The sequence below is a fragment of the Lemur catta genome, chromosome 5, assembly GCF_020740605.2.
Source record: "Lemur catta isolate mLemCat1 chromosome 5, mLemCat1.pri, whole genome shotgun sequence".
Lineage (NCBI taxonomy): Eukaryota > Metazoa > Chordata > Mammalia > Primates > Lemuridae > Lemur > Lemur catta.
The window spans coordinates 49,546,428-50,699,860 of record NC_059132.1 but is presented as its reverse complement, the minus strand read 5'-3'; the positions used below and the strand labels follow the sequence as shown (position 1 = coordinate 50,699,860).

Below are 1,153,433 nucleotides of genomic sequence, written 5' to 3'. Positions count from 1 at the left end.
CTCCACTAAGTAGCCTAAATGATTCCCTAAAAATATAAGTTGAATTGCATCAGACATCTGCTCAAAACGCTACAATAGTGCCAATTTTATTGAAAACAAAATCCACTTGTCTATCCATGGCCAACAAGTCCCTACTTGTCCCTGGCTTCCTCTCTGAGCTCATCTCCTGCCACTCCCCTGTTCTTTACTCTGCTGCAATCTCATTTTTCTCCTCTTTGTTGCTTGAACACTTGAAGCATTCTCTCATGTGAGATATTTGCATTTACTGTTTGCTCTGCTGGGATGCACTTCCTCCGGACACCCACCTAACTCGCCTTTCCTTTCTTTCAAGTCTTTTCTCAAATGGCATCTTCTTGGTGATCACATGCCTGCTTCCCCCTTTCTTAATGAGTATCTTCCACTCTCACCCACACCTCCTGACCTGGTCCTCTTCATTTCACAGAGTTTCTATGTTTGTTTATTATTTGTTTTCCTTTTGCTAGGATGTAAATGCCATTGGAGTGTGGGCTTTGTCAGTTATATCATGCTCAATCTCCAGAGCCTAGAATGGTCCCTGACACAAAGTAGGTAATTAATAAATACATATTGATTGAATGAATGAATGAATGAGGTTGTACAGGGAGAGACCATAGAGTAAGAAGAGAAATTTAAAATAGAGTGAAAATCTGGCCAGCAACCAAGGTTCCCTTCGAGGATTCATAACAATAGTGGTGGGAAACTGTTTGCAAATAATATTATTCATTGTCTTTCATCTTTGGCTTGGGAAGGAGAAGGAAATTAATCAGTGGTGTGTTTTGTTTTAGTCAAGGAGCCTTCCCAAGGGAGGCAATGGGGAGAGAGTGGGCCTGGCTCCTTCCCCAGGGATACACAAGTGGACTCTGGACAATGGGATTCCAAGCCAAGGTTGAGAAGGCAACCTAGGCTAGCGTGTGCGTGGTCATGTGCTCAGGCAACTTCCTGTTCAGTGACCAACTCAGGCCTCTTTGGGCTGGGGGCCTAGAGAACACAGGTAGCTGTGGCAACTCAGGGAGCAGAGCAGAGAATAAAGAGTGGCAGGAAAGAGGGAAACAAAGTAATGGAGCTAAGAAAGGAGTAGGAAATACGTATGATAAAAAAAAAAAAAAAAGCAGGCAGGTGGGATAGGAACAGGGAGATAATTTTCACTCGCTTTTGCTGTGCTAGGGGATTGTCCCAGCCACCTGTCAGGCAGGGATCAAATCTGCAGGGAGCAGATACTGGTCAGGAGGGAGGTTCCCAGGGGCAGGGAAGCAGGGGACCAATCAGGGAAAGGGACTGCAGGAAAACCCAGAACACTGACAATCATGTGTATCAATCACCTGGTAAATCCCACACCTCCCGTGAGCCCTTTCCCACACCAGGCCAATAAAAGGAAACCACCTGGGAGTCCTTAATATCCTTCCCTTTTCATGGAGACTGACCCATTCCTCTCTCTGGAAGGTAGCTTCACTTTGTGCAGCTTTCTTCTTTCTTTTCTGCAAAGAAAGCTGTTTGTGTGGAATTGCTTCCTGTCTGTGGTCACTCCGTCACACCAGCCCTGCTTGTGAATTTTCCAACCAAGAAGCCAAAGAACCAGGACAACAGTCGCCAAGTGGCCAGACACCACCTTCTCTCTTATTCCTTGCATTTGTATCACCAACCATGGGAAGAAACAGAGCAGTTGCTTGGACCTTTTTCTTGCTGGATCAGTGATGCTTGGGCCACAACTTAAAATGTAGAAAATAAGGAACTACAAATGATATGGATGACCATGATAATGATAATAATGGCTACTAATTGTTGAGTGCCCCTACTTACTGAGCTCAGTAGAAGGCCCTTTCCATAGGTTACCTCCAGTCCTTACAACAGCATCAGAAGGTGGGGATTATTCTATTTTACATAGGAAGAAACTGAGGCTTGGGAAATACTAAATGAGTCTAGAACTTTCTGTTGCTTGCAAACATTCCTCTTTGCTATTTTCTCTCTCCCAGAAGCCCATGTACAGCCTCAAGCAGAGTTGATAGTTACTCCAAGCAGTGATGAATTGAAGGAAAGTAGAAAAGCTTTAAGAATTAGATGCTAATTATTTTGACAACATAATAGTGTGAGATACTGTACTTTAACAAATGCCTGGCAGACTGGAGTTGAGGGACAACAGTCAGGACAGCAACAGGACGGACTCACACATATAGATCATCCCCTACTCATGTCACCATGTTGGGTGACAATATTATGTGGTTTAAAAGTGTGAATTATGAGGCATAAGGGAACTTATCTCTTTGGGGAATGAGGTTCAGGTGTTAGAACTGCAAAGGAGACTCTGCAACCAGCTTAGAATTCAGTTGATGGGTGAAAAAAGAGGATTGAAGAGAAAAATCTCAAAATAAGGGGTTTTTGAGGAAACAAATATCTGTTCTAAAATCAACTCTTGATTCCTCATCTTGATGGGGCCCAGAAAAAAAATGCAGGGGCCATCAAGATTCAAAAGAAATCTCAAAAACTCATTTTAATTTTTAATTTCCTCCAGCGAATTTACTTGGAAAGTTGCTAAAAAGTAGCTACATTTATAACTTGTATTTCAATTTCCTTCTGTATCTTTCCTTCCTCTTCCCCAGTACTAAAATGCACAGGTGGAGAGAGGGAGCTCAGATTATTTCGAGACTTTACCATGGAGTGGTCAAGGTTTGGTGGCAGTTTGGGACGAGGGGGGAGCCTGTCCTCCAGTGTTCTGTGTCTGGCCCATCAGGGGAGCACATGGGCAGCTTGCTAATTTGTCCATTAAAAGATTTGTCAACTAAACGGCCCGCCACACAAGGGCTGCCCTCGGCTTCAGAGCCGAGAAGTCAAAACAAACATCAGTGGGGCCCATGGATCTGGGTCACTGGGATAAAAGGAAAAGAAGTTTCTTTGGTGCCTGGTTTGTGTTATCTCTTCCCAGGCTGCTGCTCTTGGCGTTGACTGCTAGGAAACCAAGCAGCCAGACGAAGTTCCTGGCCAAGAGGACCAAATCATTCACCCATTTTTTACTTCTTTTAATCCTTTGAACCATGTATTTATTCATTCATTCATCCACCCAGCTGATTTCTCTGTAACTCCAATAGTTGGGCCTGAAGGGAGTTTAGAGGTGCTCTGAAAAGGGTCTCAGGTGAACTCGATTATAATTGACTTTGCTATTACTTTGGCTGTAAAAGAAATGTTATCTTTAATACAGCTGATAAGTCCTTGGCAGGTGCAGGGTGAATAACTCAGAAACTCATAACACCTAAGGTCTAATGCCTTCACCTCCTTCAGCTCTTATCGCACTGTGGTGTAACTGCCTATTTATTTATGTCTTCCACTCAGCGTAAGCTCCTTGAGGTCTTGTATCCCAGCACCCAGCACGGTTCTTGGCAAACAGTGGGAGCTCAACAAATATTTGTTGAGTAAATTGCATGAGATTGGGCAGATTCCCATGATGTCAGCCCATGAGGTCGCTCAAGTAGGAAGCTCCTCTGGAGCAATCTAAAAGGGTAAGCGAGTGCCTTGGGGGCAGGGACCGTGTCTCATTCACCCTTGTATCCTGGTGCATGGTGTTTGCTTAAGGAAGGAATGAAGGTCTGTCCTTGTTCAAGGGGAGGGAGTAGGTGGGTGACATCTTCTGGGGATAGTCCCACCCGTCCTCAGCCTGGAAGGTCCTGGGGAGATCCTGCATAGGGCTGTGTCAGACAGACGCCCGGTTCTAAAAACCTCCAGATGGACTCAAATGGGGGCCCTTTCCCTGGGCTATGCTCTGAGTTTCTAAGCTGTTGGCAACAGAAGCAGACTTGAGGAGGTGGCCCGTGGGGCAGAAGGCCAAGGCCCTGTCAGCCAACGTGGGTACAAAAATAACAGGAGCAGAAGGAATGGCTTTAGCAATAGCACTTTATTATGACTGCTAGAAAACCACCCCGGAAACACATGCCTGACTGTTGATAACTACAAAAACAGGAAATGGACAAAACTAATGATAAGATGAAGAAATAAATGAATAGCTTAATAGGAAAAATAGGCCCAAGGCTCATAAATGTACCACGAATTGACCCTACACAAGAGCATTCATTAAAATAAATTCAGTATGGACTTAGGAGCTAAATATGAAAACTAAAAACATATAAGAACTGTAAGAACATATAAGAGAAACATTTTTATCTGATCTCTTAGATGGGAAACCATTTTGAGGCACAAAAGCAAAAGCAGAAAGCCGATTTAAAAAGAGCATCTCATGTGTATCACGTGTAGAATATACACGGAAAGTTCCATTTCCTTCTTTAAGCCTCCATTTCCACATTTTAAACAATAACATGTATGCCTCTTGAAATCAGGCATAAAACAAAAACATCCTTTTGATAATTAAACCAAAGTGAAAAAAAGGTGTACATTTGTTCTACAACACCTCACATCATCACTCAGGTAAAACTGCTAGAATCACACACACCTCCTTAGGTGGACTTTTTTTTTTTTTTACTTGCTATTACGTTTCCACCCTAACTTCAAAAATTCACCATAAACATTCAGAGGGAGGACCAAGGAAGGCCAAGCAAGTACACAGCACAATTTATCTCAATTCATTATAACTTCTCTGACCTGGGGTTCATCAAGGAACGATCTGCTTTCTGAGATGCTCCCTTTCCTAACTATCCCAGTGTTCAAGTATTTGCATCTTGAAAGAAATTCCTCTTTTTGTTGGATCTATCACTCCTCTTCCATTTTACCCTTGTTTCTTCCATTTTCTTATTTGTTCTAAACTTCTCACGGTCCCTCCTGGCTACCCATATTCCTAGCCCTGAGCCCCACTGGTGTGCACACACACACACATAAAGTGCTTCATCGACCATTGTTATACCTGGAACACCTATTGTACCTTTACTCTTTCATTCTGTTACCTCTGCTTGGATTTTTGTTTTTTGTTCTTTTCCTTATAACAATCTCCACTCATTCCTTAAGAACCAACTCAAAAGCTCTTTTGTATTTGATCAAGCCTTTCCTGATGCCCTCGGTTAGAGTGGAGCTCCTCAGCTCCCGCCACAGTGCAGCGGCAGGTACATCGTCCCATTTGATCACATTAGCCTGTTAGCTGTGTTGACTCCTGACCAAACCAAGAGTTGCTTGAGGGCGGAGACCATGCCCAATGCATGTCTGATTCATCCTTGTGTCCCCAACATCCTGCACAGTGCCTGAAACAGAGTGAATAAATGCTTACTTTGTGAATGAATGAAGGCCATTGTGAATGGTGAAATAAAACCTGCTTGTTGCCTTCCTCCGTGGAAGAGTCTTTAATTCCTCACGGCAGGGTATCAAACCATCATCCCTTAGCAATCTTGCCTCTGAGAGAAATGATCCCTACTTCAAATCATATTGGTCTTGTGTCCCATTTTCAACTTTTTGCACATTGGCATCTGATATGACCAGGGTCTGAAGCACAGGATTTACCATAACGTATCCAGAAAGAAGGAAAATTCTAGCCTGGGGATTCTGCTAATACTTCTTGAAATATTGAAAGGTTCATGCACTTCCAGTTATTTGGAAGTGAATAATAAAACTCTAGAGGTTTTACTTATTTGCCTGAATTAGCATGCCTATTCCTATGACAATTATTATATTATTCCTGAATTCCAAACAGCAACCAGAAAACTCCCAGAGCAGGTATTGTATTTTTAGTGTGTTAACTTATTTACTTAACCACAGAAATTGGCTCACTGTGTGCTAATAGGCTGCTAGGTTTTCTTCCTTTCTGGAAGGCCACACGTGAAGTCCCAACCAAGAACTTTTTGCAATGTGAGGGGCATGAGAGGTAAAGGGCCATGGAAACTTCTGTCGACGGTTACCCTATGCCAGACACTCTGCCCAGAACTTGTCACCTGTTATCCCAGATTCATTTTTCACAGCAGCCTTGTAATACACTTACTATTATTTTTATCATTATTATTTCCAGGTAATGAAAGAGAGCCTAAGAGAAGTTAGATCACTTGCCGTAGCTCACCTAACTAGTAAATGGAGAAATAGATGTAGCCAGAGCTCTGCAGACTCCAAAGCCCTTGTTCTCTTAATTAGATCCTCTTATCTCAGGAGACTAGAAATTCGATAATCCAAGTAGGGTGACAGTGGGTTTTTATCAGAGCCCTTCAAGGCTCTTTAAAACACTGTACTCACAATGAGAAAGCAAATCTCTGAAGTTCCAGGGTTTCCCTTTGGTAGACTGATTAACTAAGCTTCTTAAGGATTACTCACTCCAAGACCTGGTGGTAGGAACAAATCTCAAAGGCGGGGAGAGATCACAAGGGAGGAGGAGGTCTGAGCCAGTCTCATCCAAGGTTTCCTGCACGGGGAAGCAGGTGCTGATCGAGCTGATTCCGCAATTAACTTGGGGCTTTAGGCTTTGGTTTTTTCAGCAGCCCGGATTTTTCAACTGTCCCATTTTCACAGGTCAATCTTTCTGTCTTTGCTGTCCTCAAGAGTTCCCTATTTGTATGTTTTTCCTTTGTTTGCTTCTTCGGGATGGAATGAGGAAAGGCCATAGTCCGGGCTTCTCACCAGGTAGGTCAGAGGCAGTGAAGTGACCCCTTTCCTTGCAGAGTCCTTCGGGGCAGAGCCTGGCTGAGGCCTGGCAAGCTCACAGACAAACAAATAAACAAAGGAGGAGTTTTTACTTGCAGCCGTAGCAAAAGGGCAAACAGAGAAGCAGCTGGAAGCCAAGGAAACCACTGGAAAGTGCTCCTGCTGTCACGCAGCCCTGCTGGCCTTAAACCTGGAGGAATTCAGAAACAGTCCTTGCAGGCATGGCAGGGGCCTGAATTCCACCTGCCCTGCACAAGGCCGTAAAAATGGCCCTCAACACGGTGGGGAAGAATGTAGGGTTTCTCTCCTGACCTTCATGCCACACCCGTCACCTAAGCAGTGTGGTGGCATCAGTGACCAACTGAGAAGCGCTTGCCCTTATATTTTCTTGCAGAGAAAATTGGCCTTTTGACAGTGAAGTAGGGAAATCCTCCAGGACTAATTTAGTGCTGAATGTTTATTTCCTCTTGTGTAGCTCTATTGAATATATTTTTCTCTTCCCAATCATGATTGATGAATTACATATTCAAACGAGCACCTAAGAGGCCCCTTCCATTGCAGACACTGTCAAATGGCAACTCTTTGGCTTCCTGTGTATGTTTTACTTAACTTCCTTCATCCAAGCAGCTCTGAGTTACACTCAGACAACAGTTGGAGATTCATGGACTATTCAAGCTCAAAGGAACACTGGATAATCACAGCAACATTAGCAATAATAACTAACATTTATGGGATGCTTGCTATGGGCCGAGACTTTTACTGAGTTTTTGTATGTTATTATTTCATTTAAACCTCATAATAGTCCTAATTATCTCCACTTAACGGAGGAGCAGGCTGAAACTAAGGGGGTCAAAAAACTTTCCCAAGCCCATTCTTCCAGCCCGTTGTGGCAGAATCATTGCTTAATACTTTTTTTACCCTCTCAATTTAACAGATGCTTGGAGAAATTGAATGACTTCCGGAGGTCACTTGCTTCTGTTGTTAATTGACTGATTGAAGCCCACACCTCTCTGAAATTTAAAGCAATGAAGGTATATGCAGCCATATGTCTCTTAAGGGTGGGGATACATTCTGAGAAATGTGGTGTTAGGCAATTTTGTCACGTTGTGTGAACACGACAGAGATCTAGATGGTGTAGCTTCCCACACACCTAGGCTATGTGGGTATAGCCTGTACAGCATGTTACCGTACTGAATACTGTAGGCAGTTGTAACGCAGTGGTATTTGTGTATCTAAACACGTCTAAACATAGAAAAGATGTAGTAAAAATACTGTGTTATAATCTTACAGGCCCACCCTCATATATGTGGTCAGTCATTGACTAAAATGTTATGTGGCACAGGACTATATCTACAATGACGGATCTTAGGTTGATATGAAACACCTGGGGACACTGTCTGACTCCTTCCAGAGTCAGATCACCTAGGTGACTCCTTTAAAGCTGTTGATGTGTGGGAAGCTGATTTTCAAAGCCGATGGTGCAGAGAGCACCCCAGTATATATCCATCCATTCACAGCGGTACTTACTAACGATACAGAAGTTAACAAGTAGGGCTCTTCCTCTGTCCTCTTAGAGATCCTTTCCTCCAACCCTGCCCTCGGCCCTGGTCTGCAAAAACAATTTTGTCTTTGCTTCTGCTTCCCCTGCCTGTCAGGAAAATTCAGTCTTTATTGGGTCACACCTGGCCTTCGTGATGTAAAATAGGGAAAAGTGAGTTGAGAGTGAGGGTTTAAAGTATAAGAAGTTCATGAACAGCAGCCGGTGTAAGATAGCTGGGGAGAAGAGGGTGGGAATATCAGGACCCTCCTTCTTAGAAGTTGCTCAAGAGACTCAATACTGATTGCAATGACGTTTTCATTTTTGTTGGTAGGTACATACTATTCCTCTGAATAGGGGTGAGAGTCACCAATAGGCCACACAGGTCCCTGGTTTTTATATAAGTTGCACATTCATTTTATAAGCATTTATTGAACACCTATTTTGTCCTAAGGACGCAAAGATAAACAAGGAAAGAGCTCTACCATTAAGTATCTTATAAACGGGTGTCTACCCTCCTCCTTCAAATGATTGCCAGACCTTTGCCCATCTCAGCTGTGTGCCCAGTGGATCTGCACCCAATAGGAAACAAACTATAACAAAACAAATTCAAGGTCCTTAGTTTGGGAGGGGTAGACCGTAACCCATAATGCCGGAAGTGAGCTGAAAGGCAACTTCATTTAACCTCTGTGTTTCACAAATAAGGAAACCAAAGCCCAGAGATTGAAGTGGCTTGTCCGGGCTCATGGGGCAGGAGGATCCCAATGGGGTCCAAGGAGGGGTGCTAATGCTCTCAATACCTCATGTCTGCCTGCTTTTCACAGTGGGCCTCCTAGGCGTTCCTGGCGTGAACTGGGGAGCCCTGCATGGAATCCCATCTCACTGATCCATGTTGGGAGTAGCAAGAGTTGTCAGGGAATGGGTAGAGGTGAGGCTGAAGGACCAGTGCACCGTTGCCATGGTAAATGAGGGATGCCAGTGACAGCCCTCGCCTGGGGGCAGTGGGCAGGGCCTCTCAGCTGCTCTCAGGTCCTGTCTCCCCTTGGATCCTGGTGTGGGCACCCCCTCTGAGCAGGCCAGTGGGCTCTGGTCCTTCAATATTACCTTTTGTTGAGGGGAGGACAGAGGGCTGGAGGGCCTGCGCTGTTCTGGGGACACTGGCTTGCTGCCTGTCCCTGCGATCCCATCAACGGGAGCCCCACACACTGCCTGTAAACTGCCCCTTGGGAAAATCAAAGGCTCCTCAGGACGCCAAGTCCTTTTGGTGATTTGTCAGCTGTGTGGGTTTGTCTGGGTGAGGAAAGAAAGGACAGTTCTGCCCGAGGTGCCACCAAAATGCTGCCTGCGTGGCAGTGGAGCCCAGGAGGCGGGGCAGCTGCCTGTGGTCCCACCTGGATGGTTGGTTAGTGGCTTCATTCTGACAGCCGATTTACTTGTTCGCTTGGCAGATAGGAAGGAGGAATTCCACTGGGTGGTGATAAATTGTCTGTTTGACCTTTCTCTGTCAGCCAGTAGCAGCCTGCCACCCTCCCACGGAGCGGCTCATCTCTGGAATGCACTGTCGAGACAAGAGAAGGATCGGGTGGGGGCAGATTATGTTGTCACCGGTGAGTCCTCAGGGCTGTAGGTCTGCAGAGGCCTGGCAGCTGCAGGGGACGCGCAGGTGCTTCCTTTCTTGCTTTCTGTCAGACAGGTAAGCAGGACGAGGTCCGAGGGCAGCCAAGTCTCGCCCTGGCTCTAGGCTCGGGGCTCTGGTCACCTCCACCTACCACTCCAGGGTTCCCTGGGCCAGTGTGGACGGATGACTGTGGCCCCAGCCTTTCCTACTTCTCTCCCAGAAATGCAAGCCACGCCGTGAATTCACTGTGTGACCTTGAAGAAGCCACTCATCTTCTCTGCCACTCCATTTCGTCATCGACCAATAATTATTTCTGTCCAGCCGTAACAGACCATTTCGTTCTCCACAGTGTGGTTTGTGCCACCCTCTGTCCCCATTCCACATCAGAATTCCCGGAGACTTTTATTTAAAATATGTACTCTTGGATCCCATGCCAAGAAATCCTGATTTAATGGTACTGGGGTGGGCCCAGGTATCCAAATTTTTAACAACTCCCCCCCCCCAAGACATTTTAATGCAATACTCTTCTCTAAATCCATGTCATGGTAAACTGAAACATTTCATTTAGTATTGCATCATGTCATTTATTCTATTGATTTCTAGTTAGTTTACTCACATAAGGCCTGTCCGCTTTGACCAGTGTGCAAGCTCCAATAAGAGCCAGCACTATATTGTTTTTACTTTTTCAAAATCACCCTGGAGGTTGATTGTGAAAGGGCATGAGGGAAACTTGTGGGGTGACAGAAATATTAGGGATATAGGTTTATACTGGTATATACATTTGTCAAAATTCATTGAATTGTAACACTGAGATCTGTGCATTTCATAGCCTCTCAGTTATACCTCAAATAAATTCAATTTAAAAAGAAAAATAGCAAAAACACCAACTCAAAATTCCCCTGTAGGTAACACAAAGGCATTTGGCATGAATCGGAAGTGCTCCGTTTGTGCGACACATTATAAAAGGCTCTGTCACTAACAATTTCTTTCTAAACTCAACTATTTCCCATCCTCCCCACCAACGGCAAGGCAAAGCTGATTGTAGGTTCAGCAAGCGGAGTGGGGACAGGCACGGGCACTGGAATGACCCAGGGAAGCTGGCCTGGAGAAGCTGTCTGTCCCCCTGTCCTTGTGGCTGGCACTAGAAAGTCCTGAGGCTTAAAACCGCTGTAAACAAGCGATCCTAACTCTTCTTCCCTCTGCCCCATCCTCCCCTCTCACCAGGATAAAGCTGTGAAGACTGCCCCGGCTTCATTCCAGACATTTCCCTAAGTCTGCTTTCATAAATCAAAATGTGCATTCATTCATTCATTCATTCATTCATTCCACTTTAGTTCAGGGTCTCTGTAGCAGGCAGCAGCCGGGGCACTGCAGTGGCCGAGATGAGGGACACAGTTTCTGTGTTCAGACCCTCACGGTCAAGGGAGGGGCCACCTAGGTCAATGTCAGATCTTGGGCCTGGACGTGAACTGTCTGTCCCCAAGTCCAGCGAGCCTGTGACCCCACAGGAGGACACAGCACTCACCGCAGGGTGGGGAGGGGCCCCTGTGAGGAAGGGGAAGTGGGCAGGGGAGGGCATTCTAGGAAGAGTCGGAGGAAATGGTGAAAAGAGATGCTTAGAAAAGGGCTGGAACCGGAATTGTATCACATGCTGAAGAATTTGGGCTTAATTCTGAAGTAAAAAGTCTTTTTTTGGATTTGTTTTTCTTTAAATACAGGAGTGACAAGCTTTGTATTTTATTTTCCTCCTTTTTCTTTAGCCTAAGGAAGTGCACAGCAATTTCTACCACCCCACCCCCGACAGTGCAGATGGCCCCAAGTCCAGGGCTGGACACCCTTGGATGCCCCCTCCTCCTCCACCCCCCTCCTCCACCCCCCTCCTCCTCCCCTCCTCCAGCAATGAGGAAACCCAGAGGTGCCACATGCAGACCTCAGGTTCTTCGAATGTCAGCTGCATAGCCGAATCCTTATTGCCTGCAATGACACCTGGAACTCTGAAACTTCTTACTACTTCTAATGACTTCCACACCGGCTTGTTAAACAATAGGTTCCACCTATTTAACCAGCTGGAATGTATGGCAGCATCTCACCCAATCTGAGGCGATGTGTCTGGCAACCGCAACCGCACCAAAGAGAGCTGAGAATACCACTTCCAAATGTACAAAGTCACCATCATTAGACTTGTGCACTCAAAGTTACTGTGAAATGCCCACTTCTTCAAGCCTTTACTTGGAGGCCACATAAACCTCACGTGAAACACGATTTGAACGAGCCTGGTATTTCCCACTTGCAGCCCGTTCAGGCAGATTAGAAGTGACAGCTGAGAGTGAGGGAAAGCGCCACTCCACAGCACGCAGGCAGGAGAATTCAAAGGCACAGCCACCTGCAGCCGTGGGCAGAGGGACAAAAGGTCTCCATACCTCCCTTTGGCCCTCAGGGCAGTTCTCTCCAGTGGAGCAAAAATTTTCATTGTTCCAATGAAAAACTATTTTCATAGTCATCACGTAAAGGCTACTCGCATTTGGTACTCTGTTTAATTAATAAGGCAGGTACACATGTGATATGGTTCAGAAAAAAAATTCTATCAATAGGATTATAAAGCAGGTGCAGCAGCTCACACCTGTGATCCCAGTGACTCCAGAGGCTGAGGCAGGAAGCCAAGAGTTCAAGACCAGCCTGAGCAACATAGCAAGATCCTCTCTCTAAAAAAATGAAAAAAATTAGCCAGGCATGATGGCATGAGTCTATAGTCCCAGCTAGTCTGGAGGCTGAGGCAGGAGGATCACTTGAGCCCTGAAGTTCGAGGTTACCAAGTGAGCTATAATTGTGCCACTGCACTCCAGCCTGAGTGACAGAGCAAAATCCCATCTCTAAACAAAGAAAAGATGATAGTATATACATGTTCATGCTTCAGGAATTATATTGCAATTATCTGGAAATTTTATTTACAAGGACTATGTCACCCTCTAACAGTACAAATGAACGAAGCATTTCTGTGTTTGTAAATTACACTGTATTAGGTGATGTTGCTGAAATGGGTTTTCCCGCTAAACATTAGAATAACCAAAGGCAAACTAATGAATAACCAAATAACCAAACTAAACCTTTCCATTCCCACAATATCAACCTCCCCCCACAGATAACAAAGTGCTTAGAGAGGGCTCCTTTATAAACCCTTTTTACAATGTGGGTGAGTGAAGTTCAGGGAGGCTGAGACTCAAGAGTGTCTCCCAACACCTGTGAGAAGACATTCATTTCCTCCCAGCCCTCAGGACTGCCTTAGGAATGGTTGTGACTATGCATTGGGGTCCTGCAACTATTCTTAAGGAAATACTAGGCATGAATCCTACACACATTAGCACCCAGGGTAGTGAGACAGCCAGCTGCTTCTCGTGGGAATTCCTGTGCAGGGTTGCAATCCGCCCAAATAGGTGAAAATATATGGTTGGTCACAGTTCTTGTTGCTGTGCAAATTGGCAGTGTTAACACATTTCCAGATGGAGAGAGGGAGACTGCACGAGTGTCCCAGGTGTGAATTCAACCTTCTTGGTGTGCACAATGTCAAGAGTCTGCGGATTTGGGCGCATGCTTTGGTTTGCCCTATTTGCTGTTCACCTGCCTGGCCACCCTCCCAGCTGGCTGGCATTTCCATGGCCTCCCTGTTGTCAGCCGGAGCTGGGGATGTGTTTAGCTTATAGACGATTATAACTAATTATTAACTCTGCAGGATTGATTATCCTTTTATGTGAATAGCATTGCAGGGGGCTTTGAGATGCCGCAGCTCGATAGGACGATAGGACTGTCTGAGGCTGTTCTCCGGGGGCTCCCAGGAAGCCGCGTGCGTGGTGGCCCCATACTGCGGCGGACCCAGTTCCAGGGGAGGAACGGTTTTGCCCCCAGAGAGCAGGGGGAGCCCCCTGCCCTCAGTCTGGCTTCCTGATCTCACACCAGCAACCTCAAGCAGCCAAAATCCTTTAGGTGATGAGGTTCAGGCTTCACACAGGCTGCCCCGTTCAGTGAAAAGAAGCAGCCTGTTCACATGTATTTTGGACTCTGGGCTGCCTGAGGCACCTTGCGACCTGCTGTGCAACCTGTTTCTTGTGGAGAGTTAGAGAAGAACATTCTAGAAAGGTGTCCAAAGTCAGTCAGCTGACATTGTGTATTGACAGCCCTTTTGGGGTGGACTCCACATGGACTCTGGGACATAAAGAGGGGGTTGGAGATGAAAGGGAGTGAGAGATATGACCAAAAAGAAGGACCACAGTGAGACAGCTGTCCCCTTGTTGCCCCAGCGTGGTGAGTCCTCTAGCACAGTGGACAGGACCCATGCCAACGAAGCGCCTCTGCAGGTCTAAGGGACACGCTTCGTCCCTTAGACCTGCAGTGTTGCTGTCAGGAACAGCTGAGTGAGACAAACGAGATTGAACTCTCCTACGGAGCTTGGACCCCTTGAGTGTATGTGCCACTTTGGGTGTACAACAAAGAGCATCATCTAATAACTTTTGAGTTGCTCAAAATTTCTACACATTCGATGTTAACGAACATGAAAGGCACCAGACTGCTGGTAAGCAATACTGTGAAACCGGCCTGCCTTTCAGCAGCCTAGGCCCCGTGTTTTGGACACCATCTGCCCTCCTGGCCACCTCTCCATGCCTTCTCTCCGGTTGCTAAGGATTATCTATTCATCTCTTCCAACAATCCCCCCAGACCCAGCAAAACAAAGCCTGCTCACAGGAAAGGAGCCTAAACTAAATCTGCTCACGCTAATAAGGCCAATATTAATCTTACCTCTCCCAATAATAGTGGAAGGGTTATTATTCTTATTAGAAGTTTTAAGTCCAAGTTTTGAGGGAAGTAGAACATTTATTGAACACCTACTATGTCCCAGGCATCATGCTGTGCACATAATCAAATTTAATCTTCAAAAACAGCTCGAGGAGGAGACAGTTTCATATGCATTTTGCCAAGGAGGAAAATGAGAGTAACCTCTCCCAAGGGACATGAGGGTTGCAGGCAGAAACAGCTTCGGGACTTCACTGCAGGGCCTCTGCCTCAGTAGAACCAGGATGACGGGGAGGCATCTCAGAGCTGCGACCAGGAAACGGGGAGCTGAGCAGCGAGACTCCAGGATCTTGGCCTGTTGTTCCCCGGCTTGAGCTGGAGCCCTGATGCCGGTGGATGTTTTCAATACCGGATATCAGGAAAGCTTCTGTATTAAGAATTAAACTAAAAAATAAAAATATTTTGTTTCAAAATAACTTCTGTGGCAAAAAGGATCTTTTGAAGGGACTTAAGCAGGGTGTAACGTGGTCGTATTCGCTGTCTGAAATGTCACCCTGAGCCTGCGTAGAGAATGGATTGAACCTAGAAACAGTTCCCCGGAGGAGAGGCGTGGAGGGCCTGAACTAAGGCAGTAACACAGGGATGGAGACAAGAGAACAGACATGAGGCATGTCAAGGAGGTTGGCCTTCTAGACCAAGTGACTCCAAGCACCGTCCTTGGACCAACAGCCTCAGTGTCACTTGGGAGACTGTGAGAAATGCAAGCTCTCAGGCCCCACCCCAGATCCACTGAACAGAAATCCGTATTTTGACAAGATCACCAAGTGATCCACATGGCCTTGACATTCGGAAGCACTGCTTCCCGCCTACCTGCCTGGCAAGGGGCACAGGGGAAAGAATGTGCGATGACTCTGTCCCTGCGCCCAGGCATCACCAAGGAGGCGAGACCTTTTAGAGCAACGCGAATGAGATCTTTCTTTGAGAGGAGGGTTCTCCCCGCGCCCGCTCAGTGGTTACGCGAGGGCCTTCTGGTCCGTGACCTCTACCTAAACAGCTGTCCAACAATAGAAACTTAAGGTTCTCTTTGCTTTCTTGTTCTACAGCACGTCCTCAAATAACGTTATTTCACTGCAATGTTGATGAGGAAAAAAGTCTGATTTCTAGCCAGGCTACTGTCTGTGTGGAGTTTGCACATGGTCACCACGTCTGTGTGGGTTTCCTCTGGGCATTTCGGTTTCCTCCCACATCCCAAAGCTGTGCCTGTTAGGTAAACTGGTGTGCCCACCCACTCCCAGCGTGCGTGGGTGCAGGCGTGTGTGTGAGTGTGCCCTGCTTTGGGACGGCATCCTGCCAGGGCTGGTGCCCACCTTGTTCCCTGAGTTGCGGGGACAGGCTCTGGCCACCCGTCACCCTGAACTGGAATACTTGGATAAATAATTACCTTACTTGTTTTTATTAATCTTTCTTAAATGTATGTATAGCTCACATTGATTTCAATGTTTAATATTAGAAGTGTTTTGGTCTTTATTTAGAAATTGGTGATGTTTCTGTGACCAGAAATATGCAGGTAGGAACGTTACTCTTGTTTATATCAATTAGCCTATGGGAAAATTGGCTTCATTATATATCATTTTGGTTAAAGTGACAGTTTCCAACAACCTATCCATGATGTTAAGTGATGACTTACTGTCCTGTCCTTTGCTCTGTTGGTCCAAATTTCTTCAAGCATCCCGGACCATCTGCCCTGTTTCTGAGCATCCTACTGAATTGTCCTATTGTAAACCGAGGCTGTCCTTGACTTTGTTTTTCTCTCCACCAACACTTTCTTATCTAATGTCTTGTTCTCTCTGGGCTTGCTAATTTAAGCTACAATGCTGGGCTAGTAATGCTTGGACATTTTATCTTTTCAAGTAAATACTTTAGGATTAACAGAACTTGTTCCTTAATTCAAAGACATTAGAGATGGGACTATTTCAAACATCCAGTCAATGAGCAAACATTCAGAGGCACAGGGTCTTTAAGACCCCCCCAAAGTAGATGACCCTGTCTCCCACTGTGCTTCCACATGTAACTTGCACCCCTCAGTTTCTCAGCCCCAAAGAACTGTGTTCATTTCTACCTGCTTGTGTTTCCCCCTCATTGTTCTCTCTCTGCCTGGAATTCTCTTCCCAGCTTCCCTGCCGCCTCCAGGCTGAGTTAGTGCTCCCACCTGTGTGGTCCCCGTGGGCAGCCCTCCATCCAGCCTGCCACCGCCCTGCACTCTAATTGTTGATGTACATGTCCCTCCCACACTCGATTCTGTGTCTTTTCATCTTTACACCCTCAAAGCATAACAGAGTGCCTAGCTCATACCAGAGGCACAATAAATATTTGTTCAGTGAGTCAGCAAAAGACTGCGTGGCTGTGGCTGAGGCTGGCTTTGGGCAGGTGGGTTTGGGGAGTTGAAACAGCAGTGCCTTGAGCAGGAAGAGATGGGATTAGAACTCCTGAACTTCTAGACTTGTACTGAGGTTGGGAAGCTACTCTGTATTCCGACATGGGTTTTTGAGTATCTCTGAATCACTTGATTCCCTAACGGGCCGTTTCAGATGATGTATAAGCTAGAACATTCCTCCCCACCTTAACTTTATGGACAACCATTGCAACCTGCCCAGTGTAATCTCCCCTGAAAAGCTTGCACAGCACTGACTGTAAAGTGGGTTTGGTCACTTTTATGGGTGTTTTATCTTTACCTGCAGAGGTAGTTTTTGCAAGCTTTAACTTGTTGTACCCGTAGACCCACGGAACAATAGACATACCCTTAGCCTAATTACACTCCGTCACCTCTGTTTGCTGAGGGATTCTTGGCCTTAAGAAATGACACACTCCTACACAGTCTAGCTGCCCCCAAACAAAGTCTGTGACAATAAATGAATGTCAAGAATACCACAGCAAGAAAATACTTCTATTGTAGCTTCAAGCCCAGAAGACACATTCCTCCCTACCTTAACTTAAATCACCTTTCAACAGAAGGAGGAAACAAAGACGGATCCCTGGGAACAAAGAGTGATAGAGTATGTGCTTACACGATTGGGCACATGTGCGTGTTTTGTTGTTGTTTCTCAATGATCCTTTGTTGTTGCAGACAGAGACTGTGGTATGATCCTGATTGGCAAGCGGGCCTAGTGATTTATCTTTTAATTCTCCTGCACTAATGATCCTCTGACTGTAGTCTACCGATCACCTTTTCCTTGCTCTTCATCCTTGGTACAAATGCCTCTGAAAGTCAGTTCTGACTCCACAATCCCAATCCTCATGGCGGCCACCTCTCTTTCTCATTTTAACTCCCTGTTTTGCCACATCGCCACTTAAAGCGTTGTTGCTATATCTTTTCTGAAAATGCTACAGCTGTATCTGATAGGAAGTTGCACCTAGTTACACATTAGTCTTTTCTGTCATTACCCCATATATGCTACATAAGAGCATTGAGTGTCCACTTTGAATAGAAACCCCAAATTTATTTTCAGCCTTTTCGATATCCGAGGCCATGGAAACATTGCTTGGCTTACCGGAAGTCATGAGTGGGCCACCCATATGGATCAAGACTGTGTTCCTTGCTCCCCAGCAGAAGGGCTGTAGCTGCCTGGCTCCCCTTGCAACATTGGGGAGGGATGCCCCAATTTCATGCCCTGATCATCTGAATTTGATGGCATGCACATGGCCAAGCCAGAGACAATCCAAAGATGAATGCAGACCCTGGAAACAACGCTCCTTGAAAGAATGGAGGCAGTAAGACCCACTTTGCCCCTTTCCCCACATTTCTGAGGGCCAATTCCAACTTCAATTATGTCACCTTTGACTTAAGAGCCTTCACTGGACTTCCTCTCATGTCTGCTCCATTTTTGCAAATTCCCAGAATATTATTTCAACTGTTACAGATTTTTTTTTTACCAACTCTAATCTAAGATTGACTTATACAAGGTAAAGTATGTCTGCAATGATTAATATTTTTTCAAGTTTCCATGTTGCATGTTTTGAGTTAAAATGCAAGATTCATAATCTATTGTGAACTTGGGTTACCTACCATTTAATCAATGCAATTGATCAAAGTAGCTTCCACACAAAGGGACTGCCTGGCTATGGTATAATCATGGCAAAGCAACAACTTTGAACTTCGTTGTGTTATTCTTACGTGCTCCATATACTATGGAGTAGCCAAATACAAAGGTAAAAAATAAAATGTCACACTCAAACATGTATTAATCATATCTTAGTGACAAGAAAAGATTTTTCTTTTTTAATATCTGCAGAATGAGAACAAATATCTTATATTGGGGCTACTTTATTTCCATTTAAAAAATCACAGGGGCACCACTGTGCATTTAAAGTCACATGTGGCAAAGAACATTAGTACTTGCTCTATTTTGATTATTTTTTCCATTCTTCTTCTTCTTTTAAAAGTGTGTATGTGTTGTTTTGCTGTCTGGAAGATGACAAATTATATACTTCAGTGACATAAATTACCTGAACAATTAACTGGAGACGTTCCTGGCAGAAAAGGCCGTGTCGCTCCTGCTTCCCTCTTTGCTGCTGTGAGAACGCTATGTTCCCTCAGGAGCCCTGCTGGGCTATTTTCACATGCACGGTCCACTGCTTAGATGCCCGAGAGGCAGGGCTTACTCTCCCACTCTCTCCGTCTAAGGATGGGCACAAATTCTTGTGCCAGCCCCTTCTGTTCTGCTTTTCTGCCTCTAGTGATGTTTGGCATTTGAGAGTTCAGGGAAGAGAGGCCGTCAGTTATGCACCTGGACAATTATGAAATCAATGCTGTGTAGGGCATGCAAGGATTTGATAAATTCTAGCTTGTGATCAGTTCCCACCCTGAAGAATGAGTTCTGGTTGTGTTTATCTTTGCTGGCATATCTACAAATAAGATATAAGCACAGTTATTAATCATCTGACACCTCTTAAAAATACACACGATCATCCGTTGTCTTTTTGTGCCATTAAAGTCTGATATGCAGTTGTCAGAGGTTCCAGTGCTTTCCTTTATTGGCTTCAAATCAGGGATGGTCAAATGTTTGCAGACAGGGTCTTGGCTGAACCTTAAATCTGCAAAGGCTCCTTCCACCTGGCCAGAAAGTAGCAGCCCCACCTGTTTCTCCACATGCATCTGAATTGTCTTTTTCATATATTTCCTGGAGGACATGTGTATAAATACATTGACTATGTCTAGAAGATGACAAGTGGGGTTGAAATAGGTTCAATATTAACCTTACTGATTCAAAATACCCCAGCGCAGCCAAGAAGTGAGACTGTCTGCCTTTTTCCTTTGCTGTGGTTCAGTCATTCTGGATGTGCATTTGGTGTTGCTTAAATACCAGACACTTAACATGCCCACACCTGACAGAGTAGCCAGTTATGACCATGGGTTTGTCCCTCAGGTGGTCACGCAACACCAAGTTTCCCATTTCTGTGACTAATACCAGCATCTTCAGTGTGATTTTGAATACCTTGCCTTTATTTGCCTTCTCGTGTTCATGATTATTGCTACCAACCACCCAAAATCAGGTTCACATCTGGATCGAGGAAGCTGCCCCTCATCATTCACCTGTGTCAGCCTTTCTCTCTGGCCTCTGCACAGCTGCCACGACAAGCTCCCCCAAGTGCCATTCGTGCATCCAATGACTCAGTAACAAAGTCAGCCTGTCACTTAGGATCTCTCTTCACTGGCTTCCTTTTTCCTTCTCTCTTTCCTCTCTTATTTCTCCCTATTTCCAACTCAATGTGCTTGCACTTAACAAGTGTCACTAAGATGTTTGCCCTTCAATTTTTCCTTGAATCTTTTCACCAATCTAGAATGTTCTCTTTCTACTCTCTTTGTATCTCTCCACTCTCTGTAATTGGGCTCCCACTCTGATGACCTCTTCATCTGCTTCCACTGTCCCCTGTCCCCTGTCAGTTTTTAATCTATTAAAACTCAAGTCAATATTAATTTTGCACCCAGTGATGTTTTATAATTCACAATGTACTTATAGTGCATTTGGAATATACCTCAACCAGATTCCTCTCTTCATCTACATGATAGAAAACATCTTGAAGTCAGAGAATATGTCTTCTGTTGTTTTTTATACCCCTAGATATTAGGCTTCTTTTCAATATTCATTGAACTAGTGTTCAAAAACACACAAAGGCTGCAAGTATGTAAGTGAGAAAGACAGATCCAGTCCCTGCCCTCAAGAGCCAATGTGGAGTGGGCTTATAGGACCAATATTCTTGTGACATAAAAGGAAAATTAGGCACATGTTTTCCAAAGTAACAGAAAAACATGTGTGTTAGCTTCACATGTAGGAACTTCCGATATTTCTTCTTAAAACCTAATGGCAAGAGAAATCGGAACATTGCATCTAATTAATTATATTGAACAGCTATGGGATGCAACAACAAAATTAGGAATAATATACCAGGCATTAGAGGCATGCCATCCAACAGATTCTGTTGACCTCCTATATCCTCTCAAAATAGTAGGACCAGCCTTCTGGAGGGGTAGAAGCATTCTATATCTTGATCAGGGTTACGGCTACACTAGTATGTACATATACAAAAATTCAAGCCAGGTGCAGTGGCATGCACTTGTAGTCCCAGCTATGTGAAGGATCGTTTGAGCCCTGGAGTTGGAGACCAGCCTGGGCAACACAGCAGGATCCCATCTCAAAAATAAACACACAAAATATTCATCAAGCTATACCAATGTTATACTTCAACAAAGAGGTTTTTTTAAAAAAATTAAAAAAGAAAAATGGTAATAAGAGAAAAACATCACAGATTTGGCTTTGGGCATGTCCTTTTATTCCTAAGAAAGTCACAAGAATCAACCTTGCACTGATCTCTAGGACCCAGGTTGGAGATTTTATATATATATAATATATATAATATATTTTATATATATATATATATATATATATTTTGTGGGCATGAAGTGCACATGAAGCTGTCTGAATGGATTCTTGCTTCCTCCTGGGCATGTGAGCCTTGGGGTGAGTATGTGACTTTTAGAATGCTGAAGGATTGGTACAAAGCCTGAAGATCGATTCTGGGTGCACCTTGGAACCACCTGGAGCATTTTAAAAGAAACACCAATGCATGGGCTCCCCACCCTCAGAGATCCTGATTCTGTTGGTCTGGGATGGGGCCCTACATCAGTATTTTCAAAAAAGTGCACCAGGTATTTTTAATGCACAAGTGAAAAATCAGAATCCCTAGCAAATCCCATCCCCTCTGTGTAGAGTTAAGAAAATGGAATGTCACAACGTTCAAGTGATTTGCCTAAGGCAGTACTTCTGGGCACTCATCTCATCGCCCAGAGAGCATGTCCTGTCTACCCATGCCTGGAGGAACCACTGGCCTGAGGTTACAAAGGAGTGAGCGGTCAGAGCCTGGAATCAAATCCAAGTGTTTTGATTCCTAACCTCTAGTTTGTTCCACTTCATCTCCCCTAAATGGAGACATCATTTATTGGCAAGAGTTTTTGAAATAGAAATGGCAGCTATTGCCTTAATCTAAACTTGAACTCATTAGAGCAACCCCACTGCCTGGAAACATCAGAAAGAATCCATGAGGGTGGAATTTACCCTTTTCTTAATATAAATAAACATTGCCAATGGCCCTCCCAGGCTTTATTCCTTATTCCCCTCTGCCCCAGCCTGTCCTCATCCCCCCATTGATAACATCTGTTGCTTGGGTTAATACTTTAGACTTAAAAGACTTTGTGGCATCACTCTGGCACACTTCCACATTAAAATATAATAATTCAAAACCCCAGAAAAATGAAGGAAAACTTAGAAAAAGACTAATGAAGAAACTGATGTATCTTGAAACATATTAATATATTTGAGAAAGGGCACTCATGAGATCTTTGCAATCTAGCTTAAGACCTGCAGCAGTATATAAGCTGCCCAACTAACATGCCTTCCAGACTCTTTATCATGGTATCTTGAAATCTACATGAAACGATTTAGACATTGAATAAAATGTCTGTTTTTAATGCCTCACTTGTGTCCCCGGGAAATTCATTAATGAGATTACTGTTTAGAAGCAAACATGAGCAACTTTCTCAGGAATCTATCCCCCAGATGGACTGAATATAGCAAATTTACCTACTGCTTTTTACCATTTCCTTCCTTTGAGGTAATCAGAGCAATTTCTGCATTTATCTGGATGACTGCTTTTTTTCTTAATTATATCACTTTCATCTGGATTGTCATGTAAGTCTGAGCTTGATGATCTTTATATTTTTAACAAGTGCACACAGCATATCCACATACAAAAGGAAGATACATCTATAAGGCTCTGTGTCAATATAGTTGAATAAGAGCTCATAAATGACAGAGTGGTTTAGACTAACCTTATGCTGGAATTAGATTGTAATCGAGCTCTGGTGCTGAATAACACTGAATACAGCTCTGGTCTGATGTGGAGAATGGACGGCGTGGAGAATATTTCTTTTGATGCCCTCAGCCTTGTTTTCTGACTTACAGGAACAGTTGTTTCATTTTCCTTTCCAAAACTAGACTCATTTTTATTCTCTGTCCTTTCCCGTCCTACCTCCTTTAAGAACTTGTTATCTCACTCATCTCCTTTCTTTATCCTCTTCGATTTCTTACCTCTACTGAGGCTTTAATCTCTACTGAAAACAAGAGCAGTCCACTTTCCTTTGAAGAAAAAGAAAACAAACACAAACACAGACTGGACCAAACCAATAAGCTGATGGTTGGTCATGCTGACCCTTTGAGCCCTCATTTATTTAATCTCTTATTTGTGCCCAAATTTCTAAACCATGTTGTCCAAACTCTTTGAGTTCTCTGCACCATTTTCTATCAGTGACTAGTCTCTTCTTGCCATTCTCTCTTCTCTGGTCTCCAGATCACATTACTATCCTGATTCTCATCCTTCCCTTGACTACTTTTATATTTTTTGACTGGCATTTCTTTCTCTTCCTAAATGCAGGGATTGCGCTTGATTTTACTTTTCTCTTTTTACATACTCTCCCTCCCAGAACTCATTCACTCTCACAATTTCAACTATCCTGTCTTAGTAGAATGACCGTCGAGACTGTCTATGGTCCTGACAGCCCTTCCTAAGGGCTAATCCCACTTCTTTAATCATATTTTAAATGATTTCATTTGAATGACCCCCTGCTTCCTACCAGAACTCAGAAACTCCTGCCTAATGTACGAGCTCCTTTTCTTAAAATCCTGATTTTGGCTAAAGGTGGTATCTTTTTTCAGGTACCCGGGCTCAGAACCCTTGAGTCATCCTGCTCCTTACTCTTACTTGACTTCTGTGACAAATTAAACACCTGCTGATTATTTATTTTTCTAAAACCTTCCTTTCATTTTCCATTTATTTCAGCTTTCACTGTGTGACCCAATTCAGACGCTGTCACATCATGTGAGTACTATTGCAGTAACCTCCTTGCTCATCCTACTGTCTCCAGGATCCTGCCTATTAGGACATTGTAGACAACACAAATGAGTTGTTCTTGTACATTATCATTTGTACAACATCCCCTCAACTGGATTGTAAACACAGTAAAGCCTTAAACCAAATGCACATGCTTTAGATATTCAATAAATGTTTGTTCATCCATTTATTCATTCATCCAATCAGTATTTGTAAAGTCGCCAACTGTTTAACAAGCTCTGTTTGGTGTTGGAGTACACATGCAAATAAAATGTGGCCTGTGAATATAGAGGTTTTTGTGCGTTCCTTACTGAATAAACAGAAAGAGAAAAGCAAAACAAATGTCTAAGGAAATGTAACATTTGGGCAGCGTTGGGAAAGCCTGAGTTTTGCATCAGTGTGACGTTCGTGTGAATCTAATGACCACTTTTCACCAGCTCTCTGACTGCAGTGCATCGGTCAAGAATGCTTGCGTTAGTCGGGGTCTTTTACGAAGCAGAAGCCACGAAGAAACATAACAGAGATTTACTGGAAAAAGCACCCGTGAAGGAGGAAGGAGGAGTAGGTAGGGAGAGACCTCAGACCGTGATGTAGGTCTGACACCTGTGAAGGAGAGAAGAAAGGAAGAAGGGCTGGACAGAGGCATTCAGATTCCAGGGCAGTTAAGGGAAGTTTTGGCCGGACTGACGGGAGCCCTGCAAGCCAACGTCGCCTGCTGAGAAGCATCTTGCAGGAACAGCGTCTGTGCTCAGCCACTGGGCAAGAGCAGCTTGCAGGAAGGGTGGCTTCTGAGAACAGGCTGTGGATGCCGAGGGCGGCCTTGGCCAGCACGCAGTCACATTCCCTGTAGCAAGACACCTGAACAGCCCACGGCCAGCACAGAGCTTTGGCTCACAACAACAGAAAACTCAAAACCGACGCTCGCCTCAATCAGAAGTTGATAGAGTCTTTCTGTGAAGGGGAAGACAGTGAATCTTTTACGCCTTGTGGGCCACTCTGCTGTGAGCCACCTGTGGTGGGCCACTCCGTTGTGGGCCACTCCGTTGCAGCACAAGAGCTGCCAGAGGCATTCTATGAATGAAGAGGCTTGACTGTATTCCAATAAAACTTTATTCACAAAAGCAGGCAGGAGGCCAGGGTTTCTGTGAGGGGCATAGTTTGCTGACACCTGGTTTAAGTGAATAAGGTGATATTTTCCTTACACAGTGAGATGTCTGGAGGTAAGAAAGTGTAGGTGATATTTCAATGTCTCTACCTGACATAAGACGTTGACCCTTTTGTTCATTTATTCTCAGCATTTTTAAAGACAGTAATGACTACCCTGATGCCTGTCCCTTTTATAAGAAACCAAATTATTTTCCCCAAATTCCCTAGCACAAACAAATTAATTAATCAATCCAATATTTCTTGAGAAGCTATTACAGGCCGGATACTGTCGTAGGTGCTCCTGCAGCTAACAATACAGAATGAAATCTTTGTCCAAATGGAGCTGACATTCTAGTAGATGGCAGATGGGCAGTACACAAAATACATAAGTGAAATATGCAGTATTAGATGATGATAGGAGCTACAGACAAAATAAAGCCAGGAGGAGGTTGGGCTTCCCAGGTGGTGGTAGTGAGGAGAGGCTGCATTTTAAACAGGGTGAGTCAGAAAAGCTGTCATTGAGAAGGTGACATTTGACTAAAGACAAGAAGGTATTAAGAGTAAAACCATGCAAATATTTTCCAGGGAGGGGGATGGTCTACCAGATGCAAAAGTCTCATGCAAGGAGATGAGTGTAGCTGGAGCAGATGAGTCAGGGGTGAAGGTGAGATAAGACAGAGGGTGAGAGGGCGAGGGGGCAGGTGCCGTAGAGCCTTCTGGGCTCCTGGATGACTCTGGCCTCTACTCTGAGTGAGATGAGAAGCCACGGGGTGGTTGGGAGCAGAGGAGGGACATGGGCTGATTTACATGTAACAGACTCACGCTGGGTGCTGTGCTGAGACTGCACTGGAGCGGGTGGCAGGACGCATGCGTGGGCATCCACTAGGAGGCTTCCGAGTGAGAGATGCTGGTGCCTTGGACCAGAACAGTGGTGATAGAGCTAGCAGAGTCCGAAGACTGACGGATTGGTACTAAGTGTGAGAGAAAGAGGAGGAAATGGTAAATTTGGGATTCTTCTGCACACACTTGCATATCATCAGCTGAACTTTGTCAGGTAGTCAGGGCACCTCTAGCTGCAAAGAAGGTCGAGAAAGCAAACGTTTGGCTTTTCCAGCTTCCACAGGGAAAGGCAGCAAGAGAGACAAGGCTGGGGAATGTATGTGGGTCATTCAACCAGCAATGTTCGTGCCTAATTTCTCAGCTCTCCATGTACAAAATAAGGATAATAAAGTGTCCGTGATTGTGGTGAAAATTACATGAGATAATGTACAGAAAGCTCCTGGCATATGACAGGTCCTTTAAATATGACAGTTCCCTTTCCTTTCAGTGACCTGAGATGCCACGGTAAGTCTGTGGTTAACTCAGCCTGAAATACTTATTTTTGGACTTCCTCATTTAACGAAATGGTGACACTGCTACTTTTACAATCACTACTGTGGCCAAAAACAGGAACTTTCTCTTTTCACCCAAAGCCACAGCTTTTCCAGAACCCAGCTGGGCTAGCTGGGTTCCTTGCCTCTCAGTTGCATTTTCTGTGACACACATTCTGTGCACAAGGATGGTGGGAGGATTTCCAGATTCCCGGTAATCATTAACCCTCCCGAGACAGGCGTAACCCTCCCCCAGCTGCCCTCCCTGCCCAGACACCCCTGGAGAATGTCTGGGAAGGACACTCACGGAGCACAGGGAAGTCCAAAGCCAACGAAGAGTGTCTGGGGAAAGGTCAAGGGGAGGTCTGTGTGGGGCCACTCTATGGAACAAAGTCAAAGAGACCCCAGTGGCCACCGGAGGAGAAAGAACCCTAAAGAAGCCATCCTCCGAGAAGGAGAACCTGCACCCCACATCTGGCAGAGAGCTGTGTGGCAGCATTCTTAAGCCCTTCCCCAGCCTTATCAGTTGACTTGCTATTTACCTTACACTCCTTTCTCTCAGTGCAGGGGTAAGGCCAAGGTGTTTGTGCATGTTTATACCTACAGAGGTGGCCATAAAGTCTTGGCTCGTAGATAATATTGTTTTATCATTCTGTGTAATGTGAAAGCAATAAATCTTTTAAAATGTGTTTGTGTTACAAGACTTCGTGGCCACCTTGTGTGTGTGTGTGTGTGTGTGTGTGTGTGTGTGTGTGTGTGTGTGTGTTAGTCTACCAGGGCTGCCATGACATAATACCACAGACTGGGGGGCTTAAACAACAGAGATTTATTTCCTCCCAGTTCTGGAGACGAGAAGTCCAAAATCAAGGCTCTGGCAGGGCTGGTTTCTCCTGAGGCCTCTCAGATTTAGAGCCAGTTGCTTTCTCCCTGTGTCCTTACGTGGTCGTCCCTCTGTGTGTGTCTGTGTCCTAATCTCCTCTTCTGATAAGGACACCAATCCTAGTGGCTTAGGGTCCACCCTAATGACCTCATTTTACCTTAAATACCTCTTTAAAGTCCCTATCTCCAAATACAGTCACAGTCTCAGGTACTGGGGGTTTGGACTTCAACAGATAAATTTTGGGGGAACACAATTCAGCCCATAATAGTCTACACATATATACTGTTACGTGTGTATGTATATATACATATACTATCATATATACTGTTTAATAATAAAAATATAAAGCATATATAATAAAGTGATTTTTATATATACCTCTACACACATACACACGTGTGTGCACTGTGCACACACAGTTCTGAGATGCTGTCCAGTTTGTGCCTGAAGCTTCCTCCTGTCTGTAGGAAAACCAAGCCCCAATGCCTCAGGTCGCTTCCCTGTAACTGTAGACCTCCCGTTTCTCTGCTCTGCCAGAAGCTTCTTGTCCGGATTAGTCAATCTTTGCAAACTGCTCTGAAGGGCAGGCTCCCCTAACCTCCCAACCCCACCGTGCCTGTTAAGGAGGAGCGAAATGGGGAAACTGGGGACCGTCACCTGCAGCGCCTATCAGCAGAATCTCAAAGCAAAAATGTCCCCTGGGTGGGGGCCGGAGGGGGTGAGCGGGCTCCCTGCTTTTGTTTCCCTGAAATTCCTTTAGCAGCAAGCAGGAAAAGTGACCACAGCAGGCGACCCTCACAGGGGAGACTTCTGTTTAGGCTGAGGAAGCAGGGATCCAGCCAGAGACCATGAAAGACCCGAGCCTCTGGGTTAAAGATAAACTGAAGAGGTATTTTAAGAGCTAGCTGCCGGCCCAGAGGGAACAATGGATAAGTTAAAGGACTGGGGATTAAGCCAATTTCATCTCTGACTGATTTTGTTAGGAGGCTATAAATGACATAAAAATTGGCAACATTCGTATACTTAAAGGGAGGTTTTCAAGGCAATCTTGACTTTCCCCTTGGTTTATGGTCAAAATGGGCAGAGGGAGCTTATCTTTAACTATAGCCTACACTTCGCTCATTTGGCGTGACTTCTCTTGTCAGCTACACATTGGACAATTTTTTACACAATCAGATGTAGATACTAATTTGTCTAAGTCTTTGCTACTCGAAGCAGCAAGCGTGGACCACTCGTGACAGCATCTCCTGTGAGTTTGCTACGTGTGCAGAATCTCAAGCCTCACCCAGGCCCACTGACTCATAATCTGCATTTGAACAAGGTTCCCAGTTGACCCCTGTCCTTATTAAAGGCTGAGAAGCAGTGGTCTAAGGCCTTACCCTCCCATTAGTTATACTTCTGGAAGGCAGAGGCCGCATGCAAAAGTACAGTACTCTTACTAGGGATTGTTTTCACATAGTACCTGATGTTGAGTAGATGATAAACAAATAAGTGTGTTTTGACAGTTGATAGGTCTAGCTTCTTCCTGCTTTTTAGTCTGTGCATTTGCAGCTTTATTGTTTATCTCATTATATCATTTTTATGTTGTGCTATCTTGGGTCAGTTACATGACTTTTTGGGACTCAATTTTGTCGTTTGTAAAATGGAATTTAAAATAGCGTTTATTTATCTTATCATAGTCTTGTAGGCTGTAAATGAGTTAACATCTGTGAAGCGCTTGGTGTCATGCCTGGCATATTATAAGAGCTAAATAAATGTTAGCTAAGTATACACAGCAGGACCTTCATAAATACTTACGCTATCAATATCAAACTCTTTCCAGGTAAGAACTGCTATGATATTTCTTCAAATGTGTTGTGTGGTTTCTCCCCAACCATTCGCACACCATCTTCCTTATTGTCCTTTAGATTTCTTGAGGGAAGAGGGAAAGACAGCTACTGTTTTATCAGAACACCTTATAACAATGCTTAGCACATAACAGATTCTTAGTCAATGTTGTGGAATTATCTATGTTCATGTACACAACTGCTGGGGTAGTTAAAACTGATTTTACTTGTTCGAAATTTTCCGCTGCTGCAATGACTAAATTGGCTGTATTTCTTTATTCACTCATTCATTTTACACATTTTTGGGTGCCTATTATGTGACAGATTCTGTTCTAGGTGCTATAAATACATCAGGAAAAAATAAAAATCCCTGTGCTCATAGACATCACATTCTAATGGTGGGAGGCAGAGAGTAAGGACATATGATATATAACATGATGGTATATGCTACAGGGAAAAATTAAGCATGGTAAAGGTGAGGGAGATGTGGGTGGAAATTTATTAGCCAGGCATGGTGGCACCTGCTGCACCTGTAGTCCCAGCTACTAGGGAGGCTGAGACAGGAGGATCACCCAAGCCCGTGAGTTCGAGGCTGCAGTGAGCTATGAGTACTCTAGCCTGAGTGACAGAGCAAATTAAAAAAAAATTTTTAAATAAAGGAAATTAATATTTTACAAAGGTGATTGGGAAAGATTTTGCTGATCAGGGAACACTTGAGAAGACACCATTAGACAGAGAAGCAGTAAATTATTTGGCTCTCTATGGGGAAAGAGTTTTGCAGTCAGGCAGGAAAGCAAGTGCAAATGCCCTGAGGTAGGTGCTTGCCTGGCCCATGTGAGGAGTTGCTGGGAGGCCACTGTGGCTGGAGCAAAGTGAGCAAGAGGAAGCACGACAGATGTAAGGCCAGACATTTGTGGGTACGACATGGCAGGCCAGGTTGTGCCAGGCCTTGTGAGCCATTGCAAGCCTTTGGCTGCTAGAGCCTTTTCAGCAGGGGAGGGACATACATTTAAAAATGATTACTCTAGCTGTTCTACGGAGAATTAAGTGTAAATACGGAAGCAGGTAGATCAAATTGGATGTGACCGAAATAATCAAGGGGAGAGATGTTGACGGCTTAAAGCAGGACACACAGCTAAAAGTAGTGAGAAATCATCAGGTGCATTCAGTATATATTTTTAAGACAGAGCCTATGAAATTCACTGCTTATTTAGGTGTGGTGGGTTTGCAGAATAAGAGAAAGAGAGGAACCAAATATGATTCTGAAGCCTTTGGCCTGAGCAGCTGCAGAAATTGAGTTGCTGTTTAAGGACATTGGGGAAAAGAGTAAGTTGGAGATAGAAATTGGGAGTCTGAATCTGGACACATTAAATTCGATTTAGTAAGCTGACATCTAAGTAGGGATGTCAAGTAAGGAGGAGGATGCACAAGGTTAAAGTTCAGAGGAGATGTTTAGAGCCATGAAATTGGGTGAGACCACCTATGGGGTGTGGGCAGGTACAGAGGGAAGAGCTGGGGGTATTCCAAAATCGAAAGATTGAGCTGATGAACAGGAAGCAGCAAAGGAGATTGAGAAGTTCTCCAGAAAGTAGGAGAAGACCTAAGAGTTCCAGAACCCAAATGAAGAAACTGTTTCAATGCTTTTGATGGTTTGAATAAGATGAAGATTGAAGATTGACTATTCGATTTAATGATGAAGAAGTCTCTTGGGACCTTGATAAGATTAGTTAACACAGATTAGATTTGAGTCAAAAGATAATAGGGAGGAGAAGTAGAGATAATGAGAATACACAAATCTTTTGAAGTCCTTTCAGAAGTTTTGCTCTAAAGATAAGCAGAGAAATTAGGTGATCATGGAGGGACATTGGGGGCAAAGGAGTGTTAAAAAGATGGGGGGCATTGCAGCATGTCCACATCCTGATGGGACTCACCCAACAGGGAGCAGGACAATCACGCCTTAAGATCACAAGCGCCGGCAGGATCTAATGCCCAAGTGTTATGGTTGGTCTTCATTAGCAGCAATGACAGCCTATCCACGGCAACAGGAGGAAAGCAGAATGCACAGATGGGCACAGATACCAGCAGTTGGGCCGATTGATGGCGGGAGAATGGGGAATTTCTCTTCTCATTGCTACATTAAAAAAAATTGAAATAGGAAGAAAGGTATCAGCTCAGGGAAATGAGGAGAGATTGGAGGAGAGATGGGGGAAGAGATTGAGCTTTCTAGGAGAAAGAAGGTGGGAAATAAACATCCAGCCAGGAGGCAGGGGGAATGGGGTCTGGACATATGGATTCCCTGCTGGGCAGCATTCAGGTCCGTTTGAAGTTTGTGGTCATGAGTTTAATGTGGAACCAGGCAGCGTGTGTGTGTGTGTGTGTGTGTGTGTGTGTGTGTGTGTGTGTGTGTGTGTGTGTGTTGGTCTCTTTCAGTTGCCTGGTGCAGGTGTGGAATTGTACCTCACCTGGTTGTACTCACGGCTCATGGTTGGGCACAACATGCACATGGCCACTGGAGGGACTGGACTGCCAGCTCCTCAGGAAACGCACAGAACAAGTACAAGGGGTACGAATTATTAAGGAAAATCATTTACTACCCAAGAGTACTCTGTTTCCCTGATACTCAGTTCACATCAGATTTCGACATTCTCATTTTCAAAGACGTTTATATCTGAGAAAGTGACATATATTCACCTATTCTTCAGGCCGTGTAATTCTTCAGTTCTGCTGACATGCATTAAACTAAGCGTTTTCACGTCCCTTAAAACACGATGCCCAGAGTGTCCATGCCTTAGAGTGGCAGCTCCCCACGCCGTTCCTTCTGCCGAGTCAGCGGTTTGCTGCAAAGCCGGAAAGGGTTGATTGCAGCTATTTCTGGGGCCCACGCATCTCCTCTATGCCAGAATACTGCTTATTTTATGAGTTAGAATTGAAGCTTTTTGTTTCTCCCACAAGGTTGTGGAAGTCCTCAACGACAGATTTGTGTCACCCAAGTTTCCTTTTTTGTCCCTTCCTCCACAGTGTCAACTTACATTATTGCCCAACTTGCGTGACTGTTCTTTACTTAGAATGACAGTATTAGAAAGAGGCCTTCCAAGCTGAGGGCCAGATCGAAGGGGAGGTCTACTTTCAGTTCTTTGGGGAATCTCCATACTGTTTTCCGTGTAACCAAAAACATTTGTACCCCTGTAATACTTTGAAATGAAAAAAAAAAAAAAAAAAAGTTGAGGCCCTGGCAAGGAGGAAATACCTTATTCTCTAGAAAAATCTTTTTCAACCTTCTGCGGGGAGTGCAGGGGTCGCTCTGCGCTTCTCAGTCTTCCCTGGGCCACCCTTGGGCAATGGGAAGCTGACTGGGCCGTGGTCACTGATGGTCCCCTACACGGTGTTTGCGTTGTGCTCTCCGGCGTGCGCGCTGCTGGCTGTGTGTGTGTCTCTTGCAACGAACGCACAGGTGCAGGAAATACCCGGGGGCTTCCCCACAGATCTGCCCTGCCCACATCTCCGACCTGATCACACCCTGTACTCTTCCACCCCTCCCCTCTCTCGAGTCTTCCCCGATAATGCCAGGGCAGGGACATTCTGTTCCAAGCTCATTAGTCAAGAATGTGACCAGACTGCCCTGAAGAGGGTTTTCTCTGGTGTGGGCTCTCTGTGGTTGAGCAAGAAAAATCTGAAAATCATATTGCCTTTAGGATTGCATTTCCTCACCTGTATCCCTCCACTAGATAGATAATCCCTTGCAACTACAGTGAATTCATAAAAATGGCCAAATTCGTAGCTGTCCAGCAGACAGAGTTTAATTGGCCCCTGGGATAGTTATCCTTAAGTTCATTTCTCCAAATGGTTCACTGTTTGGCTTCTCTTGCAGGGCAGAGTGGCCCTTCCAGTGCACCAAGTTGGAGGAGGGTAACATGCCATGTGTGCCTGCCCGTGGCCTCTTTGCAGGAATCTCTGGGAAAGTTAAAGGGTTAAGCATTAGATTCACGAATATTTATCAAGGTGTTTATCCTGTGCCAGGTGCTGTACTTTAGACAAGTGATTCTCAAATTTTGCTGCATTTTTGCATCCCCTGGGAGCTTAAAAAAATATCTTGATGAACAAGTGACAGTCTATACCAAATAAGTCACTGGGGGTGGGACCCAGGCATTAGGATTTTTTAAAAGCTCTCCAGGGGATTCCAATGTGCAGTCAAGGTTGGAACTAGGGCCTTTTGACAGTGCTCCTCCACTTTAATTTGAAAAAGTCACCTGGGGATCTTGTTAAAATGCAGATTATGATTCAGTAGGTCTGGGGTGGAGCCTGGGATTCTGCATTTCCCTAAAGCTCCCAGAGAGTATCGATGCTGCTGGTCTACAGACCACACTTTGAGTAGCAAGCCATAAAGGTCCTTTATTCCTAGATGTGTCACACGTCCCTGCCCCAGAGCCTGCGCACAGGCTATCCCTTGTTTCCCTGGAACGCCCGAGGAAAGATGCCTTCCCAGCCTCCAGTCCTTCGGGTTCCCCTAACCACTGAAGAGACAGCAAACTCCACCCTCTTTCTCTATACTTCTCTATCCACTGTACACTCTGCTTACTTCATAGAATTAACACAACTAATAATTATTTATTCGATTCTTTATTTCCTTGTTTTCTCAGTGATCTCTCCCACTAGTGCAAGTGCCAAGAAGCCAGGAACCACATCTATTTTGTCCTTTGTAATCAGCACCTGGTACGGTGTCTAATATAGAGCTAGAATTTGACAGATGCCTGTTCAATAATTGACTATAGGAAAGCCTGGCCAGTTTGATCAATTTTTCTATTTCAGGTGAGACAAGAAACAAAAGTGATAGAAGAGAATATCTTCAAGCATGTCTTACCTGGCCCTTCTCCTTAACGAACTTTGACCGAAGAAGGATAGTGCAGATCAAGACCCCATCCTAAAAGTGGAACATAAAGAATACAGGGAAAAGCTGCATTGCCTAGGGAAGGCACCCTGTTCCTACAAAAGGACAAATATCAGTCTCCCAGTGTTATCTTTTTGGGTCGTTGCAGCTCACGAAAATAGCACGCAAGGCAAATAATCAACAGAGAAATACCATAAACATCTCAGAAACCCAGGTAACCACGGAGCTGCTTCACTACTAACCTGGTACCGTATCAGAGGCCTGAACTCACCAAGGACAGCATTTGGTCCTTTGCCAAAACTGGGACTTAGATGGCAAGCACACCAAGAATCTTATTTAAGGCCTCATTTTAAGTTTAAATGGTGAAAAAACACAATCACAAAAAGTTGTATTGATTTTCCATGGATGGTGCAGAGGTCAGAGAAATTCCAAGGCCTCGAGTGCTCCTGGCAAAGGGTCTCTGAGAGTCTAACTGAAATGATTTAGTGCGAATAAGGAAAGAGATGCAAAATTTATCAAGTCACACAGTGGCCCAGAATGGAATATCATTGTGTCCCTTCTTCTTGAGAAAACTAAGGCACAGAAGGACTAACCGATTACCTAACGTCACTGAGCAACCTTGCGCTGAGGAGGTGGGTTAGAGAACCGGATCGAGGCATCTCTGTTCCCATCAGAGGCTTCAAGCTGCTCAGCCCTGCAGTTCCCTCTTCCTCAATGCAGCAAGGGATTTATGTATTATGTTGCTTTAAATTTTTCTAAATAAGGTATGACAGAATCACAAGCCGGTTTCAGGCATAGACATTCTGAAGATAATGAATTTTGGTGTTTGCTTTAAGTGTTTATTTGGTTCTTATTTTGAAAAATTGGCCGTTAGCATTGATCTTCTCCTTGGTGCTGAGGATGTGTGTGCTGGTGAGGTGTGTGTTAGTTACACCTCCTTTTCCACATTATAGAATAATAAACAGGAAAACGACTAGAAGGCATCGGGGTGGCATTTAGGGACAGGGCTCACATGGCATCTGTGTATTTGGTGACACTGCTTGAATCAGTGCCAACAACATTAATTTGATCCATATGTGGTAAGGAAACTTTTGGTGAGATTATCTATCTCACGCTCACATTTCCAAGTCCAGAAGTCTCTATAATGTCTAGAGCTGAGATATTCTGTGTGATGGAAGCATCTAGAAATCTCTAAGCAAAATATAAATCAGTAAGAGTAGATGAGTGCCGGGGAAAGTGTCACGATTTGTCCTTTGATGGCTCAGTTCTAATCCTAAGAAATGGGAGTAAAATCCATTCTGTTGTGGCTCCAGGATAATCTTTGAGGAGCAAGAGTTTGCCCAGGGTACAAGGTCACACAGCACAGGCAATGCTGAAGAAACTGCCTGCAGCAATCACAGAAGTTATAGGATCTCAACACTGGGTAGCACCCGGGTGCTTTTTTCCCCCGATGCAGGGCTCCTTGGCGAGCATCTCTACCTCCCCTTGTGAAGGACGGGGAGCTCAGCTCTTTGTGAAAAGTCATTCTGTCTTGCTTTTAATTTTAAAATAGGATTTCCTTAATTTGAGCCTATGCCTGTATCACTCTAACATCCACACATTTGTATTTTTTAAAAATTGTTTTTATTTTTATTTTTTTCAGAATTTTACAGTGGTACAAATGCTTTGAGTACATAAATTGCCTTTGAACCACCACACTCACAGCTACAAGTGTGCCCATTCCCCAGATAACGTGCACCACACCTGTTAGGAGTGAATTTACCCATCCTCTTCTCCCCCCTCCCACCTGCCCGACATTTGATGAATGTTACTTCCATATGTGCACATAAGTGTTGATCAATTAGTAACCAATTTGATGGTGAGTACATGTGGTGTTTGTTTTTCCATTCTTGTGAAACTTCACTTAGTAGCATGGGCTCCAGCTCTATCTAGAATAATACAAGTGGTAGTTCCCCATTTTTTATGGCTGAGTAGTACTCCATGGTACACATGTACTACATTTTATTGATCCACTCATGTATGGATGGGCACTTGGGTTGTTTCCACATCTTTGCAGCTGTGAATTGTGCTGCTATAAACATTTGAGTACAGATGTCTTTTTTATAAGTATCTTCTTTTCCTTTGAGTGAAATACAAGATAAAATGGAAACCCAACACAAAGAAACCACAAAAACACACATTTATCTTAGTTCTCACCTCTAAATCAGTATATATGAGATCAATCTTTCTTCTATTTCATATTCCTTCTATAAGTAAATAGAGTTTAATTAGTAAGTTTAAAATCAAAAGACTACTTCTTCCCAATAGCAGTGCTTTGGACACTTAGACATAGAGACCTGATTTATTTAGTGTTCTCTCCTACACTTGTAACATAAATTATTATTTCTTGTATAATATGACTCTAGACTCTTAATGCTAGCTGCCTGTCATTTATTCATTTATGCATCACGCATTCACTTATTCATACAAAGCTCTGTGTCTTTTCTGAAATATACAGAACATAGGAGGACTATTACCTCCCTTGTATGTTCAACAAAGCAGGCCCATTGTATGTTAGCTTCTTTATTAACAGCTTCATCACATAGTCCTGATCTTCTGCTAGCTGTGAATGGGAAGACAGCTGTCAAAAAGTGACATGCTTGAATGTTCTGACTTGAGGGGATGGCTGGTGAGGGGAGGGGATAGGGGGAATACCTACACGATGAGTGCGATGCGCACTGTCTGAGGAATGGACATGCTTGAAGCTGTGACTCGAGGGGGATGGGAGGGCATGGGCAATATATATAACCTGAACTTTTGTACCCCCATAATAAGCTGAACTAAAAAATATAAAAAAAAAAGTTCATGATAGACATCTTCAAATACAGTTTAAAACTGCCTTGGAAGACAGTGGAAGTATACCCAGTAGTAGATGCTGTAAAAAAGCAGATTAACTCTAAGGAAACATAGGCAAGTTTATGTTTCAAACTCCAGCTTGAAAGAAGTAGTGGATTGTCTTGTGGGGTAGCAAGTTTCCCTTCTCACTGGAATATTTTCAGATGTTGTTGAGGGTCTTTCCTCCACTGGCAGCATGAACTACAAGATTTGAATCAATTCCTGAGAGTTTGTGATTTTAGTGGTCCCTGTGTCTTTAGACTTCTTTAGTTCCCCCACTCAATTATTTTGTCTTGTTGTCACTAAGTACAGGGAATAAGCCCTTCTTTCTGCTACGTTCTAAATGAAGCAAGCAGTACATTCTTTGCCCCATGGAGCCATCCACGTATGACCTCAGCAGGACTTTCGCCATTTACTTGGTTCCAGGCATGGCTCTAAGAGCTTCACATGTTTTTAATGTTGCTGTTTTTCTAAGAGTTTTATCGTTTTAGCACTAATGTTTAGATCTTTGATCCATTTTGAGTTAATTTTTGCATATGACATGAGGTAAAGGTCCTACTTCATTCTTTTGCATGAAGATATCCAGGTTTTCTGACATCAATTGCTGAAGAGACTGTCCCTTTCCTACTGAATGGTCTTGGCACCATTGTCCAAAATCATCTGATCCTATTTGTGGGGATTTATCTCTGGGCGTTCCATTCAATTCCATTGATCTATACATCTGTCTTTATGTCAGTACCACACTGTTTCCATTACTGTACATTTTGAAATCAGGAAGTGTGAAATCTTCCACTTTGTTCTTTTTCAAGATTGTTTTGGCTACTCAAAGGCCCTTGAGATTCCATATAAATTTTAAAATGGATTTTTTAAAATTCTGCAAAACAAATGCTAGTGGATATTGCTAGGGTTTGTGCTGAATCTGTACATTGCTTTGGGTAATACTGATACCTTAACAATATTCAATCTTCCAATCCGTGAACATGGATGCCTTTCCATTTATTTGTGTCCTTAATTTCTTTCAACAATGTTTTGTACAGTTCAATGTTCTAGTCTTTTACCTCCTTGGTTAAGTCTATTCCTAAGTATTTTATTCTTTTTGATGCTATTGTAAATGGAATTGCTATTAGTCTTCTTTCTCATAGATGAGCATACCGAGGCACAGAGACCTTAAGTAACTTACCTCATTAATAGTGGTAGTGATGTTACCACCAAACTGTGAAGCCAGGATTTGGACTCAGGTGCATGATTCCACAGTTGTGTGCTTCAGTGCCCCACTGCAATGTCATTATTGGGAGTAGACTAGATTCTCATGGGCCTTCTGGATGACGAAGAATTCTAGGTGATTTATAGTGGAAGATCAGGATTACTATGGTTTTTGTCTACTCCTCCCTGTCCTTCTTTCACCTTTTCAAACTACCTTTTTCCATCAGTTCGTTATAAAAGGGAAACAAATTGTAAACAACTGACCTTCAGCTCTCAAACTTTAGAACCTTGACGAAGATTTATAGCCCATTCTCTTTAGAGTGCCCCTTTTCCTTCCTTCCTTAACTGGACTATGAATGGCTCTTATCTACTTTTGTTCTTTTCTTTTCTTTTTTTTTTTTTTACATTTTACTCCAAGTTCCTAGAATAATTTCCATAAATAATTGGAAACTGATTTGGAGACACAGCAATAAATTTTTTTTAAAACTATGCTTTGTAGTAGCGACTTTGGCATTTTCCTTATTATGTATTTGTCTGGACTGCACAAGGATCCCTTTGTATAACTAACCTCAATAAACCAATGAACCAAACAGAAGATTCATTTATCTCTGACACAGTAGTACTAACCTGCTCCGGGAGTCAGACATGAATTTAATAATCTTTCTCATGAGCCCAGTTTTCAAAGTTTTGAAAGGGGGCATGAAAATACCCTAATGTTTCACCTGTTTTATTAGGGAAGGGTTCTAAGAACTCAATGCAGAACCCCCAAAAGATAGTACTTGAAAAATGTTTGTACTATAACACCCTGGGTGCAACCAGATGAAGAAATAATGGAAGGAAAAATTAAACTTTCTTCATTCTTCTCTCTCTCTCTCTCTCTCTCTGTCTCCATTCACCCAATTAGTGACCAAATTCCATTCATCCTAAATACCCCCTAGTCCATTCACTCTCTAACTCCATGTCTCCATTCAGGCTCCATTATCATCTGTCTAAATTGCTACTGCAGCCCCCAACTGGACCCTCTCCTTCCAGTCGTCCCCTTTCTATTCTATTCAACACATCACTGCTAGGGTGATCCTCCTGAAAAAAATCTCCTCAATGGATATCCTCACCTGAAAACACTTGATCTTGATTCATTACACTTCCCCTTTCTCTCACCTCCCTCTACCATATTTCATTCTTTCTTTCTTTCTTTTCCTTTAGTTAGACTAACGTTTAGGACATTCTATTCTCTCTTTTTGGAGCACTAGCCCTTCTTATCTGATGTATTAGTCTACTCAGGTCCACTTGAAAAAATGAAAACTACTATAGTTTCAGACATACAAAAATGTCATACAGGCAATTGTTCACATAGATGATCGAAGAACTGAGAAAGCAAGTTAGGGAAGTGATGCAACTCACTGCCAAGAAGGAGAAATAATCACAACCCTTAGGCCTGGAGGGATGTAGGGAGGAGATGGTGTTATTTGATTGCAGGAACAAGGTAGATGTTAAAATCAGAGCAGGAGCTGGGGCCAGGGAAAAAAGGGATACCTTGAGAGACCTGGAGCCATGGAGGATATTCAGCTGCTGCTTGAGATCCTATTGAAAGAAAATGGAAAGAGGGGGTGAAATATTTCAGCTCTTTTGCTCCTCTTACCATCCAGTCTTCCACAGTGCTTCCCACATGCTGAATTTACACTGCAACTAGGGCAGAAGGAGACTGGGAAGTGTGTTTCCCTCTGATACACAGAAGGACAGAGAAAGGTGGGAAAGTGATCTGCACATCCAACTAATTCCCCTTTTTCAGGATTCAACTTAAATGTCACTTCTGGAGATTTTCCTGATATTGCTATAGTATCCAGCCATAGACCTCACCTTAAATTTATTACCTTTTGTTTTATCTGCTCATTTAATTAGTTTTCTTAGCTAACCTGTAAGATTCCTCTATCACATAGGGATGATAAATGGGAACTGACCTTGGTAATTGCCCCCCATGGAAATTACATCAATTTACACTTGCTGAAGCAATAAAACTGACTATTTCTCAACATTTTCACCAGATCCTGTATATACTGCTTGATCCTTGAGAATCTGATAGTTGCAAATGATATCTCAGTGACATTTTTATTTGCATTCCTCTTATTGTGTATGAGGATAAGAATCTTTTTATATGTTTAAGAACCTGCAGTGACTGATTATATGCCTTGTCCATTTTTCCATTTGGCTGTTGATCTTGGTCATAGTGATTTATAGTAGTTCTTTACATAGCAAGGAAATTAGCTCTTTGCCTGGTATGAGTTGCAAATATTTTTTCTTAGATTGTTGCTCATTTTGAAACTTAGATTATCATGTTTTTCCAGACAATATTAAGATTTGTCAATATTTTCTTTAATTATTTCTGATTCAGTATGGGCTTTGATTTATAGGCTTTCCTCACCCTAAGGATTATGTATATTAAAAATTCCTGTTTTCATTTAGTATTTTTTTAATTTTTATGCTTAGATCTGTATCAATCTAGAATTATTTTGATATAATGAAAAAAGAATGGATAAAATTATACCTTTCCCCCAAATATCTCTTTAGCTCTCAACACCATTTACTTAATAATCCATATTTTTTCAGAAAATGCTAACTTTATTACATACTAAATATGGATGTCTCTTTGGGTTTACTTCTGGATATTCTATTATGTTCCATTGATTTGCCTATTGATGCAGCAATCTCTTAATGATTTAATCCTTATAATGATAAATTTTGATAGCAATATTCAGATGTTTCAGTTTAGTACCTATTGAAAATAGATAGCAAATAATAAATAATAAAAGCAGTAACAAAGTTTCATGTTAGTGATTCCAAACTAAACCACGAAGAGAACTATAAGTTAAATAAGTAGGATTGTGGGTTCCAGATTGGCTATATTAAGTTGTTATAGGCTAATGCTTTCACTGAAACGAAAATCTCTATAAAATACAAAAACATATGTTTAAAGGTATCAGAGAAATGTGTAAGCAAGGAGGATTAAGTGTACTAATTTCCAGTAAGGGGTAAATATTTCTGAGGGCCACCGATGATATCCAGCCATTTCTGTTTTTTATTGTAGAGGCATTTCTCTATTCTGGGCACAGCTTGAGGAGTGGGCTTACGTAGATAGACAGACTCTATTGGGGGAACAAAACCCAGCAAAGCTGTAGCAGTCCTGCAGTGCTGACGTGACAGGATGGAAATTCACAGGGAAATAAACTCACCATTGGGTTTCCCCATAGGGACTTTTTCTGGGTTTTGGAACCATGTGGAAGATTGATGAACTAAGATGAAATATTCTAAAAAGCAACATAAAATCTCTCATGGTCTTATGCTTGGGAGATAAAGTGAGCAATTGACCTCACTACAAAGCCACTCTCTCCCTCAAGATCTCTGGCAGATTTTGAAGACACATGGATGGGAAGCTGGAGATCTAGGACAGAACCTGTGTAGAGCAGAATTATGTCTCTTAAATCTTTCAGTACTGAGAACATGGAGACTCTTCAGGCTTTCAGTCAAAAGGCCAGAGGTCAATGCCTTAGGAGCAGAGGTGAGCCAGAGAGGAACTGGTTCTCACTACACTGAAACTCAGCAGTGACCCAGCTCAGTTTCTGACTGAACTGAGTTGATCAGAGCCTCACTTTGTCGTCCTATGAGAAGAAAGGAAGGTAAAATTTTCCAGAGTGACTACCATTTTTTAGTATACAGTATCTGGAAAATAATTTAAAAATTATTAATCATGCAAGATACAATAATGACTAATAACCAACAGAAAAATCATGCAATAGGTGCAGACCCAGTGATGATCATTATATTGGTGTTACCAGACAAGGGCTTCAGTAAGACTATGATTATCATGCTCAAGAAAATAAAGCAAGGAGGGCAAAGTAGATGAAGTATAGATAATTTTTAATACATAAGTCAAATATATAAAAAGAAATTAGGTGGATATTTTGAAACTAAAAAAATTTGTAAATCCCAAACAGTATAAACAGAAGGAGGCAAATTATAGTCAAATTGCTTAAAATCAAAATCTTAAAATCTTTAGAGCAGCCAGTGGTGGTGGGGGGAGGTGGATGCCCGTCACCTTTAGTGGAACAACAGTAACACTGAGCTGTATCACCCAAAGCATTGAAAGCCAGAAGGCAATTGAGTAACATCTTTCAAGGGATAAAAGAAAATAAAAGCAAATGTAGAATTTTATATTCAGTAAAAATACCTCAAAAATGAAGGAGAATTACATGTTTCCAGACAAAGGCAGAGTGAGATAATGAGTAAAAAACAGACTGCACTAAAAGAAAAGCTAAAGAACACAGAGTCCAATTTTTCAGACCTAAATAAAACGATTCCAGATGGAAACTTGGAAATGTTGGGAAAAATAAAGAACATCTAATGGGAAAATATGTGGAAATTTAAACAAATGCTGACTGTACAAGACAATAATTTTAATGTCTAGTGAAATTTAAAGTATATATAGAACTAAACATGCATGACAATGATAATGCAACAGTGACTGTAGGTAAATGGAATGTAAAGGTTTCTGGCAATATAAGGGATGTGGTAGAAGTAACCCTTTATACTGGTAGTATAAGAAGTCAAGGATGCCTATTATAATCACTAAAGGAACAATAAAGTAATTTAAATCTAAAAAATTATAGAAGAAAAAATTGAATAATAAAAAAATTGATTACTTCAAAGAAAGGTAAGAAAAGAAAGAAAAAAGGAGAACCATAGTAGGCCAAATGGAAAATAAATGAAAAGGTAGTCAATACAAACATAAATTTATCTATGATTATATAAAATATAAATGGACTAAATACTCTGTCATAGTTCATTTTCTGCTGCTATAAGAGAATACCCATAGACTGGGTAATTTGTAAAGAAAAGAAATTTACTTCTCACAGTTCTGGAGGCTGGGAAGTCCAAGAGTACACCTGTGGCACCTGGCAAGGGCCTTAATGCTACATTATAACAAGGTAGAAGGGCAAGCCAGCACACATCAGACAAACAGCAGAAATGAGACCAAATTCATCTTTCTTTTTCATGAGAAACTCACCCCCATAACAGCAGCATTAATCCATTCATGAGGATAGAGAGCTCATGACCTAATCACCTCTTAAAGGTCCCAACTCCATTGCTGTTATATTGGCAATTAAATTTCCACATGAGTTTTTACGGGAACATTCAAACCATAGCATACACCCAATAAAAGAATAATATTGTCAGACTTAATAAGCAAATCAAAACAAAAGTATATGGTACATACAATAGCATAAAGTTTGAAAATAAAAGGATAGGAAAAGAAATACTAGGCAAACATCAATCAAAAGAAAGCTGATGAGTCTATACAAGTATCAGACAAAATATATTTTAATACAAGAAAAATTATTAAAGATAGAGAAACATCTTACCATGATAAAGGGGTAAATCTAGCAAGAAGAAATTACAACTAAATATTTATGTATACCAAAAATGTACTTTAAAGTACATAAAGAAAAAAATTAAAAGGTAAAATAGACAAATTCAAAATCTGTCTAACACGTCTTTCTCAATATCCAATAGGCAAAGCAAGCAAAAAATCAATAAAGATATAAAGTATGTGAATATAAAAATATTAACTAAATTGATTGAATTGACAATAGAGAATATTGCATTCAAAATGATAGAATTAACATTTTAAAGGATGCACAGAATATTTCTAAAATGGACCATATATGGGCAATAAAGAAAGCATCAACAAATGTTAAAAAATTGAAATAATTCATAGTATATTCCTTCACCACAATGGGATTAAGCTACATATCAATAACAAAAGAATAAATAGAAAAATCCAACTGCATGAAAATTTAAAAATGTACTTCTAAATAATCCATGGGTCAAAGAAATGATCAAAATGTAAATTATAAAATATGTTGAATGGATGGTAACAAAGACACAATATAACAAATTTACGGAATCTAGTTAAACCAGTTATTGGAGGGGAAATATAAAACCCTGAAGTGCATATATTGAGAAAAGTAGAAAGTTTGAAAATCAGTAATTTAAGCTTCCATTTTAAGAAACTATAAAAAATAACAGCAAATTGAAGCTTAGGAAAGTAGAAAGAAAGAAATAACAAGGATATGGACAAATAAAAATGAAATATAAGAGAAACATACCATTGAAAAAAAATCAACAAACCAAAAGTTAGTACTTTGGAAAAAAACAATAGAATTAAACCCCTACTAAGAATTATCAAGAAAAAAGAGAGAAAACATAAATACAGCTATCGGTAATGAAGAGACATTATAACAGATCCTAGATATATTCAAAAGATAAGAAAATGTTATGTACAATTTTATTACAATAATTTGTTAATTTGGATTAAATATATAAAATCCTGAAAAATTAAAGCTGATAGAAAAACAAAGATAAAATCTGAGTAGTTCTATATTTATTTAAAAACTTGAATTCTTTAAAAACCTTCAGACAAAAAAACAAAAAACAAAAAAACAAAAAACAGGCCCAGATGGCTTCATTTTTTAATTTCTGAAAATATTAAAGGGTGAAATAATACCAATCTGTGTATAGTCATCCAGAGAGTTAAAAAAAAAAAAGAAGGGAAGTAAGCAAAGATTTCTTAGAACACAAAAAGTTCCAACCATAAAAAAAATAGGGTTTTATAAAAATTTAGTTCAACACAGGAGATGTTAACAAAATGAATGGCAAGCAACAGCCTAGGAGAAAATACTCAATATACATACATCTGATAAAAACTTATATCCAGAACATATATTTTTAATTATCCAAAAATAAACTTAAAAAACAATAAAAATAGGAAAATGACTTGTGCAGAAACTTCATAAAAGCTATACAAATTGCCAATGAAAACATGAAAGATACTTAACTTGATTAATCATTAAGGAAACAAATTAAACTGCAATGAGATATGATTTCATAGACACAAAAAAGACTTTTTAAAATATAGGCAATACCAAATGTTAACAAGGATACAGAACAATTAGAACATTCATACATCACCAGTGGAGACAAAAAGTGGTACAAACATTTTGAAAAACTGATTACAATTTCTTATGAAGTTAAACATATGACCCAGCAATTCCCCTCTCAGGTATTTTTCAGGAGAAATGAAAACATAAATCCATAAAATGGCTTTTACAGAATGACCTTATTTATAATGACCATAAGTCTAAAATAATGCAAAAGCCTATGAATAAGATAATGGATAAACATACTGTGGTATATTCAATAGTACTCAACAATAAAAAGGAATGAACTACTGATACATGTAACAACGTGGATGAATTTCTCAAACATTATATTATAATAGGTAAAGAGCCATACTCAAAAGAATACATATTATGTAATTCCATTTATCTAAAGATCAAGAATAGGCAAAATTAATCTATCTGTTAAAAATCAGAAAGTAATTGCCTCTAGGTGTCGGTATATTGACCAAAAAGGGATGTGATGGAAATTATGAGGGTGATGAAAATGTTTTGTATCTTCTTTTGGGGTATATACTATCATCAAAACTTATTAAACTGAGGCCAGGCATGGTGGCTCACACCTGAAATCCTAGCACTCTGGGAGACTGAGGTGGGAGAATCGCTTGAGTTCAGGAAGCGTTATTTTCTACTGAGAACTATTATAACATTTGTCCAAACTCTAAAAAGCATCATGATGACTTTTTAAAGTGAGATGTAGGAAACATGTATGGGAAAATGTGGAGATGATTCCTGACACTAGTCAGGATGCTCTTATTTAAAAAAAAAAAAAAACCCACAAAAGGTAACAAATGTCGGTGAAGATGTGGAGAAATTCAAACTCATGTGCACTCTTGATTGGAATGTAAAATGGTGCAGCCATTATGGAAAACAGAATGGTGGTTCCTCAAAAAGCTAAAAATAGAATTCTCATATAATGCAGAAATTCCACTCTGAATATATATTCAAAAGAATTAAAATCAGGATCTGGAGAGATATCTGCACTCGCAAGTTCTTTTGCAGCATTATTCATAATAGCCCAGCTATGGAAACAACCTAAATGTCCATTGAAGGATGCATGGATAAGCAAAACACACACACACACACATACACACATACACACATATACACACACACTGGAATATTATTCAGCCTTAAAAAGAAGGAAATCCTGCAAATGCAACAATGTGGGTGAACCTGGAGGATATTAGGCTAAGTGAAATAAGCCGGTCACAGAAGAACAAATACTACCTAATCCCCTTTATGTGAGATTTCTAAAATACTCAAACACATAAAAACAGAAAGCAGAATGCTGGTTGCCGGGGACTGAGAGAGGGGAAAATGCGGAGTTATTGTTCAAGAGGAATAAAATTTTAGTTATGTAAGATGAAGAAGTTTAAGAGATTTGCTATATAACAATATGTCTATACTTAACAATACTGGATTGTGCACCTAAAATTTGTTAAGAGGGTAGATATCAAGTTAAGGGTTCTTGCCACTGTAAAAAAATTGGAGGTGATTTGTTGTCCAGAAAAGAGAACATAGGACTCCACTTTTCCTGCCAGGAAAGTCACTAGTTTGCAAAGCAGGGCAGCATGGACACCCTGAGAGCTGAAGGAATGACCGACATTGTAGGGCCATAATTGGTCATTTCTGTCTTCACATTTTCCGTTGCTGTTTCTCAGGCAGGCTCTGGAATAGAACACGTAAACTTTTGCTTGCAGAGTTACATTTCCAAAATGTAAAGTTGACATCATTTTTCTCTTCTTTCCATACCAGCACGTCTAACTGTTCTTTCTCCCCCTTCCTTCTCACCAAAGTGACTTGGCATTTCTTCCATCAATATCTCCCCTGTGTATTGAGCATAGAACCCTGTAGAAGAGGTGGGTTTGGCACCATGGGCTCCATTCTTCTATAGCACACTTGCCTTTCTAGAACTAACATTCACAATATTTTCAGTTTCTTTTAAATTGGTTACAGTGCCTAAAAGCAGACTTCAAAGGGGCTGTTTGGATCATTTACAAGACGTGGACAACATAGTGTCTGCATAGGACATGAAGAATCAAGTGTTGAAACATCCAGGCCTCACTCCCTCTCTCTGAGGGGGGTCTTCATGAGTGTTTTTACTCCCTCCAGTGAGAAGACACAGAGGTGTCTATGTGTAAAGCGAACACAGCCTTCCACACATCTGGGCTGCTTCTGCAATCTATTTACACAAGCTGCTGGAGGAGGACCCATGTACCCTGGCTTTGTGCTGCCTGCAACACGGCACGTCCTAGCAGAGCCTTCCCCAAGAGAAGCGCTGAGATGCCCACTCCTGCAGCTGCGGCTCTGACCCACTCAGCTGAGGGAGGTGTGTCCAGGACTGAGGCCTCCTTCTCTTCCCGCTCTCACCAGACTGTGAACTGAGCAGGTGACACCTGGATCATTCTGGGGGCGAGGACTCTAATTAGAGCAGCGGCACATCCACCCAGCCTCCCCCTCCCTTTCCATCCCTGCTTTCCTTGTGAGTGTGTCCAAAATTGGAAACCAAACTGTAAGTCGGAATCATGCCATCTTTTTGGTTGCCAGTGTCACCCTCGTGTCTGACGGTTGCCTTGCTGGCTCCTTGTATTTGTTTATTCAGGTCAGAGTCATTTCTCAGGTGTTGAACTAACATAATCAGCGTAATTAGGAAATCCTTGCATTTTCACAAAAGGCCTCCATTCAAATCATGTCTTCTCCTGGAGGCTTGGTGGTCAAGGGCCACCAACATATAACAGTGTCCGTTATATGGTGTCTTCAGTAGACACACAAGCAGTTTTGGTTGGGGTAGCCTGGGCTATTTCTCTCCTAGAAATCAGGAGATCAGGTGCGATCTGTACCTCTACAAGCTGCTCTTTATGCATAAGGCAGATCTTAATAGCATGCAGCATGGTGTGGTCACTTCCGTTACTGCTGTGAGTTCGAATTCCCAGAGGCTTGAGGTTGGGTTCAGTGTTTTTAATTTTTCTTCTCTGTTTGTTCTTTATAGGATCACCTTATACATCTGTTAATCTCACAAGATTAATGGCAACCTCAAAAAACAAGTCAACCTGATGGAGGCTTGTTGTCTCCAATTCCCACAGAATAATTTGGTCATTACATTAAGACCTGCTATTTACATGGGCTTTTATAACCAAATAGTCTCTGCCTTCACAGGTAAGTATTTGATCTTACCAGTGGAGATGAGTCTCGTATTTGTATGATCATCAGTGTTAGGTGCATTACTTTTTGGGGGGTGGACTGGAATCTTGAGCACTACTTACCCGTTCGTCCCTGCTTAAAGTGTTTTAGCATTATGGATGTCTCTATTCTTAGCAAAACTCACAAATCATGTTTATGCTTAATTCTGGCTCAAACTTTTATCAATAATTTTTGTTTAAATGTTACAATTTCTCAAGGAAATATCTGCCAATCTTGTACTTTTTTTTTGATCAAGAGATGATATCAACATCTACATTAAGTGAACATTTCCTTTTTTTTCTATGACTGGAGTTTTCATTTCTGACAACTGTGGGATTTGTTTTTCCAGCTCATGTTTATTTTTTACAAGAACTCTGAATCATTTCTTTATTCTGCCAAAACATCAGTAACTACTATTGGTAATAAAGCAAAAACCCAATGACATTATAAACAGAATTACTGTGATTTACTAACAGTTACTAATTGTTGATCCTAAGACTTCTGAAATGTTTTTCATTGGCTTTCAATTATTAAATATAGATACTAAGAATCTTTAAAAGGAGAGAGCTATGTGGAAACACCATTATTTTACAGAATGTCAGAAAAACAAGACAACGATACAGGATTAAAAAATTATTCAATGACTATTTCTTCTGGAATTTTTCTTTGGTGAATAAGTTTTCTATTTTTTAAAAATCACCCTTCTATTTTCCTCTTGGACATAGTTGTTTTTGTTGGTTTTCATGGGGACAATCTAGTTGTCCAAAATAATAATACATATTGGCGGCTTTTGATTGATCTTTTCTTTCCTCTCTGAAATGGTACCTTCAACACTCAGCGTAGCAGCCACATAGGCTAGATTATGAGGGTCTCTTTTCCTTGAAATACTTTCTTCTAATTATTAGACATTTCTCTTAGATTTCTGTGTAGGACAGTATTAGAATAACATATATATTCATAATAACTAACATTTATATGGCACTGTGGTAAGTAAAATAATAGTTTCCCAAAGATGTTCACATCCCTGAAATTTGTAAATATGTTACCTTACACAGCAAAAAAGACTTTGCATATGTAACTAAATTAAGGATTTTGAGATAGGAAGATTATCCTGGGTAACCCAGGTGGGCTCAGATGCAATCGGAAGGGTCCCTATGAGAGAGAAGCAGGATACTCAGAGTTAAGAGAAGGAGATGTGATGACGGAAGCAGAGGTTGGAGTGATGCAGCCGGGAGCCAAGGAACCTCGGCAGCTTCTAGAAGCTGGAAAAGGAAAGGAAGCATTATTCCCTAGGGCTCCAGAAGGAGTTCAGCTCTGCCAACACCTTGATCTTAGCTTCGTAAGATCTGTTTTGAACTTCTGACCTCCAGAGCTATAAGATTATAAATTTGTGTTGTTTAAGCCCCTAAGTTTGTGATAATCAGTTACAGCAGCTATAGGAAACTAATACAAGCACTTTCACATATGCTAATTTATTCAAATCTCATAGCAACCTTGTGTAGTAGTATTATCCCTATTCTAGAGGTGAGTACATTGGGGCCCATTGAGGGTGAGATTGACTAGACAACTGTTGGAGACTGAACTTGAATCCAAAGCTGCTCTTTAGAAGCCCCATGTTTTTCCATGATGCCTCACTGATTTGCATAAGTTATTTTGGTTTATTCAATTAACAGGTAATAGAACACATATATGTCAAACATCAGTTCAGGCTTAATAAACTATGGAATTGAATGTTAGCAGCTGGATTTAAAATATGCATCATTAAAACAAAAATCCAGTTCTTCTAACATATTCCTGGAAGTAGAGGAGCAATGTCATTCATTCACTCATCTATTCACTCATTCTCAATGATTTAGGATTATTCTAGACCCTCAAGTATAGAATTTTCCAGAGAAGAATCAGCATAGCACCTCGTTCAGAAAGTTTATAGTGCAATGATGATGACAAAATGAATATGCAGGAAATATTCAATTAACAGTATAAAACATATTAGGATAGATGGTAGAGAAAACGATTCTGTAGGAGTTTAGATGCTCTTAGGGACCTAACTGGGATCTGGAGGAATGAGAGAATCACAATAAAAGTTTACTGGGCATTACATTGTTCATCCTCTGCACAAGTATCTTACAGAGATTCCATTGTGCTGAGTCTTATTTTTGTTGACATTTTTACAAAATATAAAAATTGTACACATCTAAACTTCCAATTATCTTAATCCTCTCCTTACCTTTTATGAAGCTGCTTACCCTTCACTTTGGTCAATAAAATAATTCTTTGGAAATTATAAAGAAGGAAGGATCTATTTGTAAATTACAGCAACGCGTGGGCAATATGTCTCTTACATTTGCTATAGACAGCAGATGTTTATGGGGGAAATTTAAGAAACACAAGCTTCTGAATTTACTGGGTCTGAGGATTCACAAGAAAAGGAGATAGCAAGAAGCATGGGATCCTGGAACAACAGGAGCTAATACATATTTTTAGGAATTCAATGTGACTAGGAGCATTTTTCCATGAGCGACTTTTAAATTTATTTTAGCAAAGACTATAGAAATTTATATATTTATTACAACCCACGTGAAAGTCAAGAGTCTTCTGGGTCAGGCTGGGTATTGTAAAACGGCCATTGGCTTCTTGCTCTTTCATGCATGCTACTCCAAGAGAGCACTCTGGCAGAATATTACTGCCATGTCCACCCCAATTAGGAGGTAAGACAATAGATAAATGTACTCGAACACAACACAAATATAAATAAATCATAACAGAGACGTAAAATATTGTGGAACCAGCATTGTCACCTCTTGAACTGTAGAAAGTTCAACTCAGACGGGAAATATTTTAGATTTCTGTCTTTAATTCCTATACCGAAGGGAATTTATCTATTTGCTGACATATCATCCAATCCTTGAAAGTTTACAGCTATTATTCCTTTACACTATCCTATTTAATTATTAATTATTGACCTATTTGTGGGATTGTCCTGTGAAGATTACAAAATCTCATTCTCTCTTATTTTATCTTCATTAGGGATTAAGATTACCTGTATTATTTGAGGTTATCAAACAAAACTATTGAAGATTCTGCTCTCTAAAACACACTCTGCCCCGTAACACACATATGTGTTCACACATGTAAGAGCACAGAGATACACAGGTGCACATGTATGCATGTGAAAACATGCACTATTTCAGGGATGGGCGGTAGGATAATTCAGTTCTCCCCAAGATATATCTTGGGCTCTATGCATATTCCTTATACTAGAGCCATCTGTTAGTGGTTCAGCTGAAGGCGTTGACAAGAGGAGTAGCATTTTAGGAGTCTGCTCTGCCAATGATTATGATAGACTGCTTAATGGGCGCAGCAGAAGATCTCTTGTTGTGTACGGCAGACGCACAGCATTCGACTTCCCAGGTTCCCAGCTCAGTCAGTCTGCTTCATTCACTCCCTGGGGCTGCCCTTACTTAGTACTGAATAGAATCTAACTTGCAATATTTGGAAATTTACTCCCTATCTGGGATGTCCCTTTTTAGTTACCAGCTCTCTGTGTGCTCCACGGGGTTAATTAATGTAGTTGGTATACTGGAGACATATTATCATTTATTACTCTCAATTATTCCAAGAAGTATTCACTGTTGATGAAATCGAGGATTAGAGGGTTATCTTGGCTGCAGTCTCAGAGCTACTGAACAGGTTTGATCTTAGGTCTATTGGACCTAAGATACATGCTTCTAACCACTATGCTTAACTGTCTCCAGGGTTCTGAAATGTAGTGTGGACTATGGCTGCTATCTGACCCCATAAAATTTAAATTAAGAAAGATGCTTCCCTATTTATTAAGTTTCTTTACAGTGTCTCTTCCAGAATAACAGTAGCAACTTCCCTCACAGAATACCCTTACTCTGGAAGTTTCCTAAGCCACAACAGCCTGAGATGCAGTGGGATCCTGACAAATAACAGCAATAAAACAGACATCTCTGGCTTAGCACTCACCAGTAGAATTGCCGGGCTCCCAGTCTCCTTAGAAAACCTTCCCTGGGAGGGGGTTCTGCGTCCTTCCACCTCCCAGGATGGCATTTTCTTCCTCCCCTCCGTGTGGTGTCTGGCTCTTCCCCCTCACCAGCACTCCCCACTGACAGCAGCCCCTGCGTGGGCATGCTCTCCCACCATCCACGCTGGCGATGCTGCTGCCATGGCCCTCCCTGACTTTCTGCTCTGCTCACTGAAGGGGAGGGGACACACCCTCGCACTTCTGCTCCTAAGCCACTAAGCTGTGTTGAGTTCTTGGTTTCTCAGGTTTCTCAGCACTTTAATTCCCATTTCCTGATGGTCCCCTAGTTCTCTCATCAACAGGCTCCTTCCTCTGAGGGCGTTCTGGAAGATAACGCCATGCCATGCCCAGCGCTGTATGTAGAGCTCAAAGCCAAGCTCACCCTGTCTCTTTGTCCCCATTAGGAGCCAGGCCTGGGTGTCAAGGAGTGTCCTCCATACCAGGAGTGCGCTGGGCTCAGCCCCAACAAGCCTAGTCCCTGTACCTTCCCTGAGGCTACTCAGTCCTTCAGACATGCACAGACATGCCTGAGTTCCTGGTGCTCACACGATTTAGGCTCTGAGACCTCTGCCTTCTACTTTTCATTCCCTTTCCTCCTGTGTGTTCACTTCAGCCAGCGATCATCTATCAGATCTTCTTGATACTCTGAAACCCCCTCCCTTCACCCACCCAACTCCCAACCAATGTGGTATCCAGACTTTTCCTTTTTTACAATCAGTGTTTCTACACTACAATCCTTTCCTTGGACGCAATCTCATTCTCCTATCATCATGTCCTGTGAGGGCATCCACATCCCTGTACTGAAGGTGAGCCGGCCTTCTGCCTCCAGAAGCTCTCCCGCACTTCCTGGGAGAGCTCCAAACTGGGAATTCATACCCATGTGTGTGAGTGACGCGATCCTTTGGTGGTAGAGGAAGAAACTATGGAGCTCCTATTTATATTGATTCTTCATCTAAGCAGAAGTAAACAGTACACTTTGTGGATCTTTACTCTGTGTCTTGACATGATTGTCCTTGGCCTGCATGAGGAAAGGTGCCAGGTCACACACGGTCCCTGAGGGATCCCGAGGAAAAGGCCTGCCAAAGGCTCAGCAGTGACGCAGTCACGGCGGGTTGTCAACACAGTGGCACATGCTGTCATCTGTGTTTGCCTGGTTAAGTGGATGCCAGATTATATTATCCAGCATTTCTAAATTAAATCTCACACGAAATGTTTAAGTGGCGTACAAAAATGGCTGCAAAGAGATCACTGATTAAGAGAAGGTTAATAGTGCCAACAAAAGGAAAACAATGGTGGGGTTGACGCTTTTGTGCCCCATAAAAACTCTCATCAACCCAATGCGGAGGTAAAAACAGCGAATATTTAATCCAATGTGAGACAAGAAGTCAAAATAATCAAGAAGACTATTTAATCTATGGATTTAAAGTCGTTATGGTTAAGAATGAATTTTGTTTAAAGATACATGTCTGTGCTCTGAGAGATCAGCCATCACAATGAGCAAGACTGTTAAAAACTAAGAATCCAAAACATTATTAATAACATTGTAAGTGGGAGCTGAAAACTATTTTGGTACCATTAATAAACAGAAAACAAAATGAGTAACAAAATAACACCAACAAATAATTAAAAATATATTTTACTTTTTTCTCATCACCTTAAACTTTATTAACATTTTGTGGATGCCTTATCATAAATATGATATAAATATAAACATATGACTTATCAATAATGACCTGTACATATATATTTGTTGAATATTTTTGTGTTGATAGGATCACATGACACAAAAAGATGCTGGAGTTAGTATCTTTGAGAGGAACAAGAAAGAGCAGCACATTCTGAGATAAACTTGTATTTGGAACATTCTTTAAGTCATTGAATATGAGTAAGAAGAAATTAATTTTCTTATAGTCCCTCTCATGAATCTCTCTGTAGAAATTCTTCTAATTTCAGTGATATCTCTCTTCTGGTTTTCCCGTTTAAAATCAACATGTCAGCCAAGCCAACTTTATCCTAACGTCGTAATTCCAGGACACTAAGTCTGAGCATGTTGTGTCTCCTCTCCACATCTGCTGTTTTCTCACCTTGGCATCCCCACGGTGGCCTTCAAAGCCCTTCAGGGTCTGTCCTCACCCCCTACCTTCTCCACTCCAATTCTCCCCATCTGCATGGACCAGCCTGACCCCCGCTCCCCTGACTTGCTTTGCGGATATCTCAGGCTGCTCCCCTCAGGCTTACGCTGTTCCCAGATTTGCACAGGGTTGGCACCCTGACCTACTTGGATGTTTTCTCAGTGATTGCCTTCTTAGTGAGGCTTTTGTCAGCCACCAAAACCACATCTATCCTTCTCCCTTGCTTTATTTCTCTAGTAGGCACTTATCACCATCCAAGATGCTATCTATTTCATTTTTTTTTGTCTGTCACCCTCCAGTAGAATGTAAGTTCCATGAAAATAGACAATTTTGTTTATTTTCATCTCTAGTGCCTGAACACTATCTGGCACATTATTCAGGCTTAAGAAATATTTATAGAATAAATAACTAAATGAACAAATAAGTTGTGTGGTATTAAACCATCATACAGTTTAGCTATTATAGTTTCCATATGTTTATGGAAAGGTAGGTTTGGTTTGCCCAAAGACTAGGACTTTTTGGAAGTGTTCAATACCATTGTCTTGATGCATCTGCATCATATTTCAGAAGACAGCAAAAGGTTTCAGGAGAAATATTTTGGGCTTTTGACATATAAAATATATAAGTTTGAAAACCTATGCATTGTTAAATTTCTAGGGAATGTATTTGGAGGAATTCTCTTTGGATAAATTTATTTCTTAGATTATTAAAAGAACTCTATATAAATTGCATAGAGAGCATAAGTTCAAGGATGCAGAATTAAATATAATACATATTCAAGGAAATGGTTGTATTGACTCTCTATTGCATAGAAAAGCAGCTAGAAGGAAACTCAGCCACAGAGTCATAGAGGCAATAGATCTTTGGAAAAATTAAATTCCAGAGGTGCCATGGAATAATCCAGGGAGAAGTCTGATTGGAGGAATCCCCAGAGGAAAGCAGACATGTTATTGACAACAGTGGAGAAGACAAACTGCATCAGAGTAACATCACCTGTAGAAAGAGGTGACCATTGGGAATAATTTCTTTCTTACACAATAGTCTATCCATCTTTTGGAAGGGGAGCTACCTGACAGGATGATCCAAGAGCAAGGTTTAATTAGTTGAAAATAAAGAACTTTGGCAGAAATATAATCAGAGTTTTCACCAAACATCACAGAAAATTCTCACATTAAAGGGAATTGATGGCACAGGTATTTTCTTCTCTGATGGATCAATCTAATCCTGGCCCAAAGGTAATGGAGCAAATAAGAACTCATGAGGATGATGGCACCTCTAAGTTATTTCCTCTGCTCCGTTAGCCACACTCTATTATCAGCAAGGAAGGCCTTCAGGAATGAGGTCATGCACCGATTATCATCAGTTGCACACACAACTTGCAGGACATTCCTGAAGTTCCATGTTTCCAGGACACAACTGAGATACTGCAAAAAATAAACCAGTCACTTTACCCCTGCCATAAGAAGACCTCTGCACGGTACCTTACTCTTCAGCAGCTCTTACAGAACAATCAAATTATCTATGGACTACTGAATAATCAGCATCACTTTTCAGTGTTTTTGATTTTTCTCAAGAGACACTTGTTATAGGATATACAATCTCTTTATTTTGACAGCCTGGTTGGGTTGGCAGCAATTCAACTTTTTATAATATCATGCATATATTAAATTTTAAAAGTGTACTGATGCCTTAATGATTCTGATGCAAGATACTTCTACATTTGGTGTTAATGTAGAAATATGACTTTTTTTCAATGAATTGTTGGTACAGAAATGTGTTATGTGGAAAGAGCTTTCTTTCCAAATTTAAGATCCTTGAAGGTACAGGCTCTGTTTAATTTATCTTTTTTCTCATACTACATTGTGTTTGCACATGATAGATGCTCAGTGTTTCTTAGTTAAATGATTGAATCAATCAATAACTGAAAGATTGGATTAAAAATGAGTATTAAAGATATGGTCTCTGTCTCTAAGAACTTTAGAAAGTAAGTAAGGAGACAATACAAATCTAGTAGAAACATGAATATAAAATAGTAAATGTCAAACAAGTGGTAGAGATGTTAAGTTTTAATGGAATCCAACAGTGGAAAGGGCTGGTGGTGGAAGTTGGATTTGAAGTGTATTTTGAAAAATAAGTAGGAGTTCAATAACTGGAGAAGATGCTAGGGTATTTCTAGTAGGCATTCCTAGTGATAGAAGTAAAAACCTAGAAATGAAGGAACATTAGGTGTGTTCTTGGGATCAGGAAGAGTTTAGTTTAGCAGAGTAAGGAAAATAAAGGGTAGGGCTGGGAAATAGAGTGGAAGGGTAGACTGGAGTTAGACTGGGAGGTCTACAAGGCCAAAGGGGTTTGGACTTTATCCTGTAGTGTTGAACTGTGTACAACTGATAGATTTCATTCAGTTACCAGATACTTGGATTCCAGGCAAGATGCTAGAGATGCAAGTTAAGGACATACATAAACAAGGCACATGACATGGAAGTGACAGGCACTCCAATGAATGTGTGCATCAGAATGTGGTAGTTGATTCTATCTATGCTGACTTAGCACTGAGAGCTTCTGGGCCTGGGCCCTGCCTTTCATGTTGGGCATTTTCTCTGGTGCCCAGATAGAGAAAGGAAACAACAGTGGCATAAACAAGGGCTCCAGATGTTCAGTTCCAGGAGCCGTTTCCAGGCAATTCATCTCACTTCCACCTGTTCAGCATTTCCCCCATCAGAACTGAAATCCTATCCGACAAAATGACCACCAGTGAACCCTAGCAATGCTAATTAGTAGTGTTTTCGAAGGGTTCAAAATCTATCATGAGTCATGTAGGAAATTTCTAAATAATTTTCAAATTCTTTAAAAATCATGGGGAAAAGTCACCATTCTCCTTAACACATGAGATATTAACATTGTTTCCCCTTCAATCAAAAGATGTGATAGAAAATAACTAAGATTTCTTTACATTTTAGTGACTGTTAAAATAAAAATGAAGGCCACTTGCAGAATTTCTTCATAATTTTTTACTCTATTTATGCAGCGGTAAGAGCCAAAAAGTAACTAGTTTAATTTTGGGCAACGTGGAGAATCGTCACAGTGTTTTAAATATGTATTTAAATATTTAAATACACTTAAATGTGTGTTTATGTATTTAAGAGACATGCTTCTTCAAAAGTGTATGAGTACAGCCTTTCAACTTTCAAGTAAGAAGAGATTATTTAAGTTCCGCTGTGTTTGCAGAGAAGACACAATGGTCCTCACAGGAAATTTAATTTGCTTTAAAAGTGAACCTTAAGCACCGCCTGGGGGCTGGGCACACTTGAAGCTCTGACTTGGGCAGTGCAAAGGCAACATATGCAACCTAGATGTTTGGACCCCCGTAATATGCTGAAATTGAAAAACACAAAAAGTGAACTTCAGGAAGGCGAATCTATTCAGAATGTTAACGTGAGGGTGGGGTGGGGAGCTTCGCTTCTGCTGAGAGCGCCGGATAATGTGTCCCCGGTGAGCTCTGCAGCCTCGCAGGTTCGGCAGAGCCCGAGGATGTCACGCACTTGGAAAGCAGCCACCCCAGGAAAATCTAAGCATGACCTGACTCGGTGTGAACGACTTTGGCAGCTTAGAGAAATGAAAACTGAGGAGCGTGTCCTCACGTAAGGCCTGCGGAGGCCAAGTGGCTTTGGTATCTCCAAGGAGAGGAGGTGTCTGTGAGTGTGGTTAAAGTTCGATGCCTCGCCCTGCTCCCGCTGACGCAGGGCGACCGTTCTAAAATGCCTGCCCTTCCTGTGCTAGTCAAAGACCCGCATCACGGACCACCTAAGCCACCTCTGTTTGTGATGGACTCTTGTCTGAGAATCAGGCTTATGTCAACATTTTCTACATACAGGTAGTTTTACCTGAGTTTTTTTCTTAGCTTTCCGGCATTTCCCCGGTCTGGGCCTCAGATACCTGCCTTCTCAATAACCTCTGACCTCCTTAGATCCCTGATTAAATCCTTCCTTGCTGTGACCTCTGGTAAATCCATACACGGTGGGTCTTTACTGTGCCCACCCGGCTCCTGACAGCTGCCTCGTGCCTGCCTGGAGCCTGGACGTAGATTTCCCTGCTGAGCTGCTATCCGCAGACACCACACGGCTGTAAGACCTTATTCGGGAGGGTTGTGGAGTCATTTCCTTGGGAAGTTTTCATAAGAAAGGCTGAACAAACTTGCTTAGATAGTATGAGTCTAGCCTTGGACTCAGCCCGTAGCCTTATGATTTTATCATCCTTACCAACACCGCTGCTACAAACCACATAGTGCCACCCTAGAACCAAATAACCTCTGTGATTTACAAAAATTTCTGACCACCTTATCCCAGGTTCAATTTCAGGTCCCCCTCACATGCGATGTGTCATGTATGGATGGATGTCGGTCTCACAAATGCTAAAAGAAATGCAGAATTATGATGATATACACCAAAGCAAAAACCACAAAAAATATAGGACTCTTTTTCTCCTCTCAGAGTCAAGAAATCCCAGTTGACATCCTTTGTCACTTATTTTACCTTTAGAGAGACTTCTGAGCACTTAAAGGCACTTTTATTTACATTGCTTTGGCTTGCTTTTTGTTCAAGGAACAGAAAACAAATCCATGCCTTTCTGGATTAAGCCTTCCCGCATACATCTGTGTGAAGGAGACAGATGCCAAACCTTCCACAGGCAACTCTGTGGCCAGAAAGGTGCCAGAGAGAAGTGTGTCTTGAAAACACAGAACAAGGTGAATCGACGTCAGATGGCAGAGAGTCTGGGAGGGTGAGGTCCTTGCTGGGCTGGTCCACAGCCCCCCCCCCCACTGGTGGGATGTGCAGAAGTCCCCAGAGGTGAGGTGAGGCAGGTGGTGGGATTAGGATGCAGGAAACCCTTCTCTGTGTCTTGGGGTGCTGACTTAGCACACAGGGCTGCTGAGCCCAGGCGTAGCCTTTCATGCTGGACAGTTTGTGTCTTGTGCAGATAGAGAAAGACAACAATGGCAGCATGAAGAGGGGCCCTCGTGGAGCGCCTTGGGGGCTGTCTCCAGGCAGCAATTCATCTCACTTCCAACTGTCCAGTGTTTCCCCATCAGAGCTGAAATCCTACCCGACAGACTGGCCACCAGACAGCCCGAGCTGGGCATTTCCTCCGGCCACACTAATTCCTGGTGTCTTTACAGGAATCCTGACCCAGAAAGCTACCTCAATAGGTAAGAGGTTACAAAAACACAAACAAACAGGGGAAACAAACTGGGAGATAAAAAATTCTTGAGCCCTGGGGAACTCAGAAAGGGTATTTGGAGCACAATTCACACTTGGGCCAGCCAGCTCTGTTCATGCTGATAAGTCATTTTGAGAAAAACAAATGAATTCATATCTGATAAACCAGCACATGGATAATACCGAATTCCTTTTGCCTTTCTAAGGCTCTGTCAGGGAGGCGGGGATAGATTAGTTCTTGCTGTGCAAGGCCTGAGGGAGGTAAGATTTACTGTAGATGCTACACAATGGAATATTTTTTGGTTTAATCACTTTTGCAAGAATTGCACTAATAAGTGTCCCTTCCTCTCAAACAATTAAGACAGGCCTCCATGGCCCCTTACCTGCTGTTAGAATGGCAGTTGGTAAAATCTGTTTCAAAAGTATCCATTGTTCCTATCATAAGTGAGAGCAGCCCAGGAAAGTTTTAATAAGTTTTTATAGTTTTGAGAGGGGAGATCTGGTGCTGTTCCTCCTAAATAGTATTTCCAATTATATACACATACACATACACGCGCACACATAAAAGTTATTCTCTTTGTAACCATCTTCAGACACGTAGAAATCAGTGACTCTAAGGAAAAAGCAGAATAAATAAATTAGACTGGGCTAGATTCGGAATGGTATTCTAGAATAAGTTCTTCTGAATCCTGCATCTACACTTAGCACTCACTTAAATGTATTAGTATTTTGCTATGTTGGTTGAAAGGCAGAACAAAAAGAGTCAAAAAATACTTGAATAATCTAGTGGCTATAAGCAGGGCATATGCAGAGTAGTGATCTTTGATTCTTTCTGGACAATTTGAAAATTAGTTTCTACAAGAGAGGATGTTTAACCTGTACCTTGAAAGGTGGATAAGAAATAGGCAAGCGAAAGTACTTTTCCAAATACATCTAGTACACTGTAGGCCTGCTTAACCATTCATTCATTCATTCATTCACTCAATCATTCATTCACCAGGAAAATCTACATGAGCACTGGGGATATGCTGTAATTGTAAATGAGATGGACTTGGTTGTTTTCATCATGCAAGATGATGTCGTCGTTTGAAGGCTGCCGAGAGGTAAACAGTTATCATCCAGTCTGATCAATCTACAGAGCACTAGGAAAGTAGCGCAGGTGTTTTAGCAGCTAGTGGCAGAAGGACAAGGAAAATCGGGCTCTTACCTCACTCCACCACTCTTTTGGCCCTTCCTCACTAGAAGGTAGCTCATTGTTTTCATGTCTTTGCTTTCACAGCAGTTTATCAACTTATTTCTTGAAGTTTCTTAGGAGAAATCAATTGTCTGGTGTAATTTTGGTCAAAATATTCAGAATCAAGGGTATATTAATACTCCTACTTTGCTGTCTTTTGTCACAATTAAGGGGTCTTCCTTAAAATATGGATTAGATTTTTTTTCCATCACCAGATCTAGGCCTGGGCGTTATGACGCCCCCCAGTTCTCACTGCTCTCAGCTGCTGGTTCAAAGACAGTTCTCAGAGTCCCCAAGAGTGTCCTGCTGGTGCCCCTCTCTCACCTGCAGGCCTCCCCACAGGACTGTAGTGGCAGTGCTGTCTGGGCCTCAGTTTCTCTTACTTTTAAATAAGAAGTTCAAACTAAGTGAACTCTGTGGCCCTTTTCGACCCCTTTTTCCATGCAAAATTTCCCTTTCTGTTCATTTGTTAGATGAGTCTTTGAAATCAATGGTGCTTTTGCATCATTAGAGGGCAGACTTCCCTTGGAGTAGGAAACGAAGGAGAGTTTTGAAAAATTAAAATATTTGATGTGAAGCATTGGATTCCTCTCTTGGTAGGCAAGCATGGGAGAGGGGAGGAACGGAGGAGGGAGTGAAGATGATGAAGGGATCACCCACTAACCCTAGAGCAAATGTCCTCTATTAATCGAATTCTTAGTCTGTGGCAGAGTGTGTTGAACTACCAGTCCCTGAACTCTAAGTCCCATTAGAAAGTCATGAAATCAGCTCATTGAATCATAAATAGCATTAAAAAATGAAATAAAATAACCAGAATAGAAAAATAGGGTACATTCTGTACAGTAAGAAGAAATGATGTTTCATAAACAGTATATGTGTGTGGGTGTAAGTACTGAATCACAAATATAACATTTATTTTCTACTGTGTGTAAAGGTCAAAAATATTGGGCTAAAAATCAAATATTACTTTTAGAGTTACATGCTTAAAATATTTATACACTAATATGGAAATGGGAGTTTTAGATTTGATTGAAGCAAAGCAAGACTCACACATAGATAAACCAGAGCAATAAGTATCAAAGACCTAATAATTTTAAGGAAACAGAATGCATTCTATTTCATCACAGACATCAACATCTTCCACTGGGAACTCGTAGCACTTTCCCTCTCTTAAAAGTCCTTTTCCTTGTTTTGTTTTGAATATTGGCTTTGAAGTCCAGCAGATCTGCATTCAGATTCCAATTTCACCAGTCCCTGGATATTTGACCTTGGGAAAATTACTTAGCCTCTCTCTGCACTTTTCAGTGGCTTTATCTTTAAAATTAGGATAATTGTACTTTACACACAGTGGGGGGGGGTTGTTTTTTTAAGGGGGAAATGCTTCATGACATTGGTCTGGGCAAGGATTTTTTAGGATAAGACCTCAAAGTCTCAGGCAATAAAAGCAAAAATAGACAAATAGGATTCCATCAAACTAAAAAGCTTTTGCACAGCAAAGGAAACAGTCAACAGGGTGAAGAGACAACCTACAAAAAGTGAGAAAATATTTACAAACTATGCATGTGACAAGGGGTTAATATCCAGACTATAGAAGAAACTCAATGCAATAGCAAAAAAAGTCAATCTGATGAAAACATGGGCAAAAGTTCTAAATGTTTTCACATGCAGACACACTAATGGCCAACAGGTATACAAAAAAAATGTTCAACATGACTTATAAGCAAGGAAATGCAATTCAAAACCACAATGAGATATCATTTCATCCCAGTTAGAATGGCTATCATCAAAAAGACAGAATGATGAGTGCTGGAGAGGATGTGGAGAAAGGAGAACTTTTCTGTACTGTTGCTGGAAATGTAGATTAGTACAGTCATCATGGATAACAGTGTGGAGGTTCCTCAAAAAATTTAAAATAGATCTACCATATATGATGAAGCAATCCCACTGCTGGGTATATATCCAAAAATAAGAAAAAAAAAAATCAGTATGTTGAAGAGACATCTGCTCTCCTGTGTTCATTGTAGCATCATTCACAATAGCTAAGATATACAATCAACCGAGGTGTCCATCAGCAGAATAAAGGATAAAAAATATATGGTACATATACACAATGGAATATTTTTCAGTCATATAAATAATTAAATCCAGTCATTTGCAACAACATGGATGAACCTAGAAGACATTATGTTAAGTAAAATAAGTCAAGTGCAAAAGGACAAATACTACATGATCTTACTCATATGTGGACTCTAAAAAACTTGATCTCATAGAAGTAGAGAGTATAATAGTGGTTACCGGGGGCTGGGGAGAGGTGGGGAGAGGAGAGAATGAACAGAGTTTGGTCAATGGGTACAAAGTTACGGTTAGATATGAGGAATAAGTTCTGGTGTTCTATTGCACAATAGGATGACTATAGTTAACAATAATGTATTGTATATTTCAAAATAGCTAGAAGAGAAGATTTTGAATTATTCTCACCATAAAGAAATGACAAATGTTTGAGGTGATGGATATGCTAATTGCCCTGATTTTATCATTATATAATGTGTACATGTATGGGAACACCACATGGTGTCCCATAAATGTGTATAATTATTATGTGTCAATTAAAAACAAAATTTTTAAAAATAAGTTTTGTTTTACTTATAATTGACACATAATAATTATATATACACACAGTTGTCTTAATAACTAAATCAGCTAATATATGTAAAGTGTTTAGCCCAGTCTCTGGTACATGGTAAGCTCTCAATAAACAATAGTTGAAAGAAAATTAAAAAGTTTTTCCCTCTTCTTACTTTAGGAAGCCCAAGTGGCAGACAAGCCATGTGACAGGTGATAACCCAACGCAGAGATCACCTCTGAGCAGGTTGCATCTTTGTCCTCACCAACGCCTAAGAAATGACACAGTAAGTGAGAATAATAAATTAGGGTGCATAGCAAGCAATAAAAGTTGATCTCAATTCATAGTCACTCCTTCCAATTGCCTTTTCAATCTGGTTAAGAAACGGTATCATTTCTGGGCTGTTTTCCAGTTGCAAAACTAGAGAACATGATATTTCTGTTTGGGGTGAGTAAGTAAGCTGCTGACTTGGGGCAATTCACAGCCCTGAATGGAATCCTGCTTCTCACCTCTGCTTCAGATCGTGATCTGGAGACGAGCATAAGATTTTAGAGTGTCTCGTGACAGAGGAACACCATATAAGTTTTGCAGTTGTTTTTAAAATGAGCATCCAAAGTCTTTTCTTATCTGTGAATACTGCCAATTAGAGGTGATGAAATTCATGTGATATTTATGAAATATGAAACATTTCTTTATTTGAAGGTCATTTTGAGCCCTCTCATATGGTTAACAAATCTCAAGGGACCTAGACTTGGAACTTTGCCGAGATTGAGCCCACAGTGCACACATTTTCATGTGCTGGTCGATAGATTGATGGTTTGTCTAAAGCACAAACCAGATCATGTAATTTTGAGTTGTACGACATTACAGAGATCACCTAGAACAAATCCTTCACTTTACAGGTGAGAAAACAAAGCCTAGAGATATTAGATTATCTGCCCAATTGTGTCACATGGAGAATGTGTGGCTCAGGACCTGAACTCAGACATCCTGTCTCCAAGCCCAGTACTCTTCCCACTATATTCTAGATTCCCGACAATGGGTACGAAGTAAAGGCAGTCTTTACAGGTCAAGGTCATGGCAGGACTATTTGGAGTCGCCTCCGCCTTCACAAAGCAACCCAGCCAATTCTCACTCAGCCTGGGCCTAGGGCAGACTTTCCAGGAGAGGCAGGAAACTGGGCTCTCTGCCACTCAACATCCCATTTTTCTCTTGAAAATGTAAAAAAGGGGCTGATTCCCTTTCTGAAGGGCACTTGGGCTACATATTTCAAAAGCTCAATAAATATTCTTGACCTTCAACCCAATGATTCCACTCTTAAAAGTTAATCATAAAAAAAATAAGATCTGGATGTGTGGAAAGATTTAGCTACAAGGATGGCATAAAATTGTTTTTACAATGACAAGTTCCTGTATACAAGAGAATTGTTTAAATAAGCTCTGATATATTTATATTATACTTTAGTTTCTTTTACGTTCATAAAAATGATGTTGTAAGAAAATAACACCCAATAGCCTGGGGAAATATTCTTGATATATTGCTCAGGAAAGCACCTTATAAAACAGCATGTACAGAGTGATTCTAATTTTGTAACAAAACTCTATATTTATACCTATATTTGTTTAAAAGAAAGAACAATGAAATATTTCAATGTATCAAGAGTGAGTAGTAAAATGACAGGTCATTAAGATTTTTGCCTTTGAGTTTTGCTGTTTTTCCAAAATTTTCAACATAGATGTGTATTATTTTTATAATGAGACTAAAAACATTATTTAAAGTTTGAGTCTTATTTCTTCCCTTAATAGGCCTCTGGAGTAGTCCCAACAAGCTGAGCATGTAGGATAGCCCTTCAGGCCTTTAGCAGGGGACAAAGGCAGGGACTGGGGTGGGATATGGTCTGAAGATTTATCACATGTCGTAGTTCCAATCCTTTGAGTCTGTCGTAAGCATCATCAAGAAAAAGCGCTTTTCTTCCCTAACAATTTCTTCTATAATACTTTCAGATTATAGGTCTCAAGATTTTTTAGACCAAAGCCAAGTTAGGCAGGAAGAAAACCCATGACTTACCCAGTCTGTCAGTTTGCACTTTCCATTAGTAAAATTAACACCTTGATGATATAAAATAGGAGAGAAACAAAATAAAACGCCTTGTAGTAAACATCCTAGCAATATATAAAAATCACTTATTTAATTTATATGAAGAGCATATGAGCTTATACACATGATTTCAAGTTATGATGCCATGTCATGTAAACCTAAAACTAACCTAGTCGTGTTTTTACATTTATCTTGCTAGTAGGCTGCAAATTACTTAAACAGAACAAATTTATATAGATGACACATGTCACCTGGAGATGTTACCAATCAAGGGCATGTTGGGGGCTTATATCTGCTCTAGCACAGGAGTCTGGGTGACTCATATTTGAACCATAATGTACACCTATCTTAGTTCAGTGACTGAGAAATTATAGGACAAAAACAAACTTCATGCAAAAATGTACTACTACACACCATGGAGCCAATCCCTAAACTACATCAAATTAGTAACAAAGGAAGGTGACCAAGAATAATTTCTCCTTAAAAAGCAAGAATGGCAGCCATCAAAAACTCTGCCCAACCAAGATAAAAGTGCTCAGGCACTGATCTGAAAGTCACCTTCTCAAAAATTACAGAATTCCAAATATCAATGCCTCTGCCAGTGCCGTAGGAGCTAGGCAGTACTGCCAGAAAGCTCAAATTTTTGTTGATCATGGGATTAGAGTTCTCAGTAAAATCTGATACAAGGCTTTTCTTGGTTTATGAATAGGAAGTTTGTGTAACTTGTAATGTTTTACTTAGCAGGTCAGTAGTAAGTGTCCCTGTGTAAAATCTATGACCTTGCACCATCACCTGCGTGTAAGAATTTGGGAAAGGGTTCTCGTTTTAGAATCAGCACTTTGCCTGAGGACCCCCGATGTGCTGGGTTATCCCTTTAGATCACTGTGAGTTCAGGGGATTTTGATCGATGGGCATTGAGGATGTGAGTGAGAGACTTACGCACTGGTTCACCCGGTGCCTCTGGACGTCAGCCACAGAACCAGAGCTCGGGCTAACAAGGCTGCTTTGGAAGAAGTATGCAAAACTCCAGGTTGCTTTTCTCCGTTCTGTCTGTTCTTTCCTCCTTTTCCATCCCTCTCTCACTGCTCAAAGTCTAAGTCGTGACAGAAATAGAAGAGAGGCTGGAGAGGCCATTCCCACCCAGTACTTTCGGTTTTTTGCTAGAGATTTTTCATTTTCTCGGTTCTTTAACAAGCCACCTCTCATCTCCAAGGAATGACTTTCCTTTTCCATCCCTACCCATCCATATTTCACAGAAATAAAGGGGAAGCTTTAGGATTTTGAAAACGAAGAGAAGATGTTGGAACCTCTTTTAATAGCATCTGTCTGCAGGGAATTAACAATTATGAGAAAATTCCTAACTGGACCCAAGGAGAAAACCTAAGAATCCTAAACTAACCACTAGACAGGCACTGTGATGCCTGAATCTTTGGGGTGTTTAAGGATTAGTTGGGATTTATGTAATGGGGTGGAGGATATGAATTCCAGCATCTGAAATGGCTTTTCATAATCCCCTCCCTTTAAAAGTGGTTTGGTTGTCAGATGTCATCTGGCCCTGGCAATTCACATGTCCCTCTCTGGAGGCAGGGGATAATCACAACAGCAGCAGTGATCTGGAGGCCTCATGATCTTATGGGCACCAACAGGACAATAGGCTGAGCACCAGCTGTGTGGTTGCAGGGCCAGGCTCTGAGGCTAATTAGAGCTACCAGACTTGAGGGCGCCCTGGTTGCTCCTGCCCTCTGCAGGGGCCCCACCGTTGCTGAGTCTGCCCAGGCAGAATGAGTCAGGCCTTGGCACCCCTGGACATTCGGAGGTTTGTCTTCTGGCCCCCTCCCTCCTCCTGTCTTGTCTGCTCTGTGCAGCCTCTCCAAGCTTCTCCAGGGTTTTTTTGTATCTCTTCCTGTGCTAACTTGCTCTCAGAAGAGGTGCTGATCTTCTCCTGACATTTGTCTATAGACTTAGGTCAACCATTGCCTTTCTGAATGGAATTGTCATTCTCATGTTTTCCTCAACAGTGCAGAGAGGGTCATGTCCCCTGGAAAAGTTGGAGTGAATACTTTAGAAGTTAGAGAGATTTCCCAGATTCCTTGAAATCATACCATTGCTCCTTCCTTGGATGAGGTCCACCCTGGAGGGAATTGTTGAAAGACATGAATTCAAACTGAAAACCATCACTGACTGCCTCCAGCTGTCTGTCAAAGGACTTCCAACAAAAAACTCTGGGTTTTTTTCAGGGAAGAAGCTAGGCCAATCCAGAAATGCTTCTTTCATGTTTTTATTTACATTCTCCTGGCCATAGGGAAGTACCTGGGCAAGTTGCCTAAATTTGCTGTGCCTCAGTTATCCTCATCTATAAAATGGATATAATGACAATGGTACTATCTTATAGAAGGGTTAAGGGTAACAGTATGTGTTTAAAGGTCTTCGTAAAGCACTCTTACAAGGTGATTTCTAACACACAAAAATCACTGTTGGGCCTGTTACTGCTCAGCTCTGAGGCTTGAGGGGGAAAAAATTGGGACCTAATTTTGAAACAGTGCTAATGGGTGAGGCTTTTTATTGTTTGTATGAATAAAAATTAAGTAGAAGGCCATCTTTTCTCACTTGGGGCATTTTGAGACCCACACGGTAGGGACTTATTGCTAGGGATCCCTTTGGCCTTGAAGCGGTTCTCCTAGTCCTGGAGAGCATGTGTGGACACATTGCATTTAATTTTCTGGCTTGGTTCACTGTGTACAGCTATATATTTATTTTGATTTGTACCATGTCAACCACTGTTCCAAACCAAGAACCAAATTCTCTCCCAGCACGTAATACTGGAAGGAAGGAAAGGAAGGAAGGAAGGAAGGAAGGAAGGAAGGAAGGAAGGAAGGAAGGAAGGAAGGAAGGAAGGAAGGAAGGAATGGAGGGAGGGAGGGAGGGGAAAAAATTTGAAAACATTCTAATCTGCTACTATTACATTAGTCCACACAATCCTAATAAACTCACACATTTTAGCCACAGCTGCTTTGGCTAAAGGATGTGTTTCTTAGTCTGCTTAGTGTTGCTATAGGGAATGCCTGAGGTTGGGTAAATTATAAAGAAAAAAGATTTATTTGGCTCATAATTTTGATGGCTGGAGAGTGCAAGATTGAGCATCTGCATCCGGTGAGGGCTCCAGGCTGCCTCTATTTGTGGTGGACGGCAAAGGAGAGCCGGCATGTGCAGAGATCATGTGGCAAGAGAGGGAATGAGAGAGAGAGGGGAGGTGCCAGGCTCTTTTTAACAACCAGCTCTTGCGGGAATTAATAAAATGAGAACTCACTCATCTCCAAAGGTGAGTGATCCACCCCCATAACCCAAACACCTCTGATCTAAAGAAGATCAAATTTCAACATGTGGTTTGGAGGAGACAAACATCCAAACCATAGCAGTTTCCTAGTACATATCACACCTTAACAATGCAATTGTGTGCTTACGTGTTTGCATATCCTACTAGATTCAGCTTCCTAAAGACTCCAGGACCCTGTTTGTATCCCCAGAGGCCAGCACAGGAGGTTTAGCAGTTATAGGTGACCCTCTTAGCTAGGTACTTGGCCTTTAGTTACTGAGAATAGTCAGGAGTGGCTGAGGTGAAGGTTTGTTCTGGAGATACACATGCTAGTAAGAGAGGCAGGATCATGTGGCATCCAAGAAGGGAAACCAGGTATGTCTGCGCTTTCTGGAGCATAGGAAGGTGTTGACGCCAGCTTGCATGGGTCTTCACTCTGATTTGTCATTGATGCGCCTTGTTTCTCTAATGTCCATCTCATTTTGAAACAAGAACATAATGCTGCCAACACCTTTCCACACACTCTCCCTCCACTTCCTCTAACCAAGCCAGACATGAATGGACTGCCTAGGGCCAACGATGTGGGTGGAAAAGGACTGACATACTTGCTCTACCCAGCACTTTCCCATTGCTCACCTGGTGCCAAGGTATATGGAAACAAGCAAACAGTGCCACTCACCACTGGGGGCCCCAGCAGGGCCTTTTCCCACTTGCCTGTGTCATGAGATTAAATGGCACAAGAATCAGAATTTGGGACAAGATTATTTTTACGTTCACTCCTGTGACAAACTATCAACAGCTATGACAATGCCTGGAAATAATGCCTGGGATGTGGAAAGTCATATCTCAAAGGATCCAGCCAATATTCCAAATTCTGATGGCATGTCCCCATTGTAGCTATAGCCATCTCTCTTATCCCCAGTAATTCTCTAAGCAACCACACACTATTATCAGTGAGGAAAGGACAGAAACGTACACCTCAAGAGAAAGGAAATCTCCGAAGCCACTAATCAGAGCTGGTTTGAGTCACCTGGAAAGAATACCATATTTTTGTTGTTTTATTTTATCTCAGCCTTTTTGGTTCAGGGTTGCCTCTGCTCTACAAGATGGGGAGAGAAGAAAGCAGCAAGCAGTCCACAAGGGAAAAAAATCCAAAATAAAGGAAAGTTGTAAGAAAAGGAAGGTGAACAATTGACTATAAGGAGGATGAGGACCAAGAGCTGAAATGCTATTTTAATAAGTAAAAACTTGCTAAATCTCCTATTAGAACCTCAGCCCTTTTTGTCTTTGAGCCAGCCTCTGAGGGATGGAGAAAGAGAGGAGCCATCTGCACAGGAAGTCATCCCTCAGCGGAGTGCTCCGCCTGGCACCTGGGCTACCCCTCCCTCTCCCCCAGCTGCCATGGAAATCTATTACGGCAACCTCTGCTATACCATATTGAAGTTGGCTCTTTCTCATGGAGACACATCAGTCTTCTCAAACATGGGACTAACTTACTCATCTTTATACCTCCAGAGCCCACTCCCTAGTATATGGAAGAATATTGTTTCAAACGAGCTGTAAAATTTCCTCTGATAAAACAGTAAAATGTAGTTTCCATTTGCCCAATTGCTTACAAATCCTTAAATTGGAAGCCATGTATAACTTTCTCTCTTCCTAATTTTGTGACTACGAAGAGTAAGTGACAATCCTTAATACAGAGAGAACAAGAAAGATTGAAGTTCATGCAAGTACCTGTAGTGGCAATAAGGTACAACAGTGAAGAGCATTGTTGTTGTGGCTCAGCATGTTTCTCCCTTGCTAGGATGAGGTTTGAAGCTGGCTGGCAGGTCAGTACTACCCAAAAAAGCCCCTGCATGCTGCACTCAGCACTGAAAGTCTCTTGTTGTAAATGAGCTGCTAGGGAACCCAATCCTTAATAGCATCAGAACAAAATGGGAAGATGTGTTTGCTGATGCTTTAGCACCTTTCCTGGCTCCATTCTTCCTTTTTCAGATTTCCTGACAAGGTGTCACAAAACAGTTGTGGCTGGCACAAGGATTCCTGTAGGCGCCTTCTTAGCCATAATAACAACAACAGCAAAATCTCTCAGGGCAGGTCGTTGTCCTTTATACCACACATCTAAAGTAGATATTGCTTCAAATGGTTAAAAATGAATAGAGGAAGCAAGATCAGCACAAACTGATAACACCTCTATCACTGTCTCTCCGTTTCATCCCGACTGCGCGTCTGGGCCCCATCTTCCTGCTGGGCACCCTCCCGTGGCGCGTCCCTGTGTGCTTCTTGCTGGCATTTGGCGGCTCTGCTCTGCTCAGAATGGCATGCAAAGCGACTGCTTGTGGAACCGCTCTCCATTGTTCGGGAGACAATAAAAGGATGTCTGATAAGCATCTTACAACAGATTTTTCTACAGCTGAAGCACATTGGAGGCATGATTTTCCAAATTTGCATTCTACCTGTGGCTCCACGGAGCTAACCGAGACTCCTTGCCAAGAGAGGACATTGTTCCTTCATTTCTGGAGGCCGCGAGCACTTACCGGACTGCTGTGGATATTGTCTTAGAGCTGGCTAATTCTCACACTAGTAACTGGCAGCTATAAATCTCTGGTTGTTCAAAAGACTTGAACTGTCTCAGTGTTTCAGGAAAACCTATTTGATTGAGAAGTACACGAGCAGGTACAATGTCGTCCGTTTTCAAGAACAGGCAGATTTAAAGAAGTGTGTAAAAAATCTGCATTCTTTTTTAAAGGGTAGATTGGAATGCTTTGCTTTATGGAAGAGTCACAAAAGGAGGATAGAAATTTTTCTAAGGTAATAGCTATTTTTCTTTCGCTGGAAATTTTCAACAGAGGCTCAATGCTCATTTTCAAGAACATTCTAGAAGGGTATGTTTATGTGGGTTGGAAACCATACTAGATGGCTTTTTAATGCCAACGCTAAGATCCAATTTCCGACTCCTTTAAATAAAAGCATCCCTATATATTTAACATAAAATTCAATCAAAGAAATTTTAACATACATGCCAATCTGTGGGAATGTCTGTTGGCTGAAATAAAACTCTTGTTTATGACCCTCTGATCAACTATATTTATTGTATGCGTGCAATGTACAAGGTATTATGCCAGTACTTTGGACACCAAGAAGCTAAAGGCACCCCACCGCAAGCTGAAATAGCTATTGAAAAGACAAGTTTAGGTAAACAGAAAATTAATTTTTTAATACCAAACAGTTTCTTAAAACTCTTTGCAGGTGCTTTGTGGGTTCAGATTGAGGAGCAGATATTGTATAGTACTGGAAAGGTTTTATTAAAGAAGTAAAATTTAAACTGTCCTCTTTGAAGACATTTTTTATTTGCCTATGTATTTCTACTGCTTCTGTATCATCATATTATTCCTCATTAATCAGAAATCAGACTAGACTAATAATTCCTTTTGTTGTTCTCTATGTCTCTCAGAAGATCACAACAGTGTGCAGAAACAAAAAGGAGAACCCAAAAGCAGATTGTCAGGGCAGTTAGAATTTTGAAAGGTAGACATGATGAGGAGAGGTTGTTATTTATTGACAATCCCATCTATAAGAATCTTGATGATTATTTAGCATACTGATTTCATTCATTCTTTTTAAGCTTAAGTGTTTTCAGCATAATTGTCACCATATAAGAAGAAACAGCAGGAGACAAATTAAAGCCTCAGAGACTCTAGGTCAGAATCATCAAAGGGACAATGGATGGTTGCAACTTTTTAAAATTGTTCAGAATAGCTAGTATGGTTCCTTCTAATACAATGTGAATAATAAGGAAGAATTTCAGAGATTGAACAGAATTTTTGTATTTTGTAACATTTGGTAAACACGAAGTTCCTGCATTTTCTGTGCGCCATATGTGCCATATTTTCTATTAGCATAAAATTCCAGCGACCCTTAAATAATTCAGATTCAGTGACACAACATAATTATGATTCTGTTAAAATTGAATAGATGAACAAAATTCTATTTAGTCTTTCACTTCGAAAGTAAAACAGCTTTCCTGGGCCACTCATACATCTTCGGTAGAAGATTTCTCTTTCTTGCAAATATTTTTAATAATAGAAAACATTGTTTAGAAATCAGATATTTTTACTTTTTCTCTTTTTTCCCCTCCCCACTAGAAACCAAATATTTTTTATAAACAGGTTTCATGGTAGAATAATAGTTTTCAATTGACCTGTTAATTATTTTAAACATTTTATTAATATTAGAATTGATAAGATGCACTTCCCACTTCATTTGTTTTGTAAGTAACTGGGTTTCGATAGCTTTTTTGCTCCTGATTTTTTGGCAAGGCAGAAGGAAGCAAAATCAATGCATAACAAGTACCCAATTTTAACCACCTGGGGAAAATTAAACAGTTTACAATTATTTGACATGTATTCAGCCTGGTGCAAATGACTCCTTTGTATACATAGAAGTGAGTATCAGTCCAGACTCTCAAAAGCTTCCCATCTTGCTAGGATGGGAAAAGAAGACTCCTACATGTGACCTAATTAACTTGAGTGAGTCAGAGTCATAATATTTAGGATAAGAGATACATAATTGGGAATGAGAGCCATCAGGGAAATGTGCAGGAGAAAGTAGCATCTGAATTGATCTTTGAGATGAATTTCATTCTGGACAAACATGAAATCAACAAACATTGGAAAGAGGCCATTATATTCATGGTGAAAAAACAATCACTTAAACAAAGAAACAGAAAGCAGTATTAAAAGTAAACAAACAAAAAATTCCTTCCTGACTGGAGCAGCGGTACCCTTGGGGAACAGTGGACATAGGTAGGTCAGGAGCTAAGGCGTGGTCAGGTGACTGTGGGCTCTGAAATTTAGGCCCGAGAATACATATGGCACAGTGGCCCCGGGACTCCCATGCAGTTTTCCCGAGGAACCCCAAAGAACAGCAGGCTGGACAAGGCCTTGTACCGTTAGTGTAAAATAATGTGCTTGGCTTTTCAATTATATCATACAAGTAAGTTAGGAATGAGTTATCTCCTTCTAAGTGGTGTTGAGATTTTTGTTTTTAACCAAAACTTTCTTGAACTTTTGGTGACTGCTCCTGGTTGTTTGCTGGCTTCATTCTGAAAGACATTAGGAGTGAAAGAGCCAATCAGTCCTTCGGAATTTGACAGCTTGCTTTTTTGCTTTGTTTTTAAGGAAGGCTTGTGCTCGAGGCTCTAATTTTTCGTTACATATATCATACATTCATTACAGTCAGATATGGCAGCTGTTCAGGGTAATGACTAAGAACACAAACCTCACAGTCAGAGGCAGATTGAATCGAATCCCAGCTCTGCTTAGCAGAGCATCACCTTGAGGACGTTATGCTATTTGCCTGTGTCCCTCTTTCCTCCTATACAAAGTAAAGATGATGGTGATAAAAATAATGATAATACCTACTTCATGGGACTACATGTGTATATATATTATATTTATGTTTATGTTTAATATAGTTATTAGAATAGTGCTTGGCACAGAAGATGTAACCGATAGGTATTAACTATGATTACTTTATAGTTGCAAAAGCATCCTTAATATTGTACCATAATTAAGTATTTAACACTTTATCATATCTATCGTGAACACTATAAATTCTAGGTATTAGATTAAAAAGTTTTGAGAACCTCTGAACCCCAAACAGGAAACAGTTATAGTTTTTGTTCAAAAAGTGACATAGTAAAAAGGATTTTTCAGGAGAATTATTTCACTTTCTTCTCTTTTCCATTTCTTCTCACTATGCACTATGCATTTTACCTGAGAATCTTATCAATCCCATAGCTTCATTTATAGTATTTTTATATGCTGACATCCAAATTCTTATCTCCAAACCTGACCTCTATATCCAATGGCCTAATAGAAATCTATTATTCCTATAGGGAACTTAGGTGCAATGTTTCAATCAAACTCAGCCCTTGTCCAACTCTGTCACACCAGTAATTCTAATGCACTGGTTTTCAGAATGTGATCCTCTACTGGCAGCATCAGTCTCATCAGATGACATGTTAGTAATGCAAATTCTTGGACTTTACCCCAGACCTATTGAAACAGAAACTCAGGATGAAGGAGGAGCAACAATCTATGTTTTAGAAAGCCCTGCAGGTGATTCTGATGCATGCTAGAGTTTCAGAACTACTGGTCTAAAACTAAAGTTTATCCTTTGTTCTCCATCTATTTTGTGACTTCTTCAGCCTTCACATGAAGAGTTCAGTTTTTCAAGTAGAAAAGATTACTCTGTTGAGCTTAGAAGATCATGAGTGGGAAGGGATAAGACTAGTACCAGAGACACCTACCTGGTGACTAATGAAATGGTGCAGATGACGGCCTCACCTGGGTCAGGGTAGTGGGATGTTTTATGACTAAGGCAAGACTGATCCAAGTTCTGTTCTTTCAGGTACACTGGTATTAGCTCCCTCTCTGCATGTATGCTTAATGAGCTTTCATATTTTTAGCAAAATTTTTAAAACTTCTAATTATATAGCTATGATCATAAATCCTTTTAGGAGTTTGAGAAAGGTGGCTTATTTACCAAAGTTAAAATGATTTACCTAGATTTTCTGAATCATGAGTCTTTGTGTCCATTAAAAACAATCTTCAACCTGTAAAAATTGGCTGGATGAGGCAGATGGGGAGATTGTTTATATAATGAAGAAAACTGTATCCCTAGAATTTCTCCAAATAGATATTAATGTATCTGGAAGTAGTTTTACATTAAAATCAATGTAAGAATTAGATGATAAGGGAAATTCGGCTTTAAAAATATTTTATGTTGTATATTTCTTATTTTTAATTAACAAATAATAATTGTACATATTATGGATTTTATAGTGATGTTGTAATACATATAATGTAGAGTGATCAGATCAAGGTAATTAATAATAGCATATCCATCATCTCAAACATTTATCATTTTGTGATAGAAACATTCAATATCCTCCTTCTAGCTACTTGAAACTAATATATTATTGTTAACTATATTCATCCTACAGTGCTATAGAACACTAGAGCTTATTCCTCCTCTCTAGCTATAATTTTGTATTCTTTAACAATTTTCTCCCTATCTCTCCCTTTATTTTTCATATTTCTAACTTAAAAAATAATATCACAGACATTCTGAAAGATCCTCTGTTCTTACTATTGTTCCTTTTAGATGCCAATCTTAGCAAGCCATCTGCCAAATGATTTTCTCTTTGCAACACAAATATAAGAACTTATAAATGTCTTTTTCCTTAATGCAGGATTTAATAAAGGGAGGTGAAATATCTTTCAGGAAGATAGTACAGAGAATATGAATAATTATAATTTAAGTCTAATTACACTTCATCTTCCAATAACCAGAGGAAAGAGGAATAAGCAAAGGTAAATTTCAAGTCAACCTGGAATTTAATGCAATTAATTTCCCAAAAGCATTTGTCCTAGTGCATTTAGGAAGCTTATGGGAAAATGAGATAACTAGTTATTTCATTTTTCCTTCTTTATTTAATTTTTAACTAATTAAGACTTAACTATGATCCATGCATTTTGCTTGGTATTGGCTATCAAAAGGAAATAAGACACTGTTCCTGCTTTCAAGGAATTCCCCATCTAGAGAGGAAATAAGAGCATAAAATGAAGAGTGCAACATACAAAGAGCTATTATAAGAGTATATTCAAATTATTATGGTACAAAGTATTATAGAAAGCACCGAAAAGTTCATAACAGATTCAAACAGATATTTAAACAATGGAAAAGAAAATCTTCTTTCAAAAATATAATCAGATAAGCAAGGATCACCAGACATTTCATGAAAGCCAACAAAAAGAAAATAAGTATTGATAAAAATAATTGGTACAAATAAGATGTAGTACAAATAATAGAAAAAAGGAACTAGAAAAGGGTTTTGGGTTTTGTATTATACTCTCAGAGTGAGTGCAGATAACAATGCATTCTTAAAATATGAATATGGTGCTATGTTAAAAAGGAGCATTCAGAAAATAAAGTCATTCTTGAAGAAATAAAATATGATTATTAAATAAAAACAAAAGTCAGGAGAAGGACCAGAAGAAATAGGAAGATAAAGAGATGCAAAATTAGGAAAAATGATGATACTTGAAAACTGAATTCAGTAAATCCAATATCTGTCTAATAAAAATGTCAAAAGTGAGAAGAGAGAAAATGAGAGGAGGAAGAAATAATCTAAGAGGTAAAAGTTGTAATATTATCAAGTCTTCAGATTAAGGGCTGAGTTGGATAAATGGAGAACAAAAGCAGACCCTGGCACATTATGATAAAATTTCAGAGCAGTATAAACAAGCATATGATTCTAGAAGTTTACATTCTGCATTTTCAGAAATGCAAAGACTTTAAAAGATTATCTTCCATGCACTAGTGTTGTAAAAATTATATTAGAATAAAATCTAGTGAAACAAGAGAAGACCAAAGGAGAAAGAACATGGTGTTGAAGAGAGAAGGGAGCTAATCAGGTGTACAAAAGAATTACTGGGAGATCACTATGCAGCAGACAAAGAAAACATTAAGTCCAAATCAGAATATGAATATCTGTTGCTGTGACAAAAAATCATTTCAAAATAAAAATATGATATATTTAACTAAATGGTACGATTAAGAAATTGGAATAGTTCATTCATGTAGTAAAGGTGACATATTTCTTTTCTCAAGAAAAACAAAACAAAAAGAATGGCAATCACAAACTACAGAAAAACCCTAAATTTTTTTATAAGTTAATTATAACATAAATGTGAAGTGAACAAAAATTTGGCATGGTTTGGAGGAATTCCTGTGTGATGAACCAAACTTACATATGGTGAAAGATAAGAGGTTTCATTTATTCCTGTTCTTATAACATTTCTGATTTGAGTGGCACAGATTTAGAGACATAGAATTTATTTTCTCTCCAATCATGCTAGTTGGTTTCATAGTGAACAATATGTCTGCAATCATAATATTCTAAGTGCTATTTACTGATTTTCTTTTTTATAGTTTTAGTTCTCTGCTGAAATTCTCAATCTTTTAATTTACTGAACATATTAAGCATGATTATTATTTCTGGATCCCTGTGGGTCTGTATCTGTCATATATTGTTTCTCTTTTTCCTCCTCCTCTTTCTCTTCCTATTCCTCCACTTCCTCTTCCTTCTTTTTCTTATTTTCTTCTTCTTTCATCAATTATTGTCTGCTTGATTTCTTGTTATTTTTGTCTAGGTGCTGGACATTGTTTATGAAAGCTTGTAGAATTAATTTGAGGTTTACCGTAATATTATATTTCTCTAGAGAGAATTTGTGTCCACTTCTGAGGAGCTGGGATGTTTCCAGTGCTGTGCTTCAGTTTCATCCTATTTCAGGGTCACTGTTTTTCCTAGAGTATGGCCCTGTAGAGTTGCAAGTCAAAGTCTCATTGGCTTGCTAGTGCTCATCCAGCTTGTAGGTCCTGAAGTCTAATTTTTATCCCCTAGCTTGGTAGGACTATTGAGAATATAACTCATCTTCTCAATAATCTATACTCAAATTAGAATCTACCACTAAGGGAAAAGCAGCCTGAAATTTATCTCCTTGGGTATGAATTACCTAGGATGCCATTACTGGAAGCAGAACTCATTTTATTTGTTTCTAATTAAGACAAACAGTCATATCCAAAGTTTAGAAACTTAAACGTATTTTCAGCACAAACATTATAAAACTTGACATTGTGGGGATATGGATTGAATATCCCTTATCTGAAACGCTTGGGATCAGAAGTGTTTTGGATTTCAGATGTTTTTGGATTGTGGAATACTTGTATTGTATTTACCAGTTGAACATTCCAAATCAGAAAATCTAAAATCCATAATGCTCCAATGAGCATTTCCTTTGAGCATCATGTTGGTGCTCAAAAAGTTTTGGGTTTTGGAGCATTTTGCATTTCTGATTTTTGGATTTGGGATGCTCAGCTGGAAATGGTTTCTGTGAAAGAAGTAAGAAAGTGGAGAGTGAAGGAAAAATGGAGGGTAGCAAGAGGGTCTTAATTTCCTCATTTTACAAGCGGAGGTTCAAGATATCCTGCCTAAAGTTGGTTGGACTGAAACTAGAGGTTTTAAACATATTAGTTAAAGTTATAAAAATAGTAGATAAACCTAATAATAACAGCAACAATGTAACTAAAAAATCTAGGGGGTATTAGGAAGGTGGAGAAATGCATAGAGAATGAAATCCTCCTTTTTCATAGCAGTGATCAAAAAATAATGCCAAATGCTTACAAATCAACTTTACTTAGAAATATGCTAATGAACAACAGATCTAAACACAAACAGCTAAAAAAATAGTTATCTCTCTGGGAGTGGGACTGGGAATCAGAGGAACTGATGGAAGACTTCCTTTCCACTTAGATCCATGCTAAAATGTTTGACCTTTTTTTTTAAAAAAAAATTATGACTAGTTCTGGAGAAATCATGAAAATGTTTACAAAAATGTAATACTTAAGCTGCAATTTAATGGATGGTTAGGCTTTTTTTCCCCTTGGGCATAAAAAAAAGGTGTTCATTGTAAGCAGAAGGAATGGTTTGAGAAAAGACTTGGGCATATGACATGACATGTTTTAGAAATGACAAAACATTCTGCAGATTGGAGCACCCGTGTGAGGGGAGGAGTGGTAGGAAATGAGATGTTATGAGGGAAGTAGGGGCCTCAGCATAAAGGCTCTTGAAAGCTCAAAGTTTTTATCCAAGGTTTTCGATTTGAGAGCCTGGGAGGTGGATCTCCATTATCAGAAACAGGGGATAGTGGAGGCAAAGCAATCTCAAGAGTAAAGAGATAAAAAGTAATTCTTCAAATATTTAGCAGGAAGGGTCTATAAAGTACATGAAGAAGATCCTTGACTGCTGCATGTAGCAGATTGAATATATGACTTTTAGATTGGTAGAGGAACTCGATACATATTTGTTGGTTACTTTGGCACATGAGTACCTTGAAAAGATTCAATGAGACGATTTATCTGAAAACCTGTACTTGTACCATGCTTTCCAAAGAAAAGCGCTTTTACAAATTATCAGGTCTCAATGTGTTTTGTGAAACATTGTCTTCATTCTCATTCAGCCCAGATCACCATTCTTGGCATTCTCAAAAGTATATACCAGTCATTTTAACTTTGTAGGTGATGGGTAAACAACCACGTCACAGAAGCCAAAAGTAATACCCATTTTGATCATTGTAAACTCTGTGCCAGCCTGATGGGCCCTTCAGACTACGAACAACTTCAGATCTGCTCTCTTCTTTGGAAGGGGAACTAGGAAAGGGCTTCTGTATTTCAAAGCCTTCTGCCTTTAAATAGGATATTATTTACAAAAAAATGTTTTCCTCTGTACAGGTTTCTAGGTTTGCTAAAAGTTCTGCAATGTGAAAGAAAAGTTTGCAATGTAATGGAGGTACTAGTAATATGTGCTAATTTCTCATGTCTTAAAACAGTGAGAAGCAGAGGTTTGGATCTTTTTCTTGATTTGTGATTAAAGTAGGTATGTGGTCCTACTTTCTCATTTACATAACTGAGGGTTCAAAGGCTAACAAGCAAAGATGCCAAGAATCCACAGTTAGGCAAAGTGAGGACACAAATGCTAGTCTACTTGCACTCCAACTATTGACACCACACTCTTACAAAGGGAAGTGAATGCCTTTTGGTAGCTGGGCTAATTGCCACCCACATTCATACAGGACAAGAGACGCTTGAGGGTGTCTCTAGAAAGAACTCTATCGTCACCTCTCTTCAGTGAATCAAGATCTGTGAGCATATCTTGTATCATATATCTTTCCTCTTGTTATGGGTTGAATTATGTGCACCCCAAACATATATGTTGAAGTCTTACCCCCCAGAACCTAAGACTGTGTCTTTCTATGGAAGTAGCATCATCGCTGGTATAATTAATGAAGATGAGGTTACACTGGAGAAGGCTGGGCTTCTAATTCAATATGACTGATGTTCTCATGAGAAGACGAGCACGTGAAGGCACAGAGACAAGGGGAGAAGGCCATGTGAAGACAGAGGCAGAGATTGGAGTGATGCTGTCACAAGCCAAAGAATGCCCAAGGTGACCAGAAACTGGAAAAGGCAAAAAAGCATCCTCTTCTAGAGGCTTCAGAGAGCATGACTGGGTCCACGTCCGGATGTTGGACTTGCAGCCTCCAGAACTGTGAGAGAATAGAGTCCTATTGTTTTAAGCCATTCAGTTCATGGTACTTTGTTACAATAGCCCTGGGAAACTAATGCACTTCTGATCCCTAAATATAAGTAAATTGAAATATAAAATTAACCTCTCAGTTAAATTCAGCAATCTCATTATAGTTACTCTCAATATCTTGGTTCTGCTGTCTTTTAAATATTTTCATCAATAATTTTTTTCTTCAGATGTCTTCCTTACGGGCTACATAACTCTTGCTTTGTGGACATAGTAACATATTTGATGATTTCTCTGTTAGATATTTAACTTGCTTGTATTTCATCCTTTCTTTATTTTCCTTATCTACTAAATAAAGTTACACTGAACATATTGGTATGTAAATATTTGTCTACTTCTTTGACTAGTATTTTAGAATAAATATGCAAAAACAGTTTTATTGGCTCAAAGGACATGACGTTTTTTAATATTCCTGCTACATATTATCAAATTGCTTCCCATAAGTGTTGGAGCAATTTACTAGTTGCACCTGACATTTTTAAAAGGACGGTTTTTAGAGCTGTACCCCAGCAAGAGAGATCTTAATTGCTCTCACTACACACACACACACACAAACACACACACACACACACACACACACACATGCACACACAAACAGAGATACAGTAACTGTTTTAGGTGATAGATACGTTAATTAGCTTGATTGTGTTAGTCCCTTCACAATGTATATGTATATCAAAACATCAGATTATATATCTTAAATATATACAATTTTATTTGTCCATTATACTTTAATAAAGCAGGAAGGAAAAGTATTCTTTGCTAATTTGACTAGTAAGGGATTTATTGCTTTAATTGTCATTACCTTGAATAATGAAATAGAAGCTTTTTTCCACCAAATGTTTATTAATGCTTAGTATTTTTTATGACATTTCTGCTACTGTTCTTCATTATTTTTTCTTAGAGTCTTTACATGAAATCTACTTGTTCTTTATATATGGAGTATATTAATATTTTTCAGTGTCTTCATTTATAACAGAGAGTAAGAATAGGGTTGCAGTAAGAACTAGATATGCTGAATATACCAGGCACCAGGCACCTAATAGGTTCTTACTAATGGGAACAATTCATTATAATTTCATATGAGGCTAAAATCTAATGTTCTTAGTATACTCTCACTTCCTTGATCTCAGGTCTAGCAGCACAATTGCTTTGACTTTTCAAATAAATCTCATTCTCATTTTGTTCTCTTTCTTTTATACTCTCTGTATACTTTGTTCAAGTAGAACCAAGGTAGGGCAGTTAGCTCGGCTGGAGACTCAGTGTATGAAAATGCACAGAGGCATAGAAGTGCATGTGCTATGGGGGGAAGGATTCAAACATTAATTCTATGTGTTGGTAAGTGGATATCTTTAGATAAGTCAATTAATCTTTCTATGCCTCAGTTTCTTCTTTTGTAAAATGGAGAATTAATAGTGTTAATTATGTCTAGATTATTGTGAAGTTTAAATAAACTCAGTTATCTATTGCTGCATACCACATTACCTCAAATCTAGCTGCTTAAAACAATAATAAGCATTTATTACCTCACATAATGTCTGTGGGCCAGGAATTCTAGAGAGGTTTAGTTGGGAGGTTCTAGGTTGGGGTCTCAGAAGGATGTAGTCAAATAGTCATCTGGTGCTGCAGTCATCAAAGGCTTGGCTAGGGTTGGAGGATCTATTTCCAAAATGGTGGCTCACATGGCTGGCAAGTCAGCACTAGCTTCTGGCAAGAGGTGACTCTTTTCCCAGGGCTGCTTGAGCATCCTACCAACATGGCAGCTGGCCTCTGTGTAACTTAAGAAAGAAAGCAAGGAGAAAGTTACAATGCCTTTTTGACCAAACCTCAAAAGTCTCACACCATCACTTCTGTCACTTTCTAATCATTAGAAGCAAGTCATTACTTGTGACCTACCCTCAAGGGAAGGAGAATTAGGCCCCACCTTTTGAAGAGAGGAGTGGCAAAGAATTTGTGGACTTATTTTCAAACAATCACGTGATCAATGCAGGTTATACACTTAGCATAAATAGCCTTTAGGAAGAAATCGAAAGATACTAGCCATAGCGTCATCATACTCATCATCATTATCCACAGCATTATCACTAAGGGATTGCTAGCTGTGCTGTGGTGGTGGCTTTTGGGTGCATGTGAGGTGTGGTAGAAAATGAAAGTGTACAATAAACAGGAGCTAAATCAAAAAGGACCTAGCATGTCATAACACAGTGCTCACATTTTTTCCAAGAAGTCTTTGCTTTTCAAACTGGGTTACTCCCAGGGCACGCAGGTGCGGGGAACAAGTGCTACTACTCAAAGCAACAGGATAAACACACATCATCTTCATTAAAATGCTACTTTATTTGAAAAACTTTATTTGAAAAAAAAAGGAAGTAGATGTGTTGGAAAATAGATTGTAAAGTTGCTCAGATTTTAAAGATAAAACATAGACTTAAATAGAATCTTGGTCTTTTGATGGACTGCTTTGGACTGTATCTGCTGTTGGTGGGTAAACAATTCACTTTTCTTTCCATTTGGGGGGACTTTAGTGGACAAATAAAGTGACTAAAGTGACCTGAGTTAGTTGATGAGAAGATTCTGAAGAATCTGAGGCAGGTTAAAAACTTGATATTTTTACAAGATACCTCAGTCAAGAATACTGAAGAAATTTCTGATAAAAGAATGATAAATATTTGAATTTACCCAACTGATATTAAAGGCACTGCAAAGCCCTACTAATTAAGCATTTTAAAAAAACTTAAGACAAGAATAAAGAAACAACTCATTTATGAGTAGTTACACCAGAAATAGATGGTGGTATATACCTAAAAATCTAATATGAAACTAAAAAGGCATCACTAATTGATGAGGAAAGAAATGGATTCAATGCATGCCAGGGGGGAAATCTTCTCTTTGGAAAAAAAAAAAAAATCCATCCCTAGCTCTATCCTTAGTAGAATAATATGCAGATAAATGTGACAAGCATAAACATAAAATCATAAGAAACTTGAAGAAATTAGATATATACTTACTTTCTCTCTGGGTGGGAAGGAATTTCTAAATATAAAAGAAAAAATTCTCTAGGGAAAACAAACCACTAGATGTATCCGAGTAAGGGTTACACTTTTGTATATCACATTAAAAAATTTTAAACAAACCACAAATACTGATGGATGACATTAATTGTGTACCAACTATGTGCCAAACACCATACTTGGAGCTTTGCCTGTATTACTTATCCTTAATCCTCACAAAAAAACACCACGGTCTCAGGGATACTGCCTCCGCTTAGCAAATGAGGAGACAGCCTGCAAGAGATGACGTCGGTAGTTTACAAGGCTGGTTGCACACTGAATCATGCAGAGCGCCGTAGAAGGATACATGCCTAGGCCACATCCCAGGACAGTTTAATAAGAGTTGCTGGGAATGCCACCTGGACATCCAGTGCTTTGCTCAAAGTCACACAGCTGCTAACTGCAGCGACTGAGCAGAGGCCTTTCTGCCACCCAAACACCTGGCCTTTTCCTATACCCTGTGGAAATTTTCTTGAGACTGTAAACAGCTGCTTAGTTTGCAAGGGTTGTAAAAACCTACATGCAGGCTTAACTTAAAGTAGAAGAGATTTATTTTGGATATGAGAATCTATCTGTTGACCCACATGTAGCATAGACTCCATAATCTGTGTTTCGAAGTATCGGCCAAAAAACCACAAAGCTGAAATGCATGATGCTCTGAGAGCCCCTTTGAAGCTCTCAGTCCTGAAGGAAATAATAAAAATTATGAGACAGTTAGGGAAAGGATAACATTGTGATGGTCTAATAATTTTGAAGCAATTGGGAATGCTTAGACAACAAGAAAGATGTCTGCATATATCTACTTTCTTAGGCTTTTTACCACCATTGTAACTTCTCCATCGAGGGATAGATAGCAATATGGATAGGTGACTTTATTGCATAGTTTTTAAGAGCACAGATTTTGGAGACAAACCACCTAATTTTGATTCCCAGATCTACTCTTTACAGCTGTGTAAGCTTAGGTAACTTATTTAAATTTTCCATGGCTCAGTTTCCTCAACTATAAAATGGGAATAATAATAGTATTGTGTTAATGCTGCATAATGTTAAGAAACCCTAGTGGCTTAAGATCTCTCATGGTTTCTCTGGGTGAGAATTCAGGAGCATCTTGGTTGGGCAGTTCCAGCTCAGGGTTTCTCTAAGCTGGGGCTACTGTCACCTGATGGCTTGATTGGGGCTGGAGGATCCACTTCCAGTGTGCAGTCACCTAAATGACAAAATGGTGTTTATTGTTGGTGGGAAACGTCAGTTTCTCTCCACAAAGGCCTCTCCCCAGGACTGCTCACCAGTCCACGTGGCATGCCACATGGCTTCCCCCAGAACAAATGACTCCAGAGACCAAGGTGGAAATGGAAATGCATTTTGTGGCTTAGCCTCGAGGACACTCGTCATCACTTTTGTGGTATTCCATTGATCACACAGATCAGCTCTGATTCTGTGGGAGCAGCCTACACCCTTGCACCAGAAAGGAAGGCTCACTGGGGCCATTTGGAGGTAGCTATCACAAGTGCCAGTTTACAGGCTTGTTGCAAAGATAGACTATACACAGTTGAGCACTGAACAACGCAGGTTTGAACTGTGTGGGTCCACTTGCATACGTTTTGTTCAAGCAAACGTGGGTCAAAGTATTCAAGTGTTCTCGTGTATAGGGATAGCCTACTTTTCATATATTTCAGGGCCAACTATGACTGTGGGACTTGAGCATACACTGATTTTGTATACGCGGGGGTTCTGGAATGAGTCCCCAGCATATAGCAAAGGATGACTATATATGCTCTATTAATATATATGTAATGTATATATATAATGTATATTATATATGTAATGTATATATGTAATGTATATATAATATATAGTTGTACACTTATGCATATATGTACATATAATTATATAGTATATATGTATTAATATATAACTAAATATATGTGTATATAAATGTATGTGTATATATAAATATAACTATATATATGTATACACACATCTCACACTTAGAACATTAGAACAGAGCTTAGACCATAGTAAATAATTTTATAACTAACTTCTGGAAGTGGGCTCTGTGCATTACTTAGTATTTTAAAAATCATCTCAGGTGATTCCAACATGCATCCAGTTTTAAGTGCCACACTTCCATCCCAAAACTTAGCTTCATGGTAACAGTCAGCCCTGGAACCCTAGTTGAGAGGTTCCCTAACTTGGCTGCATGACAGAATCATCTGGAGAGCTTTTAAAAATCCAGGTATCCAGGCTACACCCCAGACCAATTATATCAGCATCTCTGGGGGATGGGAGCATGGGGCATCAGTATGTTTTTTAAAACTTCTAGACAACTTCACTGCATACTCAAGTTTGAGACCCACTGCTCTGGTTATTTAACTTAGAGGATTGTGTTACAATCCCCCCATTTCCTCGGTGAGCTGGGCTGTAACTCAGCATTTAGATCCTGAGGACTTAACATCACTGGTCGAAATCAAAGGGCAGAACTTTGACTCAGCCTGATGCACTGGGAAGGCTGAGGATGGGCAGGAATGCAGAGCATGGCGCCAGTCGCTCTCTGTCTGTGCTGTGTGTCTGGAGGACTTGAGCTTCCAGCAAGTCAGCCAGGCCCATTTGGCCAGAATGAGCCTTCATGCAAGAGTAGAAACCTCCTAGGCATGTGATTGCTGGGCCAGGAAAATGTCGCCCATTGCCAGAGAAAAACCAGCTTTCCACACATCTAGAATGAATGGCATATGAAACCAATTTAGCAGAGTGGTTGGAGAGGCATCAGAAGCCTCATGAGATGGCCCGTCTGGAAATGATGGTCAGTGGATGCACCTGGTAATGTTCACAGGTGCTGTGCAGACACAGAACATGCCTCAAATTTATGAACATGGAACTATCTGCTGCTCTGTGAGTCTGCTTTTGCAAACAGGCATTAGCCTGCTTTAGAGAATAATCAATTACAATCTGAGGAACACAAGCAAGAGAGAGCAAGAATGACAGCTGTACTGGGGCCAGAAAAATAATAAGTGGATGACAACTTCTAGTGAGTAATACCATCAAACTAGACATAGAAAACTTGTGGTATGTTGGAAAAATCTCAACCCTTTTTGCAAATATTTGGAATTGAAGGAAGCCCTTAACAGACTTTGCCCATAGCTTTCTCTCCATATTTGAACCTATGTTTGTTTTAAGTAAAGCTTAATCCATGTGTTTCCGATTCCTTTAAACATAACTCATCAAAGTCTTTATTTTGGAAAAACATCTATGTAACATCTAAGATGCCTTTGCTTTTTAACCTTTTAAAGTACTTTTCCCTCTTTGAAAAGGGGCTCAAAGCATGTTTGCCAAGCTTAGAGCCCACTCAGCTGTTGTGAATGCAGACTTTTGACTACTGTCCTAGATTTAAATTTCTTCGCTTGCCAAAAATGTGACTTCCTGTTTGTTTTGAATACCTAAATCCTTTTGTTTAAATTGAACTTGAGACTCTCAATGAACCCTGTATGCAGCTAATTTGCCCATCCATAGTTTTGGTCCCCCTCCCCCCACCCCCACTAGAGAGCTTGTTAATGCATTTCTGTTAGTCTTTCTGGCTTCTTGGAACAATGTTTGTTTGTGTTGCCTAGGAATAAAAGAAAAATATTTTGAGCTTGTGAGAGCACCTTTTGTCAAGGATCTAGAAGTCAGCTTGCAAACATGAGCAGAGAGCTGTGAAAACATGAGTCCCCATGGTGAATGCAGACCTTGATTTGCAGGAATAAGAAAATTAGAAGACTGTGAAAAGAGAATGAACTGAAAGCAGACCAAGCAGGCCTTTAAGGACCCCAACAACTGTTTTCTCTAACATAATTTGTGAAAACCAGTTAGGAGTCTCTGTCTCTCAATCTCTGTATCTTTGAACAGGAGGGAAAGGGCCATGTTAATTGGGTGAGTCAAGGTTGTGTTGAAATAATGCAAAATCACCTAATATAAACTAAAAAAATGTTAGTCAGACATATTTATCTGCATAATTCCATATGCCCTGGAATTGTATGAAATATGTTTCTTTTTCTCTATTAATTGTTCAATTCTAGATACTTGGTTCAGATCATCTGAAAGATGGAAAAACTAATGCTCAAGAAGTTGAAATCAGCTATATTCAAGAAGCTGGCATAAATGTTATTTTCACAGATGCCATAAACAGACATAGAATTTGACGCCCAGGTGAGTAATTTGGTCAACACCATGTTTTGTTGTTGATTGTCATTTGAAGATGTAGGGACATTTATATAGGAAGTGGAAGTCATAGTTCTTGTCCTTGAAGAACTTACAATTGGGAGAATTTATAAAATTTCACTAGTAAATATAAAACACAAAAACAGGAGATTCATCCACGATGATGACAGATGTGCAAGTGAGTCAGCACTTTGGGAGGCGACAGGAAGAACCTCCGCAGAGAAATGGAGTGGCCAGATCCAGGACACCCCAGTAAACAGTAGGTATGATTTTTCACAAGGTAAAGACTCATTTTTGAATAAAAAATTACATGAAAAGAGAAGACCAAGTTGAATATTGCAGTGGAGAAAGACACACCGTAGCAATGACTATTGGTATCTTGCATTTATTTTCCATAATAAAGTTCAACAGCCACTATAGGTACTTAAACTGGATTAAAACATTAGTATCATACTGATCAATTTTTTAAGTGAATGCTATGAAGAACATTTGTTATAATGGTTTTTATACTTGATATAATATTTAAACACATTTCCTTATTTTATTTTATTCTGTTTTCTTCATGCAGATAATTTATCTCAGGGCTGGGCCTTAAAGTGCCAATGATTAATACAGAATGCAGTTGCCTTTTAAAGAATACGCAGCCACTATTTTATTAATGAGGAAGAAAATCAAATATTTTTAAGGGAAGATTTTAAGTGTTTTCTCTGGGTGGCTAATCTTAATTCAGTTTGCTTTTTAGTTTCCTTTCCTACAAAGTAGGATCTATCATTTACTAGAAAAGAAATGTAGGAAGGGTGAATGTCTGAAAAAGAGATTTGAACTCCATAGTTTTAAGAATCATTGTTCCTAAGGAATTGGTTGTCATTTAAATTCTGCATTGCCTGGCAAGACCAGGGAAGCAGACACGTCTGGCTTAAAACAACGAGTGGCAAATAATGTCATATGGGACATATTTGACTTCCCTGGGTCTTTGCACATATTATCTACTATAGTCCCTTATGGCATCAACCACATCTTAACTGAGAGCTACAAGGCAATCAGAATGTGACCAGGGGCTGCCTGTTGGGATGGGGCACCATGTTCTTACACCTATCGCCACAGATACAGAGGGATTCCAGCATGCACATCTCCAAAAGAAAAAAATATTCATCAAAGAAAGTAACATATCAAATTTGGGGTTCAGTTTGCATCCATTCAAGTGATCAACAAATTCTTATTCAACACTCCCCAGATGTCAAGCATCATCCTAAGTGGAGTGAGTATATTGGTGGGCAAAGTTTCAGAACCAATACAAATAAATGATTTATTTAGTGTTTATTTAATCATGTTCGTGTCAGAGAAATATTGAACCATGTCAAAGTCCTAAAAATAATTGTATCTAAGTCTAGTATCTATCCATTGCTCTATTTTCTTGCAGAAATTAAATATGAAATCATCATATAATAAGAGATATGTTGCAAAATGTTCTCACGAATTATAAATTAAAGCCATATTTTGAACCAGCCCATGTCGTATCAACTTATTGTAGTCCAAAAAGCAAGGTTCTATTTCTAGCTTTACTCAGTGAATTTAGGTGAGTCACTTAACATTGAGCCTTCATTCAAAGTATAATGCTAATAACTTCTGCCCATCACCAGCAGACAATGTTGATTGATCACTCACTCACTCCCACTCTTTTCCCCTTGTCTACCTCTATTATAGAGTCTTTCAAAGCTAACTATGCATTTCCTAGCCAGCCTTGCAGCTAGGATGGCCATGTCATGGAGTAAGTAGATAGAGAGATATAAATAAGTGTCTGCTGAGGGGGTGGAGAATTCTGGAAAATATTTACTTTCCTGATAAAAGGGGGGACACACAGCTTGTGCCTCCTTTCATCTCTGTTTTCTTCATCTCTCTTCCTTGCGTGCAACTGTGATATATATAACGTGACAACCGTGTTGTGACCTTGGGATGACAACTATAGTTGAATGAACCCTGGACAATATTACTGAGCAACTGAGTTGACTTCAGCCTTGTCTGACCCCCGCCCCAACTGCCTGGTATGTGAGGAAAAACACCACCCATCCCCTATTTATTTAGGTTCCTGTTAGCCTGGGATTCTTTTTCTTGCAGCCAAACAAACTGCTATGTAATGAGTCTTTTTTCTTGACTTTAACGATTTCACACAGAAATGACATCAAATACATATTTCACATTATTGATTTCATATTTTCATTTTGCATATGAAGAACCTCAAAAAGGGTTAAGTGACAGAGCAAAGTTATTCCAGGTCCTCTAACTTGGGATATGTTTTATGCTTACACTTTGTGACTTGCTACATTTTGAAGCATCCAGAGTATGTCAAAGCTCTTAGAATAACTCTAAATATCTGTTTAGTCCTTTAAAGTGTTCAATATATTTTCAAAAATTTCATCAAGTTTGATTCTCAGTGAAACTCAGTGAGATGGATATTATTAATATCTTGATGTTATATAATTATTGTCATTTCCCTTCGCTCCTTTCTCAGCCTGGCCACTTGGCTCAGCAATTCTGCCATGAAAAATTATCAGTTCCCACTTACTATTCTTTTTTGATGGGCTCAAGCTCTTTCTTTGCTTCATATTTCTGCCTTAGTCTCTCTCTGCTCATCCTTTATAAAACTCTGTTTCAATTCAGTATGGCGCATAACTACCATAGCAGAGAGATTTTGGCTAGCTGAAGCCAAGAAGTTCTGGAAATCTCACTTGAGAGGCATCCACATTGCCTAGTTCACTTATTAAAGAAAAAATGCTTATAGTATTAAGCATGAAATGTGATTAGAGCAGTTCTGGCTAAACAGATTCTGGAGGAACTGCAGCCCGCTTTTTCTTCCTACTTACTTAGAGTTATCCTGTTTGCCTCCATTGAGCTAACTCAATTAAATCTTCCCCTTGTGTGCACAAGAGCACACACACACACACACACGTTCACCCAAGTTGGGGACTGTAAAGTGTTACCATATGTAACACCAACACTGGTTTGTTCTAAATAGATTCTATGTGTAATTAAACTTGTCAATTTAGTTTAGATATGGAACTAAGAAGTAACTTTACAGAGAATCTCTCCCATGAAGTCTCACTATTCCAAATATGGTCCCCAGACCAGCAGTGTCAACATTGCCTGCGGTTTGTCCAGAATGCAGGGTCTCAGGGTCCACACCAGCCCTGCGGAAGGAAAATGTGAATTTTAACAAGAGCCCTGAGGGTGTGTCTGCGCATTGATGTGTGAGAGGAGCTTTCTATCACAGAGTTGCGTTTGTTATGCGGACTCATAACAGTCTTTACTAGAGTCTGAATCCTTGCCGTCTCTTCTATGCCTTGCCCGGGCCACCTACGAAATTCTGTTAACTAAAAGCATACATCCACTTTGAACCCTGGTGAAAGTTTCATTGCATGATTTGTCCTCCCTGGTTGGATTTGGATTGAAATTCGTAACACAATTTCTGAGATTACTGATCTGAAAGCACCACTCCAGCTTGTGAAGTCAATTGAATAAATCAGGTGAAGGTGTGCAGTATGGTGCCTACAACAAAGCAGTGCACAAAAAAGGGTGTTTAACTATATTTTTTGTTGAATTTTATGATATCATTGTTTGCATTTTGGGGTTCACATTTAAAGGATGTGGAGGTGGAGGGAGAAAGAAAGACTGTGGCAAACTTGTCTAATGATTCTTTCTTTTAATTATGATGTACAGATTATGTCCTAGGTTCCCACATGGGCTAGGGGATGTGCGTATAAAGATGAGCGAGATGCAGTCTCTGCCTTGAAGTTCTGGACGGTCAGGTGGCGGCAGAGCTGTGCGCAGCTAGACTCCAAGGGCGCCAGACACACTCCAGGTGTGTGAGTGGTCCTTTCTGGAGCTGGGCCCCACTATCTCCAGGAGTAGTCAACCCACAGTAAATACTGCACAAAGATGGAATTGTATCTAGGAGCTCTGGTAGCACAGTGGAGGGGAACCTAATTCCTACTGAGTGGAGTGTGCGTGTGCGTTTGTGTACTACGTGTGTGCATGAAGTATGTGGGTATGATATGGTATATGTAGGTGAATGATAGGTGAGGTGTGTGCACACCCCTGGGTGTGTGTGTGTGTTGGAGAGAGAAGTAGAAGGTTTGTCTACAGGCAAATCTTCCAGAAGTGATGACGCCCGAGTTCTCCTTTATCCTACTCCGATCTGGTGTTCCTGTCCACACCTGCACTGCAACTACACTGCCAAACCTCATGGCTGATTCTTAATCCTCATTGTATTCACCCACTGAATTCCCTCTCAGTAAATAGCACCCACTTCACCTAGTGGCTGAGACTGCGACCCCAGGAGTTATCCCAGATGCTCTGTCTCCCGCCCCCACCCCCCACCATCCCATCCATCCGTGGGTCACCTGAGTACACGTCAGTGTGCGTCCAGGTCTGAGCATCACTCACAACCTTCACTCCGACCACTGGCCAAAGGCCCTCTGTCGTCTGCCTTGACTCTTAGAGCAGCCCGCGAACTGATCCCCCCTCTTGCCCTCGCCTTTCTAGAGCCTGTTGTATACTCAGCAACCAGAGCGGCCCCTTTGACACCTACATTTGATTTTGTAATTCATTTCCTCAAAATAGTCCAATGGCTTCCTTTCATGCTTCGAATAAAATTCAAATTCCTTGCTGAGGCCTAAGGCTGCACGCCATGTGGTCCCTGGTTATGTTCCAACTTCCTTTCCCCTCTCTCCCCGTGCTCACCCCTCTGTCCACACTAGCCTTCTCGGGGTCTTGAACTCACCCGACTATTCCTGCCTCGGAGCCTTCACGTCCTTTCCCTCTGGTTACAGTGCTTTGCCATCTGTCAGTGACATGTCTTCTTTCTTCATTTTGTTCAGCCCTCAGGGATGCCCTCCCAGACTTCCCTTATCCATTCTCTTTCCCTGATTAATTTTTCTTTTCAATACTAACGACTACTTCACACTTTATATTAATTTGTTAAGGATCTGTCTCCTCACTAGCATGTAAGCTCCGTGAAGTTAGGAGCCTTGATTTATTCTTCCCTGTGTCTCCCACTCATAGCAGAGTGCCAGCATGGTGCTTGGTGAATAAATATACATGAAATGATGACTGACTGACAGGCCTGGCCCACGGCCGTGTTGTGCAGATGAGCAGACAAGAGCAGGAGCGGGATGTCCCAGGGCAGAGGCTGCAGGTCTCGGGGAGCGTCCCTACATGGCGATGGGTGAGAGGAAGGCTCCTGCTCCGGGTCCCTGGGTCACTGCGGTTCCATTTGATGAGAGAAATAACATGGCGGGGGGGGGGGCGGTCGACAGGAAACAGGCTTGGAGGTAGAATGATCAGTTCAGCTCTGGACATTTTGAACCCAAGGTGCCAATGGAACATGAGCTTAGAAATGTCTGGTCGGCACCTGGGAGTGAGTGGCTGGAACTAAGGATGAGATCTGAGAGCTGGATGATTCCAGGTAATAGTCGCAGCCACGGGAGGAAAGGAGTTCCTTCCATAGGCGTGTGAACGGTGAGAAAAGACAATGCAACCAGCTCCTCCAGAGTCTTGAGGCATCATTAATCTTATTACCAGCCCAATTGAAGGGAAATGAATGTGGATTAGGTTTGAGTTAGTTAATGGCGGTAGCAGGTCACTGAGCCTGTAGAATTACAGACAGTCCCTGGGTTACGGGTGACCCGACTTACTTCATTCCGTACTTATGAACAGGCTCCCACGGCTCCCCACAACGATGATTTATAATTAAATAATCAAATTAATAATTTGGGAACTAGTTTCTCCCGCACGTGTAAACAAAGCTGGGTAGCATGAGCGGGTCGTGGGCGCAGCGTCTTTGGGCTGGTGGCGGGTCTCATCTGCTCACGCACAGCATCACTGTCGCCTTTCCTTTCTTTATTCGATTTTGTGAGTCTGTGCTCACCCCCAGGACCATAAGCGAAAGCCCACTGCGAGTCCAGGAGAGCCTGCAGCGAGGAGAAAGGGGATTACAAGGGAACCAAAAGTAGAAATAATTAAGCGTTCAGAGAAAGGCCAGATGCCATCATTCATTGGGAAAGCATCAGGCTTCAGTCTCTCAACTATTGGAACAATTATAAAGGATAAATTGAGAACATGTGAAAGGCAGTGCTCCAATGAAAGCATCAGTTATTACTAAGCAGCATAGTGGATTAATTATTGAAATGGAAAAGTTATTGTTGATTTGGTTAGAAGATCAAAATAAGTGTAACATTCTTATCAGCCTAGTGTTGATGGAACATTAGGTGAGTGTTAACATTTAATATCCTTTTTTGAAATTTCTCCTGTCTCCTATCTAAACTTTTTGTATGTGTTTTTTACTGTTGTTTGAATTAAAAGAAAGCACAATAGTTTCTGTAACTTATTACAGTACAGGGGTGTTATTATAGTATTGCACCATATTATTAAAACCACCTATGAACTATTATAGTACTGTTATTATTATTATTACTGTATATGCACTGTTCATCAGGGACCCAAGTTACATACAAATCCACCCTAAAGACGTTGTCAGGAATGTGCCTCATCTGTAGCACAGGAGCCGCCTGCATTTCACATCCTTTGTGTACACCAGAAAATACTCGTATTTTTGCTTCTACCCCCCTGGCCTGAGGGCCGAGTGCTCTGTCCTTTTACATTGTAGTGTGCAATACAATGATCACTCATTAATATAATATCAGGGAAATATCTCTGTTTCATTACTGCTAATTTATACGAACACGTGGACTCAGATTCTACTGCTCTATAAAAACTATTTTTTGAAGGCCTTTAGTAACAGACACATAATCCATTGAATGCACTTTTCACAGCCCCATTCTCTTTGACATCTCTGGCATTTGACACTATTGATCACATCCCTTGTCATGAAGCTCTCTCCTATCTCCAGAATATTAATTAGGATCATTCTTTCTCCTTACCTGGGTCTATGTCCTTCCCTGGGGGCTCTTTCCAAATTTTAGACCTTGGCCTTCTGTTGTTCTGTTTTATGCTTTCTCTCTGGAATCTCAGTCAAATATCCCATAGCTTCACAATCCCCAAATTGGTAGCTCCATCTCTGACCCCCTTCTTTCCCGGCTACCCCCACCTTGGAATCACGCTTTTGTCCCCAACAGTCTTTGGAATAGTGGCACTTGCATGTCATACTTCATCACTATAACCTCAACATATTCTGAAACCAAACTCACTGTCTTTGCCCTTGAAACTGACTCCTTTTCTTGGACTTGCTTATTTTAATTTAGGGGAAATCATTGTATGAAATAAAGAATTACCTTTAATTTTTCCTTTCCCTCAGTTTCTTGTCCAATAAAGCCACTAAACTCCATAGATTCTTCTTTTGTAGTGCTTCTTGCATCTACAATCACCTTTCTCTTTCCATTGCTATCACTTTGGCCCAGGCCTTTAATGCCCAGTGCCTAGTCAGTATGGTATCAAGGTCAGGAACCCAGGTTCTGAAGCTGGGCCACCTATGTTTGAATTCCAGCTCTACTCTTCACTATGTGATCATGGACAAGTCATATTATCTCTCCAAGTCTCAGTTTCCTCATCTGCTAAATGGAGGTAATAATGGCATCTATTTTATATTGTTGTTGTTGGATTGAATGAATTGGCATATGAAAAACCTTTAGAATAATCCTGCCACATTGTAAGCACTGTTTTCAGCACTGAGTAGAAGTATTGTTAGTCTTTGCATAACTTTCTAACTCTTCTAGCTGCCTTCCAGCTACTCCTCACGGCCCCCCTACATCTCCACCTTCTTCCTAAAATACTTGCATCATGTTGCTCCCTTGCTGAAGGTCTATAATGGTTGTCATTTCCTTTCAGTTACAGGAAAACTGCTCTACCTGACTGTAAGGCTGTCTGTAACTTGGTGCTGGGTGGTCGCGCTCATTTCTCACCACTCCCAAATATCATCTGCACTTTAGTTTCTATTCCAATCATAGTGTGGTGGAAAGAGTTGTGGGAATACAAATAAATAAGGAAGGAAGCATATCTTGTCACAGATCCGGTTTAGCTTCATTTAGATCTGGATTCCAATCCCAGCTCCATGGAACCTGGAGCAAGTGACTAAATCACTTTAAGCTTACAGTTTCTTCTCTGGAAACTTAAGAGTAATAATTCTGCACAGTATTTTTATGAGTATAAAATTGCTTCTAGTCTTTATTGGAATGAGTCTGAGTATAAATACAATACATTCATTAAATGAGGTGTTATGAATGGAATGTAAATAATGACCTTGAATGCAAACAAATGGAATGTATGCAAATGTACCTGGAGTGTATGCAAAATACCCGGAAGGTACCTAAGTTTATGAAAATGTATGTGACGAGTTGACATAAATTAGGTTAGCTCCTTCCCATCTCTTTGCCTTAATTAAAACTACTACTTTCTTCTGGATGCTCATCTAAACCCTCTCTGCCTTCCCATCTTAAAAGTCCAGCTCTGGTATTGACATTTGGGGGATGCCTTTTTTCGACTCAGAGTTCTTTTTCTCCCTTGTAATAGCTATAGCACATAGAGTCTAGACTGCTAATTTGGGGCTTATTATTAATTTCCCTGCATTGTTAGTTAAATTTTTATGATTGCATGTTTAGTTTAGTCAGCTAAACTATATGTAATTCTTGAGCACAGAAACTACATCTTTACTTTACTTTGTAAATAACGTAGACCCCTAGGTTTATGTTTTCAATTTAATGTGCTGTGGAAAAGAGGAAACTTTGCCCTGCTGACCTGTCATGTTATATGAATGACATGAACTCATGGGCATCTCTCCTCCTCTGTATAAGATGTGCTATGCAGCTCCAGACTTCTGGGCTTCATGAAGCCATATTGCAAATGCACCACCCAAACCTACCCCCGCACTGTGCTCCTCTGAGCAAGTCTGGTGGTGATCGGTGAGGAGTATGTGAAGTCTTGTCCTATGCACAAATTACAACTGCTTCCTCCTCAGTGGGAGCATTTAGAGTGGGCTTAGAAGAAAATGAGATCCAGTAAGAGTAAATCTCACTATGAATAATACATGAAACATTTTAAAAATAATCCCCAGAAACTGCCTGCTCTTTTCTCATCTGGTAACTTTGATTTGAATTTACATGGATTTTATTAGTTTAAAATGAGATGCATACATAGAGCCCTAACTTGCCTTGCTATTGATTTCAGAGTACAGACCACATAGATTTTGATGTATTATAAGTAATTCTATTAAAATGTTTAGGTGACCTGAGCTGACCTGGGCTTTCCATCCAAACACATTAAACAGCCCCTTCCTCAACAAATGTTTAAATACTGACAGTAGTGCCCTGGGCCACACTGTCTGCATAGACTTTTTGGGAGTAAAAGAGGCCATTCTTGACATGCTTTGGAGATTTATTCTATTATGAGATTCAACAGTTATTTCAAAGAGCCCAGGGCCATGTGAGGGAATTTTGATATGCAGACTAAGGAATTTGAGCAGAAAGGATCCAACTCCTGCATCCTAGGCCTTACTGCTTAGCCTGATTGAGTAGTAGATCTCTGGTACTGATGCCTTGACCTTACCATGGCTTCACTCACTGATCAGTAAGCTTAGCAACTACCTACTAGCTGGGGATGTGATGAGACCAGCACTAGTGAATCAAGAACTCCATAAAAATGGTGCTCATACTAATACGAGTGACACTCCATTTAGAGAGCACTCTACTAAACATCATTCTTAGGCCAAATATTATATTGCCTAAGATTAGATTGCATAAGATTCTTAGGCCAAATATGATATTGCCTAATGAGAATGTTTCCTGAAATGATAAATGTTTTGGTGGCTGAGTCTTTGACTTTTTGAGGACAAATGAATTTATATGATTTCAAGCAATTTTTTTTTTACTTTGTTTACTTTTTTAAATTTTAGAGTATTATGGCGGTATAAACACTTTGGTTACATAAATTGCCTTTGCACCACCAAAGTCAGAGCTACAAGTGTGCTACTTTGTTTACTTTGAGGAAAGCATCTCAATAAAACCTAATAACAATCAAGAATTTACCCATATGGTGGAATGAGTATATAAATCTTTTTTGAAACTGATTTTAAAGGGTTCTGCCTTTGTATTAATTACTTCTCTGTGTGTTGAGAGGAGGAGTATTGGCTAGTAAGGGGCATAGTAAGGGCATAGAAATGTTTGATCTCTTATCTTGATCTTAGCTTCTTTGGTGGAGGCTTTAAGACCTTTCTTCTTTTCTAATACGTGTATACATCTTATGCTACAAATTTCCCTTAAGCATTGCTTTACCTGCATTTCCTACATTTGATATATTGTGGTGACATGCTCGTTTGATTGAAAATATTTTCCCTTGTGAATTCTTCATTAACTCATGAGTTACTTAGCAGTGTTGTTTAACTTCCGAATAATTGGTGATTTTTCCAGCTATTTTTCTATTATTAATTTCTAGTTTAATTCCATTATGGTCTGAAACATGCTTTGCATGCTTTCAATTTCTTTAAATGTGTTTTCTGGGCAGGACACAATCTATCGTCTATATTTTATGGCTTAAAAGAATGTGTATTCTGCTGTTGTTGGGTGGAATGTTATACAGATACTGACAAGTCAGGATGATTAATGGTGCTGTTTAGGTCTTCTATATCCTATTTGAATTTCTTCCTATATGCTTTATCACTTACTCAGAGAAAACTATTGAAGTCTCCAGTTATAACTGACTATTTGTCCTGTTCTCCTTGTAGTTCTATCAATTTTTCTTCATATATTTTAAAGATCTACTAAAAAATATATAGGATTGTTATATCTTCTAGATTAATTGACCCTTTGTTGTTAAGAAATGACCTGTTATATTTCTTGTAATATTTTTTACTCAGAAATCTACTTTGTCTGAAATTAGTATAGGCACTCCAGCTTTCTTTTAATTAGTATTATTATGGTATATCTTTTCATATCTCTTACTTTTAACCATTTATGTCTTTATATTTAAAGTGAGTTTCTTGTAGGCAATACATACGGTTGGGTCTCACTTTTTATCTAATCTGACAATCTCTATCTTTTAATTGCTATGTTTAGACCATTTACATTTAAAGTGATTACTGATATGACTAGGTTTAAATATACTACTTTGATTTTGTCTTCTAATCGTCTCATCTGTTCTTTCTATTTTTCTCCTTTTTTTGGCCTGCTGTTATATTGAGTCTTTTTATAATTCACTTTTTTCTCCACTATTGGCTTATAACTTATAGGTCTTTAAAAAAATAGTGGTTTCCCGAGCATTTACAATCTCCATATTTAATCAATTATAGTTTACCCTCAAGTAAGGTTGTATAGCTTCAAATAAGGCATAAAATTTTTATAGCAACGTATTGCCAATTCTTCTCTCTCATCTTTTGTGCCATTGTTGCCACATAGTTTATATTACTTATAGTATAAACCCACAGTACATTCATTACTATTATTTTTGAGTTAGGCAATGACATTTTTTAGAGTGATTAGAAATTTTAAAAAGTCTTTTCTATCAACCTTCATTTAAGCATTTCTGGAAATCTTTATTTTTTTGTTTAGCTCTAAATTTCTATATGTTATCATATTCATTTTGCCTGCATAACTTTCTTTAACATATTCTATAGTCCAGGTAGTCTGGAAATGAATTCCCTCAGTTTTTGTTTGCCTGAAAAAAATCTTTATTTTGTCTTCATTTTTGAAACATATTTTTACAGAGTAAAGAAATCTAGTTGGACAGGTTTTTTTTTTCTTTCAACATTTTAAAGATGCCACTCCACTGATTTCATAGCATATTTTCTGACAAGAAGTCTCTGATGATTCTGACTTTTGTTTCTCTGTTTATCATGTGACCATTTTCTCTGCTCGTCTTCAAATTTGCTCTTAATTTTTGGTTTTCAGAAGTTTGAATATAGTGTGTTTAGATATGTGTGCATGTGTGTGAGACTTTGCATTTATTCTTTTTGAGGTTCTCTGAAATTCTTAGATTTGTGGTTTATCTTTTCTTATCTTTGAAAATTTTTCAGCTATTAATACCTCAGCCAATGTCTACATTGTGTCTTTTTGAATGCGCTCATTTTTCCTTGGATTTTCAACATATTGGCTACCTTTCACCCTCAGCTCCCTAAGGGACTCGAGAAATTATCGTTTTATATTTTAGCTAGAATTTGCTTATTGTTAGAGCGAGACTAACACTCTTTTTTAGAAAGAGGTGAAATTCGCATTATTATTTAAATCAGAAGCTTCAATACAGTATCTAGTATATAAAACTGTTAAAATTGTGAAGGATCTGAGATTTGACCCTACTTGAAAGTTAACAAGGTGGCCTACCATGGTTTCAAGGATGTAGGCCAAAGACACAAGACTCTTGGAGCAGACAAAGTTTAGTTTGTTACTCATAGTAATAGGAGTATCCAGAGTATTATCATTTTTGTGCCCATTTTCTAAGCACCAATTCCCATAGAACAACAAGAAAGGATCATGTGATACCTGCACCTGCAGTATGTTATGTTAAAGGGGAACCCTGTACTTAGGGAAACCAATATTTTGTAATGGGCAGTAAGTGTGTCTTCCCCTTGCTGGGGAGGTAGACATTATATCTGTCTTCCAAGAATGTTTTTTACACAAACACACTTAAAGAGAGAGCTCAGAACAAAGGCACTCACTGCCTCTGCTCCCAAGACAGATAAAATGTGAAAGATCTGTAGAGAACTGTCTCCCAATAGAGACGGCACCTCATGAGCCAGCTCACTTTACATCACATGTGGATTTCTCCGTATCAGTAACTGAAATCTGTATTTTGTGTCCCAGGATCCATTCGCATGTATCAGCAGATGTTCCAGGTACTGGAGATATTATGGTGAACAAAACAGATATGATCCCTATTTCTCTCAGCTGATGAATACGATCACTGGAGGTTTTCACGATTTTACCAAGCCACACAAAGTCTCAATACACTAAACTTCCAGTAATGGGAGAGTTTAGATATTCAGACAATAATACGTGAATGCTGTTTATACTTATGTCACTCGCCTTATTTTAATTCCTTCTCTATTATGAATGTCTGTAGTCATTTTAATAGTTGACTGTGAAGTTTCTAAAAACAAGAACTGCATTTTATTATGTTCTGTTTTGCTAGTGCTTTGCTATAACTTCTTACATGTGTTATTACTATGCAGGTAACAAGGGAATCATGTGTGTGTGTGTATATGTCTGTGTGTGTGTTTAAATTTGCCTTTAAAGGTGTTTCCTAGGCCCCACATGTTATTTCATTAGAAAATGATAGTTCATTCTACTTTTCCATAACATGGTAAAACAGCCAGATAATTTTTATCTGGATATTTGCCACATCAAAAAGTTTTGAATCATTAGGCATAACATGCAAATTCTGATATTTTATCACTGGTGACTTTAACACTTCATAAAATAGATACAGTGCTTCCTATTTCTGTATATGAAGGTGAAAGATAACAAAACTGAAGGAAGTTTGGATTTGCAAATGACTTGGAACCACAACCACATCCTGAATGCTATTTTCACCACGTGTCCTTTTCAAAACAGATACAAAATGTAATCTTTTCTTTATTTTTTTTTAATTGCCAGGAATAGGAATATGATGGCATTTCATTTCTGACAAAACATCACAGGGTTATCTAATTCCTCCATCCCCCTCCCCACCCCATGCGTTTGACTTAGTTAAACCCAGCTAATGTTTTCTTAGAGTTTTCTCCTTGATTTTGAAATTTCATAAATGTCTATGTATGTATGTACATTTATAAACACAACATATAAACTATATTCTTTATTCATCTGTACCTAAGTTGCATATGTCTTGAATAGACCTTTCTGTGCTGGATTCCCAGGTGCCAGAAATGTCATCAGGAAGCCTTTGTAAGTGCTGACCTTTGAACCTAGGTGTGATGTTTTACCAGCATTCAACAGGGGAAGGGCCAAAGTTCAACTCTAAACTCTGTGTGTGCTGCTTGATTTAAATTTGAAACTTGGCACTGTGTGTTCCTCCTGTGCCTGGTTATTATTCTTGGAATGTAAAAAAGTACATGTTTTTGCAATACTCTGAGGAGCTTCTCTATGACTTTTCCAGAGCCTAATTCAGATTTTGCTTCCAGGGCAATGTTCCAAGGGCAAAAATTCATTTTTTGGCAGTTCTCAGACAGATGGGTGCTATTTTTGAAACTTATACGGGCTTTCCTATTTGCTAGGGTCTATTTAATGGTCTATGTTACTACTACAGGAATGTACTTACTTATTTCTTCCCTTGCTGCTTGAAGGACTCTGAATTCTATCCAGATGCTGAAGCAGTTTGGGAGAGGAAAGGGAGCACTAACTCATTTGCAGGTAAACTTTAGTCAGCATTTCTGAACTTCCACAGATTCCATTTCAACATTTGTTTGGAACCTCAGGCATTAGTAATAGTAGTAGTGTGACACCTGCAGCTACCTATATGGTCTAGGAGAAGGAAAATAAAAAATGAAATATATGCATATGCTATGATATTTATAGCTGGCATGTTCTTGAAAGAGTACGGGTAAATTAAAGTTTAGGAAATCAAATTACGTTTTAAATGCAACCAGAGAGCATATCATAGCAACTTCCTAGTTAAGTAAAAAAAAAAAACTCCTTCTTTATTTAAAGGACCCTGGCTTGTATTTTGTAATTCACTGCTTTTGTGACTATGATCTTAGCCATCTGAAACTCACCTGTTGTATAACTCCTCCTATTCAGAACAGAAGCCAGAGTCACAAAATAAGCAAAAGGTGTTGCTAAAGCAATTCTAAAGCAATATCACAGTGTTTGTGCACTAATGTTCAGGAACCTGACTTCGAGATGAGCTTACTTTAAGATCTATTTATTCGTAGTTCACACACAATTCTAAAAATTAGCTATCTTCATTTGTTGTTTGCATTAGTTTGCTCAGGCTGTCATAACCAATACCACAGACTGGATGAATTAAACAACAGAAGTTAATGTCCTCACAGTTGTGTAGGCTAGAGGCCCAAGATCAGGGTGTTGGCAGGGTTGGTTTTATTCTGAGGCCATTTCCTTGGCTATGAGATGGCCGCCTTCTTCATTTGTCTTCATGGGGTCTTTCTTCCATGCATGTGCATGTCTGTGTCCAAATTTTCTCTTCTTATAAGGATACCAGTCATATTGGAATAGGGCCCACCCTAAATATCTCATTTTAACTTACCTCTTTACAGAGCTTATCTCCAAACATGGTCACATGTTGAGGAACTGAGGTTTCGGATTTCAACATAAATTTAGGGAGAGGTACACAATTCAGCCCATAATATTACTCATAGCAGCCTTGAAGAAGAAAACAGAAACAGTGACTAAAGCAATCAGGTATGCTGATAGTAGCCATACTTTGTCCAAAGGAAAAAAGTGATAGAAAATTTATTTTAAAAGTTCATATAAATATATGGAAAAGCACAAAAACTGGTGTAAACATTCTCCCATCTCTCAGCAGGGCTTAAGATCGTCTTGATATAACTGCAGAATTAAAACTGAGACATCACAAAAAAAGTGTAGTGAAGTGTTCATCATATAGAAATAGCAAATTTTCATAGAATGACAGATGGGAGTTTTAAGTCCTAACACTGTCACTTGGACAAGTCACTTAAATTCTCTGTTTGTTTTCTCATTAATATCTTGAGAGTATAAATATTCATGCAAATACCAGAGACAGAGAAGTCATGTATGGGTGCTTCATAAACAGATGAGCATTCTACAGAGAATAAGGTCTTAGATCCAATAAGAAGGCATTAAAATACATATTACAATTAAATAGGATTAGATTTACATATCAAATGATCAAGGAAGAAAATTTTTAATTAGACGTATCCTGAGTTATCTGGAAAACTGATTTTTAAAAATAAAAAAGCTGAGTCAATACTTAAGGTTTTCCGAAACTAAGGATTCATTGCAAAGAATTTTCTTAAGGCAGAGCATAATTGCTTACTAAATAATCAAATGGGTCCTTCTAACTATATTGCCCTGTATCCAACTCTAAGCACTAGAAGAAGTAGTATATGGTGGAAAGAGTTCTGCTCTATAAAACAAAGGAATTGGATTCTGATTCCAACATTGCAACTACCTTTAACTTAATTTTATTTTTCTGTTTTTAACATAAAGGTATAGAAGCAATGGTTTTCAGGTTTTTCATAAAATTTTATGGGAAGCCATTTCTATCTTCTTTGTCCTTACTTCATAGAATTGGGGAAGATCTAAAACAGACATGTCCTCTACCTATCAATTCCCATTACCCTCCACCAGTTTGCAGAGATAAGAAGGGTGATAATATGAAATACCAGGAAGACTTATCTCCACCCACACAGCCACCTGTTTTGTCATGGCAACCCTGATTCTTTGAATTACGTCTTAGGTATCTGTTCCCTGGGTAGGGACTTCCAGGACAACACATGATTGTCATATCTAAATCCCATAATGAGTAGGTTTCCACCTTAAGCTGTTAAGTCCTCAACAAGGCACAGATCCTGCCCTACTCTGTCAGGGGCGTGTTAATCTCTGACTTTCAGAAACAACCAAATAAGCTAACAAGTCACAGCATGCATGTAGATTGTGTCAAGAAAAATGTGCCCTTAACTGCTGTCGATACTTTAGTAACTGTAGGAAGCCCAGCATCCTCAGCCTTTCTCTTTGTCTAAAGTCCTGGGAAAAAAGTCCTTGTCCTACTCGGAGGCACACCTAAGAGTTCCTCTTTGCTTGAAGACAATAAGGAGCTACCAGGTGTTAGAAAACAAATTGTTCAATTCCTCCACCTAATGAAGGTAAGGATTTGAGGGTGGCACCAGAAATAGTGAGCAAGCAAGCATTTTCTCAGGCTCTATGTGATACCAGGTTGGATATGAGAAGATCTCCACTTTCACGGAGCTTACAAATGAAGACTGAAAGAACAGTGTGAAGTGCTGATACAGAGGATTTAGGAAATAGAGCTGAGGTTTCTACAGCAGAGCCTACAGGAGTACAGATTTTTAAATTTTTTTAAAAAAAATTTTAATCAATACGTTGCAAGTGTACATATTTATGGGGTACAATGTGATGTTCTGTACATATATAGATTGTAAAATGATCAAATTAGGGTAGTTAGCATATCTACCACCTCATGCATTTACCATTTCTTTGTGGTGAAAACATTCAAATGCCTCTCTTTCAGCTATTTTATGATATACAACACCTTACTGTTAACCATCGTCACCCTACCATGCAAGAAAACACCAGAATTTATTCCACCCAACTAATTGTAACTTTAAGAGGACAGATTTTGAACTCCCGAAGACAATTTATATTGAACATATCAGTGACCAAACTCATTATTTGCCATCTCCTCAAACCAATGCCTCTTCTCAGTCACCTCAAGCCAAAATGTAACCTCTTCTATGCAGTTAGTCACTAGGGCCTACTGATTTCATCTCGTAAATAATTCTCAAACCCATTCCATTTCCTCTTTCATTATCATTGCCCTGGTTAAAAGTTTCAGTCTGCCTCTAGTCTTACCAACCTCTGAATCATCATTTACACAATCAACAGATTATCTAAATATAATGCAAATTTAACCATATCACTCCTCTGCCTAAAGCCCCTAAATAGCTCCCCATTTTCTGAAAGTTCTCCAGAAGGGCATGTAAGAGCCCCTTGATAGGGCCACTCCACTCACTTCCTTCCCCTTTCCCGTTTCCATCCCCACCTTCTGGCTGTAGAACATATCAATACCATTTATGTTTCTTTACACATTGCTTTGAACATGGTTCATCTTAGAAAAGCAACATAAATTTTGCAGCATAAATATCTTATAATAATTTCATCGATATTCTGGAATAAATAAATTCTGAATGAGTTTAAATGACAAAGCCATTTCTTTCACTGGATTATCACTCACTAAATTAAGTATTTAGGTTTTAGGACTTTATAGTGAAGAAGAACACTAGATTAATGAAACATAACAGCATGCCTGTAATCCCAACACTTTGGGAGGCTCACTTGAAGCCAAGGGTTTGAGACCACCCTGGGCAACATAGCAAGACCCCATCTCTACAAAAAAAATTTTCAATTAGCCAGGAATGATGAAACGTGCCTGTAATCCTAACTACTTGGGAGGCTGAGGTGGGAGGCTCACTTGAAGCCAGGGGTTTGAGACCAGCCTGGGCAACATAGCAAGACCTCATCTCTACAAAAATATTTTCAATTAGCCAGGCATGACAAAACGTGCCTGTAATCCTAGCTACCTGAGGTGGGAGGATCGCTTGAGCCCCGGAGTTTGAGGCTGCAGCGAGCTATGATCATGCCACTGCACTCTAGCTATTACTACACTCTTCTTCTCACCATACGAGGCAAAATTATAGTGAGTAAAATAAATTGATTTATAGAGTACAAATTGAGAAATAGTAGGTGAACAATGTAATAAATAGCCCTTGATAAGCCTTGTTTAGTGCAAGGCATTTCTCTCCATAGGCATAAGCATAACCATTATTGGGGTGGGATGGGGGAGGTGGTGGAAGGAACATGAGCTACTGTCCATGGTCCTGATACACAAATATATACTACGACATGGTTGTTCTCTGTGGGCTCTGTGCCTTCTCCCCCCATTTCTATCATCCTTTAGCACCCAAGAGTTACATCAGTACTCCTAGCTGTGGTTTGTTGAGTGAGTCAGTGGTTTAAATGAGTTCTGTTACGGATTGAATTGCATCTCCCCCAAAGATATATTGAAATCCTAAACCTTACAACTTGTGAATGTGACCTTACGTAGAAATAGTCTTAGCAGATATGATCAAAGTTAAAGTGAGGTCACACTGGATTAGCTAGACACTGATCCAATGACTGACATTGTTTTAAGAGAGGGAAATTTGGACACAGATGCACAGGGGAGAAGGCCATGTGAAACAGAAGCAGAGATTAGAGTCATGCAACTACAAGACAAGGAACACCAAGGATTGCTGGCAACACCAGAAACTATTAGAACTAATAGAAGAGGCAAGGGAGGATTCTTTCCCTACAGCTGTCAGAGAAAGCATACCTATGCCAAAACCTTGATTTCAGACTTCTATCCCCCAGAACTGTGAGAAAATAGATTTCTGGTGTTTTAAGCCACCTAGTCTGTGGTAGTTTGTTATGGCAGCCCTAGGAAGCTAATACAAGTACACTATAAATACCTCTATGGATTTTTTATTTTGGTGTCATTTTGTAACCCCAAATCTTAGCTAATTATCTTTCTCAAACTCTAGGTTTTAGTGTCATTATTATGCATAAAGGATACTACTACTCAGAACTGAAATAAGATGATGCCTGCAAGTGAAGGAGCAAAGTCAGGCTTGAGGTTTGACTTCCAGGATACCTCTCTATTTCTGCTACAGTTGAGGCAGAAGGGCAGATATATATTTCATTTAAAAGAATAAAATAGCCCTTATTATTCAAAATTAGTGGTGATTTGTGGGTTACTTATAGAGATTTTGCTTTTCTACTTTTGGGATCATCCCTGCTTAAGCATTTCTGTGACCATTAGCATTTATTAATATGTCTATTACTGTTTCATGACATTGTTAAGTAAAGGAAAGAATGGGAATTATCTCTCAAGTTCCTTCTGCACTAGAGGAGAGAAAGTAAAGTTGCCAGGGAGAGAGGGTGGTGTGGTGGGCACACCATTCTTTGCAAATTGTCAAGGTCTCTTGTGACTTGGTTCCCTCTGACTGCGGTGATAACAGGCTGTTTTCTTCCCCTCATGCATACATTCAGCAGCCAAGAAGGTTATATTTATTATTCTTCTGCTTCTGTATGCAGATTTGTTGTTGATGAGAACAGAGAAGAATTCCTGTCTTTATTACCTTCTCATCTGGGGTGTGTATGTGACCAGCAGGCGTGTGCTCAGTGCTCTGCTTACTGATGTTATCAAGGCATCCTATAGAGGGTACTGCTGAAGAGTTTCCTTTTCATTCAGAATAGAACAGCCAGATTGAGTTTTCAGACAATGTGCACTGGGGAGATGATGCTGACAGGCCACATGTTAACTAGGAAAATATCAGTTGTGTGATTGACAACATGGCAATTGATTCTTAGATTGTTTTTATTCCTTTTTATTGTTTTTAGGGGAGTGGTCTTTGTTCCCATTATAATCTTCCTATAGATTCAAAACACATTGTCTTACCCAGTGTAAATACAGAAGATGCCTCTGTGGAACAACTTCCTGAGATGAATTTTCTGTGTGAATTTTGGGACTGGCATTTAAGTCCATTATATAGACAGATTGACTTCAGCAGAATTACCATCATTTTGGGATACTAGTTTATTAGAATTTGAACTCCAGTAGGACTTATGTATTTCATGTCTATCATTTGCAAATATATGAAAATGATAGATGTGAAATCATAGACTTCATTTCAAGATTGTTTTCATTGTTGCCCATTGAAACAGGCAGTGTTTGAAGATAATTGGCTTTAACTCACGAGATATCACTCTAGAATCTTGTCCTTCTTTTAGACCTCTGTGAATGAGTGAAATAACTATTATTTTCTCACAAAAAATGTTTGCTAAGTGAACGAATGACTTCTTTAATACAATTATTTCTATGGTTCTTGATTGAGGATGGTGTACTCTTTTGGCCATTGTAGAATGGCGGCTTTTGAATTAAGCTAAAAGATCATGAAGACTTAAGAGCAATAAATTCTATTCCTATCAGTCATCTTTCTAAATTAAAAAACTCTCCATGACTCCACTCAAAAGACTTTGAATTGTTGATTCAACTATTAAAATGCTTTGCCACGTAACATCTCCCTTTGTTTGCTCTTTCTCATCTACATAATCAGTGGCAGAATGTATGCTGTCTCTTATATTAGAAAGGTGACTCTCCCCAGGGTGAAAATGATTCTTGTATAATGACACAGCCCATGCTCTGGGATAAAATAATCAAGAAAATGAGTCTTGCCTGATTGCTAGGAAGGGGTACCTTGAAAACTGGCTTATAGTTAATTTAATAATGGTAGAACTAATAAGTTTTGTGGAGGGTAGATATCTAGAAGATCTGATATGATTTGGATATTGAGTTTCAGCAAGGCATTTGATGAACTCTTATAATATGCTCATGGGCAAGATGCATAGTGACAGTCATAAAAACTGATTTACATTTAGGCTGTATTAAAAGAAGTACAATACTCATCACAAAGTACATATTGGTTTCTCCCAGATCTGCCTTAGTCAGATCATTCTTGGGTTGTGGTGGTGTCATGCTTAAGAAGACGTTGGGTACTTGGAGTGTGTCCAGAGAATAGACACTAGAATGGTGAGAAGATTCAAACTCAAGCTATTTTTTAAAAAGGCTGAGTAAATTCAGAATATTTATCTTGGATGAGAGAAGATACGGGAAGAACATGAAATGCTGAACAATATATGGGCCAATATGCTGAAGAAGGGCTTACTCTATGTGGCTTTTTGATTTAGAGAGGCAGCAGGGACAGAGAGAAAGAGTAAGAGCTTAGAAGTCAGAACTGGGTTTATTATCATACAACTTTCCAGCTGTATGAGGCTGGACAAATTTTTTTTAACCTACCTGAATTTTAATTTCATGATCTGTAAATGGAGAATAATTGTATCTACCTTGAGAGATTTCAAAGATAATTATTAAAGCTGCCTCACATGTGGTAGATATCATTATTTCAAAGAATTAAAACAATACCCAGAAGGCCCTGGGAGATAGTTTTACTCCACTATAACAAAAGTGCTTTCTTGTATTCAAGCCATTCCAACAAGAGAGTGAGGGAGAATTCCTCCTTGCTCAACGTAACCTTTCTGCCCACCTTCCTGTACTAGCTCCACCTTTGCTGTCTCCTAAACAATCAAGGTGCAAGCACATGAAAAGCATTTAGTTTGAAGAAGAGCATCCCTAATTCTGATCTACTTCACTGGTTAGTAATTCAATCTTGTTGAAAGAATTTGTTCATTTATTCATAATTTGTACTTGTTTATTATAGCCAGTTAATAGCTGCCAATGTATTTCTTTTAATACAACACCAGTTACTTTCACCCAGTCAAATGACTACAGGCTCAGGAATGTTCATTCTCCAAAACTTAGAACTCAGAAATCAGTTTAATTGCTCTAAACCAAATTTTGTACACTGTTTTCTCAATTGGGAGTTATTATCTCCTAAGAAAATAAAACTGAAATGCAAGAATGTATCATTTTTTATTTTCAGAGACAAATGAAAAATTAACTTTATATTACCTTAAAAGAAATGTATAAATTATCCTCTATAAAGTACAGAGAGTCCCAGCAGAACACTGAATCTAAGTTATGGCACCATGAAGGCATTCGAGTGTAATTTATGTGCTACTAATGACATTTATATGAATTTCATTAATATTAAAAAGTAAATTGTTGCTATCTCTGTGAAGATAAACTATCTTTCTTTAGAGACTTTTGAAAACCACCCTGGATGTATAATGAAAACTATTGTGAGAATTGAGATTCTATGTATGAAAATTAATGTGCATATATCATCCACTATTGGTTGCTCATATTATTGCTCAAGAAAAAATATATTAATAAATTAAAGCAGTATATATATAACTAATGGACTAAAGAGGGGCAACATGGTAGGGTTTTTTAAAAAGATTCTTTATGAACTTTGTTAAATGCAATAAAAAGGAGACTCTAAAACATAGCTGAACTTAGGAATCATTCAAACTTAAAGCAATGGGCATTTTAAACTTCTTTCTGGACAAAAATGTATTCTGCAAATATAACGTGTATTTTTAAAGCTTTGGAAGACTTACCCAGAAATCACGATAAGTTCATCATTGTGTTTTATTCTAAATAACATGAGATTAGTATAATTAGCTGAATTTTCCCTGTAACAGAAAAATTCATCATATTTTTCCCTCAAATAGGAATTGATTGAAAAATCATTTGAGATATCCCCTTGCTGACAAGTTGGTCTAGCCAAAGAAATTTTCAGAATTCCTCAAGATTAGGTGAGCCACATTTCTCAAGTGCCTCAGGTAAGGAGAATCATTCTTAGGTATGAACAGATAAATCAATCTGTGCATTAACCTGCTCTGCCTTTTGTGCAAATGTGTCCATCATTCCCTTAGAAAGAAAACATTTGAAACTAGGAATACAATTCTGTGAGCGTTGCGTAACACCAATGGATACATGTATTGTTCGTCTCATCATTTTCCTTACACTTTAGGAAATGTTATTTTAATCAAATCCAGAAAAAGGAATTTGCCCTCGGCTTCATGGGTGCCTCAGGAAACTATGAGGGGCTCATTTTGAGGCTTATGAATATGTGTGATACTGCTCCAAATTCAAAAGTGATCGTGAGTTTAGAGAAGTTAAATAATTTTCCCAAGTGTACAAAGGTGGTAAGTGGTGTAGCTGGAGCTCAAACCCAAGTGAGATTTCTAGAAACACCTGTTTCTCAGAACAGCACACTCTCTTCTCTGGAAACGTTTCCAGCCCATTTGCTGACTGCATTCCCTCTGTTTCACTTCCAAATACTGAGTTCCCTGGGGCTCTGGAGTGGGCCTTCTGCTCATGGAAGGTTCTTCATTTACCTGGACGGCCACATCCCACATGAATAAATACCACCTAAATGTTGACAAGTCTCAATTTTCATCTCTAGCTCAGACATTGCTTCCGAGCACTAGATTTATACATCCAAATGTCTTCTAGTCACCCCATGCTTAAAATTTCATATGCTTCATTTCTCCACAAACTAAAATGTGCCATCTCCAATAACACTGATCGGGTGTCGGGCAGATGTTGGCGGGGGAGGGATGGGTGTATACATACATAATGAGTGTGATGCGCACTGTCTAGGGGATGGACACGTTTGAAGCTCTGACTCGAGGGGTGAGGGGCAAGGGCAATATACATAACCTAATCTTTTGTACCCCCACAATATGCTGAAATAAGAATAAAAAAAAAATGGCACCGAACCAAGAAGCCATCATTGATGTGTCTGTGTTTTCACACCCAACCTGCCATCACCACCACGTTCCTTTGGAGCAGGTCCTCAATGTCCCTCAGTCCATCCACTTCACCCCATCTCCGGATGAAATTAAAAACGACTGCTGAATCAAAGGAGATGAGCTGAATCATCTCACTATAAAAAAGATGTAATAGGTTCCACTTCCTGTTTTCTGGGTATCTGTGGTCATGCGTTAGCTAATTTCTATCAAGAATTTGCTTTCCTTGCTTTGAAGAATTTATAACTATCTTCAGTTTTATGAAGGGAAAAATAATTTAGTTTTTTTTCTTCATACTAATGCTTTTTCTTCTCACCTTTCCTATGTGGCATTTTCAGTGCTTTCTAGATGCTCTTTCAAATTCTTGCTGGGGCCTTTTTGCTCAGTTATTCCTCTAAGGGCCTCTGTTTGTCTAGTCAGTCCTCAAATTAAGGTTTACTAGGGACTGCATTTTTTATTACTGTTGTTTAGATATGAACATATTTTATATAACCAAGAATATAAAAACATCTTATTTCAGTGTTTTCTTTATTTTAAAAATGTCATAAAATGGTATTCTCCATTCTAGAAAAGGGAGAGGGGAAAAAAAGAGCTATATTAGCAGCTATAAGTCCAAAGATTTTGCCATGGGAGGAATACACCATAATCAACTTTTTGAAAATATCAGACACACTTTTCTCTTTCCCGTCAACACCCGGCCCCTCAGTTGGCATTTCATGCTCGCAGACAGCAGCGGCATGACAAATGCATTTTACACACTGCGGATAATAGCCACGTTTTCTCTCTGAAAGACATAGCCCATAGAGAGGAGGAGAACCAAAGCACTAGTTGCTGTTCTGAGACTTGACAAAAAGAGCTAGTGGTTTTTGTTTTGCATTAGCTGGGCTGACTAATTGCATGAGCAACCTGACAACACCTGTGGCACTTTAGGAAAAGAGATTTTTTAAATTATTAAGATTCTGTTGTAAGGATGGTTTGGTTTTATAGTTTCCAAAAATAAATATCAAAAGGGCCACCTTCTGAGAATGGAAGTCAAGGTTTAATGTGGATTTATATCTAGGTCTGCAGGCATACGCTTGCAGCCCTGGGAATTGGTGGGAATCTCAAAGTGCAAAATGGATTTTTGTAGGTAATTTATAGGTGACAGTATCTCTAATGAAGTTCTCATTAAGCCGACTTCTTATCATTGTGTGGTTAAATACTGTCCTACATTATTGTAGCATAAAGTTTTTGTTCAACACAAGGCAGGAGGAAATTTGCGGGCTTTTTCTTTTAAAAGAAAGTTAAGGGAGTTGAGAATCAAAATCCTAGAACCAGATTAAGGAAGGCAGAGAGAGCTCATGGGTTTTGGACTTAAGGTCCTGCTTTGCTACTTACTAGCTGTGTGAACTTGAGCACTCATCTTTTAAATGAGGCTCCATTGTCATCCAACACATAGTCATTGGGCATCTATTATGTTCCAGAAGCTATGTTAGACTAGGGTGAGCATGGTGATGGGAATATGGTGGTAAACACAACAGACAGGCAGACAAATATGTTTCCTGTTTTCAAGAACTTAGTTTAGTGGTGGTAAATATTATTAGATAAATAACTAACCAAGAAAATAACTATTTAATACAGTTGTGGTTAGAACTATGAATGAACAGAGCAGAACAGGACATTATAAGCACCTGATACTTGGATATAATCAATAATATCTGTGGTAGGCTGATGTCCAGACCCTAATTCCTGGAACCAATGAGTGTTATCTTATATGGCAAAGGCTTTGCAGATGTGCTTGCATTAAAGATTTTGAGGTGGGGAGATTATTCGGACGGGCCTTAAATGTAATCACCAGCATCCTTATGAGACAGAGGCAGAAGCAGAATACAGACAGCAGAGGAGGAGGCCATGTGGTCATGGAGGCAGAGGTTGGAGTGATGAGGCCACAGCCAAGGAACTGGAGCCACTAAATGCCAGAAGAGGGAAGGAACGGATTCTCCCTCAGAACCTCCACGGGAGCATGGCCGTGCTGACACCTTGACTTCAGCCCAGTAAAACTAACTATACTCCTGGCCTCCAGAACTGCAAGAATAAATTTCTGTGGTTTCCAGCTGCCATGTTTGTGCCCATTGGTTCCAGCTGTCCTAGGGAACTCATACAGTCCCCATGTCCTAGGGGACGCCAAGGACAGGCACAGGGTGTGGGATATAGAAAGTACTCAGGCTTTATTTGTTGCCATTATTATCTAAGCCACCCAAATTAGTGGGAATCTCTCCTAACTTTAATGGTCTCCACAGAAACAGGTCTCTTCAGAGGAAGAGAAGCAGAGTTTGACCAACCTTTCTACTTACCAGTCAGCAGCAGTCATTTAGAATTTGTTTTGTTCAAAATGTTATGGATAGGTTTTGTTAATCATTGTTACATGTAGGAAATATTTTCTCATCATCATTTTTGATCTTGAGGCGTTTTATTCTAGCCTTTGCTACATCACTTATTTGCTATTTATTTAAGTTTACTGATCTGAACTCCTCGGGGTGGCAGCCTTCAGTAATTTGGCTTTATATTCCCAGCACAGAGTGTACAGCACATAGTGGGCACTTCATTGTGAATGATTAGTTGACGGCCTAACTTAGTGAAAAGATTTAGACATTTCAGTTCATCTCATTCAAATAGCAGTGCAGGATCGAGGAAGTGGACTGTAGACAGATATACTGACGAGCATCTCTTGGGAAGCAACACAGCACTGAACTACAAGGGGGGAGACTGCAGCCACATTGCTGCAGAGCCTGGGGAAGGCACTGAACTCCCTATTTTCTCCTCTGTAACATAAGGAGGCTGTGGTGGGTTAGAGAGTTTATTCATACAAAATCTGCTTATGGAATACTCTGGATCAGCACTATTATAGGAATATAGCAATGAATAACAAAACAAAAGCTTTTATCTCATGAAACTTAAAATGCAATAGGGGAAGACAGCAGATAACTAAGAACTTGTTGGCTGGTTCTAGTGATTCCACAATGAATAAGCAAGATATGATACAGAGATATTTAACTGAAATCTGAATAAGAAGGAGATGGCCATGCAATAATCTGGGGGAAATCATTCCAGGCAGAGGGAGAAGCCAATGCAAAGGTTTTGAGACAGGAAAAGCTTTGAGTTTTGCAGAATGGAAAGAAGGCAAGTGTGGACGGAGAGAACTGGGCAGAGACAAGTATTGCACAAGATGACAACAAAGAGTTTCAGTGGAGCCATGTGGTGTCTTAAAGAGCAGTGTAGACAGATTGTACTAAAGGCTTTAAGCAGAGAACTGACTCCACCTGGGATATTTATGTTTCAAGATCACTTTTTGTAAGCATGGGTCACAGCAAAAGCAGGAATCCTGGTTGCTATGCCATTGCAGGAGTCAGATAGGAGATGATGCTGACCATTCTTGAAAGGGTAAAAGCAGTCAGGTTGGAAGGAAGTGGGCACATCTGGAATCTCTTTTGTAATGAAGTTGACAAGACTTATTTATGTGTTTGTTGGATATAGAATAAAAGAAAGAGAGAAATCAAGAATGACTTCTAAGGTTGTGTCATCAGTACCTGGGTGAATCGTGGGCTATTTACTAACATGAATAAAATAGAAGAGAAATCAGGTTGTGAGGTGGGAATCATGATTTCTGCTTTGAGATTCCTATTAGACATTTAAAGATATACCAAGAGGGCAATCAGATAGGCAATGTGGAGTGAAGATCTGGTCAGAGCTAGAGATAGCATTTGGAAATTAATAGTATATAGATGGTGTATTAGATTTTTAGGGCAACAATGACAAAGTACCCCAAACTGGGTGGCTTAAAACCACATAAATTTATTGTCTTGCAGTTCTGATGGCTAGAAGTCTGAAATTGAGGTCTCAGGGGGGCCACACTGTCTCAAGGCTCTAGAGGAGAATCTGTTCCATGCCTTTGCATTAACTTCCTTGGCATTCCTTGATCCATAGATCTATCACTACAATCTCCGCCTCCGTCTTCTTCCAGCCTGTCTCTGTGTCCAAATGTCCCTCCTCTTATAAGGATGTCAGTTATTGAACGAGAGCTCACCCTAAGAACCTCTTCTTAACTTGATTTTTATTGACAAAGATCCTATTTCCAAATAAGGTCACATTCACAGGTACTAACTACAACTTCAACATCTCTTGGGGGAACACAATTCAACCCATAACAGATATTATTTAAAGCCATGAAATTGGATGAGGTCCCCTGGGAGAAGGTTATACAAAAAGAGAAGTCCCGAGTTCCAGCCCTGTAATGCTCCAACACTTAGAGGCTAATCAGGGGAGGAAGCCTGAGAAGGAGATAGAAAGAAACCCAGGATAATTTGGTCTTCTAGAAGATGAAAGTTAACTGTTTTAAGCAGTTAGCAGTTAAAGGAATTTTTTTAAAAAATCAAAACCACTAGATCATGAGATTCTGTGCTGTGGGGCCTTGATTTTACAGCAGAGAGGAGTCAAGTGCAGAAGCCACGTCCTTGAGAAGGAGAGAAGGGCTGGACTAGAGAAGAGACCTCTGGTGACTGGAGCAGGAGCACGTGTCCTCCATGGCACATCTATCGGCAGAAGGCAGACTTGCTGGATCCACAGGTAGTGAGTTTGAGATAAGATAATGAAAAAGAGTGACAGCTCTCGCCTGAATCTTTCAGTGCCCTCTGTAGTGTGTGAGGCAAAGTCATTCACTGAGTATGAGGCAGGAAGAGGGGGTATCGGTGGATTGAAGAAAGAGGTGAAGGTATGAGAGGCGTTTTGGAGTGTGGGAAAGTGAAAATCCTGAGGACATATTATAGGATTGATCTCTGAGATTGCTTCCAGTTTGCATCTCATGATTCTACCCAGCGATGGATTCAGACAGATAGATGGTGCTGTGATCCGAGTATTTGCATCCCCCCAAATTCATATGTTGCAATCCTGGCCCTCAAAGTGATGGCATTAGGAGGTGGGGCCTTTGGGAGGTGATTAGGCCATGAGGGTAGAGTCCTCATGAGTGGGCTTAGTGCCTTTATAAAAAAAAAAAAATCGCAGGGAGCTTGCTTGCCCCTTCTGCTGTGTGAGGACATGGTGTGAAGACGTCATCTATGAGGAAGTGGGCCCTCATCAGACACCAAATCTACTGGACCTTGGATTTCCCAGTTCTCAGTTTCTGGGATTTTGTTATAGCAGCCTGAATGGACTAAGATAGATAGATATATCTAAGATTAATATCGCCCTCTCTCTCTCTCTCTCTCTCTCTCTCTCTCTCTCCATCTATCTTTCTATCTCTGTACTTTCATAGATTTACTTATTAAAAACTGGTTTGTAAGCATACTTTGTATATTAAGGATATTATATTGGCTAATTGTCATAGTCATGTTTTTATACTTTTAAGAGTCTACCCCTTGCTTATTAATTTTGTAATGATGTTTTTGGGGTTTCATTTTTCATGTAGTCAAATTTCACACTTCTTTGTGACGTTTTCCATTATTTTTATGCATAGAAAGTTTTTCCTTTAGAATAGCATTATAGATCTCTCCTCTTCAGGTTCACCTGCCCCTGTTCCTAAGACTCCTAATTTATGATCCTTCTGTTTATTGTTGTGCTCAACAAGGTCCACAGCTACACCTGAGTGCTGAGCAGCTGATACCTGCATGACACTGGCCTGTCCACCGAAAAGCACGGAAAAGACACGGTGCCAGATCCAAATTAGTAACCAAGTATTTTATGCTCTTTATTTTTCCTATAATTGAATATTCGATGTTCTCATGTGGACCCCTCAATTTTTCAGCTAAGAGTAAATTGAGTTAGAAGTTGGCAAAAAAAAAAAAAAAAATTAAAACAGTAAGTATAAAGTCGGAATATCTGGTGGATGAGTGGAGCTTGCTGGCCCGGAGCACAGACAGAAAAGCCCTTGGAGACGCTGAGAGGTCAAGAGAAGGTCTCTCTCTCACATGGTGCCAGTGGACATCCCAGGGCTGAGAAGGGCTGGATGATTTGAGAAGATTTGAGGGGCTCTTTTCCAGGTATTTTCCGATGGCTGCATAAGGGCCTAAGGTCTCCTTTATTACATTTCACTTCACCTAACTAACATGAGCTCTGTCACTCCAGCTTGGGAAGAGCAAGCCTGCCCTTGGGCAGAAATTAAGTTTTCTCCTAAAGACAGAGTGTGGAGGTAAATAAGCAGGAAGCAAGTTGCCTGGGCCCGTGCGTTCCTACCCGGCCAGGGAGAATCCGGCTAATGCCTTCCTCCCATGTAAGAATTCAAGAAACAACATATATTTATTGAGCACCTACTTATTACCAGGCATTGTTTCAGGGATGGAAAATCTTGCTCATGTCATTGAGTTTGCTTGAATTACTCATTCTTTCAAAAGAAACACTAACTGCTGCGTAGTTTATAGACTGGGGACACCCTGATTCCTTCAGCACTTTGTTCACCTCATCAGATATAATGACACTCACTGTCTCATAATCACATTTATTCAATGTCCAGCCACCAGTCTCTGGTCATATATTAATAATAATTATCGTTATTTTATCATTACTATAATTTACTCCAAAATTAGCAAAGTGACATAGACATCATTAGTGACAACACACCATCTGCAATGTCACCGGAACTGTTTCTACTTCTGTGTCTGTTCTGTGTCTGTCCTTGTTGTACCTTCTCTCCATCTCCCCTGCCACTAGTCTCGTCACTTTCCTCTATTTCTGTCCCTCTTCTATCTCTCTCTTCTTCATCATATTCATCTTCATCTTCATCTCCTCCTCCTCCTCCTCTCTCTCTCTCTCTCTCTCTCTCTCTCACACACACACACACACACACACACACATGCACACAGCACACCTGGATTCCAGTCCCCGAGGTGCCCTCTCTCACATTCCTTGTACAGCTCATGCAGCTCCGGCCCTTCCTTTCTGCAGATTTAGCTGCTCTAGAGCGTTCATGGTCGACTGTCACGTACAATTTTTTTCCTTTTGTGGAGTAATTGAAATGGAGTCATGACTCAATCCTTACTGAAACACCACATTGTGAGGCTGACAGATTTGGAAAACACTGCAGCTCCTACCCTAGCCAAAGCTGTCTTTCTGGTCTCTCGTTCTATTATTCCTTCCATCAGTTGCCGTCTGGGCCCGGAGACTCTCTTCCCTACTTAACGTAGTTGCATGACTAGGAGTGATGAGGAGCCGAAGTGAATTCCAGATTGGGGATAAAATATGGTGCATGATCTTCAGAGCAAATTAGTTAAAAATAAGGAGATTCTTACATCAGAATCTCTGCACGTGAAACATTGGAGGGGGGTCAAACCAAGTTCCAGGAAATCAAGTGACTTTGGACTCCCTGGATTATAATTGATCAGTGTGTGCATGACCCATGTTAAGTGGTTCTAGGTAAGTACAAACTAGTTATAAAGGTCATACATTTTTCTTTTCCCCTTGATTAAATCCCATTGTTGGGGGAGCCTCCTCGTTTCCCTGGACTCTCACTCCACTGCTCATTTTTCATAAAGGAGAAAGTGAGATCCTCAGAGGGCAAGCATTTAGTGTAATTTTATGATCAAGTGAGTTCTGGGATTTGATTTGAGAGCTTCTGATCTGGAGAACTGAAAATTCCAGAACAAAAGTAGCACCTGCTCAGTTTCTAATGATGGTCAGTGGGCATCACGCCTTGGCGGCCTGGTGCCAATGGGTCCTCCGTTCGGGTATTTTGTACTCTTTCAATGCAGGGTTTATGCTCATTTATTGGTGTAGATAATATCAGCTACTTGCTGGTGACTTACATTCATGGGCTCTTCCCTGTCACACACGCCCCCATTCCCTCCCTCCTTCCCAGTCCATCTCTCCTCCCTGAGGAATGGGTCATTTTGGCCATGGCACCGAGATATTGTCTCTGGCCTGCTCTTTGATGACATTGCCACAATTTTATCTTGCTACCTTCTCAGGTACTTCTCTAGTTCTTACTGCATTGACGTTGAGCCCTCTGTACCTTTTCAATATGCTTGAAATCTGATGTTTTCACTATAATTATCAGCTTCCCAGCATGAAAAGTGCTGTGCTGTTAGCTGCATTGAGTGGTGCCTTTTGCCGGCCTGTGCTGCTCTGTCAGTCCTGGTTCCTGATCCCTCCCTGCACACACTGCTCTCGACTGGAGATGCTGTAAGGAAAGGTCCTTGATCTTACAGCCTCAGAGGGACTCAGCCCTGGGCCACAGTGCCAAAGCCTTCATTCGTCACATTCCTGATTCTTTCTGGGTGCATCCTGATTGTTTTTAGTTTTTTTCTGGCCCCTGGTCCCGCAGACCAGACCCTGGCTCCACACCCTGCATGGCCGGAGTCCATTCTGAACAGCATGGTCTCAGGACCCCCAGCCACATACCAGCTCTCAGATCTCTGCGGTCCTGCAGCCCCATTGACTCCTCTCAGTGGGCTGGAAGGGCCATTTGTCCTGTCATGGGGTGTTGAGCAGAACAAAATAGCTTCTTGGTAATCAGGCAGTGTGGAGACTAGCTGTCCAGTAAAGAATAGACTCCCATTCCACAGGCTTTTCCTGCTCCCAGTTTCAAACGTTCCTTCAATGCCAGACATGCAATCTCCTCTGCAGAACCCAGTCTGCGAGCTGGATCTGCAGCAGAAAACTTCAGTTCTCTTGACTGCTATCTGGGCAACACTCACGCAAAGATGCTTATTTTGGTAAGTTTTAATTCAGTCTAATTTGGAAAGCCATTATAATGGGAACAAACAGCATTCTCTCATAGGGTAAAACATTGTGTCAGATCATAGGGCAAGAAGATATGATCCTTACTTTTAGGGACATACATGCTCCTATGAACATATACAGTAAAACACACACACACACACACACACACACACACACACACACACACACACACACACACACAGAGTATATACCACTGTGAAGATTGAACACATACTCCACAACACACATTCACCCCTACAACCACTGACTGCAGCAGTGAAATATTAGGATTATTCTCAAAATGACCATTTTGAAATCAGTGAAGTTTCTTTATTGAGAACTAAACTTTAAGTTTTAGATACTACCTTGTCATGCTTTCCCCAAATCCCCTGCAAGACCAATATGTCTCGAGTCTTTCTAAGGTGTGTGTGATTCCTAGTGATTTACTCTAGATATGCATTGACCACCTTCACCGGCTATGCAATGTCAGCCCACATCTGTTTGACCTAAGAAACCTCAATTACAACTCCAGACCTACTGAGCTACTAGAGGTGATCTAAGTTCCTACCAAAACTTGTGGTTCTGCTTCTCTTGTTCCATGATCGTGAGCACTTGGCACATTACTCTTCTGTGGTATGTGGATATAGGGCAGTAGCTATTTGTACAAACAACTGTCTCCACGTTATACTGTGAGTTCCTTAAGAGAAGGGCTCTTCTCAGGCACTCCGTGGTCTAGCACTGTAGCATAGTGCCTAGAAGGTGGTGCCCTTCCTTGATCCACTTCCACTGGATGACTGCTGGATGAATGAGTGATCTCCAATTCATTTGTCCCTTCGGTCATGCATTCGCAAGTTAAACAATGGTGTGGATCAAAACCCAAAGTTATGCACAGTGCTATAATATAAATGCAGCTGAAGGATTTTCATGGCAAAATCCTACCAGGAGGATTGGTTACATTTCCCAAAGTATAATTTTGCCTTTCCCAATACTGTTGCTTGATTATGCTGACATATTTTAGGATATCTTTAGATTTGATTAATTAATTAGTCTCTGTTCTAAGTTTCCCATAAAGTTGTGTGTGAGTGCTTAGTAGATTGGTGCCTACAGTTTTCTTTCCTTCAGCAGTTTGTTAAGTGATTTTTCTTTGAATAGGGAAATCTAAGTCCTCATCTGTCAGTGTGGCAGTTCTGGGAGGTGATTGTTTTGCGAGGCAAGGATTAAGAACATTTAGTCATTGGTACATAAACTATGTTCTCTTCTGTCATTTCAGTGTAGTCAATGAAGACATCTTAGTCTTCTTAATAAGTTACAGATAATCTCTCTCTGAGTGCATGTTTTTCTGCCTCTAGCTCGGAGCCAAATGTTGCTCACATTGAAAAGAATGATGTCTGCTTGTTTGTTTTGGTATTAACTGTATTTTGATCTATAGCACAATTTGGTAATTCAAATTGTCACCCCTGCACTTTGTACCACATGTGCATATTCTTTCTTCCCAGTCGTTGCTGTGATTATCTTGTCTGTTTCTTTGTGTAATAGGTATTGTGTGGGCCCCTGTACTGAACTCCATTTCTTGGGCAATTGTGAAAATTCAGGTTTGGCTGCAGTTTAACTTTGCACTCTATGAGTACGAGGCCTCCTAAATAAACTTTAAGAGTAGAATAATTTAAAGACATAGTGAAGCTAGTTAAAGGAAGAACTTTTAAAGATAGTCATTGTCTGAAAGCAAATGAATCCTGCCCACCAGGTATAGTTTTCTTTCGTTGTGACCAACATTTCTATCTGCAAACATTCTTCTAAAGTTGTCTCCTTTACTTTAACTATGTGAGAATAATAAAAAAGTTTTTTAAATGTTTTAATAATTTATGCTTTACCTTCTATTGTTTTTTTTCTCCTCCTATTAATATGAATCTAAATGAAACCTTCTGCAGTCCTCAGAATTGAATGGAAAAGTCAGGATATAAGAATGTATGGAGAACGGTCCCCACATTATATTACAAGCTCTTAACATATTAATGACTTTCTCTTCTTTCAGCAGAGCCCAAGGCAAAGGACTTTTCCAGGATGTACAACAGAGGTTCCCAAAGTATACTGGAGAATAGGGCAGGGGCTGGTAAACTTTTTCTGCAAAAGGCCATGTAGTAAATATTTAGACTTTGAGGGTCATACACAATTTCTGTCATATATTCTTCTTTGCTTTGCTTTCCAACCTCCTCCTCATCCCACAATGACACTTTAAAAATGTAAAATTCATTCTTAGTTCATGAGATTTCACAAAAACAGAGCCTGGGCTGCATTTGGCCCAGGGATAGCTGCTTGAGTATCCTTGGCATAAAGGATTGCTGTTTCCTTAAGAGCACATGTGATTGTGTGTTGTGAGTGTATGTGAGTGTGCTTGTAGCGGGCAGGGCAGAGGACTTAGATGGTGACCATTGAAAGCCCAGAAACATTTTTTTTTTAGTTTGTAAAACATTCTAGTTTTTTTTGGTGCTCGATTTAGATACCTTTGGGGCCCTAAAAGTATCCACTTTAAATCCTTTTTACAACAAAGCAGGGTGTAAATGCACACATGCATAAGTGTGTTCAAATGACATAATAATGACCTTTCCAATACATGTAACTGTCTAGAAATATATATAGATGAAAACAGGTCCCTCTAACACCATAATCCAGCAAAAACAGCTATAATGTTATTTTATGTCAATTTGCTTCCAAACGTTTTCCCATATATGTGTTCCTATTATATGTATGCATCTATACACATGTGTTGACAATATATACATATATAGAAGGCCATATATACATGTAATTTCATGTCCATATTCATTTAATCTATTTTAAGCATTTCCTGATGTAATCATTGATTCTTTGAAAACATAATTTTATCTTACCAAAATATCATTATGTATTGATTTATTTTCTATTAATATTAGGTTATTTTCACTATGATATGTGACACTACAAAGACCATCTTCAAAATTTCAGTATTTCTGGGTATTTTTGATAAAGTATTAATAGCAATTTTGTTCTCTTGAATGAGGACCAGAGATCTCACAGACACATAGTTGGAGAAAAGCGTGAAACAACCACATTAGAGTTTCTTGGAAATTGATGTTAATAAGGAAAGGGAGTCAAAGAGCTTGGCTGCTTCGTAGTAGGAAGAAGTAAACAGCCTTCAAAAATTTACTATGTTTGTCTTACTCGACAAAATCTGCCAAGCTCTGCATGGCACTTTCTCACCCAGTTTATCTTTCCTGTCTCCAAATTCTTTCTTCCACTTGACTTAACCTCCCACTTCTTTCCTAGGAGCCCTGCAGGCCTCTGCTACACATGTGGTGTGCTAAGAACCCATAACTCAAAGGCTAAGTGCTACTTTTTAAAGGAGTATTATCTGTTAGCAATTCAACCCAGAGCAGGCCACCCATCTCAGGTTACAGTGAAATAATGCTCATTGGAAATACAAAATTCAACTTAGTGAAAAAGGCATAGTGTTTGCTTTTCTATTGTCCATGCCAGGTGAGTTTGTTTTGAGCTCCACAGATACAGAAACTTCTACTGACTGAAATAGCCAGCTATTAAATGTTGGCAGTAAAAGTTTTGATGAAAAAATGCAAAATTTTAACTCATACCTGGTGTTTGTCAGAGAAGCGCAAAAGATTAAAAAAATTAAAGTTTATTATATATCATAGCGAGTGCTGTGAAACATTAGCTAGATGCCTACAGCCACGACAGTGAAAGTATCTGAATTTGAAATATGTGTAGTATTCTCTTTGTCTAACAAAGTTATACATTGTCAGCAAAAAGTATACAAGGGTGAGTTCCCTTCATGCAGGAACAATAGGCTGACTGATAATATCCAGGGCTAAAAACATACAGAGCCTTCCCTAGGGGATCAGGTGGATTCCTTTACAAAGCATCTTCAGAGCTAATTTCATTTCCTGTCCACAAAAGCCACTTTGCACAAAGGCAATTTCTAGGTCCTTGGAGAACCTAGACGGATAAATGATCCTTAAAGCCAGAAGCCAATTCCGAATAAGCTTTCCATAATCTTCTTCCATGCATGTCTTCATTCCCCTTTGCTTTACTAAGCAATTAGGAAACATTGGTTTCTACCGTTACAGGTGAGGAAACTGAGGCTCAAAGAGGGTATGTGACTTATCCAGGGTCCTACCCCTGACAAGTGGGGCAATTGGACTCTAGATCTCAGATTACTTCTAAAAACCTTGCTATGCGGCAGAATGTGAAGAAGCTGGAACATTTCCCAGTCTGAAGACTATCCCTGATGTGCGTGTCATGATATTGTACCATTCTACCACACGAGATGTTCTTTTGATTTAATCCCTTTTAATGATATGGAAGACATCAAGAATTTATGGAATGCTGACAGTGGTACTTTTTATGTGCTATCTCTAATTTTTATGAAAACTCTGCAAGGTAGAGATTCTTTTTTCCCAATCTATAGTTAACAATGTGGTTCAGAGCAGTTAAAAATACCTTGCCTGAGGTCCCACGGCTAACAAAAATACACCTGGTACTCGAACCCAGGGCTCTGAGAGCAACTTTCACTTATCTTCCTAGGAATGACTGTTTAAAATATAAATTCCCCTCAAGGAACAGCACATTCACACTTTCCACAAAAATTGTTTAGCTAGCTGCAAAGGCAAGGATAATTGGCTGTAAAAGTTTGATGGCAGATGGAAAGAGAATTTCAGAAGTAGAAGCAACAGATCTAAATTAACTGTCAAAATGATATAGCTTTGGGGTGTGTGTGTACATTTTGGAAAGGGCGTTGGTGGCATTGCTGAGGGGCGTAAGAATAGTGTGGGCCCCAGGCAAGTTATGCAACCTGTTCTGCATCATATTTTCCTTGCCTATAGATATTATTAATCCCTGTATTCCAGGATTGTTGTGAAGAAGGGAACTGAAAAAGAAGGCTGTAGTGTGCCAAACATAAACTGCAACTACTTCAAAATTTTGCCCACGGCCAGCCCTCTAGCTGAACAGACTCTATTTTTCTCTCTCTACTGTATCTTTGCCATGAAAACAAAACAAAACAGGCTGGTCATGGTGGCTCATGCCTATAATTCTGGCACTTTGGGAGGCAAAGACAGGAGGATCACTTGAGGCCAGGTGTTTGAGACCAGCCTGGGCAACCTAGTGAGACCTCGTTTCTATGAAAAAAAACAAAAGTATGGGGTGGGGGGCTGCAGTGAGCTATGATCACTATGATCCTGCCACTGTACTCCAGCCTGGGCAACAAAGTCAGACTCTGTCTGAAAAGGAAAAAAGGACAGAAGGAAGGAAGGAAGGAAGGAAGGAAGGAAGGAAGGAAGGAAGGAAGGAAGGAAGGAAGGAAGGAAGGAAGGAAGGAAAACAAAATTTAAAAACCTTCTCCTGGGCCCTGCAATGGTCTGACTGTTTATGTTCCCCTAAAACTCATATATTGAAATCCTGATCTCCAAAGTGATGGTGTTAGGAGATGGAGCCTTTGGAAAGTGACAGAGCCCTGATGAATGCTTAGCGCCCATATGAAATAGGCTCCAAAGAGATCCCTCTATGATGAAGCAGGCCCTCGCCAGACAGCGAATCTGCCAGCACCTTGGTCTTGGACTTCCCAGCCTCCAGAGCTATGGGAAATAAATTTCTACTGTTTATAAGCCACTGAGTCTAAGGTGTTTTGTTATGGCAGCTCAAACAGACAACCCCAATTCCCCCATAGCTACCAAGACATTTCTTTGCTCCTCTTAGCCAGGAAAGCTCCCCAAAGTTGTCTGTTCTCACTGTCTCCAGTTCGTCCCCTCCCACTCTTAAACCAACTCCAGCCAGGCTTTCATCCCGTAACTTCACTGAAACTGTAACTTGACCTCCAAGTTGTAAATCCAATGGCCAGTTCCCTATCACCATCCTATTTGACCTATCAGCGACACAGCCAGTCACTCCCTTCCTCTTGATTGATTTTGTTCCTCAGTTTACAAAACACTCCATGCTCTTGGTTTTTCTCCTTTCCAACTGGTCTCTCCTTTTTTATCTCTTTTGCTGGTCCCTCCTCTTCTCCCCAGTGCTGAATCTTGAAGTATCCAGGGCTTCGGTCATCTTTTTTCCTCTCTCTACTTACTCAATCCCATAATGATCTCATTAAAAGTCATGAATTTAAATGCCACCTATATGCTGACACCTTCAAGTATTCAGGTCCAGACCAGAACTTCTCCTAAGCTCCAGCTTCACAAAGCCACCTGCCTACTGAACATCTCCCCCTGGATGTCTAATTAGCATCTCAAGTTTGACATGTCTGAAACTAAAATTCCAATATCCACCCCCACCATCCCTGGCCAATCCCCAGAGATCTGACTTTCCTGTAGCCTGTCCCAGGGCCACTTGTTCTTCAAGTTGCTCAAGCCAAAACCTTGGAGTCACCTTTACTCCTTGTCCTCTCATACCTCATATTCAATCCCTTAGGAAATTTTGTCTCTAAAATACATCTGAGTCTGACTATTTCCCACCACCTCACTGCTGCCACTGTTGTTTGGACTCCCATTGCCTCTCACCTACAGCCTCCCAAATTCTACCCTTGATCCCTACATGGAAGCCAAAATGATCATTTAGAATGTGAGATGAGCACATTACTCTTTTCCTCAACCACTTACGATGTCTTTTTATTGCACAAAGAATAAAAGCCAAAGTCCTTAAAGTGGCCTCCTAGGTTTAGCGTCAAATGCCCAGGTTCCTTCTTTGTCTCCCTTTCCTTCTCTCTCCCCCTCCATTCTCACCACACTGTCCTCCTTGCTATTTTTGGAAGGCAGACACTCTCTGCCTCGGGGATTTTTCTCTGGCTGCTCCTTTGCCTGGAGCACTGTTCCCCAATATCCGTTTGGCTAACTTTCTTACGTCCTTCAGGTCTTCATACAAATGTCACCTTCTCAATGAGGATGACCTGGACAGACTGTCCTGTTTAATACCTCACATGCTTCCCAACCCACCATCGGCACTCCCATTCCTCCCTAAAATGATCTTTCTTTACCCATAGCACTTATCACCTTTTAAACACTCTATATCATTTACTTATGAATTATGTTTATCGTGTATTGTTTGCCTCCACCCACTACAAGTAGGCTCCTCACGGCAGGAATGTTTGTGCTGTTCAGTGACTATTAAAAGTGCCTAGAATAGTACCTATACATAGCAGGCACTTAATAGCTCTTTTTTGAATAAATTAATGAATGAATTAATAAACTGGAAATGAACTGAATCTGATTCAAGAACAAGTTAGAGTTATCTCTTCTACACCAGGCTGTGAAAACATTACAGGCACTAAGCCAAGACTCTGCCACCAACCAATCCCCCACTCTAGTCCATGGGAGAAATGTGAGATTTCCAAAGAAAAGTTTAGCTTATCAATTGTAATGAAAATGTGTATTAGAAATCAAAAGAAGTCAGTTCATCCCTTGTCCCTAGAAATAGACTTTTTTAAAAAGTTAAACAATCATGTGTGTACAATGTTTATGATATTTGAATTCAAATCTCATTTATGAAAAAGTAGTGATCTGAGATTCAGAATCCTGTGAAAAATTCCCCATATCCCAAAGTATGTTCTGTGGAACCCCAAGCCTCAGACACATTTAGTGAAATAGGTGTCCTTAGGTCAAATAAAATGATAAAATGACCCTATGGGCTACTCATACTGACTCACAAGAACCAAATGTGCACATCTCTTCCCAACTCCACATTGCTGGAAATCTGCTGTGCTGGGAGTATTGACACCATGGAAATAGGCAATTGGCAATCAGCAAATGTTATGAATCAGGACTTGTTATATCTGATTAGATTCAAATAAAATTTAAACAAGAGAGTCAGTTGTTAAACATTTACTAGCACACAGAAGCTACATTAGCATATTGAAATCTTCGAGATGTCTGTAGGGGAAAAATTAATTTAACATTTTTTCCAGTCTTTACTAAATGTGCATAGTGGTGAAATCTGTTTTTTTTAAAATATTCAGTGGAACTCATTAATACCCTAATAGAATATACTACTTTGTCAAGTGCTATGATAGTGGAAATTGCATGGAATTTTTGAGTTTAAAAAACCTAGGTTATGGCTGGGCGTGGTGGCTCACGCCTGTAATCCTAGCACCCTGGGAGGCCAAGGCAGGAGGATCGCTAGAGGTCAGGAGTTTGAGACCAGCCTGAGCAAGGGCAAGACCCCGTCTCTACTAAAAATAGAAAGAAATGATCTGGACAGCTACAAATATATGTAGAAAAAAATTAGCCGGGCATGGTGGCACATGCCTGTAGTCCCAGCTACTCGGGAGGCTGAGGCAAGAGGATTGCTTAAGCCTAGGAGTTTGAGGTTGCTGTGAGCTAGGCTGATGCCACAGCACTCTAGCTCAGGCAACAGAGTGAGACTCTGTCTCAAAAAAAAAAATAAATAAATCAAAAATAAACACCTTAGGTTATCAAATGTGAATTCTTGGGCAAAATATCCCTTCATGTGAAGTGAGGAAAAAATACATAACTTGCAAAATATTTTAAAGGCTTAAAATGAAACAAAGTATACGACAGCTCCTGACACAGATTGGGCACTTAATAAATGTTCATTTTTCTCTTCCCTACTCCCATCTCCCCAGCCTGGCTTTTGGAAAAAGTAAAATGATACCAGAGACTTTCTGACTGCCAGAGTGGGAATTATCATCTGAAATCTTATTTCTCACCACATAGTCAGACATACAAATGCATGATCAAGAATAAGAAATTTCTTATATCGACATTTTGTCATAATACCTTAAAAGATACTTATTCAAGTATCTGGAATAAGTTTTCATTTACATTTTGATTTGTCATAAAATCATTTAAATGGTAATTTTAAACAATAAATCTTGCTATAAAATTTCAGAGTTTTTGTTTTATTTGGTTTTTTTCTTTACATATTCTCTAGTCTCAATATTTTTCCTAATGAGTTTTCTTATACCCAAGAATCATGAAAACATCTTTAAATTCTATTTCTTTGAAACAGTTTAGTCTATTCCAAATTACAAATTAGGACTTTGGGTCCAAGAAGCTCCTATATGTGTGAATTGTCTTTAAGTCTAGTAGGTATCCTTTCCCAGTAAACAAATTGTTCTCCACATACTGAGTGTATATGTCATGACTAACTGTAAAATCTAATCAGCTAAAATAAGTTGGTCCCTTTTATTTATTATGAAGACTAAATGGTTAATTGTAGAAGTTTCTAGGAAACTGCTTCCCAAGCAGCACCAATCCCAACTCAAGAAGTTGTTCTTTGCCAAAGTCAACTTGCTTTGTGGTAAGTGGTATTGATTAAAACATCTTTCATCAGAATATTAACGATATCCCAAATGATGTTTCAAAACCACTATAAAAAATCCGTTTTGTGTGCGAATTGGAGACATAGCAGATCATGCAAGGAAAAAAAGTCCTTTTTCTGAAACGGTATTTCCTGTGGGAATCTTAGGCAGGACAGTGTTGCTCAAGACCTGCCATGTGACTTTCCTTCGGCATCTCTCTCCAGACCCACTGAGGCTACATGAGCAGGAAAATCATATGTTTGACTCCAAATGGAAGAACCCCCTTGGCGCTATTAACAGAGCTTTTACAGACATGAGATTGGGGCAGAGATGTGCAGACAGTCCTAAGCATCCACCACAATCTAAAAGACCTTCCTTCTTTGGCCTCCCCATTGAAACATGAAATAGGAATCTTCAGAAACACAAAATGGTCAGCTCTAGCCATTATGTGGGTTGCAAAGGTTTTTCTTTCCTGTTATCTCCAGGAATGTATTATCTTTAGCATCTCTTCCATGTGTGTACATTTCTGTGAAGAGGAAATAAGCACATTCAAGAGGGGGCCATCAGCAAAGGGCCTTTCTGGAGCTCCAGGTGTACTTTATTACACTGCATTGATTTTGCCACGGCCAACATTCTTGTGGACTAAAACAGTCACTTCGAATTCCATTTAATTTGAAAGCAAAAGCCTTTGCCAAGCAGAGATTATAACTGGAACATAGACCTTAATAAGCTACATAGCTAGCAACAACAACAGCAAAAGTTAACCTGTTCTTTCTTCTATGCATTCTTGCTAGTATTTGTCGGTATTACCATTAAAAATGATAATTTTATAGGAGAAAAACATATATTTTAATTCCTTTCTTTGCTTGTTAGTGAAATGGAAGAGTTTTCCATGTTTGGGAGCTAGTTAATAGTTCTACCTTTTAAAGCTTTTTTAATACCATTTTCACATTTTATATTGAATTTTCACCTGCAGTTCTCTTTTTGCACATTTGTTCAATATATAAATATATATTTGTGTATTTGTTTTTTTAAACTGACAAGTAAATATTGTATCTATTTATGGTATACAATATGTTTTAATATTCATATACATTGTGGAATGGCTAGATCAAGCTAATGAACATATGTGTTACCTGGCATACTTACGTTTTTGTGTTGAGAACACTTAAAATATGCTCTCTTGACAATTTCAAGTATACAATGTATTGTTATTAATTATAGTCACCAGGGTGTATAATAGATCTCTTGCACTTCCTCCTCCTAACTGCAATTTTGTGTTCTTTGACCAATATCTCACCAACCTTCTCACCCCTCGCCTCTAGTAACCACCATTTTAGTCTCCATTTCGATGAGTTGGACTTTTTTAGATTCCACATATAAGTGAGACCATGTTGTATTTATCTTTCTGTATCTGGCTTATTTCACTTAACATAACATCCTCCGGGTTCATCCATGTTGTCACTAATGACAGGATCTTCTTCCTTTTTATGGCTGAATAGTATTCCATTGTGTATGTATACATTTCCATTATTCATTCATCTGTTGATGGACATGTAGGTTAATTTCTAATCATAGCTATTGTGAATAATGCTGCAATGAGCATGAGAATGCAGGTATCGTCCACATACTGATTTCATATCTTTTGCATACATACCCAACAGTAGAAATGTTGGATCATATGATAGTTCTATTTTTAATTTTTTGAGGAACCTTCATACTGTTTCCCATAATTTCTATATTAATTCATATTCCCACCAACAGTGTACATGGTTCCCTTTTCTCCACATCCTCAACAACATTGTTATCTTTTGTCTTCTTCGTGGTAGCCATTTTAACAGGTGTGAGGTGATATCTCATTGTGGTTTTAGTTTGCATTTCCCTGATTATTAGTGATATTCAGCATTTTTAAATTTTCATCTACATTTCTTTTAAATTTATGCATGTTCTTTGTAAAATAAGATGACCCTTGATTTATTGAATACATGAATTTGTACAGAGAGAAACTGAAAATTTTAAAATACAGTCATTCCTCGGTATCCACGGGGGATTGGTTCTAAGACACCCTTAGATACCAAAATCTGCAGATGCTCAAATCCTTTGTACAAAATGGCATAGTATTTGCATATAACTTAATGCATATCCTCTCATACTCTTTGAATCATATCTAGCTTACTTATAATACCTAATACAATATAAGTGCTATGTAAATAGTTGTTATGCTGTATTATTTTTTAATTTGTAGTATTTTTATTGTTGTGTTATTATTGGATTTTCAAAATATTTTTGATCAGCAGGTGGTTGAAGCTGCAGGTGCAAACCCGCTCATACAGAAGGCTGACTGTACTCAGACTGGTCACACCCTTTCTAATTTTTTCTCTTTGATTCTTAGTGCGTTTTCTATCTTGCAATCTACTACACACGCACTCTTATTTTCTCCTAGTTTTCTAAGGCTTCAGCTTAGATTTAATTTCTTAATACTTCTGGCATTTATTCTAATCCCTGGTGTGAGTTAAGATCTAAATCAGATTTTCAAAATAGCAAATTAGTTGTCCCAATATTTACTAAATATTCTTTTCTTTCCCCAAAGACTTATGACCCTTAACGAGGCGAATTTCACAGGACAAGGAATGTGCCTTGGAGAAGAGAACCGCACGGGCCTAAGTCCTGCTCTCAACTACTTATCCACCGAACGGTCCTGAGCAAGTCTTACCCTGCAGGCTCTCGGCCTGCCCGTCTGCAAAGTAGAGGTAAGGATACCCAACTGCCAGGGTCCCTGTGAGGGTGAAGTGGAAAAACACAGCCAAGGCGCAGAGCACTGTTCCTGGTCCACAGTGAGTGCATTTGGCAGTGGTAGTAGTTAGTAATCAACCTCCCTTGCTGCACGGGCCAGTAATGAAAGCCTGACACTGGTGTGCAGGCCCTAAACCTTTGCAGTCTTTCTCCAGCTTCTCCCCACTCAGTTTCTCTCTGGCCTCATCCCTCAACCCCTCCCCTCCTGTCTACCTTCCTAGCTGCCTCTGCACCACCTGCCAGGCCCCCTCCTGCCCTCCTGCCTCACACTTCCTCTTCCCTCTCCCTGGAAGTTTTCCCAGACTCACACCTGGCTTGCTCCCTCACCTCTAGAAAGACCCCACTCAGCCGATGCCTTCTGACTGCGGCCTTCCCTGGGCACCCCTTTTAAAGTCAGGCCTCCCCCAGAGTTCTCTCTCATTCTCCCTTGTTTATTTTTCTCTACAGCACTCCCCACTTCAATCTGTTTTGCTTGTTTGCTTATTGTCTGTCTTCCCCCACGATAAAAATCTCCACGGGGTCAGGACTGTTCATCTGTGTTGTTCAGTACTGTACCCCCGGGACCCATAACAGTTCCCGGTACTTAGCATGTGCTCCATGCTTTACTGCTGAATGCATCATTGAACATTTTAGGTTACATTGTTTGCTTCAACTGGCTAATAGCACACCAGAGAGCAGAGGAAGGGAAGCAAGAGGTGTGACAGGAGGGACAGGCAGCACCTTCTTCAGGGGAAGGTTTCCTTGGAAGCCCCCTTTCTGGAGCCCAGCTATGGAAAGCGCCACCCGCCCCCACAGCCATCTGCTCAGACTTGCGCATGTGCTTGCCTGTGGGGGAGGGGACCGGTGAGAACCAGCTGGTCAAACTTAGGCTGATGAAAGAGAAGCAGAAAAGGAGAAGCAATGGCCCTTCCATGAGTGGGCGTTGTCTCCGAGGGGGTGTGTCGTCTATTGGAGCCATTAAGTAAAGTGCGTGCTGAGCTGTGACCCCTAGCAATAAAGCATCCATCCTAGTTTGTCAAATGCCATGAGACAGAGAAGCCTGTAGCTTAATATTCAGCAATGCTATGTGGCATGATTCTTAAAGGTTTCTAAAAACAAACCTGACTCTTGGGTATTACCTATCTTTCTACACACTATGGAACATCAAACAAACAGTTTGGAAACTGCAAACTGTATTTTTAACATCATCTTCTGCATGACCGTTGGGAAAATGAGATTTCCTCTTAGCTCCCTATTTACACAGTCAGCTGGGGGCCCAAGCTGTCTTCATGCTTTATTCCAATGTTCTCTTTATTGCATTTGCCTAACACAATTGGAGTACTCTCCTGTATGAACTGTATTACCAAAAACCTTTCAAATGAACTCTTTTCTCTCCCATAAACTCATGGACGCCGGTTCTCCAAGGCTCGGTGATAGGGGAGTGCATCTCTTCATCTTTGTCCTATCTTTTTCCAAGCCTGTATAGCCTTGCTTACTATGTCCTGTTTTCATTTCTCCTGTTTCCAAATGATTCAGAGCAGAACTCCTTAACTTTCTTTCTCAGACTTCTATCTTCTTGGATGACTAGTAAAGCCTTAGCATTAAAAGAAGAGGGAGGGGGCAGCTTCACTCTCTGAGCTGCGTGTATTTCATAACCCACATTGGACTTGAAGCAGAGCAGATGGTCAGAGAGAGCATTTGCCTTGGCAACCCAGTGACTCACTGACTACGAACCACGCCCAGAAGTCCTGGAGGAGTTGAAGCCAGGTAACCTCCAGGAGAATGCCCCCTCGGGCCCATGTTTACTGCTGAGCACCCAACTGAAATGTGTTTCTGACGAGGTGAGACAGCCAGTGACTGCCTGCCCACACATGAAGAGGCAGGTATCTCTGAACCACGATGCCTTGCCTGATACAAGCACAGATGAGTCAGATGAGTTGGATTTAGGGACAAAAACTTGTTAAGATCTTACAAACCCATTGGCAACACGGTCCCGTTTCCCTGGCTAAGGGGTTCTCCGGGTCATATTGATTACTGCGAGTTCATTCTGTTCTCCAGAAACAGTGAAACAACCTGTAGAAGTTCCCATTCCCTCAGTGTGCACACAGGCACAGAGGTTCTTGTACGGTAGGTCTTGCATCAACCTTCAATTCCTGGTTTCCCCCTCGCGGAGAAGAGGCATTTGTTAGTATAGATAACCGGACAACAGGCATCTACTTACTAGGTTTCAATATGTTGTCTGACTTCTGTTCTCAGTTCTGTGATTGTTCTTGTGAAAGATACAAAAGAATTACAAAATATCTTCTGGGGTCGTAGAGGCTGAACTCAAATTATTATATTAATAACACAGAGTGATGAACAGGCAGTGGAGAAATAGCCTCCAGGCCTGTTTGCATATCGATTTACATGGCAGAGAAGGGACTTTGAGCAAGAGGTTTGCCTAACAAAGCTGGGAGTTGGGGGTGGGGGGAAGCTGGGAGAGCCTGCACCTGTCTCCCAGCCTGGCCCGTAGATTCAGTGAGAGGGTCCTCAAAAGAGAACCTGAAGACAAAATAGGAAGGGGGCACTTGGAAAAATCCAGAGGCTGGTGCAGAGATGCTTTGAAGCTTTGGTGATGTAGAACAGCACATAAAGGGGACGGGGAGAAAATGAGGAGAGGAGCATGCCCCCAGGTACAAGTGGGGCACCATCTGGGTGTCCCAGGCCTGCAACTGGGGGAGCACTTGGGATCACTGCCCTGGCAGTGGATCTAGGTGCTGATGCACAGATGGCGGTGGGCATCCCATGGGCCAGTGTGGGCATCCCATGGGCCAACGTGGGCAAGCAGGGAGGGCACTTGCTGGGCCCATGTGAGAAGCACCAAGGGAATCCCACAAATTGCTGGGAGAGATTCGGGGTGGCAGGCGAGGTCCCTGTTGTGCAAGTAGGTGCAGGGAGCCAGTCATTTCACCCTATTACTCAGTATTACCTTATTTGTACCCACATGTCGGAGCTGATTTTCCTGACCTGATCTTTGGAGACTCGCCAACATCTGTGAAGAAAATAAATAGTGATGAGGCAGTTCTTTCCAGGACATGGCCGGTCAGAGAAGGAGCATGTGGGGTGGAGAGCGAGGAGAGGCTTGGAGCCCGGGTCAGTCCTGAACAAGCGAGGTGAATAATGTGAACATCATTTTCCATTTCTCTTCTCTTTGCCCTCATTAGAAGATTTTGGTTACTAATATGACTTAAGAGGGTTATAAACCCCTGGACTGAAAGAGGATAGGAGCAGAAGGAAACGTTCGAATGGAGGTTAGGTAACATGAGTTGAGTGGAGTATCGCTCCCCCGTGAAGTACTGTATTTATTTGGAGGGGAACTCTCCAAGTGACCTCACATGCTCTGCTGATTGTGGCCACCCTCTCCTGCTGGCCAAGTAGGGCAAAGGTAAACTGATTGATTGCACTGTGAGCAAAGCAGGTTTTAAGTGGAGACTCAGTTAATGCACGCCCTTCTTAACAGCTGCATAGAGAGTACACGTCTTCTAACCAAGAGATCACCAAGTGAAGAATGATGTCACTTGTTTAAATAAGTTCTGCAAGCTCCACCTTTTTCCCTTTTATCATCTGACAGTCGATCCAAAACATACTTTATTAATATAGTGATCAGACATCTGCAAAAAAAAAAGGGGCAGCTAGTCCTCTCCTATTTACTGTGACTTCCACAAGCTTGAAAATGTCTGGAATTGTCTTTGGCTGACATGTCACTTGCTTTTGCAAAGTTTATTATAAGAAGATTAAAGACAATATGCAAGAAAGAACTTTTCTAAGTTATGTCATCCCCTGCTTCCCTCTATTAGCTCCAGAAATAGCTGTGTTTTTAGTGATACTTTACTACTGAGCATTGGGGATGAAAAGTAAGCTGCTAAATTGTTATATACATTCTTCTCTAAAATATGATTTGAAGTAAAATAATAGATCACATCTATAGATAAGATCTCAGATTAAATATTAATATTTTCTGTTACTAAGAGCACCTACTTACAATGAAATTATTTTACATATTCCACGTGTCAAAAACTATGAAAAAGTGTCTAAGGTTTTACCTTGCAAGCTAACAGGAGAACCTGCCACAGTGTCATGGATGCTGGCTGTCTTAGTCTATTGTGTGGGGCTATAAAGGAATAGCTGAGGCTGCATCATTTACAAAGAAAAAAGGCTTATTTGGCCCGTGATTCCAATGACTGGAAAGTGCAAGATTGGGGCTCTGCATCTGGTGAGGGCGTCAGGCTCTTTACACACATGGCAGAAGGCAGAAGGGGAGTCAGCGTGTGCAGAGATCACCTGGCGAGACAGGAAGCAAAAGAGAGAGAGGGGAGGTGCCAGGTTCCTTTTAACAAACAGCTTTTGTAGGAGCTAAAAGAGTGAGAATTCATTCACCCCCAAGGAAGAGCACTAATCTATTCACAAGGGATGGCCCAAACATCTCCCATTAGGCCCCACCTCCAACATGGGGGAGTAAATTTCAACATTATGTTTAGAGTGGGCAAACATTTAAACCATGGCACTGGCAGAAAACACAAGACTCCTGGGTCAGAGATCAAAACATTCTGATTCACAACAATAGCAGTAAGCAGAGCATCAGCATTCTCTTGTGCCAAGTCTGCAAGTTCCAAATCCCATGGTGCAATGCAAAGAGAGCTGGGTGAGATCTGTATACTCAGTGGTTGCCTTACAAGAAAGGAACACTGAGCTTAGAGACCAGAATTTTCTATAATGAGCAGTGAGAACATCTGCTCTTTTCTCCAAATGGAGATACCATCTCTATCTTCAGAGGCCATTTGCTATAAAAGGTCCTTGAAAAGATTGTCCCAAACAAAGGCAGTCAATACCTCTGCTCTCAAAATGGTCAGAACATGAGATCTCCATTAAGAGTTGTCTCCCAGCCATAGACATATTTTTAATAGATGAATATTCATGTCACATCAAGTTATATTAATTAAAAGCAATAGGTCCCCCAAAGTAACATTGTAATATGAATTTTACTTTAAAATACATAATTTTAATTCAGATGATATTAAGATTGCCTTCCCAGTCGATATCTTTAGAAATATAAACATATAATGATAATAATATAAAGAAATGTCACTCTTTTCTAAAGTGACAAACCTCTATTTGAATTGAGGTTTATTAATAAAGATAGTGATCAAGTAGAAAACTAGTTGGAAAAGGCCTTTGCAAAATACTTCAGTTACAAGAAGATTTAGAAGATAAATAAATAAAATTGTCTTTTTTTCAGTATTGATTTAAATGGAGAGATATCAGTATAAGTGAATAATCAAAAAAAGGTTGCTTCCTTGGGAAAGCAGTTCTTGAGCTGGGTACTGAGCAATTGTTGAGACACAGCTGGATAGCGGGAGATTGTTTAAGGTACACGTGATGGCAAAGGGTACCCCAGGTATGTGGGGTGTGAAGGAAAACAACTGGTCCAATGAAGATTTTTCGAGTAATAGATAAATACCAATCGACCGGTGTTTGTTTGGGTTTTTTTTTTGTTTTGTTTACAGGTAGAAATACTTGATGGCTGAAATGCATGTTCTTATCTTCTCTTTCATTTTTCTTACTCGTTATTTCCATATCCCAAGCCAGGAAAGATAATAATCTTACAAACCCCAGACACACAGAATTTACTCAGATACCGAAGGCTATGGGTTATGCTTCTAACCTCTAGAATTTGATATAACTTTCAAACCTAGCTTGTTGAAATTAAATTAAATTTATTCCCTTCTATTTACTGATCGAGAGAGATATGCGTCCCGTTGGTTTTTGGCATTTTTAGATGCTTAGATGATGTGTCTTTATAATCCATGGTGTTGTTAATATTGACCCTTGTCAATGTTCTTATACATTATAACTTTCTCCTAACCTAGTGACCACAAATAAATGAATAAACAAATAAAATTACATTCTGGCATCAGAGTAAATGAGGATTTATTTACAAAAGATAAAAGCACTGATTCTGGAAGCAAACTGTCTAGGTCCAAATTCTTGCTTCACAACTTATGCAACTTACCAGGGGCGTGACCATGCAGCTGACTTCCCCTGTCTGTGCCTCAGTTCCCCCAACTGTAAAGTGGAGATAATAATAGTCTTTAATCTTAGAGAGTTGCTATGTGTACTATTTGAGTTTATATATAAAACGTGTTTAGCAAAGTGCCTGACGCACAGGCAGTACTTGATAAGTGTTTGCTATCACTATGTTGAAAATAGCATTTTTTCCTTTATTGTTTGAGATCCGAGGGAAGCTTGGGCCATGACAGACAACCACACATGTGCATCAACACGAATGCTGTGAGCACAGTGTCAGGCACACTTGTTGAATGAATGGCTGTAATGAATGAATGCATAGATAAGTGATGCTCAGACTCTCTATTCTCATTTTACCACAGATCCAATAATTAGATTGAAAATTAAGTGGAAGGGGGCTAGAGAATAATCCCGAGCCTAAGTGCCTGTGGGAAGCTGTTGGGCCCCTGCTTTTGTCAGCTCTGATGTCCTCCCTCCTTTAGACAATCTGGTGTCATTTTGCTCAATGTGTGTCTGCCTCTTTTTCTCTCTTATGATGTTTAACTGTCACCGAGGCCAACCAGACAGAGACAGATCTATGCCCTAAGCTAGAATGGATAATCAAGGTAAGAAGGAAAATGTACCAGTCACATATTATATTGCCCTTTGAGACAATATGGGCAATTCAGTTGCTCTGCAGTTACTCAAACCCAGATTGCCGTGGCATTGGTGCAGGGTTCATCCTCTGTCTACTTCGGGCAAAGCCTATCTGCAGTGCCATTTGGTTGGAAAGCTCTTGAGTAGAAAGGACCATCTCTCGGGTGTGTTTTAGTTTTATTCCACATAGTTGCTGAAGATGTTCTTTTTCATTATCTGATTGAGTGGAGACTGAGGTAACTCAACAGACAGTTTCTGACACATCTTGGCAATTGCCTGATGTCCCACCAAAGGCTTCCTTCCCTCTGAACAAAAACCACATGTAACTTGGGCCCATTTGGAGTCCACTCTGTGCTGGGAATTGTAGTGGCACAGCTCCTAGGCATCAAGGATTATATAAAAAGAGAGTGGGTAGAACCTCAATAGACATTAAAATGTCAGAGAACTTTTCAAAATTGTAACAGCATTGCTATTTCTATTACAATATGAAGAAACTGTTTTTGTCTTAAGAAAAATTAGCCTATTTGGAAGAGTTAGCTCCTGATACTGGATTGACTTGGGGCACAATATGCATGGTTGATATTTATCTGGGGTAGCTCCAGAAAGCCTGCACCTCAGGGTAAATGGAAGAAAAACAAATTTAAGGGAGACCATTCTTAGTGAAAATGTGCCCCCCCCCCACATTCATATGTGGAAGCTCTAATGTGACCATATTTGGAAACAGGGTCTTTATAGAAGTAATTAAGTGAAAATGAGGTCATGAGTGTGAACTCTAATTCGATATGATTGATGTCCTTACAAGAAGAGGAAATTAGGACCTGGACACACAGAGGGAAGGCCATGTGAGGACACAGGGAGAAGACAGCCACCTACAAGCCAAGGAGAGAGGACTCGGAAGAAAACAACCCCGCTGACACCTAGATCTCGGACTTCCAGCCTTCAGAACTGTGAAAATAAATTTCTGTTGTCTAAGCCACCCAGTCTGTGGTACTTTGCTACCACAGCCCTAACAACCAACACAGAGACAGAAGAGTGAAGGCATTTAGAGGCGGAAAACCACTGACTCAAACTGCCATGGTTCAAACTGTTATAAGGGTCATAAGGAAGGAGAAAGTTTTGATCAAAACGAGTAGTGCCACATTTTCACACTCAAGTCTCTCCGATGTAGTTTTACACAATCACAGTCAACTTAATACTTCTGAACCTCGATTTACTCATCTCTGAAATGGGCTGTGAGATCCTTGAGGCCAATCACAGAGACTTTTTCATCCTTGTTTAGTATGAATCTAGCCCACAGGAAAAATAAACATTTTTCTAATGAATGAATCAGTGATTCCAAAACAAGAAAGCAAAGGAGTTCTTCCTTCCTCAAGGAGCTTACAGCTATTTGGAAGGAGTTTCTCTGTATATGCAAGAAGATATAACCAGGAGGTAGGTAAATGCTGACTGCTCAAAAGAGTGAGGACTGCACGGCTCCCAGGAGAGCTCAGAGCTCACGCTTGAGACTGGCAAGATCACAGAAGACTTCAAGGAGGAAGTGAAATTGATGTACTTTCTCAGAGTGGCGTAGAGAGACTGGACAGGAAAAAAGGATGGAGGCAGATGTGTCCCAGATAAAAGCAAAGATAAAGAGGTAGAAAATGCAGTGTGTGTTTTAAGGACATTCAGAGGAACAGCTTGCAAATGTGGAGCATTTTGCACACAGCAGAGAACACCTTGAAGAGTTAGAATGGTAGGTTAATTCCTTATGAGCCATGGCCATAAAAATGAATAAGATAATTTGACTAGTCATTGGAAACAGAAGAAAGGTGCCCAACCATTAAAATCAATCAAGATTATTATGAATTCTATTCTGGCAGGTGGATGTTTTATCCAATAGAAAACATTTCTTTGTACTCTTTCTGACCTGGATAATGAAACCTCACTATTCTATTCCACCTCATTGACACTTGTGATTACTTGGACAGGGACTGCTGTACAATCACCTTTGCTCCATCGAGGAAGAAAAGATTTGCCAAAGAACTGAACAGAATAAACAAGACTTCAAAACAAATACTTCCACAGCTTTAAAATGCCTGTTCCATTCCAACTATTAATAGTATTCTAATTATGAATCCGTTTAATCCTTTCATCAAAATAAAAATCCTAAGGATTGTCATTTAGCATTGCCCTGTAGGCCTATTTAATCCATTCTATATGTCTTTGAAAGCAATGGCTGTGTTTTAGAATGTAAGCTTTTCATTCACACTGACCTTTACTATAGTTATCCAAATGATAAGATTTTACTGTATTTTCAATTTTCTATAATTTATATCAATAGATAGCTTATTGAACTTCCACCATGCATAGAATTAGCTTTAGGGAAGAAATAACCATAAAATAATTGACGATGATGTACATATTTTCCATTAAAGCCATGGGGGCTCCAAAACCCTGGCAGCTGAAAAAAACGTTTTGCTCAGATTGAGGTAGAAAAGGGTGGAGTGGGTGGTATTTTGAAAATGATGGAAGAGAGCAAGCCGTAGACTTACTGAGGATGAGGTTGCATGCAGAAAGCCAGCAGCTCTGTTGCACCTTTACCAAGGAGGGGTGGGGAGGGAGGGTGAGTCAAACAAAACTCTAATCAGTAGCCTTTTACTCCTTATTAGCAACTTGGACCAGAGCTTCACCAGTGAGGCTGTTGAAAGAAGCTTTGTTGGAAAAAGCACAGGGACATCAAGGGAAGTAAGTGCTGAGAGAAAGGCAGGAAGGGCCCAGCTCATAATCTAGAGCCTGGCTTTAATCTTAAAGGTAATAGGGAGCCACTGGGCTCCTTGGAGTCAGCTTCTAATAAGATGTAAATTACATTTGGTGAAAATTATTCTAGCAGGAATCTTCAGAATGCATTTCAAAGAGGGAAGCAGGAAGGCAGGTCAGGGGAGATTTTGATCATCTGAGTGAGAGGTGATTATATACTGTTGCTTGTAACCACAGTGGTGGTGGGAAGGAGGTAAGGACCCTGAAGGTGCCAGCACGAAGACCAAACGGAACAATAAAACGTGGGGAAAAGTGAAACAAGGAGACAGGTAGCATAGAGGGGCCTCCTACAGGACAAGCCGTTTTAAAGGTCACTTAGGATAATTTCCAAGGAGAGAGATAGGAAACTCAATCAGCCACAGTCTGATGGTTCTCCTTGGCTGCGTCTTACGGCGGTGGCAGAAGTTGACATTGTCCTTTGGTGCATGTATAAATTAACCAGAACCTCATGTTCCTGATCTCTTGCCCCCCTACTGACAAAGCTGCTAATGAGCAACAGAACTTTCAACTTTTTCATGAAATACCTTCCTGAATAGCTATGATGTTCTCTCTCATGCTCTTCAAAATTCAAATCTCTTTACTAATTCTCATTTTGAGTAAAACTGTGCACTTCCTATGTATTCACGAGGGTTCATACTACCATAATGCATTGTTTGAGTTCATGACACCAGATTGTGGAGCCAAGGGAGAGCTGCTTTAAAAAGTAATAATAATAATAATAATAATGAAAAATAAATACACCCTCAAAAAGGAATTTATCAATTTGGGAGTACACTCCCTCAACCTTTCGTAGTCAGACAAGAATGTTAAAAATTCCTCTTCTCTCAAAGGGTTAAGTTCCACTAGGGGACAGTCTATGTAATGAAAAGAAGAACAAATTAATACAGAAGACCTGGTTTACTGTCTGAGCTTTGTCATTTTTTAGGTCTAAGAGCTTAGGAAAGCTACACAGACGTCTGAATAACACTTTCCACTTCTGTAAAATGAGATTCTAACTGTGAGGCTCGTAGGAAATGTCTTTCTCTAGTCTAAGTACCAAGTGGCAGCTGTTATTTCTGTTATAGTTTGTGCTGTTATTCTTATTATGTCATTGCCCTACAGTAAACCTGGGCTATGTGACATTTTTTAAGCTATTTCCTGCATTGAGGGGGAAGGAGCCAAAGTCTCAGGCTTGTCTTTGGTCTGATCTGTTCCCTCTTCTAACTTCATGTCACTTCATTTTTATGGAAAGTTGAGAAAGGACCAGATTTATTTTGGTGAATGTGCTTCGTAAACCATAAAATGCTTCAAATGACAGCAGTCTTTTGATAAGAAAATTTTGTTGGACGTTCAGAATATAAAAGTCAGATATTAAAGCAAAGGATGGTGTTGCACAGCAGTTAGGACCATCATTGGTGATCAATGAAGACAAACCGGGAGAAAAACATATTCAGGCTTCTTATGTGTTTCATGCATTTGGACTGAAATTAGGAACTTCTTCCTCTGATTAGGGAGTCCCATGTGGGTTCTTGGGCTCTTTGTCTTAAAGCAGTAGTTCAACTTTCCAGTTTGGTCACCAAGCCATATGTCACCCATGGGCAGCCACTCTCATTTCAGATAAGCAGTCTACAAGCTGATATTTTTGGCAGAAAACCACATTCTGAATAATAGGTCTGGTATCTGTAGGATTCCTATTTTTGCTCTCTTTTGCTGACCTCACCTCTCTTCCGTGACTAAGTCTACATTCACTGCTGAAGAGCACGCTGCTTGGGGAGAGAGAAGTGGTGGGTACACTTCCGGTTCCCTCGGTGACTTTGTGACTTTAGACGAGCAACAGAAGCACTTCGTGCCTTGGAGACATGTTCCTCCCCATTACCTCCCTCTGACAGGTGCTGTCAGAATTGGAAAGCTCTGGAAGCGCCTCAAAACATAGACTTAAAATAATAATTATAATTAATAATAGTAATTAACTTCCATCACAGGTGAGTCACCTATATATTAGAGATTCAGTGATCATTTTTTTTTCAAAGTTACCTCTTAACATTTCTTACTTACTCTGTCGCACTCATCTTAAAAGGTAAGTTACATTTTAAAGAAAATATTCTTAACTTTTGAAGAGATCAGAGAGAGGTTTCCTCTTACATTGAATGCATTTGGATGGTTGGTATTAGCAAAGTAAATTTTTTCCTTAAGCCACAAAGGAAAAAAGGGGTTCATGTTTTCTAAAGTGGACTGATATCTGTAATTATGTCAATACTGATATTTTTGCTTTTAAATTCCTTCAATATTCAAAAGGGTGGCTTATCTCTATGAAATGTTTCCTTTTCCCCTGTCCAATAACACATGGGTGGGAAGTTAAAACCTTTGTACTTTTTCTTTGAAGCAATGGCCCTAAGCTGGTAAAAGCTGTTTCATCAGTTACAGCTTTGAGTATTCTTTTTACTTCCCCCTGATCAAGTTTAAGACTTGTGCTCATGAACAAGATATATAACTGTCAATAATCATCTTTTCAGCAAATACAGGCAAAGGTAATTCATTAAACACAACAAGCTGTTCTCCTAGTCTTTTGGCCCGTGACTTACTGCCCAATTATTTCACATTCTTGTAGTGTAAAATAAACACGTTGAGTCTATTGAGATACTGCTGTGGTTATTTATTTTTCAAAATTTAATAAGAAGGAGGAGGATGACCTTTCCTGCTAGGACAGGAAACAAAATTAGACCTGACAGTGATACATTATCAATTTTCACAACTATGAAAATATTCCATAAAGCAAGCAGTTCTCCGTGCACTCAAGTGACTGCAAGCTGGCCAGTGAAATCAGAAAACCCAAATCCCTTTTAGATCTGAATTAACTGCCCATTTACTTGCAAGGTTTCATTTACTCTAAGTTTGATAACCATGCATAATTACATCAGCTTTCTTTCCTCATCTAATTCCATGACATATCTCAGGCCTAAAGGGGCATGTGAGTCTCTGGTTGATGCAGGTAGAAGAATATAAAGGCTTCTGAAAACAGGGGTAGCTGAGGGACGTGCCATGGTAAATTTGCTTCATGAAACCGAGCCGAATAAGTTTATTTTCCTATATCTCCATGTGTCATACAGTCACAGGCAGCATAAGCATCTCTTATCCAACAGTGTAATAACCATGAAAATGCATGATGAAGTTAAAGACAACTACATCTGCATATACATACCAAACAAACAAACGAACAAAATCTGCCAGCAGTCCTGGGAGAAGCATAAGTCTTTCCAATTCTTCTTTGAAATTTCTCTACTTGTAGTCTTGGCTTTGGTTTAAGTAGAGGAGCTTTTATAGCCAAAGGCAGAACACTGGTGTGTGCTGAGCAGTCAGTGCAGCAACATTTGAAGATTCAGAAGCATAATGTTATGTAGAGTTGGAGAAAAATATTTCTAGACCTTGTACAGACATTGCAAATTCTGCAACAAAGGAAGAAAATAGTGAAACAAGCAGGGAGATACTACAGCTCTCTTCTGAGAGCTTAAAGAAAAAAATAGGGATATTTCTTTATATTAACCTTCAATAATATTCTCTAATTTTCATCTCTATAGATTCTTAGCCTGAATCATAGTTTTTGCTTTTGCTTTTTAAAGGGATATTGGGAAGCAGAATGTTTACTGATTCCCAGATTTTTTAAAAATGCAATGCAGAAAGAATTCTGACAAGGGAACCACATTTTCTGGGTTCACTATGGCCCTCTCTCTGGGTGGTGGTTTGATGATGAGAAGATACAACCCTGTCATCATCACTCTCTCTTCTAGAAGTTGCAGCAGAAAGCAATCTAGTGATTGTATTCAAGCTTCATGAAAATTGGTTTAGAAGAAAGAAGATCGGTAAAAGAGATAAATGCAAGATATTGTCAGAAGTGTTGAAGTTAATTCCTGTGAAACAAAGACACGTACAGGTAAAAGTCAGACTTTCACGTGAAAGTCTAGATTTTCAAGGCTCTGGTATAAGATTTCAATCTTAGGTCTATTGACTTAGGATGCATCCAGATTAAAGTTAGTCCTGGGAAAGCTCGTGAAAAACATACCTGAGTCCAGATTAATCCAGATCTGTTATTACTTTTAACCTATTACTTCTATGGACATGTATGTTAGGTATTATTAGCAACAGAGTGAATCAAGATATTTTGGGGATTATGCATCCATGCTTTTAAATTTGAGATATTAATAATATACTTATTACTGAGCTTGCTGGGGCCTGCTTCCTAACATGCACAGAAGCCAATTTTGTGGCATTGACTTTAGAGAAAAGAAAGGACTTTATTGCAAGTCAACCAACAAGGAGATAGTAGGCAACACTGAAATCTGTCTCCCGGATCTGGGAGTGGGTCAAGCTTTTATGGCATTTTAAACTAGTCCCAGGTGATGCCAATGCAGCTGCCAGGGTGATGGTGTTAACAATTGGGAGGTTAAAGCTTTTCCCATTGTTACATGACTTGAAATTCTGGCTCTGTGTCATCTGTAACAACTTAAGCAATGGCTAATGGATTTGAACTGGTCCCTCAGTCACACATTTCCTAATATTAATTTAAAAATACTCTCTCTTTTCAATACTATTAAGAGTTCTACAGTTTTTTCTCATTATCTTTCTCTCTAACTCCTTCTTCCCATCATCACACTGTTGGCCAGTTCCTAATAATTTCAGATACAAGCAAAAGTTTTCTTACATGAATGAGTAGAATGCTAGGTTCTCTTTGGAGGTATATATTTATACATTTAATTATAAAGTTTAATTTCGATTGTGCATGTGTGTTTGTGTTTTAGATTTCAGGATTGTTCTTACTTTCCTGTTCAAGTGAAGTTTTCCTCATTGCTAAAACAGCCAATACCTTTTTAAAAAATTCAGTAAACAAATTTCTACCCATTGCTAACATGTATAAACAACTTTCCTTCTCCCTCCACGTTAGTCATTTTATCTGTCAGTCACTGAAAATTACCATATGTTGGAAGTGGACAAATATTCTAGTTGTTAGGTCCTATGTTCACCTTTTTATTGAGGGTGTTTTTTGTTTCTTCATTTGTTTTCATTTTTCATTTTTCATAAAGCATTCAAGAAATCCTTAATGTGGCAACAAATTTTATTGTGGTTAAGTCTTATTCTTTCCATGGATGAAACAGCCAATAAAGATTCCCCAGAATGCTTTTAGTCAGGCAGCAACAATGTCCTCCAACTCCCAAGCAAACAAATTATCTGTGTCCTGGAGCCCTCCTCTCTGTTTACTGAAAGACAACTGTCAGTGGGAAAAGAACTGTTCCAACTTCCAGTTCTATTAGGACAGAATCCTTTCTCACATGATGGTTCCTTGGCCTTCTCAGGGAAATGTCCAACAAGCTGGCTTGGCACATTTCAGTTGAGGATTTGGCACTTAGAAGAGAATAGCTCTGCTGTCAGTTATTAGTGAAATATAAATGATTCCAGAGAAGAGCAGAAGAAAAAATTAACTGTCCACTTCTAGTCTTTGTCATGAGCTTTTCCCAGGGTCAACTTTCTAACATGTCCCCTGAGATACCAGCCTAAAAGGCCTTCCTTTTCAGTTAAATCAGACACCAATGGAGATGGAAAAGATCCCTAGAAAGAGAACTTTTTCTTTCCACTTTGTTGCTAGTCTCTTTCCTGATGAGACTTCAAGAGGGCAAATCTGCTAAAGATCCAGATGGCAGCAAGTGGATTGGGAATGTTCCCAGAGATCCCAGGGATCTCAGATGCTCTTCCTAAGGCCAGAGTCCTCTCAGGGGAAAGGCTCTCATACCAAATACCGTGCATTCCTTGAAACTTTTGGTTGAAAGTGACAGAAACTTAACTCAATCTGGTTCAAGCCAAAATAATAAAAGAAAAGAGAGAAAGAATGTCTTGGAAGTCTACATATGATTGGATCCTGGATTTGAAGGCTGTCCTAGGCAGTGTACGTCCCTGATCTCTTACATTCACAGACAGGTGCCCAGCAACCCTGAGCCTGTATAGATTTTTTGAACTTGTAATCTCAGAGAAAGAGGTACTATCTCTTCCAATAGCTTCAGCAAGGCTCAGGATAACCATACCTAAATCAATCCTTGTGGCCTGCAAGATGAGTGGCCAGTACTGAATCAAGTGTCCATTCCTAAGGCAAGTGGGGTATTGGACAAAGACGGGAACTTGGGGATCACCTGAATTCTTGAGTGAAAGGTATTGGTGAAGTTTGAGGAGGAGCTGGTTCCCTAAGAAGGTATCAGATACACAGGAAAATACTCATCCACTGCATATGTAAGGAAGACCTTCCGGAGCATTCACTGAAGGACCCCTGAAGCTTCTTGGTGCTCATAGAAGTAGAGGGTCCTGCATGAGGCTTGCATACCTCTTGATGTGAATTGAAAAATGGACCCGTGGGTTAGATTTTGAACACACTCAATTTCAAGCAATTTCATTGTACTTGACTGGTTGGTCTGGTCCTTGGTAAGACTGTGGACTCAGTTATATTTGGGTTTGGGATCTTTACCTCTTATTTCGGTGGCCCTATTTTCTTTCTCTTTCTACTGCTGTCCACCAAAGCCCTTATACTTGCCAAGCTCTCTGAGCCTGCTGTCCCACACCTCAGCAATGGCATGAACATTCAATCCCTCATCCCCTCCCCAAATGACCAGCCCTGTGCTTTAAACCCTAAATAACTTCAGGGAAATTGAAGACCAGTATAAACTAAGTATTATTTGTAACCAGATAAGATACTTTTGATATTTTAAGAAGAACCAGACCTTAATCTTGTGGCTTCCAGACTTTGAGATTTTTACAGATGAAAGAAAGAGAGACAGACAGAGAGAGAAGAGAAGACAGAAGCAGTGATGGTTTCAGAGGGGTTAGGGAACAAAAGGGGAGGGGAGGCACAGAAAGCAGGCACAATGAGGACAGGGGAGGGGGGTGGAGCAAAGAAAAGAGAGGAGAAAAAAATAAGTACTGGTTTAGGGTTTTTAACCATTTTATTTTGCCAAGTTAAGGACCTTAAAAATAGCCACAAGTAAACTACTATTTAATACCACCAACATTTTATAAAAGAAAGGATATTTTAATACCAAAAATATTTGGAAAGGGTTTAGTTTCATATTAAAAGAAATGCCCATAAATTTAAAAAATTGCAACTTTTTTGGAAAACTCATTGAAATGTCCTAAATTACCCAGAGATCATTTAATGCTTTATCCCAAAGCAGCCCTTACTGAACATTAGTGTTTGGGAACCTCAGCCTTACCCTGAAGAGTTTGATGATGGAAGTTTTGGGGCCTTGGCTCATCAGGGGAAGAATTTTATGCCACTGTGCCATCCTACCCTGGTGATAAGTAATTCTTCCATCTGTGGGCCATGGATTCTAGTAGAAGCTACACACATAGAGTCATCTCTAATACAGACCTTTCATCACTCAGCATAACCAACTCTTTACATAGAAAGGAAAAATGAGGCTCAATAGGTAAAGAGACTTGAGCAATGTCACACTCTGCAAGTAAATCCCATAGCCAAGACAGAGCTTTTACAAATCAGAACTCAGTTGGCATTCAGAGGCAGAGCGAAGGGTCAGACTCTGAAGACTGAATGTGTCCTGGGATGAACCCAAGTGGCATGTAGACAGACAGCCACAGGTGATGGGAAGGAGTTCAGGCCAGCAGGTGAAGCACCTCCACAAAAGAGAATGGTGCCAGGGAGGGACACCAGCCTGGCCATCAGGGGGTCTTGTCTGAGGTGTGTGGCACTGAAAAGGACTCAGATCCATATCTTGGGCTTAGCAATGTCCAGGCAGGCTTCATGAGGTCTAAGCAAGATCCTACTCCCAGAAACACTGGATTACTGAGCCAGTTATCAAGACAGGGGCTTGGACCCCCTGGAAGAAATGTCAGGACCTGAGTGCCTGGAAATGAGGGGTAAGGTTAATGGGAGCAGGAGCAGGACAGACTTGATTGGCTTCAGAATGTCACCAGCAGATGGGACAAGCTAATTAATTCTATGAAAATTGGAGTCTAATGTGAAAATTAAAGGGAGGAATGTGTAGGATTTTTTTGCCCCAGTAAAATGGCTGTTGTCTTTAACATTTTCCTATCCCTTGAGCTGTATTGCTGACACCTATTAACCACAGTTAGAAAAGGTCACATTTGGATAACAATGACAATGGAAGGAATTTAAAAGGAAAAAGAAGAAATTTTGGTGGAACCATGGAGAAAGACAAATAAATACTGCCTCTTGGGAGAACTGGAAATTAGCTAAATGCAGAGCGGCAGGGCTTTGTCAAAACACTCATTTAAAACAATCTCAGCATTAAGCTCAGGCAGAGGAAGAAGAGTAATTGGGACTGATGAAGCTTGAAATCCTAACTATGTAAATCAAGATGGAGGTTCAACCTCTGCAGCTACTCAAGAGATTTGAAACCTAGTGGCACCATGGTACCCACCAAGTCTAAGCGACACCAGGTACAAATTAGGCCTAATACCAAAAGAGGTGGCATGAGCTTTGGATTAGGAATAATGGAACTTTTTTAGAGACTTAAGAGACCAAAAGGGAAAGCTCAAACTGAGTTTGGAAGAAATCATACAATGACCCAGGGGCATAATCCCCACCAAGAATAAAAACAGTGGGGAAATTGCTTTAAGATCATCAGAAGTTGCATTTCAGGATTAACCTCCCACTGCAATAAAATTTAGGATATGTCCTTTCTAAACTGATTAATTTTGGCTTGTGGGGAGTGGAATCAGAAACTGTAGCTATGTCCCCCTACTTCTCCTGGAACGCAGCAGCCCCCTGGATATGGGAAATTGTTGGTGGAAGTATCAGCAATTGAAACAAATGAAATATCTGTGACATTAATAATTAAACTTTCATATCTTCTACGACAAAAACAATACTCAGAGCACGGGCATTACTGGAAACTCATGCAATGAACCCTCTTTTTTGGGTCAGTGTTTACTACAGTCCTGATTGTTTCAGAAAGAAAACTTTATGAAAGGAAATCAAGAGCGTTTCTCCAACTCCACGAGTACTGCAATAACAGGAAGCAAAACTCCTATTTCTGTAGTTTGCCAGATAAGAACTGAATAGTGGATTTTTTTGAAGGCATGTGGCAAATACTGTTAACGACATATAAATTACTGTCTATTGCTTGGTCTTGGCTGGGTGGCTGACATAGTAGCTTCTATTTCTGGTGGGGGAGGCTCACATACATTTGTCCTTATTCCAGAAAATGACAAAAAATGAGGAGTTGGCCAAGGAGAAATTGTTGCTAACAATGTGGCCATTTCAGTCTTGGTTATTCGGTGGAGCCTGTCTGCCTCAAGAACATTCTAGAACTGTGAATTTGAAGCCAAACAAAAGCTCACCTTACTAAGCAGATGGAGGCAATTTCTAGTGGTCCCCTAAGATTGCCACAGTTCAGATGCTCTCTGAGAGCAGAAGCAACAATGGCAAAGATGTGCGAGAGTGTGCAAGGAATGAGGAAACATGGCTCTGTCTGTATTTCCCTGCTTGTGCCCTCTGTTCTCTGGAAACTTGAGCCAGAAGCAGAGATCCTCGTGAATACTGGAGCATTCAGATCTTGAGATAATGCTTTTAGCAGATGCCCATGATAAAGGTCAGGTGTTTGGAGGTTGAAGCAAAATCAGTTGAAGAGTTGCCAGTGCCTGTTTACAGTCTTGAGACTTTCATGTAACTTCCAGCCACCCCTCAAGGAGATCTTCCACGGAAACTAACACCTAGTGGCCTTAAATGTAAGCTTTATTTGAATATGCAAGGAAATGGCTTACTCGGTTTAGTCCAGAACATATTTGCTAATTACAAATCTTATCATTCAGGTACAACAGCTGGTCTATTACAATATACTTCCCCAAAGTTTTCCCAAGTCATGTTGTAAGAGCAAACATCATTAGGGAGGTATGTGTGTTTCATTTTAAAGTTTATCCTCTTTGACAGCTTTGAAAAGAATAGGAAAATGAGGTCAGAAAGCCACCAGGTCATTTAAGACACAAATCCTCAAAACACATGCAATCACATATTGATATCGAAATATGTACATTGAGGGATCCTTTCTTTAGGTTATAATGCAAAGGTTCTTTTATGGTCATGATTTTCAGCTTTTTAATCGTGACAACTGATTATTGGCTTCCTTGTTTGCTGAGACACCATTGATGTCATCCTTTGTTGACAAGACACAGAGAAAAGAATTTTTAATATGTAGTTATGTCAACAATTGTGAAATGCTACTGCCACTATCCAAGTAGCAGAGGGTGAGATTAGTACCTTTGCTAAATATCTTATTGCTGCAACCATCAAGGAACTGTGAAGATGCAAAATAACACACTGTAATCCAATTTCTAAACCCAGATTCAATCACTGCTAACATTTTGCTATATTTTACTATATATTTACTTTTTACCTATTCTAGACTACATTTATCCACAATTTTGTGTCCTGCTTTTTTATTCTACTAACTTTATACCATAAGCAGGTTGCTATGTTATTAAACTTCTATGTAAAGGTCATTTTTATAAAGGGAATATACTCTCCCATTATATGGATATACTCTAATTCACACATGAATGTTGTTTGCAGTATTTGTTATTATAAATAATTTTGTATAAAGCATCCTTGCAAACAAATCCCTTTCCTTATTACTTACAGTTTCACTGAGATTCTTAGAAGTGAAATTACAAGGTCAAAGATATAGTTTTCTTTAGAACTCTTGATACGTCTTGCCAAATTGCTAAATAGAAAGGTCGTGCCAATTTGTACCCCAACAGAAGTTGATAAAGGTACAAAAGAAAATGCCCTTAATTTTCATTAATTTGGTCATGGTCCTATGAGAATTTATGCTAATGGTAAGCAGAGCATTTGTTAAAGACAAATGATTGAAATATTTTTGTTTAAGACAAAATGAAGGAAGAAGACATAATTAAATTACCAGTAAATTCTGAAAATTAAAAAATATATTCACAATTTATGGTTGGGAAAACATTGCAGGCAATTTTTTTAAAGTCCATTTCTTTAATAATAAAAATAATCCCTTGTATTTGCAGCCTGCTTAACAATTTGCCAAATTCTCTCATACATCATCTCTTATTAATCACCATGAACTTTAGCAAATTCTCTTGAAATAACTCAGGGCCTACTAGAAGCCTTCAAATGCAAAATCACTTTCAGAAATATATCACAAAATTGTCTTGCATTGTAAATTTACTTTCCTCATTAGTTTTAAAATTTATATGCACACAGAAGATCTCTCCTCTGGGTAAAGAATAAATTCTGCAGCGTGGTTCTTTCACTTCCAAGCAGTGTAGGAAGGCAAGGCTAGGAGGAGGGCTGTGTCGTGTCTATACGCCCACGTGTCTTTGCATCACCTTGATATGAAAGGTAGGTAAAGAGAACCTGTTTCAGTTTCCTGAATACAGCAGGAAACTTTCCCCTCTCTGTCCCTTTAGCCCCCAGGTGGCATCCTGGATCTATCCCTCTTGCTCTTGCACCAGGTCTTTGCTCAAAGGGCACCGTCTCATCCAGGCCTCCCTGCATAACCCTATTGCAACCACAAACCCCCACCTCCACTCCCCGCCCGACACACACAAAGTCACTAGCTGTTCCTTTTTCCTGCTTCATTTTTCTACGTAGCACTTATTACCACAGCTTGTCTGTTGCTTTTCCTTGGTTACTTGGCTTTGTCTTCTCACACAGGAGTATGAGCTCCATGAGAGCAGGGACTTTGTCTGTTTCGTTCACTGCGGTATCCGCACCACCTGGAATGGTATCTGACACACAGTAAGCACTTACTATGTCCTGGTTGATGGCAGAAATGGCTACATGAACGCGGGGCCTGGAGTTGTCTCACAGCACTTCCGGGTAAAGCTATAAAGGAAGACAGTACTCCTGAGAGGAACCTTTGACTTTGAGGCCCACCCTGCTAATAGCTTGGGTTAGAGTGTCACCATTGTCCCTGGGCTGCTGAGAAAAAGAGGGAACTGGGGAACAGGTTTTATTAAAGTGCTTCAGACGCTCTGTGGAGTCAACAAGTGCTGAGTTTGCCACTTTCTTGCTATATGCTTCTGGGCAGTTGGTCAACATTTCCAAGTTTCAGTTTTTTCACTTACAGGGTAAGAGTGGGGGGTACCTACCTCACAGGGTGGTGGGGACCATTCAGTGAGGTGGCATGTCACACACAGGAAGGGCTCAGTGAGCATTAGCCAATATTATGCAAGAGATACGGAGCTAAATATTTAACATACATTATTGCGCTTAATTATCACAGCAACGTTATGAAGCAGGTGAGCTCTTCTCAGCAGGTACTCTGTGTGTCTCCAGGTAAGTCTGGACAGTGCTATGGAGTTCGTACCTCCATTGGAGATTTACATCGTGTGTTAACATATCGAGAATATCTGCAATAAGGAGCCCTTTCTAACTTTAATTCGACTTAATCAAGCATTACCCAAAAGATGTTTTTCTCTTTTTACACAACACATACTGTCATCATGTAAAGATGATGATTCCAAAAAAAATGCCCTTTAGTAGATACAGAATATATAATTTTTATCATTTAATAGAGGAGAAAGCTGAGGCTCAGAGAAGATCAGTGATTTATACCAGGTCACAAAAGAGGAAATGTTAATATCAGTGCAGTTATCCTAACCCAGGTCAGCCTGATTCCGGAAACTGATCTTATCACCACCTCACTCCACAGAGCCCCCTAGTGTCTAACTTGGTTATGATTATTGCATGTAATGACAGAACATGGCTGTGCTTCTAGAATTGTTGAATATTCAAACCCAGCTGGAAATGGATTTGAGATGAGATTGCAACTTGTGAACCTAAAAGAAACATCTTAAATGAACTCTCCTGTTTGGCCATAGTTTAGTGCTAAAGATGACCTTCCTGTTTCTGATATTTATGTTGTAGGCAGGCAAATAAAAGCCATTATCTAAAACATGAAAACAGCAGAATTAACTTACAAAGATTAATAAAGGGAGAATCAAATTAAAGTTAATTAATTTAGAAACATACTGATACGAACACGAATTCTAAAGCTATTTTCCTTTTGTCAAAGAGAAAACCTGGAAATCTCAGAATATTGAATAAGAAAAGAAAAATTGGACTTCCCCAAAATTATACATCTCTTGTTAGTTACCCAGGGATGATTTTCATAGACAGAAATCCCAGCTAAGCAGGCAGCCTTGTGTGCCAACAGACGTGGCTTCTTTTTTGAAGATATGCATATTTGGTTTCTGAATCAGCCCTTAATTCAAATTGTGTAACTACTGAGTTTATTTTTAAAGTCTGAGGCTATGGGGTTCACAGATAAACAGAGAGAAACTCAGTATTTTTATGTTCTCGAAATTTATATTTGATTGGAAACGAAGGGGAGAAAAACTACACAGTAAATGGAGAAATCATGTTTGAAGTTAACGAGATCTTTATTCTCAATCCCCAATATGGATTTCCAAGTAGGAATGGGCAGAAGTGACAAGACAACCCAGATGAGAGGAGATGCCAGGAAACACCCCAATTCTAAATTGTGTTTGGTGCCAAGACAAATTATCTCAATTTAAATACATTGGCAACAGTTTATCCACCATTCATCTGGCAGGCCTGTGAGATAAATATGACTGGCAAAGGTGTCTTAAAGATTGGACCCTGTATCCATCTAGCTCAGTTTGTTTTGCAATACTATGTCATTTTTATGCCCCATGGTGTCCCTTAATAATTGTACTAAAAGAGGAACTGGTATAAATACTCAAATTGTCATTTTCTTTTGTCTGAACTCTGATAAGCATACCCAGGTACTTGTCTCTGCCCCAGACTGATCCTCATGGACTTCTCTTGAGACATTCTGTGTTTACTTGATCATTTATTTCTGCTTGTTAATACAGCAGACATGCCAGATCTAAGCAGGGCTTCCCGTACATGCTTTTTGTGCAGTGAAACAGTGGCAAAATTATTATTCAAGTTATTACCAGTGGCAATACTGATTATTAGAAAGACTATGAAATTTTGTTCTGCACTCACCATTCACTGAATCCTGTAAGGGACAGAGGGAATGGGACCCAAGTGCTTGCAGGGTGATTTATTGCTCTGTAGGGTAGCAAATTCTCCTAGACTTTCCAACACCCAGATGAGGTGCCCTGCAGTATTGTCAGGGGAGAGGCCTTTTTTATATTCTTACAGCGTTTTTAAAGGATAATAGCATGCATATTTCCCACATGTTACTGTTTTTAAAATAATTAGGAATTTTGTTTTTGTCCAAATGCATTTGAAGCAGGTCTTACAATGCCAACCTCAGAGATTTGAAGGATTCCAAGTGTCTATGTTTAGTGCAATTTGTACACATTTTGAACAAGGCCGAACTATTTATTTTGAAATCCTAATGTCTCCCAGCAACCATGCACTACAAAACATTTTATAAAAGCCTTTTGGCAATGGCTAAAGAGAATTTTCCAGATATATGAATACACATGGAGATAATGAGCATAAAAACCCATTTCAACTTCTGCCACTTCTTGTACCTGATCTCACCTTAGAAAGAAGTAACAGAGATTGAGCTGCATGCAATGGCTTGTTCTATGCATCTTAAGAAAGCCAACTTTTTTTTCTTTTTTGACATGTGAAGTAGTTACACATGATATAAATTGCAAAAGCAATGCTACAGTTTATCTCAAGGAGGTATATTTCTAAGTTCATTTTTTAGGTAATTAACCTTCCGGGGAAGTGACCTTTAGGCTCCATCTTTATATTCACTGGACAAGTGGAAATGCTTATTTGAGAATATCTACCAAATCCCATACTGATAGAGACAGGTGGAGAGAGAAGCCATAGAGCGTGAAACTCATAATTATTATTTATTAGTATATTTACCCGGTACTTGCAGGTAGCATTTCTAGCACTTTGTCTGGCTGACAGAGGAACAGCAGTGGATGATATTTTCTCTCCATTATGGAAGTCATGAGACTAGGAAGTAGGATATTACTTTGATACTCTGCTGTTGTCAGGCAGGACCTAGCTTCTGGGGTTAACTTCTGGTCTGTCACTGCCTCTCAGAGTTGGTTATATTTGTAAATTCTTTTCTATCTGTCCATGAACATTTGGAAACCTTTCTTTGCACGGGGATCATCCTTTGGTTAAAACTGAGTCTTGGCATTCCATGTTTTATATTAACCAGGAAACAATTGCTCAGTAAGAGTAATTCAAGTCTTATGCCTCAGCAAGTCTTCTAGGGAGTCTTACAAATAAGTATAGTATGTCATTAAATGCTGAAATCCTTGCAAAGCTCAGACACCTCCCTATCGAGAGCTTGATATGTTTTAACATTCAGCTCATCTAACTCCTCATATTCTGAGTCTAAGCAAGTTCTGATTGTAATTCGTCTACCCAAGTAGGTCTGATAACAGGGAAAATTCACTAATGATGCCAGCATGAATATTCCAGTTTTATGACAGTTCTACTTCTCTTTGCAGTATAAAACTTTGGATACATATGAATAATGTTCTACTTTTGGTTAGTTTGAGTCTGCCTGATCTCTTTGCATTAGCAAGAGCTGGTTTCAGAGTCCACAAAGGTGAAAGCCAGACTCTGTTCCATGGTAGGTAATTTCTCCAAGGCCTTCTTGAGTTGTCAGACTCCTGGTCTTCTCCCCTGGGGCCAATTCTCAGACATCATCATATAAAGACTGTCTATTCTAAATTACAACTCTCTGCGTTTTTTTTTTTTTGTTGTTGTTGTTGTAGGGAAGTTTAGAAGCTGTTTGGGCAAAAGAATTGTGAAATTAGAGGTGGATGTTTGGGAAACGGAGATAATAATGGTGTAGAAGGAACACTTGCTTGGAAGGACAGGAGCATTAGGTCAGGCTGGGATAGGTCTTCTATCCTTCTGTAAAGTACCCACAATAGTGCTGTCATACCCGTGTGAGGGAAGAAGGAAGGCTTCCACAGAAGGGAATGTTTATCCAATGATAGCCAAAATTTGGAGGATGAGGAAAATAACAGTTCCCTATCTATATTAACTTGGATTTGCCTCTACCCTTTATCACTAATCAGTGCTCCAAACAAAAGTTAATGGGAATGTTATGGCTCAATTTCTATGGAATTGAAAGCTTATCAATGGGGCTGCCACTTCCTAGCTACTTGTGGAATTTATCTGTGTTAAATGAGTTCACTCAGGGATGTCACAAACATCATAAATTCTGTCCTGCCAGGATAATGAAACGTTATAAAATAATAGCACAAATTTAGAAGAGGGAAAAAAGAGAAAGCTGCTAAAATCCAACTTCTTCCCTCCATTCTGCCATGAATTTCTAGCTTGGAAGACTTAAATGGACATTGACAATTATACACAGTAATAAGCATCAACAGAGTTTAATTATATTTTAAACTCCAATAGTTTACAACATAGTTTTTGAAATATAGTTTGTGATTGCACAGGACACCTATTTTTAAGAAAAAAAAAATAGCATGAAAGGTCCTAAGTGACAAATTGGAAATACAGTGAAAAAAAAGTTGCTTCTTTGGGGGCAAATCTGCCTAAATAAATGGCTTACAGTCTCACCAAAACATTCACATTTAATCACATAAATGTACAAATTCATCTTATTATGTTGTTCAAATAGAAAATTATTGCTGCCTACAAACCCTTGATTCCTATAGCCAAGGAATAAAGCCTCATCAAGAACCCTGTAACTGAGTTACAAAAGACTGTGAAATTTAAAAAACTGGTTATAGAACCAATTATTCCGGTTAAGCATCATCCACTAAGTTCACTAAACTACCCTGTATTTCCATTAAATTATGTTTTTGAACCAAGAGAGTAAAACCCAAACAGTTTAGAGAGAGTAGCAGCATTACTTAGAGGAGTATCCAGGAACTCTGCTATTCACCTTTGTTAAGCTGTGTGCTGTTTACATTAAGATTTGTGGTATTGAAAACCTAGATAGCTTCAGTCATTGTACATATTACCAGAGGGGTGGGGTAGAAGGATTAGGCAAGAGAACACCTCACTAAAGAATGTCACACGCCCGGTCTTCCTTTAAAGCTTGTGGAAGAATTCTATACTCTAAAAGACCACTATGTGAGTTTCAGATTTGGTTTCTTAAATATGCTAAGATAAGGCTTTCTGGAAGAGTTGTAAGATATAAAGTAACTAAATTAATTGAGGTAGCTAAATTTCACAGGTTTTTTAAGGGGCTATAAAATATGACCTAATCAACATTTCTAGACAGATAAGTACCTATTTTCCTCCCCTTCAATCCAAGTCTTTATTCCCACACTATTCACAAAAAGGACATGGTGGTTTTTCGAGTGTGAATTAGAATGTGCTTTATTAGAATTAGAAGTTTCTTTAAGAAATGTTCTCCTTATAACTAAGTATCCTTTGGTATAAGATACACATTGCTAACAATTTTGCTAGGATGCTGAAAAAGATGACTTTTATGTCTCATTTTCAAGTGCTGTGGACCTAAGGCTGAATAAAACTCTTCTACTCATAGCTAGGTAACCTTGGAGATGTTATTTCAATTCTCTGGGCTTTAGTTTATTTATATATACAAATGAGATTGTTGATTCCTAACATCCAGGGTTGTCATGAAGATTAAACTGGATAAACTATACAAATTCTTTGGTGCCTAGAATATAGTAGGTACTCAGTATTTGTTCTCCCTAGAAGCCATTTAACCCCAACTATATATTAGGCTTCCTTGGTACTATGGCAACCAACTTCATCCATTATTAGTGTATTTAATCATCAAAGGATGATATGCAAATTTTTTATGATACAATATATTCGTTATAGCCATTACTTAAGGCAGTAGACTAAATATGCTTTAATATTATTTGTCCAGCCATTTAGTATCTAATTAATCCTTCATAAAGTTCTAATATACACAGTTGGGCATGGTGGCTCACGCCTGTAATCCTAGCACTTTGGGAGGCTGGAGGTGGGAGGATCACTTGAGGCCAGGAGTTCAAGACCAGCCTGAGCAACATAGTAAGAGTAGGAAAAATGGAAAAATAAGCTGGGTGTGGTGGCATATGCCTGTACTACCAGCTACTTGGGAGGCTGAGGCACGAGGATCGCTCCACCCCAGGCATTTGAGGTTGTAGTGAGCTATGATGATGCCACTTCACTCTAGCTTGGGTGACAGAGTGAGACCCTGTTTCAAAAAAATAAAAAGCCTAATATACATAAAACACCATGGTACTGACATAAAAACAGACACATCAACCAATGGAGCAGAACAGAGATCCCAGAAATAAGCTCATACATATATGGCCAACTGACTTTTGGAAAAGCAGCTGCCAAAAATACAGAATGGGAAAAGGACATTCTCTTCAATAAATAGTGCTTGGAAAACTGATATTTACATGCAGAAGAATACAATTGGATGCTTATCTCGTACCATATGCAAAAATAAACTCAGAATGAATTAAAGACTTAAATGGAAAACCTGAAACTGTAAAACTACTAGAAGAAAACATAGGGGAAAAGCTACACAACATTTTTCTGGGCAATAATTTTTTGAATTTGACCCCAAAAGCACAGGCAACAAAAGCAAAAATAAACAAATGGGATCACAGCAAATTAAAAAGCTTCTCAGCAGCAAAAGAAACAACAGAGTGAAGAAACAACCTACAAACGGGGAAAAATATTTGCAAGCTATTGATATCCAAAATACATAAGGAACTCAACAACTCAATAGCAAGAAAACCAAATAATTAAACTAAAATATGGGCAAGGAACCTGAATAAACATTTCTGAAAAGAAGACATACAAATGGCCAAAATATTTATGAAAATATGCTCAGCATCTCTAATCCTTAGGGAAATGCAAATTGAAACCACTATGAGATATCATCTCACATGACAGGATGGCTATTTTCAAAAAAATTAAAGATAACACGTATTGGTGAGGATGTGGAGAAAAGAGAACTCTTGTATACTGTTGGTGGGGATGTAAATTATTACAGCCAATATGGAAAATTGTATGGAGGTTCTTCAAAAATCTAAAAATAGAATTACCGTATAATCCAGCAATCTCATTTCTGGATATTTACCCAAAAAATTTGAAATCAGTTTGTGGAAGCAATGCCTACAGTCCAATTTTTATTGTAGCATTATTCACAATAGCCAAGTTATGGAAACAACCTAAATATTGATCGATTTATAAAGAAAATGTGGTGTGTATACATACACACACACACACACACACACACACACACACAATGGAGTACTATTCAGCCTTAAAAAAGAAGGAAATTCTGTCTTTTCTGACACCATGGGTGGAATTGGAGAATATTATGCTAAGTGAAATAAACCAGGCACAGAAAGACAAGTACTGCAGGTTCTCACTTATATGTGGAATCTAAAACAATTGAACTCATAGAAACAGAGTAGAAAGGTGGTTACCAGAGGTTGGGGGGCAGTGGGGAGAATGGGGAGATGAACAAAGGATACAAAGTCTCAGACAGGAGAAATACTTTTTTTTAAATCTATTGCATATCATGATGAATATAGTTAATAATAGTGTAATTGTACATTTCAAAATTCCTAAGAGAGTAAATTTCAAATGTTCTCAGCACAAAAAGACAAATATTTGAAGCAGTGGATATATTGATTTAATTACTCCACATTGTATTCATCAATCATAACATCACATTGTATCCCATAAATATGTACAATTATAATTTGCCAATTCACAATAAAATTTGAAAATTCTAATATACATATCAATTCCACTCTCAGGAAGATTTTATTTAAGAAAAAAAAGACATGTAAGAAGATGTAAGAGATTTCACCCATAGCTCGTAAGGTTTCTCTGCCTCAAAATCAACATAATTTTATTCTTCCCCTTTTGCATAATAAATCCAGTCTCTTTTTCTCAACTTAACCCATTTCATGTGCTATCATCAGGTTGTAGTTTCTTGGGCTTTCAGAATTTGGTATCATACTACCCATTTAAACTTAAGTTCCACTATTCTGGTTCACTCTTTCTTCTTCCCTCTCTCTCTCACACACACATAAATTCCCCACAGATATCTCTTTGCTTTTGCTCATACTTCTTCCTTTGCACAGAATCTTGCCCAATGGCTCAAGGCACAGATCAGATACAATTTCCTTGAGCAATTCTTTGGCTGTTGTCTTATGTAGCAAATGAAGGGTCTACTAGCTGCAGGGCCCCATGCTCTGGAGACAAGGCAGCAAGAAGATGTGTGAATTTTTAAAAAGTCTAACTTAAAGAGTCATGAATACAGAAAAGTAGACATGATAAAATATCACAGATGCTAAGGTAAGGGGAGTTGGAAGCCATAGAAGTGACCCAAATGGTCAATTCAACTTGGTGGTATGGCCCAGAAAACACTAACTGGAAATGGGATCATGAACCTGACTCTGGACACACAAGTATCTTGTATGTGCATCAACTAGAGTGGATGTAAGTGACAGTGGACAGCAATATTCCCCCGAGAGGGAGCTCCCTTGTGAAAACACAAGAGCCTGAAGCATCTTGTCTTGTTTGGAGCTGCAGGAAGTTGTATGGGATAGACTCAGAGGAGTGAGGTAGGACATAATTTGGGGAAAGATAAGAAATGCCAAACCCTGATGATCTTCTGTTCATTCTACAGAGGTTGGACATTGTCCTCAAGGGACTAGGGAGCCCTCAAAGGTTTTTAAACAATGAGAGCAAATGAGAAGATGCACATTTTAGAAAAAGCTTTGGAAGTATCCTAGAGGATAGAGGAAGGTGAGATGAAAGCCAAAGTCCAGGCTGGAGACTGTATCAATTCTCTCAGGGAGAAAATGGTTAATTCTCTCTTCTTTGAAATTCTGTTGGGCTGATAGACCTTTTATTTTACCACTTAGTTGTTCTATTGTTATTACAATCATAAGGGTTTTCTCTCCACAACTATATTAAAAGTGTTCCTACCCTGACATAACTTACTTACATTGCTTTTTGGTACCTCCTCTACTAACCTTCTGCAACATCCTCATACACACACACAGCCCCTCAGACAGACACACATACAAAAAAGATGGGCTGAAAATGCTCTTAACTGACAGGTTCCACAGGCCTCAAGAGTGATCAATAGTACACACCAAGTATGAATGGAGATGGCAGTGATGGGGGCACACACAGGTATATGCTCTTGAGAGATATTTGAAAGCTAAAGAAACATGCTAGAGAGTTGAACTGTGTCTACCTTGTGATTCTTTACCTTTGGCTATTTATCCTGGGTAACCTAATTTAATTTGGACATTTGTATCCAATAATGCCTGGCCATCATCAATTAATACTGTAATTTTAACTTTACTGAATGCATGAAATGACTTTGCCCTGAATACCTTACCCTCCATCTTTCCAACTGAGTGTTTTTGGAGCCTTACCAAACTCAGAATTTTCATTCAAAAGTATCCATTCTTTAGCTTGCAAAGCTGACTTTTTAATCAGAACTCTTATTCACAAGCACAGATTTGCCTTTGCTGAATACATCATCTTAATTGAGAAAGGCTTACATTATAGGTGTGTAAAAAAAAAGATACATGCTTTTTAGGTGTAGTGAAATTTTGTGGATGAGTGGGAGGTTAAAAGAAGGGAATACTCCCTGTAAGATTTCCCATTCTTGGTTTTAAAATCCATGGAATTAATAATAAATAACTGTGTTGACTAAGACAAGGCAACAGGCTTCTGCCTTGAAACTGATTTTCCTGTAGGCATAACAATATTTTTTCCATTGGCCTTCAAGATACATTGCAAAACACTTTTTAAAAAATTTGCATTGTGGTAGTGATAAGTGAAGATCTAAACATTTAAGGTTTTAAAATTTATATGGATATTTAATTTTTAAATTTATATGGTTTAGTGACCCTAAAGGATTCATGAAAAAAAATTGAGGAGTAACTGCCTTAAAAAATAAAAATTTACCTTATCATTATCTGTGCACAGTAGACATGCAGAAATTTTAGGTGATTTTGTGATAATCTAGCCATTCTATGGAGCTATCTGGATTTTTTTGAAAAGATGCATCTCTGTTACCATGAACCTTTGGACAGACTGCCAAGAGGGTGTGAGCCAATATGGAAGAGAGAGGAACAGGATGGAAAAGAAAAGAAAGGAATGGAAGAAACGATTTTCTAAAGTGGAAGGGGTGAAGAGTAGGCTGTGTGCAGCAGAAAGGGAAATACCAGAGACAGAGGCTTCAATAGAAAACAAAAAATGAAGATTGCCCAGGAATCCACAACACGGCAGATTCACTTCACATCTGCCCCCACCCTCTTCTGGCATGTCCTCTAGTACTGCCAGTCTAGAAAAGGAAGACTACATGTCCCAGACTCCCTTGCAGCTATGTTTCTGGACATGGTCTAGGACTAAGTTCTGATCAAAGGGACTCATGAGAAATGAATTTAGCACCAACCCTGTGGGGAGCCACGCAGTGGTTGGTCAGGCATCCATTCTTCTAATGCAGATGTCATAGGGGACACCTGGCTCTGGAGCCAGCGCGTCTGATGGTGTCTCTCTCACCCCTAGGTAGCAGCTCAGGCCGTGTGATCCTAGAGCCACATGCAAAGCAGTGACAATTTGAGCCCTGGATTGCAGATGTGTAGGACAATGGCTTCCCAATTCCCAGGTTTTGATTGTGACAGAGATAGGGCTACTTCTCCAGTCTCTGACTCTCTGTTTTGAATCCCTGACTGCTTAAAATGAGCTTTCTGTTATCTGCAACTGAAACTGGATTGATACACATCAGATTTTTACTTAGTGGCCCTAAAGAATTCATGGAAAGAAAAAAAAAGTGGAGAGTAACTGCTATAAAAAATAAAGCTTTAACATCATTATCAGTGTATGGTAGGCATGCACATTATACATCACATCAGTATTGCTAAGTATAGTCAACTCCACTATTCAAAGTTCAAAACCTAATCATCAACTTTTCTGACTATAGTGTCTAATATGGGATTAAGAAAAAGGAAAACCTTTGAACAAAGCACCTGGATGATGCTCATAAGTCCTTATTTGGTGAGCATTCAAGAGTATGACTGGCTGCTCGTTAACATGAAACTGGAACAAATTTAGTTTTACTATTTCTTATTAGCTTGATCAGAATCTAGAAATATTTGGAAAGACTGACAAACACAAGTGCAAATAAGTAGAGGACTGAGACATCACAAAAGAGATGGAAAAAAAACCAAAAACAAAACAAAAAGGAGACACAGATCATATTCCCAAAAATGTCATCTATAGATAATGCAGACAGTAAGAAAAGATTATGCACAAAGACAAAATATAAATATTGTTATTATTTTAGAGTCAAATGGCTTACAATGCAATAAGATGAAAACACCTTATTCCACAAATGATGAAAGATAAATGAAGCATAATAATTTCCTTAAAATGGATGTTACTCAGGGAGCAAATGAACACTCGCAGATAAGAATCAAATGTGTGTTCTCCCGTCGTGTGTACTTCAAGAGAACTTGGACTAACACTAAAGGAGCCTGGGACATAATTCCCTAATTGAGTAAATAGGAAATAATGAAAATGCTTCTGGAGTTAACTTAGAATATGTGGCATAGGCACATATTTGTTGAGTGTGCTGCTTTTTTCTGACAACAAAGATGATCATGTGCCAATAAACTGTAAAACACATTAAAATTTTCCCACCACTTTTTCACATAAACGACTGAGTGTGGTCACTAGATCAAATTTGTGAGGTTTAATCACCTTCCTTCCTGGCTTTAGAGATGGCTGTAAGACAACAGACCTTGCCTGCATCTGTGCCGTGGACTATTTAATAGATCGTTGTTGTTTTGTGCCCTCTTCTCTGAACTCTGGCAAGAAAGCAGGAATCATCTTGACTCCCTGCCCACGTGGATCTAAGTCAATCACCAAGCCCTTTCAATATTGCCTTCTTCATAACTGTAAGATTTGTCTGTTTTGAGAAATGGCCATCCCCACCTAATCTTCTCCAGCCTGGGCAAACTTGTCTCTGACTTCAGCTTTGAGCTACTCTTCTAAACGGTCTCACTCCTTCTAGTTTTGCTCACACATACCACCCCACTGCAGCCCCAAATCCATGCCAATGCCTGGGCCATAATTCTTTTATAATTTTTTAAATTTTACAGTTATGTGTTATATAGTTATATATTATGCATAAACCTATTTTCAATATAGAAGATTCAGAAGACATCGAATAACCCAACCATTTTCTTTCTACACCCCCTTATCACCTCCCTACACATCCTCCATCCTAAATTCCATTCCCCTCCCCAGAGGTGCTGTAAGTGGCTTATTATGTATCTATCCTTCCAGTCTCCTCTCTGTGCTTCTCAACACACACACCCTTCCACACATTTTTCTCTTTGTTAGTTTTTGAAAAAACTAGCAAGTTAGACCGTATGTATGATAAGACTATACCTTATGTGTGATTCAGCAGCTGATTTTCCCATTACTAATCTGTCTTGTACATGTCTCCATGTAGACATATAAGGTCTACCTTATAATGTTTAACTCCTATAAAATATTTTATGAACAAATAAATATATTGTGATTTATTTATAGATTTTCATGCTGATTATAGTTCCTTGCTATGAAAAAAAAAACCTGCTATATTTATGTGGCAGACCCATTTTTGTAGAACAGATGCCCTAAAAGTAGAAAAAGTAGAATACTAGAAGAAGGATTCTTTTATTTTTGACAGATACTGCAGCAAATTATATCCTAAAATTTCTTTACCTATTAGCACTGTCACCAAAAGAACTCACACACATTTGTCTTTTAAATGTTTTTAATTCTGGTGGTAAAATATGACATTTAATTTTTGCATTAATTTGTAATACCACACATATTAAACATTTTTCATATTTTACCTGATATCTCTATTTCTTTGTTTTGACACATACCTGCTTTTTGTCTATTGTAACAGATTATTTGATTTGTATGAATTCTATCCATCCATCAATCTTTTGTGTGATATACAGAGCTTTTGGATTTTTTTCCTATGCTTCAGACTGTCCTAGCCATAGATTTAAAAATTATTCTATATTATTTGGTAATAATTCATTGGGAATGTATGTTGTTTACGGTGTAAAGTAGGAAAGTCCTATCTTTATTTTTTTTTCAAATTGATCATCAATGGTCAAAGATCTTTTATAGCATGATTTGTCATTTTCCCAATTATGTGAAATGCCCCTGCAAAATAAACTACAACCTCATATATACATAGTCTGATTCTGATCTCTCATTTTTTTTACTAATATGTTTTATATTTTGTGCCTTTATCACAGTGTTTTAATTTCTATAGTTCAAAGACATATTCTTATATCTAGTAAGGTAAAGTCACTGTTTTTTTGATAACTTGGGGAGAAACAATTATTTCACAAAACAGAATCTTCTTATCTAAGGACATGGGGAATTATTTAAATCTTTTTAAATGGACTTTACTACATTTTTATGGTTTCATTTTATGTGGTTTCTTGTACACTACTTGGATTTATTTTCAGGACTTCTGTTTTTATTTTTGCTATTGCAAATGGAATTTTTTTCTTCCAAAATATTTTCTAATTAGTCATTTCTGCCAATTGAGAAATTTTTAAATGTATCTTTTAATTGTATGTCTACATACTTTTTAATCTTGAATCTTTTTTGTTCCTTTCCTGGCTTCTTGAGTTTAATGTTTTGTATTTGAGAGCCCCTGCTTGGCTCCCTTTGAGTTATCAACACCTGGTGCTGGTGAGGTAGGACTGTGGCAATTAATGCACCATTGGTTGTTGGAGAGTCTTGTCCTTCTCAGAGGTCAGTATTGATCTGAGTGCTTCATCTGCCTGGCTGCAGTACCCACACCTTCACTTTTTCAGTGTTGGGGACATACCGTGAATGACTGTTCATGTACATCTCAAAATGAGGAAGGAAGAGATGGCAGGGCCAAGCCCCCAGCTGCTCAGATCACAACCCTCTGAGCAAGCTCCACAAAGCTTTCTTCCTCCTCCCTGTGTGCTTTGACTCCAGTCTTGGAGCTCCTCAAACTTGCCCCGACTTCTGTAGCACTTTTTCACCCTAAAGTTAAACTAAAACACTTCTGCACACCAAAAGAATCAACAGAGTAGACAACCTACAGACTGGGAGAAAGTATTTGCAAACTATGCATCCAACAAAGGATTAATATCCAGAATCTACAAAAAACTCAAACAGCTGAACAAGAAAAGAATAAATAACCTCAGTAAAAAGTGGACAAAATACATGAACAGACATTTTTCAACAGAAGACATACAAATGGTCAACAAACATGAAAAAAATGTTCAACATTACTCATCAGAAGAGAAATGGAAATTAAAACAGCAATGAGGTACCATGTTACTCCAGTTAGAGTGCCCGTTATTAAAAAGGCAAAAAACAAGAGATGTTGGTAAGGATGCAGAGAAAAAGGAATGCTTATGCACTGTTCATGGGAGTGTAAATTAGTACAACGTTTATGGAAAACAGTCTGAAGATTCCTCAAAGGACTAAAAATAGATCTACCATTTGATTCTTCACCCCACTACTGGGTATCTACCCACAGGAAAAGAAATCATTATGTCAAAATGATACCTGCTCTCATATGTTTATCACATCACCATTCACAATAGCAAAGATATGGAACCAATCTAAGTGTCCATCATTGGTGAGTGGTTTAAAAATATGTGGTGTATATATATGTATACCATGGAATACTATTAATACTCAGCCACAAAAAAGAATGAAACCATGTCTTTTGCAGCAACATAGATGGAACTAGAGGCCATTATCTTAAGTGAAATAACTCAGAAACAGAAAGTCAAACACTGCATGTTCTCACTCATAAGTGGGAGCTAAATAATGAGCACAGTTGGACACAGAGAGTGGAATACTAGACACTGGACCCTCAGAAGTGCAGGAGGGTGGAAGAGGGGTGTGGGATGAGAAATTACCTAAACGGGTACTCTGTGCACTAACTGGATGAGAGTTACACAAAAAGCCCAGACTTCACCACTAAACAATAGATCCATGTAACAAATCTGCCCATGTACCCCACAAATCAATTTTAAAAATAAAGTCCATTTTGGGCACAGAAGACTATATTTTCTTTCGTCATTTCTATTTTCCAGGAATTTCTCAAAATCTCAGCTCCACCAATGATACTCTTTCTTTCTTGTTTTCTAATGTTAAGATTGATTTCTTCTCTACCATCTTTTCCGATGTTCCATGGGTTTAGAGACTGGCACATCCCTGTTCTGGTCATCAGAATGATCTCCAGATGTAAATCTTGTACCCTTTGCCCCTTAACATGTCTCAGGGATTCTCTAACCCCATCCTCTGTCCCACAAGGCTCTTCATTACTGGGTGTCTACCACTTGTCCAGCTTTTCTTAGCACTCTTTCCCCAAACCCCAGTTTTCATGTCTGAGCTGGAGACATACTAAACTAACTGTGTTCTCCAGACAGACTGGATTTCACCAGACCTTGGATTCTGTTACCCCTTATCACTCCTCGTTAGTTATGTCCATCTTATCAGCTAGATTAGAGCTAACATGCCACCTCCTCCAAGAAGCTTTCCCTAACCCCCCAGATTGAGTTAGATGAAACTCATCTAAACAACCATGGCAACCTTTGCTTATTCCTGTCATTGTACTTTTTACACTGGATAGCAAGTAGCTTTTTTACTTGTTTCTTATCTTTTTAGCCTCTATTTGATGTGAAGGGCAGGAAGTATAATATATTCATCATTGTAAACTCCCTGATGCAAGGAACTGCAATTGATTCTTATTTGTATACTTTCCAGGATCTAATACAATGCCTTAAACACAGCTGTTGTTAAAAGTAGGAGCTTTGGAGTAAGGTAGACTTCTAGTCTGTCATGTAGCAGTTCTGTGCAGGCTTGGCTACTCAGGTAGAGGGGGTCAGTGCAAAATGAAAATGCCAGCCCAGACTAGCATAGAGAAGTCACTCTCTCCTTCCCACAGGCCCACTGAACCAACCCACAGCTGACAGGCAACCCCCAAGGTGTTCCTATCCCTGTACTGGGAGGGGCTGGTGCCTGGATTGGGGCAAGTGAATGGCACTTGCCATGGCATTATCTGCCAGGGGCAGAGACCACTGCTGCCTTGTTCAGCCCTAAGACAATGAACCCACCTCCTTCCTTCCCTTCCCTGTGTGTGCACCCAGGCCCCACAGGAGGCTGATGGCAATGGGTGGAGCTCGGATTTCCCCCTGTAGACGGCTGTTTCCCTGGTCATAGAGTAGCAGCAATTTCAGGGACAGAAAGATAGGGGAAGCCCAGGGGCATCCAACTAGGTGATAGAAACACTATCGCTTCTGAGCTGAGACTCCAAGCCCCTGCTGCAGGCTCCATTGTGGCCTCAGACATCACTTACAAATGCAGTGATAAAGTAATTAAGAATTTCAAGAGGAGAACAGAGAGCATCAGCCTAAGCAAGGGGCCCTTCTGAGCAAGTGGCCCCGTGCAGCTGCACTGGTTACAAGCCCATGAAGCCATCTCTGGGTGTGCACCCAGGCCCTGGTGATTTAAAGTCCACGGGAAGATGTGCATAGGTCATGTGCAAATACGACAGCATTTTATAAAAGAGACTTGAGCAACCTAGGATTTGGATACCTGAGGGAATCCTGGAACCAATCTCTGGAGGGTACCGAGAAGCGACTATACTTGGTTTATCACATATTTGTCCATCCATCGAAACCTCAATCCATCTGTCAATCAATCCATCTTCTTCTCTTTTTGTAACGCATCTCAAAGTAGGTTACAGACTTCAGTGCACCTCATTCCTAAATACTTCAAGATGTGTATGATAAGAGTTCAGTATTTGCTTACAGGGTTTTTTTCTTTCAAAGTAAATTTACTTACAATGAAATGCACAGAGCTTATGTGCACATTTAACCCCTGTCAATATATAAAATAGTACCATCACCCCAGAAAGTTTCCTCATGCCCCTGGCCACTAAATAGACATGCCAGTCTCTCAGACACATCCACTGCTCAGATCAGGTTTGTTGCCCACATAGATTTGTTTGCCTGTTTTAGAACTTCATGTAAAGGAGTCAGTTAGCACACACACTTTCATGCAAAGCTCCTTTGACTCACCATGTTTTTTTAGATCCATCCATCTTGCCGCATGTATCAGTAATTTGTCCCATCTTATTAATGGGCAGTATCTCACTACATGAATATACTACCATTTGTTTATTCATTATCCTACTGACAGACACCTGTGCTGTTTCCAGATTGAGGCATTATAAATAAAGCTGCTAGGAATATTTTGTACAAGCCTTTTTGTGAACTTAAGTTGTCATCTCTCTTGGGTGAACACTTACAAGTAGAATCGCTGGGTCATAAAGTAGGTGTATATTTAGTTCTTCTATAAGAAAATGGCAGCTCCTCTTCCAAAGTGGTTGGGCTATTTTATACTCTCAATGATACTTGAGAGTGCAACTTGCTCTCCTTATCAACATTTGTCAGTCTTTTAAATTTAATTTTAACCATTCTGCCTGGTAGATATTTAATGATAACTCATTGTGCTTTTAACTTGCATTTCCCTGATGACTATTGATTTTGAACACTTTTTGTATGTTTATTGATCATTCAAATATCTTTTTGTGTGAGGTGTCTGTTCAAATCTTTAGGCATTTGAGTTGAGTTGTAAGAGTTTTTTATATATCCAGGATGCTAGATATCCTTCATCAGACATGTGTTGTGCAAAGAGTTTTCCCCAATCGAAGCTTTTCATTTCTAGTGTCTTTTGAAGAGTAGAATTTTTAAATTTTGATTAAGCTAGATTTAGCATTTTTTATGTATGATTAGTGTTTTCTCCCATACTAATTTTTGGGAACACTGCTCTATATTCTCTAAGCTCCTAGCTGAATGATGCTTGGGAATCCGGCAGTGTCAGGGGAGCTCTGCCATTTCTATTCCTCCTCATTCTGTGACATCACTCTTCGCCACGCTCTCTGAAAACTAAGTTCCAAAAGAGTGAACTCATTAGGCATCTTTTAAAGAAAAAGGTGGTTGTTATGTTTAGAGAACAGCACAGCTATCTTTGTTTCATGTCATGCATATTCTTCAGAAACACACACTCCTTTCTGTGTTTAAAACTTCCCAACAATACCAAGCTCAAGGCCACATTCAAAAAGCTTCATAATTATGAAATTACTGTGAAGGGACAAGGGGAAGATTGGGATGATCATAGTGAGCTCCTCAGGCTTTTTTTTTTTTTTTTTTTTTTTTTTTTTTTTTTTTTTTCTTTTTTTTTTTTATGGTCTGCACTTAGAAGAAATCCTCTGCAGATCTTATAGCATTTGACAGAGCGTTAGGCATTGAGGTCATTTTATCTTCCACGAGAAAAAACAGACACAGGGCAAAGGCACCTGGCCTCAGGCCGCCTTTGCGGAACTTGAAACAGAAGCCAGTCCCCTATCAAGAGATCCCAGTTGCCTCCGAAATTCCACGATCAGAACAGGCAGAACACAAAAGAGAAACCCACTGAGGAGAGGAAATGTTTTCCCACAAAAGCAATTTCCTCCAATTTGTATTTCAGCAACAAATTTGTTTCCAGTTTCAGATGCCACTATTCAAAAATGACCTGTTGCCTTTTGAATATAGTAGAACCTCTCTCATTCTTCAACGATTTGCTTGTAAATATTTATCAGTCCGGCTTGGCCCTTGGCCACCTCTCTCTGACTTTATTGCGCTGAGCCCCCGGCTCTACTGACATTTCTCAAGCCCTGGTATCTGCTGTGTCTATCACGTGGGTCCGTGTGTTTTCTCATCTGGTCTATGAGGGGCTATAAACATTTACAAGTGAACTGTCAACATGGATAAATAAAGAACTGTAAATTTTTACAGTTCGGTGCCCTTTATTATGCTTTTTATACTCTTGCATAGGTCCAGAATATTTGCTTTATCTCAAGAAGCTAGAGCAATAGATTAGATTACCTTAAATATGTTACTCAGTGCCAGTTGTACTAAAGTCCTGAAATTGCCCCATTCCTGTAGTTACATGTGTTCCTCTTTAGTTAGAATCTGAATTATTACTGACAGTAACAAAGCCTTGACTATTTCTCATTGCCACCTACAGTTGTCCAAGGCAGGGGCTCCGAAACTTTAGCAGGCCTCACACTCCCCTGTGAAACACAGGTGGCCGTGCCTTACCTCCAGAGTCTCTGATTCATAAGATGTGAGATGGGACCAAAAATTTGCATTTCTGACAACATCCCTGGTGATGCTGATGTTTCCTGGTCCAGGAACCTAAAGCATTGATTCAGTTCTTCCCTGTAAGAACAGAGGATATTTAGTTTTTAGTTTGGACTTCCAGCCAGTGGTCGCCTTATTTCTGAATTCTGAGCTATGCAGAATACGGAGGTTCTGTCTGGACAGAAAGCAAGATTTGCCTCCTCAGGCAACACTGAGAGTAAGTGATCCTCACACATGGACACACGCACACCCCAAGGCACCAGGGGTACCAGCGGGCAGCCCGCGCAGTCTCAGTGGCATTCAGTCCAGTGGGGCTGGCCTCCCCTGCTCTGGGAAGGCCCGGGGAGAACATTCTGATCCTTTCTTTGTTTCCTCCAAGTCCCAACCTCTTCCTAGCTGCCTACTTTTTAAACTTCATCTGCAGGAGTATGTTAATCAGGAGGATGACTTCTCACTCCCGCTCACCCTTCAAGCCTCATATGTTAAACAGACTCCTACCCGCACCTCAGGACTCAGCCCAAGCCTTGCTCCAGGCACTCCCCAGTTACACCCTAGAAGAACTTTCAGCCCTTCTTTATGGACTGAGAGCAATTTGATCACACATCTCACTTAACACACGGTCCTGTACTTTTGTGGTTAAATGTTTATCTCTCTCTCTGAAATTCATGGCTCTTCTAAGCAGAGCCATGTCTTATTTATGTCTGTCACTCTGAGGAGTTACATTCAATTAAAGGAAAAAGACAAGATGGAAGGAAGGGAGAAGAAGAGAGGAAGCTCTGCGTTCGGGAAATGCGTAGAAATTTATTGAGAAGGGGAACAATATGGTCGTTGGGTGACTGGGGAAGGCAGTGGGACTGTAACTACTGTGACAGCCTAAGAGATTGACCCTCCCACAACAACAATGCAATCAGCTGTGAACAATTTCACCTCGGGTCAAGGACGCGGATCCAGCCCAGCGATAGAGGAAGAACGCAGAGTGTGTCCTTATGCTCCTCGTAGCTCTTTGGCAGAGACAGTGCCAGGCCATGATAGTGCCAAGGGCCTCTTTCAGGGGCTTTTATTTGAGGGTGAAAAACTTTGAGACTCAGGAAGGACACGGGTAAGGTAAAAACAAAGGCGAGAATAATATTTGCAAATTGAATCACTCATCGTTGGGTCACTATGCACAAGGCAGTGTCCCGGGGCTATACAGGCTGTGGTATTGGTTGGATCTATTGAGGGTTAGGTAATAAATTAAAATAATATGTATTCGTCTCTTCATCATATGTAAATAGTAGTAGGCCTTCCTTTAATGTAAGCAAAAAAAAAAAAAAAGGTCATAGACTCTTGTTTATCATCTAATTTTTTTTAACCTTAGAAATTTGGGTAGAATGTCATCTAATTTATCTTCAATATCATGAAATATATGAATGATGAATGAATTTGTAACATGCAATATATGCCTTTTTGCTGCTTTCAAAATATTTCCCTCATACAGCCACTCTGGAAGACAGTTTGGCAGTTATCACAACGCATAACACAGTCTTACTATGCAATCCAACAATCACACGCCTAGGGATTTACCAAAATGAGTTGAAAATTTGTGTCCACATAAACACCTGCAAATAAATGTTCATAAAAGTTTTATTCATAATTGCTAAAAATCAGAAGCAACCAAGATGTCCTTCTGTAGGTCAATGAATAAACAAACTGTGGTACATTCTATACAATGGAATGTTATTCAGCATTAAAAAGAAATGAGCTATCAAGCAATAAAAAGACATGGAAGATTCTTAAATGAATATTGCTAAGTGAAAGAAGCCAGTCTGAAAAGGGTACATACTATATGACTTCGACTATACGATATTCTGGAAAAGGCAACACTATGGAGACAGCATAAAGATCAGGATTGGCAGGGGAAGAGAAATGAACAGGCAGAGCACAAAGGAAGTTTAGAAAGTGAATCTGCTCTGTACGATACTGTAATGGTGGACACCTGTCAGACAGTTGTCAAAACCTGCAGAACAAAACACAAACAGTGAATCCTAATGTACACTGTGGACTTCAGTTAATAATAATATGCTAATATTGGCTCATCTATTGTAACAATGTACCATAATAATGCAATATATTAATAATAGAGGAGGTATATGGAAACTTTCTGTACTTGCTATTCAATTTTTCTTTAAAACTAAAACTGCTCCAAAAAATAAAATATAAAATACGTCCCAGGAAAAAAATCTTTCCCTCATTTTATACCATTACATTCTCAAGACATCTAGAGACCCATATTTTTTCCCAGTTCCCAATGCCTTGTTTTTTTAAAAGCTGCCTTCTTATTGTGTAGCTATCTGCTGGCAGACTGTACTTCATTTCCTTTCCCCTAAGTGAAAGGAGATAATATTTAATGCTGATTCCATGAAGACTTATGAGGAAGTCAATTCTATGAAATAAAAATATTTCTGAATGAATTTATTATAAACTGAGAGGAGAACGGATTGGAAATTCACACTTAATAATATCGTTCTTAGAGAATTTGGTCTGTATAAATCCAATCTTGGCAGGTGGCCAGCCATTCAGGGCTTTTGAACAGGCATATCTTAAGAGATGTTCTATCTCTTTGGTGGGATAAAGGTGAGAGAAAAGAACTTAATAGAATGATTTTATTTTCTTTAATAAATTTTCATTTAATATAGTTTTGGAAATATTGTCTCAAGATAATTCTGGAAATAGAATTGGACCGCTACTCAGATTCCTGGTTGTAGTCAGCTTAGGTTTTATAAAGTGTCAAATTGATCGTTACATGGAAGTCTCTATTTATAATAGTATAGTCATTTTTATGGCAATTTTAATTTGCAAAGCTGCTTTTCATATATTATCTAATTTGATATTAACAATCATCCTGGGAAAATTGTAGAACAGATGGTAACTATGAAATAAATAACCACAACAGTACTTGCTTAAGTTTTCTTCTTTCTTGTTTCTTTCTCATAGGTGGGTCTGCTGTCCTTAGAAACCAAACCGAGATAGATAGATGGTCATGCCTGTTCCTAAAACCATTAAAAATAAATCCTCTAATAACTCTCAGTCCAAGATCATTAGAAAGATTTCTTAGAATGAATGCACCCTTTTTGATTCCTTACTTCTGTCTTTGGTAAAAATAAATTCTGCATATCAAATGCTTGAATGAAAAAAAAAACTCTTGTTTCTCATAGATTATAACCAGAGATGAAAATAATATTCAATATAAATAAAAATAAATACATAATCAGAAACAGACATCTCCAAAAACAAAATGTTGATTCTTTTACCAGACCTTTGTTCCCCCTTTTTGTGCTATTTTCTGTTTTGAACAAGGATAGAAATGTACATCATTCTGTGTGTGTCCACGTATATGTATGTTCTCCACGTTGGGGGCCTGTCTCCTTGAGTCAATGGCTCAGGAAAAGATCGAAATGCATCTTTGGTTAACCTTCCCTATAGGATGCTGAGAGCCTGCACACTCACAGTTCATTTCAGGAAGCTTTATTGGACAATATATTTTCTGTTTTGGCTGCTGTGTGGAATTGTTGTCAGAATTCTGTGGACATGATCGATGCCCACAGTGGTGGGGGAGACCAAACCAATGATACCCATTTTTAAAGTGACCACTAATCCTCATGTGCCTTCAGATTTGGTAATTCTCCAGCGGGAAATTCAACCTGTGTCTCTCAGGGTGGGACTTTCTGAGATTACAATTGTTTTTGTTTGGAGTTACGCCCAGAACTACATAGAAATGGAGTAGAAATCCTCTGATTTCAATCTAGGATATCTGTCTGAGATTTCCGTTTTTCTGCTCAACTATAGGGAGTGTGCTCATTTTTATACTTCACATCTTTTAGTTCATAATTGTACCTAACACATTAGAAGTCCAGATATCTTTTAATACAAAATATTTGCAGTTAACAGTGTCATGTCATATAAATATCAATCTTACTTTTTTTTCCTCCTGACCTATTTCCTGTAGAGAGAAAACAAAGTGTTGGTTCATCACCTCCTCTTTTTAGGCATATCCAATTACATATAATCATCCATGAGTAAAAATATTGAAATACCACCAAGTGCACTGCAATTTAATTTTTTGTCAATAAAGCAAAATTTTGGGTGCTGTATTAAAATCATGAAAATACTTTGTTTTACAATAGTCAGTTGCCTGTTTCTGATATATTTACATCAGCAAGCATCTCTTTAAATACTTGAGGACATTCTGTACCACCTTCCTTCCAGAAAGGCTGGAATCTCTCAGGGCCATCCTGGGCTGCAGGGCTGGGTGGGCTCATTCTCTCACCACCCTGGCCGACCCTGACAGCCACCACCACTTTTTCTAGAGAAAACTGTTGGTCTTTGAAAGGAAACTCCTGTAAGCTAGCAATTGTGTCTGTGTGAGAAGGAGGTGGGGAAAGCCCTGGGGGATGCTACCAAGCGATCAGCACAGTTTCTACTCTAAGGATGCTAACAGGCCAGCGGAGGAGAAGGACACACCCCCCACTCTCTGCAATACAACAGTGGTCGCCATCATCACTTCCAAAATGATGTCAACACACAGCACAGAGGAGGAAATGATTCTCTTTGACCTAGGTGGGATGGAGTGAGGGTGACATTTTGGGCTTCAAGATTTGTATCTTCCCTTCTTTTTTTTTTTTTTTTTTTTGAGACAGAGTCTCACTTTGTTGCCTGGGCTAGAGTGAGTGCCCTGGCGTCAGCCTAGCTCACAGCAACCTCAAACTCCTGGGCTTAAGCAATCCTTCTGCCTCAGCCTCCCGAGTAGCTGGGACTACAGGCATGTGCCACCATGCCCGGCTAATTATTTTTTCTATATATATATATTTTAGTTGGCCAGATAATTTCTTTCTATTTTTAGTAGAGACGGGGTCTCGCTCTTGCTCAGGCTGGTCTCGAACTCCTGACCTCAAGCGATCCACCCGCCTCAGCCTCCCAGAGTGCTAGGATTACAGGCGTGAGCCACTGTGCCCGGCTTGTGTCTTCCCTTCTTGATAAGTGAAATTGGTGCTAGATGTATGAATAAATTCCTGAGAAGCGAGAATGCAGCTCTCCAATTATACATTCCCTAGCGAATGATACTGAGAAAGATTTCCTTAGACAGGGACAAAAAACTCTATGATATAAATAAAGAAAATTACATCCAACATGGTTTTATAGATTTCAGCCACTCTTCCTTTGACTTTTTTTTTTCTGCAGCAGCATTTATGTCCAGTGGGAAACTCTTCTTTCCTGCAGCCTTGCTGAGGAGGACAGAAGCTTCGCAGTGTGCCTCAGTGTCAGGGTGGGCTTCTGTCTGGAGACTGCATATCTGCCCATCTCCCTGCCCCTCTCCACAAAGTTTACCTAGGACTGAGCTGCCACTGTAGGAAATAGAAAAGGTAAATTCTTGTTACAGGTGTTGCTGCTACATTTCAACTTCACTGATACCATTACTGATATCCTATATCATCAGCTGTGATGTTGAATCGCAGTTTAGGAGTCTACACCTCTCTGAGGTTACTCAGCCCAATTCCTGAAAGGACTAAGCAGCCTTCATACCAGGGCTAGTCCTTCCAAACAGAAAGAAGCAGCATGTAGACTTTTGGAAGATAGGGTGATGTTTGCCTCTTTATATTAGAAAATGAAGTAATTTAGCTTGTCCCACTGTCCTAATCTGAGAGACAGATTTTGCTCCAGTAATACTAGCAATCATTTATAAAAATGAATGCAAGTATAAATTTATGCCAAGTCCCCCTAGAATTGACCCCATCCAGTCTTTATCAGAAAATACTATCAAGAAAATCCATAATATACGGGGAAGAGAGAGGGTATGATTCACAGTATCTGCCTTTAAATTAAAATCTTTCTCTGAGAGAGAAAGCACTTACTCTGTGCCACTCCAGAGAACCAAACTTCAATGCAAGGGATTCTCTATAAAAAGTAAAGTTGCTATTAAATAAAAGTGAGAGTGGATTCCCTACTGCTGGAGGCATCATGCTGCAATTACATGTCTACCCAAAATAGTGGATGGCAGAGGGCACTCATACTTGAGTTAGGTTAGAATATCGGACAAGACAGCATCTAAGGTCACTCCCAATTTTGTGATCCTGTGATGCTATAGAAAAGTAACCATGGGTATAATGAACTCTGAATAGAATAAGCTAAAAACAAGATAGTAAATTTCCCCAGACTAGGGGTTAGAGAAGGCAAGCAAAACATATGGAACCAGTGTAATTTCAAGTAGTGTTTCTTGCCAAATAAGGAGTGGGTTGAGTAGGAAGAATTAAGGAGTGGTGTTTTATTGACATTTGTTCCTTCCCTGAAAGTTGTATTAGGTGGATGAAGGAAGTATGAAACTGGGCAGCTGTAGAATCTTCCCTCCCATCAATTTTCCCGAGTACAGTCTACATGGAAAGGTATGTGTGCACCCATACATTTAAAGTGACTGGTGCCATGAGTCACACCAATGAGTTGGCTCATTTAATGGTTAATTTGCTTTTGGAAACTTTCATAAGAACCCTCTAAAAGATACTCTAGAAATAATAGAACAGACACACTTGAGATAAGAGCCTTTAAACTGTGTAATTATTTTCCTTATATCTGGAAAATATAAATCTCCACTTTCTCCCCCAGTAAGAGGGAAACTATAGAAAGATATTGTGAGCATATCCTGATAAAAGTCCCTCTGTAGTCACTTATGCGCTCTTCTCTGTAACATTAGCGGGAATTCAGGGGTTTGTGTCTGCAGAGCTGTTGTTGTCAGGGAAACAGAGGTCCTCATCACAGTGCAACTGAATTACCTCTCGGTGTGACAGTTACTGGGTCTTTTCACTGGTCCACAACACGTGTGAATCTACATGGAAGAAAGTTATTTTCTTCATATGCATCTATTGCACAAACAGCTTTGCCAGCTGGGTCCAGACAGAAGACTCTACCTGGTTACCTGAGTAGCACTTGTGGATGGCAAGAGAAAGCAAAGCTAGAGGGTAAGCTATTCCACCCTTCACAAAGAGCAGGGTGTGAACTCTCCACTAAGTGCCTTCCTATAAGGAATTCTCCAGAGACCAAGGAGCTTTACCATTTGTTTCAGGTAGGTATGCAGTTCATCTTCTAGGAGGGCATTATCCTTTTCTATGACTCAGGTAAATTCAACATGGCCCGCTTCGCAATTAGAATTAACACGAGCTGCAACCACTCATCTGAATTATCTGGCCTTCAGCTTTTATTAAAAGGTCTTCCAGAAGCAAGCTAAATTATTATTATAATTTCAGGTTTCTTTTAACCCAAACAAGTTACCTAAGTAATTTCTAGAGAGTATGTGAGCTGATGCAGACTAGAATTGGGCTGTTTCGTGTTTGACAAAAACCCTAATGAGATATCACCCCATTTGTATAATGCTGAGTCTGTATATATATTGATTCAACAACTCAGCAGGCCAATGTTTCTCATTGACAAGTGCCCATCAAGGAGCCATCTTCATTCAATTTTCATTTTACTGGTGATAAGTAACCTGACACTTTTATTCACACTATAGAAGACGATGCAGAAAACATGCTGACGTGCTCATCCAAGAAACAACTGAAACGTGGTAATTTCCAAAGTGCTTTCTTCAGGAAGATGAAGAAGTTGTGGTGAGCATCTAATTATGAAGCCTCATGGTATGCACCATTGAGTTTTCTAGTGGAAGATCTTGAAGTTTAACTCTCCAGAAATCTTCATGCCTTTTCTCCACTCTGTCATTGTATTTCTTTGTGCATGATGTTAATATTTCTAGATTTTTTACTCTTTGCTTAGCATTTATCTAAGGTATATTTTATACCTTATGGATTACTTCTAAACTAGTCTCCTGAGAGTTTTGATTTTCACTAATTATTCCCATTAACTTACCATTGCAGTTGCAAAGTGTACTCCAGAACATTCTTTAGGCTACTTCTTGCTTGGAAGTAGCATAGTCTCAGATGAAATCCATTTTCCTTCGTCAAATCTAGAAAGGACATTTACCTTTTCTGATATGCTAATTCAGGTTTAGTTGGGTTGCAGAGGTTCATGCAATCAAGGATTTCTGAGTCCTCCTCTCCTCTGAATGTTTGTCCCTTGTTATTGTAGCTGGGGCTGTCTGTCAGGTCATTTAGCAACTCCAAAATCATTGTTTAAAGCAAGACAATGTGCTTATGTGAGGGACAGTACAATGTAAAGTACTCTAACCTAGAAGATTGACACGTAAGACTTGACAGAAACATTCCTTTTGCAGCAAAATAAACAGTTTTCTCTTCTTCTAGATAAGGTGGAACAATTTTTTTTATTAATCCATATGGTTTTTTCTCTTGCATAGGAAACCACTAAAGACAACAACTTTCCAGATCTCTTCCTCCAAGTTTTCATTATCAATAAATGCTTGTGATATCAGCTGAGATTTTTTAGCCCACACATCCGGCTTGTATCTTAATTGCAATAACTTCTTGTCACAAACAGCCAAGGCAGTGATGTATGGAAAAAGTGGATTTTTTTTTTCCCTCCTCCCCCACGCCAGCCCCCTTCTGCTTTTCCCCATTCCCAACCTCACAGAGCCCGGAAAGTCTTTCAGCATTCCTGAAAAGTTACATAAGACACCAGAAGTAGATAACATTGTATGTTTCGAGTTTAAAATGCAGAGTGTTTATGCCTGTAGGGAGAGAAGAATGAAAGAATGTCCCTTTCAGGAATCATATCTGAAATGACTGTGGGGGGTGGGGGGTGCTGACAAATGCCTGCTTCCCTTACAGTAAAAATCATGTTTAAGGACTTTAAGTGTTCTTTGCTGCCTAGTAAATGGAAAGGTCTCTGTTCCTTGAGAATGAAGCACGAGCACCTAAGAGTCCGTGTTACAGCCGGCTAGGCTGAGGATTCCAAGATCTCATTTGAGGCAGGGGCAGTGGAAGTGGAATTTTAGACCCAAGAGCAATGTCTTTGCCCCGCGGTCCAGACTTCTTTTAACGGTATGGAGGGAAAGGGCTCCAGGACGCGAGTCTTGGCACAGCATGAAAGAAAAGCAGCCAGGTTCTATCGCTGGCATCTGATCACCTCTCCAAGGCCCAGCGCGCGGATACGGAGAGTCGGGTCTGCCCAGCGCCCACCGTCTTTGTCACGTCGACCGCTCCCGGCTGGCATCGGACAAGCCTTTCCTGAGAACAGGAGTGACCGCGCTGCGGTTTAGAAGAGGGCTGGAAAATGAAAGCACCAAAAAAAAAAAAAAAAAAAAGAAGAGGCTTAATATGTAAACATATTTGCCCAAATCCACATACTGCACAGAATCAGTTCTTCCGCGGCCCCCTGCCCTGGGCCTTCCCTTTGGACACGGCCACGGTGGCCAAGGCGACGCTGGCTGAAGGTCGCCTCAGTGTGGCCCATTTCCGGGAAGCCCCTGTGCGCTGTGGTCTGGCATCAGGGTGGCGAGCTGGACCTGAGCACGGGAAGAAGCTTGTCGATTTCTAGAAACTGTGTTCTTTTCTCTGGTGGCTCAGGTTTGTGGACAAGGATTGGCCCTCGCCTACAAAGTAAACATTTTTGAAAGGTTTGTAGAGTGTAGATGTGACCTCTGCCCGATAGACTTACCACCCTTGTAGACAAGTGCAGCAAAAGGGAGATAGGTGAGCATCTTCACTCACTTCCTTAGCCGGGGAAGCCACTTGAGAAATGGAGTGAACTGAAGAGGAATGAACAAGACAGAAGGGTTTGGGCAGTTTCTTCCCCCTCTTCCTGTAAGTCTGTATTTTTATCATTTCTCTGCCATCTTGCTGATTTTATTTATTTTATTTTTTGTAAGAGAGTTATGCCCTGGGAGAGGTCAGGGACTGCTGAACACAACTGAAATGACACGCAGGGTCTACCAGTGAGTCTCCTCACAGCAATGACTCCTCTTTATTTTAAATACTGTCTCAGCCAGCTGGTTCTTTCTTGCACAACTTGCAAAAGTTGAGGGAACCCGTACTACACACCAGGCACTGTGCTAAGCCCTGAGACAAGGAAATAGGCAATTACAGTACAGTCTGTGAGTGCTGTGGAAGTCAAGAGGAAGCCACGGACCCATCCTTAGGGACAGTCCAGTCTGATGGTCTCAAAGGGATGATCTTGAGCACCAAGTAACTGGTATGATCCTTAACCTCTCTGTAATGTGGGGACAGAAATAGAATTTCCCATGGAGACATTTTATGAATTGCATCCTGGCTAAAAGTGACTGCATCTTCCATCTTTAACTCACCACTTGCCCAGCAAGTTAAGGGAGATTACCCATTGGCTCCCTGACTTGCACCTATTTCCAGTGCTGAATAGGGCAGGTGTCCTCAACGGGGATGAAAGGTGAGTTGGGTTTTCTTCGTTTGTTAGGACTGACTCTCCCTGGGGCGTTTAGCACTTTGTAGGATGAGGTTAGGCACAGATGTGGCAAGTCTTGTCCAGCTGAGTGGGAACAACCCCAGTGACCCAGGACCTAGGCAGAGTGAGGCTCACTGTTTATCTCCAGGCGTTGTAGAGGGCATGAGGATGTGAAAATTCATTTGTCTAGTGTTTTACATCCAGGTAGACCAAAGTGCAGAGAAGGCAAAAGCCATTTTACCTTTACAAACAAGACCCTGTATTCTGTGGTTTCATCTCAAGCTTCCATACCTCAACACAGCGGTTCACACAGAGAAAGATTCCCAAATGAAGACTTTGATTTTAAGTGTTTACCATGCTAATATGTCAAAGAACTGAAGCTGATTAAGCTTTCTTTCTGAGAAGTTATCATGAGCTGTAAGAAACTTCCACATTAAAATGAAAATTTTTTACTTGACCTGGAAAATCAAGGTAGAATGAAGAGGTTTGGGGAGTTGGAAGCTAGTGGTGATGTCTCTTATCTAAGTGATTTACAACAAATCCCTACTTACGTGGCATCCAAATAACAGAAGCTAGAAAAATGCTCAGTGGAAAATTTCACATTTAATGTTTATGACAAAGAGCCAAAAATCCAGGGAAACCAGCGGATATAAGTAAAATAAGCACTCAACAAACAGTAACTCATACCCCTGCACTACCGCCTTATGAAACAGGCATTGTCCCGCATTTTACAGTGGAGGAAAGTAAGGCTTAAAGAGATTAAACTACTTGAACAAGATCATCTCGAGTCACCCTTCACTGGCTTCAACACCTGACAACTTAACACTGCAATATCTTTCATGTCAGGAGTTTGCTTGTGTCAGATGGACAGCTTCCAAAATGGAATGACACCTAAGACTACATACAGCTCTAAAGCCTTTACCATAACGCAATCTTAGATAATATTAAGGAATTTCTTTAAATAAATCACCCTCTATGGAAGGGGTTGGCAAACTATTGCCTACGGTCCAAATTCAGTCCTCTGCCTGACTTGTAAATAAAATTTTATTGAAACATATTCATTCATTCATGTATTCTCTGTGATTACTTTCAAACTACAATGGCAGGGTTGAGTAGCTGCAACAGAGACCATAGGTCTTGCAAAACTGAAATTTTCTACTATCTGGCCCTTTATAGAATAATATAAAAGGGTCAGTATAAAATGAACCTATCTGCCTATGTATTATACTCAATATTTTGCAGTGCTCATGATGTTAACCCTGAAGCTCCTTGCAACTTCTTAAGGTATCATCTAAATCATAAAAGACTCAAGTCTACTTCATGCAGTTGGAGGGTTAAGTATATTTTATACTATTCAAACACATTTTAGGTAAACTTAGTGCAATTCTCTTAGCCAAAACATCCTATTCCCCAGACATCCTAGATAAAGAAAATATTGATATGACCGACAATACTCTACAATCTTTAATATATAATTCAAAGTGCTAGAGTTAAAAGCTGTATCCTGGTTATGAAATCAGTAAATTTATTCATATTTAAACATGATTTAGGTTTTAATATTGTTTTCCCATCTCCCACTTACACCATTTGATTTCTGTTGCTTGCTGTGGGTTTACAATAAGCGCTGTATCTCTCCTTCTTAGCTTGTAAGATAGCTTTGCGTTCTTCTATATCTGAAACTTCAAACAACCATTCAGTGAGTAAAAGGCAATTTTTCTCTCTCTTTGCAATATCATCTATTTTTCTTTCTCTACCGATTATTCTCATTAGTTTACAAACATGCTTTTATTTCTCCCATCTTAAAAAAAAAGTTTTTTCTCTTTCCCAAATTTTCTTTCTATTGCCCCACTTTTTAGCATCTCCATGAAACAAAACTCCTTCAGAACTTTCTTCAATTTCTCTCCTCTCATTCCCTTTTAAACTTTTCCAATCAGGCCTTCACCTCCCCAACCCCACTCCAACCACTCTGCTAAAACTGTTCTCAACAGGGTTACCCATGACCTTGTTGCAAAATTCATATTCAATTCCCAATTTTCACACCCCCGGCATCATCCAAGGTACTTGTTTGCTCTCTTCTTTGTGATTCACTTTCTTCCTTGGGCTACCAGGATACCACACTCTCTTGGGATCTTTGTTTTGTCACAGTTCACACTTAGAACTGTCCCTGGCATGTGGTAGGTGTTCAATAAATGTTTAAATAAAGGAACCTGGGACAATTAGCCTCATTTGCATCACAAAATAAATTCACACCACTGCTAACAGGATTCTATTAAAAGAAATTTGAAGGCTTGTTAGAAAAGTATGCCTATACTGAATCCAAAGGATCACATTTCAATGCAAAAATAGCAAGTATTTTTAGCACAATAGCCATCTCTCCTAAACATGTTATCTCTATTCTATCTTCATTTAAGGTGTTTAAAGAAGCCATAGTCTTTATTGATAAATGATGACAGTATTTCATTCTCTTTCTCAGTATTCTACTGAAAATACCATCCACTTTTGAGAAAGTTATCAATTTGGGTAGGTCGCTGATTTAAAAGCATGGCCTGACATTATTGTTCTTTAGTTAACATTATATTTGACAGAAGTTATAAGAAGACCTTTGAGAATATACCAGCAGTGGCTATGGCACTAGATCACCATGTTAGGAAAGCCCTTTCAGAAGACAGTCAAGGATTAGGATGGCATCTTAACTCTAGTGTAATTAGATGATTACACTGGTCAGATAATATGTGGCTTCTGTGTTAGATAAACAATCAGGACCCCCTTCCCACTTTCTGTTAAACAAGGATAAGCTCATGTTGGGTGTCCAGTAATACTTTGGAATTGAGTTGAATTGAAAACAAATAAACAAAAGGCCTGGTAAATTTTAATTGACTTGCTTTTGATTTAAAAAGCATTTTTCATTCAATATATCTTCCCCAAATCAAAACACTATATGTAGCAAATAGATCTCAAGAGTCCAGACTTGTAAGGTTATTCAAACAGTCCTTGAGAACCTGAAAGTGGTTTTACGCAGCAACTGCACGTTCCACGAGAAGAGCGGCACGTATCCCAAGAGGACTGTAAACATGGTGTGAGAACCAAACTGGGCTTGCGATGCACAGGGCTTCCTCTACATGGATGACATGGCACCAAGATAAATGGTGTTCGGGCCACTCAGTTGGCCAAAGTCTAAGAGTATGAACCAATTTCCGTCCTGTTCTTTCTTTATGGGCTTTAATGAGCAGGCAAGAGTCCACTGTTTAATATTTAAACAAATGTTTTATGTGGAGACAATAAGTCACTGTTGAGACGGATGGAACTGTTAACATTCCTTGGGGTGGCTGACTGCCATTCCCGCCAGAGTAAATGGCACAAGCTGATTCCTAGAAATGTTCAGAAATGAAAGCTCCCGATTCGGTGACAGGTGCAAATGGAATGCTGGAGTCGCACACGCAGGGCATGCCAGGTATGTGTGGTCTGCTCCACAGGGCGAGCTCCTCTATCGTTCCAGCTCTTCCAGCAGAACACAATGAATCTGTTGGCATGGCTTGTGCTGGATAATTAGACCAGCTTGATTCCATGCGCTGCTGCTGCTTGGCACTGACCGTTATCCATTTATTGACAGTGGCCTTCCAACAATCCTCTTCTTAATTATCTGTCATCAAAGCCAGCTGGGTGGTGTGTTTATGACTTGAGGTCCGAAATTTCTCATTGGTAAGATGGGCTTTGGTGAACGTTGGAGGAAAGCTCATTCAGAGCAAGAGCATGTTTTCACATAAGATAGGACATCTCTTGGCCGGGCACGGTGGCTCACGCCTGTAATCCTAGCACCCTGGGAGGCCGAGGCGGGTGGATCGCTCGAGTTCAGGAGTTTGAGACCAGCCTGAGCAAGAGTGAGACCCCGTCTCTACTAAAAATAGAAAGAAATTATCTGGCCAACTAAAATATATATAGAAAAAATTAGCCGGGCATGGTGGCACATGCCTGTAGTCCCAGCTACTCGGGAGGCTGAGGCAGTAGGATCGATTAAGCCCAGGAGTCTGAGGTTGCTGTGAGCTAGGCTGACGCCATGGCATTCACTCTCGCCCGGGCAACAGAGTGACACTCTGTCTCAAAAAAAAAAAAAAGATAGGACATCTCTCAAAGTCCACTTTGACTTAATTAAACAGTAATTATATATTTTCTCTCCTCAAAGTTGAGTGTTCTAATGTTTGAATCAGATACAAAGCAAGAAGGCTAACTTTACAAAATGTGATCTTCTATGTGCCTGAAAAAATTGGGATACACAACTTCAAAAAAGCTGTTTGACTCCCCCCTAAGGAGATATTATCCCATATAAGGTTGTGTGCGGGTAGGACAGACCACAAACTGTCATCACTATCCCAGTGGATATTTAGGAACCCAACCCTACAAAACAGGGCAGTATTCAATTCTGCTTATATCCACACTATTTCAACTAGTTTCTTTCCTAGAAGAGATGGGGTCCAAGATGGAAATCAGTGATTAGAAAGAATGACAACAGCAGCAACAAAAAAGGGACCAATCTGAATTTGAAGCAAAGTACTTTGCTGATTTTTGTTGTTCAGTTTGTTTGTCTTCTTTAATAATAATTTATATGCCTCTTACGTGTAAAAAATAAAATGCTTGGTAATATGACTATGTATAAATTCTAAAGCTTCCAATACCATACTGTCCAATAAATAGGAAGATAATTGTTCCAAACCAAGACCCGTAGAATATGCGGTAGAGAACACACTTTCTGAGAAAGAGTATGAATTGGCGTAGATTCATTCGCCTTCTCTCACCCAACTGTCTCGGACTTATGATTTCACTATGGCTGTCCAGGGCCAGGGAATCGTGTAAAGCTGCCAGGCCACAGGAGGGAGTACTTCTTAAATGTGTCAGATCAGAAGGATTACTGGAGGCATTGGTTAAAAACATAATTCCCTAGCACCCTCACCCACCCTCACCTCACCAATGAGACTGATTCATTAGATATAAGTTGGAACCCAGGAAAACGGATTCTTAACAGGATGATTATATCAGGAAATTATGCAATACTTCTCTGGGATATAGCACCCCAATTGAAGACATCCCAGTTTATTGCTTAATGTATTTACAGGAACTGAACAAGAGAAACTGAAGAAAAGCTAAGATGTTAAACGCATGCATAAAGAGTAATATTACATGTGGGCTGGGCATGGTGGCTCATGCCTGTAATCCTAGCACTCTGGGAGGCCAAGGTGGGAGGATCACTTGAGCTCAGGAGTTTGGGACCAGCCTGAGCAAGAGTGAGATCCCATCTTTACAAAAACATAGAAAAATTAGCCGGGCATGGTGGTGCATGCCTGTAGTCCCAACTGCTTGGGAGGCAGAGACAAGAGGCTCCTCAAACTTGAGCCCAGGAGTTTGAGGTTGTTGTGAGCTATGATGATGCCATTGCACTCCACCCAGGGTGACAGAGCCTCAAAGAAAAAAGAGACCCTGTCTCAAAGAAGAAAAAAAAAAAAAAGAAAAGAAAGGATAAAGACAAATAAGTATGACAATATAATATCAGCAATGAGTAGTGACTGAATACTTAGGATATGTGAAAAGAAAGAGAGAGAGAGAGACAGAGACAGAGACAGAGACAGAGAAAGGATAGATTCAGAAAAATTTGTTTATGTTCTTGCATCTACTCTGAATGAGCCTTGGATTTGTGCCCAAGATCAAGGCCCCCTGTTCTCCTTACAGTGCCCTGCTCAATAGCCCGTCTCTCTTTTATGTATGTAGTATTAGACATCACTAATTAGCAATGGTTAGGGTTTATTTTTATGTATCTATTTTAAAGTGGAAATCATTAAGAAGAATAAGTAGGAGGAGGAAATGCCTGGATGTGATGTCTACCAATTACTGACCATCCAGCTCTGCAGCATGTGTTATCCTCGGGTTATATCACTTCTTTATTGATGTTCACAACAACTCTCTCAGATAGGTTTTATTATTACAATCTTATTGATAAGGACACAGAAGCACAGAGAAGTTGTTTATCTGAGGTTACATTCTCTACAGGTGACAGCTAGGATTTGAACCCACATGGGTCTCTTTCTAGAACACTCCATGTTAGTGAGAAGCCAAGCCATGGACTATGAGGCAAGAAGCTTGGTTCACTTCCTAGGCTGCCTGGTGACTCACTGTGTGGAGTTAGATCAGTGTTTAGGTTCTTGCTTTCCTTGATTCTTGTACCTTCCAGTCTGCAGGCAATCTACCTGTTAATTGGTGTTGAACACCCCCAATGTAGCGCCAATTGAAGTAAATACAGGAATTCTATTTGAGTTCCAAATCTGGTATGAAAACAAGAAAAACATTTCAGAAATCTTTCAGCGGCTGTCAAATGGCAGCAGTCATTCACAGGTTAGGGAGCCCATTCAAGCAGTCCAGAGCACCATCTGCCTAACTGGGAGCTGTTTGGTAAGTTCCTACTTCCTTTTGACTCTGTCTCATACTTGCTGGCTTGCCGAGCACTGACGAGAGAGGCAAAGTGGAAGTACCATCTAAAATAAAGCGTCCTGTTCCAACTGGCAAAAGTGTCTCCCAGACACTCTTGCCTAGAAGTAACCACTCTCTAAGGAGTTGCTGTTTTTATTAAATATTTTGTGGAGCTGATTCATTCTCTTGGATTTTGAGAGACACAAACATAACGTAATGTGCTTTTTCTGTGCAGGAGCTGTTTGCATGTTATGTAGTAAGTCCCCAGTGAATCTCTGCAAATCAGTGATATTTGTACAGATTTAAAGAGGTTTGCACAAATCTTTGAAAGAATTAAAAATAAGCACATTCAACTGTGTTCCCTGGTGTCAAGGCGTATCCTTTGCAAAAGGGACCTAGGGAATATGAAACAGAACATAAAATTAATGTTAAGAAAACAGATGTCCAGAGCTGTAGGGACAAGCAATGCAATTCCTGAGTAAGAAAGCTATAAAGTGCAAATGAGTCCAGGAAAGAAACGTGATAACGTGGGGGAGTGATATCTATTGGGTAGGTCCTAGGTCTATAGGGGTTTCATTTTTTCAGCAACAAGTCAGTGATGGCACCAAGAACATATTTGTGTTCATTATGTTAATGAATGACCCCAGGCTGACCCAGAGAAAATGAAAATTCAGAATGACTTTATTCAATGTGAGGAGGAACTTAGTGAAGATTTTAGGGACGTGTCCCAGGCTATGCACACATACAGAAAATAACGCGGCAGGAGAAAAATCATTTGGAATTTATAACAAACTTCACACTCCCTCTAGCTCACCAGTGCACAGCTGCAGTACTATTTCCAAAGAAGCATGCATGACGTACAGCGTTTAACTGGAGAGGAAGCATATGGTGGGCTCCTTTCTCTGTAGTCAGTAAAACAAATGCATGGTTCCGATGTGGAACTGGGTGAGTTCATCTTTCTCCTTCTCTGAACTAATCCTGACTTACTAGATGAAGGTGAAGAAACACAGAAAGGAGAGAAGAGAAAACAAAGGCAGTGCCAAGAGGGTGGCTGGGGACATGAGCTTCGGTCTCATCTCTGCACATCATCTTACATGGCACTCAACCTCAGCTGGACACTCGCGTGGCTGTGGAGATGTAGTTTTAAGACAAATTCCCCAGATACACCCCTTCAATCAATTTGCTACCCTAAAACTCTCCAGAAACTCTGTACCTGCCGGTTCTTTCACATTATTAAAGAAATTCTCATTCCCTGATTATAGAATCAAGACATCCTGAGCTGGAAGAGACCCTGGAGAGAGATTATCTAGTTTGACAACTTTGTTTTACAATTGGGCAATTGAGGCCCAGGACAAATAAATGACCAGACCTAAGCTACAGATCAAGGTTTACCTTCAAGAATACAGGATCCAGGTGGGCAAGACGTTGTCCATTTTTTCTCCTGCCACATTCCCAGAATTTAGCACAGTGCCAGGCACGTAGTAGGCAATCGGTAAACATTTGTTGAATGAATGAATGAACGACCCATGATTCCTGACATCCCTTCCAGTGCTCTTCCTGCTCAAGTACATGTTTTAGCTCTCTAAAAACAACAACAACAACAATAATCTGAAAACCAATGTAGCTCACTTCACCCCACCTCAAGGCCTGAAATGACCTAATATTTTATCTTGGAATGTTCCACTGTGTTTCCAAAAATTCCTAATATGCAATGGTGCGGTTTGATTTGATTCTGTTTTCACAAAAAAAAATTTGGCTACATAAGTCCTTCACAAAAGCTCTATTGTTAGCCCCAGACTCAACTTATTGCCAGTGAAAAAGCACCACCTTATATTCCTTATTTTGGGGGTTTTGATTCTCAGGCTTTCCCCTTTATGTTTCTAAAAAATTTCCCTCATCACATTGAGGGAAGTCTTTCACCTAGGTTTGTAGTAAAAGTAGGTTTAGAGTACCAGAGTCATATGCAGGTAAAACTCACTATGTATAAATTCTGATATCAAGAAATCTGATTTTAAGACAGATCAATTGCAGGTGAGTACAAGTTTTTGTGGTACTAAAGGATTAACCATAAGATTACTTTAAACACTGGTCTAGGGTATACATGCGGTTGAAATTGCAAGCAACTTTTTAGGAACACATCTATTGTGCAAGTTAAGATAACATTTCTGAGACAGCCATGGAGAAGACACAAAACCCAACTGGTATGGCATGTTTCAACAGTGACTCGAGGGGTCAGAAGCCAGACTTCCCAGAGCCCTAAAACCGTGTGGACTCTTTGGAGCTCTGAAGGCTGAGAAAACCTAAAACTCCCCTTGCTTACAGTCCCTTGACTGCATATTAAATCCAGAGACGGGGAATGAATTGGGAATTCATGATGAGGAATACAAAAAGAACATTTTAACTCATACTGGAATGTCAAATGCCCTCATCCAAGCCAGCCTTTCTGACACATAGCAAATACTAACATTGTGGCACTGAGATATTCATATTCTATGTGTTTTTAAAAAATTGAATAACATAAGGTACATGAAAACAATAAGATGATAAGTTGAAAACAGGGACATGAAAACAAAGATAGAAGCTAATACAACAATATATACCATAATGTACACCATTATGGGAGACATTGATGTGACTCCCAGCTTTTTAGCAGTCAATGAGAAAAAGGAAACTGATCAGTTACGTAATACACTGTCTTCCTAAGGTTTTTGGTTTGTTTATTTTTTTAATGTTCAAGAAAGTGTACCAGAAAGAAATGTGTCCCTAAGTCCTCATAAAAATAATAATGGGTAAGTAATAAATAACATTCCTAGCAAAATAGTCTCACTACAAAAAGTTTCGCAGACTTTAGCATGCATCAGAATCAACTGGAATCTTGTTAAAAATGGATTGCCAATGCCACTCCCTAAGTTTCTGGTGCAGTAAATTTGGGCTGGGGCCTTGGTATTTTTATTTTTAACACGGTCCCAGGTGATGCTGACACTGCTGCTCCAGGGACCATATTCTGACAACCACAGCTGCAGACACAGGGCCAAATTCCTCAGGCCCTCTTCTGAAGGCAGCCTTCCATGCACACTGACGACAGTGCAGCAATTGCAGTTGAGCAGTTCTGGTTTAGAGGCGACAGGGGATGGGCTTAGGAAGCTTATCATATTCAAGGTGGCAGAACACATATTGGGGGTGTTATTGTTTGAAAAACAGGACTCATACTGTCAGGAATTGGCGTGCCTTGTACCACAACAGGTGAAAACAAGCACACTCATCCATTCATCAACAGTCTACTGTGAGCAAGGGAAGCATGAAGCATTAGAGGACTAAGCTGACACACACAATGATATGTTTTGAAAAGAGCCAGAAAGGATCTCTGGCCGGAGATTCCGCCACCGATTGCCATGATCTGGAGATTTCACCATTAAGAAGTCACTCCTATACATCTTAAGGCTCTCTGGTATTCAAAAACCTCAGATAAAATGTCATTTCTCCCGAGACAGAGTCTTTCAACCTTGGTAGCACTATTGACATTTGGGGATGGATAACTCTTTGCTGTGGGGGCTGTCTTGTGCATTGTAGGGTATCTAGTGGCATCCCTGACCACTACCCACTGGATGCCAGTAGCAGCCTGCACCAAGTCATGACAACCAAGAATGTCTGCAGACATTTCCAAATGTCTTCTGGGAGACAAAATTGCCTCCCGTTGGGAACTATTTTTCTAGGAGATATTACACCTTAGACTGGTGTTGGCTGTGTGGTTCCTTTGTGTGATCAAAGTAGAGCTCTCCTCTCTCTGGAGAGACTGTGCCTCCCTAACCCCCAGGGGAGGGAGGAGTGACAGAGAAGAAAGGAATCAGCATGACAATTGTCCAGTCCACTTTATCTGCTATACCAGGTCTGGCTGTCAATGGGGTGACAGGTGTCACAGACAGATGACCATCACCTCCAGCTGAAATTTAGGAATCAAGCTATCCAAGCACGGGGGAGATCTTGAAAGGGGGAGAGGAAGCGAATAAGAATATTCCAAATTAAAACTGCCCAATTTTACATGAACTTGGGGAAGAGTGGCTAAACTGAATCTTTTCATTTTAAGTATATTATACAGTAGAAGGGACCTGACTGATGATTTATTCATTGACCAAATATCTACAAAGCCCATAATTATTTTGATGTTATTCATAATCATGAAGATAACAATGTCCTTTACACATGTACAATGCTTTACTGCTATTAAAACCCTTTTCACATACTACCTTTTTTAAAAAATGGCAATTCATTCTCATGTTTCAAAAATGAAAACAATCCCAAAAGGAAAGCAGTGAAGAATTTCGTTCTTACCTTTGCTCCAACCTCTCCATCCCCACCCTACTACAGATAAATATTTTATGAGTTTCTTTGGTATCCTTCCAGAATTTTTTATAAAAATACAAATATATACAAATACATATTCATGTTTTCCTATTTCTTAGACAAAAGGTATTATGCTATAGATTCTCTTCTACAGTTTGCTTTTTTCCCCCTCACTTAACCTCTAGGAGATTGTTCCATACAGAGAATTTTCTCATCTTTTTTTTTTTTTATAGCTACACTGTCTTCCATTACATGGATATGCCATTGCTATTTAAATACTCTTTTATTGATGAACCCTTGGGTCATTTCCAATCATTTGCTATTGTGAGCAATGCCACAATAATTATCCTTGGCCATGTACCACCATTTCATGTGTGTACTCACTGCCTTTATCTGATCCTCACATCAATCCTATGAGATAGACAAGAAAAAAATCATTTATTTTAACAAGTAAACAAGACTTGATTCTTTTGTTTGTATGTGGCAAAAAAAAACACATATACACCATATTAACCATTTTTAAGTGTACAGTTCAATAGTTTTAAGTATATTTACATTGTTACGAAACAGATCTGCCGAACTTTTTCATCTAGCAGAACTGAAACTTTATACCCCATAAACAATAAATTCGCTTTTCTTCCTCCCCCCAATCCCTGATACCCACCTTTCAATTTTCTATTTCTGTGAATCTGACTACTTTAGATACCTCATGTAAGTGGAATCATGCAGTATTTGTCCTTTCATGACTGGCTTATTTCAGTTAGCATAATGTCCTCATGGTTCATTCATGTTGTAGCATGAAACAGGATGTCCTTCCTTTTTAAGGCTGCGTAGTCGTCCATTGTACACGTGGACCACATTTTGTTTATTCATTCACCCATCGGTGGACATTTGGTTTCCACCTCTTCTTGGCCATTGCGGATAGTGCTGCTATGAACATAAATATGCAAATACCTCTTTGATATCCTGCTTTCACTTCTTTTGCATACACAGTATATACCCAGAAGTGGGATGATTGCTGGATCATATGGTAATTCTATTTTTAATTTTTTCACAACCCACAATACTGTTTTCCATAGCAGCTGCACCATTTTATCATCCCAGCAGCGTTGTACAAAGGTTAAACTTGATTCTTAAATCAAGGAAGGAAGGAAGGATTTATATGCAGAAACCAAAGACATAACACTGCAGCCTTGCAGATAACACAAGGCAGATTTGAAATGTGCCCCCAGGTCTTCTTGACACAATCTAGTACCCTGAAATATTCTATTTACTGCATCAAAATTCTGAGTGAAGTAAATGATGCAAATATTATTTTCTGCTACAACTAAGTGTGATTGCCTCTTGTTAGAGTCTCTGATAATTGTAGTGAATGGATTTTGGTACCCTTTGAGAGTGTAAATCACCCCCTTGTGTCTTAATTCTGCTACTGCTGTCCCCCAGCACCACCAACCAGTCTTATATTTGAAAAATATAGAAGATTGGTTTACCAGCTCATTGGTTGTTATCCATGTCAAGTTACATTCATCCTTTAATTCATCAATTAACCAAAGTCTTGAACTTGGAAGCAGAATGACGTCCCATTGGCCCAACACTGGAGAAAGAGTCTTGAGTTGCTAACACAGTAACCAGCTAGATGTGTTTGCTAACCCTACAGGCTGTGATCTCTGGGCCAGGCATGTGGAGCCAGAGGAGGAACTAACTCTTGGCTGTATTGCTGGATTTTTCCACCAAAGAATTATTGCAGGAAGACAGGTCACAAAGTCAAGGCATATATTACCAAGCAGGGAATACCGTCGGAGGCAAAAACAAATACCAGCAGGAAAAAAGGAAAGCCTGACCCACTCTCCCTCACACGTCTCACCTCAAAGATGTTAGTAGCTGGAAGCTGTTTCAATAATGATAGCTCAAGCTGATGACAATGCTCTCGAGAACCCTCTGTACAATCCAGTTGTTTTCCATCTCCTTGGTCAGGCAGCCAATGAAGAAAAGGAAGGTCATTGCCATGGGGAAGGATGTGACTGAATGTTGTCCGGCAGAGCTAATAAATACTGTCCTAATCTATGCATGCCTAGGATCAGTTTTCCAAAGTTTTGTGCTCTAACTTGTCAGGGAACTTGATTCTAACTACAAAATAATGATCCCTGACACTGGTGTGCACGTACCAACATTTAAGAATAGATTTTAGGCCGGGCACGGTGGCTCACGCCTGTAATCCTAGCACTTGGGAGGCCAAGGCGGGTGGATTGTTTGAGTTCAGGAGTTCGAGACCAGCCTGAGCAAGAGCAAGACCCCGTCTCTACTAAAAATAGAAAGAAATTATCTGGCCAACTAAAAATATATATACAAAAAATTATCCAGGCATGGTGGTGCATTCCTGTAGTCCCAGCTACTTGGGAGGCTGAGGCAGAAGGATCACTTAAGCCCAGGACTTTGAAGTTGCTGTGAGCTAGGCTGACGCCACGTCACTCTAGCCTGGGCAAAAGAGCGAGACTCTGTCTCAAAAAAAAAAAAAAAAGAATGGATTTTATACATGGATGAAATAGCTACTAATCAGCTAACAAGTACTAGAACCTGACATACCAAGACAACTAGAAATACATTCACCTATAGAGACATTGAGGAAATGTATCTTTTTTGAACTTGGCTTTGGTTGGAAGGGGGAAAAAAATCCCCCTGAAGAATTCACAACTGCATTATGGCATATATGTGGGTTTGCTACCCAATTTGGTGCTTCCAGTGTGATCCAAGGAAAGTTGAATCCAATCTGAAACCTTGGGAAATAAGCCTTGACCCATCTAAGTCCCTCTTTCCCCCAATAGTCAAAACCTGAACCTCATCAAAAATTACTAATTCCTTATCTTAACACTACACTTCCTTATATAATGTAAATATTCCCAGAAAGTCGTAACACATAAATGTATTATTAGCCCAGCATCTACTGTGACTCCATTCTTAACTGCCCATGTAGCTAAAGTGAAGAACTCTTCTGAGCCTCAGAATTCATCAGTTCTAGAAGAGTGAAGCCAGTTAAGAAATGGAAGGCAAAATCAAGTGTCTTTATTAAAATAATTTTGTGTTTAACTCCATAAAATTCTATAATGTGCATATTATCACTATCTTTGTTATTACCAATTTATAAATGAGGAAACTGAAGCATAGCACTTAAGTACCTTGTCTAAAGGCAGAATAAGTAAATGGTAGTAATTTGGAAGGTAGGATTCCATCAGGATGAGCCACAAATACTTCACTGCTCCACTGTGCACACTGCCCCACTAGGCTTCTTTCCAGCACTCACATTCTATTGTTATGTTGTTATGGCAGAAATGAAAAATCAGAACTTGTTTTTGCCTTATAGTTAGTAACATGTCCTTCTTTATATATTATATTCATAATATATATTATAGTAATGACATTTTACCACATTTAATCCCATCCCCAGTAAAAGCAAGTTTGATGTAATGATTTATCTCCATTCAAAGATTAATGTCTCAATGTGAATAAAGCATCTGAAAGCAATCGTGACCGGCTCCTGCTGGGAAGAAGAGCAATTGTTCACTCCTGGATATCTTAGAGGGCCACTATGTTCTAGGGCCTATGCATATGTATCAGTGAACTAGTCAAACATGAAAATTGCTTTTAAGAAGCTTACATTTTAATAGGGAAAGACATAAACTAAGCAAATAGAAAGAGTAATAATAGTATTTAAGAAAACAATAATTGCTATAAAAACTAGACTGCAAGTACTCGAAAGAATCGTTCAGTACCAAAAACACTACATATCAAAACGTGAGTGACACTGAAAATGAAATGCTTAGAAAGATAGAGCCTAAATCTCTTTTTGTTAGAAAATTCTAAAAGCTATAATTTAAAGTAATAAGCAACCAGCTCAGGCAGTTAAAAAAAGAAAAGCACAAAAAATGTAGAAGAATGAAATAATAAAGTTAAATATGAAAGTAGCAAAAGAGAAAGTAAAGGTAAAATAGAGAAATTGACAAAGCCAAGAGTTTATTCTGTGCAAATGCTGATAAAATCAACAGCATCCTGGCAGAACTGATCAAGACAAAATAGGCACATTTTAAAAAATATATATATGTTATCAAAACTGACTTCAGAAAACTTGAAATAGAAAACTAGCCATTTAAGATATTAAATCGGTAATCTAAAAATCATGAAACAAACAAGCAAACAAACAAAACCCACTAGAAACATCAATGCAGCTAACATAAATCACTCTAACTAATTTACAAAAAAAAAAAAAAAAAAAAAGGATTTAGTGTCAGGTATTCATCTTTACAAAAATCACTGCAAGGCCTGAAGGGCAGATTTGAGGCCAGAAGTTACATTTTCTGTAAAGGAGAAGTTAATAAATATTTTAGGCTTTATGGGTCATATATCATGACCTGTCACATATTCTGTTTTTATTCATTTTTGGTTTCGATTTTTAACAACATTTTAAAAGTACAAAAACCATTTTTAGTACATGGGTTATATAAAATTTGTCCTGCAGGCTATAGTTTGCCAAGCCCTGCCCTGGAGTGACCATTCTGGAAAGATTCCTGGGATCATTAAAAGAGTCTCTAAAGGAGTAAGTAAGTACACCAGGAAAGAGGAAGAGGTGGGATCCAGGTAACAGGCAATCTAACACATGCAAGAAATGAAAGAATTCCTATGATGGAAAAAAAGAAATGTTCCAAGAGGACAGTTTTACAGCAGGCCAGGAGGGCCACCCACCAGATTAGAGCAGGAAGAGGAAAGTTCCAGAAGAATTGACTCCAGGAGATAGGTGGAACTAATGGGTTCAAGTGATGCATTTGAAAGGAACTTTACTGACTTAGTGATTTATTGATGAGTTTGAGGATGAATTCATGTTAACTGAGAATTAATTCATATTAATTCATAGAAAACCAAGCAAATTAAAAAGCAGAGTAATAATTAACTCCAGGAAAAATGATCAGCTACAAATAAAATGAAATCATGGTACTCTATATGGTTTGATTATTAATAATTAGGGAGGAATGGGGAAGCATGTTAGAATGTTAAACCCCTCATTTTCAGGGCAAAATGTCAACAAATAATAAACAACTTTAAAAATTGAGAAATTATTGTATAATCACATTATTTAAAACATGGTACTATCAGAAGACAGCGAACATATGGGAGTGAATGGTCCTACCTGCCAATCCCATATCACCTGCATCCTAGAAATAGCAAAATGGATTTGGTTTTTGAGGAGCCAATAATTCATTTTGGATCTATCAAAGATAAATTATTAATTCTCATGATGTATAAAACCAATTTATATTCTTTGAAATGTGCATTTTTAACTTTACAAAAATGTTATTACTCTCTTAATATTATATTACATCCAGATGTTCCAAATGTCTCCCCTTAGGACGGCTATGTTCCCAAGGATGTGCACAGTGCTGGGCTCTCATCTGCTCTTCCTGATGGTGAATTCCTTTGCAAAGCTCAAAAACCTGGTATATAAGTGAAAAGTAATAGCAACCCAGAAATTTTTGTCTTCGTATTCACTGAAGACCCAGCCCTATCAATACCTTCTGAAATGTCTCCTAATTTGCTAAAAACTTACCAATAATTATTGAGACCTGGGAAGAGTGGAAGGAAGAAGTTCTGTTACCCACATTTATCGGTCATTGCTAACTCTTCATTTACTTCATGCTCTTTAGGATTAAGAGCCTTTATTTTCTATCCTCAGGAGAAGTTAATTAGGGAAATCAAATGCCCTCAAAACTCTCACCGGCTTTCTGTGCAACTGTGTTTGACATGAACTAAAGTCAAACTATTGGTTCCCATTTTCCTATAGTTCTAATAAATTATTTCTATTTCCTTCTCTTTCCCCGTTTGTGTGTGTTTATTTTTATTAATATACACATTTATGACATCATAAAAACTATGTTCATATATCTATTTAGACATATATGTTTCAACACATATTTTAATCTATATATTATCAATAGATATTTATATCTAACTATAAAAATATATGAAATAGCTATTTATTTATGTCATTCTATTTTCCTATAGCTGTCAATTCCATTTGAGTATTTCTTGGCTGTTGGCTGCTTGTAATTACATGCATTTATTGATTGGCTTATCACTTCCTTGTTGCACTACCTAGAGTGTCACTTGTAGTGATAACCACAAATACATTTTAGAAAGAAAGAGATACAACTAAAACAAATGAATAAAATATGAATCATAAAACAGTGTGGAAAATATATTTATGGAATATAATTAGGGGGCTTCCCTGTGTTCAGGAGAAGATACAGGCTACAAAACCACAATTGGTAATATTTTGTTGAAACTGGATGTTTGGATTATGCATCAATGAACAGTATTCTTGCACATGCCAATTCCTTTTAGATTAATCACTTTTGTCTAGACCTATCATGTCCTACATATGTGTTGATGACATGGTAGTTCTAGGATATCTGGAATTTCTAGCCCAATGAGAAACCCCTCCAGTCCATGCTTTTAGACATTTTGATACATGTTACCAATTTGTATAGGATAAAGAGCTATCAAAATGGAGCTGCTAGTCAAAGTGTACAATCTTTCAACACTCCCTAGCTAGCCCACCATCTCTTTGGTATAAATTCTTACTGGCCAGTTTCAAAAGGAATTTCGTTTGCAAATTTGTGTTTAAAGTACAGGGCACATCCCGGTGACTGCAACCCTGTGGCACAATGACCAAAGTTACCAAGATTCTCCCAGAGGTAGAAAAGGCAGTAACTGGTATTCTTTCCCTGAGTTCTCCTTTGGAAAGAGAACAAAACAACCAGTTTATTGCTCCCTATAGAAATTTGAATCTAATCTAGGGCTGACTATTAATCATGTTTTTACAGGAAGAATGACACCAGGAAGCTTTTCTAGCTGGAAAAAAGAAATGGGAATGAAAATAAAGCAGTGCACTTCACAAATTTGAGAGTTCTGAAAATGACTCATGAAGCAATCACGTCAGGAATGCCTGGATGCTACCAGATGGTTGGTCGGGGCGTCAGACTGGATTCTTGAGATCCAGGTTGAGGGACGAGTCTCTCCTTCAGACCAGACCTTAGCTTAACTTTGTTGAGATCCAAGCCCATCTAGGGAGGGAGATTTTGTTGTTCCAGGGGGCTTGGAGGGTGCTGTGCCCTCAGCTGTTAGTTGACTTTGGAAGGAGCAGGTTTGTCTCAACACTCTCTTCTGCAGCCCTGCCTGTCTTGGTGGGATGTCAAGTTGCTGTAGCACATTTCTGGGAGTGCATATTTCCTGGACTGCATTTCTCGGAGTGTGGATGCTGATTCAACTCATACAAATGTATGCACTTAGATGTGATCCATACCACCTTGTCTATTATCCTTGTTATTTCAATTAATCATGTACTGCCTTATGGTGCTTCATATTTACTATGTAACATAATTGAACATTCATATCATTTGATTTTTCATTTAATTTTCTTATCTACCGAGGCCAACTGCAAGCTCATTAAGAGCAGGGATCATGCTTTTCACTCTTTTGTGATTCCCCCACAGCATCTAGCTGGAATTTGAATTCAGACACATTCTGAATTTCAGATAATTTTTAAAATCCATGTGATATTCTGCTTATAAAGAAATTTCATGAGCTAAGAAAACATGGAAATGATGCATTTCCCACAAGCTCATTTTATTGTCGTTGGAGCCGATGGCAAAAACACACTGGATAGGCAGGTGATTGTTGGCCTGTATGTGTTCCTCACAGGTGTGCTGGTACAATATGCCTCTTCCTGGGGCATAAACATTGCTGATGCCTCCCTCTGGTGTTGCCTTCCCATTGGATGTCACCAGTGACACCAAAAGGAAAATTATTTTAAAATGTATCTACATTATAAAGCAGTCAATAAAAACATTTTTATGAAGAGTCTACTATATCCATGGACTCTTTTTAAGAAGTGGTAGTTCTTATAAAACCAAAAAAAGAATGTCATAACCAAAACTGGATATCACTGTGGTGTGTGAATATGATTTGTAGTGTACTTATTTGGAAATAAGCCTTAAGATTGAGTTATTGAAATGAGGTCGCTTCCTACTTTGACTATTCTAAATGCAAGAATCATGACCATAATAATCAGGTAGACACTGCTGAGTTTAACAACACCCTTGAGCAGTGTTTCCCAAACTGTCCTCTTTGATATACTGGTTTCTGGCAAGAAATTAGTTAAGTGTTCAATGAAAACAATGGTGCTGTGATTAAGATTGGGGAATGGTGCCTATAGCTTCCCTTATTTGAATATTTCTCAATACATGTAATTATAGTAATGATTCTAACAAGTCTTTCTGTTTAACAAATCTTCTTAACTTTCTTTGACTCAATGTTTCCAAACTAATTTACCTTTTTATTTTTAATGACTTACAAACATTTCAAAGGGCACGAGTATTCCAAGAAGCACAATTTGGAGAAAGTTCCCTGAGGAGTTTGTTCATTAAATCAGTTCTTTTTGATGCAAACAAAGGGATTTGTTGGGAAATACCACACCTGCTCTCGGTAGTTAGAACTACATGCAGCTTATTCTGCTATGCACATTGGTACCACTGATAGCCTATCCTTTCTAGGATTTAGATAACAACCTGTAACCACTGGGGCAAGGGATTGGTTTCCATACCATCTAATCTTTGTCTTTTCCCCTTCTCCCTTCCACTTACTGGTCTTGCCTATCCTTTTTGTGGTGGAGTATGTATTTCTTGATTCTCAATCCCATGTTACTAAATGTAGAAAAATTTTTAATATTCTTTTAGTAACCACAGGAATGACTTGTTGCTTATTATTGAATCTTTTAACCTTCCCAACTTGTCTATGTTCTTCCTGCAAGATCAATACTCTATGATATTTGGAAGAGAGTGAGAAAGACATACTACCTGCTCTCTTGATACTGTCTTTTGCTTTACCTTCCAGAATATTCTGTGATGATTAATAACTCATGTCTTCAATTTCTTCCCTCAATTGGCTTCATTGCCTCACTGCATAAACATTTTCAAGTCTCCCATGTGCTAAATCAAACACAAGAGTCTCTTGACCCTCTACTTGGTTACAGCATTATTCCTCTTGTTCTGTTCTCAGGCAAATTTCTAGGAAAAAGTTATTTTTACTCTTTCTATTTGCACTTTCAATTTACTCTTAAGCCCTCTGCAATCCAGTTGATACAGCAATCTTCCCCAATCCACTCTACTGATACCGTTCTAAGAACACTAACAACCATGTCTCTCTTGTAATCTTTCTTGATCTTCCTGCCACAGTTGACCCATTAACCAGAGTCTTCATGAACTTTATGTTCTCATGGTTTTACGTACACCACGTACACCACATAAACATGGTTATTCTCATTCTCAATCACTTCATGTGAGTCTCTGTGTCCATCCAACCCTAACTTTGGCGTTCCCTGGTGTCTGCTCTTGTTCACTCTTCTCACTCTGCTTGTTCTTTCTGGAGAATTTATTCCATTCTCCAATATTTAGCCTCCACTTGTTTGCTGATGACTTGTAACTGTCAGCCTCCAGCCTGAGTCTCTCCTTTATATCTCAGACTCACATAACCAAATGTCTTCCTGACACCTTTATCTGACTACTCTACATGAACTCACACTCATCATATTCAAAATAGAACTTTTCGCTCCTTCCTCCTGTCTCACAAAGACTTACTCTTGCAAATGTAATCCTGACTACAGTTCGCAACATCATAGTCTGTGCCACACCAAACAGAAACCTGTGTTCTACCTCCATGGAGTCAGATTCTTCTCTTTCCCTCTCCTCCAGCATTAACGAGTGACTTGACCCTTTCAACTCTAGCACCTCGCCATACAGAATAGCCTCTGGACTCGTGGTCTCCCTCACTCAAGCTCATTGACCTGCTAGAATAATCTACCTAAAAACACAAATGTGGCCAGGCCATTGTTCTCTGTAACGCCCACCACATAAAACCCAGGGGAGGCTATTGTCTACAGCAGCAGTGCTCTGCTGGGTAGGCTACAGATTCTTCACTTTTTCAACTACTTATCTCTGTGAGACTGGATTTTTTTCATACATTTCAACAAAATCAACATAACACAACAGATTGAATGCAGAAACAGATATGAGAACCCAGCTGTTCCTGTTAAGCCAGACACTGAAGAGACTTGCAAAAATGTAAAGGAAGGTCTCTCTTCTCACCGAATCACTAAATTTGTTTCTTGTTTTGAAAAATATAGTTGGTTTTCATAAAAAATATGTCATGTACATTAACATATAATAGATTGATTATTGTTATTTTTAAATTAATGAATAAATAAATATTTCAAACATCTCAGTTATAATTTCTAAGACAGTAAATGTAGATTGATAAAACCAGTGGAATCCAAAGTTCTTTGGGATCCTCAATAATTTTTAACGGTGTAAAATAGTCTTTAAACCAAAAACTGAAAACTTTTACAATGGAAGCCCCTTAGCATGCAAGTATTCCTTCACCTACTTAATGCATTTATTCATTCATGGTTTATTAAACAAGTCATAATGTTACACCTGATCTACAACTGACACAATAAATTCTGGAGTAGCTTCTTTAAGAAAGGATTCCTCAAACCCCAGTCTGGATTAGGTTATTCCTTTTCTGTGCTCCAATTATACTGAAATAATTTGTTTTTGTATATCTCTTCTAAAGGACTGTCAATTCCTGAATAAAGTACTGTATTTTATTTACTTTTCTATCCTTAATCCCTAGCCTCAGGATAACTTACAGGTGTAGCTTTCTATGTCAAAGACAGGTATACGGTTGATTGTCAAGAAGCTGTGAGTTTCTGTGACTGGTTTTCTTCCTAGTGCACCCAAAATTGGATCAGTCTCACATTTTCTTAATTCGTGATCACAGATCAGCCATTTCACATATTTATTCACTCATCCATTTAGCAAGTACTTGCTGAGGGCTTGCTGTGTTTCAGGCAATGGGCTAGGCACAGAATTTACAATGGTAAAACAAAAGGAACATATTCTCTTTCCATTTGGAGCCAATTATCTATAAGAAAAACTCCACATTGCATCAATATATATACAAATAAATGTATATTTCACATAGGTAGCTAGAAAAATGAACACAGTGCTGTTAGAGAAGCTTCAGGGGCAAATTTTCCTTTGATAGTTCATACGACAAAAGGATTCTCTTAGAGGGTGATATTTAAGCTGAAACTGAAAAGGTCAAAATAGCCGGATACAGAATAGAGGAAAGAACAGCAGGTGTGAAGACCCTGAGGTGGGAAAGACCTTACTGCAGTCAAGAAGCTGAAAGATGATGCATGTGGCTGTCCTGGAGTGAACACAGGGCAGAATAGCCTGACAATGTTGAGGAGAGGGCAAATGCCACAGCGCACGGGCCTCGTAGGTAAAGCCATTGTAACTTATCCTCCAAACTGGGTCACTCTGGGAATGAAAGAGACTAGTCATAATAAGCACACGATGTCAACCGATATAAAACGGAGCTATCTTTGGCAAACAAGGACAGAGGTTCACCCTGACTATAAGCTACTCTAAGGTGACAGCTTGTTTTAAGTAAAATGGAAAGCTACTAAAGGGTTTTAAGATCACTCTGATTGCTATCTGGAGAATGAAAAGTACATGAATAAAATTAAAGATAAACAGATTATTTTAAGAAACTCTTGCAGCGTTTTAGACAAAAGGTTAATAGAGGCTTAGACCAGGGTAAAAATGGAAAGATCTGAGATCTATCTGTAAGTAGAATCAACAAGGTTAGCTCATGAATTAAGAGTAGGGGTTTAAGAAGAAGATAGGAGTCAAGAATGATTCTAAGTTTTTTAGTTGGGCAACTGGGCAAGTGGTGGGACCTTTTACTGAGAGGGGGTTGTTTGGGAAAGAGTAGATTTACAAGGTGGGGAGAGTGGGGCAGAAATCAAGAATTTAATAATTTTGTATGTTATATGTGCAATGTCTATGAAACATTCAAATGGAGACAGCTGCAGTTGGCCCTTGTATATATAAGGCTGAACTCAGAAGAAACGACTGGCCAAAAATATTAACATGGCAGTCATCAACACAAAGATCGCATAAAAGTAAAATTGGGTTTAAAATATTTCCTTTTGCCCCTTCTTCCATTTATAAAATCTGACATAATCCTTACCCTCCTACACACACATAGCATATATTTGTGACATAAAAAAGGGGTTAGAAATTGGTTCCCAACTTTAAATTTTGAAAGTCTCCTGTTCTTGAGCAACTTCAATGAGCGGCTATAGTGCATCTTTTAAAAGATTGCATTTTCAGCCTTTTCTGGGTAGGACTTGTACTAAAGAGTTGTTGTATTCCTAAGGGTTTGAGGGGAGATCACTTCTGCAAAAATTAAATTATTTTGCAAGTGTATGAATGAGGCCAGTTATTACTTATATTAACTCCACAGGGAAAGTGTTTATAAAGTCAGGAATCTGTTTCATTGGTGAAAAACATATTTTCTTTCCTAAGTTTGGATTTGGCATATCAAGTTTTCTGGAATAGGGAAGACCTGAATTTTGTTTTTAAAGCTGATATGGTTGTTTTCTTTATGGCAAAAAGCCTACCAGCCTATCTAAGTCAACATTATTTTATTAATTATAGGTGGATCCTTTTCCACTTTTAGGCTGGAAGCTAACACTGAAATGCTTAGGTCATTAATCTTTGTGCTTCTAAATTCATGTAAGAACTCATGCCTGTGGAATTCTCTAATTGAATTAGCAATTTCAAGAATTTTGGAGAATAATCTACTAAATCTCCCACAGGTTTATTACCTTTCCAATCAGTATATGCAACACATAAATAAAAAGAAATCAACATGATTTGCTAACAGGAACTTAGCCTTGATCTGCTTTTACTGCTAAATGGGGATAGGAGGCATATGTGCTCAAAAAAAAATGCCTGGTTGCATATTTTATAGTTTCCAGAGTTATTAGTTTCCAGTTACTAAGCACGGGGATCTTAATAATATATTACAAAGCTTTTCATCCATTCCTAGAAGAGTTTGGTAAGAACAACATCATGATTCTGGTTAAGTAAAAACATTTATGTATATGTACTTATGTATGTGTATGGATGTTACAAAAATTTGGTACTTGTCCCTGTAGCTGAATGAAAAATGAGGACAAGTGGTTTGAGGGAAAGGAAAAGGAAGTTTATCAATTTGGCAGCAAATGGGAAGTATGGCAGATTTGTGTCTTAAAGTACCATAGGCCTATTTATAAGCAGAAATGCAGAGTTTTTAAAAGTTTTCATTAGGTCTACGGCTGTTAAACTAGAGCTGATGGTCCTGATGCACCGGACCCCATCTCTGGTGAAGACAATCTCATGACTTCTGCCCAGACAATTCCATTGAGCCATCTCCCATGGTACAAAGAACAAAGGACACTCCCCTGCCCCTCTGATTAATGTCCTTGGGCAGGGATGCAGGTTTTAATTCCCCAAAAGAGGTTTGTTTTGTGGAGGGGTTGTGGTTTAAAGAGACAACTCATAGAACATTTTACCCTTTTTCAGGCCATTGGGTATGAGTGTGTACATGTCTGTTCATGTGTATGTGTATGTATGTGGGTATGGGTGTATGTATGTGGGTATGGGTGTGTGTATGTGTATGTGCATGTGTATGTGTATAGGTATGTGTATACATATGGGTATGGGTACACGTATATACTTGTATGGCTATGTATATGTGCGTATATATGGCATGGGTATGTGTGCATGTATATGTATGTGTATGTATATATGTATGTGTGTATGTGTATGGGTATGTATATGTATATAGGTATGTGTGTATGTGTTGGTATGGGTATGGGCATGGATATGTATGTGTATGTACATGTGTATGGCTATATGTATGTGCATGTGTACTTTTATGGTTATGCGTATGTGTACCAGTAAGTGTATATGTATGGGGGGGGTGTGTATGCAGAACTGAAAGGAAAGATATCAAACTATTGCTAGTGATTTCTCCTGGAAAAAGGAGCAGGGAATACAGATAGATATACAGGAAGGGAACTTTCACATTTGTTCTAAGTGTGTCCATACATTTGACTGAAGGAGCTCAGGAAATTTCACCCCAAAATATGACTCCTTGGTATAAAGAGCATTTTGAATTACAGGCCCTTAGAGATCAATGAGCTCTTGGAAGGGGCTTTGCCTCTGTCTGTATAACCAGACAGACCCATCGTGGACCCATCAAAAGAACAATTGACTTCCCTTCCCTTCTCTGTCATCTCACTATATTGCAGGAAAGAAAATCAAGAATGCAACCAGACCTGGCCCAAATCATTTTAAACATAATACCTGTCTCTCAAGTTAATTTACAAGTCACTCTGTTTCCCCCTATCCATTCATTCTCCCAAGTATCCATTCATCCTCCCTAGCAACCATTTATTGGCCCTAAACAGAATTACCTGTACTCCTCATCTCCCTCTCCCCTCTAAAAGGCAGGTATAAAAATATCTGGATCCCATTAGGATATTGGGTAATCACTGTGATTCTCCCCGTGTGCATGGTAAGTAAACCTCTTCCTCTTATTAATTTGCCTTAATTGTGAGTTGATCCTTCAGCGAACTTTCGGGGAAAGGGGAATTTTCCCCTCTCTCCCACAATCTCTTCTACCATGTGAAATGTATTCATGTTTCTTGTGTAATTAAAAAAGAAATAGAGGAAAAAATAAATAAATGCACCGTATTTTATAAAAAGAACAAGAAAACAAGGAAGAGAAAAGGAATAGGAGGATGACTATCAAAAAGTGAAAATATGGTAAAAGTATCTAAACTTGCTTCATCAATTAATTTCCCATCTGGAAAACCGATGCAAAGATCTGGACTTTTTTATATGTGACCATCTGAACTTCAGCTGAGCCAAATGTTCCCAGCAGCAATTGACTGGATATAGAGACACACCTTTACTGACTGATTTTGCAGGGCAGGAGATCCACACCAAGAGCTCTTCCCCGGCTGTTCTCCTGCCACCTACCTCCAGCACCGTCCCTCACAGGGGTCCTTCCACAGGTGAATCATTACTGGCATGAGCCGGTTAGTCTCGCTTCAGGCTCCCACTATCTAGATGGCTGACCTTGGCTGAGATCCTCACCCACTTTGTTTTTATTAAGTTCAATTTGAAAACAAGCTTGTACGTGCCACCCTCCTTTTCCCTTGGGAATGGTCATCTCAATCCTCATGAGTCACGTGTACTTGTTCAACATGCAACTCTTCAGAGAAAGAACTTCTGCAGACAGCTCTTCCCATTGAAGCAAAACCCTCTAACTTCCAGGGAAAACTTCTCCGTGCTGCTATATACACCCTGCCCTTCAACATCTGCAGATCCTCAAATTCAGGATATATGTCATGAAAACGTTTGGAGAAATTCCCCCCCGAGTTGAGCCAACCCTTGTTACCAGGGAATGCAGGGATACCCGGGTGAACAAATCTTACGGGGCTGTCACTCCCAGCAACAAAATGTCCTGTTATTTCTTGATCTCCTTCTGCTCCTTTCCTTATATTCCTTCTTTCTCTTCTCCCTCCTTCTTCCCTATCTTCCTCTTCATCTATGTCCAGCAGCTCCCAGAGTCTTCGTTGTCAGGGGCTGTCTGCTCAGAGCATGTGTGGCTTTTTTGGGAAAGAAGCCCACTGACATTTCTCTTCGACGTCGATGGGCCTGTCTCCCTGGCACTGCTGCAGAGAATGACACGGGACCATCGCAGCGGGAGACAGCTTACTGCTCTCAGTGGTGGGCTGGAACACTCGGATTTAATCTGACAGTCAGCTTCAGTGATTTGAAGGATTTCACAAGGAACATTTTGCCCTCCTAGGTGAGTCCGGGTTCTCTTTGAAACTGCCAGTCTCTTGTCCTTCACTCCTTGCCCAGGGGCAAGCTGGAGACCCTGACCTGCACTTTTTAGACAGAAATAGGGCTGTTTCTTTGCCTGAGACACAAGGGTTTAAAATGTCTTAAAATTGCCCACCATCATAACCCGTTCTGTTACTCTTCCCCCATACTCCACAGCCCCTCCCAAAGAAAACGAAGGAAGAAGAGAAAGAGGAAGAGAAAGAGAAGATAGCACTATAATCTCCTTAAGATAATAAAATATTGTATATTTCATGGTGAGAAGAGGCACTGAGTAACACAGGCTGTTTGGTCTTCCTGAATATTTGGGGCTGACTTTTATTGCTTCTGAGGGGGAAACAGATCCATTAGAGAAGGAAAGAAATCCTACCCATTTCTATTTTAGTGTAAAATTCGTCCAGAATTTTAGGTTGATAAACCGAGATGTATCATTTCTGCAAGGCAAACATGTCTTGGGCTTCCTCCTCCAGAACACCTATGGAGTGACTCATTCTCTGAGTTCACTTGTCTCATACAAGTGACTTAATCGTAAATCTCTGGCTGCGTATGGAATTGAAGTTTTAAAAAGTAAACTTCATGTTTTAAATGTTTCTTGGTAAGGACTCGTTGCTGAAAAAAAAATAATTGAAATTTGACTCATTAAAATTTGTAAAACGTGCATGTACAAGATTTTGAAGGTGTGAATAAGGTTATTCAAGTGTAACTTAAGCCATATACCACAAACTTCTATGACTTCCATTGAATAAAGATGACAAAATTATCACAAATAAAGAAATGAAGTCAAGAGAATTTAAATTACTGTAACTATACTTTGGATTTTGAGTCCATTCTTTATCCTTAGGGCAATTCTCTCTCTCCCTGTCTCTCTCTATTAAACTCAGAGCCAGAGAATCGCTAGTTAGCTTGAGAAAACCCACTCAGAAATATCCATCAACTCTCATTTCTCACCAACAGGAGGGTTGTCATTGCTAAGGAGTTCGAAGACCCCTCCTATTTTTCAGGTACGTGTCCAGGCATTTTGAAGTGTGTTCATCCCCTGGGCAACCCAGAGCATAATATTTTCTTGCTCTAGGTCCTTTAAAGGCTTTGGGTTTACACTACACCGGCTTATAGCACCTTAGCACTGCTGATTTTCAATGATTTAACAGGTTCAGACTCATAGGCAAGAATTTCAGAGCCATCGCCCAGGCCTGAATCAGCCAGGACTAAATCCAATTCATCACTTTGCAATGATATTTGTTTATTCTTGTTCCAAACATGGTTCAAAGAAAAACAAAACCCATGGAAGCTGGCTACAATTTGTCAGCCTGCAAATAGCAATTATTTTAATGAAATTATATAGAATAGACATGGTCACCATGCCATTACAAGGACTTTTTTTGACTTCTTTTATTTGAAATGACCAAGAGAGTCAGAAATGAGTCACCATTGTTATTTATTGCTCTTAAAGAAAAAGAAAAATGAGTAACATCCAAAGCCTTTCAGAAAACAAAAAGATAATACACCAGAATATTCATAATCCTTCCACTGTTCCCAGTGTTAGTTATCTAATTCCTAGTCTATTTATGGGTACCCTTTGGATTAAGCCCAAATCTGTATTCTTTGGCAGAAGTTATCTCAGGGAACATCTTCTCATAAAAATCTCCATCTAATTTTTTGGAGCTTGGTTGAGGTGACCCTAATCATATGATTGATAAATCACCACTTATTCTGTTATTCAACTGCATTCCTATTTGGGGAACAGTAAGTCTGGAAAACCTAAAAGTGGTCCTTTTCTTCTTCAAAGCCTCAGAATCATCACTAACAGTTTTTGGGGTGCCACCAATAACTGTTTCCAAATTCTAGCATCTTTAGAGAGCACTATTTCACTCTGTGACTTCGTAAAGATAATCCTTCCCACCACGATGGAGTAGAATCCCTAGAAAGGGGAGACGGGGTGGGAGCTGGGGCATAGGGAAGAAGACAGCCTCTTCCCCAGCCTGCAGGAGCCCTGCCCGCCCTGACTTTTTTACAGCACAACAATGGAAACATGACCAAACTATGATATTCAAAGGGTGCCCCTACCTTTGCTTTAAAGATAATTTTTAAAAAATGACATCTATTTGTTTACAACCTCTTGGAAAGAATTAAATGAGAAGCAAGAAATTCTGTTAGAAAGTGTTACAGGCCGTAAACAGTGGAAAGTTTCTGCTTTGGTGTGGGTTGAGTTGGCCAACGTTGTGGAGTAACCTGATCGTTCTTCATCCCTGCCTGTGGTAGGAGAAATACCCCTCTGAGGTTAGCTTCTTTGGAGAGGGCTGGTTCTGCCTCTGGGCTTAAACCAGCTACCTCAGGAAACTGTGAATGATGCTCTGGCTGTTTATAGAAACAGTTGGAAACAATTCTTGCAAGGGTTTTGGATAGAATTGACTCTTGTGGGTTAGAGTTTTTTAAAAACCATCACACCAATGAAATATTTCTGAGTGTTGAAGTAAGATATTTTCTCCTATGACCTTTTGTGGGACAATGTATTTGCTGGTCATGAAAATTCTCACAGAGCTTGTCCCAAACACACTTCACCTGTGACATGAAATCCATCTTCCTTCAACTTAGGTAAATGATTTCTCAAAAGTCTGTAAGAAGCTCCAATGCCAATAATGAAGACAGAGATAAGCCATACTTAGATGGAATTTTGGCTATTTCCATCAGCAGGTAATTTACTAAAGCAAGCGTCTTGGAGATCCCATACAAAATGTGGATTGGCAGAGCTACTGATGAATTACACCTTCTGATACCTGAGCATACTATGTGCTGCTACCCCCACGATGGCCTGAGTTCACATTCCAGTCTACTGACACTCACATGAGACCTCCCTTAGCAATTTATCCTTGTCCATCTTTGGGGATTTATCTCTTTCAATTTGTGTCTGAGTCATATAGTGTTCCTGCCCTAACTCCTTTACCAAACAGTAATGTCCATGTTAACTGGATACAGGTCTGAATAGTACATATTCCTGGTAAATGAATTGTTACTAAGTGTAAGTAGATACAGTTTTAAGAATATTTGCCTCCTTCTAAATAGAAAGGCACACATTTATACAAAGAGGAAATATGTTGATGACTGTATCCTTAGGACTAAGAAAGTCTTTGTTCCTATTCCTGGGTAAATGATATTTAAATTATTTTAGGGAAAAATTTCTATTACTGATTTTCAAAACTTTCAAAAAGAGGGACAGAAAAGAGTGAGACAAACTAGTTGACTTTTGGAAACAGTTTGATGTTTCTTTGATATCTGACCTTAACTTCCAATTGGTGTTTAAGTTTGTTTTCTTTTAAAAGAAAAATCAATCACTGCCTTTCTTAAAGAAAAACTCCTACAAAGCCTATCAAAATATCATACATAGTTAATTATGATACAAAGTTAATTGTAGTTAGTAATTAAGACTGTAAATCATAGATATATTCAGTGATACTCTGAAAACTTAAACATAAATTTTATTTCTTTATTGGATAGGTCTCTATCCTACCAGGCTTAGTCTAATTACCAAAAGAAAAGTAATATAAACTGTAAGTGCTATAATATTACAGATAGATCTAAAACCTGAAATAATTTCTTTCTACTCTGCACCTGTCAAGGAGAAATGCCTTCAAAATGCTGCAAGCACAATTCATTTTTATCATCGGACTTCCAGGTCTATTGCATTGAACAGTTAGACAGGACTTTTTGCCCTGTCCAGATAGACACCAAGTTTAAAAAATAATTTTTTTAAAAAAGCCCAAGCACCTTTTTGATCTAACTTTAAAAAGCATTGTCAATGTCAAAAACACAGTGACTGTGGGTTGTTTATTATGCTAGAAGGAGTCTTCTGTGCTGTATTGTTTGTGTGGTATGAAGCGACATTGTATGCCTGCTGTCCCTCTGGGACTCTCATGAAAAGGAGATATTTTATCTCCCTGCCTATGCCCATAAATGAATTCTGTAAAGTAAATACAATATATAAAGCCAAGCCCGGCTCCGAAGTCATGCTATGTGTCTCACTTTGGTTGCAGAGGAAGTTAGTCATAGGCTTATCAGAGGGCCAAATTTGGTGTGCCATTATTAGGTTGCAGGCAATATGCTAATGCCACACTGATAAGTGGTTTTAACCAACAGGGTGTGCCAACACATACCTCTGAGCCTGCCTTGCCGGGAAAGTGTTCCTCACCTTACCCATGTGGCAGGGGAATTTCTACAAACGTAAGGAGAAGTCAGATCCTTTGAGAGTTGGCATAGGATCACTAGTTCATGTAGGGGAAGTAGGTAAACACATCAATTTAAAAATACATTTGCACCTGTTAGGTGAAGTTTGGAGAACTGGAATTTTATTTTATTTGATTTGATTGCTCTAAGTCAATTAGGAATTATTTATCTCCCTTGGGGCACCCAAATATGCAGGAATTTAGCCACTTGACATAACTGTGACCACACGACAAGCTAGACAATGAGTAAGGACAATGGAGCAGGAGAGTCAAGTTGAAATTATTTCGCTTCATGGCTGAACCACGCCATTTATTTCCTGCTCTTGACTCACAGCCTCTTCCCCCCACATGCATCAGTCTTGTCGAATTCTTTTCTGTCTCCAGATTCTTCAGCATATTTTTGTCTGATGTCAGAGTCGGTGCAATTGCATTGTTAGAGTTAAAATAAAATTGCCTTGAGGCCATGCACATCCTGATTCCAATGCTAACTCCACGGCTTGCTGGCTGTGTAGTTTTGGAGCCTTTCTCAGCCTTGCTTGCTTTATAAAAGCATAATACACTTTATAAAACCTATATGAAAAAGTTATATGACACCTGAAGCACAGAGTAGTTTCATGGAAAGTGAAGATTTGATAGCAGATCATCATTCTAAGATAATGTCTTGAGAAAAATAACTCATCGAAAACACTTGTGCTAATTTTTTTAAGATAAAGGATTAAACTGAGGTACATTTTGTTAGTTACTATCCTAAGACTTTTAGCACTTACCGTGCGTACTATATTAGCCTAATAGAAGACTTAATTTTTCCCCAAACATCCCACTGATTCTTGATACTGCAGTGAAAATATTATTCAGGTATTATTGACTTTAAAATTTAGAAATAGAAATAATTTAAAGTTTCAGAAAGATTTCTGGATCTTAAAAAAAATAAGCATCTATGAAAATGTAAGTGAAAGTCTTATAAGCTCCTCTTTTCTTTATTTCTCTCCCAACACTTTTCTCAACACTTTGTCCAATAACCACCATATTTTAAATCTGCTGAAAATTTCAACTTGTGTTGCTAGTTCCACCAATATTTCAATCATGTACAAGACTGAAAAATCAAAATTGATTCAAGGGGTCCAAATTTTATATACTGAGGCATTTATAGCAGATCTAGAAAATATATATTTATGTTTGGATTTGCTATGGAAGCTTAAAGTAGTCTACTTTGGCATGTTTCACGCTTTCTACCATCTCAAAGGTTACGTAAGAACCTGTCAAGCACCTAATAAAATTGGAGTAGAATTGTTCATCAGTAGTGTCAATGTCCTGACTAATAACACTTTTAAACTGAGCATTCCAAGGAGTAACATTAATATTTTTTCTTCCTCTGACTGATTGGAGAAGCTGAAGGACCATGCAATTAAGGTGTCCCAACCTTGCTCAGTGGAAAAGGAAACACACTGTGGAAAGAATTGCTTGTGATGTGGTCAGTGTCCATCTGTTTGCTCTCTGTGGATTTGGTGTGGAAATTTACATTACAAGTGAGAAACAACTCACTATGCCCTCAATACTATACGTATCTATTTTGTTTCCTATGGTGACTTAAAAACATATCTGGATCTGGGTATGTATGCTTTTGAAACTGCAATTTGTCAACTTTGTGGTTGATATATGGCATTTGTAGGGTTTGATTGGGGCTTGTCTTTAAAAAAAAAAAAAGCTTCTTAAAACTGTATGCTTTTTATCAGAAGTCGCCCCTCGGCTATTTACAAGTGCCATGGTTACAGAGCTGCTAGACTGATGATATTCACATGCAGGAAACAATGCAAGGAAAACAGGATTTGCACGGCTCCGACTGCACTGGCCCAAGAATTCCAGGAAGTGATTGTACTTTATGAAACCGTCTGTGCTCTGCTAGATTGTCTATAGCTTTTAAGGTCAAGTCCTATCACACTGCGTTTGCAATGCCCTTTGTAACAGCGCGGAGTGTTTATGAAGCCGAGTACAGGCTGTATTGTTTACCAGCCCGCGGCTGAGAGGTGCGATATTCCAATCTGCTGTTCAGGATGGCACTGGGAATCGATCACGGGCCTTTGTGACACGGGCTTGGGATTAGTTCAAAGAGTCACTGGCAACAGTGACCACACGACCGCCTAGCGCATGGGGAAAGTCACGAATCCCACAGCCCCTGACAGGAGGGACGGGTTGACGGAGAAGACAAATGTGGACAGCGCTCTGAGTTTATGTTGTAAGATTTCCACTTTTCCTGCCGTGGCCGAGCAGTCTCCGTGGAGAGAGAAGTGTGCTGGCGTACAGTCACTGCTGATGCTGGGAGTGCGGAAAGGAGAGTGAGACAACAATGGAATTTATTTCTTCGTTAGAGAGCTGGGAGGCAGCCAGGCATTCCAGGGCCTCGCTCTCGAATTCTTTGATTCCTCTACAGTGCATAGCGACTAGAGACTCCTGCTGCCTCTGGGCTCGGCGATGCTGGAGGAGGACAGGGGTTGCTCACGTACAGAGGCAGCACTGCCAGCCACCCAGGCTCCACAGCCTCACCTAATCTCCTTGTAGGCGCCAGGCTAGATGTGACTGACCAGACCCCGCTTGCTGCCTCTCCATGAATGATGCTGGTCCCTGAAGCCGGATTAAACAAGCAAGAGTCCATAGCTATTGCTAAGGATGCTGCGGGGAGTGGGCCATCTGGGCACACATCCTTTCTGGAGAGGGTTAGGTGCTGTGCCCCATAGTCATGGCCCCTCAGGGGCAAACATGGCAGCCCTGGTGTTTACAGATGCATGGACTCGGTGGACCTCAGAGGGTGACTGTTGATGCCAAATCAATCAATATATATTAGTTTATAAGTTAAGTAACTTGCCACTAGGGGCTGATTCCTCAAAGATGACAAAATAAATGGCAACCGTGAAATATAGTTTTCATCCAATGCCCACATTGTGTGCTCCCATACTGGCTTTGAGAGATCTGATCTTGCAAATATAGGGTTGTATTATATGGACTGAATTTTATTTTATTTCTAAATTCATAGGTATCGTGAGGTTCTTCATTTAATAATAACTACGTGGACAAATATCACACAGTTACCTTTAAGCCTTTTAGTGAAACCGTTATTTCTTTCAGGTAGGCTCGAGGAGGGCCACCGTTGGATGTGGTGATGAACATAAATACCTCATAAATGGTTGCTAATTACTGGCCAAAACACTAAAACCAAATAAAAAATAACAAGTGCCATTCATCAGGTCATGATATTGTAGAAAACACCACAACAGAAGTCCCAAGACCTCTGGTCTGGTCTTGATGCTGTCATTAACTCTTAGGAAATTTTATCTCCACACTTACAGACATTGGGATAATCATTCCCTGGGCCTTTGTTTTTCATCTGCAAAAAGAGAAGCTTTGAATATATGACCTCTAAGAGCTTTTCCATTTATAAAGACGGAAGCTGTAACACTTGGCATCTAAATCAGAAGACCCTTTGGACAGGGAGCGTGAAAGCTTCCTAGGGGCAGTAAGAAAAGTAGGAAAACATGAGAAAAAAAACAACAAAGTTATGAAAATTTGAGGAAAAATGATGCCATAGAAAGAAAAATAATACCTTATATTTGCAAAGCACTTTCACTTTTTAAAAGCACCTCCATATTTATGAAATTCTCAGAAAAATTCTAGGAGGTTAATATTATGATTTTCAATTCACAGATAAGGAAACTGAGACTTGTAAAGCTTAAATGATTTGCAGGAGGGACACGGTGATTAAAAGGTTGAGTTTAGAAACAAATCAAACTCTTGGGCTCCAGAACTAGGGTCCTTAAAGGATCCACCTGCAAGAGCAGAAGTGCCTACTTGGGAAGAGGATGAACTGAGAGCATGTCCATTCTTTGTTTTTCTAGCTGTATACATCACGTTCAGTCTTCTCTGTACTTTAGGTGGCATAAATACAAAAGGCCATGGGCCCTCTGTAAGAACAATATCTTGTTTTAACTGTGTTAATTTTATTTTTTACCCTGTTAAGGCATGTATACATAAGAGGGAAGAGAAATTCCAGAGTTATATAATTGAGGTATCTCATCATTAAAGGAAATATGTACATTAGAAATTATGAAAACCATATTCTGTGCCCTAGTGCTCTCAACACATTGTCATTCAATTATGCAAATAAATGCCAGGGTAGTTGCTTTATTTATTCAATATTTATGCAGTTATAGTTAAGAAAAATACTATATTTAAGCTGTTGAGATGCTGAGGCAGGAGGATTGCTTGAGCCCAGGGGTTTATGTCCAGCCTGGGAAACATAGCAAGATCTCGTCTCTTAAAAAAAAAAAAAAATGCTATATTTTGAAACTGTAAGATGCAACAAAAGCAATTCTTAGAAAGAAAAATATGGTTTATAATTTTTATGTTAGAAAAGAGGAAAGGCTTGAAATTAAGTGAACTAAATACCCAACCTAAAAAATTTGAGAAACAACAGAACAAACCCAAAGAAAGAAGAAAAAGATAATAGAAATAAGTACAAAAACAAATATAACAAAAAGCAAAATTGTAAAAAGCTAAAAGTTGTTGCTTGAAGAGATAAACCTCTGGTGAGACTTACCAAGAAAAAAAAAGAAAGAATATGAAAACAAATCGCATTAGGCATAAAAGAGAGAAGATATTAATATATATTGTTTCCACAGATACTAAAAAGAAATAAAATAATATCATGAACAAGTTTAGGTCAACAAGTTGGTGAACAGATGGAATATATGCATTTGTAGAAAATATAACATAAAAATGACTCAAGAGGAAAGAGAAATCTCTTATGTATTAAAATCATAACTGAATCTCTAATAAAAATCTTCTCACAAAGGAAAGATCATTCCAGAAGAGTTCACTCATGAATTCTACCAAACTTTTCTTACATAAACTCTTGCAAGAACAGAAAAAGATGAAACACTTCCAAGCATATTTTATGAGACTTGTATAACCTTGATATAAACTAGCTAAGGACAGAACAAAATTGGAAAACTATAGGTCAGAATTATTGTGATTCACCTACAAGTTAAAGGAGATTAAGCCGTATAATTATACCCATAGTTGCGAAAAGGATGTTCAATAAAATTCGGTAACCATTCATGATAAAACTCTCAGCAAAATATAAAAAGTATGAATTAAAAGACAGAAAAAAGTCTTTAACTTGGCAAAGAAGACCTACAAAACTAGAGCAAACATCATACATAATAGTAAAAGTTTCAAAATATTCCTTTTAAGAACATGAACAAGATTAGGAAAACCACTATTACAACTTCTTCACTTGATCTTAGCCAAAAGGCCAAGAAGCAATTATTACTTCTTTTCCACAATGTAGTGGAAAGTCTCAACTGTCAAGGTAAAACTAAAAAAAGAAAGAGAAATTTCAAGACTTGCAAAGAAAGAAACCAAACCCTCATTATTAATGGATGATATTATTTAAAAAGAAAACCCAAAATATCGGGATATAAATTATTTAAATTTTTTTCTTATTAAGAAAAAATTTACAATAATTTAATCAACAAGCGAAAGTCATTGTCTTTCTAAATATCAAAAAAATTCAGATAGAAAATGTGATTTAAAGTATCTTTTACAAAAGTAAAAAATTATATAAAGTACATAAACACATAGGAATAAATGTAACAAAAGGTATACAAAGCACCCATAGAGAAAAAGTAGAGCGCTCGCTTTGGCAACACATATACTAAGATTGGAACGATACAGAGAAGATTAGCATGGCCCCTGTGCAAGGATGACAGGCAAATTCATGAAGCATTCCATAAAGAAAAGAAAAAAAAATTTTTTTTAAAGAAAAACAAAAGAAAAAGTAGAGAACTTTTTGAAATTCATTAAAGAGCTCAATTAATTGAAAAATATACCATATTCTTGGGTAAAAGATTAATATCATAAAGTTAATTTTCTTTGAATGTACATAAATGGTAAATTCAATTACAATAACAACTTTTTTCAAGTTTTTTAATGGAACATGGCAAGCCGATTTTGGAATTTATATGCACAAGTAAAGGGTAATGGCTCACCCATATGCTCCGAAGGAGGAAAGACAAAAAAAAACCCTATCCAAACTTATTGTAAAACTATAGTGACTAACTTATTAACAATGTGATATTGCACATTAATAAACAGATAGACCAAAGCAATAGAGTGGAGAATTTAGAAATGAATTCAAAGATGTATGGAAACTTGATTTATGACAGAGATGCTATTTGAGATCAATAAGGAAAAGAAGAACTATTCAATAAACGCACAATACACAAATAGCAAATTCAAGGAGGACTAAGACATAAATGTAAAAGTCAAAACCATATAATCCCCCCAAAAGACGGTAAGATGTATCCACAAACAGAATTTAAAATGCACAAACTCTGTATAAAAATATTGAAAAATTCAACAACTTTAATATTAAAAGCTCTTCTTTGTCAAATGAACCCACCAAAAGAGTGTGAAATAATCAGCTATGGAGCAACAAATATAATTTATAAAAATAAATAATATTTACATAGTTAAAATTTTTGCTTATTACTATTCCTACTTTCACTATTTAAAGAGCTCCAGTCAATTATTAAGAAAAAGAGCAAGAACTCAGTAGAAAAATAGGCAAAAGACCCAAAAAAGAGATCCAAAGTAAAGGAAACACACACGGCCCATAAACACATGAAAAGAATCAGCTTCATCATTAATCAGAGATGTGCAAATACAACATCACAGTGAGATTTCAATTTACATCTACCAGATTGGGGGAAAAAAGAACAATAATACATGTTAAGAGGGTGTTGAGCAACGGGAATTCTCATCCACATCTGGTGGGAGGTCAAATATGTACTACGGTTTTGGAAAATAGTCTTGCATTACCTAGAAATTGGATTATTCACAGCTCATGTGCTAGCAATTCCACTTCTAGGTTTATACTCTGAGCATCTTGAATATGTGCACTAGGAGAAAAATGCCTGAAAATTCATACCAGGGCTGTTTGCAGTAGTCCCAAAGTAGAAAACAAGTCTAATGTCTATCCAAAGCAGAATGGATAAATTCAAATGTCTATCAAAAGCAGAATAAATGAATTCATGAGGTGGAATACTATGCAACAGTGAAAAATTAGTGAGCTACAGACACACGCATCATCAACATGGATGATTTCTTAAAACATAATTTTGAGCAAGAGGAGCAAGTCCCAGGAAAATGTAAGCACAAAATTCCATACACATAAATTCCCCCAAAAGTCAAAACGAAACTGTATTTTGCTTAGGGCTATATACACATACGTATAAAGAAAAGCAGGAATGATTAACACAAAATTCAGGACAGCAGTTACCTCTGATGAGGGGTGGGGGCAGCAGGCTTTGATGTTTACTTGGGAAGATATAAGCTACAGGCTATGTTCCGTTTCTAAAGCTGGGTGGTAGGTATGCAGATATTTAATTTCATTGTTATTCTTTAGAATACAGATGTATTTTAGACACTTTTGTGTATGCGTGCTATACCCTACAATCAAAATAAATAAATCTATATTTACCGTGGCCTGCCCATGTCCAGAGACCCCTCAACATACCTTTACTCTTTGCCCCTGGACTGTTTGGTGGGAAATGTTTCAAAAGCTCTGTCTTAAGCTTAATCAATGTGAATGATTAGTTTTAAGGTTTGGACGTACAAGATGATCGAAGGTGAGAGGTCACTGGCTGCCTGGGGTGAGTATGGAGGGTCAGAGCACAGGAATGCCGTGCGTGTCATTGTCAATGTGCTGCACACAGCTGGCAGTTTTGCCTCACGTGGTCTCTGCCTGCAGAGTTGCCACAAGTTGGGAACCCCACAACGGTCATCACTTCCTCGGTGACGTTCATTGTTCGTGTAAATTCTTAATAATGGAAGGCTGAATTCTAATTGAAAAATATAAGGAAATGAGAAACAAAGACAGAGTCCTAGAAGTGGAATGATAGTGCTGGGGTTTTCCCTGAACTTCTTCCCGTTCACATGTGTCAATGTTCTTCTTAGTTCAGTATTTAGAAAGCACATAATATTTTAGTAAATTTTTCCCCTAAAAAGAACAGTTTGTTTTCATACTAAGAAGAATGACAGTTTTCTTTTCTTATCACATGAAAACACCATCTAATCCCCAAAAGGCAGAGAGATCTTGTTTAAGGATACACACAAGTATGTAAAACGTATGTAAAGCAGAGCTGGGAATAAAGAACAAAAATTTAAAGAGAGCTGTTATCTGCAGCAAGGGGAAGGAAGAGGACGTGGTCATAGAGATTTACTAGGTAAGGAGGGTGGTTCTAAAATACAAGCAATGTTCCATTTCTTAAGTGTTATTCTTTAACTGTATATAAACCTTTTACAGCCTCTCTTATACATATCATATATTTTGCAATACATTTTTTATTTGTCTTATTTTACCCAAAGTTCTATGTAGGTGCCAAAAAAAAAAAAAAGCAGAGATAAAGGGCCCTGAAAGAGCAGGGATCAGAACCAAGTAGGCCAGTATGAGAAAGATTTTTCATGTACATTTGTACACTTTTCAAGTTTCAACCTTTTAAATGTATACTTTCAAAAGAGGTATTTTAAATGTCTTTCCCCTGGCCTGGAGAAAGAAAAGCATTTGCTGAGATGCTACAGGTCGAGTGAAAAGGGAGGGGATACTAGCTGAGAGGACACCAAGTTTGCAACCCCATTGGCCACAAGAAGCAACTTGAGAAGGATTCCAAGAGCAACATGTCAGCAGGTGGAAAGCAACATTGAGTCAGCTGAATAGATGCCTGGAGAAAGGGTAACTGTATATATCCGTTTGCCTGCAATAGCCCCTACTATCTTTCCAACCCAGAATAATTAAGACACCCTTTCACTCTCAAAAGGGGCACAATTTAACAATAGATGCTGTGGTCATTCTGTACCTAAGTAAAAGATACAATGGTGCCATAGGAGGTGAAGGGCTCATCCAGGAAGATATTTTAAAAAGGGACAATCTCAAGCTTAGATGCTGTGACTCTCATTGGCAAAGAAGAATGTAGAGAACTTTGAAAAAAATGAACCATTGGGGTAGGGGAGAAAGAGAAAAGAAGGAAGAGGAGGAGGAGGAGGAAAAGGAAAAGGAAGAGAGGAAGACGATTATCTGTGTATTTGTTTAAATCTATGCAAAAAAGAAATATAATGGGAATAGCTATTATTTCCTTGATCAATTTTTCTCCTTCTTTGAGCTTCTTAAGAGCATGCTGGGCTTTCTTTCACCTCGATTTCCTTTTCATCTGAGATGAGTGAAAGATACACAGGAACTGGAGTTATCCTAGATGCTTCAGAGATTAGAGAGAGTTCATTTCGAGCCCTTCATCTGGTCTGTGGGGGAAAGGATGGAAGCTTCCTACCCTTTCACATCGCAGAGCTGTGACCTGTAATTTTTGCTCTTGTGGCTTGGTTAGTTAATGAAATGCTGTAATTCATAAGCTTTCCTCTTTTGACCCTTTCAGTGGACTTAATCAGCATTCTCCAAAAAAAGAAACTATTTTGGGGGACGATGATCACATAAGGCTAAACTCAGCCCATCCCACACATGTTGCAATTCTGCAAAGTGATCCTGTGAGGCTGTTTCTCCTACAAGAGATCTCAGCTCAGAAGTCATTATTTTTATAAACCTTAAAGAAGGAACAAGGTTCAGAGCTTTGGGGATTTTTAGTTTCCTTCAAAATCTCAATTTTCGTATAATGCTATGGTGAATAATAGCTTATGGGAAAAGTTGGGCGGGATCGAAAGTTAAACAGGGGAAGCGGGAGTTAAGCAGAAGACGTAGCAGATCACACAGAAACCGGGAAACGACAAGTCACTATGGTAGTGGTTTCATTTTCTTCCTGCATGTGTTCTTTCTAAATAGAGGCCAAATTGGATGGGTAAGAGAGGATTGGGATCCCAGATGCAACGTCTTTGTGAATTTATGGATGGGACCTGATAGGAAACTCTTCGGGAAAGGGGATTCAAATAAGCAGATATCAATCAACATCCTTCAGGCAAACCCACCCTTGAGTATATCTCAGCCTTCAGAAAGCCCAGGAAAAATGCGAATGGTAGAATCACTAGGAGATAAACAATTTAATTTGGCTCAAGAGAATAGGTAGAAAGAAAGGCCCAGATTCCCAGTTATAAAATCAGAGACTCTTAGTAGAAAAGAAAAAAATCTGCCTTTTGCTAATTTATTCTTGATGGTCAAGATGAATAACAGCAATCACATCATGGTTTAGTTACAAGGAGACAACTTTATTTACTGGTCCCAGGTTTGCTAAGCTCTGGGTACCAATTTCCTGGGTACAAGAGAATCATCCAAGATTATTCTAAAAAGTTACATCGTATCCAAGAAAGATCCTTTGCAGCAAAAAGACTCGTACAACACAAGTTTAAACAGATGAACAGCACCACTGAGGGCTCAGTAAATATTATCATTGATGTCTTAATTTTTCTTGGTTTTAAGGCTGCCTTTTTTCTGTATAGGCGCTTCAATTCTTCCATTTAGTCTCTGCTTACAAAGAGGTAAGAGACATCGATTCATATGTTAGACTTTTGCTGGATGTTTCATGGCAAAAGGAATATTGACCCAGTATTGACACTAATACACATAACAGAGAATGACAGGGAAACCTACAAGAATCCCTCCCTGTTAACACAGACTCCAGTAAAAGTCACAGTAATTAAGACTTGGAAAGTGGAACTGCTACAGTAAGGTGAAAGTTATTGACAGAATTTAGTGTGAAGCAGGGAATAGAGGCATGCAATTTGCATTTTAAAGCATGGGTGTCCATCATTCACATCCTTGTTCAATCCTTATTTAGGCAGTGTGCCAAGTGTTTATTTTTATTTCCCACTCCTTTTCCAAATAATGGGCAAGGTCAGCTCTTTCCCAGAATGGAAAAGGTGGTGATGGTGGCTTTCTCCTTGAGAAACTGGCTGAGCCTATCAGCAGAGATGCCAAAGGGAAGCCGCCCAGAGGGTGCTGAGATGGGCTCTTTCTCTTTAGTATCCAAGCTCATTTGCTTCTCTGGACAACTTGCAGTGTCTCTCCTTTTTAAAACAAATACACTTGGGAGGAGTCTTATTTTAAGTGTTGTTGACTTTTGGATTAATTGTTGAAGTGGTGTCTTGGGAGAAATTAGAACATAGTCAGCTGAGAGCAAAGATGACTCAGAAGGGGAAAGCAACTACTGATGGGTGTGGGAGGTGGAGGCTCAAGAGAGATGGCAAAGACAGCAGGAGGCAGAAAACGATGGAAGAGAAAAGAAGTGGGAAGAAGATGAAGATTAATTTCACAGATCTAAAACTTTTATCTAAGTTAACTTGGGCCATTGTTCTAGGAATTAGTTCATGCTGATCCATGCAATGTCCATTCCTCTGACAAACATTTATTGAACACCTGCCTATGTTCCAGGCACTCAACTCAAATCTAGGGATTCAAAAATGAATGAGTTACAGGGAAGGCTTCCACCACAAGTGACATGCTAGAGGAAATGACATCTAAAGTGAGTTTTAAAGAATAAACAAGAATTCACAAGGGAGTCAGTAGCAGGTAGCAGGACATAGTCATTTGTGATTTCCAGCTTGAATGGACATTCAAACATTGCTTGCAGTTCTTCCACTCTTCCCCAGAGTGACCAACTCTACATTTTGTCTCCTTGTACCTTCAACACTGCCCTGTATCTATTTACTGTCAGGAGATGAACTAGTTTCCTGAGGGACACCCATTCACGAAAATCTTCAATTTCTTTCTGTCATCACCTGCCCATTCATGTCTCTACCACCCCATCACCTTGTCTCATAAGAAAATGTATTCACTCCTCCTCCTTGATGAAATTAATCCTTTCTTCAAATCACTGAGACCCAGGCCGTTCATATCTCATCTGAAACCTGTGATACCATTATCTCCTTTCTCTTTGTATCTTTATCTTCTTCCTTATATTCAGCATGAAATAAAGCTTAGCTCTTTTCCATCTTAAAAAGCAAACACACACACACACACAGAGAGAGAAACTTCTATTATTAATGAATAATTCCATTCTGTTTTCCCCTACCTGTACTGAGATTGCTTTATTAATCTCCTCATTGAAAAATCAATGAACTCATCTCAATTCTAATCCTAGTTGACCTTTCTGCACCATTAGATATTACTGGTCTTTTCTTCTGTCTTGGAATGCTCTCATGTCTAAGTAAAATATTCTTGGAATGCTCTCTTGTCCAAAATATTAACTCCTTACTAATTCTCTTCCTCCTAGATATCTTCTCCTGACTTGTCATTCTTTATCCCTTAAATGTTTGGAGTCGTTAGAGTTCAGACTTTGACCTATTCCTTATTCCATGGCCTTTCCCATGCAATTTTATTCACTTTGGGGGCTTATGCTCTCTGACTTCTCACACTCAACCAATGGCAACTTCTGTTAGATCTTCCTTGCCCATATTTATCAGTTCTAACCTTCTCTCTACATCCAACCTACTGTCATTACTCAGTCTTGGCCATATTCAGCTCCCACCTGGTTTAGAATAAAAGCCTCCTAATGCATCTCTCTGCCTTTATTTGGGCTACCCTCCAGTTCTTCTCTCAGGATTTGCCAGAGTGATCTTTCTAAGTGACAAATCCTATTTCTCTGCTACCCTTCTTAACACACTTTAGTAGCTCCTCATTGCCTTCAGAATAAAGTCCAAATCCTTATCAAAATTCTCATTATGACAGCAAATCATTGAAGATCTGTCCCACTGTACTTTTCTAATGTCTCTTCCCCTCTTTATCCCCCAAGCATACACTTGGGGAAAAGATTTCATCCTTCAGCCGTGCCATGATTTTCATACCTCGTGCTTTTGCTTCTACTTAAACTGGAGCCAGGAATATCTTAAATTTTTACACTTGGAAAAATTATGTTTATTCTTCAAAATGCAAATAAAATTGCTTCCTCTCTGAAACATTTCCTGATATCCTCCTTACTCTTCCTACTCTGTAAACACACATCTCCCAGGCAAAGTGAGTTGCTATTTCCTCTGTGTTTCTATCCTATTTAATTCATTCCACTACTTATCACTCATACCAGATTGTTTTATGGGTCTATAATAGCTGGGATCCTCTTGGGAAATTAAGGACTTAATCCAGCATGGCATGGACGGTTAATGTGACAACCAGAACAACAGGGATCTAGAGCACTGAAGCCAGTTATCCATCTGCTGTGCCGTGCTGTAGGGTTGATATCATCCTGCCGGAAGGGAAAGGAGTAGATCTGATAACCTCTGAAAGTCTCGGTTACCGCCATGATTCTATGAATAACCTCTTTAAGCATTGCTTCACCATAGAATCTACATAGCTGATGCCTTTGTTTTCTAAAGGCTACCCTGGGAACAGCAGCAGGAAAAACAGCATCTCTCTTACCACATCACAGGCATCATTAGTGACGGTGACATCTTGATAGTGTTTAGGCTTGCTGTGGTTCCCAGATGCCTAGATAAACACAGCGGCATTTTTAAGACTGCTCCATAGACTGAATCATTCTGAAAACGACTACAGTGACCCAAGTGGCTGGGCTTTCTGAGAAGTCATTTACCGTGGCTTGTGGAGCAGTTGAAATGAATTGATTGTGCTTAATCGACCAATTAGTTCAAAAGATCTTGAAAATCAATCCAATATGAAAGCGCTTCTCAAACCTAAAGAAGTTTTTCTTTTCTAAAATCGGAATTGAGATGGAGATACGGTTACAAACCCAGTGAGCTCATACATTTTAATCTAATTATAGATATTGAAAAACCCAATTGGGCAGCTACTGTGTGCCAGTTAATTAACTATAAAAAGACACACTTGCCTTGCAAATAACACTGTTTGTAATGAATTTAAGTTCCTTGGATAAATAATTCTTTTAAGTAATGGTTTTATAATATGGAATGGAAGTTGTAGGCCTTGTGTGAAAAATAGATGGTCCATCCAAAATGATAGCAGCTTGACTTTGAGAATTTATCCTGTTCTTTTGGGGAAGTGGGAGAGTGAAGGATGCGAAAATTTGGGGCCCCAAAATTGGAAGGAGCTTAGGTCTCTTTTGACAGTTCTTCTCTAACTGCTTATATGACTTAGAGGAAGACAGATGCCAGGTACCTTATTTTCCCCAGTAAAATGTGAATAAAATCACCCACCTCACAAAGAGACTATGAATTCAGTATGCTAAGTGAGATAGTAGTTGCCTGGGTTCTCAGGAGAAGCCACACACCATGAGGCCGAGGTATTCGGGTCTCTATTATATTGTTTATTCATCCAGCAAATAGCCATCACGCACCTACTATGTGTCAAGCACCATACTGGGGATGAGGAGAGAACAAAAGAGACAAAAATTCCTTCCCTTTAAAACTTATCATTAAATGGAGGAGGAGAAAAGCAAACATCAAACGAATAAGTAACTTAGGTATTGGAAGATGGGAAGAGAACAATAAAACAGGGAAAAGGGACAGGGAGGCCTGGGGGGTTGGGTGGATTCAGGGTTAAATATGATGACCAAGGAGGACCTCATGGAGAGAGTGACGCTCGAGAAGTGCTTGAGATGCAGTGAGAACACGAGGAGATCTGGAGGGAAGAGCATCCCAGGCAGAGGCCAGCTTGGCAGGAGGACTTGAGGTGCAAGCATGACTGTGTGCAGGGAACAGCGAAAGGATGGCTGGATGGAAGGGGGAAGGTCAGAGAGTCAGCAAGGGGCCAGGGGCACAGAGCCAAGCAGCCCATTGACAGGATTTGCTTTTCTGAGGGAAATGGGAACCACTGGAGGGTTTGGAGCAGAAGAGGAACATGGTCTAACCTGTATCTTTAAGGTGTCCCTCTGGCTGCCGTTTTGAGAACAGATTTGTGAGGCAGAGCCCAGGTGGAAGCGGTTAGGAGGCCGTTGCAGTAACGTAGATCGTGCTTAGGACAAGGGAGGGATGTAGCGATGGAGGCAGTGAGAGGTGGTCAGACTCCGGATGTATTTTCTAGCTAGAGATTCACAAGGATTGGAAAGAACCCAGGGATAAGAGAAAGAAAGGAGTCAAGATGGACAGTAAGACGTTCATCCTGGCAAATGGCAGAATGGACTGGCCATTATAATTCATTGGCAACACTAGTTCGTTTGGGGTAACTCAGAGCAAATAATTTAATGTGATCTCTTCATTTGCATTTGTACATATCTTTCTAAACGGTAACATGGGAGTACTCAATGGAGAATTTTTAAAGACTTTAACTGAATGATGTTATATAATAAAAAATTCTTCTTGCATCTACTACTTTAAAAGGTTCATTTGATCTTAACAAAATACATATGATATAAAAAGTGTTTGCAAAAAGGATTAATAATTGAGAAAGGAAAGATGGGGTATTATTGCCCAGGTTTTATAAGGGAAGAAATGGAGGTTCTGAGAAACCAACATGCACTAAGATCCTGTTATGATTTCCTCTTGTGAGAATTTTCCAGCATAACCACTACCTTTCTGACCACAGTACACCCCATCCATGGTACTTTTATAATGAGTAATGATGTTTGTATGGAAGGGCTCTTGGTTTGACAACTAATGAAATCCTCAACTAGAGATTATTGATTGCTATACAAGACACAATATATTACCAGGCTTTCTTTTTCTTTTCCTTTAAATCTTATTTTTCCCACCCTTCAAGTTAGAAAGTCTTTTATCTGCTACTTTTGTTGTTCCTTACATATTAATGCTAAAATACAAAGATTAACTTGAAATGCAAATGCTTTTTTAACATCTTTCCAGCAAATGCTGCTTCTTGCACTCATTCTAGAGAGTGTGAGAGACATAGATTGGACTTCAGTCTTTCCTCCTTCTCAACTCTCTCTACTTGCCATTTTAGAATGTTCTGAAAAGCAGCAAGCTATGCTAGAAGAGAAAGTTTATAACAATTTGTATTTCCTCTGTTATGGGGCAAAGAAAATCTTAAATGTTGGTTTTATAGTCTTCTCTACTCTCAAGGGATTTGAGGTATGCAGAGCTTTGGCTGAGATTAGAAAGGAACAGCTCAGAGGTGGGGACTGCTGCTTAAAATGTTCCTTTGTTTCATTTTTTTTTTTCCTGTTATTGTATATGAAACTTTGAAACCATCCTGACTTTCCATTCCAAAGGCACATGCAAAGACAGGTGCCAACTGTGGTGACTGTTGGTTGAGGGGCATACATGGTTACCTTCGGGAGGGCTCGGGGTGAAAGCAGAGGGGCTTCCCATGGGGGAGGGTTCACTGTGAGATTAAGATGTTTGCCTTGTTAGGGTAAACTGTAATCCTCTGTCACCTTTTGGTGAAGGGGACACTGTGAGGAAGTTCTACAAGGGAAAATTCCAGGTTCAATACAAACAAGCATACTGCAGGGTCCTGGTAGCTCAAGAATTGAGTGGAAACTCAAGGGCTGCAGATTCTAAACTCAATCTGTGTTGACTTGCTTTGTAACCTGGGGCAAGTGTCTTTAAATTCCCTCAGCTTCCATTTCTTCATCTATTAAGTCAGGCATGCCACAGGCACAGGTATTATGTAAATATATAGATACCATCATTCCTTTGAAAAAAAATGCTTTGTTTAGCCAGCAGGGCTCTCTACTGCTTAGAGCAGGGTGTGATTCAGAGCTGAGTCTCACCCCAAATTGTTGAAGATATTCTGAGATGTTCTAGAAAAGGTGCTTTCCTGACTTTAGATACATTATACAACTGCTGCTCAGATTCAGTGGTATCTCTCTAACAGCAGGGTTGGGAGATCTGTTTTATTTTTCTTTTTGATAAATCACTCGGAAGTGATGGACTTACAGATCTGCTGGCCTGGCCATTTGCTAACTATATTGAACAGCAAATCCCACCTTTAATTTGCTAGATGCATTTTCCATCCTTCCCCTTTTCTTCCTCCCCTCCCAAACACACACACATACACACACAGAAAGAGAGAGACACACACACACAACCTCTGCATACTGGTCATTTGCCTGACCTATAGAGTATGATTTGAAGGATGCCAAAATGCTTCCTCCTGCCACATATACACACCTCTAAACTCTTCTCATGTTACGGCATCTACCCCTGTTATTAAAGTCAAAAGTAGAAGAGTTAAATATACTCCACTGTTGCAACTGGTATCATATTTGTGTTAATAGTGTGGGCTCTGCGTTTGAATCTGAGTTCTGCCACTCAGCTCTGTGAATTCTCCAAGCCTCGATTTTACCTTCTGTAAAATGGTAACAGTAATGGTATGGCCCTCATAGGGTTGCTGTGCAAAGTAAAGTAAAGATAATAATGATGTAAAATCGGTAAAATACTGCCATGTACATAATAAACACACGATGGACACAGCTTCTGTGACTATTATTGGCTAGCCAATCTCCAGCTACAGCCAAAAGAAATGGCGAGAGGAAGGTAAATCAAGATGGTGAAATGGGACAGAGAAAACCATATGTTTACACTGCCCAGTTACAGTGTCTGAGTTAATTTTTATTCTCCTTCTGCTGATGGTAAATTATGACAGCTTTCAAGAGCAGCCTTGTGCTGGGGGACAGATGAGTCTAACCAGTCTGTTGCTAATAACTGGAGTGACCTCTAGTGGTACCAATTTTTTCACAGTGAAAAACAACAAAAAACAAAAACACGACTCACCCAAATACAAGGCCAGTACTAGTATCATCTTTTACCATTTTGCTTGCAAACCTAAAATCCAGAAGCTGGTTAAATGCTAAATAATATAGTGTTTAATTGAATCTACTGATTTAGTAACGGAAAGTTTACCTCTCCAGGGTAATTTCAATAATCCCTTTTGAATATGCCTATATCAACACTTCCAGTTGGCTTTTTATCCGTTACTACTGAACTGTGGGAGTCATTCATTAGCATTCAGTTAAAATGTACAGGGTGCCTCCCATGTGCCAGACCCTGTGCTAGACAGAAAAGGACATATAAAGAAGCAAAACAGCCACGCCCCTGTGAAAGTACTGAAAAAAGTGCCTACTTTGAAAAACATACTAAAATAGATGATGGTACAAAGAATTATCACCATTTTATGCTTTCTGGCTTTGCGGGCAACTTTGCTTTTCTGATATGAACAAATAGACCCCCTTAAAATAAAGCAGCATGGAGAATGCATATTCATTGAGAGGAAAGAGAATTCTCTCCCATGGGCTGGGAGGTTTAGCCAAGAGTAGAGCCAAGGAGCAAAAGAGAAATGTACTCTGCTATGGTTTAAAAAAAATTCATCATGAAATAAAGTAAAATTCAAAACTAAAAAAATCACTTAAAGGAGTCCTTTTATATTTATTTTGTTTATTTGTCAACCATACATTACTTATTTTGGGGGGGGGGTAATTCTACCTTTAAATAAATGTACTTCTTTCTATGAAACCAATGCATTAAATCTGCAAGTGAAAATAACTTTTTATGCCTTTATGTAATTTTTCATATAAATAAGTCCACAAGTAAGAAAAATATTTTGCTGGATTCTACTACAGCACATTGGCAATACATATAGTCTGCGTATACAGAAGTAAGAGTCCCAAAGGGAATATTGGTGCCCTGATATAAAGACTGTATGATCACTTTTATTTAATGGCTACATGGGGCTAAAATATATTCTTAGCCATCCATGCAAAGTACAATTATCTCTTATTTTTCCACTTGGACTTCATGAAGACATTTAGTAATACCTAGTTGACAGGCTAATGGTCTTACCACAAAAATACCATCTAGGCTTTGCAGAAATTTAGAAATTCCTCCAGCCTAAATTAATCTAAAGTTCTCAAAATGAATTCAGGAAAGTTTGAATTCTGCCTTATTATAACTTTATTTGGTAATAGTGTGTAGGGCAATTCATTCCAAACACCATGTCTTCTAAGAACACTGGAATTTTCCTGAAGCACTTGGTACCATCACTCAGAATTCTGTTCCATTTCTTTTTAGAGTTTCTATTTAGTGTCATTTATGTTCATCTTATGCCCTGAGAGTACAGAAATAGCCAACTAGGAGCATTTAAGATATCCTGGTTTTGAAACTAATTTTTTGGTTCATTCTCATGTATTCTTTCTTGATTCTTCATTTCTTTATTCTCTTTCTCATTCCTTTTTATTTTTTAACCTATTTATGATTTATCTTATTGATTCTCAGCTGGTCGTCAGCTTAAATAAACTTTAAGATGTTGACTTCTCCAAGGTGGGGCTGAGTCTGATGAGGAGTTGACCCTGAGTGGAGCAAACAATTCATAAAGAAACCTTACAGAAAATATTATAGGGGAAAAAATTGAAAATTAGAATGTCATCTGCATCTATAAAGTATGACGGTCTTTGATTTCTCATTGTCAAACTTTATTGATTCAATTTTTTGTTTTATATTTAGAACTATATTGACAATCTATTGGTCTTTCATAAGAAATTAGTATTCTCAGGAAATATCGAGTGGTGCTTTGTATGCAGTTGAACAGCTCATACTTTCTACAGCGTTTTTACTCAAGCCTTGGGCTGATAGTAAATACATTGTTTTAAATTATTTGAACTTAAATATTACCACTTCAAACAACTATAAACATATCTAAAACAAAAAAGAGATTAGTCGACAACATAGACTTAAAGGTAACTTTTCGTGATAAATGAGAGGATATCCAGAACTGGGTACGGTCCTCATCAGAAAAGTTAGGGCCCATTGGGTATGTAACTCTGCTCTATGGAGTTCCGAAGAAAGTAAAATTAGCTTCAAGGAGCTTCAAAACGTTAGGGAGACACAATATTATTTATGCCTTTGACAATTTGCAGCCAAGTGTGTTCTTTCGTACCTTTCCGTTTAATCTGCTTGCCATTTTGCACATCTCCTGGTTGAGTCTTGGGGAACAGGTCTGAGCGTCTCTGTCCCTTGGCTAATTGTTTATCTCAGCAATTTGCTGCCACCTAGTGTCCAGGATAGAGTGTCATCTGTTATATTAGACTTGGTGACTGAAGGAGGAACTCGAACCACCCACCAGAAAACACATGATACAAACGCAATTACACACGGGTGGTATGACAATGGCTCCCAAATTGATCCAATAATGGCATCACATAATAATCAGTTCTCAATACATTCTGACAACAGGAACGGCAAGGTGGGGTGGGGGTAAGAGGGGACGATGGAAACAGTTCCAGCTTCGAATTAAATTAGAAAACCACCTTACACACTCTTGAGCATCGGCGTTTCAAACCCCATTAGGTTAATGATGAGAATTCGCATAGCTCTGGCCCTACCAGGTGAGTTTAGTTAACACTATCATGAAATCTTTAATAGAATTTCAGAGGGATTTACATTGAGTTGGGTCTATTATTTTCAGAAATACTTTTAGTTACTCGGTCTTAGTATAGGGGAAATTTCTCCTTATTTTGTCTACAAAATTATAGACCTCCTCCATTTAAATATTCCATTTACCATTTATATCCAGCTACAACTGGATCATGCATAGCTTGTAAAAGTCTACTTGTTACCAGAATATGATAGTGTTTGACCTCCACTTTTCCTTCTGAGACTGTTCCCCCTATAGCTGTTCTGAAGAATAGATTTTGTTTCGGGAACCAAACACGGTACTGTTACATAAAATCTGATTGATAGGAGTTAAGGTGGGCGAAGGTTATCAAAATCTGAAAATCAAGAGAAAGAATACGTTATCATTAAGGAGGTGGGAGGATAGAATTGCCTGTGCTAACTTGGTGATTAGCTGGAAGCACCAGCCTCATCATAGACCCAAGAACTGAGCTGGTCTGACACCCTCGAGAACTGCTGACCTCAGAATGCAGGGATGCCCTTGTCAAACAAGGTCCCCTGCAGCAGTCGATCTGGTCACAAGGAAAATCTTCTTTGCTCATCTCCTATATGTCTCACTAGACTAGAATATTAGAACTTGAGAAGGAGTGGCCTCAGCCACTTGAAGCCAACAATGAGTTAAAGAAAGTAAAAAAGAGAAATTAAAAAAATCAGCCTCACAGTTATATCAACTCTAACATCTCTCTCCCCTTTCATCTCTCCCTTTCCCTCCCTACTGATTATCTCACACTTCTTACACTTACCCATTCTTTGTCTCTATCATACACAGATAGACACAGGTACTTACACATTTAACCCCTCCCCAGTTTCTTTTCTGCAAGAAATATATGCCACAAAATCACTCTCCTGGTAGCAAAACCACCATTGTGTTAGGTTAAAACCTACAGTTGTAAAGTCCTTATTAAATTTCCTAATTGACTGCCAATTTTCCTCATCCATTATCCTACATGGATATGGGCTTAAAATGCCAGAGCATAACACACAGGCTCTGTAAATAGAGCAAACATAATGTTTATTTCTACTTTCATAATTTTATGAATGTTTTCATTTAAGTAGTCTCATTTATCAGGTTTAGCCTCTAGCAAAGGCAAGACTCTTTCTCTGTTCTGATCATTAAGTACTTGGCTACCAGAAGGAAGACTGGATTTTGGATGAAGAATTTATTCTGTGTTGGCTTCATTGTGTCGCTATATGTCCCGTGACATTCTTAATGAAGATGACTCACTAAACCTGTCATTGATAAGAAAAAATACCTAGATGTTAAACCACAATGCAAATTGCATGCACACATACACACGCATGCACACACACGCACACACACACACACACACACGCATGTACAAATACGTGCATGCACACTACAGAGATGCTGAAGCCAGGAACAAAAATCTTGACTTAAATACTGGACAAAGGAAAAGCTCCTTTTGTGAGAAAGACATCCTGAAATATAACTTTCCAGTGCAGAACTTGAGTTACCGGTTGCTAGTATTCATAGCAAGCCTGATGATAATAGAATGTGTGTTCTTTGTTGAAAAAAGATCCTATGTATTGGCACTTCCTGTATTACAAAAAGAAGGCTGAGAATCCTTTTGCACACTGCTTTATCAGTATAGCAGAAAATACCCATCGGTTGTGATGGTGACTCTATTGTTGTGCTCTTGGTAAGTTATTAAGAACAATCCTGTCTGTAAAAGGGTGAAAAACAAAAACCTTGGGCAGTGAAAGATTACACATTCCAAGAATGTTAACTAATTTCCTGCAACAGAGCATAATGAAAGTGCACGTGGACAGTATGTGTTGTTGTGCTTTGATCTGTAAAAAAAGGAATAGGAAAAGCAAAAGCATCGTCATATCTTCTGGTGTCCAGACATAAAATTCACTTAGTTAAATGGTAGTTATGAGCAACTTTGAAAAGATTATCAATATTAAATGCTATTTTAAACAACAAAACTTTCTCTTCTTACCTCTAGTAGTTTTACATTGCAGTGAAACAGACTAAAAATAACACAATGCATATTTCTAGGTTTTGATCATTAAAATTCTTCATCTGTGGGCTACTAGCCATAAATAATCAACTTGAGAAATTAAACCAAACTAGATGGCCTTCTTGTTCCTTCTATCCATTTCTGGCTTTTTGAAACTTCTCCCCCCATTTGGTCAACCAAAGATAGCCTAAACAAACAAAGGCCCCTGTTTGCCAAATCTTTCAAATCAACCTGCATAAATCAAAACCAGAAATTACCTTATTCCTTATTTTGCCAAAAAGGGACTTAGTGACATATCTAAATCTTCCCCTGGAGAAGAGAAATAGGATTGTCCAGAAAGACAAAGGATAAACCTGCCAGTCAAGGTTCACCATACAAAAACAACAGGAAATATCTATGAGGCTGTTTACAGCTTGTCTAGCTGACTAATGGGAGACTATGTATGACTTACTTTGACAATAGCTTACACTCTGGCATTTCCTTCTACTGTAGTAAATGGCATGGTGCCCTTGAACCAGGGAAGCAGTACACTGTGCACTGGGGAAAAAACAGGTTTTGCTGGTGAAAAAACCTGGGTTTGAATCTTCAAAAGGCCACTTACCGGGTGGATGGCTTTGGCAATTTTTTAATGAGTCTGAACTTCTGAATTGTAAAATGGATATAAAAATCCATACCTAATAGTACCGTGTGAGAAACTAGAGATAATATACAAAAAGTACCTAGAACACATCTTTAACCACCACTGGGAGCACTATAGGAATTGAGCTACAGAAGATAGAATGGAGGAATGAGATTTTGTCGAGGACATACATAGAAAAAGGTTGGGGATTAGGATAAAACAAATAGCTCTGCAGCAAAAAGTCACTTAAGATGCAATGAGCAGAATGAGGCAGAGAAGCTGGATGGTGGAGGCTTTGTGAAGGCAGAGCTGTCACAAACTAAAGCCACTCTACTGCAATTGGTCTTATCTCAGATATGTTTCCGAAAGGCCCTTTTATAAGAGGCAATGTAAAAAGTAGTGCTCATGGGAAAAGTAGCAATAACTGTGCTTCAAACCAACTTTGTGAACTGCAATGCAGTCTTGGCAAATACTCATTTTTTATTTTCATCACCCATTTGGTGTATGCCAAGTTGGCATATTCAGAATTTCCTCTATTATTCAATCTAAGTACAGTACTTTTACTGGGAGGTTGTTTCTCTACTTTGTTGACTAATAATTCATCAGAAATATACAATTAAGGACTTTCATGTTAAGCTGGCATCGCTGCCATTGATTTAAAAGTGTTGTTATCTTCTAAGCAGGAGCTGAAGTGCAGTTCTTCCCCATATGCTTTGGCAGAATTGGTCCATCTGTAGGATGCAGTGCTAAGCCCTCCATGCCTTGGCATAGTAGCTGCACAGATCAGTGCTTCTGGGCTTGTTCCAAGTACATAACCACATAGATTTGCAGCAATAAATCATAAATTTTAAACCCCCTGAACAAGGTTTGCTATGGGATGTGTAAGTTGATTTACTTTTGCAAACATCTATTAAGTGTCTTTTCATGCAAGTCACTGTATAAACATTATTTAACTTTTCAGCTATCTTGCCCAGAACCCAATTCTGCAGAGACTATTTTATTTTACCTCAAAGCCATTTTACCCTGGATGAAAAGGCCACATAGAAAGTTTCAAAGCTTTATAGAAAAGAAAAATATTTCAGAAACCTACCAATATTCAGTGTGGTGTGATTGGAAGTAAATCTTGTACAGGCAAAGATTTCTTGGACAGCATAGAAAAAGCACTCCCTTAAAAGGCAAAAATTGATCAATGAGACTTTATCAAACCTAAAAATGTTTGTTTATTGTAAGACTCCATTAAGAAAAGAAATTGACATAACAGACTGGGAGAAAGTGTTTGTAATACATATTTAACAAAGGACACATATCCAAAATATATAAAAATTACTATAAATCACTAATTTAAAAAATACAATAAATATTGCAAAAGTTTTGAATAGACACATTCCACAAGAAGATATATAAGTAGCCAATAAACACATGAAAGAATTTTCAACATCATTAGTCATCAGTAAAATGCAATTTAGGATGGACACAATGGCTCACGCCTATGATCCTAGCACTCTGGGAGGCCAAGGCAGGAGGATCGCTTGAGATCAGGACCAGCCTAAGCAAGAGTAAGACCCCATCTCTACTAAAAATAGAAAAATAAAATTAGCCAGACATGGTGGCATGCGACTTTAGTCCCAGCTATTCGAGAGGCTGGAGGATCATTCGAGCCCAGGAGTTTGAGGTTGCCGTGAGGTAGGCTGTTGCCATGGCACTCTAGCCCGGGGAAACAGAGCGAGACTCTGTGTGAAAAAAAAAAAAAAAACAATGCAATTTCAAACCAATAAAATACCACTTTACATTCACTAGCATGGCTAAAATTTAAAACAACACCACCACCAAATGTTAGCAAGGACACAGAGCATCTGGAAGGCTCACACATTGCTGGTGGCAGTGTAACACAGTAAACCGCTTTGGAGAACTGTTTGACTTACAGCAATTCCTCTCCCACTTATTTACAAAAGAGAAAGGATAACATATATCCACAAAAAGACTGACTTGTATAAGCATATTGGTAACGTTTTTATTTTTAATAGCCAAAAACTGAAAATAGCTCCAATGTCCCTTAATAGGCAAATGGATATATAAGTTGTGGTATTTTCATATGATGGAAAACTATTCAGTAATAAAAAGAAAAGAGCCACTGACACACGCAACGTGGATGAATCTCAAAAGCATCATGCTGAATGGAAGAAGCTGGACACAAAAGGCTATATAGGGTATCATTCCACTTATACAAAATCTGAATTTAGACAAAACTAATCTTTGGTTATAGAAGTCAGATAGTGTTGAGGGGAGGACGGGACAGGAAAAAAACACAGAGATGATTTTGGTGGGGATGGCAATGTTCTAATCTTGTTTTGGACAGAGGCTACCAGGGTGTACACAAATGTCAAGGCTAATGACTGAGAGGGCTCCACATCTGGTAACAGCCACATAGCTCCTGCCAGAAAGTTCCACCCACAGATAATAACTACAAACTCTGGGAGAAATGTAAGAAACAACCTGAAGCTCCTAGAGAGTGACAAAATCAGACAGATACTGGAAGGTGCCTAACAGTTGGACAGAGAAAACAACACTGAGAGAATCTCATATTTGTATGGCTTTTAGCGTAAGGGCAAGCCACAGTCTGTACCATGCAGAGCAGCTAAAATTCAGAAATGTGCTGCCTTACTAGCTCAAAGAACAAAACAACAGAGGTCGGATTGACCACTGCAGCTGGCAAGTGAGGAAATCATCCCTCGAGAAAGACAGACAGAGAGAGGGAGCCTCAAATACTGTATGTGCATCCTGCCCAAGCCTTATCCTAGCCCCTAACATATGCACGTGCACTTCTAGCAATCCAACTAAGGCTAAAAGAGTTGAATTGAAATTTTAGCTGCCTCCGAGTACAGGGCAGACAATTTGTGGTTTGTTATCTGGCTGCCAGCATGAAAAATCAATATTATTTCTGCAATATGGTAGAGTCTAATGTCTCTACAACGTATCACTTATCCAGAATATAATTCAAAATTATTCAACAAAGAAAGAGGAAAATATTACCTACACTCAAGAGAAAAGGCAATCAGTGGGGACTGACTCCAAGATGATCTAGATGTTGGAGTTAGCAGGCAAGGAATATAAAGTAACTATTACAACTACGCTGTAGGACGTAAAGGAAAGTGCTCACAGTGAAGAAAAAGGTAAGAAATACAGCAGAAAAATCCAAACTAGAAAGAAAGACCCAACTGGAGATTTTATAACTGAAAAATTAAATACTTGAAATAAAAATTCAATGGATGGGCTTAATAGCAGATTGGAAATTACAAAAAGAGTTACTGACTTTTAAGAGAAAGAAACAGAAATTATGTAATCAGAAGAAAAGAGAGAAAAAAGATGGAAAATAATGAATAGGACCTCAGGGACCTGTGGGGTAATATTAAAAGATGTAATATATACAGTAATTTTGAAGTCCAAAAACAAGAAGAAAGAGAGAATGAGTTCCTCCCCCAAAAAATTTGAAGAAATAATGGCTGACATTATTTTGTGAAAGACAAAATTTGTAGATTCAGGAATCTCAGCCAACCCAGAATCTAGGTGATAGGATATGGATCAGTACAACTCTTTCAATTATTGTCTGTGTTTGAAATTTTTCACAATAAAATGTTGAAAAAGAATTTAAAAACTCATCAAAACAAACACTTAATATCTGTATATTTTGTATGTTAATGATCTATATCAACTTTTTTAAAGTAACTAATTCTAAAATATATTAGATGGATATTCAAGTTTCAGATATTAACTGGAAAGTAAAATATTCAACACCTTTGTGATTCCTGCTTAATGCAGGTAAAGTGTGGCCTGTGGGAGGGTGTAGACAATTGGCATGATCTGTTATGGGTCTGCTCCCAAATAATCAGCCCACTCATCAATCCTCATGTCATTTAGTAAAAGTTCTTCATTTCACCTCATAGGTAGATATACACACCTAATGAAAAGCCTCAATTTACTCCGAACTCAATTTCTTCTCCACAATATGTATAGGCCAGAAAAGAATTGTTCCATCCAGCCCCTTTCATGTCTAATATTTGTTGTCATCACTGAGATCTTTGGAAAAGGATAATAATAATTCTGTAATTCTGGAAAATCTTCTATGAGACAGGGCGAACCAAGTTAGCCTGAGACAATCTCTGTCCAAAGTCAAGGACGGAGTTTCACTTGGCCCCATTTGGACCCAGCAGGTTTGAACATTTTCAAATAAGTATCACAAACTCTTAACAATTGTTCTTTTTTTTAAAAAAAAAAAGGGAACTGACATTAACAGCCAGGTGGGTTTTCAAAAGATACAAAAATCCCCCCAGAAAAAGTAATGTCATGCGACTAAGTTCATACAGAACTGACATCATATAAGGGGAAAGGGAAAAAAACACCTGCAATAAAATGTTATGCCTGTCCCTGTTTTCAATTTCCTCCCACGCATCTCCTGCTTCTGTTGAAGCTTGTTATTGCTAAAGCACTTTTTTTTTAATCATAAAAAGAGCTACAGTTCTAAAAGAGACAATTGGCACCCAAATTCAGCTGAGGTGTTAGAGGCAATTAAATTGTGTTTGGTAATTTCTTTCCTGGGCATTTGGTATTATTACTATTGTCAGTGTGCCCAGAAAGGGGTGCTTTCTATTAATCATAAAGACAGAAACGTTACAGATATTATTCTTAGAAATATTAGAAAATTAGAAATATTATACTCATCTTTGACTATTTCTTTTTGAAGACAAAGAGATATATTACATGAAGCAGCATTATAGAAATAAACGCAAAGACTTAGCTACTGATAAAAAGAGATACATGTTCAATTACCAATCAAAACATATTTGTGATGGAATGCAGTTTGGGGGCCTTCTCTAAGACATCTGACTTATTCTACTAAGCAGTTAAGTGAACAAAAAGAACTTAAAGATTCAGTCAATTTATTTGGAAATAACCCATCTTAGATCTCTTTGTATTTTTGAAACAGTCATTTGGGTAGTTAATTTACAAATTCATTGAAATTATAGAGGACTTCTGGCCTTAGGATAGCGAAGCAGAGATGTTTCTTCACCTCTTTGCTCTTAGTGATCACTCCATGCTAACAAGAGCAAGAAACACAAACTTCCTTTTTGATGAGATTTGCAATGCTCAACCACAAAATGGGAAGAGAGTAAACAGCTGGAAAAATACTACAACTTAACCAGGACAGTCGAAGGTCAAATCTAAATTTTGCAGAAGGTGATACGAACAAGCAACAAACCAATCTGCTTTGCAAACCGAGGGAAAGTCTCAGATACTTTGAAAGATGAAGTTTGGGGGGAGGAGAAAAAATGCAGTGGTTTTATTTAAAATCTGTTTCAAGAGCAGTTAGATACCAGTGCTTCACCCCTTCCAAACAATCAGGCCACTTTCCTTCCACTTCCACTACTGAATATAAGAGGTAATTTCTTCAGCAAAAGAAAATCAAAGAGATATTCAGAAACACTGGGCACAGAGGAAGGTGGTAATAATATACTAAACTGCAATCAGGACAAAAGTCTGTATACTAATACCTACTTTTAATCAATTCCCAGTTGAAAGAATGCCTGTAGTCAGGTTTTAAACATCCTTCCAGACAAGAGCTTGGAGGTTCTGTCTCTGCAGAAAGTGAATCAAGCCAGAAAAATAAAACCAGATGCTGACATTTTGAGATTCCTCAATGTATCTGGGAAGGTTAAATGCCTTAATGAGTAGCCAAAAAAAAAAAAACCTAATGGTGTAAATATTTTCATGTTTAATTCTTACTCATGTCAGGGTCATGCCATCATTCAAACACCTGGGCTGATGGAATCTCCACCATCTTCAATATATGACTTCCAAGGTCATTTTCTGAAGTTCATTTTCACCCTAGTCATAGGGAATTAGATTAGGGTATTTTAATGTGCCAGTCTGGAAGTAGCAAAAATCACTTCTGCTAACATTCCACTGTATGAAACTCAGTCATAAAGCCTTTCTTAACTGCAAGGAGTCTGGGAATGGATTCTGGTGAATAGCTGGAAGTTTTTGCCACATGCAAACAGCTGGATCCATGACTGATGACTTGACATAGGAGCCCTCCAACCAGTAAGCCCTGTCTCTGCAGAGAGCTTTTTGGTTCTCAGGCCGGGTTAAGTATAAACAAGCATCCATGAAACAAGGTTAGGACACAAATGGAACCATAAGAAATCTAGAAAGGATTCTTGGAAATTAAAAGAATGACAGTTAAAATGAAACATTCAATTAAAATGTGGAAAAATAAAACTGAATAAATCTCCAAGAAAGAGAAATAAGCAGGGAAGGGGAAAACTAAAAGGAAAGGAAAGGAAAAGTTATACACGGAGATGTAAAGGTCATTTCAACAGCAACAGTGGAAGTTAGTCAGAAGCAAGAGATCAGTATCTTCAAAACATTGAATAAAAATGTATGCCCAGCCAAATGATTAACCAAGTGTGAGGACAAAGTACAGAAAATTTCAGATATGCAAAGCTGCAAAAAAAATTTATCTTCCATGAATCCTTACTTAGGAAGCCAATGAGCAATGAGGTCAACCAAAATAAGAAAAGAAACCAAGAAGGAGGAAAACACAAGATCGAAGAAATAGGGCATCTAAAAACAGGAACAAAGAGGTGAAGAAAACTCTTAGGATGATGACAAAGAGATGTCTCAGTATGAGTGTCATGTAGCAGGCCTAGAGAAAAACAAGTACAGATTGAAAAATTGGACAGAAGTCAACAGGAGGGGTTGTCTTAAGAAAAAAGAAAGAGGAACTGATCATCAAAATAGATTTTACCATATGGAGACATTTTATTGAGCGGTGTTTAATATAGCTAGTGGATAATATGGCAAAACTTCACTACAGGGTCAAAGAAAACTAAGCAACTGGAAAAATAAGACTATTAATTACAGAAAGAAGAAAAAGCTATACAAGAAATAGAATACAGTATACAATAATACAGAGTATGCAATATTTACATAGCCTATTACTTATCTGTTGATATATAACAAATTACCCCAAACTTAGAGTTTAAAGCAACCCACATTTACTATCTCACAATCTGTGGTTCAGGAATTTGGGCATGATTTAGCTAGGTCTTATGCTTCATGGTTTCTCATAGGCTGCAATCAAGCTGTCAGCCCAGGGACTATGGTCTCATCTGAAGGCTCAACTGGAGAAAAATCTGCTTCTGCACTCACTGAATAGTTGTTGGCACCATGTGGCTTCTCTTAAGCTGTTATAAAGACTCCCAGTGCCTCACGGGTTGTTGGCTGAGGCCACCTTCAAATCCTTGCCACATGGGCCCCTCCAGTATAACAGCTTGCTAAAAGCCATAAGGACAGTCTGCTGGAAAGCCAAAAGTGATAATCTTATGTAACCGAACACAGAGGTGGCATCCATTCAAACATAGCCATATTCTCTTGGTTAGAGGCAAGTTACTTGAGGGGATGGGACTACACAAGGCCGTAAATGCCAGGAGGTGGACAGAATTAAGGGCCACCTTAGAGGCAGCATAACATACATAGTCAAAATAGTTTTTCAGTTTTTACAGGTTGAATTCAATCTTATAGATTAAACTAAAAATTAAATAGGATTCTAGTGAAAGGATGGAGAGAGAGGAAAAGAAAATTTCTCATCTACCATGTAAGAAATCAATGGACAATGTCTCATAAAGATTAGCCAAAGGATAGGGCAGAAACATAGTATTTGGCAACATGAAGTAAATGTCAAGAGAAATCTCAAAAAAGTTGACAGTAATCACCTCTGGAGAGAGGATGGGGTAGGGGTCTGCTTTTTTTTTTATTACTTGGCACTATTTTAGCATATATTACTTAAATACAATAAATATCAAATAAATTTTAGAAACTAGCTGAGATGAACTTATTATCCCTTTTAGTAGTTACATCAAGAAAACAATAATAAATGTGCAATTTTCCTTTCAGCTCTAGCTAATAAAATCATGAGAAAATATAAATTAATACCAAATCAAGAGTCCAGAGCAGGATTTTTTTTCATCTGAATAACATTAACTAGAGATTTGACATTTCTCAAATAAATCTAAATGGACTGAATTTTGATTGCTAAAGGAAAATTTTAATGTGGATTACATTAATTGGATTTCAGAGTTTAAAAAACCATTTTTTATTATTCCATTCATTTTATGACTTTTTTATGTTGGTTGTCTTGATTTTTACCTCCTAGCATGTAAAAAACATTATCAAATATTCATTATCATTTCTAGTTTTTTCTTCGGTAAGTACAACAGGCTTTATTTAAATTCTATATTTGTGTGTGAGTGTGTGTGTGCTCACAAATACAAAGGATATATTGTGCATGGATATTTTTTAATTTTTGACATTTCCTCTTGAAAGTGTAAGAACTTTCTTGAACAGAGTTCCCTCTTAGAGTTAGTTACTGCATCTTCAGATGTATTCATAAAATATTTTTTGGTAATTAAAAAAAGCATTTACTTAGATTAAAAAAAGAGAGACAGGTTTGCAACCCCAATTTCTCTCTGCATTTCTTAGAAAGTATAAAAGAGTATATTTATCAAGACTATTTTCTTTTTATGCATAGACATTCACATAAGGATGATAAGAGTATAATTTTTTCTTTCTTTCTGATGCAACTTTTAATTATTCCTAAAGGCAACTGAGAGTGTATTTTCATTTGTTATTTTGATCTGCCTATTTTATTGGAATCTTTTTCAGTTTTATTGACCTAATTGATGCACCACTTTTGGATTTAGGCTTAAATTTTAACTAAAATAACTCTGGGCCACTAATATATCAGATTCTTAGAATGCCTGTGCTGTAAGTTGACCTTTGAGACACGGATCCAACTCACTTGTGTACAAGAAGGGAGAAGAGAAGCTCTTTGCTGAAGGTCACACAACTGGTTAGTACCAGAATCGGGAGGATGCCCTATGCCCTGGTCTCCTGACAACCTCCTATTCAATGCTCTTCCCACTGTGTTTAAAATTCTCTAACCACTTCTTCTAGTAAATAAATGGATATGGGGTGGGTGTGTATATGTGTGTGTGTGTGTGTGTATACATATATTAGTGTATACATCTGTGTATACGTATACACACATACACACACACACAGAGTAGTAAACTGACATTGAAATTATTTCCTAGCACAGATTACAGTTATGATCTAATAAATAAGGTAAAGAACAGGAAAGGAAAAAATACATTCAATTTCTTTTACTTCTGAGCCACTTTTTATATTTTGGCCATTATTTATGTCTATGGCTGCTGGTAGCTATTTCTCCTCATCTTAATCATCGATGATGTAAATCTAGATTTTCTTTAAAGTGAGCATCACCAAAGGCGTATTTTTAAAGCTTTATTGAGATACAGGAATGTGTCACAAAGCCTACCCGCTTACACTGTACAATTCAGTGGCTTTTAGTATTTTTACACTATGTGCAGCTATCATCACACTCAATTGTAAAACATTTTTATCAGGCCAAAAGCAATCACACACCCCTTAGCAATCACTCCCCCAGCACCCCCTGCCCTGCCCATTTCCCCCAGCCATAGGCATTTATGAATCTACTTTCTGTCTCTTAGATTTACACATTCTGAACATTTCATATAAATGGAATCATACAATACATGGATTTGTGTGCCTGTCTTCTTTCACTTAGTATAATGTTTCCAAGATATACCCACATAATAGCATGTGTCAGTACTTCATTTTTTGTTGTCATTGAATAAGACTTCATTGTATGGATATACAACATATTGTTTACTCATCATCAATTGATGGACATTTGGGTTGTTTCCACTTTTTGGCTATTACGAATAATGCTGCTATAAACATTTGTGTATAAATTTTGTGTGGACATATGTTAAATTTCTTACCTAGAAATGGAAGAGTATATTTTTAAATAAAAAATTACATATATATGTATATATTATATATATACATAAACAAGGTGGCTCAGAACTAAGAGAAATCGAATATTTTTTTCTTTCCTGTTCTTTACCTTATTTATTAGATCATAACTATAATTTGTGCTAGGAAATAATCTGAATGTCAGTTCACTAATCTGTGATAGGCTCACTCAGTGTGCAAATATTATCGACCACCTACTTGATAACAGAAACTCTGCTGGCCATTAGAGGGAGAATGACAAATAAAAACATAAAATCCATTCAGGGAGTTGATGGTAGGGAAATTTCTCATATTTTAGAAGAAAATGAAGGAGATAGCATTTGTTGAACATATCCTGTGTGCTAGACATTGTGTAAGGTATTGTGCATCAGTTTGAAGTTGTAATAATGGCCAACTGAAAAATCTTTTATCACACTTCAGTTAATATCAGTTGGCTATAAAGAAAATTGAAATTATTAAATTATTCAGTTGACTTCCATTTATTTCATAGATAAAGTCATTCACTGTCTTATTCATTGCTTTATCTCAGGAACCTATTCCACCAATAATGATCAAACATAGTAGACTTAATAAAAATTTGTTGAGCTCTCAAAGGCGATTAGTGATTTAGCAATGATTGCCTTGTGACTATAATTTATTAAAATACAAAGAGCTGCTGAATGGTTGTCTTACTGATTCTTTGCATCCCCAGTTCAAGGGAGCAGAGAAAGGAAAAATATATGCAAAGATAGCATATGGAGAATTCTGAGCATAACTTGTAAGCCAGAGTAAGGCCAGTGCAAGTTTCTGGGCTACCATGAATATTGTGGTCTGATGATGTTTCAAATGATTTTCAAGACTAACCACTGCTTTCTGCTTTATTTCACATGGCTTCCAAGACTCCCTCAGGCACAGGAGTTGCTTTATTCTTTTGTACTCAAGCTTGAAACGAGAGTTTCTCTTTATTACATATGCTTTTGGTGCATGGCATCTGAAGGCAGAAGCTTAGCCAGAGACAACATTTGCCCCTGGTGCAGTCAGGTGGATAATACCAACACTTCTAAGTGTGACCTTTCTTCTGAGAACAAAGTGCTTTACAAATATTATCTGACTGAGCTCAGAACCCCAGCAGAGAGGCTAGGAGAGAAGGACCAGTAGCAAACTATTTCACACCTGAGGGAATCAAAGGAAAAGAGACTTACCCACTGAGATGTGAAGAAATTTTAACCTCTTAACTACTAGAGGCAAATGGTCCAAGAAATAATGTGAAGATGAGATTGCCTCCTGCATATGGACAAGGGCTAAAACAGCCCACAGTGCTTGCATGTATCTGCTTAAATGTCAGCCATCCTACCTGCATAGACTCTGGCATTGCAAATGGTCCCTTGATCAAGGAAATTGCCTGACAGTGCCTTGAGCCTAGTGGGCTCTTGACAAATGATTGTTAAATTGATTTGGAAAATGTGACAGTGATTCTTGGCATAAAAATAGAACAATTGTCATAAGCATTGTCGATGGAAAGAACCCAAACTCTGTAAAATAATTTAAAGAGGTTTATTTTAAGCCAAGTATGTGCACCATGGCCTTGAGAGCCACATCCAAGAAGCCTTGAGCAAGTGGTCTCACTGTGGTTGGGTTACAGTTGGTTTTATACATTTTAGAGAGAAAAGAATGACACATAAAGTCACAAATCAATACATGGGAGGCATACATTGGTTTGGCCCAAAAAGGGAAGACATCTCAAAGCAGGGCATTACAGGTTATAGGTGGGTTTAAAGATTATTTGATTTGTAATTGGTTAGAGAAATGAAGCTTTGTCTAAAGGCTTAGAATGTTTTAAATTAAGATAATGAAGTCTGTTAATCAGAGACAAGCCCCTGGACATGTATTGTAACAGAGGGAATGGCTTAGAAAAAATGGCAAAAATGTTTTCTGTCTCTTTAAAACTTCACTTACTCTTTTTGGGAACTAAAACCTGCATCCCTGCCTCTGGCCAGTGGTTGGGAGGCGGAGGGGAATCTCCTTTGTTCTTTGTGCTACAGGAGATGGTTCAAGGATGGAACTGTCTGGCAGAGGTCCTGGGCGAGGTCACAAGATTGTTGTCAGCAGAGACGGGACAGAGATGGGACAATCAGAATCATCAACTGTAGTTAAACAACAATAGCCCAAAACTGAAAACCATCCCTTTAAAAGCTCTGTATTTCTGCTTATGATTAGGAAAATTGGTACTTTAAGATGGGAGTCTGGCATTCTCAGCCTCATTCTTCTGATTCGGCCTCAGGGACAAGTGCCGAGCTTTCCATAACTATACTGGACATAGACTCAGACTCAAATGATCTGTTAAGTAAATAGATGACCTATAGGTGTGTTTTAAGTTTTGTCTTGCATTGTCTTAGGCTTGTTAATGAGTTATGAAGGATATCTCCAAGAAGGGAAGGAGGGCATGACCAGACTTCTCTGACCTCCCTTCCCATGGCCAGTAACTCAGCTTTGGGGTATTTCTGGCCAAGAAACGATCCATTCAGTCAGCTGGGGAGCTTCAGATTGTATTTTAGTTTACATCATGATACATAAGACAGTGTCTGCAATAATTGCCACAGCAACCCTAATAGGGAGATGTCGATAACATGAGGTCATGTGTGATGGATTTGGATTGCATCTACCCATAAAAGGGTTTGAAAATTAAAATACATGTGTGTATATATGAATACATATATATGTAAACTAGCACTTATATATACATAGTATATGTATATATGCACTGAACTACATATATATCAGTCAATAATGAATGAAAAGTACAAACAATTAGAGTTTGAATTAAAACAATTATTTATCAATTGATCTGTGTGAGGACATTTTTACTACATTATTCATTGGAATGATAAGAAACTAGTAAACAATATGGCTTTGCCCTAGGAAAGTTAAGGTTTCAGCTGAACAAAGACTTTCATTCGTTAGATATGTGAATCCTGCTCTTCCACTTACTAACTGTGAACTTGTGCAAGGTACTGAATCTCCCTGTGCCTCAGTTTCATCTGCAAAATGAGAATGATGATAGTATTTACCTCATGAGGTCATGTAAGAATGAAATAAGTGAATAACAAAAAGGAGATGTAGCAGTGCCCAGTGTAGGCTAGTTATCTCTGTTGCTATTGCTGCTGCTAGGAGTCCATCATCAGATGAACGGGTAACAAAATGTAGTATATACATGCTAAAAAGAAGGAAATTCTGTAATTTGTGAAAATGTAGATGAACCTAGAGGACCTTATGCTAAGTAAAATAAGCCAGACACATAAAGAAAATATTGCATGATCTCACTTGTATGTGAAATCTAAAAAAGTCAAACTCACAAAAACAGAGAGCACAAGAGTGGTTGGCCAGGGGCTGTGGGACAGGGGAAAGGGGAGATTGGTCAAAGGATACAAGTTTTCAGCTATAAGATGAATAAGTTATGGAGACATAATGTATAATATGGTAATCATACTTAATAATAATGCATTGTATACTTGAAATTTGCTAAGAGAGTAAATTTTAAGTATTTTCACACAAAAAAGGTAACGATGTAAGGGGATGGATATATTAATTAGCTTGACTGCAGAAAGCATTTCCCAATGGATATGTTTATCAAAACATTATGTTGTATAGAAGCAGAGAGTGGAATAGTAGTTACCAGAGACTGGGGAGTGTGGGGACAGGAGGATGGGGAGAGGTTGGTCAGTGGGTGCAAAATTAAAATTAGATAGGAGAAATAAGTTCTGGTGTTCTATCACACAGTAGGGTGACTATGGTTAAGGTATTGTATCTTACAAATTGGCCAGGGGTGGTGGCTCACATCTGTAATCCTAGCACTCTGGGAGACTGAGGCGGGTGGATCGCTCAAGGTCAGGAGTTCAAGACAGGCCTGAAGAAGAGTGAGACCCCATCTCTACTAAAAATAGAAAGAAATTAGCTGGACAACTAAAAATAGAAAAAATTATCCAGGCATGGTGACATGAGCCCAGCCTGTAGCCCCAGCTACGCCGGAGCCTAAGGCGGGAGGATCATTTGAGTCCACGAGTCTGAAGTTGCTGTGAGCTAGGCTGATGCTACAGCACTCTAGCCTGGGCAACAGAGTGAGACTATCTCAACAACAACAAAAAAAAGTATTGTATGTTACAATTTAGCTAAAAGAGAGGCTTTTGAATGTTCTCACCACAAAGAAATGATAAATGCATGAGGTGATGGCTACATTAACTACCCTGATTGGATTTTTATATAAAATATATATGTATCAAAACATCAAATGTACTCTCATGAATATGTACAATTACAGTGTGTCCATTTAAAAAATAATGCTGTATGCCTTGAATATATATACTTTTGATTTGTCAATTACACCTGAGTAAAGTTGAAAAAAAGAAAAGACAATGTTGTATTATTCTAATCCTATATTCTCAATTCTTGGTGAGTAAAATAAAACCCCAAAATTCATTGTGATACTGAGATTGTAATTTTTAAAATCCCCTTAAATGGTAGAATTATAAGTAGTCTGATTTTTTTATTTGTTTGTTTTTGCTATTGTGATTATTTCCAATATGTTACCAATGACCAGTCTAAGTCAGGGGACTATTCACAGTATAAATAATGAAAAGCATATAAGCTGTGCCTCTTATAACTGTTACTACAGATAGCACAGCACACTGTTTCTTCTTTTTCTCTTTTTTTTAATCTAGTTTCCATGAGAGGAAGATAACACTGTTCCCATGTATCTTGAATTATCTTTTTTTTATTCTTGAAGATATATTTTTTCATTTTTTTAAAAACTTATCAGTAAATTTATTTTTACCTTAATCAGGGTGTTTAAATATCTTTTCCTTGAGTCATGTTTACCAGGGACACAAACTCAGAGTGAGCTTTAGATAAAACTGTAAAAAGATAGCGTTTGGTTTTATGCTCCTAGTTTACCCAATCTGTTTTCTTCATCTTCCCCAGCCCCCACCTTCCACCTTCTCCCCTGTCCTCCAGAGCAAACTGTGTCTATCCCATCCACCTGATTTAACCCATCAAAACCTGTCTTAGAAGAAACAACTGAAATTAACATGCCACCATCTTCCTTTATATCAATATATTTCCCCACAAACTAATAACTGAATTTTAACAAAACATAATACCTGAGCTTCTGACATCAGGGTATCTTTAATTCTGGGAATATGTTTGGTTGCCAGAGTACGCAAAGTCACAGGGTAAAAATGGGACATCTTCTTGAATGTAAGTATTAATGATAAGTCATTTTAAGCATTTGTCTAATAAAACAAGTATAGCTACATTACAAATTGGGATGGCCAAGTACCCAAGAATTTTAAAGATAAAACACAAAACTGTAAGGAAATCTTATGTTTATGGTAGGCTATTTGAGCCAAAGCCCTTAAAGCCACCCACTGCTCTCCCATCAGAAGGGCATCTGTTGAAAAATTTAAGTAACACCATCTTCAGTTAAAGAAATGAAGTCTTAATGTGTAATTTCCATAAAATACCATAAATTAGCGTAAATTAGCAAGAGGATGATGCTAATTTATGCTAGTGATAAGATGATAGTAAAATACCAAAAATTAGTCAGAGGATGATGACTCCTACTTAATAGAAAGAAGTTGAAATTCCAACATTTACTGTCCATGTCATCTTGAGCAAGCCACTTAACCTCTCCAAGTTTCCATACCTATGAACTGGGAATGAAGGCTCCCAGTTCAGTGTTCTTTACAAGCACTGGTGAAGCTGAAGAAAGATGATTATGAACACATTTTATAAACGATAAAATGCTACATAAAGGTAACTTACTCTTGTTTCTGCTTTTGCTTCACCATGTGTTTTGTGGAAATGTTTGAAAGCCTTCTCCAAACCTGAACTCCCATTCCAGCACAGCTAAGCCCCACCTTGCCCACTAACGCTCCTCTCCTGCTTTCATGTAGTTGTACTTCTGGACTGTTGTTTTCTTTAAGAGACAGGGTCTTGCTCTGTTGCCCAGGCTAGAGTGCAGTGGCACATTCATAGCTGAAGCAATCCTCCCACCTCAGTCTCCCGACTAGGGACTACAGGTGAGCTCCACCATGCCCAGCTAATGTTTTTTTTTTTTATCATTTTTTGTAGAGACAGGGTCTCCCTACTTTGCTCAGGCTGGTATCAAACTCCTGGCCTCAAGTGATCTTCCTGCCTCAGCCTCCCAAAGTAATAGGATTACAGGCGTAAGCCTCCACACCCAGCCTACTTCTGGACTTTTGAGCTCAAGTTGCCAACTGCCTATGGAGGAGTGTCAGCATTTGATCATAAATAATTTTCCATATTGTGTATTAAGATCTTACACAGAGATAGAAAAACATGTCTACATTTTAAAGAACCTGTACATGGTTCTTGCTCACAGCCCTCCTCTCCCTGGGGGATCAGCAGGAGCTTGTGAGGAATACAAGGTTAGTTCTGGTAATGCCCACCTGAGAGACAGAAGTAGCTTGAGTAATCACATTCCTTTTTTTGGGACGAAGATTACTTCTATCTTTGGCTTATTTGCCATCTGTGTAAATCTCTTGGGGAGAGAGAGATATATAGCTTTAGATCTGAGGCCCTCAATTGGCTATTTACAAAAATAGAAAATTGCCTTCATCTGAACTTGAAACTCCTGCAGTTGGTTTAGATATAGAAATGCTACTTTCAATGGAGAAAGGCAAGCCAGGCATGTACACACAGATAAATCACGCAGTCTTCCCCTCCCAAGAAAGCACCCCAACAGTCTTTTGTTTTTTTCTTGCAACTGCTTGATAGGGACAGTTTTCCTTTAAATTGTTACTGTATTCTCCTTGGTGTGTGGACAACTGAGAAACTCGAGTCAGCCTTGGGGCTTAGGAATTGGCATGTTAGAGACACAAAATGCAAGACCATTTGAAAGCTCCAGGAACAATACCTCTCAGCAAAAGGTATATTGGCGCCCAGAAATTTGTGCTTTCCTAGAGATTCTTCTAGATAATGTGATCTAATTTATTCTACTCAACTTTGAGAGTTAGCACATCTGGCCTCTAATACCAGTTGTACCATTGATTGTACAATTGGTGGATGGAGCCAGGCTCCCGCCCAACTGACATTCAAGTGGGCTTTGGGCTGAGATGGGAAAGGCGGATAAACATTCTAAAAGGATGAGAACAATTCGAGCTTTAATCTTTCCTTTAGCTTTGAGCAAGTTTGTTCAATCCCACAAACCCACTTACTTTTAATTAGGACACATTCCTTATTTCCTTCCTTCCTTCCTTCCTTCCTTCCTTCCTTCCTTCCTTCCTTCCTTCCTTCCTTCCTTCCTTCCTTCCTTCCTTCTTTCCTTCCTTCTTTTTCTGGACGAGGTCTTTTATATATATGTATTTTTTTTATTTTAGCATATTACAGGGGTATAAATCTTTAGATTACATATATTGCCTTTCCCCTGCCCGAGTCAGAGCTACAAGCATGTCCATCCCCCAAACAGTGCACACCATACCCATTAGGTGTTAGTTTACCCATCCCCTCCTCCCCCCTCCCATCTGCCCGACACCTGATGAATGTTACTACCATATGTGCACGTCAGTGTTGATCAGCTAATACCAGTTTGGATGAGCTCTTGCCATGTTGTCCATGCTGGAGTGCAGTGGCTATTCACAGGCATGAACATCACGAACTAGAACCTCAAATTCCTGGCCTCAAGCAATCCGCCCACCTCAGCCTCCAAGTAGCTGGGACTACAGATGTGTGTCACTGCACCCCACTTTATTTTCTTTTAAGAGAGACCATGTTTTTTCACATTATTTTACAATGACATGGGCAATACATGCTCATTTCCAGAGAACACAAATAGATACAAAGAGGATAATAAAAATCCTCTTTGTGAACATGTGAAAAATCCCTTTTATGGCTTTTAGCTATACATATGTATGTATTTAAAACTCAGAATCCTTAAAAAACAAATCGGAATCCTAACACATGGTGTCATTGAACATTTGCAGTTCTTCTCTAAACTGTTCATGCCCTTTGTCCAAATATTTGAGCCAGTGTTCATCTTTTTCTGATTGATTTAAAAACCCTATTTATCCATTAAGAATAGTAACACCTTATCATACATGCAGTAGTTTTGTGTCCGGTTTATTCTTAGTCTTTTAATACATTGAATTTTTTAAAGTAAAAGTAACCATAATTTCTTGAAGGACAAAAGCAAAAACATATTACTGCAGAAAAAGAAATAGCAAATGTGAGAAAGCAAAAAGAATTTGTTGAAAAGGAAAAGCACACGTTAATCTACACCTGGAGATAATCATTGTTCATTCCCAGCATGTATCTTTGCTGGTACGTGCGTCTACATGTGCATGTATTTCTTTTAACTATGTTTGCCTGAAAATCATTGCTCATTATTTTTATTTTTCACATAGCCATGCCCTTTTACATTAGGTCTATGAATTAAAAGCTACGTGTAATTGGATTCTGGATTTTTTTTTCTCCTATTTGAGAGACTCAATAGCCAGTTGAAACCATTTAGCCTTCTAACATGTTTCCCCTTGCTATTTCTTTGTTTAAGTCTTTATCAAAAGGAAGATTTCTCCCTCTCTCTCTCCATTTTATTTTGATATTTAGCCTGTTTATGTTTTATTAGTGATCACATTTTCTTTTTACCTAAACTTTTTTCCTCTACTCCCAAATGTCAAAAAGGAAATGAAGAATCTTTCAGTTCTTCTTGTGTAAGATAAAAAATTACAGGCCAGGCGCAGTGGCTCACGCCTGTAATCCTAGCACGCTGGGAGGCTGAGGCTGGAGGATGGCTCAAGGTCAGGAGTTTGAGACCAGCCTGAGCAAGAGCGAGACCACGTCTCTACTGAAAAAATAGAAAGAAATGATTTGGACAGCTAAAAATATATAGAGAAAAAAAATTACCTGGGCATGGTGGCACATGCCTGTAGTCCCAGCTACTCGGGAGGCTGAGGCAGAAGGATTGCTTAAGCCCAGGAGTTTGAGGTTGCTGTGAGCTAGGCTGATGCCATGGCACTCTACCCCAGGCAACAGAGGGAGATTCTGTCTCCAAAAAAAAAAATTATAGCGTTACCTCCTTCTACCCTTTCTTCAGCTTGATATAATCTGGAATTTTAGACCTCAACAATGATTATGTAATTATTTAATTAATTATTGTGTTTTTATATATATATATAGCTTCTCTGTCAAGAGCTTCTGATGTTTTTATCCTGTTGTAGGTGCATGTTTATGTAAGCCAGATGTATCTCCAATATTAAATAGTTTCAATGCTCATGCACACTGCCATTTCATTATTACCATAAGCTACACATTTTCCAGTTCTCTATTTTGATTTCTCACTTGGTTAAATGGACCAACTGACCAAGAACCAAGTGCATCTTCCATCACTTCTGTGCGTGAATGCAGGTATGTGTCATTGTTCTCTTTTCCTCGGCACCTGGTGAGCCCTTTTCATCTAGATTTCCTGGTGTTCGGGAAAACTGTCTTCTTTCTTTATTGTTGGTTTGGGTCCATCAGCAACACTCTCTCCTTCTGGAATTCAGTTATACATAAATGTGAGTTCCTAATTACGTTCTGCCTTGCTCAGCTTTTTTTTCCTTCCTTCTTTTAATTTTATCTCTGTATTTTCTGCCTTAATTTCAGGAAAATGCTAGAGCTTCTCTTATACTTCAGAAATTTTATAGTTTCAGTATCAAATCTGCTATTCATTGTGTACATTATGGCTTTTATTTGAATACTTATATTTTTAATCTCTATATGTACAACTTTGATTTTAGAACATCATGACTGCTTATTTTGGGTTCATATATACAAATTATTTTAAGTCATACAGATAACTGTTTCCTGAGGTAAATCTGTTTCAGAGGGAAGCACTTGCTTTAATTCTTCAGAACAGTTTCTTATGTTAGGTTGAATTATGTAAAACTGCCAGTATTCTAACCATTTTTTACTTACAAACATGACAACTTTATAAGAATTAACCTAAAAGAAACGCCTTGTGTTTTCCAAGACGTGTAACTTACTCATCCTTTCAGAAGCAAGTCTTTGCTGCCCAGATTGGCTTACAGTCGAGTCAAAGTTAAGATGAGTTTGTGAGATTTGTTTGTGCCCTTGTAACTAACTCTTCAGGTCTATATATATGGGGGCAACGGAGTGTTTTTCTCAAGGTAAATTTACTGCGTCAGTTGAGCACTCCTGGATACGGGCAGTGGGAAAGAAGCCAGAGCTACAGTCCCAGCAGTGAATTACGTCCATGTCATTTTACATATGACTGTGGGTGCTGGACAGTAGAACACTCCAAATCTCCTTGGTACTGCTTAGCTGCCATTACTCTTTGTAGCAATTAAGGCAGATAAAACCAACGGTCTGTGTGTTCTTCACTGCTACATGTGGTTGCCAGATATGACAAATAAAAATACACAATGCCTAGTTAAATGTGAATAAACTAATACTAAATAGTCTTTTAGTATTAGCATGTCCTACGTATTAACAATATGTGGGACATACTTATACCTAAAAAGTATTTGCTGTTTATCTGAAATTCAAATTTTATCTGGGCATCTTGTATTTTATATGGTAACCCAACTGTTCAGCCCAGTCACAGCATTAAATTACTCTCAACACAACCAGTCAGTCAGCATAGATCAACTGGTGTTGACATGTGGAGCTGATGTCCATTTGACATCCTATAATGTGGCTTAACTGGTGGGGTCCTAATCCTGCCAAATAGGCCATGTTTGTCTCGAATGCTTGCTTCCCTGAGGTTTTGAATATTAGCCAGGATCTGGCATGATCTCCTCCCCTCATCCCCAGGAGGAGTGGTGTGGACTACCCTCTGTAACTCTTGTCAGTCAGGATTCATCTCACCACCTGGCCAATAAATTCTCCAAATGTTATGGAAAGTCAGTAGTGCGCTTCCCCAGTTTCCAATGATCATGCAAGTTTTCTATTACTTATTCCAAAGGGATTTGGAGAAGAAGAATATTAGATAATTGTGATATAGTCATCTTGCCTTCTAATCTAAATAGTCAAGACAATTTTCTTGATCTGAAAGAAAATGAAGTCTTGCACATGGTCCAATGGCCAAGTTCTACCATGAACTTCAATAATCATATAAGCCTAACTTTGATACTTATCCATAGGCTGGTCAATATTTTTATGAATGGATTATTCTTCTGTCTGTAGCAACACAGATTTTAGAAAGGGCAACTGTGAAAGAAATTGCCTCTTGCTGCCTATTTTGAGCGTGGGGCAATGTGCAAACACTAAGATTTGCTAAATGAGTATCATGAAATAGAACCCTTTAGAGAAGCACAAATGAAACTTTGGAAATTCTACATTAAGATAATTTCTTATTTCAGCACACACTGGCATCAAACTTCAAATGAGAATCCATTAAGAATAAAAATCAAATAATTTAGGCCCCATCTCAAAAACAATCATACATGGCCTCTTTCCTTCTCTTCCTTTATCTCTTCCCCTCCACGGATGATTTATGACAAAAGAACAGCATTCTATAGCATTAAATCAGATTTCATACTCATTATTATGATGATATGTGCATCAATGATGCATACCCTACTCTTGCTTAAATCATGGTGATTATGAGAAAAGCATTCCTTTAGGGAATTCAGTTTGTTACCCTGTTTTTATGGATATTCCATGCAAGGAAAAGCAGATCTTGATCTGAGTATTTGGAATTCGTGCATCCATTTGTAATTTTCAGTAAATACCAAGGCCAACTGGCCAACCCTACTAGGATGCTCCACATACAATTTTAATTCAATTCATTTTCAGTTCAAAACTATGTTGATAATAATACCCTGCTATTCCTGCAGTAGGAAGATTACTTTTTTTTTTTGGTATAGAAATAGCTTTGATTTTTAAAGTTTTAGATGTAATGCATATTCAAAGTAAAAATCAAAAAATATAAAATGATATAAAGAAAGTATGAAAAAATTACCTTTAATTTCAACAGTATGAGATAAGCATCATCATCATGTTGGAATATTCTTCTGATCTCCCATATGTTCATAGATAGAGACATAAATGTGAATGTATATGCAGACATAAAAATATTTAGGTCATTAAATATGAAATGTCTGATTTTGAATCAAAAGTTTAGTTTATTATATCTCAAAAAAAAAACAGTACAATTAATCAAAGTATGTGCCTAAACTATCAACACAGTTTTGCCATCTTAATAGTAGTTTGTTTATGCCAGCTACAAAGAAGCCTGGAGAGCAAGTGGCAATGAAATTGCAAAAGGCATTTTCCACAGCTTGTTGAGAATTGAATATTTTTCCTTGTAATAAGTGGTACAAAGCCTGGAAGAAGTGGTAGCCAGTTGGTGCAAGGTCTAGTGAATATGATGGATGACAGAGAGTTTCCAAGTCCAGCTGCTGTAGTTTGAGCAGTGTTGTTTGTGTGACATGTCGTCAAGTGTTGTCTTGCAAGAGGATTGACCTGTCTCTCTTGAACAATCTCGGCTGCTTAATCACAAGCATCCTCATCATTTCATCCAATTGGTTGCGGTAGATATCTGCTGTAATCGACTGATCAGATTTCATGAAGCTGTAGCAGATAATACCAGCACTCGACCACCAAACAGACACCATTAGCCTTTTGTGACAAATATTTGGTTTTGGACTGTGTTTTGGCACTTCATCTTTATCCAACCATTGTGCCAAATGCTTGCAATTGTCAAAAAGAATCCATTTTTCATCAAATATAACAATACAGTGTAGAAATGATCCTCCTTTATGTTGTGACAGCAAAGATAGGCAAGCTTTGAGACAATTTCTCTTCTGACTTTCCTTTAATTCATGCAGAACCCATCTATTCAGCTTTTTTACCTTGCTGATTTGTTTCAAATGGTCCAATATTATTGGAATAGTAATGTCAAACCTTCCTGCTAATTCATGCATAGGTTGAGATGGATTTGCTTCCACTACAGCTTTCAGCTCATCATTACCCACCTTGTTCTCAGATCGCCCACATGGCTCATTTTCAAGATTAAAATCATCACAACAGAATTTCTCAAACCATCAACAGACTGTGTGTTCATTAGCCACAACCTTCGCAAACACTTCGTTGATATTTTGAACTGTTTGGGCTGCATTGGTTCCATGATGGAACTCATGAAGATAACACGAATTTTTGACTTATTCACAGTCTCACAAAAATTGCTCTTAAAAAAATGTGAAAGATAATCACAAGCCAAACCATTTGTTTGAAAGACTGAGGATGTACCTTCATAATAAAAATAAAACAGTAAGTATCAAAGTGAAATGTCAGAGATATCAACTGTCTAACTTAGTACTTAAGGAAATGAGACATTTCATACTTAAAAACCTTAATACAATCGAAAGAATTGACTCTATTTTAGGCGTGGGGTGTTTCAGCACTTTATTTGCATTGCTTTTTAATATTATAATTCACCTTATAAAGTTGATACTATTATCATTTCCAATTTAGAGATGAAGAAATCACGGACAAAGTGTCAGCAAGCAGAGAAGCCAGAATTTGAAACAAGGCAGTCTGACTCCAGAGCTCAAAATATACTAGGTGCTCTTTAATGATCTGCCTTTGTCACCTAATAATATATCATGGAGACCTTCCCATATTAATGTATTTTGATATGATATCCTAAGGTAACTACCATGCAACATCTACCAATCAAGATATAGAATATTTGCAGGCAAATCTCTCCACCACCACCACCTCCAGCAACCAATGGGTAACATTCTGTCACTACACAGACCACTGTAGACGTTTCTAAAACTTTAAGTAAATAGAATTATACAATATGTAGTCATCTGTTTATCTTCTTTCCCTCAACATGTTTTTGAGATTTAAACATGATCATGCATATGTCGATAGCTGAGGAGGATTGATTTTAACATACATAACAATTTGTTTATCTAATCAACTGATGATAGACATTTGGGTTGTTTCTGCCTTGGGGTTATTATAAATAAAGCTTCTAATTACATTTGTGTAAAAGTCTTTCTGTGAATATACACTTTGGGTTCTTTTTATTTTTAGATATGTACTGTGGAGTAAAATTTCTGGGTAGCATCATAAGTGAATATTTAACTTTATAAAAAACTGCCCAACTATGTTCCAATATAATTATACCAATTTACTTTCCCAACAGCAATGTATGAGTGTTTCAGATGTTCCACATTCTCACCAACACTTGATATTGTCAGTCTTTTTAATTTTAGCTATACTAGTGGTGAGGGAGGGGATCTCTTAATTTTTATTTTCCCAATGATGGATGATGTTAAGCATTTTTTCATATGCTTATTGACCATCCGTATATCTTTTTTTTTGGAAAGAATCTGCACAAATATTTCCCTCATTTGTACCTAGTACATTCAAAAACTTACTATTAAGTAACTGTTCATTGTATGTTCTAAATAAAAGTCCTCTGTCAGATACATGTATGGTGAATTTTTTCACAGTCTCGACTTGACTTCTCATTTTCTAAACAGTGTTTTCTGAAGAACAGCTTGGATTTTAATGTTATGTAACTTATCAATTTTTCCCTTTACAGTTTATGTTTTTGGTGTCATATTGAAGAAATATTTTCCCCCCATGAAGAAGAAAAGTACTCCTATGCTTTCTTTTTAAAGTATCATACTTTAGCTTTTATGTTTATGTCAATACCTATTTCTAGTTCATTGTTTGTATATGTTGTGAAGTCATTTGGAGATTCACTTTTTCATATGGATATCTAATTGTTCTGGTATCATTTGTTGAAAAGACTAGTTTTTCAGCAATGAATTATCCTGAAATGTTTGTTGAAAATCAATCGACTCTAAATGTACGAGTCCGTTTCTTGATTTACTCTTCTGTTACATTGATCTATATGTCTCTCTCTCTCTCTCTCCATATATATATATATATATTTTTTTTTTTTTTTTTTTGAGACAGAGTCTCGCTCTGTTGCCCAGGCTAGAGTGCCATGGTGTCAGCCTAGCTCACAGCAACCTCAAACTCCTGGGCTCAAGCCATCCTCCTGCCTCAGTCTCCCGAGTAGCTGGGACTATAAGCCTGCGACACCACGCCCAGCTAATTTTTCTGTTTTTAGTAGAGATGGGGTCTTGCTCTTGCTCAGGTTGGTCTCGAACTCCTGAGCTCAAGTGATCCTCCTGCCTCAGCCTCCCAGAGTGCTAGAATTACAGGCTGAGCCACCACGCCCAGCCAATATGTCTATTCTTACACTAGGTATCATTGACTCTAAAATTTGACTGCCCGTCATGTTGGAAGAGTGAACAGATTAGTTGTTCCTGAGGGTGATATTAGGATCAAGCTGAGAATATTATTGTAGGAGAGAGAAGATTGCTATAATAAACCTTCATCTATACACTATATTTATGGAATAGTCTGCTTATTACAGCAGTGAGCTCCCCATCACTGGAAGTGTTCAAGCCAAGGTCAGATCATCAATTAACAATGATGTTCTATAAAAGATTCCTGCAATGGGTAAGTAATTTGTTTAAAGGACCTGTAAAACCCCTTCTAGTTTTGCAATTTCATGATTCTGTGGAAAGCTTGCAGGAACTCAGTAGAATACTTGAAAATTTACATCATAAAAAAATTTTACATGTTCTAAAGCCAAAATAGCCTATGAATAGCCATCTTTCATCTCGAATTTAAATACCCAAGTAAAAGAAGAATCAAAGTTTACCTTTTTTGGTCATCTCTGCAAGTGAAAAGACAGTGTTCTAACTCCAGTAGTACTGAGTACCTTCTACCAATCTCCCCTGCTACAGAAAAATAAAAATAAAAAGATAAAACAGCTTGAAGAAAAGAGGTATAGTTTTTGCCCTGAAAACAGAATTAACTAAGTCCCACAAATCCAAGGCTAGAGGGAAATTAGGCCATGATTATAGGAAATTAGACTGCAAATAGAAACATTAAAATATAAAAAACCATAGCATCACTATATTTATTACTTTTTAGCCAGATGCATATTAATTAACATCAAATGTATTAATCGCACACAAACTTCTCACAGAGAAGCTCCACTTCTATTATGTTTTCTCATCATATTTTGAAATATTTTATTAATGCAACTCCAAATATTAAATAACAATTTATTGTACCATGTTGTATACATCAAGGACCCTTGGAAGTGATGGTCAGTGCTTCTGATTGGCATGAGAGGTTAAATTGATAGAATTCCGCCTAATTCATATCTTAATTCATAACTGAGAATGCTCAATTATGCATTGGGGCAGATTAATTGCATCATGGCCCCAATTCTTTACTCCTGCTTATACCCACACATGCTGTCAAGTGACTGCAGAGTTCCTCCTATAAAGATGGTGTATTTCTCCACCCCATGGACCTTGCTTTGAACTTTAAAATGAGTGGAAGGGGCAGTGGGCTAGTTCTAAGCATAGGCCTCCAGGGGCTTGCAAGTGTCTGCGGTCTCTTGTGACCCTGCCATCACCAAATGAACATGCCCAGGCTAGTCCACCAGAAAGATAAGAGACTTACCGAACAGAGCTGAGCCATGGCCAGCCTATGCCAGCCAACTCCCAACATGTGGGTGAGCTCACCCAAGATCAGCAGAGACTCCTGGTTCACCTAAAGTTGACCTCACAGGATACACTCATCTGTATGCAGTAACAGCTCTAGGGTTGTTTGTTATGATACAGGGCTGTTTTGTAACAAGTAACTGATACAATTATCTTGTGAGGTTTCTTGCTGATGATGTAACATACCCATTACACTTTTAAACACATTGAAAAATAGGAACCAAACTGCTTTCGTTTCCCTGCATATCATTAGAACCTTGAGCACCAGAGCTTGCAAACAGGCTTCTTCTGTATGTGTGATCACAACCATTGTTACAAATAGACAGTGCGATCTGTCAGGCATGAGTCCATAGCAAAGCAGAAAGGGCTGCCTTCAAATGCTGTCATTCTTATTTTTAGAGTCTCCAAAATCAATTTCAAGTCATCCAATAAATCTGGACTCATCAGTATAAATATGTACAGGTATATGTATGTGTGTTTGTATTATACATAAACACTTCTTTTTAATGCCCTTGAAATATTTTTAAAAGGTTAATACACTCATCTACAAATAATACTTCAATAAATTTTAAGAAATAAAACTGCAAGACTATTTTTTCTTTCTCATACATTAACACCAGAATTTTATCAAAAGCATCGAATTACTTAAAAAACCTCCTAAAATATTTTTATGTCAAACAGAAAATAATTCTCATGAAGTATTAGTTAAATAGGAATAACAGTATATTTTCTAAACCTAATAAAGAGTTTTTAGTCTGAAACCAGAAGCCGCATCATATTTAGTCACATTAAGATCAGAAGCAAATTTTAAAAATGTGCGATGATACCACCATTATTTATTAGTAGTCTGGAAGTGAGAGATCATATATTAAAACAAATAAATGGAGAAAGATATAATCAGTAAAAAATACATTTATCATTATTTGAAAGTAATAAAATTTTCAGTGTAGGATATTTAAAAACAGCAATAACATTATTTAGTCATAAAAAGTTAGGTAACTGGTTAAAGCACAGACAAAAATCAGTTGACATCAGACAGTTCAGCACATCATTTCAATTCCTAGCATTAGAAATTGATTGAAATCACCTGGAAAAAATATACCTTTCCCTAACCAGTATTTTGCTATTCAAAATATTAAGAAATGTCCTTTAATAAGAGAATCTGTAAAGACTTGAATATAAGGCGATACCAATTTTATTGGGAGATAATTCGGGACAATTGCTACCCCATATTCGGAGATAACATATAATGTATATATAAAATTGTATATAATATACACAATAAAATTTTTATTACATATAGAGATATATATACCAGCATATAGATATTTATGCAACTTAAAATAATCATATACTTAAAATGTGTAACAGGAAAAAATAATCTGTTTATCCAAGTGAATGATAGATGATAGATAGATGGATATAGATATAGACTATTTTACAAATAGAATTAATTTTTCTATGGAGAGAGAATGTTGAAAATGGCCACGGAGAAAACCTTGGAAAAATTAAGATTTGATTGAGGGCTAGAATTAAAGTTGATTAGTGCTGGGAAGACCAGTAGAATTTAGACAGGACACAGAACAAATACTATGAGTAAAAACTGGAGTTTTTTCATTGTAATTTATTCATATGCATATTATATCATGTATATCATCCATTACTCGACAGGCCACAAAACGTGAGAGCTGTAAATATATAATGAATATCAACATTACAGTTTATACTACAAAGTCATTTGACTCTGTGCTTGTAAAAATCTTGTGTAATTATTTCAAATTGTCAGAGGTACTAGAAAGCACCACAATAATAAAAACAACTGAACTGTTTTTAAACATGCCCGTAGCTATGACAAATATACTCATACACACTCTTTCTGTTTACTCTGTGGAGGGATATCTTGTTTTATTAATACTTCTGGTCTCTATTCTCTTCACATGAGTTTTATAGTTAGGTTGCATAAGGATAATTTCCTAGTGAAAACAATTCTACTTCATACTGTGAATTCCAAGATGCTCGAGCTATGCATGCGAGGGAGGGAAGATTCGTGCATCGGGACCACAGATGGATGGCTAGGAGTTCATTTTCTCTTCCTCCTTCAACCTCCTGTCTGGTAGAGGTGTTAATGAACAGTGAAATGACCATATGCTTAGTACAGCCAGAAACACAAGAAGAGAAAAGGAACCATTATAGTCTACCCCTGAAAATTCAAGTGTTTGCTAGGCCCTAAAGACACAGAAAGAGTAACAAATATGGATCATTAAATCACAAACAAAAATGGCATACAGAAAGCTGATCAACTTCATCAATGATAAAAAATAAAAATTATGGCCGGGTGCGGTGGCTCACGCCTGTAATCCTAGCCCTCTGGGAGGCTGAGGCGGGTGGATCGCTCGAGGTCAGGAGTTCTAGACCAGCCTGAGCGAGACCCCATCTCTACTAAAAATAGAAATGGATTATCTGGACAACTAAAAGTATATATAGAAAAAATTAGCCGGGCATGGTGGCACATGCCTGTAGTCCCAGCTACTCGGGAGGCTGAGGCAGTAGGATCACTTAAGCCCAGGAGTTTGAGGTTGCTGTGAGCTAGGCTGACGCCGCGGCACTCACTCTAGCCCGGGCAACAAAGTGAGACTCTGTCTCAAAAAAAAAATAAATAAATAAAAATAAAAATAAATAAAAAAATAAAATAAATAAAATAAAAATTATTAATAAAATGAGATATAATATTTATTCTCTAGATTGGAAAACAATTAAAAAGGTTGATAATAGTCAGTGTCAGCAATAGTGTGGAAAAAATGAGTGCTCTCATAAAATGCTGATAGGTAGGTAAATTAGCACAACCTTATAGAAGATAGTTTTGTCTGCATGAAACAGATACACCCAACTAACAATGAACTAGAGAAATGGTGTTTATTTTTAAATACATTTTTTAAAAGTCTGGGAGGATGGAAGGTATTGGCCTTGATTGAGCTATTCTCTTTCAATCTTATAGCTCTTTCACCTCAGAGTTTAGGCTTTGTATTTCCAGTTTATCATCCCATGATGGAAAGACAGTTGCTGGAGCTGCAGACTGCTCATCAGAATACCAAGCAGGAAGAAAGGTCCAGGAGCCTACAGACCCTGGTTTCTGAGACTACCTTCCCATCTGGTAGAAAGGTCATTCAGCACTCTTCCCTTTGAGTCTCATTGACCAGACCTGAGACACAGTTCACTTCTACACCAAAAACTATTGAAGAACCAACAGAGATACACAGTGCCTATCTTTCTGATAGAAAATAACCCTTGACTGGGGCATGAATTTGTTTCAGTAACAAATTTTTTATGTGACATTTTGGTAGTATCTACCAAAATTGAAATGTATAAATCTATCACAGTGTTATTTCTGCCAGAAAGTTAGGCCATAATATACTTTAAGAGGCCAGGCATGGTAGGTCACACCTGTAATCCTGGCACTCCGAGAAGCCAAGGTGGGAGGCTCACTCGAGCTCAGGAGTTTGAAACCATCCTGAGCAAGAGCAAGACACTGTCTCCACCAAAAATAGAAAAAAATTAGCCAGGCATGGTGGCACATGCTTTTGTAGTCCCAGCTATTCAGGGAGGCTGAGGTAGAAGGACCACATGAGCTCAGGAGTTTGAGGTTTCAGTGAGCTATGATGACACCACTACACTCTACCCAGAGCAACAGAGTGAGACTCTGTTTCAAAAAAAATAAATAAATAAAGCTACTATAAATACTGTGCAAAGATACACCTGTGTATGAACTTCTGAATCTATTTCTATGTGTGTGTATGTATGTGTACTGTATATCTTTGAATGCTATGGCTGGAAATACCTAAATTCATATCAGCATCATTAATAAAAAATTAGAAATAACTTATAATTTGAATATCAATTGATGCAAGCTAAACAGTACAAAGCCAAATACAAGAAGTATTAAATTATTATTTAGTGTCATTGTGTTATTGGTAGAATTTTTTTTGTTCTTATTTATTTTATCTCCATCAACAGAAGATTAGTTCAATACATTGCAGACATATATACATATTGGAATACCTAGCAGCAATCAAAAAGAATAACCTAGGTTTACATTTGCTGACGTTGAAAGATATACAAGATACAGTATTCAGAAAAAACAAAAGTTTCTTGGTATATGTGTAGTCTCATCTTGTTTTTCTTTTAAAAATCAGGGAAAAAATAAGCTGAGGAATGTAATTAGGAAAGAGATTCTACATTTCTATATTTTCATATTTTTTAAACAACAAGCAAGCATTACTTTTTTATGCTTCTAGCTGATTTTAGATGTCCTATTTGTTTTCAGTAGCTTTTGTATAATAGGCCTAGGTGTGAAGTGCTTTGTCTTTAACATGCTTAGAGATCTCAGTATTTCTTAAATAGATAACTTGATGTCTTTTATTGATTATGGAAAACTCTCATCCATTATCTCTTCAAATGTTACCATTGTCCCATTCTCTTTCTTTTCTGCTTGGGCACACCAATTATACATGTGTTAGACTTTCTTACCATATCCCATGTCTCTTTTACTCTTTTTTGTATTTTCTATCATTTTAGTTCTTTGTGCTTCTGTCTGGATATTTTCTTTTGATGAATCTTCAAGTTTACTAATTCTGTGTTTAGCCATGTCTAATCTACTGTTAAACCCTCCATTGAGTTCGGAGCTTCAGATATTGTTTTTAGTTTTCGAAATTCCATTTGATTCTCATTTTATAGTTTCCCTCCAGAATTTTCATTTATTTATTTTAATGCCTTGAACACATATTATGCATTTTGATGACTCTTTTTATCTGTAACTGGACATGTATTTTCTGATTTTTCTCTTGATTTTTGGTCAAGTCCTGTTCTTTCACATGTCTGATTATTTTTCATTGAGAGCTAGATATTCAATATGAAAAGCTGTAGAGATATTTTGAGATTCTAGACAATATTATCTTTTTCCAGAGAAGATTTAATTTTGCTTCTTGATACACATTTCCAAGCAGGAATTGAGATTAACTAAAATTGGACTTGATTCCCCATAAAAAGTTTTCTACACCCAGCCCCCTTTACCTTTACCTTTAGAGGTCCCAACCAAATGTTTGATGTTTGTGAGGGTCTCTCCATATCAATGGACTATCTCAGTCCATGTGTGTTGCTATAAAGGAATATCTGAGGCTGGGTAATTTGCAAAGAAAAGAGGTTTAATTGGCTCATGATTCTGCAGGCTGTACAACAAGCATGGTGCCAGCATCTGCTTCTGACAAGGGCTTCAGGCTGCTTCCACTTATGGAGGCAGGTGAAGGGGAGCTGGCATGTGCAGAGATCACCTGGTGAGAGGAGGCAAGAGAGAGAGTGGGGAGGGGCCAGACTCTTTTTAACAATCACCTCTCATGGGACTAATAAAGCATCAACTCACCACCCCCACCAGGCAGGGCATTAATCTATTCACAAGGGATCCACCCACATGTCCCAAACACCTCCCACTAGGCCCCCACCCCAAACATGGGGGTCAAATTTCAACATGAAGTTTGGGGAACAAACATCCAAACTAAAGCAGGACCCTGAACCCAGTTGTGGCATCCTCACACTTACCCCAGCCTTGTGAGTCTATTGAGAGCCCTACCCAGCTTCTCAACCTTTCAACATTGCTTTGGAAATTTGCAAACACTTTGAGGGAGCAACTCTCTGGGCTGACCTCCTTTTTATTGCCTCAGGTACATACGTCTTTGCTCTCCAGTTTTTCTAGCTGCTTTGAGGTCAAGGGTTCGTGAAAATCAGCTAATTTACCATTGCCTATGTACAAACCAGAAAAGGTGTGTTCTTTTAAATTAAAAAAAAGAGAGAGGAAGGGAGTAAACAGAAAATTCTATTAGAATAAATCACCATTTAAGATCTATTTGCTATTTTGAATTAATATCTGCCATTTATAACAAAATGAGAAAGAGAAATTTTGATGGGAACTATAGACTTAGAGATTATATTCAAGGAATTGGCAACCCTAGAACATGTGAGCAGATCCACTAAGTACATAAGATGGTAAAATTGGGAATCTGGTTGTCTTTAGGCTAGTTCTTGTTTTAAGGTTAATCCCATTGGAAACTGAGATCTATTAAAAAGATCACAATGATCTAGGAAAGAGAATGAAATTTCTAGTTTAAAATGTCAACATGAAGCCAGACCATAATCTCCTTCCATTAATACTATTAATGCATACTGTTGAATAAATTGCATTATTTCTTAACTATATCAGTATTAGCAAACATAAGTTATTTTAAAAATTGAGGCAAAAAAGTTATCAACAGTAACCACAGAAAGGGCTAATAAATTTCCCCAAAAAGTGGCAACCAGGAAACTTGTGACTTCACATCTCCTGACCTCACATCCTAGTGAATAAAATGTTAAGCAAATCCTGAAAATTCCTACTAATGTCCACTTCCCAATTTAGTTAAGCTCAGACTGACAGTAAGTAGACAACTCAGAGAAAATTCAAAGGAAAAAAATTATGAATTAAAGCACCTACGTAAGATTACAGGATCTCTACAAAGACAAGAAAAACCATGATAGCTCATTTGTTGTGGCTACATGCTTAATGGAGTATCCCAGGGTATCCTATGAAGAGAACTGCATATACTCCTCAAGTAGAAGGAATAAACTCTGAAACAAGACACTGGAGACAATCTTAGAAGAGACAATAGAGTCTTTCCCATTCACTAAAGTCTGCAGTAGAAGTCTCTCCATCACTTCCCAACTTTTTTATTCCCTCCAGTTTTCAACAAACTCAGAAGAACAAATAAAGCTAAAGTCCCACTGCTCTCAAACAGTAGGTTAAGGGGTAAGACACATTTGCATATTGGTATCAGATAAATTAGAAATATTTTTAGTATAACCAGGCATAGTGGATAACTCCTGTAATCCCAGCACTTTGGGAGGCCGAGGCAGGAGGATTGCTGAGGCCAGGAGTTTTGAGACCAGCCTGGGCAACATAGAGAGACTTTGTCTCTAAAAAAATATTTTAAAAGGTATATTGTTTGAGTGTTCATTCAAACTGTACCAGGAAAATTTAAGCCTGGACAGAGTGGCCCACCTTAACCATGAACAAAGGAAAAGGTACAACAGCAAAAGAAGACATAAACCAAAGAACAGACAAAAATTCCCAGGAAGTGCCTCATGTCATAGAAAAGTTTTAAAATATGAATTTAATAAATGAAAGACTCAGAGTTAAAATAATAAAACCACATAATAAGAGAAAATGGGAACATTCCTTCCAGCCAAGGAATCGAATTCAGAACCAAAACACCCACCATTACCTAGCTAATAAATAAACAAATTAGAAATCTTAGGGAATAGATTCAGCATGACTGAAAATTAAATTACTGACAAAGGGGAAAGACTTTAAACATAATGAATGATGAGGAAACAGGCAAACAGATAAGGCACTTAGAAAGATGATATAAAAGATAGACATATGCAATCCATCAAGATAATTCCTATCCCTGAGGTAGAACACAACAAATATTAATAAAATACAACAAAAAATATGTTTAAAGACATAATAGGAGAGTAATCTGAACACATGCAAATAATTTTTTTCCATCCCACTATCCCACTATAATCACAGAATAATAATAATGATGATGTAATTATTATATGTCAGAGAGAACAAAGAGGAGAAAACTGTAACAAAATTTGGGAAGCTGAAAAGCAAATGGACCAGTAACTAATTAGGCAACTATAAGATAGTCAGATCTCAAGCCAGCAATGGAGACAGCTGAGGCTCAACATAGTTTATTGCACAAAATTCTCAAAAGGTGCATAAACTAGTATCCTCACATCCCTCCAGAACTAGAGGCAAAATGGAAGAGATCCAAGATCAAGAGGATGATGGAGATAGTTGTTTGCAGAGAAGATATATAAATGGTCAACAATCACATGAAAAGAGGCTTGCCATTTTTGGCCATCAGGGAAATGCAAATCAAAACTGCAATTAGACACCACTTACATGTGTGTAATCAAAAAGACAGACAATAACAGGTGTTGAAGAGGATGTAAAGAAATTGGAACTGTCTGTCATACCTTGTTGATAGGAATGTAACATAATGCAACTGCTTTGGAAAACAGTCTGGTAGTTCATCAAAATTTTAAACATAGAGTTACCTTATGACCCAGCAATTCCACTCCTAAGTATGTACCCAAGAAAATTGAAAGCCCATGTCCCCGCAAAAACTTATACACAAATTGTACGTTATTCACAATAGCCAAAATATAGAAACAACCCAAATGTACATCAACTGATGAATGAATAAACAAAATGTGGTATATCCATACAATGGATATCATTTAGCAATAAAAAGGTGTGTAGTACTGGTATATGCTACAACATGGATGAATCTTGAAAATGTCATACTAATGAAAGAAGCCAGTCACAAAAGGTCAGATATTGTATGATTCCGTTTATATAAAATGTCTAGAATAAGCAAATCCATAGAAATAGAAAGTAGATTAGCGAATTTCTAGGGCTGGGGGTGAGTGGGTTGGGAAACTGGGGTGTTTAGTGCTAATAGGTATGGGGTTTCTTTTTGTAGTAATGAAAATACTCCAGATTTGATTGCAGTGACAGTTGCATAACTATTTGAATATACTAAAAATCACTTCCTTGTACTTTAAATGGATGAATCATATCATATATAAATTTTATCTCATTAAAGTTATTATTTTTATAAAAGTGATTTGCTGGGTTTCCAACATAATGGATGAAAATAGATGTAACTAAGGCTAATTGGTGCCACATTTCACAATACCAAAGACAAAGAGAAGGTTCTGTAGCCTTCCAAAGAGGGAAAAACAGGTTCAATACCAAGCATTGGATATCTGAATGGCATCAGACTTCCCAATAGCAATCATATGCACAAAGAAAATGCAACAATGCTTTCAATATTCTGGAGAAAAATATCTCTAACCTAGAGTTCTATACTTAGCCAAATTGTAAGTCAACTATGAGAGTAAGATGAAGACATTTGAGACATGTAAGTTCTCAAAAAATTAACCTTGTGCACCTTTTGACAAGAAGTTACTGGAGATTGGACAAAGTATGGTGAAATTAACCACAAAAAAATCTACCATGGGGTGTGCTCTTCTGAACTGAGTGTATAAACCAAGACAGAGGAAGACATAGGGATGTGGGAAATAGATCATCTAATGCAGGAGATAGACAAAGAGAATTCCCAGGGAATGCCCAAGGAAAAGGGAAATCCCAGAAGGATAGTTATGTTCCAGACTAAAAAGCAACAGCCTAGTCTGAAGTAGTTTGTCCCAAACAACATGTATATAGAAACTATTTTCCCCAGGTAGCTAGGAGACAGACAGATCCAGCCAGAATGCCTGCATGAGCCTGTTTCAGACTTTGTGGCTTGGATGGCCTCACCCTGTCCTGCAGAAATTCCTTCTCTCCCATCCACGCTCAATGCTGGATTGTCTAAAGATACCCATTTCAAACCACAGAAGTGAGCTTCGTTCACCTTCACCTGGGAGTTGAAAGTAGGCCATGCAAGATGTACAAATCAGAGTATCCATGCTTATGCTGTGTAACAAATTAACTCCCAAACCTCACTGACCTATCACTCTCACACTGCATGTCCCATGGAGACGGCTACATGTAGTCATCGAGACACCCAAGCTAATAAGCACTCTAACTCTTAACATGTTCCCCCAGTTGCTGTGGCAGGGTAAAAGAGAGTTGGCCCAGCCCTAGCTCTTGAACTGCCCCCCAGAAGTAACATGCATCTACACTCCCGGCACATTGGCAAGAACTAGAAATACGGTCCCAACTAACTGCAAGAGTTCTAGGAAATGTGGCAGACCGCATGAAAAGATGGTGAGAAGTCTATATCTCTGTCACACATGCTGAGACGCAGAAAATACCGAACAGCCCAATTTCTCACATTTTTATGACACACTGAGAACCTGGCCCACTGTTTATCTCTGTCAGACGCCCACCTTGGTAAGCCCTGTGTTTCTCAGGATTCAGTCGTGACCTCGCCCACGTATTTCCTCAGAGGAGGCTGCTGTTAACTCTGAGGGAAGCTGAGGGCAGGCTAGGACCCAGAGAATGCTCAGTTTCTGTTTCCTTCATGTAATGCAGCCCTGTCTAACATAACTAGGTTTGTACTTGCTACTCAGACTTTTAAAACTAAAGGCAGGTAAATAGGAGACAGACAGACAGAGACAGGCTGGGAATTAATACAGGGGTAAATACTATTTTTAAAAGTAAGGAAAAGTTAATGCAAAAATCAGAACAGTGGTTGCCTCTGGTGGAGACGGGGGCATGATACAACTGGGAAAAGCACTGGTAACATGTTCTGTTTCCTAATCTCGATTGCAGGTACTAGGCAAATGGGTGTTTGTTTTATTAATGTTCTGAAATCTATCTGTTTAGCGTCTGTCTATCTATCTAATCTGTGTGTGTTTTTATGCAGTTTCCTGTTGTGCAGTAAAGGACTAACATTGCCCAAAGAAAGGTTTGGCCCTTGACCAGTTCCTGGAAGATAGTCTTTAAGCCCTGAAAATGTCCTGCTTGGTGAAAGTCTCTTTATTCATCCAGGCCCTAGGGTCAGGCCAGATAGTCTGTGCTCACTGTGTGACTTACAGTGCGGGGCTGGGGCTAAAGATGTCGCTTGATCTCTAGAGGGGCTGGAGATGAAGGTCAGTCATGCCTATGTGTGTGTCTGACCCCAGTAAAAACCTGGACATCAGGGTTGGCTGAGCTTTCCTGTTTAGTATGTTTCCCTTAACTAATTACTTTACCTTTTGAGTTGTTTCCCAGAAATAGTGGATTTTCTGCAAGACAAAGGAGGCCAGATTCTGAAGGCCCCTGGGCAGACTTTCTGAGGCCAGGACTCACCAGCCCTCTTAACTTGCCCCAAAGCACGTGGCCCCGTCTTAAAAATCCCATGGTCTCCATTAGTTGGAGAGACGAATTTGAGGCAACTTCTTCCGTTCTCCTGGAAACACATCTTTTGTATTAAGAAATTCTTTTCTTCTTTGAAAGTCCTCATTTTCTCAGTAATTGGATCTTCATGCAGCAAGTAACTGGATCTAGGCAGAAACCCCCTTGCGGTTTTGATAACAATTTTGATTCCCTGACCAGGAAGGTATTGCTCGTGGTTTGGTGGTGGCAGACCGGGAAGAGCCCAAAAGCCTCCCTGAGTAGCCACCTGGCCATATTTGCCAGAGGGTGGTTTCGGGCTCTTCTGCCAGCTGCGCTGTCACTGGCCTCCAACGCATTTCTGATCACCTCTTGATCTTCTCAGAAGAAAGGACCTCTGGATTTTGACATTTGCATCCAGATGGGTGAGTGCTATTTGAAAGTTACCACAGCCCCTCTCAATTTGGACAATTTGAAGGGAATTCCCATTTGGTTTTGGATGAGATATGTCCCCAACCTTTTGTGAGAGTGGGAACCAACCTAACTGTTTTGATTTGGTGCACCAAGGGCTTATTAGTTGAACTACAGTTCATTTGAATGAAATCTCTTGTCTTTATAGTGAGTATTTAATCTGTATTGGTGTGTGGCATGTAAATGTGGAGTCTGTTAAGCTCTTTGTCTCTATTTTCTTTTTGCCTACTTTAAATTTGTTGTTGGTGGTATTATAAGCACAGCCCAAGGTCTGGGAGGTTGAAAAACAGCTCCATCCTAAGGTCTGGGAGATTAGAAGACATCTCTGTCTAGGGACTGAAGGACATCTCCATCCATGGAGGCAACCTGGCTAAGATGCAGAGTCGTCCACTTGTTGGAAAGGGAAAGAGAAGAACAGGAAAAATACTACATACAGACTCATGTGGAACTTCAGAGGCTCTCATGGCTGAGATAAAAGCTATTGAAACTTTGTGTGTGCATGGGTATGTGTTTAGATGTATTTTGTGTATGTACATGTATTTTATGTTATGTCTACATGGTATCAAATTGGCTTATAAATAAAAGGAGCCCTAACAAGTTAAATAAGCCCAAATGCTTTTCAAGTTTGCATGAATTTAGTAATCTTTTGTAAATAAGCCAGTTTTTAAAAATTATTGGTAAAATAAAAATTAAAAATGTCTTCAAAATTATCAGCTTACATTTCTGCTTGGGTTTACCGGTCATTTTCTTATTTGAAAGTATCAGGGTTTGATACAGAAGTTATAAAACTATAATTATGAAACTATAAAACAAAATGATCTGTGTTTTTGTGACTTTTAATCAGTAAGACTAATTTAATACTGTTGGTGTAATGAAAACAGCTAAATCTCCTGAGTTAATGGCAAAAATATCGTGTGTTTAACTTTAAGTTTCTTGATTAGGTAAAAAATAGGCATACCTGAATAAAAATAAGGATCAGTATTAGAATAAATAAAATTCTAAGTAAATGATAGCACAAAAACAGAAACTTATGGTCAAGGGTTTATGAAGATATTTTGGTTTTAGTCCCTTAATCCTAGTTGCAGATGCAGTTTCTTCCATTGACTTTACTGTCTATGGAAAGGTACACATAAAATCTATTTCTGACTCAACCTATCATCTGATATTAATAGTACTGTTAGGGACTTAAAGCTGCCCTACGAACTGTATGTTACAAAAATTTAAATCAAATTGGAGGCTGTAGTTGACCCTTTGGTCTTGCTCACTCTTGATTTGTTCTGAGTACTGGTTGTAAGATAGGCAGTTTTTTGTACATTATATTGCCATAGCAAAGATCTTTGCCCAAGAAAATTTGAAAAACAATCCCTGAACTGCTAATTTTTATATAGTAATTTATTTCATTGTGAACAAAATGGTTATGTTTAGAATCTAAAGAGAATTTCAAAACAATCTTCATCTTTGAAAGTATTACATATACTTAAATTTGCACTTGAGCTGGAAAATGTTTTGAGTCTATTTATATTATTTTTAAAATAGCTTGATCTTGGTCCTATGTAAAAAAAAAAAAGTGTTATGATTGTGGGGGAAAAGAAAAACTTACCCTTCATTCCTGGAAGATTCACAGAAAGATCAGCTCACAATAAGGAAGATTAATAAGAGAATGAGATTTATTTACTGTGCACATGGGGAGAATCACAGAGTGATTACTCAATATCCCAGTGGGGTACAGAAGTTTATATATCCTCAATTTAGAGGGGAGGACAAAATGCGTAATATAGGTAATTCTGTTTAGAAGCAACAAGTGGTTACGAGGAGGATGAATAGATAATTGAATGATTGCATGGAGGAAACAGATTGATTGCAAATGATTCTCTTTGGAAATTAAATTAACCTGAGAGACAAGCATTATCTTTAAAATGATTTGGGCCAGGTCTGGTTGCATTCTTGACCTTCTTTCTTGCAATATCTTGGGATAACCAGAGAAGAAGAAAAGGCAATTGTTCTTTTTGATGGGTCTGTCTGGTTTTATGCAAATAGAGGGAAAGCCCCTTCCAACTCCTGTTGATCTCTAAGGGCCTTTAATTCAAAATACTTTTTATACCAAGGAGTCCTATTTGGGGGTGAAATTCCCTGAGCTCCTTCATGACTTTGTGTCTTTACTTGAGATGTTAAGGATTGATGTTAAAGGTTTTATTCAGTCTACAGTCAGGTGATGTCATGTCAATAAATTTTATTTGGGCATGTTGGTATTTTAGAGATATCTAATTAATCAACATCTTTAAGCAGGATGTATTCCAAAACCTTAGAGTGGTCTTGGAGGCCCTGAATTGCAGCTGTATATATTTTTTATAATTAATTTTTTAAAAAATACAATAGAAGAAAATTCCCCTAAATATAAGCAGCATTAAATCTGCAGAACACAAGGACATTTTGTGTTCTGTGGAAGATTTGTTTTATAAAAGTTCTACAAGAAGACATGTCATAAAGAGGTTACTGAGCACTAAATATAATGAGAAAAAAGAAATCTTTAGTTATCCAGAAGAAATGCAATTCACTTACGAAGAGGAAAAAATAACTGCTATTAAATTTCAGAGGATAATTATAAAAAAGTTATAAAAATCTGAGGAAAAGTATTACTGAAGAATATAATACTCAGCTAAAACTATTGCTGAAGTATTAAACGAACAGACAGACATTCTTAATCAGGAAACAATCAAGGGTTAGAGTACCCATAAGCCTTTGCTGAAACCAGTTACGCCAAAGTGAAATCTACGCAATCAAAAGATGAATCAAAATAAAGATCTTAAAGAGATACTGAACTGAAATGATAAGTATTGAGCATTGAACTCACTTAAATGTGGAATCATGATTAAACAACTATCGGGATTATGGGTAGAGAGCAAAATGCAGAAGTTAATATTCTTGGCTAAATAAAAATAATAAAATAGAAGTCAGGATATGGTTGGGAAGGAAGTGGGAGGGAGGGAGAGAAAGCATGATAAATTTCTCTAGCATTCACAGCAGAAAGCTGAACAAAACTGTCTAAAATTTTTTTTAAATGGACTTAACCCAAAAACATGACTTGCACCTCTGTTATTTTTCATAACCAGTTTTCTTTAAAAGGAGTCTATATGATTGAGCTAGTATAAAAATAACTCTGTATTTATGAATCACTACATTCCAGGCACTGTTCTAAATGTTCTGTTATCTCTTTTTAATCCTCACAGCATCTTATGATTTAGGTACTTTAAATCCCATTTTACAGATCACAGTCCTGAGGCACAGAAATGTTAAGTAATTTGCCCAAGTTCCAACGGATAGTTTAAGTGGTAGATCTTGGAAATAATAATTTTTCATGTACAGAAACAGTTCTACAAAGTTTGACTTTTTTCTCTCTATTATGTTCAACTATAATTAAATTTGAAAGATTTTACTTAAAATAATATGTATGACATAATTTAGTTTTTATAAAAAAATGATTTCTTTTATCTAGCCATTTTTCTAACTGTGTATGTCCGTAGGAAAATGTCAGGAACCCTGCTCAGCTAACAGAATGTATTTCTGAGAGTTAAAATTGGGAGTGGTGGTCGGGCACAGTGGCTTATACCCATAATCCCAACACTTTGGGAGGCTGGGGCAGGAGGATCACTTGAGGCCAGGAGTTTGAGACCAGCCTGTGCAACACAGTGAGACCCCTATCTCTACAATGAATATATAAATAAATAAATAAGGGGTGATGTTTTGCCCTCTGCTTTATAATTGTCTATATTGTTTAAACTTATATAATTGTATAATACATAAAATTAATAAAATATTAAAAGTATGCCTTCTGATTTTTGAAAAAAAATATTGTCTTGCACCAATGCCGTGACATTTTAAGCAGCTATTAAAAGTACTATTGTTGGATGAATAAACTTATTTTTATAAAAATGGCCAATTTTTGACACAACAGAAAAAGTGCATTTTAATTATTTAAAATTAAATATATTGGGAGTGTGTGTGTATGTTTAGAGACAGGCAGACATAGAAGTATGTTCTCCAAGATATTAGCAGTGGTTATATCTGAAGGTTGGGATTTTAGATAATTTTTACTCTATTCCTTATTGTTTTCAATGCTGGTCCAGTTATTAACCAAGCACATTATTAACTTAATTAGAATTTTTGTATTCATTTTGGGAATAGTAAAAGTAAAAGATCCATTTTTATTTGTCTCTCAGAGGTACTCTGATTACTGCACTCCTGGTGTTAGGCAAACGTGGGGGTGTTTGGGTTTTTTCCACTATTTTTTTCCCTTTGCTGATGAGTGCCTGAAACCTGGTGACTGATTACTCACTTTGAGATTTAAAACAGTAGGAAGCTTTCAGTATTGAGTCATTTTGCCTGAAAGTGGGAAAAAAAAAATGCTCTAGGGCAAGTTGAAGGACAAGAAAGGAATTGATTATATTTTGACCTGCTGCTGTTCAATTAGGTGAATTTGACCAGCTGTGGCGAGATGGCCCTCCCAGCCTCGTTCTTGATCCTTTTCTAAAGACGTTGCTGTTCTCCCTGGTCATCTAGTGGTTATAATAAAGAACAAGACAATATTAAAATAAATGAAATAAGATCATATTAAAATATTAATGAAGACCTTGCTACTCAAAGTGGGTTTGTGGAACAGCAGCATAATAGGTCTCACCGGGAAGCTTATTAGAAATGCAGAATCTTGGGTCCCCTGCCAGACTGACTTTCCTCAAGATTCCAGGCGATTCTTAGGGGCATTAAAGCATGAGAATCACTGACTTGAGAACATCATGTTCCTGCCTTTCTCTGCTGGTTGGTCGAATGTGAACATGCATCAAGGTTAGAGAATCAGGAACGTTCAATGGAAAAAATGCCACCCCCTGGACTGAGAAATAAGCTCGCTCACAGGAAGAACTACCCTATGCTCCTCGCCACAACACATACCCTGGATGAATAAATGCTCCGGAACCTATAAAACCATAATTCAGAGGGGTAACTAGACAGCTCTAGAGTCACATCAAAAGACAGTAACATTTAGAAAGTTAAGACCACGTGACTTCAATGTTCCATGCTGCCTCTTCAGGGTGTTGATTTCCAAACTCTTTTCCAAACTGACTTTTACCTAAAGTGTTTCATGTGCTGTGACTCAGAATAAATTAGCCGAGTTGAAATTGCTTTGACTCACAATTTTTTTGTTAGTGCTTTGAGGCAAGAATTAAAAATGAGCTACAACTATGAGTAAGGAAAAGGTCTTTATGCTTTTTCATTTTATCCCTAAAATCCACATTTGATAAATAATAAAGGTAAATAAAATTTATTTAAATTATTAAGAGTGGACTGAAAATAAGCATGTTATTATTAAAGACCACCATCAAAAACATTGTTTTCACATGGTTTGTCAGAGCAAGAATTTAAATGTCTTTAATGAGAAAAGTGGAACTATAGCACACTGAGCCAATTATGTAATTGTACCAAATTTTCCAGGAAATAAAGCTCATAATGTTTATTTAGGAAGGCATGGATCGCCAAGGCTGCACCTGCAATGTGTCATTAATAATTCAATTTGCCTAATTACTACAGAGAAGAATACTTGACTTTTCTGTAGAAGCTTTAACCACTTCTTCTTCGCAACATTCCTAATGTGAGTCTAGAGTTGGCGCATATTTTTCCATTGTACAAAGAACTGAGCCCCAAAGATCAACTTTCTCACCCAAAATGATGTTCTGTTTGAAGATTGATGGTTCTTTATGGAATGTGGGCTCCGATTTATTTAACTAGAAAGCAGAATACTCATTAGATAAATTATTTTAAAAATTAAAAAAACTATGTAAATTTCCAACTGCTTCAAAATGATATAAGCATTCAGGAAGTCATTAAGGGGCGTTTAAATTTGAGTTTTAAATCTAAGCTGGATGAAAATCTAAAGAGTCTTTGCCTTTAGGGAGACGACGGGGTGGGGATTGGCTGGGAGAGACATCAGGAAGGTTTCTGCAGGGACGGCAGTATTCTAGGTGGTTAGAGGGAAAGAAAGATGTATGATAAAGTGAGGAGTGTAAAATGTTAATGGCAGAACCTTGGTGTGTAGTCAGTGTTTGCTGTAAAATTCTTTAAAGTTTTCTGTATGCTTAATTTTTCTGCATGTTGTCAACCTAAAAGGAAGATGCTGAGGCAAATGAACAACATAAGTAGAGAGTTTATTTGGGCCAACCTTGAGAATTGCAAGCGAGGAGCATAGATTTGAGTTGTCCTGAATATGTACTCCGATTAGCAGAAGTTACAAGCAGGTTTTTAAAGGCAAGAAAGGGGGACAGGAGGTGCTGATACAAAGTTGTTTTGTCAGGAATCCTCATTGGTTTACAGAAATAACATTGATTAGTGATCGGCTACAGGGTGCAGGTTATAGTGTCTGTTGCAGCGTTATTGGGTTAATTTATAGCTACTTGTGGCAACAGCAAGCAGTTTCAAGAGATGGTTACGTAGCTCAAACGGTGGAGTAGGGCATGATCGCTGTCTCATTTAATGCCTCTCTGGGCCTGATAATTTGAAAGGGTGTTTAATATGCAGATCAGATGAAAGTTCTTTTCTTTCCTCTATGTTATACCATTTGGTATAAAAATATTAATATAAAATGTTATTTTAAAAAAGCAAATTCTTTTAAATGGAATTTTAGCTTACAGTATGTTAGAAAACCCTTATCTAGGCACACAAATCAACTGTGTCTATTTGAGAAAGAATTTGAAAGAGTGCACATAAAAATTGTAGTCAAGAGAGGCACTTGGAACCGCACTTGGAAACTTACTATATTTTATAAATTTTTTATTTTTCCAAACAGTACTCTAACCTTACTAAAATGGAAGCTGAGATGACTTGCTCTTTTCTAGATATTTGAGAAGCATATTTTATGTTTAGGACAACTCATTGTTAATGAATTTCTTTACTATCCTTAACATTAGTGACTAAATAAACATTTCTAAATTATTTTATTGTCAAACAATTACAGAAATTTAGTTTTTTCTTTTCATTTTATTTTCAAATGATCTCACTATTCTTAGGGCAATCTTGAAAGACAACAAAGGAAAAATATTTCCTTTTTTAGTGACTTAGTATAACTTTGACCGTGCCATCAAGGTTGCTTACTTTGCTTTTTTTTTTTTTTTTGGTGCAATGGAAAAAAGAAAAACAAAAACTCTTCCTCTTTCAGAGCAACAGCTCCAGTGACAGACAGCTGCCACTGTTGGCTGAGTTACCTTTCATTGGTTTATTGGTTTCCTCCATTTCACTTGTCTTTTGATTTCACAGCCCAAGGGGAGAAGGCAAAAGCAAGTGAAAAATCCTTAAATAAGTCAAGTGTAACTCTCAAAGCAGACAGTTTGGGATAACCTTCTTAAAAGAATAGGTAGCAATATTTTTTAAATGACCTTGCTAATGTAGTAGCTTCATAGTTCTAAAAGTGATGGGTTGATGAAAGATATGTTCTCTCTCTTTAGTTCTGTCGCACACATACAAGAACCAGCTTCATACCCGCAAGCAGCCTCTGTACTTCACTCTTCCTTGGAAGTCTGGGCTGCCAGAAATTCACCTCTGCTGTGTTTTTCCTACTCCTTGTGATGCAGGTGAGCGCTGCTTGCTTGTCTGTTGAAGATATTAAAGCTCGCTGGCAATGTTTTGTTCACACTTATAGGCCATTTGAGACTTTTTCTGATTTGTAAATGCTTCGCCAGGCTATATCTGCCTTTATGTCAGTTAGTGGTGGATTGACCCCTGTTTTAATGACTCATTTATGTAACAATTCTCTTCAGAATAATCTTACTGAATTTTTGACAGTGTTCAGAAACCCAAGCTTACTTGTGAAAGTCCTTTACTAAATTGTTGAACAACCATTGTGAAATATGCATTGATTGTGATAGAGTTGATTTTTCCTAGGGGGGATGTCCAGGTTATTGGCATAAAAATGTGAAGGACAAGAGCTAGTAAAGGCTGTTGTTGGCTCCTTCCCATGAACCGAAAGAGGTAGATGCTGCAGGAGAGAAGGAGGTTGATGGATCCTAGAACCTAACAAAGAAACCTAGGGTGATCCCTGTGGAGAGAGAAGTTGCTGAGTCTTTGTTTGGGTTGCAGTGGCAGAAATGGCAGTGAAAAGTCGGGAGGAGAAGGAGGTGAGAGTAGAGGGAGGTGGGGAGCGTGTGTTATCTGTGTCCTTTTCTCTCCTCCCTTATTTTGCCTGCTGTCACTGTGGAATAGAAAACGTATAGTTCCAGTCCAATGCCAGGTAGAGGAGTGGTTATATCAGAGAAAATCTGGAACCTGTTTTGGGAAGGAAGGAGGTAAAAACAGGTGAGATAAACTGGCTAGCCCTCTATACATTCCCTCTTTCCTCCCACCCCACTTCCACCCTTGGCTAGATAATTATAACCCAGTAAGAAACTGAAGGCTTTTTCAAAAAGAGCAGAGGTGCTGGGGGAGAGGTCCCTAAGGAACAGGGTCACTTCATGGTAGGGGGTAGGTGGTTATCCAACCTGGGCATATGCACCTTTTCCGTAACCAACCTGAGAGGGTACAAGCCAGGGCTGAGGTGTTTGCCCCTCCTTCTGTGTACACATCACCAACCAATGTGGTTAATATATCCAAAAGAATACGAGCTCACAGAGAAAATAAGGAGGTATCTGAAAAGCACAAGCAACGCCGAAATTAGATCACATATGGAAAACCTATGCTAAAGTAAGTAGAATTAAGGAGTGGAGAAGACAAGAATTTAAAACAAGCATAATAAAAATTCTCAGTGAAATAAGGGAGGATATTGTAAATGTGGGGCTGAGGTCAGCAATTGCAATTAAGAACTATTTAGTGAGACTGGACATCAAAAACTTTTATTGCTACATGGAGACCTTAAAAGGTGGTTAATATGTAGAATGAGTATAGTCTAAAACAATTACTAAACTGGAATATTAGATCCAGGAACTCTTTTAAGAAGGCATTAAGGCCAAGCACAGTGGCACATGCATGCAAAACCAGCACTCGGGAAGGCCAAGGTGGGAGGATCATTTGAGGCCAGGAGTTGGAGACCAGCCTGGGCAACATAACAAGACTTCATCACTTTAAAAAACATTCTTTTTAATTAGCCAAGCATGGTGGCACATGCCTGTAGACCTAGCTACTCGGGAGACTGAGGAAGGAGGATTGCTCGAACTCAGGAGTTCACACCACTGCACTCCAGTCTGGGTAACAGAGAGAAACTACGCCTCAAAAAAAAAAAAAAAGGCACTAATAAGAGATAAAGAGATAAAAAATAGAAAAGTTAAGATATATGGGAAAAAGGAGAAAAAGAAAATTGCCTATTTTTAAAATTTTTAAATTTTTTTTATTGATCCATAATATAATAGTTTACACATTTGGGGGGTACATGTGATATTTAGTTACATGAATAGAATGTGTAATGATAAAATCAGGGTAATTGAAGTATTCCTCATTTTGAGTATTTGTGATTGCTGTGTGTTGAGAATAATTCAAGTTCTCTCTTCTAGCTATTTTGAAATGTACAGTACATCATTGTTAACTATAGTCACTCTACTCTGTTGTTGAACAATAGAATTTACACCTTTTATCTAATTGCATGTTTGCACCCATTAAACTACCTCTTTATATATCCTTCTCTCACCCACCCACCTTTCCCAACCTCTAGTATCTATCATTCTACTCTCTACCTTTATGTGATCACCTTTTTTAGCTTCTGAATATGAGTGAGGACATGCAATATTTGTCTGTGACTGTGTTATTTCACTTAACATAATGACCTTCAGTTCCATCCATGTTGCTGCAAGGGACATGATTTCATTCTTTTTCTATGGCCAAATAGTATTCTGCTGTGTATATATAACACAGTTTCTTTATCCATTCATCTGTTGGTGGACACTCAGGTTGCTTCCATATCATGGCTATTGTAAATATGCTGCAATAGACGTGGGAGTGCAGATATCTTTTTGATATACTGATTTTTTTTTCCTTTGGATAGATACCCAGTAGTGGGATTGCTGTATCATATGGTAGTTCTATTTTTACTTTTTTGAGAGTTATTCATACTGTTTTCCATAGTGGCTGTACTAATTTACATTCTCACCAACAGCGTATATAAGAGCTCCCTTTTCTCCATACCCTCATGAGCATCTGTTATTTTTGTCTTTTTAATAATTGCCATTCGATTGGTGTAAGGTGATATCTCATTGTGGTTTTAATTTGCATTTCTCTTTTGACTAGTGATATTGGACATATACCTGTTAGCCATTTGTATGTCTTCTTTTGAGAATTTTGTATTCATGTCCTTTGCCCACTTTTTAATGAGATTATTTGTATTTTTACAGTTGAGTTGTTTGACTTCCTTGTATATTCTGGATGTTAGTCTCTTGTCAGATGAATAGTTTACAAATATTTTCTCTCATTCAACAGATTGTTCATTGTTTCCTTTGCTGTGCAGAAGAATTTTGGTTTAATATAGTCCCATTTATCTATTTTTGTTTATTTGAGGTCTTAGTCATAAAAGCATTGCCTAAAGCAATATCCAGAAATGTTCTCCCTATGTTTTCTTCCAATAGTTTTATAGTTTTGGGTCTTATGTTTAAGTCTAATCCATCTTGAGTTGAGTTTTGTATATGGTGAGATACAGGGGTCCAGTTTCATTCTTCTGCATATGGATATCCAATTTTCCCAGCAGAGAGTATCTGTTCTAGGATAGAGATTGTAAGGTTAGAGAGGAGGTGATGGTTTGAAGAAATAATTATAAGCAGAAATTGACTGAATATGGTGATTTGTTTTATGTGGGAGTTTAAGGACCAAGGAGTCACAGATGCTTTTATGTTTTATTTATGAGGAGATAGTGTCGACCTAGAGTGATACAGGGAGCCAAAGAAGATGACAACATCAGAATGGACCAGTTGGGCTTAACTGCAATGGAGTTAATGCCTAGATGGAGCTCGGGTCTTTAGGGCCATCAGGAGTTAGGTAAACAATCTGAATTTCAGGAGAAAACTCTGTGCTTGACAGACATGGGGTCCATTAGCATTCTAGAATGTGGTTGAGTACATGAGAACAGGCATATGGTGCAGAAGTAATGAGACGAGAGAAAACCACTGGGCGGAGACTAAAACATGGCAACACCAACAGTAATGGGACTTGGCTCAGGTCCTCGTGTGGTTAAGGAGAAGAAATGTCAGACCCTCTGGTTTGGATTTTTTTGTTGTTGTTTTCTGGGTTTTGCTGGAGCGGAAAAGACAGCAAGGTGCCCAGCAGGAGCCCCTGGCACAACAAGCTCAAGCTGTGTAGAGACTCCTCGCCAGGCAATCAGTGACAGAGCCAGTCCTGCTGCCAACAGATGCTTCCAGGTGTTATCACTCCCCCCAACCCCCACATACACATGCACACATACAAATGGCCCCATACAGGGCAAGAGGTAAAACGTTCAGAGATGGATGGAGAGAATCAACAAAGTAGAAATTTAAAGTGAAGGAGTGAATTATCATGTCTAATCTGATAAGAACTGAAGCTTATCCACTGAACATGGCAACACGTCCGTGTGGTGGGCATGGACCCCAAACCCCAGGGAGTTGCAGTGCACATGGAATGGGGATGTGAAAAGACAGATGAAGTCAATTTTTTCAAGAAGTTTAGTTGGTGAGGGAAGGAGGGCAGGTGGATGTTGGAGGGCAATCAAGAGTTTATACAATACCGGCTCTGCCTCAGTTCAACTGTCCTGTCTGCAGATCGCCGGCAGCACCCTGACCACAAGGATGAGAGCCATCATTTGAGCCCAGACCTCTGGCCATCGCTCAGATAATGGGATACTGCTGGGAGCAGGTGCTCTTAAGATGGATCAAGCTAGGGAATCAATGTCGATGGTTAAGCAACTGTCTAGCAAAGTTAATTACAACAGACAGGCAAACCGTGCGTGCATTTCCCACTTTCTTTCAGTCAACACTGCTACAAAGCTGAACCATTAGGCCTTGGTTCTATGCTAAGCCATTTCCCACAGACATGCTTGGCCACGAGAACCATGCAAAGAAGCAATTAGAGAAAAGACAGGCGATAGGAAAGGCTTTTTAGTCCATATCCTAGTCTCTGTCATCTTTATTGCCTTCTTTTGCCCTTGGACCAACTTCCCTCAACTGGACTCCACCGTCCTGTTTTGAGATGGATTTACAGGTGTGCTCAGCTCGCATTAACCGATGGTCAATGGTGAAAATAATTTCCTCTGCTTCTGCCCAGCTTCCTCTGCCCAGCATTCATAACAAACATTTGGATTTCTTTCAGTATTGAGAAAGGCAGGTAGAAATTTTAAATGTTAGCCTGAAGAAGCCAGCCATAGGAGACTTTTTTTTTTTTTAATTTCCAGATTTGAAACACATTCAGGATCACTGGGACTACACTTTATCAACCTTGAAATCCAGAAGCTTAAAGCCCTAAAATGAAGGCTGAAACGTGAGGAGCTAGGTGGGTTTAAAAACCCACTCGGACTTTGGCAAGAACAATCTCTTCTCTCTGCCTTTTCTGGACACTGGGTGGCCTGGCTATGAATTCTGAGGACTGCATGTGACCGTCCAGCGTGGACCCTGCTTGGCTGCTCCTCGTCAGCTGGAAACAAACTCACAGGAGGTGCAATGAGGGGCAAGGTCGTGCCTCTCCTGGAAGCATGGGCCGTGTCTCAGCACCCTTTGCTTTTGTATCTAAATGTGCTTCCCATGTTCTTCATGCTCAGCACGCCCTCTTGTTTCAGGAATGCACTCCATGTCTCCATTTGGTTTGTAGATTTACCTTTCTCACCTGTCAGGAACTGTCAGGGAGGTTAATGGATTTCTCAGCAGCCTACTCCCTACCACTGCAGGGACCTCAGACTGGGCAAGCGGCAACTCTGGATGGTCATGATGTGTTACCTGATTAAGAAATACAGGAGGCTGGGTGCGGTGGCTCACACCTGTAATCCTGGTGCGGTGGCTCACACCTGTAATCCTAGCACTCTGGGAGGCCAAGGCAGGAGGATAGCTTGAGCTCAGGAATTCGAGACCAACCTGAGCAAGAGTGAGACCTCGTCTCTACTAAAACTAGAAAAATTAGCCAGGTGTGGTGACATGAGCCTGTAGTCCCAGCTACTCGGGAGGCTGAGGCAGGAGGATCGCTTGAGCCCAGGAGTTTGAGGTTGCTGTGAGCTACAATGACCCCACTGCACTCTACCCAGGGCAACAGAGCAAGCTCTGTCTCAAAAAGAAAAAAGAAATACAGAGAAGATTATATGTAAAAGGAATGAATGTTATGCCTACGAGAGAGGACACTTTGAAATTTGTTAATTTTTTTTTCTTCACTTGGCTCAGGTCCTTGCATGTTTAAGGAGAAGAAATGTCAATCCCTCTGGTTTTCCATGCTGGAGCAGCAAAGAGCAGCAAGGTGCCCAGCAGGAGCTTCTGGCACGAGAAGCTCAAGCTGTGTAGAGACTCCTCACCAGGCAATCAGCGACAGAGCCCACCCTGCTACCAACAAATGATTCCAGGCAGAGATTAAATCATGGCCATTGCCCCCAGCACACACCCCTTCACTTCAAATGCCAGCATCTTCCAATTGTGGGCAGCCCAGATTGGATTACAAAATGTAAGAAGTCAGCTTCAGCCCACAATACCAACAGTAACAGGATGCTGGCTCCCAGTATCCCATTTAGGAAAGGGGGTTAGGTCTCCCGGTCAACCACAAATTCTGGTACAGGTCTAGGGGACCAGAACTGATTTAAGAAAGATTAGAAACACAATATTCAGAAGAAAGCTGAATAAAGGAAGTAAGATAGAACATAATTCTCCACAAAGATGTAAGAGAATTGAGTGCAAATTTTCCTTCCATGCAACATTGGAGATGCAGGCCTGTTTTGCGTACCATCCTCCTTACCCGGCACACAAGCACCAGAGGGCAGCGGGAATGCAGCAGGGTGAGGGCCGGGTGTGATAGAGGCCCTCACATTGCATCCCATCAGAGGAAGTAATCATCGCAGTGCAGGAGCCAGAGAAGATGCACTCAGGAATGGAAGGAAACACGACAGAGTGAACTCTGACCACAGAGTGGTCAAGCAGTACTTCCATGAAGATTTAGTAAGGATGGCTTTGATGGCATACGGGGCAGCAGAAAGAATAAAAATGGGGATTGGGAAGGGATTGGGAGATGACAAGAGAAAAGGGGCAGCCAGGTGGGACAAAAACAAGGACAGGAAGAGGGAGTGGATGATGAGAAAGGCGTGCATGGAAGGGGAGGCGTGGAGGAAATGCAAGAGTTGGAAGGAGACAGCTGGGTGCAGTGGCTCGGCCTATAGCCTGTGGTCCCAGCTACTCTGGAGGCTGAGGCAGAAGGATCACTTGAGGCCAGGGATTTGAGACCAGCCTGGGCAACATAGTGAGACCCAGTTTCCAAAAAAAAAAAGAGCTGGAAACAAACATACATAAAGTCAGCTCTGAAGAGAAAGTCCCTGATTTGTAAAAGTCAAATCACATAAACACGGTTAATGAGTTAGTGGTGGATAATAATTAACTGATTGTAATACCATCTTTTATAAACACTTAAAATGCAGAGATTACTGGCAGAAAAAAAATGTGGATTCCAATGATTGAAAGTGATCAGATAAAAGGCAGTAGTGGAAACATGCTGCTACCTTATCTCGCTCCACGCTCTGGTGACCAGCTCCCCCGTCCGCCGCCAGTGCTTTTTCTATTAGGCATCAGCTTAGATGCTTGAACATATCTAATTACAAGTTATAAGAAGCAATCTAGTCATTATACAATATGGCCCATTACTATATTATTTTCTCCTCCACAGCTTCTGAACACAGGCACTTTTTGAGGTTTTTTTGTTTTTGTTTGTTTGTTTGTTTGTTTTTTGAGCTAAGCTGATTTTCTTAAATGTGGTGCTTTCGTGGCATCATCTCAGGGGACCCAAGCTCCATCTGCTTATTGTACTTCCTTCAACCCTTAGTCTTGTCCCAGGTCCCAGGGACAAGAGTGAAAGGGAGAAAAGGGGGAAACAGGAGGAAAGGCTTCCCCACTACCCATCCCGACTCCAAGCATGTTGCTAGAAGGCAGTTCTGGGGGCCAGCGTGTCACCTGGGAATATATCGCAGCATTCCAGGAAACAGATGACACTGGTTTGTGTCGGGGTGGAGGACGGAGCAGAGACTAATTGATAAATTTGAGAAATACTTAGATGGTAACGGTAAGGACTGATTGGTTTAGGATGAGAAAGAGAACACGAGAGATTTGTGGCTGGCGCAAAGGGATGAACATGGTGCTTGTGACTGACATAGGAAAAAAAAGGAGAAGGAGGTTATCGAGTGAGATGATTAATTCAGGTCTGAATACACAGAGTTTGAGGGCCCTGAACCAGTCACAGGACTACCCAGTAGGCAGGCAGGTAATCCCTGTAAATGCAGATTTTGGAGTGAGCAGAATGTAGGTGGCAATGAAAACTGTGGGGTAATATTCAGGCTCCCAAAGAGACTACAGAAATGATGTAGAGTTAGGAGAACAAAGGGCTAAAAGAAGCCCCAACATGCAAGGGACTGATAGAAGAGCCTGGAAAGGAAGTTGAAAAGGAGTGGTCCAAGAAGCAAAAGAAAAGCTAGAAAAAATTGCTGGAATGACAACCAAGGTAATAGAACATTTCAAGAATGGCTGGAAGGTGGCAGCAGGGCATACAGCAGAATAGCTTTTGAGTCATCCCATATAAAGAGAGAGAGACATGAAACAGGAAAACAAAACATATGAACAACAGTAGAATAAGCCAGTGAGAAGATGCCCTCAATAGCACCAGAATATGAGGGAGTGACAACAGACCATCAACAGTCACAAAACCCACGTGGTTTCGTTATCCGTGTGGGAGAAAGCCGATGGAAGGAACAGGGCATCTGATACACTGGATAACAGGAGAACCCCAGTGTAGCCAAAGGAATTCACTATGAAGTACAATGGGCCTATTTGAGAGCAGCAGCTGAAATGGGAGGGCTTTCCTCACTCTGCTACTCTTCATTTCTGAAATGCAAGATGCCGCAGTAGGACGGTCTCAAGGAGTGGGAGTGGCCTGGCCCCTCTGAACTCCTGAAACTATAGACCTTCAGAGATCAACATAGGAAAGGCCGCACATGAGACAAGTGACATCAAAGCTGAGCATGTGAAAGGCAGGTCTGGCTCAAATTAGGGGAGGACAGAGACAGGTAATCTTAGAAACCAAGCCACCCAAAATCTTTAACACCATCTGAGAATAACAGAGGAAGTTCTGTAAAGTTAGAAAAGCTACCAGAACCATGCCTCCTTCTAAAAGTTTAGAACAATTAAATTGTCATAAAGATGAACAACAGAGAATCATCAAGTTCAAATTTCTTACAATATTTCTATAAGATAAGATAGGATAAAGAGAAGAATAACATTCTATAGAGAATGAAAGCGTGCCAAAGATATGTTCAAAAGTAGATCAAATGGTTATAGACATAAAATGAGCTCAAAGACTAAGAAAATGACATAAGACACAAACAACGTATATCAGAATTAGAAAACCTCAAGTGGGGAGACAGAACTCAAAAACAATTAGAAAAGAAAAAAGTTGTTTTAGAAATGAAGACTAAACTAGAAGGAACACAAGAGTGAATAAACACAACAAACAATGCCTTAAGAGGAATAAAAAATTAAAAGACAGAAATTTGTTAATTAAAAAAAAAAAAATACAAAGGGCCAGCATGGTGGCTCACACCTGTAATTCTAGTACTTTGGGAGGCCAATGAGGGAGGGTCGCCTGAGACCAGGAATTTGAGACCAGCCTGGGCAATAGCAAGACCCCATCTCTACAAAAATAAAAAGTAAAAAAAAAATTAGCCGGCCATGATGGTGCGTGCCTGTAGTCTCAGCTACTTGGGAGGGTGAGGCCGGGGGATCACTTGAGCTTAGGAGGTGGAGGCTGCAGTGAGCTATGATGACACCACTGCACTCTAGCCTGGGCAACAGATTGAGAATCTGTCTCAAAAAAAGAAAGATAGTAAGAAAAAGAAAGACAGAGAAAGGAAAGAAGGAAGTAAGTGAGGAGGGAGGGAGAAAGGGGGGAAGAGAAAGGAAACAAAGACATTTAGTGACAAATGATCCAACAAGCAGATAAGAACAAAGAAAAAGAATGATACCAACTGGATATCAGACTGAGGCCGGGGGTGGGGGGAGGGGATGGGTGTATGCCTACATGATGAGTGTGTTGCGCACCGTCTGGGGAATGGTCATGCTTGAAGGTGCTGACTCAGGGAGATGGGGGGTGGGGGGAGGGGATGGAGGTATGACTACATGGTAAGTGCCAGGCGCACTGTCTGGGGAATGGACACGCTTGAGGCTCTGACTCAGGGGATGGGCAGAACATGGGCAATGTATATAACCTGAGCTTTTGTACCCCCATGATGAGCTGAAATAAAATAAAAAAAAAGAAAGAAAAAAAAAAAAGAATAAAACCAAAAGCAAGGAAACAAAACAGGTACTCTAAACTACAGTTTAAGAGAATGTTTCTCAAATTTAAGGAAAAAAAGAGATTTGAGGCTGAATATTGAAAGAACACAAGTGCATCTAAGGATATTAATCCAGAGCAATCAACACGAAGACATAATCTAGTAAAACTGCTGAACTTTAAAGGAATATATAAAGGAAAGAAATTAAATTATCATTAGACTTATTGACAACAATGCTTTGGTGAATATGAATATGGAATAAAATATGTTAGATTTTCAAAGAAAGTGACTGTGAACTAAGGATGTTAAATCCAGCAACACAGACCATTAAGGATGAAGGACACAGAGAATCTGTCATCACTAGAAAAGAACTAAGGAAATAGTGTTCCTATGAATTCTTCCAAAAGAATTCTACTAGAATTTCTAGTAGTAGAAAGCAAGCTTTAAACAGCCAAAATGACTACATAGACATTGACATGAAGGCAGGTGATGAGCATAAAATATATAGCAATTGCTAGAACTAAGAGCAAAAGGGAGTTCAAAGGGAGACAGCATAGTATGTAATAGCAATACGATCTGACCATGTAGATATGGTACAATCGTTATGAGACGATGTGGGCAGATTAGCATATAAAAACACATTTTCAAACTGCTTTAGTGATAATTGATGGTTGTAGCATCAATATTATTCTGAAACTGTTGCATAATTTGTGTATACTACGGGATAGTAGGATTTCGTACCTTGGCACAATTAACATTTTGTGTTGGGGGGTGGTCCTGTGCATTTAGGATGTTTAGGAGCATCCCTGGCCTCTACCTCCCAGACACCAGTAGCCCCCTGCACCCAGGTGTGACAACCCTGAATGTCTTCAGACATTGCTAAATGTTCCCTGGGTCGGGGGAGGGGGAATCACTCCTGGTTGAAAATCACTTGGATAAAGCAAATGAGTAATCATGGGACATATTAATTTGAATCCATCCCCTGTGTTCTTGAAAACCAGGATTCTTGGTGTGGAGGAATAGAAATATACTTTGCAGACACACACACACACACACTGATATTATATATTGAGATATATATATATATATAATTCCCTTCATCAAATAGGCCTAAAAACAGTGACCAACCCAGTAGCAAAGAGCATCCGTAGTACTCAGATTATAGTCCTCAAATATTATTTCTCATTAAAAAGAAGCCAGGGTTTATTGGGATAACGTTGGCTCCAGGTCAGGGGCAAGAAATATACAAGATGTTCCTGGGATACCTTGGCATATTAGACAGCAAGAAAGAAATCAGAGACTAGTAGTCACGTCAAAAAGACTCAGGCTCTAACCTGAAGAGGCTCCCACTGGTCAAAATTGTAGCAATTTGATTTTCAATAAAGTTAAGATTCACGATACATTGGAACTCATTAAATATGTTTAAATTCATGAGTTCATAACAATATTTAAAAAAACATTGGTTATCTTCAGAATATGGTAGTCATTATCTTGAAAACTTATAAATATAGAAATGAATCAAGAATTTATCTGACCTTTCCTCTACTAACTAAATGATAGGTGAGGGAAAGTGTCTCTTTAAAAAAGGTTTCCAACTAATAAATAAACGTCACTATTTTGCAAGCCCCAGTGATTTAATAGATCTAGGTATTGAGAATCAATGGCTGTTAACAGCACAAAAAGATGAACAGCCAGTCACCACCACCTATAGTCTTGCCAAAGAAATCAAACCCAAGTCTGATTGGGCCCAGCTGGCCATTTGCAGAAAGTACAGAGGACAGAGGAACATGCTAAACTGTACCAGGAGCATTCCATCAGCAAAATTCAGATTGTGGGAAAACTACAGTGAAATGGCCCCAGTTTTTCCACAAAAAAAAAAATCTAAGGAACAGAAAGGTATAGAAGAGGTGAAAGAGATGAAAAGAGACTTATCCAATGTATCAAGCTTTTTAAAATGGGCAAGACTAAGCTCCAGTGTCTAGGGATGTACATGTGTGATAAAACCATATATGCAAAAATCTGATTATTATAGAAGTTAGGATAGTGGTTACTTGTGGAGGAAGGCTTCAAAGTAGCAGGCATAGTGGCCTGAGTGATGTTTACCAGGGTGTTCAACTTATAAAAATTCACTAAGTTATACCTTTATTCCCTGTGATTTTCTGCATCTGTTTTTATTTTATAATGAAGAAGTTAAAAGAGAGAAAGAGAGAGGGGAGAAGTGGTTATCAAAAATAAATGTTTCTAAGTTCATGCAACTTAGTGATAGGACAGTCATTTTTATGGTTTTGTTTGATTTGGGTTTTGGTGGTTTTGGTCATTTTGGTCAGTTTTGGTGAAGTGATATAGATGCAAAATAGTCTTAAGTAAGGTAAAGAGTGAATGTGAGAGGAGGAAATGGAAAAGGCACGTACAGACTATTCTTTCAAGAAATATAGCTGTAAAGGGAAATAAGAGGTATGGTAATAGACAGAGAGTTATGTCTAAAAAGGAGAGATGTTTGTTAAAATGCTGTGGGAAGCAGTGGGCTGAGAAATGCAAAGTACGTAGGTGAGAGACTCTCATGACCAAATCTTGAGCCATGTGACCACTGAAATATAATAAATCATTATAGAACTAGATGACCCATTTTTTAAAAAAAACGAAACCCATGAGTTCATGGCAATTTCATTTATTCATTCATTCACTGAGGAGAAGGCAAAGCTCTTCAGTAGAATGTCAACTAATAAATATAGGAGGAATAGAAAATAGTCAATGCCAGCTAAAATTAGTAGGAGAAAGGTTAATGAGGAACAGGGTATCAACGTGGTCTCAATTTATCTCCCCACAAATACCTTATTAATTAAAAAGGGAAAAACAATAACTTTTCAGTAGAGAAATATGGCAGACACCAACCACCTTAACCAAGTGAATGTTGCCAGTATCGGATTGGGACAAACTGTTATCAAGTCCCTTCTGATAAAATACACTGAAAATATTGTATCTGTGATATTTTTGCCAAAATTAAATAACTTGAATTTGAATCATGAGGACACAACAGACAAATCCAGATTAAAGGACACTTCTAAAAATGAAATGGTGTTTACTCTATAAACTTTTGTTTGTTTGTTTGTTTTAAGAAACAGGGTCTCACTCTGTTGCCGAGGCTGGAGTGCAGTGGCACAATTATAGCTCACTGCAGCCTCCAACTCCTGGGCTCAAGTGATTCTCCTGCCTCAGCCTCCTGAGTAGCTGGGACCACAAGTGCCCACCACCATGCCCAGCTAATTTTTTGAAATTATTTTTTGTAGAGATGAGGTCTCTTTATATTGCCCAGGTTGGTCTTAAATTCCTTAAATATAGACCATGGATTAAATAATAGTATTACATCAATATTAAACTTTGTGATTTTGATCATTGCACTGTGGTTATAGAGGAGAATGCCATTGTGCTTAGGAAATATACTTTAAGTATTTAGAAGTTAAGAAATATGCTGTCTCTCTCTGATGTCGCCAATGTATCTGAAATAATTTCTCAGAGAGAGAGAGAAAGAATGCTAAAGCAGACAGGGAAAAATGTAAACAATTGGTGGACCTGGGTAAATGGGATTTTCTTGTACTATTCCTGCACCGTTTTTGTAAGTTTGAAATAACATCAAAATAGAAAGAGGAAGAGAGGAGGGATGATTGATGGATTGAGGTCACTGAGGAGATGAAAGTTGATCAAGATTTCAAGAACATGCAGATAGAAGGGCCTTAGATCGGAGGAGGGACACTTTGTCCTCTGTAAAAGGAGGGGAAGAGGAAAGGATGGGTCCTGATGTCATTTTCCATATTAGTGGAGATGAAAGAGAAAATAATTGTCTTTTGTCATTTTATCAGCAAGGAAATTAATTTTTATATTGCTGTCTTCCACTTTTGAAAATCGATGAAGGAATGAGTAAGCATGAGCCCAGAGCAGATGGACCACCTCGCAGCCGAGTGCATTAATGAACCTTAGGATATGCAAAGGAAGGTTTCAGGTGGGCTGTGGGGCCCAGAAGCCTACTCCTGTGTCTATGGAGGCAGGAGATTGGGAAAATCAATAATGCAGGAGGGTCTCCCGCTCACCGTTGCTGGAGAGAGTGGTTCAGAAGAGAGTAAGGCAGTGAATGTCCATTAATGCTCAAAGGAGGAGGCCCAGTCTTGGTCCTGCTTCTGATTTTCCCTTAAGCCAGTTTTGATAGAATGAACTTTTGGGCTATTTTTAAACTAAGGCACAAAATGTATTTTACCTACGAATTGTTCGTAAAACCATTTGTCTTAGTCACTGCTCAAATTTAAAACCTATTTGTGGAAAGATGAAATCCTACAACAAATGATGAAATAGTCAAGTTATAAACTCGGTCTCTGTAAGCATAAAACAGCATTACTTTCATGGTTTTCTATTAAAATGCCCCAAAGAGACCAATCACCAGGATAGATGCAGTGTACTTTCATCGAAAAGTAGGCTTTTTTTCCTTCTTAGGGCTCAAAATTTTCACCATTACCTCTTTTCAGCTTGTAATAGCAATGATTTGATCAATTGCAAGATGTACTATAAAGACTAAAAAATAAATAAAAATAATGGCCTCCAGAGATATCTTTATCCTTGTAATGGTAAGACTGTTCAAATATAAAGTTTAAATATACTGTTCTTTACACAGGGGAAAATATAATGCCATCAGAAATCTTTTAAAAAATATGCGAAAATTTTTTCCCATTCTGTAGGCTGTCTGTTTATTTTCATGACTGTTTCTTTGGCTGTGCAGAAGCTTTTTAATTTAATCAGGTCCCATTCGTTTATTTTTGTTGTTGCTGCGATTGCCTTAGGGGTTTTCTTCATAAATTCTTTGCCTAGACCAATGTCTGTGAGAGTCTTTCCTACATTTTCTTCTAGAATTCTAATCGTTTCCCATTTAAGGTTTGTGCATCAGATAAAAGACTGATAACAAGAATCTATTTAGAACTCAGGAAAATCAGCAAGAAAAAATCAAACAATCCTATCAAAAAATGGGCAAAGGACATGAATAGAAATTTTTCAAAAGAAGACATAAGAATGGCCAAAAAACGTATCAAAAAATGCTCAACATCCCTAATCATCAGGGAAATGCAAATCAAAACCACAATGAGATACCACTTAACTCCGGTGAGAATGGCCTTTATCAAAAAATCCCAAAACAACACATGTTGGCATGGATGCGGAGAGACAGGAACACTCATACACTGCTGGTGGGAATGCAAACTAGTGCAACCCCTATGGAAAGCAATATGGAGATACCTTAAACAGATTCAAGTAGACCTACCATTTGATCCAGCAATTCCATTATTGGGCATATACCCAGAAGAACAAAAGTCATTCTTTAACAAAGACACCTGTACCCCAATGTTTATAGCAGCACAATTCACAATCGCAAAGATGTGGAAACAACCCAAGTGCCCATCAATCCACGAATGGATTAGTAAACTGTGGTATATGTATACCATGGAGTACTACTCAGCTATAAGAAATAACGATGATACGACATCTCTTTGGTTCTCCTGGAGAGAGCTGGAACCCATTATACTAAGTGAAGTATCCAAAGAATGGATAAACAAGCATCACATGTACTCACCAGAAAACTGGTTTCCCTGATCATCACCTAAATGTACATCGGGGAAGGATACCAATTGGATATCAGACTGGGATGGGGGGGGTGGGGGGAGGGGATGGGTGTATGCCTACATGACGAGTGCGTTGCGCACCCTCTGGGGAATGGTCATGCTTGAAGGTGCAGACCCGGGGAGGTGGGGGGGGCGGGGAGGGGATGGAGGTATGACTACATGGTGAGTGCCAGGTGCACTGTCTGGAGAATGAGAATGGACGCGCTTGGGACTCTGACTTGGGGGGATGGGCAGGACATGGACAATGTATATGACCTGAACTTATGTACCCCCATGATGAGCTGAAATTAAAAAAAAAAAAAAAAAGAAATTTTTTAAAAAATAAATGAGAGCATTTACTCATTCAAATGAAGTAAAAACCTATTTCTATAATTTTATAAGTTTTAAGATTTATTAAATGGATGTTTCTAGATCCTGTTCCTCTCAAAAAATTTTACTGAAACAGCTATGTAGGTTCACCTTGAATTCTAGACAAGAAAGAGGTTTATACAGGCTTTTCCCAGAATAAGGTCTAGACTAATGTTCTCAAAATTGTTTATTTTGTGGGTCTCTCTGAGGAGAAAAATAGAGTGGCCCTCTCTCTTACGAACACAATAATTGCTTTATTGTGCGAAGAATTGCGATGACGTATGTCTATAAAATAACACTTTTGGGAGAAATAAATGTGCGCAGAAGAGTTCTGTGCATGTCCTCTCTCAGCCATTAACTGAACAATGAAAAAATGTAGAGAAGCCATCGATCTATGAAGCACAGTTTAGTAAGGTTACCCATGGAATTAATAAGTTTAAAAACCCACGGCATCTTCTTTTAAACTTTCAAACAAAAAAAATCATTTATTCACAAGTTGCCCAAAATATTTTTTACTATTTACCTGACTGTAGAGTACAAAACAAAATGAAATAAGCCCCTCACTGATAGTTTATCAGTTTCCTCATGATGTCTCAGCACTTTTTAAAGTCTTATATATAACTTGACTTTATGACTTGAAACATCTTAAAATTGATTGGACCAGAATGGTTAACTGTCTCATTATCTGCCCCTTTAAGGAAAATTTTCACTCTTTGATTTTTTTTTTTTTTATTTCTGCAAAGATTGTTTAGGCTTGGGATGAGGAGGTGAATAGGAAAGAGTGCTTAGGCAGTACCAGAAGGAGGCAGGCTACATCTTCCCCTTGAAGTTCTAGTTTATTATGTGGTGCTACAACTGTGACTGTTTCTTGCTTTCTATTAAAAGCTGAAAATAACCAGCATTAAAAAATTGTTTTACAATAATCTAGAAGTAACTTCTAACTCCATCATTGCAATACAACTATTTTCCCTTTTATATATATTCTTCTTCATGCAAATATGTTTTTCATATAGTTCTAATAACATTATATGCATTGATATTTCCCCATTTTTTTCTGATTATATAAGTCATATTAGGGCAGAGGGATCTAGGAATCATGGCTTGGGTGGCAGTCCATGCGTCCTTCTAATTTCCAATCCTCTGGTGAAATTACTCAGAAAGTTGGGCAAATGATATCTATTGCTAGAAGGAAAACTGGCCCCAAATGGCTGGGCCTTGGGCTGCCCAAGGATGGTGCAGTGTTGGGGAAGTTGTGTATTCACTAGTGTGTACAATGCTGCCGGAGAAGTGGAGACGGAGGTAAATAGTCCACTGAAAAATATGCACCGTGGATGGCTGGGACATCTGAATTTATGTTTGCCATAGGGCTAAAGGCAAATAGGTTAGGTTTAAACACAACTGTTAAGACTATTAAGATAGTCACTGGACAAGGAGAAAGAGAGACATACAGTAGAGCCTTCCATTTGTTCACTTCTGGCTACTAAGTTTAAATATTTCTACTTGTCTATGAACCATTTGTATTTCTGTTTGTTTAGTACCCTTTATCAATTTTTCTACTGAGTTGGAACTGGTCTTATATAGTAAGGATGTTCACCCTTTTCTGCCCCCTCTATGATACTTCCTATTTATAGAAGTTTTCATTTTTTATATAGCCAAATATTCTACTATTGTCATTTTTGTTGTCATTTTGATGTATCAGAAATTTTTCCACAAAGATTTATTAAATATTCACATAAAATTTTTTGTTGTTTTTGGTGGTTTCATTTTTTACATTCATTTAAATCTATGTGGAATTTGTTTGTTATACAGAATAAAAAATATAAAGAAAGGGTACGTCAGCCTCATATTACAAATAATACAGCAATAAACACCATTAGCATATTTTTTGCTACTACTGAATTATTTACTTTTTATAAATTCTTAGTATCATTGGGTGAAAGGTGTCTTTGCTTCTTAACTATATTTTCTAGAAGAATTGTATCAATTGAAATGTAACTAATAATGAATGTTGTTGGCAGCTAGTTCTGTAAGGATTTGTTTTGTGTACCTTAACACTCTATACTTTCAGAAATATGCTGCCAGTGATGAATATGATGTCGTTTATGGGAATCAGGATCATTTTGATAGGGCCTTGATGTTATATGACATACTTCTATATGTCAGTTTCCTGATGGGAACCACAGAGTTCAGAGCATAAACTCATCTCTCTGGCAGCTCTATAAATCCTCCATGAGTCTAAATTTTGTGGACAGAACAATGGTAAGTATAAAAAGGTTAACTAGAAAATGAGTTTAATAATATGAAAAATATTAATAAAATTAGAAAATCAGGATGCTATTATATACATATATTAATTGACATACACATAGATATACACATAAAGAAGATAGTAAAGTAACAAGGGCTGCCACAGTGGACAACTCTAGGGGGCACAGTTCACATTGAATTCTGTGTAAATGGTGCATCCTGGTGTTTTGCAAAACTATGGATCTGTAGGTAATACACTCATCAAACATTGCTTTTGGATGAGAGAATTAAGAATTATTTTTACTTTTCCTGTGAACTCTTCAGTGTTTTCAACTACACTTGAAAACAAAGTTCTACTGCTTTAAAAATTTGAAAACCACCAACCTAATTATTAATATATGGTATCTCGTAATCTCAAATAAAGTGTGAACACAGAGTATTTGAATTGGAAAATAGATCTAAGCCATTTATTATGTTTGATTATTAAATCTAGAATTTAAACTAAATTGTGAATGGATATCCAAATTTAGCCATTGGGTCATAGATTTATCGATTCAATTATTCACCTAACATATTGAATGTATATGTTTCAGGAACTGTACCGGGGGAGCAAAAGCAACAACATTCACATATAGCTATAATATAATATTACACAGTAGGGTATAATACAACATGCAGTAGAAGCACAATTGATTTTAGACTAGGTCCTGTCACATAGTGAGTGTTCAATAAATACGTATGAATGAACGATAGATGATAAAAAATGGATACGATATCAACTCAGACATCAAAGCAAAAATAACATTTGGAGTTCATATCCAGCTCATTTTATCTTCCAGGAATGGGCATGAAGGAAGGAGGTGGATAGGGGGCTTACTCAAATGCTGAAATCAAGCACAAATTGCATAGGACAGATACAAGAAAATTGTGTCAGACATGCTACAAGGGTACATGTAGATTTATGACAATTATAATTGGACTACTCCAAAAGCCAACCATACATTTTATAGAGAGTTCTTACTAGGAGTCACCTAAAAGTCAAACATCTAGCAAATACCGTGATGCTTTACTCATTCCACAATATTATGTTTGAGGCCCTGTGTTACAAACCGGGGATAAAGAAAAGAATGGAATAGTCTTTATCTCAAGAAGTCCATGCCCTGTAAGGAAATAACTTGTCATCACCATCATCATCACAAACATACAATGCAGTGGATATGTACAATAGAAGCACAGACTTAGTATTATGGGAGTGTCAGGCAGGGAAACATAAGAAGGCTGTTAACTCAGTCTTTAGGAGTTGGTGTAAGAATATTGAAGGATAAAAGAGACACCTGCAGGGACAGAAGAATAGACTGGGCCGAAGGAAGAGCAGGTACAATGGCAAGGAGGCACCAGAAAGTAAAATGCTATTAGAAACCAGCAAGTCTGGTCTGACTAGAGGGAAAGATGCTTGTGGAAATGGCATCCAAAGTGAGTTCGATTTGGGGTATGATGGATGAGTTTGGGAGGCCCGTGACTATCCGGGTCAATATCCTCACCATCAGCACCAGAGGGATACATGAGTCTCCAGCTTAGAAGAGTTGGCTGGGGGATGGGGGAATCAAAATATGAGAGTCAGGAGGATAACAATGGCTAACATGTATTGAGTATTTTCAGTGTTTACATCATGCCTGGCACTGTTCTAAGCACTTTGTGTAATTTACCCAGTTAATGCTCTCAACATCCATATGTGGTAGGAACTGTTATCAATTCTTTTCATAAAATAGGGAAAAGAGGTCCAATAATAAACATTAGCTGACTTGCCAAGGTCACAGAGCTGGCAAATGCCTGAGTCAGAATCTGAGTCAGGGACCATCTTCTTAATTCCTCAGCCATGGGCCACACTTGGGTTCCTTTGAAAGCAGATTCACTCCACTGCATGTTCAATTGTGTAGTGATGTTCTACAAACCAAGGAGCAAATGTCATGTCTTGTGGGAAATTTAGTTTAAAAAATTGGGATTGAAATTTTGCTTTGTGTGATTTTAGGCAAGTAACTTTATCTCTGTGAGCTTCAATTTTTTCTTCATCTGTCAAAGTTGCATAATATCACCCAAAAGAATTTTTCAAGACTGAAATAAAAGGAATTTATTTGAAAGTGCAGCACATAGTGAGTACTCACTAAAAGCCTATCATGCATTCAACTCTCTTCAGTCTGCAATAGACTATTCACTTATAAAAGTGGCCACTATCACAAAATAAAGGGAACAGAAACGGGAGAAAGGTGGAACTGCAAAATAGGCTCCCTTTATGTCTCTTTTGCAAAATTAACATGCTTACTTGCAAAAGGCAAGGCAAGAATGTTTTTATCCACCCTATTTCAAGAATCGGAGTGAGCAGGTAATTATAACTATATTTATAGAGGAAAGAGAATTATGAGTTATTGCAACTTCTCAAGCCAATACTCTGTGTACTAAAGCTGACATAATACTGTTGTCCCTCAGTATCCACTGGGATTGGTTCCAGGATTCCCCATGGATACCAAAATCCACAGATATCAAGTCCCTGATATAAAATAATGTATAATTTGCAAATAATGTATGTACATCCTCCCATATACTTTAAATTGTCTCTAGATTACTTATACCCAATACAATGCCAATGCCATGTAAATAGTTGTTATACTGTATTTTTTATATATATCATTTTTATTGTTGTGTTATTATTTTTTATTGTTTTTTCCCCCAAATATTTTTGATCCTCGGTTGAATCTATGGATGTGGAACCTGTGGATACAGAGGACTGACTGTAAATTTCTTTAAAATGTTGTACCAGATATTATTACAAAACATCTGTAGCTATTTTGCATTCTTGTATCATTGAGAGTATTATAGCTGTCATTCGATTTTTCAAACCTTGAGCTTTATGACTTTACAGATTTTCTCAATTTTAAGTGCAATTTTATTGTATCTTGGAAATAAAATATTTTCCCTAGATACACAAATCTAATTGTTTTTATTGAACAAATGTTTAAATCACTCAAGGACAGAGAGAATGTCTTGCAATTCTTTCACAACATCTTAAGTACCCAGGACAAGTTGGAGAACTTAATAAGTAGCTATTGAATACAAAAATACAGTCATTCTGTAAGTGTTTCATAAAAAATATTCTGCTAGAAGGTCTCTTTTGAGATCACTGCAATGCTTTAATTATAGTTTGATTTGGGCATTTGGAAAAACCTGCCAATGAATAAGCTATATGCTGCAGAACTATTTAAAAATGCATGGGTTAAGTTTCTGCATTCTGATAATCCCTCTGATTAAACTATAACCCAATGTAAGTAGTATGATGGTCCTTGAACAACATGAGTTTGAACTACATGGGTCCACTTATACAAGGATTTTCTTCTGCCTCCGCCACCCCTAAGACAGCAAGACCAACCTCTCCTCTTCCTCCTTCTCCTCAACCTACTCAACATGAATAAAAGGATGAAGACCTTTATGATGATCTACTTCCACTTAAGGAACAATAAATATATTTTCTCTTTCTTAGGATTTTTTAAAATATTTTCTTTTCTCTAGCATACTTTATTGTAAGAATATAGTATATAATACATATAAGATACAAAATCCTTGTTAATCAATTGTTATAGGTAAGGCTTCTGGTCAATAGCAGACTATTAGTAGTTAAGTTTGGAGGGAGTCACGAGTTATACACAGATTTTCAACTGTGCAGGGGTCGGTGCTCCTAACCCCCAAATTGTTCAAGGGTCAAATGTGCTTTGAAATCAGTCAATATTTCCTTCTTCCCAACTTTCCAAGACAGAGGTATAAAATTCCCATTTCATACTCTATAATTTCGCTATTAATCTTTGACTCATCCTTGACATTCTGCTTACACCTACACAAAGTCTTTCAGTCTAACAAAATGCCATCATTTCAGGGCTTAGCAAATTTAGGCATACAGATCTTTACCGTTAAGAGAAAAATACCTCTCCCCCTTCCGACTTCTTGCTCCCTCCCTTTCCCTCAAACTACTGTAACAGAAGACAAGTTTTTATCCTGGTGCTGTCTCTGCTAACTTTTAAAGATATTGTTATAAGTGTTCTGTGTTAATTGAAACTTTTGCAAGAGCTTCATAAGAACTCAAAGGTTTCTTAAAGAATATGCCATGGCTTATATCATCAATGATACCTTCAGAAATTGGCTTTACACCATCCCACTGAACAGCGACTGAGGCCCAATTATTAATACAATCCTAGCATTATGCTCTTGTTATATTAAAAAAATCTCTATTATATTTAAATTGAATTTAGATTTCCACTTCCCCTTAGAACTTATTAGCACAATGACTCTTTTCCCTAGCTATATATTAGAATTACTTGGGGAGCTTTTAAAATACTAATGCCAGGGCCTCACCCTAGAACAAATAAATCAGAATCTCTAGGGCTAAAGTCTGAGCTTCAGTATATTGTTAAAGCTATAACGGTGCTTTTAACGTGTAGCCAGGGTTTAAACTGCTGTTTTAGCAATTCAGAGGGTGCCTAAGTTTGGTCTGGCCAGGTCTGCCCGGTTATCTTCAGAGGATGACACATGGCCAGCACAAGGACAAGATGCTGGTCAATTATAACATACAAAGCAGGCTTTTAAACTTTAATGTTTAAATCTCATTAAAATGCAGATTCTGGTTCAGTAGGTCTGGGGCTGTGCCTGAGATTCTGCATTTCTCAAAAATTTCCAGGTGACACAAATGCTGCTCTATGGGCCACTTTGAATATCAAGGATATACAGCATTTGATTATTCCACTTAGTGGCTCTTTATCTGTATACTGAAGTCTTAAAAAATAATGACAGCTGGGCCTAACCCCTGCGGAAATTGAGCTGGACTGATTAGTCAGAATCAGAATCTCTGGGGCAAGGCATAGGCATCTGTATTTTCAACAAGTTCCTTGGGTAAATCCCATGTACAATAAGGCACTGAAACCAGAATGTTCTAACCTACTCTATGTAACCTACCTTGTCTAAGCCAGTTGCGTATGCTACGATAAAATAAACAATTGCTAGAATTTGGGGGCTTGGATTGTGGCACTGAGGCTAATTGGGTGAGTTCCCCCAGGATTTCATTTCAGATTAAAAGTTGGGAGAAATTCAGGAAGAAGACATTGAAGCATGCATCACTGGCTGCTAAAGAGATGAACTGCCATTAAAAATAATTATAATCATCAAAGTAGTTTTCCATGGTGGCATAACTCCAGTTACTAATGTAGTCATACCAAAACTAGAACACTGCCAAGAAATTGTGAATTTGGTAGGCAGAGACTGACCAGTTGGGTTGTCTCTGGTGATTCTGAACATCTGTGAGCTCTTAACTGCCCAATCCAATAAAGAATTCTTAGTGACATTGTCCACTCTCCTCTCTGACACTTCCCTAGCTTCTGGAGTAACCAACCTCTTTCTCCTAGGTCCTCTCAATCTCTCTCAAGGCCTCCTCTTTCCTCCATAAATGTTTGGTTCCCTCAAGGGTCCGTTTGGTCATTCTGCAAATTATCCCAGAAGCGATCACACTCATTCTCACTGCTTCAGCTTCCAAATATGCTGATTGGGAATCCAGATCTCTAGGTGTGACCTCTTCCTTTATACTCAGATTTCCTACTGGCTTTAAAACATCTGCACTGAAGTGTTTCTGAGGCACCTGAAATTCAAAGTGACTCCGATTGAATCTTACTGTCTTAAGCCAAATCCTCATCATATTTTGCCTGGACTTGGTCAGTTGCCTCGTAACAAGATTCCCTGCCCCCACTAGAGAATGAGGCCAGAAGATGGTGTTCTTCACAGTAAGGTTCCTGCTTACCTCTTCATCCTCTTCTGCCAACATCTGAGCCTGTCTGCCACAGAAGCCTTATTTCTCCCGAGCTGAGCTAGCCTATTCCTTATTTCCATGACTTTACTCAGGTTGCCCCTGGTGTTAGTCCATTTTGCATTGCTATGAAGGAAATACCTGAGGCTGGGTAATTTATAAAGAGAAGAGGTTTATTCGGATCCCAGTTCTGCAGGCTGTACAAGAAGCATCATACCAGCATCTGCTTCTGGTGAGGGCTTCAGGGAGTTTCCAATCAAGGTGGAAGGTGAAGGAGGAGCAGGTGTGTCACTTGGCAAGAGAGGAGCAAGAGAGGGAGGAGGAGGTGCCAGCCTCCTTTAAACAACCAGCTCTCCCGTGAACTAATAAAGCAAGAACTCACTCATTATGGCGGGGAGGGCACTAAGCCATTTGCGAGGAATCAGCCCCCATGACCCAAACACCTCCCACCAGGCCCCATATCCAACACTGGGGATCAAATTTCAACCTGGGATTTGGAGGGACCAAACATCCAAACCATGTCACCCTTTGCATAAGCTGTCTTCTCCACTTTATCTTCCTGCTAGACTGCTACTCGCTCTTCAAAATTTAGGTCAAAGGCTACCTGCTCTTAAACACTCTCTAAAGCCCAAGATGAACTGGTCAAATTCCCTCCATCCTGTCTCTGTTAAATAAAGCATTTTAAACTTTGAATTGCTATCCTTTGTTTTACAAATCTCTGCTTCAGCAAACCTGGAGCCCCCCCTTCCACTCCTCCCCTAGGAGAGCAATTCTACTGTTTTGTTTGTTTTTTAGCACAACTAAAGGAATTGCAAAATGAGTGGGTTGCACTAAATGGTCACTAATGTTGACTTCTTTGACTCTTTAAAAGAATTCAGCTTCATGACTTTGTTCAATAAACATTTATTTGTTAAAGCTCAAATTGATTGCTTAGCTGCCCTAGAGAGCAACAGAATTAAGAGATGTCGATTTAGCAAATAGAAAAAACAAATAGTCATGTATTAGGATGAATTCAAAGGTATAAATGGTGCTTTTTATTAGGTAATGTGGTAGTTTCTGTATCCTTCATTCCGCAGTTTAGCCCCCAGAAAAAAATTCTCATGTTCACCATTATAAAAGCAACTCAAAATCCATCCAAAAAAGGTGAGGCAGTTTCAAGGGTATTTTTATTGCATCATGCTTTACATGGCTTTGCAGCCATTGAAGTCTGAACAATGCCAAATTTCCAAGCTAAATTCTATAAGTGGAAATCGAAGGCTATGGTTAAGTGAACAGAAATAGAACTGACAACCTAAATGCGTCAACATCCATGGAAAGTGACATCAGAAGGTTTGGTGTGCTATTACTTTTTTTTTTTAAGGTGAGTAGGTGTTTTAAAACTTTTAAATGTTTAGAAAGTGGTTCAGCTTGGCTTTTTTTAATACATAATTTTTTTAACGTGAAAGAAGTTTTTTGTAAGAACCAAAAGACATTGTTACTCCCAACAAATTTAAAATCATGTTTATGGCTAAGAACGAGGATATCAAGAAAGATGGTGGCTATCTCCCAAGAGATATTATAATTTGGGGATTATTATAATAATCCCAAGTATTTAGAAAGAGGCCCCTGGAGTGTTGATCTGATCTATCAACAAAATGGACTGCCATGGAACTACATCACTGCCTGGTTCTGCATGAACCGTTTGATGACAGTCTATTCACTGATAATCCAAAAAAAAAAAAAACCTCCAAATGGATTTGTAAAGAGGACAGCAGAACAGATCAGTTTAAAGTTTTCAAGCACAAAAAGATGAAAACATTCTCAGGCAATTCTCCTCTATCATTCTGCATAAGGTTGTTGATGTTATTATCTTCAAAATGAATTTGTGAGTCCAGAAAAGAATATGTAGATTTTTCTATTGAAATATTTTACCTGTACTGGTGAATGACAGTCAGTAAAATTTCTGTTGAAGCAACGTTAGTTCCCCCACCTTCCCTGCTCCCAAGGCACTATGTACATGCCTCTGTTCTAGAACACTCATGCTTATCAGATTTTGAGTCTGTTTACTTCTGTAGACTGACTTCTATGAATGCAGGAATTTTATTTTTAATCATTTTTTTAATGTTTAGCACCTCACCAATGCCTCAGGCTTTTGTAGGTGAGGGAAAAATACAAGTTCCCCACCACTGGCTTTTAATGTTTAACAGAACTCCCTGCAGGTTTCTTCTGAATTTAGAGATATAGATCAAAACAAAAAAGCTGAAAGAAATACGAAGCACAAAGGGTATTCTTAAGTAGCTCCTTTCCCATAGATGATCCTAAGTCTTAAGACCAGTTTGAACTGTTTTAAGCTGCCTTAGTTGCCTTATAGTACCCTTTGGTTCATTGTGATACCAAGTGGGAAGTACTGTTCTGTATGTAAACATACAATGCAGAGAGAGAGAGAGCTCTGCATCATTTGCCAGAAAGAAACTTAAGGCTCATAAACTGCCAGGCAGTGTGGATCTTACTCTGGGAAGAGTTGTAGCTGTTGCCCAGGAGTGAGTGCCTGGAGATTTCCTATTTTCACTAGAAGTGAGAGCCCTGTATAAGTAACTTCTAATAAACTCATCTAACTCATCAAGCTGGATTGATCTGGGGTCATTTCTGTGGTCTCTAGGCACCATCTCAGTTTGGAGGGAGGTTTTTCTATACCATTCAGGATTTTCCCAAAACAGTGATCCAAAAGTGGTTCAATATCACCAATTTCATACTGTTTAACCTAATAATTGTTCAATATTTAATGAATGAATATTCAATCAATTATTTCATTCTATTTACCAGGGTTGAACTTTTCAAGAGGAAACACCATTTATTACATGACTTTCATGTTTTTATGATGTTTATAAAATGACAGCAAGTGTCAATTGGTCAACTTATTAATTTGATACCATAGAGGTTGGCCCAATTTTTATGTTATACCCAAGTCAGCTCTTACAGAGACCAAATAAGAACTCTGTGCCTCATTTCTTCTGATAGATGAATTCGAATTTTGTAGATCTTTTGAATATGAGAATGTTTGTTCCTAAGAATGGATTTTCATTGTGTGTGCATGTTTGTATGTCAGATATACATATGTAGCTACTGGCTTTTCTCAATATTTCTTAAAGATAAACAAGAAACTAAAATAGAAAAGAAAAATGTCATTCTGGTGACCTCTGGAAGACATGAGATTTTCTTCTATGTTTAAGTGAGCTTTTAGGGAAGGTGCCACCTCTGAAGACAACATTAGAGAAGTTCAGACCAGCTAGTAAGCTAAAGAATACCAGAGTCAAAATAAAATTGCATAGAGCCATATTTTTATTATTCAAGTGATGATATGAGAAATCCTTAATACCATTCAACAATGTGTTTCAATAATAGCTCATTCTGTGACACAAGATAGCCACACAACCATTCTAGAGAACCATTTTCACTTTTTGATGTATGTTTCTATCCCATGTCAATGACATTTTGGCTTTGAAACCACTAAAATTTAGCCTAAAATCTCAACAAAAATGTACTTGCCTTGGTATGGTTGCTTCTTCTCTGAGCAATAACTTATTTCAGTTTGCTTAGGCTAAGCCACTCTTGGATGTATTATTTGACCTCAACTGCTACACTAAGACCAGTTTATTTCTAGCATAAGTGGCCAAAATGGCTTGCTGCTATGAAAAAGTAATTACAGCAAGAATTGCTGCATATCTAATGCAGAAGCTTCACAATAGGCTGTACATATTTAAAAATAAGAAATACATGGTATAACCTTTTTCTTAATGAAGAAAATGCTGTTGGGTTGAGTTAAGTTTTCAGAAGTCACCCTTCCCATCTCTCAGAACATTAACTAAAAGAAATAAGATAGAAAAATGGGCATTATAATCAATTGTTATTAACATTTTCTTCAATTATTTAAAATAACCTTATGGAAGCATAATAGAAATATAATAAACTCCATATATTTAAAGCGTATAATTTGATTAATTCTCTCTTATATGATATACACTCTTGAAACCATCACCACATTCAAGATAATGAATATGTCTGTCACCTGCCAAAATTTTCTTATAATCTCATCTCTCCTACCCTACCAACTCCATTCATTCCCAGGCAGCCACTAATTTGCTTTCTGTCAGTATATATTAGTTAGCATTTTCTAGAATTTTATATAAATGAAATCATACAGTATGTACTTTTTTATCTGGCTTTCTTTAATCAGCTTAATGATTTTGAAATTCATCCATTTATTACATATATCAGTAGTCCATTCCCCTTTATTGCTGAGTAGTATCTCATTGTATGAATATACCACAAGTATTTTATCCATTCACCTGTTGAGGGACATATGGCTTGTTTCTAGTCTGGGACTGTGACAAACAAAGTTTCTATGAACAATCATTTATAAGCCTTTTTATGGACACATGCCTTCATTTCTTTTAAGTACTTTCTAGGAGTTGAATGGCTGGATCATATGGTAGATAAGTATTTATTTAGGAAACTGTCAAAGTGTTTTCCAGAATACTTGTACAAATTTTACCTTGCCACCAGCAATGTAAGAATTCCCGTTGTTCCACGTCCTTGCCAACAACTGCTATGATCACCTATTTTCACTTTAGACATTCTAATAAGTTTTAATTTGCCTTTCCCTAATGATTAATGATGTTGATCATCAAATCTCTTGCCCATCTTTTTATTGTGTTTTTGTTTTCTTATTGTTGAGGTTTGAGAGTTTTTCTTACTAGATATATGCCATTTATCCGATATATGATTTGCAAATATTTTCTCCTAGTATGTGGCTTGCCTTTTCATTCTCTTAACAGTTTGATTGTGATCTTGACTCTATAACAAGCTCAAAGCAAGGTGGTTTGGTTGGGCTTTGTGCCAAGCACCTATTGGGCTAGCCAGTCCATGAGCGGGGGCATTCATAGAGCAATGCTTCTTCAAGAATCACAAACATTTTCACACCCATCAGGATGGCTACTATCAAAAAAAGAGAAAATAACAAGCATTGGCAAAGATGTAGAAAAATTGGAATCCTTGTGCACTGTTGGTGGGAATGTAAAATGGTACAGCTGCTGTGAAAAACAGAATGGTGATTCCTCAAAAAATTAAAAATACAATTATCATATGATTCAGTAATTCCACTTCTGGGTTATATACTCAAAACAATGAAAAGCAGGGTCTCAAAGAGAAATCTGTACACCTATGTTCAGTACTTAATACCACTGAGCCATACACTTAAACATGATTAAGAAGGTAAATTTTGTGTTATGTGTGTTTTACAATAATTAAAATTTTTTAACTAAAAAAAAAAAAAGGAATCACCAAGACAAGACGGCACTACCTGTTGTTCTGGTCTTTGAGATTAGTGTGGGCACATGGCAGCAAGGGGACAGCCAGCATGATGAATATTCTGGATCAGACACAACACGGAGGTGGTGATATGTTACCGGGTTTGAAACCCAAACCACTGGCCTAGTCAATTAAGTTCCCTGGGCTTTGTGTCTGACTTCTATAGAATGGAGTAGAATGGAGGAAACTTCCCTATGTGATCTGAAAGAACAAAAGAGATGCCCCTTTATCACTAAGATGGACCCTAAGGTTAAGGAAACAAAGTTATCTATGGGTAGAGTGTTCCAGGAGGCTGGCATAGTAAATTTCTAAATTCCTAAGGCTAGAAGAAAAACTACACTCTTGTTAAACTCCCTGACAATAGGAGCTATTAGGCAAATTATCAAACTCCTCCTAACTCTGATTCACAGCACAGACCACTACCAATCTGACTGGACTGAGGACTGGCCTTACAAACATTCCTTTTTGAAAAGCAACTGCAGAGCTTAAGCCAGTTTCAACAAGTTTATAGAGGCTGTGCACAAACCATCTTTGTGTCCTATAGTTCACCTTTTGATGTAAAGATCCAAATTGCACCTGCACCTCATTTTAATGCTAAAACTCGGCCCCAAAGTGAGCATGGGATGTATATTACATGTATGTTTACCCATTGTGCATTTACTCAGCTGCCCTTCTAAGCATGTATAGCTTTTCCCCCAAACCTTTTGAATATGTATGACTATTGTGTAATATGGCCCATGTGAGGCACAAAACCCAACGTGCCCCTTCCCTCTTCAAAGAGAGAGCACCTTCAGTTCACATCGGAAACTCTCTCTTCCCAGTTTGCAAACTGATGTCACCAATAAAGCTCTCCTTTCTACTATTAAGCTGTCCTGGTGGTCTTTTGAAGGACACCTGGTTTTTATGTGGGGTTTTCATGAGACTCAAATAATGATTTTTAAACTGAAAAGTGCTATATCAAGTTGGGAGAGGGGTGGGTAGCGTCAGATAAAGGGCTTTTATATCAGGAGGCTCTACTGTTAATAAACAAGGGTGGTTTAAGGTGAACAATCTGAATAAGACCTGGTTTCCTCCCCCTTAGCTGACTGGCCATATGGGGAAGTCTATCTGAAATCTACCTCGGCATCACCACTTAATCACCTGTTTATTGTGTGACTTGTGTGACTATAGGCAAGTTACCTAATCTCTCTGAGTTTAGATTTTCTCATCTGTTAAATGGGAAAAATAACCAATAATAACCTCACAGGAGTGGGGGAAAAGTAGGTCATGGTGCTTAAAGCAGTTGACCTTGTTGCCAACAAATTTATTAATAGAAACACAGCCTTTGTAAGCATTCTATGTCAGTGGTTCTCACATTTTAATGTGTCTATGAATTTCCTGAAGGTCTTATTAAAATGCAGATAATGAAACTGTAGGTCTGGAGTAGGGCCCAAGATACTGCAGTTCCCAAGCTCCCAGGTAATTCCAACGCTGCTCATCCATGAACACATTTTGAGTAGCAAGACACCATACCACGGCTCTCACAGTGTGGTCTACTTCTAAATAGCCTGGTCTCAGTTTATAAAAAGAAGGAAAAGGTCAGAAAGTTTTCATCAGGCCCCAATTCTATTGACTTCAGTTCTAAAACTTCTAGACTTTCTGGGCAATAGATACTTTAGACTTAGTCTTACCTTAAGCTTAAACATCATTGTCCTACAAATGAGGGAAATAACAGGCCAGAGCCGGAAGCACAGACCTAAGGTCATAGAGCAACAGATCTCTCATCCTTACACTTATCACAATACAATGATTGAGGACAGGGTCTTAAACCCAATTGCCCCCTAAACGTACATATGCAGGGACAGAGGGACAGTGGCTGGACTCCAGACAGAAGCTAATGGGAGGGTCATGCTTCTCTCTCATCCAGACTGTTCCTCTGAACTTTCCCAAAGGATCAGCAGTGAATAACTAGTCCACATTTTGTCAATACCTTGGAATCTAAGCAAGATTTTATGCAAAGCAATCCTGGCCATCTCCACCTTGAAAATTATTTTCTTCCTTAGAAATTTAAAAAAACACACAGCCAGAATTCATGTTGTCTTTCCTTGAACTTTGGGTTTTTCAATCTCAGGCTTCAGTTTCTAACTAAAAAAAAAAAAGGAGCCCTCCAGGACAGCATAGAGCCACTGGAGTCCTCCTCGAAGAGCAGGCAGTGACGGTGACAGCCAACCCCCACCGCCCATGAGACTGTGGCTCCTGGGGGTATTTCTCCATAGCCATGACTAACCACACCAGCTTCCTGAAATGTGTTATAAATGTTCCCATCGCTGTGCTGCAGCCCAGTGGGTGCTTCTTGGCTCCGTGTCACCACATATGTTATCTTCATGGTAACTGCTCCCAAAAAGGGTTGTAACTCAAGGGAATCTCTTCACAGATTTGTGTCTGGCTTTAAAACAAGGAGCTCTCAAACATGTCAAATCAGGGAAGCAGACGGTGTCTCTATTTTGGGGTGCATTTCCCCTCTGGGTTTGTAAAGGTTTCCTCTGGGAGGATTCCTCCCTTTTACATTCGTGGGCTTGAATGCTTACATATTGGAAACCAATTCAGCATCTGGAAAAGAGCCTTTTTCAAGGTGTACAGTTTAGTGAGGTTCAGGTTGAATCCACAGGGAGGGAGGTGGCAGAAGAGGGGGGAGGAAAAGCATGCTTAATGTACACAGCATGTAGCATTAGTTGAACACTTCTCTTGGTTGCCATAGGAATGAGAAGACTTTTGATTTTAAATCATGATTCCTCTGGAGCTATGTTAAAAATGTGACGATGGATTCTTGCTATTTACTGCTACCAGCTTTTTAATCAGGAGCTTTTTAAAAAATGCAGCCCAAATGTTTGCTCTTTCAAGGGAGGTTACAGTGACCTCAAAAATGTCACCCCCAAGGTCCTAACAGCTACAGAACACAGACTTCTCCCAATTACTTTGGGTGCCACAGTTCCCAAACTAGTGAAATACAATGCAGTTCTGTTATTTTTCTCCCCAGGAGGGATCCATGGAATACACAAAAGAGCCTGACGGTAGGATGGTAAGTCACTCAAGGTAATTACCATCATAGTGTTGTGGAAGCACATTTAAAAGTCAAACAATGCGTTTAAAACTGTTTTAAAGATTACTTGTTTAAAACATGGTGGCACATGTTTTTTTCCATCGGTCAACCCTCTAATCCTTTGTGTTGCTAATTCAAAATTCACATATGAGAATACCAACCCTCAAGTTCAGCATTAAACACAGCACTGAATTTAATAGTGTTTACTCCTTCCCCTTCCACCACCAACTAAATACTGTATTTTTCATGTAATTTAAAAGCTAAGGAGAACTTGAACACATTAAAGGTTGAGGATCCTACAAAAAGCTTCCCAAGCAGCATGCCAAATTGTCACCCCCTCATCCCTTGGTAGCTGAACCCCTGGGGCTGACTGCCTCTAGACACATCTACTTATTCACAAATATGATTGTTTTCAAGGTATGCCTTAACATGAATGAAAGTGGGAGAATCTAAGTTCAGCTACTTGTACTCTCCTGGAGAAGGAACTGGTCTGGTTTATTGTTGTATTCCCAGCAACAAACCGTGCCCAGCCTTACTACCTAGTAAGTGATAAAACCTTACTACCTAGTAAGTGATAAAAAATCATCTCCTAATTAAATAATGATGAACAAATTAATAATGACTGAGCATTTAGATTGGGCAACAACCGTGGACCAATCCCTGGAAGAATAGAAACTTCAGTTGTTGAGCAATTACCCAATGTATCAAGTGCCTGCTCTGCACCAAACCTCTACATAGATCATGCCATTCACTTGGGCTAAGGAAAGAAAAGATGAACTTAGGAAAATTCTGATAGAGTTTATAACTCACCATGCAAACCTCTCTCAAAAAAGCAGGGTAGTAAAATGAATGACAGATGTCTTTTTGGTGAGAATATCTTGGCGTGGGTCCTCAATGCTCCCCTACTGTGCGTGGCCCTCCAGAAAAAGAATGCACGTTGAAGAGCTCTCTGTGAAAGACAATAGTGATAATATCTAACACTCCTTTGGTTTGTTCTATAAGCCAGGCACCATTCCAGGTGCTTTACACATATTAACACATTTAATCTTCCTGTATACATAAGTAACTACAACTTAAGTTGGAGAAATAGACAAAACACTGTATTTCAGAGGAGAAGGTGTTTATTTGCAATCAGAGTGATGGAGTTAATGTTTCAACATATTAGAAGGATGTGGTTGGGGTGAATGGGATGGGGTGTCCTACTCCCCCAACTCCTTGCATGTATGTAGGCTGTTCAGAAAACATTCTTAAATAAGACCTAACCTAAACACTTCCTGTGTGTCAGGTTCTGTGTTGTCATTTGACCCTGACTTTTATTCCTATGCTAAGGAGGTGGAAACCGAGACCTAAAGAGGCCGGCTTGCTCAGCTCCTGAGTGGCAGAACCAGGATCCCTGAGCCAATATTTTTAACTACTTTACTGCAGTACCCACCGAATGATTGGATAACATTTCTTTGATGCTTATTACACAGCAATGAGTGTTTTGAGACTAAATACGACATATTTTTAAATTATAATATTTATGAAAAATTAAAATTGAGTGAATACCAGCAAGGTTCTCTTTGTTTCAGAAGCCCCCCCACTGCTCTCATTCCCTTTATGAGGGAAGGAATGGGTCTTCTGTTATCTTCAATCCACTAGGAGCAGAGAATTATGATTGGAAACCTGATACCTGCAATATGATGCTCTTCAATGCTTTCAGGTAACAGATCCTAAAGGCATTTACCTCTGAACAACAAATCAAACTAGGTACTGTGTCATGAATAATAATAACATTTCTTGTACAAAGACATGCATCAAATATCCTTGCATATACACATAAGTAAAGCATTAAGTATTAATATTTAAGCATGCAGAACTTGCTGTAGAATTTGTCAGTGTATTTAGAACCTAAAAGGAATGCAATAGTCACCAAAAGTCCATTTGCCATACTATTTTGATACAATTCACACTACCTCCCTCCCTGTGGGCTCTCAGTCTATATTTAGTCCTATTTTTCTAATGTGCTTAGCGGCTCAGGGGCCATATAATCCATGTAGGGTCTATTAAACTTGGGGATCTTAGAAATCATTATTCTTTTTTTCTTTAATATGTCTTTGGATATTTTCAGGTTGCTATCTGGATTTTTAGGAGGACTAGGAAAATGCAATTGAACTTGTGATTAATTTGTCAGCTCCCTCCAGGACAGAGTGGAAAACAAATTATACACACACACACACACAAACAAACACGCACACACACAGAACTGAGAGCAATGTGGTCGGGTGCAGTAGCTCACACCTGTAATCTCAGCACTTTGGAAGGCTAAGGTGAGAGGATCACGTGAACCCAGGTGTTTGACACTGCAGTGAGCAATGCTGATGCCACTGTACTCTAGCCCAGGCAACAGAGCAAGACCCTGTCTCAATAAATAAATAAATAAATAAGAATTGAGGGCGATGTGATTTTCTTGCTGGAGGGAATATGTCAAATATCATTGTGTATCCTAAAATGTATCCTAAAACTCATGTTAAAAAAGCTACTGCTGTCAACATATTTCTCCATCATTGAGTGGTCATTTGAATGCCTTTGGATTTAGGGACTTGTGAGCTACAGTAAGTACAGAGTTGCTAAAGAAGTCCTCATTTCCTTACTCAACATTCCATATTTTCCTGCTTCCAGATCAATTATCTGGACACTAAGATGGAGATATAATTTCTATTTTTTTCTGCCAAGCAAAGAGATTTCCATATTATAAACAAGACCAATTTACTAGAATCTAGCTGGCAGAAGGGTAAGATGACATTTGGACTGTTGTTCTTCACTGTTTGAACTGGCCCTTCCCCAATGCATTAACAGAGGGAAAGGATATTATCAGACGCAGGCAGTGATTGGAGCTAATGGATTCGCTCTGCTTGGGCCTGACCCCTGCCACGTTGGCCAGAGTCCCTTCTTCCCCAGGGTGGTTATCTCTAGTGCAGTTTCAAGGGCAGAGGTCTTTTTTTTTTTTTTAAATTTCAGATAACTTAGTTTTTATTTTTTATTTTCTTTTTCTTTTTTTTTTATTTCAGCATATTATGGGGGTACAAATGTTTACGTTACATATATTGCCCTTGCCCCTCGCCCCGAATCAGAGCTTCAAGCGTGTCCATCCCCTAGACAATGCGCATTGCACTCATTATGTATGTATACACCCACTCCCTTCCCCCCCCCACATCTGCCAGACACCTGATTAATGTTATTCCTAAATGTGCTCTTAGGTGATGATCAGTGAAACCAATTTGATGGTGAGTACATGTGGTGCTTATTTTTCCATTCTTGGGATACTTCACTTAGCAGAATGGGTTCCAGCTCTATCCAGGAAAATACAAGAGGGCAGAGGTCTTTGTGGTTTGGGTTTGGAGGCTTTTCCTGCTAAGTGTAACGCAATGGGGAAAACTCCTTTGGCATAATGTTCTTGAACAGGATTTAGGAATCTGCCTCTGTACCTATAAGGCAGCTTCAGGCCCTGGTCCAAATTGAGATGTCTGCAGATTTCTGCCAGCTGAATACCTGGTATCTTATATATAAGCACTCAAAATGTGACTGTAGGCTTGTATGGAATGATATTAAGCTCCCCTCCTCCCTGTGAGACTTTTCTTTCTCAGTCCACCTTCCCAAACCGCCCCCCACCCTCAGCCTACTTTAGCTTTCCAACTATCCTCAACACTCTCTTGCAAGGACAAACTGGAAATTCATTTACTCTAAAGTAAAAATAACTAATGATGGCTTAACGTGTTTCCTCTTCCAGCGAGATTTCACTATGCATAAGGCCTTAGATAAAATGTTTGCAGAACTCCTATCATTTAAAGACGAGCTCTAATAAGCAAGGAAAGGAAAGATTTCTTTTGAAGGAGGAGTTGGGAGATAAGAAGTGACTTGCCAAGCAAAGCGCAGCCGCTGCTATTGAAACATATGTATTCTGGGGTCAACTGTTTGCAAAAATGACTAATGTTTTCTATAGTTGTTTAGCAAGCTAGTGTTTCACCAAAGATCTTCAATCTAGGTACCCTACCAGCAGATCCAAGATGTCACCACACTTTAAGAAAGCTTCTAATATTTTAAATTTAAAGTTCTTTGGGTTTATTAAAAAAAAGAGAAACTCCCCCAAGACTTCATGCAAGTAAAATGCAGAACTTCATGTCATTCAACACAAATATAAGACATGGTCTTCTAGAGAGTGCTAGAATATGATAAGGCAATTACATAAGAAACATTTATTGTAAAATTATAAATAACAAGAACTTCTTTATCTCTTAGCAAACAGAATAAACCCAGACTGACTCTGCTGGTATGAAAATAGCAAGTTATTTACTTAGAAATCAAGTGACCTCTCCCAGAATGTTTGGGTCTTATGCCATCCAATAGAATGATAAGTATATCCCAAAGATAAATTAATGCAAGCTGATATCTTTACTTGCCTATAGATTTCATCATGAAATATGCCTCTATTTGAATTAATTGAATACTTCTCTTTGTATATAGAATATTCAAACACATCCTTTTACCAATAAACTGAAAACAGAAAAGTATACACTTGCTATCTCATGTATTTTTAATAATTCTAGATTATTTGTTTCAACCTTAAAGTTCTACACTTTCATACTACAATCAATGTAAAAGGCATGATTTTATTTTGCAATTTTTCAAAATAATTATTTATAGATCACAGAGACATATTAACACTGTCTGAGTTAACTTTTACAGAGCTGGTGTGTTGAGGATGTTTAGTCTGAATACTTTATCTAAACCTTGCCTTCTTTGATTTTGTTATACCTCAGAACAATGTACAATCATAAGTGTTGCTTTTGAGCAGTTTAAAGTTATAAAGCAGAGTTGAGCTGATCATAGTTTGACATTGACTTTCGAACAATACTATGTTTCTCCATCTTTAAAAAGAATTTTCTCACACACATATCCCTACCTGAAATCTATAGCTATGTTCCTCCGAGAGTGAAATCATTTTTTGAAAATCTATTTCAGAAGCTGGTCATATGATGTTACAGAACCCAGTGATTAATTATATAGTAAAAGGAAGTGATTAATTATATAGGAAAAGGGAAGTCCCTTTTCCCAAATACATTTCTTTAAGTTGAAATTTTCCCCTCTGAATTTTCTTAAATCATGGCCCTTTCATGTTATTTGTTCACTTTGTAAAGTTCTTTAAATTTTCCTTCTTTGGTCAACTCTCCAGAAATGACTGACTTCCAAACCCACCCCCCACTCCCGAGAATCAGCTCTGTCTTTCCCATTTCCATCTCCTTCAATCACACATGCATTTGCACTCACATAAATGTTTGCTCAGCAGCAATAGACCTGTGCATTCTCTCTCCCCTCTCTCTCCCCTGTCTCTCTTCTCTCTCTCTGTCTCTCTCACCTATGAGTCATTACAATTTCAGTAGAATCACAATAGAGAGTTCAGAACCTGTCGCCCACACCTTACAGTAAGTGAAAGGAACCCGAAGACAGCCTTCTCTTCTTGTAAATGTCAAGTGTTCAGCATGTCTCCAGTGGGGGCTGAATAGAAATGTAACCTTAACGAAGTCAGTCCTTGGGTCTGAGCAAAGCTTTGAACGCTCGGAGTCCAAAGTTGACTTTCCTACAGGGGCATATGACCATGATTGGTAGTTTTAGCTTCCTCTATCATGAGGCTTCACTATAGGCAGCACCAGCTTGGTGTCTGATTTGTCTTGATTGGGTGGAAGAGCCCACAAGACAAACAGCAGAGATGTTTCCAGTTTGTTTCAAGGGTAGCCAGCAGAGTCGCGTGTGTGGTGAGGGAGGGGCGCCCGATGGTCTTCCTGCCAAGGCTTCTCAAATGTAGCTTCTCTCATCTGAACAATATGACCCGCTGCGTACTATACCATACACCATACTAACGACCAATTCTGCTTGGTCAGCAAAGGGTGCAAGAGGGTTGTGGAAAACCCACAATAGGGCTTGCATTTGGCTATCACTATGCAACAGTATGAGCAGATCACAAAATATTGTGACTAAAATTCCTTACTGAGGTTTCGCAGGGAGGATATCAAACCGGAATAGCCTGAGGTCCCTAACCAAAGTTTCCTTTTCTGGTTGGTATTATTTTGTTACGTTCAAACAGAAAGGAATGCATTTAGGCAGATTGGCACGACCTGTGCTGGAGATTTGACCAAGCAGTCAGAGGCAAGGAGACGAAGAAGGGCCAGGGGAGAGGGGAGGAGTGAAATCATACGTGCCCTCTGTATTTCATTCCAGAAAATAGTTCACACTTATAATTACCCACCTTGTTTTTTGCAGCTTAGAATAAAAGCAGCGTTGCACCAAACCCTACCGGAGCAGCCTTCGTGATTAGAAAGTACTCCACACCTTGGAGAGCCGAGGAGACATGAGAATAATTTTAAATGCAAATTAAATTGAGGGGGTAGTAGAGAAGAACACATAAAAGACAGTAAAACAAAACCTTTCAATTTTCTTAAATTAGCAGTCTAATGTGTTCTAAAGAGCAGCTCCACTCAGATCTCTTCTTAGGGGTTGCATTTCATCACAGTATAAAACGGGCAAATCCATCACTTCCCTCTGCTCAGTGCTTTTGAATCAAGATTGAAGGGAAAATTAGAAGCTGTTCATTTGGGCTTGCAGGCTCAGAAGCGTTGCACAGCTTTGCTCCGTGCTCCACGGCGTCCTGTTGAAAGGGGTCAAGTGCCGGTAAGCATCTACTAACTTCAAGACTCTTCCTTTCCTGTATCTTTTTGACTAGTTTTCCTTTGGGGAGGGGTCTCCCCCAAAATCTATGCTATATTGCATCTTTCAAAATCTGGAAAATTTCAGATAGCTTTTTAAGCTTTTTTTCCAGTGACTGACTCGCAGAAGGGAAGAGTTATTTTCAGCCTAGATGCCGGTGACTGTTCTGTGTATTAATTATAACGGGGAATGTCTAACATATGTTAGCTAGAATGGCCCTTCCCTAAACTCCCCCCATTCCCTGCCACCCTTAGGCCAGCATTAGGGTAAGAACTACTGCCCTCTGACAATTTCTAGACAACTTTCCCATTACATTAATTTTTTAGTCATTTAGTGTTCTATTCTGTTGTAATTGCAAATGAAACTGAGATTTGAGATTAGGAAAATAAATGAAGCCATACATCCATTTTTTAATGACTGTGATACTTTTCTACATAAAAGATGGGGGGGAGACAGGGAATGGTCCTACATGATGGTTACATGTAGATTTTGATGGTTTTCTGCCAAAGTTTTACATGGGAAACTGGTAATTTTCTTCCTTCACAGGGGAGGGTGCAGAGAGGCTGAGGCTGGCGTCACCTTCCGTTGCTAAGGTAACGTGCTCTGGCCATTTTATCTGAAAAAGGAAGTCCAGTGGATGGTATGCATTATTCATCACTGTTCTAATCAAACAATCAAAATTGTTTACTTTCACCGGGAATATTTAGTGAGATCAAAGACACTCTGGCTGAAACTGCTCTTGTTTTACTGCCGACAGTTAGCCCTTGATTTTTTTGCAGTAAGTATAATTTGCTGTTGGGGTATATTTGGGTATTTTTAAAACTTTCCTCTTACCGGACTTGGTTTCTTAAATTGAAATGTGTACTGTTAGAAAGAGAAACCAAATGGAATAGCCATCTGAGCTTGATTTTAATGACTTGGTCTTGTTAATTCTTTCCAAAAAATATCCTGCAGAAATAGAGATAGTTCATTTGCGCAAGTATCCGGGAAAGGCTACATAGGCTGGGGAAAAAAGAACCCAACAGGCTGAATGTTTTTTGATGAAGTGTATCAGCTTTGTGACAGGGTAGGGTATGACAATGTTATAGGAATCATTGCAAGGCTGCAATAATTGTCCCAGCTCTACAAACTACGATTCTTTCTCAAAAGCAGCCGGTGCCAAGTGCAGGCAGGTGACGATCCTGTAGCACTTTATAAATTGTGCTGGAGGGAATTGCTAAAAAGGAAGGAATTGAAGGCATTTCTACAGCAAATATGTCAGTGTGTGTCATAAACGCAAGGCATCTATGAGTGGAGGCTCGGATTCCCAGGCGATCTTCCCTGCTCCAGGGGAATCTGAAGGACCCCGAATCAACTGAGGATCAACACTCACAACGGCTGACATTTAATGATGCCATTTATCAGACAGACCTTTTGAAAACTGATAGCCTGTGAATTTAACAGTATATTTTCCTGTTGATATGGAGCAAGGAAAGACTGGTATGTTATCTCTCTTTAGCCTGGATCATCTGTTGTTGTTTTTTCTGAGTAGAATATATTACTTTTAATGAATGTTGGCTAAGTGTTGTGTTTTTTTTAGACAATAGGAATGCTATGTTGAGGGGAACTTTAGAATTGGAAATGTCAATCAAATAGTGGAATGTTATAATGGAATATTCTTATTCAGATATTGTAAAGTACATATATATATATAGACACACACACACACACACACACACACACACACACATGCTTGACAGTCTAAAATATTATAGATTTTTTTTTCCTCTTTACAGGTGTTCAAGTGAACATTTTCTCTCCAAACTCTGTGTTTGGAACATTAAGGATGGATTACCCCAAAATGGATTATTTTCTGGATGTCGAGTCTGCTCACAGACTCTTGGATGTTGAGTCGGCTCAAAGATTCTTCTACAGTCAAGGAGCTCAAGGTAATAGCACGGGAGAAAGAGAGAAAACTCTCATTCCCATGCTGGTTTTCTATTAACAGTGCTGGGCAGGCTGTAGCAGTTTTGGCTTTGCTCTGTAGGTTCAAAGATTGGCATTTCTAAATTGATAACCTCTACCAAATTGCTGCTAGAATGGAGGCAGAATATAACAGAATAAGTAAATCCACACTTCTTGGATGTGATTTAAAAAAAAAAAAAACAACTTTTGGTACAAATGCCCCACCGAAAGCTGTGTTAGAAAATGATTCCCCCATCTCCTGGTGGCCAAACCTATGTCTGAAAGAAATCAGGACTGCTTTTCCCTCTGGAAAATCTGAAGTTGCAGCCACTGCCCTTGAGGAGATCTTGGGGCATCGTGACCCAGCTGAATGGAAGCTGGCAGGGTTAGGGGCTCCCGAGATAAGCATGGAGCTTCTATAGCTGCCTTATCTATTTCAGATGAATTCAGTTGCTACCTCAGAGAATTAGCAGTTCACATTTGGGGAGCAGTGGGGAGCACGGCTGTTGGGAAGTGTGGCTGATGTGTACATTTTTATTACATATTTTGATTTGGTCAGTTAGACTCCGGTTTGCTTCCTGATGGTGGGTATGTCCCAGGTGGCATAGGTACATGGTACACCGAAAAGGAAGATGCCGTTCTTATTTCTAAATAGAAAAGCAATTTAAATTCTTAGAAGTTACAATGCAGAGCTTAGAAGAAAACGCAGTCAGCTTTTATGCACTGGCATCTTTCTCTGTTAGATGGTGATGGGCATTTCACACAGGCCACTGATGATATCCTGCCTGGGCTTCCCCCCACAGTTCACCTTCTGAATTGCTTATACTCCCTGTCAAGCCAATTTCTCATGGCGACCTCGGGGGCTTGCAAGCCTGCTTCCAGGCTTCCATTTTCTAGGCCATGACCCCATCTTCTTAAAGCCAAAAAGGGCTGGAAATGATCTGATGATTTGCTGGGGTCTGTGTGCTCATCAATAGAGTTCAATCAATCAGCAAAGGTGATACAGTAAGTCATTCTCCTCATCACTCTGGGTGTCAGGAGTCAGCACTGCTACCCTTGATCACTTAGGGAGACATAAAAGTTACTGAAAAAGGAGAAGGGTAAGAGGCTGGCCAGAACCTCCAGCCCCTTCTGGGTCTGCAAGTAAGAAGATGCTGGCAGTGGATGTAGAATGGGGACTGGAAGGGAGTGGGGACTGGAAGGGAGTGGGGCATGAGGCCAGGCTCGGTGCCATCCCCGGTGCTGAGGTTAAACATTGCTACATCATCAGTCCCTTTGACTTGAATGAGACAATACTGTTGTGTGGTGGAGTCATCCACCTGAGCTGCATAGCTGTTGGCAGAGCAGACAAGGGGAGCAGCAGTTAATTATAGACAATAAAGATGGCCACTTCATCTTGCAGTAGGGACAGTTTAAGTCTTTAAGAAGACCATGGATGCCAGGCTTTTATGGAAGGAAAGCAGGCAGGCTGTGGGAGGCTCAGCGGACTCAATCAAGGCAGCCTGCTGCTTGTCAGCAGATGGGGCTGGGGGTGGAGTGGTCAGAATTGTCGCCATCAGTGACTGTGGTTTAGACTCCAGAGCTGGAAGGACTAGAAAATGCATGGGAGGTGGTAGCATAAGCTACCGCTGCTCCCTGGTATTGTGTTCATTTAGGGTACTCAGAATGATGTTCTAACCAAGGAATCCTGGGTTTACAGGAGAGATGGGGGTTCCTGATACATCCTCTAGGTCAGTGTTTCAAAACCCCTAGTCTTTCTAAATCAGAAATCCAGTTGCAAGGCTTAGGAGTTTGCATTTTTAGCAAGAGCTCTAGAGATGGTTACCTGGCCAGCACACTGGTCTAGGGACCTCATTTAAGAACCCATCCACCTAGTCCAGTGTTCTCTTCTTCCACCCCAGAGCGGGAACACTGTCCTCAGCATCAGAGGCAGGATAATACAGTGGTCACAGTCTCTTCTGTAAAATGGAAGCAATCATAGTGCCTAATTCACAAGTTGTCAAGGGCATTAATGAGATAAGGCAAAGTGCTTAAAATAGTGTCTGCCACATAAGAAACACAACATACAAGCAAATCCATAAAATAAATAACCCTGGCAAAAGGCCATCCTCCTTGTTTGAGATTTCATAAGGAAGCCACTGCCTTACAAGCAAAAAATGTGGCCTGCTAAAAGTTTAAGCTATTTTTAGCAAAAACAAAAATTTAGAAATTTTAAATAAAATCAAGAACACAGTGATTCATTTCTTGTCCCATCAAAACCCAACTCAGGGCAAAACTGAAAAATTGTAAAATTCATCTTGGTGTTTGCCTTCCATCTTGTCCTTCATTTTATATTAAAGATAAGAGGCCCTTGCCATCCAACACCTTCCCCGAGCCCCACCACCTAGGGCCTGTCACCCCAGGAGCCTCCTTCCTTCTATAGCTCCACTTCTACTGTTACTTGGGGCTTGTCACTGCATTGCACAGTTCCTCCAATGCAGCTTCCTTCCACTTTGCACAGGCTCCCCAGTCTTGCCTGGACAACCAGCCCCTAGGCTGGATAAAGGGCTCTGAGTGAAAGCTGAGTCCTGTGGCTTGCACCCTTTCCATTCTAAGCCAACCGCACACATGTTAGAGTGCATGACTCCAGCCTGTGTCTAGCCATTGACAGAGCAGAGAAGGGCAATATGGTAGCCAGCATTTGTGGCAATTAGAGTCGAGTACTGTTGCTGAATCACACCATGTGACAGTTCTCTACTCAGCCAGTCCAGCTGGGTGCAGAGGACATTAAGTAAGGTCGAATAGCTCCAATTTGATCACCTCTTCTAAAAAGAAAGTCTAAGTGAAAGTACAGTATGGAGTTAAGTACCTAGGCCTTGGGCCACCTAAGACTTGGTTGGCTAACCTGTTGTATGATCATTGCATGTTTTGAGTTGTCCATTCGCACTGTTATGTAGGTGTCTCCGTAGGCTGATCAAGTGTTCTTACAGATGTAAATATTTTTAAAGGGCAAGGTGAGAAAATCTGTCTCTCTCTCTCTCTCTCTCATTTTCCACATATAGCTTTTACATCAATTTATTTACAAATTCCTAAAGTTCTGGGAAAACAGTACCTTCTATATTAATAAAATGCAAAATGTTTATCCAAAGCAACATTACCAGAATTATAATGGTCTTCATCCTATCACAGTTGTTTTTGGTTTTGTTTTTAATTTTTCTTGGAAAGTGGCAAAAGCCTGCCCCTGAGTAGAGGATGTTTTAGCTAGTTAAAACAAGAGCAATCCAGGAAGGCGAGAAGAAGAAAAAGAGAGAAAAAAGCAATCTATTAAATCTATTCTAAGACAGGTTCTATGGGAAGTCCCTGAGGTTTTCAAAGGTCAGTGATCTGTTCTGCTGAATAAAGTAGCCTGTTATATTCTCCCATCCCCACTTTTCCATGCTTTGAGCCCAAGGTGGGCAAGATCAGCCCCCTCTCTGGGGATTCTGCGTTAGAAGCATGATGTGTGCAGAGGGCAGAAAAAAGCCCAGGATCATCCTCTTTGCTGCCACCAGGGAAGGGGGCTTTCCTCATTAATTACTGGGCAATTTGTCAACAGTAAATCTTGACACAGAGGGAGTTCTGGGAAGGTATCCTTTAACTGAAAAGGAGAATTCCGGAGGTTGGAAATACGCATGGCTTCAAATATCAGCCATGCCTTGACATCACGTAAGTTGAGTTCACCTATCTTCCAGGTTTCTGACAATGATGTCCCTCACACTCAACTCTGCAATTTTGTAGTGAACAATTGAACGGGCAGAGAAGTCATATGAAATCACAAAATTAGCATCCTGAGATTTTCAGGTTGAAATGGACATTACCTATCAGCAATTCTCTTGGCCCCCTCCCTAAGTCAAGTGAAACAGAGCCTGTGAGGGCCAGATGGAGGCCCCAGTACTGCACTTTCAACAAGCTCCTGGGTTATTCTGACAAACAGTGAAGGCTGAGAACCACCGTCATGGATCATCAATCGCTTGCTACTCAGAGTGGGAACACAGACTAGTAGCACCAGCTTTGTCTGGGAGTTTGTTAAAAATGCAGGATCTCAGGCCCCAGCCCAGACCTTGAGAATCAGAATCTGCATTTTAACAAGATTACCAGGTAATTTATGTTAACGTTTAGGAAGCAATGATTGAATCCAGTGCACATTAGAAACACCTGGGAGCTTTTACGAACTCAAGGCTGGAGTCAGTCCACTGCAGACCAACTGAACCCGAATCTCTGGGGGTGAGCCCCACACGTGGGGATCTTTTTAAGTCCCCCTAGTTGATTCAGATGCGCAGCCAGGGTTGAGAAACTACTGACCACCCCCCGCCCCTCCCCCCCGGCATTTTATAATAAAGGAGGTTTTAGCACACTGTGCAGCTATTCTTGTCTGCGTATCTTTCTCTACCTAGGTCTTCCCCTTTAAATGAATCCAAACCGTTGGAAAGGTGCAAATGGGCTTCAGAAAAGGACTATGTCTCAAGGACTGCACTTTGCATGTTCATTGTATCTATTAATCCTCAAAGAAACTTTGGGAAGTAGAAATTATTATGCTCATGTTGCAGACTAGAAAAGTAAAGATTGACAAAGTGAAGTATCTGGAAGATAGCAGTAGAGGCAGGATTTAGAGTTCAAGTACATATGACTCCAAAGCCCAACGTATTTTGTTGAAGTACTTCATGCTGCGTACTGGACAGAGGCACATTCTCATCTAGCCAAGTTGATAAAATCAACCCTGCAGGTCAGGGAAGGTAACTCCCCACCAAATTACGCTTCCAGAGATGGGGAAGCTGAGGCCCAGAGTGGCTCTGCCATGTGCCCAAATCACAAAGCTGATACGGAGAGGATGGAGCTCTCAGCTTACCATGCCCATGCCCTTTTCACTGCGCTAGGTTTCTTTTCTCAAAGACAATCAATATCTTTGGACATTTAAATTACCTTCTAACGGGGAAATACATTAAAACACAGCCAATTGACTAAAGTCACTAGGCAATCAAATTTATGACTCCCACTAACAATTTCCCCTCTTTTATCATTTTAAATAACTCTTGGCATTAGAACCAGGCATGGTAGTCACTGTTATTCGTCATAATGCACCTTTTCTGTTGTCTACATCATCTTATTCAACAAAGGGAAATGCCAGTTCTGACAACTGATGAATGCCACCGTGAGCAGCTAAGAGTCTCTTCAAGTTGTTTTTGGAAATAGAGAGGAATTCACTGAAAGCCCCCTTCTCAATCATTTCCCTCCAAATCCCCTTCCGCCTCCACACTTTGCCCACCCTGTGAAATCTGTCAGAACAGCTGGCTTTTGAGTGTTTAGCTTTGAGTTAAATGTATTCTAAACCTAAACTGGGACTTCTTATCACGGCTCCCAGAGACAAAGACTTCGGTAGCACTCAGATAGTTGCAAATCATTAACTGGAGTCACCAATACAGAATGTGCTCGGGCTATATGCTTTCCTGTCCCTAATGTGAGACCCAGCCTCACTGGAGCCTCCACTGTGAAGCTTTGCCTGCCTTTTCCTGGGCCTTTCTCCCAGAGCAGTCTGCTCACTCTACATTATAGCCATCGTCATATTCCACGATTCTGCCTCCAACCCCTGCTTGGAGCATGAGCTCACTTAAATGTCTTCACATCTCTAAACCTCAGGTTCCTCATCAAAATAGGTACAAGGCTAGTTCTGAGTCCATAGGGGTTTTGAGAATTAAATGAGGTATGCCTATAACGTGTTTAGTTCATTATCTGTTATTATTGATTAACATATTCATCCTGCTGTTTTATTATTACTTAAGTGTCTGTGACCTAACTTGACCACGGTGATCTCCTTAAATGCCATTTTCTTGGTGCCTTGTTTCATCCTTAGCATATAGTAAAAGCATTAAGATTTATTAAATGTCTCCATTGAACTGATGGGATGAACATGCTTAAATCTCTACTATATAGAAAACCTTGAATTCAAGGAAAGAGCCTGATGATTCAAGGTTAGGACCTCCTAAGACCTTTAAAGAATTAAAATCTTTCGTTGAAAATGAGCCTGCATAAGACTGAAGGGAGGGACATGTAACACTAACGCTCAAATACGCAGAGAGGTAGGAAATGGAAGAAAGTCATCAACTCTGTTATATCTTAAGACAGAAGAAATTAAAAAAAAAAAACAAAAGCAAAAAGAAAATATAGCAGGAGGAATTTAGGTACAGTATTGAAAAATAGTAACCTTTTAAAATAGATTTCCAGAGGTCCCTGAATGTTTTTTTTGTTTTGTTTTGTTTTGTTTTTGAGACAGAGTCTTACTCTGTCACCTGGGCCAGAGTGCCTTGGCATTAGCTTAGCCTACAAGCAACCTCAAACTCCCCAGCTAAAGCAATTCTCCTTCCTCAGCCTCCGGAATAGCTGGGACTGCAGGTGTGAACCACCACGCCTGGCTATTTTTTTTCTATTTTTAGTAGAGATGGAGTCTTGCTCTAGCTCAGGCTGGTCTCAAAGTCCTGACCTCAAGCAATCCTCCTGCCTTGGCCCCCTAGAGTGCTAGGAGTGTAGGCATGAGCCACCGCGCCCAGCCCCTGAATGGTATTCTTTTGAGAAGGGCCTTCTGATATAGAACAGTCTGTGATGACTGAGTTTTTATTCTGCTTAAAAGTGGAGTTCTGGAATAGGTGACCATTCAACTTTATGATGAATTTGAGTTCAGTTCAAAAGCTGCTCTGAACGTGTTCAGGAAACAAGCTCTGAGCCGTACCTTAATTGAGATCCCCTTTTCCCTTCCTTCTTTAGACTTTTACTGCCTAGTCCAGCCCTCATACTTTTTGGCTGATAAGTCTTCAAACCAGCCACCATCACATTCCTGCTTCCACCAGACTCCATGGAAGGTGGCTGTAGACGCCCACCTAAGCCGCACACTGGAAACACACACTTTGAGAACCGCTCGGTAGAAGCCTGGGCATGGCGTCTCGGGAGTCTTGCTCAGTGGGCACCAGGTTGTCTTCCTTCTTCACGCCTATCCCCTGAGACCTTCATATTATGGCCGTACCTATGGTTCATACCGGCACCTGCAGGTCTGATTTGCTCCAGAAGGATGGAGGCAGGAACAGTGATGGCAACACAGCCCAGTCCCCATGCAGGGCACAATTGCCAAGTGGTTATCACCTTTCCATTCACCAGTTGAATGTCCTCCCATGCGCCCTCAGAGTCCTGCCAGGCCCAGAACATCAGAAATCAGCCACATGTCTCTCTCCTCACAGCAATGCTCTGGTTTTGTTGGTTCATTATCCAAGTGGTTTACATGTAATCATACTATTTTCCAGACATTTGTCTCTGAGAAGTGCTTCAGGTGACATTTTTAAAAAATAGTTTCCAGTCATGTTTTTATGGTCCCCAAGCCAATACCCTCCACAAGTCCTTTTTTGGTTTTTGGTTTTTTTTCCTCTGTAACTCCAGTTAGGAAGCAGCACACTGTGCTTCACTCACGGATGACAAACTAACTACCAAGCCTACCCTCCTAACCTCCCACACGTTCCATTTTAGACCTCTAATTGCCCACACCCAGGCTCTCCAAACCTGTGTTTAATCCAGGGAACATTGTGTGTGAACAAGAGAATGAAGGCAGATCAGGAGGAATAGTGCAGAGCCGGCCCGCCTGCCAGTGCTGTGATAAGCAGGTGACCGTGAAGTCCAACCCTCCGTGTCTGGAGCGTGCCCTGGGAACAGGGTGATTCTCTGCACACAAAGTCTCACTCCTGGTGCCTGCGATCTACCCACATGCAGCCTTCCGGCACATGTTGTGCCTTTGCCCAGAGCAAGGATCTGTTTGCCATGTATTGTAACCCAGGGCTCATTCGTAAAGTAGGGCATGAGGGTGCAAGGGAGAGAGAGAGAAAATGAGAGAATGAGAGACTGAGAGGAAGAAAATGACTTGAAAATAGAATGAAATAATTCCAATCAATTAATCACTCCTACTCTCACATAAGGCAATAGTGAGAGAGTAAAGAGGCAGCATCAACCATGACCCAATTAGCATAAACAATTCACAGGTGCTTGGGAAAGAACTCCCGCTCCTCATTTGCCCAAACAAATCTGTTTTCTCAAAAATTTCAGCAATACCCTCTGTGCCTGTGCTGGGCAGAGGCAGGGATGGGGAGCCTAGCCCATACCCTCAGCTCATGGTCAATGCCATTGTTATTATTTTTAAGAATTTCTCAGTAAGCAATTAGACACACACACTTATACAAAACCACTGAATGAATACTGATGTTACACTGAATTTCTGAAATGCTAGGACTGAACAGAGAGTTATCTTCAATATCAATGTGTCTCTTTTCAATTATAAAAGCAAAACAAGGGTAATGTTAAAACCTTTGACAAAATAAAAAGAGAGAGTAAAATCAATCCTACACAACTATTTAAATTTTTCATATTTGCTTTCTGCCCCTTTCATATACATTTGGAATTTTTGCAAGGTTACAATTATAACACATACAAAATTAGGGGGTATAAATGAAATAGTTTCCCGCATTGGCTGGAGAATGTCATAGTGTTTTTTAGGACTTGGATCTTAGAGTCATATAGTTCTGAGTTGAATCTATGATTTCCCTTTCCTGGCTTGTGAAGTTAGGCAAGTTATTTAATCTCTCTTTGCCTCACGTTTCCCTTTTGAATGCAAATGATAGTAATACGAATTTTTATCCCAAAGGGTTATTTTGAAGATTAAATGAAGCTAAAATGGAATTTCACAAACTATGGTACAATATGTAATTTTCAGATAATACAAGAACTCTTTCATAATAATAATGTATTTATTTTATTGTGTTTTGGAAAAACATAAATAGAAAAAAGTAATTGAAATATTAAAATACATAGCTAGCATTGCAGACCTATGGACTACTGCTTGGAACAAACACTGCAAGAAAAAGTAGGCTACTTAAAGTCCATTTAAGGAATAACATTAAGTAAATAATACTGTACATGGCACCTAGTTATAGCAAAAAGCATAAAATCGAGATAGGAATGACTAAAGTCTGGAAACTGAACAAATAAATATAAAGCACCAAGCAAAATATCAAGCACCTAATACATGTTTAATAAGTGTTAGTTCTTATGTTAATTATGCTTCGATTTTGTCAAGCCTTGGGACAAAGTGGCAGGACTTCAGCTTCCCCAAGACAGAGACCCCCTCCTGCCTCATCTCTTCTTTTCTCTGATGCCTTTCCTTCCTAATTCAAATTTCTAAGCCCTTGGGAGATGTGAAACAGTCTTAAAACACAAGAACAAGAAAAAGCAATACAACTTTGATTTTAACATAAAATTGCTATCAGATTCCAAAAGAATCCTCCTCTTTGTTCTACCATTAGATGACATTAGCTAAACTGTACTGACTTTCTTTGAATGTACAGCAAAGTCTAATTTATCAGACATGTACTTCTGTTTCCAAGTTGGCATCCAAGGTGAGACGACAGTCACTTGCATTTAAGTTAGATTTAGGGAAGAGAATAAGGAATATTATGGGCAGTGTGAAATGACATGTGATAAGGCATAGACATACGTATGAAGAACATGATAAATCAGGGAACTCTACTTGTTATGCTAGGCCTAGGCATAGGTTACATGGTAGACATGGGGTATGGCAGGAGAGGAGGCTGGAATAGTGGGCAGGAATCCAAGCATGCATAAGGAGTATCAAAGCTGATACTGACTCCACCGAAGAATCTAATACCGAGGAGATCTGTTATCTGTTTTCATAAAGATCAAAAATATAGAGGGCAGATTGGGGAGGAAGGCAAGAGGCAAGGAGAGCCATTAGGAGGCTACTGCAGCGATCCAAGCAAGAGTAAAGACAGTCTGAAATGGAACAGGGTGAATTCATAAGGGGAGAGGACCCTAGGAATATTAAGAAACGTCTTTCCAGATTAAGTGGTGACAAGGGGAGTAGACAGAAAGTGAGAGAGGGGTACTCGGAATGGTCCCCAGATGTTACCCTTGCTGTTCACTAGAGAGAGAATTTAGGAGAAGGATCAAGATGGAAGGGAGAAAAAAGAAAAATTCAATTTAGAACATACTGAATTTGAAGATCCTAACTAACCAAGCATAGAGTCCCAGTATGGAATATATTCTATGGGTCTAAAGCTTGGTATAGAGATCTTGGAAAACCATTTAAAATATTCTATGTTCCTAGGTATTTCCTAAAATAAATTTACTAACATGTTTGACGTCTGCCTCTGAATTTGTGGCTCCACTGGGCCTTTAATTTTCCTTTAACATTATTTAGAAGATTGGTAGATTGTTTAAAGAAAACGTATTTTCTAAATTAAAAGCTTTTTGCTATAAATATGATGTTTTCTCCCTAGCAGTAGTACTTAAAATTAATAGTCCATTCGAAGTATTCACATGAACCAAATGTTTGATGTTACCAAGATTATTTCAAATTGTGGCTTGTGTTTTCAAAATAAGCAAAATTCTTAGTTAATACTTATAAAGTCATTTGAAGAAAACAAATTTAAAAAAAAATCTCAGTGCAGCTCAATCACTTTATGGAAGTATAACTTGTGACAGAATGTTGCAGAGGAAGGGGAAAAAAAGGAATTCAGTTATAGCTGGTTAAAAATAGACCTTACTTTTTTTTCTAACCTATGCAGTAAGATCTTCTGTTCCATTTAGTTGATTATGCACTGTTGGGTGACTAAATTGGATAGGTGACAGGGGGAGAAGAAACTACTTGGCTTAGCCCAATTTGAGTCTTGTCTTTGGGAAACAAGACCACACTCCAAACATCATACCACAAGACTGAATTTCACACTAGCCCCATATCTGATGCTGGCCCATGTACACTGAAGTTGCAAAAGGAAACGACAGTGAGAAGAAGACTCCCACTGTGTGCCAGGGGCTTTGTATTTATTATCTGATTTGATCCACCAAAAGGAAATTTATAAAGTACATGTTATTATCTCCATTTCACAGATAAAGTAATCTGTGTTTCTAATAATCAAGTAACTTCTCAAGGTCACATAGCTATTAGTAATGGAGCCAGAATTATAATCCTGAAACTTTTGATTCTTCCCACTACATCCTGTAGTCCTGGATTATATTGGTGACCTTGGCAATACTAGCAAAGACATCCATGAGCAAGAATGTGGGCATATACAGATGTTCATGTACCTCCACACATTCAAAGGTAGAACCTCAATGTTGTGAGAGATAAATGTGGCAATAGAGTCAGTTCCTATAATTATACTCTTAGGTTCAGCTTCTCAGAGGGATTTTTAAAACCTTATTTTTATATGGGAAGCCATCAAAATGGGATGATAGGGTCTCTGTCTCTTAGGCTGAATTGCAGGGTATGTGATTTGCTTGCAATTACCAGGAGGTGGGGCAGGAAGGCATCCGCCTAAATGGCCTAGGAATATCTTATGGTACTCATAACTTGCTGTTCCCTCTCACTATCAATGTAGCTTATAATAATTATAGAAAATTTAGAAAATAGAGATAAACAACAAAGCAAAACAAAATTCAGCGAGCCCGGTCATCTAAAAATAGGTACTCTTTATAGTCTGGTGAATATTTTTATATTCTTTTTATACACATGAGCACATGCATACATATTTTTTAACCTAAATAAAGCTCCTCAGATTTATTACCTTTTTTTTTCTGTCTTAATTTTAAAAGTAAAAGAATTCTTCTTACCTTGGGGTAGCTGATTCTAACTGATGTCTAAAGTAATCACAGTCTGGGCTAAAAGAAGTCAACCTTGCTTTGTTTTTGCCCAAAGGGTGACTTTGTCAGCTGGGTTGGTGTCCCTAGATCTGTTCTGCCATTGTTTACTAGACAGAGGCTCTGACTAATACCCTGTGATCTAATCACTGTCAGCCCATTTGTAGACACAACAGAATGCAAAGGAAATATCTATGGGATCTATATTGGGCAGATATTCATTCCTTCTTAGACTCATACATTTAGGAAACATTTAGGAATATTTGTATACCCCCTCAACCACAATATGTCTTTATTCTTCTTGTAGATAGACGCAGCACTTCACTATGCATCACGAGTAAATACCAGGTATTTCTAATGATTCGTTTAACGGTATAATTACTACAATAACAGGACATCAGAGCTGGAAGAGACTTAATTCAACTGGCTCATTTTATAGGTGGTAAAACTGAAGCTCAGGGAAGAAAAGAAAAGCAAATATTGTTTATTGAATACCTAACATACAGCAAAGCTACCCATGTTTATTTTATTCAAAACCACAATCTTATGAGTTAGATACTATTGCCCCCAATCTATAGGACATTAAAGCTCAGAGAGATTAAAAACTGACCTAATATCATACAACTATGAAGAGGTAAAGCCAGGATTCAAACATGAGTTTTTCTGACATCACCGCTTTCCCCTACAATATCCTGCTTTTCTGGAGACAAGTGACTTATCTAAAGCAGACAGCTAGATGGTGGCAGAGCAGGAGTCAGAACCCAGTCTCTCGATGTCTAATATGAGGCTCACATTTCTACACCCTGTTGTCTTGTACATAGGGCTCAAATAGGATTCAAGCCCACAGTTTTTTGCCTCTGAGGTTATTCTGCAAGTATCCAAGCCCAGGAGTTTGCCACACAAAGATCAGTCAAGTCTGTACCACCTGTTTGTACATTAAACATGAATTAGAAATACTAGAACATTCAGATTTCAAATTATGTCATTAATTACAACTATATTGAAAATCAACCATGTGGAAAATATAAAATCAAAATAAATAAGGTTTAAGACTACTTGTCCTATCAAATAAGATTGTATATCTTAACCAGGAATGCTCAACATTTAAATAATAGAAAGCTGCACGGATTTCTGTTCAACTCAGTTCAACATACAACGCCTGAGCACATTTTCCTTTTCTGTATCTAGCATGAGTTAGCAGCCAGCCCCCAGCCCCTCTGCGCAGTGTCTACTTTAAGAAACCGGGAGGAAAGGAAGCAAGGAACATTTGCTGCCCGCCTACCATTTGTCAGGCCCTATGTTAGGTGTTTTACATTTATTATATAATGTTTTATCCTCCCAAGGCCCAGGGAGAGAGTTTATTTTATTTCTGGTTTATATATAAGGAAACCAAAGCTTGGAGAGCTCGCTAACTTTTTTTTTTTAACAAGGTCTAATAAGCACTAAGCCCAGGAATAATGCCAAGGTTTAATTTCTCAGCCACAGCCTTACTTGGAGCTGGCTAATAATAATAGTCTTAGCATAATAAATGTTTACCAGGAATTTTCTTTGCCAAAGACTACATGTATTATATGTTTGAGTCCTCATAACAACTCTAAGACCTAGGTACTATGTTAGTCCCATCTTACAGATGCACAAGAGTGCATAGATGACTCAAGATGCATGAAATCATACAACTATTATATATGGGATTTGGATACAAACTCAGGAAGGCTAACCTCGAAGACTGTGCTGTTAACCATTACTTCATATTTTCTGGGAGAAAAATAATATCCACATTATTTTGCTTGTATATTCATACGAAGTGAAAATTACAAAGTGCCACAAGGTGAGCAGAGATAAAGAAAGAAGAAGATACTACATTCTCATGGTGGTGCTAGAGTGAGATGAGAATAGAAATATTTCAGCCCTAGAGGATAGGTGGAGTTTAGACATGCAAAACTGAGGAGGAGGAGGAGGAAAAGAAAGGTTTTCCACTAGAAAGATCTGTGCTGTCACTTAATTTTTATTTGGATCTTTTCTGTCTTAAAATTTTCTAATTGATCAATCAAACTAGTTAAGATTTCAGTTTCCCGAGAGACACAGATAGCATCTAAGTATCCATGATTGATGCTCTGAGTCCATTGAGCATCCACGGTTATTACTTATCTATTGCTGCATATCAAATTCCCCTAAAACTTCATGACTTAAAACAACAAACACATTATCTCACAGTTTCTGTGGGTCAGGAATTGGGGCGTGTCTTACCTGGGTTTTCCTGTTCAGAGTCTGAGGTCACAGACAGCATGTTGGGCTGCAGTCATCTGACAAATGGGCCTTCCAAGGTGGCATGTGGCATCTGGCAGAAGGCCTCGATTCCTTGCTGCATGAGTCTCTCCACAGGCTGCTTGAGTGTCCCATGACATTGTAACTGGCTTTCCCCAAAGCAAAGGACCCAAAGAGAAAGCAAGGCAGAAGCCACAATATATTTTATGACCTGACTTCAGAAGCGATATACCACCACTTACACCATATTCTAGAGGTCACAGAGACCAGCCCTGATTCAGCATGGGAATGGACTACACAAGGACATGAAGATCAAGAGTTGGAGGTCACCAAGGGCCATTTTGGAAGCTGGCTGCCACAACATACAAGTCTTTACAGGAGTGGACAATTTTCAAAAGAAAGAGAGAACATAGCTTATGTACTTAAACAGGGTTTGTTACTATGTCTCACATTATCAAGTGATTTTCAAATCAGGCACAGTATTGCATACCGAAATGTAGGCCCTCAGGGAGAGAAGTTACTATGCCAATGTTAGGGTAGCCATTGAATAGTCTGGCATCCATCTATATCCAGGCATCAATTCAAGAAATCTAGGTATTCAAGGCTTTAAGAAGAATCAGAGCAAAGTCAATATTAGACCCACATTGTTATAGGAAAATGGGCTGGCATGAATGCCAAGGCATGAATTCATCTCTCCAGGAAGCCAGCTCCTTTGGGGTATGGCTGCAAGAGTTGTAGACTTCACTATTCCACAATTCTGTTCACGTAGACTATAAAGTGAATGGTGTAGCCCTGAAGTTGTGCAGCATGAAAGACCTGAATTGGGGCCAATAGGAACACTGTAGAGCTAGAATCCTGAGCTGCCACGGTAAAAGCAAGTCAGCCACTTCCTCTCCCCTGTGGACCACATAAAATTAGCCAGATATAAAAGGGAATTATTGGCAGAACTTTGTACAGTGGACAGCTCCTTTAATGACAAGTTTAGGCAGAGAAAACTGTGATGTACCAATAACAATTCTTCAGGTTTTTGGTTTTCTAGCAAAAATATGCATATGTATAGAAAAGAAAAAAAATGTTCCAGCACCTATTTACTAAATGTAGTTGTTATAAAAAGTCCAAAATGGTATGTTTTTGCTAAACTTATTTAGAATATGCAAGTTATTACTGTAAGTTGGGTTATTATAGTTAATGACATTTATCTTCATCATTTACATTTTGTATTTTCTACCTGAATGATTTTCAATAGTGTCACTGTAATTGGTGACTTTGTACTGGGTTTAATTGTGAGGTGTAAAGGTTCTTATATTTCTAACTCATGTTAAACATACAAAATTGTGAAATATACTTCATCTATACAGCCCAGATTCTTACTCTGCTTGACTACATAATATGTCAGAATCAATCTTTAACAAAACTTCAAAGACCTCCAATAAGTCCAAGACAGACTACCCTTAATATCAATATTGCATTTGTCTACAGCCTGCAGGAATACCTGACAATGATAATTTTTCAGAAAAGTTTAAAGTAAGGGTAGGGCATCATCTCTAATCTTTGGAAACTCTCCTAAATAGAAATGAGCACATACCTTTTTATTAGCACTTAAAAATTTTTTTTTTTTGGAGACAGAGTGTCACTTTGTTGCCCTGGCTAGAGTGAGTGCCATGGCGTCAGCCTAGCTCACAGCAACCTCAAACTCCTGGGCTTAAGCAATCCTGCTGCCTCAGCCTCCCCAGTAGCTGGGACTACAGGCATGCGGCCACCGTGCCCGGCTAATTTTTTTTCTATATATGTTTTAGTTGGCCAGATAATTTCTTTCTATTTTTAGTAGAGACAAGGTCTCGCTCTTGCTCAGGCTGGTCTCGAACTCCTGACCTCGAGCGATCCACCCGCCTCGGCCTCCCAGAGTGCTAGGATTACAGGCGTGAGCCACCACGCCTGGCCTAAAATTTTTATTTAAAATAATTTAAAACTTAAGAAAAGTTGTAAAAATAAAATAGTACAAAGAATGTCTATGCACTCTTTACTAAGATTCACCTATTCACATTTTAACTCATTTGCTCTCTCTGTCTCTATGTATCATATCATCTGTCACATCTAGCTATCCTGTCCCATCTATTGTCTGTCTAGACAGGAGTATTAAAAAGTGTGTATGAATATATGTGTGTGTGTGTTTGTGTGTGTATGTGTGTGTGTGTGTGTGGAGAGAGAGAGGAGATATTATATATTTTATATAATACATCACAAATAGAGAGGAAGGAGGGAATATACATGTATGGTTGTATGTGTGTTTGCGTATTTTTATATATAATTAAATATGTGTGATTTTATACATGATTTTATATGTACATATATATAATTTTTTTCTGAACCATCATGACCTTTTATTCCTAAAATTTCAGTGTACATTTCCTAAGAATAGGGATAATCTCTTCCATAAACACAGCACATCTATCAATTGCAGTAAATTTAACATTGATATCTCAATATAATCTGCTCTTTGCATTTCAATTTTGCCAGTTGACTCAACAGTGTTCTTTATAGCACTTTTCCCCAGCAGGACAGGATCCAGTGTAGGGCCAGTTCAGTCTAAGGTTAGAGTCCAGTGAATAGTCTAGGATCAGGTCTCTTTTGTCTTCTTTAATCTGGAACATTTCCACACCCTTAATTTTTCTTTGATGTTTGTGAAATTGACATTTGTGAAAAATGCAGTTCCTTTTCCCTTTTTAATAGACCATTCCTAATTTTGAGGTTGTCTGCCATTTTTTTATGATTAGACTCAGGTCTAATTAGCCTTCTTGGCTGAAATACTCCAAAGGTGATGTTAGATATTTCTCTAAGTATAACATCTGGAGTCACCCAATGTCCATCTGTCCCTCATTGGTGATGATAATTTTGATTATCCAGTCAACGTGCAGTCCAGTTTCTATTTTGAACAGGTATGTGTGGGGAAACGTTAAGACCATGAAAATATCCTGCTCATCATCAAAATTTCCTCCTAGATTTAGCATGCATTATCACTTCCTGCTTGATCTTTGGTATCATGGTTACAAAATGATGATTTTTCCAACTTCCAGCACTTCCTCCACCTTGATGAGTCAGGTCTCAGTATTCTACTATAAGCAAGAGCCCTTCCCTTTCCTGAATTTATTTATTTATCCATTTTAAACCAGTTTTTATCTATTTATCCACTTATTATCAATACTCATGAATAACTATTTTTAATGGTTTATTATTCACTAGTGGACTTCATTGTTTTTTGTGTGTGTCTGTTCAGATTGTCCTGATTTGGCCAATGCAAGCCCCTTCAAGCTGACTGTTGTATTCCTGTGACATGTCCCCTTCATTCTGGGAAATGCTGCCTTAACAAGGCATAACAAGGCTTAACTGGGCATAACAAGAAGGCCACTGTCATCATTCTTTATTCTTTACATACATTTCCAATCCAGTTATCTGTTGCTTTGTTATTTTTATTGCAGCCCAGAATGCTATGAGCAGAATGTTTAAAAGATCATTGTTATCAGAAATAGATATGATGACAGCCTAAAAAATAATGGTGAGACACACCAAAAAAGAAAAAATAAACTACAGAGTGACATGCACAAATGATATCATGCATGTTGTTTCTTGTAGCAGTAGTTTCTTCTTTTTCATTTTTATATAGTGTGACACTGTATGAAGATATTATAATTATTTTCATACATTTTCTTGCAAATACCCATCTGAATTGTTCTCAGTTTGGGGCCATTATGAATAAATCTGCTATGGACATGGTTGTCCATGTCATAGGGTATATGTATGATTTCTCATGTTTATGTAAACATACACAAAGTTTTCCAAAATCATATTACAAGTTTATGTTCCTATCAGCAAGGTATGGATGCTCCAATTCCTCCATATTCTCACTAACACTTGGCATTGAGAGACTTGCAAATTTTAGCCAGACTGGTGGATGTGTAATGCAATGTCATTGATTTTTTTTTTTTATATAAATTTGAATTTACCTATAAGGAATGATGAACATCTTTTCGTATGTTTATTTGGGCATCTGGATAACCTCTGTTCAAGTCTTTGGTCTATTTTTTATTATAGAATTGAGTTGAGTTGTCTGTCTTATCATTATTGTTTAACAAGTTCTTTATACATTCTGGTTACAGTAATTTGTTAAATATGTGTTAAAAATATCTTCTTTCAGTCTGCAGCTTGCCTTTCCACTTTTCTGATGGTGTTTCTTTATTAAAAAGAGTGCACATGGTTAATTTCTACCGAGTTGTTGAATATATATATATGAGCTGAAAGATGTTTACAGTACTTTCTTATCCTTTCAATGGTTTTAATATCTACAGTGGTGACCCCTATTTGATTCCTGATATTGGTGATTTGTATCATCTTTCTGTCTTTATTAGTCTTGCCAGAGCTTATAATTGATCTTATTGATTTTTTAAAAGAATGATCTTTTTGTTTCATTTATTTTTCTATTATTTCCTATTTTACACTGACTTCTTTTATCTTTATTAATTTCTTCCTTATTTTTGCTTTGGATCTATTTTCCTCTTCTTTTTTTAATTTCCTGAGTTAGGAACTTAGAGTATTGATTTGAAATCTTTCATTTTATATAAGTAAGCATTTAGTGCTATAAATGTCCTTACCAGCACTGTTTTAACTGCATCCTACATATTTTGATATGTTACCTTTTTAATGGTATATTGTAACAAACAGAAGCTCTTAATTTTAATGGCATCAACACTTCTACATTGTTTTATGGTTAGTGTTTTTTATGTTCTGTTTAAAAATATTCACCAAATTTATGAAAATATTCTCTTATGAAAAAAATTTCTCTTAGAAACTTTATTTTTTACCTTTTGCAGTTAAGTCCATGGTCCAAGAGGCCGGGTGCAGTGGCTCATGCCTGTAATCCTAGCACTCTGGGAGGCCAAGGTGGAAGGATTGCTCGAGCTCAGGATTTCAAGACCAGCCTGAGCAAGAGCGAGATCCCGCCTCTACTAAAAATAGAAAGAAATTAACCAGACAACTAAAAATATATGTACAAAAAATTAGCCAGGCATGGTGGCACATGCCTGTAGTCCCAGCTACTCGGGAGGCTGAGGCAGAAGGATTTTTGGAGCCCAGGAGTTTGAGGTTGCTGTGAGTTAGGCTGATGCCAAAGCACTCTAGCCTGGGCGACAGAGTGAGAGTCTGTCTCAAAAAAAAAAAAAAAAAAAAAAAGTCCATGGTCCACTTGGAATTGAATTTTGTGTAAGATGTGAGGTAGGGATGATCAAGGTTTATTTTCTTCCACCATATAGGTATCCATGTGACCAAGCACTATTAACTAGAAAGTCCATTCTCTCCCCACTATACTGCAGTGGGGCTCTTGTTATAGTCAAGCGACTGTTGACATATGGGACTATTTTTAGATTTTGCATTCTCTTCCATTGGTCTATTTATCTTACTTTGTTTTTATATCCTATACCTTTATAATATATCTTGACATCTACTGTAAATCGTCCAACTTTATTCTTGTTTTTCAAGACCATGCTGGTTAGTCTTATTCCTTTGCATTTTCATATACATTTTAGAATCAGCTTGTCAAATTAAAAAAATAAAACTGAGATTTTTATTGGAATTACATTGAATCTACAGGTCAATTTGAAGAAACTGATACCTTAACAATATCATGGTCTTTCAATCTGTGAGCATGATCATGGTATATTTGCCCACTTTCCATTTATTTAGGTCTTTTTAATTTCTTTAACCAATGTTTTACAGTTTTTATGTACAGATCTTGCTCATATTTTGTTAAATTTATTCATAGGCATTTGATAATTTTGATGCTATTATAAATGGCACTTTTAAAATTTCATTTTCTAATTTTGCTAGTATACAGAAACAAAATTGTTGTTTTATACTGATGTTACATCCAGTGATACTGTGAAAATCACTTATTGTTTCTAATAGTCTGAGGATTCCTATGGATCTTGTATGTACACAATCATAACATATATGACTAATAAAAATTTTATTCTTGCTTTGCAATTATTATACATTTTAAAATTTCTTTTACCTGTCTTATTGCCCTGGACAAGACCTTGAGTATAATGCTAAATAGAAGTAGTGAGAGTGGACATAATGGGAATATTTTGAAAATCTAGGTACACAAGTTTCATCCTCTCAAATTCTGATTCAGTAGGTTCAAATTGGGGGCCTGGAAAATCAACATTTTAACAAGCATTCCAAGTGATTCTGATGTAGGGGTGTCCTAGAAATACACTTTGATTAATATCCTTAAAGGACTAACTTTACTCACCAAAGAATTTTCCTAATGAGGATGGAATATTGCATTCTCTCTTCCTCCCTTTCCCACCTCCATCCTCTTCCATGGCAGTGATGAAAGTATAAAGTGTTGCTTTGAGCACCTTATTGGGCCACTTCTCTTTTCTGGCTCTAGATCTAGATATAATATGCATAAAAGGGTCCACAGTGCTAAAATATTGACCGACTTTAGAAAAGAAAAGAAAAGAAAAAACAAATGCCTTCTTCCCAAGCCAGCAGTCATATTTAGAAAAAAGCAACCATGGAGGGGGAGAAAACACTGTAACTGGAAGTTGCTGAGGTCAAAACTGAATTCAATCCTTTCTTCACATACATCCACATCCACACATGCACACATATAAGCAATCATGTGGGTGTTGCCACATGATGGAAACAGTATGAGGAGAAAAAAATAGATTCTAAAGGATACAGACTTATATAAAATAGACTGGAAAAATATGAAATCACCTGGTAGAAATATGGATAGCATATGTGGTTTCCTAATTATGATTAGGTACAAATCAAAGGAATAATGTATTTTATTATACTGCATTAAGAGACAAAATATGTCATGGATATTTACAGAAAGGAGTAGAGCTGCAAATAATATAGAGTATTGGAGCTAGGCAGAGCCTTTACGGTCATTTTATATCTGGCCCCTATATTTTTATAGCTGAGGTGACTGAGACCCATACTGGCAGAGTGACTTGCTCAGTGTCACTTGGTGGGGTAGTGGGACTATTGGGAACAGCACCCACCATCCCTGATTCCCACCTCCAAGGCTCTTCCACTAATGTAATTCAATCAGATATTTTATGATAAAAGGTCATGAATAGGAAAGGAATTCCAGAGAATAAAGAATGTGGAAACACTAGGGCAAGCCCACAAAAATAAGTTCTTCCTATAGAATAAGAGGGGAATACATGAAAAAGGATCTACTGTGTAAGGGAATTGTTAGAAAGAATTAAAGAACATGTCAGGAAAGAGAGGCAAAGTGAAAAGAGAATAGGAAAAATTAGATGAAAAGAAAAGAAGAAGAAGTAAATTAGGGAAGCCAAGAAATGGAAGATAATAACCAGAAATGAAAATGTGATAAAAGAATTCAAGAACATGAAGATAGAAGCAGTGTTTTTATGCCCATTTTTGTCAAAAGTGCATCTATCTAGAATTATTTTCATAATAAAGTAGTCTGCAATGAAATAATATGAAAGTGCATTTAAACACCTTTGAAGAGGGATAAACCTCAAGTGGTAGCAACATTAAGTTCCTAATCCTCTAAAATGCCAAATGAATAAGAAACACAAATTCAAAGATGTACTTCTCTATATTAAGAACCATTATTATGTAAAATCGAAGAAACATTGGGAAAGCTAAGGCTAAGTGTTCTCCAAATGACTGTATCAGTCTTCTGGAGACATGGCTGATGAACGAAAATACAAGGGCTCAGGAAATCCCAAACACTATGAATAATCAAATAGGCTGAGTCAATTCAAAGGAGGTACAGTTTACATGCTATTTAGAATTGTGTATTTCCTTACTTTTTGCACTTCCATAAGAACCTGAACCTAAACATTGGAATCATAATATTGCATACAGCTTTAGTCATCTAAACCTGTTAACTTTTGTAATTCACTAGATGAGCGAAAGGACCTTGTTGTGCCTCTTGGAACAGGAGGTATGCATCTGTAAACAACTTTTAACAGAGATAAATGGGACATAATTAGGCATATGTCATGGGAAAGAGAATTTTAAAAGTGGCTAATCAACCAAATATATATATTTAGCAAATCAGTATACTAGCTAAGGGCACAGGATTTGAAATCAGGCAGGCATGGATTTGGTCCCCAATTCAGCTACTCATTAGTTATGTAACCCTCGTTCACCCATTTCCTCTCTTCTCTTCTTCCCTCTCTCCTTCCTCCCCTCCCTTCCTTTATTCAAAAATATGTATTGAGCATTTACTATATGCTGGATCTATGCCATAAGCTAGTGGACTAGTTACTTTACATTTCTGAGAGAGAACATGGAATGCGTATAGCAAAGGGATGTGTGCTGTGCCACAGGAGCAAAGGTGCAATGCAGAAATGGACCAGACTCCTTGGGGAGACGGGAGGTAAATAATGGGAGGTGAGGATGGAAAGACAGGATGAAGTCAGGTTGTGAAGGGCCCTGAATGCCAGGGTAAGCATCTGAAATTAACACACCGAGAACTGGCTAGCAATTAGAAATCAAGTGATTAGGGAAATAGTCTAGTACAGGCAGGCCGAAGGATGGGATTATTTCAAGAGGGATAGATTACTAAGTATTTCAGAGAAGCCAGGAATAAATTGGATTTGACCGTTAGAAGGATATTGTCGACCATTACAATAACTTTGGTTGAGTGGTCAGGATAGACACCAGACAGGGATAAAAGAACAGGATTGGGAGTGAAAAACTGGAGCCCGAGGGACCAAGAGTTCCACCAGCAGGTTAAACAGAATGGAAAGGAAATAGTAATAGTATGGTGGGAATAAGCGGAAGCAGCAAGGCCAAAGGCAGATATATTTTTCCTAAAATGAAGCATTACTATGCATACCTGAAGGTAAGAGACCAGTGGGGAGAGAAGATTCCAGGGTGAGAGAATACAAGCTGAGAGGGGAAAGTTGCACAGACAGCTGCAGTGCACAGGGAAACCTTGCCCAGCCAGAGGAGCCCTTCCTCTGAGACTGAAGGGCCTGACTGCACACTGAGATTTCCTTTGTAGCAGGGAAGGAAACAAGGTAAGATTTATCTGTGTACTCCAGGTGGGCACTTATTAGATAGAAGAGTGGCAACATCAGGCCACAAAAAGACTAAGTGATTTTCTACAGCTGCAGAAAGATAAACATAAAAGAGTTTAGCCCATCAATAGGTTCAGTAGGAACATCAAACGATTCTGATTCATACCCTAGAAACCTTTCTAGGTTCTTCTGCTGTGGTATAGGGAGGGTTGCAGGTGGCTGTGCAGATGTTCAAAGAAATATGAAGTCCTCTCATCACCCTCCCTATGAAAACAATGGTGCTGGGTTGTAGAGACATAGGTCAAATCCAAACACTATTCTTTGTGTTGTAAGTGACCAAATACACAGGAAGTTGAAGGTTCAAATAAATGAGTATTTATGTAGAGAATAAGTACATCCTACAAGTTAGTGCTTATAAAAGAGGACCACTCAATTCGGGGTGAATATGCCTAGTCTCCATTCAAAATATCAACTTTAGAAACCTTACTGTCAAACTGCTCCCAAACTTGTATACACTTTTCCTCCACCCCAGCTCTGAGTCCTAAGATGCAGTTAAGAGAGCTTCTGAGGATTTCAGATCTGATTCTACCTCTATTTGCGCTCCCGATTGGGAGAAAGGGAGCAGAGGGCTAAGCTGGGCTGGATGCCCTCATCCATGACCAGTTGGACCAGGGCTTGCACCCCAGGGGTGAAAACTCCAGGCAGGGATTGCCAGACCCGGGATGGGATGACAAGCCCCGCGTGCTCAGACTAGAGAATCCTGCGGGTGAAAGAGACCGTAGTGCGCACTTGGAAGAGCAGAGTAAGTGCGTTTGGCGGGAGAGGGCACAGTGCTGACTGGGCATCTTTGCTTGGGAGTCCTTCCCTTCGCAGGAGCCTATCTGTGCCAAGGGCTGGAAGCCGGGGCTGCAGGTGGGAGGCGGGTGTCAGCCGGGAGCAGCGACCCTGTGGCTGCCAGGGGACTGAGGGGGAGCCCCGGGCGCTAGCCAGGGATAGCCTGATCTCTGCTCCAGTCCACAAATCCTTAACGGATTTTCTTTCTCTCCCTTCACCCTTTTCTCTCCTTTGCTCTCTCTCTCTCCCTCTTTTTTTTCCTTTTTCCCTCTCTTTCCCCCCTCCCTCCCCACCCTTCCCCTTCCTCTCCCCTCCCCCTCTCCCCTCCCCCCTCCCTGTGCGGGAGCCTCTTCCTCTCCCCTCCTCCCCTTTTCCGCCTCCCTCCCTCTCTCCGTCTCCCTCTCAGCTCGCCGGGCGACCCTGCTCCTGCCTCCCACATTAATGGCGGCATCTTCGGAGGACGATATCGACCGGCGGCCCATCAGGAGAGTCCGCTCCAAGAGCGACACGCCGTACCTCGCGGAGGCCAGGATCTCCTTCAACCTCGGGGCAGGTGAGGACGCGCCTCCGGCCGCCCGGGCTCCGCCAGCGCAGCGCGCCCTCCCGGCCCTCCCCGCCGCCCCTCCCGGCCCTGCCCGCCCGGCGCCGCCCCCTCGCTCTTTGTGTCGCCGGTGTGCGGAGGGCGCGTGTGTGCGCGCGTGTGTGCGAGAGGCGCGGGGGTGGGGGACGGCGGCGCGCGGAGCCCTACGTCCGCCCGGGGGTCACTCGCGGGCTGCCCCCTCCGTGCAGAGAAGAAAGTGCCGCCGGTGACAACAATGACGCCGGGAGCACCCGGGAGCCGCGCGCAGCGTGCCGGTGCCCGCGCTGTGGGCGGAGGGGCGGGCGAGGCTCCGCGGGGGAGGCTTGCGGCCAGGCTACTACGGGGTGGAACTTGTTGGTGACAGTCACACTCTGGGGACGTTGACGGGTTGACTCGGCCTCCGCCGCAGTGTCGGACTGGGCAGAGGGGGCGGGGCTGCCCGCTGGAACAGAACCTCTTCCTTGCACCAAGCAGTTGGAAGGCGACCGTGGCAGTAGTCAGCATAGCGTGGTCTGCAGGACCCACGTTAGGTGATTGGATGCTGTCACTGGAACTGCTGCCCGAAGTGGCCCAGAGAGAACTAAGGGAAAAGGGTAACTGAGGTAGGAGCGAAGGAAGGAAGGACAGAGGGATGAGGGATGAAGGGAGGAATGGAAGGAAGGGGCAAAAAGAGGACGGGGAGGTTCAGTCAAAACTGCTTCAGTTGAATCCTCTCAGGGTTACCTAACCAAAAAAGCCCAGGCAGAGTCTACTGTTCCCTCTGCTGCTGCTGCTGCTCCAGACTCGCCCCCTGAGTGCCTTACTAGTGGTGCTCACTGTCACTGGAAGTTGCTTGCCACTAACTTCATGGTGCTGCCCTTTCTGAATGACACCTAAGCCTCAACCCTAGCTTGTGTCTCTTCTTCTGCAGGGTCTCCTACTATTCCAGCAACTCCAAAGCATAAAGAGTGAGGGCGTTTCCCTGAAGACTGTCTTCCAAAATAAGTTTAAAAAGCATACAATACCTTTTGCTTTAGGGACCTAATCCCTTGAAAATGAGACTGAATCAAACGGGGTGTGTGTGTGTGTGTGTGTGTGTGTGTGTGTGTGTGTGTGCTTGCACGTGTTGGAGCAAAGAGAATTTTCAAATAATGGGTATTTGATGGGTACTTCATGCTGTGTTGAAAAGTTTGAACAAGAGAGAAAACTCTGCATAGAGAAACAAGATACACTGAGCAACCATATCTTTATGGCTGGAAGAATGATGACTGAATGTGCCAGAGTAGCCAAATGCCTTGGGGTGTAATTTTCCTGTCTTGGTGATTTGGGGTTTTTTTGTGTTTTTTTTTTTTAAATATATAGTACATATCCCCTCACTTCTTAAATGTTTGCCTCTGGTTTTTGGGTTGAGGACAAAAAAGCTTTATTGAGGAAGTTTTGGCAGTTTTTATGGCATGCTGGAGCATCCATGGTGCTCACTTTTGAATTGTTAATCCCCTACCTGTATGTTCCAGATTGAGCATGTTTGTTAGGAGTTTTGTAAAGGTCTGAGAAGAGTTTCTTTTAGGACCAAGATTGTTTTCCCAACTCAGTGACATTAGGAATTATTCTACTGACCCCTTTGCTAACAAACTTTACTATATTCCCTTAGTGTCTGCCTTAGGAAAGGAGGAAAAGGGTGAAAGCAGCTGTTAGTAAAGGTTGTTTACTTTGTACTAGTACTTTTATAAGAAAACAGTAAAATAAAGTACTAAAAAAGGAGTTTAAGTTTCAGCTACTATTCAGTTACATTGAGCCACTTTGCCACCAGATTGGACCCAGTGACTTGCAATCTTTTATTCTAGTTAAATTGCTCTGGAGTCCAGTTATAAGTTTGGCTCAGGCAGGACTTGTCTCCCTTTCATCTGGAAACAAGCAAGCCAAACAAGCAGCCAGTCCTTTCTATATGTCCCTTAAAGTACCCCTAAATGCAAAGTGGCAAGAAAGACACCAGCAAGAAAGAGAAATTCTGAGGAGAGGATGTTGCGAAAGGAGGAAGGGCAGGCGCAGGGGGCTCTGCATTGCGGTCAGGGAGCTGTCCTCCCTCCGTGGTGCTGAAGCGAAGGACAGTAAGACAGAGACGTGACTGTAAGGTGGACAGCGGAGGGACTGGTGCTCGTTCCCTCTTTGTGTTGGCACCCCAGGGAAAATGCAGAAGATGAGGCTACCAAAAACTTTTCTATTCCTGCCCACCTACATTTGCTGACTATTTACTATGCCTCATGACTCCTGGTCCCCTGCTCAAATCAGGCAGTTTTGCTCTAATTTTGCACTGACTGCTCACTCCTGGGGCTTTGTTTATTTTCCAGCTGGTTTCTGGTTGCTTCCCTAACAAAGTAAGACCTACTCACAGATGTGCCTTTCCCCCGCGTTTAAAAGTAATTGTAACCCCGGGTTTAAAAAGCAAACAGCCTTGTTTATCTCCTTGAGCAGCAAGTTGTAATTAAACTATTAGTGTCGTTATCAGTGTTGCTGAACAGGGAAGTGTGCACACTCCCAATAAATTACATAATCTGGGCATAGAGAGAATTTTGTGTATGTCTTAACAATTTATAAACAATTAAGCAAGAAAGCATTCCTCTGCCTTTTCTTCCCACTCCTCTCCCCCTCCAGTCGCTTATTGCTTATTCTTTCTAGAGAAAGTGTTATTAGTTTAAACCATTTATGTTTAATATTTGCTTTTCCACAACCACTTATTATGTGGAAATCTATGCCTGATATTTTAGAGATTTAGCAGTGCTTCAAGAAAATAAATGTACATATATTCATTTTGCTTGGCTATTGTAACATCATTTTGGGTACCAACTCCCTTAAAATAATCTGTCCGGTTGTCAAGTAAAGTGGACTGGGCATTTTGAATACTAACTAAAGACTTAAACATTTCTTCAATTACACCCTATCTCTGACAGTACTTAATATCATTTCAGAAATACTCCACAGTTTGAGTGCCAGATATATTCCTTCACCTATTGTCCCAGGTCAGTCAAAGGATGGCACCAAAATGTGGATCTTTCATCAATTTATGAAGATGTTAATTTCAAGGTTCAGCCTGAATTGAAAGAGTAGGAACAGAAATTTTCGAAGTATGACTTTTATGTTTCTAAAAGAGCCCCTTTTGTAGTTGTTAACTCCCTTTCAGCTTTTAATAGATGCAAATATTGAAAGATATTTGTTTGAAGATAGTATAAATGCTAAAGGAAATTAAGTCAATGTATTTGCTGAAGGTTATCCAGACACATCAAACATTTAAAACATTTGAAGAGGTTTTCTTTTCCCTGAGAAATTCAAATACGCTAAAAGGACATCATGTAACAGAAGAGTATGTTCACACTATCAGTAGCAAGTGTTTCTAATTATATTCTCACTTAGTAATGAACATCACTGACATTTAGCTTGAAAGAACTTACCTTGCCTACTGAAGTCATTCTTTCACTGCATTGAAGTCAGTGAAATGAAGAGTTGCAGCTCATCTGGCAGGTACTTTCTCATGGGCTAGTGTATTCTATGTACCTTTATGTTGACAATATGTAGAAGAGTCTGATACATAGAAAATGCTGAAACTGAAAGGTTCTCCAAATTATAAACTAAAGTGAATGAAAGTGTTATAGTAAGTAGAATTAAGCACATCTAAAATTTCTTAAAGGGAGGTGAAAAAAAGAAGGCAAGTCATCTTGTTGGTTTAGGAGTGTTTATAATAAAACACAAATCCAATATTGGGCACTATTAAAAATGAGTGCCTTTCTAATCACAAGGGGGCTAACCTCTGTTGATATTTCAGAATTGCTTTGTATGGGAGAGATTATAAATTAATAGCATGGTCAACCCCAGAATACTTAGCCTCTTTGGAAAGCTGAGATCTGTTTTAGCTCCAGACATCAACCAATGATAGCTGTTTCTGGCTTCCACTGGTCTCTTCTACTTTTTCAGGCCTGGAGGATAAGGACCTGAATGACTATTAGTGTTATTATCAGTGTTGCTGAACAGTCGGAATTGGCTCTGGTACCTACAAGGATGGACGAGTCAGCCAGCTGAAGTTATAAACTAGGTCTCAGAAGACTTCCTTTCTACCTTTCTTAAGAAGGAAGCCCTTTATCCTTCAGCTAAGTTAAGAAGACCCATGATATTGACAAATGGCAACTCAGATTGTGCTATTATCACTTAGTAATGTCCCTGAGCAAATTGTGAATATTATTGTCATGCGGAGCTGAGATAGTTTCACCAACTAAAGGTCTTAGTAAGCATCCTCCTTCATGCTTTCATTGAAGAATGCCAGTATATCCCTCACAATATTTTTTGTTACTAATTTCAAATTGAAGGCAGATCGTGGGGGTCTGACTCTTATTTGGTGGGCCCACACTCTCTTTTTAAGTGTTGCTTCCCATATTTAGTAGCCAGAACTCAAACGGCTCACATCATGGCTGATGGGGAACCTCTATTGTGGGGGTCTTCCCTCCTTCTGTGTCATAGTTAAAGCTAGCTAACCTGATAATCTCATTATGTCATGCATTAATGTGGCATTTATGAAGATCAACCCAGATACTGTAAAGTATATTTAAAAGGTACAGGAAAGTAAGTACAGTCGGCCTTCTGTATTCATGGGTTCTACATCTACAGATTCAAAATATTTAAAGAAAAAATTAATAGTTGCACCTGTCCTGAACATGTACAGACTTTTTTTATGCCATTATTGCCTAAACAATACAGTATGACAACTATTGACACAGTATTTACATTGTATTAGGTATTATAAGTAATCTAGAGGTGATTTAAAATATACAGAAGGATGTGCATGGGTTATATGTATTTTATGTAAAGGACTTAAGCATCCATGGATTTTGATATCCACAGGACATCTTAAAACCAGTCCCCCATGGATACCAAGGGACCACTGCAATTAACGTTATGAGTAAATGGGAAGCCCTTTCCCATAAATATTTAACTTCGCTGCTTACCATGTCATTGTCTCAGTAACAGTTTATACATTTATGAGACAACTGGAATACAAAATCTATGTTGGGTGATTAAATTTTCTTAGAATCTTTTGTCTAAGTATTAATTTTTTGAAATATCTATATTGTATTTATGGTTATCTTATGGCTAAATGGTAAAGTACTTTTTTGGTTTGTCTATCTATATCTATATCTATCTATATATATCCATATAATTTAATTACATGAAAGCCCACAAAGGTGTGTTTTACATGCAAAATGTGAGGCAAGAGTCAGAAGAATTTGATTCTAATGCATCATTCTCCTAAGAACATGCACAAGTCATTTAACCTTTTGGGGCTTTATGCACTCAGCTCTAAGATGAGGGATTTAGATTTAAAATCTCTGGAGCCCTATCCAATCTAAAAATAACTGGCACTTCTAACTGTAGCTGTATTGTGGGATATACATACTATACTACTGATTTTATACATACTCTTATTTATGATATAAAACACACAAAATAGCATAATTACAATAATAATTAAAGTATTTGATCCCAGCAAAGTTATAGAAATATGTTGAGTTAGAAGAAGAATGAATATATATTACAGAGGCACACTTATATATAACATATTAATTAAAATACTTCTAATTTGAATATTAAGGAATTAGAGTCTTAGCAGAGTTGATGTTCTATAGATATTTGTTGTATGATTGAAGAACATATTGGAGAAATCTTAGCAATAAGTGGAGGGTGAGGAAACTAAATACTAATCCAGTTCCTAATTGGCATTTCAAGTCTTTTAACTTATTCTTCCTTATAATTAAATGAGTATGTAAGATCTATAATTTCCCTTTACCCTTTCAAATTACCAGGGAAGGTAAACATGTAGGCTGATCAACTAAGTGGCAAGATTTAACCAAGCTGCAAAGCATCACTTTGAAATTCACAGATAGAATAATCCTAACCTCTAAACACTGACCTCACCATGAACTACAAAGAACTTTTTTCCTTTTTCTTCATGGGCATATAAATTGACAAGAGTCATAAACTACTGGTCATAATAAATGCAGCAGATGCACATTAATACATTTTCACACATATATTGTAGTACTAAAGCAAAAAAATTTTAAAGTTACTTATGGAGTTACTCTTTGATGTATGCAACTTCCATTCATGATCATTATATAGTGTATAAGTAAAAGACTTAAAATTCAAGTGGGAACAGAAGATAATTTATACAACTGACTTTTTTTTCTCCTTGAGTTAATGAAATGAAAAAGGGGACACACGTTACAGCCAGGGTGTTATGTTATGTAAACAAAAGAGGGCCTGAAAGAACAATTGCTATAACATTTTCTTCATTGCATGGTATGAAAGACACTCTAGCATTTTCATATTTTGTTTCATCACTCTTTCCACCTACTTTGGTAGGTGCTGAAGTGGATTTGATTTGGGCAGGGGGATGTGGGCCCTGCTGACATTTTAACTGCTTTAATTTACAAGTCTGCAATATAATGAAGGATAGTTAAATAAAAGACAAAATCAATTTTATGTGGCCTTATTGAATGATGACGGATTCGCATAACTTTCTACACAGGTTACAGAAGGGCAACAGGAATACTCTCATGCTGGTAGCTGATTAACATTTATGAATGTAAGTGCTAGGTAAAAGCCTACAGGTTTTCTATTGATCTCTTCTGCCACATTTGTATACATCAAACTAACTATTCAGCAGCAGAATCTTTGACAGTAAATACTTGGACTGTAACTATAGACACAAGGATTTAATATATATCTTGGTTTTGAAACTATTCTGAACTTTATCAATATGCTCATTTGCTGTTTATAAACATGGAAAGCACATTATGAGTGTATCTCTACCAACCAAATCACAAGCTGGTTTAATGTTAAATCTGTGTTGTCACAGGTACAGAAAGGGATGTGTTATTCTTGAGTTTCTCCCTTATTCTGCCTGGGCAGTTTTTGTTTTTTTGTTTTTTTGGTTTTTTTTGGTAGGGGGGGTAGGTGAGGAGAAAAACTAATGTAATAATATTCATTCAACAAAAAATCTGAGCAGTTAACTATGTAGCAGATCACTTTTAGACATGGGATATGTTAGTGATCAAAATAAATAGCATCTGACCCCCATGAATTCTAACTTCTAAAAGTGGATCATGGACAATAAACACTATGTCAGTAAATTGTATAGTATGTTATATATTAATAAGTGTTAAGGCAAAATGAGTAAAACACACTAATAGGGTCAGGCACGTGGGAGCAAGAAGAGGAGTGGATTGCAGGATAGGAGACATGGAGAAGAAGGAATTTGCACAAAGTTCTTCAATGCAGGTAAAAGATTGAGCAATGTCAATACATGGTGCTGAGGGAATGCAAGTGGAAAGGCTCTAAACCCAGGTGTTCCCAGAGTGGCAAAGAGCTCAGTGTGGCTGGAGAGGAGTGAGAAAAGGAGAGAAGGCTATGAGAGGAGATTCCAAAGTGAACAGGGGCTGGATCATATATGGTCTGGTGGGTCATTGCAAAGACTTTGACTTTACTCTTAGTGAAATGTGGAGTACTGCAGGGATTTGAGCATAGGTCATGTGATTTGACTATTTGACAGGTTTTTAAAGGATCCCTGGGGCTGCTATGTTAAGAACAGGCTAGAGTGGGGCAACACGGAAGCAGAGAAGTTGGTATAGAGACTATTACAGGAATCTGGGGAAACAGTGGTAGCTCATCAACGTGGTACAGCAGAAGCAGTGAGCAGTGGTCAGATTCCACATGTATGTGAAAGTACAACCAATGGGCTTTCATGATGGATTGAACATGGGTTGTAAGAGAAGGAGAGGAGAAAGGAGCACTTTAAAAGTTTGACCTGAGCAATGGGAAGGATAGAAGGGCCACTTGGGGGATGGGGAAATGGTCAGGAGTTCAAAGACAGACATGTCAAGTGTGAGGTATCTACTAGACATCTGCAGGCTCACACCTGTAATCCCAGCACTTTGGGAGGCCCAGGCAGGATGATTGCTTGAGGCCAGGAGTTTGATACCAGCCTGCGCAACATAGTGGGATCCCATCTCTACAAAAATAGAAAACCTAGTTGGGCATGGTGGTGCATGCTTGTAGTCCCAGCTACTGAGGAGGCTGAGGCAGGAGGATCCCTTGAGCCCAGGAGTGTGAGGTTGCAGTGAGCTATGATAGCACCACTGGACTCTAGCCCATGGGACGGAGTGAGGCCCTGTCTCTGAAAAATAAAAATAAAAAAATAATGAGGTCAGAAATAAATATTTGAGTTGTTACCCTACGGAGAGCATTTACCAACATTTACTGTGTCTAGGATTTTTTCTCTGTTTCAAGGATTTATTTCTCCCAATGACCCTGTGAGATTGGCATTATTATTACTATCCTAATTTTATCTGCATAGAAATTAAGTCACAGAGAAGTTAAATAACCTAGTGAAAGCAACAGAGCTAATAATAAGAAGAATTAAAATTTGTGTCATGTTTTCTATGACTTCAAAGCTTGTAATCTTAACAGTCATGATTTGCCACAAGAGAGCAAGCTTATATTACCCGCTTAGCTATGAGGTCCATGGCTAAAGGAAAGAAAGAGGTGGAACTAGGAATATATCCTACTTAAATATTTTTAAAAATATTTTGGCTGGGACTCACTATAAGAAATGCACTTTATATCACCCCATATAACACATATATTTATTATTTATTTCCTCTGGGAAAAAAAAGATTTTATTTCTGTACTTCTACATTTGATGTTTTTAAAATAATAAACCTGTGTTACTTTAAAATTTTAAGTCAAAGAAAAGAAAAACACTGTAAAAATCCACATCGACACACAAGCATTCCCCAGAAAGAGATATTTCTTGTTCTAGCCATGCAAACTCTTGGTGGTAGGGGGTGGGGGTATCTTCCTTCTTGTGACCAGAGAAGGTCTTCCTTGAAGTCTTTGCATTTTTCTGTGGGGTCGGCCCACTGTAGCCTAAGCATGAGCATGAATTTCACATTGCGGAAACGCAAAGCAAAGGCAAGATGGAAAGATGGCACCAGTTCCGGTCATGGGGGAGGCTCCCTGCCTGGGAGCAACCTAACCGGAAGCAGGGCTCACAGGAGGGGGAAGTTGCCCTGCTCAGCTGACGTCCCCGTCACTCTGCCCCAGGCTCTGGGTCCCCTCTGCGCTGCTCTATACATTGTTTTTTTTTTTTTAATCTCAAGTTTGAGAGGGGAAAAACAGCTTCCTAAGGGCAGGAACTATGTTTTCTTCTTCCCCAAGCTGTCACCTCAGCCTCTTAAGAAAGGGCTCCAGGATGGCCTGACGAGGAGCACCTGAGAGAGGCTGCTGCCCAAGGAACGGTAGTCTCTGCCCAGACTGCGCCCGGGCTGGCAAAAAGGCTAATGTCATAGCTTAACTGCAAAATGATTTACACTACCATGTGTTCTGGGAAATTAAAAAGAAGGATTAATAAATGAGTGTTCAGAAATGAAACCACAATTGGCAGCGAAACAAAAACTCAGAATTGAGTAAAAGTGAAAGAAGAGAAAGGAGGACATTATAAACTTGAGAAGGCAAATGGTTAGAATCAGTAGTAAGAAAACAAAACGCAGCGCAAAATGATTGCTTACTCTTTTAGGAGAAAAGAACTAAAGGCCCGCAAAAAAAAAAAAAAAAAAAAAAATCCTTTGCCCTACAGGCAATGAAAGAGAAAAACGGCATCACCTTCTAGCAGCTTATAATGCCAGAGAGGTCAGGGAGGGGAAGCAAGGACATTTGAACAACCACCCTCTGTCCCCCCTGTACCCAAACATCAGGTGATAACTTTACATGCTGTGTATTTGCCATTACTCAGTTTAAAAGGCTATCTTTAAGTAGGGCTTTAGTTCAATTTTTTTTCTTTTCATTTTTAAAAGTGTGAATAATAATAATCTTTACTTTTTATGGTAGTTTTAAAAATCAATTTGAGAAAACTAATCAATTGAGTAAACTAATGTTGACTATTTATAGTTTCTTTCAATCCTAGGAATACCTTCAGTGCATTTTAGAAATTTGATATTTTTACTTTTCACATCAAGTTTGTGATATATCCACATTTATGACAGTAGCCATTTTATTTTTTTTTTTTAGTTTCAGAATATTACAGGGGTACAAATGCTTTGGTTACATAAATTGCCTTTGCACCCTCCAAGTCAGAGCTAAAAGTGTGCCCATCCCCCAGTGTGCACCACACCCGTTAGGTATGAGTTTACCCATCCCCTCCCCCCTCCTCCCACCTGTCTGACACCCCATGAATGTTACTTCCCATATGTGCACGTGTTAACTGATTAGTACCAATTTGATGGTGAGTACATTTGGTGTTTGTTTTTCCATTCTTGTGATACTTCATTTAGAAGAATGGGCTCTAGCTCCATCCAGGATAATACAAGAGGTAGTTCACCATTTTTTTATGGCTGAGTAGTACTCCATGTTATACATATACCACATTTTATTAATCCACTCACATATTGATGGGCACTTGGGTTGTTTCCACATCTTTGTGATTGTGAATTGTGCTGTGATAAACACTCGAGTGCAGATGTCTTTTTTATAAAATGTCTTTTTCTTCTTTGGGTAAATACCTAGTAGTGGGATTGCTGGATCAAATGGTAGTTCTACTTTTAGTTCTTTGAGGTATCTCCATACTATTTTCCATAGAGGTTGTATTAGTTTGCAGTCCCAGCAGCAGTGAATGAGTGTTCCTGTCTCTCCACATCCACACCAACATTTGTTGTTTTGGGACTTTTTCATAAAAGCCATTCTCACTGGAGTTAAGTGACATCTCATTGTGGTTTTGATTTGCATTTCCCTGATGATTAGAGATGTTGAGCATATTTTCATATGTTTCTTGGCTATTAGTCTATCTTCTTTTGAAAAGTTTCTGTTCATGTCCTTTGCCCACTTTTTAATGTGGTGTTTTTTTCCTTACTTTTTCCTGAGTTCTGTATAGATTCTAGTTATCAGCCCTTTATTGGATGTATAACATGCAAATATTTTCTCTCGTTCTATAGGTTGTCTATTTGCTCTAATGATAGTTTCCTTGGCTGTGCAGAAGCTTTTTAAGTTGATCAGGCCTCATTTATTTATTTTTGTTGTTGCACACATATTTATTATAATTAGAATAAAATATTCCCCCAAATACCCTTATAAGGTGAAAATGTACTCTGGTGTTTTCTATATAATCTTATCTCATCCCTTCCCACTCCCATTCCATCCATATTTTCATTATAAAAATGCTAGTTATGACCCATCTAAATGATTTTATAACCTACAGTTTGAAAAACATTAATTGGTGGTTTTCTAGGTGCTAGTTCTAAACACAGAAAAAGTATTTGCAAGAAAATCCCACTTTATTTCTTCTGTATGGGTAAGAGTGTGGCAAATTTATTGTTTTACCTGAATATGAGTCAAGGTGAAAAAGAAAAATCCCAAAGAGTACATTCCAACTTAGCCCTTGGGTACAGTAGGCACAGAACCACACTAGTATTTTTAGAGGCCATAAAAATGTTTTAATTTCTTTTAAAGTCAGAAGAAAAAAATGAATATAATTCAGTCTGTGGATCATATTTGTCTTTACACCAGCACAGTAATAAAATACAGTTTTTAATATTTTTTGTGGTACAAGGGACCCATGAAGACAAAGGTGCCTAGGCCCCACGGAAAACATAATGGGCCCTGCACAGAATGGAAGAGAAGTGAGAAAGACTCTTCTTTTCCAGGGTGGCTACGCAGATATACTCTGGAGCCACATTTCTGGGTTCTGATCTCCATTCTGCTGCTTACTAGCTGTATGACCTTGGTCAGGACATTTAACCTCTCCCTGCCTCCGTTTTCTCACCTGTAAAATGGTACTAATGATGGAGACTGTCTTGGACTTCTGTTTTGAAGAGCAAATAATTTAACAAATGTAAAACCACTTAGAATAATGCCTGGAACATTGTGATAATTTATTAGCACAGAGTGGAGAATGAGGTCTATTATGTTTATCTGTTCTGCTTCATCTTTGTTCTATTCTTCCAAGATACTAAAAAGAAAAAAAAAAAATTATGCCCTTGCATTGACCACACTTTATTCCTAGGAGCAGACCAAACAAGTTACAAATTCAGAAACATTCACATCCATAGCACATTTTCCTGGGGCTAAATTTTATCCCTACTCAATCCTTGTTGCTTAGGCTGCAGAATGAATATGAGTAGCCCCAAATGAGAAAGAAAGTCGCCCTCAGACTCTGAAAGTTAGGAAAATGTACATTATGAATCATCTATCCTCTGACTAAAATTGAATGGATCAACCGTGAAATATCTTTTGCATATGGCTGCATGGACATGAGAAGAACCTACTGGAAATTCCAACAATCCTCTGAACTTGGAGGAAGTGTTGTGTGGGGAGAGGAAAAATAGAAGAGCAGAGAAAGAGATACAGGGAGAAGAAAAGAGGAAGGGAGGGAGGAGCTACAGCTTTTCAGTGTGAGAGGCCACCCATACAGGTCACATGAGTACATTAAAAAATCACACAGTCTTAGCCTTTGAAAATCGAAAGGAGTGCCTTTTCTTCTCTGAGTAATGGAGACAAATGTTCTCTGATGGGTTTGGAGATTTGCTGATTCCAAAACCCAAGTCTCCAACTCTCTGAACCTTGGAAACCTGTAGCACTGGGATAACTCTGCCTAATTTTCATTGCTACTTTGAGAACCAAATGTGAAAGTGCTTTGCCAACAGCCAAGTGCTATTCAAACGCAAGAAACAGATGTGGTCTGGGTGAATGGGACAGCTTTAGATATGTAGCTCTGGCAAAAATAAGGCAGAGGAACAAAAATGTGAAAAACAGACCAATTCTCTCAAAAGTGTTGCCTTTGCTATGGCCAAAAACTCAATACAGCCTAATGGACCAGAAATACAGCATTTACCAATTTGTAAATCTAGGCCATATTCATGCCTCCACTATCAACTCCCATCATTGTACAAAATGTGGTCTCCTTAGAATACAGGTGGTCCCTGGGTTATGGACAAGACACGTTCCTAAGAACATCTTTAGGTCAGATTTGCATGTAACTCAGATCCCTGATGAACAGCACATGTATGTAATAATAATAATAATAACAACAACATTATAATGGCTTACATGTGATAATAATACATTGTAATACTGTAATAATAATAATAATTATACCCCTGAACTGTAATAACAGTAAGTTACAGAACTATTGTGCTCTTTCTTTTAATTCAAACAAACAGAACATAAAAACAAACTCATGCAAAAAGTTTAAATAGGAGGCAGGAGGAATTTCAGAAAAGAATATTCAGTTAACACTGACCTCATGTTGCATCAATATCTTGCCTACCAGAAGGGGCATTTTTGAGGCAAGAAGGCAGCTGACATTAACCAGAAGGTGATGATGGAGACGGTGCAGGAGAGGATGGAGCAGGTGCTGGAGAATCAGGGTTTGCGTCTGTTGCTGCAGGAGGGGAGCTCACCACTGAAGTCGGTTTCTTGAAAAAGGTATCTAGGGCTGTTTGCACAGCCTTTTTCTTTTTTGCATTATAAATAGCCTCCTAGCAGCTGATGTTCTCACTAACTGCACGGGTGGGTAAACATTTGTGAACTGCTCAATGTTATGATCTTGCTCCTCAAGCTTAGCAAATCCTGCTTCCATGAGATGAAAGGCTTCAGCTCATTCTTTTATCATAAGCTTTCTTGGCTCTGGATCTTCTGATGCTTCGCGTTCTTGTGTTTCTAGCAGCTGTTTTCTCTGTCCATCTATGAGAGTAGCCGCTAGCGTAAGGATGCCGCGTCAATGAACCGCTTACACAATGTGCGTTTGTTTATATACGCGGAAGAAACGAGTTCCTGAATTATTTACTTCATTATAAATTATCCTTCGGGGAGCCTTGGGAGCCTGTGGGTCAGTCTGGAACGCCGTCAGTTGGGGCATCCGTCACCTAGGGGCTGCCTGTATTATGATCCATCAGTAAGAGACAAAGTGCTTGAATTTTACAGGCATTTTTGAGTTGCAAAAAGTTTTAACTTTCTTAGTAAGGTCTAGGCCTCACTTTAACTTTCCACTTGACAACAGTCTTCAAGAAGGTACCAGTCATTTTAAAGCTAAAAGCGACTGTACGACTTCACACTGGACCCCTGTGGAATGCCATGCGGGGCGTTAGTCCACCTCCGCCCAAGGCAGGCACTCTGCCCAATAACCGGGTGGTCCCTTTCTTCCATAATCTCCTCTCCCCTTTCTTCACCCTCTGTCTCTTGCCCCAGCTGAATGCCCTCATTATTTGTTTTGATTTTGCGAAAACACAACCAGAAGTTTCAAGGCAAGAAAACTTCATTTCTGAGAGGGAGAGACTTAAACGTCCCCTGTGGATCTGCGGAAGCCCAGGGCCGTTGGATGCCTCCCCCTCAAACCACAGAATTACAGGGCGCAGCTGTGCCGGCAGCTGCCCCGCACTCCCTCCAGCCTCGCACCACGCTGCCTTCCAGCAAGGTCCTTGCGGTATGTGATCACGACGCCGGCTCTAATCAGCCGAGAAGCAACTCTTTCAATTAGAAAAGTGACTTCTACCAGCAGTTTTGGCATAGGACTCACAGCTGCCTTCCATGTAAGGAAACTTAATTCTAGAAACAATTTCTCCATGTTAGAGTTACTCGATTGAAACAGAACAGGCAGCAACAAATTTATGAGGGCCTGGATTTTTACTTATCTATTGATTGATTGATATATTTTGCCTTTGGGTTTTACAGTGCAGAAGCTCCCCCTAAACCATAGATTTTATTCATTAAAAAAAAAAAAAAAAGCAAAATGGTTCAGCCCATTGTCTGGGCTGGGTCTGTGATGGATAGTACAGACCACACCAATTTTCGGTTAATCACTGCTTCCCTATTATACATGACATGTGATTCCACATGATTTCCATGTGTGTGTTTTACTGTATTTGATATAAAATGGCATTGGGTTAATAGGTTTTAAGCAAATTAGATGTTTGATATGTTATTACAATTAGAGAAAATTTCACAATGACTTAAATCTTTTTTCAAGTTGTACAAGGCCCGAGGTAGTGCTCCTTGATCCTCTCATGTCGGAAGTTCATTTGAGATATGCAAGAATAAATCTTTAGTGTGGTTTCTGAAATTGTAGCCAAAGGTGGTTCCTGTACTTCATGTACCACTCAATTCTCACCACAGAAATCCTTTCTGAAGCAACCAGATAGCTTTGCTAACAATCGCTGCAAGTGATACTTGGTCTGCTGTTTAGTGGATTTGAATATTCCTCTTTGTTTTTCAAAGTTGATTTATATATTTCCATCTGTAGGTCAGGTAATATCCTTTTAGGTATCTTAAGAACATTTATATTTCTAGAAAGAAAAGATTTGCTCTTATTTTTCTTGTTTGCCAAAACCTGAGTCAAACCGTGTCACCATTTGGCTCGTAGAACAGTAACCAAATAAATGGACATGTGTGCTAAGTCTAAGACCAACTGAAACCGTCCATAAAAATAATAGCAGGTCAACCCAAAGTAAGCTCAAATCAGCCTTAAACTCACTTCACTGGCCTCTGGGTTACAGCTCATATAATATGATCTGTGTGAACAATTTCTGTTGTAAAGTTACCTCATAAAGAAATATATCATCCACAGAGTACTTTCATAAACCCAATTATAGCAACAATTCAGCAGAGTTATAGCTACTAGGATCCGAGTTCTATCTCCTCCTTGGTTCTGCTTATTAAAGACAGTGAAGTGGAAATATTGAGGTGGGAAAGAAATAATGACTGAGTTTAGCCAACACAGAAAAGGCTGGCATAATCACTCACTCAGGCATAACTTTACTTCTCTCTTATTGCTGTGTTGCTAGCTTCATTTATTATAGATGGCTGTTCCTAAGAAAAACTATAAGCAACGCTTTGTACACAAATATGAATATAATGTCAATATCTCACTGACTGACTTGCACAAAATTGTACATGATTTGTTAAAATTAGTTGGTATTTAATTTAAATTCAGTCATCACAATACTTGGTTAACTAAGATGTTTGGTGGCAAGTGGCAGAGAGGAAAACAAGAATAGTGATTAATAAAACACATGGATAATTAATAAAAATATGTTGTTGGGGGGGAAAGCCCAGTTGTGAATGATGTGATTTCTTTAACCTTATTCCAAAGCTCAGACCAGAAGGTATTCATACTAAATTGGTTGTCCCATACAGAGTTGAAATGGTGATACTGGTTTTGAAAAGAAATCACGTTATAATAAAAAGGCATAAAAGGGGACCAAGTAGAGAAATAGATGTTAATGTTTAAATGAAAGCTTTTCTGCAGCCAAGACTCATCATTCAGAACTGGAGGAAAATGAGAAGCATGTTATGGCTACTAGTGTGTTAATTCAAATATTCAGGGTATTTGTGGCAACTGGGCAAATATACCCCACAACACCGGTGTATGTTAATGCTAGTGCAATTTTCTTTCCAGCTGCAGGTTCCTAGAGGTCTTTATTCTCTGTCAATCTCTGAAAAGCCCAAATACAGTTCAGTAATCACAATGAATCTTGAGTACAGTCTAGTGTCTTTCCTAAATTATAACTGGTTTCATTTCTCTTATGCTTTTCCTTTGGTGACTTAAGAAAAAATAATTGTTATTTATGTGGGTTCATGAAAACATTTATTTTTTTCCTTAAACCCTTAGCTTCTGTAAATCTGTTGCTAAGGTTCAATTATTTTTCTCCCCTGACTGGAAGAACACAGTTTCAAGGCTGAGGTTCTCATGATTTCTCTCATTACATTCCTGACTCAGCCTGGTATAAGAAGAAAATTCCTTATGGCAGTGAAGGTTTAGAGGCTGTACAGCCAGGAGCAGATGAAATCAGTAGGGTGGTGAGTAAAAGGCAGAGCTCTAGTCTTCCTCCAGAAGTAGTGCTCCCACTGATTTGTGATCTATTGTCATGCATAGGAGGGGGAAAGTGTCTGGGGACCATTGGGTCACATGGGACGTGCTCTGATCTGGTGAGGGTGAAATGATGGTCTGGTTGCTTTTGATGGTGCAGGGAAGCATTGCAGCATAAAAGAGGATAAGCATGGATTTGTGTCATAGACCTGGGTTTGAATTCTGACTCCATTGGGCAATTTTAGGGTAAATTTACTATCTTTCTGAACTTTAGCTTGCTTATCTATAAAATGGAAATGCTCATATCTCAGAGTTGTGAGAATTGTGTGACGGGATATAAAGCAAAGTACCTGGCATGGTAGGTACTTCATACAACTCAGGCAGGAAATAGGCTCAAATTAGTTTATTAGCTTAAAACCTAGATATTGTATCATGGTAATAATTATTTAATAAGATTACCAAGGCCCTGTTATAAAAACCTGGACAAAATTTTAGGAAAAAAATACTAATCTAACACACATTCATCAAGGCCTGCTATATGCTCAATCACAATTTGATAGTTTCATCAACTAAATCTATCAGCAGAAACATCAACATCCACCAGAGGGATTCCCTTCCTGATGCAAGGGACCAGGTATGCCTTACTCACCCCTACATCCTCAGTGGCTAGCAGAGGGACATGGCCCATACTAGGTGCTCAAAAAGTACTCATCAAATGAAGGAATGTGTGAGGACAATGACCACTTCTCTACCAGCCATCTTTATACCAACCTTGTTGGATTTTTTCTTCATTATCTAGTTACATATATAGCCATCTCCATATATCTGGTCCTTATTTCCTTCTGGCAATTTCTGTATGCAGAAGTGTCAGAGCAGGGAGCAAACCTGTCCCCTCAGAGCTGTCTGCAAGCCCGTCAGGCCTCTCAGCACTGCTATACCCACTTCTTCAGCCCCTCTCTTTTCTGGGGAAGGATCTAAAGACCTGATCTTCTCTGTAGAGTTTCTATTCAGGTCCTAAAACAGATGGAAAGAAAGGATTATGTTGATTCTTACTTGTGTTCCATTATAGTTGCAATATCACTTGTAATGATACCGTTAGCTTTTGCTCATCAATATTCAGCTCATGGCCGCCTCCCAGGTAATTCCTGAGACATCTAGGTTTAGAGAGCAGTTTTTGCAAAGAAGATTAGATGTTACTTCCCCTATATTTCGAAATAAGGATGCCATTGATTTTGCCCATTTTGAAAATGCAGAAGTAGGAATGAAGCAGGTGCAACCCAACCATAGTGTGTTTCTCCTCTTTAACCTGAAATTTTTTCTCTTTGAGCTGAACCGTAGGAACTATCATCATCGTGACAAAATCATGGGTGCTTCCCATTTGATATATTTCTGAAACCTCTACCTGAATTTTATAAAACAAACCTTACTGAAATGGGATTAACATGCTCTGTGTCAGAAGTCATCCTTCATCTCCAAATCCTTAGAATGTAACCTTGGATGAGACAGAAATTTTCTTTTATTGTGTTGTCATTCTCAGGCAGGCTGCCTTAATTTCAGAGAAGGAAAATTATTAAGATATTTGAAGAATTGAGCAGAAAGAAAGCTTAGAAATTACCTATGCCAACTAACACGTCTTAGAAATGAGGAAGTTGTGGCCTATAGAGCTCGGTAGACTCTAAGAAGAGAAAAAAAGTGAAAAAGGAAATTCCCCAGAATCTAGACCTTTACTATTAAAGGGGTGCACTGGAGCAGACTCATATATGTTCACAATAGCTGACTGTGCACATCTCTTCCTAATTCCATGATCAGTGACACCATATTAATAGCTTGAAATCAGTCACGGAAGGAGTATTTACACCATGAAAATTGGCAAACACTGCTATAAGTTAGAGAGCTGGTCGTTAAACATTTACCAGCACACCACTGCTCAGTTCGTAGAGTTGAGTCTGATATTTGAAAGACATACTGTAAGCCCTGCCTAAGTGCACATACAGATAATTTAGGGGTGTTTTATTTGCTGCTAGAAATATTGAAGGAAACATATCAGAATCATTTTGCCTGACCAGTTTGACAACTTAACATTCAAATGTTTATTTACTTCAAAGGACCTGGGGACATGTTGGTAGGTAACTTTATTATTGTTTTACTATTATTTTAATATGGAAAAGTCAGTATGGCTAGGATGAAAGACTGTAAGCATGTCTATTGAAAATGTGCTTCCATCTTTAGAATAGATATAAATGTATATGAGATAGGCATATTTAAATAATTTTTCATAGAAGAGATTTCATCCCCTTACATTGCATTTTGGACACTTATAAAGATGAAAGTGGATTGCTGTTTGCAGTCCATTCTATAGTAAGTCAGGTTGGTCAGCTTCCAACATGTTATTTAATATATAGCGTTTCCAAATTTCCCAGATAATGCCACTGTAATGCATTAACTCTGTTTGGAATCCAGCTTCAATCAAATAAATGGTGAGTCACTTGCAGTGTCCCCATACCAGCCTTGCCGGCAAGAAAAGGTGTTTCTGGAAGCAAAAAGTCAACAACTATTTAGAATTTTCTCCTCAGCACAATTGCTTGACTATATCAGAACTTTTAAAAAGTCATCATATGTAGGCCTTCCAAAGCAAGCCTCTGTAAATTATATTTCAGTTTCTGCAGGACGTGTGATTTTTAAGTAATGGAAAGAAAGGTTTTGTTTGTTTTCTGAGTAGTTGCTAACTTATAGTAAATGCAGCTGCAGATGAAACGAGGGTCCCAGGTGAGCACGGGACTTGCTATAGGGGATTTGAACATCCCCTTTACACTCTTTTCTTTCTTTTTAAAATATCATTCAAAGATACTCATAAAGGAGTACAAGTACATACACTAAGAAACCAAATTAGAATGTTATATTTATGTACAAAGGTGGTATAGGATAATAAATGAGGGTATTTGCTCTCTTGATGTGTTTTAAAACTCTCCAGGGCATTTCCAGGCATTTTGACATATAGAACAAAATACGTAGATTCAGAGGGAGAGAGCGTTAATTAAGAAAATAGCTAAAGGATGGAGAATTCCAGGAAAAATGACAAGACAAACTTAAAAGACATTGATAAATCCTGTTTGAATTGTTTGAATAACTTTAGCATATTCTCCGTGAATATATGAATCAAGCATAAATTTTTAGTGGTGATTGGCCTAAATATTATTGCATAATGGGCTTGGCATTTTTCTTTGATATGGAAAGTGAGATCTGGTACCTTAGGACAATTTGATTTGCCAGTTGGGAACTGGAATTAACCTGATTTTGACAAGGTTGATGTGCCTGGGTACAACAGCACCTCTTTCTCTAGGAACAATTAGAATACTATCAAGCCCTTTTTAGGAAGCAGATCCTAAAAGGAACAGTTATCACCATCAAACCCCTGTCAGGCAACAGATCCTGGGAAGAGAGTCCATTAGAAAAGAGATTGGATTTTACCTCCCTTAGGTGCTTGGCAGAATGAATTAGTATGAAGGGGCAGAAAAAAAAATTTTCATCTCTAGATGAGCATTTAGGTTGATTCCATATCTTGGCTATTATGAGTAGTGCTACAATAAACATGGGAGTGCAGCTGTTTCTTTGACATATTGGTTTCATTTCCTTTGGATATATATCCAGTAATGAGTTTGCTGGAACATATGGTAGCTCTGTTTAATTTTGGGGGGAACTTCCATACTGTTTTCCATATTGGCCCATCTACAGATGAATGATTAAAGAAAATGGGCTACATATGTATATACACAATGGAATACTATTCAGCCATAAAACAGAATGAAATCCTGTCACTTTTAGGCAGCATGGATGAACCTGGAGGACATGAATGTTGAGCGAAATAAGCCAGGCACAGAAAGACAAGTGTTGCATGATCTAACTCATATGTGGAATCTAAAAAAGTTCATTTCATAGAAGTAGAGAGTAGAATGGTGGTTACCAAGGCTGGGGAGGACATGGGCACGGGGGAGACGCAGAGAGGTTGGTCAGTGGGTACAAAGTTAGACAGGAAGAATAAGTTCTGGTGTTCTATTACACAGCAGGGTGACTGCAGCAAACAACAATGTAGTGTATATTTCAAGATAGCTAAAATAGAAGATTTTGAATGTGTCACCATAAAGAAATGATAAATGTTTAAAGTGATGGACATTGAAAGTACCCTGATTTGATCATTATACTACATATACCTGCACCGAAACATCCATTGTACTCCACCAATATGTACAATTATTGTGTATCGGTTATAAATCAAAAAATATTTTTCACCTTCTTTCTCTTTTTGAGAAAGGAATAAATTCTAATCTTGGTTTGGGTTGGGGTTTGTGGGTTTCGCCATGAGCCCCTGGGTTCACATCCCACCTGCAGCCCCCCTAAGTACAGGACCTTGAGTTAGCTGGTGAGTCTCCGTGTCTTACTTCCCCTTGGATAATCTGGGAATGATAATAGCATCTGTTTCACAGTTGTGAGGATTAGACAAGGCAGTATGAATAGAGTTCTTAGAACAGTCTTGGGTACATAGTGAGCTCTCAGGAAATGTCTGCAGGTGTTATTGGAAGGCACGGCTGACCCAGTCAGCCCAGCATGCTAATAAGCTTTAGCAACTCAGCACCTGCCGGGAAAAGAGCCACAGACAGACGCGGGGTGAGCAAAGCCAGCTGGCTCAGCTGTGAGATCCCTCTGTGAGTCGATGTTTTTGTGTTCCTCCTCCTTCTGTACAGATCTGCTAAGAGGCTCAGAGGAAAAACTCTTTAACCCCCTGGGTTGAGCCTTGGCTGCAGCAACCTGTCCCACGCCACAGTTCAGGCTATGACTAGGCAGATTTGAGTCCCATTTAGGTAACTCAACTCAGGGGGTAAAGTATTTAACTCAGGAGGCAGGTAAAAGATGTGATATACCAGTGTTTAGTCACTTATAATTTAACTGCTTGGGATGATTATGCAATTCGAAATGTCACAAGACGTGGGAAGCAGGGTATGAGTCAGGGACGACTTCAAGTCTTCTTGCTCTGTCATCTGGAAAGCCCCCTCGCTGTGCCTTCCCACTGTGGGGACTCTTAAACTGGGTTTACAATTATCGCAGAGTGGTGTTAGCAGGACCAGAGTTCTAGGTATTCATACATCTATTTTACAACATCCATCTATTTAGCATCTTCTATGCCCAGACCCTGTGCTAGACTCCTGGGACACAAAGATAGATAAGCTTACCCCTCGTCCTCAGGAGCCTGAGTCTGGCTGGGTAGAGGGATTGTAAACAGATGGTGACACAGTCAAGGCACAGACAAGGGTATCACTGAACACAGAAAATGAAGAGACTAGCCCTGCCTGGGAGAGTTGGGGGATCGTTAGAGAGGAGGGCACTTGGACTGATCCTCGAAGGACGAGAAGGCTGTTTTGTAGCCATGAAGCCACATGTCGAGGGACGTAGAGGAAGGGTTTCAGGAATTAAAGGGCATTCTAATCAAAGGAAACAGTCTGCACCAGACACCTTTGGCATTTACGTCCCCTTGGTTCACAAATTTTGTATGTAGTCCTTCAAAAATATCCGTAGATGATCTGTGTTGCACTGAATCGCCCATGGAGCAACAGAGATGTCTCTGCTGTCAAGGTGGGCAGCGGAGAGGCAAGATGGGTATGGAAGGTGTATGTGGTGTAGCCTAAGGGCTCTAACTGTACTAGGATGGCAGCAGAGCTTCAGGACCCAGTGGTGGCTTCATAGTGAAGGTGGTGCTTGATCCAGGCTGTGGAAATGAGTGGTGTCCCCCAGGAAGGCAGAGGGAAGAGTGTGTGTGAAGGCACTGAGGCCCATCACATGCACACGCTACGAAGAGCAGGCAAACTGGTAGACTGGAGCACCTCGTGGAGCAGGGCAATGCAGAGGATGAGACTGAAGAGGGGATTGGACAAGCATGGCCTCAGAGATATTTGTTCAAAAAGCTCATGACAGCAGCAGTGAGGAAGATGAGTCAGAGAGCTGCCCAGTCCTTCAGGTAGGGTGGTCCTAGGTTTATCTTAAGCTTTTGGCAAGACATCATAAAGGTCTGAACCACAGCAGTAATAGCAGGAATGGAAAACTGACTTAGAATCAAGATATTTTAAAAGGTGGAACAGACAGGACCTAGTAACCAACTGACTACGAAGGATTAGGGAGAGTGGTGGTTGACCTCTTAAGTTTCTACCTTGGCCAACTAGGCAGGGAGGGTCTATTTACCAGTTCAGGGAACAGAGGATGGGCAGATGCTTGCAGAACAGGTTAATGCACTCACACCTACAGAGGTGGCTTTGAGGCCCACGTCCTCATGGAGGATCCAGCAAGTAGTGAATACATGGGTCAGGAACTCAGGAGAAATGTTCATACTTACTAAAATAATAGGTGGATAAGATCTCCCGGGTCAAAGATTCTTGTTCAGCGTATCACTAATGGATTATATTAAGCCAAAATGTGAATCTCTTCAAAGTATGGACCCAGGATGGCATAACAGGACCAACTGAGGTTCTCATACTAGTTTCCTCCAGGTACAATCAAGCCTCTCGCTTTACCCTACTATGCTTTAAACATCGCATCCTTTTCTTTATTTGCCATGAAATGATGAAAACATCAGGAAGCTCTATGCCAGGGCAACCGTGGGGAGAGATGGAAGGGAATTGGGATCAGCCCCCCAAGGAACATCACTTTTAAAGGGCTGAGAAGAAGAGTAGCCGGCGCAACACCAAGGGAGGGACAGTGGAACGGGAGGGGGACCAGGGCAAGAGAGGGGGAAAGGGGATTTTCAGGGAAATGGAAGAACTAGCAGGTTCAGATGCAGCAGACAGACCCAGGGAGGACTAAACCGTGTTCCTTTTATTTGGCGGAGAGAAATGGTTAGTGACTTGGTCAAATGTTCTTCAGTCCAGTGGCAGATGCCCAGTCACAGTGGGGAGGAGAGTGGAGAGGTAGATAAATAGAGGCACTGAGGTTGATTCCTCATTCCAAGGCTTTGGCTATGAATGGAAGGTGAGAACAAGTGCCCTCGCTAGTGTGGGGCAGACATCAAGAGAGGTTTTGTTGTGCTTTTCAGTTATGCACAGAGGTGTGGCTGATCTGTTTTCCCCAACTCGGTTAGGGGCTCCCTAAAGAGGAGACACTGTTTTCTGCAGTGCTGGGCATATTCCATATGCTAATTCAGGACATGCAGGTTCACATAGGGACTTTAGTCACAGGATTATTCAAACAACATTAATTATATGTGCACCGATTCAAAATGTCATTTTTGATACACTTATAAATATGTACATGTACACATTTCATTTCCTAAGGGGAGAAAGCAGATTTTGTGATGTTAGCTAGCAGTAATAAATCTATTAAAAATGTTGGGGTTCAATGGACAATTATCCTTTTTCCCTGGAGATTTTATTTTATCTATACTTATTTTAAAATATAACAGGATATTTTGTGCACGCTTTCCCTGCCCAGTGGCCTTTCTCCTACATTCATCTGTTAAGTAACATTTTCTCTATGGTAGTGCTCGGACCATATGTTCCCCTTCTGTAGTGTTTTTGACTTTCTTTGCGGGGGAAATGGTACTTGGAGGTGGGTCTTGTCATTCTCATATAGTGAGCAAATACACTAATTGGATTTAAGCCTGAGATCAGCTCTTCCAACAATGTAGTGATCAAAAATACGCCCTTACCGTTGCACGTAGATGGAAAGGTCTATGTTAATTTATACTGGGTAAAGCATGCCAAACAAAACATGATGGTCCATGTTTAAAGTTTCTGTTTGCACTAGGATGTGCCACTGAATCTCAGAAAAGTGTTAGAAATGATTGCAGATCATAGCAAATGGATTCTATTTTCAACTCCCATTTTTAATTTAAACTTCTACCAAATCCAGAAGGATTTCCAGACATTTATATAAAGATGTATCTATGGATGTGATACTAACGAGGCCTTTCAATGAGAAAATATGCCCTTTAAAGTAATGAAAAGAACAAAATAATTCTAGTGAACTGATTGAGTACACAGTGGAAGTCTTCCTTTTGTAGAAGTTTGGGAACAGTCATTAGTGTTCAGTGATTTCTGTTTGCATTTTTTCGAAAGTAAAATTGGGCATAGACGTATTAAAAGATGTTTAGGTCTCCATATAATTTAGTGGTTATCTCCGCTTAAATTCCGTTTCATGCCACAGTTTCTTAATGGACGTGACTGAAGTTTCGCATTTAGGAGCTGTCCCCAATGTGAACCTGTGGATGTTTGTACCCTGCATCAGCTCCATATTCTGAGAGTGATATGACAAATGGTATATTTTCCCCAATTAATTTCCCTTGCTATAACTTGTACCCTCGAGCCTCACCAAATTCACTCGTGTATTTTATCACCTTCCTGAAGAGATAAAAAAAAATGCCATGTTACTTATTGTATTACTTTGTTTTAAATCAGAGAGTTGAAAAACACCACATTACAAACTAGCCCTAAGAAGCATGTGTGATAGAACCAGAAGGTTGTCAGTTAAAGTCATTTCTCAATTCTAATATAAAAGCTAAGATTTCACAGATCTCATAATATCTGAGCTGTGAATATTTGCTTCAGGCATCAACTTGGCATTTTAAAAAAAATCTTTAAAACCACATGGACATTTCATTTTGCCAGAATATCTATTTCTCATATAATGGTTAAAAATATCAAACTTTTACAAAAATATCTAATCTTTTCCCATTCTAAGAGTCAGAAATCTCTTCTAGTTTGGTGAGTTCGTCTTTTCTTTTTTCCATTTTTAGGCCAGAACAGACTTGTCACCCACGTTGTAATGATTGGTTAATTGATTAGGTAATTAAATTTACAGCCCAGAAAATGTATTCCAAACATATACACAAAATTTCCTCTTAGAATTTGTGCTTAGGGCTTTCACTCTGGGAATCCAGAAAATTCAGCTGGAGATAAAGGACAAGGTAAAGTGATGGTGGGTAAAAAGAAAGGTATTCAACTCAAAGGTCAAAAAGATAATAAAGTTTAAAATATATGGCAATAGTGTTTTGTCCAAATAAGACAGATATATATTTTTCTGTTGGAAATACTCTTTATTTTATCCTCACATATATATATATATATATAATTTTTTTTTTTTTTTTTTGAGGCAGAGTCTCACTCTGTTGCCTGGACTAGAGTGCCGTGGCATCAGCCTCGCTCACAGCAACCTCAAACTCCTGGGCTCAAGCAATCCTCCTGCCTCGGCCTCCCAAGTAGCTGGGACTACAGGAATGTGCCACCATGCCCAGCTAATTTTTTCTACATATATTTTTAGCTGTCCATATAATTTCTTTCTATTTTTAGTAGAGACAGGGTCTCGCTCTTGCTCAGCCTGGTCTTGAACTCCTGACCTCAAGTGATCCGCCTGCCTCGGCCTCCCAGAGTGCTAGGATTACAGGCATGAGCCACCACGCCCGGCCATATTTTTGATATTATTAGCCATCTTTGTACATAATGTTCATGATTAATGTTTGCACAACCCCCTACCAAAGTGCTGTCGGATCTTATCTTCTCAACAGCAGAGTAAACTCCTTGAGACCTAGAGGCATGCATTGTATTTCCCTAACACTTCAAAGGAAATATATTCAAACCAATAATTTCAACATATTTGAATACATGCAAACCAATAATTAGGACAAATTTGAATATACTCAAAGGAGTAATTCTTTGAGGCTTTATCTGTGGGATGTTTAAATGCAGTGTCCCATCTACAGACACAAATTCATCATTCCTGACAGTTTTCAGTAGAGGGTATAAGCAAGAGTTGCAGGTCTTGGGGTCGCATCCAGTTTAGTTTCTAAAAGGCAAAGCCATTTCCAAATAAAGAAAAGGAAGATGTTCCTAAGAAGTTCCTGAGTCACTTTTAGAGCATGCTTAGAGCCAAGGGACCCATGACTTTCTATTGTCTTTCTAAGGAGACTTCCCACTGTGAAGTGCCCAGAGGATGAGGGTGCCAGGCAGGAGCCTTTCTGGGCTTTACCTGCCAGAGTAGCCTGTGAAAAGGACGAGAGCAAGGACAGTTTCCAGTGCGCTCACTGTCTCACCTTTCTAGGACTAACCTAGTCTCCCTTAATCTTTTTGACACATTGATTTATCATCCAGGGACACACACACTGTATCACATATTATTCACTTTTTCAAGTAAAGAAGTTCCTAGTATTTGTAACCCTGTGATAAATCAATGTTCTGCTCTCAAAAAAAAACACCCCTAATGAAATAACACCATTTAAATAACACCTATTTTAAAAAAAGTTAAATATCTTAATTGTGTTTTTAAAAACATTTATTTAGAGAAGGTTGGATCTGGCCATCTGTTGCTACATGGTTAACTAGTAGTAAATACAATATGAGAACACAAATCTGTTTCCATTCATTGAAATCATTAATCATGTGGCCTAATGTGCCTGCACGGCACTACTCACATTTTAAATTCGTATTATGGTGTCAAAGGCTGCTATTGGGACATTTCATTTATTTTTCATTGCCAAATGACAAATTAAAATAAAATTTAATGTTGTATTTTTTAAAAATCCATTGCGGTGGAAAGTATGCAAATTCCTGTGAGATGCAAAATGGAATGAAATGCAATTTGTACATATGGGGAATCTAGGAGCAGGTGGTTTTCTTTTGCACTAACGCTAGTAAATTTTTTAGAAGCTTGGTGTTTGAGGATCTCAGAGTCCAAGATTCCCTCCTGCCAATAGTTTTGATTGGAATATACTGTGCTACCAGGTTTACTTACTTCCAGATCTGATAGGAGACAGATTATCAACCATTTTCATAGATTCTGCATGTGAGAAGCCGTTTATTATATATGTAAAAACAAATTAAGACTAATTCATTAAAAATAAGTACCTCATTTAACAATTATTCATGAAATGCTTACTATATGCTAGGCTTGAGACTAGGAAATGGAGAGAGAGCGGTGAACAGCATAGTCATGTTCTCTCTTCTGATAGATCTTACAGCCCAAAGGATCACCTTAGTCTGAACGTAAATGATGTTTGAATGTTTCTTTAAAAAACTAGTGTTTAAAGATCTTTTCTATTTACGATGCGCATACAATATTTTCCTAACATGGGTTTATATCTATATCTTCTGGCTATAAATGGAATTTTAAAAAATTATATGTATCCACATTAACATAGAAAGTGTTGGTTATGTAGCCAACACTGTATTTTCCTTTTCCTTGATTTTAATTATAGATTGAAGAAAAACGTGAGAATTTCTTCTGTTGTCTTAACACACTCCTCATTACCATTTATAAATTAAAAATAGTCCAAAATAAGAAAACAATCTTTCTCCTTCTGCTGAAAAAGCTTACTCTGTAAAGTTGGAATCAGTACTTTTAGCAGCCTGCGGTAAACCAGGCGCTTAATGACATCCACCAGCTGACACTCCTGTTCCTGGCAATCTGCATATGCCACCATCCTGCAAAGGTTTCCACCTGGCTTTGCAAAGTGTTATGCAGCCTTCGTCCTTGGGCAGATACGGGCTCAGGTTCTAGGGGAAAATCAGAAATACCTGTGTCTGTTAGAATAGTTACATGGCTGCATTTTAACATTTGGAGTTTCACATATTCTCAGTTAAATTCTGGCCAACTATTAAATAGAATTAAGCAAAATGAATAGATTTATTTTGAAGTTTGTTTTTATTTTCACTAATCATTCATATTTGTCTTCCCTAACTCAAGACATAAGAAACCTAAAGTACTAGTAACCAAGCGAACATTTACTTTCTTCTTACTGCTCACTCAGAGATTAAGAAAATAAGATGTTGGACAACAGAATAACATTAAAGATTCTTAAATTCTTTAGAAAAGGCAACAAACTAGTTAGGACCCTTTATATGATGCAGCCTGTTACAAAATATTATCTTTAATACATAAAAAATAAGTTATGACCCATCCTTTTCCCACAGAAAGTCAAAATAGTAATAGCTTCCAGGAGCCTCCAATGGCAGTAATTTCCATTCATATTTTAGTAAAAAAACCCCTCATTTTTAAGGTTAGAAATCTTCAAGTGTTGCCATAAGGATGTGCATGGTATACAGCTAGCATTTGTATCTAATGTCCATTGATTGCTGCAAATGATGACAAATTGGATAACAGTCAAACATTGTGTACTTTATTCAATACAACAGTATTTGCACATGTCTGAGGAATGATGGTGTGGACATGTTTGCAATTTATTCAGACTATAGTTCATAACAGGTGTGTGCACATGGATGGGATGACTTCTAGCAATTCTGGAATCCCACAGCAGCTCACAGGGCATAGGTATATACAAGAGATTCTCAAGGTTGAGTAATGTGTGGATCCTTTTCAAAGAAAAAACTGTATTATTGGACCTCTGGAATTGACTTAGATTATTTTTGTTACATATATATGCAACATAATAAACACATTAAACATGAACATATGCAAACCTGGTTATAAACTCCTTACTCTCAGAGCCCTGGAGCAACCATAAAATCAAAACAAATTAACCATCAAATACAGGCTACAGAATCACTTAAAATCAAGTTAATACTAATTTAATGTGGCAAAAGATGTTGTTTGGCTGAAGTTACCACTTAAAATGTGAATATGGCATTGACTGCTACGGCAACTGTGCTTTTGATCTCAGCCTGCCTGTATATTTCAAGTTCTAAGTTCTGGGTGATGGTTTTTTTGGAAGAACATAGTAAAGCCTTCATTTATTCCTGGGATTTACTTGGAGCAAATAAATCATTTATTTATTAATGTCACCTTTTAGTCCTTGTCTGTACTATTCGTTGTTAATACACACAAAAAAGGTTATATTAATTTTTTAGTTTATAATCTAAATAAAAGCATAAAATTGAATCAACTCCCACAGAGAATGTGCAGAATCTTAGAAAGATGTCCAAGCACTCTTCCACCTCCATTCGTGATGCCCATAACACCAGTTTGAAAATGGTGCCTTAGAAGATGGTAAAACTTGCTCTGAATCTGTGAAAGGGTAGTCTCTGCATAACAGCACACATTTTTGAAATTCAAAGTCATATTATAAAACATTTGAATGCGCAGTTTGATTTTTCTACATAGTATACCGCAGGGTCACTACTAAGCTAAATTATGCCTTTGTGCAAATTAGAAAAGGGTGCCCCTCCCTGCAGACATAGCCCCAAGCTGATCCTCATGGCTTAAGCCACAGGGGTCAGCCAGGATTTCAGCCTTATTTGCCCCCTGCCTCAGTGCCCTTGTGCTGTGACAACCTGCACAACTGTACATGGCAGACTCTGTGTATTAAAAAGTTAAAGAAGTAAGTTTCCTCTCCATTTAATTTTTCAAAGAAAGAAACCCTGACTCTCCAATTGACTCATTAGCTAAATTAAACCTCTTTGCAATGTCATATTTACTTCTGTTAATTAAAGCAGAAGCATTGGGAGATGTTTCCCTTGGGAAATTATTCCCAGTGACCTCTTGTTAAATAAAAGACAACTTCTACTCATTAGTTTCATTTCCACTTATTTCCCTAATTTCATTGCATTCTTCCCATTTTAACCCATTTAATATAATTAACCACGTAGTCAAATCCTAATTTCAAATTTTCTGACCCCTTCTTGATCAGTTTCTATTTATTGAAAAGACCGTTTTCTTGTTATGTATAATAGAGCAGAAAGAAATATTTTTAGTATCTTGGATGGCAGTGTTGCTCAGCAGCAATATAGACACATATATAGATACATAGATCTAGATAACACACACATTCTCATTTGCTTAGTATTAATATATTTGTAGCTTAATTTAAGTAAAGTCTTTTCCATATAGATGAGCTCAAGTAAGAATACATCATGGCGAATTATGTAATGCTGTTATCATGAATATTACTGACTGAGCTTTAAGTGCTATTTACAAGTTATTTCTAAATGTGCAAGTCCTTGATGAGGTCCACTTGTGTTCCCACCCTGCTCTAGCCAGGGGGAAGGAGGGAGGGGAGAAATTTATCAAGAACCTGTGGCAGGAAACTCTAGATGATACCCGGAGGTGGAAACCAGGAAATTTAGAAGAATTTAAGGTCTCAAGACCCCGACTTTATTTTAGTATTATTGTTATTGTTGTTCAGATATTTAAACTCTTTGACAAGTAAGTGCTTAATAAAAGCCCAATATCTAGAAGATGGAGCTATTTGCAGGGAGTGGGGCGGGGGAGGAGAAGCCGTTTCATTGTGTGTGTGTAAGTATGCATGTACATACCTAAGCATTCTGCAGAGGCAACCTCATATGTGGGCATCAGGGCCTGACATACAGAAACAAATAATTGCTGTTATGCGATTGTGAGCTTAAACTGTAAATCCTCTCCCCTCTAAACTTCATACCCAGGAGAATTATGCAGAGGCAATTTTACTTAGTAGATTACAGTCATTTATCACAGAGTAAATCTTTGCCAGATCCCTACAAAAGGAATAGAGCAATAGGAGCTGCCTTTTACCTAGAGAATCAAAGCCTTGTGTATAGCCCCAATACCTCTACTTGCATGCACAATGACCTCCTCTGAGCATAAACAGCTGCATGCTCAAAGCAGGTACTTTCTTAAGCTGCCTGCCCGGTGTTTGCATGCATTTGTTCAAGCTGCCTGACGGTCAGCTGGAGAAAACATCCAGGCACTGTTTTAGAAAATGATCCTCGAACTCTAAAAACATACACAAAACTTAAGTGGACTACTTCTAAAATACAAGAGAGCAAACTGAGTTATTTGTGTATGTAAATGCTTGATCCCTGCCCTCCCCTCTGTGTTAGATGGCTTTGGAGGATGGGTGACATGGGGGGAGGATTGGGGAGAGACACATCACTGCTCTGCCTTCCTCCCCATCAGCTACAAGGAGAGGCTGCTGAAGGACCCTTTGCACAAATTGGCATTCACATTATTCTCAGGCATCATTGGTGAAAAATTGAACTTTTTCCCAAGTCAGGATGCTGAGACTGCATATTCCTTGTCACTCTTCACTCTGGTACTGGGGAACTTGAAAGTGGAAATGAATGAATTATCCAAATAGTTTTCACTCCCTACTGTGTTCTGTGCACAGACCCAGAGGCTATCCTGCTAAGCCTTCCCCCTTCTCCCACTGAATGTGGGATGATTCTGGCTTCACTGCAAGTCCCCTGTTTTGCATGAACTTTAGGGGAGAGAATCCAGACCCCTTGCACACCTGCTGTCATTGATAAGGCCTATGATTGCTCCTTCACTGCTATTTATTCCACCCAACATGTGAGTCTTTAGTGCTGAAGCCATTTCCAAATCAATGCCCGCTGTCATGAGGAAGTGTTTGCTGTCCTCAAGAGCTTGGCAAGCTATGTTCCAAACAGGCCTACGTGGGTTCTAGGGATTTCCACCTCGAAAGAGCATTTTCATCAAGCGTGTCCACTGTGGCGGGCTTTTCATTGGGAAGGAACAGAGAGGCTCAATGTGGTCATCTTAATCCATGGAGGCTTATTTTAATGAAAAGCCAGTCCGAGATCAGTACGCTGTCTACGGGACCTGGGCGGTTCTTACCCATGATGTTGCCACTGGAGTGTTCATGAATCTTTTCTCTGGTGCTCCCTCTGGCCACCTCTATTTCTTCCTGGAGGGAGGCAGTGTGGTAAATTCATATTCTTCTCCCACTACCAACTGACTTTATTTCAAAATTTTCCTTTTAAAGTCCTAAGCAAAAGAATACACTTGTCCTAACATTGACTCTATTGGGGCTAAGCTTTTGTGCCAAGTCACCTTATAGGTTTCTTGTCAACCCAAAGGTTGACCATCAGCTGCCCCTCTGGGTCCAGTTCATTGGATCTGGAGGTTTAAAGCATGGCACAGAACATGGCCCCCTGCAAAGGGCACTGCCTGTGGCTATTTTCCTCAGCAGGGCCTGTGGGTAGGGCCGGTATCCCGAGAGGGCACATTGGCTGTGGCAATTACCTTGACTGATCCTTCCAGTGTAATGTCAGGCCATACGAAGGCTGCATTCATGGGGACAAGCTATATTCAGCTTGTGTTTCTAAAACTGTTTCTCGTGTTTACACATGGATTCGTAACACTGAGGATATGACTAAGGTTTTTCATAAAAATATTGACTGAAAAAATGTAAATGTTTCCACCTAAGTCTTTAAATATATTATTTTACCTTTTATGAGCTTGGATTGTGGTGGCACATGGGATAATTATAGGAAAAGTAGTAATAACAACTTATAAGAATGAAAAGGAGATGTGTTTAGCCTTTAGGGAATGTTAGATGAGGCTGGATAGTGGCCAGTGTAGAACTAAAAAAGAAGACTACTATTAATTAGACAGGCGGAGTAGCAGAGAAACAAAAAATAAAGATTCTGGATGGCACCCTGATGACAGGAAATGAGGGGCTGTGTTGCTATCAAAAAGAAGAATTATTCAGTAGACATAATAATTATCTTAGTGCCTATTCTTCTATGAAATATATAGCCAGCTGGAAATTCATTTGGGAAATAAAGAGCAAAGAAAAGATAAATATTTGTGTTCAACCTGTATCATTTCTACAGTCAAATATTTGCAATGCTCAGCTATGAATCTTTCTTGTGCACTGTGGCCCTGCATGTTTAGTTTAGCCATGATGTAGGCAAGACAGATGAAACACTTTCAGTTTACATGAGTTAAGAGAAGGTCAGAGCCGTTGACTGAAAATGAAAGGCTGTCAACAGGCTGTTGCTTTGCTTGTGTATGACTTGTTTAATGTCAGAACCCTGGTTTCAAGTCACGTGTCATCGTGTTGTATTGTCGTCTTCATGCATCCATGGCCCAGGGCAGTGGCACCAAATGCACAGACTCTTGGTTGTGCATCCTGGCAGATATCTAGGAATATACTGATCAGAATCAGCATGAGGCTCAAATGCCTCCCATAAAATGCAAATCCACCTTGGATTACTGTTGGTTCAAAGTATAGCAGTCATTTATTACTTTGCTTTTTAAAAGAAATATTTCTTAGCTCCCTTTGTGCATGTCAATACATAGGGCTCAATGGTAGCTGGGGTGCTATGATTCAGTGACAAGGGCACGGGCAACGTGAATGGGCTTCACCTATGTCCTTATGACTGTGAGGTAACTTTTTACAGTGTCTTTACGCTTATTTAGTTACAGTCGGAATTGTATGAATTGTTCAATGCAAGTAAACACATATTTCTAGAGTGCCATCCTGTGCTTGCTGCTGGGATAAGTAAATCCAGGGTGGATTCCAAACTAGCATTTTTCAGCCTCAAGGAGCTTTCAATCAAATTGTGAAGAAAGACAATAATAAAAATCAAAACAATCACCGTAACAGTTAACATGTATTGAATGTTAGATGTTTTGCAAATGTTTCTTACTGTCACACAAAAATCTTAGAAAGTATTGTCTCCTTTTCACCAAAGAAAAGATTAAGGGTTAGCAGGCCTAAGTGACTAGCCCAAGTAACTAGATATAGGGTTCAAATTCAAGTTATCTGAATTCAAATTCACATTTTTCTACTATATCAGGTTAAATAAATAAAGCAGTGAAATAATAAATATTAGTACTGTAAGTCTGCAGTCCCTAAGCCCCAAGCTGTGGACCGGTATCGGTCTGTGGTCTCTCAGGAACTGGGCCACACAGCAGGAAGTGAGTGGTGGGCAAGTGAAGCTTCATCTGTATTTACAGGCACTCCCCATCGCTCATATCACTGCATAAGCTCCGCTTCCTGTCAGATTAGCGGCATTAGATTCTCATAGGAGTGCAGACCCTACTATAAACTGCACATGGGAGGGATCTAGGTTGCGCGCTTCTTATGAGAATCTACTGCCTGATGATCAGAGGTGGAGCTGAGGTGGTGATGCTAGTGCTGGGAAGTGGCTGCAAATACAGATTATCATTAGCAGAGAGGTTTGACTGCACAATAAATGTAATGCACTTGAATCATCCCGAAACCGTCCCCCACGCCAGGCTGTGGAAAAATTGTTTTTCATGAAATCAGTCCCTGGTGCCAAAAAGGTTGGGGACCACTGAGTAGGTAATTGCTCCAGAAATTCAGTGAAAGGGAAGATCAACACAAGAAGTTAATAGTCTTATACTTGCTTGGTAGACACTCACACTTACACATATTATGATATATACATACACACATACATGATGATATATACACACACTCAAATATATATATGTGGTGATATATACATATGCACACACGTACATGATATATGCATATATACTTACATGTATACATGATAATATATACAGCTACATATACATATTTATACATGTATTACACATAAACACATATACATATTTATACGTGTATGTCTTTATACATACATGATATATACCTATATACATATTTATACATATACACATATATGATAGATAAAAACACATATATACATATTTATACAGGTGTGCATATACGTGTACATGATATATGCATACATACACAGTCACACATATATAATACATGATGATATGCATACATATTCACATATTTATACATGTATGTCTATCCATATACACATACATGATGATAGATACATATATAAACAAATATACATATATTTCTGTACACATACACAAATACACACGCATATATATTACAGAGAGAGAAAATAAACACATATACATATATTTCTGTACACATACACAAATACACACGCATATATATTACAGAGAGAGAAAGAGAAAAGAAAAATTAAATTCTCTATAGGAGTTTATAGTCTAAGAAAAAATGTAGAACATACATATGAAAAGATGCAATTCATCAGAACTGACACATAGACAAATACTGAACTTCAACTATAATTGTCATTAGAGGTGTCATTCTGTATTGCCATCACATGGAAAAGGTGGCTGTATTCACCCCTCTCTCACCCACCCCCCGCCCCATCTCCATCCCCACTCCAAAGCAGAGCTATAAAGGAAGGTCATAAATGCAGTTGTATGCATTAGGTTGACACATAAGGATAGGCAGAGTTTTTTCTGTTTTGTTCAGGAAGAAAAAAACCTCAGACAACAGGTTTTGATGCCTAGATGTCTCAAAGCAATGTATGGAAAAAATACAAGGGTTAGCAAATCACTGCAGACCTGCCGGCTAGTCACTGAAAGGAGAAGAAAACAGAAGGAAAATTCAAGTTTCTTCTCTTGCATTGAAACAAACGTGTTTTTGCAAGGTGTTCAGTCAACTGGAAGTCATAGAGAATAGATCCTTAAAGCAGGGCTGATATCCCAGGTATCAAGAGCCCCTAACACATTTTGTTAGAATAAACTGTTTTCTTTGCCAATATGATTTTATTCATTTGTTTATAAGTATTATATAAAATATATTATTTATATCATATTCATTATATAATTTACTCATATTTAGGGCTTTATTATTTATTCATTCATTTGACAACTATATATTGAGTGTCCACTTTATGTAAGGTACTGGTTGACTTACCCTATTGGGGATGTCTATTCTGACATTCCTTGAAGGCAATTCTTTCTTAACAAGACAACCTGTCAAATGTCAAGGGTTGTATTGTGCTAATAGCAGCATAGTCATTTTGAGATTTTAAAACCACTAGTCAATGGGAAAATTAAAACTTTTCTTAATGAAATTTCTCCCTGGGCCCTTGAGTCCTCAAAGATATCAGCATGGTGATTAGAGAGACTGCATATTCTTCCCCAGTAAATGGGATCTTTGTGATAATAATCTGGCTACATAGCCTTTTGTGACTTTAATATAATACCGTGTTCTACTATTAAGGAATGTGCCTTGTAAACCGAAGGCAATCCCAAACCAGGAGCTTCTCTTTGTTTTTTGTGTGTTTGTGTGTGTGTGTGTGTGTGTGCATGCACATATATCCAGTATTATAAATTCATAGCTTTCTAAGATGACTCTTGAATAGAAAAATAATTCTTCATACAAATTCTGATATTTTGTTAACAATCAATTTCGAAGCATCAAATATACAGGTTAATACAATCCAGAGTGCAATATTAATATTTGCCTCTGCTTCAGAAATTAATAGTCAAGTAAGGGGAAGTAGAAGGGGAAAAATGAAACTCCCCATTTCTGGAAAGTGTGAATTGTTAGTGGTTGTGTGTCTGTGCTGCTTCAGGTTTGCTTCCAATCAAAATTAACTGACAGGTTCCCCTTACCACACTATTTGGAGAATATAAATGTCACCGAAGCTAGAGATCTGGAAATTTCTGTTCTGAAGTTGAGTTCAAAATGACAGCCTGTTCAGGGGTATAAGAGCTAAAGTCGTCAATGCCCACCATCATCAGCCCTGATAAAAGTAGTCATTTTGTTTGTTTCTTCTCTTACTTTAAAACCACTTAGCTGAGCCCTGGTGACAGAACCAGGCATGCTTGAAATCATGGTCATGTATAAAAATATTCCATCTGTCAAATTACATGTTTCATAACTCCCAAGTTAAAGCACTGATGGTAGTGAGTTTTGGGAAACAGAGAGTGGCAAGGACATCATGCCCTACCTTCTATTACTGAGAGAAAATTATGTGTTTTGGATAAATTCAGAGAGTCTAGAAAATACTCTGTTAAGGCATGAGCAAAGTACTACCAAGGAAAATATTTCAATCAGGGAAGCAATTGGAAATCAGGACCATTTTTCAACTGACTGAAAAAGAGATCATTTGAACGGACAGTTCTTTGAGAATATTAGGATAGAAGGAGCTTAGCGAGCACCGGTTGCTTTTATAGCTGATGAAATTATGACAGGGCAAAGTATGAGGCTGACTCAAGGTCTGATGCTAGCCTTGGATTCGAGCTGGAATAAACAAATTGCCAGTTGCTTTCTACTAATAAGGTTGTCCTTTTTAAGTTAGAACTTATTGCTGTTGTTATAGATTAGAACTAAGTAGGTGTAAGATTAAAAGTGGGTATTAGCACCAGAATTTTGAATATTTACTTCAATGCTACAATGTTAAACTTTCTCCATGGAGAAATATTTCCTTTGAAAAAGACATTGAAAGCTTCCCATGGCTTGAGTGCAAAAGGCAGAAGGGTCTTTTGTGTGGCAAATCTTATGTATTCAAGGTTAAGATTGGAAAAGTTCTGATGTGTCCTGAACAAATTGTTTCCCAAGATACTGACCGAAAGAACAGTCAGAGATATATTCTGGGAGTTTATTCCCACTTGCCTTTCTACAAAAGTTAGGGGGGCCGTGGAGAAAAGCTCAGTGTGGCTCTAATTTATAGTCTAGCTCCCGTAACAGTCTGGCAGCTGCTGCCCGGAACCAATCTCGTGTCAGGGTGGGGTCAAACTCAAATCACAGCACCACTCCTGCAGGGATTCTGGAAGGCCAAGGCTGGTGTGCTGACCCTGCCGCTCCCATGGCCTTTCTCCATTGTGCTGCCCTGCCCAGAGTGACCCAGGCTGGAACCAGCGTCTCGGGATGAGTGAGGGAGCAAGCTTTAGAGATCATGGCAGCAACCTCTGTCCTGGCCTGTGCTGGGGGATTCAAGAGGGCACTTGGGGCCACACACAGCAGACTCGGACAAAACTCAACAAAGGACACTGAGCACTGCAAACCCACTGCTCCCTCCCCAAGTTCCCACGACATCAGCCCACAGAACTAGTGGTGATATTTCCAATTTGCACCACTTAGCAAGAGGAGGGCTTTGCTTTGCAGAAACAAAAATCTAGAGGCCATGGACAGGAGAAGAATAGTATCTTGACAAAGCTATTTCTAAGGATTTTTGAGCAACCTAGTGATGATATACAAAATCGCCTATTTTTAATGAGGACCTCATAGTTGACAGAGAGGAAGGAAACATAAGAAATGAGAATAAATTCATCAGGACACAGAATATATTGGGCTTTAATTTTCTATGAAATTTTATTTCCCCTTGACATGCTGTTCTGATTTTTCAATGGAATAAGACCCCAAGATTAATTTTGTAATGGTTGTTATAGTTCTTACCTATAAAAATATTAATAAAGTGATAAATTAATTTATTTATTCAAGAATATAAGTTAATCTGACAGAGAACAGTGGCCAAGACCTTGTTGGGTGCTCATTGTGTGTATAATCTTCTAGTGGTCATTTATAAGAGGATAGAAATATATTAAATAAAACATTGTCTCTGCCTTCCAGGAGCTGATTATTTTGGGGCAAGATAAGACACTTAAGAGAAGATAGAGTAACAATCGGAGGCAGAATTTGATTAAATGCTGAACTGTGGGCAGAGAACATACATGCTAGAGTAAACATTCAGAGGCAAGGGGTTTGATATGAGTTAGACCCTGCAAGGAAGATAGGAACTAAAGAAGTATGGGTATTAGGGAAGAAAGGAAGACTTCATTCAAGGAGAAATGAATAGCTGTCTGGCATGTGTACCCATTGAGATCCTTTGGATGATACAGACGACCATTTCTTTCTTCTTTGTTAACACTCATTGTTCCTAATACCTCTGTTCTCTCTTCCTCTTTAATCACCTGGGTTCAGGTTTTGGCTCCACATTTCCCTGACTCTGCTTTTGCTCAGCCCATAAACGGCTTCCTTGCTATTAAATCTAAAGGCTAATTCTCATACTTCATCTTACTTGCCCTGTCAGCAACGTTTAGCATCATAGATGCTCCCCTCTGCCCTACAGGTAAACTTTCCTCACGTGCCTGTCTTCCAGACAGCCCTTTGTCTCCGTGTCCCTGCAAAGCCACCGATTACTTACTCCCAATCTCCTTTCATAGCCCTCGTCCTGTCCCTGAGCTTTTAATCCTGAAGCCTCTCAGGGCTAGGTCCTCCCTTCACCCCAACTCCCTTGGTGACCCCATCTGCCATAATGATTTTAAATACCACATATGCAGAGATAACTCCCAAATTTATGTTCCAAGCCCAGACCACTGTCCCAGACTCTGTACTCATTTTTCTAATTACTTTTGGCATCCTTACAGCATACTTCTAAAACTGAACTCCTCATTTTACCTGCCAAAACTTGCCCCACCCTCAGCCCTCCCACCCTACTGATGGCTACTCCATGTCCTTGTTATTGAGGCGAACCCTTGGAGTCCTTACTGCCTCTTCTCTTTCCCTTGCCACCTACATCTGGAAATTCTGTTGGCTATTCCTTATAAATACTTCCAGTGTCTGACCACATATTGCCACCTCCATCACCAGCCTCCTGGTTCATACCACCACCATGTTTCACCTGGTTTATTCCAATAGCCTCTGAATAATTCCCTGTTTCTACTATTTCCTGCTAAAAATCTATTCTCAAAATGGAAAACAGAGTGATCCTTTTTAATTGAAGTGTAGGTCATATCACTTCTCTGCACAAAACCACTCTATTGGTTCCCATTTTCACTTAGAGTAAAAGCCAAAACCCTGACAATGACCCTCAAGGCCCTTCGTAATCCAGGGTGCTATTAACCTCTCCGATGGCACTCCCTAGAATTTTCCTGATCACTCACCCTGATCCAGCCACTGTGACCTCCTTTCTTTTCTTTAGGACATCAGGGTTGCTTGTGCCTTCGAGCCTTTTCCCTGGTTGTTCCCTGTGCCTGGAATGCTCTTCTCCAGGTATCATGAGGCTCACTCCCTCCCCTCTCTCAAGTTCTTCCTCAGGTGTCACTCACCTCAGGGAGGCCTCCTCTGACCACCCTATTTAAAATTGCAAACTACCCACCTACTCCCAGCACTCCCACTTTTACATTGTTCCTTGTCTGTCTCCCCGATAAAATGTCCGCTCCGTAATACCCAAGCATCCATCCCTGGCTGTTTTGTGCAGTGATAAAGATGGCATAGTATGTCATCAGTAAGTATTTGCTGAATGCATGAACTGAGACTGACTATGGCCCATTTATAGAACAGAGGATATTACTGCAAGTACATTGGATGGATGAGAGAATCTAAAGGAAAGTGAAGAACTAGGTTTTGGGAAGGAGTAGAATCCATCTCCTTAGGTCTCCACCATTAGGCTAAATCATAAGCCCCAGCCCCTCAATGTTGAAATTCCAAGAAGAGCTTCTGATTGGCCTAGCTTTGTCACCTGCCTGACTCTTGGCCAGGGAAGGGCCGGGTCATTTGATTGACAGTTCTATCAAGATTGGCTCAAATAAAGACTAATTCTCCCCTTTAAAGTCAGTATGCTGTTAAAAGAAGGGAGAATGAATAATGAGCAGGCAAACACAATAGACATCCTTTTCAGTAATCATTCCACCCACATGTATTGAGCACTAATTATATGTCATTTATTGGGATGCACAGAGGATGTTGCAGGTTAAGGACAGTTATATAAGCAGTCATGTATAATAGAATAGGCTAACATCCCGGAGTTTTATACAAGGTGCTGTGCGGATATAGAAAAATGAGTGACAGCTTCTGTCTGCAGAGGGAGAAAGAACTAGGTGAAAGTATTTAGAGGGTGTGGAGATGTTTTATGAGAGAGGATCTCAGCAATTTCCTCCTTTAGCCTTCTCATCTGCTAAAGGTGCTTAAGCAGAGCCCCTCTCATGGCAGTTTGAGGTCCTTGCTCCTGTCCCCTTTCTGGATTGAAGGAATATATTTGAGAAACTAGACCTTCAACATCCAGAGATGAACAAGACCACAGGAACTTGTCACTGATCTCACTCTGCAAACAAAGTGACTGAAGCAAAGCTTTACAGTGAAGTATGAGCGTGGTGTCCTCAGAAAGTGGTGAAGAAACCACACGTTCAGCCAAATGAGGGACACGCCCAGTAACTTTAGCAAAGAGACAGAGAAAGGAGGCAACAGAGCTGAGTGGTTCAATGCATGGGCAGGCGGGGCTTGAAGCCTCCTGCCCTAGAGCATTTCTTCACCACTCTAAGCCTCACCGTTAAAGGAAGACAATAATGCGCCAAGGTCATAACCTTTATTCAAAAGATTAAATGAGACAGTGAATTGTTGTGTGTAGAGCGACTAGCACAGTGCCTCCTACAAAATAAGCAGCTGCTAAATGTTCCTTCCTTCAATGAGTACTTGACAACCACCTCTGTCCAGATCCTGTTCTAGGTGCAGCAATGAGCAGACAGAAAAAAATCCCTTCTTGCCTGGGGTTTGCACCGTGGTGGGGAAAGCAGGTATTGAATACATATTATGTTTCATAATACATAGGTGGTGATAAAAATCATGAAGAAAAATAAAGCATAGCGAGAGGAATAGAAAGTAATCAGATAAAAATGGATAATATTTAATAAAGAGTGGTCGAGGAAGGCCACTCTGATAATGTGACATTTGAACAGAGACCTCAAGTTGATGTTAATATATGCATGTATATGAAATTAGACATGTATATATGTATGCATATGAAATTAGACATAGGTATATACATGTATTTAAATTTTCATATGTATATACTTATTTATCAATGTAATTGCACTATAGGTTAGAAATAAGAAAATGAAGAGTTCCGATATCATCCTGAAAAAATAAAACTATACAGAATAATTTTATTACTGAGGAAACTCAAATACAAGGCTCCAGACATCACATTCATGCCCATACATTTCAAGCTGTCCATGGTCGTGAAAATGTCAATGCTGTGTGTGTGTTAGAAATGAGTTTATTATGATTGCGATCTTCCAATTTTTGCTCAAAATCCTGAAAATTTAACTTGCCCTAGGATTTTTTTGGACTTGGAGGCTTTTTAGACTCCATTAAAATGGAATTCAAGACTTAGTGATATTAAATAGAGGTATAGATTCTTGAAGCTTGATATCCGCCGTATGTTTGTGCTTTAAATAAAAGGCTTTTTTAAGGAACAATTACCTAAGGAATTCGGGAGCATTTCTATCTTGACTACACCTACGGGCTTGCTATTTTTGGCAAGCTCCCTCCTAGTCAAAGACATAGATTTTGGATTTTGCTTGTCCCTAGTCAAGTTGGTGAGATTTGTCATTTTAATTTTATCTTTGAAGCTGTGTATTTTTCCCCTAAGGTCATTATTCCTCTAAGGTCCTCACCTATGTTAAAAAAAAAAAAAAAAAAGATAATTACTGGTAGCATTCACAGGGATGGTTTTAGTCTTTGCTGCAGTATTTCTCAAGTGTTCTGATATGAGATTATTAAGTCAGTATTTTCTGAGTGTTTCAGAATCATCATTGAACAAATGTCGAGCGTTTCCTTATGTGAGAGCTGGCAACATTCCCACTAGCAGCGACTCTTGAGTTTTATTGGGTTATAAAATTTTGCAACTGCAAAGCTTTGTATATAATTTTTTCTTTATTTGGATTTGTTATTTTTGTTTTCTGCTTGGTTTTTTTTGAGGAACACTATTTGGCAAGGAACAGAACTTAACTCAATAGGATATTGCAAGATTTCAGTCCTAGTGTCTTTTCCTCCATCTTTTTTGTATATCATGTGAACAATAGGAAAATGTAATGAATGATGTCATTCTTTATGCTTCCATTTTTGAAAGGAAATGCAAAATCACAGAGAAAATAAAATGTTTATGACCCTCTGGGCTGGAAGAACCCTAGTGCTCCAAACTCTGATTGTATTAATTAAGAAACCAAACTCAGAAAGGCAGAGCGACTTTTAAAGTTAAATTAGTAGTAGAAACCACATCAGAATCCAGGATTTGTGGTGTTTCAGCCATAACACTCTTTTTTCCAAAGGCTATGGAAAAATGTATGGCAGAATCAGCCTTTTCGAGGTATACTCATGTTTCTATTTTCTTTTTAATAAGAGTCATCACATTTCCAATGTAAAATGTAACCAATATCACCTTCCCAAAGCTTCTTCCCAAACTGCCATAGGGCAGCTAGTAATTTGTTTGTTTGTTTGTTTTTTTATTTCAGCTTATTATGGGAGTACAAAAGTTTAGGTTATGTATATTGCCCATGCCCTCCCTCCGAGTCAGAGCTTCAAGTGTGTCCATTCCCCAGACAGTGCACATCGCACTCAGTATGTAGGTATACACCCATCCCCCCCCATCTGCCCGACACCCAGTTGGTGTCATTCCCAAATGTGCCCTTAGGTGATGATCAGGGAAACCAATTTGCTGGTGAGTACATGTGGTGTTTGTTTTTCCATTCTTGGGCAGCTAGTAATTTGAGGGAGAATATGAAGTGTGAATTCATGTGAACTAGAAAGAAATTTAAAAAGCATTTATTATGCACCAACAATAAATGTATTGGCACTGTATTCAGTCCTGAAGCATAAAGAGAAATATGATAGAATGGGCACAGAGTTTGAAGTCAGAGAGCCTTGGGTTCAAATCCTGGTTCAACCACTTAGCAGCTTTGTGATGTTAGAAAAATAAATTAACCTCTCTGAACCTCAACCCACTTGGCCTAGTTGTGAGGACAAAATGAAACATGACACTTTATAAAATGCCTAGCACATTTCACACATAGTTGACCCTCAAATGTGAGACTCTCCCCCTTATGTCACAGATTAATCAATCTGTAAGTAAGAGAGACCAAACTGTGAATGGATGATCATGACACCATTGGATGAACAATACAGTGGAGTTACTGCTAAAGAGCTAAAGGCATCCCTGCTCTATCCTGGAAGGAGGTGCTGGGGAAAGCAGAGGAGGTATTTGGATGGGGAAGAAACTTGCCAGGCAGACAGGGCAAGGAGGATAATTCTAAACCGAGGGAACTGCCCATGCAGATCACAAGTCTGACTGTGCTGGGCCTAGAGAGCAGCCCTATCCAGTAGAAATCTATGAAACTTTGAATTTTCTAGTAGCCACATTTGAAAAAGTAAAAAGGAATGGTTGAAATTAATTTTGGTACTGTATTTTACTTGGCCAGATATAGATCTAAAATAGTATCATCTCAACGTGTCATCAACAGAAAAACTTAATGAGGTATTTTACGTTGTTTCCACCATACTAAGTCTTTGAAATCCAGTGTGTATTTTCCACTTAAGCACATCTCAATTCATTCTGGCCCCAGTTCAAGTACTCCATAGACACACATGGTGCCTACTTTTTACTTGGAGGCTGCCACCGTGGTAACTGGGGTGTGAATACAAAGACTCAGGGACTAGAGAGGGGGGGACTTAAAGGGGCAGCAGGGACCAGATGACAGAGGGCCCTGTAGGCCGGGTTATGGAAATGGGTTCTCCACTGTTAAGTAGGAGAATTATATGACCAGATCTGTATTTGACACAGGGTACTCCGGGTGCTGCAGGGAAGGAGGGGCAGCACTCTGGAGGCTGTCACAAAGGATAGACCCTTGCTTCTCAAATTTTACCGTGCACCGGGCTAATCTGAGGATCTTGTTAAATATGCAGATTCTGATTTTCTAGATCTGGGGTTGGGCCTGAGATTCTGTATTTTTAACACACTCCTAGGTGATGCAGATCTGCTGGTCCACGGACCGCACTTAGAGTAGCAAGGACCTAGAATAAAAACTAAGAAATCGTTTAAAAGATGATTTTACCTAGAGAGAAGGGAGAAACTCTAGTTAATAATCCCATTGAAAACAAATGACTTGTGTACTTTGCAGCCTAGAACTAAACTACTCTTGGAGCTGAGCCGGAGTTGAGGTTGCCCTTCCCCGGTAACTAGCTGTGTCAAGTAAGGATGTGAATGACAAACATTATCTTGCATTTTAATTTTCTGAGACTTTCCAGGAAACTCATTAATTTATATGAAAAAGATAAAGACATTCTGAGCACAAAGTGCCTGCGATTTAACGCTCCTGGGGAAGAACATTTTGTTTCACAAGGTGAGTTGGGAACCACAGGACTGTAACAAAATTGCCCATGGAAAGGTTGGATGTGTGATTAACAGGTCCCAGTGTTTGTTCAACTCGTGTAATATGCGTCCAAGTCAAGGGGAAGCAGAAAAGGGATGGGGTGGCAACAGAATCAGTGAATTTTTCATTGTGCCTGTGCAGATTATTAAACCATTTGGGAGAGGTCAGTTGATTTATGTGAGTACCATCATGGTTTTTGAGGTTTATTTAATTTTATTTTTATTAATCTACTTTTTAAATAGTAAAGCAAATTAGGCAATTGTATTGACCTTTTTTTTGGTAATAGAGTAAAAATTTTCTTCGGAGGGAGTTCTTGATAGAATACTATCTTCCCTTAACCAGAATTTACATTTTTAAAAAATGAATAAATTACTGTTTTTAAGATTTAATAAAGACTCCCAAATGATGATTCTTGGCCATTTGGCAAAGTAATATAAAGAATTAATATTTTAAGTTAGAAAAATTCCAACATATATATCTGTGTTCCTTTGGAATCCAAAGATTTAAACTGGTAGTGTACTCCAATTTTGCCAAGGCCAACAAAGCTGATTTATTTTTTTCTTGATTAAGTTGAAAGGACTTGGGAAAGAAGGGAAAAGAACAGCATTTGGGGGAGTATAGGGTATGGAGATGTAATTGCTGTCATTTCCAAATATGCATTTTCTTTTACAATATTTGAGTACCCTCTGACTTAAGTAAGCATGTGCATGCTGTTTGTTTTATAGCAATTATGTGTAATGCCTAATTTAAATCAAAACAACTTAGGCAGGCCGGGCGCGGTGGCTCACGCCTGTAATCCTAGCACTCTGGGAGGCCGAGGCGGGAGGATCGCTCGAGCTCAGGAGTTTGAGACCAGCCTGAGCAAGAGCGAGACTCCGTCTCTACTAAAAACAGAAAGAAATGATCTGGACAGCTAAAAATATATATAGAAAAAAAAATTAGCTGGGCATGGTGGCACATGCCTGTAGTCCCAGCTACTCAGGAGACAGAGGCAGAAGAATTGCTTAAGCCCAGGAGTTTGAGGTTGCTGTGAGCTAGGCTGATGCCACGGCACTCTAGCCAGGGCAAAAGAGTGAGACTCTGTCTCCAAAAAAAAAAAAAAAAAAATAGACAAAGGATCAATATGATTCAAAAGTGTAGTGGACCTTGGAAAGGTATCCCAGACTCAGGCAACAGCCAAGATGTCACTACTTAGTTCTTAAGTAAATTTCTTAACTAAATAAAGCATTGTGGAACAACCGACTTTGAGTAACAAATGACCAATTTACAGTCAGTGCTCAGGTGATGCCACCAACTGCTTACTTGTGGAGGTTTGTCATAAAGAGCTCACGTCCTGCTTTCTAAGTGGGGGTGTGGTGACCTGTCCTGTGTGCTTTGGATGGTCACCTCGGAGCCCAGGGTGTCACAAAGGAAGCTGTTTTTCATGCTGGATTATCTTTCAGAGAATATCTTTTTATTGGCTTTTAATTTTTGATGCATAATCAGCATGCATACCATGACACAGTGTTTAGAACAGATTCACTGCGGTTTCAAAACATAAACAGTTTACGGCCCTTTCCTGAATCTCTGTGGTGGCAGGGAACATACTCTTTTCTTCTTTTATTCTAGTTGGTTGTTCTTCCCCCAAAGCCAAATTCCCCCAGCTGCACTCAGAAGCATATTCACATTCTTTCTGCTCCAAAGTGTTCTCTTTTCTCTCCTTTGTAAGATCTCCAGGTAGCAAAGGGAAGCATTTCACTGCCTTAAGGTTATGTCAAATTGTGAAAAGGCTGAGTGACAACTTCTAAATGTCATATACTCCCATAGTCACTTTTGGGAAAAGCATTATCTATTTTTTAATTTGACCTTTGCTTGATGCATGTCTGCTACATGTGATTCACTTCACTTTCCCTCAAGTAACAAGATTTACGTGAGGATCTTCACCCTGTGACATTGCATCATGATCTGTGCATGGGATGGATGAAAGGTGAGGTCCTACATCAAGCTGGGTCACACTGGGTGGTCACACAGGAGCCGGGGTCACACTCATTTGGAGAGAATTCACCTTTCCATCATTTTTTTGTATTTAATACCAATGTGATACCACCAAAATCAAAATGTGTACATCAGTGAGACATTGCCAGCTTTCAAAGCTAGAGTCAGTTATTAGGTCTTCAAAATTTTAGATTTTTGTCATAATTACTTTTCTCAGTGAAAAAGAACTATGTTGTCTTCCTGCTAAAATAAAAAAAAATCTTAGAATACCAGTTGCTCCAATACTTACCAACATTCAGAGTGATTCCACGGGAAATGAAAAAACTAGTTATATTTCTTTTGTGTTGGACAAGAGACCCATGAGGAAGGCACCTTCCTCTCCTAACTCAGACATCCTTGCTAGAAACTGATGTGTTACAAATTTCTGATGTATCAACAGTCTTGGGTAGTCCTGGCCAAGCTGTAGAGCCATGTGGTTAGACTTTATGATAATCTAGTGTTAATAGTGTTTTCATCATGAGTTACTGTGAATTTAATATGACCTTGAAAGTAATCAAGGAAAAGTGGATTTTTATAGACTTTTTCATAGGCAAACCTAAGCAAACAGATATAGAAGAAAGGTAACTAAAGATGATAGTGGCAGTAACAACAATAATAATGAACTCAGAACTCGTGATGTTTTATGCTATAGCATGTCATACTACTTTGCAATTATAAAAAATGTTGATGTAAGCATTTAATCTTTCTATCAACACTGTGTCTAGGTTTTAATTATTCTTATTATTCCCATTTTATTACTAAAAACATTGATGCCAAAATAAATAAATGACAGACACAAGCCCTGATCTTCTTACTTCAAATTCCACATTTATTCCATCACTCCATCAAGAAGGAACAAATGACAGTCCTATAAGCAAGAAGCAATGGCAAAGAAAATTTTCAAACTCCTAACTTTACCATCTTCTAGGCCAGATATTTATTCTTTCCTTTGGTTAGAATGAATTTCAAAAGATATAAATCCCTAGAGGTAATTTTTAAAATATAGAGGTTATCATTCCATATGTGCAAGAGAAAAATCTCAAAGTCTGGGCATTTCGCCAAAAGCCGATAACTAAGAAGACAAAAAGTGAGTAGGCAACCCATGCGGGCAGACTAACCTTATCCTTCTGGTATTTTCTACCTATTATAAACTTCTTCCAGCCTCAAGTTAAACAGATTGATTTTGTGTCTCACTGTATGCCATTGTGTTTTCTCTTAAAGTCAGCAGAGTGATTCCTAATTTTAGCATCTGTAGTTCATTAGAAGAAAGTCATAGCGAAGACAGTGACTTGTTCGATCTAGAAAATATTAATTTAAAAAAGGTTAAAAGTCAATTTGATTAGTTCATTTCTCAGGAACCCTTCAAGCTCTCAGTTTCTAAGTGGGGAATTATGCCAATGAATTCTTGAGTATAATACTTTTTAAAATAAGATAAAGTAATCAGGAAGATAGTACAGTATACAATAATTATGTGCTGAAATTCTTTAGGACCTTTAATTTTTGTGTTCAAGATGCTAAATCTAAAATTAGAGGTAACAGCATACCTTAAATTAATAATTTTATTGGTAAAGTAATTTGGACAAAGATTTAGAGTATGTTAATATATTTTGATAATAGTCTAGATGAGGGAATGTATGAAAGACTGAAAACGTAGGTACAGATAAATTACGGAAAAACACAACCTAATTTGGTGATAAAGCTTGATTACGCATGTTGAATTAGTGATATGGTCAACAGGGCCTCAGTCTGGTCAGCACTGTGGTTGCCACATGCCCTCTTGGACAAGATGTGGGCAGGACTTCAGGTACCCAACCATGTATGGCTTGGCTATCTCATTATTGAAAGAATGTAGGCAAACTAGAGCAAGTTCAGAAGGGGCCATGAAAATAATTATAAGGGTTCATGCATAAGAACAAAAATAAAAGAGATCAGAATATTTTCACTGCTTGGCTGATAGCTATGCTAGGATATGGGTGGCAGAAGGAGGAGGAATTAATTGCAAAGAAAGAGCTAAGAAGTCTGAAGTTTAGGAAGGAAGCATTTAGCAGAAACTTGGGATTTTAAAGCTGTAAGGCATCTTAGAGATCATCGGGAGATTTGGTTGGAATTAATGAGGCTAAATCAAGCTAAGGAACATGACATAAAAAGCAAGAAAAACTGTCTGCAAATGAGAACTATTTAATAAAGGTTTATTGAGCAAAGTAGAAACACTGCCTCAGTTCTTCCCCAATATCTTAGAATCCTAGAATTCAAGGTCCTTTAGCAACATTTTAGCCAACACCTTTACTTGTATGAATCAGATATTAAACTCCTGAGAAATTACTAAATAAACTGTTAGATCCAGTCTTTTGCTATCCTAGTTTACCATTACTTATATCACACTGGTAGCCTCATCTGATTCAAATTTATGGAATTGCAGAGCAAAAGTACAATTTCTAGGTTCCGGTGTGATAATTCAACCTCACAGAACCCTTTGAATTTATATATCCTTTAAGTCATAGGAAAATTGAGCTATATATTATTTTATATAATTAGAGTAAAACTTTATAGCCAGTTCATGCCAAAGATGATAAGTAGATCTGGCTTCTATCCATACTCTTCTTTTTCCAGCTGAACAACTTATTTATTGAAAAAAATTAAATATTTTTAGTACTCATAACTTTGTAGTCCTCATTAGCAATTCACAATAATGTAAAAGAAAAAGGAACAGTCTTAGGAACAAACGGCTGCACACAATTATCACTTTTGTGTGCTGGCAAATGGAATATATAATTAGGCTAAAATAGTAGCTGAATAGGAACAAATTAAAACAAGAAAACTGATGTATATACAGGCATCAAAAAAGGAGCAATTACAGATGACCTGCCTGATCTGAGTGATTGTAAGAAATCTGGGAAGCATTTACTGTATTTCACTAACTCTAAAATGCCATCAATTGTAGGACGTACTATTATTTTATTTACCACTGAAGATGAGAAAACCAATTAAACTATGACACGGTGCTTTTTTATCATATCAATTATAAGATGCATTCTGATTTCTTAACTGTTAAAAGGTTTTTAACAACTGTGTATCTTAGAATCTAGGAAACATTTGAAGCTTAACTATATAGGAATTGATTACCTCTCTAAACTCAATGTTTACCATCTGCCCAATGGAAAGCCCCTTGGCACCCCAGATTCTCATCTCTGTCATTTTATTCTGAGAGAAGGAATTTTAAAAGTGACCACAAATTTTGACTTTTGTTTTCCAATTTTAAAAGAAAATCAATTCAATTGATTTCCTACTCTTGCATAACAATTATGGCAAATAAAAACCGTAATAAAGATAGCTTATGTATGTGCCTTTGTAGGGAGGAGACACACTCCATGATCCATGCATGTTAAAACACCAGCCTGCCTAACTTTCTCCCTTCCAAAGCGTACGTTAAACTGTGATCTACTGACAAGCTGCACTGTCTTATCTGTGCACTGCTAAAGCTTGCTTCTATTTTGTCTCATTATTGTGTCACTTCTCTTAAGTGTTCTCCTTTTTGAAAGTTCTATGTGTCAGTCCTGCTGCACTCAATAATTTACAGGACTCTGGCACTTTTGAGCCACACCTGTGAGCTAATCAGGGCATAAGAGCTGGGAGGAGGCTGTGTTGGGGTTTAGGTGGGTAGTCTGACTTTTCCACTTCTTCCTCTCCCACCCTTGCTCCTGACTCTGACCAGCTTGGCCACTCTTCATGGGGAAGGAGAAGGAGGCACGTTAGGGAAGATGAGGGAGACTGGAAAATGCTCTACAGCAGACGGGGCCTGCTGAAAGGTATAAGAGGAGATTAAAGATCACAAAAAATGTGCTAAAACCATGGCATTCTCAAGCAACTCTATCTTACACTCGAGTGCAAAATATGTTTTAATAAATAGGAAAGAGAAAAATATTACTATTTATACAAAAGAATTCTAGAAGCATCAGGAATACAACTATATTCTCTTCTAACTTCCTCTAAACTGTGCTGTAATCCACAGTTTCTCAACTTGGCACTATTGACATTTTGGGCAGGGCAATTATTTGGTGGAGGGGGCCGCCCTGTGCACTGTAGGCTGTTTAACAGTATTACTGGCCTCTACACACTAGATATCAGTAGCAGCCTTTTCCCAGTTCTGACAACCCAAAATCTCTCTAGACATTGGAAGTGTCCCCAGGAGGCAAAATTGCCCCATAACACCACCCCATTTGAGAACCTCTGCTCTAATCTCTTCAAAAAGAAAATCTCCAGGGAACGGAACAAAATTCCAAATAGCAGCAAATTATCAATTACGCCTCCATGAAAGTCTGGAAAGAGTTCCTTTTTGTAGAATTCGCGAATACCACACTGAAAGAGGGAAAAAAAAATGAGTTAGAACTGTTTTATACTATTCACCTGACCTTAGCATGGCTAAATATGTTGTGATTTCACTCTGTAACAAAGAGGTGATCAATACCACCTGCACAACATTATCTGGAACCATCCTGTGGACATTAGATTTATTTTGCCTTTTTATTTTAAACCAAATGCCCATCAAATTATCTGCTCATTGAATTATCTAAAGATTCTTAAGTGTACGTCAAAGAGAACAACTCTGCCACTTACTCAGTAAGTTGTAGGAGGCTCTTTTAAGTGTTGACTTACTTATATGGCTTTGAAAACTCTTTTGTCACATAGTTTTTCTGAGTTCATCCCATAGCTCTGTCTCGCTTGTCATGGCCCCGGGGGTGATAGCCTAAGAGGAGTGTTGAAGCATCTTGCTTGGGTTAAACTACCTGAAAGGGAGTAGTTCACTGAAATCAGATTCATTTGAAAGATATGGTTGGTCCCATTACAAAATGATTCTTTGGTGCATAAAATCATTATAGGAATTTTATTAAATACTATTTTATCAAATAATTTTGTCAAACTTTTAGTAGACATCAATTGAGTATATTAGTACCTTACATGTGTGAAAATAAATACCCTCCCCAAAATGGACAAGAATTAATCTATATTCTAATGTATATCTAAATGTATTAAAAAAATTTATTCTAATGGTTACCACTACAAAATTGTACAAGAACAGCAATCACTACTTCATATGCTATTTAGAACCTCATCCTTCTTTTATTCTCAATATATGTGTGGCAAAGGAATTTTGCTTTCTGGATATATATGGGTTGTTTGGGATTTGGCTTTTTAACATTTTTTGGTAAAGTTTGGGGCAAAAATCTGTCACGTTATCTTGTTAGCTAAGTTAGAAATTCTTATCACGGAGGAAATGACTCTTGAGTGCTCATGAAAATATCACACTTGGAATTCATCAATTAACACATTGTATGGAATTTAACAATACATTTTTAGGTGCCAACTCTAACATCTCTTTAAAATGAATCTCTTCTTAAGTAATCTGGTTTACTTGAGGTCACAGTGGCTCAAATAACTGTCAGTCACCCATTGCACTTTTCTAGAAGCACGAGACATTTGTCTGCCTTTAAATTCTATGTCACATTCTCCCAGTCTCAAGCAACCCTCACGGGCATTCAGCAATTTCCACTTATCACCTCCCTTTTGTACCTCAATCCCTGATGTCTGCCCCACGATACTCCTGGAATGACATTCGCTGAAAGACACCAATGCACGAATGACTTACTAATGGTTAAGATGAATAACCTCTTAAATGTTTATGCTCAAATTTTTAGTAGCATTTGCCACTTGTTGACTGTAACTTCCATCACGAAATTTTCATGCCTTGGCATCATAATGCCTCATTCTTTTCATTCTCCTGCTTCATGAATCCCCATTTTCCACTCTCCTTTCCCTTCCTACCAAATATATCTCAGTGTTCTGTTTTTGGTCCAATTCTCCCTTTCCACTCTCTTTATTAGAAATCCTCTCCAGTCCCAAGGCTTTAATACCTGACTCCAAAATATATACCTGTGAGCTCCCCATCTGCATTTCATAACCTAGGTGGGGCTCTATTTTCAACACCAGTATAAGTCAGTCCACCAACCTCTCACTTGAATATGTTCCCTCTCCTTCTATTCTAGTCTCGTGACATCAGCAACCAACTTTGTCACCATGCAGAGTTTAAACCTGGAAGAAAGCCTTCATTTCTCTTTTTCTCTCCTACCACATATTGTATCAGTTTCAAATCTGCTTTTGTGATATCTCCGATATTTCATCCCTTCCTTTTCTGTCACAGAATCCTAGCTCAGGCCCCTGTTCCCTCTCTTATGGACTAAGCACCCCCTTGATTTTCTCCTTTTAATCTGTCCTACAAGTTGTTGCTGGGAGCTTATCTCTTTATAAAGAATGGCTCTTTCCAAAGAACTGGCTGTGTTTTTTGCATGCTCAGAAACCTTTTGTGATCTCACAGAGTATTCAATGCTTTGTACTTTCTGACCTCAACCTGCCTAGATCTACTGTGGCCCATACTGAAGCATACCCAGACTACTTACCATTCCATGAATATAACCCCACCTTGGCCACCACTGTGTTTCTGCATGCACTCTGGCTCTCCAAGTGTTGTCCCAGGACCAGCAGCATCAGTAGTGGCTGAGAACTCATTAGAAATGCAAATACCCATCCCCTCCCCCCACCCCCCATCCCAGTCTGATATCCAATTGGTATCCTTCCCCGATGTACATTTAGGTGATGATCAGGGAAACCAGTTTTCTGGTGAGTACATGTGATGCTTGTTTTTCCATTCTTTGGATACTTCACTTAGTATAATGGGTTCCAGCTCTCTCCAGGAGAACCAAAGAGATGTCGTATCATCGTTATTTCTTATAGCTGAGTAGTACTCCATGGTATACATATACCACAGTTTACTAATCCATTCGTGGATTGATGGGCACTTGGGTTGTTTCCACATCTTTGCGATTGTGAATTGTGCTGCTATAAACATTCGGGTACAGGTGTCTTTGTTAAAGAATGACTTTTGTTCTTCTGGGTATATGCCCAATAATGGAATTGCTGGATCAAATGGTAGGTCTACTTGAATCTGTTTAAGGATGACGAGTGCATTGTGCACCCTCTGGGGAATGGTCATGCTTGAAGGTGCAGACCCGGGGAGGTGGGGGGAGGAGGGGATGGAGGTATGACTACATGATGAGTGCCAGGCGCACTGTCTGGAGAATGAGAACGGATGCGCTTGGGACTCTGACTCGGGGGGATGGGCAGGACATGGACAATGTATATGACCTGAACTTATGTACCCCCATGATGAGCTGAAATAAAAAAAATAAAAAAAAAAAAAGAAATGCAAATACCTGGGCCAAGCTCAGACCTGCTGCATCAGAAACACCGAAGGTGAGGCCCAGAAATCTGTGTTAGAACAAACCAGGTGTTTCTGAAGGACGCTGACATTTGCAAACATGGAATGCCTTTTCCTATTCTCCCTGCTCAAAAAAATTAAAAAAAAAAAAAAATAGAATTGAAAGCAATGAATAAAACTTTCCTAATTTGTGAGTGATGTAATTCATCAGAATCTGGAAAGTTATCAGGAGAAAGGAAATAGCACTTAAAATTTGGCAGGGTGGCTTTATTCTTCCAATAATTTATAGACAAATAAATAACGTAAGTCAACTCTTTCCTACCATGTGCTTATTCAATTGTGAAGAGCCTGTCTGATACTGTGGTATTTGCTCCAGAACATTTTGACTGTCTGATTGCCAAAAAAATTTCTACCATACAGTAGGATCACACACATGAGAAGTTGTGTTTTTAGAATGTGACTTATTTCATGTGAACTCATGACCACTGTTGCTTTTTGCACAATTGGTTTTAGTCATAAGGTGTCCAGAGGCAAAAAAAAAAGTTCAGAGGCCTGAAGTTTAACTATTGAAATCATACATCTAAATTCACTCAATCACCCTCTGTCTGTGGTTTGCACTCCTATCCCATGTTGCACTATTAATTTTTATTGATTCATTTAAGATACTCAGTTATAAGACTAAGTGACTATTTAGTACAAAATAATATTCACAAGCCAGATTTCCTCAGGCAGGGAGCAAAAGTAGGTGAAAAAGAGCAGAAGAAAGAAAGGCAGGAAAGAGTAGGGTCTGGCTGTATCACACGGGCAGTGGTAACCAACCCACAATTTCCAATGTAGCCATAAACTTCCAAAAACTTTAATTTCTTTATTTGATTGAATTAGCAATTAAAGTAGTGCTAATTCACTCTTCCAAAGATTAACAAAAAAGAATTTAAGGTAATGTTTTCTAAATTAGGAAAGGCATAGAGCATGTACTCTGTATCAAGCACTTCAAAAAATGGCTCTTTAACTCTTCAAACTTCCCAGAAGGGAGACACAACATCCCCATCTGGCAAGGAAGATGCTCAGCCCAGGGAAGGTTAAGACATGTGTCCCAGGGTCTACGGGCTGCCCCGATAAAACTCTCCCAGACTTCAGCCTAAACACTACTCTGGTCCCCTTAAATAATTAATTCAGTGATGCTCAACATTTGTGTGTTTGCAGCCCTTTTGAACTGTCGGCAGTGCATTTGAAGGAATCCAAAGACTCAAAACGACCGAACCCAGCACTAACCACAGTAGCACCCTTCTCCAGTACCCAGCAGCACGGTGTCCATGCAAGCATCCTCAGCTGTCTACTTTCGTTCATGACTCACTCCCCTCTGTGTCATGTGGGTAATGAGTGGAGCTGTTTGTGACTCCCATTGCACTTGCAGATGCAGGAGCTTAGTTTCTCACCGTTCCAATGAAGGGACTTTTCTTTGATGTAGCTTGAAGTTAGCTCCACAGGTCACTGTACACTGTGCTGCAGATCCTCTCAACTCAACACTCCACCCCACAGTGTGTGGGAGTATTTTGTTGTGGTGTATTCACGGTTAACAAAAATAAGCTTTAGGCCAGATGTGGTGGCTCACGTTTGTCATCCCAGCACTTTGGGAGGCTGAGGCAGGAGGATCACTTGAGGCTGGGAGTTCAAGATCAACCTGGACAATACAGCAAGACCCCATCTCTACAACAGATTAAAAACAAAATTGGGTGTAGTGGTATGCAGCTGTAGTTCCAACTACTTGGGAGTCTGAGGCAGGAGGATGGCTTGAAGCCCAGGAGTTGGAGGCTGCAGTGAGCTATGTTCATGCCACTGCACTCCAGCCTGACAGAGTGAGAGCCTGTCTCTAAAAAAAATAAAATAAAGTAAAATAAGCTTCACACAGTGATAAATTTTGGCACTATATATGTGATAGAATTGCTTTACATTGAGGACCCTGGAAGACATCATCTCACATCTTTTGAATGACTATGTCATGGAATATAGAGGTTTGGTTTGTTTACAACAAAAATGTGGCTAGAGGAGAATTTAAAATGACGATAATTGGATTTCTTTTAAGAGACAGGCTCTTTCTATGTTGTCCAGGCTGGCCTCGAACTCCTGGGCTCAAGCAATCCTCCCATCTCAGCCTCCTGAGTAGCCAGGATTACAGGTGTATGCCACCACACCTGGCTATAATTGGATTTTTTAAGTCTTTTTTTTTTTTTAAAAGAATATGACTTCTGCCATTCCTAGCATGTTTTAATAATAGAAAATTATCTTTTATACGATATTATTTAGTGAAACAATAGTTTTTTTATAAAACAGATCTCCATTGTACATTTTCACTGCTAATAGCTATAAATTCAATCTTTAGGATGATTAAAATATTTTACATCAAAATCCCTGGGCAAAATGACTATCCTTAAAAAACACAGCCAGAAGAACATATATTTTCAGCATTGTGAATTTATTTGCATGATAGCTGCATTACAAATCTGGAGTTTTTGATCTAGCAATCAGATGACAAGTTGAGCAATTACCATTCCATGCTTAACTATTTTTATTATGACTTTTTTCTTCAAAGCAGCTGTTGTGGTTAACAACACAAAGATTCTTATTTTTTCTTTCCATGCTACAGTATTTTGGCAAACAAATCTCTGTTTCCCAAAACATAAAGAGTCTGATTCTGAAAGATGATGTTGTAACACATGTGTGCTTTCATAGATTTTTTTCAGTGCTTAATTATCTTGTAGAGATGGGCTGGTTTTTTTTTTTTTTTTTTTAAATCTCACACAGTGCTTAATACAGAGTGGGTACCCAATGAGTAGTTCTTAAATGGATGAGTAAATGAATATTATTTAGATTATTTAATCATATCTTTCTAAGAAGGATTTTTTTGTGTATGTGATAGCAACTGGAAAGGAAAAAAGCAAAATATTTATTGATTCCATTTTCTTTTCTTCCCTGACAGGCTGATGGCATTGAAGAGGTAGATAGTGTTTCTTTGGAGAATTTCAAGCCAAGAGGGATGCTAGTGTATGTTGGCGAGTTTGATTCTCCCTGTTAATTACTGTGTCAACCCAGGGAAACATAAGAACCCGAGAAAGACAGGATAAGAGCAGGTAGAGAGATGCTGCCAGTCAGTGCTGATTTCAGATATTTGAGTTTGTCAGGAGACTGGGTTAGCACAGAGGCATGGGAAATTCTTACAAAGAGCAGACAGGAACTCTGATCAAAAAAACCTCAGACTACTCAGTCTACCCAATGAATCCATCTTAAAATCTTCTTTCTTTATAAACCTTCACGAGTGATCACAGGCATAGCTTGCTGCATCCTCTAGTTCCTAGGTCTTGAACTTTCTTATGTCTATTCTAGTCCTTGTTACCCCGATCCCCCAGTAACCTGTGATAGCTTTAAAGGCTGAAGTTGTGTTTTAATAATCTTTGTGTCTGCTGTGTCCGGCATAAGGTCGTTGCCCAGTGAAGTTTGTTGAATTTGGTTTGGGGAGGGTAAAGGTCTTAGATACTCACACCTCAGCCTTGGTTATTTTAGGCATATTTACAGTCTGCAAGTATAATCCAGAGGTTGAATTTTCCATTTAGGCTGCAGGACCATTTCATGATTATAATTGGTTTGGTTTTAATTTATATACCAGGCTATGTTGGAAACAGGTATAACAACACAGAACTTTCCCCTTCCTGTTTCTAGAATTTTTTTCTTGTTTTCTCTAACACATCTCTAAGTAGAGTTCACTGTCAGGTCCTGACCCACCTAATGAGTCAAGATATTTGTGACAAGCAGGTAACTTTTCCATTATGTCTTTGTATTTAAAAAAGTATTTTGTCACCCACATAGATCTAAATATGACATTAATATGATTCATTAGAATCACATGAGCAGAAGGCAGTTTTTGGAGAACTAATTACTAATCTATACAACAGAATTCTTTATCGGTTTCTTAAATTTTATTCAGCCTTTGGTCACTATTATTCAGTCTTTGGGCACATTTAAAAGTATATTTTTTAACTTTTAAAAAGTTAGTGGAGAATAAATTTTTATACTATTTCAGGAGGGCTATTCATCAGTGCATATCAAAAGTAATTTGCATTTACTTTGTTGTAGCAATTCCACTCATAAAACTTTAGTTTACTAAAATAATTACATAATAATAGATGCTGAAGGATTTGACAACAAAAATTTTATGGAATTGGGTAATTAAAAGGAAAAATTGGAAACCATCATAATCTACAAGAAACTGCATAAAACTCTGATCAAAAAAAACTCAGACTATTCAGTCTGCCCAATGAATCCATCTTAAAATGTTCTTTCTTTATAAACCTTCACTAATGATCACAGGCATGGTTTGCTGCTTCTTCTGGTTCCTAGGTCTTGAACTTTCTTACAAATATCAAGGAAGATATTTGAAATGACATAGAAAGATTTCCATGACATAGGCAAGGTTAAAAAATCAGGTTTTACAACTAGAAGAATACCCCATTTTCAGAAAATAATACCTTGACAGGAAAAAGAGAAAATATTTGTCAGTGTTGTTGCCACATTTCTAGGTGATAAAATGGTAGTAATTTCTACTGTCTTATTTTTAGCTATCATATTTTCTAACTTTCTACATTGAACACAGATTGCTTTGGCAATAAGGAAAATAAAAGCTATTGTTGATGTTTACATAGATGCTTTCACTATGACATTGAAGGAAGCCAACTGCCCTAGTACAGGAATATCAGATATGCCACACCTAGCCCACGCCTGTGCCCAGGGCAGACATCACTCATCAATCCTAGCACACTGCCATGAGAGGCCTTGCTGAAACCTCAATTATTCTCAGCACAATGTTCTTGGCAGCCATTATCCATTCATCCAAGTTGGCATGACAAATGAAACCTATTTGCCAACTCTGCTCTATCAAAAAACAAAACAAAGCAAAACAAAACAAAACAAAACTCTTTTCCCAGGAATTTAGATTTAAGTATTTTGCATTCAGCTTTTCACATGACAGTGTTTTAATTTTTCCGTTTACAAAAACTTCTCTTTACTTCCAGGGAATGATATGTTCACTAATAAATGATAGATGTGAACACAGATGACTTTCTTGGAGAACAAAATGATGTTTTAAGTAAGCTTTAGAGTTCAATTGTTCTTAAAAGATCTGATACAGATAGGCCTATGGATTAGAACTTTCCCTCTATCCAAAAAACAAATAAATTATATTAAAATTTGTCTTTTTGGATAGCAAAACTTATGATGCTTTTATTCTTTTAACGGTTAAAACAACAAATACACTTTAAAATATTTCTTATCATCTTGATGTTAAAGTCCAAAGCTTCCCACTTGGAAGGAAAATATCTAGGGCTCTGATAATAGAAGATGAAAATGTGGAATAAATGGTCTGACTACAGTTACAGTCTGTATCGAGATAGCCTTCTTCCATTGCCTAGATAGTCACATTTCACTCTCAGGGAGTCTTTTAAGTCTTATACGTATTCTGTTTTGGTGGGTATGGAACAGAACTTATCAAATGAAACCTATATGAGTTTAAAATGGAACGTCCCCTTCAGATTATTTCTCTCTTCATAAGGTATACAAATTTCAAAATTTGGTATTTTTAAATTCATTTTTTCTTACTGATAATAAACAAAGGGGCCGAAAAATTGCTCCCTGCTTCATGCCAGTTTATTCTTGTTCATGCATTGTGGTTTGTGGATTTTTTTTTCCCCTAAAATAATTCATGTTGCTCTTCCTGAAGACTAGATCTCCTGGCACCTATAAAAATGCTCTCTTTGAACTACATGGAAGGCAGAATTTGTGTGAATCTCCTTCAGGAGTCAAGATGCAGAGATGCACCCAGGTTCTCTCCGTGGTTGGGATTTCTGGTAAAGATCCCTGGGAGGTCTCAGCAGCTGCAGGATGAGAAGGCTATTCCCTCTGCCAGGAGGTGACAATGGCCTATGTTCCAGCAGCTTCTCCATGGTGAGTGACCGAATAATAACTTCATGGAGTGCCCTGCTCATAGCCCAGGACTGTTGACTCTGCTTCTCTCACCAAATGCATCTTCTTCCTCTTCTACCACCAGCGACCTCCTTTCTGTCTTGCCTTCTGCTAGCTGCCTTGTTTCTCTGGGCATCTTTGCTCCCCTCCTGCTCTATTGCATGTGGCCTCTCTCTGTGTGTCTCACATTCCCACTCTTCAAGAAAGAGCACACTTGGCCATCCAATCACCCGCCGGTGTCAGGGAGAGCACCCCCAGGAAGCAGTTGGCTTCTTAGGCTGCTGCCCAGTTTAAAACTGGCTGCCTTGTGTCATTTGTCCATCTTCATTCCTCTTCGGTGTTTCTTTGCTTTCAAAATGGCTGTGGATTTGCCTCAGCTGTGGCTGTGGGTTCAGCAGGTGCCTGAGGACTTCGTCCCCAGCACGTCCAGTACAAGACTGATGTCCTAGATTGTTTTGTGAGCTTTAAGGTGACATGGGATTTAGCATGATAGAGGAAGATGCTTTGAGAGCTCATTTTATTGTCATAGATCACATAAAGGAGTTTCAGAAATCATAGGAGGAAGGGGTATAATAGATGGAAGAAAATGTTGAAAAATGTAGTGGATTACAATTTGCCTGGTCACATAAACCTTCAAAATAGATGTAGTTGAGATTGGACAAGAGGTAGCACTGGGTTTTCTATAAAACCATTACATAAAATGCATCTCTGATTATATAAGGCCGCACTAGAGAATATAGTTTCCTTGCCAAAAAAAAAAGCTGGTAGGTTTTAAAAATTTGACTTGCTGTTGAAAATATACATGTTTTCTTAGTGGAAAGGCTCTATATCTTTACAGGAGTGGTGGCCACAAGGGTATTTACAAATGCAAAATCATTGACTTGTTCACTTAAGATTAGTGTAGTTGGTGTATTTTATGTTCACTATCCTTCAGTTTAAAAGGATATGGAATGATTTCTTTTTTACTTTCTGTTTCTACCTTGACTAAATCTTCTCCAGTTTAAGGCTTCTAGACTAAATATTCATACATCTCATGTACATTGCTTCCTTTTCCAATTATTCTAGCCCACACCGATCAGCCCCTCTGAAGCAGCTCTGGTCTGGGTCTGTCTTCACCAGGTACCTTGTTTAAGTAACACACGCGCTCTGTCTCTTACTGCCTACTTAGCAGTAGGCTTCCTGAAGGCAAGCACTACGTCCTCTATTCTGCCGGTGTGTCTCCTTGGCAGCTGGCCCAGGACTCAGCTCCTAGTAGCGTGTCCTTACAGACATAATGAGTCAGAGACTGTCAGAACTGCAGGGGGCCCTGGAGATCCTTGGCTCTCTGTTGTTTCTGAAAGAGGAAGTAGATCCACAGGGTGCCTTGGGAAGAGACAAGCAAGTGCTAATTTTTCCTATTGAGGGGAAAGGCACATAACATAAAATTAACCATTTAAAACGATACAACTCAATAGCGTTTCATCCATTCTCAATATTGTGCAACCACCACCTCTGTCTAGCTCCAAAATATTTTCATCACCCCAAAAGAAAACCTCATACCCATTAAGCAGTCTCTTCCTGTCCTCCCCTCACTCAGTCCAGCCCATGGCAACTACCAATCTGCTGTCTGTCTCTGTGGATTCACCTGTTCTGGATATTTTATACAGATGGATTCATACAACACGTGACCTGTGTCTGGTTCCTATCACTTAGCATAATGTTTTCTGGGTTCGTCTATGTTGTAGCATGTATCCATGCATCATTTTTTTTTACTGCTAAAGTGCTAACATTTTTCAGGACTAACAGAGCACAAGGTATGGTGATATTTTGCACGTGTGATTGCGTGGAGTCCTTTTAACAGCCCTAAGATATAGGAATTATTATTCTCATTTTTACAGATCTGAAAAACTAAGGAAAAGTAAAGTGTCTAGTCTAAGTTTATAAAGCAAAGAAACCACTCAACAAGGTCTAGGATCCAAATTCCTGACCCCCCGTCCAGTGTTCCCGCCCGACATCGAGTTGTCTCTCTTGTAAATCCTCAGTGTCCATAGCTCTTCCAGCCCGTGACCTGTGAGGTCCTGACTTCACGTCCCATTTTTCTCCCCAGTCCCTGCTGACATTTTACTGATTTGGGCACGACATTTCAGAGGGGACCAAACAGGCCTTTGCTCGTGGTTTCCCATGTTTGAAATCACATGTGTTAGGTCTCAAAACAGATACTTAAAACATGGCAGAGATTTCTGTTGCACTTCAGTGGGGTATAATTGGAATTTCATCAAATTGAAGCCTGTAAGCTATTTTCTTTCATTGTGGGGTGATCCTCGGAGAAGGAGGCCTCTTCAGTCTCTGTTTAAACTGCTGGGGAGAGGGTGTCTTGCATATGCATGAACACCACTGAGCCAGCCCCAGCAGAGGTGGATTTTAGCAATTAATTCATTAGGCCAATTTATTTCTCTAATTGGTTGTGAAGCTTTGTCAACTAGGAGATAGTAAAAACAATTAAAATTTTTAAAAACTTGGAGTGGAGTTTGGGTATTAAGGATGCACAGAGAGATGAAAAACAGACAGGAGGCACTAATTATTTCTTCAATAACTGTTTAAATATTTACAAATCGCAGTTCAGTGGAACTCATTTTTATTTTTATAGATGCGTGTTGTCTCTATTTGTGCTAAGATATTGGTTCCACACACAAGTTCTGAGAGCCCGTTTAGAATTGGTCTCATTCTTAACCCTGAGTTCATGAACCAGCTTCCGGGAGTCTATTAGTGCCTTGAAATTACCTGGAAAATGTTACATGTGTGTGCATTTTTCTAGGACAAGGGTGCAGAGCTTTTGCCAGATTCTCATGATTTAGGAACCATCACTCCACAGCGTTCCCTCCAATTCTCCGCGTCATCAACAGACAACAGCCTAGCAGCCTAAGGACACTAACTCCCTCTGCAATTTGAGAAGGGGCATCTACAGTGTGTGAAGGGGCTTCTGCCATCCCAGTGTCCCTCGTGGCCAACCAGCCCCTTAGCAGGGGCTCATAGCAGGGGCTCAGGACCCTTCTTGGAAAGGTCACTCTTCAGTTTCCACCTGTCCCTCTCTTACCAATAAATCAAACTGCACAACCGAGTCAGAGACTGCAGCAAAAACCGCCAGCAGCTAGATGAAGGCCAACACTAGGGGCAGGTCAGCCCCTGGAGCGAGCGCTCTGGAGGGGCAGAAGAAGAAAGTTCTCAGAGTCTTGACATGCCAAGTGTGGTCTGCAGACCAGCAGCCTCAGCATCCCCCGAGAGCTTGTTAGAAACACAGAATCTCAGGTCCCCACCCCACACCTTCTGAATCAGAATCTGCATTTTAGCAAGATGCCCACTGGATTTATAAATTCATTAGAGTTTGAGAAGCATTGGTTCAGTGGATGCCCTGTTCTGAGCACCACAATTCATTCTGTTCGTTCTCAGCCCAGCTTCTTCTCTTCTGTCTCCCAAGTGAAGCCACATCCTTCCTCCAGCTCCATCCTGACTCTAGCTGCTCAGTGTCAGGTGGAATTTCTGTAGTTCTCTCATGTCCCCTAAGGAAGCAGCAGTTTCTAGTGCATGTTTCCTGTTGTGCTCCTGTGATCTGAGCTCCAGCCCATGTCTGGAGTACAAACTCCTCTGACTGCACTGTCTTTTTTTTTTTTTTTTTTGAGACAAAGTCTCACTCTGTCATGCTGGCTAGAGTGAGTGCCGTGGCGTCAGCCTAGCTCACAGCAACCTCAAACTCCTGGGCTCAAGCAATCCTCCTGCCTCAGTCTCCTGAGTAGCTGGGACTACAGGCATGCGCCACCATGCCTGGCTAATTTTTTCCATATATTTTTAGTGGTCCGGTTAATTTCTTTCTATTTTTAGTAGAGATGGGGTCTCGCTCTTGCTCAGGCTGGTCTCGAACTCCTGAGCTCAAATGATCCTCCCACCTCGGCCTCCCAGAGTGCTAGGATTGCAGGCGTGAGCCACTGTACCCAGCCTGCACCATCTTGATGGTGCTGTGATACAGGAACAGGAAATAATCAGATCAGGGTTCCCCAGTCACCTTCCTCATGAGCCATACAGTCATGAGCAAGTCACTGCCTCTGGTGCCTCAGTTTCCCCATCTTCATAGGGTGGTGGCAAAGATTAAACAAAGATATTTATGAAACGTACTTTTTTCCCGGCACAAACTAGAGGTTCCAAAATGTCTCTGGGCCATGCAGTTATTCCATAATGGCCACAGATGCTCTCCAGAAAGGACACTGAATTGTAATATAGTGAATCTGCTCTTCTTATACCTGATCAGGCTTTGCCCGGTTTTGTGTGAACTTGAGTAAGTCTCTTCCCCCTCAGTTTTCCAACCTATAAAGTGAGGCTTTGACCATGGAGCTGTCTGAGATCCTTTCTGACTCTGTCCTGGTATGCATTGCCTGAAGCCGTCACCCACCAGATATTCTACAAATGGTGAAAAACGCTACACTCTCTATATAGAATTAGTCTAACATTTGAAGGAGATCTCTTGAGACAAATGTATTTTAATTTTTCCACTTCCATGAACATTAATCTCTATCCATTAGCAATTCTGAGTTGCTGTGACTTCTTTGCACAACCCAGAAACCAAATCCTTGGTCCTCGGTGAGATATCGTCCATTAAGCTTGCCTCAAAACACAGCACGCTTCACGTGAATTGAGCCTGGTTGCAAATTCCTCTGTGACAAAATGAAAAGATTGATTTTGAGCTTCAGTACTTTGTGTTTATCCATCATGGTGCCAACTGTCATTGTAATGATACAGTCTCCCATGCAGACAATTAAAAATCATGCTCAAAGAAGCTATTCTAATTGCTTTGCTTGGAATTACAATTCAATGTAGAAACAAGCCCCGTGCAATAAGACGAGGCCAACCATGCTTTGTTTGCAGATTCAGAAAAATTTTAACAACCTGTGGATACAGCTTTTTCTCTCCAAAACATCTCAAGGAGCCTCCTACAAAGGGAAGAAATACAAAGCAAGGTTTTGCTAGTGGCTGTATTTTTATTCCCTCTATTTCTAGCCCCCCGGGTTTGCCCCTCCCTGCTCCCACCCTTGTTCCCCAAGATTCTGGTCTCTTTGACATTTTGGAATTTCCTCTGTTCTCTTCTCCCTACACCAAACTGACCTATTTTGATCATTCTCTCTGAAACCACATACATCACTGCTACTAAACAGCAGATGTGACAAATTAATCTCTTCCCAAACATTCAGCAGTTGCTAATGAAGCTACTCTTGCTTTTTGTGCTTTAGAAATGGAAAAGGGAAAAATAAGCATGCTCCCTTTCTATGGAGTGTGGGTTGGTGGGGGTGGTGGGGGCGAGGAAGTGAAGCAGAACCAGCTACTTAACGCCTTCACCTTCTCCCAAGTTAAGTCAAATTCGTGAAATCCCAGCTCACATCGAAAACAGGGGCCAAAACAGTTTCTCTGGGGAAAGTAGTAAAAGAAAGACCTGTTTACTTGCCCTTCGGTTAGTTTTTTCTTCTCTCTATATAAACCCTTTGTCTTTTTTTCCATCCTGCTTGCTTTCATTACTTAACTGAACCCAAAACAGTATGTAGAGCCTTTCCACAAGAAATAAAGCTTTTGATGTAATAAAGTCAGTTTCTTTCTCCTGGTGTATGTCCATCTCCTAGGGTAGCAAGGCAGGTTGTTGCAGGCCTGTGCTCAGTTTCCCAGGGAAAGAATCAGGTTCCAAAGGGCAGGATCCCTCCAATACACACAAGACAAAAGGAAGTTGACCCGGCACAACCTCTTCAGCCTTGTGGGTGGACTCTGTTGGATATGTGAACAACAGTTGTATGTTAGTATTATTAGATAGTGGAACTTGCCATGAATGCTACCTTAAATGCTCAACTCAGAATTGAAACTATGTAAAAGGTTCTTAATTTAGAGGTTCGTGAACACTGGTATTAACATAAAGAAACTGTCAGCTTATCTCCTTAGTATACCTAACGATACCTAATATATTCAAAAGAGATTTGAACCACTTACTCTCTTATGGGAGATCTTTTATCAGATCCATTCTTTTTGGGTTTCAAAGAATGGATGTCTTCTCTTAAACATTTTATCCCTCTCCCAATCTGAAGTTCTCTTTAAGGTAAATTCGGTTATTCCCTTTAGTCTTTTAGACATATGTAATTAAACTCCGTGGGTGTGTATCTTGAGTTTCATGTCGGGGAGAGATAAACCCTGATCACATTCATTCCTCAGGGGAAAAATCATTACCCTGATACATGGTGCTTTTTGTTCTTGAGAGCCTTGCATTATATTACATCATCATGTGGAGACATTTGTCAATGTGTCATTGTCCAGCGAAATAATAGCTTACACCTGTCTTCTATCCTCATGACTTTACGGTGTCATACAGTTTTTTAGAAGCGGTAAATCTTGGTTTTGTCTACAAGAATTGCAATAGCCACAACCTAGAAGACAGGCTATGATTTTTTTCTTTTGTTTTTAAAAATCTTCCTTATCCCAGTGGCAAGCTAGGTGGTCAGAAGGATGTGTTGACAAGTGTTTTTAGGAGTCCCATTTTGAGAAAGATGACCAAATTATCAGGATAATATTTAGATTGGAGCAGGATGTGCAATGACATTATGGCTTGTCTTAACTGGGAGTGTCCCCACTGGGTTTAGCCACAAAGAAAGGAGAAACCATTTTGCAAACCCAGAAGGACATTCATAATTTATATTGCAGAAAGGAGAGAAAGAAGAAGTAGGGCTCCGTGTCTGTGTGTGCGTGTGTGTTTGTGTGTGTGCATGTAATAATAGGATTTTTATGGTGGCAGTAGGACTTCTTTAATTGGCAGGGAAGTAGGATTAGGGTAACACTTGTGTAGTGGCCTAAAGATGATGATTACTCAGAAACCTTTACATATTTTGGTGCTTTTAGCAGGTGGTGGAAGAATGGACTCTTTTACAAAGGGGACTTTAACCAAGGAAACAATAACTGGAGGCAAAATTATGAAGCAGGTGAAATTTATCATCACATCCTATGTCTCCTTTTTCTGGAAACTTTTCTCTGTACCCCTTCCAGACTTTTCCAGCCATCAAAACCCAGGAAAGTGGTTATAAACTTAGTCATAGCATAATAAATGGCTTGGGAGGCCATACATTAAAGTGGTTAAGAGTCAGAAAGATATGAGATTGAATCCTGGCTCTGCCGTGTACTGTAGGACCTTGGACAGGTTTATCTTTCTAAGCCTCAAGTTTCTTAAACTGGAAAATGGAAAGAATAAAACAGTTTTAGTGCTATCGCTCCAACTGAATGAGATAATGCATCTAAAACACTGAGCACAGTTGCTGGGGTATGGTAACGGCATAATAAACGATAGCCTTTGTTATTGACATATTATACCTCCCTGAAGTGGGAGAAGAAATCTTGAATCTCTGGAATTTTTCTGACAGTGAGTTGGAAGATGTTAGTTATATTTTTCAGGAAAGATGAGTACTGAAATCATCCCACCCTCTGTTAGCAAGATAGGCTCTGTATATTGCATAAGATCACCACCAATTAAAGGTAAATGTTTACTTTTAAATTGTTTTTCTTTTGCAGGGACCGGGGGGCATATCAGGTAGTGTTTGCTATATAACAAACCACCCCAAATGTTAGCCTAAAACAACATTCATTATTTCTCAGGATTCCGTGACTTGGCTGGGGGCTTCTTCTAGTCTGGGCCAGCCCTGCTGGGGCTGGACAGTCAGAAATGGCCCCACTCACATGTCTGGGGTCTCAGCTGGGGCGGCTGAGATGGCTGGGCTAGCTGGGGCCTGTATCCAACTAGTCTTTCATCCTCCAGGGGGCTAGCCTGGGCTTGTTCACATGGTGGCAAAAGGGTTCCCAGCAGCTGCAGAGGGCAAACTCCAACAAGCAAGCACATTTCAAGAAGCTCTTTGCTAATTAGCTAATGTAAGATTCACGGAGTGGAGAAGGGGACTCCATAGTCAGGCTGCAAAGAACCTGTGGCCGCTCAAAACCTACAATATGAGGATTTTAGGTTGGCAAGCTCTTCTAATCTCCATACACAGCTATAAAAAGAATTCTTTAGAATATTCTCCAGTGAGTCAACAGCTTTGTCCGAGTAAAGAAAGCAAAAATCTTTAGGAAAAAGTGCAAAACTTCTTAGAATACAGAGTCATTATCTGCATTTAATTCTTGGCCTCTCAACCACTGCCAATGTAGGTATGAAATTTCCAAGGCTATTGTAGCCAAAACAAATTGGTCCAGAACTCTCTGTACAAGTCAGCCCTTTAATGATTTGAAAATCTGTGGAGCAATTCTGCATGTCCATATTAATTCAAGAAAATGCAGGCAATAGGAAATACCAGAAATATCTTTGCAGGAGACATTAGCTGGAGCAAAAGCACAGAGTTTGGAAAACATTTGAAGTAAACAAAACAACACTAAAGCTGCACCTTTTGCAACTTCTTAGCCAAAACACCCAATCATGGTGACATGAAGACTATCAAAATACATTCATTGGGCATGCCACTAAAAACCCTGGTGTCTGCAAACTGATCAGTGTGTCTTGTCTACTGCTCTACTTCCATACGCTGAGGCTATTCTTTTCTTGAATTATGTGGATTTTTATAGGTCTTTTTTTGGCTCATTATTTAATGTCCTACAGTGGCAATAAGAGAAGGGACATTGTGTCGTGTGAATGGGAAATTCTCTGCAGATACAACTTATTGCTATATTTTCTGCAAATAAAATACTCTGTGGAGCTCCTCGGTTTGCTCTCTTGCTCTGCAGTGGCTCTTGTGGTGAACACGAGAGCAGTTAAAACAGCTGGTCTCTGGGTCTCGCACATGTTTCAGCCACACAGGACTGTGTTTGGCGTAGGTGGTAACTTCATGCAATAAGGTAGGAGTCAAGAAAAATCTTGGGATCCAATTCCCAATTCACCCTTTATCATTCATGAATTTGAGCAATATAAACAACTTCCCTGTGTCTCCATTTCTTCTTCTAGAAAATAGAAATATAAACTCTTGTCTGTTCCAAGAGGTATTGTTCTGAAGATTGAATGAAATCATAGATGGGAAAGTGATTCGTAAATTTGCAAAATCTATATAGAGATGGAATTACTGTTGTCTTTATAATTGTTAGCTTCCAAAAGGAACATGTCCATCACTCAAACCAGTAAGGGACTTAAGTCTGTTTCACTGCTTTGAGATCAGGATAAATATTAATAATTAATCTATCATCAAGTGGGGAGTAGGAAAGGCATTTCCACAGGTTAGGTATCCTCAATTCCAGCTCCATAATCATCCTCCTTCTAGTGTATTCTTGGAGATTATCAAGGTGCCAGAACTTTCATTTATTTAGAGACTGATTATCTAAGGCATGGATGACATCCTTTCTGCTGCTGCCTAAATTTATAGCAATTCATTTCTTAGGTAATACTTAGAAGTACTTGATTCAGGCATGGGAGAGAAAGTAAAAGATGAGAACTTAAATAGTTGAGGAAATGGAGTGGGGGTTAGTATTTCATACCAGCATAAATCACCCATTATCTCCCTAACCTCTTTGACGTATATATTGAGTGTGCAATCTGTTGTACACCATCAGCAAACAGCAAACAAGTATTTTTTGTGTGTCTAAGGATAATGAAAACTTGTTTAAGAGCAAAGAAATGCGTTATATAATATCCTCCTACTCCCCACTTGTCTATTTTTCCTCCCCTTCATTCCTTTCCCTACTTTCTCCTCTCACCTCTCTTATCTTTGAGTACCTTGTCTTTTCAGAAGGGTTGCTCCACAGGGAGATGTACAAAGGCACAGCTTCCACTTTGGCCAGAGTAAATGGAAATTAATAGGAAGTCAGAGAGCTAAACATTTAATTTAAAATGTGAACTCTTTATATTTTCAAACTTAAAATATATGCCAGTGTACCTCTTCTGATTAAGAATAGAAACTGAGATGCTAAGATATGAGAACCATTTGTACGAATTCTCTCTTTAAAAAAAAAAACATTATCATTATCATCACCAAAAATCAAGCCCCTGCCCTAAATGGAAGAAATATGCAAAAGGAAACCTGCCCTGTCTGTTGTTGAGAAATGATAATAATGCCTTTCTTTTGTTTGTTGCTTTCACCTTTCAGACCACTTCCATATATTTTTTGACTTGAAAATCTGGTACACAGATCTAAGATTTTCAGGAAAGACTTTTAATTTATAAGCACTTAGGTAGGCTGGACACTCAGTCTTTCCCAGGTCTACCGATGTGGTTACTCGGTGTGGTTGTGTCTTGGATGCTCAGAAAAGGAGGACACGAGTCCAAGAAGGTGGCATCAATGGACGTGGCTTAGATCCAAACCACAGGCCCAAAACCCCAAGACACTTCTTACCTCTAAGCATCCTGGATTCCAGCCTGTCATCAAGCATTTATCTCTCAATGACTGTATATAAATAGAGGTGACTTCACGTGATATTTTGTGAAAAAAAAATTAAGGTTGTTTTCCTTTTTTACGATAATACTTGTCATTTATTGATTCCAGGCCAGGATATTGTGTTAAATGCTTTATTAATATTTTTGTCAACTTTTTTTATTATTAGCATAGTGGATTTATTATACAAATAGAGAATGGAGGTTAAATAAGTTTCCAGAATTCCCACAAGCAGGTCCAGATGCGAGCCCAGATCTGTGAGCAAATGACTTCAGGTAGCAGGTTTGACTGTGTCTTTGTAAATATTTTTTGGTATTCTGAAAATTCCTTGCAAGGAAACTTTGGAGAAAATCATTTTAATTGTAAGCCCCACGAGGAGACCAGAGTTCGGATACATCCCCCAGCCTCAAGACAAGTAAGAGAAGCTCAAAGAAAAACCACAAGAAGGGTCTGATACGTGTCCTGTGGCTCTCGGGAAATGCCCTGGGCTGGGCTGCTGTGTGGCACGGGTCTCAGAAATACATGGGACAAGAACCTGGCTATAGAAGCAGAATAGAGGTCTGGGGTTTGGGAAGTCACTGGCCTGCTGTGGCCTGAAGGTCAGAGGTGTGTTTTTGCAGTGTAAGGGATGTGGCCAGAAAGAGAAAACTGGCCCCAGAGCTGTCCTAAATGGATTTTGCCATAGAGAGCTCCCCAGAGAGGCAATGAGACCCCAACAGGGAGAACCTGTGTGACGACAGACTTCTGAGAACCAGAGACCTAAGGGAAGCCACCAGGAGCCAACCAGACTTCCTGGTTAGGAAGCCACAAGGGAGTCATACCAAGTGAGTGGGGATGGGGGCCAGCCTTGGGGTAGAGGACTCCAGAGAGTGGATTCTTGATGTCTGCCGCGGCCAGAAGAAAGCAAGGCCGGCTCGTGACAGTACAGGCAACAAAGACATTTCCTGCTCTCCATCTTTCTTCTCCTCCTCTGATTTCCCAGGCCTTGAAGTGTGCATCAGGCAGCCAGCGAGGGTATGGCTGGCACTGGGGGCAAGGCAGGAGGGAGGGGCAGAGGCATGTCAGGAGACAACACTCGTGGCCACCTGCAGCAGGCCAAACCCACAGCTCTGACTTCGAGTCACACTCAGTGTGTGAATAACAAACCAGACTGGACATGGAACGTATTAATTATTGAACTGAGACCATGTCGAGGTCAATAGTGAGAAAAGGATTTTTGTTGTGTTGAGTTACCTCTGAGAAGATAGAGGAGCCTAAGGCCACAGAGAACGTTTGCAAGAGAGGTTATGGGACCAAAATTCCCTTTTGATTTTACTCTTCAAGTCCTCCTTTAACAATACCATTTGGATCAGGAACAACAAATAAACTTCATGATGCCTTGTTCCTAGATTTACTAGACACTGTTGCGGTAATGGGAAACTTGGCTTCCCACTGGAGAAGAGTTATTAATATAAACCAAGGCGAAACTGAAAACTGTTAACTATCTGCAGACATCACCTAATTGCAGGGGCCTTTGTCATCACGCACCACTCACATAACCTTGGGCAAGTCACTTACATCTTTGTGCTTAGATTTCTACATCTGCAAAGTGGGAGGAATGATGTGATTTTTTCATAAGATTTTGGAAGGAGAGTAAATAAGTTAACATATTTAAAGTGTCTAGAAGAATAAATGACACATGGGGATCACTTAATTTGGTATTTAAGATGAACTTTATTAAAATCAACACAGTGAATCCAAGTGGTTACTTTGAAAGCATCTAGTCAATAAGTGAACAGTGAGTTTAAAAACAATAAAATATAAGAAATATTCTAATAGTTCAAAAACCAATAAGATTCATGGAATTTTTGAGTGAAGTGAAAAATAAAAAAAACTTAAGTGATTTTTTTCCCTGTACTTTCTTGGTTACTCTGTGTACAGCAAGCCCATCTCCGGACTTGGACAGATCTGTCCTGTGGTTTCTGTGTCAATTGTAGATCCATATGGAATGTGAAAGTCCTGGAAGCGAGTGACCCTCTTCCATGTTCAGAACACAGTGTTGTGCTGCATGACGCTAACTGATTTTTATAAAATCCCTTTGTCAATGAGAGCTTCAGGTTTAGTCTCTATTCCGATTCCATCTGTGGTTTGGTCTATTTTTGTAACAGCACAGAAGTCATTTCCTGCCATTTTACAAGCTTCTATCTAGTGTTCATTCATTACATCCATTTTCTTTCCTTATTTTGCAAACAAATATAGGCTAAAATTCCTGAACTATTGGGGTCATTTGCTGCAACGTTGGAGTGTGATCACAGATTGATTTGGTGCATTTCTGAATTACATGATTTTCCTTCCAAGGAAAGGAAAATTTTATTGCCTGTTTGATGTTCCTAATGGGATTATACATATGCGTACTATGAAAGAAGAGAAGCCATATAAATACTTTTCATTCTCAATCTACCTGTCTGAAAGAAGACTTAAGGATGGAATTCAGAAAGTTTGGAAGAGGTAGTGACAAAACGTATGGAGGCTGGAAAGGAAATAGATCATGCTGTTCTATTTCCTAACTCTGTTTTCATTGCACATTTCATTTCATTACTCCCTTCTCAACCATGTAATAATGGGATCTATTAATATACTTGGGGCCTGAAGTTTCAGAAGATTAACATTAATATTTGTAGTTCTGACAAGTGTACGTTTCAGTCTAGCACATAGTTTAGTGGTGAAGAGTAGGGTTCTGCCACCAAAGGACATCAGAGCTCCATCTTCCCTTGCCAACACAATGACCTTGGGCAGGTGACTCATGCTCTCTGTGCTTGGGTTTCCGCATCCATAAAATCAATGGGAAAAAAATGAAGTTCGTATATTTAAAGTGCTTAGAAGAGTGAGAGGCACATGGGTGGCACTTAATAAATCTTAGCTCTTCTTATTTCTTTCGTTTCTCTGCTCTTATTTCTGAAAGAAAGTATAACTACTTATTTCGTGTTGTTTTTCCATGTTGTTTGGAAACCTACTGGCAGATTACAAGTGGAACAGAATAAGTTGAAAAAAATCTAAGTTTGTATTAATATAGCCTATTTGTATTTTTAAGGTCATGTGCTGGTAGTGATAAAGCCCATTATTCTTGTTTTTATATTTGGATTGTAGAAGTTGTATCCAGGAGAGTAAATCTCTAAGGCCTGTATCCTTCCTCCTTCCTCTCCCAGTCATTTCCCGCTACCTCGTTCTCCTCTACAATTTCTTTCTGGAGTTTCCTTCTTTCTCCTTTGCTCCTTCCTCATCAGCAGTTCCTTTGCATGTTAGGCTGTATCTTTCTCATCTGCTAGAGCACTGCCTTTCGTATCTTCATTTTGTTATGAAATTCAAGTTTTCTGGCCGGGCATGGTGGTCACACCTGTAATCCTAGCACTCTGGGAGGCCGAGGCGGGAGGATCGCTTGAGGTCAGGAGTTTGAGACCAGCCTGAGCAAGAGTGAGACCCCGTCTCTAGTAAAAATATAAAGAACTTAGCTGCACAACTAAAAATACATAGAAAAAATTAGCTGGACATGGTGGCACATGCCTGTAGTCCCAGCTACTTGGGAGGCTGAGGCAGAAGGATTGCTTGAGCCCAGGAATTTGAGGTTGCTGTGAGCTAGGCTGACACCACAGCACTCACTCTAGCCTGGGCAACAGAGTGAGACTCTTTCTCAAAAAAAAAAGAATATGGGAATTCAAATTACTGTGACATTGTTATAGAGTGTCCTTGAATTTTCTCTATTTATCATGTAATTTACAAACTTCATTACTATAATATTAATAATAAAAATCACTTGCAATACATCTTAATATACTGTGCTAGAGAACTTCCAGGTTTGCACAATTCACAATGTCCATAAATGAATATAAAGGAAATAATAAGTTAAGGACAATTAATATTGAAATGAAGATGGAGCAGGGATTTCTCCTGGGACTTTTCATGAGCACACTTTGTGCAGTGAGTAGCTTTCTCTGTGACACCCTGACAGCCGAAGTCTCAGGGAGTTCTATTGCAGTAATTATTTCAACAGCCTTAAAAATGGGCTCCTAGTAACATCCTAACGAGCACCTAAATAAAGGCAATTCTGTGGAATACCTACATTCCATCACTTTTTGTCATCCTTCCTGATTGTTTCTGTGCATAAAGCTGATTATTTAGGAAAGCAACCCATTTTGAAATAATGTCATTGACTAAAATTCCTGGAGTTTTCTTGAAAGGATTTTTCCTGTCTTTTGCTTAATCACTTTAATAAGTACAAGGACTGTCCAAACAGCTACTACAACTTCACAGCATACATAGGAACGCAAATTCACTCAATTGTATTTAATGTAGGGAAAAGGTTCTTAGACATTTTGGGGTCACAAATCCTTTAAGAAAATGATGATAGCTTTAGACCCCTTCCTCAGAAAAATACACAAAGATTCATAACATTAAATTCTATATATTGTTTCAAGAGTTTTAAGACTTCCTGAGCTGTCTAACCCAAAGATGCCATTAATTTGGACTTAAATAGCTTAGCTCTGGTTATCTTAAGACATATCCATGTAAATGAAAACCTACATATGGAAAATCTAGCTCTGGAACTGAATTTGAAATGACCACAACATCAGTATCAACAGACACTGTCAAGAGAGGCGTTTTCATTCATGTAAAAGGTGACATAAATTCTCACACAAATGCAGATCCAATTTACAAGGATTGGCAGAAGCTGATGTTTATGACTGAGATATTCTTGGAGATGACAAAATTTAATATTTTTATGGATGTGAAAGTCAGCTTAAAATCGTCCGGCGTTCCTAAGAAGACTGGCCCTTAGCAAGCATACTGATAATGTAAAGAAAGCTGGTTTCTAATGTAATCTTCCAACCACATCATGTTATTATATGATAACATGAAAATGAAAAGAAGAGTTTTATTTTCTATCTTATGTAAGAGGGAGGAGGGGCCTGTAATAAATAGAATATTTGAAGCTATTATGATTTGTTGGGATTTTTTGATACTCATTAGTCACTTTGGTTTTCAGCAATTGTTTAATGTCCCTCTCCTCCAGTAGAAAACTTAATTTTGGAATGTGATTGTCAGGTTAATCAGAGCTAGAATTATCTGTACAAAGAAGTAGCTGTGGGCTTTGATTACCTACCTAACCTTAACCAATCGCAGCTGGCTGAGTGGGTAGGCAATAAATTGTCATTCTATGATTTTTGCTGCATATGATGCCAATGCATCAAAAGAATTTATTTATAGAAGATCATGAAATTCTCAGCTTAAAGTGGAACATTTTGCTTTTCTATTCCTACTAATTAAAAATTGTCACTGATTTTCACAGTTATTTACTTAAATAGTATTTGTTCTTATACAGTACATTTTCTATAGCATATCTGTATTTCTTTAGTATGTAAAATATTACATATGAAAACAGATTAAAGTAAATTTAGATTGGATAAGAGGAAGTAAAATTATATGGATGTGTTCTTTTTGTAAGAACATAACTCTCAGAAGTAAATAAGTATATTTTATGGTAAAGTTTCTATTCTTTGTTTCTTTATTTGTAACAATTAGTGTCTTAGTACTACTTTAAATCCTCATTTGAGAACTTTTTAGAGTGTAATATTCTTGCAAAAAGAGGAGATACAGGAGAACTCAACTGTAGTTGCCTTTGGATGGGTAGGATTATGCATGGCTTCTCTTTCCCTCTGTTTCTTTATCTTTGTTTTCAGATTTTCTGTAATGCAAATGTATTGCTTTTGTAATGGGCAAAAATCAACCAAAAAAACCTTCATTTTGGGAAAAAATTAATGATACTCTGTTGTAAAAGATGCAGGCTCTTCTAAATAGGAATTTGTACAGTTATCAGAGGCTGGGAAGGGGGCATGGGGAAAGGTTGGTTAACAGATACAAAATTACAGCTAGGTAGGAGGAATAAGTTCTAGTTCTGCACCACTGTAGGGTGAATATAGTTAATAATTTATCATAACGTTCAAAAAGCTAGAAGACAGAATTTGAAAAGAAATGATAAATGTTTGAGGTGATGAATATCCTAATTACCCTGATTTGATCATTACACATTATACACATCCATTAAAATATCACCCTACGCCCCATACATATGTACAGTTATTATTAATACATTTCAACTAAAAATAAAAGAAAAAAACAAAACAAAACAAAAAAACAACAAAGCGACTTGGAAAAGAGGTAAGACATACATGGGTTTTGGCCCAGGGGGAGTCATTGCAAAGGTATTGAGGGCACATGAGTGGGATTTCTCAAAAGGAAAAAGAGTGAAAAACAGGAGTATAGACGCTAGAGAAAATGCTCTTTCTAGTAGCAGAAAGAACCATTTACATGAAGTTGAATCTCAGCCTACTATAGCCTTGAGGGACTCCTGAGAGCTTTATATTAGTAGAAGACTTGTGTGGGTCCAAATCACTGCTTCAAGTACAAGACAAAAGAGTTTTGTGCTTGATTTAGGAGGTGGAAAGCGTTTCAGTAGGTAAGTGAGGAGATTAGTGCAATGCTTTAGAAAAATTAACCTGCAACCTGGACAAATGGCTCGGGGTATGGAGTAACAGTAGAATGAGTTTAAGTGGTTGAGACTCTTTAAAATAGCCCAGATGAGATCTTGATACTTGGGCTCTAGTTTTATTGAGTGGAATGGGTAAGATGAATAAAAGGATATAAAAGAAAATTATAAATATCTTCACTTTATCTAAGACACTCCATTTGTTAAATTCACAAGTGATGGAAGTCTGAAAACTGAAAATGAACTTAAAAATTCCACTCAAATTTGATACCCTGCTGATTTGATTTCCCCAAATCTTACTCTACTGTCTTCGTGGATTGCCCATAATATTGCCCTTAAAATAAAATAAGGTTTTAGCAAAAAAGAATCTATGAAAAAGGCACTAATAATAAAGTATTTGTTTCTTTAAATCTCTGCTTTATGGAATCAACATAGCCCACTGTGATACTTTCTATATTGAACTTGTTAATAAAAATAATAAAAAGAGAGAGAGAGAAACGGAAGTGCCTGAAAGTTTAGACCACCGGTCTGTCCATCACCTAGTGGCAGAATATACTAATTGAAGACTCATTTTTTTTCCTGTAATAAACAAACATTTTAAAAAGTTGAATTATGTACACCTAAAGATACAAAGTTATCAAAGAACTGTTATATTTGTTTCTTCCAGAAAAAGAAAATAAAAATCCATTATACTGCATATAGTATATGCTCAATAAATATCCATTGAGTAACTAGATAAATGAACAAATAAATGAATAAACATTGCAGTTATGGTGGATTTTAAAAATCTCTGTGAATGCTGGGCGTTATAGTCTTTGTAGTTTGTAGACATTAGGTTTGTCGGAAAATAGTGGCTAGGCACAATGGCTCACACCTGTGAACCCAGCACTTTGGGAGGCCGAGGCAGGAGGATCACTTGAGCCTATGAGTTCAAGACCAGCCTGTGAAATATAGTGAGGTGAGACCCTATCTTTACAAAAAAAAAATTTTTTTTAATTATCCAGGGGAAGTGGTGCATGTCTGTAGTCTCAGCTACTCCGGAGGCTGAGGCAGGAGGATTGCTTGAGCCCAGGAGTTCAAGGCTACGGTGAGCTATGATGAGGACACTGTACTCCAGCCTGGGTGACAGAATGAAAACCTGTCAAAAAAAAGGGAGTATCATGTATCATGGTACTCAAATGAGGAAAATTATTCAAAGAACCCTTCACTCAGGACCTCAGATATGGTAGTTTGTACTTTTTTATTTATGATAGTTTGCACACCAGTGACCTAAGAGCAAGGAATGAGTCCTTAACATAGAAGAAAATATCGTCTATCATTTCATAACTAAGTAGCTGACATACTTGGACACAGACATACAGCATGGATCAGAAGTCTGCCCCTCGTTTAAATTCATACTGCACTATTGCATGCCCCAGCGGTGACTTACTTTGAAGAATTTTTTTCCTCTTTAGGATTCTTTGGCCAGTCTGGAATTGTGCTAAATTCTGTCACATTTTTTGACAGACACAACAGAAATGGCAGCCATGCTATGATTTCGAGCCATCTGTGGCCGTTAACGCTTTCACACAGTAATGATGTTAATTCCTCTTGGCTATTTGGAGAAATGAGGAAAGACAAGATTAAATCTAAGGGTTGGAGAATATGCTTCTCGTCAACATGGTCTTGGTCTTTTCACAGCATACACAATTTTTAATGAGTTCTTAAAATAGCTGCTGTGTCTTTCAATTTGGAGAAAGAGATCTTAGAGCATCTAATCCAAACACCCTTCTCATTTTATAGAACAAGAAACAAAAATTAAAGTTTATAAGGAAGAAACCTTGAAAAATTTAATGAGTAAGCACCCTAGGGCGATGCCCATCTCTGTCAGAACCAAGGTGAAACCAAGGGGTTCTCTCCCACGCCCCTGACGAAAGCAGACAGAAAGCCCAGGATACAACGTTGGCTATGAGGAGAACACTTGGAAATAACATTTTATATTAACAAAGAGTCTGAAATGGAATTCACACTGTATCACCTATAACTGAGCTGAACACTCGTGCGCACTTAGTTTTAGACTGATGATCGCCTTGGCAGGCCAACACGTTTGTCACACTCTAGCATAAAAATTTCTAGAAAGCTGATCTAGAACTGTAAACAATAAACGATAATTCCTGGCTGTAGCACGTCTCAAATCATCAGATAATTCACGTCTTATCAACAGGAAGCACTTCTGGGCTTTTTCCATCTGGCCCTGGGAACTGGGATGTGAATAACAAACTCTTTAGGGAGTCAGTAACTCCTTTGAAAGCTAATGAACCCTCAAAACAAGCAAAATTGAAGTGCTTTTATTAAACGGAGTGCGATGCCTAAGCTTGCACTTGCCCTGTTGCTTGTTTCAAAGTTCTATGCCTCAAGAAATAATTTAGTTTCAGATCTTTAAACTGTTACTTGGAAGAGAAAAATCCCCCATCTTTTGCTCCTGTTCTGTTGTCGGGCACACAGAAAGACCAGCAACAGACATGGGGACGTGGGATGATATGCTAAATGCTAAAATGCCTCCTCTCTCTGAGCTGGGACGTTTGACTTCCTTTCCATCACAATCAGTCAAAGTCTGAGAACATTTGAAGCATGTATGTAAAAGTAGACGTTCTGAGATTTTAAGTAAACTGCAGCTTTAGACTATCAACTATGATGAGATGCAAAGGGCAAACTCCAAGTTAGCAATGAGCCTGACTGTGGTGAGGAAGACGGAGCATGAGGAGACGATCTCAGTTTTGGAGCCAGCTAATTTTGTGTCCTCGAGGAAGTCACTTTACCTGTAAGGTTCACAATGTTCTCACTCTGAGGTCCCCCTACCTTTGGAATGCTGTGACGTAAAGTAACTACCCAAGTGTTATTTGGGTTTTGGCTTCCTTTTCTATCTTAAAGCTGGGCACACCTAAGGTATCCTTGATTTACTAAATAATCACTGTCCTACAAATTTTTGTTACTTTAAGGACATAATCTGAATGTCCACTTCTCTTGATGTTCACCACCATATTCATCATGTTTGAAAACACCATCTGTCTCATCTCAGTTTTTTTTTTTTTTTTGAGTGTCTCACTCTGTCACCCTGGCTAGAGTGCAGTGGCATCATCATAGCCCACTGCAACCTCTAACTACTGGGCTCAAGTTACCCTCCTGCCTCAGCCTCCCAAGTAGCTGGGACTACAGGAGCACAAGACCATGCCTGGCTAAGTTTTCCTATTTTTAGTAGAGACAGAGTCTCACTCTTGCTCAGGCTGGTCTCGAACTCCAAACCTCAAGTGATCCTCCCGCCTCGGCCTCCCAGAGTGCTGGGATTACAGGCATGAGCCACCGTGCCCAGCCTCATCTCAATTATTTACTGGTCTCCTGCTTCTACTCTTGCACACACACACGTGCACACACATGCACATGCCCCACTTGGCACAAAATCTATTCTCCCTGTAGCAGCTAAAGTGAACACTTTAAACTCCTCTAATGGTCTCCCAGTGACTTGGGATAAAACCCCAACCCCTGGCCTGCTTTGGACGTCTCCCCAAGCTGGCCCTGCCCCCCTCTCCTCCTCCTCCCACCCTCACTCGCCACATTCTGGCACTCTGTTGCTGGAGTGGTTCCCTCCAGCTGGAATGGTCTTCCCTGATCGTCATGTAGTTGTGTCCTTCTTGTCACTCAAGGTCTCGGTTTGGGGCTGCCCCCCTCCCTTAGAGAGACCTTCCTGAATCCCATCCTGACAGTGGGCTTCCATCACTCTCTGATCTGATCAACCCACTTTAGTTCCGCAATAGCATTTACCATTCTCTGAAATCATATTTTTATATTTGTCCACGGCTTTTATTCCCATCTACACCCCTAAAATGTTTGGGGAGACTTGGCTTATTCTTTTCACTCCTAAGTCACTAGGACAGTGCCTAGCACACAGGTGTTCAATAACTATTTTTCAAAAAACTCTAGAAGAGTATAAAAATATATTCCATTTGGCTGAAATAATTTAGCTTTGTCAACACCAGGGTCTGATTGGTATAATATGCCCATAGATAGGAGTAGACATGTCTTAACCTTCTTCCCTGGGAGTTTGAGCTTGTGAAGCCTGGCTTTACAGGTTGAAATCTCTGCAGCTTGGGTAGAGTTAAGTGGGTTTAAATTGATAAGTGAAATGGTAGTGTTAACCAAGAAGTTAAAAGAGAGGGTACAAGGTATCATCATGTAACTTACTTCCTTAAATTACACACAGCTATATGCAAAATGAGCACCCACGAATAAAATTCATAAAGATGTAGATATGTCCAGGTGCACACTCAAGTTCAGATAACTGTTACAGTGGGTGGACACAAAAACATTAGTAGTATAAGTAAAACATAACACCAAAATAGTTGACCTTTATTTTAAGATGTGGTAGTCAGTGCCATAAGGTAATGAGATTATAAAAACAAAAGTCAGAATATGTACATCTAAATAAATGTTTCTCTTAATATTGTCTTCAGAACTCCATAGAGCGTGTTCTATTCGAATTGGTGTAGATCGATTCAAGCTCCTGACTTGTTTTGATAAGTTTGCTAGAACAACTTAGAACATTCTAGAACCTTCTAGAACAGAATGATCAGCTATCAGCAGTAGAAGCATCTGCAAAAAACCCCTTCCTAATGATGTACACTTCGTCCCCAGAAAGATGAAATGATTTGCCTCACCACTGGTTAGTAATGAAGGGAATTCAGAAAAAGGGAGCAATGAGGGTAGAATGAAAAGCTTGCAAAGAGGTGAAAGTTGCCCTGGGTGGGACGTGCAGAGCTGGAAGGGCAGGGGGGAGGCATTCCCAGAGGGGGAGAGCCTGTGACGAGTGCAAAGGTCTCCTGGAATGTGTACCTGAGAGTGCGGATGGGCTGTCGTGAGAGGTGAGAAGGCAGGTAGAGTACCTTGGCTGGCCCCAAATTATAAACACATTTCTCCCTTTCCAGCCCTCGGAGGAATCTGGGCAGAGGAAAGTGAGGTATTTCTGGGACATCTGTGTCTGAGTGGGAAGCTCGGGAAGCGGATGTACGGGGTAGAGGAAGACTGGACTGTTTCCTGTCTGACGCTTCATCTGGGAGATGCCCATGCAGTGCGCCAGGCCTGCAGGCCTTGCTAAGAAAGACCAAATCAAGGAAACACTTTTAAACCCTTATTTATTGGCCTTAATTTTATTTACTTATTTTTAATAGAACATACATTATCAGTCAAAATTCCAAAGTTTTAAAAGGCTATACAAGAGAAACAAATCTCCTTCCTACCAACAAATGTCATACATTTTTTGTATACCCACTTTAAGGGATATTTTTAAAAAGAAAATGTGGATGGGACAGGGTGAATATTAATAATGTGCTATGTTTTATACAGTAGTTTATTCTTTACCATAGTTTCATGTTACCCTATCAATACCCTGAGAGGTCGGAATATTATTATTTCTATTCTACTGACAAGGAAACAGGCTCAGAACAGTTAAGTAACATAATCAAGACTTAGTAACTTTTTAGTAGAAATATCTATATTAAGACTCAGGTTTTGAGGACACAGAGGAAAGAAAATAGTTAAAGATAACTGCAAATGAAATTTCACGTATACTAATTTCACCCTCAGTTTTTGAAAAGCTACAAAGCAGAAAGTTTTAGATTCCATCTGAAGCAAAAAAAAAAAAATTAAATTATTAATGTGCCCACAATAAAATGTGCTTCCTTATAAAATCCTGTAAAACATAATTGCCTTTTATTTAATACCACAGCAGCAACTATAATAATGGTTGTGCTGCTTATGAATTAAGTACTGGGGCCTTTGTTTTAGCTTGAATTACTTTCTGAAACCTATCAGGAAGCCATCAGCCTCACCTGATTTCTAAAGGCATCGGAAAGTGCGCCCACAGAGACTTAAAATATGAAGAATAAGCCTGGCTCTGAATTTTTTTTTTTTTTTTTTTTTTGAGACAGACTCTCACTCTGTTACCCAGGCTAGAGTGCCGTGGCATCAGCCTAGCTCACAGCAACCTCAAACTCCTCGGCTCAAGCAATGCTTCTGCCTCAGCCTTCCGAGTAGTTGAGACTACAGGCATGCACCACCATGCCTGGCTAATTTTTTCTATATATTTTTAGTTGTCCAGCTAATTTCTTTCTATTTTTTTAGTAGAGACAGGGTCTCGCTCTTGCTCAGGCTGGTCTCGAACTCCTGAGCTCAAATGATCCTCCCGCCTCGGCCTCCCAGAGTGCTAGGATTACAGGCATGAGCCACCACGGCCCTGGCTCTGAATTTTAACAGCTGTCTTCCTCATCCTCTTCCCTGTCAACTCCCTTTTCTTTTTTTCAGTTTCAATTTCAGGGTAAATGATGGAACAGGGTATTTGTTTTTCCATTGGCCAAGCAATTTATCTGGATTCTTCTGGTGATACAGTTTGTTGAAGCTGAAAAAAAAAAAAAAAAGTCAAAAACTTGGATTCTCTTGAGTATCAGTTGTCAGGGTTGTTCCTTTGTTCTGTCTCTTTATTGGAAGCCAACAGCATGCTGGAGAGCAGGCTGAATATAAGAATGTGAAGTCTCTGGTAGTATTTAGAGAACCAGGAGGTGAAGAAGCATCTTCAAGTACCAACTGAGCTATCATCTTTGCAAATTTTCCAGAACAAATGCAATAAGGAATGATATAAAGAGACATTACAAATCCCGGAGAGGGACTCATTTAGCTTTGGGGTCCATTTCTAGAAATGATTGTTAAAATACTGTCTGCGTAATATTGCTAGAGATATAAATTATATACTTTTTAAATCACTGTCTTTTAGTTATAAAGAAGAAAGAATTATTCTAAGACAGCAAGCACCTCCTCAGTATTCACTCTATAATTTTAAATATTTAAAATTATTTCAATATTAACTGTATTAACAAGCTTTTCTCCAGGGAGCAAGGAGTTTCTTAAAGGCATTATCTCTTCAGTCCCATTAGTGATAATGTCATGAAATAAATGAATCATATATTTAGCATCTTTTTCATTCTACTTCTGAAAAATAAAACACAAGCAAGAGACACCATTTGTCCAACTTGATATAATTTACCAAAACCAAAGACAAACCACAAGAATGTCTTTCTGTCTATGAATGACAGCCCTACTTCAGAGTAGCTGTATAGCCTGGGCAAGTTACCTAACATTCTGAGCATCAGCTTTCTCTCTCTAAAATGTGGGTAAAACCTTCACAGAACTATTGGGAGTACTATAGAGCTATATACATGCAAGCAGCAAGCCAGTGGCTGGCAATACTAGGTACCTCTATTAGTTTTCTAGTGCCGCATAGCAATGTGGCCTCAATCTTAATGGCTTGAAACAGTGCACATTCATTAATTCACAGGCTTAGCACTCTGCTTCAGTGTCTCACAAAGCTGCAAAGCTGTTAGCCAGGGCCACATTCTCATCTGAAGGCTCAATTTCGAAAGGATCAACTTCCAAGCTCGTGTGGTTGTCAGCAGAATTCAGTTCCTTGCAGTCATAGGATTGAGGGACTTGGTTTCTCACCCGCTGTCAGCTGGAGGACTGTCAGTTCCTCGCCAGGTGGGCCACCCCAGCATGGCCGCTTGCTGCATTAAACCAGCAAGTGAGAGAGTCTCCCTGTATTACATAATTACAGAAGTGACAGCCCCTCACCCTGGCTATATTGCACTGAGTAAAATCAAGTCCTATTTCTTGCCTACAGGCAGGAGAAGGGGATCGGATGAGGTATGAAAATCAGGAGGCAAATATCAGGGGGCCACCTTGGACCTGCCCACCACAGTGTCTGATACCTGATTCCTTCTTCCCCATCTCACCACCTTGCCTTTTTCCAATTCCTAGACTGGAAGTCCGTAACCCTTGCTGCCCAGCAAAATTTTCTTTGTCTATTCAGTTAAAGGCAGTACTTTAGAATTGCAGAGAAATAAAATTTAAAAAGGCAATCCACAATAGAAAATATTAAAATTAGTGATTTATAACAAATTACATCGTCTTCTATAAAAGGAACAGTTAAGTAAAATTTCATAAAATAGGAGGCTTTTGTGTCTTCCTGTTAGTTCGTGTTTTTTGATGCCATTTAGTTGCGAGGTTTTTGGAAAATGATTGCAAATCTAAATCAATGACTACAAAAGCACTCATGAAACACAGGCACTACAAAATAATCTCACTCAGTAGCCTCAAAATGGTGGTGGATTTTGTTCCCCTAAGTATGGTTAGAAATAGCCACAAGCCCCACATGAGGCAGAAGGGCGTCAATGCAGGGGCGGGTCAGCCCGGGCAGCCTGGCCGTGTTGGATATGCCCTGTGTGTATCTCAGATCCTGCAGTCTCTGAGAACTGGGGTCTTCAGAAGATGTTAGGGTCTTTGATGATTATAAGGCTGCCTCTGCTGCTGCTGATGATGATGATGAAGATGACAATACCAACAATGATATCTACTATTCCCTGTGTACTTATTACATGCGAGTTATTCTAAATGGTTCACATATACGATCTAACACAACCCTGGGGGAACGGGGCTGTTACTGTCCCTATTTCACAAATGCAGAAACTGAACCTTAGAGAGAGAGTAAGGTCTGACAAGTGGCAGGGCATGGATTCTAGTCACAGAAAGGTTCAACCTTGGGACTTGCTGTGAGGAACAGCGAACTTGAAGGTGCAAATGACAAGACTAAAGGTGGGTCTAAATACTCTTGGCAAAATGTCACAGGACTGCATGTTGAAGATGGATAAGGGTTGTACCTGTGGCCAAGGAATCGTGCCAGCCCTTGCTCCTGCACTTACCCCATCTCGCTGCTGTGAAGGAACAGTAAGATCAGAAGATGCTGGGTAACATTCCACACCGTGGTCAGGTGTGGTGCGGGCAGGTTGCACAGAAGGAGAGATTAGCGTCTGTGATAGGAAGGCAAGAACGTGGGTGACACACAGCTACAAAGCAAGAACAAAGGGTCATTGACTTACACTTTTTTTAAATCAAAGATTACTCCCAGCCCTGTAGACAGGTTCGATCCTGATGAGAAATCATGAGCAGAGTTTTTATGTGGATGTCATATGGTGGACGTCAAGGAGATCCTGACTTTAAAACTTATTTTCAAAAACATAAATTATTTGTATTTTGTTCTTTTTTATGTTAATTCATTCAAGAATGCGTGATATGGATCTTTATGGAAATTTATCAAAAAATGTAGAGCAACTGGGTTTAGTCAAGGCAATATTTTGGCATCTCTGCGTTGTTTTCTTTAAACACTGCCCATTTGTTCTATTAACTCACTCCATCACGCTCACAACCTAAACACAACAGAGAAGAAGCTTTTGTCCATGAGAAGGGGGCTAGGGGAGCCTATGTCCAGGGATTGCACTGTGAACTTTCTGGACAGGAGTGCACGCAAGGAGACCTTTTCTGTACTGTTGCTTGGACCTGCTTCCTCATCCACATGAAGAAGCCACAGGGCATCATGGCAGTGAACTTTCTGGGGCCATGATGCAACTGTGCATGAAATCCCAGGTGTGAGTGGGTAATTTAGACACAGATTTTCTATACCCACACATCAGTACACTTCTCACTATCTCTACCAAAAAGAAAGTACATAGGTCTACACCTCCATCCCTAAATGTATGCCTATTCAAAGGTAGTGACCATTTTATTTTGCTTTTTTTATTTTTTTATTTTTTATTTCAGCCCATCATGGGGGTACAAAAGCTCAGGTTATATACGTTGTCCATGTCCCGCCCATCCCCCTGAGTCAGAGTCTCAAGCATGTCCATTAAAATTTCCAGAGGTGTTACCACTGCTTTAAAGAAAAGTGCTATGCATGAAGGAAACATTTAATAAATTTTTATTGTATTGAGCTGATAAGCAAATAATGTTGCAGACTCAGCAGTTGAGTTGGCTTTGTGGGTAGCACCGTCACTCTCTCAGCCATGCTCAGACAAGACCTTAAATGGGACTGGGTGGGAACCCAGAACTCCCAAAAGTGGCACTCCGTAAGAGAGGGTCCTCTGGCTGCATTCGAGTGAGTTACGGTGAGAAATATAAGAACTCACTTTGTGTTTTTACTGTCCATTGCATAGTAGGCACTGCACTAAGCTCTTCAAATATATTTACTTTATTTAATCCTCAGACAAACTCTTTGAGGTGTGACATAAGGAAACTGCGATTTGGAGAAGTTAAGAGACTCATCCAAGGTCACACTCCTAATAAGTTGTCAGACGGGGCTATGACCCCAGGCCCTGCTCCTTCCATTTGTCACATGTTGCTGCCTTCTGGTTCTTATTTGCTGCACATGATTCTACTTAGAATAAACAGTGTAGTCCTATAATATTTGCACTAGGGTGATTTGAGGCTGCTACCTCGAACCTGCTAAGTTCTGGGAGACTATCGTTCAGAATAAAATGGGTAGGACTTCACAGTATCTCAGCTCCACGCACTTGTAGTTGTGAGAACACCACGATATATATGAACTGAGCATCAGATATCAATATTGTCTCTTGTTATAGCACTAGGAAAATAAGAATTTTTGAAATGCTGATGACTAGATTAAAATCAAATTTCCATCATGCTCAAGCAGAAATGTTAGTCCAACAGAATAATTTTGTATTTCAGTGTTTACTGTTGCTATCCAGCTATCAAAAAGGGAGCATAGAAATGATAGTTTTAAAAATAAGTATTCTATTTAAGGAATTTAAAAAGCTGGCTAAGAAGGAGTGCTGTAAACATTTCAGTTTTATATGAAAATTCATTTTGGCAATTATCCTGCTTTATCTTGTGTATCTCTTATGGGAATCTCAACCCCTGACAATGTTCTTTGCTATTGATATTATTATTTAATTAAGCATCTTACTTCAGTTGCCCGAGGGCTCCTTGTACTTTTATTTTAAAAATAAAAGAATACTCTCTAGAATATTTTGGTATCATCTTGAATCTATTCAAGTTTCTGGCATCATGCAAAGCCATCATGTGTTATTTTTATACCACTAGAAATAAGGACTTTCATCCTAAGATAACCATACAGCTTTGTTTTTCTACCTTTTAATATGCGATATATACAAATAAAATAAATAAAAACACACCTTCAAAATTGGGAAGAACGATATTTGACAAGGAAAAATGTTGCTTGTTCTGTGATCTACCCTTAAAAATTCCATTGAAAAATTTCTGAAAACACTAGGATTATTAATTTGCATTATTCAGGGATAGTTATTTATTTAAAGCATAATTTCATAACATACGAATATCATTTCTATTGGTATTATACACTCCATAGATAATCTTCAACTTTTGCCAATATAGTTATAATAAATGTGTCATTCTTTCCTGTAGGAACTACGTTTTACGTAGGGGGCTGTGGGATCTTACCCAGTGGCTCAGTCTCATAGATTACTGATGATCTTTTAAAAGGATATAATTAAAATTGTTGAAATTATTTTAATAGTAAAACACATTTTAATTGATGCATTTAAACAGTAAAGGTGCGTTTTTTCCAAATCTTTGAAAAATCTATATTAATATACAGTACTTATTGATTATTTAAGGAATTTTAATGTACCATTAGGTGGACGACCAGCATATAATTATAAATGTCTTTGGGGGTCACAGTTTGACTTATCTCCCCTTTATATGCTAGCTAAATTAAACTTACTTTCTTGACTAAGTTTCTTTTTGCCATTGGAATGCAGAAAGACTTTGGGTTGATGTTTTGATGGTCCAAGTATCTTGATGTTGGAACTGGGACTCTTTTCTCTTGTTAAAATTCCCTATAGCTATAACCCACAATAAGTTAGGGTGTACTTTAAAATAACTAAAAGAGTGGAATTGGAATGTTCCTAACACAAAGAAATGCTAAATGCCTGAGGTGAAGGATACCCCAAATTACCCTGATTTGATTAATTGCCATTATATGCCTGTTATCAAAACATCACATGTACCCTATAAAGATATAGATATTATGTACCCATAGTAATTAAAAACTTAAACAATTTTTTAAAAAATGCAAAAAAAAAATTTCCTATAGCAAGGAGAATACTCAAAACTTTTCCATTACTAGTTAAGACCAACAATCAGTTTGAGTTGACCTTTGCAGGCATTAAAATAAAAGTCATTTCTGTGACTCCTGTGAGAACTTTAACTCTGGAAGTTTGGACAGCAGGTGCCTGAAATATCTAGTTTTTGGATTCATCTTCTTTTTGTTGTTCCCCACTTCGGTGACAATTTTATGAGAGCCTGGAAGGAAAAGGAGACACAAACGAGGAGCCATAGAATGTGGTGTAGAAGCTGGCAGGTTGGGAGGTGACAGGCGGGGACAGCAGAGCCGGGAGAGGGAAATAGCAGTTACACACGTGTGCGTGTGTCTGCGTGTGGGGGTGTGTATGCAGATAGATAAATAGATAGACAGATAGAAAGATTGATTTACCTAGAAATATGTATTTCTTTTGAAGCTAATGAGCAAACCAGTTGCTTGGAAACCATTGATTCCTCATAAGTGATGTGTTAAACCATGTATCATAAATTGACAGCTTCCTCTCAAGGCCAGTGAGAATGAGATCAAGGATTTTGGACACACATGGGCAACTGAGCTTTGCAAATATTCAAAGATGGTTCATAAACTGATATTAAATGAAGGAGATAACGTGGGTAACAGACCCCGTAGTGGGTATCACACTTGGTAGGCAATCAGTCAGTAAAATTCCCTCTGTTCTTCATTGAAAGCCAGGTCAAATTGATAATTCTATTTGTATAAAATGCTTTATATGGTCATAAAAGTCTTTTCTTCCTTTGCATCAATGGAGTGCTGTAGAAACAAAGTAAGTTTTAAAGTCAAACAGATATGGGTCTGAATTTCAGCTCTGTCCTCATTTGCTGTGTGACCTTGTGCAAATTGGTTGGTATTTCTGAATCCCAGGTTCCTCTTATGTGAAATGAGATTTAAAATTTAATATAAGGATTAACTATCCCACTGTGAGAGGTTCAGGGATGATAGAAGTCAGGTGCATGGGTCCTTGTGCCCTTTCTGATGCACTGGGCATTGTTCTAAGCATAGGGAACACTGAGGTGAAGCTTTCAGACCAGTTCCTTGCTCTGAGGAGTTTGTATCTTGGTAAGCAGGTGTTCAATAAATGATAGAATGCATTAATATACGTGAAACACTGCTCTGTAGAGCACAGAGGATTACCAGATGGGGCATCCACCTGCGGTTTCAAGAAATATTTGAGGAAGGCAAAAAGACTTAAAGGTGAGGGAAAGAAAAAAAGAAACAGCAACAGAAGGTATCCCAAAAGAAACAAGTGGCTTGGGGAGGAAATTGGGCCACGGTAAAAGCAGCCTATGGGCCTAGAAGAAAAAAAACCCTCACCTGTGCTTAGCCCTCTAGTGGTGGGAACAAAGAACAACAACCAATGCTTGAGCAACAAGCGGCAACCGAGAATTAACTGGGTACAGAAAGAGCAACCTATTTTGTTTCAATTTTCCCCTGCTATAAGATTTTGGAGAAAAAGATTAAATAAAACCGTAACGGTATATCTGCGACATGGGTGTGTCATTGTATGTATTTTTATGTACGTCTGCATCTGAATGTTGGATCTGTATTTTTCAAAACTGTGTTTTGTTTTGTTTTTATTTACAGTGATTATGTGCTTGGAATGCTTATAAATCTTTGCATGATTTATAAGAGGGAAAGTGAAGAAGAGCCCTCAGTTATTTTGGTCTCCTTTCTTCTCCACCAGATCTCATGATGTGTAGGTGTTACCCATCCATGAGCTAGCAGATCTTTTGTAAATCCTTCCTCACTCTCTGGTTCACCTTTTAGTCTCTCCTGCCAGGTGCTGGCTCATTCTTCTGCAGGAAGAAACTAGGGGAGTGCACAGATGTCATTGTGAGAGGTCCCCCTTCGTGCTGAGCATTCTCTCTGCTGCTTTGCAGCATGCAATGGGTGGCAGCATTATCATCCATGGCACAGCAGGTATTTCCCCTCAGGGATTACTATTTCTGTTCAGCACGAGACAGTCTAATGTATTGAGATTATTATCATATATATGGCTTTTGTGTACTGTTTACAAAAAAATACCCCTGAAAAGAAGATAACTACTGAGGTTAACGCATCTCTTTAGTGCACTCCCCACACGTCTGAGTACCAGATCTCTGCTTTATTAACTTCCCTTTGTGGGCTCTGATTCGAAATCTTGCACATGCATCCCTGCAACGTATGTTATCTTATTCCTTGTAAAAGGTGATTTGTCTTGCCAGAAGGCAGCATTCTTTCAGGTTCTGCAAGAGCAACTTTGACTTCTTTAAAAGAGCTCTTTTATTGGCCTTAACGTTTCATCTAACAAAGTAGCCAATTAATGGTGAGCAGACTTCATGCACCTACTGAAAGTATGCATCTCTCTTCCCCACTGTATTCCTAAATCAAGCCAGCAAGGTGAATAGTTTAAATGTAATTTGTTTGCAGTTAGCAAAAGTGAGGACTGTGAAGAGGAGGGAAATGGTACCGATTTTAAAGCTATTTCTTAAAAAAAAAAAAAAAAAAATTCTAAGCCCCAAACACTGTAAAATGAAGACTACCATTTTCCACTCGGAAGGATGATTTCAGCCCCCTGTTGATATTGAACTACTGTTCTCTGTGCCCAGTGTACTGCCTAGCACGTATTGAGAGCTTTAATAAATATCTTCTGAATGAATGAATTGATAAATGTTCATAGCTGAGATAGAGAATGTAATCTTAACTATAATGAAAATGGAAAATTTTAATTTGATACCACATAGCAGTTACCTATCTTGGGATTATATTGCAAATTTCCTTCAAAACAGTGACAATACTAAGAACTCTGAGCTCTAATAAATCTAATTTCCTTTCAACATTTTAAGGATCCCTACTGCTAGGTAATGAACTTGATGGGTGGATGTTTTCTAACAAAACTCTGGGTAGACCTTGAGTCTAAGATTCAGAGCTGCAAGGTGTGCACTGCTATTGCTTTCTAAGCCAAATCAGATTTCATACGTGTAAGGTGTGGCAGGAACTTTTTGTTCTTTATTCAGCTTTTTAGTCATACATTTGCTTGTTAACTTTTGAAATGATATTAACCTTACAGAAATTATGGAAATATAGAAATTTATAATATCATCACTTTAACTCAATAACTAATGCCTCTTTCAGCTATTTTTCCAAAGCCTTTAGAGAGTTTGTGATAATTGCAACTATCATTTATATACCACTTAGCAATCTGGTTTTATTTTTTTTAGATAATGTAAGCATTTTATGTTGCTGCACAGTCTTCATAGTTGTAGGTAATTCCACCACACCTGATACAATCACAGAGAGGTCATTTTTTAATATCAGCACTATATATACACGGACATAGATATATAGGTAGGTCCGTAGATACATAGGAATAAATAATATCCACGCAACTATTTGGAAACCAAATATTCAGCAATCCCATCTGTGACAAAAGAAATGAGTCAAAAACCAAGAAATAAAGACCAAAAAATTTTTCAGTAGTCAAAATTAGATGAAACGAAGCTCATTAATCTTTTTTTTTTTTTGAGACAGAGTGTCGCTTCGTTGCCCTGGCTAGAGTGAGTGCCGTGCTGTCAGCCTAGCTCGCAGCAACCTCAAACTCCTGGGCTCAAGCGATCCTACTGCCTCAGCCTCCCGAGTAGCTGGGACTACAGGCATGCGCCACCATGCCCGGCTAATTTTTTCTATGTATATTTTAGTTGGCCAGATAATTTCTTTCTATTTTTTTTTTTTTTAGTAGAGACGGGGTCTCGCTCTTGCTGAGGCTGGTCTCGAACTCCTGACCTTGAACGATCCACCCACCTCGGCCTCCCAGAGTGCTAGGATTACAGGCATGAGCCACCGTGCCTGGCCTCATTAATGTTAATTATATTAAATACTTCTCAGTACTCATTGGTAATCTATAGATGTTATTTTATGTGCAATTCTGACGCATTTGGTTGTTAGACTAATGTTAGTATTAGCATTGACATCAATAATGGCTAGGAACTATTAGCTCAGAGAACCACAGTAAAACCATGAAAACAAGCATCAAACCTCAATGAGAACAGCAGATGGAGACTATCCAGTATAAGAGAAAAACTACTGAATACATCCCAAGGTGTTTCAGCGGCACAGTATCCTACTTAAGATTCATGGTAATAAACTATTTAAAAAGTACTACTTTATATTCAGGATGATCTGTTTCCTAAGGCAGGGAAATAGCTAAAATATTTTGAGCTGTTTCCATCTAAAATTAATTTTTAAAATATTAAAATGAAGGCTTAAAGGAACAAAACAACATTCCTCAAAATGTATGTCTTTAAAGCAATTTATTCCTCAATGATACCATTTAACTGAGGTTTTAAAAATATTCACTATTTCCTATATATTGCCTTTTTTTTTTAACTTTGCTATATCTTGCCATCGTGATGTGCTTAGAAGAGTGGCATTTCCTGGGACAGCAGCTGATCATTGGGCAATGCTAGAATTGAACATTATATGCATAAGGAAGAAAAGTAAAATAAATGATCCATAAGAATTAAATCTTATCCTTGCCTCAGTGCACCTGGATTTTCATAATTTTAGGTTGGACCAAATACATATATGTGCATATGTATATTAGGCATACAAGATTTTCTATAAACACAAATATACATAAAGGTAGTTGCTCATTTTTCTTGTCTCCTACTCTCTTCTTTTCCCAAGTTTCTTTAGGGTCCATTAGACTGAATCAAGGCGCCAATCTCATTTCTATTAAAAAATCTAATGCAACTGGTAGAGACTTTTGTTTGGAAATTTAATAGCAGTTCATTTACAAAGAGGGGGAAGGGGTGGTTGATAAAAGGTTTCTCAAGACAATTGGTTTGCAACATGCCTGAACATTATCTCACTTTAAATGACATTTAATAGCTTTCTCTTCTACATCATGATAAACATTTCAATGTAACTGATCACTTTGAAAATAAAACATGGGAATTTGAGCAGGAATGAGGAAAAATAGCTAGGTTTCTGGTTGTGAATGTATTTTCAAATGGCTTTCTGCTGTCAGAGAACGCTAAATGAACTCCCCTGAGAAAGAAAACCACCTCAGTCTAAAGGAAGCAAATCTTTTTTTTTTAAGAGAAGGTTGTAAATTTCTGGATTAGTGGCTGAAAATCAAAGGGCATTCATTAGAACTACTAAAATCCCAAGGAAATGAGACTTTTTTCTTGCATTTCTCAAAGCACATTTAATCTGATCGCCTCTAATTATCAGTGATTGTTCTATCTAGGATTTCAAAGACAGGCGATGTTCTTCTTAGCTAGAAGTCAAATGACTTTGCAGATGGTGCCTGATTCATCTTCTCACAAAGCATCTCCTCTAAAGGTGAGGTGGATGCCCTTCTCCCCAGCAGGAAGTCTCCGTTGTGGCAGGAGGAGACTGCTCTGAGTAAGACGCTGCAGTTTTTCCAGCATGTGAGCAATAACAGAAGCTCCCTAGGACTGTGTGAGAGAATGAGCCAATTAGGAAGGCCCGGCCACATCTCACGCAGTTCTGGAAGACTTAACAGAGCCCTTGCAATTAACCATAAAGCACTCGGCTTTGGTGAGGTCCCCTGTAGGTGATTCGGTCAGCCAGACCTACAGGCATCTCCTTGTATGAACCCATACAACTGCCAGGAAGAGAAGGTGCCCTGAGGTGTGGGGGGCTGCAAGAATGCTGAGTGGTCTGCAACCCCCTTAGGAGAGGGGCTGCAGGTGGAACCATATGGAGACATGGATGATTGGTCAGATTTGAAGAGAAAGAATAGAATAGACAGCACACTGTGATGGCAGCTGACAGACCGGACTGCAAGCATGTAGGTCAGACAGCCTGGGGAAGCTTAGGAGGAGGGCAGAGTCCATGTGAGCAGGAAGTGCAAGAGCCAGAACATTTCAAGATTTTGCTGGTGTTACGGTTCCGTTGCTGTGCAGCACAGGTGACGCTGGCATAGTTCAGGTTTCACCAACTGTGACTTCAACAGTTACGTTCATAAACCCTCATATTCCGCGCAATGTTTAATGGTTTCCCCACGCTCCAGACGATCATACAATAGTGGCAAATAAGTCTTTCTTCATTTTCCCCCCAGAAACCCTTGGATTATTTGAAATACAAAACAAAAATACATAATTCTTGCCCATAAAGTTATGTAAAGAGGTTTAAATTTCCAGAAAATAAATAAAGACATGTTCATTCCAAATGAGATGAGCAGTCTGCTTAGAGTCACTGAGATTTCCTGGATGACTTTATTCTGTGAAAATCAATGCCTGCTTCTTCTTCCTGGACTGGCTTTGAGCTCTACGGAGTTTCCTGTCATCTATGTCCCTTCTCCCAGCATGTCATGGATTTCAGGACATGAACTGAAACTTGGAACAGTCATGAATTCTTAAATTCTATCTCTTCTCCACTCCCTGTTCTTATCCCCAAGCCTACACCATGCTGGACCTCCTTCCTCCTTCACAACTTCCAAGAAGCGACCAGAATAACAATAGTTACTGCTGCCCTCGCCTACGATCTACTCCTCCCTCGTCTATGTTCACTGCAGACATAGCTGATCAATCAATGCCTGCACACTTTCCCACCAAGCCCACATGCAGATACAAAGTCCCTCTCAACCCACGCTCCAGGCAGCTGCTACTAGTTAATTGACTTTGCACACAAGATGAAATATATTTGCCGTCCCTCCTGGTTGGCATTGTCTGGGGAAGGGGAACTTTAGTTCTTCATCATTTGTCCTCACTTTAGCAGAAAATCACTTTCTTTCTCAATTGAATCTCCCAGTAGCCTTTGGCCTCATTCAGTATTTGTATTTGTTTCCCAGGGCTCATGTCATAAAGTACCAAAACCTGAGTAGTTTAAAATAATAGAAAAGTGCTGTCTCACAGTTCTGGAGGCTAGAAGTCTAAAATGAAGGTGTGAGCAGGGCCGTGCTCTGACAGCTCTAGGGGAGGATCCTTCATTGCCTCTTCCAGCTCCTGGTGTTTCCCAGCACTCCTTGGCAATCCTTGGCACTCCTTGGCTTGTAGATGCACCACCCCAGTGACATGGCCGTCTTCTCCTCTTGGGTCTTCACGTCCTCTTCCCTCTGTGCATGTGCCTCTGTGTCTCTTTGCCTCTTCTTGTAAAAGCACCAGTGATATTGGATTAAGGTGACCCTAATGACCTCAACTTCATTAAATCTGCCAAGACCCTATTTCCAAATAAACTCACATTCCAAGGTGCTAGAGTTTAGGACTTCAGCATGTCTTCTTTGGGGCACAATTAAACTCACAACAGTATGCTGACACCCTATTTTCATACATCAATGTAGTATATCTTGTTCTTACCAAATGGGAAAGCATTCACATGTCCACGCTTCTGCAAAATTCTACCTCACTCAGATTTCACAAACTGGGTATGATTATTCCAAATTCATACATAGGCATTAGATTTAGTTTAGTAAATCAAACATGCCCCTGAGTAGATGGATCAACAAGAATACTTAGAGTATATCAGGGAAGTGGTGCTGAGCAAGAGACGCTAAGAGTGTAAGATGAGGCTTTGGACTTTAAATAGCCTACTTCAAGGGATGCTTGGGAAACAATATATAGATGAACATTTAAAAAACAATCTAGGACATTAATAAGGTGATGCATGGAAATGCAGTACTGTTGAGGGTAGCAGTGGGTTTTGATGGCATTAGAAGACATTACTGCAAGGAAATCCAAGAATACACAAATTTTGCCTTTTAATCAGCCAATAGCCTACAAGTTTCCTGAGGGAAACAGACGTAAGTAATAACAGTCTAATGCAATCAAAGGTACAGTATTATCAATAATTACACAAGTACCTGATAACACACAAAGCACAGCAACAGGAAAGCTAGGTTGGGGTACATGTCAGAACCCCAGCATACATGTCATAACACATATTTCACATGCTTCTACTTTGATTTCCCAAATCCTAAATAATCTGATCGATTCAGTGTACTTATCCTAAACCACTTTGAACTTTTAACTCTGAATTTTCTTCTAAAAAATGAAAATTTTCAACAACGATGCATTGCTGTGTTGAATGTTTTCCTCTCTTGTCGTGTATTTTATGAGCTTTGATACTACCACTGAAAACAACATTTTTTATTGTGTTCTAATACGTGGTAAGACGTATTGAGGCCCTAAGAGAAATTCTTAGGAAGCCAATTTAAAGTGCCAATAACCTGACAAGGGCCAAGCAACCTCCCAGAGCCGGGACAATGAGTGCCTCTCCCCCTTCCTTCCTCCCCATCCGATAAAAACAAACACAACTAACAAAAGAAAACAACAAAAATCTTACAAAGGAGAGTCATAAGCTCCATCAGAAGAATGCAACTTAAGAAATAATAACAGCAGAAATGGAAATAGGAGAGGAGGCAGAGGAGGACATTAGAGCAGAGGTTGGGAACCGGGCTCTGAACTTGCCGTTACCTAAAGTGGCAGGACTGAGCAAGGCAGCTCATCTCCCTGGCACTCGGCTTCTGCCACCTGCCAAACATCTGGGTCAGACCAGATGATTTCTAAAATCTCTTTAGATTTCTATTAGCTGATATATTTCTAGGAAGCATACAAAACCCTGGAAAAGTCCCCTAAATCTGTGGCCTAAGGCCTTCAAATATCCCAGAGAGCTTTCTGCGACAGACACTTCTCAATAGATCACAAAGGTATACAGTCATTTCTGGTAGGAGATGAAAAAGGTAAACATTCTCAAAAAGGTATTCAAAGGGGGCACTGATGTTACAAACAATGATTCCTCTCCCTGACAGTTTATGATAGCAAAGCTTATAGAAACTTGCTTTTAGGATACAAACTCCTTATCCAAACATGCTAAAATAGTGGCAATCTCTAGAAATCTTTGACTCTTGGATCTGAAGAGTACCCAAGAGATGACTAAAGTCATCACCTTCCTTTGTCAACACTGGGAAAAATGCATCCTACACGGAGAGGTTGTAACCTGTGTACTAAAATTTCTAGACAGAAAATCCTTAGCTCCTGTCAGAACCTTTTTATTTTATCAGAACCTGAAGCATCAGTAATCCAGCCTTACTTCTAACCTAAGTCTCCAGCACTGCCTATTTCAATTCCATTTATTCCAAGGACATATATTAAGTACCTACTGTCAAGACACAAGGCATTGTAGAATGTATAAAACTGAGTAAGAAACAATCCCAGGCTCAATATGTTTAGTCTACTGCAGAAATGGCACATGTGTCACCACTGTCCTGCTCCAGTGTCCCTTGCAGACATTTTTCCCCCCTCCTGATGCACACAGCTTCAGAATCTTCAACAAAACCTCCAGGCAGACAAAAGAAGTTGATCAGATTTGGCACAGGAGATAAGATCTGTTTGTTAACTCTGGTTGGCATGTCAGCAGTCATGAATCAAGACAATGTTTTTTTTAAATGCTAAGTAGGGATGCAGATAATGTGCTGAAAGAGTGAAAATAAGGACAATTTACTCTAAATGAAAGGAGCAGAGAGGGCTTCATGGGGAGAAGGTATTTAAATGAGAGTTTACAGAATGAATATTACATCAGTAGGTAGATGTTTGGGGCGTGACCATTCCCGACTAGGACGGCAGCAGGAACAAAGACATGTAGGGTACGTAGGTGGAGCTGTATGTACTGACAGCTCCATATAGCATATTTAAGGTTATAGTGGAAATCAAGAAGTAATTTAGAGTCATGCCGTGGAAAATCTTCAATGTCTTAGGAAATTTAACTTTTTGTTTTTGAGATAATGGAAATGTTTTGAGAAAAAAATAACATATTACCTTAATCAATTCATTTACCATGGTACAGTAAATATCAGAAGTACTTATTTCTCCAAAGAGCTGCCAAGCACAAGCTTCCTTCAAAATCCGCTTAAAGCTTTGTCATGGAAATATGTATGTTTCTTTTTCATTTCATGGCCTCAGATGTAGGGTAGTAGGCCAGGCTAATAGGATGTATTTTTGGTTGAATAGCTTTTTTCAAAGGATGTTTGCACCTTGTTAGCATTTTCCTTGCTTCTGTCAAATCCTGATAGAATGCTTTGTTGTGTACCTACGGAAGTATCACTGTGTGATGGATGAGTTTTTGTCCAGGGACTTCCTGAATACCTAATGTTTTAAAATTTGACTCAGAATCTGAAAATGACATAAGAACAGTCTGCCATGAGAATAGTAACACAAATTAAGAATTTATCACTTTGGTTTCTTCTTGGCAAAGTAGCTTTCAGGGAATTCCTGGTTATCTTAATTCCAGAGCTTTACAGCCCAAGCCATGTAAACCTTGAAATTAATAGTCACAATCAAAAGCTGCTAACCTGGAGCAAGAGTGTGACTAAAGGTAGTATGTATTCTTAATGATGATGGTTTTAACACATTGACTGCCACATGAGTTGTATTTAATTCAGCCTAGTATCGAGCCTGGTGCCTCAGGAAGCAAAACCCTGCCATTGGTTCGTAAAAATCTTACTTGTTGATGTTCTTATTATTACAATTAATATTGACAATTTAATTCTAAAAACGTGGATTGCATTGCATATAAGTCATGCACAGAAAACAATAAAAAATAACAAATTAGAACAAATTAGAAAGGATCATTTTGTTTGGTTTGGGTAATCACGATTCCACCCCAGAGCTACTCCTTACCAGCTGTGTCCTTGATCAAGTCATTTAAACTCTCAGAACACCAGTTTTTCACCTCTTAATGGGGACTCTGATAGGTACATCACAATAATCTAGGAAAGGGCTTTATAAACTCTAAAGTTTTATAATTGTGAGCATCATTTATTAGCATATGCAGTAGGTAGAGAAGTTGGACTCTTTACTGTATGTATTAGTCAACTCAAGCTGCTGTAACAAATACCACAGATTAGGTGGCTCAAATGAAAGACATTTATTTCTCACAGTTCTGGAGGCTGGAAGTCCAAGATCAAGGTGTCAGCCCTCTTCAGAGCCCTCTCCCTAGTTTGCAGACAGCTGACTTCTCACTGTGTCCTCACGTCGTGGAGTGAAAGGAAGCTCTGTTCTCTCTCCTTCTTCCCACAAAGGCACTAATCCCGTCATGGGGACCCCACCCTCATAACCTCATCTAAACTTACTTCCTCCCAAAGGTCCTACCTCCAAATACTGTCACATAGTGGGTTAGGGCTTCAACCTATGAATTTTGCAGCCACACAAACATTCAGTCTGTAACACTGTAATATTGAGATGACCATTGTTTTTATTAGCCCATCAGAAAACAGATAAGGATTTGAGATTATGAAATGTCTTAAATAAGTTCTTCCCAAGAGCTCTAGGCAGGATCCGATCACAGAACTGCAATTCTTGTAGGGTATTCTTAGGAAATAAATGTGTCTTTTAAATGATGTTAAGAAAATCAGGTTTGGGTAAGCACGATTTCATTCCACAGTATAGACTGATAATTGATTCGATGCTCTACCTTTTTTATGAAGTGTATTTATGTTTTCCCAGCTCTTAAAATCATAGAATATCTTTGAAAATAAAATAAATGAAAAGCCCAAATGACTTTTTGCAGAATTACAGGAGCAACCAAGTGCTGACAGGTCAGCAAAGGTTAATTCTGTAGCAGTTCATGATTCATGAGATTAATTTATGAGCAGACATAGGAAAGGAAAGTAGGAAGCAGAGAGGATACCATTGTTTTCGTTTCATGCACTAATGCTAAGGTGTCATGAATCTGCACCATGTGAAATATTTACTGTTGATGGTGGCATTCAAGATCCTTAATAGCCTGACCTAACATAGAGTAGTATGTTCAGCTAGACTGAACACCTGAATTCTTGGGGTATTTTACTAATCCATTAAGTGTCAATCACAATAAGGAAGAAAGGATGTGGGTGCATTAATTCAGTGGTTCTCAAACTTTTGCTGTGTGCATCAGAATCGCCTGAAGGGGTCACATATTGCCAGCCCCATCCCCAGAGTATCTGATTCAGCTGGTCTGGGGTAGGGTCTGCCAACTTTCATTCCAAACATGCTCCTAGGAGATATTGATGCTGCTGTTTCAAAAGGGTGATGCTCTTTGCAAACTCTGTGTAATTAAGAGAGAAATCACACCCCAACACTGCCTCTTAAATTCTAAGAAATAGTTTCTTCAGCTAATTTGTCCTTTTGGACAGATCAGATGAAAAACCAGGAGATAAACGTGGAGATCTCCACAGACCAGCACGTAGGACTTAGTTTCCATTGTGGGTTTCCTCAGTAGCTCAAAGGATTTCATGGCTGATTTATACAGCCCGGCATTTAGGCATTTATAATCAACTGGATTCTTTGTTCTTGATTTTCTTCTTTTTGTCTTTGATTGACCGTTCTTCATCTCTATCTGCACAAATAAATTTGGTGTGTTAGTGCCATTTAGTGCTAGCCAAGGGCCAGAAGTGAAGGGTAGGGAGAGAATAGGCCACAGACAGGGTGACCCACTGTTCCCAATTTACCCAGGACTGTCCCAGCTTTTAAAACTTGGAAGTTCCCCATCCCAGGAAACCCCTCAGTTCTAGGCAAATAGCATGGATAGTGACCCTGGCAGAAGGACAGCTTGCCAGTGACCTGGGGATGGGGAAGAAGGCTACTGATAATGCTGTTCATACTGATATTGCTGCTTCATCCTTGACAATGACGGTTATCATGGGAGCAGAAAAGTATCCTTCAGTCCTGGTGACCTATTAATAATTTGATGAATACCAGCAAGGTCGTCCCTGCCGCCTTCTGTCTAGATTCCAGCGTGAGGCTATTGCTGAGATACCATGTAATTGTTTAATGGGTGCTTGTGTGTGCAGACGATGCCTCCTCCCCAAGCCCTTTTAATCTTCATTACTCTGGTCTTTTCACTCTCTTTAATGGGCACCTTTGTCCACTATTCCTATTGGATTTGCTAGCTGCTCAGTCGCCGGCAGCTGTAACCCAGTGCCACTGTGAAAGTTCTCTGATCCTCTGCTCATTAGTACTATTCAAATATTACAGTTTGCAAAGCTGTAATACTGTGGTTTGCTTTGAACTTCTTGATATTCCAGGACAGTCCCGCTTCCAGAAAGCCTGTTACATTGTTCCCACAAATGTCCTTGATCTTGGTGGATATGGGGGATGCATTTTTGGCTTGGAAAGTTTGATATATTTTCTGCCAGCTTTAAAACCTTATGGTTGTGTTCCCCTGGGAATGCAAATGGCCAATACGGAAGCTCAGTGGGACAGCACTGTTTGGCCCTGGGCCCCATCCTTCACTTTTTGACCTTTCTCTCCTCCAGCCTTATCCTAGGAAAGGCACCTGCCCCCACAGGAACAAATGAAGGAGCTGCTCTCTTTCTGCCTGAACTAGTGATACTGGAAGTAGATTTACAACTCTTTCAATTACATTTCATATCATCTATGAATAGGCAAAGTACTCAGCAAATTTCAGCCCAAGCCACAGTTTGGGGGAAGAACCATTATGATAAATAATGCCCAAGAGTTTATTCTTTCGTTGTGCCTAAGTCATTCAAGCTGACGGTGGTGTTTGTGATTGCGGACCCAAAGCTCTTCACTTCCTTTCACCCGGGACAAATGGCATATCAAGCGAACAGATTGCATATATTATAGGTCCTGAGCTTTTCCTGGTAAAGGAAAGGAGTTAGAAAAATATTTGGGTTGCATTTTAAGCTTCACTTATGGGCTATTTTAACCTCTTCACCTCTCCCCACACTTTCATCCACCTTCTTGGTGGAGGAAAAATTCCATGCAACTCTGATATTCTCTCTCCAGTTTCTCTCTCCCCAAAAGAGAATGGAAGTTTCAAGACTTCTCCCTGCAGCCCAGGCCTGCTATTCTTTATGTCAGAAAGAATTGGTACCTAAGTGCTCAATCTTCCCACACATATGCTACGTCTTTGTAGGCTGAGCTGGGGTAATTGAGAAGACATATTCAAAATGTACCATTTATGTTCACAAAGGTTAAGAAGCCTCTGCAGGGCGCCTAACTTCCCTCTGCAAATAAAATGTTATGCAAGTTGCCTTGCTGAGAAGAGACTGTGTTTTGGAGACAGAAAAGAAATACCAGCAATAGGTGGGAGGTGTTGTCAGCAGGGTTGTAGGCTAGGAAATCAAGTGGCCGGTGGTAGGTGTTAAACTGGTCTTTGTTTCTCACTGCTGTTGAGCTGAAACAAACCTTTCAAAGGAAATACATGGTCCCTTATGGGTTACTGGGCTGTAGTACCATTTTGAAACTGCTTTTCATTTTCCTCCTCTCTCCCTCCCCCCAATTTCCTGCTTTGTTTGCTAAGTTTTAAGCTTAGCTAATGGTTTGAAACCAGTAGTGAAGACAGAGGGAGGGAGGCTCAGAGGGGGGAGAGAGAAAGAGAGACGGACATAGAGATAGAGATAGAGAGAGACATAGAGATATAGGGAGAGAGGAGAGAGAGGGAAAGAGATGGGGTGGGGGTGGAGGAGAACTGGACACAAACTTCCTCTGTGCAGGCAATGAGGGCTGACCTCTGTGGGAGTAGCCTGCCTCTGGGCAGAGTCGGCAGGAGGTAAATCAGAAAGAGGAACTGAACTTGACTTATGTAAACACCAGAGAACCACAGAATTTAAAGAAGGGTAATCTAGTTTACCCACACCAGCCCTTACAGAAGAAATGAGAGGAGAATCCCAGAGAGATTTCACGGTTTGTCTGGCGTCACATAGTTACTGTAATTACTGATGGTGCAGTTTGCAAGCTATTTAATACAAGCTGCTTCAGACACTGGTGGAAAGAAAAAAATCAAGCCCCCAACAATGGCGGGGTTTGCAACATATTTAGGCAAAGTCTTCATTTCAGATCTCTAGCCCAGTCATTTGTTCTGGTACCTCCACCCCCATCTCTTCAGTTCAAAGGTCAAGACCAAAATCCAGGTCAGGGACCCCCATTCTAGCACTCTAACCTTCAAAGTAGGCTCTACCTTGTCTGTCTGCTGGGTCTTCTGTACTGGCTGCTTCTAGGGGGCAGGGGAGAGTCGAACCTCACCACAACCTCACTACACTCGTTCCAATACCTACATGGTCAGGCTCTTCCAAGGATTGAATCAGGTCATGTATGAAAGTTATTCCCTCTTTGCTATGCTTTCTTCCAAATTCCTAACATGCACCAATTCCTTTATTAGTAATCGTACTGATTCCAGCTCAGTCACCATTGCCCCTCCACCGGTGAGGAGATTGAGGTACAGAAAGGGCAACTGACTTGCCCCAGAGGTTAATTGGTTCCATGTTTGACAAGTGACTAATGAATGGAGGAATTACAATTTTAACCCCAGCATTCTCGCTGGAGAAGCCCAGCCCACTATCACAGCCCTGTCCCAATGCCTGATATTTAGTAGCACTTCACAAAATAAAAATTCATTGTCATTATCAGTACTAGGAATTTTGGAGTCATGGTGACCAGATTGCATGATGAGAAAAGATAGATCAAGAGGTTATTTGTTGGTTTTGTTCCTCCCTTTGTTTCTTGCTTGGTTTAAGTAGACTATTGGAGGAATGCAGGCAAGGGGAAGGGAGGAACGGCCCGTGGTTCGTGTGTGGGAGGAAGTGTGGGACAGTCTGCATGCTGAGGCCTATTTTCAGACCAACATTGCCACATTACTACACTTCCACACCAATCAATTTTCCCATCTCAACTGATATATTTGCTGGAAATAAGAAGTTCAGGTGTCGACCAGTGCACAAGACGACCCCTCTAACACTTTTCTATCTCTAAAATCCTTAAGGAATGATAACCACTGTTTAAAAATTGCTTGCTTGTCATGATGACAGCTGAACCTCTGAAGATGCATTTGGTATAAAAACATTCTCTGGAGGTGGAAAACCCAGTAGAGAAGGGGGCAAGGACATGCAAAGTGGGTAGGAGACAGTCCACAGTTTATCAAGACATGCATCAAGACCTTCTCGTCAGTCTTCGCCAGGTAGCGGCGGGGGCAGATGGTGGAGACACGGAGGAGGCACGCAGAATGGGAGACAGAGAAAGGAAGGGGCAGTGGGAGAGTGTGAGGGCTGGGGACAGAGAAGAAAGCTGTCATATTCTTTCTTAATATCCTGAAAAGCAACAGGCATATGCCCTGGCCTTTCCCCAGTGGACCATAGCAAGAGTGTAGCAGCAGTTTATGGAAACTTAAGAACAGTGTAAGACCTGCCCAGGATCTAGCCCACAGGCAGACATTCTATTTATTTAGAACAACAAGAAATTAATACCCTTTAGTAGTGTCTTCACCAACAGCCAGGAAGATACAGGAGCCTAGATTCTGTCCATAGACTCGAGTCCACTTTGGAGAACCCCTTGTAGGTGAGGGTGGCTCAAAGCTTGCCCAATATTAAATTCTAGGTCTTGGGTAACTTGGCCTCATGACTGCTACTTTACAATCAATAGCCAGGTTCCAGCATACTCTCCCCTTCATCCAAACCCCTTCCCTGCCACCCACAGACTCCTTCTGATCTGCATCCACCTCAGAGCTGTGACTGTGCCTCAGGTATAACAACCCTGGGCCAAGAGAGACTCACAGGGCATTGATTATTCCCAGCCTGTGGCCAACAGCGTGCGGAACAAGGAACAAATTTAGTATGGCATTTAGGTTCCTCTATCACCCACCTCCACCTAATAGACCAGCCCTATGTCCCACCCCCCACACCACCTACCGAATAATCCAGGCCTAGCCCCATTCTCTGCACCTCCACCCAAGACTCCAGCCTTCTCAAGCCCTGGCTGGTGATCCAGCCTTAACCTCTGCCTCCCACACCTCTTCTCAGAGTCCAGCCCCATCTGCTGCCCTCTGTACCTCTTCCTTCCCGTCTGGCCCCACCCCTCCCCATCCTGTAGCGCAGGGATGGTCGTCCTGCAACTCCACCTGACAGTCCAGCCCTCTGTCCGACGTTCCAACGACACCAGGCCCTTCACTGCATAGCAAACCCTCCTCCTCCTTCCTGCCAGCCGTGGTGCTTTTGTTAATAATGTTTACTCTGCCTAAATGTCCTTCATACCCTTTATTCTTGAAATCCTCCCACCTACACGAGATCCCTTTGGATCAGAATTTCTCCATCTATCTTCTCTGTCTGTGGCTCTTTTCAGTTCCCTTACTTTGTGTACTTAGCACACTCTATTTTACAGTTATATACATTCGCATATATCTTCCACACATACGAACGAGAGTGTAAAGTCAATGAACTTGGGTACAATGCCTCAGATCCTTTTAACAAACAGTCCCTGAGCTATTCCTTAGATGAACTTATTTTATAGCCTGATTGTTTATATGCCCCTGCAGTGCCTGGCAAAGTTCCCATAACAGGTCCTCAGTACATTTTGTTGGATCAAATGAAAGGGAGAAACAAATCAGCTGCTGAATGATCACTGTAGCTGAGTAAGGACATGGCAAAAAAATCTCCAATGCTTCCCCTGCGTCAACAACAGCCCTAATTGGCTCAAGACAAACATGAACATTTTCTTCAATAAGATGTCAAGAATGCGGCAGTACATGTAGGTGTAATAACACATTGCTCTGTCAATTCAAAGAAATTCTTTGACGCTCTCATTTCAGGCACAGATTATTCACTAAGAAATGCGTATCTTGTTTGGAATGCTTTTCTTTTTCTTTTTCCTCTTTTTTTCCAGACAGTTGCTGTATAATCTAATTCAATTCTTCTAAAGGGAAGATTCATTAATGTATGATTACATGTTTCATCAAGGAGATTTTATCAACTCTCCCTTTGGAGAGGGAGTTGGTAGAATGGTTTTTATTAGAAAATGTCAGCCTTTTAAAAGTTTACAATTACAATCATCCAGAAAAAAAACGTGGGTGCCTGATTCTGTGGGAATTTGATTTGGAGGGTCTACATCTCTACATCCTTAATTGCATATACGTGGATGCACATGTATTCCACCATAGGCCTTCTTCTCTTTCTCCACCTTTGCATGCTGAATTACATTAAATCTCTCCTTCTGGGTACATCAAAGACTCATAAGCCCATCCTCATCCTTTCATTTCCATCTAGGAGTCAACAGCCACATGATAAGAGAACTTGAACTGATGAGAGTTGGGAAGCTGACTTTTATCAGCTTCTAAAATGTCTTTACCAAAGTGGTTTTGTTTTTTTGTTTCATTTTGTTTTTTATCAGCTCACTCTAACAAACAAGTGCTGATATCAGTATATGGGGGAAAGTAGACAATAGTCATACTCAGGAAATACAATTATCATCTTATAACTAAGACTGTAATAATCATCTATAATGAATGAACTTAAGTTCACATAGAAGTAATCTAAGAGATTCTCGGTGTGGCTGGAACATTGTAGAAAGACTCAAATCCAATCAATCCAAGGAGGAAATAAAGGCATATGATGGTAACTAAGAAAGTTGAAAACTAATAAAGAATAAAATCTTCCTAATGGAGAATGGACTGCTAGATCCAAGGAAAAGGAGACAGATGAAAAGAATTTGTCAGTATTTGCTCAGTACTATGAGCCATTGGACTTTGGGACATGAGTCTGTGGATCATACATCTGATCCATTAGGCATTTGAGTCCCCAATCACCCCCACCAATGCCCCAAAACTCTTCACTGGGTCTGAATGTCCTAATAATCTTGAAAATGACTTTTTACAGTTGGTTCGCTCCAATCAAGATCCTAAAAGAGAGTATCACATTGTATTTGGCTTATAAATCTTCTAGGTCTCTTTTAATTTATAAGTTCTCTTTTTTATCATGTGATTTATATTGTGGAAGTAATCAAGTCATTTAACCTGCAGGATTTCCCACATTCTAGATGTAGCTTATTTTATCCCTGTGGTGACATTTAACGTGGTTCTCTGATCTTCCTATTTTCTAAAAGCTTGCCTGACGGGATTCAGGTTCAGTGCTTTGTCAAGAACACTTCATGGGTGGTCATATAATGTCTGATTGTCCCACATTTAGTGATGTTAGGATTGGTTAGCGGGCTTAGGTATCACAGGGCTAGTCCATCCATTCTGAAGTTCCTCAGCAATCTGTCACCTAAATATTTTAACAACCATTAATGATTGTTGCTTAGATTCACTATTTTATTAGAGGTTAAAAATGGTTATTTTATAATTTTCTCATTTCTTTCGCATTTATTGTTGGAATTCTTCTATAAAAAAATTCTCTCATCAAATGTTTGGTTACCCTGAAATAGTTTGTATGTGAAAGAGTCTGTATGTGAACATGTGAACAGAAGATGTGGGATTGATTTTTTCCTTTTATTTACCAATTTTCAGAATAGTGAGTTGGTGATCAATGAGTTTTATACCATCATGAATACGTGAGTTTTAAAATATTGCATGTGTTTTAATCCACTGTAGTCATTGTGGTCATTACTCCTTTTGATACTCAAATGATGCCATTGTCAATATTTTTTGAAATGGCTACAGTAGTTTCTGATGGCTTCCTTGCTTCCTGGCACAAGAAGATGTCCACAGCTCACTCTGTGCATCTCCCATCCTAGACCTGGAATCAACCATCTCTCCAAGGAGTCCCCTTTCCTTTTCGTAGGAAGTGCTATTTAAAAACCATAACCTAGATGCTAAGCGTTCTCATTGCTACTGGATTTTCATTGCTTCTAGGCTTCATCATTGGTCAGAGCTAGGAAATATGTAAGGGTATTGTGGCTACATTAAAAGAAAACATTTAATCTGTTAATGATGCAAACTGTAGTATCTATTAGTGATTAGTGATATATGACATGAGAGATTGGATTTGTTTTAAAAATACCCTAACTAAAAAGTAAAAGTAGAAGGATGGGAAAAAGAAGCTTGGAAAATGTTATTAAAGGTAGATGGTGGATTCGTAGGGGGTTATTATACTATTTATTCTTACTGGATGTTTGAAAATCTCCATGATAAAAAGCTTTAAAAAGGGATAATATCACACACACACACACACACACACACACACATATACATACACCTATGTCTTTCACTTCTCCACTCTCTGATTTCATGTACCTAGAGCAATCACTTAATCATTCCACTCTCTATGTATGTCAATATAGGAAGAATGTTGGAGATACAAGATACATTTTTGTCCCTAAAAAGGAGAATCTCCTATTATACATTAATGAATTGTGAGTCTGGTTTATTTCAGTCCCGTAACTTTTGTAGTTCAACTTCTTTTCCCCATGCCATTCAAATGCTCCCTGAAGTTCTTCATCATTCTTGGTCTTCACTGTGGTCCCCTAGGCATGTGGCATCCAGGTATATCGTCCTCTTGGGGACAGGGACCAAATCTTTTTACCGTCAGTGCCCGGCATTCCTGTGGTTGAGCAGCTTTTCTAGGTCCATTTTTCTCTTTAAATATATTCATAAGGTAAGACCAGTTTGGATCAGAGAAGAAAAATGTAAGAAACATTAATTCAACGCATACTATGTCACTGTGCTAAGCCCCAGATACACAAACATAGATAAAACTGAATGCCTGCTCTCAAGAAGATTATGTTGTAGTAGGAGAGAAAGATATAAACAAGTAAGTGCATTACAGACTCTCTTTCAGTCTCTCAGGAGTTAGTGGAAGAGAAAAGCGAGTTTCAATGCAAGTAAGTACCAGTTTTACATGGGATATGCAGCAGGATTTTTTTTTATTTCAGCTCATTATGGGGGTACAAAAGTTCAGGTTATATATATTGCCCATCCCCCCCACCCCCCGAAGTCTGAGCTTCAAGTGTGTCCATTCCCTAGACAGTGCTCATCGCACTCATCACGTAGGTATGCACCCATCCCCTCCCCCCATCCCCCCAGTCAGAACTTCAAGCGTGTCCATTCCCCAGACAGTGCGCATCGCACTCATTAAGTAGGTATACACCCATCCTCTCCCCCCACCCCCCACCTGTGTCCGATACCCAATTGGTGTTATTCCCAAATGTGCACTTAGGTGATGATCAGGGAAACCAGTTTGCTGGTGAGTACATGTGGTGCTTATTTTTCCATTTTGGGGATACTTCACTTAATAGAATGGGTTCCAATTCTCTTCAGGAAAACCAAAGAGATGCCATATCACCGTTATTTCTTATAGCTGAGTAATATTCCATGGTGTACATATACCACATTTTGCTAATCCATTCATGAGTTGATGGGCATTTGGGTTGTTTCCACATCTTTGCAATTGTGAATTGTGCTGCTATAAACATTCGGGTGCAGATGTCTTTTTTATAGAATGACTTTTGTTCTTCTGGGTAGATGCCCAATAATGGGATTGCTGGATCGAATGGTAGGTCTTAATCAGCAGGGATTTTGAAGCGCAAAGAAGGACCAGTTAATTCTGAAGAAGCCCAGAAAAGGAAGCCTAGAGAGAAGAGGTAGCATGTGAATTCCCCAGACAATGAAGGAGATTAGAGTCAAGGGAAGGGGTAGAAATATTTAGGGAGAAGGAAGTAAATGTTGAAAGGCAGAGAAGGATGTAAGGGAAGGGATTTGGTTTTCTGCTTTGTCCAGTAACAATATATGTCTGTGACTCTCGGCCCTGTAGGCCAAATTCAGCCTCCACCTGCTTTTTGTAAAGAACATTTATTGGAACACTGCCATGCCTATTGGTTTACAGCAGCTTTTGCACTAAAAAGGAGAGTTGAGTAGTTGCAACAGAGACCTTCTGGTCTGAAAAGGCTGATATATTTACTATCTTGTCCTTTGCTGACGCCCCCCTCTCCCACTCTACAGCAATATTTCTCAAACTTTGATGTGTATATAAATCACTTAGGAATTTTGTTTAAATGCAGATTCTGATTCAGTAGGACTGGGGGCACCTAAAATTCTGAATTTCTAAGAAGCTCCCAGGTGATGCCAATGTTGCTCAAAGCACTTTGAATAGCAAGGATCTGGGGAAACTCTGAATCCTCAGGGCGTGTTCTCCCAGAACGGCAACCCATCAGGAAGCATCTGAGAGCTGAGAAGAGGGAAAAGAGCTAAACTCATTTCTAGACACAACCTGACTTACTGAAGTTCACTGAGATGAAAAGCCTTGTTTCTCTAACTACAGTTTAAACGTGCACAGCAGCTTTATAAATACCAAATGGCCATTAATCATGCCTGTCTTCTTCCTCAAAACAAGGCTTATACCATAGTCACCCTAGGATTGCATCCATTTTTTCTGTCTCCATTTCTATTCCTTTTAGCTAAAGATCTCCTAATTGGTAGGCTACCTACGTCCCCCATGCACCTAATCCCCACTGGGCCGCCACCCTCTCTCTACAGCCCTTTCTTATCTGCAATTATTTTGTGATCAAACACACATCCAAATCTAGTATCAAACCAAAAAGACCTCTTGTAAACATAAAAAGGTCAAATGTGGTGGGTCTCAACCTTGAACTGTAACAACTATAATAATAGTGCCAATTTCCACCTACTCCATTCCAAAATCCTTATAACATCACAGTAAAATAAGAACACTCACCTGAATGACTTAAGGTGTGCTTTGGTTATGTCGGCTTGTCGTTGTGAGGGCTGGAGTCGGGAATGCCCCATCGCCCTTTATTCCAAAGTACAGGGTAAGAACTAACTCAGATTTGGCAAACATTGAGTTTGAGAGAAAATTTTAAACCCTCTGGTATTCAGATGTGTTTATTCTTGGCAGAAAAGAACTTCCCGATTCTGCACCAAAATAAGCAAATAAATAAGGCTTATGTAAAAAGAACCAAGTTTACAGGGCACTTGGGACATCAAATAGCACTCAAAAGAATAACATTTAGAGGAGTTAATGCCAAATGATGCAGAAACATAAGGATTGAATTCCCACAGAAACTTTACACATGGACTTTATGCTGTAGAGTGAATGTTATAATTTGTCTGGAAAAATAGTTGATTCCTCATAAGGACTCCAGAGAGTTCTTGGTGCTCTAAGAGCCCTGGGCCAGGAATCAGGAATCAGGCCTTCTCGGCTACTAACTTGGCGATGTTTGGTGAGTCACTTAAACTCACCAGCTCAATATCTGCATCATGCCCACAGAGGCCCATTCTGGCTCTAAGAGCAGGATCTGGGGGATTGCCCAAGGTCACCCAGAGCCAGACAGAGCCAGGAGTCAGCCTCAGCCTTCCATTCTCAAATCAAGAGCTTTCTTCAATGTTCTACATTGCCCCTATGAATAAAAATCATGTCTTTATTACCTTGTTCTTAAAAGGCCAGTAACAAAAGCTGTTCAGTGCAACCTGACCTAGGTGTGTAACCCTATCCTTCAGTTGCTACTCTGCTTTCTGGGCTAACACTGGAAACCGCAATCGTGAAGATTTGTGTGTGCTCCCATGCAGCAATGGAGATTTCTAGTTCATTCAAGTTAATGGAGAGTTTGCTAGATATGCTTGGCTTGCGTTGTCCATATGTTTCAAGCTTTTCTGAGAGGGAGTAAAGAACCAAATGTGACTCCATGTGACACATTGCCTTATTGCTTATGACGCTCCATCATTCGGTTTACAAGTGCATAGAGAGGAGGACCAAGGACGCTGCATGGAATGATCTAGATAGTCTGTTCTACCAAGTACTTCTTGGCTCAAAGTTATAATAAAGCTAGGGAGGGTGGAAACATGAGTGGGGAGACTGAGACAATTTATCATAAGCTAATAAAGCTTTTAAATGTGTTTGTTTTACAAATATTTCACAATGAACACATGAGAAAGGAAAAAAAGTGGTATAAGCAGATAAGGGTAAATCCATCTCCTCTGTAAGCCAGGGTGCTGCTAGCAGGTCAAGAGCCCTTGTACCGGAGCATCCAGTGTACGGAAAAACTAGAATGTGCCAAATCACAGCGTCTGGCCCTTTATCTGCTCCTCACCTGTTCCACCCCCAACATGCAGAGCTCTGGGTGTTCCCGGGGTGCCCTGGAGTCTCCCATTTGTGTGGCTTTGCATTTGCTCCCACATCTCCCCTGAACAATCTTGATTGCCGACCAGGAAACTTACTCCTCATTCGTCAGATGATTCACACCCCACCCAGGGAAGATTTCTCTAACTCCCCAAGACCTTCCTTCCAACCTAAGCTCCCACTGTGCTACGTGCTCCCCTTCATCAGAGCAATTTGGGTTTAGCGTCAAAAATTCAGGCTTTGGAGCCAGATGGAATTTTCTCCCTCCTGGGAATCATTCACTGTCTGGCATCAGCCGACTGTTCCTCACATGGGGGTGATCGGGGTGCCTCTCTTACAGTGGGGAAGGAGCCAATGATGCACTCATGTAAAAATGTAGACAGTCTCCAACACATGTTTCCTGCTCATATCATGTTGCATTGTAATTGTCTGCTTAGTGTTTATTGTTCTTTGAGCCCAAAAATCGTACATTTGCACCTCAGATTCCAAAGCACTTATCGGAGTAACTGATTAGGTGAAGGCCTTCAGGAATATGTATTAAATAAAGAGATAAATAAACATTAGAACAGCCAAGAATCTTAGGATTTTATCTCAGATCTTGCCAGGAATATGGCTCCTCTTTAAGATCAAAATCTGATTGTGCCCCCATCATAGATATTTGTAATATTTGCAGATGGAGAAAATGATAAGCTTCTATGGATTTGATGAACTTTTTAGAAAACTCTGCTGCCCACCAGGGCCTTACAAATCTGGGGACCACGCTAGGGACCAAAAATCTAATATTTTAAAGATGGGAAGAAGTCGAGATTGAAATTAAGTATATCCAAAGTCACAGAGCCAACGGGCAGTAGAGCCAGAACAAGAAAGTAGGTCCCTGGGGACCCTGGTCCATGCCCTCAGGGGATTTACCCTCTGAAAGGGGAACCCAGCTAACTTATATATCCAACACTTTGAAAGAAACATGAAGCTGTGTGTTACCAGGAGCTGAGTGGTGCGCGAAAGTCTACAAGTGCAGTTAGAGTCTGGCCTGGTAATGTTGCTCTGAGGTTTACAGTAGTCTTCTGAGAACCGAATCGCTTTTGAAATATTTAACTCACCTGTGAGCTGCTTGGCATCATTAAGTTGGCTCATCTCCCTCTTCCCTAGGTCCTGCAAGTGTTACAGATTATACTTTGGAACTGTTGTCTCAAAGGGGAGGAGTTAGGTAAAGAGACACGAGACAGATTTAGATGCACCGCTTCCAATAGACTCGTTTGGAATTTACGGCTCCATGCAATCCGTCTTTGATCCGTTTAAACTTTCGACTCTGCCTCTACTTGTATCAGCAGCGTTGAGCTGACACGTGTGCAGCAGGGGCTTGTTAATAGTCTGGAGATGTAGTGTGGTGACACACAGTTTCAATATTTTAACACAGTTCTTGCCTCCAGTCACGTTTCTCAATCAAGTTAACTTTGCTCAAGTGGAGAGCGGATTACAGAGGCTATAGCAGGGGGCAATGAAAAATTTAGGAGGCTATGCCAAACATGTGAGCAAGAAGTTTGAACCTCGAGTTTGAACCAAGGCAGAAACAGTGCGACAGGTAGGGAGAGGATGGACCTGAGAGAGGGTTAAGCCCTCAGAGGAAAGAGCATGGGTCTGTTTTGCCCAGTCAAATGTGGAAATTGAGAAAAGGGGTGGAATGGAAAATAATGCCATTGCCCAAGGCCACTCAACCAATTTGAATTGAACTCCAAGCAGGGAGCCTTGTGAATCAGGCAACTGGAGCCTGGGAGCCTCCCTGGCTTCTTTCTGGATCCTATGCTCACTTTCCCTGAGGGCCCAGAATATTCCAGAAGCCTGCAGAAGTCTCAAGGTTTATGCTCTTATTCTTTCCTTCCTCCTGGCTTCCTCAGACTTACTCTGTGACCCTTCCCTCAGGATCTTTGTGCCCCTTGACACTGAGCTAGATCAACAGCAACACGTAATAATATCAATAACCATCGTTTACTGAATACTAAGTATTTTCCATCTATTATCTTATTTGGTCCTCACAAGAATTATCTGAGGCAGATACTATTATTATCCCCATTTTTCAGATGGTAAAACCAAGTAACACAAAGGTAAAGTGTCAGGATTTGAACCTGGGCAGTTTGACCCCACGACCCCTACCACACCTGTTCCACAACAGGTGATGGGTCAGGTCCACGATGGCCATTCCTCTACTCTCCTATGGGTACTTCCCTCTATCCTCATCATAGCTAGAAGACTATTACGCACATATCTAATGATCTGAATAGATCAGTATTGAAAGGATATTCATTGAAGCCATATATTTCCAAAATATCATGCTAGGCTGACATGCAAAGAGCTAACATTTATCAAACGTTTATTATGTGCCAGGTTTACTACATGCTTATGTGAATTCACTCATTTAAACTTCACAGCAACCCTTTGAGGAAGGTACTATTATCACCAACTCTATTTTATAAATGAGGAAATGGAACTCCAGAGATCACATGGCAATCTAGGGACAGATTTGGAGATTCAAACTCTGGGATTGTCTCCAGAATCACTTCTGTTAACCACCATGCTCTGCTGTAAGGCAGGTATGCCCTCAAAGAGCTCATGGTTGTGTTCAGGAAATTTATGCTGAACAAAAGCCAAAAAAATTGATCCCAAAATATGTGATGTTTTCATGACCTAAGTGAATGGGCAACACATCACTGAAGAGTGAAGATTGGCAAGGCTTGAACCAAGGAAAAGAAAAGGGAAGGGCATTCCAGATAGAAGGGTCAGTGTGAGAAAACACAATGGGTAAAAGCAAAATAGACGTTGATGGGCAGGGCCAGAGGATTCGTGTTGGGGGAACAGGTGAGTTGTGGTTCAAAAGGAAATTTGGGGCCTTTGATTATCATACTAAGAATAAATGGTCTTTTTCAGGTAGATTTTTTGAAAAGGAAAGAAATGATGTAGTGAAGGTCATGATCTAAGGGGGATATCAAGCCTCAGCTTTTTTATCTGTAAAATGGAGCTATTAAGAGTGCCTTACAGACAGTATGAGCCAAGGTGTGTAACGTGCCAGGCACAGTGCCTGGAATAGTGTACGCTTGCAATAAACATAGTTATTCATCTGACTGTGGGTCAGGAGGTGACTTGCGTAGGGAAGGACTTGATGACAGGGAGCCACATGAAAGGGCAGAAGATGTAGGAACAGGAAGGACGGAAGGGACTCTTTTTGACACACTGAATATCAGGGAACAGGGTGATGCTACGTGCTGGGGGACTTGTAAGTTTCCAGCTTAACTGGCACTAAGGGAAGAGGTGAAGGAGTCAGGAGAGAGAGAAGCTGTTTTTGTGGGAGTGTGGAGCTTGGTTTCAGACGGGCTGTGCCTGCAGGGGCAGTGGTGACAGCGAGGAGGCAGGTGGAGGTAGGGATGAGAGCACCTTAAGGTGTCATGATGTGTGGTCCTGAGTTCGAAGTCAACTATCCAGATGGCACATATGTTCTCGCTCCAGTCCCTGGAACACACTTTCCCCAGACATGCCCGTGGCTGACTCTTTCTTACCATTCAGGGCTCAGTTCTAATGTCACCTCCTAAGAGGAGCCTTCCCTGACCACCCTCAAACAGGACAGTGACTCCCTTCCCTCTCCACTCCGTTACCCCGATTTGTTTATTTCATAGCAGTCACCACTCCTGGCCTCCCCGCCAGAGACTGTGAGCACCAAGCAGGCAGGGGCGTGGTCCTATTCTCCACTGTGTCTCCAGGGCCCAGAGCAGTGTCCGGGCCACGGCACGACTCAGGATATCCTCGTGAATGGTATCGGGCACTGCTAAACTCATTAAACACAAATACATTTGAGTACATGAATAAATGAAGCTATGATGTTGGAACCCCTTGGAAGTCTCTGCTATGCAGGAGGCAGGAACGGGATAAAGGAAAAGTAAAAATGAGATTGGAGAGGTGGGAAAAGAACGAAGAAGATACAGAAGCGCCCTGAAGGCCAAGGGCAGAAGGTATGTTAAAAATAATACAATTCAATCTGGTCAAATGTTGCAAGGGCATTAAGGAGAATGAAATATAAGAACAGAGCATTTGGTGGGGGTCAGGCCCTCATTGACTGTGAGGATGGGGGCGGAGAAGGGTCGTGTGATGGAGGGGCTGCTGCCCATCACCCATCGCCAGGCACCTTTGAATGGGAAACGGGGCTGAAAAGTAGGATCGGAGCTTAAGAGGAGAAGAATGTAGGAGAAGGTGGTTCCTCCATAGGAGAGAATTAGACATGAAAAGGGAGAAGTTGAAGATGATTAAGAAATAGAAACAATGATAACAAGAGAACTTCTGCCCCCAAGAGGAGGCCGGCCAGACTGAGACGATCCATGAAATTGACTCCCCAGATCCACATAATGACTGTTTTATGACTTGTGGAAATTTGTCTTATTACCGTACAGTCATAACCTCAAACCTATGAAAAGAAATATAGAAATACTTAAGAGCAAATGCTAATTAATGCCTTTGCAGTGTGGAAAGGAACGTTCTCATCTGTTTGAAATCAATTTAGGGGCAAAATAAGAGCATCCAAAGCAGAATGCAAAAACCATCAGAGAAACATGAAAATGGTTAAAATTTTTTTAAAAAGGAAAGAGAAGGATTAGGACTCCCGTCACCATGGAGACTAGATCCCAGGTTGGAGCAAGCACCATCATCCTTCTGGAAAAGCGGCTGTGTCTACTTTGGAAAATGGGATGGTTTCCTGGCCTCTTAGCCTCCTTGTGAGGTTTTTGTGTGGGTCCAGTAGAAAAAATAATACTCTGTGAAGCACTTAGAAGTGAGTTATAAATGAATGTGAGGTGGTGTAGTAATGCTCGAAAGTGATTTCGTTATCCCAGATGTAACAAGACAGCTTTGTGTGCACCCAGGGAGAGGTGATTAATGGGGCCCAGGCAACCTCATGCAAAGATCTTTAAAAGCACCTGTCTGGAGGAGGTGTTGACCCAGCAGGAGGCTTAAGGACTCTAGCGACTCTGGCTGGATGCTGCTGCCCCAGGGGCAGTAATCAGACACTGCCAGCAGCAGGGTCCCCGCAGGTTACCCAAGTGACAAGTCAGAGTTATGGTGTAGGAGCTTGACAAAAGGAGCCCCACCACCACCACCCAGCCCCTGCCTGAGGAAGAGCAGCTGGATTGCACACATTCTCAGATATATCAAAACAAGAATGCCAAGCTTTTTTTAAAAAAAAGATAGAAAATCTAAAAAAAATAAATAACACAGCAGAGAAAAAGAAATGCGCCCAACTCCAGGCTCCAAGAGACTTGAGTCCTCAGAGTTCCACGCTTTCTGGGGATGGTCCAGGTCCCGTTGCCCCTCTTTGCTGCAGGCCTCAGAGCTGGGACAGGTTGATGAGGCCTGGCTCTAGGACCGAGGGGGAATGGCTTCTTGATAGTGCTCACGTCCCATTCTTTCTCTCATGCTTCATATTTTCTCCTACTCGTTTTTTCTTTCCTCCTGCATATCATAATTCCTTTCTCACTTGTACCAATCCTTTGGTGTCATCAGGTATTATCTTGTAAGATTACAGCGTGTATGTAGATATATATATATACACACACACACATATCTTCATCTACCCACTCACATACACACACGTGCACATATACACAAGTATATGCCCACATGCACACATATGCATATGCATGCACACAAATGTACATGCATACATGCACACATGAACACACATGCACATACACATGTGCACACACATGCACAGAAGCATGTATACACACATTCTCCCAGCAGATGGTGAACACTGATGGGCAGGGACCCACTCCATCCAATTTATTTCCCAATACCTGTCTCACTGCTATGCTCAGTAAATATTGATGGATTTTATTTCACTTTTCATTTCTTTCTGTACATTTATAAATTAGCACAAACTTTCATTAAAGGGATCATGTACACACAGAGATGAGCATCATGTTTCATTCCAGAAAATTACAGAATTAGATTGCTAAATTCTTGGAATTTCTTATACCTCACAATCATCATTGGTGCCAATACATTGTTCATTTAGTCATTCATTCATTAAACACCAGTGAATGCCTATTGTCTCCAGGTACCGTGCACATTGCACACGCATGCGCACACACACACACAAACACACAAATCCCTGCTCTCTAGTAACTCAGTTTTGAAAAATGAAAACTAATCATAAATAAATAATTACAGAATGGCTTAACATATCTGGTAAGAGTACCAGATAAAGGAGCCACTGGAGTTCTCTTGATGGTCCCAGTGGAGTTGGGTCCTGAAGGATGGATAGGACCATCCTATCTTGTAGACAGCCCTCTTTGTGCTTGGTAATTCTAACTTCCACCCACTCTGAGACAGTGTGAATCTGGGAGCACCACTGATTGCTCTACCTACAGACTAGAGTGAGGCTGCTGAACATCCCTGAGGAATGCAGAGAAGGTCCCCTGCAACGTCCTTGTGTGAGGCCCAGACTGTCCCATGGAAAAGAAATGCTTTCATCTGGCTCCGGACTGGCCTTTCCATGTTCATCTGGTACCATTTGAGAAAACGTTTTTTGGAGGGCTGCCGTCAAGCTTCGTTCCAAATCCCTGCAGGCTCTCAGAATGCTGATAAGTTTACTAACTTGGGTGTTCACGCAGGCAGTTATCATCTGACCCATTTAAAGGGAAATGCCTGTATGCCTTTGATCAAAAAACTCCTATTATCTGGAAAATTGGTTTTCTAGTAAGCTGGGATGGAGGATGTTTGAGGCTTTGCCTATTTTTTTCACTTTGAAGTTTGAAATTGTAGTCTGGCTTTAGAAATAGCAAAGATGCATTTTCTTTCTGTCTGTCTTTGCCCCTCCCCTTCCAGGGTTTGCTTAATGAGTCATTTCACCAGAAGGATTATAGTTTGAAAGTTTTCCTTACAATGATCCAGCCACTTGCATGTGCCCTTATTCCTGGAAAAGATACTGTTCTTTTTTTTTTTTTAATTACAAAATTTTAACGGGGATACAAACATTTGGATCACATCTATTGCGTTTGCGCTGCCCAAATCAGAGCTACAAGCCTGCCCCTCCCAGAGCATGCATACCGCACCCATTAGGTGTGAATTTACCCATCTCCCCTCCCCCCTCCCACCTGCCTGATCCCCAATGAATGGTACTTACATATTTGCACATAAGTGATCAATTAGTACCAATTTGATGGTGAGTACAAGTGGTGCTTGTTTTTTTATTCTGGTGATACTTCACTTAGTAGAATGGACTCCAGCTCCATCTAGGATAATACAAGAGGTGCTAGATCACCATTGTTTTTTGTGGCTGAGTAGTACTCCATGGTATATATATACCACATTTTATTAATCCACTTATCTACACCCTTACAAACTAGGAAAGCGAGAGGGACATTCTCATCTGATGGTAGGGGTGACAGGCACAGGGAATAGGGCCTGGAAACACAATTGGCCATTTAACACCCTGTTCAAGGAAGCTTCCTAACTGGTTCTTCCTTGACCTTGAGCAAACCACAAATGCATAAATCCTCATGCTAAAGTTTTTGTCTGATTGCTACAAAAAGCAACTTAAAGAAAATTCAAAGGTCACAGACTTACCCAGTCCTGAAAATGAAGGAAAACTTTTGAAAGTTAAAAGGTCACTTTCAATGATAGCGATTCCCATATGAGAGAAAAGTGTTTCAATACTAATTTTTATTATTATAAACATTCTTACAGAACACTTGTTTGCACTTCCCACTTTGAATACTTTTTTAATATTAAATGTTCAAAATAACTCTTTGGAGTGATATTACTATGTCCATTTTGCAGATGAGTAACTTGAGACAAGTAGAGGATTAGGTAACTTCCCCAAGGCCATGCAACCAAGGGAACAGCTGGACTCGAACTCGCAAATGTTGTATCTGCTATTCGCACATCTCTTCATGGACCAAGCAGAGAACCCTCTGAGAGAAACCCAGTAGCAGCTCGTGGTGATGTGTCAGACCGAAAGGAGAAAAGACTGGAGAGAACTGCTCTTTTTTCACTTGTGTCTGGGCCCCCGCAGGGGTAAGGAACCTGTGGCCTGCTTAACAATCTTTAGAAAGATTGTTCTTTCTTAAGCACCAAAGGAGTCAAGAAAAGCTTCATCTTGGTCTGCTGCACCCCTTTTAGTAAAAGGGTTTGTTCTGTAAAATTTGAATTCAGTCAAGAGGCCGCACTTAAGGACCAAGAAGGCCACAGGTGGCTTTAAGGCTGCAGGTTCCCCACCCCTGGCTGGGTGGGGCTTCCTTTCTTCGAGGACCCTCAAGATTCCAAGGCAGGAGGAATCGTAGGGAATGCAGATCCCAAAAGTGCTTACTGCGACTTCAAAAAACAGTAGGAGGAGGGATGGGGATGTGGAACATGAAGCAAAAGTTCTATATGGGAGAGACATATTTTCCCTAGAAAGCTACTAGCTTATCATTAAATGAGTATGCTAAAAATCCATATTTAAAACATAAGCACTATTGTGCTTCTCATGAACCCTCAACCTTTCCAAATAAAGTACTGAAAACATTGAGCCCCTCTTGTGTTTTGAGACCCAATGATGTCAGATGACAAGCAGCTTCACTTAATTTGAACTTTCTTGTCAAAATTAGTAGTCTTTGCCAAATCAGCACATTAGAGAAAATTGTCCTCTTCATAAAAACTGAAAGGCCTGGGACAGTGTCCAGCTCATTTATCATATAATACATTTAATGAGCAAGGGCTTCGCTTTATGTAAACAACAGACTACATATGCAAAACTTCTTTTGACCTGGATCTAATTAGGACACAGCTGTATCTGGGTCTGTCAGAGAGACGTGGTGAAACATACACACCCTTATGGATTTATACTTGCTTGGGGTTTTTTTGGACTCAGTTGCAAAAATCTTCAAGTGTAGGACCCAGTCTGCTTGTTAAAATAATATGGTCTATTAAAATGTTTCATTTTCTTTGACTGTCTTGAGGTAATGGTCAAGCAGAGCAGAAGCAATGGTGGTTACTGTTTCAGACACATTTATAGACACCCCTTTCTTTTCTCACGGATACAGGGCAGTATGAGTAACCAAAGTTCATCCTTCTATTTTTTCAAAGAGATGTGAGGACACAGAAGACAGGTCTCCATGCACGATGGTGTGGGGAAGGGAAGATGGCAAACACGGAAACTGCCATCTTTGACTGGGCAGGACAAGTCATCAGTGATGCCTGTCAAGGAAAATAGAACACTCTGTGGCGCTGGGGTCGTGGGGCTCCAGGGAGAGCCAGATTTACTTGAACCAGACCTTGGAGTAATGCTGGGATTTCTCAGGGCAAAGAAGGAAGGTGGAGACCTTTAGAGAAGGAAGAGGGAGATTAAAAAGTACAGTCTTGACAGTATAGTGTCCAGGCAACATTCTACAGCCAGTAATGGGGCTGATGATGAGGTTGGAAAGAAAGGAAATTGCTATTACTTGAGACCTACTATGTGCTGTGTGACTCCAGAGCTAAGCGTTTTGCATCAGACACGCAAATCTACATAGACTGGAAATCTAAAATCCAAATATATACATATATATCTGTCAACGGGAGCAAGACTTTGTCATTATCTTTCAATAAACTTTTATCCATCAACAGTAAAAAAAAAAAAAAAATGCTGCTTTGTGGTTCACCTGCTTTCCCTATCTCTCCAGAGTTTTCACCAGAATTGCTACAGGGATAATAATTAACAGCAGGATGGCTTAAAAGTTAGCAAGCAGCGAGATAAATCATACAGTGATAGCTAATCCCTGGACGGGTTTTAGATATATGCAAGATGGTCCTGTGATCCCTTCATTATTACATAATGTGACTTTTTACAACTTGTATTTTGGGGAGCCCTTTCTCCCTCCCCCCTTGACAAGCATAAGCGAGGGAGGGAAAACTGTCAAGGAGCTCACGTTAATGCAATTTGCAAGGGAACACGTCTCCCACTGGCTGGCTGTGGGATTTTTATTGAAGGCCCTTTACTTTCACTTTCTAAACGTTCTCGCCATCTGGTGGCTACTTTCAATATTGCAGTTGAATGATTTGGCATAGGTTAAACTGCCTGGCAGATCATTCACTCATTTATTCAACAAGGACTTTTTGAGCCCCTGATATCTCAGGCACTTGCACAGAAAAAAAAAAAAAAAAGCTGATAAAAGTAAAGAATAATAAAATCCTAGAGTGCTATTGTAATTATTATGTATTATGTACTACGCTTTAAACCTCAGTAGCCAGGCTGTCATTACTAGATTTCAAGAGGTGTCTCAAGCTTTTTCCTCATTCAGTGACCTTTCTGCCCAGCTATGCTGTCGCCCCTAAGCACACATAGAGCTAGACAGATCCTGCTATATGACAAGTCACTTAACATGTTTCCATTACAGTTGTGAGACATCTGAGAAACAGAATGGAGTGTATATCTTACAGACCGAGAATTACATGAGTAATAAATGCCCAGCATAGAAAAAAAATCCAAAAAATGAAAGAAAATTAAAATCATCATTAATTCCATCACAAGAGATACCTATCTTGGTTAACATTTTGATGTATAGCCATCCATACTTTTATGCATATGTTACAAAATAGTATAATATGCATGCTATTTTTAAACCTCCTCTTTAAAAAACGTTAATGACTCTTTCCTGTTCACCGCTATATCCCTAGAGCCTAGAACACCGTCTGGCACACAAGGGGTTCTCTACAAATACTTGTTAAAAGAATGAATGTAAATAGACTAACCTGTATGATACCTAGTAGATAACATGCCAATACCACAGTGAGTTTATATACATCAGTCATAACCCTCGTGTGTACACAAACAAAGAAACTACATGCCACTATTGTAATACAGTAAACCCATTAGCAGGCATTGCCCTTGTAATTCAACTTGAGTATTAGAGTAGTCTTCGATTGTAGGGTAGAAGAAATTGGGAACTTCATACGTGTGTTGTAATTGATTTAGCACTATTTGGTATATTTGTTATGGAATTTCTCCTCCGAGATTCTTTAGAAACAGACTACATATTCCTTTGAAAATTCCCTTGGCCTGATTACTGTTTGCTCTCATTTTGTGTTTATTGGATTTCTGGGAAACCCACTGTAGATGGGGCATGCCCGGATCACTTATCCCCCTACCCAACCCTAAGGTACAGTTCAGTGCTTCACAGTGGACTAAAATGCCAGACTGTCCCATGGGACAGAAAATGAGCTAGGACATTGGATGTAGCCTCTGCTCCCTGGGCGATTCTACTAATACTTAAACATAAAAGTAAACAACAGAGAAACATTCTTCAGCACTGAAAGCAGTTCTAAACATATTTCTTCAGGGAATAAAATGTCTCATTTTAAAAACTACAGTGAACTGACAGTTTCTAATGCGTTTTTCTTCCCACACAATTGGTTTTGATCTGTGCAGTTCTTTCTTGCCTTTTAAGTAGCATTCCTGTAGTTTTCGGAGGGTCAATGGTTCTCCCTAGAGAACTACAAAGGTCAGTTCTCTGTCTCCAGTGTGCTAAGGGTAGAATTCAAAGGAAAGCAGCCAGAAATCCTATTGATGCCTTCTTGATATTGGAGTTTACGTTCCCAGCTTCTTCAGCAGTTTGCTGTCACAAGGAGTTCCACCTCAATCCGGTCACTTGGATCAATGGCAGACATGGAAACGTTGGGCTAACATAAAAGTTCTCAAATTGAGATGATCTTATACACTCTTCTGAAAGGGGCCATTTCCAAAAGTACCACCTAATTGAACTGAGTAATAAATGAATCTCTTCCAGCCTCGGTCTCTGTGTCCCTTTGCTATTAATACACAGTAGACGTGGAAAACATTCCAAACCTTGTCTCTTACTTTCACTTTGTCTCTGTGTGAGGAGGAGTTTTAGTGGGGTGTGTGTCATTCAGCGAAGTGATCCTGCAGAAATCCCCGTTCGTGCAGTGCAAGAGGTTCATCCTCTGCTTAAACCAATCCCATCCCGCCCGGCAGCAGTCTCCCTGTCCTGGCTCCTCCAGGAGTCCTGCCATTCCTCTCCTACTAACTCTTCCCATTGGCATTAAACATGCCCCGTCCCTCCCATGTGAAAAAATAAAGCCTCCGTCCATCCTGCATCCTCTTATCATTGCCATAGGCTATCTCCCTGACTCCTCTTACCACAGCACACACATACACACACACACACACACACACACACACACACACACCACACACTCTTCACCTACTTCACAGTGTCCACTTCCTCACTTTCATTTAGATCCTCAATCTGGCCTCAGCCTCTACCCCTCACTAAACCCTGTCCAGCCAAAATGACCCGTTGTGTCTTTGTTCCAACACGTAATGGGCACGTTGTGATCCTTATTCTACTGGACTTTGGGAGCTGCACTTAGCACTGTGGAGCGCTCTTTTCTTGATACACTGTTTGGTTTTTTTCACTGCAGGCCACTGTGTTCTCTTGATTTTTTTTCTACCTCTCTGTCCATTTCTGCTTCCTCTACCTCCTTCTGCTCCCCTAAACCTTGTGGTCACACACCGTCCTGCCCCCCACCCTTTTCTCCTCCCCCTGAAGCTTCTCTGCCCAGGAGACCTGTCCACTCCCACATCTCTAAACTCTGGCTGTGAGCTCATGACTCACAACTTCCACTTCATCTGCGTCTCTCTCCTGAATCCCAAACCCACGTGTCCAACACACCACACAGTCCCAGCATGTCCCTTGCTCAGCTCCCACTCGCCCCAGGCCTCCTTCTGCAGTCTCTGTCTCCCCAGAGGCAACGCCAAGAGCCCATTCGCCAGGCCAGAAACCTGGCAATCCTCCTTCAAGCCAAACCACCATCTCCTGCCAAGTACTGAACGTCTCAGACACATCTGCCTCTTTCCATCTTGACCACTGTTGCTTTTGATCCAGGCCCCTGGCATTGTCTCACTCGGGGACTACCTTGGCCACCTGCAGGCAGGGCACAGTGCTTCCATTCTTTCTGATCCAGTCTCCATGCTGCAGCCAGAACACTTTCTCTCAACAGCAAGCAGTCCTTGTTACAAGGACCTCCCCATTGCTTTCAGTATGCAGATTCCTTAGCTTGTGCTTGGGGAGCTTCTCTGCAATGTCCTACCTGCCTGCCTTCCCAGCCTTCTGTCACCCAGCCCTCCTGCACTGCACCACCGCCACTGTGCTACGTACTTGCAGTTCCCCCAATCTGCCTTGACAGATCTCACCCCATGCACTTTGCATATGCTGTTCCCTGGGCCCGAAACGTGCCCCCACCAGCAGAGCTACCCCACTCCACTGTTGGCCTACAGCTCCTCCTACACAGTCTCTCCGGTAAAACCACCCTTGGTCCCCAAAGGCTGTGACAGTGCACACTTCCAGAGCACCTGAGTGTGTACTTTCATCATGTCACTTCTTACACTAATCACACTGAAATTGCCTGTTTGTCTGGGTCCAGTCCACTTTAAGGAGACTGTAAATTCAATTCCTTATAGGTGGGGCTGAATCTTATTCGTCATTTGCCCACATATATCATATGCCCGACACACGGTGAGGGACTAACAGACATTTATTGAATAACTGTAACATGATTTTACTTTCCTAGTGCAGGGATGTTATGGGGAATAGTGACGGGAATAATCATTTTAAAGGCATTAAAGTAATAAGAGCACCCTCAGGAGAAAAATGACATACCAGACATACCTGTTACCCTAGTTAATGTAATTTTTGGACATGTCTGTATGGCCATAAACTGTTAAAATAGCTCAGCTAATATGATTCATTTAATTTATCCAAGTGAATACAACTATAATTTAAAAACTGTGTCTCTATGTAGATGCTTGCAAATGTTCGTAAAATTCAGATGCTAAAGTAATTAAGCAGCTGGTGACAAAAGAGGCAAAGCTACTCTGTCCTAGCATTGGGCTCAACGTGTGTTTGCCTGCGCCCTCTTCTGGGTGAACTGAGAATAGCTTCAGTGTTTAAAAGGTTCCGTGGGGAATGATTGCTAAGGATAAACCCAACAGTGTGGCTCCAAGTTCAGATCAACTCAGACTTTCTCAGCAAGAATGAATAGTTGAAAATCCAGGGAAGAATGTGAATGACATTATGAATGATCAGGAAACTGCTGTTTTTCCAGCATGGCGTGAGCTCCTTGTGCAGGAAGCGGCACCCCCAGGTATGGGCTCTGTCTTGCCGCCCAGTGGACTCCATGGCGGTCATATCAGCAATCGCCCCTGGGGACACACTCCACCTCCCTCCACTGCCAGTGCCTCTTGCCCTCGCAAGACAAAAAACCAAGTCAGGCCAGGCACGGTGGCTCACGCCTGCAATCCTAGCACCTGGGAGGCCGAGGCGGGGGGCTCGTTTGAGCTCAGGAGTTCAAGACCAGCCTGAGCAAGAGCAAGACCCTGTCTCTACTAAAAAAATAGGAAGAAATAAGCTGGACAACTAAAAATATATAGAAAATATTGCCCGGGCATGGTGGCACATGCCTGTAGTCCCAGCTACTCGGGAGGCTGAGGCAGGAAGATTGCTTGAGCCCAGGAGTTTGAGGTTGCTGTGAGCTAGGCTGATGCCATGGCACTCTAGCCTGGGTGACAAAGCAGGATTCTGCCTCAAAAAAAAAAAAAAAAAAACAAGTCAGAGACACCCTCTGCCTGGCAGACTCTCTCTGAAGCACACTTGCCAGATTTATCACATATTTAGCAAATATCTTACTTTATCTGATAACCCATCTCTGACACACCCACTATACTGCCTCTGGTCCCGTGTTGCTGCCTGGCTCCACTTCTTCAACCCACTTGATTTTTCCTCTTAAAGTTTCTTAGCCTCTTAAATTGGTAGAACTTTAAATTTTTTTCCTTTATTCTTTACTTCTCTGAATCCCTCCCCCACCCCATTCTTAGTTTTACTTTCTATTATTTTTAACTACTTTCTTTTAGCTCATTTTTTCCTAAGCTGATCGTTTATCTTGCGATTTATTGCTTTCATCTTACTTTTAGTTCTTCCAGTCTTGGGGCTGAAAGGCTCTCAAGCGTCAAATTTCCTGGTCTCTTAAATTGTTTGTTCGTTTGCATTATCTTTCCTTATTTGAATGTTTTGCCAATTTTTCTATTAAAGCCCAGTTTCAATGTTTGACTCTTGTGTGTGACTTATTCTTCACTTCGTTCTTTCTTTATCGACTTCCCTCTAATCATTCCTGACTCTCCTGTGTGCGCTTTCGTTTTAATTTGATGTTTTACTTGCCATTTAAGCCTCTTTTGCTTGGTTTTTCCTTTTTTGTTCAGACAAGTATTATCTTCTATTTTTAAGTTTAAATGTTCTTTTTTTCTTGTTTTACAAAGGGCAATTCAGGAAACGCGTTGACAAAGGGGACAGACATTCAGAATGCTGACCTGCACTTGGCGGGAGAGCACTCCCTGGGGGAGGGTCGGGGAGCAAGCCCCTCCCAGCTGTTCTCCTTCACCTAGTTTCTTTGTGAGCCAAGAAATAAAGAATGTCGAGTCAGGAAGTGAGGCAGGTCCTGGGATCTCGGAGGCTAACGAGGATTCTGTTTTCTGCTTAAAAGAGTAATTTTGCAACAGTATCCACACATCCGTACCAAAAACATTAGTACAGGCAATTTCCGCATAGACAACAGCTTCTCGGCTTTCATTGTAAGTGAAGGAAGTTGAAGAGGCCTAAGAACAAGAGGATCCTGATCATCCTCCCCAAAAGGTGGCAATGTGTTCCCAAAAAAGCTAATGCAAAGGGTGGGACGGAGGGTAGGGGAAAAAGGAAATAAAATTTCAAGAGTTTTTACATCAACCTTCTTACTGTACAGCCTAAGAGAGAAAAGAGAGTCGGCCACCTTAGACAGGCTTAAATCCCTGAAAAATCAACTCCAGTGTCTATGCTTGAATGCAGTGGTTCTTAACAAAGACGGGGGGGGGGGGGGGGGCGCGAGCATTTTGCTCTCCAGGGGTCACATCTGGAGACATTTTTGGTTGTCATAACTTGGGAGGTGGAGGCGAGAGTGGCACTGTTATCTAAGGTTAAAGCCAGGGATGCTCTAAGCATCCTACAGTGCACAGGACAGCCCCTCACACACAACAAAAACGATCCAGCCCGTGATGTCCGCGGAGCTGTGGTTGGGAAACCCTCCTATAATGACAGTTTTCCCAGCCATCTCCCCTTACATTACAGCAGTATTCACTTCTGTTGAATGAACTATTCCACAGCACCCCCGTGTCAGCTCCGTCAGCCAACAGTGTCCCAGGTCATTTTTCTCCACATCTTTCCCAGACTGAGGGGCGTAGACCTTGATTTTCTCTGTCCAGCATTCGCTTTCCTTCTCTTGAAGGTACGATCTTTCAGTCAATCAACTGTCATTAAGAATTCATATCCTCATTCTCCCACCGATCTCTCAAAGCAGGGTGAACTATCCATGCTCTGACTAGAGCTGAATAAACCCACACTGCCCCTCTCAACAAGTCACTTAACCAGCAGCCTGGTCCCCAGAGAACCTCAGCCTCCTAAGGGCAGGGACATCATTTGTGCAGACCCAGCAGGCTCCCTGGGACTGCCTTCCTCCCACGAGCTTTGAGTATCCTGGGGGGCTCTTTCAACTCACAGGTTTGGGGCTAAGGGAGATGAAGGGATGCAGACATCCACATGCAGGTGACAGGTTTGGTGGTGAAACATGAAGTCCTGCCACCAGAATGCCTGTATTTGGCCCCCAGCTCTACCACACACTATCTAGGAGATGCAGCCACCTTTCTTAACAGCAGTGCCTCAGTTTCCTTATTTACAAAGTGGAGATACCTTCAAGGGTTCTTGTGAGGACCCAATGAGTAAGGATAGGGAGAACACTTAGAACAGTGTTCTAAGAGCACAAGGCAACTTCCCGGTAAGGGGCAGATACTACTAACGCGAGACACGCCCTAAGGGGTATCCAAGAAGTGGCCATTCTTATCACCAATCCCACCCTGTATGTGGTTATTACACATGCACCACCCAGATGGTCAGCGTGGCCAAAGGTTACCTCTCTCCAAGGCTAAATAAAAAGCTAAACAAATTTCACTTCCTTACACGGGCAACACAACTGGACTGCATCCTACTCCACATTGATTCAGTTTCCTCTTTCCGGCTTAAGATCGAGCACACCGTGTCCAGTTCTCCAAGCTTGTCCGCTGGTTTCCTCACTGTTTCTCCTTTGCCCCAGAAGGGTTTGTAGCCTTCTCCCTAATACCTTGGTGCATAATTATTATGGAGGAGGGAGGATCGCTTGAGCCCAGGAGTTTGAGGTTGCAGTGAGCTGTGATGGCACCACTGCACTCCAGCCTGGGCAACAGAGTGAGACCCTGTCTCAAAAAACAAATAAGCAAAAAAGATAAAAAATATGGCTATACTCTCAAGGTCACATACAACAAAATATTTCTTAAAATATTGACCATAATTATATTTTTCCACGAGCTGCGTTTTTAAATATGTGTAAAGTCTGAGGTAGATTAGGAGAGATTTCAGCCTCTTAACATTCCTAAACAGTTCTAAGTGGGTCAAGAATTCAGTTGTATTATCTATGGATTTTTAGTTTCTTCCTATCTCCAGATAATGCCATGTGTTTTATAATTTAACATCTTTTTAAGGAGACAATTACCTTAAAAATCCTAAAATAAAATCCTCTTTTTAACTTTCAAAAATATATTTTTTACATGGAGGATTTGCTTATTATTTTAACAGAATACCTACAACAGTCTTAAGATTTAAGGCATTATCAAGCTATCCTTTTTCATATCTCCAGCATGTAGCACAGCCTCTGGCTCAGAGAAGACATTTCCTTTACATTTATTAGATGACCAAAACATACATACGAATTAACAAATGAACTATGTATAAAGGCAGTAGCTAGGGATTTGGGGGGGCATTTTCTTTTGTTTTGTAACTACCTTCTTATTATAGACACTACCAATCACAATAGTTTACCTCCCATGAGAATCACATTGAACATTAAACCTTTCCTTCTTTATTTTCCTAACACCTCTTTGACCTGGGGAAGGCTCAATGGCCCATTACCTCCAGGGTGAACCAGTTACATGTCCTGAGACCACTGAGCAGGGCTTAGTCTAACTTAAGCAGAATCCCATCCAACCAGCCTCATATAGTATTGTGTAAAGAGAACATCTGGCTTCTGAGAGAGGTAGAGCCAAACCCTGGTTCAGCTGCTTCTTAACCCCTTGAGCCTCAAATTCCTTTTGTATAAAAGGGGAACAGCTGTGATTTTTGTTAAGATGATGCATGTGAAGTCCCTGGCATACAGTGAAAACTCAGTATAAATGCTAAGTATTGGGCCAGCATCCCAACTACTTCCATAGAAGTAGCAGGAAAGTCGTACGGAAAGCTTCTACCCATTTGTAAGGAATGCTTCTACCCATTAACTAACTCAGTGTTTCTCAACCCTTGGCTAAATGTTAAAACCACCTTGGGAACTTTAGAAAAATTATGATGCCTGGTACCCACCCCCCAAGGAGCCTCATCTACATGGGAACAAGATGCTAAGGACCACCCAGGGCTGAGAACCATGGAGCTCACTGGTGTGCAGGACCAGTGTCCTCAGGGTAAGTCTAAGTTTGGTGGTAAACAACCACTGAAGCACACTTTCAAGGTGAGATCCATTGGGATGCATGTTCCTGTCCTTAAACTCAATGTAAAGCGTTGGATATCTTTTAAGAAAGATCTTCAGTGCTGATTCTAGAGCCCACCTGCCTCCCATACCACATGTCTGATCAGCAGCCGTGTATTCACTTAAGCACAAGATCTACTGAACACCCATGTGCCGTGAGCTGTGCTGTGTTTCTGGGGTCCAGCACTGAAGCTTACACAATCATTGCCCCAAGTCACTTGCAGTATTGTAGAGGAGGCACAGGACAGTGACCAGTGACGGTTTTGTGCCACAGGTAGGAGGAGAAGGGTTTCTAAGCCAGGCTCAGGACAGAGAAGATCTGACAGCACATCCAGAGAGGGTGATGACAAGGAAGATTAGGAATTAACTGGGCAGAGAAGAGAGGTCCCAAGACAGGATTTTTTTTTTTTTTTGAGACAGAGTTTCACTCTCTTGCCTGGGCTAGAGTGCCGTGGATTCAACCTAGTTCACAGCAACCTCAAACTCCTAGGCTGAAGTGACCCCCCTGCCTCAGCCTCCCGGGTAGCTGGGACTACAGGCATGCGCCACCATGTCCAGCTAATTTTTTTCTATTTTTAGTTGTTTGGCTAATTTATTTCTATTTATAGTAGAGATGGGGTCTCGCTCTTGTTCAGGCTGGTCTTGAACTCCTGAGCTCAAACGATCCACCGGCCTCGGCCTCCCAGAGTGCTAGGATTATAGGCGTGAGCCACCGCACCTGGCCCAAGACAGGATTTTGGTGGCATGAGTGGTGAGCAGCGTTTGTCAGTTTCATATAAGAACCATGAATTAATATTGCTTTATCTTAGAATTATCAGTTAAGTCTGTAGTTACGTGCTGTACATTTAACATAGTATTGGGATAATAGGGGCTTAGAATATTGCTACATGGCAACTTCCCATTAATTAAGCTATCTGGGAAACATGTGTGACAATATCCTGGTTTAATATGTTAAAAGGGCTGAATAAATGACTTTTATTTCTAATTTTTTTTAAGTTCTAGAACAGGTGGAATGGTCTTGAAAGCTGCCTTTCTCTCACCTTATTCCTGCCCTTCTATTTGTCTAATGGACTAATTAAACCAGATTTTGTGTATCTTTCATCATCTATATGTGAGATAGAATAGTGGAAACATCAGTTGTATTCTGAATATAAAATTAATTCCCCGATAGTTGGCTTGTTGACAGCTCTGGTTGTAACCATTTAGTCAGAAGGACTTAAAATTATATTACTTCCTATGATCAATGCCATTGAACTATAAAATTACTACAATCTGGGAATTGGGGAGGGACGTCAAGACATCGCAGTGTTGATACTTGACTTAAAACACACATGAATTATGTCTTTCCATTTTCTCATTTCCTATTATTGTAGTGCTAGAGTGCTCAAAGGTCAATTTCTTCCCCTTCCAGAAATCTCATGTCTAAAAAGGCTTTCATGTCTTTCAATGAAATGTGCTCTCGATAATAAACTAAAATATTTTCCTCCCTCAGATAATTTGTATGTTTTTAGCTTTGAGAGATAAAAAGAACCATTCAATGCAGGGTATAGAATTAGTATTCTTTCCTTTGAAATCCAAACTTAAAAAAATAAATACAAGGAGAATGTATCAGCTCGGGGACTAGCTCAGGCAAGGATGAATGCCCATCACTACTCTGGGTGTCTCCATCTCTCAGTTCTGTCTTCATTTTCTAGCAAGTTCTCTCCATACAGAGGGAAAACTGGGCCCTGGCAAGTTCAGGGTGCCAAGGTGAATACAGTTCATGGTCTCTGAAAGGGAAATATCTCAGTGAAGATTTCCAGCCCCCCAGAGAACTCTGATTGGCCTTGGTTGGGTCACGTGCCCACCCTGGACCAATCACTATGTTTAGGGTGATGAGATTTTTTTCTGATTGACACTTGGATCCACCACTGTGGTGAGAACAGCACCTTTGAGGGCCAGGACCACCAGAACCACATGAAGGGGGAAAGAGAAGCTCTAGGGTTAAAAATGAAGGAATTAGAGCAGGCAGATTAAGAGCTGGCTGTTACTGGTGACCCGTTATTATAGCGTTACTCTATTTCCTCCTTCAAAATGTTTGTTTCCACTAAATAAAAATGAAGATCTAGTGGAAAAATTAACTAGATTCTATAGCTAGCATTTCTTCTTCCTTTTTGATAGCCTGTTCAGCTGCTGACACATTTCCCTGCAGTGAACTTTTTCTACTACACCACAGAATTCTCTTTGGTTATTCAACTGTCTGAGAGGACTCCTGGTAGTTCGTAAAACTACCGCATCAGAAAAAGAATTACGATTTTATAAAATAGAAATAAATTAACCAAACTTAATCAGCTTGAGTTTGTTATTTCTCCAGAGAAGCAGATGGGAGGTTGGGGAATAAGGAGAAAATGTTAGAAATTATAAGCAAGTTTATTTTTGTGCTCTTCATTGTATAAGACTTCTGTGAAGAGTTGCTGGTGTCTTGCATTTGTACGTAGTTATTGTGATTTGAAAGGCATTCATTATAACTACCTTTCATAGGTCATTTTGATCTAAGGTGGTCCTTAGCTTTGAAGATCTAGAAATTTGATTATTTTTTCCCACAGTACATTCAAACATGATCGGTATCTCCAAGTATGGCTACTACCAAACTCACAGACAAAACCTGGAAATCTTTCTGGAAACTTCCCTCATATATATTTCAGCAGTGACCAAGCCTCTCCCAATTCTACCTTCTTAACATCCTCCACTCTCATCTCTCTTTTTTAGCCCTTCTGTCTCTGCCATACAGAGGCCCTCAGAATCTCTAACGTAGACTACGGTTTTATTCTTCTGATATCCAAGTCCAATTCATTCTTCACACTGAGGTCAATATTCACATTCAAGATGCAAATCTAACACGAACTTTCTAGCCTGGAATACTGGGACACTATAGTCCAGTCCTCAATATTTGAAATGGTACTATTTGAAATAGTGTTTCAAAGGGAGGAGATAATCAGAGATTTCTCTCCCCAAGAGAGAATTTCTAGGAGAAGCCAAACTTTAATCTCAAAGTTGCTTACAAAACATGAAATTCGAGCAAGGTCTGTTACTGGGATAATGTTAATGTCTAATGGCCTCAAGCTATGCCGATTTGATGCACTCGGATTCTATTTATGCTTGGATGAGTCATTTGAACAATTGGTCAGAGCATACACTTCTAAGAGTTTTAGTAAATAAAATTCTCAATTTCTCTTTTTATGAATTCCATTTTTTTTAAAGACTTAACTTTTTTAGAGCAGTTTTAGGTTCACAGCAAAATTGAGAGGCAAGTACAGATACCCTATATATCCTGACTCACACATGCACAGCCTCCCCATTATCAGCATCCCCCACCAGAGTGGGACATTGGTTACATGAAAAGAGAGGAAACTGGAATGCCTATGACTAAGTGAAAGAAGCCAATCAGAAAAGACTACATACTGTGTAACTCCAACTACGTGACATTCTGGAAAAGGCAATACTATGGGGAGAGTAAAAAGATCAGTGGTTGCCGGGAGTTCGAGGGGAGGGAGGGATGAATAGGCAAACCGCAGAGGATTTTTAGGACAGTGAAACTGCTCTGCTTGATGCTATAATGGCAAATACATGTCCTACATTTGTCCAAAGCCATAGAATGTACGACACCAAGAGTAAATCCCAACGTGAACTACAGACTTTGGGTAATAATGATGTGTCAATGTCGGTTCATCAATTGCAACAGATATTCCACTCTGAATTCCAGTTTTTAAGTTTCCTGTTTAACATATGCCTTCTGCTGGTACATTCTCTCTTTAGAAATGGTGATGAAACCAATAGGTTCTAGTTGACACTATTCTTGCAGCTTTAGGTTTAAGCCATCATTTTAAAGGAGATCAGATGATAGATTAGAGAGAGAGATGAATAGATAGATGACTGATAGATAACCTTAAAAATATATGAATCTGATTCCATTCTTTGTGGATGGACTCTTCTGTGTGAGCACTGCACAAATATTTATTAATGGTGGTATAATGAAGAAAGTATGAAGAACTACAAATCACTATGTGAGAAAATGTATTTACCAGTAACACATAGAACCACACAGAAATTGGGCACCAGGGGGAAAGACTTAACATTTTAAATACCTACCAAAGTCAGAGCTATCTTAACTGGCCTTGCTAGTAGCTCCAAAGATAAACCTTTACATGCTATCACATCCATAGAGTTTCTGTTGAGTGATTTCCCCAGTACTAGGTGGGCATCTCGGGCTGGTCAGACTGTAGCTAGACTGAAAGCTGGTGACACAAGAGGCTATGTGCTTCTAGGTGATAGCTGGTGTGAAGTGAATATGAAATGCTACTGGCTGTGACTGCTTGGTGATATGGCAAACACAATATCTCAGGAGATGTTTCTCCAGTACAATGGGAGTGTATTTTTAGACTGACTAGAAGAATCGCCAAACACTGTTATTGTTCTGCTCAATAATGCAACAAACTTCATTTGGAAAGTCAGTTTCTCTGTCCTGAGCCTGATTTGAAGGACTTCGCCTAATTTGCAGCCAAAATGATTTTCAGGCACATCACATTTCAAATTGCCATAGTCATCTTTGAGAGGATACTTTGAAATTAATGTGAGTCACATTTCCTCTGGGGCTTGATTTAGATAATAGAAAAATGTACTTATGGGGTTGCAGAATATAAAGAAGCCAAATTTGTGGCTATATAAGGTTTGGCTGCTGCAATAAAACTGGAGTTTATAAAGAGAGAAAAAATGGTCAATTAGCTTTGTAATACCATCATGGTCGCGTCTCAGACTCACCATAATCACTTTATCCATCCCATAATGCTGCAGTAAGGGAGAAAAAGACAGCACAGAATGATGTAATATATGAAATCTTGAGTAGTGATGGATCTTTCATAACTGTGGTGAAGCATTTGGAAACTTCAGGTTGTGAATTCCTATTATTTCTCAAAATGTACAGCTAACTCTTAACAAAAACAAAAAGCCTCAATTAAACATTTGAATGAGTTAAAACTGTTACTTGAAAATAAAATCTGTAACAGCAATCTTGATGCCACCTTAGGCTTACATTAGGAAAGTGGAAGCTCTCTTTTAAGTTCCATCTTTAAGAACTATTAAGACACACACCCCACGAAACATGAACATAATTTGCAAAAAAATCAGAATCTTAAATATTAAAGTGTGTTGTAAACTTTTCTGGAACTATGTCATATATTCAGTAATTATCCTGGAAAAGTACATTTTGGTCTCTTTAATATTCAATAATTAATATCAAGCATCTAGGGATAATGATATAGGCAAATCTGGGTTCTGACAATTTCATTTATGGGCTTATTTTCTTTGAGATATAGAGAGCTAGGGTAATGGAACATCGATGTCATGTTTTAATTATCATATCACAAAATAGAAAGACAACCTGTGTGCTCATCCATGTGATACTTGAATAAGTCCCACAAAATCTTCAGCTTAGCCTAACTAATTCATGTGTCAGACACTCACCACCCATCTCAAGAAACAGCTAATTCTCTCTTTGAACAGCTGCCATTTAGGATCTTCTTTATGTTGATCCAATATCAGTCTGACTGTATCTTCCATCCACTGACCAAGCATCACACCCAGGGCCAGGCAGAGCAAGCCCAAATCCTTTCCCACAGGATAATCCTTCAAATTCTCCAAGGGAGTTATTGAGTCCCCCCACCCACCCATCTTTTCTTCTCTGGACCAAATCTTTTCTGTTTCAAAAATAGAATTGGACAATCATACAGGACTGCCTGTTACAGATCAAGCAGTGAGCCAAGACCTAGAGATAAATGGGACATAAATCTTGGTGGCTGTCTTTACGTGGTCACAGTCTATGAAGAAGCCAACACATAATCAGAAAGAATAATAAAATGTGCTTAGTGCAGCTGTGGAGATTCAAAACAGGGTGCTGCATGGCAAATATGATGGAGGAGACAGTTCTGCATGCAGGAGTCGAGGAATGCCTCCCCGCAGAGGTGATGTGGAGCCAAGTCTTGAGAGGCAGGTAGGAACTGGGCAGGTGACTGTGGCATGGAGGCTGGCAGGGAAGAGGGGCTGGCTGCCTCTCCGCGAAGAGCGAGCACAGGAACATGCGGCTGTCAGGAGCAGTATGTGCATGGAACCGCAAGGCAGCCAGTTCCACGGATGCCCAAGGGGTCGGAGAAACGGGAGGGTGGAAGGGTACATGGCAGGTAGGAAGTAACACTTCTCCTTGCAGGTTCTCATAGGTTTGCTTGACAACATGAAAACTGCTGTCTTGCTAGTCACAAAGAGCCACTGGATGATTTTAAGCAGAGAAAAGACACTGTCAAATTTGCATTTAGTAAAAATGTGTCAGGTGGCTGTATGAAGAAAGGGTGGGATGAGCAGAAAAGGGGGAAAGGCAGAAAGGACCCGTGTGTAGCAGTGGTTGCTCGGTGAACACGGAAAGGTCAAGTGAGGGCCCAGACGGCCACGCAGGGAAAATCCTCAGGACTCAAATGGACATCAGTGAAGCACATGGTCAGCAAGATTTTCTTTTCAATTTTTTTCCTTAAAGACTCCAACTTCTTCAACCATTCCATGTCATACTGTCCCCCATCTCCTCACCATTTTTATCTCTTTTCTTATATTGATGGAACCTAGTGACCCTTCTAGCACAATTTAATTGCAACCTATTCTTCCTTACAGTGCAACGATCCTGAAATAATAACAATGTCACTATTTACATCATGGTGCCAACTTAAACTGCAATTAAGTCACAGTTCCAGGCTATTGGGAACTGTTGTCATAATAGCTATGGCTTCCTTTATCTGCAAATGCTGAGTTGTGAGATACATAATTATATGCAGGAGTAATTAGTTTTAGATTTATTTTTATAATTATATTAATTGAACAGGCAAGTGAATTAAAAATATGAAGGGCATGGCATTGAGCCTGATGCAATGTCTTCATAATAACTAGATTAAAGAAATGATTATTTCCAGCAGATGAAAACAAACCTTGCTCATTTGTAAGAGTGCAATGTAAACACAACGACCTATGCATCACCTCCAAGTTCAATGACTATGTGGTACCCTTGCCATGTGGAGTCTTCATGAGAGTCCATTTGAAAATGGGCCCATGCCCAAATCAAGGGGGGAGAGGGTCCTGGCTGCCCTGCTGTGGCTTAGGGTCTGCAGCATTCCCTCGGACTGCACCCATGAATGCCTGAAATTTCCCAGAACACATGCTCAGTAGCATCTAAGCTCATCACTCTTACACACTCAGGGCCTAGGCTTCCCACTATTGCCCAGGTTCTAGCAAATGACTGTTTTGATGTCCCCAAGCCCTTCATCCTCAGATGGCAGTTCCCCTCAGTGTCCACCCAGCCCTACCCTGGCAAGCCCTGCAGCCCTTTTCCTGGCCGTGGTAGTGAATTCTGGGAAACTGAGCTGCTTAATCTCTCTTGGCCCAGCTCCTTTATATGGGTCCATCTGCTCTTCAATTCTGCATAGATCAGAGCCAAATCCAGCCTTTGTATGAAAGATTTAGGAGCCCCAGGCCGGCCAAGAAGGAGGAGCGGGTGGGTTTTCTGCTGCATGTCTTCCTAGATGAACTCTGCAATGTAAGCTAACAGACCATGGATTATAGCCGGCCCTCGAGCAGATCCATCAGCAGCAACTCAGCATAGACCCTTGAGACTCGAATGATGGCCCCCAGGACACATCAGTCTTTTACTTGCCAGTCGGTCCATGTCTTATTAACCTTATGGTATCCAGTGTAGGCGCCTAAGCATCATCATGGCAGGATACCAGGCCAATATGCATCGGCGGACTCTTACACTAACAAAATGAACAAGGTACTTGTTTTGAAAAATAGAGGGGGATATTTGCTTGGTTAAATTATTTTTTTTCTCTGAGAAAATGTATTGCCTTATGAATTGATAGGAAAAACAAACACACAGTCTTTACCGTGTGAAAATAAACAGCTTCAACTTGCTCCTCTTTTAGTATATTAAGAAACAATAATCAAGGCTCTAGGTTCAGCTTTACTCATTAGCACCATGAACATATAGACAGAGAGAGGCCCCATTATGCCAATAATGATAAGCACCACCTATGGGTTGCCCACTCTGAGCAAGCCATTCTCTAATCTTCCATACAGTCACGAAGGTGGGCATTTTCCCATTTTACAGATCGGAAACTAGGATCCAAAGATAAGCAAAGTGGCAAAGCACAGATCTGAACCGGGTCAGTTCAATCCCACTACACTCTGGCGTCCCCGCAGGCCTCAGAGATGGGAAGGTGGGAGATGGACGCATGTAACTATGGTACATGATGACATGTGGCAGGCGTTGCAAGGGTGGCAAAGTGGCAAAGGAACTCAGAGGGAAACACCATTCCTAAGTGGCATGAACCTTCAGTTTGGCTGGCAGAGGGGATGCATGGAGACCAGAGTAGGGGACATGGGGGTGGTGAAAAACAGTCCCCAAAGCATCCAGTGACAACCTAACGGTTTGTGAGCAAACCCTCTGCGACACTGAACACAGAGCTGAGCGCAGCAGGTGCTGAAGAAACACCCGCTGACTTATAAGCCTCACTGCCTTTCACTACCTGACTTCCCGTGTCCCGTGGACTCTGCCTAGTCATGGGTGTCATGGCCACATGTGACTTCTAAGCTCTTTGTAGGTTCATTTTAATTTTCTATGTGTTTTCTGATCTGCAGAAATCAATGTTGAAGGCTTTGCGTCTTCAAAAAAAAAAAAAAGCAAAAGAATTAGAACATCTATTGCATTGAATCTTACTTTAGGGAATACTCCCCAGAGGAAAATACATGCTCATTTTGGCGTTCCTTATCCTTATTCTTAGTTTCTTTGAGAAAGTCTAGCCTTTTGGTAAACTAGCCAGAGAGCTGGCAAGGAAAAACTGTGAATAAAATGCTTGCAATACTGACGTATCTGCTAGAGGGCAACATATGTTAAATAATAATGTGGTTGCTTTTTCTGTGGGATGGCACAACGTTTATTTAGTTCAAAAGCAAAATCTAGAGCCTACAAGGTACCCAACTGAGTCTTTGTGAAAAAAAAAAACAAAAACCATCCACAGTGCCCATGTACTTCTCGGCTGAAAGCCACCAGCCTTTGCACTTTTGCTATTTCTTAAGGGGTTTATAATGGACAACTTTATTGCTTTTGTCCCCTTTCCAAGCAGCTTCACAAAATAACTTCAACATGATGTAAGGCAGCTGAGCTTCTTCACTACCAACTGTGAGATTCTCTCCAGAAAGCTCTGTTAACTTAACTACCTGAAAACAAGCAGAGGTGAGAGGAAGGGGCAAGGAAAATACATCTCCTAGGACAGACAGACGTAGGATGCATGTTATACTTCCCAACAGCATTTACTCTCAAGGGCAGGCAAAGGTAGGTTTCCAAGGAACCCCATTTCTATAACTAATCAGAGGGTCAATATTGGTGGTTTTATGTCATTATCTGTGGTGCACAGATTGTGTTATTCAGAGACCCCATTGTTTGAAAAGGGTTTTTTGGCTGGTAATTTTTATGCATATCTATAAAGCTAGGATATACCCCGTGCAAGAAAGAATATGCAAGGGGCCAGGTGTTATTCATGCTGAGCTCATCTCAACCACACCTTCCACTCCCCACCCCCATAGCAAGCCTCCTCTAATAAATAGGTTTTGTCCTTGTGTATCCGAGAAATAACAGTTCTAAAAAACTGGCATTTAGAGCTATCATAAACGTGTTCTGTAGGAGGTATCCATCATACCTGAAAGGCTGCATACCTGTTCTCTCAACCCCAAGTGGGCATAGTTTACCAGATCAGATCAGATACTAAGTTTCCTATAGTAAAACCCAAGGTTGCGAGAGGTTTTCAGGCAGTTAATAGAGCTTTCTGGAGAGGATCTCACAATTGGTAGTGGAGAAGCTTAGCTGCCTGACATCATGTTGAGGTTATTTTGTGAAGCTGTTTGGAAAGGGGACAAAAGCACTAAAGTTGTCCATTATAAACCCCTTGAAAAATAGCAAAAGTGCAAAGGCTGGTGGCTTTCACCTGAGAAGTGTATGGGCACTGCAGATTTGTTTTGTTTTTGTTTTTAATCAAAACATGAAAATTAGATGTCCCCAACTGGTAAGAGCACACAGGATGATTTCCCAGGTCCCCATGGAAAGAGACAGTGCAGAGCACAGGACAGCACTGAATCCAGAGGCTCATTAAGTGACCAGCCTGTGAAGCTAGGCTGTCAGGCGAACTGGCCGTGAGCTCTCACTGTGTCCCAGGATCACTTAAAATGACAGAACCTTCACTCAAATTTTAGCATTCAAAGTCCCAAGGCCCTCTTGCTACAGATCCAAAGAGCCACGTGGCAGTCAGGCACAGGGCAGCTTAGAACTGATCGAAGGCACAGCTTCCATCTGAGACCATGTCTCCCCAGAAAGTGTCTCCATGGGTAAAACAGTTCTCAAATCATCCCAGGGGCTCCCAGGTGACTCTGGAGACCCACCCATGTGCCCGTAAGTCCTAAGGGAACTCCTAAGAGGTGGGGTTAATTTTCCTGGTGTCCTTGTCAAACTCCAGTTCTTTTTTTTTTTTTTTTGAGACAGAGTCTTGCTTTGTCACCCGGGCTAGAATGAGTGCCGTGGCGTCAGCCTAGCTCACAGCAACCTCAAACTCCTGGGCTCAAGCGATCCTCCTGCCTCAGCCTCCCGAGTAGCTGGGACTACAAGCATGCACCACCATGCCCGGCTAATTTTTCTATATATATTTTTAGCTGTCCATATAACTTCTTTCTATTTTTAGTAGAGACGGGTATCGAAATGCATCGCACATGTATCCTGGCTCCTCTCACAGTCAGAGAGTATCTCAGGGCCTCAAGTTCTGGAGGTCTGAGTGCTTTTTATGGCCCAGAGGCACCAGCATTGGAGGTGTCAACCTGCGGGTGTATTTCACAATGGAGAAAATGCAGTGGTGGCCCAGGTATCCCTGAGTAGCATTGCGCTGTTCACAACAGGAGATGTTCGCAGAGGAGACATGTTATATCCCAGTCATTTTGACACCTTTGAGGATGTTGTTTCTGGAAACATCCTAAACTTCCAAGTAAACGCTGAAGACAACTGAATTCCACTGAATGGTCTGAGACATCTTAGCATCTCCTTCCTCAGCTTCTGCCAGTTCTCCTCTTACCCTAAGACTGCTCCTTGTCACCACTTGTGCTCCCTCCTTCCCTCTGCCTAGTCCTTAAACTTCGGGAATCCTAAAGGTTCCATTCCTGGCCTTCCTTACCCCCGAGGCTCTACATGTGCTCCCTGGGACACTTCACTTCAACTACCACATCTGTGTTCAAGACGTCAGCACCACCGGCCTGAGTTTAAGATCCTTGGCCTGATCACTTATTTGATTTTTCCACCTGGAAGTCCCACAAATACTTCAAATATAACAATTTCAAATGTGAACTCATTATCTTTACCACCAAAAGGTTTTCCTCCTCCTCTGTCTCAGCAAGGACCACTGGCCACTCAGTTGCTCCATCAGCTGGGTCCAATCAGGAGATGGAAACCACACAGTCAATTGAAAACGGAAGCTTAACATAAAGAATTATTAAACTATTATAAGGGAACAACTATAAAGATTAAGACTCTCAAAGGGAGCCAAGGGATAAGGGAAAGTACCCCAGTAAGGACAAATTTGGAAATGGGTCCCTTTTCCAAGGGCTGGGGTTGAGGTCCCACTGGAGAAGGTGGAATTGTAGCCCACTGTGTGATGGAGAAGTCGGCTGGGTTGTTCAGGCCAGAGATAATTGACAGTCACGGGACAGCAGGAACTCTCCCTGGGGTGCAGGCGAGCCCAGGCTGGTGGGCAGGTCACAAGGGAGTTGGGCCAGTACTGTGAGCCCAAGGCCTGGAGTGTGTCATGTGTGCATAGGGAAGGCAGCAGCAGTATGATGACAGAGGAACTGTGCATTCTGGGCGTGCAGCTGAGGCAGGGAGCCTTTGGATGTCCCCACGCACGTCTGCACCACCACAGCAAGAGCAAGAAAAAGAGGCCGGGTGTGGTGGCTCACACCTGTAATCCTAGCACTCTGCGAGGCTGAGGCAGGAGGATCGCTTGAGGTCAGGAGTTTGAGACCAGCTTGAGCAAGAGCGAGACCCCGTCTCTACTAAAATAGAATAAATTAGCCGGGCGTGGTGGCGCATGCCTGTAGTCCCAGCTACTCGGGAGGCTGAGCAGGAGGATCACTTGAGCCCAGGAGTTTGAGGTTGCTGTGAGCTATGATGATGCCACGGCACTTCAGCCTGGGTGACAGAGTGAGACCCTGTCTCAATAAAAACAATGCTGGGCCTTTCTGTATACACACCCTTAGTATAAAGCGTAATGTTGACACTCAGTAAATTTTCAATCACTAACTCAAAATGATTAGTAAATATCAGGAGAATTGGGTACTCCTGGGCCTCGGCTCTTGAGTAGAATAAATTGTCAAAGTGATGAATGACTTATGTTTTTTACTTTCAATATTCAGTATTCAAGGATGCTGTGGCACTTCACCCATGCTAACTCAGAAACACAAATGAGTTCTATTGAAGGGTACTATTACCTTTCTAAGGTTGGTTGGAAAATGAGTAGCAGAGGTGAACAGAGTATACATCTGTGATTATAATTCTGGCTCCCATTAACAATAAGTAAGTGTTCCAGGCTCCAGATTCAGTGCTACACTTGGATTCTTCACTTCATCCTCACATTGGCTGAATCAATTCCTTTTTCCATGACTGAGGACAGTTCTTCAAGAGGCATATCAATTGATTCCTTTCAAATTAGCCTTATTAGTGAGGGTGCTAATAAGTGCTGTTGAATGGATTTGTCATAAGGAAACTACTAGCATAGCCTGGGTTTTTCTCTAGCCAGTCACCATCACAGGATGCCCTTGCATGGCACCGGTTGGAGTCTGGCTCTAGACCTTCAGCTTCCCAGGTTGACTCTAGGGGGGATTGTGTCACACAAGTGAGTGTGCTAATAAATGCTGTTGAATGGATTTGTCATAAGGAAACTACTAGCACAGCCTGGGTTTTTCTCTAGCCAGTCACCATCACAGGATGCCCTTGCATGGGACCGGTTGGAGTCTGGCTCTAGACCAGCTTCCCAGGTTGACCCTAGGGGGGATTGTGTCATACCAGTGAGTATGTGCTCATGCTCATGTTGAGCTTGCTGTCTTTGATCAACTCCAAGGAGAGAGACGCAAATGAGAAACAGCTCAAACTGAGAGGGGAATTTTGCACCTCATGTCAACACTGACCCCCACTCACTGAGATGCACTCAGGAACTTGGGACTCAGGAATTCGGGGTGACTGACAATTCAGGCACCACTGTCTAGTGGTGTCACTAAACATAGAATTTAATTTGTGTTTCATGGTAAGGAAAAAGAACCACAAAAACACGATCCCGCCTTCTGTGGTGTAGAGCTTTGGCACCACTCATAGTGATATGAAACAGATAGAACGACAACAGAAACAGCAAATCACTCTTAGTAATTTCATCCTGTGCTCTCCCGTACCATGTTACTCCCAGCCAAACAAAAACACTGCACAATCAATCGATCACCTTTATACATCAGTCCAGGAAAACCACCCCGTAAGAAACCACAAATTGATTTCCACCCCGCAGGATTTGTCTTAGACGGAGGGCTTGTCATTTGGCCCATCTACAAATCTCCTTGACACTTTTCTCCTCATCTAGGGACTGTCAGACAGCTCTAGGGAAATGTTGCACTGACATTTTAGAATTCCCATTACTCCTCTGAACAGCCTGCATTGCTTTTCATGCTATAGCCTTTGTAATCACACACAAATATCCATACTTCAATTTGCAAACACTATTTGTTTTACACATAATTACATCTCCACTTAGTGAAAGTACTTGAGCTCAAATTTTGGCAGTGCATTTATAATTGTGTTTGTTGACAATACTTCTGTTATTGTACATAAAATTAGCCCTGTGTTGTGAGAGCTGCCATAGCTATCATTATTTCATTAGCATATAGAGGTTGTCTGATTGTACTTTTAAATATTCATTAATTTGACGTGATGTCATTCTCAGCATAAAACAACGTGTTGAAGACATAAGTGATTAAGCTCCCTAAATCTTGCCTCATTGCATAAAATCACTGACCAACGCCCAAAACCACTGGGGCACATTTTACATCTAAAGACAGAAGCAAAAAAAGTGCCGTCCTAGCCAGAGCCCTAGAAGTAGACCAGGTGTCTGTTGGTGAAAGAGACTGTTTGAACGTCATTTGTAGTCAGGATGGAAATAACCATTCTTTTAGGTCACTTGAGCTTTAACTTTTACTTTTTAGCAGTAGTCCAGGAGCAAGAAAAGAATTTTGAAATCTCTTTGATTCTAAAGTGTCGTTGGTTTATAAGCTCACCACTGACTTTGTAAAGACTTTTAAGGAAAAAAAGAAACACAACTACATTGGATGTGTACATCGATGCTAAGGTAATCTTTATAATCGAGGAGTAGTGTTTCAGAATCAAGGAAATACGATCAATATTTTACCCAAGTGCCTTACAAAACTCAGAATTAACTTTCTCACACAAAATTTCTGGGGCATTTTTCCATTTTGATGCTTCCCATTGATGCATTGATGCTTCTGTGGCCCTTGACGTTCCTCACTGCAACCACTGGGAAATTCTAAAAGCAAGTTAAGCCATCATTTATGTGTTGAGAGTAAAATGCGGCAATAACGCCCTTACGCATGTCCTGTGCCTGGAGTCAGTGAATCCCTGCCAGATCCTGATCTTAACGACAGACCCTCACATCTTTTACATCTTTTGTTTTTATTCCTGGGGTCCGGCACTGTGCCTAGGACTAGAGAATCCCTGAGTATAAAGGGAAGAGCAAGAGTTTTGTTGTCACAGAGGTCTAAATTTCATTCACAACCATCCCTACCATCTGCATGACATTGATGAAATCACTTTCTGGCCTCAGTCACAGTTAGTTTTCCCATCTTGTAAACACTGTCGTAAGTAACATCTACCTTGATGGATAATTGTCAAAAAGAGACAGAGAAGCTAACATGTAAATATTTTGCCTGAAACACATTATTCACTTAAGAAATGTTGGGTTTATTATTGCTATTTTTAAGATTTTTATTAAAGACAGTGTCTTACTTTGTCACTCAGGCTGGAGTGCAATGGAGTGATCATAGTTCGCTGTAACCTCCAACTCCTGGGCTCGAGCAATCCTCCTATCTCCTGAGTAGCTGGGACTACAGGCACATGCCACCATGCCCAGCTAATTTTTTGTTTTATTTTTCTGTAGAGACAGGGTCTTGCTATATTGTCCAGGCTGGTCTCAAACTCCTGGCCTCAAGTGATCTTCCCACATTGACCCCCAAAGTGTTAGGATTTACAGGCATGAGCCGCACTCAGCCACTATTAGTATTTTTACCAGACGAATATGTACTCAAATGTTTGTTGAAAGTTTCCAAATGATCTTAATGAGTGGTGAGCAAATGAGGAGAGATTAATAACTAAACCTGTTTCTGTCCTACCTCTAATGTACCTGACAATGAGCATAATGAAGCACAAAACTTTTCATACTCATAAACCATTAAAAATTCCCAAGAAATTGTACAAGGCTCAAAATCCCCATTATGGAGGGAACATTTCATACCATTTGTGTTTGAGAAACTTAAGCTGCTACCTTTTTCCCCAGTTTGAGTCACTCCTCAGGTTAACAGGGCAAATTAAAAACTTTTAAAAACCTGTCATCTGAGTTAGACTGCCAAGGAGTCTGAATTTGTAGTGATGCTAATGAACGTTTTTCAGTATCTCTTCATTAATGATAATCCATTCATTTTCAAGCTGTTGCTTCTCTTCCTGTTTCTATTTTCCCTGCCAGACTCTATGAGTGAGATAAAATGCAATATTGAACTAAAATTTTATTTACATTATAATTAATAAGTTGCAGAATTATTGTAAAAGTAAAAAGACTGTCATTATCTCACCCTTAAAACAGAGCCAAGGCCAGACCAAGGTGAAGTAGGAGGCAAATAAATGGAAGAAAGAAAGTAGCTACAAGAACGTGTGCATTTCTGTGTAAGCAACATTTGCGAGGCAAGGGAGGATTATGCTGCAAAATCTAAGAGACCAGAAAATAAAACCCCTAATAATAACTGTTACAATCTTTGAGAAATTAACCATGTTTCAAACACTGTGCAAAACATCTCATTTAGCCTTAAAACAGTCTTCTCAGCCAGCTGCAGCGGTTCATGCCTATAATTCCAGCACTTTGGGAGGCGAAGGTGGGAAGATTGCTTGAGGCCAGGAGTCCTAGAACAGCCTGGACAACATAGCAAGACCCCCCTCACTACAAAACATTTAATAAAAAATAGCTACTTGTGGTGGCATGTGCCTGTAGTCCCAGCTACTCAGGAGGCTGAGGTAGAATGATTGCTTGAACCCAGGTATTCAAGGTTACAATGAACTATGATCGTTCCGTTGCACTCCAGCCTGGGTGACAGAGTGAGACCTTGTCTCTAAACACACACACACACACATGCAAAACAGTCTTTTAAGTTTGATTTTGAGTTTGGTACTCCTGTTCCTGTGTAAGAGGAGACTGCGTCGCCTAATGGATAAGGTGTCTGACTTCATCTACTATTCCTGTTTAACAGATGAGGATTAGAGAAATCAAGCCACTTGTCCAAGTTCAGGGCCGGGACTAGGGTGAGACAAATGATGCACTTAGGGGCAAAATTTAAGGAGGCACTCATTCTCAGGTTGGTGCAAGGGCATCTGGGACTAGGTGCCCTTAAACTGAATGCACCAGGCTCATCACTTGCTCCACCCTATCCCTGCTCTGCCACAATCACAGAGCTAGAAAGAAAATAGCCAAAAATTATTTATTTTTTTATTTTTTGGAGACAGAGTCTTGCTCTTTTGCCCGGGCTAGAGTGCCATGGCGTCAGCCCAGCTCACAGCAACCTCAAACTCCTGGGCTCAAGCCATCCTTCTGCCTCAGCCTCCCAAGTAGCTGGGGCTACAGGCATGCGCCACCATGTCCAGCTAATTTTTTCTATATATTTTTAGTTGTCCGGCTACTTTCTTTCTGTTTTTAGTAGAGACTGGGTCTTGCTCTTGCTCAGGCTGGTCTCGAACTCCTGATCTCAAGCAATCCTCTCTCCTCGGCCTCCCAGAGTGTTAGGATTACAGGCATGCGCCACCATGTCCAGCTAATTTTTTCTATATATTTTTAGTTGTCCGGCTACTTTCTTTCTGTTTTTAGTAGAGACTGGGTCTTGCTCTTGCTCAGGCTGGTCTCGAACTCCTGATCTCAAGCAATCCTCTCTCCTCGGCCTCCCAGAGTGTTAGGATTACAGGCATGAGCCACCGCGCCTGGCCCAAAGAATTTTTTAGATCATGTCCAAAGTTCATGTTCTTGACCACTTTGTTAGGTACCAGCACAGGCAATCACACTCAGCTTTCTGGAATATAAATTCAATAAATAATGAGGACCTGCTAGTGCAAGGCACAGGGCTAAGTGTGCAGGGCACACAGAGAGGAGACAAGGCAATCCCTGTCTTCAAGACTGCAAGGCAGGTGCACTATGAATCAGGGATATCCCACCCAAGCTAGGAGAGAGGAAGGAAGGAAGGGAGGGAGGAAGGAAGGGATGGAGGAAGGGAGGATGTAAGGAAGAGAGGAAGGAAGGAGAGAAGGAGGGAAGGAGGGAGGAAAGGAGGAAGGGAAAGGAAAGGAAAGGAAAGTCAGGCCCATGCACTTCCCTGCATCTCAGTGTTTCTGACTAGTGCCGGCAGGCATCGTGGAAAGGGCTCCTGCCCTCCCTCACACTCATTCTCCCCATCTGCAAATGGGAATGAAGAGGCCTGTGCTATCTACATCACAAAGCCACAGTAATGACAAGTATCAAAAGGAGAATGTATACTTTGTGGGACTATAAAGCAGAGAACTACTTTCATAAGCAATGCCAAATGTAATGTGCAGAACAATGAATTTGGGATTGGAATCCCTGGATTCTAATTTCTGGCTTTGCCTCTTATCGGCAGTGTGACCTCGCAAAGGACTTTTCTGTTTGCACGAGATCGTGCTTCCTCATTCAGTAAATGAGAAAATTGGATTAAAAAATGAGTCTAAGACTTCATAATTGTGTGACTGAAGTATTGAGATAAATGTTTAGTAAAGGTTTGCAAAATTATTTGTGGTTCCGTCTTATTGTACATAAATCAGTACACATTCATAGTATTGACTGTACAGACTTGCAAATTTATATTAATGATGCTATTTAGGAAAATAAATGAAAATATTAAAAGATAAGCTTCAGCTAAGCATAAGGAATCATATTATACCAATTCACTTCTTCGAGAAATATGTATGGAGCCCCATGATGTGATGAGAGTTGAATCTATATGATAATAGTTGAACAAAGCCTAAGCCCCTTTGTTTTTTCTACTTTGCTACATTGTCTCCCGAGGTAGTAAGTGACAGACTGGTACAGGGGAGAAACCACGAGGCTTTGGACACAGCTGACCAGGTTCAACTCCCGACTCTCTCACTCACTAGCTCTGTGACAGCTGCTGGGGATGTAACCTGAGTCCCTAAAGCCCAGCGTGTAAATGGATCCAAAGCTACTTCAGAGGGTTTTCATGAGGATTCAGTTATTTGGTCCTTATAAAGATGCTTACGCATAGTAGGTGCTTAATAAGATAGTAAGTAGCTAGCTAGTATCTGTTGGAAAAAGTGCTGGAACTGGAGTTCGGGACGAGAGCCAGCAACCACAGCCTGGAGAGCTGTGGGGCACAGGTCGATTTGTAGTTCCTATTTTCTCCATCGCAACTACACCCTCTTGAAAGGCCTCACAGGCAGGAAAAGCCTCAGATCTAAACAGTCTCACGTAGATGCTTTACTCACGCAAAAGGAAAGGGTGCCTGCACTACCTGCTCAAATACAAATCACCGAACACATACCTGGGTGCATGTCCTGCTGCATCAGCCCCTCCTGTAGAACTCCGCTAATTTGCATTCTCTGCAACTCAGCTAGGCAAGTAAGTGCAACATGGTAGGAAGAGTTCTTATATTTGGAACCCAAAAACTAGGACCTGAATCCTATAATCTCTTTGAACTTTTGTTTTTTTATCTATAAAATGGGAATAACAATATCTGTTCCATTTACTTTGCAAAGTTTTGAGAACTGAGTTAGAAAATGCTTTTAAAACACTTATACGACTCCAGCATTGTACAAACACAGAGACCTATTGCAGAACATGGAGCCCAGGGAAAATGAAGCAAGAGGTGTGAGTGAGCCTGTGCAGAGCCACTAGCATGCTCAGAATAAAGCAAAGTTCACACCCTAAAATCGGTAACCTAGAAGGACTGTTTGAATGTGCATAGGACAGCTAGATGGGGTTTAGAAGTCACATCCATAAACATGGAGAAAGAAACAAGAACATACATCTCCCAGCTGGTCCTCCGTGCACTGACTCCAACTTTTGCATCCTCTGCCCATTCATTCTCAGTGACGTGCATGCTGTGACCAAAGCAATCCTGGTTACTCGGTGGCAAAAGGGAGTATGGAAGTAAATACATCCTAAGTGGATCCAATCTGCTTACTAGTTCCTTACTAATTCACTCGTTCTATGAAGAAATCATCTGTGGCTCTGATGATGTATACTCTATGCACTGAGACCAAAAAAATAAGACCAGTGTTACCTTTGGAGTCAGGCCTGCTGGAATTAAAAGGAATAGAACCTCCTCCCTCCAGCTACCTTATTCCCAGGACTCTCCAACGGACACCTGAGTAAATTGAAAGAACTATATTCATTTAGAAAACATTCACCGAATGTTTTCTACAAGTAAGACACTATATCAGGGAATATGTAATCCTCCATAATTCTGATTACAGAAATTCCCTCATGTAATTCTGATTACAAAGATAGAGTCAGAAACTGAGCCTTCCTTGGTAGATCTATTGCCTCTGCAGCTAGGAATTTTTTTTTTTTATTTGAGACATAGTCTCACTCTGTTGCCCGGGCTAGAGTGAGTGCCGTGGCGTCAGCCTAGCTCACAGCAACCTCAAACTCCTGGGCTTAAGGGATCCTACTGCCTCAGCCTGCCTAGTAGCTGGGACTACAGGCATGTGCCACCATGCCCAGCTAATTTTTTGTATATATATTTTTAGTTGGCCAGATAATTTATTTCTATTTTTAGTAGAGACGAGGTCTCCCTCTTGCTCAGGCTGGTCTCGAACTCCTGACCTCGAGCTATCCACCTGCCTCGGCCTCCCAGAGTGCTAGGATTACAGGCGTGAGCCACCGCGCCCAGCCTGCAGCTAGGAATATTTAAAGAGACTTCCAATAGCTCAAAAGTCAATGAAAAGGACACTGGGCATGTGCCCAAACTAGAAGAGATCTGGAGGTGAGAGGGGTCTAAATATGACAGACAGCTCTTTACCAAAGTCCATGGAAATGAATCTACTCCAAAAAGGGCCATATTTCAATAATAAATAATAGGAAAGACTGAAAATTTACCTTGAAAAATGAACCTATATAAGTTTATCTCATCCTATATTTAGCAAAATTTAGGATATTACTATGCTGTAATTCATTGAACAAACACAAAAAATAATAGTCATTTAAAATAATTTTGCAGCAAATACTACGATAGCACAATGCAACATCCTTGACATCATCTGTGCCTTCTGCAGCATGATCCAAAAGACAATCACATTTGCAAAATTATATGAGAACCCCTTCCATTTTCCTAATGCCAATGCATTGATACTGAAATTATTTCCATGGAAGCATCTATCTTATCACCATTCTTGTCAGTTCTGTTTTCCTTTTCAGTTATTGACTGATCTAACTCTCTCAGAAACTCATGGTTCACTAGCTTGGCAGTTCTCCACCATCATTTTCACTAATTTCAGGAAACAGCACATTCTTCACAAGATTTGCTCTTTATCTTCACAACTGATTCGCAGTTGTGTTGTCAGATAACATCAGACACCAGCAAGAAACTGATATTCAAAGACAGGGTGGGCCTGAAGAGGCAGTAGCATAAAGCAGTGAGATGGATGGTAACTAATTTCCTAGGCGGTAGGTTCACGTGTAACGTGTTGATATTACAATGACTTTTTGGTTCTCTAAACAACACTCTAAATGCGGAGGTTTGGATAATGAAGAGCTTCTGTTCTGGTAATAAAGTATCATTCTAAAGCAAACTCTGAACACCCAACACTTTATTAATTCAATCTTGAAAGACATAATCAACAAATATAAACTGTAGTTTTTTTTCTTGTGGGATTTTAGGGGAGTAGTATTTTAGATTATAGAAAATATTAATATGTTTTTAAAATATTATAATTTTATAAAATAGTAATGGTATTAATATTAATAAATTAACATATGGTATTTATATTTATATTGAGGTTATTTAAACTATAAACAGAGTACAAGCTTTATTATTGGTTTTATTGTGTGTTGTATAAGCAACTATACCAAACTTGTTAGATTTCCTATTAATACTGATTTGACAACCTTTTGGCGATGTGCTAATTTCCATGAATTCTTAATGAGAAGGAAAATGAGATAAAAATTCTTAAACTATAGTAAGTAATCATTGTTTACAGTTGTTTACACTCATTTGGACCCAACTTTAAAATGCATAAGTGGTTTTTCTTATATATTTGTATTACAAGTTGATGATTATAGTGAAAATAGACATATTTTCAAGTCATTTCATTTGCATTATCCTTCAATACATACCATTTATGATAGAAATCATCTGTGAGAAGCTCATTATGCCAGCATGAGTCGTTTGGTCTTTTTTTTTTTTTTTTTTTGGTTTTGATTCACTTTCAGATCCATCACCTAAGTTTCTTACTTATCCTGGCATATGCTTTCCTGGCGGTAGGTGCTAATGCACACACACAGCAGATGTCATTTGTGTTTTATACGCAATCAAATATCTTATAGGAAATTTGTGATGCAAATTTCAAGCACAAATGTCTCCTGACAACTTTATCTCCTTTCTGTTGAGAGCTCACCTGACCTGTTGATTCACATGGTTATGTTGTGATGTCAGCTATAAGATGAAAGTGAAAATTTCTTTGCCATCTGTTTCCTCTAGGTTATAAATATATTTGGATAAGTACAACAGCCTATGAATGAATCAATAAGTACAGAGTATTAGTTTCTCAAGACTATAGGGCACACAGAAGGAATACAAGCCATAGCAACTGCCCTAAAGGGGTATAAATGTAAACAAAAAGAAAATAGATGCTCACTACTATGTTCTACTTGGTCTAGGATGAATCAGGTTATCTAGGTCAACATGTCTTAATTTGGGGGGCCCTGTTGATCATATCATTAAAGCTATGAACATTCTTCCAAATGCCACATATATATATATATATATATATATATATATATATATACACAAGAAAAAAGTTGAATAAAGTATTAATAACTTCATGTATTCCTTAGGTAGGATCCTTTGTTCTAAGATAATAATTTCTACATCATATAGCTATTTTGAAGATTATATTACATGATGTACATAGAATTTAGAAGATATGCAATAAATATTGGTACATTTTCCCCATTCTTAATAGTTGAAATTCATATTTTATTTAAAAAGCCTTAGTTTTGGCTGGTGACTAAATGTGCGTCCCTTAGCAAAACACAGAAAAGTAGCATCCCATCTTGCAGTTTGTACTGATGTTATAGAAAGCCCGGAATTCAACTACAAAGGTGTATAAAATTGGGAGTTTAGGAAAACAAAAGTGGCCTGGGAGCTCTCATATTTCTGCTACCCAAAAAAGGGTTTCCCATTTCTTTTCCACCCATGGCAGAAAAATAAAACCGCTTTCCGGGAGCCTCCCTCTCATTTATCTTCAAACTCTTCCACTCCACTCCTTCCTTCCTCCATCCTAATATAAACTCCACCTGGCCCTCATGCCATTATTACATATCTCTTTTCGTTTCTTTTCTTCTCTTCACTAATCTCTTTGAAAATAGCCTCTGTTCCTTCTTCCACATTCTTTCTTTAAATTCCCACGGCATCCCCTCTGTAGTGTGGCTTCTGCCTTTACCTCACTACTGAAGCTTCTGTGATTATGTCCCCTTGAACTCCTAAACACTGCCTCTCAGACCCCACACTGCCAGAACTCTCCGCAGCATGGCCTAACTTCTCCCTCTTCTAGAATTACAGCCGCCCTTGGGGTCTTTCCGTCCTTCCTCACTCTCCCTCCTGGATCTTCTCCACCATTTGGGATCCTCTTCCTTATTTCTTTGACTCCTGTCTTACCTCCCAGCACCTTTATGAAGGTTTCCCAAGATTTCATCTTAGATCCTTTTCTCTTCTCATGACATACTCTCCCTGGGGAATCTCATCAATTCCCATTGCTGCCACTCTACCCTGTAAACTTCCAAATCCATGCCTTAATCTCCCATCTGAATTCCAGATCCATATATGTTTGGATACTCTATAGGCACCTCACACTCCATGTTCCCCCAAATCCAGGTCCTCACTTGTCCCCAGTCCATGCTCCACCTGCTCTACCCTGTCTTACAACATCAGTATTCACCAAGCCTCCTGATAGACACCTGAGACTCACCTTTGACTTACATCCTTGTCCTGAAGAGTCTTCCTTTGTAGCATTTCTGGCTTTGGCAGCTTCTCCATCACTACCCAGTTTGGGCCCTCTCATCAGAATTTATAGAATGGCCTTCTCTTCCCACTCTGTTTTTTTTTTTTTTAAAGGTGTTCTTTTTTTCTTTTTCTTTCTTTTTCTTTTTTTTCTTTTCTTTTTTTTTTTTTTTTGAGTCAGTGTCTCGCTCTATGCCCGGGCTAGAGTGCCATGGCGTCAAGCTCATAGCAACCTCAAACTCCTGGGCTTAAGCAATCCTTCTGCCTCAGCCTCCCAAGTAGCTGGGACTACAGGCATGCACCACCATGCCCAGCTAATTTTTTTCTATGTATATAATTTTAGCTGTCCAGATCATTTCTTTCTATTTTTAGTAGAGACGGGGGTCTCGCTCTTGCTCAGGCTGGTATCGAACCCCTGACCTCCAGGGATCCTCCTACCTTGGCCTCCCAGATGCTAGGATTACAGGTGTGAGCCACCACGCCTGGCCCCCACTCTCTGTTTACAAACCCACATGGCAGGTATCTAGCAGCCACTGTGTTCAAATAGAGCTGATCACGAGCTCACAACACTTACAGGCAAAAGACCAACCTCTTCTGAGCAGCATTTGAGGCCCTTCACACACTGGTCCCACCTGGCTTTCTTAGCCTTTGAAATCACCAACCCTTTTCAAGCCTCTGTGCCTTTGTTTAGCTCCCATTTCTGGCAAATTTTGCAAGTCTTGTTAAGTCTAGTCAATCTCTTAGGATCCATCTCAAATGTCACCTTCTCTGTAAAGATTTATTTTACTTTTCTACAGCCCCAAATACTGTAATCACAATCTTGTTAATGCTACTGGCATAGCATGCATCACATATGGTCGTTATGCACAGTTGTTCAGATTGTTCACTGAACAAGGACATCTGGCCAACAGGGGCAAGTATCTAAAATCCAGCCCACTAGCAGAAGAGAGCATCTCTTCTTCTAATACACATAAAGATGCAATATAAGTTAGTGGAGACCCAGTATCAAAAAGGATTTCAGTTTAGTGTTCCCTGAAGAGATCTGCCTCTCTATACTATGAACTCTTTGAGGCTAGGTCTCCCTTGCCTTTGTATCTTCAAGGCCTAGTGCAATCTCTTGCATAGGCTTACAAAGATTATCCATTCTGGAATACTAACAGCAGCCACAATAACAATAGGATATCAACATTTTTAAATCTCTTATGTTGTAGGAACAATTCTAGGTGCTTTAAATGAATAATCTCAGTTATCAGAATAAACCTATGAAGAAGGTACTATTATTATTTCCATTTTATGTATCATAAAACTAGATGTAAGAGGCTTGATTGCTTACTTAAAGTCGCACAGTCCGGATTTGAATCCAGACCTACTTCCAGAGCCTGGGCCCTCAAACACTGCGGTAAACAGGTACCGCGCACGCGCACACCGAAGAGAACGCGCAGGCCCGGGAGGATAGAGCCTGGGGCTCAGCCCCACTGGGGGATCTGAAGTGTCTTTACAGAAAGCAGAGTCCCGCGAAGAGCAAACCCAGAGGCATCCTGACGCCCACCTGCAAGAAGACAGACGTAACCTTTCCGCACAGGAACGGAGCGAGCTCGGCCCGCGGTCTCGTGGGAGTCTAAGAGGAATCACCCTCCCGGCAGGTTGGCACCTTGCGGAGTCAGGAGGGCTGAGCCTCTTGCCACCAGCATCGTCTGCCTCCGCCTGGCTTTGAAGCTCGGCCAGGCTGTTGGCTGACATTCAATGCCCCGTCGCAGCCAGGCTCTGCGTAAGCTGTGGAGCCCCTCCGTCAGGCTCAGGTGACGAGGGACAGGCAGGACAGCCATCCATCATTGCCACTGCCGGATGCTGCCGCCGGCTCGCAGGCCCCCCATCCCACCCAGAGCTCATTAGCAGGCCTGCTGACGGCGAGCAGTCGTCAAACAACCGCAGGAGAAGGGCAAGATCTCTTTCCAAGGCTGCGCTCGCTGCGTGCAAGTGCGTTGAAACCCGCGGTGAGTGCTTGTGGCGGGCTGCTGAAAGGGGCCCCTCAAAATGCCTAAGTTCCTCTAGCGCCCATCCCACTACCTACTAACAAAACTGGCTGAGGTTAACCCCCCAGATTCTAAATGGTCCTAGAAACGAGGGCATGGCAGGGCTTTGTCTTTCTTTTCCCTTCAGAATCCTGGTTTCATTTCTGCCTTTCCCTCAAAGCTGCTCCGGCGCTGAAGGAGTGCTTCCCCCCTGAGCTCGTGGAGCATTTGCGTCTCCAGCACTTATTTGAAAATTGCAATTCCATCCACCACCCACCCATCCAGTCATTCATTCGTGTAATGAGCCCTGCAGTTTCCCCACGTGCCAGGCATGGTGGCAGAGGGCCCGCGGAGAGGGACGAGTTAAAGCTCTACCCGTATCCTCAAAGGGGAGCCCAGTCCCCTGGGCAAGGCCGACGGGGAGCCAGGCAGCTTCCATAGAGAGTGAGCGATTCTGCAACGAAGACAGGCAAAGGGGCTTGGCGAGAGCAGAGTTCATGTGTTCACCCCCAAGGCAGGACTAAAGAAAGGTCACACTGAGGACGGACATACGAGTCTTGCAGGAGAAGAGAGAGGAGTTAGGGGGCTTCAGGCAAAAGCCAGGTACTCCTGTCCTTCAAACTATTCATTACAGAAACTCAATGTAGATTTATTGGTAGTGATGGTGGTAAAATTCCCCACAAAGGAAAATATGGATTCTAAAATGTTATCCTCAAATATTGCATTGAGCCTTTCTTGGAAGGTCTGGAAGGACTGTGGTTTGATCCAAGGAAGTCGCCACAACAGTGTGACTCTCAGACTCAAAACAGACAAACCTGAAGAACAAGCACCTCAGTGTTCCTCAGTCACACCACTTAGACAGCTGCCGGTCTCACCTGTGTTGAGGACTGTTTATTCACAGCCAAAGCCTACAATTTCTCCACTGTGATGTCTTGGCTTTAGAAAAATACATCCAGGATCCCCAGATGGTGTCCTGGAATAGTTTCTAACAGACCAGCTTCGTCTGAGGTGGCACCTTCATTTGAGCTTGTCAGAAATCATCATTTCATCTTCTGTAAATGCTTTCGTGGCACTTCTTGCTTGAGTAATCCTCGTGTTAAAATGTCGACGCAAATGACTGCGTCTTTTGAATCACCAACATGGATATTGTGTCTTAATTTTTCTTTTGCACCACTTTTTAAAAAATTAAATACTTTATCCCCAAAATACTGCAAGTAAAAGACTTTCTAATCTGTGGGTTAAACCTCCAAACACTCCCTTTGAACAGAGCTTTTCTGTGTGTTGGGAAAACCTCTTTCGGGACTATACGAAAAGAAAGAGAAGTGACTAAGAGCTGAGGACAGGTCCTCAAACAGTTACTCAAGTTGGCAACCACTGTCTTTGTGTTGTTGTAAGAGCATTTTGTATCAGCATTGCCAGCACATCTGTCCCCACCATTTACTTGTGCCCCAGAAAGTTATCTCACCTCTACCCCAGGTGGCGAATCACTGCGTAGGAGGGCACAGGAGAATGGGTCTGTGACTCTAACTGGTTGGAAGGGGCAGAAACAAATATCAGTTCAAGGCCAGTTGGCAAGTAATTAGGTACGTGAAAGGATGTATTAGCACTGTGAACCTTAAGTTTAAGCAGAACCTTGAGTCCAGAAAGGTAACACACGCACAGGACAGCCATGTACGTAATTGTAGTAGTCTGAGTAAAGGTTAAGCTTCTATAACAAAGAGGCCCCGAAGTACAGTGGCTTAACATAGAAATTTGCTTTTTTCTCACATAATAGCCTAGAAGGGAGTGGTCCAGTACCATGCTCAACATGTGGCTTTCAGGATTTCTCCAGCTATTGTCACTTCTCAGAGAGTAGGAAGAGGGAGAAGGAAGGTTGAGGTAGCATCTTTCTCTTTAAAGAAGATAACCCAAAAGTTATGTACATTGTTTTAGTTCATCTCCTTTTAGCCTGAATTTAGTCTCATGGTCATACCTAGCTCTATGGAAGGTTGGCAACTGCCGTTTTGAGCACAGTAACAATAAACTCGGGGGTCTCTCTTACTAAAAGAAAGAGGTCAGCAGTCTCTACTATGGCAAGTCAATATAAATGTCCAGGGACCCAAAATAAATTCAGGAGAAAACTGGAAATGGAGTCTAAGTATGCTCTTACCATAGGGCCTTGCACATTGTAAACACTGAATACATATTTAAAGGCTGGATTGACGGGTGAGTGAGAAAATGATGAATGGGATGAGAATATTCATTCAGCATCCAGAGACTCCAATTAAATAGGGCTGATAGTCACAAGGCAGAATGCCACACAAACAGATTCACATATGCACAAAAGACAGGGAGTGTGTACCTGGCTTGCCCTTGTATACTTTCCGTTCAGGGCAGACAAGCAGAGGTTGGCAGGTGTGTGCTGAGGAAAGGGCTTAAGACTCATCTCTATGGTGGTCTCAGCATGTCACAGCTGGGAGTTTCAGCCAGCCGAGACCTAGGCCCCTACCCTGGCATTCAGACTTCACTCAGATAATAAGACTCTCCCACTCTTCCACGTCCTTCCTGTGTAGATCGGTGGTTCTCAGAGCGTGGCCCCCAGACCAGCTGTGTCAGCATCATCTGGCAATGGATTAGAAAAGCAAATTCCTGGTACCACCCCAGATCCACTGAATCAGAAACTCTGGGGGCAGGACTCAGAAACCTGTGTTAAATAAGGCCTCCAGATGATTCTGATGCACATTCAAGTCTGAAGACCACAACTCTAGGCAATCACTTTTCCTTAATAACCTGTCTTCTCCTGCCTGTTGCTAAAGCCATTACCACTTGTCTTCAGAGAGAAACAATGAAGCACATGGATGTAGCTTGGGTTGGCTTGGAGCTCACAAGAAGAGATTGACAGATTCTGTTCTGAAATCCTAGTCTAGGAAGGAATTTCCAAAACTCTCTTTTTCATCTGCCTGTCTCTATACCAGTAAATAGATAGCAGTTGTAGCCAACAATACTCTCAAATACCTCCAAGGATGGAAATCGTAAGTATTCCTTGTTATCTAGTTCCTGTGTCTAATCAGCATATAAATAAAAATATAATGGCCATATAATCATAATGAGGATCCAAATGACCTGAAAATGAAGAGAAAATAGGAAAGGAAGACAAGCATGGCAAATCGATCCATTAGAACTGAGGACTACGGTGGATCTCTCCAACATGATCCTTTTTGTTAGCTTCATGGGCATGAGCACCAAAAATACAAAAGTGCTTTTTGTTTTCTCCAAACCACTTCATGGGCAATTTCCTTCTGTCTCACCACGTGGAATGTGTTCACCTGGTGTCTGTGGAATGAATGAACATGGAGTTGACTCTTCACTTCCAAAGAGGACTTCAAAGGATGGACTCAGAGCCAGGTACTCTTAACAACTGCCTGTTAGGATGAGAGTTATCCCTGGAGAGCAGCTAGTCCATCCTCTTCAGCTACAGGACACGTTCAAGGTCCTCTAGATGGTTAGTGGCAGTGCTGGAACTGAAACCAAGAGCAAGGTCTAGGGAGGCAAACTGCAGGGTCAAATCTTAGTTTCACCATATACTAGTGGTGAGAGCTCAGCCAAGTTCCCCAACTTCTCTGTGGCTCAATTTTTTCACCTGTAAAATTAGGATGATAGTATCAGGTGGGGGTCATAACAGGATGATAATATTAGACTTGTTGGGAGGAAACAGAGCTAAAGGATGTGATGATTTACTGCTCTGTTGGCATCCTATAAGCACCCAATAAACATTACTATCCAAAGAAAACCCCAACAGCTTAGTTTTCCTACACAAGTTATGCATTTGTCAAAACTCATCAAACTGACAGTTAAGATTTATGTATTTCATTCTATGTAAATTATAAATATATTTTTTTAATTTAGTTTTCCTAACTTTTTTTTTTTTTTTTGTTATCTCTCTGCCATTATACTTCCCTGCTCAAGGATGAATCAGGAAAAAGGTAGCTGGTACAGTGCTGAGCTACAAACAGCCTAAGGTCAGATTTGGATGTTTACTCTTTGATCCATATGGGAGGAAATGTGGGTTGGTGAGTGTATTAGTTTCCTAGAGTTGCCATAACAAAGTTCCACAAACTAGGTGGCTTCAAACAACAGAAAGTTGTTCCCTGGCGGTCCTGGGGGTTAGCAGTCCAAAATCAAGGTGTGGGCAGGGCCGTGCTCCCTGTGAAAGCTCGGCTCTGGGAAGGAGTTCTTCCTTGCTTCTTCCAGCTTCTGGCAGCAGGCGGCGATCCCGGGCATTATTTGGCTCCTAAACGTATCCCTCCAGGCTCTGGCTCTGTCATCGCCCGGCTTCTCTCTGTGTGTCTCCACGTTACCTGCCCTGTGTACAGGCCTGTCTCTGGGTCTTTTCTCTTCTTATGAAGACGCCAGTCAAATTGGATTAGGGCCCACCCTAAAGACCTCATCTTAACTCAATTATATCTGCAAAGACCCTATTTCCAAATAAGGTCACATTCACAGGTACCAGCGGTTAGAACCTCAACATATCTTTTAGGGGGACACAGTTCAACCCATGTCAGTGTGTAAGATTTACTCCGTGGCTCCAGTGAGTAATGGCTTTGAGGAGGCTTCCAGATTTGCATCAGTTCCCCTGGGACCCCAACGAAACAGATATTTTCTCGCTAGATGTGTTAAAACTCCAATTAATGGTTACTGACTGGTCACCTTGTATATGTTTGTACTGCCCTGAGGGACACTCAAGATATACAAGACCCTGTCTCTACTTTCAATTCCAGCTCTATCCCTCACCAGGTTACAGACCATCAACCCTCTGTGCCTTGGTTTCCCTCTCTGTAAAATGGGAATAACTGTGGCACCTCCCTATTATGACTCCTGTGAGGATTAAATGAGATGATAGACACTGTGTGGGCCACAGCAAAAGCTCAACAAATATTAGTGATTCCTGTTACTATATACGAAGGGCCTGTAACCCAGCATGTGAACAAAACACATCTACAGTTTGAAGAATAAGTAAGAATCAAAAGTATAATATAACATAAACTGATGTTATAACATAGAAGTTCAGACAAAGGAAAGGGAGCACCTCAGATACTGATATACTGTGTTATTTATGGCGTGCGTCTGTATGTGAGTGTGTGAATGTATGTGTTTGGCTTTGGGGACAGTATGGTAGGGGAGCCGTAGCCTGGAGAATGGGACTGTTTCCTGAGACTGATAAAGAACCTAGGACCATTTCTTCCTTATTTTATTTCCACCTAACCACATGTTTCTTGCAAAGCCCCAAGGACCAGCTCAGTTCTGTGCTTGGCACTGCACTCATCGTGGCTGTTGGCCTGTGTGCCTTGTGGCACAGGCTCCTGAAAACTCTGTGCAATGGATACCCACTTATATCAGTACTGGTAGAATAATAATTGTAATATTAATTGATTAATCTAGCCCGAGGCACTCAAGTGTCTACACACAAAATTAGAATGTAATTACAACAATAAAGAGATCAAATGAGGTAATTAAAACACAAAAGATGACAAATGCTAACTCAGGAAGTCTTTTGTACGCACTGAAATGATTGCTACTTATTTATAAGGCATTGTTTGCAGATTCCTAAAGAGAAAGTTCAAGGCAGAATAATTTAAGTGATCTGTTTACACACAGAGTTACACTCACATGAGGATTGATTACAGTACAATTGCAGATACAAGCATAATATCCTCCGCAGGATATTATTTTGATGTACCTTTATACATGTAACATTGAACTGGCATGAATGTACTTTTCATGTTTCTCCTGAAACAATAAACTTGAAGAAAGAGCATCTATAGGAAACAGGGTAGGGTGAGGGCAAGATAGGCAACTGGAAGCAGGTCAAGAATTAACTCCTTTGAAGTTTAGATAGGTAGTCTGTGTTCACAAAACTAAAAAGAAGCCAAAAATAAAAAGACAGCCAACTGCAGTAAGTCTTGAGTTACCCCAAACAGAACAAATTGGCTGCAGTTTTAAGGCCCACTGGAGGGCTGGAATGATATTTTTTGCCTTGGACTCAATTTTCTTCCATCTCTTTTTCTTATTGACTGTTTTTTTTTTTTAAAGGCTTTGAGGATGGATCACATTAGAGCCATCATGTTTGCATGTTTCTAAAACTTAAGATTTCTATTCTTTGTCATTTCAGTAATAGTCTCAGGCCCCGATCTTATGTTTTCAAATACCTAATTCAGCCTATGCAGCCACTTACTCCTGCAGAGCCAGGAATGAAATGAGATTAGGACTGCACTGATCTAAACAATTTCAGGTCTTCTTTCTGCCGGGCCACCTCTTGTGTCAAGCAAGCTGCACAGAATCATAGGGGAGCAGGAACCCACACACCCCATCAGCAAGGACATCACACGATGACAACAATAATGATGACAATAACACTGCACAGCTACCACCACACTGCCACCACCCCCAAGGAAGGCCCTGGGAGTGAAATGCATACATTCGTTTATTCAGCACCTAACACAAAGTAATCGAGTGACTTTTATATTACAGTGAGCTGAACAAAGTCCCTAGTCTCAGGGAGCTTCCAGTGGAGGGAGACAGAGTAAACAAATATATGGGTAAATATAATATCATATCAGGTAGGGATAAATGTTATAAAGGAAAATAAAACAGGGGCAACATCTAAAGAGTGACCCTGGCCAGGAAGAAGCTCCCAGACAGGGTGCTGAGCAGAAATCTGAAAACCTGCATCACTTTAATATTCCTTAAACAGACTAGTGAATTTAAATTTTGTGGGAATGAAATGCAATGCAAAAGATAAAACTGAATCCTTTTTCAGTGTTCCGGGAAAATGATGAGTTAATTTTTACTAATTTTTACTAAGCACCTAACAAGTATTAGCTTATTTAACCCTCATGGCAACCTTGTGAGGTAGGAATTATTATCCCCCCACTGCATCCTTTTACAGACTAGGTTAATAGCTCACCCAAGGCAGCACAGCTAGTGGGTGGGAAAACTGAGTTTCAACTCCAGCCTCCCACTCCCCTTTTTTTTTGGTTTTTATTTTTTGGGACAATGGTATCGAAGTATAATTTAAGTTATACAATTTGAGAACTTTTGATATATATATACACCCATGAAACCACCACCACGATCAAGATAGTAAACATATCCCTCCCTCCCCAAAGTCTCCTCATGCCTCTCTCCCACACTTTGCCTCCCCACACTCCCATCTCCAAGCAACTATAGATCTGCATTCGGTCGCTATAGATCAGCCTGAATTTTCTCCAATTTTATGTAAATGGAATGCTACAGCATAAGCTCTTTCACTCAGCGTCATTATTTTCTGATTCATTCACGTTGCTGCAGATATCAGTTCATTCCTGTTTATCACTGACTAGTGTTCCATTGTATGGATATACCGCAGTTTGTCCATTCGCCTGTTGATGAACATTGGGACTGTTTCCAGTTCGTGACCATTACAAATTAAGCTGCTAGGAACATTCATGTACAAATCTGTATATCAGACCCACACTCATTACATAATACAGCTTTTCTGAAGAAAGATAAAAATAGGACACATTGATGATGCATCGAGTGGCAGAATCACACTGAACCAGGACTGAGAATGCTGGATTCCAAAAGCTGTGACCTTTCCCTAATCTGAGGATAGTGGGTAGCCTTTAGAAAATACAGTTGTAAAGCCTTTAGTTCAGATGTCACCTGGTTCCTCTGTAATCTAAGGAGAGATTGCCTTAGATAACCTGGCATAGAAATCCCTGGTGTGTACTCTCTCTCCCACGTTTACCAACAGTGTGACTGTTGGCAAGCCACTTGTCCTCTCTAGAACTCCTTCCTCATCAGTCTGAATTCCAGCCAAGGCTAAGGCTGACTCATGGCTCCTGCTAATTAGAGGAAAGCAGTAGGTTATACAAGTAGTTGTGTATTCATGATATTCACGCCATTCCACTCCTGTTTATTGCTGTATCCTGATCATGAGAATTCTAGCATCTCAGAGCTGCAAGAAACCTAAGAGAGCATTTAAGAAAATCAGGGCCTAGGGAACTAGAGGGTGCTGGAGGTGTCTATGCTGGTCACTGGCAAAGGTGGGCTCAAATCCAGGTTTCCTGACATCTAGTCTAGAACTTTTCCTCCTACACCAAACTGCTTCTTATTGCTTGTTCAAGTTTTGTATCAAGTAAATGTACTGAGTTAAATGAGTGCATATTTTTCCATTTTATAATGAATTAGGGTGGCAATCATCTGTCTCAGAATGTTTACTATACAATTTGTGATCAAATCCCAGATGGTTAAGTCCGCAGGACCCAGAGTAACACCTTACTAGCTAGGTAAGTGCTGCAAGAAAGGAAACACTTTTGGGGGAGAGAAGCTGTAATAAGAAAGACAAATAAATGATTCATTTCCCCCCTGCTGTTAGTTTAAGTTATAATTACCCAAACTTTAAAAATAAAACCTGAACAGCATCGCTGTCTCTGCCACACAACGGCAAAAGCACACCCCGTTGCCTCAGCTCAAAGCGCACATTTAACAACTGCTGTTTTAGATTTAGACTAATTAGGGAATGATCCTCGGTGCATGTATTTCTATCGCAATTAAATAACTCACGGTGTAGGATGGCATTGTGAAGCTTTCTTAAAACTGCTTTTCATCTTCAGTGTTCAAAGATGAATTCTTTATGTATAATGCAGTTGGAAGGGGTCTGTGTTTTAACTCTTGAGAGTCCTCATATATTGGTTGAGAGCGACTCTCCTGTAGAACAACTTCAATAACAGGCTAACAGGCTAGAAGAGTTTCTATTTAGGATGGTGAAATATTCCGTGGAGATAAAATTGCTTTATAATGTTTTGCCAGAAGTTAGTTTAGAATTCACAATACACGTAAAGCCTCAAAGGGAAAGAGGTGGAGGTCCACACGGGGCTTTGCTGCTTGGGAGCCACGTGCTGCCAGGAAGGGGTGGAAATGCCATTTTCATCTCCCTCTGTCATGCCCTGCACACATCTCTTCCTAGCTTTGGCATGTGCAAAGCGAGCAGGTTGGAGATTTTTATGTTGGTCCTCGTGTTTAATGATGCTCTAAGTGCTATGCTTATTTGTGCCACCTAAGTTTCCCAGCCTCTCACTAATGGAATAATTCTCATGTTTTACATGCTTGCCCCTCCATAGGTATCACTTGGACAGAGATGACAGATGCTAAGACAGAAAAATTGGGACAGACATTAATTATTCTTACCAGCTTCACCCAAAACAATGGTGGCTTTAAAATGTCTATATAGATTGGCCTCAGGGATTACAATATGATTGGAAGTGGAGGCTGAGGGCTTGGCCTCTAAGAGGTGTTTGTGTAGTAAGCATAGCATTTTCACCTGGATGCTATGTTTATTGGGCTCCCTACAGTACCAAACAATTCCACGTAAGCAATCCTTTGCTACTGGTGAGGTTCACAGCCATGGCCACTCGCCCTTGCAGTTTACCTACAGAAAATCCTTGAGCCCCAGGACATTTGGGTAAACCTTCCTCAAGTGGTAAAAGGCTAAACCTTCCTCAAGTGGTAAAAGGCTAAAAGACCAGCAATAAAGTCCCTTTTAAGAAGTACCCCCAGAGTAGTAGCAAAGTGATGATAGGTACTTGATATTTAACCTCTATCATATATTCTATAGCATCCCTGGTGCTTGGCCCACTGCAGTCGTGATGCTATTTACGACCATCTGTTATGGCATAAATCACTCCTGTAAAGTAGATGAAAGGCCTTTCTTGCAAATCACAGCTGTGAAGAGAAACAAGCAGAAAACCACAGAAGCGTCAGGCTGACTGCAGGCAAAGAAGAGGTGGAGGGAGGGGTCTCATCACCCATCACATTGCTCTAAGACCTTTCCTTAGAGCTCATGGATGTCATCACCTCTCATGTGCCACTTCCTACTTCTCTGCTTGAATCTGCTTTCACCTTAAGCAGGTAGGAGTCAAAAATCCTGTAAATGTAGCACTAGGATTTTGGGAAGCTGTGGAGTTGGGAATTATGGGTGTATGTCAGGACAGGTGAGCCACTAGCAGCATGAGTCAGGGATACAGCACAGTCAGGACCCAGGGCAGAGTCTAAGCCAGGAACAAGGACACAAGCAAAGGTATTTGCAACCTGATGTTTGTAGAGCTGAAGGCTTGCACTGGCATAGAAAATTGTGTGAAGTACACTGAAAGGTCAATATGTGGAGCTTGCAATCAAAATATGAGTGAGCCTGAATTATATGAAATAAATTTTCTCATACAGATGGAAAGTTCTTAGATATTTCCTTTTGGAGAAGCATCTCCCAAAGCTATGAACAACTTGGAGCCGGAAACACAGGACTCGAGTCCCCCGTCCTGCCAACAAGTGACCCTATCCAAAAAGCAATTAAATGAAAGGCATTCATAAGGGAATCTCTGCCTATGTTCATGTACATAAACTTTCCAAACCCAGGAAACAAAATATTCCAACATACAACTACCAACAACAAAAGATAGAAAGGGAAAAAGAAAAAACTCATAATCCTCAAAATGACCCAAGTTATTTCCCATTAAACATGTCTCTTATTTCAACTTGATTAAGTGCCAGACACCACAGGGATATCAAGAAGTATAAACACAACCCAGGCTAACATTTTTCAAGTATTTATTATCCAACTGATGTACTCAGTCCTTTAAATACACTGCCCTATTGAAAGTACCCGTAATCCTATGATGTAGTTAGAGCTAGTTCCCTGATTTACCAGTGATGAAGCTAAGTCTTAGAGGTTTAACAACTAGTTTAAGGTCACACACTGACACATACCAAGCCTGGCACTGGAATTCACAGAGTGCAACTCCAGTGCCCAAGTGTTCGGCAATAAAGCTTGACTGAAGAAAGCAGCTTATGAGCCATGGAAAAATGAGTCATCCACACCAATCTTCCCGACCCATGAAGACGTAAGCACACATGCGCCAAAGCTCTGTAGCATTTTCACTGAGGCCTTCCAGCAGGGGGAGATTTTTCCTATCAACCACATTCAGTCTTTGCAGGCTCCTGCTAATACTCAATAAAAAGTATTATTCATTCCTCAACAAGATAAGCATAGAATTACCATATGACCCAGGAATTCCATGCCTAGGTAGATGTCTGAAAGAATTGAAATCAGGTATTCAAACAAAAGCTTGTATGGGAATGTTCATAGCAGCATTATTCACAAAAGCCAAAATACCCCAAATATTCATCAACAAGCAAAGTGTGGATAAACAATATGTGGTATATCCATATAATGGAATATTATTCAGCTATAAGAAGAAATGAAATACGGATACATACTATGATACGGACAACCTTGAAAACACCATGCTGAGGGAAAGAGGCTAGACACAAATGGCCACATATTGTCTGATTCTATTTATGTGACATATCCCTGATGGGCAAGTCCACGGAGACAGAAAGCAGACTGGTGGTTTCACCAGGGGCTGGGGAAATGGGAGAACCTGGAGTGACGGCTTGTTAGGTATGGGGTTTCCCTTTGGGTTGATGAAAATGCTGTGGAACTGAATACTGGTGATCGTTGCACGACATTATGAATGTACTAAATGGCACTGAATTAATTATACACCTTAAAATGGGGAATTTGTGCTAGGTGTATTTTGCCACAATGAAAAAAAGGTATCATGGACCTGAAGTAAGATGTTCCATGTGGCATTTTTAGGGATCATAGATGTGTAAGACACATTTTTTGTTCTCATGGAATTAAAAATGTATTAATGATGCAGTGGGTGAGTCACTGAGTGTGGTGACTCATGCCTATAATCCCAGCACTTTGAGAAGCGGAGGTGGGTGGATCATTTGAGGTCGGAAGTTAGAGACCAGCGTAGGGTACATAGCAAGACCCCACCTCTAGAAAAAATAGAAAAATTAGCTAGGTTTGGTGGCGCACACCTGTAGTTCTGGCTACTCAGGAGGCTGAGGCAGGAGGATCACTTGAGCCTAGCAGTTCAAGGCTGCAGAGGGCTATGATCATGCCACTGCACTCCAGCCTGGGCAACAGTGAGTCGCCATCTCTTAAAAAAAAAAAAAAATGCACATGTCCTTCTTTCTTTTATATGAACATGAAGGTCTCTTTGCTTTGGTAATAAATGGTATATCCAAGAAAATAGTTGCTCTACTGTGATTGAATTGACACCTGTGAACATGTGATGATTTATAGAGGTTGTAAAACATTTGAGAATTCATAAGGTCTGAATGGCACATGTAAATTTATTTTATATTTGAGATTATATTTAAGAGTGTATGATGCTGTAAATATGTATACCTCCTGTGCATCTAGCTTTACATTTTCTTGCTTTTCCTGGAACAATGGAAAAATGACTGATAAAAGATGACTGTTCTGCATATTTAGGTCCCAGGTCATTTTATGGATTATTAACTTTGCCAAACTGCTTGTGGGATTAATTGGAAACAATTGCAATGTTCTCACTACATTGCACCACTTCCTTTTGTTAATTAAGAGACATTACCCTCTGTTCTACTGATGACAAAAGGGACAGTTCTTCTTTTATTAGCAGACGGCAGCCATGGAAGGAAAGGCAAGAAGCATAGTGTGTCTGAGAATTAAGGCAGTGATAGAGGGCAGGAACCCCAGTATGGTGGCTGGGAGACAGAGATGCTGAGTCCAGCCCCTGGGCTCTTAGCTATGCTCTATTCTGTCTAGTCTGCCCAATTACACTTTGGCCTCTCTATTTGCTAGTTGTCAAAAGCAAGCTGCCTAAACGTGAAAAGCATGCTAAGGAGGATTAAATAACAATTGAGTTAATTAAGAAAATCTCTCGGCATTCACAATTAGGTATCTATATTTAATTCTTTCATTTAAAAAATAAATTAGAAATAAAATTAATATAGCAACATCTATAAATGTTTTTACTAATACACTTTTAAAAAAATAAACTTCCTTATTTTGACTTTATTAAGAGTGTTGGGGATGGGGTATGTGTGTTTCTCTGTGCTTCAAAAGATCCTATCTGTTCCCCTAAAATAATTGTCTAATCAGATTACTGTAATGTTCGAGCATTTATTGAACATACCTTTGCAAGCCAGATAGGGTAGGAGACAGAAAAAGATCCTGGGAGTGGGGATGAAGGGGGTGTTGAAGACTTCGTGGTCACCTTTGCGTTGAGATTTCTCTTAGTCCCTCAGAGATGCCATGCTCTCTCTGGTCTCGGCACCTTCACACAAGCAGTTAACCCTGCCTACATCACCCTTTCCCTTTCTCCCCCCAGTTTCCATCTGACTAACTCGTACTTCTCCTTCAGCCCCTCCACAGCCCGTATAAAACCACTTCCTCCAGGAAGCCCTCCCTAACCACTCCCTCAGGAAAAGTCTTCCTGCTATGCACTGCCGCGGTTCTATTTCCTCTATGATAGCTTTTACAGTACTTCATGGTGATTGTGTGTTTACTTATCTGCTGTTCAGGCAAAACTGTAAGTTCCATGAGAACAGGGAGTGTTCTTGCTTTCAAGAGAACATTTCCTGAGTACATTCTCCAGTGTCTGGCATGGTACTGAATAAATATTTGCCAGGTCAATGAATAATGGACAAAGGAAGTATAAATGAATGGAGAAGATTTGAAATAGACAGTATTCCCTAAAGTATAGCTATTAAATGCTAGTTCCTGGGGGGTGGAGAGGGGTAAACCCACAACTAATGGAAGCAGAATGCACTGTAGGGGGGAGGGACACGCTTGTAGCCCTGGCTTGGGCGGTGCAAACACATTACATGCAACCAAAATGTTTGCACCCCCATAATATCCTGAATAAATAAAACAACAACAACAAAAGATAAAATGCTAGTTCCTAAAGGCTTCCAGAAAAAGAGGAATCTAATGTTTAGCAGACATTGGGTTAAGCAAAGCTAACCCGGTTTATAGGACTAACCTTGTTGCAGGACTTCTTAGAGCATTTAAAATGCTAAAGTGCATGAAATCTCCAAGGGGAGTAGGGGACCTGGCATACAGTGTTAGCCAGAACCATGGACCACAGATCTCTTTTCTTCAGTAAAGCATTTTGTAAGACCAGTATTCTGAGGAGCATAAATCAGGAAATGCCACAAAAGATAAAGAATGAGGAAAATGCATTGTCTGATGAGAAGGTAGGGAGGGAAAGGTGAAAAGTGTATGGAATACCAAGTAGACTATTATAGCATCAGGGAGGGCTACGGTGAGAAATGAGCAGGGATATAGTGCAAGATCAGGAAGGACCTTGAGTGCCACGCTAAACAGCTTGAACATTATGCTGCAGGGAAGCCAAATCAACCTTTGAGAAAGGGTGTTATATATTAGCCTGGTTTTAGGAAGACAACTCTGCTGGCAGTGTGAAAAATGAAGCTCAGAGAGATGCGCAGTTTGCAAGTGGGAAACCAGTTAGGTTACCAAGATAGTTCTAGTAGGAGAGGATAAGTATGTGAATTAGAGAATTGGCAATTGATATAGAAGAGAAGCCTCTGGAAAAGTAGATTAAAATATCAGAAGTGAGATCATTCAGGGATGAGTAAGACCAAGAGAGGGCTTGAGAGAGAACCCAACACTTAAGAAAGAAAGAAATAGAGAAAAGACAAAGACATGAGAAGTATAGTTAAACAAAAAAGTGACTTAGAATAAGTGGTATTGGGGAAGGCAAGAGACGTGCAATGTGGTGTCCAATACAGTAGAGGGCTCAGAGGTCTAGAAAAACATTACACATCCAGTGCAGTGATGGTGGTGGGGGCCCCCTAGATCACTGATATATACATAATAATATAAATTAATATAATTTTGTAACATTTCAACTTCTTGATAAAGGAAGGCATGATCATAAATTGCCATGTGGCCAGCTAAGCTCTCGCTGCCTGGCAGCTGACGGTGGCTGTCTCTACTGCACTACTGAGATAGGACGGTCACTTCTTCTGGCCTCCCAAGTATAATCGGAAGCAACATAACTGTTCCTGTGGTTTTTTTCTGTGATGACACTAGTTGCCTCGCTGTTTTCACATCAGTTAATGTGAGGAAGAGTAGCTTACTGCAGAAGGTTCAATGAGGGATAAAAGAGACATGGGGAAAATACACAGAAAAACAAAGTTTTAATTTTTCAGTGGATAATGAATTGAATTAATGACTTAGGGAAAAATCTAAATCAAAAGTAGTGAGACTTGAAAAAGTAATAGTTAGAAAATTCCTTTGAAAGCACAAATATGGGAGCCAGACACTCCCAAGTTTGCATCCTAACTCTAGTGGCTATAAGTTACATGACCTTTGTGGAAAGAAGTGTATACATCGCCAGGTGCTGGGGTGAGCAGTATACTTAGGTTAATTCATTTAATTCTTACAGTGATCTAAGAAAAAGGGGCTTAGAAAGGCTTAAGCAATTTAAGTATATAGTAAGTGACAGAGTCAGATTCAAACCCGGGATTATTTGATAACAAAGTGGTTACTTTCCACCAATTTGAAAACTTTATGAGGGCAGAAATCATATCTGTTTTGTTCATGTTTGTATGTCCAGGGCCTACAAACACATATTAAGCTGTTAATAACTAATTGTTGAATGAATAAATGAATATATAAATGAATAAGTGAATCAACAAGTACCAGAACAAGTATATGCTGTTTGCCATATACTTTATCTTTTTCAACCTTAATGTTCTCTGTTGGTTCATCATAGGTGCTCAATGAACCTTTCTACATGCCTAAAGGGAAGGCTGAGCTGACTGGCCAACAGACTTAGGAACTAGATGGTTCTGTGTCCCTAGTCAAAGCAGGCTTCCTGCTCTAGGGCCATCTGGCTAGTAGGTAATGATGACTGAGGCAGTTGAGAATGCCCAGGTCCAGTGATGGCTGACTGTTGATGAGCTATACAAAGCAGTTAAGATTGATTGGATTGTTTGAAATAATTCCTCATGATTGTGACTTTAGCATAAGGGCTGCGAAATGTAGTTGTACAGAGTATGGGTTGAAGGGAAAGTGCCTAAATGGAACGATGTGTGATTAAGGAAAGAAAGAACAGGGTATATTCCAGCCAGCTCTAAGGCCTTAGGCGCGAAACCCACCCTGATGATTGGGATGGGGTGGTTGTTGGTCCGTGGTGGTGGTGGTGGTAATGACAGACAATATCCAAGATGTGTGCCTTCTCTCTGCCAGTTTAGTACTTGCTAAGTACTTAACACAAACCACCTAGGGTATCCTGACAATAATCTTATGACCTAGTCATTATTTTTATCCGCTTTTTAGATTTGTGGATTTGTAAATGTCACACAGTTCAAGACATTATGGTCGGAATTCAAACCCTCGTCCTGCCTGATTCCAGTCCTGAACTTTGAACCTTGTGTTATTTTCCTCTGGGAAGGTGAAATGGAGCCCACATTTCTCTTCTAATTAGGTTTTGTTGTGTGTTTATCATCTACATTTCATTGACATGCACTTACTCAAAGTTGCCCTCATGTTCTGAAATGTTTGAATATGTGATAATTGAGTAATATGTTAAATTTTACTCCCAAGCAATTTATGCCTATTTTTCCTTGTTTGTGTGGAAAGTTCTAAAACCATGTTGAAATAAAACATAACAGACCTGTTTGAGGATCAGACCAGAGTCCTAAAATAATCGGGTGCAAGGAATTCTTGTGAGAATGCCTACAAAGAAATAGAAAAATTGGTCCACATGCTCCAGGAATTTTCACCACAGTGGAGATAAAACCTACGTTAAACAAAACACCCAGGAAAGCTCAGCAAGCATTAACCTAAGGGCAGCATCTTCTAGCACAGACGCCATTTTCTCAGCATAAGTACTGGATGAAGACTGAGTAAATGACCACATTCACTGTGGTTGTTCCAGGAGCTTCCTAGAGGAAATGAGCCTCAGCTGATATCTTTAAATATTGTGTAGACATAATTGGCCCCAAAGCCCTGGCGGTTGGAGAGGGTATTCCAACCAGGAAGGGGTCTGAATGCAGTGGGGGGATCCCAGGCATGAGCCACCTCACCCAGCCAAAATAAATTTAAAGAATATATAAGCCCTGGCTGGGCGCAGTGGCTCACGCACGCCTGTAATCCTAGCACTCTGGGAGGCCAAGGCGGGTGGATGGCTCAAGGTCAGGAGTTTGAGACCAGCCTGAGCAAGAGCAAGACCCTGTCTCTACTAAAAAATAGAAACAAATTATCTGGCCAACTAAAAATATATATAGAAAAAATTATCCAGACATGGTGGCTCATGCCTGTAGTCCCAGCTACTCGGGAGGCTGAGGCAGGAGGATCGCTTAAGCCCAGGAGTTTGAGGTTGCTGTGAGCGAGGCTGACGCCACGGCACTCACTCTAGCCTGGGCAACTCAAAAAAAAAATATATATATATATATATATATAAGCCCTAATGTAAAACTCTTTCAAGAACTGTTTAGTATTAATATTCTTTTAAACCAAAATGGTTTTATAACTTTAAGATTTGTATAAAAGGGTACAGCTTCTGTGATCTGAAAAATCACTAATCAATCTGGATCAATGACTGGGTTTTCTCAGGCTGCTCTAGGCACAAGCACACAGTGTTCTCTGTGCCGGCAGGACACATGAGGAAGGAGAAGGATTACTACCTGTGAAAGGTGTAGCCCGTCCCCATGGGCTGAAAGAACAACTGAAAGAGGCCGAGCTTCATATACCTTCACTGGCCCACACCTAACAGTCCAATCTTGGGTTGCTTGGGATTTTTATTAAATAGCTAGTGGAGGGTCCCAACTCTCTTTCACTGCATAACAAATCAACCCAACACTTAGCTGTTTAAAGCAACAATCATTTTGTTAATCTCTCGTGGTTTCTCTGGATCAGGAATTGGGAAGGATTCAGCTAAGTGGTTCTTGTTTCAGTCTCTCATGAGGTTGCAATTCAGAGAGTGACTATTAGGGGGTGAGGTTAGAGCACCTGGGAACTCTCTTTAGGTCTCTCTGTGCAGGCTAAGTTGGGCTTCCTCATAGCATGACAGCCTAAGTGCAGTCACCTGCTTGCTGACCTTCTGAAGGCTTCAGAAGCAATGCAAGAGCAAGTATTCCAACTCATCTGGCAGCAGCTGAAATGGCTTTTATGATGGAGCCTCTGCATTCCCACAGAATTACTTCTACTACACCGGCTACAAGTGAGTTCCAAGCCCACTCAGATTCAGAGAGAGAGGAATTAGAACTCACGACTTGTCGGGAGAGTGGCAGGGTTCTAGAAGAGCACGTGGGATGAAGATATGGTTGTGTTCATCTTTGGGAAATACAATCTGCAATTTGGAGGCTTGGGAGGGGAGGGGAGAGAGACACACACATGCGGTGCTCACGATTTGCTGGAGGTCTCATCTAATTTCCACCAAAGAACTCTACAAAAGAGGCACTGTAGTCTCCATTTTATATGTGAGGAAAGGGAGGCTCAAAAACCCACCTGACCAAGGTTACTGGGCACCTGCTGTACCCCAGGCCCCTGACAGGTGCTTTACGAACATCACCTCGGATCTTCCTCCCAGTTTACTAAGCAGAAGCCAAATAAGCTTCCCCAGTGAGCAGGTGGCAGACTAGGATTCCATCCCAAGTCTCGTGCTACTGCATTGGCTGCCTCTTAAAACCTCATTCACTGGCCTCATTATCAGGGCCACTAAGTATCTCTTCTCCCTTCTTGTGTCTTCCTTGGGTCTCAGTCCTATTTGGACCCAAATCATGCCATTCATTCCACATGGTACTTTGGAAAGAATTAGAGGGAGCAATGAAACTGCCTAACCCTGCAGGAAACTGCCTTTTTCTGTTGCTCTCCCAAAGTAAAGCTGTCATATAGATTTCATGCTGAGCTGGCCAAAAAGCAGTTTGAAAAATAGCTTCTGAGATTGGCAGTGGCATTGACTTGGCAGGGAAGGAGGTAATAGCTGCTCTGTTATAGATTATGCCGGAGGCCTCCGATCTTTTTCCTGTCAGGCTCTGCCTTCATTCTGGGAAGCTCTGTGTGAAGCCGTCCCCCTTTGTTCTGAACAAGAATCCTTTGACCTCATACCTTTCTTGTTTATGACATGGCAGACCTTCCAAGGGGAGCAGAAACAGGCCCAGCTACGTTTAGCAGTCTGGTGAGCCTAATACAGCTTTGGCAAGAAGATCTCGATACAAAGAGCCTTAGTTAGTTGGCCAAAAATAGCAAGAGACAAAATAAACTCATTTTAAAGACAATAAATGGAAAAGGGAGAGTTCAAGAAAAAGAGGGAGAGAGAAAAAGGAAAATAAAGATGGAAGAAGAAAGGGATGGAAAAGGGAAAAAAGAAAAGCAGGAAGGAAGGAAGGAAGACAGAGGACATGGAAATCAATAAACTCACCACCTTAATACGTGCCAGCAGCAAGGCGGGTAGAAAGACAGTGGGTAAGGTAGAAGAGGCACGCGCAGACCGGTACTGAAGCCTCTTGAGCTCTCTAATTTCATCTCCAACACTTTATTGTGATGGTGGAATATCTAATAATACTTGCAAATAAACATTTTCCATTCATTCACACTCATATTAGCCAATCACTCTGCCAAGCACTTTATAGACATGATCTCATGTGATGCTCCTAACCATCTGCAGTATCCTCATTCTCTTTTTACAGCTGGGAAACGGAGGCTCGCAGAGGTTAAGTACCTCGCCCGCAGAGACAGCTCTGCTCCGTGCAATGTATTGTGAAGCCAGGAGGTGGTGACCAAGGGCTGACCCCCGGGAGCCCACCGAGCACAGAGCCTCTTCCTAGATCAAGTCTGTAAAGCAGTTGGGCTTTACCAGGGCTCGGCTCCTCCTCTAGCCCCTAACCAGGCCTCCCCCGCCCCACTGTGCAAGTCTGAGGCTGTCCCAGGCTCCAGCGTCTCCATAAACCCTGTTAATAGTTTTCTGTTGATATCAAGGCTGCTATGCTGTTTATGCAGCTGAAAACATGTATTTACTATGTGAAGCATTAAGTGGGTTTTCTCTTCATTTCATTTCAAGGAGAATTTATTAAGTCCTAGTACACGCACTGCCCTTTATATAGTGGTATTGTAGAAACGAAGTGAGTAATGGCAGCCTAGTGGGAAGACGATTTGTGCATTGTACTAGAGTCCAGTGAGCACAGCCCTAGGCACCTGTGAGCACGGCATTCTCTGATTCCTTCATTCTTTTTTCAGACTTTATTTTTTAGAGCAGTTTTAGGTTCATAGCAAAATTGAGAGGAAGGTACAGAAATTTCCCATATGCCCCCTGCCCCTACACATGCACAGGCTCCCCCACTCTCAGCATCCCCCCCCAGAGGGGAACATTTGTTACAGTCAGTGACCTACATGGACACATCATCATCCCCCGAAGTCCACAGTCTACATCAGGGTGCACTCCTGGTGTTGTGTAATCTCTGGGTCGTATAGTGACAGATTTCCAACATCACAGTGTCACACAGAGTAGCTTTGCTGCCCTGAACATCCTCTGTGCCCCACCTGTTCGACCCCCTTCGCTACCCTCAAACTCTGATCTTTCACTGTCTCCGTAGTGTTTGCCTTTTCCAGAATATCATATAGTCAGACTCAAACAATCTGTAGCCTTTTCAGATTGGCTTTAGTCACTTTGTAATAGACATTTAAGTTTCCTCCATGTTTTTTCATGGCTTGATAGCTCATTTATTTATTTGATTTACTTTTTTTTAGAGACTAGGTCTCAATCTGTCACCTTGGCTGGAGTGTAGTGGCGTGGTTGTAGCTCACTGCAGCCACAAACTCCTGGGCTCAAGTGATCTTCCTACCTCAGCCTCTCAAGTAGCTGGGACTACAGGTGTGTGCTGCCTTGCCCACCTAATTTTTTAAAATTATTTATTTTTATTTTTATTTTTTTTTTAGAGACAGGTTTTCACTATGTTGCTCAGGCTGGTCTGGAACTCTTGGCCTCAAGCAGTCTTCCCACCTCAGCCTCCCAATTAGCTGAGGTTACAGGTGGAACACTGCACCCAGCATTAGTTAAATAATATTCCATTGTCTGGATGTACTATGGTTAATTTATCCATTCACCTACTAAAGGACATCTTGGTGGCTTCCAAGTTTTGGCAATCGTGGATAAAGCTGCTATCCATGTTTCCATTCAGGTTTTTGTATGAATGCAAATTTTTCAACCCTTTGGGTAAATACCAAGGAGCAGGATTTCTGGATCATCTGGTGAGAGTATGTAAAAGTATGTTTAGTTTTATAAGAAATTGCCAGGTTGTCTTCCAAAGTGGCTATACCATTTTAAGTCCCCACCAGCAATGAATGAGAGATCCTGGTGCTTCATATCCTTGCCAGCATTTAGTGTTGGTCTTTCCATTTTTTTTTTTAAAGCACTGATAAATTGAATTATGGTAGAAATTACTGGAGAGCCAGAAATAAAGCCAAAAATGACTCTGAGCAACAAAGCTAAATGTCAGATCCTGTGACATTCCCATTGCCAGGCCCCTCATGCCCTTATTCAAAGTCACCACACTCTTAATTCTACACAAAACACTATTGAGCTAAGTTTCTGTTTTCCCAGCCCACTAAAAATTAGAAGCTTTAAAGAAGTGAAGACAGTAAAAATATAAAACAAAAAGCACACACATTAGCCTGTTTACAAATAAGTTAAATAAGTCTGTAATCCTGCACACTGTGGAGGCATGACTGCGCATCAACTTGTCATAACTGGTGTTTGTAACAATGACCTTAAAATACTTGTTGAAAGAATGAAAAATCATTAAAAATTGGGGATAAATCCTTGCTTTATAGATTTGTTGTTGAAATTAAATGAAGTGTGCCTAATATGCTGCGTACAGCATCTGATGCCTAGTAAGTGTTAATAAATATTGGCTCCTATGTGATGATGATAATGATGGCGGTGATGATGATGACGTACCAAGTGGTTACAGAATCAAAAGGGGGATAAATGGAGAAAAAAGAGTATTGGAATTCTTTGGGCATTTATTGAGATACCCCTATGTCCACTTGGTTCCTATTCTAGAAAAGATCTATGTCTATCATATTATATGATTATAATAGATCACAATTAATGGTTATAATAAATCTATTTATAGAACTGGTGTGACAACATAGTTGAGGAGGCTGTTGATTTTGACTACAAGATTAGGGAAAACTACAATAAGTAGTTGAACTAGGCTTGAAAGATTTTGCTATTTGGTAAGGGCTAGGCATTTGTAAAAAAAGGACAATCCAGTCAGAGGAAACAGACTTTAAACAAAGGTAGACAGTCATGGAAATCGTGCCATAGTTAGGCATGTAGACCAGGATGAATTCAAAGAATGTGTAGCAAAGAGATGAGCTAGAAAGTTTGCTGAGGCCAGTTTATGATTGTGTAGCATATCACTACAGGGAGTATGGATTTTATTTGAAAGTCCATATGTTGCTATTAAAGGCTTTAAGCTGAGAAGCTATGTGATTAAATGCCTGCTTTGACACATGCTTAAACTGAAGGCAAGATAAAAAAAAAATGAACTTGAATGGGTAGAAAGTGGAGGTAGGAAGACCAGGTAGGGGTTCTTGTGATGGTTTGGGTTATAGCCAAGGCTCTGCAACTTGAGAAAAAGTGACAAGTAGACTTGGTCAGATTGAGTGGTCTATTAGAAGGGCCAGGGGAAATGGGCAGAGAGAGAGCGTATGTAGAAAGCAGTCAAGAAATGACTTTGGGAGCCCTGACCTGGGCAACTGGGACAACCCGAGGAAGGAACTTTTTACAAACCCAAGATTTATCGTTTAATCTTCATGACCCCTGGTGGCATGAAAGAAGCTGAATCTGTAATACTATTTCACTTCCAAGCTAATTTGATATTTTCTTGTTCACCCCAAGAGGACACCACTTGAATTATGCCATAGGGCTAGAACCAAATGAATGCAATTTATTTTTCTAAAAATTCCAAGTAGGGGCAGACAAATTTGTTCTCAAAGAACAAATTCTAACCCCACAATGGCCAAATATAATCCAGGCCGGGCCATCTGTTGTGCTAGGCACTAACCACATGAAGTTACTGAGCACTTGAAATATGGAGAGTCCTAATAAAGATGTGATGTGGTGTAAAATACACATCAGAATTCAGAAATTTAGTATGAAAAACAGAATACACAGTATTTTGTTAATTTTATGTTGACTACTTGTTGAAATAACAATATTTTGGCTATATTTAATTAAATAAACTATATTACGAAAGTAATTTCACCGCTTTTCAATTTTTTTAATATGAGTAGTAGAAAATTTTAAGTTACATATGTGGTTCACATTATATTTCTATTGGACAGCACTAGTGTGGGAAATTCAAGTTTGGGAGTGTCAGTATGGAATAGCTACACAGAGACAAAGGGTATATTTTCTGTTACTGTTCCTCTTCCCATTACTGGGGAAGATCTCACCACCTGATATTTTCTAACATCTTCCTATGTGTCCTTATTCTTATTAAGAAGGAAGTAGTTACCATAGCAACTGCCACAACGCCTTGTATTTACTACACCTGGAGGGAAAGATATACACAGACATCAATCTTTCCTCCAGGTTTACACATTTATATTTTTCTCATGCACATCTGAGTCTTCCTTGGAAAAACAGAGCGCCAAGAGTAGGAGACCTTACTTCTAACTCCTGCTGTTGTCACCAGGTCCCCTGAGTCTGTATAAGGAGAACAGTAATTACCCCATACCCACTTCAGAGGGATACGGGAAGAGACAGTTGCTAAATATTTTGGAAGTGATTCTTAGGGCATAGTATCCATCTCATGTCACCTATTTTAATATGATAATGGTGTCTAACACTACTCAGAATGGTGGAGGCAGGCAGGAAGGAGAAAGCAGTTTCCTTTGGTGGTATGATGGGGGATGCACAAGGGAGAAAAGGAAAAACTAACAGAAGGTTGACCAGTATTAACATTTGTTGCCACAGACTTAATAGTCCTTTTCAAGTTCTCTCCATGTTCAGCAGCAAGGCTCCACTGGCTGGGAGAAATTGGGAGCCCAGAGCCCCCTGTGCATATAGTTCATCTTGATTTTGACATGGAAAAGGTGAACAGGTTGGAGTGTTTTTTAATTTGATTGTCATGTTTCATGATGTTTTAACTGTTATCCTCATTTATGGCCATCTAAGTTTCTCAAAGAGCCTCTCATTGATGGGTCAATTCTGTGTTTGAACGTGTCTGTGTCTCAATGTGTATCATCTCATCTGGACAAAGATGACAGATGCGAAGACAAGGAAAGTAGAACAGACTGAAATGACTCTTATTACTTTCACCCAAAGCAGTGGTGGCTTCAAAATGTCTATGTAGACTGGCCTTAGGGGTTACGGTATGATTGCAAGTGGAGCACCTTCTGACAGGTGCTTGAGCCATCTGGCCCTGCAAGACTCACACCTGTAATCCCAGCACCATGGGAGGCTGAGGTTGGGAGGATCACTTGAGCCCAGGAGTTCCAGACCAGCCTGAGCAACATAGTGAGACCTCATCTCTGCAAAAAATTTAAAAATTAGCTGGATGTAGTGGGACGTGTGCCTGTGGTCCCAGCTACTTGGGAAGCTGAGGCAGGAGGGTCACTTGAGCCCAGGAGTTGAAGATTCAGCGAGCAATGATTGGACCACTGCACTCCAGTCTGGGCTACAGAGCGAGACTCCATCTCTCTCTTTTTTTTTTTTTTCCAAAAAAAAAAAGGTTTTTGCATAGCAAGCAAGCAGTTGTCACTTGGACATTATGTTCATTTGAGGTGGCTGGGAAAGGGTTTACGATGATCAAGGGCTAAAGTACCCCCAACCTAAACTACCCCTTTGGCATTTCACAGAACTTAGATATGTGGCAAAAATAGTAAAGATTCTAGGTCTGCACATGTATTATAAATCTACATGCAGCTTTTCAACTGATGATCCCTCTATCATTTGAAAATCCATTCAGTGACTTATCTAATCTACAGAGAGCCACCCTTAAAAAAAATCAAGGAAGTTGCTACAGTTACATCTTGCGACATCGCTGCTAACTCAGCATTGGCATTTGGGAGGTTCTCTACCCAAGAAGAATTAAACCAAAGGAAAATACAAGTACAATGCAAAAGTGCAGTCCCTCTAGGGAAGGGTCAAGAAAGGTTAATTGTCGTTGTTTGGTGTTTGGAGCGTGTCCTTCTCTGCTCTTCCCCTCCTGGGAATGGGGGTGGCTGCTGCCTGCCAGAGGAGAGGGGCAAAGTAAGGCTTTCTGGTCAGATCTCAAATAGCACAGTTTGAATTGTGTAATGGAGCTGCCCTGAGTCAGGTGACGGGATCACTGAGTAATTCCCTGCAGAAGGAGACAAACTGCATGTTAAAAAGCTCAACAAATACTCTTAAAAAAAAAAAAAAGCCCAGGCTGTAAATTCCAGACTTCCAAGCTGCAGTTTCCTCTGACTCGTTTCCAGGCTGAAACAGCTGGGCGGGCAGGCTGAGTCTGAGGACTCGCAGAGGTTGGGGACGGCCAGCCCATGGAGGTCGGGGGTCTGGTCTGGATCGCCGGGTTACTTTCTGTTTCATTTTTTAAATGTTCCGTGTTTCCGAAACTAGTTGCCTTCCCATGTCCAGTCAAACGCAGGATTCCTTGGAGACCCCAGCCAGGCTTTTAAGAACTGGAGCTTTGTGAAGGTAAGAGGTCGATCTGTGTCCCACACGCTGGGGGCTGCCACCTCCCAGAGGTGTGAGTGCCCGCAGGTCACGCCCCGGGGGAGTTGCTACGCCCACCCACTGTTGTGGGGTCTCAGCGAGGCTCCAGGGGGTTTAAGGTTAGAAAAGGGATAAAATGGACCCTCCCTGCCAGATGGGCGGCCATCTATCCACGGTGAGTTGAATCCATGCCCCAACTTTGGGTGGCTCCCTCCCCTTCCCCGTCCCACCCCACGTGAGAGCCGGTCAGCGCCCAGGGAGTTGGCACGGCTGGGAAGGAAGGCGAAGGGGCTGCCTGGCACGGAGAGGCTGCACGGGCGTGTGTAGCATGTGTATTTTCAGAGCCCAACACTTGAAGAGACTGTGGCTCAATTTAAGAAAGCACAGCTATTGGAAAGGGAGAAAACAAACCCAGAGAGGCGGATACATGTGGGAGCCAAGAGCTTTGGGCCATCTTTAAGGTAGGCATTGGAGTCTGAAAGAATTTGATTGCTTTTTGTTTGTTAGGTGGCTTTTGCATTGGTTTGATGCTTTGTTAGGTTTAGAGAATTTTCCTTTTTGGAACCGCCAGTATGAGTCGATTTGGTTTTGAAATTCTTAGACCTGGTTCATAGGATGTCTTGGAGCACACAGTTTCGGTGTAGATGCCTCAGAGTCAGAGATTGATATGAAATTGGTGATGATTTTTGCAAAGAGGAGATTCACTGGCAAATCTCACTGTGATGGAGACTTGCTGGGAGCCCTGGATGCCTGCTGAGACAGGCAGCTCTTAGGAACCTCAGGAAGTTTCTGACTTAAAGAGACAGGAAAGGAAAAATCGAATTCGCAGCTGTTTTAGGGAAAGTGGGCTCAGGGAGAAGTTGTCTATGATAAAAAGGAAAGAGGACTTGGAAGATGAAAGGATAAATAAGGAATAGGTTTGATGGGATCTCATCTCAGGCCATGGTGTTTTGGGGTTTGCTGCATAGGGAGAAAAATCGATATGGGAACTGATAGCAGCTCACTTAGCATGAATAAGAAAATGCTACAATGGATTCTTTTTTCACTGACTTCTAGAGAACCTGAAAAATAGCCAAGGCATTAGTTTGGAAGAGTTCATTTCTAATTATTCTTCTTCTTTTTTTTTTAACCATGTGACTTGCTCTAAACGAAATATGGTGATGTTGGAACCAAAAGGAAAATGTCCTTAGAATAATATCTGTAAAGAGATATTCAAGTTTTTACTGTCTCTCATTCTTTCTCTGCCTTACTCCCACCTTGGGGCAAATTATATGAGTTGAATGTGTCTAATATAAAAAGCTCTTTAAAGAGGTACGGTTACCCCTGTGAGAGGATATTTGACTATCAGAATAAAAATGATCTTGAATCTGTGAGTCCTAAATCTTTAAGACCACAGACCACATTTGGGAATCGACAAGACTTTGTGGATCGTAAATTTCTACAGTCTTTTCTCTACTGTGGCCCTATCACCCCTTCTGTCTATTCTGATGTTCGACAAACAAAAATGAGTAACAAAGCCAAAAGGTATGCTGAGGTTTTTCATTAAAGCTCACATTTGCAATGAAGATATTATAATAGTATAAATATTCATAATATAAAAAAACAGCCCATGGACCCTCTTTTTAAGGCCATGGTGGTCCCTCAAGAAAGCACTGCTTAAATAATTAATCTCATCACAGTGAGTTCCTTTTATCCAAATTTCCATCCATTAAAACTTGCTGGAAACCTGCATTTCTGCACTTCAATAATATCATGAGGACTGCGATTCATAAGAATGAATCCAAACACTGCAAGACCCATCGGTGCCTTCCAAATCACGGAAGATAACATGATGCTGTAAATAGTTTTAGTTTTGAGTGCATTGCCTTGCACTCTAATTTCCCAAAATTTGGTAATCTGCCTAGATTGTGGTGCCCACATTTTCCACATCAAGGACTAGGACTTGTGGTCTTACAGAGAATTTTTGTGTTACTTTCAGTGTGAGGGACCATCTGGGAAATGCAGTTTGGATGCCAAGTTTTGTTCATTTCTGAGATAGTTCAGTAGTTTATGGGACAAATGGTCAGAAGATGTGAAATAGGACAGATTTTGAAAATCCAGTCCTTAGGGAAATAAAAGTGCTTTGATTAAAATCAGGTTTTTGAGTCAGATTGATTGGGATTTCCATTCTAATTCTGCCACCTATTCAGTGGGTGACTTGGGCTAGTTTCTTGACCTTGGTAAGGCTCAGTTTACCATCTGTAAAATTGGGTAGTAACAGAACTTGCCTCACATGTTGTATGGGAAGGAAACACAATAATGCATGACTAGAACAATATATTGTACTGTGCCTGGCACAGTTAGCATGTTAAAAAGTACCTGCTATTATTATTGCTGTTGTTTATGGTATGTAGTGACCACAAAATGTTGGAAGAACCAGGTCCTTTTTTCCCTTTAAATGCCCAGAAAGTAAAGAATATGAGTGAGACTTTAGCTCACATTTGTGATTTCCAAAATGTTTCAGAATTAATTAATTGTTTATTCCTCCATATGGGGGGGCATGATCGTTCCCGTGTTTTGGACAGAAGGGTGAATCGAACTGAATTAAACAACACAGGACATCAGTGACAGCACCAGATAATAAATATTTACCTCGAGACTTCAATAATCCGAGCTGGGGGGCCGCACCAGGGAGGGTCCAACAAGGACAAAGTAGCCCTGTCTCTGGAGAACCCCAAACACCTTCCAATGGGTGCAATTTGGTGTGGCAGGTTTGATTTTCCTGCTTTGGCCATGCTATTGGTTGTGATTCTGCCCTTTTCTCATTCTGAATCTGCTGGGCTCAGGGCTCCTGTAGATTTTTACCCAACCAGGGCAACTCAGGTAGCTGGGCCATAGTGATCCATGACTACACAGTTCCAAGTCTCTGCCGGGGACAACACAGAATCTGCTATCCATATGCAGCCTCTTAAGGACTGCATTTTTATTTTCTCTTTGTAGCTGCCTAACATGGGGATTTAATACCTTCAGTAAAGCAAACTCCTGATCATATTCTATAAAGTCCAAAGACAGTGGTATAATTACTCTAAAAGGGTAAAGATACCAAAAGTCCTTACCTTTTGCATTCCATGGGTATTCGGCTTCCTATGCAGTTCATAATTCACAGTTGCAGGGAAAGGATTTCCTAAAAGTTTCTCTAGGTATACCCTGAGCTTCTCTAGGAAATTAGCTGGAGAAAAAGATCTCTTTTGGAATTTGTCATGAAGAAGGCAAAGTGAAGAGTAGTATAAGATGTCTTCTTCTGAGAAACCTACCACAAAGATAACACCAATGTCTAAAGTTAAGAGAAACAGAAAAAAGAATCCAACAGAATTATAGAAAAATAAGACATAAGCTTCAAAAACAAAGAAGCAAATTTTGAGATGGAAAAACACCCAAATTTGAAAATATTATAATGCTAAGGAAAAAGAAAAAGGAGTGGAATATGGGAGAAACAGCAGAGAAAGTGTTATCGAAAGATTTGATTACAAATTCAGTCATCTGCCCTGGATAAATCATTCAGTTGAGTCTATTTTCTCACTTATAAAATGGTAAAAATAATTTCTACCCTGCTTTCAAGATACCTAAGAGAAACAAAATGAGATCCTGTGTCAAAACTGGAAACATAACCAGGTTCTAAAGGACTCCCCTCAATAATGCTGGGAACTTGAACTCCACCTGGGCCTAGCAAACAGGTGTTAATAAGTATTTAGGACTGAAGAACATTGACCCAAAAAAAGGAATGTGTGTATTACTAAAAACCAGGATTTTATTATTGATAATAAGGAAGAAAATCACCTTGGATAATCCATAGCTAATGAATTAGTTTGCTAAGGGTGCCAGACCAAGATACTACTGACTGGGTAGCTTTAACAGTAGACTTCATCTTCTCGCAATTCTGGAGGCTGGAAGCCCAAGATCTAAGTGCTGATAAGACAGTTGGCTCTTGTTACCTCTCTCTTTGGCTTATAGATGGCAGCTTTCTCTCTGTGTCCTCACACGGTTGCCCCTTGGTCTATGTGTGTCTTCATCCTGATCTCTTCTTATAAGGACACCAGTCGGATTGGATTAAGCCTCATCTTTATTACCTCATTTAAACTTAATTACCTCTTTAAAGGTCCTATATCTAAATAGAGTCACATTCTAAAGTACTAGGGCTTAGGGCCTCAGCATAGGAAGTTGGGCAAAACACAATTCAGCCCAGAACAACTATCAAGTTAATTAAGAAAACTCATTAAAAGATGTATTCTTGTTTTAGGAATTGATCAGATCCAGAAAGGAACATGGTATTTCCATAAAGGAAAATAGTATCTCCAATCTGCTATTAGGAGACACCATGGAAGGTGGCCTGGTAGACCTGGCCCAAGCTTCCAGAGAAGTATTCCAGAGGAGTATTTTAAGTGAGAGGGAAAGTGAGGACCTTGTTTATTGACATCTATTAATACCTAGGTATTCTGTCAAAGAACCAGTAGATTATCCCTAGGAAGGTTGCGTCTCTGTGGTGGCAGCTGTTGTTGGAGGATGGATTTCACACAGTTTTGAATTAGATGCTCCTTTGAGGTCAGCTGGATTACGGCATGTCTCTGCATGATTGCCCACTTCCTTTCAATATTCAGTCTCTTACAGGAAGATTGATCCTGTCATCAGGTTCCTGCCATGTCCTGCACGCTCATGCGCACTCTTCAGTCAGCCCCCAACCCTCCCTGTTCCCATCCAGTATTCACAGTGATGTTCAGTGACATCATTACCTGAAATACACACATGTGGTCACATACATGCACAGGTGCACACACACACATTTATTTATTCTTGAGACAGAATTTGTAAATAGAGAGAAAGATGATTTGCAAGTGATTTTTACAAATCACTTCCTTTCTTAAGTTCAGATCTTTGATTTCAGAGACATGGATAGGAGATCCAGCTCACAGCTGAGGTATCCTCTCAAATATGGGAAGTGCAGGGGAACTGACACCTATTCTAAATTCATAGACATGAGAAGGCATGAACAAGAAAGTGATAACAGGCACGAAGCAGGTGATTTGCAGCTGTACCCAGATGAAGTTGACAGTGCCCGCTGCTTCCTCTTTCTCTCCCCACTGGTGATGAGAGTGCAGCCGTACCTTTAGTGGGCCTTTTTGCATGCTCTGGTAGGGCACATCCTGGTTCCCTGGTAGCAGTATGGATGCTATATCCAAACAGGAAAATGCAACATAAAGGGGGAGATCATGCAGGCAAGACATATACCTTGATTTAAAAAACAAACAAACAAACAAAAAAAAAACTAATGATGAAAGAAAAAAGGAGCACATATTTAGTATCTTGTAACTTGCAAAATACCCTGTCTTGTCCTTTTTCATTAAAAATGAAGTATGCCTCCAATGCCCAAGAAGCAAGTATTAGTTCCCGGGGTGTCATGATCATTCCTTCTGATACTCACCAACGAGAACATCAGCAGACAGAGTTATACCAGGGGAAGTAATGGGTTAGTGCACTAAATTAGTTTGCCCAAGCTTCAAGCTATGTGTATGCAATGTTCTCTCCAAGTGTTGAGTGCTCTTGTTTGGGTTATTGGAATGAAGGTGTTGAAAGAAACTATGATGTAATTCAGAATATGTCTGTGCCTGTATTATTTAGACTTGATTTCAAGGTTCATGACTTGCCCAGAAAAGGGCCTGGAAGCTGAAAGTGATAAGGACAAACACGCAGGAACAAGTGGCCAGACTTTAAGAAAACTAGTATTGGCTCCCTTTGTCTTTCATATAAATTAGGAACTCTTTTTTTTTTAAGTTGGTTTGTTCATACATAAAATTTCTCAGATAAAAATCTGTTTTTATAAACATCATGTCTTTTTCAATGAAGCAAAAACTACCTTGTGGGTTTTACTTTTGTTATTGTATTTAATCAGTAAGCATTTATTATCTACTATACTAAGGATGAGGCAGTGTGCAAAGAGTTTTGTAGTATAAGAAAAGATGAATCAGATCTACCCATACCTACTCAGAGAAATAAAACACGTACGTAAGATTTTTAACAAAATATAGAAAATGACAGCTTCCATGAGAACAGAAAAATTACGGTTATTGAGGTTGATAAGAGGGAGATATTAATTCCAGCTAGAAAGGGCTTTAGAGCTGTTGCTAACCTGAGAGTCTTGAGGGCTGAATACGTATATTTCAATAGAGGGGAAGTGTGGTGAAGGACGGCCAGAGGCAGGGGACATCCCCAACAAAGGAGGGTGGTGAGTAAGTGGGGAGCCAGTTCACACAGGAAGGCAGGTCTGGAGTCTGCCTGGGCAAGGTGACCAGGCCAGTTTGGTTGGAGGAGAAGGTAGAAAGAAAGAGACGAGTTTTAGATACATTGGATTGGAAGGAACTTGAACACCAAGCCCAGAAGTGACATGATCAGAGCTTAAGACTGTGTGTGAGGTGGAGTGAATGGAGAGAGAGCGCACCATCAGTTACCGTGCTATATTGCAGAGGTGGGGAATATAATAATGACAACAAGTAATAATCATAATAAATAATAGTAGTAGCTTTCACTTTTATTAAGTGCCTAGTAGTTGCTTAGATTATGTCCTTTAATCTGCACAGCAAACCTGCAAAATAGGTACAAATATGGTCATTGCTCATTTCTCACAGGTTCTGTTTAGGTACAAATACAGTCATTCCTCAGTATCTGCAGGAAATTGGTCTAGGACCCCCGAGGATACCAAAATCCAAAGATGCTCAAGTCCCCTATATAAATGGTGTAGTATTTGCACACATCCTCCGTACATCCTCTTGTATACTTTAAATCATATCTAGATTATATGTAACACCTAATGGAATGGAATGCTAAGTAGAGTTGCTGTATTGTATTTTTATTTGTATTTTTTACTGTTGTATTATTATTGTTTATTTATTTATTTATTTTTCCTAATGTTTCTGATCCCCAGTTGGTTGAATCCACAGATGCGGAATCCGCAGATACAGAGGGTGCACCGTGCGGTTGATCCTTATTTTTCATGGGTTCTGTTTTTACAGAATTTGCATACTCAATAGAATGTATATGTAACCCCCAAATCAGTCCTCAGATCCTTTTGAAGTCATTCACAGACACGTGCAGAGCAGCATAAATTTGAGCTGGGGTGGAACAAGGCAATGCTCCACCTCCCAGTTTTAGCTCTCATCCTGTAAACAAGTGTCCTTTTCGCGGTCTGTTTAGTTCCGTGTTTTTCATGTTTTGGTGCTTCTTGTTGGTGATTTTTCTGTTGCTTATTTTTTATTTTTCATAAATCATTTCCTCTGTTTTCTTCTCCTAGTTTCATAGTTTTGGGTCTTATATTTAAGTCTTTTTTTTTTAAATTTCTTAATAGTATTGGGATGCAAACATTTTGGTTACATGAATTGCTTTTGTACAGTTTGAGTCAAAGTGATGTGTGTCCGTCTCTCAGATAGTGTGCATTGTACCCGTTAGGTGTGAATTTACCCATCCCCTCCTCCCCCCTCCCACTTGCTTGAATTCCATTGAATTTTACTACCATACGTGCACATGAGTGTTGACCTATTAGTTCCAGTTTAGTAGTGAGTACATGTGGTGTTTGTTTTTCCATTCTTGCCATACTTCACTTAAAAGGATGGTCTCCAGTTCCATCCAGGTTGTTACAAAAGGTATTAGTTCATTTTTATGACTGAGTAGTACTCCATTTTATTAATCCACTCATGTATTGATGGGCACTTGGGTTGTTCCCACATCTTTGCAATTGTGAATTGTGCTACTATAATGTAAACATTTGAGTACAAGTGTCTTTTTTATAAAATGCCTTTTTTTCCTTTGGATAAATACGCAGTATTGGGATTGCTGGATCAAATGGTAGGCCTACTTTTAGTTCTTTGAGATCTCCCATGGAGATCTTTCTGTTTAGAATGGCCCCAAGTGCAGTGCTGAAGTGCCATGGGGTGTTCCTAACTGCAGGAAGGCTGTGATTGATACGCCTCCTGCAGTTCTTACAGAACTACGTGTGTTCAATAGGCCTGGCTCAAGCACAAGGGATAGCGCTGTTGGCCCTGAGTTCAATGATAACAAATCATCAATATTTGTTAAATAAGGTGTATTTCAGTAGAAAGAAACATAAAACCAAAGGTATATACCGGTGAGTTGAAGAGAATGTTGTGCTCACAGAGACTTCACCCTGCATTTCCCTGGTAGCAGTGGTTTGGTGCTCACAGTGACTTTGTGGAACAGAGCTACCATGAATAGTGAGAGGCCATTAGTTATTTCCTTTTGACAGGGAAGTAAACTGAGGATGGGAGAGATAAGGAACTTGCCTGAGGCTATCCAGCTAGCCTGAGCCGGATCTGCCAGACTGGAATGTCATAAGGTAATGGCATGCGTTTGTAAAGACATGAATGGCCTAGACTTGGTGATGGCAATGAACGGAGGGGAGGAGGCGGACCATGCGTGGTTTAGCAGGTGGAAGCAACAGGGCTTGGCTACTGATTGCACGCAGAGGGCCAAGAGGAAGAAGGGGTCGAAGAGGACCCTGAAGTCAGGTGGAGGTGGTGTCGGAGGGCCTGAGGGTCAAGGTTGCTGGGAGGGTAAGCAGCAGGCACAGCAGGAAGCAAGGACAACAAGGAAACAGAGATGCCAGCTGTCACTTTCTGACACTTACTGTATTCCAGGTGCTGCTGAGAGGCTCTTGCTAAGTGATCTCATTTCATCCTCACAACACTTGAGAGTTTTACAGATGAGGAGAGTGAGGCTCAAAGAAGTAACTTGTCCCTAGGCACCCTGCTATTAATAACAATAAACCTCAGAACAGGGAACGCACACCTAGGCAGGGGATCCTGGAGGCCGTAATGGCAGTGAGAAGTTTTGGAGTTTCAGATTTTGGAGAAAGAGAAGTATTGATGCTAATGATACCTTATCTTCTCTAGTTTCTTGTTTTTAATTTTACCTTTTCGAATATTCTCCTTACACCACATAATTCCCCGCCTTCATGTTTTTGTTCAAATTCTTCTCTCCCACGGGAATGCTATTCTTCTCTTTTAGCTTTTAGGTTTGGAGGCTTGTTTTTTTGTGTTTTGTTTTGTTTCGATGTTTCAGAGGGGTGGTTAAAATTATTTGGTAACTGAAGAAATTGGACATGTTAGTTGTGTTATGTTATACTGTGCTGTTTAGTAAAAAAGTTTGGGCATTTCAATGTTTCCTAGAATATAATACATGTTACTAAGAAGAATTATTCTCTCAATCACTCTTGCATTTCACATTAATGGAGCTACAGTTAATCTACAGATGAGCTCATTAAGAGAGGAGAAGCATGATTATGCTATTTGTCTATTAGATTTGGATAGCCTGGAATAAAAAGACATGGTTCTTGTTTTACATTTCATCTTGGATATAAATTATCTCTGAACCTTTTTAAAGATACAAAGTCTCTCTTTAACTTTCCTAAATCTGTATTGCTGAGACTTACATTTCATCTTGGATATAAATTATCTCTGAACCTTTTTAAAGATACAAAGTCTCTCTTTAACTTTCCTAAATCTGTATTGCTGAGACTTATTTGCCTATATTCCTGAGATATTATGAAATTAATTACTCCCCAACACCTAGATATTAAAGGTTATTGCCACAGCACTCTTAGTAGGACTATGCCTGTGGATAAAATAGTTTCCAAATACAGAGGATGTTTCATCTTTATTATATTCAAAAACATGTGAACAATTCATAATAGGGAGGAAACTTATATCAAAATCTTGGGCTCCTTCTCTCATTCTAAAGTGCCCCTCCAAGATGTCTAAGAGGGTAGGCATTCTTTATGGCCACATGGAAGGTGCTCTCTCCAGAGCTGTGGCACTCCATTAAAATGCCTCTGCCCACAGAGTTCAAATGCTGAGGGTTGCAAGAAGAACAGTAAGCTTGAATCTTTGTAGATAAGTGGAAAAGAGTTCACCTACAAGGGAGTCTCTAGTCTTTGAAATAACCCAAGTCTGAAACCCTTCATTTATAAATTAAAAAAGAAACCTCTTGAACTACACTGAAACCACAAGAGAGTAGCAATGTCCCTGGCAACTGTACTATATACTCAGTCAACTGTACTCTTAGGTGAATAAATTCTGCATTTGTAGAGAGATCTAGTAGTATAGAAACAAAGGCTAAGACAAAGAAACCTTAAGCAATCTTTGTCCTCTTCTTCAACTGCGCTAGCTTAAAAGGGAACTGGGAAAAGCGAAGCCATGTTTGATTCAACACACACTTGAAACCATCTTTCAAATATCCCAGATGGAATCAAGTCCAAAGTGTGCTTTGCCAAAACCAAGGGAAATTCACTCCATATGTTTCTGATTCATTTATAGTTTAATCATCAAAATATTGTTTTGCTAGGACTAGTTATGTCCAAGAAAGCTTTATGAGCCATTTGAAAACATTATCCTGAAAACAGGAAGTCATGTTTTGCCAAGAGCTAACAGATGCCTGAGCAGAGGTTCTGGGTTTGGTTGTAGGGGCAGAAACCCTGGATCCTGAGGTTTCCCAACATGGCAGAGCCAACTTTATAATCCTTTCGGGGAATCTGTGCTATGTGTCTGTCTCCACTCACTAGAATTATAGAAATCCTTCAGGAAAAATAACCCAAGGGAAAGATGACCACTGGCTCCCATGATATCCACTCAAACTCATCCCCTTTTGTGGAATTTCATACCCCTTCACTACATTCCATTTGCTAAATGATGATTCAGGAGATAACTTCTCTACTGAAATCATAATGTTAGCATCGTAGCCCTTAAAATCCTAAGGGTAGAATTTCATAAATGGGCTTAGGAAATAGCAGCTTCAAAGAAGCCATTGACTCCGGAGGTGGGGGGAAGGATTCTCTTTCTTTTTGAATTTCTTTAAATTTTTTTTTATTGTGGTCAAGTACACATAAAATTTAGCATCTTAGCCATATTTAAGTCTACAGGTCAGTGATAAAGTGCATCCACACTGTTGGGCAACCATCACTACCATGCATCCGTCTCCAGATCGCCTTCCATCTCACAAGACTGAGACTCTGTACCCATTACACCACTCCCCACTCTCCCTCCCCAGCCCCTGGCAACCACCAGCCTACTTTCTGTCTGAATTAAGGAGTAACTAAATTCATCTGGCGATATGAGCGTTTTCTGTCACTAAAATGCAAAGGGACTTTCATTGCTTGCACACTGTTTTTTTTTTTTTTTGAAACAGAGTCTCACTCTGTTGCCCAGATGAGTGCAGTGGCGTCAGCCTAGCTCACAGCAACCTCAAACTCCTGGGCTCAAGCGATCCTCCTGCCTCAGTCTCCCAAGTAGCTGGGATTATGGACGCTTGCTACGATGCCTGGCTAATTTTTTGTTTCTGTTTCTAGTTGGCCAGATAATTTTTTTTATTTTTTGTAGAAATGGGGTCTCACTCTTGTTCAGGTTGGTCTCAAACTCCTGAGCTCAAGTGATCCTCCAACCTGGGCCTCCCAGAGTGCTAGGATTACAGGCATGAGCCACTGCACCCGGCCCCTTGAGTGGACTCTTGCATGAAGAATATTGAGTATATAATAAGTAAATGTCTTTAATGAGAATTGTATAATTGACACAAAAGGATTATCATCAGGCAAATCATGAAACTAGAGTTCAGTGAAGATTTTTCACCAGGGAGTTCTACTGGTGTGCTGCTTTTTGATGATCAGATAATACAAATAAAAGTGTATTGAATCTTCTTTTAAAAATGGTTGCCAAATTTTCAAATGCTTTAGACTCTCCTGGGGATCTTGTTAAAAGGCAGATTCTGATTCAGCAGGTCTAGAGTGGGGCTCACAGTATTGCCTTTCTAACAACCTCCCAGGTGATGTTAATGCTGCTGGTCCCTGAACCACACTTGAAGAAACAGGGTTCTAGGAGAGTTCCAAGGGCTCATGACCCTTGGAAGTCTTTAATAAATTCTAAATCGAATGTTCTGGGCATAGGTGTTTTTAAAGTACCTCAAGTAATCCTAATCTACAGCTAGCATTGAGAACCTCAGACCTGCAGAAATAGAGTTAATATTTTTAGTCTGCCTCTCTCAAAATCAGATGTCCCGTCTGAGTCTTTGGTGAGTATTAGATTGCAGTGAATTCATACTTGACTTCTCTGCTAAGAGCCTTAAGTGACTATTTCTATGCTCCTGATAAAAGAAAGAGCAAATGCTTTAGATTCCAGGGATGCTGACTGCAGAGTTGACATTCAGCTATAAAAATCTAGCAACCTGTCTTGTATTTTCACCCCTATAGAGGATGTGTCTTTATACTTGTATAGGTGAGCTCCAGGGATAACAATGGATAGAATCAACATTGGCACTCAAAAAATATTTCATATACTCGAATACTTAGACACATATTTGAAAACTCAGAATCGTGCACCAAAAAAAAAAAAAGAGAAAATTTTGTCTTAAAAAATGTTAATAACAGATATTGTAATACACTGGTCTCCGATATAAAATAAATGTAATATTACTTCTGTGAAGCATCAGATTCTGCTTTTAACTGCATCCTGATGGACCTTTTTAGATGAATTACCTGCAAGGTGCATCTCTAAGAAGCTGAATGAGGTATCTGTGGTTGGGGTTATTAAATACTATGGACTTAAGCATTAGAGAATGCCTGCCAAGTACAGTTATTTCAGTTTTAGTTTAATTGAGATTAAACTTCTCTTTCTCACAATAATTAGCCAATAGTAACAGTTACTTCTTAAGACCACTCCTAACTTCTGATAAGAAAACTATGGCAAGATAGAAAAGGCTACATCTCTGTTTATCTTGGCAAATGGATGCAGACCCGATTTATCTAATAAACACATTGACTTCTTTAAATATTAAACCAAATAGAAGAGGACTTAAGTACACGGCACTATTTTAGAACTTCAATTTAATCTGAAAAAAATCCAAAAAGCCATTCTTATTCATCTCATTTTTTTGCCAGTAGTATTATGATGACAGGTTTTAATTAAAAATTAGATTTAAAAAAGTTGATGCCATATAAACATTTTTTGTTTTATGCTATGGGTAGTTCATGTGCATGAATCGAAGACTGACAAAAACAATAATCATTGCAAAAGTCTTCTTAACCAGTTTCTCTGCAAGTACGTAGTCCTGCTCAGTACTAGAATGATCATTAAGAGAACAGACAGCCACAACAGTCATGAAGAGATGTTTCTTGTTCTTGCAATACAGTATTTTAAGACCATGTGCGCTCTGCCCCAGCCCTTTGTGTTAATTTAACCCCCTCATGTAGCAGGGGTGAGCAGTTCATACCGGCCAGGGCTGGAGGAAATAATTTAGGGTCCCTCTTGCTTGTTTCTTCTCCGATTCTGTCTCCACCCAACACTAGCCCCAGGGCCTGGACCTCCTTTCTTGGGTGCTCTGCTGGACGTCATACTAATCCGTTTCTCTTCAGCACTTAGTATTCAGACTTTTCTCATTGACTTAAGCTTGGCCACCCTTAAAAGGGGCTTGAAATATCCCCTACTGCCTCCTCAGTTGGGAACTCCCCACCCCACTGAGCCCCAAGACACCCATTGCTGATACGGCCGATCCAGTGACGATTAGGACAGGGCATCTAGAAGCCCGGGGTAAACAAACCTAAACGAATCTGGACTCCAGGTTACTATAGACCCCTTTGTGGGGCAAGAAGCAGGGAGGCGAGAGGGATGGAACCACCCTTGCATGCCCAAGGGAGTTGCCGGTCCCCACTGAATTTGGATCCATCTATAATATTCATCTCTGGAACCCCCGGCCCTCTCATCACTGGCACTATATTTTGGAGTTGGGGGTTGGGAAGGAGGTATAAGGAGGGGAACCTTTAAATTTGTATATTTTTTTAAAATCATGATTTGAAAATGTACCCTTTCAATTTCAGTTCCCTGTAATATTGGAAACTCTGACTAATGTCACCCAGTTCCCTTCAGGAGTACTTTCAGCTAGACACACTTTTTTCATCTTTGAGAACAACAAAAAAGGCTGATGTAAAATTTTAAAGTGTTGGCCAAAAAGCTGGGTATGGGTTTGCTTAGGTAGTGCAATTTTCTTCTTGGAGCAAGTGTGAACCATGTTTGGATCCCATCTAAACAAACCATGCCTAAGATCACACCCATGACAGTCATCGGGATAGACGTTATAATTCTCATAGCCAGAGATTGTTTTCAGCTTTCGATGATTGATCAGATGTTTTAAGGTGGTTGTGTTTTTAGTAGAGAAGTAGGCCTAAACAAGAGAGTAGAAAATTGCTGTAAACATTAAAAACAGATACTGGGCCGGGCACGGTGGCTCATGCCTGTAATCCCAGCACTCTGGAGGGCCAAGGAGGGAGGATCACTCGAGGTCAGGAGTTCGAGACCAGCCTGAGCAAGAGCGAGACCCCTGTCTCTACTAAAAATAGAAAGAAATTAGCTGGACAACTGAAAATATATAGAAAAAATTAGCCGGGCGTGGTGGTGCATGCCTGTAGTCCCAGCTACCCGGGAGGCTGAGGCAGGAGGATTGCTTGAGCCCAGGAGTTTGAGGTTGCTGTGAGCTAGGCTGACGCCACGGCACTCTAGCCAGGGCAACAGAGTGAGACTCTGTCTCAAAAAAAACAGATACTGTAATAACAAAGATTGCGCAGGTTCAGAACCAGGCAGAAACAATAGCAAAAATTAAGGCAAGAAAAGGGGTGAGAAGTGTAGAAAAATAAGAAGCAGAAGGTCATTCTCAGAGCCTAAAGGGTATGTCCACTGAGATCTTAGAAAGCCAGGGGCAACCCAGGTAGATGGGAATTCAGAAAGCCTAACAAATTACCTGAGATAGAAAGAAGCATGCCAAAATTGACATAAAGACCACCAGCAGTAGGAGAAACCTAAGTAACTGGGCCAGCTCTTCCAGCAGAGTTCTCATTTGAACAGCCAGGGAGCAGTTTCAAAACACTAATTACAGGCGCCATCACAGACCAGTAGAATGAAAATCTCCGGACATCAGATGCAAGGATCAGAACTTTGTTCAGATATCCCCAATGTGATTCAAATGCACACTGAGTGCTGAGAATCATTCCGCCCAGGAAGCCTCTGCCTCTCTTGTGCTCTGTTAGGACACGAGTTCCGGAGGTGGACGTTCTGTAGCTGCACCATCCAGCTGCCACCGACCGGCCACATGTGACCAAGGAGCGCTTGAAATGTGCCTTGTCCAAATTGCCCTGTGCTGTGTTAAAAGACACACTCGATCTTGAAGACTTAGAAGAAATACAAAACATCTCATTAACAATTTTTATATTGGTTACCTGTCAAAGTCATTCTATTGGGTTAAATAAAATATTTTTTAAAAATTAGTTTCACCGGTTTCTTTTTACTTTTTGAAAGTGGCTACCAGAACGCTTTAAATCCCCTGTGTGGCTCACGCTATGTTTCCATTGGACTGTGCTGTTCTAGAGCCTGCAGTAAGACAACAAAGTTATGTTCTATGAAGTGTGAGGAGCAAGAGGAGACCATAAGCAAAAGCACTGTTTGATACTGATTCATTGTTTAGTTTTTTTGTATTAAAAAATATGGTGTAAAATTAATTTTACTTTTTATCCCAAATCTTGTATTTCCCTGTACTTCATTCTGTAGATATCTTCTACACAAATGTTGAAACATCAGTCCATAGAGATTTAGAAGTGCAAGTTCCTCCCCATCCTACCCCAGGTGGAAATATTTTCCAAATTAAGTAGAATACTGCTATGTGAATCATTTCTCCATGATTTGTCCAGAAATTAGCCAAGGAAAATGAAATGCTATCTAATGCTATATATTCCTTGATATCTATCTAATACATTTCCTTGAGCACACACAGACACACACACCCCAATCAAATATCCATTAGTAATATATGGATGACAAATTGAACACAGGTAAATCTCTGAAGTTTCAGCCTAAGTTTAGCTTCTTTGAATTTTGCAGAAGAGAAGCCTAGAACTTGCTCAAATTGGAGACATTTTTCATGCTTTCCATTAACAAATATCTGGAGTACCAAGTACAATGCAAGATGCTAAGGATAGAATAACATAGACACAGGTCCTACTTTCTCAGAGCTTGCAGGGAAAGCAAACAGGCAATTACAATATATCATAATGACTTAGAGCATAAGGCACTGAGAAAGCATGTTGCAAAGCCACGTAACAAGGACTTCCTAGGAAAATAGAGTCTCCTTTGAGACCTGAAGGATGTAGAGGTTGTTCCAGGCAGAGGGGCAAGATCACAGACAGGGCTAGAGGCAGAAGGGTATGAACTATGAAAACTCGAAGAACTAAAAGTAATTCCATTTTGCTGTCATATCAGGTGAGGGGATGGGAAATTGGTGAGGTAAGCCTGGAAAGATAACTATGGTCCAGGACAAAAGCCATGTTCATATACGTATGATTCCATGTATATGAAATATTCAAAATGGCAAGTCCATAGAGACAGACCTAGATTAGTGGTTGCCCAGAGTGAGGGTAGGAATATGGAGTGATAGTGAATTGCCACCTGCTTTCTTTTTAGGATAATGGAACTGTTCTAAAATTAGATTTTGAGCCAGGTGTGGTGTCGCACACCTGTAGTTTCAGCTACTCATGGGAGGCTGAGGCAGGAGGATTGCTTGAGCCCAGGAGTTCAAATCCAGCCTGGACAACATAGTGAGACCCTATCTCCAAAAAAAAAAAAAATTAGATTGTGGTGATGGCAATTTTGCAATATATATAATAAAACTCTTAAATATACTAAAAATCATGACATTATTGTGAATCATACACTTAAAACTGGTGAATTTTATATGTAAATTATGTCTTAATAAAGCTGTTAAAATATAAAAAGCATCTCAGAGACCCTTCTAAGGAGTTTTGATGTTATTCAGTGGAGGCAGGAAGGTATCCATGAGGCAGATTTGTGCACTTGCATTTAGAAGGCTCCCTGGGGTGTTACACACAACCCCTGCTGTGTAATGTTGAGGTGAGGTGATGGAGCACCTGCTGTATACTCAACACTGGGCAGGGACACCTTACACACATTATCTCATTTAAATTTCACAGTAACCTACTGATACCTTTTGCTCTGTCTGGATGGCTTATTGCTGTGACAATAGGGGTGTGATTCTGTTGGATCACAGACAATCACTGCTTTCCCTAGGCGGTACTAGGGCTCAAGGAAGTAAAGTGAGTTGCCCAGAGGCTCACAGATGGGAAGTCGCAGAACCGGGGTTGGAGCTCAGGGGATGTGCGAACTCCAGCTCTGCTCTCTCCGCTCCACCCTGCTGCCCTGGCATTGGGTGAATGAACGTGCGCAGCATGGGATGGAACTGTTTGGTAGATTGCCCAGCAATAATTCTTACACATACCCCTTATAATAGTTTCCTGCTGTAGCAGGAAAATTATCTGTAACAAATTATCACAAATTTAGTGGCTTAAAGCAACACACATTTATTCTTTCAGTTCTGGAGGTCAGAAGACCAAAATCAATCTCCCTGGGACAAAGGCAGGGCTGGATCCTTCTACAGGCTCTAGGGGAGCATCCATTTCCTTGTCTTTTTCGGCTTCCTGGGCTGCCCGCCTTCCTTGGCTCCTGGCCCCTTTCTTCCAGCATTTGCTTCCATCATCCCATCTCCTCCTTCTCTGATTTTGACCCTCTTGCCTTCCTCTTATAAGAAGCCTTGTGATTACATTGGGCCCATGTGGATGATCCAGGGTAACCTCTCCTTCTCAAGACCCTTAACGTAATCACATATGCAAAGTCTCTTCTGCCACGTAAGGAAACGTAATTACAGATTCGGGGATTAGGCCTTCAAGCTGCCTACCACAGCCCTGCTCTAGAAACCTGTGTTGCTAGGAGTCTAGGACTAAATGCAGTCTTCCATATTTTGGTCTTGAACATAAGCTCAAAACCCTTTCTTTATTCATAACAACAAAATCAAGACTGGAAGCAAATAAGGCCATTATTTATTTGCCTCCAATTTTAAATGCCCTCCACTTGAAATGTTAGAGGAATAAAATAAATTAAAAAAATCTGATCCTGTGCCATTAAGAATATCATTTTCCTTTGGAAGTATTATTATTATTGTTAGTTGATAAATCACAGAATGACTTTAGTATGTCAAGCTTTCAGAGAGATCCCACGTCAAAGGAATGCAGAAGATGGGACAAATGAGAACAAACACACAGGCAGAATGATATTTAGATTGCAGGACAAATTGTTTGGAGGCGTACGTTCTCTTCTACTATTTCATTTAAGGCAAATATGAGCTTCACAAAGCACTTTTTAAGTAGGCCAGTGTCGTGTTTCTTTAAAGGTTCTGCGGTATCTAGGTCTACCCACAATTGCCACAGCTGTAAATGGTCACTGTCCAGGCCCACAAGCACCAGTTACAACAGAAGTTGTGCAAAACCAGAGGCCGTGAGGCAGCCTTGAGTCTTCTGACCAAGAGCACTATCTACAGAAAAGGGCTTGTCTATCATTCAAGGGTTTCGGGTTCTGATGGGTTGTTGTTCCAAATGTGGGAGACCTAACTGTATTTTTTAAAAATATATATTCAAAATATTGAATGGTAAGACTTTGGAGGTCAAAGAGGCTAGAATTTGGTGTTTTGTTTTTTGTTTTTTGGTTTTTTTTGGCTTTTATTCAGAGTTTTTCCGTATATTCTCATCTCTCCTTCACCAATGATAATAATACCTTTCTCTATAACTCTTGTCTCCTGCACATATCATCCTCTTAATTTTTTGTTGTCTTGTACTCAGGATATCACCACAGAATTTTCTACTCTGCAATTGAAATCCCATGACAGACTTCCACTAACAGTGTTTTAGTTAAAATGTATCCTGTCCAGGTTGGTTCTCTGCCATTAACTACTTATGTGACTTGGGGGTCAATCTCTACGGATCTCAGTTTTTCCATATGAAAATCAAACTCGACAGGGTCGTCTGACATGACTATGAGGTGCCTTTCAATTCTAATCTCTCATAATCTCAGAACATTTGATGGATATGGGAAGAAGTATGTGTTGGATCTTGAGTTGGGGTTTCCAAGAGGCAGACCCAGAGGTACATTTTGAGTGCAAGTAGTTTTTTGGGAGGTACACTGAGAAAATACCAGCAGGGGTATGAGGCAGAAAAGAGAAGGAAGTCAGTAAAGAATGTATGATCAAGCCCGTTACCGCTGTGTGCAACACGTCTTCAAGTTATTCCAATTTAGGGGTGTGGAAATTGGGGTATTTATTTATTTACTCCCTCTCCATTGTTGGTTGAGCCCTGCTTCAGTGGGCAATGTCTCTCCAACACTTGTTTTCCTATACTCCTAGAGCCAGGAAGAAAAAAGCCTGCTACAGAGTCGCAGGTGTTTCCAGTAAGCTTTCTAATTATGGAACTAAGTGCCGTTGGGTTTTGCAAGGGATGCTGCCTGCATGTGCTACAGCGAGTGTGAGAGGTATAGGGGAAGTGTGGGAAATGAATGGTCAATTAGGAAATGAGAAAGCCATGGTCAGGTTTTTTGGATTCTTTTAAACCTGCTGTGCAGATTCCAAAGATTCCAAGGCGTCGTTCTGCAATGTTTAGCAGAAAATACAGGCTACCTCCATGGTGGACATGGACAAGAGAATTAATTTGCAGCCAAATGTTTTAACGTTTAGAAGAGCTCACAGAAATCCTGACTCGAATGAAAAGGTGGTTATAAATGTTAATAGATTATTGGTGCTCTATATTATTTATATGAAAATACTCTTAAGACTTCACCCTGAGAAAAATCAGCAATGAAATTTTCTTTCTCTTCCTTCTTCAAAAATGACATTAAAATGTCATAGTGCTATGACATTTTAACTAACAAGGAGCTCATTTTCAATTGCCTGGTGTAGAAGATTCAGTTTGGCCAAGAGCCTTCCCTTATGTATTTTGGGTCGTTCTTTTAAAGCACAGCCAGTGCTATGTATAAAATGGGCCAATTGGTCCTATGATCATCCATTGAAAAGATTTGGTATTTAAATATAATTTTGGAAATATGTGGGGTGGGAGGGATGGGATAATTTAATTCCTTTTCCTTTCCCCCCTTACAATCTTTATTTCCAGAGCTCAACTTGCCAACATCTATGAAATATAGAAGAAGCTTAGGAATCAATCACTTGGGGTGGTGTCATAGAAGGGGAAGGAGACAGCTGGCCAAGGAATGCTAAGCTTCAATCATTTTGTATTTCAGAACAAGAGAGCAGGATTGCTGACTCTTAGATTTCCTTTGAGAGGTAGTGTGTGAACAGCATATGAATATTCTAATAAAGTCAAATATAGGTGTAACTCCTTTAGGAAACAGTCAAACTGGTAAAAAGTGAAGCTCCTTGGGTGAATTTTAAATAAGATTTGACTTACATGCAACTTAGAATCCTAGAATAAGAAGTGATCTTATAGAGCATCTAATCCAACCCTTTCCTTTGAGTTAAGAAGAAACAAGATCTCGAAAGTTTCAGGGACTTGAACACCAGGACCATAGAATTTGTGGACTCAAGCATCCAGATACCCCGTGCAGTGCTCTTGTTGCCCACCACATTGCAGAAAGGGGGCACAGTAGGTCCCCCCTTGTCCACGTTTTGCTTTCCATAGTTTCAGCTACCCACAGTCAACCAAGGTCTAAAAAATATTAAATGGAAAATTCCAGAAACAAACAATTCGTAGGTTTTAAATTGCATGCTGTTCTGAACATCATGATGAACTGTCACTCCATCACACTCTGTCCTGCCTGGGAGGCGAATCATCCCTTTGTCCAACGTCTCCCGCTGAGCATGCCCCCCTCCCAGGAGTCACTCAGGAGCCATCTTGGTTATCAGATCAACTGTTGCAGTATCACCGTGCTTGTGTTCAAATAACCCTATTTTACTTAATTGTTCCATTTTATTATTAGTTATTGTTGTTAATCTCTTACTGTGCCAAATTTATAAATTAAATTCTATCATACCTATGTCTGTATAGGAAAAAACATAGTATACATAGAGTTTGATACTATCCATGGTTTCAGGCATCCATTGGGGGTCATGGAATATAAACTCCATAGATAAGGGGGACTACTGTATACTGCTGCTGTTCTTCCTCTTCTTCCTCTTCCTCTTTCTTCTTTCTCTCTCTCTCTCTCTCTCTCTCTCTCTCTCTCTCTCTCTCTCTCACACACACACACACACACACACACACACACAAGAAGCTCATTTAAACAACAAAACACTTGACTTGGAAGGACAACTGCCTAGTATTCATTTCTTTTAGCTTATCCCTGCATGTAATAGCTTCACACACACATGCTCCAAAAAAGTTATAAAGGTACACTTGGCTTTACAATGATAGAAGGAAAACATTGAAATTGTCCGGTCAAACAAGGTCTGCAAGAATTTGTGTTGTAGTCATTTGTTTAACACTGAGAGCAAAATGATTTACTGTAATGTAAGGATACAAGTAAAGATAGACGTTGAATGAGCACACCTTTACATACCTGTGTCTCAACACCGGGGACACATGATTACTCTGATGAACTCCTGCCTGCAAAGCTTGGCAATAGTCACAAATGCCTTAGTGCTCCCAGGGCCTGCTGGAACAGTGCTGGCCCATAGTTGATGTGGAGCAAGTGTCCAATGTGGCCAACTTCATATTAACTCCCTACTCACCATGTCAGTATCAAGTATCAAGTCTCAAGGGAAAGGTGTGCTTGCCAACTTTTCAGAATGAAAGTACTAACAAGGTGTGCAACTCAAAATGCCTGCCTTTGAGTTATGTGACCACCAGGATCATTATCATAGATTTTAACTGGAATGTTCCTAGTGTTATCAGTGGGCCCAGTCTACCCCTTTTGTAGGTCTTTGCAGCAGAAATAATAAGGCCAGTAGATGAAAAGAGGAGGGAGATGGTCCTAGCACTGTTTTATCTTTAATATGGTCAAAATGACTGTTGATTTTACAGCCCTTCCTCTAGAAGAAGCTGAAGAAGAAAGCGGCCCAGAGACCTCTCCCCTCCCACCTCCAACCCAGCCACCGAGCACATTGCCCTGATGGACCAGGGGCCGTGTTGGCCAGAGATTCTTGTATTTATCTTTCTTTAGGTGGAGGAGGAGGGGAGATGAGTCTTGCTTTCCTTTTGCTACTTGAAAAATTCCACCTGACCCCTAGTTTCTCCCTTTGGACTGCTTCCCCCTAATTATTATCATAATCATCAAACATGTCTCTGAATCCATTAAGAGCCACCCTAAATGTGACAGTGCAGTGCTAGGCTCCGAACTAAGGATGCAAGTCAGCCCGCAGATCTTTCCTTCAGGAGTTCATAGTGCGAATGTGGCTGAGAGGGGACAGTCGTCAGAGTCCAGGGAACCCTCTTGAGCTGCATTTCCCAGTTGTCACTGGGTGGCCAGTGGTTAGACGTCCCCGGGAGATCCTTCTCTGACCCGCAGAGTGGCTGCGTACCCAATTTGAAGGCACCTGTGTGCTTTCATTGCTCGCACTGTGTTGTTCTGGAGTAACTTGGTAGCATTGTGAGCCTTGTACACAGGCATTATTGTTTAGAGAAACATTCTCTTATGTTTGTACATGGAAGGGAGCCAATGCAGTAACTTTTCCTTTGAAGCAAATGACACCCCCTCCCCGCAAAACACAAATCCACAGAACAAATGTTGCTGTGTTTTCTGGGACTTCTGTAAGCCACTACAATTCTTTTTAGAACCAAATCAAACGATAAAAGTTCTGTCGGCTTTGAGTTGTTAAATACTCGCTAAATAACACAGCTTATTTGGAATGGCTGATTTAAAAAGACCTGCTTTTCATTCAGAAGACAGCTCTCTGAATTGTTCCTTTTTGTTTGCATAAGGCTGAAATCACTTTCACAGTTAGTGTGATTTATTAGCCACTAGTAGAGACAATTCTCTTCACAATATATAGAAATGTTCAATCTACTGATGCTAAAGCTGATAACATAATTATGATATCCTGGCAAAATTACGGAGATCTGTTTTGTGTTGTAGAAAAAGGAGGGTGTTATAAGTCTCTTATCTAACAGTATGAAAATGCTGGTTGCTCTAAAAGAATACAGAAAAAAATCATAAATTGTGTGTGTGTGCCCGTGTGTGACAAATGACAAATGCTAAAAGGCTTATTATTTGGCCAGTTTCACCCTTTTTGCTCCTGCACATCCATCCTCCCAGTGGCCTTAAAGTGACCAGGATGAGAGAGGGATTCATTATGCCCCCTGTCCCCCTCCCAGTACAGACCTCAGGGCAGCAGGCTCTGCAGGGTCAGGCGTGTACCGCACAAGTACGATTACGTGCTCTTGTAGACCAAATGTGCTTTGCCAGAAGAGCACAGTGACTTGCCCTTTCTCAGCAGTGCCCAATAAACGATGGCTTGAATGCCTAGGAGAGTTAGAGGTTGAAATTGTGGTGAGTTGAGATTCACCATTTTTGAGTTCCAAACAGAATGACCTCTATGTGTGATTATGGCAAGGGGGTAGGGTAAAGTGGGTAGTATTTTTTAAAAAAATTATGTCTATGAAAACTGTCTGAGGCTGTCTTTTTATTTAAAAAAAAAATCTATAAAAACTGTCTAATTGAGACTCACATCTCCTGAGTTGTCTATGAATTCTTTGTACTCTATCCTAGAGACACTGGTACAGACGAAAGACAAAGAGCCCGGAAGAGAGAGAGCCTCGCTGTTATTTATATATTTTTATAGAACCTTTCCTTAGTCATATTTTCATTTTTCAGACGTTCCCAAGTAGGACTGAATCTGCCTACACAATTTCTTTAAAATTAAACTTGCACATCAGTATTCATAGCTCCGCCTACTCTTCCTCCCATTTTTGGGTTGCGTACAGGTTATACGACGTCTGGGGACGTGCTTCCATGCTGCTTGGCACAAACCTGGCCAGCTTCCCTCGAGATAACTGGCAGGAACGCCCGCCACACAGGACCACAAATCGGAAGTCCTCAGCCACGCAATGCTGCTTTTAATCTATCTCTCCGCACATAATATAAGGGATACATTTTGGAAAATGGTGCTCAGACTGGCCTTTTCAATAGGCTAATGTGACTAATTTTGGAATTGCCAAGAACTTTATCGTTTTTTCAGAGCAGATCTCATAAATATAATAGTATAAAATATTAGCGAACAAAGTCACCTGAAAAAGGATGCTAAAGACAATAGCATAAAAACTCTTCCCCATCCTTTCCTCCCTTACAAAGCAAACGAATAGGAATTGTTCAGCCAAATGGCCTGTTCTTATTGTGCCTTGGCATTTTCTGGTTCCTACCATCAATAGGAAGAAAACCGTTAAACTAAATGAAATGGACTACATTTCCCTTTTTTCTCCTATTAGAGTGTAAGTAGTCTGAGAAAACCCCACACTGGAAAGGTTTCTATCATGCTTATGTAGGGAAAAGTTCCACAAAGCATCCCCAAACATAGACACTTTTCTTTACCTATTATTTGAACTTCTAGATCTTTTTGCCCTGGTTAAGGGGTTAGGAGTTTTCCTGTTCAGAATCTTACAGTGAAATCACAGTCGTGACCTGTATTCATTTCCCGCCCTCCTTCGGGGACCACAAGGCCAGTGCACTGATGGAACCAGGAAGTCCCTGAACTACAGTGTAGGAAAACTTCTGGGTACAAACCATATATGGATGGAGAGTTTGTAGTAGGTAGTGTGATTGTGTGCCTCAACTTAACCTTGAGTTATATACTTTATATATACATACATATATATACACACACACACACACACACACACACACACACACACACACACATTTCATATTTTTTTCAATCTTTTCTGCTCTATTCCTGGAGCCTAGATCAGGTCAAAATGAGTTGGCAGTTACGTGGACCCCATCAGATCATTTGCATCCCCGGAATCCACCTGGGCTTTCTTTCTGTAAAGCCCCTGCTTCCCCCAGCTTGATTTCTTGTTAGAATTTCCTACATCTATCTTGCTTTCCCTCTCTACTCTCAAATCCCAATAAGCCTCTTTTCCTAATGATCTTTGAGAGGAGATTAAATGTTTGCATATTGACTTGAAATTCCAGAAGTGAAACCGAGGTAAGTTGTAAAGTTGCTTTTTACCTCCTTGGCGGGTCCCAATATCCCTCCTCTTGGCCTATCCTCATGTGACTTCCCCTGAGTAAGCTGGCTCTCCTGGCTGCATCCTGTTGCTTTTGCAACAAGGGACAACCCCTAATATTCCCCCACCTAGAACTGCCCAGGGTTCTAGTCCCCAGAGCAATTATTTCCAGCTACTGCTTAAATCCATGTTTAGTCTCTTCCTCTGACACATGAAAGATGACTTTTCTACTGCTGTTATCTACTCATTATAAAAACTAACTGTCTGAAGCTCCTGCTCCAGGTTTGCTCTCAAGAGCCTGTTTACTTGCATAAAATCATTAGACTTGAAATGAGCCAACTGGGGTCCAAACTCCACTTTGTACCACGTTTAAACCCTCTATTTTCTCATCTGTCCAGTGGATCAGTTACTAATCCTCAAGGAATGTTCTTCCTTCCTATCCACAATTAATGAGATGTATATTCACAATAACTACGTTATTAGAGATGTTACACCAGTGTAAATGAGAGTGTTTTTAATTTTCTTCTTTGATCATTGAGCCTAGGACCCCTAAAGATACGAAGACCAATTTCTTGATTTTACATATGAGGAAAGTGGCTCTAAGATCCCACCATCAGATGGGTAGTAGCAAAATTAGAACAAAACCCATGCCCAAGATTTCAAGTCCATTGGTTTTTTATTTTTTCTAGTATAACATTCTGAATTTGCAGACTCAAATAAATAAAAATTGATTTAGTGTTTGCTGTAAGGGACCATGTATACCACTGAAAATACAGAAAGAAAGCTTAGTTTCTGTTCTCAAAAAGATTATGAACAATTAGAGGAGAAAGATAATGTCACCAAGTAACTAATATGGGGCAGAATAAAGTAAATGCTAAATAAAGGCAAAATCTGTCTGTAGTTTCTCTAATTCAAAGAGGAGGTGACGTTTAACCTGGGCCCTGACAGTTACGAAAAATTTGGAAACATGGAGAAGATGGGAAGAGTACCCCAGACAGAAGAAATTACAAAAATAAGACCAGAGTCTTGAAAGTACGTGGTAGGAACCTGAATATAGAAGAGGCTAGTCTTAAGTAGAGTGTTGGATTTCTAAGAAGATGTATTGAGAATTTAGATTAAGAACAGAAATAGTCTGGGACCAGATAGTCAAGAGTTTTGGCCTTTTATTTTTTGTGAATAGGTAGTCATTGCAGGTATTTGAAGAGGCAGGGGATGTGAGATAGTGTAATCTTTTAGTAAAGTAGCTCCCTCTAGAAATGATGTCTAGGATGGATTAGAAGAGCCAGAAGGGAGATAGTGGAAACAGAGAGACAGGCTGATGCTGGAAGCATGCCATGGCAGGATGGAATTGAAATCAACAATTCTAACCTCAGGAACTTATATCACTGTTCACTTCTAAGCTATCCCCTCTTTTGTTCCAGAAAAGAATATCTTTTCATATGATCACTACTTTTGATTTTGTCATTTCATAGATATGAACCGGGTTATACCTTTCATTTGTAGGAGGATATTAGCTAAAACTAGTTTCTAAATATTTTTGGTACCGTTACTGGGGAGAGGATGGTAATGTTGTCTGCAACTTACCCATCTAAGCAGCTTGTTTCATAAGGAAAATGCAAGGCTTCCAATTCTGGATCTATAATACTGAGTTGAAACATCGATCATAGTTTCAGAACATGAACTTAATAAACAGGAAGCCATAAAGGCTTTTATAGCACATTCATGGAAATGGAAGAACAGAATTTGACCAAGACCAAATGACTAAAACAGTCATTTTGGGTTTAAAACTTCTGACTTTCCAGTTTTGGAATTGGTTCTATACTTGCCAAAAGCCAGGTTATTTCTTAAGTTAATGTCATCTAAACCACAATGTTCCACTAGTGCACATAGTGAAAATTTCATCCAACTGAAACCAACTAAAATTTGAGTTTTATTAATAGAATATGAGGTTTGTCAGCATTATCTTCATTCTAAGTTGATACTTTAAGAAGTACTTTGAAAAATACTGTTTATAAATTGCCTATTTCACACCTCATCCCCATAAATTGTCTCAATAATCCAAATTTTCCTACGGTTCAGATTTCCTTTACAGGTAAAAATCTAAGCTTACGGTTTTGCCTCCAACTGAGAAATTAACCTGCAGAGACTGGATATCTGATTTTGCAGGGGCTCAAAGCAGCAGATATAGGTTTGAAATTGATTGAGGGTTGATGCAATTGGATCTCCTGTATTCTAATAAGTGCCTCCCATAATCTTCTTTCCAATGAAAAACAAAGTTCATTTGTATTTAATATTTAAGTGTGGCTACTGTTTACACTGACCATACTGCTTCATCAGAAGTTTGTGATGTGCTACAAATTAAATAGTCTTATAGTTTTATATATGTATGAAAAGATTATATTAAATATATATATATATGAAGGTATACACACACAGATATGAAAGTTAATAGCATTTTTCATAAAACCTGAAACCTGGAAACAGTTCAATGTCCATAAAAAATGGAATGAATAGGCCAGGCGCGGTGGCTCACGCCTGTATTCCTAGCACTCTGGGAGGCCAAGGCGGGCGTATCGTTTGAGCTCAGGAGTTCGAGAGCAGCCTAAGCAAGAGTGAGACCTTTTCTCTACTAAAAAAATAGAAAGAAATTAGCTGGACAACTAAAGGTATATAGAAAAAATTAACTGGGCATGGTGGCACATTCCTGTAGTCCCAGCTACTCGGGAGCCTGAGGCAGGAGGATTGCTTGAGCCCAGGAGTTTGAGGTTGCTGTGAGCTAGGCTGACGCCACGGCACTGTAGCCGGGTCAACAGAGTGAGACTCTGTCTCAAAAAAAAAAAAATAGAATGAATAAATTATGGTATAATCATACAGTGATATACTGCCCAATAATGGAAGTAACAAAACTACAATTATATAGATTAATCCTACAAACATAGTATTGACTGAAAGAATCTAGAATGCATATTGCATGATTCAATTTATATAAAGTTCAAAGACATGCTAAGGGAAACTACACTGTTAGAAACAACTTACCCTGAACTTTTGGGAGCGGGGTGGGGTGGTAACTGGGATGGGCATTAGTGAAGGCTTCCAAGGTGCTGGCACAGTTTGATTTCTTGATCTGAGTGATGTCCACATGGCTATCCCCAGGACCTTGCAATGGGGAAGTATGTAGTTGTATATTGTGGAGCTGGATAAAGCATTGGCTAGAGTACGTTCCAGACCTTTCATTCCTAATTGGGCAACGTTTCTATCATAAAGATATGATGTACTGGAAACATAGGTGGGTAAAATCGACAAGTCTTCACGAAGCGCTATGTGCCTACTACTGTGGGACTTAAAAATGATATATAAGTCTGGTTTCAGTCTTCAACTCACTAGATGAGAAGCCATAAGTCATACTGATGTATGCATTATTCACCTAGAGTTTGTTTAGTGCCGGCTCTGTGCTAGGCAAAGATAAGGGATGGATAAACTTGCCATCAGAGAGCTCCTTGTCTGGTTGGGGTGATAGAGGTGTGTGCACAGCACCCCTGTGACATGTGCACAGCCAGGCCAGATGCCATGAGGCCAGTATAAAGGAAGCCTATGGAAGACTGGTGGCAGGGATGGGGGTGGTGGAGGATCCACCTAAACTGTGAGGATGGGGTTTAAGGAGAGCTTTGCAGGTGAGGTGATATTTGAGCAGTCCTTGATCCATCAGAGAGAACTGAGAAGCACAATGTAGTTCAGAGAGAACAATGTGAGCAAAGGCAGAGAGGAGTGAAAGCTTATGGTTTGGAGGGAAACACACCTGAAAGACACCTAACGAGCTACTAATACGCGCGGCACGGCTCCAGAGTGGTAGATTTGTAAATGATTTTTCTTACTTTATATAGAACTATCATTTATGCATTTTCCACAATAAGAATGTACTGTATTCACAATCAGAAAAATATATGCATACGTGATTTCTAAAGGAACGTAATATGGAATATTATAATCATAGCCAATAATCTACTGTGACTAGATTAAGAAAGATCCAGCATCCTAAGGATTTTGATTGTATTCTATGCGTGAATGGGAACTAAGAAAGGCCTTTTACAGCAGAGTGACATTATCAACTGAAACACGTAGAGAATAATCCAGAAGAGCATTTGATTCCTCTTCAGAATATATTCTGCCAACATATGCAACAAGTCAGAGAAGAAAATAGCATTGTGGACCAGAGTGTTAATGAAAGGCTTTAGGGAAAGACATGGGATCGGAGCTCAACTTGGAAAGCTGTGTAATATTTAGATGGAGGGAAAAGCTAGGGGAAGGCATTTGGGCTGAAGCAAAGCGTGAAAAAAAGCAAAGTGCGAACAAAAGCAAAGTGCTGAGAAATGTTTCTGTTTGGAAATAATGAGATCTGGGGATGCACAGGTGAAACCACGGCAGATTAAGACAGCTTCTAGTTCCAGAAGGATGGTTTTGGACTTGACTGTGTAAACCAGTGGGGATTTGCAAGCAGAATGACAGGATAGAGATAGTTCTTAAGCACGTAAAGCTCATTTGGCAGCAGTGTTCGGGGAGATGTGTCGGGAGAGGCACTAATCATCTCTATATGAGGTGCTGACCGCGGAGGCAGGAGGAATTCAGCAGCAGAGTTAGTCCATTTTAAACTTAAAAAATCAGTAGAAGGGTGAAGATTGGCTAGAGACTGAACTAGAGGAAAGAGTTAATGGCGTTTCCACTGTAGAACAGAATTCTAAAGTCCTGAAGATAACTATAAGTTGCCGTAGAATTCTGTTTACATAAAAATGGCAACACAGACCCCCACCATGACTGCATGAACGTGGTGAATTTTCTAGCAATTGTGCTAGATGGACCAGTCCTCACACTTTCCTGCTGAGGCCCCTCGGCGGCCCCTGGTATACGTTTATAAAAGGGTTGGCCAGCTTGTGGCCATGGGAACAAGTAAGCTTAGCTGATAACAGGGGCCAACTCTAATTTTATACATACCATGTGGCAGCCAACTAAAGTAATCAATGTGAATTAATATTGGAAATTAAATGCCTTGGATCCATTTGCAGTACATACTGATGGGCAAAAGATATAGAGAAATAAAGGTACCATTTCCTTAAAAGCTTCCTAAAAGCTGGAGGAATTGTCATAAGCAATTACAAATTAAGTAGTGTTCACCCAGACTTATTGCTAGAGATGACCTAGAAATCATCTCAAAGTATTATGTGGCACGAAGCCACATCACACTGATCACCAATTACCATGGGTGGGTAACGAAAGGGCATGAAAACTGCCTGGATGACATGTTAAATATTCATAATGAAGTATTGAAGCAGAAGCTTCCCTTTGATCCTTGGCTACAAAGTGATCATCGATGTTAATGGGGTGATGCATTATGAATGAAGATACGTCCATCAGACAATCATGGAAAACCACCAAGATGTGCGATGATAATGTTTGCAAAGTACCTAAGTATCCTTTTTTTAATCCCTTGATCTTCGCTCCCCACTGTGTAGAATCTATTATTTCTCTTTTCCAATAAGAAACCTGAAGCTGGGAGATTAAGCAAAGTGGCCAGCATCTTGGCGGCAAATAGATAGTAGGAAAAACCATGGTTGGTCAAGAGAGTCATGTTCAAATTTCAGCACCACCCTGATATGTGGGACCAGGAATGCCTCACTTAACCAGTCTGTCTTGTCGTCCTTCACTGTAACGTGGTGATCACCATAAGATCCTACTCATCTCACAGGGATTTTGAGAAGATCGAAAGGTAGTAGATGTGAAAGCAGGACTTAAGTGCAGGGTACCATCAGTGTGAAGCACGTGAAGCTCCCATACGTTTTTTAACTTGGCAGAGTCCCCTAAGGGATACGGTTCCCCTAGAACAATGTGCGTCTTGCTCAACCTGCTGCTGCAGCAAAGGATCAAAAAGGAAGCCACTGTCTTTGACCACTCAGGGTGAATATTTACCACTGCATCATAACATCTATCATAGAACTTGTGTCCTACACATGGTAATTAGTAATATGCATGCGAAATACTAGTACGTAAGGTGACTTTCAGGTGGGCAAGCCATTTATTCATTAATTTTCCAAACATTACAGCTGTTCCAGACACAAAGATATATAAGGTGTTGTTGCTTTCCACAGAGTCTTAAAGTCTACGAGGGGTGGCCAAGATACAAACACATATTCACAAAGCCAAGTAAGAGTCCAGGCAGGGAGAAAATGCTGCAGGGGCACAGAGGAAAGAGTGAATAAATCTGTCTCGGTAGTGAAGACAGTTACATCCAGGAGGTGACATCTGAGTTGCAGGTTATGCCGATGTCTGGCAGGCCAGCTAGATAGTCTACTGGGTTCGCAGGCCACTCATACCAATGCAACATCAGGGTTCCTGACCCGGGCCCTACACCCCAGGATACCCACCATCAGTCCCTCACTCCTCCAACCCCACTTTGGAGTCTTGACATTTCTAAGTCCTCACCAGGTCCCTGGGATGGCAGGGTCCAGGGAGCCCTGGACTGTGACCAGAACCCATGCAGGCTTTGGACCCCTGTTTCTCCTTTTTGAAATATTCTTCAACCTTCTAACTCCATCCCATCCCAACCCCAGCATTCAGGATCGATCAAATGTCCCAAGGAGCTCAGAGCTCCCATCTAGGGGTTGTTGCTGGGCCCTGTGACCTCTCCCTCCTTCCAGATTGCTCCCACTGGCCAGATGCTATTCCTTTTGTAAATCAGGTGAGATCAGTGCTAACTTGCTGATCCAGCGCCACACAGATTGTTTCTATAGACAAAGACCCTGCGACCCTAGGTGGCTCCAGTTTGCAGTGCAGTAGGTGGGTAAATTCAGCTTATATCTCCACAGGACTGCCCCACAGTAGAAAATTTTCCACTTCTAGAGCTGACCAATAAGTCAACACTCAGTAATTACAACAGCTCATCCCATTCTGACAAGAACACCTGCCCAGAAGAGTACTTTCTGAAGAGGCCAGTGATGCAGAGAAGTAGTCTTCTGCAGTTTCTCTGATTTCACTAAAAATATTCTTTTCTACTCTTTGGTTTATTCTTCTCTGATAAAGTCCTGTCCTACATCTTTTTCTTCTTCTTTTAAAAAAAAAAAAACTATAACTGAAGAACTCAAACGCCCCCTCATCAGCATTTTGTTCCCATATGGAGATGGCTGGTCTCGTAAGGGAATATTATGATCAACTTTATGCAAGTAAATTTGAAAACTTAGATAAAATGGAGAATTTTCAGGATAAACTATAAATTACTAAAATTGAAGATGCAATAGAAAACGAAAATCACTACAATCACTAAAGAAATGGAATCTTCCCCCCCCAAAAATTTGCCAGTCAAAAATCAATTAGGCCCAGAAGGTTTTGCTGATGAGTTTTAATGAACATTTAAGAGGGCCTATGCTTAAGTTATATAAGCTATTCCAGAGACTAAATGTCACCTCTGTCTTACACAAACTTTTCAAGGAAATAGAAACATAAAAGAAATATAGAAAATAGAAGAAATGTTGCACAGATCTTTTCATGACAGTAATACAACCCTTGATATAAAAACTGGACAAGGACCATAGAAGAGAGAAAATTTGTAGACCAACCTAATTTATGAACATAAATTAAATGCAAAAATACTAAATATACTCTTTTCAACCAAAGCCAGCAAGCTGCTTATTTATTTAATTTTTGGGTCAGAGGAAAAAAGTGAGTCTTTTATTCAGTGTCTCCTACTTGGTATTCTTTTCAAGTTTTATTTTAATTGGCACATAATAATTTTATATATTTATGTGGTCCAGTATGATGTGTCAATACATGTATATGTTGTGTAATGATCAAATCAGGATAATTAGCATATCCATCACCTCAAACATTTATCATTGTGGTGGGAATATTCAAAATCCTCTCTTTTAGGTTTTTTTATTTCAGAATATTATGAAATGTGGTATATGTATACCTGAAATACTGCTCAACTAGTTATTTTGAATATACATTATTATTAAAACTATAATCACCCTACTTTGCAATAGAACACCGGAACTTATACGTAAGAAATACATTTTAAAACATTCGCTATAACTCACTACATTGGTGTATGACAAAAATAACTTTATAAATCAATGAATAAAGAATGAGCTAGTTTGCAGTCCCAAATATACATAACCTAAACTTTTGTACCCCCATAATAAGCTGAAATTAAAAAAAAAAGAATGAACTATTCAATAAATAGTACTCAGAAAAAATATGACTCTCCATATTTAAAAAAATAAAGTTGGCTTTATAGCTCACATCATACAGAGAAACAAACTCCAGATGGATTAACCACCTAAATATGTAAGGCAAAGCTTTGAAACTTAAAAGAGAATATAGGTAAAGATTGTATAACTTCATCATAGAAAATAATTTCTTTAAAAGTCCAAAAATAGCACAAAACAAAGTAAATGAGTGATCTTTGACTAAAATAAAAAAGACCTTTTATATGACAAAGAACTCACAAAATTATGACTGAAAGACTCGTACTACACATAAAGCTCATAAACAATTGTTATACTAGAAGAAAAAGGAGTCTATATAGATCAGTGAGAAAAAAGAAAGCCCAATAAACAAATGGACAAAAATATGAGCAAGTAATTTGCAGACAGAAAAATCATAGTACCTAACAGATAATCAAGATATAGTAATTGAATCACCCAGCATACTGAAAAACCAATTAAAATATTGGTAATCCCAAGTGATGATGAGGTGGACAGGAAAACTTTCACACACTGCCACTGAGACGGTAATTGTTACAATCACTTTGAAAGCTATCTGTCAATATCTAGTTAAGCTAAGGTTGTGCATGTCTTAGTACACGGCTATTCCAATTCCAGTTATATTCTTTAGAGAAACCACTGCACAAGAGTACAAAAGAGAATTTATCAGGATGCTCACTGGAGGACTGTTTGTAATTGCCAAAAATTTACATAACAACTAAATAACTCTCTGTAAGGGTTGTAAAAAAAACTTGTGTTATAATCATATATTGGTATAGTATCCTGCTGAATACTAATACAGCAGGAAATATGAATGAACTACATTTACATGAATCAATATGCAATAATCTTAAAGCATAATGGGGAATGCAGACTGTTACAAAGTGATTCTTAAAATGTGATACCACTCATGTACATTTGAAACCTGTAAAGAGATATTTTATACAATGCTTGCAAATGCATATAGATATGGTAAAAGTACAACAGGATATACAAACGTCAACTTCAGAATAGTAGTTGCTTCCCAGAAAGGATGAGAAAAGGGAGGGTTGGTGGTCTTTGGCTGTATCTATAATTTTTATTCCTTTATGTTCTTTTTAAACCACTAAAGCAACTAAGATACAATATTAACATTTTTAAACCTACATAATGCACATGTGGGTAGTATTGTATTCACCATTGTTTTATTTTCTTTGAAATATTTTGTAAAGAAAACTTAAATATTCACAGGGTTTTACAGTAAATGTTCAATTAGCAGTAGGTTCCAAGGTGGCATTGAGGACTGAGCAGGCCACTCTGTTGGCCAGAGTGTGCTGAGGGAGTCTTCCAAAATAGCACTGTTAATGCTGTGATGGGAAGAAGAAGAAAGAGGCTCCTGGCAGATTTGAGGAAGGGGCACGTGGGAAGCCATGCCAAGGCATGGTGTTGCTGGGGAACTGTGAGCCATCTGGAGTAGCTAGCCAGGAAGTGGCAGGAGGTGCACAAGGTAGAGGAAGATGCAACTACAGAGGAAGATTAAGCTTGTCTTTGCTGTAGATCCAGATTCGATATCTTATATTAAACACTCACTGCACGCTCTCAATTCAACCTAGAGTGTCATTTTCCTCTTCCAACACAGGCAGTTATTCATGTTTCTTTCCTCCTTAAGACACTCTTCTGATAGTTCCAATTAACATCTATTAGAGTCAAGGAATTGCATTTTGGGAAAAGCCTTAGCAATCTTCTACTAATCCAATGCTTTCGTTTTACCAACCAAAGAATATATTGATCACTTTGACGGTGACCCCCTCTGAAAGTTTTTATCTTTGTAATCCAAGTTAACTTGAGTTGGTTTTCTGGAAGAAATGATTCCTAGCAATGGTTTGTGAAGAAATCAGGAGACAGACTGTGTCAGGAGAAATTGTTCCATTGGTAGAAAATTTCATGAAAGTAAATTGTAATAAATACAGACAGGTGCTTAATAAATTACAAATGATGCTGATGGATTTTTACGTATGAAAATCAATAATGAAAGAAATTGTCACTTTAATTCATTTTCTGAAGAATGATATGGAGGTGTCATCTCATTCTACTCTCAACTTTGGGGACTTTTTTTCATCATAAATGGGAAAAGAATTAGGAAGAGGAATTAATAAGTCTTGGCACTGTATGCAGAAGATGAAGGAGGGGTGATCATAGACAGTGTAGAAGGTTTAAGTCCATGTGATAGAGAGGAAAGTGTGACCTTGTAAGGATGACAGTTTGCATAAGGAAACAAGGAGAATGATTTGAGGCTGGACTGTTGAAGTTTAGAATATGACTGACTACACGTTCTAGATCTATTTTATCTATTGCCCTCCCCCCACTACCACCTGCAATAGCTGATAAATGTAATCAGTGTTTTTCAAATCTTCTCTGTAACAATCTGAAATACAATTTCTCCCTTAAAAGGACAATCTCTTCCTTTTCTTGATTCAACTCCACCTCTCAGCAGAAACCTGTCAGCCTAGAAAGTGTAATCCAATGGTGTGCCCCCAACTTTGGGGAAGTACGCTTTTGTTTCTGGTCTTCCTTCCTCCTTCTCACTTTGGTTTGAAACCTTTGTGTTTCATGATTTTCCTGATCATGCTTGAGCCACAGGTAGATTAGAATATCCATGAGGCATTCCACTAATTTGTAAGGCTGCCATCACTGGAGGTTTCAGCCTGGGCGACTTCTGACAGCAGTGTGGATAAGAGTATCAATCTGGATTCAGAATGATCTGGATTTGAAGATGAAGATTTTATTGACTCATTCATTAATTCCCCTAATAATTAGTGGTCTAAATAGTTCTGGGCAATCTCTTCATGTTATCAAACATATACTGGTATTTACAATTAACACTAACCTATACATATGCAGTTAACAGATCCTTTCCTTCCTGGGTCACTAGTCTTTTCACTCTTTTATACGGTTGTGAGCTAAGATCATTGTGGAGAACAGAGCAACACATTGCTCATCTCTCAGCAAACAACACGGTGCCTCAGGTAAAGGCAGAAATGCCGCCATATTAGCTTAGCTATCCGATTTCTTTCATGACCTCGCAAAATGTCACCACATACTACAAAACATTACATACCTTTCTGATTTTTTTTTTTGGTTGGCAGTTACAAATATTTATTCACAAGAAAATAGCTCAGTTCTCTTTTTATTCCAATACTTCATGTGGAAATAACTGTATCATTATTCACATGTTAACAAAATCTGAGGAAAAATTCAAGCAGAAGGCATTTTGTATGATTACGTGTCTCTTATATTATGCTCATGCTTAAAAGCACAGTGATGCAGATGACAAAGCCAGTCTCTGTTGGAAAATATGCTTAAAATAGAAGCAGTGTCAGCTATTGGTTGATGTGTGTAACTGCTAGAAACCAAACTTCGTTTTGTCAATGCCTGCCTTGAGAGTTCACTCTAAATGAATTTAATGATGGGTAATAGTTCCCAAACTGTGTATAAAATGTTCTAAACAATTCACAGTTGTCTTAATACGCACCAGTTAAGAAAAATTAGCAGGTCCTAACACACAAACACGCTAATATGTTCTCTATGGACTCATGAACGTATTAGCAGAGAGGCTTAGGGAGTGATGCTTGTGAGTCAGATGCATTATGCCCTGAAGCAGGTCTGAGGACTTTAACTTTTGAACATCAGGGTCAACTCATAGAGCAATGTCTACACCTTTCTCTTGCAAGCAAAGCAGGTGTGTTTTATTTGTAAGGTAAAGTTGAGATTAGGATTTAGATAAGTGGCAGTTTAATGACAGGGCATTTTTGCCTTTAAGGAATTGACAAATTTGAATGTCACTAGCCCAGAAGGGCATGGTTTGTCTTCTTGAAATCAGGGGATCTTAACCTGGGGGCTCCAGGTCTCCCTGACGTATTGCCAATTTGGGAAAGGGAGGAGAAAGGGAACTAACAAAAGAGAAACTGGAAAAGGGACTTCACATAGTTAACATTTTTGCAGGATTTCCTTTAAACAGTTTATGTGCACTAGATTTGGTAAAATATAAAGACATGTTGATTTACTGTCTATAAATTCTGAATGTTTCTTTCATTTTTTTACCATAATTCACACTTTCTCTGAGAATGGATCCTTTTTGTCAAAGTTTAATAATTCTGTTTTTTTCTCCTGCTGACTGCCAAGAAAATAGCATGTTTGAAAATGTCTTTAAAAAATAAATTACTTACAAGATTTTGGATAGAAAGAATATTCCCTTCCGTACTTAAAAAAAAATCTATAAAATGAAAAGATAGATTTAGTTCCAGTGTAGATAGTTAGATTTTAACAAATAAAACAAGTTTGTCCTTCATCTTTAGGAAGTCCTCTAGGAATTTGTTCCTAGGTTAGCTTGGAAAGATATTTTTGCCTTCACTATTTCTTATGTGTAAATTTCTGCACAAAACATGATACGGTGGAGAGTGGATAGGTGGGCTCTGCATTCATTTCAGATCCAGACTCTGCCACGTCTGCACAACACAGCTTTATGCAACTTCATCTCTCCAGCTGCTCCTCTGTAAGGTGGTGGTCAGAACACCTCAAACTTTGGAACTGTTATGAGGATTAAATGTAAAACTTTTTAGCTAAAGATATAAAATCGATGTAAAATACATAATATTACACATTTACTTTTAATATATATTTAATATATTTGTTTTTATTTAAATATATTTTCTAAATGAATATCTTTAAATTTTACATTAATAAAAATCCCAGAAGAGTTTCTCAAACATACTGGAAGCTCATCAAATGATACATCCCTTCCCTTCTTGCCCACTTTTCCTGAAAACTCATCACTGTGAACCTGAATGGGTTTTTAGAGTATCTTTCTCTCTTCATATACATGTGTATCTAGACAACATACATGTATTGCCCTCCTACCCTTAAATTTCAATAACATACTCAAATATGATCTCTCTTTAGACTCCTTAGCTTTTTGATTTACCTTTCTATTCCTGTAGACAACACTCCTTTTACATATAAGATGCCTACAAACTGTCATTATATTAACTTGTGTGGATATAATATGTATCACAGAGGAAAAAGCTCTATGGAATTATAATGTATAAAAACACATATCATTCCTCTTCAGCATGGCTTCTGTACCATAAAAAATTGTTTTGGAAGCTTACAGATTACAGGATCCTGGAGTGCTGGGAAGAAGATACAGCCTGGCTTGTTAGAAGCAGAGATGTTCCTTTGATCGTTCGCTTCACAAGTCTTAGAGCATATTCTAATGTTCTCCTTAGTGAATTAGACCATCTTATTTTCCATGGAAGAGATAATTTTCATGTCACACTATAATACACCTGTGATATCCACTTAAAACCTCCCCAGAGCTGGCTACCCACAATTGCCCCCCCCCCCCCCACAAACACACAATCATGTCTCATGTATAACTAAAGTTCTCACACTTGGGAAAAGGGCCAACCTCTGTTTCTTGCCAATGTTACATTATCCTATTACCTTGTTCCTGCCCCTGCTCTGTACAAACAATTGTGATCTTGTCCTAAAGGCCAATTATCGTTAGTGGAGGGTGAGCTTTTGTTAAACGGCCTAGGGGGCTCACCACACTGTAGATACAATCCTGCCCCAAGGGGATCTCATCGGCCAGTGTACAACTGCAGTCTGTTTGAAAAGATTGAAAGGGCAACAATCTGCCAATATAGATGATAGATAAGAACGTATGCATCCTATTTTTATCCCTGCTCTCTTTACCACCAGCAGCTATGCTCTGCACGGCAGCCAAGGTTTCTGTGTCCTGCGCCTGTAGCCTGATAACCTTTCTTGCTTGTGTTTTATGATGCCATATGCTTCTGTCCTAAAATAGTGCTGAGGGTCCTCTGAAGAAAAACTACCTATCAGCTCTCCGAATGTCAGTGGGATGTTTGGAGGAGGAAAGGTGTGCTTTGCTGTTAAACATATTTTGGCTCAGAGTTCTGCTTGGCAAAATGCTAATTGTATAACCTGGGGAATTCATTTAATATCATTGAGCTTCTGTTTCCTGAAGTGTAAAATGGAAATAATACTTCCATTTTATGGTGTTGGTATGATGATTAAACAAGGTGGTATACGATACACACACACACATTTGTCATTGTTGTATTAATCTTGATAGGCTAGATTACGCTGCAGTAAAAACAACTTTAAAATTTCAGTAGCTGGAAACAACACATTAGCCTCTCATACTACATGACCACTGCGGGTCAGCAGGTAGTTTGGGCTTGTCACTGCCTTACCCCACAACCCAAAAGGAAGCAGCAGCCAGTGTCTTGAACTTCAGCTCATTGCTCATAGATCAGAACTGGTAACCTGGTTCTGCCCACCCACAAGGAAATCTGTCTGTGCAAACTGCAATCTTTTCATGTACCTGAAGACAGTAAATCATAAATATTTAGGGAACAATATTAATGTCTACAATATTTGTTTCATAAAAATGAGATCATGTTATAGTCAGTACTCCGAACTTTAATTTTTGCACTTAACAGTATATTGTGGAAATCTTCCCAGGTCAACTTGTTTAGATCTAACTCATTAATTTTAGTGGCATGCTGCTATAAATATACCACAATTTATGCAGTAATTTATTTATTGGTAGACTTCCTAGATACTGTATTTTATTGCGGTATGAACACACTCAATGTACCTTTACATTCTGGTGCTTTTATTTCTGTAACATAAATAGCTTGAAGTGTCTAAATCTGCCAAAAAGAATCCCGATTCTAAAAAGAAAACATAGAGCTATGTTTATAAGGCTATAAATATCATTTTAAATGGAATTTATAGTTTAGAGCAAAATGTAAAGAAACTAAATACTTGTGGAACAACTAGAATTCTCACTAATCTTTGGCAATTCTCAACCTCTACCTAATCTATCCCTATTTTTTCCCAGACATGAGCAGCAGTACCTGCTCCCAACTTTTTTTTTTTTTTTTTTTTTTTTTGAGACAGAGTCTCACTCTGTTGCCCAGGCTAGAGTGCCATGGTGTCAGCTTAGCTCACAGCAACCTCAAACTCCTGGGCTCAAGCAATCCTCCTGCCTCAGCCTCCTGAGTAGCTGGGACTACAGGCACACACCACGATGCCCGGCTAGTTTTTCTATTTTTAGTAGAGACGGGATCTCACTCTTGCTCAGGCTGGTCTTGAACTCCTGACCTCAAGAGATCCTCCCGCCTCAGCCCTCCAGAGTGTTAGGATTACAGGCCTGAACCACCGTGCCCCGCCTACTCCCAAATTTTTTAACTTAGAATGAGAGTCTTCCTTGCATATTAGCAATACAGACTTCAAGATGCTTGATATTATAAGACCTTGTAGAAAAATTATCACCAGATCTCATCTCCTTTCTGTCATGATCACAACAATGATAATATTGATAACATGGCCCATTATGGAGAAGATCCTTTTTGGGGGGGACTCCTCTTCCTATCGATGGTAACGCAGAACAAGAAAGCAGCCGTCCAAAATAATGCTGCAATCAAGAAACTACGGGAACTATACTCCTGATGGTTCTCCCTCAATCACCTCTTTCTCCACCTGTTTTATCTAAATGATTCCAATCTCCCCTTCTCATCATGTTGCGATCTGCTAAGTGCTTGCAGAATAATTTTCACAGAGCAATCCCTTAGTAAGCATGATTATCACAAGTGCAGAAATAAAATTGCTTTCTATTCAGTTTCAAGAAAAAAGAAACCCTTAGCTAAAACAAACAAAATTTAAAAAAAACTACAACCAACCCTATAAAACCACAAAAAACTGCTCACACCATTTAGATGTCTCAACTATATTTTTAAGAATTCACCTTCTAAAAGCAAAGATATGAAATGACTTGTATAAACTACGTGTCCACTGACGGCTTCCTGGATCTTATATCAAAAGCCTGCCAGGTTGGATTAAGAGATAATAAGGGAAAAGCTAAGGCCAAGAGAACTTTTGCTATAGGCCCTAAAAGATGGTCTGAAGAAAACTAGTGTGGTAGAAAGGCCTATTTCTAGGGGAATAAAAACTTGCCAATTGTTTGGCTGCTTTTTAATCTTTATCTGCAGGAGTGATATTCAAAATCTTTTACAACTAGACTTGCAAGAGTCAGAAAGTATATTCAACCTATTAGAATAGATGCCGGCCATAAACAATCCATCCACCTGGGCCAGCGCACAAGAGCTGAATGTGAGCTCTACTTAGACATCAATGAATTGCCTAAAGAATTTTCACTAGCCTTCCACAGCAAGCTCTGATCACATCTCCCTGCTGAGAATATAAATGTATTATGTTAACTATGAGAAAGCCTGGAAGCTGTATCCCCTCATAATGACAATCTACTTCCATTTCATTCTGTAATTCCATTCTAGCTTATGCAAAAAAAGAAAAAAAAAAAACAAAAACACCCTCCAGACAACATGCATACATACAAAAGTAGCAGCAGCGCAGCACCACTCTGTGTTCATGAACCACTTGGAAGTAATTTTTAACCTTGTTCTTAATTTGCACTTTGTAGATTAGCTTGCAGTTCTGGTTTTAACATACTGCACATTTAGATAAAACCTGGAAAAAAAATAGATGCTATTCTTGTAGTAGGAATATAACATGTTGTTAATGTTTAGTGACTGTATTAGTTTTCTAGAGCTGCTGTAACAAATTACCACAAGGTTGGTGACTTAAAACAACAGACATTTCTTCTCACATTGTTCTGGAAATCAGAAGTTCAAGTTCAAGGTGGGCCAAGATCCCTCCAGAGGCTCCTGGAGTAAATCTCTTGTGGCAGCATCACTCCAGTCTCCAAGTCCCTCCTCACAATGTCTTCTCCTCTTCTTTCTCTCCTGGGTGTGTCTTTTATAAAAACACTTGTCATTGGGTTTATGAGTCACCCAGATAATCTAGGATGATCTTCTCATCTCAAGATCCTTAACTTAGTTACATCTGCAAAAACCCTTTTTCCAAATAGAGTCACATTCACACGTTCCAGGGATTTGACATATCTTGGAGGGGGGGCACCTTTCAACCTTCTGCAGGGAAGATAGGAACAAGAAAGGAGACACAGACGCAGGAGGAAAATGGAATAGATAGCTTGAGTCTAAATCAAAGAAAAAAATACTGAGGAAGAAAAAAAAAGATTTTAAAAAATCTTTTCTTACATCAAATATGTCCAGTGATTTTTATCTAAGTACACTTCTTTGAGTGGTTCCATTATTTCACCTTGTGTAGATCTTAATATTTTATATTTCTACTGTGTCTTTTTCATTAAAAGTTAAAGCACTTCAAGAGTATTTCCAAATTTCTACCATTAACGTTGTGAGTTTCTTTAAAGCCTAATAACTGCCGGGCATCAAAAACAGTCAAGAACATAGACGAACAGAACACTGAACAAAACCTCAGTTCAAAGTAGATTGACCCTGCTTCTCACATTCAGACTTAGGGGATTTCAAGGTCTGCGCTTGCCCTGAAATCACCCTAATGGTGGGGTCTTCTGGAAAGCCCCATGTGCAGTCTTATAACAGGTCCTGCCGGCCAATGGCTGCCCATGTTTGAGCATCTCCAGCCCTATGAACTCCCAGTCTGTGAGCTTGCATTCTCTCTGTGCTGCCACCGCCACCCCCACCCCTCTCGTCCCCAACTGCTTCAGATCACTTCCCAGGGAACTTCTCCTGCATACACTCTGTTTCTTCGACATCCATCACAGCAGAACTCCCTTTACACGTGGCCCCCACTCAGAAATTAAATGCATAGTCTTCCGTGGCTACTCCTAGCTACAAACTTACACACCTATTTTCTAACATGTCCTTTCACTGAGCATACTCCTTCCCATTAAATTTTAAACTCCATGAAATCAGTACTCCTATCCATGACATACCAGTTGACCCTTGAACAACACGAATTTGAACTGCATATGTCCACTTATACGAGGCTTTTCTTCAACCAAACTCGTACTGAAAATACAGTATTGGGGGATGTGAAACTTGCATATATGGAGAGCCGAGCCAACTTTCCTATGTGTGGGTTCCGCAGGGCTGACCATGGGACTTGAGTACGTGTGGATATTGTTATACGTAGGCTGTCCTGGAACCAGTCCCCTCCATATTCCAAGGGATGACTGTACTTTGGAACCAAAATATGTGTCTCTCTGGTAGGTTGATTCCTAGGGGGTGCTTCTCAAACCTCAGTGTGTATCTGATTCACCTCGAGGTCTTGTTAAAATGCAGATTCTGAGCTAGAGCTTGAAATGCTGCATTTCCAACAAGCTCCTGAGTAACTGGGATCTGCTGATCCCTGGGAATCCCACTTTGAGTAAGGAGATCTTAGGGCACCAAACAAGTTTCAAGGAAGGGATCTGTAAGTTAAGTGTATCTAAAAAGGGAAATGGGAAGGAGATTGTCATGCAGCTAAGTTACACTAAGAGTGATCACAGGGGCTCTTTACCATTTAGAGCATCTGGGTAAAAATTCCATGCTAGCTACTTAGGCCTTGTGTTGGGACCCCTGTTATAAATGATTGCACAGGGCTGTCCTTCCCTTAGATATTTTCTCATCTTCCTTTTAAGAGTGAAAAAAAAATCCCACATTTTTTTCCCTAGAAAGCTGTAAGATGACCATTTTCTTACATCAGTGCAGGGAGATGATTACCAACAGCAGCAAGCAAGCTGGGCTACAGTTAAATGGGTCATAATTCAACATAAGTTTGTCTTACAAGATGAGACCAACACCAACTCTCTAAAAGACATCTCTTGTCATCAAGAGCTATAAGGACATTATAAACAACAGGCCCTAGAAGAAGGCTTCACTGAGGTGACATTCAGAGCAGGTCAAGAAAAAATGCTGGACACACATGCACATCAGCTCTGCTGAGGCAAGGTGGTGCCGGCAGGTACTGGATACAGCCACCAGCTTCCAAACTGCTGCCACCACTAAGGTATATGCCATCCTGGGCCTTTCTTCACCCACCTTGTGTGGTAACAATAGGCAACAGCATTCCTTAGCTTCTGAAACTTAAACTAATCATCCCTGAATTCAGCCTGAGACATTGAAATGCCAGCATCTTCTAAGAGCAGCATCGTCTAATACAGCTTTCAATGATGACAGTAATGTGCTATAATCTGCCCTGATACACTAGCCACTAGCACCACGCGGCCACTGAGCACTTGAATCGAGGCTAGTGCAACTGAGGAACTGAATTATACATTTTTTAAATTTTTAATTAATTTAAATGTAAAAAGCCACATCTTGCTAGTGGATGCCATATATTGGACAGCACTGTTACAGGCTGGAAAGCCAGGGAGGACAGTTTAGGAAGATGAATTGCCAAACAAGGGAAATGGCTCTCCAAGGTAAACCTTAGACCTTTCCTACACTTACCTTGAATAAAAGGCCCTCACACTTCAGGGCACATCCTTTAATATCTGAGCCTAAGCTAGTGGCTATGTCAGTGTTCTGTATGCTACAATCACAATGCCACTTGGCCAATTAAGATAGAGACACACAGAGCCCTTAGGTCTGGTTTAGTATTCGGCAAGTGAATACAAGATTGCTTCAGGCTCAGTTGTTTTAATGAGGCCATATGGGGTTTCTGCAGATCTACCGTTCTGACCTGTGGGGCAGAGAGTAAGGTGGAAAAGGCATGCAATTTAAAAAACACATTTAAGAAAAAATGTAATTTGCTGATAAATACACACAACCTCCTCTCCTCTTTTCAGAAGGGAGTTAAGAGGTGATGGAGTTGGGGGAAGGGCCCGAGGATTAGCAAAAGAGAATAACAAGTGTTTGCCCATAACACAGTGCAATAAAATCCTCTTCTGCATTCAACCAGTATAACAGGTCCTTTGTTATCTCTAAGATAAGGCTTACACTTAGCCAGGGATCCAGTGCCATGAATCTGATGTGAACGGATGTAGTGAGATTCACCTGTGGTTGGTCTGGCTGGTAATCCAGGGGAGGGGCTGGGGCATAGTCACCAAAGGCCTGGATGGGCACCAGAAGGGACTGGGATCTAATTAAAGAGAGTTTTGTTCCACTTGTGTACCCCTCTAGGGCAGGTGATGGCAGCTGGACACCTGACTCTCCTAACTACATAATGAATGAAACTCTTATGCTGATATGGGCAGAATATTTTGCAGATGAGAAGTAGTATAAATGATAGTGTGGTAGAATTGGAGTGATCAGAAATATATTGCTAATACAGTAATATCCCCACCGGATTATTGACCTTTTTACCTGTGAGGTGAGCTATACATGTAGAATTTGCCCAGTTGGAGGGAGACTAGCAATCACTTGCCTTTTGTGGAAGTGGCAGTCACAGGAAATTGTGGAATTAGCTTTGGGGAAATTCCTGGAAACAACTGGTAGTGACAGTGCATTCTTTAACTGACGCTGTTCTGGTAGGCTGGAAAGGAGGACAAGGGTGTGACTCAGAGGGAATGGGGTATGATGGACAGAACACAGGTTTGGAGGCAGACACACCTGGCTGTAAACACCTGTATCGCCATTTATGCTTTCCATCAAAATCTCCTGGGGAGCTTGTTAAAGCTATAGATTCCTGGGCCCCACAATGACCCACTAAACCAGAATACCAGGATTTCGGGCCCCCATCTCTATTTTTTAAATAAGCGCTCAAGGAAACAGTGATAACGGGCCTTAGCTGTCTAAAAGGTGATGCAGGGCTGGCTATATCTGAGTCTTAGGATTGTTGTATGAATTGGTGGTTTACTAGATATAGCGATTTTTAAAAAAAACACACACACAAAATAAATCAGGCCTCAATAACTAATAATTGTAATTATTTTGCCACGGATTTGCATTATTTAAGACACTGTTCTCTCTTTGGAAATCTTGGTAGATGTCCTTGCTTTGCTAAGCCTTAGTCACTGTGCTAAAACAGCTGGAGTATATTCGGCCAAATTAACTGGGATCCCAAAGTTGCAAGTTGTTTTTGTTTCTGAGTATTAATAAAAGCAGCCTTTTCTTTTCTTTTTTAATGACGCTGGCGCAAGGTCCCCTTTGGGTTGGGGAATTTATATTGGGGGTGAAAATACCAATTATGCTGTAACAGGTTGTCTGCTCCAGTGAAAGTCAAGGGCAGTGGGCTGGACCACCACAGAACGGTAATTTGTTGTGGCCCTAGAGAGGCGCTTCCACCCCGAGGGCCCCCGGCGCCGTGCCTTCTGTGTGTGGCACATCTCTTGCTTTCGTTTGGCAGCTTGAGGCTGGAAGAAAAGGGTGGGGTTGGGGGAGGTTGCCGGCGTTCTGGCCCTCTTGAGAGTGAAGGTGGCTGCAAAACCAGCAGGCTCTAAATCGCCGGTGCTGAGATTAACGGAGGGGTGGGGCTGCCAGAGGAGGCTGTGCACGTGAGACCCCGAGAGAGGTGGGAGCGGAGTGTGGCAGGTAGGACCCGGTAGCGCCTGCCGCACACCCCGCTCGGGCCTCGGGATTCGGATTGGCTCTGGCGGCGGCGAGGTCGGCGAGGTCAAGACCCTCTCGGCGCCCGCCCCTGACCCGCCCCGCCGCGGTGACCCTCCTGTAGAGCGGCGGGTGCGGCGCGGGGCGGGGGCATGCTGGCCCGGCGGAGGGGCGCGACGGGCAGCGCGCGGGGGCCGGATGGCGGAGCCCACGGGCGCCGCGAAGCCGGGGAGGTTTGCGCTCCGCTCGCCGCGCTGCAGGGAGGGCGCGGTGCCAGGCGCGAGCGCCGAGAAGCCCCGAAAGAAAGCTTTTTATTTGCTGAGGATGAAGCCCCTGAAAGAGCCCGCCCCCAACAACAACAACAACGTGTCCTTTGTGATCCACTGTCAACTAGGCAAGGAGATCAAACACATTTGCAGCAACTGCAGTCGGGGGGAGGACGCCCGGGACGGTGAGTGGCGGGGCCCGTCGGGGCGGCGGCGGCGGCGAGCGCGGGAGGCGGGAAGGTGGCCCTGCCTGTCCCCAGTTTGGGTACACCGCCGGCGGCTGCTGCCCGGAGAACTGCGGGGACATCCGCCCGCCCGGCACTTTGCGGAGTGCCGCCCTCACTGGGCTCGCAGCCCTGCATATCCCACTGATGTGTCTGCTGCCCACAATGAGGGGTTTGAAACAGTTAAAGGAGCAACTCTGGGATTTCCATTTGTGAAGGTGGGGTTTTAGGAGATTTGTCGGCGGCAATATGATTTGCTTTTGAAAAGATGTTATACCTGTTCTCGCCCCCAACCCCGCTCCGCCGGGGGCTTCTTCACTGTTCCCCAGTCCTCGCATTACGGCGGGGTGCGGGGTTTGCCGGCTGCGTTACAGACGTGGGCTTCCTTCGGGTGGGTCCGGTTTGGAGAGGTGGTTTGGCCTCGGCGGCGGCGGCGCCAACGTCCTAGAGACTTGTGGAGTTGTTGACTGATGTCTGTTTAGAGTAAAACATGGCTGTGATTTTGGAGTGTCGCTGCGGGTCCCTCTTGGAAGGGTGCCTGGTGGCCAAAATGGGCGCGGTGGGGGAGGGGGCGTGCGGCGGCGTCTTCCGAGTGAGCCGGGGTGTGTGCGAGCCGAGTAGCTCCACGCAGATCCGGTCCCAAGCGGGGCTGCGAGGGGGTGCAGGCTGCCGGCGACTCCGGGCAGGGGCAGCAAAGAACGAGGGACAGCGGGCGCGGACCAGACAGAAGCCTCTGCAGATGTGGACGCGCCTGTGTGGCCGCGCCTTCGGGGGAGCCTCCCCGCGGTTCGGGAGCAGCTCACGGAGCAGGCTCCGCGGGGCCGCTGAAGGTTGTGGGAAAGTTTTAGGCAGCAGATTTTACAGGGAACGCATTAGCGACTGGCCAGCCTGACGCTGACAGCACACCTGCTTGGGCGGGCAGATCTTCCTATCCGTCAGGCAGGTTTCGCTTGGTCCCTTTGGAAGAACGAATGTTACTTAGGATCCCTCCTGTTCTTTGTCGGCCTCTGAAGTGCAGAGTAATGTAGTGACTGTGGCTTGGCTAATGTCTTTTCGAAATTAGAGTCCTGCTAGCATAATTAGAGTTTTCTTTGATTAAAATGCAAGGGAGGCTGGAGAGGACGGCACCAGGCGTCCAAGAGGAAAACTGGGACGGCGCTGGAGAGAGGCTCACGCACAAAACACACTAAGGTGCCTGTAGGTGTGTAGGGGAGGGTATCTGGCTCTGAGTGGCACATGTTGACGTTTTGGATTCCTGTGCTTACTGCATAGCTGATAAGAGACCTATGGAATACAAATGGATTAATCAGATGATGCAGAGCCAGACCTTTCCCATATAATGTAATAGAGCACGAGATGCGGGCTAAGATACTTAATAAATGTCAGTCTCTCTGTTGACTGAATCACTCCCCAAATGGGCTGCTTCTGCAACCTTGGGGGTTTATTTCAATTGGTATCTCTGAATGCTGCCTCAGTAAGGAGAGGTATATGTCTGTACTTAGGGATGTATGTTTACGTATGTAGTTACGAAATCTATCACTGGTAAAGATATGGTCTATACCGTCTATGGAGGCAGGTGTGTATTTTAACCTACCACACATATCTTCTTACAACATGCATCATCTTTACAGCCTCAAACACTTCAGAATGGCCTAAGGAGCTATGTATGGACGTTCACATATCACTTGATATGCTTCAAGTATTTAATCTCAGATTCTTAAATAGGGGAGATTGTATCTTTTTAGTGACTAATTTTTGCCTAACTCTACACTGTGTAATCCTACCAACCTACTGTGTGGTGCACTCTTCATTTAATCACTGAAATGGAATGAGGTCAGGAGTTTAACCCATGTTTTACTGCCAGAACCCAAAGCAGCACTGCCCACTATAAAAGGAAAAGAAGTTCAAATAAATTTCACTTTTCACAAGGTTTGACCTTCTGTGATAGTTTGTAATGAGTAGAGGTTCTTTTAGGTAAGTTCTGTAGAAGCTATTTGCAATTTGCGTCATGTTTTCTGTATGCCAGGAGCACAAGCTATTTTAAGAGAAATGTATGGTCCAGATTGTAGTGATGCAAACCGATTTCCCCAGTGTCCTATTTGGTAAGGGCTTTCTACGCAGGAAGATGCTTCTTACGGTAGGGCGTACCTCTGTTGTGTCCCTCCACTGCCATAAATATGTCTGGTTCCTCATTCAGCACTGAAGAGGCCACTTAGTGGCAATCACAGAAAATTCTGGTCCAGCTGGAAAGCCCTTAGTAGAACTTTTACACAGGTGAACTTTTACAAAGTTACTGGTGACTGAGTTTCTTTCATACTTAATTTCTTTATATATAAAATAACAGTTATTTTAAACATATTTAAAGCATATTTTAATAACTTTCAGTTCCAAGACAATCTATGACTAAAGAATAAACTTTAAAAGATAAAGTATTCCTGGTTACTGAGCTGGTTGTAAAAGGTAAAATTACATTTTAGCAATTATCTTTTTACTCAAGAGTATTAAAAAAAAAGTTCCTGGTACATACTAACTAGTATTAAAGATGTTTTGCTGTTTTAAGCAATTCTCTGTTTAAAAAGCAAAACAAAATGTAAAATACAATTCACCATTAATGGCCAGAGATGGTTTGTGTTTTTTTCCATCTTAGCTGTTTGGGTTCAATACTGAAGCTATTTTCAGGTGAGGAGACAAGCTTATGTAGAAGGTCCACAGAGCAAATACAAGGTAGAACAAAGACTCAAACCCTCATCTGTTTGACTTTAAAACCAAGGCACTTTCCACTATACTATCAAGTTGATTTTTTTGGGTGGCATTTATCTCTGCCACATACATTGCATGTAGAAAATTAGATATTGTGTGTATTCATATCTGTGTATGTTTGCTGTATCCATGTGCAGTCTCAATAAGCTAGGTTTATTATGATGAAGAATTAGAAGGAATTGCAGAATTTCCTGGCACATTTAAAAATTTTTTTTTTGCCTGCCATACCTACTTGATAGAGCAGCTGACTTTGGTAGAAATAAAGAGAGAGAAATTTACAGCTAAGTAGTAAGTTGGAAGTTATGGATATTGTAGAGCTACAAGAAACGTAGCTACATCATCACTGAACTTATACTGGAAGTTAATAGGAAAATATGATTGAATTTACAAATAGCTAAAAATCAAATTTAAGAGAAATCTATTCCAGAATGCAAGGTATTTCTGTATATAATTTCATATACGTTTTCTATTTTCATTTGAATTCCTTTTGAGTCTGTTAATAGTGAGGAATTATTTTAACAATTATAGCCTCGTTAATTATGCATTTAGATGTAATTTTAATCACAATAAACCATTTTAACAGTTTTTAACAGTTTTTAGAAATATTTTGAAGCATCTCAGTCTTATTTTATAGTGACATTTAAAAAGTAATAAAATGACAGCTTTAGCAACAAGACATTGATTGCAACTGTTAGTCAATGCCTTTTACATGTGATGCATCCATACATCAGGGTTGTCTTCATTTCTCTATGTGTGATTTCTCTTTAAACATTTACATACAAATTCACTAATCCATGGACTTGCTAGATGCATTTCCAAGTTTTATGTTAGGGTTTAGAAATATTTAGCATGTCATCTAATGGACTCCAATATGAACTTTTGAAATGACAATTTGTCATAGTACTTCTGTTGCACTGCCTGTTGGGTTCATTCATCAAGAGGGCCTTTCAGGAGATACTGCCTTGTGAGTTTCTGTGGGTGGCATCCCTCATTTTGCAGATGAGAAAATTAAGGTGCATAAAGAATAGGCGAGCATTCCTCCAAGGTCAAAACACCATTTAGTGTCAGGGCTGCTAACAGAACCTGCCCTTGAAGAGGGAAGCAGTTTCTAATAATGGTCCAGAGTTGGATCCTGGAATCTCAACGCCTGTTCTCAAATGACCACTCCTCTTGCTAGTGGGGTGATTTTAGGATATTATGATATTATTTACTGCATGGAGTTGTGAGGATTAAATGAGATAATTGGTACAAAGCACATAGCATGGTGTCTGGCAAGAGAAAGTGCTTGAGAAATATTAGCTGTGATTACTATCATTTGTATCGTTACCGCCAAGTTCAATGTTGCCTTGGGTTTTTTTTACTCCTGCTGCACTGCTGCTTTGCCTCTTCTATAATTAAACTTCCTTGGATTGGGTCCAAGATGAAAGCACCCAATTTTTCTCTACATTTAACAGTTAAAACATATATTTCTAATAAGGCAGGTGAGGTAAGGATCAGACTGAGGAAAAAACTTCTTCAACATTGCTCATGTTGACAAAAGTATTTTTTTTTTTTTTGCTTGAAAGTTTAAACAATCATGACTGGTATGTTCTAGGTAAAAGGACTCACATATGTATCTAAATTTATGATGACTAAGCATTTTTGGGTTAGTTGAGTAATCAAAACAATAGTCAAGTTGAGATCCAGTGGTTTCTTAGGCTATACCACATATATTGGGTGGAAGAAACAGTGGGGAAGAGAAGTGGGTTTAGCAGGATGTTAAGAAAGGGTGCACAGAGTGGGGAAATGGGGAAATTCTAATCAAGATGGACTCTTATAATTCTATTATGTTATCATGTACTCAAACATCTGTGCTATTGTCTGATTTTCTTACATTTGTTTGTAAAATTAGCAGCTTGTATGCACAGGGCCTTCTTAGCTTAGGAGTAGATACCAAGAGGTACAGCAACCAGTGTTGCCTTTGAAGAATTTGGACTTTAGTGACAGCAGGAAAATAAGCTGCTAAGTTATTAGAGCAAGCATTAACTGTATGAGGAAGGCAGGAGGTCTTCTCAGAGGTGGCATTTGGACTGTTAGGACCTAAAGGAGGAGTTTTCCCGATAAAGGCGGGGAAGGGCCTTTTGGTAAGGGAAAAACTATATGCAAGTGATCCAAACTGTAAAAGAGCATGGCATTTTCCGGAAAGGGGAAAAGTTCAAGTAGAATGCATGGAACGTGGTGGAAAATGACCTGAGTTAGTCTGGAAATATATTGGGGCATTTCATTTTTTTTCTAACCAGTGTATTTGTGAAGCATTTTCAATGTACCATCCTAGGCATTGGTAATATAAAAATCAGTAAGATCATAAAGAAAGCAGAGGGAGATAAAAAGGTAGACATATATGTGCACAGAAGTTTTAAAAGTCTAAGAGAGCAGGTGGTTGTTTTTTGGAGTCAGACAGAGTGGTAGGTTCTACCTTGGGCACAAGAGGGAGGTCAGGAAGAGCCTCGTGCAGTTTACAAAGGAGTTCAGATTGGATTCACTAAGCACTAGAGATGGCACGGGGTTTTTAACCAGAGGAAACATAGTCAAGTTACCTTTTTAAAAATTTATTATGAAAAATTGTACATGTGCAGAAGTAGACAGAATAGGACAATTAACCTCGATAGACACATCGCTTAGATTCCCCCACTCCTGTATTATTTTGAAACAAATTTGAGTGAGTTTTTATGATGGTGTTGCTGGTAGTGCCTAGCTAGGGACCAGACAAGACAAAGGACCCAGCTCCATGGCTGCTCATGGCTCAAGAAAGGGTGTTCCAAGACATTGAGCACTCAAAAGACAGAGATTACACATTTGCTGTTACAAGTTCAAAATGTGTCCAATAATACACTTTCAATCACCAGCAATTCAAAATTAGTGCGTCTTACTTTTAGCATAACTTTAAACTCACATCATTTTACTAATAATTTTCCCTTCTGTCCTATTGTTCTGATACTTTACAGAAATCTGTAAATATTCACTTAGTTTAGGAGAGGATATATTTAAAATATTTGTGAAATCTTTAGCTTAAAATATACTCATGACTAAAGGAGATAAAAATAATCACACTGAATAGCTTAAAAGATAAAATATATACATAAAACTTTATTGGAGGTGGGTGGAAGGGATCGGTACTTACTTGGTAGGCAAACTTTCGTTTCTCTAGTTTGCTAACTAATATACAAATGGTGAGAACTTTTTGGACTTGACTAGGTGTTTGGGGTTTCAAGAAGTACTTGAAAGACTGAAGGGAGGGGGCACATTGCGCCAGTTAGGAGCCGCCATTGACAGTGTGCCGTGTGGTACTGCCGGTGGGCCAGCTACCTGTGCCAGGTGTTCAGTGTGATCAAAGCCAGGTAGCCGGGGGCTGGGGAAGAGGTGACCTTCCTTTCAACTCACAGGTTGTAAGGGAGAAAAGGAAAGTCCAAGGAGGCAGAAGTTGCAGTACTCTAGGTAAGAACACTAGGAACTAATTGTTGGTTTGGAAAAGAAGAAATGAATTTTAGAGATTTTCAGCCCAGGGGAAACAATCAGCCAGAATATTAGCAGTAGACCATGTATGAGAAATCATGGGATGCTTGTTTTCAGTGTTGTAGTGTTTCTGTACTCAAGGCCAGAGGAAAGATAGAGCATGGTCATTTGTTTATGTACGTACGAAGCACGGCTGCCTACCACGAACTTGATGTGTGAGCAGAGAGATAAAGGATGAGTTCCTGCCCTTAGGGACACTCAGTGAGGGACATTGTTGTGATAGCAGTAGGCTCCGGGTGCCAAGGGCGCACAGGTGGGGAACCTATCTCCTCCTCCAGGGAGAAGGCCAGCGAGGTCACATGGAAGGAGATGGCCCTTGAGCTAAACTGTGTTGGATGAGTAGGACTGGGCTGGCAGAGAGGCAGAGCAAAAGAGTCACTCGAGGCAGGATGAGAAGCAAGTGCAGAGAAAGATGAAGAGGCCCAAGGAGGGCACCAGGTGTAGACTTCCCAGCAGAGGTCTGTCTTGTCTTCTCTTCACTGCTGTATTTCTAGTCCCTAGAGTAGTGCACAGATGTCAGGCACTTAACACAATGTGTTCAATATGTGACTACGTGTTAATTTATTAATTATTGATGTAGTCGATACATGTGTATCCATTTACTGTGGGAACTACGAGGACAGTGGATTGATGTGGCTGGGGTGGCATGGAAGTGTGGGGAGTGGTGAGAAGGAAGGCTGGGAAACAGGTAGAGGCCAAACGCCCGGGCCTGGATACCACACAGAGGAGCTGGGACTTGCTCCATGACAGCGTGCACGATGCCCTGGAGGAATTTTTTTTTTTAGCTGCTTTATTGAGATATAATTCACACCATACAGTTCACTCATTTAAAGCATATAATTCAGCGGCTTTTAAGATATTCATGGAATTGTGTATCCATCACCACAATCAATTTTAGAACATTTTCATTACACCAAAAAAGAAACCCTGTTGCCCTTAGCCTTTCCATCCAGTCCTCCTATTCACCCCAGTCTCAGGCAACCACTGATCTGCTTTTTGTGTCTGTAGATTTCCCTATCCTGGGCATTTCGTTTAAGTGGAATCATGCAATATAGAGTCCCTTGTGCGTGGCTTCTTTCACTTGGCATAATGTTTTTAAGGTTTATCCACACTCGATCACATATCAGAACATCATTTCTTTTTATGGCTGACTAATGTTCTGTTGTTTGGACATACCCCATTTTATTCATCCATTCATCAGCTGATAGGCATTGGGTTGTTTCCACTTTTGGGCTACTATTACATGAATATGCCACTTTGAATGTTCGTATCCAAGCTTTAGTGTGGACATATGTTTTTAATTTCTCTTGGATGTGTGTCTAGGAATAGAGTTGATGGATCAGGTGGTAACTCTTTCTTTAACCATTTGAAGAACTGTCAGACTCTTTTCCAGAGTGGCTGCATCATTTTACAGTCCTGATGGCAATGAATGTATCAAAGTCCAGTTCCTCTACATCCAACACTTGTTATTATCGGTGGTTTGGATTATAGCCACCCTGGAGGACTTTGAAGACAGAAAATGAGAAGATTCTGAGTTGATGGCCAAGAAAAGGGTTAATTCAGTGCATTTAAGAAAATTAGTGAATTTAGAAAACCTAGACATCTTACATAAATATATTTACATTACACTTTATAGTTCACATATCTTATTTCTTTGCAATCATTAGAACAACCTTTTAAGGTTGGGATTACTATCGTGACCATTTTAGAGAAGAGGGCCAGAGAATCAGAGCGGCCAGAGCTTCTTCGTGTCACCTGCTGACGCTGCCTCGGCCAGGCTCTCTCTGGCTCCAGCTTCCGCCTTTGCAGCCACGTTCAGCTGCCTCTGAGAGTTGACCACCGAACCTCAGAGGAGAGACTAGTTATTTTGACCAATGAAGTTTAACTTCTTGAAGTGATTAAATGTGAAAAGGATCACTCAGGAAAATGTGGGCAAAAATGAACACACAAAGCAAACTGTTCATTCGTGAAAAAGTAAAAGAGGTTGTCTGGGGTGTCTGGTTGGAATTAGGGGCCTAGGGGACCACTGATGCCCTCTGCCTGTCCTTGGGTCACTCTGTCTTGAGTTTCTTCTACCTATGAAATGAATTTACTTCTGTTCACTGAGGTACCTAAAACCCATCTAGATCAAGGGTTGGTAAACTCCGGCCCACGGGCCCTCTCCCTATGTTTATAAGTTGAGAATGTTTACAATTTCAAATGGCTGGGGGGAAAAAAGAATAATATTTTATGACACCGGAGACTTATATGAAATTCAAATGTCAGTGTCCATAAATACAGTTTTACTGAAAGACAGCCACGTACAATTGTTTACGTGCTGTCTATGGCACCTTCCGAGCTGCAACTGCAGCGCTGAGTTGCTGCAACAGAAACCCACAAAGCCTAAGATATTTTACTTTTCGGCTATTTTAAAAAAGATAGTTTGCTGGCCCCTGGCTCCATCAAAGTTCCTGTAATTGGAAAGTACCACTGCTGGTCATTTTAGCACCACGTCTGAGCTTAGACCCTTTAGATTATCCAATGTCCAGTCACTGTCTGTGTCATTCATCTGAATTGCAGCTTCGGTTTTTTGAAAAGCCAATTTGATGTCCTAGTGTAGTCAAAGGGACAGGTTTAAAATGAAAATCAACCTAAAAAGAAAGAACTCATCTGAATTCAGTTTGTGGAGTATCTTTAGTATTCCCACTCGCCCCCTGACCTTTATATGGGCTTCAGGCTGGCGCATTCTGCGGAGGGATGGCTTTTCTAATCCCCCACCTAAGAGTTAACCATCTTGACGCTGTTATTGTTTCGGTGTGAACTTTAGAACAATCCCCTCTGCTATTTTGGCACAGGGAGATTTGCCTCCATAGTAATTATTTTGCAACCCACAAAAGTAATTATAAAATCAAATAATTATCTTCTAAACAAGCTGTAACCTCAGCAGTGGCTTTTGGTGGTGGTGGGGGGGAGGCAGGAAATTCCTGTTCTTTAATTCTCATTTTTAGGGCTGTAAGCTTCTGCTTCCCTTGCCACCCTTAACCTCAGTTTTGATGTTATTGCAAGTACAATGGCAATCTATAATGAAGCACCAGCTACTTTGGATGTGCCCTCCTCAGAACAGTAGCACTGCTCTAAGTTTATGAGCGGAAAGAGAGAAACAGGCACACAAAGGGGAAAGCAAAACTGAATTGAATTTTTCTGGTTATGGGAAATAAAAGACAAAAGGGAACACCAGCTTACTAGACTCGGTTCCTGGTTAGTTTGAGTTATCCAGAGATGCACCACGGCGTGGTGTTCCAGATTCTGAAAGTGTTCTCAGTAAGAGTTGGCACTAATATGTCCTGGCACAACCTGAGGAATGAAATCTGCTGTACAGTTAGCAACCACCCCTCTCCAACAGGCTGGGCATCTACCAGAATTAGGTCCTTTTTTGCGAGACTTTTAAGTCTGTCTCTGGGCAAGTGTTTGTCTGACATATCCGGGAGATACCATACTAGGTAAAGTTCGTTTACATTTGCAAACTGTCACTGTTCTGATAAGCCCAGCTAATCCGCATGATGAGAGGATGCATAGAGAAGCAGCTCTTGATAACAGGAACATCCCTGATCTGCCACACGTTCAAGAATTGCCCTCTGGGAATTTCAGTCACTCACTGATTTATGAGTCACTTCACCAACCCCACTGAAAAGTCAAACACACCACCAGACAGGAGCTCATCATCCCAGAATGAACACACAGCAAACCTTTTTGCCTGCCCAAAGCCGTAATGTTTTCATGTCCAGAACAAATAGTCTGCGGCAGTTTCCCACTAGCCATGATATGAATTATTCATGCACTATTAAGCAGCCTGTGGCCAGAACACCACTACCCAAAGTAAAGCTGAATGCAGAAGAAGAGATTTTAATATCTGCTGCTGAAAATGCCCTTTGCAGTGGGAATAGAAGGGATGGGCTACTGCACCCCTCCCATTCTTGCCCTGGGTCTTTGAGGTTGAATCTGTGAATATAAATGCAGATTTCTGGCAGTAAAACAATAGAAATGGTTTGGAGTGCCTGGTGAGTGTAGTAGTCATTAGGCTGCATGCCTAGGTTAATTTTTAAAGGTTTTCTAGAATGCAAAAAAAAGGGGAGGGGGATGTATTTAAAAAAGTCATATCTATATTCAGGAAATAAAAGTAAAGATAAACATATAACAACAGAGAAGAATTATTCTTTGGAAGAAGAAAACTTACTAGCATCTTAGAAGACCCCATATATGATATAAGGCAGATAAAAGGGGGTCTGCTCTGGTTTGGAGCGTGGTGGGCCTGCCCTGAGGCAGTGCCATGCAGCCCTGGAGCTTTCCAGAATCACAGTTTAAAAATTCTTCTCTGCTCTCCTACATTTCGATGAGATATGGTGTGTGGTAGGGTGATAATTGTATCTCTAGAATATAAATGTCACCTCATAACAGATGGCATTACACCCCAAATTTTAATTCTGTGAAGATGACATCTAATAGGGTAGGTTGTAACATAAATAAGGTGTGACCAAATAAGCCAGATGTTATTTGTCTGGGGGGGGGCAGGGGGGCTACATCCTAGGGTAGAGTTAGTTTTGGAAACTCGCATATATTGGCTAAAAAATTGCATTATATCATATATAAATGGGCAGGAATATAACATTTTTAGATTCAAATTATTTCAGGAGGAATGTTTAATCTCATGCCAATATTAATAATTACATCTTTAATACATTGATTGCCACACTAGAAAATTTTTGTTTTCCTTGGGGCCATGGTATTTTCTTACAAAAATAGAATAAAAACTTTGAAAACAAATGATATTTTCTAATTTAATGAAAACTTTATTATTTTTTTGTTCATGAGTTACATGCAACTTGAAAAATAGTTTCATGGGGCTCCCAAGGTGAAGAGACATGAGTTACATAGGCTTCACGAGTGCCCGGGCTCAAAACTAGTGTGAGTTAAATACAACTCACATGGCAGTTAATGTGTTAAAAACAACTGGTTAAGGTGAAGTTAGATCAGGTGGATAGTCCCTTTTGCTCCCCTCTTAACACTGTTCATGGCTCTGAAATTCCCCACTGGCTTTATAAGCAAGTGTTGAGGCCCAAACAGGAATGACATTTAGCATTTAAGCCGTAAATATGACAGACGGGTCAGTGTGCCTTACTAGCTCCAAGTACATAATTAGCCATGAATGAAATGGTACAAATTTACTTTGGAAATACCATAGCCTAAAATCTCAGTCAGCTTTTACTGGGAGGATTTCCACCATGATTTTAGAAAGCAAGCAAAGCTTATTTTTATTGCAAAATCCTAAGAGTGCAATTCCTGGCAGTGTTTACCAGAGAGAAGGAATTAGCAGCCTCCAGGGAGGGTTAGGAAAGCAGAGCACCCCTGGGAATCAGGCTCCTAAGTTTCGGTTCCAGTAGCCTCCACACCAGCTGGCGCAGACACATCACACTTGTTGGTGATCCCTGCCCCCGTTGTCATTCCTACATACATGGCCAGGGGTAGGAGGATCTGACTTGTTTCCAGAGGGTCTTCAAAATATGCAGGAGGCGCCTGGAGACTTTTCAAAAATAAAAAACACAAGGGCTTTTGTGCTTTTAAATCCACAGTGCTGGCTTGTAGATTGCAGAGGAGGAAGGAGATGGGTTTCTCTTTGCTTGTCATCTTCTCCTCTCTGCGCACAGTGACTGTTGGCGGGAGAACGGAGGGCTGAATGGGCTGTGTGTGTGACTCACAGGGCAGCAGCGTGATGGCCTTTCATCTCAAGGTGAAAGCACAGAGGGAGCCCTGGAGCTGGGGGAACAGATGGCAGCGTCATTGCTGCTACACTGCTCTCGGCTGTGCGTGTCCTCACCCCACGGCCGGCGCAGCCCTTTTCAGACTGTGCAGGTCACAGAGCAATAACCAACTCGGAAGAGCAATCTCCTGGAGGCTGTTGGAGACACTGAAGTACCTCCTGATGGCCATTTCCTGCCAAAAACACAAAGGCTACATAGTCTTAAGGAAAGGTGACTGGGCTGAGGTCTTCTAGGAAGTGCAGATCCTCTTCAGAATTCAGTCCCAGATTATTCAACTAAATCCATAGATATCACAGAATTTAAAAAATGAACAACTGGGTCTTTGCCTTAGGTGTAAAAGATTGGAGAGGATTAGGGACTAGTCAGGAAGTGGCTGGGAAAAACGGGGTACTGTGTACCTTCTCTGGTGGTCTTTTGCAAATACTCTCTTCTTTTGCTTCCTTATGGATATTCAGGGTCACTATTTGTTGGGGTGTTTTTTTCCCTACAAACATTTAAGTTACCCCTATCGATTGTGAGAAACTAATAATTTTTTCCCTTGTGTCTCATAATGTTGAGGTTGGTACTGCTATATCCAGTTCTAAGGCAATAAGGTAGAAGAGACAAGTTCTTCCATTTGTCTTTTATACCAACTGGAAATACGATTCGGCCCAGTTCTAGGGTCTGTGTTCTGCAACAGAGCTCAGCAAAAGCAGTGCTCTTCCCGCCCAGGGCTTCTGAAGTTGGAATGGGGGTGCGGAGGTTGTGTTGTGCTTCTCTGCTATTTAGTGTCCCAAGGCAGCTCTGATTACAGTGACAAACTTTATACTTCAAGTTCTAAAGTTCAACGTTGAGATTTTTGTCAACTTCAATGAGATATTTTCCAAAATGCATTCCACATAGCACTTGCTCCATAGGATGGTAATAAATGATATGTGGGGAAATTCAAGATCACCTTAGTGTAGAAAACAGAGCTGAGCAAAGTAAGCAGCTATTGTAAGCTCAGAGCCCTTGATATGCCTGTGTGCATTGTAAATCTCCAAGAAGAAGGTGTATGTGCTCCTTTACCCAAATTTATTTGATCACAGACGCTTCTTGTTTGGTTTTGGGTTTTTTGGCAAAGTGTCACGGGTGACTAACATCCTACAGGGAAATTAACGTGCTGCATCAGAATCCTTCCATAGAAAGTACTGTATTGATTAAATATGTTCCCACTTGTGAGAGATGCAGAAACACAGAACAGTGAGGTTGCTTTGTGAATTTTTTCTATCCCCCTAGAAGCTATTAGCCCAAAATTATAACACAGTAACCGAGAAGAAATGCTCCCACTTCTGCTGAACATATTTACTCAGTGATTTTTGGTTAACAGACATGCAAGCAAATTCAAATATTGTATCAATGGTACATTTGCTTCAGTTAGTCCAGCAATCAGGAATTTCTTTCCATAGTCAGGTGGTTGGATAGAACCGTATAGCAGTGTTAGGTCTTCCGGATGCCTTGTTTTCTCAATGTGTGGCATATTTTGAGTGAGGATTTCTCAACATCAGGACTATTGGCACTTTATGCTAGATAATCTTTACTACTGGAAGTGGTGGTGGGGCATCCTGTGTATTGTAGGATGTTTAACAGCATCCTGGCCAATATCCACTAGATGCCAACAGCACCCATCTCCCCATAGTGGCAACCAGAAGTGCCTCCAGACATGCCATATGTCTCCTGAGGGACAAGATTGTCCCTGAGTTGAGAACCACTGATTAAGGGTTAAGGTGGGTATTACCAACCACAAGCGAGTTCACCAAAGCAAGAGACCGGTGTGTACTAATGTCCAGGAGGAGGCTCTGGGTGAAGAGGCTGATTTGGTTAATAGAAGTAAGGAAAGAAGAAACCCTAAGGGGGTGGGATAACAAGAACACGGGCAGAGGGAGGGAAGGAAGAGTAAGGGTACTGGCTTTTTGGATAACAACAACAATAACATCTCTTATTCACTTACTGTGTGCCAAACCCTGTGCCAATTATGGGAATTATCTATTTAATCTTCCCAAGATAGGTACTATTTATCTCAATTTGGCAAAAAAGAAAACTGAGGCTCAACGAGATTAGATAATATACCTGAGTCTCACGGATAGTAAGTGTTGGGGTTAGGACTTGAAACCAGGTCTCTTTTAATACATGACTGAATTAAAACGATATGAATTAGAAATAATGTTGGGTAAGGTTAAAGAATGTTAAATTGTAGACAGAAGTGTCCGGACTTAAGGCGATGTGCTATGTAAAATAATGGCAGAGGCTTCGACAGGGGAGTGATGTGGTGCAAAGGGCATGTTAGGTTCATCTGGCAGCATCGGCCGTGCAGGAGGACGGGGGATTGGTTGGAGGTGGGAGGGGTGGGGTGGAGCTGAGCAAGCTTCAGTAATACAAGTGTAGGGGCCCAGAGCTTGGCCAAGGGTGGCGACAGCAGGATTGGTGAGGAAAAGGAGCATCAGGCAACAGGCGGGCAGAGCGCAGAGGAATGGTAAGCCCCTCCCTGTTGGAAAGGGCATAGGTGTAACCGGGAGGCAGGCCAGATCTCAGGCTATGGGGGCTGGGTATGGAGTGCAGTATGAATCTGGGCTCACTTTTAAAGACTGAAGTTTTAGTTCATTTCCATGACTCACCTTTAATTTCATAATAGCAAACACTCATATTACTCTTATTGTGAGCCAGGCACTGTTCTTTGCATTTTGCATAGATTAGCTCAGTTATTACTCACGATGACCTCTGGATATGATTCCCATTTTGCAGATGGGGAAACCAAGGCTTAGAGAGGTTCGATCACTTGCTCCAAGTCTGGTTCCAGAGCCATGCCCTTCGGTACCCTGCTGTGCACCCTCTTGAGCACCTTATTAAGGCTCACCTGCTAGGCCACTTTTGGCAACTTTATCCCCTCTTCTTGCTGGGAATCTTAGGCCCTTCTTGGTTTTCTCATCTGTGAATTGCAGGAGGTGAACTTGTAAATCCCTTTTAGCTCTACCATTCTATGCTATGAATAATAAATTCTATTTGTTGAACAAATCAGAACATAATTCTGTTATTTAATTCAGTATAATAGAGACCTTTTTCTTAAAAAGAGAGATGGAATTTCAAAAGTCTTCCTTTTTGAGGCTTATTGACTTGGGAAAAGACACTCTTTCCCTGAGGTCATACGGGGCCCTGTCCACAGGAGGCCATTCTGCTGTGTGCGCACCTCACTTTGCTCTGCTTATCTGTCAACTCCTTGAGGGCAAGACTGTGTTTTATTCATTTTTGTATTTCTTGCACATAACTTGTTACCAGTAGAAGATCAATAATTTTCTCTTTTCCCCTTGTTTTGTTTTTGCTTTTTAATGATTTCAGTCTGTGAAGAAATCAGATTTAGTAAGTTTCACTCGTATAGCATTGTCATCATTCAGGTAAAATCTTCTCCAGAGAAAAGCTTATGGTTATTATTATTATTAGCCCTCAGAATGGCTACAACTCTAGAAGTAGGGAATCATACTGAAATGAAATGAATCTACTTAGCTAGGAGGACAATGTTGAGTTGGCATTACTTACTGCTGAAGAGTTGAGACAGGTGTTGGCAAACTTTTTCTGTAAAGGGCCAGATATAAATATTTTAGGCTTTCTAGGCCTTTGCCATATGGTCTCTGTTGCAACTACTCAACTCTGCCGTTGTCGTGCAAATGCAGCTATAAGCAATACATAAATGAATGAGAATGGCTGTGTTCCAATAAAACTTTATTTACAAATCTGGCAATGGGTCAGATTTGAACTCAGGGTCATAGTTTGCCCACCCTGGTGTGCTCTCAAGTGTGACAGACAGAACAGGGTACAGACCCCAGATGTGCCACTTGCTAATTGGGTGACCTTCATCTGTTTCTGCGTCTGTGAAATGGAGAATCTGACAGCATCCGTGTTTAGAGTTGGTGGTAGGATTAAATAAGGTAGTTTATTATAAAGTTCTTGGCACTGACCCTAGCATATAGGACTCTCAATATTATTGTTATTATAAGTATTATTTTTATATTCCTTCTGGTTTTTGTCCTTCTTGCTTTTCATTATATGAAATGAATTCACCTTGAATTCATGCTTGTGAGTACTAGAAATGTTTTATTTGCAGTCCTCCTTTCCTATCTCAAGAACTAATAAGAAAAATATCTGTAGTTCCTACCAACTATTAATAGGATTGTTATAAAATTCACGTGAAGAAACTCACTGGGTGCCTGGCACATAGTACTTGATATAGTGGAACTAAGGAGGACTAAGAAAAACTGGACACATAAATTTTTAAAATGAAGAGTGCAAAACAATCATTTAGAAATTTGTGGAATTTCAGTTAAATAGGAATTCTGGTGGGGGTGGAGTTTAGCATTCAGTGTACATGAATAGCTTAGTTTTTTACATTTGAAATCAATTAATTGCTTGGCTCTGATAATTAGGGATTCCCTGAAGTGGAATCCATTGCTCATAAACCAGGAATGTTAAAACCAGTCAAGCCATTTGCTTTGCAAAATTATCTGTTTATAGTATAGCTGAAACAAGATAAATCACACACGCAAAACAGCTGTCTGTTGGTAGTGAAGAATAGTCTCTGTTGTACATATTAAGAATACTCATTATAGATAGTCATTTATGTGCTGAGGCAATGATCATTCAGTAATACATAGACGTGAAAGCAGAACTTATTCGACTAGGTCTAGCTTCTTTCGAATTATGTGTTCTGAGGTGTAGAGAGCAGGATTTACTAGCAGTATGACATTTGGAGCCAGGTAACTCTTTATCATGGAAGACTATGCATTGAAGGTTGTTTAGCAGCATCCTGGCCTCTCCCCACTAGATGCCAGTAAGAGCGCCCCACCCCAATTGTGACAATCAGAAATATTTCCAGATATTGCCAAATGTCTTGTGGGAGGCAAAATTGCCTCTGGTTGAGAACTACTGATATAGACTGATGATTTAATTGTGCCTCGTGACATTATGTGCCAACTTATCAAAGCAATAATAACATTCCTATTGTAATACATGCAAGATTTCTCAGGATAATCTTAGTTTCAGATATTCTGCCCCGCTGACCTACCAGATATACCTTGGAAGCCCACTTATCCTGACATTTTTCAATTTGAAAATATGGTGACCATCCCTATGCAATGTTTGTCTTGTTTAGGACTTAAAGTTGGAATACATTCATTGTGCTGCCATTCACTCTTAGTCTTTTATGTATCTTGCTTAAGCTAATAGTTGATGTAGTTCATACTGCTAAATGACATTGAATGTAATTATATCCCAAGAGTGGTATAAGTCTACCATTAGTTTAATTGAAGCAAATTTCATTTAAAACTTTAATAAGCAGAGCAATAGTTTTTTGGTCTGATTTTTCTCATATTGGTACTAAGGTAAATCTTTTTGGTGGTTTTCACATGTAGCATGACCGTCGATTGTTTTAGTAATATGTCACATAATATGTGGCTGGGAAGGGATGGCCTTTGAGAGTGCATGAGGAGTATTGTTCTACCTGTCTACCAGATACCTTTCCAGGTAAATGCTGGCCTATTGGCTATACTACCTCAGGGAGGTTCCTTTATTTTTAGTGTGCATTTCATTTATAAAATAAGTTTGATATTACTCATGTCTTTAAAACAAGTATCAAAAATTACCACTTTCTTTTTGACTAACTTTTGCCGAAGAAATATAATGGTGGTAAGGAAGATGAAGTCAAATTTGTACTTCTTACTACTAATAGATCTTATACCAAGTGCTGTATGGAAATGTGTCTGTTTAACCTGTAATAATAGGGTCAATTATAGAAGGTGTCAGTATTTAAGTTGTCTTAAAAATATTTATGGTAGAACATATATAGGTTTCCATATCACTATTCTAAGACTTATATATTAATAATTACTAGTCTAATAAAATACCAAATTTTCGCATCAGGGAGACGAATTCAGGAATATAATATTTTACCTAATGCTGTAGAATAATTACCCAAGGAGATATTTTTCTGATATTATATAGCTTGGGAATAATTTTGCCAAATTATTCCTGAGTCTGTTCTATATTTATCATTTATTAAGGGAACATATTTTTCACTGAACACAGTACTTTGAAAAATAATTGTGGCCCATAGTATTTTAAACATTGGCTTTCCTAAAATGTGATTATTTTAAGTTCAGCCTATTTATTTTATTCTGAATCTGTGTATATGTAATAATTTTCTTTCATTCTCCTCCCCCATTTTATTTTATAGTATTTAACTATAGAAGAGGACCCATATAAATGAATGACAAAGCCTTTCTTAATTTTGAGCCCTCCATCCTTATGAGCTCATGGCTGTTAAGCAGAGTATATCCTATTGTTGTGTTTACAACAGTATTTTGTAGATTTTTATTCGTGTGTGCAAAATATCCCTTGTGCCTTGTATGTTCATGTGATATTTACTAACTTTGTCATGAAATTTTTATTGTTTGAGAACATGGAACATTATATGAAAGAATTTTTGTTGTTATTATTTTATGTTATTTTGAGTTTGGGTCAAAATTTCCAGTTAGAGAAAGTCTCAATTTTGTGAAACTTGAAAAAAATGTTTCACTTTTATTTCCAAATGTCATGAAAATGAACCTGACTTCTCTTTTTCGCCTCACGTGCTTTCATTTTTCTTCAGAGTGCTAACGCATCAATCTTAACTTGCCCAACTGCGTATGTAAGGAGAAAACTCTGGAGAACACCCCAGCCAGACTTCAAAAAATTAGGAATAACACAGAATGGCCTTTAAACTCTTAAACTTTGGATTTTTAATGTCAACAAAATTCTCATTATTGCTTTCTGGCAGGGAAGTGATTTGGAAGAATGAAATGAGAATATTTTTCCCTCTCTCCTCTTTTTAGCCTTAACTATACTGTAGGCATGTAACTATTTGTAGTGACTTTTCATTTTACTGTACAGTGACTGCATAGGCTTGACATATCCTAGCTACTGTTATCGTGATGCTATTGTACCTAAAAGTATTATTGCTGATTTTGTGGACAAGTTGTTTTGTACGGGCACACTCTGTTAAAATGCACCATTATGTCATCGGTTCCTTCCACAAACATCCATACGTAGCAGTTATTGGCAGTTGGATAAGGAAAAAATTTAAGACAACCATATAATGGTGTTTATTTCTAGCTGTTTATCCTAGTTGGTCAGCCTCAGAACCAGAAAGGAAAATGCACAGTATTGACTTGAATCTGTTAGAATTTTCAAACTTAATTCATGCAAACATGGCTACTGCCATAAAAGTTGCTCCAACTGTTACAGTATGAATTATTCTAGAAAAGAGTTTTTATGGCTCTATAAAGATAGAGCTGACTTGTCTTCTTCTGTCCCCCAGAGTACCCTAAAAATGAGCTGGTTTATAGCTTTTAATAAAATTGTTTGTACTTTATACCAAATATAATAAAGCAAAATGATCCCAAGAAATATTTCTTCTAAAATCTCTGTATGATCTTATCTTTAAGAAAATCTGAAAATTGTTTTCTCCATCTCTTGTCTAAGCCAATAGATGTGTGCGTGCGTGTGTGTGTGCGTGTGTGTGTGCGTGTGTGTGTGTGTATGTGTGTGTATGCACATGCATGTGTGTCCCACAGTATTGTGAGTACTTGTGAAGGGCAGGGACTCATCTTCATCTAGTCCACAAAGCGGCGCACATAGCAGGTACAGAGCAGGTGCTCAATAAATGTTTGAATTGAATTCATAAAAGGCAGTTCACTGGAGAAATCAACTTTTGTTAAAATACTTAATATAGATTTATTTTCTCTCCAAACCACTTCCTCTCACATTTTATCTTAGAAGTTCAGTTATTGCTCTCTTGGTGAGCTGAGAAAGAGCTCAAAATGAACAGTTGCTGTTTCTCCCCCCATGGATATGTGGCTGAGTTCTACAGATAATTTTTAAAAATTCCTATTATCGGTTTGGGGGTTGGAGCTGGGGTTGTATCAGTGTCATAGAGAGGACTTGTTTGCCAGACTTAAATTTTCTCACTGAGGCTTCTCCATTTGTCAAAAAGGATTTCCTTAGTCTGAGTTGTCCTGAATTAAATCTTTCTTGAACCAGCTCAATTCTGTAAGTGCATCTAATTTTTTTATAAGTATCAAAGGGAACAATTATTTGCGTTTGAGCGAGTATGAATAGCAAAAAGATTTCCTTTTCTGGATAGTGAAAAGCCAGGAAATAGATAAAGAAATTACTTTCAATGTTTTTTGAAGGATAGCTCAACAAATATCAAATGCTGTTAGAAAACCTATGAAAATATTGACTTCATGGTGCCTAATTTCTTTCTGTTTAGTGGATCTACACCAGATATGAGGCAATTTCCATTTAAATAAATGCCCCTAAAGCCTTCAAAGTATTCATAGAGTGTTTGCTTTGTGCACTGCATGATAACATTGCGAATATCTTTGAATTACTCTTTGCTTTTCTAGTCAATTTAGCTGTAAGATTAAAAACCAAATTATTTTATTTTCCCAAGACAAAAATTAATTGTAAATGTCTTATAATACCAGTTAATAGGCTGCTGTTTTTATTAGTCTATAAATACTATACTTCCATTTTTCACTAGAGTGCCATTTTCACATAAATTAAATCCTAAAGAATAAAGAGGAATTTGGCATCCAATTAAATTGGAACTTATTTTGCTATATCCCCTCCTCTCAGAATCTCCCTTATGCCCCTCCCCACTTTTTAGATAGGGGGTTATATTCTTTCAAAACATAAATATTCCAGAAAAGTTATCAGATTTTTTTTTTTGGGCCCAACAAACCATTGTACATTATTCTAGTTTCTGTTTAAATAATTCCTACAGCCCTATTTTAAAATGCAAGAAATTGTCCAGGTAAAAATTATAACTAGTGGAATGCCAAGACAAAATTTATTATATTTAACATATAAGTTTTACGATGAATTTATAATAATACTAATACTTTGGGGGCTCTTAACTATGGCCAGGAACTGTGTTAGGCATTTAAGTGCATTATCTTTTGTAATACAACAGCCCTATAAAGAAAATATTATTCTTCCCATTTTGAAGTGACAAAATTTGCCTTAGGTCATGAGACTCGTGTCTGTCCACTCCAAAGCCATGCTTTTAAATGCTGCATCACACATACCTCAGTGATAGCCTCTCTGGTAGGAGAGGTCACATTTAAAGTAATCAGTAAGTTCCTTTATGTCCTACACGCTCAAGCACAAGCCCGCCTAAGTACCATTTGTAGACTTGTTAGACTTAAACACAAATGTAATACTCATATTACAATAATGATTATATACTTTTCATAATATAATAATTATAATACTATATGCTGGATAGCATTACTATATACTTCACAGACACTCATTGCTCATGACAATTTAAGAGATAGGTTCTCTTATTTTCCCTATTGTCCAAAGGTGGCTACTGAGGCTTGGCACAAGGCTAGTAAATGGCAGGATGGGATTAAATCCACGCCCGCCCCCCCCCCCAAAAGCAGAAAAATGAAAATTATAAAGAAGCTTACGAACATCTATAACTTTTATCACCCAAGTAGAACCACTATTAGCTGAGTTTCTTCTTTTGAATCCTATGCCTATGCATAGCTAGATATATAGATAGGTAAGTAAACTACTCTTGTAGAAAAATAGAATTATATCATATATAATATTTGGCAACTTATTTTCCACTGAACAAGCGATGGCAGTTTTCCATGTCCATAATGATAGCTGTCCATTGTTTTTTAATGGCTACGTAGACATGCCTTTTAGAGGGTTATTCCTTAATTTAGTTAATCCCTCATGGTTGGGCATTTGGGTTCTTGTCTTTTTGTGCTATTAGATACAAATGGAGTTGAGTTTGTGATGTCACCTTCAATAATATATCAAACTTGACCCAAATCAGCAAATCCTCTTGTGGCATATGGGACAGACTGGTGTGGAAAGCCAGAAAATCAAGTTGAAGCACAAGCCTTAGTTCAGTTAAACTTGGGCTAACACTTACAACCAAGACAGATTTCTAAAGAAACCTGACAACCTCTAGTCTTTCCCTTGCATGTGATAAAATCCTCCCTGTGTCGTTTCTTACCTGTGGTTTGAAGGTAGACACTGTCTCCTATTCCAGAGCCCCCTGCTCCAGCTATGGCTGTGCCTAGCAGTAAATAAAGGATGAATCTTAACTTTTGCTGTTGTCCTAACCATGAATATTCCAGGAGATGGGAAATGTTGTATTAAATATATACCTAAGCCAGAGCCTATCTTTTTCTCAGAAACATTCATGATTTATCCACTCTAAAAATATTTACGAATTGCTTCCAATGTGTCATAAATAGTCCTTGCCCTCCAGAGTAAACAGTGTGGCAGGGGCATGTCGGTTCGGATGCTGGTGGCTGCCGAAACTGAAGTTCCCATGCGTCTTGGCCAAAAAAGGAAGGTCACTTATTGTCTTACTTACATAACAAATTCGTCAGTGGGGCAGGCTGCAGGCCTGATTCCCTGACCCCATGACTCTCTGTTCAGCCCCCCTTTGCAGGACTCCATCCTCAGGTTGGTTGCAAGATGGATGCAACAGCTTAGGCCCCACATCCTGACATCATAGTGACCAGAGGTGGACATAGCACTGTCTCCTGATGTCTCTCTCTCTAAGAGTGAAGAAACCATTCTCAGAAGCCTTGCCACCCGAAGGCACCCCTTACGGATCTCACTGGGCAGGTCTGGGTGGCCTTCCCACCCTGTAACCAGAGATCACTGACCACCCTTTAATCGCTGACCAGAGATCCACTCACTAGCGCTGGGTGGGGTCAACCTCTAGGAAGCTCATGGTCTGGTGGAGAAGAGGTGGATATCTGAGCACAATCTGGGATCTGCTGAGAAGGGAGATGGGCAGACAAGGGTGCAGCATCGTGGGTCACAGAGGAAACTGGCATGCAGCAGTGACACGAATGATTATCCAGCCAGATAGAACAGCAGGGATAAAAGCCTTGAGGCAGAAATGATGCGTTTCTTGTATTTGAAGACTAGATAGAACAAGGAGCAGAATTGGAGCCCGTGAATGGCTGGAGATGGGGCATATCGTGTACCTCTGAGTTAATGTGAAGAATCTGGGACTTTAAGAGCAAGGGGACCACACTGGGGTTTTAGGGCAGCGCAGTGGCATGCTTTGACTCACGTGGATGAGAGAGATTCCTGGCTGCTGTGTGGAAGGCTTGGGGAGTATTAGCAAAAGCAAGAACACAGCAGCTGGGGGTGCAGACAACTGGTCTACCTGAGGAGAGACGTGAGGGGAGATGGGAAATAGTTAATAGTTACTTTTGCCCAGTCTTGGCAATGAGTTGGATCTGGCAGCAGTCGGGGAACAGGGCACTTTGAGGATTTCTCTCAGAGCAATTAGTAGGCCACTGGCATTGCCATTACTGAAGCACGATCAGGTTAATGGTAGGAATAATTCGCTTTAGATAAAGTGAATCTGAGGTGCCTATGAACTACTATTTGAAGATGAAGAGTAGTAGTAATACTAGCAGTGATTCAGACAGTGTTCCAAATATTTTATTTGTATGAAATAATCTAATTTTCACAGTAACTTCATGAGGCAGATGCTGTTATTATCCCCATTTCACAGAGGGGGTAACAGAGACCCAGAGTTGAGTAACGTGGCCAGCATTACACAGCTGGTAAGGATTGTATCAGTTAGAAGAGTCTTCTAGGCTGAAGGTATAAATTTAGAAATATTCAGATTATCAATGCTAATTAAGCTGTGGGGGTAGATGAAATTGGCCAGGGAGAGCTGAGCCCTGGGAAATTCCATGATTTAAATCAAAGCCTGAGAGATACAAAAGTACGATAGAGGACAGGGGAAGTTCGATCTATCTGTAGGTCTATAAGTCTTCCTGTAGATCAGCTTCTTTTAAATGAATGTTCAAGTGTTAACAGTTTTTAGCAAATCATGAAAGGGTTTGGCTCCTTTACAAACTAAGAAACAGCTTATAAAAGGTTCTGAAATTCTGCCAGAGAAAGTGAAATATGGACATGTATGTTAGCACTTGATGTTCTGCCACTTACAAATTATATAGTTTGTCTAAACTCAGGCGAGTCACTTCTTTGCATTAGGATACGGTTCAGCTGCATAAGACAAACTCAAAATAGTACTAACTCACACAAGGCAGGGATTTATTTCTCTCTCATGTAACAGAAGCGCGGAGGCAGTCGGTTCAAGGCTGCTATGTATGGTGGCTCCACAAGGTTCTTAAAGACCAAGCTGACCCCAGCTTACTGTTCCAGCATTACTATGTGGTGGCCCTTGTCCTCAAAAGTGGCTGCCACATTCCAGCCATCATATCTTTGATCTAGAAAACTGGATAAAGGGAAAAGCAGATCAAAAAAACGACATGTCTCTTCTTAAGCGGACTTCCCAGAAGTCACTCACAACACTTTGGCTTACACCTCATTGGCCAAACTTGATAGTGTGGCCACATTTATCCTCAGAGGAGGCTGGGAAACAGTCTTTTAGCAGGGCAAGGAAATCAAGATGCATTCACTAAAAAGAAAGGAAAGAATGGATTTGACAGGCAACCAGCTGTCTCGCCGCTGTCAGTTTGCTTTTTTGTAAAATAGGATTTAAAATATTCACTTCACCTCTTTTATTGGTTTATGGTCAGGATCAAATAACATGATAGCTGGGCAAGTGCTTACCAATTATAAAACACTATTCAAATGGTTGCTTTGAGGATGGCCATTGACTCTTCTTGTATACAGTGAGCACTTAAATATGCTTTGAATGAGAAAATCTTGAAAAAAATTTTAATTTTCATTAATCTCTAGCATCAAAAGCAGGAAATGTAAATTGGTGAGAGAGAAAGAATAGTTTTTTACAAATACTGCATTTCAGTGGCAAAGACTTCTTTTGCTTTCAGACTAAATTTCAGAATAGCCAAGATTGATATTTGATTAGCTCTGCAGTAAAATTTCTCATCAATATTGCCTACTCTGCTGAGCTCAGGCACTGTCTAAGGAATGTTTTCTGGTAGCTAAAGTAGAACAGTCATTTGTAGCGATGGCAGCTCATGTCATTAACCTACCTGGTCCTCACTATTCTGACTTATTGGTAACAGCCAGGATTCTAGTCTGAGGTCCCTCATGGTGACTGCTTTTAAGAGAGTGGCTCCTTAATTCAGAAACTGGTTGCAATAATCATTAAGAAACGGAATGCAAAGACAGCAGGTCATTTTGGAAACTGTAACTACTTATCATTCTCGGAGATTCCCAGGCATGGGTAAAGGTAAATGAAGTTACTTTTCCTGTTAAAATAAATCTAGTGTGGTCAGAAATTAATCTGTGAATATTGATATTCTTTTTAAATTTTGAGTTTGGCTCCAGAAACAGACGATACTTTTGCATTACATAATTGCCTTTAACATTATTCTGTCACACAGGGCAAAGAGTTTCTATTATTTTTCACTACGTATGTGCTTAATATGTCCACATCTATTTGAGATTCCTCTAAAAATGAAATAATGTCTGCTTTTGTGTGGTATTTTTCATTTTAGGGTTTTAAAGAGTAGGAACTTCCTCTTCTTTTTTGCAACCCCCATCCTATAATTCGCATTGTACAATAAATGCTTGACTGTTTGCAGAGTGCACGCATTGTAACCTCACACACTCGTGGGCCTTGGTACTGCCCGAAAGTGCCTGAAAGAAACAGGTATGAGGGCAGGAATCCCTGACATCAGCCTATTCCTTGTGACCACTCTTTTTTCTTTTTCTTGACCTGATGCCTTATCGTTGAATGCTTAGATATTTTGGGAAGGGAAAAAGGGACGAGCATAAGTAGAGCTAATTTAGTTAGGAGATGTTTCATTATATAGCTTAAGGGAAAACTGAAAAGATGATATATAAATTAAAACCATATTGCAAGTAAAGCAGGAAAAAATGTTTGGCGGATTATGAGCCCAAATTCTAGCTGACATTCAACTTGAGAAACTTGGGGAAAATTCCCACTCAGTTTCTTGGATGCTCCAGAGTGTGAGTCCTCTTGGATAGTCATAAAGTGCACTTCCTGGTGCCCTCTAGGTAAGACACAGCAGCACCCCCTCAAACACACACACCTTCAGGTGAGAGTCAAGGGGCATCAAGAGTGAGTACAGAGTAACCAGCATGAGTAATCAACACCCTACATTTGGGGTCAGGAAATCTTTAATGAGTACTCACTAACAGCCACTTACTATACTAGAGTTTTCATGTGTTAATATAACATACAGTCAGAGAGGCAGATATTATCATCTTCATTTTGCACTTAAGGAAATGCAGTTCTGACAGGTTAATTAACTTGCTCATGGCCATAGAGCTAAGGGATGATTGACACTGAAACCTTGACGTTCAGAATCCACATTCTAGGCTCTGAGGCTGATATATTCAGTCATTAGGACAAGAGAATTTATTTAAAAATGTGAAAAATAAGAATTTAAAAATAGACACTAAATTAAAATGTGAATTCAGAACTTCTTAGCGGGCAAAATGAAGCAGTGACTGTACCTGTTGAGACCTCTTTAAAAATTTAACATCTTTCATGCAAAAGAATAATACAGTCCCCAGAGGAATTAACAGGACCAAAAGAATAAGACAGTTGCCTCTGAAAAAAGACTAATAAAACTCAGTGTATGTGTTCTAAGACACACACACACGGAAAAGGGAGAGAAAACAAGGATATTTCAGCAGGAATCAGCAGCCTTGCAAAAATATTCTTTCCAAGAGTACTATTTGGATTTCACCTAGTCACTACACAAATGACAAATGGCACTGCAAAAATTGGTCTGGGCGGTATTAGGAGCTACATAAGGAAACTGTATAATGTCATCAGACAGAGAAAATGAGAAATCTGAGCTTAGAAGGAAGTAGACTCCAAAATGATTCTTAAATGGAATGCAAGGTTTCATAAGGTTCTCTATCATCCTATACTTAATAGGTAACTGAGTGGCTATTATCATGAGATTTTGGAATGAGTTCCAGGGAGAAAAAGTGCCCAGGAGTGTATTAACCTTGCCCTTGACAGTATTAATGGAGACAAAGACTGTGAAGGGTTGAGTCTAAAAGCCTGTACAGCCTGGTCTTGCTCATTCTCAAGCTATCCAGTGAGACACGATGTGCAAGTGACAAATGATCTCTGGACTCAGGAATCCTGGACCACCTTTACTCCCTGTGTGAGTTGGCACATTTTGGGCAAGTCACTTGACTTCTGTGTGTCATTTCTTGTAACTATAGAATGGGACCAAAAAGACACTAACTCCACATTTGGCAAGTTGTGTTCCTTGGAACACTAGTCTATGAGACCTTAATGGTATCCCACAGGGAAATGCCAACCCACCATATCTGTGATTAAATTAAGTTTTTTGAAGCAAAGGGTTAAACACAGTTTAAAAGGCTTATTGCAGACCTTCTCAGAGCCTTAAAAGGGCCAAATTATAATTCAGTTCTTCCTAGAAAACAGCATGTTAGTTATAATTGTAGGGAAACAAATTTAGGAAAATTTATACCCTACCTACACAACAGGGATGTTGTGAGGATCTAATAGGTTTAAAAGCACTTAGAAAGAATAAAGTACTACATGTACATTAGGAATTTTAAAAGAATTCCCAATGACTTGAGGGTTTGGGGGCTGGCAGACACCACTGCATCATGACTTAATTTTCTACACTAGGGAGCTGCCTCCGTAGCCATCCAGCTGAAGGCTGTGGATGTAATTGGGAAGAAGGGAGTGGGATTCTAGGCTTCTTTAGGAATGCTGCAAGTGTGATTCTCAGAATGCCGCCATCAGAATTACCTGTGCTGCTTATTATGTATTCACATTCCTGGTTCAGTAGGTCTAAGATGAAGACTAGGGATCAGAATTTTTAACAGTACTTCAACTGAGTCTTATGCACACTAAAGTTTGAGATCCACTGGTCTGGAGAGTCTCAGCACAGTTCAGAGCCTCCAAAACTTCTTAAATTCATGTCATGCCTTACGGGCTGTCCAAGGGGTGAGGTGACAGGGAAGAAACTTCACCCCTAGAGGAACCCTTATCGGCCAGTTGGTCTGCCTGGTACCAGAGGAGGCTTTTCACTTTTAGATAACTTTTGTTGTGCCCATGTTCTACACCCAAAAAGGGTGCTTTTAGTATTTGCCTGTTAACCTTTACAAGTCAGTATCATCTCCATTTTACAGAGAGGAAGATGATGGGACTTTCCTAAGTCACACAGTAATTCATTACAGCGCTTTTGGTTGCACCTAAAAGAGAACCCAACCCAATCTAGCTTAAGTAAAAAGAATGTATTGGTTCATGTAAGGAAACTATCCAGGGTTAGAATGGTTTCAGGCAGGGCTGGATCCAGAGGCCCAAATGATGTAATGAGGTTTTGGTCTCACCAGAGTCATCCTCTGCTCTTTTTTCCTTTGTCTTGGCTCAATTCCCAGGCAGCCTCTGCCCTCAAAGTGGCAGAAAAATTACCAGCAGCTCCATGCTATAGGACAAGAGTTGGTAAACTCTGGCCCTGAGGGGCAAGCTGCCTGGTTTTATAAATAAAGTTTTATTGTAACACAGTCATGCCCACTTGTGTACATTTGTCTATGGCAGCTTTCGTGGTGCAACAGCAGAGTTGAGTACTTGCAGCAGAGACTGTGTGGCCCTTGAAGCCTAAAGTAGGTCCTGTTTGGCTTAACAGAAAGAGTTTGCTGACTCCTGCAGGAGAAACCAAGCTTTGTTGCGGTTTGATCTGAATTTGTGAAAGGCCCTATGTATTTAACTGCACGAAGAATATCAGACCGTGGAGACTGAGGTTTTAAGGTGAACAAAGAGCCTACATTATTTAAAGATTGTTGCTTTGCATTAACGCAAGACTTGGGAGTTCATTTACAATTCAAATAAGTTCCTCCGTTCCCAACACAAATATATTCTATAGATTAAATGAATAATAGAATGTTTTATAAGTTTTTGTAGTCATTATATGTGTTAGTGGTTGAAGGTTAGATTCCTGGGAGATGAAACGGGAATTTCGTGCAGCATAGCTCAGGAAGAACTTTGCTAATAACGTCTATTATCTCAATAAGTATAATAGCACAGAGCCCACATAATTTTAAATTTAAATAAGAACTTTCCCCCCTATCTGTCTGGTCTGTTAGCGATGCTCTTTGTTCACTGACTGCCTGTTTTCCTGGAATATAAATATCCTCATTTTCCCAACACAGTGCTGAGAAAATATGAAGAATTTGACGTAGTAGGATTGTTTCTTCTCAAAGCTTCTGGATTGTCATTGTGACCTAGAGATTCTTTTACTATTAACCAAAGCTGAATGAAGGTTTTCCAGTTTATGGCCCCTTCTTTTACTAGGCTTAAAGCCTGTCCAATCTGCAATCCCAGCTGAAAGAGCATGTTTATCAATACTGCCAGCAAAATCCAGAATTGAGCCTCATTGCCTGGCCAAGCGCAGTTGTTCCCCTTGAATGAATTACTGGGGCTGGAGAGTGGAGATGAAGTGCTCTGATTGGCCAGCACTGGGTCACATGCCCACCTCTGGCTTCAGGACTGAGATGAGCTAACTCTTCCTGAACCACCTGGAGTAGGCCGGGAGGAGGGGTGACTCTCCAGAGGATAATCAGGAGCCCTTGCCACCTGCTGGGAGGCCAAAAAGAACTCATATTACCAGCAGCTATTTGGTGGTAGAGTCTAGATCTGAACCTACATCTTCCTGTTTTCATAACATTGTTTCCACTGTACACTATGCATAGCATTTTCTAAGTGAAGCAGTTCTGAGCCTTTTCCGGGCCTAACTGGCACCTGCTGAGTTCATAATTATGGCCTGTGGCATAGGTGCTTCGTAGAGAATGTCCTACTGGCTCCTAATGTCCTAGAGACCTAGGGGAGGATCCTCCAGGGCACCCACATACGGGTGTACATCTATATTATGACATTTTAGGGTAAAACAGCACTTCTTTTCTCTTGCTAGAGTAGGATCAATTTATATTGGCATCTGTTTTGCAGCCTTTTCAAAAAAGAAGCTTATTTCTTCTCTCATCTGTGAAGCCCTCCTCTTACTCTAGTCAGTAGTACAGAGATTCAAAGACTTTCACCCAGTGGGGAGATATTCTTGAAAATAGACACGTCTTAATTAAAAGCACTTGCCTCTTCTGAGAATCACTTCTTCCTATTCATTAGTCCCTTCTCAGTCTCCCCATTTGTAAAATGGGGATAATATATAACACTAGCTCATAAGAGTAATGCGAGGATAATATAATATAATATAAGGTAACACATTTTAATTGCTTAGACCAGTGCCTGGCACAGACTTAGTGACTTAGCGCTATTATTATTATTGTTGTTGTCGTCGTCATTGATGCCTAAGGAAACACTGTGCTGTTCAGAATCTCCCCTCCTGTCAGAAGGAAATGGAAAACCCTGTTCACCATATGCAGAGTGCCAGAGGTCACAGTCACATAGCCTCTTTCCAATGCAGTGGCCTACGATTCCAGAACCAGTAGAGCTACCTGCTTTGCTCTCTTTGAAATCAGTACATCTTAGACCACTGGGATTTATAGACATTCTCATATTCCTCTTGGATGTCAATTAATGCTTCAAGAGCAGATTAGCAGAAACGTGACTTGGGCCGTCTTTGGGACAAATGGATCCGTGAATTCCCCTTCCTTCCCTTCTCCCTCCATTGCACGTCATCACGGTGTCCTGGTGTCCTGGAGTCCTGCCAGGGCACCAACACAGGGCAGCTCAGCCTGCTCTTGGCGCAGGAGGCAGCAGCATGCCTATGAAGGCATCCCTAGGGACCTACTCCCGGCAGTGGGGGGAGCTGCCTTTTACCAGGCAGAATTCTCTAGAGCCAGAAGCAAAGGAGGAATTTGGCCAAGTGCCTGAGCAAATCTGCTGAGAAATAACGGTCCAGGTATGTACAGCCTCCCTCTCTTTTCACACCATCTCCTAGCCCACAGAACTGTATGTATAGGCGCACATATGATTGGTTCTTCGCCCCTGAGAGATACCCTTCTCATTGCAATAAGATTGACTGGCAACTCGCCCAGGGCAAACCTTTCCCTCCTGAGGTGCAGTAGGGAAGACTGTCAGATGTCATGATGTGGTGTGATGGTTGTGTATTGTTTTGTGGGGAACGTACATGGCATTTCCCCTGGTGGTCCCCAGGTACAGAAGGGAGCTGCCTGTGTGTCCAGGAAGCTGAGGAGCACCAGAGCTCCCTCCTCATCCCCCTTGGGGCTTGCATTACTCAAGTTATCCAGTCTTTGGATCAAGACAGATAAACCCCTTGTTAAATGCTGCTGTTATCTCATTAGCATATGCTAAGCCAATGTCAGTGTTCACAGCTTCCTTCTAAGATAGACATTGATTGGATCCCTCTTTGGTTGCTAAGGGGTGAGGCAGAGGAGGCTGAAAGGACAGGTAAGGGCAGTGAAGGTCAATGGTCCTTCTACTCATGTCTGTGTTCGAGTAGCTCTTGGGCAACGTGGTCATGTTGGTTTATCTCCCAGCTCCTTGGAGCTGTGTGTTTGTTCCCTAAGCCAGGCAACCTCTCTGGGCCAAAAGAGCCTCCGTTTGCCCCATGGCTTTCCCCTCTAATGCCCAAACCTTTTCTGCTCCACTCCCCCAGCCCTATCCCGTCCCTCAACTCATGGGGAAAGGCAGAAGCTCCGGGTTTTTAGAATAAACATGTTTCACTCTTTTTTAAAAAACACATCTCCTAGTTAGTACAGATCAATCCTAGGTTGTCAGAAACTCTTCAAGCAGATCTGGCCTCTATAAGAAAGTGCAGTATAACTTATTACAGAGTGAAGAAGGAAAAATACTGTCCTCATATGCCTGATAATTTGTAGAAACCCTTCATTTCCTCATGATAAAGTGGCTCTGTAAATATCAGAGTACGTTTATAAAAGGAGAAGGCTGCAGTTGTTGAGGACTTTCTGAGTGGCTGGGTACCTGTGTGGCATCATTCTGCAGCTGCAAGAAGAGGCAACGCTGCTTGTGGCAGAAAGGTGCCAGGCCCAGGCCCTGGGCACGTCGGCGCAGCAAGCTGACAGTCGACCTCACCTCCATCCCATTCGTTGGCTCCCATTCCTAGGGTGGTGAAATAGGAATATGTAACTGCTTGTAATTGGAAGGAAAAGTGAATGTCATTAGATCCTGTGACATAAGCATTCTACTACTGAGTTTACTTGGGGTTAAGAAACAAGAATCTAATATATATTGAGAATCATAGGCTCTCCAAAACCCCCGGGAGTGCTTGGCACGTGGAGAGAGCTCCCGTGGGGCCCCCAGTGGCCTGCTCCTTCTGTCTCCGGGGCTCACTCCAGCTAGATATCAGATAGCACAGACGCCATGGCTTCCCCCGTTCCAGATTGCCTTGTGGGATGCTGCACAGCTCACACTTTCTAGGCCAGCAGTCAGCCAAAGTTGGTATTAATACTTTCCTCCGAATGAGCCTTTTGAAAGCCAAGCCACTGTGAGAAATGTAACGTAAGGGTCTCTGCTGAAGCACCCCGGCCCCCCTGTTCTCATCGCGTGCCCTGAGCACCCACCAGGAGCAGCCCCCATGCTACCACGAGGGCTGGGCTCAGCACACTCGGTAATGAAAATCATGCCTACGTCAAGTATTTTCTTTCTGGCTTTTCTAAAGAGAAAGAAAAATAATCTCCTAACCATTTCCTGCCACCATGGATAAAACAAAACCCAGTCATGTCATCAAAGGGAGCCCCCGGCTGGTCTCTCAAGGAGTGTCCTCTTGGGTGGCAGAGCTGAAAAGAGCCCTGGAGATCATCGCTGAGGCTAGCTGTCCCCTGCAGCCCTTTTCACTCAGCGTGCTCGGTGCTGGCAGGTGACCTCGGAGCCAGTTCACGTGTAAGTGAGCGTTTTCTTCAGACGACCCACTCCTGTCTCAGCAGCACGAGGAAGAAACTTCCAGTGGGCCTGAGCAAGGGAGGCTGTTTGTGATTCCTAAACACACCTGCTGCACCCCTCCTCTCCCGCTCGCCTTCCTCCTGTTCCCTCTCTGGTCCCTGTGGTAGGAGACCACTTGATCCTGTGCCCTGTTTTTTGTTTCGTTTTGTTTTCCTTCCTTTTCACACGTACTCACAAGTTGGCCTCTTTCCTCACTCTTAAGCTTTCCAATTTCATTACGTGATGGCAAAGCAGTCAGGCTGAGAACCGGCCCTGTCATCAAATGAATTGGGGGAAAATGTAATATGGGTGATTAAAATATAAATCAGCTAAACCTGATGTGATCCAGCCCTGCTCAATAATCTACTGTACTTAAGAGCTAAACATCTTGAATTTAATAATATAGTTATTAAGGATTCATTTAATTACTGAGTTCTAATTATGCCTTTATAATGCTCTGTCTGCTCCTTGCCACTCTACGTTTTTCAAAGGCTCTCCTAATTTCTTATAATTATTTTAATGTAGCAATTTTGGAATAATTTGTTTCCATTTCATAAAGATGTGATTGTGAAACAGCCTTTCATTTCCAATGGTGCATTTTTCTTAAGACAAATAGTGATACTTATTTTCATACCTCTTGAGATGCTTGTGAACCAAATCAAAATGCAGTCATTTATCTGTTTGATACGTCGTCATTGAGTGCCAACTGTGAGAGACAAACTCAGAAGCAACCCTGAATAATTCCTTGATTTTTTTTTAAAGGATTCTTTCTGCATATAATCTTTTTAACCTTTAGCAGATGTTTTAAGTTGGCTGAACTCAGAAAATTCTCAAACTGAGTATTTTTATAATTTTATCTTTTGTGTCTTAGGACGTTTTGAGAATCAGAGAAAGATAGGAAATTTTCCAACCAAATTCAAGTCCCCAAATACATATGAAACTTTGCCTGTCAGTGGTTTGATGAGCCCCCCTAAAGCCCCATGGGATCCAGAGATCCCAGGATGAGCCTGCTGCCACAGGAAGTATTTCATTCCAGCTGCGGCCTGTGTTTGGAGAAGTACTAGAAGGTAATTCCGAGCAGCAAACTCAGGTTGAGGTTCCTAAAGACCAAGGCAGGAAATTAACTTTCTACTATACACCCTGGGAAGCCGCTGACAGTTTCTGCAAAGAGCAGGCTTCTGGAAAAGTAATCTAGTAAGAGTATAAAGTATGGATTTGAAGGCAAGAGGCAAGGGGTGGGAATATAGGTTTGGAGACTTGTAAAATCTGGACAAGCAACCATAAGACTGTAAATGCAGATCAGAAATGGGAAAAAAGTGATGGAAATGAAAGAGAAAGTGACCTTGTGGGAATTAGATCACCAGACTATGTTGATTTTGCCTCCCTCCTGGACTCAAAATCTCTTTGCTGTGGTTTCCCACAGTTGCCTCTACCTATGTGTCTCCATCCAACTACCCGCATTGTTGAAGAGGCACCAACTCACGCAGCTGATACCAGCTGGAGAATATAATATCCAACTTCAGTGTTGCTCCGGGGGCCCAATATACCTGCCCAATTTGATGTCCTTTCTTATTCCTTACTGTAGCTGTGTTTTGATTTGTTTTGTTTTTTAACCACTTTCCTTAGCCATTCTGCAACCCAAACTTACTTAAAACCTTCTGAGTCTTTTATCTTCTTTCTTCCACCTCCAATAATCCATTTTGCCCACTGCTACTAGATTATCTCCCTGGGGCCCACATCTGATCCGTGCCATTTGTGTTCAGAGACCTCAGTTCAAACTTTCAATCACTCAGCATAAAGTCTTCCAGCGACTAATACTTTCCCGTGTACTTTTGACCCCACCTCCTCTTCTCCTTCCTAAGAACTCTGTTTCATACATTTTTCAATCTCTTCCCTACATCTTCCATCCCTCACTCTCTACTGGCTCTTGCAGCTCAACTTCTGGCCGGATCCAGTGTCCCCTCTCCCAACCTGGCAAATTTCCTCTCAGCAGGAAATAAAATCCAAACCCCTAATGAGCCTTTGCAAAATGGCTGCATTATCTGGCTCCAAAGTCCTTGTCATTGAGCCACCATCCTATCCCACTTCTTCCTTCTTTACAATACATAAAATTGTCACATTGACCTACTGGTGAAAACCAAAAATGTTGGCCATCCTTGCTACTAAGTGCTGCTTCATGTTTGTCCAGGAAATGACCAAAAATGCTGATTCTCCCACCTGCCTGAGTCTCATCTTTTGTCTCTGTTCTTCTGTCACTGCCCTGCTTGGATCCTGGTTACTGAGATTGCAGTGGCCCTACTGTTCCCTCTGCCAACTGTTTCTTCACACCTCCAGTCAGATTGCCCTGGCTGCTGTAGCGACATGCCTAAGGAACAAATCTAATTGCATCCTGACCTTGTAACTCCTCAGTCAGGCCGACCCTCCCCCCAGTACTCTTGATCTTTAATGGGTTCCACTTGTTCTTTTATTTTTTCCCCCAAAGCATATAGCTTCTAGCATACTCTATAATTTACTTGGTTTCGGTGTTTATTGTCTGCCCCCTACCCCACCTTCACGTGGAAAGCTCCACGAGTTGGTATTTTTATCTGTTTTGTTTACTGATGTAGCCTAAGCACCTGGTATAGAGTGAGCAGGCAGTATATATTAGTTGAATGTAATAATGTCACTTTCCCATTTTCAAGTTCTCTTCCTCATCCCTCTGCTTAGAGTATAAAACCTTTCAAAGGCTTCCATGATCTGGCTCCAGGCACTCCCACCCCCATCTCTCACCACTGGCGCTTCATCTTACGAAAGGTAACGGAGGTTCCAGGTTCACTGAGGTCCTTGAAGTGTCTAGACGTGCCATGCTCTTTCAGTCTCTGCTCATTGAGTCTGTTTCTCAACTCCCAGGGATCCACTCTCCCCTCTTCCCCTTGCAGAGAGAACAGTCCTTCTTCTTTCAAAACCTAGCCCAAAATGACCTCCCTTGGGGTCTTATCCAACACTGTGAAGCAGAATTAATCAGTTTCGCCTCTTTGCCTCTGTTGAGTTTTACGTTGTTGCCCCGTTGTGGTGTATTTTTACACACTGATCCTCCCACTTGAGGTCTCTTCCTCAAGACCCTGTGCTCAAGACGATGTCCAGTTCTTCTGTGTGTCTTCCCCAGAAATGAGCACAGCATCTGGCAGAGAATTGAGTGGCCACTTGACTAAATGATTGGGCTCCTTTTGGAGCTCCCAGTGCATGGAACCATGCAGTCAAAGGTTTAAATGCCCTCTTCACTGCAAATGTCCAAATTGTCGCTGCCCTCACCCCCAAACCTGTGCCTACCCCTGTGTTCCTTGTCCCAGTGCATGAAAGGTGCCGCTCTGCTGACATGTTCCTGGGGACTGGGAATAATCTGCCTCATGTCCTTCAGGTCACTCAGTCTCTAAGCCCTACTGATTTCACTTCCAACACACCTCTTAGGTCCATCTACTTCCCCTTAATCCTGCCGCCAGCCCATCACCTCTCTCACTGATAACAACTGCCACTGTGTACTGCCTGGCACACGGTCGAGGTCCCATACGTATTTGTTGAATGAAGGATTCTCCTTAGTTAAAGCCATTTTCAGACCACAGAAGGTAGACCGTCAGGCCGCAGGCTGAGCTTGCAAGGATTGCATAAGTTGCAAAACTCTAGATGATTTTTCTGAGGGACAGCGATTGAGGCAAAGCAGAGTGATGTGGGATTTGCCACAGCTTCAGATGTAATTTTCCTTTCTGGAAAATGGAGTTCCTTCCACCCCCTTGATTTTTGCCAATGAAGTTATTTTCTCGGATTATATCTTCTTAAAAATTCAAGTTGGGGTTTATTTACTTGACTGGAATACATGAATCCTTGTGTGACGTGGAAAAGAGTTTGTAATATTTATTCCACGTGGCAAAAAGCAGTTGGGATGATTGTGGCCTTTCACGGAGGATCCGCTAGGCATTATGAAACCTAAAGTCTTAATATCCTCAAATGTTCAGTTATTGGGATTAGTCTAGATGTTCCCTAAAGGTACTCCTAGTTCTCAATTTCTAGGAATTTTTTTTTTTTTTTTTTTTTTAAGCAAGACTCTAGGAGAAAAAGTACTAGTGGGATTAGGGCAATTGTAAAATCTGATGGAAGTGTGAGTAACTCTAGAATCAGTCAGTGACCCTAAGGTAGAGCCACTTGCCGAACAGATTTCAGGGCTTCTGAGGGCCTGGGGAAAGGAGGGTACTGGCAAGTGGAGAGCAGTGGGTATTGGCTTTGGAAAAGACAGTTGATAAATGTTTTTTCCCTCCATCTTTCTCGGCAGACAGTGCTATAGAGATTGCATCTGCCAAGTCTCATTTGAGAAACTGCTGGACCAGTAGGTACACTGACTCTCACTTGGATCTTTTGATGGCCTCTCCCTGCCTCGTTGGGGAGTTTCTGATGTGTCAGGAGAGCTCCCCCCCCCAACCTCCTCCTTAAGTCTAAGTGAAGGTTGGGGTGTCCCGAAGCGCTGGTGCTCGGCTGACTGTCCCAGCCTTTAAAACGTATCGGTACGACTTCCATTCCAAAAGGCAAAAAGAGAAACGGAGCTCTGGTCATGTGGTTTCTGTTATCTGTAACCATGGAAAACACTGGCCATCTGTGAGGTTTCCATTTTAACACTTTTTTTTTCTCTCTATTTCCATCTCTTTCTTGGGGAAAACAAGCTGAGGAAGTGGAGAGGCTGGCTGCCATGCGTTCTGACTCCCTGGTCCCAGGGACCCACACACCCCCCATCCGGAGGAGAAGTAAGTTTGCCAACCTGGGGAGGATTTTCAAGCCTTGGAAATGGAGGAAGAAGAAAAGCGAAAAGTTCAAACACACATCAGCAGGTAAGATGATTTGTGTTTTCTTTCATTTCTCCTTGGGTGTTTGTTGACTTCAACTCTATATCTTAATTAGTAGAATTTAATTACTATAGGCTGTCTGAACCAAAGGCAAAATCAAGCCTTGGAATTACTCTTGTCTTTAATAATTCTTCAATAGGATGAAGAATGACTTTTATATCCTATGTGTTTTCTTGTATCTCGGGGGGGTTTTTTGTTTGTTTGTTTGCTTTTTTAAAGTAAAGAACCACTACTTTTATATGATCTATAAATAATCTGAATTTGGAACCCCACGTTTTCTATCATTGAATGCTTTCATTCAGGCATTGACAATCCATTTCTTATTGTTCATCCTATTTTCACTGCTCCAGTAAAAGTGAACACACAGTGGAAAATAAGTTATATATGGTCGTTGGCAGATGAGAATAGGTTATTTCATGGAGGAAAAATCTTGAGTAAGTGACTCTTGGACACGGCAGGAAAGCAGAAAATGGAAATGAGTCATCACTGTAGTGGCAGAGATAACTATACAGTTCCTAGCTCAGTGGACAGCAAAGGAATGTGGAGAAAGTTGGCACCACTAAGGGAGGAAGGGCACGGATCCTGGAGTTAGGCTGCCGGGTCACATCCTGGCTCTGGTACTTGCTAGCAAGGTGATCTTGCTCGAGTTACTTAACACTCTACCTCAATTTTCTTGTCAATAAAATAGGGGTAAGAATAGCACCTGACTAGAGTTAATATTTATGGAGAGTTTATGTGGTGCCTTAGCCAGATACTTTTTAAATAAGTAGGGAAATGTACTGTACGGAAAGACATGAAGAGTTGTGATTTCACCCTGTTGGGTTTGAGATGAGCTGGTGGAAGAGCTACACAGATTCTTTTTGGTTTTTTGTCTTTGTCTGCTTGGGTAGCTTACACAATAGAAATTTATTTCTCACAGTTACGAAGGCTGGAAATCCAAGATTAAAGTTTGGGCGAAGTAGGTTTTATTCCAAGGCCACTTCTCTTGGCTTGGAGGTGGCCGCCATCTTTCTGGGCACCCACATGACCTCTTCGTTTTGTGTGCACAGAAAGCGCAAACTCTCTAGAGCCCCTTCCTAAAAGGGCGCTAAACCCATCATGAGTGCCTCACCCTCATGACCTCATCTAACTCTAATCACCTCCCAAAGATCCCCCTCTTCAAATACCATTACCCTAAGGGAGTTAGAGCTTCAGCATATGAATCTGAGAGAGACACAAGTCAGCCTGTAGAACTTTGTTGTGATTTTTCTAATTATGTGCCCAGTCATCCGCAGGCCTACCCCAAGGCTTTCATTTCCTTCTTTTTCTACATCCTCAAAAACTCAACCTATCTTCTGTCCTAGTCATAATCATCACCTCCTCTATTTCTTGGGCTTTCTCCCTCTTTGTCTCACCTCTGAACTAACCCTGAAATAGGAGATGATCTGCTTCTTGTGCCTGAATATCAGTCTGCAGATCTGAGAATATTAATCCTAATCACTTTGGGGAAAATAAGAGAATAACATAGAAAAGTTGCAAAAAGTCTTGAAATCTTAAACAGTTCTCATGATAGACATCCCTGTTCGTGTTCTATGACTCTGTTTCTTAAATGGAAGTCCCAACACCCTGTTGTCATAGTTTGTTAATTGCTGAGATAAGAATGAACCTCTGAATTTTATGAATCTCTAAATTATCACCCTGTCACTGAGTCCCTCCACCCTGACTCTTGCATTCTCCACTTTCTGTCAATGTACAGTTCCCTTAAGGTGTGATAAAATAAAACCTGTAGGTCAGTCATACATTCCTAAAAGCTACCTTGTGATTTACCAGTGAGAAAAACTCCTAATGGGCATCCCGCACTGAGCGAGACAGAAAAAGGCACATAGGCCATTGTCTCAGGGAGAAGAAATATAATTGAAATATATTTTTTAGGCAAAGTCAGGTGTAAGACACATGAACAAGAAAGAAAATGGAAATTTTCTGGCCAGGTGCAGAGGCTCACACCTGTAATCCCAGCAATCTGGGAGGCCGAGGCAGGAGGCTCACTTGAATGAGCTCAGGAGTTCGAGACCAGCCTGAGCAAGAGTGAGACCCCGGCTCTACTAAAAAAAAAAAGAAAAAAATTAGACGATGTGGTGGTGCATGCCTGTTGTCCCAGTTACTCGGGAGGCCGAGGCAGGAGGATTACTTGAACCCAGGAGTTTGAGGTTGCTGTAGCTATCATGACGCTACTGCACTCCAGCCCTGGTGACAAAGCAAGACTCTATCTCAAAAAAAAAAAAAAAAAAAAAGAGGGGCTTGGGGAGTGTTCTGTAAGCACTGGAAAAAAAAAATAACAAAGCTTCTGCAAGATCTCTTCCTGACTTTACCCTGGAAAATGGTTTGTAATTATACAAACACATTTAAATAATTGCTATGTGTCAGCATGAATCCCTGAGTGATGGAGTAGTGGATGCACTTCCTCCTGGCACATCAAGGACTTTGTTTAGTGTGTTTGACAAGGTCACAAGGCAAAGCCCCAGGGTTTCTCACATGACCAGTTATGCCAGAGACAATGGAAAACCTGTCCTCTGATAGATGCAAATACAGTGGCATCAACTTACACATGAATCATTAAAAATCTGAAAATTTTTTGTTTAAAGCTCATTTGGGAGAAAGAATTAAAACACCTGACTAGCAAAGTTGCTAACTTTACATCACTCTTATCATTAACTATTCTTAGCAAGTTCTTATGATCTCTATGACCAGACTGATTGATTTGACAGCTAAATGTGATATTTGCGTACACTTTTAGTTTTTAAAAGAGACATTCAACTCCTGAATTAGAGAAGGCAGAGGATACACTAGAGACTACCTTTATATTGTGATGAATGGATGAGTACATGATATAACAGCAACTATTCTAGTTTTTTAAAAAAATGTTTTCCCCTGTAGCATCCTTTCTCAACTGGATTCAGAAATATTATTCCTTACTTTTGGAAAGGAGAGACTTTCTGTGCTAGTTCTTAGTTCAAAAAAAAAGATGTGACAACATAAAAATGTTCAACATGATAAATTAAATATATGTTTAAAGAATACTTTGCAAATTTTCTATGCATGGATAAGAGTCATACATTAAATAAATATGTAAGAGGATTGGTTGTGGGAATGTTAATTGGTTGGCCAGTTTTGGCTGGTATGCATATATCTGTCTTGTATTAATATATCTGTGTTGTTAAAGAAAAAATTATTCAGTGATGCTTGTTGAAGATGGTAAGGCAGACTTTATTCAAGACCATTGCGGTAGGTATAGGGACCACTGCAGTGGGGTCTTGCAATGGGGGAGAAAGACTGGTCTTGACTCTGATGCAGAGTGGCCAGGTGGAATTTACAGCCAAGGAGGAAAGTGAGGGTCTGTGGGTGGAACATTACTAAGAGGAACTTCATGAGTGAGGGGAGTTCTGGCTAAACCAACCTAACAGGATTCTTGCTGAGACAAGCCAGGGTGATCAGATCTCACCTAGGGGATGGTGGGAGATGAGGAATCTGATTAGATACCAAGGATGATCAGACATTGAGGATATGGAATTCTGGTTAAACTAACCAAAATTGGCTAAAATTGGACAATGCAGAAATGAACATGGAAATCCAAAGTCAGTCCTAGTTGAAGAGTTAAGGATTTAGAGGGGGAATGAAGAGAAAAAAGTTGGTTAATGGGTCCAAAAATACTGGTAGATAGAAGGAATAAGTTCTAGTTTTCAATAATATGGTTGGGAGACTATAGTTAACTATACATTTATATGATATATTTCAAAATAGGTAGAAGAAACTAATTGGAGTATTCCCAGCACAAAGAAAAGATAAGTGATGTGATGGATATCCCAATTATCCTGATTTGATCATTACACACTATATACATGTACCAAAATATCGTATGTACCCCCCAAATATATAACTATTTATATGAAAAAGAGGGGAAAAAAAGAAAAAAGTAGTTCAGGCAAACCTGAGTAGAGTTTGGTAAGTAAGAAATTCTTTGTCAGTGTATGTAATATCATATGTACAAGAATGTCCATGATTTTAAATACAAAGAATAAGCCCTTATATTAAATTTATATTTAAAATTACATCCTTTTTTGAACACAAAAAAGAACATCAACACAATGTCTGTTTGCCCTGTTATTGTTTGTGCAGCGGGTTACATTTATAATTTGCTGTAATTAGCTGTACTGTAGTTTTACTGTAACTCAAATTATAGCGACATGTGCGTGTGTATTCAACATCTTCAAAGGTACACCTAGAAATATTATTTGCAAGTTGTATAGCAATAAGGAAATTACACTGTACAATTATGATCTCAACATTTTCCCCAATTTTGGCATCCACAATTACATGAATTTTTCGAAGATCTCCATGTCTCATGCTGCTCTTATATCCTTCCTATTCTGAGCCAAAGGCTGCTGTCCTTAAAAGGCCTTGAGCATTAAGATCCGGAGGCCGAGCCCCAGAGGGTAGTGAAAGTGCTATGAGACAAAGAGTTGTTCTCAGCAGCAGCCTGGCATCACAGGACAGTAGGGGGAAGACAGCAATGGAGAGAACCCCAGATAATGGGTCCTGCGGGAGGTGACCCCTGCATGCCTGCAGCCCGCCCTCTGAAACCCCGCCCAGGGCCTGTGAAGCAACGAACTGGACACGTCTAGCTTTGTCTGTGAGTCGGCAATGGGCGTCCACAGAGCATCTCCACACCTGCTCCAGGAATGAAGACAGATGATCACATCCCCTCCAAAATAGAACAGACAGTGCCTCCCCAAAATAGTCAACTGCAGCGATCTTATCCAAATTCCTTGAAAATGAGGACTGTATTTATAGAAAAGTAGAACTGGCAGTCATAAACTGTGAAGACGCCACTGAGTTATGCTTTTATTTCCTCTTGACAGACAATCGTAAGCTGCAGGGGGTGGCCCTGGAAATCTACAGTGTGTCAGAATTCCCTTTGTGCTTCTAAGATTTTCTGCACACCTAGGGCCTTGGAGGGGAAAAAAAGAAAAACACAGAAAAGTTTTACTGAGTGCCTACCACTTGCTGGAATGTCACCTGGCTCTGGGAATTTAACTGAGCAAAGCTAGACGTTGGCGGTAACCTCCTGGCATGCACATTATGGTGGGAGAGGCAGACGGTCAAATCACAAAAATAAAGGCAGTGAAGGAAAGATACTTGGGAGAATGAGAGGGGGACTTGACTTAGTCTGAGGGTACAGGGGAACTTTCCTAAGGAAGAGAGGTCTGGGCTGGAATCTGAGGAAAGGGTAGGAGTTTAGAAAATGAATACTCCAGGCAGCAGAAAGAGCTTGTGCAAAGGCCCTGTGGTAGAAGCAGCAGGGATGAGCAGTCTAGGAAAGCAAGAAAGACCTGTGGCTGGAGAATAGGGAGCTGAAAGTGTGGTGTGGACTGAGGCTGCAGAGGTAACCACAGACTGGCCCCTCACTGGTTCTGCATCATGTAGAACACATTAGACAGGAGTGTGAGCAGCTGCGGACAGACCAGTTAGAAGGCCATTATGCAGATGATAGTAGCTTGAACTAATATCTGGTAGTAGAAAGAGATAGAGTTGGGAGATTTTATAAGGAACAGATGACAGGACTTAGTGATGGGTTGGATATGGGAAGGAGAGAGGGAAAAGCAGCGTCACATTTGGAATGGAGTATTATCCATTCCGACATTTGGTTGCAATATTATTTAGTTTTAAAAACAGAAGGAAAGCCTACCATTTGTGACAACATGGTTGAACCTGGAGGACATTATGCCCAGTGAAATGAGCCAGTCACCGTAGGACAAATACTGCATGAGTCCACTTGTATGAGGAGGCATCCAAAAGTAGTCAAACTCATAGAAGCAGAGAGCAGAATTGTGGTTGCCAGGGAAGGGGGAAGAGGGGAGTTGTTTCTCAATGGCTATAAAAGCTCAGTTATGCAAGATGAGTAAGTTCTAGAGATCTGCTGTACAACGTAGTGCCTATAGTTGACAGTACAGTATTGTGTACTTAAAAATTTAAGAGGGTAGATCTCATGTTAAGTGTTCTTACCACCCACCCCCACAAAGGGACAGAAGGAAACTTTTAAAGGTGGTGGATGTATTTATTACCTTGTTTGTGGTGATGATATCACAGGTATATGATGTGTCTAAACTCACTCAATTGTATATTTAAACGTGCAATTTTTTGTATACAATTATGCCTCAATAGAGTTGATAATTTTTTAAAAAATAAAAACATTTTAAAAAAAGAATTGTAGGGTTTGACACCCTCGAGGTATACAGTGGTGGCCTTACCTGAGATGAGTACTTTGAAAGAATGACAGGTTTGAAGGAGAACGGGGATATGATTCCAATTTTAGATATGCAGGTATGTGTTTGAGTCGATTTTGTGTTATCCAGAGTTGGCAGTGCGATATATGGAACAGAAAGGAGAGGTCTGGGCCAGATATATAAATTCCAGGTCATTTGCATATACATAATTAGAGTGATGGCCTTCTATGAGATTGGCTAGGAACTAAGTGTAGAATGGAAAGGAGAGAGGGCCAAGGCCTGTCTTATAGACAAAGGGAGAACGTTGTCACTGAGGACTAGATGGAGGAGGATGAACCTGTACAGGGGAGAGAGGGAGTGGCCGCAGAGGCAGGAGGAAGACCAGAAGCCTGAGGCGTGGTGGAGGGTAGGGACCAGAGACATCAAGGAGGCTGCGCTTAACCGTGTCCAATGCCATGAAGTCAAGTGGAAGAAGTACGGAAAAATGTCCATTGACGTTAGTGGCTCCACTCAACTAGAGATCCTTGGTGACTTGGCAAGAGCTGTCTGGGTGGATTCTTTGGGGCAGATATGAGATGAGTGTGGAGTGAGAAATTGGTGGGAAGTGGGGGAAAATGGGGATAAGTTTTTGAGAAGTTTGGCAGGGAAGTGGGTAAGAAAGGGAGGAGGAGGAGGATGGGTGACTGGAGAGATGAGTCAGTGGGGGTTATGTGTGCGCCGTCTGATATGTTGTCATTTTTATGATGGAAGAGACATAAACAGGAAAAGCCAGTGTGAAAAATCTAGGCAGAGAGACAATAAGTGTGACAAGAGAGATGGGGTAAAGGTGCTGAGAAGTAGGAGCAGGTGGGACGTAAAGCACAGAAAAAAGGGCTAGATCAGAAAAGGATGGACTTTGCCAACATTGGAGGGGCGCAGAGAGGCTGGCTGCAGGGGTACCTGGAATGACACCTTTGGTGACCTTATCCGGTGATGGCTGAGGTTTTTCAGGTGATGAGCGAGGTCATCTCCTAACAGGAAGAGGAGGAGGGATGGCGTATGGAGTCAACCCTGTTTCAGATTGATTGTGACCCTACGTGGTACTGGTGACTTTCTTCATTGGCTTTGGCTGTCCAGGTACAGCTATGGGTAAAGCAGCTAGTTGGATCCATCCAGGACTGGAGTTTTGCCAGATGAGTGAAAGAAAAGGAGGAGGGACAAAGCAGATTAGGGTATTTGCATTAGTTTCCTAAGGCTCCTGTCACAAATTACCATAAACTCGGTTGCTTAAAGCAACAGAAATGTATTCTCTCATAGTTCCAGAGGCCAGAAGTCCAAAGTCAGGGTGTCAGCAGGTTGGTTCCTCCTGGAGGCTCAGAGGCAGAATCTGTTCCATGTGCCTCTCCTACCTGCTGGTGGCCGCTGACAATCCTGGGCGTTCCTTGGCTTGTAGCTGCATAACTCGAATCTCTGCCTCCGCCTTCACGTGGCTGTCCTCCTGTGTCGCTCTGCATCTCAAATCGCTCTTTCCTTTTCTCTTATAAGGACACCAGACACTGGATTTAGGGCCCACCTTATATATCCAGGATAATCTCATTCAGAGATCCTTACCTTTTATTATATCTGCAAGGCCCTTATCTTCAAATAAGGTCACATTCACAGACACCAGGGATTAGGACTTGGACATACCTTTTAAAGGGACACAATTCAACCAATTGCGGTATTGAACTTTAAATTAGATAGGAAAGAAGAGGTGCAGTCGGTTGAGAGGAATCAGAAAAATCAGTAGGCATTAAGTTCTAAAGGTTTATACTCACATTAAGTCAGTATGAAAAGTTGCAGAAGCAATTCAGAAGGGCAGGAGCTCGTGTGTAAAGAGCTATATTCTTGAATTAGTGATTTTTCAAGGTTGTGCTGTTATAGAAACAAAACACAGACTAAAAGCATGGGAATGGGCAGCTGAGGTGGAGGAAAAAAAAAGTCAAGAATTTGGGGATGACCTTATTGAAAATATGGTAAAAGATCTGGCCTTCTAATAGACAAGCAACTGTATATCTTATTTGCAAAATTTGGTGCTGACTTAATTTGCCATTTTGAATCAAGGAAAGGAAAGGACTTTCCTCTTTGGTTTTAGCATTCAACTAATTGCTGTATTGATGTTTTCTTGGAAAGATTTTCTGTGTTTTCTTTTCCTAAATTGAGATGTTTTAGTCTATCATATTTTCAAGCCATTAAAGCACTGCAGTTTAATTGATTCATAGAAAATCAAAGGTTGGTTTTCAATGTTTCATTCACTTCAGCTATTAGCAGACCCACCTATATAGGTAAAGTAGTGTTACAGTGAGACAACAGCTTTCAGATAGGAGTAAGTGGCTTCTTGTTCCCCTGCCACACAATTGGGCACCTGGGAACCATGGCCTTAGTCTTTGCTTGTGCCAGCCTCACCCAGCTGACAGCAGTGGTGAAGGACTGGGCCTGAAATACATTGGCAGCTCCCTTGGTACCCATGCCAGGGTCCAGAGAAAACCTACTTGCTTTTGCCCGCTATTTTCTATGCAGCACAAGACTGATATCACATTGTTTGTGGACAGGAGAGTCTTAGGTACTCACAAGAGCATAGAGCTCCAGCCTTCTCATTAAACACCTCTGCCTAATTGTCATTCTGCTATAGGTTCTGCTTATCCTAAAATCCCCCAATCAAACAAGAGCCAATCCTTAACCCTGGCCTGTTAGCCAACTACTTTAACTAGTTTCCTGGCTTCCCCTTTCCCACAGGGCTAGAGCCTGCTTCTTTATTTCTTCACCTACGGTTGCTGATGATTTTAGCAACCCCTAGGCCCCAGGAATTCCCCTGTATCTGAAATTGTTCCTTTTTAAATACAACTTCTTGGGTAGTAAAGACAGTTTAAATGGGATTCTGTTCTTAGGCTTCTGGACTCTTTAGGAAGGTTTGTCCCCGATATCCAGGATGGTTGACCTCCATGCCAGCCCTGTATTGCTTATTCCTCTCCACTGGGAATTCCTAGCATGCCATGGGATAGGGGAGTACATTTGCAATTCTTGGAGCAGAGAAATCCTAGAGTTACATCAAAGCTTTTCTTGCCCTCCTTGTGTGGTGACATCCATCATTGTGTAGGACTTTGTTAATAAATGGAAGCACGGCCTCTTGTCCAACATAAGATGAGCTATGTCTATGGACCATCACTGGCACAGCTTGTGAGCTGGAAGTTTATATTATTTCCACTCAGGGCAAAAAGATGAAACTGATAGCTTGAAAAAATTGATAATTATAAATAGTCACGTGTGTGTTTGAAAGAGAGCTGGTTACAGGCCTTTGCACTCTAACTTTAGTGTTTCCTTGGTGTTCCCATTTTTCAAGCTAACAGGAATATGTTACCTATTTGTTCAGAACCTAGGTTTTTAGAATTCTATAAACCATAGGAAGTTCATAAAGGATACTGGCTTAGTATATTGGATTTATTTGTGTGCCAGACACTGCCATTGTCCATAAAATTGCAGCAGTGAGGACAGACATGGCCCCTGCCTCCTAAAGGTTATGGTCTTGCAGGAAACATAGATGATTAAGCCAGCAAGTGCAGTAAAGGATAAGTGACATGATAGGAGGTACACAGGCGCTCCGAAAACTCAAAGGAGACAAACCCAACCGAGTGACAAGTTACCAGGAAAGGTTTCCTGGAGAAATGGAAATTTAGCCAAGGAATTACCAATGAACGTGAGGAATACTTCTCTCCTGGTGGACAGAACTGAACGTAGGAAAGTCTGGGGAAGAGAGTAGAAGAGGCTGGCAATCTGCAGCTTAGAAAGAGGTTGTGGCTTGAAAAGGATTGTTGTGGGGAGAAGCAGAGAGTGGTGAGAGATGAGGAGGAAGTGGTGGGCAAGAGTCTGCTCATGAAGGGTCTTAGGTATGTTACGGAGTCTGGATGTTATCCTAATGCAATAGGAAACTATCAGAGGACTTGCATTTTAGATCATTCTCTATAGTGTGAGAAAAGCTTGGAGTAGCACCAAATGTTGCTTTTAAGTTTATAATATAATGAACATCTATACATTTGTGTCTGTAATGAGAGAAAATTTACTTGTGATATAATTGAGAAGACATTTCATTCCTGTCACATCAAATGGAATATTAAATGTCCCTGTTGATTCTGGTAACAAGGAAACTGGTTAGCAGGTGGTTGATTATAATGTTGGAGAGAGGTGAAGATAGCCTAGACTAAAATAGTAATATTAGGAACTGAAGACTATGAACAGAGCCAAGAGATATTTAGGAGACAGAATGAGCAAGACTTGATTACGGATTGGATGTAGAAGATGGGGGAAGAATAAAAAATGCTTGCATTTCTCGTTCAGCAATTAGCTGGATGGAGGTATTATTCACTATGTCAGGGACACCAATGAAGAGCAGATTTGTGGAGAAAATGACCCATTGATTTTCATGTGCTTCTGAGACATTCAGATGGAGGGACATTGGGGATAGAGAACTGGGGTTGGGAGAGGTCTGGCTGGAATGCAGATTGGAAGTCATGGGCACCTGGGTAATCATGGAAGCCTGGAATAAGAACTCCAGAGAGAAAGCAGAGTGGGAAGCACAGAGAGGCTGTAGCAGTACCCCGAGGACCACCAGCTGTGAAGGGAGGCAGCAGAACCTACAGAGGAGGCAGACAGCCCACTAGAGTGTGTGGAGGAAAACCAGGAGGGGATGGTATTTTCACCAGACCAGAGGAGGAGAGAGTTCCAGAAGGGAAGAGAGTCCATTCTGGAAGGTCCTGAGAAGATTGTAAGGACCGAGACAAGTCCGGTGGGTTTAGTGACAACTCATCATTGGTGTCCTTGGGGATATTGGTTTGGGGGAAGCCGTGTGGCTGGGACTTAGACAGCATATGGTTGAGGAGTAAATGAGAGGAGAGGAAGAAGACTTCTTAAGAAATTTGTCTGCAAGGGAAAAGGAGAAATATATAGTAACCACCAAAAAGGGATGTGAACTTGAGGGAAGTGTTTTTCTATTTAAATTGGTTGGATTGTGTCAGGCTGTAAAATTTGCATTAATATGGCTGTGGCATTCCCAGTGAAATTGAAACATCAGCAGAGTGACTGTTAAGCTAAATAAATTTATTTCCACACGTTTTTCAGCAATGACAATTCTCATGACTGGGAAAAAACAAACATGCAAATAGAGCACTATTTAGCATCTAATTTTAATAAGAAATCATCAAACCTATTTGAATAGCCTTCAGCATCTGGCTGGGTCACATATTCTCTATGGGTGATTGATTGGAGCATTTCCTTTCTTTAGGGAAAAGGTCCAGCATGGACAGGCAAAGAATATTCTTACTTGTTGGACCCATCATGACCCACAAAGGGAACATCTAGGGGTTAGAAAGCAAAACAGGCATAATGACCTTGGTTTTTTTTTTTTTTTTTTTTTAATCTCTAATAGATACAGACTAAAGACTATGGAAATCAGTACCTTCTAGGGCTGGGTTGTAAAAGGTGTAATGGTTCCCTCTCAAAGTGAACTGTATCCAGCACACTTTGTTAAGTCAAGACCACAAACTCCTTAATAGCAGTTTCCCTTTGTCTCCCAGCAATCCCAGCATCTGTTTCCCTTTGTCTCCCAGCATTGAGCGGAGCACCTGGTACAGAGCAGGTGCCCAGTAAGTACATACTGAACTGAAAGCCAGTGAGGTGGCCAGCCAGCTATATTTTTAAGTTCCTCTGTTGACCAAGATCAGAAAAGGAGAGGAGATAGGGTAGTTATCAATGCATAAGATGGAAGGTACCAGCCTTTGAAGAATTTGCCATCATTCGTGATTGTTTTCCAGTATATCAGTGTTGTACACAGGTTAGGCTAAATGGTAGCCTGTGTTAAAGCTCGGGTTGTTTGGACAGCATTATTATTTGGGTTCTCTATGGCTGTGTAACACCCCCACTCTCAAAACATAGTGACTTAAAACAACCACCATTGTATTATTTTTTATGGTCTAGGGATTGACTGGGCTCAGCTAGGTGGTTCGTCTGCTGGTATCTGTTGGGATCTCTCATGCATTTACAGGCAGATGGGATTGGAGTCATCTGGAGGCTCAATGGGGGCACAGGAAGAGCTGGGCCTCTCTCCCATTATATGTAGTCTCAGGGCTTTTCCATATGGTCTCTTCCCACAGTCTCTCCAGCAGGCAGCTCAGGCCCCTGAGAGCACAAAAGAAGCTTCCAGGCCTTTTTAAGACATAGGTCCAGCATTGGGCAAGCATCACAGTCACAGTATTCTAATGGCTAAAGCAAGTCATAGGACCAACCCAGATTCATTGTCATAGTAGACTAAACAAGGGTATGAATTCCAGAGCAGGGTTCTCTGGGAGCCATCTTTGGAAGCCAGCTACTGCCATTGTTCAAGGTGTAGCAAGACAACTGCTGCTGCTTGTTTCCTTTTTCCCAGGTGGAATGTGCTTCAACAATTTTATAACGATGACAACAGCAGCAGTAGCTATCTTCTGTTGTGTTTACTATGTGATACCAAATATGTACAACCTTTCCCATGCCTCATGGACTTGAATCTTGCAACAGCCTTACATGGTATTATTAGCCCCATTTGATAGGCAAAGAAACTGAGGCTTAAATAGACAAAATAATTGCCAGTTAGAAATGGCAGAGCTGGAATTTCATCTTAGCCTGTAATCTTAACTACATTGCATTTCAGATCCATGAATATGGAAACTCATAATTCAGATGCTTTAAAACATATAATTCATCTACACTTAACAGTGATATTACAAGATGCTTTCCGCTTCTGACATATCTCTATAAAGCCCAAATGTGAAGAAAGAAAAGCTCATCAGTAAAAACTGACACTAGAAGTCATGGTGGGAGTCTTTCTCGAAAGCCTTTAAAAGCAGAAGTTAATGTCTTACTCATCTTTGTGTGAACCCCGCAGTGTCTAGTTTGATGCTCTCTATTTGTTGAGTCGCCAAAAAAGAATAAGTTGATACTGGCTCAAAACAACTTATGATTCAAAACCATTGCGTTTATGTTTTCAGTGGAACTCTATGTCTTTTTGCTATATATATATAGGAACAAAATATGCCTAGATTAGGTAATCAGACAGTAATCACGTGGGCCTCTGGAGTGCTTGCTAGATTTGGGGCTAGGTAGTTGCAGAACTAATTCTATGAAAAGACACAAACCTTTTATAATAAGATGCATGTGTGGCTACTTACTTCTGAGATAAGAAGGAGTTCTGTGGGGGAAGGTGGCGTGCACTGGTGGTTAGAGGTCAGACAATGGAGCCAGACTGCTGAGTGACCTCGGGCAAGTTGTTTGTACTCTCTGTGCCTCAGTTTCCTCATCTTTAAAATAGGGATAAAACTGGCACCTCATAAAGTTGTTTTGAGGATTAAAAAAGAAGTTAATTGTGGAAAGCTCTTAGAATAGTACCTTGTACATAATATGTTTTATCTACCATTATGTTTTCTTTCGGATATGCATTTGAAAAACACAAACATCTAAGAGTAAGGAAAGATTTATTTAATATTTTTAGTCTGTGGATGGTGTATGGATAAGATGATTCTGATAAGCTTTCCTTAGATTTAGGCAGTGTTTATTTAGGTGCAGGTGTAAGAGCCTGCTTTTTAGACACATTATACAATTCCGCAAAGCTGGAGTTTGTCCCCTGTTTCCTTAGGTACCAACAAGTTAGTTCACCAACGTATTTCCTCCTCTTTATGAATTTGCAATTAAGTGAACAAACACAATGGCCCCCGAGGAAGTGCCTCATCCTGTTTCTCCTTTGCTACGTCATAGGCAGAAATATGCATGATAGAGGAAGAGGTGTTCTTGGAGCGGGACATGGGCGTAGTCTCCTGTCAAAAATCAGAGATCTGGCTGGGTGCGGTGGCTCATGCCTGTAATCCTAGCACTCTGGGAGGCCAAGGTGGGCGGATTGTTTGAGCTCAGGAGTTCGAGACCAGCCTGAGCACGACTGAGACCCCATCTCTACTAAAAATAGAAATAAATTATATGGACAGCTAAAAATATATATGGAAAAATTAGCTGGGCATGGAGGCGCATGCCTGTAGTCCCAACTACTCGGGAGGCTGAGGCAGAAGGATCACTTGAGCCCAGGAGTTTGAGGTTACTGTGAGCTAGGCTGATGCCACGGCACTGTAGCCTGGGCAACGGAGCGAGACTCTGTCTCAAAAAAAAAAAAAAAAAAAAAAAATCAGAGATCTGTGGCGAGTCAAAAGGCTCAAGAATAGAAGGAAATACCTAAACAGAGTGACCATGTACTTTGTGTTGCAAACCTGGACACCTTTGAGAATAAAATGGGGTGTCCTTACTACACAGGCCAGGTAGTAAGTCTAAAACAGGTCTGTGCCAGGCAGAGTGGGGAGTGTGGTCACCCCTATACAAAGCCACGCAGACAGAAGAAGTCACAGGCCCTGACGCCAGCTTTGTTGTACAAACAGAAAAGAAGTGCCAGTTAACTTTTAAGAGAAAATGAAAGGGACAGCTGGCTCTGAGATGCACAAGAACATCAGAATGGGCCTCCACTGTCTACCATTTCAGTTAAATTAACTGATGGTGGTTGAGTCTCTTTGCTTCTGTAGAGAATGGCATTTCTTTGTTCCTAACCTTCACACTGTGTTTCTGCCTCTTCTGCTGAATGTCTTGACTAGAAATTCTGTCTCGGTGCCAGTTTCTTCCAGCAATAATTTATCCTCCCTTCCTCTAACACTTCTCTTGCTCTCCAGAGTTCTTGATTGCTCCTGTCATCGGCTCCCACACCACCGGGCTTGGATGCCTCTGCCCGGCGTCCAGGCCTTCCAGACGTGCGGGACACACGTCTCCTACCACTGCCTCTACTCGGACCAGGCCTGGGGGTCACGTGTGACTCTCCTTAAGCTCGTCTTTCCTGTGTTCAACACATTATCCCTTTTTCCTCTTCCTCCACTCTAGTTCTCTTCCCAATCTTTCCTTCTGCTTTCCTTCTTGGAGCACTTGTTTATCCTGTCTGCAGCTCGGATGTCTCCTAAGTGCATTCAATTCTCAGATGTGTGCTGGTTTCCATCTATACAGCCACACTGGGCTCAGATCTCCTTTGGCAGAAACAACCTCTGCCCAGAGACCAGCCCTCTGCAGAACCCCAAATCAGTATGTGTACAGCAGATGCCTCATTTTCACCCCAACAGGTGCCTCCCGAAGCATCCTGACTCTATGAAATGATCACCCTTCACTTTCAGGACACCTCTGAATCAAGTCTCAATTTTATCTCCATATCCAGTCCAGTTACAGACATGCATTTTCCTCTCTCAGCTCTCACTTTAATCCAGGCATTCGTCTGGGTCCCTTATGTTTCCCAGAATTCTTTGACCTTTTCCCTTTGACTTTTATTCACTAAAAACTTAATATACATCAGCTCTACTAGTAACAATGGTAACAGCTACCCACCGAGTGCCCGCTACATGACACATACTGAAGTGGCTGCCGTGTAGCTTGCAGTGTCACCGCAGTCCTGTGAGGCAGTTACTCCTAATACCTGTTCTACAGGTGAGGCTAATGGGGCTCAGATGACCTGCCCAGGATGACATCCTGGTTAGTAGTAAAGTTCTAGAGGATTTGAATGAAACTCTGTCCCACCCCAAAGTCTCTTGGACCTTACTGGGAAATATCACTGTTACTCATGACTTGAAAACATACAGAGTGAAAAGGTTAAGATGTGTGTATATCTAGGCCGATGAGTTGAATTCAGAAAGCTGATCTCATTAAGAAAACAGAACATAATTGTAGAAACAGGACTTGGGGATTTCAGTGACTAGTGCTGGGATTCTTGAGGCACAGAAAGAGCCCTATATGGTATGTATTAACTTGTCAGTTAGAAGAAAGGTTCTTGTTGGTTGGTTGATTTTGTGGTTTCCTTGTAGGAGATACAAGAAATAATGTTAGGAAATGAATCAATTGTGGTTTGGGATTTGTTTGACTAAAACAAATATTGAGTAACCTCAATAGAGAAGAAAATAGACTATGAGGCCTTAATGAATCAAACAGTTCTCGAAGGTCAGTTTTAAAGTCTTTCTCCTCCGTTTTGTTAGGCACAAAAGTTGGACAAGGCAATGTGTGAATATAAAATGTGTAAGATGTTAATGAAGTCCCAGGAATGAAAGAAAGCACTGTGTGCCCAGAGCCCACCTGGAGTGGTAGTCTGACCTAGGGTAGGAGGATGGGAATGATGATAACCTCAAATGCTTCCAAAGACTTTTGCTGTCTACTCGCAGTGAGTGATAATTAGCACAAAGCTAGGATAGGTCTTTCTGGAACAGAAGTCAGAGGAGTGCTAATGATGTGCAGATGCAGATGTAATTTGGGCATACAAGGCTATTGTAATGCTCAATCTATGTTTGTCCTCAAGTCAACCAAGTGTGAGTTTCTAAGAGAATAAATGTCTCTTCTATGGCATAGCAACATTTTGGGGTCCTCTAAACAGCTGTTTCTTTCCATATTGCTGGAGTTTATATTCTCTGGCTTCTTGGGGGACATGAAAGGCTCTGTTAAAATGTAAGCTGCTTGCTACGACCGCATGCTGTTTTCAGGAAAAGGGCCTATAAATGCTTCCCAGCATACAGGAAGGGGTTGTTTAACGTCATAGTTTGAGCATCCTGCTAATTCCATTTCCAGATGTTTCTATGAAGATTATATGAAGCAACTGTGAACTTTAATTAAATCTGCAGCATCATTTTACAATAATTTGTTCCTATGTAAAAATAAAAAAAGGTTATAGAGTTTATCCACTGTACCACAAAACTCGATTTCATGCATGGACAACTGGAAAGATTCGTTATGAGAAAATTTGCCATTACAGTGAGGATGATCTGCACCTGCCTGATGAATGGCTGAAACGTCACCTGATAGAACTGGGTCAGATACACTCGTGGGCTCTTGTATATTGAATTCTAATCGTGCATACTTCCACTAAATATCTCTAAACAAGTCATCTAACTTGTTTATCACCAACAGCATGCTCATGTAAGATAATTACCGTTATAATTTTGTATTTAGATTCTAAATAGAAAACATAAGAGATTTCTTGAAAAATAAAAATAACAGATTCCATTAAAGTTTGAAAGTAGAGAGAAAATATACCCTTAATCACCTTCTTATTATAATATAAAGCATTACTTTGGCTGTGTGCTATTATAAACAACCCTGCCACAAACTATATTTGTAGCCTTTCTCCCCCCCTACTTTTTTCTTTGGGATAGAGACCTGGTTCTGGGGTTCAGTGGGTGTGAATAGTCTTATGGCTCTTGCTTTCCAAAAAGGTTGTAACAATTCACACCTATTTCGATGTGAAGAGTAATGAGTTCGCACTCAGCAGGATTGGAATATAGAGATATATAGGGGTGTGAAGCTAAAGTGGTTAGTGAGAAATCAAGTAGGGAAGATTAGGCTCTTTCCTAGGGTATTCTGACATTGGGCTGTCTGTCCAGAGTAGGCCTCAGGGAAGCCGTGATCACTGGCCTTTATTTGGACTGATTTCTTCTTTTGTAGTTTATTATAAACTCCTGGTGTGATGGTTGCACAGGACCAATCTCCTGTAGTCTAACATTTCCCCCATCAGAGTAACTGAACTTTGGTAAGAGCCAGCTGGAAGATTTCTGGATACCAGTATAAACTAGCAGAAAACATAAAAGACATATTATTTGAAAATAGTCTTTTATAATGAGATTAACAACAGGAAGAAAATACTCGAGGAAATAGTTGAATGTTTTATAGTAGTTCCTTAAGGCGAATTGTATGAAAATTGAGAATCTTTCAACCAATCATTCCGTGAATCTGTATTGAACAAAGGACGACAAGAGCTGGGACCACAAGCAGCCTGGTGTTGCTATGCCATCAAGTTTGCGGCAAGAGGAGCAATCCATTGAGAGAGAAGGCACAGAAGGCACCAGATCACGGCGCCTTTTTGTCATGTTAGGGATTGCAGACTTTATCCTCTAGGCAGTAAGTCACCGTGAAAGGTTTTTAAGCAGGGAGGTAGCAGAGTTTGTATTTTCAATTTGAAAAAAATGGGCAAAGGATGTGAACTAGAAAATCAAAGAAAAATGCAGATATTCCATAAATATAAAAATTATCTCACCCTCACTTATAATTAAAGAAACACAAATTGTGAGAGACCATTTATCACTTATGACTTTGGCAAAGATAAATCAATAACTACACTCTGTCAACTAGTGGGAAATAGCTATTCGCATACAGTGTTGGTAGAAAGAAGAATCAGTGCAAGCTTTTCAGAGTACAGTGTGGCAAGAGTAATCGAAATTTTAAATGCACTTACCCTTGACCTTGCAATTCATCAACCTAGCAAAGAATAGTAAGGTAAGGAAGAACATTCCAGACATAGGGAAACAAAGATGCTGCAGAGTTCCAGATTTGAGGAGGGGCATGCCCAGAAGTTATAAATTGCCAGGGATGTAACCTACGTGTATACTTGCAGAAATACAGTAAGATGGATGTATAAAGCTGTTTGTTACAGATTGCTTATAATTGCAACAACTGGAAACAAGATAAATGTCATCTGTGGGAAACAGGTTATATAAATCATGGTCTTTTTACACAGTGGAGTGCCAATGAGTCACAAAAAGTACAAGGAAGATTTATATCTTCAGATACGGAGAGAGCTTTAAGATACACAGTTAAATGGCAAAAGCAAGATTTTAAAGGATAGATTATATATATACATGTTGGTTTCTGAATATTGTTTTTTCTGCAAAAATATGAAAGAAATATTTTAGAGTATGGTGGTCACTGGGGAATAGAATTCTGGGTATTGAAGTTAGAATTATTTGAATGATCGCCATATGTATGGGCTGCTTTTCTATCACATGATTACAAAAGATACATTCTCCTTGGATATTAGCCACATATCGTCTTTGCCTAATTTAATCTTAGTTCATCAACACATATATTATTTATGTGTCATTCACTCTTCCAAGCTCTTTACATATATTAACTCATATTAATCATCACTTACTTATGCCAGACAGGAACTATTTTTATTCCCATTTTGTGGAGGAGGTAATTTAGGCACAGAGAGGTTAAGCAACTTGCCCTGAGGTCACACAGCTCTTATAGAGCCATGATTTGAACTCCAGTCGCCTGGCATCCTAGCCCACTGTACTTTTTCACTCAATTGTTTTGATTTGCCAGCATCAAAACAGGAAGCTGATTCCTAGAGTAGGGTCTTGGTAAGGACCCGTGTACTTGTCACCAACTTGAGACTCTTTTTGTTCAGTCAGTGAACAGTTTTCTTTAGTAAGAGGCTAAAGTTGTTTCTGGCACCTGCTCCAGCGGGTGCCTCTTTTTCAGATGCAGAATTTGCTCAGCCTTCATCGGAAGACAATGGAGCCATTACATAAAGGCCACAAGTGCCCCTAGCCACCCCTCCTCCTTTATCAATCCTAGTTTTGTTTTCTGAAAGGAAAATCCACAGTTATCCCTTCTAGGCGTGCTGTGAGCCCAGCAGTTGGCTGGGACACATTCAGGTCTCCTAGGCTCCCAGCCTGAGCTGCGTGAATACCCCATAGCAGAGCACTTTTAGCTCAAGGTCATGTGCCAAGGGATCTTTCTGCCCTCTGACTCCCTGTAGCAAGCTTGAAAAACAAAATACCGCATGTCAAGCTAGATACAAGGCCAAGGTGATCAGATGAATACAGCTGAGGATTTCACTCTTTGCAGAATTATGTCATGGAAATAACAATAGTATTTGATCACAAATATCCTATTAGCAATGAATTATTTGAGAAAACTGTGCAAGGGAACATTTTTTTTTTTCCTGACCAGTGGATGCTATTTAATGGTTCCCAGTGCCCCATTGTTTGGCTCAAGCTTCTCCTGCAAATTCCTTTGTTCAACAAACACTTACCCAAGATCTCCTAAATGCCAGGCACAGACAATTGAGAGCTCAATAAGGCAGAGTCGCCCACGCTGAGCACACGCTAGTAGAAGAAATAGAACCAGCAAATAATAATTACAGGGCTGCAGATAAGTGAGCATGAGGTGTGTTTATATATATAGATGCAAAGTACTCTGGAGGCACAAAAGAAATTATTCTTTGATTGGCTTAATTTAGTCCCAATTGATAATTACTACCTGGGGAAATGACCTACAGTCTGCCCAGGGAAATACTAATGCCTCAGGTTGTTTCCACCCCTCACCTGTTCACACAGGCATGCAGCAGCCATGGGACATCTAGCAACGCAGGCACTGGTAACTACCTGCAGAAAAAAATATGATAGAGTTACTGCCCGTTGAGGTGTTCATGTCCTTCTGGCGGGTCAACATTTGGTCTCCTGTGTGTTTTGCAAGCATTCATTTTGTATTTACTAAGTGCCAAGTCCTGAGTTAGATGAAAAAATACAGTTCCTTACTCTGAGAGATCAGTGTGGCCCATTTGGAGCAAGAATAGAGATGGCAACAGAACACTGAGAAGCAAAGAAGACGGAGGTTCCCAGGGAACTTTGGAACTGTTGTTCAAGGTCGGACGAGAGAAGGGACATTCCAGACACAGAATGAAATGCTGCAATGTCATGGCCTTAGGGAGGGGCACGTCCAAAAGGAATGATAAAAGGAACTTTAGTGGCATAAGAGCAGATTAGTTGGGATGCTCTGAGAGGTCAGGGCAGAGGACCATTGCTTCTAATAATAAAAGTTGAAAGTTATTGAACACTTAGTGTGCCAGGTGCTGTGCTAAGTGCAGTTCATGCAGTCACCTGTCTTACCATAGTCCCGGGAGGTATTAGGACCCCCATTTTGCCTTTGTGGAAAATGAAACATAGGGAGGTTAGATAACTTGCCAGCGTCGTATCTCAGTGAGGCGGGAGGCGGGATAGATCTGGTTTCTCGCACTCCAGAGCCTGCAGATCTAACCACGGCACCACAGCCACAGTCCCTGCAGAACGGCCAGGATTTGGACCAACAGAATTATGAGAGAAGGTATGGCAAATGCAGCCTATGGGATAAACAGAGGCACAGGGGTGGGAAGTCAGAAGTATGGTTTAGAAGTTTGACTCGGTGGGAACATGGGTTATAACAGGCAAGTGCTAGGAGATGAGATATAAGTTGGGATTAGATCGTGGAAAGTAGTAAAGACTGCGGAGTTGGGCTTTCATTCCTTTGGAGGCTTTTGCACAAGGAGGTGACTTGATCGCAGCTGGCCTCTGGGTAACTCACTGGCAGCTAGAGATAAAACCAACGGGAACAGTGGGGAGCTGGCAGGGAGGCCGGTTATTAAGTGAAGTATCCCAAGAATGGAAAAATAAGCACCACATATACTCACCAGCAAATTAGTTTCCCTGATCATCACCTAAGTGCACATTTGGGAATAACACCAATTGGGGGTTGGAGAGATGTGGGGGGAGGGGGGAGGGGATGGGTGTATACCTACATGATGAGTGTGATGTGCACTGTCTGGGGAATGGACATGCTTTTGAAGCTCTGACTCGGGGATGCAGGGGGCATGGGCAATATACATAACCTGAACTTTTGTACCCTCATAATAAGCTAAAATAAAAAAATTAAAAAAAAATAGAAGACTATTGTAACAGTCTAGACAAGAGATAATTGGAGCCAGCATGGGGTGGTAGCAGGAGGAAAGAAAAAAAGAAGAGAGACAGGGGAGTCACGGAGGAAGAAAAGACGGGACTTGTGAGATGAAATGTGGGGTGGGGGAGTAGGAGAAATCAAAGAGAGCTGAGAGGTTGGGATCCTGGCTGACTCATGATGGGTAGCACTTTTTCAACAGAAATGGGTAAGAGTTGAAGTTAGCAGAGGGGGAAAGAAGGGACATTGCCTTTCTGATAAGATCCCTCCCTCATGGCCAGAGAGGACCCAGGAGGGTCCCCCCACCTCCAGTCACACAGTGAAGGAAAAGCCATCTGCAGGGATTGTGGGGATTCCAATGTGTCTAGAAAAGAGAGGGAACAGTCTCAACCCCACGGGGCAGTCGTATTAGTTTCCCAGGGCTGGTTCCTTCTGAGGGCTGCAAGGGAGAGTCTGCCCCATGCCTCTCCTGTAGCCTCTGGTAGTTGCTGACAACCTTAGTCATTTCTTGGCTTATAGAAACATCACCCTGATCCCTACCTTCACGTTCACTGGATGTTCTTCCTGTGTGCGTGCATGTCTTTAAATTTCCCCTTTTTGTAAAGACATCAATCATATTGGATTAGGGGTTTATACTATTCCAACATGACCTCATCCTAACAAACTATTTAATAGTGACATCTTCAACAACCCTGTTTCCAAATAAGGTCACAGTCTAAAGTACTGGGGATTAGGACCTCAACATGTGCATTTTGGAGGAACATAGTTCAACCCATAAGAGCAGTGAATAGAGATGAAGGCCTATTGTTCTCAAAAGATAACCACGTTCCTATTTTCCTTAGACATATTCTGGAGGTTTGTGAGCAATTCATTATTGGTTTAAAAAATGTCAAGTCAATAAGAGCTGTGGTCTGTTGACAACTCATTACTGGACTTGCAGATATTTGCAGTCAGCAGAAGAATTATTCCTGTGATCAGCGTCCTCCTAGGTCCCCAGCTCTACAGCACTTCTGAGCAACAGCAATCCTTCCCCCAGATTTCACGTTGCAGAAACAGTCCTGTGGCCAGGAGCACATGCCTAATGGCTAGAGAGCTCCTTTTTGGGGAGAAGCTGCTTGAGAGAAGGAGCAAGTAAAGGCCAGAGCCCTACTTGGAGGAACCAGGACATTCAGGTGCAAATAAAGCCCCACATTCAGTGCCTATCAGGAAGGGATGGGTCTGTGCCCATTTTGCTCTGGTTTAGGCATCCAGCTTTGTCAATAAAATGGTTTACGGTCTTAAAATCAATTTTTTCTTTTTGGAAAATGAATTATGTCACCTTGTTGAAAAGCAAAAAAATTCCTCTAAAAAATTTTTTTTAAGGTATCTGATTTTTCAAAATTCACCTTCTTCCTTATAAAGGCTTTTAGGCTGAGGCTGTTGTGCCCCAGCAGGATCAGAGAAAAACACATTTGGATCAAGATACAGGGTCCTTCCTCATGAAAAGGAAGCACCGATTCAAGGAGAGCCGGGACTTACTGCCGACATCAGATGGCCGGAGGCCTGGGCATTGCAGAGATGGGCGGACGCCCACAAATGAATCACAGGGATCTCTGCCCTGGGTGTTTATAATTCAGATCCAGTCCTTCCCTAAACAGCTCTTTGGTGGTGTTCCATTTCTGTTTGGGTATATTTACATTTATACCCCACTTATACAGTTTGCCAGAGCTTAAGGCTGATAGCTTAAAACCTTTCCCTTCACTTCCAGTTTTCATTGCCCTCCCGATCTCTGTAGCCTCGAAAATGAGCTTTTTCTGAGATCCTCATTAATTTTTCACTCCTCTCGCTGCAGGAGACTTGCAGATAGACGGCACCGGGATTGTAGGCCAGAGAAGGCTTGACAAACCACTGCTGCATCCGGCAATGAGTGTCAGACACATACCTCAAGGGATTTTGACAAGTAAAATGCCCAGTACCTGCTTACCCTCTAATTATGGGGTTCCCACGAGACCTTGAGAAAGTTGCATTATGTCCCAGTCTCAGGGTGTCAGTGATACACACCTCGTTTTTTAATTGAATGTTAAGAGTAGCATTATGATAAACTAGCAGGATTACTGGCCTAGCTGTGTGACCTTGTGCAAGGGATTTCACCTCTCTGAACCTTATTTCATCTTTAAAATGTGCATCTTAGACTAGACCATCCCCAAAATTCTATTGCATCTAACTTTCCTCTTGTTTTGACCATGGCTGGGCATTCTTTTCTACAAGTATAAAGAAAAATCATTTCACAATGTCACTGTTTCTCTAGCCATGAACAGGATTTGTGTGTTGAAAGGCTCAAAAATTCATCTGCACTGAGCTTTGTATAAGAAATATGCCACATAGAAATCTTCTGTTAAGAACAGCCTCATTCCTGCTCTCTGTCATGACATTGGCTGCTGTCTTTGACCTTCAGGGCCCCTCCTTTCCACCTGACCCCCCGCACCCCACACAACCATCCTGGTTTAGGAGATTTGAATGCATTTCTTTAGAGGCCTTTTAAAACATTATTTCAAGTGTTAGAGTTTAGGGTTTTGTAGGACAAGAATGTACCTCTGTAATGAGCCTGGAGTCTCCGTGAGCATGAACTTGCTTAGCTGGCAGAATTGACCCTATCACAATACTCAGCTGGTTTAATTGGAACTGGGGTGTGTACAGGGTCAAAATGGGTAAGACTTTCATTGATTAAGTTCATTAACTAACTAAATCAGTGGTGCATGTGATTTCCTTCTGCAAAGTCTTATAAAATGAGATAACCCTCTGTATATATAAATGGTCTTCCAAGAACTAATAATTCAAATATTCAGTGAACAAAATAGAATAAAAGCTGGTTTTCATCACCTTGCATGGCCTGTATCTGCTGTCTAGAAGCAATTATCTTGGGAATGAACTCTTTTGATCAGGAGCCAGGAATGCTGTCTGTGACAAATAAATTCCCTTACATTGTCTTGAGGACAATAAACGATGTCACAAGAAGGAAAATATAAAAAGAAAAACCTAGTGGAAAAGGAAATAAATATGTGAAATATGTGTTAGGAATTAAGTATCACAGTAATGGTAGAACTTTCGCCACTTAAATTTTATGTCATCCTAGGAAAGAACATTTTGTAAAAGAAAAAAAGTTTTTAATGGCTTGCTTCCATGACTAATAGAAAACCAAAGGAGTTTTCAGGCTGAGCTAAAAATGAGAATATTTTTGGAAAAATACAGCAAGCACTTGGAGTACAGACAGTTTGTTACATCAACATTAAATCAGAATGTGTTGAATAACCAATGGATTATTTTCTTCATGTGAATTCAGAGTGGTATAGAGTGCAGTATTTAAGACACTGGGTATGAAGACCCTAAGACTGTCACTCCTTTCATGTACCCCCAAAATTGGAAAGTAAAACAGTGGGTTATAGCAATAATTACTGAGCGGAGTGCTGCCAGTATTTGAAGTTCTTGGCATAACCCCATTTTACTTCCCGAATTGGGTTGTGCTTGTAGGTGAACTGCCTGAGCTCATTTTCCTTATGCATGAAGTGAAGGGTTTATTTATTTATTTATTTTTTTTTGAGACAGAGTCTCACTTTGTTGCCTGGGCTAGAGTGAGTGCCGTGGCGTCAGCCTAGCTCACAGCAACCTCAAACTCCTGGGCTTAAGGGATCCTACTGCCTCAGCCTCCCGAGTAGCTGGGACTACAGGCATGTGCCACCATGCCCGGCTAATTTTTTCTACATACATTTTAGTTGGCCAGATAATTTCTTTCTATTTTTTTAGTAGAGACGGGATCTCGCTCTTGCTCAGGCTGGTCTCGAACTCCTGACCTTGAGCGATCCACCCGCCTCGGCCTCCCAGAGTGCTAGGATTACAGGCGTGAGCCACCGCGCCCTGCCAAAGGGTTTAGAATAGATGGTCTCTGAGGCCTCTGCCAACCCTAATATTGTCTGGTTTTAAATCAACACATTTGTGAAAAACATGTCAAATTTTATTAAGTACGTTTCCAATTGCATTCAAATATAGTAGCAGCAGAAATGACAGACACAATATTTACATGTTCTGTTAACAGAATGTCCCTCTTTGCACAACACTCTTCCCAACCACTGCTCCTGGTTACACTATTTGAAAGCTCTGTGTGATGTTATCTAAAAACTTATTTAAAGAGGAAGCCAAAGGGGCATGCGGTTTGCCCTGCTGAAATGCTACAGGGGTGGGCTTCCCTCATAGGAACTTAGGACACAATAACAAATGATGCCCTTCTCATCACTACTGGTTTCTCTCCTTCTTTAAGTAACAATTCACAAAGAATTACAGGCAAGATAATTCTTGCCACACTTTCTTTTGAACAAGGATAGATGTTAGCACTTAAAGGAAAGAACAATCATGGGCCAAGACGGGGTAGTAGGTCTAGGCATAGACTTCTGGGGACACTGCTGATGGCCGTTTTTTTTTCATCCACTCCGTATCATCATACGGTCTACTTCTATGTCTCCTAATGCCTTCATCCTTTTTCTCCTACCCTTGGGAAGGAGTGTATGCTGTTCTCTGTGCTTTCCTTCCCCTCTGCACAGCCACCAGTGGCTCTCGTGGGCGTTACTTTGCTCTAAGTCAACACACTGGAGACGGCTGGCCATGAAAATTGTATCTTCAATGTGCTGAGGGGAAATCCTATTAGCCCACAGTTTTTTTGCCCAGGTAAACCATGATTCAGGTGAAATAAAGATATATGGCTAAAATAAAGCATTTACCATCAAGAGCTACTCCCCAGAAGAAATGTGAAAGACTGTAATTTAGGAAGAAGAAACTAGAACCCATAATAAAGGAGTAGAATGCAGGAAGCAATAATGAGCAGAGAAATTGGTAAAATGTTATAAATGTGAATAAGTGTTCCTTGTATGAAAATAATAAAAATAATAATTATGAGCAATTTGAAAAGGAAGAACTAGTGTCCTAGATACCAACATATAACAGGAGGGGTGATCTGAGTAAAGACATTCTAAGCTCACTGTATTATTCTGGAGGAGGGTGGTGAGAGGGATTCATTTTGAACTTTCTAAGTCAAGTAAACACATTAATTAAACATTCAAGGCTAACCACGGAAAGAATGGAAGTAGAATGTATAACTTAAACCAATGAAGAGGGAAAAGGGAAAATGAAGAAAACTTTATCATTTGAACAGAAGGTACGAAAAAAAGGAAAGAAGGTAGGAAATTGTGGCAATTAACATAAAGTGAGAGGGTAGAAATAAATCTAAATATATCAGTAATTATAATACACATAAATGTTCTATATTACCAGTTAAAAGATTGATGTTAAAAAGTATGCAACAAAATCTAGATATATCCTATTTATAAAGTATACCTAAAACATAAGGATATACAAAAGTTTAAAAAGGCATAAAAAGATATGCTAACAAATATTTTTTAAAAGAATGCTAATTTGTTTACATTAATATTAGTCAAAATATATTTTGAAGCAAGAAGCATTTATAAATTTGAGTTGTTATATATTGCTGAAAAGAACAATTCTTTAGGAAGATATAACAATTTAAAACATGTATGTATCTAACTAACCTCATAGTCTCAAAATATATACAGCAAAAGTTGGCAAAATACAAGGATAAATGAAAAAATCTATTAATATATACCTCTCAAGAATTGATAGATCAGGCAGACAAAAAGAAGTAAGGACATAGAAAACAAAACTACATGATCAAGAAGCTGTAAGATAGCCAAAATCCAGCAAATTTAGATATTTTTAAATGAGCGTCTAAATGTTCTATGGATTAAAGAATAACTTAGACTCAAATATTTAGAACTGATTGAAAATAAATATATCACCTGTCAAACACATGGGACATACAGCTAAAGCAGTATACAGAGGAAAATTTATAACCCTAAAATGCATACCTTAGAAAAGAAAGATTGAAAGGAGCCAAAGTTAATGAATCAGAAAACAATGAAACAATAAATAAGATCCATAAAGCCATAAAAGTTATTTGAAAAGACCTTTAAATTAGATTAAAAAATCTAATTACCTAAAAATAAAGAAGACACAAATGAAAAATACTGGAAATGAAAAGAACATAGCTACAGAGAGTTCTGGTTTTTTGTTTGTTCGTTTGTTTTAATCAAAAGGAAAGAGTGATAACAACTTTATGCCAAAATTTGAAAATTTATGTTAAAATGACAATTTCCTAGAAAATAATATAAATTGACAAAATGGACACTGGTAGAAATAGAAAACCTGAATAAACTATAACCAGTATATAATTAAATCGGTAGTTTAAAGATGCTCCTACTTTTCTGAAACTTTTTAAATTGAAGTATAAATTATATGCAGTAAAATTTGCCCATTTTCATGTATAGTTCTATGAGTTTTGAGAGATAATACAGTCATATAGCCCCCGCCACAATCAAGTTATAGAGATTGCCCTGAAAAATTCCTTCGTTCCCTTTTGTAGACAACTCTTCATTCTGCCTCAGGCCCAAGTAACATTGCTCTGTTTTCTACTCCTATAATTTGTCTTTTCCAGAATGTGATATAAATGGAGTCATATAGTGTGTAGCCTTTTGAGAATGCATTTCATATTCATCCATTCTGTGGTGTGTATCAGTAGTTCATTCCTTTTTCTTGCTGAGTAATAGTTCATTGCATGGATATACCATCCATTTGGTTGGTTGAGGACTTTTGGGTTGTTTCTAGTTTTGGGCTATCATGTACAAACATGCTTTTATTTCACCTGTGTAAATAACTGGAAGTAAGATTTCTGGGTTACAGAGTTAGAGTATGTCTACTTTATAGGAAATTCCCAAGTGTCTGTACCATTTTGCATTCCTATGAGCAATGTGATGGAGTTCCAGTTGCTCTGCATTCTTCCCAACGCTTGGTATTGCCCATCTTTTATGTTAGTCATTCTAGTAGGCATGACTCTCATTGTGGCTTAAATTTGCATTTCCCTAATGATTGATTAATGAGTGTCTTTCATGTGCTTATTTGCTATTTTTGTATCTTTGTTCAAATATTTTGACTATTTTTTAAACTGAGTTCATTTTCCTATTATTGAGTTTTCAGACTGCTTTATATATTCTGGATAAAAATTACATACATTAGTTTAAAATCAAACTATTTGTTTCTTTAAAAAGAAAAAGTAGACCCAGGTGGTGATTTAGCCAAATTCTACCAAACCATCAAGGAACAACTACAAATTATTTTAAAAAATAGAAAATAAGAGAAAGCTCCCCTATCATTTTATGGTATAACCACACCACCAAAGCAGTGTGAGAAAGGAAAATTTGTTGAGCAATTTTGCTTACAACATAGATTAAATATTATCAAACCAAATTCAGCATTTGTGGTGGAGGGGTCATGTCTAATGTGTATTATGCATCCAAGGATGAGTTAACATTAGAAAATTTATTAATGTGATTTACCACACAACCATATTAAGAAGAAAATAATGTGATTATCTCAAAAGAAGAAGAAAACACATTTGAGGAAATTTAACATCCATTCATGATATTGAAGACAGAAATAATTTTAGAAAATTACAAATAAAAGTCGACATCTTTAACCCTGGTAATGTATACCTACAAAAAACACTATATGGAATGGCGAAATTTTAGAAACCTTTTCTTTGGTGACAGCTAAGAGAGTGTTCATTCCTGTCACCTTTATTTAACATATTTCTTGAGGTCCTATTCAGAAAAATGAGACATTATTTCTGCACAAGAGAACCTGGAGACAAACTTAGAATTAATATGAAGCTAGAGTTTGACAAGTTTGCTGTGAATACAAGATAATGTATTTTTTAAAAATAGACTTCATATCTAACAGTTAAAAGTAATAGTAAAACATAATATTTTTAAAGACATTCTATTCTTAACAGCCGAAACAAAACAAAAACCCAAACCAGCCAAACAAAAATACCCGATACTTGGAACCGTAATACCAGTCTTTATAGTTGATTCTCCATTCCCCCCCAGAAGGACCTGGCTCTTTTCATTACTGCCTGGGAGAAATGTGATTCTCCCTATACCTTCAGACTTCTTTACAAATTACCCAGGTGGTTCTGTCTTCTGTGTGTGTGTGTGTGTGTGTGTGTGTGTGTGTGTGTGTGTGTCTGTGAGAGAGAGAGAGAGAGAGAGAGAATCCATTTAATTTTATTCCCAAACCTCTATTAAAGTAACTACTATGTTTCAGGCACTTTCTTTTATCCAGCACCTTTTTGGCAAGTTTCCTTTTTTAGATGTGGGAAAATTACACTCAACATCTGCTCTCCAAAGCCCCCAAAACACAGCTCAGATAGGCTTTGTTTTGACCCTAGTTTCTGTATTAAAAACATTCTTTTCTCCCTATCTTCGCCTGCCTTTGATTTTTGACCTTTTGGATATCACCAACTTGTCCCCATAGTCATCCTGAAAAGACCTCTTTTAAAGTCAACTTCAACATTTAAATGACTCTCTGGTCCGCAGTAAAACAGGAAATATAATGCAGTGCGCAATAAAATATTTCCTCACCGGCTTTCAAGAGCAGGGACATCATCATGCTATTCAACTTTGTATCCTCTGAGCCTAACAGAGTCTTGCAAAAGTAGGGTGCCAATTATATTTTGAAATGGATTATACAAAGTTTCAAACGTCCAGAAAACAGAACAATTTATTTTAGATTATCCACAAGGTGGTAGGGAGGGGCTGCTTCATCTTCTCTATCTCCTTTCCCTTCTCTGTCCTTGTGAAATTATAAAGGGACCTCCTGGACGTCCTCCACTAACAAGAGGACAAACTGGACAAGAGTATAAATACAGTCCCTCTCCTGCCAGCTCTTGGCTTGCCCCCTCGTCTCCAGCCCTGAGCCTCCCACTACAAGGAGCATCCGAGGCACAGGTGTGGATACCCACCCAGTATACCTGCACAGGCTCCATCCCCTGCAAGCTCTTGGCCATCTGGGCAGGGAGTCCAGGGACCTCGAGTACCCAATACCCAGAGTGTAGTTTCAGAGAGGGTGCAGGCTCCAGGTGGGCACATACCCTTGGCCCAGACATCTCACTTTGTATGGAGGGGCAGGACTGGGGGAAGGCCCTCGGCTCAGAGAGGGCTTTCTTGGGTCTAAGTTTGCAACCAGGAGTGCATCATCAGTTTGTTTCCTGAAGAATTCCAAATCAACATACTATCATCATTTTTAAAATAGAATCTTAACATGTAAGAAGTTGAACAGATCATTGAGATCATCTCATCTAAACTTTTCATTAAATGGGGAAACCAAGGCCAGGGTAATGAACTGACTTGCCCATAGTCATATGACAGAGTCAACATTAGACCATCAATAGAAAACCAAGTTTCTGAAGGTGGGATGATCCCCGCTTTGGGATGATCCCGTCCTTTTAGTTATATAGGCACAGTGCCTATCACTGGAATTCGTGAATGTTTTGACTCAGGATGTTGCCAGCTTTGTTGCCAGTGAAGGAAACTGACAAATGGTAACCACAGTGGAACCAGCTCCAAGTGGAGGCCGAAGCAAAATGTAGCCACACACCCACAGCATCTACATAACTTAGATTTCTCCTCATTATGAAATAATAATTTCCCTGTGATGAGTAGGAAGTGTCACTTAGAATCAGACACCAGTGGGGTCTCAGATAAGTTGAAGTGCCAGAGCCAAGTAATACAGCAGAAGGGAATAGCATTGTGTTGTTGGCCACTAATAAAGTTGTCCATTTCCATCCCTTCAAGGGTCTCTTCAGAGTAATTTTCCCAAGACAACCATGCTGGATTGAACCTGGCATTTTAGATCAGCCAGCACTTGGCCTTGACTAGTACCGCTGTAATTCACCAAGTTTGTTCCTTAGTGAAGTGAAAAGAGGAGAAACTAGATTGGGGTCTATTTTCATTCCTTTGTATATGATTTGTTCTTTTAGCAAATATTATATTTATTGAATAATTGCTCTTTACTAGGTCCTATGCCGGGTACCAGGAATGTAGAGGTGAACAGAACAGATACTGTCCCTGCTCTTAAGTAGCTTCCAGTCTAATGGATGACAGTCATATGAGATCTTTAAGAGGGACTGGAAACATGTAAAAAGCTAAGCCAAGAATGTAAGAAGCCTCTTCTGACAGAGCAAGAAGCCAGAGGGACTTCTTCCTGTTCGCGAGCTGTCGTAGGTGCTGGGAGGTTGCTTTGCTGCTGAACACCGATGAAAACCGATGTTTCTCACCTTCACTGAGAGCAGAGGGAACTACAGCCTGGTTGACTTAGGCAGCGAAGTATAATTTCTATGTCTTAAAAGTTTTTAGAATAGGGAATAGGTATCTAGAAGAGATTATGGAATATTCTTCTCTGGTGGTCTTTAAAATAGACCCACTGGCCTGGGGTGGTTTAGCCACGGTCTTGTTTGTGTCTGTAAGTGACAAATTGAGGAACTCCTCAGGGTCAGTCTAAGCTTGATTTGCATTTATGTGCTTGACAGATGCTTAGTGAAACTGCGCAATATGTTGTTAGTTAGAAACTGAAGCTGGCATTACAGTGTTTAAAACTGATGCTAGGTTTCATGAACAGTGGATGAGATCGACGTTAGTTAAATTTTATTGAATTTACTTTTCAGTGTCTTAATATGAATTACAAAGAAGAGGCATCTTCCAAGCCAGCCATGTAGTTTCATGTATATTTTTCTTTGCAACAACTTAAAAATATGTTAGCATTCAGCTATATTTAGCCAGAAGAATACCAAATGTATCCAAGTCCATAAATTGAGAGTTAAGCCAATGTTCTGTAAGAATTGTCATTCTGAGTATTAGAAACACTCAGCCTCCCACTGCTATCATCATTGTCCTTATCAGGGTTATTGCTATTCCATCCAGCACGCCACACTTAGCACTGTGACAGGAAAATGGCAATCCTGTTACACATCTCAGGCCAATTTAGTTAGTAGCTATGCCCCTGCAGTGATACAGCCAACTTAATGCAAATAAGGCAATAAGCCAGTGTTTCAGGAGATTGAAAGCAGGGGTCTCCATGCTGCAAATGAATTCCGTGCAGGTTGTGACTAAAATATGTTCTCATCTATAGCATCTATATTGGGTTTTAGTCCAGTTCTGTTAATATTATGTATTTATGAATAGCACTTATTACATTCAGCAAAGACAAAAAAAATCAAGCATGTATTAAGAACTAAGAATGGAAGTTAAAATAGTCCATTCTTTATACAAGGTCAGCTATTTATTATTTTAGTTTAAAGTTAGCTAAGTAGACTTTTTTTTTTTTTTTTTTGAGACAGAGTTTTGCTCTATTGCCCCGAGGAGAGTACAGTGGCATCATCATAGCTCAGTGCAACCTCACACTCCTGGGCTCACCCAGTCTCCCTGCCTCTTCTGAGTAGCTGGGACTACAGGCGTGTGCCACCACACCCAGCTAATTTTTCTATTTTTTGTAGAGGGGGGTCGCACTCTTGCTGAGGCTGGTCTCGAACTCCTAAGCTCAAGCAATCCTCCCACCTCGGCCTCCCAGAGTCCTAGGATGACAGGTGTGAGCCACAGCACCCGGCCTAGCTAAATACACTTTCTACTTTAAGACCAAAAGATGTTACTTGCATTATACTTTTTTCATGGTTCCATTTTTTTTTTTAAATGGTAAAGTATCTTTATGGTTTAGAGAAGGAAACAGGAGATAGCTAAGGAGCCCAAGAAAGAGGCTGAAGGTTTCAGAGATGGAAGCATAGGATTGATAGGCATGTGTGATAACACAAATATTAATATACTACAAAGTTTTGACACAAATGAGAGTATAAAATTAAGTACCTTTGATTACTGATATGATACAAAGTTCTGAAAAAATATATACAGCATTATTTCATCATTCACCCCTTCTTTCTCCCTATAATGGACTGGATGTTTGTATCTCCACTCCCCCCAAAAAAATTCTTATGTGGAAGCTCCAGCCTCCAGCGTGGCTGTATTTGGAGACGGCATCTCTAAGGAAGGAAATACGATTAAATGAGTTCTTGGGGTGGGGAGTGGCTGAGCTGATAGGGTCAGCTAAGAAGAGACATTAGAGAGCTTGCTGGCCTATTTTCTCTCTCCCCCCACACAAAGAGGAGGTCACCTGAACACACAGCAAGGTGGCAGCCACCTATAAGCCAAGCCAAGAGGCATCTGAATGAAGCCAACCTTGCCAGCAACTTGATCTTAACTTCCCAGCCTCCAGAACCGTGAGCGATAAATGTTTGTTGTAGAAGCCCCCAGGCTGTGGTGTGCTGTTACAGAAGCCTGAGCAGACTAAGATGCTCCCCGTCTTCAGCATGTGACACAAATAGTTAATGACCTGTTTGTTTATAAAATAAGCAAAGAAAGAGCAGAGCATATTATTTTCCAGTGTGAGTGATTTGAATTGTGGGTCAGTGGCCGTGGTCACCATCCTCAGCACTCACTGTGGCCCACTCTGGGGGGATACTCTCTAGGCCCACAGGATGCAGGTAAAGCCAGGCACAGTCTCTGCCTTGTAGGGGTTTTGTCCATAGCATTCTAGGTTTCATAGTTTCAGCTTTAAAACCAGAAAAAAATGTGTATTGTGGGATCCCCACAATATCCTGGCTTTACTCTGGCATTCCTACGTAGGACTAGGCAGACTAAAACATAAACTACCCACAACCGGAAGGTCATCTGAAGATTCAAGCAAATGGAGGATGAAGGTGAAGGTTGGAGGGAGGGACCTGACCTTGACCTTAGTTTGGAAATGTAATTGATACTGAACTTTAACTAAAGTGGATTGTTTTGAAGTTTTCTGTTAGATCGGATTTGTAAAGCTAACTGGGCAACCTATCAAGAGGAAGAGTTGGGTTTTGATCCGTTGGCTTGTCACATTTCATGTTTTGTGTTAGGTGAGTACAAGAAAGCAAGTGGGTAGTAGCGCTTGTAGTTATTGTAACCCAAAAGGTAGACGGAGGTCTCTTTTCATCTATATGTCATTTCTTTTAACTGCGCGTTTTCCAATAGCCGGAGTCTGAAATAATCACAACTGGAAATGACATTCTTCTCCTTTGTGCACACTGTTGTTTTTTTTTTGAAACCTCATTCCTACAAATGACTAAAACTTTTGAGTCCAGTGTGTTCAGGCAGCCTACAGAGGTTCCAATGAGAATCTTTCTAACGCACCCTTTTAAAAAAACTTTTCCTCTTTTTACCAACAGACTTTCTTGGATAGAAATCAAATTGATAAGTAAAGAAAATAAATTTGATTTTTTTCCACCCCCTGGTATTAATTCTGGTATCCTAGGAGCCAAATAAGTGATTGGCTCATTCGCCAGACTCTCTAAAGGTAAAAGAGAAATCCTTGCTCTGATGAGAGATTAAACTAATGCTTCAGATGTTTCAGATACATAGGCTAATTAGAAATAGTTGGACAGCCTTAGAGGACAAAGCCTTAGGAGGGCAGGCTTCTTACGTATGTGTCTTCTTTCTTACTCTTTAAACTTGGGGAAATCATACTTGGGAAGCTTTTCAGGAAAGCAATTCAAATCTCGGTGACACTGTGGGTGCAGATTAATATCACTAATTAGACTTGGGAAGTTGTGGACGTTTGAAAAAGATGTCATTGTGCCCTGCAGGGAAAAGAACAAGTACAAAGACTGAGGATGTGATGAAACTCAGGGATTTGAAGCTCATGAAGAAACTCCAGAGGTCTTAGTTTTCTACTTGCTTTTAAAACATTTGGATTTTGGATATGTCGGTATGGTGACAAATTTGTTTATTAAGGATAGCTTTTGTGAGCATTATTTTTAGGGAAAGTCCCTCTGTATAGAAGTGCCAGGAAAAAATAACAAGTAAAGATTGGATCTGTTCTATAAATAGTTTCAAGAGGCATGTGGCTTCTCCCTCCCCTCATGCATAACCTCTGGAATATAGAAAGGGTCTTTAATTGCATCCATGTGCAATAGGAAAAAACAAAGATGATACAGAAAGGTCGAATAGCATACACTTTAAATGCATAGGGAAAAACTAATCCGGTATTCAAAAAAGACAAAGACTCAAGCTCTCCGTTACTGTAAACGTTAATAAGGTAGAGGGGAAATAATTGGAAACTGGGTTTCTCATAAATGCAAATTTTGACAAGTCAGGCATGCACTTTTATTCCAGAACAAAGTTAACTCTTTGCAACCCACACGGTTGCAGATAGGGTCCATTTGAATTCCCTTAAGGCTCTGCTGGTATCTTAGCTATGGAATACTGTTTCTAGATCTTCAGGTAGTCTTCTGGTTTTCTTTTTATGTTTTCCGTGGATTTATTTCTAAGAAAATATAACCATGTTGATGCAAATTAACCCATGCCTTGGCCTCCTGCCTTCAGTTCCACCAGCAATAGTATGAAGGAATGATTGTACCTAAAATAATTCCTTGGGGATAAATCTTGTTGGTTTTACACAGGATTGTGAGTTAGTCATCCTAGTAGTCTGAGATTTTATTTTCTTGGTTGTAAGAGCAGAGGAAAAGTGATTTTACTTTTGAGCTTTATAAAATCATTTAACTTTATGCAAGGAAACTAATTTAAAGCTGAAGAACGCCCCTCTTGCTCTGGCTAACTGTCTGGAATGGCACTGAGTAGTTAATAACCAGATGCACCTTCAGCCATGGCACTTTGCCCTGCTATAAACTCAGCAGCCTCCACGGGCCTCGGTACCACTCCAGCCACCCTTCTGTGTTTCTCTAGAATGCTCACTTTCACTTATTCTTCCTCTAGTACCCCACTGCCTCCTTCCTGCCAGCCCCCAATTTCCCACTCCCATCCTCACTATATGCCTTTGCCTTCAAGCCTAAGAAAACAGCAGCCCTCAGACAGCAATGCCTCCAACCGCCCACATTTAATCCACCTGTTCTCCATGTCTCTCTACCTGTAAAGAAGAATCTGGGCTCTGTTCTCCCACCTGCTCAGAATCCCGCTTCTCCTCCTCTCTCTCCTGGATCTCAGTTTTCATTTATTGCTGGATCTTTCCCCTACCCAAACATACTGTAGCACCTCCCACTTTAGAAAACCCTCTCTTGACTTTATGTTTTCCTCCCACTCCCAGAAGTTCCATCTCTCATAGCTGGACTTCTCAGGTTGCTCGTTATTTGACTGCAACTGCTCTTTTAAGGCCCCTCACCTTCCATGTGGCTACTTTAAACTTTTCCTCTTACTTAACATCCCGAGAGTATTTGCCCAGTTGCCCAGTACCCCTCTGTTCAAAGCCCTTTTCTCTTGGCTTCTGGGTCCTCCTGCTTTTGCTTCTCTCTCCCTGGCAACTCTTCCTCTGCCCAGTCTACCTGTTAGCATCCATGTGGGTTCAGTCCTGGGCCCCTTCTCTCCTGGGCTCCATCTCTAGAGCCTTCTCATCACATGCCTGGCTTTGAGTCTCATCCACCTGCTGCCACAACCTGAGCTCATATTTCCAACCTGATTTTCTTCTGAACGCCATACTCCTACTTGATATTTCTACTCTTGTGTCATGAGGACCTGAGATTCAGCATGGGCAAAACTAAACTGCTCATCTACCTCCCAAAACCTGGTCCTCCTTTGTGTTTCCTTCCTCTGTAAGTGGGCTTATATCCATTCTCTTACTCAGGACAGGAACAGAGGGTGTTTCTGAACACCTCCCTGTCCACCACCTCTCACATCCAATCTCTAAATCCTGTTGGTTTTAGCTCTTCCTTATTTCTAGGATGAGTTTGCTTTTCTCTAGTTCCAGCAACTCCTCCGAGACTCTCCACTAGGATCTCTTGTCTGAACCATCACAATAGCCGCCTATCGTTTCCCACATCCACTTGTGCAACCCACGGGCAAGTCTCTGCCCGCAGCGTGGTGACAGTATGAAAGCAAAAACATGGTCATATTATTTCCTCTTTGAGACATTTTAGTAACTTACAACACACTTACGAAGTCCAGAGTCCTTGACATGGCCTACAAGGCGCTGCGTAAACGAGCCCTGCCTACACATCTTCAGCCCTCCCTGGCCCCCTTCCCTGGCCCGTCACCCCAACCCACAGCCTTCCCCGTGCTCTGTTGTTCCCACTCCGTGAGCTTCGCACATGACCTCCCAGTCTTCACCAGCATGAAGTCTTACTTGTCCCTTCTGTGTCTGTCTAAATGTCACTTGCTCAGAAAGCCTCCAATTTAAATCAGGCACCATTGCCACAGTTTATCATGCCTTTTTGTTTCCCTAGAACTTTTCTCAATTCACAAATGATCTAACATTTGTCACTCCCAATAGACTGCATGCTGTGGGTTCTCTGATCAGTGCTAGATATTCCTGGCAGGAGGAAGGTGCTTAGTGATAGTTGTTGAATGGATCAATTGTGAGTGATGAATAGGAACATCCTCTGGGATGGACTGAGTTCTCTGGTGACTCAGTTCACTGGAGATGGGACAGGCTTCCACTCCCAGGGGGTGCAGCTTGCTTGGGACGTATAGTTATGAGCATTCCTGCTTCCTATCAAAAGTCACTCCTGAAAGAGATACTCTGTGTGTGTGTGTGTGTGTGTGTGTGTGTGTGTAGTCTTTTACCTTTTGCCTCTGAACAGTGCGTAACCTTTAAGAATTTCTAAATGATGAGCAGTAACTTGTCTGCTAAAATTCAGTTACATTGACTCAATAAAATGACATTAACTTGGAATGTTCCAACAAGAGCTATTAATGCATAAACACACTTTACAGCTTTCTCTTTACCATTAAAGTTTATGATTTGCTTGTCTTTTAATTGGAAAAAATTAAAATACATATTTAAAATTAGCACCTGCCTCAGTGAAAGTCTCCTATAGTTTCTAAGTCTTGTGGATGATGGTAAATCAGTAAGTGTCCCTGATTTAATGTCACAAACAGGGCTAGTTTTAGTCTGCTCAACTGCATAATAATCAACAATATTCAAACAAGCAAACATTGAGTATGTTATGAAACCTTGGTGGTAAGGGAAGGAATAATATTAATAGTAGGGAGACTAGAAGAGGAAGCTATATATGCTGGTGGTGGGGGGAAATATCTTTTCTTCACCCATCACTAGGTTCATGGGCTGAGGACCTTATGACATAAGACAGATTGACAAGAGAAAAACAGACACATTTTTAAAATTTAACATGGGCACCTTTGGTGATAAAGGCCAAAAAAAACAGGTAAACTTATATATTTTTAAGCTTAGGTTTGATGAAGAAAGGGATAGTCATGGAGAAATATGAGTGGAGGACAAAAGGTTCTGATCTAATGGTAGTCAATTTTTTCCAGTATTTGCAAAAGGGAACTACTTATACAGGTGTATAATTCCACCACTCAAACTTGATAAATTGTCTGTCTATAATAGATATGTAACAGAACAATGGAGACATATACCATTCAGTACAGGATTAGAGGAAAAAAATTACTTTTTCAGCTCCCCACCCACTCACCTCCAATATCCTCTGTCTCCATACCTTCGTACCACACTGATGCACATTATATTTATTCAGTTATTCCTTTCGTATCCTACAGTAGCAGTCTTGGTATTCCTATCTCTCAGATTCTTAAATTCCCAAATTGTGAGCTGGCTGGGTGGTTGATGTTTTAGTATAATTATCTTCACCAAATTGTGTGATTATTAGCTTCAGAAAATCCTCTGTGGAGTGGAACTAATCAATTGATAAGCATTTATTGTGCAACTATGAATTAGAAGGAAAGATTCTGCAGAAGATAAGAAGACCAATGCTTGAACCCTGTTTATACCTCCCCAGTTACTTAATGAGGCTAAGTTGATGCCGATAAGGGAAAGGGTAAACAGAAGAGGTGAGCAGATGTTTCAGGTTGCAATTGCGATGACTCTAGCTTGTTTAGCCAAGTTCTACTCAAATATTAGTATATTTAGTACATTAGAATTTTTTGAAGGCCTTATTAAAACTCACGTTTCTGGGCTCAACACTCCAGTGATCCTGTTCTAGTAAATCTTGAATTAGACACATAAACTTTCATTTTTATAAGTGTCCTAGTCCATTTTATGTTGCCATAACAATACTACAGACTGGGCAATTTATAATAAACAGAAATTTATTTGGCTTATGGTTCTGGAGGCTGAGAAATCCAAAAGCGTGGCGCCGGTATCTGGCGAGGGCTTCCGTGCTGTGTCATCCCACACTGCAAGGCCAAAAGGCAGGCAAGGGTGAAGGCCAAAGAGCAAAAGTGGCTGAACTCACCTCTGTAACAATCCATTCTCATGATAACCACGTCAATCCACTCATGAGGGTAGAGTCCTTGTAACCTAATCACCTCTTCTTAGGCCCCAGCTTTCAACACTGTTGCATTGGGGATTACATTTCTCACACATGAACTTTGGGGATATATTCAAACCATACCAGTATGCTTCCAGGTGATGCTACTGTTGCTGATATGACCACCACTATGAGTAGAACTGACTTAGTCTACCTAACAGCAGGAGCAGCTGACTCAGATAATTTCTCTCTCTCTCTTTACTGTTTTCCCACTTCTGCAATAAACTTGTGTTATAATAGAGGAACGGATAGCTGAGAAAATATAGAGGAGCCTCTAGTTATGTAACTCATAGAGTGGTGTGGTCAGTACATGGGGGATGTGCTACTCAAAACAGTGTATTGACTGGTGACAGTATTTCACCAAGGGTCCAAGGAACACATGGGCTGAGCAGATGCAGAAAGTGTGTTGCCAGAATCCAAATAGGGTAGGAAAGAACAAGACATCTCTGAAGAGATACAAAGGATTTGTCGTAGTCCATTTATATTGCTATAAAGGAATACCTAAGGCTAGGTGATTTATAAAGAAAAGAGGTTGATTTGGCTCACAGTTCTGCAGGCTGTATAAGAAGCATGGTGCCAATATCTGCTTCTTGTGAAGGCCTCAGGCTGTTTCCACTCATGGTGAAAGGGAAGGGGAGTCAGTGTGTGCAGTGATCACACGGTGAGAGAGAAAGCAAGAGAGAGAAAGGGAGGTGCCAGGCTGTTTTTAAAAACCAGCTCTCCTAGGAACTAATAGAGTGAGAACTCTCCCACTACTGCAAGAATGGCACCACGCCATTCATGGAAAGATCTGCCCCCATAACCAAAACACCTCCCATTAGGGCCCCCCACTTCCAACATTAAGGATCAAATTTCAACATATTATTTGGAGGGGACAAACATTCAAACCATAGCAGAGCTTAACTTTTGCAATGAGTGCACATCACAAACTCAGTGGTATGATTTAATGATACTGCTTACAATCAATGAAAAACTCTTAACTCGGTGGAGAACCACCCTATCCATGGAGGAGCCTCCATAGGTCAAGTCAGATGCTTAGAGTGCTGAGTTTCCCTGGAGCATTCTTGCTTCTCAAGGGTCAATGCCACTAGGTTTCAGAGGGGTCTTGCTAGGCATCCACTCTCTAGATACCCCAAAAACTCTCCGAAAAGGCTTTTCCCACCAGCCAGAGAAGGCTTGTCAAAATGTGGCTAAGTGGGAAAGCGCTTGTATTATTCACTGACCGAGAGTTTCACCTCAGCAATTAGAATAGCACTTTTCTTTGTTTTCCTCCGAGGGCGAAGAAGTTGCCAAGTATTTAGCAATCAGCTTCTAACAAGCCCCATGGAAGGAGCTATTGATTGGGCTGGAGGAAAAACAAGTACGATTAAGTTTCAGACTAATCATCAGAATTCAGCACTGACCAAGTTGTCCTGTAGATTCATTAAAACGCCTCTCCTCACCGCAGAGGAAGGGAGTTGCTGGGTTTTTCCGAGAGGGTCATCAGCATTGTGAAAAATCATGGTTCCAAAATTCGGTCTATTTTCTTACTCTCAAGGAACCAAAAATACCAGGAATAAAAATTGTGAATCTCCACAGTAGGTTCTGTGGTCAGAAATGAAAGGCAGGTAGGATTTTGGCATTTAACACTACAACCTGCCCATCCACAGCAATGCCGCTATGAATTATGCACACTTTTTGGCTTGGGAATATTACAGAGCAACCAGGCCTGTTGCCACGTCTGTTGTAGGTGCCCAGGTAGACTGTGTGGGACCTCCAGGATGTGCAGAGTGGCCTTGGGAGAAGAAAATTGTTTCCATTGTTGCCATTTTCTAAATGTCTGCTTTTCACAGTGAAAACGGTTCTTATTTTGAAAAGCTCACAAAACAATCCTGGTGTGATAGCAGCGTATACTATTTTGAAAATGTAGTTGATGTTGCATTTTATGTTATTCACATGTAAATCATGCCTTTTAAAATCTCTGGAGTGACACAGACCCCCATTGCTTCCTTTGTGGCCAATCAACCTTGGTCGGAGAAGAGAAGGTAGCTTGTAAAAGGAGCCCTGTGACCTTTACCTTCATGCTTTGCAGTGTGAAGCTGTCCAAGCTGTGCTCTATTGTTTCTGCCTGGAACTTAAGAGGTTCAGCCTGCTTCAGCTCAGAAGGGATTGGAGTTCATTTTATGATACCATCAAAAACAAAAGAGACAAATTTCTACTTATTTCCACCTATTAAGTTTGTCACAAATATGGCCTGGACACATTCTAAATAAATTACTTTGCCCTATTGGAAAAAATGCCACGCTGTTAATTTTATGGCTTTTCTGGCAAGCATATTAGTGTTCAGCAGTAGATATAATTGGAGGCATATTATAAATTAGACATGACCACTGCTAAGCGTGAGATCTCTAACAGCGTTAGATAGAAGATGGTATCTGAATTCTTTTCCAGGGAGAAACAAGAAAGATGCCGACTGTGGTTTGTTATTGTTGTGAGAATTTGCAAACACTTTCCACAGTGATTGGTGATTATGTTACTTTTATAAGAAATTATTCTAAAATAACAATGTTACAATTTATAGGCCTACCATTATTTCACTGATACCCCAGGACCTGCAGTAGCTTCTTGAGATGAACTTTTCTCTTTCTAAAACAAAAAAAATATATAAATGTTAATATGGGCCAGAAATGTTTCTTTGTTTTGGACTTTTCATTTTGAACTAATTTTAAATTTACAGAAAAGTTGTGAAAATAGCACACAGCATCCTTATATGCTATACCTTTTGGCCTGAAGGAAATTAGAAATATTTTGCCCCAAAATATGGCATTTTGACATGCTGGACTGACTGCAGAAGCCTCAAGTTCTCTCTGAACTTCTCCCCCCACCCCCATCATGGGCTCTCTTCCAAATCCTTTAAACTTCTTTACCTGCCTGAGGTCCAAACCCAAAGAAGAGAACAACTGTTCTTTTCATTCCCTCCCTATAAGACCAGGAATGTGACCACACCTGAACAGGCTCTAAGAAGATAATATCCCATCTCTCAGACTCATTGAAATTCCAAAGAGAACTATTTACCAGTTAATCTTTGTTCGCTGTCCATTCATCCTTCCTCAGAAATCCTTTATGGAGCCTCAACAGACCTCTCTTTCCCCTCCCATATTCCCATTTTACCAGAAAGGCATATAAGCTTCTAACCTCACTAGGGAGTTGAATCTTCATCCTGAGAGTTCTCACGTATACACGTTCAATGAATCTCTATCTTTTTCCTCCTGTTAATCAATCTGCCTCATGTCAGTGACTTTTTAGTGAATGCTTATGGCGACAGGGGCCATTACTCCCTACAGTTCAAACCTTCGGGGGGCTGGGGGCCTTTGATCCCTGCCCACCCCGTTGTTGGCATTGTACACAATCATAGTGCACTGATCCAGAGCAGGGTATTAACACTGGCACTATATTATTAACTAAACTACAGATCTTGTTAGATTTACCTGTTTTTCCATTAATGTCCTTTTTCTTTGTGGATACTGTTACCAAAAGTTCGGCCACTTGTCCACGAGGCCAAATAACGAGGACAAGCGATTTGAGAATGAAGGAGAGAGTTTACTTTGCTGGCAAAGGAGGGAATATGGTAGACCTCGTCTCAAAATCCCAAATTTCCCGAACATAGGCAGAAATACAGAGCTTTTAAAGGGAGGTTTCTGGGCTTCAGGCAATTACTGTGGTTAACTATTCTAATCATCCCATCTCTGCCAAAGACAAAGCCTGTGAACTCTGCCAGCTGCCCACCTGGGGGCTGGCTCAACCTGGGAGTTTTAACAAAAGACTTAACCTGCCTCTGGGACACAGGCCAGGCTGCAGTTCCCAAAAGAGTGGGGAAGTTTTAAAAAGACAGAAAATATTTTTGCCCTTTTTTCCCCCCAAGCCATTTCCTCTGTTAGGATGCTATCTAGGACCTCAAATTGAATGTAGTTGATATTTCTCTTTAGTCTTCCATAGTCTGTAACAATGTCTTTCTCTTTCATATAAATGTTTCTTAAACCAGATGTGTTGTGGATGTGGTTGAAATATGTATGCAAGATCGTGTGTGTGTGTGTGTGTGTGTGTGTGTGTGTGTGTGTATGTGTGTGTGTGTGTGTGTGTGTGTGTTGGGAGGTGCATGTGGTAATTGAACAGGAAACATTTGAACTCCTTGTTTACTATAAGAGTAATAACAGGGACCTTCCCAATGTGTCACTGATATATGACAACTTAGTCCTACTCAGCAAACTTTACTAATTCAGATTAACTGAAAAAAGCCTCCAAAATTTGGTTTTTTTTAAAAAGTCTAAATTTTAATTTAAAAATATAGTTTTAAAATAGGTCAAGTTGTATTCCATTAACTTTTAAGAACTCTAAATTGATATAGGTCTTTTGTTCTAATTGCTGTCTATTATTGAATATATAAGGGTACTTTGTAATTAGCATAGGTATTAGTTGTATGTAGATTATGTCAACTTTCTTGTTCCTTAAATGTTTCCCCTAAGAAGGATTTTATCTTTTTTTTTCCCCACTACTAAAAAGTATTGGCTAAATAAAGATAAACCAAAGCCCAAATCTTACCTATATTCTGTAAATGTCACGTTAGTATTAATATTATTAAAATTAATAGGTTTTTATTGTATGAGAAACTTAAAGCTTTTAGTAAAATATGATTTAGGAGAGCAGTTGAAATATTTATAAATGCATCTAGTCTTTGTACACTAGTCCTCTGCCTTTCTTCCACCACATAGCCACGTGTATAGGTGATTATCCTGAGTGTGGCCTAATGTGTAAACCTGGCAGGAATTCTCAATGCCTCATCTCTCCTTAAGAATGGCTACTGGATGGAGATATGCACACACATACCCCAGCTCCAAAAACATTGTGTTTTTTTCTTCTATTCTGTTTCAATGGTTCTGACACTGAGCATACGGCTGTGCATTTCTGACACTAACCACCCAGTTAACACAAACCTGACAAGTTACAGGGCATGGTCCCCAACATAACTGTCCTTACTAAAGATGCCAGCTGCAAATGGGGTTCCCAGGCCACCCGCGCTTCTGACTGCCTACAAATCTGGGGGTTCCCACCTTCAGTTCAAGAATTCTCTAGAAGGACTCAGAACTCAAGGAAGCTCTTATACCGGTCAACCTTAAATAAGGAGATTCACAAAATATGAATAAGTATAGAGTTTATTCGAGCTTAAAGCTTGAGTATGGCCACCAGGGAGCATAGATTCAAGTTGCTCTGAATATGCAACCCTGATCGGCAGCAGTTACAAGTGGGTTTTTCAGAGAAAAAGAAGAGGCAGTTCCTAAATTGTTACCAAGAATTTACATTAATATAACAAGCTAGCCAATAACATTGGCTAGACACTGTTCTTTGTATCACAAATTCCAGGAACATGAAGATAATGTGCCAGGTAGCTAGTCTGGAACAAAATGCCTTTCAACAATTGCCCCCAGGCATGGGGGTGGCGAGACTGAAGTCCCACACTCATATCTCTCTGAGGCTGATAAATTTTGTGTACCTCACGTAGGGCAGACTGCTTGGAGCTATTTTTTCCCCTCTTACGTAATGATTACTATTTTCTTATAGAAGATACAGATCAGGAACAACCAAGTGAAGAGAAGTGTCACATAGGGAGGGCTCTGAATGCAGAGCTTGCATTCCCGTTCCTCCTGCAATGAGGGCATGTTGCACAACCAGCACATCGGTGTGTTCACCAACAAGGAAGCCCCACTAAGGGGAGTTTTTATTAGGGTTTCATTATGATTGAACATTGCCCATGTGATTGAACTCAATCTACAGACCCCTCTTCCCTTCTGGGAGGTCAAGCTGACATCACATGGCTCACACCCCCAAACCTCTGTTCACATGGTTGGTCTTTCCAGCAGTACCTTCCAGAAACTAGCTGGGTGTCACTTCATTCCCACAAACCTTCAGGACCAATCATGAATTACAAAGGCCCTCTTACCACTCAGGGGATTCCCAGGATTCAGAGTCTTGGTCCCAGGAAACAGGGACAAAGGCCACTGACATTTTTGTTTTCTCTTTTTCTTCTTTAAAATGTTGGGATTTTATTTCCTGACACTAAAAGCGACATTTCAAACTATTTGGAAAATGCAGAAAGGTATCAAAAGCATCCATAATCCTATGCAACGGTAACACCACTGGCAAAAGACAAAATTACAACGAATTTAGTTTAAAGATCTGAGTTGGCTTTATTTGCAATTCTAGAATCCGGCAACACTTCATTCCATAAAATAGAAAGAGTATTCCAATGAGCCAAGTAGAGGAGGCTAGTTTTGTAGACAGAAAGGGGGGTGAGGAAAGCAGAGCCAGAAAACAAGCGGATTGGTCATTCCAAAGTTATTTTTCTTGTAAAGGGGAAAGCAGAGACTTTCTTATCATGCCTGCTAGGATTGGCATGATAATGGATTTGGGTATTGTCTCTCTCTCCTGATTTCTCAAAGGTCAGATAAACAGCTTAGTTTCAGCTTGGTGACATGAACTTTAGCATGAGTCACTCCATTTCTGTTTGGTCTGCTGGGGCCTAGTGCAGGAGCTTAGTCCAAAACAGTGGCCCCTGTCAAATTTAACACCACTGTGAATATTCTGGTATACATTTGTAACAGTATTTTGTCTTGTATTTTAAGCAAAATTAGAGCAGAGTTCATAGATTTTTTTCATAATTTGATAAATTTATCCCTAACTATTTAATGTTTTAATGTTGTTAGAAGTAGTATTTTTTAAAAATTTCATTTATCAACTATTAATTTTTAGTATTATAGAAATGCAAGTAATTTCTGTTTATTGACATTGTCCTTAAGATATTCTACGCAGTTATGTTAGCTGCAAATAAAAATGTATTTCTTAGTTTCTAATGTTTATTCCTTTTAATTTTTTTGTCTTGCTTGATTGTGCTGGCTGCATAGGATATTTTTAAGAGTACTTTATAATACAGCACAATGGGAAATAGAAACAGTGATAGTTGCCTACAGCCTTACTACCCTGAATACATCTGATCTTGGAAGCTAAGCAGGGTCGGGCCTGGTTAGTACTTAAATGGGAGAAATAGTGAGAGTGGACATCCTTGCCCTGCTCCTGATCTCAGAGAAGTGTTCACTTTTTCATCATTAAGTATTTTGTTAGCTTCAGATTATTTGTAGGTACCCTTTATTAAATTAAGAAAGTTTATTTTCATCCCTAGTTTTCTTTAAAATTCATGAATGGATGTTAAATATCGTCAAATATTTTATTTTTTCATCTTTTGGAATGATTTGATTTTTCTCCTTTTTTCTAATAATAAAATGGATTGCAATAGAATGGCTTTTTTTTTTTTTTTTGAGACAAGAGTCTCACTCTGTTGCCCAGGCTAGAATGAGTGCCGTGGCATCAGCTCACAGCAACCTCAAACTCCTGGGCTCTTTACTTATCCCTTTCAACTCTGCTCGTCTTTCTTTCTCTGGCGCTGGCAAACCCTGGAGCGCTCCAGGGTAAGGATAACAGGTCCTGAGAGTGGGGCCCGGGCGAGAATTTCAGGTCCCAGGAGAGAGAGAGAGACCCGAAAAGTCGCATCACCCAGAAGTCTGAGTGGGTTTATATATGTTTTTAGGGCTGGAGGATGGGGGGTCTCTTCGGTGGGAAGATTTCAGCGTGAAGAGTGAGGAATTTCTTTGTTGCAGTTTTAGAGCAGGCATTGAGGAACAGGAGGGGCTTCTTCTTTTTTTCAGTAAGGAAGGGAGGGCTGCCTACCACCAGCCTTACAAATCTCACCAGTGAGACTTTTAATTTAGATATGGTATTTTTCAGTTCTACCAGTCTCATGGGTGCTTTTTTGAACTCTTAAATTTCTCTCAATTTATCTTATATTTATATTTACTTTTAAATCCTTAGGTATAAATAGAATAGCTGTTTTTAAGTTCTTATCTGCAATTTCCATTATCTCTGTTATTTGGGATCTATTTCTATTGCTGATTTATCTCCTAGTTATGGTTCACATTTTCTTGCTTTTCTATGTAATTTTCCTAGTAATTTTTGATTAAATACTGAACATTGTGGTGTCACTTTGTTGACTATTTGGATTTTATTTTATTCCTTTATAGATTATGGGGTTTTGTTCTGCCTAGCAGTTATTTGCATGATCCATCCAAACCTTGTTTTGAAGTTTGTTTGAATAGGTCTAAGGTAGTTTTTCCTCTAGGCCTAGTTTAGCCTTTCTAAGGCCTTCTGGGAATGCCACAGGTATTGAATGAATTTTCTCCACTCTTAAGGGTCAGAATTTGAATGACTTCAGCTTTCTGATAGTTCTCCCCCACCAACCCCTGCCCAGAGGTTGTGATGTGCTCAACAGTTTTGAATCTCAGCTAAAAACTCAAGAGGATTTCTGCAGCTCTACTCTATGCAACTCTCTTCTCTCTAGTACTCTACTTCTCATATTCCAGTTGCCTTAGTCTTCCTGTGACCACAGTCTCCATCTCTTCAACTCAGTAGCACTGCTAAGCATTCTGATATTCCTGTCCTTTTACCACAGACTAGAAAGTGTCTCCAGACAGAAAACTAGGGAAATCATAGGGCTTACTTCCTTTATTTTCCTTTTCTCATAGATCACAGTCCTGTTTTACTTGTCTGAACTATGGAAACAGTTGTTTTTTAAGTTATGTCCAAATTCCTAGTTTTTAACAGTCAAAGGTCAAATCTGTTTACTGTATCATGGCTGGAAGCCAAAATTCTGCCCTTCCTGTAGAGTTTTGTGGCATTTTTTTTTAAATTCTTTCTCTCTCTTTTTACATTTTAAGTGTTATCCAAAATATATAGGAATTCTCATTTTCTTTTTTTCTTTTTTTTTCTTTTAATAGATTTTGAGGGTACAAGTTGAATTCCATTACATGTATATATTGTATAGTGGAGAAGTCTAGGCTTTTGATGTACCGATCACCTGAATAGTGTACGTTGTACACATAGGTAATTTTTCATCCCTAACTTGCACCCACCCTTCCCACTTATGAGTCTCCAGTGTCCATTTTACCACTTTGTGTGTCCTTGTGTAGCCATCCTCCAGCTTCCACTTATAAGTGAGAATATGTGGCATTTATTTTTCTGTTCCTGAGTTACGTCACTTAGGATAATGGCCTCCAGTTCCATCCAAGTTGTTGCAAAAGACATTATATAATTCTTTCTTATCACTGAGTAGTACTCCATTGTGTGTGTGTGTGTGTGTGTGTGTGTATGTATATATATACATAAATCACATTTTCTTTGTCCACTCATCAGTTAATGGGCACTCAGATTGCTTCCATATCTTTGGGATTATGAATTGTGCGGTGATAAACATAAGTGTGAGTATCTTTTGATATAATGATTTCTTTTCCTCTGGGTAGATATCCAGTAGTGGGATTGAAGGATAAAATAATAGATTTACTGTTAGTTCTTTGAGAAATCTCCATAGTGACTTCGATAGTAGTTGTACTAATTTACATTCCCATCAACATTATATAAGTATTCCCTTTTCACCACATCTGTACTAATATCTATTGTTTTTTTGACTTCCTAATAGTAGCCATTCTAATTGGAATAAGATGGTATCTCATTGTGGTTGTAATTTGCATTTCCCTGATGATTGGTGATGTTGAGCATTTTTTCATGTGTGTTTATCATTTATATGTCTTCTTTAGAAAAATGCCTGTTCATATCATTTACCCACTTTTTAATGGGGTTGTTTGCTTTTTTCTTGATGAGTTGAGTTCCTTATAGATTCTAGATATTAGTCCTTTGTTGGACATGTAGTTTGTGAATATTTTCTCCCATTTTGTATGTTGTCTATTTACTCTTTTGATTATTTCTTTTCCTGTGCAGAAGCTTTTTAGTTCAATTTAAGTCACGTTTGTTTGTTTTTATTACATTTGCTGTTGGGATCTTAGTCATAAATTCTTTGCCTAGGCCAATGTCCAGAAGAGTTTTTCCTAAATTTTCTTCTAGGATTTTAATTTTGGGAGGTCTTAGATTTAAGTGTTTAATTCCTCTTGAGTTAATTTTTATATGTGGTGAGAAATAGGGATCCAGTTTCATTCTTCTCCATATGGCTATCCAATATTCCCAGCACCATTTATTGAAGAGTGCAACCTTTCACCAATTTGTTTTTTTCTGCTTTGTTGAAGATCAGTTGGTTGGAAGTATATGGTTTTATTTCTGGTTTCTCCATTCTATTCTGCTGATCTGTGTGTCTACTTTTATGCCTATACCATGCTGTTTTGGTTACTATAGCCTTGTAGTATAATTTGAAGTCAGGTAATGTGATCACTCCAGCTTTGTTCTTTTTATGTAAGATTGCTTTGACTATTCAGGCTCTTTTTTGATTCCATATGAATTTTAGAATTTTTTTCTAATTCTGTGAAAAATGATGTTAGTATTTTGATAGGAATTGCATTGAAACCGTAGATTGCTTTGGACAATATGGTCATTTTAACAGTATTGGTTCTTTCAATCCATGAGAATGGATGTTTTTCCATTTGTTTCTATCATCTACAATTTCTTTCATCCATGATTTGTAGTTCTCCTTGTAGAGATCTTTCACCACCTTGGTTAAATTTATTCCTAGTTTTTTTTTCTTTTTCTTTTTTCTTTTCTTGTTTTGGCAGCTGTTGTAAATGGGATTGAATTCTTCATTTGGTTCTCAGCTTGGTTGGTGTTGGTGTATAGAAATGCTATTGATTTTTTTTCATTGATTTTATGACCTGAAACTTTGCTTAATTCATTTATCAAATCTAGGAGTCTTTTGAAGGAATCCTTATAGTTTTCTAGGTATCTATGATTGCTAGATCATATCATTAGCAAACACAGATAATCTGACTTCTTCTTTTCCAAATTGGATTCTCTTTTTTTCTTTCTGTTGCCTGATTGCTCTAGCTAAGACATCCAGCACTATGTTCAATAGAAGTGGTAAAGGTGGGCATTCTTGTCTTGTTCCAGTTATGAGGGGGGGATGCTTTCAACTTTTCCCAGTTTAGTATGATATTGGCTGTGGGTTTGTCATATATGGCTTTTATTATTATGAGGTATGTTCCTTCTATGCCTGGTTTGTTGAGGGTTTTTAATGTGAAGGGATGCTGGATTTTATCAAGTGCTTTTTCTGCATCTATTGAGATGATCATATGGTTTTTGTTTTAAATTCTGTTTATGTGATAAATCACATTTATTGACTTGCATATGTTGAACCATCCTTGCATCCCTAGGATGAAACCCTCTTGAATGTGCTGTATTGTCCTTTTGATGTGCTGTTAGATTTGATTTGTTAGTATTTTGTTGAGGATTTTTACATCTATGTTCATCAGGTATATTGCACTGTAGTTTTTTTTGTTGTTATTGTTGCATCCTTTCCTGGCTTTGGTATCAGGGTGATACTGGCTTTGTAGAATAAGTTAGAGAGGATTTCTTCCTTCTCAATCTTTTGGAACAGTTTCAATAGGATTGGCACCAGTTCTCCTTTGTTTGTCTGGGAGAATATGGCTGCAAATCCATCTGGTCCTGAGCTTGTTTTGTTGGGAGATTTTTTTATTACTGATTCAATCTTGCTGCACATTATTGATCTATTCAGGGGTCTGTTTCTTGCTAGTTCAACCCCAGGAGCTTGTGTGTTTTTAGAAATTCATCTTTTTCCTCTAGGTTTTCTAGTTTGTGAGTGTATAGTTCATAATAGTTTCTGATTTTTGTATTTATATGGTATAAGTTATATTGTCTCCTTTTGCATTTCTGATTATGTTTATTTGGATATTCTCTTCTTTTCTTGATTAGCTAGTGGTTTATCAATTTTGTTTATGTTCTTAAAGAACCAACTTTTCATTTTGAGGATCCTTTGTACTTTTTTGTTATTGTTTCTATTTTATTTAGTTCTGCTCTGATCTTTGTTATTTATTTTCTTCTGCTAACTTTGGGTTTGTTTTTTTCTTGGTGTTTTTGTTTGTTTGTTTGTTTGTTTCTTGAGGTGTGAAGTTTGGTTGTTAGTTTGTGATCTTTCTACTTTTGTGATGTAGGCATTTAACATCATAAACTTCCCTCTTAGCACTGCTTCTGTGCCCCATGGGTTTTGGCATGTTTTGTTTTCATTGATTTCAAAAAAATTTTAATTTCTGCCTTCATTTTTTCATTGACGTTTTGACTGTTTGGAGCATGTTGTTTGATTTCCATGTATTTGTATAGCTTCTGAAGTTCCTTTTCATCTTGATTTCTTCATTCCACTGTGGTTTGAGACGATACTTATATGGTTTTGATTTTTTCTTAAGTGTTAAGATTAGTTTTGGGGCCTAAAATATGATCTATCTTGGAGAATATTCCATGTGCTGATAAAAAATATATGTACATTCTGTAGTTCTTGAGTGGAATGTTCTGTAAATGTCTGTTAAATCTGTTTGGTCTAAAGTTTAATTTAAGTCCCATGTTTCTTATTTGATTTTCTGTCTTGATCTGTCTAGTGCTGTGAGTGGCTGTTGAAATTCCCCACAATTATTATTGTGTTGCTGTCTATCTCTTTTTGTAGGTCTAATAATGTTAGTTTTGTGAATCTGGGTGCTTTGATGTTGAATGCATATATATTTAGGATCGTTATATCCTCTTGCTGAATTGATCCTTTTATTATTATATAATGATCTTCTTTGTCTTTTTTTTACTATCTTTGGTTTAAAGTATGTTTTATCTGATATAAACTTATAATAGCTACTGTCACTCACTTTTGGTTTCTGTTTGCATGGAATATGTTTTAACACACCTTTACTTTTAGCCTGTATTTGTCTTTATGGGTAAGGTGAGTTTCCTGTAAGCAGCATATAGTTGGATCATATTTTTTATTCTTTCTGCCAATATATATGTTTTGAGTAGAACATTTAATCCATTTATGTTCAAGGTTAATACTGATGTCAGGCTTTATTCTTGTCATATTGTTAGCTGATTTCTAGTTGTTCTATAATTTCTTTGTTTCTTTTTCTCTGTCTTTTTGTCTTTGTGGTTTGCTGAACTTCTTAATGTTGCCATTTCATTCCTTTCTCTTCCTCCTTTGTGTGATTGTTTTATTAGACCTTTGAGTCTTATGTTTCCATGTGTTTTTGTGATGATGAATATTGACCTTTTGTTTCCATGTTTAAGGTATCTTTGAGCATTTCCTGTAGGGCCAATCTCATGGTAATGAATTCTCTCAGCATTTGTTTGTCTGAGAAAGACTTTATTTCTCCTTCGTTTATGAAGCTTATCTGGCAGGATATGAAATTACTGGCTGACAGGATTTTTTTTCTTTCTTTTAGCACTTTGAAAATGACATCCCATTCTCTTCTGGCCCATAAGGTTTCTGCTGAGAGGTCTGCTGTTAGTCTGATGGCATTTTCTTTATAGGTGATTAGATGCTTTTCTCTTGCTAATATTAAAATTATTTGTTTCATTTCAACTTTATTCTGAACTTCATTCATTCTGAATGAAATATGCTGTGGTGAGTCTTTTTGCAATGTATTTGCCTGGGGGTCATTAGGGCTCCTGTGTCTGAATGTCTCTTGTTAGTCCTGGGAAATTTTCATTGGCTGTTTTGCTAAATAAAATGTCTAACCTTTTTAATTTCACTTCCCCCTCAAGAATACTGATAATTTGCAAGTGCAGTCACTTTATGTATTCCCAGAGGTCTCAAAGACTTTGATTATTCTTTTTTATTCTTTTTTCCTTATTTTTGTCTGACTGGATTATTTCAAAAGGCCTGTCTTCTAGTTCTTAGATTCTTTATTCTGCTTGGTTTAGTCTATTTTTGAAATTTTTGAATATGTTTTATATTTCTTTCAATGATTTTTCAGCTCCAGATTTTCTGTTTGGTATTTTTTTAAATATATGTTTCTTTGGTAAATTTCTCATTTATATCCTGAAATGATTTTCTGATCTCTTTGTATTAGTTTTCAGATTTGTCTTTCATCTCATTGAGCTTCTTTATAGTCAATATTTGAAATTCTTTATCTGGCATTACGAGAAAAATTTTTTTTTGATTGGGATTTATTTCTGGACAATTGTGGTGGTCCTTTGATGGTGTCATATTTCCTTGTGTTTGCATGTTTTCTTTGTCCTTCTGTTGATATCTGTGCACCTGATGTAGCAGCTAATTGTTGCGATTTTTTGAAATTACTTTGAAGGGTATAATTTTTTCCTGAAGATGTATATGTGTTGTTGATTGAGTAGAATACTCTTTGGTTTTGATTTTGGGTGCCTGCAGTAGCATGATCTTTGTGTAGTTTCTTAGGCAGTACAGGGGTCAGTGGTGTCTGTGGTTTCCTTGTTGGCTTAGGCAACGGGGTTATTAGTTGAGGCTGTGGTGAAGATTTTCTGGGGACTTGCATGCCAGCCGAGCCTGTCTTTGGGCCCCAGTTGTGAAAGCAGTGGCTGAATATGCCTGATTTTAGGCCCCAGAGTGGCTTACACTGGCAATAGTGTTAGTGTGTCCTGGGGTCCAATTCTTGGGCCTTTTGGTGGCTTGCTCAGAAGCTAGTAGCTGGAGCAGAGGGCCAGGTATGTAGGTGGGTTCTTAGGCCGCTGAACAGCTGGTGTGTTGTGGAAGGTGGCAGTAGTAGTGTTGGACCCACCCAGTGGGACCCACGTGGTCTGTGTTAGTGTTACTTATGGCTGCATTGGATCAGGAAGGCTTGTCCCCAGTCCCACAGCCGCCTTTAACAGGGCTGTGGGTATTGTCCTCAGCATGCTTAGGGGAGCTTGCTCTTCCCTATCCTTTTCTGCCCAAATGGCTGCTTCAGCCACGTCACCTTGAACATGGCTGAAGTACAGGGCATGACCCAGTATTAAACTCTCACAGTAGCACCAGCTGTCATCAAAGAGGTCAGGTCCCCTTTTAGGCAAGTGGCATGGGCAAGGAACTGTGGGGAGTGCTGTTTGCTTGCTTCTCAGTCTCATGGGAGCCCGTAGCAGGGCAGGGGGAATTGTCCTGGGTGTGCATAGGAGTTCACACCTGAGTTGGACTTGTTTGGCAAAAAGGAAAGGCTAAAGGCAGGTTATCAGGAAATCAAATCCTGATCCAAGGCAGGAACAAGAAGATAAATTTTAAAATGTCTGTTTTATATAGAATTTAAAAATATATACCTTAACAGCTCATGGGTAAAAGAATAAATTATAATGGAAATTTAAAATATTTAGAACAAAAATAATTAAAACTACATATTTAAACTTGTGAGATGCAGGGAAATTCACAGCCTCAAGTGTTCATATGGGAAAAGAACAAAAATTAAAATGTCCAATTTAAGAAACTAAGCAGAAGAACAGAAGAATAAATCCAAAGGAAGTAGAAGGAAGGGGATACCAAAGATAGAAGTTAATAAAACATAAAAATATATAACAGAAAATAACAAACAAAATCCCTTGGTGAAGAAATCAAGGGAAAAACCTAAAAGACACATAAACTATATTAGAAAAGAAAAAAAATAACAAGGGTTAAAAAGGTAATAAGAGAATGTAATATGTAACTTTATGTAGATACGTTTTAAAATTTAGATGAAATGGGCCGGGCGCAGTGGCTCACGCTATAATCCTAGCACTCTGGGAGGCTGAGGCTGGAGGATCGTTTGAGCTCAGGAGTTCAAGACCAGCCTGAGCAAGAGCGAGACTGAAAAAATGTAGAAAGAAATTAGCTGGACAACTAAAAATATATATAGAAAAAATTAGCCGGGCATGGTGGCGCATGCCGGTAGTCCCAGCTACTCGGGAGGCTGAGGCAGTAGGATCGCTTGAGCCCAGGAGTCTGAGGTTGCTGTGAGCTGGGCTGACACCACGGCACTCACTCTAGCCTGGGCATCAGAGCGAGACTCTGTTTCAAAAATAAAACCTAAATAAATAAAATAATTTAGATGAAATGAATTCTTAGAAAAAGATAACTAGTCAAAACTGATCCAAGAAGAAATATAATAGAAATCTAAATAGGTCTGTAACCATTAAATAAATTCAGTCAATAGACAAAATGTATTCAATAGAGAATACATCAAAGGTTTTAAAGCACTTTTTACGAGACTTTCCAGAAACAGATCCTTGCAGTTTTAACCAGTGTTTTCCAGAGAATGGAAAAGCAAGGGATGCACCCTACATCATTCCATCATACTCGATAATTCATATTAACGAAGGAGAAAATATATATGTAGTGGACACAAAAATTATATTAAAAAATTTAACACCTACTCAGAATTAATAGCAAAAATCCTAGGAAAAAAAAAGGCACTTCCTTATCTTAATAAAGGATACTGATAATAATAAAAGCAAAACCAAAGAAAACAAAAAATGAAAGCAAATGTCATTTTTAATGCTGAAATGTTAGAAAGCATTTAAATTAGGAACAAGGCAAGGATACCCACTAATCAGGTTTTTATTTCACCATTGAAATAAAAACCAGTGGCCTTGGCCAGTGTAGTAAGTCAAGAAAACTATATTAAAATTATGAGGATTGGAAAGGAAGAAAAAAATTATCATCATTTGTAGACTATAGGATAGTTCCACGACTACAGTTGTAAGGCCAGTTATTGACATTAGAAATAACAAAAGTATCGAGCAAGGTGACCTACAAGTATCAAAACCAGGTTCCAACTGATAAAAAGCAATAAAACAATGTCAATTTGGGGAAAATAATACTAAGAAAATCTAAAAAGTAAGTGCAAAGGTCTGCAAAAACATTTCACTGACAGCCACGCACAGCACAGATTTCAGATCCTAAAAGTAGCTGATGCCAGGCATAGGTTGCGGGGGCCGGTTCAGGCATCACTTCCCTGCCCTCCAGTTCCCAGCCTCCCCGAAGCAGGGTCACCCTGATGGCTTCACTTCCCCCTCTCTCCTCTGCCAGGACCTGCTCCAGCTGTTCTCACTGGTTAGCTCAAGATCAGAAAAGAATATAGTGTTTTTTCTTTGCAAAAACTCCATGTTCCCTTGAGACCTCTCAAAGTTTCAGTCTTTGAAGTGGAGAAAGCATCTGGTCTGAGTTCATCCCTGGAGCCCTTATTCTTGCTACATCCCCAGGAATAATGCATACTCTTTCTGGGCTCAGGTGTTCTTTTCTGACTTTACCTGGGGCATCCAGGTAAACCTCCTTTCCTCTGGGAAATGTTCTTCTATTAGAGGACGAGAGTATCAGTATACCATAAATTAAAGTAACAAATATGCACATATACAGGAGGAAGACATTTTGTCACATGATAAATTAAGTTTCAGAATCAGTAATGAACTGATTTAGAGTTAGAACCTAATTCCTCTGGCTTGGCAGCTCTCAACCCTGGGCATTTTTGCTACACAAACCCCCTCCACTGGGGGGACATTTGGCAATGTCTAGAGATACTACTGGTTGTCACAACTTTGTGTGTGGGGGGGGTTATTGGATAGAAGCCAAGGTTGCTGCTAAACAGCCTACAATATGTGGGAGACCCCCCCAAAAAAACAAAGAATTATCTGGCTCAGAATGTCAGTAGTGCTGAGGTTGAGAAGCCTGGCTCTAAAAGTTATAAATGGTTATCACGATGATAGCAATTAACATTAACATTTATTGAACACTTACTATATCCCCGACACAGTGCTAAATAAACTGCATACATGGCCGGGTGCAGGCTCACATCTGTAATCCTAGCACTCTGGGAGGCCAAGGCAGGAGGATCACTCGAGGTCAGGAGTTCGAGACCAGCCTGAGTAAGAGCGAGACCCCGTCTCTACTAAAATTGAAAGAAATTATCTGGCCAACTAAAAATATATAGAAAAAATTAGCCAGGCACAGTGGCACATGCCTGTAGTCCCAGCTACTCGGGAGGCTGAGGCAGAAGGATTGCTTGAGCCCAGGAGTTTGAGGTTGCTGTGAGCTAAGCTGACGCCACGGCACTCTAGCCTGGGCAACAGAGCAAGTCTCTGTCTCAAAAATAAATAAATAAATAAACTGCATACATATTCTCATGGAAACTCCAAAGCTACTCCTATGAGGAAGGAGCTATTCATATACCTATTTTACATATAAGAAAATTGAACCTTAGAGAGGTTTAAAAAATTATGTAAGATCACCTAGTGATTGAGGGATAAAGCTGGAACTCAAGCTAGTTTATCTGACTCCAGGGCCAGAACTTTAAACTAGGTTAAGCTGCCCCCTAAGTCAGGGCCAACGCCCTCATTTTACAAGTAAGAGAACTAACTGCATGGGATCTTAGTGTTTGTTTCTTATTCAGTCCTTGTAGCCAAATGCTATAATGACTCAGGACAGGCTTAGCTCAGAATTGTTTTTACACTGCTAGAGAACTATTTGGTTGAAGACTTGTATATCTCTTCCTTATCTTACTGCAGTCCCACTCAACATAAACTGACCTCCCTAAGGCCACACAGCTGGTTAAAAGGGACAAAGAACTAAGAAAAGCACCCTCTCCCCATCCCTGTATTTCTCTCTTTCTCTCTTTTTCTACCAGGCATCAATCATATTGCACTTGATTCTGCTTCCCATAGGAATGTCTTTTGAGACTACACCTTCCTCTCCCTTCTACCCATGTCTTAGTTTGCATTGCCCTAAAAGCAGAGCCTGAGACAAGGGTTTGTGTGCAGGTAGTTTATTTGGGAAATAATCTCAGGAAACAGGAGTGAGGCAAAGTCAGAGAGGAGGAAGAGCCACTATCAAGGTGTATTAAGTTATTAAACTTGCTACTGTGGACAGCTGGGGGTCCCGTCCCTAGTGCTTTAAATGCATGCATTTCCAGGCTGCACTTGGACTTGGGCTGAGCATAAAAGGGCTTGGGACAGATAATGGGAAGATGCGGATGAGCACTTCATGCTAGAGAAGGGACGCTTTCAGTGAAGTTGAGTCTGTGCTCACACAGAACTGTCCACCACAGCTCCAGCTGAAGTCAGAGCTAGGCCTAAAGGGTAAGAACCCGTTTCTTCTGAAAGGTTCACCAAGCACAGTGACAAAACAGCAGGTGCATAGTAATTTCTCAATCCAGTTGTGAATCTTCTTCTGTTTTGCATGAATAAAGATGTGCTGGGGTACCATGGCAGCGTGGCCCTGGGATTGTTGGTGTGCTGCACATTTTCTTCTCAATACACTAGTTCTCCACTTTTTTCTTCCAAAATGGTGCTAGAATTACCTGATTTTCTGTAAAAGATCTGGATAAATCCAGCCAACAAAATGTAATCATTAAGGCTCCAGTTCCTCATAGATACTATTGAAGAGGCTAACAATGGACAGTTAACTGGACTGAAACTGGGGGAATGTGCATTCGCTTAATAGAAGCCAACTTTACAAATCAATCATGCGATGAAGTCCCACCGCTGTATTCAGGGTGATAAATGCAAGCTACTTCTACCCTGAGACAGGCTAACAGTGAGAAATGTTACATGTAAGTGCAATTATGAAATGAGAACGATGTCATATGGCAAAGTGGAAAACTGCTTTGACTGTACCTTTTATTGTCTTAAAAAGAATAGCCAACATTTATTGAGCACTTACCATTCATTAAGTCACTTAAGGCCACCTTGGAAGATTCTGAAAGTATTTTAGAAGATAGAACAGTGTTTGTTTTTAAGGTGAATGGAGGAAATTGAGATGGGGAGGGGCCACATGAGGGTCTTCTGAGGAGCTGGGCAAGGTTCTTTTTCATGTATCCAGGTGGGGGCCGCAGAGGTGTGCTTTTATTAATAAGCAATACATTTGTGCACTATATACTACTTTTTTGTAAATGCATGATGTTTTACACTTTAAAGAAGGTTAAAATAGTAAAAGTTTAAGGACTAAATGGAAAAACTATAACTTCTGAGAAGAGAACAATAACAATGAGCAACTTTTAAGACTTCTATTTGAATGATCTCATTTCATCCTCACAATGCCCTGTGAAGTAGATGACAATATTATTATCCCCGTGGTCACATGAGGAAATTGAGGCAGATAAAGATTAAATTACCCATCCCAAGTGACACTGCTGGTAGGTGGTAAGTTTTGATCTGTAGACATACTTTTTAAAGTGTCAGGGCTGGCCCATTGACGTGAGGTGCCCAGCAGCCTCTTGGTTTATTCAAAACCTGAGCGAGGTCTGTCCCAGCTCAGTCACTCAGCCTGAGCCTCAGATCTGCAGAACCTTGAAGCCCAGAAATGACAAGGGCAATGTGCACCATGGGAGGAAGTGGGCCACCATGTTGCTTCAGAGCCACTGACATTCTTCTGTAGAAACCTGCTACTTGTGCCCAGTATCTTGGATTTCCCTTTAAATTAAAAGTAACTGGTTGTTTGTAGTAGCAAAGACAAGAGACCTCTTGTTCTAGTGTCGGCAGACTTGACACAGGCAAGATGCCATGTTTAATGAGTTTAGGGTTTGGTTTCAGCTGATACCCTTTCCATTCTATGTCAGGCAGGGTCGTTTTTGGAACTTGGGCTTTTCTGACGTCATGTGGATTTGTTTGGAAAATGGATGTTTATGAAGAATCTCAGAGGACTATCAATAAAAGGCAGTAAATATCAAATTAAAATACATCCTTAGCTCTTAAAGGGCTAAATTTGAGTTCCGGTTACCATCTGACCTGATTAATTCAATCAAACAAATGTTTCTTTGGCACCTGCTTTGTCACTAGTTAGTACACCTTGTAAGTTTCACAGAAATGTGGTCTTTGGTGGAGAAGATGGGATCTATGTGAATGTGTGCATATTTTAAATCCCACTGAGCTAGGCTGGTGAAATGACATATAACATAATTTGCAGTAATTCACCTTTTGTCATTTTAGCCCACACAGATCACATCCCTTTCTTTCTCCGTTATGTTCATCAGTGATAGTGGTGCTCTAGTCCATCTGTCATCCCCCAGCACTTGGAATCCCCTTCCTTAGCCACCTCCTTGTCTGTGTTTTTATCCCACCTAACACAGAGCGCTTCATGGGCTTAAGCACTCAACAGATGTCTCAAATAAATTAATGCAACCATAGCCTCTCCACTCCACTCTTGATTTTTACAAGCAGGAGGATAATTTTAAATATTCACGTTGCATGTAGAATCTCACATTACTCTCCTCCTTAAACCAATCTGTAGTCCTCAGTGCTGGTCCTGTGGAATCAAACAAGAAATTCAACATTCAGTCTATTTCTACCAGTGAATTTAAAACTTCAGAGAAATATTTTAAACTTTTCTAGAATGGAAAAGGAAAGTGAACCGAATGTGTTGGTAGGTTTTCTGCATCCTCTGTTGCTCCTGCCCCGAAGTGCCCAGGCTTCGTGGACGTGCGTGAGGAATGACGCGTGCTCCCCAGCCGTGCTTGGGTCCTGCAGCTCCCTTCACGTCCTTCGAAACGCCAGAGCTGCCTTGGCCTCAGAGAAGCAGTTTTACCCAAGTCCTTCCTAAATAACATCCTTTTTCAACTCCTCCCTGAGTTCATTGCCCTGATGCTCGTCCAGTGAGGACCCTTTCTAAGAAGGGCAGCGTGGCACGGTGGAAAGAGCCCAGACACTGGAGCTAGGGCTGCGTGTGTTTGCAACTCTGCTAGACACATGCTAGACTCATGCTTTTGGCACTAGTCCTGCAATGCTTTGAGCTTCACTTGCCTCTTCTGTGAAATGGGAACTATGGTACTTATAATGCTAGGTAGGAGGGAGGGTACTTATCAGTCAAAAGCACCTAACACATAACAGACCCTGAACAAATATTTATTCTTCCCTTACTGGAGGGTTTGCAAAAAACTACTTCTCTCTGTCTTCCATTTTTGGGCTTCTTCTTTTTGCCTAACTCAAAAGGAACAGAGTGAATTTTTTTTTAACTTCTTTTTCTCCCCAAGCATATTTTTCATATAGTATAAGATGGCAAATTAGGCCTTGTGCATGGGAAGAAATGCTTCCCTTCCGGAGAAATACCCAGAGACCAGCATCATGTAATACATTTATGAAAACCCACTGAGATTAATTTAAACTTCTAACACTTGTTGGAAGACACTGTTTGGCCTCAGAATTGAATTGAGATTTTCATTTATAATGTTTACCAATTTCTTTTCTTTCTTTCTTTCTTTCTTTTTTTTTAAGAGACAAGGTTTTGCTCTGTTGCCCAGGCTGGAATGCAGTGGCGCAATCATAGCTCACTGCAACCTCAAACTCCTGGGCCCAAGGGATCCTCCTGCCTCAACCTCCCAAGTAGCTGAGACTACAGGCATGCACCACCACACCTGGCTAATTTTTTAAAAATGTTTTGTAGAAACAGAGTCTCACTATGTTTCCCAGGCTGGTCTTGAACTCCTGGCCTCAAGTGATCCTTCTTCAGCCTCCCAAAGTGCTGGGATTACAGGCATGAGCCATCGTGCCCAGCAAGTTTACCAATTTCATAATAATTTGGTCCCTTTTGTCGTAATGTTGGAAGGCGACCACATCGTGCTACATATATTGACCTTTTTAGTGGGAAAGCGAATTTTCCCCAAATTAGAGGAAGGTGACACTATGTGATAAAGGGGGATGCTGAGGGCGTGTCCCCCATGGAGGCCTCTCAGGACCCCTGTGGCCCAGAACAGGCACTGGGGGAAGAGGCCCCTGGGGCTCCTGGCCGCCGCAGCCACAACTCACTTCTCAGGGTTGGTTGTTTTGCATCTCTGTTTCGTACAGAAGAGGAGAGTCAGACCTTCGCACGTGCTGGCTGTCTGGGAGCAGCCGCCTGCTCCAGCAGGTCATTCCCGAAGTGCGGCTGAGAAAGGCTGAGCAGGCAAATGTTTCTGCTAAAGCTTTAGCCCCTTGAACCCCAAACGCCTCTCCTTCAGCTACGGGAACACTTCCGGCAGAACAGATGTTTCCACGAGAAGTTGACGCATGTTTTTCTTTTTCCCACTATTCCCTGTGTCATCTCCGAGGAACCCAAACTTGTAGAGAGAAAGTCTGGGTGGAAAGTGTGCCAAAAGCTTTTCCTCACATAGAAACACCCAAGTCAAACCCACCTTTATTAGACCATGGAGTTGCTCCCTAGAGCTGTGCCCTGCCCGTAGCATCAGATCTACCTACCTGATGAGACACTTGGCAAAGGGGCCCGTGGGCCATCTCTTGACTTACCTCCCATTTAGTCTTTGTCCTGGAATTGCCACTCCTGGTTCCTCCTTTTCCCATGGAGAAAGCACTTGCCCTTGTTAGTGTCTCAGGGGTTTACAAATCCTTCGTTAATTATTACCATGTGTAAAAGGTAAATGCAGAAATGTAATAAAGAGCTTCCCTCCTGGTCTACAATCTAGTTTTGCAAACTAACTTCCTTCCTTCCTGCTTTCCTCCCTCATTCCCCTCCTTCCCTCCCTCCCTCCCTTCCTTCCTTCTTTCCTTCCTTCCTTCCTTCCTTCCAACATATTCCATTTAAACAAACTAGGAAAGCACAAGACCCAGCAGAATTAGATCATGAGGTGCCCCGCTGTGACATCCTAAACCCACACTGCTGGGATAGGACTCCTTGGCATGAGGAGTCAATAGGGAAATGATGATCTTAAATGAGTTAAGTGCAGAGTACAGGAAGTCTGACTGCGGAAGCACATTGCTGGCTGCTTCTGTCCTCCCAGGATGGGGAGGAGAAGGTGCGGGAGTGGTTGCGGGGGGCAGGGGTAGCAATTTGGAGGAGGCCCATGGTAGGGAGGGCTGATTTTCTCTCTTCTCCATGCTAGCCATTGAGCACAGGCTCCTCGCCGCTTCCACGGACTGCTCTGTTTATTTCTTACATGTAATTCTGCAGCGCGAGGGTGGCGGTGGCCGCAGAGGGCACATCGCCCTTCCTCTCCTCTCTGCCCCGATTCGTGGGGTGTGGGGAAAAGCAAAACGTCACCTGTTAGGACTCAATGTAGTCCTTGTTCGTGTTGTCATTTTATAGTATACGTTTGCCTCTTCGGGAGAAAACTTTGACCCAGCATCGTGGCATGCGATGCCACTGTATTCCTTCACATTTTCATGATTCAATTCAGGGACGGGGGATTGAGAGCTCTAAGCCAGCGCTCAAGCGTCACTCCCCAGCCTAAAGGATGGACAGCGGCAGAATATTCAGACAGGTGTGCAGCTGACGGCCACACCAGGCTGAACCAGATAAGGGTATAAAGGAGGCGTGGGCACCCACAGTGGGGAGGGGTGATGATACCTTAGGTCTTGGGCAGTCTTCAGAAAGAATTTTCACTAGCTCAAGATGGATGTGTTTTCCTGGTAGGGAAAGCAGTGCCAGCAGAGAAGCACAGTGTGCCTGGGTAGAATACCTAAAATGCTGGGTGGATTAAGGTGCAGGCAACAAGGGGGATGTCTAGCAATGGGGACAGTGTTGCAGAGTGGTTAGGGGCACAGACCCCCCAGAGCCAGACTTCCTGGGTGCAGCTCCCGGTTTTGCCACTTAAATAGCTGGGTGACCTTGGGAAAGTTACCTAATCGCTTTGTGCCTCAGTTTCCCCATCTGCAAAATGGGAATAAGAGTATCTCCTTCACAGGATGATTTTGTACTAAACTCTCTATTGTAATATATCATATGTCCTTATATTATTGATCATGTATAATTCTAATTATATATAGGTCTACAGTTGACTATTAGACTAAACAGGAGTTAACTGTTATACTATACTATGTAGTATAGTCCTATATAGTAAGGACTTTGAGTTTTACATCTTAGGTATCCTTGTGTGTTTGAAAGTTATTTTTAATTAGGGTTGCATAACCTGCTACTGATTAACCCCAGATCCATATTCAGTTTATGTCTGTAATTAGGCAAAGTTGATCTCTCCCCAAGGGAGCGATGTGGTGAGCTTCTCCACACCTGGTCTCAGAAGAGTTCTGTAATCATCAGTAGTAGTAAAGCTTTCAGAATCTGTGTGCTCATCAGCATGGTGCTTGCGGGTTAACAATCCTGACAATGTCAGGCTGTTGATACATTGTCTTACCCAATCCAGGACTTTCCTGCTAGAGCTATGCTAACTTGTTTATGAAAACTGGAAGATACTGTCAGGAACCATTCCCTGGAAAGTACGTGGTGTGATTTTGGGGCCATCAGAACAACCACTTACCCAGTCCAGCCGGACGCTCTCGGCATTGGATTGACTCCGTTAGAGTCATTGTCTTTAGTCCCTTTAAAGATTAACCAGGGTTAGTTGCTACTTGTGAGTTAGCACAGTACCTCAAATATTCATCAGATGGTGGCACCTATTGGGTGGGGATTTTTATTTCTTGCTTTCATTTTGTTTAATTAGGCTTCTCAGAAACCAGGGAGGAAGTGTCTCAGGAAATGCTCACAAGATGAATTTGGAAGTAACGTAAAGAAAGGTCAGGAACATAGCAGACTTCCCAAGGAGTGTGGCTCCCAGAACTTGGGAGGAGAAAAGGGTCCAAAAAAAAAAAGTGAAAGAATAAGTAGTTACAGGTGCTAAAGGCAAATTTTTTTTTATTTAATTTCACCTAAAGCCAGCTCAGCCTGTCTCCAGTTTCTGGGTGTGGGCGATGATTTAGGAAAGAATCTCATTGCCTGTCTCCTCTCTGCACGGGGAGATTACGGCTGAGCTCCCTGGGGATCAGATTTAGTAGTGGGAACATTTTAAAGGTTTTGAGGGAATCCAAATCTGTATATTCTTACAGTTGGGAGAATAGTTAGCGCTGAATGGGGCTGTCACCGGGATATAAATGAGGGACAAGAAGAAGAATACGAAGCTTACTAGCTTGGCCCTTTTTCTCTCCCAGGTGCAAAGCATTAAACATTTAAAGCCTTATAATGGGTGTGTGTATCTTAAAATGAGAACAGGAAGGCCACTTAAATTTAGATCCTGCAGCCAGCTCTGATGAAGGAAAATGAAAGTCGTTAATATGCTCCATCTAATTAGCAGATATCTTTCATTCTTGCTGATTTGGGGGCAGGGGTATAGGTGGGGTGGTGGTATTGTGAATCCCTGAAATTTTGACAAGAGTGCAAACATTCCTAACCATTCCTATAAAACAGATAAAAGAATAACAAGTTAAAAATCAAGAAAACGATTATGGACTGTGTTTGTACATGTTGCTGCTAGCGCTGGAGGCTCCTGTCACATCTCTTTCGTTACCTGTGCCCCATGCCAGGGAGGAGTCACTTGCATTCAGGCCCTCATGCTGGTGTGTAGTCTGAGGCAGGGGCTAGGGACACAGGCAGTCCTGAGGGGCAGGAAGATGAGGAGCCCTGCCTCTGAGGTCAGATGGCGCAAGTCTCAAAGGAGTCAGGGAGCTTGCCATCTTACCCAGGAAGGGGACAGGTCCTACCATACTGAAATGATCCAAGGAGACAGGATGCTCCGAGTGCCCAAAAGGCTAGGTTAGGATCCTCATCAAAAGGATCCAAGGGGGAATTGAAGTATAGAGAGCGGGTTTGTGAGCACTGCTCCAAAATCTGCACAAGTCTCCCTCCCTTCGACATTTTAGCCAGAAGCACACCACTGGGACCTCTTACTGATGCAGCATTCTTCTTGGAAGAACCATGGAGCATAGCTTCCAATACCATAGAGTTCCCCAATAAATGGCGTTTCCTGGGGTTCATGTCATGAAAGGCAGTAATAACCTCTGTTTCCATTTATTCTCTTAAAAGAATCGATGAAATAGTATTTCTCTATGACACAAAAGCATCAGAGGATTCCAGTGCACATGTGCTGTGGTCAGTGCCCAACGAACAGGCCCACAGGACTCAGTCACGGCATCGGTTTATTGTTCAGTAGTGTCCCACTTATTTGTGGGCATGTTGGCAGTGAATACAATTCAAAATTGTTTTTATTCTTAGTCATATACTTTTATTCATATCTATAAAGACCTTTTGGTTAAAGACACAAACCTGTATTAGTTAGCTCGGGCTGCCATAATGAAATGCCACAGACTGGGTGGCTGAAATAACATAAATTTATTTCTCACAGTTCTGGAAGCAGGAAGCCTGAGATCAAAGTGCCAGTATGGTCAGGTTCTGGCCCTGTCCCTGGCTTGCAGACAGTTGACTTCTCACCGTGTGCTCACGTGCCAGAGAGAGCGACAGCAAGCTCTCTGGTGTCTCTTCTTCTAAGTTTCTCTGCATCTCTCATGGTGTCTCTCCTTATAATCCCATGATGAGGGCCCCAAACTCATGACCTCATCTAACCCTAATTACCTCCCATGTCCAAATACCATCACATTGGGGGTTAGACCTTCAATGTATGAATTTTGAGAGGACATAAACATTCAGTCCTTAACAAGACCCAAATCTTGAATGGCAAGCATGTTGAAGATATCACTTCATCTCCACCCAGTTTCGACGCACCAGTAAAATGATATTAAAGGGATATAGAGGCATGAACCTACTTAGGACTGAGAGAACAGCAGAAGAGACAAAAGCAGAAAATCCAACAAACTTTCAGAGCTGGGAAGCAGCTGAATTGACTGAGCAAACCAGAGGAAGTTGAAAACCAAGTGCTAATGGTGGAGAAGCCAAGGGCCAGACCAAGAGTAACAGAATTGACTAATTACTTCCTGCTGTGGTTGTAGTTTTAGATGGGTTAAGAAGGGATTTTCTTAAAAATTCTATGTACCTGCCCTGCTCTAATTTGTATGTGTATTCTGAGATTGTAACTTGCAAACGACAATAGCAGCCTTTTATTACACTTTTTTTGGGTAACTTGATTTTATCAGTTTTTCAGACCAGCTGATTTTTGAGGTTGTTCTTCTTTACGTTTTAATCATTTTTTGTTGTTGTTGTTGCCCTGGCTAGAGTGAGTGCTGCGGCGTCAGCCTAGCTCACAGCAACCTCAAACTCCTGGGCTTAAGCGATCCTCCTGCCTCAGCCTCCCGAGTAGCTGGGACTACAGGCATGTGCCACCATGCCCGGCTAATTTTTTCTATATATGTTTTTAGTTGTCCAGATAATTTCTTTCTATTTTTAGTAGAGACGGGGTCTCGCTCAGGCTGGTCTCGAACTCCTGACCTCGAGCGATCCACCGGCCTCAGCCTCCCAGAGTGCTAGGATTACAGGTGTGAGTCACCACGCCCGGCCCATTTTTAATGCTAGTTCAATGGACGAAGCCCACTGAATGGTAATTTATCATTGCTACTCCTGTGACTTCATCTTCTGTCTCCTTCCAGAAGAAATATGTCATCTCTAAAAATCCATAAAAATTTTACTCTGTAGTAAAGGATTTAAATTAGAAATCTGCACTATTTGGTGGTGTATTTCTGTGCTTAAAAAATATTATGTTGAACATAGTCCAGGTTAAATAAATGCCTTTTGTATGAAGATAGTTCCACGTGGAAGATGTCCAGGTTGTGCATCTGTGCCTGGTTAACATTTGGTATTAAGAATTTAATAATATTTAAAAACATTTATCTTTTTCAAGCAAGATTTCCTTTTTGAAACTCAGACCAAATAACCATGCAAGAAGAAAAAAAATGGTCTAAATGATATGACTCAATTGGCTGTGTGTGTACATTTGTAAATCAGAATTTAGCTAAATCCATCACTAATTCACAAAAATATTGCATTTATATTTAAGTAGCAATAAACATCAATGTGTCTGGAACCTAGTAAGAACCAAATAAATGTTTTAAAAGGACAGAGAAAAAGAGGAGAGGGAATGAAGGAGGAAAAAATTTAGCTATTTAATTCTTAAAATATACAAGAAAGAACTAAACCACAGATGCCCATAAAATATTAATTGCTAATGGAAGCATACTAAATGCTGGATAAAACCTCTGCAAGTTAGCAGAATGGACAACTGGTTTGCACCAAGAGATTGAGCCCTTCCCACAAAAGACCGGAATGGCCTTGAACAAGGCTCCTCGTCCTAGAACCAGAAAGTATGACCCACCATGGTATCCAAGCTAAATGTCCACCATATGTTAGGTGCATGTCTGGGCTCATTTAAACATCATAACCATCTTTTGTGGTAAATACCATTATTTCTAACCTACAACAAGGGAACTGAAGCACAAAAAGCTTTCGTGACTTGCCCAGGGTCACAAAACTAGTAATGGTAGATATGGAATTTGAGCTCTGATCTGTTGAACTGCAGGATCTATGCTCCTAAGCAAATGTCAAAACCTTACCATATGCATTGTAGGGGAGGCAGAATTTTACCTCGACTCTTTTAGAGGTTTTTGACTGACAATTGGGCCTGATGATTAAATTGGCATAAGTAGATCAACAGGAGAAAAGCATACAAACATTTAATACAAGTTTTACATGGCATGGAGTCTTCATTAAAGAAATGAAAACCCAAAGACACAGTTAGAGATGAATGCTTATCTGCTGAACTGGACAAAGAGTAGTAGATTATGAAAATGTGACAAGACAGAGGGGCCTGGGCTAGGGTAGTTAATTGGTAGAGAAGTGGCTAGGGTTAGTGTAACAAGGTTGTTTCCTGTAGATTTCCCTTGGCCTCAACTTCCTGTCCTGGATGATAATACTTTTCTTCCAGTGTAATTGGAAGCAATTTTGCACATGGAAATTATCTCTTGCTTTTAAGAAATGGAAGGTCAAAATGATCTTTGTGTATCTGCTGTTTTTCAAGTGCCTTTAATTCAAAATAGTCAATATGCCAGAGAGACATATTTTGGGGGTGCCATGTTCTTAACTCCTTCAGCAGCAACACATTTTTCTGGGTGCCCATTTGATTTATGGGAGATACGTTCCAGTATTCTTGCCCTTCCTATCTGTAGTGGGGCCTGTGGTTGGGGGCATAAAGTATCTTTTAAATGTTCTATATATATGCAAAAATGGACTCTATTTCTAAGGAATCATATGGAAGTTGGCTGTAGAAGGAACTCATCTGACTAGAGGTTTTTTAAGTTTCAGCAGATTGACCACTTGGAGAGATTTTTACCTAGTAACTTTTGGAAAGTTCCTATTTCCTTTCCCTTTTCTCCTACCTCACACCCTGATGTAAGGTCCATATGAAATGCAGATTATTTTGAGGGAATAAGAAGACATGAAGAGTGAAAATGCAAGAAGAATTCTGTGTCCAGTGTGTTAGTATGTGTCTGACGTTGATGGGACTGATTCATGGTGTGGTTGCTGGAGTTTAGCTTTTGATCTTAGATGCACACTTGACGAAGTGTTAACCTTCAGCACATACATCACTCAAACTTTTCTCAGCTTCTGTTTCTTGGAAGGTTGGAATAGAAAATCCTTGACTTCTCATTCATTCATAAAATATTTGATTTTGTATCTCTTTGATATTTACCATATATTCACATAATATGAAGACAAATGCACTATATAGCTTAAAGAATTTGAAGTGACTTGTGTACAAAACTATAAAAAATATGTCCATGTGTGTCTGTATATCTATCTATGTCTAATGCTGTATTGTGGATAGACCATAGATTATGCTTGAAAGCCATGGAATTTTCTTCTGTACTAGACTTTGTCCCGTCTTTAGGTTGGGTGGTTTATACAAATCATGGCTTAATTGAAGCCATATTTGCATTCTCTCATGTGTTATTAAGAATTAAAAGACCATGTGGGGCCCCCAGAGTATCTTCTTACCCTTTAAATGGTAGATGGCTTTGATGACAGCTGCCAGAAATTTTAACTCCTAGGAATCTAGGAGTCTAGATTCCTAAAGGCCAGTGGCAGTTAAAAGGCTTGAAGGGCATGATGTTATGGAATTAGGAGAACTGTGTTCTGGCCTCATCACTGTGAAAAAGTTATCGTTCTGGACTTCAGAAAGTACGTGTTAAAATTGTTGAAATGCTTAGAAAATAGTAGCATCGATATACCTTTTATTAAATTGCTAATTTCTTTGATATTTTAATCAGCCACACAGTGTTATAGCTTTATGAATAATCATATCTCCAAATGATTTATGACAATTTCCATTATTAGAGAAATATAATGCCTCATTAAGCATTAGGAAATTAGGTGTTCTGTGTGCTTTTACCAAAAGACTATCTCTCTTAAATGCCTTAAAGGATTTTTTACATCAATCCTTACTAGATGTCTCTTTAAAATATGTACTTTCCCATTTCTCCTTAAAGTAAACCTAATTTTATATTTTCTCGATGCTTCAGGGTCCTTATTAAAACGTTTTCTAGTGTGCAATGCCCTGAACAACCATGCTCACAGGTGCTAATAAAGGGAGTGGGAGGATTTAGTCATTTTTGCATTAAAATCCCCTCCCCCATGTCCCCTCCCATGAGTGGCTCCTCCTCCTGTCAGCCAGCCTCCTGCTTCCTAATTTATGTTTCTGAGCGGGTATGGGCTGGGAAACCAGACTACAAAGCCTATTTAAATTGTAACTAAAATTGAAGTAAACCAGCTAAGAGTGGGAGCTTGGGGAGCTCTCAAAGTGATTTAACTGGGTGAGTTTTAATGCATGGATTTGTGCCATGCATGCTGGTGGCTCCATTGCTTTTTTGCTTCCTGCTAGCTAGAAATTCGACTATGATTAGACAAGTGAATGCTATGGTGACTTAAAACTCCAGAAAGCATTTTGAATTAATTCTTGGATTCACACAGAGGAAGAAAATGTGTTAAATCTATTTGCAACTATTAATAATGGTGAAATCCCTCTAATTTAAAATATAACAATATAAAGAAAAATATATATAAACTCGGTTTCAAAATCATTCTCTAATTTAATTGGATCACCCACTATTCCAGGGGTTTCTTTGAATGGGGAGAAAATTGACACAATCTGGAAGACTTTTTCTTCCATTACCTTCAGCTCGCAATCTGGAGGCCTTTTTTTCTTTCCTTGCATATTTTTGCTAAGCAACCATGAGCCCAGTATGAATTTTGCAATTCTGTTGAGACAAATTATAATTTTAACTGAACTTTCTCATGACTGACAATATGAGGCTTGAAAATAGTTTAATGACCTCATTAGAAAACTCATCCAACCTGTGGTTTTGCACAGGTGCGTTTTGAATTAACCTTTTAGATGCATTCTAAATTAATAATTCCCGGTATGCTTTCAAAGGAAGCCAAGCCTGTCATATCCCTCTCTCAAATTTGTAAGCTGAGTCTTAGACTTTTTTTAACCCTTTTTTCCTCTAAAAATCTATTTCTCATCTTTGGAGTTTTGATAGTAGAAGAAAACTCTGCATTCTCTCTAAATCTAAATAAGTCAGTTGTAGGCAGTTTTCATAAGTGGTGTGTCCGTACATGTTTTTGAATGTGTAATTTCCTTATCTGGAAAATTAAAATGCCTTTTCTCAGCTATACAAATTAGAAAATGAGAGTAACTTTAAAATGAACATTTAAAAATGTAAAAAAAAATATGCTTTTACTGGTGTAGAGTAAATCCCACAAAGATGTTGTTCAAAATAGTTACATAACCCATGTGTGAAATATTAATAGGTTAGTAGTGTTCCTTACATATAATATCCAAACCTAGGATATGTGAAAGCCCAGTTTCTGGCAGCTTTTTCTTCCTGTACCTTCTGCTGAATGTGTTTCTTCCAGCCTCATCGCTGTGGTTGTCTCAAATACTCAGTCATTGTTGTTGATGTTGTTTCGCATCTCCTTTCTTTCTTAAGGAAGCTGATTCCCTCCCTTGATTTTATATTGAACTCTATTTGGTTGTCTTTTTTTTTTTTTTTTTTCTGATTTCTTGTCATTCCTCCAAATGTGTTCAGTTGACCGTAAGACATTTTCATGTGAATATCCCAATTCATTTGAAAGATAATGCCACCTCTTCTATCCCACCCCCAGCCCAGAGCAGACCCCCTTCCCAACCCTCCCATCATGGTTGGGGTATCACTCAAGTTCAGTGCAAAAAGGGATTTAGTATAGAAAATTATGTGCTTACATGATTAGGGGAATGGAAAAATTAGACAGAGTTGCCTGGATACAAATAATTAGAGTACAGTATAGGTGGTGGGTAGTCAGGGCTAGAGAGATACACAGCAAAGACTCAGCCTCAGGCCTAAAGATTCAAGTACATGATTGCATTCTCCAGCAAACCGTAGGAAAAGAAATCCCTAGCAAACCTGTAAGAAACAGGAGGGTCTTAGTTCCTGAGAATAGGGAGTTCAAGGATGAAACTAAGAAAAGGCCTGAGTTTCAGTAGAAACCAGGGTACCAGAATCAGAGTACTTGGGCAGAGCAATGTCAGCTCTGATTTGCCCTGCATTTTACGTACCAGAGTAGATGTCTTACTTACCACACGCTATCTGCAAAGCCTAGTTCAGTGCCTAGGACTTAGGATGTGCTAAAAACAAAACAAAAATAGTTGAAAGAAAGAATAAATGAAATTCTAAGATAACTTGTTCAAAATACGCTTCCTGACTTGAAGCAGAGTGGCTGGTTGAGGTCTGGCTGCTTTTCCTACGTGACGTGAAATCCTGCCCTGAAAGGAAGGGACTTGGAGCCTCTGGTTTGGGCTGAATCCCTCATAGAACAGAAGCACAGCTAGTGAAACCTGCCCCTGAAATTGCTGTGAAATTAACTTTAGTCACGAGAGGACAGATGTAGGTGCTATATTTAATTTCTGTAACTCTCAATAAGTGAAGAACAATACTTATTTTTAAAATCCTTCAGTTAATATATTTCCCTGTTTTAAAAGGCTGTTTAAATTTTGGAGAGATTTTACCTTCATTTAATTTGACAACATGTGGCCTTCTGCTTTGAAAATTAAAATTAAACTATTTTATAAGCTTGCTCGGAATGATTGGATAGACCTGTTAAATATTTTGAAGGATGCATTTCAATGTTTTGACTGTGTCTCAAACACAAGCGTAATCTTCCCTTAATCCTTTCTTGTTGTTTTATTAGTGCAGTAAGGGGATTTCACAAAGCCAGAAGTTTAGAAAAAGAAGCTCGAACTCAACTGTCATTCAAAATCTGACCTTCATGGTATTTCCTAATCTCTTCTACTGTCGTTTCCAAGAACCATTGTAAGTAAAATAGTGCACTAGACCCTCCTGCAAGAAAAGAAATTCAAATAGCCCCTCACCACATGGCTGAAGCAGTCATGATACCTTGAAGATTGACTCACACATCCCAGGTATCAGAGTCATCTATTACAGTAGAGGTTTGGGTACTAACCCACTCAAAAGAACCTTTCAGAATTAGCAACTCAGAGAGGTTACAGTGACTTGGTAGGAGAACTGGTTGAGGTCTTTATTCTAGATCAGATTAACTAGTGGAACTTCCAGGCTCAGGTTACCATGGAGCCAAGTGGTGCTGCCTTCCCTTCCATTCCTGGCCCAAGCCACACCTGGCAGCACTGCCCCTGGGGACTGCTCCCTCCTTGGAACCCTTAGCTGCTCCTATGCTCTCTCCTTGTCACAGGGCCCTCAGCTTATCAGCCTTCTCTAGAGACCTGTGCCTTTATTCAGATGGTACATTCTGCACACACGTAAGGCCTCCTACCATCCTCCATATCCTGCCTGTAGCAAACACTTAGCAAGTGTATGTTCATGACATCATGGTCAAAGACAGTGATGATGATGATGATTTACAGGCATACCTTGCAGATATTGTAGGTTCAGTTTCAGGCCACCAACATGAAGCAGATATTGCAATAAAGCAAGTCATATGCATTTTTTGGTTTCCTAGTGCATATAAAAATTATGTTTACCCTATACTGTGGTTGTTAAGTGTACAATATTATGTCTATAAAAACAATATACAGGCCGGTGGTGGCTCACGCCTGTAATCCTAGCACTCTGGGAGGCCGAGGCGGGCGGATTGTTTGAGCTCAGGAGTTCGAGACCAGCCTGAGCAAGAGCGAGACCCCGTCTCTACTAAAAATGGAAAGAAATTATATGGACAGCTAAAAATATATATAGAAAAATTAGCCAGGCATAGTGGCACATGACTGTAGTCCCTGCTACTGGGGAGGCTGAGGCAGGAGGATCGCTTGAGCCCAGGAGTTTGAGGTTGCTGTGAGCTAGGCTGACACCACGGCACTCTAGCCAGGGCAACAGAGTGAGATTCTGTCTAAAAAAAAAAAAAAAAAAAAAAAAAAATTATACATATTAATTTAAAAATAATTGATTTCTAAAAATGCTGGCAATCATCTGAGCCCTTAGCGAGTCATATCTTTTTGCTGGTGGAAGATCTTGCCTCTATGTTGATGCCTGCTGACTGATCAGGGTGGTGGCTGCTGAAGGTAAGGGTGGCTGTTTCTTAAAACAGGACAGTGATGAAGTATGCCGCACCTATTGACTCTTCCTTTCATGAAGGATTTCTCTATAGCATGTGATACTCTTTGTGGGTAAAATGCTATCAAACTTCTTTCAAAATTAGAGTCAATCTTCTCAAACCCTGCTGCTGCTGCTGCTGCTACTGCTTTATCAATTCAGTTTATGTTATATTCTAAATCCTCTGTTGTCATGTCAACTATGTTCACAGCATCTTCAGTAATAGATTCCATCTCAAGAAACCACTTTCTTTGCTCATCCACAGAAAGTCCTAGATGGCGTCTTCCTCCAATATAAGGCTGTGTCATCTACACTGAAAATCTGTTGTTTAGTGTAGCCACCTTCATCCGTGACCTCAGCTGTGTCTTTTGGATAACTTGCTGTAGCTTCGACATCAGCACTTGGTGTCTCAGCTTGCACTGTTATGTCATGGCGATGGCTTCTTTCCCTAAACCTCACGAACCAACTCTTCTAGCTCCTGGCTTTGCTTCTGCAGCTGCCTCACCTCTCTCACCTCCATAGAGTTTAAGGGAGTTAGGGCCTTGCTCTGGATTAGGCTGTGGCTTAAGGGAATGTTGTGTCTGGTTTGATCTTCTATCCAGACCACTCAGACTTTCTCCATAACAGCAATAAGGCTGCTTCACTTTCTTATCATTCATGTATTCACTGGAGTAGCACTTTGAATTTCCTTCAGGAACTTTTCCTTTGCATTCACGACTTGGCTAACTCCTCGGTACAAGAAGCCTAACTTTTGGCCTATCTTGGCTTTCGACCTGCCTTCCTTACTAAGCTTAATTATGTCTTGCTTTCAATTTAAAGCGAGAGATGTGTGGCTCTTCTTTTCACTTGAGCACTTAGAGGCCATTGTAAGGTTATTAATTGGCCTAATTTCAATATTGTTGTGTCTCAGGAAATAGGGAGGCCTGAAGAGGAGGAGAGAGATAGAGGAATGGCTGGCCGGTGGAGCGGTCAGAACACAACACAACATTCATTGATTAAGTTTGCCATCTTACACAGACATGGTTCATGGTGCCCCAAAACAATTACGATAGTAGCATCAAAGATGATCGATTGCAGAACACTGTAACAGATATAATAATAATGAAAAAGTTTGAAATGTTGCAAGAATTACCAAAATATGACACAGAGACATGAGGGAGCACATGCTGTTGGAAAAACTGTATTGGTGGATTTGCTGGACAGAAGGTTGCCTCAAACCTTTGATTTGTGAAAAATGTAATATCTGTGAAGCACAATAAAGTGAAGTACAATAAAATGAGATATGCCTGTATTTCTGTGAGGAAAAGCTATGTTTTGGAGAGCAATATGGGCACATTAGCCATTACGACAGTGGACTGCAGCCTGAGCAAGAGTGAGACCCCGTCTCTACTAAAAATAGAAAGAAATTATCTGGCCAACTAAAAATAAATATAGAAAAAATTAGCCGGGCATGGTGGCACATGCCTGTAGTCCCAGCTACCTGGGAGGCTGAGGCAGGAGGATCGCTTGAGCCCAGGAGTTTGAGGTTGCTGTGAGCTAGGCTGACGCCACGGCACTCGCTCTAGTCCGGGCAACAGAGCAAGACTCTGTCTAAAAAAAAAAAAAGTCTTTTCAGCCCAGAATGTGCAAGGTGCTTTTCAAAGCCTGAAAACATGAGGCATTAGATTTTGGTCGGTTCTGTTTTTCTTTTTACAGAAGATAAAAAGTAACTTTTTGAGATATTCCTAGGAATCGAGTTAATGGAATGTGACTTCTACTGATGTCTTAACTAAGAAGAGACTCAGTGTTTGGGGACTGAATAAATGAATGAATGAACTGGTTTTGGACATGTCATCTTCATTCAGAGAGTCTACATTAAAAAATGGTATTTTTGAAAGTTAAACTGTTTGGATAGTCCACCTATATACCTTTTTCGATCCTCTGTTGTCTAAAATAAAAAGAAAATAACATTGAAGTTTTCGTGTTTGGCAATGCCTGCTGTTTGAATGCCGTGCTGCGATAGTACTGAGATGTGGCTATTCCACATGGGTGACCCGTGCAGTTGTGCGCTGGGAACAGGAGTGAATGAGGCCGTTCCTGGCATCACACACCCAGGGAGAGAGTCCTATCTATCAGAAATCCAAAACTGTAAGGCAGGCTCCAGATGGGAGAGAAAACTGTCTGCTGGACTTGCCTGTGACACATCAGTTGGAAAGTCTGCTTGGGCCTCCTCAAATGGGAAAAATGGTGTGTCTCAGAACATACTCAGGAAAATAAGGGGAAGGCGGTCCGACCCTCCTGGGGCCAGAACGTTAAAGAAGGAGCAGTTTCCCGCGAAGGCAACATGTCAAAGAGAAACAAAGCCAGCCGCTAATTAAAGGCAGTAGGACAGATTTAATTCAGTACTACTGCTGCAGGGGAGAGACCCCAGTGTGACCTGAGCTCAACTTCATGGAAACAAAAGGCAAGAGGCCTTTAAACACAGGAGTGCGCTAAAGGAAGGGTACCAAGGGGCCTTACGGGGTGTGATTAGCCCATCTGTGTGTGCTCACTGGTTGCTTATGGAAGGTAGGCTCCTGCCATCCCACAGTGACCGAGAGATGGGGCTCTGTCCTTGATGATGACCTTTCAAAGGGACAGCTCCCAGGTCTTCCTGAAGGACATTCCTGGGTTGTAGAAGATACATACCCATCTCAAAGGGATAGAAAAAGGATTTACAATGGTAAGTTTTCAAAAGTAAATGCTCTAGAAAAAGGGAGTTTAGAGGCATATTATTAGGTATTAGCTAGAACAAACAGAAAATTCTTTTGGCAGTGTTGAACTTTTTCAGGGAGACATTTAAGGGAACTGGGATTTTCTTCCTAGGGGCATGGCTTTGAGCTGCTAGGAACTATGCTAGTGTTTGTTCAGGTCTCTCAGTGTGGAGGGTGGATGAAATCATTTGTGTTGAAAGTTGCAATTCTTATCGGCCGAGACTGAGGCCTGCTTGAGAAGAGAGCTCTTAGTGCAGTCTGACTCGGGTTTGATCAAGGAGAGTCTTTGTCACTCCCTGAGGAGAAACTCCACGGGAAAAATGAGAGGAACGTCAGACGGACCTTGGCCCAGCCACCCAATGGGGAGGAGCATGTCCTTCTAGTGGTGACCCTGGAGCCTCCCATTGTACGTTGATGAGAAAAATGTCATTTCTTTACCCCAACAACAAGTGTTTGTTCAGTGACTTGTGTTTAAGGATGCACTTTCTGGCTGTCCCCCTGAGATTTTCTTCTTTGTAAAGTCAAATGTTATCTTGTGAGAAAGAGTTAAGATTCCACATCCAAGGTTATGTTGATTTTCATCTATCTTGAGCTTGTTTACATCAAGAATCAGATATGGTGCCATGAAGTGCATTTTTTGTTACATGAACACTACGGTTTTATGCTTAGTTTTTAATGAAATCACATCAAGAGGGTTTATTTTGCCATTTGCCATTTTTTGCCACGAAAGCTTGAAGGCGTGTTCCTCTTCCTTCTACTTATGAGAAAACTCTAATTTTAGAAATTATTTTCCCTGAGTCTTCTACAACAGGGGTTAGCCAACTATGACCCATGGGCCAAATCCCTCTCACTGACTGTTTTGTTAATAAAGTTTTATTGGAACACCGCCACATTCATTCATTTGTGTGCTATCTGTGGTTGCTACAACTGAACTGAGTAGTTTCCATAGAGACAGTATGACCTGCAAAGCCTAAGGTTTTGCCTGTCTGGTCCTCTGCACAAAAGGTTTACTGAGAACTGCTACCCAGACTAATTCTTCTTTTCCATTATATTTTCTATCTATTTGAATTATGGATCTAGAAGGTTTACAGAATCCATATTGCTATCTTTGTATTCGCAAAAAAGTATCATTTGAGGAACTGAACTTGAAAGAGCAGTGTTGTTTCAAGCCCTGGTAAAACTTCAAAGAAAGAAGCCAAGTACGTAGCAGCTAGGCAGATTTCCTTATAAACTTCAAACTTTGATTGACCCACATAATTAAAGATCATACATAATGGAGAAAGATACAGATATTTGCAGGAAAGCTACTGTCCTTCATTAATTATAGAGAAATTTGTGTATAAGTCTCTATTTTGAAAATAAAAATAAAATAATAATAAAAACCTTCATTTCTTTCTCTAAAAAAAATGTTACTTTGCCTCCTAACTTATTCATTCTTTCCACGAAATCCATCCCCACTTTCCCTCGGCAAAGAAATGAAAAGTCTTATAATCTCTAAGGGTCACAGGAGTACTTTAGTTTGTGATGTGATTTCCGTGCCCCGAGGTGAAGAAATGGCGACTTTTAAAAGCATTTCACCTCACAGCCAAGTATCGCAACTCTGGATTCTCATAATTTTCCTTTCCTGAGTTTTGACATATTAAAACTAAGCTGATCACCTCATACCCATTAGGATTAATTAAAAAACAGAAAATAGCAAGTGTAGGTAAGGATGTGGAGAAATTGGAATCCTGTGAACCATTGGTAGGAACATAAAATGGTGTGGCTGCTATAGAAAGCAGTGTGGCAGTTTCTCAAACAATTAAAAATAAAACTGCCATATGATCCAGCAATTCCACTTCTGGGTATATATAGAAAAGAATTGAAAGCAGAATCTCCAAGAGAGATTTGCACACCCATGTTCATAGCGGCATTATTCACAAAAGCCAAAAGGTGGAAATAACCCAAGTGTCCATTGACAGATGAATGGATAAACAAAATGTGGTATGTACATACCATGGAATATTATTCAGCATTAAAAAGAAAGGAAATTCTGACACATTTTACAGCATGGGTCAAACCTTGAAGACATTACACTAAGTGAAATAAGCCAGTCACATAAAAGACAAATACTATGATTCCACTTAATGAGTTATCTAGTATAGTCAAATTCATAGAGACAGGAAGTATTAATAGAATGTTGGTTACCAGGGGCTGGGAAGAAAGTGGAGTTATTGTTTGCAATATGAAACAATGTTTTTTTGCAAGATGAAAAAGTTCCGGAGGTGGTTGTACAACAATGTGAATATATTTAACACTACTGAGCCATGTGCTTATAAATGGTTAATTATAACATAATTTTATGTTATGTGCATTTTATTACAATTTTTTTAAAAAAACTAAGCAGATGGCATCACTGAGCTAATGGGTTTGATACAGTGTATGACAGAGCCCAGACAAAGTTTCTGTTTAGCCTCTGCCTTCATGATTTCATAGCAATTTGTGTATTTAGTTTAGCTTTGTCAGGTGACAGGATGTTTTAATGAGGGGAAAAATCAAATCAAGTGGATTGATCTATTTTTATCACTTGTGCCTGTAATATTGTGTAGACTGTAACCTCAGGCAAGATTCTCTACTAAGCTGATGATGAGGACCTGTCCCTTCCATGAGTTTGCTAGAAAGAAAAAAAAATGGGTTGGTGGCCCAGGTCTTTATTCAGATCAACCCAACTCAAATCAGCTGGAAGTCACTCTCTAGACTTGAGAAACCCCTGGGCAATATGATGGAACAAAGTTCCATGCGTGATGTCACAAACAACCAGACTCACGCAAATGGAAGAAAATGATTTCTGCTATTTTTATTTGTAAATTAAGCAGTGCATGTTTGTCAGCGTTCACTATGCATGTTACATTTACTTCAAAAGAAGTGTGAAAATACCAGCCAGAAACAAAACTCAGACGTTGCAGTCACAAAAGATGAGCGGAGAAGTCTGAGGATTGATTGAGGGGAGGAGCGTGCTGCTTGTCATGTCTCACTGCCTTGTCACCACTGCAAGGACTGATGGCATTCTCTAAGAACGAGAACGCCTCAGGGAAAGCTTTGAGTAGTAGCCCGGTGCTTTTAGACCTTTCTTCTCTATTGCATTGCTTCATTCTTCTTTCTGTGGTGCCTGTTTTTCAGTTTTTTCAATTGCATTTAGGGTAAATGTTTGATTCACAAACCTGCCACTTAAATATTCTGGGATTTTTTTCAGGGGTGGTATGCAGGTACTAAAGGTTAATTTTTCCCTACTACAGATTAATAGTTCATTTCTCGTATTTGAAAAGGATGGATATTTGGCCATACTGTTTTTATCATTAACTAACAAATGCTTGGCAGCAGTGTGGCCAAACCCAGCCCGTTTCTGGCTGAGGCATCTTGTCATGTAAGAGGAGAAGGCTGAGACAGGAAAAAACAAAATATGCTTAGTATGCAGAATAGGAAAGGAGATTTGTAAGTGACTTGGATTTTTCCTTAGATTTGGAAGGTTTTGTTATCCAATTAAAATAAAAGCACTTTAAAAAATTTTAAAAGGAGAAAAAAAGAAGTAGAAAACATGACAACTACTGTATCTATTGAACAAATTGGATTGATAACTAACAACCTTGCCAAAAGAAAACTTTAGCCTCAGATTGCTTCACTAATAAATTCTTTCAATTTTGTTTTTCTTTTTTGACACCACCTGCAGTACAATTTTTTTTTCTTTCTTTCAAATTTTTATTAAGGAAACAATTTTAGACTTACACAAGCTGAACCTAGACAATAGAAAAAGAGAAAAGACTTCTCAACTTGTTTTGAAAGACTAGCATAAATTTGATACCATGACATGATAAAGATACTATAAGACAGAAAAGCTATAGGCTAATATCTCTCATTATATAAACATAAAAAATGTATATAAAATATTAGGAAATTGAATCTAATAATATATTTAAAAGGATATATCAAAATTAAGTTGGATTGGTTCTGTGAATGCAAAGTTGGTATAATATTCCAGAAGTCAGTATTATTCATACTATTAGCAGAAAAAAGGGGAAAATGTTATGATCAACTCGTAGATGCAGACAAAATTTAATAAAATTCAACATTCCTTTATGTTTAAAACTTTAAGCAATGTAGAAATAGAAGGGAACTTCTGAACTCTGTTATAAGGTACCAACAAAAAATGAAAATAAAAAACACCACAGCGGAATCAAACTTTATTGTGAAATAGTGAAAGATTTTCCCTTGAGACTAGAACAAGAAAAGAAGAGCTGTTCTCACCACTTCTGTTCAGCATAACACTAGAGGACCTAGCCAGAGCAATAAAGGAAGGGAAGGTAGTAAACGTTTAAAGATTGAAAACCAATAAATAAAACCATTATTTGTAAATGACATAACTATGTACCTGTAAGATAACAGTTAGGTACTGATAAACTATTAGAAGCAAGTGACTTTAGCAAGGTCCTGGATGTAAGGTCAATATATAAAAATAAATTGTATTGCTATATACCAGCAATAAGTATTGAAAAATAACTTTTAAATACCATTTATAACAACATCAGGGAAAAAAATAAATGAAGAGATGTGCCATATTCATGGACTGGAAGACTCAACATTGTAAAGATGTCAGTTGATGTCTAGATTCAATGTTATTCTAATAAAAACCCAGTAGGTTTTTTTATGGACATAGATAAGCTGATTCTAAAATATGTATACAAATTCAAAGGACCAAGAATTGCAAAGGCAATTGAGGAACCAAATTAAAGGATGTATACTAATAAATGTCAAGTCTAACAATGAGGCTGCAATGATTGAAACAATGTGGGACAGGTGCAAGACAGGCAGAGACACCAGTAGAAAAGAAGGAAATGTCTAGATTTACATCCACACATACAGAATCACCTAACTCAAGCCAAAATTCCTACTGAATTGAAACAGGGTCTGTAAAATAAATGATGCCTAATCAATGGGTTATCTATTTTTAAAAAGCAGTTACTGTGCATCTCCTCTTCATGAGCATTTCTAGTCTGCTTTGGTGTAAAAGTCTTGATGTCTCCCGCTATTTCAAAAGTAGACGGCAGAATCAACCACAAACCTGCATCCTTCTTCCTTGTGTAGTTTTCACCACCTGAAATGACTTGAGAAGTAACTGAGCAGATATTTGCCTTCAAAAACATGGAAATTACTTTATCATATACATAGAAAAGAAGAGAGTGAAATTGTACATTTATGACTCTTTGCTAATAATAACAGTCACAGCTGATTGAGTTTTATGTGCAAGGCAGTGAGCTTGGTCTTCGTATGTGAAATCTCATTCAAAGACATTTAACTGCCAAACTTAATAAAATGACTTAAGAAGTAATCAGCTTACAAGTGTTATAGACTGAATGTTTGTGTCCCTAACCTAAATTCATATGTTGAACCCGTAACCCACAGTATGGCTCTGTTTGGTGTAAGGAAGTAATTAAAGTTAAAGGAAGTCATAAAGGTGGGGCCCTGATCCAATAGGATTAGCGTCCTTAAAAGCCGAGACACCAGGGAGCTCTCTTTCTCTGAGCACATGCACCAAGGAAAGGCCTTGTAAGCACACAGCAAGAAGCCAGACCATTTGCAAGCCAAGGAAAGAGTCCCCACCGGAAACCAAAAGGACCAGCACTTTGATCTTGGACTTCTGGCCTCTAGAACTGTGAGAAAATAAATTGCTATTGTTTAAGCCAAATAGTCTGTGGTATTTTGTTATGGCAGCCCTTGCAGACCTAATACATCAAGCCAAATTCTGTCCAGGAGAGAGCAAAAAATGATTATCTTAGTTCTATATCTATACTATGGCCTTCCTGTACAAGTTTGTTCATTTACAGCTGGGCTTCACGTACTGTGGGCCGTATTCCTAGCTCGTTAAGGCTTCAGAGGGCAGCATAATGTTGTGCTTAAGCATTCACACACTGCAATCACATGGCCTGTGTTCAAGTCCAACTCTGCACCTTCAGCAGGTCACAGAAAATCTTCTTTATCTGCCACATGGAGATAATAGTACCCCCCACCTAGAGTTGTGAGACTTACATAACGTATTAATACATGGAAAGCACATAGTACGTGGTTCCTAATATTAATACATAGTAAGTGTTACCATGGCGATGATGGGGCGAAATGAAGTCTTCTCACAATATGTCCCTTTCAGGCGAAATATTTATCTGGGTAGACATCTGACATAACATACATAGTTATGATTTTTAAAATATTAGTTGAAAATTATGAGCTGACTTTAGATCTGACTGTAGATAAGAACAAATAAAAACCCTCAGTCTAATGCTGCTGTCTTTCTCTGTCTTATAAAGAGTCAGAGAAGGAAGATTTTGTAGCCTAATATCTTAATACTATCTTCAGAAGACTCCCGTGCAGCAGAGTTGATCTGCCACGAGTAGAAAGGCAGGCAGCGAAGCAGGCAAGCTTATTTCCATCAACTTGGCACCACAAAACACTTTGAACAAGGGCCCTATTATCTTTTAGGTAACAGGTGGTAGCCGGGGTATTAAGCTGCTCTGGGCAGGATTTCAGATTTCCATTCTTCAGTGCTTCAGTACACTTCTATCATAAAGCGATCAATAATAATTTGGTGTCTGGAATGAACACAGTACACCATTATGCGTCCTACATCTGGAAGAAGAAACTCACTTAACTAGCTCTAAATCAATGAGTTTTCTTTTTATTCCTGGGAGGAGTGTTAGAGGCAGCAGCGAACACGGTGGAAATGTGAATTGTGGATCTGAGCACAATCACAAAAAGTTTAGATGTTATGACACACTCTCTTACCGGTAATCGAAGCAAGTCCCAAAGCACTGAGCCTTTGTTTCTAACAGCAACACTTTCATCACGTGACATTCTCTATCACTGCAGGGTCACTTGTTTCACATTTAATGAAAAAGGAAAAAGTCTGTCATAATGGGTGATACACGGGTGAAAGGACAAAATAAAGCTTGTGCAGGGGGCTTAACGTACATTATTTTCCAGATCGTAGTTTTATTAAATCATGTTCTGTTAATACTATGTTCCCCTAACAGGGGACCAATAAATAGAAAAGGAATTATTTCTTTTGCATCTCGTAGATCTCAGAAAAGACAACTGATATTCATTCTGTTAGAATTTGATTTGAAGTTTCCTGTGCAGATTGGGGTAGAGAGATAGAAAATGGATTCTGCAAATTGTATTAATAACATAAATTTTCCTTGGTGTAATCTCCAGAGTGGCAGCCTGATCCTTCCAAAACCATCTCCTGTAGGTTGCTTCTGACTTGTCGCTTTAAAGATGGACTCTGAGAATAGTCAATCCTATTTTCCAAATTCGGAATCCTAACTTCTATAAAATTACTCACCTCTAAAACTCCCTGCTAGCTTTCTTTGCCCCAGAACTTCAGGCCCCAGCCCTGCTCTTTGGAGACATGGGAAGAGACTAAGCAAGTGTTAAGAGTGACCATTCTCCACTCTTGTCTGACCTACTTGAAGAAATGACCAGGAAAAGACTTATTATGGCATTTATTGCCCTATAATCGCCCTTTCTTTTATTAACGGGAGCTAGTTTCCTGGCCAGCTACATGATTCCATTATATGGTGGATGAGTGTTTTATTCCCCTTCGGAGACTATTGCAATAATACAAAGAGAAGCACAGTTAGAAAGAATGTCCTTTGAATTTTTTTATGTTGGGAAATAAAACATAGATTGAGAAAAATGAGTTAAGCGTCAATACACAATTTAACAGATGGTCATAAAGTGAATGCCATATAACCACTCACTGCCCAAGTCAAAAAATAAAATACTGCCAGCACCTGGAAGCCCCTTAATGTACCTTTCTGATTACAGTTGCTCTCCACAGCAGAGGTAGCCACTGTCTTAATTTTTACTGTAGTCATATTTGTGCTTTTTCTTTGTAGTTCTAAGGCTTAGAGTTATGCATTTCTAAACCATATACTTAGTTTTGCCAGTTTTTGTACTTTATATAAATGGAATCATGGTATATGTATTCTTTTCTCTTGCTTTTTCTCACTCAGCATTGCTTATAAGATTAATATATCTGTTTACTTTTTATTTTGAAAATTTTCAAACATAGGAGAAGTTGAGAGAATTGTATAATGGTACAACTGTATATTATATAATTGTATAGCCATCACCTAACAGTTACTAAGATTTGGCCGTATCTGTTGCTTTTTTTTCTGAAGCATTTTAATGTATCTTACAGATATCTCTAATTATACGTCTCTGAAAAATAAAGAAAATGTTCTAGACAACCACAAGACCATTATCATATGTAGCATAACAATAATAATTCCCTAGTATAATCTAGTACCTAGTCCATATTCATATTTACCTAGTTGACCCCAAAATGCTTTAACAGCTGGTTTGTTCAAACCAGGATCCAATCAAGGATCCTGAAAAATACACTTTGAGCAACACAACTTGTAGATTAAAATGCGGCTGTCCCTTCCTTTTTCACATGTACCTAGTTAGTTAACAGAGCTCCTGCAGGACCTGGCTGCAGGCACTTTTCCCATAGTGGAGAGGAAAACAAGACCATGTTAATGACATAGTCCGTCTCATACTATGTCACTTCAGAGGGAAGTATTAATGTAGTGTCTGAGTTACCGTCAGAAGACATACCCAATGTGGATCATATCAGAACCACAGTTGTTATGTCGGGCAAGTGCTCTGTGGCAAGGGGCTGCTCGAGGTTCAACAAGGCTGTGGCTTTACTTAATCTGGGGAATGCAGATGAGGGCTGCCCCACCCAAGGGAGCTCCCTGGAATGCAGGGCTCTACTGACAGAAGTTTCTACCAGCACCATGAGAGGACAAGTAGATAGATGCTTGGTTGTTTTGCTTCAGTAGGATCTTCCGGGTCAGTCATAGCTTCCTTGCTTATGTTGTAGGATTTGGGGTGTTGGGTTGTGTTTGATTTAAATATTTACCAGGAAGCTCTTGACGACAGAGCTCGGCCCCTCCCCATGTAACCGTATGGCTGCTGAGCGAGCTGATGTCCTGGTCCCTTTGCACGACAGAATGCCACATTTGCTTCCTGCAACCTGGTGTTCGGATCATCGTCTCCCAGAGGCTTTTCCTCAGAGCACAAGTCCCACGGTACTCCATAAGAGGGTCATATTGTCCAATGAACTGGGGAGACACACTGGATCAAGTCGAGTTAAACTGCTTTGTGTACCTCGGGTCTTTTCAGGGCCTTCAGGGTGCTAATGAACACTGAGTATGTGGCACTTCCCACAATTGTGTGTCCTCAGAACCCCTTTCTCAGAGCATCTCTGGGGGTTGCTATTCTGTAAAACAGATTTTTGAAAGTGTTGACCTGGATGACTGTGGATATAAACACAAGCAACGTACATAAGCAATCTCATCAGCCTACCTCATGGGCCATGAAGAGTTTATCCAGGCCGACTGCACAGTGTTACACTAGTACGATGGTTAGGTTGCCACATTGGAGATGAGGAATTTTGTTCATGTGCCTCCTCTGCTTGGAATTCCGCTGACATTCCTGCTGTCACATGGGAGTGGGCTGACAGGGAACAGAGACCAGGACCTGTGCTTATTATCTTGCAACAGGGATGCTTAGGCCTCAGATTTTTTTTAGATGGAATTTCCACCTGATTTGGCTTTTTCGAGGGACAAAAAAGTTCTAAACTGGTCAGCCTCTCTGATTTTAAGGATTGCTTGGCCTTAATTGCCAAATATAGGAAGATTTTTTTTTTCTTTTTAAGTGATTGAGTAAGCTCTCTCCTTGGCTAGTCAGATCAGTACATAATTGAAAATCTTCTTACCTAGTAATGACCGGGTTATTGGCAAAATGTTTAGATATTCATAGCACTCTCAAACATCTGAGTTAGTGAAAGACACAGTATTTGGTGCTCATACAGATTGCCTGTAGATTAACATGACTTTGTCTTGAGTATGTTTACCATATCATGCTGTCTCAAACTAGACATTCAGAATTGCATTATATATTTTTTTACTTTCCCTTTTCAACATAGCATTTAGATTGACAACCTTGTTGCTTTCCTCATTAATTTCCTTATGAAATAAAAGATCAACTGTCACTTGCCGTCTAGTCTTTCAAAATGGGAGACCACCAAGTTTTTTCCATTCCTCCAAATCCTTGCTCCCCTTTCTCCTCTTTTATGTCTTGTATGTATAAATTTAATTTTGAAATGGTCTCTTTATCTTAAAAAATGAATGTATTTTCTCTAGAGATAGCATAAATGTGGATTGATTGTTTCATTTGGGATCCTCTAGGCCATAGTTGTTGTATCAGATTAATAATTCTTATTATTCATGAAGCCAGATGGGAAGTGGTGGCATGTTCTAGGTTCTGGAAACTCATTCCATTTGTCACTTGTGGATTTCTAGCCTAAAATTCCCTTTCACTGGAGGTGTAAAATTTACAAAGGATAAAAGCTACAGATTTTACTTGCAAGTTGACTATTTTAAAGACTGAAGGTGTAACAGTCTGCAGTAAGCTACTGAAAATTTCATCATTTCTCAATTGCTTTTCCCCCTTCAACCTTTTATTCCCTTCAGAACATAATTTAAAGGCAGTTGAGCAGAGAATTCAACAGAGATGGATTATCCTAGAGAAAAATCTAAACAAGCCTCTGCTCTAGTACTTAGCACCGGACCAAATGACTTGTTTCAGCATCCATACTTCTTTTTCTTCTACTTCTTCATCATTTTTTTTTTTTTGTTAATAAAAAAAGCAGTACCTAAAAGTTATAAAACACAAGAGTTTCTTTTTTCCATCAGTACTGGCAACACACAGAAAAATGCCCTGCTCGGAAATTGTACCTCTAGCTATATAGTCTAGAAAAATCCTTATCATGTTCACATGGGTACCTAAACAAGTATATTCACGGTAGCGATGTTTGTGTGCCAAAAATGTGGAAACAATTTCAATTGCTTTTGGTTGCAGACTGGTTAGATAAATCACGGTGCATACATCCCATGAAATGGTATGCAGTACTCAAAAAGAAAGAGCTGGTCTTGTGTCTACTGACGGAAAGATCCCTAAAACCTATTGATAAGTTAGAGGAAGAAAAAGGCTTGTAGAACAGTATGCATAGAATGATTCCATTTGTGTTTTTATTAACAAAAACAGTGTTTGTCTATAGTATTGGGGGAGGTGAGTAGTTGTGGGGAGAGGGAGGGAAGGAGAGAATGAGAATATCAAGGCAGGCAGCAGTGGGATTTGGTGAATTGGGTCTACAGAGGGAGAGACAGCGAAAAGGACTGTTTTTTCTGTTTCTTGAATTATTTACAGTAAAATGTTTTCTTGTATTATTTTTATAAATAAAAAAGTGTATGTGTATGTGTGTGTGCAAAAAAATAAAGAGAAAATGCCCTAGTTATTTTCAACAAATTCATTCACCCCAGGTATTCAGCAAGGAGAAAGAGCCCATCCAAGATACTTATTTTAAATAAATTGATGTCAAAGAGGCAGAGGATTCCTTGGCCATTGGAAAGGTAGCTGGTTGTCCTCTCCAATCCCAAGAGAAGGGCCATACCACCCAAGCAGGGCCACGTGGGGAAGCACCAGGTTGGTCAGGGGGCAGAAGGAGCAGGGGGAACAGGGGAGACAGGGTGAGCAGGTTTAGGATTGGCTCGTGGGACATAGGGGCTGTCTGTAATGATCTGGTACCTGGCCCTGGGGTGGGAAGGACAGGTGGAGAGTGGCCTGGAGTGTAGGAGCCCAGTGAAGGAGGTGGCTGGGATCACAGGGCCTGGACTGGTGGTTTGCACATGAAAGGCATGCTCAAAGGCACATGATATACTGTGTCTAGGAATTGGCTAGACCTGGGAGAGACAGTCCAGCCAGGATCAGCAAGGCCTCAAGATGTCAAAGCATCAGAATACAGAATAAAAGTACGTGGTTAATACACAGTGGCAAAAACGCAAGAAATAACCATGTCTTTCAAGATTTCCTGCTTAGTTTTTATATTAGAGTGGAATTTGATCACAAGCTTAGAGACCTTTCCTTGGCCAACCTTTGAATATGGTTTTGGGGGACCATTTTTGGCCACTTCTGAGATAGTAATTGAGGAATTACCTCAGATGTCAGGCAAGAGGGAAATCTCTTTATGTGTTTGGATCTATTCAGCTAACTCTTTGTTGGTATAAAAGCAAATCAGGATGTGTTTTTCCCTTTCCCTGAATCTTCAGCTATCTCATGTGTTGGTTTAGAATTTCAGACTGGATAGCCCTGGAAGTAGTCTTTGCACATTTGCTGGTGTATGTTTTGTTTGGATGTTTCAGTTGCCACAGTACCATTGTAAGTGCAGGTGTTTTGCATTTACTGCAGCCCAGAAATTTGGTTATTTTCTAAAGATCAGGGAGTTGCACTGGCCACTCTCTGAGCTGCATGTTCATTTTGGGGGCAATCAGATTCCTAATTTTTTAATTTTGATTCTACTGATTAATTAGGTGTTAGAGGTTTAAAAATTGCTTTTTTATTTTAGAAATTTGCCTTTATATGCTATATTTCTTTTTTTTAATTTCAGCTTATTATGGGGCTACAAAAGTTTAGGTTATGTATATTGCCCTTGCCCTCCCAACCCCCCACCCCAGAGTCAGAGCTTCAAGCGTGTCCATTCCCCAGACAGTGCGCATTGCACTCATTATGTATGTATACACCCATCCCCTACCCCCACCCCCACATCTGCCTGACACCCAATTGGTGTTATTCCCAAATGTGCACTTAGGTGATGATCAGGGAAACCAATTTGCTGGTGAGTACATGTGGTGCTTATTTTTCCATTCTTGGGATACTTTACTTAGTAGAATGGGTTCCAACTCTTTCCAGGAGAACAAAAGAGATTCTATATCACCGTTATTTCTTATAGCTGAGTAATACTCCATGGTATATTTCTTTCTTTTTCCAAATTTAATGTCGGCCTCTTAGCTTCCTGTGGCCTAAAATTTATTGATTTCTTAATGTCTGCTTAGATTTACTGTTTTTATTTTTTTAACGAGTGCTTTTGCCATTATGGGTATTTTCTTTTGTGTTGTCAATGGAAAAGAACCCAAACTCTGTAAAATAATTTAGAGAGGTTTATTCTGAGCTAAATATGTACGACCATGGCCCAGAGAGCCATGCCTAAGAAGCCTTGAGCAAGTGATCTCCCTGGTGGTTGGGTTATAGTTTGGTTTTATACATTTCAGAGAGAGAGGAATTACATAGAAAGTCATAAATCAATACAGGGTGACATACATTGGTTTTGCCCCAAAATGCAGGACATCTCAAAGCAGGGAATTACAGGTTTTAGGTGGGTTTAAGGATTCTTTGCTTTGTAATTGGTTAAAGAAATGAAGCTTTGTCTAAAGGCTTGGAATGTTTTAAGTTAAGATAAGGAAGTCTGTTAATCAGAGACAAGTCACCGGACAATTACTGAACATATACCGAGACTCAATGATCTGTCAAGTAAATTGATAACCTGCACATGTGGTTTAACCTCCGTCTTACATGGCCTTAGGCTTGTTAATGATTTTGTATCTTATGACAAAGAATAACTCCAAAAGGGACAGGACATAACTAGGTGTATCTGTCCTCCCTTCTCATGGCCAGCAACTCAGCTTTAAGGTTTTTTTTTTTCCTGATTGGGGGTGAGTCCCCTTGGGCAAGAGGGGCCCATTGAGTTGGCTGGGAGGCTTAAGATTTTATTTTAATTCACAGTGGTTACCCTTCTTCCCCATTTTTAATAGCTTTATTGAAATATAACTCATGGACCATCAAATTAACCCATTGTAAGTGTATAATGCAACAATTTTAGTAAACTTATAGAGTTGTGCTACCATCAATCACCACAATCCAGTTTTATAACCAAAAAAAAAGCCATCTCCATGTGTGGTCACTCAGATTTCATACTGCCCTGGGCTTTAATAACTGAATAATATCAGAGTGATCCTTGCATTTTAAGATAGGTTTTCTTATTTTAAAATAAGTCCTTACTGACTTTATTTTTCTTTTATATAAAAATCATGCCTGGTTGCATGTTTTTGCCTTGTGTCTAACAATGCAGATTTTCTTTTTTTTTTTTTTTTTTTTGTTAAGGGATGGATAGTTCTGTTCTGTTCACTTTCACTTCCTACCCCCCAAAGACCAAACACTCCCAGACAATCAGCTCCCCCTTATGCCTCGGTTCTCACTGAGCTGATCTGTCCCATTCCTGCCGTCCTCTGGGCAGGTGCAGTACACGCTACACTTTACACCTTCCCTGATGCCTCCCTGCCCTTCTGACTTCTTTAACTTTTGAAAATTTCTTCTCTTTTCGTCCTTTTTCATGTCTGTTCTACCCAAAACCAAAATTATCCGGGAGGGAGGGTTGGACCATTTCCTTGGTTGGTGACAAGGAAACCGTTATATTTTCTTTGTTTCTCCACATTAACCCCACTTGTTTTATGGTTTTGTGGTTCAGTCGTAAACCAGGCCACAGGTTTGAGTTGTCCTTCTGCACCTGACAGCCCACTGTATCTCACTTCCCGGAGCAGCAGTGGGCTTGTCTTTGGCCCCAGTGAAACTTCGCTCTGTCTTTGGAAGGGCTGTGGCAGGTGAGATCAGGCGGCATCGCAAGTACCTTGTGAAGAGAGAGCCTCAGGGAACAGTACCTAACAAGGAGGAAGCTCCTGAGAATGACGTGGAATTATGTCCCTTTACCATGACTTTCAACCCCAAGTAAATTAATCATCAGACAGCCTTCCATTTGCAGAGCCTTACTGTTTTCATATACATGGTCACAGTCCTCATAACCATGTGGTATCCTGGAGAAAAAAGGAGGAACATTAAAATCTCTTTCTGTTCTTCCACCTGCTGTGGTGTGACTCTGAGTAAGTTCATTTTGCTGGGCCTCAGGTATCTCATCTGTATAATGGGAGTGATAATACTTCATGGGATTGTGTTGAGCATTAAGTTAAAGAACACAACTTTGTACCTTTCTCAAAATGATCTGTGCTGTGCATTCCCTGAGGGCTCAGGGTCCCGTAACAGGAAGTGGACAAAGCCATAGAATAAATGAGGCATCTCTTCCCAGAATGTTAATTTAACTTGGAAACTGGTGGCAGGGGTGGGGTGGGAGTGGGGTTTCTTATTTAAATTAGAGCAGATATATGATGTGAGGTCCATCTTAATTTTTAAAGAAAAACTCAATACATGAAAGAAATGGCATGCTTGGGGCAGGCAACTCCAAATCTTAACCTTGGAGTCCCTGGCATCCCTCGCTTGCTGTAATGAGTGTTTCCATGGAAAAGTCTGAGGAGCACTGGTATGTGAAGCTGTCTAACATAGTCTGTGCCACGAAGCACAGTCTCATTTAACTTCCCGTTCCTGTTTTATGAAGTATCTGGCTATATTTCCTAGCATACACTTGGTACCTCCTCTTGGATGTGCATCTCATCACCTGCCCTCCAGAGCCAACTCTCAGCCTGTACTCCCTGCCTTAGCCATTGACAGCACTGTCCATTCAGTTATGCAAGTCAGGAAGCAAGGAGTCGTCCTTGGCCCCTCTCTTTCCTGCATATACCTTGTCCAGTCTTTAACTTCTGGTCACATCCACATTGCCACCTTCACGTATCTTGGATGCATCCTTTGGCTCTGTTGCCAGCATCTCAGTCTCAGCTGCCATCATCCCCTGCCTAGATGTCTGTACTCACCTAGTAACTGGCTTCTTTCCAATCCATTCTCTACACTGAAACAAATATGCACCTTTCGAATACTCAAGTCTGATTATTTCTTCCCATTGCCCAGCCCCCTGCCCCTCCAGCTTCATCTCAAACATTCTCCACCTGGTGCTGGTGGCTGCAGCCACACTGACTTTCTTTCTCCTCTGCCACAGCACCGTGATTCCTCTGCCAGGAGCCATTCATTGCCAAGCCTGCTCTGTCTGGAGCATTTCCCTTGGCCCCTACCTGACTGCCCTTTGTTGAGATAAGATATATTCATCTTTCAAATCTCATCTCAGGGATCCTTTTCAGGCTGGGTGCAGTGGCTCAAACCTATAATCCCAGCCCTTTGGGAAGCTGAGACGGGAGGATTGCTTGAGACCAGGAATTAGAGACCAGCCTGGACAACATAACAAGACCTTGTCTCTACAAAAAATTTAAAAATTAACCAGACGTGGTGGGGTGCACCTATGGTCCCAGCTATTCAGGAGGCTGAGGTGGAAGGATTGCTTGAGCTCACTGAAGCCTCAAACTCTTGGGCTTAAGCAATCCTTCCACCTCAGCCTCTCTAGTAGCTGGGACCATAGGCACACCCTACCATGCCTGGCTAATTTTTAAATTTTTTTGCAGAGTTGGGGCTAGGATAATGCCACTGCACTCCAGCCTGGGTGACACAGTGAGACCGCATCTCTTTAAAAAGAAAGTGTTTTCTAAAACCCCATGGGGGGACATTATTTATCATATGCTCTGATGGGACCATGTCCCTTTCCTTTGAGAGGAATCACACATTAGGAAATGTCATTATTTGATGATAGACTGAATGTCATGGTTATCTGTGAACTCTATGAGGGCAGGGGCTGTCCCTTTGGTCACGGCCACCTCCAGCCCTAGCAGGTGCCCTTCACCAAGTGCAGTGGGTCCATAGTGATGGGATTAGGGTGGCGGGACAGCTGAGGTCGGACGGCTAAGTGGGTGGCCTGAGAACATCCACATGCTACAGATAGCTGGGGATCTTGGACTCCCAAGTCCAGGGTTCTGCTTTCCTCATTGCAGATGCTTCCTGCAGTGCTGTGGACCAGGTCCATCCACTGTAGTCTGTGGTTCTGAAAAGCCCCCAAGAAACATCATTTGTTTATGAGAAATCTGTTTGGTTTATGTGGATAAGAACAGGATGGCAAAGCACCTCTTTACATATGGTGGCTGTAACAAACTCCTTGCTTAAAAACCCTGCGTCCCCTTACCTTTCCCATCATCTGCCACTGTGCTGCTAAGCAGATCTTTTAAAATCAGACAGAACTTTCTAACCCAACTGCATGCAATTCCCTTTCCCTTCTCCAGCCGTTCCCAAGCTCTCTTCTGCGTAGAGAACATCCTTCTGCTTTCCTGCCACCGTATCATGTCCTTCGGTCTGGGCCGAAAAACTCATGAGCCTCCAAAACAAATGCTGCTCTGGTGTTCCTGCAGCCACCTTTGCCCCTTGTGCTGTGTAACCTTGCTGCCCTCACTTCTGTGCCTGTAGATATACACGTCTCCAGTATTAATATGTTCTCTGTCAGCACAACCTAACCTAACGTTTCCTTCTCTCTCTCATACCAGTTAATTCATTATAATTTAAGAGAGGGAGCTAGAATACAACATTTGTTAGTAAATTCCGAAATACATAATCAGTGACTCTCAGCCAAGCTATGCCTGAGAATAACCCAGAGAGCTTTCCGTCTGAGTCAGGATGTCCTGCTGCCGTCGTGGGCCCATGACACTGGAATAGCTGGGCTGAGGCATCCGTGCTTTCCCAGACCCAAAGTGACCTGCCTAGCTAGTGGGTGACAAAGAGAACCACAGTCCCAGTTTCCCTGCCGTCTTTTCTAGCTCTTATTCCTATTCCTTGGACTCAATTCCATTGAGGGGTATGAGTAGTTAATTAATTTGTATCTGCATGTGTCTACATAAAATAGTTTCTTTATAACTGGCTTTTCCCCCCTCAATCATCATGTTTCCAAAGGATGTGGAGATTTTCAAGCTGACACGAGCGACAGAAGGAAGCGCTCCTCTCCCGAGTCAGTGTGTGCAGCGCCCACTGCCTGCAGGGCCAGCCTCGGGAATGGCCCCGTCTTCCTGGGCTCTGCCCTTGGCCTCCCTTGAGCTGTGGGCCTGTGCTTTGGGCAGCCCCTCACTTCTCCCCTCCCGGGCTCTGCTTCCACGTGATCTGCCCCCAGCATGCTCGGTGCTCCTTCCTTCCTCCTCTGGCCCCACCTGTCCGAGCAGTGGGTTCTTGTGCAGCCAGGCGTGGCAGGGGCACATCCAATAACTAACTGAACAGTTCCATCCTCGCTGGGCCGCTCCGGCTGGGAGCGCGAGATAGGAAGGCAGTGGGGACGTCCCGTGGAGGTCACCGACCACCCCTCAGAGAGTCTCACCTTGGCACCGGGGGAGGCCAGTCCACAGAGCTGCTCAGAAGATATTTTCGTGCCATTTTTAAAAAATAATTGGAAAGCAACAAAATCCTAAGTGAGGGGTGATCTGTGAACTAGGTCATTGAAATGGCAATCCCACCTCCGAGGCCCGGGGAAGTTCAGTATGACGTGGTGATGAAGCTGAGATCAGAGGTGGTGTTTCTGGCATTGGATCCTGGTTCCTTTTCTCAGTAGCAGCATGACTCTGACCAGTCGTTGAGCTTTTCTACACTGCAGTCTGCTCAGCCATAAATCAGGGTTAAATAAAATTAAATAAAAATGCCTACCTCATAGGTAATTGGAAGATTATTTTGAAGATTAAATGACACCTGGTTAAAAGGCTTATGATAGTGTCAAAAAGTATTAACTGGCATATCTCATTAGCTTACATTAGCAAAGCATAATTTTCAGAAGCTTCCCCATACATTACATTGCTGTGTGTATTAACATCAGATCCTTTAACAGACGGCTTTGCGAACTACTCACATCTGCTTCTCTGTTTGCCTTTTGCATGTAGCCCTGGAAAGGAAAATATCAATGAGGCAAAGCAGAGAAGAGCTGATAAAGCGAGGGGTCCTGAAGGAAATCTACGACAAAGGTAAGCAGCCACGCCCGGAGTCGGTTTGCATGTGTCTTGGAGTTGCATTTAGTTTTCTGCATCACTTGATCAGGAATTGAACCCTTAAAACTGCAGACAAGTCTGGAGAGAAAAGAGAATGTAGCAGTAGTGCTAAAACTCTCAGTATTACATGGAAGGAAGGAAACAAATCTCTTTTCTCAGCGTTGGAATGAAACGACAGGATGCTAAGAAAAATGAGGTAGCCCTGGGAATGCTGTAGGAATTGGTGTGAGTGTGTTGGTGCACAAACACACACAGCTGGGGTGGATGTAATTGCTTAGGCTCCTGCAGGCAGGAGGGTTCCCAAGGCAAATGCTAAAAATCCACAAGCATCTAGGAGTTCCTTAACAGGTTGTTTTTTTTTTTTTTAGTCTTTGCTTTTTGTTTTTTGGGTAGTCTGTCTCCCACTATAGAAGAAATTAAAGGAGAGAAAATTATAATATAACTATACACATAAGATATTTTACATGATAATATATACAGTGCTTCAAATGCTCTGTAAGTGTGTCCACAAGTGTTTGCCAGTGAATACTGTAAGCCTTTTGCCTGTCGAATCACTGATTAAATACAAATGTATGCAGTGGTTTACACAGTATATCAAATATTCTTCTCTTCTCTTTTTTAAGAGTTTTGCTGGTTTAAATTGAACTTGCGGGTACACTTTTCTCGCCATTCTCTTCCGTCTTCACTTTTTTTTTCCTCTCCCACTCCGAGGACCACACTCTCCTGTTAGGGCTGTGAGTGCAATATCAGACTGCCGCTTCCAATCTTGTTACGGTCATCAGTAGTAATTGTCTGTGTCAGGTCTTCCTTTGTTTCGGGGCTGGTGTTATTTCTTGGGCCAGATTATTAAATCACATAATATCCCACTGTAATGATTCATCCTGGTAGTCAAAGTGCTCCTGTAATTCTGCCGAGGCAGTCGCTTTACCATGTTTTTGTAGGTATCCTCCATGCCTCGTTTATGTCCTGATATAAAAAGGCAGGTTGGGTTTCTGGGTTCTGGTACATCTCTCAGATTCCACTGTTTTGTGAGTTGGTCTGGTACATCTCACCACATCCATTCCTGTCACAGGGCTTCCCAGTGGTACTTTTGAAGTGTTTTCTTTTAGTACAAATCACCAGCCTGAAATACAAGTAGAAAGTGGCATAGCTCTTGCCCTGCCCTGGTGACAAGGGATAATGGAGACTGTGTGTGGGTTGTACTATCGCAAACCACGCTCTGTTGTCCTCAGGGCCTCCTGGGGCCAAGGAATCCCGGTGGTGAGTCACTGTACCCGTCTGCTTCTGGGAAGGCCATTCCAGAATACAGCTTCTTTGATTGAGTAAGCTCTCCAGGGGAAAAGAATCCATAACTTTGTCACTTTTCTCCCATGTCTTGCCTTTTGTTCACTCTGCCAGCCCTCCCTTGTTTTGACCTTAAATTTCGGTGCTTCATGAGAAGCCCCTTCCTCCATATTCACTCGCCAGGAGAGATGGAAAACATCTGACTACAGATATAATACTATACAATAAGCACCTGCGTGCTTGTATAAATATTATGGTCCCAGCTAAAGCCAGATCAGATCCACTTAAGCAGTCCCTCTCCTCCCTCCTCTCTTCCTGCAACTCGTATATCTCTCACTGCAAAACTTCAGGAATACTCTAAAGGAGAAAATACGGTTTTACTATAACATTTGTTATTTGCATTGCATCTAATACCTGGATTGAGGTAAGTATTGCCTAAGTGGCTTCCTAACTTAATGAAAGAAGTCTCGGATTGTTGGAGTAAAAGCCTCATTTTATAGGGAAAGAAACAGAAGGCCATTGAGACAGGGCCTGTGCAGTTCCCCGAGAGCAGGAGACGTACCTTGTTCACGCCTGCCTCTCTCCCCGTCGGCAGGCACAGAGCCGACACACAGCCTGTGCTCCCGTAGTGGCTGTGGACGGAAGGACCCGTCTGCTCCTCACCTGTCACTTGTCTCCCGTAGTGGCTGTGGACGGAAGGACCCGTCTGCTCCTCACCTGTCACTTGTCACAACCCCTTGTTTTATTTTCGTCTTCGCACTTATCACTGCCTGCTCTTTTTTGTTTGTTTGTTGACTGACTTTCCTTACTAGCACATAAACTGCAGGAGACCAGGGGTCTCAAGGACTTATTGCAGGATCCCCCAAGTCTCAGATAACATCTGATGCAGGTTAGACTCTCCAAAATGTTTACTGTTTAGATGATGAGAATAGAAGAAAAGAGGGACTAAAATTAAAACATCATTGCATTTAGTAGGTTTACAGGTTTGTGTGTGCTGTAGGATTTTCTGATAGAAAAATCCATTTTGTATCACCGTGGACATTAGCCTCATTAGCTTATATTACATTATATCAGCAGTTTGGAGCATGAGCCCTGGGAGCAGATTACTTGGATTCAATTCCAGTTTCACTGCTGACTAGCTGTGCAACTTTAGCGAAGTTGCTTAACTTCTCTGTGCTTCTGTTTCTTTATCCGAAAGTGTGGATAATGTTGTGATGAGGATTAGATGAGATGAGTATTTAAAAGGTACAAAGATCTATGATCTCCTCAGAATGTCCTTACTGATGTCAATGTCACTGAGAACCCAGTCTCCTGCAGCCCAATTCAATTCCCTGTCTACACCTCCACCTTGCTGTCCTCTGAGCCTCTCAAGCGAGTCATTGTCCTGTCATTCATCCTTTCCTTTCTGTCATCTCATTCCTCTTGCTGTGTCTGAGATTCTGGTGGGTAAACCAAATAAAATTGTTTTGCCACAACCTGATGAACAGCACGTAGCAAAGAGACTTTAATCATTTTTTTCAAGTTGTTAGTTTTAAAGATAAATTTCATAGATTTGGAGCAATCATTCCAGATTGCCTGGCTGGTAATTCCTCGTTTTGTGCCACCGCCTCACGTTAGCACACATGACTCTAGCTAGTTACCGGCAGCAAAATAATTTCCACCAGCGATGTGTGGTCTCTGGCAGCTGCCGCAGTGATTTGTAATTACTGTGTCAGCCCATCCGCCCGCTTGTAGCCCTCCAGGTCCTACCTCTGTGCCGCAAGTCATACTGTTTGTGTGCGGGATACTGCTGGTGTGGTGAAAAACAATTTGTTCTCTTTAGTAGGTAAGGTTTTCTCTTCCATTCTTTTTTACATTATTGATTTTGCCTAATAGTGCCCCCACTTGTTCATAAGAAAGTATGAAAATAAACTATTGTGATTTGAGATTCATAACCATTTGAGCAGGGTATGCTCAGAATTAATGAGGTTTCATTACTCTGACAGTTCTCAAAACTATATTTTTTTTAGCAGGTTAAAATCCCAACTGGTCAGTGCTTTCCAATCAGGCAAAATGAGAGTTTGTGTCTAAGAAAAATAACCCCAAATGTCTATAGGAACCAGCACAAGAATGCTTCATTTAATGAGATAGGTTAGAAGTAAGAACCATATTCAATAGCTTATATATTTTTTATTGGTTTCTATATAGAATCACATAATTTTAGAGTCCAGAGGAGATTTAAATAAAAGTTTTAAAATCAGAGGAAGGCATTTGATCTCTAGATGTATTGAGGCCAGGTAAGAATGCAGCATACTTTGGAAACTACAAAAGAGAAAATTTTTCATTATGTTAGTTGCAATGGTAGTAGGGACATATAATTGAAAGTTATTTTTCTCCCTTTTCCTAAATTTTCTACAATATAACTGTAATAATTTTATGAATAACTCAATGTAAACATTAAGATGAACCATCAACACTAAATAATAAACATGTCAAACCAACTAAGGTGGAAAATAATCTATAATTTGACTGACAGCTTATTTTTATTTATGCCTCAATCTTGGTGCCTGTTTGCTTAAATTAGATCTTAATTTGAACAAACTCAACAAAGTTTAATTAAACAAAGTTCTCCTTACTCCTGGAATATTCATTCATTCATTCAACAAATTGGTACCAAAGTCTCCTTCTTTGCCAGGTAGTCGTGTAGCTGTTGAACTACAGTGATAGCCAAACAAGCAAAATTTCACCTTCTTGGAGTTCACGCTCTATTCAAGAAAATAGGAAGTAGTAAGTATATTACATATTGTCAAGGAGCCATGAGCACTCTGGAGAAAAACCAGTTAGCAGGGAAAGGGGGTGTGATTTTAGATAAACGCAATCACGGAGGACCTCTTGGGAGAGGTGATATTTTCACAGAGACCTAAATGAGGTGATCCGGTGGCTAAAACAGGGGTCTGGGCACCCAAACTCTAAAACTTGGTCCTACTGCTACTTTAAAGCAACGTGTAACTTAATTCACAACTTCTTAAGTTCTTTTAATTGACCCAATATGTTCATTTGTAAACTAAGCCCTCTGTATTGCATTTGTCTCTCTCTCACTTCTCTGTAAATCAGAGCAGTACATCCTGCTGCCTGAAGCCTGTGGTGGCTCCACACTTCACTCAGGAACTCCAAGTTCCTGCGTGATCTGCCCTCCAACCCCTAATGTTTGCTTTAATTCCCTACATACCTCCTACAAATTCCCTCTCCCTGGTACCACTCTAGAACCATCTGCTAGAACCCACTTCCCCCGGCTACCTGCATGGTTAGCCCTTTTTTCCAGTCTTGGCTCAGATGTCACCTTCTGCGGGGGGGGGGGGGGGGGGGGGGGGCGTCTCTTATGCTGGGACCACCAAGTTTAAAATTGCCATCACCTTCTCTGAGTTCTTAGACCCCTTACCCTCCTTGGCAGTTTTCTTTCTTCTTTTCTTTCTATCTCGTCACCTTCAAGCATGCTTTCTAAATTGTGTGTTCATTATGTTAAATTTATCTCCCCTATCTTTCCTCACTGGAAGTAAGCTCCACCAGGCAGGGCAGGGATCTTTGTCAGCTTTGTTCACTGAGGTAGCCCAGGTGTTAACAGTGGTACCTGGGACAAGGTTGACATTCAGCAAATGCGTGTTGAAAGCAACAAATGCAAGCATGAGGTTATTTCTGCATGTTCATGTGACTTGGTTTATTCACCTGCACTGGCAAAATCCAGAACACTAGGAACACTTGTCCCCCTTATTTATTATTCAGTTTTATGGTTCATGAAACTTTATTGTCAGTTATTTAAGTAGGTAGTATTATATTATATTCATATGAGGGCTGTCCAGAAAGTATACAGCCAAATAGAGACATTTATTATATTAACAATGGCTGGATACTTTCCAGACACCCCTTATATTTGTATATATGGATACCAAATACTCTACTTTCAAATAGTGTCTCTAAGTGTTATGGGAAAAATATATCAAAGACAGCATTGCTGTCCCTCAGTGTCTGTGGTGGAGGATCGGTTCTAGGACTGCCCGCCCCAAACACAAATACACACTAAAGCTGCGCATACTCAAGTCCTGCATCAGCCCCACCAAATCTGTGTATAGGAAAAGTTACCCCTCCATATGCAGGTTTTGCATCTGGGGAATACTATATTTTGGATCTGTGTTTGGTTGGAGAAAAGAATACACATGTAACTGGACTCACGCCGTTCAAAGCTTTGTTGTTCAAGGGTCAACTGCATACTGTTTGACCATTAGTAAAACAGTGATGGTATTTCTCAGACTTAGCGGGGATCTCAAGGAAGTCACCTGGTGTCGCTACTGTTATTATCCCAATGTAGAGATGATGCAACTAAAGCCCAAAAATGTGACTGACTTCACCTAAGTCCTAGCCAGTAAGTGTGAACTCTTAAAAATCTCTGCTGAGACCATGTGTCTTTCGTTGGGAATTTATAGGAACACAGGAAAGCTGTACACATTGGTAGCTGGAGGATCTTAATAAATATTACTATTAGTGGTTATTGTATATAATCTCTACAAATAGCCACACTGCTGATTTATAAAATGCTAGGGGTAACAGTGGTGGTTGTGCTGTTATTTTCACCACGGGATTTCCCTGTGAAACCTCAATTCGCATAATGTCACTTGCTTCATATCGTATGGGTTTATTTGACTTACATGAATGCGTTCCCTTGTGGGGGGTTGGGGAGAGAGACCACCTCTCTACCGTCAGATGAAATGACAGTGTCCCTGCATGTTAGACAATCCTGCGCTAAATGTGTCAGCCTGCAGTGATGACTACTCAACCCGCTGCAGCCCCACCTAGGCCTGGGGAAAGAGATAATCCCACGGGAGGGGGAAAGATCAGGAGGACGTGTATCTTGCAAGGAAAGAATAAAACTGATGGTGTCCCTCAGAGCAGCTTCGCTTTTCATTGTGTGCTGGGAATTAGAGATAACATTTCATAGCAAACAATAAAGTGCATTGAAGTGTGTTTTTCTTTTCCTTAATCAGGTTAGAGCAACATTTTGGAGGTTGTTATTTTTTAATTATAAACACAAACAGAAGCTTTCTGCAACAGACAGCTCTTTTACACAGACGTTGCATTTTTCCTTCTCTGGCACTGGGGAGGAAAAAGCCTGATATTTAAATGAAAAGGTCATCATCTTTTAAAAATAAAAACTCTTCTGTATTACAGGAGACAGATGTAGGCTTGAGCCTTCTTAAATCCCACGGTTTATCTGGTATTCCAGGTGCATAGACTTTTAAAATCTTCAAGTTTATAGGAAATGCTTTTCACAACCTTTCCCAGGCACTGTTGCTAGTCACATTTTTAGCTGTTTCTGATGTCTCACCTAGAAATGGCATCTTCGGAAAGCTGTGATTTGGAATAACTGTGTGAAAATGAAAGGAGTGTTTGCTTTCAGCATCAGCAACATATAATCATTTGTGTAGCACCTGAGCACTTAATACAATGGATTTACCTAGACTTGTTTTTTAAACAAAATCCACCTTTAAAAAATGTAAAAATGTCAAATTGAGACAGATGGAAAGTGGTTTAAACAATAAAGAGAAATTGTGATAAAAATTATCTTAAGCAACACTTTTCTCTCAGAAAACCACTATCCCAAGCCAAAAGATTTAATGAAATTATTACGATGATGATGATAATGAGTATGCATTCCCCGGTACATTTATTCATTCATCACATATTTGTGAGTACCTGTTATGTTGCAGGCACCATTCTGGGCACCAGGAATGCTAAAAAGGACAAGCCAGGCACTCCTGGCTAATGGGTTTAGGCAGCTTGGCAATTATGATGGAGAAAGTATATGATTTTCAGATGGCATTTGGAAGCATCACCCACCCGGGCCTGGGGACTTAGGGATGGCATCATGGCAAGAGTGGTATCTTAGAGGAAACCTGCAGGATGTATAAGAATGATCCTAGAGAAGATGGGATGGTTAGGGGGAATGTTGCAAGCAGAAGACTAGCACAGTTGGAAGCACCAAGTCGGGGAAAAAAACTAAAGGGAAAGAGTGAGTGTCCAGTGTGTTTGTAAGGGAAAGGGGAGTCAGGGCAGATCGTGCAGACAGGAAAACCATATTCATTGTTCATTCTTTAGCTCTAGAACAGTGAAGAGCTCTTGGGAGGGTTTTCTGCGTGATCCAATTTGTAGCCTCATCACTCTGCCTATAGGGGAGTCCCGGATGTGAGTCAGGGAGATGAGTTAGGCGGCTGTTGCTGGATGCAGATGATATGACAGTGGGTGGTGGGAACAAGGGGAGGAGGCATGGGGGAGAGAGAGGACAGATCGCAGAGCTATAGGAGGACAGGGCAAGAGGGCCCTGTGACAGCTCAGATTTGGGAGGAGTGAAGGAAAGGGAGTGGGCAGGGATGATACTTAGGATTCGGGCTTGGACGACTGGGTGGGCCAGGACAGGGCCACTCAGTGAGCTGAGAACCCCAGAGAAGCGAGTTTAGGACACAAAATATTGTGATGATTTGGCCCCACAGAGTTTGAGATATCTGAATGTCTAAGTAGGACACTAAATATGCAGATGTGAAGCTCTAGAGACAGATCTGTGCGGGAGAGAGTCTGGAATCGTCAGTGAATACCCAACATGCATGCTGTGAAGTTTTGTAGATTGATGGTATTTCTCTGAGAGAATGTGGAGTATGAAAATAAATGGCCCTGCCAGAAAACCCCACGGAACCCCAACATTTAATATTCAGGGAGTAAAAAAAATGATCTGGGAGCAAGAAAAATCCTCAAAGACTAAGAAGTGGCCAAAGAATTATTAATAATAGGAATTAAACCAGAAATGCCTTCTCATTGCATTATGGAAGCCAAGGCAAGAGGCTGTGGCTTAGTGAGGGGGAACATGGTCCACAGTGTCAGATGCAGACACGTCTGATAAGATAAGGAACGAGAAAAAGACAAGGAACAAGAAGTGTGCTTTTGATTGTTTTTGTGCTATTTAATTATAGGTTCTTCAGTTACCTGTGAAGCCAATATGCAGTCAGCAGGGTGTAAGTTAAGATGCTCTGCTTGCAAATAATAAAAACCTTAACTCAAAGAGGCTGAAAAAATAAGCAAATTTAGAAAATCTGCAAGGCCGGCAATCTTTGTGTGTTTACCCTCTGAAGTATCCCAAATGCCTTCAATGATGCTTAGAAGGTCCATTGGTGCTCATTTAATACTTACTGTGTGAATGAATAAATGAATGAATGGATCTCACATGATGAAGTCCAATGGAAGGGCAGCTTCAGGGCTGGTTAATTCGTGAGCTATATAACGTGGCTAAGGGATGCCATCCCCAGGTCACAACTCGTCATAGTAATAAGATGGCTACAGTAATTCCAGCATCACATGCACGTACCACAGTATCCAGAGGAATGAGAGGGGCTGTATATCTTCTTAGTATCTTTTTCTAAGAGCAAGTAAACCTTACCCCAAGTATTCTTCAGAATCACCCTCATATCTCATTGATGAGAATGTTTGGAGATAACCACTAGATATTTTCCCCCTTAATTCTGGCTAATGTTTCCATAAACATAAGTATTGCAAGGACAGTCAGCTCCCTGAGTGCTGCTGCCTGGTGTGAATTCATGTTGGAATACCACCAGGAAACCACCCTCTCAAACTGCCTGTCTGGACGCCTCCCGCAAACTCAGAGCAGGACAAGGTGCCTGGAGCACAGCGGGCATCCTGCCTCACCCAGCTGCCCCAGCCTTCTGATGCCCCATCCTCACTCCACCGTCACTGACCTGCGCTGACCTTTACCGTGAGAAGGCCAGCCAAAGTCTGGGAAGCTAGTAACTAGGGAAAGAAAAGCTGGCCATAGCGTAGAAAACCTTTTCAAGGCTGGGCGCAGTGGCTCACGCCTGTAATCCTAGCACTCTGGGAGGACGAGGCGGGCAGATTGCTTGAGGTGAGGAGTTCGAGACCAGCCTGAGCAAGAACGAGACCCCTGTCTCTACTAAAAATAGAAAAATTAGCCGGACGTGGTGGCACATGCCTATAATCCCAGCTACTTGGGAGGCTGAGGCAGGAGAATCGCTTGAACCCAGGAGTTTGAGGTTGCTGTGAGCTAGGCTGACGCCACTGTACTCTAGGTGACAGAGCAAGACTCTGTCTCAAAAAAAAAAAAACAAAAAAAAAAAAAACACATTTCCCAAATTCATGCTTTTGCCTAGGACTTAATGTAGAGTTAAACAAGTCAAAGGGGCATTCAGCCTTAACCACCTTCCCCCAGTAAATATCTGTAAAACAGCAGTACTTGTGGGAGTCCCAAGCCTGGGCTTCTGGTCCTGCTCTCTCATTTTCTATCAGTAGAAAGTACAGCACACCTTTTCATCTCTCTGGACTCTGCTTTCTGACTGAATATAATCCCACAAGCCCAGACTGCTCCGGCCTGCAAGGCCACGCTTTCCTTCAACCCTCGCCCACTATTCCAGGCCCAGCCTGTTGGACTGAAGGCGTTCTCTTAGCAACCAGGAGATCGTCCTCAGGTCTCTGGGAATGCCCAGGGAATGATGAACTCTCCAACCCCATTCTGGCCCTTGCTGTCCTCTCATGGCATTGTTGGAGGATAAAAGGACATAACCCGACTTGGGCTCTTCTCAGGCCACTGCTGCTTAGAGTCAGTGCTCACTAGACGTGAGCTCTGGTCTATACCAGCCACCTGCCATCACCAGCCACCTGCCCTGCGCTGCTCTTCCATCCTCCCCTGATGCTCTCCCACGTCCTCTTTACCCTCCCTGATTCCACCCAGGCAGAGCTGGGCCTCCCAGACCCCGGGCCTGTCCGAAGGCCCTGCCCACCTCTCTGATAATGTGCTGCTGCTCTCAGGGCTCCCGCTGTCCACATGTGCTCCAGAGCTTGTCCCCTGTCCCAGCGCCCCCGGCTTCTTACCAGTACAGTTTCTCTAAAGGGAATACAGTCCACTGAGCCGACTACTCATTGTGATGGAAACTAGTTTAGCAGCATCACTTTAACCTCTTCATTCCAGAGATGGATTTACTTTTGCACATGTGTTAGGCCCATTGCTGTGATTTTTAGGTCTACCCTGAGCAGTGCTGCCCGGTGGAACTTTCGGCAAGAATGGAAACATTCCATCATTCGTGCTGGCCAATACACTAGCCATGTTTGGTTGTGGAGCACTTAAAATGTGATTAGTCTGACTGCAGAGCTGCATTGGGGTTAGTCTGACTGCGGGACTGAATTTTATTTAATTTTAGTGAATTTGAATAACACCGTATGCAGCTAGTGGGTGCCTTGTTTGACGGCTCAGCTAGAGAAATAGAACTGCTTAAATTCTGAAATGGTCAGCCCCTATCTCCTCCCTCTCCCAGCTCTAGCCATTAAAGATTTTTTTTAAATCTTGGATTTCAGTCTGAGCCAGGCTACCCTATTAACGATGAAAGGCCCCTTGCACAATGCTATGTGATTCTGTGAGATTCAGACTATCCTATTGCATTGAAGAGAAACTGACACTCTGTTCATTTTATATTCAATCGCTGCTCTAGTTGCATTTCTGATATCAAAATGCCCAGGGATAGCAAGATGGTAATTCCTCTTTCAGCTGCAAATCTTGAAGCTAGAGTCATTACCCAGAAATAGTGGTCAGAACCATCAGAGTTCATCAGGATAGATAAGGTAAGAGGCAATGCATTTGGCATGGGGATTGCTGAGGAGACATAGCCATACCTAGGACAGATTAAAGAAACACGTCTGGGAGACAGGCACAATTTGATGCAATGAAGTGTTCATGTCACCAATAGGCTCAAGGTCCAGGAAGCAGCCCAGATTCCACATGAGCAGTGGTTTCTTACCACGAGATGCAGGCAAAGGGGTAGATACTAATAAATTCAGCAGGAAATAGGTACAGGGATGTGCAACTGAAACAAGCTATTCAAGGTCAATGTCTTTGCCACTTTTGTGATAGAGAGTCATTGCACTTCACATATTTAATGTTTTAGGCAAAGACCTCTGTACAAAAAAGGAAAAGCCTATTAAAATCAAAATGGGCTATTAAATCCAGAACAACAGCAACACTAAAAAAGCAAGGTGATTCTTCAAGCACAGAAACATGCACCATTCTATTCCGTGTATGAAATCATCCAATCAGAGTGTCACAGAATCAATTAAATTCGGAGACTGAAATACATTTTGCACAGATCTTCAAGGTAGTTGGTTCAAAAGGATTCTGAGAGTCGCAAAGATGCCTGCATCAGAAAGTAAAGAACCTTGTGGCTCTTGAAAAATTGTTCTTGCATATATGCCAAATATATGAATAATCCAAAGACTTCTGCTGCAGATAGAAATAGAAGATGAACCAGAAGATTCTCTGATTTGTGGGTCCTGAACATATAGATTCCCTGGTCCTATGGATCCTTCAGTGTCTGCCATAAATCCTGATGGTGCACAGACATGTTTAAACACACTTACACATAAAACATGCACATACACACACACCCCGACAAAATGACCTTTCCTCACTGGAAAAGAAAACGTGCCAAGGAGCTCCTGCAGTTGTTTGTTTGTTTGTTTGTTTGTTTGTTTGTTTGTTTGTTTGTTTTAAATAAGACTTTCAAGTCTTTTTAAATGCCCAAGAATCAAAGGATAACACTCCTTAGAAAATAGGCAGTGTTTAATAGAAATATATTGCTTTCTATGCTGTATATATGTTTAAAAATCTATAAAATTATAACTGTAGTATCACTGTAGTCATATCAACTCCCTAAAATGAGACAAATTGAAGAAAATGCCCCCAATGGAAGTTGACAACTGCCAAGGAGCTATTTTCAACTTCTTAGGCTTAAAGCTTTTAATCCATCAATGAAATCCTTAGATAAATTATTTCTTAGTTAACTGTTGCTCTAGCGTATCATTTTACTATGGGAGCCACCAGCGGCTTCAATTGCAGTGATTTAAAAGATTATTGGGATTAACAGAAATTTGTTCAAAGCTCTGTGAGTTACAAAACAATGGCTATGCCCCCTTAATGAGTGGATTTTTTTCCTAGTGGAAAATGTACATTAATATAAAAAAAAAGCTTACTAATATTAGGACCACCACCATAACCAGAGTGACACTTCTGTGGGAAGCACCTTCAACTCTGAATTTGAGATGCACTTTTTGGTCAAAGGGCACGTCTGGGAAGCTAAAATGTGAACAGAACAAGCCGAACAGCAGCTCCTGTCTCAGAGGGAAAGAGCAATTAGCAAATGCTTGCATTAGGTTCCTCTTCCGTGTCTTCACAAGGATAATTATTTGCTTCAACATAGAGTGGCTTGACCTTTTTTATTTTGCTTTAATTATAGACATTGGTGATCATCAGTAAATTAGAATGTGTTTGAATTTGCACAAGCATGCGTGTGTAAATTCTACACATTTGCATTACCAATAAAGAGGCAGTATAGCTAAGCCTTCCTAATGTTTTCAGCCTGAAATTGTCACATGACATTTCACTTATATAATAATGTGTTTTTTACAACGGAAGCATAAATGTAGCCATGATTTCATGATGTTGTTCATTATTCTCTGCTGCAAGGATTAACAGTTAACAGAAGTTGAGTTTTAACTATGACAACTACGTGTCTTATTTATAAAGCATTGCTGGATTCATCTTGCCATCCTTAAGGAAGATTAAGATTTTGAAATACATCACTTTAAATGAGATCTCACACACCACATGGTACTAGCTCAGCACCTGTTAGTTATGTGACTTCACACAAGTTACTTCTAGTGTTCACGTTTTTGTATAATATTAGGATAATTTAGGTACTAACTTCATAGGATGGATGGATAGATAAAATGAACACAGCCAGCACATAGTAAGTTCTTGAAATATTGTTATCTTGTTTCAGGGGTGGTTATTATTACTATCATTATAAAATGCCCAGCATTGTGCTTGGCACAGAAGATACTCCAAAAATGTTTCTTTCACCTTTAATTTCTTCCTCCCTGTGTCTCTACTGTGTGCAGAGCCTTTGTATGTAGGGCACAGACTTCTGGACCTACATGGAAATTTTACTTACTAGTTTTTTAAAAATGAGAATATAAAACTTTATTTAGCTAACAATAAAGCAGAAATCCATTAGTGTACTTCCCAGTTCTTGCTGTAATAAGCCCAAACAGTAAGGCAGACAGTAGCTCATCTGTTATTTCATGCTGATTGCAAGTTCTTTGGGGGGGCTTTTTTTTTTTTAAATCTCTTCCAGCACCCATGCAGAGAACACTTTGATCTGAAAGGAAGTAGGGCATCATCTAGCACATTACTTTTGTTTTCAAAGGACGGAAACCGAGGTCCCCAGAAGTTAGGTAGCTTGTCGCAGGCCAGTGATGACAAGGACAGCAACAGGGCTGTCCCCATACTCCAGGCTGGGAGGCTGGGGCTCCTTTCTGCTGCAGCTACTGCTTCTCTGTACCTGAGAGTAAACGAGAGGCGCTCACCAGCACAGCTCTGCTCACTGGGCTGCAGGCGTCCCGGGAGAGCGTGGTTTATAGTTTATGACACCATCCTTTCTAGCACCTATCCATGGCTCCTTCGATTTCTTTTTACCCGAGATGGAAAAAGCATTCTCTTCCCTTGAGTCTTCAGATTGTTACGGATTTGAGGGACCCACGTTTAGCTCTCTTCTTCTGTCTCTGAGTTTCTGAATCATGTGAGAAACCAGACAAATGGGAAAGCAAAGTAGAGTATCGCCTTTATCACTGTTAAAAGCTGGTATGGAGGAAGTCATAGAAGGGCCTGATAATTCTTCTGCCCCCAAGCCTCAACCTTGAACTAGCCCACCAAGTGGGGAAGTCGGAGTCCTGAGTCAATACTGATTCAGGATGGGAAGGACAGAGGATAGATTGGTTCACCCAGAGGAGACACAGGGACCAATGCTTATATCCCAGCAGTGAGGTAGCCGTGGAGAGGGTGGGGGAAAACATCAGGAGTGCTTGGGGGAAATGCCTCCTCACAGAAACCTGAGGAATGGGTTATCCTCTCTAACAAAAACTGTTGTTTTTTTTTTTTTTTTTTCATTTAATTTAACATGGCAGAAAAAAAATTAACATGGCAGCATGCAGTTTTTCTGTATCAGCTTTTATAAAGGTAAGCATCTTTACAGGAAAATCAAAGTTAACGATCATTAAACTCTACTTATATCATGCCTAATTCACTTCAGAACTTGCCAACCTGCACACATATTTCGTTTCAAGTCATTGTAATCAGCATGTGCATATTGTTCTGGATTCCTGCTTTTGTACTTGACATTATTTCAAACACCTTTTCATGCATCCACATCACCCACACGGCCATTTCATTTGCATTTCTCTCATTCCTGAAAAGGTTATGCATTGTACAAGTGGCACCTGGCCCTTGCTTTTTATTTACCTGAACAAATACTCTTCCTACTTGGAATAGTTTGTTCTTTTACTAGTTATGTTTAGCACACACGTTTCCATTGTGTTGCTTTTTTCTTCTATTTGTTGTACAGCGTTTCATTTGCAAATTAAAAATCAGAAAGTTTTATGAGTAAGTGGAAACTATCCATCTGGCTTCCCTCTTGCACAGCCTGAATAAGTAAATTTATTTCTACTCTTCTATTTTTTCCTACTTTTATTTAGTCTAGTTTTGAGGTTTTAATTTTAGTTTTTTGATCTATATGAAATTTCTCATCATATTGGTTCAATATATAGATATAAAGCCATTTTTCGCACTCATGTTCAACTATAATTTGTTAAATAAGAATTTTTGTATCCCAGGAGAAATACATTTTTAAACATATTTTTATATAAACAATAACTCATCTCATTAGAAAATCAGATTCAGTGGTGAGCTTAAATTTATTAGAGTATTTTTGTTCTTCAGAATTAGAATTAACACTTTCTTAAATCTTAAATTTCAAAGGGCCATGAACCTTTTCAGAGCTAAATATCCATTCTTCATACATTTTTTTTTTAAGTAGAAATTGCTGTTTCATAGGTATCCATGAGACCCTGAAAGAATTTCTGTCACCCATTCTCTGTGGTGACATTCACCTATAAAAAACAACCTCAGTTAACCTTGAGTTTTGAGAAAATTTAATTGAGCAGAAGTTGATGTTGATCACCCCAAACCAGAGGGTCTCTCTAAAGCAAACAAAGAACAATAATGAAACAACAAATGATAAAAAAAAAAAAACACTTGGAATACAGACACAAAGATGACATCCAATAGAGGTGGATGCAATTAAACTAAACCAAGCAAAAACTTCTCTGATTGTGTCTTTTGAGCCAAGCTTCTGAATCAAAACTTTTACATAAATCATAGTTTTAAACATCGAAAACCGTTCTGTGCAGGACAAGATCCTGCCCTAACGTGTAGTGCATCTATTCTGAGCACATGTCCTCCATCTTCCTTCACCTGTTATCTTCCTTCATCTACTTCTGAGGGCTTAACTTCGCACCCTGACTTTTCCCAACTCTCCCAGCAGCCAGCTCAGGGTAGCCACACCCTGGCTCTGCCTTTCCGCAGCCGGCCCCACCCTCCTCACTCATGGCATGTCTGTTTTCTCCTTAGCATTTGGCAACACGCCTGACTTACCAGAGGAGAGGAAGCCTGGGGCGTGGTTAGGCTCCAGGGCTCTGAAGGCAGCCAAGTGGGCAGTAGTTTCTACACGTGTCATAACAGGCTAACGGCAAACCTCTACCTGCCTCATAAGGTCGTTATTAGGGTTGGCGGTTTCTGGTATGTGATGCGTGTTGTTACTACAGCCTCTCAACAGCTGTTTGTCAACTGAATGAATTCATCCACTCTCACTGGCTTGGTGTTAACTTGACTCTCCTAGCATCTTTGTCTCTTATGCCTCATGAGAAGAGGAGGATAAGGCTGGCATAATCTCCAGGGCCAGTTTTATATCTGAGATCCATTGCTTTTCTAGGTCTCATTATTTAAATAAATTCGTGACCTTGACCTATGCTAACTTCAGCATACTGCTCTCTGCTGCTTTTGTGACCTGATTCTACCTTGGCAGATTTGTCTGCCTCTGGCTCACTTCACCCTGCTGCCCTCTCCAGCCCCGTTGTCCTTTGTGACAAGTTCATATTCGTGATCCACGGTTAGATGCTGCAGCCTCCTGCTTTCTTGTCCTCTCTGAGGCTTAAACCAACAATCTCTGTTGCATGGTGGCCACACAGAAAGCACTTCCTGCCCTAAACTTCATCATGACCAGGCACAGTTGTCGTTGCAGGCTCTCTTGCCTCCCCGACTCCTCATCCCTAACCTGGTGGTTCTCACGGTGTGGAACCCTGAGCAGCAAAAGCAGCACCAGCATCACCCAGGAACTTGATAGACATGTGTATTCTCAGGCCTCATCCTGCAATGACTGGGTCAGAGACACGGGAGGAGCCCCCCAGGGGACTGTGGTGTTTGCTAAAGTTTGAAAACCGTTGCCTCAACCCACCTCATCTCCTCTGCCTTCTCCCTTCCTCCTGTTGGCATTTTACTAATTCTTAAGATTGGAGGTCATCGTGTGCCAGCTTTGAAAGCCATTATCATAGAGAACTTTAGAAGGTAAAACATCAAGATAATTTCCAACACTCAGCAAGCGCTGTCTCATCCATGATAACAAGAGATGGCGAAGACCTAGATGGATGAAAGTGCAAGTAATCCATTTGAATCAGGAGGGTTAAATTCTTCCTGGCGGAACATGGGAACAGGTTTTTTAAATAATGTGAATGTTGAAATGCTGGTAAAGAAGCTGATCAACAGTACTAGTAAATAGAAAAAGGACACAGAGAGCCTAACTAGTCTTCAAATTACTCACACTTAGAATTGCCAGGCATTAGGGATTCCCAGCTGAGTCCTTAGCTTGATGATGGGTATACAAGGGCCGTTACAGTAATGTTCCTACCGTGTGTGTGTGTGTGTGTGTGTGTGTGTGTGTGTGGTTTGAAAATGTCATTAAAAAGATTTTTAAATAGTACTGGAAAGTGGCAGTGTCATTCTATCCTCATATTATAATGACTCAAAATCAAATGGTTTTCACTTTTGTTAACTACCCATCTTAGTTATAAATGATAGTAATGAATGTATTGTACCTATTAGTTTTACTTCTGCTAGATATGTATATGTGTGTGTGTGTATGTCTGTATAGATGGACGGATGAATGAACAGATAGATAAAATGGTTACCAATGTTAACATGAAAGAAATTACCAAAAGCTAAGATATGTATGTGGTGTGTACATTGCTGCTAACTGTGTAAACTGGAAAGCTGTTTAGAAAAACAATTTCACAACATCCACTGGACATTAGAATATTAATACATATACATTTAATTTATTGGAATTTATTCTAAAGGAAAAGAATTCTAATTGCAGAAAAAAACTGTATATAGGAAGATGGTCCTTGCTGCATTTTTTCCATAATGGCGTAAAGCTATCCCTTTGTGACCAACCATAGGGAGATAGCTAAGTAAACATCTGTATATTCATCTCGTATGATTATTAAGATGATGGCTATGCAAATTATAATGCTTATAATAGTAGGGGAAAAAGCAAGACACAAAATTTGATACATAGTAGGATTACAACTATGGAAAAATATGTACAGAAAAAAGAAACTATTTCTGTTGACTAGAGTGATGCTGTGATCAGTGTCTTATATCTGCTCCCATTTTTATTTTTTCAAAGGCAATGTATATTTAGCATTTAGGACAATGGAATTCCCAAGCTTGCTTCCTCCCCAAAGTGAGTTGGGCCTTTGTGACTTAGCAAAGGTACTTTTAATCCGTAGGGAGCTCAATTTTTCGAGAGTTAATATGTCCCAAGAGGAGTGAGCAATACTGCTTCTCTGTTACTAGCCTAAGCCGGCTGCCTTCGTGAAACCAAGATTCACAGAGAGAGTTTCGAGTAATCCAACTGCAGTTGCATCTGGTTGTTTTTCCAGTGTTGCTTCTGTGGTATTTTCATTAATAATTGTTAAAGTGTATGTATGCATCCTTGTCCCAAAGAAGCAGAAGTTGGCAATAGCGCTGAAACCCCCTTCCCCTCGGTTGTCTCAACCAGGAGTTTCACTATACTTGGAACATCAAGAATCAAAGTGGTTTCCTAGAGATGTATTAAAGCGAATGGCAGCTGCATCATTATTCCTCCAACTGGGAACTTTAAGCAGAGCTACTTCCCCTGGCGTCAGTTTGAACATGCTAAATAAAAGCACGTTAAGAGAACTGGGGAACATCCATTATGGGATGGTGATGCATTAACACTCAGCCAAAGACTCCCAGTTCAGCTGTGCAATTTCCACAGCATTGGCTTAGAGTCTGCTCTGCTCTCGTTTCCTTATTAATGAGTAGTAAGCATATTGTTGACCCCAATTATAATGACTTCTACTACCATTTGGGGCATACAAAAAGGCTGAATTAAAAGAAGAAAAAACCCAACACAATCTTCAAATGCCAGTGCTTGTCTGCTTCAGGTGATTGTTTTGGTATTCGTTATATTTTTTCTATGTTTACAGAAGATTCAGGACAAATACCATATGTCCTTGAATCATATGCTATTTAAAGCCTGAGGGTTTGTAGATTACTCTATTGAACATGCATTCACTGGGCCAGTTCTAATTGGTGAGGGGGATAGAGGAATCCTGTATGTGTGTATATATAGATAGATACAGATATAGATATCGTTGCTACATAAAATCATAACCATGGGTGCAACATAGCAAAAGGAAAGGATTATTTACCCAAGATTCACCTTGGAGTCACCTCATTGTTTCATTTCTACAAGTAAGTCATCTTTCTTCCAGTTTTAAGTCAGGCAGTTGCTCTGCTGGTTTCTGTGTTTCTGACGAGGCATAACTTAGTCTTTCATCTGGGTGTTTATTCATCTTACTGGAATGGCTTTCAGTCCTCTTTAAAAATTAATTTGACTTTAATGTCTAGTTATCTAAGACTCCCCTGGGCTGGGATGAAATCACACTGGGGGAATTTTGATTTGACAAATGGCCATTGTGCAGGAGCCTTTGATCCGCCACTGTGGTGTTAACTAGCTGGCCCTTGTTTTGCTGAGGGTGAGGCAGAATCAAAGTCTGTGGCACAGGGCATGATCGCTGGCACTGGGAGAATCCTGGCGCTTCCCGGCATCCTTGGGAGATGAGAGCCCACTCCCACCCAACTTTAGCACCTTGAGAAATTGGACAAGGAGGTAACCTGAAGAAGGGATGAGTCTTTTCCTAGGATCTTGCAGCTTGTTGAGTGACATGAAGCCTTTTGCTCCCTAAAGTAGGAATTCCCAATCCTGGTTTTCCAGTCTCTGAGGTCTGCTGAATATTTCCAAGTTTTTAAAAATGATGAGGAAAAATTAATTTTAATTCACTTCCATTTTTTCAAAAAACCAATGCCTAGAAAATGTGATGGATGCTGATTAGAAAGACAGAAGAAACAGGCAGATTGCTGAAGATCACTGGAAATTGTTGCCCTGATGGTTAGACAGACATATCTCTAAAGATAAGATAAAGTGTCTTAAAAGCTAAACAACAGATGTTGGCTTTCGATACTGACCTTGATAAAGATTGTTCAGAAGCATCTAGACGCAGCAGGCAGTAAGTGTCGCCGTTTCCTGGAAGGCAGACATTGTCTAACTCTGCAATCTCTTTTTCTGACAGATGGGGAGCTTTCCATATCGAATGAAGACGACTCCTTGGAAAACGGGCAGTCCCTGAGCTCCAGCCAGCTGTCTCTGCCTGCCCTGTCCGAAATGGAGCCAGTCCCAATGCCCAGGGATCCCTGCTCGTACGAGGTGCTCCAAGCTTCAGACATCATGGATGGGCCAGGTAATGCCCTCGGCAGGGTTGCAGAGTGGGACTCAGAGTGTGGTGCCAGGACCTTTGGCCTGGCTGAACTTGGGACCGTATTTTGGGATATTCTAGGCATAAGGATCTGGAAATTTGGATAAAACTGACCTCATAGTAGTTTTTGGTACATACTGAATGGTTCTCAAAATGGAGAATATTTACACTTATTGTTCCATAGTTCTTAAAAACTTTCTTTATAACCTTAATCTCTTTCAAGAAGGGAGGGCTTACTTTTGTAATATTGCTCATTTAAAATGTCACTGTTTTATTTTCACTCATTTTAGACTCATCTCTGTTAAGATAAAGCTGAAGAATTCTGTGTTTCTGATGGCACCTACCTAATTTGTCTGTTCAGAATGCCTGGGCGTACCCTTTAATATACCAGTTAATGGTGGTATTATATCAATTTAGTAAATTACATCAATTTACCGGATACAGTCAATTAATTTCATTGTCAACTACATTGTGTATGGTTTACTGGTTAAATTATATCCTGCCCATTGATGGGTTTTGGTGCCATCTGACCGTCACCTCCCTCTTTGGTCCAAAGTCGTCTGAGTGGTCAGTACTCATTCTCTCAGGTTGGTAGAGTGGTCCTAATTAGCCCCAAAATGGGTCCCTCCCAACAGCTGGTGAGGAGCAGTGTTTGTTGTCAGGAGACTAGTCTAGGGGAAGGAACCTGCTGGAATATGTGGAGTATGGTCAGAAAGGCCATGTCCTTTTGCCACATCATGGGTAAAATCCACACTCATGGGAGGTCACCCGGGAGGCCGGGAGGGATGGTGTGTCACAAAGTCAACTCCCAGGTTTCACTTTGGGAACTGGCGAGTCATTGCTCCATCTGTGGGTCCCACACTGATAACAATAGTGTCCCTTGGGACGAGGAGAATTTAGTGCTCACGAGGATTTTTTGCAGAGCTTTGATGCTGCACGGAACACTGTTAGCCACATCAAGCGGGAAGACAGAGGGGCAGGGCGGGGAGGAGTCATTTGTAGGCGTCCTTGCTGTGGCAGTGATGGGAGGTGAGAGGGGATGCAACTGAGTCACATTCCCTGTCCCTCCCCCCTCTCTGGCCCAGGGAGAGTTTTCCAAAGAAAGCAGTGAATTTTTAAATCCCGTCTTCCTTGTGACATTGGAATCAGATGGATTTGATTGTTTTAGTGAAATCTGCCATCCCGGAGTAGTCATAGAGTTTCACTCTGTTGTGGGCCAAGCTTCCAGCATGGGAGGAAGAAAGTGTGTGCTACCCCCCAGTGACAGCTCTTAACAGCAGCCAGCCAGGGGTTCCCCACAGGGAAGGAAAGAGTCAGGCCCAAAGCAGAGCAGTGGGGGATTTGAAACAAGAAAACTGTGATTCTGGTGAACAAGAGGAGAGAGGAACGGGAAAGAGTAAAAGGTGTTGACTTGAAGCATCTTGTGCCTGGCAGAGGCGGGATGGTGTCCCTAAAACTACAGAACACTGACTTGGAGGAGGCTGCTCAGCACTGAGCCCCTGGAACCCGGAGGAGCAGCCACCAAGACACGTGGGGGCAGCCTGTGTGGTGTCAGCTTTGCAGGCTGTCATCAGCGCCTGCTGTCCCAGACCTGAGGGCAGGACAGAGCGGGACCCAGTGGGCAAAACCAAGACTCCCTGTGTGTTTGAACCCACATTCTCCTCCCCGCAGCAAAGGGCAAATGGGCCCGAGCCAGGGGTTGGAGGGGGCTACTCACCCTTGATCTCCTGTAGCTGCTGTCCTGTCGCTTGTTGCTGTGGCCCCATGAGTCGCATTTTAGAGCATCCATAGGATTTGTGTGATAAATGCGAGTCTGAAATGATAAAGTTCCTGATGGTTTTGAGAAAACGCCCTCCTCTCTCTCCCTCTCGCTCTTTCCATCTCTCCCTCTCTCTTCCTCTGCCTCCCTCTATATCCCTCCTGCTCTATCGGATTCCTGGCGTCCTCGCTGTAACCCTCCGCACGTGCGTGGTGACCCGAAGCAGTCGGCGCTCTGCTGTGTTGCACTCCCGTGTCCCTGTCCTGTGTCCCCCGCCGGCCCCACCTGCACTGCGTTTGTGTAATGTCTCCTGTGTATCATGTGGTTGTCCCCTCAGTGTCTGAAGAGAGTCCCTCTGCCAGTGAGTGTGGAGTCCTCCTGTCCCAAGATCCTTCAGCCAAACCAGTCCTGCTACTGCCCCCAAAAAAACCAGCTGCTTTCCCTGGAGACCATGAGGAGACCCCAGTGAAGCAGCTATCCCTCCTCAAGCAACCCCCGGCCCTGCCTCCCAAACCCACTGCCAGGATTGCCAACCACTTAACAGGTGAGTGCAGCCGTCTGCGGGGGCCTGCAGCCCCTCCTTCCCTTCACGGGATCATTTCTTTCTCTCTCGTTCTTTCTATCTGAGGCCTAAATGCACCTCTCCGGGGAGGTTACCCTGTGGGATGTTTGGGTGTTTCTGTGTGTGTCTTGGTACCTGCAGTCATGACCAGGGTTTGTGCTTTCGTGTCGAGAAGCATTTGATATACACCTACCAGCCATTGCCTGGAGCCCTCGGTTGTGTGTATCTGTAAATATGTGCATTGTATTTATGTGACTAATTCAGGATCATTTGCCCATCTGGGCAAAGTCGATTCAGCGTCAACATTTTTGCAGAGATAAAGAATAATGCCTTCTTTCCTTCATGAGGAGTTTGTTAAGGCTTTAAATTTTTTGTCTTTAAGTTATTGATCTGAAGCCCAGTATCTTCCTTCTATTAAAATTTATTTAAAAAAGAAAAAAAAAAAAAAGCAAAGATAATCTGCCAAGCACATGGGAAATACTTTTAGAAGGAGAATTGTCCTAAAATGGTTTTTTGTATTTTCATTTTGATGTGTTGCTTAATGAATGTATCCACAGTTATTAAACTGGCATTCAGTGAAATCGCACTTCACTGCACGTTGGCTATGAATTAGATACCATTCTGTGATTTAAGGTTGTGGTATAATCAGAGATTTAAAGATTTCAGGGGGTTATTTCTCCAATTTTGATTATAATCCTTACCTGATACTGTCTTTTTACACTGTATTCGGTATTTTTATAAATAGTATCTAATTGATCTCTATAGCATTTTGTAACATTAATGGGGGTGGGGGTAGGGAAGAATATTCACCTATCTAAGAGTAGAAACACTGAGGTTTAAGAAAAATAAGTGACTTTTCCAGGGCTGACGGGAATTCTGGAATAGAGGCCCAGTTAGGCCCTGTGTTTCCCAACTCCTGCTTCAGTGAATGTCATTTCCGTGATAGCAGCTGTCTCTCATGTAGAGTCCAGCTTAGGCATGGGCTTGTGTCAAACTACCCTGCTGATGTGTATGTCCACCCAAGTCAGATGTTTGTGGTTTGGAAGAGAAAGAGCAATGTTTCCATCTAAAAGGACCATTCAGCACATTACTAGCATGTTGGTTCAGTGCCCCAAAATTCAAATTCACAGGAGAAAATGCCCTGGAAGCCTCCTTCTGAGAGATAACAACTGTCCGTTTATCTAATAAAAATTAAATATTGCTGTACATATTGTTTTATCACCTGCTTTTTGCACTTGGTGATATGTTGTGCACTGATTCTTAGTAAATATTTCACGACATGATTTTATTAGCTGCTTAGTGTGGCTCAGGGTTTACTTAACTGACTCCTTAAGATTTTTGCATCATCTCTATTGCAAAAACACAGTACACAGCAGTGAACATGCGCCATGGCCCACATGTCTTTACAAGCGTCTCTGAGCTTTCCCTAATTTATTTCTAGAGCTAGAATTGCTGAGTCAAAGACTATGTATCTTTTAAGGCTTTGATGTCAAATTGCCCTTAAGAAGGATTAAATATTGTGCAAAATAAACCCTCTCATGTAATACATAATTATTTAACACCCGTACTGTAGGCAGAATACTGTGCGAAGTATCAAAGCGAATTCAAGTGTATGACAGTTCAATGCATACATATACATATATAAAATAGAGTGCTCAAGTGACTGCTATAAAGAGTATTTCTTGTAGTTCAGTGTGGTCTGGTAAAGGGGTTACAGGAGGAGACTGAGTCTTGAGCTAACTTGTTAAGCGTGAAGGGCATCCTAGGAAAGCGGACCCTGGACAAAGGCTCAGAGGTGGCAATGTTTTGGGTCTTTGAAGAGTTGCCTCTGCTGGACTGGAGGCGTCATTCCGAGGTGTACTGAGAGACAGGGTTCGCTAGGTAAAGGCATGCAAAGATTTAGATTTTATTCCCTAGGCCTTTGGAGGTGTTGGAGCAGGGGAGGGATGTGCTACAAACTAGCCTTTAAAATGTATCTTCCTGGGCTACTGTGTAGAATGAGCAGGAAGAGAAGGTTGAACGCCTATCAGAGAAGCTGCCTCCCAGACTACAGCTCTAGGCCAGGTACTCCAGAATCACTAGTTGAATAATTATACTGATCTGAGACGGGAGACTGTTTAAGAGACTATTAAAGTCACTGAAATATGAGCTAACAAGCATCTGACAGATAGCACTGAGAAGAGAGAGACCAGACCAGTAGGTGAGACATGGTTAAAGAAGAGTGGACAGAATTTCTTAACGAACACCCCCTTCTAATTTATAAAGTTATCTAATTAATGGATGCAACTTGAGCTTTATCTGTGAGCCCAAGAGCTTAGGTGGCCTGGTATCCACAGGACTCTGTACATGTGAAAGACCAAAGGTGTCTACATTGGCCTAATCTCTTTGGCTTCCCTGGTCTCTTCCCAGGAGAGCAGACTGTATTATCTGTGCTCATCACCTCCGTATAGCTTGGATCAAATGAATAAAAAGTACATGAAAGCTAATACCTTCACCATACCTGTAGCTGGTAACCTCTAAAATATGATAAAGACAAGACAAGTAAGGAAGTCTGTGGACTGTGAGTCTAGTGCTACCCTTTTGGGTTTAAATTCAATTAGACTTGCTTAATTTTTGTAAGTGAGCAATCAGTCATAACGAATCTGCATCACCGTGAAGCAGCTACGTTAACCCTGTTCTGTTACTAATTACTCCAGAGACATCTGGGCTACGTCAAAAGGAATTAATAAACTAAGAATTCCAGAACTCTAAATTGAGACCTATGCGTTTCAGTATGTTCTCAGTGTCTGTTGTTTTGTTGACATGTTTGAAAGGAAACACAGGACAATTGAAAGACATCTAGTGTGATTAATGGAGAGTGACAGTGGTTAATGGTCTGGTAGAATAGAGGAAATATGAGGCTGAACCAGAGCTGTTTCCAAGTTCACAAGCAGGGAAAGACACGCAGAAATATCTCTACTTTGGCATTTGCTTCCTCTCTATCAGGAAAACCATAATTAACTTGGAAGCTGTTTGTCTTACAATTTTTCTCTGTTCGTCAGCCAGTCGGAGAGAAGCTCTCTCACTCTCCCAAACTGTCTTCTTTTCTTTTGTCGTCCTCTTCCTTCTCATCTCCTCCAACATCAGCCTGGGCAGTGGCATATAATACGAGGTCGGGAGCTGTTGGACATTGGATTCCTTCCTTTCTGGAAGTACAGTGTCAGACAGAGCTGGCTGTGTAATGAATGTGATCTGAGGTGAACCGAGTCTCACAATGCATCCTTCTTAGAATGATGGATGACCCTGGAAGAGAAGGGTGATGGCAGCAAAAGCCACTGTCTCCTGCCTTTCTAAGTTTTCATCAGTCACCTCTCCAGGTATCCTGGCTCCAAAGGTCAAATGTTAAACTCCACATGAATAATCCATGCCTTCCGCACGCAGGTGCCCCGTGTGTGCCAGCTGCATGAGGGATAATCATCTGACATGGTTGCTGGACTCCACAGGGTGATGTTCACACTTGGGCAATAGTAATGGCAGCGAGCATTTTTTGAGAACTTTACCATGTACCATTTAGTACTCCGAGGTAGATACCATTATTGTTATTACCTCCTTTTCACAGAAGATGAGCATGAAATCCAGAGCAGTTAAAGGACTTGGCTACGGTTACATAGCTAGTAAGTGGCGAGACAGGCATGGACCCATTTTGTTTGAGTCCAGAGTTCTCACTTATAACCAAAACTTTATACCATCTCCACCAAGATGCCCATTCCCCAATTTTTTTTAAATCATCAGCTTTCTTTGCTTTTCAGTTTTGTATGTTTTAATCCACTTAAGCAGTCAGAAAATCTGCTTTGTTCTTGTCTCACTTTGTTGCCCAGGCTAGAGTGAGTGCCGTGGCGTCAGCCTAGCTCACAGCAACCTCAAACTCCTGGGCTTAAGCGATCCTACTGCCTCAGCCTCCCGAGTAGCTGGGACTACAGGCATGCGCCACCATGCCCGGCTAATTTTTTGTATATATATTTTTAGTTGGCCAGATAATTTATTTCTATTTTTAGTAGAGACGGGGTCTTGCTCAGGCTGGTCTCGAACTCCCGACCTCGAGCGATCCACCCGCCTCGGCCTCCCAGAGGGCTAGGATTACAGGCGTGAGCCACCGTGCCAGGCCTGCTTTGTTCTTTTTCTACCTTGTGTTAGCCATCTTGGGCTACCATAACAAAATAACATTGACTGGGTGGCTTATTCAGCAGAAATTTATTTTCTCACAGTTCTGGAGGCTGGAAAGTCCAAGATCAAGGTCTGGGAGGGTTCTGTTCTGGTGAGGGCTCTCTTCCTGGCTTATAGACAGCTGCCTTCCTGCTCCGTTCTCACATAACAGGGAGAAAGAAAGAGATCTCTGAAGTCTCCTGTTATAAGAATTTCAGAGATAAACAATTATCTAGTCTTTCAAAAATAAATAATGGACTCAAGGCACTTAGTTATAAAGAGGAGGACCTGAGTTCCGTTGGGTTGGGTTTCAAAACAGACCAGAAGGAGAAAGTCTATGGAAGAGTCAGGAGCAAGGGTGCATCACACGGCAAGCAGCTGACCACAATTAGAGACTGACAGTTCAGCAAAGAAAGGAAACTATCACTGATCCTTAAAAACAAGTTCTTCTGACAATCTGCACCTGCCTAGGATTTATTTGCACTGTCTTTAGAACCTGAAATACAAGGAAACGTACCATATTCTCAGAACTCAGTTGACTGCTAGTTTCAGCGTTACCAAGGTGTTTGCAAATACAGTTTTACCTGACAAATGGCATCTGTGCCCTGTGGTGTTTTCAGCCCCGGCGCCTGTGAGTGTCTAATGAGAATCCTCTATCCAGTGCTTGTCAAGCCAAGACCAACATTCCTGTTTATAGCTGTCTCTCTAGTGTCGTGGACACGGTCCCTGTTCTTCAGTCACCTTCTGATATGGAATTTCATTACGTTGCTCTGTTGCTGATTCTTTTCCTGCTATTGCACCCTAATATCCCCTCTCCCTCCTGTGTCCTCTCCAACCCTACAGAATCATTTGGCTACTTCTGCCTCTGTCCCTGCCTTCTCTCCCAGCATTCCCGACAGTGCAAGAAAACCGAGGGTTGGACTGCTGGGAACTTGGACTTTATGAAAAAGTGTGTCTTTACATGGAAAAAAATGGGTTGTAACATGGAAGCATCCTAATGAGGCTTAAGGTTTACACTTGCTTGGTGACTGATACTTGCAGGGTGTTCTGTGTTCATTATGTGATGGTCAGTCAAGTGAGGTCACAAGGTTTATTATACTGGGAGGCCCTAGAGACAGGAGGCTCTGCTCACCACACAGGGCACGTGGAGCAGGGGGGTCAGGGGGAGCAGAAAGCAGGAGTGAGGGGAAAGCCAAGGTCAAGGGCTTTATTGGGGTTTTGTGGAAATGCAGGTGAACAATTTAGGACTGGCTGGTTTGAATAATTTCAGCAGGCTCTAAGCTATAGGGGTGGTCTCAAGGTGCCTGGCACCTGGCCCTGGGATGATTTTAAGACAGAAGAATAATGTGTCCTGGGGTGCAGAGGCCCCATAGAAGAGGAATGGACAGGTTCGTTTGCATCTCGAAGGCTTGCTCCCGGCTGAGCCCTTACTCTCTCTACAAATTGGCCAAACCGCCCCCCCCCCCCCCCCGCCACCAGTCTCTCCCCAGCCCCAGAAGGGTATTTAAGATGTTAAAACTTACAATAAACAGAAAGCAAAAAAATATAAACAATACAGAATATAAACAAGGAAATTACCTGAATTAACTTTGTATGCCCATTTTTATACCCATTTTTCCTTGTTTTTCCAGTCTTGGTTTTCTTTTCTCAAAATGCAGTTCTTTTCACAGTACATATGAGGATTATCTTATTTAAAACATTTTAAAACATTTCTTAAAGGGTGCTCTGACGTCTGTGACCAGGACAAAGATCATAGCGAAACACCTGTCTTTTTTTTGTAGCACTGTTAGGTTGGAGATTTAATTCACTCAGTGCTTAAGCTTTGAGTGTGCGCTATATGCATGGTGCTCTGCCAGCCCTTATGTAGTGTACAAAAATTGTTAAGGCCGTCAACGGTAGGAACTACAGGCTGTGATAAGCTACAGAAAATGTTTAATAGGAAGAGGTATAAACATGGCTCTGAAGAAATTCAAATAGTAAGAGATCAAATCCTTTTGAAAGAATCCAAAAAAGCATCATTGAGGAGCATGTATTTAAAACAAGCCTTAATGATGAGTAAGATTTTGACAGGTAGGATTGGAAGAGCAGGTTGTTCTTAAACAAGAAGCAGAGTACACAAAGGCACATGAGTACAAGGTTTATTATGTTCGAGACATAACAAACAGCACCACTTGACAGGAACATAGGATTCTTGTAGTGTCGTAATGAAAGATGGGGCTGAAAAGTGGTTTGCAGGGAAACTGTGGAGAGCTTTGAATGCCACCACGAGGGATTTAACTTGGAAGGAAGAAGTAGGTGGCGGTTGTGGACTGTCAGCAGCGATTGCATGATTTTAGCCAAGCCCGTGTCCTTGGTGTTCTTGGGGATAAGATGGACAATGATGCCGCTGGATGGATTCACAACTGGATGTACAGACGTAACTGGGGGATGTCAAACATCAACGTGAAATTGCAAAGGGCACTGAGCTGCTGCCCCTGGTTCTTCCTGTACATTTTCAAAATGTCTGGGGATAAGTTTCATGAGGGCGGGGAGTTAGTCTGCCCTGTACCCTGCTGAGTACTTAGCCCAGCAGGAGGCCTCGTGAGGGAGAGAAGCCCCTGTCACTGCAGGCATTTAGGAGGAGTTGGATGGTTGGCCTGTGAGTTCATAGCAGGATACTTGCTTCAGTCTCCAGTTCTGAGTTCTGCCATAAATTAAATCTGATTCTCCTGTGTTCTGCAGTGTTTGAAGGAATCATGATAACCTAGATGGAAAAGCAACCCCTTAAAAGAGTAGCAGTTAGAACGTGACAATCACCGTATTAGTCAAACTCGTGGTACAGCCCTAGGTCTCAGGGAGTGCACGAGGAATTTCAAGGGGAAGTGGGCATGCTCTTATAGACACCAACTACAGATGGGTAGAGCAGCCACCACCACCACTATAAATGCAAGAAATATAAGTGTGACTTCCAACAGTGAATAGCTATCTTATATCCGAGAGATGCAAGATTAGAGATGAGCTGTAGCCGTCCTTATTTTCCTTTAAAATATTTATGGTTCTAGCTTGAACTTATTTACACCTTTGCCATGAATATTCATACTAGCTCCATATATAGTCTCTGTAGTATTTCCTTTTATATGATCTAAATTTACTTCCATCAAACTTCACAGATATGCCCTGGCTCGAGTGTTCTGAGAGTAGACGAACGTGTTTATTCTCGCCCTCATCACTTTGTCATTTCGATTCAATTCCTTCTCAGCTGTGTCCGGGACAGTCACCAACAGCAGCCCTCCATGGCCTGCCCAGCGTGGGCTCCGTGGGGTCAATGCTATTTTCATCTGTCCTCTGGAATTCTCACCTTCCTTTAGCTTGTCTTGCAGAAGGCTCAGATGCAACACCTTGGTTATCAACTGAAGGACACTCCTCTCTCCCAGTCTCCCTGGGAGCAGTAGCACTAGTCCACCGCTGCAAAAATAAATAATATAATCCATTTTTATAGGTGATTTATAATTTCTATCAAAATAGTCACTGATCTTCTCAACAGGTGTTTGTCCCCACGATTATAGGGACATCTACTATTTTGGCTCTTTTGGAGCAATTCCCTGGCAATGAATAATGTGTCATTTTACTTAAAAAAAAAAAAAAAAGTCTAACTGAATTGCATGCCCTGCGAGAGTGACATGCCAAGGGACTCAGTTAACTGGTGAACGACCCCCCTCCCCTGCCCAGCACCTCTGTCTCAGTGAGCCATGGTCCTCCCGACTCATTGTCATCTTCCCAGGTGGTCTTGGGAGGGTACATTTAATAATGCCTTGTATATTTCAAAATTGCTAAAAGAGTAGGTTTTAAATCTTTTCACCACCGAAAAATCCTAAATATATGAGATGATGGATCTATTAATTAGCCAGATTTAATCATTCTACATTGTAAACACGTAGCAAAATGTCACATGGTACCCCGTCAATATATACAATTACTATCTGTCCATTAAAAATAAGATTGAAAAATATTTTTCAAATGTTCCTTTGTGGAAGGTGGCTCTGAAACAGCTGCTGGTGCTGGTGATGTGTACGCTGTCGTGGCCCTCAATTTTAGGACTCCAGGTCTCAGGACATACTCCTCGCTGTCAGCTGTAGTTCTCACTTGCTGGCCTGGCTTGGGAGGGATAGCTAGGGTTGGGCATTTAACACAAATACCTTTTTTTAACTACTATTTCCCTCCACCATCCCTCTCACCACCAGGGGTCAGTCAGCACATTTTGCCTTTGACCAAGGCAAAATGCCAGGCTGCCTTGTCGTCCCTAGGGTGGTCTGGTATTCTGAAGGAATTGATGGAGCTCCTATGAGCTCCTTCTTGCAGCCAAGGGGAATCTGATTTATTAATAGTAGGTTAGTGACAATGGATTCTCATTTAAGTTCCATATACACTTCTAATAGGCCTTTATGTGTTCAGGCAAAATACCTGTATCCATGAAAGGAGATCAGAGATTCTAACCCACTGAATCCAGGTGGCAAATGACTGAGAAATTCTTACAACACCTTTGTTCATTAGACACGAAGTGCTACTGTCATCGACAAGGACTGCTAATACAGCAGCAGTCATAAATGGGCTTCTGCAGCAGGTGCTAATTTAAAAGTTCATCTATGGTGGTGAGCAAAGAGGCCAGGGGTGTATTCATTTAGCCCACACTTAACTCTGTGTGTAGGCTACAGCCCTACGGTGCAGGAACCGACTTCAGAAGTAATCTTGACTTTTCATTTGCTTGTCTGAAGCCATAAGCCAGAGCTGTGTCATGTTTGGAAATACAGCCCTCTTGGGTTTTATGGCTCTGTGACATTCACAGTTTCGGTTTATTTTCGTTGTTCTCAGAAACTGGTTGTTTTTGCTTCTTCCACTCCATCAGCAGAGACAGTTTTATGAATACACTGCATCTCAATCAGTCTGGCTGCAGAAGCAAGTCAGCATGTGGAGAGCTTTGTGTGTGCCCCAGCAGGGCCAGCCACCACTGTCTTTAGGAATGCAAGCGGTAGTGTGTGTCCTCCGATAATTGATCAATATCACACATGAGACAGATGCAAAGCATTTTATTCAGCGAGGTGCTGTCCAGGTAAAGGAGATATTTTTATCCCAGGATCTTTAGTGGTAAAGAGACTGAGTCCCAAGAAGGTTAGATGTCTCCCTCATCTAGTTAGTAGCAAAGAATCTGGGTTTTCTGACTCCCAGTTCTATGTTCTCATGCGCTAGCCGATGCAGTGCGGTGTGCGGCAGAACAACACACTGCAACCCGGACGGCCTCTCCTCCTCCTCCTGCTGCAGTGTTTGGTTGCAAGCACAGAGAACCGCAAAAGTGTTCTTTGGAACCCTCTTTGCAGTCCTACTTGACTTGGGTTCCAATCACCACTGCGTTTTTCACCTACTTACTTATGATAGCACCACCACATCGTAAACACACTCTCTGTTGCTTCATTGGCTTCCATTCTTCCCACCCCAGGCTGGAAAGTGTCAGGATAGGTAGATTTTTCAGAAATGTGGCAAGAATCCTATTAGCAACCCTGCAAATATATATGATGCTTTGCAATTTATAAAGCATGTTCACGTGATCCTGCCAGACCCTCAAAACAACCCACGGCAGAGGCAGGGAATGTATTACGATGTTCATTTCAGAATCAAGACTACATTTGTTGAACGGTGATGAGTCGAGGACTGTACTTGGGGGTATTTTATACTCGGCCCCTCTGCTAACGTGTATGGGGACTTTGTAAAATTAGAACAACATAACTTGTGGAGGATTTCTCTTCCTCTAGGGTGACTCAGCTCCATGCCAAGGCAGGCCTCAGCTGTCAGCCCCCTTGGCCCCTCAGCACCTTACATGGAGGCTGCAGAGACGTTAATCTATTTACTTCTCATGACAGACCTACGTGGTGGCAGTACTCCCTGAGGCTCAGGAAGGCTAAGTGTCTTAGGCAGAACGACAGAGCTTCTTGGTCTTGGAGCTGTGCTTAACCCCTAGCTGTTCTGAGTTCTAAGCCAGTGGAGCTTTCACCAGTACATTCTGCCCTCAGCCTGCAGCGCATCTTCCTGCAGCCCCTGCCAAACCCGCTAAGAGCACCACTGGGCTGAATCGACTCCTCTGGAAGGCCCTGGGCGTTTGTCATTTTGCCTATGGAGAGAGCAGCCTGTTCAGAAGGAAGTGCCTCTCTCAGGGGTGCTTCTGAGACCTGATTGTGAATTGTCCCCTGGGGATCTTGTCAGAAGGTCTGGGCAGAGCCCTGAGAATCTGCATTCCTGGCAAGCTCCCAGGTCACAAGGTCCACAGTCACACTTTGATTAGCAGATCCTTAATGTAGCAGAAACTGGTCACTAAGTTCTAACTTTTCCCATCGCCCTGAAGACATGATGAGAAGGAAAAACAGAAGTTTATTGAGCACTTACTGTGCACCTGCTAGCGGGTAACACAGGTAAGGAAATAGCCATACTCGAGGTGATTTAATTACTGTAATAACATCACATCTCCCCCCCTGCAAGCAAAAGTCAGCAACAAGTCAAGGAAAATGAAATGGATTGAGTCAACTCTGTAGGAAAGGCTGCGACAAAGGGACGCATGTGGCCACTGAGAGTCCACTGGGCAGGCACCCACACCCGCCCCAGGGAGGATGGGCTTCCTGAAGGAAACAATTCAATAACAAGGCTGCTGATAGCAACAAGAATTACAGTTTCCATTTTTTGAGTAAATGAGGACCAGGCACTGTGCTATGCAGTTGATATACTTTATCTTATTTGATTTTCAGAATAGTTCCATGACATGTTATTTGATCCCCATTTCACAGACTGAAAAACTGAGCATCAGCAGTCTGCTGAAGCTAACAGAGCTGCAAGAGTGCATGATTTTATAATTTTTCTTACATTTTTAGTCTGACAGAGTTTAGAAATGGTTTTGTGTTTCTTAGCCACTTAGTAACTTGGGGCACCAAGTGTGGTTTCCGTCTGTGTAGATATCTGGGAGCTCACTTACAAGCAGACTGCTGGCCAGGCCCCATGTAGACCCACCCAATCAGAATTTTGAAGGTGAGGCCCAGGAACTCGCCTCTCCTGGGCATCAGTGAGGTTGATGAAACTCTACTCTAAGAAGTTGGCATCTTGGGGGGAAAAAAATGGTGCCATTTGGTACAGTCCTGCCCTACTCATCTCACTTTGTCATCCTTACTGCAAAAAGGTAGCAGCCGCACTAAGCAGAAATGAGTATTGGCTGTAATGTTTCTCTGTTTGTTAAAGTGTTCTAAAGCAAATGAAATAGAAAAACCCACCCACAAGGATATAAGACATCTTATCATGTACAAAATGCTCAATGATAAATGATTTTTACAAAATTCAATTGGAAGTGCCATTAGACAAATTGGTTTAAAAGATATCCTTTAATTGCACATTTTAAATTTAGACCAGAAAGTCATTAGGTGGATAGGTTTTAGGCAAATGAGCCTTTAGTAAATTGCTTTAGGGCAAATTGATCTTTTACATCTTTCACATTTGGAGTGTAGAAATAGAACCTGGAGACTATCCGATGACCTGGGGTGTCGTGCCACGATATCCCAGCCTCGGGCAGCATCATACTCCGAGCATCTTAGCACCCCTGACTCAGTGAACCTCAGCTTTTTCTGTATGATAAGCACCTAGGAAGCATTTTAAAATCAGGTACCTGGCCCGGAGATTCCTGTTCAGCAGGTCAGGTGAAGCCTGGGAATATGAACGTTTAGCAAGTGTCAGGCGAAGTTGTGGGTAGTCCAAGGACTGTAAGAAACAGTTGCCCCTTTGTTCACAAAAAAGGACAAGAGTAAGAGGCCAAGAGTGGTTTTTAAACCCTGACTTTTTAGAAATGTGATACCAGACCCCACCCTAGAATCCCTGAGAAGGGGAAGTTTGGGGTGTGCATTGGTGTGATCCTGATGCACCCCCATCCCAGGCTTGGGGACTGCTGAGGCACACGTAGGAGGAGCCATCCAGAAGCCAGTTGGGAAGACAAGGCTAACACGCATGGAGCCAGCAGGACCAGCGCAAAACAGAGCAGCAGTGAAGGGGCTACTGACTGTGGGGGTTGCAAGGGTTCGGGAAGGAAAGGCTGCCCGGGGAAAGTGAGTCTTCAGTTGTGCCTTGAAGGGCAAATGAAGTGTTGATCATCAGGCAGGAGCGGGAAAGGCGTTTTGGGAGGTGGGTACAAGAGAGGCCCTGAAGAGGGAACGAGTGTGGTTACTGGAAACCCAGAGGCCAGACTAGTAAGCCAAGGAGATTTAGGGTAGGAGGCGCCTGGTGGAGCCCAGACTGAGAGTCGCACTTGGACTTGCAGTGTGGACGGGTGTGTGGAGCCAATGTGGACCCCAAGCATGACCAGTGGGTGCCTCAGGAAGATGTCTGGCACAGGGCGGGGGTGGATTAGAGGGCTGGGACCCCATTATCCACACAGTAAGAGAAGAGGTCCCAGGCTGGTGTAGTGGGCAATGGACCGAAGAACACAGACGATTGAGACGGATAGGAAGACACAAGGATGGACGGAGATTCAGAATGACACATGGTGTACAGCTCGTTCCACATCATGCCTCCAGATCTGGAATGACCTGGCATTAAGATGTCACAAAAATATAAAAATAGGCATTGCCACATGAACAAAGACCTGAGCTGCCCAGCCACTCCCCAGTTACCCACAATGTTGGGGAATAATAGGAACAGCACAGCTAATTCACAGGAAGCAGACAATTCCACCTGATTTTAGCCTTTTTTTTCAATTTCCTGCCAAATCCATGGAGCCAACCATGATTTCAAATGATTCGCTTTTGTTCTCTGCCCTTATTTAATTTATAGCCAGGTGTAGTGAAGCAGCCAGAAGGGAGATGCAGGCAGGAAGAGGGGGCTCCCCATGGCCCCACATGCCTTTTCTGGAACAGTAAGAGTGACCATCCGGCTGGTGGTTTCTTCCTTGCCTCTTTTCATAGAATTCCCGGGACCCACTTGGCTGATTTTCCAGTTGATGAAACCAAGTAAGTTTTGCTATGGAAGTAGTGACAGGAAATGGCGAATTGAGCACAGGAAGCTACCGCTTAATAAGACAGGCAGAACTCAACGTGATCTCTGCCCCTCCCTAGGCAGAGAATTCTACTCTGCCTTTCTAGTTCTCCTTTCTCCTGACCAAGCCAATGAGCATGTACCTACCTTATACAGAGAACCAGAACCTGCAGATGAAGGGCCATGGGTGAAGGGGCCCTGGAGGAAAACCCTCAGTACTTGCAGACACACTGCATCCGCTAGGTTTGCACTGCAGCTTCCACGAGCCCCAGGAGGGGACCCTTCAAGAACAGGAACAGGATGAAGGTGTTGAGTTTCTGCATCTCAGCACTTTGGAATTAGCTGGCACTGCCTGTTAAGTTCCTGAACATGGTTACCTTGCATCGTGTCCATGGGGGACCACAGTGGACAGGATGAGCCTTGGGGTGAGCATGCAGGAGCCTTATGCTTATGACTGGTGTGCATTTTGATGTTAGGGGAGCAGTCTTATCAGGGCCCCTGAAATTCTTAGATTTCTCCGTATCTTAGCTGTCAGATCAGCAGTTCAGTGTGCACACACCCACAGCTGTATGATATCAAACTGTACACCACTGTATGCTCACATCTCCCTCCAGAGTGGCCGTTTCTGGGGAAGGTGTGAGTTCATCCCGCAGAAGATCATCGCAGCTTCAGCGCATCCCATAAACATGGTTTGCGCCTCTTGCGATGTGAGCCGGGCACTGAGTGAGATGCTAAGGATACAGTGACAAATTACACGCAGTCACTGTTGTCCAGGAGAGGAGACAGTTATGTAAACAGAAAGTGCAGCATAGTGTCTTCAGAGTCTCTGTTTCATCATCGGTAAAAGTGACGTAATATTGGCGGCTCCCTCGGGCTTGTTGAAGGATTAAATTTGTTGTGATACGAAAAGCACACGGAACAATACGTGCACGTAGTAAGCACGATGTAAGTCTTGACTGGTCTGACGACTCATCGTCATCACTGCCGTCACTGTCAACACCGGCAGGACGCACATACAGAGTGGGAAGAGTGATACGGTGATCAAGGAAGCCTTTTCGGGAAGGTCGGTTGTGAGCTGGATGTTGAAGGGCCAGGAGGAATTGACCAGGAAGACAAAGCAGAGAATATTCCAGCTGAGGGAAAGTCACATGCAAAGGCCAGGGGACGCGGAAACGCCAGGCAGTTTAGATAACTCAGTCTGGGAATGAGGGCAGATGTGTGTGGGAGATGGTGAGAGAAGATGGCTGGATCTGAAGGGCAGAAGGGGAAGCCTGAAGTGCCCCGCTCCGGGTGCTCAGTGGTCGTCTGCAGAGGGGAGGAGGCTGGAGGAGGCCGGGGAAGACCACGGCAGCTCTCATGGGGCACGGCCAAGGCCACCTGGGAGACTTAGCTGAGGGTGGAGGCCCTGAATCTGTGGGCCACCAAATAAGCACAACCCACAGGAGAATAGTGATCTGTGCCTCAGCGGAAACTCTGCTCAGGGGCTTTTCTGGTACCATAGGAAAGGTGTTTTCCAACCAGGGAAGCCAGAGCAGACCTCAGAGGTACAACGTGGACATGAAGAGATGGACCACACAGCAGACAGTTCAGGAAGGTTTAGTCCGTTGAGGGGTTTTCAGCTGAGCAATGTCGTGATCAGATTCCTACTCTAGGAGGGTCATTTTGGCAGGGCTGCGGAGGTAGACTGCAGGAAGGCCATACTCAAGGCAGACAGATCATTGGAGAAAAACCTGAGACCTCAGAGACCAAGAGTCAGAACCATGTGGTGCTCCTGATGTGGGACTGAGACTCCCCAGTCCTACCCTGCTGCCTCTTCCACACCGTGCTGCTTCCAGCAAGCCTGCAACCCTCGGGCTCAAACAGGCCCCCCTCCAGTGCTAGGTGGTCTCCAGGAATGTGGAATCCAGCCGACTGCAAAGTCTTTCCAAAAATGCCATGGGGGTCTGACCCTGAGCTCCCCCTAAATGTAGAGTGTCTCTGGGAAGCTTCAGCAGCACTATCATGGAACCAAGAGTTGGTTCTGTGTGGGTCCCAGCAGCCTAGAGTGCCTGGTGGGAGCCTCCTTAGCGTTTGAACAGCCTGTGTGGCTGGCATGCGAGTGGGCCCACCAGCCCAGCAGCCAGGCTTGCACGTGAGCCAGGCTGCGCGGCAACCAGTCCTCACAAAGCATCCTCCCGAGGTGGGGTGATCGTCACCAGGTGACCAATGAGGGAAGTTTGGTGATGTCAAAGGCACTTTCCAAACGACACGCAGTTAATGGACTTGAACCTAGGGCTGGCTTCTAATCCCATGTCTGTTGGGAGGTGCCTGCTGAAAGGATCTGTTCACACTGCAGTGATAAAACCATCAGCATCGTGGCCTGTCCTAGTGCATTTGGTGCTGCTCTAACAGAATCCCCGAGGTTGGGTAATATATAAAGAAAAGAGGTTGATTTGGCTCATGGTTCTGCAGGCTGTCAAGAAGCATGGCACCGGCACCCGCTAGGCTTCTGGTGAGGGCCACAGGCTGCTTCCACTCATGGACGGAAGCAGAAGGGGAGCTGACGTGTGCAGAGATCATACGTGAGAGAGGAAGCAAGAGAGGGGAACTGAGGAAGCCAGACTCTTTTTAATAAACTGCCCTCTCGGGAGCTAATCCATTTCTGCGAGAGTAAGAACTCACTCATCCCCCATTAATCTATTCATGAGGGATCTTCCCCTGTGACCCAAAAGTCTCCCACTCGGCCCCAGCTCTCAAAAGCTCCGCCTTCCAACATCCTTACATTGGCAATTAAATTTCAGCATGGGTTTGGGCAGGGACGAACCACATCCAAACCACAGCACGGCGTATCCTGGAAGAGGTTTCTCTGATGATCCATGGGTTTCTGTGAGCAGAGGAGTTCATCACATGCAGCCTCCCCACTGCCACACCACCTGGGCTGCTTGTGGGACAGATGCCACTGATGTCTGGGTTCCTGAGGGCCCCTTGAGCCAAAAACGAGAGGTGGTGGGTGCTTGCTGAGTAGCACTTGCCACACTGGTGTCCTCAGTTGATGCATTTGTCTAAAGGGCCCACCGCAATGGCCACAGTCCCCAGGTAGGCAGGTGGGGTGTTCTGGGTTTCTCCTGATGCCCCCAAACTCACATGTGCCTCTCACCCTCCTTCTGCTGCAGATCCTGGCGCCCCTGTGAAATTGCCTTGTCTGCCAGTGAAACTGTCGCCTCCGCTACCTCCAAAGAAAGTCATGATCTGTATGCCTGTGGGGGGGCCAGACCTCTCGCTGGTATCCTACGCAGCCGCGCAGAAGAGCGGCCAGCAGAGCGTGGCCCAGCACCACCACACCGTCCTGCCCTCGCAGATCCAGCACCAGCTGCAGTACGGCAGCCACGGCCAGCACCTCCCCTCCAGCACCGGCTCCCTCCCCATGCACCCCTCGGGCTGCAGGATGATCGACGAGCTGAACAAGACGCTGGCCATGACCATGCAGAGGCTGGAAAGGTAATGGCGGGGTTGGGAGGGAAGACAGGAGAGGGGTTGCCGGGGAGGGGGTGTTGCGAGTGTAGACCACGACTGAGGAATGAACAGGGGCCGGTCCCCAGTAGGGAAAAAAAAAATGTTTGAAAGTGAAATCAGACCAAAAACTTGAATGTCAAAGAAAGCATGGGAGAAAAAAGTAATGTTGCCAGTGGACACACTATAGAATAATCACATTTATCAAAAAGAAAAAATAACATACATATGTACATACACGAGGCTGTCCGGAAAGTATCCAGCCACGTAACCATTCTCGTCTTATTAACAATGGCTGGATGCTTTCTGGACAGCTGTCATATAGCAACAGTAAGTCCTTGCTTAAAGTAGTCGGTTTGTGAAAACTGCAACTTTAACACAACAACGTATAATGAAACCAGTTTGACCATAGGCTAATTGATATCTACAAGAGTGAAGTTCCGACAGCATATTTCTCTTCACAAAAGCATCACCAAAAATATAAATAAGGACCAAAACACTTCTAATGTTAAAAATTAAAATCAATGTGACCTATATATACATTTAACAAAAATTAATAAAAACAAGGAAGATACTTACTTACCCAGTTATTACAGCTTGGGGTCGTGGGTGGCCACAGACTGTCCTAGCAGCTCAGGACCCAGGCGGGAAGCAGCCCTGGACAGGACACCATCCCGTCACTCACACACCCTCGGATGGGGGCCACGTAGACATGCCAGTTCACCTGACACACACAACTGTGGGCTGTGGAAGGAGCTGGAATACCTGAGAAAGCCCACGCAGACGAGGGGAGAACATGCAGACTCCACACAGACAGCAGCCCCTGCCGGGCATCGGGTTGTTTTTCTCATCAACGTTATAACAAAATGATGTTGAACAAAATGGCCTTATTCGAGCACCTGTCGCATACACATGTGTACACACGCACACATACTGGCACATACCATGTTTCGGTAAACATTAACATTTTGTGCAAGGATGTACACATGATCATTAATAGAGTTCACCCCTGGGGCAGATAAATGGAGAGAAAATACTTTTATATTTAATTTCATATCTTTCTGCACTGCTTAGTTTTTAATTTTGTGTATATTACCTTTATGCTATGCGAAAGATAATTTAAATGTAAAATAAGAAAAGAGGAGGGCCGGTGGGCTGGCGGAGGGAAACAGAGGGGCTGGGAATGGTGGAGAGAAACACCCTGCTGTTGCTGAGGGAGGGAGCAGAGCACCGGAGCCTGGGATCTGGGTGTGAGCCTCTGACCTTTGGCAACCGCTGCTGCAGCCCCCTCTTGCACCAGAATCTGCCTCCAACGGCTCTTCTGGGAGGCCTGCAGAGAGGACCCCATGGGCAGGCCTGTGCAGGGACCCTGAGTCCCCACTGCCTAGGGAGACCTCTCAGCTCTCAAACTGGTTCTTGTGCATGTGCATGTATGCGCACACGCGTGTATTCAGACACCACCAGTCTGCGAAGGGACTGGGAGTCCCCACTATGGCTCCCAGTCATGTTGCTTGGCTGAATTCCCTGGCGTTCTATGGAGAAAGTGTTTGTTTTGATCTTGTTTGAAGGGCGAGTCTGACCGGGCCCCAGAATGGTTGTCCCAGAGTTGTGACTGCTGGTCACTGGGTCCTACAAATGGGAAAATTGAAGTCTGGAAGGCCTAGCAGATCTCTAGGGAGCCAAAGGCAAGGCAGACACAGGCAGGAGCTCCAGGTTGTGGTTTCTTGACCCTCGGTGTCTTTCTCTGCTCCTGCCTCTCAGCTAAGAATTCTGCGTTTGGGAAATGAGCGACTCACAGAGAAGTTGTTGTCACTAGGAATTCTGACTTGATCACTTTGTGTTAACATCTACCCTTGCTGCCAAAAAAAGAAAAAAATTAATTTGGCCCCTTGCCATCATTTTCAACTACTCTTTTTATTAATTAGAACAATAATTAAAATATGAGTGGTCCGTTTTAGTCTATTACACATGGATACCCATCATCATCGTCTTATTCAGTCCTCACACCACCTAAGCAGATGAGTAAATAGAGAGGCTCACAGAGGCTGAGTAAGTTCCCCAAGGCCACCTACTCAAGGGTGGCCCCCAAACCGCTTGTCTCCCATCTGCAGCCACGTAGGTGCAGAAATTGAGAACAAGATTTTAGATACTTTTATAGCAATTTGACAAAAAATAATTTCATGTCTGTTGAATCTTGTAATTAAAAAGGGTTTCATTGTTCGTGCATTTTATTATATTTTACGAAAGCATCAATTTGTGATGGATTGAAAATTAAAACAACTGAACAGTCAGAACTGTTCCTTCCCTGTAGACATTTAAAAAGCGCTGCCCTAGGTAGTAAGTTGATGGGCTATAGCCTTCAAGCCAGGGTTTTCCTGCTGCAAGCTCAGAGCTATTTCTACTAAAACACAGCTGCTGCCTAAAGACGAGTCACAGTCAACATCACTGCCCACCCCCATGCCTGTTAGGCACCCAGTTAAGTTTTTGTGTCTCTCATGAGCTTTAATCATCTGGAAAAGATACTCATGACCGTATATTATAGTAAGGGGATATTGCTAAATATGCTTCCATTTAAAACACGCCATATGAAAAGGTTCAATTGAAAGTGCTAACAGACAAGTTTCACAATCCCTGTGGGTATATGTGGAATATTCCCGTTGAGTTTAGACCACTGGGTGGGTCTGTTGCGGTATTGGGAATGGGGGCTGGACGGCATGATCCTGGCTGCTGAGCCAAGGCAGTCTCCCTGCTCTGTGCCACCGCAGACTCTCGTCACCTCCTCTGTCTCCCACTCAAGGTCAAGGCATAGTGCTGTCCTAACAGGCCAGCCAGGACGCAGGGAATTAATGCATGCATCATTTGACTAGATTGTCCCCCCCCCACTAGAGAAAAAGAGGTTTTCTTCCCAAACAAATAAAGATTGGAGAGATTTTTCTGTTGAATCATCATCTCCCAGGAGTGCTGGAAGAATCTGAGAGCAGGACAAGGTCACCGGCCATTTTTCAGTGTAGGGAGGGAACTGCTGGCTGCCTCAGGTGATGTTGCCCTGGTTTTTGCTACCTAAAAATTCTCCCTGTTGCCTGTCAACATGATCTCATCTTGTTCTAACCAAGTTTTATACAAAAAGAACTATTTCTCTATCTTTCCGGGAATTTCCAGTGACCCCCAAAAATCCTGCAAGAAGGACAGACATTACCAAACACGTAGGCATTCTGCCTACAAAGATCCTTGGACCCCGCCACTGTGCCATCCCTGCCCCTGAGATCTCTTAGAGTGTCACCATAGGTCATCAGGCCAGACTGATAGTCTGATCTTGATGAAAACATTGTAGATGATGTGAAAATCAAACGATGAATTAAACAGTAACAACACCTGACATTGGACCATACATTTGCACAAGTGGTCATCCAATAATTGAAAGAGGCCTTGAAGACCACAGGCCACCACCTCCTCCCCTCTGCAGCGTTCTTGACCATTTGTGCCCTGGTCTCTGCTTGAACAAGACCCTCGCTAGGTCCCAAGATACCTCTCCACTGTCGAGGCTGACTGCCACAAAGTTCCTTCTCAAATTAAGTTTTACTTATTATAATTTATACTCACCCTCCCAATCTCATTTCTAATCTTCCTTTCTATGAAAGACTTTTAAATCTTTGAAGATAGCTACCATTCCCTTTATCTAAGGGCTTCTAGACCTTTGACCATGGTGCTCATGCTCCCCTGTGCTGAATCTGTTCTGATTCACTGTTTTTCACTTTTTTTTTTTTTTTTGAGACAGAGTCTCACTCTGTTGCCCGGGCTAGAGTGAGTGCCGTGGCGTCAGCCTAGCTCACAGCAACCTCAAACTCCTGGGCTCAAGCGATCCTCCTGCCTCAGCCTCCCAAGTAGCCAGAATTAACAGGCATGCGCCACCATGCCCAGCTTATTTTTTCTATATATATTTTTAGTTGTCCAGCTAATTTATTTCTGTTTTTTTAGTAGAGACGGGGTCTTGCTCTTGCTCAGGCTGGTCTTGAACTCCTGAGCTCAAACAATCCACCCGCCTTGGCCTCCCAGAGTGCTAGGATTACAGGCGTGAGCCACCACACCCGGCCTGAATCTGTTCTGATTTGCACAGAGAAGTTCTTAGTCATTACCCTAAGTCTGCTGATGGCACTAAACAGTGACATATAGTTATTTACAGGTCCTGCTCACCAGATTTGGGGGGAGGGCAACAGAACGGGGGAAGTAGAGACCAACTGAAGCAAACTTAAAGGAGGTGGTATTCATCCAAAGTCACAGGGCTGCCTTAGGCAGGTGAGTGTGCGGGTTCCAGAATTAACTGCCGGAGTTTGAATCTCAGACATACTGCTTATTAGCTGAGTGACCCTAAGCGTGTCGCTTAACCTCTTTGTGCCTTTTGTTCCTCATCTGTAGAACAAGGATAAAAATAGTACCACCAACTTCATTAGGGTCATTTGTGAGGATCAAGTGATTCAGTCAATCCAAATCAGTCCGGTTATTGCTTGGTACATAGTAAGTGTCCAAGAAATGGTAGTGAGTATTAAGCAAAATTAGTGAGCATGTAAAATTTGTCTTCAGTGCCCCTAAAAGGCATATTGCAAATGGTTTTGATCCAGTCTTGCAGGAAATTTTGTTTGTTTGGGTCAATTTCCTCAAATTAAATTGTCTTCATTTCTCTCCACGGGTGATTCATATCTTTTTTGAAAGTGATATTTTATCATTTCAAATATCATGCAACTTTTGTTCTTAATATCTGCGGTAAGCTCTGTGATCTAGCTGGCATCAGCCCTGGTATTCAACATAAAATCCTAATCAGCCACTAATTTTGTTTCCGATCTTAATTCAGTGGCTCCATTCCCTGTGCTCTAGTTTCCTGTTAGTAAAATGAAGATGGGATATGGACCCTTCCTTGTTGACCCTGAAGGAATTTGAGGAAGATTCTTAAGGGACTGCTCTTTAAAGACTGCCTTCTCAGTTAAAGGCAACTTCGGACTTCCAGTTGCTCACACCAAAAACCTGGGGTCACCCTTGATCCCTTTTTTCTCTCGTACTGCAAGTCTGACTGTCAGCAAATCCTGTCTGGTCTACTTGGAGAGCACACGTGGCTAGGATCGGCCACTTCCCACTGCTCCTCCTATCCCTGGTCTAAGCCTCCTGGTGGGTCGGTCCTCGCCGGCTTGCTGAGAGCCTCCTACCTGGTCTCTCCTGAGTGCCCTCCTGCCCCTTCGGCCCATCCCCAACAAAACAGTCAGAGAGACAAGGTTTAATGAAAATCAGATCATGACTATATTCATTTGCTAGGGCTGCTATAACAGAGTACAACTCACTGAGTGGCTCAGACAACAGAAAACTTATTCTCTGTCCATTCTGGAGGCTGGAAGTCCAAGATCAAGGTGTCAGCAGGGTTGGTTTCTCCTGAGGCCTCTCCCCTCGGCTTGTAGATGGCCATCTTCCCCCTGTGTCCTCACAGGGTCTTCCCTCTGTATACATCTGTATCTGTGTCCTCATCTCCTCTTCTTTTTTTTTTTGAGACAGAGTGTCACTTTGTTGCCCGGGCTAGAGTGAGTGCTGGGGCGACAGCCTAGCTCACAGCAACCTCAAACTCCTGGGCTCAAGCGATCCTACTGCCTCAGCCTCCCGAGTAGCTGGGACTACAGGCATGCGCCACCATGCCCGGCTAATTTTTTTCTATATATATTTTTAGTTGGCCAGTTAATTTCTTTCTATTTTTAGTAGAGACGGGGTCTCGCTCAGGCTGGTCTCGAACTCCTGACCTTGAGCAATCCACCTGCCTCGGCCTCCCAGAGTGCTAGGATTACAGGCATGAGCCACCGCGCCCGGCCCTCATCTCCTCTTCTGACAAGGACACCAGTCATGGTGGATTAGGGCCCATCCTCGTGACCTCATTTTAACTTAATCACCTCTTTAAAGATCCTGTCTCCAAATACACTCACACTCTGAGGTCCTGGGGGTTAGGGCTTCAACACATGCATTTGTTGCAGGGGGCACAGTTCAGCTCTTAACAGTGACTGTGCCCAGAATGCTCCCGTAGCCACCCAACTCACTAAGAGTAAAAAGCAGAATCCTCGTGTGACCCAGAAGTGCACCCTGCCTCCCTCACTGCACCTGCCGCTCCCTGCTTTGCCTGCTCCTCTCCCACAGGGCGGCCTTCTCCCTGTTCCCGCACGCCTGGGATGTGCTACATGCCTCATGACGCAGGGCCTTTGCACTGGCTGTTCCCTCTGTCTGGACTGCCTTTCCCGCAGTTGTCCTCAGGGTTCCCGCCCTCCCCTGCCTCGGATCTCTACGCAAATGTTACCTCCTCAGCAGGCCTTCCCTGACACCCTCCTCCTGGGACAGCTTGTCCCTTTTATTTATATTCATCCCCTTTTTATTCTTGTCATAGCATTTTTCGCCATCTGACCTTTTATGTCGTCTGCCTTGCATTTGGCCTGTTGCTCTCCCCACCTAATAGAACACACAGTCCACAAAGGCAAGAACTGTTTTGTTCACGGTTGTATTCTAGGTGCCTAGAACAGGGCCTGGCTTGTAGGTTTGAGTGAACGAATGAATGAATGAATGAATGGGGAGGCTCTAGTAACTCCTGTTAATCCGCTTCTTATTGAAGGATTGGGTTCTGACAAGACATATATTAAATATAAATTTTAAGTGGTATTGGTGGCCTTAAGCCTTTTATATTAATGTCTTTAACCTTTTGTATTTTTCTTATTCTAACAATTCCAACTGTTCTCTCCGTTTGGAATGTGCTCTCTTCCATCTTCTCTTCTACCACCCACTCCAACTTCTTTTGCAAAGAAAAATCTTACTTATTCTTCAAGACTTTATTAAAATGCCACATCCTCTGTGATCCTTTCTTGGGTTCTCACACAGAGCTCAGCCCCCCTTGGGGCTGCCCCTGTCTGCACACACCCGTGTCGCACACTTGCATCGTGTTTCGTGTTTCTCTACATGTTCTCTCTTAAATGTGGGCAGGGACCATTCTTGTCTTCTGATTTGCTGTGGTTTGAACGTGTCCCCTCCAAAATTCAGATGTTGAAACTTAATGGCCAATGTGATCATATTAACAAGTGGGGCCTTTGAAAGGTGATAAGGCCATGGGACTTCCTTCTTCCTGAATGGGACTAAGGCCCTTTTAAAAGAGGTTTTACCCAGCAGCTTAAGTTCTTTTGTCCTTCCACCTTGTGCCGTGTGAGGAAACTGCATTTCTCCCCTCTGGACGATGCAGCCCTCACCAGACAGCCAAACCCGCCAGTGCCTTGCTTTGGGACTTCCCAGCCTCCAGAAGTGTGAGAAGATACATTGCTGTTCTTTATAAATTCCCCAGTCACAGTTATTTGGTTATAGCAGCACAAATGGGCTACGACCATTCTGCCCTCAATCTGCAATAGAACCTGTCACGTAGGAAGTATGCTGAACACATTTATTGAGTGGGTTTCCTAAAAAGCTATTTTGATCTTTGACATGGAAAGGTATTTTAATTTATTATTGCAACCAATGTTTTGTTATAAACTCCCTTAATTATAGGAACAGGCCTTAGCTGTGGATATGCTCTTGCATCCCCTATTCGGCTGTTCCTGTTTCATTTGATATTAGAAGCAAGGTGTATAGAGTTCCTCCTTCAATGTTAAACCTAGATCTTAGCTTGTCATACCTGGTAATATCAAACTAGAGCTCAAGATACTATAGTTTTGATTATGAACTTCAGCTGTTGAAGTACATCGTTCCTTCTTTTAATAGTCTTTGAGCAAATTCAGCATAAACGATAAATTGGGGAGATGATCACCCTTAGCTCCTCCAGCAGATGGCTGAGGTGTAGGGATTCATAGCTGATGGTCCAGTTCTATCCACTACCCCTGGACTAAACCTGGAAAGTTAACATCAGAATTTTACACTGAAATCTGAAAAGTAGGACCAATTAGGTAAAGGGAGAGGAAGGGAATGAGTGTATATCCTAGGAAAACCAGTAGAGGAGTGTATTAGTAGACCAGGTATATTCACATGGAAAGAATCATTGGAATCTGAGTTTGAACTAAAAAGGTAAAATATTAACACATTTTGGTTACTGTTATCATTCATGCATTATCAATAGTCAATTGATATTTTTAATGATGCTTTGTTTTCACCCAATGGGTTTTGGTTTAAGAAATTTTAGGTACCACACATTTAGTTCTGCTGAGATAAATGTATTACATATTGGCCTTAAAAATGAACAAATAAATACCTTTCTAATTAGTTCATTCTTTATCTACCTTTTCCTATCCTGGAATCTCTCAGCAGCTAGATCAGGAAAGCTCTGACATCTGCCAGGAGAAAATTTCAGGCAACCACTGATTTGTAAACTTCGAGTTTACAAAACAAGCCCTGAAAAGAGAAGGGAAGTTACCTGTGTTTGCTTAGTCAACCAGAAATCAACAATTTTTTACTGAGCACCTTTTCTGGACCAGGCTGTGTGCTTGGTGCTAGGGCCATAGCAGCGAACAAAATATAGAAGGTGCTGCCCGCAGGGGAGCTTGGAATCTGCTGGGAGCATAGACTGGGCAAATCAATGCCCGTGAGGACGCAGGGTAGGAGGAGCGTGTTCAACAGAAGCTGTCAGCTGGTCTGTGGGATTCAGGGTGGTCTTTTCTGAAGAGCTGCATTTAAACTGAAATCTAAAAGAGAGGAATAACCAGATGAAGAAGGAGAAAGGGAATGAGAGAACATTCCAGGCGTATTAAAGGGAGGAGTGATATACTGTCTCCAGATGAGTGAATGAGATTTTTAATAAGAAAAGGAAGGAAGTTGGCATTTATTCTCCAGGTTTTTAGAAGACAGATCATAGAAAATGAAAGTAATGATGGAAGTTTGTGATCAGACTTAAGGAAGAACCTAAGAACCATTAGGAAGGACATTGGGGATCTTTAAGAAAGATCAGGCCAGCGACAGATCCAATGGTTTACTCATGTATTTCCATAAAGAAAAAACATACAGGTCAAATAGCCTGCTAAGGACATGTCCAACTCTATAACTCCAGGTTAGATATATTAAAGTGGATTAACTCTAATGTGAAAAATTTAAAAAATAGAATAGGTTTATCTCTAATGGAATACTAGATGTACACCTGTGTTGAGATAGGCCAGACCAGTGATGGTCAACCAGACCCAGGAAGGTTCCAGAATCTTCTTGAATTCTTAGCAACACTTACTGAACATGGCATGCCAGTCATCGTAATAGATACATAATAACAAAACACTTAGTCTTTCCTTTAAATTGATAATATTGATAAATATAAGCCTATAAACAGTTTATTTGCTTATCATGTCCCTTTTTTGTTTTTTAGAGACAGGGTCTCCCTTTGTTGCTCAGAAAATAGTACACTGGTGTAATCATAGCTGACTGTAACCTGTAACTTCTGAGGTCAAGCCGTCCTCCTGCCTCAGCTTCCCGAGTAGCTGGGACTATAGGTGCTTGCCACTATGCCTGGCTAATTAATTTTTTTTCTTTCTTTTCTTTTCTTTCTTTTTTTTTTTTTTTTTTTTTGTAGAGATAAGGTCTCACCATGTTGCCCAGGCTGGTCTTAAACTCCTGGCCTTAAGTCATCCTCCTGCCTCAGCCTCCCAAAGTGCTAGGATTACAGGCACAAGCCACCATGCCCAGCTAAGAATATTGAAAAAGGAATAATTTTTACATTGGACAGAAGAAATTGAAATCAGTAGCCTCCCAAATCCCCTGCCCTTCTCTAAAATTCTATTACCTCATAATTATTTTTAGGCCTTTCAGAGAGCACAATATAATTTATAATCTTTGGATAAATACATTTCATGATGACAGTTAATTTTGTTTATGTTGTCTCAGGGTTACAGGAAATTCTAAAGAATAATTCTTGGTTCTGAACTAGACGATCCCCAGGGTTTCTTTTGGCCTCAACAATCTAACGTAATTATTGCATTGGCTTATGTTTATGTTTCACCTGTAGGCGAGGGTGTTCCATGATAATAAACAGATGTGAATGGGTGCTATAGCAAGAATGAAACTCTGAATACCTAGGTGTTACTTGCTTGTGAAGTGGCACTGATTTGAAGTTCAGGGTTTTATCATCATATAGCAAATGGACTACATTTTTTAATGAAATTTGTTTCCAGGGAACGATTGTCTTTTTATATTTAAGACTATCTCTTCAAAATCTCATGCACTTCTTGTTAGACATTTGTCCTTGTCCCTTGGAGGCCGGAGTTATCAACCTCTTACTTTAGGTCAGTTCTTTGATTTTTAAAGCCTATTTTTATCATCTTTAAGTGGCTGCATATACATATTGGTTTTCAATTTTAACTGCTATTCCAAGGGCCATAATACCATTTTGGGGCAAGGTAATGTCATTGTGAGCAAGACCCATTATCTGCAAGGTTGGCAAGCAAACTGGTTAGCGGAAAGCTGAAATGAGACCATGCAAACCATTAGCATCTTTTGAAGTCTTAAGAGGATAAAAAAGAAAGTGTATTTTCAAAAGAGAAAGAATCTACTCTTGGGTTCCTGTGTTTACTTCAGTAGAAACCCTGCCCTTTCCTGATGCATGAATATTGATTCTTTTGATTGTCTTAGAAACCGTTGTCCAGAAAGGTTTTTCAGGTCAAAAATAGAAAAATGCTAAAGAAAGTATTTTAATAAATTAGTGGATAGTATCCATAGTGACTAGTTTGTGATAAATGGCTGGTGTTTAAATGCATCCATCGTTAAAACAGCAACTACCAAGGTTGATGTTCATGAGCACATTGCACTGGCATTGCCCTCTGACCTCGCAGCTGCCTGTGAGGAGGTCAAGTAGATTTCTCCATTTCACTGATGAGGACCCAGAGACTAAGAGGCACAGCTAGTAAACGGCCCAGCTGCGACTCACACAGTCCTGCTTACTCTGCGTCTTGCCATTCTGGTACCGCCTGCCCAGCCAAGCATGACCTAGAACATTCTTTGATGTTCTAGACACAAAGTCAAGTAGAAAAGCCACCACTGTTTGGTTTCTCCATCAGAAATGGAGACTGCCGGGGGTAGGCAGCTGATGGTCAGATTCTGTATTTTTTTTTTTTTGAGAGGTTACAATTTTTTTTTTTAATTTCAGAGTATTACGGGGGTACAAACGTTTTGGTTACGTATTAATAAATTCCTTTTGTACAGTTTGAGTCAAAGTTATAAGTGTGCCCATCACCCAGATAGTGTGCATTGTACTCGTTAGGTGTGAATTTACCCATCCCCTCCCACCCGCTTGGTTTCCAGTGAGTTTTATATCCATATGTGCACATAAGTGTTGCTCAATTAGTTCCAATTTGATGGTGAGTACATGTGGTATTTATCTTTCCATTCTTGTGATACTTCACTAAGAAGAATGGTCTCCAGTCCATCCAGGTTGATACAAGAGGTGTTAGTTCACCATTTTTTTTTTTTTTATGGCTGAATAGGCTCTGTATGTCCTACGGTTTTATTCATCACATCCCAATCTCAGGCGATATTTCAGAAATGTAGGTCACTGGTCTCTGAAAGGACAGAGGTTGTGAATGAATTAATTTAAATCCATTACCCCTGCTAGAAAGAAAGAAACTCAAAATACATTCTCTACTCAGGAAGTCGCAGTACCCTGGTCTATATATAGAACAGCATAGTTTCCTGCTGACTAAAATCCAGCAAAAAAACAAAAGCTCTAATGTTGCATTTCTTATCTTAGAAGGCTAATCCCAGGCCATGCTAAACCACACAATGTATGCCTGCTTTCTTAAAATGAAGCTGATTAACTATTTTCTTGGGCCACAGTGGTTATTTCTGTTATTTTTCAGCCTCAGGCACTGCAATTTGCAGCATAATTTCTCACACATTTTTTGGTCTGCAAGAGGAGCTGCTTGTTCTCTCTCCCCTCTGAAAACTCTCTTTATAACTCGTGCAGACTAAATTACAAAAGCTGTTCCTATTGAAGTTTAATTTCATTTTCAGTGTCATATTTGTAGCTAATAAAATTTTCTCTGTCCTTTGAAGAGATTAATATATTTTTTTATCATTTTAACACTTGGTGCATTTAAAATCAGATACCAGAAAGCAATATCCCTTGATTACACATTTTTCTTTAGAAGTAATGGTAGAATGGTTTCCAAGCATTTTTGAGAGAAGATTGAGAATTTAAAAGAGACAGTGATTTTTAATTTCACAACCTGCCCTTGATTCCCTACAAGAGTTTCAAAGGTGTCTGATACCCAGAAATTCGCCCCTCATGCATGGGTCACAGTGCGTCCCTGCTCACCTGTCTGCACCCTGGAATGGAGAGAAAGTGGTGACCGTAAATTTCCCTCGAAAGGGGAACAGCTGTTGTAATGACCGGACTAGTAGCTGTCCTGGCATTCATTTATTTATCAGTTATTTAAAGTAAGGTCTGAGCCTTGCCCTCACCCAGTAATGAACATGAAACATAAGTCAGTCTCTTCATTTTCAAAGTCTAGAGATTTCTTAGAAACGTGTCCATTTAAATGGTAGGAAAATGGCGGCGGGGGATGATTATCAGAGAGGCCCCACTGTGTTCTCAACCTCCGTGTCTCCTGCTCAGTCTAGCAGAGTCGAAGAAGAGAGTTGAGTTTCCCAGAAAGAAGATGCATTAAAGGTCATTCGTAAAAAAAAAAAAGTCATTCTTGACGGAGACAGGATGGATGGGAGAAAATAAAGCTTTTCACTTCCCTAAGGAGCCGTGGGGATGGGACGAAAGAAAGGAGAGATTTCAGCATGTGCCTTTCCCAACTCAAGAATGCCATTTTACTCGCAAACTCTCCACATCCCTTCTTTTTTTTTTTTTTTTTTTTAGTGCTTCTTTTGTAAATGGCCTGCGTCCTGTTTTTAGGTAAACTTCTGTTCGTTCTTCCCTGTTCCCTCTGGGGGGAGGGCAAGGACACAGCAATGTCCTCGTCCTGCTGGGCTTACTTTTCAGTGGGAGGGACAGATATTACACCAAAAATACGGAATATGATGTGGCACAGGGTAGTAAGAGGAGAGTGATGGTAACACCTGTCCTTTCTCACAGAAATGTGTCATTAATGTGGCCACAATACCCACTAACCCCATGGCATGCCTCCTTTTTATTGGTAATACTCTATTATCCAAGGTTGGGTTGTCCAGCTTGTTAATTATTCTCTCCTTCCTCTTGTGGCCTGTTTTCTCTGCACACCTACTCACCCCAGCCCTGTGCTACTCACACAAACACTGTGGTACCCCAAGTCTAGAAGGCAGCCCGCTCCCCGTGGGTTCTACAGTGGTCCCCAGGAGGGGCTCTTCACAGCAGAATTCATAGCAACAGAGTATTGGGTGTTGTGAACATCTGTTATCCTTGCTTTTTGTTATGAAGATAATTGTTATATTCCACAGCTTTTTAAAATCTGTGGTATAAATTGCACTTCATAGTCAGCGGGTACGTATATGGGAAAGGAACAGGCATTGCTGTGGTTCATGGAAAGAGCACAGGCCCTGGAGTGAGAAGACCCAAGTTCATGTCCCTGCTGTGACCATAGCCATGTGATCACTCAGGTTCTCAGGCTCTTAATGTCCTCATCCATAAAAATAAAGATAATAACAATATGCTTCTTAACTCTGCAAGTTTTTGTGAAGATTAAGTGAGCTGATGAACATTTACAATCCACTTTCGTAGGACACTCACAGTCTGTGTTGGCTGTTGTGGTTGTTTTGAAAGATGCTCCTGCCCCTTCATCCTGAGCCATGGAACCCCCTGGTGTATGTAAGTAGTAGAAGGGAAATGTTCCAGAATGGTGCAACTGTCCAGCATCTTGTAAACATCATGGAACTGGCTTCCGTTTCTACCTGTTTGTCTCTATTCGTCAGGAAAATTATATTATTTGGGGCTACCTAGATGATAGGAAGCAGAAGTTATTTTTTATTCCCCTAGAGAATAATTTAAGCCTTTGGTGTTTGTTTGAATTCATCACAGAATGTTAGTATAAAAGGAAACCTTACAGATCTCATCTAGCCCAATGACCTCACCTTACAAAGCAACCTAACTCTGGATGGTCCTAACTGAAGTAGACTGGCAGCCTGTGAGTACAGAACTGGGAAAATGGAATAACCATGAGCTCTCTCTGTTCTGTCACCCGCGCACATGCAGTCTTGGGTGGAAGGCACGCAGGTCCCATTGCTCCCTTCCTTGCATAGATTCTCAGTGTCTTTGCTGTTGGGATTTTCTTGTTAGGAAAGAGAACTCCAGATCACTATTTCCAAAAACCTTAATTCTCCTTCCACAAGGATACTTTTCCTACACCTGCAAGACTCTCTGTCTAAGGGTCAGGGATCATTATTTTAGTAAATTAAGTAATTAAAAATGTAATGTGGCCTACTCTGATTCTGAGAGATGCCAAATATCCGGTTGGCTTTTCCATCAGTTCCGAAGACATGCGCAGTGATGAGGCTGGGGCAGGAAGATTGTGAATAATCAGCCTCTGCCTTTGAGAGGCTCCCAGTCCGTGGGGGTGGGGCAGGTGCTTAGCCACGCGTGTAATTATAACATAATGCGACAGATGCTATGGCAGAGGTGGGAGCAGGAGCTGTGTTGGTGAGAAGGGACTGATTTCCACTGGAAAAAATCAGAAAAGCTGCTCAAATGAAGTGAGATTTGAGCCATCGCCAAAGGATGGGTAGGATGCTCCAGGCTAAACTGACAGGGGAGTTCTGAGGCAGAGTGACGATGGGAGTCTACAATGTACTTGGGCAGTGGCAAGTGGCCTGGTGTGGCTGGAACTCTGGGAACATGGTACGGAATAGTATCACAAGATCCAAAGGAGCTGAGGATCAGATCATGAGATGCCTCCTAGTCCATGCCAAAGAGGGAGAGTTTATCCAGTACAGTGAGTACCGTCTAGCCTCTTTCAATTGGGAGAATTACATGATCAGACCTGTTTGACAGCAGTATAGAGGCTGGACTAGGTGGTGGTGGGGAGAGGGAGGTTCTGGAAGAAGAGTAAGGTTCAGAGACATTGCAGGACCACTGCTTCTGTGCAGGCAGCAGTCAGTGACATCAGTGAGAGATTGGTTCTGTAGTCTGACCGAGTTCAATAATGCCTGCACTCCTCTGGCTGTGTAACCTTGGTCATGTGCTTTCATGTTTTCCTCTCCAAAATGTGGGGGTCAAAATGTACCTATCTTCTAGGGTTGTTGTGAGGCTCAAATGGATCAATACGTGGTATAGTGTGAGTGTTAAAAAAAATGTTAACTTTTATCATCATTATCTATAATAATCCAGTAAGAATTAACAAAGCCTCTAACCAGGGGGTTAGGATGAGGTGCTTTATGTTTTGCTGTGGTTTAGAAGCTAGTCAGCCAATGGGAAGAGGAACAGTGAACACAGCCCATTGGTAGTGAAGTCCGTTTGAATTCAGAACAAACTAAATGCTTAATGCCAAAGAGTTTTGACGTGAATGGTCCAGAATAGATTTTATTACATGACTCAGCTGTTCCTCAGGGAGTTTGACAGGTACTTGGGAAGATGTGGTGACTCCTTCAGGCCACTAGAGTGTCATTGAGTAAATCACTGATCTGGGCAACATAATGAGAAAAGCTGATTCACTCAAGAACCACTTTGGAGCTCTTGCGTTAGGGGTAATGGCTCAGGAATGAAAGCAGGGATGCAAATAGCTGAGTGGGACCCCAAAAGCATCAGAGTGTTGATACAGCCCCCAGAATGCCAGCCTGAGGGACAGCAAGTCAGGAACTTGCGTGATAGGATATGGACAATTCTCCATCATCCAGTGAATACTGCAAATTCCTGATAATCAATACCTAAGTGGCTTTTTAAAGAGACTCATGTGGTACAACTCCGAGAATGCAGCACTAGCAAAGCCACTGTGGATGCTGTAGGCCAGTGTTTCCCCTGTATGGAACAGTTTTGTCCACTGGAGGACATTTGGCAACATACAGAGATTTGGAGAAAATACTACTAGCATCTAGAGGGTAGAGGCCAGGAGTGCTGCTAAACACACTACAGTGCACAGGACAGTCCCCAAAGCAAAGAATTGTCCGGCCCAAAATGTCAGTCATGCCCATGTTGAAAAAAAAGCCTGGTCTGCTAGGCCAACATTTAACCAAAATGTGTTATTTCCATAATTAGTGGTGCATAAAATAAGCTTAGAACAGCCTTTTATAAGTTTTACTATTTTATTAAATGTTATATGTATGTCAATATTAACACGTGGATTATAGATATAAAAATATGTATTTACCTTAACATGTTATAAACATATAATTACCATATATAGCCTGTGGTTACAAAAATATTTGCTTAAGATGAGGCTACAATAGTGTTGAAGTTTTTTAAAAAGTACTGTATTGACTTAAAAATACAAAGTAAACAATAGTGAACGGACTTCAAAGATGGCATACACAAAATATTAAGGATAAAGATGGCATACACGAAATATTAAGGAGGTGTGAGTATGATCGAGGTTTAGGAAACATTTGTTTAGATCAGGGCTCAGAAAACTTTTTCTGTAAAGAACTGGATAGTAGTAAGTATTTTAAGCTCTGTTGCAACTATTCTGCTCTACCATTTTGGTTCCAAAGCAGCCACAACGATGGGTAAACAGATGGGTCCCCTCACCGCCCTGACAATTCTGAACCCAATGTCTAAGATGAATCCTTTAAACCTGTGGTCCCCAACCCCTAGGCTGCGGACTGGTACCAGTCCATGGCCTGTTAGGGACTGGGCTGTAGAACTCTGCCATCCCCACCCCACCCCACCCCTGTCCATGGAAAAATTGTTTTCCATGAAACTTAGGACAAGGAACGGGGGCAGAGGGAGCACACAGCAGGAGGTGACCAGCAGACAGCAAGGAAGCTTCATCTGTATTTACAGCCAGTCCCCATCGCTTGCATCACTGCCTGAGCTCTGCCTCCCTCCCACCCTCCCCACCCCCATCCAAGGAAAAAACTTTGTCTTCCATGAAACCGGTCCTGGGTGCCAAAAAGGTTGGGGACTTCTGCTTTAAACTCAATGCCCAGGAGTGGCCTGCTCATGGCAGGGCAGAGCACTATTACTCACCTCGGTTAGTAAGATCTAAAACAGCTGTAAAGTAATGATGCCCATTTTTTACACATGCTGTTGACAAGGCATGATCTTTCCCCCATTTTGCATGGGTATAGTTAGTAGGGTTTGTGTTTAACCAAAGTATACAATCTCGTTAAGTATCATGGTTCAACTTTGGGATACAGAATATTGTGACAGAGTGGGCTCAAATTCCAACTCCTTCCTTTAACGGGTTGTGGGCCTGTAAACTCCCCTCTCGGAGCTTCAATTTCCTGTTTCATAAAATAGGGGTAATACCACCTGTCCTGTAGGGTTGTTATAAAGGTGAAGTAAGATGCTATATGTGAAAGTTCTAGAACGGTGGGTGACACTTGCAGTAAATGTTCCTTTTTTTCACTCTCCCTCCTCTTGTTCTCCACCTTTGCTCTTCCATGTACTCAATGAGGACGTCCTCTCTGTCATTATCTAAGCCACTGATAAAGGTGCCAGCGGAGTCTGGGGCACCACATCCCTGCAGTACACCATGAGATGCCTTCCTAAAAATTAAATTTGAAACAATTTCTTAATTAATGCCTTTAAATATGGTTTGTCAACCACTTACAAATGCATCTAAGTAGCAGTCATTCCAGCTCATATTTCTTTCCTTCAGCTAAAACAGTAAACAATGACTGTGTCCACTTTGCATCAGGCATGGTACCAGCACCAAGACGAACACGAGACATGGCTCCTGTCTTGCCGGGAGCCTACAGCCTGGGTGGAAAGGGGAAAATGGTACGCAGATGGTCATGACCTTCACAGTTGAGCACTCTCCCGTGAACACAGGCAAGGCGTTGCCTGAGACAAGTTGTAAAAGATAGGAATGAATGGAGTGAAGATGGGATGGGTGCACGTTCCAGTCCCGAGAGTGTTGAACGCATAGTTGCAGGTGACCAGGGGTAGCTGTTTGGAGACAGAGGCGAGAGGGGGAAATGAGGCTGGGTTAATTACGTGGGCCATATTGTACAGAGTGTGGGAAGCACATCACACTATGTTTTAACTGCTGCTTGTAGGGCTAGTGGTTTTCACCTCTTTTTTGCAATGAAGGCCTTTATTTTGAGCAAATCTTCTACATGACAGTCTAGTATATAGAAGCGGTATTGCTGAGACTGACGTTCTGCTGGATGTTCCCTTTTCTACCCACCACCTCCAGGGGCAGAGGACAGACATAATGAGACACTGCATTGGAGTTGGTCTGGTTCTTTGCCTCGAATAGTATAGCTCATGATGTGTGAACTGGTTTTCCATTTGTCATTCCTAGATCACTGGTCGTGTAGGTTGGGGCGGCCTTCAACATTCTAATGGGCGAGGCTTGCAGATCCGAGCTTTAGGAGGCCGCTCTGACAGAAGTGTAGGGAATGGACGGAAACTGGGCCTGCTGCGAAAGCACTTGGGGGGCCATTTCTGTAAAGAACAAGTGAGGGTCTCATTTAAGGCCAGGCCAATGGGCTACTTCACATGCACCAGCCCTAAAAAAAGACATGATTTGCCCACTTCTGCAGTTGAGGAAGCCGAGCTCAGAGGTTCATCAATTTGCCCAGTGCCAACAAGAGAGTAAGAGAGTGAGTGGCAAATCGTGGCCTCTGATCTGACTTGACTCCTCAAACTGAGGGCCCGTGATAACCTTTCCAGCCTCCTTCTCCTCTCTTTTTTTGCTCTCCTGGGGTTCTCCATGGTTACAAATATATGGGTATTTGTCTTCCTCTCAGGACCTTTCCTGACACGTGGTTGGCATTCGGTGGATGTTTATTAACAGAATATTTGAAACCCCTTTTGGTCGATTCACCTAGCTTCCTGGAAACCACCTCCTTCGTTCTTAAGGAAGTTGCGCATTCTAGCAGGCGCTAGGAGTCACACTTCAGGAAAATGACCTGACTGGCCCCAGAGGTCTCCAGCTGTTTCTGTAGCGCCCCCAGCGGGCAGCTGCTGACTACCAGGACTGGTCCCTGGTCCCTGGTCCCTGCCAAAGCAGCTGGGGGTCCCCCGTGTAACCCCATCCTACTCAAGAAGGTCTCACACTTCCCGTGTGTCTTTGAGGGAGAGGAAACCGCAGCTTCTTGTTTATCACAAACTACCTTGGGGATGAGTTGCTTATGTTCATTTACATAATATTTCTCCCTTCTCTGTCCTCTTGAATCAGTTTGGAGCCATCTACCTTAAGAAACTCATGCTTTCTGGTCTCCAGTTTTTTTTTTTTCTTTCGGCAAAAGATTCTTCCCACCAGATAAGAGTATCTCCGGGCTGCTTTGCATCCTGGCTCCCAGCTGCCGCATCCCAAGCTCTGTGCCTTCGTGGGAACCATTGCTATTAAACTGTAAAGAGGGGAGAGGGAAAGTCAGGATTGGGACAAAACACACGCCATGGATTACATTTTTGCCTCTTGCATTCCTATTTCCTTCAGTACCCAGTGTGGAAATCCAGGCACTCCTGGAATGCAGTCGCTGCTGGTGCCCGATGGAAGGGCCACCTCCAGGGTGGCAGGAAGTTCCCCATCAGCCCATCTTCCAGTCACATGTTATAATTGTCACGCTGGAGACCATCTGTCATGTATTTCACCGTCCTGCTCCCACTGCCGTTTGTATTAGGGGGGAAATGGGCCCACTTAAACTGCGTAAGGTGCTGCATTTTTGTAAATATGTGCTTTAATTCTTATTCAGTAGTTGGAGGTTTTTTTTAAGTTGATTTAGTTCATTGCCTCAAATGTTATAGCTCATAATGTGTTAACTAGATTTTCCATGTGTCACTGAAGAGTTATGTGGAAAATACAAAGAGAAAAACAGCTCTTGGGAAACAATGGAAGGAAGAAAGTTAATTGAATTTACATTAGACATAGCAATAATTTAAAGCATAATTGAAAGCTTCAAAGGAGACTCATGCATTCATATGTCGTAAGTAAGATTTGTCTTAGACAAAATACTGAGATGTAAATCTTACTGATCTATAACATAACCTCATCCTCCATTTCCTTATCAGTGTCAGACACTTTTGGATGTAAAATGCACTGAGTTTCCTATGTTTAGAAATTCCTTAAATGAAAGATGTAAATTCCACTTCCAGTTAATCTGAAAAACAATTGCAAAATTTAGCTATGTGTTTCTGGCTCCATATTCTCATTCTTGCTGGACTTTATGCAGAGCCTGTCATTAAAAGAATTCTAAATTTTTATATCATCCTTAGACGCTATTAAGAAAATAACTATTTTCTTTATTTTTGATGATATATATTTTCTAATTTTCCAACAATGAACTTGTATAGCTTTTTAAAACATTGAATATATTTGATGGTAGTTGGCTCAACTTAAGAGCTAGAATGAAAAATATCATCATCATTACTTCTTAGAAAACTGACCTTACAAAAAAACCAGACTGGCGTCACCTGTGGCTCTTTGCTGAGGATCTGACACCGTCCGTGGGAGAGAACTTTCTCTAGGTCATCCCTGACAGTGTCACGCATGGATCTCCAGCCTTCTGCTCACCCCCCTTGCCTTTCTCCGAGTCTCCACCTGTGACATTTCAGTCTCTCCCACACTCAAGTCCCATCAGTCACCCTGGACAGCTTGTGAAAACTGGAGCCTTAGTTATTATCTTTCCTTCCCGGATCTCTTGTTCCACTATCAAATTAATCCTTTACCCCTGCTTTTAAAAAAATTTTTTAACATTGTGGCAAACACACATAACATAAAATTTATCGTCTTAACCATTTTAAAACGTACAGTTCAATGGCATTAAGTGTGTTCACACTGTGGTGCAACCATCACCACCACCCATTCACAGGGAATTATAATTCTTACTCCCTGTTCCATGCCACCGCCACCGTCAGGAAACTCTACCGTCCTATGATGATTAACTGTAAGATGAGAAATGGGATTTCAATTGCCCGGTGTGCCCTTTGTCTCTTAGGACCGGACGACTGAGTTTGAAAATGGTGCCAGTGCATTTCTATAACATTAGCCAAAATGAATTTCCTCTCTCCTCCTTCTCTTTAAACAGCTCTGAGCCGCGGGTCCCCTGTTCCACTTCTTACCACAGCTCTGGTTTGCACTCGGGTGATGGTGTCACAAAAGCAGGACCTATGGGCCTTCCAGAAATAAGACAAGTGCCAACTGTTGTGATTGAATGTGATGACAATAAAGAAAATGTGCCTCATGAATCAGACTACGAAGACTCTTCTTGCCTGTACACAAGGGAAGAGGAGGAAGAGGAAGAGGACGAAGATGATGACAGCTCATTGTATACCAGTACGTTCATCCAGCCTCTTTACAGTGGGCAGAGGGCAGCATGGTATTGTGGACAGAGAGCCTTGTCCACTGGGTTCTGACCCTGAGAGTGGTGTTAACTGGCCCTGTGCCACACTGACCCTGAGAGTGGTGTTAACTGGCCTGGGGTCACACTGATCCTGAGTGTGGTGTTAACTGGCCCTGGGCCACACTGACCCTGAGAGTGGTGTTAACTGGCCCTGGGTCACACTGACCCTGAGAGTGGTGTTAATTGGCCCTGGGCCACACTGACCCTGAGAGTGGTGTTAACTGGCCCTGGGTCATACTGCCCTTGAGTGTGATGTTAACTGGCTCTGAATCATACTGACCCTGAGAGTGGTGTTAACTGGCCCTGGGTCATACTGACCCTGAGAGTGGTGTTAACTGGCCCTGGGTCATACTGCCCTTGAGTATGGTGTTAACTGGCTCTGAATCATACTGACCCTGAGAGTGGTGTTAACTGGCCCTGGGTCATACTGCCCTTGAGTGTGGTGTTAACTGGCTCTGAATCATACTGCCCCTGAGAGTGGTGTTAACTGGCCCTGGGTCATACTGCCCTTGAGTGTGGTGTTAACTAGCCCTGGGTCAGAGGGCAGCTCAATTAACCTCCAAGGGACTCACTTCATACACCAACAATATGAGAGCATAAATGTCCTTAAAATGCCCTCATAACTCTAAAAATCGCAACACCATGCCCCCACCTCCTACCTCTTCAGATGGCTGTGTTCCTTCCCTTGGGGTACAATCCCCTCCCTCCAAATTAATAAGGGAGGGGATAAAAAAACCTTAAAAGTCTGTTCCCATCTAGAAAACACTCAGAAATGCTAACCACTGTGTAAGCAACAAATTCATTTTTAAGCATATTTCGGCAACTTTAAAAGGCCTGAACTTAAATTTCTCATTTCAGACCTTTAAATGGGCTAAGAGATAAGAGAAGAAATGAAGAAAGTAAAGTTCTAAACCTATCACTGTGGTCTGATAAGTAGTTAACTTTTTAATGGACAAATATATAACAGCAACTATGTATTAAATATATATACTGTATGCCTGACAACAGGCTAAGATTTTAATCCCTTACTTTTATCTCAGAATACCTCTGTGGCATAGACACTATTACCCCCATTTTACAGATAACGGCAGAAAATGGACGTAAGGAGGTGGCCCAGAGCCTCACTTCCTTCCACTAAGGGGGCTCTGGGATTTAGTGGTGGCTGCGTCAGATTCCAAAGCTCATGTTCTAAAACCAGTGGAGGCAGAAGGAACAGCACTACTAAGTAAAGCCCAGAGGAATCCCCAGACTTGCTGCTTGTCAGTACCATCCTCTTGCTCTGTACTCACCAGGCTTCAGCTAACAGGCTAAAATTGAGAGCTGGCGAGGGCCCTGGTGAGCTGTGAGCTGCTAAAAGCGATATCAAGGAGGAACCTGGCAAGGCAGGCAAAGCCCCACGTCGTCCATGATGGAGAAGCAGCTGCTTAGCTCCGTTTGCTGTTTCGTACCCAGAGGATTGAATGTTTCATACCAGGATTTCTTTGACCTCAGCACTCTTGGCATTTTGGACCAGATCATTCTTTGTCATAGGGGCTGTGCTGTTCACTGTAGGATGCTTAGCACCCCTAGCCTCCGTCCTCGAGCTGCCAATAGCAGCCTCTCCCTGCCACCTCAGTTGTGATAACCAAAAATGCCTCTAGACCTTGCCAAGTGTGCCCTGGGGAGCAAAATCATCCCTGGTTGAGAACCAAGGATTTATACCAGAAGTAAGGAAGCCCTGCCCTGGCTGCTCGGAAACCCTCATGTTAAAAAGAAAGAGCAACCGCGGGATATTGCCTGTTTTAAAGCCCTCACCTCCACTCCCACCCCAGAGTGGCCCCGCTGTGTCTGTCCACCTTCATCCTCCTTCCTGCCCCCTAGCTCCAGCATAGGCGATCTCTTCTGTGTCCTGCAATCGCCTGGCTTATCTGTCACCACGGAGCTTGGGCAGGTGCAGATCCCCCCAAACCTGCTGCCTGTTGGAATCTCATCTCTCCTTGAGGGGTCAGCCCCTCCTCCTCAGGAAGCCTGTCTCCCTGCCCTGCAGTGTCCCGCACCCCCACCGCTGCTCCTGCCCTGCTTTGTGATGCTGCCTGCATGCTGGGCGTTCCGGAGAGCGGAGCTCCAGCCGCAGACTCCCCGGGTGCTCCCCACATGCCCCGCACAGTGCTAGAAGTTCAGGCCATGCCAGTGGCAGGAACTCTGCACACTGAGGCCTTCACCACTCTCCGGTGTTAAGCCCTTGATGACTTCCTTCCTGTCTGGCACCTTATGGTCCAGGGTTGGCCCTGGCGGAGCCCGGGCAGATATGTGTCAGCCTTAATTAAGTCATTTCTCCCTCCTGCAGGCTCCCTGGCCATGAAGGTCTGCAGGAAGGACTCCTTGGCCATCAAACTCAGCAACAGGCCTTCCAAGCGAGAGCTAGAAGAAAAGAACATCCTTCCCAGGCAGACGGATGAAGAGCGGCTGGAGCTGAGGCAACAGATCGGCACCAAGCTCACCAGGTAGGATGGCAGCACCTCTGTCCTCCCGATAGCGGGCCGCCGGCTCTCCAGGCTGCAGGAGAAAATTTCAGTCTCTACCCTCAATTCAGTCCTTGGTGTCTCTTGAGGAACTTACTACAGAAAGATCCAGTGGAAAGCATCCCCTTTTGTCTCTAGGGTTGCTTCTGCAGTTCCCTCTCCTCCACTCATCCAAATCTTAGAAATTTCACTTGATTCAAGCTTCAGGGAGAAACTGACAGGTTTCCAGGGAGAATAACCATCTATAGGAAAATCTCTATCATCCAAGAGAATTGAAAACCTATGTATAGATGAGTTGTGGTTTGGTTAAGCACAAAGCGATCAGATAAACACACTCTCTGCTGTCCTGTTAAGTGGTTGGTAGTGATGCCTCATTACTCCACTGGGATTCTTCCTGAGTGAGTGCCCTTTATGTGTGGATACTACAGACATAGGCATAGCCTTAGGCTATATTAATATATTAAACACCTATGTGTGTGTTTGTAATCTAGGGCATGTTTGTGTGGTATTAGGTAACATTTGTGGAGCAGTTATTATTGGCCTATATTGTTTAAACTTTTTAGATGTATTAAATCATTTAATCTTGGAGCCTTTCTATGAGATAGACATTTGTATGCCCATTTTACAAGTGAGAACACCAGACACAGAGAACTTTAGTTACCTCGCATAATGTCTCACAGCACAGCTCCGGAGTGCTCCCTCCTGGGCCCTAACTTTGTACCAGGCACTGCGCTGAGTGTTTGGATGGAACACATAGAAGTCTACCAGGGCCTCATCCTGCCTCTCCCTCTTACTGGCTGTAGAGCCTTCAGTAAGGCACTTGTTCTCCTTGCCTGTGTTTCTGCATTTGTCAAACAGTGAGCGGTGAAAATTAAACAAGTTAATGTAAGTATTTAAAACAGTGTCTGGCCCATAGCAAGCACTCAATTATCTGTTGTCATTATCACCCTCACATTGTACGAGTGAGGAAAGTGGTACCTAAAGAGATTACACAGGCATAGGCGTCATCCATGGTGTCCTGGTGTCTTCCCTCCCCCCTGGTTTATTTTGTTTCTTAAGGGCAGCTTCTTTCTCATACATAACTTGGTTTTCAACTGGAGGATGATGTGGTGACAGTACAAGGCTGTGTGAAATGGTCAACACTGATAGATGATTTGACCTAATGTTACGCAGTCTTCAGAGTCAGAGAATGAAAATATCTAACCACCTGCTATCCACACACACGCTGTCTCTCATTGAATGGAGTAACATAGCCACAATGTGGTTGTCCAGATCTCTCTCAGTACTCCAGTGATAGCTACAACTCTCTAGAGTTACCGTCCCATTGTCAGAAAGCCTGATTGTTCAACATTCTTCCTTCTTTTGAACTGAAATTTCTGTCCATGCAACTCCCACCCATTGTTCTTATTCTATATTTTGCAGCCTCATCCCTCTTAACAAGGCATGCTTTAGAGGGCTTGGAGACAGTGATCCTGGTCTTCCCAGTTCTCTTCTCCCAGACTACATATAACCAGATCTTATGTCAGGTGTGGGTGGGTGGGTAGGATTCTGGGCTGCTTCCTGACCCAGCTTGTTCACGTTTGCACATTATCCTTTGGGGGATTAGGAAAAAGAGAAGGAGCAGATCTTTGAACCAGCCCTCCTTCCCAAAGTTCAACTCCATCCCTCCTCCCCCGAGCATGGGCATGCTTTATCATACTTCCTTCGCTCACTTCCCATTTCCCCAGCTCCACTACAGCAAAGGCAGAGCCCTGGATATGTGGGGGGCACACGGAGACATGTCTGCAGATGTGAGGTGCCAATGCATCTGGCTGCCCGGGGTGGCCTCTTCTGTGGAGAGCTGGGGAGAGAGATGGGAGACGTAGGAAGCCGATGGGAGAGGCTGGCCACGTGTTTGTCCACTGTAGAGCCCCTCTGCCTGGTGTTAAGTGGCAGGGCACCATTGTCCCAGAGCATACTCCTGAAAAGAAAGACAGCCCCCAGCCTCTCATGCCTGAACACACATCCACATACTACCACCATGACCGGCTGGCGAAGGCTGCGTCAAAACCCAGAGGTGGGAAAAGACAAAGACCATCCATGCACCAGAAGAAGTTCTCTGCATCTGAAATCTTGTCCTGGGAAACCAACCCTTTCTCAACCCTTCTTCTTGCAAGGACACTTAAATACTGGTTGGAATTTGTAAAATCTACTGAAGGTTGACCGTAGTGTGTGTCCACTCCCAGCCCTCATTCATTATGATCAATGGCAGGAGAAGACACAGCGGCTCAGGAGAGAAGGACACAAGCAAAGAAGGCAGTGTTGAACAGGCGCTGAGCTGGCCTGCATCCCCCTCTGAATCCACTTTGTCTCTGTTCACTCTTTCGACTGGGGAGTTTCTTTCTTTGTGGTAAGACCCTTGGCAGCTCTAGCCAGATTACAGGGGCTCTGCTAAAGGAGAGGATGTCAGAAGTGTTTAGCAGGTTGGCAAGGTTGTACGGAGCTCAGCAAATCAGGTGGATAGGCCAAATCTGCATCTCAAGGCTGTCTTTGAGGTAGCACAGCCATTGATGCGCACCAAAAGGGTTTTAGGGACTGTTCCCTTTAGTCCCTACATGAGAGCCCAGCTGTGTGTCCCAGCCACTCATGTATCATGAAGCCAGGGCAGAGTGAAGAGAAAATCTGAGAACCAAAAGCTGTCCGTGGTAGAGAGAATGCTATTCTGGAGTCAGGAGTTTTGGTTCTGGCTCTGATTCTGCCATCTCATAAATACCATTTGTCCTCCCTGGTGCTTAATTTTATAGTCTGAGGGCATTAGACTAGGTCATCTGATCACTGCTTGAAAATGTATGCTTCATCATCCCAAAAAGTAACTGAAAGAATGTAGAAGCGTGTTGTATTGCAGAAGTGTGTTGTACTGCATTTCTGAAGCCGTGCGGCTGTGGCATTCTTTGGCTATTTGTGGCAGCAGTAATATGCTGGAAATCTTAAGGGGTTTGAAAAGCATGCAGCCGAGTCTACAGTCCTCTTGGAGTAAGCAAGAGAGAAAACATAATTTTAGCCTGACAGCTTTAATAGCATAAGGAAACACACACACACACACACACACACAATGTGCGGTACTCCAAGAACAATCCCAAATTGAGGGTGGGGTAAAACGATGTCAATTTTTGCAGAGCCTCCCAGTGTTAAGGCAGTTTCTACAGAAAAATGAAAAAATTATTGTTCTAAAAATGTTTTCTCATAGATGCTATTGGGCAGACTTTCCTAAATCTCAGTCAATAAGTCATCTAGATTTTTTTATAATAACTATTTTGGCCAACTGCCGTTGGAGAAGTGTGGACTGCCCTAAAGATGTGAACATGGTCAGCGGTGTGCACATTGTTTCTGCTCCTTATGTATACAGACTCCAGGATGGCACAGGGCACCGCGGGGTACACAAGGCCATCCACAGAGGTGTAGGGTGAAAATGGTAGAGCTTCTATTCAAATTTATTGCATTCTTTTTCATGTGGTTATTTGTGTCTGTCTTATAATGTACATGGTATATCAGTGCAATAGTACCTACATGTGACTTACAAATAAAGAAATGGTACACATGGGAGCACATACTTAGGGTTGTACTGATGGTGTTTTCTTAGAGTCCACTGGTCTCAGGGTCCCTCCTCAGTGTTACATGAGCAGCACATTTCATCTCCAGTGGCCTCAAGTCCGTGGAAATGTGGAGACCCCAGGGAGATCCCTCAGCCCACCGCAGCCCCGCAATGCAAGGCCATGCTGCATGCTCTGGGTGTCTTCTCTGGGCCTCACATCCTGAAGTGGCCTAACTAGGACCTTAGCTGTCAGACCCACTTCCAGTTCCCCTCATGTACCAAGCTTTTTATTCCCCCGAGAGTGATGTTCAATCCACAGGACTCTACTTTATTTATTTGCAATCCCACTGAGCACACTCTCCCCATAAAATCAGCATTAGAAGTCAGATGCGGAGCCATGCGCCTGACAGTTCCGGGCCAGGGTGCCCTGTCGAGAGCCAGTGCATCTCGCCCTTCTCCACGGTCCAGCTTGGGGCACAGACTGATTGACGCAGTGAAACCCCCGGAGGCTGGTGCTTAGGACCACTAGGAATGGGGTTTTCAGGGACTAAAGAGAAATCCGATGCCTAAACAAGGAATGCTTTTGTTTTGGAAACGTCCTTTAGAAAGTGAGTTGTTCTGGAAGTCACCAGGGTGACTCATCTTTAAACAAAGTCACTGAGACTCTGAAACGTGACCTGTTCAATAGCCAGTGCACTCAGGCCTCTCCTGGGGAACAGCCAGCTCCTCAGACCCAGCTAAGGGGGCTCTTCTGTCCCAGGCCTCTCCCACCAAGGTCCTCTGCCTCTCCCCCTCCCCCAGTACCCTCGGCAATGTTTGGCACAGATGGGAGAAAAAGCTTGCAAAGAAAAATAAACGGAAGGTGCCTCACAGTATGTACACAAGTTTATAATGTAAATTGAGCTCAGGAGTAAATGCAGATTTGGGCAATCTGCCTCCATAACACACTCTTTCCCCTAAAATATTTCTTCACCCGTAAAATACCACCCTCCCACTCATGGATGAACTGTCAGCGTTTTCTCTGCAGTCATGGTTGACCAGCATTTTTTTAAGCACCCACCTGAGCCAGAGCCGGCAGAACCTCCGCTTCTAACGGGATGCATCTCTCTATGTGGATGCTCTCGGTAGCCTGGCTGCTTGGTTTGGGAAAGGGTATTTCTCCTTGTGATGTCCTTTTCCAAGGCTAGATGTAGCCAGTGACTCAGGCTACTCACCTATGACTCTTCCCAATGATCAAAGGAAGCTACTGACTTCATTTAAGCTATTTGGTGTATTCCTTTGCTGAGGCTGCCATAACAAAGGACCACAAATTGAGTGGCATACACGACAGAAATTTAATGTTTCACAGTTCTGGAGGCTGGAAGTTCTGAGATCAAGGCATTAACAGTGTTGGCTCCTTCTCAGGGCCGGGAGGGATGAGCTGTTCATGCTTCTCTCCTAACTTCTGGTGGTTTGCTATAAATCCTTGGCACTCCTTGGCTTGTAGATGCATTACCTCGATCTCTGCCTTTATCTCCACATGTGCTCTCCCTTTGTGTATATCTCTGGGTTCAAATTTCCACTTTTTATAAGAACACCAATTCCATTGAATTAGAGCCTACCCTAATGACCTCATTTTAACCTGATTATCCCTATAAAGACCTTATCTCAAAATCAGGTTACATTCTGAGGTCCTGGAGGTTAGTATTTCCACATATAAACTTTGGGGAGACAGAATTTAACCCATAACATTTGCCGAAGCATAAAGTGGATCTACCTAGAAAAAAGACCACGACCCCAAATGCACCTGGGGACAAGTGGATACTGGATGGAATTGAAGCCAGCAGTTATGAGATTGTTGACAGGGAGTGCTGGGAACTGGGGCGAGAGGAAAAGACCTTCCCTTGTGTACAGAGGCCATCACTGTTCAGCTTCAACCCCCTGTTGTTTTGTGAAAATGAAGGAGTAGTTGGCCTGCTCTTCTCAAAAAAAAATCTGGATTTTTTTAAAAATGAGAATTCCAATTTTTTAAAACATTATATGGGCAAAACAATATATCAGTGGACTGAATTCAACCCAAGGACCCCATTTCAGCCCTGGGCCACCTGGAAGCCATAGTTTATGTTATTTATGGCATGTTCGTGAAGTCTGTGTGAGCACACCACACGTGTTGGTGAGACAATGAGACAGGAACGTTCTGTGTATTGTAAATGCCACCGTGTGCACGGGTGTATCTGTAGCAATTTAAAATTAGTGTCTGTAGGATCCAAATTAGTTTGAATGTATCAAACTATGCATCACTTAACAATGTTCTGAGAAATACATCGTCAGGTGCTTTAGCCGTCGCGTGAGCGTCATAGAGTGCACTTACACACACCTAGACGGCACAGCCCGCTGCACACCTGGGCTGTAGGACACAGCCTGTTGTTGCTAGGCTACAATCCCGTACAGCATTTTACTGTGCTGAATACTGTAGGCATTTGTAACACAGTGGTATGTATTTGTGTGTCTAAATATATCTAAACATAGAGAAGGCACAGTAAAAATACAGTATTATAATCTTATGGGACCACCCTCATATATGTGGTCCATTGATGACTGCAGTCTCGGCATGAGGCACGTGACTACTTTGTGTTGATGGATCATGAAAACGATGTACTGTATTCCTAAAAAAGAACATGTGTTCCAGCTCTAAGTGACTACTGAAGAATACATTAAATTGGATGAAGAAGTTGGTTGAAATAGCTCCACTGCTTTCGCTCACTCAGTGAGCTCAGGAATACAAGCATTTAAGGTTAAAGCACCTGGTGATGCTGATAGCTTGAATCTACGCTTAAGGCCTGGAAACCAGCACTAATCACCATGGGGTGGATCCGATGTAGTTCCCTCCTTTGAAAGGACCAAAATTCTCCCTCTTTTCTCTCCTCCTCCCTACTTTGTCATTGCTATCAGTTTTAAAAAACTGTTGCTTTTGTGGTGGCAAAGGGGGTGGTGAATGGTGGGGAAGGTGGGCAGATAATAGTCTGATCAGCCCATGAAGCCTAGTATGTTATTCTCTCTTATTTAAAATGTAATCATATGCTAGAAAGAAAAAGTATCCTAAGTTTGTATTTGATGCTCCTAAGTCGTCTGTACCGTCGTCACTGTAAACAGATGTAAAATAATGTGTGCAGAGGATTACGTGCTGCTTTAAATCATAATACAATGCTCAGGGGAGAAAATTGAAATCCATTTTTTATGCTTGTAGCACAGGCAATAAAATACAGTAATCCTGGCTTCTAAGTGTAGCTAGCTCGCATAGTGTTTATGGTTTGGGAAAATTGGTGCTATGAGTCTGACACACCAACACCTAGCTCCAAAGTAGCAAATGACATCTCCCCAAGAATCTAAGGACTGATGCTGAGTGTGAGCTGGCATCTCCTCAGGCTAGGTAATTGCTGCTGCTGCAAAAACACTTTCTAAAAATAGGAATAACAATCAAAGCCTCCATGAATTCAATTCAGCTTGGACGTACTTAGTGTCCCTGGGTACGTGTCACTGTGAATTACCCCTTGAAAGAAAGAAGGAAGGAAAATAGACGAGTGAAATTTTGGAGAGTAGCTTCCCTACAGCCCTGGTCCTTGAGGTTTTACTCCATCATCATCATCATCTGGAAGGTGGAGGTAGCATGGAGTAGGGCACAGCGTAGAGGGTGCAAGAGAGAAATGGAAAGAGGGTGCTTTATCAGCTCATCTTCAGAACCACAAAGCCTAGAGGGCAATGGCTCAGGTTGGCGGAACCTTTTCCATGGATTCTGAGACCTCCCATAAAACTGAAGGTGATACCAGTCACCAAGCTGAAGCTGCATGGTTGCAACAAGTCAAGTGAGGGTGAACATGACTGTATTTATTGGGTCCTGCAACATTTGCACAACAAACACATGTACTCCTAGAATAGCTAAGCTGCTTTCAGATCAGTTGACATCTTTCATGAACTCACTGCACAAAATAGAAAATCCTTTGGAAAAGCTCTCCAGGAATGCTGCCATCTTCTGAAAGGTGCTCAAGGTGAGCCTAGGCTACAGTGCTACCTGTCTGGTAGAAAGTTAAAGAAACAACATGCCCAGTGGGGTTTTTTTGTTTGTTTGTTTTCAGTGAAAGATGATGAAGCTGTCCTGATAAGATTTGAGCAAAGCACATTAGGAGGTGGTAGAATAAGACTTCAAAACCACACATGTAGAGGTTCTGACATTGAAACAGGGTTCACACCTGTCACAGGGCCCCACAGCTATTGAACATGTCTCAGAGCCTTGCAGGGACATTTTTAGCCTCTTGCCCTCTCACCCCAGCCTCTGGCTGTTAGGAACTGCAGTAAAGACTGAACTCTTGACATCCTGTTGCCAGGACACAGTTTCCGAGCCCTGACTCTGTGTGCGCGCGTGCCTGTGTGTGAGGAGAGGAGACACAGTCTGCAAGCCCCACGCTGGATGTCGAGGAACAGAGCCGCGACTTGTCGAGCACTGCTAAGTGCCCTGTCGCTTTGACTCGCAGCTGCCCTGGCAGCCTGTGTGTTTCTCAGTGACGTAGTAAGCGTGGTGGACAAAGAGCTGCCTTTTATCCAGTGGTCACAGAATCCATCTCAGTGTTTAAACTTGCAAAGGTTTTAAAAAAAAAAAAAGAAGTGGCCATTCTTGGAGGTTGTAGGTCTCATTTTATTTTACATTTCACAGCTTTTTTAAAATGAGTAATTATTTCAGCAGCATTTCAAATTTAGGGTGCAGGAGGTGGGAAGGGCACAGTTGTATTTAACTACAGACTAAACAGGGAACAGATGAATCTCCTGGGCTGCTGTTATAGTCACAATTTAAGGGGCTCCTCTTAAAGTGGATGAAGGGGAGGCGTCAAAGACTGAGCTGTTTATTTTTCACTGCCCTCTTTTTGTTCCCAAGGGATTTTCTCCTAATCGACAGTGGTGGCAGTGATTTGTTATTTGTTGCTAATCTAAGCAGATGGCAGACAAGAAGACTCTGTTTCTTAGATTATGTGGCTTAGTGAAAAAAGAATCAACCCATGTACATTTAGAGACGACCTCTCAGGGTGAAGTTCCCTGACATGTGTATGATTTTAAAGCCCTTTGCTGTTGACAAAGCACTTTTCCATCAGCACCTCATCTAATAATCTTCCCAACAACCCTGCACGATGACTGCTGTTCGGAATCCACTTTGTAGGTGAGGAAACTGAGCTAATGATCTTAGAGATGATAAGTGGCAAAGAAAAACACACCTCCCAAACACAGAGCTTTGCTATTTCTGCAAATGTTGAGAAAAAAATTTATGGTTTGGTTTAGAGTTTTTATGTGGAACAGAATTTCCCTCCCAGGTACCCGTGGTTTGGTAGGTAGTGTGGGGACAGTGGAGTTGAGATCAGTGGGTCTCGATTGTTTGTGCAAATGCCCTCAAGGGAGAGATAAAACATGGAATGAAAAAAGGAGATTTTCTCCTATCATGGCTTTAGCTGGGCTTTTTACTGCATTTAGTAAGGCTGTCCCTAGTAGGTAGGAAGATCGAAAATGCCTGACACTCAGGCTTGTATGTCAGGACACTCGTGCCTGTTGCAGTGTGGGGAGCAGAGATGGCCAGTGCTGTGGTTCTCACAGTGTGGTCCTTGGGCCAGTGGCATCAGCGTCCCCTGGGAACTTGTTAGAAGCACATATTCTCAGGCTCTACCTCAGACCCAGAATCAGAAATCTAAGGGAGGAGCCCAGAAATCTGCATTTTAACAAGTGTGATTCTGATGCATACTAAAGTTTGAGAAAACATGGTCTAGTAGGAAAAGCAATCAAAGACTTTGGAGCTGGACCTGGGCTTGAAAGTTATCTCTGCCATTTACTAGCTGGGCTCCTGTCAGGCCTTAGTTTCCACATCTGTAAGGATGTGGACACTCAAGGTCTTCTGCAGAGTAAGTCTCCTAATTGTAGTAGATAATGAATGCTAGTTCCTTCCCTCTCCTTGTGAATATGAATGCCATGCTAGAGTTAAGTTGTCATCAGTTTAAAGTAATTGGCTATGTTATTTGCAAGCTTCATGGTAACTATAAAACAACAACCTATAACGGAAAATTAAAAGCAAGAAATTAAAACATACTACCAGAGAAAATTACTTTTATACAAAGAAAGACAGGAAGGAAGGAAGAAAGGACCATGAAAACAGCCAGAAAACAAATAGCAACGTGGCAGTATCAAGTCCTTACCTATCAGTAATAACATTGAATGTGAGTGGACTAAATTCTCCAATTAAAAGGCATAGAATGACTGAATTGATTTAAAAAAAAACCCAACTATATGCTGCCTATAGGAAACTCACTTCACCTATAAGGACACACATAGACTGAAAATAAAGGGATGGAAAAAGATATTCCATGCAAATGGAAACCAAAAAAGAGCAGTAGTTCTACTTATATCAGCTAAAATAGATTTCAAAACAAAAACAATAAAAAGATATAAAGAAGGTCACTATATAATGATAAAAAGGTCAATTTAGCAAGAGAATATAACAGTTTTAAATATATATGCACCCAACACTGGAGCACCTGGATATATAAAGCAATTTTTTTTTCTTTCTTTGTTTTTTTTTTTTTTTTTTTTTTTTTGAGACAGAGTCTCACTCTGTTGACCAGGCTAGAGTGCCATGGCATCAGCCTAGCTCACAGCAATCTCAAACTCCTGGCCTCAAGCAATCCTCCTGCCTCAGCCTCCCGAGTAGCTGGGACTACAGGCATGTGCCACCATGCCCGGATAATTTTTTCTATATATATTTTTAGCTGTCCGTATAATTTGTTTCTATTTCTAGTGGAGATGGGGTCTTGCTCTTGCTCAGGCTGGTCTCGAACTCCTGAGCTCAAACAATCCACCCTCCTTGGCCTCCCAGAGTGCTAGGATTATAGGCGTGAGCCACCGCGCCCGGCCTAAAGTAAATATTATTACAGGTAAAGAGAAAGAGAGAGACCCCAATACAGAAAGAGCTGATGCCTTTAACACTCCACTTTCAGCATTTGACAGATCATCTAGACAGAAAATCAACAAAGAAACATCAGACTTAATTTGCATTATTAGTTGGAACAAGTAATATTCACTGTCCTAGAGGCAAATCCTAAATCCCAGTGGCCTCGGGCAGTAAAGGTTTATTTCTCACTGAAGTTAAACTTAACGTGGATCTGGTGGCGTATGTCCATCGTGTAGCCATTACATGCTTCTAGAACATGTGGCTCCAATCTTGATAGCAAGGGAGGAGGGGATAGAGACATGCAAATCAGTTCTGCCCACAGTCCATTCACCAGAACTAGTCTGATAACTCCAATCTAACTTCAAAGAATACTAGAAAACATAGAGGAGCACGTGGAATATTTTATAAGCATAAAGTGTCTTTTCCACAATTCCAGTGAGCCTACAACTGCCATGAGTCGTCTTTATTTAATAGTCCTTCCAGTCACGTAAAAGCAACTATCACAGTAAAAGAGACTAGATTATAGTTGGATCTTGTTTTTTTTTTTAAATTGATTCAGCCACTCTATGTCTTTTAATTGGAGAATTTAGTCCATTTGCATTCAGTGTTATTATTGATAGGTAAGAACTCAATACTGCCATTTTGCTGTTCCACACTTGGCAGTTGGAATGCAGGGGCACACGGTTCATCTGAGTGGAACCTGTCATGTGCATTGCCGTAGGGGCCAGTACATGAGTGTCACTAAATCAGTGAAGTTGCTCCTGAGGCTGAGTTTATTAAAGTGACTCATGGAAATCAAAATGATCTCAGTTAGAGAAAACAGAGACCCAAAATAAATATTATTTCTGTTTAAAGGAAAAACTAGTTTAAGTACAACTGAGAAATCCCAAAAAGGAACAGTAGACCTTGAGCCGAATGAGTTCTGTTTTATGTAAGTTTGAGGTCAACTTTCCAGGGAAACCAGTTACTAAGGAAGACCATGGAACCTCAGCTTCAACCAATTGATTCTACTGGGGAGTATTGATTAAGCACCTACTGTGTGCACAACACTGTACCAAGTGTCACTTAAAAAGTCACTAAATAATTATCCCTCTCCGAAGGCTTAGACTAGCAAGTGAAGGTATGTTCGTCGTTCTCTGGTTTAGTCCAGGAGAGAGATGCTTGTGGTAAGTTCTGTGGGGAAGGTGCGGATCCTTCTGGAACACTTTCTTTTATTGGTATGAATTAATTTTAGACTATATATATTTCCATTTCTTTCTTTTAAAATGTTCCCAAAAGAATGGGAGTAGGCCAGGGCTCTGAATAATTTCAACACTGAATAATCTAAACGTTTGATTCAGAGTTTCTTTTCTCTTAAACTTATATGTTAATATGAACAACTTCAACTTGAGTTGTCAGCCTACTTTTCTTGCAATATGTTATTTTTCTTTCTTACAATCTTTTGACCACTTATAAGCTAAAACGGCCACAAGGATGTGTCATTTCTATCATAATTTTATCCATGGAAAGATCTCTCAGTCACTTGTGAACTTACCAGGAGGCAATGAATAAATTGTGAGTTAAATCATTTTATGAAGCATCTGAAGAATGGCCCAAACCTTGGTTGAAAGGCAATTTTGTTGCATAAAATGTTACTTCAAATATCTGGTCTAGGGATTTCAGATCAGCCCGTTCAGAGATTTTCGTCACTGGACTCTGGGCCTATGACTCATAGGAGATTCTTTACCCACTCCATAACTGCATCTGAAAGTATACAGAATTAGAACATTTTAGAACTTAGGTGGACATTTACTATCACTGTGTCTAACACACTTAATTTTACAGATGAAGAAACAGCCTGATGGAGGTTACACTATTAGCCAAGCTCATGTAGTAATTTCTAACTGAACTAGGATTTGAAACCAAGTTCCCTGACTCCAGCCAGTGCTTAAAATTAATCTCCCTCAAGAACGGAAGAAATACATCACTTTTCACTGAAAGAAACAGGCCAGTTATTTGTTAGCAAGCATAACACATCATATATCTTTGTTGATTTTCTCGGTTGATTTTTCTCAAAAGAAAAACAAATGACTTAAAATAGAGGCTTTGAATGAAATCTTTAAGAAACATTTTCAGTAATCAAAAGGCCCATGAAAAAGGAATCCTTGAATTCTCACATAGATATGTTCTTTCATGAGCACTGTCATCTTCCTTGACCCCACTCAGCCAAAGGAACATTTAAATTAAATGTGCAAAGTAAAAGATGTTTTCCCATGTAGATGGCTGATGGTTCATCACAACCAAGCAGTCTCATTAATCATTTTGAAGACTGAGCGGTACTTAGGGGAATTCTTTAGCTGGTACCTTAGTTTGGAGTTGGCCTATTCAAGTGATGCTATCTTTCAAATGATAAGTGAAGCTCTAATTATTTGTACTTATTAAGAGTTCTCGATTCTCTGTTTCGGTGGCTAAGTTGGCATTTCCAGTCTCCAGAGTAATTTGCACTGTGTGCAGCCCCCTTTCTCCCTCACCCACCAAATTTGGCTTTAGGTTTGATTGGCTGTGATTTTTCTGCAGCTCCTATACAGAGCTCACACACGGTACTGAATATTTAAATAGCAGAACTGGATTACGACTGAGAAATTTGCAACGTGCTTGTTTTTCATGTGTCCCCATGCATCTTTGTTTACTGGCAAAATACCTCAAATCTCGTGCAAAATGCTAATAGGCGTAATTCATTTTATGTATCTTTGTCATGTTCATTTCACTCCTCCTGGAATGCCAAGATTTTTATAATAGCCTCAAAAATTGCATACATGCCTAATTCTGAAACAGAATATAAACAGGGAAAAGCATCCAAAGACATAAACCCTGGCAAAATCGCTTTTTCCTCTAACTCTAAAAGCAATTCCGTTGAAATATAAGTGAATACACTTCTATTTTAGGAACTGTGATCATGAAAATTTGATGTGCTGTGCCCATCGAATCATTAAAACAATGCTATTCAAAATAGGCAGCCTTGTTAGTTCCGTTGAAAAGAAGTAGGTAGAGAGATAAGTGGTGGGTATCAACAGGTAACCGGTGTGTTGAAAAGAGGTTTGCTACCGTAAATCCAACCCTCCCTTTGACTGTCAGGATTTTCCTTATTTTGTTCATCTTCATATTGAAACTTACCAAGTTCCCTCTTAAAAGATACCAAGACAAGTAATTGCATTTTTCTATGCATTAAAATGGCCTTATGGAAGCTGGGTGCCCACCAGAAATCCCAGCTACTCAGGAGGCTGAGGTGGGAGGATCACTTGAGGCCAGGAGTTGGAGGCTATGGTGTGCTATGATTGTCCCTGTGTATGGCCACTGCACTCTAGCCAGGGCAACATAGCGAGAACCCATCTCTTTTAAAAAAATAAATAAATACGTAAAAATGACATTGTGAAGGAGGTGCCTTCCACAAATTTGACTGAACCAATGGATCTGCCACCTGCACGTTCTACCCCAAGAAGCCTGGCCAATGTCCCGTTTCAGGTGAAGCCATCAGCATGCCCTCCTAAAGTTAGTTCACACCACCTTTGTGTTCATGGAAATGTGAGTGGGCAGCTTCTCCCTGAAGCCTGCCATATCTCTGCTGACCTGGGCCCTCACTGTGTCTTGGTTCTCTGCCAAGTTTCCCTCTCCCTTCACGGTCTGTAATCAACAGAGCCATTTGGGGCCACATCCTGTGAAATCTGATTCTCATCGCACCGTCAACAGAGTGGCCAAGATGTGCTCGAGAAATTTCCAGGTGGAAACTGTAAATGCATATAACACTGTGCAGAAGAAAATAAAATATACCTATTCGTTCAAAACACAACAAGAAAAAACATGGTTTAATGTCACCATTATGCTACCTAAGAAATTAGTTAAAATGTATCATAAATTCACATCATATATTATGGGATATCTGTGTACAAATGTGTCTAAAACTATATGGAATATTTTTTGAACATTAAAACTCTTCCTTTCCATAAAATCTTTCAAACTGCCCGTTTGACAGATAAACTTGATTTCAGGGGAAATTCTGATCTCTTTTGTGTGATCAAAGTCATCCTCATGTTGAGTTGATAGCAAAGCCCTAGGCTAAGGACCCTGTTAGAGAAAAGAAATCATCACTGTAAGGCCGAGTAATAGCTGGAGCAGTAACTCATAGTAAAAGAAGCATGCCTTTAGCTGCTGTAAGCAGAGGAATTCGCAGCTGCAGCCGTGACCCCTGCAGCTCTGATCTGACTGCAGAACCACCAAAATCCTAATCATCCTGTGAACCAAAAGCCCAAGCAAGGGACAAAAGGCTGGCAGCCACAGTGAAGAAAGAGTTGGTATAAAAAACACTGCATAGTTATCAAAATAGTGTGCCAACTAAGCACAGCCAATGCATGAGAGACATGACATCATCCAGATATTTTTGTTTATGATGATGAGGAGGAGGATGAAGAGGAGGAGGAGGAACAGAAGTTAGGCCTTCCATCCTATATTGCCACCCCATAGTCCCTAACTCAGACTGTACGATTATTAAAGATTTGATTAACCGCTGTGGCCTATCAGCATTATTCTTTGTCGCCTTTTGGCCATACTCAGGTTTTCAGTGTAATATGTTAAAGGCCCCAGCAGGTGACATCTTCCTGATCAAGGTTAATAATTACATAGCACAGTGACTAAAGAGCCACTCCTTTCATTTTGCATTAGGGAACCAAAATAATTTGCCTTTAGTAAGTTGTGACAGTTTTTGGCCTCCACTCTACTGGCTGATGCTGCAAGGAGACAGTTTTCAGACACTGGTGACACTCTATGGCAGGATCCCACAAACGATGGCTCTCAGGCCAAATCTAGTCTACCACCTTTGTCAATAAAGCTTTATTGGAACACAGTCACAATCGTTCACTGACATACTGTCTGTGGCTGCTTTCACACTGTAATGGCAGAGTAGAGTAGTTGCAACAGAGACCATATGGCCCACAGAGCCTGACATATTTCCTATCTGGAAGAAAGAGATGACTCATTTAAGGGCCTAGACTGAAGACATTTAGAGAAAATGACTTTGCTCTCAATGTTGATACTGGAATCCATTTAGAGAGTGCATAATTAAAATATCACCATTAGAAGGGGAAATTATATTCATCCTCACATAGGGTTTTTCTTTGTGCTCATTTCTCTAATCATCAAAATGATTCCATTTACCTTTAGTTATTAGTCCAGATCTGCCTGGGAAACACCATATAGCATACAAATGATGCTAGGGATACAGTCCAGTTTTAAAAACTTGGTTTATTACCTGAGCAGTTCGAAGAGCTACTTCAAGGACAACCAGGTATCATGGAAAGCGGCCGAGTTTAGCTGGTGGCCAGTTAAGGAGGCCCTGGCTGTGCGGACTGAGGGGCCATGTTTTAGCAGGTGATGTGAGTTGTCCTCAAGAAAGGAAGACCACAAGCCGAGCCAGGCAGGCCTTGCTTGAAAATCAACATCAGCAGGCATGAGCGGGGTGTTTTGCTTTTGCAGCTGAAGCTGGATTCCAGTGCTGTGGGAAAAGGTGGAGGCTGGAAAGAGAGTTGCCAATGGGTAAAAGCTAAATACTAAAACATGACTCCAAGGGTGCAAGACAGGCCTAACCTCAAACTCAGACCTCAGGACAGGTGGTACGTAAATGGACTGTCACGCAGATCAGAAGAGACGTGGCAAGAGCTCCAACACATTTCAAAACCATGGAATGTATTCGGGATGTGTGAGATGCTACAGTGAAAAGAAACTAACAAAACCTCTATACAGCACTTATTGCATGAAGAAAATATATATATATATATATTTCACACACACACATTCTGTCAGGGACGTCTGTCTGCTAAGAAAGGAGATGCTGAGAATATTCCTGTGCAGGCTGAGGTTTATTGGCCTCTGTCCCATCCCACGTGCCTCTCCCGTGAACAGTGGCTGGCTGAGAAGGGTGGCTTTCATGGCCCTGAGTGGTGGGTGTTCCTGTCTGCTGTGTGTAGGATTCTGCCTGCCAGACGTGTTCAGACCTCTTGCTAGAAACACGTCGGGTCAGGACACTGGCCATGGGCTGGCACTGTCCTGGAAGGAGGAGATGGCTCCTGTGACCGAGGGGAACGTTATACAGTCAGCAGTTTCCCTAGGGATGGAGGTGGGTGTTTATTTTACACTTCAGAGTTGGGTTTGCTGGTGCTTCCTGAGGGATACGTTACAATCACAGGCACAGGGCTGCTAATGGGATCTGCCCAAGTTTTCCCCGGCCACCTACTGGGACATTTCAGTGTTGAGAAGCTACCTGCCTGTTTGCTGTGGCTACTGTGGTCTCAGATGTCTGTCCGGCCTCATGTGTCAAAGTGCACATGGAGGAGGGTGGGGCAGGTATGTGCATGATGTATGTGTGTGTTGTGTGTATTTGATGTAGTCAGAATGTGAGAATATAAAACAAAAATCCTGGCCGGGAGCAGTGGTTCACGCCAGTAATCCTAGCTCTCTGGGAGGCCGAAGTGGGAGGACCTCTTGAGGTGAGGAGTTCAAGACCAGCCTGAGCAATAGACCCTGTCTGTCTCTACTAAAAACAGAAAAACAAGCCGGGTGTGGTGGCCTGTGCATGCAGTCCCAGCTACTTGGGAGGCTGAGGTGGGAGGATCACTTGAGCCCAAGAGTTTGAAGTTGTAGTGAGCTATGATGACGCCACTGTGCTCTAGCATTAAAATGACTCTGCCTAAAAAAAAAAAAAAAAAAAAAAAATCCCTAAAGGAGGGAAGAGGATATGGACTGATATACACCAGGCTGAGCTCTAACAGTCCTATGACAGGTACGAGCTATGAATTCAGCTCTTTTGGGGTGTCCTACTTAGGGAGTGATTGTCTCTACTCGGAGGGAATCTCTCAAGCCATTGAGTAGATAAGCTGAAGAATTAGTGAGAAATCATTTATATTTATTTTATATAATGAAGGTAAAGTCTATTTGAAACTTCCATTTCACACTCTATTTTTTCATTCCTTTTCATCTTTCCCTTTCCCGTATAAATAGACCTTTTCCCGGGTCTATTTAATTTTAGTAAATATTCCATTATTAAAATTTCATCTATCCTGATCTCATTATAATTACTAAATTTTCAAAGAATGCAAAAATGCAATTCCAGGCTGGTTAGGCTTTCCCAGAACCCACCGTGCTGCTGGGAAAAAAACGTGGGGCGAGGGGTCTTTCTGTTGTTCCATCACATCTCAGAAAAATGTATTTTGTGAAATAGTGTCAGGCTACGGGAAAACACTTACAGATTAATGAGAATATCTATATTCATACAATTCCTTTGGGCTGCAGAGTTATGGGTTTAAAAATGGAGCTTTATGTTTAAATTTGTGTAATAGAAGCCACGGGTCAGGAAAGAGTAGGGGAAATGAGACTTTTGATAAAGGAGAATTATAGAAAACTTAGCAAAATAATTGTGGCCAAAAGCGCCTCCACTTGAGTATCTGACACTCTGAGTTTGTTTTTGTTTTTTTGTTTTTCTTTTAATTTCCCAGGTTTCTAAACAGCACGAGATCTCCTCTGAACTCGAGTTGTTATTGTTTCCAGAAATAGGAGCTAAGAAGAGCCCGTGGAAGGCAGCTGTAGGAAAAACAGCTGTAGCCCCATTGCGTGAGAAGGGAAGGGACCTGAATTCCTGCCCCCTAGCTGCCAGCTTCTGCCTTGCCCTCCACTCTCAGACCCCTCCTTAGGAAGTGCAATGGCCCCAAGATGAGAGATTGGCCTTTTGGGGTGACATTTAAAAAATATGAGCTGCACGTGTTCTGCAGCTCCCGGGAGGAATCCAGGTGGCACAGTCAGAGCAAGGCATGGGAAGAGACCTCTTGGGGCCTATTTTTGACTTTTCAACCCTTGCCTGTCTTTGGAAAGTGATTGGTGGTGGCATGTGTGTTTATTGAGGCCCAGCAAAGCAGAGACAGTGGGGAAAGCTGGAACCTTGGTATTCTGTGAATGAATGATGACATGTTTTTCTGGGTTGTGCACATCAACCTAACCACGATATTGCCCGTGACAGTCGCTCTCAGCAGTGAACCCCAGAGCTTCCTCTCTTCATCCTATCACTCTTTGTCCTTGCCCCAGAGTGACATGTTCATCAGAAGGGGTTCCTTAAAGAAGTCAGCACAAGAAGTACAGGCATACCTAAGGTAAGGCTCAGGTTAAGAAAAAAGTATCTTTTCCTGCCTGAGCCTAAATATTGTGTTTGCTGAGATTCAGACAGTTGTGGGCATGTCTGGAAGATATATCCTGGGCCCACAGTTCCTGAGGGAGCACAGCTCCACCGACGTGGGCACCTGCCCTCACACGGGGCAGTAGCAGTGGTTAGGCACTGTCCGGAGACCTCACAGATGGGGCGAAGACAGGAAAGGAAGAAAATGGCCAATGACATTTGATAACAGCAGGACTTACTTTGGGGCACACATTAAAAAACAAGTGGGGCCTCCCAGAAATACTTGGGATAATTTGCAAAGATTGGAGGTTATATATTTTTGTGACATAGGGAATACTATTTGTAAATCATCTGAATATTTTTTTGACTTAGTTAGTCCTCTTGGTTGGAGTACTGGGCCCACTTTAACTCTCTACCCTTAAAGAGAAATGGTACAAAGGTAATGTCATCCGATTGCCATTATCTTGCACTGTGCTGATCACTAGGGTTGGTGTGGTTGTTTATCTATCAAAGCAAGTGTCTCCTTCCTCCTCGGGTATTCCTCAGTGTCTCAAATCTGAGTCCCTTCATCCAGAAGGAAGACTTTCCCTGCCATGATCTTCCTATCAAGCAAGGTTCCAGCAGGAAATAGATAGTTCACATATGACAACTTGAGGAGGGTTTATTTACAACAAGACTAATTATAAAAAATGTGCAGACAGGCTTCAAAATCCTTCTCAACACAGAGCTCCAGGCAGCTTCTAACAAACTACCAGAGTTGGCAAAAGAGCTGGACCTATTTTCCAGTGGGTCTCATGTAGATTACTGTGAGTTGCATCTTCCATGAGAAACAAGAAAGCAAAGACCATTATATAACAGAACGTATTCTATGACTACAATTTTTAAAAAGTAGGTTGTAGCAGGATATAAGGATATACTACCAAAACATGAACAGAAATGTAGTAACTTTAGGTGCTATAATTGCAGATACTTTAAAATATTTTTCTTCTTTATGTTTTTAAAAATGTTCCAAATATTCCACAATGACCATCTATTACCTTTATAAAACCTTTTATAAAAACAAAAACAAACAAGAAAGCAAGGGACTACTTATCTAATTTTTATATGAAGAAGTAATAGGTTTGTGAGAGATTCTCATATGCAACAAGTTAAGAGAGGAGGTAAATTCTGAACTAAGAAAGACCCACTTCTTAGCTCCCCAACACAGAAAGCTAACACATCACTAACTCCACAGTTTTATTACACATCATGTTCATCTCTTTAATTGTCACGCATCCAGGACCTTGTTCAGAAAATGTTCAACACATACATCTTGAAGCATATAGAATTAAATAAAATGAAATTGCAATAAAATGAATACGAAATACTAAATAAATGTTAAACCCATTCGTCTAAATTATGGCTCCTGACTCCTTCAGGACCTTCTTATTTCCGTAGGATGGAAAACAAATGTCACGTTTTCCCCTGTAGACAGAGGCTGTCACTTTGCTCTCATGCTATTTCTTTCCTAATTGCTCAGTGGTCTCCCTCATTTCAGTAGAGTTAATAATGACTGAACTGCTTTCAGGATAGACAAGCTGTCTCTAAAGGCCCGGCATGCTCTCTACATCTCTGTGCCTGCCTCTTCCACACCCACCTGTTGAAGCAGCTTCCTCCAGCATTGTACGACGCCATCTGGAGCCCTTGCTCTCAAACTGCAGCGCACGAATGCATTTCCTGGAGAGCTAGAGACAACACAGGTTGCTGGGCCCCGCTCTCAGAGCTTCTGAATCAGGAGGTCTGGAGCCCCGTAATTTCATGGTTAAGGAGCTCCCAGGTGATGCTGATCTGCCAGCCCAGCAACCACACTGCGGCAAGCCCTGACTCCTTAGGATGCTTCACAATCCTCAGTGCATATTTGAATTCCCTGAGAAGCTTAAAACACACACACACACACACACACACACACACACACACACACATCAGTGCCCAAGCTCTACCTTCCTGTATTCTGATTTAATTGGTTAAGAATGTGGCCCCGCCATTGGTAGTTTATTAAAGATAACACAGATTATTCTAATGGGCTACAGGATTGAGAACTGCTAACTCAGAAACCATGGGAAACAGCAGAGGTCAGGAAAGTAGACAAAATGCTGTAGGAAGAAAACCAAGGATGGGCTTGAAGTTAGAATTTCAGGATGTTTTTGTTCCCACTAGTCCGATGCAACATGGTGAGGAGGGGTGGTGCTCATATACTAATTTTGCCTCAGCCTCAGTCTTCTGCCTTCACTTCTCACCAGACCACGTTAAACTTGCTGAAGACTCTGATAGAAATTTATTTAAAAATACTTTGTGCTCCTAGGGAGGATGTTAACTTTTCCAGTAGGTACCCAGTAATTACAGCTGACTACTGGAAAGGAGAGGAGAAAAGCAAAGGCTAGATTTTAGTTTTTCAGGTTTGGAGAGAGGCTAGTGGCAAAAGATAAAACATGGTATTATGTTTGAGGGCAGAACTTCATTAAATTATCCATGCACAGTCAATCTTGCTGACATCATTTTTCTACATAGCTCCAGAAACTGCAGGCCTAGACCAATTTCTGGCATGTGGCACGTGGATGGATGGGTAGATGGGTAGATGGATAAATTAAGCTAAAGGTGACCAAATCTCCTCGTCATTTTGAAGTGGTAGAGTATGAGACATCTGTGTTTTTATCCCTGTACTCCTTAGCTTTTGGTGTCACATTGTTTTGCATCTATGTTGACTGAGGCTTCATATAAAAATAGCCTTGTTCAAATAAGTATGTTCTTTGGTTAACTTCATTAACTATCTTCATTTCTGCTGTAACAACTCAGATACTCCCTCAAAGTGAAACCTTCCTGATTGCTGGCATGGGTTTCTATCCAGTAATCCTAAAAACACCGAAAGTGTTCACTATTTAGGCTCTCAGCTTTCTTACCGCTTTGTTTCTTAGCAAGCTTGATGCCTAGTAACATACACAGTCCTGCTGTTCCTCTAAAACTCATTTCAACTCAACGCAGCCGGCAATGTTCCAATGTTTTGTCTGGTTCTTACCTCATAGTATCATATCTTAGCTAGAGAGCCTCACACTGGGGCCACAACCTCCAGGGAATAAAGCCAAAAATATTCTCTTAAGCATAACCTGCGTATCTATTTGAAGTAAGGGATCTTTGTCAAGTTACCAACAATAGTATTTCATGCTTTATACTATTTTTAAAAGGGACTGTCACATCTCATTCTCATTCGATCCTCCCAACGTGCTACACAGCAGGCAGGCTAGACATCATTATGACCATTTGTCACACAGTAAAACTTGGGTGTGGAGAGTTAAAGTGATGTCATGTTCCCGTGTGACTTTCTGGTTCATGGTGGAGGCAGGCCAGGACGCGGGCCTCAAGGTCCAGGCCCTTCCTCCCCCAGCTTTTGCTTTCTCCTGTAGCCAGGCTGTTGTTCATAGCTTGAGGGCAATGACAAATATTAACTGCAATTCCTGGAAAGAGCTGGGGGCATAGATCAATAACATTAAGAGTTGTTTTGCTTAGTTTGCAGAGAGAAAAGGCAAAAGGCCATAGTTCTGAGAAATGAAAGCAGAACTTTTGTCTAGCCTTCCCAGTGGACCCTCTGCTGTGGCAAGAACGCCCCCATATATAAGCCCAGAGCTCTCATCCATCCATCCCCATGGACACAACTCCAGGGTTCAGAGAGTATTAATCTATTTAATCATCAAAAGTCTATTAAGCCCCTACTATGTGCCAGCCACTATACTCAGTATGAGGAACACAAAGATAAGTAAGATGTCATTTATGTGTGTGAGGCATCCATAATCCCACTGAGAAGGACTTTGTGTGAACAGGTATCATCGTTTTAATGGGTAAAGTCATCGTCAAGATGGGGTACTCTGCACAGGGAGCTAGTACTTCTGCCTAGAATCAGAGGCAGTGTCTCAGCGTCCCTAAACCACGGACATCCTACAGTGGATGAGGGAGTGAACATAAACAAGGTACTGGGCCAATCTGCACTGACATCATGGGGTGTGGCATGGCGTGAGTTTGAGCATCATTCTTAGGGCAGCTGCAGCCCGTGGACAGCTGTTAGCAGAGGAGGGAAGCCATCCAGCTACGTCCTTACCTTCTCTCTCCTCCTCTTCTGCCCATTCTCAGACCAAAATTCTAGGAAATCCGACCGAGACTGGCAATTAGAGGATTCCCTTTGCCCCACTGCACAGAGAAAAGAGGCTGAGGTTAGAGAGGGACACCAGCTCCTTCAAGGACCCACGCTTGTTAATCAGTAGACTGACCCAAGCTGGTCACTGGTACGCATAGTTCTGCCCCCTCTGCCCACCCTGGGCTTTCATCAAACCTGAGACCTGCTGAGGAGCAGGAACTAAGAGATGTAAGAGGAAGATGTGAGACTTCTGAAAGCCTGGGGAGGAAAACAGTTCAAAAGTAGCTCGAAGTCAGGTGTCATACGATAGAGAAAGATCGAGTGAAATGAGGGCTCTACAAAGGCCCCTTGGTTAGGCAAGCAAACCAGTGGTGACCTTGTCAAGAACTGATTCAGCAGAGCAGGCTTTCTCAGCCTCAGCACTATTCACACTCGGACGGCATGATTCTTTGTGGTGGTGGCTGTCCTGTGCATTGTAGGACATTTAGCAGCAACCCTGGTCTCTACTCCTAGGTGCCAGGAGCACCCACCCAATCGTGACAACCACAAATGACTTCAGACTTACCAAATGTACTCTGGGAGGCAAAATCACCGCTGGTTGAGAACCAGTGCAGGAGAGTCGTGTGACCAAAAGGCAGATTGTGATGAGTTACTGAAGCCTGGAGCTGGGACCCTCTTTGCAGGAGGTCTGGCGGCCAAAGGCAGACAGGTGGAGGTGTGGGCTGGACGAGGGGGTAGGGAGAGGAGGACGGTTTTGTGTGGTGGTGGTGGTGGTGGTGGTGGTGGTTTTAATGTGTTCTATTTCTACTGGAAAACACATTTGTTTGCCCTAGGGACAGAACCAGAAAAGAGTGAAAACTCAAGGCAAAGTCAAGATGCAGCATTCACAAACATTAAGTGTCTCCAGTTACCAGACTCCGTGCCAGGCTCTGCAGAGGTTGTAGTGAACAAATGAGAGGTTCCTTGTTCAAAAATTATTGGAAATTTCAAAATGGCAGCAGAACATTCAACCCCAAGCACAGGGCCCTTCTCTGTAGAGGGTGGAGGGGACACCTGCTCAGATCTTGTGCCCAGGAAGCCAGCCTGGTGGTGAGTGGGGTAGATGTGGCGCACTAGGGTACAGAAGATGCAGGAATGTCACCGCACACTGTATCGCACTTTCAGCACAAGGTTAGTGAGCAGAGGAAGCGATATGTAAGGCTGAAGCTGCAGTGTTAGGGATCATCGTCAGTTAGGCAGACAAGAAGAATGGGGTGTGCAGATCTGGCAGGAACCAAGGGGAGATGGTTATGTGTAGAGGACAGGATGGGGGCGATTCTTGGCAAATGGCCAGCTCATGAAGAATTTTCCAAAACATTGAGTGTTTTGATTCTCTCCTGTGGGCATGCATGGAAAGGGCATGCTTAGTTTCAAGCAGGGGGTGATATGATCAGATTTGCCCTTCAGAAAGACCACTCTGGGCTGGAAGAGGGCCGGAGTGGGATAGGCTGGCAGCACCCGGTAGAGATGCTGGCGACTTGCTTTCCCAAGAGGTGGTGGGTGGAATGGGAGATGGTTTGGACGGAGGACTTGGTGGTTGATTGGCCATCGAGGGTGAAGTTCAGAGAGGATGATTCCTAATCTTATGGCTTGGGCATCTCACTGGGGGCAGGATGCGAAACTACTTGGAAAAGAGTATATATGGGGGGAAAGAGATGAGTTCATTCACTTAGGACACTTTAAGTTTAAGGGCTTGTAGGAGTCCAAGAAGGCAGTTGGAAGGTGGTCAGGAACTCCAGAATATGACCAGAGGTTTAGATTTTGGAGTCATCAGCACACTGATGCTAACTGAAGTTATGAACATTGGTGATAACATCCAAGGAGTGTGTGCGGCATCTGAACTCGTAGGATCTGAGTTAAATAGTTGCTAAATGAGCACCTATTATATTCTCCATGCTCTCTCAGGAACTGGAGATGTAGTAACAACCAACACCAGACAGAAATGCCCAGCGCTCATGGAACCCACTGGCTCTCAAGGAAAAGTTTCCAAAGGAGGTCGAGGGGATAGAATTCCGTGCTTCTCCCTGTTCCCCTGACCCCGCCACCCCCACCTCCACTTGTTCAGTCTCCCTTCTCAGGTACCGTTAGAAAACCCCAACTCCTGCTGCCTTTGCAGGGGGGACCTTGCTTTCTCTCATTCTCCACGAGGACCTTGCATTTCCTCTTTTCATCTGTCTGAAAATGCAGTTACCTCCCTCAGGTGCTGAAACGCAGAAAAACCAAAGTTAATTCTGCTTTTCTTTGTCCTGAAATATAGCTTAAGAAATCCAGACTTTAAAATCGGGGCCCTCAAAACCAAAAGCAGTTGTAAATGCTAATGAAAGCGGTGACCTTGGTGTTCTGGAGCTGGGGGAAGGCTCATTAGTTCTGCGCAGCAGAACTAATCTTTGTGGGCCACAAGGAGTCTGACCAGCAAAACCTACAAGGCTTCTCTCACTTCTCTGGGGAGACGCTGTGATATGCAAAGACAGTGCTCCTGCATGTGTTTAAAGCATCTTGTGACTGCATACTCTACCAGTCTCCTTTTTCCAAGGTCAAAACTGAAGTGTCCTTTATTTTGGGCTTTTTTTTTTTTTCCCAGTCTTTTCATGCAAAAAGGAAAGCTCCAATTTATTTGATTGTTTGTTACTGTCACTAGTATAGATAACATCAGTCAGACTGGAAAAGGCGAGGTCTATTCTTAAATTTAAAAAGAATAGAAAGCTCACATATGGCCCTTGATGGCATGTAGTATTTGAACAGGAACCTGGTGATTTTTCGGTTCATGGTAAATGGGGAATCATCTAACCATAGTCTGTAGCAAAGAAGAAATCATTTGAAGCGCGAGGACAGTTTTGCTGCTCACAGATATTTTATAAACTAGGATCACATGTATAATAGAAAAGCTATTTATAATTGCTTGAAAGTACATTAAACATTTAATGTGGAGTAATTCACTTTATATAAAAGTTTAACTCCAAAAAATGTTGACCTTGCCACTTAGCAAAATGGTCCTATCTAGATATATAGTCAGGAATTTTTTTTTTTTTTTTTTTTTTTTGAGACAGAGTCTCGCTCTGTCACCCTGGCTAGAGTGCCGTGGCGTCAGCCCAGCTCACAGCAACCTCAAACTCCTGGGCTCAAGCAATCCTTTATAGTCAGGAATTTTTAAAAATTTAATGTTAGTCTTAATCAGACACAATTGCTTAAATCTACTAGCAAGGTAGGGGCAAAGGAGACACAATATATTCAGATGGCATCTTAACTTTGATTCTTAAAGTTAGCAGCTCCTTGGGATTATCCATTCACTTGACCAATTCGATATGCTCTGCTCTGTAGCTTTCTATTAGCCAATACTCAATAGGTGCATAAGCTAGATCATAAAGTAACCCAAGCAGAGGGCTGCATCTTTGTGGCAGGATGCCCTGGGTGTACCCCGAAGACTCTGATAACTCAATTTCTGAATCTAGAGCTTTATCTCTGTGATTTGTGAATTCATGTCTGTTCAAAGACAAATCCTCCAAGGATAGGTAACATTTTAAACTAATATAAGTCATTTTAAGTATAGTCCAACTTGAAAGAGTAAGCAAAAATCATCAGTTGGGAACCCCCTTAAAATTCCAGTACTGAACATTGCAAATCTACATGCCACCCTCTCTGCCCTGCTTCCCTCTGGTCCCAGTAAGGAGCTGTCCCTCCTCCACTGGGAAGATAAGGCTGTCTCTGTCCCTTGGGTCCTTAGCCCTCCTGCCTTCTCAGGACTCCTGCACTAGCAGCTGGGCCTCTCCCTCCTTGTCCCCTCAGCTTCTCCCCATCGCCACCATTTAGTCTGGGTTCTTTCCGTTAAACATGCTCTGTCTTCTCCCACTAAAAAATAAAACCCACCAGAGCCTCCTTCAACTCTCTCACCTGCTTCCAAGCCAGGCTTCGTGGACGAGTCCTCCGTACTCCTTATGTCCATTTCCCACCTTTGTTCTCAGCTCTCTCCAACCTGGCAGCTGTCTCCCAGCCCACTGAAGGAGTTCTAGGTGAGGGCAGGGATAACCCCCATGGTCCTAAACCCAGTGGGCACTTTTTCATCTGACCTCATCTGACCTCTCAGCAGCCCTTAGCACTCTTTGTGGACCACGTCCATCTCCTTACTGTTCACTAAAAGATTGACACGGAAATCAGAGGAAAGCACACTTCTTTGGGACACAAAGCACAGCAGTTCGAGCACCCCAAATCAGAGCAGCCCTGAAGAGTGTCCCACAGGGGAAGTGCAGGAGAGGCTTTTTATAGGAGATTTTTACAAAAAGTTATTTTCAGAGGCAGTTCGTTGGCTGGGCAGAAATCCTAAATCACAAACCCATTCTGATTGGTCAGTTAATGAGGGTACTCTCAGCTGAAAGTTATGGAAGGCCTGTGATACTGACTTCAGTTGTTTATCTAAGCCTGTTGGACAGTCTGTGGTTTGACCTTTAGCAGATATGAGTGCAATCCTCTCGCAGTCTCCCTTAGCCTTAAATACTGCGTTTTCTTTCGTGTTACTTTGCTTCCGTGATGTGACATTCTAGGTTTTATCCTGCCTCCAAGAACTGCCCCTCCTCTGACTCCTTGGCAGGTTCACCTTCCTTAATCCATGTATTAAATATTGGAATTCTGCAAGTTCCCATCCTAAGCCCTCTCCCCTTCTCATTCTTTACTCTCTCCATACTCATGGCTTCAAATATTTAAATAGCAGACTAGTCTCAAATGTATATCACTGGCCTAGACCTACCCTCTCCACCGAGCTAAATATATCCATGTGCCTACCTGACAACTTCATTCTGATGTCTCAGAAGCATTCTGACTCAACAGATTCAAGCTCACGGTTTCTTTCCTCTCTCCCCTTATACTCCCCCAGACACCCTGGTTCTCTTGCAGTGTCCCTGCATCAGTGAATGGCATTCCCGTCCATCCAGTTGCATAAGCTGGGAAACCTAAGAGATCTATATTCTGTACACCTCCTTCTTCCTCTCCACCCACGTATTCTGTCTCCATGGTCTGTCTGCTTGACGTCCTCAGAGCTTGCGCATCTACCACCCGAGCCTTGTCCAAGCTTCCACCATCTCCAGGGGTGCCAAGCCTCCCAAAGCCCCCCCGCAACCCATTCTCCTTACAACAACGAGTGTGATCTTTTGCTGTTGTAATTCTAATCATGTTCATTCTCCTCTCCCCTGTCTTAAAACTTAAACTCTTCTTCAGTGGCTTCCCAATACTCCTAGCAAAAAAAGATCAAAGTCCTGAAGGCAGCCCAAGACCCACAGGGTCTGGCCCCTGTCTTCCTGCCCACCATCCTCCTCCCCTTGCCCTCTCTGCCCAGAGGGAGCCTCCGTCTTCTTCCATCATTCAGCTCTGGGCACAGTGTCACTTCTTCTGGGAAGCCCTTCCTGACCTCCTGGTTTGATCAGATCCCAGGATCCATGTTCCGAGTGCCTCACCATAGTTAGGATTGTTATAACCTGATGATCTCATCCAGGGCTCTCAAACTCAGAAGCTCTTGGGGCCCAGGAATGATCAGAAAAGAGGGAAGCAGGACAGATGAGAGTGTTCTCCTATGTATTATCTGAGTAAGCGCTGGGGACTGGGCTGGCTGGACCACACACACTCTGTCTACAGGCATTCAGGCTCAAGTGTGACCTCTGAGCATGCTGAGCAGACCTGGCAGAGTCAAAACCAGTGCACCAGGCATGAGTTTGCAACTTCTGACTAGTATTGTGGTTGCGGCAGACAAATACTGACCTCCCCAAAAGATGTCCACATCCTAATCCCCCAGTCTATTCATATGAATACGTGACCTCACATGGCAAAAGGGACTTTGCAGCTATCATTAAGGATCTTGAGATAAAGATGAAATGAATTAACATACATGCAGTGCTTAGAACCGTGCCCGAAGGATCTTAAGATAAAGATGAAATGAATTAACATACATGGAGTGCTTAGAACCGTGCCCAAACATCATAGGCATTAAATCAGCATTACCTTATTAAAGTGTTATTTATTATTTACAGAGAAAAGAACATAGGCCTAGCAGGATCCAATACATTGATCAAGGCAAGTAGGTTCAGAACGGAGCCAGGACTAGAACCCAAATCTCCTAACTCCTGCACTATTTAGTGCTTTGTCATTGCAATGCCGTTTTCCTCCCAATTATCATTTTTAAAGTCAAAGCAACCAGTTATAATACCCTTATGGAGGGCTTAGCTACATTTTACAGCTATGGTTAGCCTTGATGTTCTCAGACCCTTTGGAGAGAAATGAAACATAGAGGACCTCATTTTGAGTGTGGTTTGACTATAAGGCAGCCTAGTTAATAAGAGAATTTTCTTTCGTTAGAGTTCAGTCACTCATGGTTTTGCTTCCTCCAAATATGACCCGTAAGGAAACCAAAAAGGCCAGCACAGAGCCAGGCAGCGTGTCTGGTGATAGAATCCGTGGGCTGCCTAGCCAAAGGCAGTGAGGGTATGTTCTACAGACACTTGGCATGAGACGCCAAAGCATTGTCCTGGCCTCCAAGATGCAAGCTCCACTCAGATTTATAGAGTTTCTCCAAAACATACTGTCCCCCACCCCCAAACTCTAGCTTGCTGTAAAGCCTGGGTATTACAACCATCCCATAAAAGAGGCTGTGCCTCTCCTAGAGAAGAAACAAATATTCTTAGGGGACATAAATTGACGGTGAGAAAAAGCTGCTAAGAAGATCATTCAAAGCAGAGTCAGTGAGCCACATTCCAGACCCACGACACCAACTTGCTCAGTTATTTAATCACCACTTTCTTCCTGCGGGGTGAAAATGGTATTTTAGAAAGGACTTAAAGACTACTGCTTCCAAATTTAGACCCTCTAATATTGCAGATTTCCAAACACACAGCCGGTTCGTGTCAGTGGGGACAGAGAATACCTTCGCGGGACTGCACAGGAGAGAACAGACTGTTTTCTCTCTATTGTCACACTCAACACAGCACACCGCTGTGACCAGATGGGGGGATGCTTTCCCGACACACCAAGCAGCTCCCCAGCAGACATGAACTGGGTGTCTGTACCATAACAATTCAATCCTGACACTTTCTGCCCGGATAGTGTCAGGTCTCATAGGTTAAGAGCTCAGTCCCACAAGACTGCCCCCCACCAGGTGCCAATCCTAAGTAGTAGGTTGTCACCTGTACTTCTGACCAACGGCTATAAATTGGGGTTTCCGCAACGCCCTCCTTGGGTTTGATTAATTTGCTAGAGCAGCTCACAGAACTCAGGGAAACTGTGTTTACCATTTTATTATAAGGATATTACAAAGGGTACAGATGAAGAGATGGACAGGGCACGGTATGGGGTGGGGAAGGAGCTCCCATGCCCTCTGGGTGCCCACCCTCCCAGCACCCCCCGTGTGCAGCAACCTGGAAGCTCCTCAACTCTTGTGGTTCAAGAGCTTTCATAGAGCTTCCCCTCTAGTCCCCACACACCACCTTCCAACGTGAAAGCCACGGCCCTCTAACCACTTGGTCTTGCTGGTGACCGCATGTCCTAAGCTACCTCATTAGCATAAACTCAGGTGTGATCCAAAAGGACTCATTCTGGATAACAAAAGACACTCCTGTCACTCAGGAAATTCCAAGGATTCTAGGTGCTCTGTGATAGGAACTGACAACAAAGACCAAATATATTTCACTTTATACCACAGGGATGTTTTGAGGGCAAAAGGAATGATAAATGGGAAAATGTTCCTGTTAATATAAACTCAAAAACACTGTGGATTACAATTTTCCAACAGTTTCAGGGTGCTATAGATTTTACAGGCAGGTATCTGGCCAAAAATCCTTTCTACGGCATCGAAGCCAATTCCCTATCTACAGGACGTTTGGAGGTAACACTGGAGTGTCACAGAAGCAATTGTTTTCTGGCCCAGGGCAATAAAGAGAAATACAAATGACAACTAGCATTGTATTTTAAAACAGTCCCTCGGTATCCTGGGAGATGGTTCCAGGACCCTCTGGGATACCAAAACCCAAGGATGCGCAAGTCCCTGATAGAAAATGGGGTAGTATTTGGATATAGCCTACATACATCCTCCTGTATACCTTAAATCATCTCTAGATTACTTATAACACCTAATACAATGTAAATGCTATGGAAATAGCTGTTAGACTCTATTTTCCAATTTGTATTATTTTTATTGTTGTATTGGGTTTTTAAAAAATATTTTCCATCCACAGTTCATGGAACCCATGAACATGGAACCCACAGGTACAGAGAGTCGACTGTACTTATCTTTGGAGACATCATGGACTTTATTTTCACTCTGGGATCTCTCTTCAGATCCCATGATGTGACTATCATGCCAACTATAGACACCACTTTCTGATACTCAGGGAGGGACTACAGCGTCCACAGCTAGGGGAGCTCTCTGGGCCTACCTTTAGGTCCCAGTCTCACATACAACTCATCACAGTAGGTGAATCGCAAGGTTGTTAAGTAAGTAGCAAGAACCTCGAAAGTACACATGTCTCTGGCCATGCTTAAGCCCACTGGGCTCGTGTGGATCCTTCCTGGAACTTTGTATGGTCTTCTCTCCTGGGATGCCACCCCTTTCTCTGGCACCTTGGGTCACTAGGTGCCCCCCATTGTCTGACTCCGCCTCCCCACATCGCAGGCTCACACCCTGGCTGTGATGTTTCACCTGCTGAGGCTAAATGACACACCCGGCAACAGGAGTGTCATTCCTGTGCCTGTGCAGTTGTCATTCCTTGTCTAATAAGGCTGTGGTGGTGAGGGGTGGGGGCCAGAAGAAGAGCAGCCATTGTTCTTGGCAGACAGACATGCTCTCTGGCATCTCCCTGGGGCCATGGGCCTCTTTATGTTCTCACTGGGTCTGCACATAAGTGACAAAAAGCAAGCTTTAGCCTCCAGGGAGGGAGAGAAAGGCGAGAGGCCACTGTCCCCAAGTTGGGAGGCCACAAGGAAAGAAAGGGACTTCTGTGAAGAGAAGAGTGGCGTCTAAGTTGCAGGCCACTTGCCTGGGGGCACCGGCCGAGTGGGGCTGGGGAGGGGCCGGTGGAGGGAGGAAGGCGTGGAGGGGGGTGAGCCTGGCATGACATGACGCACGTGCCTTTCCTGGGCTTGAAATTGAGGAACTGCGGAGGCGGCGGTGGCCGGAGTCAGTCTTTCAGAGCACAGGATGGAACAAGGACTCCAGCCACTGACTCTGTCTCATGTATCTCCAAGGGCCGATGAGATTAATGACCCAAGGAGGGTATGATATGGTCCAAAAACTTTTCCTGGATTTTTTCCGTAGGCGGCTGAGCCAGAGGCCAACTGCGGAGGAACTGGAACAGAGGAACATTTTGAAACGTAAGTGACTGAGCCCAGGGCAATCGCTGGTGTTTTGTGGCGGCTTTTGTTATTATTTAATTGTGGGCCACAAGCTTTCTCCTGTGTGCCTGTGTGGAAACAACCAGGAACCTCTCTGACGGTGGAGGCTTCATCTTTGTGTGTTAGAACAGCAAAGACGACCTCCCTGTGGAGAAGGCAAATTGTATTCTCCTTTGTTCATTGGAAGCTCACATTCTGCAAGCAGAACCTTCCCTTTAGTGGGTTGTAAAGTCAGAGAGAGGCTGAAAAATTACAGTAAGAGAACTTACCAGTTAATGATTTTGAGGTTAGGGTCACCTTTCAACCAAAATTGGCTTAAAAACGGCAAATACGATACAGATGGCTAAAATAAGGGAAATGGCCATTTGGAAGCTGGGACTAGAAAGCGTGACTTTGCGTCGCAGCTGGCGGCTGTTGATAAAATCCCTCATCCCTTTGAACATGGAATTGAAAGCATAAGAAAGCATTTCCAAGTGAAAGTGCTTCGTGTCCGTGTCTCGGGATTTCCACTGCCGGCCAGGGGCAGCCTGCCTGAGGCCCCCATTCAGGAAAGACTGGCTGTCGCTGATGCCGTGCACGGGAGAAATAAATGAGCCCCTTGTTCAGTTCAGGACACGAAGATATTTTAATATGTATAGAGAATCCACTTGATGCTAGGAAGAAAATAAAAGAAAAAAGAATGCAAAATACTAAAAGAAAACAAGTGTTTCTGTTAAATCATTTAAAAATCATGCCACTCTGCTCAGGTCCACTCCATCATTGCTGCCATTCTCACCAACACTTTTTTTCAAGATAGTCAACAAATAATATTTTTAGTTTAATTTGTGACCCTTTCTCCCCTACCCCACACACGTGCTTCTAATTGCTCTCCAGAAAAGAGAAATAGAGACTAAGCAGATTTTCTAGAAGTGCTATGTTGTACACACACACCCCCAGTCAGTCATGCAAAACCTTTTTTGGGTAGCTGGGCGTTTCCGCTTAAACCAAACTAAAATGATTTTGCCTATCTGCCATGCTTGCTGGGGTCCTGTGACTTGGTGGGCAGTGTGCAGAGGGTGAGTGCTGGATCCGAGCTGCAGTGGGCGGCCTGTCACCGCAGCCCCTGCGGGGTGCCCAGTTGGGGCTTTGCCCTGAGCAACCTCCTGCCTCCTCTGCGCCAGCCGCCACTTCCCCAGCGCCCAGTGGAAGGTGTTCTGGGGATCGGCCCTCCTCAGGCTCAAGCGCACCTCACTCTTCTCCTAGGTCTCTAGGAATGTGTGTGTGTGTATTTTTTCTAACCAAGGGGTCCCCTTAAAAGTTTCTAAGCTTAATATTCCATATAATGAAATGAGAGCTTTTTCAGGGAATTTGCATGGTCAGGGAAGCACTTGGCCTGTCTGAGGGCTCCCTGTCTGCCCCAGTTTAATACCTAAGCCTTGTAAACTTTCCATTGCTGGAGAGAAGGAAAAACAGAAAGGTGAATCTTTATTCCTAAAATCAGAAATCAGGTAAACGTGCTTCCTTCTCTCTTCGCCACAGCCCACATGCACACCTAAGGTGCATCAGGGGTCCTCTGAGGGCAGTTTACTCTCGGGATGATACTATACTTGTGGCCTCCAATCTGAGGCCTAAATTCAAAGAAGCTAAAAACCTCTGGAGGATTATTCAGCTTTCAGAAAATAGTGCATATCTCAGCAGGGACCAGGTTTCTGGAAAGGGGCCTAAAATCCCCCAGCTAACTTCTGGCTTCCTGAAGGCTCCAGCTCCCACCCCTAGTTTGCTCAGATCCCCTGGAGGTCACATGGAGGTCCCTTGTGCCTGGTTTTTGCTGCCTTTAAGCCTGGGGGCTTAGATTCAGGAGACCAAAAGGGGGTTCTAAAAGATTGTTTCCTGGCCGAGTGTGGTGGCTCACATCTGTAATCCTAGCACTCTGGGAGGCCGAGGAGGGAGGATTGCTTGAGGTCAGGAGTTTGAGACCAGCCTGAGCAAGAGCGAGACCTTGTCTCTACAAAAAAATAGAAAAATTAGCTGGGTGTGGTGGCATGTGCCTGTAGTCCCAGCTTCTGGAGAGGCTGAGGCAGGAGGATGGCTTGAGCCCAGGAGCTTGAGGTTGCAGTGAGCGACAGTGATGTCACTGCACTCTACCCAGGGCCACAGAGCGAGACTCTGTCTCAAAAAAAAAAAAAAAATAGTTTCCATGGTTCTCTTTTATTCGATTCCCTCTTCCTTCTTGTCTGGTCAAATAGTTGCAAACTAAAGACCTGCTTGACTGAATTCAAACAGGTTGATCGTTTCACAGTTCGAAAACTTTTCAGAAATGAATTTGTTATACCCATAGGAACTTATTTTTCCCTGTATTCTGGAACTGTGCTCCTAAATGTTTTCTTTTTGCCTTTTTTTAATTTAATCTACTTTGATTGTTAAACAAGAAATACCTAGTGATATAAGAAAACATCTTCAAATAATTTGTTCTAAAATCTATTTTCTGGGCTTTATTTATTTATTTTTCTTTAATTCAGGATATCGTGGGGGTACAAACATTTTGGTTACATGAAATGCATTTGCCTCATTCACGCCAAGGCTACAAGTATGCCCTTCACCCATACAGTGTGCCCTGTTTCCATTAGCTGTGGGTTTACCCCCCTCCAACCCTCCCACCCCCCATCTGGGCTTTAAATCATTTGAGGAACCGCTCGGTCTGGGAGTCATGGCTCAGCAGTGGAGCTTTGGGAGTCCAGGTTTGGCTTCCAGCCCCACCCTGCCTGGCCCTGTGCACATCTGAGCACATAATGAACACACTCTGACGGTGGCAGCTGGACTGATGACATCGTGGGCCTTTCCTGTCCTCTCTTTGCAGTTGCTTTATAGGGTTGTCTTGGTACCCTCTGCCTGAGAATTCATGACACTGAGTTTGTAAATAGCTTTGAACTAAAGGTATAGATTCCATAGCTAGTAGCTTGTGGCCGTCCCTCAGAAAAACCTAAGAAATGCACATAGGAGATGAAGGCTCCATGCTTCATGCTTGTCAGCTGGGTCACAGAATGCCTACCTTCGTGGTTCAGAAGGGGCCTGTAAGGTCAGGAGTCTGAGGCCAGTCACCAGTCACGAGAAGGGGCACCGGCCCCAAGCAAAATGTGACAGCAGGAAAAGGCAGCTGTAGGGTGTGACTAGTCACTTAACTCCCCTGGGCTTTCATATCCTCATTTATAAACCCAGAGTGGTAGACTAGGAGGTCTCTAAAGCTTCTTGTGGCCCTAACATTCGATGCTTCTGTAACTCTTAACCAAGTGCCCTCTGGCTGCCTCCCGGGCATGCAACATCCAGCCTGCCTTCCTGCCCTGCTTTCTCCCACCTGCAAATGTCGCTGACAAGGGCTCCCTTCTTCCAGTTCTTGCTGTCTGCCTCCCAATTTATTCGCTAATAGATTAATTCATACTAAATATTAATGGCTGACTCAGGTAATAGGTTGTATCCCAGAGAAATTTACATTTTTACAGATGTTGCTGTCTGGGGTCTCCCTTCTTTCGGGTCTTGCTATCTGCCTCCCAATTTATCTCTGATAGATTAATTCATACTAAACTATTAATGGCTGACTAGTTCAATGGATTTTTATCCAAGAGAAAGTTGCATTTTTAAAGAAAACTCTGGGAAAGAGCTAAGATTTCTAAATCCAGAGGAAGGCACTGTCATGGTGTGGGGTTCAGGCCCTGGGGGCAGGAGCCGGTGAGGCCGTCCTGCGGCAGGATGTGGGGATCTATGTGCTGCATCCATACCAGGTCTTGATCCCCACAGCCAGTCAGGGTGGCCAAATTGTGCCCCTGGGACTGTCTCTCGAGGTCCTTAGGTCTACTCTAAACTCCCACCATGTGTGCTAGGAGAGGTGTTGTCACCTTAAGCCTGAGTTGGCGGTGACTGTGGTTGCTGCTCTCAGGGCTGGAAAGGAGGGGAGGGTGTGACAGTTTGTCAGACAGTCCCCACCCCATTGCTAGGCATAGATGTTTCCTTCTTTTAAAACCTGTCCCTGTACTGAGACAATCGGGGCCACGACTGAATTGCCCGTGTACATCAATACAACAAATAAGTTATTGAACTGTAATCTAACAAGTATGGTTTTAAAAGGAGAGAATAAGTCCCCTGGGCAGTCTTAATGCACCCTCTGCCAAAATCAACCTGCAGTTTCCTTTTACTAATGCCCATTTAAAATTCAACAGATGAGAATCACAAGCCTTCTTTGACACTAGTTGACTTTCATGATTTTTTTTCAAGTCCCACAATACTATGCTGGTGTCTGTGTTTCTATAGATATCAAGGAATCCTTCCAAGGCCCAGATAGGAAATGGTCTCCCCAAAGTCATTCAGTTAGCTTAAAAGGAGAGATAAGCCCAAATTCTCTGCCCTTCACACCTCTGTTCCCTTCCCCAGACCCTCTTACCTACGGCTATTTAACAATCTGATGAGTAAGTCACCCACACACTAAGCCAAGAACATTTAGGCTCTGAAATCTACTCTCCTAAGACACTCTTTATAAGACTAAATGCAGGCAATTGTACCCCATACTCCGGCCTCACATATGTTCTGTGGACTTCTTGGAAGATTCAAAGAATTAATGGAGTCAGGGCTTGTGAAAGGTGAGCATTTTGCAATTCCTCTCAGTGCGGCCAGCCTCAGGGTAGGCGTTGGCCCTGCTCCTTTGGTTCCTGCAGCAGGTAGAGGCCAAGCCAGTCTTATGTTCTACCCCACAGCACACCAGACACAAGGGTCACATCACAATGAGCCCCTTTCAGTGTCTGGGAGGCTCAAGGGTGAGTGAGTGAACCCCAAGTCTTGTCCAAAGAAAACTTGCCTCTTAAAACTCACCTTGTTGCCTTGTGGCCACATTTCTCAGCCCAGCATTTCTGCCTGGGGACTCCAAACCCCATGTGACATAAAGAAAATAAGATGAAAAGGTCAGTAACTTGAAATACTGCAGGGAGTTTGGAAAGCATCTCCACATGCAGAAGGGTGGCTGGGGAAGGGGACAGGAGTTCCCTCGTCCCCTTTCCAAACTGAGGTGCTTTGCCTGGAGCTTGCCAAGGTTCAGAGGATGCACCTTGGCAAGGTGTATCCTGTGTACAACCTGTGTACAACAAACACTGTTGGCTGCAATCAAAAGCATCGTAAATATGTCTTTCAGCTCGGAATGAACAAGAGGAGCAAGAGGAGAAAAGAGAGATCAAGAGGAGGCTAACCCGAAAGGTGAGATGGTTCTCCACGCAAGAGCTGGGCAGGAGGGGTGGGTTACGTGCCACTCCTTTGCCCTCTGCTGGCCTCGGTGGCCTCACAGCTGCCTGGCCCGGGGGAGCCACACCTTGGGTGTCAGAAGGTACAGCTCTCTTACTGCACACCGCCTCTCCAGGGGATGGTGGTCAGTCCCTCTTCACGACTCTCAGTCCCTTTGGCTGGTGACATCCAGTTGTTGCTTGATTTTATAACACCCACCTACCCCCAAACAACCTGATGACTGTTGCATTATATTGTCAATTACACTAAATATTTTGTTTTAAAAAAATTTCGCTACAACTATCAAGCAATCAGAAATTTATTATCAAAATCGGTAGTTCAAATATACCCCAGCTATTTGCTGTGCCCCTGGGAAAGCATGGATTTTCCTTGCTTCTCTGATACTGTTCTGTCCCTATTAATTAAGAACTATTTGACTTTATTATGCTAACTCCAATTGGAATTACTGAATTAGGAAAAAGCCAAAAGCCATAAATTTAGGAAATTAGGAAAAAGCCATAAATTTAATGAAGATGTTTGAAAAGCACATAGATAAAAGTCACAAAGCTAGAATTTTTGTATATTTTTAACCCCCAAAAATGGATGGTTCAGCAATGCAGTGTAGATCCACATGCATCTCATTCTACGTGAGTGGTCTCTTTAATAATAAACTCATAATTCAGGCTATTCTTGGATGATGTTGAAAAGTTTAATTAATTGATGACACACAAGATAAAATACTACCTCCTGTCTGACTAAGTCAAAGTGTTTTTAATCAGCCTCCTACAGTGACCATCTTGAGAGAAAGATACTCAAATCCTAGAGACAGTTAAGAGACCCATTAAAATTAATTTTAAAAAGGTTTGTTAATGGATTTTTCTCCCTAGAAATATTACACAAAGGAAGAAATTCGAGATCCTGAAATATTATACCAATTATTACAGTGATGATTTGTATTTCTCAACACTTTCTCTCCCTGAGAGCATCCCAAACACCTGGTGACAAGCCAATGCCAGCCCAATTAAAAGGAGTAAGATAAACAAGTACCTAAATGGTCAAGTGACTGGCTGGCATCACCCTGGTGGGGACCAGGAGAGCTGAGTGACGTCACCAGCCAATTGCTCTCATCCCCGGCATGTCTGAGCCTTGATATCCTTAAGCCCACCCAGCGTTTGGATTCTGGGTGCATTTCTTCCCGAGACAGGGTAGTGAGAAGGGTGGGGGGGAGTGCATTTGCTTGTTCTAATTGTGTCCTTGAAGTGACTGGGATATGAAAAAGACACTGCTGTAGTCCCAGGTACTCAGGAGGGTGAGGTAGGAGGATCTCCTGAGCCCAGGAATTTGAGGTTGCAGTGAACTATGATGACGCCACTGCACTCTAGCCTGGGTAACATAGCAAGACTCTTGTCCCTAAAAAAGAATTTTTTTTAATTAAAAAAGGAAAAGAAAAAGACACTGGTAATAACCCCTCATTTCTGATACAGAGAGGTCTAGACATTCAGAAAAATGTTTAAATCAGATTTTCATCAAGTTCTTTAGAGTTGGTTGCAGGAACTCCAAAATTGTCAAAAACTTTATGGTTGCTTGCTAAAAGATAGTCACAGAAAAATACTTAGACATTTATTTAATTCTTATCTCTTTAAAAAGTTTATATGATTTTGCAAGAAAACCTTGACTGATTGCATCATTTGGCAGTGGGCAAGGGAAGAGGGTTTCTTCCCACACCATTCTCCCTAGGGTGGGTAACACTAGAGAGAGTTACCCCCAGTTTTTCAGGTCCCCAAGATAAGATAATTGCCTCTTTTCCTTGGCCACCTCTCCTTCCTTATCCCAGGGAAATGGCCTTGGAATTTTAGCACTTGCCTTCCTCTGGGGACTGGCTTGGGGAATTAGAAATAATGAGCTTGAGCAAAGGTATAACTGCTTCTAGGGGAGAGACTGGAAGAACATCTGTTTTCGTTGGCAGAGATGCAGGTAGGAAATCCATATCAATTCCTGGCCCTGGGCAAGTTCTTCTCCTCTGGAGTGTTTATCACACCAAGACCAGATGCCAGGGACCACAGCTGCTTTTCAGTTACTTACCCTCAACCCAAAGGTTTCCTTAATAAAGTTCTATTTCATTTTAATGCACTAGTGAGAAAAATAAAAAGTAAAACACAGTAGCTGAGGCTGATAGCAACAGACCAGGCATTTTCTTCAGCCAAATTGAGACTAATCTAAAAGTTATAAGCTTTGTCTATTAAAAACATGTCTGCCTCCTCCCTTCTATTGATTAAAAAATGCTAGCAAGTTAAATGGTTGGTTGGGTGATGGATGGACACATGGATGGGAGGAAGGGAGGAAGGAAGGAAAGAAATGCACTTGGTTTCAGGTTGTATTAATAGAATTTGGGTCTCAATGAATGTACTCTTTTTCTTAAGTATTGGGTTGCATATGACACTGCTGCCACAGACATACAAATGCTACCACCCCGTCTTCCAGCCCATCATCTGGAGAACCTGACCTTGGCTGCAAAGATTAGTTTTGCAGCATCCAAGGAAGGACCTCAGTTTCCAGGCTCCTTAAGGGCTATGGCCAGCCCCAGGCCAAAGGCACATCTTCTGAGCCCCATGAAGTCAGGGGGACAAGCCCTGGCTCACAGAGCAGGGTTCTAGTGGCCATTTGTCGGTGTCGGGGTCCACATACCACCTGAGACCTCAGAGGCAGCAACCAGTTTTGTCCTCACTCATTCCCTCCCAGCCCTGGGGTGCCGTGCCTCCTTGATTTGGAGACTTGGTGTCTACGGCCCCACTGGGGTTCAGGCATGAAAAGCAGTCCCTGCAGAGCTTACATTTAGTTTTCTGTCCACTCCAGACTCTGCCATAGACAGGCTATTAGTAAAATCCAGTTCATGATTTCCAGGAAAAGAAATTTGAAAGTCAGGGCTTAGCAACCTTTCTGGACATCATAGCACACTTAAAAAATAACACTTTTTGTTCAGCACCCTGGGATAAACCCTGCTAGTCCTGAGGAACACAAACTGGAGAGGAGGAATGTGGGAGCCTGTTTATTTGGCATAAATATGGTAACCCTAAATGTTCTTATGTGTTTTAATTATAGTACAAACTCTCCCTGTACTCACATTTTGGAGAACACACTTTGGAGTCAAGATGACCACCATTTTTGTTTACGGCAACCCCAGCCACACAGCCTGGGAAACCTGTGGTTTCCTGCAACAGGCCTGCACTAGCGCCAGGATGTTCTGCCCTAGGAAAACCAAGGCTGCCCCAGGATAGACTAGAGCCATTTAAAGGGGGCGCTGTATGCAGTGTAGGCAAGTGGACTGGCACTGCGGCCCACTAGGCCTCTGGTCCCCAGGTCTTCTCACCCTTGGTGGAGAGGGAGCTGCAGGCCTGCCTTGGTCCTGTCCAGGGCCTACCAGTACCCACGACCACTCTGATACCAGCCAGCAATCATCTAATTATGCTCTGCCAGGATGACAGCAAGCTGAGACGTTCTAGCACCAGCCAAGGGTGTCTGGCAGCTGCATGATACAGAGGCAAAACAGCCAGGGTGGATTGGACTCACTTGTGTGTGTTTGTTTTATAGGCCTGAGTCTGACTACACCTTCTATTAATAGAATTAAACCTAGTCTGGGGCTTGGAGGGAAAATTGCTTTTAAATAACATTGGTTGAACGTGAATTGCCAGCATCCTAAAGAGAGCAACGGTGTCGCTCCAGAAAACATAAACCTGGTGACAGGGAGAGATAACAGAAATGCCAGCCTTACGTTGTTAACACACAGAGGCAGGGCGCTCCTGGGTGATTTCAGGGGATGGAAAAATAAATATGAACCTTCCTTCAGCCTGTTTCACCCCTCGTTCCTGCAGTCCTTGACCGCAGAGCCGCCGAAAGGGCTGATTGTGAGTCTTCCTTGGCAGACACGTGGCCTCGCCCTGTACTTACTCAGCTCATGTTTGTTGACTGACCTTTCCCTTGAACTTCTGGAGCAGGCCGTCAGCAGCACCTGCCCTGCCCTCATAAACCAACACATCCCCATGCCCGCATTCCCGAGAGTGTGCGTGCTGTTTGCACACACACTTTTCTGTGTCTAAAACACACACAAAACGTATGGCAAGCCCGTCCTGCAGAGAGCACAAAATGTGACGTGCAGATGTGGACAAAATACGACCAAATCGTTGTCTAAGGTTCCCGTCACGTAGTGGCAGTAGGACAGACACAGGAAAACCCACAGCGAGCACCTGCAGCCGCACAGAAAGACATGCCTGTGCTGAGACGGGGCCACGCGACGCGATGAAGAGACCTGGGCCGTCTGTCCGCACAGGCCTGGAGGGAGCGGAAGGGATGACAAAGCTCTCTCAGAGTTCGGGAAAGGCCCCGGTTCCAGGAGTCACACGCTGTGTGATGTGTCAGTCGCCCCTCTGGGCCTTACTGTCCACACCTACAAATTCACTGACGGAGCCGAGCGATCGCGACCCCTCTGTTGACCGGCCCGTCTCTCGCCCTCCCTGCAGCTCAGCCAGCGGCCCACGGTGGAAGAGCTTCGGGAAAGGAAGATCCTCATCCGCTTCAGCGACTACGTGGAGGTGGCCGACGCTCAGGACTATGACCGCAGGGCGGACAAGCCGTGGACCCGCCTCACCGCCGCTGACAAAGTGAGTGGGGCCCAGCGAGGGGCGGGGGCGGCCGGAGGTGGCGGGCGTGGCCGCGCGGCGGCAAGTCCTCAGCCGCGGTCCCGTGACAGACAGCTGCGACCCGCAGAGAGGCCGCCGAATCCGAGAGGGCGGACGGATGACACTGCGCCCCTTACAGGGGGAGGGAGGGCGGCGCAGAATCGCCCCGGAACAGGTGCACGCGGCCCCAGGGCGCGGGGCTCCAAGCTTATCACAGACCTTCTGCGTGGTGGCCACTGTCGTCGGCACCCCGCAGGGATTCACAAAATCCAAAGAAGACAAAATAGCTGTGTTTGCCTGTCTTGTGCCCTAAGGAGAGAAATAGGCAGCAGTCACGGTGACTGTCACAAAGCCTATCTCACCGTACTGGCCCCTCATCAATTTAGAAAGCAGAAAACTAATAATAATCTGAAGTTGAGGTTGTTTTTTTATGGTTTTTTTTTTTTTGGAGACAGAGTCTCACTCTGTTGCCCGGGCTAGAGTGAGTGCTGTGGCATCAGCCTAGCTCACAGCAACCTCAAACTCTTGGGCTTAAGCGATCCTCCTGCCTCAGCCTCCCGAGTAGCTGGGACTACAGGCATGCGCCACCATGCCCGGCTCAGTTTTTCTATATATATTTTTAGCTGTCCAGATAATTTATTTCTATTTTTAGTAGAGACGGGGTCTCGCTCTTACTCAGGCTTGTCTTGAACTCAAACAATCCACCCACCTTGGCATCCCAAGTGCTAGGATTACAGGCGTGAGCCACCGCACCCGGCCTAAGTTTGTTTTTTAAGAAATGCAGTGACTCAAATGAGAAATCGTTCCTATCCCTTAGACCGTGTATGGAAATGGACCTCTGTTCAGTGGTCCTTCCTGGTCCCAGCACAGTCACCGTGAGGAACTGGGGGGCAAAGGGCCTTTTTAAAAGTCCAATCTAGAATAACGATCATGTCCAACGTGTGTATGACAGCAGGAACCACGGGGCACACCAGGACCTTCTCCTAAGAGTCCTGCCTTCACCCCGTCCGTTTCAGGAACCAGTGGTTTCCCTACACACGACACAGCAGGAAGTCATCTGCAGCCCAGACTGGCTGAATCATCACCCAGCCTGGATCGAGGAATTGCAGGAAGCACAAGTGCAGGGACACTGCTGCACTTGGGTGGGCTGAAGTGGCCAGAGGCACATAGACCTCTCCCAGAAAGGGGCTCTCCCGTGGCGGGTCAACGTGTATATCATGATACACGGAAGACCGTGCCCTCCTCTGTCAACATAGCATTCACAGCTTTCCTGGACAGGAATTTGTGGGGAGCGACCCCAGGAACTGGCACCACCGTGCACAAGGCAGCCAGACAAAGCCAGCCCCCTGGAAGTGTGTCTTCTAAACATAAAGGGAGGAAGAGGCTTGGGCTCCTGTTCTCTTTTGTTCATACTCTCACTGCAGTGTGCTTGCGAGGATGAGAGTATTACCAGACGTGCAAGGAAAGCACAAGATGTCTCTACTTGCATCAGGTTCTGTGTAGCTCGTAGGCAGAAAACGTATCCAGTCCCTCAATGGCTGTTGGGGACGGGAGAATAGGAAGTGGCACCCCTCACTCCCCCAAACCAGATAACCAGGCACTTAAACCCCGGTGAACCCTCCTTTCCTGGGGAGAGCCACTCTGATCCTACCTGTACACTTTTCTGTCATCAAACCCCTGGAGCCTTCCTGTTCCCAGCAGAGCAGGTACCCACTCCAGACGGGGCTGTGCACGAGGGCGTGTGCTTGCAGGTTCCGCCCCGAAGGGAAGGAGTGAGGCTGTCTCCTGCCCCAGCTTTCTCCTCTGCGGGTCCCCCCTCCTCCCCTGCGTCCTTACCTCCTCCCTCTGCCGTCCGGTTACCCAGCCCTGCCCGCTCGGCACAGGCACACCTGTGGGCAGAGTCGTAAGGATGGATCTCGGAATAGGTGAGGTTATTCAAGACATGTCCCAGATGGTGACCTGTCTCACCACAGAGTCAGTAAAGTTGTAAAAGAACAAAGGCAAAGGGAAAGGCGGTGCAGCTGGCCGTCCTCTGCTCCTTTACTTTGGGTGGGGGATTTGATCCACCCCTTCTAGAAGTCCCCGTGTGGAGGCCTCACTGTGCCTGTGCTGAGCTTAGCCTGTGCACCTAAGGAAGACGACAGGTTGACATTTAAAGGTGTCCTCGGCGGGCCCCAGGAGTCTGGGTAGGTGTGCATACACTGTGGATGCCTCCACCGATCAGCGCTGAAAAGGGGAAGAAAAAGACACTTTGGGCCAGACCCTGTCATCATTTGCAATTTAGACTTAGAGAATCTTAGTTCACACACACAGCTCAGGTGATTTTTTTTTCCTCCCAGTGAAAGAATTCATTTTAAACTTGTTTGGCTTATGTTGAAGAAAAAAAAATCCTGTTAGAAATGAAATAAAAGAGAAGCTCTTTTATGTCTTTCTCTCGTGCATACTTACGGGGTTTTCTTTGTTCCAGGCTGCCATCCGAAAGGAGCTCAATGAATTTAAAAGCACTGAAATGGAAGTTCATGAATTGAGTAGACACTTAACAAGGTTAGTATCAACCAGGGTTTTTTGTTTGTTTTTTTTTTCTTTTCCTTTTTCCACCTCAAATTGCAGTATTTACCTCCAGACAAAACTGTCCTGTCTGCTGTGGGTCACAAGTGGTTTGGCGGGTGCCGTGGGGAAGAAGATAAAAGAAAGGTCAACAGGAAGTTGCACTTTAGGTTGCAGAAACTGAAAGCTCAGGCTGAAAGCCACCTTCTGCAAGCCTGGTTGCTAATTCATTTAAACTAAGATCTGAAAAGTGCCTTACTATCAAGAACCCCAGGATGGGTTTTTATGAAAACTTAAGCCCAGGAGAAAAGATTATTGCCAAGTTATAACCAGTCAGCAGAAACCAAACCTGGGCAAATACCGAATCCACATGGAACGTCCAAAGTGGGTTCACTTCTATGATTCCGTGCCATTGTCCCTGACAGTCCTGTGTGATGATAATTTGGGGAGACTGGAGGCACAGAGCAATTATGGGACTTGTATGAGGTCACACGGCCAGTTAGCGGCAGAGCCATCAACTTAATTCTTTATTTTCTCCTTTGGTGAACATTTAGAGAAACAGGACTTATTTAGAGCCTGGATTCAGAGATATAAGACTGGGTTCTCCACCCTGCTGCTGTTGAATCCAGGTTGATGACATAGGGTGGAGGCCACCAGGGCCACCTGGTTTGACCCCCAGGAGCTCCAAGTGAAACTGCCAAAACCAGAGGTGGCTTTGGGGGAGTCTCCATGGGGATGTGCCTTTGCTGGGAGGGTCATGGCTCCCTGTGGCTGTCAGGAACAGGGACTCCGAGGATGGGCAGGGTGGATTGTTGAATCCCACACCTTTGGCGGCCCCTCAGTCTTGATTTAATCACTTGTTTCCCTAGGTTTCACCGACCTTAACAGTCGAATTCCTCTTGAGTGCTATGCTGTCTTCAAAACATAAATTTATAAGAACCATAAGTGCTGGTATTTATTCACTTCCCCATTACGATGTAAACCTTCTGAACTGCCTTTTTTTTAAAAGAAGAAGAAGAAAAATATAAGGAAACACAATCAGGATTCTGTGTGCGAAAATGCGAAGGTGACCGCTCGGCGATCAGAGCTGCTGGCCCCACTTCTGACACCAAAATGTGTCCCACCCCCGCAGGGCCGAGGGCACCTGCAGCGGGGCCCTGACTGAAGACCTTCCGGCAGGCGGAGCCGTCCTGGTCCTCTCCGGCCAGGCCCGGCAGGCGCTGAGAACCTCTTGCTTACAAGCGTCCATCACCTGAGTCCAAAGAAAGCTGAGAGGGTGGGGTTAGCCTGGGGGGGGGCCACGCAAAGGAAGCTTGTGGCCTGGTTGGCCTTCTAGACTTGGCCCAGTGTCCTGACTCCAGACGTGGCATCTGGTTTGGGGGCCCTTCCCAGCTGCTTCCGGCCTTCCCTCCCTTCTGCCCCCACCCACACGCTGGGCAAAGGGAAGGACTCTTTTCTGGTGGGGGGGGGTCTGGGTGCCTGCTGGTCCTCGGAGCGTGTGTGCTGTAGGCGGAGAAGGCTGGCACTGAGCACCCAGCCTGCCCCCAGCCTGAGCTCAGCTTCCTTCCGGGAAGCTCTGGTTTAGAAGGGGAAGGTTGTCAATCTGCTCAGTTCAAGTTCATCCACCCATCTGTGTCCAGAGAACCGCATGTCATGGGTGATCTGTGCACACAAACGCCCATTGCTCGGGTGCTCCGCGTGTTTTTAAGTCTGAGTGGGAGGACCCTGTTCAGGGCATAAAGGCAGAGGTCAGAAACTGCTGAGCTGATTTTCTTCACGTTTTCTGTGTGCCCCAGGGCCAGTGAGTGCGTGGCTTGGGAGTTGATGGCTTCTGAGTATAGGACCAATGCATGCAGGCCAGAAACCATTCCTGTAAGTCTAGCTTCCCAGCCACCGAGGGCCTGGTACTCCAGAACCATCGATGGCCTTCTGTTTTCCTTTCTTTGCACCGAAGAGTTTCTGTGGAGCAGCCCCAGAGTTCAGCATGTGCCAGCACGGGGACAACACCAGCCACGCCTGCCCGTGGGGTGCCTCTCCACTCCGGTTTATCCAGAGGGAATCCCTCCTCTGCTTCATGATGCCAGAGAGGGTGACTGGAGATGTGTCTCCAACTGTCCCACACACTGTTGACTGGGCCCCCGAGGGCAGGGTGTGCAGGGACAGGAGGACCCTCTTAAGCCCTAACAAGCAGCCTCACAAGGCCCACGGTGGCTTTTGTTTCCTTCCCAACAGAGCTGGCAGGCCCTCGGTCACAGAGCCCTGCCGAGCCTTCTGCAGTGGCTCCATAGCCACGCTGACCTGTCTAGGGGACGGCCCTCTCTCCACCACACATGCCCAGGATTTAGAAAGATGCCAGCCTTCCCAAAAAGAGTTAACCCGTCCCCACCACGAGCCACGTGGCAGCAAGTTGCTCTCGGATGCACACCCATCAGTGAGGCCCTAGGTCGTCCTGCAGGCATGAACAGCTCCCGTGGCCAGCGCTAGCCCGGGAGCCAGGCAGCTCCGGGGGGGACCAAGCGGAGCCCTGTAGGCAGTGCCTGCAGCCCCAGCTTTCCTCTCGCCACCTGGAGCCAGCACGCCTCTGCCCAGCCCAAGGAGGACACCATTGCTAGATCTTGTTTTTCTTTGTCGAATCTGAATAGTTGCTGGCGTGGGGAGAGGTATCGTTCAGGGAAAACGTGGTCGGGATTTGAGTGTGGCTGTAAACACAGTCTTCCCAAAAGGCTTACTGACGTTTGAATGTGCAAATGGTATGACGAAAGATGCGAGGCTCTTTCGTTGACTTCTCTACAGCAGGCGGGCAGGCACGTGTTCCAGGCGGAGGTGCTGCCCGGCCAGGCTTGGAGTCTGAGCTTCCTCTAACTGCAGCTGGGTGGGCTTCAGGCGCACGCGGTGCCCTGGCACAACGGTGGGGCCTTGCCCTGGCCATGAGTGAGTCCAAAGGGAGCTCATTCCGTTGACTGGACTCCTTCTCCGAAGGCCCATGGCTCGTCTGCTGGCCTTGGTTCACGGGCCTTTCAGATTCCCTGGGAATATGAGGCCCAGACGGAACTCCCTGCAGCCAGCCAGCCAGCAGCCCAGGGTTCCTACCCAGAGCGCGCCAGCGTTGCAATCCACTTTGTGCATGGAAGAAATTGAACACCATTGCCACTGCTCTTCCTGCAGGGCACCCTTTTGCAGAAGTCACTCGCTCAGAGTGAGGGGTGCACCTCCCGTGCCACTGAAAGTCTCCCACCTTCGGGTTGGGCTCCTTCAAGCCCGTTTTCAGTGGCTTTACACAGGCTCAGCAACCTCAGTGGCCTGTAGGAGGGGACCTCTGTTGTCTTTCTCCTTTCTTAAAACCTTGAGGTCTTTCTAGAGATCTATCCGCATTTTTTTTTTTTTTTTGCCACATTGTTATGACAGCCGAAGCAATTTGTGTTACTTTCCAAGATGATAATTTGACATTAATTAGGAAAAAAAAAGTGAGCTGGATGTCTTAAAATGCATCCCTTTTCTGAAAAGGCTGCAGTTTTCAAGTCAGTTTATTTTGTGTATATAAATTCTCAGTTGAGCACTTTGTCCTTTGCATTACAGCGAGAGGAAAAACGTGAAATGTCTCACATCAAATGTTTCCTTCTCAAAATTAGACACTACCCCCCACCCTGCTCCCTGTCCTCATCAATGACAGAAGAGACGGCCAGCGGCCTACTTGCTTTTTCAAAATTGCTGATACATTCATCTCTAAAGGCCCTCGAAGCCCTGTAAAACTTTTAAAACTTTAGCCTTTATGTCAGATTAGAAAAACCAAACAATGTGATGGTAAATGTGATAAAAAAAAAAAACCTCCGAGTTTATTTTTCTCCTGCTTACGAACCTGTATGTATATTTGCCGAATGAGAATCGTGGTGTGTTCCTTTGATGAATGCAATCTCAGGCCCTCCCTGTGCATAGCCAGTGAGCAAAGGTCACCGTAAATGACCTTTTCTCCCCATGTGTCTGTGAACCCCCAGACCGGTTGCGTTTCCCAGTCGCTGCCCGGGGGTCTGTACATAGTGTGTCTTTGTATAGGAGCGAGTGTGAGGACCGTCGACCCCCTGCTCCCCGGGTTCTAACTTAACATGACGGCTGTATGAGGAAGACGGTGTAAATAGAGAATACAGATGAAACTGGATCTCTGTGGCCTAGGTTTTGTACATACAGAAACTGCATGGTATTTAAATTATTGTTTGTCTCTGATGATGTATGCAGTTTCTTTAAAAACAAACCAAAAAAAAAAAAAGTCTAAAAAAACCCTTGACTCTTGTGTTTTTTATCAGCCAGCAGCAGGAAACTCCTAAAATACTTAGCTGGACTGGGGAAGGGGGCTGGGGAAAAGGGACATGCCACCCGTCAGAAGCTGCGTAGTGAGAGTCCGAGCAGATGCGGGACAGCCTCGTGGATCTGCTATCATGGGGGAAGGAAATACTACTGCGTACAAATTAACTTTCTGGAAGACTTTTCTATACTAGAACTGTTTTTATTAACATTTTTATAGCAATATCTACAAGGTATTGCCCAACTGTCCTTTAAGAATCTGGGAATAACGAATATAAAGTGTTTGTCAAATCACTCAGGGCCATCTCCGTAGTATCCTCGGATACCAGACAGGTTTTAGCAGCAATGCCCTGGGGGCCTTTGGGGTGTGGCAGCCACTAAGCAAAAGGTACTTTGCTTTTTGAGTATGACCGCTGTCTCCTTTCCCGAGAAGCCCGAGCGAGCGTTTGTCCTATAAAGCAAAGAGCTTTATCGCACCACCTTCTGGTTACTGATTTGTCTCTTTGAAGGTTTTGGGGGGAACCACAGGGACTTCATTGCTTGCTGGCTGCATTTTAGGTGGGTGAGGTTGCCGGATAACATATCCTCGGTCCAGCAACGTAGGGAGGTGGGAAGCGGAACCCAGCCCAGGGCTGCTCCAGTCGCACCTTGCACAGGAATCACCTGGGGATCTTGTTAAAGCGCAGATGCTGACTCGGTGGGTCTGGGTGGGGCCCGAGAGCCTGCATTTCCAACGAGCTCCCGGGGCCTGCTCCTGGTCCCGGAATCCCCCTTCTAAGCAGCAGGGGATTTGGAGAACAATCCAAACAGAGCCGCTTTCCCTTTGCCTGGGATCTCTGGGTGCCCCCATGCACTGCCCATTGCTTTGCTGAGGGACGGCAGCAAAGCTCTTCTTCCCCCACCCCCACCCCACCCCAAGGCATCACGGTCCTGCAGCATTTGCACCAGAGCGTCTGTCCCAGAGCTCTCACCTGTGCAGCCGGGGGCCGCTGGCGCAGCAGTGACTGCAGCAGAAGGGGCAAGAGGTTTACGGAAAGGTTTTCAGGTTCCAGTCCAAGAATTTCTCCCTCTCCTCACAGCCAGAGCTCTCTGACTTTTGGTAAGTCTCATCTGCAGACCTTGACTGCAATTTTTTTAGGGGAGTGAAAGGGCTAGAAAGGAAAAGCTTTGGTAGATCCCCCACCGGCTCTGCCTGGCAAGGGTGGAGGAAACCGGCCATTATCCTGCTGAGAGCGGGCCTTTCCCAAGCAAACAAAGGTTATGGCTCCACATGCTCAGTAGGAAAAGGCGGCCTGGGGTGTCCATCCCTCACATCTGTTTACACCCTCCTGTGACATAGAAGTGGCACCTCTGCCACTACACCTAACTGGGCAATTTTGGCCATGTCACTATTTCTCTAGGCCTCGGTTTTCTCATCTGAAAAGCAGGGGGCGTCAAATTCGAGGCTTTCTAACATCCTGTAGGACATCAGCTCTCCATGATTTAGGGATATCAGAATTTTTAAAACACTAAACTTAGTCCTTCGCAAAGAGTAAGCTTCAAGCAAATCCTGCTGGGACCAGCCTCCTCGGACAACGGTTTGGATTCCTCTCCTTTGGGCCACCTGCAAGTCTGCGGCGCCAGCCTGCCAGCCCTGCCTGCCGTGGGCCGGCCCCCTGGAGAGCCGCCTGGCACCGGACCTGCCCTCCCATGTGCCCTTGTCCTGAAGCCGCTGCCAACCAATCATCCGACATCCTCTGCCTCCCCCTGCCCCAGGGCAAAGCACCTGGAGGGGCTCGTGGGCCTTGGCCAGTGACACCTAAGACACAGCGTGTTGCCCAGGTTCCAAGGGCTCCACTGATGTGGCGGCTGCAGCCTGATTATCAAAGGACAAGTTTGATGCCAGAGACGCTCCCTGGCCCACTCTCCACAGGTCGTAGCATCTCACGTGTGTGGCTTCCGATGACTCCCTACCTGTGCCTGTAGCTCAGATCTGTCCTAGATTTCCTAATGTCACAAAGCACTGTGGCATGGACGTTAAGAGCCTGGCACTGAGCCCAGAGGCCGGGGGTCAAATTCCAACCCCACACCTTCCTAGCTGTGTAACTTGGGGCGAGTTACTTAATCTCATTGTGCCCCACTCAGCTTTCTCATCTGTAGAATGGGAACAATGGGGCCTATTTTCTAGGGCTGTTATGAACCTATAGTGATAGTTAGGCCTTGCCAGAGGGTAGCCCCTTTGCTGACATCTCTGCCCCACAAGCACCTCACATTCCGTACGCCCCAGACTGTTGTTTTCATAGGTTCAAGGTCGCTCCAGGTTCCAATCCTGCCCCCTCCTCTCTTACTCCTCCTTCAATGAATGGTTTTATCTAGAAGTTGCCCTCTCTGTTCTACTTCCAGCTGATTATGAACACTTGCCAGTTAGTTCTAGAAGCCATTCCACCCTACTCAGCCTAGCTGCTCTATGATCAAGGCCCTCAGCTCCTGCCTGGGTGATGACAGTCACGGCTTCAGCCACCCAATCCTGCGGCTGGCGTCGTCTGTCCAAACCCAGAGTGCTCACCCCACTCTGATGCATGCATTGCTTTGGCTCTACTTTCTCGCGTCCCTACTTTGTTGGGGTCCATCAGGTATCCCAGTTGCCTGTCTGTCATCTTCCAACCCCGAGGACCACAGACCAGGGAAGAGGTCCCACTGTCCCCAAGCCTCCTGGCTCCCAGAAACTCCGTCTTCCCCTCCCGTGCACGACCCGTCTGTGGTTAGGCGGAGGCTCCCACCCGTGGGGACCTCCCACAGACAGTTGACAGTCAGCCAATATTCATGACTTCCTGCAAGGGAAGTAATGTCGAACGGGGCAATTACGCAGCGTGGGTCCTACCTAGAGCTGTTGCAGAGGCAGGAAGAGAACAGCAGAGAACAATCAGACACTTCATTGTGTGGGGGCGCCCAGAACCTTTCCTGGAAGCTATTTTCTGGGAAAAAGGAGTTTTGATCTTAATCAAAGAACGTTCTTCCTAGTTCATAATAGGAAGCCTTCCTCGTCCACTGTTTCCAGGGGGCGGCACCCCAGATTAAGGCAAAGGGCCCTTGTTAAGTGAACTAGTGAACCTGTTTGCAGGAGACAGGAACAGTAAACCACAAAAGCAGAATTGACTAATTCTTCTTCCAGATGCCTCTAGCAAGAGGCATCTACACTGAGCTGGAATTCCAGACCCCACTCCTCTTCCTCATCCGTGACAGATGGAGACTTTGAGTCTCACGTGATCTCCGGGTCACTGTGTTTCCTGCGAGGTGATATCGTTGCTATGGCGCCTTTAATAAAAAAACAGGAGACAGAAATTGCAGAAGGGAGGGAGGAAAATGCTATCTGTTCCTTAATCGCCAGCCTGGAGAGGTCACTGACACCTTGCCCAGTGCGGGTCTCTGGGGCCCATGAGAGGCCGTGTCTTTATGAGGCCTGTGACTTCAGAGCCCCCACCCAGAAGAGGGCAAGCCAGTCTCCTCAGCTATGCAGGTAAAAATACTTTGCACGTCAGTTGAACTTATAAAGCCCCCTCATGGACAAGATTAGGGTAGAGGCTTTGGTGTCACTCAGCAACCCCACAGCCAGTCCCTGCATCCCAGAGGGCCCGCCAGCCCTGCCGACGGGGGGTGCTTGAGTGAGAGCACGGCCAGGGCTTCCGACCTCGGCACCTGCACCTCCCAGGGGCCCTCGGCCGCCTCGCAAAGCCCCAGTGTGCGGGCTCCACAGGGCCCTGGGGTTCAAGTAGCAAGAATGCCATCTGGCAAGAGGCTGGCCTTGTGCAACTGTGTGCTGCCCTGTTGGGTTGGTGGGGACCCTCTCCCAGGCCGCCATTAAGATGCGAGCTGTCACCTCAGCTAGCCCCCTCGTGCCCTCAGCCCATTGCTTGCAACAAGAGCCCCTTGTGCCGTTGAACTGTCCTGGGTTTTCCTCAATCCTTTCTCACTGACCTGGTGATGACAGCCCCAAAGCAGAACAAAACCCTTCTTTCTTGCAAGAGACGTACACGCAATAACACACTCACTTTTAGGCTCACAGGGTCAGTGCTGAGGAAGGGAACTTGGGGCTGGGACATGGAGAAGAGTCACCAGTTTTGCAGACCCTTTTGTCCTGGTTGCCTTCCCCTGCCCCCCTGCCATGGGGACATATTCCTTTTCCATTTAAAAATTTAGTTACAATGTTTTTTTTTTTAATTTTTTTTAGAAACAGGGTCTCTCTCTGTCACCCAGGCTAGAGTGCAGTGGTACAATCATAGCGCACTGCAACCTCCAATTCCTGGGCTCAGCGATCCTCCTGCCTCAGCCTCCCAAAGTGCTGGGATTACAGGCATGAGCCACCGCACCAGGCCCTACAATTATCTTTTAAAAATAGGAAGACCAGAAAGAACACACAGGGCTGGTTGCCTGTTATAGGACAACACATGGACAAGAACACTTGCTGTGCCTAACATGCACCCAGACATTTACATTTATTTGAATCATCTCCAATTTTAAAACTTAGGGACAGGCCACAGTAAGGAAACGCAGCCATGTTTCAGACCATCCACCAGCCGGGCAGCAAACAGACACCCCCTGGGCCAGACAGTGAGGGGCTCCTACCGAGCCTCACTGTTTCAAGGTCTCTGGCTGCCACGTCTGTGCCGGGAGGTAGGCACGTGTCTCTGTAGTTGCAGTCCACTGTAAAGACAAGGGTTTTGGCTGCAGGAACCAGCTGGCTACGCCTGAGTGAGACTGTGCAGGTGCCGAGCACAGCCAGTTGGGGCGGAGAGGAGGGGAAGGACAAGGGATGATGGCTTTGGGTTTGCAGGGTGGTTGAGAGAAATTAGAAGCAAAACGGGTGTCTGATTTGGACAGGAGAGGTGTGGACGGTTCTGCTGTGGTTTCGAACACTTTGCCATAGGCTCCAGCCACTGATAAAGCAAATATTCCTCATTGATCTCTAGGTACATTTCGCCGGCGCAGAGCAAGCAGCTGGGGTAGAGACAGTTGGATTTCAGTACTCAGGCCCTGCAGGGAGTTGAGATGCCACCTGGCCTACCTCCCAGGCCTAGCGCTGAGCTCAGGAGCTCACGGGGGGAGACACTGAGGCAGGTTGAAAGGTTCTTATGCTGCCGCGCCTCGCTCCAAACAAAACCATGGTCATAGAACAATAATGCTAAAGGGGCTCTTAGTCCAACTCCTTCTGGTCTCAACAGAGGCAGCAGTGCTCTGCTGCCCTCGGCACACCAGGCTGGGCACCCCTGAAGAAAGCACTGGAAGGCACGTGGCTGCCAGTGCATAAGCTTCACGGAGCGTGTCCCTTCCCTGCTGCATCAGCACTGGCCGCTGCTTGGCAGCCTCACACCATCATCCTGAGAAACCCCCAACACCAGTGGGATGAGTTTGCACTCCGGCACCATGCTGGCCACTTTCATCCCTCGTCCCCATTTACAGGTGAAGAGACTGAGGCCTAAAAAGAACACAATCTCACAGCTAGGAAACGGCAGAGCTGAGCCAAGAATGCAGGGCTTCTGACTCCGATCCAGTTCCCTTGCCCCTATGACACCAATCCCACAAAGGGTGGTGGGAGGATGACAGTTTTGCTCACAGATTTCCACATGTGGCTGCCCTGCTGAACTGCATCTGCTCTGGTGCTGGTGTCGGTATTGGGTTCAGCAGCTTTCACATAACCAGAAATTCAAACACGGTGGCTAACACAAATTCGGATTTTTTTTTTTTTTTTAACGTAAAGGAAGTCTGGAGTTAAGTAGGAAAGAGCTTGTGTGGTGGGTATGTGACACCATCAATCTGTCAAAGCTCTGTTTTTCTGCTCCACCATCCTTATCATGTAGCTTCCATCCTTCATGTTGCCTCATGTTCCAATATTGCTGCTGATGTTCCAGCCATTATGTTTGTATTCCAGGCAAGAAGAAGAAAGATTACCTGCCAGCTGAGTAAATTCTCTTTAAAAACCTTTTCTGGAAGTCCCACCTAATGACTTTGATTTCCATCACACTGGCCATCCCTTTCAAAAAGAGACCCTAGGGAATAAAGTTATATTAACACACACCTACCTCAAATAAAACTGGGATCCGGTGGCAAGGAAGAAGGAGAGGATGGATGACGAGTAGGTGACCATACGGTGCTCGGTGACCTGCTCAGACCTGTTATTGGTAATGAGCTGGTCTGCGATAAGGTTACAGTGAAACCACTTCCTAGCAGGGGAGAGAACAATTTGTAGAGAACATCTACATCTCAGTGCTGAGACATGTGAGGCCTGATGCAGTGTTTTATAAACTGTTAGCTCTATCTTAGAAACGAGGTCAGACTAATCCTTTAAAATTGAGAAAACACGCAGGCAGGTGGCATTCTCTGTGGCTTCTTTCTTTCTTTTGCTATCAGGGTTAAACCTCACATGAGGTGAAATCTACACAGCCCAGGCCCTCGCTACTCCATGTGTGGTCCCTGAGGACCGGCGGCCTGGGCATCACCAGGGAGTGTGTGAGAAGTACAGAGCCCCAGGCCCTGCCCAGCCCTGCAGAGAGAGCCTGCAGCTTCCCAGGACCCCAGGGATCCCTGCCCGGATGCAATGCCTTACAGAGCCTGCCAGGGCCTCCACTGCCCTAAAAACCTTCAGGAAGCAGTCTGCTCTAGGACTTTTATTCTTTAGTGAGACTACGTCACAGTGCCACTCTCTTAGGCAAATGCACATTAAAACACTTGTAGAATAATAACACCTAATTTTTACTGTGTTCCCATTCTGCGCCGGGCGGTGGCCTAAGGAATGTATTGTCTTCCTGTGCTTAATCCTCCTAGCAACCCTGGGAGGTGGGCACTGTCACTCTCATCACGCCCCTTGGACATTGTGCCAAGTTGCCCAGCCAGAAAGCAATGGGTCCAGGCAGACACTACCTCTCTGAAATGTTTTGCCCAGACGAAGGGACGTTAAGGCTCAGAGAAAGACAGGGCCAGTGTTTCCGGGAGAGGGAGCAGCGTGGTGAAACACGCTCTGGCCGGGCAGCTGGGAGGTCTGGGCTCTGCAGCCTGCTCAGCCACTCTGACCTTGCATAACCCACCTGCCCACCCGGAACCTCGCTTATCTGTGCGCTGGGTGAGCTGCGAGCTGCCCTCCCGCTCGGGCATCCCTCAGGTGTAGGCATGCCTTCCGTAGGATCTGGAGATCAGTCGGCCACAGCAGCCGCCTACCTAATCGGCTTGATTCAGGCTCACGCCACTGCCACCCAGCCTGACCAGGCTGGTCTAGAGACCCAGATCTTGGACCCCCTCGGGGGACCACACACCCTCGGAGCAATCAGAGGCAAATAAACACAGCTGCTGCCGGCCAAGCCCCCCACTTGGCCCAGGTAGTGGGAAGGAGCTGGGCAGAGCTGACTTCCCGTGGACTTTTGGAATGAATTGGACTTGGTGTGAATGTTCACAAAGGAAACACCTGGCTGTGTGAGGCAGTTTGCCAAAGCTGCCAGTGGGAGATTCCCCCTCTGCCTACCCCTATCTGAGCGGGCTGGCTGTCACCTACAGGCTGCCCGGCAGAAACCAGGAAGCTGTGGTGCAGGAAACGCCACTGAGATGTCGTGGAGACAGAAGGCTACTTTTTGGCCCTGCCACCTCTGCAGGGCACATATGCAGCCAACACATCTGCTAAGTGGAGTGGAGAGCTTCTGAGGGTGTCTTTCCAGTTCACGGTGGACCCTCTAACAATGCCCCTCGCTGGCCACGGCCTACCCTGCCACGGACACAGGAGGCTCCTGGCAGCCAAGTGTCTGCTGCGTGACTCCTCTGCCACCTGGGCCGGGATGGTTCGTCCCCAGGCAGCCCCAGGCCCAAACTGGACCACAGCCTCCTGCCCGTGGATTTAGGAATCGGGGCCAAGAGACTCTGCCCCAAAAGGCTGGACCTGTAACATATAAGTTTAGTGTCTTAGGGTAAGGCATCTTCTACCAGAACAACCCAGACTGCAGGGAGAGAGAAAAACGCAGCCCACACACTGAGTAGATCAAGGATAAGAGGATGAGAGGGTGCAGAGTGTCTTTAGTCCCATCCCAGACTCCAACTCTTCCCTCTTCTCAGCCCCACTCCTGAATCTTATAATAAAGTCTCCTCTAAGCAAGCTAACTCCAGAACAGCTCTATACGTGGCACCAGAGGAGTCTTAGCGCTGAGCCCGGCATTCACATATTCAACAAATATTCACGGCAAGCCCACAAGGGCTAGGAGACACAGTGGAAAGAAATGAAGAGTAAGTCATGATCTCTACCCGCAAGGAGCTCCCAGAAACCTGGGACATAAACAGGTCATTCAAAACCAATGTTTTTATTATAGTCTTGATGTTTGACTTCCCCTAAAATTTGTATGTTGAAATCCTAACCCCGAAGGTGACAGTATTAGGAGGTAGGGCCTTCGGGAGGAGAGTAGATCATGAGGGTGCAGCCCTGGTGAATGAGATTAGGGGTTGATAAACCAGGACACAGCAAGAAGTCACCATCTTTGAATCTGAGAGCGGACCCTCTCCAGACACTAAGTCTGCCGGTGCCTCAGGTGGGCTGACGGGAACAAGACCCAGTCCCTGGCCTCTCGAAGCCAGCATCTTAGAGGGAAAGCAGAGGGAAAGTTTCATAAAAGTTCAAGACAACCAAACAGGAGACTTTGGGACAATTACTGCCAAATGAGTGGTGCCGGAAACGCTACAGCCGCTCACAAGAAGGAAAATGCACTGTCACCTGGGAAGCTAACCCTGTCACAGCAGGTAGGGGCACGGCGCAGGCTCAGACAGGCACTGCCGCCCACTCTCTTGCCAATGACGCTATTAAAAATATTCAGCATCCCCCAGAGTTCATGCTTCTTTAAAAGCGCCCTCACAGTAAACTGGCCTGACGCTCGCCAGCATGGGGGGCAGTGAGGGGTGGGACGGAATCGCTGTTTGAAGATGGGGAAATCGAGACACGGCTGATGGGCTTGGGTCACAGCACTGGTGTGTGGGGCAGAGGCTCGTGCCCCCAGCCCTTCCCCATCCAAGGCTCTTTCTGCCACATCTTCCATTAACAAGGGAAGGGGACGAGGACCCGCACATTTCAGAGTCATTCTCACCTTCCCCTGGAGCTTCCGCGCCAACGCAGTTCACCTGTGCCCTTGCACGGCGGCTCAGGTGCTGGGAGCGTCTCCTAAAGACTTCAAAACATGTCCTTGTTTAATATTTGTCTTCCCTGCGTGACTATAAGCTCTAAGAGGGCAGCCATTAAGCTCAGTACCTGGCCCACAAGTAAGAGTGTATCCATATATATTTTATGATTTAATGAAAACAAAAGAATAAATGAACCAATTAGATCAGAGGGCAAGGGGGGACGGAGCCTCCTGAGGTTTGGAAGTGAATCGTTCAAAGCTTCTCCCCCTCCCTGCTGCCTCCCTCACAAGTCCTCTCAGGGGGAGAAAGAGATGGCCGCTAAAATTACCAGCAGGTACCAGGCTGCTCCTTGTTATGATTCCAGGGAAAGGAGGATGATGGAGAAGACCAAAAAGGGACCACACAAGGGCCAGAGGCCGGCGTGAGCTCTGGCAGCCCCCAGCACGTGTGGTACAAGTTCTCGGCAAACTACAAAGCAATACCTAAATACTAGGGATGATTTTGAGGTCTGAACATTAAATGCTTGCAAGGATATTCTATTTGGAGTTCTATTCAGTCAAGACAAGCGTCTTGAAGGATTCTTCCACGTCCTTCTCTTATCACATTCTCCAGCTTCACCTGTGGTTCCCCTGGAATGAAAGCAGCTCCCCGGAGTAAGGTGGGGGGACCGCCACCTCATCTAGCAACTGTCCTCTTACTTTTCAAGCTCTGCAAGGCAAGACGAGGCTGAAAGAGGGACCAAGATGGAAAGGGCGGGCTGGGCAGGAAAGCAGTCAGGTCAGCACCCCCGCGTGGTCCTCCAGGAAAATGACTGCCGCCCTCCGCTCTCCCTCCCCTCTTCCTCCCCCCTCCCTCTCCCTCCTACTCAAACTGGCGCCAACTCTGGGTGAGCAACAGCTGACCTAGGCAGCCAGGAGTCACAAGCAGTTTCATTTGGCACAGAGTCTCCAGGAGAAACGACTCTTTGTTACAACCACCAGAGGGAACGCCACCAACTCCGGATACAGAAGTTCCCACAGTCCTCTCCCTCTCGGTCAAGGGCAGAGGAGAGCGCCCTTTGGCCTTCCAAACCCAACTGAAGACAGAAGCCAAATGCAGACCTGATGCCGCCTCTGCCCACGCCCCCACCCCCCGCCCCGCGAGGCCCCCAAAGGCTGCCGTGGCTGGAGCACGCGGGCACCGAGAGCTCGAGAGGTGCTGTCCCCTGGGGCACTTGAGCAAGAGACTAGTCTTCGGATCTGATCTGGTCTTGGGCGTCTAAGCTCTGCGTTTACCCTCCTTGTCCCAACTGACTTCCCTCCAGCTTCTTCACTTTCAGAGAGAAAACAAAAAAACCTTGAGTCACAGTGGGGAGGTGACGACCACGTGACAGAGGACTTTAGCAGTTCAAGACAGGGCAGGTGCGTCTGACACGCAGAGCCACAGAGCAAGGAGGCCTTCAGAGCGCTTTCAACATGTGCCTTGAGAATTGCCCCACGATTTTCAGGCAAACTTTCCATTAACACAGAAAGTGCTTCATTCTTATGAACGCTGACCCCATTTCCTGAAACGGCCTTGACACACACAAGCCTGTGTATGTCAATCCCACGTCATCAGGCAAAAGCCACCCCCTCAACGCATGCACGTGCGTGCACACGCACACACATACGCACACACCCCAACTTCCCTGGCCCTGCTGTGTACTAGTCAAGAGGATTCAGAGCTTCTCTCCTCTGTGTTTAAGAATCTCTAGAAGGAAAAGAGTAGAAACTGAATTTAATCATGTTAAATTCCAGTTTTCCAAGGGAAAGGGAGAATTCCCCATTTTAGCCACAACAGTTTTGTGACAGGAACCCTGGGTTTTAACACAGAAGAAAAATTCTGCAGTATCCTGATGAAATGTTTGAAAGCAAGGGAATATGGGGGTATTCTGATATGAAAATGAAACTGGACCCTCCATCACTGTCCTCAGTGGGCCTTAAAAAATCCTTCTGTTGATTAATTTTCTAACAAGGAAAACTCTTGATGGTATCAGATTGGCTTAGTCAAATCCCCACCCCACACCCTACAGCCAGAAAGGTTGTGCCAAACTGGGTTGGACAGAACATACTTGCAGAAAATTTATTTTTGGATCCCTTAGCAGTACAGTAACAGTCTTCCATTTGAGAGCGGCTGGCCCCAGCCAAAATGGTGAAGTGAGAGGAACTTCACTCCCGAAGCCTCACTCCTCCCCGAGAGCCCCAGGGCTCCCGCCTGGCTGCGCCTTCCACACTTGCTCTCCTGCACGCTGGTCTCCTCTCAGCTCTGAGGGACAAACTAGCAGGAGCACAGACCTTGAAATGATCTTCTTGTGGAGAGATTGCTCATTCTTTTTTCCCCCTCTCTGGAGTTGGGATTTACTAACATCACTTGACTTTATCATCTCTATTTTACTGAAATTTTGTACAAATGATATTTGGCTCATAAACTAAACACAAGTAACATTATTTTTCTTTTATGGCTTCTCTGTTAATTCCACATATCCCTCAAGATCATTAGAGAACAGGCACTTGGGGCAGGAATTCCTTATCGTGTGTTTTTTCTTATGTCCCCAACTGGATTGAAAGTTCTTCAGGGACAGAGGCAATCACTGAATAAAATGGTGGGCAGCAAGTCATTTTTTAAAGTATTAATGGTAGGCAGCAGTTTTGCTTTAAGAAGTTTTTGTTTGGAGTGTATTTTTGTTTTAAAAATTAAGTACTCTTGGACATGCCAGTGTTCAGAAGTAGCAGCTGGTTTCAACGACTCAGTTTTCTCCGAACTCTTTCTCAACAGATATTTTACACATTTAGGAGGGAATGAATTCTCAAAATTGTAACTCCATAATTTCATCATCTCCCTCCTCTTTTAGGAGGTGCAGAATCCAAGTCACCACTCAGGACCTCGCAGGTCTAAAGGCTGAACTAGTCTGAAACAAAGGGCCCCATTTCACTCGCACTCTCAAAGCCGGCAACTGTCCAATGAAGAATGACCATTATGTGGCATGATACGGCCCTGAGGTCATTGGCTATTAACCTTCACGAGCCATTTCCGCCGCTCCTTCTGTATGTGGCAGAATGCTCCCTAAAGTCCACCCAGCATTTGATGGCCCATCAGAAAAGCACGAGTGCAGCAAAATATCAGACAAGTACTCTCTCTCAGTAGGCAAGTTTAGGCACACTTCATTCAATCATTGTTTCATTCCAACTGGCACAAAGAGGAAAAAAATGTGAGGACTCTTTTTAAAAGCCTATTTAGCAAGATGAAGTCTCAAAGGCAGTCAGCTTAGATTTAAACAAGCACTGCATCAACAAAAGCTAGATCTGAGGTGTCAACAAAAGGAAGTTGCTCTTATTCCAGAAATAGACCTTAGAAAGGAACTAGCTTGGTGCTAATTAGAGAGACGCAGGGCGGGCTTAGTTATGCACTGCTTGTTAATACACCCACCCACCCTGACGCAACTGCTTTAAAAACTGGGAGCTATTTTCTAATAATCCTTTAAAATGCTACTCAGGGCTGGGCACAGTGATTCACACCTGTAATCCTAACACTTTGGGAGGCTGAGGTGGGAAGATCTCTTGAGGCCAGGAGTTCAAGACCAGTGTGGACAACATGGTGAGACACCATCTCTACAAAAGATAGAAAAACTAGCTGGGAATGGTGGTGCACCTGTAGTCCCAGCTACTAGGGAGGCTGAGGCAGGAGGATCACTTGAACCCAGGACTTTGAGGTTGCAGTGAACTATGATGAAAATTGCTATTCAGAGATTAATTTTGCATTTCTGTATAACCGAAAGATGCTCTACAACACAACACCATCAAGTATTTCAATTAAATAATTTTACTGGAAAAAAATTACACTTTGAGCACCAAAGCAGGACGGCTATTTTCAATCGGTTTAGTACATCATGTGCCCAAGAACAAAATGCTCAGGGTGGGCCTGGCAGACTGTTCACAACCATCGGGACCATTCAGGCTGAATGGACCGGGGTCCCACAGTGTTTGTGCCACAAGTCGATGGCCTTGCTCACGATCGCATCCGAGCTGTCCCGGGGAATCTGTGAACAAGCAAACGAGTCTTTGTGAAATTTCAGTGTTTACAACTTCAGTATCTTCCCTCGTTCACTGTGGCATAGAACTTATTTCCACGGGAGTCTTCAGAAAGTGACAGCATAAAAGCCTTGTTTCACATGCCACCCAAGAACACAGAAAGGAGCTCTGGTGTCAGGTGGCCTGGATTCAAATTCTGTACTACCCACTAACTGTGTGTCCCTGGGCAGGTTGCCTAAGCTACCTGGGTTTCAGATAGATCCCCATCTCTAAAATGGGGGAAATGATAGCCTAACTTCACAGAGCTGTTAACAGGCTAACATGAGATAACCCATGCAGAGTACTTAGCACAGGCCTGGCACTGTTAGCCACTCATTATTACAATGATGATGATTCATTTACTCAACACACATTCATTTAGTACTTATTATTTACTCGGCCACTGTTCAAATGTTAATACTGCCTATTAGAAAAAAGAATAGATTTGGGATCTTGTGAAAATCATTCAGGCATAAGACTCTAATTCTACTTCTTGCCTGGTAAAGGGTACTCTATAATACATAGGGAGGGAAAAGTTGATTTCTTTAGGGCTTTTTCAACACACACTAAGTTAATTAAGCACATTAACAAACCCAACTGGGATTACACCAGAGATGGTAACAGAAGTGAAAGGGCTTACAAAATCCTCCAAAACATCAGGATTCCTTTTTTGCACTAACAAAAATTACTCATCCTAAAGTGACAGATCTCACCTCTTCCTCTTACTGACATGCTTGCTAGTAGTTACATAGAAGGTAAGACTGTGGTCCCAAGTGGGCACACTAATGCAAGGGTCTCAGATCATCACCCTCCAAACTATAATCCACACACCAACTTTAAGACAAATTTTTCCAGGGGAAAAAAGTGCTCCTTATGATGTAAAAATATACCATATTATTTATCTGAAATAGGAAAATCTACCATCCTAAGATGATTTCATGTCTAGATTCAAAATCAAATCAAACAGAGCACACTTACATTTTCCAGAAACTTTGTTATCTTCTCTGCGCTGTTCAGTGCCATTACTTTTATTTTAAAGGTTAATAAAATTTCTACAGCTACAAAAACTAGGATCTTACAGGATCCACTTACAACTTTATCCCAAACCCTACAAAAATAAGGAGATATAATCAAATTACATGAGCTTGAAATTTATGTTTACCTAGACATCTCAAATTACAAAACAAAATCAAATTGCTGCTATTTTATGTATAAGTTTCAAAGAACTATTGTGAAATAATTATGAAAAACAACAATAAAATAGATAAGCCATTTGCAATCTATTCTAGACACAATCAACTTTAGAAGGAAAAAGGAAAGTTCACTAAAAATTGCTGCTCTGCTAGTTATCTACCAAATGCACATTCCTGCATGGTGCAAACCAGATATTCTGGGGGAAGAAAAAGAAAGTCCTAAACCAAAGTTTGTATTTTACTAATATGCTACAATGCTAATCATTGCATACTCAGAAACAACAACAAAAGAAGCATATGAAATGGCCTAAATTCAATTTCATTGCCAGTGACTCTGGGGACAGATTTCTTAAGCTTTTCTAAGGGCTTAAGGAGCCAGTTATTGATCTGCTCCACTCTAAAATAATTATTCTGATAATTCCTGTAACTCTTAAAAGTTGGTATTATACTCTTAGTTATGTATTATCTTATAATGTTCTCTGCGTATTGCCGTTTTTCTCAACTACATCATAAAATCTTGGCGAGATGGGGCTGGGACTCAGAAGTACCCATAACACAAGTCTCCCCTTGACTGCAGGAGCTGAGTTTCAATCTCCAATCTTTGACTGCCTTCAGATCCTTTAGAGATGTCACAATGAAACTAAGACATACCAAGATTTCTGCCAGATTAGGATCTACCACATTTGTGGGAAAGAGGAAATTATGCTTATATAAACTCCTGGAGATTGTCTGAGATGTGATTACATACAGCATGTAACACACTGAAGGTCTTCAATTTTTCTAATTGTATATTCAATAATAAGCAGGATCATGTGCTACTATGGGAGCTGCTGGAGAATTTAGCTTCAAATTCCCATATTGTTCTAAAGCAAATTTACATTCTGAGGGATGACCACACGAAAGGCCAGGATTCTTCTCTAACTCCAAGCCTTCACGTGTCTTCCAGAAAAATACTTGCCTCTGTAAACTGGATTCAGGCAAACATCCTGCGAAGCACCTCTTAAACCAGAGATCATAAGGAAGTTTAGACACTGCAGAACACGTCTTCAGATGACTCAGCAGTCTGCTATCTTCCAGATTCAAGTACTGTTCAAAAGCTTTTGGCTAAAGATGAAACAGGAAGAGAAATTACTCATTTCCTATGACATAACATCATCTGATATTGTACCCTATGATGAAAAAAATTTACACGCTGAATGCAAGGAAGTGCTAGAAAACAAAACTTCAGAATTACCCAAGTCACTTGAGAGACAGCAGTTTCCCAGGTTAGTACTAACTAAAGTAACAAACTGTCCAGGACTGAGGGGGTTCCCAGGACACAAGACTCTTTCAGTGCTAAAACTAGGAGAGTCTTGGGCAAAAAGGAACAGTTACTCACCCTAACACTAACTGCACTAACCAGATTCAACAGCCTAAGGCAAAAGTCTCAAGCAAAATTCAATTGCTCTGAGGAGCTAAGAAAGACCTATTATGTTACTGGTTGGTATAGAGTAGATTATATATACAAAGCGGAAAGAGGAAGGCTAAGACCAAGGAAATAGAGTGGGATTAGAGTGAAGACAGGGCATTAGAAAGAATGAGACAGAGATGGTGAAGAAGAGGGGCTGACCAGCCACTGACCACACACACACTGCCCTGTATTGAGCACCAGCGTGCACCAATGCCAAACCTGGGCTTCAGGACCCAGAAACATTTTCTCAGTAGAGGTGACATTTGAACTGACCTCTGAAGAATGGACAGGAGTTAGCCAGGCAAAGAGGGCTCCAGATATTAATTCAGGTTCCCCATCTTTTTCAGGGGATCTCTAACTTTTTTTCTGTTTATTCAACTTCCCTATACTACTCAACAGTTCCTAGAGCTTCTCAAGAACACTGCATACAACCTCCTAAACCAAGAGCATTTCTCCAAAGTATAAGTTCCCAAAAGGCTCCCGTCCTTTCACCTCTGGAACCCTATTCTAGAATTTTGGTTGGTTCTGCCAATGAAATATGTGTACTTTTTTCATAAAGTGACATGATTGAACACACACAGACACTTTTATATATGTCTCACAGCAAAGAAAATTTCATCCAAATGTCAATACAAGTAACAAACAACATATAGATGAATGAACATTTTAAAACTATTAGTCGTTTTCCTTTATCAGACTATAAACTCACTGAGGGCAGGGATTGTATCTGTTTTGTTCACTGTTAGTTCTCCAGTACCTAGAACATTATTTGGCATAGTAAGCATTCAATGTATAACTACTGAGTAAATGAATATTGTGAATTAATATGAAGCTTTGAAATACATTAATCAACATCTTGATAATTGCTCAATGTACATTTTTTGCCAATGTATTAATTTTTTCTAAATATCTTTTTCTGGTTTATAATATACCATTATAAGAAATCTTAAAAATACAGAAAAGAATAAAGAAGATATAAAGATCACTGATAATCACACTACCCAATGATAATTACTGGTAATATTTAGGCTGTAGAACACCCATTTGCTTTCCTGCATACATACACACACACTTTCCTGTCTTTTATTAGTTAGACTCATACTGAATACACAATTTAGTATTTTGCTTTTTGCACGCAACAAACTGTGGGCATTTTCCCAGGTTAATAAGCTTAAAGGGTTAATATCCCTAAACAGACAGCTTTTAAAAATAACAAAGAAAAAGCTAAGAACTCTATAGAAAAAAAAAAATGCACATGGGTCTTACCCATATGAAAAGATGCTAAACTTTGCTCATGTGATAATAATAAAATAAATGTAATTTAAAACTACATTGAGGTATCATTTCCTACCTATCAGAATGGCAAAAATCCAAAAGACTAACAACATACCATGTTGGCAAGGCTGTAGAGAAACGATCTATTGGGCAGGAGGATGCAAAAGAGTAGGAGCTAATATGAAGGAGATTTTGGCAATATCTAGCAAAATAATATACGCATTTACCCTTCAATCCAGCCAATATATTTCTAGGAAGTCCATCCCCAAAAATATATTGGCAAACATATGAAAAGATGTATGCACAAAAGCTGTTCATCTCTAACACCACGTACGATAGCTAAAGACGGGAAACATCCCAATGGCCAATAACAGAGAAAAGGTTGAACAAACTACATTCACAATAGATACTAATCTAAGAAAACTGTGTGAGAATATACATAAGAAAGTAGTCTGTAGCCATGAAAATGAATAAGGAGCATCTCTATATACTACCATGGCATGATCTCCAGCGCATATCAGGTAAAAACAGCAAGCTGGGAAAAAATTTGTATTTTATGCTACTGCTTAATTTAAGAAAGACGGTGAATTCACATATATATGTATTTATGTTTTTTAATGGAAGGAGATAATATTTACATTGTCTAACATCTTTCATTCTCAGCAAATTATAGATATGATTTATTATAAACATAATTACATTTTACTGTTAAACATTTAGGTTATTTTCAATATTTCCATCACCCCAAATTCTTACTTTATGGAGAAAATAAATCATATCTCATCAACAGAAGGCAAAACCTGACAAAAAAAGGACTTAACCACCCTGAGAAGAATTTATATTAAACTTAGGAAGAGGCTGCTAATAGTGCTTATTAAGGAAAAAACTCTCTTTAGGATAGCTTTAAAATCTTTTGGCAACAGCAATGAAAGAAAGCTCCCTTACTTTAATGACTTTCAGGGGTGGGGGACCTGCAGCCTCAGGGCCACATGTGGCCTTCCAGAGCCCCAAGTGCAGCCCCTTGACCGAATCCAAACTTCACAGGACAAATCCCTTTATTATTAAAAGGATTTCTTCTGCAAAATTTGGATACAGTCAAGAGGCCGTATGTGGCCCCCAGGCCACAGGTTCCCCAGAAGTCTTATATGCCACACAATTGAAGTTGGCCTCTATTCTCTGTGGCAATAAGAGGCCTTGTCAAAAAGTAGAATTTTGAAAAGCTGGTAAGGAAGGAAGCTCTGATGCAATCCTAGGAATCAGAGTACTACAGCATAATTAATACATCAGCCCTCAGGGGTACCCTTATCTTCTTTTGAAGCTTATCATTGGCCATCATATGCACTTTTCCCTAGAATTATAAAGCAACTTACACTTTGAAATAACAAATTTATGTGGTCAAACCACAAAAATATAAAAAGATGACAGACAAAATTATAGAAATTCTACTTTAACAAGCTAGGAAGAAGAGATCCACTATACAACAATAATAAAAAATTTTAAGGTTTAACTAAAGAGAAAAGTTTAAGCAAATTACTTGATGTCTAAATTAAACACCACCACAAAGAAAATTTAATTTTTCTTATGTATTCTGAAGAATGTTTTTGAAAACTTCATAACCACTCTAAAACCATGTGCTAGGCACTCTAATGCACATACTAAACTAAATCCCTTTTTTAAAGATGAGGAAATTAAGATTTAAGGGACATTAAGTATCGTGCTGATACTTAATTCATTTCTAAAAAGAAAAAACAAAGTTTAAGAATAGCCAAGCCATTTTTGAAAAAGAACAATAAAAGAGAATTTTTCCTATCAGCTATCAAAGTACAGTAGAAAGCTGTATTAAATAAAGCATGTAATACTGGCCCAGGAATAGACAAATAGCTCAATGGAAAAAAGAGTCCAGAAAGAGATACAAATATATATGGGAAATCCAGTATATGGTAACGTGGCAATTCGAATCTGTGAAAAAAAATGAACTAACAAAATAATGCAAGTGGTAGTTCTACTGCTTACTATTAGTGACTATGTGACCTTGGGCTTACTTAATTTCTCTGTGCTTCAGTTTCCTCATCTATAAAAACAGAAATAATATGCTTAAATGAAGTAGCTCACTAATAAAACAAATTCAGCACTGCCTGACATGAAGTATGTTCTCAATAACAGGTTCACCGGAGGGAGAAAGAGGAAGAGGAAGGATAGTGGTGAGCTGGCAGAAGTTGTGGTGTCGCAGGTAGGTATACAGGAGTGAAATCCAATGTGTGTCTGATGCCAATCACAAAGATAAATCCCTGACAAATTAAAGGGCTAAATTTTAAATGTTTAAACATTTTAAAAAGTTAGGAGAAAACAACAACAACAAAAAAACATGTTTTTTAAAAAAATCTTGGGGTTGGAAAGGCATCATTAACTAAGTAAGATACAAAAAAAAAAGCAAAAGAAAAGTGTTAAAAAATCCCATTGTACCAAAACTTAAAATCTTTGTACAACAAACAGGAAGAAAGTATCTTCAACATACATAACAGATAAGAATAAATATTCTGAGTACAGTCCACCCTCCATGTCCATGGGTTCTGTATGCAAGGATTCAACAAACTATGGGCCAGGCGCGGTGGCTCACACCTGTAATCCTAGCACTTGGGAGGCCGAGGCGGGTGGATTGTTTGAGTTCAGGGATTCGAGACCAGCCTGAGCAAGAGCGAGATGCCGTCTCTACTAAAAATAGAAATAAATTATCTGGACAACTAAAAATATATATACAAAAAATTAGCCGGGCATGGTGGCGCATGCCTGTAGTCTCAGCTACTCCGGAGGCTGAGGCAGTAGGATTGCTTAAGCCCAGGAGTTTGAGGTTGCTGTGAGCTAGGCTGACGCCACAGCACTTTAGCCAGGGCAAAAGAGTGAGACTCTGTCTCCAAAAAAAAATAAACTATGGATCAAAAATATTCTGGAAAAAAAAATGGGGGTTGTGTCTGCACTGAACATGTACAGACTTTTCTTTCTTGTCATTATTTTCTAAACAATACAGTGTAACAACTATTTATACAGCGTTTACAATGTATCAGGTATTATACGGTAATCCAGAGATGATTTAAAGTAGATGGGAAAATGTGCATAGGTTATACGCAAATACGATACCATTTTACAGAAAGGATGTGAGCATGCATGAATTTTGATATCTCTGGGGATCCTGGAACCAAACCTCTCCCATAGATACACAGGAGTGGGTGTATAACTTTTTTTTTTTTTTTTTTGAGACAGAGTGTCGCTTTGTTGCCCCAGCTAGAATGAGTGCCGTGGCGTCAGCCTAGCTCACAGCAACCTCAAACTCCTGGGCTTAAGCAATCCTACTGCCTCAGCCTCCCGAGTAGCTGGGACTACAGGCATGCGCCACCATGTCCGGCTAATTTTTTCTATATATATTTTTAGTTGGCCAGATAATTTCTTTCTATTTTTAGTAGAGACGGGGTCTCGCTGTTGCTCAGGCTGGTCTCAAACTCCTGACCTTGAGCGATCCACCTGCCTCGGCCTCCCAGAGGGCTAGAATTACAGTCGTGAGCCACCGTGCCCGGCCATCAATAACTCTTAACAAAGAAAAAAGCCAACAAAAATAACAGAGATGTGCAAAGCTGTTCAATTTCAGTAGAAATTGAGGATATGTAAATTAAGATGAGATACCACTTTCACCATCAAATGGACAAAAATTTAAGAGATTGATACTATCAAGTATTGGCAATGGGGTGGAAAACAGAAAATTTCATAATCTGTTTGGTGGGAACATAAATTGATATGGCCTTTGGATGAGCAACCCGGTAGTTTAAATTTTAAATACGTCAAAATAAGTAAATAAATTGATTTTAAACATGTCTCTCTTTCATTTGAGCAATTCCTTATAGGTACCAACCTTAGAAAAATACATATAAATACAAGTAGCACATACAAAGGCATGTTTACTGTTCGTATGGATCTGTTATACTTAAATATGGCAAATTCGTAACAGGAAAATACTATGAGTAAAGTTTAAAAAGAAGGTGGTTCTAAATGAATGACTCTCAACCCTAGCTATGTTTCAGAATTGCCTGGAGCTTTTAAAAAATTAGAATTCCAGGGCCTACCCTCAGACATTCTGATTTAATTGGTCTGGGTGGAGGAAAGGTGATGGTAATTTTTAAAAGTCCCAGGTGGTACTAATAGGAAGTCAGGACTGAAAACTAAGGAATTCTTCTGTACTGACTTGGAAAGTTCTCCAAGACATTAAGGCAAAAACAAAAACAAAAACAAAAACAAAAACAAAAACAGAACTGTAGGGCTGTATGTACAGTTTGATACTATTTATGTTTTTAAAAAATCATTTTACACATACATGTAAAAAGAGGCCAGAAGAATGCACACCAAGCTAATGAGAATGTTTATTTCTTAGAAAGAGAGGGTTGGGAGGATTGGGGGGGTTGGTACAGATCTAGGGAAACGTGGATTCATGTAGATTGCTTAATTTCTTTTGAAATCTTTTGAAATTCATCTATTACTTATGTTATAAAGAATGAATTTTTCAAACATAGCATAAACTATCAAAATGCTACTGACTTACTCCAATAAGAAAAGCTAATTAAACCGCAGTAAAATTGAGAGCTCCTGATTTAATTAGGCAACTGACATCATACTCCATATTTCATGCTTAATTTATTTTTACTGAAATCAACTAAGTGGATTGAATTTCAAAATCCTAAAAATCAAATTTTACTTATTTGAAAAATACAAAAACTACTCTCGCAAGTGTTCTTTGATGAAGCTGAAGGGTCTTGCCCACTGCCCCACTGATAACCAACTGCCATAGTCAGGGCAGTGATCCTCAGCGCTCATCCAGCGTCATCACTGCCCCTCACCTGACCCCACCCTGTACCAGTTGCCACTTTCAGTAGAATTTTCAAATGAAACAACTCAATAATTTAAGAAAAAAGATAAGATTCATTGTTGTAAACGAGATAAGGGAAACAACTAGAAAAAAGAGAATGGCCAAGGAAGAGCAGCTTACGCTATGAAGCAAGTGCCATTCAGTTCTCTGGATTTCCAAGCCAGGGTACGGCCGAGACAGTGGCTGCCTGCCTCACACCCACGTGCCCTTCCTCCCACACTTACAGAACCCCTGTTTTAACAGGAGATCACAATGTGCCAGGCTTTAAAAAAACAGTCTCCCAGCCTCCACGACAGACGGGGTGGCCAGGTGACACAGTCCTGGCCAGTAATACACAGTTGACCCTTGAACAACACGAGTTTGAATTATGCAGGTCCACTTAAACGTGGATTTTCTTCCACCTCTGCCACCCTGAGACAGCAAGACCAACCCCTCTTCTTCCTCCTCCTCCTCCACCTACTCAACGTGAAGATGTCAAGTATGAAACCTTTATGATGATCCACGTCCACTTAATGAACAGAAAATGTATTTTCTCTTCCTGATGATTTTCTTATGACATTTTCTTTTCTCTAGCTTACTTTATTGTAAGAAAATAGTATGTATTTAATGATACATATAACATATGTGTTAATCAACTTTTGCATCACTGGTAAGGCTTCCAGCCAACACAAGGCTATTAGTAAAGTTTTGGGAGAGTCAAAAGTTGTATGTGGACTTTTGACTACATAGGGGATGGGTACCTCTAACCCCTGTGTTGTTCAAAGGTCAACTGTATACGCAGAAGGAAAGCTGGCTAAAGAGTGACAGACTTAACTGGCTTGCCCCCTTTCCTCCACTGCTTTTTCCTCTGCCCTTCCCTTCCCTCCTGCCCAAAACACAAACATCATGGCTGCTGATCTAACAACCACCTTGCAAGCATGAGAGGAAGGATCATGCCCAAGGATATTGGAGCAAAATGACAGGAGTCCGGAGCACTGTCCACACCATGGCGCTGCAGCACCAGCTCTGGACTGCCTTACCTTTTGGCTTCTGGTTATATGGGAGAAAACAAAGTTTCTGTTATTTGGGCTTTCCATTATATACAAACTTAAGCCTTAACTAATGCAGAGGGATAATTCTAGATAGAGCCAGTGGATTCTAGACCAGGATAAGGAATACCATGGAACAGAGCTGGCAAACTATGGCCTGCAGCAGTGCAAATCCAGCCATGGCCATCCTTTTATGCATTGTCAATTGTTGCCTTTGTGCTACAACAGCAGAGTTGAGTGGTTGCAATAGACATCATCTGGCCCACCACGCTGGAAATATTTACTATCTGGCCTTTTACAGAAAACATTTGTGGAACTCTACTATAGAGGGTCCACTCATAATTGCTGCAGCACCAAGAGGCAAGAGTATTTCCTGAAGCCCCCCAATACCATTGCTCACTCCCCGATAGCCAAAAAAAAAACCAAAAAAACCACAATCCCTCACCAGCTGGGGTAAAAAATCCCGGTACTTGGTATTTAATTGGTTCACAAAGCATCGGATGATCCAGTAACAGTCAACACAATCTTCCACCATCTCCTCCATGGCTTTAGCAATGGCAAGAAACACTTCATCTTCTGGCTCCTGAAAGATTAATAATAAATCTCAACAGGAAGGCAGTAGAAAAGAGGAATACATATTTCTTCAATAAAAAATGAAACCTTACCCCCTAAATTTTGCAAAGGGTGTATTAATAAATCAAAGTGGGATCAAAAAGTGCAGAGTCCATCACCAAAGAGGAGAGCAAGCGGGGGATAAGGATGAGTAACTAGAATCAGTGTTGCCTATGGATGACCAGGTTTCAGGCTGACCATGCAGCGATTCTCTAACTTCTAACATGCAGCCCGTCACAGAGCCAACATAAATCACAAGCAAAGGCCCTGACTCTCACCACCCAAAAATGTCCTCAGTGCTAGATGAAAATTTCTTTCAAAAGGATGTAATAAACGCATAAACAGTAATCAGCAACATTGGTCAGTATTGTAATTTGCAAATACTGAAGGACTCCAAATTTCAAAGCATTCATGCATACCTTTAGAATGCTGTTCTATCTTTAAGCACCTAAAAAGTTAAAATGTCCCTAGAATCAGAATTTAAGGAATCAAAAGAATGGCATTTCTCAAACCTTGTGTCAATACTAAGAATGTGAAAGTAAACCCTCAAATAAATTTCAACGGAAAAATATTATATAAACTGGAACCTTATCTGAAAATCTATTTTGTTTGAAACACCATATTATATACAAAAAGATTTACGTTTTTATCTAGGATTTAACAGCTGAAAGATCTCGGTGTTAAAAAGAAACTTAAAAAGTATATTTCTATTCCCCTAAAAAGTCTTAAGTTAAATCAAAATTCCTATTGTAATAAAATATTTCATTCTTAGGCTTTCTTTCAACTTATCATTAACATTAATAACATATTGTATGAAATGTCAAGAATAACAGAGTTAGAATCACAGAAAGTAAATTCCCCCAAGCATTTTATTAATGTATCAGAGGAGGACAGAAAATAAGAAATGTAGGAAGAAAAGGGAAAGGAAAGTCTCTTTACTTGGACTCCCACACCGTACTGGGCAGTGTGCTCAGTGCCCCTGATTGTGACATGTCACTGACCGCTCTGGGCCACTCTGACAGGTCAAGGGAAGAGGACCCTGTCCTTCAGCCTCTACCTTCCTGGCCCTGTGCAGAGCACTGCCGCACACTCTTATTAACAGATAAAAAAAAAATAAGGCGAAGTGGGTGCTATGGTGTGAATGCTTATCTCCTCCAAAACTCATGTGGAAACTTAATCCTCAATGTGGCAGTATCGAGAGGTGGGGCCTTTAATAGGTGATTTGGTCATGTGGGCTCTGTCTTCATGAATGGATTAATCCATCCCTGGATTAATGGGTTAATGGATTACTGAGTTATCATGGGAGGGGAACCAGGGGCTTCATAAGAAAGGAAGAGAGACCAGAGCTGGCCTGTCAGCACGCTCGTGCCCCTTGACATGTGATGCTCTCCACCACCTCGGACTCTGTAGAGCAGCGGTCCCCAACCTTTTTGGCACCAGGGATCGGTGTCATGGAAGACAATTTTTCCACGGAAGGGTGGGGATGGTTTCAAGATGATTCAAGTGCAGTACATTTATTGCGCACTTTATTTCTACTGTTGTCACATTGTAATATATAAGGAAATAATTATACAACTCACCATAATGCAGAATCTAATGCTGCCACTGAGCTGACAGGCGGTGGAGCTCAGACAGTGATGCGAGCAATGCAGAGCGGCTGTAAATGCAGATGAAGCTCCGCTCGCTCACCTGCTGCTCACCTCCTGCTGTGTGGCCTGGTTCCTAAGGGGCCAGACCTGCACCAGTCCTCAGCAGAGGGATTGGGGAGCACAGCTGTAGAGAGGCCCCACCAGCAAGAAGTCTCTTACCAGGTGTAGCCCCTTGACCTTGGACTTCTTGGCCTCCAGAACCTTATGAAGTAAATCTTTTTCTTTATAAATTGCCCAGTTTCAGATATTCTGTCATAAGCAACTGAAAATAAACTAATATAGTGAGGCTTGGTGACGGGGCAGACATGCGGTGGCAGAGCCCAAACACCCAGACAGCATGTCTGCCCGACACTGCAGTAAAGGTGTCTGGTCTCAGAGCATGAACATACTGAGTAGGGGGTAAGGTGGAAACCATCACCCACCATTTAGATTTCTTGAACTAATAGATTAACCTAATTTAACATGTAATTTAAGAATTTGAGTAACTTCACTTTGCCAATAATAAATGAAATTTAAAGGAGATTGTTTAAATTATTCCAGTTATTTTTTAGGGACCTTCTCTCTCTCGATAGACTTAATAAAAGTGGATGGCCTTTATTATTTCTAAGTTATCTCAAAGGTCCATGGGTACCAGGTCATTAACTTAAAAAAACTAAAACACAAAAGAATAAGTTAATGCCAAATGTGCGATAAAATAATTTTGTAGACTAGCAAAGCTTTCAAGCAAATCCATGTTTGAACAATTCACTGTTTTAACCAAACACATAAAACCTTTAAAATATCTAGGGAGAACTGCAATAAAATAGCCAAAGCCCAAGAACTATAATCATTCCTTTGCCTGACCTCCTTCTCCTCCCCCTTTCTTCCCTTGACAAGCAATAAGCAGTCCAAGTAACTGGAGTGAGGAGTTTGCTAATGATGAAGTTAAAAAAGCAGTTTGAGGCCTGGGGCTGAGGCAGAGGAGGAAGTTAAGGCCAAGGGAGGTTGAGGATGAAGAGAGGTCAGGGCTGAGCAGTGGCCTGGGACCACAAGGAGACCAAGTGGGCCTGCAGGACAGGACCAGAGCTGGCTGGCAGTGCTGGTCACATACAGGGGAATGAGCAAAGAAGTGAATGGACTGAGGATAATGGGAGCCTTTTCATACTTGTAACTGTCAGAGAAGGGAACTGTAAATGTGCAAAGGGTATAGGCTAGAATGAACTTGGGATACTGGATTGGAACTAGAGTAATTAGCGTGAACTCAGGGTTTGTACTACACAGAGATAAACTGATATATAAAAATATATAGATGTGCATGTATCCAGACATATATTTCCTAGCTCTGCCTGCCGAGAGGACCTAGAGGCAATGACAGCCCATGAACAATGAGCATATCTAGTGCTTGGTTCTGGGTTCTAGAAACCACACTCAATTCCAAAAATAAATGGCTGATTCCAGGGCTGCAGTATGGAAAGTGCAGGATGAGCCTGAACCATCTTGTGCCAGAAAGTCAGGAAACATTCAAAATGATAGACACTTGTCAAAAAGACACAGGCATCACCTGGAAGGGGCCCCCACTGGCCAAATCTGGAACAATCTGTACATCAAAAGAAATAACAGTAATAATGAATTATAGGCCACTGAATAAAAAAGGAATCCATAAACTCACATTGATATAAATCAATAAATGAGGGAGAAGAGAAAACTCTTCCTTACAGAAGAATGCCAACCAACAAATGCAGAAGGAATGAAGGAGTCAGAAAATCACCAGTGGGCAACCAGCACAGTAAAAATTGTTTCAGGCGAGAGTCATTAGTGGATGGATATTTCTAAGTCTCAAAGCACCTCCCCACAAGTTACTTACTAATCACAAAGAGGAAAACAGTAATCTTAACAGTGGAGAAACCCAGCAGACACCACCTTAATCAAGTGATCAGCGTTAACAGCAACAGTAACGAGTATCATACTTCCATGGTATTCTCGCCAATAATGCATGACCAGATTTTAACCAATGAGGAAGTATCAGACAAACCCAGATTGTTTGGCCAGCACTCTTCAAAAGTATCAAGGTCATGAAAGACAAAGAAGGACTAAGGAACTGTTCCAGATTAAAGAAGACTAAAACATGGCAACTAAATGTAACGTGTGGTTTGGGATTAGATCCTAGATCAGAAGAAGGACATCAGAGGGACGTCAGCAAATTTCCAATAAGGTCTAAAGATTAGGTCTTAGTATTCTATCAATGCTAATTTTCTGGTTTTAATCATTATATTATGGTTATGTAAGGTATAATATTTGAGGATGTTGGGTGAAAAATGATAGACAAATGAAAAGTATATAGGAAAGTATACAGGAAAGTACATACTGATATATATATAGTATATACTGAAAGTATATAGGAGCACTGTACTATTTTTTGCAAATTTTTCCTTTTTCTTTTTTCCTAGGAATACAGTGGCACAATTCTAGCTTACTGCAGCCTCAAACCCCTGGGCTCAAGCGATCCTTCTGCCTCAGCCTCCCAAGTAGCTGGGACTACAGGCATGTGCCACCATGCCTGGCTAATTTTTCTATTTTTTTATAGAGACAGCATGTCACTATGTTGCCCAAGCTGGTCTCAAACTCCTGGCTTCAAGTGATCCTCCCCCCTACACCTCCCAAAGTGCTGGGATTATAGTCGTGAGCCACTGTGCCCAGACCTGCAACTTTTTTCTATGTTCAAGATTATTTAAAAACGAAAAGTTAAAACACAAAAATTTTTTAGAAATCATCAAATGGTAAAACTCATGGGTAAAATTTAATAAGGAATAGAATATTTACACGGTAGTTTTAAAGTGTGTCCCCACAAAGGGAAATAATAATTACAAAGGGAAAATAATAACTTTCCAGTGGAAAATCCCAGCAGACACCACCCTCACCAAGTGATCAAAGTTAACACTGTCTCTCATGGGACAAATGCACACTATGTGCCTCCAGATATGATACACTGAGAAGAACACAGCGTCACCTATGTGGTACCCCTGCCAAAAATGAATAACGTGGATCCTATCAGGAGGAAGCACCAGAAAAACCTAAATTGAGAGGCTTTCTACAAAATAACTAACATCCCTCAAAAATGTCAAGAGCATGAAAGATTAAACATAGACAAATGGTCCCAGAGTGAAGGAGACTAAAGCAACCTGATAACTCAATGCAATCCCTAATTCAGGATCAAATCCTCACCTAGAACTTTGATTATTTATTTGTGATAAAGAGCATTATTGAGACTACTGATCAAATCTGAATGGAGCCTACAGTTTAGATGTTAATATTGTATCAATGTTAACTTCTTGGTTTTGATGACTGTTCTGTGGTTACCCACAGGGGTGTCCTTATTTTAGGAAGTATACACTGAAAGAATCTAAGGTAATGGGGCATCTTATTCTCAAATAGTTTAGAAAAAAAATGTGTACATATATAGGAAAACTGACAAAGCAAATATCATAGAATGTTGACAACTGGGAAAATCTGGGTAAAGGGTATATGGGAAATCTTGGTAATATTATTGCAACTTTTCTGGAAATTTGAAATTTTTAAACTTTTTAAAAAACAAAAAAATAAGAATAGATTCGGTCAGAATGCGTGGGGGCCCTTTGTGAGGCTGAAGTGAGAGGATCACTTGAGGCCCAGAGTTTGAGACCAGCCTGGACAACACAGCAAGACCCTGTCTCTAGAAAAAAAAATACCATAATAAGTTTAAAAGAATGGAAATCATACAATGTCTGCTCTTAGACCACAGTGGTATTACACTAGAAATCAAAAGATAACTGGGAAATCCCAAAATGCATGGGGATTAAGCAACACACTTCTAAATAACATATGGGTCAAAGAAAACATTTAAAATTTCAAGAGAAATTTTTAAAACACTTCAAATTAAATGAAAATAAAAACACAACTTATCAAGATTTGTGGGATGCAAAGAAAAGAAGCTTAGAGGGAAATGTATAGCACTGAATGCATATATAGGAGAAGATGAAAGATCTAAAACTAATCATCTAAGTTTCTACCTTTGGAACCTAGAAAAAGAAGAGCAAATAAATTCAAAGTAAGTAAAAGAAAAGTTACAATATTTTTAAGGGAATAAAAACACAGTAAAAGTTATAGCAACTGGATTTTTCAAATGAATATTGTTAGCTTAATAGTTCTCGGAACAAAGAAGTACCCAAAATAAACACGAAAAACACAACACCCCCAAACAGTATCCTTGCTTAAGGACATGCAAAGGTGACTGCCCCATGAAATGGGGAGATACTGATCTTTCAGAAATGATCAGTCAACGGCAAACTAAAGCAAGGCAACTGCATTTTAAAAATAAAGTTGTACTGTTTATTTCAGAGTTGGTAAAATCATGGGTATTTGATGTTCTCAGCACAAAAACATATGTTGTTGAGGTGATGCCTGTGGTCACTAGCTTCACTGACATATTCTACAATGTACACATAGACCAGAACATCACATTGTAACCCACAAATACACCCAATTATTACCATTATATATGAATTAAAAATAAGTTGGAAAATTAAAATTAAAAAAAAGACTGTGCAGGGCCATGGATGCCAGGTAAAGACGCACTGCTTCTATTCTATTGACAATGGAGAGAGAGCCACCAAAGTTTCTACAGTAAAACACGATGCAGTCAAAGCCTGGCAAGATGGGAGAGTCAAGACTTGAGCTAAGTGTCAAGCAACAGTGACCACTAACCAGTGGAAAAGAGGGACTTCGAGGTAACTTCCCAGACTCCAGCTGATACATCCGGAGATAGACTTCGACCTGGGGCGTGGCATCACTGACAAAGCGAATGACTTTCAGAGCATGAAGCACATCAGAGTACTGGTCCTTGCGATACCTCATCACCTTGGCATGGGATTCATGGTGAGGAGGCAGGATCCCTACACAGAGAACCAGGGGAAAAAGGGCAAAAAAACTGAGACATCAACCCCTCCTCTACTAAAGAAACTCCTGTGAGAAACAGCCCATCACAATTAGATTAGCATTCACACAAATATTTAATTACCATAGAGTCTCTTTTAGAAATTCTTACTATAAATCAATCTGTAACATTGAATACTATCAATATTTGAATGGTGATACATCATTGATATTAAAGAGGAATGAAGTGGCATCACAAAAACCCTTGAATAGGTATGCCATGTACATTCAAGATAATAACTGCATCAATTATAATAATGGCTTAACTCAATTTATGGCTGTCAGCCTCAGGCTACCTTTAGCTCCAAAAGGCCTCTAGTCTTTGCATGTGGCCCCTACATCTCAGAATCACCAACAACTCATTGAAGGCTTCTCTTCCCTGACAGTTAAAACTTGCTCACAAAGTATCCTATCCTCATGGCCACACAATGAAGTCACTCACTGTACACGACATTTCTATGACATTTTAAGCTCATTAACCCATTTAAATATGGTGTCACATCTTTTTTACAAACAAGTGGCTTTCAGAAAACATACTGGAAAGACCACTGGACAGGCCATCAGTAACCCTGGGTTCTAATCTCAAACCTGACAATATCAGGGCCCTCACAAATATGTTAGTCTCTCTGGACATGTGTTTCCTCAGATGACAGAGGTAGGAAATGGTAGAGACAAGCATTTCACTAAATGTTCTCTGCAGAATGCTAGCCCCAAGAGTCTCCATGAGAAAAGGATAGCATCGTCAGATTTCGGAAATGGTGACAATGAATTTCCAAGGCTCTAAGTTATACTATAAATAAAACATGTTACTTCATTTACTCCAGCTTCATTAAGCTTAATGAAGCTGTACAGACGGACAGCATCTGGAGCAAAGGTCCTGGGTTTCAATTCTAGCTCTATAACTAACAGGCTAGGTGACCTTTAGCAATTTACCTGATCTTCCTATGTCTCAACTTCCCCATCTGAAAAATGGGAATAACAACACCTAATCTTACACAGCTGTTGTGATGAGTAAACAAATCAATACACAGAAAGCACTCAGCAAAGGACCTGTATACACTACACTAGTATTAACAGAAGTGTTAGCTAGTACATTTGACTATGATTCCCTCTTTGGTGCAAACCACCACAGATCCAGTATGCTAAAGAACACCCTGGCAAACAATAGATGAGCTCAAAAGTCTCTAGCTAACATGATACCACATTAATTTTAGAATCAAAACTTGCTTAAATGTTCTTTTTCCTGACATAAATCTCTACTCACCTTAGTTATGGCTTGTGTGCCAGGCTTCCAGAAAAGCCAAGGGAACACACTAAAGTGTCTTCCACATCTGGGCTAACACAGATTAAATGGCTGTGGTTGAACTTTCATCACACTACTAGAGTCAGCATACAGCTTCCCATGTTAAACTTTAAACCTGTTCTCTAAGAGTAGGTCCTAAAAAGTCCCTTTCTGATATTCACCTAAAACGGAAGCAGGCATCCCTGAGTAATCAAAAGAATGTGCTAAGAAGAGTCAGGCTGTATCCCACACAGTGTGATAGCTATAAATTTCCAGTGTCTTACGACTACCTCAAAAAATAACAGCAACTTACGTGATAAAAAAAGGTAAGAAAAATAGAGGTGATGAACAAGTCAGATAGGCCTTAGCACTCAGGAGGTGCCGCAAAGCACAACTGCTCATCACCTGCTATCCACTGGAGTTATTAATGAGACACAGTACTTCCCAGCAGAAATAGACACTGTTGACATTACCACATAAAATGCAACCCTGGAAGGCATTTATTTTGATGGCCACTGAAAATAGTAAGATTTAAGAAAAAAATGTCCTGGGGAAAACTAAAGCAGTTGTCAACACTTCTCTAAATCTTAAGTGCATGAAGAATGCCAAGATGCACAACAAAATAGCCATTGTGCAGTGCTTTCTAGTATAGCTTGTCCCTTGCTGCCTCCATATGATAAAACATAATCAGATTCAGGACTGCAAACTTCTCAAGTCCTGAAACATACTACATTTTGGAAAAAAAATGAGGTCCACAATCTACCCTACCTTTAAATGAGTCCTACAACTTACACTCAAATCCTAGCTCTGCCTCACACAGGCTATAAGGCCTTAGGCAAGTTACTTGGCTTCACAGAATCTTTTTCCCCATCTATAAAATTAGCATATTGATACCTACCTCACGGGGGAATTCCAGGATTACTCTATATAATTAATGTAAACTACTCAGCCTAGTGTCAGGCATACAAGGATCCCCAATAAACAGCAGTAGTAGTTCACATTCCTCATAGAGTTTCATCCTCATCACTATCCTACAGCTAATTTTTTGAAAAATTTAAGAAAGTACACAAGGGTGGTAATCGATAGGCATTATATGCTTCAGCAGGCTCAACGATGATAGGGAAAAAAAATCTTGGACTCAAAAGGGATGCTGCCAGTTACTTGTGGCACCTGATTCACGTTTTCCACAGAAACTAAGCAAGATCAGTTTTCCTCCTCATTCAGAAAATGAGGTCCACCATCTCGCCACTGGAATTTATTCACACTTCCAGGGAGTGAAAATGCTCCAATCCTTTTTTGACTCTGATGGCGCTCATTAGGAAGTTATACCTCTACAGCTGAGAATCAAATTTAGGGCTAAAACCTAGGAGTAATTTAGCTCAATAGCTTTATCTTATACATGCAAAAAATGAGCCCTCGAGGGGCCTTCCTCCAGGTTACCCAGCTGAGGGCAAAGCCTAGACCAGTTCTTTCTCTCAGTCCAATGCGCTTCCCACACCTTGTCTGAGGAACACATTATTTCCTCTTCTATCATTAATATACTAACACCCCTACGGTAAAACTTAATAAACTGCTGCTGAAGTCAGCTTCTTAAAGGATTTCATAGTGAGCAGAAATTGAGTCACATGAGGAAGACCCAATATTCAGTAAAGGGCCTAAACAAATCCTCCTTTTTTTCTGACTGGTAAGATGACAAATGATCCCCTTATTCAATATTTTTGTAGATAAATCTTCCATATCCTGAGTCTCATACCTAAAAGCACCTTCCATACCAATGCACGGTACATGGACGGGAGAGGGAACCTCTGACTAAAAGTACAAAGTTTCTCAACATCTAGAGGAAGAAAAAAACAATTAGTTAGAAGCTTTTCATGCTGATCACAGTATGTAAAAGCGCATTTCATTTCTTAAAACTGAAAGTATAGATAAGACATTTCTTCAGGGGAAGTCTACCTTATGGTCAGCAAACTAAGGAAAGACAAAACTAATATGATTTGTAGCCCAGGTCTACTGCCAACCAAGTTATTTAAAAACAATTAATATTTTACAGCACAGAATATGGATTTCACATGTATTACTACATTCCCTGTAACATTAGCAGTAGTTACTATAGGATTTATTTCATTTAATCTACATTGCAAGCCTGTTGGGTAGTTATTGTTCTAAAGGTGCAGAAAATGAAGCTCAAAGCAGTTAAATGACTTGACCAAGTCAAAATAGCTAGGACGTGGCATAGTCAGCCCTCAAATCCCCACATTTTCCAATAATTACACTTAGTTCCCTGATCCTCAATGCCTCTACTTACCAAAGGAGAATAGTAATACCAGACATACTAAAGCATAGACTATATAGTGAGGATCAAAGATCAGGTGGGAAATGTTTATGGCTCAGTTTATTTTACTTTGGTTAACAACAGATCTTACTATTTTTGGCTTAAAATAAACTAAAATATCAATATACAATGCAGTCTTAGTATTTACATAAAGAAAATCATGACCAGAGTTATTGCAAGTTTACTAAGAAGCTATAATGACACATCTGGAAATAAATTTAAAAAAATACAGGCTTAATAAAAGAAAAAATATTACTGAATTCCTAAGTGGCCTTTCAAAACTTTCTGACTCTCAGTGAAACATAAATTGAAAATCTATACCTTTTCTCAAAATATACCATTCTGCTGTCATCATATCCCTAAAAAATAGAGCAAGTAACAAATACCTCTGGATGTCTCTTAAGGTGATATTTACTCCAGAACATCCAAGATGACTGAGAAGCAATGAGCTTAATTAAACTTATAAAACTCACCCAGGCGATCATCTTTTAGGAGAATTTCTAATGATTTCTTTTCTTCAACTCCACGAAACCCCACTTTCTCATAATATACTGAACGAAAGTTTCTCTGAGAGTCCTCAGTCATGTTTCATTCTTGGAGGGAAGAGGGAGAGAGAAAGGGAGAGAAGGAAGAGGAAAAAAGTGAGCCTAGAAACAAAGAATAAAGCATGAGAAACATTTTTAATGATTTTCTTCACTTTTTCAATAAATCTGATATGCCTAATAAACTGCCCTTATAGGACTCAACATTAAATCTCTTCTTTTACACAACTCTAGACTACTTCACCTGTGCACCTTGGCCAAAACCCAAGAAGATGTAAGTCAAAAGTCCTCTGAGCTGCTCAAATAGATGCAACAATATTTACGCATTAGGATTCCTACTTACAAGGGTGCCAGGCACAATGGAACTCTGTAGTCATTATAAATGTGCAAAGAAAAAAAATAGAGAAATGGGAAGCAGTGCAAAAAAATGTCATGCAAATGGGGTTACCAAACAGTATATGCTATGATTCTATTTTTGTTTTTACAAATATTATGCTTTAAAAAATCAAAACTGTATTCCAAAATGTTAGCAATGGTTATCTTTAGGTAGTAGGATTCCAGATACTTTTCTTTCTTTTGTTTTGTGTTTTCCAAAATGGGCATTTTGTAAAAGGAAAAATTAATTTATATAAAAGTAAAAAGCCACAAGTCCTTCACTTATTTTTCTTTTAAACACAATTCTATCAAATGTAGTTGTCAAAATTCAAAATCCACAACAGATAAATGGCATTCAATAATAACCAGAAGAGGGTAAGGAACATAGCCGGTTGACAGTGACAACAGAGTTGAAGACAGGAGCACGATTTAAAATTTGGCATGAGAACTCAAAAAGCTCAGTGGTCTCAGATTCTTTCACAATAACCCTCATAATATTGACTATAAATCAAGAAAAGATGAAATTAGGTTGGCATTTCAAGAGCAGAAAAGAAGTAATGTATTTTCCCAAAAGTATCATTGCACTGCCTCGCTCAAATGCTTAGTGTCAGTGCAAAAGAGAGTAGATTCTTAGGTATTAAAAAATCCTAAGACGTCCCCAGTGACCAGGGGAGGGTTTTTTCCTTATTGAAAAGACACCCTCTGAACCGATTCAGACACAGTAAAGACTAGGATTCGTTCAGGAAAAGGAATTCTTAAGGACGCTCAGGTTTCAGGACCAGATGTTTAAAAAAAATTTTTTTTTTTGAAGCATTAAAACCCAAAACGAGTTTGGGAATTTTTTAAAAAGCATCCAAACATCTGCACAGCAATACGGTCCCTTGTCGTCTAAGGACACTCATTCTTAGATTGCACCATTATTGCAAAGGAGTCCTCCTGGAGGAAATACTGTAAATTCTATCTCCTGCCTATGAGCGTCCACTTGACGGGAAAAGTAAAAACACCTTGGTCCAAGACCCCAGGTCCTCTTCTCCTTATTGTGTATGCTTCACCTCTAGTAGCGGAAACACACCCGGGTCGAGACTAAGCGGTCCGGGGGAGGCAGAAGCAGCCAGGCCGGGTGCGCCGACCGACCGGCGGGCAGGCGGGCGCCGTGGAGGTGCGACCGCGCGAGGGCGGCTCCTCTAGCTGGGACGGAGGACGCGGGACACCCTCGCGCGCCCGGCCGGCCCGGGAGCCAGAACCCTCCCGCTGCCGCCGCCGGAGCCGCCGGACGTGACGTCAGCTCTAGGTTGAGCGAGCGCGTGCGCAGAGGGCGTACGCGTGCGCAGAAGCTCCACCCACACGCCGGGCCGTAGGGCCTCGGGCGCTGAGAACGCGACGTGGGAAAGCGCAGGGCGCTCCCCGGGGCCGGTTTCTCCAGCCGCAAGGCGGATTTTCTCCGTGCATCCCGCCCCCAGCACCGGCCTCCATCGTTCCCCCCACACCCATTCCAGGCGTAGAGAATGTCGTGACCACTTGCCCCCGCAGTCCTGGCGGTGCATGCCTGGGCTGCTCTACTTTCTCTCGCCCTTGGGCCTCCTGCTTGCAGGAACCGCCAAGGCCTGGGGCTGTACCTCTAAAGCTACCTCTGGTGGAGGACCCGGACTTTGCTTTTATTTTCTTGTTTAACCCCCCGTGTGTATGTGAAAATAAATGAAGGCCATCCCAAGGGGAAAAATAAAGGCTATTTATTCAGAGCTTGCTATAGCAGGGAGTCAACCTCCACCACTTGCATTTTTGGCTGCGACTCAAAGGCAGGCGGGGAGAGGGGAAGCTGTAGAGTGGGACACGGAGAGGCCCCAGCTGGGCGTTGCTGCGGGCTGCGGGTGCGGAAGCTGAGGCTGCTAACTGTCCTGGGTGTCAAAGAAAAAATCCAAGCTCTAGAGTAATTTAAAGAGGTTTATTCTAAGCCGAATGTATGTGTACGACTGGCTGCGCCCGCAGGGGCACAAATTCTCAAGAGGTCTTGAAGTGGCCGGATTACAGTTTGGTTTTATGCATTCGAAGAGACAGGAATTATAGGTAAAATCATAAATTAACTCGTGGAAGGTATACCTTGGTTTGGTTGAAAAGGCAGGACATCTAGAAGCAGAAGTTTATAAGTCATAGGTGGGTTTTAGGGATTCTTCGGTTGGCAGATGGTTGAAAGCATTAAGCCTTGTCTAAAGATCTGGAGTCAGTAGAAAGGGATGCCTGAGTTAAGATTAAGGGGGTCTTCTGTATCCCCTGTGATGCTATAGCGGAATCAGGTTGGGAAGTAAACTGCATGATATCGGGTTAATAAAACCCATTTAGTGGGATTTTATTGTTTCTAGGCATGACTCACCAGGCGTCTTAGAAAGGAATTTGGACAAAGGAAAAAACGTCAGAGTTCAGTCATCATAGGGGATTGGTTAGGACAGCATATTTGCCTTTTTCTTGTTGGTCCTAAGTCAGAAGGAAGGGCAAAAATTAGGGAAGCTATCAGTTATTACTCAAGACCTGGCCATTTGGGGCAAATTGTTACAGAAGTTACTTTTCAACTTTCTGGACTGTTACTTGAGACATCAATCTAGCTTGCTGCAAATCTGACTGTAGCAGGCTGGCTTCCTGGGTTGGTTGCAGTAGATAAGGGGCTGGTTTTCTGGGCATCTTGTTGCAGCCTGTGGATTGGAGTTCTGTTTTTATATATGGTCAGACCATTATCTCTGCATATGTATCCTCTCACGCAAAACACTATAAAAACTAAGAGAAAAAGGAAGTGAAAAAAATTACATTAAATACAAGCACCAATTTGGTCTAACAGACATGAAGTTACTCTTTAAAATGGCTGTTAAAGCTTATAAACACTTTCCAGTTCTGTGCTTACCTCACTGTCCCCAGCCCCAGCTGAGTAGCGCTGCCCCAGTAGGTGTTTAAACCACCATGGTTTAAGAGAAATCCCCTAGAAAAAAGATGGTTTAGTGATGGGTCTATTTAAAAGCCCAAAGTTTTACTAAACAGACGACACAGACACCAAGCTTTAAAGGGAAACTTAAGACTATCAACGGTGCAGAAGTCAGTGCAGTTACAGTGCAGATAAATTTGTGGTATAATGGCCAGACAGAACTTTAAAATGAAGAAACATATGGTGGTTGAACTCAAAACATTTACACCTCTCCCAAGCCCCCTACCACTACCATCTTTAGTTTCTCAGTACTGGGATACTAAACCTTGCTTGGGCATTGTTCAAATTAGTAAGCAGAGTTCTTCAAGTTAGCTTCCACGGGTTCCATATACTTCAATTAAACCTTGAGCCAGTCACTAACTTTTACAATCTGTCTTTTTTTTAATCTTTAAAATACAGCTAATGGTGGTGAGGATAACAGAGGTGTTGGAAGGGTTAAATGAGAAAGTATGTAACGTACTGGGCACAGTGCCTGGCATGTGGCACAGTAGGGATATATGTAGATTGGTTGTGTCAAGGTCAAATAACAATATAGAGACAAATCTCTAAACAAACGATTTTATCTGGGAAAACAGAATTATAATTCAGGGTATACACAAAGTGGGGTGGTCTTCGGTATGTCCAAAGAATGAGGAGAAAGTTGGAGGTTAATTAGAAATAGAAATGTTATGTAATGCACTAGCACTAGCAAAGTTTTGGGGAGTGCGCAAGCTCTGACTGATGAGTGACAGCCGTAGGTAAAACTAGTGTTACTGTCACAGCAGTTTGTTTCAGCAGCTACTAGGTAAAACTGGTCTTAAGTCAGAACCAGGAAAAAAAAAAGCTGAGGGGGTCACCACTTTAGTTAAGCAAACAGATGTACCTTTTTAAGGAAAAAAGGAGGAAAAGCAGAAGGCAATGATACGTGACCTGTAAATCACATGGGCTGAGTTGCATAAAAGGCTAAACTCTTGAGATAGATATGAATCTGAAAAGTTTTAAGAGGAAGATTGTACCTGGAGAAATGAAATTAACCTTTAAAATGTAGAAGACAGCACTTTCAACTTGAAAGTAGGCAGAAACTATAACACAGGAAAAAGCTATAGTTCATAAGATAGTTGAAGATTTTAAAAAACAGATTTCAGAAGTAAAATCAAAACCTCTTGTAGTTTTTAATTTTTTTTAAACTAAGAGCAGATCAACATTCTAAGAAAACTTTGCTGTTTCAAATACAAACAAGCAAACTTTGATCCTATATAAATACTTTCAGGCAGCAATGCTCAATTTTTAGAAAAACTTACAATTCTCTTCCAATCCCAGACAACCTGATCACACACAAAATTCCACTTGCAAGACCCATCCTTCATAAACCCTCTACAACTTCCTTAAACCTTCCATCATTTTATTAAACCCCCAATCTTTGTCCTACACTTCCTCATTTTTTGTATTGGAATATCAGTCATTTTATCTTAGGATAAAAATTTACTTTTCTATCCTTCTTATTGAGATCACATAAAATTAATCGCAAAGATGTGGAAACAACCCAAGTGCCCATCAATCCACGAATGGATTAGTAAACTGTGGTATATGTATACCATGGAGTACTACTCAGCTATAAGAAATAACGATGATACAACATCTCTTTGGTTCTCCTGGAGAGAGCTGGAACCCATTATATTAAGTGAAGTATCCAAAGAATGGAAAAACAAGCATCACATGTACTCACCAGAAAACTGGTTTCCCTGATCATCACCTAAATGTACATCGGGGAATGATACCAATTGGATATCAGACTGGGATGGGGGGTGGGGGGAGGGGATGGGTGTATGCCTACATGACAAGTGCATTGCTCACCCTCTGGGGAATGGTCATGCTTGAAGGTGCAGACCCAGGGAGGTGGGGGGGGAGGGGATGGAGGTATGACTACATGATGAGTGCCAGGCGCACTGTCTGGAGAATGAGAACGGATGCGCTTGGGACTCTGACTCGGGGGGATGGGCGGGACATGGACAATGTATATGACCTGAACTTATGTACCCCCATGATGAGCTGAAATAAAAAAAAAAGAAAGAAAGAAAAAAAAAAAACAAATATTATTTTGTATACAGAATTATATGTATTAATTAGAACTTGTAATTTTTAGTAAAAACCCAGGAAGTAATTTTGAACTGTTATATATTAATTCATGAATATACATTCTATAATCTCTAAAAACATATTTTAAAAAATATATTTTTTTTTGAGACAGAGTCCCACTCTGTTGCCCAGGCTAGAGTGCCATGGCATCAGCCTGGCTTACAGCAGCCTCAAACTCCTGGGCTCAGATGATCCTCCTGCCTCATCCTCCCAAGTAGCTGGGACCACAGGCATACGCACCATGCCTGGCTAATTTTTTCTATTTTTAGTAGAGATGGGGTCTTGCTCTTGCTCAGGCTGGTCTTGAACTCCTGACCTTAAGCAATCCTCCGGCCTCAGCCTCCCAGAGTGCTTGGGATTACAGGCATGAGCCACCACACCCCGCCTAAAAAATAATTTTTAATGTGAAACAGAACATTTTATTAATAGACAAAAATATCTTTTGTCTTTTTATAAAATTAAAGAAGCCAAAAGTAAATAAACTTGAATCTAGCAATTAATGTTTCAGTATTTTATCTTATGTAGAAATGACTCAGATATTTTATGAATATTTATAATATAACTTTAAGATTTTAAATTACATGAAAAGTTTACAGTTTTTCTATTTACATTTACCTAATTTATTTTTTAACAATTATACCTAAATTTCTTATTAAAACTGAGATATTAAACAGAGCTAGTCATTTTTTTAGTTATTTTCCTGTCAAAGAAAAACCCTAAAAGTTAAATTGTGTCTAATATAACAATGGACCTTACATTGTACTCTATTTGTTCTGAGGTAAAACTGATACTTTTATCATTTTAAAACATCTAGCAGAGACAAATATAATCCTGTCTGGCCAGCAAACCCAGGCCAAAAAAAAAAAAAAAAAAGTGTGCTAACAGTTCTGATGACATCTTCATTTTTATTTTATCAACAAATTTAAAATCAGCTTATTTATTAAGAATTTACTTAAGTCACATGAACTAACAGGCATTTGGGTTAATTACTATATTTCTGATAAATTACTTGATTTAAGTGTTTATTTTTCCCTTCAAGCTAATAGAGCTCTTTTATATAGTTTGTTAGAAAAATGTAATATACATATAACATATAGATATAAAAAGCCCCAAAACATACAGAACAAAAACAAAGACCTTACCTTCCAGGTTTCAATTTTTTAAAAACTTAGTAATATAAATTCATTTGTGTTCATAAGAAGACAGTTGGATCCAAATTATATTTTTGACAAAATGCAACAAGGCTAAACTTTAGGATTTTCCATTTGCCTTAATAGGTACTCTTATGAAGGATGTGAACCAAATTTGGGTAAAGCAGTTTGAATCAGTTACAAATATACTAGATTGGATAAAGAATAATTAACTGGAAAATGTGACTGAATTATGTGAGACAAAAGTAATTCTAACAATGTCTATGCAGTATTCTCTTGGTTTCAATCCTCATCCTCGACGATAAGAGTGTTGCCTTTCCTTCTAGTAAAGGGAGGGTGTCTTTTACATGGGAATTTTATCTTTTGCTTTTAAGAAACAGCATAAAAGTCAAAATGATTTTTTTTGTACCTGCTGTTTTTCAGTTGTCTTTACTTAGTTAGTCAATATGCCAGAATACCTGAGAAGTCTGGAAAAAAGAGTTTAGCTTGGAGAAGGGTAACAAGGAGGAAATCTAGGAAAGGAAGGGCCAGGCTCCAGAGAGGAAAGTCTTAGCTGGCTCTGAGACAGTATTTACAGCAAGGCGATCTTTGAGCACTAAATGCATTTTGGAACCTTGAGATACCAATTCACATGTGCATCCTATAGCCATGGTCTTTTGGTTTAGTTTTAAGGAAAACGAACTGTTTGAATGATCCCCATAATGTTTGAACATGTCACTATCCGGAGCCCCAGAAGGGGAGACTACCTTGGCATGCCTTTCAACTTTGAGAGCCCATATGGCAAATAAGTTTATCTAGGTGATTTGGTTTAATGACAAATACACAAAAAGCTGAAATAAAATCCAAGCATGCAATTGAACCAAAGGCAAAGTACATACTTACCAGGAAAGATGAGAAGCCTTCTTCAACTGGAGGGGGGAGAATATCCCATAAACAGGAAAGGAAAAATTCCTCTTAAACAGGAGCCCTCATACCAAGCAGGGGGAAAGACCTCTCTTAAATCCCAAATAAAATGGAAGAACTCAACCAAAAGAAAAATGGGAGTTTGATCCAACAGAGACTCACGGGGCGGGGGGGCAACCCGAGGAAGTGGGAAGCCTCAGGGGGTGAGCATGAGTACCCCATGCCATAGTTCCAGCGGCCCCTGTTGTCTCTGAGGTGAGTCTGCTTTGGATCCCACTTCTGACACTAAGTATGTCAAGGTCAAATAAAAACATAGAGACACATCTCTAAAAAAATGTTTTATTTGGGAAACAGAATTACAATTCAGGGCATATACAGAGTCTGGGGTAGTCTTCGTTACATCCAAAGAACAAAGAGAAGGTTGGAGATTTTATTAGAAAGACAAATGTTATGTATTTTTTTGAAAGAAAACTCATTGGCACTGGCAAAGTTTTGGGGAGCTGGCAAGCTCTGACTGGGGAGTGACAGTGGCAGGTAAAACTTGCCTTAGAGTCACAGTGGTTCATCTCAGCAATTACCAGCTAAAACTGGTCTCAAGGTTATAGGAGGTTGTCTCTGCAGCTGGCTTACTATGTAACCCCGGGGAGGGTGTTTTGTCCCCTGGGGCTTGTATGAGAAAGTAACTCCAATTTATCTAATCAGTTTTCACAGTTGCTATTGGCTAAATGGTGACACAATATGGCTGCCTTTAACTGCCCTTCACTCTGCTTTTTGATAAGTTGATATTAATAAACAGAGTATTTGTAAACTTCCATAGGAAATAAGCCTTTTTGAGGCTTTTCTCAACTCCGCAGCTAGAGTGATTCTTTAAAAATGTCCCTCCACTGCACAAAATCCTACAGTTCCTCCCCATTTCACTCAAAATAAAAGCTGGAGTCCTCACAATGGCCTACAGAGCTTTTCAGGATCTGCCTCGTCTTACCTCGACCTCATCTGCTACTGGAGATGCCCCTGCCCTCGGACCTTCTTGTGTTGTTCCCTCTGCCTGCAGTGTGGTTTCCTCAGAATAGCCTCATGGCCTATTTCCCCAACACAGTCTTGATGAAATGTCCCCTCCTGAGGGCTACTCTCACCACCCTACCTAAATCACAACCCTTTACCATAATCCCAACACCCTGGACGCAGATCTACTTTTTCCTTCTGCAGCACTCATCACTTTCGAACACACTGCATAACTGACTTATTTATTTTAGTTTTTATTGGATCTATCCTCACACCAGAACCTGTTTCAGAAGGTTGGAGATCTTTGATTTGCTAACTGATGTGTCCTGAGTTCATAGGGCAGTGCCTGGCACACGGTAAGTGCTTAATGCAAGCTTGCTGAGCAAACGAAAGGGACATCGCAAAACACAAGTGGGTGGCCATTCTTTCTTTCTTTCTTTTTTTTTTTTTCTGAGACAGAGTCTCACTCTGTTGCCCAGGCTAAAGTGAGTGCTGTGGCGTCAGCCTAGCTCACAGCAACCTCCAACTCCTGGGCTCAAGCGATCCTCCTGCCTCAGCCTCGCGAGTAGCTGGGACTACAGGCATGCACCACCATGCCCAGCTAATTTTTTCTGTATATTTTTAGTTGTCCAGCTAATTTATTTCTATTTTTAGTAGAGACGGGGTCTCACTCTTGCTCAAGCTGGTCTCGAACTCCTGGCCTTGAGTGATCCACCCGCCTTGGCCTCCCAGAGTGCTAGGATTACAGGCGTGAGCCACCGCGCCCGGCCCATTCTTTCTTTCTTAAAGTCATATATTTGAGCTGTGAACTGTGAGAGGCCATTATTATTTGTTGGACTCCTAGCACAACACAGATTATAGAGTGGAGTAGGCCACAAAGACACCACAGACATAAGCGACAGACACCACAGACATAGGCCACAGAGACACCACAGACATTTGACATAGAGGCACCACACACGTAGGACAGAGAGACACCACGGACATAGGCCTCACAGACATCAGAGATATAGTACACAGATGAAATTCCCGTATGGTCCAGACTCCCTTGAAGATGTTGAAAACATTATGCTAAGGGAAGAAAGGCAGACACAAAAGAAAAAATATTGTGGGATTCCACTGATACGAAATATCTAGAACAGACAAATTCACAGAGACAGAAAGCAGATTGTTGGTGACCAGGGGCCCTCTGACGACCAGCTGACTTCGTGGACACCAGATGCTCACCCCAGGACTGCCCAGAGATAAATTCTAGTTTCTCCCAAAGTCATACTTTGTGTCATATACACATCCATGGACGTTTCTATCTGCTCCAGAGATGGGACGTACTTGTGGGATAGTCTGTTAACATTGTGTATTGGAATAGACTACCATTCCTGCATGAACCCACCTTCTGTCCCCAAAAGGGAGTCCAAACAGGCAATTTGAGGGGGGCCAAATTGAGTTGCATATACAAGAAACAAAATGTATTTTTTCTTTTCTCATTTTATTCTTTCATTAATTTCTAAAATTAGGCAAGTATACTGTTTCTTTGGTAACCAATGAAAAACACAAAGAAAAAAAAAAAAGCTTCCTGCCCCCACCAGTTTCTTATTGTTCTTCATCCTTGCTGCCTGGGGTAACCAACATTAACAGCCTTATTGTATTTTGTACTTTCTCCTGACGACAAGGGCTGGGGGCACCTCCATGGACTGCCCCTTAATACCAGGGAAGGCTTTGGCAAGCCTGTCTGTAAGTGCAACCCAGTAGCTTGCCACTGCCTCAGGGTCTTTCCATGGCACGGTTGGCAGCCGCCAGGCCTCCCGTGGGACCGGCTCTTGGGGATCCATCACAGCAGTTACAGGGTCCGACAAAGAGTTGGGGGGCACTGACTTGACGGGTAGAATCTCCGTAGAGGAGAGTTTCTTCAGAATGAAGGACGGGTTCACGGCCTTCTGGCCTCCTACGGCTCCTGCAGAACAAAGGAACATCAGTCCCAAGCACGCGGGGACAGAAGCCAGTTCTGCTTGTGCAGTGTTTGTCCCACCCTCCTGCCCGGACCATCTCCTGGGCTAGAGCCAGAGCCCCACTCCCAGCTGGGTCTAGCAAGAGGCCTCCTCCCGAGCAAGGCTGCCCCTCCTGCCCCCGTCCTGTTGGAAAGAACAGACCTGAGTGTATCACCTACACAGGTTAATTTCTGTCGTTCTTATTAAGAAATAAATCATATGTGCAGAAGAGTGGGCGAAACACTTATGTACATCTAAAATATAACAAAAGAGTGGAAGCCCACGTAATATTCACATTCCACCTCCATGGCCACAAGATGAACATGTAAAAAGTTCCCCTCACTTTTCACAAATGTCTAGTTTACTGTGTGCACACGGCACGTGTCTCTAAACAATTTACTGCGTACACATGGCTTGCATCTCCAAACAATGCTATTTTCTTTGGCCTGTTTTTGAGCTTTATACAGATGAAATGAGAGCCCACGCATGCTTTCCTGCTTCTTTTGCTGCATGTATTCCGTCAGAGATGAAATGTTAGGCCACAGATCACTGTTTTCATGTGATGTGGTGTTTCATTGTGTGAATGTGCCAGTTTCTTCCCTGCCCTCCCCTTCCACCCCAGAGGGGCATTTTCTGTGCTCCCACTTTGGAGCTATCATGAACAGTGCTCAAGTCTCCTGGCATGTGCAAGAGAGTCTCTCTAAAATCTACACCTAGGATGCAGCGACAGGCCCTCCTCTGCCCCGACCACAGGGCTTTTCTTACAGGGATCATGTCTTTCAGGATATAGTTACCCTACAGCCTTTTCATGCCCAGCTGGTTTTGGAGAGGTGCCTTTTCTGAAACGCTGTGAGAAGACAGGTGCAGGATGGAGGTCGGCGGGGGCAAGGGCACTTGCTTTTCCCCAAAAGCCCAAGGCAACAGCTTAGGAGAGGACTGAGGTCTCACTTTCTGGCCCAGTCATGCCTGGCCCTGCGTAGCTGGGAAGGGGGTTGGGACAGAGAACATGTCCCAGCTTCCGGGCGCCAGGCTCCCTCTGTGTCGATGGCAAAGCCTGGCCAGGTTTACCAGCTCGTGTGTGCGTGTGTCTGTGTGTGTGAGATCAAACTCCTTTGGCCTCATGTAGAGAGGGAACTTTCTCTCTAATTCTGCAAGTCCCTGATAACTTGTCTCACAGTAAGTTTTCACTGCATTCTAGGGCTCTTCCCAAGAGGTAAGGGTGAGGGCTTCTAACCAAAACCCATTTTAAAATTGGAGATGTTCATCATTTTAAAAAGTTCTTAGGTCTGTGTAATTCTGGGGAAATAATTCTTAAGTATAAAAACAAGCAGTCTGTAACTGACATATTGTCTATTGCCTGGAAAATAAAAACAAATTGTGATTTTCACGGTTCATCTGCAACACACTGCTTTTAGAGATGGACACATGGTCAGTGGCACTTTGGAGTTACCACGGTCATGAAGAGACAAGCAAATGACAAATCTTCTAGCCTTTGACTTTGGATTGGTGATTTTTAAAAGAGTATGGGTTAACTCTCTAGAGAACCAAATTTGGGTAGAGGCCAGTATGACCCAAACTGTAAATATCTTACCTGGAGCGAAGCGTTCGTTGTCATCATCGGCCCAGGCCACTGGTAGCACCGTGAAAGACTTTTTACTCTGCAGAGAAACAGTAGGGAGTGTGTGTTACACTGCCACGTATGAATGAGAATGCATCGCAGAGATGCAGGGGAGGCGGGCAATCAGATGTCACTGGCTGAAGGATGTTGCAGGCAGTTCCATGCACGGACACATCGTGCTTTTCCCAGTGAGTAAGAGGGTCCCATGGCAGCCAAGGAGACCAGTTGGGTCCCCATGAGAAAGTGGGGTGTAGGGCACATGAGGTCGCCTCATGCCCAGCACTGTCTCCTCCCAGCTCCTGCTGGACTGTGGTGAGTTCTGGCTCCCAGGCAGGTCCACGTGCTTTTTATCCCCACATCTTGAATGCAGGGGCTCTGCTCCCTGCCCTGCTGCTCCCACAGCCCAGCAGCGGCTGACCGCACCGTCCCAGGCATGCTGGGAGCAGGAGGAGTGACCACAGTTCCTGCTTGCCAAATGGCCGCGGTGGCGCTCAGTGTAACTTGCCTTGCTGAATGTGGCAGTAGCTAGACTTCTAAATCAACATAATAGGTCTACCATCGCTATAGTCTCCCTTCCTTGATCCAATCCTTGAAAATTATAATCAGGATATAAATATACTACATTAATAATCAAGTGGAGCTGATGACAAAGTCCAGATCTTCACATGGGTCCTTTTGAATCTCTGCTGCCACAGAAGTGAAATTGGGCACCACTGCCTGACAGGGCCGGGGCCAAGGCAGCCCCAGGGCATCTGTGAACCGGCACTCCCTCTAGTCCTGTGGCTGCTGCACCCCCTCCTCTCCTCTACCGGTCCCTGCTCTGCCCAGCCCTGACCTTGCCTCCTGCCCCGTGTTCTCTGGTACTTCCCAGCAAGGCGCCTCGCACGGCTTCCTCACTCACCCTGCCTTTGGCCCTGCGTGCGTGTCATGTGCACACGCTCCATCCTGTCGTCATCAGTCACACACACACCGTCTTTGATCCCCATGTGTCTCACACACGCACACACACACAGTTGGAAAGGAAAATAAAAATCTCAGGACTCCTCCCCAAAGTCCTCACACATAGGGGAAGCTGAAGCCCGGGGGTTGAGTCCTGTGACACCCCCTCCACATGACCGCTGTTGTCACGCAGCACACCAGCCAGGTCCCCAGGAGAAGTAAAGGCCGCGGGCATCCACAGGGTCTGCCCTCACAGATCACTCATGACATTCTTGGCCGGCCTCCCGTTAACAAGGACTTGCAAACTGTTGACTTTGGGTCTGCAGGCTACACCCAGCTCCTAAAACTAAAGCCTGTTCCCCTCCACCCTGCCAATGTGGATTACAAGCTGATATTACTCCACCCCCCCCCCGAAGACATCTGCATAATTGATTTTTCCTTACTCCCCTTTTCTCTTCAAACATTCACCTGTCTTATGTAAAATGTAGATTTTCTGAACACTAAGAATGTAACCATTTGCCTCACTGCCCATCTGCCCCTTCCGACATGCCCACCCCCACCCCTCTGAGGAAATACACAAACACTGAGCTCCTGACACCCTCTTTGCAAAAACAGACGTGCCTGGGGCTCATGTTTTCCCTTCACGCTCCCTAAAACTGGCTTAGGAAACCTCAATTCATTGGGATTCTTGCCTTGATCACTCATTTCAGCTGTCATAGTTATTCCCCAATGATTTATGATGCAAAACCTCAAACACAGAGCAAGCGGAAAGGACTCAGGGAACACCACGCACAACCACCTGGATATGGCCTTGCTGACATCCAGCCCCTCACGTGACACTGTCCACCCACCCATGCTACATGCACTGCATTTCGGAGCTGGCTGCAGTCAGTGCACCTTGCCAAAGCACGCACACAGCGCTTCAGATTTAACAACACCTGTTTTCTGTACTCTACCTGCTTCGATCACACGTGCCCCACAGTTAAGAGTATTTTCCATCCCTTTTTCTTCTCTTCCACACCTACCTTTGTTGCCATGTGAGCAGCATCCTTCAATATCCTATCTCTGTAGACTGAGGTTTGTGTCCCCCCAGTTCATGTGTTGAAATCCTAACCCCAATGTAATGGTGTGAGGACATGGGGCCTTTGGGACGAGGCCACACGGGCAGAGCCTCGTGAATGGAATCGGCGCCCCGACAGGAAGAGACATGAGAGCATGATGTCACTCTCTGCTCTCTGCCAAGGGGAGGACACAGGGAGGGGACAGCCAGCTATAAACCAGGAAGGAAGCGAGCCCATGGCAGACACGGATCTGCCTGCACCTTGATCTTGGCCTTCCCAGGCTGTGGAACCGTGAGAAATAAGTGCTGGTTGTTGAAACCACCTGGTCTGTGGTGTTTTTGTGACAGCAGCCTGAATAGACTAAAACACCTGTAAATGCTCACAATGAGTCAAACGAGCGAGGCACAAGATCGCTGTAACCTCCATTTTGGAGGAAAACTTAAGAGTCTGAATGTGGCACTTACTGGCAGAGGAGAGACAGCAGCTTCAGGCTTACCTGAGATACCGAGGGGCTTGGTGGCAGAGTAAGGATGCTGGGGCTGGGACTCGAGAGACTGGAGAGACTGGGGCCAGACCGCGGCTCCTTACTCGCAGGTCTACTGAGACTGGCGGGCAGAAGGAAACACGTCAGCAAAGAAGGGCCTTGCTTTGGGGAGGGGGCTCTTACTGGGCTGCTGAGGGCTGCAAAGTGCTGCACAGGCACCAATATTGCAGTTTTCCTCTTACCCACGGACACTTAATCAGTGGATTTTTTCCCCACTGGCATAATGTCACAAGATTTAGACAGAGAAAGTCTCTGATCTCTGGAAACTGAAGACTGTGACATGCTACAGCAGGCACAGCCTCGTTCTATAAAGTGCCTGCTCCGTCAACTTGGATCCAAACTGTTATGCTACCTTGGAAACATTTTCTGTAACCAAAAAAGCACTCGTGGAAATGTATTGCCTGTTAGCATCCAGAGGATTTGCAAACGTACATTGTGCTGCTGCAACACTTTTCACACAATCAGCCCTTTCCTGAAACAAGGTGAGTTCATTTTCCTGCTGGAGAAGACGGAATTGAAACTGAAAAGGCATTCCAGCAGGGAGGAGTGCACCCATCAACACCACATCATGGTTTTTCTTTTAATAGAACGATGTTCAAAACGCGCAGAGCTTAAAGAGCAGGCTCCTCACGAGGTATACAAGATGATTATAATTTTATAAAAGAAAACATTATGGATATGACACACAGGAAGAATATTAAAAGGGAAGACTTGGGAGGTAGCAGCCAAAATGCCAGTGGTAGCTATCGGTGGGTGCGGGAGTGTAAACTACTTGTGTTTATATCAGAATATACATTGATAAAGCACATATATTTTTTCAAAATGGAAGTTTACAATCCTTGTTCCAATTAGGTTTCTGTGATTCTTACCAGAAAGAAATAAAACCAAACACCATTAGAGACCGTAAAAGGGGGATTCGGGCTCACACAATCTTCACAGATTTCTGGATGAAGAATATGCTAAGTATGGTCTCTGTGGACATTAGTTTAGATGTTAGTTACGGAGAAAGGAGAGGAGAATCATTGTGGTTTTTACAATAAGCTGCGTGAATGGCCCTATATGCTAATAATGTTAAGTGAAACTGTCTTATTTTCTTATTATCCCATTATTTAAAAATTGCCCATCACAGATGAATTATTTTCTAAAGTCAGTTGAGTTAAGGAGAGGGTGTATCTATTCTCCAGACAGATGAAACAACTCCAGGAAGCGGATGACTTACGTGGGTGCAGGTGGATGAATTTTGACTTCCTTCTGTGGGGAGTAAACGAAAATTTATAAAATGAAAAAAGGAAATTGTTGCCATTGAGCTTATTCTTACACAAAATTCAAGTTCATTATCAGTTGGTTTGGACTAACAGTGTGTCAGGTTCTTCTGAGCCCTGGGTTAGGGTCTGGGTGCAGGGACAGCGCCTGTTACACGTGCACACGTGTTTTCATTTGTCTTGGCAAGAACCGGGGGGCGGGACTGCTCCTCAAACAAGCGTGTATTTACCTCAACGTGGTGGCACTTACGCTGTCACTGACATCCCCACTAGCAGTGCATGGGGCCTCCATCCCCATGTCTCCACCCCCACTGGGATCGAGAGTCTTTTCAATTATAGCCACTCTGGCAGGGTGCACTGGTGTCTTGTGTGGTTTTAATCTGCATTTCCCCTAATGTTGGGTGACGCAGAGCATCTTTTTACGTGCCTATCTGCTATCCTCGTATCTGCCTTGGAGAAGAGTTTGTTCAAATCTTTCACCCGTTTAAAAAACTGGGTCATTTTTCTTACAATGGAGCTTTCAACGTTGTTTATATTCTCCTGGATACGAGTATATGATTTGAAAATGTTTTATTTGTCTGTGACTTATACAGGCATAGCATTGTATTGAGCTTTGCTGTATTGCGTTTCTCAGATACTGTGTTTTTTACAGACTGAAGGTTTCTGGTGACCCTACGGCCACAGAGTCTGCCAGCGCTGGCCAGCGCTTTCCCAGCAGCCTGTGCTCCCCCCATGTCTCTATGTCAGCAGTGCTTAGCAATAAAGTACTTTTAATTAGGGCATACACATTGTTTTTAGACATAATGCTACTGCACACTTGGTAGAGTACAGTACAGTGTAAACATGATTTTTACATGCACCAGGAAACCAACAAATGTGTGACTCACTTTATTGCAATATTCACTTTATTGTGGTTGGTCTGGAACTGAACCCACAATAGGCCTGTATTTTTATTTGTTTAATGATTACTTTTGAAGAGCAAATGTTTTAAATTTGGATTAAGTAAAATGTATCATTTTTTTCTTTAATAGTGATTTTGGTGTCATATTACATAAAAACTTTGTCTAACTCAAGATCACAGAGATTTTATTCTATGTTTTCTTCTGCAAGTGTTAGAAATTTAGGTCTAGGGTGGATTTCGAGTTAATTTTTGTATATAGGATGAAGCAGTCCCTAGTAATTTTTGAGTAGGTGTGAAGAACTCAATAGTTCATCTTTTTCATACGATGTTCAATCATTTCAGTACCATTTGTGGAAACTGTCATTTCTCCCGATCCAATTACCTTGATATCTTTGTTTAAAATTGATTGGCCCTAAATGAAAGGTTTAAGTCTAGACCTCTATTCTGTTCCACTTGTCTATAGGTCTATTTTTATGTCAGCATCATACCGTCTTTATTACTATAGCTTTATAGTAAAATTGGATGTCTGGTTGGGTAATTTCTGCAATTTTGTTCTTTCACAAAACTGTTTTGGCTGGTATATTGCCTAGATGCTCTGAATTTCCATAGACATGTTAGGATCAGCTTGTCATTTCCACTAAAAATGGGCCTGCCAGGGTTCAGTAGGGATTGTGGTTAGGCTGTAGGGCAGTTTAGGGGAAAACTGCTCCTTAACGGTATTTTTTTGCTAACTGTGAATACTGCATGTCTTTCCATTTAACAGACTGTCTTCAATTTCTCTCAGCCATGGTTTATAGCTTTCAGAGTATCTATTTGCACCAGTTTTGTTTATTGTTTTTGATAATATTGTGAATGGAATAGCTTTTAAATAGAACCTAGATTTTTCATTGCCAGTATATAGAAATGACTAAGTGTTACGTCTTGATATTGTGCCCTGCAACCTTGTTAAGCTAATTTATTATTTCAACAAGTTTTTAAATTTATTTTTCAGGATTCTGTCACCTGCAAATAAACAAAGTTTTAGTTTGTATTCTGTATGCCTTCATTTTTCCTGCTCTGTTGTGCTGCCTGGTCTGTGAGTGCAGTGTCAAAAGTGGTGGGAGGGGGCACACTAGTCCCCAGTCCCGAGAGAAGTGCTCAGTGTTCCCCGTGAGCACAGACTACATTCACGTAGCCACACATGTAACCTCACACACCACACTCACCATACGGACACACACGCAGCCTCACACGGAGACAGGTTCACACACATCACAGAGTCCCAGGGCCACACCAAGAGGGAAGCAAAGGAGTGTGACTGTGGGGTCCCCAGCTCTCAACAGACTTGAAGTGGAGGGACAGTGGTACCTGCTTGGCCCCTTCCTCCACGTGCACCGACTGTTCTGGTATCTTCCCTGCCATTTCCCCTTGCTCCTTCTCCCTTTCCTGCATTATGTACTCAAAGGTGCTTAGCTTCCTGGATACTAGACGGGAAGGGAGGACAGGACAGGGTCACCAACCCACAGCTGTGCATGGCACCCACATGACAGCTCAGCTCTGCCCACCACGAGGCCCCGTGAGGCCAAGCACGTGTGGGCAGGACCATGCGGTCCCGAGACACACAGCTCTGGCTCGGTTGGTCCTCCTGTTGTGGGGGGCACTCGCCCCAACTCTGAGGTCTGAGAACGAGAGATTCCTTGATAAGGGAGGAGATGAATTCTGCATGGGGTAAAACTCTAGGAAAGACCTCACTGTTGGTAAAACCCCAAACCATTTACATGTAAGAGAAACTTCTAGACAATTTTACAAAGTAGTATTTTCTAAATTTCCTGATTATTACAGAGGTAGAAGGTTTTGAAGGCAGCCCAAGCGACTCCTCACTCTTCAAGGTTTAACCTGCAATGAATGGGCCGGGAGCCCCCAGCCCAACCACATCGTTTACAGACGGGACAGCAGGTGACCTTCTGCCCAGGCAGACGAGCCTCCGCGAAATCGCGTCTGAGGCTGCCGTTCTGTTCCAGTCAATAAACATCCTACTAAGCACCGTCTTCCTGCAGGTACTGACCTTGCCGCTCACAATTAACATTCTGAAGACATAACTTGAGTATTGTGCCCACACATACGGTGTAATCCAGTCGTCCTCATCGTACTCGTTTTAAAAATTCCAAGCCTCAGGCAAGACGACAGTAACCCCAAGATTTCCATTAGAAATGTGTGTTCTAAAATATTCTCGGGTTGTGTGGTGATGGTGGTTTGTGGGAACAGGGACTTTCTCAGTGAGGGAAGTTTACTCTGTACCAGGCGTTCTCCCCACAACCGCTGGCTGGGGCCACCCTGGGAGAAGAGGGGCCTGGGTGAGACCAGAGCCCACCCTGGCTGGCTCCCTCCACCCCAATCAGGGGACACACAGGGTGGTCACAGGGGTCTGGAGCCACTCTGGCCTGGCCGCTGGCCCCTGTGACATCCTCTGCGACTGCAGCCCAGGGGCTGACCTGCCGGGGCAGAGACTCCTATGCCATGAGGCGGGATATGGTTGTTACTTCCAGAAAAAGGCTTCCTGCTGTGGGAGAAACTCTACCTTCCCCCATCCCAGGGAACCCAGCACCTGCCAAACCCCTGCTCCGCCCTCGGTGCTTGTTAGTAGATAATCTGTCCACGTAGACTAGGAATTTTCCTTGCTAGAATTTCCATTTGGTGCTTTTTAAAATCCACCTATTCTTTCTTCGTAATGTCCTATTCTTGCCTAATAGGTCCTGTGCCTTTGTCTCTTTGAACATTTTAAATCTAATTAATTTAAAAACCTCTCGTGTTTTCTGCAGGTCTAGGAGCATGAATTCAGCTCCTGGCTGGACCCCTGGTGGCATTTGTTTCCTTCCTGCGATGCTTCCATTTTGCCTATGATGTCGTCTCTGTCAGGGGCTGGTCCAGGAGCTGCCAGCCTGGGCCAGGTGGGGACACGCGGGGCAGGGCCGGGGACACATACTCAGGTACAGATGGAACACTAGCAGACGCCAGATGACAAGGATGCTTCCGATGCCCAGAAAGATGGTCAAAAACAGAATGCACAGTATGACGGTGGTGTTCATGTTGACAGGGGACAAGGGCAGGAATAGGGGCCACAAATTCGTCTCCATGAGCTCTGTGGAGACAGAGGCCCTGTCCGTCCAGCCCCTGCTGACACCGCAGCCCTCGGATCAGCCTGGGGGTGCCGCCCCACCCTGACGTGCCTGCCTCACCCAGGCCCGGGCCCCCCTGACCACACCTGTTGTCTCAATCCGTACTCTGGGGCCCGGGAGGGAAACTGAGGGCCCAGGTTACAAGCCTGGCCCCCTCTGGGCCCAACACCCATGCCCCCAACAGGCCCACCTTCCTCCCTGGGCCCCTCCATTCTAAACCAGCCTCAGATAGGACAGGGGCCACAGCCGTCACCTCGCAGGCATCTGTCTGCTCCCCAGGCCCGGGCTCGCTTAGCAGAGAGCTCTGCTCTCCCCTCTCCTGCGGGACGGGCACCCGCCTTCCCTGCATCCCGGGACTGGGCGGTACAGCGTCGCCGGGACGCACGGCCTCCTGGGGCTGCAGTCTGCGCGGGGCGCCCAGCCGGGGGCACACCCAGCCTCGCCTCTCGCTGGTGGGCGCCGGGCTGACCCCGCCCGGACTCGACACGCTTGCCCCGAGGGCGGCTGGAGCGCGGGCGGAGGCCGAGTGTGGACGCGCAGCCCCGAGCACGGCGGCAGCGAACCTGTCAGCTCAGCGTTCAGGTGTAGCTGCTCCGCGTCGATCAGCAGTTGGACAAAGAAATAGAGCAGCACGGCCATGATGAACATGAGGCCGACTGCTGCCGAGGTTATGCAGCTGAGGAAATATCTGCCAGAAGAGGCAAGGCAGAAGCTGAGCCCGGGCACAGGAGCCAGCCAGGGACCGACCGGCCACCCGCAAAGAGGGGGCGCCTGAGCGCTCCGCCCCCCTCCGGCCCGCGCCCCTGCTCCGCGCGCCACCTCCGACCATTTCTTCCCTGTTCTCCGGGCAGATGCCCCTGCCTGGCCAGGACTGGCGGTCACAGGGACACATTCCCACTGCCTCGCGATTTACACAGCGTCTGTCGCCTGCAAACATGACTTCACAGAATCCCCACAAGGCGGCTGTGAGGAGGGGAACCAGCCCATTTTCACAAGTAGGGAAACTGAGGCTCGGAGACCCCTCCTCGTGTGCCCAGGCCAACCCCGCCGGCTGGGCATGGCCGGCCCCAGGGTCAGGGCTGCACCCGCTGCCCACCGCCCGCTTTGCTCAGACCGGAGCTCCCAGCCCTCCGAGGGCGCAGGCTGGGCCCTGAGTTCTGGAACCGCACTGGGGGCTCGAGACTGAACATCGTGAAACCGAACGTAGTCTGAGAGCACGCGTGGTGGGGACCCCCTGACACCACCCTAAATTCCAGGGCCCTGAAGCCAGAGAGTGTGCTGCCCAGGAGGTCGCGCGGCCTGGCACCGGTGCCCTCTGCAGCCAGAGGGCATTCCCGCCAAGGGCCCTGCTGTGCCTGCAGATGTGACTCCTTTCCAAGGTTCATGTGCACATTTGTGCCAAAAATGTTGTCACATGCTGTAGGGAGACCAAAATCATTTCCACACTCTCGTCTTTGATCAAAAGACACAGAGAATGAATGACGCATCCATGCGTCCGAAAAAAGAAAATTCTGGGTCACTGTTCTAGGAATATTCTTTCACTAAACGTCTTCCCCCAGTCTTTCTGCCATTACCATCTATCTTAAAAGGTATTCCTCCTTCAATGATCTTCCAGTGCATTTTGTTCACGTACAACTGAGCTGATCCCACTATACTTTTCTAGAACTTCTTGAAATCCCTTTACACATATTTTTAGGTGGAGGCTAAAATGGGGGTCCCGCGGTTTAGGAGGCAGCACCGTGGGGGCTGCCGTGTTTCGGCCCGTCTCCCCCCGGAGGCGTGTTCCAGACAAGCTGCAGGGGAGGCGGCTGCACGGAGCTGGGGGCAGGAGACCTTCCTGACTGGAGCTGAGGTGAGGCGCCCCGACTCTGCTCTCAGCCCGGACAACCAGGCAGGAAGTCACCTGGGTGTTCCCTGTGACCTGGCTCTCATCTGACTCACAGGTCACGGCCCCCACAGAGTAGGGGACACGACGTGGCCTTCCATGCCTGACTCTGGTCTCCAAGGAAGCAGCCCCCTCTCCAGGCACGCACCAACCCTGCCCCCAAATCCCGTCCCGCACTTCCGCCTGGACGCTCATTCTCTCCTGCGTCTCCGGTCTCCCGCGCAGCACGGTGGGCAGGCAGAGGGCGCTGAATCTCCGCGGCACGTGCTGTGACACTCAGCCTGGACCCACCAGCCCAGGCCCCTTTTCAGATTAGCAGGGGATCTTCGTGGGCCGATGGACAACCTGGCTCGGACAGGGGGCCCCGAGAGCCCCACAGATCCTCTGCCCCGGGTGCAGGGGAAACGCTCACTCCTGTGCTCCGCGGTCTCACTACCTGCTCCCAGAGGTGGCGGCCTTGGCACAGAGGAGGCAGATGGGCCCAGGACAGCGAGTTCGGGGGCCTCGGCCAGCCCGTGAACCTTGGGCGGGGCTGGTGCCTCGGTGTCCATAAAGGGGTCCCTAATGATTGACTCTGTGGGATGCGCTAGACCTGGCATGTCCTGGGGCTGCTCCACAAACACGTGTCAGAACCAGACCAGGAGACCAAAGGGGCAAGGACGCTGAGCTCCGCCATGCAGGGGACAGGGAGTTGGTCCGAAGAGGACCCCTCCTGCCCATGGACCCCACAGTCTGTGGCCGGCTGCACCCTCTCACCCACGAGGACCCCCTGCTCACAGCCCCTCCCCCCCTACGTGCCCCGCCCCCAGGGCCTCTGGGGGCCGACCTCGCCCCCTCCTCACTGGTAGTTTCTGGTGCCCACGCAGTTGTTCAGCCATTTACAATGATGGTCGAACCTTGTTAGGCACTTATCACAGGCTTTGCCGTGTCTTGATTTTTGGCTTCTGGAAGAAAGAATTCGGGAGGTGCCTGTCAGCCTCGTGTGCAGGCTGGGGCGAGATCAGAGCCCTGTCCTCAGGCCTGGGGTGCCTAATGGAGTGGGGGCCAGCCCCACGTGGCATGGAAAGTGGGTGTCCGGCAGGGGACGGGAGGCCGAGGCCCCTCCCCCACCCACAGATGTGCCCAGGGCCCCAGAGACCCTGACCAGCCACCACTTTTCTCCTCCCTGGGGAGGGGGCAGGAGGCTCATCTTGGAAACCCCCAGAAAGACAACCCTTCCTGACCTTGGACCACAGGGGAGGGACTGAGAATAAAAGGTGTCTGAGGGCTGCTGCTTTGCATTCCAATGGGAGCAGACACAGGGCCCTCAGAGCCTGGGTCCCACCTCTGCAGCAGGGGCAGCAGCAACATCCGCCTCCCAGAGGGGAGCCAACAGTTCCAATGGCAGCGGGTCCCAGAGTGGCACAGGGCCAAGGCCTGCCTAGCTCTGTCCCTGAGAGGCCAGCAGCCTCCGAGCTCCCACGCCCTGGAGGTGACCCCCACCCCGGGGCTCAGAGTGAGGGGTACGCACACGGTGACCTCACATAAATGGCAATACTGGTCTTCTATGACGTGCTGATGTTTTGAGCAGTCACATGAGGGCAACACATCCAGATAATATTTCTTCAGCCTCACATTAGCCTCGGCAGGATCAATCGTGACAGTGATAACGTGGACAACCAAATGCATGAAGAATAGTCCTCCAATAACCTGGGCGCGGGGGTCAAGGAAGAGCTCGGCCCTGGCCACTGGTCAGCACCTCCACGGAAAGGGGCGCCGTGCGCCCAGCCCGGCCCCCGCAGCCCCTTTGGCTCATTGCTGTTCCTCTCCGTGTGCCTCCCATCCAGGGCACGTCGCCACACAGAAGGCACCGTCCTGCGCGGGCTCGGCCAGGTGCAGCCAGCACAGTGAACCCCAGGAACTCCTTATGTGACCCGGCAGCTGGCGAGGACAGCCCGCAGCGGTGGCCAGAGCAGCGTGCTCCCCAACGCATGTGGCCAGAGCAGCCACGACAGGCCCTGTAGGATGTTGTGGCGCCCCTTCATCCCAGAGCTGTAAGCACTGTGGTGGGAAGAAAGCGGGGTCAGGAAGGGACAGAAATCCAAACACCCAATCCCATCAGCCTAGGCCATGAGGGTGCTCTCTCTCCAGGGCCTGAGACGCTCTCCCAGGGTCCCTCTGACTCTCGCGGTCCCTCGGACTCTGTCTCAAGGGCTGTCAGAATGTCTCTCTCTCTCTCTCTCTGGCCCCCTGCAATGTCCAGCCTGGCTCCCGTGGCCATATGCTTAAAAAGTCTTTGTCCCCTGGATCCAGGAGACAGATGTAAAGAGGTAAAATCAGCCCTCAGACCCCCTCCCCTCCTCTCCAGCTGGCGCCTACACACCTTCCCCTTGACCAAGCAGAAGGGTGGAGAGTGCAGGGGCCGCACATCACCCCAGCCTGCCCTGGTCCGACCTCTGAGCCAGGGGACTGCACAGGGCCCCTCTGCTGTGTGGCCTGGGCTTGCCTGGGGCACACGGAGCTCCTCTGTCCCCAGGGGAGGGGATGATGTACGGGCACCTTCCTGGACCAGAATCAGTGACCTGTAGGGATACCAAGGGCTGGCAGAGAGACATCCAGCCCGGGACAGGTAACCGGAGACTGTGCCACCTGGCAGAGGCCCCAGAGCCAGCTCCATGGGAGGGTCCCCCAGAAGTCCCTCCCCACTTAGAAAACAGGCAGGCCTGAGGCCGCTCCGCACTAGAAAGGATACAGCATAAGCAATAATCCTCCATGTGTAGGGAAGGAATGGGATAAATATCCCAAATATGGTGACAGCCGTGATGAAAATATTTGCCCATGATGCCATCTGGTACCAGTCGACTAGCCTAGACCAGCCATTGACCCTGGCAGTGCGGGGTGACAAGCTCCTGGGCTTTTCGGCAGCCCCCACCAGGGTTTGTGGTTTTGCCCTTTTTTGGCTTCTTCCACAGCAGTCCATCTGCAAGACGGAGAGCAGGGAGCAGGGTGCTATGGTCAGCCCCGGGTGGACAGCAGCGGAGGGGCTGTGGCACCCACCCACCCTGGTCTAGGAGACTCTGGGGACGGATCTGCCACCCAGGCCAGGACCGAGCACCAGTGCCTGGCCTTTACCAGGCCAGGGTTGGGAGAGCAGTGGGGAGGGAAGGAAGGTGTCAGAGGGAGGGGAGTGGAAGATGTTTCATGGCTGCTGCAAGATAGAACTTTGAGGACACTGGAGTTTTAGGAAATTTTATCATGTTATGCCTTATTCAAAGCCCTTTGTTGTCCCTTTGGGAAAAAACATGCAGAAAATGTAGTTGACATAAATGTGTTATTTTGAGAAGAGACAGAGATGTTGAGAAATATGCCAGAATTCATTCCTCTTTCTTGTGAGTCGCACTTCGGCTGCTCTGCTTGGCCTCTGGTTGTTCTTCCTGGATTCTATGAATTAGACTCCAGGTGGACACAGGCCCCAGGGCCCCAGGGCTTATTTTGGTCACCCAAGAATGTGTTGGGATACTTGAAAGAATATAACGGTTATGACCAAAGTCCAAAGGAAAGTGCTAACTAACAGAAAGGATGTTGCCAAAAATCAAATTAGTAATCAATAAAGTCATATCAAGGAATTATCACACAGAGGAGGAGAAGTGGTAATTATGAGAGAAAAGCTAAGTGACTTGGAGAATAGAACCCAGAGACGTGATGTTCATGTGTTCGGATTTCCACGATAGGGCAATGTAGAGGGCGAGAGAGGAGACATAGGAAACAGTGAAGAAAATTTCCCTGTACTTCAAGATGATTCAAGACTTTAGGGCTAAAATGTGTCCCAAGGGCTGGAAAGGAATATTGAAAAATGAGATGCATCTATGCTGCTGAAAATGTGAACTGTGGGGATACAGAGGAAATCCTACAAGAGTAGGTTTCTCTTTGTGAGAAAAAGGAGAAAGGAGAAGGATAAAAAGAGAAAGGTTAATTACAATATCTGGATACCTAAAAGTATTCCTGGCATCAGATCTTTATTTTTTATTTTTATTTTTTTTTCAGCATATTATGGGGGTACAAAAGTTTAGGTTATGTATATTGCCCTTTCCTCACCTCCCCCCCCCCAATCAGAGCTTCAAGCACATCCATCCCCCAGACAGTGCACATCGCACTCATTATGTATGTATACACGTGTCCCTGCCCCACCCCCCACATCTGCCTGACACCCGATTGATGTTATTCCTAAATGTGCTCTTAGGTGATGATCAGTGAAACCAATTTGATGGAGAGTATATGTGGTGCTTATTTTTCCATTCTTGGGATACTTCACTTAGTAGAATGGGTTCCAGTTCTATCCAGGAAAATAAAAGAGGTGCTGTATCACCATTATTTCTTATAGCTGAATAGTACTCCATGGTATATATATATATATATATATATATATATATATATATATATACCACATTTTATTAATCCACTCATGTATTGATGGGCACTTGGGTTGTTTCCACATCTTTGCAATTGTGAATGGTGCTGCTATAAACATTCAAGTGCAGATGTCTTTTTTATAGAATGTCTTTTGTTCTTTTGGGTAGATGCCCAATAATGGGATTGCTGGAGCAAATGGTATGTCTACTTGTACCCGTTTAAGGTATCTCCATGTTGCTTTCCACAGAGGTTGCACTAGTTTGCAGTCCCAACAGTGGTGTATGAATGTTCCTGTCTCTCCACATGCACGCCAACATTTATTGTTTTGGGACTTTTTGATAAAGGCCATTTTCACTGGGGTTAAGTGATATCTCATTGTGGTTTTGATTTGCATTTCCCTGATGATTAGAGATGTTGAGCATTTTTTCATATGTTTCTTGGCCATACTTCTGTCTTCTTTTGAAAATTTTCTATTCATGTCCTTTGCCCACTTTTTGATAGGGTTGTTTGATTTTTTCTTGCTGATTTTCCTGAGCTCTAAATAGATTCTAGTTATCAGCCCTTCATCAGATGTGTAGCATGCGAATTCCCATTCTGTAGGTTGGTTGTTTGCTCTCGTGACAGTTTCTTTGGCTGTGCAGAAGCTTTTTAATTTAATCAGGTCCCATTTATTTATTTTTGTTGCTATGATTTCCTTTGGGGTCTTCATAAATTCTTTGCTTAGGCCAATGTCTATAAGAGTTTTTCCCACATTTTCTTCTAGAATTCTAATAGTTTCACACCTTAGGTTTAAGTCTGTTATCCACTGTGATTTGATTTTTGTGAGAGGTGAAAGCTGTGGGTCCTGTTTCAGTCTTCTACATGTGGCTATCCAGTTTTCCCAGCACCATTTATTGAATAAGGATTCTTTTCCACAATGTATGTTTTTGTATGCTTTGTCAAAGATTAGATGGCTACATGAGGATGGTTTAATATCTGGATTCTCAGTTCTGTTCCACCGGTCTGTGTCCCTGTTCTTGTGCCAGTATCAACCTGATTTAATAACCACAGCCTTGTAGTATAGTTTGAAGTGTGTTAAATTAATACCTCCCATTTTGTTCTTGTTGCCTAAAATTGCTTTTGCTAAACGGGGTCTTCTCTGGTTCCATGCAAAGTGTAAAATTATTTTTTCTAGATCTGTGAAAAATGTTGGTAATTTAATAGGGATTGCCTTGAATCTGTAGATCACTTTGGGTAGTATAGACATTTTAACAATGTTGTTTCTTCTGATCCACAAGTATGGTATGGCATCAGGTCTTTTAACAACAAAATTATAACACAGAGCAATTCTTCAAGCTCTGAGAGAATTTTGAAGCCCAAACAAACCTAACCAAATGATAAAGTTTGAAAGAAAAATGAAGACCTTTTGAAATGTTTGAATATTCAAAGTATACCAGCAATTAATCTCTTGATACCAATAATTCAAAGATTTACTGCATCTGAAAATCAGTCTGGTAAAATTATAAAACCCAGAGTGCACATTAACCTAAAATTGTATCGAAATTAAATCCAAGCTAAACCCAAATCCAGGCAACTGTGGCTAACAGAGCTGTGAGCGTGTGTGGCTGAGTGTGAGCAGCCCGGCTTGGCGCCACGCAGCGGGTCTGTGGTCACCTGTCCACCCGGAGTTCACTGGAAACAGGCACGGGACTAAGCCGTGTTGCTCCACAGACTGTCTGTGTGAATCAGTGCGATTTCCCACACACAGCAGAGAAATCTGGGGGAAGAGAGGGCAGGTTAACTGACCTAACCGCCCGCGGGGGCTGCAGGTCCGCCCAGCCACCCGACCCTCCCCGCCCCCTTGGAACCGTTAGGGTTACCGTTAGTGTAATCCTCTCTCAGACATTTCCGAAAATAAAATTCAAGTAATCTTTCCACCAGGTTTGAAGTAAGTGTAAAAAGAAAAAATGTGTAATTTTCTAGTTCAAATTCCTATCTCTTGGGAGGTCAGAACAGTTCGGAGAAACCGGGACCCAAAACACCTGGCTGTTCAGCAACTGTGGCCCCGCCTCCCTCCTGTTTCCAAGGGCGACACCGTTTCCTTGAGGACGGTTATGTCACAATTATTTTTTTATTTTTTTATTTTTTTTTTGAGACAGAGTCTCGCTCTGTTGCCCGGGCTAGAGTGAGTGCCGTGGCGTCAGCCTAGCTCACAGCAACCTCAAACTCCTGGGCTCAAGCGATCCTCCTGCCTCAGCCTCCCGAGTTGCTGGGACTACAGGCATGCGCCACCATGCCCGGCTAATTTTTTCTATGTATTTTTAGTTGTCCAGCTAATTTCTTTGTATTTTTAGTAGAGACGGGGTCTCGCTGTTGCTCAGGCTGGTCTCGAACTCCTGAGCTCAAACGATCCGCCCGCCTCGGCCTCCCAGAGTGCTAGGATTACAGGCGTGAGCCACCGCGCCCGCCGGTTATGTCACAATTAAAGCAGGGCCCGGGGCAGGGGAGCATAGGATCACCCCCCACGGGCTCCCCCAACACACCCCGCCCCCCCACGAACACGCCACACACAACCCCACGCCTTTTGCCATGGCCTGACCTGCCTTGGGGCCCCGGCCTTTTTCATTCCAGAAGTATTTTAATTAATCGTCTCGGAATTCAATCCGAGGGAAAGGAATGTCTGTGATTCACGATAGGGAAGACCGCCAACCTTGGGTCCCCCGTTCCTGTGGCTGCATGTCCCCCCCCCCGGGTCTCACCACAATCCCCGTCCTTGTCCCTGTGACTCCATGTCCCTGTGACTCCATGTCCTCCCCAGTCTCCCCCAGTCCCCGTCCCTGTCCCTGTGACTCCCTGTCCCTCCCTGGTCTCCCCCAACCCACAATCCCCATCCCTGTCCCTGTGGCTGCGAATCCCCCGTCCCCAGGTGTCCCCCCAATCCCCGTCCCTGTCCCTATGGCTCCGTGTCCCCCCCACCCCTAGTCTCCACCTAGTCCCGGTTCGTGTCCCTGTGACTCCGTGTCCCTCCAGTCTCCCCCCAGTCCCTATCCACGTCCCTGTTTCCATGAGTTCCCCCCGGCCACCCCCAATCCCCGTCGGCATCCCTGTGGCTCCGTGTTCCCCCTGGGCTCCCCCTCAGTCACCATCTCTGCCCCTGTGACTCCGTGTCCCCCCTGGGTCTCCCCCCATCCCCATCTGCCCATTCTCATTTTCATTCTCTCCTCTATGGCCAGAGCAGAAGACACGGAGCGCCCCTCCCCCCAGCCAGCACCCGTGCCCCCTGCCCCTCACCTTTCCAGGAAGTCCTGGCTAAGCAGCGAGGACAAACACCTCTGACTCAGACGAATCTCAGCTAAGGAGTGGCAGGTGGCCTGAAGGTCTCCCTGGTAGTCACAGAGCCCAGGACACGTCACAAAGGTGCGGTGGGGGAGGGGCGTTCTGGGGAGGGCGGGGCCCCGGGGGGGCAGAGACCTGGCTTGAGCCTTAGTCCTGGGTGTGGGGGGCTCCAGCACAGAGCCCGCTCACCTCCCACCCTTGAACCCACCTTACTTGGTCCTGAGTGGAAAGCTTATCACAAGAAGTTGGTGCAAAAGCAATTTGGGTTTTAGACCCGTGAGTTTTAAATCATAACTAGGCTCAAACACATCTTTATGAATCAAAATAGGAACATATAAATGTATGCTTTTAAAAAAATTTAAAGAGTTTAATCTGACTTAAAGGAGATGGAATGGTTAAACAAAGTGGTGCCTCCCTAGTTTGGGAATATTAGGCAGTGAGGAAAAAGGAACATTAGGAGACTATTGATACATTCAACAACTTGAGTGAATCCCAAGTTTGCCAAATTCAAAATCATATATGATAGAACTTCACTTATAGAACAATTTCTAAGTGACAAAATGATAGTAATAAATAAGTTTGCCAAATTCAAAAGATCACATATGATAGGACTCCACTTACAGGACAATCTCAAAGTGACAAAATTCTAGTAATAAGAGTCATAATTAGCGATTGCCATGCATGTGGGAGAGGAGCAGTTTTCACTACAAAGGGGGACTTTCGTGGTGATGGAATGGTTCAGTGTCTTTCTACTAGTGGTTTTTCGAATCTAGACATGAGAAGAGAACATATTAATAGAACTATCCATATCAGCTGCGCATGGAGAAACTCCAGGCTTTACCTTGTTTGCTGATCCCTTGGTACGGTCACAACACATGTTTGATGCACTTGTTTGAGAGGAGCAAGCCTGGGGAAGGCACGTGCCTTGCTGCGTTCTCAGAATGAGAGAACAGGATTAGGATGAAGAGGGTCGTGCCCGTGCAAATGATGAAGAGTGTCGCTCCAGGGCAGGCATGCAGTGGAAGGGCTGGTAATTTAAAGTTTAAACACAGGAGTGACAAAACTAAACTCACTTCCAGCTCCGGTAGGTGGTGCATCCCCCAGGATTTGATCTCTGACTTTTCAAAGCCATGTTGCTCTTTCTCATGTTGGGGGAGATCATGGGTTAGAAGCTTGATTAGGATTGTACCTTTGTTCTGCTACTTCCCAGCAGGAAAACATCCGGTGAGACTCGAGGCGTCGATTGAGTGAGGTTGAGGAAGTGAAGTGAGGGTGGAGCTCTCTGCTTCCATTAAGTTACTGTGTGGCCGAAATGAGGTGATGTGCAAGGACAGTGGGTAGAGCACACCTGTGCCCAAATGTCTTGTAGAAGAATCTGGAGCAGACCTCCTTGTTTTCTTCTTTTGAACTTTGGTGGGATCAATGAAAGATTTCAAACTTCATGGAGAACCCATATGGAGGAGAATACTCATTTGCCTGTATCGGTTCAGGTGAAGTCATAAAAAAAAAATTCTCCAACATTTTTATTGATTTATTGGCTGATTGAGACAGAGTCTCATTCTGTTGCCCAGGCTAGAGAGCCGTGGCGTCAGCCTAGCTCACAGAAACCTCAAACTCCAGGGCTCAAGAGATCCTCCTGCCTCAGCCTCCTGAGTAGCTGGGACTACAGGCACATGCCAACACACCCGGCTAATTTTTTGTTTCTATTTTTGTTGCCCAGCTAATTTTTTCTATTTTTAGTAGGAATGGGATCTGGCTCTTGCTCAAGCTGGTTTTGAACTCCTGACCTCAAGCGATCCTCCCGCCTCAGCCTTCCAGAGTGCTAGGATTGCAGGCCTGAGCCACTGCCCCAGGCCTAACATTTTTATATTTTTAAAGCATCATTTTAAGTCCAATAAAAATGAAAAGTCATAAATTATTTCTCTAGTGAAGGTGTCCACCCAGTATTTTAAACTGAGACCCTCTATCTGCAGATTTTCAGCTCTAAGATTATAGGGTCCCCTTCTGAGGTTGACTGTGCCTCATAGGACCAACAAGAGGCAAGATAAATTTGAAATTCAAGAGAAATTGCTTCCCATAGGAAGTCTTGTATCAGAGTCATTTCTACACCTTAATTTTTTATTATTGCTCAAATATTAACAATCTAGTATAGGCTGGAAAATATCACCATAATGTATACATAGGTTCATATTATATCCTAGCACATAAAGATTTGGGATTGACTTAATGGTCACATCGTTGGATTCTAAAAAATCATAAAAATATTAAAATAAATTTATTCATGATTTTTTTTCTGATGATTTTCAGATTACTTGCTTCTACATTGTTCAGCTCTACCCTTCTTTCCCAGAAAAGTTCATGGGTTTTCTGGTTTTAGATTTAAAAAGTCAGAGAATGGGTAAAAAATAAATAAATAAAAAAGGTTAAAATAATATAAGCTCTTCCTAAGGCTGCCAGCTAATTATATACGTGGTCCCCGGAAAAGGGAAAGGGCAAGTCAGCCAGAGGACAGTTTGTTTTCTCAAGTCTGTGAAGTAATCACTTTAATTTTCAGGGCTACAGACTGTGTCTGTCTATAACAAATGAACTAAAATGCTTGCAGCTCAGTGTGTGCATTTCCCACCCACCCCACCCCCCCAATCATTGCCATAGACTGGGAAAACAGGAGCATTAAGGATTTATCATTCGTTTCTTTCATCTTATTTTGTTTTGTTACATGGGATTCCTCTCCTTGTGGGTTCAGAAGAGATCCTAAAACCCTTGAATACATTTCAGTTGGCAGGTTTTCATTGACCTCGCATTCTAGAACAGAAGGCAATATAGGAAGAGATGCAATATTGGGTACATGTAGAAACTGGATGGGCCCAGGTGTTGCCAGGAAGAGGGGCGGATTAACTCCCCAATGGAAAGGGCTTTCTGATGCCCCTGCTAGGGGACCACGTTGTGGGGCAGCACTGCAGGGAGATGAGGCAGGTAAGTGGTGCAGAAAAGCCCTGAGCAGAGTCGCTGGTTGGGAGAACAGCAGGTGTTCTGAGCAAGGTGCTGGGCTAATGAAGCTGTGGCTGCCTCTCCCGACATGAATTCTTGCAGAATGCAGAGGGACAAAGGAAAAACAAATTAAGGCAAACACATGTCAGGCAGGGTGACCAAATGGGTCTGTGTCGAATTGGGTGGAGGATGGCTTCCGCAGGGACAGCCCTGAATGTCTGTGGAGGTTAAAATAAGAGGAGGCGACATGCTCTTTTGCTTTTACTTCTCTCCCAATGTGGCTTTGGAACAACACAGTGACCCCTCCCTGTCCTGTCCTCCCTCAGACTTGGGAGCTGATGTTCTGCTCTGGAAAAATACAGGCAGCATAAAAACTTGAAGTTTGGGAGCAGGGTTAGGGTTAGGGTTAGTTGTTTCTCCCTTTCTTTTATTCCAGGTTCTTTCTCCTGCAGCATTACCTGAGAGACAGGATTGCACGCAGGTAGTTTATTTGAAAATATGATTGAAGAAGTGCAGAGTGAAGGTGAGGGACAGCCAGGGAGGAAGCGGCAAAGAAAGGAATTTTTAGCAAACTTAGTGTTGGGGTGCTCCATCCTCTGGGGACTTGGAGACATATGAATTATGCGTCACCACTGCCCTCGTGTGGATGAAAAACTGAAACGTGGAAGCACTGAAGGCAAGCGCCCTTCATTCACTGGCTCACTCTGGCCCCTGTATGCATGAACTGCCTCACATGTTCACCCCCGAGACCTTGCAGAATTCTGCACCTTCAGAAAGATGCTGCCTAATGCACCTGCCGAGAACACAACGAGACCAGCATGGAGTTGTTCGACAAAGCAGTACACGGAAGAGGTAGACCCCAAAGACTTTGAAACAATGCACAAACGTATCCCAGAGAGTTCATGGGTATCAGAGATACTGCTTTTAAATATGCTTTTTTTCTTAAGCATTTAGAGAATATTACCATAATTGTTCAGTCTACCAGGCCATGAAAAATAACTCTCAATAAATATCAAAGAAAAGGTACCAGAGAGACAGTACTTTCTACCTCCTAATTCATATTATATTGCAATTTACTTTATAAATTAATAATGAAAAGGTAAATAATGAACGTCTGCATAGGTAAACAACTCACGGGGTGCAGGAGAAATCATTACAGAATTTTAAAGTATTACTAGAACTAAATAATAATGGATCTACTAAATATTAAAATACTATATTGAATTAAAAATTAAAATTTGTTCATTCAGGAAATTATATCCTTAAGAATTTTGATTAGAAAACAAAGGAGCTCAAAAGTGATGATCTAAGTGCTCATATAACAAAATAATTAAAAAACCAATAGCATACAGCACTAGAATACAAAAGGAAAGAGACAATAAAACTAAGAAAATAAATTTAAAAATATAAGTTATTAAAGTTTATAAAAGTACAATTGAGAAACTCAACAAAACTAAGATTTGTTCTTTGGAAAAAAAAAACTAGCAGAAGATGCACATATCTGGCAATATTAAGACATGCAGAGACAAAAACAAGTGAACAATGATATACATGTGGAAGGGATTACAACAACAGATAAAATAGAGATTAAAAAGAGAAAACAAAATCACATTTTATTTTATTTATTTTATTTTATTTGAGTTGGAGTCTTACTCTTTCACTCGGGCTAGAGTGCTGTGGCGTCAGCCTAGCTCACAGCGATCTCAAACTCCTGGGCTCAAGCAATCCTTCTGCCTCAGCCTCCCGAGTACCTGGGACTACAGGTGCATGCCACCATGCCCAGCTAATTTTTCTGTTTTTAGTAGAGACAGGGTCTTGCTCTTACTCAGGCTGGGCTCAAATTCCTCACCTCAAGTGATCCTCCCACCTCGGCCTCCCAGAGTGCTAGGATTACAGGCATGAGCCACCGTGCCTGGCCAAAAATCACATTTTAAAGACTTTCACATATGGGACAAAGGTTAAATCAAAGATTAAAAAATTTTTTTTAAGGCTGGCTTACCAAGAAGTGCAAAAGTAGTGATTAAATATCTTCCAACAATTTAAAACACCAATTCCAGATGACATCCGTGGGATGTTCAAGAAACGTATCATTTCAGTTTCATGAAAAAAAAAATTAAAAGTGGAAATGGACTTTTAAGGCTGCTTTAAGGCTTTAAGGCTGCTATGTCTTTACCACTCAAGTGTGACCAACAGACTTGGAAAAACAAAACAAATCCAGATGAAAAATCCATTTCACTGATGAATTTGGTTTCAAACATCTAAAGACATTTTTAACACGTTTTGTGTGACAATGCATGAAAATAATAGAATACCATGACCCAGCTGGGTTTGTCTCTGTGCAGTGGGAGGTTTCTTATTGAAAAGTCTAGAAATGTAATTTATCACAATATTGGATTAGGAGAGAAAAATGGGGTCATATAAATGGAACCATAAAAAGCGTTGGTAATATTTTATTTTTATATGTCAAAACACCCTGTAAATTAGCAATCAAATGGGACTTACTTACAGGAGAAAAAGAACATGTAAAAATGAGGAGAGCAAACATCGTCTTAAATGAGGATGCATTACCTTTCAACCTGAAATCAGAGTAGCATGCAGGCCAGGAGATGATAATTTTACCCACGTGAGTTGGGTAAACATGACCGAGTTCCACGGGATCCCCGACGTGATGTGAGAGTGAGGTGAGAATTGGTACAACCACGTTGGAAATCAGTTTTATGTGATCTCTTACAGTTGAACATCCACAGAACCTATAGCAAACTGGCGCACTCTCAGGTGGATGCCAAATGGAAGCTCCGATACATAAAAGACAATAGAAAAAGCAGAACAACGTTCGTAGGAGCATTGCGCACAGACACGGGATGTGGAGACCACCCAGGGCCCTGTGATGGTAGCACCTGGGTCGTCACATAATCCATCCTCAGGTCCGTCCCATAAGGACACACCGTGCTGAGAAATCACGGCAGCGGTGGAATACCAAATTAAACACACAGCCCAATGCCAGGCTTGTAAGCTGAGAACCAACAAAGATGTGAGTACTGTGGTTCCCACAGGTTTAATTTTGTGTAGGTGCAGTTAATCCAAAACACTGAGACCACTTAAATTAATTAATCGTATACCTAAGGATTAGAAATCCCTTTGACCAATATAGATTTTTGAAAGTTGGTGGGTTTATGGGACTTCCTCCATATTTTTCTGAATAAAAGAAGCTAGTATTAATGCTATTTTTAAACAAACACATATATTCAGTATTTAACATGAGTATTTTAAAATGTGACAGTCTGAGTAGAGGAAACATAAGAATTAGGTGTATGTTCAATCATAGCTGGTGATGCATAGTTGTTAAAAAAAAATCTACCTAAGTATGTTTCTACTAAATCTTTCCTTTTGCAAGGAATACATTTTTCTCTAGGCTTCAGCTTGGAACCAGAGCTATGTAAGCTGTCCACTCTCAATTACACTGGTTACAAGAGAAACGATAATTTTACCTAAAAAGAGAAGGCTTCCACATGCTGACGAGGGTATTGAAGACTGCAAAGACACACGCCAATGCCAGGCGGGACCTTCTTCCCTCATTTCACCCACCAGCCCCAGGTACACACAGCAGCTACCTGAAGGTAGGAAAGTTACCGTTTGAATTCTGGAAGAGTTTTCCCAAATGTAGTGTTCACTATGGCATTTGGAGAGATGGTTAATGTAAAGTTTCTCACATTTCATACCAAGGAAATGAGTAGTTCTCTGACGGTGGGGCTGGGGGAGTTGCTCCTAGAATTCTATGACTTGAACCAGCACTGCAGGTGAACCTGATTCAGGTAAAAGACATCCCAGAGTTCAAAACAGGTGCTTTATAGCTATTCAAATGTTGAATACACCCAGAACCGGTTGGGGGTTCTGGATCCCAATAAAAGACTTGCTTTATTTTTCCCTATGATTAGGACTAATATGGAATTCTAAGTGAAGAATACTTTTTTTTATTATTCATGAGGTAGAGAATACCGATGGATTCCAGCAAGGGGGTGGTACGCAAAGAATGCACAGTGATTTGTAAGAGGTTGTGTTCATTCTCCAAGACTGAGATGCAGTCTCAGAACTTAGGAAGTCCCCTCGCTGGGGCACACTTATTCATCACAGAGGTGCCACAGAGATACCTGTTTTGGCATGCTTTGTCAGGCTACAATTGGTCCACTTGTATTGTTTCTAAATTTCATTTTTGTATAAAAGATGAACTACACCTATGCCTTTATAAAGTAATATAATATAGCTCCCAGGGCACACATGCACACACACACACAATATCCATGATTGTAAACAGATGGAAACAGAAATTGAGGAAGAATATGAAAGACTGAGCATTCATCTGAAAAATAAATAATATGAGATTTTGAGATATCTAGGATTAACAGATGTAGAGAAAATATAATTTCAGGGCCCTCTCAATTTGTTACTCCCAAGGGGGAGTTAAACTCTGGAAACTGAGTCACGCAGCATGTTTTAAATTCTGCTTCTTAGGTGATAGCTTCACTCTCTTTCTCACTGTTCTTGTTCTGTGAATAACTAGGGGAGACCAGAGACCGGACGTCCTCCTTCCAGTCACTGGTCTCTGTTACAGATTAACCGCATCCTTTAGTGCTCCGTGCCTAACTCAGACCAGACGGCACAAAAGACCTCATGACTGTTAGTAATACATCTTCAGTGTGGAAGCTTAAATAAATACATCTTTCCAGAAAGAAAAAGACCACCTTGGCTAATCATATCATTGTAACTATGCGTTAAAACTTACATAGAAAGATGTTGAAATGCTGTTAAACTTCCCTAAATTTTGTCTCTGTAAATGATTCCAAACTTCTACCACCCAGAAAACTGACTTCTGTTCTTCAGGACCTGTGCATCCTGGGTAGCCATCCTTAAACTTTGTACTTAAATGAACTCTCATTCAACTAGATTCCAACCCTTTTGATTATTTTAGGTGGCTGGTCACTACCGTTCAAATTCATGTGTCTATTTGTGCCGAGGTTTCCAGTGCAAGGAGCAGTCAGAGATTATACATTTCTTTCCTGAGAGGGGACATTTCATGAAGTCCAAGGTTACGATTTTGCCAATGGCAAGGATTTATTAATAATCATGAAAGCATTTTAATTTTTATGCTGTGGTGTGTGCCATTCTGTTTGGCAGACAGAGGAAAAAATACTGAATTTCAGGTCGGATGTGCATGTCATCATTTGCATAGAAAAGGACTAATCTTGGACAGAATTCTCTTGTTTTGAGGCACCAAGTTTTATTGTTTCTAAATTCCATTAAAAAAATGAACTACACCTATGTCTTTATGAGATAATATAGCTCCCAGGACACACACACACACACACACACACACACACACACACACACACAAACCATGATCTTTGACAGATGGAAACAGAAATTGAGGAAGTATACGAAAGACTGAGCATATTCATTTGAAAAAAATAATATGAGATTCCGAGCTATCTATAATTAAAAGATGAAAAGATATCACTAGTCATAAAGGTAGTTAATGTGTCAGACCAAATAAATACAATATCATATAAACACCCTCTTTTCCCCAGAAAACTTAATGTTTTATCTTTGAGTCGCCAGCATCTAACATCATTGAAATTACTTGATGAATTAGTTTATTTCAAGTTGTTATTAGTTTCCTAATACTTTTTAATTGAGTGCATACTATCTTACCTATAGTATTTTTTAATGGCTTTACTTTTTAAGACCAGTGTTAGGTTCACAGAGTAACCGAGTGGATGGTGGAGAGATTCCCCAAACACCTCCTGCCCCACACATGCACAAACTGCCTTATTACCAACATTAAAAACATATGAAAAAATGCCCAACATCACTAATCATCAGGAAAATGCAAGTTAAAACCACAATGAAATATCACCTTACCCCTATTAGAATGGCATTTATTGAAAAGTCCAAAAACAATAGATGCTGGTATGAATGCAGAGAAAAAAGAATGCTTATACATTGTTGGTGGGACTGCAAATTAGTATAGCCTCTACGGAAAACAGTATGGAGATTCCTCAAAGAACTGAAAGTCTACCTACTATTTGATCCAGCAATCCCGCTACGGGGAATTTACCCAAAGGAAAAGAAGTCATTTTACCAAAAAGGTATCTGCACTTGAACATTTATTGCACCACAATTCACAATTGCAAAGATGCAGAATCAACTCAAGTGCCCATCAATTCATGAGTGGATTAATAAAATGTGGTATATGTACAGCATGGAGTACTACTCAGCCATAAAAAGATGAATTAATTACTTTTGCAATAACAATCTGGGTGGAACTTGAGACCATTGTCCTAAGTGAAGTATCACAGGAATGGAAAAACAAACACCACATGTACTCACTATTAAATTGGAACTAACCAATGAGCACACATGTGCACAGAGGGAAATGAAACTCACTGGAAATCAACCAGGGGGTAGGGGGAAGAGGAGAGTCCTAGGAACCAACTTAATTGTTACTATGAACATTATTTGGGTGATGGGCACATCTATAGCCAGGACTCAAACATTACAAAAACAATTCATGTAACATAATCATTTGTACCCCCTTGATATTCTGAAATAAAAACAGACAGTAACTAGACATAACTTGAAGCCATGTAAAGAAATAAAGATATTGATGAAGGTTAAATACATGGAAAAATATAAAGGCTAATATCATAAGCATAAAAAAATTTCAAATAAGCTCAGCAAGTTAGAGATAGGATTCTACTTAGATGAGAAACAACTAAGACTTAATGAGGTTGACCAACTGCCCCAATGATGCCAGCTGGACCTTTCTGGAAGCTCGTGCTGGGGTGACATTAGGCATCCCAGTGGTTTGGGAGTAACCCCTGTGAAAAAATGAGGCAGAGTTAGAGGCATTCTTAAGAAAGCTCGAAACTCTTGGCACTTTTGCCTATGTTGTTTTGAGACTCAGAAAATGATAGGCAAAGATGGCGCTTTGACACGTTTAGTAGTTTGAACTGAAGGATATTGAAAATGCCTCAGAAGCAAAGTCTCTTTCTTTTAAAAAAATATTTATCTTTTATTGAGGTAAGATATACAGATATAATTTACCGTTTTTACTATTTTTAAGTCTACAGGTGAGTGATCTTAAATACATTTATACTATTTGTTTCCCCTTCATCCTCGCCTTCCCAGGCTCTGGTAACTGTCATTTTACCCTCTACCTCCATGAAATCCACTCATTAGCTCCCACATATGAGTGAGAACATGCAAACTTTGTCTTCCCATGCCTGGCTTATTTCATTTAATGTCATGACCATCAGTTCACCCATGTTGCCGCAAATCCCATGGTTTCATTCTTTTTCGTGGCTGAATAGTATTCCATTATGTCTACAGACCACATTTTCTCTATCCATTCATCCACTGATGGACACTTGGGTCAATTCCACATTTTGTCTATTGTGAACAGTGCTGCAATGAACATGGGAATGTAGATGTCTCTTTGATACATTTCTTTCCGTTCTTTTGGTCATATGCCCAGCAGTGGGATTGCTGGATCATAGGGTAGTTCTATGTTAAGGTTTTTCTCTCTTTATGACCATCTCCTGCCTCTCTTTGTCCCCAGGGAAGGCCACAGAAGCTAGAATTCCTCATCCCCACCATGGGTTACTCGAGGGCTGTCCAGAAAGTGTCCAGCCGTGTATGTACTACAACCCCTTTGCCCAAAAGCCAGCTTTAAAACCTAGAAATATGACTCTAACCTTCCACCGCCTTTCTGTGTAAGAGCCAGCCATAAAGAGATTCTCTGGCCTACCTCGTCTGAAAGTAAGATCACAGGACCCTCATTCCAAGAGGGGTCCTGCCCTATACCCAGGAGGAAGGAATGCCACAGAGAGAGGCCAAGAGGAATCTACAGACAGGCTTTGCCGGGATTCCCTACTCGGTCTGTTACTGTTAGATCACCTCCTTTTTGTCCAGTGACATTTCTACACGGCTGTCCAGTCTTTGTTGAATCTATGCATGAAACTGGACGGCTTTCCCTTGGGTCTTTGTTTCTAAAGCCTCCCACATCACGTACGACTTTGATTCAATAAATGTTTTATGCTCCTGTCTTGTTAGCCTGTCTTTTGTTACAGGAGTGTCAGCCGAGACTCTTACAAGAAGGAGAAAAAGTATCACACCTTTCTGCCCCTGCCACTGTAGGAATAAGAAAAAGAAATTGAAAATCGTGAAAGTGGTGCAGACATTGCCTCAGCTCATATTGTTTCCCATAGCCCCACAGGCCTACTTGAGCAGCTGGGCAGATCGAAAAGGAAATGTTTCCGGGGGAAGAAGTAGAAGATGGATTAGAACTTCAATCCTAGAGCTCCTAGCTGGTTCTACCGCTGTGCTTCCGCAACTTTCCTGCTGGGAAGACTCTCCAGGGGCAGATGTCAAAAATACAGATTCACGTTTTCCCAGTTAATTCTCACCTGGAATATATGAGAAGCACACTATAGACAATACTAGCCTTGCTGCTTAAGCTCTTAGGACTTCACTGCACTTTCTTCCACGGGGATTTATTCTTCTGTTGAATTGCTAATACTTTCAGCATTCAGGAAAAAAAAAATATATATATATATAAACATTCTATTTACAGAAGCCTCCTGTCTTCATATCAAAAACTATTCAAATTGCATTCTTTTTCATCATTCTTCTAAATAAAAAAAAGCTAGTAAATAACATTGTTCTCTTCAGAGGCATCTAACAATGGGAATATCCACCTGGGAAAACTTTTTGTGTCAAATATTAGATTTAAAAAAAAGTAGTAGTTTACTCTGATGTGGTGCTGATTTATGAAAGTGTGGAATTAATGAAAATGTAATTTTCTGTAGGGGAAAAGGACACTTCTACTGTTGAGGCAAAATTTTGTCTCCATTAGGCATAATTGAGGCACACTTAATGTCTTAATTAATTCTCCATCTTATCAGTCTTCTCTGTTTTCACAACTAAATAGTAATAATTTCTTACAATAAAATAATGTACTTTCAAGGCCGGGCGCGGTGGCTCACGCCTGTAATCCTAGCTCTGGGAGGCCGAGGCGGGTGGATCGCTCGAGGTCAGGAGTTCGAGACCAGCCTGAGCAAGAGTGAGACCCCGTCTCTACTAAAAATAGAAAGAAATTATCTGGCCAACTAAAAATATATATACAAAAAAATTAGCCGGGCATGGTGGCTCATGCCTGTAGTCCCAGCTACTCGGGAGGCTGAGGCAGTAGGATCGCTTAAGCCCAGGAGTCTGAGGTTGCTGTGAGCTAGGCTGATGCCATGGCACTCACTCTAGCCCGGGCAACAAAGTGAGACTCTGTCTCAAAAAAAAAAAATAAAAATAAAATAAATAAATAAATAAATAAAATAAAATAAAGTACTTTCTATCAAACAAGGGACTCCCAAATGTTAGGAATTAACAAATGCAGTGCATTGCTCTCTCATTTGTGAATCATTTTCGTTGACGATGTTTAGAAACCTTCCTTGAGTTAGTGGGATGTGGAACGTGTCTAAAAGGTAGAAGGCACATTCAGATGCTGTCTGATTTAAAATTGTAAAAACTAACCGACATTAAAATCCTCCAAATGTAGATTTTCATGAAAAATTTCCTGTGCCTCTTGAATTAGCTACATATCAGAGCTGCATGAATAGCAAGAAAGGGAGATTGGTAATTAACATTAAAAAAGACTGTTAAATGTCTAAAATTGCAAATTAAGTATGTGTAGGTGTATCTTATCACACACCCATTTCTATTTGTGATTAAATAGACATTAGGATAGGAAGAAAATAAATTAGTAATTCTGAGCAGAAAATGAGGTTTGATTTACAACAGAAACATCAATTCTTGGCACAGCCTGCAACTCTTAATGTTTCTTTAAATTGAAATTGATCCCCTTTTCTCAAAGAATATAATTTGAAAACACCTTACAACCAATAATGCTGAAATGAAATTATTTAAAACGTACACAGGACAAGGTACATTTGTTAATACGTACCCAGTTCATTTGCTAATGTAGACCATAACAATTTTTCGAAGATGTTCATAGAATCACCGATACACACTCAACAGAGATCTATTGAATTCAGGGCAAAAGCAAGTACTGTAGTGCCTCCTCCAATTCATTTTTTTTCCCCTTTAACTTATTAAGGTGGCTTGCACGGTGTTGCAGATGAATGTTGACAGATACCACAATAAAACTTGATTAGATACAAAGAAATCCTCTTGAAAACTTACTGAAGGCAGAGCAAGAATTTATGCCCTTGTAGGCATAAGTACTTCTAAATATTTATTAATATTTCTGGGTCTTGAGTTTTCATCTCTTTCAGAATAAAACTGTTGATTCTCTCAACTGAACAGTCATTATCTGCAGAGGTTCTATTGTCATCCTAATATGAGTTTGAAAGTACAGACGGGCATTTCAAGGCAGTGCCTCTGAGTCCTGAAGAGAGAATGTGTTGGTCCCACCCAGGAAAACAGGCGCCCACGTGGAAATCATCATGTATCCGGCTGGCTTCTAGTCCAAAAAAGCTTCATCACTCTCAAACCAACAGAATCTAATTCCCCAAAATTAGTGAGGAAGGCAATTTCATTGTCTACTTTGGAGATCATTTCCAAAGTAAAGGACTAGCCACGGTTTCTTCTACCCTTCCTATTCCTTAATCAGTTCTTGATACCCGATTTAGTTTATAATCTTCATATATTTCTATATCTCTGTGTGTGTATTTTCTACTTACTTCTCCAAACCCCTTCCCCCCAAAAAATCTGTGAATTATTTATTTTGGGAATCTGTGAATTTATTCATTTTGGGAATAAATCCATTGCACAAATTTGAGAGACTCGGCTCTGTGACCAGAAATCAGAGGAATTCATTTGCTAATGTAGACCATAACAATTTTTTGAAGGTGTTTGTAGAACTACCAATACATATTCAATGGAAATCTATTGAATTTAGGGTAAAACCAAGTACTGTAGTGCCTCCTTCAATTCATTTTTGAGACTGGATGCATGAAATGAGGGGTTTTGTGGGGAAGACAGGAAAAAAATCATATCCCAAAAGAGTGTCAGGGCAAAGTTTGTTACATTCTCAACAACATTTATGTTTTCTGCAAAATACGCTTTAGATTTGAAGTGGTCCTTTAGACACGAAATTCAAGTGTAGGGGCCATTTGGATACAGCTTAAGTAGGCTTGATTTTCTAAGTCGTTTTGTCATCTGTCAAGAAGCCACAAGCACTGCCCTGCACTGTGCACCTTCACTTACAGAGTGGTTCTTTTACAGAGAGGACGCTGAGATTTTATGACATTTGGGTTTATGCAGAGTCGTGGGATACATGCTATCTGATTTCCTCACTAAAGCCCTGAGAATTGGCCATAGAAGTTTTATGCCTACTTTATTAGATCTCAAGCTCAGAAAAAGTCTGACACCACATCCAAGGTTGTTTATATACCACTTTGCCCTGCTTCCGGGGTCTCTGTCCAACTAGTGTCCACATGGTTTCCCAAATGAATTTGGGAGGAGAACCTGAGTAAGTTAAACCAAGTTGATATTCATGAATATATAAAATCCTATAGGGAGGCAAGGAAAATTGAACAAGAGCCGTAATGAAAAGAATCTGTGTGGCACAAAAACAGGAGGGAGAGAAATGCACGTATGGCATGATTATCCAAAGAGAGTTGGCTTCAGTCTGGTGGGGTCTTTTGTTAGAAATATGTAGGGAAAGAGATTTTGTCGTAGTCCTTACTGTCAGAAATTCTTGGCTTAAATCTATGATAACTTCTACGTGGAATGTGTTGTTTCCTCCCTCATAAAATTGGCCAGTGGTTGTGTTTCTGTCCGTGATCTGTCTTCCTGTTTGGGTAAAGACTTAATCCTTCATGCCAGTTCCTCTATGACAGTCATGGTCTAATAAATGCATGTAGATGAGTCAGGCAAAAAACAAAACAAACAAACAAACAAAAAGCAAAGCTCAGCATGCCCCATTAATTTAGATGCCCTGAGACGTGCATAATGCTCATGGGATTTAATCTTCATGGGGTCACCTAGAGATTGCAGGGAACAAAAGGGACTGCCTTTGGTGATATGTTAGGTCACATGTATTGAAAGATTTCCTTAAGCTATTTTCTTCAAATAGCCACAAGTATTGAGCTACCCATGGAAGAAAATAGTAGTTTGGAGTACTTCAAAGAATTTTCCATGCAGACCACACTGCTAGGATTAATGAGAAACCTGATAGCTATACTGAAATATATGAAAATGGGCCCAGCATGGTGGCTCATGCCTGTAATCCTAGCACTCTGGGAGGCCAAGGCAGGAAGATCACTTGAGCTCAGGAGTTCGAGACCAGTCTGAGAAAGAGTGAGACCTCCATCTGTACTTAAAAAAAAAGAAAGAAAGAAAGGAAGAAGGAAAGAAAGAAAGAAGGAAATTAATTAGCTGGAAAACTAAAAATATATATAGAAAAAAAATTTACCTGGGCACGGTGGTGCATGCCTGTAGTCCCAGCTACTTGGGAGGCTTAGGCAGAAGGAAGGATTGCTTGAAGCCAGGAGTTTGAGGTTGCTGTGAGCTAGGCTGACGCCATGGCACTCTAACCTGGGCAACAGAGTGAGACTTTGTCTCAAAAAAAATAATATATATATATATAAATAAATATATATATATGAAAATGCTTATGTCTGAGGAAAAATGCATTTGTTCTAATTAATTTTCAAAGAAAAGGTAGACATAGATATCATGGTGGTAAACCAGGCACATGGTGTATTTCTCTGTGCTAAATGTGTAGAAATAATTAAAATTGTATAAATGCATGTGTGTATAGCCATGCCTGTACTCTGAATGGGGATGTCTCAGGAAGACCAGACGTTCATGTAACCTGCAAGATCAGACAGGCAGCAGGTGGAGGGAAACCCAACATTGGAGGAGATGCCAGGACACTGGGCATCGTAGAAAGTTCCAGAGTACAAAGAATCATGGCATTGGGAACAGGGAGGTGGGGAAAAGGAGAAGGCAGAGTGCGTTAGGTGGCTGTATTTGGTCTGTGGGCTTGACTTGATTCTCTTGCTTTAGAGATTTAAAACATCAGTAACACTTGGGAGATGGTTAGAAGCCCAGGCCCACCAAGACCTGTGAAAACTGGAGCTAAATTATGTGAAGACATTCAAGTGAACGTTTTAAAATCTATTGCTGGTCTTTCTGTTATATAATGTTGCCTTGTAAGATTCAGAGGAAGTAAGGTTGGTTATTCCTCGTGGCCCCAATGTTTGCTGCACAAGCACACACGCATGTACACACATGCATACACACACACAGAGTTTAACATTTGAAAAACACTGCTGTAACATGAGGGTACCACTTAATTCCTTATCAAGGGAAATATCTTCATGGCCGACACCACCTTAATTATTATTATGAAAGGCTCAAAGTAGGAAAAAAAGAAGTAAAGTCAATTCCTTAAGAAAAACACGCGAAAAGTATTTAACGTGGAAGAATGTCTTTGTTATCTCCAATGTGCTTTCAATGAAGTCTCAAATAAGGGTAGGGTTCTACTTTCAGACCTTACATAAATCTAGCGTGTTCATCAGTATAGGTGACCATTGTACTGGGTGCTATTTCTTCTACCATCCTCATACAGATATTTTATCAAGAGGAAAGTGGTTAAGGTTGCAAAGAGATATTGGGAGTAGGTTCTAACCATTTCCCAAGGTCCGGCAAGTCACAGCCCATGGACCAAATCTGGCCCACCTGATGTTTTTGTAAATAAAGTTTTATTGGCACACAGCCCTCCCCAGTCATTTGCATATTGCCTATGTCTGCTTCCACGTTGTAATGGCAGCGTCGAGCAGTTGTACAGAGATTATGCAGCCTGCAAAAGCCCTAAAAATAGGGAGGTGGGAAGAAGTGAACCTCAGAGTATTTGGGGGTGACCTCAGCAGGTCAGTCTCAGTGTGCTACAACTGCACGAGGAAGGAAGACTCATTCCTGGGGAAGCCCATACCAGGGAGCTCCGTAGAGCAAAGCCTCATCAGAAACAGTGCACATCAATTGCTCATTCAGAAATGGTTATGGAAAAGCCATAGACACTAGATAGAGATAGTCATACACAGATATAGTTACATAAATAGACTTAGACATATAATCATGCACTGCATAATGACCTTTGGGCCAAGGATGGACCACATATATAACTGTGGTCTCATAACATTATAATACTGCATTTTTACTGTATCTTTTCTATGTTTACTTACATTCAAATACAAAATACTTAGCACTGTGTTACAATCACCTACAGCATTCAGTGCTGCAATGTGCTCTACAGGTGTGTAGCCTAGGAGCAACAGGCTACACAACACAGCCCAGGTGTGCAGTAGGTGCACCATTGAGGTTTGTGTGAGTGCACGGTACAATGTTCACATCATGACAAAATCACCCAGCAACACCGTTCTCAGAACGTGTCCCTGTCATGAAGTGATACATGGCTATAATTTATATATAGACAGATATAAATACAGTTATAGAGACATAGCTATAGATATAGGTATATATCACCTCTAGGGAGGTGATATGTATGGAGATAGAGATATAAATATTTTAATATAGATATAGATACAATTATAGAGATAGATGTTGATTTAGTTATCAATATAGATAAAGGTATAGAGATGATGTAGTTATAGATAGATAGCTATGTAGGTAGAGATGTAGTTACCTAGATACAGATATATAGATACACAGATATAGATATAGACATAAAAATGCAGATGTATAGACAGAAATATTGATACAGATATAAATATGTGTATGGGTATAGATATATAGCTATAGATATAATTTAAGATTAGATATAATCATAGATGTAGTTATATATAGATGTATACAGAGATATTTATAAATATAGATACAGATATAGGTAAACATATAGCTATAGATAGATACAGATATTAATGAATATGGATATAGGCCTACATACATGCATCAATATAGCTCTTCTGTACCTGTATCTATATCTATTTCTCTGTTTATATCTCAGACTGGAGCATTCAAAGCATGTCACTGTAGCGGAACGTCACCCTTGTGGCCTTCTTTCTATACACCAGAGTGTCCCACAGATGTGATTCACCACAACACACTGCACCTCTCGCTCTGGTACACTCAGCCCTCAGCATAACTCAGATGAGAAATCACTGTAGGACTCTCGGGAGAGAAAGGATAACCTCTTCTCTCAGGGTCGAACTTCATGACTCCACGTGTGTGATTCATAGTCTAGAACTTAACTTTCCCTGGACCTTGAACCTCAGTTATAGGACGAATAAATACAGTAAAAAAAAAAAAATTAACATCTATAATGAATGTAATTACTAAATAAACTATATTGGGTGTGACCTATTTAGACAAATGTATCCTTCTCTTTACATTTCAAAGTTTTGTTTCTGTGCATTTGAAGATTGTTTATTTAATCATACTTGGGAATCGATTCAATTTGGATAGTTATTTAAAATGAAAACAGAAAGAAATCTTTAAGAAACATTGAGAATGAAGGGTTGACCATTCTGTTACCCAAAGTAGTCTTGTAAGATTCAGGAGGAGTAATTCCAACACTCACTGTGCCTCTGCCCCCAAAGCATGTACACACACACACACACACACACACACACACACAGGATATCACAATCCTGTCCATTCCACGCCTCCGTCTCCCAGAAAAGGCAGCTAACGTACCACTGCCATGCAATTAACAAGTAGGTGCCCACCTAAATTGCTTTATCCAGTTGAAGAGTAAACATTTTAATATTAGAAAACGAAAATCCCAATTCTCTCCCTTGTTGACTCAGTTCTGACAACACTGATGATGCTGACTCAATCAACAGAGCAAAGAACAATGTGTGAAAAATAAGTGAAACTGATATTTTCCCAACAATCTTTCCTGTTATACACCAAAAGTACTTAGGAAGAAATAATTTATAAAGAAATGAGTATCTCTCCCTATAATAGCCTCAATACTCTTGTGTTTAAGGCAACAATATAGTGCAGAAGGGAAAAGGTGTGAGAAAAATATTATTATGAAATACAGTTAAGAAGACAACAATTCTCCTTACATGGTAAATTGGACTCTAAATACGTTCAACGTCCTGCAGTCCTCCTAAGCCTCAAGCCTACACACCCACAGTGGCCCCCAAGGAATCCCTTTCTTCATCTGTATTTTTCTAAAGACATACCTTTATTTGGTGTTCATTTCTTTAAATATCATTGCTTCTCCAGACTTCTATCTCTACAACTACTGAAAATATCTTTAACGTTTCCAACAATGAGCCTTTGGGTTCTCTCTGTCTCTCAGAACTCACTGCCTTTATACTCCACTATCACTCTTTGAAAACCTGCCAGTTGAACACTGAATTTAAGTAATTGCAGTAAAGCATCAAAATCATTAAATTAAGGGTCTGTTCAGTTGAGAATTATTTGCCTATTAATGTGACATAATTCCTTGCTGTGGTCTAAATGTTTGTGTCCCCTTAAAATTCATATGGTTGAAAATCGAATTACCTAGGTGTTTGACTTAGGAGGTGCTTAGGTCATGAGGGTGGAACATTCATGAATGGGATTAGAGAACCCAGAGTGTTCCCTCACCCTTTCCACCATGTGAGGACACAGGGACAAGAGGCCATCTAGAAACCAGGAAGTGAGGCCTCACCAGACACAGACTCTGCCACACCAGGATCTTGGACTTCCAGCCTCTAGAACTGTGAGAAATAAACGTCTGTTTTTTATGAGTCACCCAGTTATAGTATTTTGTAATAACAGCCCAAATGGACTGCGACAACACTAAATACCAATAGTTAAATTTCAAGTAAACATGAACAAATATTTGAGTGCAGATATGTCTGTGACACACTGATTTCAATTACTTTGGATATACACCCAGAAATGGGATTGCTGGATCACACGGTAGTTTCATTTTTGAGTTTTGATGAACCTCCTTATAGTTTTCTCTAATGTCTATAAAATGTATGCTCCCACCAACAGTATTTGCATATTTCAAAATTGCTAGGAGAGTATATTTCAAATGTTCTCACCACAAAATAATAAGTATTTGAGGTGATGGCTATGTTAATTAGCTTAATTGAATCATTATACCTTCTATACATTTATCATATCACTTTGTACCCCATAAATATATCCAATTTTAATTTGCCAATTTATAATAAAATACAATGTTTAAAAGATATTTTCTGAAAAAAAGAAAAATATTTTGAAGAATGATCTCCTCTAGGGACATAGAATATACAAAAAGCATTAACCTTACTTAAGATAATAAATTTTTCATTCATTTTGGTGAAATTTGCATGCTCATTTAAATCCTGTTTGTGGAAAGAAATAAATCAGTGGAGGAAAATTAAACTGTGTTTACTTTATTAAAATATATATATCTTAGTATCTGAGATTTATTTCTTGTCTGTAAAATTTGATTCAGATTACCTGAAAAGAATGTGAGTTGTGGTCAGAAATTATAGAATAGGCCGGGCGTGGTGGCTCACGCCTGTAATCCTAGCACTCTGGGAGGCCAAGGCAGGTGGATTGCTCGAGGTCGGGAGTTTGAGACCAGCCTGAGCAAGAGTGAGACCCCGTCTCTACTAAAAAAGTAGAAAGAAATTATCTGGCCAACTAAAAATATATATAGAAAAAATTAACTGGTCATGGTGGCCCATGTCTGTAGTCCGGACCAGCTACTCGGGAGGCTGAGGCAGTAGGATCGCTTAAGCCCAGGAGTTTGAGGTTGCTGTGAGCTAGGCTGACGCCATGGCACTCACTCTAGCCCGGGCAACAGAGCGAGACTCTGTCTCAAAAAAAAAAAAAAAAAAGAAATTATAGAATAAATGTAGTACCCCTGATTTCCTACAGAAATGAGGTTTCATACTAACAAGCTTCAGAATTCAGCAAATAAACCCCTGCCTTATGCAACATAAGCACCTAGAAAGTTATAAGGCCGACACAGCTTGAGTGTGAAATAAAATTTTACTCTATAATAACATTAATTTTTAATAACACTTTTTCATTATTTAGGTGGAAACGGTGCATTTTTCAAGAGGAGATGCTATAAGTAAATATCAATAATAGTTTCCAATACAATACAATGTTTGCTAGTGATATCCAGAAATGGGTATGAAATGAACACATTTAATGCAATTTGCTGCACGCATGGGTTGTGTAAAACATGCTGTTTTACCTCCAAGCTTATTGTGTTGGAGAAAGCACAATGTTTTAATCCAGTTGGATCCCTGACCATGGCCAGTCATGTAGGTATGTTCCTCAGTCTCCTTGAGCTAGCTTCCCCATAGGTGAAAGAGAAATAAGATACATTGGATAAATATACCTTGTAGAGCTCAGTTACAAGCCTCACACTTGCTCAAAGAAGAAGCATAACACGGAAAAGATATGTTCTGCGAGGAAAATGGGTTGTCATGGATAATGCAACTGGAGCCTCAGTCCACCGTCGGAAGACAGGTTGCAGACAAGCTATGTGGTTACTTAAACTTACCCTATTTGATTCTAGATCACAGAGTGTATGTCAAAAGGATGCAAACTCTGTAATGATCACCTTCAAAGATTTTTTTTCTCTGTTCTATTCCTTTGAGGTATAGAATAAATAATTTTAGAGGATGGGTGACTAATTACTCATGTAGCAATTTTTTTTCTCCAATTTTTCTACACAATGCTATAATTGTTTTCATTGAACATAATACTAAATAAGACTGTGATCAATTGTTGTAAAGCAATGAACAGGTACACAGTTTGTTTATAAGGTACATTTTTTTAAAGGTGTCTGTTCCCCTTGTAAGACAGTTTGATGAAGAACAACTTTTTTTTTTTTTTTTTTAAGTCTGGCTTTAAAATGGCAGAGGTCACTGTTCCTCGAAATGACTCATTGATTTAGGTACATTATTTGCTTTCTGGCCTTACATCTTCATGGAATGCTAATTTTATTGTGGGTGTGTTTATTGATAGATGATTGTCTAATTAGGTAAACTGAAAAAAAATGTTGAGTCCAACTTCTCTGCGTTGCAAATATTTGTTTATTCTAAACGGACTGGCTATGTTGCTCCTTGCTTTCAGAAGTGACCAAAACTATCCAGATGAATAATTATATTTTTAAGTAAAACGATTATGGTATACTTGCAAGTTCATATTTGCCCTGGGATGTAATTCAATATAATGTTTCATAACACTTCCAAAAGTAACCCTGATGATGTTTTTCCTTTTGTAAGACAAATTATAATCTGTTTATCATCCCTGATTGAATAAATTAAATCTAATTGAGTCTTCTCTTTAGTCAAGGAAAGATTACGTTGTACTTTCTGTAGGAGAATGATTTTCCTGGAAAAGGTAGGTCAACATAAACAATTACAAGAATTAGTGGTTGTGCTGTTTGAATATGTAATTTCAGGCACTGTTTATAGAATTCCCAATTTAAGGGGTCCCCAGTGGCTAATTCATGAGAACATCAAGCTTCAATGAGAGAACTCACTCCTTTATTAAAACAGGGCAGGACAGAAATAAAGATTCAGAAAATAATTACCCCTTTAAATATCTTTACTTGGATAACTCATATTTTTGAATTTGTAAAAATCTCCTGAGGATATGAATGTGTGTGTTCTTTCAATTTTAAATTAGTTTTTGTTGTTTACCTTTGGAGGGATATTTAGTTTACTAGGAGGTTACAAGATGTGGCTTTTAAGTCATAAGTGGGTATATCATCAGAAAATAATAGGCCACCAAAGAAAATATAAACTTTTAAAATAAATTCACTGACATATATATTGTGGATTCTAAAAGCTGACATATTGCATTCTGTTTTGTCTTAAATCTAGTACTCAGGACTTAGGAAAGAATTCACAGTTGTGTTTTACTGAACCTTCTTTTCTACCACTGAAATTCATAAGTAACTTATTTAGGGTGGCTAATCTATCATGGTATGGCACATTTTGCAAACATGTTTGACATTTCAAGAGTAATATTAATATAGGAATGCTTATAGGCCATCTGGCTACTGGGAAAACTCAATGATTGAATAATTCAGAAAAACAATGTTGTTTTCTTTTTGAATACATTTATAACATGGAGTGTAGCTATACTTTTTTTTTTCTATAATTTTTTCTATATATTTTAGTTGTTCAGCTAATTTCTTTCTATTTTTAGTAGAGACGGGGGGGTCTCACTCTTGCTCAGGCTGGTCTTGAACTCCTGAGCTCAAACGATCCACCCACCTCGGCCTCCTGGAGTGCTAGCATTACAGGCATCAGCCATCACACCTGGCCAGCTATACCTTAATTTCTGGGAAATTACTTAAAATTAATCAAATCAGTATAAAGGGACCCAGGACATTCATGCATTTTTCAAATATATAGAAGAAAACTCTATTTTTTTGTATTCAATATTCTTTTTAATTAATTTGTAGAAATTTTTAAAATATTCTCTAACAAGTTCTTTTGTGGTTATATGTTGTAAATATGTTCTCCCACTGTATAGCTTGCAGAAGAGAACTGTATTAATGGGAATAGCATCTGGCCCCTTCACACACTCTCTCTCTCTCTCACACACACACACACACACACACACGTGTGTATAAGTGTATGTGTATGTGTATATGTGTATATGTGTGGGGGGATATGTGTATATCTTATGTACATAGGATATCTCTTTTTGTTAAAGTAGCATGTAATATAAGATCTCAAATATATAAATTATTTCTATTATTTATTCCTCTGTTGTTGAATCATGAGATTACTTCTTGCTTATCTCTCAGAATAGTCAAAGTCTTAAATCAAATCTCCAAATGTTTCCCAATGCAGAGACAGATGTTGAGTGCTTTGGTTTGTCAGCTCCTAATTCTTTGGGGAATGCAAAATGTCAAGAACAAAGAGGGCGCAAATTGTTTTTTCTTTATAGTAATTTCTAGAATTCAAACCTACGGCCCATACATAACCAATGCCCAATACCTGGTATTCAGGTGCACACATATTCTTTGTGTGACACATCCTGAAATATGAAAGCCAACAAATGTCAGTGGCAGCCCTGTCTTTTGGAAAACCATTGTTCCCCTGACCCTGCAGGCTTTATCTAGAGGAACAAGGACCATATTTCTGCAAATGACTCCTGCAACTCAGTGGGAGCTTCGAGGTAACTTAGAAAGACATGTATTATTTTTCTCCATCATTAAAAGAGAGCCTCAAAATTGGGAGTGGAGAGTACATTATTTGACTTAAATGAAAAAGTGGCCTGGTGATTCTCTCTGTTGCTTTTTTGAATATTATATGGTCCTTACATAATCCAAATGACTTTAGTGATCAGTCTTTGCAACACCCAAATCTGCAAATAATAAGAATCCACTTCATCTATGTAGAGCTTCACTGACATTCACTAGGTTGCAAACAAAATACTAAGCATTAAGGAGTGGCATGCATTTCCGAGGGTGTTTGAAAACGTATAAGACTTGTGTCTTGGTTTGGATGTTAAGATACACAGAAGCTCTGAAGACACCACTTGCAAATACCAGTGTGTTATTCTATGCCATTGCTAATAGCATGATAGAAACGGCTTCATACTCAGCAGACTATTGCCAACTCCACGGCGTTCTGAGAGATTTATAATGTGTGGCATGAGGGAAAGTAGGAAACACAAAAAGTGATGCTTTACCTGAAGAGTCAATCTTAAACGACACCAACAGCAATTCAGATTAGTCATATTTGCTGGAATATAAATGATGCATTAACCTTTCTTGGGAAAGGTATTCTCCTAAGCCACCCCTTCCAGAAATTTGGCTCAGTTTTGGAGCCTGAAGTCTCCTCTTGATGAATAGAAATACCAAAAGTTAGACCCGTGGGCCACAGGATATCCATAATCCAAGACTGGACACCTTGAGAAAGTTGTCAGAGCTGTAAGACATTAAAGACGGGAAATGTGAGACATTTACTACAGGAATAAATACCCTCCCCCCTTGGAAAGTGGACAAAATAAACAAGTTCGTACTACAGTTGGTGCATCCCTAAGTTGACTATCTAAAATCTGAAATTCTCCAAAATCCTTAAGTCTTTGAGCATGGACACAACACCATTAAGTAGAAAATTTCACACTTGACCTCATGTGATGGGTTGCAGTCAAAGCACAGTTGCACAAGGCACAGTTTGTTCAGCATCCCCAAGGGATAAAAGACCCCTTCAGCTGCAATTTATCTTTTCCAAGCATGCTAAATTCCCCACTTAAGCATGCCCACAAAGGGGTAATGAAATGGTACGTGTTCAGACCAAACTCACCAACATGGCTTCCCCATGGATACCCAACTCAGAGCCAAGACCTATGCGTTACTCACTCTGGTTTTGTTTTACCTATTCTCTGCTTTGTGGTATAAAGATATTCTTGAAAATGTGAAAAAGAAAGGAAAAGAAAAAAAAAAAGAACAAAAAGTAAATAGCAAGAAATAAAACAAGGAGGAGATATAAATAATCAGAATAAAAGAGACTCAAGATATATAAACGAACCAAGCACAAGGTACAGTTTTTATTTAGATCCTGATCCAAACAAACCAATCATGAAAAATATTTGACACAAATATAGGAATCTAAACATGGACTGGATATTTGTTAATATTAAGGGAACACTGTTAATTTTCTGGAATATGACAATGGAATTGCAGTCACTGTTGCTGTTGTCTGACGGCGGATACAGGTGTTCTGGTGATGCCACTGTGCTCTTCTGATAACCTGAACACATTGTTTCTTCACTGTATTCATGGTATGCCTTTTTTTTTTTGCCGTTAAGTACTTATTTGTGAATAAGTGTAAGAAAATGATCGCTTACTGGCCGCAGATAAATTCAGAGTCAGGAATGACGATGATGCCAAACCACCACAGATTTTCCACAGAGGTGGCTGAGAAAGTGATATCTTTGCTTTCCAACAGTTTGATGTACACAGACTTAGTTTCATGTGCACAATTATTAAAAATGTTGTATAAAATCACCCTCAGGCTATGTGTATAAAGTGTATATGAAACGCAAATAAATTTCACGTTTAAAGCTGAGTCCATTCCCAAGATATCTCATTATGTGTATGCAAATATTACAAAATCTTAAAAAGTCCAAAATCCAAAACACTTCTGTTTCCCAGCCTTTCACATCCATCATCTACATGTTTATCAATCTCATATGTCCATTGTATCTACAGACACACACACGCACATCTGAGTAGTACTGGGTGTTCAGAGATTGAGAATTTCCAGAGGAGAAGAAAGGAAGAAGCGTGCAAGCCTAGGTCCTTTTTTCTAGCAGTCTGTTTCGCCGTATGTCCATGCACATCTCATAACAGAATGGCTTGGCAAAGCTCTCTACGAGACAGAGACGTTTGAGTGTTCGCGGCACAGTTAGTTCCTTTTGTCGGCAGAGAGGTAAAGGAAGAAGAGGATACGATGTGTACTTTGAACAGACATGCCACAGGGGCTGCCAAAGGTACTAATTTAGGTTACATCATTTTATCTGCACAGCCCCATTCAATGGAGCTATTCCCCAGCATTTATATTATTTTTTGTTGTCTTGTTCACTGTGCCATTTTCAAATGGGAATGATGCTTATAGAAGCAAATCCCTGTGATTTTCCTGAAAGTTTATGATATTCCTTTACCACTGAATTTATGTCTTTTTCTGCATAAGTCTCAGTTATATATTACAGGATAATTTTCAGTAATTTTACTCGTTTTCTGAAAGAAGCACGAGGAAATCTACCACATCCTTTGGTTACCCATCAATTATTTCAGGGTATAAAGATTTGTTTTTCTCTAAAGATAAAGTCAGTAATTCTGACACATGATGGATAAAAACTCAGATGAAACCTATTTTCATCAGCACAAAAGAACCAAAGCACGTAGCCTAAATAATTCATTTTCCTAAAGTAGTTTGATATTTCTGATCCATAAAAAAATTATGACCACCTCTTGATACTAGAATCGATGAAACCTGAATATACTCACTGTCAATTGTATATTGTTTAAAAAATCCCATACTTACAGAATTGTGCCTCAGTCATATTTCTTTCTAGTTTTTTAATCAATACTGAACACCTGTTTCACATACTTCCTGGCCGCTTCAGCGACTGCCTGTGTAAGAATCACTTTGCTCTCTGGCTTAATGGAGTTGACCATTTTCAACATCTGTCTGCTTCAAATCTCAAATCCAACATTTGTTTTATTTAATATGTATTAAGAATCACAGAAACAAATACTTTTTAAAAGATTAAAAGATTTTCCTCTGCTTCTATTTTATTTTTGGAATTATTTATGCAATAGAATTATGAACGAAATATCCTAAAAAATAAAAATAAGTAAACAAAATATGGTGGACTCGTGGACACATTGGATTAGGTGATTGCTGATTGATTTATCTTTAGGAACAGCTCTGGTAAACTTGGAATCTACTGGGAATATCAATCACTTTTTAAATGTTCACTTGTTGTTTTTGAAAGAGCGTGCCGGAAGTGGATGACACTTCAGAGATTTGGGTCCTGGTGTCCTGAACACCTCTGGTTTCCTGACTCAAGCATGGGAAGTTAGGAATTGTAAACAGGCTTATGTAATAGTCGTAGTTGAGCCCTGACCATCTGCAGTCTTGGTAGTGATGGTTACTCAGGATTTGTGATTCCAACAGTGTTGATGGGAAGAGGAGAATTGAAGATCAGCAAGTGGTTTTCAGTAAAAGTTTTGTTGGTGTCGGCTGTTGTTATTATAATGGAGTTAAAAAAAAATATTACAATGTACTGATGTTAGTTAGGTAGGGATTAAATCTACAGGTGGCAGGTGTAGGTCAGGAGGGTGGTTCCTCGGGGCAGAGAAGCTGGGAACCAATCAGGGGAAGGCACAGCAGAGATACCTATTCATCATTTGGTAACATCCCAGCCCTGCTTCACCCAGAACACAGCTGGAAAGTCCAGTGGACCACGAAGGTGGACGGTGGGGCCCTGCCAAAGGGAGCCTTTACCTATGTGCTAAACTCACGAGCATGATAAATCTACTGAGAACCAGAACTCCGTGTCCACTGGTCATGGGCCTGCCTCTTCTGGGTTTCCTGAGTACAAATAATACCCATCTTTTTATTTAATTAACATCCGTAAACTTGTTTTGTTTTTTGTTTGCCATCTTGTTTTTGACTGGTGAAGACACTACTTTACTTTTTTTTTTTTTTTGAGACAGAGTCTGAGAATTAGTCAATTAGATCCTCCCAGAAGGAGCTGCTGGCTTTACATCTGGTGAAAGAGGGGCAGGCATTTTGCAAGTGTGCATGGGACACACGGGAGAGCCTCTGCTTCCCTCTCATGGCACACATGCCAGCTGCTTGTTCCCCATCCCTTCCTGCCTGAGGAAGTCCAACCGGGCAGCTGAGCTAGAGCAGGGGGAGGGGGAGGGAGGAATGGAGAGGTCCAGACTCCATGTCATGCCTCCCACGGAGGCCTGGCCCCGAGTGGCTTGGGCTCTAGGGCATCTCCCCATTATCTTCTTAGGGAAGATTAGAGCAAGACAGAGGGACCTTGCCCTCTATGCAAGGTGACAAGAAGTAAGAACCCAGGAGGATCAGCCACTCACAGGAAGGAGGAGGAGGGTTGGAAGGGGCAGGACAATTGTTTGGTCTTGCTGGACTTCGGGGGGCCTTTGCTGTCCTCTGCTACCCCTCGCCCTGGACCTGCACTGTGCACCTCAGCCATACTAATCCTCCCCAGTCTGAACCTCACAGGCCACCTTGGGGATGGGGACGGGGATGTGGGAAGTGGCAGCACTACCAGAGAGCCTGTATCAGAGCCGAGAGGCTCAGGCCAGCTGTACCGCTCAGAGCTGGAAGGCCGTAAGCCAGGCACTGTCCTCTACAGCCCAGTTCTCATCAGAACCACGAAGGGACTGGGCAATGGTCGTTAAGGTCCTCTACTGCTAACCCACTGAGGTTCCAAGAAAGTCACTTTCCAGTGTAAAAGTCCTTCAACTGGAGCAGTTTAGTGAGTACATTCTCCATGAAACTGGGGGCCACAGACTGGCATCAGAGGAAACAGGATCCTAAGACCTTCCCACCTCTGAGATCCTGAATCCGTGAACCTCATCTGTGCTGGGTTTTCCAGGTGTGTGTCTTTTTGTGTATTAATTCTGACCTAATTAAAAATTAATAGACTTTAGAGCAGTTTAAGGTTCACAGCAAACTTGAGTGGATGATACAGAGATTGCCCATACGCCCCCTGCCCCCACATGTGCACAACCTCCCCCTTGTCAACATCCCGCATCAGAGTGGCCGGCACGTTTGTTAGAGTGGATGAAGCAACATGGATGCATCGTTATCTCCCAAAGTCCATAGTGTACACTGGGGTTCACTCTTGGTGTTGTGTGGTCGATGGGTTTGGACAAATGTACGATGACGTATCCACCATCCCAGTATCACACAGAGTAGTTTCATTGCCCTAAACAACTATCCATCCCTGCCTCCCCCAACCCCTGCCAACCGCTGATCTTTTTTCTGTCTCCCTAGAATATCATATCCTTGGGATCATACCTATGTAGCCTTTTCAGACTAGCCTCCCTCACTTAGCAACATGTATTTAAGGTCCCTTCATGTTATTTTGTGGCTAAATAGCTCATATCTTTTTGATTCCTGAGTAATATTTCATTGTCTGGACGTGCTACAGTTTGTTTATTCATTCACCTGTTGAAGGACACCTTGATTGTTTCCAATTTTAGGCAATTATAAATAAAGCTGCCATAAACATTCACGTGCAAGTTTTTATGTGGGTGTAAGTTTTTGACTCCTTTGGGTAAACACCAAGGAGCAGGGCAGCTGCGGCATCATGCTGCTCTTTTATACACAGCCCACGCCCTCTCCCAACCCCCGCTGAGAACTATGGAAAGGCACAGAATGTGTCTTGCCCGCCTCTGTCTCCAAGACTTACACCTGAGGTCCTCAATAAATATCTATTGAAATGAAAAATTCAACTAGACAGTCACATCTCAAATTTTCCAGAACACTTTAAATTTCATTTTATTTTATTCTTTGCAACAAAGGTGATTTAATGTAAACACAACCAGATGAAGACTGCAAATGCTGTGTAAGGCTTTCCGTAGTTAAACATTTCACAAACTGGTTTGTTAAAGAAGCCCTTTGAGAGATGTTGATTCCTGCTTTGGGATTCCCAGGATGCAGTCGCTGGAGGGATGGTGAAAGGCACCTAGAGCTGGCAGCAGGCCTCGGTCAAGTCCTTTCCCACACGGGCCCTTGGAGTCCCCTGTGAAACAAACACAGGGGTTGGACTGGCTGACCTCCAAGTTCCTTTACGTGAGGCTGTTCCAGGAAGGCCCCTTAGATGAGCCCCCGTCTACCACGCTGGGAGAACACAAGGGCTAAGAAGGCAGCTGTGTGGGGAGAAGGTCTCCACCAGCGATGGTGCCACTCGCAGGGTGGGGCCCCAGGCCCTGGCAACAGGACGGAAGAGGCTAGGAGCACCCTCGCCCCCTTCCACTGCAGATGACCCCTTGTACCTTTTATTTTTGCAATCTGTTCATTTTAACATATTGACCGTAAGAATATTCACGGAGCACTTACCAGGAGCCCTAGGCTCAGTGCTCTTAACGGACTGATTTAATTCTTATACAGCACAGTGATGCAGGGATTATCATCGTCCACACTTCTAGATCCAGTGCACCCCACACATATTTAGTGAGTGCATACCATACACCAAGGCTCTGGCTTAGGGCTTCAGTAGTGAATAAAAGGGGCAGAGTCCCTGGCCTCGCACAGTAAGCCATCGAGATAAGTGAGCAGAAGGTGAAAGTGTTACTGAAGAAACAGAAGGGGAGCAGGGAGGGCGTGGAGAGTGGTGGGGCAGAGTGGGGCTGACTTCCATGTGAGACACGGTAGCCAGGGTGGGCCTTGCTGAGAAGGTGAGGTCTCAGCAAAGACTGGGAGGAGGAGGGAGAGAAAGTTAGCTGAGTGGATTTCTGGGGAAAGAGTCTTCCAGGCAAAAGGATCAGCCACAGTGAAGGCCCAGAGGGGGCTGTGTCTGGCACAGAGGAGTGGGGGAGTGGCGGAATGGGGACCGATGATGGAGGGCCTGGTGGGCCGCTTAAGAACTTGGGCTTTTCTTAGCCACAAATGGGGGGCCAGGCAGGGTTTGAGCAGAGTGACACCATCGCCCTGACTTCTCTGTCCAGAGGGGACTATGCAGAGGGATGGAAGAGCAGACATGCAGAGGCCCTTTGCATGCAGGCTGCCAGAGTCAGCCAGCAGAGACGGGACCAGGATGGTGGCTGGGACCTGCTGGTAGCAGTGGAGGGGTGACAAGGGGTGGGATTCGGGGTCTGCTTGAATGGTAGAGCCACCATGATTCCCTGAGGAAACTGGCACTGACTGTAAAGGCCTAGGACAGAAGCCCTTCCCTAAGCCCTGTCCTTGGGCAGCTCTGTGGGTGGCCCTTGGGAAATGGGGGTTCCAGGTCGGCTGCGTTTCCAGGTAGGCTGGTGATGCTGGGCCGTCCAGAGGTGGAAAGCACTCCACTCAGCTCCCCGTCTCCGGACTGCATGGGCCTGAATCCCAGTTCCACTTAGCCTTACCATCAAAGGCACAAGGGTGGTAACTTCCTACTGCACTCCCGGGAAGGTGACTTCCCAGTCACCTGGCCCAGCATTCCAGTTAAAGAGGAAGCAGGCAGAACCGGAAGTGCATTCGTGCCCAAGCACCCCCATACCCAGCCAGGAACTGGGGCCTGTGTCGGGGTACAGGCACAGAGCAGAGAAGGGGGCTCCTCTTAGCGCCGCTGAAGTAACGTCAGCCTACCCACCGAGCTAGCTGGTGTCGGCCATGCAGTCGCAAGGCCAGCCTTTCCTGGACACAGCACTGGCGCTGCACTCCGAGATCTGGGTAACGGAGTCCTGCTCCGCAGTCCTGAGCTACCTGAGGATGAGCACATCAGGAACCCGGCCAGGCCTCTGCTGTATCATTTTTAAAATGGAGACAAAGGGGTCTATCCAAGAGAGCTGAAAGGGAGCGCACATGTGAAAACCACTTTATAAACTAGAAAATGCCGCACAGAGGTCAGGCGAATGCTCAGAGCCTACGCCCTGGGGTGAGGGCATCAGACACAGTAAGGATGCCATGCTGGCCAGGTGGGGAAATGACTCATTCTAGCCAAGGGGGACAGATAGAGGCCTCAAAGACAAAAAGGGGTCTTGAAGAATGGGAGGGATTAGCTCAAATAGAGAAGAAAGGTATTCCAGGTAGAGGGAGTGTCATGGGTAAAGGCACAGTCTACAGCTGCAGGGAGGCCACCAGGAGCTATGGAAGAGTTTTGAGCAGGGGAGTGGCACAATCTGATTTGTTTAGAGGTCACCCTGGCTACTGAGGAGAGTCGGAGTGGAACTGCTAGGGCCCAGCTGAGCAACACTGAGGCTTGGGCCAGCTGCACTCTCAGGGGAGAGGGGAGCCTGCCCAGGTCCCTGCAGTCAGGCTCTGTGTGGGGAAAGGCAGGTGGAAGTGAGAAGCTGGGGAGGGGGCAGCCCAGGCCAGGCTGCTGCTTGTCATGCGGCCTGGATTTCCAGCTATTGACACAGACTCTGACAAGGAAAGCAAAGGCCAAGAGAGGCAGAGACAAAGGGGCTGGTTAAATCCTTCTTCCAGGGGGGTTGTTCAGCCCTGCCCTGGGAAGGCTGGCTGGAAAACCTGGACCACAGCCCTTTCCTCCAGAGCTGTAGGCCCAGTTAGAGGTGGGGCTTTGAAAATGGCTGAGGAGTTTCTGCACCCGCACCCCACCCCAGCTGACCCAGCTCCCAAACCCATAATGTTTTACTCCTCCCTTTACAACCAGCGTCACTTATAGGACCACAATTTGAGACTCAGTTTTTCATTTTCTAGAAGGAGGGCAATGATAGTACCCACTTCATCAGGTTTGTTATAGGTCAGGTTCCCTAAAGAACACACTCTGAGAAGGAGCTGAGTCGCCAGATAAAATATAGGACATCCAGTTAAATTTCGTGGGGGCTTGGTTCTTCCCGTGTGTCTTGCCTCATTCCCGAGTTAGAAGTTCCAAGCCTGCAGCTGATGAGGCTGGAGAGAGCCTTCTCATCACTGGCTGCAGGAGGACCCTCGCATGCCAGCTGTGCAGGGCAGCCTGGTCCGGGCTCCCAGCCTCTCTGCGTTTGGCCTCCACAGGGACAGAGGCTGCAGGCAGGTGGCCAAGGGCCGCCCCCATGTTTGGCCCTTGCTGGCTCTGGATGAGCAAGACCCTCACCCTCTCACTGCTCTACACACACATCTGTGTCCCACTGAAAACTCACCCACCCTGCATGCTCCTTTTTCAAGGACTCCAAGGGCCCTCTGATTAACACTGACTTTTCTGGTAGCTGGGCCACAGAGCACAAACCATTTTCTGTGTTCTCTGGAATGTCCTGGCTGGGCACCTTTGTTCCCATCTGAAATTCTCTCTTCCTCTGGACTTAGCTATACCCAGGGCCACCCTCTACAGGCAGGTTCCCTGTCACCTCCACCCTTCTAGCCACTACTACTGCCCACACGACTCTATTTAGCTCTTAAGGCCCATGTACAGCTTGAAATTGGAGGGAGGGAGTCTGGCCTTTGCATGTCCCAAATGCAAGGGCTTCTCTTAGATTTCCATACCTCCACAGGCATCCTGCATAGAGTATGCTTTCTGTAAACGCTCTCCAGGTATGCAGTCAGGTGCCATTTTATTCTCATTGTACCGATGTGGAAAGTGAAACCCCAAGATCCTGCAGATCCTCAGGCCTCCTGATGCCAGGCTACGCTGCCATGTAGTACCGATGAGTGGTCTCCTCTCTCCTCACCGTAGTGGCATCCTTCGTAGGAGTCTGAAATGGGAGTGGGGTGAGGGCAGGGGTCTTAGAGAAGCAAGCTCCTAGCTTTCCTCCTCAGGGAGCAAAAGCACCTTGTCAGGTGGCAAAACAAAGAAATGACCCAAGGAAGACCTTGGTTCAGGCCGTGGAAGAAGGAATGGGTTTTGTTACAAGTATTTTGTCATCTTGGCCCACTGGAACTTCTGTCCATCCTTTGGACTGAGCTCAAGCTCTACCCTTTCAGGAAGTCCTTCAAGGACAGCCCTTCTGACAATTGTCTTCTCCTCTACTTCATGCTTATACACACTGACTTCTTGTGGCTTGTAGTCTCAGAAATGCTATGAACTCTGCTGTGGTTGCAGACAGGTCTCTCTCTGCCTCTACCACCCCCACCCCCCTAGGGTTTAGCTTTGAATTGCCCCTTCCCAGTCCTTCCTTCCCCCAACACTTACCCCAGGGGTCCTTGGGCAGTAGGTATGTCCAAAGTTATCTGAGGATGAGATAAAGAATGGGAACTCCAGAGGGTGAAGGGACCACCCAATGACCTCAGGAGGACCTTCCTGAAAGCTCAGAGGACAGGAGTGGGGTGTCCCCACCTGGGCTTAGCCACAAATATATAGAATACAGTTTGGACTACTTCCTGATTTACTTCCCCTTAGGGCTGGGACATGAGACCTTTCTAGCCTTTCCAGGTACTCAGAAAATGTTTGAGGAGTTGAATCACCCAGATGGTTCTACATTATCATCATGGCCACCATAGCTAACAGTTATTGGTCACTTACTATATACTCGGGATGAAGACAGCCAGGTTACTGTCAGGAAAGAGAGATACAAATACAGTTGACCCTTGAACAACACGGTTTGCACTGTATGGGTTCACTTTTATGCAGGTACTTCCCGATAAATATAATGCAATATTTTTGGAGGTTCACTACAACTGGAAAAATCTTGCAGATGAACCACACAGCATAGAGATAATCAACAAAATTAAGAAAAAGGTATGTCATGAATGCACAAAATATATGTATTATAGGTATTAGTCTATTTTATCATTTACTATCATAAAATATACACAATCTATTATAAAAAGTATACATTTCTCCAAATTGGGGCACACAGGCTACATGGTGCCATTTGCAGTGGACAGAAATGCAAAGAAATATAAAGATGCAATATTAAATCATAACTGCATAAAATTAACTACCGCATATATTCTACTACTGTAATAATTTTGAAGCCACCTCCTGTTGCTATTGCAGGAAGCTGAAATGTCTCAAATATCCACTTAAAATGCCACGTGACACTAATCATCTCCAACTGAGCACTCTGTCTTTCCAGAAAAAGTCATCTCTCATGGTTCTCACGCATTTTTCACCATTGTTATTGCAATACCACAAACTTTGACTAACACCATGGGACCTATATGAAATTCCATTATGATGCTGTAAGTGCTCCCAAGAAGCAGAAAAAAAGTCATGACACTACAAGAAAGAGTTGAGTTGCTTGATAAGTATCACAGATTGTGGTGTGGAGCTGTGGCTGTCCCCCATTTCAGACAGACATTCACCTTGTAAACAGAAGATGTACACTGATATCAACAAATACAGTACATTAGTATACGTATATTTCCTCTTCCTTATGATTTTTGTAATATTTTCTCTCTCACTTACTTTAGTATAAAAATATAGTCTATGGTATGCAGAACATACAAAACATATGTTAATTGACTGTTTATGTTATCGGTAAGACTTCTAGTCATTACATCTTTGGGGAGTCCAAAGTTATATGCAGAGTTTCAACTGCACAGGGGTTCAGTGTCCCTAGCCCCCACGTTGTTCAAGGCTGAACTGTACTGAAAGGGAAAAGTAGAATGAACTCTTCAGAACTGGAATTGGAAATGTCAGTAAGAACTCAGAGTTTTCAATACATTTTGATACAGAAATACAGACTAATGTAAGCATGCACGTGTATTTGTGCATACACATGTGCTCCCTGCTTTGCTCACGGAGGAAGCTTGTGAGCAAGGATGACCCCAATAGCCCAAAGCACACCGGCCACAACGCGTGTCCAGATCATGGTTTCCAAATATCATTCTCCCTTAAAAGGAATCAGGGCTTCTAAAAACATGCCTGATTCCAGGGATAGGGCAGAGAAAATACAACATAAGCTTGGAACATTGTTTTCTGCCAGAAGGTACGGAAGTACTCGAAGAGTAATGGGGAGAGACCAAAAAGACATGAAGTCAGCTGGAAATGGCTACCACTGACCAAATCTGGGGGCATTTGCCTACCAAAATTGTAAGATTTCCCTTCACCCCTCTTTGTCGGTTTTATTTATTAATGCATAATATGAGGAATGAAAGAATGAGAAAATAATCATTTGGCAACAACCATCATAATAATTTACTCAGGCAGGAATCAGCAATGAATGAAATGTTCAATCTAGGGCATGAAATTCTGAGCAGCAGCCAGATATTTACAGAGCCTCCAAGTACCTTCACGCAAGAGCTTTCTGAAATGCAAAGGGCAAATAGCAACTTTGCCACAGACAACCCCAGCACATCCTTCTTCACTAAATAATCAGAGTCAACACTGGCCAGTCATGACACCCAGTGACAACATCTTCTTCCAGATATGCTGCATTGAGAGGAACTCGGCATCACTTCTGTGACATTCCTGCCTGAATGCAGCATAACCTGAATCAAATCATGAGGAACCTTCACAGGAACCCAAACTGAGAGAAAACCTACACAATAACTGACCTGTGCTCTGCAAAAATGTTAATGCCGTGAAAATCAAAGACAGACCCAGGTACTGTCCCAGATTAAAAAACTCAAAAGACCTGACAAATGGACACAACACATCATGGATTGTGACAATCCCTAATCTTGAATTTTCTTTGACTATAAAGGATATTGAGATAATTGGAAAAATCTGAATAAGGTCGTATTAACTAAAAAAATATACAATGAGGTTTATATACTTAGAAAAAGGAGAGCTTTATATCTCATGAAGTATTTTCAACCTGCAGCGGTCATTCTGACAGGCTGGGAAACACGGCTGTCGCCTCAAGCCAAGAACACATGTTTCAAGGGATGGACAAAAGAAACAGGATTTGTACTGAGCTGGATGGCTAAATATACATATTTAACAAGCTATTAGAAGAGTCATGAATAGTAATGAGAAGACCTGTGCATGTAATTGTGCTTTACACCTGCCATCCCATGATGGCTGGGGACTCCGTTTTAAGGTTTTTCTGGAGTCCCCTTGGCGAGAGGCATCTGTTCAGTTAGCAGGAGCCTTAGGATTTTATTTTTAGTTCCCAGTCTGTAGATGAGATGTTAATATTGAACCAATTTTAATTTCTAGATTTCAACAATTATGATAAAGCTCTATAAGATCATATAAGAAGATAATTCCTTACTACAGGAGATACACAGTGACATAGTCACAAAAAAAGACAAATCAGGTCTCCAACTTACAAAGAGTTCAGAAAAAAGTGTATATTATATATTTCTATAGGTAGAAAGAAAAGAGAAGGCAGAGAAAGGATAAAGCCAATGTAGTTAAACGTTAACATTTGAGGGACGGTATCCAACCAAGAATTCTTTGTACTATTGCTATAATTTTTCTGTATGTCTGAATTTTACAAAACAGAATACTTATACAATGAAAAATACATTTTAAATATCAACAAATTGTAAGCCATGGAATAAAATCAACCATGAATCCATTTTGAAAAAAGTAAATGATTCAATTGAAGGTTTCATGAGGAACAGAGATATTTACATATCTCAAATTACCAAGCCCACAGAATCCTAATTAATTACAAGGTGAAAAAGTGACTTTACAGATGAGAGACTGGCAGATACCACTGTTACTGATCAATGCTAACACCGCCAGTAATAGGACAAGCCAGATTATAGGTCACATGATAGGATGCAACGAGAACCTCACAGGATCACTTCTGTAATACTCTTGTCCAAAATGTTATGGTCTAAACCTAATCATAACGAAAGCTCAGAAAACCCAATGAAGGGACACTCTACATTACTGGACTTTACTCTTCAAAAGATTAGAGGTAGTGAAGGTCAAGAAAAGACTGAGGAGCTGCTCCAGACTGAAAGAATCTAAGAGACAGGACAACTAAATGCAATCCATGGATCTGAATGGGATTCTATGGTTACCAAGGGCATTATAGACAATTAATAAAACTTGGAAAGAATCAGACCATTTAATAATTGCATGTATTCATGTTAACTTTCTGATTACCAAGACTGTATTGCAGCTACATGGAAGGTCCTGACTTGTAGGAATACCCACTAAAGTAATCAGGGGTGATGGCACAATGCCACCAATTAATGCTCAAATAGTTCAAAAACAAAAAGCTCTCTGTACTAAAACTTGGAACTTTTCTATAATTTTAAGAATATTTCAAGAAGTTAATAAAAAATAAACAAATAAACAGATAAAGTAAGAAACCTTAGGCAAATTTTATTTTTCCATGAGGAATAAGTCATATAAATCAGTGCTTAAAATTAAAATTCTGCCAGTTCAGTGGTACTGTAACAACTGTTATAAATGCAAACATCGACAGTGACCACAGTCCCAGTATGTCGATATGATGTCTGTCTAAGCATACAGTGATGTCTGTCACTATATATAGTGATAAAAACTGGAAAACAGAAATTAGCCATCAATGTATGCCCTAATGTATTCTTGAAAACTTGCTTGTTTGGCTGATTAAGCAGCAGACACTTGGGCAGCCTGCATACGCTCAATGATACTGGTTTTCATTTGTGAGGTCTCCTCGAAAGTCTCCCAGTACAATATAATTTCTCCTTAACATCAGTACACATCTTCAGGACGCTTTTCAAATTAGATCTTCATGCAGATCTGACTCATCAGAAGATCCTAGAGCAGCAGCTCTATAGGATCTAGATTCCAATTCAGCAGCATGTGAAAAGAAAAAGAAAGAATTACATTCTTTCCCTAAAGATTTCATACTAAGTGTAAGTCACTAAAAATAAGTTGAGAACTTTATCAGGGTTAATAAGAATGAAAAATATGTATGTATGACTATAAGACAAAATGACTATTAAATATTATTTGCCCACAGTAGCACACTGAATTAACTGTGATTGTGGTTAAGTGTCAGAGCTCTGGTTTTCCCTTTCTTCATTCACTTATTCCACAACCATGCTGAGAAACAGGCAATTTCCACACAGAGTCACAGATACCACGACACGTATAAAACTGGACACTATTGGAACACACACAAGGGCCATCTGTCCAAGTTTTGTGTCAATACTGTAGACTTTATGTGGAGATGAATGTAGGTTGAAACCTGAAGGACAAGGACAAAGTGTGCCAGACAGAAGGAAGTGGCAAATGCAACCAGCTGGAGCTGAGGAAGGACTTACTTCTAAGTCCTTCTTAGGACTTCTAAGTCCTTGTGCACTTACTTCTAAGTAGTCTAGTTTGGTGAGATGCTAGAGCAAAGGGGGAGAGGAGGGCAAGTGGCAAGAGAAAAGGCTGAATACCTTGACAGGGAGCAAACTGATTGGGGAGTTTTTATCCCATGCCAAGGAATATGCAACTTTTTCTGAGGGCAAAAGTAAACCAATAACATAGGAAATGACTGATTTAAAATGTCACCTGTCAAGTGATTGCTTATGAACTGAAACGGCTGTCCCATTTTGGCCTTAAATCACTGCCACAAACCTGAGAAGTTGAGGAGGGTTTGGTTATTCTGTGAACAGTTTCAGCCTGCCTCTGGACACTTCCACAGGGATGCAGGAATGAAGTGTGGAGTCTGAAAAAAAGCCATACAGAGATGTCATGAGATGTTCTTAAGGCTATGGAACATGACGAATTCATGAGGCATAAGTATGCTCTTCAGTACAAATGTTTATGTTTTCACATCTTTTACTAGATGTGTCTAAGAAAAAATACTAAATGTAGTATCTATTAACCAAACAATGGAAAGGGATATCATTTGCTATACAGAGTTATATTTTCTTTTAACTCCTGCTGCATCTGAAATAAGTCTAATATTATTTAGAATGTTTAAGTAAATAAGAGACATTATCATGGGAATCATATCTCACTTACAAACTTTGGCTTTTAATACATGTCCAGACTAGACTTAACTTGAGGCTTGCTTCAACACAAAAATAATCCCATAAATGAAATACAATTCCTACTTATTTTACATTTATGTAATAGAAAATATATATGTATAATGCTATTTAATCTCATAAACATACAATTATTATGGCTCTATTCTTGGGTATCCATCATTCCAAAGGGTGATGTTTTCTCTTAATTGTACAAACGTTGGACGATTCAAGTCATATTCTAAAATGAATATCTAATTCTTAGCAAAACCCTGCCTTTTATAAAAGGTTAAACCATTTTTCAGTGTAATGGATTTTTCCTTAAAATTGACTTTCCATTTTCCACTATTATAAATTTAAAATTTTAAGAAATGTTCTACGCTATTAACTTTTCACCGCAGAATCTTAAATACATCCATGAAGAAGGTGCTACTGTCACATTATGTGAAAATTCCATCGGCCAAGAGGAAGTAAAATTATTAAGCTATCTGTATTAGGACTAACATTTCTTTATTCATATGGCCACAAAGACTGCAGAAAATTTGCTTGAAAAATAGATAAGTAAGTATAGGTTAGAGCCAGTTTTCAAACTTAGTTTCTTTGATTCATGGCTCTCTAGAATTAGAAACAGGGAAAATAATATACAGCTCTTCCAACTGTAGCTGCGATTTCTTTCCAGAATTGGTACCAACTGATTGAAACATCTAATTATAGCTGTATTTATCTACTTAATTATGAAATGGGTGGGAATATCTCAAACTACATTGCAAGCATCCCCCTCTAGAGGGAGGGTTCTTACTGAAATCTTTTGTAGGAAAGGTATTTTCTCCCTGAATGCCCAGAACCGGGTCTGAAATAGTACACTGAATGTAATAAATACTTTCTGATGATAATGATAATATGATATCCAGTGCCTGTTCAAATTTTTGAAAACAGGTTTCCCAATATTTTGAGAGACCGTTTTCCATAACATTTCTGTGACAATAACATTACAGACAGCACTTATAAACTGAATAATGTGACCAGACTATTACTAGCCAGGTCTTGTAAAATAACTCAAAACCAGATAAAAGGAGAGGGACTTAACGAAAGAATCTTACATAAGCATTAATAAACACAATGTCAACTGCAGGTTTTTACATGAATGACTTTAATTAAGGAAATACTACTGTAACTATCTCTTCTGGGGTTAGAGACGGAAGCTCAGAGAACAAACGGACAGATCCCAAATGCTGGCAGGAGCCACTCTGGAGGGGCCCCCAGAGGCTGAAAAAGAGGGTCTGGAGTGTTGATGGCTCCACTTTTCTCCTGGCTGGTGGCAGGCCGGGGGAGGGGGGAGTGTTATCTACATACACAAGTGAACATTGGCCGACATTAAAGGACATTTTAAAAGTTCTTTGCATTTTATCCTTCCTTTTCCCTGAAATCACAGATTTTCTTCTTAGTTCCCTTAAAAGAAGTTCAGACTTATTGTCCTCAATGGAATGACAATACAGTGTCTGGCACAGATTATGGAAAACAAAAGGACAGAAAAATGTCTTGGGGACATTAATCCCTGTCCTATTCAGTTAGACAAGGGTTCCATCCGTGGCTTTTGAGGTGTGTAAAGCAATAGCTTAGGAGAAACTGAACACTGCCAGGTGAAATTAAAAAAAAAAATTCAGTTAAGCTTATGCATAATACTAATTCAAAAACCATGCTAGCTTCTTCTGGAGTAAAACACATATTTTTAATAAAAGTGCTTCTGCTTTCCCTGTGGCCTCTCTCTGTTTGTCCAGGTGGGGATTATGTCTCAGGTGGTAGAGGTGGGTTCAAGCCCAACATTAACAAGGCAGCACATCTACACCTTCATTTGTATCGTTCCATTCTTAAAAGTATAAGGTGAGAAAATTACACGCAAGTGAACAATATGCCGGCACTTTTTTTGCTAATTGGAAGGATTCCCTCATAACTGGTGATTTTCAAACTATGTCCCACAGAAATCTGAGGTCCTACAGAGGACACTGCAGGGTGAAGGGATACGGAAGTCACAACTTCAGAGCCCCCAGCCCTCCTTTAACTAGACAGCTCTACTTCTATCTGCCCTATGTGAAACGGTTTCATGCAATTTCTCTAAAAAAATGACAAGTTATATTTCTTACATAATCTTTTAAAAATGTCTGAAATGCTGTGATTTAGTCAAAGTCCTTAATATTACATAAAAGGCAACAGGGGCTCAGAGAGATTGCAGCCTGCCTGAGCTTTGCTCTGCTCTGATTTCTTATGACATGAATTCAGGTAAAGAAAGAAGGTTGAGGCCTCATTTAACACAGGTCTATGTTACTTTTCTCCACATTAAGGAGATAATAAACACAGCATCAAAACTAAATGGCAGGGTACATGGACTGAAATGAATATTTTAATAACAATGATACACAATGAAAACTAGCTGTTATTTTTGATGGATTTTGGTTCAAACAACTGTTTGAACAAAATTTTTTTTGAAACAATTTTTTTTGAGAGAGGTCCTCGCTGTGTTGCCCAGTGGAGTGCTGCGGCTATTCTTAGGCACAATCATGCTGCCCTATGGCTTTGAACTCCTGGGTTCAAGTGATCCTCCTGCCTAGGCCACATGAGTAGCTGGGAGTACAGGCATGCACCGCTCTGCCTGGCTTTTAAAATTTTCTTCCTAATCAAAAATGGTCAAACATTAGATGAATATCTTCAACTTGGTTAAGTATAGTTCAACTGTTTTTTTCCTTAGCGTTCTGCAATTGATACAGCTTTTCATTGTTGGATTCATCTTGAGATCCTCAGAAGTGGATTCTTAACATGAGTGAAATCACAGGGTTGGAGTGGAAGGTCCTTGTTACATCTTCATGAGAGCTGGGGACCATGTTGGCATTGTACAGTATTCTGAGAAGGAAGAGTATAAGGAAATCTGTTTGGTTGTAGTCACTGTTTAAAGACTCTTGATGTCATTGCCAGCTTAGTCATCAATCATTCGAGTGAATGCCATTTTCAAAATTTAAATAGTTCCTTGATTTATCTATTTTAAAACTGCTGCATGATTGCCCTGTAGTAGGTACAGTTTATAATAATTGGGATAAAAATGCTGTAAGATAGCAATTAAGGATATATTCTTATGTAAGAAAATGACAAACTTTTAAAAACAGAAATTTATCTTTTTTAATATTTGGGAGTGTTTATTTCATAAAACTTATTTATCTGAGCTTCCTTTAAATAATAAAACATGCATATGTGGTTAAGTATCTGGATGCCAATCATTCACTTATGATTAATGTTGGAAAACTTGAGATGGTGCAGGAAATTTTTCAAAGTGTTATCAACCACAGCCAAGCTAAAGTCAGTTAGAAAGGAAGCAAAAGCACCTGTAAACATACTTTAAGTTATTAGTCCATAATATTCAATTTCTAAAATCTAACTTAAACACAGCTTCTAAGGAAATTTAAAATGTGCCAGTTTAGTTTTGTTTATTGAATAACATTAACAAATGGGTATCTGTTGAAAATAAGAGCTGTAAGGACGTCCATAAAACTATAAAATTTATCTTTCCTCTCTTTATGAACACAGATAATTATGACCCTTTACTTAACAAGCATAAATCAATTAAACAGCTCAGTATTTCACCAACTTCAAAAGAAGTATTCTATCAGAAATCTGAAACCCAAAGGGAAAAGGTGACATAACTAACTGTGATCAAGTTGTTCTTCATGTCATTATTTGAAGTTCATGGGCATGAGGCAGGGACCATTAAGTTTTCATTTGGAATCAATTCTCTGTCAAGACCTAAACCATCATTAAGAATGCCACCACGAGGTGGCGGTATGACTGGCCTCAAGGCCTGAGTGGTAAAAGCAGATCTGGCTGCTATTAGTCTACAAGGAGTTTGTTACTGAGCTCTGCTGGTCTCTCACTCATTCTGGGAGATTACAAAACACAAACGCTATTTCATTTTTTCCTAAATGATTGTACTTTTTAAAAAGTTATCTTCAGAAAATGGAATTTCCCATTAAACAGTGTTGTAATTCTGAATATGTGTCAGAGAGCAAGTCTAGTGGATGTAGTTATAGTTTTAAAATTGCTCTGAACAAGTACACATATCCCTACAGGAATTTTGAAGACAACAAGTAACTCAAACAAAGTAAGGAGGGGAGGGAAATGGCTATCGATGATGTATGGCTTAACAGGTAATACTTGCTGCCTTCTGGAATAGCTCTACTTGCAAGATTCTTGAAGATGCCATTAGAAATACTTGTATTTAAAGGGGAAGTGAGATGATGCATACATTTGTTTGACTATAACAGCCATTTCAATATGTATAAAGATATCAACACATCATGTTGTATTCCTTAAGTATAGATAATAAAAGACTAAAAACTAAAAAAAAAAAAAACAAACTAGAAATATTTGTATTCAGTAAACCAATTTAGAGATTTAAGAAAAACATCCCTCAAAGACATTTTCAACATTTGCTTTCACCACCCTTGTGCATTTCACTCATCATGTGGGGAAAATCAAGCATTTGGCACTGAGGAATAATTCAGAGTACCAAGTCCAAGGGGAGCATGAGATAGTGGAGCTGGTGATCAAAAAGAACTAAGGCAGCTCCAAAGGCAGTGAGCTCCTCACACCATTACCGAGGCCTCAGAGGGGGGCCTGCCCTTTGTCATCCATACACCGGACCCTCAGACTGACCAAAGGATTATTTTTAACCACCTTGTGAATTATACTTTCTTTCTTCCCTATGTTAGCCATTCCCCATTTCATACACATGACTTTATCTAGAGTGGAAAAACTATAAAATATTGCTGGTCTCAAGGCACCCTCTACTGATAATTCCAAAGATCACCATCAAGGAAGGTTAATGTACCGAGTGCCTGAAGGTGCCAAGAGCAGCAGGAGGAGGAGGAGGAGGACTTAACCCTTTCAGTTTACGTGGTCATCTCCCAAAAACATAGTTAAACTTATTAACATTTCTAATGAAAGGAATGGTGAAAAGCAATTATAGAACAGTTATCACTGTCTCAATTATAAAGCTTCAAAAATACTTAGCTGAAAGGCTAACAGACTAGGTTAACTACATGAGAATAATAAGGGGTTTTAAAATCAGAAGAAAGTGAGAGCCAAAGAGTCCTGGATGAACATTTTAAAGGTAAGTTCATTTAACTGTATCATTTTCCAGAATTATAGTGTCTAGTTAGCTGTCACATCCCGCCAATCTCATGAACTTGTCCCACTAAAAATTATGCTTTCAAGTCAAATTAATGAGCTTACTTTCTATGATTTCATATTTTGACTTACGTTTCTGGTCCACATGCCAAGGATTTTTTAGCTTCTCCTTCTAACTTCATAGAGTAGCTTATCTTTTGCAATTCAACATTATTGAATTCTTGATACATTTTCATTTTGTGGAGTTTAGATTCGAGAAATTTAACTTTCAGTTCCATCTCACGCTTTACTGCAGCCACTTCTTTCTCTCTTAATTCTTGTCTCTTATCTCGTCGTGCTGCATAGGCCTGAAACAAATTTAAATGATGCAATATTGATCATTATAACCTGGACAATTATTATATATTTCTTTCCTTTGCTTCAGAGTCAGTGCTTCAGAGAGTATTTTATTCATTTTATTTTATTTTGTCTCCCTTTTAGAAACATGGTCTCCCTTTGTCACCTAGGCTGGAAGAGACAGCTCATGGCAGCCTCCAGCTCCTGGGCTCAGGTAGAGTACCTGAGTACCTGGCACTACAGGCACATACCAGGTAGTTTTATTATTTTTTGTAGAGACAGGGATCTCACTATGTTGCCCAGGCTGGTCTCAAACTCCTGGCCTCCAGTGACCCTCCTGCCTCAGCCTCCCTAAGTGCTGGGATTACAGGCATGATTCACCACATCTGGCCCCAGAGAGCCAAAGAAGCTGAAGTTTAAAATATTTATCATCAATATCAACTAAATGGATTATTCTATATGGATTATTAAAAAATTCAGGGGGAGAGGGAAGTCAGCTGACTAGAGACTTCAGCTGCCAGAGCATCCCACAGGGAAAAAACTGTTTCAGATAAAGGAGAAGAAGGAAAAAACACAACTCAGATGTATTTCACAAGGAAAGGTGCCAGAGTCTGTCAGAGATTTCACAGGAAGTAGTTGCAGAAAAAAATAGAAAGGAAAACGATATCCACAGAGATCAACCCAGGGAAGCTCAGAGCCCAGTGGAGAGTGCAGGTAGGGGGTTTCATTTCTCCTTCCCTCACACCTATGGTGGTCAGCGGTCCTCCAAGCCCCTGGAGAGCTTTTCTACCCTCACGAGCCCAAGGGCTGTTGCCACCACTGGACTGGGAACATCCACAAAATAAAGCATCAGGCTTCTAACCTCTTCTGGATCACTCCCCATAGCCACAAGCTGGAGCTGAGATGGTGGGTGCCACCCTGCTTCTCCACACATAGTGTTCCTTTGTCCACCCCAGGGAGCTCCAGCCATCCAGTTTTCATGTCAGCTGTTCCTACACAGACAGCTCCCAACTCCTGCCCAGACTGCAGTGAGCCCTGGAGAATTTGTGTGATCCTAGAGCCTGGAAATTCCCTGTGGGCTTCCTTCAGGGAGACAGACATGGTGGGCTGGAGTACTGGCTCTCATCCATTCAGACTCTTTTCCTCCCCCTTCTCTCACTGATTGCAGCCCAAAGGGGTGACTGAACTGAAAGTCTCAAAAGCAGCTGTCTCCCCTCTGTTGGTGCACCCATGACACTGAGGTGTCCACAGACAGTGGGGCCCACACCTTTCCCCTTGAGGACCTTCAGTGGACCCTTCAGGGGTTCCTACTCTGGGGGTTCCCTGCCCACTTGCACTTCCTGGAGCTGCTCACCAGCACTCGTTGTAGCCGCCCACTGGCACTCAGCAGTGAAGGGTGGACCCTGAGGCAGAGGGGTACCTAGCCTGCTTCAGCACTTCGTGGATAACTCGGGACCAGCACGATTCTCTCTGGCACGGTCAGAGAATGAACTTGGAGCTCTAGGGGAAAGGCACGCAGGCCAGATCTCATGCCCCGAGGACTAGATCTCATGCCCCGAGGACTAGGACTGTCTGGGGGCACTGAGGGGAGATCTGACAACTAACTTCCGGACGCAAGTGAGCCCACGTGGGCAGAACTGACAACAGAGTGCAGTGTGGGTCAGAACTGCAGTGAACTGGCGGAGCACCCCTGACCCCACAGGAAAGCCACACTTTCAGACTGAGGCAGGACGGACCTCAGGCAGTGAAGTTCCCAACCCACGGCACCACTGCTCGTGAGCTGAGCAAGTTTGGCCTCCCGTTTGCAACCATATGCTGTAAGGAGATGACCAGGACAGAGAAGGAGGGAGAAGAGTGAAACCCACTCCCACAGCCAGTCTGTGATTCCCAGATGGCCCCTCTCCTACGAGCAGCCTTTCTAGTTTGATAACTTGCTTCAGTCCCTTCCTAGTGGCTTTATCCAGCATCCTGGGAACTGACCTTTGACACCTGCCTCTGCTGAGCCTGAGGCAGGCTCTCTGACCCAGCCCTGTCCAGCCTGGCTCCTCCACCCACTGCTACTGTCATGGAGAAGAAGGAGTCCCCTCCCACGGCCTGGCGCATTTGAGAACTTCTCTGAGGGACTTGAGCCAGCCACAGGCCCCAGAGAACAACTCTGCAGCTGGCTCTTTCCTAGAAGCACCACCTACTGGCAGGGAGAATAATTTGCACAGCCCATGACAGCATCTACTGATTCAATCAAACGAGGCCTGGTAGACTCTTATTCACAAGCAGCACCTACTGTCTCAGAAATTAACCTGGGTGTCCCAATATAATTCACACTGCTGGGAACAGGGAAAGAGGGAGAATAGAAGCAGCCTGTGTGGGTGTTGCTTTTAAGCAGCAGATAAAAGTTGCAGGTGGCTTGACCCGGGAGGGGACTCCCTCCACTACTGCAGACCTGTGGACTGATGGGGAGCTGCAGCGGAGTCTGTGCAGAGACACTGCCCTGGAGAACAGGCACAGCAGGGATGTGGTGGCTGCTGCTCCTGGGTTTCTATAGCTTACACCACCCTGAATGCTCAGGTGCACGGAGCCAGGTCTGTTCAGGACTCAGCTTTCCAGCAGGAGTCTTCCCATCACTCCTGCTGGGCCAGGGAGGGAGCATATAGAGCCGACACTTCCCTGTGCCGTGCCTGTGACAGCGAGCCGAGTGCCCCACTCCCCAGTGTGAGTTCTGAGCAGAGGAGGAGCCTCAGATGCTACAGGAACCAACTGGGAAGACTTGGACAACTGCCTTGGTGGGATCTAGGTAGAGGGGGAGAACCTCTGTGGTCCTTCAGCTGGGACAAACCCCTACCTAAGTGGCTCAGCATCAGCAGTCTCCATGCCAATCGGACAGTCCCCCCATCTGTGCACCTCCGCTCCTGCGATCCCCAGACCCAGCTCAAAGGCTCTTGCTGTACCTAGGCCTGAAGCTTTGCCCGAGTGGCTCTAGGGCCCTGGCCAGTCCTGCAACACAACCTCTGAGATTACAGAGTTGTGCCTGGGCCCCAAGAACAAACCCCTGAGTCTTCACCACTGCCAGTGAGCTGGCAGAACCTCCCCAAGGTCCAACACTTCATGAGGGATCCCACAGCCTTGAGCACCCATCACTCCTGGACTGGGATCAAGCAAATGTCCAGAGCCCGTTCACCCAGGACACTGCCTAGAGAGCCTCTCCAAGCTGCCACTGTCACCTCTGCTGGGTGAACCTCAGTAGAGCAATCCCCTACAGCATCAGTCTCTGTGGAGAGGGTTGCATACAGCCCCCAACTCAAACTTCCATCAATAAGCTGGGGAATAACTCACCACCCCATAGGAAGATCATACAGTACCACCCTGAGCTGAAGCCATTGCAGGGGAATGGGTCAAAACAGAACAGCTGTTCTACAGGCTCTCGGTGCACCCACCCCTCTCTGATGGGTCAACATTCAAGACTAGGACACAAAAGCATCACCTAGGGTCCACCCCTTCTCCTAAGTAAACAGCAGAGTTCTCAGCAAAGGAGAACAGGTACTCTGTGAACCTATTAGCCCAGAGCCGGGTGAAGAGGAGTCAAATGAGAAGAAATCACCAACAGAACCCTGGCAACAGAAAAAAATGAAATCGTTCGACACTGCCAGGCAATCACAATGGAGCTACAATACTGGACTCCAACCAGAATGTAATTTGCCAAAATGACAGAAATGGATTTATGAATGTGGATGGCAAATAAGATGGATGGAATTGAAGAGAAAGTTGACAACCAACAAAAATCAGCCAAGAAATATTTCAGGAAATCAATGAAAAAGTCGCTTAGGAGACAACACAAGAAAGAATGTAACAGAACATAAAGAAGTGAAAGAGTTATTTAGGGAATTTTAAAAAATAGTAGAAAGCTTCAAAAACAGAATGAAAGAAGGAGAAGAAAGAATCTCAGAGCTTCAGACAAGGCTCTGGAGCTAATCCAGTCATTCAAAAAGGCAGAGAAAAGAATAAAAAAGACTGAGCAATCACTGAGATAGATATGAGACAAAGTGAAGCAAACTGACATATGAATTATAGGTATTCCTGAGGGAGAAGAAAGAACAAAAAGCATGAAAGTCTATTTAAGGAACTTATGGAGGAACTTATTGGTATTGCCAGAGATTCAGACATCCAGATATAAGACAGTCATCAAACACCATGAAAATTCACAGCAAACAGGGCATCTCCAAGACGTGTAGTAATCGACCCACCCAAAATCAAAATGAAGGAGAAAATTCTGCAAGCAAGAAGACAAAAGCCAACAACTAACCTACAAAGGGGAACTCATCAGGCTAACTGCAGACTTCTCAGTCGAGATTTTACAAGTCAGAAGGGAATAGGGCCCCATCTTCAATCTTCTTAAACAGAACAACTGCCACACTAGGATTTTGAATCTTACAAACCTAAGTTTCACAATGGATGGAGAAATTAAGTCTTTTCCAGACAAGCAAACACTGAAGGAATTTGCCCTGGCCAGACCTGTCCTGCAGGAAATACTCAGAATTGCATTGTATATGAATCAGCGTGATAGATACCCACCAGTGTAAGATCACCCAAGAAAACCTAAAACTCACAGTTCTTATAAAATAACAGCACAAGAGGGAAAACTAAACCAAAAGGTACTACCCAAAATGGCAAAAACCCATCAGTAACCCAGATATCAATTCTATCACTCAACATTAGGAGTCTGCATGCTGTACTCAAAAGACATAGTCTGGTGAAATGACTGACAAAACACCACCCAAATGTCTGCTGTCTCCAGGAAACATATCTAAACCACAGGGACACATACAGACTCAATGTGAAAGGATGGAAAAAAATATTCCACATGAACAGAAACAAGAAGAGAGCAGGTGTAGACATTTCATACTAGATAAAGTGGACTTTAAATCAACAAAGCTATAGAATGACACAGAGGATCTTTATATAATGGTAGAGGGATCAATTTAACAAAAAGACATAACAATCCTAAATATAAGTGCCCCAATACAGGCGCTCCCAGATACACAAAGCCAATTCCACTAGAGCTAAGCAAAGAAATAAACAGCAGCATTGTACTTGCCATGGTCTTCAACACCCCACAGTCAGAGCTGGACAAATCATCAAAGCAGAAAATAAATAAATCAACACTGGACTTAAACAGGACTCTAAAATACACGGGCCTAAGAGACCTCTACGTAATACTCTACCCCAAAAACTACTGAATATACATCCTTCTCATCAGCACATAGGACATTCTCCAAGACTGATCATATCTTAGGCCACAACACATGTCTTAAGAAATTCATAAAAATTAAAATCATACCATGTACTTTCTTAGACCATAGTGGAATAAAACAAGAAATCAATCACAAGCGAAACACTCAAATCTACACAAAGACAAGATAATTAAACAACCTGCTGTGCAATGATTATAGGATCCAGAATGAAATTAAGATGGAAATAAAAGGTCCCTTGCACTGAATGACAAAGGGGACAGAAGCTATCGCAAGATATAGGATTTTCCAAAAGCATCCCTCAGGGGTAAACTCATAGCTTTCAATGCCTACATCAAAAAGACAGAAATATCACAAACTAATAAGCTAACAGCACATGTCAAGGAACTAGAAGAAAAAGAGGAAACCAAACTCAAAGCCAGTGGAAGAAAAGAAAGAACAAATGTCAGAACAGAAGTAAAAGAAATAGAAAATAAAAAAAATATATATATAAAGAGCTAGAAAAAATAATTCTGCACTTCATTTGGAACCATAAAGGAGCCCAAAGAGCCAAAGGAATCTTAAGCAAAAAGAATTAATCTGGAGGCATCACATTACCAGCCTTCAAACTATACTACCAGGCTATAGTAACTAAAACAGCATGAGATTGGTACAAAAAAACAGAGACACAGACCAATGGAATGGAACAGAGAATCCAGATATAAAACCATCTACCTACAGCCAATTCATCTTTGAAAAAGCAGACAATATACACTGGGGAAAAGCAGCTCTATTCAATAAACAGTGCTGAACAAACTGGATAGCCACGTGCAGAAGAATGAAACAGGACCCTTTGCTCTCACCACTCACAATAATTAACTCAAGATGGATAAAAGGATTAAATGTAAGGCATAAAACCATACAAAATCTAAAAGAAAATGTAGAAAAAACACTTCTAGGTATCGGCCTGGGCAAACAATTTATGACTAAGACCCCAAAGGCAATTACAGCAACAACACAATAAATAAATGGGATTTGATTAAATTAAAAAGCTTCTACATGTCAAAGCAAATAAGAGAGAAAACCAACAACCTACAGATTGGGAGAAAATATTGGCACATCCTACATATGATAAAAGGCTAACATACAGAATCTACAAAGAACTCAAACAAATCAGCAAGAGGCAAAGAAATAACCCCAAACAAATAACTCTAAAGGGGTTTCACACCCGAATTTTACCACACCTACAAAGAAGAACTGATGCCTATCCTGCAGAAATTATTCCGCAACATCAAGAAGGATGGAATCCTCCTCAACACATTTTATGAAGCCAACATAACCCTGATACCAAAACCAGGAAAGGATACAACAAAAAAAGAAAACTGCAGACCAACACCCCTTATGAATATAGATGCAAAAATTCTCCTCAAAACCCTAGCCAACCGAATTCAGGTGCTTCTCACAAAAATAATCCATCACAACCAAGTGGGCTTCATCCCAGAGATGCAGGGATGGTTCAACATACACAAATCTATAAATATAACTCACCACATAAATAGTAGCAAAAACAAAGACCATATGATCCTCTCAATAGACGCAGAGAAAGCATCTGACAAAATTCAACACTCTTTTATGAAAAGAATGCTTAACAAAATAAGCATAGGCGGGGCTTACCTAAAAATGATACAAACCATATATGACAAACCCACAGCCAACATCATCCTGAATGGGGAAAAATGGAAAGCATTCACACTTAGAACTGGAATCAGAAAAGGATGCCCACTGTTCAACATAGTGCTGGACATCCTTGCTAGAGCAATTAGACAAGAGAGGGGAAATTAAGGGCATCCAAATGGGGGCAGAAGAGATCAAACTCTCACTCTTTGCTGATGATATGATATTATATCTAGAACACCCAAAGGATTCAACCAACAGACTCTTGGAATTGATAAATGAATTCAGTAAAGTCTCAGGATACAAAATCAATACACACAAATCAGAGGCTATCCAGTTTTCTGAGCACAGTTTATTGAATAAGGATTCTTTTCCCCAGTGTATGTTTTTGTCTGCTTTGTCAAAGATTAAATGGCTAAATGAGGATGGTTTTATATCTGTGTTCTTAATTCTGTTCCACTGGTCTCTGTACCTGTTCTTGTGCCAGTACCATGCTGTTTTAGTTACTATAGCCTTGTAATATAGTTTGAAGTCTGGTACATTGATGCCAATAACAGTCAACCTCAGAACCAAATCAAAGACTCAATACTCTTCAGAGTAGCAACAATGAAAATAAAGTACCTAGAAATATATTTAACTAAGAAGGTACAGGACCTCTACAAGGAGAACTATGAAACACTGAGGAAGGAAATAGCAGAGGATGTAAAATGGTGGAAAACCATACCATGCTCGTGCATTGGCAGAATCAATGTTGTTAGAATGTCTATACTACCCAAAGTGATCTAAGATACAATGCAATCCCTATTAAAATATCAACATCATTTCTTACAGATCTAGAAAAAATAATTTAACACTTTGTATGGAACCAGAGAAGACCCCATATAACAAAAGCAATCCTATGCAAAAAGAACAAAACGGGAGGCATCAATGTACCAGACTTCAAACTATATTACAAGGCTATAGTAACTAAAACAGCATGGTACTGGCACAAGAACAGGTACAGAGACCAGTGGAACAGAATTAAGAACACAGATATAAAACCATCCTCATTTAGCCATTTAATCTTTGACAAAGCAGACAAAAACATACACTGGGGAAAAGAATCCTTATTCAATAAACTGTGCTCAGAAAACTGGATAGCCACATATAGAAGACTGAAATAGGATCCACACCTTTCACCTCTCACAAAAATCAACTCACGGTGGATAACAGACTTAAACCTAATGCATGAAACTATAAGAATTCTAGAGGAAAATGTTGGAAAAACTCTTATAAGACATTGGCCTAGGCAAAGAATTTATGAAGAAGATCCCAAAGGCAATCACAGCAACAACAAAAATAAATAAATGGGACCTGATCAAATTAAAAAGCTTCTGCACAGCCAAAGAAACTATCGCAAGAGCAAACAGACAACCTACAGAATGGGAAAAAATATTTGCATGTTACACATCTGATAAAGGGCTGATAACTAGAATCTATTTAGAACTCAGGAAAATCAGCAAAAAAAGATCAAACAACCCTATGAAAAAGTGGGCAAAGGACATGAACAGAAACTTTTCAAAAGAAGACAGAAGGATGGCCAATAAACACATGAAAAAATGCTCAACATCTCTAATCATCAGGGAAATGCAAATCAAAACCACAATGAAATATCACTTATCTCCAGTGAGAATGGCCTTTATCAAAAAGTCCCCAAACAATAAATGTTGGCGTGGATGCAGAGAGATAAGAACACTCATACAATGCTGGTGGGACTGTAAACTAGTGCAACCTTTGTGGAAAGCAATATGGAGATACCTTAAACAGATACAAGTAGATCTACCATTTGATCCAGCAATCCCATTACTGGGAATCTACCCCAAAGACCAAAAGACATTCTGTAAAAAAGACATCTGCACTCGAATGTTTATAGCAGCACACTTCACAATTGCAAAGATGCGGAAACAACTCAAGTGCCCATCAATACATGAGTGGATTAATAAAATGTGGTATATGTATACCAGGGAGTACTATTCAGCTATAAGAAACAATGGTGATACAGCACCTCTTGTATTTTCCTAGATAGAGCTAGAACCCATTCTACTAAGTGAAGTATCCCAAGAATGGAAAAATAAGCACCACAGGTACTCACCATCAAATTGGTTTTAACTCATCCACACCTAAGTGCACATGTAGAAATAACATTCATCAGGCATCGAGCCTGATGGCGGAGGGGAGGGGAGGGGTATATACATACATGATGAGTGTGATGCGCACTGTCTGGGGGATGGATGTGCTTGCAGCTCTGACTGGGGGGGAGGGGGAAGCAAGGGCAATATATGTAACCTAAACATTTGTACCTCCTTAATATGCTGAAATAAAAAAATGTGGGCAGAAGACATGAACAGAAGTTTTTCAAAAGAAGAGAGACCAATGGTCAACAAATAAAAAAAAAATGTTCAACATCACTAATCACCAGGAAAATGCAAATTAAAAACACAATGAGACATCACCTTACCCCTTTCAGAATGGCACTCATTAAAAAGTCAAAAAAAGCAATAGATGCTGGCTTGGAAGAACAGAGAGAGGAACACTTACACATTGTTAGCAGGACTGAAAATTAGTACAACCTGTATGGAAAATAGTATGGAGATTTCTCAAAGAACTAAATGTAGACCTACCATTCAATCCAGCAATCTCAGTACTAGGAATCTACCCAAAGGAAAGGAAGTCGTTTTTTTCAACAAGACACCTGCATTAAAATGTTTATTTCAGCACAATTCACAATTGCAAAGATCTGGAATCAACCTAAGTGCCCGTCAATTCCTGAGGGGATTAACAAATGTGGTATATATATATATATATATATATATATATGTGTGTGTGTGTGTGTGTGTGTGTGTGTGTGTGTGTGTGTGTGTGTGTGTGTGTATATATATACATACATACCATGAAGTACTACTCGGCCATAAAAAAGGATGAATTAATGTCTTTTGCAGCAATGTGGATGGAGCTGGAGACTGTTATTCTAAGTGCAGTATCTCAAGAATGGAAAAACAAACATCACATGCATTTTCTAATAAATTGGAACTAAATGATGGGCACACATGTGCACAGAGGGAAGTAAAAGTCATTGGAAATCAAGCAGGGGAAACCGGGGATGAGGAGAGGAGTGAAAACCTACCTAACGGATGCAATGAACACTCTTTGGGTGATAGGCACACTAATAGCCCTGTCTCAAGCATTACAAAAGCTATCCATGTAAGAAAAATATTTATATACCCCTAATATTTTGAAATAGAAAAAACTGGCAACTTTTTGGAATCAAATTAGATTACAATATCATGTAGAAAATAGATAAGTACATCTACCACCCACATTGTACTCAGTAAATCTGTGGATACTTGTAGACAAAAAACTACAATTATATTATAATAAGTATAAAGACAATGTTTTTCAAAGAAAAAAATTGGATCATTCTTAAAAATAGTACGCATGTAATCTGATAATCGAAAGAATTATAGAATCAATTTAAAATTGTAAAACCTGAGCAATATAACTTAAAAACAGTTCAAGAGTATGGGATAATTTCTAAATCATAAGTTTTTTTTCTTTTCCTAATAATCTTGTTTTATGACAACTGGACTTAATAATCAAATGACTCTAAGGAGGAGAATCATTACTCTGAAAGACCGTATTAGTTCTAATGATGATGGAAACAAAAATTTAAAGGGAGAAACAGATGGCAATTTCCTTCTAGAAATCTACAAAGTAAATTACCGTAGGGGAAGTAGAGGAAACACATACAATGTATATATCCACGATATAATCTGCAGTGAAATAAATGAAAGTGCATCACAGGTAAATGAACCAACCTGCAAAAACAGATTGATTTTTTTGAATTGTTCTGCAACAGTCTGTTCGGCTTTTGCTTTAATCTCCCGTTTATACTGGTCAGCTTGATGACGGTCTACCATATTCCTTTCCATGTAATTTTTGAGGTCTACTATTGCTTGCTTCAACCTCATATTCTTTGTCTGTAATTTCTCATATCTTTCTTGGATTATTTCCTTAGGTAACGATTCCGGCTGAACAACTTGATTCTTTGCATATTGACGTCCACATTTTGAACATGGAAATTCCAGTGCTTGTTTTTGTTGATCAATCTGCAAGAACAAAATAATATAGTTTGGTAACGACGTAGGCTGACAATAGCCTCACAGAAAACTAATAACACATTTTGAAATAAAGTTAATTGCAAGAAAATTTTATCTATACTGTACTAGATTCCTGAAATACAGACACTTGAATTGCTCAGGAAATCAAGGCCAAAGTTAAAACCACCACCAATCACAAAAACAGTCTTTAGTCTCATCCTCTTTGCCACACAACATTTGCACTTGATCTTAGATTTTTCTATGCTTGATTCAATTCTTTCATCCTTGAAATGGCTCGTAATAGAAAGTCTCATGCCCCTTCTTGCATGACTATTCCTCAGAATATCTAGAGAAGTCTCAGGGATATCTTATTGAGTTATTTAGGCCTGAGTCAATAAATGGCTCCCAGAAAAAGACTTTCAAAGTAAGACTCAGATTAATGAATCCTGGACATATGCATTCTAATGTCATAAGCCTTTTTCTGAACGGCAAATGTCTTAGGATCATTTGAATTACATTCCCAGGAGTGATGATCCTTGGGGTTAGGAAGCAATCATCTCCCACTATAAATGTGACAAAATCCATTCATTTGAACAAAAATGTCTTTATTCAATAGCACTATATTATAATCTTTTGATTCTTTAGACAAAATAAGGGAGCACATTAAACAACCACCACCACCAAAAATACTTTGTAGAATTTCAGCAGTACCGAGTTGGAATAAATGATTTTCCTTTAGCTGTAATGATTATCTGATTTTAAAAAAGTGAGTGAAGTGATAGTTTTAAAACATGTCTACAAACTGCTTGACATTTCTGCCATGAAATTCCCTCTCCTGAAAATGAACTGCTTTAGCAACTGGTTTCTAGTGACTATAACATGGTGGAACTGCTGTGTGACTTGTAAGCTTAGGTTAGAACACATAATTAAGCTTCCACCTGACAGCTCTCTCTAGGGAAGCCTATCCATGGAACACGGTCGCCATATTGTGAGGAAGCCCAAGCCGCATGGTGAATCCTCCTGTAGCTCCAGCTGAGCACCCCAGCTAGAGTACCAGCCACAAGGCAGCTTTGACTGCCAGATGTGTGAACAAACATGCCTTTAGGTAATTCTAGTCCCCAGTTTCACGTCACCCCAGCTGTTGCCAAGTAAGAGAAGGAATGAGCTGGCCTCTCTGAGCCCTGCTTAAAACTGCAGATTGTGAACAAAATCATGTTGTTTGGAGACACTGAATTTTGAGGTGGGTTGTTACACAGCAATAGAGAATTGGTACAGACATGGATACTAAATAGGGCGTGCTGACATTAGACAACAAGAACCACTAAAACATGTAGGATCCCTTGGAACCAGGAGGAAGGAGGATGTTCCAAGGACCTAGACAAGAATAAGAATGAAAACCAAAAGGTCTTCCAGGAGACCGTTAGTGGAAGTCTGAAGGCCCTGGTACAGGATGACAGGGAGGGTGTCAAGGCCAGTGAAGAAATGATACTGAAACCTGGAAGAAAGCGCACTGCTGCTACACAGCAGCTAAAGTAAAATCAACATGAGAGATAAGCTAAAGAAAATTAAATAGCAAGGATCCAGGACTTCTTGGGTTCAAATATTAGTTTCCCATTTTCAGCCTGTCCACGTTTCAATTTACGATATGTAGATGGTCCCTGAGTTAGGATTGTTAAAATTATAATTTTGTAACTTTACAATAGTGCAAAAATGATATACATTGAGTACATCCATCTGGAATGGCAGGTCTTGAGCTTCCAGCCTGTGTGTAAAGCCACAATCAATGACAGTTCTGGGTGTAGTGAGTAGGAAGTGGTGTGTTTTTGAAGTGGGAGAAATGTAAAAAGAATGCAGCCAGGGGGTAGATTGTCCTGGCTTAAAAACGTTTCCATACCTTCTTTCATACTCATCCCGTAGACAGAGATGTCATCAAGATGGCTGATGGAGGCACCTAGCACTTGACTACTCCACAGAGAGGGACCACAGAACAAGTAGATTAGATGCCTTGAAGAACTCCTCTAAGAGACAACACTGGAATTCAGCAGGGACCCTCCTAAACAAGGAATGAAAAGGAAGCGAAGCAGCCAGGCTGGCAGGATCAGCTCAGAGCCAGGACAGACTCCCCTATCCCGAGCGATGCACAATCCCCCAAGGGCACCTGCAATCCTAGCCACGGAGAGCCCTCAGCCCTTGCAGGTCCTGAATCTAACAAAGGGAGCTGCCTGGAGCCCACACAACCGGGCTGTGCCCAAGAGGCAATTCACGCTGAGTCGCACTCAACCCTGAGACCCAGCTGCTGCAGGATATTGCACTGTAAGCACCCAGGCCCCACCAGGCTAAGCTCCACCTACCCTGTGGGTCCTGCAGCCCCTGCATGTGCACATGCCTGGAGCCCCGCTGACAGCTCCTTACATTCTCCTAGAGGGTTATAGCATCGTGCACCACCTGGACCAAGAGGCGTGGCTGGGTCCCCAAAACTCTAGCTCACATAGCACCCTCTATCTCTAGGAATAGGTGGTCTGGCCCACGAGAGAATCTGCCCAAGGACAAAGGGAACCTAGGTGCATGCTCCCCAGAGCCTGGGGGCCACTTGACTGTGGTCACTGCCTATGACGGTAACCCCACCCCCTCCACGGCAGGGCCACCATGCACCTGTGCACACCTTCAGGTGACGTGAGGACTGGCCTGCTCATATGTACCACACCAAATCCTGTGGACAAGCCTACCTGACATGCTGCGGCTGGTACCTGCATGCACCACATGAGAACCTGAAGACAAGGCCAGCCTGCCTGTTTTAGCTGCTGCCATCACCAGTGCCCACATGCACAACCCAGGTTCCTGAGGATCAGCCCGCCCTTCCCAGGCCGGTGCACCTTCGGGGGCCTGAGGACAGTGCTACTGCCCACCCCCACCCCCACAATCTGGGGTCTGGAAGATAGGCCTTCCCAACTGGGCAATGCTGACAGCTCTTTCACCTGACCTTCCCCTGACCTGCCCACCACCATCAGTGCACACACAAATGTGCCACCCAGGGGCTCAGGACTGGCCCACCATTGCTACTGTCACAAACGGTGCCACATGTGCCACCTGGGAGTGTGAGGACCAACCTGCCACTGTCATCACAGCTGCTGGGCCACACTACCTGGAGGCCCAGGCACCAACGCACCCAGCCACCCCACTGACACCACTGGCACCCATCTACACCTCTGGGGTACATGTGCTAAGAATAGGATCAGTGCCAGTGTTATACTAAAGAACCAGGTACCAGGTGGAAAGAGGGGCTACTGTGAACTGAAAGATGATGGATGAACTTAATTTCCAATGAGAAAAGCTGACAGCTCAGACCTAATCTTCTTTCTTAGATATAAAAATCTACAGATGATTCTCTGAATTATAATGAGTTGATAAAACACAATACAATAAATAGCAGACTCAGTCAGCACAGCCCATGACCAAGAACTTATGGAAATGGGAGTGAAGAGGGAGGCTCTGGGTGACAGATTAAAAGGTTTGAGTGGAGAAAATTGAAAGAATGGACTCTGTCTTTGTAAGCCTGATTTCCACTCAAGTTGTGGAGCCAGCAAGGCATAAGCTGGCCATAAGCTCCTTCAAAAAGCAAAAAATGAAGACATTCAATACATTGACTTTTTACTATTACATAAGACAACTGGTAATATGCAACAGATTGCAAAAAATTTCTCATGAAATTTGACTGGGTACTGACATAAGAACAGACACAGAGCAACCATCTGAACGGTTAGTTCAAAATTAAACCCTTGCCTTTATGACCAATTGATTTTCAAGAAGGTTAACAAACCACCCAAATGGGAAAAGAATCATCTTTTCAACAACTGGTGCAGGGAAAGCTCTACATCCACATGCAAAAGACTAAAGGCAGACTCCCTCCAATTTCCATGTCTAAAAATTAACTCCAAATAGGAGAGCTAAATGGAAGAGCTAAAACCATAAAACTCTTAAAACACAGAGGCATCAATCTTTGTGACTGTATTTGGCAGTGATTTCTAAGACAGAACACCAAAAGAAGAAATAGATTCACTCAACTGTATAAAAATTTAAAACTTCTGTGAAAGTGAAAAACCAAGCCACAGAGTGAGAGAAAATATGTGAAAATCATGTATTGATAAAGGCCTTGTATCCAGGATATACAAAGAACACTTATAATTCAGAAATAAAAAGACAAACCAATTTAAAAGTGGGAAAAGAGTAGACATTTCTCCTAAGAAGATATACACATGCCTAATAAGCACATCCAAAGATACTTAAAGTCAGTACTCATTAGGGAAATGCTAATCAAAATCACAATGAGGTATCACTTCACACACTAGGATGGAAATTTTTCGGCAAAGAGATAGAAAATACGTGTTGGCAAGGAGGTGGAGAAAGTAGAGCCCTCATACAATGCTGATGGGAATGGAAAATGGTGCAGCCACTTTGGAAAACAGATTGGTAGCTCCTCAAAAGATTAAGCGGAGATCATTAATCTCTATGCTGGATCTAATTTCCTATGATCCAGCAATTCAACTCAGGAGTATACAACCAAGAGAATTGCAAAGATACGTAAACACAAACATTGAACATGAAAGTTCCTAGCAGCATTACTAATATCATAATAGCCAAAACATGGAAACAACCCAAAGGGCCATCAAGTGATGAATGGATACATAAAATGCCTGTGTGTCTAAACAACGGAATATGAATCAGCAGTTAAGACATTAAGAACTGATCCAATTGTTTTCAAGATGGCTGACCAGAAGCATTACCAGCACACGTTATCCACCTAGACGAACCAAAAGAGCGTGTAGGCAACCACATCCTGAGTATATTATCCAAGAGGCAACATGAGAGTTCAATAGAAAAGCAAAAAAAATACTCCAAATTCTGGGAAGGACAAGAAAGATAAGCAGCTCACAGGGCCAGGAGTGGCTGAACACGGGGAGTGGATCCACGATGCAGGTGAGGATGAGTTTCTTTCTGAGGTCCACATTCCCGCTGGGGAATCATACCGTCCACACCAGGAGAAAGCACCTTGACTCTCCCAAGCCCTGAATCTAAGTTAGGGAGTGGCCAGGGGACTCTGAGAAAAAGTAAAAGCAATGTAAAATTAAGAGCTAGATTGTTCTGCACAGACTAGACCACAAGTGCTGAAGTGTAAAGTCAGCAAGGGAAAGCTTCACAGAGAAGGGGAAATTGTGTGCTGGGTCTGAATAAATGAGGCTAGATGAACAGAAACTGAAAAGGCAGAAAGGATGGCATGAGTGAGGCAGAGAGATGGTGACTCCAGCCCAAAGAACTCTGAGGATAAAATCCTGTGGCAGGGAAATGACAACATATGTCCACATAGTAACTAGGAAATGAATCTTCATAGCTGCATTATTCAAAACAGCCCCAAAGCAGAAGCGACATAAATGTCAGCAACCGATGAGTGAGTAACTGGTATACCATACAAGCAAATAGTACTCAACTAAAATAGAAAGGAAGTATTGATATGTGCTACAACACACATGACCCCTGAAACATGAGGCTATGGGAAAGAAGCCAGTCATGAAGTATGACACATTCTATAATGACTCTATGTTTATTAAATGTCCACAACAAACAAGTTGGCAGAGACAAAAATTAGAAGATGGTTGCCTAGGAAGCAGAAGGTGGAGGGACATGGGTGAGTGGCTAAGGGCTATGGAGTCTCTTTTTAGGGTGATGAAAATATTCTAAAATGGACTGTGGTCATGGTTACACAGCTCTGTGGGGATACTGAGAGACAGTGACTTTTATTCTTTAAATGAGTGAACTGTATGGTATGTGTATTATATCCCAATATTTCCTTAACTCTCTATTTTACATGTGCATACTATATATGATCTTAATATTTCTATGCTTTTTAACAATGTTTTTCTTTTTATATATTTAGGGCATACATGCGTAGTTCTGTGATATTGATATACTGTGTAGATATGAATGAAGTTTGGGCTTTTAATGTAATCATCACCTGAATGGTGTTTATTGTACCCATTAAATAACATTTCACCCCTGACTCCCCTCAATCCCTTCTGAATCTACAAATGTCTGTTATTCCACTTTCTATGTTTACGTGTACACATGATATAGTTCCCACTTACAAGTGAGAACATGTGGTATTTTTCTTTTATTTCATTGAAGAGAATAGCCTCCAGTTCTATCCATGTTGCTGGGAAAGACCTAATTTCATTCTTTTTTTCTTCTGTGCTTTTACAAACCATGTAAATGAAAGGAAGGTGAAGGAAATGTCTACGTTTTGAAACAGTTTGTAAATCAGCCTAAATATTTGCATTTTGGAGAATACTAAAGATAGCCTTTCCATACAAGTTATCCTGAAATAGGCCGGGTGCGGTGGTTCATGCCTCTAATCCTAGTAATCTGGGAGGCTGAGGCGGGAGGATTACTTGGGGTCAGGAGTTCTAGACCGGCCTGAGCAAGAGCAAGACCCCGTCTCTACTGAAAATAGAAAAACTGAGCTGGGCAACTAAAAATAGAAACAAAAAATTAGCCGCGGCCGGGCGTGGTGGCTCACGCCTGTAATCCTAGCCCTCTGGGAGGCCGAGGCGGGCGGATTGTTTGAGCTCAGGAGTTCGAGACCAGCCTGAGCAAGAGCGAGACCCCGTCTCTACTGAAAATAGAGAGAAATTATATGGACAGCTAAAAATACATATAGAAAAAATTAGCCGGGCATAGTGGCGCATGCCTGTAGTCCCAGCTACTCAGGAGGCTGAGGTAGGAGGATTGCTTGAGTCCAGGAGTTTGAGGTTGCTGTGAGCTACGATGATGCCACGGCACTCACTCTAGCCCGGGCAACAGAGTGAGACTCTGTCTCAAAAAAAAAAAAAAAAAAAAAAAAAAAAGGAAAGAAAAAAAAAATAGCCGGGCATTGTGGCAAGTGCCTGTAGTCCCAGCTACACAGGAGGCTGAGGCAGGAGGATCGCTGGAGCCCAGGAGTTTGAGGTTGCTGTGAGCTATGCTGATGCACAGCACTCTACCCAGGGTGACTGAGTGAGACTCTGTCTCAAAAAACAAGCAATACAAAAAAAACCAAGTTACCCCGAAATCCATGAAAGACATATACACAGATCCTGTGTCCATTCTCAAAACTGAAAATGGGAAATCAGAAAATATTATGGAACATTCCATGAAACATTATCCTCTTGGTTAATCAGGCTTCCCTCACCATAGCAATAGTGAAATCACTAAAGATCACAGTTGAACAACAACAACAAAAAAGGCTCTCAACTTCTGTGAGGAATGATGTTTAACTCTGCATTTTCCTAAAGATGTTATAAGAAAAACCATATGCAATTAGAAGAAAAAATGGCTGAATGACAGAGTTTAGAAAATAAATGCATGTAAAGATATATAACTAATAAAATCAATTATAATAAAAATACAAATGAAAGCTACACACTGAAATCACTATCATAAACACTTTATGTTACTTAACCAGCTATAGATGAACTGTTGACATGTTACATTTCATACATACTTGACTTTTGATTTGATCTATTTTCTTCTTTGAACCTGTCCCATCTTCTAAATTAACATGACACGGTGAAACCTCTACAAAAGCCTCTGGCCTTGGTTGTTTTTTCAAGGTAGTAGCCAGTTCTTGTAGATGTCTCCCAAGTACCTGATATTTTTGTTACCTCATTTTATAAATCACCTTATTATTAAATCACGTTAAGAATATCTAACTCTAACATACATACTTTGAAAAATATCACCACATATATTCATTCACCTTCTTTTCCTCATGTGTACACATTCCTGTTTGTGACTGAATTCAGTTGAGATCACAGAAAGTGTCAGCTTCCTGCCAAATTGCTATCCTGTTACTTAATCAACAGATTCAGCCCACTAGTCACTTGTCCCCTGAGGAATTTGCAATGTTCCACGATCTAATGAAGTCTCAAAAAGAAATGGGTATGTGGGAGGGACCGATGGGGGTAGGAGATTCTACATTGTAAAATGCTTTCCTTCTTTTTTATCAGAAGCTTAAATCAACCTCAGAGTTCCTCACATATTCAATTGCCTGCTCAAATCCTTCCCATAGATTCCTTTGTCAGAGTAAAACCAAAATTCCAACAGCCTTCAAGGTCCTAGCATACCTGGCCTCCACCCTACTCCCTGACTTCGGCTCCTACCTCTCTCCCCTACTCACTCCATCCCCACTAGATGTGAATCCTGCCACACCTCATTAGTCTGAAAATGGGGATCCAATGCCAAACTCACAAATCACAGATAGCTATAGTTATCTTTATACTAGACAAAGTTATTTCCAAATCATAGTGATTGAGCTTTGAAATGACAATTATGAGCAAATTATGTGTAAAAATATACAAAGTAAATAAAAAATAACACTGAGAAGAGTAAATCAACTATGGTTTTGCTAAAATTCAGTAGTACATTATGATTTTTTTTTAAATTTCAGAGTATTACGGGGGTACAAATGCTGTGGTTACAGGAATTACTTTTGTGCAATTTGAGTCGAAGTTATAAGTGTGCCCATCACCGAGACAGCGTGCACTGTACCCTTTAGTTGCGAATTTACGTGTCCCCTCCTCTCCCCACCCGCCTGATTGGTTTCTGCTGAGTGTTACTACCATCTTATGATTTAATAAAAGTAAACTGCTGTTGAAGAATTGATAGGTGATAAACAGTACATCATTTCAAATTGAAATATTTTCAGATATAAGTCAAACAGACATGAATTAAAATAAAATTATGCCAACTAAAACATATAAAAAGCTACTGAAGTCAAAGTATTACAAGATACAGCAGTACATTTCAGTTCATCTCTGGAATCTAAACTTAATGGTCAGAGTAACCCACTTCACTGAATCTTAATTTCATAATACTCATTTCAGGTATAAACATTTCCATGTATCTGCTTCATCATGGTGTTAAAATGGGGCAACATAAAGACATTGAAATTGCATTTTACACAGTATAAGTCTGCACTATTAATGTTAGTCTATACTGACAATTCGTAGCTTAGAATTTCGAAGGTGACGTGATGTCTTTCCTCAAAGAACAGCATCTCTCCCATCTATTTGCTGGAAACAAGGTATGTTTCTACGCTGACAGAGCAAATACTTTTATCATTCTAGATATTTTTGAATCCAGCTGGATTCAACATTTACCCATAATGAAATATTATTTGCAATTTTCTTTCAGGAGATTTGAAAAACATTTACTATTCTGTGTACTTACTGTTCTTTCTTTTTCCAAATGACACATTGTTTCTTTTAAACGATCACATTCATTGGTGAGCTCCTGAAGTTTTCCTTCTAGAAGCAGACTTTGCTTGTCACTGCCAGCTTGACTTTGTTTCACAATATCCTGAAGCTGGTCCTGGATATTGGTTACTGTCTCGTCTTTCTGGGCAGCTTTGTTGTGAGCAGCATGTAGTTGCTGTCGAAGCAACATATTTTCTCTTTGTAGTTCACAGAATCTCTGCTCTAGAGATTCCTGCTTGCCCATGTGTGGATTCACTTTGCTTTGGTCACTGCCATACGTTTGTTCTATTTCCTTCATTTGGCACTGTGTTTGCCTTAGGTCTCTTTGTACAACTTCTAAAAACGTTTTTTCTCGGAGGAGCTCTCTTGTGTGATGGAGCTCCGTTTCCAGGCTATCGATCTTACTTTCTGCTTTAGAAAGTTTTTCAGAAAGAATCTCATTGTTTTCTTTTAGATTCGACATGTGAAAATTCATTTTGTCTTGTAAGTGATCCCACTCATCTCTTGCTGTGCAGAAAGCAAGCTCTAGGTGTTTTCTTGATGTTTCACTTTCATCAAGATCACGTGTAGCGGCAGTCAGTCTGGAATGGCAAGAGGCAAGTTCTTCTTCCAGTCTTTCCTTGTTTTGTGTTTCACTCTCCAGTTTACACTTTAGCATTGCATTCTCAGCTGTGAGAACACAAAGCTGCTCACCATACTGACACACAGTTTTAGTTAATGTTTCCAAATTCCGCAATAGAGTCATGTAAACGTCATACTTTTCTTTCATCATTTCCGTGTCCTTTGGATATTTCTTTTCATTTTCTTCATTCTGACTTTTAATTTTGTCTCTCTCCATTCTCACCATGGCAAGTTCCTCCTGCCACATGCGATTCTTATGGAGTAGATCTTTTTCTCTTTCTTGGCTATGAGAAATCTATGGAAAACCAAGGAAGCTTTTAGCTATCTCTCAATACAAGGACCTATCTATCATGATTTCCTCTGAAATTAAAAGATAACCTGTCCATTTATACAATGAAAGGGTTGCAATAAGTGGATATACAACTGGAAAAGAAGTTGGAGCAAACCCTCCAACCTTATAGAGCATAAATTCCCACAGGATCAAAAATTTATTTGAAAACAATTAATCCATGAAAGTAAAAAAGAAACCACTACCGGATTTTTAAGGATCTCAGAACTGGAAAAACCTTTCCCTGAATTACAACAAACCCAAAGGCATAGAATGAAAGATTCATAAATCTGACTACATTTAAAAATTGGGTTTGCACTCTAATATCTAACCTTATACTACCCTCATGGTGAGAGCCTTAGGTCTGCCTATCTTTGGACAGATAAAATTTCCCAAAGTACTTTACGTTCCTTTTTCCTGGGAATATTCTATAGATACTCTACTTTTCTAACATTTGTATAGTCTTCTTTTGCTATCACCTAGATTTTCCACTAAATAGCCAGATTTAGAGAATGTGACCTTGTGGGGCTTCATGACGACAAAGGAAGCTTTCCCCCTTCTGCACTCAGCTTATTCTTTTCCCCACTGCCTTTTATCATTCTACGCTTATCCGGATCCTGGGATCTCAAAAAAAATGATGGTGTTCACTGAAATATATCAACCAAGTTTGCCACAACACAAGGGGCAGAGTGTAACTGCTGAGTTGCCAGTGCGGAATTCTGAAAAATGAGATGCTCCCCAAATTCCATATTCAATAGACATAAAAATTTATGGATGGAGAATGTACAGCATGAGTAATTACCTGCTTCACCTCCCTTATCTACTGATAATGGCAGTAAAACCAAGAAAGATGAAATGATTCCTCCAAAAGTGGTATTCCTAAAGTGGTATTACCTAGCATTTTATGGCACCAAAAGAGACGAAGCAATGCCATCATGCTGAGTCACATAAATTATCAGAGAAATTCACCAAATTTGTCAGATAGATTAAAGGTGTGACTTTGTCAAAGTAATATAATGCCTTGGACGTAGAGGGGCGGGATGGGAGGCCTCTTCTACTTTTACTTTTAAAGAAGAAATGTCTCCAGATTTTTGTCTACCACTGAAACTCAATGTCGAGAACTCAGCTTTCTACTCTGGAGTCAAATACTAAATTTTTGGCTGAGCATTTATGCTACTTATAAAATCATATGTGAAAAATCTAACCATACTTCATTAAACAACATAATATAAAGTTCCTATTCAACAGAAACATTTGAGAGTGGTGATTTTGAAATAAATATGTGGAAGTATGTGTATTTATTGTCCAAAATATTTAAAGTGGTCATGATGGAATTATAAGCTCCAAAAGTTTGACTTAACTGATCAACTCGCACACATAAAAGCACATTCAGAGATTCATTGGGCTGGCCACATTTGTTGCAACTCTCAAGGTTAGACACAGTTGTATCTCCTCTCAGTCACTGCGTCCTTCCCAATGTATTCCCATTGTGTTCTTTCCATGAATGCAATTCATCTTTCAGTCAATGGGGTGAGGGGGACCCTAGAGCTCATTATTAATAGATAGTTTTATCAATTTTCTTTATGCTTATCCTGGTGCAGGTGGTCACATGGTATACCGCTAAATTATTAGTAGTTTCCCAGTCCTTATGCCACCTGGGAGACTCATAGAGGGAGTTAGGTTGATGAAGAAATAATGATTATGAGAAACTTTTCCTGAAATCCAATCATGTACATAGCAGAAATAATCTATTTCTACACACAATTACATATATGGAAAACCCTATTTTACATATGAGCTTTTCATATCATAAGTAGAAAATCAAAATGGATCAAGAACTGATCAAGAGAAAAAACAAAGAGTAGCAGTAAGTGAACCCCTACCTCTTTTTCAAGCAGACCTTTTTCTTTCTCCACAGACAGTAATTTGACTTGTAACATGTCTACCTCATTCTTAAACTTTTGCGTATCTTGCCGTAATTCTTCTTTTAGATATACTTTTGATGCTCTGTCACTGTGTGGTGAAGAACTCAAATTTTCATGGTATGAACCTATGAAGTCACAACATTTTGCATGACATTAAATTACACCCATGGATAGCTGACCGTATCTGCTTGTATTGCTCTATGGTAGGGAAAAAGGAGCTCTGCAGGATCATGGGCCTCAACCATCAATGCCTTCACAACAGGAGGAGGACAGGTAGAATGGGAAAATTTTGCTCTACTTCTCTGTCAGGTTTTGGCACTGGACGCTCACTTTATATTCGTCCCACCTTTCTAATCCCCTGTTCTTCCATTTTCTGAAGAATTATTTTATTTGACCACTTTCTTTTACATCCTCCTTTTTCTCCTTCCTTCGCATACTCCCTGTACTCTTTGCCTTCCTCAGTCTTCATTCCCTCTTTGACTCCTTGCCTCCTCCTTATTTCCTGACTTCCCCCAGGTCTTAGACCATCTTGAAATGGAACTAACGATTCAGCTCCTTTCACTGACATTCTCAATTTCATCTGTTGCTAGCACCTGAGAAGATCTACAATGTGTCACCATTTCACTTCTCCTTTTCCTTACTAGGTATCTTAATAGGTGATTTTTTTTTTTTTTTGGGCCTGGTAGAATAGATCAGGGCTCATGTTTTTAAACAAATGTTCTCCAAATGACTTTTTTTTTTTTTTTTTTTTACAAATATGGTTCTTACCTTCTATTTGTCCATTTACTGTATTTCTTCCTTTTTGATCTACAGCCCTAGATGAAGGACCAACATCCTTCTGTACAGGACTCTTTGAGATACTCTGTCAAAATTTATATCAATAATGAGTTTCAATAAAAAAAAAAAACCAAGAAGTTTCATCAAGACTTCCATCATGTTCTAAAAAAAAAAATCTGAATCTCCTATTTTAAACCCAGTCAGATCTAAAAGGAGAAATATCTATTGAAAATTAAAACGTTTCAATAGAATACTTCATCTATGCTCTCTAGATAAAGTTTACCTCTCATCTTCATATGGGATATTGACTGTAATCCAAGCACAGAATGCCAAAGCAAACAGATTTCTGGACAAAATATTAACTCATGTGAATATTTTAACAAAGAACTAACTTCAAAATGCCTAACTCGACTTTGCATTCCCCACCAAAAAAGTCAACTAAAAAAAAAAAAAATATATATATATATATATATATATACATATATATATATATATATAAAAAACACATTTGCTATAATACACTCGGCATTAAGCATTTAAAATATTTCTAATTCTAGAAACATTTTAGTGTTAAAACAGAACACTTGGCATGATATGAACTTTGGAATATGTCAATAAAAATGATGATGATGATGGTTACCCTCTTCCTGCTTCCTGGTCATTCCAGGATCCTACAGGTAAAATGATGAAATGTGATCCACTGATTTCTGTGCACAATGTTGTCCTCCTAGACTTTCACATGGCTGGTTCCTTCTTCAACCATGTGAAAGTTGGCCATTTAAATGTCACCTTCAGAGAAATCTTCTCTGACTACAGAATTACACTCTCACTCCCAGCTCCACCCTAACTACGAACCTCTTTAATATTGTCTAACCTAACCTTCTCTGTTTTCTTTATATGGAGCACTTAATAAGGACTATCAAATGTTTTTTGCTTACTACCTTTTCTATTCCTACCACTGCAGTAACAGAGTCCATCTTGTACATTCAGCATCTAACCACTAAGCACATAATCTGTACTCAGTAACAGGAATTTATTCAAGGTCAACACATGTAAAATCCTATCTGGAGGGTTATCAAGTGCCAAATCACTATATTCCTATAGCACATCTCCAGTAATAGTCTGCTGAAACTTAACATACCCCAGACTAACAAGCCACATGTCCATTCTAACTTCCCCATTCTTTTCTGGATGCTACTGCTTTCAGATTTACAAAAAACACCCTCGATATTTATTAACTCACTGAACACCAGTGTGATCATTTGACCTTACTTTTGTATACACACTTTCCAGTTAAAAACTGTTTTCACATTTCTTATCACAGTTATTCATCACCCATACATACAAGGTAGATATTAGTATGACTTTTAAGAATGAGGTCACTAAAGGTCCAAGAGGATGAATCATTTTTTCCACTATTCCAGGGACAGTATGTGATACAACCAAGACACTAACCTATCTTCTGACTCCCACTCAGTGCTGGTACCACTGTGCAACAACTGCTTCTAAGAGGTCAGGCCATTTCCACCTCTTTCCACAGTTGTGCCCTTACTATACATTGTCATTATTTCAAGCATGGGTGCCACAAATATATTCAATGCATTCTATTCTTGAAAATGAATTCTACTTACCTGAACATCACTAAACCAAAATGTTACTATGATACTCCTATATTTACTATTACCCATACATTTCCTTCTCCTGAAATGGTCCTTGCAGACCGAAACTAGAATATCCAAATGCATTAAAACCTTCATGTATCAAGTATTATCATTTGAAGTTTCATGTTGCAAAAAATTCTCATCCAAACTGTTTCTCTCTGAGGGTCATTAGGCCCCTCACACATCCAGAAGTACCAAACAATCTTACATCGGGCCATGGGGTGACCTGGAATTTTTCTATAGGTTACAGATAAACATACTTCAGAGACCAAATTGATTCCTTGTCACTTCTAAGCCTTACTTGTTGCATTATACTGCCTGCACAAAGGAATGCTATAAACTGGCAGAATTGCATCATGCAGCCCTAACATACTTACAACACAATTACTTTCTTAATAATGAGGTGAAAATGTAAGAAAATAATTCCTTCTATATATATATACAGAGGTGAGAGTGAAAAGTCAGATCATCGCTTTTTAAGATTTAACAACACTCGAAGCTTATATTTTAAAAACACAACAGACAGTACCTCACAAGCCGAGTCCAAAGGTACTTCTACAACTTCATTTTCTCCAGATTCTAATGCGGACATCTTATCTATAAAATGTTATTCACAGATACACTCATGAGAACATTTTTTACTGTGTATTTTAAATACATACACGAATCTATCACCACTCATTTTCATTTAAGGAAATAAAATTACTAGCAAAAACTGATTTCAGGATTGAAGCAGATACAGAGAAAAGAAGTTGATAATAGAAGAAAAACAAGAAAAGAAAAATATTTAACCGAAATGGATGTTGCATTTTGATCTACATACGTTAATTGGTGTTTTCATAACAGCATGTAAGCGTGGAAAAATTTTTAGCTATAGTCACTAACTTACCACTTCTGTTACTATGGCACACAGCAGTAAAACTGCCATTAGCATTTCGCACTTGAGGAGCATTTTCAATAATGCTGATACCATTTTCCACTTTTGTAGTTGATGGATTTGCTGTTCCCTCCTATTAAAAAAAAAAATCCCAACTTCAGAACACATTGTATTTATTCACACACTTACCCACCCAGTCAGTTAAACAATATGTATTTATAGTGTCTATCAAATCATGGGCAATACTCTGGGAAAAGCTGAGCACATAAACAAAGGCAGATTCTGCACTACATTCAAGACAGGATTGAGATGTATTAAAAAAAAAAACAGAAAAAGAAAATTCATTACTTCTATAATTGAACTGAATAAAGGATAGTAAGGGCATGAATATGAGAACCGTCACTTCTACCTGGTAAACTGAGGAAATGCTGCAAAAATAGGACCAGATTTTGAAAAACAAAGTGAAGAAGGAGAGTATAAATGCTTTCTACACAGGGGAACTTGATGAAAAGGATGAGGCAGAACACAACTTGGTAATTAGGAGTAGCAAAGAAATGTGGTAAAATGACCACAGCTATAGGAAGCGGGATGGAGAGTGGAAATGGGAGAATCAGTCCCAACCACAGCAGACGTGTATGACCCAGAATGTGAACTATCCCCTTCAAGTAATGAGGATCCTCTGAATAAAGAGATGACTTAGGTCTTCACAAATATATTTTAGAAAGGTCACCCAGGCAGCAACGGAAAGATAAATGAACCTGGCGGGAGCCAGGATAACGAGAAAAGAGTATTTCAAAATTGTAAGTCAGAGAGTGAGTTAGGCTAATAAGATATGAAAAATGGTAAGCAGCTAGAACATATACAACTTGGTGAATGACTGGACTGGGGACTGCAGGGAGGGCTGCGGTGCAGGACTGTTCCTGCTTCAGAGTTTCACTGCTATTTATTAGGGCTCTTTACTAGGGTGAAGAAGCCAGATGGCAGAGTAGATTATGAAGATCAGGAAGACTCAGACAAGGGTCAAGGACAGCTTCATGTGACACTATAACAAGCTTGGGTACCCAGGGGATGTGATGTACAAGACAGATACATGTAAAAAAATCGGGAGGAGGAGTAACCTTACTTAAGAAAATTACACAGAGTAAAGAAGGTAAGTATTTGAAAAATATACTAAAGTGGTAGAATTCAATAATGTAAACTCTGAAATTCCAAAAATAAAAACCAGAGGTGGTAAAAAAAAAATACTGTATATAAGTTTTCAATTATCTAACTCAATATGTGTTTCAAGGACATAAAATGTGCTTTTATTTACATACACAAATGTTCATTTCTGGAATATTGCCGGGATATGCATTTTTAAAAGGAATCAAACTGTTGAATTTTCAAACACCGATTCAAGATGCCAATTCAAGAGGATTCCTTTGTAAAAATTAATCTTAAAAGTTTTAAACTGTAAAAGAGCTCCTTCTCCATTTGTGTGATTACAGAATTATGAGGCATGTTTAAATGCTGCTATAACATACGAAGAAATGTAAAACCCCATGTTGAAATTGATGTGGTTTTCTTCTGCCCTGGTAAACAACATATGAATAGTTCTAATTTCTCTTTACACCAGATAAGCTATTAGTTAAAAATTGGAGATGGTATCTAGTTGAAGAAAATAAAGCTATGATTCCCCAAGTTAAAGATTAAAAATCTTCAGATATGACCGTGCGTGGTGGCTCAGGCCTGTAATCCTAGCACTCTGGGAGGCCGAGGCGGGTGGATTGCTTGAGGTCAGGAGTTCGAGACCAGCCTCAGCAAGAGTGAGACCCCATCTCTACTAAAAATAGAAAGAAATTATCTGGCCAACTAAAATATATATATACAAAAAATTAGCCGGGCATGGTGGCGCATGCCTGTAGTCCCAGCTACTGGGGAGGCTGAGGCAGTAGGATCGCTTAAGCCCAGGAGTTTGGGGTTGCTGTGAGCTAGGCTGATGCCACGGCACTCACTCTAGCCCGGGCAACACAGCAAGACTGTCTCAAAAAAAAAAAAATCTTCAGATACATCTTCAATTATCAAGGAGGACTCAATGTTCATAAGAAGGAGAAGAAATCCACTGAAATGCAAACTGTACAGGATTCCTGAGATTTAGAGATGAATGCATCTACAGGCCAAGTGGAACAGCTATGAATGCTAAAGTTCATAAATCTTCCTGAGAATGCCATAAAGAGTCCCCTTTGCGGGAGATATTTTTAAAAGTAAAAAATAATCACCCAGAGATGATGTTCTATATTCCACTGGAAACCATTCCTTCAGCATGTTTCTGTGATAAGAAAGGCACACAAAGCTACTACACAGAAACCTGTAACTAAATATGGAGACAGAGAGGGAATGAAGGGACAGACACTGAAGAAACCTTTTCTGCAAGGAAAATTTAGGTGGGTGTAAAACCATTTCAAAAGGTTCGGGCACATGGATGAACACACAAACAAAAACAAGAAACATTCCCACTGAATTATGAATGTAAATCAAGAAAGAAAAGAAAAGCAATTTAGAACAATAAGATCTAAAAAAGAGACTTCTATTCACAGCACATCCACAATAATACTGACTAATATTTACGTGACAGTTACTTTTTGTCTCCACTTTTGTAGGCTTTAATTGTATTGTTATAAAATGAGGCATTCAAGTAGTGAAACATGGTCACACACCACTACCTAAATGCTGTAACCTTATAAATACAAAAAGAGAAAAATGGAAACAGAAACATTCCATCAGTTTCTCCTAGGAGAAAAAAACATGGGTAATCAGAATCCTAAACAGTAATGTGCGGCTTGTAATGATATCATGTCTTAAAGATACCTTTGGAAACCGTCACTAGAAAGAGCACAGAGGGGAATACAGGCAGAATGGCTAACTACAGATATCGGGCACTGGATCCTATGAGGGAAAACAGAAAGTCTCAGATGGTAAGGCACACCCCAGGTGTAATTCTAAGGACAGAGTGCCAGAACCCACCACAGATCCCACGGGAAGAAGTCGCAGGGCAGAACAGGAAGGAGGAATGTTCTGGCAGAGAGAGACCCCAGGGGAACTGGGAGCCCCATGGAAAGGGTAGGTGGGGAGGTTTGTTTTTCCTCCCCTCACACCTCTGGCAGTCTGCAGGCCCCCCAAACTGTCAGACTGCCCCTCTGTCCTCAGGAGCCCAAGCGCTGCTGCCCTCAGGGAACTGGGAGCTTCTTGAGCACAGAGCACAAGGCTGCTGGCACCCTGGAGGTCGTTCTCCCTCCCCACAGACCACAGAACACATGGTGGGCACCATACTACTTTCGCACCCATTGTGTGCCTCTGTGCTGCCCAGGGAGCTTCAGCCCTTCAGTTTCTCATTTCACTGGAACCCACACAAATGTGCTGCACAACCTACTCAGACTGCAGCAGCCAGAGGGGACCAGTGAATCTTGGGGAAACTGAGTGAGCCCACAGCTGTCACAGTCTGTGCAGAGTGCCTACAGGTGAGAGGACAACACAGTATGCCAGAAGGGATCCTTGGGACATGGGGGTCAAGAATGACAGGTCTCATCCTTTTAGACTCTTCTCCTCCTTCTCCTCCTCCTCCCCTGCCCACCCACACTGCACAGCCCTGGCAGTTCCTACAGATGCCACGCCTACTACAATAAGTGACATAATCGGATACTAACATGTCATCTGACATCCACTCAGTCCTGGTACCACTGTGCAACAGCTGCTTCTATCTAAGGGGTCAGACCCTTCCCATTTCTTTCCACAGTTGTGCCCTTACTGTCCATTGTCATTAAGTCATACTTGCCCTTGCAAAAGCATGGCAGCCACAAATATATTCTGTTCATTCTATTTTTGAAAATGAATTATATTCATCAAAATATCACTAAACCGATTTGTTATTACAATCTTACATATTGATTATTCCCCATAATTTTCCTTGTCCCGTAGTGTTCCTTGAACATCTTTACTTGACAATCCAAACATATTAAAGTCTTCACATTTCAGCCATTATCTTTTGTAGTGCATGTTGGGAAATAATTACACTTCAACTCTTTCTCTCTATCTCTCATTAGCCCTGTCCACATCCAGATGTACCGTACAGTCTTACACTGGGCTATGGGTTCCACTGCACTAATTGGGTAGGTTTGGATCAACATACTTCAGAGCACTAATTGATTCCTTGTCACTTCTAAGCCTTAGATTTTGCACTACAGTGCACTGCCTTGTTAAATGAATGCTGCAAAAGAGCACAATTATACTAGGCAGCTGCTATATACTTAGCACAGAATTGTTTTCCTAACAACAAGCGGGAAATCATAAGACAATAACTCCTTATATGCATATGCAGAGGCGAGAATGAAAACTTAGATCACTGCTTTTCAGCTTTTAACCTCACTTAATGCTTAGGTTGTAACAGCATAACAACAACAAAAACAACACACAATACCTCCGAATCCGAATCCCTAGGTGGCGACGCTTCCTCTTCCTTTGGTCCAGACGTTAACAAGGACATCTTAGCTGTAAAATGTCATTCACAGAGTCATTTACGAGAACATGTGTGACTGTATGTTTCAAATACCTACACAAGTCTACTGCCATTCACTTTTATTCAGATGAAATAAAAGTAATAGCAAAAAATTATTTCAGAATTGATGCAGATTAAAAGAACAAAAGGTAGGCCGTATTGAAGGAATACAAGAAAAGAAAAATAATTACAGGAAATGGTTGTTACATTTGAAAGCACATACGTTAACTGGTGCCTTTACAACAGTATTTACGCATGGAAAAATCTCAGAGATATTCACTGATTTACCGCTTCTGCTATTTTCATGCGTTACAGTAAAACTGACATCACTTTTTTGCTCTCGTGGAGCATTTTCAATAATACTCATACCATTTTCCTCTCTTAAACCTGCTGGCTTTGTTGTCTCCTCCTGTAAAAAAAAAAAAAAAAAAGAAATGCACTTCAGAACACATTGTATTTATTCCCTCACTCACCCACTAACTCAGTCAGATAACACACAGTCACTGTGTGTGCCAAATCATGGGCAATATTCTGGGACAAAGCGGAACATATAAATAGAAGGCAGATTCTGCCTGATATTCAAGCGGGACTTGAGATGTATGGAAGCAAATAAGAAGAAAAATGGGTAAGTCACTAAGTCACCAGTTCGACAAATGGACTGAACAAAGTCCAGTGAGGGCACAAAGGAGAGAACAGTCCATTCTAACTGGGAAACTCCAGAAACGCTACAAAGAGAGGAATGGATTTTGAAAGGCACACAAAATACAGACCGAAGGTGTGAAGAATTTCTTGACATGTGGGATCAGCACAAGGATAAGGAAGCAACCAGGCAAATAGGCGAAGCAAAATAATGTGGTAAAACTGCAAAACAGCTACAGGAAGTGGGATGGAGAGGGAAAATGGGAGAATCAGTCATGGAATGAGCATCCCCTCAATGAGGAGATGACTTACATCTTCACAAATATATTTCAGAAAGGTCACCCAGGCAGCAATGGAAAGCTAAATGAACTTACCAAGCGGGGGTCTTCCAACATCATAAGTCAGAGAGTGAGTAAGCGAAATAAGATAGGAAAAATGGTGAGCAGGTAGAAGATACAGAACTTGCTGAATGACAGAATTGGCGACTGGGGGGAAGACTGGAGAGCTGGACTGTTCCTGCTTGAGTCTTTCACTGCTATTTATTCGGGGTTGTTTATTGGGGTGAAGAAGCCAGATGTCGGAGTATATTACGGACAGTCAGGAAGACTCAGACAAGGGTCAAGGACAGCTTCATCTGGCAATGCGTCAAAGCTGAGGCACCCAGTGGACCTGATGCACAACACAGAGCTGGGTAAACACACTGGGTGTAGGAATCGGTAAGCTTACCCGGGAAAACTGTCTGGAGTTATGAAGGTAAATATTTGAAAACCATACAAAAGTGGTAGAATTCAATAAGGCAAACATAGAAAGAACTCGCTAATTCTAGAAGGATAAGGAGAGGAGGGAAATAAGAGACGGGATGCAATTTTTCAATTCCATAACTCAGTGTTTGATTCAAGGATATGAAACATACTTTTATTTATATAGGCAAATATTTACTTCCAGAAAATTGCCGGGATATGCATGTTTAAATGAAATGAAATGAAATGGCTGAATTCTACAACACTGATTTAAAATGCCACTTCAAGAGGATTCCTTTGTAAAAATTTATCTGATGAGTGTTAAACGGTAGAAGACCTCCTTCTCCATTTGTGTGATTACAGAGTTAGGAGGCATCTTTAAATGCTACTATAATGTAAAAAGGAAACATAATACTCTATGTTGAATTTCACGTGCTTTTCCTTCTGCCCCGCTAAAGGACATACTAATAGCTCTAATGTCCGCTTTATGCCAGATAGGGTAGTAGTTAAGAGTGGGAGAGAGCATCTAGTATGAAGAAAGTAAAGCCATGATTATCCACGTTGAAGATTAAAAATCTTTAGGTACACCTACGATTGTCAAGGGGGACCCAATGTTCCTAGGAAGACAGAAGAATTTGACTGAAATGTCAAATGTACAGGGTTCCTCAGTTTTAGAGATGAATGACTGTACAGGCCAGGTGGAACAACTGTGAATACGAAAGTTCACAAAGCTTCCCGGGAACAATATAAAGCGTGCCCTTAGCGGGAGATATTTTTAAAATTAAAAAATCATCGCCCGGAGATGATTTTGTATACTCCTTTGGAAACCATGCCTTCAGCATGTTTCTGTGATAAAAGGTAGTTTATGTGAGCAAGCAATCGACAATTCTGTTTATGTTCACGTGGCATGTGTACATACAGGTGGCCATTAGGTACGGATATTATTGCCACAAGACAGATCAGAGTAACTCCAGAAAGAAATAATCGCTGCATTTATTTCTCTAAGAGGGTTGTGGCTCAAAATTGCTTTTCTGATTTCATCGAAACAGACTGAGAACCTCCTGTATATAACCTCACATTTCAATTTTCGTTAACAAAGATATCCAATCAAAGGCTTATTTATTTCTCTCTCCTTATTCTCCAAAAGATCTAAAACAGCCACCAAGATTATATCAAACAATAAGATAAATTACTTAGGTAACTTATGGAATGACTGAACACTAAGTTGGACACGTTTACCAAGAAACAAAAGAGTCAAAACTACTTTGCATCATGTAGGACACAGATTTTACTAGATTGAAGACATCACTTTACTAAATTGAAAAGAAGTGAGGATTAAATTTTCTTTGCTTCCCACATGGATTCTAATTGATACTCACTAGGTGTACACATATGAGGACTAACATGTGATAATTTGAAACATTCATTTTAATAGAACCATACAGGGTAACTGGGATATCCATCACCTTAAATGATTTTCTTTTCTATATGCTAGCAACATTCAAATTATCCTCTTCTAGCAATTTTAAAATGCCCAGCTGATTAATGTTCACGACAATCATCTCAAACTTTCTTTCAGTCCTTCATTAACATGAGGGATATGTCATTCTGAAGAATCTTTTGCACTGACTGCCTCTCGTTTCTTAATTTGCATTTATTTTTATTTTTATTTATTTTTTTTTATTTCAGCTCATCATGGGGGTACATAAGTTCAGGTTATATACATTGTCCATGTCCCGCCCATCCCCCTGAGTCAGAGCCTCAAGCGTGTCCATTCTCCAGACAGTGTGCCTGGCACTCACCATGCAGTCATACCTCCATCCCCTCCCACCCCACCTCCCGGAGTCTTAATTTGCATTGAAAAGCATTTCCATCTAGCACTCTGGGAGGCCCGGGCTGGTGGATCCTCTGAGCTCAGGAGTTCCAGACCAGCCTGAGCAAGAGCAAGACCCCCTCTCTACTAAAAATAGAGAGAAATGAGCAGGACAACTAAAAATATATAGAAAAAAATTAGCCAGGCATATTGGCGCATGCCTGTAGTCCCAGCCACTTGAGAGGCTGAGGCAGGAGGATTGCTTGAGTCCAGGAGTTTGAGGTTGCTGTGAGCTAGGCCGATGCCACGGCACTCTAGCCCGCTGTCTCAAAAAAAATAATAAAAATAAAAATAAAAAGTAAAAGCATTTTCTCCATATTTTTTAATGTGCAGAGATCCTGCTCTCATTTAACTACACTATTTCTGAGGTGTTTTTATACTAATCTGTCATATTGACGCTCTTACTCAATCATTACGTTTATCTTGCCCTTCGCACATGAATTCTTCCCCTTCATTCATTCCTCCATCCACATATTTGTGGAGCAGCACTTTTGGGTTGCTTTCTAATTCTTTGCTCACACAGTGGCAGCCCTAAGAATTGTTTTCTCCCACCAAAGTTTATAAATCTCAATCCTGTACATCTCTCTCTCTTGTGATTACACTGGTTTCTATGATGACCTTGAGGCCATCCATTTCTTTCTAGGATCCTTGTCAGCATGATGAGGGTCAGGGGGTGGTATGTGAACAAAGCGTGGGGAAAAGAAGGGGTTTTTGTTGTTGTGGGTCCTTAAACTAACTTACCTCTGTGTGACCTTCCTCAGTTGAAGACATCAAGAAAGGTTGCAGACCAGGGCAATGTGTTTCAACGAAACGAGCATGAAAGCCCTGGACTTTGGCTGACATCGGGAGGCTTTCAACCACATCTCGATGATGAGAAATACCGTCCTGTAACATGGTTTCCTTTTCTGTTCCCACACCATTATATTTGCCTTTTACTACTGCAAAAATAAAGAGTATATGAAAATATGTGTAATTAGTTAACAAGGAATAACACAATATAGGCAGTCTTGAAATAGCTTACCACTTTTCGTGAGTTGCTGAGAAGTGGCCATTGGCTTCGTCAATCCCGGTTGTGCAACATTCTAGAACGAAAAACAGAAGCCTTAATAAAAATGAGTATCAACACGGGTAACTCAAGTGTAATGTTCACCATTACCAGACGAATCAACACAACGTGCACAGATTGTGGAATAACTTGAATGTAGACCCAACACTCAATTCTGTCATTATTTAACATATATCTTTATGTGGGGAGAGCGTTATGGGAGCTACTACAGATGTCCTCAAAATATTATCCCCCTCATCCCTACTTCATTACTATACAAACACTATGATTCATTTAGTGTATTTTCTTAACCAGAATAACCTAGGACAAAAATTTTCCGACATAGTTGAGAGCATTTCTGAAACAACTAACATTAAGGAACTAACTTACAGTCATCATGTGTTATATTTTTACATCCATCCACGTGATTTATATTTGTATGAATTATCTCTTGCCCATGAATATGTGGGAGTTTAGTTTTTACTAGTACCTTACCTAAAAGGATGGAGATTCAAAGTAGTATAAGACACTTCTATCTTGTTTGACAAAAAGCTACAGAGAAATGATTGTGCCCACTCAGGTCTTTGCAAGAAAGAGAGAAATAAACAGGAATAAAACTCATATGGCACTGATGGATGAAAGAAAGGCACACATAGCTACTACAAAGAAACCTCTAACTAAATACGGAGGCAGAGAGGGAATGAAGAGACAGACACTGAAGAAACGTCTCCTGCAAGGAAAATTTAGGTGGGTGTAAAACCATTTCAAAAGCTGCGGGCACATGGATGAACACACAAACAAAAACAAGAAACATTTCCACTCAATTATGAACGTAAATCAAGAAAGAAAAGAAAAGACATTCAGCACAATAAGATCTATAACAGAGACTTCTGTTCATAGCACATCCACAATAATACTGACTAACATTTACGTGACAGTTACTTTTTGTCTCCACTTTTGTACACTTTAATTTATTGCTATAAAATGAGGCATTCAAGTAGTGAAACATGGTCACATACCACTATCTGAAAGCTGTAAACTTATAAATACAAAAAGAGAAAAATAGAAACAGAAACATTCCATCAGTTTCTCCTAGGAGGGAAAAAAAAAAAAATGGGTAATCAGAATTCTAAACAGTAATGTGCGGCTTGTAATGGTATCATGTCTTAAAGATATCTTCAGAAACCCTCACTAGACAGAGCACAGTGGGGAATATGGGCAGAATGGGTGACTACAGATATCGGGCACCGGACCCTACGAGGAAGAACAGAAAGTCTTAGATGCTAAGGCACACCCCAGGTGTAATTCTAAGGACACAGTGCCAGAACCAACCACAGATCCCACGGGAAGAAGTCGCAGGGCAGAACAGGAAGGAGCAACGGGTTGTGGCAGAGAAGGACCCCGGAGGACCTGGGTGCCCCACGGAAAGGGTAGGTGGGGAGGTTTGTTCTTCCTCCCCTCACATCTCTGGCAGTCTGCAGGCCCCCAAACTGTCAGACAGACCCTCTGTCCTCAGGAGCCCAAGCGCTGCTGCCCTCAGGGAACTGGGAGCTTCTTGAGCACAGAGCACAAGGCCGCTGGCACCTTGGAGGTCGTTCTCCCTCCCCACAGACCACAGCCCACGTGGTGGGCACCATACTGTTTTCGCACCCATTGTGTGCCTCTGTGCTGCTCAGGGAGCTTCAGCCCTTCAGTTTCTCATTTCACTGGAACCGACACAAATGTGCTACACAACCCACTCAGACTGCCGCAGCCAGAGGGCACCAGTGAATCTCGGGGACCTGAGCGATCTCACAGCTGGCACATTCTGGGCAGGCTGCCTACATGTGAGAGGACAGCACCGAATCCCTGAAGGGCTCCTTGAGACACAGGTGTCAAGAATGACAGGTCTCATTCTTTTAGACCCTTCTCATCTTGCTCCTCCCTCCCCCTTCTGTCCACCGCTGCTGGCAGAGCCCTGGCAGTTCCTGCAGATTTCATGCCTAGTGTAATCAGTGACATAACCAGGATGCTAACATGTCACCTGACTTCTCCTCCGTCCAGGTACCACTGTGCAGCAGCTGCTTCTATCTAAGAGGTCAGGCCCTTCCAAGCTCTTTCCACAGCTGTCCCCTTACTATACATCGTCACTAGTTCCTACCTACCCTTGTAAAAGCCCAGCAGCCACAAATATATTTAGCGCATTTTGTTTTTGAAAACAAATTCTACTCATCAAAATATCACTAAATAGAATTGCTGTTATTAAACTCTCACGTATTTACTATTCCCCATACTTTTCCCTCTCCTGTTTCCTCAACATCTTGACTTGACTATCCAACCTTTTAAAATCTTCAGGTTTCAGGCACTCTCTTTGTTACTTCCAGCTTCCAAAACATCCTACTCCAAACTCTTTCTCTTTGAATGTCATTGGACCTTTCACACGTTCACATGTACCATGCAATTTTACATTTGGTCACGGCTTGACCCAGAAGAATTCTTTAGCTTGTAGGACAACATACTTGAAAGCCCAAATTGATTCTTTCCCACTTCTAAGCCTTATTTCTTAACCTACAGTATGATGGCCTCTTAAAAAAATGCAGAAAACTAGCAGAATTATACTGTACAGCTGTAATGTCCTTAGCACACCATTATTTTCTGACGTATAAGCTGAAAAGTGTAAGACGATCAGCCCTTATATGCAAATGCAGAGGTCAGAGTGTGACATCACACCACCCCTTCTTGGATTTTAACATCACTCAGGGCTTAGATTTTAACAGCATAACAACAGCAACAACAAAACACAGTACCTCAGAATCCGAATCCGCAGGTGACGACGCTTCCTCTTCCTTTGGTCTAGATGTTAACAAGGACCTCTTAGCTATAAAATGTCATTCACAGAGTCATTTACGAGAACATGTCTGACTTTATATTTCAAATACCTATACAAGTCTACTGCCATTCTTTTTTATTTAGATGAAATAAAATTAATAGCAAAAAATTTTTTCAGAATCGATGCAGATTAAAAGAACAAAAGGTAGGCCGTATGAAGGAAAACAGGAAAAGAAAAATAATTACAGGAAACGATTGTTACATTTGAAGCCACATATGCCTTTACGTAACTGGTGCCTTTACGACAGTATTTACGCATGGAGAAATCTCAGAGATATTCACTGATTTACCGCTTCCGCTATTTTCACGTGTTACAGTAAAAGTGACATTACATTTTGCTCTCGTGGAGCATTTTCAATAATACTCATACCATTTTCCTCTCTTAAAGCTGCTGGCTTTGTTGTCTCCTCCTGTGAAAAAGAAAAAAAAAAAGAAATGCACTTCAGAACGCATTGAATTTATTCTCTCACTCACCCACTCACTCAGTCAGATGATACACAGTCACTGTGTCTGCAAATCATGGGCAATATTCTGGGACAAAGCGGAACATATAAATAGAAGGCAGATTCTGCCTGATATTCAAGTGGGACTTGAGATGTCTGGAAACAAATAGGAAGACAAATGGGTAAGTCACTAAGTCACCAGTTTGACAAATGGACTGAACAAAGTCTAGTGAGGGTACAAAGGAGAGAACAGTCCGTTCTACCTGGGAAACTCCAGAAACGCTACAAAGAGAGGAATAGATTTTGAAAGACACACAAAATACAGACCGAAGGTGTGAAGAATTTCTTGACATGTGGGATCAGCACAAGGATAAGGAAGCAACCAAGCAAATAGAGGAAGCAAAATAATGTGGTAAAACTGCAAAACAGCTACAGGAAGCGGGATGGAGAGGGAAAACGGGAGAATCAGTCTGAACCACACCAGTCACGTGCCATCCTAGGACATCAGCTGTCCCCTTCATGGAATGAGGATCCCCTCAATGAGGAGATGACTTACATCTTCACAAATAAATGTTAGAAAGGTCATCCAGGCAGCAATGGAAAGCTAAATGAACTTACCAAGTGGGGGTGGGGTGGCGGGAATCCAGAAAACAGTCTTCCAACATCATAAGGCAGAGAGTGAGTAAGCATAATAAGATAGGAAAAATGGTGAGCAGGGAGAAGATACAGAACTTGGTGAATGACAGAATTGGTGACTGGGGGGAGGACTGAAGAGCTGGACTGTTCCTGCTTGAGTCTTTCACTGCTATTTATTCAGGGTGGTTTACTGGGGTGAAGAAGCCAGATGTCGGAGTATATTACGGACAGTCAGGAAGACTCAGACAAGGGTGAGGGACAGCTTCACCTGGCAATGCATCAAAGTTGAGGCACCTAGTGGACGTGATGCACAACACAGAGCTGGGTCAACACATTGGGCATAGGATTCGGTAAGCTTACTCAGGAAAACTATCTGGAGTTAGAAGGTAAATATTTGAAAACCATACAAAAGTGGTAGAATTCAATAAGGCAAACATAGAAAGAACTTGCTAATTCTAGAAGGATAAGGAGAGGAGGGAAATAAGAGACGGGATGCAATTTTTCAATTACATAACTCAGTGTCTGATTCAAGGATATGAAATATACTTTTATTTATATACGCAAATATTTACTTCCAGAAAATTGCCGGCATATGCACGTTTAAATGAAATGAAATGAAATGGCTGAATTCTGCAGCACTGATTCAAAATGCCAGTTCAAGAGGATTCCTTTGTAAAAATTTATCTGATGAGTGTTAAACTGTAGAAGACCTCCTTCTCCATTTGTGTGATTACAGAATTAGGAGGCATCTTTAAATGCTACTATAATGTAAAAAGGAAACATAATACTCATTGTTGAATTTCATGTGCTTTTCCTTCTTCCCTGGTAAAGGACATACTAACAGCTCTGATTTCTGCTTTATGCCAGATCGCGTAGCAGTTAAGAGTGGGAAAGAGCATCTAGTATGAAGAAAAGTAAAGCCATGATTATCCACGTTGAAGATTAAAAATCTTCAGGTACACCTACGATTGTCAAGGGGGACCCAATGTTCCTAGGAAGACAGAAGAATTTGACTGAAATGTCAAATGTACAGGGTTCCTCAGTTTTAGAGATGAATGACTGTACAGGCCAGGTGGAACAACTGTGAATACGAAAGTTCACATAGCTTCCCGGGAACAATATAAAGCGTGCCCTTAGCGGGAGATATTTTCAAAATTAAAAAATTCATCGCCTGGAGATGATTTTGCATACTCCTTTGGAAACCATGCCTTCAGCATGTTTCTGTGATAAAAGGTAGTTTATGTGAGCAAGCAATCGACAATTTTGTTTACGTTCACGTGGCATGTGTACATACAGGTGGCCATTAGGTACGGATATTATTGCCACAAGATAAATCAGAGTAACTCCAGAAAGAAATAATCGCTGCATTTATTTCTCTAAGAGGGTTGTGGCTCAAAATTGCTTTTCTGATTTCATCGAAACAGATTGAGAACCTCCTGTATATAACCTCACATTTCAATTTTCGTTAACAAAGATATCCAATCAAAGGCTTATTTATTTCTCTCTCCTTATTCTCCAAAAGATCTAAAACAGCCACCAAGATTATATCAAACAATAAGATAAATTACTTAGGTAACTGATGGAATGACTGAACACTAAGTTGGACACGTTTACCAAGAAACAAAAGAGTCAAAACTACTTTGCATCATGTAGGACACAGATTTTACTAGATTGAAGACATCACTTTACTAAATTGAAAAGAAGTGAGGATTAAATTTTCTTTGCTTCCCACATGGATTCTAATTGATACTCACTAGGTGTACACATATGAGGACTAACATGTGATAATTTGAAACATTCATTTTAATAGAACCATACAGGGTAACTGGGATATCCATCACCTTAAATGATTTTCTTTTCTATATGCTAGCAACATTCAAATTATCCTCTTCTAGCAATTTTAAAATGCCCAGCTGATTAATGTTCACGACAATCATCTCAAACTTTCTTTCAGTCCTTCATTAACATGAGGGATATGTCATTCTGAAGAATCTTTTGCACTGACTGCCTCTCGTTTCTTAATTTGCATTTATTTTTATTTTTATTTATTTTTTTTTATTTCAGCTCATCATGGGGGTACATAAGTTCAGGTTATATACATTGTCCATGTCCCGCCCATCCCCCTGAGTCAGAGCCTCAAGCGTGTCCATTCTCCAGACAGTGTGCCTGGCACTCACCATGCAGTCATACCTCCATCCCCTCCCACCCCACCTCCCGGAGTCTTAATTTGCTTTGAAAAGCATTTCCATCTAGCACTCTGGGAGGCCCGGGCTGGTGGATCCTCTGAGCTCAGGAGTTCCAGACCAGCCTGAGCAAGAGCAAGACCCCCTCTCTACTAAAAATAGAGAGAAATGAGCAGGACAACTAAAAATATATAGAAAAAAATTAGCCAGGCATATTGGTGCATGCCTGTAGTCCCAGCCACTTGAGAGGCTGAGGCAGGAGGATTGCTTGAGTCCAGGAGTTTGAGGTTGCTGTGAGCTAGGCCGATGCCACGGCACTCTAGCCCGCTGTCTCAAAAAAAATAATAAAAATAAAAATAAAAAGTAAAAGCATTTTCTCCATATTTTTTAATGTGCAGAGATCCTGCTCTCATTTAACTACACTATTTCTGAGGTGTTTTTATACTAATCTGTCATATTGACGCTCTTACTCAATCATTACGTTTATCTTGCCCTTCGCACATGAATTCTTCCCCTTCATTCATTCCTCCATCCACATATTTGTGGAGCAGCACTTTTGGGTTGCTTTCTAATTCTTTGCTCACACAGTGGCAGCCCTAAGAATTGTTTTCTCCCACCAAAGTTTATAAATCTCAATCCTGTACATCTCTCTCTCTTGTGATTACACTGGTTTCTATGATGACCTTGAGGCCATCCATTTCTTTCTAGGATCCTTGTCAGCATGATGAGGGTCAGGGGGTGGTATGTGAACAAAGCGTGGGGAAAAGAAGGGGTTTTTGTTGTTGTGGGTCCTTAAACTAACTTACCTCTGTGTGACCTTCCTCAGTTGAAGACATCAAGAAAGGTTGCAGACCAGGGCAATGTGTTTCCACGAAACGAGCATGAAAGCCCTGGACTTTGACTGACGTCGGAAGGCTTTCAACCACATCTCGATGATGAGAAATACCGTCCTGTAACATGGTTTCCTTTTCTGTTCCCACACCATTATATTTGCCTTTTACTACTGCAAAAATAAAGAGTATATGAAAATATGTGTAATTAGTTAACAAGGAATAACACAATATAGGCAGTCTTGAAATAGCTTACCACTTTTCGTGAGTTGCTGAGAAGTGGCCATTGGCTTCGTCAATCCCGGTTGTGCAACATTCTAGAACGAAAAACAGAAGCCTTAATAAAAATGAGTATCAACACGGGTAACTCAAGTATAATGTTCACCATTACCAGACGAATCAACACAACGTGCACAGATTGTGGAATAACTTGAATGTAGACCCAACACTCAATTCTGTCATTATTTAACATATATCTTTATGTGGGGAGAGCGTTATGGGAGCTAATACAGATGTCCTCAAAATATTATCCCCCTCATCCCTACTTCATTACTATAGAAACACTATGATTCATTTAGAGTATTTTCTTAACCAGAATAAACTAGGACAAAAATTTTCCGACATAGTTGAGAGCATTTCTGAAACAACTAACATTAAGGAACTAACTTACAGTCATCATGTGTTATATTTTTACATCCATCCACGTGATTTATATTTGTATGAATTATCTCTTGCCCATGAATATGTGGGAGTTTAGTTTTTACTAGTACCTTACCTAAAAGGATGGAGATTCAAAGTAGTATAAGACACTTCTATCTTGTTTGACAAAAAGCTACAGAGAAATGATTGTGCCCACTCAGGTCTTTGCAAGAAAGAGAGAAATTAACAGGAATAAAACTCATATGACACTGATGGATGAAAGAAAGGCACACATAGCTACTACAAAGAAACCTGTAACTAAATATGGAGGCAGAGAGGGAATGAAGAGACAGACACTGAAGAAACGTCTCCTGCAAGGAAAATTTAGGTGGGTGTAAAACCATTTCAAAAGCTGCGGGCACATGGATGAACACACAAACAAAAACAAGAAACATTTCCACTCAATTATGAACGTAAATCAAGAAAGAAAAGAAAAGACATTCAGCACAATAAGATCTATAACAGAGACTTCTGTTCATAGCACATCCACAATAATACTGAGTAACATATATGTGACAGTTACTTTTTGTCTTCACTTTTGTACACTTTAATTTATTGCTATAAAATGAGGCATTCCAGTAGTGAAACATGGTCACATACCACTATCTGAAAGCTGTACACTTATAAATACAAAAAGAGAAAAATAGAAACAGAAACATTCCATCAGTTTCTCCTAGGAGGGAAAAAAAAAAAAATGGGTAATCAGAATTCTAAACAGTAATGTGCGGCTTGTAATGATATCATGTCTTAAAGATACCTTCAGAAACCCTCACTAGAAAGAGCACAGAGGGGAATATGGGCAGAATGGGTGACTACAGATATCGGGCACCGGATCCTACGAGGAAGAACAGAAAGTCTCAGATGGTAAGGCACACCCCAGGTGTAATTCTAAGGACACAGTGCCAGAACCAACCACAGATCTCACGGGAAGAAGACGCAGGGCAGAACAGGAAGGAGCAACGGGTTGTGGCAGAGAGAGACCCCGGAGGACCTGGGAGCCCCACGGAAAGGGTAGGTGGGGAGGTTTGTTCTTCCTCCCCTCACACCTCTGGCAGTCTGCAGGCCCCCAAACTGTCAGACAGCCCCTCTGTCCTCAGGAGCCCAAGCGCTGCTGCCCTCAGAGAACTGGGAGCTTCTTGAGCACAGAGCACAAGGCCGCTGGCACCCTGGAGGTCGTTCTCCCTCCCCACAGACCACAGCCAACGTGGTGGGCACCATACTGTTTTCGCACCCATTGTGTGCCTCTGTGCTGCCCAGGGAGCTTCAGCCCTTCAGTTTCTCATTTCACTGGAACCGACACAAATGTGCTACACAACCCACTCAGACTGCAGCAGCCAGAGGGCACCAGTGAATCTCGGGGACCTGAGCGGTCTCACAGCTGGCACATTCTGGGCAGGCTGCCTACATGTGAGAGGACAGCACCGAATCCCAGAAAGGATCCTTGAGACACAGGTGTCAAGAATGACAGGTCTCATTCTTTTAGACCCTTCTCATCTTGCTCCTCCCTCCCCCTTCTTTCCACCACTGCTGGCCCAGCCCTGGCTGTTCCTGCAGATTTCATGCCTAGTGTAATCAGTGACATAACCAGGATGCTACCATGTCACCTGACTTCTCCTCCGTCCAGGTACCACTGTGCAGCAGCTGCTTCTACCTAAGAGGTCAGGCCCTTCCAAGCTCTTTCCACAGCTGTCCCCTTAGTATATGTCATCACTAGTTCCTACCTACCCTTGTAAAAGCACAGCAGCCACGAATATATTTAGCGCATTTTGTTTTTGAAAACAAATTCTACTCATCAAAATATCACTAAATAGAATTGCTGTTATTAAACTCTCACGTATTTACTATTCCCCATACTTTTCCATCTCCTGTTTCCTCAATATCCTGACTTGACTATCCAACGTTTTAAAATCTTCAGGTTTCAGGCACTATCTTTGTTACTTCCAGCTTCCAAAACATTCTACTCCAAACTTTTTCTCTTTGAATGTCATTGGACCTTTCACACGTTCACATGTACCATGCAATTTTACATTTGGCCACGGCTTGACCCGGAAGAATTCTTTAGCTTGTAGGTCAACATACTTCAAAGCCCAAATTGATTCTTTCCCACTTCTAAGCCTTATTTTTTACCCTACAGTATGATGGCCTCTTAAAAAAATGCAGCAAACTAGCAGAATTATACTGTACAGCTGTAATGTCCTTAGCACATTATTATTTACTGACCTATAAGCTGAAAACTGTAAGACGATCAGCCCTTATATGAAAATGCAGAGGTCAGACTGTGACATCACACCACCCCTTCTTGATTTTAACTTCACTCAATGCTTAGATTTTAACAGCATAACAACAACAACAACAAAACACAGTACCTCCGAATCCGAATCCCAAGGTGACGACGCTTCCTCTTCCTTCGGTCCAGATGTTAACAAGGACATCTTAGCTGTAAAATGTCATTCACAGAGTCAATTATGAGAACATGTGTGACTGTATAATTCAAATACCTACATAAGTCTACTGCCATTCACTTTTATTCAGATGAAATAAAATTAATAGCAAAAAATTATTTCAGAATTGGTGCAGATTAAAAGAACAAAAGGTAGGCCGTATGAAGGAGTACAAGAAAAGAAAAATAATTACAGGAAATGGTTGTTACATTTGAAACCACATACGTTAACTGGTGCCTTTACAACAGTATTTACGCATGGAAAAATCTCAGAGATAGTCACTGATTTACCGCTTCTGCTATTTTCACGCGTTACAGTAAAACTGACATTACATTTTTGCTCTCGTGGAGCATTTTCAATAATACTCATACCATTTTCCTCTCTTAAACCTGCTGGCTTTGTTGTCTCCTCCTGTAAAAAAAAAAAAAAAAAGAAATGCACTTCAGAACACATTGAATTTATTCTCTCACTCACCCACTCATTCAGTCAGATAATACACAGTCACTGTGTCTGCCAAATCATGGGTAATATTCTGGGACAAAGGGGAACATATAAATAGAAGGCAGATTCTGCCTGATATTCAAGCGGGACTTGAGATGTATGGAAGCAAATAAGCAAACAAATGGGTAAGTCACTAAGTCACCAGTTCGACAAATGGACTGAACAAAGTCCAGTGAGGGCACAAAGGACAGAACAGTCCGTTCTAACTGGGAAACTCCAGAAACGCTACAAAGAGAGGAATGGATTTTGAAAGGCACACAAAATACAGACTAAAGGTGTGAAGAATTTCTTGACATGTGGGATCAGCACAAGGATAAGGAAGCAACCAAGTAAATAGGGGAAGCAAAATAATGTGGTAAAACTTCAAAACAGCTAAAGGAAGTGGCATGGAGAGGGAAAACGGGAGAATCAGTCATGGAATGAGGATCCCCTCAATGAGGAGATGACTTACATCTTCACAAATATATTTTAGAAAGGTCACCCAGGCAGCAATGGAAAGCTAGATGAACTTACCAAGTGGGGGTGGGGGGCAGGAGTCCAGAAAACAGTCTTCCAACATCGTAAGTCAGAGAGTGAGTAAGCATAATAAGATAGGAAAAATGGTGAGCAGGTAGAAGATACAGAACTTGGTGAATGACAGAATTGGTGACTGGGGGGAGGACTGGAGAGCTGATTGCTCCTGCTTGAGTCTTTCACTGCTATTTCTTTGGGGTTGTTTCCTGGGGTGAACAAGCCAGATGTCGGAGTATATTATGGACAGTCAGGAAGCCTTACACAAGGGTCAAGGACACCTTCACTTGGCAATGCGTCAAAGTTGAGACACCCAGTGGATGTGATGCACAACACAGAGCTGGGTAAACACATTGGGCATAGGATTTGGTAAGTTTACTCGGGAAAATTATCTGGAGTTATGAAGGTAAATATTTGAAAACCATACAAAAGTGGTAGAATTCAATAAGGCAAACATAGAAAGAACTCGCTAATTCTAGAAGGATAAGGAGAGGAGGGAAATAAAAGACGGGATGCAATTTTTCTATTACATAACTCAGTGTCTGATTGAAGGATATAAAATATACTTTTATTTATATACACAAATATTTACTTCCAGAAAATTGCCGGGATATGCATGTTTAAATGAAATGAAATGAAACAGCTGAATTCTACAACACTGATTCAAAATGTCAGTTCAACAGGATTCCTTTGTAAAAATTTATCTGATGAGTGTTAAACTGTAGAACATCTCCTTCTCCATTTGTGTGATTACAGAATTAGGAGGCATCTTTAAATGCTACTATAATGTAAAAAGGAAACCTAATACTCTATGTTGAATTTCACGTGCTTTTGATTCTGCCCCAGTAAAGGACATACTAATAGCTCTAATTTCCCCTTTATACTAGATAGGGTAGCAGTTAACAGTCGGAGAGAGCATCTAGTATGAAGAAAGTAAAGCCATGATTGTCCACATTGAAGATTAAAAATCTTCAGGTACACCTACGATCGTCAAGGGGGACCCAATGCTCCTAGGAAGACAGAAGAATTTGACTGAAATGTCAAATGTACAGGGTTCCTCAGTTTTAGAGATGAATGACTGTACAGGCCAGGTGGAACAACTGTGAATACGAAAGTTCAGAGAGCTTCCCGGGGATAATATAAAGCGTGCCCTTAGGGGGGAGATATTTTTAAAATTAAAAAATCATCGCCCAGAGATGATTTTGCATACTCCTTTGGAAACGATGCCTTCAGCATGTTTCTGTGATAAAAGGTAGTTTATGTGAGCAAGCAATCGACAATTTTGTTTACGTTGACCTGGCATGTGTACATACAGGTGGCCATTAGGTACTGATATTATTGCCACAAGATAGATCAGAGTAACTTCAGAAAGAAATAATCGCTGCATTCATTTCTCTAAGAGGGCTGTGGCTCAAAATTGCTTTTCTGATTTCATCCAAACAGACTGAGAACCTCCTGTATATAACCTCACATTTCAATTTTCGTTAACAAAGATATCCAATCAAAGGCTTATCTATTTCTCTCTCCTTATTCTCCAAAAGATCTAAAACAGCTACCAAGATTATATCAAACAATAACAGATATTACTCAGTTAAGTAACGAGAGACCAAACACTAACTGAGAAACCTTAAACAAGAAACAGAAGAGTCAAAACTTAATAATTCATTAATAAAATCTGACAATCCTGAAAGAGATAGCACTTTACATGATCTATGACACAGGTTTTACTTGACCCTCAGTTCTCTCATTTGTTCCCCTACATCTTCTCATGGGGAGAGGATTATGAGAGCTCATCCAGACATCTTCCAAATATCACTCCCCTTACTGCTAATGCATTATTATGAAAGCGTTATGATATCCATTACATTATTTTCATAACAAGAATAAGCTAGGACAAACATTTCCCCAGGTAGCCTGAGCATTTCTGAAATAAGTAACATTAAGTAACTTACATTAATTTTGTGTTGTATTTTGCAATGCGTTCACATGATTTATACTTCTGTGAATTATCTCTTGTCTGGGAATACGTGGGAGTTTAGATTTTAGTAGTACCTTATGAACAAGGGTAGACATTGCAAAAACTTCAAGTCGCTGCTATCGTGGTTTGTCAAAAAGCTAAAGATAAATGATTGTACCCACTCAGGGCTTTGCAAGAAAGGGAGAAATACACAGGAATAAAACCTCTTGGGCAATGATGGATGAATGAAAGGCACACATAGCTACTACACACAAAGGTGTAACTGAATATGGGGTCAGAGAGGGAATGAAGGGACAGAGACTGAAGAAACCTCTTCTGCAAGAAAAATCTAGGTGGATGTAAAACCATTTCAAAAGGTGGGGGAGCACGGACGAACACCAGAAACAAAAAGAAGAGATATTCCCAGTCTATGAGCTCTGAACATAAATCAAGGAAGAAAAGAAAAAACATTCGGAGCAGAAAGATATATTAACAGACATTTGTGTTCGTAGCACATCCCTAATAATGAAGTCTTTCCCTTGACAGTTGCTTTTTGTGTCTACTTCTATAGACTTTGATTTTATTGCTGTAAAACGAGACATTCAGGAAGTGAAAAATCTTCACCTACCACTACCTGAAAGCTGAGAAAGAAAAACAAAAACAAAACTGTGCCATCAATTTCCACCTTGAGGAAAAATGGGGAATCAGAATTCTAAAAAGTAACGTGCAGCTTGTAATGATATCATGTCTTAAAGATATCTTCAGAAACCCTCACTAGAAAGAACACAGAGGGGAATACAGGCAGAATGGCTGACTACAGATATCGGGCACCAGATCCTATGAGGAAGAACAGAAAGTCTCAGATGGTAAGGCACACCCCAGGTGTAATTCTAAGGACACAGTGCCAGAACCCACCACAGATCCCACGGGAAGAACTCGCAGGGCAGAACAGGAAGGAGCAACGTTCTGGCAGAGAGAGACCCCTGACGACCTCGGAGCCCCAGGGAAACGGTAGGCGGGGAGGTTTGTTTTTCCTCCCCTCACACCTCTGGCAGTCTGCAGGCCCCCAAACTGTCAGACAGCCCCTCTGTCCTCAGGAGCCCAAGCGCTTCTGCCCTCGGGGAACTGGGTGGGAGCTTCTTGAGCACAGAGCACAAGGCCGCTGGCACCCTGGAGGTCGTTCTCCCTCCCCACAGACCACAGCCCACGTGGTGGGCACCATACTGCTTTCGCACCCATTGCGTGCCTCTGTGCTGCCCAGGGAGCTTCAGCCCTTCAGTTTCTCATTTCACTGGAACCGACACAAATGTGCTACACAACCCACTCAGACTGCAGCAGCCAGAGGGCACCAGTGAATCTCAGGGACCTGAGCGGTCTCACAGCTGGCACATTCTGGGCAGGCTGCCTACATGTGAGAGGACAGCACCGAATAACTGAAGGGCTCCTTGAGACACAGGTGTCAAGAATGACAGGTCTCATTCTTTTAGACCCTTCTCATCTTGCTCCTCCCTCCCTCTTCTGTCCACCGCTGCTGGTACAGCCCTGGCAGTTCCTGCAGGTTTCATGCCTAGTGTAATCAGTGACATAACTAGGATGCTAACATGTCACCTGACTTCTCCTCCGTCCAGGTACCACTGTGCAGCAGCTGCTTCTATCTAAGAGGTCAGGCCCTTCCAAGCTCTTTCCACAGTTGTTCCCTTACTATAAGTCATCAGTAGTTCCTACCTACCCTTTTAAAAAGCACAGCAGCTACAAATATATTTAGTGCATTTTGTTTTTGAAAACAAATTCTACTCATCAAAATATCACTAATTAGAATTGTTGTTATTATACTCCCACGTATTTACTATTCCCCACACTTTTCCATCTCCTGTTTCCTCAATACTCGACTTGACTATCCAACATTTTAAAATCTTCAGGTTTCAGGCACTATCTTTTTTAATTCCAGCTTCCAAAACATTCTACTCCAAACTCTTTCTCTTTGAATGTCATTAGACCTTTCACATGTTCCCATATACCATGCAACTTTACTTTTGGCCACGGCTTGACCCGGAAGAAATCTTTAGCTTGTAGGTCAACATACTTGAAAGCCCAAATTGATTCTTTCCCACTTCTAAGCCTTATTTTGTACCCTACAGTATGATGGCCTCTTAAAAAAAATGCAGCAAACTAGAAGAATTATACTGTACAGCTGTAATGTACTTAGCACACCATTATTTTCTGAATTATAAGCTGAAACTTGTAAGACGATCAGCCCTTATATGCCAATGGAGAGGTCAGACTGTGACATCACACCACCCCTTCGTTGATTTTAACATCACTCAGTGCTTAGGTTTTAACCCCATAACACCACTGCCACCACACAGTACCTCCGAATCCGAATCCCAAGGTGACGACTCTTCCTCTTCCTTTCGTCCAGATGTTAACAAGGACATCTTAGCTATAAAATGTCATTCACAGAGTCATTTATGAGAACATGTCTGACTGTATATTTCAAACACCTATACAAGTCTACTGCCATTCATTTTTATTTAGATGAAATAAAATTAATAGCAGAAAATTATTTCAGAATTGATGCAGATTAAAAGAACAAAAGGTAGGCCGTATGAAGGAAAACAGGAAAAGAAAAATAATTCCAGGCAACGGTTGTTACATTTCAAACCACATACGTTAACTGGTGCCTTTACAACAGTATTTACACACGGAAAAATCTCAGAGATATTCACTGATTTATCGCTTCTGCTATTTTCACGTGTTACAGTAAAAGTGACATTATTTTTTTGCTCTCGTGGAGCATTTTCAATAATACTCATACCATTTTCCTCTCTTAAACCTGCTGGCTTTGTTGTCTCCTCCTGTAAAAAAAAGAAAGAAAAAGAAATGCACTTCAGAACACATTGAATTTATACACTCACTCACCCACTCACTCAGTGAGATAATACACAGTCACTGTGTCTTCCAAATCATGGGCAATATTGTGGGACAACGCGGAACATATAAATATAAGGCAGATTCTGCCTGATATACAAGCGGGATTTGAGATGTATGGAAACAAATAGGAAGACAAATGGGTAAGTCACTAAGTCACCAGTTCGACAAATGGACTGAACAAAGTCTAGTGAGGGCACAAAGGAGAGAACAGTCCGTTCTAACTGGGAAACTCCAGAAACGCTACAAAGAGAGGACTGGATTTTGAAAGGCACACAAAATACAGACCCAAGGTGTGAAGAATTTCTTGAAATGTGGGATTAGCACAAGGATAAGGAAGCAACCAGGCAAATAGGCGAAGCAAAATAATGTGGTAAAACTGGAAAACAGCTACAGGAAGCGGGATGGAGAGGGAAAATGGGAGAATCAGTCATGGAATGAGGATCCCCTCAATGAGGAGATGACTTACATCTTCACAACTATATTTTAGAAAGGTCACCCAGGCAGCAATGGAAAGCTAAATGAAATTACCAAGTGGGGGTGGGGGGCGGGAGTCCAGAAAACAGTTTTCCAACATCTTAAGTCAGACAGTGAGTAAGCATAATAAGATACGAAAAATGGTGAGCAGGGAGAAGATACAGAACTTGGTGAATGACAGAATTGGCGACTCGGGGGAGCCCTGGAGAGCTGATTGTTCCTGCTTGAGTCTTTCACTGCTATTTATTCGGGGTTGTTTACTGGGGTGAAGAAGCCATATATCGGAGTATATTACGGACAGTCAGGAAGCCTCAGACAAGGGTCAAGGACAGCTTCACTTGGCAATGCGTCAAAGTTGAGGCACCCAGTGGACGTGATGCACAACACAGAGCTGGGTAAACACATTGGGCATAGGATTCGGTAAGCTTACTCGGGAAAATTATCTGGAGTTATGAAGGTAAATATTTGAAAACCATACAAAAGTGGTAGAATTCAATAAGGCAAACATAGAAAGAACTCGCTAATTCTAGAAGGATAAGGAGAGGAGGGAAATAAGAGATGGGATGCAATTTTTCTATTACATAACTCAGTGTCTGATTCAAGGATATAAAATATACTTTTATTTATATACGCAAATATTTACTTCTAGAAAATTCCCGGGATAAGCATGTTTAAATGAAATGAAATGGCTGAATTCTACAAAACTGATTCAAAACGCCAGTTCAAGAGGATTCCTTTGTAAAAATTTATCTGATGAGTGTTAAACTGTAGAACATCTCCTTCTCCATTTGTGTGATTACAGAATTAGGAGGCATCTTTAAATGCTACTATAAGGTAAAAAGGAAACATAATACTCTATGTTGAATTTCACGTGCTTTTCCTTCTGCCCCGCTAAAGGACATACTAATAGCTCTAATTTCCCCTTTTTGCCAGATAGGGTAGTAGTTAAGAGTCGGAGAGAGCATCTAGTATGAAGAAAGTAAAGCCATGATTATCCACGATGAAGATTAAAAATCTTCAGGTACACCTACGATCGTCAAGGGGGACCCAATGTTCCTAGGAAGACAGAAGAATTTGACTGAAATGTCAAATGTACAGGGTTCCTCAGTTTTAGAGATGAATGACTGTACAGGCCAGGTGGAACAACTGTGAATACGAAAGTTCACAAAGCTTCCCGGGAACAATATAAAGCGTGCCCTTAGCGGGAGATATTTTTAAAATTAAAAAATCAACGCCCAGAGATGATTTTGTATACTCCTTTGGAAACCATGCCTTCAGCATGTTTCTGTGATAAAAGGTAGTTTATGTGAGCAAGCAATCGACAATTTTGTTTACGTTGACGTGGCATGTGTACATACAGGTGGCCACTAGGTACCGATACTATTGCAACAACTTAAATCAGAGTAACTCCAGAAAGAAATAATCGCTGCATTCATTTCTCTAAGAGGGCTGTGGCTCAAAATTGCTTTTCTGATTTCATCCAAACAGATTAAGAACCTCCTGTATATAACCTGACATTTCAATTTTCGTTAACAAAGATATCCAATCAAAGGCTTATCTATTTCTCTCTCTTTATTCTCCAAAAGATCTAAAACAGCTACCAAGATTATATCAAACAATGACATAAATTACTCAGATAAGTATCGAGAGACCAAACACTAACTGAGAAACCTTAAACAAGAAACAGAAGAGTCAAAACTTAATAATTCATTAATAAAATCTGACAAGCCTGAAAGAGATAGCACTTTACATGATCTATGACACAGGTTTTACTTGACCCTCAGTTCTCTGATTTGTTCCCCTACATCTTCTCATGGGGAGAGGATTGTGAGAGCTCATACAGACATCTTCCAAATATCACTCCCCTTACTGCTAATGCATTATTATGAAAGCGTTATGATATCCATTAGATTATTTTCATAACAAGAATAACCTACGACAAACATTTCCCGAGGTAGTCTGAGCATTTCTGAAATAAGTAACATTAAGTAAATTACATTAATTTTGTGTTATATTTTGCAATGCGTTCACATGATTTATACTTCTGTGAATTATCTCTTGTCTGGGAATACGTGGGAGTTTAGATTTTAGTAGTACTTATGAACAAGGGTCGACATTGCAAATACTTCAAGTCGCTGCTATCGTGGTTTGTCAAAAAGCTAAAATAAATGATTGTACCCACTCAGGGCTTTGCAAGAAAGGGAGAAATACACAGGAATAAAACCTCTTGGGCAATGATGGATGAATGAAAGGCACACATAGCTACTATACACAAAGGTGTAACTGAATATGGGGTCAGAGAGGGAATGAAGGGACAGAGACTGAAGAAACATCTTCTGCAAGAAAAATCTAGGTGGACGTAAAACCATCTCAAAAGGTGGGGGAGCATGGACGAACAACACAAACAAAAAGAAGACATATTCCCAGTCTATGAGTTCTGAACATAAATCAAGGAAGAAAAGAAAAAAAATTGGGAATAGAAAGATATATTAACAGACATTTGTGTTCGTAGCACATCCGTAATAATGATGTCTTTCCCTTGACAGTTGCTTTTTGTGTCTACTTCTGTAGACTTTGATATTATTGCTATAGAATGAGACATTGAAGCACTGAAAAATACTCACCTACCACTACCTGAAAGCTGAGAAAGAAAAACGGAAACAAAACTGTGCCATCAATTTCCACCTTGAGGAAAAATGGGGAATCAGAATTCTAAAAAGTAATGTGCAGCTTGTAATGATATCATGTCTTAAAGATATCTTCAGAAACCCTCACTAGAAAGAGCACAGAGGGGAATACAGGCAGAATGGCTGACTACAGATATCGGGCACCAGATCCTATGAGGAAGAACAGAAAGTCTCAGATGGTAAGGCACACCCCAGGTGTAAATCTAAGGACACAGTGCCAGAACCAACCACAGATCCCACGGGAAGAACTCGCTGGGCAGAAAAAGAAAGAGCAAAATTCTGGCAGAGAGAGACCCCGGACGACCTGGGAGCCCCACGGAAAGGTAGGTGAGGAGGTTTGTTTTTCCTCCCCTCACACCTCTGGCAGTCTGCAGGCCCCCAAACTGTCAGACAGCCCCTCTGTCCTCAGGAGCCCAAGCGCTGCAGCCCACAGGGAACTGGGAGCTTCTTGAGCACAGAGCACAAGGCCGCTGGCACCCTGGAGGTCGTTCTGCCTCCCCACAGACCACAGCCCACGTGGTGGGCACCATACTGCTTTCGCACCCATTGTGTGCCTCTGTGCTGCCCAGGGAGCTTCAGCCCTTCAGTTTCTCATTTCGCTGGAACCGACACAAATGTGCTACACAACCCACTCAGACTGCAGCAGCCAGAGGGCACCAGTGAATCTCGGGGACCTTAGCGATCTCACAGTTGGCACATTCTGGACAGGCTGCCAACATGTGAGAGGACAGCACCGAATCCCAGAAGTGCTCCTTGAGATACAGGTGTCAAGAATGACAGGTCTCATTCTGTAGACCCTTCTCATCTTGCTCCTCTCTCCCTGTTCTGTCTACCGCTGCTAGCACACCCCTGGCAGTTCCTGCAGATTTCATGCCTAGTGTAATCAGTGACAGAACCAGGATGCTAACATGTCACCTGACTTCTCCTCCGTCCAGGTACCACTGTGCAGCAGCTGCTTCTATCTAAGAGGTCAGGCCCTTCCAAGCTCTTTCCACAGTTGTTCCCTTAGTATAAGTCGTCACTAGTTCCTACCTACCCTTTTAAAACGCACAGCAGCCAGAAATATATTTAGTGCATTTTGTTTTTGAAAACAAATTCTACTCATCAAAATATCACTAATTAGAATTGTTGTTATTATACTCTCACGTATTTACTATTCCCCACACTTTTCCATCTCCTGTTTCCTCAACATCTTGACTTGACTATCCAACATTTTAAAATCTTCAGGTTTCAGGCACTATCTTTTTTAATTCCAGCTTCCAAAACATTCTACTCTACACTCTTTCTCTTCGAATGTCATTAGACTTTTCACACGTTCCCATGTACCATGCAATTTTACTTTTGGCCACGGCTTGACCCGGAAGAAATCTTTAGCTTGTAGGTAAACATACTTCAAAGCCCAAATTGATTCTTTCCCAATTCTAAGCCGTATTTTTTACCCTACACTATGATGGCCTCTTAAAAAAAATGCAGCAACCTAGAAGAATTATACTGTACAGCTGTAATGTACTTAGCACACCATTATTTTCTGACCTATAAGCTGAAACTTGTAAGACGATCAGCCCTTATATGCAAATGGAGAGGTCAGACTGTGACATCACACCACACCTTCTTGGATTTTAACATCACTCAGGGCTCAGATTTTAACAGCATAACAACAGCAACAACAAAACACAGTACCTCAGAATCCGAATCCGCAGGTGCCGACGCTTCCTCTTCCTTTGGTCCAGATGTTAACAAGGACCTCTTAGCTATAAAATGTCATTCACAGAGTCATTTACGAGATCATGTCTGACTTTATATTTCAAATACCTATACAAGTCCACTGCCATTCTTTTTTATTTAGATGAAATAAAATTAATAGCAAAAAATTTTTTCAGAATCGATGCAGATTAAAAGAACAAAAGGTAGGCCGTATGAAGGAAAACAGGAAAAGAAACATAATTACAGGAAACGGTTGTTACATTTGAAGCCACATATGCCTTTACGTAACTGGTGTCTTTACGACAGTATTTACGCATGGAGAAATCTCAGAGATATTCACTGATTTACCACTTCCGCTATTTTCACGTGTTACAGTAAAAGTGACATTACATTTTGCTCTCGTGGAGCATTTTCAATAATACTCATACCATTTTCCTCTCTTAAAGCTGCTGGCTTTGTTGTCTCCTCCTGTGAAAAAGAAAAAAAAAAAAGAAATGCACTTCAGAACGCATTGAATTTATTCTCTCACTCACCCACTCACTCAGTCAGATAACACACAGTCACTGTGTCTGCAAATCATGGGCAATATTCTGGGACAAAGCGGAACATATAAATAGAAGGCAGATTCTGCCTGATATTCAAGTGGGACTTGAGATGTATGGAAACAAATAGGAAGACAAATGGGTAAGTCACTAAGTCACCAGTTTGACAAATGGACTGAACAAAGTCTAGTGAGGGCACAAAGGAGAGAACAGTCCGTTCTACCTGGGAAACTCCACAAACGCTACAAAGAGACTAATGGATTTTGAAAGACACACAAAATACAGACTGAAGGTGTGAAGAATTTCTTGACATGTGGGATCAGCACAAGGATAAGGAAGCAACCAAGCAAATAGAGGAAGCAAAATAATGTGGTAAAACTGGAAAACAGCTATAGGAAGCGGGATGGAGAGGGAAAACGGGAGAATCAGTCTGAACCACACCAGTCACGTGCCATCCTAGGACATCAGCTGTCCCCTTCATGGAATGAGGATCCCCTCAATGAGGAGATGACTTACATCTTCAAAAATAAATTTTAGAAAGGTCATCCAGGCAGCAATGGAAAGCTAAATGAACTTACCAAGCGGGGGTGGGGTGGCGGGAATCCAGAAAACAGTCTTCCAACATCATAAGGCAGAGAGTGAGTAAGCATAATAAGATAGGAAAAATGGTGAGCAGGGAGAAGATACAGAACTTGGTGAATGACGGAATTGGCGACTGGGGGGAGGACTGAAGAGCTGGACTGTTCCTGCTTGAGTCTTTCACTGCTATTTATTCAGGGTGGTTTACTGGGGTGAAGAAGCCAGATGTCGGAGTATATTACGGACAGTCAGGAAGACTCAGACAAGGGTGAGGGACAGCTTCACCTGGCAATGCGTCAAAGTTGAGGCACCTAGTGGACGTGATGCACAACACAGAGCTGGGTCAACACATTGGGCATAGGATTCGGTAAGCTTACTCAGGAAAACTATCTGGAGTTAGAAGGTAAATATTTGAAAACCATACAAAAGTGGTAGAATTCAATAAGGCAAACATAGAAAGAACTTGCTAATTCTAGAAGGATAAGGAGAGGACGGAAATAAGAGACGGGATGCAATTTTTCAATTACATAACTCAGTGTCTGATTCAAGGATATGAAATATACTTTTATTTATATATGCAAATATTTACTTCCAGAAAATTGCCGGGATATGCACGTTTAAATGAAATGAAATGAAATGGCTGAATTCTGCAGCACTGATTCAAAATGCCAGTTCAAGAGGATTCCTTTGTAAAAATTTATCTGATGAGTGTTAAACCGTAGAAGACCTCCTTCTCCATTTGTGTGATTACAGAATTAGGAGGCATCTTTAAATGCTACTATAATGTAAAAAGGAAACATAATACTCTATGTTGAATTTCACGTGCTTTTCCTTCTTCCCTGGTAAAGGACATACTAACAGCTCTGATTTCTGCTTTATGCCAGATCGCGTAGCAGTTAAGAGTGGGAGAGAGCATCTAGTATGAAGAAAAGTAAAGCCATGATTATCCACGTTGAAGATTAAAAATCTTCAGGTACACCTACGATCGTCAAGGGGGACCCAATGTTCCTAGGAAGACAGAAGAATTTGACTGAAATGTCAAATGTACAGGGTTCCTCAGTTTTAGAGATGAATGACTGTACAGGCCAGGTGGAACAACTGTGAATACGAAAGTTCACAAAGCTTCCCGGGAACAATATAAAGCGTGCCCTTAGCGGGAGATATTTTTAAAATTAAAAAATCATCGCCTGGAGATGATTTTGCATACTCCTTTGGAAACCATGCCTTCAGCATGTTTCTGTGATAAAAGGTAGTTTATGTGAGCAAGCAATCGACAATTTTGTTTACGTTCACATGGCATGTGTACATACAGGTGGCCATTAGGTACGGATATTATTGCCACAAGATAAATCAGAGTAACTCCAGAAAGAAATAATCGCTGCATTTATTTCTCTAAGAGGGTTGTGGCTCAAAATTGCTTTTCTGATTTCATCGAAACAGATTGAGAACCTCCTGTATATAACCTCACATTTCAATTTTCGTTAACAAAGATATCCAATCAAAGGCTTATGTATTTCTCACTCCTTATTCTCCAAAAGATCTAAAACAGCCACCAAGATTATATCAAACAATAAGATAAATTACTTAGGTAACTGATGGAATGACTGAACACTAAGTTGGACACGTTTACCAAGACACAAAAGAGTCAAAACTACTTTGCATCATGTAGGACACGGATTTTACTAGATTCAAGACAAGACATCACTTTACTAAATTGAAAAGAAGTGAGGATTAAATTTTCTTTACTTCCCACATGGATTCTAATTGATGCTCACTAGGTGTACACATATGAGGACTAACACGTGATAATTTGAAACATTCATTTCAATAGAACCATACAGGGTAACTGGGATATCCATCACCTTAAATGTTTCTCTTTTCTATATGCTAGCAACATCCAAATTATCCTCTTCTAGCAATTTTAAAATGCCCAGCTGATTAATGTTCATGACAATCATCTCAAACTTTCTTTCAGTCCTTCATTAACATCAGGGATATGTCATTCTGAAGAGTCTTTTGCACTGACTGCCTCTCGTTTCTTAATTTGCATTTATTTTTATTTTTATTCATTTTTTTTTATTTCAGCTCATCATGGGGGTACATAAGTTCAGGTTATATACATTGTCCATGTCCCGCCCATCCCCCTGAGTCAGAGCCTCAAGCGTGTCCATTCTCCAGACAGTGTGCCTGGCACTCACCATGCAGTCATACCTCCATCCCCTCCCACCCCACCTCCCGGAGTCTTAATTTGCTTTGAAAAGCATTTCCATCTAGCACTCTGGGAGGCCCGGGCTGGTGGATCCTCTGAGCTCAGGAGTTCCAGACCAGCCTGAGCAAGAGCAAGACCCCCTCTCTACTAAAAATAGAGAGAAATGAGCAGGACAACTAAAAATATATAGAAAAAAATTAGCCAGGCATATTGGCGCATGCCCGTAGTCCCAGCCACTTGAGAGGCTGAGGCAGGAGGATTGCTTGAGTCCAGGAGTTTGAGGTTGCTGTGAGCTAGGCCGATGCCACGGCACTCTAGCCCGCTGTCTCAAAAAAAATAATAAAAATAAAAATAAAAAATAAAAGCATTTTCTTCATATTTTTTAATGTGGAGAGATCCTGCTCTCATTTAACTCCACTATTTCTGAGGTGTTTTTATACTAATCTGTCATATTGACGCTCTTACTCAATCATTACGTTTATCTTGCCCTTCGCACATGAATTCTTCCCCTTCATTCATTCCTCCATCCACATATTTGTGGAGCAGCACTTTTGGGTTGCTTTCTAATTCTTTGCTCACACAGTGGCAGCCCTAAGAATTGTTTTCTCCCACCAAAGTTTATAAATCTCAATCTTGTACATCTCTCTCTCTTGTCATTACACTGGTTTCTATGATGACCTTGAGGCCATCCATTTCTTTCTAGGATCCTTGTCAGCATGATGAGGGTCAGGGGGTGGTATGTGAACAAAGCGTGGGGAAAAGAAGGGGTTTTTGTTGTTGTGGGTCCTTAAACTAACTTACCTCTGTGTGACCTTCCTCAGTTGAAGACATCAAGAAAGGTTGCAGACCAGGGCCATGTGTTTCCACGAAAGGAGCATGAAAGCCCTGGACTTTGACTGACGTCGGAAGGCTTTCAACCACATCTCGATGATGAGAAATACCGTCCTGTAACATGGTTTCCTTTTCTGTTCCCACACCATTATATTTGCCTTTTACTACTGCAAAAATAAAGAGTATATGAAAATATGTGTCGTTAGTTAACAAGGAATAACACAATATAGGCAGTCTTGAAATAGCTTACCACTTTTCGTGAGTTGCTGAGAAGTGGCCATTGGCTTCGTCAATCCCGGTTGTGCAACATTCTAGAACAAAAAACAGAAGCCTTAATAAAAATGAGTATCAACACGGGTAACTCAAGTGTAATGTTCACCATTACCAGACGAATCAACACAACGTGCACAGATTGTGGAATAACTTGAATGTAGACCCAACACTCAATTCTGTCATTATTTAACATATATCTTTATGTGGGGAGAGCGTTATGGGAGCTAATACAGATGTCCTCAAAATATTATCCCCCTCATCCCTACTTCATTACTATACAAACACTATGATTCATATTTAGAGTATTTTCTTAACCAGAATAAACTAGGACAAAAATTTTCCGACATAGTTGAGAGCATTTCTGAAACAACTAACATTAAGGAACTTACAGTCATCATGTGTTATATTTTTACATCCATCCACGTGATTTATATTTGTATGAATTATCTCTTGCCCATGAATATGTGGGAGTTTAGTTTTTACTAGTACCTTACCTAAAAGGATGGAGATTCAAAGTAGTATAAGACACTTCTATCTTGTTTGACAAAAAGCTACAGAGAAATGATTGTGCCCACTCAGGTCTTTGCAAGAAAGAGAGAAATAAACAGGAATAAAACTCATATGGCACTGATGGATGAAAGAAAGGCACACATAGCTACTACAAAGAAACCTGTAACTAAATACGGAGGCAGAGAGGGAATGAAGAGACAGACACTGAAGAAACGTCTCCTGCAAGGAAAATTTAGGGGGGTGTAAAACCATTTCAAAAGCTGCGGGCACATGGATGAACACACAAACAAAAACAAGAAACATTTCCACTCAATTATGAACGTAAATCAAGAAAGAAAAGAAAAGACATTCAGCACAATAAGATCTATAACAGAGACTTCTGTTCATAGCACATCCACAATAATACTGACTAACATATATGTGACAGTTACTTTTTGTCTCCACTTTTGTACACTTTAATTTATTGCTATAAAATGAGGCATTCCAGTAGTGAAACATGGTCACATACCACTATCTCAAAGCTGTACACTTATAAATACAAAAAGAGAAAAATAGAAACAGAAACATTCCATCAGTTTCTCCTAGGAGGAAAAAAAAAAAAAAATGGGTAATCAGAATTCTAAACAGTAATGTGCGGCTTGTAATGATATCATGTCTTAAAGATACCTTCAGAAACCCTCACTAGAAAGAGCACAGAGGGGAATACGGGCAGAATGGGTGACTACAGATATCGGGCACCGGACCCTACGAGGAAGAACAGAAAGTCTCAGATGGTAAGGCACACCCCAGGTGTAATTCTAAGGACATAGTGCCAGAACCAACCACAGGTCCCACGGGAAGAAGACGCAGGGCAGAACAGGAAGGAGCAACGGGTTGTGGCAGAGAGAGACCCCGGAGGACCTGGGAGCCCCACGGAAAGGGTAGGTGGGGAGGTTTGTTCTTCCTCCCCTCACACCTCTGGCAGTCTGCAGGCCCCCAAACTGTCAGACAGCCCCTCTGTCCTCAGGAGCCCAAGCGCTGCTGCCCTCAGGGAACTGGGAGCTTCTTGAGCACAGAGCACAAGGGTGCTGGCACCCTGGAGGTCGTTCTCCCTCCCCACAGACCACAGCCCACGTGGTGGGCACCATACTGCTTTCGCACCCATTGTGTGCCTCTGTGCTGCCCAGGGAGCTTCAGCCCTTCAGTTTCTCATTTCACTGGAACCGACACAAATGTGCTACACAACCCACTCAGACTGCAGCAGCCAGAGGGCACCAGTGAATCTCGGGGACCTGAGCGGTCTCACAGCTGGCACATTCTGGGCAGGCTGCCTACATGTGAGAGGACAGCACCGAATCCCAGAAAGGATCCTTGAGACACAGGTGTCAAGAATGACAGGTCTCATTCTTTTAGACCCTTCTCATCTTGCTCCTCCCTCCCCCTTCTTTCCACCGCTGCTGGCACAGCCCTGGCAGTTCCTGCAGATTTCATGCCTAGTGTAATCAGTGACATAACCAGGATGCTAACATGTCACCTGACTTCTCCTCCGTCCAGGTACCACTGTGCAGCAGCTGCTTCTACCTAAGAGGTCAGGCCCTTCCAAGCTCTTTCCACAGCTGTCCCCTTAGTATATGTCATCACTAGTTCCTACCTACCCTTGTAAAAGCACAGCAGCCAAAAATATATTTAGCGCATTTTGTTTTTCAGAACAAATTCTACTCATCAAAATATCACTAAATAGAATTGCTGTTATTAAACTCTCACGTATTTACTATTCCCCATACTTTTCCATCTCCTGTTTCCTCAATATCCTGACTTGACTATCCAACGTTTTAAAATCTTCAGGTTTCAGGCACTATCTTTGTTACTTCCAGCTTCCAAAACATTCTACTCCAAACTTTTTCTCTTTGAATGTCATTGGACCTTTCACACGTTCACATGTACCATGCAATTTTACATTTGGCCGCGGCTTGACCCGGAAGAATTCTTTAGCTTGTAGGTCAACATACTTCAAAGCCCAAATTGATTCTTTCCCACTTCTAAGCCTTATTTTTTACCCTACAGTATGATGGCCTCTTAAAAAAATGCAGCAAACTAGCAGAATTATACTGTACAGCTGTAATGTCCTTAACACATTATTATTTACTGACCTATAAGCTGAAAACTGTAAGACGATCAGCCCTTATATGAAAATGCAGAGGTCAGACTGTGACATCACACCACCCCTTCTTGGATTTTAACTTCACTCAATGCTTAGGTTTTAACAGCATAACAACAACAACAACAAAACACAGTACCTCCGAATCCGAATCCCAAGGTGATGACGCTTCCTCTTCCTTCGGTCCAGATGTTAACAAGGACATCTTAGCTGTAAAATGTCATTCACAGAGTCATTTATGAGAACATGTGTGACTGTATAATTCAAATACCTACACAAGTCTACTGCCATTCACTTTTATTCAGATGAAATAAAAGTAATAGCAAAAAATTATTTCAGAATTGGTGCAGATTAAAAGAACAAAAGGTAGGCCGTATGAAGGCGTACAAGAAAAGAAAAATAATTACAGGAAATGGTTGTTACATTTGAAACCACATACGTTAAAAGGTGCCTTTACAACAGTATTTACACATGGAAAAATCCCAGAGATAGTCACTGATTTACCGCTTCTGCTATTTTCACACGTTACAGTAAAACTGACATCACTTTTTTGCTCTCGTGGAGCATTTTCAATAATACTCATACCATTTTCCTCTCTTAAACCTGCTGGCTTTGTTGTCTCCTCCTGTAAAAAAAAAAAAAAAAAAGAAATGCACTTCAGAACACATTGTATTTATTCTCTCACTGACCCACTCACTCAGTCAGATAACACACAGTCACTGTGTCTGCCAAATCATGGGCAATATTCTGGGACAAAGCGGAACATATAAATAGAAGGCAGATTCTGCCTGATATTCAAGCGGGACTTGGGATGTATGGAAGGAAATAAGAAGACAAATGGGTAAGTCACTAAGTCACCAGTTCGACAAATGGACCGAACAAAGTCTAGTGAGGGCACAAAGGAGAGAACAGTCCGTTCTAACTGGGAAACTCCAGAAACGCTACAAAGAGAGGAATGGATTTTGAAAGGCACACAAAATACAGACCGAAGGTGTGAAGAATTTCTTGACATGTGGGATCAGCACAAGGATAAGGAAGCAACCAGGCAAATAGGCGAAGCAAAATAATGTGGTAAAACTGCAAAACAGCTATCGGAAGCGGGATGGAGAGGGAAAACGGGAGAATCAGTCATGGAATGAGCATCCCCTCAATGAGGAGATGACTTACATCTTCACAAATATATTTCAGAAAGGTCACACAGGCAGCAATGGAAAGCTAAATGAACTTACCAAGCGGGGGTCTTCCAACATCATAAGTCAGAGAGTGAGTAAGCGTAATAAGATAGGAAAAATGGTGAGCAGGTAGAAGATACAGAACTTGCTGAATGACAGAATTGGCGACTGGGGGGAGGACTGGAGAGCTGGACTGTTCCTGCTTGAGTCTTTCACTGCTATTTATTCGGGGTTGTTTACTGGGGTGAAGAAGCCAGATGTCGGAGTATATTACAGACATTCAGGAAGACTCAGACAAGGGTCAAGGACAGCTTCACCTGGCAATGCGTCAAAGCTGAGGCACCCAGTGGACGTGATGCACAACACAGAGCTGGGTAAACACACTGGGCGTAGGAATCGGTAAGCTTACTCGGGAAAACTGTCTGGAGTTATGAAGGTAAATATTTGAAAACCATACAAAAGTGGTAGAATTCAATAAGGCAAACATAGAAAGAACTCGTTAATTCTAGAAGGATAAGGAGAGGAGGGAAATAAGAGACGGGATGCAATTTTTCAATTACATAACTCAGTGTTTGATTCAAGGATATGAAATATACTTTTATTTATATACGCAAATATTTACTTCCAGAAAATTGCCGGGATATGCATGTTTAAATGAAATGAAATGAAATGGCTGAATTCTACAACACTGATTCAAAATGCCAGTTCAAGAGGATTCCTTTGTAAAAATTTATCTGATGAGTGTTAAACTGTAGAAGACCTCCTTCTCCATTTGTGTGATAACAGAATTAGGAGGCATCTTTAAATGCTACTATAATGTAAAAAGGAAACATAATACTCTATGTTGAATTTCACGTGCTTTTCCTTCTGCCCCGCTAAAGGACACACTAATAGCTCTAATGTCCGCTTTATGCCAGATAGGGTAGTAGTTAAGAGTCGGAGAGAGCATCTAGTATGAAGAAAGTAAAGCCATGATTATCCACGTTGAAGATTAAAAATCTTCAGGTACACCTACGATCGTCAAGGGGGACCCAATATTCCTAGGAAGACAGAAGAATTTGACTGAAATGTCAAATGTACAGGGTTCCTCAGTTTTAGAGATGAATGACTGTACAGGCGAGGTCGAACAACTGTGAATACGAAAGTTCACAAAGCATCCCGGGAACAATATACAGCGTGCCCTTAGCGGGAGATATTTTTAAAATTAAAAAATCATCGCCCAGAGATGATTTTGTATACTCCTTTGGAAACCATGCCTTCAGCATGTTTCTGTGATAAAAGGTAGTTTATGTGAGCAAGCAATCGACAATTCTGTTTATGTTCATGTGGCATGTGTACATACAGGTGGATATTAGGTACGGACATTATTGCCACAAGACAAATCAGAGTAACTCCAGAAAGAAATAATCGCTGCATTTATTTCTCTAAGAGGGTTGTGGCTCAAAATTGCTTTTCTGATTTCATCGAAACAGACTGAGAACCTCCTGTATATAACCTCACATTTCAATTTTTGTTAACAAAGATATCCAATCAAAGGCTTATTTATTTCTCTCTCCTTATTCTCCAAAAGATCTAAAACAGCCACCAAGATTATATCAAACAATAAGATAAATTACTTAGGTAACTGATGGAATGACTGAACACTAAGTTGGACACGTTTACCAAGACACAAAAGAGTCAAAACTACTTTGCATCATGTAGGACACGGATTTTACTAGATTCAAGACAAGACATCACTTTACTAAATTGAAAAGAAGTGAGGATTAAATTTTCTTTGCTTCCCACATGGATTCTAATTGATGCTCACTAGGTGTACACATATGAGGACTAACGTGATAATTTGAAACATTCATTTTAATAGAACCATACAGGGTAACTGGGATATCCATCACCTTAAATGATTCTCTTTTCTATATGCTAGCAACATCCAAATTATCCTCTTCTAGCAATTTTAAAATGCCCAGCTGATTAATGTTCATGACAATCATCTCAAACTTTCTTTCAGTCCTTCATTAACATCAGGGATATGTCATTCTGAAGAGTCTTTTGCACTGACTGCCTCTCGTTTCTTAATTTGCATTTATTTTTATTTTTATTCATTTTTTTTTATTTCAGCTCATCATGGGGGTACATAAGTTCAGGTTATATACATTGTCCATGTCCCGCCCATCCCCCTGAGTCAGAGCCTCAAGCGTGTCCATTCTCCAGACAGTGTGCCTGGCACTCACCATGCAGTCATACCTCCATCCCCTCCCACCCCACCTCCCGGAGTCTTAATTTGCTTTGAAAAGCATTTCCATCTAGCACTCTGGGAGGCCCGGGCTGGTGGATCCTCTGAGCTCAGGAGTTCCAGACCAGCCTGAGCAAGAGCAAGACCCCCTCTCTACTAAAAATAGAGAGAAATGAGCAGGACAACTAAAAATATATAGAAAAAAATTAGCCAGGCATATTGGCGCATGCCCGTAGTCCCAGCCACTTGAGAGGCTGAGGCAGGAGGATTGCTTGAGTCCAGGAGTTTGAGGTTGCTGTGAGCTAGGCCGATGCCACGGCACTCTAGCCCGCTGTCTCAAAAAAAATAATAAAAATAAAAATAAAAAATAAAAGCATTTTCTTCATATTTTTTAATGTGGAGAGATCCTGCTCTCATTTAACTCCACTATTTCTGAGGTGTTTTTATACTAATCTGTCATATTGACGCTCTTACTCAATCATTACGTTTATCTTGCCCTTCGCACATGAATTCTTCCCCTTCATTCATTCCTCCATCCACATATTTGTGGAGCAGCACTTTTGGGTTGCTTTCTAATTCTTTGCTCACACAGTGGCAGCCCTAAGAATTGTTTTCTCCCACCAAAGTTTATAAATCTCAATCTTGTACATCTCTCTCTCTTGTCATTACACTGGTTTCTATGATGACCTTGAGGCCATCCATTTCTTTCTAGGATCCTTGTCAGCATGATGAGGGTCAGGGGGTGGTATGTGAACAAAGCGTGGGGAAAAGAAGGGGTTTTTGTTGTTGTGGGTCCTTAAACTAACTTACCTCTGTGTGACCTTCCTCAGTTGAAGACATCAAGAAAGGTTGCAGACCAGGGCCATGTGTTTCCACGAAAGGAGCATGAAAGCCCTGGACTTTGACTGACGTCGGAAGGCTTTCAACCACATCTCGATGATGAGAAATACCGTCCTGTAACATGGTTTCCTTTTCTGTTCCCACACCATTATATTTGCCTTTTACTACTGCAAAAATAAAGAGTATATGAAAATATGTGTCGTTAGTTAACAAGGAATAACACAATATAGGCAGTCTTGAAATAGCTTACCACTTTTCGTGAGTTGCTGAGAAGTGGCCATTGGCTTCGTCAATCCCGGTTGTGCAACATTCTAGAACAAAAAACAGAAGCCTTAATAAAAATGAGTATCAACACGGGTAACTCAAGTGTAATGTTCACCATTACCAGACGAATCAACACAACGTGCACAGATTGTGGAGTAACTTGAATGTAGACCCAACACTCAATTCTGTCATTATTTAACATATATCTTTATGTGGGGAGAGCGTTATGGGAGCTAATACAGATGTCCTCAAAATATTATCTCCCTCATCCCTACTTCATTACTATACAAACACTATGATTCATATTTAGAGTATTTTCTTAACCAGAATAAACTAGGACAAAAATTTTCCGACATAGTTGAGAGCATTTCTGAAACAACTAACATTAAGGAACTTACAGTCATCATGTGTTATATTTTTACATCCATCCACGTGATTTATATTTGTATGAATTATCTCTTGCCCATGAATATGTGGGAGTTTAGTTTTTACTAGTACCTTACCTAAAAGGATGGAGATTCAAAGTAGTATAAGACACTTCTATCTTGTTTGACAAAAAGCTACAGAGAAATGATTGTGCCCACTCAGGTCTTTGCAAGAAAGAGAGAAATAAACAGGAATAAAACTCATATGGCACTGATGGATGAAAGAAAGGCACACATAGCTACTACAAAGAAACCTGTAACTAAATACGGAGGCAGAGAGGGAATGAAGAGACAGACACTGAAGAAACGTCTCCTGCAAGGAAAATTTAGGGGGGTGTAAAACCATTTCAAAAGCTGCGGGCACATGGATGAACACACAAACAAAAACAAGAAACATTTCCACTCAATTATGAACGTAAATCAAGAAAGAAAAGAAAAGACATTCAGCACAATAAGATCTATAACAGAGACTTCTGTTCATAGCACATCCACAATAATATTGACTAACATTTACGTGACAGTTACTTTTTGTCTCCACTTTTGTACACTTTAATTTATTGCTATAAAATGAGGCATTCAAGTAGTGAAACATGGTCACATACCACTATCTGAAAGCTGTAAACTTATAAATACAAAAAGAGAAAAATAGAAACAGAAACATTCCATCAGTTTCCCCTAGGAGGAAAGAAAAAAAAATGGGTAATCAGAACTCTAAACAGTACTGTGCGGCTTGTAATGATATCATGTCTTAAAGATACCTTCAGAAACCCTCACTAGAAAGAGCACAGAGGGGAACACGGGCAGAATGGGTGACTACAGATATCGGGCACCGGATCCTACGAGGAAGAACAGAAAGTCTCAGATGGTAAGGCACACCCCAGGTGTAATTCTAAGGACACAGTGCCAGAACCAACCACAGATCCCACGGGAAGAAGACGCAGGGCAGAACAGGAAGGAGCAATGGGTTGTGGCAGAGAGAGACCCCGGAGGACCTGGGAGCCCCACGGAAAGGGTAGGTGAGGAGGTTTGTTTTTCCTCCCCTCACACCTCTGGCAGTCTGCAGGCCCCCAAACTGTCAGACAGCCCCTCTGTCCTCAGGAGCCCAAGCGCTGCTGCCCTCAGGGAACTGGGAGCTTCTTGAGCACAGAGCACAAGGCCGCTGGCACCCTGGAGGTCGTTCTGCCTCCCCACAGACCACAGCCTACGTGGTGGGCACCATACTGCTTTCGCACCCATTGCGTGCCTCTGTGCTGCCCAGGGAGCTTCAGCCCTTCAGTTTCTCATTTCACTGGAACCGACACAAATGTGCTACACAACCCACTCAGACTGCAGCAGCCAGAGGGCACCAGTGAATCTCGGGGACCTGAGCGGTATCACAGCTGGCACATTCTGGGCAGGCTGCCTACATGTGAGAGGACAGCACCGAATCCCAGAAGGGCTCCTTGAGACACAGATGTCAAGAATGACAGGTCTCATTCTTTTAGACTTTTCTCATCTTGCTCCTCCCTCCCTCTTCTGTCCACCGCTGCTGGTACAGCCCTGGCAGTTCCTGCAAATTTCATGCCTAGTGTAATCCGTGACATAACCAGGATGCTAACATGTCACCTGACTTCTCCTCCGTCCAGGTACCACTGTGCAGCAGCTGCTTCTATCTAAGAGGTCAGGCCCTTCCAAGCTCTTTCCACAGCTGTTCCCTTACTATACGTCGTCAGTAGTTCCTACCTACCCTTGTAAAAGCACAGCAGCCACAAATATATTTAGCGCATTTTGTTTTTGATAAGAAATTCTACTCATCAAAATATCACTAAATAGTATTGTTGTCATTATACTCTCACGTATTTACTATTCCCCACACTTTTCCATCTCCTGTTTCCTCAACATCTTGACTTGACTATCCAACATTTTAAAATCTTCAGGTTTCAGGCACTATCTTTTTTAATTCCAGCTTCCAAAACATTCTACTCCAAACTCTTTGTCTTTGAATGTCATTAGACCTTTCACACGTTCCCATGTACCATGCAATTTTACTTTTGGCCACGGCTTGACCCGGAAGAATTCTTTAGCTTGTAGGTCAACATACTTCAAAGCCCAAATTGATTCTTTCGCACTTCTAAGCCTTATTTTTTACCCTACGGTATGATGGCCTCTTAAAAAAATTCAGCAAACTAGAGGAATTATACTGTACAGCTGTAATGTACTTAGCACACCATTATTTTCTGACCTATAAGCTGAAACTTGTAAGAGGATCAGCCCTTATATGCAAATGGAGAGGTCAGACTGTGACATCACACCACCCCTTCTTGGATTTTAACATCACTCAGGGCTTAGATTTTAACAGCATAACAACAACAACAAAACACAGTACCTCAGAATCCGAATCCGCAGGTGACAACGCTTCCTCTTCCTTTGGTCCAGATGTTAACAAGGACCTCTTAGCTATAAAATGTCATTCACAGAGTCATTTATGAGAACATGTCTGACTTTATATTTCAAATACCTATACAAGTCTACTGCCATTCTTTTTTATTTAGATGAAATAAAATTAATAGCAAAAAATTTTTTCAGAATCGATGCAGATTAAAAGAACAAAAGGTAGGCCGTATGAAGGAAAACAGGAAAAGAAAAATAATTACAGGAAACGGTTGTTACATTTGAAGCCACATATGTTAACTGGTGTCTTTACGACAGTATTTACGCATGGAGAAATCTCAGAGATATTCACTGATTTACCGCTTGTGCTATTTTCATGTGTTACAGTAAAAGTGACATTACATTTTGCTCTCGTGGAGCATTTTCAATAATACTCATACCATTTTCCTCTCTTAAACCTGCTGGCTTTGTTGTCTCCTCCTGTGGAAAAAAAAAAAAAAAAAAGAAATGCACTTCCGAACGCATTGTATTTATTCTCTCACTCACCCACTCACTCAGTCAGATAACACACAGTCACTGTGTCTGCCAAATCATGGGCAATATTCTGGGACAAAGCGGAACATATAAATAGAAGGCAGATTCTGCCTGATAATTCAAGCGGGACTTGAGATGTGTGGAAAGAAATAGGAATACAAATGGGTAAGTCACTAAGTCACCAGTTCGACAAATGGACTGAACAAAGTCTAGTGAGGGCACAAAGGAGAGAACAGTCCGTTCTACCTAGGAAACTCCAGAAACGCTACAAAGAGAGGAATGGATTTTGAAAGACACACAAAATACAGACCGAAGGTGTGAAGAATTTCTTGACATGTGGGATCAGCACAAGGATAAGGAAGCAACCAGGCAAATAGGGGAAGCAAAATAATGTGGTAAAACTGGAAAACAGCTATAGGAAGCGGGATGGAGAGGGAAAACGGGAGAATCAGTCTGAACCACACCAGTCACGTGCCATCCTAGGACATCAGCTGTCCCCTTCATGGAATGAGGATCCCCTCAATGAGGAGATGACTTACATCTTCACAAATAAATTTTAGAAAGGTCATCCAGGCAGCAATGGAAAGCTAAATGAACTTACCAAGCGGGGGTGGGGTGGCGGGAATCCAGAAAACAGTCTTCCAACATCATAAGGCAGAGAGTGAGTAAGCATAATAAGATAGGAAAAATGGTGAGCAGGGAGAAGATACAGAACTTGGTGAATGACAGAATTGGCGACTGGGGGGAGGACTGGAGAGCTGGATTGTTCCTGCTTGAATCTTTCACTGCTATTTATTAGGGGTTATTTACTAGGGTGAAGAAGCCAGATGTCGGAGTATATTATGGAGAACCAGGAAGAGTCTGACAAGGGTCAAGGAGAGCTTCATTTGGCAATGTATTGAATTTGAGGCACCTAGTGGATGTGATGCACAAGAGAAATCTGGGTAAACACATTGGGTGTAGGATTCGGTTAGCTTACTTGGGAAAATTTTACAGAGTTCAGAAGGTAAATATTTGAAAAATATACTAAAGTGGTAGAATTTAATAATGCAAACCTTGAAAGAACTTGGAAATTCTGGAAATGAAAATGAGAGTAGGGAAATATAATATGGGATGCAGTGTTTTCAAATACATTACCCAGAATCTGTCAAGGATATAAAATATACTTTCATTTATATATGCAAATATTTACTTCCAGAAAATTGCCGGGATATGCATGTTTAAATGAAATGAAATGGTTGAATTCTAAAGCACTGATTCAAAATGCCAATTCAATAGGATTCTTATGTAAAAATTAATCTTAAAAGTTGTAATCTGTAGAAGACCTCCTTCTCCATTTGTGTGATTACAGAATTAGGAGGCATGTTTAAATACTACTATAATTTTAGAAGGAAATGTAAATCCCCATGTTGGATGTGACATGGTTTTTCTTCTGCCCCGGTAAAGGACATAGTAATAGCTCTAATTTCCTCTTTATGCCACATAGGATATTAGTTAAAAATCAGAGAGAGCATCTAGCATGAAGAAAATGAAGCCATGATTATTCAAGTTGAAGATCAAAAATCCGAAAACATCTATGATTGTGAAGGAAGACCCAATATTCCTAGGAAGACAGAAGAAACAGGCTCAAATGTCAGGTGTAAACGATTCCTGAGTTTAAGAGATGAATTCATCTCTGGGCCAGGTCAAAAATCTATAAATACTAAAGTTCATAAAGCTTCCTGTGAATAATATAAAGGGTCCCCTTTTGGGGAGATATTTTTCAAAGAAAAAAACCATCGTCTAGAGATGATTTTGTATTCTCCATTGGAAATCATTCCTTCATTGTTTCTATAAGTAGTTTATGTGAGAGAAGAGTCACCAATTATGTTTAAGTTCATGGCATGTGTATATACAGGTGCCCTTTACATACAGATAGTATTAGCATAAGATCAATGAGAATAACTGCAGAAATAAATAATTGCTGCATTTATTTCTCTAAGAGGCCTGTGGCTCAAAATTTCTTTTCTCTTAGCATCAATAAAAATTCAGAACCTCCCTTATATAATCTGAGATTATAATTTTAATTAATCAAAAGATCAAATAAAAGGTTTATTTATTTCTTTCTCCTTATTCTCTAAAAGATCTAAAACAGTCACCAGGATTGTATCAAACAGTAAGATATATTACTTAGGCAAGTTATGGATAGAGAAAACACTAAGTTAGCAACCTTAAGGAAGGAACAAGAGTCTAAACTAAATAATTCATTAAAAAATCTGACAAGCCCCAAGATAGACATCTCTTGGCATTATCTACGACATAGGTTTTACTAGATTCAGATTAAGACATCACTTTACTAAATTTAACAGAAATGAAGAATAAATTCTTTTATTTCTAAGTCATTTTTAATTGCTGCATACTTGGTGCACATATATGGGGCCTACATGTGATAATTTGACCCTTCATATTAGTAGAATCATACAGGGTAATTGGGATATCCATCACCTTAATCATTTTCAAATTGTCTTTCATTTCTTCACTGAAATCAGGTACATGTCATTCTGAAGAATCTGAGCATCTTTTGTGCTGATTGTCTTTTCTCAATTTGCATTTAAAAGAATTTCCATTGGATTTTACATATGGAGAGTTCCTGCTCTCATTAAACTCCACTATTGCTGTGGTGTTTTTATAATAATCTCTCACTTTGACTCTCTTATTCAACCCTTCTATTTATCTTGCCCTTCTCACATGAATTCCTCCCCCTCATCCCTTTCTCATCTACATGTCTCTTGAGCAGTCCTTTTGGGTTGCTTTCTAATTCTCTGCTCACACAATGGCAACTCAAAGAATTCTTTACTCCCAACCAAACTTTAGAAATCTCAATCCTATACATCTCTCTCTCGTGTGATTACACTGCTTTCTAGTATGATCTTGAGGACACACATTTCTACGATCCTTGTCAGCATGATGGGGATGCGGGGTGGTATGTGAAAAAAGCATGGGGAAAAGAAGGGGTTTTTGTTGTTGCTGTTGTTGCTTACATTAACTTACCTCTGTACTACCTGGCTTAGTTGAAGACTTGAAGGAAGCTTTCAGACCAGGGCCAGGTGGTTGCAGGAACGGATCATGAAAGCCCTGCACATCGACTGATGCTGTGGGAAGGCTTGGAACCACAGGTGGATCATTAAAAATACTGTCTTCAAACATTGTTCCATCTTCTGTTCTCACAGTAAATTTGGCTTGTACTACCATAAAAATAAAGAGTATATGAAAATATTTTTAATTAAATAACAAGAGATAACACAAAAATAGAAAATCTTCAAATAGCTTACCAGTTTTCATGTGTCGCCCATAAGCAGTCATTTGCTTTATTACCCCTGGTGGCAGAACATTCTAGAAAAAAAAAACAACAGCTTTAAGAATAACGAGTATCAAAGTGGGTAAATTAAGAATAATATTCACCATTACCATACGATCTAACACAAAGGGCACAGATTTTGGAGTCACTCGGATGTAGACACAACCCTCGATTCTCTGATTTGTTCACCTACATCTTCTCGTGGGGAGAGGATTATGAGAGCTCATACAGATATCCTCAAAATATCACTCCGCTTACCCCTAGTTCATTACTGTACAAACACTATGACATGCATTAGATTATTTTCATAACAAGAATAACCTAGGACAAAAATTTTCCCAGATAGTTTAGAGCATTTTTGAAAGAAGTAACATTAAGGAACTTACATTAATCACGTGTTATATTTTGACATATGTTCGCATGATTTATCTTTGTATTATCTTTGTATGAGTTATCTCTTGCCCAGCAATATATGGGACTTTAGCTTTTAGTAGTACCTTATGTAAAAGGGTTGACACTGCAAATGGTATAAGTCACTTCTATCATGTTCCTTAAAAAGCTAAAGGTAAATGATTGTACCCACTCAGGGCTTTGCAAGAAAGAGGGAAGTAAACAGGAATAAACCATGTCAGGTAAAGACGGATGAAGGAAAGGCACACATAGCTACTACATAGAAAGCTGTAACTAAATATGGAGACAGAGAAGGAATGAAGGGACAGACACTGAAGAAACATCTTTTGCAAGGAAAATGTACGTGGATGTAAAACCATTTCAAAAGGCGGGGGAGCATGGAGAAACACACAAACAAAAAAAAGAGACATTCCCACTCAGTTATGAACATAAATCAAGGAGGAAAAAGGAAAACATTCAGAACAATAAAATATATAACAGACTTCTGTTCATAGCATATCCATAATAGTAATGCCTAATATTTATTTCAGAGTTACTTTTTTTCTCTACTCTGTAGACTTTGATTTTATTGCTATGAGACATTCAAGTAGTTAAACTTGGTCATCTACCACTACCTAAAAGCAAACTTTATTACTACAAAGAGAAACATATGGAAACAGATATGTTTCATTAATCTACTTGGAGGAAAAAAATGTGCAATCAGAATTCTAAAGATAAGGCATGAAAGACACTGGCTAGGGGGAGGGAGCGGTGCCCTTGCTCACCCAGTGCCCCAGTTGCTGCAGGTGGGGGGGGAGAATGGTCTGCCCTGCCCCAATGTCCCCAAGGTCCACGCTCCACAATCTTGTGACTGAGGAAGCACTCAGTGTTCACACAGGTACTGTGCGGCTTGTAATGAAAGATATCTCTAAAAGCCCCCAGTAGGAAAAGCATAGAGGGGATACAGGCAGAAGGGCTGACTAGACACACTGGGAACCAGATCTTGTGAGAAAGAACAGAAAGTTTCAGATGACAAGGCACAGCCCAGGTGCCATTCTGAGGAAACAGTGCCAGAAGCCACCATAGATCCCACAGGAAAAAGTCTCAGGGCAGAAGAAGAAGGGGCAAGATTACAGCAGAGAGAGACCCCCGAGGAACTGGGAGCCCCACGGAAAGGGTAGGCGGGGAGGTTTGTTTTTCCTCCCCTCGCACCTCTGGCAGTCTGCAGGCTCTGAATCTCTCAGACAGCTCCCCTCTGTTCTTGAGAACACAGCACCAGGCTGCCAGCACTGTGGAGGATGCTCTTCCTCACCATACACCCGAGCACATGCAGTGAGTGCCATACCGCTTTCATGAAAATTGTGCCTCTTTGTCCTGTCTAGGGGGATTCAGCCCTTCAGTGTCTTATTTTTCTTTTCCGTTGTCCCCCCACAAATATTCTGCAACACACACTCACACAGCAACAGCCAGTTGGCCAGTGAATCCTGGGTGAACTGTGTCATCCCAAATCTGGGACATTCCAGGCAGGCTGCCTAAGGGTCAGAGTACAGCATAGCATGCCAGAAGGGCTCCTCGAGACATACGGGACCAGAGGGCCAGGTCTCCTCCTTTTAGACTCTTCTCTTCCTCCTTCTCCTCCTACCCTCTCCTACCTACCGCTGCTGACACAGCCATGGCCATTCCTGCTCAGGGTTGGCATGGGCACCCCAAGGGATGACTATGCTATGGCAATCAGGAGCAACTTCCTCGCCTTTGTCCCCGTTCCCTCCATACCATGGATGCCACAGATAGTGCACCTCACACCTCTCCCCCTATGAAACTGCAATGATCCAAGGGGTACTCTGACCGTGAGGGCCCTGCCCACAGGACCTCCTAGTCCTGCCTTGGCTGGCTTCTCCAGCACAATGGGTGTTACTCTAAAGCACAAGGACATTAATCCTCCCTGAGTACTCCATGGGCAACTCAGAACAAAAACGCCTCTCCCTGTCACAGTTTGGGGATTCAACTCATCAGATGGAAGGCCAGCTCTGCAGGCCTTTCCCATTCCGCCAGGATTCAATCACATCATTCGGGGCCATGGGGATGTGTGAATTGACCTTCAGAAGGGAGGGAGGCCACCTGGGCAGAAATAAAAGCAGAGTTCACTGTGGGTCTGAGCCACAGTGAACTTGCCAACTTGCCGAGTACCCCTCCCCTCACAAGATGGGCATGTTTTCTGTCAGGGCCAGGGTCCTGGGAAGGGAAGCTAGAAGCTTATAGCCTGCAGACGCATTACTGGTAAACTTATTTGCCTTGGACTGCTGCCAGGGACCAGATGCCAGAGGAGAGCTGCGGGACAAGGGAAGTGGCAGGACAGTGAAACCCACTCCCATCTGCTGGACTGGGAATTCCTGACTTCTCCTCCCACAGGAGCAGACTTGTTGGCATGGTGGGAACACCCAGCCCCTAACTGGTGGCTATCTCCAGCGGTCTGAGACATGACCCGTGTCCCCTGCTGAGACAGCATTTGTATCCACCTTTGTGGAGCCTCAACATGGCTCTCCCAAACCATCCCCACCCAGTCTCACTTGCCTCTCCCTGACAGCTCTGGTGCAGCACAAGAAGGGGTCCCCTGGGGGATCGAGAACCCCCCATTGCCTGGGACAACGTGCTTCTCATGATTGACTGAGGCTAAAAACAGGCGCCAAAAACCCCACTACAGTGGACTCTCTCCTGCAAGCAACATGTACTGGCAGGGCGATCAACATGTACGGGTCAGCACAGCACTGACACATTGCATGGTACAGAATTTGGCAGACTTTTACCCACAGGCACCACCTACTGACTTCAAGATTAAACTAAATGTACCAGTATAATTCATGCTGTTGCATCTACAGGGTGGGGAAAGAGACAATGTAACAACAAACCTCCATCTCCCCATCTCAACAAGAGGCAGGGTTTGAGAAAGAGAATTCAAATTTCTAAATGTCCACAAATTCTTTTTTTTCTCAGTAGGGATACAGTCTCACCATGATGCCCAGATCATCTTGAACTCCTGGGCTCAAGCAATCCTGTCACCAAAGCCTCCCAAGTGGCTAGGACAATAGGCTCACGTCACCATGCCTAGCTAAAGTTCCACTACTTCTAATATTATTTAAGTCTAAATAGAGCACTAAGGGTATAAATAGAGAAAAAGATCTCTCCTAAAAACTATATGATACCAAAATAACATGTGTCTAAGAGAAAAAAGAGGAACTATATGCTATGTGCTATACAGTTTTGGAAATAAAAGGCACCAGGGAGATTCCATGATCACTGTAATAAGCAACTGGATGCATTAAAGATTAATTCAGACATAAGTATTATAAGAGTCATGTCAGTATGATCTAAAAGTAACAGTAAGAACATGTATGCAAATTAACCTGGACCAAATTTCATATTTCCTCTACCATGGGAAAGCTTTACCTAATACAATTTCCCTGTCACTCTGTATTTCCTGGATCATTCTTTTTTTATTCAGACCCACCCCCTGAAAACTATTTATCAATCCTCTCTTATTTACCAAAGTAAAAATTTAAAGAAAAAATTCAAGGGGTCCTATTATCAAATGGTGTTCTCTGAACAACTTTCTATTACCAAGATGAAACCATGATAGGTGGACCACTGCTAAATATTATGAGTTAACACTATATAAAATTAGATATACAGAGTGAAAAAATTAGTTTCTTGAGAGACTATTTTACCTTGGTATCAACATCGAGGTGTTCAGAAAATGAGTCAGTATCTGGTTTTCCATAAATATCCGGTTTGATGGAAATCCTTTACAGCAAAAATAAACAACAGAAATAAGCCAGGTCATTTCCTTAAAAGAAAAACATTGGCCAGTTCTTACCTGGGCACCCACTCCCAAATAAAACACAAGAATCAGGCGAAAGGTCACCTACCACTATACTAAATGCCGTTTCTTCATAGAGTTAGTATTTAGTCTCTGATTTAAGAAAAATTTTACTTACCTGTTTTTCTCTCCGCCTCTTCCAAACTTGGAAATATTCAATGAAAACTTACTTCTAGTTCCATAATGATTAGTGACAGCTAATACATTGACAGAGCCTGAGAATAATTTCTCTTAACTAATAGCCTATCCAGTTAATGGCTGACATAACTCGTGTTATCTGAACTGGAACAAACCTGATAACCTGAAACAAGGTAGAAAGATACCACCCCTTCTCCGTTATCTACCTCTGGTTCTAAGACTAATCTGTATCACTCAAGATTGGCAGTCTTGGACTCTCACCATGGAAATCCTTTCTGAAGGCCCCATTGCTTCCCTCTACCCACAAACAGCACAAGGAGTGCCCCAAAACATTTGAAATGCCTGGAAGTTAAATGCACAAAAGTCAAAGAACAAATGCATACACACTGATAATCGATAAAGGGGGAAAAAAAAAAACACCAGTAAATGCATATGTTGTTATTAGAAATACTCTTCCCAGAAACAATAAAAACTTAAAAATTATAAAATCCAATAGTTTCCCCGATATAGGTCCCGTCTTATTCAGGTCCACATAAACTAGCAAGCCCTTAAAAACCTTCACAGGCACTCAGATACCCAAGCAGAGAGACTCCTGGAAAAACAGAATCCTGGAAGTTGTACTTCTATTTCCCATAGTATTATCTAAACATCTTCCTTCTTATGGGCTCCCACTTCCAGGTCCCTCCCTCTTCTGCAGGGCTCCATGGCAGTCTCCAACCTCTAAATATTCAGCCTAAGAAAGCACAGATTCCTGAAAGGATGGGCCCAAGTGACCAAGAGCAGGAGATCTCTATTTCCCTGCTCCTAGAAAACAAGTGAAAGGGACGCTCAGTCACACTCTCCTAGCAGAGACATGCTACAAACTACCCAACTGAAGCTCCATGAGTGATCTCCCAGCCATTCCCACCCCTGCCTTCCCTACATGTACATGGGAAGGACATCAGTGAATTGGGAAAAGAGGTGGCGGAGACACCGGACCTGGGACACACATCTGTCTTTCAGGAACCTCCAGACCCTAGGAATCCAGGGGCTCTAAGCCAGTCCTCTGTAACTTGAGGTGGAAGCAGATGATACCACATTCTGATCTGCTCTACAGATTCTTCCAAAATTCTTCAAACATCTTTCAATAGCAACCTCCAAATCTGTCAGTTCCTCCAATTAAACAAAAAAAACAGCAAGCTCTTCAGGACTCCCTCTGAGTCCTCTATTTTAAGATACTCTTCTAGATAACTCCCGACACCCTGTGTCCTTCATTCCTATGATTCATCTTTATCAAACTTCTCAGATACTCCAATATTCTGATTTCTTTTCTAAAACACTTATTCCTATACAACCCAGTGTTGTTTCTCTTCAAGCTTGGTGTTCCCCTGCTAATTCCATTCATATCCACTAACACTGAGTTCATCAGCTAATTCCATTCTTATGCTTTTCCGTTGGCCTCACTAGACCCACACCCACTGTCTATTATTAAAACACTCACCTACAGGATGATAAACAAGGAAGAGTACTGGGCTTTCAATTAAGAAACCTGAGTTCACATCTCATTTCTAACACTCACTATCTCCAAATGAGTCACTTTAATCTCTTTGACTTTCAGGTTCTCCACCTGAGCAATTACTAGGGCAGGATGTTAAGCACAGGTGGAATTCCTAGAGAATACTTTGCTTGGTCTCTAAGATTGCTTAAAATCCTGAAATTCTGTGTGCTTTGGATTTCCTCTATAGGAAAATGTGGAAGACTTAGCTGGCAGAATGGAAAGAAAAAAAACACAACAAAAGAAATACCAAAAAAGGCAGAGAAGAAAGAAAACAGAATCAAGACAAGATTAGAGAAAAGTCACAGAAGAAGAAAACAGATGCTAGGAAAAAAGAAAAATCTTCATGAACTAGGCATGTGCAGTAGCTGAGGATAGTCTTACTGTCTACTTACTGGGAAGTCAGTAAGTAGAAAGATCAATCAGAAAAATCCTCTAAATAGATGCTAACTGTAATTAACAAAACATGGCATACATGTAGATATCCTTCACTTACAGGAAATTAACTCCTTCTAGGACTTGCTTGGTCTTGCTCATGTTAAACCTATGGTCCTGTGGCCACGGCAAAGTGAGATCTGCCCTCAAACTTTTGATGGTGAAAACAATGACCACTGCAATTGTTGAACATATCAGGACAAGCTGTTGACTAACCAGGCTTCTAAGGAACACTTTTGAGGAGAGTAAACGTATAACTAAATCTGACTTTCTGCATCGATCTCAGTTGGACCTGTACCTGGATCCCAGTGCTGCACAGTTCTCTATCATATGCTCAGGGGAAGAAGTAGGGATTTGGGAGCCAGGCAGGTTTATTGTCAAATCATGGGTCAGCTACTTGTTCACTATGGGATCACGGGACAATTAGTCAACTTCAGAACCACAGTAGCCTAATTCCTAAACAGGAATAGCACAAGTACTTTGCAAGTATTTGTGGAGATTATACGAGATGATCAATGTTAAGTACATGATATGGCATCTAGCTCATAGTAGAACACTCATCAAATATTAGTTTCTTTGCTTTGTATTCCCTTAGTGAACACATAATTTTTAAAAAATATGTAAAATCCTACCTGAACATGGGGTCTTCAGTAATCTCATCCACTACTAAAGAAAAAAGTAAAATATATTTTAAATCAATCATATAAAATTATGGAATATTAAAAGCCTACGATAGCATGCTGGCCTATAATCCCAAGGTAATTAGGAGGCTGAGGTGAGCGTATTGCTTGAGGCTGACACTTTAACCCTGCAGTGCGCTATGATCACATAAAATCATTGGATATGCTATAATACTGTACTGTTGATCACAAGCTCCTCTTATTCGTTTCTAAGATTTCTGTTCATTTCTTCTGAAACTAAAAACACTGTTCACCTACTAAAGGACGCTCTTGAAAGAACAAGTCAAAAAGTGCATACAGTTGCATCCGAAGCATAGGAAGAGTTATACACTGCTCCAAGACAGATGGCTGTGACCATTAAGGACCACTAGGACCTCTAAGTTATTTCGAGGGTAATGCGGGTTTATCATACAGACAGATAGATAGATGGATACAGATACAGATATAGATAGATGGTTAAAAGTGTTGTGATCCAAGCCACCAAGTATTCTAGTTAAATCACAGATTACCAACTTCTGAACAAACATAATACCAGAAAAGCATTTCACATGAAAACTATGCCAGATAGAACACATAGTATTTGACAACCCAGAAGACACCTAAAATCTTGGCAGCCCATCATCAGTGACACTGTCATTGTGGTACAGACATTTGCCATTAGAATCTAAGAGAATACCAGATACACTTTAGGACAAGTAGCCAACTGTCTTCAAAGGAAATAATAAACACTTGTAAGACATACATATGTTAGTAATGTGTCCTCACACTATTTTCTCGTTGGAGATGAAATTAAAAAGAAAGCAGGAAAAGCAGAGATATCAGAAGAAGGCAAATGGAAAGAGAACTGCACTAATGAAGACATTCAGGTACTGACTTTTCTACTGAAGTCACCAGAATTCCCCAAGTACTGAGAACCAGTATATTCAGCATATCCCCTTATAGTTTCCTCCATATATTCTTTCAGTTTTCTGCAGTAAAGTATTTAAACGATGTCAGTTTCTCCAACTTGCAGGTCTGTAATCCATTGCTGACCAAAATTTGAAACCCAGTCCAAAAATGGCTGTGTTATGATTCCACATCAGAGGGAGGGTATGTGTGTTCCACAGTGGCTTCCAGTGTTGCTGCCAGGTTTTGTTTCAGAATGCGTGCACAAGAGCTCATCAAGGCCGTGAGTATAAAGCAAGCATTTCCACAACAAGCAGATAAGAGAGACAACACTTCCCCTTACAGGTGATCTTCAGGTTTTAACAATTTTGGAGTAATATTGGCACATTGGACTCACCCGTCTAGACAATTTTCCTGACCCTATGTGGATACCTGCTGCAGTTACAAAACTTTTAGGTAGCATCTTAAAGATGTGTCCTTCCACATCTGGACACCACAAGTACGAGTCACATACAAAGTAGACCTTACAATTTTAAAATTGTTGTTTTGAAAAGGGAACCACCACAGATGAGAAAGTTCAATCCACCTCACTTTAGTAGTCTTACTTGTCAGAATTTATAGTCTCCTACTTGAAATTCTCATGTTTTAAAAAATCTTTACAACATAACTTGCTCTGATTCCTCTCCGACATTTCTCTACCCACTGCTCAGTCTTCTTTGCCGACTCCTTTTCCTTTGGGAAACGTGGATGCGCCAAGGGTTTTGGCACTGGCCGCCTTCTCATTCTACATCTTCCCTATCAAGGAGAAGCTCATTCAGATCTATGACTTTGGTAATTACAGTAACAGTATTCCAAGTCTGTGACTCCAACCTCAGGGTTCCATCTCCTGGTAGAAATGCCTATCATCCAATTACCAACTGAAAATATCCCACATGAATATCCCGTTAAACTCAACATGGATAGAAAAAAGTTAATCTTCCCTGTTGACCTGCTGCTCTTCTCTATACACCTGACAGTTTGCTACTCTTTCCTCGTGTCCAATTTAAACGTGACTGCATAACCTGGAAACCTGTGAGTCAGACAGCTGAGATTTCTCTCTGCCCTTAAATTTGAACATTCAATAACCACTAAATCATATGAACTGTCTTTCTCTTCCAACTCCTCTTTACATGTCTACCACCAAGGTTTCATTTCAAGATTCAGCATGGACTCTTAACTTCTGGCTCTCACAGGGGGAAAAGCCCACCAACTATTACCATTACTTCTTAAATTTAAAAAAAAAAATAAGTAAAAAAAGGAAAAGGCAAGAAAAAGAACAACGTCTTAAAATGAATAAACTGACCTTCCTAACCATTTCCTTCACTGTGGATGGGTAACCACTAGATTGCTACTAATCCAAGCTTTGTGTGACAAGGAAACTACAGCTTTGACTATTGTAAAAGCTTCCTTCTCTTGTCCTCCAGTCTCATTAGATGGTAACCTTCCATCTACCTTCTACATGGGGGGTCAGCAAACTACAGGCCACAGGCCACATCTGCCCTGCCACACGGTTATTTAAACCAAGTTTCATTGGAGCACAGTCATGTCTATTTGCTTACCTCTTATCTATGACTGCTTTCATACTACAATGGCAGGGTTGAATAGACATGACCGAGACCACCTGGCCTAAAAGGTATACTACCTCAACCCTTTACAGAAAAAGCTTGACCATCCCTGCTTTACATCACAACCACAATGCCCTCATACTCAATTCTAATCCTGTGACCCCCAGGAAAATGGAACTGCTGGAAAACCTTGCAAATCTGACCCATGAGTCTCAGCTTTTGCACTTGCTGTTCTTGGACCTCATGTGCAATCCTGCTAGGTGTTCCTTCTGCCAAGCACCATCTTTCTGCCTCTTTACCTGGCAAACTTCTACTCACTCTGCCTTGCTTACCTTAAATCCTAGTCAATGTCTAAAGAATTAATTCTGCATGATAGACTTAAAGTGTCTGGCACACATTTAACACGATAAGTACAAGGTAAATAATGATTATATTAATAAGCTCCCAGAGGGCACCTGGCACCCAGTAACCACTGAATAAAGTAGTAAATAATATAAGTAACAATAAAAATAAGTTCCTGCCTGTATTTGTAAAATGTACGTGTTTAGTTATATCGGAACAATACTTATCACCCAAAAGACATTTGATAGCTGTTTGTGAGGTGGGCAAGTGAATACGATGAATAAAAATGGTTTGACAATTCCGTTGAAGAAACACAGAAGTTAAACAGGAACAGGTCTAGCTTATCACAAGCACCTCAAAGACAAAAACTATGCCTACTCGACCTTTGTCTCCTACTACTTACAATACCTAAATTATGGAATTTCTTTGATGAACATATACTACATTAAAGGTGCCGTCATATACTTCAGATTGTACAAGGATGTAGGTGTCCCACCTAGGTAACACAGTAGCATTTTTGTTATTGTGAAATACTTCTCTACTTTTATTATTATTGGTTTAGCCCACGGTTGGGCTACTGGAATATTTCTTATGAAAATCATTTGGCTAAGGGACACAAAGTCACTGTTATCATGACAATTATCCAGCAGATAGGAGAACACATCTCGTTCTAGTGAAGTAAATATATATCATTTGGTTTTAACCTATGGGGAATGAATTCAATAATAGTGAGACCTTGTTGGTATACGGATTTCTAACATAATCTGTACTTCTCAACAAAGAATTGCTTTTCTGACATCTTCATTCAATAGGTATCTTTATAAAATAATCCACTGGCTTGGTATGGTGGCCCATGATGCTTGTAATCCTAGCACTATAGGAGGCTGAGGCAGGAGGATCCTTGAGGGCAAGAGTTCTAGGCCAGTCTCAGCAAGAGTCAGACCCCATCTCTACTAAAAATAGAAAAAATTAGCCAGCAAACTAAAAATAGAATGAAAAAAGTAGTTGGGTGCGGTGGCAAGCACCTGTAGTCCCAGCTACTCAGGAGGCTGAGGCAGGAAGATTGCTTGAGGCCAGGAGTTTGAGATTGCTGTGAGCTAGGCTGATGCCATGGCACTCTAGCCTGGGAAACAAAGTGAGTCTCTCTCTCTCTCTCTCTCTCTCAAAAAAAGAAAGAAACCATCTCTGCCAAAAAATTTAAAAATAAGCTGGGCTTGGTGGCATGCACCTGTAGTTCCAGCTACTCGGGAGGCTGAGGCAGGAGGATCATTTGAGCCCTGGAGTCTGAGGTTACAGTGAGCTATGATGATCCTACTGCACTGACTGCACTCTAGGCCCTGCACTCTAGCCTGGGCAACAGAGTGAGTGAGACCTTGTCTCCAAAAATAAGTAAATACAATAATATTCTCCTATTAGTATTGCTGCACACTGGCCACAATTTGCAGTTAATATTGTCATTTGTTTATGCTATCAGAAAGGTATTTTTGAGTTCTCGGTTTTAAAAATAGTTACTTTTCTGTGACACAAATCACTATGTAATACAAATACATAGTCTCCCTTTGACAACAGGTGTTTGAACTGCAGGGGTCCACTTAGATGCAGATTTTCTTCTGCTCTGTCACCCAGACACAGCTGGACCAACCTCTCCTATTCCTCCTCCTCTTTATCAGCCTAGTCAATGTGAAGATAAAGAGGATAAAGACCTTTATGATGATCCACTTCCAGTTCATGAATAGGAAATGTAGTTTTTCTTCCTTATGATTTTCTTCATAACAGTTGCTTTTCACTAGCTTACCTAATTGTGAGAATACAATATATAACACATATGACATACAACCTATGTGTTAATTGACTATTTATGTTATCACAAGGCTTCCAGTCCACCGTAGGCTGTAAGTAAAGTTTTGCAAAGTAAAATGTTATACACAGACTTTCGAATGAAAGGGGATTGACGTCCCTAACCCTCCCATGGTTCAAGGTCAACTGTAACTACTATTCACTAAATGCAAACCATTTATTATGAAAATTAAATAGAAGATGCGTTTTTATACCAAGCGCAATTCATTATAATGTGACTGGAAACGGAATATACTAACTTAAAAATCTTCTTTCTTATTTAGCCAAAAATATCAAACAGGATTTTAGGGACCAAAATTAAATAAATGATTTTTTTCCAGACAATATTGTTTGAGATAATAAGTGACGTATGCCTAACTTAAAGTAACTCCGCATTCTAGACTACTAAAAAATATTCAAGAAGAAATATGCATGCAGTTTACACATTGACCTTTTTTAAACTCCTCCTTTATACTCAAAACTTCACTATTCCTACTTATGTATCTATTGTACGCCCACCAAAGAGGCAGTCACTGTCAGAAGGCTTACCTGGATTGCTAATTTGAGAAGGATTTTCCAGAATCTTTTCTTCTTTATCTTGTGAAATTTGTTGGGGAATTCTATTTCTAAAAATGTAATAAATAAAATTACTATTTTAATACTGACATGAAAATCATTTACCAAATAAATTAAATTCTGAAGAGTATTTCAGACAATATCAGAGCTATTATAATAACAGATCTTTAATTATCCCATATACCTCAAGTTTGTAAGCTCAACAAACTTCTTATTAAGCTTCTAGTTAAAGAAGAAAAGTAAGGTGAAGTACTCATGAAGGGAGTATAGAGCAGTGAATTAACCAGAGGTCCCTTGACATGATGCAACGTGTCCTGAACTCAGAAGAAGTCCTAGCTCTCTGTAAGCAACAGCTATTTGTTCTTGGACAAGTTGCTTCTCTCAGGCTCACTGCCTTCTAAAAATAAGGATTTTACTGCCTTAGTTCACTGGGCTCTAAAACAACATTTAATGAGAGAACATTTTTACAAGGCTCAGAAAGATAGGGAATCAATGGAATAATTTGTCCTTGAACTTTATGGCTGAAATGATTTTGGAATCCCAAACAAAACACAATTGTATTTTTCCATAGGTACTAATACTCAAATGATACAGTTTTCAAAAATGTTACTAAGTCCCACCCTTGTTTATTCCTTGTTCTACTGTTTGTGGCTTGTAATTCAGGGAATCTCACCTGTTTCATAATTTTAACAAAATTTATTATAAATATTACTTCAGTAAATGGGATAACATAATTGTCCACTGTTACTGAGCTACTTAATCACAGCAAGGGCAGAAAATTAATGGATGTCATAACCTAACTTGGACTACTACTGTTCCTCCTCTACCTGCTCAAACTCTGAATCAGCAGATCTTTGCTAGAATGATGCTTAATCTCCATGCCCGTCTCCAACTGACATGGAAGGCAAAACCCTATTTTTATTTAAGTTGAACAAAGGCAATGCAAGTTGACATTTTCTCATTTCTAAGTACTAACAACATATTTGCACACAACATTCCACACTACTGAGCTCCATTGACATTTCACAGATCATATTACGGGACTATTTCTGTACTGAAAGTCCCAACACAATTTTAATATTGGGTGTCACCTGTTTTTGCCTTGACACACACTGTTACCTTGGAGCTAGTCAGCAAATGGGCAAATGATGTTTCAGGGACTGCATAAAACACGGAACGCTTCACCGATGTTCATGTCTCCCTTGGGCAGGGACCATGCTAATCTTCTCTGCAGGGTTCCAATTTTAGTGTATATGCTGCCGGAGCAAACACAAAGCCCTACTTTTCTTTGTGGATACTGATGACTCATGGATGAAGCTTGGCTCTGTTAAATTCAACTATTCTACTTTAGATTCAGAGAATTCTGTTGAATGGCTTTCTTGCTAGGAAGAATCTGAAAATAATTTTAGAACATGACACACACACGCAAGTGGCTTGGGAGGTTTTCACTGCTAACAGTAAACAGGTCACTTGCCAGGCCAACTGTGAGTTGGTGACCACTACTCTGGGGAAGGACAATATGGGAACTTCTACTACCTAAGAAAAGGTGCTACACGGGATAGAAAGGGCCCTCAGGATACAGATGTGGTAGCAAAGAAGTAAGGAAATTCTCATCTCTTCCTGTAACATTCTTTGAACCTCTCTGACACTTTAGAACAGTCCCAACTACTACTTGCTGTAGAAAAGACAGACAAAGGCCTCAAAGGGTAACCGACCATTACCTTTGAGACCTTGCTCAAAGGTCTAGGCTAAGTCTAGGCTAACATGAGTACTCCACAGACAGTTCTGAGTGTGAGGGAAAGGTCAACTTGCTCACTATGTGTGTGGCTAAAGCTATGAGGCCCGACTGCCAGAGCAGAGTACTGGTGTTTTGGGAATGATGGCTGAGCAATTAAGCATTTGAATGTGATCTAAAAAAAAGTAGCTTTGAAATCTAAGTACGTATCACCATGAAGACTGCGGGATCTGGGTCAGTGAGGGCACCCTGGTAGCAAAGGGCAATCCTTCCCAGACTGCAGGACCAGTCTCAATAGCAACAAGGCAGCACCAGAACCGACAGAATGATTGAAAGGTCCTTTAATTCCCTTCCCTTTTTTAGATTTTACCAAATTTTTTAGAGACATGGTCTCACTCTGTCACCCAAGCTGGGATGCAGTGGCACAATCATAGCTTACTGGTGCTTCAAACGCCTGGGATTAAGTGATCCTCCTGCCTCAGCCCCTTGACTACCTAGGAATACAGGCAGGCACCACCACCCAATGGCTACTTTTTCTTTTTTTAAGAGATGGGGTCTACCTATGCCGCCCAGGCTGTTCTTGAACACCTAGCCTCAAGTAGTCATCCTGCCTAACCCTCCCAAAGTGCTGGGATTATAGGCGTGAGCCTTCACACCTAGTTTTCCCCTCCTTCTAACGTGTAATTAGAACTGTCTTCCTTGTACTTAGGGAACCCCTTCGTTTCGTGAAAAATTCAAGCAGGAGGGTAGAGGACATAATGCCCAAAGGATAGTAGAAGATTTTCCTCTAAAATAGCCATTTCAAGACCCAAATAACAAATTAGCAATATCAAACATGTGCAATCATTTTTCTCCCCAGGAATACAAGTTATACATGGAGTGGAAAGTACGACATTGGGATGCCTAAGGATAAAGGTCTTAAAAGTCATGGGAAAAAGAATGCTGTACCCTTTGGTCCTTCTAACTAGTTAGTCTTTTGTTTGAATTCTGGCTGATGAAGTGGACTAACTCTCTGCCATTCCAAAACTACCTGAACCAGATTATGAAATCTCACTCACCTTATGTATAATACTTCTAATTATGTTAAACCTCCATTTAGTGTTAACTAGTCTTTTCATGTAAACACTTACCTATTGAAACCAATAGCAAAAGTGTCACCTAGATTCTGTCCTAAGGCCATCCTATCAACATGGTCCTGAAGAAGACTGAGTACACGTGTTGACTGAGACTCTTTCGCCAGCATGAAAGCATTTCTAAAATAACAGAGAGATAACTTCAACCTTCGGAGCTTCAGTAAAGTTACATCAAAGGCTAGGTTGTTAGGCTTTACCCATTTAATACCTTGACTGTTAGCACAGAATTAACCATTTACATGTACTAACAAACTTAAGCATCTTGGGTACTCAAGCATTCATCTTTGTAAATTAGCACCAAGGCTAAAGCGAAGGGACAAAAAGGAAGCCTCTTGTCTGATGCACAGGGATATGACAGTAGAAGTTGCTAATTCTTTGCTGAGATCACTTCTCTAAAGTAGGCATAAAATTAAATGAGGAATTCTCTATGTCTTCCTCAGTCTGATATAATATATTGTATTATGCACAACCACCCTGAAAGGATATATTATTATTATTATTTTCATATCAGAAACCATATATGGTGATAAGTCATGTTCCCAAGATCATAAGCCTAGCGAGTGAGGAAGCCAGGAATTAAACCGTCTGTATGACTCTAAAGCCTCTCTCTTTTCTCTTTGTCACCCACATATGGTTTGCCTTCATTAAAAGAAAAGTTTGTCCAATTTAAGCTTTCTTCCCTCTGCCCATAACAATTAAAAAGAAAAGCATCAAAGTACCACTAGAAATGAAAATGAAAAACACTTGATGAACCCATACTATCTGGTAACAGCAATCAAGTCTTTTAGGGATTAACCTAACATCAATAGTCTTCAAAGACAGCAACTTAAAGCAGAGTCATCGAAACGACAAAAATGACTTTCAACTCCAATTTATGTTTCCTATAGAGCATTTTAAAAGAGGTATATAAGAAGCAGGGTTTAAAAAATGCTATAAAAGCATTAAGAAATTCAGTATTAAAGCAGAAAATGAACTAAAAGTTAAACTCCACTCTTCAGAAGACTATAAAAACTAACAGGAACCCCCTTTGGCTAATATAATGTCACATCACTAAAAACATCAGATTATAAATAATAAACATCACTCACTATTATAAAAGCAAAGGAATCCTACTATATACTGTTCTTTATGTTGCCTGGTCCAAATAATTCCTTTTCTACCTAATGGATCATTTGTATTGATGCTTCTCACTATATCCCAATAATTATAAGTTAATCTTTTCCTTAAGGTAATACTTCTGACATCAGTGACTGTTAAACGCTCTAGAATAATACTCAGGTTTATTGGAAAAAAAAAAAAAAAAAAGAACTGACCACTGTACCTTTTCAACTTATCAACTGCATTTATGTTTGCTCCAAATGCTAGTAAAAACTTGACCATTTCCTCTTCTTTCGACTTACAGCAAGTAAAAGTGGTGTGAGGTGGCTCTGTAACATACCAAGAACACTTCATCATTCACAAAATTACGTATTTCTCAACTGAATTACAAATCTTATATAAGATCCTATGAACCTAAACATATAGTAGAGAAAGGAAACCCAAGGTATTCCTTTCCTGCTCACCCCTGTGTGCCTTCCGAATGTGCTGCTCCCTCCCTTGGAAACACCCCTCCTCTGCCTCTCCACATTAACTCCCGCCATCTGCACAGTCACTGCAAACATTCATGGGCTGCAAGGGTCTTTGCTTCTGTCACAGCATTTATCACAGTACACTGGCATTATTTTATTGTTTCCCATCTACACCAAGAGCTTCTTGAGGGCAGGGGCTGTATCTTTTACCTCCACATCCCCAAACCCTAAGACACAGTAGTAAGTGCTTTAAGTATTTTTATTGAATTAAGGATCTAAATTGTTATCTCCACAACAGTGTTTCTTAAACAACATTCCAAAGAATATCTACTTTACCAGAAGTTAAGGACTATACTCCAACAGAAAGATTCCATGGCCATCCATCTACTTTAGAGAAATATTAACAAAACTGTGCATTATATGACCAGTACCAAAGAAATCTCTTGAACTTTGCCTAATCCCTATTTGGCAATAATTTTCTGTGGAACATTAACATGTGAGGAATTAGACCTTCAGGGATACACTTTTGACAGCTTTCCAATAAAGGTGGAGGTTTCCTCCAGGTGACACAAACTCGCTTGATTCTCCTCCCTCAATGGTGTGAGGAACCCAGGTGACAACAGCAGGCACTCCTGCTCCAAATGGATCACTAAAGAAATAGGCTCTGAATTAAAAGAGATAGGCTTCAAAGCAGCTTGGATTCCTTACTATTAAATGGTGCATGTGGCTTCTCCTATGACAAGATGATTCCTTTTTAATAATATCTTAGTTCAGTCTGAAATTTTCTTCTCAACCATGATGACAATCTGGGACCGTAATGCATATCTACTTTATTTTAATCTATTTTTATTGTGGTTTCCATTTTAATTACTACATACAATGATGTTTTATCTTAGGAAAAATGTAAGTCACAAATAAAAATACAATGGCTTATCAATAAAAGTTCTAATACTGATCTATATGGATTATTTCTATCATAATGCAAGCCCCTAAGTCACTTGCATTGTCAAAGGACAATGCTCAGGAGAAAGATATAACTGGGTCTGCAACATGATAACCTATCCAGCTATGACCACAATTAACCTCAAAAGGCTTAAAGGCATTCTAATGGGAGGCTGAATATTTATGATATACATAAAGAAAAGAGTTTTTTAAGAAAACTTCTAAATTCTAACATTCAACCCCATTACTAAAGGACTAATATATAATATACACTATGTAGTGTGAACAAGTATAAGCTCTCACGAAAACCTTCAAATCTTTATCAAAATGTACTATAAAACAGGAGTTCTACCCTCAAATACTTACAGAGGCAAAGTAGGTGACCTGGAAAACAGAAGTCCCTGGGGGGCACAGGAGCAAACTGGAGAACATACACCTCCTGTAAAGGGGCAACCTCTGTACAGTTACCAAATGGGAATATGGGCTCCAGGGGCACCAGATTTGCTTCGTTAAGAATAGCCTGAAATCCAGGTTTCTGCAAGTCTCCTAACTTTCACATGTTGACTCAATTTATGGAGGCAAACTCAACCTACCTACAGGCTGCATTTAGACTACAGCCCTCGTGTTTTGAACATTTGCTATGGACATTTCCAAATGGTTGTACATAAAGCAAGTACTTATAGGTAAAGGCTTTCCTTTCTTTATCATCATAGGTTTTGCCAAAACATCAGGCCCAACATGTAATAAAAATTGCTACTATGGCTCATAATACTCACTTGAAGAATTTTTCAAACACCTATTCATTTACAATCTATTGATACTTGATTGTCCCAGATTGTTAACCAAATGGTTACTCAGTTCTTAGGACTGCTGAAACCAAATTGTTAAACAAATTCCTATCTGTATTCTTATGAACTTCATAGTTTTCAGTCTTTAAAACTGCCATCCTGATTATACTCAAGCTCTATGAACACAACAGACATACTGACATAATCCGTAATACAATCTAACCATCTGGACACTAGCAAAGAGACACGAACACCGGTAAGAGTCCACCTCTACTTACTGAAAGGCTCCCCATAAGCAAATTTCTAAAGACCCTCTGAATGGCAGTGAATGATTGGCAGTTAGAAGCAAAAGGCTGTTATTCTGGATGTTGATAGATATTACCAATAATATTCCTTTTAATTTTACAACCACAGAGGTAGAGACAGACAGACAAATGTCAGGCTAATATTATTGGAAAGGAGAGATTGGAAGGACATAGCACTTACCAAACTCCAAATTTTCCAGAGATAATTCTTAAGTTTTGAAATATGGAAATTTATACTTTATATTTATCTATCCAGTGTTTCAAACCAAAAGTGTGTCAGAATCTTCAGGTAAAAAAAAAAATCTTTTTCTTAGAGAGAGGGTCTCACTATGTTGCCTGTGCTGAACTCGAACTCCTGCACTCATGTGATCCTCCCACCTCAGCCTCACAGACACGTGCCACTGTGCCCAGCTGTGAGGAAATATTTTTAAAAATACATGTCCAGGCCTTATTAGATTTACTAAAGCAAAATCTTCAGGGGAGACCTTATAGATTTTTAAAAAATTTCCAAACATCACAGTGATGTACAGTTCTAGCTGAGAACCAGTGCAGCAGGTAATCACTTTGGTGTTATTTCTCAGTCAAATGGCCAATTCCAATTATCACTGGGGACTTGGCCAAAAACAGGAAAGAGCAGGAGACTGCATTTAATTTTCCTGCATACGGGTAGAGTAGGGACTAAAATACTCAAAATGCAACTGGACTGTGCTAGTTATAAGCTCCTTATCTCCCACCTCCCCATCAAGGCATTCCAGTAGACTCTTGTCTAAGTGGCTGTTTCTGCAAGAATAGGATAATGACTCAGTTAATAATTCATTCTTCCCTCTTCTGAAGGCTTCCCCCCTGCATCAACACCTATTTACTGCCAATCTGGCTTCCCCAGCGACCTCCCGAAACTCATCTCTAGGCAAGTTTACAACTCACTAATTCTCTTTCCCAAAAAGAGAATTTAGTCTCAAAACTGAACATCACTTGCTCTAAACATAGAAACTGGAAACACACACACACACACACCCACCCCTCTTCTTGGTATTTCCCCTCAATCACCTGATTTCCAGACTAGCCTGTATATGACTGGTCTCCTTTTCCCTTTCCATTTGTCCCTCTTAAATCTTGCCACTGAGAGATAAATCACTTTTACACAAATCGCTTTTTTAAGGAACTTGGCAGTAGCAGCAAGACTTCCGTTTATTGTAAAATGAGTTAGTTTTGTTTGAGTTTTAAGATAAAGCCTATTGCCAGGGCAAATTTCACCTTCCTGCCTTGTTTTACACTAACCAGAAAAAACCCCTGGGTTCAAAAAAACTCTTGAATAAACAAGTTTTACCTTTAACAAATTCAGTGTTGTCACACACACTGACCATAAGTGCATAAAGGAAAGTCATACCAGCTAATGCTTCTTTAAAAGAATCAATATTTCAAGCAAAACCTTAGACAATTAAGTTATTTTAAAATATATTCATTCAGGGAATGCTTGAGGTCTCAAATATGGAAAACTGACAGTTACAAGTGTCAATGTTAAAACAAATGCATTTCAAATATTTTGAAAATAAAGTTGGTTGATCTATACCTTGTTTCGGCGATCAATAAATGCACCACATGAGAGCAGTTGTTTTGCTATTGATACATTCTGCTGAGAAACAGCATAGTGAAGAGCAGTGTTGCCATAGGCATCCTGACGATCTACCTCAGCCAGAGCCTTCAGCAGTATGGTTACACACTCCTCCTCCTGGCACTGGACGGCCTGTCAGTATTAGAACAAGAAATAGAGAGACAATTCTAGCAATTCAACATAAACTCTCAACAGATCACTGATTCATACTTAAGGGAGATGCATTCAGTTTTATTCTATGTATTTAAGTCAAATCCATTACATGCTGAAATAGCCGGCTGCTCTATACCTTCATCAGAGCTGTCCTCTTTTTGTTGTCAGACAAGTTAAGTTTGCACTTTCTCTTGATGAGGAGTCTCACCACTTCTGCCCGGCCCGTGGCACAGGCCAAATGTAGAGCAGTCCTATGAAAGTGAGAGGACGTTTTAGAAAATTGTAGTGCATTATCTCAAAACATACAATGATTCACATAATTGTAAACAATAAATAGCATGTGATTCCTTGGCCTTCAAAACAAATATCTGATGTTCTTGTGAAGAAAGTATAATACTTTTTAGCTCTTACTACTCACTACATTAATCAAAGAGCAGCCTACTGGAATAGAACCGGCTTGGCCTTTGGATTCAGTTCAACTTGGGTTTGAATCCTACTTTAAAGGTTGTCACTTACTAGCTGTCACTTAGGGAAATTGAAGCACAGAAAGGCTATCAATAAAATGGGGACCAAAATAGCAGCTATCTCACAAGACACCAGCGCGATGCTAAAATAAGAAACTATACAAAGTATTTAGAACTGTTCCTAGTGCAAATAGCAACCCAATGATTGTTAGATATTATCATTTTTACTATTACTGCTACTTAACAAAGACAACACTTGAATTAAGTAAAATGATACAATTGTACCAACTTTGTGGTTTATTTTAAGAATCAGAGATAACACTGTAGTTCAAAGATTCTAAGATAGTCATTTTCTCACATTTCAACATTTCTGATGTCGGAATGCTACTTGTCATTCATGATTTATTTAAAACACATTGGGCAGCATTTTCAACCTTCTCTTATTGATAAGAAAAATAATGCGGCATCACACGATCCATGATGTCTCACTTTAAGGGAAATATGGTATATACAGCAGGTCTACGGCAGTTCTAATCATATGATAGGCATTTAAATAAATTTTACTTCTTAACAATACTATGGAAAAAGAAGGCTGAAAGAACAACAAAACTTTTTAAAAACAAAGTAGTTCTTTTTTTTTGTCTTTGATAAGGTCACTTATTTCAACTGCTGAATACTTAAGAGCATATGGAAGTGTTTGACCTTGGAAATTCATATGTGCAGGACTGTTCTTCCTTTGGGCTTCTATTTGCTGCTGACAGTTGTAGCTTAGGTGTGATCACTTATCATCCCTTTTACTTCAGGATATTAGGAGGGTACAAACATTTTGGTTACATTTTATGACTTTGCCTCACCCAAGCGAGGATCAGAGGCATGCCCTTCTCCTCTACAATGCTCACCACTCCATTAGTTGTGAGTTTAATCCCCCAACCCCCTAATCCCTGGAGAAGTAGTTCTTACTTTGATTTTCAAAAACTCTTAACATAAAGAAAAGTCAGGATTCAAACGAATGGGCATGGCTCATTTTTTTCAATATTTAGATTTACAGAATATATGCAAATTAAATATGTCCAGTGTTAACATTAGCATTTAATACTGTTACAAATTTTAAAAGGGCAATTACATGTCATCTTTTATAATTTTCTACCTTCAAAATTCTTTTGTTTGAAGGGAGGGAGGAAAAGCTTTGATTGAGATTAAGTCCTAATCCTCCAATTTTAAATCTCTCAACTTGCTCAGGATGGGCAGATGAACGGGTAGTTTTTAAGGGTGGCTGGGTCCTTAGAGACAGTAGAATATGCTTGATACATAACAGGTATTCAGGTTATGTTTGATCATAGGTGGTTGAAAGAATGGATAAATTAAGTTGAAGAGTTCAACAGTTTGAAATAAAACTCTTAGAAAGTAAAGCACTACTTTAGCAACAAGAATGACCATTTTTATATGCTACTTTTTTCATGTTCTTAAGGGTACAACTAAAATAAAAGGATTCATCTATAATTGCTTGCATATATATAATAAAAACATCTGTATATGATCACATGTATACACAATGAAAATTTACAAGCAGAGATGAAAAGATTCCCTTTACATCTGAAGAGGCTAGAAGTTGGCAGAAGATTCCAATCCACAAAAAATAAATAGAAAGAAATTATTTCTATCTGCACAAGATTCATATTTCTGTGCTTTTTCATGCCTTTTTGTATTCCATGAGGTAAACTAGGGCCAGAGTTAATATTTTCTCTTAATAACTGAGAAAACTCAAATGTTCACTGACTTGCCTAAGATCACAGAATGATTAAGTGACAGAAACATCATTCAGACCTAGAACTTTATATTTTTAGTCCGTTCTCATTCTTATTATACTTTGGATCAAAGAGTTTGTTGCTTGAAGGGACATAGATCAGAGTTTCCAGCCTAGCTTGAGTATTTACATTGGTTAGGTCATTTAACCTCTCATCGTCTATTTCCTTCTCTCTAAAATGAGGATACCTCTGCTTACCTTAGAGTGCTGTGAGAATAAGATAATACATGAAAAGCACTTAGGGTCTCTGACACATAAGCTTTTTAAGGTATAATAGATAGTAGATTATCATATATTGAGAACTGTGAGGATGGTTCATACTTTAAAAGGTGTTTTTCTTTCAATTTCTTATGTCAGCTTTTTCCCTCTCAAGCTGTATGTTTATTCATATCTGATTGGATAGTCTTTCATCCATTGTAAATTTATTATGGATATCATGCCTCTTAGGAAGGCTTTATTGAGCTATTCACACAGGTGGAGAAATCAAGGGCAAAGTGAAGTGATTTGCTCAAGGTCACAGATTTAGTTAGTAAAAGAATCAAATCCCAGTATTTCAGTATCTGGGTTTTTGTTTAATTTTTTAAAAATTAAGTTATAATTCGTACACCACAGAAATCATCCTTTTAAAATGTACAAGTCAGTGGTATTTAGTATATTGACCAGGTTGTACAGTTATCACCACTAATTACAGAAGACTTTTTATCATGCCATAAAGAAATTCCTTACCCATTAGCAATCACTATCCCTTACACCTAGCATACAATACTTCTGGGTTTTGAGACACCCACCTTTTTTGAGATCATAAAGGAATTCATGTTTGTTTTTCTAGTACCTGTATTTTTGATTTTTTTCTACATCTGTTTGAAGTTTATCTTGATATGCAAAGTGAGGAACACATCAAATTTTATCTCTATCCACAGGCTATCCAGTGTTGTAACACACCATTTACTAAAAGTCCTTTTCCCATTATGTGAATTTCACTTCAATAAAAGAATAGTCCTTTTTCTCCCTGATTAAAACGACATCTTTGTCATATACTGAATTTCCAAATAGATTTTGGCCTATTTACGGAATTTCTTTTTCCATTGGCCTTTTTATTCATGTGCTACTCCACACTTGGTAAAGGTAGCTTCTCCATCACTCTTTTTTAGGATTTTCCTGGCTCCTCTTATTTGTTTATTCTCACAAATAAACTTTCTAATTGACTAATACTGTGAAAAAACCCTGATAGTATTTTTGAGATTACATTAAGTATATAAATTAATTTAGAAATAAACTTTTTTATGATGTTGAGTGTTCCTTGAAGAAATGTGGTACCTTTTAATTTGTATGAATCCCTTTTGAAGAAAAAATATTTCAGACCACCAGTATTGGCATAAATTATATTTCCTAAGCACCTGTAATACTTTTGTCATTTCCACTCGTCAATTTTTGTACATTACTAGTTGGCATTGCATTTTTTCATAGTCATGTCACAGTTATCTCTGGTAATTTTATGAAAATATTTTTGTGTTTCCCCAATAAAATATTACAGCTCCTGGAGTGCAAGGACCTTTGTTTATATTTCTTTGTGCCTTCTATAGTAGCACAGTTAAATAGATGTTTTTATGAAATTTAATTTAATGGATATGTGGCATACAACATTCACTCAAAATGAGATCTTGAAGTTTTTCCAGTTAAGTCCAGCCTGCACTGATCTTCTATTTCTGTCCTTTTGTGGCACCCATCATTTATACCAGGGATCAGCAAACTTTTTCTATAAAGGGCCACATAGTATTTTAGGCTTTGTGTTCCACTGTAATCTCTGTTGCAGCTACTTAACTCTGCTGTTGTAGGGTGAAAGCAGCCACAGACAATATGTAAATGAATGTGACTGCATTCCAACAACACCTTATTTGTAGACACTGAAATTTGAATTTCATATAATTTTCATGTCATTAAATAGTCTCCCCCCCTTTTTAAAAATGTAAAAATCATTATCAGCTCATGGGCCATAAAAAAAAAAAAAAAAAAATAGATGATGGGCTGGATTTGCCCACAGACCATAGTTTGCCAACTTAGTATTAGTTCTGTACTTCTACGGTCTTGTAGAAGAAAGAAGATAGATTTGAAAACCAGCAAACTAGGATTCTTTTCCTGGCTTCACTACTTACCACTTAACTGGTATGAGCTTCACTTTTTTCTCTTAAAATGTGGGTAATCCTAGCTTCACAGAGTTTTTGTGAAAATGAGATGGTGTATGTGTGGAATTATTTAAATTGTAAATGGGAACTTACTTACTGTAGTTCATTAACTCTAAGATACTGTTTCATTTTTAAAATGATAGCGTCTTGATGCTGTTACCTGGACAGATAACAAATCCTAATTTGGTCTTCATTGCCTGTACATGAGTAAACACCAAAACCAGAATCAAAATTTGCAAAATGTGTAGGTGTTGGTAACTTGGAAGAAAATCTTGGCGACATAAGTGGACCACTCTTGTAACTGCTAAGAACTGAATGGTCGTGAGGAGGCCTGGGTGTTCAATCAGATGAGTTAAGCAATCTCCCTAAAGTCAGAGTCAAAAGTAAGATAGCGCTACAGAATTGCAAAGCCAGCATATGAGCTGATGTTTGGTTTTAAGAAATGCTCTATCACCAGTGTTCTTGTGAGGCACAGAGAATGATTCAGAAAAGAGTAGGAATCTAAATATGAAGCAATTGCTTAGCAATTCCTTAAGTATTTTATTCTGCTTTCATTTTCCTTTTTCTATATACCCAGAAGTGATATATAACAAACATCCTGGAAGTATAAAAGAGCTCTTTGATATAAAAATTAAATGAATTCATTTTTATATGAAAATGTATGGTAAATTCTAAGCGAAAAAGTAAAAAAAAAATCCATTATATGGGTTCTTCATAATACACTGCTATTTTTAACAGTGTGGAGAAAAACAAATTGCATGTATACCTAATTATTTCCTAAGAATATTTTTGTACAATGGAATGACACACTTTGTGGGTAGGAAACAGTATCTTGTTCCTCTCTTAAATCCAAAGCCTTCTCTTAGAAAGGACACTAAATATTTTCTCCTATGTGGACAAGTCACTTGTAGGTCTGTAATAAAGTACTGTGCCCAATTTTAAATTAGAGTTCAGGTTTTCTCTTGCTGATTTGAAAGAATTCACTGTAAAATAAACATACATTTTTTTCATCTGATATACACATATGTGTGTGTATGTGCGTGGCAAATATGGTGCAAGTATGTTGTCTTTTAAGTTGTTAACTTTTTTTCTGATATACAGGGGGTTTAAATTTTTTTTCCACTAAATCAACCTTCAGAATGCTTGCTCGTGAGTTCCTTTTCAGGAAAGTCTCCACCAACATGGAAATGTATCAGAATGAATAGGCATTTGTGTTCTCTTCTAATATATTTCTCATTTCCTCTTTTCAAAATTCGTGATCTTTATCCCATCAAGAACTTATTTTTGTGACATAAAAATCTATCTAGGGTTCTCCAAACAGGTAACAGACATTTCATTTATCAATGATTCATCTTTGTCTTCTAATACAAAACGTCACCATCATCAAGTTCTAAATACTTGTATATATTTTTGGGTGTTTCTGGACTTTCTAGTCTGTTCCCTTCATTTATCTATCTCTTCAGCTGTTAGTAAATCATTAACCTATGGAAATTCATGGCATCTTTTCACATCCAGAGGGCCAGGGTTTGCTCACTCCATTCCAAAATTTCCTTCACATTATCACAATAGTAAAAGACAGACACCATGTGTCACTCAAACATTTTAAAACCTTCATATATTTATTTGCTTTATGTAGAATTGATATAAAAAGAGTTCACACTTTCACAAAAAACGAGTTTTCCTCTTCAAGAACACAGAATCATCTCCTCACATCAAAGTTTCCCTCCAAGTTCCCTTGGTAAAGAACACATATACACAGCTGTACCTCCATATGAAATGGATATTGGATTTTCTGTGAAAATTTTTTTGCCCAGAAGTCAATATAGTATGGGAATTATTTCTCTCCTTAAGCACCTTTCAATAACGCATGTAACATGTTCTAAAACGTGTACGTTAAAAATAAAATGCTATATATACTTAATTTCGTTTGTTAAATCACTTTAAAATTGTTAATAAAGACCTCTAGAAGGGGAATGATGAGTGCATTAGAAAGCAGCTAAAGTTCTGTTTTTCTGTTGCTACTCATAAAGACGACCTGGTGGGGGGGACCCCTCCAAGGAGTCCACCTCCCAGGCGGTGTGGGGCCTGTGGGGGGAGGAGAGCCCAGCCCCGTGGGGGACAGGAGGGCCGGGGAGGCCAAGTCCAGGAAAGAGTGTTTCCCCCACACCCTCCCGGCCCCGGCCCCACCCCCGGCCCCGGCCCCAGCACCCATCCCACAGCCCCCTGTCCCAGCTGGTGATTCCCATTACCTGCGGTACCAATCTCTGCTGTCCAACCATGATGGATCTTCCCTCAGGATGTTCTCAACTTTAGATGCCTCCTCAAAGCAAACAGCACAGTGGAACTCGGTTAGCTCTCTCGCATCGATCTCATAACAGGTCTCCGTGTAGGCCTTCTCAGGAATCTCGTCCCTGTGGGCCACCACAGCCTTCCACAGGCTGCCCTTGGAGGGCGACTTGCCGCTGCCCTTGGAGGGCGACTTTCCCTCGCCCTCCTTCCTCAAGGAGGTAAAGAACTTCTTCATGGTGCCGGTTGTGGGCTTCCAGACACCTCACCTACTCCTCTCCCCCCCCACCCCCCAGCCCAATCCAACTCAGAGAACACGGTCTGGACACAAGCTCTAAGAAAGCTTGTTTCTGACACAAAGTGAAGTGACAGGCAGAAGAGAGCCGAGCCGAGCCGAGCCGAGCCGAGCCAAGCCAAGCCGAGCCAACCTGAGCCGTTAGACACAAGTGCGCATGCGCACCTCGGAACACCGTCCCTGCGCATGCGCACCTCGGAACACCGTCCGTGCGCATGCCCGCCAATGCTAACGGACAAAACCGTTTTACCCGCGCGAAGCGGGATCCGGTTGCCCAGCTCCGCGGCCCTCGCAGTGTGGGTCTGGATGCTACAGCTCAGACGCCTGCGCAAGCTGGGGAGGCTCGCCATGGGCTGCCTCAGGGTCCCTACAGATGTTCTGCAACTAGGGTATGCCATTAAGGCTCCTTGTACAGGGTATGGAGGGGGGTTCAAACCTGCAAATGGAGATCTACTATAGGTAGATTTCAAACCTCCATCTGGAAGTCTGCAACCCAGATTATAAGTTTTTTTCTGGACACAGCCTGCAATAAAAAAAAAATTTTTTTTTAAGTATTATGTACCAGGCACTGTAGTAGTAACTTGACATCAGTAAGACAATACCTTTTAAAAAAAAACTCTATCCAAAACTCTATCCTTAACATGGTCTATGACAAATACAATGCAAACTAGCACAAGCAGCAAACATCATTTGAATAAATGATCATACAAAATAAACAAATGTAAACTCTGTAATGATGTCTATAAAACAGAAAGAAAGAAAAACTTCGAATAAGCCATTTCAGAATGAGAGCTTATAAAATAAACTTAAATAGAAAGAGTTTTGGAGGCACAACACTACCTGACTTTAAAATATACTACAAAGCTATAGTAACCAAAATAGCGTGGTACTGGCATAGAAAGACACACAGACCAATGGAACATAACAGAGACCCCAGAAATAAATCCACATGTTTACAGCCAACTGGTTTTCAACAAAGGTACCTCTAATATTCAGTGGGGAAACGATGGTCTCTTCAACAAATGGTGCTGGGAAAACTGGATATCCATGTGCATAAGAATGAAACCAGCACCCTATCCTATCTCTCACTATATACAAAAATCAACTCAAATTAGGCTAAAGATTTAAATGTGAGACCCTGAACTAAGAAACTACTTAAAAAAAAAAAAAAAACCACAGAGGAAATGCTTCAAGATATTGGTATGGAGCAGGCTTCTGGGCAGAGGTTTTATGGAGAACACCTCATAAGCACAGGCAATAAAAGCAAAAATATACAAATGGAATTATATCACACTAAAAAGCTTTGCCACAGCAAAGGAAACAGCGAACAGAGTAAAGAGACAACTGGATGGGCCCAGTGGCTCATGCCTGTAGTCCCAGCACTTTCGGACGTTGAGGAAGGAGGATCACTTGGGCCCAGGAGTTCGAGGCTGCAGTGAGCTATGATAGCACCACTGTAATCCAGCCTGGGTGACAGAGTGAGACCCTGTCTTAAAAACAAAAAAAAAGAGAGAGAGAAGGGGAGAGAGAGAGAGAGACAACCAGCAGAATGGGAGAAAATACAGCAAACCATTCAATAAGGGATTAATATCTAATATTTTAAATATACATGGAACTCAACAGCAAAAAAGCAAATAATCCAATTAAAAATGGGCACATGAACCAAACAGACATCTCTCAAAAGACAACACAGAAATGACCAATAGGTATATAAAAAAATGCTCAACATTACTAATCAGGGAAATGCAAATCAAAATCATAAGGAACTTTCATCTCACCCCAGTTATGATGGCTATTATCAAAAATACAAGAAATAAATGCTGGTGAGCATTGAGTTCTTTGTAGATTCTAATTATTGGTCCTTTATCAGATGTATAGCATGCAAATATTTTCTCCCATTCTGTAGGTTGTCTATTGGCTGTTGATTGTTTCCCTGGCTGTGCAGAAGCTTTTTAATTTAATCACATCCCATTTATTTATCTTTGTTGTTGCTGTGATTGCCTTTGGGGTCTTCTTTATAAATTCTTCACCTAGGGCGATATCTATATGAGTTTTTCCAACCTCTTCTTCTAGAATTCTTATAGTTTCGCGCCTTATGTGAACTAATATCTTTTGTAACAACCTGGATGGAACTGGAAACCATCCTCCTAAGGGAAGTATTGCAAGAATGGAAAAACAAACACCACAAGTACCCACTATTAAATAGGAACTAAATGATCAACACTCATGTGATATATGCAGTAAAATTCAATGGAAATCAAGCAGGTGAGAGCGGGGAAGAACAGATGGGCTAAGTCACACCTAATGTGTTCAGTGCACATTATTTGGGTGATGGACACACCTATAACTTTGACTCAAACTGTACAAAAGTAATTCATGTAACCAAAATGCTTGTATCCCCATAATATTCTGAAATTTAAAACAAAGTCTACTGACTGAAACATTGATCACATCCATAACACAAAGCATCTAGACTGGCATTTGACCAAACAACAGGGCATCATAGCCTGGCCACACTGACACATAAAACTGACCATCCCATTCCCCCTTTGGAAAACAACCAAGCCCCTGGGACCTGTGCATACCTTTTGTGACTCTGTTGCCACTTGACAGTGTTAACAGCACCATTCTCAAACATCCCTTGTCCTTTGGTTTCTGAGACCTTGTACAAACCCAGAGGTTCCCCTGCTTCTGTCTCCTCCCAAGACTTTGTATTCATTCTTCTACCATATCTGCCAAGGCACACAGGTGAGCGAGGCTTGAGAAGTATGTGGGCAACAGGCTCTGGCTGCAGACTGGTAAATCAGCCATCACCACACCAGGAACCGCACACCCTCAGAGATGAGCATGGCACCACGCCAGCCTCGAGAGGCAGCTGCCTAAGCATGGCCCAGGGTGGGCAGAGGTGGGAGGAAGACCTTGCACGAGGAGCTGGAGCTGGGCGTGGAGGCACATTTAGGGGCTCACTTGGGGGAGAACTGGGTGAAAAGTGTTTCCTACAAAAGCAAGAATATCAGGGAGAGGAGAAGTGACAGTGTGTCATGGCACATTCTAGAAAACTCTAATAGTAAAGAGGAGGCTTCGGTACAGGGTAAGTAAGTACAGGGTAAGTAAGGTCAGGGCAGAAGATGAGGCTGAAAGAGTACAGCCTGGAGTGCCTCGCTAAGCGGGAGCTGTCATGGTATCCAGCAGGGTGAGTGGGCGAGATGTTGGCGTGGACCAAGAACCACAAGCAGCCAAATTATTGTTACTGGGAAAAGGAGAAGAGCTAGGAGACGGCAGGGGAAGAGGCACAGTTGTGGCATTTCCCCCCACAGAATTAGGGAAGATGTAGGCTAGATCCTATAGGAGATTTCACTGGGAGACGCCACAAAACATCGGTGGGGAGAGAGTCAAATGTAAAATTCTGAGTTGCAGGAGCAGGCGGTGATGCCACAGCTCTGCAGGGGAGGGTCTGAACTGGGACAGGGCAGGGAAGCAGAGGACAGGAGTCAGTTGTGGACACACTCACCTGAGGTGTGTGTTAGCACCTACTGGCCTCAGGAAGCCATCTGTGCCAAGAAGAGACAGGAACACACGAAAGTAAAGAGAAAGCCAGACACCTCCCAGATGACTAACCAGAAACGGGGGCTGGGCAAGCAGCCAAAGAAAGAGGAGAAGCCAAGGAAAAAGAGATCATTTAAACAAAGTCAAATGCTACAAGGAGGTGAGCCTGGGCAACAACTGAAGAAAAAACCGAAAAGGCCCTGGGTTCAGACCTTGGGAGGCAGCTAGCAAATTGCAGGGGCTTTAGGGTGAATGGGAAGTCAAAGAAAAAAAACAAAAGGTCAAGCAAGCCACGTGGAAATCCTTGCTAAGACCTGGGGATACAGGGAACAGAAACAGCAGCTGCTGAATGGGAGGAGCCGCTAAGGGCTGTGTTGAACAGCTGCAGGAGCATCCAAGTGAGCTGAAGTTAAGGACCCGCAGGGGAGGAAGACGCAACAGCCAGCCACTCACTACGCTTATGGGGCAGAGACAAAGGGTGCCTCTGGTCCCTTTGTCACCACGGGTAAAACACTCAGAATATACTTTCCTTCTGAGTCACCCTGTAGTTATCTATGGTCTCCAACAAATGCCCCTGAAAGCAGCCTGTGAGAGCCTGAACCTTGGAGAGAAGCGGCCTTGCTCTCTCCTTGTCATGGGAAGCAGCCAGGGGCTGGAGGGATGCACAGAGGGAGGGTGGCTCACACGGTCTGCGCGGCTGTGCAGGTGCAGAAGCCAGAGTTCACCTACCGCCTGAAGACGAAACGGATCCTCAGAGGACAGACGGTCAGGGTGCAGAGGAACACCTGCGAAGACCAATGAGGCACACAGGGTAAAAGAGTCTGCGGGGGTGGGTATGGGGCTCCCCACCAGTGAAAAAGGAAGGGAGCCTTGGGCCAGAGCTGGGGACAGGCCCAGAAGTGTGGCAGTCTCCAGGGTTGGAGCAAGGTGGAACGAGGGAGCAGATCATCTCTTCCTCCCCCAAGGGCTGACTGTCAGCCCCTCCTTCTCTCCACATTGCCCAAAAATTCCTGCTTCCTGCCACTGCCCAGGCCAGGGCAGCTCACACGCCGCTGGGCATGGCACTGCTCAGTCCGCTTTCACACTGGTCTGTGTAACCGCCGGACTCACATCAGTCTCCCCGGCTTCAGACTGCCACCCCTTGGGGGCAGGGGCAACATCACCTTGAATCCTCAGCACCAAGCACAGCACCCGGCACACAGTAGGTGCTTGGGAAGGATACGCTGAGTACGACAGTGTTCAATGGAGACTCACTGATATTTTCAAAGAGATGTTTCCCAATATCTCAAACTCATGGTTTTTGAAACTTACATCAACCTATCCTCTATATCAGCTCTTTGAATCTTACACCTGCCACACTCTCTCAGAGCTGTCCTCTTTTTCATTCCTGGTACCACTACTCTCATCGAAGCCTTTATTGTGGCAATAATCTACCCTAGTATATTGAATTCCACCTTCATGCTGCCACCAGATTAATCTCCCCAAACCACTGTGTTCATTTTATTATTCCCAACTAAAGGTCTTCAGTGGCTTGTTCTCACCTACAGAGTAAAATCCTTCTAATCAAGCTAGCGAAGGCATCTTAGTTTGGGCCTAGCCAAATTTAATTCCTGCTAAATACTCCATAATATTATGGCCTCACACAAATTCTGCATTTTTCTGCCCCTGTTCCTATATTCATGTTCGTCCCTTTTCCATAATCCTAGAAAACCCCTCATCCTTCAGACTCTATTTCAAATGGTACCTCTCTTCCAAGAAGCCATCTCTGATCTCCCCAAAAATATGTCTCTTTCCTTCTCACAACTCCTTTACCCATGCTCAGTTTACAGCTCATTTACAGCACTTGCCACGTAAAGCTTTGGTTTACAGTTACCTGGATGTCTTGTCCTCTCTAGACCAAGTTCCTAACAGCTAAGATCATGTCTTACCCATCCTGGCATCCTCCACACAAGCCAACTCAAAGGTCTGTAGAGGAAAGTGCTCAAATGTATGCTCACTAGTCACTGGAAGTCATATATATTCTTCAGATTTACTTCAGTGAGGACAGTCAATGCAATGGCACTGAGATCCTGAAAACACCAACTCGCCAGAAACTGTGAGCCCTGAACTGGATATACCTAAGTGGAATGAAGTTAGTTAACCTCATTCTTTTTTTTATCTTAAACAAAAAGTGCTCTTACACTTTAATAAAGCCTACAATAAGGTACTAAAACATAGCTCATTAAAAAAATTCTAAAGAAAACAGATGACAAAAGTGGAGTTATAAATATTTGTTTCAGGCAAATTAAACTATAAATTAAACTACATGATGTAACTAAGATCACATAATGAATAAACTGTGAAGTCGACAGTCTTTAATTTCACTTATCTGATCACGAAGGGATAAGATCATGATGACTTTGTAGATGATCTTAAATTATGTAGGTTTCATTTTTCTAAAATAAATTTAAACACTCAACTGTATATGCAGTTTCATGCACTCAAGCTTCACTAGAGCATTTATTTAGTAATTATCACATGACAAATATTTCTCCTCTGCTAAAGGTGACAATTTTGTTAAAGTGCTAGAGAAACTAGAATGTTTCCAGATCAAATGAGACCTCCCAGTAACTTTATTTTCAAAACATCAACACCATTTCCACCTGAACTATTTTCATCATTTTCAAATTAAATTTCTCCTTCCAAGAGATGAAGACATTTTTCAAAAAATCAATTTTACTTTTAAAATCGTAAGAAAGCGAGACCACTCCAAGTTGCTGAACATCCTGAACTTTTTACTATCGGACCAAATTTTAATACTAAAGGTTAACTTTTATGAACAAATGGATAATAACACAATTACAAACTACCAACATGCTATATTCTATTCCAACTCTGCAGTTCCCAGGGATTCTGTTTGGAGTGGAGCAAATTGAATGAGCACAGAGCCCCAAAGGACAGCTTGTGTGGCTGAGCCAACAGCAAACTTGCTTTTTATCTTCCTCTTTGGGCATTCAGACTGGTGGAAAAGGAGAATGGGAATTAGTCAAGGCTGACCTGCCCATCTCTTGGTCCTTCAGAACCCAGTGAGCCAATAGGAATGTCATTTCTTTTTGTTGGCTATGGCACTAACTCAGAAATTCCATGAAGTCGCATCTTACATTAAAGGCCGCTGAGAGCTCAAGTCAGTGCCCCAGGTGGAAACTGCCTGGCATCAACATTATCCCCCCCAAAACTCTTAAAGACGTGCCACGTTGGAGATATATATGCCATCTCTTGACAGTCTAACACAGCAAGTGGTTTTTCCTCGGGTGTTGGAGAAAAGACAGTTCTTGGTTAGGGCCTCAGATAAAGTGGCTGGCCTGGCTTCAGGTGCCACACTGTTGTTGTTAATAACCAGATTGGCATTCAGCCTAATTAGATGCTCATAAACAAGAGGTAGGTAGGAGCTGATATCAACTGAGGGAACAGATGCTCCCATCCTATCCAAACCCCCAGGGCACATGCCCACGGAGAATAGCACACAGAATCTCCATGTGATTTCAGTTATTTCTCCATGTTTTCTGTGTGCAGCACATATAACTTAATTCAGGCATGGCAGACATTACTAGTTACCTACCCAAGACCTATTCTCCCCTGCTTCGGTATTAACAGAACCCCACTTTTAGGGGGTGTGGTGACACACTCAGTCAAATTCTCACCTCCCTACATTCCTTTGCAACTAGGGTGAGCCATGTGACCCAGTTCCGGCCAATAAAATACAGGCAAAAATCTATGGGTTTGGGCTTCCAAGAGAAGTGCTTCCAATTTAAAAAGAGGGAGGTGCTGGCACATGTATTTTTCCTTTTACTTTTACTCAATCCCTTCCTCCTGCCTGGTGTGGAAGAGAGAACTAGAGGTAGAGCAGCCATTCTGTGACTACACAATCCCGTCCCACAAAGGATGGCAAAACAGAAAGCCCAGAGAAGTCCAGTCCCTGCTGCCGCACCACCAGCCTGGACACCTCACTCTGAGATGCTTCTCACAGGGGAGAAATAAAACCCCTTATCTGGTTTAGCTGCTGGAGTCCAACTTCTGTTACGTGTGACCAAACGTAACATGTACATTAATTCGCAGTTGATCCAATTCTCCATTAGAACTGGGATTTATTCCAATATTTTTAGTCCAGATTAGTCTTTTCTTCATAACTTCTTTTAGTCTTATTTTGATTTGGAGATTTATTATTCTTGTTTCCTCAAAAGAAAATAGTATCTTTTTCCAATAATGTAAATAACTCAAGATATGTGTGCAATGGTATTCACTACAGGTTTTTCTGTTTTGTTTTTTGTTTTTTTTGAGACAGACTCTTGGTCTGCTGCCCTGGGTAGAGTGCAGTGGCATCATGGTTTACTGAAACCCAAACTTCTGGACTCAAGTGATCCCCTTGCCTCAGCCCCCCGAGTAGCTGGGACTACAGGCCTGTGCCATGACACCAGGCTAATTTTTGTATTTTAAGTAGAGATGGGGTCTCGCTCTTGCTCAGGCTGGTCTTGAACTCCTGACCTCAAGCCATCCTCCTGCCTCGGCCTCCCAGAGTGCTAGGATTACAGGCATAAGCCACCACACCCAGCCAAGGATGGGCTTTTTTACACTACCAATTTTATTTCTTTATTGGTTACTCTTCTTAAGTAACTTCTGGTAATGCATATTCATCTAGAAAGCTATGCATTTCATCTAAGTTTTCAAATTTATTGACATCTTGCTGTCCTTCATATATGCTTATGACTTTTAATATCTCTATGAATATGTTATTTCTACATTTCATTACAAATTCCAGTCGTGCCTTTGATATTATTATTTTTCCTTGCTTTCTATTTTATTTCAGATTTAAAGATTACTACCTTTTTAGTTGTTGTGGACTTGCACCATTGCTTTTTTTTCTACTTTGTCAATCATGTCTTAATTTTTGCCCCATGCTTGCCCTTATACATTAGAATAATCAGCTTATCAAGTTTCAAAAAAAAATCAAACCCTGCCAGGCCTTTGAGAGTGGTGGATTGAATTGCTTTATTAATTTAGGGATAATTGACACCTTTATGTTATTGAGTCTCCTTATCCACTGGTCCTGATTTTACTGATAATGCATTTACGGTTTCTCTATCAAGCAGAACACTAGCTTTTGGGCTGATATTTCTCATATTACAGAATAACTAGTTACTACCTTATTAGGTTTTATAAAAATTCAAAAGCAGATGCAAAATATCTCTCAAATGCTTTTTGAAATTTATAAAGATAATCATAATGATTTTTCTCCCTAGATCTATGTTAACATATTAACAGATTACCTAATATCAAACTATCTTTGCATTCCTGGAATAAATCTCACTTGGTTATGACATCCTATTCCTTTCATAAGCTCCTAAATTCTGTTTGCCAATTTTTTTTTTTTTTTTTTAGAATTTTGGCTTATTTTAAGTGAGATTTTCCTGTACTTCTTTGTGTAACTTTTGTTGGATTTGGGTATTGTAATGCTAGATTCATTAAAAAATAGGGCATTTTTATTCTTCTGTGTGCTGGAATGGTTTCAACAGCACCCAAATTATCCTTCTTTTAAGGACGAGCAGAGCTCCTCTGAGCTGCTGGGCGGTTCAGGAAAGCACAACTTTGGCAACTTTCTCTATCTCTTTTACGAACATTTGTCTGTTAAGGTTTCTCATCTATTCGGGAGTCCGTTTTGTTAAACTGTATTTTCCTGGAAAATCTTCCAGTTACTCCAGGTTCTCATCAAAACGTGGATGTGCACAGACACCTGACAGTTAACCTGTTAAATGAGCTACAGTTTCTGCTTGATCCACGCATTCCTCCCACCCTGAGTCTTCCCTCTCTAACTGGCAACACCATCCATCTCACTGCCAAAGACAGAAACCTAGGAGACATCCTTAAGTCTCCTTCCTTTACTTATTACTTCTATCTATCAGTGATTTATTAATTCTAGCTCTAAAATATATCTGGAATCTCTCCATCTCTCACCTTCTCTACTGCTACTCTCCTGCTTAGAGCCACCATCTTGGACTCCAAAAGCCTTCCAGCTGGGTTCACCTCTTCTATTCTTCACTCCTCAAACCAATTCTCAACACAGAAGCTAGAATAATTTTCTTAAAACATTAATCAGATTGTATTGCCCTCACCCAAAATGCCTTTGCTTAAAACTCATGTACATTTTCCCTCATCCTTAGTGTAAAATTCAAACTCCTCAACATGGTCAGTGAGGCCATACCTCATTGAGAGACTACTATGCTCCCAACTTCAAGTAACTGTCCCCCTCACATTCTCTGTTTCTCAAAGATGTCAACTTCTCCCCCAACCAATCCCACTGCTTTAAACTGTCCCCAAGTCTCAGTCCTTCTTCTCCTTGAGACTTCCTCTTAAGTGTCACTTCATCAGAGAGACCTTTGATAACCACCCTATTCTTAAGGTGACACTTCACACCATCGCTCTCTGCCAAAGCACCTCGTTAGGATCCCTCAAGGCACTTACTAACCTGCAATTATTTTATGTTTTTTCTGTCTTCCTTCAAAAAATTTATTTTTTAATGGGGGCAAGAACATGTCTCTGTGTGTTAACCATTATACAGGCTGAGCATCGCTAATCCAAAAATCTGAAATCCAAAATGCTCCCAAATCTGAAACGTTCTGCATGCTGACTCAAAGCAAATGTTCACTGAAGCATTTTGGATTTCAGATTCTCAAATTAGTGATGCTCAATTGGTACTTATTCTGCAACTATTCCAAAATCTAAAACACTTCTAGTCTCAAGCAGTTCAGATAAGGGATACTCAACCTGCTTCTCCTGTTTAGCACAGTGCTTGATGCAGGGCAAGCACTCATTTATATAAATGCCCAGACCCAAAAGGATAGTTTCTAGGATGGGGGAGATTATGAGAGAGGAAGAAGTTCAGCTGCAGAAATGTAATATCGAAAAAGCAGTATGGTATCTTTTAGAACTTGTTTTCCTCCACCCCAATTCACCTTGACTGAACAATGCAAATCTTTATACCTATCTGAGGGATGCAATAATCAAACCAGGCTTCGGCTTTCCTTATGAAAGCTGCATTGGATTAAGCCCGGAAGAAATTGGTCCATCTCTTCTTATTATATTCACATTAGGCCATTTTAAAACAAGAACATACATCTATGTACATACATTTATCACAGAGTTATTTCACAGATCATTTATTACTTGATAATGGAAGAGGAACAATTCAGGATATCAACATCACTGACCCACAACATCTGTAGAGGTATTTCATGGCCACCATTCAGAGCACTGAATCCCTAATTCCTTGTAGCTCTGTGCTAGGGGCCGAAATAATCTAGTGGAGGGATGTTCTTCTCGTTTCTCTTTCAAAACACTTAAGGCCATCACCACTGACATGAAAACACGGTAGAAGGACAGACACTGAATACCTGTTTGACATTGACTGAGCAAATTAACCTCTCATAAGGCCCTCGCACAACAAGCATGCAGCCCAGGGCCAGGCATTCACAGGTATTCAGGGTGAGCTAAGAGAACCACCACCATCCCTCACTGGCAAAGCAAAGGGCAATTTTTTTCGGTGTTTGCCAGGGAAGAGAGCAAAGGCAAAACCCTGAAGGAGGCATATTTAGAAGAGATGTTTTCTTTCAGGTATTCTAAATTCACACAGGGGCCTCTTATCAAAGGGAGATAAATACAAATAATGATTAATACCTTACAATGTTAGAAAAGACAGTTGCCTAAAATTTGATGTTTAGCCAAAATAAATGAATTCTACTGGTTTCAGAAGACTAGGGGATATAATCTTCTCCAATGTTCAATGGCTTTTTATCAACCATTGTCAAAGTGTAGTCTGGGAACCCCCTAAGGAACCAAAGGTTCTGTGAAGTCAAAACTATTTTGGGGGCCAGGCGCAGTGGCTCACGCCTGTAATCCTAGCATTCTGGGAGGCCGAGGTGGGCGGATCCTTTGAGCTCAGGAGTTCGAGACCAGCCTGAGCAAGAGCAAGACCCCCGCCTCTACTAAAAATAGAAAGAAATTATATGGACAGCTAAAATACATATAGAAAAATTAGCCGGGCATGGTGGTGTATGCCTGTCCCAGCTACACGGGAGGCTGGGGCAGGTAAATCGCTTGAGCCCAGGAGTTTGAGGTTGCTGTGAGCTAGGCTGACGCCGTGGCACTCTAGCCCCGGCAACAGAGTGAGACTCTGTCTCAAAAAAAAAAAAAAAAAAAAGCTATTTTGGTAACAATGGTAATGGCATTAAGACATTATTTGCTTTTTTCATTTTTACTCTCTCACAAATGTACAGTGGAACGTCCCAGAGGCTACAAGACTCACAACAGATTAAGCTGAGAAGCAGATACGACAATCCAGCTATCTTCTATTAGCCAGACATTAAAGAGATTCACAAAAACAAAAAGCAATGCTTCTCTTCTCACGTTTATTACAAAGTCGTTATTTTTCATAAAAATGTTATTTCTATCAATCTGTAAATATATTTTTGAAATCTCAGTCTCAATTTTTAATATGGAGAATATTCACAGATATAGCCCACAGAAGCAGAAGCTCTTTGGGGATCCCGCAATAAATGTTAAATATGTAAAGAGTTCCTGACTCCAAATTTGAGAACCATGCACAACCAACCACGGGCCTTCAATGAAGATGTTTTAAAAGGGTATCATCAGGCCAGGCGTGGTGGCTCATGCCTATAATCCTAGCACTCTGGGAGGCCAAGGTGGGACGATCGCTCAAGGTCAGGAGTTTGAGACCAGCCTGAGCAAGAGCGAGACCCCATCTCTACTAAAAATAGAAAAAAATTAACCTGACTACTAAAAATATACAGAAAAAATTAGCCGGGCATGGCGGCGCATGTCTGTCGTTCCAGCTACTCGGGAGGCTGAGACAGAAGGATTGCTTGAGCCCAGGAGTTTGAGGTTGCTGTGAGCTAGGCTGATGCCACGGCACTCTAGCCTGGGCAACAGAGTGAGACTCTGTCTCAAAAAAAAGGGGGTATCATCACCTTTAATCATGTATAATGCCAGAGAGAGAGAGAGAAGGAGAGAGAGAAAGGATTTTGAAAATGGTCCATACAGTCATTATTATTAATTGTGTTAACTGAAATAAATGGTAGGATGGATAAGTCAAATTTGAAGATTTTTTTTTTTTTTTTGGCTTTAAAATATATGGCATGACCAGAATTATATCCTTCCTAAAACCATCTGACTTAGATTTCTGTAAAAGCAGCTTATTCTTAACTGCAAGATAAAGATTGAGCCATGACAAATTTATAGACGGATTCCTTCTGATTATTCAAGTGGGGCGAGAACACTAGAATCTTCCCTGAGGGCAGAGATAGAGATGTAACAGCCTCCACTCTCTGTTTCCCCAGAAGACAGGGCAATATTCCAGAGGGACAGACACAGCAGCCTCAGGATGTACACTAATTACAACAAAGGGAACTGTGGCGGGTAAAACCATTTGTTGTTTAAAAAAATCTGTGTGTAAATATGTTGAAAATATATACAAATATAAACAAAACATACAGAATATAGCCTGTCAAAAGCACAATTTGATGTATAACTAAAAATCAACTGTTTACTCAGAAACTGAAACATTCTGCTCAAAATCTAATCATTTTAATTTTTTAAAATACTGCTTAAAAATAAACTATTGAAATCAAAAACACAGAAATTTGGATGATCCTGGTGGGCTTTTCAAAATTTCCCATTCTCCACTGGTATCATTGGCCACACTGTGTCCTCAGGGAGGGGACTCAGAAGTGGCCAAGTTTGAAAAGAAGTAGCTACTCAGCTGCTTACATGAGTTGTACCAATACTGACAGCCCATACTCTAGCTAAAGCACTACCTCATGCTTCAACTAAAATGCTCCTACAAAGAACACTTTCAAAAGTACCTCAGCACTTGCAGATCACAGAACAATTTCAGATCAGCAGACTGTTTCCCCTCGAACTCCTAAAATTGAACAAAAGATTTGTTTAAGTAGTTAGCAGTTATTTTTCTCTGGAAAAGATCTTCTCAAATCACAGAGAACATTCCAAACAGAGAGAATTTACCAGAGCGTCCTTTTCAAGGTGTTCCAGGGGCTGAATATCCTTCTCAAGATTGCTCAACCCTTGAAGAACAAAATTCTGAAACTTCTCTAGCTTATTGAGTCTGACAAATGTAAAAACCAACAAACTTCATTAGGACTACTTGGATGTGACAAAAGATACTCTTAATTAATTCTCTAATTATAAGATTAATTCAGATTCCTCTCCAGACATTAACTGTCTTGAAAACATGTGGGCATTTCCTGTCTCTTCTTGCCCTTCCCTGTTCACTCATTCCCGGCCTCAGAAACCTAACCACAGTCTTTCAACAGCAGCACAAAGACAGCTGGTGTTTCAACATTAACTCTTAGCAGAACACAGGACAGACGACTCCATGGAAGAGGAGTGGAGGCCGACCATCCCTTCCTACCTTCCACTCGCTCCCCTTCCTCTTGCCTTACGCTGGCCTGACAGCTGTCGTCAGGTAAGGGCTAATACATTCTTTTCCCACCTCTAGGTTTTCGCTCTAAAACTCTTAACAGTTGCTATTCTGTGTCTGAGCTCCATGTACGTTGCTTATTTGCTTATTGTTTGTGTTCCCCATTAGACTACATGTTCCCTGAAGACAGGAGCTCCTGGTGCTTGTCCTTACTGTGCTCTCGCGTGGAGCACAGGGCGTGGCACCCAGCGTTGCTCGGCGTGCCTTTGTTGAACCAATACATGACGGAGTGTATCCCCACCAAAGATAATGAGAATTCCACAAATCCAAAGCCCTTCTGGGGCTTGTTTCAACTACCAAATGACATTACATGTATATAAGAATTTGAAAAGTCTCACAAATTTCTATTAAAACCATAATGCTATTATTCTACCCCAAGAAACTTTCTCCTTCAGTTGAATAAACTGACTCTTCATTCCTTTCTTCCCTTCTTTATTTACAGACCATTCTTCCCAACAAGGAGCAATTTCTATACTCACCTTCCCTGTACCATTCAAATTTTGGTTTCTAGAACCTGATTCAAGAAGCGCTTCCATTGTAATGGCTCTGGATTAACTCTGATCACTATAGGAACCGTCCCTCTACCCCCTTTCACAGCACCTTGGTACATGGTCATAAGGGGTGTGTGTGTGTGTGTGTGTGGTGTTCCCTCTATCCCCTTTCACAGCACCTTTGTACTTCTTGCTATATGGTCATAAGGGTGTGTGTGTGTGTGTGTGTGTGTGTGTGTGTGTGTGTGTAGTGTTCCCTCTACCCCCTTTCACAGCACCTTTGTACTTCTTGCTATATGGTCATAAGGGTGTGTGTGTGTGTGTGTGTGTGTGTGTGTGTAGTGTTCCCTCTACCCCCTTTCACAGCACCTTTGTACTTCTTGCTATATGGTCATAAGGGTGTGTGTGTGTGTGTAGTGTTCCCTCTACCCCCTTTCACAGCACCTTTGTACTTCTTGCTATATGGTCATAAGGGTGTGTGTGTGTGTGTGTGTGTGTGTGTGTGTGTAGTGTTCCCTGTACCCCCTTTCACAGCACCTTTGTACTTCTTGCTATATGGTCATAAGGGTGTGTGTGTGTGTAGCATTTCCGAACTGGGGTAAAATATACATAAAACTTACCCTTTTAACCACTTTTAAGTGCACAATTTAATGGCATTAGCTATATCACAGTGTTTTCCAACCATCATCAATATCCATTTCCAGAACTTTTCCATCATCCCAAAAAAAAAACTCTGTCCCCATTAAACAATAACTCCCCCATCCCCCAACCTCTGGCAGCCTCTATTGTACTTTCTGTCTCTATGAATTTGACTACTTAGGTACCTCACATAAGTGGAATTATACAATATTTGTCCCTTTGTGTCTGGCTTCTTTCCTGTAACATAATGTTTTTGGGGTTCATCCATGCATTAGAATTTAATTTCTTTTAATAACAGTCCATTGTATGGATATATTAACACTATCATTTATCCAGCATTTTTTAAATATATATCCGTGCTTGCCCTGTCTTTACAATTGGATTAAAAATTCTTTAAGAATAGCGTTTTAGGATCATACAGTGGTAGACCACGAAGAGACTTAAGGAGGGCATTTAAGTCACCCCCTCTTCATATAGATGAAGAACCACAAACCTAGAAGGGCTAAGTGACGTACATGAGATAAATGCTGTTGGTGGGTGATCACACATCTGTCACCTTGTTTTGAAATCTAATACTTACCTGCACAGGTATATCTGGTTTAAAAGTTTCATTATGCAATTCGGTGCTTTCTTTGCATCTTTTGAATAAAGTGGACTCCTTCTGTACCTAACCTAAACCACCACCACAACAACAAAATGATCACATTTTGGTTAAATATAAATATGTAAGTTGAGTGCATGGTTTGTGTTAAAAAGACGCTGCCAGCACATGGTAATATTCATAGCTAGCATTAGTGTTCAAGAACTATGATAAGGCATCCCCCTACACACCTTTCAGGCATTAGCAATACAGAACAAGCTAAAATGGGAAAATTTATATTCATGCTACCAATACGCATATTGAATACTGTGAACAAATACCCATAATAAATCGGCTTACATTGGTATCACAGAAAGTAAGACAGGACTTTGAAGATCTTCCAAGTTAGTTAAATGAATTTGGTTAGGATAAGATACTTTTCTCGAAAGTGCTAATAAGTCATTAGAGATTTATAAATAACTGGACAGAAAAAGGAGGGGACTAAAATAGCTCTAATGTTCATCCCGTAGACAAGATTTTAGGACAACCTGTACATGCATGTGTCTCAAGACCTGCCACAACTCAGCTGACCAACCAGCCACAGTCTACCTCCTTCTTTGTCCCCCAACTCCTCTCCAGTCCTTCGCTTGGTTCCCTCTTTTCTCTTCCTTATCTATTAGCATGACCAAATCATTGTTTTCCGGTAGTTCAGCTGTGTGAAAACACTACCATTGAAACCAAACCATGCTTCTGATTTCCACATAGGTCCCTTTGGTCCTATTGGAGCAAATGGACATGGAACAGATATAAATACAAACTACAATTCACAAAGACATTAAAATCAGTGGTCACATCTATGACAAATACTTCTCCCCAAAGATGCAGGAGCATCTTCGGATAACACCATTGATGAATGACATGAACTTGTGACTTTAAGCTTTTAATGAACTAATTTTTTTCTTCTTTTCAGCTTTCTGGAGGTATAACTGACAAATAAAAGTTGTATATGTTCAAGGTATACATATGATATATGTGCACTCTGTGAAGTGATTACTACAATCAAGCTAATTAATATATCCATCACCTCACCAAACTGTGTGTGTGTAAGAATAATGAAGAGCTCAAATCTCAAGTATACAGTAACATCACCATTAACCAGTTACCACAGTGTACATTAGGTCTCCAGAATTTACTCATCTTGTAACTGAAAGTCTGTACCCTTTGGCCAGCATCTCCCATTTCTTCTACCCCAACCCCTGGCAACAGCCCTTCCACTCTGTTTCTATGAGATCAACTTTTTTAGATTCCACAGGTAAGTGAGCTTGTGCAGTGTTTGTCTGGCTCGTATCACTTACCAGAATGTCCTTCAGATTCATGGCAAGTTCGCTTTCCACTTTTAGTGGTATTAGGACTATTACCTTGTATTTTCTTCTCAGTTCTCTAGTGAAGTTTTCAAAGGTTGTGAGAAGGGCAGACTCATTCAAGCTCTCTGGCACAACTTCTCAGGATGGAGTGAAGATGCCTTATGGACAACAAACATAACACATTACATAAAACTAACCGCTTCTCCATCCTCAAGGCCTGAGGTCCCCCCAATGCCCACACTGTGACCCTGCCCAAGGCCACCTCTCTGGAGGATCTCCTCAGTTCCACACCTTCGACTATCAGCTTCTCACCCTCCCTCTCGCCTGAGCTCTCGCTAGTGGTAAACAAGTTCCCAATGGACTGTCGAGCATCCCCGTCTCAAAACCCACCCAATTCTTTTCTTCCCCATCTAAACCACTCTCTTCCTTTCTATACCCTCAGCTATGACGTCATCTCACTTCTTCTTTCTTCCCATACCCACCCTATTCACTACTGATTTTCCCTCTGAAAATTCTGGAATCCAATTTCACTAAATCACTCAATGAATATTTGGATGTTACTAAGCACAAGGAGTTGTGTAATGGGGCCAACAGGCTGTGGGCAGTAAAGAGGCAAGTGTCCTTTCTTCCCCCTGCTCCTGCTACCCCGGTCTCCCTGTGGATCCCCGGACACGCCAGGCATATTCTCGCCTCAAGGCCTTTGCACCTGAGGTTCCTTCTGACTATAGCACTTCCCCATATATCTGCACTAAGGACTTCTCTGGCCACCCAATCTAAAATTTCAACACAGCCTCCCAACTTTTTAAACCCCTTTCCCTGCTTAACTTTTTCTTAGCTTTCCTCACATAGAACATACTACATGTTTTACTTTTCTTGTGCATTATCCGTCTCCCCACTGGGAGGTCAACTCCAATGAGGTCAGGCATCTTGCCTGTTTTCTTCCCTACAATACCCCTGCCACCTAGAAAAGTGTCTGGCATGGAGTAGACACTCATTAAACATTTGCTGAATAAATGAAGGAATACCCAGCTCCTACAAATAAGATACTGGACATGCACAAAGGAGATCTCGATAAAATAGATAAGAATTGATTTCAGTTCTCTTATTCTGATTCTCTTACTGGTGAGGATAGAGGTAGAGAAGCAACACAAACTTTAGAGACCTAAATACCAACTATATAAACAGATAAATAGAAATTAAGAAATTTGGTATTTTAAGATCTGCTAGAACTACTTTTGGGGGAAAGCTCTAAACATACTAATTTTTAGAACTTGCACCACAGCAGGAAATACCAGTTACCAACTTCAAGGTGACAAAACGAATAGGAAAATTGTGTTAAAATTATATCAAAGAATAGTCAATCTTAAAATAGTTCATGCTCTGTGGTATATATATAATAAAGGTGTTTTTTTAAGAAAAATTAATAACCTAGGTTTAAATATCAACTTAGATTATTTTTATTAAAAGGAAAAAGAAAAACAAGAGAGGTAATAAATACTAATTGAGAGAAGGATGATCCAAAAGCCAAAAGGTCTAAACTAGTAATAAGAGATATGCAAATAAATGATCATATATGAATGATGAACTTCATAGGACACCTTAATTTGTATTCTATAATAGAATTATCATAAACTAGAAATCTCACTAGAGATCACATTCCTACTCTGCAGAACTTGGAAGAGCCAATATCCAGCCTCTTTGAAATAAAAATATAAATTAATAAAATTAAAAACATAAGATATACTCTCAACCGTGAGAGACGTTTTATACAAGTTAGTATCTTGTTCTTCTCACTGTACTTATATTTAGGTGTGTTCATTTATTTGAAAGGTTTGGATGGATATTTTCTATAGGGTCACATTGTTTCAAGAGCAAAAGATTTTTAAAAATCAGTGAAGGAACCCAGGTACAGCTCCATCCTCCTCTTCCAGACTCAAGGCAAACAGCACTCATGCCTGAATCTTCTGTGGTGTCTATACCCCAAGTCAGGGCCCAAAAGAACCACTTAGAAGGGATTCCAGATAGCCTCAATTAGGCACTGATGAATGACCATTACATTTTCTTCTTTGCTGACTGTTCTGCCCTTTCTGGGACATTTTATTTTCTTCTTCTTCCTCCTTTATAGCAAATTTGTAGCAAAAGCCCAAAGCACAGGCTTGAATTTGGACATATCATATCCATGCAGGGTAAAGCAGGGCATCTGCCAGCACAGATACTAGTTATATCCACCAGAAAGAGAAATCCAGGAACACAGCATAAACAACCTGGTCAGCCCTTGAATTAATTATATGGAATTTGTGACCCTACTAGCTAGGATCATCCAGACAGATGACTTCATGGATGTGGAAGTAGCCTGACACACAGAACCCTTCTCTGAAGTGGCGATGCTGGTACAGTGCTTTACCAGTACCCAAGGTATGGCTCTCCAGAGGAACCCGTGCTATGTCATGAAAGGCTACAAATCCTAAGTGATGTCCTTGGCTAGGTTCTATTTCCATGGTAACTGCATACCTCTGTTAACCAGCACTTTTCAGCATTCTCAGAAAAGAGTTAAAGCTACACACAGAGAACATCGCAAAAATGAACACAAACATAGTAACGGTCATCTCCAAAGAAATGCAAAATCCATGTGTTTGTGGGTGGCTGACAGACGGGGTGTGTCCTTGCTCTCACAAGAACATAGCTTTCTTTATTTCCATGATAACTGAAGACTTTGGCAATCTGAGGAGCTTCTGAACTTGTTTGGGGTGGCCTCCAAGGCACAAGTTTTAGAGAACACAGTTTGGTGTTCACACTGCATTTTTAAACTCATATTTCTGGTAAAAACAATTGTTAACGCTCGACAAGAACCAATCCTATGGTTAACAGCCAGGTCGCCTAAGTTAAGGCATTTTTTTTAAACATTGCTCTGAAGCGACACCCTGTGGCACAGAATGATAAAGGCCAACAGAATAGCATCTTGACCAAAAGTTCTCCTATGTGATATTTACAGCACTTCCTCACTGCCAAGTCCTTTGTTTATTCTACCAACGTTTATCAAGTGCCGAGAATATGAAAAATTAAGGATCATCTTTACCATTGAATTACTCAGTCTGATGGGAACTGCTAAAATATCTTTGGTATGCATTAATGCATTTTAAAAATCTATAAACCAATTGACAAATATTTGTGACCACGTATAATTGCTTATTCAAATATGGAGTCATGCAGAAGTACATCATTAAATGTTGGGTTTTTTTATAAGTTTCTTACTCGGTTACCTTGGCAAATACAGAATGCCTCTACATGGGAGGCACTGAACTAGGCATTCACAGCACTGAATGGAATGAAGGAGCTAAGCACCTAACTCCTTTCTGATTCTGGGGGCCTCTCTAAGAAGGCAGATGAGGGCAAAATGCTATACCATAAATAAAATTACCCTGCTTGCTTTCAGTTCTGGAAGCACAGCACATCAAAAGTTCTCGAGTAAACATTAAAACACAAGTAAGGCTGGGTGCAGTGGCTCACACCTGTAATCCCAGGACTTTGGGAGGCTGAGGTCAGAAATTTGAGACTAGCCTGAGCAAGAATTAGACCTGTGTCTCTACAAAAAAATAGAAAAATTAGCTGGGCATGGTGGCACATATGCCTGCAGTCCCAGCTACCCAGGAGGCTGAGGCAGGAGGATCACTTGAGCCTAGGAGTTTGAGGTTGCTGTGACCTATGATGATGCCATTCACTCTAGCCCAGGTGACACAGTGAGACCCTGTTTCAAATAATAATCATCATGGTGATGATGATGATGATTATAACAAAGACTTCCTATCCTCAAAATTCCCAGATAATTTGACAGGTGATTTCTACCAAACTTTTAAGAAACAGTTACCTTATTGTAGATGAACTTTCCCAGTAAAGCAGAGAGAGAGGTGCTCAGCCTCCCTCCACAGGCTGCTGTGACACTGATTTCAATGATAGCAGGAGAAAAGCTTAAGTCTGTTCCTCATGAATGTAGATGTAAAGCTCATTAATAAATTATGAGCTAAAAACACCCAAGAGTATATATTTTTTTAAATGCACCATGATCAAGTGAGGTTCATCCCAGGAACACAAGTGTGGTTCGACAACATAATACCTATCAGTGTAACTTGCCACATTAATAAACAAAAAAGACCACCCCTCTACTCTTTGTTTCTATGCGTTTGACTTTTTAAAATTCCACATATAAGTACAGTCATGCAGTGTTGGTCTTTCTGCGTCTGTCTTACTTCACTTAACATAGAAGGGTGGTTACTAGGGCCCAGTGGGTGGAGAAAATGGGAGATATTGGTCAAAGGGTACAAACTTTCAGTTATGATTAAGTTCTGGAGACTTAATGCACAGCATGATGACTGCAGTGAATAATAATGTATATGGACTTAAAATCTGCTAGGAGAGTAGGTCTTAACTATTATGACACACACAGAAAAGATAACTATGTGAGGTGATCAATATGTTCGTTAGTTTGATTATAATCATTTAACAATGCATATGGACATCAAAACATCACCAATACATACCTTAAATATACACAATGTTTATTTGCCACCTATACCTCAATAAATTTGGAAGGAAAAAAATGAACTAAAGGAGAAAATTCATTTGATTATCTCAGTTGATGCAGGAAACACATTTCATAAAGTTCAATACTATTTATGATTCAAAAAAACTCAGAGCAAACTCTGAATGGAAAGGAACTTCTTTAACTTGGTAAAGATTATATACCAAAAATATACAGCAAGTATATATTTTACTTAACGGAGAGACTTCAGATTCATTTGTTACAAAGTTAAAAATAAGAAAAAAATGCAGACTTTCACTGCTATGTTTAACATATACTGAAGATACTAGCCAATGCTATGAAGAATGGAAAACAAAAGATCTAAGTATCAGAAGGGGAGAGATAATCTATTATTTTTTGCAAATAATAGAATCATCAACTTAGAACCAAGAGAATCAACAGAGAAATTATTATAAGAGCCCAGAAGGTTGTCAGATGCAGGATTATAACAGTCAAAAGCATTTCTCTGCTTTAGCAGTAACAAATTTAAAAACAACAGTAACAAAATCATAACAAAATCACAAATATCTAGGAACTAACATCAACAATACATAAGCCCTTCATGGAGAAAACTTTAAAATTCTATAAAACACACAGACAATACAAATCAATGGAAAGACATTTCGTTCTCTAGCTAAAGAAATCCTGTATTATTGAGAATTAACTTTTAAGTACACTAGATCAATGAAAAAATCAAAATAAAAAATAGAAAATATTTTAAACTAAATAACAAATGTTATGTATTAAAGAATATTTCAAACTAAACAATAACAAATGTTATATATTGTAGAATATATTATATCCTACAATGTCGGATTCACCTAAAGCAGTACTTAGAAATGTACAGCATTTTGTATTAAAACAGTAAGTAATATATGATAATATGACTTTTTGGTAGAAAAGAATTTCACATGACTAACCACAGAAGAAAGATTGATGAATTAGAATTCACTAAAATTAAAGCCTTTTATCAAAACAGCAATTATAAATTCATATACAGAGAGATAAGTGCAAACCACAAAGCAGAAGATATTTATAACATATGTAACCAAGGACTCATGTCCAGAATATACAAAGAATTCCTAGGAATCAATTTTGTATTTGATTCCACTACTTTTTTCCCCCACTTGTGCGTTCTGAAAAAATACTGTACGTTCAGAAGAGCTTGTCAGATGTGGGCAGTTTAAAGAAGGATTATAAAGCAAACATCTGCAAAGTGGATGGTGATTTGTAGATATTTATTGTGTTACTATTTGAAAAACAATTTATAACTATTTGAATCTTTCTGATACATAATTTAAAATGTAAAGAAAAAACACGCAGTTAAGAAACACCATAAAGAGTAGAGAGGTGTTATATTAATTCATTATGTTATATTCTATACAACATTATATACCGTATCATAGACAACACTGTGAACTAGACTGGAAACTTTCATAGCACTGTGATTATGAGAAAATGAATTCAGAAGTTTTAATAATTTGTCCAGACAACCTTTTAGAACACTTCTTATAAACTGCAAGTGACCTACACACTTGGGGATGGAATAAGCTCTAGACCAAATCCTTAGGTGCCCCCACCATGCCCTCCTCTGAGACAGGAGAGGAGGTGTGAACAGCTGGTGGATTCTGGTCTCAGGCTGTATTTTCCTTGGCACAAGCGGTTCTGGTTCCCGAGTGAACTGAATGAAGCCCCCGTTTCTCCTCTTAACCTGCATGAACACCTACCTGGACCTCTGCTCACCCCATGGCCTGACAATAGTCACTCTATAAAGTGATTTTATCTGCTCCAATGTAACAGCCCAGCCTGCCAAAATCAAATCTCATTGTATTCTATAAGAAAAAGAGTTTATTATTCTCTCACCTCTATCTTGCAAGTTTTGCAGCGTATGTTTGAAGCTAGTACTGTCCAGTAATGACTCTTGGTTCACAATCTTAAAAACAAAACAGACCACAAACATATGTATTTTATGGCAAAATAAGAAACAAGTGGTGCTGTGTTACCCCTTAATATTAATTCTGGAAAACCAGATGAATTACCAACAATTAAGTAGTGCCTTATATACATTTTCTTCATCTTCTGAGTGCTCTGAGGAAGAGAACTTGCTTAGTGGGTGAGGACCTCGAAGCCCTAAGTGTTAGAAAAGTTTCAAGTGAATAAATACACCAAGTAAAACCTGGAAGCAGTAACATTTCACTATCGCTCTAGATATTAAATCTCATCATCAAAAAAAAAAAAAAAGAAACACAGTCCTAAATAAAACAAAAAACTACTGACTGTATCTTTCTGGGCATAGATGCCTATTAGGTTTGTAGCTCTGTAGATAAAATGAATAGCCTGGTACCTCGACTGGATCAGCACCTTCAATAGCTGCCCATCTGGCCCAACTACATTGGTAAGGATTCTTCAACCTCAATCTTGTGATTCTTTCCCTGCTCTCCCTCAGATACCCCTTCCTTATTTCCTTTTATTCTTTATGAATTGAAATATATATATATATATATATATAGTGTAATGATTATCAGCATCAAATTAATTAACACATCACTACTCACGCTGCACATTAGATCCCCAGAACTTGTTCATCTTATAACTCAAGTTTGTATCCTTTAATAACTCCCATTACCCCACCTCCCAGTCCCTGGCAACCGCTGTTCTACCCTCTGCTTCTATCAGTTCGACATTTTTAGAATCTACATATGAGATCACATGGTATTTATCTTTCTGTGTATGGTTTATTTCACTTAGCATAGTATTCTCCAGGTTCATCCATGTTGTCACAAATGACAGACTTTCCTTTTTTTATGGCTGAATAATATTTCTGTGTGTATGTGTGTGTACACCACATTTCTTCATCCATTTATCCATTGATGAACATCTGTGATGATTTCATTTCTTGGCTCTTATAAGTAATGCTGCAATGAACATAGGGGGTACAAAATTCTCTTTGAGATACTGATGTTATTTCCTTGAGAAGGGGGATTGATGGACTGCATGATAGTTCTAACTTTTTGAGGAAACTCCATAATGTACTCCACAATGAGTATACCAATTTATATTCCCACCAACAGTGTACAAGGGTTCCCTTTTCTCCACACCCTTGGCAATACTTGTTATCTCTTATCTTTTTGATAAGAGCCATCCTAACAAGAATGATATCACATTATGGTTTTGATTTGCATTTCTCCAACAATTAGCAATGTTGATCACCTTTTCATATACCCATTGGTCATTTGTACATCTTCTTTGGAAAAATTTCTACTCAGGCCCTTTGCCCATTTTTAATTGAATTGTTTTCTTGCCATTGAGTTGTGTAAGTTCTTGATATATTCTAAATACTAACCCCTTATCAAATATAGAGCTTGCAAAAATTTTCTTCCATTGTGTAGGTTGCCTTTCCCTTTTATTGTTTTCTTTGCTGTGCACAAGGTTTTGAGTTTGATGTAGTCCCACTGGTTTATTTTGCTTCTGTTCCCTGTGCTTCTGGGATCATCAAAAAAATCATTGCCAAGAGCAATGTCAAGGAGTTGTTTTTTCCCCTCTATTTTCTTCTAGTAATTTTACAGTTTCAGATCTTAAAGCCTTTAATCCATGTTGAGTTAATTTTTGTATACAGTGTAAGACAAAGGTTTCATTCTTTAGCACGTGGATATCCAGTTTTCCCAATACCAATTATTGAAGACTTTCTTTTCCCCATTATGTATTCTTGGTGCCCTTATCAAAGAGTAATTGATTGGATGTGTGGGTTATTTCTGGACTCTCTATTCTGTTACCTTGGTCTATGTGTCTGCCTCTATGCCAGGACCATCTTGTGTTAATTACTATAATTGTTAAATATAATTTGAAATCAGGAAGTGTGATGCCTCTGGCTTTGTTCTTGCTCAAGATTGCTTTGGTTATTAGGAATCTTTTGTAGTTCCACATGAATTTGGCGATTGTTTTTTTCTATTTTTGTGGAAAATGCCACTGGACTTTTAATAGAGATTACATCAAATCTGTAGATGGCTCTGAGTAATATGACATTTTAATAATACTAATTCTTCCAATCCATGCACGAGGACTATTTTTCCATTTTATGTCGTACAGGTCGTTCACCTTCTTGGTTAGATACATTCTTAAGTATTTTTCTGAGCTATCGTAAACGGTATTTTCTTGATTTCTTTTTCATATTGTTCACTGTTAGTGTTTAGAAACACAACTGATTTTGTTGTTGTTGATTTTGTATTCTGTAACTTTACTGAATTCATTTATTTTAATTCTAACAGTTTTTTGGTGAAGTCTTTAGGGTTTTCTATTTATAAGATCATGTAATCTGCAAACAGAGACAATTTAACTTCTTCCTCTCAAATCCGGATGCCTTTTCTTGCCTAACTGCTCTGGCTAGGACTTCCAGTACTATGTTGAACAGAAGTGGTGAGAGTGGGCACCTTGGTCTTACTCTTGATCTTAGAGGAAAAGCTTTCAGCTTTTCATCATTGAGTAGGATGTTAGCTGTGGGCTTGTCATATGTGGCCTTTAAGTTGAGGTACCTTCTGTACCTAATTTGTTGAGTTTTTTAAAACATAACATGATGTTAAATTTTGTCAAATGCTTTTTCTGTATCTATTGAGATGATTCTATGAATTTATCCTTCATTCTGTTAATGAAGTTTATCACATTTATTGATTTGCATATGTTAACCATCCTTGCATCCCACTGATAAATCCCACTCGAACATGATGTATGATCCTACTACTGTGCTGAATATGGTTTGTCAGTATTCTTTGAGGCTTTTACATCTATCTTCACCAGAAATATTGGCCTGTAATTTTCTTTTCTTGTAGCATTGGTATCTGGCTTTGGTAATAGGGTAATGTTGGCCTTGTAAAATGAGTTTGGAAGTGTTCCATCCTCCTCAATCTTTTGGAAGAGTTTGAGAAGGATTGGTACTAATTCTTTAAATGCCTGGTGTAATTCACCAGTGAAGCCATTTGGTCTTAGACTATTCTTTATTGGGAGGTTTGATTACTGATTCAATCTTCTTACTCATTATTCAGATTTTCAATTTCTTCATATTTAGTCTTGGAAGGTTGACTGTTTCTAGGAATTCATCCATTTCTTTTAGGTTGTCTAATTTGTTGGAGAATAATTTGCCCAGTTCATAGTACTGTCTTATGATCCTTTGTATTCCTGCGGTGTATGTTGTACTATCTCCTTTTCCATTTACAAATTTTATTTGAGTCCTCTCTATCTCTTGGTTAGTCTAGCTAAATATTTGTCAATTTTGTTTATCTTCTCAAAAAAACCAACTCTTAGTTTCACTGATCATTTCTGTTGTCTTTTTAGTCTCTATTTCTTTTATTTATGCTCTAATATTTATTATTCCCATCCTTCTGCTGACTTTGGGTTTACTTTGTTCTTTTCCAGGTTCCTGAGGTGTGAAGTTAGGTTGCTTTAGATTTTTTTTTCTTACTGTAGGTACTTAATTGCCACAAAATTCCCTATTATTATAATAACACTGCTTTTGCTGTGCCCCATAAGTTTTGGTATATTGTGTTTCTGTTTTCATTTGTCTCAAGATACTTTTTAATTTCTCTTTGATTTTTTCTTTGATCCACTGTTTATTCAGGAGTGTGTTGTTTAATTTCCACATATTTGTGGATTCTCCAGTCTTCCTCCTATTACTATTTCTAGTTGCATACCCTCATGGCCATAAAAGACATTTGAGATTATTTAAGGCTTATCAAATTTGTTAAGATGTGTTTTGTGGCCCAACATATGATCTATCCTGGAGAACGTTCAATGTACACTTGAGAAGAATGTGTGTTCCACTGCTGTTGAATGGAACGTCCAGCATATGTCTGTTAGGTTCATTTGGTCGACAGTATTATTCAAGTCCACTGTTTCCTTATTGATTTTCTGTCTGCATAATCTATCCCTTTTTGAAAATGGCATGTTAAAGAACTTTACTAGGTTTCTATAGCTGTCTATTTCTCTTTTCAGTTCTGTTAATATTTGCATTATATATTTAGGTGCTGTAATGTTGAGTGCATATATATTTACAATTGCTCCACCCTCTTGATGAAGTAAGCCCTTTTACCATCATACAGTGATGATAGGTGCTGTAATGTTGAGTGGATATATATTTACAATTGCTCCATCCTCTTGATGAAGTAAGCCCTTTTATCATCATACAGTAACCTTCTTTGTCTCTTGTGACAGATTTTGACTGAAAGTCTACTTTGTCTGATATAAGCATAGCCAACAACTGTGCTATCTCTTGGTTATCATTTGCAGGGAATATCTTTTTCCATTCCTTCACTTCCAGTTTATGTTTGTCTTTAAGGCTAAAGGGAATCTCTTATAAACAACATACTGTTGGATCTTGTTTCTTCTATCCATTCAGCCACTCTGTGTCTTTTGATAGGAGAATTTAATCCACCTATATTTACAGTGATTATTGATAAGGACTTACTACTGCCATTTTGTTAACTGTTTATTGACTATTTTGTAGTCCCTTTGTTTCTTTTTTCCCCATCTTGCTGTCTTCCTTCCTTTTCCTCTTTAATGCTATATTTTTCTCTCTCCTTTTTTTTTTTTCTTTTCTCTACTTCTTTTCTTCCAGTGGCAGCTCCACTAAGAAGTTGTCAGTAAAGTGTTTACTAAGTGTCATTGTATGCCTGGCAATGTGCTAAGCTGCAGAATAACAAAGGGGAACAATACGATATCACTACTCTTAATAAACTTAAAAGATACAGACAGTTAAAATAAAATACAATGAGAGTTAAGATAAAGCTTCTAAGTCAAGAGTTGGCAAACTCTGGCCCCCAAGCCAAATATAGTCTGCTACGTGATTTTATAAATAAAATTGTATGGAAACACAGCCACAGTTGTTGGTTTACATCTTGTCTGAGGTCAGTTTTGCGCAATAACTGGAGAGTTGAATAGCTACAATAGAAACTATATGGATCAAAAAACAAAAACTACTTACTATCCGGTCCTTCACAGACAAAAGTTTACCAACCCCTGCTACAGGTCATCATTTGAGTCGTCTTGCTTCTTTAAAAGAGGAAGAACACCAGCAATTCTTGTACATAAGCTGATCTCCAATGTCAAAGCAAAATTAAAACACAACATCTTCCATCCTTTGCTAATAAAGACATTAAAAGGGAAGAACAATCTTACCTTCACACTTTCTTCAATAGATACTAAAAGAAAAATGTTTTGTTTATCTCAAACTACTTTTCCCAAAATACAATTTTTTCTGTGTAAGTCGACAGAAAATCATGTACCTGTTTTTTTCGCAGAATCTTCAAGAGTTAAAAAGGCAGAACTACTTGGGAATTTTGTTTCAGAAATTTGCGGAGGCATGGTGTCATTTTGCCTGGACACGTCTTTCCGTAATGGTCTTAGAAGTTTAGCCTAAAATACAGAACCTTTTTAAAGTATTAGTATTCATAATCATTCAAAACAAAAATTCCAAGACATTTTCTTTTATTTATTTTTGTAGAGACAAGGTCTTGCTATGTTACCCAGGCTAGCCTCAAACTCCTGGGCTCAAGTGATCCTCACACCTCCGCCTTTCAAAGTGCTGGGATTACAGGCACGAGCTACTCTGTCCAACCCAAGACATTTCCAATATCCTTTTAAGAAACTTAAAAATTGGATTTACTCCATTTGAAGATAAATGTGAAGACCACAGATCCCTGAATCAGAAGAACATTAGGTCATATTTCAATTGATAACTGTAAATTAGTGGTTCTCAAACCGTGGCCCAGACCGGAGCATCAGCAATACCCGGGAATGTGGCAGAAATGCAAATTCGCAAACCCCAACTATAACCTGCTCAATCAAAAACACTAGGGATAGGACTAAGGAATCTGTGTTTTAGCAAGCCATTCTGGTCATTCTGATGACCATGAATGTTTGGGAACCACTGCTCTAAATCAGGGGCCAGCAAACTACAGCCGCTGCCTGTTCTTGTAAATAAAGTTTTATTGGAACACAACACATCCATTTCTTTCCATGTTGTCTATAGCTGTCCTCTGGCTACAAAGGCAGAACTGAGTAGTTGCCACTGAGACTGTACGGCTCTCAAAGCCTAAACTATTTTACTATCTGGCCTTTTACAGAAAAAGTTTACCAATCCCTGCTCTAAATTATTCTCATATACAGAGAAAACTGTATTTAGAATACTAATATTTGCACAAGACCAGCAATGTCCTCATTGAAAATCAGCATAGACTTCTTGACAGTTGCACAGTCTACGTTTATGGATTTCTGAAGCTGTGATGTTTCTTTGGTGCTTATTTAAGACAAATGCTGTATTTATTAGAAACTGTTCTTTTGGCCCATTTCTAACTGATAACTCATTGTTTCAGGCTGAACTGGTCAATGAATAGTTAAGAGATTACTCTGGCTCACAGGTTTAGCCTACCTCTGTCCTTCCAGGACATGAGAGCCCTTTAGATTCACATAGGGCAACATGCCCCAGGCTGACTCAAGAAAGCAGACAGAGCTATGGCTGGAGCGCCAGCTGCATGGTATTTCTGCAGGGGCAGGCAGTGTGCTGTTGACACCCTCAGAATCACAGCAGCTGCCCTTTATAAAATCTCTAGGTATGTGGCACTATACTCTGTAGTCCTTATATATCTCATTTGATGAGAAACAAAAACCAACTGCTGAGAGAGGTAATTCAGCTAGTAAGAGGCAAAATTTGGTTTTGAATGAGTGCAGACACTGAAAACCAAATTCTTAACTACTCTGATGTAACAAAAAGGATAAGTGAAGAAAAATTAAGAAAGCTTTGAGGCTTTATTCAATATTTATATAAGCTTAAAGGCATCCCAACCACTGACAAAGGAAATAAATGATTAAATCATTAAAAGCTTTGGAAGTGACATGTCAACAAACAAAACTAAGGGAAGAACTTACTGAGTTTACTTTAAAATGTAAATTCAAAAGAGCATATATTTGTAGGAAATTGGCCCAGATTTTTAGCATCATTCATAGTAAACATCCTTTGGCAACGTTTGGGAACAATGAAAAAAGATCCGAAATCTTTACCCAAGATTCATATGAAATGTTCAGAAGTCCTTGCAGTTTCTATTGGCAGTGATTCACATACCAGTAAACCAATGGTTTGTTATTCTCGTATTCCTGAAAATTATTTGAGAAATAAATGCAGTCTAACCCACAGGGCATGTGGCAGCCAAGAAAAAATTTACTTACTGGGTCTTTCTTGTGGTCATGGTCACTGCCACTATTGAGAGGGAAAAGTGGCAAGACTGAAATGAAAGAAAACAAATACATGCTGGATACGTTGACTTACAAGACATAAATTCATTTTCCCCCTTCCAACATGCAAATACTAAAAAGCAACTCCCACTTATGTTCAAATGTCTAAAGTTCCCTTTCTAATCATTCAACCTTGTTCCTCACCACCAGAATGAATTCTCTGCCCCAGACCTGCCCCGAATGTCACTCTCATATCCTTGTTTTGTCCTTGTAGTTTTTCCTAAGTAATAACGCTTCCCTGTCTCCTCTTCAGATCCTACACTTTTTCCCAAGCATCAGCTAAGGTCCCACCCGTCTCTTCCTTGCAGATTTCCGTGATGATTCCAGCACATGCCAGATTCCTTTCATTTGAACTCCTACTCCATTTATCCATAGCTCACATTTAATTGCTGGTTAATCCCATATTCTTCTGTTTCATGTTTCATTTCGCCTTTCCAATGTAATTATAGCAAGGAAAGAGACCTCATGATCATATATTTCTTTGGTACCTTTTCCTACCACATACTAAAAAATAAATACCTACTGATTTATTTGAAAAGTGACTCAAAAGACATATGCCAAACTTACTTCTTATACTACTCCTGGTTCTTATCTTTTTTCTACTAGAGTATGATTTTAGGGATTTCTTCTTTTGGTTACTGGTCCAAGATAGTTCACTGGTACTGGTACTTGAATCTTGACTACTCTCAGAGAAGAGATGTTTCCTGTAATTAAACTTTTACAAACACAGATGAGAAATGAGAACTTTTAAAGGGATGTTAGTGCCACTTATGGACAACTAAACATATTACCACAAACCTAGACACAGAAGTAACTCCTTCTAGAAAACTGGGCTCTCACATAATAAAAAGACAAAGAAGTAAGGAGGCGAAGAAAAAGAAGAAAAGGATTATTCCACTACTAAATTCTCAACCAAGCTGCTATTGTAAAGGATGACAAAATCCTCTTGAACCAAATGTTTGCAACTGAAGAGAGGTTAGAGAACTGTTCAAAAGCTGAGGCACTTTAATATCGTGCCAACATTACAACTTCAAAATACTAAATCAAATGACAAAAGAAAGTATCAAAATATTTTTTGCAAAGACATGCTTCTCTGTACACTTTAGAAGAACTAAAACCAAACAGGGGGGTCATTTCTGTTTAAACCTTAAAGCATTTTGAGATTAAGCCTGGACTATAAAAGGTTAGAGATTTAGGGCAAGTTTAATCTTTCCAGTGGATTATTCAACTATATCTTGATATTTATATGAGTATTTTAAAAATCTTTTTCTGTTTTTCTATTAGTTTTTATAATGCTGAGACAAATAAATGTTTATGTTCAATTTTAATAGGGAGTTTGTTTGGATTTTAACAAAAAAGCACACTCTATTTGAGCTCTATCTCTTGGGCCCTGTCTCCAAACTGCCCTGCCTCTCCAGGGACTGCTAACAATTCATTCTCATCTCAGGCAAGGGAGGATTCTTGTGGATCCAAACACACTAAGTTGTGACAGTATCTAACATTACCTTCTCAGACAGGAAACGCATCACCGAGAGACACACCTCCTGCCTGGAATGACGAAACACAGAATCAACTCCCAACACTCACTAGGGTGACATTGTTTATGACAGCATGACCCATGAGATTTAAGGTGGGTGATGGTTAATTATCTAGTTTTCAAATGAATTCATGTTTTGAAGACGAAATTACTTTTCCTTTAAAATATTTAGCCATTCAACGTTTTATAGAAAAGGTCATTTTTCTTAATTGATAAAAATTGTATTTATTTATGGTGCACAACATGACATTTTGAAATACATATGCATTGTGCAATGGCTAAATCAAGCTAATTAACAGATGTTAATGTTGTTTTGGTAAGTTCACCTAAAATCTCTCTTATCAATTTTCAAGTATACAATACATTGTTATTAACTACAGTCACAATACACAATAGGTCTTTTAAACTTATTCCTATCTAACTTTTTGTGTCCTTTAACCTCTCCCCAATTCGCCACCCCCACTCTCACCCACCCCCTGGTAACCACTGTTCTACTCTCTGCTTTTCTGAGTTTGACGTCCTTAGATTTCACACAGAGGTGAGATCATGCAGTATTTGTCTTTCTGTGCCTGCCTCCTTAACATGATGGCCTCCAGGTTCATCCATATTGTTGCGAATGACAAGATTCCCTTCCTTGTTAAGACTAAATAGTACTCCATTGCACATATATACACCACATCTGCTTTACCCATTTGTCTATCCATAGACACTTAGGTAGATTGAGAAGGTAATTTCTAAAAGGACCTTTGTGAGCCAGTCCTATTTGCATCTTACACTTTCTTTTTTTTTTTTTTTTTTTTTTTTGAGACAGAGTCTCACTTTGTTGCCCGGGCTAGAGTGAGTGCCGTGGCATCAGCCTAGCTCACAGCAACCTCAGACTCCTGGGCTTAAGCGATCCTACTGCCTCAGCCTCCCGAGTAGCTGGGACTACAGGCATGAGCCACCATGTCTGGCTAATTTTTTTGTATATATATTTTTAGTTGGCCAGATAATTTCTTTCTATTTTTAGTAGAGACGGGGTCTCACTCTTGCTCAGGCTGGTCTCGAACTCCTGACCTCGAGCGATCCACCCGCCTCGGCCTCCCAGAGCTAGGATTACAGGCGTGAGCCACCGCGCCCGGCCTACACTTTCTTTAAGTTAAAGAAATGGTTGGAGGAACCTGCACATTTGTTCCAGTGTTCTCCAACCCAGTGTATTGTAAAGTAAAAGTATCAATGCATTTAATGCATCCTGCATTGAATGTATTAAAGCCATGCAGCAAGGCTTTCCCAGTTTCTCTGGTTTTATATCAAAAGGTGTTGAAAGTTATTTACAGAAACAAAAGTATCTAGAGAGCAGTGGTTCTCAAGTTTGGCTGCACAGCACATTAGAATCACCAGTAGGGGGCTTTAAAAACAAACCCCCATGCCTGGCCATTGTCCTTGTCAATAAAGTCAGATTCTCTGGCAAAGGGACCCAGATCATAGTAGTTGCTCCAGCTCCCCAGGTGATGCCAATCTGAGGCCTGAGTAGCAGCAAGTGAGAACCATTGTTAGGAGGAAGCCAGAATAAGTCTTAACTCATTTGTTTGAAGCTCATGGTCTCAATTTTAGAAAAACTGTTCATTGAATATTCATTATAGAGATTTAAAAAAAAAATACACTGACTACAGGCATAGAGCACTGTGCTTCCCAAGGTGAGAGGCCACCAGTGATGGCACACTGGACAGGTGTCATATGACACACATAGGCACAAAACCATGTCACTGAACAACACTGACTCAGAGGGAAACATTTCAATTCTTTTAAAAGCCTGCTCTATTGAGGATAAGGCTTGGGTGCTAGGTCTTTAACACTTCTACTCACTAATCTTTTTTTAAAAATAAATCAAGAACAAGATTTGGACTCAAAGCCTAATAAAGGTTGTTTTTTTCTTCTTTTTCTTTTAAAGAGTTTTAAGAAGTGCAGAGACACGACCAAGTCTGCATTTTTGGTAGATGTCTCCGGCTGTGAGTTTCAGTGTGGGGTCCATGGGCAGTGCCCATTCTCACCCATGCTGCCACTTTGGTCACAGTAAGAGGGCGTAACCAACTCTCATCTAAGATCAGGGGCTCTTTACAAAGCTAAATGAGCACTTACTACAGTAGCAAAGGATTGACTGAAGGAGTCTATCTTTCAATATTCCCTTACCTATATGCCATCAAATGAGACTTAAAATGAAATGTTATCTCCTGATGAGTTTATTGACTGGGCACATTTCTCTGTCCACCTAACTAGATGATCCCGGGTATGGCAGATTTACCTTTTCGTAGTTTATAGTTAATAAGGCCCATTGTATGCAATGAATTAAAAATGTAAATCAAGTGAAAGTATAGTTCAAGAGGCTAACCTTGTTATTTTCAACTGTATTTATTTTGGGGCTTACCTACTATTTGTTACAAATAATTCTGATTTTCCATTTGAAAGTGAAATGATTCCTTTTCAAATAAGTCTAAGATAAATTTAATTAAGAAAAATATAGAAAGTAAAGAGTAGAGCATTGGCATATTTTGAAGAAGGTATGCAAATAACCAAAATTCGGGAAGTATTGCTTTAAATTTATTACATTACCGACACACTTGTTTCTTGCTTTCTGTCATCCCTGGAAGCAGAATCTGCCCTAAAACACAATACATGAAATTAATGGAACTGGTAAAACCAGCACCCTCTTCTGTCCCTCACTTCACATGCCTAACTTGTCTTTCCTTCCTGTGCCCTCTGTCTGATCATGAACTCACTGCATGGGAAGTACCCCACTCTGCATGCAACTTCTTATTGTGCAACCTATTTCCATATATTCTGTGGCAGACAACATCTGTTTATCTAAAAAAAAAATAAAAAAAACCTTTGTTGAGCCCGTTGCCTGTCAGGCATACAAAGAAAAAAGCGGCAAAGTGGGATCAGCAAATAACCAGCCCACTGGGCCAGTGCTGAAGAGCTGTGTTTCCAAAGCCTAGATCTACCTTAGAATCCCCTGAGGTGCTGTAAACAAAAGCTCTTGCTGTGATGCGTGATGCTCAGCATCTTCCATAGACCTGTCGGCCATTTGTACATCTCCTTTGGAGAAATGTCTGTTCAAGTCTTTTGCCCAGTTTTAATTGCTCTGATTTTTTTTACTATTGATTTATAGGAGTTACTCATATATTTTAATGTTAATTTCTTATCAGATATATGGTCTGCTAGTATAAAACACACAAAAGATAACAAGTGTTGGTGAGGATGTGAAACAATTGGAACCCTGTACACTGTTGGTGGAATGTAAAATAGTGTAGCTGCTATGGAAAACAGTTTGATGGGTCCTCAAAAAAAATTAAAAATAGAGCTACAGTATCATCCAGCAATCCCACTCCTGAGTATACATCCAAAGGAAATGAAATCAGTATGTGGAAGAGACATCTGCACTCCCATGTTCATTGCAGCATTATTCACAACAACCGGGATATAGAATCAACCTAAGTGTCCACCAACAGATGAATGGATAAATAAACGTGGCATAAGAAAACAATGGATACTATTCAGCCATAAGAAAGAAAGAAATCCAACAATGTGTGACAACACGGATGAACCTGGAGGACATTATGTTAAGTGAGACAAGCCACTCACAAATGGACAAATATTTCATGATCCCACTTATACAGGTATCTAAAACAGTCAAACTGACAGAAACAGTAGATTGGCAGTTGCCAGAGGCTGGGGAGAAGGGGAAATGAGGAGTTGTTCTACAAGTGTAAAGTGTCAGCTATACAAACAAGATGAGTAAGTTCTAGAGATCTGCTGTACAACATTTGCCTATAGTTAACAATACTGTATCATGCACTTAAAAGGGGTTAAGAGGATAGATGTCATATTAAGTGCTCTTACCACAATAAAAATGGACAAAAGAAAAAAGCTAATACACCATTTCCAGGCAGCCACTGATCTGTCTCTATAGTTTCAGGAATTTTCTAGACTTCCATATTCTATCCATACTGTAGAATTTTATGCAAATGGAATCATACAGTATGTACTCTTTCTGTCTGGCTTCTTTTACTGGGAATAGTTATTTCGAGATTCATTCATGTTACGCATTTCAACAGTTTATTCCTTTTCATTTCTGTGTAGTATTCCATTGTGTGTATATACTGAAATTTGCTTATCCATTCATCTACTGATGGACATTTGGGTTATTTCCAGTTTGGAGCTATCACAAAGAAAGTGGGTATAAACATTCACGTACATCCCTTTGTGTGGACTAATGTTGTCACTTCTCCTGTGTAAATACCTAGAATTGGAATACTGGGTTAGGATGGGTACACGTTTAACATTTTTTTTTTTTTTTTTTTGAGGCAGAGTCTCACTCTGTTGCCCACGTTAGAGTGCCGTGGCGTCAGCCTAGCTCATAGCAACCTCAAACTCCTGGGCTCAAGCGATCCACCTGCCTCAGCCTCCCAAGTAGCTGGGACTACAGGCATGTGCCACTATGGTCAGCTAATTTTTTCTACGTATATTTTTAGCTGTTCATATAATTTCTATTTTTAGTAGAGACGGGGTCTCGCTCTTACTCAGGCTGGTCTCGAACTCCTGAGCTCAAACAATCTGCCCGCCTCAGCCTCCCAGAGTGCTAGGATTACAGGCGTGAGCCATCACGCCCAGCCCACGTTTAACATTTTAAGAAACTACCAGCAGTATGTAAGAGTTCCAGGTGTTTCACATTTCCACCATTTGTACTGACTTGGTACAGTCTGTCTTCCCAATTTTAGCGTTTCTAATAGATCTGTAGTACAACCATTCTAGTTTTAATTTACATTTCCCTGATAACTAATGATGCTGGGCAACTTTTCATGTGCTTATCTGCCGTCTGTGTATCATCCTTGGTAAAGAAGCTGCTTGAATCTTCTGCCAGTATTTTTATTGGGTTGTATTTTTATTATTGAATTTTGTGAGTCTGTAACATAATTCAGAAATGAACCCTTTATCACAGCAATCCCCAACCTTTTTGGCACCAGGGACCAGTTTCATGGAAGACAATTTTTCCAAGGACAGGGTTGGGGAGTGCGGAAGCAGAGCTCAGGTGATGATGCAATGGGGAGCAGCCGTACATACAGATGAAGCTTGCTCGTTTGCCACTGCTCACCCTTCACTGCTTCTTTGTTGTTAGTGTCATGTCTAAATTTAAAGCATAACTCAGTGGTCCCCAGCCTTTTTGGCACCAGGGAGTGGTTTCATGGAAGACAATTTTTCCATTGATGGGAGGAGGTGGGAGACGGAGCTCTGCAGCTGGGTTCCTAACAGGAGGCCACAGCTTTATCAAATATATGTTTTATAAATTTTTTCTGCAAGGGTGTGGTTTGTTCTGTTCTTCCCCTAAACACTGGTTTTCAAGCAGCGTAAGGTTTTTTTTTATTTTAATGAAGTCTAAGATTTATCAATTTATTCTTTTACTGTGTTTTGGGTGTTATATTTCAGAAATCTTTGCCTACACCAAGGTCATAAAGACATTTTTTCTTATGTTTTCTTGCAAATAGGTTTTACATTTAGGTCTATAGTCCATTTTTAGTTAATTTCTTACAAGGTGGAAAGTAAAGATCAAAGGTCATTTATTTTTTCTTATATATGGATATTTAATTGTTCTAGCACCATTTATTGAAAAACATATCCTTTCTTCACAGAATTGTCTTTGCATTTTTGTCATAGACTAGCTGTCCGTATATATGTAGGTCCTATTTCTGGATTTCCTAGTCTGTTTTGTTTATTGATCTTTATGCAAATACCACACTCTCTTGATTAATGTAGCTTTATAGTACATCTTAAAAGTAGCATTTAAGCCCTTCCACTTTGTGTTTCCTGTGGAAATTTATCTGGGCTATTGTAGGCCCTTTAAATTTCCACATGACATTTCAAAAAAGCTTGCCAATATCTTTAAAGAAAAAAAAAACCTACTGGGATTTGAATCAGGGACTGTACTGAATCCTTAGGTCAATTTGGGAAGAACTGGCATCTTAACATTGAGTCTTCCATCTCATGAGCACATATCTGTCTCCACATATTTAGGTCTTCCTTAATTTCTTTAGTTTTCAGTGTAGGCCCGGGGCGTTGGGGAGGTCTTACAAATCATTTGTCCAATTAATCCCTAAGTATGTCGTATCTTAATACTATTTTAAATGCTATTGCTTTTCATTTCAATTTCTGATTAACATATAGAGAGAAAATTAATTTTTGGTTATTGACCTTGTGTCCTTCAATTTCAAATTCAGTGTTTTGCTGCAGGAAAAAAAGTTGCCAAAGAGACCCCTAGAGGTATAATGGCAGAGGCCAGTAGGCTAGGAGAGTTTGCCAACTGTCAAATTATTCTACAGAAGACTTCACGCAATGCTCTCTTCTTGTGTGTGTGTTGGGGGTGGGGCGGGTAGCCAGACATAGGAAAGGGGAAAACCTAGATGGTCAACTTGTGGTACTCACGTTAACAATCATCTACATAGTTTATTAGTTTTGAAAACCACTTACCTAGATTTGCCACTTAATTTAGGAGACTGAATTTTAACTGATGGTTCTTGTAAATCGGAAGAATGCTCATGTTTTGAAGTAACTTCTAGTGACAAAAATTAAAAACAAAGAATGTTAAGCATTTCAAGTAAACATTTAAACATACCACTCAAATCTTATTTATGGTAGGTAATGTATCCGACCTTGTTGTGTATCATCCAGTTTCAGTTTTTCAGATGGACTCTCAGCTGTATTTGTTTGCTACAGAAAAATAAAAACTTATATTATGGCACCTTTGAAGCTTCTCTTTGGAAGTCTTGGAACTACTTTACACCTCATAAGAATGGACTACCCATTGAACACTAAGATATCATGCCCCTTAGACATTGACAACTGAATTTATTGGCACCAAATGACTGTGAACTAGCTGGATGAGAAGCCTCAAGCTCCTCGATGTTATTTAATATGATTACTAGAAAATTTTAAATTAAGTTGGTGGCTCATATTTTATTTCTATAGGACAGCATGAGTCTAGAGTAAAGCTCAGCGATCTCCCCAAAATGCTGACTTTACTCAATATTTACTCATCACTGCAGGGAGGGGGCCAAGTCTATCAAACCTTGCAACAAAAGTAATTTTGTTAATAAAAATACCTGAAAAAGTAACTAGCTAGTTGGGCTGTAAGGATCAGTGCAAACATGTAAGGGTCAGAAGAAACACCCTGAGGGCTACAGCAAACTTCCCGCATACTACATTGCCAACTCTAAAGCCACGAGGCCTACGATGCAAAAGTCTTGTTTGTAGAATTTACTAGACATAGAAGCCGTACCACTTACTTCCTCCAGCTACTGCGAGACATTTTTTCAATTATAAGGTCTCCCAGAAGTGTGATATATTAATGAAATATAGAATATGAACTTTAGCAAGTTGGTTTCTGAAAACCACCATAGTAGCAAAGTTTACAGTTAAGAGACTTAAAAATAGGAAGAGTAATAGTTAGAAGTACCCTAGTCAGAAAACTCATGCAAGTACTTATAAAATATTTATATTTAAATAACTATCATAGACATTTTATATATCCTGAATTACATAATAGTAACAAATAATGACTACATATATTAAGAAACTATAAAGGTCATAAAGCAAACCCTACTTGATCTGAACCAAATGATAGATAACGATACTGTAATAGCTGGAGACTTTAACACCCCACTGACAGTACAGGACAGATCCTCCAAACAGAAAACAAACAAAGAAATAATGGACTTAAATAGAATGCTAGAACAAATGGGCCTGACTGACATCTACAGGACATTCTACCCAAAATCCACTGAATATACATTCTTCTCATCAGCTCATGGGACATTCTCTAAGATTGACCATATCCTAGGACATAAAGCATGTCTTAAAAAGTTTAAAAAAATAGAAATTATAGCATGCATCTTCTCAGATCACAGCAGAATAAAGATAGAAATTAACCCTGACAGAAATTCTCATTCCTACCCAAAGTCATGCAAGTTAAACAACCTTCTCCTGAATGATTATTTTATAAATCAAGAAATCAAGACAGAAATCAAAAGATTCTTTGAATTAAATGAAAAAGGAGACACAATTTATCAAAATCAGTGGGACACACAGCTAAAGCAGTTCTGAGAGGAAAATTCATTTCCATAAATGCTTATATCAAAAAGACATAAAACTTACAAATAGACAACCTAATGAATAGACTCAAAGAGCTGGAAAAAGAACAGACTGATCTCAAACCCAGCAGAAGGCGAGAAATTATGAAGATCAAATAATAACTAAACGAAAAGGCCAACAAAAAAACCATAAGGGAAATTTATAAAACAAAAAGTTGGTTCTTTGAAAAGATAAACAAAATAGACACACCTCTGGCTAGACTAACCAAGAGCAGAAAAGAAAAATCTCTAATAACCTCCATCAGGAATATGAAAGGAGAAATCACAACTGATGCCACAGAGATACATGATATCATTTATGAATTCTACAAAAATCTTTATGAACGCAAACTGGAAAATGTGGAGGAAATGGGCAAGTTTTTAGAAACACATAGCCTTCCCAGTCTCAACCAGGAAGAAATAGAATTCCTGAATAGACCAATAGCAAGCACTGAAATCGGGAAATCCATACCATGCTCGTGGATTGGAAGAATCAACATTGTTTAAATGTCTATACTACCCAAAGTGATCTATAGATTCAATGAAATTCCTATCAAATTACCAACATCACTTTTCACAGATTTAGAAAAAATAATTATACACTTTGTATGGAATCAGAGAAGACCCCGTATAGCAAAACCAATTTTAAGCAATAAAAACAAAATGGGAGGTATTGGTTTGCCAGACTTCAAACTATACTACAAAGCTGTGGTTCTTAAAACTGCCTGGTATTGACACAAGGGCAGGGACACAGACCAGTGGAACAGAACAGAAAACCCAAATATAAAACCATCCTCATATCGCCATCTAATCTTTGACAAAATAGACAAAAACATACTCTGGGGACAAGAATCCCTATTCAATAAATGGTGCTGGGAAAACTGGATAGCCACATGTAGAAGACTGAAACAGGACCCACAGATTTCACCTCTCACAAAAATCAACTCACGGTGGATAACAGATTTAAACCTTAAATGGGAAACGATTAGAATTCTAGAAGAAAATGTAGGAAAGACTCTTACAGACATTGGTCTAGGCAAAGAATTTATGAAGAAAACCCCTAAGGCAATCACAGCAACAACAAAAATAAATGAATGGGACCTGACTAAATTAAAAAGCTTCTGCACAGCCAAAGAAACAGTCACGAAAATAAACAGACAACCTACAGAATGGGAAAAAATTTTCACATACTACACATCAGATAAAAGACTGATAACAAGAATCTATTTAGAACTCAGGAAAATCAGCAAGAAAAAATCAAACAATCCTATCAAAAACTGGGCAAATGACATGAATAGAAATTTTTCAAAAGAAGATATAAGAATGGCTAAAAAACGTATGAAAAAATGCTCAACATCCCTAATCATCAGGGAAATGCAAATCAAAACCACAATGAGATACCACTTAACTCCAGTGAGAATGGCCTTTATCAAAAAATCTCAAAACAACACATGTTGGCGTGGATGCGGACGGACAGGAACACTCATACACTGCTGGTGGGAATGCAAACTAGTGCAACCCCTGTGGAAAGCATTATGGAGATACCTTAAACAGATTCAAGCAGACCTACCATTCGATCCAGCAATCCCATTATTGGGCACATACCCAGAAGAACAAAAGTCATTCTATAACAAAGACACCTGTACCCAAATGTTTACAGCAGCACAATTCACAATTGCAAAGATGTGGAAACAACCCAAGTGCCCATCAATCCACGAATGGATTAGTAAACTGTGGTATATGTATACCATGGAGTACTACTCAGCTATAAGAAATAACGGTGATACAATATCTCTTTGGTTCTCCTGGAGAGAGTTGGAACCCATTGTATTAAGTGAAGCATCCAAAGAATGGAAAAACAAGCATCACATGTACTCACCAGAAAACTGGTTTCCCTGATCATCACCTAAATGCACATTGGGGAAGGATACCAATTGGATATCAGACTGAGACCGGGAGTGGGGGGCGGAGATGTATGCCTACATGATGAGTGCGTTGCGCACTGTCTGGGGAATGGGGAATGGTCATGCTTGAAGGTGCTGACTCGGGGAGGTGGGGGGGGAGGGGATAGAGGTATGACTACATGGTGAATGCAAGGAGCACTGTCTGGAGAATGGACACGCCTGAGGCTCTGACTCAGCGGGATGGGCAGGACATGGACAATGTATATAACCTGAGCTTTTGTAGCCCCATGAAGAGCTGAAATAAAAAAAAAAAAGAAAAGAAAAAAAAAAATCGAAACAGCAATAAAAAAACCTTCCCAAAAAGAAAAGCCCTGGTCCAGATGGGTTCACACCCGAATTTTACCACACCTATAAAGAAGAACTGGTGCCCATCCCACATAAACTATTCTCCAATATCGAGAACGATGGAATTCTCCCCAACACATTTTACCAAGCCAACATAACATTGATACCAAAACCAGGAAACGACGCAAAAAAAAAAAAACAAAAACTACAGACCAATATCTTTTATGAATATAGATGCAAAAATTCTCAATAAAATCCTACCAAATCGAATCCAAGTGCTTATCAAAAAAATAATCCATCATGACCAAGTGGGCTTCATCCCAGAGATGCAGGGATGGTTTAACATACGCAAATCTATAAATGTAATCCACCACATAAATGGAAGCAAAAATAAAGACCATATGATCCTCTCAATAGATGCAGAAAAAGCATTTGACAAAATTCAACACCCTTTTATGATAAGAATGCTTAACAAAATAGGCATAGATGGGACCTACCTAAAAATGATACAAGCCATATATGACAAACCCACAGCCAACATCATACTGAATGGGGAAAAACTGAAAGCATTCCCACTCAGAACTGGAACGAGACCAGGCTGCCCACTATCCCCATTATTTTTCAACACAGTATTGGAAGTCCTTGCGAGAGCTATCAGGCAAGAGAGCAGAATCAAGGAAGTCCAAATAGGGAAAGAAAAGCTCAAACTCTCACTCTTTGCTGATGATACGATGTTATATCTGGAAAACCCCAAGGAGTCAACCAACAGACTCCTGGAATTGATCAATGAATTCAGTAAAGTCTCACGTTACAAAATCAATACACACAAATCAGAGGCATTCACATATGCCAATAACAGTTAATCAGAGAACCAAATTAAGGACTCAATACCCTTCAAAATAACAACAAAGAAAACAAAATACCTAGGAATATATTTAACTAAAGAGGTAAAGGACCTCTACAGGGAGAACTATGAAACACTGAGGAAGGAAATTGCAGAGCATGTAAATAGGTGGAAAACCATACCATGCTCGTGGATCGGAAGAATCAACATTGTTAAAACGTCTATACTACCCAAAGTGATCTACAGATTCAATGCAATCCCTATTAAATTACCAACATCATTTTTCACAGATACAGAAAAAATAATTTTATGCTTTGTATGGAACCAGAGAAGACCCCGTTTAGCAAAAGCAATTTTAAGCAATAAAAACAATATGGGAGGTATTAATTTGGCAGACTTCAAACTATACTACAAGGCTGTGGTTCTTAAAACTGCCTGGTATTGGCACAAGTGTAGGGACACAGACCAGTGGAACAGAACAGAAAATCCAAATATAAAACCATCCTCATACAGCCATCTAATCTTTGACAAAGAAGACAAACACATACTCTGGGGACAAGAATCCTTATTCAATAAATGCTGCTGGGCAAATTGGACAGCCACATGTAGAAGACTGAAACCGGACCCACAGCTTTCACCTCTCACAAAAATCAAATCACGGAGCATAATAACAGACTTAACTCTTAGGTGTGAAACGATTACAATTTTAGAAGAGAATGTAGGAAAGACTCTTACAGACATTGGCCTAGGCAAAGAATTTATGAGGAAGACCCCCTAAGGCAATCACAGCAACAAAAATAAATGGGACCTGATCAAATTAAAAAGCTTCTGCACAGCCAAAGAAACAGTCACAAGAATAAACAGACAACCTACAGAAAAGGAAAAAATTTTCGCATACTACACATCAGATAAAGGACTGATAACAAGAATCTATTTAGAACTCAGGAAAATCAGCAAGAAAAAAATCAAACAACCCTGTCAAAAACTGGGCAAACGACATGACTAGAAATTTTTCAAAAGAAGATATAAGAATGGCTAACAAACATATGAAAAAATGCTCAACATCTCTAATCATCAGGGAAATGCAAATCAAAACCACAATGAGATATCACTTAATTCCAGTGAGAATGGCCTTTATCAAAAAGTCCCAAAACAACACATGTTGGCGTGAATGTGGATGCAGAGACACAGCTCATACACTGCTGGTGGGACTGCAAACTAGTGCAACCCTACTGGAAAGCAATATGGAGATACCGTAAACAGATTCAAGTAGACCTACCATTTGATCCAGCAATCCCATTATTGGGCATCTACCCAAAAGAACAAAAGTCATTCTATAAAAAAGACACCTGCACCCGAATGTTTATAGCAGCACAATTCACAACTGCCAAGATGTGGAAAGAATCCAAATGCCCATCAATTCATGAACGGATTAGTAAAATGTGGTATACATACACCATGGAGTATTACTCAGCTATCAGAAATAATGGTGATACAGAATCTCTTTTGTTCTCCTGGAGAGAGTTGGAACCCATTCTATTAAGTGAAGTATCCCAAGAATGGAAAAATAAGCACCACATGTACTCACCAGCAAATCGGTTTCCCTGATCATCACCTAAGTGCACATTTGGGAATAACACCAATTGGGTATCCGACAGAGGTGGGGGGTGGGGGGAGGGGATGGGTGTATACCTACATGACGAGTATGATGTGCACTGTCTGGGGAATGGACACGCTTGAAGCTCAGACTCTGGGGAATGGGGGGGCATGGGCAATATATGTTAACCTGAACTTTTGTACCCTCATAATAAGCTGGAAAAAAAATAAATAATAAATTAAAAAAAAATAAAAAAGAAGCCTTGAACGATACCAGAATCTTACATTAAAGCCACCGATAATCTGAAAAGATAAAATCTGATAAAAAAAAAAATCTAAAGCACCTGTGTGTATATACTGCAGTTCTGCTACACACTGCCATTGATTGATTGATTGAGACGGGGTTTCAGCATGTTGCCCTGGCTGGATTCGATCCCCCCACCTCAGCCTCTACAGTAGCTAGGACTACAGGCACCTGCCACTGACTTCACTTACACACTGCTTTTTGGCTACAGATGTATAAGTGATTGTCTTTTTCAAATTAGTGAAATGCTTTAAAACTGGATTGTTCACCAACAAGAAGGGTATTCTTATGTAGACTCTAAGGAAGTTTTTGACCCGTAACCAAAAGAGAATCACAAATACTAAGAAAGATTCTGCCAATTAGCTCTACTATGTCAACATGATCAGCCACTTATAAATTTGGGGCAGCAATTGGGTCTCCCTATATTACTAAATCAACATCAAAGGCCCATTCCATGTCACAATACCATGAAAGAGCGTTAAGAGGAAAGAGGCAGAAGTAGAGCAGTGTCAGTAAGAATACAAACGAGAGTCAGACAGACCTATGTCAAGTCCTGACTCACAATGGGTTTACATTCATCTTTAAGGTTTAAGTTTCCTGATTTATAAAATGCTGATATCTACCTGACAAGTTTGGTGTGAGGATTAAATGAGACAACACATACAAAGCACAGTGCCCATAACATTATTAGCATTCAACACTATTTTTTTTCTGCAGCTTCAAATCTTTAAATCTTTCAGTTTCTGTAGTTTCCATAAAACTAGAAACCAAAAGACAATTCTTTAGTCCCAAACAAATACTAGTTTTCATTTTCAGTAATTTTACATTAAAGTAAATGAGGGGAACTACTGGTCTGAAACATGGCAGTTAGCTTCATCAGCCACTGCTTTAGGATGCTCTGATGTTTACTTACTATACACAATCCTATAAAAGAAAAATTTTTGTCTCCAAAAAGCTGAGTGCAAATAAAATATTTTATTTCATTTTAGCAAGTCATTTCTTCATTTGTTTGGTCCTAATACATCTGTCTCCTCATAATCAAAATTTGCCTCATAAAACTATATACCACCACCAGAGAATCACCAGTAAAACCCTTTTTGGATATAAGGAGACACTAATTTCTGTTTTGTTACATCGCCACATGTTTGTAGCAAATAATTGTGAAAGAAAATGACTATGTCTAATGATTCCTCCCCTGTTACTATTTCACATTTAAAACTGCATCAGCTATTTAACTGAACTTTGGGTTATGGAGAACAGCATCATACAATACAAACCTAGCATACAGAGTATGAAAGAAAACCTTATCCTTCTAGTAACTGAAGACTAAAAGTTGTAATATGATTTCACATCAGGTAATCTGCACCTTTAATGAGAAAGAATTTTCTTTACTGTTTTTGAAACACATAAAATTTCAAACAAAAAAATTTTATGGGATCAAATAAAAACTCAATCGTTTCGGCCAATACAAAAAAGTTTAAAAAATGCACATGTAATATACATCAGAAATTGCTTTCCTAAGTTTTGGACTTAAGGAATCAGAAAGCTGGTGACTAACACAGATGACTACCTTCTGTCGACCTTGTCTCCACTGCAAACTATACCCTCTTTCCTTCTCTTCTAGTTCAAACTTTTCCAATTTTTCTTCAGCCTTCTTAAATGACTGTCTTGACAGCAACTACAAAAAAAAAAAAAAAAAAAAAAAACCACCACCACCTTCAAAACCTTTTGGTCAATGGCCAAGTGAGTTCGCACAGCCTATAAAACTGCTTTGCAGTGGTAAATTATAGTGTACTGTGAAAAATACAAAGTGCCATCATTACACATCACCTTATTTTTCATGTATTCATATTCACTCTCTTCCTCTCAAAGTTAAATTCCCAGACGCAAGTAGGCAAGAAGATTTCAGGACTAGCAGTAAGGGCACAGCCACCTGGAAAACGGGGACTCTAATTCAAGCAGATCATTTAAACAACGTCAATTTAACACACCACCACAAATCCAAAAAGGTCAAGGAAGGCCACCATTCACAATGTTGTCATGTGCAGTAACAATTAAAGAAAATAAAGTCACAGGTGTTGGTTAGCAGACTCTTTGCGGAAAGTGAAGGAGGAAAAGAGTTAAGGGAAAAATAAGTTTCCCAAGAAAATAAAGTTGGTGTTGAAAAATAAAAAGGAGAGAGGAGATTTGGGTTACCGGAGAAAATTGCTTCAAGAAATTAGTACTACCCCTGAGCCCTCAGCAAAACTGTCATTAAATCTCTCTGTCTGATGCCGCGTGCTGCATTAACCATGCGATCCCCTCCCGTCCTCCCGCCCAAGTTCTGCGTCAAAATGAATTTCAGGTGAGTCTGGGGGCCGAGTGGACAGTTTCCCGCTTGGCGGTAACTGCAACCGCGGCGTGCGAAACTCCGCCGGCCACAGCGCGCCAGCCCACAGAGGCGCTCCTGGGCAGGTGCCACCTACGGCGGCCCCCCGTCCCGGACAGGGACACGTCCCCTCCACGTGACCAAGGCAGGTCCACGAGCCCAGGCGCAAGGCCGCCCCGCTCTGAGCGCCGCCGCCGCCTTCAATCAGCGTCTGGGACTCGGGGCGGGACGGCCGGGGGAGGGGCGGGGTCGCGACCCTCCCGCGTCCCGGGCCCCACAGCCGCCAGCGCCGCCGCACAGCGACCGCCACCCGCGAGGCCAAGGCTGCCTGTGACCGAGCCCGGCGCGCCGCCAGCCCCGCGGGCACGACCGACCGGAGGTCCGTGCGCAGCAGCAGCGCCCGGCCGGGCTCCGGGCCCTCTCGCTCACCTCACGGTGCGCCGCCTCCTGCCGGTGCGCGCCGGGGAGCGTCCAGGGCGGTCCCGCCCGCTGCCGCAGCGCCGCCGCCGTGTGCTCCCCTCCGAGTGCTGCCGCTCCAGCCGCCTGAGGGGCGGCCACGTCTTCATCTCTGCAGCCCGCCAAGGCCGCCACGGACGCCGCCAACGCCTACTCTTCCCTGTCGGCGCAGCGGCGTCCGCGCCGTGGAGCCTCCACACTAGCCCTGCCCGCCGTGGCGGCGCCTCAGCCGCCCCCTCAGTCACCTGACCCAGCGGCCTCCACGCCCCCAACCCGCGCCCTCCTCTGTGCGCCTGCGCGCCCCCTGACACCGCCTGCGCCAGGCCTGACGCCAATGCGCGCCCCCTGACGCCGATGCGCGCCGCCTGACGCCGCCTGCGCGCCCTGACGCCGCCTGCGCCCCCCCTGACGCCGATGCGCGCCCCCTGACGCCGCCTGCGCGCCCCCGTGACGCCGCCTGCGCGCCCTGACACCGCCTGCGCCCCCCCTGACGCCGCCTGCGCGCCCCGCCTCACGCCGCCTGCGTGCCCCCTGACGCCGCCTGCGCCCCCAAGACGCCGCCTGCGCGCCCCGCCTCACGCCGCCTGCGTGCCCCGACGCCGCCTGCGCCCCCCTGACGCCGCCTGCGCCCCCCGTGACGCCGCCTGCGCCCCCCGGCACCGCCTGCGCCCCCGTGATGCCGCCTGCGCGCCCCGTGACGCCGCCTGCGTGCCCCCTCACGCCGCCTGCGCCCCCCTGACGCCGCCTGCGCCCTCCTGACGCTGCCTGCGCCCCCCGTGACGCCGCCTGCGGCCCCCGTGACGCCGCCTGCGCGCCCCGCCTCACGCCGCCTGCGCGCCCCCTGACGCCGCCTGCGCGCCCCCTGACGCCGCCTGCGCGCCCCGCCTCACGCCGCCTGCATAACCCCCGGACGCCGCCTGAGCCCCCGTGACGCCGCCTGCGCGCCCCGTGACGCTGCCTGTGGGCCCCCTGAGGCCGCCTGCGCCTCCCCGTGACGCCGCCTGCGCGCCCCACCTCACGCCGCCTGCGCGCCCCGGCTCACACCGCCTGCGTGCCCCCTGACGCCACCTGCGCGCCGCCTGCGCCCCCCGTGACGCCGCCTGCTGTTCACTGTAGCAGAACCCAGCCAAGACCAAGTCCAATATCCACTAGTGACAAATATTCATGACAAATGATTCTAATCTGTTGATAAGTCCTCGACTTACCATTCCAGTCCTAGCTTTTTGTCCTTGCAGTACTCATTGTTTGCATTCCAGGAGGCCACTCACCGTTCCTCAGACACACAATGCATTTTTTATGCCACCATGCTCTAATGGGCACAAGAGTTAGATGTGAGGAATCCCCCAAGCACCAGTAAAAGAGGGAAATAAAATTGTCCTGGGAGATTAAACTGTAAAATCAACATGTATGGAAGAAAATTCAATGTATAGAGACTGGGGGCCTCCAGGGCCAGCAGCATTTAACTAAAGTATTAAATATACTAACATACCTAAAGAAAGAATGTGGGAATTCAGACAAACTATGAGAGAGAAGCTGAGTAGGCCTAGAATTGGGGAGGGGATGTAGATGAGCTCTGAAAGTATCAGAAAAGAACATAATTATACAGAGAATCTATCAAACAAAATTACCTACTATACAAACCACATATGTGTAAGTATGTACTTATACACACACTCACACTGAGATACACATATCTATCATGGTCTCTATCACATTCATCCATCCATCCTTGCACATACATACACATAATGTAGCTACATGTCCCTTCTAAAATTAAGCCACCAAAATTCTATGATGGGTGGAATAGAAGACAAAAATTATGGTTAAATGGTAAAATTCTTATTTAACATTCTACTTTTAATCATACTTTAAAGATATATATTATTATATATGTATATAAACATTTGTATCCCAAAGGTTTTTTTTTTTAATTTCAGAATTTCTTCATTCATTCATTAAAATATATTTATTGTATGAGGTTTCCTTTAAATATTAGAATATAAAAGAAAAACTAGCATTTGTTCTGCTACTATATATATTCTATTTCACTACCGAATCCATGCATTATTCAAAACACTAAATTGTCCTCATTTTATTGCTTTCATGACAAAAGTCTATATATAATTCTGAAATAATTTAATAAATGTAAAATTAAATAAGCTGCACAATATTTTACAGAATTTATATTATTTGCTTTCAGACTATTGTGCAATGGTGTTTATACATTTACATATATATATAAACATCAAGATGTTAAGTGATAAAATAGAATTTTATGTCTTCAGTTCTGTAGTTGTTTTGGTTCTGTTTGTTTTCAGTAATTGTATTCATTATCCTGAACTGTAATATCAAAAAATATCTGCATCTGTTAGAATTTGACTAATTTAAGTCAATTTCCCAGAGTTTTTTGACGAAATATGTTGAATTTATATAAACCCATTACTCTGAGAAAGCAGCAAAGGTTAATTCTCCTACTCTTTTGTGTTTTTAGGTTAATAACACAGGATCATCCTGCCGTTGTATGAGATAAAACTCACCTCCACCCTTCCTCAATGACTCCTTAGTTTTATAAAATCTCAAGTTTTCTCTGTCTTTTTTGGAAGCTCCTTATTAATGAACTTTCTCCTTCCTTCAATAGCTTGAATAAAGTCACAGGACATGGAGCTAGAGAAATTCGTTTTATTGAATTAGACATTGATAAATTCATCAAGAAATTTGCATGAGTATTCTTCCTGTATCTGTCATCTTCAATACCTTCAGAAGTGTTAATCCCTTTGTGGAATCTCTTTCCCACACAACCTTGTTTTCATAACTTGCATAAATTTCATAACTTTTGGCAAAAGTGTCACTTTTTAATAAAGAATTTCCTGAACCATTAAGTCCCATTTATTTGTTTCCTTAGAACTTCATATATTTATCATAAATCCTATCATAGTTCGTAACATTTGTTATGTGTGTGTCTCACTAGAACGTGGTTGGTATTTCTGCTGTGAAGTGCACTGACAAACACATTTTAGGTAATTGGTAATGTTTGTTGATACCCAGTGTTGGTGAATAAATGCATGGATAGTGAATGAATGAATGCGTTAGGAACAGTTCTCACTACTTGCAGTGGCCTTTCTTTTATCTATGTAAATCCTACTGAGACCTTTCAATCCATATACAGTGATAGCAACATTATAGAATCATCTCAAAGTTATTCTTTTTACCATATTTTTTGTTTCATATTAATATACTTTTTGATGACATGCATACCTGCTCTATTTCTCTTGCCTCCCTCCTATTAGGAGGATAGGGAAGGGATCAATGATTTTTGGCATTTAATTGAGAACTTCTTTGATGAATAGAATAACTTCCTCTGCCTGCTAGTGTATATAATATACCACCTGACTATAACAAAGTTAAGGCTTGTCATTTTCCAGAGTGGTTGTGTATCTTGAAGTAAATTATTTAACTTTGTGTATAACAAATCACTAAAATATTTTATCAATGTCACAAAGAGACTAACATCCCAGACAGTAATTTATCTATAGGGAAAATTTGGATAAATATTTCCAATTTAAGACAGTCACATTTTATGATAATGAGATCATAGTGTACATAGACATTATAAAAATTGTAAATGTAAGACTGAGAAAGATCCCTGATATGGTTTGGCAAGATTATATCCTATAGTTATAGAGGAATGTGTAGTATGGAGCTATTGTGGTCTTCGTGGAATTCATGTTTTCAGCTAGTTTAGATCATGTAAGTTTCAAGCTGTTTTTATACCTAGTTAAAATATTATTTTTGGAATTTTTAAATGCCCAATTTAAAAGCTCAACAGCAATTTGGTTTAAAATAATCCTGTTGTTATAACCCTGTGATAAGAGTAAATGAATGAAAAATAATGCATTAATCTTATATTAGAATACGTATGGGTTTAAAACATTAGGAGGGTGAATAATCTCAATAGGTAATCAAGGATTTGCTGTTTCTAAACATTTAAAAACTGATTGATGTTTGCTAGTAAAAACTTTTGCCAGACACACTCATCTCTGTTCATTAAAGCATTCTGGGAGTGTAGGCTACAAAGTTCCTGTTGAGCTTCTCCAGTTAATAGGCCCCTGGGACACTGTAGAGCTCTTACCACAGCCAGCTCATAGCTCTATTGAAAAATAGAAGAATTTTCATTTTAGTAAACCCATTATTCACACCAAACACCCAGCCCACAGTGCTCACTTTTTAATTCCTTATCCCATGCTTGAATTTCTAGGTCCCTGACACATGTTATTACTATTCAGATTTCCTCTTTAAATTTGTGTGGGTTCCTATCATAAAAGCTAATAACATATGATCAATTGAATGTTAATTAAGTGGAAAAATGTATCTCTTCTTATTTTCAGGTAATATAATTATTTTTCATACAGAGATTTTCTACCGCTAGAGAGCTGAATTAGTATACACTAGCAATTTTAATGATGGGCATTTCAACTTTTGTGATAGGCAGGAAGGGGAATGATACAGGACCTTTTACCAAAGGGTTGCTCTTAGTTCTTTCTGGGGATGTATTCTGGCCATGTTTTTCATGCAAAAGCTTCAAAATAATTTTTTGAGGTTAACTTTGCATTTCTCCCATGCATTAATCAATATTATTATCACAAATATGTCCAAAATATACTAAAACAAAAATAACTGTTGAATTGTGTAATTTTAATATTTAATATGCATACAAACTTGGTTGTATAATGTTTAATTAATATCTCTTAAGTTGAAGTTAAGCATTTGTTTTAAAAATCTGATAATTTTTACAGTCTATTCTCTTTCTCTTGGAGACTTACCCTTCCCAAGTGACCTCATTCTGAGGACATTCTTTCAGTCAGCTAGACTTTGCCCACTTTGGGGCTGGTTCTATGACTCAGGGTAGCTAAATTAGTCCAGGATTGGTTAAAGCTGAGCCATTCGGGGTTCTTTTGGTGTTTCTGAAAGAGTTTTTTAAAGCTCTGCTCTCCCCAGTTCTGCTGTCTATAAGGAGGAAGATGCTACCAGAGAATATAACTGGCAATACTTAGAAGAAAGGTAAATAGTTCTACCATATGAAAAATAGATAATATAATGCCTGTTGTATCTTAGTAATACAGGAAAGTGGAGCCCAAACCTGGTGTCCAACCTTAGCGCCAAGTGGGTTCTTGGCTTCGCGCAGGAAAGAATTCAAGAGTGAGCCAATGGAGTAAAGCAAAAGCAAGTTTATTGAAGTGACAAAGAGAAGGAGGCTGACTCCATAGACAGAGCAGGGGCTATCTCTGAAAGCAACAGAGAGTAGAACCTTGTGAGTTTCCAGGGCATTATTTTATATATTTTATTCAAATTTTGTTAAGCAGAGGGAGGATTATTCATAAAATTTCTGAGAAAGGGGTGGGGAGTTCCTGGAACTGAGGGTTCTTCTTCATTTCGAACCATATAGGGTAATTTATGGGAGGTGCTGTGGCAATTGTAAATTGTCATGGCACTGGTGGGAGTTTTTTTTAGTATGCTCATACATAATAAGCAGGGAATAATGAGCATTGAGGGTCAGCTGAGGTCCTTTCTCCTGGCCATCCTGTTTCTAGCTGGTTTTGGCTGGCTTTCCCACTGCCCCCTGTTTTAACAGAGAATCGGTTTGGGTCTTATGACTCTTTATTGAACAGGGCCTGCTGGTTCCCTATCTCATTAGGATGCACATAATGAAGCTTTTATGACTATAGCTGTAGGGGACTGAGCAGAGAAATTTAGAACCTTGAAATGTGTCAGCTACTGCTTCTAGCCTTCAGTAAGATTCCATAAAAAAATATGAACTCTTCCCCAAACTGCTGGCCCACCGGGAAAAAGAGAAGTAAGAAAACAACTCTAGATTTCCAGAATTACTTTCTGCTGGTAGTCAGCAACCAATATGTCTAAAAATCATAACCATGTTCCTGGAAGCTTTGGAAAAGTATGTTAAATGTTCTGCCCAAAGCAAAGATATAGAGGCAACACTTGCAAGAGATAGAGGATTTCAGCGTAGGAGACAGAAAAATGAGGAAGGTCTAAACTCGCCACTATTCTGAGTACTTCTGGCTTGACAAAGGCTAAAATTATTGCACTGAAAAAAATTAAAGAAGGTCAACTTCTGCTAGTTTAATCCAGCCTCCTTGACATGACCCTATTTCAGAGGCAGAGGCCAAGATGGAACCAGATGACCTGGGACCAGGTGAGTGACAAAGTCTGTAGTCAAATAGTATGTGTTGCAAAGGCACCCGGCCTTATCAAGGATCATGTATGAATGGAGATCTCCAATGTTGCCAGTTGGCCCTTTGATTCAACCAATAGTAAATGAAAGTTTTGAAGAATTTGATATTCTATCACGCAAGCCAAGTTGTCTGCCTACCTAACTTACCTTCTGGCCTACGTGCCTCTCTCAGATATATCCATGGAGGACTGCAAATAAGGTTGTTCTCTCAGAAGACAGCTGTGGGGACAATATGAATGATTGACTAAAGAACTCACTCCACTATGAAGGCAAAAATTCCTTCTATATCTGTTAAGCAGGATATGATCTGAGCAATGCAACTGTGACATTCATTTCCCAAATAGCAATATTTTTGATTACATGGTTATTATTTATACTTGATTTATTATATTTTTATTGTTCTCACCTAACACACATTTTCTAAGTAGAACAATTAATCTTTTAGGTATAGGTGGCTGAATCATGAGGAACTGCGTTTAGTTGGGAAGAATGTCATTTACTCAGAACAAGGACAGAACTACTTTTCTCCTTTTAAAGTAAGGACTATCAGAGCTCCTGTATTGGAGTGTTATCCAACTGGAAGGCAAGTCTCAAATGAAGCTTATCTGTATCTTCAAAGTGTGATGCTACATGAACCTCAAGGCCAGATGGTACTTTCTGCCAAATGCATCCTGATTTAACACTGTATTTTCTGTTTGTTCTGAATCAGTGCATCTTCAAATATATGTGATAAAAGATCACTTTTGTTTTGTTTTGATTCCAAACCATCTGAGATGAGACTAATACTTTTGTTGAATATAAGAAAAGTAAAAATTAAAAGTCATATGATATAGAAACCTTAGCAATTTGTAATATTTAACAGGCATAAACTACTATGTCAAACTACTATAAAAATTTATAAATACTCTCAATTCCTGTGCATATTTCACTGCATACAGCTACCGGTTTGCAGATGACACTTTGAGGAGCACTGGTTTAGGTCATCGGAGTCCATTACCTCATGAGGCTCTCTCTATACTCAGTTTTTCATGGAATACTCAGCTTGAGAGTCACAATGACAAGGAGACTGATCCATAGAGTGACAGTAGAGTGAATCTCTACTAAATGAAAGTTGATTATTTTTTTAAAAAATAATACACAAATACATAAGGGAGCTCATTAATTATATGTGTCAGAAATTTCTAATTGTCTACTGCAATATCCATTTTCTCTTTTCTTTTAAGAAGAAACTCCTAAATTTTAGCTGGGTACACTGCTTCTCTTTCAGAGGAAGACTTTCCATAACTCCCCTTGAACATATTGTGTGGCCACGTGGCTAAGTTCTCTGTAAGGTGTCCCAGAAGTGTATTGTCAAACTCCAGTACAGCCTTCAAAGAGTACCAACAACATTCTTCAGTCTTCCCTCCAGTCTGCTGCACAGAACATGAAAATGTTGGTTGAAATTCCATCAGCAATGCTGGGTGAAGATGATGAGTGTGGCACGCCAGGCTTGGTAAAAGAGCTGTCAGGAATGGGATCCCTGGTGTCTATGGAACGGCCACAGCAAACAGGGGCTACTAGTTGTTGACTCTCACTGGGAAAAAAATAAAGTTTTATATTGTTCAGCCTCTTGTATTTTATTCTTTTCTTCTTATGCAGCTGAAACTTCTCTAATTAATAATTAAATTAAATTAAATTGAATTAAATTTTTAAAAAGTCCTTGTTAGCTCTAGGTAATATCCCTTCATTTATTTCTGCTTTCTGGAATAGCTCATCCTGCTCCTTCCCTTTGTGCTTTTAAGTACTAGAAGATATTTATCTTCTAATTTTGTCTAGATAAAAATACTTATTGATCACAGTGATTTCTAAACTCTTCATATATATTATCTCATTTAGTCCTCTCAGTGAATGATATCTTTTAAAATAGTTATATTTTTAGCACCATTTTACAGATAATGAAATTGATTTCCAGAATGGTTATATGACTTGCCCAAGTTCACACAAATAATAAGTAGTGGATTAGATTTGAATTTTCATATTAATCTAATTCCAAAGGCCACACACTTAACCAATGACCTATTCAGGTTATTTCCTTTTGTTAAAAAATGGCTGCTTTTTTTTTTTTTTACAGTAAGAACATATAAGAAAGGATCTATGCTCTTAACAATTTTTTAAGTCTACAATAGTCCTCCCTTATCCATGGTTTTGCTTTCCAAAGTTTTAGTTACCTGCAGCCAACCACGATCCAAAAATATTAAATGAAATATTCCAGAAATAAACAATGCATCATTTTTAAATTGCATGGTATTTGAGCAGCATGATGAAATCTTGCCCTCCCACTCTGCCCTGTCAGGACATGAATCATCCCTTTGTCCAGTGGATCCACTCTGCAGATGCTCCCCTGCCTGTTAGTCACCTAGTAGCCCTTTCAGTTATCAGATCAACTGTGGAGTTATTGCAGTTCTTGTGGTCAGTAATATTTATTTTACTTAATAATGACCCCAAAATACAAGAGTGGTGATGATGGCAATTTGGGTACGCCAAAGAGAAGCCAAACATACACCAAAGAAAAGTTGTTAATCTCTCACTGTGGCAAATTTATAAATTAAATTTTACCATAGATATGGATGTATAGGAAAAAAAACATAGTCTGTATAGGGTTTGTTACTATCCCAGCCTTCAGGTATCCACTAGGGGTCTTAAAATGTATCTACTGAGCATACATACAATACTGCATGGTATAATATTCTTACCACTAAGCACAGTATTGCTTAACAGATCTTCAGGACTTATTCATGTTGCATAACTGAAAATGTATATCCATTGAAAGGCAATTATCCACTGCCCATTTTCCGCTTCCCCTAGTCCTTGGCAACCACCATTGTATTTTCCGCTTCTATGAATTTGGATGGATCTTGAAACATTATGCTATGTGAAATAAGCCATTCACAGGAGGGCAAATAAAATAATTCCACTTATATGAGGTATCTAAAACAGCCTAACTAATGGCTGTTTTTAAGCAAGCATTACATTTTCATGATTTAACATATGTCTAAACATGGCTACTATCACTAAAGTCAGGAACCATGTTGATAAACTAAAGACATCCAGCATAAGGTTAAATATCTTATTTGAATATCTACTCAAAGGCCAAATTGATGTCTTCATGTTTATATGATTTGGGAAGGCTTTAGGAAAACTGTGACTGTTGCCAGACATAAGAAGCGCTAAACAAGCATGAATTTCCAGAACACTATTATGACTATGCCCATGCCCAGCAGGCAGATGGATTAGTGACTCAGTTATTTAGGCAAGTTGACTAGTGTCTTTGAGGGCTGCAGAGACTTTGTACTGTCATTAGCTCCAGCTCTGAATGGCTGCCGATAATATGTACCAGGATAACATGGGTATCCAAGATTTCTTAAATGTCAGAGGCCATGCAGTGCTTCAAATGAGGTGAATCATATTGCTAAGGCTAAGTTGTAGCAGGAAATTCTGGAACTGGTACTGCAGAGGTGGCTGAAAGTAGAAGAGTATCATCTCACATTAGCGTATGATTTTCAGTTTACTTATTTTGCACATAATATGCATTATAGTCTACTATTTCTATTATATTAATTTATAAAAACAAACCCATGGGTATATAACTATATAACATAAAAACATTCAGAGTTTTTTTTTCTTTTTTTATGTTTTTGTCCTAGAACTGAAGACACAACGTACTTTTGATGATTCCATCTATGTATGTATACATGTATCTGTCTAGAGAGGCAGGAAGATCATTCTTTGTTTATTTCATATTTGGAATGTCATTGCAAATGAGCACATTGCTATAGTTGCTTCTGAAGTTAAATTCACATTTCAGGTTGTTTAGATCTGTGCTTTTCACATACTCATCTTTTCTCCCACTCAGGTTAGTGATCTGTTATTTTATATTTGTCAGATATCTCTGGGTAAATTTGTTTTGCAAAACCACAAATTTAAGGATAAAATAAAAATAACTAATTTTAAAAGCCAAAAATATAGTTCATGAAAAAATTTTAAGCTTAAAATCCAGGCAGATTTAATGAAGGCGAGGGCCTAGTCAGCCTGTACTTGATCCCTTACATGCAAACCGTGTGTGAGTGTTGTTTCCACCGAGCCACTCACAAAGGCCTGGGGGTCATTTGAACAGCAATTCCAGTGGAACGAAAGAAGAATGTGGACTTTCATGTGGAACGAATTCAATATTTAGTTATTAAAAAACTGTACACAAACCAAACTGCGATTATTTCCCAGGTAATCTGTGAAGCTATAGTGTTTATACTTAGTAAGTATGTCTTAGTGAGTCCCACAAGGCATTGACTTACGTAAACATAAAGGATACAGTACAGTCTAAAACAACAAGAGTGAGACGATAAAAGTATCTTTAACTCTCTGTAAACTAAATGTACTCCAACAGTAAAACTCTTATTTTACAAAATCCAGCAGAGTTTTTTTATTGTAAAACCACCTTTATAACATTTATGTGTAGAAGTCAAAAACTATGTATGAATGAAAATTTTCAAACAAAAATATTCTTATGAAAGGATAACTGATACTAGTCTCCTTGTCAAATCTTCTAACACTATATTGGTCATGGACTCAGATATTAAATGTTTACACTCCATTTAAGTACCTGAAGGGTACTGCAAATGATAATATTTTGAACCATTAGACTTTCATCAGGCATTCAAAAATGGAGTATATATTTAAGATCATTTTTTATTTCTATTAGTTTTTCTGTAAATATTGACCACAATGTCGGGAATCTTAGCAGGATGGGGGAATACGGTCCTAGACCTACATCTTTCTAAATGCTTGATTGTGGGTAAGTTACTGAATTTTCACTTTTAATAATGAAATAATAAAAAATGATTTACGTGGTCTTTTGATGAATAAGTGAGATTAAGTGAATGATTATGGGCTTGTAAATTAAAAAAAAAGAGAGAGAGAGAAATAAGATCTATGATTATTTGTAAGGTACTGAAAATAGAGGTGGAACTAAGAAATTGCCTAACGCAACTTCTGCATTTGAAGTTAGAGTGAGAGGAAAAGGAAGCAATGCAACTTGTCTAAAATCACTCAGCTGAGATCAGAAATTGAATCTGGCCCCCAAGACCCTCAGTCTTCCATTTTAATCTGTTGATTCTTTTACAAGATACTATGATATTGAGAGAAGCCTGGTATTAATATTACATTTTTAATGATAATGTCTTTTAATACTGTTATATTTGTTTTAATGGTCCAATTTCAGATTTTATTATTGTTTAAATATTAATTCCTACCACCTAGAAGTCTCTTCCTTATCCAGAGATTTTTGCCACCCCAATCACTGACATCAGGCCTATCCACTTGATTTGCTTTGACCAATGAAATGTTTGCAGAACAGATTCCTGTCTGTCCTGCTTTATACTGGGACGTAGACATAGACTGAAAAATGTAGCCACCCACAAAAAATCATCAATAACTAAAACTGCCTCTGCACTACTAAAAACATCTGGAAAATAGAAGCTATTCATAATATCTTTTCCTTTTCAGCTGCACATATTTTATCTACATTGCCTGAATCTCATTATTTTTCATAAAGAATTAATATAGTTATCCTTACAATTGACAAGACCAGTATAGACAGTGCTTATTTGACTTGCTTTATTGATGCAATATAAATGATAGATGTATTATAATAGAATGCAAAATTTTTCAAACCAAAATATCCCTTCACTGTAGTTTTCCATTCAACTTTCCATCCTTTCTTGCGGATATTATGCACTTATTTTTCTTCATCTACTAGTATCTTAAATTAAAATGTGTTTGCCTTCTTATGTTTCCTCCGAGAAAACTCACCCAAACTTCATGAATTTATATATGGTGGTATAAAAGTCAAAATTGTAATACTTCTGTCCAGGCTGGAGTTCAGAGTATATTTCTTGCCCATTTTCATGGAGATATCCTACAGCCACCTGAAATAAGGATACATATCTATCTATGTAACAAGAACTCTGATATATAGAATGTGCTCTATATTTTAAATATTTTAATAGATGAATGAATGTCCAGAAATGAACTGATAAACATATTTCACAAACACACTATACACAAAACCTCACTTAATACTCACTATTTACTTTCTCAGGGAATGCTCTTAAGACACATAGGATTGCCTCTGCTAGGCACCTGTTGGCTCTCTTCTTCCTCCTCCTCATCCAGCACATTCTGATGGACTAAAGAGCATTCGAACCTGACCATCATTTCTCTTTGATGTTATCACTTCAGTTTGCAGTTTTAATTCATTCTTCAAGTTGACAGTATATATTTTCTTTTAAAATAGTTATTTTCTTATTCTGAAAGGCTTGAAGGATTCATTATCTATAAGACAATGACTAAATATCTTACCTTTCCCTATAAGGGTCCATATGGTCTGGCTCCTGCCTTTCTCTGTTATGTTACTTTTTGCCAATAAGCACAAAGGTTTCACCCAAAATGAATAATTTGCAATCCTTTGAAAATACCATGATCTCTTATGCCTAAGTCTCATGACACAAATAATCCTGATTTCCTTTTTCACACTCTAACTTCATGATGAACTTGCATTAGTCAGTCTTTCAAATTTCTTTTCTAATATCCCCAATTTCTAGCTCCCCAATCTCTACTGGACCTGCTAGGCACACTGCCTCCATCATTGCACATTGAGTTATGATTATATGTAACCTAGTTTTGCCACTAAAACTGAGTTTCCCCAATATCCTGCACATTTTAGGTGATCACTAAGTGCCTTTGAACATGCAAGTTATTGTCATACAAACTTTGTATAACAGCGTCAAAGTGCAAAGAAACACACAGACTAAAACAGATTTTAAAAACACTAGGGTTGTAAATCATTTTCTGAATTTTCAGATTAGTTTTTTCTTCATTACTAGCTGAAAAATAGTTGCTACTTAGTAGTAATCATAGATAACTATTTTCTAGCCAGCTACATAGTAAGAAACATTAAAGATTATTTTGCTGTAAGACTCGGTAATAAATTGAAAATGATGTCTTGCAATTTCAAGTGTTTATTCAGATTGTGACATATTACCATTGTAGATTGAATTTTAATTTTCAAATGCCAAATGCATTTTTGAACATTACATTCTTAATCTAATAATTTTTAAGAAACACTGAAGAGTTTACTATACATTCCTTATTATTTGTATCTGTAGAAAAGGGTGTTGGGGCCCTCAACATTGTGTGGAGAAGGAACACGAGTTGTGGAGTGTCTGGTGTCAGCAGAAGTTCTGTTCATCAGTCTTTCTCCCCGTGGATCTATTTGCATGCTATTTAACCTCTGTGATTGTTATTTTTATTTTTTATATATTAGCTATTTTTTTAATCAAGATAGTATATGGACATACATTTCAAAAAGATGAAAGGTACTAAAATCAATATAATTATATTAAAATAACTGGAAAAAACAGCAGCTTCACCCGCTGTCACCTTCCTCCTTCCTAAAATTTGCACAGTACCCATGTAGACAGCAGTAGATTCACTGTCTTTAATATCTTCAGACAAAACTCTTTCAAATATTTACATGATGAGTGCAATGCGCACTGTCTGGGGAATGGACATGCTTGAAGCTCTGACTCAGGGGGATGGGCGGTACATGGGCAATATATATAACCTGAACTTTTGTACCCCCATAATAAGCTGAAATAAAAACAAACAAACAAAAAAAACATTTACATGGATGTGAAACCTGCTGTTGGTGTTCAGAGAACAAGAAAGGAATAGGTGGTTTTACTCTTCAGCATGTAGAGTTTACTTAATTCTCTGCCCTACCCTTGCTTCTAATAGGGCTCAGCCTTTCAATCTTCAGAAACTCCTCCCCTGGGTGATGTGGAGGTGTAAACATCTGCCTGCCCAGAGTGGATTTAATGATCCAACAGTGCCTCATTCAGACTCTAAGCAAATTTCTCTCTCTTTATCCCCCACCTCCCACTCACCCTGGTCTTGCTCTCACTTGGATAGCAGTCGTGTCTTGCTTGACTTTGATGGCTTCTTTTTGGGCTTTTAGACCTTAGTTTCTTCCCTTTGTTCTATGAGTTGCCATGCTTCTGTTATTCTCTGCTTATATTTTGGGTTATAGTAAATATATATTCTTCAGGAAGAAGGGAATCACATATTTTATTCTCATTTTACTTGCATTTTAGGGCCTGTTTTTAAGAGAATAAAAGATGAGAAAAATCTTTATTGCACCATCTTGCAAATTGAAGTCAACTTCATATTAATAATTCTCATTATGAGTTTTCTCAATATAAGGAAGATAATGCACAGATTGCTTCAATGAGTAGGTTAAAAATGTGCAAAGCTTCTTCTTTTTTTTTTTTTGAGACAGAGTCTCACTCTGTTGCCCAGGCTAGTGGTGTCAGCCTAGCTCACAGCAACCTCAAACTCCTGGGCTCAAGCGATCCTCCTGCCTCAGCCTCTCCAGTAGCTGGGACTACAGGCATGCGCCACCATGGCCGGCTAATTTTTCTATATATATTTTTAGCTGTCCATATAATTTCTTTCTATTTTTAGTAGAGATAGGGTCTCGCTCTTGCTCAGGCCGGTCTCAAACTCCTGAGCTCAAACAATCCACCCGTCTCGGCCTCCCAGAGTGCTAGGATTACAGGCGTGAGCCACCACGCCCCGCCTAAAAATGTGCAAAGCTTCCTAAAGTTTTAAAGTTTGAAAATGACTTAAGATTTAGTTCAGCCTCTGGGCCCCTAATAACTAACTTTACTGGCTAAAATTGCAAGCACATGCAAGAGCTCTTTGTAGCTCTGAGGAGGTGTGATAAATAAATTTTACCTTTCAATTTGGTTGATATTTTCACACAGAAGCACAATTATAACCTTGTATAATTTCACTGTCTATATTTTAATTATCAAATTTAAATAGAATTCATTCAAGTTTTAATTCAGCTTGCAGAATCAATATTCAATCACAACTTTTACTGCCTGTTTGAATTAGCTTTTGAACAAATGAAGGGAAACGACATCTTAATAATTTAGTAATATTAGCTTTCAGAGAATTAATGATATTTAAAGACAGCTCACTGTTTATTTCATACTTAATTATATTTAAAGCTAGATCAGGAAGAATAGAATTTTTGTATATTAAACAAAAGAAAGAAAATACTTCCTAAGCCATCAAATATCCACAATTTATTGAAGAAAACATTTAAGATTTTAAAACTTGGCATTCTTCACGAAAGCTGAGATATTCAACCTTAATATCTGAAAGCTATCAGAAATGAGCTCTTCTATTATGACAACTTAAACTAATTAGAGTAGATGGCAAAGTCTCATTTCTGATTTCTGCTCTTAAATATAGCAGTGAGTTTAATGTCCATGAAAGAGGTTCAAAAATGAAATAACTTCAAAATAAGCCTATTATATTTCTGAAAAAAAATACACAGGTAAATCATATCATTTGGCAAGCAAAAGGCTAAATAGAGTGAAAAGTAGAGGCAAAACAGAGTTAAAATTAACTGGGGAATAAACAGTGGTAGTAGTAGAAAAATGGTTTGAAATTAACTTTAGAGCCTATAGAGGGCAGAGTAGAGCACAGAAGAGAAAAAGCAAATACACGTTGATTGATGAGCTTTGGCTGCTTCCGTTTGTTTTTCCTTTTGCCAGGGCTCCATTTGCACAACACACGAACACACAAATCAGGGAAATCAGAGACATGACCCTCCTTGGTCTACAATTCTTGAATTCTATATTTTGGACAGATGTTTCTCTTGGCACTGCAGTGAGCAGGGAAGTAAAGGCGCAGGAAGAGGAGGAGCGATGAATTCTGGGGACAGGGGCAAATGGAGCCTTTGGTCCCTTAGTTTGTGCCCCCGGCTTTTATTCCTGGCTGGATTTAATCTTTAACGGACTATGGGATACAGTGCAGAGTTTATACATAGCAAACATTTCCATTCTAAACAGCTGCATTTGTGTTGGCACATGTATCAATCAATTCGATACACTATCCAGTTGGGTAGAGAATGCAGCATTTTCTCCAGAGGGAAAATAACATTTTCAAACGGTCTTCTGGTTTTGATATTTTAAACGTGGCATCAGTAGATTAAGTTAAACCTGCCACCAAAATGCCAAGGGTGTAGCACTATCCTGTTGTTTAATAATGTTACCAGTTATTATATAGATATAATTTTGATACTTCATGTAGAAATAGATTCAAAAATTATTAAGAAAGGTTAAGAATGTGATGTTTAATAAGAATCCTGATCAGATAAAAGACAGATCAGTCAAATTAGATTAGCTTAATTCACTTATATTTTGTATCTTTCATCAGTGAACTGATTTCTAAGGTATATAAAGAGATATTTAATCAAACTGAAAGATATTTATGATTACTTTAATAAAATTGTTTAATGTATGTGACTAGGTTCCTGATAATTGAATTCAGCTACATATAGATGTTATTAGAAAATATGTAAATAAAGAATAACCATCTGTTTGAAGAATACACAAGATTTCCAGCTCTGTCTGATACATTGCAAGCCCGATATGTAATTTGAAAATACCTTTCTGCAAAGTCCGCTCTGTATTTCACTTTTACAGCACATCTCATTTCAGATGCTCAATTTTCATTGGAAATGCTTGATCTGTATTTAGATTTCATTGAATTTACTATTGGAAAAGCAGATTCGTATATCCCAGTTATGCCAAACATACTTAAAAGTTTTCAAATAACCTGACTTAAGCATCAGTTTTGAAATTTAAATGTCCATTAATGAAAATTAAATAAAATTAATAGTTGAGTTGTTCATTTATACCAGCCACATTTCAAATTCTCAATAGACACATCTGATTAATGGCTGCCATATTGGGCAGAAGAGTAATCTAGTAAAACTCTCTCAAAAATCTATTTTTGAAACCAGAAGGAGAAAAAGCACTGAGAGTTAATTAACACAAATTTCCAAAATTAATATTTCCAAATAATTTCAAAGTTAAGTAACAAATACACACATGAGTTTGGGTATTATTAGTTGGGTAGCATCATATTTGAAGCTTTATAGTACAAACTAATATCCTTTAATGGGATGGGGAAAACTTAAACTACATTTATTCAGATCAATAGGGAAAATATTTATAAATTAGGTAGAAATAACTTTTTTGACATTGCTACAAAAGTCCATCTCAAGAAAGCAGGAGAAGAAATAACGGAAACATTAGCTGAGATGATATAATACAAAGCAAAGCACACTCTAGAATTTGCCAAGAAGTCAATAAAGTACAAGCCATGAAAAATGATATTATTGATGATATACTAACTCCTCCTACCAGGTTACTGTACATTTATAAGGAACTGGAAGATTCTGAATAGTCTACAGAGTGTGTGTTTTTTAATATGATTATTTGACCCTCAGTGTGTCTGTCAAAGAGTGAAAAACATCACATAGTTTTTGAGACAATAAGGGGGAATTCACTATTCAAATTTATATCAGGTTATGTTATGTGAATTTTCTATTCTCGGACAAATTTTGGTACATTTGGTAGGAAATTAGGAAAAAGTTTAGGGAAGGTTCCCTATAAATTGTAGGGCAACAACACTATAGGTCCCTCTCATTTCTACATGTCTCATGAGTGAGGCGCTGGTTGCCTTTGGTTCCACGCTGTCTTAGTGGTGCTTTATATAGTTGGTAGCCCTGGAAAACAGAAACGGTGTCTTCTGGAGCAAAGGCTATTCACACCTACTGCCCATAATAAAAGATTCGGGTTTCTTAAGCTCAGTTTTTTTTACTTTCACACAATCCACTGTGTGTGGAGTGTGTCACTTGGACCTCTGCCTCACCCCATGAGTTCTGGGGCTTAGGGAACTGAGGCAAAAATTGTGATTTTCAGTGACTGTTATTGCTGTAAGTAATAACATATTTTTGTTTCTGACTCAGGAGCCTTGTGTCTTCCACTGCATTCACAAACATGTGGCAGGCTGACTTGTTTGTGTTCAAATAGGGTAAAATCTCAGACTCTTCAGAATTCTTGACAAAGTTTACTTTTACATTGGTTATAAATAATATGTCCAACAAATCTTTTACTTTGGGAAAAACTTTATTGTGTGTTCTATTCAATGAAATACAGTTTATATTAAAAATTAAACTGTGGATTTAAATTTGAATTATCTGTTCAAAATTAAAAGTCATCATAATTTGTGCTTTTCTATTTGAATACAAATGTTAAATATGTTAAATATTTAAAGTTTTGAGTACCTTTTGGCTTAATCAGAAATATTTTAACAATTTCAAATTACAATATCACATAACCTAATAAGAATAACATTTAGTCTGATGAAAAAATATCTTCCAACCAATATAAATATCCTACTATAATGAATTATATCACTACTTCATATCAGGTTTTAAGCACCTATTTAAAAAAAGAAGTAATGAACTATCATTTGGTATAAGAATATGCCACGGGCCACTATACTAGACAAGGTATGAACCAACTTATTTCCTAATAGAACTTTTGAAAAGTGTTAATTGTAATAATGTGGCAATACAGCCTGCTATTTGGAGAAAAATAAATGTGTAGTCAGTTGTAAAATATTTTCATTCATCAATTTAAAATGAAAGTTTCAGTCCCTAAAAAATATTTTCTTTTATGTATTCCAAATATTTTCTTTCTACTTTTCAGTCATGGTAGATGTGTTTTGATTGAATGCAAATTTTTTTAAAAGTATGAATAAGTGATTTAGTTCAGTGTTAGCATTATAGACTTCATTTTCATGAGCTGGAATAGAGAAAAAAATATGAAATATTGGCTTATGGAAAACAAAATTTTAGCCTTTTATTCACTCATCTGTTTGAGAAATATCCAGTGAATGCTTATAATGGACACATAATTGGAGTGACTATTCAGTTTCCGACAATATCTCCAAGGACTTTAACATGCTACTTTTCCTTTTCCTTGGTCATGACTGATTGTTTCCAGGACAGAAAACATGATGAAACTAAATTTTCGTATTCCTCTTCCCCAAAACACAGACATAGACAGTGGTTGGTGCTTCTCTGGTTTCTAGTTTTACTGAGCCTCAGTTGTTTTGCTCTTATTTAAATTTTGTAAGTCTCATTGATATCTATCCAGTAAACACCATAACCACAGATTTTCTCTGTTAGAATTTGCATTTGTTGCTTGTGATTGAAAGGTATATCATTTATTACCTGTTAGGCAATGGGTATGTTAAAAAATGAGTGACAATCGGTATATTAAAAGCACAGAAAAATAACAAGTATTATACAATTTAGTAGAGACAACTACATCATCAATTGCAAAAACATGAGATAATTAATTGCTCAGTAAAAATAAAGCTTGGATTCCATGGGAGACATCTAATAGACTTTTAACCCAGTCTCATTTCACAAGGTATAAGGGTGCAGGGGAACTACCTTCCTCTATTTTCTTCATTTCTCACCTCATTAAACATGATGAAATTGACCTGGAATGTCACTCCATTTTAAATGGCATATCTAATTTTCTCACTACCCTTAGATGTCTTTACCATCACAAAGTTACCCCGAGGGAGCTAAAGTCCACCCAGAACAATGCGTACAGAAAAACTACTTTTGCAACCCTATCAGTCCCAGCTACTCTCTTTTTAAATAACAAAAAACATTTCATAATGGCTTGTTTAATTTTCAGAAACAATTTTATAGATAATATAACTTATATTTTTAGAAATGTAAAAGCTGAAATCAATAATGCCTTATGATATAAAAGTGGGAAAATATGAAGCAATTTACAATAGAATATAATCAAACATTTTGATATGAACATGCTCAGATATGACTGCACTAGAACATAGGAAACTAGTTAGATGTTCACATATTTATGTAGAATCAAGGTGAATATGGTAGCTAAAACTATAGTATTGTACATGCATATTTTAATGGCCAGTGAAATAATATATAAGATGATGACAGTGCTTAATAAAATTCAAACAAAGCAAAGTAAAATTTCGTTTAATTTATGAAGTAGTTTCATTCCTGAAAAGGAACATATTTATTAGAATAATGCAAAAAAATGCCCTTTGGTTTATATGTGAAATAGTGTTAAACTTTAGGCACAATGATTTTAAACATGTTTTTAGCCTACATATAAACCTAATGGGGCATTAGAAAGAGGGGAGGGACACGTGAAAATTGTATGTACAAAAACGTCATATATAGAAGACATAACATAGCTGAAATACACCAGTAAATGAAAGAAACATAATTATTATGACAAACAAAATCATCTCCCCTAATTTCCACACTGTTCTCTAGTGAACAGTGCCAATCCCATTGAGAAACACAGTCAGAGAGACTTTAAAGATTATTAATTTGGTAGAACTATCTGAAAAAAATTTTCCCTGTATACCTAAAATTTTTTTATTCTATATTATACAGAAAGAAATCAGATAAAGCTGGTTCATAGGAGGTAGAAATAACATGAAAGAATGAAGTGGCATTCATTTCAAGTAGTGCTTTGATGCAAACTGTAGAAGGTTGAAGGAAATTTGAGTTGGAGAAAAAAATGTTCTTATATTTTACATGCATACAGTGAAAGCAAATAGTATAAACTGTACAAATAGTGAGGGAATCTCTTTGGAGTCCACACTTTATATTAACACTGGGAAAAAAGACTGGGGCAAGCGCATGCAGAGCAGAGACTAAGAACAGTTGAGCACGCATGGGTTAGACCTGACCAGTAACACGTCATCATTTGACTCGTATATAGGAAAAAAAAAATAATAATGACCAACGTTATCACACCATGAAATTTAACACATTCTCAAACTTTTAATTTCTTGACTCTTGATAATTTATAGTTTTTAGATTAATAAACCACATTTCTGCATGGCAGCAAGAGGCTGGAACTGAGGGGCATCTGCTTCCTTTACATGGATCATGCACATCGGGCACAGTTGAGCCTTTAAACCCAGCCTCCTTCACCCTGGTAAAGCTTTTGGGTTTACAACACTTCATCTATGCTCTTTAATAGCAGAGTAAAGAAGTGAAGTTCATTTCAACAAGCCATAGGCATATTGACCAGAGTTGGGTTGAGGGGAAGTTTCAGCGTTTCAGTAGTTGTCATTTATAAAATGAATTTTAGGTTATTGGGATGGTGTATATGAGAAATAAGGAGTCTGTGAATTACAATGGTAGTAGTGATGATAAAATCAGGAGAGAAGAAGTGACTCAATATATAATTAAATATAATATAGGTTTGCCAGGTTAGCCTGTTTAGATGAGGATAAGAAGTAATGAAAGGCTTGTACAAACCACTAATATTTTGAACATAAATGAAGGGAACAATGAATGGACCTTGAATATCAACAAGGGTTGCTGGTTTAGGAGGAAAATGAGTTTGCATTTATATCCCCGGAGGTACTGTTGAAAACATCACAATCTTTCCATTAAAAAATTGGCAGGCATAAATCGAGAAAATCACTGAAACAATAGAATTGAGTATTGAAAAGAATAGACCTGACCAGAACAAGAATCAATACAGAAGAGGATTGTGGAAAGAAACAAGAGATTTCAAGGATTCAGTAAATCAAATGTTACAGAGTCCTCAAGGAGAAAGGACACAAAGGTGTGGTGGGTGAGTGAAAGTGACTGGTCACTCATGGGACAGCAAGTTACATGGGATAGTCTATAAGTAGTCATAAATGATAAGATATGGCATAAGGAGAAAGTGAAGACTATTAGTATAAATTGTTGTTAAGAATCAGGGTATTGAGAAGGGGTCAGGATGGCAGACTAAGAGCAGCGCCCCCACGCTGCTCTCTGGGAGAGGATCAAAAACTGCAAGTAAATGTGAGGCCAAATTTAATCTCAGATGCAGCTGGTGGTACTGCAAAAGCCCATGCTAACCTCTTGGCACTGAGCCAAGTTTCATGTGCTTTCCTGACCTCCCACTGTCATCACCTGTGTCATCACTTACCTCCAGAGCAGCCAGCAACCAAAGAGTCATTCTTGAGTGAGGGATACTCTCTCCTGAGTTTGTCTATGAATATTAACCCAAACCCAGACACCAGGACTCATTAATTCTAAATTATAAATCTTGCATATTCAGGTTATAGTGACTTATATATTATATTAGTATATTATATTGATATAAAATATAAAATATCCTTATGTCTATGCATGGATTATATATTAATATGTTATAATTAATATATTACATTACATATTACAATATATACTGAGGAATGGAGTGAGAATATAAATTAAATAAGTACTAATTTTTCTGTCTTAATCCCTACCACTGTGCGCTCTAGCTCCAATGCCTGTAATGTGCATAGCACAACTATGTACCATGTCTGCCTTTCTTTTTTTGCCTATTTTATTGAATATCTCAGTCTCTCTTTGCCCTGATTTCTGTCACCAGCCTCTAAATATGAAAAAAGATTTGGTTTATGTTTACTCATTATCAAAACATCAAGTCCATTAAGTGTAAAACTGTTTGCTATTGAACAAATCAAACATTTAAAGACAAATCTGTCTACTATTTGATATTATCTAAATATAGCCACAGCCCTAGATGAGTGCATATTTTAGAAATTCCTAGAATCCTATATTAATTATTGACTATTTATTTGCTTATTTATATGAGAAGGTTTTACATATATCAGAGTATTTGGAATTTATTTGAGAAATAAATTTAACCCACAGCATAGGCCTCAACAGAAAGATGAAAAATGCACATTTGAAACAACTCCTACTGAAAAATTTCAATTCCTGCAACATGGACACTAAGGGCATAGTGTATCCATATGTAAATGTGACTGAAAAGTCTTATGTTCCAGAAGGCATTTCAAATCTGTATGCCAAGTCTTAAAAGGGTATGGATTTGGTGGTCAGAAGGACCTCTTAAAATTTTCTTTTTCTTTTTTTCAATTTCTTAGGCTAATGATTTAACTTTATTAATCTTTCGGGTTTAAATCTGTAAAACGAGGTAAATACTACCAATCTTAGGAAGATTGCACAAATTGAGTGAGAAAACTTGCACAGCTGCCTGCCATATTTGCACATGACAGGGACTCAATTTATTTTGTTTTCATACTTTTTGCTCACTTAAAACAATTGGCATATCTTATTCTCTCATAAGATTTGACTATTTCTCTCTATTGATGGACATATTTGTCATCCCTTAGGAGAAACTAGTCTGAAGAAAGTCTGATACAATGAGGACAGGTCTGAAAGAATTCATGAAATGGAGCCTGATATGATTGTATGATGATTGAGGGTCACCTCTCTTCTGGAATTTTAACTATGTATATCAAAAAGCACCTACAGTCAAGGAGCTTGTTTTTTATAGCTGAAAATACCCTAATTAATAGAACCTTTAAGCAAATATATAATAGCACTGCTGATGAATGTCAACAAAAACAATTTCCCAGGAGAATAAAAATGCATGTAAGTAACAGAAGTATTCTCAAAAGGCTTATATTGCAGTGGCTTGGGAACTATGGTTTTTACCCACAGAGAAGAGGTTGTTTCAGCTAAAATTTGAATGTGCTAAATATTGCCAAGAAAAAGTTTTGGTTGATCAAGATCTTTTGTGTGCTTTCCTTGTGATGAATATAAAAGGAATAGTCTACCTTGCTTGCTTGATTAATGATAAATGCTGGTAGATTATGTAGATATCCTTAAATATTGAATATCTAAGCAGGATAAATTCTCCCACATCAAGATTGAAAAAAAAAAAACAAACAACCAAAAGAAAGCAATTTGATTGGGCCCAACCTAAACTTGTGAAATGGTACGGGTGAATATACATGAAAACATAATTGCATAGAAGTTATAAAGAAGCCTAGCATGTTATAATAGATAAGGCAGGCCATTAAAATAATTGCTATTTCCAGTGAGTTTCAGTAATTAAAGATCCCCTACCAGTAGAGACATATAGAAGAGGAAGGGACAGCTCTTATAATTTTGTAGTCTTTACAATTTGTAACAATTTCTTATAGAAATGAATAAAAGTTATGAATCCAAAAGTAGGTAAGAAATTAAATATTTAAAATGAGAAAATAACTGTAAAGTATCACAGATATAACAAAATCTTGAAAGATAAAAAACAGAATATCTTGATTAATCAGTTGCCTGAAACAATTCTAAAATAATTTTTAATTGCTTGTTCTACAAATATTTATGAAAAATACAAGAAAATAACCTGAAATTAAGGCATACATAAGAGCAATTCAAATGCATATTCAGTTGCTGCTATGTACATTGAGTTGCATCATTTTATAATCAAATTACTCTTATCCTACATTGATTTATTGATTAATATGTGTAAGTGCCTCTGTGTAGTACTTGACTCTTCAGTCTGATTTGCTGGGTTGGTAGCAGTTTTGTGTGCAGTTTTTTCTGGATCTGCTAGATTTTCTCAGGGCATAATGCATCAGATACGCTAATGCATGCTTTGGTAAGTTAGGGCATAAAACATGCAGCTACACACACAGGCACTCCTGTGCTTTGCAGTGATGCTATGAGACTGTGCTCCATAGACAGAGTTTCTCATCAATTCCATTCCAAAAACGAAGTGAAAAGTATGATCTATTTACAATTGTATATGATATACGCATATCCATAGATACCCACACAGACACACACATATGCACATCTGTATTGTATACTGTATGTGGTGAAAGAAAAGCTTCACTAAAGTTCACTACAAATCAACTGAGAAAGGGCAGATTCGTAGGAGAAAGGCATACAAACTTATTTGATCATAGTTTGATGTGACATAGAAACCTTCAGAATGAAGACTCAAAGATACAGGGCAAAAACTATCTATTTTTATGCTTAGGGTCAATGAAGCATGGACAGCCGTGTAAAAATATGATTGGACAAAAAGGGCATGATCTACTGCTAATAGACAGTGAAGAAACTCAGCTAGGCCTGTCTGTCTTGATTCTTCTTGGATTCTCTGATCATGCACTCTTCCTACTGGGTTTAGGGCAAGATCCTTTCTAGAATGAGGGTTTTATGACCTATAATCAAACAAGATAGGTCAGATAATGTCTTTATGGCCAATTTATACACAGAAAAGCAGAAGGAAAGAGTAATATTTTTAGGTCTTATGACTGGATTTGGGGTGTGGGGTTCTGGTTTCTATAACCCACTTTGGGAAAGAGGGATTCTAGTTTCTGTGGCTAACGTCCGGGGAGAATGAGGGAAGAGAGACAAGAGGGCAGGAGAAGGTCAGAGAGAAACTTTGCTTCTGAGACATTCGTTTTAGAGTATCATTTTTGAGCCCCAGCAACACACACACACACACACACACACACACACACACACACACACACACACACACACACTGTGTGTATTTCTAGCAGGAATTGAATTTCTATTTTAAGTGTCAATGAAAACTGAATCTTCTCACAATTTCACATTTTGACTAACTGGAAGAATTGTCCTCACACATTTCCTGCCTTTTGTGGCTGCTACATTTCCCCCACACTTCTGATGTCAGCTCTGTCCTGGCCATTCACAGCATGACACAGCTTCTGGCCGTGTGTCCGAGTCTCAGGCAGGACAGGAAAGGCTTTCCAGGAAATACGTGTTTTCCTGAAAGACTTTCCTGTGCCGTGGGACAGTCCACACAAAATTACCATGGAAGCAATGGCAAAGTATAAAATAAACCCAGACTGCCACACTCATATGAAAAGAATACCCAAATTGACTTCCTTCAGTTTAATCCCCAAAATCACAGTCGCTCCTTAACGCTCAATCAATATACGGGGTCGTGTAACAAAGGGAAAATCAGGGCAGAAGCAGAAAGTGATCTTCCTTCATCATACTTAAAATAATTTAATTTTGAAAATTTTTCAAACGTGAACAACCATGTGAACACATTACTAATTCACTTGAGAAGGTCTGTCATTTATTGTAATCTGCCCCTGAAAAGAAGCTATTGTTCTTACATATATGACTCTTGGTTATTGAATCTTCAGCTTTCCCCTTTATTGCTCTATTTTAAATGTATAACCATTATGTCTGCTGTAGAGAAAGGCAATCTGGTGGCCTCCCAGGCAGAATCCACGTGAGCATGGGTGGTAGCCAGTGGCACTCCAGACACCATAGAAATCAGTGCTTTCTGACTCCAGGTTTTCAGGTAAGCACCTGAGGACCAGTGAGTGACACCAAGTGATTTGCATTTTTTTCTCTTCATTAGTTATGAGAAGAATCATGTACATGCACCCCACTTTTGACTCCTAAATATTTTGAGTTGCCTTGATAAGATGCCTCTATATATCTCACAACAGCACTCATACACATACATAATATACATTACACTGCAAAAATAGTTGGTTTTTCTTAATATATGATGGCTTTGAAATAAATAGTTTAGAACTAATGTACCTTCAAATGCATGCGTTTTCTACAAACTCTAAATGGCAGAGTGATGGCTCTAATTTGCATCAAGCCATCTGTTATGGGTTTGGGGAACAGATTTTATATTAACTGTAGGTTTAGTCAATATTCATTACTTCGTGTTGTATTTTTCAAAATACAGAGTAAATAAACTATTTTTGAAAATAGCCAGAGGGAGCTTGAATTGGAGTCATTTCCTTTCTTTACTATCAGTTACTTGTACAATCTTCAAAAGTTTCTTGCAGGGTTTGCTTTTGTGTTTCACATAATGGTTTTGTCTTGTGGTAGGGCTGGCTAAAAACTTTAAGTCCTACACATAACTTATTTGATTTTGAAAAATTTATGTATAGAGGTAAATTAAATAATGAGAATGCTAATATAATTAAATGCAACTTTTGGTTTTATATTTTACATAACTCAGTAAAATTGTTTTTCAGCTGAAATCACCAGGATAATTACTCTAGTTTTGTGGATCAATTGTATGTCTCGATACACAAATTAAGGATGATTGCTGCCTATGTAAAACCTTTGTTAAGGAACATGAGATTGGTAGAAGAGATGGTGGTTTTTCATATTCTGAATATGGCTGAAGCTACAAAGCATTCCTAGTATAAAATCTGATATACTCCAGAAAGCAAGATCTGAGAAATAACAAATAAAAATATAATGTGCAATTAAAACTGAAACTAATTCATAAATCAAATTTTATTTTTGATCATCAAAGACAATAATTTTTAAAATTTGTATTTTTGGTGCATTTTCTCTCAAATTTATGTTTTCTAATAGATGAATCCTATTGATAAGGAAATTATAACAATTCAATAAAAGCATAACTCATCTTTCTTAGAATATTAAAGACCATTCTACCCTGAATGTATTCTTTCTTTAGCAATGACAATTTACTTTTGATGCTTACTATATGCCAGTCATAAAAATTTTAGGAAGACAGTACCATTGTTACTAGAAATAGGAAATACATATCTGAATTTAGTTTCTATTGTTGCAGAGGAAATGGCTTGGGTTTGTTCAAAATCAGGAAACATTGAATATAGTGTTATTTATGTTATAGTTCACCCCAAAATAGCATCTTTAGTTTTTTTTAGTTAATTAACAACACATCTCTTATTTATTTTAACTTTTTTAATGTGGAATGAGAACCTAGAATTAGATTTCACCTCAGCAGGCTATTGATCTAGCCCCATATGGGTTAAATTATGTAAAATGTTGCTATTATTGAAAAAAGGGTAATTATTTGATTTGGTGTCATTCACATTTCACAAATTTCAAAATTGGGTTATTGAAACAAGCTATCTGAATTAAAAGAGTCACGTCTCCACTTTGCTTTCTTATGCTTGGTACAAAGCAGTGAAAACTTCCAGGAGAAAATAATGCCAAGCATATCTTCAGAACATCAATGAAATTGGAATCTTGAGAACAGCAGTATTCTCTCAGCTAGTGATATCAGTCACCCTTGAGTTATTTCAAAGAGCACGATTAATTTTTGAATTATGTTTGCTGTTTACATTATTTATTCAACAACACCATGGCCTGGGATTTATGTAATTGGTTTACATCTATTTCATCCACACAGGGTGCTCGGTATGCAGCAAAGGGAGTAAGCTGTCTGAAGCAGAGGGTGACTTTGCTAGATCTGAAGGGTGGATTCTGAGGGCGAGAAAGGCCACTCCTAGTTACAGAAGACGCAGCCAATGGCACTCCTTGATTCCATTTTTCCTGACCAATATCCATGGGACAAACTCCCCAAGCTCTCTCAAGTGGAGCACTGAACACTTTCCCCCCACACACCCTTGAACCCACACATGCCCCTTCCACACCTGGGAGCAAGGGGTTCATAGTTGTTTCTTCAAGACTCTTAGCTGGAAAAGGGGAGTTTCCTCTCTCAAAAAGCCCTCAACCTGCTCATCTGTCCACTCACACTACTACTACTCAAAGGCCCCACAGTGCCAGGCACAATTAACTGCAAAAAAGCAACGGAGAGATTAACCTGATGCTAATTACTTAATTACTAAATCCTTTAACCTTTGCCACATTCTATTGACTAATCCTAAATCACAGGTTCCTCACACACTCAAGGGGAGAGATTGTGCAGCTTGTGAACAGAAAGGGTGTGAGAATCATGAGGCCACCCTCAGTAAGCGTCATGACAGTGACAGCCTCAAATTCCAGCCATATTTAAGGATTCATGTCAAGTGTCATCTTCTCTCTCAAGACTCTTCTGGAAGCCCACACCTCACTAAGCAAGCTCTACTTCCCAACGTCATCACAGCTTGTACATACTTTTGCCATTTGATTCCTCTATTTCATTGTAATTACATTTTTTTCATATATTTCTCCAATCCTTCTAGACTAACAGTAACCAAATAGTAACTCATAGTTACCAAATGGTGTTTAATCTTTTTTATCATTTTACTTGCAGAGTAGCTCACCAGGTTCTCAGTAATCCTGTTGGCTGTTTCCCACTTGCCTGCAGCTTGAAGCTCTACACCCTCTAAGAAGAGGTAAGAGATCTATTTAGAATTTGTTCTCCCTCCCAAATAGTCCTTATCAGCCAGCTATCGAAGGGCTAGCTAGTCCAGCATTTGATGGAACACGATGCAGTTAGCCATTTAACTTCATCTACAAGATGTTGGCAAGAGGGAACAACCTCTTTCTTGAGTCACCTAAGGTAGAGTTTATAGTAACATTGAGATAAATAACCACCACCAATACACCTTCTAGTTCCATCTTCATCGCTTAAGCTCTCCAGACCTACCATCTTCCAAGCCTTTGAGCTGACAGATCTAGTAAAGCTCCACTGAGGTTATAGCCATACTAGAATGCTTGTGAGGATAAGAAGGAAGGAAAAAAGCAGCTAAGTACCCTTATGAATAGCATGCGCAAGAACTAAGAAGAACTTCCAACTTTGAAATTCTTTTCTCTTTTTTCCTAGAGAGATTTAATTTTAATACCCAGAATTGCAATAACTTTCTATAGTGTAGAGGCAGCCTTGGCCAACGTAGGCTTCAATCTACAAAAGAGCTGCTCAGTTTCATGCCTGACATAGCAAGAAGCAGATATACCTCAACTATGCAGATCTAACCTAGACTGAAGGGGATAATTCAGGAAAACTACAATATTCTGTGCAATTAAATGAACACTCGTGTTTTGTTTGTTTGTTTTTAAATGAAACTTCTTGTGTTTGTCCATGAGAGCATAAAATGTGGAACAATGCTGGAGGCCTCTGCTATTTTTATCTGAAGTGCATAGAAAGTATGACTTTTTTAAAGGAAATGTCATTTTGGTGATGTGTTGCTAGTTACTAGCACATGCACCAAGGTGACTTTTAGAGTAATACTTTGCAGTGCCAGGACAATTCTGAAACTCAGAGTTTTCAGCATCCTGAAAGAGGTTTAATAATTAGGACAATGTTTTTTCAGCATGGCATTGGGCAGAGTTACAGTTATAATCTTTGAAGTAATACATGCTTACAAAGCCAGCTGGGTATCTGTCTGTATGTATCAATGAAATTGTGTATAAACTCCACAAAAGGAATAAAGTGACGTGGGATTTCAAAATCTGAACACAAGAACCTTGAAACACTGATGTCTGTTCTGGGACAAGATTGACTGCTTCAGGGCAGTACAAGTTCAGCTCTATCTGTGTCAGAAAATCAAACATGATTCTTAGGTTTGAAAAATGATGGGATAATTTAGGCTGATAATTATAGTGGATATATTAATCAAATATATTTACTGGCCGGGCGCGGTGGCTCACGCCTGTAATCCTAGCTCTGGGAGGCCGAGGCGGGTGGATCGCTCGAGGTCAGGAGTTCGAGACCAGCCTGAGCAAGAGTGAGACCCCGTCTCTACTAAAAATAGAAAGAAATTATCTGGCCAACTAAAAATATATATACAAAAAAAATTAGCCGGGCATGGTGGCTCATGCCTGTAGTCCCAGCTACTCGGGAGGCTGAGGCAGTAGGATCGCTTAAGCCCAGGAGTTTGAGGTTGCTGTGAGCTAGGCTGACGCCACGGCACTCACTCTAGCCCGGGCAACAAAGTGAGACTCTGTCTCAAAAAAAAAAAAAAAATATATATATATTTACTGTTTACTAATATTTGACATATTAGTAAATAGGCCTTTTCCAAATTAGCAAGATGTTTTGTGATATTTTGTTTTAAATTTGCTCTTACCTGCAATATTTGTGTGGTCAAGAGCCTTCAAACACAAGCATGACAATGAGATTTTGCAATGAAAAGATGAGAATGCCCCTGCTCAGATATAGTGTTACCTACAGATTTCACATGATTCATTCTAGCATTTTAGGGGCATTTAAAGGGGAAAAAAGCAGGTATTTAACAACTTATTATACAGAATCTGGGATTAATTCACAGCCTACTGCTTATTATCTGTGACCTTAAGAATTTCACCTAATGTCTTTTAGGTTTTAATGATTCCCCATATAAAATAAAAATTAAAATAAAATCTTCAAGTATTTTTAGGTTAAAAAAGAATATAATATTATATAAAGTCCATTGAAGCTTCTTCTAGCTCTAAGGTCTATGATTCTGCTGTTTTTTGAGCGATAAGATATAAACTGAAAATCTGTAATTCCAGTGAAATAAATTTTGTATTGTAAAGAAGAAACGATTTCTAACCTTTAAGGTTATGTTGAGTTTTCAAGATTGCATGACAGACCACAAACTTAGTACTTCAAACATGTGGCCACTTTCTTTTTCCTCTTCCCCATGTATGCTCTTGCTTTACTAGGAGTTCCTTCCTACTTACCTGAAAGCCCAACAATGGTTAATCTTCCTGTGAGAGGTTACATACATAAAACACTAGTGAGTGTCTATGTTAGATATGCCCTCTGGGGTCAGTGGGAAGACTTTTTTTTTCATGTGAAAATTTAAAATTTCTCTTGTATAAAGGCCTGTATTTCATAATCCACCCACAATTATTCCATCAGTGATTTTTTTTTCAGGACTGTCAGGCATAGAGTAATTGATAACAGAACAGCTATACTGCAGAGTGACTTATCTTTATGAAAATAAACCACAGTCACAGTTTGAAACTTAAAAGAAACAGAGATTAATGGGCCAAAAGAGAAAGGCATTATAGAACTCACCCCAACTCACTTATGCATTTCCAGTTGCAGTGACTGGGAAATGATTTCAGATATTCTATGCTTTCAATGATCAATAACGACCATATATTGAACATGTTGAACAAGTTTATTAGTTGCGCTGGTCAGTTTACCCCAGGGCTCTGTATGTCTTATTTCATCTTAGGAGGCAAAATGAAGAGTGCAGAGACTGCAACAGGGAAGATCCAGCTCATTTTTGTTTGCTTCGTGTGGCCAAATCCCTTTACCTCTCAGTGCTCCAATCCCAATGACTAAAATATGGGAATTATGATCCCAGGGGATGATGTAAGATTATTGAAAAAGTAACTCCATTGTGCTATTCAGATGCATGTTGCTACATAAAAAGAAAATCTTTTAATTAATAATAAATAAATCATTCCTCATTTCTTGGCAAAGAGAGATATTATTTTGAAGATGATTTGGAGAATTATGTGCTTAATGAGGAGTTACCTTATGAATATACATTCATACATGGAGTATGTTCATCAGTTTGAAGTTTAAACAAAATTGAAAAGCTGGAACAGTAGTTCATTGTTAAGAAGTAACTTGAACAACTCTTTTAATTCAATGTGTCATTTGAGTTGTTGTTAAATAGCCATAGCTTATTTTGAAATACAAATTAATTATCTATTACAAGCATGCTATTGCTTATCTCCTTCAAAGTCTCATTAGTATGCAAATGACTCTAATTAGGTCACTGTCAGACAATATTAGTGCAGAGTCACTTTCCGTGGGCTAGAATGAAAGGACTTGGTTTCTAAATATTTATAAAACTTTCTGAAATCAGCATTACTTAATTGGAATTATTCTGGATGTCTTATTGGTTCAGAGGAAATAATCTCAGATGACAAAGAAACCATTAGTTTTTAAAAAGCACCGATTTTTAATCGCTACATATAAGATGACAATATTAGAGAATATTCATATTTGTAATATGAATTATATTTTAAATTCTTGAATCACCAATATATGTTTCTGTATATTTTTATCATTCACTTTTTTAAGTAACATAAGAACTAAGAATTAATATAATTGCAACATGTACTTTAAAGAAAATTTAGTTCATTGGAAGTAATACTTTTATAAAACAATAGAATTAATATTAACAGTTATTAATTAATAAAAAAGAGCATGCACATGGTTGCATTACTATAAGTTCCTTGCAGCGGATTTTGATTAAGATTAAAAGGGATCTCTTTTCATATGCCGCATTTTTGAGATCTATTCATTTAACATTAGTATTTTTTATCTAAACAGTCATAGCAAGCTTTCTTATATCATTCAAACTGTATGACAGTCCCTCTAGTATTGAATATAGTGTAAATCTAAAGCAATAATTTGGATAATAACTAGTAAGAATGAAAAAATAAATATTGTAATATATTTCCTGGGCATTTTAAACTGAAGTAATTTGATGTCTTGCCTCTTGAATGACTGTGTGCTAATGCACTCTAATAACAGCGTCATTTGCTAAATACAAAAAGAGAAGTTATATAAAGGAACTGAAGTTCAAAGGGGGGAAATAGAATAATCAGAGAAAAAATGAACAGGGAAAAGGAGTTAAGCGTGAGAAGATAATAATTCAGAGAATTAAAGATATGCTGGAAAAATAGGAGACATCTAGTAGAAAGAAAATGGAAAGGTTAACAAAATCAAAAGGGGAAAATTTTGAGAAGGCTGAAAAGCAGAAAAGTACAAATATTTGTTGAAAACAACAAAGGATATGGGAAATGAATCTGATCGAGAACTTTCTGTCAGAGAAGACGGAGAAACTGTTATACCAGCCACCGTGCTGTGCATGGCTACAACCCCTTATCCTTACAACCTCCTCAATAAGTAGAAATAATTTCTCTATTGCTCTTTCACAAATAAGTAGACCAAAACATAGAAAGATTAAATAATTTACTGAGGAAAGTAGCGGAACTGAGATTGGGCCCAGTTCTTTCTCTTTCACAAAAACATGTTTTTTTTGTTTGTTTGTTTGTTTGTTTTCAGTAGACTTCTGTCTGGGAAACCTTATGACATTCAGATTAGGAGCATGCACTCTGGAACAGTCAGCATTTGGTTGGCAGTGGGGCACTGGGCATGTCCTGTTATATGTCTCATCTGGGGTTTGTGAGGATTAAAGAAATCAAAGCATGTGTAGAGTTCATCCATAACTCCTGTACAAAGGAAGTACCTGAAAATGATGACATTATTATTATTATATGTCTAAATATAATGGTTTAAATATAGTCAGATTATACACAGTTTATAAATATACTTAGTCTTGACTTGCTCAAGCTTTTCCATTTAAGCAAAGCTACATCAAGAGGACCCATCAACTACCAGAATGAATACTCTAACCTTCCATGGTATAGTATTCAGCTTTTCCTCCAACTAAATATTGTACTAACTTTTAAAAATATTCTATTTTAAGACATTTTATTGTTACAAGGTTTTCAGAATTCCAGATTGCTTTTATTCAGCATTTTACTAAGAATCTGCTGATAGCACAAGAATTTGGCACTTGGCTACTGGGTGGATGGCTGGGGAGTGGTTGACACTATTACAAGTTATTTTTAATGTTACTCAAATATAATAAAGCACAAGATCACGTAAAAACTACTTCTTCTTATGAATAATATGAACTCTATATCAAAAATACAATTTGACTATCAGTAAAGTTGCAAACCCAATAAACTTCACATAATGAAATCACAATATTATGATGATTTTTGGATAAACTAAGTCGATACTCCTGATGTAAATGTGCTCTTGACCATGACAATGCAGTGTCTTTGGAAGCCAGCATGTTCACCCTACTGTGTGGTCAATCTATCCACCTTCTTTATTTGACTATGATTCAGAAGGTGACAGTTAGTCTTTTATGTAAATTATTCATACGGTAAACCAACATTACTTTTGCCTTCTTAGCCCATAGCAATTAAAAATAATACTAATTGCTAGAATGATGGACAATAAAATTTTGAGATTGTATTAGATGAAAACAGTCTGCATCATCAGAGTATGTTTATATCCTGTCCTTCATAGATTATCATAAAGTATAAAACATATTAAAATATTTGTATTTCTATACTGAGCAAACTATATTGTAATCTGAAGATATCTAAAACATCATAATAAATTCTTTACTATGCTTCCAAGAAAATAAGAAAATCAGAAAGCCTAAAACTTAGGAGTGAACAGGAAACCAGCATTCTAACACCGATGCCACCTGTTCCTCCTGGATACACTGCAAGTGCTAATCTACATGCTTGGAAATTAACAATAGTGTGGGAGGCAGGAAACAGAACTTTAGGCTCAAACAAGGTGTAAAGCTGAATTATTACAAAAAGTTGGGACTCTCAAGGTACTACAGCCTTGGTAAAAGAGAGCAGTAGAAGAAAATAAAATTTCCATTACAAGTAGAAATTTCACCTGCATCAATTTAGAATCTAAGAAGGGGATAAACCACTTCCCAGATTTTATAGTGATTAATTTTTCTTGCTTAGGTTTGCATTTGTATTGTTTATGTCATTGTCATGCTCCAGGACATTCTGGAGTTGAGAAATTAAGATAACAGTATCCCAGGTTGAGAGCTCCCAGGGAAACCTGGTAAAAGTAAATGCAAGTCTCTTCTCCAGACACACAGCCTTAGCTAGACATCTCATCAGTCCCATTCCAAATCCAATGTCTTCTAATCACTCCTGCACCTCTTTTGATCTTGCCTTCTACTTCACTGTGTTCTGTGTAATTTCCACGTCGCTACCTCTCTCTCAAACTGTGCCCAACCTGCTGTTTAATCAATCTGTTGAGAAAGTTAAATAATTTTCTTTTTTCATTTCTAAAAGTTCTTTTTTTTCTGTTCCTGATTTTTTTTTTTTAAATTATCTTTTCTGCTTTGCCTTTACTTGGGGACTAAGAGAGGATGGAAAGAGGCTCTGGAGATGTACCAACAATAATTCATTGAACATTTCATATGCAGTCATTTTGTATTTTATCTGATTATTAAAATCTTAATTACTTGGCTATATGAATTTGTGGTGTATTATTTTTGCTATTACTGATGGTATTTAGTTTCCTTGTGTGAGAATTTTGAAATTTTAATTTATGAATAACTGTTCTCTTAGAAGAATTTGTTTGCCGTGGTAAAGTGCCAATGGGAAGCTGCTAACCTAGAACATGCATTACTAATTCTTGGCTTTGGGTTTCCATGCAAGCAAGTATTAATTTCAACTCAAGAAAAGTAAGAGCAAATCTAATTGTTATAAATTCTCAGGGAGTCAGTGCTTCTTTAATGAAAATTTCCAAACTACACATTTCCTAGCATATTCAGATTTATTCACTTGAATGAGGAAAAGTACAGGTGTTGCATAACCTATTAATATTTTCAGCCACCTTGCTTCTAAGTCATGCATACTTATTTTCACTTATTTTGACTAAGGAAGATATTGTTTTTCATTGAGTCTCAGAAGAAATTAATATTTAAATTCCTGTTACGTATATTTGATAAAATCCGAAACCTATTTTTGAAAAAAGAATGACCGAAAAACTGAAAATAGTGAAAACCATTTTTAACTTAGAGTGAAATTAGTGAAGTGTCTTTGTCCTCTTTGTTCAGTGCTATATTCCAAGAGTCTAGGACAGCCTCTGGGGAGTAGATTCATTTGTTAAATTACTGAAAAATAAAATAAGCTTATATAAGTTAATACAAATATTATATTTCATAGGAAAAAGTAGAAGCATATTGTTTCAAATTGAAGTGTGAAAAATGTGTCCATTATTATTGTTTAAACCCAAAGTATCTACAAATACTAAAATAAATGAGTAGATATAATATAAATACTTTTAAAATCAATTATATACCAACATTCTAGTCATAGACACTTATAAAAGTGATTATAAGACAGATACTATTTATAATAGCAACAAAAAATATTCAGGAATAAATTTAACAAAAGACAAAGTCTTTTGTGTGGAGACATATAAAACTTTTTAAGAGAGATTAAGATTATGATACCACATTCATGTGTAAGTCTCACTGACATAAAGATATAATTTCCCCAAAATTACTCTCTGAACTTGACATAATATCAATAATTTCCTACATAATTTATTATAAAACAATAATTTTAAATTGCATTTGGTAGAGTATAATTGTCAAGAATAGCTAAAATAATATTTAAAAAAGATTAGTGTGTGGGAACTTTTCCTACCAGATCTAAGTAAGGCCTGTAAGCTTATCTCTGTAACTGGCACAGAGATAATTAGGCATATTTGCTTATGCAGTGGAAAAGAGACCTGAAATAGAACCTCACATATGAGGAAGCATAGTATATGGTAAAGTTGGCATTGATCTTTAGTCAATGGTATCAATATCAATCAATTATCAATAATTGGTTATATATTTAGGAAAAGTAAAATTGAATCTCTACTTTCCATAAAGGACAGAAATTAATTCCAGGTATTTTAAAAGGTTTATACATATACAATATAATATGTACAATATATACAATATAATATATACAACATAATTTTTTAAAAATTATATTGAAATGTGCTATTTGTCAATTTTCCCCCTTCTCTATTCCAACCTTCTGTGTGTTTTTCTCTGTGTAACAGAGTAGAAGTCTAACAACTTTATTTCTTAGATTTCATTAGCAGCTAGTGTCTATTTGCTTTTTATCATGTTTTATTTTTTCTTGAATGGCAATAGCCAAGGTTGAGTAAGCTCGGCAGCGGAATGGTACCCTTGCCTCTGTTTCTATGAAGGATGCATCAGCCTCAAAGGACACAAATTCCATGGGCTCTTGACTTTGAAAATTCAGCAGCTTCAGCACTGAAGCATTAATGCTATGTAGTTCTGGGTAGGACCTCTTGTCTGTTTTTATTTCTTCATCTTTCCTACATTCTATAGACAATACACTACATTCCCTTCATTCTGACATACTTAGAGGATTTCTGTTTTCCTGAACCATTCCCTGAAACTATTAACTGATGAAAGGAAAATATACTCATGTTCTTAGATATGCTTCAAAAATGTTCAGTCTGAAGTACTTATGGAATCCTAAACATGATATTGATGGTAGTTCTGACCTCTGGGATGAGGAAGAAGGTGACATTATGGTGAGACAGCTATTCGGACTATACTTCATTACCTAACCTAAGTGTGTGGGTGATTTTTTAGATAGTTTAAATGTCTGAAATTAACAAAGTGGTATATGTTACATATGATCTATGAGAATATGTGAGGATACAACTTGAAGCCACAAAAGGCAGCGTTCTCAGGTTTGAAAAACAGATGGAAAATTATTTGACCGTGTTCTTGGATCCTTTATGCTTCTGACCTTGCTCTTGTGGTCTCTCCTTAAGATCACAGTCAGGAGGATCCTGATAATATTTAAGTCAAGCGATGTCACTCCTCTGCCCAAAACTCTCCAGTGGCTCTGAGCTCACTCATAGTAAAGCCCCAAATCCCGACTGTGCTCTCTAAGATGTTACATAATCTGGTTTCTCATTACTACTCTGTCATCTTCCGTGCATTTCATTGCTCTCTTTGGTCCAGCCACACAGGTTGCTGGCCTGTTTCTTGAACATATCACATAGTTTCAGTGCCTCAGATATTCTCAATTGCATTAGCATCACTTATACTTCATATAGATATATAAAATATGAATATATATATACCATATATGGTATAAAGGACAGTGTATGTATGCACACACACACCATTCTAGAACTTATCATTATATAACACGCTATTTTACTTGTTTTTGTGATCACTCACTTCTCCACTAGACCATACAGTGCAAAGAAGGCAAGAATTTTTGCAGGGAATGTTGCTTGGCAATAGTAGACATTTAATAGGTGTTTGTTGAATGAAAAAATGAATGAATAAATATCATACCTTCCCACTGCAGTCAGAGTATTACTGTCAAATTTTTGCTTTATCTTTAGTGAATAGCCTTTAATGATACAGAGTATTTAAAAGATTGGAAGATGGTTTGAAAAACAAGTTTAGAAAACATAAATCAGTGAAATATTAAACTATACTATGTTAGAAATTGAATTCAAGTTATCTTTGCACTTAGCACTGACTTCAATGATACGTTTTTATTTTATAATTAGTTTGGCAGGTAGTTTGAGTTTTGTTGTGAATTCATAGACATAATCTCCATAGACTATTTTTGGTGAGGTTTTTTGTTGGTTTTGTTCTTGTAACCCAGTTCCTTATGGCACATACAAATATATGGCAAAATCAAACTCTTAGAAACTTCATGATTGTTTTGTTACTGTTAAAATAGATTCTCATATAAATTAATAGCTCTAAAATGCTTTATTATAACATTTCAGCAAGATTGCATTTATGAAATATTATTTTTAACTGATATTTGATGGAAAATTTCACACATGCAAAAAAATAATATGTCATCACTAAATGCTTAGAGTGAAGATCATTTGCAGCTAAGCAGTTTCCTGGTGATAAAAATATTGGAGCATTCTTATGTCATATATTAATAAAGTGTTATTTTTGTAAGTTTTTGACACATTTCAATAGACTATCTTGTGTGCATTATGCTGATAATCACTCATGTGTTCAGTATTTATAGTTTAAAGAATCATGCTAAGTGGAATTCTATACAGACTCTCACTGTTGACTTTTATCTAGTTTTATCATATCAAATATTGCAAACTGAAACTACCATAACTTGAAGATATTATAGGAATAGATATAAAGGCTTTATCTTGTTTTTTACAGCTGAATGCACAAACATTTTAACACTATTTTTCTGACTAACTGTATAAAGAAATTTTCCTCAAGCTTCATACATAGAGGTATTTATTTTGCTGCTATTTGCCAATAATAATGTTAATAACTGTTAGTATTATATATTTAGAATGCCCCTACTAAGATTTTATAATCTATGGAAGGTATCTTTCTCCATTATAAACAAATACTATTAAGGAGATTATTTCTCATAATTTCATGTTTTGATTTTCCTTTCAGTGATTGTACTGAATCGTAACTATCAAGTTCTAGGTGGTGAGAGACTCATGCATTGTTCCTGTGTTTTCCATTGTTTTAGTATCCCACTAATAAGATAATTAAATTACTAAGTTTAAACGTGGAATATTATTTAAAACTCAACCACTTACTCTTGAATCAGGGTCTTGGGCAAATCATTATTATGTTTTTACTTTAGTATTCCTCTCTGTAAAATTCTTCCCTGGTCTCTCATGGTCCTGCAGAAAAGTGTCTCTGAGAGGTTGGCTCTAGACTGTAAGAGAGACAAGCCACCGCCATTTCAACTGGAGAATTTCTGTTTTGAATATATTTTGTAATTTGTTTTTCCAATTCTGTGATACTATTGACATATAGCATAATTATATACTGCATTTAGTGACAGACAATTATAAATCTAATCTTCTTAGTTACTAAACACATTTTGTAATGGAGTTATAGGTTTTTGTTTTAGGTTTTGTTTGATGGTTTGCCTGTTCATGTGATTTTTATTTTATTAATCATTTAAGAATGTAGATTGTTCTATGGAATTTTCTTTTAAAAATGCAGAATTCATTAAAGGCAATATGAACATTAAAAACTGTACTAAAATAAAGCCATATTGAGTTTGAGATTTTCATACATAGCTCATATAAAAACTGTAAGCAAAGTTAAATTACATGTATTTGATTACTTGAAGAACCTTGTTTCACTAAATCAATAAATTCCAGCCACTCTTCAGCCCTAACACCTCTGAGTGGTAGACTACATTGTTTTCTGTAAGAGTGGCACATTATAATAGCATCTCTGCTGTACGAATTGGTCAGATTTGCAATTCCAATTGGCTGGATTTGAGAGTCTTTAAGTTCTGTCTAACCTTTTTTTTTTTTTTTTTTTTTTTTTTTTGAGACAGAGTCTCACTTTGTTGCCCGGGCTAGAGTGAGTGCCGTGGCATCAGCCTAGCTCACAGCAACCTCAGACTCCTGGGCTTAAGCGATCCTACTGCCTCAGCCTCCCGAGTAGCTGGGACTACAGGCATGAGCCACCATGCCCGGCTAATTTTTTTTTGTATATATATTTTTAGTTGGCCAGATAATTTCTTTCTATTTTTAGTAGAGACGGGGTCTCACTCTTGCTCAGGCTGGTCTCGAACTCCTGACCTCGAGCAATCCACCCGCCTCGGCCTCCCAGAGCTAGGATTACAGGCGTGAGCCACCGCGCCCGGCCTAGTTCTGTCTAACCTTAAAGTGCATAGATTCAAAGAAGAGTTATCCTACAGCACATTATTTTTGGTCAAAAAATATTATTCATGTAATTATTTTTATGAAATTAAAACATTTTATTTATAAAATTATAACACTAAATTTGACATTAAAATGAACACATTTCTACATAATTCTGAATATTAAAGAAATGAAAGAGAAATATTATGTATTTTTCTTCTTCATGACTTAATTCCAAGAAATATCTTGGAATTTTAATTATTTTAATAGTAATGGTAATTTGGCCATTCCATAGCATTTTTTCCAAATCCTCAAAGAGCAAAATGATTTTGTTAGTCATGTCACATTTCATAGAGAAATCTGAGAACAAATATTCATAAATAGTGTTTGAGGGTATTAGAGAGAAACTGTTAGACATCTCATAAATATTCTCTTTAATTGAATTAAAATATTAATGTTAATTTATCTGGATATTAGATTACAGATTTCTTCATGTTTTACTGTGAAAAGATATGCATAAGGTAATTAAAAATAGTCTCTGAGATGCTAAAATGTAAACTTTTTTGGAGTGACCAAATATTATTTCCATTTTTGGTTCCATCTTGAATGGATATAGTAATGGCCTTGGTTTAGCACACTGTCATGTGCAAAATAGGTTATTGCATATGGGTTTCTTGAATTAGGATGCTTTAAAATGTTAAACATGTTGGTCTTTAGAACTAAAGGAAGTATAAACCTTACTCCAATTTTAGTCACATGGAATGAGCAAAATTATTATTTCTGAAATAAATCAATTAATGAATATTGAGTAAATGGATTAATGAATGAGCATTGGAGGTTGATGTGGTTTTCATGTTTTTCTGTTCCAAATCTCATGTTGAAAGTCTATCCCGAGTGTTGGAGGTGGAACCTGGTGGGCTGTGCTTTGGTCATGGGGAAAGATTCCCCATGAATGCCTTGGTGCCCTCCCCACAGCAGAGTGAGTTTCCCTTTATTAGTTCATGCCACAGATAGTGGTTTAGAGGAGCCGGGCACCAACTCCTTCCTTTCTTGCTCCTGCTCTTGCCATGTGATGGACCTGCTCCCTCTTTGCCTTCACCTTGATTGGTAGCTCCCTCAAGCCCTCACCAAAAGCAGATGCTGGTGCCACACTCCTCGTACAGTCCGGAGAACCATGAGCCAAGTAAATACGTTTTCTTTGTAAATTACCCAGCCTCAAGTATTTCATTTATAGCAACACAAAATGGACTAATGCAGAGGCTTTTTGGTAGCTTAATTCTACAGACCTAGAACTCTGGAATCAGACTGTATGTATGATTATCCTTCCGTTTCTGAGTCCATAAAATGGAATTTTTTCTGTTGAATTCATTTTCTCAGGTTACTAATAGCAGGAATTTATTTGACAAAACTTAGGAGCAGAGAGGAGCAAAGACCTTCTCAGGGGCCTGTGGTGCCTGAAGAAAGGAAGGCAGCAGCCTGTGGCTAAACTGAGTGACAAGTCATCGGGCTGACAAAGTAAACTGTCATTCTCAAGCAGCGAGGAATACAGCAAGCCTCTCTGAGGACCCCACTGGATAGTAGCTACAGCACCTGACATAAGAGAACGTCACAGGGCAACTGAAAAACTTTACTGACGTTATAAGATTCCAGAGGTTCCTGATGCATTACTAACAGTATAAAAACAGATGTGGTAACATGATGCTAATTAACTGGTTAATTTTTATATATGGCTTTATAAGTTTATAACCGATTAAACTTTACATATGATGATTTGTCTTTTGCAAAAGGATATGTTTCTGAGTTCACTGCAAACTAGTCCCCATAGTGCCCCAGAGGAAAACTCCTCAACTTTAAAGAAAATATATTGCATGGTATGATTGCAAGACAGTCTTTCGAGTAGAGTTCCAAAAGCTGAAGTTATTGATATAAGGCCAAATAGTTGTGTAAACACAAGAAGGCATGGCTAATAAAAGAAAATAAAAAGTCAATTTTTTAAATCTCTGAGACATTTAACAGACAAATTACTTATTTTTGAAAGTACTTTGAATGTGTAAAAAGGAAATGTATAGCTAAAAACAATTATCATTTCCACTATATGGAAAAAACTCTGCTGAACTTAATATGTTTTTCTCACATTTGTGCATGTATACTATAAAAAAGGCTCCTGAAACCGGAAATATGATTTTCCTTTTTCTGTTGTTTATAGTGTAGCTACCAATAAAATAGAAAATAAACACTAATCAAAAGAAAGAAAAGCATGTTATTTTGTTCACTCAATTATTGATTGACTGATTGATTCCTTCTTTCATTCATTAAAGTTCTTTAGGGGTAACATGGATTTGAAATAAAGTTTTGTTGCTTTAATTTGTTTTTGTTTTCTTTTAATATTCCAAAATAAAGTGTTCCAATTTTTTTCTTTTTTTCTTTCTTCCTTTCTTCCTTTCTTCCTTCCTTTCGTTCTTTCTTCCTTCATTTCTAGAAATATTTTCCTGATTATTTCTTGCTTATATAAATATATTTTTTAAGCTAAAAGCAAGTAACAGTAAGAACACTATCTTTGGTATTTTATGTTTATTTGGAAATTTGTTTTCCATTGGATTTCTCACACTTTGTGATACTCTGTAAACCATGTAAACAAATAATTTATATTCTTATTTTGTCCCTTACCTCCGTGTGTGTGGGTGTTTGTATATGTGTGTGTTTGCTTTCAGTAGAGGGGTCAATGAAATCAACTGGGTTTTGGTGTCTTAAATTCAGTAAAATTCTCAACGATCTTTACAGATCCTTGAACAGATCCTTGAATACATTTTAAATTATTTTTGTAGGTTTCAGAAATACTATTCATAAAAAGTCTGAAGTCTGATAGTCTGCTTCTGACAATATTAACAAACCTAACAGAATTATTTTTATTTCACATATTAAAATCTGTCAACATGTATATATTGTTTTGCATTTTTCTATCAAAGTCTATAATTTTATATTCTGAATTTTAAATATTATTATATAATAAAACTTAATTTTATCTGAAATTTTAATTATTTTAATGGAATCACACTTTTTTACCATAAACTATTAAAACAACTCCATATAATTATACAGGAATTTTGCTAGTATAAATAATGCTAAATAGAAATTACTTTGGACACATAACATTTTATTACTATCAAATTATTTTCCAAGAATAAATTCTCTAGTGTTTATTTCTAATTCAAATCGTATTTAGCCCTTATTTATCATGTATTTAGCCCTTTTTATTACGTAACTTTTACAAAAAGGTTACATGAATATACATTGGTTTCCTTACTGTACATGTGTAGCACTTTTTTTATGTAACCATAAAATTAAATCTACTTTTGACTAATTTAGTTAAAAATGCAGTCTTTTAAGTCCATCTTAATCTTTTAAATCTTTAATTCCTCACTGGAGAAACAATTTTCTATACGTTAGCTTGCGTTAAATTTAAAACCAAAAACAAATAAACCAAAAGAAGTGAACTTATTCCTTCAGAGGTTTAAAAGTTATTAAATTATAGGTGCACACTAATGAATTTGCCATACTCTTAAATAATACATACTATTTATGTATCAGATGAGTTCGAGTATGAGATAAAAAAGCCAAAGTGAAAAGTGGAGTGCAGATAAAAGAGAACTAAAAATGTAATACCAGGATTAATGATTGTCTACTGAAAAGAAAATCCAACCATGGTTTTAACATAAGATTTGCATTTACTAAAGGATTAAATAAGGTGACTAAAATATAGGTAATTAATTAATTCAATTTCCTCATATTTTCTGTAATATTGTCAGCTTCCTGAATCTCTGGGTTGCTTTATATTTGCTGCATCTTTGTGCACGTCTTATTTTTACCCAGGGGGCTTTTCATCAGGTGACCTTCTTAATTAACATGGAAATACCATCATCAGATTAAGGGGAAAAAAAAAACCCAAAGCCTTATTTTGAACTATGTAGGAAACATTTCAGACTGTGAAGCTATTTTGTAATGAGTCAGTGACATAACAAACAGCTACATAGTAAAATAGTTTCTTGAAGTATTATTTATAAATTATGCAGTGATAATTACAGTGGTAATTGAGTGAAAGAGCGTAACTGCCCTGAAAGAGACAAGGGTAAAATCAGAAATAATTTAAATTATTCAGAAATAATTTTCAGAATAATCAGAAGTAATTGATAGTTCTTAACAATTTCAGAAAAGAAAACAATTGACTTTATTTATTAGTATGTGTTATAAAGTCAAATGAGTATTTTAGGGAAGGTCTATTTTCTGTTCAAAAGACTATTGATTTTAGAAGTACGTTCCATTATCCAGATTTTATACATCCAAGAAACAGTCAATTTATATTTTAATTATCAAATACATGTTTTCTCATGACTTTTGAAAATAAGAATAGTTGACATTGATTCTAATTGCCAATATGTTATAAAATATCAAGACAAAGCTGAAACAAAAAGGCCAGTCTTACAGTTATTCTCACAACAAAATTTTAACACCAATTAGGAAAAGGTCAACCTAAAAACAATTCTTCTTGAACCTGCTCTGAGGTTCATTAAATTAATATTTTGGTTGAGTGAAGGAATGAGAGAACTATGATGCTTACCGTTTTGGGTTAATGTATTCCTTTTATTATCCTGGGTTTTAAGTTTAGCATCATTATCCAAAGTGATTCATCTTATGTCAAGAGTCATGAAGGAGCACCAGAAAAAAAGATCATGATAGTATGTTTGATGTGGGATTATATGCCTAGATTATTTTTCAAAATAGTAAGTAAATAAAGAACATAAGTATGAATAACATCAAATACCTTGATGCACTGCTTTATTCTAAAGGAACAGATATATTTGTTTTTTTCATAATTTTATGGTCAAGCTTGATAAAGTATAATGTAACTCATGTTTTCAATGTTCAAAATAACAGTCAGCACAAATGCTTAAATTTAGACCTAGTGTGTGTATCAAATTTTATCTTTTCATTATTTTCTGAGAACCCTACAATTCACATTGGGCATCACATGATTATTGAAAAGGATAATCTGAGCTCTGAGACAGGCTCACAGAAGGAAGCTATGTTGGAGAGACGCAAATGATCAAGGATCATATATTAAAGAATACACAGAGTTAAGAAGCAGAAAGACTAAAGAGAATGTTAGGTAAAACAGTCAGAAAATGGCAGAGAAAAGAGAAAGAAATTGGATTCTTTTTTTCTAGTGAACATAGGGCTAAATCAGTGTGTGATGCTCTTTGAGAATTGAAAGGGTTGTTTAACAGAACACTAACTTGATGTGTAGGAATAAGAACTCTTGCCACGATGGGTTATACTCATAAAACCACAATGCATTAGGGCCACAAAGGTTTACAGTGGTTGTATCCCAAGGTAAGATTTTAAAAGATACGAGGAATTAAACAAGTCCAAATGGCTGTTCTACAGTCTATGGAACAAGAATGAATGAGAACATTTGGAGAAAATTCAAATAGGTGTAAATAAGATGACCAGCTTTGTTTGTCTCTCTTGGTCCTCTGCCTTATTATAAATACACCTTGCAGTCTTCATCGTTCCAGAAAATAAATTACATGATTCTTTCATATTTGAACATATTTGGGAAAATAAAATTGGCCCCCAAAAGCTTTTATAATGAATTGACATAATATGAAATAAAAATCAAAAGAAAGTCAACACTTTTCTATTCCTTTGATGGAGAGAGAAAAAAAATAGAAGGCGGTTTTGACAAAGAAATGCTTTTACTGTTCAAAAGGGACTTGTTTAGGAAACTGAATGCATTAGCATCTGATGCTTGAGCTCTCCTTTCAAAGTGAAATTAAGCTGAGTAATAATATTCTCCTCCCTTCTGACTTCTTTAAATAAATACATTAAAAAATAAAAGCCTGCCTTGTGATATGAGGCTTAAAGCTTTTTTTTTTTACCTTCAATGAGACCAGGGTAAATGAAAGCGCAAGAATATGTCAATGAGAGCAGGGAGCAGAGGCAGCACCGTGGCCCAGAAAGTAAAGAACTTTTTTATTCGTCATCACTGCATAGATAGGTTCCTTCATTGGTTAATCTCCTTGCATTTTTAAAATGCATAAAAGATCATATGGACTTGCAATTGTAAAGGCACTTTGACTTGGATGTTTCACTAGGAATTTACATTTCCTTATGGTGGAATCAGCCATCAGGGACTGCTTCCTCTAGACCAAAAACCCCGAGACTGATTCTTTGATCCTCTCCTGTTCTCTGACATCCATGCTGCCTTGCAGCTCTATATTGCCTACAGACCTCTCTTTTATTCCCCTAAATTAATTGAGGAATTTACCACTTAGACTGGAGTCTTCCTTGCCAACACGTTTGGCAGCTTTATTTCAACTTCTCAGACCAGGCATCATATATTATTGTTATATAGAATGAATGCCCATTTATATTTACCCATATAGCTAAATTAAAATCTTTTTCTTCACATTTTCTTTGTGCATGTGTGTAGCTTAAACCCATATTTTAAAATCATTTGCTTTCTTCCTGAAATGTGTCTTTTAGAATTTCCATCAGTGAAAGGATGTTGGCAATAAACACTTTTGGGGTTTAGGTATCAGAAAATTTAAAATTTTCATTCCCAATTTGAATTTTAAGTTGATGGCTATTTTCTTTCAGAAGTTTAAATTATGATATTAGTGTTTGTCCTCTTGCTTCTCTTGATGTTGGCAATTAGTCAGGTATCAACCTAATTGTTCTTTCTTTGTAGGTGATCTGTCTTTTCTGCAGGAATGTTTTTAACTGTTTTTTTTCTTTTTCTTTGGAGTTCTTTCATTTCATTGTCAAATCTCTAGGCTTGGATTTCTTTTTATTTGTATTTTCCATGGTTTCTGGATCTAAGGTTTCTGTCTTATAACTGTAAAACTCTCAGATATTATTTCTTTGAATAGGGCCTCTTTTCCATTTTTTCCCATTCTTTCTTTGGGAAAATTAAATAAATATGTGTCAGAATAATTCCTTCTATTGTCTATATCATTTTTACCATTTCTTTCAACTTCCATATATTTTTCTCACTGAAATTCAGTCTAATAGTTTTGGGATTTAACTGTCTTGATTTATGTATAATCCATTGAGTTTCAAATCTTCAAATACAATTTTCATTTCCAAATATTCTATTCCTGGCTTTTAAACCTGTTAGTTTATTTCTTAAGTGTTGCTCGTATTTTCATAATTGCTTTCTTTAAAACATATTGAATATGCTTATTGTATGTTCTATGCCTGATATCTCCAAAATCTGAAGTCTCTATGGGTCTGACCCTGCTGTGGCCTGTGTCTGCCACCCTTGCTCACCTTCCTGCCTTGGGTGTTTTGTAATCTTGCACTGTGAATTCCAGGGTCTTCCCACTTCACCTGTGAGAATTCTTTAAACTCAAGTTGAAGTTACTTTTTTTTCAAAAAAGTTTTCCTTACTTCTGAAAATACCTGGGAATAATGACAATCTAAGGCCACTATACTCTCCTAGAGCATTTTTGGAACACAGGTTAACATGAATTTATACCTGAAACCCACATGAGGGGTGATTTGTGATTTTGAATTTTCTCCTTCTGTCTAGAACTGAGGTTCAAAAGAATAAAGTGTACTTTTTTTTTTTCTGTTCTCTTAGTGATGCATTCATTTTTTGTACCTTTAAATGTACATATAACCTTTTTGGAGTCTCAGTTTCATGCAATGCCGGGAGTTAGCTTCTCTCCCAGCAAAACAGGCCCCAAGACAGGATCATCACAAGGGATTTGTAAATAATAGGAAATAAAGAAATAATATAGACAGAAAAATGATTGAGATGGAGACAAAGTGCAGTTTAAAGTGATAAAGAGTCAGGGGTCCACCAGCATTCCTGTGAGCTGTGAGGCCCCTAGTGAAATCCCACATCAGTATTTGTTGTTGCAAATAGTTGTCTTTTTTTAAAAAAGTTATGTGAACAGCTCATTTTTTGAGCTTTCCAGAGGAACTTTACCTAATTCTGTCTACAAGAACAGACAGTTACAAAATTTTTGTAAGATAAGTGTGTTAAGCCCTGAGTTAGAAACAGACCTAGCTGAGTATACAAATTAAAGATAAAATGTATAAAATGAGAACATTGAGTTTGTGTGCTACTCTAATCTACTTCTTCTAAGCACAGAGACATGTAGTCAGGAGTGAAGCAGGAACAGCCTTGAAGTCTCAGATAGTTCCAGCTGCACGTTATCTGCTGGGCAGGCATTTTAATCAGCTTCTCCGCCAAGGACCCAAACTGAGCTTCTGCCTTGCAAAAAAGCTCAAGGTGATGGCTGGCAGCAAAGAAGAAATGTTGTTGAGCAGACATCCTCTGACAATGCCTGTCTCTGTTAGAGGCAGCTTCTATTCTGTGAACTAACATGTCCATAGATTCCTTCAAGGAAAAGCCCTGAAAAACTCCTGCAACCTTCCACTCTCTTAGCCTATTTTCCCAACAATGCAACCCAACTCCACCATTTTTTTTCCCATATAACTTCCCCCAGCTTGGAAGCATAGCCATCTTTGACTCCTGTAACTCCCTCATCTTCCCTCATCCAGTGGTTTCTTGAATGACAAATGATTATGATATGGTTTGTATTTTAGTCCCTGAACATAAGATTATGTCTCAATTTACCCAATACAAATATACCCACAATGCAGGCATGATTGTCTCTGGATGATTTTATCCTGTAAAAACACATCTTCTATAAACCTGTATTGGAAACAGCAGTTTCTCAATAATTGTTTTGAAATTAATAGATAAATGAGTGTTGTATTCCATTAGACAGAAAGCTTTTAAGGTCTCCAACAGATCTCAGGGCTTGTTCATGATGAAATATAGGATTTATACTTGCCAGAGATATAATATTAATAACTCTGTGGTTCATGGAATATATATGTTCACATAATTTCTGAAACTTTTATTATTATTATGGTACATTTGTCATTAGGATAAAAGTTATGTTACAATCATGCAGCCATAATTCTATTAAGTTAATTTTCCACCCTCTTATCTTTTGCCATCTCAAACCATTATAAGAGCACTTTATCTCTAAGAACGTGGGTTTGGTATCACAATGCCTGGCTCTACCACCCTTTAGTTTTTCCTAGTTAAGATTCATGACCTGTAAGATGGGACAATAAAGGAAGTTATCTCATAAGGTAGTTACACAATTTAACTGCTTGAATATGCAGAAGTTGCTTAGAAGTGTTTCTCCCCTAAAAAAAGTTCTCAATGAATGTAAGGAAAAAAGTAGTAGTAGTAGCAGCAGAAATTGCAAAATCTTAAATCACATGGATTCTATCACAGTTATAAACTTAAAACTTTAGGTCTAAACAATTCGTAGGGTTTCTAAATGTATGACATTTAGTTTTATTTTTTTGCATACTTTTATTGCTGTCTGTTATGACTGCACACCAGCTAAATATTGCCTGTGCAATATTTTCCTCTTCCAGGCACCTGCACTAGCATCTTTATCTATTAGGTCAAACTGATGTGTTTGTATTAGTTATATATTGGTGTGAAACAAATGACCACAAAATGAGGGGATGAAGTGACACATATTTATTAGCACACAATTTCAGTGGATCAGGAATCTGATATGGGTTTTCAGGGTCTCTCACAAGATTGTGGACAAGGTGTAGATCAGGACCAGGGGCTCATCTGAAAGCTTGACTGGCAAGCATCCTCCTTGCACTGCTCAGTGACACCTAACAAGGTTATTACTACCAGACATGTCTTATAGTTCTGTCAAAACTGCATTCTCATTTCAACAATCCTTTCTTCAGCAATAAATTACCAAATATCTATATGTTCTTGTATGAGAGGCTATGAACTTATTCTCTCAGCCTGAAATGGAAGCTTCTTCTTCCTTTTCACCTACATTCCCACCCTCCAGGTCTCACCTGTTCCTCTAAATCTGAGCCCAGCTTCACCCTCCAGAGAATGTCTTTTCTTTATTCTCCAGAAAATAGTTTATATTCCTTTTTCTTGTCTCTAATTTTACTTTTAGAACCACACAATGTGTCAGTTAGATGTTTTCTCCTTTTTTCATACTGGTCATTTAAATACAACTATTATCCAAATAATAAATAACCTGAGTGCAAAAGTCATGCCTTTTACATATCATGTACAACAGCTAGCACAGATATTGAAAATGAGATGCAAAATCATTGTCTAACTGAATCATTTTCAGCTTGAAGTTCTTGTAATTTAGTGTTGTGTTAGAAAAGTAAAGCTATATTCTAGTAGACTCTTGAGTGACACAGATGGGCTTTTTCTTTCTTTTGAAATGAAGTTTCATTAATGCATGTTTACAACTAGTACCATTCATATTCCACCTTTTCCTGGAAGAAGTACTGCCAATTATAAATAATCACTGCAAATACAAATTCATGTTTTGAGTTTACAAACAACATTGAGTAACAATATTTCCCTATAAAAATTTTAAAGCAGATTTATCCAGAATTGTATGTGTATTATAGGGATGCAGCAGTGTAGTTTGAGCACATTTAACTGTTAGTTTCTCTGTGACAATATAATATGTGATCGGGAATAGGCAAAAACATCTCTAGATCCTGTACTTGCCCATCATTTTAAAAACACGGTATCTTTATACACACACACACACGCACATATGTGTATATGTATGTATAAAACCATATACACATATATATATAAATTATATCAAAACACATTTTAACAGGGTACACAGGTCACTTAAAGCTTCAGTTGAAGCTTTCAGCCATACATATGAAAGATTTCAAATATGGAATGTTCACCTAGAAAGCAGTCCTTACTGGGATTCTAGTATTCTAAAACAGAAACACAAATGTCTTTCTTCAGTCCAATGTTAGATATTTTACCTCTGTTCATTTATGTTTTTCTTCCAAGAGTTTCGTAAGTTTACCTTTGCATCTTCCTTTTTGTGTGTTTTACATATTTCCTTTAGTATATTCTCAGAAAAGGGAGGCTGACATCTATATAAATAACCATATGGATGAAGAAGACAAACAAGATATTCTAATTCATACATAGCTGTAGAATACACATAGTGAAAAGAACCTGCTGGATCGTAACAGCAACCAGGACCCTCTTGGGAGGATATTTACACTTCTAATACCAAAAGGTTCTGGTTAGATGCCCTTTGATTTAGTGATCTTCTAGTACAAAGGGATAGAAAGTTTCTTTTCCATTGGAATCTCTAGAATCTCCTGCTTTATGATTTCTGTACATCTCCCCACCTCTTCTCAGTGTTCAGTGGATGAACTTTGCATGCATTTGTTTGTTTTGGATGCATCAACAAACTTCTTCAAGGTTTCTTTGTTCAGTACACATCGTGCTCCCTCACTCATGTAGCCCTGCTTTATACAGGGCTTAAATTTTCTCCCATGGTAAATTGGTTCTTCAGAGTTCTATTTGGTGAGAAGCCATCTCAAGTTGTCTAGTGTGACAGGTGAGTCATCACCTACTTTCATAAACCATTCAGCACCCTCTAGCTGACAGTCATGAACATACTGAAAAGTTTTTGTTTCCCAGTATAGTTGGGATATTCCTTCTTTGATTTTTAACCCCACAGTAGTCTTTATTTTCTTCTGAACTCACAAACAACATGTCGAGTCCAAGTAGATTTGACACGTTTGGCCTTTTTCGTTAGATTTTGAGGCCATGTCACAACACAGCAAAGAATTTTAACCTTCTAATGCAGTTTTTCAGCAATGTCTGTGTTCCCAACATTATGTTGGCTGGCAGCTGCACTAAAATTTTCCTGACCTTCTAGAGGTTCCCATTGATTGTCATCTGAATGCCTAGCACGAAGATTATGAAGCATATTAGGCTGGCTGTCACCCTGTCTTGCCCACAGAGTAGTAAGTAGTTGAGAACATAAGAAAAATCCAACTGCTAACCCAGAAAGGAAGGTTAAAAAGTTCAGCAAAGTTTTAGAGGCTACTTCCTGAAAGTGTATTTCCCAAAATGTACAATGTCAACAAACACGAACATATACCAGGCTTCTCTTGTATCTTGTTTCTCCTATCTTGGACCCTCTCCTAGTTGAAAAAGGACTACCCTGCCACTCTACCATTTAACAAAAAGGATAATGAGCTTCAGGTGCTTGGCCCATCTGCTCCCCAGGGACACTGAACGTCCACAACAGCAGCCTGGTCTCTGCCCTCCGGGGGTGGCACTGTATGGTGAAGGGCACTCCTCCCAGCAGTAGCAAGGGTGGTTCAGGCTCTGTCTGGGCAGCCGGGGTCACTGCTGGTCTCCGGTCACTCCTGGTCAACTGCATCCACGGCAACCACAGGGAACTGGAGGTGCTCTGTCCTCCTGAACCCCCACTTTTCGCTACACCCATGTGTGCCCTTATCCACTGTCCCTATTCCACACACTCCTGAGATGGCTATCAACCCTGCAGCTACCGCAGGTAGGGAAAAGTTAATGAGATCTTCTTGATGGTGGTTCTAATAACATGTGTGTTCAATATATAGGAGTATTTGGAATAGAGGGTGGATATGCACATCTCTTTTTCCTCCCACTGGAAACATCTCTAAGGCTAGCATGAAGAGACCTATTCTATGCTTCCTTTGGAACCAGGAAAGAGTCCAAATAGCCAAAGCAACCTTAAGCAAAAGGAACAAATCTAGAAGCATCAACTCACCAGACTTTAGCTATTCTACAAGGCTACAGTAACCAAAACAGCATGGTACTGGCACAAGAGCAGAGACATAGACCAGTGGAGCAGGACTGAAAGCCCAGATATAAAACCATCCTCATATAGGCATCTGATCTTTGACAAAGCAGACAAAAACATAAACTAGAGAAAAGAATCCTTATTCAATAAATGGTCCTGGGAAAATTGAATAGCCACATGAAGAAGACCAAAACAAGATCCACACCTCTCAACTCTCACAAAAATCAACTAACAGTGGATAACAGACTTATACCTAAGGCACGAAACTATAAGAATTCTAGAAGAAAATGTTGGAAAAACTCTGTGGACATCAGCCTAGACAAAGAATTTATGAAGACCCCAAAACCAATCATAGCATCAACAAAAATAAATAAATGGCACCTGATCAAATTAAAAAGCTTCTGTACAACCAAAGAAACTATCATTAGAGTGAATAGACAACCTACAGAATGGCAGAAAATATTTTCATGCTGTATGTGCAATAAGGGGTTGATAACTAGAATCTATATAGAACTCAGGAAAAGAAAAAATCAAACCACCTCATTAAAAATTGGGCAAAGGACATGAACAGAAACTTATCAAAAGAGGATAGACTAATGACCAATACAAACATATGAAAAAATGTTCAACATCTCTAATCATCAGGGAAATGCAAATCAAAACCACAGTGAGATATCACTTAACAATAGTGAGAATGGCCTTTATCAAAAAGTCTCAAAACAACAAATGTTGGCATGGATGCGGAGACATAGGAACACTCATACACTGCTGGTGGGACTGCATAATACTACAATCTATGCAAAGTAATATGAATATATCTCAAAGAACTTAAAGTAGAACTACCATTTGATCCAGCAATCTTACTACTGGGCATCTTCCCAAAGGAAAAAAGACATTCTATAAATAAGAAATCTGCACTCAAATGTTTATGGCAGCACAATTCGCAATTGCAAAGATGTGGAAACAGCCCAAGTGCCCATCAATATGTGAGTGGATTATTAAAATGTCATATATGTATACCATAGAGTTCTAATTTGCCACAAAAAACTATGAACTAACACCTCTGCATTATGCTGGATGGAACTGGAGCCCATTCTCCGAAGTGAAGCATCACAAAAATGAAAAAAAGTACCATATGTACTCACCATGAAATTTGTACTAATTGATCAACACTTATGTGCACATATGCAAGTAACATTCATCAGGTGTTGGGCATATGGGAGGGGGAAAAGGGGGATGGGTATATTTACACCTAATGGGTGTGGTGCACACTGTCTGGGGGCTGGGCACACTTGTAGCTCTGATTTGGGCGGTTCAAAGGCAACATATGTAAGCTAAACATTTGTACTCCTGCAATAGTCTGAAAAAAAAAGATGAATTAATACCTTTTGCAACAATCTGGGGGAAACTGGAGACCATTCTCCTAAGTGAAATATTACAAGAACGGAAAAACAAACACCACATGTACTCACTGTTAAATTGGGACTAACAAATCAGTACTCATGTCCACAGATGGAAGTAAAGCTCAGTGGAAATTGTGCAGGTGGGAGGGGGGAACGGGGGAAAAGAGGATGGGTGAAATCATACCTAACGGGTAAGTGCACACTATCTGGGTGATGGGCACACTTATAGCTTTGGCTCAAGCAGTACAGAAACAATCCATGTAACCAAAACAGTTGTACCCCTGTAATATTTTGAAATTAAAAAAAAAGACATCAAGCAAAATTATTAGGAAAGATAAAAATAGTAGAGGATAAAAAAGCAACAGCATTTTGGAAGATGTAAAGCATGTGGTATAAATTTACTGACTTAATGGACCCATAATTACAAAATTCTGTGGCAAAGGGGAGTCTTGGGGGAAGGTTATGACTGAGAGCCAACAGGATAATCTAAAATGGATCATTCTCAGCAGGTTTTCTAAATACCATAAGTACTTCTGGGTCACCCTACAAATAAGATGGAGAATGATAATTATGTAGAATGAGGTTGAAAGGGGAGGAATAAAACTAAAGTTGGGAGGGAAGCAGATACATATTTGAAATCCCTCCTCCTGCTGAACTCTGTAGATCACAGGAGTAATAATTCTAAGAGAAGAATTCCCAATGCTGACACTGGCACCATTGGTTCCCCACCAAATGGTCTGGCTGAATCACCACTTGGAGAAGATCAGAGTGGGCAAAACAATCAAACATTTAAACAAGTTTTTAGTTTGCCACCTCAAACTGAGCGCAGTCAAAGGAAGCCCATGGAGAAAAGCCTCTAAAACAAAAATAAAAGTAAAAACAAACAAAAGTATTTTTTTTTTAAATGAAGGAAATAGAGACTCTCCAGGGAATAGCAAATTTCAAAACATTACCATCAATATCCTTGGAGAGATAAGAAAATATATTGCTCGTATGAAATGTGAAAAATATGCCAGCAAAAAAAAAGATTAATCTTGAAACCACACACACACACACACACACACACACACACACACACACCATATGCACACAGATCACAGAAGTGTGATCTTTGGAACATTAAAATCATGAAGGGAGAAATGAAACTCAATAAAAGTTTTGGAAGATAAAATTGAAAACTTCACCAGTAGGTAGAGCAGAAAGACAAAGATAGAAACTATGAGAAAAGTTTAGAATAAAAATAATTCCAGGAATTCTATAATTGAATTAAAAGGGATAGATGAGAAACCAGAGAGACTAATCAAATAGATAATTCAAGGAAATTTCCTAGAATTAAAGAAAAGGAGTTTACAAATTTACAGTGGCTCTTCAAATGCCCTGCAGAATCACTAGACTGTACCTTCTTTGTCCTCAGAACAGTAAGGGAACTGGAGCACACTGAGTGGCATGCACAAGGACGAATATGTTAAGAGATCAGCACAGAGAGGTAAGAGATTGTCTAATTTTTCAGGAATTTATAGACTTGGGCTTTCACTAGAATATGAGTGGAAACCACTGGAACATCTTGAGTAGAGAAATGGCGTGATCCTACATTTAAAATCATTCAATCTGGTTGCTGTGTTAAGGGCAGAGAGAACAGGAGGCTAAGGCAGAGGCAGCTATGCCAGTTAGTAGCATTTGCAAGACTACAGATGAGGGAAGGTAGTGGCTTTGGACAGGGTGGAAAGAAAGTTTAGATCCTATATTTTGGATAATTTGGAGGTAGAGTTAATGAGATTGGCTGCTAGATTGAATGAAAGGCAAAAGACAATAATAAAGCCAACATAAATTTTTACCAGTAGTAGGAGCAAAGGCAGTTTTTCTTTTTTTTTTTCCTTTTTATTTTATTTTTTAAGCATGGTAAGCTACAATGTCAATTGGACATCCAAGTCAAAATGTGGAGTAAGCAGTTAAATATAACCCTCTGGGATCCTGAGGAAGGATTCAGGCTGGAGATATCATTTGGAAGCTATGAGATTAGGTGATATTATGGTGGGTTTGCATGTGGATAGAAGATAGTCCTGGGACTTTCCAACATTCAGAGGGCACAGGAGTGAGGCAAGATCAGAAAAGGAGACTAAGTTTTTTGTTTTTTTTTAAATTGTCAATATACCAGGTGTTTCTTGGAATCCAAGTGAAGAAAATGTTCCAGGGCAAGATTACATCAGATGTTGATATTTAAGTTAGATGAAGAATGGAAATTATTCTTCTTGTGAATGATTTTGCAAATGGAGTAAGAACGAAATCATGGATGAGGAGGGCTCAAGAGAAAATATGAGGAATTTAATTGAAGACAGCTAATCTGTCTAGGTGGTACTTTGTGAAGATTTGTGTTAATGGGGGCCGGGGGTGGGAAAAGAAGCTGTCAAAAGTGGGAACTGAAGTTAAATGTATTAAGAGGGGAATTGTTCTTTAAAATGGTAGGGAAAGTGTTTGTTGATAATATGGATCCAGTAGAGATGCAGAAAAGAAAGAATTACTGTGGCAAATGCCTACAGTGGGCCAGAGGGAGTGGGACCTGTTACAAGGGGGGTGGCGGAGGAGGGGGGCGTGAGTTAGGATCACCGACACCTCACGTGCATTTGTGGAGAGAAGGCAGAGGGTATGGTGGTTATGGGGGAGAGGTGTTCTACGTGAGAGATTGTGGAAGTTCTCTCCTTTTTACATCCATTTTCTCAGTAAAACAGGAAGCAAGGTCAGCTGTGAGTGAAGATTCAGTAGGAAGTGTTGGTGATTTGAAGAAAGAAGAATTGAAATGGTAGACTTAGGGGAACTGGAAAGTAAATGGGCCAAGTAAAGTTCAAATGAGCTCTGGGCAGCATGCAGAGTCATGCACATGTTAACCCTGAGTATTGATCAGAGGCAGGTAGGATGTGACTTTATCAGGAGAAAGGGTGGATGAAGAAGTTGCATGTGTGTGGGAGAAGAAAAAGAAAAAAAAAAAAAAAAACAAGCAAAAAAGAGCCATAATAGAAGGTTAATAGATACGAACAAGCATGTAGTTTGTATAAAAGGAAGTGAATACCCAAAGATTCAGATTGAGAACTAAAAATAAAATTCTAAGTTCCCCGACTGACTGAACAGACCCTGTGTTGGCCAAGGAGACCCCAGAGAAATTTCCTAAACTGAATTCCTGGCCATGATGGGAGGGGAGGTCAGATATGCCTCGTTATACCCCCTCCCTTTTGTAGATTAGACACAACAACTGATGAGCATTAATGTTAAAATAGAGATCACAAGACTGATGCAACAGACTCCTTGTAGCAGTAAGATATCAAATCATAAAGAATACCCAAGGCCATGCCAGGCAAGTATTAAGTCATGTACCCGTGCACCTAAGGAATATACTACATTTCAACCGCCACAAGGTTTTTCTTTTTCTCCAGCAGCTAAACAAGCACTGGCCTGGAGAGAAGCAATATTGAAACAATTGCTGCTCATTCACCTCCAGACCCCCACTAACTGACCTCCAATGCTCCGCCAGCCTTAACTGCAGCTTTCACTGGACAAGAAATTGGTTTCAGTAACTTTCTCCTGGTAAGGAGACCACTGACCATGGACTGGTTCTGGCTAGTTTATAGAGGCTTCACACTGAGTGCCTTGGTGTCCCTGCTTCACCTTTTCACAAAAAAGGGCTTAATGCAGTACATTTAAATGTTAAGACTCCTTCCCCAAAGTGAACATGAAACATATGTAACATACTTGTTTGCTTACTGTGCATGTGCACTCCCCGATCCTGTATATTCACGGCACCTCCTATAACCTGTTGAATATGTATGTATGGTCAACTTTTGCAGCATAAATTCCTGCCTCACCTTTCTTCCTTTGAAGTGCCTGCCTCCAAGTCCAGCTGGAGGCCTCCTTCCCAGCCTGCAGGTGTGATTCCTTTCTTAAGAAATAAAGTTCTCTACAAATTTATGAAAAACTTTTAACCTTTTTGTTAACAAGATAAAAGAGGTAAAAATGGTTGCCTCTTAAAGGAACTGAATTTTATTTTTAAATCTGAATCAACTAAATAAGTAGTTGATTCTTTAAACTTTATGCATGAATAGCTTTGATAAAGCAAATATTTGAAATGTTAAAAAAAGAATAAGATAAGGAGAAAATTGTGTGCCTATTTGTTTATATACATATAGGTATGCCATATGGCTTGCTGTTTTAATAAAAATACATGTTTATTTATTTATACTTCATGGCCTGAATAATGCCAAGAAAGATCTGAAGTATGAGCTGAATTGTCAACTCTCTATAATGAAGCCTCCTCACAATTATTCCTGTGTAGATGTGCATTTTGGGGAATAGCCATATCAGCTAGACTAACCCACCTAATTATTAAAACATAATAATAAAAATAATTTTTTCTTTGCAAAAGATATCTGACATTTCATGAATCAAGTAGTTAGTGCTGAAAAATAGCACCAGCAGTTGCAGAGAAAAATGCAATTTCCTCACCTATCAATTATGAAAATAGAGTGCTACCTTTTTCAGCTAAATTCACCTAATCAATATATTAAGACCATTTTTACTATGCTATTTTAACAAGCAGATTAGACACATGAAGGTCTATGGGTTACCCTCCAGAGTCACCATTAACATTTTCTAAGAAATTAAAATTTAAAAACCAGTAAATTTGTTGGAAAATACTGATAGTGTGGGTCCTGTGCTCTTTGGGAAAAATAAATCTTCTGCACTTATGAATCTGTCTTTGGCACTGAACTCTGAGATCCTGATTAGGTTTAGCTTTCATTAGTAGACCAACTGGTTTACTCATGTTCCTATAGACCTAGGCTCTGAGACCCATCACCTTCTGCTTAGAAGCAGGGTAGAATGTTCAGGGATTCTCCTCATGTTTCTTTCCTAGATCAAGGTGAAGAGTAGACTGCTCAACAGTGACGTGGACCATGATTGTTTTTACTCTGCAAGCATTCTAAGAGTGTGAAAACAGAGCTGAATTAATCTCCGTAACATTCACTGGTACTATTGTATACCCAAAGCCTTAGTTATAATTTCAAACCAAGAACAAGGTCTTCCTGCTTGTGACATCCAATGAGCCATGAAAGGAACTAAGTACATTCACTGCCCTGGAGAGATTCCAACAGCTTCTCTGCTTGAGATCAGTATGTAACAGATGGGACCAGGGTGACTGATTTAATTAGAATATTTTAATAGCCAAATGGTGAACATTGCACAGCTCTATCAGTTAGGAGGAAGGCCATTAAATTCACCAAAGTAATTGTTTCATTGGGAAGATATGTCAAATAAAATATATCTATATCCTAATATATATATGTACATATATATATTTAATTTGAAGGGGATTTCAGATGATGATTAGGAAAATTAAGTCATTATATAACATGATAGTTATGTAAATCTTTATGAGAAATGAACCTTTAAAGCTACTCAAATATTTATCTTGTCTTGTTAATTGAAATATCCTGCTGCTTTAAGCTCCTTTTGACCTCATCACCACTGTCCTCCAGACTTTAGAGTGATACATTAGAAGAGGAAGTAGCATTTTCAGTCTGTTCAGAAAATAGACATTTTTGGAGACACAAAAGGCAGTTTACAAAATATACAGCATTTGTCTAGAGTTAGTGAACTCTTAAGGGAACAGTAATATAAAAACACAATTCTTAGAGGTATATAGCACATCACATTATGATTTTGAGTTAATTTTTAAAAAGCAGGAAGCAAATTAGTCTCTTTTAATTACTATTTTTAACCATAAAATATTTAAAGGCTTTTTTTTTAATTTTCTATCAGCCTGTAATTTATACTTACAGCATGAAAAATCAGTATCTCTCAAAATATTATATATGCTAATTCTGGTAGATACTATATACATATTATCGCCATATAGGGTCTATCGTTCTGATTTGAATAAATCCTATATTTTATACAGTAGAGCAAGTCTTCCTATGATAATGAATGTTTGGCATTACACAAAGCTTAGCAACATGGTGCTTAATGGAAACTTCATTAATAACATGGTAGAATTTACATCAAATAGCCTTACTAGAACCTCTTGTTCAGTTTCTGTTCAAGCAGCAATGAAGAGGAAAAGCATTCCCCTTTTTACTGAAAAAAAAAAAAACCTCAGTTTTATTCATATCTACATGATAGAACATTTTTTAAAATTTCTTTTTCATGAAACAAAATAATCAACTTAGGTTTAAGGGGTAGATAAAATAATATTATCTATTTGTTAATCTGTCTATCTATTCCTCCATATGTCTATGTCTGTGTATCTAAGAGCAATTACTTTTTGCTAGAAGAAGGAATAGGGTATGTATGTTTTAAGGTAATAAACTTTGATGTTTTATCTTCTTTAAAAAATGTATCTAATTAAGGAATTCTTTTTGAATAACTTGTATACACACTCATCACCTTATCATATAAGATACAATGGTAAATGCTTAGAATTAAATACCAGAGAGGCATGAGAATGAAACAGTTGAAGAATGAACTCCTAGACTCCTCCAACTGCAGTATCTGGGAGAGATTTTTGCTGCTAGAAATCAGTGTGTACCGCAGAGTCAAAGATAGTATGGGGGGAAACTGGCGATAGTTTTTTTCAGATCCAAAGCTCAAATAAACTATAGAATCTATCTTACTGCCCCAGCACAAATCAAATTTCAAATGAAAAGACAAAACTCAGTGATGTATCATAGACGGCACACTTTTCAGTTAAAGCAATGGGGAGGTTCGCCATAATTTCCACAAGAAGTCTACGGGAAACGAGCACTTACCCTCCTATGTTATTGCCTGGACTAAGTCAGTAGCTGGTAGTAACGGGCTTAGCTAGTATTATATCAGTAATTGATAAAGATTTGAATCAAGTTTTTTTTGTTTTGGAATTTTAACATTATAAGACTACATAAATTAAGACTTCTCTGAAGTTCTGAAGTTTGTGCTGATATCAGTCTTTCCAAAGCTAACCATTTGGGACATAGGCGATGTAAATGCAAGAGAGTATTGAAAATGATACCAAACCAGATTCTGGTGAAAAGAAGATATGGATACCAATTGTGCATGATAAGCTAAGAATTACATCAATTTTCATGTGAGAAGGACAGAAGATGAATCAGAATCATTTTATATGCTATGTATATTTTTATATATACTATATGTATTTCTGATTCAGTTAATCACTTCATAAACTACATGTGGCTCTAATGTTTTAGTAATTCCTAAGGAAATTTCTTGTTATAAAAAAAAACAAGTAGTCCTGATTTAAATAACCTTTTCTATCATTACGAGAGGGCACAATGGACAATTCCAGTCCAACCGTCTGGTGCCAAGAATAATCAGGAAAGGCAGGTGGCACCTATAAAGCGTAAGACGTTGGGCACAGTCTGCTCTACAGCAACATGATGCCAGGTAATATCACTTCATTTCTCACCTTTTCCCACTCATTCAGTGGTTTCCCTACCTCTGAAAATTCTTCCTCTGTTATGCCTAGAGTCTGCATAACAGAGTATAAAAAGCCCTGTCTTTTATTTACCCCCTCATAGCAAATGCAGATATTTTAAGTAAACTCTGCATAAGGCATGTCAAAGATAGGAAAACAAGGTTTCATAATGTTCTTCTTAAGACTGATTATGTGCTAATGCAATAATAAGCCACTGAAAAAATGTTCAATCTGAAAATCACTTTTGCATTTTTCTCATTATAAAATTTGGCAAATAAAATAGTTATTTATATTTCCAATAACTGAAACAGTGCTGCACTTTTGAGATCACCTATAAATGTTTATTGAATTTGTGAAGGAATTAAGCCCACTAAATATTCTATACATATTGAAAAATGATGCTGATATCTTGTCAATAAAACTCAAAGCTTCAGGCTGAAATTATTGAATAGAATATGTTAGCTTCATCATGATATATCTTGTGGCTTCTTTAGCCTGTGATGGAACAAATGAGTTGTATTTTCACCTGGACTATGTAGGAAATTAGCTAGAGCATAGTAAAATTAAGCCTGTTACCACAGACTCAATAACACATTCAAGTAATCGGAAAAAAAAAAATGTCCGGAGACCTCATACCTAGTATGTGCAGTGTTTTTACAGATGAATGAGTTGTTAAGCTATATACTGTAGTGGGGAGATAATATGTATAACTTTGAAGAAAAAAATAAATTAATTAAAAAGTGTAATTAGATGGTAAAATAATGGATATTCAAATAAGGTGTGATATTTAATTAATACTATAAATTAGGAAATATGAGAGATTACAAATGGTTTGCATTTGTGTTCAAGGACTTCAACAAGATCATGTTCTGTAGTGGATTATACTTGGCTACTGAATTATTTAGGTAGTTATATATTTATAGTATACATTGCAATTACCATGCGATATCTTATTACATCTATGCAATACTGAAACACTTTAGAGCTATAGTCTAAGAAGTTGTCAATTTCCATCTCTGATAGAATATTGGAATTGTCTTCTTAATGACCACTGCAGACATATGAATTCATATCCCAACATGTATGTGGATAATTCAAATCCCATGTAGCTATGCTGTATAAATGCAATTTTTGGTTTTCTTTCATGCTTTGAAAATATTAAATGAATATTATATATGTTTATATGTATAAATAGATGTAAGCTATATACTTGATATGTTCATAAACATATGTACATATGTAAATGTTTCTATATGTTTTCCAATCATTTTATATTAAAATGAATTCAATTATTTACTGAAAGCTTAAGAAATGTGCTCTGGTTACTGGATATTTACTAACAAAATTCAGAAGATAGTTTCACAAAGTTAATATAATATTGAGATTTTTGTCTTTAATAAAGGAAATATCTATGTAACCTGTTAAACTCACTTATGACATGATTAATACTAGGTTCTGATAAGAAATTTTTTTTAGGTTGAATATACAGGACAATGCACAAAACAGATTTAAAGGGCCTCACTCTTTGTTAGTGTAAGACTCTGACTAGCCAACTAAGAAGCCCAAACGTGATCCTAATACAGCCAATAAAAGTTTAAAATCCAAAAGCATTCGAGCAACTCACTCTTTCTGAAATATATTTTTAGTGATCCTACATTGTTGGAAACTGAACCATGGAAATGGAGGAATAATTTCCTAGAGTGACCAGTGTGTGGCAATAGCATAACCAGCAGGACTGTGAGTGCCAGTTGGTGAAGTCCTGCCGGCCGTCAGCCAGATGCAGGAGACTAGTTGCTCACTGAGGGCCACTGCACTGCTTCAGCAATCACTGCGGTAATGGAAGAGCTCTTAGGTTTCTGGGGCATTTATTTAGTTTAGTGGAAATAATAACGGTGATAATCATCATAATAACACTAATAGCTAGTGTTTTCAGAGTGATTTTTATGTGCCAAGTACTGTTCTTAGTATTTTATATACATTCCCTCTCTTAATCATTTACACTAATCTTATGAAGTAGACAGTATTAGTACCCCCAATTTTGAGAAAGCTGAGGCACGGAGGAGGTAGTTGGTTTTTCAAGGTCCTAGCAAGTGGTAAAGCCAAGAGCCTGGGTGACCACAACAGTGTGATGCCCTTTCTTACACCCCCCACTTCAAGTCCCCACTCCACGATCGGGCACTTTCCAAACTCTCTCTCTTTAAAAGTGAAGCATCAGCATCATGGGGGAAGGGTTTTGAACACGAAATATTTTACTAGTTATATTTTTAAGATATTCCTGATATTTTACAACATTTTAATATAAACGATGGATAAAGCATCATTCCTCAACTATTTTCCTATGACTCTTCTCGAAGGTGAGTGATTGTACTTCTGTATTGGGACTCTATTAGCACACATGGTAAATTCAATATTCAAATATATTTCTGTTTGGTTCAATACTATAGCTCACACGTTATGCCCAGAAGAAAAAAAAAACAGTTATGTAAAAATGTATTTACTTAGATAATATAGTGTATTAGTTTCCTATTGTTATTGTAAAAAAAATATGAAAAACTTAGTGGATTGAAACAACAGAAATGTTTGATCTTCCAGGCCTGGAGGTGGAAATCCTAAAAGCAATGTGTTGGCAAGGTTGTATTCCTTCTGGAGGCTCCAGGGGAGAGTTCATTTCCTCCCCTTTTCCAATTTCCTGCATTCTTGTCTCTTGGCCTCTCCTCCAGCTTTGAAGGCAGCATCATGACATCTTTTCTCTCTGTGTCTCTCTCGCTCCCGTTCCCTTCCTTCTCCCTCTCTCTCCCTCTCCCCCACCCACCTCTACTTCCATTATCACATCTCATTTCCTGGCTCTCACCCTTTAGCCTCACTCTTATAAGGGCCTTTATGATTATATTTGGGGTCACTTGGATAATCCAGGATAATCTCCCCATCTCAGGTTCTCTAATTTAATGACATCTATAAAATCCCTTTTGCCATGTAAGGTAACAAATTCACAGGTTCCAGGGATTAGTGTGTGAATACTTTGAGGGGCCTATATTTTGTCTACTACACATGGAGAGGAAGATAATAGCAATGCAAATTAACATAGACTTTAAATCCCTGCAAATACTTCCTTTCATCTCAAAGCATGCAAAATTTTACAGGTTACATAGAATGTCTCTTTCGTGTGGCACACTCTTTACCCCTATTACCTTATCACTTGCATTAGTCAGCTTGGGCTGCCATAACAAAATAGCATAAACTGGATGGCTTAAACAGCAGATTATTAATTTTCTCACAGTTCTGAAAGTTGAAAGTCCAATATCAGGGCATCAGCATGGTCGCATTCAAGTAAGGGCTGTCTTTCTGGCCTGCAGACTTTTGTCTTTTCCCTGTGTCCTCACATGGCAGAGGGAGCTCTAGTGTCTCTTCCTTTTCTTATAAGGGCACTAACTGCATCACGAGGGCCTCACCCTCATGAACTCAACTAAACTTAATTATGTCCCATCATCAAGTACTATCACATTGCAGGTTAGGGCTTCAACAAACAATTTAAAGGGGACAAAATGCAGTCCACGGCACTATTGAAATAAATTAGAACTTGGAGGAATTCTCTCATTTAGGATCCCACTGTGAATTTTGTTAACGAATAGCTTTAACTGGTGAACCACTATTTTAAAAAGCAGAATGTGATGTGCCCTGTCCTATTTGCTTGACAATTCATCATTATCAAACCATTTTGTGTATATGAGAGAAGTGGCTCAGCTGCTATGCCCTGGAAGGGCCAGAGCTAGCTTGTGAGTGTGTGGAGGTGAGGATGATCCCTGGACCGGGGTGGGGGGTGGGAGGGGAGCAGCCTCCCTCGCCCTGTGTGCTGGTGCCCACCACAGGGAGCTTTGTGTGTTGTTTGCACAGCAAGCTGAGCACACCTTGTCATTTTTTTATGTGTCCCTGGCCTAGAAATCTATTGGAAATTACTGAAAATCTGACCATGTTATCAAACTGCTTCATGTTCTTTAATATTCTCTGCTTTATATCCTATACTCCATCATTTCTGATGTAAGCAATTTGGAGAAATGTTGGTCGTTTTTCTTCTGTAAACTATGCAAGCATTTTGCACCATAATGTTCATAGTACTTTCAATAACAAGCAGTTATTTGAAAATAACAATTAGGATTTCATACACATGAAGCGGGCATTTGTAGTCCAGGCATATCAGTGTCTGCATATGAAGTCACATTAATATTTAGTGCTGACTGTATGCCTTATAGAAACATTAAGGTAAGATCATATTAACATAACGTTGCATTATCTTACTTTATCCTCGTAACAACTCTGTAATGAACTGGGTCTCAACTTTCTTAAATCATATTTTATTTAATAGTGTTGCAATGGGGATTTTAACTAATGTTTAACTTCAAAACTAATTCTCTTTCTACTATAATCCAACTTAAAGATCATTTAGCTTAACCCATTCATTTTACGCAAGAGAAAACTGATGAGCTGAATGTTTAAGTAACTTGCCCTTTCCCATGTAATTGGCATAGCTAACATTACACAGAAAATTAACCAAAGAAAAAATTTCACTTGGAGGAACGGTAGAAAAAAAGAACGTAGGATTAAGCACA

At 40.5% G+C, this 1,153,433-nt stretch overlaps 4 protein-coding genes, 2 long non-coding RNA genes and 2 other non-coding genes across 26 annotated transcripts; 2 read left to right on the top strand and 6 right to left on the bottom strand.

Annotated features, from left to right (window-relative positions):
- Positions 1 to 220,763: 220,763 nt before the first annotated feature.
- Positions 220,764 to 220,870, top strand: LOC123638988. The gene has a single exon (XR_006735557.1). It is a non-coding gene; the product is annotated as a U6 spliceosomal RNA (small nuclear RNA).
- A 102,266-nt stretch (positions 220,871 to 323,136) lies between these two features.
- PHACTR1 (phosphatase and actin regulator 1) lies at positions 323,137 to 822,981 on the top strand. 6 transcript variants are annotated; one of them, XM_045551755.1, is made up of 15 exons: positions 323,137 to 323,165; positions 324,348 to 324,500; positions 348,790 to 348,936; positions 617,345 to 617,509; positions 714,072 to 714,152; positions 734,106 to 734,273; positions 736,385 to 736,591; positions 752,974 to 753,298; positions 774,386 to 774,633; positions 777,027 to 777,183; positions 809,409 to 809,464; positions 814,638 to 814,699; positions 819,238 to 819,378; positions 821,864 to 821,940; positions 822,813 to 822,981. In XM_045551755.1, exons 2-15 carry the CDS (start codon positions 324,398 to 324,400, stop codon positions 822,826 to 822,828), a joined length of 1,953 nt encoding a protein of 650 aa, XP_045407711.1. In that variant the 5' UTR covers positions 323,137 to 323,165; positions 324,348 to 324,397; the 3' UTR covers positions 822,829 to 822,981. The 6 variants fall into 6 exon arrangements, with proteins under 6 accessions (XP_045407711.1, XP_045407710.1, XP_045407712.1 ...); XM_045551754.1 differs by lacking the exon at positions 323,137 to 323,165 and adding an exon at positions 323,234 to 323,350; XM_045551756.1 differs by lacking the exons at positions 323,137 to 323,165; positions 736,385 to 736,591 and adding exons at positions 323,234 to 323,350; positions 323,725 to 324,051.
- Positions 657,471 to 661,234, bottom strand: LOC123638260. The gene is made up of 3 exons (XR_006735263.1): positions 661,090 to 661,234; positions 660,189 to 660,247; positions 657,471 to 657,488 (listed from the first exon to the last, which is right to left on the bottom strand). It is a non-coding gene; the product is annotated as an uncharacterized LOC123638260 (long non-coding RNA).
- Positions 822,982 to 839,180: 16,199 nt separating the features above from the next.
- LOC123638257 (TBC1 domain family member 7) lies at positions 839,181 to 862,250 on the bottom strand. Of its 9 annotated transcripts, none has more exons than XM_045551743.1 (8): positions 862,043 to 862,250; positions 860,595 to 860,768; positions 859,543 to 859,623; positions 856,280 to 856,467; positions 849,745 to 849,882; positions 841,596 to 841,741; positions 840,423 to 840,552; positions 839,181 to 839,413 (listed from the first exon to the last, which is right to left on the bottom strand). In XM_045551743.1, the coding sequence occupies exons 2-8, from the start codon at positions 860,704 to 860,706 to the stop codon at positions 839,327 to 839,329; spliced, it is 882 nt and encodes a 293-aa protein (XP_045407699.1). In that variant the 5' UTR covers positions 860,707 to 860,768; positions 862,043 to 862,250; the 3' UTR covers positions 839,181 to 839,326. The 9 variants fall into 9 exon arrangements, with proteins under 9 accessions (XP_045407699.1, XP_045407697.1, XP_045407702.1 ...); XM_045551741.1 differs by having other exon boundaries at positions 860,595 to 860,714; XM_045551746.1 differs by having other exon boundaries at positions 862,091 to 862,250.
- A 58,000-nt stretch (positions 862,251 to 920,250) lies between these two features.
- LOC123638254 (coiled-coil domain-containing protein 144A-like) lies at positions 920,251 to 966,791 on the bottom strand. Of its 6 annotated transcripts, XM_045551736.1 has the most exons (12): positions 966,687 to 966,791; positions 962,246 to 962,366; positions 961,886 to 961,953; positions 959,687 to 959,780; positions 958,877 to 959,043; positions 956,019 to 956,960; positions 946,479 to 946,769; positions 935,525 to 935,739; positions 929,826 to 929,916; positions 924,555 to 924,592; positions 923,909 to 924,117; positions 920,251 to 920,525 (listed from the first exon to the last, which is right to left on the bottom strand). In XM_045551736.1, exons 1-11 carry the CDS (start codon positions 966,750 to 966,752, stop codon positions 924,090 to 924,092), a joined length of 2,121 nt encoding a protein of 706 aa, XP_045407692.1. In that variant the 5' UTR covers positions 966,753 to 966,791; the 3' UTR covers positions 920,251 to 920,525; positions 923,909 to 924,089. The 6 variants fall into 6 exon arrangements, with proteins under 6 accessions (XP_045407692.1, XP_045407691.1, XP_045407696.1 ...); XM_045551735.1 differs by lacking the exon at positions 924,555 to 924,592; XM_045551740.1 differs by lacking the exons at positions 924,555 to 924,592; positions 929,826 to 929,916.
- A 4,285-nt stretch (positions 966,792 to 971,076) lies between these two features.
- LOC123638256 lies at positions 971,077 to 974,340 on the bottom strand. Its single transcript, XR_006735262.1, has 3 exons — positions 974,300 to 974,340; positions 973,848 to 973,918; positions 971,077 to 971,098 (listed from the first exon to the last, which is right to left on the bottom strand). It is a non-coding gene; the product is annotated as an uncharacterized LOC123638256 (long non-coding RNA).
- A 49,297-nt stretch (positions 974,341 to 1,023,637) lies between these two features.
- On the bottom strand, positions 1,023,638 to 1,023,744 carry LOC123639004. Its single transcript, XR_006735574.1, has one exon. It is a non-coding gene; the product is annotated as a U6 spliceosomal RNA (small nuclear RNA).
- A 7,190-nt stretch (positions 1,023,745 to 1,030,934) lies between these two features.
- LOC123638770 (synaptonemal complex protein 2-like) lies at positions 1,030,935 to 1,087,172 on the bottom strand. The gene is made up of 18 exons (XM_045552601.1): positions 1,087,167 to 1,087,172; positions 1,086,245 to 1,086,421; positions 1,076,979 to 1,077,036; positions 1,076,797 to 1,076,881; positions 1,072,885 to 1,072,933; positions 1,069,326 to 1,069,473; positions 1,068,693 to 1,068,748; positions 1,066,754 to 1,066,883; positions 1,061,522 to 1,061,612; positions 1,061,346 to 1,061,415; positions 1,054,961 to 1,055,064; positions 1,053,543 to 1,053,634; positions 1,051,358 to 1,051,457; positions 1,051,198 to 1,051,256; positions 1,042,016 to 1,042,071; positions 1,038,177 to 1,038,263; positions 1,037,409 to 1,037,476; positions 1,030,935 to 1,030,959 (listed from the first exon to the last, which is right to left on the bottom strand). Coding segments are annotated over exons 1-10 (801 nt in total). The 3' UTR covers positions 1,030,935 to 1,030,959; positions 1,037,409 to 1,037,476; positions 1,038,177 to 1,038,263; positions 1,042,016 to 1,042,071; positions 1,051,198 to 1,051,256; positions 1,051,358 to 1,051,457; positions 1,053,543 to 1,053,634; positions 1,054,961 to 1,055,064; positions 1,061,346 to 1,061,414.
- Positions 1,087,173 to 1,153,433: the final 66,261 nt, after the last annotated feature.

Bases quoted from the DNA above. Each gene is read 5' to 3' on its own strand.
- PHACTR1 (XM_045551751.1), top strand. The intron at 324,501-348,789 runs GTAATAGCACGG...TCTCCCTCTCAG, and splicing joins CTACAGTCAAGGAGCTCAAG to CTCGCCGGGCGACCCTGCTC. The intron at 617,510-714,071 runs GTAAGATGATTT...TTTTGCATGTAG, and splicing joins GTTCAAACACACATCAGCAG to CCCTGGAAAGGAAAATATCA.
- LOC123638257 (XM_045551743.1), bottom strand. From the start codon at position 860,706: ATGACTGAGGACTCTCAGAGAAACTTTCGTTCAGTATATTATGAGAAA. The intron at 849,883-856,279 runs GTTAGTGGTCAC...TTAATCTTTCAG, and splicing joins GAAGTCCCTCTTTTCCACTG to GAGCCAGAAGATGAAGTGTT. The intron at 841,742-849,744 runs GTGAGGGATTGT...TTTCATCTTTAG, and splicing joins GGGATTTTTTACCCCAGCTG to CCAAAAGCTTTTGAACAGTA.
- LOC123638254 (XM_045551735.1), bottom strand. From the start codon at position 966,752: ATGTCCTTGTTAACGTCTGGACCAAAGGAAGAGGAAGCGTCGCCACCT. The intron at 946,770-956,018 runs GTAAGTACACAG...TTGTTCTTGCAG, and splicing joins ATTTGGAAAAAGAAAGAACA to ATTGATCAACAAAAACAAGC. The intron at 935,740-946,478 runs GTTGGTTCATTT...AATTTGTTTCAG, and splicing joins AAATCAATCTGTTTTTGCAG to GCCTATGCAGCACGACGAGA.
- LOC123638770 (XM_045552601.1), bottom strand. The intron at 1,076,882-1,076,978 runs GTCGGATACATT...TTTTGTCACTAG, and splicing joins ACTGGATGATACACAACAAG to AAGTTACTTCAAAACATGAG. The intron at 1,072,934-1,076,796 runs GTAAGTGGTTTT...ATTGTGTTTTAG, and splicing joins AAATTAAGTGGCAAATCTAG to GGCAGATTCTGCTTCCAGGG.